Source organism: Myiozetetes cayanensis, unplaced genomic scaffold (assembly GCF_022539395.1).
Source record: "Myiozetetes cayanensis isolate MyiCay16 unplaced genomic scaffold, myiCay2020 scf34, whole genome shotgun sequence".
NCBI lineage: Eukaryota > Metazoa > Chordata > Aves > Passeriformes > Tyrannidae > Myiozetetes > Myiozetetes cayanensis.
Window position 1 is genome coordinate 2,007,475 of NW_026087566.1, and position 1,069,314 is coordinate 3,076,788.

Here is a 1,069,314-nt window from a genome sequence, read left to right on the forward strand (position 1 = left end):
TTGTGTTTAACCCCTTTGTGTTTAGCACCTCCAGCTCCCGTGCTGACAGCAGTGACACTGAATTAAAACCAAAGAGCAAAGAGGCAGGCAGAAAGGGAGCGGTGGGAAATGACAGGGCTGCAGGAAAATGTAGTTTTCCACCTGAAAAATCCAGCCCCTGAGGCACCCTCGGGGTGAGAGCCTGCCATGCTTCACTTTGGGCACCTGCTCTGTGTCTTTAGGGTGAAGTAGAGTGGGTTTGTAGCAAAGCAGGTTGGATTGATGCACCTCTAAATGGGTCCCCTGGAAAAGCTGCTCCTCTCCTCCTCTGGATAAGCTGAGGATTCCACAGAGTGAGTGGTTTTAGTCTCACAGACATTTGTAAAAGCTTCTGTGGGCGCCAGTGAGTGATCCCACAGGCAGAGCCGCGCTGGAGGAGTCCCCATAAATCCAGACCTCCAAAGACAACAGCAAACACTGCCCTTTTACAGTTTGGATGCTTTACAGCATCCAGGGAATTCTGAGGAGAGGCAGAAGGAACCCCCACCCTCGGGAGAGCCTGTATCTCCTCAGGCTGTGATAAGCCAGACTCTCATACCAAAGAAGGTCTGGATGTCAGGAGTTCTGTGCCCCGTGGAATGGGAGAGAGAGACGGAGCCAACTTTCATCCCCAGGAGTTATCAGCAGTGCACCAGATCGGGGGAGGACGATGAACAGGAACTGCGCTCCTTGGAAGGCTCCTCAGAGCCCCAGACCACGTACACACATCATCATCATCATCATCATCATCATCATCATCATCATGGTCACCAAAGGCCTGCAGGGGAGGTGACACTTCACTGTCCTGTTGCTCACCCCCTCATGTCCAGCAGGTCAGGCTGACACTGAGCCAGGTGTCCATCCCAGGGGACAGCTCTGCTCCCTGCCCCTTCTCATTCCTGTGTCTCAGGTGAGGGACTGAAGAAAGCTCTGCCTGCTCACACCCTGAAAGCAAACACCTGCAGATTGCCTGCCGATAACAAACACAACGACACCTTTCAGAGGGGAAAGAGGCCAGCTGAGCCCCCCCTGCTCCACAGGCAGCTTTAATTCTCATATAAAAGACACAGCCCCTGTTCAGCTGCAAGTCAGGATCCAGCCCTCAGGCAGCTGGGTGCAAGTGCAAAGCCCTGGGAAGAGCAGGAGGGAGCACAGAGTGCGTGTGTAGGTGTGTGTGTGAGGGCGGTGTTGTGGCTGATTGTGTTTCAGGGAGCCCACGGAAGGATTTGGAGGAGGAAGGCCTCTGCTGCTCGCAGGTGGCTATGGGTAGGGCTTGGTATTTTTAATAACTCGAGCGAGGCTTAGTTGTGCATCTTTAATCCCGTGGCACCTTCAAACCAAATTGTAAATGGAAAATCAAGCCCTTTGTCCCCACAGCCCGATCTGTGGGTTTTACTTCTGGATACGAGGGGAGGGGCTGGAGGGTGTCCAGGGAAGGGGCTGGAGCAGCAGGAGCAGCTGAGGGAGCTGGGGGGCTCAGCCTGGAGAAAAGGAGGCTCAGGGGGGACCTTCTGGCTCTGCAATCCCTGACAGGAGGGGGGAGCCGGGGGGGCTCGGGCTCTGCTCCCAGGGAACAGGGACAGCTCTGTCTGCCTCAGCTGTGCCAGGGGAGGGGCAGGTTGGAAATCGGGAGGAATTTATTCCTGAAAAGTATTCTTAAGCACGGGAAGGGGCGGCCCAGGGGGTGGTGGACTCCCTGTCCCTGGAGGTGTCCAAGGAAGGACTGGCCGTGGCACTCAGTGCTCCGGGCTAGGGGACAAGGTGGGCATCGGGCACAGGGTGGGCTCGATGATCTCTGAGATCTTTTCCAACCTCAGTGATATCGCGGCTGAACCCCGCTCAGAACCCCTGAGAACAGGACCTGGCCAGCGCCGGCTCCAACCCTGGGAACGGGCACAGGGCCGGGCTGGCTCAGGACACACCAGCGATGGCAGGAGGGAGCCCTGGGACCAGCACCGCGAGGGACGCGGGGGCTGCCGACAGACCCGGGGACCCCCCGAGCCCGTTTTGGGGCACAAAGTGCAAGTTTCTCCATCCCGTGGGCACAAAGGGGCTCTGAGGGACGAACCCCAGACCCCGCCGTGGGTTCACCGGTCCCCTCACGCTCGGTCATTTCCGTTACTACTCGGGCACCTCCGCCCCGGCTCGGGCGGCTCCGCCCCGGCTCGGCCATCATCGTCCAGGCTCGGCCGTCTCCGCCACGGCGGCGCTGCCGAGCGCAGCTCTCCCAGCTGTTTTCCGTCGGCGCTCGGCACTTTCCGCCCGCGCCTTCGGGTATTTCCGGCGGACCGTTCGGGTATTTCCGCCGCCGGTTCGGGCGGACTCGGCGCCCGCCGGCCTCGCTCGCTCCGGTAACGGTCGGTGCGGGTTCAAATGAGCCGCGGCCGGGCCGGGCCCCGCCGGGACTCGTTCTGAGCTGGGCCGGCACCGGCGCCGCCACCGGGACCGCCCCCGCTCGGGCTCGGCGACCAGGAGGCGGAGGCCGGGGAGAGCAGGATGACGGTGCTGCAGGAACCCGTCCAGGTACCGACCCCCGGGCGGCTCAGGCCCCAAGGCCCGGCCCGGCCCGGGTGAGGCCGCCCCGTCCGCGCCGCTCCCCGGGGGACCCCCCTCGGCCGTGGGCCCGCAGGACCTCCGGCTCCTCCGCCGTCCCTCCCGCCGGGCTTCCCCTTCCAGCCTGCCGGCCCCATCCCCGCGGCCCCGGGACCGGCCGCCACCGGGTCCCCCCTCGGTCGCTCCGCGGCCGGTTTGGCTCCCGGGAAAGGCTCCCCACCACCCCAACCTCCTCCCTCCGCCGCAGATCCCCCGGGAGACCTGTTGATACCTCGCTCACCTTGCTGCGTTTGGTGGTTTGGAAATGCTCACGGCGTGCTCGGCTCCTGCGCGTGTGCGAGCGAAGGACGTTCCTCGCTCCCCCTCGGGCTGGGGGGAGACCTGGGAGAGAAAATAACCTGAATTCCGCTTTTCCACCACGTCTCGGTCTCGCTGCGGCTGCCCCCGATGGGCTTCGTGCTCTCCCCATCCAAAAGACGTGATTCACACGTTCGAGAGTTGCTTTTTCTTTCCACACTTGCTGTATGCCCGCTCTCCAGCTATTCGTGATCTTCGCTAATCGGTCATCTTAATTCACGTTCCCCTTCTTTATTTCAGTATTATTTTTAGCTTTTTAACGGGCTGTTTGGGGGCTTTTGTCTTCTAGTTAACAGCAAGAGGTTCCTGGCATAGGAGTCCTGGCAGAACACGCTTGTGTTCTGTAATGAACACTGTGAGAATTCTTGCTCTTGGCTCTTTTCCTTCTGATGGAAAGGTGGAAGGGGGAATAAAGGGTTTTTTCCTCCTGTGGAAAATCACCCTTCTGGCTTTCCCCCTGCCTGTGCAAGGGGGTGGCACTCCCGTAGAGCAGGGGGTTGTGCCCTCGATGCCACCGCTCTGAGGACAAGGGTCAGTGCAGCGCTGGAAGAGCTTTTGCCCTGTCCTGCCGTGCTCATCCCACCCCCTCGGAGCCGGGCTGGGTGTTTGGCACCGGCTGGGGGTACTCCAGGAAAACCCGGGATTACAATGGCAGAGGAAGCAGGAATCGCAGAGCAGAGTGAAGGACAGGAAACAATACCCAATGTTTCCGGTGCTCTGCTAATTAGCCTGACCAAGTGGAAAATGTGTGCTGTTCTGAGAGAAAACTGGGGGGCTGGCTTTCGTGTTCCAGCAAGGAAAAGACCTCTCTGATGCCACTCTCCCTTCTTCACCTCCTCTTACCCCCTTGGGTGTTTCGATGAGGCCTTGCTTTGTTGAATATATCTGTTTAGATTGAAAATACCTGCTTAAATTCTGCTTTCAAAGGCCAAGTCGCTCCTTTAGCCCTGCTTTTGTTGCTGTTCCTTGCTCGCAGCAGGACTGGTAAATTTAGGGATTATTTGTGACTGGGTGAAGTCCTGAATTCCCAGCTTAGCTGAAGTCCCTGCACTTCGCTCTGTCTTTCTGATTTTTTTAAACACTACTTCTCATTTTTGTCATTGCAGAGATTTTATTTATTTTCCTGTCTGTCAGCTCTCTCCCAGCCTTTCAGATGTCTCCAGGGCTCAGCATTCCAGGAGAAAAAATGCCCTCCTCTTACAGCTGTGATGTTATTTACCTCTCACGGCGTGATAGAGAAATAAGAGGACCCATGTTTGGATGTAGCTTCACAAATATTGTGCTGTAATTACACAAAATGAACATCCCAAAAGGCATCCTGGGGTGGCTGGTTAGATTTTTACTAACTTTTAATTCTGGAAGTTGAACAAAACGCCAGAGTTTACAGCTCTGATGTGGTCGATTTTTTTTTTTTTCTTTTAAAAACCCGGCCTAAAACTTTGTATCCCAGGCTGGCTGCCTTCCAGATCCTTCTGCAAAACATCTTGGAAATGAAATGAGCTCTTTGCTTGGAATTTAGCTGTTCAAGGTGCTCATCTGCTGTGACTCATTTGGATGGTGCTGGGGTTTGGCTGCAGGACCTGCAGCCCCCCCGTCTGTCTGTGCTCGGTGGGCAGAGTTTGGTAGCTCAGCCAGAGCTCTCCTCCCTTCTGCCCACCCTGAAGACATCTTAAATCATGGTAGGATTCTGCTGAGCGTGGCAATACAGCCTAAAAAAGCTTTGCAACTCATTTCCAAGGCTGTATAACTGTCAGAAGAGGACAGCTCTCCTAAGAGCTCTTCTTGGCTTAGGAATGAAGCGACACTTGGAAAGTGCCCGTGGGGTTTTCTGGATAGAAGATGGACCTGTCTGAATGTGACTTTATTTTTGATGGTCCTGTCCTGAAAGGTGCACAGGAAATCTTTTGTTTTTTGAGGCACAGTCATAGTTTAGACATCTTTTCTCGTGGAAAATCATCCCTACATAAGTATGGCTGATTCCCTGCTGCCTTCCTTCCCCTTTTCCTGCTCTTTTAGGAGGGCATATGTGAGGATCCAGGTGTCAGCACTGATCAGTCCAGGGCACCAGGCACCTTTTGGGCTGCAAAATGACAGTTGCTGTGTGACAGGGAGGCTGTTCCACCAGCCACTTTATGCCTTCAGTGGGACTCTGCTCAGCAACGATTGTTATTTGAGCTGGTGGGCAGTGCAGCTCTCGGAACGTGGCTGTGACGTGGCCCCAAATCCCTCGTGTCCCCTCTTAGCCTCTGGCAGGATTGTTCCTGGCAACTTGCTCTGGGTTGAGGAGTCAAATGACCCCAATTTCACCACTCCCACCCCCACACCTTTGTTTTGTAAGCTGGCTGAGCCCTGCAGAGGCAGGATTTTTGAACCTGGAGATGACACAGCTTGGCTGGATTCGTCGGGGTGCCGCTTGTGGCTCGGTAAAGGAACTTTTTTAGGAGAAAAAGAGAAAGACCTTGGGCTGAAAGCTTTTTAGCCCTGACCTTCTGCCTCAGTTTTTGTACTGCTTGGAGCCACAGCCAGCCTGGGAGTGCTTCAAGGTAACAGGGAGTAAACAATCAGTGCAGGCAGGCTCTGAGATAAGTGCGGGACACAACCAGAGAGAAATAATGAGGGGTTCGTATTAGCACGATCAGACCGAGAGAATTCACTTTCCAACGCTTTCAAATCCTTTCACACCGGCTTAAAAGCACCTGTTGGCTATTGAAGTGTGTTCTTGGGACCTGCTGCTGGTTGAGAACAGTGTCTCTCGTGGAGATCTCGTGTGTAAATGTGTGTGTGTAGTACTTGGGATCTCTGGCGTGTGCTGCTCGTGACGGCTGTGTGGGCTTCCTGGGAAGAGAATTCGCAGTTTTCACACCCTGTGTTTGTCAAGTTTGCGTTGGGAGAAGGAGCATATGGTACATGTAACTCTGTGATGTTTGGATTTATTTTTATTTTTTTTTTATTTAGTTTAAAGTGGCGCTTGCCTTTCCCGCCGGGAATTGCGCTGCGGGGCGGCGTTGCTTTCTCTCCGGAAGATCTCGTTTAGTTTTGGGGTGTTTGATGGGTATCAGGAGCTGCTCCTGCTTGCTGATGAATATTTGAGAGATCCTAGACTACTGTGCCTTGAGTTCAGATCTTGTTTGGGGGTCGTTAATGACAAAACTGCTGCAAAATGGCTTTTGGCTTCGGGACTGGAGCAAAGACATCGGATGGGAAGGAACTGCTGTCCTGGTCCCAACCCTCACACCACTACCCTTGTAGTAGGTGGGGAGGAAAGGCTGAACAGCTCTTAAAAGACATTATTTTTCCCATCCCACCCCATTTCTACAGATAACAGCTGACTTTTAACCTGACCTGAAGGAAGCTTGTGTGAAGAAACCCTCTCACCCTTCAGCTGGACAGCTTTTGTAGTTCAGCTGATGGTGACAGAAATGCAAGTAATTCTGACCCCTGCTCTCCTGGTGCACAGTTTGTACACCTGTGTGTTTGTGTTTCACTGGAGTGGTGCCATCTTTCCAAATCTCTCACAAACTCGAGCTCGGTGGTCGTGGAAAAACCAGCACCCGTAAGCAGAGGGCTGGATTTGCCCAGGTGTGGCTGCATGAGCTGAATTCAGCAGTGGGTTTGGTTCTGTAGGGCTGGACGTGTCAATTTGTGCGTTTAATTTGCATTGCACTCATTCTTGGGTGCTGCTTCACAGGCCTAATGAGTGGCAGTGATGAACCAAGGTCCAAATAAAACCTCCCCAAAAAGCAGTGGGTCACCTTCATCACCCTTAAGGGAAAAATCCTTTATATTTAACACACTGAACCAACACAATGACCATCTTGGACCCTGAGAAATTTCTAGTCCTGCTGGGTTGGGATTTGGCATCTCCAGAGGGGGTGGTTTGTTTAGTGGGATAATCCCTGGTGACCAGCTGGGAAGGTGGGATTGCTGCTGCACTGACCCACCGTGGGGTTTGGTGGTGGTTGGCAGGAATTCCTGCTGAGTTTTGCACCAGCCTAAAACTCCCTGTTCCTGAGGTCTGTAGAAGATTGTGAACAACATCCTTGGGTGGGCTCATGACTTCAGTGCTAAGTTTGGTGGCTTTTTATAAGTCAAAACAGCTACAACTTCACTGGTGTATTCATCCTTTCCCCCCTCCCCCTTTTCTTTTCTTTACTAATCCAATAAAACCAAACTGAACTTTGCCTCTTGACAGCGAGAGCTGATGAATTTTGCACTTCTCAAGCTCCCTGTAAATTCAGGTTTGTTCCCTTGCCTTGCAGGCTGCTATATGGCAAGCACTTAACCACTACGCCTACCGTGATGCCGTGTTCCTGGCAGAGAGGTTGTATGCAGAAGGTATGTGCTTTGCAAATATAAAAGGATTTTTTAATGTTTTTTTATTTGTCAGTTTGTTTGGGGTGTTTTGGTTTTGTTTCCCCCTCCCTGTTCTGGCAGCAAACTTTCACTTTCTGCTTGGGGAAAGCAGAAGAATCTCTGGCAGTTGGGTTGGAAGATCAAGGCAGGGAACAACAGAAATGTTATTTTACAGCAAAACTTCCTTAAAAAAAATGAGACTGGGAGTTGTGTGTTTAAGTACAATTTTACAGTGATGTGCTTTCTGGCATTAATAACCTTAAGCCTTGCATGTCTGGTGTGCTGGTTGAGAGAATCTTGTGATGGTGAGAGGAATTCAGACAGTGAGAATCAGGACATGTGGCACAGGTGTCTGCAGTTGAATTCCTGTTAATTGTTACTTGATTGTAATCTGTCAGGTCTGGGATGTCCTGGCTGCTGGGCAGGCAGCTGTAACACATCTCTCCACGTTTTTCTGGGACTTTCAGCCACGTTTTTTGTTGTGTTTTAGCCCCTTTTCCTTCCTTTAACCTTTCTTCCCTGACCTCAGATGAGCTTTTTGATCTCCTGTACTCCTTTCTCTTTGATATTGGTGGTCAGCTTTTTCTTCTCTGCTTTGAAAGGTGTTTTCCTCTAATCACTACTAGGAAAAAAAAACAAACCCAAACCCCTATAATAAAATACAATTTCTCCTGCTAAACAAACCTGAGCAGTGTTTTAGAAATGGCAGGTTGAAGGTAATCACCAAAGATGTAGGAACCAAGAGAATCCACTCTTTTTGCAGCAGAAAAATACCTGACTTAACAACTGCCACATCTTCACAGAATAATTCCCTGCAGGAGGACTTCAAACAGCTTTTTTTTTTTTTTTCCCAGTGACCAGCATTGCTGAGGGGAAAGCAGCAGGAAAGCTGTCACTTGGTGCAAGCAATTAACTGCTAACAAAACATCTGGCTCCTGCTTCAAATAAGTAGTTCCTCTGCAGAGCAGGAGCTGCAGAACTTGAATGCTCCACGTTGGCAGCAGTGATTTCACCCTGGGAAGAACTTACTTTTAAGTTTTACCTGCAATTACTGTCCTTGTGGGGGACATCTGTGGCTGAGTCTGTCAAAGTAGTGGATGAAAAATTGATTCCACTCGAATTTGCAGGGAGATCTTCTGGTGGTTTTTAGCAAACCCTCTGTTTGGCCATCCTCTGTTTCCATTGTCACTTAAAACTTAAACCAGTCAGTTTTCAGTGTAGCAAAGGATTTGGGCAGATTTCCCAACGAGGTTTTTTTGTACACTGCTCATATTGATTTTTTTTTTCTTTTTTTTTCTGAAGAGTTCCCTGTAGGTAGAGATGAACAAACATCAAAACTGTGTTTCCTTTAATGCTGAATTCCACTTGCAAGGTAGCATGTCCTGAAAAGTGTATAAAGTAGCGTGGGTTTCTGAATTATTTAAGAGTTTGCAGTTGCTTTTGTTCACAGACAGCCTTGCGTTTAAAACATGAGGGTCATTTGAGTGGAACATCTGGGCAAACACCACATTTGAGGTGTGAGGATGCTAAATTCTTTGTATTAAAATGACAAATGATCTAACTGCTGGTTTTTTTAAACCTATTTTACTCTGCAGTACACTCAGAAGAAGCACTGTTCTTACTGGCAACGTGTTACTACCGCTCAGGAAAGGCCTACAAAGCTTACAGGCTCCTCAAGGGACACAGCTGTACCACCCCCCAGTGCAAATACCTGCTTGCAAAATGTTGTGTGGACCTCAGCAAGTGAGTAAATCCTCTGTGTTCTCTCCAATGCATTTGTTTTATTTATTTACTTTAATTTTTTTTAGCTTAGATTTCTCTCTGAAAGCTGCCTTGTTGCACCAAGTAGAAATCCGTTTCGGATGTGGACCCAACAAGCGTGAATTTATCGCAGAAACCTCTAAAAGGGGTTGAATAATTTCAGACAGGAGTTGTCAGGCTGTGTAGAGGGAGAAAACGTTGATTGCAGAGATGACTCATCAGGTGTTGGTGCCTCTCTGATTTCCTGAAGGGTTTCCATTAAGGATTGGCCACTTCCCTCAAAAGCTGAGCTTGTTCCTCTTACCCAGTTACTGCTCATGGGGGTGAGGGAAGAGGTGGCAGACAGGACTCTGTTTTATAAAATAAAAAACACAAAACACAACAAACCAGCCTGGAATCCACACCCAAGAATCCTGTCTTCAGCACCAAAATTCAATCTTTACAGAAACGTGGTGGCAAAGTGTCCTGCAGGTTTCTGGGGTCTGACAGTGAGATTTTTTTTTTTGCTGGAGTTGCTTGAGCTTCAGGCTCTGATGCCCTCAGAGTTTGTTCCTAAGGGTGTTTTGTGTCTACATGGATCTTTCAGCTCAAATGTCTGGCTGAGGTGCAGATTTGAAAGGGTGAGGCATCAAGAAAGGCACAAACTTTTGTTCCAACTGCTTAAAATGCTGGGGGGGTTCTTTACAGAAAACTTAAATGTCTCTCTACAAAGCAGCTTGTGTGGTTTTTTTTTTTTTTCCTCCTTTTGGTTTGGCTTTTTTTGAGTGTCCCTCTTTTTGTTTTCAATGTCAAAAAAAAAATTGATTTCCTGAAGAATTGGTAAGAGGATGTTTGATGTGATTATTCTGCAGGATTTGTGTGCAGGGAAAGCTCCTTTTTTCTTTGACATCTTTGGAGTAGCCAGGATGTCTTGGCTTGGGGGGTTTCCTTTGCCACTCCTGCAGCTTTCCTTGCCTCTTCCACTGAAAGGGAAATCACCTGGATGTCCTGCTTGAAAAAAGTCCCAGTGGAATAAATTCCCAGCTTGTTTTCCTCTCCTTTGCTTTTACAAAACCTGGACTGGTGGCAGTGAGATTCCTTAAACACACTCTTCAGGATTTGGTCCATTTACCTGTCACTGTTGTTGGTGGTAGCACCTACCTGCAAGTAAAATTTCAAGTTAAATTTCAAATTAAAATCTGAAATATCTGCCATGTCCCCAAAGCTGGATCCTAGCTGAGCCTGTGGGGCCTTGCAGGTTGTATTTCTCTAAGAAACAAAGCCTAATGAAGCCTTGTTAGTAAACAAAGCACCCTCAAAAATCAAGTGTCTGAAAGACTAAATCTGTCTAAAATCCTGAGATTAATCCCTTTTGGAAAAATCACTCTGTATTTTGTGTCCCTGCTTTCAGAGTGGGGTGGGATTTGGAGTTTGGGTTGGTTTTTTTCTTCCCTCCCAGTAGAGCTGTTCGACCTCAGAGTCCTGAACCTCCCCGTTTTAGAAGAACCCCTGGATTATTTAACCTTCATTTGCAGGAACTGGTTTGTTGTTTTGAAACCTGTGAACACTGACAGTGGATTTCTGTGTTTGTTTTTGTTTGTTTTTTTTTGTTTCTTTGTTTGCAGCAGGGTGAAAACACACTGGACTGCCAGTCCTGTGAGCCTTGTAACCCCCTTTAAACCTCTTGTTTTTTAAAAAGGCTTGCAGAAGGAGAGCAGATCTTGTCTGGTGGAGTGTTGAATAAACAGAAAAGCCATGATGACATTGTTATGGAGTTTGGGGACTCTGCTTGCTTTACACTCTCCTTACTGGGACATGTCTACTGGTAAAGTTGCTCTTTCATTTTGATGAAACTTGGGGGAGTTTTTGCTTGGCCAAGCTCAGTTTTAGTCCAATTTATCTTCAGTCACCACCTGTCTCTGGGTTACACAGCTTTGGAGCATGATGGGTGCAGGTTGTGGAATCCACCTCATTTGGTGGGGTTTTTTTGGTTTGTTTTCTCACCCAAAACTTCTGACTGAAAACACAAATTCCTCTTTCCCAGCTGGTTCAATGAGCAATCCAAGAATCTGCTGGTTTGGGGTGGTTTTTTTTACCTTTTTGGATTTACTCTGTGTTCTTCCCTGAGGAAGACTCTCAAAACCTGTTTTTCAGTGTTACCATTTAGATTTTTCTGGATCTGTTTTGCTGTAACCTTCAAATCAAAGTGCTGAGGGTGCCAGGCAAAATAATTTGACAACTTTAAAGCATTTTGCATTTGCCCAGATACAAGGAAGGTTTCAGTAAATGTAAATGATTCAATAGGAGTAGTGGTTGGGGTTCTTCTCCACTATATCTGTTCTCAATTATTTTCAGAATCACTGCTTTGTAGCCAAATGCTCCAAATGTTCAGTTTAACCCCTAATTTAGTGCAAAAAAAAAATATATTATCCCCAGATATTTAAAATGGCTGGAAGGCTGGCAATCAGGTTGCTGGCTGCAAAAAAGAAACAAGCAGCATCTTCCTAAAATGAAAATCCTCCAGCTATTTTACTGCTTATATAACTTTTCTTTTTTTTGATAACTGTGTCTAAATATGTCAAATAACTTCAAAAGGACTCAGTATTTCTCTGTGGCTTGAAAAATGAGGAATGTTGCTGTGCCTCTCAACATGTTTGGGGGTTTTATTTTTTTGTTTGGTTTTCAACTCTTCTGGAAAGCTCTCTCTGAACAAAAGTGCTGTTCTGAAGTTTCCCTGTGAACTGTTCCATTCTTTTTTTTTTGGTTTTTTTTTTTTTTCAGCAAGACAGACCGGCTTGCCAAAGGATCAGAATGTTACCAAAAGAGCCTTAGTTTAAATCCTTTCCTCTGGTCCCCTTTTGAATCACTCTGTGAAATAGGTGAGTCTGCAGAGCTGTTTCACTCACTGAAAGTGGTTTTTTTTTTTACCTGTCTGGTTGTGTCAGCCTGTCCCTTCTGCCACCACAAGGAGACAAGGAGAGTTCTCTGAGGAGGTTTTTGTGATTTAAAATTCTTTGCCAGCATTTAGGACTTTTTTGCTGTTTATACATTTTTGGGTTTAACAATACCATGTGTTTTCCAACCTACAGTTGGTAGCCCCTTAGAAAGTGTGAGAATAACTTGAAAAACCGAGTCTATTTATATAAAAAAATAGATTGTCAAGGGTTTTTTTAGTGGAAGAACACTTCAGATTTGGTGTCAGGGGGTCTAGAGGGAAGTGTCCCTGCCCATGGCAGGGAGTTGGAACTGGATGATCTTTAAAGCCCCATCCAACCCAAACCATTCTATGATTCTGTGAAATGCATTAAAATACTTTCTCCCTGCCCTTGTCTCTGACTGAACACTCAGAGGATAAACTCAGAAATAACTCTTTCAATCTCCTTCCGCTCTCACAGGTGAAAAGCCAGACCCTGACCAAACATTTAAATTAACATCCTTACAGAACTTCAGCAGCTGCCTGCCCAACACTTGCACGACGTTGGTGTCCAACCACAACATATCCCACAGGCAGCCCGAGAGTGTCCTCATGGAGACGCCCCAGGACACCATTGTGAGTGTTGCTGAAATCCTTTCCAGCGCTTTTCCCGCCTTAACAGACAATTGTTGATTAATCTACGCTCGTGAGTGTTTGACGGCTGCCTTCCATCCTTCAGGAGCTGAACAGAATCAACTTAGAATCCTCCAATTCCAAATACTCCTCCTTGAACTCGGATTCTCCCGTGTCTTACATCGACTCCGCTGTGATTTCATCGGATCCTGTCCCCCTGGGCTCAGGAACTGCCATATTGGCCAAACAGGCTCAGAACAAACCAAAAACCGGCCGCAGTTTACTGGGGGGACCTGCAGCTCTGAGCCCCCTGACTCCCAGGTGGGTCCTCATTTGGGGTTGGGAACAGGGAAGCTGCTGCACCCTCACTCACCTAAACAACTTAAATATCTGCTCTTGGTCCTGGCATTGGACTCTTCTGGTTTTTAAACTCACAGTTGGTGGCTTGGAAGAGGAATTGTTGATTCAGGGTGTTGCTTATTGCCATGTTCATGTGAGGTTGGATCTCAGGGAAAGGTTCTTCCCCCAGAGGGTGGTTGGCACTGCCCAGGCTCCCCAGGGCAGTGGGCACAGCCCCAAGGCTGCCAGAGCTCCAGGAGGGTTTGGACAACTGGGGGGATTGTTGGGGTGTCTGTGCAGGGCCAGGGGTTGGATCAATGATCCTTGTGGGTCCCTCCCAGCACAGGGTATTTTATGCTCTGATTCTCTATTTAACCCCAGCTCTCCTGGTTTTCCCCTGCCCCTTCCTCTCTGTGTTTTTGTTCTCAGCTTTGGAATTTTGCCACTAGAAACCCCAAGCCCTGGAGATGGAACCTATTTACAGAACTACACCAACTCCTCCTCTGTAATCGATGTGCCATCCACCGGAGCACCTTCAAAGAAGGTATTTTGCATTCTGGGATGTATTTACTGTTCTGAGAGCTGGACATTGCACTCTAAATACTCCATAATACAGATTAAAAACCTATCTGAGCTGAGTTTTTTCCCCCACACCCAAAATGCACAGACATGTCCAGGCTGCCCTGCTGGTGTTGCTGGAGTAACCTGAGGAAGTTGCTGCGTTTTCTGTCACAGAGAATTGGATAAATATTGATGCTTCCAAACAACAAAAGATTCAAACAGGGTGGAGTGTGAAGACTTTAAGTCTTGTTTAATCAGTGTATTTTCAGAAGGAGCTGAAGCTTCTGCTTTCTTGCAAGCACTTCTTGAGTTCTGGTTTACAAACCAGAGTAATAAAAATCCTGCTGGTGGTTTGGGGAGGAACTGAGAATGGTGCAGTTTCACTCAGCAAAGTCTTGTGTAAAGGAAACTAAAAATTGTCTTTTTTTTTTTTTTCACTCAGGAAGAAAGTGCCATAGTTGCCATAGTGATAAATGAGAGGTGGAATGTTGGTGACAGTTGAAGAACTATTTGTTCCTTTCTAAAAACAAAAAACCTGAGGATTTTTCTCTGTTTAAAAAAAAAACCAGTTGCATGGGGGGGTGTTTTTATAGGGGGCAACTCTTTGGTGTTAAATTCACTGTTGAAATCCCCTGGAGAAGCAGAATTTGAATCTCCACGTTTACCCTGGACAAATCTCGGTGCCCAACTCGCTGTGTCCTCCTGAAAGGGGAAAATGTGGGAGCTGTGCTGAAACAATCTGCTGGGAGACATCCACATGGATCCCATTCCCAGGCTGGAGTTCCTCAGGACCAGCAGTTTTCCAAGGCCCATTTGGAAACACTGCCCTGGGGTGGATGGTGCCTGTGTAGGGAGCTGAATTTCCACCAGTCTGGCAATGGAAATGGGGAAGTTTTGAGGGAATTTGCTGCTGTTTTGTTGCTTTGAGTGACACAACAACCCCGAGGTGCAAGTTTACTACTCCATGCTTCTACTCCCTGCCCAAATGCATCAGTGCTGCTACCAAAACACCTGATATTTGAGATATTTAACTAAAATTCTGGGCCAATTTCAGTTCTGCTCTCGGTGGAGCTGTGCCTGGCTGAACCCAGGCAGTTTCCTAGGAAACACAGAAAGGAATGAAACATCAGGATGAATCCAGAGACTTCCTCTCTGAGTGGGCAAATGTGTTTGGGGCTGCCTAAAGTGCCCCTCTTGAGAACAGAAAGCGGGAAGGGGAGGGCAGAGCAGAGGTTGAGGAATGCAGAAATCAGCGTTGCTGGTGCTTCGTTGATGCCACTCATCCATTTTTTGGGGGTCTTGAGGAACCTCCCAACAGCCATCACAGAGCTCAGTGGTGGTGTGCTTGGAGTGGGCAGAACGACTTGGTTTGTTTTGTCACAAATATTTTACCACACAGTTTCTTGCCACTAGGTGGAGATTTTCTATCTGCAAATAACGTGCATAAAGTTGGATAAACTTGGTGTTATTAACAAATAGGATGAGCAATCCTCTGGATGATTTCTCCCTGGCATGAGGTGAACTCTTCCCCTTTATTTAAATTATTCTGCTTCTCCTCCTTGGGGCAGTTTGTGGTGGGCAGGAATTTGGTGTAGCCAGAGGTGGAGATTCCTTAGTGACATCATAACAAACCTGCAGAAACTCTGTGTTGTGCAGACTGTCAGCAGGATAAGCCAGGCTGGAACAAAATCTGTCTTCTCCCAGAGTGGGAACAGCCGGGAAGTCACTCCAGTCCTTGTTGCACAAACACAGAGCTCTGGTCCCCAGACAAGGTAAGAAAGAAATAAAAACCATCTTGGTATTTATTGCCTTTTGCTTCTGTTTTGTTTGGTTTTTTTTTTCTTGAAGGAATTCAGTGCTTTATCAGCTCCAACTTGGGGGAGGTTGTTCCTGCAGAATTCCAATTTGGCTGAGGAAGTGGGGGTGAAATAACTCCAGTTATTTGTTGAAGTGATTTAAATTAACCACTGCATTGACATCACTTTCATCAGTAAATGAATAAATAGCTGGAAGGAAATTCTGCTCTTGCGGGGGGTTTATCCCTTGAAATGTGAATTTTTCTGCTGTAGCACTCGAGCCTTTCCGTTGAAAACAAACATAAAAGCTGTTATTATTTTAAAAAGGGGCAAAGAACTTTGATTTTTTTTTTTTTTTTTAGCTTGTAATTGTTTTATTTTTTGGTGGTTTCCAGTACAACACCTCAGGTATTGAGCCCAACCATTGCTGCTCCTCCAAACTCACTGCCTCGAAGAAGCTCTCGCCTGTTTACCAGTGATAGTTCTACAACAAAGGTAACATGTGAGAAATTTGGGGGTTCTAACCCATTTTAAGGATACCAGCTCTTAATTCCCAACATTTATAGCCATTTTAGCAGCTTAAGAACAGGTTCTTTAGTGGGCAGGGCGTGGTTCTTTATATGTAATTTTACACAATTCACTCATTTCTGAATTTAAAAGTGTTCTTTTGTGTGTGACTCTTACTCTTCTTGCTTGCAGGAAAATAGCAAAAAGTTAAAAATGAAGTTTCCACCCAAGATCCCGAACAGAAAAACAAAAAGTAAAACAAATAAGGGAGGAATAACTCAACCAAACCTAAATGACAGTTTGGAGATCACCAAACTGGACTCTTCCATCATTTCAGAAGGGAAAATTTCCACTGTTGCACCACAAATCCAAGCTTTTACCCTCCAGAAGGCAGCAGCAGGTCTGTTTGAACACTACTGCACTGTAGAAAAATATAATATATCTGTTTTTTTAATGCTGAATGAAAAAATAACATTGCTTCAGTGTTCCTTTGGTTTCCTGTTTCATTCAGCCTGCACCTCTCACCTTTTGTGTGATTATAAAAACTGATTTGACTCAGTATCTTCTCGTTAACTGATGTATCAAGAAGTGTTAAGAGTGGCTAATTGTCAGCAGATACATCTTACAAGCTCTGGTGCTTGTTAATTATTAAAGCATTTTCTAGGTAGTTCTTGCTAATTATTGAAGTATTTTCTAGGTATTGATATATAAAGTCCTATAAATTATATATAGTATATTAATTATAGTAATATAATACTGGTGTAATTATATAAAACATTATATTATGGAATATTAATGTAATAATATAGAGTATTATAAAGAATTAATGGTTCAGGAATTACCCTTGGAGTTGCTCCTAACCCAGCCATCTTCCCTCAAAAGTGAGCTTGATGTGGCCTGTTCTCCTTTCTTATTTCCCACTTGTTTAAAAACCAAATCTTCATTCAGATTTTGAGGAAAAAAAAAAATAAAATCTTAGTCAAAGTGCTGAATTCCTCTCTTTTGGCTCAGCAGCGTTTCCAGGCAGCAGGGAGGTGTATCCATGGCTACCCCCTGGAAAATGTGCTCACACCCGGGGAAATGCTTGGAAAGCTGCTGGAAAAGCAGGATTTCCACTTGCCCTGAGCTCCAGAGTTTTCTTAAGAACTCCTCACCATCTGCCCACCCTCATATTCGGGATTATCACCTGGATATTAGGTGGATATTCAGAATTACCATGCCCAGGTTCAGGGTGTCTACAGATTGATTTTTCCCAGGCAAATTCCAGAGCCGTTTCTACCACGAGGGGAGAGCTCTTTGGGGCTGAGCATTTCCAACTCCCCCAAATCTGTTTTTGTGGGGTTTTTGTTGTTGTTGTTGTTGTTGGACCACTCTTTCCTCACTGCATTTTTCTCCCAGAAGGTTTGATGAGCCTCCTGCGGGACATGGGCAAAGGTTACTTGGCCTTGTGCTCCTACAACTGCAAAGAGGCCATCACCATCCTGAGCCATCTGCCCTCCCACCACTACTACACGGGCTGGGTGCTGTGCCAGATTGGCAGAGCCTACTTTGAGCTGGCAGAGTACATGCAGGTAGGACCTGAGGGTTGCTTTTCCTCTTTCCACTCTCCTCTGGTAGTTTTTTTTTTTTTCATGTTATTTTCTCTTCCACCCAACTCTTGGGGTCTCCTCCTTGTCTGTCCCCACCTTCACCTGCAGCTGTGCTGATGGAACTGCTTGTAAATCATCACTGAAATGATTTTTGAGCTTGAAATCAGAACTCTCCTCTGTGTTTGGAGTGAGTTCAGCTCCCATCAGTGCCCCAGTTTCCCTTTCAGCCTCAGGAGCGCTGGCACAGCTGAGGTGGTGGCAAACAGGAGCGAGCAGTTCAGGGTAACCCCACACTTTAACTCTCCTTGGCACTGCTGTTCCTGGCAGCTGATGGACCTGATTTATTTTTTTCTTTCAAGAATTTTAAAACACTTCCTGGCAGAATGTGTGCAGGAGACAGACCCAGGAGGTTTCAGAAGGGGAGGGTTTTAAACTGTGCACAGTCTGCTTAGAGATGGAGCCTGTTGGGCTGCTTAATGGTTCATTCACAAAGCTGAGGCTACAGCCCAAATCCCACAATTCCAGACTGGTTTGGGTGGGAAGGGACATAAAGATTCTCCAGTGCCACCCCCTGCCATGGGCAGGGACAAATTCCATGAGCCCTGGGTGTTCCAACCTGGCCTTGGACACTTCCAGGGATGGGGCAGCCACAGCTTCTCTGGGCAAGCTGTACCAGGGCCTGCCCACCCTCCCAGGGAAGATTCCTTCCAATATCCCATCCAACCCTGCCCTCTGGCAGTGGGAAGCCATCCCCCCTAGTCCTGTCACTGTTTATTAATGTTCATTAATTAATAACCACAACTGGCCCATAAAAGTCTTTTCCTCCCCCTGATTCTTTGGGTGCCGTTTCTGCCTCGCTCGAGTGCCGTGATGGACACAGGAATTCAATCTTCACTTTCTGCTCTTAGGCCGAGAGAATATTTTCAGAAGTCAGGAGGATTGAAAACTACAGAGTGGAAGGCATGGAGATCTATTCCACCACCCTCTGGCACCTGCAGAAAGACGTTGCCCTCTCGGTTCTTTCCAAGGATTTGACGGACATGGATAAAAACTCACCGGAGGTAGAAAACACCACGGGTTGGAAAGGGGAACTGCACGGGGCAAAATCAGTGAGCTCTGAGCTCTAATCATGTCTTTTTTTTGCTGTTGGGATACACCTGAATGTGGCAGGATTGTCACTTTGAACTCCTGATGCCCAAAGTGGCTTCCTAAAATTCAAATATCCGCTTGCATGGAACAGGTTGAAACCTTTCATCTGTTCGTGGTTCTTTTAAATTTACATTGGCACTGCTCACCCAGGGTTACTCAGTCACTCCTACCATGCTGCAGAGATAAGGAATATATTTTTTTTTCCTGGAACCACCTCTTAATTGCTGGAGTTAATTCCCTGGCACTTGAAATGTTTGCTCTGGAGTTTGTTTGCAGACGTGATGTTGCACATTTTCATGCCAAAGTCCATTAAACTGCAAAGTGTGTGGCAATGTGGGGTCAGGAGGTGCAAGAACCCAGGAATCTTTTCAAAGGGTGCCACAATAAAAATAATATTTTTAAAATATATGTTTATAAATGTGTGCTCTGAGAGAAGTGTAGGGGGATATTGGGATTTTTGTTTTTCCCCTGCAGATTTCCAGATTTGTCACTCGGAGGGAGCTTAGGAGTGGAAAGTACCATCTGCCCCTTCATTATTCTTAAATATCAAAGATGGTTTATTTTTGGCCTTCTCAGCTTCAAAAGCTTGAAGTCATTAATCACCAGAGGATCTAATTATCACAAACTTATTGAGTGTCCTCAGATTCTCCATCTCTGTGTTCCAGCCTGTGTGTTTGTTTATTTTATGAGGTGTGTTTTTAGGCCTGTTCCCCTCACAGGAACGAGACTCAACTGTTGATTTATCACTGTTTATTTTGGGTTTTTTTTAATCTAGGAGGAATTTATTTAGAATTAGGAAAAATAAAAAAAGCTGTGTTCAGCTCAGATTTAGTCCCTCTGAGGTGCAGAAAGGATCCCAACCCTACCCTGTCTTTCCCAGGCCTGGTGTGCTGCAGGGAACTGCTTCAGCCTCCAAAGGGAGCACGACATTGCAATCAAGTTCTTCCAGAGGGCCATCCAGGTGGATCCAAACTATGCCTATGCCTACACCCTGCTGGGCCACGAGTTTGTGCTGACAGAAGAGCTGGACAAAGCCCTGGCTTGTTTCAGGAACGCCATCAGAGTCAACCCCAGGCACTACAACGCCTGGTAGGTGTGGGTTTGTCCCCCTGCAGGAGGAAAATCTTCTGGATGTGCCACTGCTGGGATTTCATAGAATCCTGGGATGGTTTGGGTTGGAAGGGACACCTTCCACTAGAACAGGTTGTTCCAACCTGCCCTTGGTGCTTCCAGGGTTGGGGGATCCACAGCCAATTTACCACTGCTCTCTCTGGGAAGAGAGCAAAGCTCTTCCTGCAGAAGATGTGGGGTTCATGTCTTTAATAAACAGTTACTTCCACGAGGAAGGCAAAAAACCTGGAGATTTTTGATTTTCCACAGGTCTTTCAGGCTGTATTGGCCCAGCTCTCCTGTTCCTTTGTGCAGCATTCCTCGTGCATCCAGTTATTTTTCCTCAGTTCAGTGAGGAACTCAACCCCTTCATCCCTTGGGATGCAGTTAATTTATTGCAGCTTTTTAATATGTAAAGCAGTAAAAGTTAAGATTTGTAAGTCACTTAGTCTTGAACTTTTTTATATTCCTTTTATTTTGTGGCTGCTCAGCCAGTCTTCCTGTAGTTCTTCAACTACCCCACTGAGAAAGAAAGAAAACCAAGTAAATTTTAGACACAGCTTTCTGGCAAGCCTACAAACCACTCACTGCCTGGAACTAATCTGATTAAAACACCAAGTGTCACTTAACAGAGCTGTTTCTGTGCCCGCAGGTACGGGCTGGGCATGATTTATTACAAGCAGGAGAAATTCAGTTTGGCAGAAATGCATTTCCAGAAAGCACTTGACATCAACCCTCAGAGCTCGGTCCTGCTGTGCCACATCGGAGTGGTAAGTGGATTGTGCTTTTAGCCTTGTTGGCTTTTTCACCCTGCACTTGGCAGTAGAAAAAATCACTTTAGCTCCTTCTGGAGGGCAGTGATTTCTGTCCTGGCTGTTTCTTCTTTGCCTCTTTTGTCCTAGGCAGGTGTAGAGGTCATAAATCCACTTCTTGGGCCGCTTTGTGCCCTGTGGAATTTAATTAATTAATTAAATTTCATTCAGGAGACTTCACCACCACTCCCTCAGTTCAATTTACAGGGCTGTTTGAAAAGTCAGTCCTGGAAAACCAGCAGCCTCACTGGCCAATCTTGCTGACAGAGTTGGGAAATAATTCCTGGATGTTGGCTCTGTGTGGGAGTGGGGGGTGGTGACCTGGCTCTCATTTACCCCTAAAATTGTGTCCCATCCCACAGGGGCTGTGGCTGCTTCTCCCTTAAACACAGAGCAAAATTGCTGACTTCACTCCTGGCCAGAGGTTAAAATGATTTCTGCAAGGCCTTTGGGTGGGGAGAAGGTTTTGGGGTGGAGACAAAGTGAGGAAAACCTGTTCAAACTTGGTCTAGAATCGGGCCAGTATTTTTCCTAAAGGAGCAGATTATAAACAAAAATAATCAAAAGGGTTTGCTGAGCTGTTATTTTTCCATCTCAAAATTGCTCCCCCTCTCCGTGGCAGGTCCAGCATGCACTGAAAAAATCTGAGAAGGCTTTGGACACGTTGAACAAAGCCATCAACATCGACCCCAAGAACCCACTATGCAAATTCCACAGAGCTTCAGTGTTGTTTGCCAACGAGAAGTACAAGGTGAGATTGGTTTCTACATTGTTATTTTTTAAAATTTATGTGTTTATGCATTATCTACATTTAATTTCTTTAGATATTTACATTGTTGTTATTTTTCTCTGAACTGTTATCCTGAGTTTATACTAAATGACTAAATTATTAACTATTTGGCCCTGGTGAAGCAGTGAAATAAAAGATTTGGGCTCTCCCTTTCTCAGGCTCAGATTACAAAGCTGAAGTTTATGCTGCTCACAGAAGCTGCATAAAATTTAATGAAATATTCTGGCTTTTAGCACCAGTACTGAGGGAACTTAGAGTGGTAAATGTTGCTGCTGTTGGGTAAATAAATGCAGATTTACACTTTGATTTCTGTGGCAAGCCCAAACTTGAAATTGTGTTCACAGGAGGAGGTTTTAGAGGATTGAATGGAACTTTTATAACTAAAACCAATGTTTTATTTCTAACTGCAGACTTATTTTTAGGTTGAATTCCTTTGTGATGCCAGGGCACTGTCACAGCAGAATAAATAGCTCCTGCATCAACAGCTACTTTAAAAGTAAAGTGAAAATCTGACTAAATATTTTGGGTTTCAGATGCAATATAAACACAGGCTTTTGCAGAAGTCCCCAAAATGCACATCTAAACCCAGAATTTTTCAAAAGCACAGGCTTGAGATTAGTACATGCACCACAAACCACATCAACATTGTTTTAGGAGTTAAATAAGTCACAATTTGATGTCACAACTGATTTCAGATCTCTGGCTTGTGCTCACTATTTTTCTTTTTTCATCTTCCTTTCAGTCAGCTTTACAAGAACTTGAAGAATTGAAGCAGATTGTTCCCAAAGAGTCTCTTGTTTACTTTTTAATAGGAAAGGTAGGTTAAAAAAAAACAACAAACACCTCACTGTGACCACAAATCCTCTGCTGTTTTTCCTTTGCTGCTTAATGAGCAAATGGGCTGCCTGTCACTAAGCTGCTTCCACCTGGAGCAGCCTTCTAAAAATTCCCAAAGCTTTAAATAAGGCTTAGTGCTCCCAGCTTTATTCTGGATCAGCTTCTCAATGCAGAGGACACTTAAAGAGAGCTGTTCCTGGAATAAAACAAAACCAAGTTAAAAAAAAAAAATAAACAATCACCCTGCTTTGATTTCCCCACTGATAATTCATTTTAAAAGGCTTTCTTTTTTTTAAAAGGATTTCTTCCCAAAATGCCACCTAACCCTGCCCTCTGTGAGTTTGAAGCCGTTTCTCCTTGTCCTGTCCCTCCAGGGCCTGTAAAAAGTCTCTCTCCATGTTTCTTGTGGCCCCTTCAGGCACTGGAAGGATATAAAATATATATATATATAAAGATACTTCATTCAAAAGGGCCACTTGACTGTGTCACAACCACTGCATCATTCCCTGGAAATGGAATTCTGTCAGGATTTGATTCTTAGGATGGCAGTGATGTTTGCAGTGGAAATGCTGAAGATGTGGAGGGGTAGCAGGGTTGATTATTTGCAGTTGTGCCTGTTAAAATACTGAATCCCATTCTAAGGCACTGGGTCAGAAACCCTGAATAAGAAATAATTGCCTTTTTTTTTGGTGTGAAATGCCAGAGGAGTGACCTGGTAACAGAAATCCTCCTTTCCCACCCCCTCCTCTGCTCCTGAGCTTTAAAGAACTTTAAATAACTGCTGGGAAACAACCAGAGAAACCTCTGGCACAGTCCTGGAGAGCTCTGGCAGCAAGATTTCTTTATTTTCTTTATAAAATTAGACAGAGGTAAAAGGGTTTGGGCTGAAATGTCTTGACTGGTGTTTTCCCAGGACCCCTAAAGTGACATCAGACCTGCCATGTCCTGATGAATTTAAATAATTAAATTAAAACACTTTTTAAATGTTTAGCACAGATAAATTATTTGCTCATCTGCTCTTAATGATAAGGAATCAGCTGCTAGTTTAATTTAATTTTTGGATTTTTAAACAGAAACCCTTGCTCTTTCTACACATATATTTATTTCCTTTGGGACTCATAAAATAACTTTTCCATCCCTCCCCTCTGTTTCTTTTCAGAAACTCCCAGTTCCCTGCAGCAGCTTCGTGTAAATGGGAGTTTTTTCTACCTTTTTTTTTTTCTTTTCTTTTAAATTTTATTTTTAATTTCTTTTTTCAGGTTTATAAAAAACTGGGGCAGACCCACTTGGCCCTCATGAATTTCTCCTGGGCCATGGACTTGGATCCCAAAGGAGCCAACAACCAGATCAAAGAGGCCATCGACAAGCGTTACCTTCCTGATGATGAGGAGCCCATCACTCGAGAGGAGCAGATCAGTGAATGTTACCCCTATGAATCAGGTTTGTATTTCCAACCCCTCTTTTTTTTAATTTAAAAGAGGGTTTTTTCCCATATTTAATAAGTGAAATGTTCTGCTCAGCAAGCCAGCAAGATCCCTCTGTTTTTCCTACTCCAAGCATATATTAAATAAAGGGTTATGTAATAAAGGGGAAGCAGTTTGGGTTTGAAAGAAGAGAAAATAAAACACTTTAGGGGAAATAATCCACAAAAAGGGATAAGCCCAGGTTTCTCTTCTCTCAGCTTTTTTGATTCTGAGCTTAAATTCCTTTTGGCAGTCATAAATGTTGACCTCTTTGCAGACTGAAACAGAGATGGAAAATCAAATGCTGATGAGCAGTTTTAATTCTTTTCCTGAAAGGAGGAAAATGTGGCAGGGTTGGGGTTCTGGAATTGGCCACATTGATTATTTTGATTGAACCTGTGTGCTTTTTAATATGGGGAACTTGCCCTGAAGGATCCATCTGTTTTTTTCCTGCTGTTGGAATTGGGTTTAATTTAAAGCCTGAGCATCTTCTGACCAGGAGATGGAGACAGAGACTGGAACTGCAGGGCAGTACCACAAAAAAACAACCCCAGAAACCAACCAACCAACCAAAAAAAAAACCCAACAGCTTAATTTGTCCAACAAATGTAAACAAAATAAAAGTGTTGGGCTGTGTGCCACAATTCAGCCTCCCTGACTGTGCTGACAGATTGTCCAGGAGTTCCCCAGCCTCAGCCAAGGCAGTGGGTTTTGGTAAGGGGTACTTTGTGGTTTATTGGTGTGAATTCCTTTTGGAGTTGATGTGGGATCAGGGAACAGTGGGTTCAGACTGAAAGAAGGGAGATTTGGGGGAGATATTGGGAAGAAACTCATCCCTGGGAGGGTGAGCAGGCCCTGGCACAGGTTGCCCAGAGAAGCTGTGGCTGCCCCTGGATCCCTGGGAGTGTCCAAGGCCAGGTTGGACGGGGCTTGGAGCACCCTGGGCTGGTTGAAGGTGTCCCTGCCCATGGCAGGGGTGGACTGAGATGAACTTTGAGGTCCCTCCAAGCCAAACCATTCCAGGTGTCTGTGATTCCCCTGGATTCCTCCAAGGTTTTGCAGGAAAATGAGAGAAGCCCCAAAGCTTTAAAACGCTGTGAGGGGAAGCCCAAACCTGTTGCTGTTGAGGTGCTGGAGAGGGTTGTGGGGAGATCCTGGCAGTGGAGTTTGACCCTTTTTGTGTCCTTTCTCCTCCCCCTCTGCAGTTGGCACGGACGAGTCCCAGGAGAGCAGCATGACGGACGCCGATGACACGCAGCTCCACGCGGTGGAAAGCGACGAATTTTAACCTCCAAGAGCCACTGTCTGAGCCTTGAGTGTGTGTGACTGGTACTGTCGTGTCCTCCCCTTCCTTCCCACTCTGGGTGTTCACCTCTCTGAGCCAGCGCTGTCGTCGATCTCCACTGACACCCCACGAGTGGCACCTCGGAGCTGAGCTGTGCCAGAGTTCATGGCAGTGCAATATCCAGCTGCTGCTGCTGAGTCTGACTAGGTTGGCTCTCACACATTTATGAAAGTGACTGACTGAGGAAGAAGAAATGCTGGTTTTTGGACTCCCCTTTGCTGGAAAAAAAACAAACAAACAAAAAAAACCCAATATCATGGAAGACAGACTTGTGGTTTGCTGTATGGAAGGCGGTAGATGTGGGGATAGTACTAATGACGAGGTGTCTTGTTCTTTTTTCCCAGAGAAATGTGTCTTAGTTTGGGTCTTTCTTGGTAAGCAGAGTGCTGAACCTCATTTCCGAGTTCTCCAAGGACAGTGGTGACAAAACAGGACTCTTGCCTATTGTAGTGTAACTGAAATGCCAGGGAGTGACGGTGACCTCAAAGCTGCGGCGTCTCCAGCGAGCCAACCCAGGACTGGGAGCGAATCCCACCACAGAACAACACCCCAGAGTGCAGGCTGCAGGAGAGAACCTCCCAGTGCAGGATCAGAGCTTTCCTCAGCTGCTTTCATGTCCTAACCATGAATTAATTTATTGGCCCCGGGCTCGGGAAGGGTCAGTGTTTTACTCTGCCCTCGAGTCAGCACCACCTCGCTTCGTTTCTCCTGCACCCCTCGACTTGTTCTTCCCCTCTTTAGAGTAACAAAAATTTAATAAAGGGCAAAATCAAGAGACAAACGAGGTACAAGTGTAATGTGACAGCGTGGAACCCTTCATCCTGAGAGAGGGGGAAGACTGTGGAAGCCTTAATGCAATCAGAACCTTGGTCAAACACATCAGATCCCTGCCTCGGGTTGGTGTCTCATTAGAGCTGTGATCACTTGGAAAACTGTTTTGTAGAGCATGGTCCAAGCAGGATGCAACAATGTGCAATTATCTGTCTTTTTTTCCTTATTTTTTTTCTTTTTTTTTTTTTTTTTTTAAGTTGTTCTTTCAGTTTCTCACTCCAGGAACACTTTCCTTTCCTCCAGGGGGCCGTTCCTGTGAGGAGGAAGCTGCACCACTGTTAGCAAGTCCAAACTGCTCTCTGTAGCCCTTCTGCAGCAGCAATTGGTGCCCTTTGTGCAGTGATGATAAAGAAAGTGTATGATATCAGCAGTTTTAAAGAGCAATTTATGCCTAATAAATTGGGAATGATACAAATTTCATAGCAATGTATTCGTTGTGATCGGTCTTAATTATTTTTTTTTAAATCTATTAATTTTTAGGGGTCTCTTAGTTACCTTTACACTTCAGTTTCTTTTAAGTTCTCCTTGTACATGAGGTACAATTTCTGAGCAGAGAGGAGCTGGGCCAGAAGCCACGTGGGCACCTTTATCCTTGGAAAAATCAGCCCCCAAGTTGCGAGCAAAAATTAGGAATTCTCTGGTTCCTTGGTGGTTTGTTGAGGTAGGAGGACGAGCAATGGAAAACAGGCTCCAACTGCGCTCCCAGCATGACAAGGAACCTCCAAAACCTGAGCAACAAGAAGATATTAAAGGTGCTTTGTGCCTCTGCCCCATCCTCGAGCTCAGCTGGGGCTGGAACGTGGATGGATTGATGGGAAAATCACGGCCCGTTGTGGCTGGATTGAGTATTCCAGAACTCCCCCCTGTTCCTGTGGCTGCAGCTGCTGGTGGGGGATTCCCCCCTTTCCTCCAGAGGCCCAGTTTTCCAGGGAGCTGCTGTGTGCCCGTGGCACAGCTCCCAACTTCCCTGGGTCTCCGTGTGCTTTTCCCACCCGGCCGCAGCTTCCCGGCACATCCCGGGCATGGACGAGTCCAGGCAGCACCTCCTAACAAAGTCTGCAGGCAGCACTTATGGAATGCCATTAATTAATGTGTTAATTGGCTTCCTTTTGGTTCCCAAAGCAGGAGGAAGCAGGTGCTGTTCCCTTGTGACAAGTGGTGGTGTTAAGTTGGGCACCAGAGATCCAGGAATCCAAAGGGCTTTTTCCACTTTGCTCCTGTTCCCTAAAAAAATGAAACTTTCAACCCTCTGGAAAATCTCCTAATTCAGCTGGGATCTGACAGGATATTCATGTTACCTGGAAGATTTACTACATAAAACCATCCCTGGCTTTACATGTACATCCATACCTGGAAGGGATAATTTCCTTTTTTTTTTCTCCCTAAGAATCCCAAGTCACATTTAGCCCTTCTAAGGAGAAACACAGCATGAGAATGGAGTGACTAAAATTTGGCTCTTGGAGGAGGGACAGGGACGAAGAGGCACTGGCAGCCAGGTGAGAGCAACTGTCCATGGAAAAGAATTAGGGAACTTGTCATTTTCTTACAACAAAACTATGGAAAAATGCAAAGTGTGGGTGTGGTGTTACTATTTGCATTGAAACAATGTAATTTGTCTCTTTTTTTTCTTTTGTTTTTTCTTCTTTTTTTGGCTTTTCTTGACTTTTTATTTCAAAAAAGTTGTACAGTCTTGGGGCGGGGGGGAAAAAAGGAAAACAAACAAAGTCTTTTCTGTTAATATATTTGCGATTCATTCAAGGATGTGGAAAAATCCAAATAAACTACTTTTAAAAGCAGGCTCAGTCCAGAGGTGCTTTGGGATCTGGGGGTGGGATTTGTCCCTTCAGGAGATTTGGGAAGGGTTTGAGGACACAGCTTGGGGCAGGGGGGGGCTGTTCCTGTCCTGGGGTACCTGGGGGTCCACGTGGCACCAGGGCCTAAAGGGGCTCCAGGAGAGCTGGAGAGGGATTTGGGACAAGGGATGGAGGGACAGGACACAGGGAATGGCTTCCCACTGCCAGAGGGCAGGGTTGGATGGGATATTGGGAAGGAATCCTTCCCTGGGAGGGTGGGCAGGCCCTGGCACAGGGTGCCCAGAGAAGCTGTGGCTGCCCCTGGATCCCTGGAATTGTTGCTGCTCCCCCTCCCCTTCCATCCTTCCATCCTCAATAACCTGAGCAAGGAGAGGGTTATTTTTATTTTCGCTTTTTCCTGCCTTCTGCAGCAGCTCCCAACCCCGCAGCTGCAACCTCTGTCAGTCAGCAGAGGAATCATTCCCGTCTTGTACTTCCAGAGGAAGGCTCGTGTAGGAATTCCTCCTGCTGCAAACAATCCCCTCGGATTAAACCTCTTACCGCTCCTTTTCCCCCGCTATATCAACCCCATCCCGCGATTTTTGAGCGCCGAGTTTGGCTGGAAAAGCGACTCCGAACTACAAACCCTTTCCCAGCTGCCTCCCGCTAATTTTTCTTTTATGTTTTTTTTTTTTTTTCCCCATGTTCCTTTTAATCCCGGACGTTTATTATTGTGGCTCCTGGTTTAAATTCTCCGGGGCCAACTTCCCGCCCGGCAGCGGGAGCCGAGTTTGTTCTTCCTGTGTCCCGGTTTGAGCCTCCCCGCGTGGGCTGGAATTGGGCTGATGGAGCCGCTCGGAGCTGGACTCGTCCCTAGCGCTGAACCGGAGCTTTGTTAAGCTGAGCTTTAGGTGCCTCCTGAGAAAGGCGGAGTTGATTTACGAGCTGCAATGCATCGTTCCGGGGGCTGAATCCCAGCCAGAATGGGGGGTTTTCTGAGGCGGGGAACCCTCCGAGGATCAGGGTTTAAAACCCTGTTAACACAGAAAATAAAACTTTCTCTGCTTCTTTTGCTGAGCAGTGTTTGTGGAGCACTGGATTTGTCTGCCAGTTTGGGTCCAGCTGCTGTAGAAACCTTGGGAGATGCTCCGGGGTGAGCAGGGACAGGAGGGGACCCAGTCCCTTCCTTGGGGTCACAGCACTGGACCCCGACAGCGAAGGATGGAAGGATTTCAAAAATCCTGATGGCACCAACAAGGGAAGAGTCAGAAACACCTCCCAGATCAGAAAAATACATAAACAAAACCACTTTCAAAGGTCAATTCCATCAAAACTCCCTCAGAAAATCACATCCAGAAAGGAGCCACACGTCCCTTTCTGACATTCTTCACTCAGTTAGAAAGCTCCTGTTCCCAAATCCAGCAGTTCACATCCACCCCTGTGTGGAACAGCAGAAATCCTTTGTTGCCAGGACGTTGGGAAAGCTCAGGGAGACAAGAGGATTAGCTGCTGCTTTCTGCCTCTTTTGGATTCTCCTGTGTCTCAACAGATTTAGAAAAGTCTCTTTTCTGGTGTTTCTCCTCAGTCCCATCGCTCTGTGTGAGCAGCTCGTCCACTCACCTGCTTTTAAACACTTTGTCACCTGCAGAATATCCTCATATTCTGGATTTTCCTGGATAAGCAGGAAAAAACAAGCTGGTTGCAGCCACCTCCCCTGGAGATGGAGGGCAAGGATGGTGGGAAAAATTCCTTTTGGCCCTAAAAGTGAAAATACCCCCTGAAAAGACTCTATCTAAGAACAAGTGTGGTAAATCCTCTCTGCCAGTGAAGGAATTCTCCTGCCTCCCCATTCTGGGTGGAGTTCCCCATGTCCAGCCAGTCCCTTGGGAAGTCTCCAGGTGTGTTGTTGTCTCCCTCCCCATCACCACTGTCCTGTGGATGGGCAGACCTGGATTTTGGGGAGGTTCAGGGGCAAGAAATCAGAGCTAAAACCTGACCCAGCTTGGCTTCCCAAGCAGACAAAAATGGGAATTTTCTCCTTTGGTCCATCCAGCAGAACTCTTCCCCAGCTCAGTGCTGGGGATATTTTATGATGGTAGAAACCATCCCAGGGGTTCCTGGGGGAGCAGGGCTTTGAGGATCAGGGTGTCATCTGTGGAAACTTATTCAGAGCATCTCAAACATCCTTCTTAAATGGTCCTTAAATGGGCCTTATAAAAACGAGGGAGAGTGATTTTCACACAGGCAGATGGTGACAGGACGAGGTGGAACTGTTTTAAACTGAGGTAGATTTAGATGAAATGTAACCAGGAAATTCTTTACTCTGAGTTTGGGGAGGCCCTGGCACAGAGAAGGTCACCAAGAGAAGCTCTGGCTGTCCCATCCCTGGAAGTGTCCAAGGCCGGGTTGGACAAGGCTTGGAGCAACCTGGAATAGTGGAAGGTGGCCCTGCCTGTGACACAGGGTGGAATTAGATGGGCTTTAAGCTCCCTTCCAAGCCAACCCATTCCATGATCCTCTGATCCTCTCCCCAGCTCTGCTGTCCCAAAGGGAAACAGCCACTCTCTTTTCATGGAAGGACCATCAGTGAGAGGTGAAGGAGCTCAGCTGGTTTTCAGCCTGCAGGACGTGCAGTTGGGCCCTTAATTTTGATTAAACCCGGCCTGTGACCGGGATAAAAACTAAAATGCAATTTAAAACATCAGCAGTGGAAGCGGATGAAGAGCTGCACCACTGTGTCCCCACGGCCGTGGGCAGAAGGGGAAGCCACTGGCAGGGTTTCCCACGCCTGAGAGAAGAAGGTGACGCTGAGATGACCCGGAATTCCCAGTGTGTGGCTCACAAGGGGGCTGCTGGTGGGTGGGGTGGGTCAGATTCCACGGGGCCCACGGCACAGTCTGGGGACAGCCCAGCACAGCCACGGGTGGGGGGCACATGGGGCAGGGGTCTGCTGGTGTCCCCCGCGGGGCAGCGGTGGGGACACATCCGTGTCATCACCCACGGATGTCACACACCCGCGGGACACCAGCCCGGTGTGATGCGTGGGACAGCGGGACACGGGCCCAGCGGGCACGGGGGACACGGGCCCTGCGTCACTTGCGGGACACGGGCCTGGTGCCACCCGCGGGACACGGGCCCGGTGCCACCCGCGGGACAGGAGCCCACGCCCCCCGCGCCCCGTGCCGGGCGCTCCGGTGTCACCCCCCGGTCCCCCCGCAGGTCCCTCCAGCGCCGCGGGACCCTCGCCCCGCACGGGGCACGAGTGGCCTGCGGCCCGCGGGACACCCCGCACGTCCCCCCAGCCCCGGTCCACTGCCACCTGCGGGGCACCCCACCCCGCGCCCTCCGCATCACCCCCAGACCCGCACCCCTCCGCCCCCCCGCCCCGCCGCTCCCGCGGCCCGGCCGGACCCTCGGCTACCCCGGGGGCTGCGCAGCGCCTGGGCCCCTCCGGCGCGCCCTGTGCGGGTGCGCTCTGACCGAGGGGGTCCCCGGTTCGGGGGTGTCAATGGCCGGGGGTCCCGGGGGTCGCGGGGCAGGGGCCGAGCGGCGGCACCGCATCAATCACCGCGCGCCCCGCCCCCCGGGCCGTGATTGACGGCGCGGCGGCCAATGGGGCGCGCCCATGCCCCGCGCGCAGCCAATGGGCGCGCGGGGGGGGCGGAAGGTGCCCGCTCGCAGGCGGCGGAGCGGCGCAGGTACGGGCGGGCGCGGCGCGGGCGGGGGCGCCGGCCACGGCCCGGGGTCGCCGCCCCCTCCCTCACACCCCTACCCACGGCCGGGCACAGCCGGCCCGCCGGCCCGCAACTTGGCTGCGGGGAAAGGGTGGGGGGCAGCCGGGCCGCGGAGGGGCTGGGGAAAGGCGGGCAGGGAGGGAGGAAGGAGGTGTGTGTGGGGCGGGTCCCCTTCCCCACGCAAGGGAGTTGCAGGGCGGGGGTCGCGGGGGGCGCAGCGGGTTGCTCCGCCTCGCCCCGGGGGCCGGGCCCGGCCGGCTCCGTGCGGAGCGGGGACCCCCCTTCACCCGCCCCGCGCCTCCATTTTAGCCCCGGGAAGCGAGGCCGGGCCCGGGGGGCTTCCAGCAGGAGCAGCGGGGTTTGGGGGGCTCCCCCCCGGTGCCCTGCGCCCCCGGGCCGGCCTGAGAGCGCTGGCGGGCCTGGCCCCGCCGGCCGGCCCGGGGCGGGATGGAGGTAACGGGGCAGAGGGGCTGCAGGGCCCCCTCCCCTGACAGCCCTTTTCTCTCCCGCAGGGCCCGGCTTTTCCCACCTCCCGGAGTAAATAAATAAGAAACTTGCCCTCCCCCCATCCTCCATCGCTGGAAGGATCCCCCCATCCCCGTGCTGAGCACCTGGAGCGCAGGTGTGAGGATGGGCCCGGCCGCGATGCCCACCAAGGTAGGTCCCTTCCCGGCCCGGGTCTCTCCGGGCTCCCCCCGGGGCTGGGGGGCATCGGCAGGCCGAGGGTTTGGCTTCTGACCGTGCAGGACGAGCCTGGAGCCCCGCACGTAGTTTCTTGGCGGATGCAGAACTTTAAAATGGAGGTTTTCGGAGGTTTTTTGGCTGAGGGTGTGGGTTCATCCCGTGGGGAATTCTTTCTCCGAAACCATTCCAGTGCCCACACGCAGTGGAGAGATGTGTAGGCTCCTCTGGGGAGCTTGTGTGTGTTTACAGGTGTTACCTGTCCTTGTGTGCAGGAGCGTCGAGACATCAGGGTGTGACCTGCCCAGAAAAAGAAAGATCTCCTGCTTTTTTTCCCCCTCCCTTTATTGTGGGCATCCTTAAACCCCAGGTTTACGTTAATCGGTTCCTTTTAATTTGCTGGTGTTCCCTGGCTTGTGTAGGTATTTATGACGTCAAAAGAGTGGTTTTTTGTGTGCACCTGTCAGAGGGGTCTTGGCTTTGTCCTGTGAAAACCAAAGGTCTAAAAGTGGCTTTTCCTCTTCACATTTCCTTGTTTTTCTTGTATATGAGGCGGTTGTGGGGCTCCTGAGTCTGGAGTGGAGTGTGGTGAGGGCTTGCTGATGCTTCTCTTGAAAAGTCACCTCTTGCCTTGCTGATGTTGTTGCAGGTTAAACTGTGTGTCCTAAACACTCAATCTAGTTCAGTGCAACCAAATAAAACCTGAAGGAAAGTGCTGATGGGAAGGATATTTCCCTCCTTTCATAAATCTGCAAGCCAAAGCGGCCTGACTTTAGGTCAATTATGGAGGCTGAATTTAGACAAATTCTCTCGTAATGGGGAAAACCCAAAATATTTTCTCAATCCCTTCGCACTGACCTTAAGACAAATCTGCTGTGGTATCTGATCTCCAGCTGGCCAACCCAGCAGCAAAGGCTCTTAGTGTTTGTACACAGAGTAACACAGTGAGTTGCTCTGTGGGCTTTGAAAAGGGAATTAAACCCCTCTGTTGTGAGTTTTGGAGGTTATCAGTGAGTATCTTGGAAATCTGTGTTCCTGCAGCTCGTGCCAGCGCTGGTGGGAATGGGGAGATAACTGAGAGGGTGGTGTCAGTCCATTGTGTCCACTCCTCATCTCCACTTCGAGGCTTTTGCTTCTCGTGGTGAGGGTCTGGCTGGACCTTGATTTTTGGAGCGTGTGAGTGTGTCATCTACTCCTGTGCCAGTTGCTTTGCACGTGTGATTAGGACCTGTTTGAGGGCTGTGCTCAAGCTCTACCACCCAACGTTGCCGTCAGAATTTACGCTGCTTTATTGTTGTGGAGGAGACCAGACTTGCAGGTTCTGTTGTCTCTGGAACAGGAGGTCTCAGAGCACAGCCCTGATCCTCAAGGATCTGATTCTTCAGCATAACCAAAGGAATAAATTATCTAATACCCTTCTTATCAGCTGTGATTCAGTCTGGTGAAACCGCTGCTCCCGTTTGGGATTAAACTGAATCAGGAGCAGCTACCAACAGAGTGGTAATTTTTTCCCCCCCTCCAAGTCTAGAAATCCAAACAAGCAGTAGAATTGTTCCAAGTGCCCTACAGCAGAATTAGAAATTAATTCTGTTAGTGGATGTGAGAAAGATGACTGTGACACGAACCAACAAACAGACTTAAAACTGGTGGTGGTGGTGGTGGTGGCAGAGGGAGAGTCGTCACCTCCCGGGCTCAGCAGTGACTGCAGGCTGGATTTGGGAGTTTTGGATTTGCTGTTGACTCCCTCAGGGTGCTCAAGGTGCAAGATTTGGTGCAGGTTGAATCCCTGAAGGTGTTCTGTGAGCTTTAGCTGTGGCTTGTGGATAAAGGAAAGTGGATCAGGACTTTTCCATCTGGGAGAGGGCGGGAGGGTTGAGTTGGGCAGCAGGAATAAACCCAGTCTCCCACCAATGCTTGTTAACCAGTTGCTGGGTTGTTTACCTAATTCTTCCAACTTTTATTTCCATGAAAGCCCCTCACTCTATTTGTCTGTCACATGGTGGACCCAAATGTTACCCCAGCAGTGGGAACAGGGTGTGAAATGTCTCTGCTGTAGCTACACAAACCCATCAGGATTATTTCAGCGTTGAGGTTTGGAAGGGTTGTCCCCTAAAACTCCGTTAGCCTCTACCTCATGGTTTTAGAAGACATGGGGTTTAAATGATTAGTGCAAGTTAGATCACATTTCCCTTTCCTTTCCTTTCCTCTCCCATGATACAGCTACCTGAAATGGGAGGGATGCAGCTTTTAAAGGCGAGCTGGCACCTTTCTTACTCTGCTCTTCATTTCTGTTTCATTTTACTTGCATCATTAAATGTCTGGGGTCACAGAGCGTGTTCTGCACAAACCACCCAGAAAGTATTGCCTCAGGTACTGCCATCACAGTGTTTCCTAAGCAAATATCCATCCAGCCTGGGATCTGAGGCTTATCCTGGCCCTTCTTGTGCAGTTTCCTACCCCTGTTTTGGATGGATGGAAGCCAACACGGTGACATTTGTGGCAGGTCAGGGGCACCTGCGTGATACAATGGAAGTTGGTAAAACCCAGCTGGAGTAACAGCTTGAAAATTGCGGGTGTTTTCTTGTGGGTACTCAGCCAGATGTTGTTCTTCGGGAAGTGCTTCTCTGTGTTCCCCAAACTGCACCAAACAGGAGTTCCCAGGAGGGCTCTGGGAAGGCTCTTTCACCTTGGTCTGATGCAACAGCGGGGAGGATTCCAGTGCTTTTTGGCACGAGGAGCCTTTGGCAGGGGCTCAGACACAGCAGGGAATTTGTCACCTTCACTAAACAGTCTGGTTGCCCAGAGAAGCTGTGGCTGCCCCTGGATCCCTGGAAGTGTCCCAGGCCAGGTTGGAGCAACCTGGGCTGGTGGAAGGTGGCCCTGCCCGTGGCAGGGGGTGGGGCTGGATGGGCTTTGAGTCCCTTCCCACCCAAACCATTCTGGGATTCTGTGTTGTCCTTGGAATTCTGTATCAGATGGCTCATCAAGGGGGTTTTCAACAAGCAGTTTAACTCAGATCAATCACTCAGCTTTTTTTTGTCATATGGTAATATATTAATTTCCTGTTCTTATCAAGGAAACTAAAATTCCATTGATCCAGAATTTCCCAAGGAAGATCCATGTTCGTATCTCACCTAAGGATACATCAGTTGAACAGATACCTGCCTGATCAGGGAGGGGTTGCTGAGCAATGCCAGCCTCTGTTTGCCTTCATCTGCCTCCACTTTCTGGTTTTTTAAGGACTTTGCCCTTGTTCTTTCCCTTTTAGTGAGCATTTTCAGAAAAGGTGGCTGGCACAGGCTAGGGAATGCCTTCCTTCCCATAATTCTGGAGAATATCAGGAGAGCAGTGATCACTGCAAGGCTCTCTTGTTGTTACAGCTTATCTCTATTTAGCTTTAAACCAGGCAAGTCTTGCACCTTCTGAAGCCTCTGTGGCCACTGACATTTGAGCTTGCCTTTTGTTAGGATGAGGTGGGAAATTAGGATTAATAGGTGGGAAAGATGAGGTTTGAGGAGCTGGGCACACAACTCTCAGCAGATGTTGTACTCTGTGGTTTGTGTGCTGTGGATAGAGGGTGATTCACAGGATGATGCAGTAAAAATGTGGATTCACTGGGGAGAGCTGTTCTTGTGCATGTGGAGCATCTCAAGAGCAGGAACGACCTGTGTGAGGGACCTGTGGGTGAGGGTGCCTGGTACAGGAGCTGCCAGCTGACCTGGAGATGCTGTGGCACAATTTTGAGTGGGAAGTGGAGCCTGAAAGGGCTGTGGGAAGGTACCTGTCAGAGCCCAGAGCTGTGTTATTTTGGGCTGCACGGCAATTTTTGCTACATCATCTCCAGATCAGGCTGGGCAATGGAATCTGCAGCTGTGTCTGCTGCAGGAGGATCCAGACCTGGGCTGGACTGTCAGGCAGGAGATCTGGGCTCTTGGTCAGGTGCCTCAGCAGAAAACTCTGCACTGCAGAATCAACAAAAGATCAGAAACTTTATTGCCCAGGAAGTTCTTTTTAACTTCCTCCATCACAAATTGTCCCCTCCAAACGGAACCACAGTTGTTGCTACTTCTGCTTTTTAGCTGAGCTGAATTCAAGGTACATTAAAACCAAAAAGTAATCAGAAGTTTGCATGCCACTGTAGGGTCCTGGGTTCCTAAAGAGCTCTCCAAGTGTGAGTGAGCGGATCAGGAGGGAGTGTGGAGCTGCTTCTGAGCTCATCATGCAACTGTGTGTCAGAAATGGCATTTTTGTTACCCTTAAGAACAGATTATGTTCTCCATGTGACCCTGCTCTGTGCTGGATGTGGGGTTGCTGATAACACACTGCCCTGCTGCCCTCCTTGGCACTGTTTCATCACTGACTTAAAGCCCAGTTCAAGGTCCCTACACGCTTTTTTTTTTAATTATTATTTTTTTTTAAGGTTCTGCATGAAAGTGCTGAGAATGGGGTAACTGGTGTGTTGGGATGGGGAATGGCCATCAGAGAGGGGACAACTGGGACTGCAAGGGACAGCACAGGAGCAGAGCTGGCTGTCTGCAGCTCCCTGCTAGGGCATAAAACCCAGCATTGGTCTCACTGCTGTCCTTAGTTGGATTTTTTCTTGGAAAAACACTTGGGTATGAGCTGAGTTTTGAGCATTTGGTATGGTGAGCAGTCACCTCTGGGGTGGTTCTCTAGAAAAATGTTGAAATATTGGTGCCTGTGAGTTTCCTGAGCCCAAAAAACCCAGCTGTAATGAGGGTTCTGGGGTGATTTGTTAAGCAGTGTATGGGTTTTAAGGAGCAACAGCAGTGTCTTGACCCTGGATCTCCAAGTGTTTTTCAGAGGGCAGCATTGCTCAGGCACGTGGTGGGATTGTGGGGTGTCTGTGCAGGGCCTGGAGTTGGACTGGATGTTGTTTGTGGGTCCCTTCCAGCCCAGGATATTCTGTGGCTCCTTTTCCCCCTGTGTGGTGGTGGGATGTGCAGCAAGAGGAGGAAATAAACCTGCCTCTGTGTGTGTGTGTGTGTGTGTGTGCTGCATAATCCAGAGCAGGATTCACCCTTACCTAATCCTGCAGTCGAGCAGCAGAGGTTTTGTTTTTTTCTCTTTAAACCCAACTCCCCGGGGCAGGCTCTGCTCTCTCTGCCAGAGCACAGAGCGAGCTGCCACTGCTGGAGCTTTTTCCCTTTGCAGGCAAACGATGCTATAAAGCCCTTTTTTTTTTTTTTTTTTTTTTTTATTGGCAGAGCTGCATTCCTGCTGTAGAGGCAGCACAGCTCTAGCGAGGGGAGAGAGCTGAGCGAGATCTCAAATCAAAACCCACGCCGGAGCAGGGGGGAGTGCCTTTGCCTTTCCTGGCAGGAATATCCAGCGGGATTTGTGGCACCCCGAGTGTTGTGGGGGGTGAAGGGCTCGCTCTGCCCGCGCTGGGGGACGCTCAGTGTGACCCTCCTGCAGGTGGCCACACTGAAGGTCAAAGAGGTGAAGTGGTTTCTGCGGTGCCAAACTAACTGTGCCCTGCTCGTGGCGAGACGGAGTTTGGAGAGGAAGGGGGGTAGGAGGAACCCTCTTTGCTGGGCTGCAGACACGCTCCTGAGGCTTCCAGCCCTGCGTCTCCTCGGGACGCTGGCCCAAAATCCTGTTTGTAGCGTCGGGGGCTGCAAGGTTGGGGCTGTGGGAGCAGGGTCAGGAGCCCGCTGGGGGCCCTTGTCCTGGGGGGACACCCCCAAATCTGGGCTGGATCGGGGTGTTGGGGGGGGGTTTGGAATTGCCGTGGAATCTTTAGGCAGATTTTCTGGGAATAAAGCAGATAACCCTGGCAGAGATCTCCTGATGCAGCGAGCGAGTGGAGACTGAAAGAGCACGATGTGCTGTTTTGGGGGGGTGGTGGGGGAGAGAAACGTTTAAAACAGTTCAAGTTGCTTTTTAAATCCTTTTTCCAGGGAGCTACCTTTAGGTTGGAAAAAAAACCAGCCCGTGAAGTGTGTGTTTTGGGGAAGGAATGGTTATCCCAGCGAGGTCCCTGCAGGGTGGGGGGGGTCTGTGTGTCCTCCCCCCCGGGGAGGGGAGAGCCCGGACTACAACTCCCGGCGTGCCCCGCGCGTCTCCGCGCCGGCTGGCGCCCCCTGGCGGGCTCCGGCGGCGGGCGCAGCCTCCCGCAGCGGCGGGCGGACAAAAGGCGGCGGGTCCGCCCCTTCCCCTCCCTCCTTTTCCCTCCCTCCCCTTCCCTCCCTCCCCTTCCCGCCGGCGGCGGTGCCCGGTGCCCGCCCCTCCCTCTCCCCTCCTCCCGCACTGCAGCTCCTCCGCGCGGCCGCGGCGGGCGCTCGGCGGGGCCCCGGGCTGCGGGCGGGCGGCGCGTTGCGCGGCGCGGCGCGGCCGCCGGGAGCGCTGCGGCGGCTCTTTCCTTCCCTCCCCCTCCCTCCCCCTTTCCCCCGCCTCCTCCCCGTCCTCCTCCTCCTCCTTCCCCCCGGTGCATTCTCCGGCTGACGGGAGGGGGAGGGCAGGGAAGAGCCCGGCCGCCATTTTCGAGCCGCGCCGCCGCCGCCGCGCTCGCCCCGGAGCGCAGGGGGAAAACCGGGCGCGCCGACGAGAGCGCCGCAGCGCCCGCTCCGCCCAGCGCTCCGACCCGGGGGCAGGGGCCCGTCCCTCCCCCATTTCCCCCTCCTTTTCCACCAGCACTGCGGCCGCCGAGCGAGGAGAGCCGGGCGAGCCCATCCCCGTTCCGCCGGGGCGGGCGGGGGGCCGCCGGGGGTGGCGGCGGCGGCGCCGCGGCTGCCGCCCTCGTCCCCGGAGAGGCGGGGGAAGCCCTGCTCGGGTTTGTTTTCGCCAACTGCGCCCGTTTCGCCGCGGCCGAGCCCGCCCGGACCGCGCTCGCCGCTCGTCACGTGGTAGGTGCCGCTTTCGCCCCGCGCCCGCTTCGCCCCGCGCCCGCCGCGCCTCCCCCGCCGCCCCTTTGTTAGAGCCGCCGCGCCTGCCGGGCCCGCCGGCGCCGCGCTCCAACTTCTGCGCACCCCCGGCCTCCTTCCCCTCCCCGGTGCGGCGGAAAGTGCGGGGTCGCCGCGGAGAATCCACCCCAACCCCCCTGCAACCTCCCCCTCAACCTTGCCCGCACACTCTCCCGATCCCCCCGCCCCGGGGAACCGCAGCACCGGGGCGGCGGCGCCGCTTTAAATTGAAAATTCCACCCCGGGGTCCTGCAGGGTCGGGTCGGGGCCTCACGTGGCCGCGCTGTCCCCGGGAGGGGAAGGGACGGAGAGGAGGGAGGGAGGGTGGAGAGCGCGGGGGAAGAGGGGACCATTCCCTAACCTGGGGGAAAGGGGTTGGAGGGGAGGGTGGGGACACACACACACACACGCGAAGTTTTAAAAGTAAACAGAAAAAAAAAATTTAAATTGCATAACCTCAAATCTTGCAAAACGCGTGGAAGGGAGCAGGTCCTCCCCGCGGCCCCAAATCCGGCTGGAAAATAGGAGCGGAGCGGTGCCGGTAATCCCGGTGGGCTGTCACCGGCGGGAGCCGTGTCACCCGGGCGCTCTCCCTGCTCCCGGGGTGCACAATAGCGTCATTTTCCAGGTGGCTTCGAGCTCCAAAACCGTTTCCCTCTATTTACTTTCCGGCCTCATATTTTGTATTTTAATTATTTCGAACCGATCCGGAATTGTTTTCCCCTAAACAAGCTGGAAGAGTCCGGCTCTCCTGCGGTGTTTGCTGTGATCCCTACGTGTGTTTACTTCCATCATGGGATTAGTATCTTCTAGTGCTTGATTACGGAGAAATTTCCGTCATTTGGGGTATAAATGGGGGTCATGCAGAAGGAAAAATAAAGCGGTAATTATATCGGGAACTAACCTTATTTTCTCCCCAAAAATCAGACCCTCTTCCCAAACGGAGGTGTCATCCCTTCGCTCCTTAAATTCGTGTCCAGGTGGAGCAGAAGGCAGGCACTCCATAGATTATATTCCCTGTTATGTAAATATGCACTTGAATGACAAACTGTAGTTTTCCATGAAACCGGTCAGGATATGGGAGGAACTGCAGGTTTTTTATTTGTTTTGACTGACCATTATATTTTGAACTGGTTTGGGCCACGGCCGGTGGTGGTGGTGGTGGTGGTGGTTACATCATGTCATGTGTTGTGTACGGGGTGCTTTGTGCCTCTAAAAAAAAAAATAAGGTGAGGAAAAGGCCCGTTTCTCCGAGGTGGGAAAGTCGGGAAGGACTTCTGTGTGGGTCGGTCCCGCTGCCAGCACGGGGGGGTGGGGGGAGGAGGATAAAACATTTTGGGGGTGGTGGTTAAGGTGTGACGTGTGTCCGTCTGAACCTCTGCCGTGGGGGAGGAATCCAGGGATCCGTTTGCAGGGAAGCGTTTTTTTCTCTTTAAAACCATATTTGTCCTTTTTATAGCCTTTGTTTTCACGGAGGAACCTCTGATGCTCTTCCCTGCTTTAGCGTAGCCCTCTTGGATTTCCATTCTGGCACGGGAACAGCGACGCTGCTCGATCTGATTTTATATATATATATATATATATATATATATAATTATTATTTTTTTCTTTAATCGAGAAGTCAGCAGCCTTTTAAATCGGCGAGGGGGAAGTGAAACACGCTTGACCTGGGGGGGGCGGTGAAGGAGAAACTGGGGGAAGCCCCAGTTTGCTGCTGGGAGCAGGATCCCGGGAGCTCGGTGTCCCTCCCCTTGGTGTCGGCCTTCGCCCACCCTCGGAGACCAGATATGGGCGGCGTGTTTTTTTGGCGCGGGAGGGACGGGGATGGTGGTTTGTTTTTTTTTTTTTTCCTTCCCCTGTAGCCACACTGCCAAGGTAGCACAGCTGTGTAGGGCTTAATGGATTGATATGCTGCAGGAGCAGTTAATTGTGGAACTTGGTTGTGGTCCTGTTATAGCTGATTTGTAATGATTTAGCAATGAGGATGACTTGTGTTCGTCGTCAGAAGTGATAAAGCAGCAGATGACCAGGCAGATGTGGCTGTGTGTGTTTCTCTTTTTTTCCCCCCCCTTCTTTTGCCTTGTGTTTATTTATTTTTATTTTTTTTTAATGCTGTATTTCAGTCTCATTTGCTCTCGGAGATCATCCGGTAACCGGAGAGCTGGGGAGGTTCTGACATCACGCGAGGCAGGGGTGAAAGCTGAGCAGTTCTGTGACCAAAGTCACTTCCTTTTGCCCTGTTTATAACTTGTGTTTTGGTGAAGGCCACTGCCATTATCTAAGGAACGCTTGGAACAAAGACTGTCTCTGGAGTTCCAGCACTCCACCCTTCCCTGCTCGGGCTGCACTCGCTGCCTGTCCTTAGGAACCTCCAAAGGCTTTTCCAGGGAGGATGAGACTCAGTGTGCAGTGAGGTAAAGACAAGGCCTGAGGGTTCTTAGGCCCAGCCCAAGGGAAAGGGTGAAGCTTGGGGAGTGGGAGGAAAGGGCAAGCAGCACCTATTTCACTTTATGGGCCTTCCCCCCACCCACTTTCCATATAATTTTCCTTTTCTGGAAAATTATATCTTTCTACTTTTTTGTGAGTGGGTCAGTGCTATCTCTGCCCACCCCATTTAACCTGATTTTTTGCATCTTTTGTTTCATTTTTTTGGGTTTTTTTTACTGGACAATGAGGGAAACAGGTGGGCCAACTTAGGCCTGAATGGGAATTTAATTCCTGGAAGGGTCTCAGGTGGATCACACAGTGATCAGACCAAATAATAAGTAAGTTCTGCACGCCTGCCTCTCTTCACAGTATTTATCCTTCCATTAAAAGAGCCTCTGGAATGGCAGGTGATCTGAGAAGCACTGTTTCCGCTGCTGCATTTTATAAATACCATGTCCCTGCTCATGACTTCCAGGAATACAATGTCTGTCTGGAATGAAAAGCAGCAAAGGCTGGGTTTGAGAATCCTTCCCTGTAAACAGCAGTTTAAACTGAGCCTTTGAGGATGCAGTTTTCTGTGACAAATCGTTTAAAAATTGGAATAAAAGCTTTCTGTTCTTTCTCAGCCGGGCCAGGAGTTGTCATACCCAGATCACCAAGAGTCTGGGTGATGCAGGGCTGGAGTAAACATAATTCCATTAAGACCCTGTGCGTGTCCTCATCAGCCCAAGCTCAGAGCTGTGTTTTTGGAGGGGGAGAGTTTGGATAAAGTCCTGTTCAGGGTTTTGTTTTGGTTTTTTTTTTTTCCCCTCAAAGAAAGTTAAAAAATCAGTCTGTATCTCCCCTGCCACGAGGCGCTGTCAGCAGGTGACTGCCCAAGGATAACTCTGTTTGGAGAGTGAAACAGATGGAGAAAAGGGATATGTTAATAGCTGGGAAGGCTTAATTCTGGAGGAGCAGAGTTTGGACAGTGCAGTGCCAGAATTTAGCAGTGAAACTGGGCTGTTTAGCTGATGAAAGGAGGAAAAACGGTAACAAAACACATCTCAGGAGGGGAAATGGGAGTAGCTGTCAGCCTGAACAGGCCTCGTCCTCATCTGTGCCCGAGTTAATCTCTTGCTGCAGACTTATTATTTTTTATTTATTTTCTTAGATTTGGCAGAAAGTTTAATAGAAATACATATTTCTGTGTGGGGAGCTGCTTTGAGGCCTTAGCAGAAGGGGGACCCGAAAGATTTCTGATTTTCTTCGTAACTTCCCGCCCAGCTCTGCAGCGACAGAGGGTGCCACGGGGAGGTGACTGTGGAGTCACTAAACGAGGAGCAGCAAACCCGGCTCAGGCTGTAAATTAGGGTTGTGCAAAGGCAACCTGCGACGTGTGAGCGAACATCACCTTGTGTTAAAGCAGTGCCTGGGCTCTGCAGCTCGTGTCATCTTGTTTTGAGCCGCTGCCATGGCAGTAGGTCGTGGGCTGTGCTCTCTCCTGGCAGGGCTGGCAGCTGCAGTCAGCTGAGCAGACGTGTGGAGGGGAACAGGGAGCTGAACTCAACTCAGAATAAAAGTGTTTAAACTCAGCTGGAGACCAGGCTGCCGGATTGGGCGGGGATCTGGTGATTTGGGACACTTCATTCTGCTGCTCTCTGGGCTGTTGTTTCCTCTTCCAGTTATCCCAAGGCGCTCCAAAGGACTTTTTCTATCGGCAGTCTGTGCCTTGTTCTAAAACATTAAGTATAAAATACAAAAAATATTAAGTAGGTGCCACTTACGGGGCAGAGAGTGGGTGTTAAAAGTTTTGGGAGCAATCATGTGCTTTTGAGCAAAAGTTGGTGTGACTGCACCTAGTGAATGAAAATGTGTCTTTAAAATTAAAAGGCAATTCTGTTTTTTGTTTAACTTGCTCCCCGAGTCCTGAGTTCAGTTTTTCATATTTCCTGGGCAGCTTGCCCAGATTATGCGAAAGAAAAACAAAATCTCTCTGATACTGGATGGGGGAGACCCAGATTCCACAATTCAAGCTTTTTATTTTATTTTATTTTATTTTTTATTTTTGACTCTTGACAGGCTTCTGCTCTCTGCTAATGTCCCATTATTGTTTTTTAAACCACGTTCCTTTTGATTTGACTCTAAACAGCAGCTTTGTTCTGAAGAGCAACTTAACAGTGGTGGATATTTTTATCTCCAGCCACTTTCTTTTTCCAGGTGAAGGTGTCTGTGCCTGTAATTACTCACCTTTCCAGACTTTTGTTTGGGGAGATGACAGTTAATGTTGCTTTGTGGCTTTTGTTTCTCCTGCTGACATCATATTGATGAAACCTCCTTTACCTCAGATGATGCAATTGATCTGGTTTATTTATACCCAGCGAGAATTCACAGGCGTAAGAGGGAATAATTCTTGCAGAAGGAGACCTCGGTTACTGCTCAGAGTTGACCAAACCCTGCCACTTGTGTGGACCAGCAAGTGGCAACAGCAGCTTTTAGTTTAATCTTGAGGCTTCTGGTTGGAAACAAATAAGAGTGGAGCTCAGTAGCATTTCTTAATATTTCTGGCACGTTCTTACCATTAAAATTCTAATTTTCCCAGATTAGGTGCAAATCTCTGGTGTTAATAGAGATAGAAGGTACTTGTGTGTATGCTGTAAAAATCTGTGGTTCTTGTGTATGTTCTTCACCTTATTTTATATTAATATTCAAAAAAAAAAGCGAGCCTGTTTCTCAAATGTGGGTCACTGTAAGCACAGAGTCTGCACGTGGTAACTGGCTTATCAATAAGGTGATCGTCCTGTACTCGCCCGTCACGTTTCCTTAATTAAAGCTTTGAGAGTTGCCTCTCATGTAAATCTCTCTTTCTAAATCGGTAAACATCTGTCCTGCGACTACGAAACGCTGGAAGGGGGGAACAAAAGGCAGGTAGATCCATCTGCTGGGGTAACTTTTGGTAGATGGGACGCTCTGGATGTGGAAAATACTTGCAGGGCTCAGGGTCGTGAGGTTCGAAGCACAAGTGATGTGTTTCGCTTGCAAAAATGAAGTGTAGAGGGTTTTTATTTCGGCAAGTTTGGGGTTTTTTTTTTTGTGTGTTTGTTGTTTTTTTGTTTTTTCCACCGAAACATCTTCGTAACCACACGAATTGAAGAGCTGGCTGGAGCTCTTGATTTGCAGTGGGGGAGGAGAGGGGAAGTGGGAATTGGTAGAACACTCACTTCCTTCAGGGGTGACTTTGCCTTTCTTGCTTTTTTAACAGCACCTTTGTGCACGTCAGGAAATGGGTGTTGGGTAGGACAGAGAGCTTTGGGGGTGAAGGGCTTTGAGAGTGACCCTGTTGTTATTTGGGGAAAACTGGAATGCCTCTTTAGACTACTCAGAGCTCCCTGATCTTCCCATCTTCAACTACAAGTGCCCGATTTCTCCCCAAGAAAAACCCTGGGCACAAAACTTTTCAGCAGGCCAAAACTTCCTGAGTCCGTTTCAGGCTTGTTTTCTGAGCTGTTGCACAAAATCCTGTGCTTGGAAAGCCAGTTCTCCTTTCAAGGCCCGCTTGTAAAATTGGGTTTCAGAAGCAGACGGTGTTGAATAAGTCAGCACAGCGAAGGATTGTTTTCAGGGGTGTCGTGACCCGGGGTGTAGTGTGACTGGGCGTGTTCCTCGTGCCTCCTCCAGCATCCCATCGTTGCCTCGGCCTTATTCCCGCTCTTCCCTCTGCTTTGTCTTTAAAAAGTTCTGATTATTGGTGTGGCTGATGTGTGGAGTTGGGGGTGAAGCCTCCCTGAGCAGTCCTGGTGCTGTTCCCGCCTCGGTGGCCTCCCGTGCACTCCTTGGGAAGCGAGGGAAGATGGTTGAGTTACGGTTACCCTGGTTTTACCTGCTTTCTGGGCCCTTTCATCTCTGCTCTGTTAATTACTGCTAACTGCTGCAGCACTGCTCCAGTTTTAAAGGGGAAAATGAACATTCACTCAGTGTTATCTGAAGAGATTCTGGAGGAGAAGCCTCTTGGTCCTGCACGTGTCAATGGGAATTGTCAACCCCTCGGCAGGGAAACACTGAGAAAAGGGACCTGTGGGTGCTTACAGTGACCTGCTGAGACTGATGGGTGGCAGCAGTTTGGGTAGAACCTGCCCACATGGTTTGGGTGCCAGAGGCAGAGAGAAAATCTGGGAGAATTCTTGGAATTACTGTCAGAATTATCAGAAAGCTCTGCAAGGCCCTCAGACCGTGTGAATGACCTTCTCTTTCCATTCCATAACCTTTCCAGCTTTTCTTTGTTCCTCCTTCCTCAGAGATGCCTTAACCCCCCCTCTCCAGTCCAATTCCCTGTTAGGAAATTCCTGATAAGTGTAATACGACTTTAATAACAACCCAGACTTATAAACAGAGGGAACACTCTTACAAATGTTCCTTAATGTTTTTTCCAGGGGTTGCTCATGAAAATAAGAGATTTAATTCAGTGTTAGAGAAGCCAGTGCTGTCCAGCAGGCAGAGGGTTTATAAGGACCTAAATAAAATAAAATAAAAAAATAGAGCCAATAACTTTTGGAGGTCATCTTTAAGCTACTAGAACAAAGCCTTATTCTTAGGGGAGGCTTTCCAGGCTTCCAAAGTATTTTAAATGCTGTCCACCCAACGAAAAGTGGAGCCAAGGAGGTTTTGGAGTAGCTTAGCAGGAGGATTTTGTGTTTTCCAGGGAGTTTGCTAACCCGGAGGAAAAGGCACCGTCGAAGTTTTGCTTCCGTTTTCTACTTCTGTTAATTCAACTGAACCCGATGACCTACAAATTTAGGTCATCACCTGAAACTCCCTCCAGCCTGGACAAACTCCTGAGTGACTGCAGCCCGTGCAAATATATTCATGAAGAATCATTTAGCCCCAAGTGGAAGGTTTTTTGCTTTTTTTTTTGCAGTTGGGTGTTTCCCAGCTGGGGTGAAGAGCCCCAATCTGGAGTTTCCTCTGGAAGGGAGACCCACGTGTTCCTGCAGAACTGGGAGAGCCCGTTGGGGTCAGTCATTCCCAGTGTGTGTGTCCAGAGAAGGCCTTGCAGGGAGGTTGGAGTGGAGGAAGTCTTTATTCTGTCAGTCTTCCTCCCTCCTCTCCCAGGGGTGTCTTAGCTACAAGTGGAAAGTTCCCTGCAAGTTCCTTTTTTTTTTTTTTTTTCTTTTCTCCCTGAATAGTCGTGTTCAGTTTTTATTTGTGGTGCCCAAAAGCCATTTTTTCACTGAGTGTGGCCTGAACTTTTAGGCATGCAGGTCCTTTTTTAGATCCAGAGCGTGGGCAGCAGATGAAGGGGGTGAGGCTACTCAGGTGAGACCCCCCTGCAGAGCTGCTCCAGCTCTGGGGAACAGCACAGGGAGGATGTGGAGCTGCTGGAAAGAGCCCAGAGGAGGCACCAGGGTGGTCAGAAGGATGGAGCAGCTCTGCTGGGAGGAAAGGCTGGGAGAGTTGGGATTGTTCAACCTGGGGAAGAGAAGGCTTTGGGGTGACCTGATTGTGACCTTCCAGGACCTGAAGGAGCTACAAGAAACATGGAGAGAGAATATTTACAAGGGATGGAATGATGGGATAAGGGGAATGGCTTCATACTGCCAGAAAGTAGGTTTAGATTAGAGATTGGGAAAAAATTCTTCCCTGTGAAGGTGATGAGGCCCTGGCACAGGTTGCCCAGAGAAGCTGTGCCTGCCCCTGCATCCCAAGGAAGTACCCAAGGCCAGGTGGGATGGGCTTGGAGCAACCTGGGCTGGTGGAAGGTGTCCCTGCCCATGGAAATGGGGTGGGGGGACTGGATGGGCTTGGAGGTCCCTTCCCACCCAGACCATGGTGGGATTCTCTGACTGTGGAAGGCCTGAGTTGTGGACCTGATGAGGAGCCAGCCAGTTGGCCAACATCCACAGTCATTGGAAGCCACACAGAGCAAATAATTTTGGGCATGTTGTGTGAGCCTTCCCCCCCATGGGAATGTTTCTCTAACTCATCTCCGACTTCTCACAAAAACTGAGGTTTTTAGTACTTAGTGTTTTTCAACTCTAATGCCTTGTCTGTGGTCCCTGTTGTGGGGAAGCACCTGGGCCTGACGCTGGGGAGCAACTGTGGTGCAGCTGGATGAGGCTGAGGAAACAAAACTGGCCGGGAAATTTTCCTTGCTTGACATATTAAAACTTCAGATAGTCCTCGCTTTTCCTGTAAAGTGGTGTGTTAATTTGGTCATTGGGGTGTGTTAATGAACAGCTACAACAAGCTTATGCAAATTGATGTGAAATTAGAGAATTGGCATATCAGGCAAGAGATCAGGGCAACTTTTTTATTATTAAATTGACATTGAAGTATCTTATGGAGATGGTAAATAACTTCAGCAGTAAAAAGAAAATAAAGTAACTGCTGCTCTGGCAGCACAGCCTGTGCTGTGAGGGTTATTTACAGTTTAAAAAGGCATTTAAAAACACTCACACCTTGAGTGGTAAAGAAAGAGGGTGAATGACCAGAAGGTGGGTGGAAGGTGGTTGCAGCGTACAGGAATGAAGTGTCTTGGGTTATTTCTCTTAACTTGTTTGCTCTGGTTGAGTTAAGCCCTGGCTTGCTCTGACAGTCGGTGTAGAAGTTGCTCTGTGTGGGTTAATTTTTATCCATGCTCTTGAAAGAGAAATGGGAATTGCTGACACTGGAAATCACCTGGCTCGCTGGGAAATGTCCTTCTGGGAAAGTGAGGTTTCATCTACACCGGGGAAGCGACTTCCTTCACATCCAGGGTTTTCGGGGAAGCAGTGGGGTTTCTTTTAGCTACTGGGAGTTTTAGCATATGGAGATTTGTTGCCATCAAGCCCTGTCTGTGTTACATGTTATAGTTCTAATTTGTCATTTTTAACACCCCTGAGCTGGCAGGAGAGGCAGTAAAAACTGTTTCATAGGTGTAGCTGGGGGATTGTAATGATGAAGCTGGTGAGCTGCTGGCACTGAGGAATAGGTGTTTTCAGGGCCAGGCCCTTCATGGAGGCCTGGAAGGATTCTGGTGTGCTCGTGGGTATACTGAAGGATGGGAACTGCAGTTACAAACAGGCATTTTAAGAAAGATTATTAAGCTCTTAGAGAGCACTCAAAGGAGGGCAGTGAAGATGGGGAAGGGCCTTGAGGGGAAGCCGTGTGAGAAGTGGCTGAGGGCACTTTGTCTGGTCAGCTGGAGGAGAGGAGACTGAGGAGAGACCTTGTTGCAGTTCCAGCTTCCTTGGGAGGGGCAGAGGAGGGGCAGAACCGAGCTCTGCTCTGGGGTGACCAGGGACAGCCCCCAGGGAATGGCTGGAGCTGTGTCAGGGCAGGGTTCAGGGTGGATCTCAGGGAAAGGTTCTTCCCCCAGAGGGTGGTTGGCACTGCCCAGGCTCCCCAGGGCAGTGGGCACAGCCCCAAGGCTGCCAGAGCTCCAGGAGGGTTTGGATGATCCTCTGGGGCACAGGGGGGACTTTTGGGGATGGTTCTTTGCAGGGCCAGGAGTTGGACTCGATGGTCCTTTGGGGGTCCCTTCCAGCTTGGCATATCCTGTGACTGATTAACTTTGGGAGATCCTGAGGACCACCTTGTGTGTTGCTGCTTCTCTTTCCACCCTCCTGGTGCTCCACGGAGCTCCAAGCTGGGGCTCCCAGAGGAAGGCAGGCAGGCATCACATCCATCAGCCTCGCTGCTGTTACCTGTCTCGTTTGCTTTATTTTCTCTCAAGTGCAACGTCTAACTCTTGTCCTTTTCCCTCTTCCCTCGTGCAGGCTGCCCTCGGCAGAGGCAGTGGGAGGCAGTGGAGCTGGCCTCGGCACCGGGAGAGGCTGGACTTCCCGTCTCTCTGTGCTGAATGGCTGCGATGGCGCCCGCTCTCACTGACGCAGCAGCCGAAGCTCACCACATCCGATTCAAGCTGGCTCCCCCGTCCTCCACCTTGTCGCCTGGCAGTGCCGAGAGCAACGGCAACGCCAACAGCATCCTCCTGGCCGCCAACGGCACCAAAAGGAAAGCCATCGCTCCGGAGGATCCCGGTCTAGATTTCCGGAGCAACCCGACGAAGGAAGAGCTGGGCAAGCTGCAGCCGCTGGTGGCCTCTTATCTCTGCTCGGATGTAACATCTGTCTCTTCAAAAGAGCCTCTGAAGCTGCAAGGAGTCTTCAACAAGCAGACAGTCCTTAAATCTCACTCTCTCTTATCTCAGTCCTTCTTGAAAACGAGCGATCTGTTGGGGAGGCAACCGGTGTTGGAATTCACTTTGGAGAATCTAAAAACAATGAGTGCTAACAGCCAGCCACCTCTCCCTCAAGCGCCTGTGAACGGCTTGGCCAAGAAATTGGCCAAAAGCACCAATTCAGACCACGAAAACTCCAGTCCCCTGAATGGTGGGAAGTGTGCTCCTCCTCCTGCCGCCCTCCAGACTGTTGACTATAACACGGGAGGTTCCGAGCTGGGGGACTTGAAGAGCGGCTTGACCAATTGCACCCTTCCACACAGAAGCCTCGATGCGGAGCACACGACTCCCTTTAGCAATAACAGCACCGCAAATAAATCTTCCCTCAATTCCACGGAGCAGCAGTGGGTGCTGGAGGGCGGCAGCGGAGAGACCCGGTTGCCCGGCGTCGCCGGTCGCTCCGACTCGCGGAGCGGCAAGTTGGAGGAGCAGAAACCTCCCCTGCCGGCTGGTCACCACAGCGCCCTCGACTCCGAGATGAGGACGAGGGCGCTGCTCCGGCGGCAGGCGGACATCGAGAGCAGGGCCCGCCGGCTGCAGAAACGCTTGCAGGTGGTGCAGGCGAAGCAGGTGGAGAGGCACATCCAGCAGCAGTTGGGTGGCTTCTTGGAGAAAACGCTGAGCAAGCTTCCGGCTTTGGACCCGCTGAGGCACCGGAGCCAGCTGATGCTGACCAGGAAAGCAGAAGCAGCCCTGAGGAAAGCTGCGAGCGAGACGGTCACCTCGGAGGGCCTGAGCAACTTCTTGAAGAGCGATTCGATATCGGAAGAACTGGAGAGGTTCACGGCCAGCGGAATGGCCAACTTGAGATCCAGCGAGCAGGCCTTCGACTCGGATGTCACTGAGAGCAGCTCGGGAGGAGAGTCGGACGTTGAGGAGGAGGAACTGACCAAAGCAGACCCAGACCAGCCCCACGTACCACTGTAAGTAGCGCTCGTGCTTGTTTGCTTCTGGTGACGGGGAGCGAAGTGGGTGCGTGGTTTTTGTAGGAAACGGTAAATTTTGGATGGTCTTGCATCAAAGAGTCGCCGGAGCTGGTGTGGTGTGATTTGCAGCACGTGCAGCACTGAAGATAAAATTCCTCATGCATGTTGGAAATAGCCTTTGGTGTTTGTGGAGCAGCGAGTCCTGGAAATACTGGCTGGCTGGAGTGGTGTGAGCTGCAGATACAAACCCGGAATGCCATAAGCACTTTCCATCCAGGATGTGTTGGACCTGTCCTCTGAAATGAAGTGCTTGCTGTTTTGCAGTGGGAATGTTTGTAGTAAATCTGTTGTGTAAAGTAAGGCCAGTCCGAATCTCAGTACCTGGCAGCAGATTTGTGGCTGGGGAATTATTTTATTTGTTAAATGAGCTGCCTGGAAAAAAAAACCAAAAAAAAAAACCAAAAAAACAAACCTCTGAAAGGATTTGGTCCAAGTGCCAGGAGAAGTGTGAAGTGTGTTCTCCTCTTGAATGTGGGAAGTTATTGCTGGGAATTTTTGTCTTGTCTGTGAGTTGCATTAGACGATGACAACAGCTTCATAATGATGTTGTTAACTGGATGCTGTTTGCATAACTATTAGGTGTCAGTCTGTGTGTGTGGAGGAGGAAGATCCTTGTCGAGGCGAAAGGTCTTGAGACAGGTCAAGGGAAGGAGGGAAATTTTTCTTCTGAACCCCAGAATTTTCCAGTTATTTTGCACAAACCTCTCAAAAGGCCATCTTCTGTGTGGAGTGTGCGTGAAATCTCGCTTGCATCAGTAGATGGTCTCTTCCACCCTGATGGACCTATTGAACCGAGACCTGGGCCTGTGAAGTATCGCTACGGTCGACAAAAAGCTCCCTGCAGCAGGCACTGGGGGTCCTGGTTGGAATGCTGATGGCTTTTCCCAGCAGGGCTGGAAATAACTCACCAGGACTTTCCTCGTCCCTGCTCCGTTCTGGGCTTGTGCAGATCTCGGTGGAGAAATAAGCGGGTGGATTCAGATCCCCGTGTCCACGGCTGGTCTGTGACGCAGATGTTACTGAACAGGGTGGATACGAACAGCGTGGGCACTTGGTAACTTCAGCACCCTCCAAGCTCATGTGGATGAGTGCTGATAGCCAGATGTTACAGCTGTGGGCTATTAAATTCCCCCTGAATGTCACATCGTGTTTCGGGGTGGTGGCACAGGGTGAATTTCTGCGCGTGAAGCCTTAGATGTGGCCACGAGTTCGGGTTTCTCCCAGTGCAGAGCTGGTAGCTGAGCATGTGATCCCTCCTGGCTGGACATAAAGGGGGTTCTTGTGCTGTTAGAAACTGGAGTTTAGTAACTTTATTCCTGATTTATACCACCCACAAACCTACTGTTGGCATCAGCAGCAAAATTGCGCTTATAAGTCTTGTAATGGCTATTGGAGGAGACATCTGATTAAAAATCCGTTCCAAATAACATTGAATTCCCCCTCTTTGTGGCTTTCACGGCTTCACGTGCTTGTCTAGCAAAGTGAAATTTCTTTGCCCCTCCTCTTAATCCCAGGAGGAAGTGTGGTATTGGGAGACACCATGCGTGAAATTCTTTGCTGACTCTTCCGCCCTGTGCTTTAGTCATGCCCTGCCTTCCCCATCCCCAGCACCCTTAAAGAGCCAAACATCTGAGAGCCCATAAAAAACCTGATCCCTCCATTGTCTCTGGGTTCAGAAGCACACACTGGCATCTAGGCCAGGCCCACCAAAGCTCGTTTAAAGTTGGTGCCTGTGGGTATTCAGTAATTAGCAGTCCCGAGCATTGACTGTCCTGTTGGATGAGTGCTGTGACATTGGAGCGCTGGCACGGCTGAGGCTCAGCGCGTGTTGGTGCTTGTCAGAAACTCAGGTCAACCTTAAGAGCTGGTAAAAGCCTCTGAGTGCATCTAAATCTCCTTCTTTTCCACTAGTGCCGAGAGGCAGGAAGGGGAAGAGCCGAGTTTTTTCCACTGGGAAGCCGCCCTGGGCCAGCTGATTGTACAGAGCCTTTGTTGTTCCATTGGTGTGAGTGCAGAGGCTGCTCAAGGAGGGCTGGGTTTTGCAGCTTGTAGAATTTACCTCGTAGAAGGAAGACTTGAATTCTGATTATTTTAATTTTGGTAGTGAGAGATGGAACATCTTGAGTGTGAAATGGAGATGTTCCAAAGCACCCGGGTGTGTTCCTGTGTAACCTGGGTTGGGCTGGATGAACCTCCAGAGGTCCCTTCCACCCCTGACTATTCTGAGATTCTGTAAACTTCTCTCTCATTCCACAAGCACCACCCCCTGGCTCTGTATTGCCTCTGGGTGCCTCTGCCTTCCCCCTAAAAAAAGCTGCTTCCTTCTAGACCTTCAGTGAGAGTTGTGCTCCAAACAGTTTTCCTGGCCCACTGAGGGGCCATGTCACCAACTGCCTTTGGGATTCAAGTAGGAGCAGGCAAAGGAAACAAAGACTGCTTACATCATGCTTAGATAAGAGCTGACCTTTGAGTTTTTCTGGCGTGGTGGCATTCCAGAATCAGTTATCTGGTCAAGGACAGACTTTGAAGCGTTTGTGCTGTTCTGACCTGCCTGATCTCAGCTATGGAGCGGCATCTCCCTGAGGAATTCCATCTTCCCAGCAGCGTTAGGGGTGTATCAGAACCTGGTAGGTCCTTTTCAAGCACTCCCAGACCTGCTGCCCAGGAAGGTGCTGTCCCTCAGGTGCCACAACCAGGCCGTGGTGTAATGCATAAACAAAGCAGGGAGGTGTTTGTTCCACCTTTGGGAAGCCCTGCCTGCCATGGGCTGGGTTTAACGAGGTGCTGCTGCTTCTCAGGCAGCCCATGGGGAGGGCAGGTGTGTGCAGGGAGGGTTGGGCAGCGCTGTCCTTGGCTTTGTGTCCGTCCAGGACCACCACGTGTCACTTCACCCGCTCTCTGGTTGGTAACACACAGCTCTGCCTCACAGCTCAGATCCTCATGCCACTCCAGAGGTGAGTGGTGCAGAGTGAGGATCAGGAGGAGGCAGCTTTGCCTCTGCTCCGAGGTGAGGGAGGCAGGTTGGAGCCTCCCCTGTGGAGAATCCCAACTCCTTTGGCTGGGTGTAGCAGGAGCTGTTCTGTGACTGTGAAACCTGTGTGACTTTGGAAGGGCCCTTTGGAGTGGGCAGGCCCTGGCACAGGTTGCCCAGAGAAGCTGTGGTTGCCCCTGGATCCCTGGAAGTGTCCAAGGCCAGGCTGGATGGGGCTTGGAGCAACCTGGGCTAGTGAGAGGTGTCCCTGCCCATGGCAGGGGGTGGAACTGGATGAGCTTTAAAGTCCCTTCCAACCCATTCCTTGATTCTGTGTTGCTGTCAGTGTGGTGGGATCAGGAAGTGCTGTTTGTGGAAGGTGGCTTGGAGCAGGGCATGGAATTCCTCCCAGTGCTGGAGGGTGCTGGCTGGAATCTGGCTGGTGTGGCCGAGTGATGGTTTAGCAAGTCATCAGAGAGAGTGCTGGTGTTTCTGTGGCCCTGTGCTAATACATACAAGTAGGAAATGTTTCATGTGGCTGGTGCATCTTTATAGTAGTTGCTTTTCTCAGGCTGGTTGGTTCTCTGGTTTTCTCCAGTTTGCCTGTAGACAAGTTTCATCAGAATTTGTCAGTTATTTTTGGCTGATGAGTTACCTGTGTGGAACAGCAGCATAGGCATGGGCTGGTGAGAGGCAGTTGATTTGGCCTCTAATCCTCAACTTCAGTCTGTGCCACGGAAAAACTTTCTGAAAAGGCAGCGAAACCAAATATTTGACTGCGACTTTATCTTTTAGCTCAGGTTCCTTATCTGGCAAGTCACTGTTTGGTTGGCAGTTTGCACCAAGCTGCTGAGAGGGAGCTGAAGTTCCTAGCGACCAACTGGCTTCCCACAGGACCTTTTCCAAGGGGTCAGGCAGCACCTACAGCGTCCAGCTGTGGTTGTTCCGATGCCCATGGCCACGATGCCTTTAATTATTCCCGTGCGCTTTAATTATTCCCATTTACTGGTGGGAAATCCGAGCACCTCCTGCGCTTTGGCGTTGCAGTGAATCATTTCACACACAGCCCGTGTGTTGTCTCCTCCCCGTGCTGCGTCACGTTGTGCTGCCGGGATTTCGGAGTTGCTGGGTTTGGAGGAGTAATTAAGGTTTCTCACAGAGAAGTGTGCTTTTCCCAGCACTGATTGTGCTGGGAAAATTTGCCCGAGGCCTGTGTTGGAGAGGGATGCACGTGGCACTTGGCACGGTGGGGTGGTTTGAGGGGTGGTTGTGGCTGGTGCATCACCTGACTGAGAAATGGGGTTTAGAAATTCTGTTTGGGTTTTGTTTTTCCCCTCCCTCGATTATGTTATTCAAGCGAGAGGATGATAATAAAGCCTGTACCTCAAGGGCAATTAGACAGCATTTCTCAAATCTGTGACTTCATGGGACTGTCATTCAGGTGGCAAATCCCACACTGTGAGGATTAAGGAAGCTTTTCCTGCTGGTCAAAACCCAATTTCACTGAATGCTTTATGCAGAGCAATCCTAACAGTTTATCTCTTATTCTTTATGAACTTTTTCAGTTACCTGCTTGATATTTTGGGGGGGTGTTTTTCTTGTTTACTTCTATCTTTGCTTGCAGGTGCTGATGCCAGCACAGTGCTTAACTCTGTTTTTCAGCTTATTTATGAAAACTGGCATGTGCTGTACCTGAGTTGCTGTAAATCCACGTGTGGGTCAGGAGAGATGTCCCTTAAACCTCTTTCAGTTGGGAAGAGGGAGAGGGACGAATCCTGAAGTGCTCTTGCTTTGCATTTGAAAGCAGAACAATAGAGCAGTTCATTGTTCAGAAATGCTTAATCAGGTGTGGGGAGTAAAGTAGGACACTCCAAGTGCCTCTTGCTCGTAAGAAAGGAGGACAAATGAGAATATTTCTCCAAGAGGTGCTGGTCACAGCACACCTTTTACAGACACAGGGGGCTCTTTGAAGTGCCTTCAGCAGTCTGGGATTCTGTGAACCCTCACTCCGTGTGGGGTCACTGGTGCAAGGAGTGACACGTTGGGTTTGGGTGCTGTGGTTCAAGCAAACATTTGAATTTGGTGTGGGGGGTGTTGGTGCAGACAAAGCATCTCTCTGGGAGATGCCCTTTGTGCTCTGGCAGGGATTTGGGTTGTTCTGTCTGGAGGTGGGTCGTCTTCTTCCTCTTTTTCTTGAGTTGGGGGATGGAAGATAATGTGGAGGACTGGGAATGATTTGGTGTCTGGCACTGCCAATAAACTGCTCTTTGTCTCTGCAGCCCTTACCCAGTGGGGCAGCAAGGAAGAGCAGGCTGCAGGTCAGATTTTTTTTAGGACTTGTGGGTGACACTTTGGATAGGGTTGTATAAATATTTACTTTGCTTTTCATTGGAGAAAAGCCTGTCAGAGCATCTGAAGCAGCAGAGAACAATTTTTTTGGGTGAAGTTTGTGAATGTGGCTTTAAAAAGCCAACGTGGTGCTTGCCTGTCTCCTGTGAAATGGAAAGTTGGTGTTTGGGCGAGGGAAAGGGGCCCTGTTTGGAGCTGATCTCCAGTATTGGAGTCTAATTTACCACCGTGGGGGATGGGGAAAGACTTATATTGTGTTACACCAGCGTCTGTGAGGCAGCCACAGCCCAGAGCTGCGTTTTTATTGGTGGCTAATACTGCCACAAGCCCCAAAATTACTGCGTGGCTGAGATTAGAATTTCTGCCTGCCTGAGATTTAAAACTGAAGCAGCAATGGCAAACGTGGAATTCCTTAAAGAAGAGCTTGCAAAGGTACTCCCAGGTGTCTTCCTGAAAGATTTGGGGTTTCATTCTGCAGTGAGATGGGCTTTCCTCCCCCACCACCACCCTTCCTTTGTTCTCTCCTCCAGCAGATCTGTTCTGGTTGCACTGGCTCGGCAGCACCAGACTCCCAGCTGGGGAAAATGTTTTCCTTGCTGAACTGGCACTGCCCCAAGAGATTTTTCCACGGAGAGTGTTTTGGGCACACCCTGGCTATATGGGGCGTTTTGCAAGTGTCTTGTTTCAAAGGCTTGGAGAGATGGGTGGCTTTGCTGGGCCGTCCTCGGATAAAACGCTTTAGGTGGGAGAGAACTTGAAATATTGACTTGGTTTGAAGTTCAGAACCAAAGAAAAGAGTTAAGGCCTGTGTGTTGACTGGGAATTCAGCTGGGAAATGGAAAGAGGAACGTGAATTGCCATTGGGTTTGTTGCAGTTGTCCTTCACATCTCTGGGGCCAGCTGTGGGTGGTTCAGCTCCCCACCTCGCTCTGGTTGTGGCTCTGACTGGGAAAGACTTGCTTTCACTTAAAGCACTGAAATGGTTTGCTGAAGTAACATCCAGCTCTTTTTCTTCCTTTTCGTTTTCTTTCCCTTCCTCCCCGTTTCTTTTCACCCCCCCTCTGACCTTCCCTGTGCTAGGGTTACTTTCTGGAATGCCTGCTCCAGCTCTGACCTCGGCACCCAGGGAGCTATTTACGGGCAGGGTACCTGGCACAGGGCACTCCGAGTTAAGGATTTGCTGGTGGTGCCTGGGACTTTCCTGTAAACCTACTATTTCATGGCATTGCATCAGCAGTCAGGGGGGGATGATGCTTCAGTGAGGGAGAGGATTTAAAAGGGGACAGACAGTCAGAGTCTTGCGCTCTCCAGACCTTCAGTTATGATGACGGGCTGTGTGAGAAATTCTGCTGCACATTGGTGGTGCTGAGGGTGGTTTCCCTGATTCCTGCCCCTCCCCAAAGCCCAGCCCTCAGCTCTGTGCCCAGCCCTGCCTGTCCCAGCCGTTGTCTGTGGCGGGGAGGTCACCTGGTGATGTATTTAAAGCTCCTGTGCTGGTTGTGAGCCGCCAGGTTACCGAGGGTAAACCCCTTGGCAGATGGTTGTTTTTTTTTCTCCCTGATGCTCCCTGAGCAACCACGATGTCTCAGCTGCAAAACGAGATGTTCCCTGTGATAGTGGTGGCAGAGCTGGGCTGGCACATCCCGTGACGGCTCCTGCTTCGGAGGCACGTGAATTTGTGCTGCCTTATGAATGAGCACAGGCTGCTCCCTCCACACCAAGAGGCCCAGCCCATTTTAAAGAGTCAGAGCTCACTTGGCTCTTAAATCCGTGCATCCTGACTGTAAAATACATTCACAGAGTCACAGAATGGTTTGGGTGGGAAGGGACCTTAAAGCTCATCCAGTTCCACCCCCTGCCATGGGCAGGACCACCTTCCACCAGCCCAGGTTGCTCCAAGCCCCATCCAACCTGGCCTTGGGCACTTCCAGGGATGCAGGGGCAGCCACAGCTTCTCTGGGCAACCTGTGCCAGGGCCTCATCACCTTCACAGGGAAGAATTTTTTCCTAATCTCTAATCTAAACCTACTTTCTGGCAGTATGAAGCCATTCCCCTTGTCCCATCACTCCATCCCTTGTAAATATTCTCTCTCCATGTTTCTTGTAGCTCCTTCAGGTCCTGGAAGGTCACAATCAGGTCACCCCAAAGCCTTCTCTTCCCCAGGTTTAACAATCCCAGCTCTCCCAGCCTTTCCTCCCAGCAGAGCTGCCCCATCCCTCTGCCCATGGACTCTCTCCAGCATCTCCATGTCCTTGCTGTGCTGGGAATCCAGAGCTGGAGCAGCTCTGCAGGGGGGGTCTCACCTGAGCAGAGGGGCAGAATCCCCCCTTGCCCTGCTGCCCACTCTGCTTTTGAGTTCTCTCCCACTTTTGCAGTGGAGCAGTCAGAGGAGTGAGAGCAGAGGGGTAGCTTTGACACAGATTCCCTGCAGTTTCAGGTGTCTCCTCAGCCAGCACTGAGTTTCAGCGAGTTTTAAACATCATTTCACTGCTTAAAAAGTGCCTCCTGACAGGCTGAGTTTGTGAAAAAACGACTTCATTTGGCTGCTGGCTGAACGAAATATTCAGTCATTTAAAACCATGCAGAAAATAAACCCCACCTCCCACGATAATAATAGTGACCTCTTATTTATATTGGGCTCAAAACATTTGATCATCAAATTACCCAAATAGAGAACTAAGGAGGATCAGGGTCCTCCTCCTGCAGGCAGAGCTCGAGGCTTTTGTGACACTTTGACAGGTTTCCATAGTAACACATAACGATGTTGTAAGAAATGTTGCAGGAATTTTATTTGTCTAAGGGAGGACTTTAAAATATTAATGGCAGGCAGTGTGAATGGGGGGAGTGGGGGAGGGAAGTGAGCCTGATGTGAGGCAGAGGGAAGGGATTTGATGCAGTGCCCAGAGCGAGCAGCCGTCTGTGGATTGAACTGCTCTTGGCCAGGAGAAAAAGAGCTCCAGTCATCCTGGGAATTATTTACCACAGTATTTCCTTTCTGCTGCCACAGGTGAAGCTTTGGGAATATTCTCCAGGTCCAGGTAACAAATATTCCATCTCTGAAGTGCTTCTCATCCCAGCCCATGGGCAGTTGGAGCTCATCTCCTTCTTAATATTTAGTTAAAGCTTTGGAGCTGCTGCCCTGTTGGCGTTCATGGGGGGCTCTGAGCTTAGCTGAGATAAAATTGGATGTCTTCATTTAGGAGCCAGCTCACAGGCTCTACAGGCAATCTGCAATTCCTGAATTCCCTGGTGGCTCCCACTTTAATGCCCAGCGCTGAGCTCGGGCTGTTTCAGGCCTGGTGATGTTGCCTTGCATTAGCAAATTCAATCTGCTCTTGAGAGAGAACCAAAGGGGCTTTGTGTAGATGCAGTAGACCTAAATCACAAGAAAAAAACCCAGAAAGGTTTCTTGGGAGAAAAAGGGGTTTAGAGAGGGATGTTTGATATATTAAATATGTGGGTGTGGATTAAATATGAGCTGGTTCCTGCCATGGGCAGTGCCCTCTGCATGGAGCCCGTGGATGGCTGGAGGGTGGGGAGGGTCCTGTGCCCTCTGGATGGAGCCCATGGATGGCTGGAAGGAGTGGAGGGTCCTGTGCCCTCTGGATGCAGCCCATGGATGGCTGGAGGGTGGGGAGGGTCCTGTGCCCTCTGGATGCAGCCCATGGATGGCTGGAGGGTTCAGACAGTTCCATGCTGGCTCTGCAAGGCCGTGCTCTGATTTTTTCCCTGCCGTAATTCCCAAGCTTGGGAGTAGCGACAGCCTGTTCTGCCCTGCCCTTGTCCTCTGGCTGCTTCTCAGACCCTGACTGGTAGTTAACACGTTTCTTCTGCCCATTTCCCTCTGGAGAGGGCCCTTTTTTTTTCCTGCAGCAGTGGCTGCCAGTCCAGGCTCATCCCTGGGCCTTGGGATGTTGTTTTCCTGCTCCTCCTTCTCCCTGCACTCTGTGCTGGCACTGAGTGATGAGCAGCTCCCCTTCCAGGAATGTGTGTGCCTCTGGAAGTTGCTTCTCACTGGGTTGCAGGAGGAGCTATCAAATCATAAACTCAGGGATTTTTTGGGGGGATTGTGCATTCCAGGCAGCCAAAGCCCAGTGTGCTGCCATCCCCACAGTGAGTGGTGTGAGTGAGCAGGAGGTTCCTGTGCTCTGTGTGCCTTGTGGACTCCCCTGAACCCTGGGGAGAAGCTGGAAAACAGAGCCCATCCCTCTGTGTCCACCCCCAGAGCAGGAGTGTGCCTGATCCAGAGGGCAGAGCTGAGCCAAGGGGCAGGACAGGTGGCTTTGAAGGTGCTTTGGGTGCTCCCTGATCTTGGCTCTGCTCCGACAAAAATCATTTCCCGTGGTCCCAGCTCGTGGTCCCTGTGGTTTGATGTGGAGAGGTGGTGGCTCTCCGTGTTCCTGGTGGCTTTTTTCCCCTCTGCTGGGATCCCACATCCCAGTGGCCAGGGGGAGATTATTTCTGTTCAGCAGCCACTGCTATTCCTGGGCTGGGACAGTCGCATGAATAAAAACTGCAGCAGCTCAATCTGCCCATTTTCGTGTGAATTGGAACCCTTCTCCATGTGACTTCTGCTATTCCAGTGCTGGCTATTTCAAAAAAAAAAAAAAGAAGAGACAATCAGCCTTCTGTGGATCTGCATTTTGAATGCAGAACACTTGCAGGGCTCTTGCTCCATGTATGCAACATTTTGTGGTGGTGGCTTTTTAGTGTCTCGGACTAAAAACAAGAAAATGATTCTCTCCCTGCTCCTTCCATGTTGGAGGGAGCTCTCCTGCCATTAGCAGGGATTTCTCAAAGTCAAAGGCAAGGTGCTGTTTATACTGAGACAGCAGAAAATAATGTGAAGAAACCAACCACATTAGGAAATCTCTCAAGGCATTAACCAATTCTCCTGTGTCAGGGCGGATTAAATTGATACAGATTAATTTTCGAGCATTTCTCATTGTAATAGACACAGCTGAGTGTCACCTAATGACTTCTTCAAGGTTTGTTGTGCATATATTGGTCAAAACCTTCCCATTTTAAATAAAATAAATCTGTTTGAGTAGTAGCCAGCCACTTAAAGAAGATTCCTCAGTGTGATGATTCATATTGTGCCTAAAGACAGCTTTCCATATTCAGCTCTCACTCACTCCCCCCTACCATCCCCCTCTCCCTGCCTCTGGAAATGGGCAGGAAGCCCAAAACCAGCTTAACTCTTAGTTATTTAAACCTATTTTTAATGAGTGATACTTGCAGAAAAGCCTTACCTGAAGCCTTTAATTGACATGCTGTTGTGTGTTAGATCTTAGCTCGGTTTATGAAGTGTGTAACTTGCTGGTTTTTCTTTTTCTCCTGCTTTTTTTTTTTTTTTCTCCTGTGAACACGAGCTGCTCTTTGAGTTCTTACTAACGGGGTGAAATTACATCTGTCTCCAGTTACAGCAGTTCTGTGCTCCTTCCCTCTTTTGTGTGAATCTCTGCCTCGGCAGACCTGCCCCTCCTCCCCCTCTGCATCACCTCTCCTGGTGTAGTCATGGCCAGGCCTTTTTAATACAACTGTGGAGGTAGTATTTATTTTCAAAATAGTATCCTCTGAGGATAGAGAGCTTTCATAACCCCTCCTAGTTGTCATGGCACAGCTCTACCTTTTTTTTTTTTAAATCCCCCCCTTCTTTTGCTCTCAGTACCAGCCCTGCTTTGGTTATGTTAAAACTCCTGAAACCAAACTCCTTCCAGGCTGGGTACAGGTAAGCCCTGATCAGATTAACTGCTCTGCAAATTGAGTTGATTATTGCACAGATGTTTTCTTGTGCTTGAGCAAGTGAATTTATGTACCAGGACGAGGTGCTCCTCTCTGATGAATTAAAGGGAAAATGACTCCATTCAGCCTTTCTGTGGCTTTGTGAAGAACAAGAGAACATGATCATGGGATCTCCTCAGTTGGAAGGAACCCACAAGGATCTTCGAGTCCCAACTCTTGGCCCTGCCCAGGACACCCCAACAATCCCCCCCTGTCCCTCAGAGCGTTGTCCAAACCCTCCTGGAGCTCTGGCAGCCTTGGGGCTGTGCCCACTGCCCTGGGGAGCCTGTTCAGTGCCAACCACCCTCTGGGGGAAGAACCTTTCCCTGAGATCCACCCTGAGCCTGCCCTGGCACAACCTCACATCACTTATATCGCTGGGCACCATCTCTCAACTTGAATTTTCAGTGTGCTTATGAACTTTCTCCTGCTTACACCCAGCACTTCTGTCCCCTTTGCTCTCTCCCTCTCCCCCAGGGGCAGTAGATGACTGTTTGCCTCTCTGCTTTATATCCCTTGGGAATTCCTTCTGGACCAAGCTGTGCCCACTGCTTGTGTTGATGGCTGGGGTGGAGGGGGGGGCACGGCAGCTCTAATTGTCTTGCACCCACTTTCCTTCCTTCCTTCCTTCCTCTTTCCATCCTCCTGGAGCGAGCAGTGAGCGCAGGACTCCAGCGGGGAGGGAACTCTGCAGCCCCTCGTGGCTCTAACGAGGTGGTCCCTGCTAATGAGGGTCTGTAACTGGGAGAATCTGCTGGAGGAATCCTCCCTTTATTGTTTCCCTCTGATGTTGTGGCATTCCTGAAAATCCCTTTCATCTACTTCTTGTCTGCTTGTTAACAACCATCTGCATGCCGAGCACTTGGCTACTTTCAGTCTTTGCCTTAGATAATTGAAACTTTTTTTCCCCTCCTCCTTTTGGAGCTTTCTAGTAGGATTTTTTTGTTGTGTTTTGTTTTGTTTTTTTTTTTTCCCCTTCCTCTCTGATGTAGGTGTTTGAATTTTTCAGCCAGTCAAACTAGTACACAAGGTGAGCTTCCTGTTCTGGGCTTGCTGTAAAAAACCACAAATTTATTAGGCCTGTTAGGGAGAAAACTTTCATACTCTGAGAGGTTGTGGATTCTTCATCCCTGGAAGTGTCCAAGGCCATTTTGGACAGGGTTTGGATCAACCTGGGCTAGTGGAAGGTGTCCCTACCCATGGCAGGGGGTAGAACTGGGTGATCATTAAGGCCCCTTCCAACCCAAGGCTGACGATCTTCAAGGTCCTTTTTTTTCTGTGATATTTTAAACCAAAATCCTTTTCTCCATTTTTTCCTTCTTTTTTTTTTTTTTTTTTTAACTTTCTGGTCTTACAGAGATCAGCTGGAGTTTTAAAAATGAATTGGATGCTCATGGATTTTTTCAGATGAGGAATAGTGAGATGTGTGTGCTCCTGTCCTCGTTGCCCTTGGGAACTGCTGACCTGGTACAAACAGGAGTATTAATTGAAGTAATGGAGCTCTGCTGGCTTTCACTTCATTTCTGAGAGTAACTTGTCCGAAAGCATCTTGGTTTTATTTATTTATTTGGCTGATGTTTGGTGAGATGAAGGAGGTTTCTCTGAGAATTTGGGATTGTCTGGTTGTGCTGTTGGCTCAGAATGCCGTGGGGCAGGCTGGGGAACATCACTTTTAAAATCCTGGCATTTAATGCAGGAAATTGGACAATAATTTCAGGGGGACGTTTTCCCTTTGTACCAATTTTTTTTTTGTTTTTTTTTTAATTCAGATTAAAACATCCCACCCTCTTTAGTACCCCTTCCAGCGAGCTGACAGTGCTGAGCTACAAAGGCTGCCTTATAATTCTAATTCTTGTTCCAGCTCCTCTAATGAAAAAAACACAAACTTATCATCTCTCTTCCAAAGCTGGGAATCCTCGAGGTCTGGGGAGGTGCAAATGTGTAATAATTTGGCTGCTGAGCCCCCTTGGCCCCTCCTCTGAGGCTGGGAAGGGCTGGGCTCTTTGTTGCTGGTACAATTACTTTTGTGTTTCGCTTTTGTTGTGAAACTCTTGGCTTCAAAGTTTTGCTTTTTTTTTTGCAAACCTCCCATGTGTTCCAGGCTCTCTTCTGACACGTGCAAATAAAATTGGCACGAGGCAGGGGAAGGTCCCAAAGCAGCAAAATCTCCAGCTCTGCCTGGTGTGACTCACTGGGATAGGAGAATGATCCCATTTGTTGTGTTTTCATGCCCCAGACCTTGGGTTGGTGGGTTTTAGGCACGGGAATGTGACGTGCTTTGTTGCTGCTTGTAAATAAAAAATTGTTATAAAATAGAAATAGATAAAAACCCGGTGTTTGCTTGTCTAGAAAAGCCCAACTCCTGGAAAGTGGTGACTGCAGGGTGAGTAATGCTCCCTTCCCTCCCACTCCTTCTCCTCTAAAACAACAGGAAAACCCTCCTGAACACATCTTAAATTAAAAAATACTCCTCCTGAGCTTGATGCCATGATATTTTGAGAGGCTGAGGAGAGTTGGGCTAACGGTGGAAGCTCTGCCTCTTGGATGAGGTGTCTCAATGCTGCCAATCAAAACATCTTCTAAAAATATCCCACCTTCCAGAAGAATCCATTCTTGCCAATCAAAGCCCAGTGCTGTTGATTGCAAGGGGTCCAAATTAAAGAAACAACCCAATATTCCTCTTTTTTTCCCCCTCTCCAGCTCTTTATTACGTGGCTGGGTATTTGTTGCAAAATGAAATGAAAATAAAATTAACCTGAGCATGAGATCCTTCCAAAAAGTGGCGCTTGAACTGCAGGGGAGTTTGCTCAGAAGGTGGAAAGTGGCCTGGTTTTCTCTGCAGATACTTTTATTCTGTCTCCTGCCTGGTGTCTTGGCACGAAGCAAACATTATCTAGTCCTTGTGAAAAGTCCTGGAGCAGAGAGTGTGTCTTGGCTGAACCTCGTTGAAAGGGCTGGGGGAAATCTGTCCAAGAAAAATAAATTTCTCTTGGAGCAGCCAGGAGTGTGTGTGGTGTGTGTGTGTGACATGAGCCACTTTTGGAGGGATGGGATTGGGACAAATAGGGGGCTTTGATTTGGCTCTGGGAAATTCAGGTGAAATGGGAGGGTAATGATTCTTTTCCTTACCGATACAGTTAAGATGTAACCACCTCTTTTTATCCTAAAATAAATTCAGTTCTTGGTGTTTTCTCGCCGATTCTTGTTCCCTTGGCATCTCTTTCCAACTTTTACCCTGAACTTTCTGATCCTCTGTAGGCCTTGCAGAGGAGCATCTCCCTTTCCTCCTTTGTGGACTCAGAGCTGGATATCTGGGATAAGTGTTGGCTTTCATCCAGGAGGGAGTTTGATGCATTAATTTATATTTCTCTTGCTAGGCTGAAGTCTCAGTTGTTTTTTTGGGGGGAGGGGGAGCAGAAAGAAGGGGTGCAAATATTCAAGACCAGGTCAGAGTTATTTTAAACTAACAGAGGAAAGATTTAGGGTGGATATCAGGAAGAAATTCCTCCCTGGGAGGGTGGGCAGGCCCTGGCACAGGTTGCCCAGAGAAGCTGTGGCTGCCCCATCTCTGGGAGTGTCCAAGGCCAGGTTGGACAGGGCTTGGAGCCATCTGGGCTAGTGGAAGGTGTCCCTGCCCATGGAAGGGCGTTGGAACAAGATGATTTTGAAGGTCCTTGCCCATGCAAACCATTCTGGGATTCATCAGCTGGCTCTGGTGTTCGGGATCGTCGATCCTGTTGCAGTGCCGGCTCCTGCCCACCAAGGACCGAGTCCCCCAAAGCTCTGACCGTGGCACAAACCTCGTGCAGCTGCTGCTCTTGGGTTCCTGAGCCTGTCCAAACTCTGGGGTTATTAATTTACAGAGACACCTCATGGGGCTGTTTATTTAGGGAGGGGGAAGAGCTGAAAGGAAGGGGGTGACGGGAACGTTTTCCTGGGGGCTCTCTGTCCCCTCTGCAGCCCGTGCAGAGTTGGGGGTCGACTTCTCCAGCTTTGTGGTTGCTCCCTCTGCTCACCCAGCTCCTCTCTGCTGGTGTTGTGGGTCAGGAACTCCCCTGTTTGCACTTCCAACAGGGAGGGGCCGTGTGTAGCAGTGGCAAACCTGCCACGTCTGCTCGATGCAAACCCGCATTGTCCTTGACAAGGGAAAGAGCCTTCCAGTAATTCACCTTGCCAGCAAGAAAGAGGATTTATTTTTTTAATTTTTTTTTTTTTTTTATTAAGAGCAGCTGAGTTGCTTGGAATCAGTGCAGTGTTTAGTGACACCCAAGGAGGATGTACTTGTGTGAATAGAAAATGCTGCTTAATTGCTCGAGACGGCGGTTTCTTCTTTCCTAGGAGGGAATTTTCAGTCTGTGTGAACCCAGCAATGGGGCTGGGAACTCATTAGTTTGATTTCTTGCTCTCTGCCTCGACACAGTAGAAAAGCATCTCTCCCTTGCAGGAGGAAACACCCAATCTTTCTGTACCTAAATGAGATGAAATTAATACGGCGTTCTGGGGAGCTCTTTTATGAGGGATCAGCAGCGTTCTGCTCCTGTGCAGGGTCGTGTTCATCACCACACACTTAGGAGTCGAAGGCCTGTGGCCACGTAACAGCCCAGCAGAAAGCTGGGATGTGCTGTGGGATAGCTCAGGTAGGAGTGGGATCAGGATCAGGCTGCAGGAACCCCGAGTCACAGAAATACAACTGCAATTGCTGCTGCATTTCCCAGGCAGCAGCTGAACCCGGCTGTTGGGAAGTAAAAACGGGTTTGTTTTCCCTTTCCCGTGTGCTGTGCAGTCCTTTTTTTAGCTGTTTGTGTGTTTTGAGCCACGGTGAATTGTGAATGTGAATTTACAGGGAGGTTTGGAAGCGTTTTGGAGGGGGTGTGTGCACACCCTGCGTGCGTGGGGGCACAACGTGCTTCTTGAAAAGAAGTCTCTGTGTGTTTGCTCAGATCCAGCAGTTTGAGGTTCTTGCTCTCATCTCTGTGGTTACAGCTCTGGTTAAAGTTTGTTGGCTGTGAGGAGGAATGCTGAAGTCTCTTTTTTTGATAGAGTCTCAGTATAATTTTATTAAAGCAGGGTTTAGGACGAGCAGGAGGTGAGGTTGAGGTCACTAAGTGTAAAAGCAAGCGTGTTTTGGGAGTTTGAATGTGGAATCTTGAGGTGTGTGACAGGTTTCTCATAGTACAGCTGAGTTACCAGAAATGCCACCTGTTTTATTTCTTGGAATGACAGAATAGTTTGGGTTGGAAGGGACTTTAAAGGCCATCCAGTCCCACCCTCTGCCATGGGCAGGGAGACCTTCCACCAGCCCAGGTTGCTCCAAGTTTATCCAACCTGGCTTTGGACACTTCCAGAGATCCAGAGGCAGCCACAGCTTCTCTGGGCAACCTGTGCCAGGGCCTCCCCACCCTCATAAGAAATCAGAATTTCTTCCTAATATCTGATCTAAACCTGCCCAAACTCAGTCTCGCTCTTTTCTCTGTGTGCCAGTAGTTTTATTACCCAGAGATTTTGGTGTGGGCCACATAACTCTGTTCCTGCAACCCCTCCTGTGTGCTTTAAAAGAAAACAATAAGAACTAAGCAGGAAGATCTGCTCTCTGTGGTTGGGCTCACTTATTGTTGGTTAGAGGTTGTTCTAAATTTTGAAAGGTGAGGTTTAACAAACATCTCTGCTGCGACTTGCTGTGACTTTGTGTGGGTAACAGGATGCAAAGTACTTAACCATGGGGAAATTCTTGTTGCTTGGTGCCTCGTTTCTGCCTCCTGCACCACCAGTGTGTTATCTTAGTGTTCTAACTTGCTGTGCCAGAGGCAGAGAGCTGTTAAGTTAAGGAGCTTTTAAAGATGAGGCCTGTCAATAAGAAAAAAAAACCTGTAAGCTTGGCTTAGTCAGCCTTCAAATGGAATTAAGGGGTTGCAAATTAATTTGTTCTTAATAACCCGAACTTGAGTTCGGTTACCAGTTTGCCCAGGACTTTGTTTATAAGATCAGATGGAATTCTTTGTTGTTGTAGGTTCTGGTTGTGCATCCAAGGACGTAAATCACGAGTTCTTTGCTGCCTCGTGAAGGTCAGTCAGGATCCTCCTGTGTCAGTCTGGGCAGGGAAGCTTTGCTCAAAACCAGGAACTGCTGCTTTTTAGCTCCTGTGGGGTTTTATTCTCCCCTTTTTTTCACCTTCTAAACTGGAGATTGTGAAGGTGTTTGCTGTTGGACTTTTAATATAGGATAGATTGCCTGTGTTATGTTCTGTGTTTCAGTCTGCAGTTGTTACCAGCATTGCCTATTTCCCAAGATCTTCAAAAATGAGGCTTTTGCAGTCCCTTAGCAGGAATAATTGGCATAGTTTGCATGCAGAGATCTGTTTTTGAAGTTAAAAAAAAAAAAAAAAAAGGCGTAGATAATCCTTGACCAAAAGCCCCAAGTGGGTTTTGCAACATTTTGGTGTTGTGTTTTTTTTGCCTCAGAGAAGAAATAAGGGGAAAGTGCTGCTCTGGGAGGTAAGACTTTATCTGTGGAATGTGGCTAAACATCCTCTTGCAGCTCTTCCCTGGTGAACACAAAGCATCTGTGCTGTCTCTGGAGCTGTTGCCACCGGGTTGAGAAAGAGCAGGAGGGCGTTTTGGATCCAAAGGAATCGTGGTGGGCACCCGGAGCCTCGATCCCGGCGTCCTCCTCTTCCCTTGGCCTCCTGTCACTCTGGGCTTCACTGGGTCGCTGTGGCCACCTCTGGGAGCTCCTCTAATCCCAACAGGTGTCTCCCTGAAAATATGTGCCAGTGTTTGCTGTCTGCTGGGGAGGAACAGTGTTCCTTTGTTGCTGGTTGGAGGGAGGAGGGAAGCCGGCCAAGTTCAGCGCTGCTCGGTGGCAGAACAGATCTCGCTGCTTTGAAGTTGTGTGCTGTTCAAAATAAGAACATCATCTAGACTGCAGCTCTGAAATTCTTCCTTGCACTCACTGAAATATGTTCCAGTGAGTAACATGTTCTGCTGCTGAAATTTCTTCTTTTTTTTTTTTTTTTTAATTCTCTTTCTGTTGCCGCTCTGATGTTTGGGAGAGAACTGCTAGTTCTTCTCCATCCCTTTGGGAGAGGTACAGCAAACCCCCAAATCCATCTACTTAGTCATATTCTTGGTCTCAGATGCCACTTCTGCCGAGTACCTGGGCTCCAATTTTGGGCATAAAGACGTTTGAAGGCTGGACATCCCTTTAATTCCTAGGAGATAAAAGCAAATACCTTGATGCAAGGAATGCTACCTGTCAGAACTGGAGTTAATAAAACTGTGGTACAGGTGGTATTTTCTGGAGAGTGTTCAGCTGAACTTGGTGATTTCCCCTTTCCTTTCCTGGAATTCTCTGGATCTGGGTGCAGTTGGTAGCTGGGAAAGACCAGGAGTGTGCTGTGCGTGGACTTTGTCAGTGGCAGTCGAGTGGTTTTTGTGAAGTTTTTTTTTGTGAAGTGGTTTTTGTTACAGGTCCTTGGGGACAGAATTCTTGGAAGATGTATGAAAACATCTCCCTTTCTAGCAGTTGAGTTTCTCTGAGGTGATTTGTGTCCTCTCCATCTACCTCCCTTTCTCAAGAGGAGCTTTACTGTGGAGCCCAGAAGTACGTGGTGTGTTGGGCTGCTGGAGTTCAACAGCAGGGCATTTATTTTAACAAACCCCTCCCTGAGAATTCCCAAACCTCCTGAGAACTCCCAGCACAGATTAAGCTCCTTTTCACTCCATCCTTTCTCTTCTGCATCCAACCCTGGTCTAACTTAGGGAGAGGTGCTGAAGGCACACGATGCTTGATGCGAACACCCTTGTGGTGTCAAACCCTGTAAATCCCAGTACTGGGATTTCCTTTGTTTGCACTCCCCTAATTGTGCTCCCACTGACCTCATTCTCAAGCCACTTGGTCACTGAAACAGCTTTGGTTCATTTATGGAATTCTTTGTCAGGTTTTGCCTTTGGAGGTGTTGTTTTTTCAGCAGTGAGAGGTTTCACATGGGCTGCACAACAGCAGAGCTGAATGTACCCAAAGACCCTTCTCTGAGCTTACATTAGAAATAAAAACCTTTGGAGGAAGGGGGAGGTGTGTGTTAATGAGCTGTTTGATCAGGTGTTGGCTTCCTCCCCACCTTGGGCTGGAATCCTTTTGGATAAGAACAGCAGAGAGAGAAGATTTAGTAAACCATCAGCGATCCTGTCCCGGTGCTGCTCTGACCCTCTGGTGGCCACGTGGAACTCCAAATAACTGCTGCTTCTTCCTGAGGGTGTCATGAACTCCATGGTTTTTCTTTTTTTCCTTTAGGAAAACCTCTTGACTGAGTCTTAAATCTCCTGGACATGTTGAATTTAAACCACCACATAATTTCTGGGAGAGTGTGCTCGTGCATCCAGCGGGAATTTGTCTCCTGCAGGAAGCACGTGACTGGGATGCTGCCGTTGAGGGGAGATGATTTCTTACTTCAAGTGCTTGTGATCATTCCTTGAAATAAATTGCTTTTATTTCCTGCTCTTGTCTTGCCAAATATCCTAAAGCTGTATGTTCACCTCTCCCCAGCAGTGTTGGGAGCTGCTTCTGTTCCAGTTTCTCTGAAAGCTTTAATGGGTAATTTTTAATTTCCTTATTAGACAGCTCAGGATCCATATGGGAGAAGAGACTCTGTGCTATCTGCATTCTTACTTCACAGCTCTTCCCCTCTCAAATACCAAGGAGTCTGTAGTGAAGCTGTTTTGTTAGAGAATGATGCTTAAGTGGTGTGGTGAGCACTTGGATGCTCAGACTGTTACGTCTGCCTTGCACGTGGAAATGGATAAAAGCTGTTTTATTCTTCACCAGTGCACACACCTTGCCCAGAAAATCAGTGTTTAACATCTCAGTAACCCTTGCAACTTGCAGTTTGTGACCTCAGAGCAGTCCAAGGCTCCAACCTGAGCGGTGGAACTTCCAGGGTGAAAGTTGGCAAAGGGATGTGCAGACACTGCTGGTTCCTGCTGTTAAATATAATCGTTCTCGTGAACAGATTAATGCATAAAACCACTGGGCACTTTGCACACAGCAGCTTCTTGTCCTCCTGGCACGGAGAAATAAATCCTAATGGTGGATTTTGAGCTCTTATTCCCAGAAAACTGCTCAGCTTCTGTTGATTAACTTCCCTCCCTGCTGGACCAGGACTGAAGTTAAGGCAGACTCTGTTGATGTTCAGTAAGAAGTTTTCTCTTGAAGATCTTTTTCTCTCCTGGATTTTCTCTGCCCTGGAGCCTGAAGAGCTGGCTCAGCCCAGGCTCTGGATGCTCCAGAGGGTTAGTCTGACTTGCAGGCACCAGGAGCAGCGATCCCTTATCCCAGGACTTGGAAATCCCAGTAACAAGGACAATATTCACAACTCCAGCCAGGCTGTTTTTCATTAGGAGCAAGAAAAACGTGAAGCCTTAGGAATTTTGTCAAGGCTTTTGATATGTGAGTACTCAGTGTACTGCAAGAGGAAAATAAACTTGAATCAGAGACTAAACTCTGTTCCAGTCCCTGCACAATATTTTGGAGGCTTTTTCAGGTACAGGGAGTGAGACCTGGCCTTGGGTGTTTAGTTGAAGCCACTTGCTGTGGCTTTCCATGATGCTTTTTGTGGGAGCTTGGAAGCTTCTTTGCCTCTTGCCCGAGCCTCGTTTTGGAGCTTAACTACACGTAAATATTTATACAAATACCGAATGTTTATATATAATAATTTGGTTGAACCTTTTCGAGCTTCTCTCTCACTGAAGTTTCTCGTGGAAGGCCATAAAGTTAGGACTTCACAAGCTCTGTGGGTGTCCCGGGACAAAAATGAAGCTGCTTTTTTTTTTTTTCTTGTTTTAAGGATAATCATCTACCATGCAGGACTAGGTGTTGATATTATTTACTTCTAGGACCTTGCCTGTGTGGATTTCTGTCCCATGTCCCCAAAAAGGCAGACATTTGGGGAGCTGTGCACTGACAGGCAGAAAGACAAATTCGGAACGATCTGCTCTGGAAAGGCTCCAAATGTTTTAATTTGTGTGTATGTAATTCTAGTATCTCTCCTAGAGCCAAGTCTGCTCTCCTTAGACTCGATGATAACGCTTAGCAATGGAGTGTTTTCATCTTGAAAACACTACACAAACATGAACTAACCTGGCAGTTAAGCCTCAAACTTTCTTTTAGGTGGTTTTTACTCAGGTCTGAGAGCTGTTTGCTCTCTGCATTGTCTGTAATGTTAAATATCTGCATTGTCTGCAGGGTTAAACACAGCCCTGGGAGCACAGCACGGGCAAAGAGTGCTAAAAATAGAATCATAAAATCACAGCATGGTTTGGGTTGGAAGAGACCTGGAAGCCCAGCCCATTCCACCCCCTACCACGGGCAGGGACACCTCCCACTAAACCCACGGAGCTCCAAGCTCCGTCCAGCCTGGCCTTGGACACTTCCAGGGATCCAGGAGCAGCCACAACGTTTAATTTTTATTACTTTTAAAAATTATTCTTAACAAGAATTTTTTTTATTGCCTCTGTCAGGACCTCTACAGGTCATGCTGCTCTTTTTTTGTGCATGAGGAGACCGGGCAGCTCAGAAATCTCTCGTTCCCAGGGACAGGAGGCCACGTCACGGGGCGTTAAGTCCTTGAGAAGCGTTCCTGGCTCGCTGGGATTGCGGTGCAGCTTTAAAAACCTTTCTCTTTGTGCTTTTGCTGAGGGGTTATTGTTGCTTCCTTTGGTTCTCTTAGCAGAACAGGTGGCCTTATTCTTTGGTGTCTTGGCAGATTTCCTCTTAAGTCTTATTTTAGCGAGTTGAAAGGGGAAGAGGGCACAGGGTGCTTTTTTGAAGCCGCATTCACCGAGGATTTATTCCCACCAGCGTCGGGGAGGCTGCAATTGCTACTCCAGCATTCTTTGCTCTTTCAAAGCAATTACAGTTCCTTAAAGTGGGAGAAGTTGTCCTAAAAATGAAGAAGGTAACCAGGAGAAGCACTGAGACGTGGAAAGAAGGATGCCAGGTTTTATTTTACTGCCCCAGGATTTTGTCTCAAGACACACACAGGGGATTATTTTTTGCAGGAGCTCGTGAGGGGTTGGAAAGCTGAAAACAAACGTGGCCAGCTCTTTTTTCATCGTGGAATAGGAGGTGGGACATTTATGAGCCCCCTCGTTCCTCCACTCTTGTCCCTCTTTCTGTACCTTTGAGCGAAACCTCACCCAAAGTACGTGGTGAGGAGATGCAGAGATGCTCCACTGCTGCCATGAAATGATGCTTTTCCTGGATGTTTTCTGTGATGATAACAGCTGAAAATGGGTGCAGCCTGTTCATTTCCTGCAGATCTGACTGGGTCACCCCTGTCACACCACGGCTCTGTTTCCATGAGTGATCAGATTCTCCAGTGACTCCGAGCTGGGACACTTTCCTTGTCTGCTCTTTTCCCAGGGTGTGATTCCCTGAGTTTGGACTGGGGTTGCTTGTTAGGAGTAGCTGCAAGAAGACAAGGAGAGATGCTCGTTCCAAGTTTCCTGATGAGGTGTTTGAATTCCTCCCCGCTCAGCTCACCTCTGATAAATCAGACACCCACAGGTTCCGTGACCCCCATCTCTGTCTCTTCTGATAAGGGGCTTTAAATGATGTTTCCATTTGTGTTTTTAGCAAACATCTGCTGGAGGGTTGCTTTTAAGGACCTGGCTGTGTTTGAACTGGGTTTTGTTTCGAGTCTGGCTCAGCCCAGGTATTTCAGGCCGCCCTGTGCAGGTGCTGTAGGGCTGTAACCCCGACCTCCTTGAAGCTCTCCTGGCAACACGTTGCTATAAATAACCAGTGACTTCCCAAACGTCATCAGTGTCTTCATTGTCCTCTGAATAATGTGTGAAGCAGGTGTGAGCTCCACATCCCCTTCCAGCAGGATTTCCAGCTTCCAGAGGCAGGTGGGGCCCTCGTGGCTGTGCTGAGCATTTCTTGCTTGAAATGGGGGGGTGTTTTAGGAGCAAACCCTCCTGGCTGCCCCGTGGGATATTGGGAAGGAATCCTTCCCTGGGAGGGTGGGCAGGCCCTGGCACAGCTTGCCCAGAGAAGCTGTGGCTGCTTCTGGATCCCTGGAAGTGTCCAAGGCCAGGTTGGACGGGGCTTGGAGCAAGCTGGGATTCTGTGATTCTATGAATTGAGGAAAGCAGTAAATCCACCTAAGGATTGGAGTCTTGCCTGCCAGTTCTCTTCATTTCAGGCTTTCTTTGAAGGAAGTGGCACAGATCAGGTCCAATGTCAGTGCTTTCTGCTGGATCAGCTCCATCTGGGTAACTTTTATGTTCCATGTGTGCCTTTAGGCAGCCCATAACAACCAAAATTTGCTGTTGTTGATCGTTGTCCAGCCACCTTTCAAAGTCTCATTTCATTACTGACCGTGACTGTGAGTTGAGGGCATCTCAGCACTCCCTGCACCTTTTGGGGAGAATTTAATGAAAGCAATAACTTGGATTGTAATCCTTGGATTGAAGCCTGCCACGATGGAGCTGATTCCATGAAGGCATCCAAACACTTGGCTCTGTCTCTCAACCATGTCAAAATTAGCATGGCTGGATGTTTGAATTCTTGGAAATACTTGGTGTGGGTGCTGATGGCTGGGCCACATTGCTGGGACTGTCAATGCTTTTCAGCTTGAATCTCCCTGAACAAGCACAGGGTGGGTGTGGATGGTGCATCTTCATCTTCCAACTGCTGACCTGGAACGAGCAGGCCCAGGCTGAGATGGATGGAGCAGTGCAGAGGGTTGGGCAGTGGGACAGAAAAGCTGCTGGAAGGAGATGAAATGATCCCGAGAGAACTGGCAGGGAATGACAAAACAAAAAAAAAAAAAAAAAAGGAAAGCAAGCTCAGAGAAGTGGTGTCAAGAACACTTGGGTTTTGCCTTCCATCAGGAGGGCAGATGAGATCATTTCTGTGGTTGAGCTGAGTAAAGTCTTGTTTGCTTGAGCTGGAATGAATTCCCAAACCCACTTTTCTTGCTTAGTTTTGATCTTGTAGCCATCAGTTCTGGTTTTCTCCCTTGCCTGCTCGTTGGGAAGCTGTGTTGCAAATACAAGTGCTTGTGGATGTGATCTTGTTGCCTCTTGCCATCTGAAGAGAGCTCAGATTTGAACAGGAGATGTGATGGCTTTTCAAATCTGTTGTCATTTACTTAAAACTTCACTTAAAATTTTCTGGCTTGGGATGGATGGATCATTTACCACCCCCTCTCCCCCTTTGTTTTTTTTTTTTAAGCAAGTTTTCTTAGTGGTGTTCTAATTCCAACAGTGTCTTTCCTCAATGATCCAAAAGCATTTTTCTCTCCTTCTTTTTTAAAAAACAAACCATAAATCCCAATACTGTAATTCTGCCCCATATTCTTTTGTGCCTGCTAAATCTGGTGGAAGTGTTAATTGTGTTTCCAAGCTCTCCTTTGCTGTCAGTACCACTGAGCCATCTTGCTGTCAGTGAGGAGTCTCACTGCTTTTTGTCCCTTCAATCAAGGCTTATTTAGCTTTTGGTTTCTGCAGAAACTGCTCAGAATGCCTCCTGTTCTTGGTCTGCCCTTTCAGCTGCTCATCAGCTGGGACACGGGTTGTGTGTGAGAACCCTTTGCTGATGGCTTGGTTAACAACCTGTTGAGTACCAAAGGTTTTTTGTCACAAAGGGTCATCGTTTAAACACTAATTAATGATTTAATTTTAATTTGGACTTGGAAAAAAACGTGTGCAGAAGGGTGTTGCAGTTTTGACATGCCTGGCTCTGCCATGAGAGGCATTTCTTGTGTCTTGCCTCATCCTTGGAAGTGTCCAAGGCCAGGTTGGACGGGGCTTGGAGCAACCTGGGCTGGTGGAACTGTGGATGATCTTTAAGGTCCCTTCCAACCCAAACCAGTCTGTGGTTCTGTGATCCATTTGGGGTTGTGTCAGCAGATGAGATGAGGTCTGTGCTGTTATCATTCCCTTTAACCCACACAGGGGATATTTGTCTCGTGAAGATTGCACAAAGGTTACGTTGACGCCAGCGGGAGCTCCGCTAAGATTGAAGGTGTTGTGCCCTAAATTCGTGCTGTCCTTCAGACCCAAATCACCAGTGCCCTTTGGCTCCATTCCCAGGAATGGCACCTCTTGAGTTTGAGGTGCCAGAGGGTGAACAGCATCTTGTGTTTGAAGGTTTGATCTCCACATAGGGGGGTCGTCATTGTCCAGAGTAAAATGATCTTTCCAATTTGTGTTTACCTCTGGTAAACTTCGGAGCACAGAGCTGTGAAACCCAACTGGGCTTTCATTGACGAATTCCTTGGATGCTTCTTTCTTGGCTCAGATGCTCCTGCCCCTTCTTCCCTGTCTCCTTTGGCCGTGCCATCTGTCTGTCATCTGCTTTCTCGCTCCTCTGACCTATTTACGAAACACGTTTTTGCAGTGGCTGCAGAGGAGCGTTGGAGTTGGGACCAGGCTTGTTTCCTCTTCCTCTTTGTTCAGTTTGTCAGGTTTAAGCCTGTTGGATTCTCTGGGTATCTTTGGTCTCATCCTAAATTTACGTGGTGGTTTCCACCTGGGGCCGTGCAGAGGAATCTCTGATCGTGGCAAGGCCAGGACGGGGCAGGGACATCTTCCACCAGCCCAGATTGCTCCAGTCTGGCCTTGGACACTTCCAGGGATCCAGGAGCAGCCACAGCTTCTCTGGGCAACCTCTGCCAGGGCCTGCCCACCCTCCCAGGGAAGAATTCCTTCCCAATATCCCATCTAACCCTGCCCTCCTTCAGCTCAAAGCCGTTTCTTCCTCTTCATATTCCAGAAAAAAACCCCAGTAAATTGCCAGCAATCCCCCAGCTCTCTCTGTAGTACATGTTCATGGTGAAGTAGGAGCTTAATAACTTGGCATGTCCCACTCCAGGACCTTGTGTCCCACCTGCCAACTTGGGCTGGCAAGGAGGGAGTGCTTGGAGTGGGGGATATTTTGTATAAACGGCTGAAAAGACCTCAATGTAATTGGAGTTGGACAGTGCCATGCACACAGGGAACAAAGCAGCAGGCTTGGATTTGTTCTGGAGAGGGTATTTTATTGTCCACACTTTTCTGCTTGAGATAGCAAAGAAAAAAAAAACAAAACCGAGGGAGAGAGGGAGGAGGCTGGAGCGGTGCTGATAAAACGGCTCCCTTTTGGTTTCCTGCCTGCTCGCTGGGAATGGATCTGGCCTGGCAGTGATGGATCTGAGCTTGAGCATCTCTGTTCACACACATTTCTGTGCATTCAGTTCCAAACAATCATAAAATCTCGGGATAGTTTGGCTTGGAAGGGACCCTGAAAGATCAGGTTGCTCCAAGCCCCCTGTCCAGCCTCGTTTATTTTCCCTCTGATTGTGGGTGTTCCACGGGCAGAGGGGGCTGGGAAGGAATGGCAGAATTTTCAGAACTTCCTGGATTTCCCTGCCCTTTCTGGGTAGGGGCTTTCTCAGCAAATATATCTAGGGAATTTTGCCACTTCCTTTGAAATTATTTGTCCAGTTTTGGATTCTGTGAAACCAGAAAACCAAAACAACAAAAAGGCAAAAAAAAACCCCTCCTTGATGCAGCCTGCTGTAGATCAGATCACGTTTTCTTTTTTAACTCAGGCATGATAATAAATATATTCAGGATTACTAAAGCTGTAGCTTTTTGGGTTGTTTTGTTTGTGGTTGTTTTTTCTGGATTTTTTTTGTTTTGTTTTTTTTTGAGACATTGAGGAAAGAAAAATGGAGCACAAGGGGACAAAAAGATTTGCTGAACAAAGCATGTCCTTTAGGGAGTAACTGAAGTGTCTCTGGGAAGAACCTGAGCTGCAGGGGAGGGAAGGAGGAAGCATCCAGGAGCGTGTAACCAGTTGTGACAGAGGAATGTCTGCACAGCCCTGCTCCCCAAATTCCCATAGAAGACACCTCCTCCTGTAGCTGAACTAACAAAAAAACCCAAAAAAACAAACTTGCCTACGAGTTCCTACACGACTGGATTGTTAACCTGTGGCTGACCCCGTTGCTTTTAACCTCGATAATTGAAATTAAACCCATATAATCACTCCTAAACTTGTGTGTGTGTGTGTGTCTGTGACACAGATTTTGCTCCAGAAGAGCCTGGCAGTTGTGGGGGGAAGGGCAGGGGGACAGGCAGCTGTAGGATCAGCAATGCCACAATGTGAAAACCCTCCCTTTATCCTGCTTTTCCTCCCCTCTGCTCAGGAGGGAATGCTGGCCCTGATCAGAGGGAGCTGATTTTTTTTTGGCCTGTGTTAAATTAATTAAAAGAAAGAAGGTGGTAAATTGATAGTTACAGTGGAATGCCTTCTGTGATGCTGAAACCATTGCACTCTGAAGGGACAATAAATACACCCCAGATAAAGCTGCTCTTGACAGAGAGCCAGAACTGCAGAGCCAGAACTGAGAGATGACAAAAAAGATGTCGAGTACCAGGGCCAGGATCAAATGGCAGCTCTGTGGTGGAGCAGGGAATCTGCAGATTTGGGACTGGAGGCCCAGCTTTGGAACCTTTTAAACCACAAGAGCTGCTTCTTCCCCCCCTCCTGCTGTGCCACGGGACAGAAGGAGGAGGGCGGCCCTCGCTCAGGATTCCATGCTGGTGGTGTCCTATTCCCTCAGGGAAGGTCTTCCTGTACGATGTACAGATAAGTTCCAGTGTTAGATTCCCACCATGGATACACAGACATGGACTCTGCTCTCAGCTTCTTGCCCTCCTTCCTTTTTTTTTTTGTCTGTTCTTCACTTTTTTTCCTGGCCAGGTGTGTGGATTTCCTCCTCGGAGCCTGCCTGGAGTTAATCCCATATCTCTGCTCTCAGTGATAGTTCACATGTTCTGTAAATCTCGTGTGGGCTGATGCTTTTTGTCTCTGGGAGAAGCTGCACACTTGTGATTTGAGGTATTTTGGACTCAGGGGTTCATCACTTAGAGGTACAAACAGGTCACGAGTCCGAGGAGTTGGAATCAAAAGGACACATCAGCAAGAGGTTTGTACCCTTGTACCCCCTTTGGGCTGTGACCTTAAACGGGGTAAGTGGTACCAAAAGTGTAAATGGCATTTAGTTTCATATGAAAGTGTTGTTACATGCTAAGCTGAGACCTCTATGGGCTATTTGTTGGTGTGGTCATGAAGAGCTACAGCCAGGCCAGGAGAAACCTAGGAATGTTTTGCTCTGTGTGGAGCTGGGGGTGTGGTTGTCTCAGTGTTGAAGGTGCAAGTGTGCTGGAAGTGGTGATTGCAGTAAAGAAAGGATTGTTTTAGTGAAGATCTCTGTTTTCAAGAACCTGCTTCCTTACCCTTCACATCTGATGATCTCGGAGGTCTTTTCCAACCTGTTTGCTTCCATCATTCTGTGATGTGAGCAAGGGGGTCCCTACAGGCTTTTTTTAACTTTAAATAAAGGAAAACTTGTGTCAGAAAGGAAAATAAAGGACAACTTAAAATAAACTTTAAATAAAGGAAAACTTGTGTCAAAAAACGTGCAACTTGGGGATGCTCAGGGGGAGTAAACCCTTCATTTGAGGAGCCCTTGAGAACAGGGCACTGCAGGGTGGTGGTGGATTCTCAACCTCTCACAGGAATTCAGCATCTCATGCACCAAATACAATCTCTTTGCAACTTGAGTGGTTCCCATCAGAGTCCCAGCATTCAGTTTTTGCCCATCACCACCTCAACTCATCCAAATCCCTCTTCCTTCCCCCTCCAAGACTCTCAGGGCCTGAACAACCCCGCGCTCTTTTTCAGGAGAGTAAATAGGGGATCTGTGAGTTTAAACATTAAGGCCTTTGTCAGGCTCACAGCGAGTAGCAGAGGCCTCCTGTGGATAAAACGATGTCTGGGGGAGGTCCTGGCTCGCCAGAGCGTTGGGTTGTGTTGAAGGATGGAGGGTTGGCAGCAGGAGACCGGAGTGCCGTGCCCAGGGCACAGGTGGAGCTCCGGCAAAGAACCTGTTCTGCCTTTTCCCTGCCAGCCACTTGTGCTGAGAGCCTTTTGTCCTTGTCCCAGAGGGCAGTGCTTCAGCCAGGGTGGAGGGGAGGATGTGACCCACACGAGCAGCCCTCAGATGGCTTGCCAAGTGGAGCCTTGGCTCCTTTTTGTCTCCATCATTTCCGAGCGGATCATCCTCGGCTCCACCGTGTGCCACCTCTTGCCCTTGCCGTGTGTCAGGGGAAATGCTCCTCTTTTTGCTCTCCTGAACGCCTTGGCAGCCCAAAATCAAAGTTTCTCCAGCACAGAGCACACACATTCACTCCTGGTTGGGTGCACACACAGCCAACACACCCTGAGCTGTCCTGAGCTCAGCAGCTCCCGCTGAAGCTGGGGATGAACCTGCTGTGTAGGGACTTACATGGAAAAGATGGATCACAGCTCAGCAGTGACACTTCTTCCTAGGCTATGGAACTGCACTGCCCTTGCAGGGGATGCACAAACAGCCACAGGGCACTGCCTGGCTCTGCTCTGGCTGGGAGAAGACTTTGTGCTACTTTAAATCAGCAATTTATCGCGGGATTTAATTGTTTCTGGCAAACACGTTGGGAAGACAGTGAGGGCTGAAATAGTGGTTCTTAAACTGTGCTCTGAGGGACCATGCAGAGGGATTTGCAGACTCATTAAATGATCTTTCTGATGGAAAACTTGATAAAGGGGCCAGGAATGCCTGAGAAATTCAGGGGTGTTGACAGACGTCCCTGTGTGCGAGAGCTGTGGCGGGAGGAGGGAGGTGACACCGTGTGTCGGTCGGTTGCATTCAGATGAGATGGGAAGCTCCCTGAAAACCCTTCATTAGTGGCATTCATTAGCGGCCAGAGTTGCTCTTCTGGAAGATTCTTCGACCTGGTCAGAGCTCAGCCCTTTCTTGGAAAGCAGAGATGCTCTTTTGTGCCTCCCATTTGATGTTGGAATCCTGTGTTTCTTCAGCCCTTTGTACGCCGGAGCGTCGGCGATAAAAGGGGTTTCACGTGGCTGAACAATGCAGATTGTGCCTTTCTTCTCCTCCTGGAAACAAAACTGGATTTTCACAGCCTCATTTTGTCCATCCTCAACCACCCCCCCCCCAGGACAGCTCTGCCCAGAGCTCCTTCCTCCCCAATTCACCTGCCCCAAACCAGCATCCACACAGGGATCCCGGTGTCGGGTTTGATCCAGTGCCATGAAACCTCTCTGCACCCTCCACCGGGGAGCAGGATGGCTCATTTCATAATTCCTACCTTCTGATCTGCTGGCTCTGGTGCTGCCTGTCCTCAGTTAAGTAGCTGGGGGCAGCCACCCTTGTCCCTGTGCCATCCCGATGCTCCGTGACCGCTTTTCCGTGGCTCCGGGCAGAACCCGGCAGAGCGTGACTCACAGCAGTCTCCTCTTGTTGTCCCTCTCCCTTTCCATTCCTCTCCTGACTTTTTCCACGCTCCTGTACTCCGTAGCAGCCCTTTAGCCGGGATTATTTCATCCCATTTCTTCGATGGAAGGGCTGGGAGGCCAGGAACGTGTGATTTCTGTGTTAGCTGGAAGAGCTCTTCGGGTTGGGAGAGGAAACTTGGCTGGGATCGATGCCAGAAATAGCACGGCTGCCCCTTCCCTTGGCTGAGTGACCTTCAGATTTAATATTGATGTGTAGCTTTATCCTTGCTCTATTTTAGACTGAAGAGGTGATCTCTGCTGGGGACCACGCTGGGAGAGGCCTGGGTAGGGACATGTGTTAAGAGACTGCAGAGGAGCCGGGCTTGGCACTACAAAGGGAATATCTGCAGCTCCAGTGGGTGTTCTCTTCCTCTCAGAGACCTGCTGTTCTTGTTGCTTTGAGCAGGGATCACCTCCCTGCACTTCAAGCTCCCCCCCACCCCCCCCCAAAAAAAAAGGCATTTTCATTTTTCCTTCAACTCTGAAACAGCTGGGATTGAAGGCTTGGAAATCAGGGCAAGCCCCTGAGTGAGTGGGCATGAGACAGGATTGCACATGTGTGCCTCTCTCCTGCTGCTGTCCTGGAAGAGAGAGAGCATTCCTGCCCTGGAATGCACCTGGTGGGTAAATTCAGTCCCTCTGTGCTGTTGGGCATCCATACTGCCCCTAAAATCCATCAGTTCTCCCTCACTCCCTGCCCAGCCCAGCCCATTTCAGCGTGTTTGGCATTGCTGAGAACTTCTGCTTTGGCTGGAAATCCTCCTTGGCTACCCAACCCTACCTGATCTGTCCTGCATGGTCCAAATAATTTTTTAAAATAATGGGATGGTTGGGTTGGAAGGGACCTTAAGGAACACCCATTTTCACCTCTCTGCCCGGGCAGGGACACTTTGCACCAGACCAGGTTGCTCAGAGCTCCATCCAACTCGGCCTTGGACATTTCCAGGGATGAGGAGTCAAAACCTCTCTGGGCTTCTCCACTTCTACCTCTGTGTGAGCTTAAAATCCTCTTTTCTCTAATGAGCAGTGAAGAAAACTGTAAAAAGCCTTCCTGAGAGATTTTTGTGAGGAGGGTTTAGGTTTTTTGTTCGCCAGGTACAGAGCAGAGCCTGATTTTGTGATGCTCAGAGCTGTGTTTATAAATGCAAACTTCATGCTGGAATTCTGTGTTTGTAAAGCTCCCTCCTCCTCCTCCCAGGCCGTGAAAGAGCAGATAAGGAGGGTGAGGTCATCCCAGCAGTGCAGAAATTTCCCAGGCCTTAGAGCTAGCTGGGCCTGCTTCAGTTGTAATCACTTATCCTGAAGTCTCATTTTGATCTTGGGCTGCAGAACCTGTGGAGTTAAACAAAAGCCCCCACTCCCCTTCCCTGTGAGCCATGACAAAACACCCTTTGACCTCAGGTCTTAAGGGCTGCATAATGAGAAGTGAAGGGGGAATGAAGCTGCTTTTTCATCCCTGGAAAGATGGGAGTATCCAGTGCTGCTCCCTCCTGTCTGTTGGTACTTACAGGGTGCAGCAGGTGGGGGAGGAGAGGAATATTCCATTTCTCCTGCGAGCTGCACCCAGAGGGAAATGAAAGCAGGTTTTATTTGTTGGCCTGCTCACTTCTGTCCTGGATTGATGACGATCAGAACTGGCTTGGATGAAAACAGTTTGGGCAGAAAACTGTTTCTGCCTCCTGTGTCAGTCTGTGGAGAGCTCCACTCTTGGGAAGTCTGGTAAATACTGAAGGAACAGTCGTCCTTTCCTCTTCCAAGGAGAGTAGAGCGTGGGGAGAGTAGAGCAAGGAGTTCTTCTCTTCAAGGGTAGCTCCACTTTTTTCTTGGATATCCCTTCTGGAGATTGTTTTGCCGGTGCTGCCTGAGTGGGAAGTCTTTGGGACACTGAGTGGCACTTGTTTGGATCAAGTGGAGGGTCAGGAAAACAGCCTTGGGCGGTGCCTTTCTCTTCATGGCATGAGCTGGAAGGTTTGAAAATCCAGGAGAATTAATTCCATAAACTCTTCTGAACGAGGAAGAGCGTGTCCCAAACAAATCCTGTTCTGAGTATTGTGTTAAAGCTGCTCACCAAACCTTGGGGCTGCCACCCTCGCCCTGGCCATCATTTCACGTCGTCCCTGCGTTATGGAATATTGATTTACTGTGGAGCATAAAAATGTGCCGTGCTCAGCAGAAGGGCCTCTCCAATTGTTCTGCTCCAGGAACACTGCTGCTCAGGAATGTGAAATAAATTTTCCCTTTTAACAATGGAGCCCTGATTTGCATAGTCTCCATTCTGGTGTCCCCGGGGATGGTGGCACTAATGGGGCTGCTGCTCCCCCACTTGGACACCAAACTCCTCTCTTTGCACACACACAAAGGGCTTTGCTGGGGAACAAGTGTAATAACTCCTCAAACACTTTAACTCCAGGGCTGTAATTGTCTCCTCTCTGCTCTGCACTTCCTTTTGTGTGAGGAACTTGGGACACTGAACACCCCCCTCCCTTCTCTTTGGTGTTTTAACGGCATTAATTTCAGGGAAGCTCATTTTCCCGGTAATCCAGTGCTGCTGAGTGTGAGGGGATGGCTTGGTGCTGAAGGCACACCAGGAGCTGCTTTGCTCAAGAATAACCTTGGGAAACACTGGCAGCTGCTGCAAGTCCCGGCTGTCCCATCCCAGCCTCATGGACATCTGCACTAGGAGGTTGGAACGAGATGAGCTTTAAGGCCCCTTCCAACCCAAACCATCCCGTGATTCTCTGACTGGGGATGTCCCACCCAGCAGCTTTTACTTATTTTATGGTGTTTCCTGATGAGGTTTTCCTCCCTGGTTTTCCACACAGGGATGTGTTGGCTTGTGTTGGTCTTTGCTGGTGGATCCATCCACATGTGCTCCTCTGCAGAGCTTTAGGTTGGAGTTGCAGTGTTTGCAATTTGTCTTATTTTTAAAGAAATACAAGAAAATGGCTTGTGGTGGTTGTTGCTGGTTGTGCTCACGATGCAGTAGTGAAGATCAAACCCAGCCTCTGTTATCACTTACTGTCTCCTCTTGGTGAACAGGAGTGGTTTTGCCAAAGGAAGGTTTTTAATGTCTTGATGAGATCCCACCTTTAATGTGAAGAGAAGGGAAAAAAAACCAATAACAAAATTTCTGATGGCTTAAGTGCTTCTACCACTCTCTGCTTTCTTTCTAGTGGAAGAAGTTGAACTCTTAATGAAAAATACAGGTCTGAGAAAGTTATAAGATTGTCCTGTGCAACCCAGACCGAATGGGAAGCTGTTGTAAGCAGAATTATAATATTGATAAAGGAGGATATGCTCCTGGAAGGTGTTCGTTGTGAGCTTGAGCCATTCTGTTTTAGGCACTTTGAGGGGAAAGTGGGCATCTTGGTTCTTAGTTTGTAATGTTGAGAATGGCAACTTAACCAGATGATCTTAAGATGATTTTAACCAGAGCTCTAAGGGAAATATTCCCAGTGGACTGACAGCACAGTCAGTTTGTTGTTGGGTGAGAAACACCTTTGGTACATGATGTGGTCTCACCTTCTCGCTCCTGGATTTAGCTGTGAAGGGAGTAAGAGACTGCCTTAATTTCTGGGATGGTGATGATGATGATGATGATGAGGCAGAATCTTCACATCAGCAGTAGGAGCTGCTCTGCTGCTCCTGCCTCGGTGCCTGTGAGCATGTGCAGAAAAATGCTCCCAATAAATTCTCTTCCAATCCCACCTCCTGTCCCCACCTTGCTCCCCACCTTCCCCTCCTCTCCCCCACACCTCACTCATGGGGGCCCGAGCGGGATCCAGACGTGGCCCCAAAGTACTCGCATTGGCACAGCCGAAAGAATAAACTCCGAATTTTGGGCTATTGTCACGGAAACAATTGTTGCTGCTGAGGGCTGGAGAGCAGCCAGAGCTGGGAAGGGCTGTTTTTCAGACAGTCAGCTGAATAAACGCTCGGGGCAGTGCGTGAATGTCACGGTGTAAAGATCCGGGGCACTTGGGTTTGAAACGGCCCAAAAAGTTCAGACCCACCCGTGGCAACCAGCGGGGGGAATTTCAGCGAAGATCTTGAAAGCATTCTGGAAACCAAGAAAGAAAGAAACTGAACTGTGAGTCTGAGCAGAGCTTTCTGTGCTGAGCTGGGCTGGTTTGCTTCTGACTGGTCCATGTGCTGCTGAATTCATGCCTTGGCCGTGAACTCGGTGGAAAGTGAAATCACAGGGGGGTGATGGTCACTGTGCTGAAACCTCTCTGTAGTTAATGGTGCACCACAGCACAGAACCCCTATGATTAGGGGTTTTCTGGGCTCCAGGGAAAATTAAGACTTCTTTTCTTTCTTCGTTTAAACAGATGACACCTCGGGGTAGGTGCAGAAGTTAAGTGAGCCTGGGGGGTAATGATGTGGCAGCTTCACAGGAACTGGGTGAAGTGGGATTTTGGGAGCAGAGGGCTGGAGCTGCCTCTGTATCCATGCTGAGCACTTTGGGAAGATCCTCTCTGCAGCAGCCTTTGGGAATGAATGAAGACAGGAAAAGTAGGAAGATGGGATAACGTGCCTTCAAGGCTTAGGAAAAGAAAGAAACGAAAAACCCAGACCAGGAAAATCTTGGCGTGCTCTGCAGTGCTCGAGTGGTGGTTTCTGGTCTATGTATTTCCACCTCTCACTTCCACATCCCTGTGGATTTGCCCATTAATGGAAGGAAGCTGAATGGAGGCTGACAAGGCAGAGAATGCACATTTTTCATCCAGGCAGAGCTTTCAGGAGGCTCCTCCTGGAGATCAGCCCTGAGCCAGCGGTGGCCTCTGCTGTGATTTCCTTGCCTGGTAAGAGCCAGGAGTCCCTGCAGCTTGTGCTGCAGGTAAACTGAGGCAGGGAGGAAGGAAAAATGGTGGGAAGGTACCTTGACTGCCTGTCCCAGGTGTGGCACAGCCTGAACCGCTGTTGGACTCGATGATCCTTGTGGGTCCCTCCCAAATCTGGACATCCTGTGAATTGTGCTCCTGGTATTTTAGGGTCACCATCTAAACAGAAGATGTTTAATGCATCCTTCCAGCTTGTGAAGCCAAAACCTCCTGAGGGATCCCCTCTGCCTTTGAGGCACCATTCTCCCACTTCCAGGCTTTGGGGGAGAGCTGCCCCCTGTTCCTCTCGAGGTTCACGTGTTCCCTTTGGGATTGTGGATGGGGCTGGAGAAAGGGCCAGCACAGACAAGGTGAGTGACTCAGCATCACTCCCCAACACGTTGTGAGTCACTGCTGCTGTGCACCACTGCAGGATCCAGCCCTGCAGGCTGTGGGCTCCTTGGTGTTCCACGTGGGGATGAACTGCTGTGTGCCCCACACAGTGTGCCTTGTGTAACTCCTGGGGCCACGTGGAGCGTCACCTTCACGGAATCACGGAGTCCTTTGGGTTGGGGAAGACCTCTTAAGGCCATCAAGCCCAGCCTGTGGGTGGTGGTGCTCTGGAACTGCTCTGATTTGGGACTGAACTCCATTCCTGGAGCGCAGCCAGGCCCCGAGCGTGGCGTGGGGTGTGAGGACTGACATCACAGCTTCTGCAGGTGGTGTTTCCCCAGCCAGCAGGGTGGTTCTGAGCTCCAAACAGGAGGTAAATAAAATGATGCTTTTTAGTTGACTGATGAGAAACCGAGCACAGCTTGTTTGCTGGGTTATTCCTTCCCACTTGTTGGGGCTCCTCTCGAGTGGCACATACTTTTCAAAATAGTACATTAAAGGAACCAGACGATCCCAGGAGGGTTTGAGTTAGAGTTTTTGTTTGCACACAGCTTCTAAAGTAGTTACAATTGTTGTGAGTCCCATTACAGTGTGTTCATGGGCTGAAGGAGGTTTGGTAGCTTTGGTGTTTTCGGTGCCATGAGCAGGTTGGGTGTCCCCTCTCCCCCCATGTCCCCCCCTCCCCCCTTGGCAGTTGTTTCACTTTGGTATTTTTAATTCCCCTCTTTTGTTTCCCTGTCTCTAGGTCTGTTTGTGGATTGAGTTTTGGACTCATCCAAGGGTTTTCTTGGATCCTTAGGCTGGAGTGCCTTCCACTAGGAAAAGGGATTTGGGGATATTTTGGGGAAAGGTGGTGCCATGAGAGACTGTCCTGGGGCAAAGACTGCAGAGAGGGGAGAATGCCAAGCAATGAACTCTGGCCTCTCCCTTGGGCACGAGCCTGGCTTAGCCCTGCTCATGCCTTGGGATTTTTGCTCCTGAATTTCCCAGTGGAAATAACTCTTTCCTCCCAGCCCCCTGGAGCTTTTGGGTTCCTCTGAGCCTGGGAATGAAGGAGCTGAGGGGAGGTTTGCAGGAGATCCAAGGGAATGCCGAGCACATGCTGGGAATACAAGAGCTCTTCAAAGCTGCTGCTTCTGTCCAGGGGTGGGGGCTGGTGCTCAGCTGAACAAATTGTTCACTTTGGCTTCTTCACAGGCAGGAATGTTACCATCAGCTAATGAGATTGTTCTCCAGCCTTGTGGGGTTTTCTCTTCCTCTCTCTCTCTCTCCTGGAGTTGTCATGAGAGTGTGTTTGGCAGAGCTTTAACTCTTGCTCCACCCATCGATCTGGTTTTGCATTGATCTGAAATAATAGCAAAAAAAAAAGAATAAAGGCTTGGTGGGCTGAGGAATGAACTCCAGGAATAGATGAACTGCAGGAAAATAGCAGCTGAATTGGGTTCAGATCTCTTTCTTTAGTGAGGCACAGTTAAAGACTGCAAGAGCAAATAAAAAGTTGCATTTGTGCGGTGCTTGGAGATGATGCTTAGAACTGTCTGCGTGAGCAGAGCACGTGGCTTTTTTCCTTGGGCATGTCATAGAGGCACAGAATCCCAGAATGGTTTGGGTTGGAAGGGACCTTAAGTTCATCTTGTCCCACCCCCTGCCATGGGCAGGGACACCTGGGACACGTTCCACTGTCCCAGACTGCTCCAAGCCCCGTCCAACCTGGCCTTGGACACTTCCAGGGATCCAGAGGCAGCCACAGCTTCTCTGGGCAACCAGGGCCTCCCAACCCTGACAGGGAAGAATTTCTTCCCAATATCCCATCTAAATCTTTCCTATTTTAGTTTAAAATCATTTCCCTATGTCCTGTCTCTCCAGACCCCTTGTCCAGTCCCTCTCCAGCCCTTGGAGCATCTTCATGGCCTGGATTTCTGGGATGTGCAAGCAGTGGTGGTGCTGTCCCTTCCATGGGCTCTGCCAGCAAATGTCCCAGTATTTTACTTCATTTTTAGTACTGCCCTTTGAGCCCCTCAAAAATCATCAGACAAAGTGGGGTGAGAAACTTCTTTTAACCTGACTTTAACGCTGATATTTCCTGGTGAAACATCAGAGTTGATTTAACCACGAGATTTCTCTTGGCCACCTCCCTGTCGTTCAGGAGTTGGCACCGCACCAGCACCGACCTTCCCACCACTGACCTTCCCCTGGGGCTTCTGGGCTTGTGGTGGTGACACGAGGAGAACACACAGAATTAACGTGGAGATTTGCCCTTTAATAAGAGCTGATGGCTGAGTGTGTGGTAAACTGTCATACTCGAAGCTGCTTTCAAAGGTGGAAGTGGGAGCTGCCCCTGTCGCTGGCAGCGAGATCCCAGTTCCGAGCAGGGAATTGCATCAGTGCTGGTGTTTGGGCAGCTCTAGGAAAGGCACAGAATGAACTTTCTGAGCGTTTTGGCAAGGAGTGGAATGGAGCTGAGTTCCGAGCTGGGAAGGAGAAAGCAGCTTGTGCAGAGATTTTTTTGGAGCGGAATCAAAACTTGTGATGGGATTGTGGCTTCCTGCAGTTGCCAGTTGGCTGGTGCAGTCTGAGATGTGGAAGTGATGGTGGGATCTCACACGTGGGGTTTCTTCCTGGCTCCTCAGGGGGGAGGACAAGTGGTGTGAATGGCCACGTGAGGCCGAAAACAGGTTGTTATCAACAACCCACCAGGTTGTTATCAACCCACAACCCACCGAGCAGGTCACGGCCAAGCAGTAACATCCAACCCAAAAGTGGAGCCACAAGGGGGAGCCACAACAGCTCTGGAACAATCCCAGGGTTTCAGAGTGGGCCTTGCAGGATGTGGTGTGCAAGGTTGGGACTGGATGACGTGGGAAAAGGGGAATTTGGCCCTCCAGCACAGGGCTGGATCAGGATGGAGCCTCCACGAAGAACCAGCTCCAGGCAGTCGCAGCAGAAGCTCCATGGATGTTGTTGTCCAACCTCCACTCCCTTCCTTCCCCCTCAGATAGTGAAACACCGACCCAGCTGTGTCTCAGGTGGGTGTTAGAGCCGAAATCCTTCTCCCCACAGCACGGTACCTGCAGGATTGTCAGAGTGGAGCCCCAGCTGAGGTCACCTGGCAGGCATCTCCTCGTTGCCAGTCCTGCAGCCTCACGGGGTGGGCACATTCTCGTTGTCTCGTTCAAGAAACATCCCATTGTGGCTCTGTCCTAATGCCACGGTGAGGCTCCCACATGGAATGGGCTATAACACCTTCCCAGCTTGCCTCTGGCAGGAGAGAGAGGCTGAGGTGTGTGTCTCCAGGGAGATCTCCAAATCCAGGGCTCTGAACCCCTCTTGGGGGATTTTTTTTTTCCCCATTGAAAGCTGTGTAGGAGAGGGGAGAGCAAACACAGCGTGGCCTCTGTGTTGGTAGGTGCCTGCATTCCAGGGGACACCAAAGCCCCTGGGAACATGCCAGTAAATAGTGGAGGAGGGGAACCATATGGAAAGTGCCTGGAAAGCTGGAGCTTATTGCCTCGTGTTGTGGCTTTAATCTGCATCTGCACTGGCTGGGAGAGGCTGGCAGTGAACGTCCGAGGGCTCCTGGATCCTGGGATGTGCTGGCTCCCCAGGGCTCCTGGATCCTGGGATGTGCTGGCTCCCCAGGGCTCCTGGATCCTGGGATGTGCTGGCTCCCCAGGGCTCCTGGATCCTGGGATGTGCTGGCTCCCTGGCACTGCTGCCAGAGGCATTCCCTGGTTGCCAGTGAGTCCCTCCCATTTGCTGTTCCAGCTCTGGGGCTGCCTGTGAAGCTGCTCAGTGAGTCTGCATCGCTGTTCTCTCTCTCTCTCTCTCCTGGCATCGACTGTTCCTTGCAGCAGGACCTGCTGCTCCTCACTTCACATCCAGGTGATTTGGGTTTGCTCGAGCGCTCGGAGTGGCAGAATCAATCTCCCCACAGACCCTGGGGGCTGCTTCTCATCCGTTCCTGCTGACTCCTGGGAGTGGTTCTGATAACAGAGTTCCCCTCCAGGCTGAGATCAGTTCTAGCTCCGTTTCCCTGTGCTGTTCCGTGTCATTATCAGGATGCTTTAGGAGCAGCTGGTGGATCTGCTCTGCTCACTTTGCAGCTGGGCCTTTAGTAGGGCAGTCTCCTGGTGAAAAATAAGTCTGCTAATCCCTAATTCCCTCAGTTTGTCGGGGCTGTCTCTGTCCTTCCCATTGGAATTCAGCTGCATGGACTCAGCAGAAAGCAGGATGGACCGATGGGTGGGTGGATGGGCTGAGTGATGGACTTGAAGCTGAGATTTAGATTAGATATTAAGAAAAATGCTTCCCTGGGAGGGTGGGCAGGCCCTGGCACAGGTTGCCCAGAGAAGCTGTGGCTGCCCCTGGATCCCTGGAAGTGTCCAAGGCCAGGTTGGACGGGGCTTGGAGCAAGCCTGGGACAGGGCTGTGACTGCCCAGGCTCTGCAAAGGCTCGGGGTTAAATATAGAGCCGGGTGCTGTTTTGGAAAGTGTGGCTGAGCCCTCACTCTGCGTGTTCCCCTCCTCCCCCTGTGCCGCAGGGGGGTGGAGGATGAAGTCTTCGTTACTGTGTTTCGCTTCCTTGCGTTATTTTTGGTCTCAATCCAGTGGGTTTTTCTGGGCTAGGATGTGTCCTGATTTTAAGGTGAGGAGCGGGTGCTGCCGTGGTTCTGGAAACTCCAAATGGGTGGAAGGTGCTTTTTTTATTTATTTAATTTTTTTAAATTTGGTTTTTTTTATACCTAATCTCAATTTCTGTGTAATCTGAGCAAAAGAATGAGGTGCATTGAACGGGCAGAAGGTGCTTTGTACTTTCTGCAGAGGCAGTCAAGGCACTTTGAACGTGCTCTCAGCAGCGTTTGATTCTAAAAACTTAACTTTTAAAAACACTTCCAGGGATGGGGCTGTCACCTGTTCTGCTGGGAATTTGTCCCTGTGTGTATTGGCACTGCAGCCAGAAGGTCCAGCAGGAATAAATGGATAATGTGCCTTGTTCTAAATTCATGGGTTTCACTTGCAGTTTGAAGCAGCCAACTCCTCCCTTTCAATTGTAATAACCTGGGGATTTTCTGTATTTATTTCATTTTTTAGCCGAGTGCCCTCGGTAGCAGTTACAGCAAAACCAGGGCAGAGGCTCAGGAGGTGCAGATTTTTTTTTAAGAACTTGGTGATTGCTGCTCCTTCCCTTCTCTGCAGCTGGGGCTGCCTCAGGACTCAACCTCACTCACCACGTGCTGGTTTCGACCCCAAAACGGGTTAATCTCAGCACAAGACCTTCTGGTTTGATTTTGGAGGAAACATCTGGACACTGCTGTGACTCCCCTGCCCCACATGCTGGTTCAGAATCGCCACGGAAGGAGGAGGGTGGGAGGGGAGATGGGCAAAGGGAATTATTTTGGGATTAATTTCTTAATTGCCAAAGGTCCAGATGTGGCAAAGGCTTTGTGCAGGGGCACTGGGTTTGCCAGCACTTCCTGCTGGTGCTTTGTTTCTGCACCATGTCAGGGGTTTTTTTTCCTTTCTGGGCAGCCCTAATATTTATGCACCACAACTGGGATGTTTAGGGTCTGTTTTCATGATATTAAAGCTTTAATTATGGAGAGTGGAGCCGTGGATTTATCCATGCCTTACCATCCTTGTGCGCCCCGGAGTGCAGCAGTGAAGATTAAAGGGTGTTTTGATGGCAGTTGATATTATTTCCTGGCTTCTTTATTTGCTTAGTTCATCCATCAGATGCAGAAATCCACTTTGCTGGTGCCCGTCCTTCTCAGCACCTCGTGCAAGGTGCTCTTGGCTCTGGCACTCCTCTCCAAGCCACTGAGAAAAAGTGGCCACTGAGGTTTAATTGGGGTGTTCAGGTGGATTTTTTTAAAGAGGAGGGAGGGCAGAGGGGTTTGGTTTTCTCCAAGTGGGTCTGGCAGATGTGGCACCTAAAGTTGTTTGAGTGTTGCTCTGCAGAGACAGGGCCCTTCCACGAGCACGTCTGGAATTCCTTGGTAATTACTAGCACTGGTGAGGTGGTGTCAGCTGTGCCATCCAGGATGGAGCTTTTCACCCACCCATCGATTCCGCTCGGGTTTTTGCGTGGCCTGGATCATTAAAATCACCCTCAAACTAATCCTCCCCCTCCCCCTGTGCCCTCTGTGTTTTCCCAGGAGGCGAAGGGCAGAGTGGAGATGGGCAGCAGACCGTGCAGCCATCGTCAGCCGCTGGAATTGGCTCCAAGCCCACGTCTCGGACCTGGAATACCGAATCCGGCAGCAAACGGACATCTACAAGCAGATCAGAGCCAACAAGGTGAGGACCAGGATGCCTCTGGAGACCTGGGATTCTGCTTTGCCTCCCAGTGGCTTCTCTCCTGGCACAGTGGAGGGTGTGGATGGGAAGTCTGATGCTTTTCCCCCCGCCCTGCATCTCTCCAAAAGCAGCTGTGACCGATTGTGGTGCAGTTTGGGTAATTCCTGTCCCTGGTTCCATGGGATAACACGGAGGGAGCAGCACCTTGCTTTATAGCCAGTCTCTGATGCTCAGCAGAGCTGTTGCTGTTGCCTGTGTGATGCTGCTCCCCATCCCTCAAGCCTTTCTCTTTTTTATTTGGCTTTTTAAAAAAAAAAACAAACACAAACAAAACAACCTTCCTGCTCTTTGGGAAGTAGCTAAAGATGGGGATAAGGAACAACTTAACTGGGGAAGGGAGGGGACTGTAGAGGAAGTTAGTTCAGATGCTATCACACGGCACAGGCTTAAAATTGAGTCTGAATCATGAAAAAAAGACCATTTTTAGGTGCTGACCTTTCTTCCTCTGTGGAAGGAGTTATTTTTTTTGCAGTCTTGGGAGAGTGGTGGATGGGGGGGGAGCAGAGAAGGGACGAGGAAGGAATTGTTGCTGAGACTTGTTCAGGCATGCACATCCAAATGTCAGGCCTTGGAGGGAGGAATGCCTGGAGTTTGTGGCAGGAAGGCTCATGGGATTGCATCAGCTTGGAGACCCTCAGGAATTCTGCCTGGCAAATGCTTCTCCTGAGCTGTGTGGTGCTCTGGGGGTGGTGGGAGAGACTTCCAGGGGGGTAGAGAGCACAGGCAGGGGAGGGAGCCTGGACTTTGATGCAGCTGTGCAGAAAAACAGGCTAATTGAGTGAGGGAGGGCTCTGAACCAGGAGGTGGAAGAGCAGAATCCATTACTGAGATTAGGGCAAAAGGCTGCTGGGAACTGGCTCTGTGTCAAATTAAGGCTTCTTCACAAAGAGTCCTCTCCCTCCTGTCTCCAAGCCCGTTTTGCAACGTGGTTTTTAAGTGCAGAATACAAAGTATCTGAACGTTCAGGTGCTAAAAGTTAAATAATGGGAGACAGGAGGAAACTCACGGGGCTTTCACTGGGGTGGTGACAACTTGGCAGGCTCGTGAAATGGCCTGGTAGTGGCTGCAGGCATCCCATGTGTTTTTATCTGAGGTTGCAGTCAGTCCCCAGGTCTGAAAGGAGTCTTGTCACAGGTGAAAAAAATACCAGTTTTGGCAAACAGGATGTCACTGCTTTGATCTGTTCGAACAAAAACTCGGCTGCGATAACCCAAGACGTGAATTTAAGATAAAAACACGTCCCTTGAGGTGCAGGGGAGTTCAGATGTTCAGAGTTTTGGGTAGTGGCTGCTCTGCCTGAACAAGAAAAGACAAGAACCATGAGTATCACCCCCCCACCACCACCTCTGATAGGGCTGGCTGGAGACACCTCTTGCACCCAGCTGTCCTCGAGCTCTTGTACAACACACCCTGTTTTCATCAGTGAAAAACTCAGAGTGAGAGTCAGAAAAGAGCTTGGGACAAGTATAGGAAAGTAGAAAAACAGACTCATGTTTTACTAACATGGGCTTGTTGGAATGGATTTGGCTTCGAACTTCACAAGGAAAAAAACAATTAAAGAATTTGGAAACACCTTGTTTTTTCTGTCAACATAACATAACTCCAGCTTATTTGGCCATAAGGAGGTTAAAACGTTCCTGCTGCAAGAATTCAAAGTTCTGCAGGTTCTGCAATTCAAAGAACTCTATTTAGGTATTTTTTTTTATTTTATTTTAGGTTAATTCCTTTTTTATTTTAAGAGTTTACAGCCCCTTCAAGAAAAACACATTGCTGTGTCAGACCGAAGCAAGGGAAGGCTGTGTGGGTGGCAGATGCTCCATGTTTGGAGAGGAGCAAACAGCATTTTTCCCTCTTTTTCTGTGCCTCTCCCAAGCCTCACTCTTTGATGGACCAAGAGGTGTTTTAAGCTGAAGGTCTCCTGCAGGAATCCCGTGCAGTGGCAGATTTGGTTGATTGAAACCCCTTAAAAACAGGCTTGTTCTGCACATCTCTGCAGACCTGGGCCTCACATGTTCCCAGAGCATCCCAGCTGGGTTCACTGTGTTCCCCCAGGGGATTTGGGATGCTCTGGGAGCCTCCTGTCCCCTGGGGGAGGGCTGAGCTCTGCTCGAGCTGCTGAGTCAAGAGAAACTCGTGATGGGAAGGGCGGGGTGGGAGTTGGGAGGAGCCTCTTGCTGGAAGAATCTGAAGCTCTCCCATGAGTTTCCTGTGTCTGCAGTGGTTGTGTTGGGCTTAGGGTGAGATAAGAGATGCTGTCAGCCCTCAGTGGGGCTGGTCAGGATGCTCAGTCTCTTCCTGATGTGTCTTAATGGGTGTCAGTCCTTTGCTTCACCCATCAGTCCCTGGGCAGAAGCTGCTGCTGATCCCAGAACTCTGAGACACCCAAAATCTATCTCAATATCTGAGATCTATATGATTGACTTCTCATTATTACCATAATTAGTGATAAAAATGAGAGTAAAGAGGCAGCAAAATTATCCATAAGCATTGTAGGGGAACCTTCCTTTTTTGTTGTTGTTTTGAAGAATGCTGATGGAAAGTGGTTTGGGGACCTTGGAATAACTCAGATGCACTTTTCGTTTCCTGAAAGGAAATTTGATGTTGCCCTTCTAATTCCCCTCTATTATTCAAAATGAGTGTAAATAATGGAGATGTAAAACTCTTAAGGAGCAAAGCAGGGAAGGCTGTAGTTCAGACTTCCAGCCTCTCTCATCCCCTGAACATCCTTCTGGGATGTCAGAAAACTCCAGAAAATCATCATCCTGTTTATTCCAGCCTCTGGCTGCTTCCTCACTGCCGGTCAGAGGCCACCTACGGCTGTGTTTAGTTTAAAACAAAGTGTCCCTGAACTACAACCATCCTCCTGGAACACCACTGGCTGTGCTGTACAGCAGAGTGTGTCAAGGCAAAAAGATCAGCATTAGAGTCATAAAATCCCCGAACTGGCTTGGGTTGGAAGGGACCTTAAAGATCAGCCAGTTCCAACCCCCTAGCCTGGGATTACCAGCACCTTCCACCACGTCCTGTGAGATCTGACTTTGTGGGCTGGGAGGGAAGCCTTGTAGCTCTCTCCTCTCTCCAGATGACGTGTCCAGGTTCCCTTCCAGGCTCACTTTCTTGTGACACACCGTGCAACCTCCAGAATTGTTTCCAGATGAGTGATCTGCCCGTTCTTGGTCTGAGCGGCCCTTTCACGGTTCTCTGTCTGACCAAATGCAAACTTGTCGGGGCTTGTCTTTGTCCTGGAGTGTGTTCATGGCCTGTAGGTTCCCTCATCTCCATAATCCCTCCCACATTTTGCCCTGCTCTGTTATAACACAGCTCAGAATATGCATCACTACAGCGATTTTATTTCACTTGGTGTTTTTCAGAGGGCAAAGCAGTCCTACCTTTAGATCAAACTTCACTTAGAGTAAAACACAAGCAGGACAACATCTGTTAAGCCTGATAAAACAGTGCTCTGTCCCAATGTTTCTCAGTGCTTTTCTTGCCTTGCTGAATTTTGTGAACATCATTTCTTTGGAGGGAAGGAGGGGAGGAGGAGGAGGAATCCTGCTCGGAGTAACAAGTTCGACTGTAGATTTTTGGCACCCGCTCAAAATTGTTTGCTTGGCTGTGGTGGCGAGTTCCACTGTGCGTGATGAAAGCAGCCTCTTCCTGCTCTGTGCTCCAGCAGAACGTTCCCTTTGGCTTGGCTGGCGTGTGTGGCTCCCTGGAATTCCCACAGGAGGAGGGGAAGGGAGCGGTGGGAAGCGGGACACACAAGCCGTGGTTCAGCAGTTTTGACTGACAAGGAGCTAAGTGTGCCCTGTTAATGGGCTGAAGGCATGTGATCTGGGCTCCAGCCACTGTCCTTCCCTCTCCCACTCCAGCTGAGATGGCAGGAAAATCCAGGCAGCGGGACACTGGGCCTGGCATCGCGTCTGAAAACCGCGGCCGTCGGGGTTTTGGGGTGAGGGGTGATGGATGTGCAGTTTCCCTGTGGAGACCGAAGGCCCCACAGTTAATTCCTGTTCCCTTCCCTCTCTTCCAGGGGCTGATAGTTCTTGGTGAGGCGTCACCCCCTGACCCTGCAGTAGATGATTCATCCCGTCCCGTTCGAGCCGAAGTGAAGCTGGAGCCTGGGGCTGACCGGCTGGTAAGTGCCAGCAGCGGGACTGACTGAGTCCAGATGCTTCACCTGCACGAGTTTTGGGAAGGGAAGGGTCATCCCTAAAGCTGTGATGGAGAGGGATGCTCTGTGGGACTGGAGTAGCAACTCTCTGTGAGCCCACAGATCTGTTGGTCTGCAGCTCGCCCCTTCCCACGTTGTTTTGGGGTTAATGAGCAATAGGATTTAAACACCTTTTAGAACAGAGTTCCTGGGGGCCACCTTTGTACTATGCATTAGCATTTTGTGAAGCTTTAAAATCCCAACTAATCCTTCCCCTCCAGCAAAAAAAAAGTACCTCAAACTGGGAGCAGCATGATTAGCAAAGACTGCTAAAGATGTGGCTATTAATATCTGCCTGAGCGTTCCCCCTTGGAAAGGGCACTAATGATTGCAGTGAGATGCACTGGAAACTATGCAGAGTGCCAGGTATTTATTATTTAATGCAGAAATGTAGGGCACAGACTAAAGGCTTGTTCAGCCTGCCTGTGATTACTTTTGATCCTGTGGGACACATCGACGTACGAAAATGGAGGATTTGGAAGTTGTCGTGTAGTAGGAAGAGAAAGGTGGTCCCTACGTGGCTCAAAAACTTCTGCTGCCAAGCTGCAGCATTCCTGCTTTTCTGTCCCAAACTACAGCATTCCTGCTTTTCTGTCCCAAGCTGCAACATTCCTGCTTTTCTATCCCAGTGCCACGTCTGGGGAGAAACAGAGCACGAGTGCAGCGGGAGTGCTGGGGGTTCATGTTCAGTGTGGTTGACACAGGTAAAAAAACTTCACTGGAAGGGACCATAAAACTGTAGTTGGAGTTTTTTCCTCTGTTCTTTCCTGGTAAGACTTTGTCAGGGATTTCCTGATGCTGAGTGAGAACATGAAGTAGAGTGGGATTTTTTATTAACTCCGGGCCGCAGAGGGGTTACTACGAGTGATCGGAATAAAACACCCCCTTGCTCGACCCTGGCTTTCAGATGTGTGTTTGGAGTTCATAGCTTTAATTAGCAGATGAGCTGAGCCCAGAACTGCCCAAAACTGGGAGTTTGGTCCAAAGGGCAGGTTTTGCTCAGGGACTGAAGCAGCAGGTGGTGGTTGAGATGAGAGCAGGGCTGGGGAGCAGCAGGGACAGGGACTGAAGAGCGCTGATTGAATCCCCAGCATTACGCAGTGTCTGGGTTTGAGCGGCGCTGTCCGTCTGTCGAGTGCTCCCCCCCCTCCCCTCTCCTGTTCGTGCTTTCACCCAAAACCCACTTGGAGAACAATAAACAAGCACAGTGACAGCGTGCTCCGATTCGCCCCTGAAGCAGCTCCTGCGCTGATGGATTGGCTGTTCTTGGGGAGCTGATCTGGAATGGCAGGCTGATAACGGAGAAAAATGAGCAAATTTGTCGGCGGTAGGAAGAATGTTTTCTTCCTTGTCTGTTTAAATCAGGATGTTTGTCTGATGTGAGTGTATTTTCCTGCCTGGAATCATGGAATCATGGAATCACAGGGTGGGTTGGGTTGGAAGGGACCTTAAAGCCCATCCAGTCCCACCCCTCTGCCGTGGGCAGGGACACCTTCCACTAGCCTAGGTTGCCTCAAGCCCCATCCAGCCTGGCCTTGGACACTTCCAGGGATCCAGGGGCAGCCACAGCTTCCCTGGGCAACCTGTGCCAGGGCCTGCCCACCCTCCCAGAGAAGCATTTTTCATAAAACCCACTTTAAATCTGCCCTCCTTCAGCGTAAGGCCAAGCAGCGTTGATACACAGTAAAGACATTTTCCATCTGCTTACAGAATCATCACATTGTCCTTTTTTAGACTGTCTTAGGCAATCTTGGAATGTTTAGAACAGAAGGTGTGGATTCCTGGTGAATGGAAAAGGAGCTGCTTGCTTCTGTTTTGCTGCTCACAGCCACCTCCCTGTTGCTGTGTTTACTCATTTCCTGCTTTTTCCCTTTTCTCATCCCTTTCACTCGGGTCTGAGCTCTCCAGTCAGAGACTTTTATTGCTGCAGGGCTCGCTCTGGCGGGTCTGGAGGTACCAGTGGCACAAATCACAGACACTGAGAGCAGTGAAAACCAACATTTTCAGTGTAACACAGGCTGCAAGTTCCCACCTGGCACTTTCTTACGGCTGCTCCTGCAGCCCTGCATCCCACCTGAAAGAGCTGTTTTATTCCCTTTCCACAGGGACACACGCACGTCATTCCACACTCTGAGCTCCTCTGCGGTGGTGCTGGAGGTGTCAGCCACCAGAACCCAGCCTGGAGGGTTCCTGCTTAATTAGAGCAGCTCGTTAGGGCGGGGTGTTGAGTCAGAGCCTTGATCTGCTCCGAGCCCGAGATTAGCCCCTTTCCGGGCACTCACTGGAACGGTATCTCTTGGGCCTCTCCTGGAGAGGTGCTGCTTATCATTTTGGCACTCTCCAGGCTGGGAGAATGAGGGGCTTTCCCCTCCCCTCCAAACTGGCTGAGTGTGGAATAAGGGGAGGAATCCATCCTGTCTCATCCCCAGCTCCCTCTGGATCTCGTCTGTCCTTGGGCATCGGCTTCCTACGTGGGATGTGGCTTGATAATCCCTGGGAGGAACTAATCCTATCGCCAGTGCAGGGAAGGGCTTTGCAAATAAGGCCTGGGAATATCTGTTGGGAACGGGAAGCTCAGTAGGTGAATAAATATTTTTGCCTGAAGATGGAAATAACACCAAGCCCCGGAGCCGTAACTTGGCTGTTGATTTTGATTCCTTGCTCGGATTGCTCGTCTAGTGAGGGGGTGCACTCAAAATAGTCAGTAGTTAGGGGGTTGTATCTATTAATAGGATGAGGTCTGGCCCTGCCTGGTTCTGTTTGGGTTTTTTTGGGAATACAGGGAGCATTCCTGGTGTTGGCTCATGACTCCCTGCCCACACACAGCTGCTTTCCTGCCCTGAGGGCCCCTGGTATTCTGCTGCTTTCATGTGCAACAAGCAGATGTGCTACAGCTCAATGTTTGACATCCCCTCCAAGAGTCCTGTGGATCCTCAAAACCTGGAGTTCCAGCCCCAAAACCCAGAGAAGAGCTCGGTGAGGAGCACGGATGTGATCCTAAATGTTCCTCTGGATCCCAACCAGACCTAGAGGACAGCATGGAGTTGGGCAGTGCATCCAGGAGGAGCTGGTGTGGGAGCTCTGAGTGCAGGAGGTGTTGGCTCTCGTGTCCATGTGGGTGCACACCCATCTCGGGGTGATAAGCTGAGCCTGGGCTGCTCCTGATAAATAAATACCCGTTGGATCGATGCTTCCCAGCTCCTCCCCGGGAAGCAGCTGGGTCACCCTCTATCCCTGCCTTCAACCACTGAGCCGGAGCCAGCTCTTGGAGAAGAAGTTCCTCCTTTAAGACCCTTTGTGGAGAAGCAAATAAATACCCATTTCCAAAGAGCTAATGAGTCATGTGTCCCCACCCTGCCCAACTGCGGTGCCTCCGGCGAGGAGCTGTCACGTGAAGGCTCAGCCGTGCCAAGCCTCTGGAAAGCAGAGGGAAAGTGTTCAGCTCCTGCCCTGCCTTCACCTCACAGGGTTTTTTTTTTTACCTGTGTCTCAGGTGGGATCTGATCTCGCTCACACCGGCTGGCAGATGAGCCGGTTGTTCTGATCCCATCGGATTCCGGCTCTGCTTCCCCAGGGAAGAGGTGTCTCTCTCTCTCTCTCTCTCTCTCTCAGCAGGAGTTCCTCAGACAGGCCCAGGCAGAAGTTGTGTCTGGGTTGTTAGAAATGGCCCTTCCCTGGGGTGACTCAGGTCTCTGCTCCTCTGGAAACCGTTAATCCAGCGCTGCCCTGGCCAGGTTTAGTTGCTCACTGAGTTGTTGGGGGTGATTGCAGGGAAGATTTAATCAGTGCAATCTGGATGGATTTGGGGCAGAGTCAGAGACAAGTCTGGACATCTGTATGGGGGTCAGAGCTCTGCTTTTACCTTTTTTATTAGTCCTTGAGCCACACCACAAAGGGGGAACCCCAGCTGCAGACAGGGCAGGGAGTTGTAGGAAGTGCTGCAGGAAGGAAGAAATGAAGTTTAACCCAGGGAGGAGCGTTTGGTCTGACACCAAAAACGAGGGACTGCAAGGCTGAGATGGAGGGTTGATGATTGCCAGGGGTATGGACACACTGAACCAAGCTGGCACCTGCTGGGATGGAGAGCAGGAATGTCACTGGTGGGAGGCACCAAGCCAGTGTGTCCCTGGAGGCTTGGCCAGTCCTGCTGCTCCCTACAGAGCCAGGGAATTCATGTTTCCAGCCTAAGGCAGAAGGGGTTGTGGAGCACAGTGTCTTTAACTCATTTTGTACTTACTTTCCTCTGCCAAAAAGGAGTTTCCAGCTTCGTGTTTACCTGGCACTTTTAACATCACACACTTGCCCTGCTTGCATCCCAACCCCACACTTAAAACCCTTTCCAAAGTGCTTTTGGGACCGTGTTTGCACAGGTAGTGAGTTAAAATGCAAATTCACTTTTGCAAGTCTGTTCTCCTCTCCCTCCCCTCCCATTTTCCCCCCGAGAGTGTTTGGAACAGGAGCTTTCAGCACAAACCAAACTGCAGGAGAGCCTGTGAGGTTTACAGGTGGCGATGAACCCGTTTTGCACCGCCGGAGACAAAATGCTAAAATCTCCTTAAAGCCCTCAGCCTTTCATGCTCCTCGGTTGCCTGAGGGGAATTAAAGTCCTTTGGATCTGGGAATGAAAGCCTTGCCGTGTATCCATCCTCTTGCTTGCTCCCTAAGAACTCCTGACGTCCCTGGTCTCATGTTCACAGAGTGACTTCTGAACCCTGGTTTAAAGACCTGTGTGGAAATCCATGGCTGCAGTGCAGAATCCTCATCCAGAATCTGGCAATAAGAAAGTTGTGGTTGTTTTAAGGTTTTTTTTTTTTTTTTTTTAATTAATTAATTTATGTTTTTCCCATCCTTCTTTAGAGTGTCTCTGGATCCCAGCCACTAGAAAACTTGGGTATTTCTGCTGCAAATACTCCTGAATCCCATCCCACCAAGCCCTGTGGAGCACCAAGACCCGTCAATGGAGTTATTAACACGTAAGCTGCTGGGATATTACGGAAAGAGAGTAATTTTTATGACCTTGACAACATCCCATTGGAAACCAGCCTGTAACTGGGTTGGTGGTTGGTACAAATGGTCTCTCTTTTCGGTTTTTTTTTTTTCTTTTTTCTCAAAAAGCACAGTGGTACATCGTGCTTGGAAACATTTGGGAGGGGATTGCTTGCTTGAGGTTTTGTGCTGCATTGTTTTGCTGAAAATGGAATGAAGCTGAGCTGTGTTTACACGAGCAGGCCCTGCAGGCAGCCCTGCACCCAGCACGGGCGAGACTCGGTTCTTTGATGAGTATTTTTAATACGCTTTGCAAAGGGTGTGATCCAAAGGTGTGCTAGTGCCCCACTTGCAGAATTACCTGTGACCACTGACCCACTTTTCTGGAGTTACTGAGGATCACAAATCCTGCTGATCTGGCCGGGGGGGGAGTAAAACTTCCTAAATTCTTGATTTCTCCAGCCTGTTTTTGCTGGGTAAATGGAAACAAGTGGGAGACATTCCACGATGCTACAAGCTCAAAGCACTTGAAACCCCTTGAAAACCAGTGCACTTGCTCAGTTCCTTGAGGGAGGCAGGAAAAAAGAGAGGGAAAATGGGAAGGAGAGAGGGATGGATCCTGCACCGATGGAGTGCCAGGAAGCGTAGGAATCACGGATCAAGGAACCCATGGCTGCAGCTGGAACACTGCAGGCTGGAACACAGCCCTTTGTATCCCTGCAGCCTTTGAACTGCACAGCCTTAGACCACAGGGCTTTCATGTTTTGCATTTTTAGAAATGAAGCACTTGCAGAATAGACATGAGAAGGTTCTGTAGATGAGGTGCTGCTGTGCTGGGAGCTGGTCGGGGCATGGGGGTATTGATGCCGGGGGTGCTGTGTCCTTTGTGTGTGAGAAAAGAGGTTAATCTTAACACTGCTCCCCTCTGCTGAGAGTTGTTACAGGTAGAGATCTCAGATATTCATCAGAATCAGCTTTACATCAGGGTTAAATATTTTTTTTTAAGTAGAACTGTGTGTTCTCTGGCATTCAGACTCATGCAGACCTGTTGTCTTAAGGTTCCCTGAGCTGGAATTCTGGAGGAAGCCTGGAATTCTGAGATTAAAGCTGTTCAGGTCCAGAGTGGCTTTTGGCTCTGTGACTGGCTATAAATAACAATTTTTTGTTCAGAGCCTCCAAAGATATTTTGCCAGAGGTTTCAGTGGAAGGTGACCCAGAGTAAAAGCAAAAATTAGGGTTGGTTTAATCCAAGCCATTGCCTCGTGAACTTGCAATGCTTTAAACCGGGGTCTGAACCCGCGGTGGCTGAACGAGTAACGGGGCTTTCACCCTCCTCTCTCTTCTGGGCCCAGTCTTCAGCCTGGCCTGGCAGAACACGCTCAGGGAGATGGCCAGGAAGCTGAGGAGCTCTTGCATAAAAAGCAACGACTGAACCTGGTTGCTGCCCCCTCGGACGGGACTTGTGTCGCCGCTCGCACCCGCCCCGTCCTGAGCTGCAAGAAGCGACGGCTCGTCCGGCCCAGCACCATCATGCCCCTTTCCAAAAAGGTGAGTTTGGCTTTTTTCTTTTTTGTTTGGCTATTCCTTTTGTTATAAAAAGGGGAAAAATAACAGGGGGACAGTGAGGCTTCAAAGGCTGCTGGAGAAATAAAGGAGAAACGAAGGAGAAGCTTAATTTGTTGGAAGATTTTTTATTTTTTTTTTTGAGGGAAGATGCTGAACTCTTGGAGTTTTTTCTTATCCAAAAGCAACCAGCCTGAGGTGAACTCAAGGCCAAGTAGATGAGTGTGGCACAGTCTGAGCAGTTAAAAGAAAAACCCTGAGAAGTCAAGTATCAGGAAACCTTAACTGTGACACAGGAATTAACACAGCCCCGGGAAGTCCCTGCTGCTGCTCACTGAAAAAACCACAGCTGTCTGCCCAGGCACAAATGGCTTGTCCTGCTTAGGTGGTTGTGTTGGCTTCCAGTGCTTAAATTTGGAAGTCACTGAATGGCCTGACTGTTCCTGGGTTTGTTATCTGGGTTTTTAAAAAATTATTTTATACTTCTCTCCCTTATGCAGAATTGATTCAGTGGAAATACACTTTATTACCTGTATGAGGAAGGGCAGTCCTTCATTCTTTTTAATTACTCATAGGGACACCCTAAACTGTCAGGTGGAGGGAACAGAGTGAGAAATTGAGGAAATAAGGACCTTTTCTTTGTGCATAAAGAACCACAGATGGCAAAAATCCACTTACCTTTGAGTCTAAGTGTTTCAAGTCAAACTTTCCCACAAGGGTTCGGGAGGTTTTCACTCTGTGAATGTTTTTAAAGAGAAACTCAGAGAAGCAGCATTTTTCTAAGCAAAACAGATTCTTGCTCAGCTGAGTCAGCTTTAACTGATCCCTCATTTGCAGTTTTATCTGGGGTATTTCTGGGAGAGCTCTGCAGTGATTACTGGCAACATCTTCAGTGATTTGGAAGTGGAGGGACTGTCTCGCTGAATTGTGCCCTCGGTGTTGGAAGAATTGGCCGTTGATTCTGTGTTGGATCTTTGTTGTAATCACCAAACACGTTTTGATAGTCAGAGATGGCTCAGAAGAGCAGTTCCAAGGATGGAAGAAGTGCCAGATATCAGGGGGTTTCTGTGGACTCCTCCAGTTATTCCAGAGAAAGCTGAGTCATGGCTAAGTCCTTCTCCAGAAATACCATGTTGTGCAGTTGACCACACTCTCCTGTCTGGCACAAAGTGGTGTGGGTTGATGGGACCAGAAATAACCAGAAGTAACAACCAGGAAAGATCAAAGTTTCAGCAGAGATCATCCCATAACTTGAAATGTTAAAGCTGGGAGATGTCCTGTAGGAAAGAAAAGGGGTTTAAAGGTTGAGTGTGTGCAGCCTGCCTTGGTGGCAGAGTGGCAGGATTACCTCCCTCCTTGCACAGCCACCCTGGTTATAAAACCCCGTGGGGTTAATTTCTATTATTTTTTTAATTAATTCTCAGCAGTGGTACAGCACTGCTGGTTCAGGCTCATTTTGGGATCCATCACAGCATCCCCTGGGCAGAGCTTTCAGAGGTAGCAGAGGAACTGCTTGGTTACCTCCTCCTCTTCACTGGGCACTGAAGTGTCTGCCTGTTGCATTTGTCCTCAGTGAATTATATTTATTTTAGATAATTTTTCTTCATTTTATAACATGAATGGGCTTCCAGCTCTTTCTAGCCCTCCCAGTCGAGTGTCATTTGCTGTTATTTCTCTTCCATCGTCCAAGTCATTCATGGAAATGATCTGACTGATTCTGCCTCAGAACAGGTTTCTGCAGGATCCAGTTTGAGCCATTCTCCCATTTTGATGTGGAATTATGGGTTGTTGTCTCTGCCTGGCATTTACATCCAGTTGTGTGTCTGCCTGCAGTGGTTTAATACAAATGAAGTCTGTATAAAGCCTATAAATCTGTGAGTTGAGAGTCTGGCCTGGGTTAAGGAACAAGGTTGAAAAACACCTTTGTCACTCTGTAGATGTCCCTGTAAGCGTCAGCTCTTGGCATATAATGATGGCTCTGACCCATCTGAACTAAAAAAGGCGCTTTTTTTTCCCGCTCTCTGACAACTGAATTGTGCTGCCTCATGGTTTTTATAAATGAGGTTTCAACCTAGATAAAATTAAACACTTTTAGTCAAATTTAGCAGCTGTTAAGCTGCCTGTGCTGGTGTGAGTCGTAGCTTTCAGTTGTGTTCGTGCAAAGTGAAACCATCCTCTCGGGAGGCCATGCTAAATTCCCAGGTTTTGTGCAATGTCTATTAAAAAAAAAAGGTTTGTATATGATATATAGATATAGATAGATATATAGATATATATACACACACCTTTTAATATAATTTTATATACATTTTATATATATATATATTTTATATATATACTTATATTTATATACTTATATATATACTTATATTTATATACTTATATATTTATTTTTATATATACATTTTATATATATATAAAATGTGTATATATGTATTTATATGTATATATACACATATATATACATACATGTATATGTGTATATATATACATATATACACATATATATATATATACACACACATATATATTTTATATATACACACACATATAAAATGTGTGTATATATTATACAAGGTATCTTTAAAAATAAAAATAAAAATAAAAATTAAAAAACACAAAAACCAAACAAAAGACCCCACAATGACCTTCAGGGTGTTTCTGCTGAGCTGTCCAGTGGGAATGTGTTGAGCTCTGATGTGTTGCCCCCTTTTTCCTCGTCCCTTTCCCAGGCCCACCGGAACAACCTGGCGCGCTGCAGCTGTGACGTGAACCCCTCCTGTGCCCTGTGTGGCACCCGCAGCTCCACCACCCTGGAGATCCAGTACGATGCCCCCCTGCTGGAGCGCCTCTCCCAGCTGGACTCCTGTATCCATCCTGTCCTGTCATTCCCAGATGGTAAGTGGGGAAACCCACTGGGTTCCTCAGGAACTCCATCCTGGGCTTTCAGGCTGTGCAGATCCCTCGGGTACAACCAAACTTGTTCATCTGCTGGTGTTTTTAGGATCAGGGGTGTCTGATCTGCTCTGAAATCGTGTTTTGGGAACCTCACCTGGAGCCTCGCTGGTGGTGGAGAAGCCAAGCGGTGCCTGGGGAGTCTGTCCTGGGCTGGGGCCTTTTGGTGTTCTAAACCACTTGGGAATTAATTTGCTTCTGCAGGGCTTGTTCATCCAGATAAAAATGATCTGGGGATTGGTTTGGTCACAGGAAATTCGTTTGACCTTGTAAGGAATCGTAAATGGCCTTCCATGGTTCAGGGGGTACAGAAAGAGGGGATGTTCCCATTAAGACACTCATTTCCCTGTGTTACAGCATCAGGGTTAATCATCATTGAGAGGAATAATTAACCAGCCCTGAGTGGGGGTATTCACAAATTTCATGTGCAGGGCCTTTTCCCAAGGGAAAAACAGTTTCCAGAGTCTTTTTGCTTCCTAAGCTGCCAAATTAAACACAAGCCTGTTCTTTGACCAAAAACTGTTGGCTTGGATGAGATTGGTGGGGTGGGAATGGGTGATCTTGAAGGTCCCTCCCAACCAAAACCCTTCTGGGATTCTGATCCTGGGAGGAAGGGGGTGTGGCCCTGCTTCCCATGGGGGTGTCAAATGGTAGGTGCAGGTTCAGTCACTGGGCTAAATGTGTGGGTTTGGGTTTAAACTCCAGCTTTTCACAAACTTTGTGTGACACTAAGGAAGTGCAGGGAGGAATTAATCTGGCATCTTTCGCTAGCACTATATTTAAACCAGGCTAAAATAGTAAATTGGTGCTATTTTTAAAAACTAGATCGTTCCCCTCCCAGAGAAACAGCTCTGACCAGGAGTGCTCAAGGAACTGAATGAACTCCTGAAGCAGGAATTTATTTCCTGATTTCACAGCACTGGTGATCCTCTGCCTGTGGTGTTAAATATCCTGGGAAGTGGGGAGAGAACCCCTTGGGTTTTATTGCACCACAACCACCAGACAAATCATCTCATCCCATATTCTTCCCATTTTTAGGGTCCCCTACACCAACTCACAGGGTTTGAAAGATCTGTTCTGGCTGCGTGAGATTAAAAAAAACTTCGGGTTTAAAACTAAGTGCTATAAAGCTTAAAACACCTCCACAGAAATACCCATTTTCCCCCTGCAAGATTAATTTTGATTACTCACTGATGCTTTTCTATCCCAGAAGGAGCCAGGTGACACGTTCAGGGGGGACAATCGCCCTGCCCAGTGCTGTGTTGAGTGGGCAGTGAGGTGTGAGCATTAATCCAGGACGGGGCTGGGGCTCCTCTGTGAGGATTTTGGGGCTGTCCAGAGGCTCTGTTGGGATTCCTGGCCGAGGCTCTGGGTGCAGCCTGGCTGGGAGCTGTGAGCATGTGCTGACTTTCACTTTGAGCCCGTGTCTCTCTGGTGCCAGCAGCCTGGGATCTCCGGAGCACTTTGCCAAGGGCAAAACTGCCAGGAGGCTGCGGGAGGAAAAAGATCATTTATTCATTTATTCCCCTGGCAGGCAGAGAGCACAGCCAGCCAGGCTTTTATTTAACCCCCTGCACTTTGTCCCCTTTTGTCCCCTGCCTTTCAGGGGGCTGTGATGGTGGTGGTGGTTGTTTTTTTTTTTTGGTTTTTTTTCTGGTTCATCTGCTTCCTCGCTGGGAATTTTTGGATGATGTAATAACCTTGGTGGGAGGGTGAGCGCTGGGCTCAGTGTGGTTGCCATCTGCTGGTCCCTGGGAGCCCTGCACTGCTGCCCGAGGAGGAAGAGGAGGGAGTGATGGTGTTCTGTTTGCTGCACGGTCCCTGCTGCCAGCAGGGCACTGCCAAAACACCAAATAACTCATTTTTTTTTTTTTGCTGACAAATTTCTGTGTTGCCGTTTTGTCTCTCCCTTCAGCCTCTCCCCTCCTTCCACAGATGTGAATTTTGAGGAGAAAGTGAAAAATTAGCAAAGAGCAGAGGCCATTTTCCCAAAGTCTGACCCCTCCAGTAGCTGGCATCATCCCTAAAGGACTGGACCCTTTCTGTGTTTTGGGACATGTCCCCATAAACCAGCAGAGGTGGTTTGAGAGCTGCCACCACTCTGGGACAACCCTTCATGAGCAAAGGGATGGGGTGAAACCATCAGTGTACTTGGAGTGCAGCTGTCTTGGTTTTCTCCAGGGAGTCCAATCCCCACTGACTCCATCCCATACCCTGCCAGCTCCCTCCATCCTTTTTGCCTGCCTGGATCTGCTGGGCCTTTCCAGTCCTTAAAATTAGGAGGGAAATACTGGGAGAGGTTCAGCTGTCAGCCCAGGGCAGTTACTCCTTCTCTTGGAGCCTCTCAGTTGTGCTCACTCACACAACTCCCCATGATTGAGGTGCCACATCAGGTAGATTAACATCCTACAGTACCTGGTTGGCTTTTGGCTTGAACCTGAAATGGAGGATTTAAGCTGAATTTCTCTCTTCCAGCCTGGATTTGATGTGCTGAGATGATACCTCAGATTCTTGGAAGTCAGATCTGAGGTAGCAGCACATGAGAGACCTTCCAGGGGTGAAGACACACAGTTTTTCTGACAAAGGCTTCCTTCTCCTGCCAGGATATCCTTGGGCTGTGAATCCTGTAAAAAGTCCTTCTCTCAAAGAGCTGCAGCTTAGAAATGTTGGGTCCTATTGCAGGTCCTTTCTGACCATGAGGGGGGTGTAGACAACCCTGTGTCTTCCAGTATGTTCACCGAGGGCTGTTCTTACTGGGGGGACTGGGAGAGGGTGATGGGACCACAGCTTTTTGTCTCACCAGTTAATTCGGACTCCGTGTCCTGTGTCCCCCCTGCAGATGTGCCGACGAGCCTGCACTTCCAGAGCATGTTGAAATCCCAGTGGCAGAACAAACCCTACGAGAAAACCAAACCTCCCAAAAAGCTGTCGCTCAAGCACAGAGCCCCCGTGCCCACCAGCCTGGCAGACCCTGCCCGCAAGGACCGCCACAAGCTGGTCAACTCCTTCTTCACCGCAGCCAGTAAGTGTTGTCCCTGCCCACTCTGCTGCCCGACACTCTGGGTGGAGAGAGGAGGAGGAGGAGGAGGAGACCCTTCAAATTGCACTCTGGGGGATGAGGCAGTCAGGGCTGCAGGTGAAGCGTGTGCAGGCGGGGCAGCTCAGGTTGGTAGGGACACAAACTCGGGGGTGAGCGCGGGCGGTGCCGCAGCTCGCTCGGCCCCTGAGCACACCCCTCCAGCACCCCCATGTTGAGGAGCTGCTAAACTCTGCCCCAGCCCCCCTGTGCCAGCAGAAAGAGAGGTGAAAGCAGGCGTTTTTCATAGCTCTTTCTCTGTTCCCCTCCTCAGAGCGCTCCCATCAAAAAGCCCAAGCAGACAAGGCACACAGGCCGCCTTTAGACGATTTTTCGGCCGTGGCCAAGGCCGAGAGAGCGCCAGAGCGCTCTGCCCAGCCCGCTGCCCCTGACAAAAAGAGGTTGCGAGACTGCTCATCTGAGAGGAGTGAAGGTAGGCCCCCAGGGGCAGGTGTCTCGGGGGGAGCTTGGGCTTTGCTGCACACCCAGCCTCTCTGGGGGCACGCACTGCTTCGGGCCGCGTCGCCACCGCAGCGATGCCTCGTGTGCTCTTCGACTGCTTCTCCCCCAGGGCCTGCCAGCCTGGAAGGCGCTTCTCTTTCCTGCACAGAGCTCCTCGGCACTGCCCGTTTCTGGTGCACATGGGCCTTTTCTCTCCGCCGCCCTCCCCACCCCCCTGGGTGGGTTTTTGGTTTTGTTTTGGGTTTTTTTTTGGCTAACGTCGTCCTTCCTTCTCTCCCGCCCTCCCCGTGCAGTGCTGAAGCATCACCCGGACGTCGGCGGCCCGAGCTACCTGTCGGCAGCTGTGACCCCCACCCCTCACAGCCCCATAGCTCGGCAGCTCTCCACCTCCTCAGAGGGCTCAGCCCCCGCCAGCTCGGCTTCCCAGGGCTCCTCCAGCGCCGCCGTGAGTATCCCCTGCCTTTCTGGAAGGGTCTCTGTGCTCAGCTCCATCACCAGGGCTCGGCTTTTGAGCAGTTCTTAGGCTGGACACTCCTCAGTGCTGCTCTTGCCGTGCTGGACCTGTTGGTTCAGCTCATGGTGGGGTCGCTCACCCTCTTCGCTCTGATGTTGGGTGTGCTGGTGTTCCTGGGTGGGTGTTGGCTGAGCTGCAATTCCAGGTTCACCATCAGCTCAGGAACTGCTGGTGAATGTTCCTGTTCCCAGCAGTCTCTTGGCTCTGCTCCACGTCCACGTTCTGGTTCCTGAAGTTGTGTGGGGATGGCAGGAAGAGGAGAGCTGAGCAGCGGCAGTGCTGCTGCTGGAGCAGGGGGGCTTCCACTGGGACAGCTTTCCCTGGGCTGTGGGTGGGGTTGGGGTCACAGGTCCATGGTACAACATAATTTGCATAATATTTAAATTATGCACAAGCTTCAGCAGTTGCTTAACTCAGACCATCTTCTGAGGCACGCTCAGCATCCCAAAATGCTCGAGGAAATCAGGATTTGGGACCTTTGTGCAGCTGTGGGGTGAGCAGGACCCCTCCCATGTCCTCTGGGACAGATCAGTGGCAGAGCTCCTCCACCAGAGCCTGACCCTCCTTAGCAGAAGCTGTGGATTGAAGGATTGAATTCATCTGAGCTCACAAGTGTCCCAGTGAATAATTTGGCTTCTGTCTGGCCACCCCAGTTAGTAGTTTGGGCCGCAGCCTGAGCTGGATGTGACCCAGGGACAGTGGGGCAGGACTCCTTGAACCCTGACAGGGACACCAGGGTGGGTAAGAGTCTGTCTGTCCCTGGCAGAGCTGAGGCACCACTTCCAGCTCAGTCCCTTTGTGCCTGCTCCAAGATCGTTGCTGCGGGGTTCCAGGACCCGGCTGGGTTCCTTCCCTGTGGAATTCAGTTGTTGCATCATCAGCTGTGACACCAGTGAAGCCCCAGGGCGTGAGAAGAACCCAGAAGAGCAGTGATGGTTCAGCTGGAGCGTGCTCAGTCTTTTTGGGCCAGCTCTTCTCAGCAGCTCAAGCTCATCCAGGAGGCCTTTCCTTGGTTTCTCACACCCACCTTGGTCCTTTCTCGCTGCGTTTTTACAACCTCGTTCGGAAATGCAAAATGAAGAGACCCCCCTTCCACAGCCGAGTCCTGCAGGAGCATTCCAGGCTCCCTCCAGTGAACCAGAGGAGGAGACTTCCCTTCCACAGCCGAGCCCCCCAGGAGGATTCCAGGCCCTGGGCTGCAGGCTCTGGGCTCAGGGGTGGAGGTCCCGTGTTCAGGCGTCGCAGGCAGCCCCAGGTTTGCGTGCGCTCCCCAGCTGATGGGTCAGCCCTTGCTCCTGGCAGTGACACACTGGGAATTTGGATTCCCTTGCTGCTGTGGCAGGAGCTGCCCACCCACTGCTTCCCCATCCAGCTCCATGCCTGGGATTTGGCTGTGGCAGGTTCCCAGCAGTTGGGTTCCCACAAGGGATCTGAGGAGTCGGAGAATGTGGTGAATCACAGGTGACTCCGTTTGCATGTCAGGCTGATCCATGAGGATTCCTGTCACTGAACCATCAGCACTGCTGTCACACATTTCTGGAGGAGCCAAGTGGTGGAAGAGCAAGCACCCAACGTTCAACCAGGTTTAAACAGATCAATGAGGAGCTTACTTCTCTCTTGGAACATTTGTTCCAGTTGGAAGCACAACACAGATGGAGCTGTTGGGCTCCTGGTACAGCTGCCAGGACCAGGGATGAGCTCCTGTCTGACTGCTCTGCTCCTCCTCTGGCACAGGCTCACCTGGGGTGGGCCCAGACCCTGAGCAGGGCAGCTCTTCCCAAACATGATGGTTCTTCCCTCTTCCTCGATGGGTTCCCACCTTCTGGCAGTAGGGAATTGGATTATAGGGGACATTTTTCCTCTTGCAGGGTCAGTTTATCAGCCAGATCAGTGTCCTGACCCACCTGGCTGTGCAAACTGCTCTTAGTTCTGAAGCACCCATAGGCTGTACAAGGTCCTTTTTCCAGCAGTGACTCCCAGTGACTTCCACAAATGACTTTTGCAGCGTGACAAAACCTCCATCCCTTTCTCACGTGGTTCTTGTCTTCACGTTGCAGCAGCCGAGGAGGAGGAGAGGGGAAAGCTCCTTTGATATCAACAACATCGTCATCCCGATGTCCGTGGCTGCGACGACCCGCGTGGAGAAGCTGCAGTACAAAGAGATCCTCACACCCAGGTACTGCCTGACCCCCCTGTGGGGCTGTGGGAAGGGGCCTTGCTTTGCTTATTCCTTGGGAATAAGGGAAGGTTTGGAAAACTGGCCGTTGATGGAGACTGGCTAAGTTAGGGAATGTTTTGTTTGAGTGTCCCTTGGGGCATCAAAGTCAGTGGCCTCCCTGTTCAATTTAAAGTCATCCTGGTGGTCCTCTTGTCCTGCTGCTGAGCCAGAGGTCCTGGAGGTTTCACAGCTCTGCAGGTGCCTGGGCTGGGTTAATCTCTCATTGCAGTCTCTTCCCAACTTCCCTCTTTCTTCCTCCTGGTCCTCCATGCTGTCCCCAGGCCCCTTTCAGAGCAGGGAGGGAGGGAACCAACCTGTTGCTGAGCCAGAGGAAGAGGAGGAGATGCTGCAGCCTCTGCTCTGCTTCCTCTGCCCTACCAGACCAGCAAGGAGGTCTGGTGCCTAAAACTGAGCCTGAGTGTGATGCTCCTCGTGGCAGGGTTGTGTTTTCCCTGTCCCACAAGCCCATATTAGTGGTGGGGGTGTGTGTGCCACTGGTTCTGGCTGTGCCCTGAATGGTGCCCTGACCAGTGCCCGCTGGTGTCGTTGCAGCTGGCGTGAAGTGGATATCAGCGCTCTGAAAGCGAGCCCTGAGGAAGACAACGACGAGGTGAGAAGGATTTCGTTTCCCAGTTGATGTGGGATGGGGGTGGTGGTGGCTGAACAGTGTCCCTGGAGGGAGCCAGACATGGGGACCTCTGCAGGGAACCAGCTGGTGTTGGTTCCTTTACAGGGAAGGCATGAGAAGTTGGGTTAACTGGTTGGCTACAGCTGAATCCAAGGTCTGACTGCTGTCAGGAGACCTCTCTGGGCACCAATCTTTTTGTGGAATAGTCTCATGAAGAAATCATGACCAGCCACTATAGTTATTAGTAGTCATTATTTTAGTTAAATTGGTAATGATATTTCTTTAAACCTCTGTGTGAGCACTTCCATTCTGGGGTAAGTGGCTTTCCTTTGCTTTTTTGGTTCTTAATCTCCTCCTAAGCGATGCTGACTCAGTTTAACAAGGAGGTCTCACGCTCTCTTTAAGGATGTGCCTCCCTGCAGGCACTGATCTCTCCACCATCTCTCCTCTCTGGTGACCATTGACAGGACATGAGGGAACAGCCTGAAGTGTCAGGGCAGGGTCAAGAGCTGGACTTGGAATATTGTGATAAACATTTAAATCCTCGTTGTAGCCAACGCTGTCAAAACCACAGGTAGATGGTTGTTTGATGGAAGAAAGCTCTGACCAAGCCCCTGTGTCCTTCCCTTTCCAGGTGGAGGACTTGTCTGACTCGGCCTTCGCTGCTCGGCACGGGAAGTGTGAGGAGATGGAGCGGGCGCGGTGGCTCTGGAGCACGAGCGTCCCCCCGCAGCGCCGGGGCAGCAGGTACAGCACCTTCCCAGCATGGGGATGCTCCTGGGAGGCTCTGCTGGATCAGCTGATCCATGAAAACTCTCCAAACCTTGTGCTGCTGTTGGAAATCTTGGCCCCATCCACCTTGAGGAGCCCGTGTGGGGGTGAAGTTGCACCCTGCTTGGGTTGGCTCCTGCAGCAGCCGTTTGGGTTCTGCTTTCTCAGGCACTTGGGCTGCTCCAGCAGTGTGGGAGCTGCTGTGCCAGCTGGGAGTCCAGAGCAAAGCACAAGGGCCCGTTGGCAGGAGGTGCCACATTGAGGCCCTGGCTTGGTCACTGAGGTGGATTCAAGCTTCGTTCTGTAGCTTTAGGAATGCTGGTGGGAAAGGACTTCCAGAGGCCTCTGGTCCAGCAGGAGACCAGGCTGGCCATGGGATGAACACTTCCAAGGAGGGAGATTCCCCCGGAGCTGGGGCTGGTATTCCCACTGCAGCTTCCCAGCAGGGAGAGATGGGGGTGAGAGCAAACCTGGGATGGGGTTTGCTGTGTCTGTGCCGAGTTCAGCTTGGTGTCACCACATCCTGAGCTCCACCCTGGCAGGATCCTTGCTCAGGTCCCTCAGCTTCCATCCTGGAGTTGCTGGTCGTTCTCTGCAGTTGCTTTAGTCCTTCTTTAGAAATCTTTGGAGCCACTCAAGGCCTGGCAACTTCTTGTTGCTGTGGTTGAGCCTGTATCTTGCATTCCCTGCTCCTGTGTGCTGCATCCCTGGAGGATGGAAGGGATTGTGGGGTGGCAGCAGTGCCTGGGTCCGGGCTCTCATCCCTGCTCCTCTCTCAGGTCCTACAGATCCACGGACGGACGGACGACCCCCCAGCTGGGGAACCCCTCGACCCCCCAGCCGGCTTCCCCCGAGGTGGGCGGCTACCACTCCCACTTGGAGCTGTCCCACACCCACTCCCCGCGCAGCCCCATCAGCCCCGAACTGCTCTGTGCCCCCCTGACCCCCCTGTCCCGGGACTCCCTGCGGCTCCTGTCCAGCGAGGACACGCGGTGCTCCACGCCCGAGGCCGGCCTGGACGAGCAGGTGGGTTCTGGCTCCTCCCCGGGGCAGGTTCAGCCTCGGGGCCAGCCCTGGAGCTGGGATGTGGCTGTGGGGAGGCGGCCAAAACCCCCGCGTGGGAAATGCCGTGGGAATGCTGGGCCAGGTGGGATGCAGAGGGCGGGGCCGGGCGGCACGGGAGGCTCTCCCAGCAGTTGGCTCTGCTTGGAGCTGCCGTGTCCTCCCCACATCAGCAGCTTCTGGGCTGCTGTTCCAGGGCTGGGACACGGCACCGGGAGCTGCTGGAATCGCTCCAGGAGGAGCAGGGGCACAGAAGCTTTCCCAGCGGATTCCCAATGCCTCGGTTCTCTCCCCTGCAGGCCGTGCAGCCCTGGGAGCGACGAACCTTCCCGCTGTCCTACGACCCCCGGACAGAGTGCGAGGACCAATCCGACCCCCAGGACCGGTTGTCGCGCTGCACCCGCCGCACGTCGGGCAGTAAATCCTCCCGGGAATGCGATGGCACTTCGGCTTCGCCCAGCCTGGCCAGCCTCAAGAGCCGAACCCCGCTGGCCCCTCCCTCCTCCTCCTCCTCCTCCTCCTCCTCCTCCTCCTCCTCCTCCTCTTCCTCCTCCTCCTCCTCCTCCTGCTCCGCAGTCCTGCGGCCAGCGCACAGATAGAGACACACGGGGAGAACATGAGCAAACCAACACACAGAACTAACTCTTGGCATTAAAGCTTCCAAAATCTGCGTTTGATATTCAAACATCCTGCCGGGAATTTTCACAGTTTTTAGTGAATTTAAGGAGTTTAGAAACTGTTTTTTTTTTTTTTCTTTTTGTTTTGTTTTCTTTTATTTCTTTTTTTTTTTTTCCTTCTCCATGTTTCCTCGTCACATGAATGAGCCCCCAGATTCCTCCCAGTGGAGTGAAGCCTCGGGAGGGGAGCAGCCCACCAGACCCCCTCCCCTTCCCTCCTCCCCCCCCACCCCTTAGGTGTATAAAACTAGAGCACAGGATTTAGCTGACTAGCAGATTTCGGGGATAGTTTTTCCCAACAAAAGGGTGTCGTTTTCTCTTAACCTGCTCCCCCACCCCTCCCTCCCTCCCTCCCTGAAAGGTTTTAGTGGATTGAAATTAGTGGTGAAAAGTGATGTCTTGGGATTGCAACCTTCACTGTCTGGTTGTCCTCACCTGCAGAGTGCCCCCACCTGCACTTCCCACCCTCCCACCTTTCCCTCCCCCAGGTTGTAGTTGCAGGGATCCCGAGGGGGGGATTCTGCCCCTCCCTGATCCCCCCTTTGCCCCCGGAGCCGCCTTCCCCTTCCTTCTCCCCAGGTTTGGAGCAGCCCTTGCTGTGCCTGGCACAGGGGAAAGGGGGGACCTTGTGGCTGCTCCAGCTCTGCATGTGGAAAGAGTGGGATTTGGGAATCAAGCTTGTGTCCACCTGGCGTGTTTGGAGGGCAGGGAGGGGCAGAGTCCCCGATGCTTTGGGCAGGAGCAGAATTCCCGGGGCGCTTTGGATGCCCTTTGGGGACGAGGCTGATCCAGCTGGAGCCGCGGGGCTGCTGCCGGGATTGGGAAGGTGGGATGGGACAGGGAGGAGCCCCCGGGAGCGTGGGATGAGGCAGGGCCGGGGTGGTCCCTGCAGGGAGAGGGGAAGGGCAGGAGGCGGCTCTGGGGGTCTGGGGGTCACCACAGCTTCGCTCCACTCCGCGCGGCCCCAGCTCAGGTGTCGGTTCCGTTTCATTCCCGGGGGGCCCGAGGGGGCTCCCTCTGACAGGTATTGGAGTTTGAACCCGAGTTCGCTGTCGTTCCTCCCCCCGCCCCGTCCCGCACCCGCAGTGATCCCGGATCCCGCACACCGTTCCCATCTGTAACGCTTTCCCATCCCGACGGTGTGGCTCCTGGTCCCTGTCCTGTTGCTATAGCATTGTGCCTGTCTTATGTATAATCACATCACCAAAAAAAAAAAAAACCACAACAAAAAAAAAAAAAAAAAAAAAAAAAAAAAACCAAAAAAAAAAAAAGGAAAAAAAATTACAAAGGACTTTTTTTTTTTTTTTTTTTTTTCCATTTTGTAATCGTAAAGAAATAGTCGCTGAACTGCTTCATGGTCGGGGTCTTCACAATTTTCAACATTATGTCGTGGTTTTGGTTCTGTTCTAGTTTAAAAGGATCCGTCATCGTTTCTTTAAAACAACAAAAAAACACCCAACAGACAACGGCGCTACCATATCCCTCTGCAGAAGTGCTTTTCTATTTATAAGGTTGAAAATTCTGAATAACCCTTTTAGCATTATAAAAACCACACACACACACACAAAAAAACAACCCACCTTGTATTTTGTAAATATTTTCTTTTCCTGCTTTGAGCTGTGTAATGTCCTTGTTATATAGAAATGCTTTTCTTCCGAGAAGCTGATCTTTGTTAATGTCTTGATTCTGTTGGCAAAGCACAAATGTGCTTATAAAAAAAAAAAAAAGAAGAAAAGATTAAAAAAAAAATTAAAACGGAATATTCCATGTGATGAGTGTGAAATACCAGGCTGGGACGGGGAAGGGGCCCTTGGGCGCTCTCAGATCAGTCCCTTCCCTCCCACTCCTCATTTCAGTGGCCTCTTTTTTCCTCTGTAATGTTATTTCCCAGCAGGTGCTCACGGTGAGAGGAGGGATTGTCCTGTGGGAGCTCCAGATCTGGGCTTTGCTCTGGGGCAGGTGATGGAGCAGGACCAGGGCTCGGTGGTGCTTCCCTGGGACCGAGCTCTGCTTCCCATCGCTCCGTCCAAACACCCGGGCTGGGGGTTAATTTACATTTTTGGGCTTCACCAAATCCTGCTGGTCCACACCCAGGGGCTGCTGGGGAGCATTTGCCCTTGGGGTGGGATTGGTGCGAGTTCAGGGTTTGCAGGAGGTGGGCAGGGGGAGGCAACTTCATGGGTGCTCCTGTAGTCCCAAAATAAGGGAATTACACCCTCTGCCTCGTTATCCTCACAGATGGGAAAGGGGAAGGTGCCAGTTGATTGTTAGCCAGGTGATCAGAGCATGAGGCATGGCCAGGTTCAGTGCATTAACAGGGCAGGAAGCATCCAATTGGAAAAGCAAACAGTGGCACGAGCAGCTGTGCCAGGCTGGAAAGTTCTCCCACCTGCACAGGGCAGGTGAGTCCTGAGGAAGGTGAGGAGTGAAGGGACCTTGTGGTGGCTCCTGGACTGCCAGTGGTTTAGTGGGCATGGTGGGATTTGGTCCAAGACTGGAACTCTGTGATCTGGAGATCTTTTCCAGCCTTAAATGATTCTATGAAAGCTGCAGCTCTGAGGGGTTGGATGGGGCTGCAGTTGGGGAATGTGGCACTGCCAGAGGACCCAAAGCAACCCCTGTCTGTGGGGGCAGAGCAGCGTTTTTGCTCTTGCTCCACCTCTGAGAACGTCCTGTCCACGGTCAGGGACCAAAAATAACACAACACTTGGGTTTCCTGGCTGCCCACCAGACACGCCCCCACGTCCTGCACCCCAGGAAGAAGGGTGGGAACTTCAAAAGCAAAGTGAAAACTAGACCCTGCCTATCCCTGCTGCCCCCCACCAGCTGATCCTCCAGCCCGGAGGGATCAACCCACGAGGAGGAGCCCCCCCTTGTCCCCCCCCTTTGTCCCTGCTCCCCCACGGAAAAAGAGGTGCCGGTTGTCGTTATCGTAGTAATGACTTTATTTCCAAATTCACTTTTACGGCAACAGTGTAAACCAGTTGTTAAACACACGATACACTATGGACACCCACAGACAGAAGCTAAGCTAGAATGATACACTGAGATCAAACCTTCCCTCCCTGCCCCGGCGCAGCGCGGGGGGGGCAACGGAGCTGCCAACACCACACAGGCTGGCACCGACCTTCGCTAACAACCAGATCCTTTTTGGAGTGCAGAAATAGGAATTTTTTTTTTTTAATTTTTTTTTTTTAAATCAGTGCCGGTTTTAACCCTTTTCAGACCAAGATGTGTGTGGAGTAAAGGAAAAGCCGGGGGGTCTGGCTGCTCACGGGGACCCTCAGGCCTGGGTCTGAACGCAGGGTCAGGGCTGGGGACATGGCTCGGGTTGGTGGAGGGGACAGCGGGTGACAAAGTGGATGGAAAGGGCTGTCCTGGGACCCCCCAGAGCCCCCGGGAGGGGACGGCAGACAGGGCTGAGGACACTCGCAGCGGGAAGGGGCTGCTCCCTGGAGCTCGGTGCACGCCAAGGACGTCCCTGTCCCTGTCCCTGGGGTGCTGGTGTCCCCTGGGGGCTGCACAGAGGGGGTGGCACAGGGCAGGGGCAGGGTGGGCCAGCTCAGCTACACCGTCCTGCAGCCCAAAAGGGATATATAAAAGGGGGTGATGCTTTCGGGGTTCTCCCACTTGCTCGTTTTACAGAGGACAAGAACCGCGGCGGCTCCTACAGCGCTACAGAGTCAGGGACGGAGCACAGCTACAATCACGGAGTCAACTGAACGGAGCGAGAGACAAGCTGGACGTGGTGGTGCTGCTGGACCAGCCTCTCCCCAGCAGCTCCTGGGGCTGCGGAGAGAAGGGTTGGAACCGCCCCCCTCCCCAAACAGGCATCCCCCAGCCCCAGCCAGGCATCCAGCAGCTCCCCCCGGAGGCACAGGGCGTACAAAGGCGGGTCTGCAGCTCCTGCAGGATGGGAGTGAGTCCTGTCCTGGGAGGAATCGCTGCTCTTCCCGGGAACAGCTGCTCTGGCAGCCTTGGTGGCACCCAGCCACCTCCCCAAGGACAACCAGGGCCCCATGCCCCAGCATGACACTCTGCCAGCCCCGTCAGACCAGGATTCCGGCCCTTGCTGGGAAAGCACGGCTTTCCCTGCAGCACAGCCCTTGGGGTGCACGGTCTGGGGCCCACCCGGTGCCCCCTCTGCCCTCACCTCTGCCAGCTGTGCCCCCAGAGCTTGGCTGGTGCCTCTGGGGGACACGGGCCAGGAGGACACACACAGAGCTGCACTGGTGGCATCTCAGCCTCTTTGGTTGCAGATGGAAGGGGCAGGCGGGGACGGCCACAGGACCCCCTCGTGCTCCCCAGGGAACCACAGGAACAAAAGTAGCAAAAGAACCAACCGGCTCCTGTCCCTGAGCAGTGCCAGGGGCGGTCAGTGCTGAGGGAGGGGACACTGTGAGGGGGGACACGCTGCCAACTCAAACCCGGGGAGCGCCCGGAAAGGGGGTTCAGTGCCAGGGAGCAGCCGCTGGGCCCCGAGCTCAGGCTGGGGGAGCTGCTGCACCTTCCCCGCGTCCTCCCGGGGGTCTCCCACGGCTGCCACCGGCACAGCAGGGCCACGGAGCTGCCGCCTCCGCCATCGCTGAGCTGACCTTGCAGGGAAAGAAAGAGAACAACCCAAAAACGTCACAAGCTGCACCCAAAATCCAGGAGCCATCCCAGCCCTGGAGCTGTGAGTGCCCCTCATCCAACACCCCGGCGGGGCTGGGAGGTGCCTGGCCCCGGGGAGCCCAAAGCAGCGGCTCTGTGCCCACCTCCCACCCGGCAGACATGCAGTGCCGGGCTGCCCCTGGAGCTGGCACAACCCAGAGCCCGGCCTGGACCCTCCCGGCTGGGCTGCGGCGGAGCCGGCGCGGGGCAGCTCAAAACTACTTACAGCATTTATTATTTTCCTTTTTTTAAACACATGCTCGTTTATGAAAACAATCACCCTGGCACGGTCCAAGCATATACAGACAAATCTACTCTACGACACGAGGGGCTGCCAAAGGAATGGGGAAAAGCCTCTACTCATCCACTCAGCGGTTCCAGCACAGCCACGGAGAGGGGAAGGGCCGTCGGGGCCCCTCCGCAGTGGGTACCCCGGGGTCGCCTGTACTCCAGCTGCCGGAGCTGAGAGCGGGGTTGGGGGGTACCTGGCCGTTATCTTCAGACACATCTCGGCTTTCGGAGATAAAAACAAAAGGTTTCTTCCGAATCAGCAGGCAAATTTAACGCAGGGAGGGAGGGCACCTCCCCGCGGCCCCCCCGGCTGCGCGCCCAGGACGCGCCCGGCCCTCAGGCCAGCCCGGCCATCCTCAGGGGGACGAGGGTGGGAAGGTCACAGCCCCTTCCCTGAGGGCTGCCCTGTGCCGGTGTGGGGTGCTCGGGTCAGCGCCGTGCAGCGGCCGCCCCCTCGGGCCCCCTCCCCGGGTGGTCCCGGGCAGGGCTGGGACAGCGAGGGACGCGGCGGGGAATGAGGGGGAGCGTGGGGACAGGGACGGGCTGTGCGCTCCGAGGAGCAGGGGGAGAGGAGGTTTTGTACCTCATAGTGTCACTGATTTTGAAGTCCTGGAGCTAGAGCTGAATGAACAGTAAAAGCAGGTTAAATCATTAACCAGTTAGGGACGGGGAAGCAGCTGTAAAAGGAACAGAGGAAGAAGGCCAGATTATTATTTTCCTTTCTTTTTTTTTTTCCTTTTTTTTTTTTTTTTGTGTGTGTGTGTTTCCTTTCCTTGTCTTCTCTCCTGGTCACCACCATGCCCCGATCACAAGCCCTGCTTGGCCAGCGAGGCAGACACCTCGTCAGCTAGCGTGGCCAGCTGGGGGGAGTCCACCAGGTTGATGCTGCCGGTGGAGGAGACGTTGCTAAGGCGGCGTGGGGAGGCATCTCCGGAGATGGTGGGGGACTTGTAGACGATTTCGGCGCCGTGGTCGGTCTTGGCTTTGGCGTTCTCGCGGAAGGTCAGCTTGTGGGTCTCAATCTGTGAGGAGGAGAGGGGAGGGCGGTGAGGGGAAGGGGGTTGGTGGGACCTGCCACACGTGCCTGTGCCAGCACGGGGCCACTGAGAGGCGGGAGGAAAGCTCAGAGCACTGAACCAGTGTCCCCAGTCCTCAGGGACGTCCCTTCCAGTCCTCAGGGACGTCCCTTCCAGTGGCCTGCACAGGGAACGGGCACAGCCGGAGGGGATCGCATCTTGGGACGCTGCAAAATCCTCCCCAGCTGTGGTGGAGGGTCCCAGGACTCCAAGGGCACAACCTGCGTTGCTCTCACTCCCCCAGTAGAAATTTTGGAGGGGGATGTGAGATTCCCCACGTGGTGCATGAAGCTTCCCCTTAACCCACAGAGCTGCTCCCTGAAGCCAAACCCCTCTCCCGGCGAGCGGAGGTGAACTGGATGGGGTTTGCTACTTACTGGTGCCCTCCCCAGCCGAGTGCAAGGCTGGGAGCTGGCTCTCCATGAGGGTGGGCGGCTCCAGCACCAGGGCCTGGAGCCCAGCGGGGTCTGGGCTCGGGGTCCGGGTCTTGTCTTCCTTGCCTTTCTCTCTCTACAGGTGAAAAAACCCGCCCAGGGCAGTGGGGGGGGCAAAAAACGCATCAGCAACAAAAACCACAACCCAATAAATGTCAGCCAGAAGGAAAAAAAGGATAAAAAATATATAGAAAAGAAATAGAAAATGGTGGAGATAAAGATCTGAAAAACAGGGCCATTCACTGACTCATAGCAAGAAGAATGGCTGCCTTGGGAGCTGGGCAGGAAAACTCTCCAGGTGTGCAGGGGAGAGCACAGGCAGAGCACGGAGCATCCCAGCTCCCCACAGAAGATCCACTGCCAGAGCAGCACAGGAACCAGAGTTCAGCTTGAGGAGCTGTGGACTGCAAGTCCAAGCCTGGATTTGTGTGTCAGAGAGCAAGGAGGGGATTTGGGGTCACAGGAAAGGCTGGGGAAGGGGCAGCAGAGCCACCCACAGCTGCTCAGCTGTGTCCCGTCCCCTCCCTGTGTTCCACCTCAGAGCTGCCCCAGGATGATCCTGGTGGGGATAGGAATGGGCTGGAAAAGGGAAGCAATCTGAGGCAGCACCTGAACTCGGTTACAACCACAACCTCCTCCAGGAGTGGGTTTAAGCAGGGTAGGGGCAGGGTGAGGTGGTGATGTCACTGCTGGGTCACACCTTTGCAGAGAAATCCCTCTGCAGAGGGCAAGTCCTTCAAACTATGGCCCAGTGAATGTGCTGGGGATGTGAAAGAACTGTCCCTGTAACCAGAAAAGCCGTGGCAAAGGGCTCAGTGAAGCACAGGGAAGGCTGATGCGCAGCAGAGAGAAGGGTAAGGAAGTCAAGCGGTCCCGCAGTCAGAGGCCAGCTGGAGGTGAGAGCTGGGGGTGCACAGAGAACAAAGTGCCAAAACACAGGAGCTGAAACAGAACCTTCCTCTCCCACTGAGAAAAAAAGTGCTGGAAAAACAAGCGAGATAAAAGTGCTTTTTTTTTTTTTCCCCCTGGGAAAACTGACCCCTGTCTGTCCCCAGGCTGGAATCTCAGCTCTGTGCTTACCTGATGTCCTCACTCCCCAGCCTGCTGGGCACTTGGTGGCCTCAAAGCCAGGCTGTGGAGGTTGTTTGACTCAGCTAGGACTCACTGAAGTTGCCATCAAAGCCTCAGTGGGAACAGCTCACCCCAAGCTCATTGTTTCCCTGACCTCAGTGGCTTTGTCTTTCAGTTTAAAGCACCCCCTCCCTACACAGAGCCCTCGGTTAGGAAGGAGAGATCACCTTCTGAAGGGCCAGCCTGCTGCAAAGTCACCTGTTCTAAATAAAGCTGAGCTTTTAACGCTCCACTTGCAGTGGGATCCAACACCTCTGCAGCTCCCCGAGCTGCCACTGCACTAACCCAGAGAGCACAGGAGTTGCTGACGGTGACAGTCCTTCATGAGAAAGGTTTGAGACACAAACACGAACTTCAGAGATGGTAGAAAGAGCAGGAAACCACAGCAGAGGCTGCCACTGACACCCAAAATCACTCGCGCGGCCTCGGGCCAGGAAGGGGCACGGCCCGGAATCGCGGCAGCTCTGCCACAGCTCTGCTCCAGCTGATGTCCCCCCTGGGCTGGGACTCTCTCCAAGCCCAGACTCCTACCCATCTTCATTTGCACACCTGCTCACAGCCAGACACGGAAAAAAGTGCCTGTTCCCAACCCAGTGCCCCTTTACCTTTTTATTCCCTCCTCCAGGGACGTGGCTGATGTTATCTAAGGACCCGATTTTCGACTGCACCTTGTCTTTGAAGTCCAGTTTCTCAGATTTCACCTCCACCTGGCCACCACCTGGAACAAAGAGCAGGGGGTGGGTGGGTGGGCAGCCAGGTCACCGAGGTCTCAGCCACAGCCCTCCCAGGATCCAGCACAAAGGCCAAAAAGGGTACCTGGTTTGTGATGGATGTTGCCCAGGGAACCACATTTGGATGTCACATGGCTCAGGTCGACTGGCTTGTAAACGATTTGAACCTGCCCGTAGGAGAGAGGAGAAAGGGATGAGCCCATTGCCAGGATGGACTGGCTGGGGAGGGGGAGCACAACACACAGCGGCACCTGAGCTGGATTGGAGGGAAAGGACAGCTCATCACACCCCAGGAAGATTAATGATACAAAAGAAACTGTCATCAGAAATGGGAGATCATTAATGCCCGTGTGCAGTAGCCTCTTAACATGTCAGCATGCACGAGATCACCTCTCCACAGAGGGGGGAGTAGAGGCAATTTTAAAGTGCTCAAAGTGAGAGAGAAAGTGGAGTGGTAATTAATTAAGATTTGCATACACATCATCCAAAAGGAGGAGATATACCAGAGAGAAAACGTAAAAAATAAATACCTTTTCTGGTGTAAAACATAAAGCTTATGTCCACAAAAACTGAAAGAACAGAAATGATCAATGTGCACAGAACTTTTTAAAAGAGTGACCAAAATATGCATTTCTGAAAAATGCTGTAACGGAAATAAGGGTTAAAAAAAAAAAAAAAAAAGGGGGAGAAAAAAATAATAATAATAATAAAAAAAAAAGCAAAGCAAAGTCTAAATATCTGGAGATCGCGTCACAAGAGATTAAAAACGTCATAAAACATCGAACCACAACAGCATTTCGTGATTATTTACGCTCTGCTTTTTTTCATTTGCTCGTCACATCGCTCAGAACCAGGGGCTGCAGCAATTCCACGGATCCCGCCCCGCTCACGGGGCCGGTGGCCTTGGCCCAGGGACACCGGGTGACACGGGACACACACACAGGAGGGACAGCAACGTGGGGCTGCTTTAGTGCTACGTTAGCAGCTAAACACCACACCGGGGACAGCGAGGGCTGGGAGCCCCCACGGCAAACCACGGCACACACACGGCAGCTACGGCAGGAGCAGGAGACAAGGGGGGGAGGAAACATCCCCATAACCCCATAAGTTACCTCAGACCCTGGTTTTGCACCCACACCTGGCTGTGGGTCAGTTGTTGCTGGGGCTGTGCAGGAGAAACTGCATCACCAGCACCTCGGGGGTGTTTCTGGCTCTCGGGGACAGCCTGGGTTTCACGGGGAGCACGTGCTGCTCTCCGTGTTTTCCCCCAGCACCACATTTGTGCTGCCCTCACGAATCTCAGGAAGGATGTGCCGGCACCAAAGGGAGCTTTGGAGAGGAGCTGACTCCTCCCAGCAGCCTCTGGACCAGCACAAAGGATTCGCCTCAGCCACTGCTCTGCATCGCACCCCAGAACCCCGTGCTGACTCAAAAACCCCACAGGGGAAGGCACATCCTCCAGTTTTCATCACTCTCAGAGCTGGGTGCTGGGTTGTCACACTCCCCCTCCATCACAGAGCCAGGAAAAGGAAGGGAGCAGCTCTGGCCCCAGCAGCACAGAGCCCTGTGCTGACCTGCCTTGTCTCCGATGCTCACGCAGACCAAAAGGCACATTTGACAGGAGACAGGGAGAGTGGGGGAATGAACCCCCAGGGGCCTGGGAGCACATCGTGGACACAGACACGGAGACAGAGTTGGGGAAAGGTCACACGTTTAATGCACTGGGCAGGACAGGAGCCAGATTTGGTCAGAAGGCAGGAAAGGGACCCAAAAAGGGCAACTGGGGCCTTTCTAATCCCAGCTGTGACCCCAAAGGGCCTACAAGCAATTCAGGCACCACTGAGACCTGGGACTGAAAGGCCTCCCATTTCCAGGGCAAACAATCAGCAGTTGGAACTTTCTGCCATCATTCCAGCCCCTTTTTTGACAGACAGAACTCCATTATCCCTTCCCATCCTGCTGGGGAGCAGAGAAGGATTTTCCCCATCTCAGCAAGACAGGAAAAGGGGAACAGAGTAGTTTGCCTGGGAAACCAGTGCCAGAGACCTGGGAATCCCACCTTTCAGCACCAGAAGTGCTTTTTTTGCCTATTGCATCACCTGGTCAGAGCATCCATGGGCTTAAAAATTCAGGTACCCAGCTCAGGCAGTGACAGCTCCCTCTGGAAGCAGGGATGGCTGGGCAGGTGGTCCCTGGGGTTTAAGACACAATGGTCATCAAAGCCTGGGGGGGGTGTCTTTTGTTGCCCCTCTCCCAGAGGAGCGCCAGGGCCCATCCCTGCCCCCAGGACAGCCCCTGCAGCCACGTCAGCACAAGGGCTTTGCTCCGAGAGCTCCCAGAGCTGCTGCAGCCGGGCACAGATCACAGGGTTTTCAGTGCTGGCAGGGCCTGGGGAGGGATCACAACCCCCAGCCAAAAATCCAGATAATTCTTAACCCAGTTCAGCTGCAACCGCTTGCCCACGGTGTGAGCTCTCCGTGGGGAAAGGGATGAGCTGGGCACGCCGTGCTCATCACTGGCCACAGCACAGGGGATCTGTGGCCAACACCAACACATACCAGGCAGCCCAGCCAGTGCAGGGCTCCGGGGTGAAGAAGAGGAACAACCATGGAACTGCTTCACAGGGGCCTGGGCTCCGCAGAGCAGCTCTTCTGGCCCATGAAATAACTGCAGAATGACACCAGATTTAAGCTGCAAACCCAGCTGTGTCCCTGCCAGCATGTGCCAAGCCCTCTGCAAGGCTCAGTTTCTCAGGGAGGGCGTCCACAGAGATCAAGAAAAGCCCATGAAAAATCCATGGGGAACATCTGAGATGCTCCCTCAGACGGGTCACAGACCAGGCCCCCACAGGGTCGCACTGTTTGGGGTCTGCCTTGGCCCGTTGTCATTCCTGGTCCCAAACTGTCTCCAGTGGAACTGCTGTAAGTCCACCAACCTCTGTGGAGTTTCTCCAGGTTTCTGGCACAGTAACTGAAAGCTGAGTCCAGTATTTATCTGGGAACAGCTGGAAATGCCAGCGTTCAAATCAATTAACTCAACAGTACTTCAGGCTCAGCCTCCGTGGGCGCTGCCGGACACACTCGTTAGCAAGGAGAAGCTTAATATTTGCATGGATCATACTTGCCTGATGGGAATGGGCAGGAACCTGCATGTTCATCTGTTGGGCAGGATCATGTCCAATTTAGCAGCACATTAAGCAACGAGGACTGGGTCTGCTCATAAATTTACTCGTATCCTACATCACTGTCTGCCAGAGCCCCCAGCCCGCAGACAACGAGGCTTTCAGCCTTCCAGGTAGTGCCAAACCCTGGAGTTACTGGGATGTTTTGTTACAGACATGGTTTGGACACGGGGCAGTTAGTTCTGTCCATGTCAGGCATGTCCAGGACTTGTTAGGGTTGTTCACCTCACCATGTCTTTTGGGTTAATGGGGTTAAATGACAGCACGTCCCCAATGGCTATGTGACAGCAGGGTGGCTGCAGATAGCATTGGTGATTAGTGTAACAACATGCCACTAAAATCAGGGTTATCACAGTGCATTCAAAGTGTGAAGGTACTCACACTGCCTCCGCCCGGGATGTGTTTGATATTATCCTTTGAGCCACACCTGGATTGAACGTTGCTAAAGTCCAACTTCTTATTAACAATCTGCACCTTTGGTAGCCAGAAAAGAGTCATTGCACGTCACCAATAGCTATCTGATGGCAGGATCGCTGCAGATAGCATTGGCAGTTTAGTGTACACAACATGCCACTTATTATAATAAGAACTATTATAGAGCATTGAAAGTGTGAAGGTACTCACACTGCCTCCGCCCGGGATGTGTTTGATATTATCCTTTGAGCCACACTTGGATTGAACGCTGCTAAAGTCCAGCTTCTTATTAATAATCTGCACCTTTAGTAGCCAGAAAAGAGCGTGAGAAACAACGTGACCATCTGCAGCTTGACCATGTGTTATATCCCTAAAACCAGGAACCTGCCTTCCAGCGCCGAGAGCAAAAAAAGGAGAATCTCTGCCTTGCTGCAGAGTTTCGTGTTACTCCTGGGCTGGAAAGTGAAGGTGGAGGTGGGCAGGTTATAGCTAGAGATGGGATATGTCTGGGGGGTGATGCAGCCCTGGTTCCCAGGCCACAAACACCAGCCAGAAACGAGCTCAGCCCATTTTGTTTCACCGAACAGAACGGGGAGCTTGCTGGGCAGCAAACCCCGCTGCAAGGCACTGAGACTCCACAGTGCTCTGAGACTCAGCTGCTGCAGAGCCTGTGGGAGGAGGAGGGATGGAGCTGAGAGAAAAACACCTGTCCAGCCCCAGCTCCTGTGCCTGGCATCCTGGCATCCTCTGGGACAGGCACACCCGGCCTCAGGCAAACAAGTCCTGCTGGCCAGGCTGGAGAGCTGTGTGTCCAGCACTGGGAAAAGACTCCTGAGCTCTGCTCTGCACAGGGCTCACACTCCCTCTACAGTTACCAAGAGAAAGCAAACACTGCCAGGGATGCAGTCCCATCCCAGCGATGCAGTTCCAGGCCAGAGTTGTGGTCTCCAGCCAGGAATTGCAGCCCCACATCAGGGATGCAGTGCCAGGCATGCAGCCCCATGCAGGGATGCAATCCTAGGCCAGGGAGGCAGCCCCATCCCAGGGAGGCAGCCCCACACCTGCAGTTTTCTGAAGCCCTGTGGGATGACAGGGGCAGCCCAGCCCACTTTCCCCAAAGCTGTGTGGCATATTCCCAATGCCACCTCCCGTGGGAGAGAGGCTGGAAACAGCTCGGTGCCACGTGGGAACCACGTGCCACGCCAGCTACACCCTCCAGCCCCACAGCCTTCCCTCCACACACGGATTTTTGTGCTAATGAAGCTGGTTCTATTTTGGGCTTGTTTTCCCCACTTGGCTGTGTAAGGGCAGCTACGCTGGAGCGACCTCCTGCATCAGCTGCTCCAGGCAAAACGAGGAGAAAGATTGTCCCTGCTCCTTCCCCCACGCACTCTGGAGTGGCTTTACAACCTACACAGGTGTAAATGCAGGTAACAACCTGCAGGCCTGGGCCTGTGTGAAGCACAACCCCGTGAGAGGGACCATCCTGCAGTGTCACATCCCCTGGCCCTGGATGGCCCCATCCCCAAAGCCGGCACCTCGTCTCCATCCCAGCATTCCATCCCAGGCCTGCTGCTGCCAGGAGAGCTATTCCCTGCTATTCCCCGCTTCTCCAGCACGAGAAGCACCAAGGTATGTGCCTCCAGCATGATCTTCCACATTCACATCAACTAATCCCACAAACCAGGACCCAGTTCTGCTAGACCAGGCTTTGCCAGAGCAGCACTTGGGTGACCCAGTGACAACAGAAGTGCTCAGACCATGCAGAAACACTGGAAGAGATGTGGTTTGGTTGGCTCTTGGTGTGTATTTCCCCATGTTCCCTTGCTTCCCTAGGCTGGGGGTCTGGAATCTGCACGGAGAGCAGGCTCCAAACCCATTTCTGATTTCAGCCTAAAATCAAACTGGTGGGATCAGCCCCTTCTGCTCCAGCTGCAACCATTCTGCTGAGGGCAGCCTCATGTCCAACAGAGCACCCAGCCATTCTCCCCTGCAAAGAGCAAGGAGTTGTCCCAAATTCAGCTGCTCCCACTCTTTCAGTAACAACAACAAACACGTCTGACAGAGAAGCAGAGAGAGGGAAAAAAACCAACAACTAGTAAAAGCTGGATTAAAAAGAACTAGTGAATAAATTAACCAATTTCCAGTGAACAGAAGGGTTCCTTCTAAAATCCCGTGAGAACGGGGTTTGTGGGGGTGGGAGGAAAATCCCATGACTTGTGCTAAGTGGGCAGGAGAGCTGAGGCCCCAAAAAGGACACGTGCTGCTCTGCTCATGACCAACTGCCCTGCCCAGGCTCCAGAGCCCCACTGGATTGTAGCACAAAGCCAGTAAATCTCCAGCCACAGCAGAAAACACCAGGAAGGCCGTGGAAAAGCAGGCTGCCATTTCAAGGGGTGCAGAGGAGCCATCCCAAAGCCTCCCCCCCTGTGCCAGAGGGGAACATTCAGAGCCGTGGAGGTCACACAAAATGCCATGCACAGCACTCAGGGAACGGTTTGTTATGGCTCTGCAAGGTCTGGGAGCCAGGCAGTGTCACCCCCAGGGCAGGCAGTGTCCCCTCAGAACAGGCAGTGTCACCCCTAGGACAGGCAGTGCCCCTTGCCAGGCTTGCAGAATTTAACCCAAGACCCTCATTCCCAAGCACTTGCAACACGGAGGTCACTTTGCTGCTCGTGAAACAGCTTCTCTGGGAGTGAGAAGTGGTTGAAAGGACAGAAGTGCCACCAGTTCTGGCCATGCCACACTGCCCACGTAGCCACACAGCGCCCGATGGCAGAACACAACCCAAAACCTTGCCAGCAGAGCTGGATCCAAAATCCCAGTGTCTGGAAAAACTTGGGGTCCGAGCCTGGGCCCCTCAGGAGGAGGAGACAGCCAATCCTCCTGCTCACTAACGGAGGGACTGCTCCGGTCATGGTGTAGGATCCACAAACACAACCCTGATCCCACCACTCCTGAGGGCTGCAGGTCACAACCTGCTGTCCCTAACTGGACAATCTGTCCCCAACTAGGGACAATCTGTCCCTAACTGGACACCACGAGGGAATGCTGCTCCCCCAGAAGCCACTCCACGAGACCCACACCACGAGCTCTCCGTGGGACAGCTGAGCTATGCTAAGCCAGGCAAGGAATTCCAGGCCAACCCAGTCAACCCAAACCTCAGAAATCAAGCTGATGTTTGGCTGCCCACCGCCCACAGCTGCTGCTGCTGTCCCAGGGAGGCTCTCCCACCCTGGAGGGAGCATCCAGCACCCGCTGTCCCCACAGCCAAGGCCCCCCTGGGGAAGCAGAGCCCACGTTTTTTACCTTGCCACCTCCGGGCTGGTGCTTCAGGTTTTCAGTGGAGCCAATTTTGGACTTGACGTTTTTCAGGTCGGGCATGGGCGCGGCCGAGGGCTGGATGCGGGTCTTGGCAGAGGCTGGAGATTTCGGTGGGGTGCGAACCACTGCCACCTTCTTGGGCTCCCTGGCTGGTGGGGTGGGCAGAGAGGGGGTGCGGGAACGGCTGCCTGGAGTCCCGGGGGAGCCGGGACTGCTGTAACCGCTTCTGTCTCCAGACTTTGGCTGCTCACCTGGAGGTTGCAGATGGGGAGTGAGCACAGGGGGGTGATCCAGGCACACACCCCCCCTTCCCTGCTCATTCCCTGCCTTTCTGGGGTCAGTGCCCCACCCCCCCCAGTCCCAGAGCCCACCCCGCTACTCCCAGTGCACGGCCGCGCTTTCTTCTGCTCCGTTTTGAAGGAAAAACTGTGATTTAAAGGCAATTTCCCAACACCTCAGAAGGAAGATGGTCAAAACTCCCCACCCGAGCGTGGCATTGGCATGCATGACGAATTACAAGACAAAAGACACTCAAAACCACTTTCCTATTAGAAATTTGGAAGCATTTTTACGTATTTTTTACTCTCTGTAATTAAATAAGGCTGGTTGCTGAGCAGCTTTACAACTGTCCCCAGTTTGAAAAGCAAATGAAAGAAGAAAACCCTTAAACATCACCTTTCTCAGTCTTTGCTGCTGCAGGAGGTGGTTTTTTCTGCTCCTTTCTGCCTGTTTGGTGAATGAGAAAGATGCTTAAACATAATAAAGCCGGAAAATTAATTAATTTAAGGTTTTATGGAGCTCCAGTTAAGTATGAAATATATATATATTCAGTGAAATGCACCATTTTAATGGAAATTCACAATGCCTGATGCTTTCTGGGGGTTTTCTTCTCTGAGAATAATAATGGGCTAATCTCCATTCCTGCAATCGAAGAATTGATCCTCTTGCCCCTGGTCTTTGTGAAATATTGTCAGTGAGAAAAGCGGTAGGTGGATTAAAAAGGGGATGCCTAAATCTTCCAAACTGGAGGGAATCCCAAAGGGATAAAGCAACTGCCCTCTCCTACACGTGCATGAACAGAGCCAGCACCTGGAAAGCCTCACTCCAGAGGGCTCATCCCAGCTCCAGGAGAGGGCTGAGCAGCTCCCAACCCCCTGGCAGAGCTCAGCCCGTGCCCCTGCTTAGGGGCCGTGAGTTTGGTCATTGTTCCCCCCCCTCCCCAGAGCTGCCTGGAGAACTCGGGAGCACCACTGAGGCCATCACCACACGGCTCCCACCGTCCACCTACCGGAGCTGGGGGGGGTCTTGGGGGCCGTGGGGGTCTTTGCCGGGATGCGCGTGGCGTTGGTGGAGTTCCTCTGCACCTGCCCCGAGCGCGGCGTGCCCGTCTTCGTGCCACCCCTCATCTCCGGGCCCTGGGGACACGAGGGGTCTGTCAGGGACGGGCTGTCACCCCTCCTGGGTCAGAGCACACGAGACATGCCCCAACCCACACTGCGTACTGCAGCCTGGGCAGCCCACCGGAGCTCCCAGGGGTTCCCCACACATGGAATGTGCCGGTTCACACCTTGTCTCCCACCTGGCACAACCATTCCCGGGCTGCTGGAGTGGCTGTGACCTTTCCCAGGTGAGCCCTTGGCTTCAGCTGCACCATTCACCACCCCCCTGGTTTAGCATGCAAAACTCCCTCCTCTGCTCTCTGAACTTCATCACTTTGTTTCCCTTGTTCTGCTAAAATTGTTACAGAAGATACAGAAACTCAAGAGCGTGTTCATGTGTTCAACTCCTTTGTTCTCTAAATTCCGTCACTTTGTTTCCCCTGTCCTGCTAAAATTTCATACAGAAGATAAATTTATCCACGAGTCGAGTGCCCGGCTTCAAACACTGGGAAGCACCTCAGATATCCCCACCTACAGCACACCAGTGTCACTCCTGCATCACCTGTAACGTCAGGTAAAACTGAAATATCCTATCTATGGTCTCCTGGTCCTGCAGAAATCCTTCCCAAAGCTCTGAACTCACACATCCTCTTTCTGGTGACTACTTAGTGCTGGTCAGTGTAAAAGCTCATGGAAAACATGGAACTGAAAATTTTACAGGCTGACTGGTCCCAAGGCAGGAGGGAAGCAGAGCAGAACCAGTAAAATCACATCTCATAATCAGTGAGTGGCACAGGTTGCCCAGAAAAGTGTGGCTGCCCCATCCCTGGAAGTGTCTAAGGCCAGGTTGGACAGGGCTTGGAGCAACCTGGGCTGGTGGAAAGTGTCCCTGCCCATGGCAGGGGGTGGCACTGGATGAGCTTTAAGATCCCTTCCAACCCAAACCATTCTGGGATTCTCTGATCCTACGTGACCTGCAATCCCTGTGCTTTCCCTCCCCACAGGTTTATCTGTGTGAGCAAACACAACAAAGGGAAAACAGCCAAGGATATGTGTGCACTTCCTACAGCAGCACCTGGCAGGCCTGGCTGTGGCAAACTGCAAACACATCTGCTGTTTTCCTGCCAACACTCCCATCAAACACAGATAAAGCTGCAAAACAAGGAAGAGCTTAAAGGGACCTGTGGAAACACCTCAGGGAGAGCAGGTAACACCCTGCAGCAAGGAGCTATTTTTGCTCCAAGTGCTGGTTCCCTCCAGCACCAAAACTGGAGCCAAACCTGGCCGTGGCCACGGGGAAGGTGAAGCACATCCCACCCTCTCCACGGGATGGTGGGGGGAGAGACTCAGCCAAGCACCATCACTCAGGAATGCTTTAAGGTATTCCCCTTGGCCTCTCTCACATCCCACTTCCTTACCTTGGCTTTCATTTCTGGCGTTCCTGTACTGGCAGGTCGGGATGTGGCAGGAGAGACTCGCTTAGAGGCGGAAGCAGGGCTGGAGGGTGGTTTCGAAGGGGCTGTGCTAGAGGAGGTGTGTCGGTGGGGGGGGATGGAGGGTCTGTCCCCTGGGGGTTTGGCAGTGGAAGGTGAGGATTTCTTTAAAACGTGAAAAACAAAATAAAACGGGAACAAAACAAAAATCAGCACAGGGAGGGAAACGAAAATGGGATCAGCAACGTAAAATAGGATTAGAAGGTGCAATGCAGAGCTGGGTGTGGGGTGGGTGTTAGGTGGCACTGCCAGGGCCCCATGGCTGCTCCAGCAAGTATGAGATACCTACCCCAGCTATTCCTTCCACAGGGTGTAGCGACACCCGAGCCCCTTCCTGGGGACAGTGTCACCCTGTGACAGCCTGTCCTTGCTTCTGCCCTTCCACACCACAGGCACATTTCACCATCAGAACCCTCAGTTCGCTCCCAAACCCTCCTCCTTCCTGGCAAAGGAACAGCAGTACCAACACCAGCACTTCTGAGAGATGCAGGTGGCTGCTCCCAGGCTCCTCAACCCCATCACACCTGCTCTGCCAAAAACACACTGCTGGTTTTATCCAGGCTTGGTACCAAGTCTAATGCCTGGCCTGAAACGACCCTGCCAAGCTTCCATAGAGAAAAACCCAATTTCACACTGCTTGCAAATAATTCTACTCCTCACCCCTTAAACTGCCCCTCAGCTTGTCCATCATCCCCCTCAGGCACTAACCAAGCTAATGGCCAAATAAACTGAACCTCCTCCAAATCACCAGTGTGACAGACACCGTTAAACCTCTGCAGTCTTAAACTCTGTTGATGATCCCTGTGGATCCCTTCCAACTCAGGATATTCTATGATCTGCAAGGCCTGGATTATTCAATTTAATGTTTTAATTACATGGTTTGCTCTCTTCACTGTCGTACTCCTCATCCCCAGTACACCCAGTGCAGTCTTGAGCCTGCCCCAAAGGCAGCTGCTGCTTTCCAGTGCTGGGCTGAGAAAGTGATTTCTCCAACCCCACACCCAACCCCCTTGAGACACATGTTTGATTTAGGTTTGGATCATTTCCTCACCCTCAAAGAACCCCATGGATTGCACCATCCAACCCAGCGTGAGGGAAGAAAAAATAAAAACACCGTTGAAAAACAAATGGAATAATGGAAGGGAATGGGGAAGGTTTCCTAAGACAGACAACTGCAGGCCAGGAGAGCAGGAGAGCAGCCAGGAACATGCACAGGTGTCACCTCTGGCTTTATTTTTTAGCTCACCTTGGGTTTCTTTTCATCAGCTTCGGTCCCTTCCTTGTCAACACGGCCTGACAAAGGGAAACACAAGAGTTACACTTCTTGGGACTGGTCAGGAGCTCCAGAGAGATGACAACACACGTGCTGGGGGTTGTTCCCTGTCCCTGCTCTCCCTTGAACTAAAATCTGTTCCTAGAACTATATTACACAGTCACCATTTCTTGCAGAAATCCTTTCACATGGTAAATACATTCTTTCTGGGTTAACAGATGATGCCGTGTTAGTCATCACCGAGAGCAGACACACCAACGAGGTTTCTGTGAGAGCATTTCACCCAGATCTGCACCCAGATCCATCAGGATCCGCCCAGTTCAGGACAAAAAGTTCCCTCCAACGAGTCTCCCTCTCTAAAACACCCACTGGTTCTAGCAATTATATAAATAAAGACTCAAACCAAAGGACGCCCCGATCCAGCAGCACCGTGACCTCATTTAAGGTGGCTGTTCAGCGTGTTGGCTTTGCAGAGCACTTTTATCCCTGGATGTTGTTAATTCCCATCTCTCCTGACACACTGCTCTCTGCCTCCCAGCACAGTGCCCCTTCCACCTGGGTCAGTCTAATTAGGAGATTAAAAATGGGGAGGAAGTACTGTTTGTAGTACAAGGCACTCATAACAGAGCCCTTTTTCCCTGTCTTCAGCTAATTCCTCCCCAGTCTGGGAGGAAAAGCTGCTGATATTCTTCCCAGTGTTTGGAAACTTGTCCTGGGGGGTCAGCCCTTTCCTGGTGACGTGGGCAATGCTGTTAATCCAACACTGACCCATCCCAGAGCTGCTGGAGGCACCACCCCTCCCAAATTCAGTTACACTGCAGATTGGAGCAAGGTTGGAGCTGAACAGCCACGGAGTATCTCTGCCTTTGAAGGGAAAGACCATTAAATAATTGAATTTCTCCTACTGAATCAGAAGCTGGCTGGCTCTGGGCAATGCACCCCCACCCCACCATCATTCCAGGCTCCAGTGCAAGCCATGCCCGTGCCCTGCAGCACACGTGGGAAGCTTCCCACTGCCGATTCCATAGGGAACAACGAGAAATATGTTATGAGCTTTAGCTCCAGTGGAAAAAGCTCCATCAACAATTTCTTCCTGAGCCCCACACAGCAAAGAGCACGTTCTGCCTGCCACAAACCAGAGCAGCATTCCCAGGATAATGGAGGCAGCCAAGGCAGCTTTTGGGATGAGGAACTGCAGGAAAAGGCAGAGCTTCCCCCAGGATAGACCCTGGGCAGCCAGAGCTGAGGTACAACGCTCTGAGACACCAGTGTGTCCTGCTGTGTTAGCACAACTCGTGACAAAACCTGCAACTGGACACCGAGCAGGGCCTCCAGTGACATTCCTGAGCCTCAGGAGGGGTGGAAAACAGCTTTGGAGAAAGGAAAAGCCTAAGGGATGCTCGTGCATTCAGCGGTGAACTCAAACCCTCACCCAAAACAGCCCAGCCCCACAGGCTGTTAGATGCCTCCACGCACACAGGCAGCTCCCACTGAACCCCTCAGATACTGGAACATCCAGGGACATCCCATCCAGAGCCGGGATTGGAGCAGGATGCTTTGGAAGAGCAATGGACATGCCTGGCAGCAGGGAAAGGCCCAGCTGGCTGCAGGCCTTGCCTCCAGCAGCACTCAGGATATTTAAGGGGAAAGTACAAGAAACGGGATCAGTGCGGGGCTTCTCCACGGTTAGACCTGCCATCCTTGCCTTTTTCCTCCTCCCTCCTCTTTAGGAAAGGCAATTCCAAGAGTTATTGGACCAGACATGCAAACCAGATGGGACGTGTCCTGCCGGGACGAGCCGCGGCGCGCGCCAGGTCAGCCCCGCTCCATCCGGCCGGAACCACGTCCATCCGGCCTTCATCTTCCCTGGGAAGGTGCCAGGTGGGAGCCAAGGTGCCCCACCCAGCAGATCCAAAGAAATCAAACTAAAAACAGGTGGGGAAAAAAAAAAAAAATAAGCAGGACTGAGGGACACGCCAGCGCCATGCAAGGGACGTGACGCCGAAGCGCGAGGGTCTGGGAATCCAACCCCGGATTAAATGAGGGGGGAAGGACGGGGAGGGAGCAGCAGCGGCGCGGTGGAGGTCAGTTCACAGCGCAGGTCCAGGCCATTTCCAAGCAGCAGGACTCGAGGAGGCAGCAAGCTGTGGTGCTGGATCAGGCAGCCTTGTTGGGAGGCAGCCACCGGAGAGCCGAGGGCAGCAAACGGAGCACAGACCTTTGAGGAGGGGGACGCGGCTGGCTTTGTCTGCAGAGAGGGCACTGGGCTTCTTCTTGGGCGTCTGACACTCTCCTGTATCCGGCACAACCTCAGCATCTTTGTCTTCCACATCCCCTTTTACCTCAGAAGGGAGTTTGGCTGTTTCTAGCAAGGGTCCAGAATCTTCTCCCTGCCCGGGCTCAGCTTCTTTTTGGGGGGTGATTTCAGAAGGCTCTGATGGGGTGACGTCTGTACCTCCTTCACCCCCCAGTGGCTGTTCCTTCTCCTCTTGGTCCTCTCCTGCTTTCTGTGACTGAGTTTCAACCACAGGTGCCTCTCTTGGGGTGTCACTGGGGACATCTCTGGACTCTTCTCTATCACGTTCTTCAAGAGTCTCCTTGGCTGTTGCTGGACGTGAACCCGTGTCAGGTCCTGGTGAAACCTGCTGACCCACCAGGGACAGCATATCCTGCTCGGAAGTTTCATCAATATCACGATCCTCATCCCTCTCCTGCCCACTGGAATCTTCTTTCAGTGGGGCTTTGGTGCACAGAGGAGGTGGCCCATCCTTACGGTCACCTGTGCCACCTGCTCCTGCCAGCACATCCCGACCCAGCTCCGGCTCCACACCGATGCCTTCTCTGCCTCGATGATCCCACAACTCACTGCCGTCCTCGGCTGCTCTGGAGCCTTGGTACATGTCCAGGGGGATTGGGATGGTGACCTCAATTCTGGTGGGAGCTGCTGCTGGAGCCTTTGTTTCACGGGACAGCAGTGGCTGCTGAAGGCCCCCAGGTCCCTGCTTTGGGGGCTGGCTTTCTCCTTTTACTGCCTCTCCCACACGCTCCCGAGGGCCGGGCTGCAGCTTTGGAGAGCTCGGCTCCCCTGGAGCTGAAGACGTGGGGTATGAAGCAGGGGCAAAAAATTAGCACAGGCATGTCAAACAGTCATGAGACACCGAGAGACTGAGGATTTCTACTGTCAGCTGAGAGGATAATGGAAGTCCCACACCGCCCCACTGAACAGACAGCTCACTGCCACAGTGGTTTCTGCCTTTAAAGAAACCCTGATCCCCATGGGAATCACAAACAGTGACAGCCACAGTGCATGGGAGATCAGATTCCTGCCTGGACCCGGCCTTGGAGATGTCCAGGTCCACACTTGCACTCCACGAGCTGGCTCAGCTGTAGGAATTTCCAGAAGCCAAGAACATGCCCATTTTCCAATCTGAGACCACCACAGGACCGTGGGTTTGCTGGTCAGTGCCCACCTCCTCCTGCCTCAAGGGCCTGGACAAAACAGGCCAGACCCTTCCCCTCCTCCCTGGGCTCACAAAACCCCTGTGGCTCTTTCCTCCCTTCGGGAGATGTTCAGACACACACAGCACCTGTCAGAGCTCAAACCACCCCTGCTCTGCCCTCCAGGTCATTCCAGCTGCCCATGGGTGTGGAGAAGAGCACTCCCCATGTCTCCTGTCTTATTTATTTCATCAGCCACGGGGAAAGGACTGGGAGGAAAAGTGAAGTTGCAGTGATTTTGGACTGAGACTCATCAGAGTTAAGTGATATATCCCACTCGAGCTGGAGCTTTTTCTGTTGGAAATTCATTCAGCTGAAGCAAAGATGCACAGAGCAACGGAGAATTCACCTGGACAGAGGTAAACTGCTTTAAAGCCAACCTTCCTGGTAAGAATTCTTGTATTATGAATTTGCCCAGCTCCAAAGACTCTTAGGCCTTTTTTGAGCACTGCTCAGGTAAACCAAAGGGCCCAGATCAGAGCCCTGCAGTACTGAGATCACAGCTGTGGCTTTGGCAGATGAACAAACAAGAACAAAACAAGAAAAGATGAAGTCAAGACCGATTTGGTCTTTTATCGACGTCCTCCCCTTTTTTTAAGAGAATATCATGGTTTAAGTGAAACCACCACACAAAGACCTTGGAGACTGTGGTTTAAAAGAAATCTTCAATTGGCCCCTGCTGGAAGGTAATATTTGAAATATGGCATCAAGAAACACCTTTTATAATCAGGGGGATTTGAAGCGTTCACGCAGCAGCCAGCAGGACAACCTGGCTCATTTCTTCTGCAAAGGAACATCGTGACCACTAATGAGCAGCAGTGCAGGGATGTGGACAGGCAGTTCATGAGCTGTGCTTCCATATTCCAGGATTTTCCAGGGTGGTGTTTTTTTTTTTTTTTTGAGGTAAATCTGCAGTGCGGGGTCAATGCCAAACTGGGAATCAGAGGATGCTTCTCTCCCACCTGAGACTCCAAAAGCATTTTAAGATGCTCCATCTGCACTGCAAACACTGTATTTTTTTTAAAACCCCACATCAGGTAGGTACCAATGAGACATCCAAGGCTCTGTGTGTCGATAATCACATTTTCCTCTGAATCAAAGAGAACCATTAAAAGGAAGCAGCACATTATTAAAAGCCCGCTTTAAGAGATGGCACAATTTACAAAGAACCTAGAAATGCCATGTATAAGGTTTAGTCAGAGCTCCAACTCGCTGTGTGGCTCCACATCTGACAGCTCAAAGACCCCAGGACAGGACAGAGAGGTCTCAGCAAAAAGCTGGTGAGAAACAGCACTAAAACCAGGGGAGAGAGAAGAGAGAACTTCACCCCCCTCCTGATAACTCTTGATTTCTATTTTATAGTGGCACCACTACTTTAAATACAGAAGAGCTGCCAGGCCAAAAACCACTGGCCAGGCAAGCAAAGGTTCTGTTTTAACTGCAGGGAGCAGGGTGCACAGAACTGTGGAGAGCAAAGACAAGCTGAATTCTGCCCTGAGCTGAGAAGGCAAAGACCTATTTACTTCTGTGAAAGACATGGATGTCTAAATGCACTAATGGAGCCATGAGGAGGAGACACTGCCCAACTGCAGGGGTTTGTTGTGTTCACTGTGCAGAAAACTGCCTTGGAAAATGGAGTTTCACTGAGATTTTAAACAGCACACCAAATTAGGGCTGCGGTGTGGAGGCAAGACAGCAACACCACGGGGAGTCTGAATCCCTAAGTCTGCCCCAGTGGGCATGGAATTAAGCCAGCACTGGGTGCTTTGGGAAAACCCCATCCTGAAGTTTTCCATCAAGTCTGAACTGAGCAGAGTCAAGAGAGGCTTTCCAGGTAGCCAAGACATCCTTGGCTCATCTAAGCAGACACAATCAATGCTCTGGAAGCGCTTGCTGCCCACTTTGTCTGACTTGGCCTCTTCCTTAAGACTGGGATAAGGAAAATAAACCCTTAATGCTGAAGTCAGGGCATCAGTGAGTAGGTTTGAGACATGTTTTACATTAGAAAGACACAGCAACTAAACAATTCACTGATCTCATGCATGACATGCAGGGCCCACACTGCCTCTGTTCAACGTGAGCAGTTCCTCCTGGTCATGGCACATCCCAGCTCTGTCCATCAGCTTTTCCAGCCTGGACAATGCCCTGGTTTTGCAACTGGACAAACAAGCACCCTAACTCTGGCCGTCTGAGAGAGAAATGTGGTGCATGAGAAGCTGCAGTTACCTGAAATGGGTAATGTCTGAACATTCCAAGCGTGGATGACCCTTCCCTGTGAGGAAGAGGGAGGACTGCACGACTGCTGTGCAGTGTGCAGAGCATTTCATCACAGAACAAAATTCCCAAGCCACCAGCAACCACGTGGGCAGCAATAACTGGACCCAGGGACAGATGATTCACCCACCTTGAGTGTCATCTCCTGCAGCGTGGTCCTCCAGGTTGGGAGTGGCTCCTACGCCCGCCTCTTCAGCTGCTCCCAGGTCAGAGGAACAAGGGGAAAAACATGATCAAAACAAGAGTTAAGTTGAAGTGTGTGCCTGGAGAATTTATTTGCCTCCCTTCTGATGCTGCCCATCAGACTGGGCATGATCTCTGCTGTATCATGAGCAGAGCAGGATCAGAAAGGAAATCACTCCACATTGATGATGGGTCTGGATAGATTTGCTCAGCCTGTGCTGTACCAGACAGGAGGAGTGTTCCACCAACTCACACATCCTACATGGCAGGTTAGTACAAGCTCTTTCAGGCAGGAAACAGGTTATCAAGGAGCAAGGAAACTTGTGGACTTATATCCCCTCTTCTACCCCCACCTACCCTTTATGGAGCCAGCAGCAATCACATAAATGTCTCTTACCTGAGCCCACCTTCTTGGTGTCTACTGCCCACCTCACCACAATGAACCCTGCCAAGGCTGTGTGAGACCAGTAATTCCAAGCCTGATATAAATCTGACACTTCAGGAATACTGGAACATCAGAGAAGCACAGTCTTCTTCACAGCGATGATGGTTTGCCTTTCTCAGGATTTTTCCAATTTATTCTATGAGTACTTTCAGACCAGCTTAAACAATTATACCTGCACGTCACATTCTCTGGCCAAACCAGAACTCTCTCTGTTTCCCTATATTTTTTTTTCCCAGGAGTTCAGCACACACTGGCTCCCTGGTACAGTCAGGTCTTGCACCAGGGTCTGCACATCCTTGCAAGCAGGTGAACCACTCTGTGTCCCACTCCCAGGGCCCCACCAGCAGCCTGGGGACTGGATGCAGATGGATTTCACTGTTGTGGGTGTGTTTCAGTGTCTGGCATTACCAGAAGCCCTTTTCCACCCACTACCTTTCTCAGGTCCTGCCTGATGCTTCCAGGAAAAGCCACTGGTTATGGTACAGGGGACACATATTCATTCTCCACACACAGACCTGCCCCTCCCCACAGCTCCTGCCCTCTCCCACCCACACAGCACCGCTGCAGTCACTCCCTGCTCTGCCTCTGGAAGGCACCATCCCTCCTTTGGAAAACCAGGCCCAGGTGCAGTGATTCCCCACAGGCCATTCAGGCCGAATTAGCCACTTCATTTCCTCTGCATTATCCTTAAAAGCACTGCTGCAGTGGCCTGGTTTTCACCTGCCACTCCGAAGACACCCGCGAGGGCTCCGGGACAGGCACCGAGGGCCTGCGGAGAGCGGGATGAGGGGCTGCTGGAAAAGAGGGGCTGGAACGACCCGGATCTGCTCAGCCTGAAGGTGGGAGGCAAAGCCACCCCAGAAAAGATTGTCAGAGATGCAGAGCTGAGAAGGAGAAGAGAAAGCTGCGAGTTCCCCTCGGGATGGGGAAGGCAAGAGGACAACTGTAAGCCAGGAATTATTTGGGAGAGAAGGAAGAAGCAGCGTCAGGAGCAAAGCGTCCCTGAGAGAGGTTTCCTGGTGTCACCTCACAGCACTAACCAGTCCAGCTCTCTCTGCTCTGTCTGCATCAAAGGTGGAACTGCACCTTGGTCTCCCTCACCTGTGGTTCCTTCTGGGATCTCCCCGTGCTGTTCCACACCACCCTGATCCTCGTGGTCTCCTTCCTCCACTAAAGGTGCTGTGGCATCTGAAAAACAACGCAGCTTTCACACAGCTGTCGGGTGGCAGAGCCCTGCGGAGGCCAGGACGTGCCAGAAGAACCTTTTTGCTCAGAGAAGCACTCGACTCCCTCCCTTCAGCCAGTGGGGCTCGTGGAGGGGGACAAACCAAGCACGACACAGCAAAGCCACCCCTCTGCCACACAAAGCGCCACAGCACACTCCTTATGCTTCTGAAGGCTTTGCCACGAGCTCTATCCGAAAATCCACAGCCAAAAGCAGCCATTGGTGCCTGATCCACACGCACAGCGATGCTGTCTGCACTGGGACATCACTGGGCTGGAGCAGGACAGATTAGCTCCCATGGGATACCTTCACAAACCATCCCAGCACTCTGGGTAGCTCTGGGATACACAGACAGGCACCTGGCTGCATCTACCACAGGGATGTCTGCTCCTCCTGACAGTACCAATCCAACTGGGAAGAGGGATGGTATCCCCTCCTGCACCAGCAAGCTTTTACACCCTGATTTCCTGAGCCACTTCACAGGCAATCAGACAGCCCACACCTCCAGCAGGACAGGGCTGGGACTGCTCAGCATCTCTGTCCACCTCTCCTTTCTTTTAGACCAATTTTGCAAGCTAACAGCTTTACCTGAAGTCTCCAAAGGCAGATACTTGGGATTAAAACACCCGAGGAACACACGAGGTGCAGTTAATTGAAATGGTGGACAAGTCTCTGGACCACTTTGGAATGAGTTTCTTTCCACAAACATGACAACCAGGTAACACTCCAGAGCATCACAGGCATGGTTTGAGTCCTACCACCATAACCTTCCCATCAGCATGAAGTTTGGTTTTATGTGTGGAGCCTGCCCAGCTCATCATTCCAGCAGGAATCTCACCGTACTAATGAACACACAGAGGGGGCAACAAAAACCAGCTGGCTCCAGAAGGGAACTCAGCAAACAGGACCTGCTGTCAGTGCTTGGGGGAGCACAGTGACACAAACCTGTGTCACAAAACATTGTAAAAAATCTACAGGAAACAAACCCTGAGCTGCAACAAACACTTCACCTTCTCCTGCCTTCCAGCCCACTTTCAGAGCTCATTATCTCATTCTGCAGCACGGCAAACATCCCTGAGTGATGAGACTAAGGAAGAGCTTTTGTCCAAGAGAAACCCCACCAGGACACGGCACGGCGAGTTCTTTTGGGCAAGGTTTTACCACGCCCCCATCCATCATGGTTTCAAAGCAGTAAGTCAAAGAGCTCCCACCTTCTGTAGTTGGGGTGCTCTTAGCGTCAGATGTTTCGGAAACAGGCTCATCCGATCCATCATCGACTGGTATCTGAAGGGGATAGCCTGGAAAACATTCAAATACTTAACAACGAGTCCTTGGCTACGGATTAGGGCCTGTGTGTTACCAACTCTGATTGCCCAGATCCACAGCAGCAAGAAACCGTGACTGGAGAGGAAAAACCACCCGAATTAAAAGCAAGCAAAGCGTGAAAATGCCAACCAAAAGCACCGGTGTCATCACCAAAAGGGACAAGCGGAAACCCATCAGCAAAAGAAAAGCCCAGTGAACCGGACAGGCAGAAACAGCAAAGCATGGCAGGAGCAGGCAAGGAGATCTTAGCAACGTAAGGAGGAAAGATGGGCAGCTCCTGAGTCACTGTTGTCCTCTCTGGGGCCCTCAGCTCCCTCCCAGAGCAGGTTGAGCACTCCCACGACTGCAAATCAGCCCAGGGTCGGTGCAGGACAACGAGCTGGGCCAAGACGTGGTGGTAAAAGTCTTTTGGAAGAGCAGGGCAAGAGGCACAAGCCTCCTCTCAGCAAAGGGTCGAGGCAAATCAAATAATGAGAGCTGGAAAAACTGACTTAGGAAAGAAGAAGCAAAATCCCTGGGAAGCTGATGAGCGAAACAAGCTGAGAGGAGCCGTCGGCCTGCAATGCATTACAGAGCCCAGGATGAATGGATGCTGTGGATCCTCTCCAGGGCAGAGGCAATCCATTTATGTAAGGGGTGTCCAAAGCACCTCAAGAAAAGAAAATTAAAGATGATGTTTATGGGGAGCGTGGCCAGGAGTGAGTCCCACCAGGTTTGTGAGCGCTGTGAGCGTTTCCAAGCTCGATCGTGGAGAGCAGTGGAATGGGAAAGGAAAGGCCTCTGGAGAAATGCAGGTCTGAAATATGGGGAGGAAGACTCTGGCATGGCCCCTGCTCCCAGAGCTCTCTGTTCAGTTGTCCCCAGGTCCCTGTGCAGGTGAGGAAAGCAGGCAGCAAGCAGCACCCTTGAGCTGTGACCCCAAATAAAAGCAGTGCTGTGTTTTTATAGCAAACCGAGGAGTGAACACGAACACACAGTCGCAAAGCTGCAGCAGTAAGATCCTCCCTAACCTGGGTACCAGGGGTTAATCTGCTGCTGCTGGGCAATGATAACCCAGAGCAGCATTTTCCTACGACTGCAAATGCTGGAGCATCTTCTGGCTGCAGCCAGATGATCCATGATATCCTTCCACACACATATTCCCTCTCCTGGCTGTCCCGAAGGACCCCTGGCACCACCACGCTGTTCCCACTCCCCCTGCTTAGATCAGCAGTGGGCAAGGCAGGTCCTTTCACCATCTCCAGGGCGTGCTCACCTGAGGAGAAGTGTTTTTCCTGGCCAGGTGCGTGATCCTCCATCATGGTGATGTCCTGAGGCTGCTCCGCTACCTCTCAGCAAAGGTTCCTGATGAGAGTAAAAACAAGCAGCCATTAGGCAAAACCTGGCACAACAGGAGCAAAGGAAAGGTTTAAGTGTTCCTGCACAAGGGAAATGCGTGCCAGTCACTGCATCCCTCATAACTTCTGCCCAGCTGCATCCAAATTTCACAGGCATTTAAGACGTGCCAAGCCGAATTTCCATCCTGGTGCACACAGGACACTGCTCAGCCACCACGTTGTCCCAGGAGATCACTGGCAGCAGCAGGGTAAGTGCAGGTGTGCTTCTGGTGCTCAAAACTCTGCATTTCCCAGTTTAACCAGTCTCTCAGCAGAAGTGTCTGCTGGAGAGGTGTGATGCTGGCGTGGGAAGGGATGCTTTCCACCCCTGTGGGTGCACTCAGCAGGATTTAAACCCAAATCCTTCCTGCAGGGCTCAGAAAGCCACACCACAGTGCAGAGCAAAGCACACAGGGCTGGACAACTGGGGTGGGAGCAGGAAGGTGCCAAAACTCAGAGTCATTTTTCTAAAGTGCATCGATCTACAACAGGAAATGAAGTTGCCAACAACCATTATCTGCTCCCTGATGCAGGGGCTGTGTTTCTCCCTGCTCTCTGTGCTGGTTGGACAGACAGTGCTTTTAGCTGACTTCCTAATAGCTGATATAATTACAGCCACTGGCAGTGATTAATAATCAGCTATTAGTGTGATCATATGTTAGCCATGACCATCAGAAGCTAATGAATCCAGCAACAAAGCTCAGGTTACCAGGAGCAAGGAAGAAACTTGTGGTTTTGTCTGGCTGGCAATAAATTAACTGGATATATGGAACCACACCAGAGAAACTCCAGGGCCAGTAACCAGATCTCTCACCCAGCTTTTTTAAGCCTTAGCAAGATGACTCTGCAATTTAATTTCTGCCTCAGAAATTTCTGCCATTTGACAGAACTGTACTAAGGAAGTTCAAGAACTTTCCCTAAAAAGAACCCATAAAGATGGGGGGATAAAATAGGAAAGAATTAAGTATCTAATTTTTGTCCCAAAAAATGCTGGGCCCTAATTTTTTAGACATATGGTTGCTCTCCTCCCAGCGCTCAAAGGATCATATTGATTATATCCTGGTCTCATCTGGCTGATGCTTGATACTATTTACAGGTCTATTTAGTACTGAAACACTAAAATGTAGTGTTAACCTGGTGTAGGGGCCACAAAAGCAACCAGGGCACAAACATGAGCATAAAATGACACACAAATGTGCTGCTCTGCTGGGTTTGTGTGCACACACACAAAAATTACCTCTCTGCCCCAAACACACACGTGGGACTGGGGACAGCAGATTTCCCAGTGCACTACCCTGTCTGTTGGCAGGAAAATGTGGATGGTAGAAGCAGCTTCCACCCCCTCACCACTGGTGATCCCCTCGCAGCCACGCTCCTTCTCTACACATCCACAGACATCAGCATCTCTGCTTCCCAACTGCTCATCCAGAGCAAACCACTCTCAAATCTGCTGTGCTGCATTTAGATGAGGCTGTCTCCTTACTCTGCCTCCTTCCCTCTCTTCCTCCCACTTTTTTTTTTTTGGAGAAGAGCAGTCAGTGTCTCCCCCCAATCTCCCTGGAAAGCCACACCTAGTCCTTTCTTGCCTCTGGACAAGAATTTCCTGGGACACCATCCAGAGAGGACTCTAGACACCTAGTGAGCTCACATAACCTGTCAGAGGTTTATCTGCTGCCTCCATGGACAGCACCCAGCACAGGGAAGGCCTTCCCCTTTCCCTGGGAACACAACATCCAGCAGGGGTGCAGCCCTGGCACTGCAGCAGCGGCCGTGATTCAGCAAAGGCTGTCAGTGCTTCCCGCTGTCCTGCCCAGTGCCAGGGCTTTCCAGCACAAAGGAATGGCTGGGTGTTGTGCAGGGAAGCAGGTGATCCTGTTATCATCTGTCTGTGCTGCTCAGGCCCACAGCCCCTGCTCCCACTGTGCTCCAAGCAGGATTCAGCTGCCTCCGAGCCGGGGTGGGCTCGGGAGGACGCAGCCATTAATTTTTTAGAGGTGAAAGAGCTGCCTTTCTGCCACGAGGCCAAAAAAGCATGACTGAAAGGCACAAAGATCCATCAGAAAAACCCACTCAGTGGGATCCTGAGAGCCCCCCAAACCCGACTGCAGCTTCTGAAACGCCCTGGGTGCTCTTTCATTTGGACACAGGTATTTTGGGGGATGATGTCTGGGCTTGCCGTGGGAGAGCAGGAGCATCTCCCAGCAGATGAGTACAGGTTGCCCAGAGAAGCTGTGGCTGCCCCTGGATCCCTGGAAGTGTCCAAGGCCAGGTTGGACGGGGCTTGGAGCAACCTGGGCTGGTGGAAGGTGTCCCTGCCCATGGCAGGGGTTGGGAAGGGATGATCTTTAAGGTCCCTCCCAACCCAAACCATTTTATGATTCTGTGATCCTGCTCCCACATGGTTCCCACAGCATCTTTTAGCTGCAGAAATGTCCACTCAACAGATGCCTTTCTCCCAAGGCATTGGGAATCATTCCCTACAGCCTGCCCTCCAAGGCCTGGCAGGGCTGAGATTTAAACCCATTACAATAGGGCTGATGAAATTTCATCAGCACCAGATAAGCAAATAAATAACATTAAGCAGACAAAGCGATCCAGTGGGTAAGCAGGAGTGAGCCACCACCATTATCTCTAAGCTGCAAAGCTCTCCCAGCAGGATTTCAAACACACAGGCCATGGAATCATACCCATTCACCAGGAATGTCATCTGTAAGGACATTTTACACCTCTCCAATGGATGCTGAACTCCATCCTCTCCCTTTTTCTTCCTCATGCATTGTACATGTCAGCTAAAAGCATCTCTCACTCCAAACCCCATGGATGATTTTGGGACAGATCTGGCCTGTTCAAACCAAGAAGCAAAACTGAATTGTCTTTATCCACCCCCCTTGTGTGTCTAGAGGGAAAGTCTCAGCTCTGCTTTGGGTTTTCACTCAGGTAATAAATTCAATGACCAAAGAGAATTTAAACCTTCTTAAAACTGCGTGTTCTAGATTTGAATTCTTAAAAAGAGATGGTCTGAGAATTTTGAAAGAAGCCCATAATTATAACCCTGTTTGTTTTTCCTTTTGAGTGGGGGAAGTGGAAATCCCTCTTAGGAAAAAACACAACATCAAGGGGGGGAAAAAAAATATTCTAAAACATTCTTAAAAGTGTAAAAGCAGCCCCGCCCTGAAGCAATGGTTCAGTGATGCATAATTAGAGCAAGGAGAGCTGTGCAGAGATAAACTTGAGCAGCACCCTCTGCACGGCAGATAAAACACAAACCCTCGGAAGAACCTTATCCATTCCCAGCAGGACTCTTCTCCTTAACCAGGGACACTATCTGAAAAGCAGCAGCCTACCCCACAATTAACAGCTCCTCCAAACCTCCCCCAGACCCACAGCCTGCCTTTCAGGAGGAGAGGCCTCCGGAGGAGTCCTCTGGAACAACCCAACCAGGCACTCAGGAGGCAAAGTTCTGCTTGCCAGGAGCAGGAGGAACAGCCCCATTTCAGCCCACCAATGCCACTGGTGCTTGCTCTGTGTGTGCAGCCCCAGGCCCTGAGTTTGTTTGTCCAGGAGCTGAGTTTAACCGGTGAGAGCCCGGCCAGCTCCTGCCACCAAACGCAGCCGCTGTGCCATTCGCTGGCGTGACGACGAGGCACAGGCTGGCACATGGAACACTTCACTGCCAGGCTTGGAGCTGCTTTCCCAGCTGGCATCTCAAGCCTCCAGCTGGTTTGAGAGTAGAATGTTGCCATCCCTACCCTCAGAGCAGTGTGAGCTGGAGAGGAGTAGATACTCCAGCGTGCTGGAGGTGTGTGTGGATCCACAGGCAGAGCAGAAGGGAGCTTGTGGCACCAGGTGACTCTGGATGTGCTTCTCCAGGTAACTGAGCTCCACGTGGAGCAACCAGGAGCAGCTCTCAAGTGTTTGAATAACATGTCACAGCTGAACCAGGCCCCAGAACACTCACACAATCATAAAATGGCCTGGGTTGGGAGGGATCTTCAAGACCATCCAGCTCCAACCCCCCTGCTGTGGACAGGGACACCTTCCACTAGAACAGGTGGTTCAGAGCTCCATCTAACCTGGCCTTGAACACTTCCAGGCATCACAGGATGGTCTGAGTGGGAAGGGACCTTAAATATCATCTCATTCCAACCCCCTGCCACAGGCAGGGACACCTTCCACCAGCCCAGGTGGCTCCAAGCCCCGTCCAACCTGGCCTTGGACACTTCCAGGGATCCAGGGGCAGCCACAGCTTCTCTGGGCAACCTGTGCCAGGGCCTCATCACCCTCACAGGGAGGAATTTCTTCCTGATATCCAATCTAAACCTACTCTTTGTCAGTGTGAAGCCATTCCCCCTTGTCCTGTCACTCCAGGCCTTGGTAAATAGTCTCTCTCCATCTTTCCTATCAGCTCCCTTCAGGTACTGCAAGGCCACCCCAAAGACTTCACTTTGGGGGCATCCCTTTGTAGTGCACAGCCCCATGCCCAGTCCTCAGCAGCAATTCCAGCCCAGCTTCCAAAGACATCTTTACATCTTTCCAGAGCAGTCAGGACACATCCCACCAGCACAACACCACAGCAGAGCCCCCATCCCGCCATCCCACTGGGGCAAACCCCTCACAAAGCCTCCAGCACCCTCCACCCTGGAGAACACAGACCCAAAATCAAGTCAGGCAACCCAAACTCTTAATCTTTTGTCAAAAAAGCTTCTCCCCAGCGAAAGGTAAATAAATAAAATCAAAACAAAGTGCCCTATCCCTACTGAGAGCGGCCCCGTGGTGGAGCGGGACGACAGCAGATGCCAGGAGGAGACAGCTGGGCCTTGGTGGAATCTGTGCCAGACAACATCATCAGCACTGTCACAGAGGAGCACGAGAAAGCCTCCCCACTGCCCCTCTGGTGCCAGGAGGGGAGTGCTCCCACGATGCCCACCCGGGAGCCGCAGGATTATCCCCGATCAGAGGGAGAGGCAGGGTCTGGATCTGCTTCCAACTGCGCAGCTCCGGGGATCACGAGGCTGGGGACTGACAGCTCAATTTACACACACACCGCTCCCAAAATAAACTGCAGAGCTGCTGGTGGGTGGGTGCAGGGGGCTGTGGGGTAAGAAAACATGGGAAAAGAGGCATTTTGGCACTGGGAGAGGCTGGCAGGATTTGCACGCTCTGGGCCTCATCACTGGGTTCAAACAAGCAGCTCCATCCTTCACACGAGCCACAGAATACCCAGGTAGCTCCCAGATGTGGCCTCTCAGATACTGTCACGTGTGCTCAGAGCCTTCCTTCTCCGTTATTTAATCAGTGAGGGCACAAAGCAACCGCTCTTGCTATTGAAAATGAAAACTCAACAAACGCGAGCTAAGCGTTACCTCTGAAAGGTGATCAAACACAAACAGGGCTTTAAGAAAAAGCATCATTCTATCTGAATTACATAATTAAAACGGAGTGACAGCCCCGTGAAACAGCATCAGCCTGAAAGGCTGTTCATAATTCATAAGCAACTTCCTTTTCATCTCCTTTGTGTACTTCTCCAAGTACTGTTTTTCCCAGAAGCTGACAGAGGAAGGAAGATGGACGATGATCTCATTAATTGCAGGCACTGTCTAATATGCAGTGAGCTGAGAAATTACACAGAGTTTTCTAGTCAAGAGGCCAGGAAAACTTCCTTTGGGTTCAAAGACAGACAAATGCCTTTTGGAACAACAGGAGGGAGTCACAAAAGAAATAGTCCCAAAAATGCTTTTTTTTTTGCCCCTTTCCCCTCAAAATTTTTCCATGTTATAGTTTAAATGACTCCTTGAAGGTCTGAAACTTTTGACAGCTTTTTTTTGGGAGCTGGACACCTTCCAAGCAGGCATGAGACAGGGTTGGGCTCACAGCAGAACAGCAGGGAAAGGTCTCTGGAGGGGGCTCGTGGCCAGAGAAAAGCCAAGGAACACTCCATGCTGATAAATTCCTCAGGGTTGCTGAGAATTAAACTAACAGAATTTGCCATCCCAAATCAGCTTAGGCCCAGTTCAGCAGCTGCCTCGGAGCAGGGTGGCAATTAGGAGACCAGATTATCCAGACACAAAACCCCAGGAGCTGGACTCAGGAGGTGGGAAGTGGCTTTATCTGCACGTCTCTTCTCTGCCCAAATAAAAGGGCACCACAACTGTGGCCTCTTCCAAGAACGGGAACGTGCTGGGGAATCACCTGATGGGACATACACAAGTGGTTTGCAATGTGGGAATATCAATCCACAGATCTTGCATCAATTGCTACCGGTAGAGGCTCACGGTTTATCAAAGGCATCGCTGTTCCCACCTTCCCCAGAGAGGGAACAGGGGTGAAAAGGCTCACCAGGATCCTCACTATGTCTTCCCTCCTTGATCTTTCACCCCTTCTTACTTTCAGTCTCATCTGACCAAACCAAGCCCAGCCTTTCCCGACACCACCACAGAGCCCTCCCTTCCCCATCCCAGCTCTGCCTGGGAGCTCTCAGAGGGTGTTTAAGGGTGTTCATGGCCCAGGTTGGTGCTGGCACTCTGCATCACCCAGCTCATTCTATGGTGTGATGCAAAGATCAGGCTGCCTCTAAGTCCACTAACTTTAGGTAGATTATAGAGCTCTGATCAGCAGGGCTTAGGTGGCAGCAGAAAAGGAAGCCACAGTAGTTTTAAAGCCAGCCCTGCGTGTTCAGCAGGCTCTTTGTGAGGAGAGGGAAGGGAAGCCTCTTTGGCAGGGATTTACTAAGCTACCTCTGGATTTCTTCCCAACCCCCTGCTACAGCATCTCGCAGTCGCTGAGACACGAGATGGTCGATGGGTGGATAAATTCCTCCTCCCCAAAATCCCGCTTGCTTGGGAAGCCTTTAAGCAGTTGAACACGTAGAGCGGATCAGAGAGAAGGCAGATCTTATTTACCAGCTAATTCTCTCTGACTCTTCCCATCCCAGGCTCAGCCCAACCCTGCTGCAAATCAGAGCATCTTCCCTGCTGCTGCAGGTTTTAAGGCGGGCTCCGACAGCACTCAGGTTTGTACCAGTCACTGCTCACTTAGCAGAAAATGCTGGAAGGTTGGATCTTCCCCTGCACTGCCTTTCCAAGGCTCCACTCTGGGCTGAGATGTAGCTGAACCACCATGCACGGTCGAGTCCTCGGACAGCTGCTCCCCCAGCCTGCCCACTGCCACCAAAAAGCACTGAGAGAGGGAAAAGAGGGAAGAAAAGTTCCCAAAAATGCCCCTGGAGTCCTAATGAATTAGGACAATCAGCGGCACAACAGCTGTTCTGCCCCATCAAGCAACTCCTTTACCTCAGCTGGCAGATTACACCACGAGGAGGGAGAAATTGCTTTCCTGAGAAATTGTACTGCCTGCAGGAAGAAAAACAGGCATCCATCCCACTGACTGATGGCTGCCACGCTCCTCGCTGTTGCTGAGGTGGAATTATAGAGGATGTTCCCAGGACAAGCAGAAGAGGAGGGTCCCACTTGCACAGCAGTCCAGGGAACAGGAGCCTGGCAGGGCTCACCTGCTCAGGGGACATCTGCAATCCAAATGCCCTCTGACTTATTTCATGCTCCAGTGGGTATCACACCACTTCCCAGGGCAGGGAAAAGCTGGTGGATACAGGATCATCCCCAATTCCCTAAACACAGCCCATCTGGGAGGGCACTGAGCACTGGCACACCCATCTTGAGCTCCCAGACAGAGCCCCTGAAATGCAATTCAGTCAATGGAAGAGCTGAGAAATACCCTAAAACTCGCTTTTTATGAGCCAGCCAGACACCAAACACCCTCAGACAATCAGGAGGGTGAAAATACCCACAGCAGCTGATGAGACAGCACCGAGCTGAGCTCTCAGACGGGTGCCTGACGTGACCCACCGAGGTGTTTTTGTAGCAGGTTAGCAAACAACCACTCCTTGAAAGCAGCTCTGCTGTTCATCCTCACACGAGCTCCCTGGCACCGTCTCCATTTTACAACCCAGTGCTCTGCAGCACAGCCTGTGCTGTAGGACCCAGCACGAGAACCAGAGCTCTGCTCGGCTCCATCCTCAGCAGCAGCATCCATTTGGTGCAGCAGAGATCCCTGAAACCCTGGGATCAAACACAGGCCATCTGCAGAGTGCACACACCCTGCACTGAGGACTTCGAGTTAAACGTTCTGCATTTAAGTGCAAAAACTGCACTTAAATCCACTGCAAGGAGAAACCACCCCGCAGCATTCCTCTGCCTTCCTGCCAACCTCGGGAATCTTTCCTTTCCTTGCTGGAGGAGCAAACAGCCACTGTGTCTGTGGTACACAGAGCCAGGGCCCCCGGGGACAAATGGGCAGGATTAAGCCTTCCTGTGCTGGGCAGGGCCACATCCTGCACTTCCCAGGAGCTGCTCCAGCCAGCTGGGATCAGCACAGGCTGCACAGCAGCTTCCCTCCCCGACCTCAGTGTGGGCAGAGGCAGAAGATGCTGCCGTTGTCTGGTGCCAGGCTTAAATGATGCTGAACGCTGAGATCAACGTGCAACCAGCAGCCTCAAAAATTAACAGAATTTTATGAGAAGAAAAGTTCGCTTACGCCTCTGTGGACCTGAAGATTTGGGTACTTGGCATCACCTCCCACCTCAACCAAGTCAATAAGGTGTGTGTGGTGCAGCACCACAGGAAGGGTCCAAAATTCGTGGTAAAAAAAAAAAAAAGTAGATTTTTTTTTTTCTTCAGAACAGCAATTTTTGATTGTGGAAAGATCCAAAGAGCGAGGCCCTCAAAAACTGGGCACAGCAAGGCTGCAAAATTCACCAAGCCAGGCTCAGATGACACTGCTTGGTCCTTCTTCCCTCAGACCACCAAGCCCTGCTCCGACACCGCCCAGGAGGTGGTTCCAGGAGCTAAACCAGCAGAAACTGAGCCTCTTACAATCAAATTGTGTGTGACAGTCGTGCTGTGGGTCACCTCACCCTGGCTTTGGAGCAGAAACCTGGCAGAAAGGGGAAGTGTGGGAAAGAGAGGGAAAGTGTGCCAGCATCAGCCACCACCCAGTTGCACCTGAGCCCCTCCAGGTTTTGCCTCAGGCTTGAAAAAAACACTGTCGAGACACAAGGTACCTGTTTATTGCTTACTTTGATCTCAGCCGCTTCTCTTTCTTTGATTTCACAGTTCTGACAACATTTGCTGCACCCAGACAGAAGTTCTGTGAATATTCAAGGCTGCCACAGTAATGAAGATATTAAATATGAAAGATCCCTCCTGCCACAGCTCCAGCCTAGCGAGCGATCCCAGTTAGAGCGGACGCGACAGGACCAGGGAAGCGTTGTGGCCACTAATGTTGCAGGAGATTTTTCTCAGGGCAAGGGGAACATTCTCCACGGATTGGGCCGTCATTTCTGAAGTTATTTTGAGCTGTTTCAGCACACGGGTAGAAAATAAAATGATGACAACGGCGCCATCTGCTCCAGTTACTGCCACGCCACCATGGCTGGCATCGCTCTCGCAGCGACAGAAAGCCTGTCCCAGGGGAGAGGCCAAGGCAGGTGAGCTTCCCCAGGGAGCACTGTTTTCCTCCTGCAGCATCCAAATCTGCAGGTGCAAAAGTGTATTCCAGTGTGCTGCAGCAGAGAGCCCTCCACAAGGAGCAGGGAGGGAAGGGACGGGGTGCCCGGCAGATGCTCGGTGCCCCCGGACACCCACGGGCAGGAACCAGCTTGCCTGAAAAACCCCAGCTCACCTCTGCAGGAGGAACACAGGGCAACCTGTGCAGTTTGTACACAGTGCTTACTTCACCAAGCCACCACTTTTAGCCACGTGACACCCAAAACTGGGCACCAAGCGGCCCCACAGTGCCCAGTTCCAGCAGCCCAAAGGTGGCTGACAGCGCTGGAACGCAGCAGGGATGCCTTACCAGGACAGTGTCACTATAAATACAGAGCACAGTGTCATGCATTCTTGACACACTGGTTTCTTACCCTGGAAAGAAACAAACACGTCAGATCTCACCAGCTTTCGGGGCTTTAGCAGGCACTTGTCCTCACCCCAGCAGCCACCCTGCAACTAGGCAGGGCTCTGCGAAGGCCATTTTAGCTTCTGTCTGGCTCTGCTGCATTATTTTTGCTTTGCATGACTAAGAGACACTTCAGTTGAGGTCAAAAGTCAGTGTGTTTCCTGAATGTCTTTTTTTTTTATTCTTTAATGCCCAAAGACACAAACAATAGGACATTCATCAAGCATTTCTGCTACGCTTCCATCTCCTCCGTCACGTTATTGCATAACAGCAATAACACTGTTCCCTCAAAATGTTCACAACAGTGTTTACTACAACTAAAAGCAGCAATTTTTTAAAATCTGTATTAGGAGGGGCATTAAGTAGACAAATGCAGCCTAATCTGGCGGAGCTCAAGAGTAAAAACAAACATCAGCAGGAGAGCAGAGCGCAGGGATGAGAGAATCATTCAGCTCCTGACAGGAAGGGAAAGGACTGGGACACACCAACCAAGACAGAGCTCTTCCTTCTAATACAAAAACCCCACAGAATCTGCACTTCTACTTTTATTTTTCTGAACAAGGGAGTACAGTTTGAGCCATGCTGAGGCACGAGACAAACAAGGATTTTCCAGTAAGAGTGAACAGCAAATAAAAACCTTTATACCAAAACATCCCTACTGGGCACTCGGATGTCTCTCTCCAGCTGGTCTTTGCCCAGTTTGGGCCACTTGGGATGACAATCAAGCAGCAATCTGTCTTGCCTTGATTCTAGTTTTATGGAGCTGACGAGCAGATTTGCAGCAAAAGCAGGTGCAGGCAGCGTGACCAGTGACAACCCACATGGGAACCCGGGCCATAAATTCAGCCCAAGTGTTGTAAAACCATTATTTCCCCTCCTAACCCAAAGGCTAAAGGAGGGGCAAGTTAAAAAAATTTTAAAAATCATAATCCATGTGCATTTCATTTTCCCCAGGAATTAGCCCAGTTGGTGCCCACCTTTCTTTCCACAGGGGTGAAGAGTGGAAATTGTCCCAATTTAAGCCCGCCCCAAGTCTAGGAATTCAGGCTCCATCCTCCCCGGTACATTTGTTAAAAATAAATGAGGTGCAATCAGTCTCCTCGGGGATTTTATCTGCTTTCAGCTCTAAATGCAGCTCTGCTGTCACACGTATGACATGTACAAAAGGAGCTCCTGCTTCAGAGCCCGACTTCTGGTTTAAAATAATACCGCTCCCGGTCTCGGGTTACGAGGGATCCATTGACGTTCCCTAAGGTCACGGGCTCTCTCTAAATCACTAATACAAAGGCTGGCAGGCACAGGGGTGCCGGTGTTTCAGCAGTGCTTGTTTTTATCGAGGTGGATGAATGGAGAGGCTCTGACCACACCTCAGCCACGGCTTTGTCATCCCTTACGGAGGGAGGCAGGAGCGGGTTTGCTGCTGGTGGGAGACGCTGCAGTTCTGCTCCCACAGCACCAAAGAACACCCCACACGGCCCCAAAAAGCTTTACCCACCCTGCAGAATCGCTCATTTGCACTGAAGAGAAGCATTCAGGGCATTTCCCTGCCCTGCAGACTGCAGGACTCGAGTGCCAAGTAATCCTGACTTGGCTTTAAAACTCGCTTTACACCCAACCCACCTCCCTCCAGCATCACCCAGTTCCCTCCTCTTAACAAAGTCCAGCATTTCACCCAGGCCACCTCAAGCACTGTAAGGTGCTTTTCACCTGCACACCGACACTGCTACAACCCCCAGACAGGACTTTTCCATTTAGGAACTTAAGCACCAAGAGGGCTCTTGGAGTTTGGAAGAGCAAACAACCCCCTGAAGTCCAAAACTTCTCCGAAAATGCGAGCAACAGTAGCTAATGAAACGTGTTCTGGAGCTGAGCGTGGACCTCAGACAGCCGTGACAATAAACCCTATTATTAGACACAAAAGCAGTGACATATTTGAGAGATTAAGCATTAATAAGTGCCTTCACATTAAAGAGTATTCATTCTTCCTCTCCTGCCTGGAGGAACCTGGGGGAAGGGAGGAGCTGGCAAGGTAATCCAGCTAACACTGAAAGAGGGGGAAAGGCAGAACTCATGCAAAGTAGGTTCCAAAACCATGAAATAAGGATGGAGCAGTGACAGCTCAGCAGCGCTGCAGATGAGAGATTCCCAGCGCTGGAATTTCACATTCTGCAGGGAAATGGGCCCCCACCCTGCCCTCAGCAAGACCTGTCGATGAGCCCTTGCCCAAGGCAAGGGCTGGGCAAAAGAAGCTCCCAGGAGCACCACAGGAGAACATGGAGCTGGGTCTGCCAGGCAGGAATTAAAATGGAAGGGAGAAAGGACAGGAACAGGAGAGATTGATGAGGAAGGAGAGGGGACAGGACAGCATGGCCACGTGTGCATGTGGTGCTTGGATTTGGCAGGTGCCCAAGATGCTGCTTGGGAGGAGAACAAAACCAGGGAGCACCAGGGGGCTCCTCCAGTTCACAGTTGCTCTTTTCAGATCACCCACCCACCACCACGACCCCAGGCCCCAGAGTCACTCCCTTTATCACAGGATGGGTCCAACACCCTCATTTTGGTCCCATCCTCTCTGAATCTGTTCTCTTGGGCAGTGATTATAAGCCACACCACAGATCTTTAGCTGTACTTTTACCTGCCTTCCTTTCTGCCCCCAACAGCAACATTTATTACTTCTGCCTGTGCACGCCTGCCAGGCTCTCCATTATAACAGGAAGATGATGAGGCAAAAGCATGTAGTTTTCTGTCCAATTTGGAGATGCCCATTGTTAAAAGCTCCCTGTACAAACCCCTCCAGGCAGCTCCAGGCAGCACCCTTTGTCATGCTGATGAGGCAGTAGGTAAAAACCACGTGTAAGCAGCAACTTCAGAGGGCAGAACTGGCTCAGGGTAAAGTCTGCCCTTGAATTCAGAGTTAAGTGGGAGCTGAAAAATCAACCACAAAAGGCAATTCTGGCTTTGGATTAAATCCCAGCTTTGGGCTCACTAACACCACAAGCTACAGCTACCAGCAGAGAGCCTGTGAAGCTCCAGCTCTGTGACACAGCCCAGCTTCATCACAGGTCTCACCTTAAACCACACAGGTAATTCAATCCCAGCAACTCTCACCCCATCACATCCAGGATCTGCAGTGGGAGGGTAATAAAGCCCTTGCATGGAGCTCGTCAGCACTTAGTACAAGGTGGATCAGCAGCAGGAAAGGAACACGAGCCACATTTCCAACCCTTTGTTGCTTCTGACCACACCAAAGTGAAGTGCAGCTTCAGATAAAAAGTGTCATTTTTATACAGAGGCTCCTCTTGCCAGCCCACGTTGACACGTAACCCTGAGCAGCCACAAAGGGCTGGAGGACAGACCAACCTCCAGGAAACTCATCCCTCTGGATTAGCCCTCCTCTTGGGACAGTCTCTTTTGTCATCACCCTGCCCTCAAACCAACCACACACTGAACACGCTCACCCTGAGCCCTGCAGAGCAGGGACAACCCCCTTCACCCTCTGCCCAACACTCATCCTGATGCCTGGGTACGTGAAGTCTCAGCACCCAGCCAAGGCAAACACTGTTTGCCCATCACCAGGCCTCTCATCTTGGGTGTGACAGCTCTGATCTGCCCTCAACCCAGCTGAGAACGAGCACAGCTGGCCAGATGTGCTCCACGCACCAGGAAGCTCACGTGAAGTGACATTTCACTTCACACAAGAAGGAGCAGAGCTGCTGGTGAGCAACAAACACACACACACACATCACACTCACACTCCTTCACATTAAGACCAAGCCAACACAGCCAGGATCTAAGACAAGCTTTGATCAAAAATAAAAGATAAAATGTTTCCTGGGCAAGGAAGAATTGCATTGCTCTTAACATTCCCCTTGCTTCTCCAAATTCAACTTCAAAAGGGCATACCAGCAAAAAGGGAAGCCCATTCCTTTCAAATGCATGGAAAACAGTTGATTTATCTCAAAAGTGAATCTCCAGGCCACCACAAACACAGGTATTGCTGAGCTGGATGTCCTCAGGAATCACGGGAGAGGCTTCTTTAGATTTTCTGAGTCATGTACAAACACCTCAAGGAATTTCATTCTGCAGCAAGTGACTTGACACACTGATGAAATCCATCTGAAATTACATCAGGCACTTCCAGGCAGACAGCCCGGGACAGGAGCTGAGGGGGAGCCATAAAGTGAAACGCTGACAAGTGGCAGAAAGCCCTTCAAAGTCACACACGTGCTACTCAAAACCCTGAATACAAGTGGTTTCATCACCTCTCTTGGAAGTGAGGTGTCTCCACAAACAGCAGAGTTAAAACAGACCTTCTCTTCCTGTGGACTTGTATAACCTGTCCCTTAGGACTGCATCCTGAAATAATCTGCATGAACCTCTGTTCTTCCCATGTGCCTTGGAGCATCATCACTGGGAATAACAGAACATCCTGAGTTGGAAGGGACCCACAAGGATCATCCAGCCCAACTCCTGGCCCTGCCCAGGACACACACCTCAAGAATCCCACCCAGTACCTGAGAGCATTGTCCAAACTCTCCTTGAGCTCTGACAGGCCTGACCAGCTCAGGGACAAATCCCTCTCCTTTCCCAAGGCACTGGTGGGACAATCCCACCCACTGCTCTAAAGGACAGCACTGAGAGAGGGCAGACAGGCAGTGACACCAGATCTGCTCCAGGAAGACAGGTCAGGGGCAGGTACAGTGAAGAGGCTGCAAAGATGGAAATAATTAGCCCAACTGCAGCAATAATCCCTTTAGCTTAACAGAAGGTATCCCCTGATGCTCCTTTTCCTTGGATATTTAAAGAAGAGACACTGAAAACAGGAGCCAGGCTACATGTAATGACCACCCTTACTAATCAGTCTGCTTGCAAGGGAAAGGGAAAAACCAGTGGATTAATTTCTAAGGAGTGTGAAGGGCTCATTAGACTTGCAAAGAAAGCCCACTCAAGTCTAAAGGCACAGATACATCTCCTCCAGACTCCAGCGTAAACCACACATGCTTTCCACAGGCACTTAAAAAAACCCCAGCCTACAACCAGCAGATTTCAGCGTGAAACAAAGCTCCAGCTCCCAGATGGAGGAGGGAGATCCCTCCTGCTGCAAGGAAAGACTCGGATTCACTCAATCCCTCACCCCAGGGCTGTGCCCACCTTAAAAACCTCACAAGGGGCTACCTAAAAGGGCCACAATTCTGCTGTGCCCAGCACATCCTGGGGTGCTCTGTGAAGACAGAGTGGGATGGAGGGCTGTTCATGCTAAAAAGCCAGGTGGGAACAACACTGCACAGAGCAGATGCTCCCCATCTCCAAGAAGGAGCAGTGATTCACCTTGGGGGCTGCCCCTGGCAAGGCTGAGCCAACCTGTGCTTGCAGGGCTTTACCAAACATCCCACCGACCTCTGCCCGGGGTCACTCACCCTCATCCTCTTTCCAGGAATGCTGTGAGGCGAGTGGGAACCTCTCTGTGCTGCTCTGCAAGGATCAGCAATCCAGCTCAAGTGACTCCTGCAATTACCTCCTTCCTCTTCCATCTCCTGCCAGCATCCAGCACCACCTGCTTTACGGAGCAGCACCCCCAGCTGCAAGGACACGGCCTTGGGGTGATCCCCAGGCACCATCCAGGCCCCCTCTGGAGCCTGAACACCACGGCTAAGCAAGCAAAGCTCCTGAGGCAGAAAGAGATTATGCTGGATTGGCAGAAAAACCTAGAAAGCCAGCCCAGCTCTGCTGCCTCTGCAGCACTGAGGGATCCTCTGAGAGCTGCTGTCCTCCTCCCCAGGCATCAGCTGCTGCTCCTCTGAACTCGGGATGGGAACAGCCAGGGTGGGGCTGGGGATCCCTTCCCTCCACTTGTTTGCAGGGCAGGTACACAAGGGAAACGATCACCTCGGGTTTTAACAGCCTTGGCTGTTTTAATACACCCAGAGAGGTTCATTCTGCTTGGCAAGGAAGGGTCCTCAGTGCTTTGCCACAGACTCACAGGTCTGCAGAGCTCAGGGCAAGACAGAAAGCAGCAGCCTCGACTCCTGGTGCTCAGGGCTGGCTGCTTCACCTGCATTCAGAGCCACAACCTTCCTAAACTGCTGCTAATCCCTTCTGCCACATTCCAGCAGCTCCAACAGCAACAGCCCCAACGCGCCACACGCCCTCTCAGCATCAGACTGTCACAAGTCCAAGCCATTTCACTGCAAGATTCCACTCTCAGTCCAGCCCCACACCCTGGAATAGCCAGTACACAGCCTACGAAGCACTAAGCCAACCTACAACTGCCCGACCTCACCAACCAGCAGGCTGAGCAAGCTGGAAAACACCGGGAGCCAGGTGGAAACCAGTGCCCTGGTTCTTCTCGACTCACTCATCAGGTGTCAGAGCATTCCTACAGCTAAATTAGCATCCCTCCCCAAAGGACACCAACACCACAGCTCTTCTTTTCCTCATTTTTATCCTACAGGGACCCCTCCCATGGTTTTTGGGGAAGGAAATGAGAAAGCCACAGTGCTCCCTTTTTTCCATATAGGAAATAAATAGGTTTACTTGGTCCAGTTTGGTCCTGCTGAAACTGCAGTTCATATTAAGGACAGAGGGAATGGGACAGTTTGAATGGAATGCCTTGGGAATAGGGAGGCTGCAGGTGGATACAGAGGAGAAGGAGGAAGAGTGAGGAAGACTAAATTAGAAGCCTGACCTGTAAATACTTAACACAGTACTTGAAAAGGGCAAGTGATGAGGGAGGGACACAAAATGTACTGTTGCACTTGTGACCTGAAGGGACTGAACCCATCTCTTCTTCTTGGGAACTCCCCACAGGACACACAGAGGTCCCATCACTTCTGTCCTCAGTTAATCCCAGCTGATGAAGGATAAACATCCCTGTCTGATCTGTGATACCATCTGTGAGACGGGCATCACGTTTCCCCAGACCACAAGAGCTGGGTCTCAAAAAACAAACCCCACCTGCACCTTATTCCAAAGAATGAGAAAATGCAATACTTTTATCAGCTGTGAATTATCTGTCAGTGGCTGCCCCATCCCTGGAAGTGTCCAAGGCGGGGTTGGACAGGGCTTGGAGCAACCTGGGATAGTGGAAGGTGTCCCTGCCCATGGCAGGGGGCTGGAACAAAAGGGTCTTTAAGGTCCCTTCCAACCCAAACCATTCTATGATCAAACCCTTTACACACTACATGGAAATCAACCAGCACTTTGCTTTGCTCCTTAAGCTGCACATCTTGGGGTAAAAAACAAACATTTTGTATATCAAGAGGGAACAAAGCATAACCGGGTTAGACAATTTCTCACTCCTAGAGAGAACCAGGTTTCCATTTTCTTTCTCTCAAGAGCAGGCTGTGAATGCCCAACTGAGACCCGATTTGGCTGACCACCCTGAGAGAAAAAAAATGCCAAAAAACCTGAACTGCACATGGAAAGCCATCAAACACTCCAAATCCGAGGCACTGGCAGCACGGCCAAAAACCCTTCCACGGGCATAAGCAGGCAACCATGGCTCGGCAGAACAAATTAACGACTCTCAGCAGTGAATTTTGCTCCACTGATTCAGACACGGGTCCAACATCTGCCCAGACCCACGCCGGGGAAGCTCAGGAACACGCCGCATACAAATCGCGGCAGTGACAGCTTAGCTCATCTCAGCTGCTCCTTCCAGCCAGCCCCGTTTCCAGGCAAGACCAGCCCCTCGCTGCAAATGGAGCTGCACCTCGCGTGGTGGTACCACAGCAAATGGAAGGAGAAACTCCCTTTAAAGTGATGGCAGCTGCCCTCAGCGAGTGACAACAGGATTGCGTTGCCAGGTGTGGAAAAAGCCAGGGAAAATCGCCTCCCTCCCCGTGCTAATAATGCAGGGATGCAGGGAGAAATCTCCATCCCTCACCTGAAATGAGCTGTTTGAGCTCCCTGCAGGTTTAATTGCTCCGAGGCAGGAGGGCAGGTGTGCGCTCCTGGAAACACCTGGCGAGGAAACTTCCCTTTTTTCCCATCTAAGTTAGGTTTAAAACAAAGGAATTGCCAACAATTATAGGTGAGGAAAAAAAAAAAAGAGGCAAAATTCAGAAAGGGGGACAAGCCCCACGCCCTGTCTGGTGGGATTTTGGGACAAGGAAGAAGAGGCAGAAGGAAGGGATAAGGGGGCGATTCCAGCAGGACAAGGCGCAACCCCAGCATGGCACGGGGATGCTCGGGAGGTGCAAGGTACATCCAGGGGACCACCAGTTACACCAAGCAGCACCACCCCAGCCCCAAACCCACGGTGCTGGGCACCAGCATCCCCATCCCGGCTGGCAAACACCCGGGATTCAACAGGATGGGACCCACCTCGCTCACGTTAAACCCCGAACCCTTCAACTGGGCACCTGGGGGTGGGTAGCAACAAAGCCGGGCAACTCCGGGATGCCGTGACCTCAATAACGCTTCCCCCGCCACCAAAATCCCGCGCTGGGCGTGGACAGCTCCTTCCCTTCGAAACGCTCCTTCCTTGCAGTTTCCCCGTTATTAATCAATTTATCGTCTTTAATCACCGCCGCTCCCCCACCCCTCTCCATCCATCCCCGGGGCGGCTGCAGAACATGGCCCCGCGCTGCCGCAGCCCCGGCCCCACCTGGCGGGGCGGGGGGGGGGAAAAGGGACCGAAAATGGGGTCGAGACTCACTCCCACACGCACATCCACACCCCAAACCCGTGGTTTCAGCACCGCTCCACCGCCGGCCGCTCCCGCCGCACCTCGCCCCGGGCGGCAGCGCTGCCGCAGGGGCCGCGCCTGGCGCTGCCGCAGCCCCGGGGCGCCGGCACCGCGGCACGCCCCTCCCGCGCCCCTCGCCTCCTGGGGACCGAACGGCCGCGCCGGGCTTCTCGGGATGTGCTTTTATTTGCTTTTTATTTATTTTATTTTTTGGGGGTTTTTTTTTCCCCCCACCACTCCACGCGGGCAGAGCGGGTTCACGCTTCCTCCACCCCCCCATCCCCACCATCATATCCCGCCTCATCCCAGCCGCCACGCCACCCCCCCCTCCTCGGTGTGCCCCCCGTACCTGCCGCTGCGCGGGGAGAGGGGATGAGCGGAGGGAGGGGGAGGGAAAACGTCCGCACCGGGAGCCGGGCGGCGACCGACGGTGACAGCGGCGACGGTGACAGCGGAGCGGGGCGGGGGCGCGCGCGGGCTCCGGAACCTTCGCCGCGCCGGCGGGGCGGGAGCGCGCGCGCGCGTGCGCGGAGTGCTCGCCGAGCCCCCTTCACTTCACCCACCCCCCCCTTTCCCGCCAAGGGGGGCGCTCGCCCCTCCCGTGCGCGCTCCCGACGCCGCCGCCCCATTGTCTGCGGGGAGCGGGCGCGCGCGCGCGGCCCCGCCCGGCAGGGGGCGCTGCCGCGTTACCCCCCTCCCAAAACACCCCCCCTCAATCCCCTCACGTTTCCCCCCCCCCGCCATTTTGTGGCGAGCGCCGATGAGGAGCGCGATGGGGAGGTCCTCGGGAAGGGGGTTTGTGGTCCTGCATCGACCCCTGCACCCGCCACAGCCCCCCACGGGAACGCGGGACACCGCCTCTCCTCAGCGCTGCCTCCCGCTTTCTGCCCGCACACGCGCTGCCGGTCGCAGCCCTCAGCATCCACGGAGATGGCGGGGTAGGTACCGGCAACCCCTCGCCAGCCTCGGCGGCGGCCGCGCAGCTTTGGTTTCGTCCTCTGGTAAAAGCTCGGCGCTGATAAAAGCGGGAAGCAGCCCTGCCTCCCACGCGAGGCGGCAGCTCCGCAGCATCGCCCTCAGCACCTACGGTGGGGAGGCACAAGGGGCGGCGGAGGGAGAGCGGCTTTCATGGCCTTTGGCTCAGCAGACACCTGTGGGAAGGAGTCAACAGGTGACGCGTTAATCCCCCTGAGCTGTCGGGGAGCACTGGGGCTCCCTCACCACTCCACACAGAGCCGGTGACCAGCGTGAAGCACTGAAAAGCGGAGGGAGAGGCTGAGGAAACAAGGCACGCTCCCAAAAGATCCCTTCTCCACCTCGCCTGCTCCATTTGAGATGCTCCAGCTCGGCCCAGGAGCGTTATGGACGCAGTGGAGATCCCTTGATGGAATTACTACCTTGTGTTAACAGGGTTACTATCCCTAGTAATTGGATTTAGTGGAGAAACTACAGGAGGGCAGGCTCCAGGTTTCATTTTTTTTTTCCTGAGAAACATCGAGGTGCAAACCCAGGGCAATGTCCAGTCTAAGAACAGGCTTTTTGCAAAGGGGAGAGCTCAGGAGGGAATAAAGAAGAACGGATATGGAACCTGCAGCACCAGAGGTTTTTTTTTAAAGCAAACCAGGTTGGGAATGGCCTGTCTTGGTTTGGAATAAAGGTCTGTGGAGTGCCAAAGCCCTTCTCTTATTACAGTATCAATAACTGCAGAAGTACAAAGTACAGTCACATGAAGGGGAAAAAGATGGATTTATGAACATGCAACTATGAGATGGTTGGTTTGGGGGTTGTTTTCTCAGGTCAATAGGAACAAGTAAAGCATCTAAAAACAAGAGAATGGCCCATTTTTAAACTGCCTAGAAAGTACCCACTGTACATTATCCAGAAAATTTCCCCATCTTCTCTCAAAAAAAGTACCACAGCGTTGGGAATGGTAAAATAAACACTACAGTGCTACAAGAGGATCTGTCCTTGTGACTCAAACAAGATGAATTACAGTGCAAGCAGCTCAAGTCCAATTCTGGGACAGCAGCTCTTCCTACAGGCAGTAGGGATGTACCAGGAACAGCAGACTGACTGGGAATCAGCTGAGCACCCTCCAGCAGGATTATTTCTTCATCTAAAGACAGCCAAACCAGAAGGGACTCCCAGACCTTATTTCTTAAAGCATGGCAGCACCTGGCTTTCTAAAGTCATCTCAAAGCCCTCCTTTACCGGCAAAGTTCTCAGCTCAGCAGGCAACAAGTCCTGTCTGGATCCAAGAAATCTGGAAAGTGAAGCATCATTAATCAGTCCCGGTTGATGTTCAGGCACAGCCACATTCAGGCCATTTGGAAGATATGTTGGCAAAGGTTGGTCAAGAATTAAAACCCATCAGTTGCTGCAGCAACACGGAGATGTTTCCAGAACTGCTGGAGCAGCCCCAGGTGGGATGAGCTCACAGTTCCGAGAGGAACTGCAGGGAAACTCTCTGAGGGCAGATTTACCTGTTCCTGCAATGGGCTGAAGCTGATGTAGAGTTTAATTACTGCTCAGAGCTCTCCAGGCCACTTTGTGTTCATAGGAGCTTTTGTTTATTGGAAAAGGGATCTGGGAATTTATCCTACCATTCTCAGGCCAGGCTTTTCCTTCCCCTCCTCTCCTTTTGGCCCATACTGCTGCTAATGGAAACAAGGCACTACTTTTAACATTAAATTATAAAGGAATCCTTTAAGGAGGGAAGCATGAAGTCTTTTATCTTCCATACCTGTATCTTCATCCCTAAGTCCAGGCTTGTTTTCCTCACAGGTGCAGTTTGATCACCTGTTCCATTATTACCAAGCTTTTCCCTGGCAGGTGCTCCAGAAGGTAGGACACCTTCCCAGGTGTCACCTGCAGTGGGAATTGACCTGCAGAGCTGCAGCTGTGTTAGGAATTTTGGGTTGTATTCTGGGTTATACAAGTCTGGTGTCCCCAGGGCCTCCTCTGGCCACGAGCTGCTTCATTTGAGTCACTTAATTCAGCCTAAGCCTGGCTTTTGCAAAACCATAATGATCCCAGCTGAAATAAATACTCAAATTCTGCCCTGGCTTAATTCCATTAAAGCACTACCCAGATCCTTTTGCAACCTGGCCTTTAGAGTTCACCTGGAAAAAAAAAAAAAAGGAAATGGGCTGACTGCTTTCAGAAACGCGATTTTGGAAAGCGAGGAGACAGGATTGAACTTTCCGAAGTTGATTCCAGGCGCTGGAACCACAGGATGCCCCTTCCTCGGCCGGGAGCTCCAGGCAGGCACAGCCCCCTGTGCCGTGGCCCTGACCCAGGACACCAGCTGGGTTTCATAAGCTCGGTGGAAGTGGGAGCAGGGAGTTACACAAGCGTTTTCCCAGCCGTGACGGTGTCACGGCAGGATAGACCTGCGGCAGGGCTCACGCGAACAGTCCCCACGGCCGGTCGGACTCCTCGGCTCAGGGGGGGATTAGAGCTCAGCTGGCTCCTTCCCCGCCAACCAGACAGAGATCTGCGACTCAGACACGGTTCCCTCCATCTGAAGGAACTTGCAGTTGGTTTCCAGAGCGATGGGAGCACGGTGCACCCCGTCGAGGCCGGCGGGACCGCGGGGATGGGAATTGGGGACAGAAACATTCCCGGTGTTTGGACAGCGCAGGCGGCCAGCGGGCCGTGACTCAGCACAAAGAGCCAGCCAGGTCCTCGCCTCGGCAGTGCTGAGCTCGGGATAAACAAACTCACCACTTTCACCCTGACCTCCTTAGCAGATGGACGGACCCAAAAAATCGAGGCCAAGGCGCTTACACCATTGTACACTTGTCCCTCTTTCCCTGTCCCCAGCTTGGAAAACATTATTCCTTTTCTTTTCAGCTGTGTGGAAGCCAAGCACAGCCCAACACCTAAACCAGAAGATAGAAGACCCAATACCCCTAAGGACAGATAAATTTTAATTAATCATTATTCCATTTCTCAATTACCAGCTGCGAGAGGCTTTCACATCATTTAAACCCCGTATCTCTGTAAGAGGCAGAGCTGATTCATTGGGGAGTCACAGGATGCATTCACTTATGGGACCTTGTGGGAATTATCAGACTCCTGGGCTCACATCAGTTAAAAGCCAAGATTCCCTTGGACCTGGTGTCATGGAAGGGCAGGTCCTGGCATTAGCTGCCCCTTTCATCCTCAGAGATGCCAGTGGCCAGGAGGGACTTTATTCCTGGAGGAGAGCAGCCACCACATCCCTGCCAGCTCCCTAAAAGGACAGGGAACATCACCGTGGGTGAAACAGGCTCCTAAGTAAACACCCTGGATCTGCAGGCTCCAAGCCCTGAATCCTCCTGCTCACCAGGCAGAGGCTGCTCTGGCACCTTGTACATCACCTGTCCCTGAGTATGCCCTGTCCTTCCCACGGAAGGTGGCCCTCACAGGGGTGTGGGCACCAGCACAGGATTTATCCTCGGGATTAAGTCAGGGCAAAAGTTCAGCCCTGCTCGGAGGCAGAGATTGCATCATGCGGCACCACAACAGGTTGTGTTGCAGGGATGCTGCCACGCAAGTGGAGTCCCCGGGAAGCTCTGACCTGCGGTTTTCCTGGAGGACACACCAGCTGGAGCCTCGCTGTGGTCTCATCCCAGCTCTCCAACCCCATCACCCAGTCACCTGCTGGGGCAGAGCCCGCGGTCCCGGGGGTCTGTGCGGGTTTCAGAGGGGCTTTGGGAGCCATCTGCTGTCATCAGCCCAGATTACAGCGTGGGGGTGAAGGGCACCAGAAGGGCTCTCCTCCCTTCCAGGGGCACACGGATGCACTTGGACCATCTTCACAGAATCACTGAGGTTGCAAAAGACCTCCAAGGACATCGAGTCCACCCTGTGCCCCATCCCCACCTTGTCCCCCAGCCCAGAGCACTGAGTGCCCCATCCAGTCCTTCCTTGGACACCTCCAGGGGTAGGGACTCCACCACCACCCTGGGCAGCCCCTTCCAAAGCCTGACAGCCCTTTCCATGAAGAAATTCCTCCTGAGAAAATCTTCTCCAGATTTAACCACCAACAGAAATAAGAGCTCCTCAGGGAGCTCACTACTGCACCCAGAAGGACTCAGGATTCTCCCCACGAAACACAGCACTTTCAATACTTGAAAAGACCCAACTGGAGGGTCTGCACCAAGCAGAGATTCCAGGGGAATTCCAGACCCCAGACCGGGCAGGTCCCAAAGTTAATCCCAACTCTCACAGGCCCAGGTGGAAGTGGCAGAACAAGCTGTCTGCATCCCGCTCCAAGGGCCCAGCAGAGGACAGGGAGCTGCTGGGCACTCCAGTGCCAGTGCTTGGGAACTGAGGGGCTTTGTTCCTGTGCAGGCAGCGGAGCAGCACCAGCCCTGGCACAGCACCGTGCCCATGTCCCAGCCTGCCCCTCCAGCCGGGTGTGCAGCACATCACACTGCCGGCACAGCGAGCGTGCAAACCCCACTGGGCCTGAGTGGGATTGCCCTGAGCCTTCAGCACGGCGAGTGTGCCAGGCACAGCCTTCTGCCAGCACGGTGAGTGTGCCAGGGGTGTCCCTCAGCCAGCACAGCGAGCGTGCAAGGTATGCTCTTCTGCCAGCATGGTGGTGGTGAGTGTGCAAGGTGTGCCCCTGTGTCAGTACAGTGAGTGTGCAGGGCGTGCCCCTCTCTCTCCATCATGGTAAGTGTGCGAGATGTGTCCCTCTCCATCATGGTGAGTGTGCAAGGGGTGTTTCTCTCCAGCTCAGGGAGTGTGCAAGGCACATCCCTCTCTCTTCAGCACTGTGAATGTGCAAGGCATACACCTGGACATCACGGTGAGTGTACAGGGTGTGTGTCTCTCTCTCCAGCACGGTGAGTGTGCAGGGTGTCCCTCTCCAGCTCTGGGAGCGTGCAGGGTGTCCCTCCCCAGCTCAGGGAGTGTGCAGGGTGTCCCTCCTCAGCTCTGGGAGCGTGCAGGGTGTCCCTCCCCAGCTCTGGGAGTGTGCAAGGCACGTCCCCGTCTCTTCAGCGTGGTGAACGCTCCAGGTGTGCGAGGCGTGCCCACCTCCATCACAGTGAGCGTGCCGGGTGCCCCTCTGTCAGTACATCGAGCGCAAGGTGACCCAGGTGACACCCCCTCCCCCCCCAGACCGCTGAGCGTGCAAGGCGCGCCCCTCCGCCCCTGCCCACCACGGCGCGCGTGCAAGGCGCGTGCCCGACGCCCCCCACGCGCGTTCCCGTCCGTCCCCGCCTCTCCCCGGCAGGGGGCGCAGGGGCGCGCGGGGCGCGTGCGCGGCGCGGGCGGGCGGAAGTGCGGCGCGGGGCCGGCGCGCGGCGAAGGGCGCGCGGGGCCCATGGAGCTCCTTAAAGGCGCCGCGGCCGCTCCGCCGCCTCCCGGCCCCGCAGCAGCGACGAGCCCGGCCCGGCTGGAATGAGCAGGTGGGGCGGGACCCCCCGGCACCTCTTCCTCCTCCTCTTCCTCCCGCGGCACCTTCCTCCCACACCCTCGCTGTCCGCTGCCTCAGTTTCCCCCCCCCGGTGTCGGGGGTCGTGCGGCTGTGATGGGGGAGGAGGCGGCCGCGGGGACCCCCGGGCGCCTCTCCCGGCGTGGGAGGGGAAGCACCAGGACTGGGGTGGCTGCAGACCCTGAGAGAGGTGGAGTAGAGCCGGGGGAGGGAGATTCTGTGCTTGGAGGGGGCTGCAAAGCCCGGGGCAGAGGACACAGCCTTGAGGTCGGGGCTCCAAGCTCGGGGGCGTTGTAGACCCCAGGTAGGGGGACAGAGCCCAGGTAAGGGAGATCCCCGGGGCAGTGGGGGCTGCAGGCCCACCCAGGTAGGGGTGCAGACCACAGGTAGGGGGGCTGCCCCTGCCCTGGGGGGCTCCCGGGGGCAGCGATCCAGGCTGGGTCCCTGTGAGCCCTGGGGGATGCTCCAGCGTCATCCCCTGCTCCAGGGGAAACTGGTTTGTCCCCCAGCAGGATGAGCCCCCAGTGCTCTCTGGGCACCCCCAGGGATGGACCTGGGGAACCCTGGAGCAGCCCAGGGCCTGGGAAGCACTGGGGGATCTGCCAGCAGGATTTCCCTTTGGCTCAGGGCTGGAGTGCCCAGCTGGGCTCTTCCAGCTCGGGAAGAGCCCCCTGAGCTCCCCTTGAGACCCCTGTCCCTGGGAGTTTTTTGCATTGATCATCTTAACTTATATTTGTTTCTCCCCCTTTTTGTCCCGATCGTCACTGTGCTGTGCTCAGCCCCAGCAGGGCTCAGCTCCAGGCTGAGCAGGGGGCTCTGGGCTGGGGATTTAGGGGCTTATTTTATCCTGGATGGATAAGGGAGCAGCTCCTAGTTGAGAAGGGAGCCCTGGAGGTGCCTCACTCCCCCGGCACCAACAGAGGGGCTGTGTTGGGGCGTGTCACGTCTAAGTAAGTGAGTTTATCAGGTGCTGCAGGGCTGGGAGCCAGAGATTTCCCTCGGCTTGCGTAAGACTGAGCAGCAGGGCTGGGGCTGGGGGAAGGATCCGGCCCCAGTGCCCTGCCCACGGTTTTGCAATGGCTGTGGGGTCAGTGGGCGAGCGTCACGGCGCCGTCCCCGTGATGGGCACAGATCCCAGACAGCACCCAGGTCCCAGTGGGGCAGTGTATGCCAGGTGGCAGGATAAACCCAGCTCCCCGGAGGGCTGAGTGCTGGGACAGACCCAGCTCTCCCAGTGTGGTGCCAGGATGAATCCAGCTCTCCTGGTGGGGCTGGGTGTGGGGACAGCCCCAGCTCTCCTGGTGGGGTTGGCACGTGTGGGTTCAGGACAGACCTGTCCTGACTCGCAGCCTTGGGCACCTGACAACCCCTGAGCCCGTAACCGAGAGATTTATGACTCCTCTGACCTTGCAAATTGCTGAGTCAGATGGGGAAGGTTTTTTGCTGCATTCCCTGGCTTTAAAAAACCCTGCAGGTTCCCAAAGCTTGGAAGCCCTCCTGCCGTGGCCCCAGCCCTGTCCCAGCACGAGGATCATCCCCAGGCCGTGGCAGGAGGGAGCAGCTGGTGCTGAGCATGCTGAGGGTCAATTCTCTGCGTCCTCCTCCCAGGGAGGGGTGCAGTGTCCCCTGCTTCCTGAAGGCACCACATCAGCTCTGGGGGCTGCAGCCTTGCCAAACCTCAGGGGGAATCAGGCAGAAGGTTTGGGATGCCCAACCTCTTTCTGGGGAGCTTGTTGGAAGCTCATGAGGGGGATCCCCCCTCCCCTGGTGCCCGCCCATGGGTGCACTGGGCTCTGCTGCCTTCGCAGCCGGGGCTGGTCTTTGGACTTTGTTCCTTCCTGTCCTTAATTTTCCAAATGCAGGGAGGGGAGAGTCCTCCCTCCCCAAGGACGTGGAAGGCTGGCCTGGACTGTTCCCACCTCTCCAGCCAGGCTGGGCCTGCTGCCAGCGTGGGGCCAAGGGGGTGTTATCGGGGCTGGGCCAGCCCCAGGAGCCGGTCCCTGTCCCCTCCCGGGGCCACCACGATTATGGGGGGCCCTCTCCTGGCCTGTGCAGCACCGATAGCACGGTGCAGGTGGGACACTGACCTCACACCGCTGGAGTGGGGATGCTGGGGGGGCTCCCAGGGGAGCCAGGGACCCCCCTGGCCTCGAGCATCCCCCGCCACGCCTTGCAGGAGGACGGTGCCATGGCTGAGAAGATGTCACTGAGCCCCGGCGTGGGCATCACGCCGCTGCAGCAGATGCTGGCCTCGGGGACAGGCGCCATCCTCACCTCCCTCTTCGGTGAGCACCACAGGGTGGGTGCCAGGGTGGGGTGGGGGTTTAGCACGGGGTGAGTCACGGCTAAAGGGTGGTTGTTGTTTCAGTGACGCCGCTGGACGTGGTGAAGATCCGGCTGCAGGCCCAGAGGACCCCGTTCTCCAAAGGTAACCCCGCTCAGGGTAGAGTGGGGGGCTCCAGCCAGCCCCCCCAGCCAGCTGGCGAGCAGCCCGTGGGGTGGCTTGGCTGGCAGAGCCAGTGGCAGGGATGTCTCAGCCCCAGAGCATGGGGCCACTGTGAGGTGGCAGGCTACCATGGGCCCCTCATCCTGACGAGCTCAGGGGACCCTGCTGGGGGAGCTGGGCTCATGCTTGGCTCTGTCCTTCCCCCTCCACATGCCTGGTGCTGAGGGGGGTCAGCGCTGTGCCCGGCAGCCCCCAGCCCTCCAGGGAGCAGGGCAGGGGTGCTCACCCTGCTCCAGCTGTCTGCTGTCCCCTCACTGCCTTTGTTCCAGTCTCCACACTGCTCCCCATGGGCTCTGCCCTCCATCTGCCCCCCTCCTGTGGGGACAGTGGGCTGGGCCCAAGGGACTGGTTTGGTGACAGTAGGGGCTGCTTGGGAAGTGGCTGTGGGGGCATCCAGCCCCCTCACCCACGGAGTTCTCCCACTGCCCGTCTCGGAGCTGCAGCGCATGCGTGTGCCCCAGCCCCAGGAGCTGGCACGTCCCGGTGCCGTTCTCAGTGTGTCCCCATTGTGTGTTTCAGCCTTGCCAGCGCAGGCAGTGCCCTGGGGCGCTCAGCCGGCCACATGTGAGTACGCCCGGGGGCTCCGGGCAGCTCCTGCTGCCAGTGGCTTCGCTTTCCCAAACCTTGATCCCAGTTTGCTTTTCCACTGGTGGCAGCTCGGGCTCCTCTGGCTGTAGGGACATCCCTGTGGCCTGGGGGCTGCCATTGTCCCCTGCCCAGGCTGTTCCTGCAGCCCTGCTTTGGGGCTGGCTGTGCCACATCCGTGGGGTCTGCTGGGGGGTCTGTTGTGCAACAGGCCTGGCTGTCTGTGCTCCCCCTCTCTGTACAGTTGCTACATCAAAGTCCCTTTGGATCTCCACTGTCCCTCTGCCTGGCTTGACAGCACAGTGGAGGGCCGTGGTGTCCCCACTGTGCCATGGTAGCAGAGCCAAGGCCAAGCAAGGCATAAACCCCCTCCCTGCCGTGGAGCTGAGTGTCCCTCACCCTGTGGGTCTGGCTGTGATCAGACCTTTGCTGGAGGGTTGTCCCTCTCCTGGCCTTGGCCTGGGCCTGGTCCCACTGGGCTCAAGCACTGAGGGTTTGGCCCCTTCCTGGAAGGAAGGCTTTGGGATCAGATGTGCTGGGTGTGGGGCAGAGGGGAAGAGTCTCCTGTCTAACAGCGCTGCCATTGCTTCCTGCCTCAGGGAAGTGTTTCCTCTACTGCAACGGGCTCATGGACCACCTGTACGTCTGCCAGAATGGCAACGGCTGCACCGCCTGGTACAAGGCCCCCACCCACTTCACCGGCACACTGGTAGGGGCTGTGGGCACAGCAGGGTGGGCAGGGGCCTCCCTGTGCCAGAGGGGTGTTTGCTGGGGAGGTGTTTGCCCGTCTCCTCCCTCCAACTCCTCTCCCTGCTGCTCCACTCTCTCCCCAGGACGCCTTCGTGAAGATCACACGCTACGAGGGCATCAGGTCCCTGTGGAGCGGCTTGCCCCCCACCCTGTGAGTCTGGGGATTCTGGGTGCTAACACCCACCTGGGCACGCAGACATCGGTCCCGAGCCCCCTGCCAGCCCTCAGGGAGCGCATGTGCCCCTCACACCCCTCCTCCTCCTGCTCCTCACAGGGTCATGGCTGTGCCAGCCACCGTCATTTACTTCACCACCTACGACCAGCTCCGGGACTACCTGCACGCCCGGACGGGAAGTCGGGGTCCCCACATCCCCTTGCTGGCCGGGGCCCTCGCCAGGCGTGAGTACCCCTCCCCTCTGGGGGTCTCCCCGTGCCCACCCTGTGGTGCCAGCAGAGCGTGGCAGGTCATGGTGCCCACTTTTGGCACCTGGCTCTCCCAGCACGGCGCCGATGGCTCCAGGACAGCTGCTGGAGCGGGCGGAGCTGATTCCTGGTGTCCCCTCCTTGCAGTGGGTGCCGTGACGGTCATCAGCCCCCTGGAGCTGATCCGCACCAAGATGCAGTCCCGGCAGCTCAGCTACCGCGAGCTGGGCGTCTGCATCCAGTCAGCAGTGGCCCAGGATGGCTGGCTGTCCCTCTGGAGAGGCTGGGGACCCACCGTGCTGCGGGACGTCCCCTTCTCGGGTATGGCTGTGGTGGCACTGGGAGGGGGCAGGGAGCCAGGGCCAGGGGGGTTGGTGTGTCCAGGGTGTCCAGTTGTAGCACTGGTGTCTCCTCTCCCCCCCCCAGCTCTGTACTGGTTTAACTATGAGTTGGTGAGGGCGTGGCTCTGCAGGCAGGCCTGGCTGGAAGAGGCCACGTTCATGGTCAGCTTCACATCTGGGGCCATCTCTGGCACGGTGAGTTTGGGGTGCTGAGGCTCACTCAAGGCGGGGGGAGGGTCCCTGTGGGGAGGGAGGGAGGAGGGGTGGGCTGGGATGGCGCAGATGGCAGAGCTGTCACCCGGTCCAGGCTCACTGCCCGGTGCCAACCCCACAGGTGGCCGCAGTGCTGACGCTGCCCTTCGACGTGGTCAAAACCCAGCGGCAGATCGAGCTGGGAGACAGCGAGCTGCACCCAGGTGAGGGGCCAGGCCTGCGGGCAGGTGCCTGGGGGGCATCTGGGGCTCCCCATGGGCATCCCTAGACCCTCACCCGCTCTCCTCTCCCCACAGTCTCAGCCTCCAAGCCTTCCTCCACCTGGCTGCTCATGCAGCGGATCCGCGCCGAGTCTGGCACCCGGGGGCTGTTTGCAGGTGAGGACGTGCCCCAGCCCTGCTGTGCTGGGGTTCCAGGTGCCCCTGGTGTCACCCCTGACAGCGCTGTCCTTGCAGGCTTCCTGCCCCGTGTCATCAAGGTGGCACCTGCCTGCGCCATCATGATCAGCACCTACGAGTTCGGCAAGACCTTCTTCCAGAAGCTGAACCAGGAGCGGCGGCTGCGGGGGTTGTGAGCAGGACTGGGGCAGGGCTGTGTGTGGCCATGCCCAGGGGACAGTGCCAGCCCTGCTCTGGCTGGGAATCCCGTGCCCAGGGGACAGTGCCAGCCCTGCTCCGACCGGGAGCCCCGGGAGCAGCGATCCACGCTAGGGCTGTGCAGAGCCCAAGTGCCTTCATCCCGCACTCTGCCTCCCCACGCACGGAGCCAGGGCCCCCACTTGCAATCCCAGCCACTCTGGGGGACATCTGTGCCTGCTGCTGTGACACTGGGGGGGACATGGACCCCCAAACACTCATCCCTTGGGGCTGGACTGATGCTGCTGCTGCTGCTACTGGATTTATGGACACTCTGGCAAGGATGGGGTGTCCCAGGAGACTTGGCCTGGCAGGAGATGGAGCTGGGGCTCTGGCGAGGACCAAACCCCAAACCTCGGAGGATTCTCTGCCTGCCTGGGCCCCCCAGCCCTGCTCTGCCTGGGGGTCTGCCCCTCCTCCATCACTCACGCACAGCCTCCCCTTGCCAGCTCTGCATGGGGACACGTCAGGACCCTCTCCCTGCCTCCAGACCTCTCACTGGGGGTGTCCTTGTCCCGTGCCAGACCCTGGGTCGGACAGACCCTGCATGGGGACAGACCTCGCTGCTGCTCCAGGGGGCTGAGGGACACGGTGGCACCCCCTGCCCTGTCCCTTCACTGCAGGGGCCTGCCCCAGCTCTGCGGGCACGGCCCCCACCTTCCCCTGGAATTCATGTGGGGGGAATTCCTCTTATTTTCTTAAATAAAACAAAAATTTGTCTCATAGTGGAAGGGTTTTTCTCCCTGTGTGTGCTGGGGGGGCTGTGAAAGGCTGCCCCAGGGGTGTCAGCCGTGTCCCTGCTGTGGACACGGTACTGTCACCCACTGGGTCCTTGCTGGGCTTTTACTGGGGGTAAGGGACCCCAGGACCACCCTGCTCCCCCCAGCAGCACCTCACTGCTGATGGGGCAGGGGGATACCCCATCCCTGCTGACCTGTGGTGTCCCAAAGGTGCTCTCCCTGCCCAGGGGGGCTGGAGGAGGCTCATTGGACCCTCCCCAGCACCCCTGCCTGGGCCAGGACCTCATGGTGGAGGGCACAAGGGGTCTGTTCCCCCTTCCCAGCAGAGGGGCGTGGGTGACAGGCCAGCTCTGCTTGCTGCGTTTATTGATTTCCTTTTGCTCCAACAAGGCAGATGGGGCCCAAATAAAAACCAAAATCACCCAAAACAACCCAAAACCCAGGGGAGGATGGGGAGGGGAAAGGGGAGTCCTACCCCTGTCGTGGGGATGCTGCAGCAAGGAGGGACAGCTGGTCCCCGGAGTGGGGGACAGGCAGCCCCCCCACAGCAGGGCGGGGCTGGGGAAGGCCAAGTGGGCACTGAGAGCTGAGCAGGACGGACAGCGGGGCTGTGCCCAGACCCTCATCCCTGGAGGAGGCCTGCCCCTGACCCCCCCCCTGCTCCCCAGCAGCTGTCACTCCCACTGTCCCCCCCATAGCACAGTTCATCCCCCCCATCCCCATCTCGCCCGGGTGCCAGTCCTGCATCCCCCATCCCAACGGGTCCATGTCTCCAGCCAGGGTCCAGGCTGGGGGGCGGAGGCGCAGCCGGGGGGTGGGATGTCGAGATGGGGAGGGGGCTGCCCATCCCCAGCCTCCCCGGTGGGTTCGGCGAGTCCCTCGTCGGTCCCGGGGCGGCGAGGGGGGGCCGAGCTCAGTCCTGGGCCGCGATGCTGGGCCGGGCGGCCGGGCCGGGGGGCGGCGAGGGGGCCGGGGGCCTCAGCTGGGGCTGCGGGTCGGGCTGGCTTCCGTGCTGTCGCTCACCAGGCACTCGTTGGACTTGAGGCTGGCCAGGGACTTGCAGCTGGGCAGGGAGGCCAGGGAGCCGCAGAGCCCCAGCATGGAGGGCGTGGGGTCCTTCCCTGCGGGCAGAGCGGGGTGTCATGTGGGGGGCCTCGCACCACAGCCCTGCCACCCCTCTGGGTGTCCCTGCACTGCTGGGACAGCACCCCCGCCACGAGGAGGGGGCTGCTGGGAGGGTTCAGGCACCTGGGTGCGTGTGGGGGGCCACGCTGAGCCCTGGGGGGCACCCTGTGGTGGGTGGGGGGTGTCTTACCCAGGGGCCCCCAGGGCTCGCCTTCGCGCTTGCCCTCGCCCAGGCGCTGGGAGTCGGAGCTGAGGCTGTTCTCGGCCGAGAGCTGGTCGGTGCTCACGAAGCTGTGCCTGCAGAGGGACGACGCTGAGCCCCCCAGGGGGCTGGCACAGCCCTTCTCCCTGTCCCCTGCCTCATCCCCCCTCCCCCGGGGCAGGGCAGGGTGCTGGGCACAGGTCGGGGGGCTCTGCCCCCAGCGCGGTGTTACCTCCTGTAGAGTTTGCTGTCCGAGCCGCTCTCGTTGCCGTTGAGGGTCCCCAGCGAGGGCCACTGGTTGACCAGGGGGGTCACCATCTCCTTGGAGAGCTGGGCCAGCTGCGGGTTCTCGCAGGGGATCAGCCCCGTCCTGTGGCAAAGGCGGGCGCTCAGCACCTGGCACGGCCACCGGTGCCAGGGACCTGCCGGGCGACACGGCCCACGGGATGTGTGGGGCACTGGGGACCCACCGCGTCCCACGGGGCGCACAGGGGACACTGGGGACCCACCGCGTCCCACGGGGCACAGGGGACACTGGGGACCCTCGTGTCCCACAGGCTGTATGGGTATTGGCAACCTGCCACCATCATGTCCCATGGGACATATGGGGTATTGAGGACCCACCACATCCCACAGGGCAGATTGGGCACACAGGGGACCCTCCCTGTCCTATGGGATATATGGGGCACCTGGGCATCAGGGACCTGCCACCCATCACACCCCGTGGGGCAAATGGGATACCAGGGACCCACTGTGCCCCACAGGGAATATAGGGAACCCAGGCCCTGGGAATGCCACAGCCATCACACCCCACAGGGTGTATGGGGTGCCAGGGACCACCCCTCACCCTGCCCCTTGGGATCGATGGGGCCCTGGGGACCACCCGCAGCCCCTGGAGCACCCAGGCTCCAGGGACGCCCCCCACCCCAAGCCCCCTGCAGCAGCAGCAGGTCCCCACTCACAGCTGCTCCTGCAGCTCCAGGATGACGCCCTCCAGCTCCCTCTTCTCCAGCTGGTTCTGCACCATCACCTCCTCCAGCCGCAGCTTCAGCCGCTTGTTCTCCGCCTCCAGGTCCTTCAGCTGCGACTCCCGCAGCCGCACCAGCTCCTCCAGGTACCCCTGCGGGAGGCCACTGTCACCACTGGTGGCCCCGCCGCCACCACAATGTCCCCAGGGCCACTCAGGGTGACAACGAGAGGGCTGGGTCACCGCAGCAGTGGGATGAAGGTCTGCAGACACCACTGGGCTGTGGGAGTGGGGATGCGGTGGGGGGACTGATACCTTGACAGCCCCATCCCAGCTCCCGGTACCTTCTGGGCGTAAACGATGCGGAATTTCTGCTCCATCTTGCGCCACTTGTTGTACCAACTGTCCTCGTCGGTGACCAGGGGCAGGTAGGGGTGTTCAGGTGAGCTGTCCTCGCTCGTGCTGCTCTCCACGCTGCCCCGCTCCTCCTCCTCGCTCAGGTAGTCGTAGCTGGGGGGGTGCAGGGGCTCAGTGGGGGCTGTCACACAGTCAGGGAGCCCACCCCGGCTTCCAGGAGAGAGACAAAACCCACCAAGGGACCCAGAGACCCCAAAAAAACCCACTAAAGGAGTCCCCAACACCTGCAGGTGCAGGTGGGTCCTGCTGCACCCCAAAACACCACTGAGGACCACACAGGCCCCCCCCAAACTGACCAAACAGGGGGAGGAGGGGCCTAAAACCCCCAAAACCCATGAAGGGACCCCAAAAGCCCCCCCAAAACCCCAGAGAGGGCACCAGGCTCTTACCTCTGTGTGAACTTCAGGTAGGGCGTGTAGTCGATGACCACGGGCGTTTTGCCATCCATCACCTCTCCCTTCAGGCAGAAGCTGAGCAGCGGCAGTGGGAGAAGGAGCAGAGGGTCAGGGCACCCCAGGGTGGGTCAGCCAGGCCCTGTGTCCCACCACATCACCCGCCCCTACCTGAAGTCGATGGCGCTGAGCCCGATGAGCATCCCCGTGAGCACCGTGGACTCCTCCCGCAGCATGATGGCCCCGTCGTCGTAAAACCGCCTGAGGGGAAACACGTGGCACCCCAAAACCCACCCTGGCACACGGAGCCCACCTTGGGGCCCAGTGCAGGGGTAGCCATGACTGGGGGGGATCCCCGTGGGCCGCTCACCTGGTGGTCCGTGTGTCCCGCAGGGCCGTGGAGATGTACTCAGACATGCGCTTCTCCATCAGCGCCACGCGGATCCACGCCCGGCCCTGCAAGGCAGCGCCGCAGGCAGCCCTGAGAGGGGGCTGCCATTGGGTGCCCCCCACACACAGCTGCCCCTCACCACAATCCCACCCGCCCCTGGCACTCTGGGAACCGGCAGAGGGGGGTTCCCCACCCAGGAGTGGGTTTTGACCCGTTTCTCCATCCCACGGGGACCCACAGCTCCTGTTGCGCCCCAGTGATCCCCATGGGGTCCTACGGGGGGGCAGAGAGGGGATGGGAATGGCAGTGAGATGAGAATAGGGATGGGATGGGACGGGATGGGATGGGATGGGATGGGATGGGATGGGTATGGGACAGGATGGGATGGGGACAGCAATAGGGATGGGGATGGGAAGGGGATGGGTCCCTGTACCAGGGACAGGGTGTGAATGGAAGCAGGGGAGGGAAGAATAGGAGTTGACCTCCTGACCTTGGCCCTGGAGGTGCTGATGTTCTCCATGTTCTCGATGCTGCTGACGCAGTTGTTGGGCACCTTGCTGCAGGCCAGGCGGATGTAATCCCAAAACCCGCGCTGCCCATCGGAGCTGAACCAGCTGACGGGGCCTGCGGGCACCAAGGGGCTGTGTTGGGGGCTGCTGTGCTGGCAAAGCCCGTGACCACTCCCTGGTGCCACCGTGGGCATCCCCACCCACCACGAGGCACAGGGGTAACCACAGGGACACCCCTCCCGTTACCTTTGAAGCGGTGGCTGAGGATCTGCTCGAGGATGGCGGCGAAGTTGACGAACTCCTCGGAGGAGTCATCGATGGGGTCCGCCGTGTACTTCTCCAGGAGGGTCTTCACCGAGAACCTGGTGGGAATTTGGGTGTCACAGGGTGGGAGGGGACAGACCCACCCCCATCACCCATCACCCACCCGGTGGGGGGTGGGTTTCAGCGCCGGAGCAAAACGCTTTTCCAGCCGTTGGCTCCCGCTCCCGGCAGCGGGAAGAGGGCGGCGGGGCTGGGCTGTGGCTCGCTGACCCCCCGTGTCCCCATGCGTCCCCGGGGACCCCGAGGGGGCGGCCGCCGCTCCCCGCTGAGCAAGTGGCCAGGAAGGGCGAACAAAGGCCCCTTCCTCCCCGGCCGTGCGCGGGCGGTGATGGCTTCCCCTTCCGCCCGGCCGCTCGTGCTCCCAGCACTGCGATGCCGAGGACACGGCGAGCCCGGCAGGACGGGGCAGGTGTTGGCTCGGTGGGGATCCCCCCCGTCTGGTGGGTCACAGCCGACTGGGGATCCCTCTGACGGCGGGTGGAAGGTGCCTCGTCGTGACAGAGGGGTGTGGACCTGCCTCGTGCCGCGGTGAGGAAATTCAGGGGGTCTTGGAGGTGCCCTGTGCCCTGGCGAGGAGCCCTGGAGGTCCCCATGTCACGACAGTGGGGTTTGGAGCTGCCCCTGCGCCATGGTGAGGAAGATCCAGGGGGTCCACATGTCGTGACAGAGGGGTCTGGACCTGCCCTGTGCTATGGGTGAGGAGATCCAGGGGGTCTGGAGGTGCCTTGTGCCGTGGTGGTAACAAACAGGGGGTTCCTGTGTTATGGCAGCAGGGTCTGGAGCTGCCCCTGTGCCAAGGTGAGGAAATCCAGGACGCCTGGAGGTGCCCTGTGCCATGGTGAGGAAACCCAGGGGTCCTCTGTGTCATGACAGAGGGGTCTGGAGCTGCCCCTGTGCCATGGTGAGGAAATCCAGGGGGTCTGGAGGTGCCCTGTGCCATGGTGAGAAGACCCAGGGGCTCCCCCCGTCATGATGGGGGATTTGGAGGTGCCTTTTGCCATGGCAAGGAAATCCAGAGGGTCCCCATGTGCTGACAGGGGTCGGAGGTGCTCTGTGCCTTGGTGGGGAGCACAACACGAGGTCCTGGGGATCCCTGCCAGGCTGCCCTGGCCCTGGTGCCCCTCACACACCCCCAGCCCTAGGCCAGGCTCCAGCACTCCCAGCACCAGCAGCTCCTCCCCGGTGACCGGGGGGCTTCACCCCACTCATGCACCCCTGCAGAGACCACCAGAGCCCCCCTCCCGGTCCCCTCATCCCACCCCTGCCCCCACCTTCCCGGTCCAGCCGGGCGTCTCCATGACAACGCTCATCCTCCATCCTTCATCCCCCATCCCTGCCGCCAGGAGTGGGGCCCTGACGTCACTTCCTGGGCCCCCACCCGCACAGGGGTCCCCAACACAGCCCCCCACCCCGCACCCCGCTGCCACAGCACCCCCTGCACCCTCCACTCGCCCTGCTCCCCCCGCCGCCATCCTCGGCGGCCCCCGACATCCCTGCACCGGCCGCCTCCATGTTGTCGCTGTGTCCCCAATCCCCCATCGCCCACCCCGGAGCTCCTCCAGCCCCCTAATCCCCCCAGTCCCCTCGGAACCCCCCAGCCCCGCAGCCCCGGCCCCACCGCCCGCAGCCCCGCAGCTCCGCGCCCCCATTCCCGCATCTCCATCCTCCTCCTCCCCCTCCCAATCTCACCTGCCCCCCCAAAAAACAAAGCGACTGCAGCAACAACAAACCCCCCAAAGGGGGAAGGGGCGGCTGAGGGAGATGGGGATGAACCCCAACCCTCCTCCCCACCCCTCGCCTCCCCGCCCCCATCTCCTCCATCCCCACCGGCGGTGGTCCCTTCTCCCTCCCCCCGCCGCTCTCCCTTCCTCCCCATTTCGGGGTGCCCCTCCACCCCCTCGCCGCCGCTGCCCCCACCTGCAGACGGTGATGAGGTTTTTCCTCTCCACGGCGATGTTCCTGGAGGAAGCTTTCTTGGAGGAGAGCCCCAGAGCCATGGCAGCCGGCACCCAGCTCGCTTCCATCCAGCGGCCCAGACGCCACGGCCGCGGGCGATGCCCCTTTCCCCCGTCGGGGGACCCCCACACCCCACGGCCGCTGCCCCCGCACCGCGCAGGCTTTGCTCCGCCGGTGCCCACGCCACGGGCCGTGCGCCGCCCCCTCCTTCCAAAGGGATGCTCTCCCCGCCCCCGGCCCCCCAAATCTCTCCCCCGGGGGTGGGGGAGGAGGAAGCATAAAGGGGGGCAGCAGCCCTCCACCTTCCTGCGGGTCGCAGCCCCCCTCCCCGACATGACATGCCAGTGGTGGGGACACCCTGGGGAAAGCCATGGGGAGGGGGCAGCCCCCCTGGAGGCTCTGGGGGGTTCTTTGCACAACCCAGGCTGAGCTCGGCACCCCCTCCCTGCCCTGATCCCCGTTTTGGGGGGTCTGACCCCACCCTGATCCCCATTTTGTGGGGTCTGAGTGTCACCCCTCCCCACGAGGTCTGCGGGGGGTGGGAACGGGGGGTCTTACTGTGCTGAAGGGGGGCCCCAGCGCCCCCATTTGGTGTCGTGCCTCAGTTTCCCCACTGATGTGACAGGGAAATCGGGAAAGGGGGTTGAATTCCACAGGCACCCACAGAGCCCCAGAGCACCCAGATAAATCTGCGGCAGACAGACACCTGCCATGGGGACAAAACCCTCCTCTCTGTGCTCCCAGGGGGGCCTCACCCCCACTTCTGCCCCTGCCGAGGTGACCCCAGCCCTTAACACCCGGCTGGGGGGGCAGGGGGGCACACGGGGGGGGAGGGACCCCCAAAATCCCCATGGCTGTGCAGGGAGGGGAGCCCTTGGCAGCACCCAGATAAGGCCAGGGGCCGTTATCGGGCACCCAGACCCAGCACCACCCTCCACCGCTCTGTGGGTGCCACTGGGTCCCAAAAACGTGGGACTGACCCCCCAACTGGGTGAGCTCCTCAGACCGGGCTGGCACAGGGGGGACAGCGCTGGTGTGACCCCACGGACAGAGGGACCTTGTGGGGGACCCCGTGACTGTCCCCAGGCACTGGGGGGCTGCTGCAGGTCTCTGTGTGTGTGTGCAAGGCTTGCTCCTCCTTGTCCCTGGGATTTGGGTTTGGGATTTGGGGCCAGGACCCCTTTGGAAAGGCTGTGAATATAAAGACACAGGTGTGTGAGTGCACACACACGCGTAGATGTGCACACAGACACACACACAGAGCCCTTCCTATTCCACCCCCTCTCCAGGACACCCCAATGACGCCAATCCCACGGGACAGACGGACACCCTAACGCATCCCCCATCCTCGTGTCCCCCCCCACGCCTCCTCCCGGGGAACCTCCCCAGGAACCCCCTTTTTTTTAATTTTTTTTTTTTTTTAAAGAGAACATCCCAACCCCACGGGAAGGGGGGACAGCCGGGGGGATCCCGGGGATTCCCCGCAGGGAAACCCGGAGGTAAACAAGATACGGGGGGGCAGCGGGAGCAGGGCCGGTGCTGCCGGGGCAGGCAGAGGGACGGGACGGGGGCAGCGGGGCACAGGCGGGGCACAGCCTCGCGCCTCAAGATGTTGCACCCCGATAACCTTGTTTACGGGGGGCCCCGGGGGGGGCCGGGTGAGCCCCAGGGGGGCGAGATTAGGGAGGTGAGCGTGACTCAGGGCATTGGTGTCTCGCAGCCCGGGCAGCCGCAGGCAGAGCGCGGGCAGGGCCGTCCGGAGGCACCCCAGGGGTAGGTGCGGGGTCCCCTCGGGGGGTCCCTGGGGTGGGAGTGGGGGGACGGGGTGGGCGGGGGGGATGGCGGGGCCAGGCAGGGCTGGGAGGGCACCCTGGTGTGGGGTGAGGGGTGGAGGGCTGTCAGCAAGGGGGTGCCGGGGTGGGAGGTGCTGTGGGATGGGGGGTATGGGCTCCCTATGGGGACAAGGAGGGTGGGCCCCCATCCGTACTGCGTGGATACCTTGGGATGTGTGGGTTCCATACGGAACCAGGAGAGGGATCCCAGGCGCGCCGTGTGGATGGCATGGGATGTGTGGGCTCCGTGTGGAGCCATGGGGGCACCTGTGGCGGGACGGAGCCCAGCCACACCGTGCAGATGGCATGGGATGTATGGGTTCTGCACCACATGGAGCCACAGGGATTGCACCCACTGTGGGCAGGAGCTGAGCCTCAGCTGAGCTGAGCCTGAGTTGTGTGGATGGTCCAGGATGTATGGGCTCCACATGGAGCCATGGGGGTATCTGCTGCAGGAGGGACCCCAGCCGTGCCACAGGGATGGTGTGGGATACGTGGGTTGCACAATGAGCCGTGGTGACCGTACCTGCTGCAGGAAGAATCCCAGGCACGCCGTGTGGATGGTGTGGGATGTGTGGGCTCCACGCTGAGCCGTGCTGGGTATATGGAATAGGAGGTGTGAGCCCAGTCCTGAGCCACTCTGGCTGCGTGGCATGGGATGTGTGGGCTCTGTACTGAGCCGTGGTGGTTGTACCCACTGCGGGAGGGATCCCAGCCACGCTGCGTGGATGGTGTGGGATGAGTGGGCTCCATAAAGGAACACGTTGGCTGTGTGGTGCAGGAGACACGGTGTGGACTCCACCCCACGCACACCATGAGGGACACAGGGGCTCTATACCGTGCAGGAGGGTGGTGGTGCAGGACGTGCTCCATCCTGTGCCCCATGATGTGCAGGGCAGGACGTGTGGGCTCTCTCTCACACGCGTGCCGTGGGATGTATGGGCTCTATACGGTGCGAGGTGGTCCAGGGATGGATTCAGCAGGTCCGGGTGACCTCGCTAGAAGGTGCCCCAGCACCCCGCGGGTCCCCAGCCCCTCAGCCCGGCCTCGGGGCGCTGCGGGGCAGTGCGGGGGGCAGCGGGTGGAGCGGGGCGGGGGCCGAGAGCGGGTGCCGGGCGTTATCAGCGGGGCGCAGCCCGGTGCACCGGGCTGATGCAAGAGCCGCCGGCGGGGCTGGGGGCCGGGGGCCCCGGGACAGGCCGGGCTGGGGGGCCGGGGGCCGCCAGCCCCGGGGCCAGGCGGGGCAGGAAGGAGGAGGCCGGGTCCGGAGCCGGCCGTCCATCCCGTGGCCCCGCCGCGGCTCCTGCGCCGCACCGGGGATCCCGTGGCCCCACCGGGGATCTCGTGGATCCCCGCGGGGTGTCCGGGACCCCACCTCGGCTCCCGCCGCCCCCCGGCCGGCAGCGAGCTGCTGCATCACCCCGGTGAGATCTGGGGGGGCTGGTTCCCCCCGAAGCTCCCCATGCCCTGACCTTGCCCCTGAGCCCCCATGAGGGGTCCTCTGGGCCGGGGTGGTGGGGGACAGATGAGGTCCTTGGCCCTTCCAAAATGAGGGGGACGTCACGGGGGGGGCTGGAACGGGGGGTCTGGGAGTCCCGGGGCAGGACACCCCCCTCCTGGGCTGGGGGACAAGGGTGAGGTTATGGGGTGGGGGGGTTTAAAGGGAATGGGGGGTCCGGACCCCTGGGTCCCTCCGGGCTGCCTGGGGGCAAAAGGGGGGTGCAGTGCGAGGATAGGGCGCCCCCTGGCGGTTGTCCCCCTGCACAGCCCTGGGGCAGCTGCGGGAGGGGAGTGGGGCACAGCCCGGGGGGGGTGGGCAAAGTAGGGTCCAGGAGGGTGAAAGGAGGTGCAGGAACTGGGTGCTGAAGAGTATTTGGGTGCTGATGGGGGGGTAACAGCAGGGGTCTCCCCAGCTGTGCACCCTGGGGGGCTCTGGGGCGCTTACACTGTCCTGTTTTGGAGTGTCCCGTGAGCCCAGCTGTGCCTCAGTTTCCCCTTTCTCACCCCCGCGCTGTGCCAGGGGGCCTGGGAGGGGTTGCAGGGGGACCTGGGTACTGTGTGTGGGACCCCAGCCCCCGTGTGTGGGTCTATATGGGACCCCCACCCACTTGTGAGAGGTCATGCGGGACCCCAGTCCCTGGGTGTGGGTCTGTACGGGACCTGACCCCCGGGCACAGGACATGGTGTGCATGGGCATGGGTGGGCCAGGGCGGGATGCCACGTCCCTGGTGGGAAGCTGCCGGGGCTCTGCCGTCGCCTGACGTCGGTTCCCATCCTGGATGGCGACAGGGCAGGGCATGACTTCCCCGGGGGACCCCCAACCCCGGACCTCCCAGCCCGTGGGGAGCAGTTTAGGCAGACAGGGGCTGCGGGAACGGCCACGATGTTCAGCCCCAGCCCCATCCCAGGAGACGAACCCCTATCCCGGGCGGGGGCACCGAGCGATGCCCTGGTCTCTGCTAACGTGTTCTCTCTGGTTTCCCCCGCGCCCGCCCCGCAGAGCGCCGGGTTATGGTGGCACCGGGCTGAGCGCCGGGACGCAGCGAGGCGGCAGCGGGGGCCGAGCCCGAGGCCATGGAGGGGCCCGGCCAGGTAGGGACCCCCGGCCCCCCGCCCCGGCTCTGCTGCTGCGCCCCGGCACAGCCCCGGCGAGGCGTTGAGGGTACGAGACCCCGCTGACCCCCTTCTCTCTGTCCAACAGGAGGCCTACGAGGAGGGGATGAGGAGGACCCTCGACCCCGAGGGCTACGAGGACCCCGGCCTAAAGGACTCCCGCCTGTCGCTGGGGGAGATGAGCAGTGAGTGACTCCTGGGGTGCTGGGGGACACTGGCATGGTGGGGGCACCAGCACTGCAAGGGGGGGCCATTGCATGGGCACCAGTGTCGTACGGCTGCCAGCACTGCACGGGCGTGGCATTGCATGGGCACTGGTGTGTCACACGGGCGCTGGCGTGGCAGGGGTCACACCTCACTGCGTGGGTGACAGTGGCATTGCACAGGTGGCAGCGTTGTGTGGGTGAGGGCACCGCATGGGCACCGGCACCGGCTGGGTGCCAGCCCTGCAGGGGCACCAGCGGCTCGAGGTCGCATGTTGTGTGGGCACCGGAGTTCTGTGGGTGCTGGCTGGGCACGGGCACCAGCACGGCACCGGTGTGTTGCACGGGCACCAGCACTGCCTGGGCAGGGGTGTCTCGCAGGGGCCAGCGTCGTGTGGGCACACGGGGGGGATCAGCAGCACGTTGCATGGGTGCCAGCGTGGCACAGGCGTGTTGTATGGGCACAGCATGGCACAGGCATGTTCCATGGTTGCTTGAATGGCACGGGCATGTTGCATGTGCACAGCATGGCACAGGCATGTTCCATGGGTGCTTGAATGGCATGGGCATGTTGTATGGGCACGGCGTGGCACAGACGTGTTGCGTGGGCACAGCACGGCATGGGCAGAAGCACTGCACGGGCACAGCACGGCACGGGCGTGTTGCATGGATGTGTTTCCCGGGTGCCAGCGTGGCACCGGCAGAGGGGCTCGCTCAGAGCGAGGGGTCAGGCAGGGACACCAACCCTCAGGGGTGGCATCTCCCAAAGGAAGCGACACCCTTTGCCAAAGCCCCCGTGCCGTGAGGTGCCACCTCCAGCGCCAGGGCTGTGGGTACCTGAAAAGGGGCTGTCCTTGGGGCCACCCGAGGTCCTTGAGCCCCCGGGGAGGGAGGTCTGAGTGCCCCGGAGCATCCCTTGCCCCAAGCTCGGTTGTTCCAGAGCTGCCACCCCGAGGGGGTGTTTGGGCTCGGGTCCCCCGTTGGGGTGACACGAGTCGGGGGGTAACGCTGCCACCTGTTCCGCGCAGGGGCCGGCGGTGGCATCGGGTCCCCCTTGCACGCGTGGAGGGCCAGAGCCGAGGAGCTGACGCCCCTGCGGTGAGTCCCCAAATCGCGGCCGGACGCTGCCCTGCCTGCCCGGCTGGCATCCCCCGGGGGGAGGCCGGTGGCACCCGCGGTGCTCGGCGCTGACCCCCCCGTGCCGGCGGTGTGTGTTTTGCAGCCAGTATCTGCCCGGCCGCCGGGGATGTTATGACCTGCAAGGGAAGAGGCGCTCGGCCGGGGCCCCCCCGGGACAGCCCCCCCGCCGTGGCGGAGGGCAGAGTGAGTGACCGCGGGGTCCCCGGGGGACGAAGCCCAGCCCAGCCCGGCGTTTCCCCCCCACAACCCCCAGCTCTCCATCGCGCCGTCTTGCCCCGGTTCTGCCACCCACCCCTGTCCCCTCCCTGCGCGGGGTGACCGTCACCCGGGCGTCAGGGCACGCCGCGGGGTGACCGCTGCCACTTGCCCGTAATCGCCCACTGATTGAGGATAAATAAAGTCTTTGTTTGGGGTGAGGACAAGAACCACTTGGGGCCGAACGCCGGCTGGCGCCGGGCGGCTCGGTGGCGGCGGTGGCGGGCAGGGACGAGGACACACTCGTGCCCGTGTGCCACGGCCAACGCCGCCGGGGACACGGTGGCAAGGGACGCGCCCCATCCCCGCTCCCGTGGGCGCAGCATCCTTCCTCCGGTAGAGCGGGATGCGGATCTTACAGCAGCATCCCCCCGCGGGGTGACCCGGCTGGGGACAGCGAGGGGACCGCGGTGGTCCTCGCCGAGGGCGGAGGGGGACGGGGTGAGCCTGTCCCCACGGTGGGGTGTCAGCGAGCGGGCGGGAACCGCGCTGGTGTTTACTGTCAGCAAAGGAAGTGCTACGGGATTTACGGTGCACACAGGGCGGCTGCGGGGATCGCTCCCCACTTTATAGGGACAGAGCTGCGGGGACATGGGGAGCGCAGGGGCGCCCGCAGGTAGGCAGGGGATGAAGACAGGGATACCTCGAGCTCCTGGGGTCTGGCTGGCCGGGGATGTGGTGTCCCCGTGTCCCCATCCCAGTGGCGGTGCTCGGTGCTGGGTGCTGGTGTTGTGGTGGTGACAGGGCGGTGGCCACGAGCCCTGTCCTCATCCTGGCCCCGGTGATGTCCCCAGACTGTCTCCCTGCCCCAGGGGCTGGGCTTTGGGGATGTGAGGGGACCAAAGGCATTGTCAGGGTGAGGGGTGATGGAAGGTCTGGGATGGGGCAATGGGTGGACACGTCCAGCGAGTCCCCAGGAGGGCTGGGGTGTGACAGAAAAGGGGACACATCCAGGTGACCCCAACTGGGTCTGGGTTGGGGGTGATTGAGAAGGGGACACTTCCAGGTGACCCCAGATGGGTGCGGGATGGAGGTGGTGGGGGGAGGCACCTTCAACAGACCCCAGGGAGAGGGTCTGGGCTGGGACAGGGACCAGCTAACGCTTCGGTGGCTCCACTTGCAGCTGAGTCGGTGACCGATGTGGACCCGGAGGCATCGGGGAGCAGGAGGCTCCTGTCCCAGCGGGACACCTATGAGGTGGGTGCTGTCCCAGGGACCCCCATTCCCTCCCCATTCCCGAGGGTATGTGGACTGTGGCCACTTGGAGACCAACCTGGGAACACCAGGACACAGGGAGAGGAGACACTGGGTGCCCTGGGGGTCCCTGGTGTGGCCATGGGGACCCTGACCCCCCCATCTCTGGCTGCAGGGCTACGTGGAGCTCCACGAGCTGGTCATGGACAGCTCGAAGGACTTGTGCTGGATGGAGGCCGGCCACTGGCTCAAGCTGGAGGAGGATTTCCAGGAATCAGGGCAGTGGAGCCCGCCCCATCTCTCCTTCCTGACCTACCGCAACCTCCTGGAGATCCGACGGGCTTTGAACAAAGGTGGGGACACCCTTGGGGACCGCCTGGATGCCACTGGGGACCCCACACCGGCCGGGTGGTGACAGTGCTGTCCCCACAGGTGCCATTCTGCTCGATGTGGCGGCCAACTCGATGGCGGCCATCGTCAACATCCTCATCGACCAGATGATCTACGAGGGGCAGTGGAAGCCGCAGGACCGGGAGGACATCCTGAGGACGCTGCTCCTGCGGCACAGGTATGGCCAGGGCTGCTGCTCTCAGAGGGTCCCCAGGGTCTGGGCTGGACCCAGCACAGGCATGGCCAGGACTGGTGCTCCCAGAGGGTCCCCTGGGTCTGGGCTGGACCCACCCCAGTGCATCCCACTGGAGTCTGAATCAGGGTGGGAAAGCTTTATCCTCCAGCCCTGTTCGGGTGTCCCAGCACACCCACAGGGCTGAGGCTGCCTTATGGGCGTCTGGGGGTGGTTGATGGCACTGGGGGGTCTGACACAACCCTCCCCCGATGCTCTCAGCCACCCCAGTGAGGGTGAATCAGTGTGGACGCTGCCACCAGCGCTGCTGCAGCGCTCGGGCACCCGCCGGGACGACGTGGAGCAGCCACTGATGAGGGAACAGCAGCCCATGGAGATGAGCAAGCTGGCAGGGACTGAGCAGGTACCGGGGGCACTGGGGGGCACTGGGGGGGCGGGGCTGGGGGTAGGAGATGCACACAGGGTGTAGACACACACACACAGGCGAACACACCAGTTGTACACACCAGTTGCACACCCACACATGCTTGTGTGGACAGGGACACGCAGGGAATGGTGGGGGACACTTATGGGACAGAGAGGGAGACTCAGGGAGTGGTGGGGGACAAGCAGGAGATGGGACATTCAGGGGACAGAGACATGGGACAGTGGGTGACATGCTGGGGATAGTGGGTGACATGCAGGGGACAGAGAGGAACACAGCAGAGGGAGACATGCAGGGGGCACAGAGGACCACAGGGACAGCCACCGAGGCTGGCTGGCTAATTCCTACCATCCATCTGCCTGCGATAGAGTGGGGCCTCCAAACCCCAGCTCCCAGAGAAGATCCCCGAGGATGCTGAGGCCACCCTGGTCCTCGTGGGTGAGTGGTCAGCGGGGTGGCGGGTGCTGGGTTGGGTCAGGGGGGTGGGTGCAGGCTGAGGGGGGTGGGCACAGGGTCAGGGAGTGCAGGGGGAGCTTTGCCATCTCGCTGTGCTCGCTCACGCCCTGCCTTTCTTGCGCCTTTTTTGCCTCTCCCCATCTTCAGCTCTCGCCGCCGCCTGCTGCTGCTCAGCGCTGCTCTCCGGGTCCCTGTCCCCATGCCCCTTGTCCTCATGTCCCCTAATTCCCCTGTGTCCCTGTGCCCCAAGGTCCCTGTGCTCCCATGCCCATCTATCTCTGTGTCCCCATGTCTCTGTATCCCTGTGCCTCATTGTCCTCATGTCTTTGTGCCCCCGTCCCACTCTCCTTGTCCCCCCACATCCCCAAGCCTATAATGTCACCTTGTCTCCATCCCCGATGTCCCCATATTTCGGTGTCCTGCTGTCTCTGTGCTCCCACGTCCCCATGTCCCTGTCCCCTGTGTCCCTGTGCCTGGTCCCCCATGACCCCATCCCATCCCATCCCATCCCATCCTGCCCCCAGGCTGTGCAGCCTTCCTGGAGCAGCCAACGCTGGCCTTCGTGCGCCTGAAGGACGCGGTGACACTGGACGGTGTCCTCGACGTGTCCCTCTCCGTCCGCTTCCTCGTCGTGGTGCTGGGCCCCGACAGCCACAACATCAGCTACCACGAGATCGGCCGTGCCATCGCCACCATGATGTCAGAGAGGGTACGGCTCACCCACCACTGCCACTGCCACCCCCACTGCCACCGTCCCTGTCGCTGCCACTGCCATCAGCCCCCCTGAGCACCCTGGAGTCCCCACCCCTGGGGCTGCACCCTCTAACAGGGCTCGTCCCCCTGTGCCATGTCTCTCTCTGATCCCTATGTCCCCCTGCCACCGTGTCCCCTTGTCCCCATGCACCTGTGTCCCCATGTCCCCGAGGCCAAAGCGTCCCTTTGTCCCCATGTGTCCCAGCAAACACATCCCCTGTGCCCAAGCCCCCCATCTCCCACCTTATCCCTGCGTCCCCATGCCCCTGTGGTTCCATGTCTGTCCCCAAGCCCTTGTGCCCCATGTGCCCCCTTATCCCCATGTCCCCAGCACACCCCATCCCCACGGGGACGCTCAGGGGTGCCAGAGCCGGTGCCGGAGCACCCATCCCTGGGCGATCCCACAGGTGTTTCGCCAGGATGCCTACCTGGCCGAGGGCCGGCAGGACCTGGTGCGGGCGGTGGATGAATTCCTGGAGGCCAGCATTGTCCTGCCTCCCACCGAGACCCCCAGCGAGCAGCTGCTCCGCGCCCTGGTCCCGCTGCAGCGCGAGCTCCTCCGCCGCCGCTACCAACCCCCCAAGAAACCGCCCAGCGAGGGCTTCCTGAAAGACCTGGGTATGGCAGGGACCACCTGGACCCCCCACTGAAATTCCCTGTCCCCGTGGCGGGCGGGACACCCCCTTGCACACGGGGTGTCCCCATGGTCGCCTGGTGTGTCCCCAGGGCTGGACGCGCCGGTGCAGGAGGACGACGACCCCCTGCGCAGGACGGGGCGGCCCTTTGGGGGGCTGGTGAGGGACATCTGCCGCCGGTACCCCAAATACCTCAGCGACATCAAGGACGCCCTCAGCCCCCAGTGCCTGGCCGCTGTCATCTTCATCTACTTCGCGGCGCTGTCACCCGCTGTCACCTTCGGAGGCTTGCTGGGTAATGGGGGGGGGACAGGCTGGGGACACGCCAGGGGAGGGGGATGTTCCCCAAGGGGCCTCTGCCTTGTTCATCATCATCCCATGGGGATGCTCCCAGGGGGTTATGCACCCCCTAATCCTGGTGCCCAAGGACTGGGGGGCACAGTGCTGTGCCCCCCAACCTGGCACTCACTGGCCCTGCTCCCTCTCAGGTGAGAAGACCAAGGGCATGATGGGGGTGTCGGAGCTGCTCATCTCCACCTGTGTGCAGTGTGTGCTCTTCAGCCTCCTCAGTGCCCAGCCCCTCCTGGTTGTTGGATTCTCAGGACCCCTCCTTGTCTTCGAGGAAGCCTTTTACGGGGTGGGTACCCCCCCGGTGCCTGTGGGTGCCCCCCACCCACCACAGTGGGCTTGGGGTGTCCCCACCAGCCCTGGGAGAGGCACGGGGTGCTGCTGTGGGGGGGATGGCACAGTGGGGATGGCAGGGTGGGTGGCACAGGAAGGATGTCCTGATGGATGGCACAGGGGGGATGGCACAGGGTGGGGTGCCGTATGCCACACCATCCCTGTCCTGGGGAAGGATGTGTGGGGCCACTGTGGGATGCCAAGGTCCAGCCCACCTGGGTGCCCGTGCTGGGGGGCTCTGGGGGACCTGACAGGGCTGTGCCCTCTGGCTCCCCAGTTCTGCAGCAGCAATGGCTTGGAATACATCGTGGGCCGGATCTGGATTGGCTTCTGGATGATCCTGCTGGTGCTGGTGGTGGTGGCCTTCGAGGGCAGTTTCCTGGTGCGCTTCCTGTCCCGCTACACCCAGGAGATCTTCTCCTTCCTCATCTCCCTCATTTTCATCTTCGAGACCTTCTCCAAGCTGGTCACGGTGAGGGGCGTGGGGGTCCCACAGTGGGGAAGGGGGGAGAGGGGGCTGCAGATTGTGGTTATCACCTGGGTTTCCATAGAAACAGTGGGATGCAGGGGTGGAGCCCATCTCCCGGTGTTTTCTCCCCTTTTCCAGGTGTTCCCCAGCTCATGAGGTCCCTTCCAACCCTGACTATTCATTCTGTGGTTGATGCTCCTCGCCATAGGGGGATTTTGGGGCGGGGAGGTGAACCCCACATAGATGTCCCACCCCCGCCTCCCAGCACACATCCTGCACCCATCAGGATGCTCCTGCAGGGCTCCCAGCATGGCAGGAGGGGTTCAGGGGGATCCCCCATCCCCATCCTCGCTCACTGCCTCCCCTTCCCTCCCCAGATTTTCAAGCAACACCCCCTGAAGCGGGAGTACAACGTGAAGGATGACTTTGACCCCTCAGAGCCGGAGCCCAACACGGCCCTGCTGTCCCTCATCCTCATGGCTGGCACCTTCTTCCTGGCCTTCTTCCTGCGCAAGTTCAAGAACAGCGCCTTCCTGCCTGGCAAGGTGAGGGCAGGGAGGGCACTGTGGTGTCCCCCCCTCCCCGCTGCAAAACGGGGGGCTTGGTGGCCGAGACCGGGCAAACTCATTGCATGTTCCTGAGAGCTCAGTGTGGTCACCGTGTCCCCACAGGTCCGGCGCTTGATCGGGGACTTTGGGGTGCCCATTTCCATCTTCATCATGGCCCTGGCTGACTTCTTCATCAAGGACACGTACACGCAGGTCCGTGAGGGCAGGGCTTGTGGAGGGGGGGACAGGTGTCCCCAACACGGGGACGTGGAGCTGGGTGCTCATCCCTGTGTCCCATCCCCTCACTCCAGAAACTGAGCGTCCCTAAAGGGCTGGAGGTCACCAACTCGTCCGCCCGGGGCTGGTTTATCAACCCCATGGGGCTGCGAGAAGAATTCCCCATCTGGATGATGTTCGCCTCCGTGGTGCCCGCCCTCCTGGTCTTCATCCTCATCTTCCTCGAGACGCAGATCACCACGTGAGCATGGGGGGGACACGGGGAGGGGAAGGCTGCGGGGTGCACGGTGGGACGGGCACAAAGGGGACCTCCCTGGGGGTGCTGTGTCACCAGCTCGTCCCCTGTGTCCCCGCAGCCTCATCGTCAGCAAGCCCGAGAGGAAGCTGGTGAAGGGCAGCGGCTTCCACCTGGACCTGCTGCTGATCGTGGCCATGGGGGGGCTGGCGGCCCTTTTCGGGATGCCCTGGCTCAGTGCCACCACCGTCCGCACCATCACCCACGCCAACGCCCTCACCGTCATGAGCAAGGCGTCCTCTCCCGGGGAGAAATCCCAGATCCTGGAGGTCAAGGAGCAGCGCATCAGCAGCTTGCTGGTGGCCGTGCTCATCGGTGAGCTGGGGAGGTGCCCCCCTGCACGGGAGGTGAGGGCTGGGGGTGCCCCCAGGAGCTCTCCCCAACCTCTCCTTCTCCACCGCAGGTGTGTCCATCCTCATGGAGCCCATCCTGAAGTACATCCCGCTGGCCGTGCTCTTCGGCATCTTCCTCTACATGGGGGTCACCTCCCTCTTCGGCATCCAGCTCTTCGACCGCATCCTGCTCCTGCTGATGCCCCCCAAGTACCACCCTGACGAGCCCTATGTCACCAGGGTGAGTGAGCCCTGTGTCATCCCGACGGGTGGCCATGGGTTTGGGGGTGTCCTGGGCTGCAGCACCCCTGAAATTGCTTGAGGCTCCCCAAAGAGCCTCCTCCTTCAGTGCTGACCTTCACTGGGCTCCTTGTCCCACAGGTGAAGACTTGGAGGATGCACCTCTTCACCTTCACCCAGATCATCGTGCTCGTGCTGCTGTGGGTGGTGAAGTCCACCCCGGCCTCGCTGGCGCTGCCCTTTGTCCTCATCCTCACCGTGCCCCTGCGGCGCTTCCTGCTCCCCAAGATCTTCCATGACATCGAGCTCAAATGTGTACGTAGCCCCAGCACGTGCTGGGAGCCACTGCTGTGCTGTCCCTGTCCCTCTGCTGGTCCTGGTGTCCATCCCCATCCCTGTCCCCATCCTCATCTCTGTATGTATCCCCCTCACTGTCTCCAGCCCCATCTTTGTCTCTGCTCATGTCCCCGTCCTCATCCCCATCCCTGTCCCATTCCTGTCTCCATCCCCATCTGTGTACCCACCCTCATCCCTGTCTCAATCCCTGTCCTCATCTGCATCCCTCATTCCCACCCCTGTCCCCATCCTCAACCTGTCCTTGCCCCATTCCTCTCCCTCCCACCTCGTTCTCCATCCCCATCACCGTCCCTGTCCTCAATCCTGACCCCATTCCTGACCCCTCCCCATCCCCATCCTTTTCTCCAACCCTGTCCCCATCCCCTCTGTGTCCCCATCCCCATCCCTGTCTCCACCCCTGTCCCCATCCCTAGCCCTTTCTCCTTCCTTATCTTCATCCCTATCCCCATCCCCTGTCCCTGTCCCCATCCCTGTCCCCCTGACTCCCTCTCCTCTCTCCAGCTGGATGCGGATGACGCCGTGGTGACCTTCGAGGAGCAGGAGGGAACGGATGTGTACAACGAGGTGCAGATGCCCAGTTAAGGGCCGGCCCCCCCGGCCCCCCAACGACCCCCCTGCACACCTGGGAATGGAATTATTTTTTCAGTTGTTTTTCCCTTTTTTTTTTTTTTGCTACTTTTAAAAAACATTTTGGATGGTGTGATCTCACCTCCCCCCACTCTGCTGCCCGCTGGGGAAGGGGCTGCCTGGGCTGGGGGGGGGGTTCCATGAGCCACCCTCACCCCGTGGCAAGGTGGGATGTGTCACCATCCCATCCCCAAGGGCACCACCGGGCACTGAGCATGGGAAGGAGCTGGAGGAAGACGTCGGAGCCCGGAGGGAGGAGGAAGGCAGGGATGGAGACACAGCAGGATGGGGTCCCCCTCATTACTCCCAGCCCTTGGGGACCCCCCCCAGCCTGGCCCCTCCTCCCCAGATGAACATTCAGCGAGCTGGGACAGACCCTTCACCCCACGGAGCCCTTCTCCCATTTTCTCCATCGTTTGCTCCAGTGGGATCATCCCAGCTGCTCCGCTGCGCTTCCAGCACCTCCCAGAGTTGGGATGTAAATAGTCCAGTGAGGGAGTTTATATATTTAGAATGAAAACAATCATGCTAAAAACAGCCAAAAAAAAAAAAAATCACTTATAATTACGCTGATGCTTCCGCACGTAGGATTCGCTCAAGAGCCAAGCAAAAATTCCCAAAAAAAGGATGAAAAAGCACCTTAAAAATGAAAAAAAAATTGAGGAAAAATAGAAAAAAAAAAAAAAAGCAGCTGCAAGGAGTGATCTGTATATTTGATGCTACTGGGGGGGGTTGTAATTTATTTTTAGGGCTGGTTGTGCCCCTGCTGCAGCGGGGCCGTGTGTGTGTGTGTGTATATACTAGAGAATTATATCAAAATTCAGAATTTTCTATAAAAGATGATTTTTAAGGATCCTGGTCAGGGCCTAAACTCTAAGGACCAGTCTGTCAGTCTCACTGCATTCATGAATTAGTGTTAGTTAGTTAGTTAATTAGTCCTCTTTATTTTTATAGCATTCCAGGTAAATCCATGTAGTTTTTCCTTGATTTTTCCCTTGCTTGCTGACCATGTCTTGCCCTGTTTCCGCTGGGATTGCTCCCAGTCCAGCTGAGCATCCCCCTGATCCCGCCAAGGCTCATTCTGTCCTGGTCACCCTCAAGGATTGGATCCAGCCAGGGCACAGAACACTGGATCAGGCTCCAAATTTGCTCATTTTTGACCCCAAAATCAGCGGGGGTGGGTGGGAGAGTAGGGGGGTGGGAGTGGGTAGCCCCACCCGGGGCCTTGTGTTTGGGGTTGGTTTAGTTTTATTAATTATGTGTCTGAAATAAAAAAAAAATGTTTCGATCTTTGGGGTTTCCTCCTTCCCTTCCCCCCACCTCTGTATCAGGCTTTAATAAAGAAATTAATAAAATCAGAAAGGAAATGGGGGTTTTCTTTCCAGTTGGGAATTTTTCTGGTGCGTTGCCTCGTTTAATTCCCCCCCCCAAAAAGGAGTAGCAGCAGCTTTTGGAGCTGTCCATCCCCCTTGGAATGGGCAGTGCAGTTGTACCAAGATGCTCATCACGGCATTCTGGGATGCTCTCTGTATCCTGGAATATATCCCAGCCATTCTGGGATGCTCCTGTATCCTGGAATATATCCCAGCCATTCTGGGATGCTCCCCACAGTCATCCTGGGTTGCTCACTGTAACCATCCCAGGATGTCAGGGAATCCAAGAGATTCCTGTGGCCATCCCGGGGTGCTCAGCCCCCCTCATCCCCCTGCACCCTGGGGTGCTGCCCCACTGCCACATGGCCTTGGCTGTCCCTGCTCCAGAGGGGATTGGGAACATCTTGATCCAGGGCTGCTGGCCCAGGGTGCAGAGCAGCCCCTGCCCCTCCCCCAGCCCCTGGCACCAGATTGACCCCGATTATCCATAATCCCATTAACCAACGGGGGAACACCCGGCTCTCCGTGAGCGGGGCCGTGGGAAGGGCTGTGCCCGTTCGCCCCCAGCCTTCCCGTGGGGCAGGAATTGGGATCAGCATCCATGACTGCTCCCAACCGGGACCCCAAACTCTTTCCATGGGGCTGGGATAAAACCCCAGTGTGGCCACCAGCTTTTCCCAAGCCTGCCATAGCTGCTACTCCCTGTTTTCCAGAGATGGAGGCGCATGGCTGGTGTTTTCCAGCCCAAGGCCTGCGCATCCAGCAGCTTCCCTTCCTTATGCCAGCCTCATGTGGACAAGACATGCCGGGTGCCATCCAGAGGCCATCCCTGCCTCCAAATCCCAGTGGTGGAGGACGGCATCTGCCTGCACCCATCCCTCTTGTTTTCCACCCTGGGAAGAGTTTGTTATTCCCTGGGAGATGGCAGCGAGGTCACGGCCGCGGGATCCAGCCCGGTTTGGGGTTGGGAATTTAGGTCAAGCTCTTCTTTGAATTTGCCTCAGCCCAGGGAAATGGAGGGAGGGGGAATTAGGGATGGGAGTAGAGTAATGAGGGGGAAATAAATGCTAATTAATTGGTTGCTAATGAGGAGGGGGGAGCATGGAGCTCCAGAGGGGGATCACGTTGGAGCATCGCCCCTGGAAGGGGAGAGCCACAGTGCCTGCAGCATCACAGGGTGCTCCATGCCATCCATGGACAGGGGACATGGGACACCCCGGGATCTTCTGGAGGGGTCCAGTGGGATATTGTCACTGTTTGTGCACAGATTTGGGGGGTCCCCACTCCCAGCCCACCCGCTGCAGGGTCTGTGGTTGATTCCCACGGTTCTGGTGTCCCTTCCCAGTGACAAAAGCCACTGGGGGGATCGGGCCTGGAGCACATTGACACTCCAAAAATGGTTTTTTGCTTAAAAAAAAAAAAAAAAGTAAAAAAATTTAAAATATCAAATTTCATGTATTTGGCCTGATTGCCTCTAAATGTTTTGTTTGTTTACGTTGGTTTTTCCTTTTGTGATTTTACCTTCCTGCAAAGCAGCAGCAATTCCCACAATTCGGGGATCCAGCCCAGCCCAGGCCCTTTCCCCTGCTGAATAAATACATATATTTTTATTTTTAAGCTCTCGCAGGAGGGATTAACCAGCCGGCGCTGGAGCTGCCCGGCCTGGCTTGGCACAGCCCGGAGAGCAGGACGTGGCAGAGAATCCGGCTGTCCCTCCGTCTGGTTGATCCTTCCCTTCGGGATAAAGCCCAAATAAGCCACTTGCACAGCCAGGCACCACCCCCGCACCCCCAAATCATCTGGAGGAGGGGGGCCAACTGCACGCAGATTTAGGGATTATTATTTTTTTTCCCTTATTAAGGGTGAAAATCCCCTAGATGTTGGCCGTTCCCGTGCCAGGGAGATGCCTGTAGCCCATAAAGCCGTGTGGCCCCATATTCCCAGACCATCCCGCATCCTTTACGGGGGGAAGTCCCGCTGCCTCGTGGCAGGTGCCGGCCGGAGCTTGCCTGTGCCAGCCTGGCTTGGGAGCAGGGAAATGGCCGGAGCTCCGGGAGCACGCCGGCCTTGCAGCAGCGATCAGATTGCCGGAGCTCGCCGGCAGCCGGGAATGTGCCGGCAGCCGGGAAGGAACGGCCGCGGCATGCGGGCGGCCTGTGGTCGTAGCACAGTCAGCCCCGGTGCCTTGGGGCAGGCAGGGCGGTCGGTACGGCGGCTGCAGCCCGGCACCGGTGGTGGCTGGGGCGGTCGGTGCCGTACAGGCAAGCCGGGGTGGCCGATCCCACGGAGGCAGCCGGTGCCGTGGAGGCAGCCCGGGGTACGCGGTACCGCGGGGGTGTTCGGCACCGTGCGGGTGTTCGGTACCGCGGCAGCAGCCCGACAGGCCAGGACTGCCGGGGTGGCCGCCACCGTGGAGGCAGCCGGGACCGCGGAAGCAGCCGCGGGGACATGGAGGCAGGCGGTGCCCTGGCGGTGGCCGGGGGTGATCGGCACCATGGAAGCGGAGGCAGCCGGGGAGGCAGCCCGGGGTACCCGGAGCCGCGGGGGGCGTTCGGTACCGTGGCGGCGGCCGGTGGCACGGAAGCAGCCCGGGATGGCCCGTACTGTGCAGGCAGCCGGGATGGCCGGGAATGTGCAGGCGCTGCCCGGCCGGGATTGGCTGCGGGGAATGACGCCCAGCACAACAAAGGTGGAGTTGGAGAAATTCCATTAAAAAAAATTAAGAGAGAGAGAGAGAGAGGGAAGGGAGAGAGGAGAGAAAGGGAGCGGAGGGAGGGAGGAGGGGAGGAAGCTGCCCCTCGCCCGCCCCGCCGGGCAGAGCCCCCCCCGCCGCCGTGTCCCGGGGCCGCGGGGCGGGCAGGAGCGCGGCCCCGCCGTGCCGTGGGGGCCCGGCTCGGCTCCCTCCCCCCCCCTCCCCGCTTCCCCCTCCCCCGCTTTATTTTTTTCCTTTTTTTCATAATTATCTTTTCTTTATGCAAACGCCGGCCGAGGATTGTTGCACATGTAAGGAGATTTTTTTTTAATTTTTTTTCTTCCTCCCTTCCCCCCACCCCACCCCCTCCTTTCCCTCCTCTTCTCCTTCCTCCTCCTCCTCCTCCTCTTTTTCTTCTCACCACAGTGTTGCAAAAGCAAAGAGCAATAAAAAACCCGGCGGAAAGCGGCGGCGGGGCGGCAGGGCTGGCGGGGAGATCCCGGCGGATCCCGGCCGCGCTCAGCCCGGCTGATTGGAAGAGCGAACGCAGCGCCATGGAGGCGGGGGAAAGCGCGATCGTCTCTGCGGGGACTGGAGCGCGTCCACGCCCGGGGCCAGCGCTGCAGAGCTGGCCGCCGTTCAACCGCCGCTCCCCCGCCCCGGCCCCGCCGAGCGAGCCCCGAGCCCCCGCCGCCGCCCCCCAAAAAGCGGCGGCCCCGCCGGTACGTGCCCGCGCCGGGGGAGCCGCCGCCGCCGCCGTGCCCCGCCGCGCCGCGCCGTGCCCGCCGCCCGGGCTCGCCATTCGCCGCCGCGCCGCTCCGCCGGCGGGGCTGGAGGAGGCGCTTTGTTCCTCCCCGGGCTCCCGCTGCCGCCGCCGCTGCCGCCACCGCCGCCGCGCTCCGGGCTCGGTAAGGCGCTCCGCCGCCGCTCCGCCGGGATCGGGGAGGGGGTCGCGCCCACCAGAGCGAATTTTTTTTTTATATATATATATATGTACGTATATATATAAAAAAGGAGAGGTTATTTTTTTTTTTTTTTTTTTTAAGAAAGGCTGGTTTCGCGCAGGCCCCGCGGGCAGGAAGCCGCCGCCGCCACCGCCGGGGCTCGCCCGCCTCGCCCGCCCGCGGGGGGCACCGCGCTGGGGCTCGGGGCGGGGGGCAGCGCCCGGCTCGGCGGCCCCGGTGTGCCCCCCCCTTCTCTCCCTCCTTTTTCCCTTCCCTTCCCTCTCCTCCTCCTCGCTCCCTCCCTCCTTCCCGCTCGCCTTCCCTCCCTCCTCCCCGGTGCCGCAGCTGGATTTCGGGGGCAGGCTTCCAGCGCTGCCCGCTTGTTTTTCCCCAGCCCGGGTGAGTCCCGCGCCGCGGCGGGAGCTGGGCGCCGCGCTCCGCCGGTGCGTGCCGGGGCTCGGCCGACCCCTACCGCGCTCCATCCCCTCCTTATCCTCGCTTTATCCCTCCCCCCTTTACCTCCTTTTTCCCCCCCCGTTTTTTTTTCGTTTTATCTATATTTTTCCTTCCCCCCTTTTTTTTCAGCCTTTCCCCCCCTCTCTTTCCCCTTCCTTTCTTCCCTCCGGACGGGGAGCGGGGCTCCAGCCCCCCGCTGGGTGGGTGGGTGTTCGCGGGGCTCGAGGAGGGGTCGCGGAGAGAAAAAGAGGGGGGTAAGAAGGAGAGGAAAGGAGAGGGGGGGAAAAACGAGGAAAGGAAAAGCGAGGAGGGGGCGGCGGTGGGGAAAAAGAGAAAGAGGGGGGAGGATCGGGTAGGAGCCGCTCCCCGGGGGTCGGTGCGGGGAGGTCGCGCTGCCCTCGCCCGGCTCGCTGCAGCTGCCCGGCCGCCCCCAGCCGGGCATCCCCGCCCCCCCTTCCCCCTCCTCCTCCTCCTCCCTTCTTCTCCTTCTCCTTCTTCTTCTTCCCCAGCGGCTCCGGCGGCGGGGTTGGGGCTGCGGCGGCTCGGTTAGAGCTCCCCCGCACCCCCCTCCCTTTCCCCGCTTCCCCCGCCGCTCCAACCTCCTCCCTCCTTCTTCCACCACCGCCACCACCACCACCACCTCCTCCTCCTCCTCCCCCTTAGCAGCCCGGAGAGGTGGGTTTGTCTCGGCTTTATAACCGCGGGTGGAGGGGAAGGAGCGGCAGGCGGAGGCGGGCGCAGCCCGGCCATTGTGTGCCGCGGCGGAGAGCGGCCGGTAACGATGGGGGGATGCGGGGGATGCGGGGAGGAGGCGCGGGGGATGAAGCAGCGCATCGCATCGCATCGCTCCGGGGGCCGGAGGGATGCGGAGAGCGGCCGGGAGCGCTCCCGCGCCCTCTCCGCACTCCCCGGCCCCCGAACTCGCCTTCTATTGTCTGCCCGGGTGTTGTTGGGGGGAAAGGAGGATAAAAAAAAAAAAAAAAGAAAAAAAAAAAAAAGGAGGGAGGGGCTCAGCTCGCTGGCGCCCGGGTGGGAACCGGGGGCGGGGGAGGCGCCGCCGGGGCCGCCCGCGCTCGGTCCCACCCGGTTCCTGCTGCCTGGTGGAGGAGGAGACTGGAGCTGGCCGGCGGCGCAAGGCATGTGCGGGCTCCCCGCCTCCGCCCGCCGGCCCGGCCCCTTCCTCCCCCGCCTCCTCCTCCTCCTCCTCCTCCTTCCCCTCCAGGCGCGGGATCCGGTCCACCCCTCCTCCTTCCCCACCCCGCGGGGATCCTGCACACCCCACCCACCCTGCATTTCCCGGGGATCCCTGTGCGCGCGCACCGCCCCGCCCTGTCGTGATCCCATGGATCCCTCCCCCTGTCGCGATCCCGCCTTTCACGACATTCCCCCGTCCCCCGCCCCCACACCCCCTCCATGTATGTTCCCCTCCGCCCCGGCTGCGATTCCCCACCCCCGCAACTTCCCACCCCGGGAGATTCCCCGGGTTCACCCTACAGCCCCCACCCCTTTCCCCGGGGGTTGGGCTTGATCCCACCCCCGCGGCAATCCTTCAGCCAGCCCCTGGGGTGGTCCTAGATCCGCCCCCCTGGGGGTTGATCCAAACCTGGAGTGATCCCCCCGCCATCCCCTAAGGGTTTATCCAGCCCTGGGTGATACCCAATCCCACACTGGTGGCGTCTGCGCCCCCCCCCCATCCACCCCCTGGTGATCTCCACTCCCATACTGGGAGCACGTGGGGGCTGCACCCCTGCCATATCCACCCCAAGGTGATCCCACATCCATCCCCCAGGCGATCCCGCATCCACTGCAGGTGGGTCTTCAACCCCCTGCATATCCACCCCCTGGTGATCCCCAGTCCCACACCAGGAGCTGGTGGGGTCTGCAGCCCTCCCATCCAGCCTGAGGTGATCCCGCATCCGCCCCTGGGTGATGCTCAATCCCCACCCCAGGAGCTGGTGGGGTCTGCACCCCCTCACATCCACCCCCAGGTGATGCCCCAACCACCCCCCAGGGCTGATCTCCCTCAGGTGGTCCCAGATACTTTCCCCCCCAGGAGCTGATCTGACCCCCACAGGGGTCCCCTACCCTCCCAGGCCTGGTGGGGCCTGCACCCCCCCAGGCTGATCCCAGATTTCCCTCCTGGGAGCTGATCCCTCACAGGGTGATCCCCAGTCCCTCCTGGGGCCCGGGGGTCCTGCACCCCTGGGCTGTCCCCACAGGGCCTGGTCCCCACCAGCAGCCCCTGGATTCCCCCCTGCCCATGGGATCCCCCCACAAGCCTGGATTCCCCCTGGGATCCTGCCCCGGCCCAGCTCCCCTCAGGCCTGGGGCCTGCTCCCCTCAGGCCTGCGGCCTGTCCCTCATGGGGACCCTCCGAGACCTCCAGCCTGATCTGCCCTCCAGGGATTCCCCTCTTTGGGTCCCTCCTCATGGGGATCCCCCCGAGCCTCCATCCTTCCTCCATGCTTTGAGGTCCCCCCTACTGACGCCTCTCACCTGCTCCCCTCTCTTCCCTGAGTAATCCTTCCTCATGGAGCCATAAGATTTGTCCCAATGGGATCTGAGGGGATCCTTTCCCTACAGCCCCTCCCTTGAAATACCTCCCCCTCAGCTTGTCCTCCCCCTTGGGAGACCTCCAAGTCTCCCAGAGCTCCCCAAATATTCCCCCCTGCCCCCCAGCTCCCATGGATCTGGGGGACCCCCCTCTGAGCATACCCACCCTCCAGGGAGGATTTTATTGGATCTGTGGTGCCCCTTCCTTTGAAACCCCCATTTTGTGGGGGGGGAAGTGAACTCCCTTGGGAAATCCCTTGGAGACCTGTTGGCTCAGATCCCCCTGACCCTGGGTCTATGGATCCCACCCCACCTCAGGGAGCCCCCCTGGACCCTTCTCCCTCAGGATCTGTGGGGATCCCCAAAGATCCTGCCCCTTCACCTTGGGGACACCCCCCTGAGCCATTCTCCCCTGCCTGTGCACCCCTTTTCTCATCCCCCCCACCATTCAGGATCCCCCCTCCTGGATTTCTGAGATCCTGCACCCCCCCTTTATCCCCCCCAGACCTCTCAGGGATGCACAGGGGGGATCCCAGCACCTCATTCATCTCGGGGTGTGGGGGATGGATGGATGGATACCTGGGTCAGGTTCCCCCACTCCCCATCAGGAGGCGGGGGATCCCCTTGTTGTCGGGGTGGATGCCTAGCAGGGGTCTCCTTTTCCTTGCAGAGCCGAGCGGGGAGTGATTTCGGGAAGCGGGCAAGGAGGGAGCCGGCGGGACTGTGCTGGGCACAGGCTGGTGGAGGATGAACGGCGAAGCCGAGTGCCCTGCAGACTTGGAAATGACAGCTCCCAAAAACCAAGGTGAGCCCCCCCGCACCCCGCCCAACCACGCTGGCATTCCCATGGGAACATCGCTGTTGTGTTTAAAAATAATAATGAAAAAACCTCCGTGCTGCGCCCCTTTTCCCTGAGGGATGGAGGAGGAGGAGGAGGAGGAGGAGGGATGGAGAATCCGTGATCCCAACTGCCAACAGATCAGGGAGGGGGGAGGATCTGCCCCTCCCGATCCCGCTCTGCCGGGGGGAACACGCACACACACGTGTGAGCACACGGATACACGCTCCAATGCACTGGCAGCCCCTTGGCATTAGGGTGCTCCTTGTGGGCACCAGAGTTTTGCGGGGGTTTGGGAAAGAGGGGGCTGGCACAGAGGTGCTGCCTTCCCCCCTCACATCTGGGCTGCATTAAAAGCCGAGCCATTACCTTGGGCCTCCGGCTTCCAGACCCCGGGATGACATCAGAGCTTCAGCTTTTATTGGAAAAGGGGCAGGAAAACAAGGGAAAAAAGAAGGGTGTTTGTTTAGGGTAGCTTGCGGGGCTCTGCCACCTCGCCCCCCCCAAAAACTCCCCGGGTCCCCCAAAGGCCCCGGAGTGGGGTCCAGCCCCTCCGTCCCACGGGGTCCCCCCGATTGCCTCCCATGCCGCAGTCGGGTTGTTGCCTCGAGCGAACCCGGCCGGAGCACGTGTCCTTCTCCGGGACTTTAGATGGATTTAATTACACCGGGGCAGCTTTCCTAATATAGACCCGGCCCGGCCGGTGCCAGGAGAGCCGGGATAAATCGGTCCCAGGGCACAGACAACCCCATTCATCCTGGTGGGTGAACTCTGCAATTCCAGGGTTTTTTGACACTGAGGGAGGGGGAACAGAGGGATGGGGAGGCTGAGTGTGGGGTCCCTGTTGTCCCCACTCTGCTGCCAGTGAGGGTTTTGGGATGTTTCCGCTGTTTTTCATGTATTCCTGTGGGATGTGGTTATTCTGGCTGTCTGCCGGTGGGGGGTTCACACAGGGCCAGAGGTCTCCGGGTGTTTCTGCACTGGAAGGGAAAAACTGAGACACTGGGCTTGAAGGGAGCAGGTTTGAAGGGGTCTTGTCCACTTCTCCCTCCCCTCTGGATTTTTGTGGCCGTGCTGCTTTCGGTAATTCCTCCTGATTTCTGCAAGTAAAGTCAGCACCAGCTTCCCAGCCCCGTTCTGCCTCATTGGTCATTGCCTGGAGGGAGCTGGAAAATGGATGGGAAAAACAGGAAGACAGAATTTGGGGCTGCGTTGGTGCCCACCCCAACTCTGATCCCTGCCCGGCATTGTGGGTTTCCCCTCTTGTTTCCCTCTTCATAATGTTTTGGGATGAAGCCAGGAATATGGAGACACATCCCAAGCCACTGGTCTCTTGTCTTTCCAGGGGACTCTTTCCATCTAATTAGTCCCTGATGAGATCACTAAAGCGACCAGCCAGATCCCAAACTGTTCTCTGCCTTGACCCCCTGCAACCTGGCAGGTCCAGGAGGGGAATTGGGATGGGAGGTCAGGTCCTGGCAGTGCTCCCTGCACCAGCTGCAGGTCCTGCATGTCCTGTAACATCCCTTGCGTGGATTTGGGATTTGGGGGGCTGGGGAGGATTGCCCTTCACCAGACCCCTGCAGGGGCAGGACGTGGGGGTGGTTTTCCTGCATATTGAGTCTGAACAGAGAGAGAGCTGCAGCTGGAGGAATGTCTGCAGCAGGGTATTTCTGGGAGCTTGGTTTCATTCCTGAGGATGGAGGGAGAGGTGCTCCGCTCAAATCCATGACCTGCTGTGCTGTCCCCACCTCTTTGGGACGCTCTGTGTCCCACTGACCCCATCTCACCAGGATGCTCCATGTCCCACTGTCCCCACCTCAAAGATGCTCTTGTATCCCACTGTCCCTGTCTCGCTGGGATGTCCTGTAGGCAGCTCCAGATCTCCCAGTCTTCACCTGTCAGTGATGTGGGGCAGGGAATGCCAGTCCCACACCAGGGGAGCCCTGGGGCTCGAGTGCCCATCCCAGGATGAGGCAGCCAGGGACCGTGTGGGCGAGTGGCTCAGGGCTCTGCTCCTCCTCCAGCCCATCCCCACATCCCCAGGGAGCTCTCCTTCCGCTCCCAGGGCCCGCTGCATTCCCAGAGCCACCCATGTTTGCAGAGCACCCGGGGTTGTGCTCCCCAGCTGGCGTGGAAGCTCGGAGTAGTCAGGAATTCCCCTGGCAAGGAAGCGGCCCCAAGACTGGGGCTGGGTGAGGCATTCAGGGCTGGGATATCCTGCCTGCTGCCTGTCCCAGCACGGTGCTACTGCGTGTCCTGGCCTCATGGCTGCTCCAGGGCCTCTGGCTTTGCCGCGTGCCCATCCCACTATCCCAGCAGCTTGTCCCTATGGGAGCTGGGGATGCTCCTCCTGGCATTTTGGGGGATGTTGGGGTGACCCCTGCACTGTCAGGGACCTCCTGTGAGACAGGGGGCCTGTGCCGGGCTCTGCCCGCCCTCACTTTGTGGTGTGGGAGCTTTGACCTTGGCAGAGGTCACCGTGGAGCTGGGCCCAGGTGCTGGCAAAGCTCTCCGAGGTGCAGGGAAAGCAGCGCTGGAGTATTTTTCCCGTTGCTCCAGACGCATCTTTTCCCACTTAGAGAGTGGATTTCCCCGTTTCCCGCTTGGCTGGAGAGCTCATCGCTCCCATCTCGCTCCGCAGGGCGTAGGAAATAGCCCCCTGCTCCCGTGTGCAGCAGAGCCATCCCTTATCTGATGGTTTTCCGGGATGAGCGAGTCTCTCTGGTTTGCACCGAGTGGAATTTCTAGCTTTACCCGGATTGTTTTGGCCCGGTAGAAAAGTTGCTCGAGGGTGATGGAAACAGCCACACGTCCCTTTGATCTTTAATCTCGAGAGGCAGCATGTGGAGATTACGTGTCCTGGCGTGCGGTCCGGAGCGGAACGCCGGGAGCTGTAGTCCCGGTATCCTGCTGGGAAGGGAAGGGAAGGGAAGCAAATGGAAGGGAAGGGAAGGGAAGCTGCATGCCCCTGGCTGCTGCTGATCCCATCTCTCCACTGCTCAGACCGCTGGTCGCAGGAGGACATGCTGACCCTCCTGGAGTGCATGAAGAATAACCTGCCCTCCAACGACGGGAGCAAGTTCAAAACCACCGAGTCCCACCTGGACTGGGAAAAAGTGGCTTTCAAGGACTTCTCGGGGGAGATGTGCAAGATGAAGTGGATGGAGATCTCTAACGAGGTAACTCAGACCGCATGGGGCTCCCACTGGGCTTTGTGACAGGGAGTGAGTGTCCTGGTGACCCCCCAGGGCCGTTGGAATCGTTCAGGTTCAGTTCCCAGAGCCCTCAGCTGTTGGTGCCGACACCATCCCGCTGCCATCAGCGTTGTGACCCCCTTGGAGGGGCTGGGATGGGTCGTTTTTGGGGTGGCATTATAAAACCCAGTGGGTTTCCACCATGCCAGGGATCTGCCCAGTCCCCCATTCACATCTGTGTCCCTTCATTCCCGCACAGGTGAGGAAGTTCCGGACCCTCACAGAGCTCATTATGGACGCTGAAGAGCACGTGAAGAACCCTTACAAAGGCAAAAAGCTCAAGGTATTGGGCAGGAATTCGGCTCAGTCCCTAAAGGGCGACCTCCCCCTTCCCTGGCACAGGGGGCTGTCACCCCTGTGGCACCTCAGATCCGTGTGGCTCTGCCGCTGGAGCCCCTGCAGGCACCTCACTGCCCATAATCCCGGCGTCCGGCTGCCCAAGGCTCCGGAGGCCGCGGGCGCTGGGCCCGGGCCAAGTCCCGGGTACATTTAATATGGGTGGCTGTATTGCTGGCAGCCTGCAGCCAAGTTTAGCTCCAGGGGGGCCAGGAAGCTGCCATCCTATTCCTGGCCCGCCGGGTCAGGAAGGGTGGTGCTCTCGACCGGGTGGCCCCAGGGCAGCTGATGCTCCATCCCTGGGAATTGGGTCCCATCTGCTCCTCTTGCCTCAGTTTCCCCTCTTGCTCTGGGTGGCTGGAGGCTGCTCCTGAGATTCCCAGCCCCGGGATACTGTAGTTCCTGGTGGAGTGCTTTTTCCCAGTGGTTTCCCCCTCCTGTATCAGGGAGCTGGATCACCAGCAGGGCTGGATGGAGGCAGGTCCCCCAGTACTGGGGGAACTGGTGGGTTTGGCTGTGCCCTGCCTCTGTGCTCAGTGTCCACTTTGCTATCTCCCAAGAAGCCCCTGACTCCCCTGACTTCTTCATGGAAGCTGCCATCCTATTTCTGACCCATCAGGTTGGGAGGGATGATGTTTTCCCCCAGGTGGCCCCAGGGCAGCTGATGCTTCATCCTGGGAGTTGGGTCCCATCCCCTCTGTCTGCCTCAGTTTCCCTTCTCACTCTGTGCTGACAGCTCTGGGTGGCTGGAAGCTGCTCCTGGGATACTGTAGTTCCTGGTGGAGCCCTTGTTCTCAGTGGTTACCCCCTCCTTTGCCTGCTGTTCCCATGTCAGGGAGCTGGATCATCAGCAGGGCTGGATGGAGGCAGGTCCCCTTAGGACAGGGGGAGCCGATGGGTTTGGCTGTGCCTGTCTCCATACTCAGTGTCCACTCTGCTGTCTCCCCAGAAACACCCCGATTTCCCCAAGAAGCCCCTGACTCCCTATTTCCGCTTCTTCATGGAGAAGCGGGCCAAGTACGCCAAGCTTCACCCCGAAATGAGCAACCTGGATCTCACCAAGATCCTGTCCAAGAAATACAAGGAGCTTCCTGAGAAGAAAAAGGTATTACTGGGGAGGGGGAGTCAACAAACCCCTTCCCACGATGTGCCTCTGCATGCTGGGCTCTGCCCAGCTCTCCCAGTAAAACCAGCAGAGCCCAAACCTCTGCCTGGCGAGGGCTCAATCCGGCTCTCGACGGGAGAAACCAGGTGTTCGTTTAGTCCTGTCAGACCTGTAAGACTTCCTTGGCTTTTCCTGTCCTGGTTCCCAGGATCTGTGGGGTGGAGGCTGGCTGGGTCTGTCCGTCGGTCCGTCTTTTCCCGACGGACCTGGATGGTGGCTTTGCCGTTGGGTGGATCCGTGTTTAAGGCTGGGGTTAAGTCACACACCCCGCTGTGCCGCCCTGTCTGACCAGGGGACAGAGGGACAGGCTCTGGGAGATGCTGGGAGCAGAGATCTGCTCCCATCCAGAGGTGTCAGAGCCTGGGCAGGTGTTTTGGGGTCCCAACTCTCACTTTGGGGTGTCCAAGAAAAGTCCAGGGCGCAAAGTCCTGCCATGCCCTCTTTCCCAGAGCTGTTGGGATGCAGGAAGAGGGGAGATACCCTGCTGCTGAATCCCTGGGCAGGCTGGAAACCCTCTTCTGGGAGCTGCAGGATCATTCCCTGGGCTGGAGAGCCCTCAAGACCCTTTGGGGGTTGTGGGATGCCCAGCCAGGTAAACAGGGATGTATCTTCTTGCCCATTCCCCAGTGCTGATATCCCTCTCCACCTCCCTGGTGGCTTTGTGTCCCCAGATGAAATACATCCAGGACTTCCAGCGAGAGAAGCAGGAGTTTGAGAGGAACCTGGCGAGGTTCAGGTGAGCAGCCAGGCCCACCCCCCCCTAACATTTCCCTTGGCCCCTCCAGGCAGATCCAGGCTCCCCTCCTGCATGTGGCTCACAGGGGAATCCCTGATGAGTGCCTTGGCTTGAAGGGAAGAAGGAATGCAGAAAAAAAAGAGCAAAGAAAAGGTGTCTAAGAGCATCCCTCTGGCTGAGGGGGAGAACAGAGGAGCAGTCATGCTCTGGGGGTCAGGACCTGTGAGGGTGGGGACAGGAGCCCTGCCACCAGCACTGATGAAAGCTGAAGTTACTGCCCTGATCCTCCAGATCCTTCCCTTTTAACACAGTGGCTGTGATCCAAGTGGATCCTGGTGTTCCCTACTGCTGCTCCAGGGATGCACATAACTCATACTCCTCAATGAGGAACAGACTCAAATCTCTCCTAAACCCCTCATGCTCTATTTGGGGACCCCCCCAGTACCTGAGCCCACGGAGGCTCAGCCCTGCAGTGACAGTCGCCCCTTAGCAGGGAGGTTTGGGGTGCTGTCCTTCCCCCTGCCACCTCCCTGACGCTCTCCCTTCCCCACCTCCCTGCCTGGTAAAGGGAAGACCACCCGGATCTCATCCAGAACGCCAAGAAATCCGACGTCCCCGAAAAACCCAAGACCCCCCAGCAGCTGTGGTACAACCACGAGAAGAAGATCTACTTGAAAGTGCGTCCAGATGTGAGTACGGTGGGTGGGAGTGAGTGCGAGTGTGAGTGTCGGGGGGTCCTGGACCCGCTGCTGGGGGAGAGGAGGGGGAAGGGAGAGAAGCATTTTAGGGGGGGGACGGGCTGGAGGACACCACAGGAAGCTCCCAGCAGCCTGGACGGAGGTAAGAAGGGGCTCTGCACATCTGGAAGAGGCTCGGGGGTACAGCCATGCCCCCCAGTACTTTTTGCCAGGAAGGGGTGACCACAACCTGAGTCAGGGCAGGAAGGAATTCCAGCACAAACATCCACCTCTGGCCATGCCCCCCACTCCCACGCACCCCCTTCCCTGGCCGTGAGCTCGGCTCGCAGCCCCCCCACGGCCCCACGCTGGGCGCCGTCAGGCCACACCAGGCCACACCATTTTTTGCCATTTTTTTCATATTTTTTTCTTTTTCCTTTTTTTTTTTTTTTTTATTTTTTTATTTTTATTTTTGGATTTTACCCCTCTGCCCTCACCTCTGGCTTTGGGTTTTCAGGCCACCACGAAGGAGGTGAAAGAGTCGCTGGGCAAGCAGTGGTCTCAACTCTCGGATAAAAAGAGGCTGAAATGGATTCATAAGGCCCTGGAACAGCGGAAGGAGTACGAGGTAGGGAGCAGCCTCACCCCGTCCCCTCCACACTCGCCCCAACATTCACTCTGAGTCAACGTGGCCACACACAGCCAGCCCCTCCCGATAGCCAGAGTGGGGATTCAGGCAGGTCCTGGCAGGTCCCTAGTGAGTGTGAGCCCTGCCTCCTCCAGCCGTGTGCGGGGAAGGGAGCAGCAGCCCTGGGGAGAGGACTAGGGCGATGGTTGGCTTCTCTCTCCTCCTCCTCCGGCCCCCGGGCAGGCGGGGTTGGCAGCCCCTCTGACCGCTCTCCGTCCTCCTGCAGGAGATCATGCGGGACTACATCCAGAAGCACCCGGAGCTGAACATCAGCGAGGAGGGAATCACCCGCTCCACCCTCACCAAGGCCGAGCGGCAGCTCAAGGACAAGTTTGATGGGCGACCCACGAAGCCACCTCCGTGAGTGCTGTCCCTCTCCACGCCGTGGTGTCCGGCTCTGCGCCGCCTCTGCGGACACTGGGTCTTGCTGATGAGGGAACTGGGGCTCTGCCTGGCTTGGGGAGCCCAAATCATTTCTGGGAGCACAGGCATGGGACCTCTAGATGGGATTTCAGGACAAATTTCTTCAGGGAAAGGGTGGTCAAGCATTGGAACAGGCATGCCCAGGGCAGTGATAGAGTCACCGTCCCTGGAAGTGTTCAAAAAAATGTGGATATGACACTTAGGGACATGGTTTAGTGGTGGGCTTGGCGGTGTTAGTTAATTGGTGGCAGTCATCTTGGAGGGCTTTTCAGCTTTAATGATTCATTCCATGGTTCTGTGATGACCTCATTAAACTAGTCCTTAAATGTACATCAAATACACATTTGGGGAGAACCTGGGTGAGGTTTATGATGATGCTGTGGGTTAGGGGGTGATCCAAGCCCAGCTCACCTAAAACACAAGACACCTCACTTCCCTTGCTGGTACAACTCAGCTGGGGGTTCTTGGGGGGGCTCCAGCTCTGCAGGGGCAGGTTGTCCCTAATGCTGGGTCTCTCTATGGGTTTTTCAGGAATAGCTACTCCCTGTACTGTGCAGAGCTGATGGCCAACATGAAAGACGTGCCCAGCACCGAGCGGATGGTGCTGTGCAGCCAGCAGTGGAAGCTGCTCTCCCAGAAAGAAAAGGACGCATACCACAAAAAGTGTGACCAGGTGAGTGGCCAAGGACAGGCAGGTAGGGGTACAGGCAGGTATGGGGAGGGAGCAATAGGATGGGAGAGCCTGGGCTACAAATCTCCCTGGAAATAAGCCCCTCACCCTTCCTCAGTCCCTGTTCTTGTCTGCACCACTGATTCCCCTCCGAGGTCTTTGGTCACCTTCTTTGATCCTGTCTCCCAGTCCATGTGTGGATCTGGTGGAGCGTGAGGTTCCCAAAGGATTGAGGCTGGGTTGGGGGCTGCAGGAGGCAGGGATGGGGTGAGGAATCTCTGTGTAACCCCACATCTCCTTCCAGAAAAAGAAAGACTACGAGATCGAGCTGCTCCGCTTCCTGGAGGTGAGTGACGTGGGAGTGCTTGGCCATCAGATCCCAAATCTGGAAAGGGAGAAAACCCTGCCCATGGGCTATGATGGGTCAAATGGGGGGCTGCCCTCTGCTCCCCCAAAACATGGCTGGACCTGCCCATGGGTGCTATGCAGATGGTTGCACACAGTCTTGATCTTCCATTATTCTAATGCCTGACCCAGTGACTTCCAGCTGGGCACTGGGAGGTGGCGGGCACTGGGAGGGGAACTGAGGTGAGCAGAGGGCTGGAGCTAGAGGAGAGGGGTGCTCAGTGGCTGTGGCTGCAAAGCCTCTCACTTCCTTCCCTTGCTGGGGCGTGGGTGGGGGAGCCACACCGAGGCCACCCCAGCATCGTCCCCATCCCCCAGGCGGATGTGACACGGCCTCGGCTGCGGCTGCAGGGGCAGGGGGTGGAAAACCCAAGGGGCGTGCCCAGATCCGGGCACCTGCCCCCCCTGCTTCCACCAAGAAACAGCAGATGAGGCTGAGACAGGAAGGGGACAGAGCTGGGGGAGAGGGATGTTGAGTGGCGAGGGGCTCACAGCATGGGAACCCCCAGCCTGTACACGTGCAGTGCCTGATGCTGTCCTGTCTGGGACCAGCATTAATTCCCCTTCTCCGGTGCCCCTATTCCCTGATTGCCTCGGGCTGCCTAACGATGTCCCTCTCCCTGTGCCACCCAGAGCCTGCCTGAGGAGGAGCAGCAGCGGGTGCTGGGCGAGGAGAAGATGCTGGGCGGCAACCGGAAAGGGGCGACGAGTCCCGCCTCCAAAAAATCCTCGCCAGAGACCGGCAAGGTGGGAGCAGCGCCGGGAGGGAGGGGGCAGTGTGTGCCAGACGTGTGGGGTGGGGTTGTGGCATCTCAGGGGGGCTTTGAGGGCTTCATTCCTGGGTTCTTTGGTCCTTCCATGGGCTTGCCCCACCTCACGGCCCCATGTCCCCCCCTCAGGCCAGCTCAGAGAAGCCCAAACGGCCCATCTCTGCCATGTTCATCTTCTCGGAGGAGAAGCGGAAGCAGCTGCAGGAGGAGCGACCAGAGCTGTCGGAGAGCGAGCTGACCCGGCTCCTGGCACGCATGTGGAACGACCTCTCCGAGAAGAAGAAGGTTGGTACCATCCCTCACCCTCCTCCTCCTCCATCCCCATCTCCACTGCTCCCTTGGGCATCCCCAGAGATGCTCCTGTCAGTGTCCTGCCCAAGGGGCATGGTTTTGTCTCCCAGAGCAACACAGCATCACCCAGGCGCCGGTGTCGGCACCGATGGGCACTGCCAGCTGTGCCCCCTCCCTCTCATCACCTGGGGGTCAAAACCCACCAGATTAAGAAACCTTGAGCCTCAATTTTAAGGCTTGGTGGTTTTCCTGGTGGGAGCAGTCCGGAGACAGCATTGGGCATGGTGGGGGCTGTTGGTGCTGCCATGGGAACAGTGCTGGGGAGAGCTGCAGCGTCCTCCTGGTGTTTGGGGGCTGTGCCCACCTTCAGCCCCTGCTGTGCCCCCTGCCCAGGCCAAGTACAAAGCGCGGGAGGCGGCGATGAAGGCGCAGTCGGAGAAGAAACACGGCTCGGATAAAGAGGAGCGCGGGAAACTGCCCGAGTCTCCCAAAACAGCCGAGGAGATCTGGCAACAGAGCGTCATCGGGGACTACCTGGCTCGTTTTAAGGTGAGGAGTGGGCTGGGAAAGTAGCTGGAGGTTGGGATCATCACTCCCACTGGCAGGAATTCCTGTGTTCCTTCCCCCTGGCTTTCACACCTGGGTTTGGGTTGGGAGCTGTGGGGAAGACGGGGTAACGGGGTGGAGTGTCCTGGGCATTTTGGGTGCATCTAATGCATCGTGGTGTTTCTGTGGCACAGAACGACCGGGGCAAAGCGCTGAAGGCCATGGAGGCCACTTGGAACAACATGGAGAAGAAGGAGAAGCTGATGTGGATCAAGAAAGCGGCGGAGGATCAGAAGCGATACGAGGTGGGTCCCTGCCCTGTCCTGCTCCTCACTGTGTCTCATGACTGGTGCTGCCCCTCTCCCTGACACCTCTCTCTCCTCTGGCTCAGAGGGAGCTGAGCGAGATGCGGGCCCCTCCGTGCTCCACCAACTCCGCCAAGAAAATGAAATTCCAGGGAGAGCCGAAGAAACCCCCCATGTGAGTACCTGGGATCCAAAAAGCTGGGTCTGGCTGTGCTGGTGGGATGAGCCTGGAGCAGCTGCAAGAGGAGGGAGGGTGGGCTGGGTGGAGGGGGGTCATGAACACCTGGGCTTGTCTGTGCACACCGTCCCAATCCGGTCCCTGTGCTCCCCCTATGCAGGAACGGTTACCAGAAGTTCTCCCAGGAGCTGCTGTCCAACGGGGAGCTGAACCACCTCCCGCTGAAGGAGCGGATGGTGGAGATCGGCAGCCGCTGGCAGCGCATCTCCCAGGGCCAGAAGGACCACTACAAAAAACTGGCAGAGGAGCAGCAGAAACAGTACAAGGTGCACCTCGACATCTGGCTCAAGGTGAGCACCGGGCCTGATGCCTGGTAGGGGTGCTCTGGGCTCAGTTGTTTTTGGAGATGATGCTTGGCATGGTCTCTGCTCGAACCTTCTCACAGGAATCTCCAGGCCCTCTTTGACATTTTGTAACTTAAAAGGATAAAAATGTATATATACGAGGAGGGTGTGCCCTGTGAGCCCTTCCCTGCTGCATCCCCCATTCCATTCAGTGTCTGCCTATCCCTGACTGTGTCCCTGTCCCTGCAGAGCCTCTCGCCCCAGGAGCGGGCTGCCTACAAGGAACACATTTCCAACGTGAGTATCCATGTAGCACTGCTGGGGGGGGTTGTCCAGGGGTTTGGGGGTGTACTGGGTGTCTCAAGGGATTGGGGCCAGGCTGGGGTCAGCCCTGGGTGAGGTTTGGATGTGCCGCATTCTGAGAGCCCCTCCAAGTGGGATTCATCCCTGTGGCAGCTCAGCAGTGGGATTTTTCTCTGGGCTGGGCACTGGGAAGGAGCAGAGCTTGAGCCCTAAATGGTTTTGTTTTGTCCCCCCCTCCCTGCAGAAACGCAAGAGCATAGGGAAGATCCGGGGTCCCAACCCCAAGATGAAGCCAACGATGCAGTCCAAGTCGGTGAGTCACAACAGCCACACGGGGACACTCGATCCCCCCTCCCTGGAGAGCGTGTCTGTGGGGACACACACCCCTTGTTCAAGGCATCCCTGGTGCTTCCAGCTGCCTGCCCTCTCCTCGAGACCAGAAACCACGGGCCTTCCCTAAATCCCTGCTTAGTACCCATTCAGGATGGATTTTGTCCCCTTGCACCCGCTCAGGGAGCCTTTTTGGGGCCATTTGCAGCATAAATGGGGAAAGGCTTCCATCAAGGTGTGGGGTGGGGAACCACATGATCCTGCTCAGTGGATGGAGGAACCCAAAGTTTGATGGCCAAGGATGGGGTGGGCGCTGCACCCACGGGTTTGGATGTCCCAGGGCGCCCACCCACCACCACCACCCCTCCCGCAGGAGTCAGAGGACGACGATGAGGAGGAAGAGGAGGAGGAGGACGACGATGAAGACGAGGATGATGACGACGACAACGGCGACTCGTCAGAGGAAGGCGGCGACTCCTCGGAGTCCAGCAGCGAGGAGGAGAGCGAGGACGGGGACGAGGTGAGGCTGCGGCCTGGGGAGGACACGGGGAGGGCGCCAGGGCCCCCCAGCGCTCCTGTTGCACTTGCTCTGCCCCCCTCACCCTCCTCCAGGGCCGGGAGGTGTCTGCAGCCGGGCTCAGATAGAACCATGGCAGAGCAGCTCCCGGGAAGCAGGGGGACATGGGGAGGCAAAGTGGAACGGGATTCCCCCCGGTGTTCCCGGGGAGGGCGCGAGGAGCAGCCGCAGGGCGTAGTCAGGAGCAGCCTCGGGACGTAGAGGTGCGGGGGGGATGTGCAGAGAGCCCCCAGTGAGCAGAGTAAAATCTCCTGTCTTTTTCCTGGTGGAGATACTGAGTCTGGTCTCGGCTCCGTTTGCGCCAGTGTGAATGCCGAGTAAGTCACCAGAGTCAAAGCTTTACACCGGTGCAACTGAAATCAGAGTATGCTGGATGGCGCTGGGGCCAGAAACCGTGTCCGTGCCTTGTGCTCGCCACCGGACAGGTGAGGTGTTTCCACCCCCTCGCTGGTCTCAGCTCACGCCTCTTCCTTCCCTGGCTTTAGAGGGGGGAAACTGAGGCACGAGGCGGGTCGGGTACCCTCCCTCGGATCGTGTAGCGAGGCAGTGGCAGAGGTGAGGGCAGGACCCCCGCGCGCTGCTCCGGCACGTCCCTCCCGCCCAGCATCCCCGAGCTGAGCCCTTGCAAACTCACTCCTGACTCCTGCCCGGCGTCCCTCCTCCGTCCACCCTCCCAAATCCCTTGGGGGGCAGCGGTGGGAGGGACCTGCGCTCTGTGGGGACCCCTCTGTGCTGCAGCGGGGAGGGCAAGGGAGTGGCGATGGGCAAACTCTGTCCTGACCCCCCTGTCCTCTCTGCCACCCCTCTCCCAGAACGACGAGGATGACGAAGATGAGGATGATGAGGATGAGGATGACAACGACTCAGAGGGCAGCAGCAGTTCCTCCTCCTCCTCGGGGGACTCCTCCGACTCCGACTCCAACTGATCCGGCCAAGCTCTTTGTAACATCGTTTGGTTTCTCGGTTTCGGTCCCAAATCCCACTCTCAGCCCCTGCAAAATCCTTCCTCCTCTTCCTCCTGACCCCTTGGGCGAGACACAGCCCCCCCATGGGACCCCCAACACGAGGAACAGGGGCCGGGGGGACCCCTCCACCGAGCTCACACTACGGAGGGGAATCAGGGGGCTGCCCCCCCCAGGCTGGAGAGCAAGGAGGGGTCCCCTATCCCTCCTCCCCAGCTTTACTCCCGAGGGGAAGTGATTTATTTTTTTTTTTTGGAATTTCATTCTTTTGGAGGGGGGTGGCATCCCTACCCCCATCATCCCCTCGCTACCAGCTCTGGACTTTATAGAAAGAGAAGAAAACCACAGAGGAAAAAGCAAAACAAAACAAAAAAAACCACCCCCCCTCTTCTCCCCCAACACACCTTTTTTTTTTATTAAAAAACCCAGAAACAGAGAAAAAAAAACTCCCCCTCCCCGCACAGCCCCAGCGGGCACGGAGCACGAGCCGAGGCGCTCGGGACTCAGCTGATGGGACAATGTCTCCTTTTGCAACCCCCCCACCCTTCTGTGCACCCTCCCCGTCCCCCGGCATTGTGGGGGTCTCTCCCTCCCCAAAAAAAAAAACCCTTGTACAGTCTGGAAGCTGCACCGGGAGCTGCCCGGGAACTCCGCATCCACGGCACTTGGGAACGCCGGCCACGGACCGTGAACCGCCCCCGCCCCGCCCCGGCGCGTCCCCGATTTGGTGGGGGGTGGGATTTGGGGGAGGGGTTTAAGGAGGGGTGTGTGTGTGTGCGAGCGTGCGAGTGTGTGCCGGGGTGGGGGCACCTGGGGGCTCAGCGTGACCAAGGGGGCGCGGATCCCCCTCCCCGCTCTGTTGTCGGTGGTTGTTGTGCCGTTGTATTTTATTTTATTTTTTTTTGGTTTGTTTTTTTTTTCCTTTTATAAAACGAGAAAGATCCATCTTTTATTTTTCATTTCCCCCACCCTACCACCCACGCCCCCCCGCTTTCCACCCATTTTCCTTCCTCCCCTTGCCCCGTTTTCCCCTTCACCTCCAGTGAAGCTGCTCCTCTCCCTTCACCCCAAATCCTGGGAGGGGGGGACACCAGAGCTCCCCTTGCCCCAGTTACCCCCAATTATCCCCAGTTTATGTGTCCCCTCCCTCCCCCCGTGGGGATTTCATGCCCCCTGGGCCATGCTGTAAATATTGGTGTGGTTTGGGTTTATTTGGGGGGGTCAGTGCCCCCCCTTCTCGAGAGGGGGATGGGGCCTCGGGGACCGGGGTGGGTGCATTGGGGGCCTGTCGGGGTCCCCCTTTTTTAAGCAGACACGAGCACCAGCAATCCCACGGCACCTCCCTGCAGGGTTCCTGTCCCCCCACCCCGTGCCCACCCCCCCAAAAAACCCACCCAGTGTCACTGGGGATCCTCGCTATATGGGGGGGGGCAAAAGGTTGGTTCTTTCTGCCCCCTCCCATCCTGTCCCCAGAGACGAGCTGGGCTATGGGACAAGATTTGGGGCCCCCAGGGAAGGGGATGGAGGGCACTGCCCCCCTCCCAGCTGGGGAGGGGGAGCTGGTGGGGGGCTTTTTCTCCCCTGGGCTGTAATTTATAATTTTTTCTCTTCTTTTCAACTCAAATCTCAGTGGGGGCTGAGGGGGTGGAGGGAGGGGCCAAGCTGCAGGTTGGGGGTTTTGAAAGGGGTCTCTCCCCTCCCAGGTTTGCTGCTCTGAGCACCCCAAATCCAGCTCCCCCTGAAGATTTGGGGTTGATGGGGGGGGGGGGGCAACACCCCTTATCCCAGCCTCAAGTTGGGCTGAAAAACCACCATTTTGGGCAAACCGACCCCAAACCTGGTGGGGGCAGGGGGTGAACCCGGGTGCTCCTGCACGGACAATCCCCCCGTGTCCCCCCCCCGGGACCGGGGCCCCGAAGAGAACCCGGATGGTGTCCCCCTTCCCCGAGTGTCTGTCTGTCCGTCCCTCCGTCTCCTCCTCCCCATCCCCAATCCATTTGGGATTTTCCTTTCATTTTCTTCCCAATTTTTAATCCCCCTCCCTACCCCCGAAATCCCCTAAGGGGACTCCCCCCCCCCCAATCCCTTTTTTTCTGCTGAATGTACCCAGCACCGTCGTGTTTTAGTGGATGTGTTTTTAGTACAAAAAAAAAAAAGACAAAAAAAAATCCCCCCCTTTTCCCCCCCTTTTTTCTGTTAAAAAAAAAAAAAAAGAAAAAAAGGTAAAAAAATATTAAATAATAAAAAAGAAAAATTCTTACAGCGCCGACAAATTTGGGAGGGGGCGGGGTGGGGGAAGGCGTTTGCGCTGCAAGAGAATTCCTGAGTGCATTTTGGCACTGCCACAAAATCCCGGGATCCTTTAGATGGAAGTTCTTGTGAATTACGTTAAAAAAAAAAAAAAAAAAAAAAGGCAAAAAAACCACCAAAAAAATTAAAAAAGAATCATCTTTTTTTTCTAATATTTAAAGAGTGTTTTTGTAGGTTTAAAAAAAAGACAAAAAAAAAAGAAAAAAAAAGAAAAATAATAATAATAATCCCGACTTGGAATTTGTACGGCTGAGCGGGACGCGGGGGGTCGTGTCCGCGGTTTCCCGGTTTGTTTGGGGTTTCAGTTCTTTTTTTTTTTTTTGGTTTATTTTTTTGAGCTTTTTTGGTTTTTTCCTTTTTTTTTTTTTTTTTTTTTTTTTTTGTTTGGTTTTTTTGGTTTTTTTTTTTTTTTGTATAATAAAGTGAAAAATAATGTTTCTGTTCTCATGTCATTACTATAAAAAATAAAACTTTAGGAAAAAAAAAAATCCAGTGTGAAGAGTGTTTTTCTCTTCCTCCTGTGGGATCCCTGGGGGATCATTTTTGGGGGGGGGGGGAGTTGAAGTGATTGCTAGTGGGGAGTGGGTTGGGATTGTGGAGGGATCTGTGGATTTGTAGCGGCACAAGGATCGGCCGGGGGGATCTGTAGGGGTCGGGGGTCCCAGGGTCCGGGGGTTTGGGGTCCGGGGTTTTGGGGTTCGGGGTTTTGGGGTCCAGGGGTTCGGGGTCCGAGGGTTTGGGGTCCGGGGTCTCCGCAGAGGGGCCGGATCGGGGACAGCGCTAGGGCCCCCAGGCCCCGCCTCCTTTGGCCCCACCCACCCTTTGGCCCTGCCCCTCCCCACCGCCCCCTCCCGAGGCCGCGCGCCCCGCGCGGAGTCGGCTCCGGCCGCTCCCATTGGCCCGCGGGCCCCTCACGGCGCCTCCCCATTGGCCGGCAGCGGCGCGCGGGGGCGGGACCGTGCAGGCGCCGGGCGCGGCGCCCCGCCCCTCCCTCACCCTCCCTCCCCTCTCCTCCTTCCCTCACCCCTCACCCCCTCGGCCGCCGCCGCCGTCGGGCGGAGGCACCCGCCAGGCCCGGCCCGGCCGCCTCCGCCCGCCCGGCACGGCCCCGGCCCCGGCCCCGAGCATGGCGAGCCGCCGCCGCTGGGCCCCGCGCCGGAGCGGCGGCGGGCGCTGACCCGGCCCCGCCCCGGCCCCGGCGGACCCTCCGCGCCGGTCGGTGAGTGACCGCCCCCGCCCCGCCCGGGCCCCGCAGCTCCCGCCCGCCCTCTGAGGCCCTGCCGGGCCGTGGGGGCCCTCGCCGCACCGGAGAGGGGCCCGCGGACCCCGCCCAGGACCCCCCACCACCGGAGCTCAGGGATCCCCCGATCCGCCCGGGATTACCCTCAGGACTCTCCCTGGGAATGCCCTGCCCTGCCTGGGCCACCCCCGCCACTCTGAGAGCCCCGGGAACTTCTCTGAGCACCCCAGCCCCGTGGGAGACCCTCTGAGATCCCCTTTCCCTGAGATCCCCTTTCCTCCTCCTTTCTTGTTCCCCTACACCCTGAGAGCCCCCAGGACCTTCCTTGGACCCCTCCTAAGACGTCCCCCTTCCCTCCACCTTTCCTACCCTTCCCCCCACCCCGTTCTGAGAGCCCCCACAACCCTCCCTGACTGCTCCCAGCCCCATGTAAGACCACCCCAGGTCCTGAGCCTGCCCCTTCCCCCACCTTTTCTATCCTTACCCCCCTGCCAAGAGCCCCTGGAACCCTCCCTGGACTCCCCCAGTGCTATATGAGACCCCTCCTTCCCTCCCTTTCCTGTCCCCCCCTCCTGAGAGCCCCCCAGATCCTCCCTGGACCCTCAGAACCTGAGACCCTTCCCCTTCCCTTCTCTTTTCTGCCTCTGCCCCCTAATCCCGAGAGCCCCCTGAGACCCTCCCTAGGCCCCCCAGCCCCATGAGACCCCCTGAGCCCCTCTACCTTTCCTGTCCCCCTCCCCATTCTGAGAAGCCCCCAGGACCTTCCCTGAATGCCCAAACTCTGAGATCCTGCTCTTTCCCCCTCCCTTTCCTGTCCCCCCCCCCCAAAATCCTGAAATCCTTCAGGACCCTGCCTGAGCTCCCCCAGCCCTATGTGAGGCCCTCTGAGCCCCCTTTCCCCCCTTTCCTGCCCCACTCACCCCCTAAGCCTGATGCAGCATCCAGACTCCTCATCCCCCTCATTCCCAAAGCCTCCCCCCTGGAGCCTCCAGCCCTGCCTGCAGTGGGGTGGGGGGGCCCTGGGCAGCCCCCCCTGGGCTCCACATCAACCCCTCGACCCAGGGGGGCCCAGGGGCATCCCAGGAGGGTGGGGGCTGAGCCAATTCCAGCCCCTCTTTCCTTTTTCTGCTGTGAAAGGAAGAAAGGCCCCCCCTTTGTTGGGGGGGACACACAACATTGCTCCCCTCCCTGCCCTGTTTCCCCCCCCTCCATCCTCTGCAAGGGAGGGTGATGCAGCAAAACCCACCCCACGGGAGGGGGGGCGGTTTGGGGGGCACCACGAGCGCTCTGTGCACCCCTGGAGTCCAGAGACAATCCTGGGGGGGCTGGGGAGGTTCTGGGGGGCTTCTGAGGGGGAGCTTGATGCCTTGGTGATAGCTGGGCATGTTCTGAGGGGTGGGGGGACAACAGGATGGACAGGGGGACACATCCCCCATGGCAGCCAGTGGCCCCCACCAACCTGGGAGGAGTCCATGCCAGTCTAAGGGGGTTCATGCCCAGCTGGGAGACCCCCAAGCCCCCCCCCACTTCATTCTTGGGGGCTTTAACGCAGTGACTCTTCCTCTTGGGTACCCCCAAAGTGCATCTTGGGGCCCTCCCAGGGTGTGCAGCGGGATTTTGGCTGGGAGGGGGGTGGGGGGGAGTCTCCTGGTAGGGGTTGAGGTGCCATCATGCCCCTCCCGACCCCTGCCAGCCCCCCCGTGTCCCGTGCTATGAGCGTTCGCCGTGACTTCTCCGCGAGCAGCTGCAAATGAAAATGGAGGATATGTCTTTGTCTGGCCTGGATAACAGCAAACTGGAGGTGAGCTGCCCACTCCCCGGGGGTCTGTGTGTCCCCTGGGGTGTCACTGTGTCCCCCCTCATCACTAACAGCCCCCCCTCTGGCCCCCCCCAGGCCATTGCACACGAGATCTACACGGAGCTGGTGGAGGATGCCTGCCTGGGGCTCTGCTTCGAGGTGCACCGGGCTGTCAAGTGTGGGTACTTCTTCCTGGATGACACAGACCCTGACAGCATGAAGGACTTTGGTGAGCCCCCCAAATCCCCCCTGGGGTCGAGGTGACACTGGTGACAGGAACACAGCCAGCCCTCTGCTCCCAGTGCCACTGGAAAGGCTGTGGGGGAATTGGTGGTCTCCAGGCACAGGGGGGTTGGGTTTAAGGGGTGTTGAGTGGGATTAAACACCCGAATGTCCCCTGGCAGTGACCAAACTGTCCCAGAGGGGTGAATGTGGGGTGAACTGAACCCCAAAACATGGTGCTGGGCCCTGAGGGGGGCACAGCTGTGGTGGGAGGGGAGTGGAAGACCTCCCCTGACTATGTTGCTGCTGGTTTCAGTCCCCCCAAAAGCTGCCTTGAGGCTCTTGGAGAAAGAAAACTCCCCGGAACAAAGTGGAAATCTCAGGAGGGTCTGTCAGCCCAAAGGAAGGGCCTGCCTGCCCAAAGTTCTCCCCAGAGCAGAGGGGGGATGTCCAGGGGTCTTGTGAGGGTCTGGCAGCCCAAAGAACACCCTGGAGCAGAAGGGGAGTTTTGGGAGGACTTGGGTTGGGTTTGGCAGCCCAAAGGCGGGGCCTGAGCGTGTCCCCTCCCCCTGCAGAGATCGTGGACCAGCCGGGCGTGGACATCTTCGGGCAGGTGTACAACCAGTGGAAGAACAAGGAGTGCGTGTGCCCCAACTGCAGCCGCAGCATCGCCGCCTCCCGCTTCGCCCCCCACCTGGAGAAGTGCCTGGGCATGGGCCGCAACAGCAGCCGCATCGCCAACCGCAGGTGGGCACCCCCCGGGCAGAACAAACTGCAGATCCCGGGTCCCCTGTCCCACCCTGCTCTCGGTGAGGGGTCCCTCTCTGCATCCGGGGGTGCCAGGGGAAGATGGGAAGTGCAGGATGGATCCTGAGGAGCCAGGGACGGTTGGGAGGGCACAGGACAGATCCTGGGGCTCCATGGAGGACATGGGACAGGTCCTGGGCCGTGACCCCCCCTCCCCTCCCCGCACAGGATCGCGAGCAGCAACAACCTGAACAAGTCGGAGAGTGACCAGGAGGACAACGATGACATCAACGACAACGACTGGTCCTACGGCTCTGAGAAGAAAGGTGGGGGGTCCCTGGTCCCCTCAGGGGTGGGGGATGTGTCCTGCCTGCCCCGTGCCCTTGACCCCAGTCCTGGGTGGGTGTGGGGTGGTCTCAAGACCCTGGGCTTGCAAATCCACCAGAAGAGGTCAAATCTGTCTGTTCTGTGTCTCTCCCTGTAGCAAAGAAGAGGAAATCGGATAAGGTGAGGGGGCAGGGGGTGCTGGGAGGTGTGGGGGGACCATGGGGGGGACACAGGACACCCCCCAACATCCCCCTCTTGTTGCAGAACCCCAACTCGCCCCGCAGGTCCAAGTCCCTGAAACACAAAAATGGTGAGGGGGTGGGGCTTACACTGCTGAGGTGGGCACACTGCTGGGGTGGGGCTTATGCATTGGGGAGGGGCTTACACTGCCTGGAGTGGGACATCTGTGGGGGCAGAGAGTTGTGGGGGGTGCTTGGGGTAGGAGCAGGGTTTTGGGGTGGGGGTGTTTGAGTGGGATGGATGTAAATGAGGGTGGAGTATTTTGGATAGGTGGGGCATAAAGTGGGGCAGGTATTTGGGGTGGGAGGGGCATTGGTGGGTGGGGCAGCTGCAGTGGGTGGGGCTTGTGGGGAGGTGGGGCTCTCAGTGTGGTTGCAGTGGGAGGGGACACTGGGTGTCCTGTGGGGGTCCAGGCCACAGGCAGGACCCCCCCTCATCCCCCCTCACCCTTCCTCTCTCCCAGGCGAGATCGGTGGGAACCCCGATCCCTTCAAGGTGAGCTCAGGAGAAACAGCACCTGGTCCCTCCTCTGCCCCCCAGGGGAGTCCTGTCACCCCCTTGGGAGGGTCCCCTCTGTTGCCCCCCAAGCCCTGACCCCGCTCTCTGCCCCCCCAGTACAGCAACTCGGCAGGAATCAACTACGAGACGCTGGGCCCCGAGGAGCTGCGGACACTGCTCACCACGGTGTGGGACTGGGGGGCATGGGGGGCTCAAGAGGGACCCTATCCCTGGCCAGACAGGGGGCATGGGGGCTGGGACCCCTGGGATCTTTCCCAGCTCAGCTCCATCCCACTGGTGCTGGTTAGAGGCTGGGAACAGGGATGTGCAGTGGGTCTGATCCTGGGGGATGTGGTGGCTGCTCTCTCTGGGGGGATGGGACAGCACTGGGAGGTTGGGGGGTCCCTGGGATTGGGGTCCCCAGGGCTGTGATGGTAGAGCACAGCCCAGGGGTCACTCACCTGTCCCCCCTCTCACCTGTCCCTTCCCTCCCCAGCAATGCGGGGTCATCTCCGAGCACACCAAGAAGATGTGCACCAGGTGAGAGCATCCCAGGATGGCATCCCTGCAGGGCTCTGGGGGGGCTTTGTGGGGATCCCCAACGTGCCTGGATCCCCACAGGATGGGGGGGAACATCTGGCTGAGCCCTGTGTGCCATCCCCCAGGTCCCTGCGGTGTCCCCAGCACACGGATGAGCAGCGCAGGGCGGTCCGGGTTTACCTCCTCGGTCCCTCCGCGTAAGTGGGCGCAGCCTCGGGGGTCCCCAAGGTCCTGGGGTCACTGTCCTGTGTGACAGGGACTTGGGAGGGGGGCTGCATGGGTTGCTCAGGTGGGGCTGGGGCTGGGGACACCCCTGGGAAGGCCGGGAGGGGACAGGAGCGTGGGGCTGGGGTTGGGATGTGCAGTGGTGGGGAGCTGGGCCGAGCTTGGGGCATCCCCCTCGCATTGTGAGGGGCTCTATCCCCCCATGCCAAGGGCTGGGGACCCCCTGACACCTGTGCCCAGGTCCCTGCCCGAGGCAGAGGCCGGCGTGGAGAACGACAGCTTCGAGGTGGCCGAGAGCCAGGCCCTCATGAGCCGCCTGCAGTGGGACGGCTCCTCCGACATCTCCCCCTCCGACTCGGCCTCCTCCAAAGCCAGTGAGTGTTTGGGGGCCTGGGAGGGGAAACTGGGGCTGCAGACCCTTCCATGGGGCAAATCTGTGGGCAGACACCACTCTGAGTGGGAAATCCTGAGGAACAGGACCCTTCATGGAGGCAAATCCTGGGGCACAGAGCCTTTTGTGGGGCAAGTTCGGGGGACAGAAGCCTCTGAGGGGCAAAACCTGGGGCACAGACCCCTCTGGGGGGGCAAAACTGGCTCTTCTGGTGGCACAAACAGACCGTGGCTCCAAAGCCTGGAGCATCTGGGACATCTTGTCACCCACCGTCCCAGGGTGGGGGAAATATTTTGGGGTACATTGTCCTGGGTGTGGATTGGTGATGGGAGGGAATCCTCTCTGTTTTGACACTCCCATTTCTTCCCTTTCTCCCCTTTCCCAGGTACAAACAACTCCGAGTCCCGCAAGACCAAGAAGAAGAAGCCCCACCTGGGGCTGGTGAGCGGCACCCCAGGGCTCGGCTCCAGCAAGAAGAAGAAGCCCAAGCCCCCCGCCCCCCACACCCCCAGCATCTACGACGACATCAACTGAGCCCCCCAGAGCTTGGAGGGGGGCCAGGACGGACAGACGGACGGCCACGGGCCGGGGCAGCCCCCCCAGAGCCCCCTGGGTTGGACACAAAGCGGGTACCCAGGGCACGGAGGACTCGGCTGTCGTTGGAGCGGGGCTGGATTTGGGGAGCCCCCACTAGTGCCCCCCTTCCTCCCCCCTGCCCCGGTGCCTCTATTTATTCTGTGACAGTTTTTGTACGTGGGGCTCCTGTCAGGGCGCTGAGGGGGCGCCTGGCTCGGACATGGGGGTACAACCACCCCCTTCCCCTCCCCGGTGCCCCCAAACCCAGCTGTGCCCCCTCCCACACCCGCTCCTCGCTTACCCCAGCAGGGTGAGGGGGCACCTGAACCCCCTGGGCAGGTCCAGGCCTGGGTGAGGGGGGTGTGGATCCCCTCTGCTGCAGGCTTTTGGGGTGAGCCCCCCACCCTGGGGCTGCCCCCCCATCCCTGCCCCGGGCTGGCTCTCGCTGGTCGGGCTGGCTCAGGAGTGGGGGCCATGCTGGAGGTGGGGGTGTTTCCCACTCAGAGGACAAGTGGGGACCCCCCTGCGCCCCTCATCTGTTCAGCTGTGTCTGGATTCAGCTGCTGGGGGCCTGGCAGTGCCCTCACAGGAGGGCTTTGGGGGGGCTGCATGCTGCATCCTTCATGTTTGGGGCTGTTTGGGGGGGGCTCTGGAGGTGGCGGGGTAGCTGCTGTGACTGTCCCTGCACCGAACTGTGTGGGGAGGGTGGGCCCCAACCTGCCAGGGACAGCCTGGGGGGCTGAGAGTGGAACAAAATGGGGGGGTAGGCACAGCCCTGCTTCAAGGCAGAGCCCCCTCCACCTCATATCCCCAGGGCAGCTCTGTTGTCCCACTCCCCGCATGCCCGGGGACCTGCTGCTGCAGTCAGGGGGGTCATTAGGGACCCCCCACCAGCTCTGGCTGGTGTTTGCACCCCCACAGGCTCTGCTTTTGGCTCGGGGAGGGGGGGCCGGGACCAGCGCCCTGCTGTGTGGGCTGGGGGGGACAGGTCCCTCTGGCTGGATCCAGGTCACCCCCAGCCCCATGATACCCCCCCCATCCCGAGCTGTTCTCCATCACAGGGGTTCTGTCAGGGACAGGGTTGGCTCTGTCCCCTCCTCTGTCCCCTCAGACCCTGCCATGGCTGTCTGACCCTCCCCTTGGCCCTGTGTCCCTGGGGGGGCACTGTGTCTGTGCCCCCACCCCAGTGCCGTGGCTCATCCTTTCGGTGGGGCTCACAAATTATGGTGCTCTCGACTCTGGATTCACTATTGTTTTCAAACTGCTGCTAAAGGCTGGGCTGGGGGGGAGGTCCCACAGAGCCCTGGGCACCCCAAAAACGCTGCAGGGGGCCCCTCCTCACTGCATGGGGACCCCGGTGTGGCCTCTCCCGGTGTGGCTTTGGGGCTGGGGGGGGCCTGGCCACCGGAGCACACCGAGCTGGCCTTAGTGTGCCCCGGGGCCTGAGGATGGGGGTGTGGGCACCCAAAAACACAGGGGGTCACCCTGACCCCCTCCCCAGCTGCCTGGGGAGGGCACGGCGAGCTGGGGTCTTGTGTGGGGGGGAAAAGCTTGAGCCCCTCTGACTGCGGGAGAGGCGCCGCAAATTTGGGGTCCAAGGGGTGTATCGGGGCTTGGGTGGGGGGGTTGGATGTGCCCTGTGACCCCCCCCAGGTCAGTGTCCTCACCCCCCACCCCCCAGTGTTTCTGCGTGTCCCCCCTCCCTGGGGGGAGCTGAGCCCTTGTGAGGTCTGTGTGTCCTGTGAGTGGGTTGTGGCTGCCCCTGTAAATAAAACTGCATCTTGACTTGGTATCCCTGGCATTAATTACGGCTGGTTAATTAAGCAAGGCTGTTACTCCCCCCTCCCCTATGACTCCATTTACCTCGTGTGGGGTTGGATTTGTTTTTATAACCCCCTCAAAGCACAGGAGCGGGGAATAAGCAACCCCAGAGTGGGAAGGTGAGTGCTGGGGTGACTTGACACCCTTTATTTGCTTTAAAAAGTCCTTGGGAAAAAGCCACAGCCTGTTCCAGTGCTGTCCCGCTCCCCCAGAGCTGGGATTGGGAATGGGAAATGGAGGAATGGAATTCTGAGGTGGGGGGGGGCACAGCCCCTTTTTGGGGGGATAAAGTCTGACAGTGAAGCTGGAACGGACAAAGCTCCTGCCGTGCTGGCTCTGGTCACTGTAATGCTATGGGGACAGGGACAGGGTGGGGACAGGGACACTGGGACCTCCCCAGCTCCTTCCTGCCTCATCCTGACTGTCCGTACACCCCGAAGGCCAGGAAGGTGACCAGGACGGTGACCCCGATCAGGGACACGGTGGCCGGGGCGGTGAAGAGCTGCCGGTAGTTGACACGGAAATACCACCCGAGCGCCAGCACCACCATGACCGTGGGGACCATGAGGGTGCCCCCGCCCAGGGGCAGCCCCGGGGCCGTGGGGACGGCAGGGACAGGGTCGGGCAGGGCGGGGGTGGCCGCGGTGGCCCCCCGGGAGCGATGGCAGTGGATGACACAGTTGTCCGTGATGCGGAGCGAGCGCAGCGTCCGCGCCTGGTCCTGCAGCAGCTGCCCACGGTAGATGAGCTTCATCTGGCTCTCCTGGCCCGGGAAGTATTTGCTGTGGGAGGAGGGCAGAGCTTGGAGGTGACAGAGAAGGGGTTCGTGGATACACCCAGGGTTGGTGGAAACGGGGAGGGGATGGCACAGGGGGACAGTGATGGCACCGCCACCACGCTCCGTCTCCTCTTTTAAACTTGTTTAAATCCCCCCTCCTTGGTGTTTTTGGAAGAACAAGATGGATAAAATGTCCTCTCTCGTTCTGGTGGGAGGGGGCTGTTTGTACTGGGGGAGCACAGGAGCTGTGGGGGGGTGGGCTGGCAGCCTTGGGACAGCTCCCCATGCCCCCTGTCCCTTGGGACTCACCTCTTGAGGACCCCCACGGTGTCCTCGGGCCGGGCCATCGCCACCTCCTCGGTGTCGTTGAGGAACTTGAGGCGGATCTTGATGAGTCCGGGGCACAGATCCCCCTCCTCGGGGGCGTGGGGCTCAGCCATCCCTTGGGACAAGCTCCGGACGCCCAGCAGCTGCTCCAGGCCAGGGTCGGGGGTGGTCCCGCTGTCCCCCTGCGCCGCCGCCCCTGCCCCTTCCTCCTCAGTTTTCTCCTCCGCGTTCTCGGGGACCCCGGGGGGCTCCGGGGCTTCTGCCGCCCCCGCGGCCCCCCGTAGGGCGGGAGGGGCCCGAGGCGGATGACGGCGGCGTCCCCCGTGCCCAGGACCTGGCTGGTGCCATCGGCCACGTACGTGGAGAGCCAGGCCAGCACCAGCGCCAGCGCCAGCACCGCCAGCCCGGCCACCAGTGTCACCTCGTCCCCCACCCCCGGGATGAGGGGGGCGGCGGGGGGCTCCATCTCCGGGATCCCCCCGCTCAGCCTGGGGTCTTTATTCCTTCCTCAACCTCCCCCCGTGCCCGGTGTGGATGCCAGCAGGGACCCCTCCGCGGTCACCTTCCAACAGATCCCCGCGCTGCTCCCGGTGCCCGGAGATCCCGAGGGACGGGAGTTCCTCACTGCGGGCTGTTCCTTCTCGCTCCCGAGCGGCGCCGGGGCTGGCGGAGGGTCCCGGGGGGTCCCGCAGCCCCTCAGTGCCCAGCCCGGGGCAGCGTCAGCCCATCCCCGACCTGGGCGGAGCGGAGCGATGCGGTGAGAGGGGCGGGGGGCCCGGACCCAGGGGCAGACCCGGGCCGGGAGGAACCGGGAGGGCCCGGTGGGTCCCGCTGTGTCCCTGCCAGCCCCGGGGGGTCCCTGCTCTTCCCGGTGTGCCCCACCATCCCCGGGGGTCGTGGTGTGCGTCCCCACCATCCCCGGGGGTCCCGGGGTGTCCCGGTTTGTCCCGTTGTGTTCTGGGGCGTCCCTGCCACCCCGGGGGTCTCGCTGTGTCCCTGCCATGCCCGAGGGTCCCGGTTTGTCCCGGTTTATCCCGGGGGGTCCCGGTGTCCCCCTCCCCTCCCCACTCACCGCCTCCCGCCGCCGCCGCCCGCGCGCCGGAAGCGCCACGTCAGACGGCGCCGCCGCCAGGGGGCGGGAGCGGGCGGGTGGCGGGAGCGCGCGCGCGTGTGGCGTCACGGCCCCGCCCTCAGGACCACGCCCAATGGGCGTGGCTTGAGGGGAAGGGGGCGGGACTAGCGGGCCTCCCCTCCTCCCGGGGGCGGGGCCAGTGGGTGGGGCATCACCCCGATGTTTTGTGGGCGTGGTCAGGAGGGCACGGGGTTTGGGGCGGGGCCTCGGGAGCCACGCGTGATCCCGATCCCCCGGAGTGAACCTCCCCACGAGGGCCTGAACGCTCCCCGGGCCAGGAACTGCCCCCGGGGCCTGGTCTGGACACTGCCAGCCCTGGCTGTCACATCCCCAGAGCCTGTCACCCCCCTTTGCAGCCCCCACATCCCCCAGGGCCTATCTGTCGCCTCCTTGAGACCTGTGACCCCCTGGCCCTGTCCTCCCCAATCCTCTGTCCCCCTGAGTCCCCTCTCCCTCCTCAGAGCAGCAGCCATTGCCCACCCGCTCCCCACAAGAACGGAGATGCCTCGAGGGCCACCTCTGCCACATCCTTTTATTAACGCCAGCACATGGTGTGGGGTCACAGGGAGGGGACACCAGTGGGGAAGCAAGGGCTGCTCTCAAGAAATGACCCCCTCGATGTGCAGCTGGAGGTAGCGGCGCAGGGCGGGTGGCAGTGCCAGCCTGGGGACAGCGCTGTGGCAGCGGGCGCCCAGGTGGCTCCGGATGGCCCAGCGCGCCAGGTGCTGCAGCCGCCGCGGCTGCCCCGCCATGCGCACGGCTGAGGTGTAAAACTCCCGGTGCTCCTGGTTGGAGGGGGGGGAACACGGGGGTCAGCGAGCTGGGACCGGGGTGCGGGGACACCCAAGGACACCCCAGGGCACCCCCTTACCTCCCACAGCTCGGGGGGCACGTCCGCTGCCCATCCCTCGGCGGGCGGCACGCGGTCGTAGGCGTTGAGCATCACCTCCAGCGCCGGCGGGTGCCGGCAGCACAGCCTGAGCATCTGCCGGCAGAGCCGTGTCACCGAGGGCCTGGCACAGCCACCGCCACCCCACGACCCCCCACCACCCACCTTGGGGTGCCCGGGGCGGGCGCCGTGGTCGAGCAGGAGCGCGAGGGTCTCCTCGGGGCGCTGGTCCCGGTACTCGTGGACGGCGCGGAGGGCGCAGTCCATGGGGGTGTCGCCGGCGCCGTTGGGGACGGTGGCGTTGGCGCTGTGGCGAAGCAGCAGCCGGGCCAGCCCGGGGTGCCCGTTGGCACAGGCGTTGTGCAGGGGCGCGTGGCCCTTGCGCCCCGCGGCCCCCGGCTCGGCGCCGGCCTCCAGCAGCCGCTCGGCCACGCGCAGGTACCGCTTGGCATCCTTGGGGTGCTCGGCCGCGGCCGCCGCAGCGTTCAGGGGGGTCTCACCCTGGTGGGTGCGGTGGGAGGGGTCGGCGCCGTGGTGCAGGTACAGCTCCACGTGGGCCACCAGCCCCTGGCGCGCCGCCACGTGCAGGGCCGTCACCTGCCGGTCACGCGTGCCCAGGTTCACCCGCGCGCCGTGTGCCAGCAGCAGCTCCGCGCACCTGGGGAAGGGTAGGGGGGGGACAACCTCAGGGGGAGAGGTGGCACCTGTGGGGATGCCCCCCAGGGACACCCCTGGGAATCCCTGGAGAGCCCTGGCACACTTGGAACACCCCCAGGGCCTCCCTATGGACACCCCTGAGACACCCTGGAGAAGCCTGGCACGTCTGGGACATCACCAGAGACACGCCCAGGACACCTCAGAGAGCCCTGGCTCCCATGGGACACCCCCAGGGACACCCCTAGGACACCCTGGAGAGCCCTGGCTCCCGTGGGACACCCCCAGGGACACCCCTAGGACACCCTGGAGAGCCCTGGCTCCCATGGGACACCTCCAGGACAGAAATGCTGCACTGGGGGGCTGCAAACAGGGGTCCCCACCAGCATAAGGGATCTTGGCTGAGCTCTGGGGGGTTTAGAGGCCGTGGGTGTGATTTGGGCAGGTGCCCCCATTCCCCAGCCCCCCCTGCCCGTACCGCAGGCTTTGGGGGGCAGTGCAGAGGTGCAGCGGGGCCGAGCCCTCGGCGCTCAGCACGTTGGGGTCGGCGCCGAAGGCCAGGAGCAGGCGGGTGCAGTTGGGGTGGGGGGCGGCCACGCTGTCGTGCAGGGGGGCCCGGCCCCCCACCACAGCGTCCACCGCCGCCCCCCGCAGCAGCAAGTGCCGGGCACAGTCCTCGTAGCCCCGGGCGGTGACGATGCGCAGAGCCGAGGTCTGCTGCTGGCGGGGGCTCAGCACCCACAGCCCTGTTGGGGGGCATGGAGGGGAGAATCAGTGGGGCAACCTGGGGGGATGCCCTGAAAACCCACCCCACCCACCCATAGCTCAGGGGGTCAGTTGTGAACCCCAGCATCACCCCACCTCCACCTCCAGCCAGAGAAAACCCTGTGGGGGGGGGTAAACCCTGGGATTGTATCCCCTTTCCCAGAGCATTCTCCACAGCCCAGCCCTGCTCTCCCCAGCCCACCTGGAGCTGCAGCCCCATCCATCACCCCTTGCCCTGGCTTCCCCTGTTCATTTGAAGGGGGATGAGAAGGGAAGAGAAAAGGGAAGGGAAGAAAGGAGAAGAGAAGGGAGAAAAGGGAAAAGGAGGGAGAGAGAGGGAAAAAAGAGGAGAAAAGAGGGAAAAAGGGGGGAAAAGGGAGAAAAAGGGGAAGGATGGAGGGAGAAGGAGGAGGGTAGAAGGAGAAAGAGGGAGGGAGAAGGAGAGAGGGAGGGAGAAGGAGAGGGACAGAAGGAGGGAGGGAGAAGGGAAGGACCCCCCCAGCCCCATACCCTGCTCCGGTGACCACACCAGCTCCTCGCTGACCATCTCCAGGACCAAATTGGCCGTGGCCTCGTCCTTGAAGATGCTCTGGACTCTCGGCAGGTCCCCGGCGTACAGGGCGTTGTGCACGGCGGGGTCCCGGCAGTGCTGGCGCCGCCGGGGGGGGCTCGGGGGGGCCCGGGGCGGCTCCGGCAGGAACCGGCGCGTGGCCCATTCCCGGGCCAAGGCTCTCCGCCGCTCCTCCCGCTCCAGCAGCTCGCGCTGGAGCCGCAGCGAGCGCAGCGCCGAGGAGCTGAAGGCGAAGGTCTCGTGGGCCATGGGCACCCCTGGAGGGCTGGGGGGCAGTTGGGGGGCAGCGACCGGCCCCCTGCGCCTTGGGGGGGGTTATAAATAGGGCTGTGCCCCACACATGGATGTGGAATCAAATCCCGGAGCCAGGAGCCCTATAAATAACTCCTGGGTGGTAAACAGAGTCACGGGGTGCTGGGAGTTTAACCTGTTGGTGGGCGAGAGGTGGGGACGTCCCATGGGGGTGGGATTTGGGGACTCCCCAACCCTGAGGGGCTGTGGGACCCCGAGGGGAACGGCCCCTTCTGCCCAGGGAGGAGAGGGAGAGCGAGGATCCCCCAGGGGATGGGTTTGGGGTCCAGAAGGAGGGTGACACACAAGGACACAGGTGATGCAAGGACAAAGCAGCCCTTTAATGCAGGTTTGGGAGTGAGAGGGGAAGTTGTGCCCGGATAAGCAGGGACAGCACTGTAGGCCATGTCCCCCCAGGACCCCCCTGGAACCCCCCCAGCTCTTGGCTCCACAACAAACACAGCAGACACACAGAGAGAGGAGCATGCAGAGGTGGCAGGTGTGGCACCTGCTCCTTGGCATCATCATCCTCACCAGGCCATGGCACGGCCCAGCCAGTGCCAGCAGCACCCGGGGTCAGCCACAGTCAGCCTGGGCTGGGGCTGAGAAGAAATCCTCAGGCAGCTCTCCCAGGAGCCCATCCAGGTCATCTGCATGGCACAGCAGGGGGGAAAATCCGTGAGTTTTACACGGGTATGGAAACCATGGAATTGTTCAGGCTGGAAACGCCCTCCAAGGTCACTGAGTCCAGCCATTCCCTCAAGGCCACCACTAACCCATGTCCCCAGGTGCCACATCCACATGGCTTTTAAATCTCTCCAGGGCTGGGGACTTCCACCAGTGCCCTGGGCAGCTGTGCCAGGGCTGGACAGCCCTTTCCATGGAGGAGTTTTCCCAATGTCCAACCTAAACCTCCCCTGGTGCAGCTTTAGGCCATTCCCTCTTGTTCCCTGGGAGCAGAGCCCAACCCCATTCTGCTCCCTCCTCCTGTCAAGGAGTTGTGGAGAGGGAGAAGGTCCCCCTGAGCTTCCTTTGCTCCAGGCTGGACATATTATAGAGACATAGGATCAAGGAATAGTTTAGGCTGGAAGGGACCTTAAATGTCAGCTACTCCCACCCCTGCCATGGGCAGGGGCACCTTCTACTATCCCAGGTTGCTCCAAGCCCCGTCCAACCTGGCCTTGGACACTTCCAGGGATGGGGTAGCCACAGCTTCTCTGGGCAACCCCTTCTCTGAGACCCTCCCTCTGCCATTCCAGAGGAGGGGAGTCACCACCCCACCCCGGTTTTCCACAGGACATGGAGCTTTCCATCCCCTCCCGGAGCGGGTCTGACTCACCCATGTCACATCCATCAGCTCCCACTGGCTCTTCCTGCCTGGGCCCAGGGCTTGGTGGGTGCAGGGAAAAGACCCCTGGATGCTCCTCTGTGCTGTGGCCACTTGTCCTCGGCTGTCCCCAATCCCCAGGGACAGGGACACCCTGAGGGGGCTGCACAGGGGGGTCTGGGATTAGCCCAGCCTGGGCAGGGACCTGCAAAACCCAGCAGGGATGAATTAACTGGGAGCCCAGGGGGGATTTATCCATCCTTCCTCCCGAGGGTCTCCACAGCCCAGACCACCCTTGGGGGGGGTCCCAGCATCCCCCCAGGGCCACCAGCACTGTCCCCTCCTCACCTGCCGCTGGGAGCAGCCGCCCTCGGGCTCCGGTGGGAAGATCCTGAGCAGGTTGTTGGGGGTGACATTGAGGTAGTGGTTGCGGTGGGAGGGGGAGAAGACCCCCACCTACAAGGGAAGGGAAGGGAAGGGGGTCAGAGCCAGCTCCAGCTCCTTGCCTGTGGAGGAGTTCCTGGATAACACCCCAAAGTTACATTTTTCCGTTTACGACAAGCTCAAATGAAAATTTTAAGGTGCAGGGTGAAATTTTGGGAATATTTGAGAAAAAATTCAGAGGTGTAGAAGTGTGTGAGACCCTTTCCCAATATTTGTGCTTGTAATTCCAGGATATTATGGAATGGGAACAGACTAGTAAGTTTCCCATATCCCCTTATCCCAATATTCCTTTATCCTAATGTTTACATGCACAAATCCAAGGTTATGAAAGAAGAAAGACAAAGGTGATGTATCCTATTAACACACCCTTTATCCCCTTAGCCTAATATTTAAATTCACAATTCCAAGGTATTATGGAATTGGGAACGAGAAAGGTGATCTATGTATTGACACACCTTATCCTAACATTTATATTCACAATTCCAAGGTGTCACAAAACAGGGAATGGAAACCATATGAACAGGCTGGTAGTTCCCCTTATACCCTTATCCCAATACTCCCTTTTCCTCTTATTCTAATATTTATATTCACAATCCCAGGGGGTTATGGGAGGGGGAATGGGACAGTTGACATGCTGTATCACCACCCCAGCAGGTCCCCATATCCCACTCCCCTGGGATGTAATCCACATCTCCTACCTGCCTCAGGAGCAGCACGGAGCCAGGCCGGAGCTCGCTCTGCCTCTCCTCCAGCAGCAGCCGGTGCAGCGTGCCCTGGATCTCCCCTGTGGGTGAGGATGGGATGCCTGAGCCCCAGGAGTGAGGGGCAGGAGCCTCACTCGGGGCACAGCTCCAGCCCCACTCACCCGTCGGATCCCGGAACACGGCGCCAGCGCCGGCGCTGGTCCTGCTCAGGCTCTTGATCATCACGGCCATGCTGGGCACCTTGTTTTTTGGGAGCTGCTTCAGGGCTGCCTGCATGGCAAAAAGGGGGATTCTGGGATGTCCTGGCCAGGAGCTGGACTCGATGATCCCTGTGGGTCCCTTTCCAGCGTGGGACATTCCACGATTCTGTGACCCTCGTCACACAGACGTGCCCGTGGGGACGTGGATGTCTGTGCTCAGCCCAGCTCGGCCCCCTCCCCACATTGATTCCCGGCCCCAGAAACAGCTCTGAGGAGTGAGGGAAGAGCTGGAAGCTGAATCCCAGCGCCAGTGGCCTCATCTGGGCTCCCTCACCTTCCGCAGCACCATGACCACGCTGTAGGTGTGGAGGAAGCAGCCGGGATTCCTCTCGTCCAGCCCCAGCTCCGTCTTCATGGCCAGCCAGGGCCCCTTCCCAAAATCCTCCTCCGTGGCCAGCGGGGAGCTGGGCAGTGCCTGGAGTCATGGGATAACCACAGTCACCACCCTGGAGCCACAGGGACCCCCTTCCCTTCCAGTATCCCTCTTTGGGAGCCCACAGCAGCGCTGATGGGATTCCCACCTGGATCTGCTGGAGCTGGGGGGGAAGTGTGGTGTGTTACCTGTGTCCGTGGCTTTGCCACAGCCCCGTGAGCTGGAGTTTGGGGAGCAGAAACCAGGATCTCCTCCAGCAGCTTCCCAGAGTGCTTATGGGATAAAGGGAGGTGTCCAGGGATTTGCATCGCTTCATCAGCTGCCCCCATCCTAACCTGTCCCATCTTATGCCGTTCCCATTACCTTCCCATTCTATCCCCATCCTGTCCTTATTCCATTCTCATCTCATTCCATTCCTGTCCCCATCCTATTCCTGTCCCCATCTCTACCCTATTCCCATCCTCATCCCCATCCCATCCTTATCCCTGTTCCCATGCTGTCCCTATCATTCAATCTGCATCCCATTCTTGTCCCCATCCTATCTTCACCCCATCCCAATTCAATCCCCATTCCACTCCCATCTCCATCCCTATCCCTACTCCCATCCTGTCCTCATCCCCATCCCATCCTTATCCCTGTTCCCATGACATCCCTATCCCCATTCTCATCCCTACCCCATCCCATTCTCATCCCCAACCCACGTCCATCCCATCCCTTCCCCAGTCCCATCCCATTCCCATCCCTGCCTTTATCCCCATTCCATCCAATCTCCATTCCCATCCCCATCCCCACTCCCATCCCCAACCCACCTCCATTCCATCCCTTCCCCAGTCCCATCCCATTCCCATCCCCGCCTTTATCCCCATTCCATCCAATCCCCATCCCCATCCCTATCCCCACTCCCATCCCGTCCCCATCCCCATCCCCATCACCCACCTGCTGGGGCAGGATCCCGGCGGGCCCCGGGAAGCGCCGTGTCTCCCTGCACGAGGGGACTCGGGGGGACCCCCCGGGGGCCTTGCTGGCCGCTGCCACCAGCTGCACCAGGTGGTTGGTGACCACGGGGGGGTTCGGGGGGCCGGGGGCGTTGGGGACCATGGTGGGATTCGGGAATCCGGGAGCTGTCCGGAGAGGCGGCCTCGGGGGCTCCGTGGATCCAGGGGGTCTGGAGGGGGGCCTGGGGGGCTGCTGGGGTTGGGGGCAGCTCAGTGCTGGAGGGGTCTGGGGCACCGAGGAGGAGCTGCTGCCTCCCAGGGGTGCTTGGAAAGGCCTCAGGGATGGATCCCCCAGAGCAGGGATGGACCGGGACCCTGCGGAGCTTCCTGGCTTTCCCATGGAAATGGGGGGCCTGGGGGTCCAGGAACCGGCCGCGCTGGGCCTCAGCACCACTTTGGGACTGGGGAGGGGGTCCTGCCTGTCCTGCACCCCCCTGGAAGTGGGGATCGGCTCCTCTCCCACCCTCAGCTTTTTGGGGATCCCACATTCCTGAGTGTTCTCCTTCCCTGGGCGTATCCATGTGGGATTCTCCCTGTGCCCGGGGGGCAACGGGGCAGCAGCGCCGGACCCCGCCGGCACCTCGGGCCCTTCCAGCTCCTTGCAGGCAGCCAGGAAAAGTTCATTATCCAGCTCATCCTGGGGGGCTGCTCCCCTGGGTGGGGGTCCCTGGAATCCCGAGGGATGCTCCCCTTGCCCGGCGAGGGGCCGGAGGGTGGGTTTACTGGGATGGGGTTTAGTGGGATGGGGTTTAGTGGGATGGGGTTTATTGGGAGGGTTAATTGGGGCGTCGCTGGGTGAGGAGTATCCAGGGATCACAAACTGGTTCTCTGCGTCCTCCACGGCAGAGAGGAAATCCTGTGGGGAATAAAAACAGCTCCGTGTGATCCCAAAAAATAAATGGATTCACCCAAGCTCAGCCAAGATGCGGTGACCCCATCTTTGGGGGGGTGGGGGTGGGATTCCCTCACCTCGTCCTCCAGCTCCCCGTCCGTCCCAAAAAGCTTCTGGAAGCGGCAGGACTGTGGGGGGAAAAAAGAGGGGAAAATGGGATTACTGTGGGGGGGAGGCACGACAAGATGAGGTGGGGAAAGACCTCGGGGACCTCGATTCCCATAAGGATCCTAAAAGTTTTCGTGGGGGGCACCCAAACTTGCCCCCCCATCCCTCAACCCGCGGGGGGGCCCCGGCGACCCCGAGGGCCCCACGGCGGAGGCCTCCGCCGTGGGGCCTCGGGAGTCGCCGGGGCCCCCCGCAGAGACCCCGAATCTCTCGCGGGGCACCCCCAAACCCACCTCCATATCCCCGTTACCATGGTAGCAGCGGGATCATTTCCCCCCCACCACTCCAAACTTCCCGGTTCGGCCCCGGAGGCGGAAGCGGCGGGGCCGGGACTCGAACCCGCGGCCTCTCCCCCCACTCCCCAAACCCCGGGGCAAGGGGGGCGGAGCTTCCCGCTGCGGGGCTTTGGCGCCGCCTGGCGGCGGGCACGGAGCGCGGCCGCGCCTCTTAAAGGGCCACACCCACCTTTTTCCCCCACGCGTGTTCAATTTGGGGCGGGGGGGGGCAGACTGGGATTTTCACTGCAGGGCTCCTGCAAACGAGCGACAGCTCTTTCCCCCACGTAAGAAAGCCCCCCAAAGGCGGCACAAAATGAGTGAAAACTGCCCTGGTGAGCAGCTCACTGCTCTAATTCCTCCCCTCAAAGCAGAGGGAGGTGTGCCCCATCTCCTGCTTACAACTTGGCTTTGGACCCACAGAGCACGTGGGTGACTTTGTTGTCAACGTGCACGTTGGAGTAAAGAATGCTTGAGAGCCAAGGTGGATGTAATTTTATTTCATACTAACTCTGGCTGTTCTGAAGAGTAGGGAGATTCATCATCATTCAGGACTTCGGGTTGTCATCTAAATATTCCATACAAATACAGTTAATGAATGAAAATACAGATTTCAGCACATATATAATGTTGAAATTCACGTTGAAAACAAACAAACAACAACAACAACAACAAGAAGCAAATCTTAACCCCTGCATAAAATACCATTTTCCAGTTTCACAGAACAGATCAAAGCAAGAAACAGCAAGTTATGCAAGCCAAGTCATTGCCAGCTTGGATATATCACTTTGCCTTCGAGGAATGCATTGCCAATCAAAATGGCCACTGCCACCTCTTTTAAATTTGACTGAATTCTGTCCTTGTAACAAGAGTAGAGTTTGTTCCTTCTCTTGGAGAGGGCTGTGCTAGTGCTCTGGTGATAAACACCCCGCTGCTGAACACTGCAGTTTACAGAACAGCAAGTCTGGATTATGCTTAACCATTACCAACCAGGAAAAAAACCCCACACTTTTTTCACAGGCTGAGCTGAATAGTAACAAATGTCAAATCTACAAAATCATTGAGGATCATACAGAAATGGAGAGGGCAAATGTAACAAAAATTAGCAACACGACACTACCATTCACTAGCAAAACTCTTGAGAATGTGTAACGACTGAGCATTATGTAGCATTTTGTTTCTGTTTGATTACAATGTCTTCAACCCAAAATCTCATTTAGTTGGAAGTCTGAGACACACCATTAAGCAGAGCTACTGACCTCAAGTTCCCTTCACAGTGAGTGGCGCTATGGTTGTTAAAATTCAGTACGTGATCCACCGAACCGAAACGCTCAGGTCCAGTTCTGAACATGTTTCTGAGAGTTCACGGGAGTCAAATGACCCAAATGGTTATTGCAAACTGCTGCCTCTGCCTTTGCCTGAATGACACTGAGTGAGACAACGGGAGCACAGAACGAGTGGGCCACGATCGTTGGGAAGGAGGGATGCAGTCTCCAGGAATCACGGGAAGGCCACTTTCCAATGGGGTCAGTTAAGAGAGAACTGGACTATGATCAAGCAGCATCACAGATTTTTTCTGTGTTCTGTTGTTTTTACACTTCAGGAACAGTCCAAGCTCTGAGCTGCACAAAACCACGTTTCAGCTGGCGTTACACCCCCTGTGGCTTCATCTCCCAACATTTCACTCTGTGACTAAGGATCTGATCCTTGCTTCGTGGAAAAGCATCTGCATCCATGGAAGACAATGTAGGTTTGCAGTGAGCATGCTGATAAGACATCATTAGGGCAGGGATCTCTTTGGCACGACAGTTTAATCTTACTGCCCCTCAGAGTCCTGTTATGCTACCTCAATTGGATCTGTACAGAACGATTATGTAAAAAGGATCATTCTTCCTGAAAGTGGCAAAACCAAACCGTGACTTTACTGTCAAACAAGTCTTTCAGGTCAGCAGTCTCGAACCCAGTTCATCAGCGACAACTCCTGTTTCTCCAGCTCTCAAGAGAGGCAATCAGAGTTCATTGCTCAAAGTTTGGCAGGTAAATTATCTTCCAACTTCATCTCCAGAGCACCCACGCTTGGAGAGCTCCTCTGTAACTCGAGATCGCTGGTAGACCGAGTCAAAGCCTCAGCACTTATTTTTAAGGCTTTCAACTGCATCCTGTCATCACTGCCTTCACCAGCAGAGCTGGGACTTATTTCTTGAATTTTCAAGAGATCTCCGGTACTGAAAGTCTTCCCTGTGTTACTGGAACTCATTCTCAGGGCTCTTTGTGGAAGGCTTTCCTTTCCTGAGCTGATCTTCTGAAGTTTGAAAGGGAGTTTGTCCTTCTCTCCCGCAATATCGACGCAATCAAGTGGACAAACCTGTTCTCCTCTGGCTTTGTTATTATCTACGGGGCTATTCAAAGGAGATGACAGGGACAGCTTTTCTTCTTGCTCTTTAACACTGTAAGGAGGAGTGGGGACTTCAAACGTAGCATGAAACTGAGAATAATCGACGCGGAAAAACCCATTTTCTAGAGACATCACCGGGAGGAACCTGTGACCCCAAAGAACTTCATCCTCTGTGTATGAGGTCCTGGCTTGGCACGTCATTCCTGTGGAAACAGAGGCAAAAGCATGGCATTCCAATGTGAGCAAGTAGACTGGCATCTACAGCAAAAAATACAAGGTAAGGCTGGCAGATAAAAAGCAATTGTAGCCTGTAAGCTAACACTTTTATAGATTATAAAATGGAGTAAAACTGGATTTCTTACTCTGCATTCAACTTAATGCAAGCTATGCTGGAAGAGCTTTTGCAGCACTGGCAACTTTTGAAGTTCAACCTTCTTTCAGGGTGGTGGTCCTTAAAACAGGAGCCACATTAGGGGTGTTGTAGTGTTCTAGATGCAGTCAAAGAGGGGCAGGTTGTGCCTCTTCTTGGACGTACTGGCCACTTTGGGAATTGCTAATGCAGAGCCCTGTGGGGGAGGGAGGTCTCTTATTGTCTGGTCCAGGTCACTGAAGCTCTGTAGCATATGGCAGGGTATTCTGAAGCATCCAGGACTAACAGCTGCCTCGCTAAAAATACCAGGACTGAAAAGAAAGACTAAAAATCAAGAATATGCGTGTTATTCTAAATCTTACCCGTGGTCTCAACGATTCCTTCCAGGATGACAACTATTTCAAACTGCTCGCTTCGCAGTGATCTTTGTGAGAGACAAAAGAAGGGGCTCTCTGAGTTAATTTCATGACAGATGGTTAAAGGGGAAACTAAAAACAGCTGGTCGGCTCCAGTTCCAAATCCAACATCCAGTTCACACTGGTCTAGCGGCAGAAATTCCCCCTCCGGTGTCTGTCTGGACTAAAGATAAAAAGAAGATTCAGTAATCACCATGTGAGGCAAAACAGGAAAGCAATGCAATAAAGTTTAAACCTGACATTATCATCTACATATATTAGGTCTGGGGCCTTCACAATGGAATATAAGTAATGCTAAATATGATGAGGTTACTGCGTAAGACCAGTTTTGACTTTTCTTATTGTGCCGTAGAATTCATCACCATCTACAAACTTTACTATGAGTTATATATATATATGTACATACTTCAACAAAAATGCCACGTACCACACTACAAGCCTTGCAACAAATGTTCAACAGGAATATCTTCTGGCAAAAGTTCCAGTTATTTGATTAAAAAGCACTTAACTCTTTAAGAAGACAAGTACTGATTATAAATGACAGACTATGCTGCATTTACTAAATAATTTTAATTGTGTTGCATTCATATTGACAGATGCATTGGTTCCACTGCTGGGAAACACCGTTCCTTGAGAGCAAGTCAGAGGTAGCAGTTCTGCCATCAGCTTAGATCTGATTAGTATTCTTTTACTAGTCTTTAAAAACAATCCCTAAGCAACTAGGGTATCTTCATATTGTCCCTCCACTTCACATGCATCTTAAAAATGCTGACCTTGTAACTGCTGGTGATTACATAATCAGTTAGGAAGCTGCTGGAGTATTAAATACAATGCATTGTTTCATTTCTGTGCTACGTGTTTGCTTTTCTGCTAAGGAAAAAAAAACCCTTCCTATCTAAATAACCAAGTTCCCCCTTACACGAGGGGATGAGAGTCAGTTTCTCCACTACTGGTGAAGACAGAGAAAATACCAGCTGATTTCTCCTAAAAGCATTCTCACAAATTATTTGGGATTTCTAATCTAAAAGGCAATGCTGTGGAATAAAAATGATCAAAGCCACTACCACGTACCGATCGTGACACTCTCCGTTATAGGCAAAGGTGTAACCAAACTATTGCAAAAACATCTTTTTTCCTGAGCCAATCTGCAATCTGAACTAAGCTGCAGATTATTATGCCACTGCTTTGTTGCCTGGCTACTGCTCCTTCAGTGGGTGCACAAATTCGTTGGCTTATCCATGATCTTTGCTCCACGGTAACGAGGCTCGACCTGAGCTGTATGAAGCAACAGCTAAACCTCAAATTGTCCCAGATTTTTATCAAATACATTTACCTGGACAAAAATGTGCGTATTTGCACAAATTGCTGCCTGACTGACTTAAGAACTGTTTGATCTACAAACCATTTTTTTCTTTGTGGAAGAGTCTTCGATCAAATCCATTCAAAAGCAAACAAATCCAGCGAGGATGATTAGAGGTAACAGATCTGGGAGAAAGCAAAAGGTTGTGTTTGAGGTATTCAGTATCTTACACACAGGATTGATTTATGCAGGGCATGGAGAATTTTTTAAAGAAACTTTGTCAAATAAAAAGAAATTAACCTGAATGAAGATAGCTTAATAGCCCCAATATGTCAGGCTCCCAGCCAGTGATCTTTGTTGCACATATACAGCTTTACTCAAAGGATCACAAAACAAGGCAGAGGACTATAAACTGTCAGCAATAAGTCTGGAAGAAGCACTCATGATTCTTTATTTTGACTCATATAACACAAAGCCAAGTAAATCTCGCAGATCAATGCATGCTTGAACAAGGGCACAGTTACTTAGAAGTGCCCCAGCTTGCATTTTAAATGTGGTCAGAGGTAGAGAATCTAAAGGTCTAGATGAATTTCTCCAAAGGTTAAGTGCTTCATACCTAAAAAAAAAAAAAAAAAAAAAAAAGACTTCTGTGTCTTTAACTTTCTGCCACTGGATCTCTGTTTTGTTTTTTATTACCAGGCAGACTTCCACTGCATCATCACTTAGTCTGTTTTAGTGAACAAACACCTTATGTCCTTCAAATCTTCACTCCTGTCCTGTATTCATTCCCACTGCTTTTCTAAACCCTATTGTTTATGCACGTCCTCCTTTAACTGGACATGATGCAGTTTTATTATTATTAACCCTCTGTCACTTCACTCTTTAAAGAACTCACATAATTATGTTTTGATATCCAGGTGGACTAATTAAGCATTGAAATATAAAAAAGAGTGGGATGCAAAAGATGCAGCGCCATCGAGGTTAATATTGTAGTACCTTGCAGAGAAACTCAGGACTCTGGAAAATGCTAAACTGGTATGTGGTCATCTGCCAAACAGTACCACAGTATATTCAGTACTAGTATTTGAGAGGAATCATCTCTTCACACTCCTTCACTGTGACACACGTGAAAAACAAAATTCTAGCTATCTTATCAGGTGCAGGTGAAGTGTAGCAGGATCAGCTGCCAACAGCACTGCATGAAATGCAGGGGACAGAGCTCAAATCACAAACATGAACATTCATAACACCCAGATACGATATTCTGAAATCAATGCAATCATTAATCCTGCTTCTGACACTCCTCCCCAAGCGTGCTCCCATGACAAGACACAGCTGCTGTGTTGCTCCATCTCACCAATGCTGTACAGTGTTTTTCTTCCACTCAGCTCCAGCCTGATTTAACTCCAGACCTTCGTGCCTGCCAAATTCCACTGTCTCCTGATAATTTACTTGTTCTGTTATGATCTTTGAATTTCAGTTTTCTTGCATTCTGAACTGTGCTAACCGTTTCTCAGTGATTATTAAATAGGTATTGGTGACAATCAAAGGGTCTTTCCACTAAAGCACCTGTACAATCCCTCTGAAATGCTAGGAGGTCACCAGATAAAGCTCTGCAAGTTCAAGATCACTAAGTTTCCCAAGGGGAAAAGGAGGTCAAGGCTGATATTTGTCTTTAATCAATTCTTTCTTTCCAGCCATCACCTGCTAAGGAGCACGCCTTCCTGTAGCTATCCTGCATCCTGACCCATCCATCCCTCCTGACCAAACTGGCTTCCTGCCAGCCCCACAATCCACTGGAATGCCCCTGGGAGGTCTCTGATGAGGCTGTTTTTCCCTATGCCAGCTTGGCTCTTTCACGGCTCCTCCTACGGCCACTGCAACTTCTTCCATGGTCCTTCACACTGCCCCTCTCACTCAGACACCGAGGGGCAGGGCAGAGCCTCCCAGCAGCAGCAGCACCAGCAGCAGCAGAGGCTGCACAGGGGAAGAAGCCCCACGCTACCTGCACTGTGGCCACAACGTTGCCCTTGGCCCACACCCTTGCCCACTGCAATTCGGGTGCCCTATGCCACCCGCTGCCGTGCCAGGCCTCACCTTGATAAGCTTGCAGCGGATCTGGGCAGACACCATGTGGCTGTTGCGGAGGTTGCCGACGCGAAACATGAGGCAGAGCCTGCCATCCCGCTGCGAGATGACCGCGGCGCGGCTGAACATGAGCGTCTCGGCTCGCTTCTTGGGCTGGGACATCTTGATGAACATGCAGCCGATGAGGAACGCATCGACAACGGAGCCCAGCAGCGACTGGAAGAGGAAAAGCACGATGCCCTCAGGGCAGCGCTCGGTGATGTAGCGGTGCCCGTAGCCGATGGTGGCCTCGGTCTCTATGAAGAAGAGGAAGGCGGAGGGGAAGTTGTACACGTTGGCCACGCACGGGCTGTAGGTGTCATCGTGCGCCTGGTGCAGGTCACCTCGCAGGTAGGCGATGCCCCACCACATCGAGGCCATGACCAGCCAGGCGACCGTGTAGGTCAGCAGGAAAATGAGCAGGTTCCAGCGCCACTTGAGGTCCACCAGCGTGGTGAAGAGGTCGGAGAGGTAGCGGCTGCTCTCGCCGCCCAGGTTCCCGTGCTGCACGTTGCAGCGCCCGTTCTTGTCCACGAAGCGCTGCCGCTCCCTGCGGGCGCTGCTGCGAGCGGGGCCCACGGCCTGGTACTCGTCCCCGAACTTCCTGCGCACGGCCGACATGCTGCGGGATGCCGAGGTGCTCCGCGGGCACGGCGAGGACGCGGCGGGGCGGGAGGGGCGGCCGCACCCCGCTGCCGGAGCGCAGCAGCCGCCGGGTCCCCCAGGGCACGGGGCGCACCCGGGGGCGCGGGTCGGGAGCCACCAGCGAGCGCTGCCCGCTCGCCCGCAGCGCGGGGGGAGATGCAGAGCAGCCGCGGCCGACCTGTGACGGGGCACACGCCGCGCAGCCGGGCGGGGCGAGCTGGTCCCCAAGGACCGGGGAGAGAGGAGCACAGCGGCGAGGGCGGCTGGACGAGCCCAGCGAGCTCCGGCGGTCAGAGCGGCGGTGGGGCCCGGAGGAAGCCGCGGAGGGCCGCTCGCATCCCCCGGTTCCAGCCCAGCCGCCCTCCCGGCCACGGGTGGGTTGGGGGGCGGGAGGGAGGGAGGGAGGCGGTGCCGAGAACGGCTCCGAGGGCGCATGAGCGAGGTGCGCACCGGGATACGGGGACGCGGGTGTGGGGAGCTGCTCGGAGGCCCCGGAGCATCCTCCAGCCCCGCGCCCGCAGGTAAGGGCGGCCCGGCGGCAGCGCCGCTCCCGAGGCGCGGTGGCAGCGCCTGCAGAGGCGGCGGCGCTGCCCACACCATTTGGCAGCCGGGCGGGCTCGGGCCGGGTTCCCGGCGCCGCCTTCGAGGTGCGGGCCCCGGCGTGGCTGGAGCCCGCGGCACCGCTGGGTTTGCCCGGCGGGGGGGACTCGGGGCCGTACCTGGCGGAGGCTCCGCGGAGGTGGGAGCTGGGGGGGTGCTCGCCCTGCGCGGCCGCACGGCTGGGAAGCGGGTCAGGAAGGGAACGCCTGACCGGTGATGTGCGGAAAGTCCGGTCCCGGGATGTAACTTCGCTCCGTGCTCGGCTGAGCCGTGAAGAGGTCCGGCTGTGCCGCCGGTACAGTCACCGGTGCCCGGGCTCGGTGGAGCGCACATAAAGCGCTCTCCGGGTCGGGAAAGCCCTGCCCGGGGTGCCGGTCCGGCCTCGCCGCGCTCCGCCCCGCAGGTGTCCGCCAGGGTCCCCGGGTCGCGCTGAGTCCGGAGTGCCGGTCATGGGTTCGGTCAGCCTTTAGAGTAGTCGCTCTTCTAGTGCTAGAGTAGGTACAGCACCCAGCGAGAGACTTGCTTCGCTCAAATTTGGGCGCGAGGAGAAATCCTGTGTAGTAGGTTATGGGCTCGGGCCCTGTTATCGTACAGGTGTGTTGTCTGACCTTATCGCTAGGGTGATCTTCTCCCGGAAGGATGTTAAACAGCTTTCTGAAATGAGATCTGCTGCTCTGAGTGATAATCATCTGGATTACAGAAGCTTTATGTTGTATTAAGCTGTGAACCACAATAGGTTTATTTTCCAAGGTAATGGGGATATGCCAAATCACATTATGCTTCTGTTTAATCCCCTGCTTTGACCCCATGTAGAGCGTCAGTTCAGTTTGTTTAGCTCTTTCAAAATATCAACGGTCAATTTTCTAAGTAATAAAGGTGCCTCAGATGTTTACTCTTGGGAACAGCTGGGCAAGGATAGGTGTGAAAAATGAATTATGATTTAGGGTAGGTATTTTTAAAGAAGAAAAGTGTATCTGAGCCTATTCATACTGCAATGATGAGAGGACAGATTCATACTCTTGCAAAGTATCAAATGCTAGGGCTGATTTTTAATACATTGGAGAGCCAGCCCTGAGTATTGACCTGGATACAGAATGCTTTTCATTCTTTAGAGTCAGTCCTGTGTAACAGGATTTTTACGGGGCATGGAAAATGCCTCTAGGGGAAGCCTCCATTTTCACTGCTGTGCCTAACTCCACTAATTCTGAATCTCCTGGGTTTGCTGACAGGTTTTTGAGACACTAAAATGTGTATTTTCTGTATTCCTGTATGGGATGCTTTCTCACTAACAGTCTGGAAAATAATTGGGTTTTCTTGGGGTTTGGTGCTAAATAAGTTTGACTAAACAAACACTGTTGCTAAGATTTAAAGTTCTCTTAATAATTTGAGAAGCATCTGAAGCAATTCCTGAGCAATGGGAGTAGCCTTGCTTGTTGAAACATTCTTAGTACCTGTGAGCAAGGTTGATAGAGTGACAGTCTTACTACCTTTAACAAACTGCATGGAACTGTAGTATGGTGTTCATCAGAATTCCAGGGGGATGTTCATTTCTTTGAGATGTGCTTTTAGGGAGCCACAGAACATCTTGTCACGTGGCATCTTCCTGCGTGCTCGCTCCATTTCTGCACACGGTGTTTATCAGTGCTTTTAAACATCCATTATCTTCTGTCTTTCCAGACCTGTGAAAACTACCTCTCTGGAGAGATGCTCCAGAGATCTGAGATACCATGTGGTTATTATATAACCTGGTAGTTTTCATTGTTTTACTTGTGTAGAAGAATAACTGCGGGACTCTGCTTGATTCAGGTTAAACTGAACACTTGAGGGACAGATGTACCAGGAATTCACTATTTTTACATGCTTGAGCTTAGATGTTATGTTTGCTCATTTCAGGACTGCCTCTGACTCGCAGTCCAGAAAGAAGAAACAATCCTGTGGATTTAAATTGAACATTTGAGATTAAGAACAAAGCCATGCCCATGCTTTCGGAAGACTCAGGTAACTAATCTGCATGTTTTCAACAGAACAGCTACTGACTGGGGTGAAGTCATACCTACTGAATGATAATTGTTGTATCTTGAGCTGTGTTTGCCACTTACAAAGGGAGCATTGCAAAATGAGGGGTAGATAAACACAGGTGTCTGCAAACCTGGTGATCAGCAAGATGGTGCCCAAGTAAGTGTGGTAGCTGTTAAGTCTGCAGTGGAAGGTCCCGTGAGAAATGCTGTGTACAATGGTTTTGCTCTGTCCTCAATCTGAAATTTAGGGTTACATGAAACTCTGGCCCTTTTGACGTCTCAGCTAAGACCTGATTCGAATCACAAGGAGGAAATGGGATTCCTTAGGGATGTCTTCAGTGAAAGGAGTCTCAGCTACTTAATGAAGGTAAAAGTTCATTTAAGTATGTACATTTTCCTTACAGTTTACTTATTCTACTTATTCTCTGTTCCCTTGATTTATCAACTATTTATTTTGCCAAAGCTGCTTTTTTTCTTTTAAGAATTCCATACCAACCAAAGTATGTGTGTTTAAGCACAGACATTAAGAACATTTGACAATTAACATATTTTGTTCAGGAAAAAAACATCTCTGCTCTGATTGCTAAAATGAAGATACAGTGCCCTGTAACTAAAAAGTAGTCTGAGATGGCTGCATTTTTTTTTCCTTACACTGCTAAAGTTTTAAGAGATTATCTGGGCTATCTGAGTAAAAAGAAAACTAAAAGACTCCTAAACAAAAAAAGTAACCCCAAGAGAGATTATTTTCCTGACACATCTCAGAAAAATTATATTCCTTACATAGAAAAATATTCTAGTGTAGGTATATTTAGGAAGTTTTGAATCTCTCTGTAGGAATATCTCCGAATAATCTTTTTCAGATCCATGAAAAACTCCGTCATTACGAAAGGCAGAGTCCAACTCCTGTTTTACACAGTGCAGCAGGACTAGTTGAAGATGTAAGTAAAAATTCCTGTCTCCTACTTTTCCTGTTATTTAAACCTGCTTTTCTAATATCTCAAAGTTTTGCAGTTGTCCTATATGTGTGCATATTTTTCATCTTCCCCAGCTGTCTTTCTCATCTGTTGGCCATGATTGATTCCCTTCCTGCTTTCTCTCTTGTCACACCCAATCAGCCCAGTGCAAAAAAGCCTCCATTATTTCTCTAATCATTTGTTTGAAAGGCCTGAGGCTCCAGGGCATATTTTAGTATCCAGGTTTTGCAGGGGAACAGGGGAAGTTATGTTGCATGTTCCACATGGGTAAGATGACGTGATTAAATAAAAGTTTAAAGTCTTTTATCATAGCACAGGAGTGTTGTTTCACACATCACTGATGTATTCCGTACAGAATTTAAAATTTCAGAACTTGTTCCTGAAATTGTATTGGCAGAATAACTCTTAAAATGTATGTTTAGGGATTAGGATTCTGACTTTTAATGCTGTCTTCCTGCACTATCTAAAAAAAGTAAAAATAGATGAAGAAGGTTCCATTTCTCGCAGTTTTTGTGTGCTGTTGATTGGGATCAGTTTTGATCTGTGCACTCTGATGGCTGATAGATGTTAGCAAACACTCACCAGAAATGCAGATTCAGGATCTTATTTGGTGGACTCCTTTAATTTTGGGGTTGTAAATTTTTGTTTTCAAGGTAATAGAAGAGTTGCAGACTGCACCAGTGAATAATGAAGAAAAAGAGCTACTTCAGCTGTTGTCAACACCACATCTCAGGGTAAAAAAAACACACTGGGGACTTTTAACAAAACTCCTTTGCACAATTGCAATGGAACATTTTGTAGCAGAAAAGTTTTATTGAAGCATCCCTAAGAGAAAGGAAAACCCTCTTGTAAACAGTAATTCTGTTCCACTCTGATTTCCTTCACGGGTTTTGGGATGCAAAGGGAATTGGGAATACAGTGTTGGCCTTTCCTGCATAATCCATCAGGCTGTCTTCCCTCTGTCCCCTCCTTAATATTTTCTGAGGGAGCAGAACAGAAAAGGAAACTTTTTGCTTCTCATAGTCCATTCAGGTGTTTTTTAGGCTGGATTGTTGTTGCCTGGATTTATTATAAATATCAACATCTACCAGTGATAGTTTACATGATGGCTAATGTAACTGCTGAATCTTTTTTTGGAGGTTTTGTGGTGAGGGTAGAAAGGGGGAGATTGAAATTTGCTGTAATATTGGGAACAATGAGAATTGTGAGCTGTAATATTATGATGTTACATCACTATTTTTTATTTCCTTTATGCAGGCAATGCTTGTAGTACACGACACTGTAGCACAGAAGAACTTTGATCCAGTCCTTCCACCTCTACCTGACAACTTTGATGATGATTTTGATGAGGAATCAGTGAAAATTGTTCGGCTAGTGAAAAATAAAGAACCCTTGGTACATATTAGATAACCCATAAAACTCTGTAGTCATAAAACTCTGTAGTGCAAAAGTGTTATTGTGAGTAGAGAGGAGACACTTGAAGATGCTGTCACAAATAGCCAGCAAAAACTAGGAGTGTTCTGAAGCCAGTAAAGTAACACAAAAAGAAAACTTTGGTAAATACACCTTCACAATTTTGCATTGGGATGTGCTTTATGGGCATGGGTTTATAATACCAGTTAACCCAGGGAACACTGAGGAAATTGTATATGTTGAAGTGATTATGCTTATTATATGTATTAATTGTTTTCATGGTGTAGCTAACATTCAGTGACTTAATATATTTGTTTGCATTAAAGTCAGTGAGGTATGGTAAGAGTATGTTTGATACCTGTATGTAAACATTATGTTGTCAGGGTGCAAAGGGAAATGGATTAATTGATTTCCTAAGAAAAAAACAGTTGTGTTGGGGAATAAATATGCTTTTTGTATATGGCAGTAGCAGAAGAGAGCAGTGACTTAGCTCCTGATAAAGCTGATTAAAGCTTTATATTATTAAAGCTTTATATTGCCAGTGGAGGTTAGAGAAGGAAAAAAAAAATCTAATTACTTGGCTTTTGTTGCTTTAATATGTAAAAGTGCTGGCTGTATAAAGATTAGAAGACAAGGTTGGTTGTAACAAATCCTGTTTTGAACACTGCTTGCTGTGCTGTAATCAAATTTCTTACGATCTCCTGGGTGGGGGGTGTGTTTTATTTCAGGGAGCCACCATCAGGAGAGACGAGCACACAGGAGCTGTGGTCGTAGCAAGGATCATGAGAGGTGGTGCAGCTGATCGCAGTGGTATGAGCAGTGGTAAATTTCTGAAGAAAAGGGGGGTTTAAGTTGCATTTGTAAACTTCTGAAGTTTTCCTCAGCGTGCCCTTAGCATTTCTGTATTTCAGCAGTAATCTATTAATCTAATTACATGGGGTTTTTTTCTGAAATGGCCACTAGGAAAAAATGCAAACAAGGGTAGAAGAAGTAGGTCTGAGCTTTAGAAGAAAGAATGTTTTTTACTTTTAATCTAGTATCTTGGTTCATTCAGATTTATGTGTTGTTTTCTGTGTGCTTTACTGAGAAATTCTTTTATGTTGGTTAACAGTAGCTATATATAAAGACAAGTACAACATTTCTTACTGAACTGGATGAGCAAATCTAAAACTTGTAGAGTCTCTTCATGGAATAAAGGCAGGAGACTTGGAGGCACATTTGCCAACAAAGGCAATAGTATTAAATCTATCAGGCTGGATGAGGGAGAAGGTACATGCAAATGACTTAGGCTGGACATCAGAGGAGTGGTAGCCCTGTTTTAATTTATTTACCATCTTTTCAGGTCTTGTCCACGTTGGAGATGAGCTAAGAGAAGTCAATGGTATTACTGTGCTTCACAAACGACCGGAAGAAATAAGTCAGATTTTGGTCTGCACTGATTTTCGTTTCAAGATCTTTTCTGTTGGGTGATCTAGTAATTACAATAGATGATCAAATTTAACCATGAGTTTAAAATATAGAGCTAAAAAGATGCAATCCCTGCTTGTCTTTGCATTAAGAGTTTTTCTTCTCCCAGTGGATTAGTCTTCTCCTTTTGACTTCAGAAACTTCTGCGAACTGGATCGGTACCAAGTAAGATACAAATACAAAGTTAACGTGTTGTTCTGTCAAGAACCTCCCTTTAATGCTGTTGTTTATGACAAGCAAATTGCAAATTATAAGTACATTCCTGGAAGATAAGCAGTTTACAAATGTTTGTCTGTGTTTCCTTTTTAATCTGTGCAGAATAGCAGGCCTCTCTGGGACACAGTTCATCTTATCCAAAATAAGGCATCTAAAATAGATCAGATAAACTTATTCTAGATTTGACACATCTAGAAGTGCTTTTTAATTTACTATAACTAGTAGTTGATGTTTACTAGCAAAGATTTCTAGAATGAAAGTAGGTGTTTATTTTGTTGATGTTCAGTCTGCAAAAGCTTAAGTTAGTCTCATACTAAAAGCCACAGGAGTATTTAATACCCTGTGAACTCTAGTCCAGAAATTAATGCAGTTGCTAAAAGCAAATGAAGGAATTTTAAAGAGGGTCTTAATGTGTTCTAGCCAAGTAGTTACTGTGGATGTCTCCATGGGCAAGACAGTGTTGTGGAAGATTCATGGAACATCATGATTGTCTCTGTAATGAAGTTAAAATAGTGGATTAGCTTGGCCTGTTACCATTCTGAGATGAAAAGACAGCTGCCAGCTCCTTAACTGGAGCTTGAATAGTCTGCATTGTAACCTTGTCCTGCTTTCAAAGTAAAAAAACATTTCTCTGTGTTTCAGGCTCAGTCTCAGGGGTCAATAACGTTAAAAATAATTCCAGCCATCAAAGAAGAGGATCGTCTGAAAGACAGCAAGGTACTGAAATACTGAAATGCTGAAGCACACATTTTCATATTTATACATTCTGGCATCTCTGTAAATGCAACATTCCTGCTGTGTCAGTGGGAAGCGTCACTGACACAGAATTGAACCACAAAGATAGTAGAGAGGTTTCCTGTGCAGTTTCTGTTCTTTCATTGAACAGAATTACTTGGATGGGTTTTCTCCTCTTCGTCATCTTGGCACACGTTCTCTCGTAGCATTTCTGAAGTCCAGTGTCTTCTTTTTTGTTCACACAGTTAAAATTGGTGTTGCTGCTGGTCTTCTCTTCCCATCACAGCTGCAGCCTGTCTGTGATCTCTGGGCATTTTGCCGCTGGCTTGAGTCAAACCAGACCTGTCTCCTAACAGAGCTGCATTCATCACGTGGCCCCCATTAGCCCCCTGCAAACTTCAACACACATCTCTGAGTGCTTTGTCTGAAGCACTTGATCAGTTTGATCACCTCCTTGGGAGGGAGTCCCTGTTCAACTGGTCCCTCACAAGATTCCTCTGTCAGTCTCTTCCTGCTTCCCTGCTCCTGGTTGCCAGATTTTTCCTGGAAGCCCACAAATCACTCTTTAAAGTGGTTCCACTGTGATGTTTTCAATAGTGTTAAGATGCAAATCCAAAGGTGAATAGTAGATTTTGATGTATTAAAGGAACATTTTTTAGAGACAGTCTTCAATATGGGACAGCTTGACCATAAATCCATTTTTATTGTTTTCTCCCCTTATTTTTTCCCCCCATGCAACAGAGAAATGTTGCATTTCCTACTTGACGTAGACTGTGGTCTGTGTTTCTTGAGGCTTTGACCTTTTGAGTCTCCTGTTCCACAATGCCACCATCTAATGACTGCTTATGTGCTTGAAAGTGAGTTTATTTTCCTGCAAAAGTGGTTAAGTCATAATACAGATGCAGCTTGCAACATTTCCATATTTTTGAGGGCTTGAAGGAGAGATTGAGTGTATATACAGTTAGCTCTGGGGAAAGCCTTCTAAAGGCAGCTTGAAATTCCAAACAGGACAAGAAGAAATGACGTGTTCCCCTCTTTTAAAGGTGTTTATGAGGGCTCTTTTCTGCTACAATCCCAAAGAAGACAGAGCCATTCCCTGCCAGGAGGCTGGGCTGCCATTTAAGAGGCGACACGTCCTGGAGGTTGTGAGCCAGGATGACCCCACGTGGTGGCAAGCCAAGCGTGTTGGGGACACCAACCTCAGAGCGGGCCTGATCCCTTCAAAGCAGTTCCAAGAAAGGTTTGTCAGCAAAGATTATAGATTTTTTATTTTTTTCACACATTTATACTGTCACATTGATTTTTATACCTTTTTTTTTTTCACAGGAAATGAAGGGCAGGGTCATGCCAGGATGAATACAGAGAAAAGCACTAAAAAGCTCTGTTCTCCTATTATAGAATAAACTTCCCAGTTTTTGCTTTGGAAAGTTTGCTGTTGATTAACATTTTGTAGCCTGAGAACAGAAGCACTTGCTAAACAAACATATGAAATGAGATGGGGAATATCAGTCTCTTAACCCTCTTGGCTTATGGAGGGACTGTATTTCACAGCCTTGTACATCCACAGTCTAAGGGAAAATGCTGATTTATTGTAACTATTTTGAATTTATGCATGTAGTAATAGTCAGAAATGTATCTGATCTCTCTTCTGGCTCCTAAGGGAGTATTTAGCTTGGACTGGGATACCTTCTAGACCTTGAAGCTTCCTTGTTTTCACAGCAAGATAATGTGTATCTTCTCAAGCAAAAATATCCCTCAGTTCTTGTGTTTACAGTACATCTTTAGTCTGTTATAAATACTGGTCTGTTGCAAAAAACCAAAAATGTTGAATCAGAGACACTTTAAATTTTAATGGAAAAGCCCTGTTTTGTTCTTTATTTTCAGTGTTTGTGTATAACATGCTGTAAATTGTCTGCAATGCTGAGCTTACACATCTAAAATACAATTATTTCCTCTTCAGACGACTGACCTACAGAAGAACAATAGGCACTCTGCAGAATGCCAGAACTCTGAAGAAACCACTGTGTAAGTCTGTTCTGTGCTTTCAGTAATGCTTTGATACTTAGCTCTCAGCATATTTCTCTGTGATTTCAATAATGACGTGTTTTGAGTGTATTTTGCCATTGATTAATGCTTTGTGTACAACCTGCCATCAATTGATGTGTATGGATACAAACTGCCACTTGGGAAGATTTGGGTTTGAGCTCCATCCTGTTGTTTTCAAAACACAGAGCTGTCCCCTCCCTTCCTGCTTTCAAGGACATGAAGCCTCACATATTGTTTAGATGCTTTAAAATTTGCTGGTGTGCTCACATTTTTTTCCTGTAGTCAGATGTTCCTGAGACAGTTAAACTGTTAACTGCTTGTAACACTAAATTGCAGCCCAAAAATCTTTAATCAGTTGATAAGGGGGTATTACTTCAGTTGTTTGGTTTTTTTTTAAGAAAAAAATCCTGTTAAGCAATCAGACCAGAAGAACCTTCCTGTCCATTCTCTCTAATTTTGCTCAGTTATTTGTCTGTCTTTTAATATCATTCCAACTCTGCCTTTCATGCTAACTACAGATGATCAGTCCTCTGACAAAGGTAGGTCCTCTCCTACACCCAGAGCATTTTCTAAAACACTTGCTACACAAAGGGAATAGCAGATATATTGTTCCTAGGACAATTTCTTTATGAATTGTTATTTAAACTAATTTAATTCAGATTGTTGACTTGAGTAATGATACCTTCCAAATTTGCTCTTGATTCAAGAGAAAAGATTTGTGTCTTCTGATACACATCCTGTAGGTTTCTGAGTGAGCTTGAATGAGTTGCCAGTTAAATACAGTCTTCCTATCTGGTATGTTTAAAAAAATGAAGAAATATTTGGGTTCAACATTCTAGGGCACCTGTATCAGTCTGAAATTATTTGTCTTCATTGTTCATTTGGACTGTTTTCTGGGTTATTTTCATTATGAGCAACTGTGGTGGGCTCATGCAGTTTATGTCACTGTATCAGCTGCCTTTCCCAGTGTCAGGTATTTTGTGTTCAGTGCTGCATGCTGTAATTTTTTTCACATTACTCATGCTTTTTGAGATCCATATTCCTAGTATTCATATTCCTCTGTGCCCTACCCCCCACCTCCTTGCTTTTTCATTTACAGAAGACTGTGACTGTGAAGGGTATTTCAATGGACACTACATAGGTGAGAAACCAAAATCCCTTTCCCCTTCCCTAAAAACACCACCACCCCCCCGAAATAAAAACAAAACAAAACCCCACACCAAATAAACCCACCTCCACATTAAAAAGTGAAAACTGGCCTATTTATATTAATTTCCCATACATTCATAAATTAGAATATCTCTGTGAAGAGGCAGAGCTGGACTTTGACGTAACTTGGCAACTGGGGGGTTTTATTATAGATTGGGTGCTTGGTTTTCTACATCATCTGCAATAATAACATCTATAATATTAGCATATGTGCACTGATTTGATTATTAAAAAAAAAAAAAATTGGTAGGAATAACTTGCATTCCAAGACAGTAATTTGTAGCTGAACAAGCTTGAAAATCTGGGTAAGTGGAGATGTGTTTTAAAATATCTTCTGTTTCTCTGCACAGCTGGTTTACGCAGGAGCTTCAGATTGAGTCGTAAAGAGAAGGAGAACAACCTGAATGAAGGAAAGCAAGCAGAGCAGGCAGATGGAGCTGAGTTCCTGACCTATGAAGAAGTCACAAAGTATCAGCAGCAGCCTGGTGAACAGCAGAGGCTGGTGGTCTTGATTGGTAAGATGCACAACTCATTCAAAATTCTTCACCTCTCTCCCTCTTCCCTTATCACCTGCACTGCCAGAGGTTTTCTTTAGGTGTTTGGGGTTTTTTGTGGTTCCTGGTAGGTTTTTTAAAAGGTTTTTCAGGTTTTGGTCAGAAGTTGCTCTTTTATTTTAAATTACATTAAAAAAACAAACAAACCGACCGACTGACTGAAAAAAAGCAATCAAACTCACCAAATCCTCCTAAAAATAATGATGCAGGACTATTTATCATTTTTCTGATTCACTTTCCATCGATTCTCACTCAAACATGTATACTTAACCTATTGGAACAGTTGATGAAGAGGTAAATTTTAGAATTACCTAACAAGATTTTGCACTTTAACTCGGTGGGCTTACAGCTTTGAGGTAAGCAAGTTTCCCAGGATTTCCTAGAAATCAAGAGTATCCATAGAACTTGAATGCTAAGATTACAGATTTTCTGACTTAGTGTCTGCCAAATGTTTGTCCAACAGCTGTTCCAGGAATTCAGTTTGTTCCTGGTGATGTTCATCAGAGTGGAATATGATGGAGCAGGTCATGAGGTCTCTCGTGCACAGGTTTCTTCAAGCACATTCCTGAATCATCTTCTTGTGTGACACATTTATTCTCTGCAGTATTCCCTGTCACACAGAAGTGGATCAATCACTTTTGTTTTATTAGGTTGCCTGGGGGCCAAATTAAGTGAGCTCAAGCAGAAGGTTGTGTCAGAGAACCCACAGGAGTACGGTGTTGCAGTTCCACGTGAGTAAAATTTACTAACTTGTTGCCACTTTATTCCTTAAATGCTGTCTAATGATTGTAGTACCAGCTGCACTGAGGAGTGATAGTTTGTGTTCTGACTAGTGATTATATGCATTTTTTAGGAGGAGTTAAAATGATTAATTAAAATTCAATTAAAAGAAATTATGACATCAAAAGTAATTATATAAGCTTCACAGTAGCTTAGGAAAAGCCAGCAATATTCTTACTGTAAATTCAGAGGCAACATGATAGGACTTTATGCATTTCATGGTTTTATTTTTGAAGTTTCAAAGAAAAGGAGAGTCCACTATTCCAAACAGTTATTAAGTTACACTGGTTTTTTTGTAGGATATACTCTATTGCTTCTAATTTTTGTGTTGGTTACAGCACTCTTACAGCAAAACAACTTCACTTTTGGTCTTACAATTTTTGAGACTGAGTTTAAAACAAAATTATATGGTTTGATTTACATTTTATGTTAATTTGAATTTGTTTAACTACCTTGTTTGAAGTCATGGAAACGTGACTGGAACTAAACAGAGAAAACATTGTTTGTAAAGGCTGATGTATCTCCCATGTCTTGCTTCCATTCTCTTCTAGATACAACCAGGTCAAAGAAAAGTCATGAGAAAGAGGGAGTGGAATACAATTTTGTCTCTAAGCAATCATTTGAGACAGATGTGCAGCAAAACAAGTGAGTCAACTTTAAAACACTGCTATAGCTGACTATTTTAAAATATCCCTCGTTCGGTCTGGCATGATGTGAATACCAAAATCTGATGTCAGGTTGGACGAGCTGTACTGGAAGGGTTCCAAAAGCTCTTGATTCAGTCTTTGACAGTACATTGACAGGTAACAAGTTTCACTTCTTGTGAGATTGTGTTTCCTCAGATTTTTGATGAGTCTTCCAAAAGATGGAAGGATTGCAGTCCATTTCCTTACTAGCTTTATTCTATTTTCTGTGAAAAATATCTTTTCTTCTTTTTCCCCATTTTGCCAGTAGTGCTGATTAGCTGTTAGTGACATGGGAAGAAGAAAAAAAAGAGAAAAAGAAATCCTTTCCTACATGTCTATGATTTTCTGCCTTTCTCTTCCTCTTTTGAACTACTGTGACTTCAGGAAACAGCTGTCAAATGTGCTAAGTTAAATATTCTTCGTAGATGGTATTTTAAAAATGTATTGACTTTTCAGATTTGTGGAACATGGAGAATACAAAGAAAACTTATATGGTACAAGTCTGGAGGCAATCCGGTCTGTGATGGCCAAAAAGAAGGTTTGTCTGGTGGATGTGGTACCTGAAGTAAGTTCTGCATCTTATTTTAAAGAATGTAAATATTGCTTACTATGCTACCAGCCTGAGTAAATGATGTTGTTCACCAGTTGTGGCTTCTTACCCAGCAAAAGAACAATAATGCTCTCACAACTTGTGTTTCCTGGCACAATAATACTACCTCAGATGAATTCCAGGTTTAAAATTTCCAGTGTTTGGCCCCTTAAGCAAAGCAAACCATAACTTGCCCGTGAAGTCCCATTTTTTTCCTGCTTTCCCCAGTGTTTTTTGCCACGTCCTTTCTCCTTGGTTCACAGGCAGTAAAGCACTTGAGGACTCCTGAGTTTAAGCCTTACGTTATCTTTGTGAAGCCTCTCATTACAGAAAAGAAAAAACATGCCCTAAAATCTCCCATGTCAGAAGAAATCTCATCCCCCCTGGTAAGTATTCCTTTAATCCTTTTAGACGTGAAAGAAGTATTTGGGTTTGCACTTCCATGACATGCAAGAGCTCCTCTTGCATTTTTTGGAACAGCTACCAGTGGCATGCTGCTCCTTAATTTCAGTTGCAATATCTTATGTACCTTTTCCTAATGGCAGTGGCTTTTGTTTCATTTCTTTTAAAGTAATGACTTAGTGTGCTAATATGCTTTAAAATGCTAGTAGTTAAAAAGACATGCTGTACAATTCATACCATCATCTTGTGTTGATCAGCAGGATGAAGAACAGCAGGAAATTATTAACTCAGCAGCGTTCATTGAAGAGCAGTATGGCCATTTAATTGACACTGTCCTGGTGAAGGAAGATCTCCAGAGTGCATGTAATCAGCTGAAAACTGTGTTAGAGAAACTAAACAAGGATTCATTTTGGGTGCCAGTCAGCTGGGTCAGGTCATAGCTTGTTATCTTGTTTAAGGGAAAGATTGTATAAAAATGTCTTGTAAATGCGTGAATTAGAAAAGGGAAATGTGTCAAATTCACTTCAGAACTGCGGGTCTATCTAGAAGGCAATACATGAGGAAAAATTAACAAAGTTAAAAGCTGACACTGCCTTCCTGAATCAAAATTTTGAATAGCAGCTGTCATTTAAAAGTGAATACTCAGACTGAATAGGTCAGTCCAATCTTTTGCTGATCTTTAGACTGTAAATAGTGTATTTTGTACAGTGAAGTTTCATTCACAGAGGGTTCCACACTTCCAAAGCATTTTAGTGCTGAGACACGGACCAGGTGGAGTTTTTGACCTTCGGCCACAACTCTAGGCACAAATTTTGTGGCTGGAGTTAAAACATCAGAATGAGGTGGTTTTTGGGAACAAGGTACTTCAGCTACATGGGAGGGGTGTCCTTTGGAGAGGGGTTTCACCATGTCAATCACTCAAAAATTCAACTGGCTGTCAGGCCAGCAAAATGCATTTCCCTTCCCTCACAATCATTAGTTCTAAATGCTTTCCAACTGGGCACTAAAACTAGGCCAGTTATAGAAGGTTTTTTTATGTCCATCCCACATTTCCCACTACTCCAGGTTGTCTTGCACAGGTGAGGAGTCTGCTCATCCACAGCTTCTGCCCTCTTTCCCAGTCTCTTCTACTGACACAGGACAAATGTTAAACAACCCATGACTACACCTGTATGATGAACCAGCTGATAAAACAGACACTTTTTTTTAGTCTATGTGAAAGTAACTGCACATGGTTCTAAAATAGAACATTTAAGCAGCCTGTTTTCTACAAGACATCTTTGGAAGTGGGATACGGTCTCGACACCAATGTAGCAATTCCTAAAAGGAAGAGGCTGAAGTACAAAGTAGCTGAGCTACAGGTGGAAATCATCATCCTTGCAGCATTTATGACTGCCTTTGCTCCAAATCTGGTAAAGGCCTCCAGAGCATGTAATTGGCCTCAAGAAATCTTTACTGTTAGAGGACCTTGTATATATTTCAGGAGACTTGAATATACAGTATTGTTAGATAGGTCTTAATAAGAACATGCAGAGATGATTCTGGATACCTGTGCTCTATAATTATTTGGGGGGGTGGAGGGAGAGTACTGTACAGGTGCATGTTAGCTGTAATTAGTTCCTGTTTTTGCTTGCCTGCTGTGCTCTAATATTTCCTGTGTACTGTGCTCTTTAAGCAAGACCTTTTGGTGCACCAGTCTTGTTCCTTGCATCTTGACAGCGTGATGTTATTCTTGTTCCACGACGTTTAGCAGAACTAAACAATGCATATTAAAAGCACCTTTCTTACATACCAGTGTCACTCAATCTACATTCCCACTGCTACAAGAACAAGCACTTTTCCCAGTCAGGTCTCTGCTCCAGCTTGTCAGTGTTGCCAGACTGGTGACCTCAGCAAATGTACAAGGACTCCTTCACGTGGGCAGTTGGCCCATCACATCTTCAACCCATTTTCCAGCACAGCCACCAAAAGTAATTTAGCTTCTTAGAGAAGAAGGACACGTTGCCAAGTGAGTTTTGTGACAGATGTACCTTGGGCCTCTGGAAAACTTGAGTGTAATATTTTAAAAACTATTTCAGTAACAGCGTTTCAAACTAAGCAACTTTATGAAATTACGAAATGAGCAGATTAATCTTACCCTAGATCTGTAGTGCAAGGTTACAAGCAGGCTTTTATAGGCTGCAAGACATAAACACGTTCGGAAGACACAGATTTAATTTAAAGAAAACTAAGGGTCAGAATTTATTTAAAGCGAGGTTGCTATCTTTAACATCTTAAAATATTTTGGATGACTAGCAGCAAATAAAGCTGTATGTTTGTTTTATGATCAAACCCAGCCTAATAGTGCATTAAGAGAAGCAAGGCACGTTACATACAAGGTGCACCTTAGGTTATAATAATTAAAAACAGAGTACTGCTTGGAATCCAAACCCCCTCCCCCCTGTTTTTTTGGGTTTTTTTAGGTCCCCTGCATTCAGGCAGAACAGCCACCTGGAGATTTAAGTAAGTGGACAGTATGAACCACATAAACTTTTACGCTGCTGTGCTGAAGATTCCAGCCGGACTCCTCGCTTCTCTGTGCTTTTATCCCAAAGACTTGGTGTCTGCAGGATCTTTATGACTAATTCCTCAAAGGCATGTTGCACTCCATCCTGTGTCTTGGCACTGGTCTCTGGTGGAGGGGAAAAAAATATTTTACCTTATTTGCAGGGAGTACATTCCACTTTGTAGAAAGTTATTTTGGGACCAGCGAGATGATGTGATTTATTTTTTTTTTTAATGAGCCAATCTCCTCTCCATTCTCTCTTAAAGGTACACTTAAGCTGACTAGGGTAAACAGAAATGCATCCTGCTAGCTTCAAGGGAATATAAAATTCATGCCTATGCAGTAAATTGTTTCAGAGAAAAGTGCTTCTACTTGCAGTCAACGCAGAGCATCTGTACGAAAAGTCAAAACCCACATCCATGCACATGAACTAATGCAGCAAAAGGAACCCCCATAAATAGGTACAAAAAAAAAAGGCAAATCAGTCTGAAATACAACTGTACACTTCATTCATGCTTAGCAATACCAAAAAAAAACGTAAGACAAGCTTTTGTCACAGAGGTGCATACCTATAAAAAGCAAGGAGCGTTTCCTTGCGAACTGGAGTCCTTCTTTTCTCTCTACCTCACGATCAGGCTGCAGAGACAAATGAAAAACATGGCTGAAATAAGCTACACTTGCCACTTTGAGGAAGTACCTTGAAGAGCACCACTGCAGAAGTGAGGTTTTGTTGAGAAGAATGTCTGCAATATGTAGTATTCAACTAGATTTTCCCACTCTACAGACAGCTTACACAGGGTCAAACTGAACTGTAGGAACATCAAATCAGAATCTCTTGGGTTGGATGGGACCCACTAGGATCATCAAAGTCCAACTTCTGGCCCTGCACAGGACAGCTCCAAGAATCACAGCATGTGTCAAATCAGTAGGAAGTGAACGTGTTGCTATGTTCTGAATCAACCAGGAGCACGACACGTGCCAGAAAGGAGATTTCAGTAGGCAAGTAGCCAAAAAGGAGTATCAAAGGTTCTGAAACTGGGCAGATTTGGAAGGGGGCAGAAGAGAACCTAATTCACCGATAGCCACACTGAAAACCTCTTGTAAAGCAAGAGTGAAGCATCTCACTATGCAATAGGCACCTAAATATGTCAAAACACCCCAGAAACAAACAGCAACCAGTGCACCTCAGAGCCACATTAACATCTTCAACAGTACCTGCTTCTAAAATGATGTCATAAGTGGAGCCTGCCCAACTCAGTCACAGAGCATATCACCTCCTCACACAATATGTGTCACTTAACTGCATTTCATCTCACATTTATACTCCATCATGAGTAAGCAACCTGGGGAACAATGTAAAAGGATGCATTCCTAAACTGACCTTATCAGTTTTATTGCCAACCAACATCTTCACAGTGTTGCTTTTGGAGGTATATATTTCCAGCTCCTTCAGCCAGCCTTCTAGTCCTGTGAAAGTGTCTTTTCTTGTAACATCGTACACTGGTAACAGAGGAAAAGATGTTTAACAGCTGTAGTAGAGTCTTGAACAATGTTCACTTCACTTAGTCCACACTACCTAACTACTTGCCCTGAAAAAAAAAATGGTATTGGGGAATTACAGAAAGAGACATCAAGCATATCCTCTTCCCAGAGCTGGAACACCCTTGCTGTGCTCACCCAAAGCCAGTAAGGATTACAGAACACAAACCCCAATTTGCCCTATTACCAGAAAATCACTGAAGTAATAACTGCAAAGCTAATAATTCATCCCCTCAAACAGCTTACAGTGTGACATCTCTGCTTTTTTAATTGAAAGTATTTTGAAGCAGCGCTGCTTCGTGCCAGTGGCTTTGCGTACTCAGTGTTTGAGCTAACGAGCAGTAATGTTGTAAAAAACAATTAAAAAAATATGTTATAATGTTATAAAACCCAATTTTTGTTAATCATTATTTTTCTTCCACATACTTCATACCTAAAACAACCCCTTGAGCTCCTCGGTAATAACTGGGAGTCAGTGTTCTAAAGCGCTCCTGTCCTGCCGTGTCCTACAGTGGAGGGGAGAGGGGGGGGTGGAAAAAAAACACAAACCAAACACACAACATCAAATATATTTAGAACAAAACAAAAAAAAAAGTATTTTAAACTACAAAAAAAGAGCTAATTTTTTTTCTGACCAGGAAGGATATGTAAGATGTGAGAGTGAGCAAAGCTGTCAGGAAATAGCAGCAGCAACAGAAAATGGTTAAGGAGGAGTAGAAAAGCATGGAGAGGGTTTGATTGAAGGTTAAAATAAGCAGACACCTGTAACATGAGTGAGACAATAACAGAAATTCATAAAAGGCCAGCAGCCATGCAGCTAGGCTTGATCAGTTAAAAACCAGCTGAACTGAAGGAGGTGAGGAGTGACTGAGAGACACAGCAGGAAAGGAGACACAGTGGTTCCAAACATCTCCACACCACAGGGAGGAAGAATCCAGTTAGAAAGAGCTACTTCAAGACTGCTGTGAATCTGAGCAGATAAGAAATTTAAAATCAGTAGTTTCATTTAATTGTTACTGCACTGTGTCACGCTTACTCTCTCGAATAAGTGAGCTACTAAGTGCAATATGAAACTCGAAAAACCCTCAGAACAAACAATAAAGGGGAATAAAATCACACAAATATGAGTTTTTGAAATAAATTTTATTTACTTTTAGGTACAGTTTACAATTGATAGACTAACGCCTATATTGTAATTTATTTGTTTATTAATAAAAAAAACCCCCTAAAGTTGGCAATATATTTACTTAATTCAAATTATTGCTGCTAAAGAGATTGTACTCTTAGGCATCTATGCACACATGGACACTAAAGCAGAAGCCTCTTTTTTACTTCAATGCACTGTTCATGCATTAAAGTTTTTATTTAACATTGTTCAACTGGACTGGTGTGTCATTGTCGTCCCCCTCCCTTCCCCCCTCTGCAATTAGTTTCTCCTGATGGTCTCACAGAATGCTACAAGACTGCTTGTGCAAGTTGTGGCCTTGCTTTCGATTTCACAGCAAGGAGACACACCCCTGTGTGATTATTAGGGTAAAAACCCAAAAGAATAATTCAAGTTTTGGCATGTATATTACTTCTGTTAATACCAGCTCAAAGCACGTTTGTGCTCTGTTTCCAACAGTCTCAATACACAATCTCAACACGCAAAGACTTCAGGAAGGGAGGAGTAGGAAGTAAGAGGAGTAAGAAAAAGAGAAACAGGAAAGCTTTGCACATCTGTGGAGAACAAACCTACCCCTATCCGCCTGGAACAAGACCTACCCATATGGCAAGCTGCACTGCGTGGCCGTCCACCACCATTTTCTTCACTCTAAAATCAACATCTAAGACGTCGGAAGAGAAGGCTGGTTATAGAAGGAACTGTCCAGTGCTCGCCTTCGCAGCCGCCTCCCGCGTTCACACGACCCCGGCTCCCCAACCCTTCCTCTCGCCGAGGGGACCCCAAGAGAAACATCCCCCAGGCTCGGGGCCGGGCGGGGTGTGGACTCACCGATGGTGGGTTTCAGGTTCGGCTCAAACGCGCCGTCCGTGAATCTCCGCAGGAGGCTGCGGGTGGGGGGAAAAGAAACCGTGAGTTCAGCTCAGCCCGGCTCAGCTCAGCCCAGCCCGGCTCAGCGGACAGCAGCAGCACCTGGACTTGCCCACGGCGCTGTCTCCGACCAGCAGCAGCTTCAGGGTGAGGCCTGCGGGGTCCATCCCCAGCACTGCATGGGACCGGGGCCGGGGTTGGGGCCGGTCAAGGCTGGGGTCGGGCGCTCGGCGGGACCGGCAGCACCAGGAGCCCTCAGGGCACGGAGCTCTCCCCGCGAAGCCCCACACCCGGCGGCAGCAGCGGCGGACGCGGCCCCGCCCCTGAGGCGGCGGCTGGAGCCGGGCGGGGCGGGCGCGGGCCGGGCGGGAGCCGCTCTGCGCCAAGGGGGCCTCCGGCTGGCGGCGGCGGAGCAGGAGGAGGAGGAGGCGGAGGAGGCGGCGGCTCGGCCATGGGTGATTACCAGATCTCGGTGGAGGAGCTGAACGACCTGCTGGCCAACGGCAGCGGCTGCTACAGCCTCCCCAGCGCGCACAGCAACGAGGTGGTGCCGCGCATCCACGTGGGGAACGCGTGAGTGCGCCGGGCCGGGGCCCGGGCGGGCGGCTCGGCGGGGGCGAGGCCGCCGCGGGCGGAGGACGGGCCCGTGCGGGGCGGCCCGTGCGGCGGGTCCTGCGGGCGGGGCCGGGCCGGTTCGGGGGTGCGGGGCGTTCACCGAGCGGCTCCTGGAGGGCGGGTTGAGCCGGAGGCAGTGCCAGCCGGCGGGGTGGGAGCTGTTGGCTTCTCCGCGGGGCCTGCGGGCCTTCCGCGGGCCTGGCCCGGGCTGCCCAGCCCAGGCAGCCTCAGTCAGTCCTCCTGTGGCTGTAAGGCCCGGGCAGCCTGTGCGCTGTCTGAGGCTCCTCCTGGTGACTGACACAGCAAACGTTAGGACAGCTCATAAACGGCATCTAAATGTTCAGTACCCTGTTGAATTCCCAAACCTGCGCTAAAATAGAGTTGAAACAAGGTTGAAACTAATTAAGTTATTCAGCAATGAAACACACTCGGTCAGTTGTGTCAGATCTGGTTTTTTTTTTTTCTCCTAATAATTCCTATTTCTGCTAGTAAGTTGTGTTCACGACCAGAACAGCTGGACAGAATTGATTTTTGAATGAATGATACAGATGACACCAAAATAGGGGACGGGGGGGTGGAGAAGCAATCAATGCACTGGAGAGTAGTAGGGTTTTCTCCAGAGCAACTATGTCTTGTCAGAGCCAGTGTTTTACCTGCAAGCAAGGAGGCTTACATTTCTGAATTGGCTAAGGTTTTTTTTTCCCAGACTACTGGAAACCTATGACGATTCAAGCCATGGCTCCAGAACTTTATTTGGTAGAAATGTTGTGGTTATGAATGCCCAATCTTAGTTTTCCTGTCTGCTTTAATGTGTGTGGGTAACCTGGTTTTTTGTTCTTAATGTGCTAGACCTGCAGCTGTGTTGTAAGGAGTACGGAAGGCCTTCTCCCAAAATTAATATTAAATTTATTGACTGCAAGGGAAGCGTTGGTGAAGAAACAATTTTGCATGAACATAACAGTGGAAAATGAAATATGTTAATATGCCGGCATTTTTGCCATTAAAGACTTGCTCTATTTGCTTATAATCCCACATGGCATTGGTTTATAGCTTCATGCACCTTTAATTGCTGATGAATAGTTCTCCAAGACTTGTGTTTTGTGGCTGGTAAAATAATTTCATCTCTGTTCAAAAGAAACACCTCTCAGTAGCGTTGCTCATGGGATTAGGAACTCTAAATCTTCCATGTTGAGAATGGACAAGATTCTGTGGTTTTTTTTCAGGAACCAGATGAAGCTGATGTTAGCATCTCTCTGCTAGCATCCCAACATTGAACATGATGCAGCTGGAATGAAATGTTAAGGATGAGAGAGAGAGAGATCCAAGGACTGTTTGGAAAGGGAGAAACAAATGGCATACAAATACAGTCTTTTTCACCTCTAGCTGTGTAAGAAAACAATCTATAAAATCTGCAAAAATCACTCACTGGGAATGAGTTTGCCTCCAGGGGGGGCCAATCTTTGTTGCCAGATTCTTTCATGATTCCAGGATTGGAGTTCCTATTGATCCTGATCATTACCAGAAATATGCTGATCTAGATAATACTACTTAAACCATGTACTCACACCAGTAAGTGTAGAAACCCCCAGATGAATTAACTTTTTTTGGTTTGGCCTTGCACTGTAGGATTTTTGTGTTGCAAGCAGAATTCCCCAGACACTGATACTTGTACCATGGCACAGATGATGTCCTGCCAGATGGAAAATCTGTCAACATTTGTTTGGGTAATGAAGTCTTACAAATATTTGGCTCATTGCCGTCGTTGCTTGGCACGGGCAGCAGAAAATGTGGAGGCTTCACTCGTGCCATCAGGATTCATCTGCTTCCACTAAAATTTAAAGGGTGAAAAGTCATCAGGAGCAAAGGAGCACTCGAGATGTTTGTAGCCCTGACTTGCATGAAAATTGTGAGTGAGTGCACTCAGAGATTCGTGTAGCTATAAACCAACTAATTTGGGTATTTATTTTGAGATTTTAGAATACCTGCATGTCCAGCCACAAGCCTTAGGTGCATTGCCATCTCCGAGAAACTTGTCCAAAATAATACTGCATAAAGGCTTAGCTGGAGTTCAGCTTAATATTAAGACTCCTTGTATTTGCAATTTATGACTTGAGCTGTAGGGAGATTTTCTGAAGTGTTTCTGTTTCTGCATCCAGCAGACACATATTGCAAGCTGCTTTTATAAACAACAAAGGTATTTATGTGTGTAGGAACTGAGTTATCTTTCAGCTAAAGCCTTCTGTCACATTCTACTAATGTTGACCAGTGGGCTTAGATTTTGCTAGGAGACTACACAGTGTGATAAAACATATGTGTTGGGTTTTTTTCTTCCAAGGAAAGTGAGGCAGATGTTGTGACTGACACATGGAAATAACCAGATTCAAAATGAAAAGTAGTGGGTTTATGACAAAAAGGAGTCAGTGGTCTCCTTGTATTATTTAATATCTCTTTCTATAGATTGCATTCCAGGGCACAAGCAGAGATTTGTGCATGATCAGCTGTGTTACTGAGCAGATGCTTTTTGGCATTAGCACTGGAACCTAATTAATTGTCATCCTCAAACCTGAAAGGCATGATTATTGTGTAGCATTCTGCTCAATTGTTCACTAATAGGAGAGGTCACTCTTTTAGCCACCTGTAAATGGAAGCTGGTGGTTTTGCTGCAATTATTTGGAAAAACTGTGAAGTTAGAAAGATCTTAGCTTACCTAAAACCACGCATCTTAAACATCACTCATCTAGATTCTTTTACATTCAGATATTGAGTTCAACTGAGACACTAAACATTTGTAATATTTGTGATGAAAACATTGAGTGTCAAAGACTGAATGACATCGCTCTGTTACTTGGATACAAGTTACAAGGCCTTTGGATAGCCTTGCTAGATCTTTACATGACTGCAGAGGTGTTGAATAGCACAGGGACAGGGGACTACCCTGAGCTTTGAACATGCAGTAACACTTCCTCCTAGTTACTTTCTATCTTCCTGTGGCCTGAGAAGAGCTATTTCACAGTGCTTAAAATTGCCCCCTAACATGTCATTTTGTCTGGAGTGTCTGCCAGGGTAGCAACTTACCAAGTTCTGCAACACTGGTAGCTGAGAATAGAGGCCTTTTAGAACTGGGGTTTAAATTATCTTATGTGGATGATAGTTAATCTTAGAAGTTAGTATGCTGGGCTTTGTGTTATCATCTCCAGTATTTTCTCACTTTGGTGAGAATTTTATATTCAGAAAGTTATAATTGTCTGCTGCAGAAGGATCTAGCAGATTAAGTTTCACGTGTGCTCTCCTCAGCTGTCAGCCAAGAAAGCAGAGTCCTGTCCTCTCATGCACAAGTAGTGACCATGGCTCTAAATATTTCTGGTGATTTTTAATTAGAAGTTCACTTCTGGGCACAATGTATTTGACATCTGTTAACAGACAAATCAAAGGGCTGGGTTATCAACACCTTCTGAGAACATCACAAATACTGAGATGATTCACCACATTCTAATCCTTTTCTTGACACTTTCTGTCACGCAGGTTCATAGCCAAGAACATTATGAGGCTGCAGCGCCTGGGGATAACCCATGTTCTGAATGCAGCAGAGGGGAAATCATTCATGCATGTGAACACTAATGCAGAGTTCTATGAAGGCACAGGCATCAGATACCATGGCATTAAAGCTAACGATACACAGGAGTTTAACCTCAGTCGCTATTTTGAGGAGGCAGCTGATTTTATTGAGAAAGCACTTTCCCAGAAGGATGGTAAGGCCAACTGAAATACCTTTCTACCGTGTTTTTTGTGCACTGCTTACGTTTCGTAGCGATTTGCTGTTTTAAAATGGTTCTTTGCTCAGATTATCAGCGGGACAAGCCATGTCGAGGATTCAGATCAAGGCCCTGGATCAAAGATACAAGAATATAGAAAAAGACAACTCAGTCTTCTGTTTATACATGTAGGTCTCCAGTATATGGCAAAGGGAAGTCTGTCTTTGTAGGGGTGACTTTGAAAAGGGAAACAGCTGCTGCTTCCTTTCTGGAAAGATATGATTTTATTTTTTCTTTAGAAGTGTTACCTCACATGAAAAATAATTTTAAAAAGTAAGTTCAGTGTCTAAAAGTTGGTTTAGGACACTAGATCTTAAAATTCAAGGGCAGAAGTGATACAAGTAATGCACTACTGAAGAGTATTCACATAAGCTGTTATGTGAGCTTTTTCTAAATGTACAGTAAGGATAGAGACTGTGACCTTGCAGTTTTTATTACATTAAGTCATGACATTATTTTATGTGTTGATTGCCTCTTTATTTTGTAGTATTGCAGGAAAACTGAAGATTTTATTTGTTGTTGATTGCCACATTTCTCTACAGTGTATTTCCTCAGAGCAGAAATCCCAGGACATAGTGCAGTGGGGCAGATGGTGTTTGTTATTGTCTGACTGTGTCAGCATACCAGTTATTTCTACACTTGCTTCACGATTGAGCATGAAAAAAGGAGTACTCCAACAATTCTAGAAGTTCTTTCTCTGAAATGGGCAAAGGGGTACTGGAGCTGTGATGTGGATTTTTGGCAGATGGGAGTAAATTTTACATCCAGTTTGGTGGAGTAGGAGAACTTCTAAAACTTGAAATGCGACTCTTGCAGTTGTTGCTGTGACTGACTGAAACAGGCTGCAGGAGGAGAGAAGAGTTTAACAGTGCCATCCATGACTCTCCTTGCCCAGTATGCTCTAAGTAGTTGCAGAGTCAATCTGAATTTGCAGTGTCAGTTCTGTTTGCTGATTCTTTCAGTCTTTGTGGCTGTCTACCGTGCCTGCCACTGCGTTCTTACAGTGGCGAACAAAGAGGAACTTTGTTGCTGGAGCCAGTTTTAAGATTAACATATTTTCCCTCCTCTCACTCACCTGCTGTTGTGTTATTTGTGCTCTTTGGTACTGGTCATCTTTTAGGGGCGAGGCTTATCCTAAAACCACAAAGTGCAGTAAACAGACACGGTTAGACTCTTGTAATACAGTAGCAAATGTGTGATTGTTTGATATACAACCTTTCCCTTCCTTTTGCATCATCCTTGACCCCACTAACAGAGTGTTAGCGCCTCCCCCCTAAGTCCTACGTGCCCTCTGTGCCATTTGGAACTTGCCAGCTGCGAAAGGACCGATAAAAACTCCGCTTCACACCCCAACCATTTCTCGTTGCTTCCGTTGTAACCCCAACCCCGCCCTGTCTCCCCCCCCCAGGGCAAGTGTTCGTGCACTGCCGCGAGGGTTACAGCCGCTCCCCCACGCTGGTCATCGCCTACCTCATGCTCCGCCGCCACATGGACGTCAAGACCGCGCTGAGCACCGTGCGGCAGAAGCGGGAGATCGGCCCCAACGACGGCTTCCTGAGGCAGCTGTGCCAGCTCAACGAGCGATTAGTGAAGGAGGGCAAGCTGAAGCCCTAGGATGGAGAGCGCTGCAGTATTTATTTTTTTTAAGTTTCTCAACCCTTTAGAAGGACGTCTTAGGCGCTTTAGAGATCCCAACCCCCCAGCCACCAAGCTAGAGAGAGACAGGATTCCTGCTCATCTGGTGAAAGTATCTGTCTTGAACTCTTGGGACTGTCGAGACGGCGCAGAGCTGTGTCGCTGTTTGGAGCTGTTGCAATAAAGAGGTGTTTTTAGAGGGGTAACTCCGGTGAGAACAGCTGCCTTCACGTGTATTTCAGAGCCCCTGAAGACTCCATAGCATGTGTGGTTTGCATTGACACTGAATGTGATTCATTTAAGCTTTGTCTTGTGTCTCACCAGAGCACGGGTTTCTGAAAGCCCCGACACATCTCTTCACTCACTCTTAACAGAAGCACTGTAATTTCCAAAGCTTCTTTTTCATGCACAGAGGTGCCTAAAGTCTGAATGTAGGAGCTGAAAGGAGTGGAGAAGTGTATATACAAATGCACAGATGCACTGGTTTGTAAAATAAAGTGTATGCAGGGTTTGGTGTGGATTTATGCAATACACAGTGTGTAACAGTAAAGCCATTCAGAGCCCCTTCTTGATGCACACTGTATTTCCAAGAATAGCTGTACCTCCTGCTGTTGTGATTGACATGAAATAGTTTGTTATTAAATGCCCTTCTATTTTTGTTCTGAAGCCCTGGTAGAAAAAATACTGCAAATACTGAGGAAAAGACTTGAGCAAGGAAGAAGTAATGTTTGTATTTAGAAGTTGCTTGTACTGGGTGTATGATGAAGTCCTAAGTATCAGAATGTGATGGCTTTCAGAGCTTGTATGGAATTACAGTGTCCTTATCCCTTATTTACTGTCACTGTTTATCAATATAAAATAGAATGAGCACACATACTTCCAGTAGGGCACCACAAAGTGTGCTTACAAAGCAGTTTGCAGAAGTGTACTCTTGACTTCTTAGATTGCTTGCATGGTATCATTCAATTAGAAATGAGAATTGTAACGTACCACATTGTATAGGAAGTATTTACTTTCTTTTAAAATAAAGGATGTCTTGATTCTGTTTGACATACAGGTGAGCTGAGTCATTGCAATGTTAGTGTTTAAATATGTCCCTGTGAGCTACAGGACTGTTATTAATGCAAAGGATCTCACACTCCAAATTCAGAATTGTTGGTTAAACTAACAGGGTGACTGTGTTCCCTTTTTACCTGTGCTTTAATGTAGTTCTAGACTGAAAAATCTTAAAACTTTAAACAGAAACACTGTTTGTAGTAGTACCACATGTAATCCCAGAGCTAGTTTTGTCTGCTCAGTTCAGCAATCAAAAATCACAAAGATCATACATTGTTTTACTTGTAGTTATTGGGGTTGTGTGGTTTGGGGAGGTGGGAGTGGCCAGGGAAAGTTCTGTGCAGATAGATAACTTTATTGAAATTAAACACCAGAGGTGATTGTTCTGCAACTCAGAAATGAAGCCATTTCTATCTCTGCTTTTAGAGTAGGCTAAAAATAGTTAGAATGTCAGACCACTGCTCCATTAATGGATCATACCCTTCCTCTTTTAGTCTTGCTCTCTGAGTGCAGTCATGGTGCAAATTCCTCTGCCTATTTTAGCTGGCCAAGAAAAACTTGTGTGCCTCTAATCCACAATGATATGCTGTATATTCTACACTTCTTTTTCTGATTGGAGAAGGAAATATTACATTGTAATATATTATATGTAATATGAAATTGAGAAAGTATTGGAAAAAATATGGCTTTTTGTTCTTCTGAAATTGCTGTGCAGCTCCCCTTTTGCTGTGAGCTCTTCCTTACAAGCATGCTAATTGGGGAAGATATTTTTTAAAACAACTTGTTTGTTGCAAACAGCAACACTATATATTTGGAATTGAAACCTCTTTTATACCTAAAATGGTGTGATCAAAATTTACATTAATCTGTGTATCCTGCATGGCAGTGTGGTGATTTTTGTGTAGATAGTAGTCTGGAAAAGGGGTGGTGTCTCTAAAATATGCATCTATCATAGAACAAAGAATAGAATCAGAGAACACCGTGTCAAATCCAACACAATGAAACAAAAAGCAATAGCTTAGGGGTTTTTTTGCACTTAGTGAAGTTGGAGAGGGGGGAAGAGTGGAGATGAGAAGCTGCCCATGTTTTACAGCGAGAAACAGTGATGAAAGTGCAGATAGATAAAATGGTGACACATGTAAAACTAAATTCACCTCCTCACGCTGAACTAAATCTTTCTCAGCTGGTGAATAAGCACTGGAAAGAAGCGTGCGTCTAAAAATTAAGATTGAAGGCAAAAATAACAATTTCTAGTTCTTTCTTCATCCTTTGGTCCTGCAGTGAGACTACAGGTTGTACCTAACATTTGAGACTTGCACCGTGGGGACTGCCAGAAACCACTTCATGAGAGTTGAAAAACAAACATGTGCCAATATTTATCTTCCTCCTCCTCAGCAAAGAACAACAGCAGAAAGGATACTGGCAATGTTTATTTTCACCATTTAAATATTTTCATTGAGCTGTCTTCTGTTGGCCAGACTTCGTTAAATCTCTGATGCTAGAATTAGAAGCAGGACTTTTTCCCTTCTTTTATTTTTTTTAAATTAATTCTGCAAGTTTGCTATGATGTTTTTAGCACAGAGAGATTATCTAATGGAATCTTAGTTTTGCACAGAGGTTTATTCTACAATTACTCTCTGGGCTGAGTAAAACTACAGACAGAACAAGCCTGAGAGGTGTTGTCTAAGGATTTCCTGGTGAGAATTAGTGTCCTATTAATTTCTTCCGCAAATAAATCCTGGAAATAATTGTTAGTTAGGTTTTTTTAGTCTTAATTCCAGTCTGCCAATGTTGCTGGCTGGCTGACTCACCAGATGGAGCTATAGGCTTATTATTCTTGCCTAGACAGTCATCACTGAGTCCCTGGATACTGCTGGATGAATCCAGTGTGTTCTTATCACTGGAAAAGGCAAGGCACCAGGGTGATTTATCAGACTCTGGTGGGACAATACTAAGAGCCCATTTATTCTTGGCTACTTGCAGGAGATCACACAACAGCATTCACACTGTAGAATGTGACACAGCAAAATTCTTAAGAGGCACATGAAAGTGGCTTTAGCAGCATCTTAGGAAAAAAACACAACTGTTTGAGAAGCAAATAAGTTCTTTATTATGTTAAAAACTGAATTCCTGGGCAGTGTGGAAATTATGAGCTGCTGACCACAGATGAGCTTAAATTGAACACCGTGATGCCAATTTACCCCTGGTACCTGCTCCCCTAATGTGTCTGATTCCTTCTCAGCACAGTGTGCTGGCTTTGGCTGGGGCACAGTTAATTTTTTTTATCCCTGGTAGCTGCTGTGGGGCTCTGGGGTTTTGGGTTTGTGCTAAAAACACAGTGGTGATAACGCAGAGATGTTTTTGTTGTTGCTGAGCTTACACAGAGCCCCTCCTGCCCCTCCTGTGGCCACACTGGGGAGGGGGCTGAAGGTGTGGGGAGAACTGGGGGGCAGACACAGCTGGGACAGGTGACCCCAAGGGACCAGATGGATATTCCAGACCATATGACATCATGCTGACTATGTAAAGTGGGGGAAGAAAGAGGAAACAGGGTGGGATGTTTGGAGTGATGGTGTTTGTCTTCCCAAGTAACAGTTACCTGGGATGGGGCCCTGCTGAACACCTGCTGCCCATGGGAAACAAGGAATTAATTCCTTGTTTTGCTTTCCTTGTGCATCAGCACATCAGAGGCAAATTGCTTGACAACAGTGTGTATTAAAGAATGATATCCTGATGGGCTGAGGAGAAAAGAAATCTTGTAAAGAGAAAACAGTATGTTGTATTCCTCCATTCCTCCTACACCTGAAATTTGGTGGCACCTGTTTTCTGTGCCCCATCAGGGGATTTGTCAGAATGGATTGCAAGCCTTGGGTAATGAGTCTGCCAGGAGTAAGGGAAAGGCAGAGAGTGAATCATTTTTTAATCTCTTGGACAGGAAACATTTTCATGAGAAAGTATGTGACAAACATGGCAGTAACACATGTGGGTGTCCCTCTACTGCTTTAAGCAAACACTGTGCTTTCAGCAGCTCTGATGAGCTGCATGTGGTATCTGGTCTAACTAAAAGCTGAGATGCCTTCTGATTAATGTATTTAGCCTGACATCATTTGCAGATAGCTTGAAAGTGTTATGGGGTCTTGAGACACGGAAATTATGAAGTTGGCACCACTATCATCTTATTTTTGCAAGGAAGACCACCAGAGATGAGATCTTAAAACATGACACATGAATGCATCTTGGGGGCATAGATGCCCTAGACATAAGGTCATCAATTTTTTTCTTTCTATTAGTTGTTACCAGGACTGGAAATCAGTCTGGTCACGGTCTTGTGTTTAAAATAAGCAAATATTCAGCATTTGCATAGAATGTCAGCAGGAGTAGTAGTATGCAGTGAATTTAAAACAAATGCAGACATTTGGTTGTTTTGTGTGGTTTTTTTTCTTCTCCAAGTGTTAAAAATGTAAGAAAGAGCACATCAAAAAGTATGATGTACAACATCCTGGCTGTTTACCTTAAAAAAAAAAATTGTATTCCAAATAGCTATTTTTAAGAAAAACTAAACAAAACAACTTCTCATGTTGAAATGAAGCTCTTCCCTGTTTTGTCCACTATATTTGGGAAAAAAAATGTAGAGCTCCTTGTTTTGGAGAGGGAAAAAAAAAAGCTACCCCAACCCCAATCATTTCCCTGCAGGAAGCAAAACTACTGAGCTACAGTTGCTAGATTTACTTACTTTGTACAGCGAGCAAGGGGAAGAGGAACAGCAAGAGCAGAAGCAAAAAAGTCTAAAAAACCTTTGGAAAAAACAATAGCCAAAAATTCAAACATGAATGGAGGTAGAAGCAGCTTTTAATTATAATATTGTTAGAAAAAAAAGCTGCAGAAAGACTTGCTGGGTTTCAATTCACCCAAGTCTTGTCAATCACCATTTGTTGCCAGGCACAAAAATGAAGTGAATATGAGAAGTTTTTGCATACAAGTTGTAGAATATTGTCACCAACCCACCCCCACACACCCATTTTATTTCCCACTGACAAAAGCTGAGATGAATGAGTTGTTGTCTGGCCCTTCCCACTTCGTATAGCCATTGGCTGGCTTGGTTCTAAAAAGGATTTTAAAAAGGGGAATAATGTGCCTTTGCCTAGGATCTGAAGCTGTCAGGGTGCTGCAAAGCTGGTCTGTGAGCTGCCACCATGCAGATCTCCTGGGCTGTGTGCGCTGTCTGTGTCCTGGCACAAATCGCATTCCGATCCGTGGAAGGGTGGCAGGTGTTTAAAAATGATGCTACAGAAATCATTCCTGAAATCACTGAAAACACAGAAACACCGATGGAGCAGACTTTCAGCGACAACAACACAATGAATCAGGCGAAACACGGAGGAAGACACATACAACAAGCTCCAGACCCTAATGGTAAGAAAAATATCATTATTACTGTTTTTGGACCCTCAGAGACAGTTTGTAAAAGACTGCTTTTTTTATATGATTGTTTATTGAAACTTTTAGGTGTGCTTTAAGTGATAAAGGTTTACATCTACTATTGAAGAAGTGTGAATATAAAGGTTAGAAGGAATAGTGTGGAGTTCTGTGATGACAGCATGGTCTGTCTGTTGAACATTGCCCAGTTGCTCTCTGCAATCTCCAATGCATAAAACCTGGAGTAGATATTACTTAACATTTCTCTGTGGTTTGTGCTTCCAAGCATTGTGAGGAAATATCACAAGTCTTCGTTCTCTCTTTGATGGATTGACAGTGGAGATGTAAATTCTTAATAATTAGGAAGACCCACCCTGGTTGTGACTAAGAAATGGCACATGGGGGTTGTGTTCAGCTGCATTAGAGAATTGTGCTGTTCTCTCTTTGCCAACAACCAGACCTTCCAAAAGATTCCAGCAGCCAAAAATGCTTCGTGATATATTGCCACATTTGGCCAAACATCCAACTTCAGCAGTGAGGCCCCAAACACAGGCTTTGTGAGGAGAGGCTTTGTGAGGAGAGGTAGGAGATGAGGAGCTCACACCAGGCAGAGAAAGGCAGTTTTAAAACAGTTTTGCACTGGCAAATAGGGCAAGCTTGGTCTGCCAGACACACAGTGCAAAGCATGTAGCAACTGTTGTGCATTGCAGATCTGAATCAGCCTTCTTTTTCTGGGGACAGCTGAAAGGCAATTGTGATTTTCTGCTGCAGCAGTCAGTGAAGGTGTTTAAACCCACAGTGTTAACAATGTTTTAGAAGAGAAAGTAGTGCTTTGGGGAGTGTGACTTTAGAGGATTCTTGCATTCCTAAGTGGGAGAGCACCCTGCTTCTCACAGTCAGCCCCACCAATCCCCTGCTCATGGCAGGTTGGTTTTGTTGTTCCATCAGAATACCTTAATTTTTTAGCCTCTTACTACTCTGACATCAACCCATGGGAATCTGCCCCTCTGATATGTGTGTATTTTTTGAGGTGGAAAGGACATTTACTCAAGGAATCAAGGGTAAAGGAGACTGGACAGTTATTCAAGATATACAATGGTCTTATCTTAACATCTTTAACACAAGGAATCAAAATTGTGGTCCAAAGTGGCCTGACCCTTCTGGAACATCTGACATTGCATCAGCCCATGAATAATTTTGCACTGAGTGTTGAACCTGCACTCTTACAGGACAGGACATATGTGCACAGAAAATAAGCCTATATAGCTGAGGCAAATGCCTGTATATTTAATTGCATATTTAATTGTGCCTATCTATAAATTATTTTTTACAGACAGACATAATTTTCTTGAATGCTTAGGAAACTTGGGAGTATTAGGCACATGGAGTTCAGTTGTCACTATTTTTGTCAAAGCTGACAAGGATTGTTTAATTTCATCAAGGCAGTCCCTCAGACTTTTAAAAAATAAAACCTTGCTAGCTGTAGTTTGACAAACATAAATCTGAGCACCGAAAATCCTGTTTCTGCACTTCACAGGAAAAGCAGAAATTAAAATGTTTCTACAAATGCTGTTCTACCACTCATGACTCAGGGTCAGACTTCTCTTTTGCTGAACTAAGGAGGTAACCACCTTGTATACAGTGAGGAGAATGGGCCAAGTAACATTCCTGAGTTAAAACTGTCCTTTTGACAAAGAGAAGAACATTAATATGTGTTTATCTAGATGAAGTTATTGGACAAATGCTTTTAAAAATCGAATTCTCTGTCTTCCAAACAGGTCAGTTAGCCAAGCATGTCATTTGGAAAAAGAGGCACTTTGGGAAAAAGTTTCATTCCTACAGTTGGACAGTTTGTCAAAGTCCTTAAGGCTAAAAAAAATCTTGTATTTCCTAATGTTTCATTTGCCTAGAGTTGTCCATTGAGAAAAAGGGAGGGAGGGAAACTGTATAGTTGCTAATCAGCCAGAAGGTGCCCCTAGCTGTCTGAAGGAAATTATGTGAGACATGTGGAATTATCCCAGAGAGAGGTAAACTTGGAAAAGCTAATGTCTGAATATTGGGAATTCCTTAGAGCTGCTGTTACCTGCTATTTCTCTAACCTGGAACAGATCATGGTAGTTAAAATTCACCTAAGGAACACTTTCTTTGTTGCAAAAGAGCTTTAAATCTGGAGTCAACATCTGAAGTCAGTGGAGTTAAACCAGAGCAATGGGGGAAGGTGTTGCCTGTGGGTAAATGGGTAAATGAAGCCAGGAGAATAATATCAGATTTTCCCATGAAGTGATGGCTGTACTTCAGGAGCTCCACTGCCCCCCTGCACAACCCTGGCATGGAATGCACCCCGTGGCAAGAGAAGGATTTTAATTCATGAATTTGTGCAGTGTTGCTCAAGGGTCTCATAACTAGAGTGGCCAAATAATCAGAAGCCACACAAGTGAGCATTTTGAAATCCTTCTCCTGAAAACCTTCTGTCCGAGATATTCAGCTGGTACCTAGAGACAGATGCCTCCCGTGGAAACAAAACAAAAAAAAAAACGCTTTCTCGGAGGTGGCAAAGTAATTAACGTGTTTCTTGTTCGCAGATGCCTCTGACTTCAGCTGCAGGGAGATGAGAACCACCCGCTACATCACGGACGGGCCCTGCCGCAGCCTCAAGCCCGTCAAGGAGCTCGTCTGCTCCGGCCAGTGCGTCCCCTCTCACCTCCTCCCCAACTCCATCGGCAGGGGGAAGTGGTGGCGTCAGAACTCCCTGGATTATCGCTGCATCCCCGCTCACAGCCGCACGCAGCGCGTCCAGATGTCCTGCCCCGGCGAGGAGAGCCGGACTTACAAATTCCGAGCCGTCACCGCCTGCAAGTGCAAGCGCTACACCCGCTACCACAACCAGTCGGAGCTGAAGGACTTCGGGAAGGACAACGCCAGGCCTCAGAAGAACAAGAAGCCCCACCTGTCCAGAGCCAGGAGCGGCAAATCCAACCAGCACGAGTTAGAAAACGCTTATTAGGAAGGTGGCTCTGGGTGACGCGGACTGGCGGCTCTGGGTACTTCGCAAAGCGTCACAAGGCACTCAGAGGCCACAGCAGTGACGTTCTGACTGCAGTAGGTTCCAATTCCTTCTGCTAAGCTGGGTCAAATGCTCACATAGGCAAAAAAAAAATAAAAATCTGTCAGATTGTAGCACTTATGGTCTGATAGGAAAACGAGACAAACCAAGCTGGAGGTAGCAACCTCTAAATTGAGTCTGAAAGGAAAGGTGCAGGTTGGAGATTCATGAGGGGTTGTGTGGCTTGTACGAGTAGGCAGGCAGAGGGAAGGGAAGCTGTTATGGTGACAATCACACTTTGCTAGAAACCATTCCACTCACTCCAAGTGAAAAGAGCATGGAGATCCCTTTCCCACACAAGTGCCGTGATGCAGGACCAGCATCCAGTTAGGGAAGCATCAGGAGAGTGAACACTCTCTGAATAAGCTGTAGGAAGTTAGGTAGAGAAGGAATTTCAACAGTTATGGTGACTGAAGTCAAATTGTTGGGAAATTACCATACTATCAGGCATCCTCATGTACCAGGAGTTTTCCTCTAAAACACAAAGTAAAAATGTGACAAATCTATTTCATACCTTTTTACCTGAAAGACTGTGGGACCAACAGATTCAAAACTGAGATTTGGCAACTAAAACCATATTTGGTTTAGGAACAACTCAACAAATTCTACGAGGGGGAAGCAGATTTATGAAATGCACGCTCCTCTCAAAGCAGATAACCTCACTGATGGTTGTCCTGTAAACAGCTAACCATATGCATGGTTTAAGATAAAAGATGCTGATCACTCCTGATTTCCTAGAACACATTTGACTTTAGTATCAGCTTAGATACCTCTATTTACGTTTTTTCCGTTCTGTAGAGTTTGGATTATCTGGCCACACATTTTGTAGCGTTGGGACTGTGCAAGCCAAGCTCTGGGAGTGCAGTGGTGGCTCTGCAGGAAAAGTGAGCCTTTGCTAATTTTGAAGTCATGAATTCCTCTAGAAAAAGGTCTTTAGTATGTGCAGCTTTGGTAGGTCTTTAGTTTGGCAGCAACTTTCCTTTACTTAGCTTCTCAACACTCAGACTAATGTTTGTGTTTTTACATTAAAAAATACTATTAGTGAGTTGTCACATCCTGTATACATCTGGTAGAATATGCTGAAATCATGTGGAAATTTATGATGTTGATAGATTTTTCAATTATTTTATGTGGGACCAGAACCTAGAGAGACAAGGTATCATTTAAGAGAATGAATTAACATATTTATTTTTTTTTTCCCAGAAGTTATTTATGCAATGTTTTTTTCCTTGTAGAAAATGAGAAGTAACACTGCTTTAAAAATATTGGTCTGTTATTTTTAATTTTAAATACATGGTTAATAAAGTAGAAACAACGATTAATTGTAGGAAGACTCATTGATTTTCAGCTGCAATATAATATAATATAATGTAATATAATATAAATTTCAGCTCCAGTGATTTTACAGAGCAGGCAGGGTGTCAACTCCAATTTCTGTGGTAGTGTCAAGGTCTTTAATTCTAATAACCTACACATCTCTAAAGAAACTCCATCCTGGAACTTCTTGCTCCAGTGGTTCATATTTCTCATGGCACAAGTTTTCCTGGGCAGATGAGTAGCTCAGAACTGTTTTCATATTCTCATTTCTGCTTCCCCCCAGGGAAGAAAAACTTTGCTGATTTCAGTCTCCCTCCTGCTCCCAGTGACACTTCCAGATTCCTGTGCTCACAACCTGAGAAAGCCACCAAAGAAAACAAGAAATCTGTGAACTGTCAGTCAAGATTTCTTGATTGAAACCTGATTGCTTCAGGTTAAAAAAAAATAAATGTGTGGAATCCCCTTGAAAAAAAAAAAAAAAAAAATGTTCTCCTGCTCGGTTCTCATCTACCAAAAGTGCAAATGTTTCCTGCTGTTAATCTGCTGTTCAGAATCTTGCAGTTTTCTTACTTAACAATATAAGGATTGGTTCTTTCCAAGTTATAAAAGCTCATGCAATGGATGGGGAGTCTTGAGGCACTTTCACTGCTGCATTTCCTCTCAATCCCCATCCTGATTTTTGGGGACTTCTCACTGGTTTCTTACCACAGGTTAAAAGTGGACGAGATGTGCAGTCAGAATATATGATTAATCTTCTTTAATCAGGAGGCTAAAAATAGTCAGCGTGCCTACTTTATTTGGTTTTTTTTTTTCCTGGCAAAAAATACAATTCTACTATTATTTGCTGAAAAATAAACCTACAAGGGGCAGAAACAGCCTGCTGGTATCCACAAAATCCCAAAGATTTTGCGTGAGGGTCAACTTTTTAATTACAAATTGCACCATGAAGAACATGACTTTATACTGTGAGGGCTTAGGCCAAGAAAATACATTGTGTTGTGCTCTGCAAGTGTGGTTGAGAGAGCCAGCATTGTGAAATATGGAAGGCATAAACACGTATTTTTTTAGCCATATGACATCAACTTATAATTAGCTCGTGTCACTCAAAATTAGCGCAGTGTATGGGCACACAGAAGATCTTTTCTATAATAAACAGGCTCAAAAGTCTCAAATTTTCATATAACATATTTACATGTAGTAGTTTGAGTTTGGATTGAACATACTGTGCGGAGCTAACCTGAAATTTGAATAATCTGGAGCCCCTCTTGGCAGGCAAGGAGTGAAAGCCCACTTTTAAAATAGCATTTAAAATAAAGCCAGTACAAGTTGCAGAACTTGCAACACAGCTGATGTTGTTTAGGTGTACAAAGCGGTGCAGCTGCTCTTGGAGCCATTAAAGGACAATTCAGCACAAAGCTTTTCCCAGTTATACACACACAGGCACTGACATTTCTCTTCTGTCCCCAGAGCTGTGGGAACAGTTTTGACACTGAATGTTGGAGAGCTGTTAACATCAAGCTGCAGATTTTCATGCACAAGGCTTGTTGCCATTTCACTGGATTAGGAATGTGATGCTTTGCTGTATTTTTTTTTTATACAAAATGAATTTTATTCTCGTTAGAGTACAATGGCAGACCAAAGGGAAGGATGCAGTGCTGATTCTTCTACCTTTGTTAACCATTTCTGATGCTGTTTCATGAACTGGCTGTTTCTCTCAATCCTAAAAGCTTTCACTGTTCTTTTATGAGGGCAAGTCCTTCCTGTGCAAACAGGGTAATAAAACTAATCACTAAAACCTGAGCAGAGGTAGAACTCATCAGCACACATCCTGCTAATTCTGAAATAAAGGTATAACAGACACAAAGAGAATCTTCAAAACATCTCATCTCTACCACATCACAATACATGGCTAAATTGAACAATTCCAGGGATGGGACAGCCACAGCTTCTCTGGGCAACCTGTGCCAGGACCTCACCACCCTCCCAGGGAAGAATTCCTTCCTAAAATCTCACCTAAGCCTGCCCTCTTCTGATTTAAGACCATTGTCCCTCATCCTAGCACTAAACCCCTGACACAGAGGCTTTCCCATGTTTCCTGCCAGCCCCATTTAGGTGTTGGAAGCCTGCTCTAAGGAATTCTGGAGCCTTCCCTTCTCCAGGCTGAACAGCCCCCAACCCTTTCAGCCTGTCCTTAGATATGGGAGGCACTTCAGCCCCCTGATCATTTTTGGGGTGCTCCTCTGGACCCACTCAAGGAGGTCCAGGCTGTTCCCAGAAGCCCCCCAGAACAGGGGACAACAATCCTGCTGGGGTCTCATGAGGTGGAGTAGAGGGGGAGAATCCCTTCCTTTGACCCTCTGGTCACTCTGCTCTTCATGCATCCCAGGATGTGATTGATTTTCTGGGCTGGGAGTGCACATTGCTGGGTCAGATTAAGGTTTTTCCATCCTCTGATATCACCAAGTCCTTCTCTGAGGGACTGCTCCCAATCTGCTCACTGCCCAGCCTGTTGCCAGGTGTGGGATTGCCTTGGCCCAGGGGCAGGACCTTGCATTTTTCCTTCCCCCTCTTGCCAGTCCGGGTCCCTCTGGATGGTTTTCCTTCCAGACAGGGTATCGACCACACTACACAGCTTGGAGTCATTTTGGGTACTTAAACACCTTTGTCTAAGCCTTTAATCCACCCCAACCCTGCCTCTCCCAGGAGCTGACTGGTTCACAGCCATTTTGGCCATCCCTTGAATTTCTACAGCACCCAGGGTGTGAAAATACTGGTCCATTCTTGGTGTCCATAAGGTTGATATCATCATTTTCATCTCAAAGGGAAGTAGCCCTAACTCCTTAACCGAATTATAAATCCAAAGTCACACATCTCCCTACTGAAGACTCCCTCATCAGACTGTTTGTAATATTAACCTTAAGCCTTCTTGTTCCTGGCTTTCCAGGCAATTTAAATAAACTCTCAAACCAAGGAATAAAAGGGTATTTATTCCATGGTTATCAAGGCCCCTAAATTAAACAGACATTCTTATCGCCTCGCCAGCAATTTAATGTTTGTGGCATGAGGTTATTTCAATTAAGAAAACAGCTCAGCTCTGGCTAAATAAATAAGTTATGTCATTCTTCATTCAGGCTACCAGATTCTTTGGTGTAAAAAACTTCCCTTAGGAGAGGTCTTGGGACATGGTGGCTCCTCTGAGACTATTTACATCTCTCAATTTCTCTAATCTCTTCTTCCTTCCCTCCTCCTGGCTATTTCCTTTCCCTTTCACTAAAAACTGGCCAGTATTTAACTCTAATGCTTCCAGTCTGCCCAACATGCTTTTAGAATTGAGTGATTGTTGGTTTGTTGTTTTGTTGGGGTTTTTTCATAACCAGAAATAAGGCTTAATTTAAGGTAATTACTCTCCCATTTGAAGGGGGTTTTGCTATTTGCAGGGCCTTATTTTTTTTCCCTAGTCAAATTAGCAGGAGAAGTTAGTTTTAAAAAGTGATAGTTTTCGTCTAAAATTGTTCTTCAGATTAAGGGTGGCTCTCAGAACCAGAAAACTTCTCACTCATGTTGAGTTTCTCTATGTCCAGAAACAAAAGTAGTGCAATCAGGAAATCATTATTGAGGGGAGGAAGAGGGTAAATAAATGGCATAGACTTCCAATGAATTGACAAAATGGATGAGGATTTCAGCCTGATCATCAATTAATAGGGGCTTCCAAATCAATTAATCCTCAGAGGTGTCTGGAGTCCTCCCAGGAGTGAAAAATAGGCCCATTTTAAAAGTTACATTTTTCTAGAGCAGGTTTTGTGAGGAATATCTCGAATGGGGCATCAAGAATTCCCAATCAGTCACAAGGATTGAACTTGCAGTGGAACAAATGCACTTTGTGGAATGAAAAGCCTTAATAAAAGCCAATGTTCAGTGGAGCATAGTTCACTGATAGGAAATAGTGAATAGGATATTTTTAGTGGGAAAACTGGCATCATTTCAGAATATTTGGATCTGGCTGTCCAGGGAGACCTTACACACAAATTTGGTGAGAGGCTGGTCCAGAAAACTTTAAAAAAACCCCAACAAACCCAAAACAAGAGAAAGAATAAAGTTTTGCCCAAGAGATAACTGCAACCAATACAGGTTTCTCTGGAGCTGTACTGATTTTTGACATCTGGATCCTAAGACAATATTTAAAGGACAATCACCCAGATTACATTTAAGCAGTTTAAAAAAAAAAAGATCTACTTAGAAAAGGCTAAAAAGCCATACTAATCAACCAGAAGAAACATATTTAACAGCAATAACAGAAGGATTCTTCACACCTGCAGCACGTGGCAATTTAAAATGAGCTAATACTCAAGCAATTCACTGAACAGAAAAAAAAAATTCAGATAATTTCTTGAGTTATTTTCATGGGTTATGTACACCCAGATTCTGGAACTACCTTCAAGAGGGGGGAAAGTCTGGAAACTGTATGGAATATGTTCACTCTGCAGGGGAGGACACCTCCACTGCAAATGTCCAGGTGTCTGCAAATTAAAAAACCTCAAAAAAGCTTCCTCCTCAGATTACTCAGGCAACAGAAGAATCTCAAGTATAATTATGACTCGTTCCCAAGTAAAATTAAAAAATCTTGAGAAACGAACCAGTAGTCAGGAACTTTCTGGACCATTATAGTTTTCCTATTACATCTACATCTAACATTCTCCATGCCAGCTTACATTTACACTCCCTTCATATCAGAAATGGTTTGGAAAATCTGATTTTAAACTCAGAGCTCTTAAAAATGTTGTACTCTCAGAACCCTTTCTGCTCACATTCGTTCGAGTTAATGACTCCACTCTGACTGCTCAGCCCCTCGAGTTCTGTGTTTGCTTGATGTTTGGTGTCCTAAATTAAAATATATGGCAAGCAAAAAAAAAAAAAAAGTAAGCACTTTGTCTTTGATCTTCAGTAAAAGCAGACTGAGAAAATCCCTTTATAATTGGTTAATAGTCCATGGGACTAAAATAGTTGTTGTAGCACAATCTGTGGGAACAACACGGGAGAAGCATTTCCTGCAGAAGGAATGCTGAAGTTTAATTACTGCACATGGCATGAGAGAGGATTTCAATTTTTAGGGCCCTGTGTTCAGGCAGTTACTAGGTAGCCAGCTTGCAGTGGAATATTGATGCTTTAGTCTAATCTCTGCTGTGCCAGAGAACAGTGGAGGGGCCTCATTCTCATGATGGGGTAGAAGGAATGCTCCACATTTCTGAGGTCTTATCGTCCTGTACATTGCCATGCCAGGCAGTTTAATTAATAACTGTCGACGTCTTGTCATTTATCATCACTGGAGCAGGAGGTGAGGACCCTTTTCCATGTGCATGCTGTACAAATAAATTAAAGTTGGCTGGCCCAGTCTCACGGCTTTGCTGCTGTCACTCACTCGAGTTGCTCTTCCTGCAGCTCAAAGACTTGCATCTTGCTCTCAGGACTGGGCAGCCACTTTGTGCCACTTAAAACCAAAACACATGCACATGCCAGCCTGGTGGATGATCCACCTCGGTTAATGTTGTTGCAGAGAATTCCATCATTGAGCTCACCAGAAGATGTTTGCTGCTGGATTTTAAATGTGCATCAAGGAGGGCTCTTTCAGGAGCAAAGATATGCATAGAGACAGGTCCTTGAGATAATGTGGAAACACCACAGTCAGATAATGACATCAACATAAGCTTTTTCACTGACTTCAAATGCCATTAGAGCAATACCTTATTTTAATATCATATAGCTCGATACTAAGTAGTTCAGTACACGTAAATTGCTCATCTTCCTTTGAAATCACATCCACCATTCAGCAAATGCTCAGAATGCCTCTGGGTACTGTATGTGATTTGGTTTCAAGCCTAAAAAGCTTCCTCTCTGTGAATGCTTTAGTAGCATTTTACAGGAAAAATCAATTGCAGCTGAAATGAGCAGGTGGGCATAGCTAGGGTAGTAGTGTGAGTAGCACACTTTCAAACATTTTTGGTAAATAAAAATAAACAGTTCATTAGATGTGCTCTATCTTCAGGGGCACAGCATGTCAGGGATTGTACACAGAAAACAAGAGCCCCACAGATACTATTATTTAAGTTAAAACAAGTAAACAAATAAAAAAACCCCCCGAGCTCCATTTACTCTGTACAATAAACTGAATTGTGATAAATTTTCATGCTAATTCGTGGTTGCAGGCAGAGCTTCCTGTGTCTGCTGAATACAAATGATGGAGCCTCTCTGTTTTGCTTTAGCAGGTAGGTCTGGCCTGACTGATGGAGCTGCCTGACTTTTGGCTGTTGAAGAGCAGCAGGAAGAGCTGGACTCCTGCAGGGACTGTCAGAACCTTCCTGACAGAAGGAGGGGGTGCTGGGCCACCTTTAAAGCAACATATTAAGCTGCAACTCATTAAAGTACTTGTTAAAGCCACTAAAGATGATGCAGGTCACCCTTCCATTAGGAAAATAGTTAAATTGTGGAATGGGGCAGTGTGAGCATTCTGAGTGTCCCAGCTCTGTCCCTGGCACTGCTGCCCTGGGAGGGGTGGCCCTGCATGCAGGAGAGCTGCTGGTAGCACTGGGGAATACCTGTTCCTTATAAACTGTAAATTCATGAAGACAAGACACCAGCACACAGGTAAAGTGCAAACAAGAAAATCCCGCACCAGAGCTCGTGAATTTAGAATGTCACAGGGGCAAAAAGCAGCAGGCAGACCAAAAAGGAAGAACCCTTTCCACGTGCCACCCTAAGCAGAAACCCATGGCAGAGCCAACCCCTCGGGTGTCAAACAGCTGAGCCACGAGTGCATTTTAATAATGTGATATGTGGTAATTCTGGCCCCCTTCTGGCTGCAGTAAATTGCCCTGTTTGGCTGGAGCCGAGCTGAAATAGCATGTTGGGCATGCAGCAGGAAATGACCTCAGAATATACGAAGCCTCAGGCTCTAGGTGATAAGTAAGGGCCCAACAAATTAATCTCATCATCTACATTCATCTTCGGGTGCTGCTCTGTGCCAGGCCACAATGTGTGGGCTGAAGTCTATTTTTTTCACCTGTGTAACTTAAACAGGTGGTTTGAGTTACTATGATACAAATGTTCTATTCTGTGCTGTCTGCACCGTAGGTTGTTCTTACTGAAATAGGAAGAATTATCATGTCATATTTTACAGACAGGCAGGCAAATTATTATGCTGACAGCTCGCTTTTGTCAACATATTTTGAATTATGCATTCTATAAGTCCATTTATTGATTTCCTCAGTCTTTCTCCCTTTAATGGCAAGCATGTTTATTCGTAATTGGGGCTTAATTATTTATGAAGCCACTCAGAATCTACTGGCTTTTACTGTCCATCTTTGAATTGCATTCATTGCTGTGTTGTTAAGTCCTTTCAAGATCAAAAATCACATCTGAGTGAGGCAGAAAGAAAGAGTTGCCTTAGGCTCATGATTGGAATTTAGGACATTGTCTGGGTAAGGGGAAAAAAAGTCAGGTTTGGTCTGTGCTTGCTCTCCTTTTGTTTACTGAACTGCACTGCCTCGTATTGGTCTGACTGGGTCATCTGCCCGTCCCCCACCGGGGTCACTGCGACATCTCAGCAAACTGGGCAACAATTCACAAAGTCTGCTCCTTCCTGCAGGATCTTGTTGGTGGAACACTCCATTCCCTGCACTGTTCCATCTGCTGGGTCAGCTCTTGTGAGGGGACCAGCAGAGGTGCTTGCTGAACACGCTCCAGCTTCTCTGACACCACAACCCCAACCGGTTGGGCCTCAGCAAAAAAATGCCTGTTTTCAAACCCTAATTACTGTGCTGGCACAGCACTCCCAGTGGTTTTCTAATTGTTTGTATTTATTTGCAAAGTCTCTGCTGCACAGGGCCCTGTGGTAAATATAATTCCACTCATGGCTAATTCGATGCTTTTCTAGGGGGGAGAGGGGAGAGTAATTTCATGGTAAACCATAATTACTAGCACAAGAAGTACCTTATCTGCTAATCCAATCTGAGGGAGTAGCTGAGGCTCAAATAAGCCTAATTAGAATTCTAGTTGTTCATAATAAATTAGTGGTAATTGCTAATTGGATCTAGCCTACATTATCCTCAAAAGGGAACAACTTGAAAGTGTGAATTTAATGTCGGTTTGTGTTTAATTTTGGCCATTTCCAGCACAGAAATGAACAGAGCAGACATCTAAATCCTCCAAGTCTTCCATGGCTATTAGTTTCTAGTGACATGGACCTATCACTGCATGTTGAACTCTTCAAGATCCACTTCCAGCTGTAGATGCAACACATAGACACCTACAGCTGTATGGTAACTCAATCACCAGGTGGAGAAACACTTCTAACTTTCAGTCCCTGTTCCTCACATTTACCTTTCCAAAACCCAAGTGTCAGGGTGTTTAAATCTGCCAGGAGCAGTACATGCTCCTAGCTGCAGCTTTTTTATTTTGGTGGATTGTTTGGGGTTTTTTGTTTGCGTTGGGTTGTTTTTTGTTTTGTGGGTTTTTTTTTTGTTTGTTGTTTTGTTTTGTTTTGTTTTGTTTTCCCAGTTTGGAATTCTTCAGAAATACATAGAAAAATTTCTTGGTGTGTTTTTTTTTTTTTTTAAGATCAGCCTCTGTTCTCATAACTTCTGGGCAAATACTTCCTTATTTACCAGAGGGCTTAAGGCCCTGGGAACCCAGCAAGGGGCAAGCGGAGGAGCTGCTCACACTCTTTCTTACCAAGCTAAAAAATCACTTTTTCTATCAATCAAACCCTCCATGAGGCCTCCTTCAACTTACAGGCTCCTCACCTTTGTGCTGTGATCCTGGCAGGCACTGTCATGGCAACAGCAGAGGCCATTCCAGCTGAGAAAACTGCCAGGGAGATGCAGAGGGAGCCCGTGGATTGGGAGTCCCTGCCTGGAGTAAACCTGGGGGAAAGGATGGCTTGGAAAGCTGGAAAATCATGATTTATCTCGATTTATCCAGCCAGGGGTGGGTCTTCCGTTCTTTGTCAGGTTTTGTGTTGATTAATTTTCTTAGTGAGTGTTTGCAATGCTCTCTCCTTGACCATCCCTTGTTCTGCTCCATCTCCTGCAGCTGCTCTGGTGGAATGCAGGTGATTTGTTCTCAGCCATCCTGGAGCATCTTTACCCCGTGCCCTTTGGCTGCTTTGTCACTCCTGGCTCTGCATGTGAGTGGGGTGGACAGGGGTGTGTTTTAATGAATTTCTCCTCAGTTTTCCTGATTTTAAACTCTGCACTCTCTTGGGGCATCCACTAGAAACATTTCACCTTTCTTTTTTTTTTTTTTTCTTTTTTTTTAAATTTTTTTTCTTTTCATGCATGGAACTAAAAAGAACAAGACGTGCAGTACTCAAGAAAATGTGAAAATCAAGTTTCTCCTCCATAAACCATAACTGTTAACATCCTGAGTCACAGCAGGAACCACGGTGCCTCACTGTCTTCAAGCAACAAACCACAGGAGTGGCTGTCACAGTCACCTTCTAGCACAGGATTTTGTTCCTCACACCCATTTCTCCCAAAATAGCCACGGTCCAAAGACAAGAAAAAAAAATAAAAAATAAAAATTGGCTTCTCCCCTCAGTCCTAGACAACAATCTGGCAAACACACTCATAATTTGCTGCAGGGGCCTGGATTGTATAAGTCATAAATATAAAATAAACCCAAATGAGCTAACACCCCCAAGGCAAAGGCTTACAGCTAGGGAGAGGAGGAATATGAATTCAGCAAAAACAAGTTTTCACAGTTCTTTTTTTTTTAGTCCAACCAAATGGTCCTGTCTGAAGCCTTGATTTCCCTCCTCCTTTACCATGAGCTGTGATGTTGGGTTTGTGAATTTGGTTTTGTTGGCTGGACACTGAAGCACCGGCCTTTCCTAAAAAGAAATGGTCCAGCTGTGAATTTATGAAGTCCTTTACGTGCTCAGGTGTGGGGCTCTTTCCTGGGGAGGGAGATCCCCTCCAGTTTTCCTTGCCCCTTGGCTGGGAAAACACTCCCAGCTCTTGACTTCATCCTGGAGGTTGTGCAAGCAAATCCTGCCCGTGGGGCTGTGGAACAGACTGCACAATTCCTTGGAAATTCCCACAGTCACAGGTGCTACAGTTCATAAATTTATTATTATTATTATTATTATTATTATTATTATTATTATTATTGTTGTAAACCCAAAGAATTATGGAGCCTCTCGATAAAGCATCTGCATGCTTTCGGCTGTGCTATTTTATTTATTTATTTTCGGGAGGAGGGAGGCATCAGAGGGCTTTACTCTTGTTTCTTCACCCAGAATTGCCGGTGGATATCTCCCCCTCGTGGTGTGAAAACAAAGGATCCTTACAAAAATTCTGAACTTGATCTATTGATGCAAAGGTAACAGGTTAAAATCACATTTGTAAATGATTTTCCAAGGCAAACCTGTGCTCGTCAGCAGCACCCTTACACAAACAGTGAGGGAGGAAAAAGGTTTTATAGAATATTGACTATATATAAGCATATGATGGTGCATCATATAAAGTAAACATGCTGCACTTAAAAAGGTACCAACAGAGGGAGATGTTCCACCACTAACAGTTCATTTCTTCGCAGCAGAACTGACGGGAAAAGGGAATTTAAACAGAACAGAAATTTTACACTGATCTCTTCAAAACAATAAACATTCTGTGACTGCATTCCAAGTAATAAGAACTCAGAAAAAACTTTTTTAATTTAAGGAGGGGGGAGAAATAATTTCCCATAACAGTTATTTGACATAGGAATGAGTTCTGACTATTTTAAAGAACACATCTACCCATGCTAGAATTTACTGTGTCAAATTGCCCATTTTCAGTGGCAGCAGCACCACCTTTTCTATTTTTTTTTTGTTTGTTTGTTTTACTGCAAACTTAAAGCTGGCCCTGTCTTTCCTCTGCTTTTTTGCTTCTGCTGCTCTCTGCCCTAAGAAAAATGATCATGTAGATGTCTCTGAACACTTCTTGATGTTTCCTGTACTGGAAGCAGGATTTTTTAATTTTTTTTTTCAATCCTGTGAAGCCATCAAATTTAATGAATACCGGAAACATTGACTTAGTGCTAACAGTAATATTATCATTAAATTAGAAATTCTCGTGGTGATGATGCCAGCTCCCCATCTACAGAGCAGGTCAGACACTGAATCTCAGTAGGTGTAAAACTCTTCAGAGCTAAAAGCATTATTTACTCACATGACTTCAGATATTCCTTGTACTGTTTCAGACTGAGCAGCTGGTTCTTTGGCATCTCCTCTTTAACATTATTTCTCTGGCATCATAGGCAATTTCTGCTTTAAAGCTCCCTAAAAATGGACTGAAAACCTCTTCCAAGAAGTTTAGGGAGGAGAGAGATAAAGATACAGTACAACCATGATGTCACTGTTACAAAACAGCTGCTTTTCTTCTTTTCCTTTTCCTTTTTTTTTGGAGAAGAAATGCAGACTTTCTCACTCCCTAGACCACCTCCCTCAAATTATCAAAAATCTAACACCGATTTCCTGCAAGTATAGGCCTTTTAAGCTGGACTAATTTGTCACAGGGCATTAGAGCAAAATGCAAGTCGACGTTTCATCCAACATCTAATGTCTTTTAATGGAGCTCTTTAACCACGTGGCTCTTTAACTTTCACTGGTGGGAGATCATTTTCCCCTTCTAGGCAGGCTGCCTCTATTAGCCTAAGCTTTATACTTCTTTTATACCTTCAGAAGGGCTGAGAAAACTCTTAAAATGACTGATGGACCCACAGGGCCCATCTTTGGGCTTGGTGTTTCCTTCCCAGCTCTCGTGGCTGTTGAACCCCCTTTTCTCCTCTCCTTCCCAGGTGTTTACTGTGTCTGACCTTGGCATTCCTTCTCCATCCCTCTGCCCTCTGCTGGCTCTCCTGTTTGCCTGGGGAAGCCACAGGGTGGACTGATAGAAAGACAAATCCCCACTTCCCAAACTTCAGGCTCTTATGGGAGCATCCCCCCCAAAAATCCGATCCCCATCCGCGTCGTTTTTCCCACCAGTTTTTCAGTCCTTGACTGGAGAGATGTTGACTTTACGAAGGTTAAAGGTGGCTGCCTCGAGCAACAAATGGGATTTAGCAAGGAGGGGATGGTTGTTGTTCTTTCAGGAATAAAGTGTCAGGAAGATGCAGAGGTCCCCTGGCCCCTGCTGAGGCACCAAGTGACAGCACCAGCTGCTGAGGGTGCTGGAGCTCTGCAGGATCTGAGGGTTCCCACGTCTCAGGAGGGCATTCCATCTCCTTTTCCCACATCTGTAGCTGGAGGAATAACAGTGAGGGATCCATTGGGAAGCTGAGTCAGGCCCTGCAGATAGATAGACAGACTCTGGTCAGACCTGAAGTGGATTCCTGAGTGGGAGCCTAAAGCTGATCTTGACTGAAGTGGCTAAGGGATTAAAAGAACAATCCTCCTTTCTCTTCTATCCCTGCAAGCACATATGTGCAAGAACATAAATGTTTGAATAATTAACCTGAAGGTAGGACTGAAAAACAACAGAGCTAGGCTGAATTCATACAAACCCCTGACAATCTGCGTGAGCAAAGTGCTATGTATATGAAAACACACACACACACAGAATATAAATTAAATATTCTGCACTGGCAAAAAGTTCTGGACTCTGATTTAGATCCTGCCAGTGCCTGGAACATTTGCAGCATTCATAATTTCATTATTACCTGACCTTTCAGAAAAAGAGCAGTCTGAGGGGGTTTCCTCCTGCCAGTGAGTATGAAATACTTTTTAGTGTTTATTATCTGATGCAACAGAACAAGAGGTTTAAATATTTAGGAGAGTTCTTTCTCGAGAATGAATTAGGTTATCAGATACCGAGTATTTTACAAGGAAGTCAAGATTGATGTGATAGAACAGAATTTGGTGTTCTTCTTTGGAATGATCTGAACTGAAATCACTTGATTTCCTGCAGAAAGCCAAGTTCTAAGAACCAACAGATATAACAGGGTAAAGCACATTCCTCAATCCACCCAGATCCAGTAATCCCAGCACAGCAGGGTTTGGGGCATTCCCAGCTGCCACACTCCTGTGAAAAAGGCACTGAGAACAGATTCCCTGCTAGTGTATTTTCAACTCTGATGGCTCTAGGGTCTAAGAATCTGCTCTCTGCTAGGAAAAAACTATAAAATCTTCAACAAAAGATGAAAACCATGTCTTTCCTTGTCATAAAATCAAGAGGTTTCCTTGCAGGGGGGGTGGAACATTGAAAATTCTCTAGAAAGTAGAATACAGAAAGAATAACTGTCACTGGCAGCAAACTCCAAACTCTCAGTAAATACACGTGTTACAAATCTAACAAAACATCACTCAAATCCTTGCATGTGTGTTGTACCAGCCAGGTTTATTGGTTTTTTAAATTTTAGGATTATGCCTTAAATTACATATAATTAGTAAACTCCTTTCTTACTTTTATTTCCCACTTTAGTTCTTGAAATTTGGTGTCTGTGGAATTATGTTTTGGGTCTTTTTCTAAACCCAAGATTGGGGGAGTTTTGTTAACAGTGCAATAAAAATAACTTCACAGCGTTGCAAAGAAACATTAAAGACTTTTTTTGTGTGCAGGTCTTTCACTTAAAAAAAAAAATAAAATAAAACCACACAAAAAACAGACATTGTTTCTTTAAAAGGCTCCATCTGCAAATCCCATTAGATGTGCATATAAGGTTTCAGATGATTAATAGCTGCCTGCTTTGCTTTGGTTGGAGGGGCCGAGAGTTATGTGTGTTAACCCCTCCCTCCCCTTCCTCACATTTCACTTTACAAACTTGTCACTCTCTCCCCAGCACAGGATTTAAAAAGGGGTTTCACTCATGCCCAGCACTTCACAGGGAAGAAAACTGCAGGCTTTGGGAAGCAACTCGTGGAGATCCCTGCACAGCTCCGGGTCCTGTTTCCCAGTCGGGGCAATGCAGAGATTTAGAAGAGCTCCCGCTGTGACAAATCCGCAGCAGCACAAACCCCACTGACAAACTGTTGTTTAGGGGGGAAAACCCTGTAAAATTGGGGAGATTTGCCCTCTGCTTCTCTTGTGATTCTGAAGCCCGAGCTGTCACCGGTGACAATCGCTGAGGTGTGGACGGGACTGGGAGCTGATGGATCCCACCGGCAGCAGCTGCATGCGCAGCCCCCAGCCTGCCCCCACCCTCTGGGGGTGCCTGAGGGGCACCCCCACGGATGCCAGCACAGCCCCAGGGCTCAACCACTGCCCAGCAGCGCCCTTCTCCTTCCATCACAGACCAGACTTCGATACTTCTTACCCTGACTTCTCAGCCTCCTGCCTGGTGACAGCTCCCCACAGCTTCCCACGCGAGGAGCGAGCGTTTGTGGAGCAGCACCACCCTTTCCAACCCTCTGACTGGCACCTGGCAGCAACTGAGACCAGAAGACAACTCAGCCCACAACAGGCCTTGGCATCTGAGGAGTTAAAGGGCAGCAGCCCAGACCCAGCGAGTGGGACAGTGGGTGTGGATGAAGATGAAGAGGCACCAGTAAATACCACAAATGACACTGAGAAAAAGCCACCCAAAAGGAAAAAGGAGAGCTCAGGTAGGTGATATGAAATCAGGGTTGTGGGGAGAGTACAGGCAGTGGAATGAGAGCACTTGTGAGACTGAGAATTAAGAAAGGAGGCTGATTAGCAAAACATTTTGTGACACTTGGCTGGGCAAACTTACACTATAACAACACTGAAACCAAATGGCTTAGTCTTACTCTGGCCTTTGTATTTCAGTCCTGCAGATCTTGTTTACTGAACTAAGCATTTTACTCACCAGTACAATGCACATTTGCTGTAACTAAACAGGAATCACGTGGCATGAACACAGTGAGCTGAAAGTCCGAGGATGTGGAGTTACAGATTCATACCCTGCCATTTGTCTGTGCATGAGAGAATGGCAAAGAGCAAAGATCCCTCGTCTTGAGTTGCCTGTGCTAGCTGGAAATATCATACTAGGATTTTGACATCTTTGTTTATGGTAAGAAGTACAAGAGGCAAAGTCTTGCTTTGGATATAATTTCGATTTGGCCTCATTAAATAACAAATATTTTTACCTCAAAGTAGGAGGTGCTAAAAAATTGCCCATCAGTTCATTGTCCAGCAATGCAGAAAATGTAACGTTTTCAGGGTGTCATCCTAGCTAGAGAAACACCTTCTTTCTACAGTGCCTCTTAAAACTTCCACTGAGCACTTCAGTGAGTTGTTTAGAGCTCAGACCTCACCTTCACACACACAAAGAGAACTGTAAATTACACAACAAAAGTGTGCTTTGCCTCTTAGAAAACCAGAACTCGAGCAACAAGACAGAACCCAGCAGCAAATCACGGAAGGAGAGGACAGCTTTCACGAAGGAGCAGCTGCAGGAGCTGGAAGCTGAATTTGCCCACCATAACTACTTGACAAGGCTCAGGAGATACGAGATAGCCGTGAACCTGGATCTCACCGAAAGACAAGTACTTTCCAAACCCTTTCCTCCCCAGCTCCTCCTCCTTCCCCCACAAAAAAACCCCCTTCTCCCTAACACTAAAAACCAGACTTTACTTGAGGGGTGTAAATTTCTGTAAGCAGTTAATATATTTAATCATGTTTCTCTAAATTAAAGATAGATTTGGTAATAACAGGTCTCTTGCAAGCTGGTACATATTGATATATCAAGGCTTCCCTATGGAACATAGACAGCACCTTAGACTGCAATTAACAGCAAATTATTAGAATTATATGTTTGACACATGCAATCTTCCTAGGTGGTATTTTGAGGTGATAAGGAGAGACAAAAAAAGGCAGAGTTTTGTGGAGAGACGAATTTCTGTTCTCTCGTTCTCATCTCAGTCCAGGTTCCCTTTTCAAAGCCTAGTGAACAATAAAGGAATTGCTCAATTATGTGAAGCAAATTAAAATTTCTGAAGCATTAGATTGGATGGCCTAGATGTTAAAAACACATGAGAGGCGCTGTGCCCCTTGTGTTGAGATGCTTCTTTGGCATGAAGGTTCCAGGCAAAGCACATGTGCTACCTTTGAGGGCTTCAGAGGAAAGTCTGTCTGGAGCAGTTTAGAAAGAATTGTTTTTGTCCATCTTAGAATGAAAAATTACTTAAATTTGTAAAGTTCTGTTCACCTTTTCTTCTAGAATTCCAATAAACACACAGATATGCACAGCTCTGCTTACACAGCTCTGGCTGAGCCGACCAGTAATTATTTCCTTTTCATCACCCAGGTCAAAGTATGGTTTCAAAACAGAAGAATGAAGTGGAAACGTGTTAAAGGTGGGCAACCAGTGTCCCCACATGAACATGACACAGAGGATGTGGACTCTGCTGCCTCACCCAGCTCTGATTAATCCTTGTAGCAGTGGGAGAGGAGTCTGGAGAAAGTAATGGAGCAGAATGTGGATGCAACGCTGCTTCGGGTCAGCTACTCAGTGAGCTCATGCTGCTTGCAAATCCTGCAGCCCACAGTCTTTAAAAGGTGTCTGATGCTTTGTGTTACAGAGGCAATTAAAGAGCACAGGGGGAAAAAGCCAAAGGAGGGCACGATTTTGATTTTTGTCTCTGGAACTGTCTTACTACCACAGATGTGTCTACAGAAAACAATGATAACATTGAATATGAAACAGCAGTAATGTTGTCTAGCTGCTCAGGCAGTCAGGAAATACAGCTTGTCAGCCAGAGAGTGACAACACAGATGTATTCTCATCCAGCCTTTCCCTGGTCACATCTGCTCAGGGTGCATTTGGACTTGGCAATACACATTTTACTCGTGCCTTGCTTTGAGAGAAAAATAAATACTTTGATAGTCACTGATTTTTTCTTGCAAAATGAATTGTATAGCTAGGCAATAAGGTTACAAAATATAATTTGAGACTAAAAATAGATTGAAATTAAATTCCTAGATCTCAGTTTCAAATATTTTTTTCAAAGCAGTCATCACCAAATACCAGAGCAGGCACAGCAGAGATTCAACACAATAGCTATCACTGCTTTCAAGCTTTCCAATAAACAGCACCACCACTTGAAATTGTCCTCCCTTTCAACCAAAACTTAGAGTATATCTAGTTATGAAGATTTAGAAAAGCGTAGTGCCTGTTTCCATTTCTTCTGTCTTTCTGTTTAATCTACTAATGCCATATTTTAAACAGAATTTTACACTAGATTACCACAATATGACTATTGAGAATGCTGAAACAGTGGTTTAAATATTTGGAAGGTACCCATTATAGCAGCTATGACATGCTGCCCTCTTCTCACCTTGCTCTGATGCATATTTATTGTGGTTGCCTGTAAACTGTAGATCTGCTGGGTGCAAATTTGTATATCTGAATGATATGTTTATAAAGCTGTCAGTGGTAATTCCACTTGTAAAAAACCCCTCAAAACAGATAAATATAATCTTTTTTTTTTCTTAACAGAGGTGTTGTGTTCTTTTCAAAGAGCTGATTACTGTATCTACTAAGAAGAAACATCCCTTACATTCCTTCTTAACATTACCAAACTCTGACCGAGAGAGATGAAAAATGAACAGAGTTTATGTTTGTGCAAAACCCATTAAAAAATTAATTATTTTAAAAAGAAAATAGATGAGAAGAAGCTGTGTTTTACTGCAGCTTTAAGAATAGAAAATATCTAGGGCTCTGCTTCTTAAACCTTGGTGCTTTCAGATTAGGTTTCTGACTAAAATCAGTAGTTCAGCTCTTGGCAAACACTAAAACAAGCTGAGTTTTGTGAAGTACTTTGGTGCTCAGACATCCTACTCTCATCTCCTGGAACACAAATCACCACTGGCAGGAGTTCTATGTAGCTCAGTTCCCTGTAAGCTCAATTTGTACATCACCTCTTCCCCACTCTGCTTAGAAAGTTTGCAACCTGCAGAAGTAGCTCATTTTTGGGATGAAAACTTCTGGGCTCTTGGCTACCAACATAAACCAAAATCAGCTCCTCACCCAGAAAAGAGGCTAATAAATCTTCCCTTTCAAGGAAGCCGTCAATGGTAGCATATCGAGTCATAATTCACTTAAAAACCAGTTAATGGGATCTCAGTCTGCACCCATAATTACAGCTTGAAACTATTCTTGCCCTGGATTTTGAGAAATAAGCTCTGTGAGAGTCACCTGTGAGATCTTTCTGTGCTTAGGCAGTTTCTTCATGAAACCATCTGCTTACTCTAAGACTTCAGTGTTTTGAGAAGGAACATTTCACTCCTGACACATCAAAGCATTTTGACCTCTGAACCTCTGGTGCCAAGAATCTTCCAGGCAAAACCTGAAGCCGTCTGGGAGCGAAAATCTCCGACCTGCAATGATTTTTTTTTCAGGAATACACGTCAGGAGGGAAGCTACCTCGGGATGCTTGGCAGTGCTCCCCATGCCTGGGTCTCCATAAATAATCTGAGCACACAATCACCCCATCCCATGGGAGAGCTCTGGCAGGTTTTCCCCAGGATTTTTACCTATTTAGCCAGATGCCAGTGTAGCAGAGGTACCTTCAGAGTAAAAAATTTCACAAGACAAGTGTGTGACTAAGGAACCAAACCCTCCAATTCACACTGTCTGGAAAACAAGAGAGCCCTTTCAACAAACACTTCACGGCCAGAGACTTTTTACTGGGACACATCCTACACGAGCAAAGCTTATAAATCCTGCTTCCTAGAGGATTTCCTCTGCCTGGAGACAAGCACACCCAACAAATCAGGGCATCTCACAGGGCAGACACACCGTTTTTCAATTACCCCATTTTCTTCCCCCACCTCCAGCAGTGCTCAATATTAAGTTTCCTCAGCTACTATCTCATATTTTGTGTAATTCCTTACCCTTGAGGAAAGTGATAGAAATAAGTCTGCATTAGTTACTGGGCTCTGAGTACTGTATCCACGCAGGTCCTCTAGGCAGATAGACAGGAAATCCACTTTCTGCCAGTGATTCCAGCAGAAGGGCTTTTGTCTGACTGGAACTTGCCCCGGTGTGGCTGTAAAATAATCTCAGCCTCAGGCTATCACCTTTCAGGCCGTATTTGTGAGTTATGACCGGGCAGTTCCCGCTGCAGTGCCAGATTCAGGCAGGTGCTGCAGAGCCTGTCCCCTCCCTCCCCACACACAAAGCCACATTGTTTTACTTTCTACGTGAAGGAAGGATTTTCATACAGTACCAAACTCTTCTACACCCCTATTCCCTTCCTCTGGACCATAATTATTATTTTATTTTATTTTTATTTTTTTTAAATAGCTCTTAAGCAGGGATAAGCAGCTGGTTGTCTGGAAGCTCCTTTGGGAACAGATTGCAAAAAGATAATGGGAGTGAATAACAGAGAGGATGGTGACTTCATACCATGGAGGGTTGAGTCATGCTTCTCTCTTTCCTTTTTAAAGAAGAAAACATTTTTTTCAAACCTCCCTCAATCATGCTCTGTACCCCTGGCTCTGGAGCAGGAAACAGATGTGAATTGACACTTTCTTACAGCCTTTGATTTCTAATTCAGCCCCACATTCATACCCCGTGCTAATCTGTCCCCCAGAATGCCACATGTGGAGTGTTTCCTATGCTTGGGAATTCATCACCAGGTGAGTGTTAGCCCAGCAGTGCCACAGCCAAGTCAATCATTGGAAAGACACCAGAACATCCTTACAGTTTTCTACCTTCATCTACTTTTAATTCTACATTTCTATATTTTGACCCTTTTCAATCCTCTTCTGTCCACATTTCTCTCAGGAGAGATGATCAAAGAAAGTGATGGAACTGTTGAGAATCTGTGCACAACACAGAAAAAGAAAACTCTATCAGATCTAATTTAATTGCTCCATCCACTTTTCTCAGCTGAGAAGGACAGACCTCTGGTCTCAGTATCAGGGTTATCTAACAAATCTGGCCAGGAATTATTTTCCAGGGAAAAGAAGTATCATTCTCCCTAATAGTTGTCCACATTTTTTTCTGTCTGGAGTTAATTGAAAAGGAGATTCTGGGGAAAAGCAGAGCTCGAGAACCTAATCTTCATTCAAGTGTGCATCCATCCAATACTCTGTGATTATACCTAGAAAATGGCACAAAGTATAACACAGGATCTCTTATTTAAAAGGATTAGCAGCAGGGACTTGGATCAGGCTACTTGGTGTCTTCAAGTGGCCTAAATTCAGCTGGCCTGAGTTACAGCAAAGTTATATTAAACTTCTTTAAAGTATCCCCATAAAAAAAAAAAAATAAGTGTATTAAAAAGAGAATGAAATAATGAGATGAGAAGTTTTCTGTGCATTTTAGGCACATCTCTCACTTGTTTATTTGCAGAAGAGAGCACAGACACAACTGGGCAATGTTTCACATTACAAGATATGAGGGTTCCTGTCTGCACTGAAGACATGTTTATACTGTTGGGTTCCATTATGAATCTGTTTTATGTCCTGTGAATGCTCAGAGCCCTTTGCACACCCTAGGCAGGAAGCCTTTAATTCACACACTGAGAAGACATTTCCAACTGTTCAAACATTAAATAAATAAGCGTGGAAAAAAGCCATTCTACTGCAATAACTAAATTCTTCTTGGCCCTTTGCAAGATTTCTGAAAGAGCAAGCCTCCCAATCCTAGCAGAGCTGTTTAAAAAGTCCAAGAGGGCCTTAAGAGAAAGAAACTTACTGCAAAACCACCCATTCACCCTTTGCATTTCGTAGCACTCTGAGATATTAGTTAAGATCAGAGCCTCATAGTGAGAAGGAATCAACTCTAGTTGCAGTTGCTTTGCTGCCTTTTACATACATGGATATGTAGAAGAACATAACTCACTGTTTGGAGAACAATCAAGGGTAACAATGTTGGATTTGTAATCTGTGCACAACTTCCAGTACGAAACTGGGCTTGAGTTTTCACTTCCCAGTTGCTAGGGCCAGCTTGACTCGTATTATTTTTAGGAGAAAAATGATCTCCCTTTTTTACAGCCTTCCCTCTGCTGTGATTTCATTGTGTCTCTGCCAGGATCAAGACGAGGTGATGCCAAGAAAAAGGATGAGCTCATTGCATTTAATGGTATGAGGTTTCACAAATAAAAACTACATTACTCAATTGAGAAGTAGTCAGTGGTCTACAGCAGGGTTAAAGGCAGGCAGTTTTTTATTGGAAACAAAAGAATTAATTAATTTCTCATGCTGGTAATCCTGGACAACTGACCTCATTGGCCTTCCTTAGGGATGGAATTTCTGATTATTCACCATTATTGCCTTGTTATTGCACTTCTATGATAACATTAAATGACCAAGATAAACGTTATTGGTAAAACAACACAGCAAAAGCAGCAAACTATAGGAAAGAGTCATTCAGATTTTCCTGTTCAAACCCAAGGTATAAATCTCAGCCTCTGGAATGGTGGATTCAACACTCTTTCCACACCTTGCTGATTTCTGGCATCTCACTGAGCTCAAAAAGTTCTTATTCCACAGGACACTGAAGCCTTCTTAATGGCACTGTACTAGTTCAGAAGAATCTCTCAGACCTGAGAGATCTATTGACCATCACCTCCACAGCAGTGCATTTGCAAACAAAATGCCAGAGGCACAGTCTTTTTTACAGCCCCATGCAATCTTTTGCAACGTGTCACATAAAAAGGAAGGAATCTTCAACAAGGAAAGACAGTTCAGGTGCCTTTAATGTACATCTGAGCTCATGATGAGTTTGACTGAGTGCTGGATTTTTGCACAGGGGCTTGGACAGGGCCAGCTAAATCATTTTCTGCAAGGTAGGCAGCCCCAGGTGTCCAAGTCTACCTCACTCTCTGTGTGAGCAAAATTTAAATAAAACCCACAGAGACACAGCTTCCCTGTACCCTTATAAAAATCCTCTACCTGTGCTGACACGGCTCCTATTTCGAAAGCAATAGGAAAATATCCATTCCATCTCCTTTGCTCTTCCTGCACCATAACTGGATCAGAGTCCCCTGTGACGTTCCCAGTGTCTGCTCCAACGTCTCACTGACACACAATGACCTAATTTGTTATGGCTGGTAAGTACTGACAGAAATTAAATCCAGGGTCTGCAGTTAATTGGGGCCGGGTTGAGATGATTTATGACCTGAGGAATGTACTTACTCTTTACACTATCATATGAACAACGGTATCAATTGGACCCAGCGACCTCTGGAATCAGATTAAAATCGGGATTTTTCAGAAAATGAGAAGTAGCAGAGGCAAGACCCAAGGGAAAAGGCAGAGCAGTGGGCAGATGAGGCTGTATCTGATCACAAAGCCAGGTACCTTCTCTTCCCACAGTCAGTCAGTTAACCTTCAAGTCCTGATTTATCGGCATTCAGAGGAGAGATGGGATGGGCCTATGCCAAGAAAATCTCATCTGTCTGGAATCTGAAAGGAAGGGGAAAAAAAGTTTGAAAATTTCAGAGGAAGCTGGGATTTGTCCCAGTTCCAGTGTCTCTGTGTTCACTCAGACAGCTCACTGAATAATAGTGGCAAATGTTTTTCCATCAGCCAAGAGCCCTGAGTTTGGTCCCAGGTCAGTGGGATGTGCAGGGCAGCCCATGACCCTGAACAGCAGGAGCCTTCAGCAGGTTCCCCCATGCCTTTTGCAGGATCTCTTAAATCAACATCTTTCTTTTCTCTGTGGGCTTTAGAGAAGGATTACAGAAGAGTTACTCTGTTATCAAGTCCAAGGCACTTTATCACACTTCAGCAGCTAAATAGGACATGAAAATAAAATCATTCAATACTGGCTTAGGAAAAAAAAAAAATAATTGTTTTTTTTTTCTTCCCTAATTAGGACTCTGCTTCTCCACTCTTGCTAACTTCATGCCCTGTTTTTGACTGCACAAGATGCAGCCATTCATGTGCCCAGTGAAACCAGCAGCTGACCACAAACTCTGGGCCTGCCCTTTTGCCCTCCAATACCAAGAGGTACTTCAACAAGCTTGTAGAGGAGTCAGAGTCTTACAATTAATCCTGAAAATGTCTTATTTCAGGAAATACACTGAAACCAACTACAAAGGGCTATCCCATGTTGTGTCACAGAAAAACTGGTACGTGCAAGACCAACAATGATCACGAGCTGTAAAACCACAGGGATGCTGTTCAAACTACTCCATCTGCTGCTCAAGATTCTTCCAGACATCACTGTCAGTTTTAACCTTAATGCATTCTGTAAATGTCTGGAAATATGTGATCTATTGAGTCTGCAATCATTGGAAATCAGCCTGGTGTGTGTAGTGCTTTCCTAAAAGACCAGAAAGGGTGTGGGGTTATGCTGTATAAGTGCAGGGATGACTGACAATGCAAAAAGCAGCCTACACAGAATCATCTCTGCTCCATCTCAGAGACTTCTTCTGAAGGCACATGAAGAAAGAGCAGAAGAATATTGGACTGAGTCATCCCCTGTCCTCAGTGGAAGCCCAGAGAGCTCCAGTTCCAGCACAGGACACACTAGGAATGTACCTTTTTTCCTTATAAATCTTTCTGACTCGCTCTCATCTGTGAGGTTGTCGGTGGTGATCACTGCATTTGGCAGAGCTCTTGGCTACCTGCAGTTCAACTCCCAGCCAAGCAGACTGCAATAACACAGGATATTTATTCAGCTGTGCCCCTCCTGTGTATCCTGGGGAGAAAAGGTATGTTCTGGCCTCTTTAATCACTTCATTCTTTGCTGGAGTAAACAAGAGGAGCCACAGGGGGTTGTCTTTGCTTGCGAGGTTCTGCTGGGCCCGGGGTTTGCTGCAGGAGACACCTTCACTAACAGAGCACAAAGGAGGGGGAGATGAGCTGGGGTGAGTGCAGATGGTAGGAGGAATGCAAAAAAAAAAAGGGTTGAACAAAGGTCCCAACAATTCCTTTCCATCCCCACCAACAGACCAAGCAGCATCTTAACTGATACACCCGAGGTGGGACATGAAAGGGATTAAAAAGGATGTGAATCAGTGGAGTGAAAGCTCAAAGCAACCCAGTGCTCTGCTGTGTTCCCAATGGTACACACACAGCTTTGCCAGGCCCTCTGCTCCAGCACCTCAGCAGCTTTCAGAAGGAACCATTGCAGCCTCTGATAAAAACAAGTGCTCTGAACAGGCAGCAGAGTTCCCTAAGACGTGTCTGGCCAATACATCACCATGAATTTACACTGAAAACTCTGACAAACACAAGTAATTGGTAGGTGCTTTAAAATATTGTCAGAGCCGGCTGGGAAATTATTGGTTGGGTTTTTTTTTTTCCTTTTTCTTGGGAACAAGTCCTAAAACGCTCCAACACTGACAATTATTGCAAGGAATAACTCTGAGAACTTCTCAGCTGAGCCGGAACTCTCCCGCCGCATTCCCGGTGCTCCCTCCACATTCCCACCGCATTCCCACCGCATTCCCGTCCGGACCATCCTCCCTGCCCGCTTCGCCCCCTGCTGGGTCTCGCCGGGGACGCCCTTTCTGGCACGGCGGCAGCGGGAGGGTTAAAAGTCTGCTCCGAGTTTTGTGGCTTCTTTCCAAAAGGTTTCAGTTAACACCGAAGGTCTCCTTAAAGCTCCCTCGCTTTAATAGATTTTTTCCCATCGAGTTCTCACTTTATAGACTATCATTTCCTCTTCTGCAGGGGAGCTATTTTCTGGGTCACCGATCCAACCAACTTAAAAGGGGTTTCATTGATCGGATTTTATTGGTGGTTACTTCAACCATAATGTCACAAGTTGCTCGTGCCTGTGAGCAGCTGTGGGTCTTGCTTTGGTACCCTGTACCCTGTACATCTGCAAGTGAAGTCGGGTTTCTCTCTCCTGCCTTGATTGAGTGCTTGCTAATTACTAGAGTATTCTTTATATGGAAGTGATTTGTGACTTACAACTTCTAGAATAATTTCCTTCCCTCTAAACACAGTCGCTTTCCTGGCCAGAAAATACATGCTCCTCCTTGTGCTAAGCAGAGTGCAATGTGCTTAAAAGAAAGGATAGCATTTTCTCCCATCTTCCTTCAGAAAACATCTGACCAACAGCCCAGGAGGGTTTGCAGATTTGTGAGTACTCTCAGAAAGGAACAGGGTGTCAGTGGCAGGGTTGGTACCAAACTGCATGGCTGGCACTGCCAGTGCCAGTGGAGCAACCTCTCTGCTTCTCCTGTTTCCAGAATCCAATTCTGAAGCACTTTTTGCTTCCTGCATCACCGTCAAGAGGAGCACCAAAGGTGATCTTGCAGCATCAAGCATTGGAAGATAAAATACAGAGAAATTCCCTGTCATTCTCTTCATGTCCCTTCACAGGACACAAGGAAAATTAATCCCCTTTTCCCTCGAAGACGTGGCCCTTTCTCTGCACTTCATCTCCATACATCCTGTGCAGAGATTTCTCTATTTGCTCTTACAACTGCCCTGGTACATTATAGCAACATGACCATCAATTAACAGCACACTCTATCACAATAAAGAAGCCACCCAACCTTATATAACTCTTTTTAATTGTTTTTTTACATTATAGCGTTTTGCTAAACTTATTCTGCCATAATTCACGTAATTTAATTTCTCAAAGTGCTAATAATTTAATTACTTCCTTCCTGCAGACAGAGTGCCTGAACTGCCTTCCCTCATTCAGAACATTATAAAAAGTGGCTGCCATGAATACTTAAAAGGGGTATTTTATTCACAAGACCTTACACCAAATCACTCCCTCCAGAGCCTGTGTTGTGTTTCAGGCAGCCACAAGGTGCAAGGAACTTCCTTGCATCCTGGGACTATCTTCACTAGAATAGATGTGAACAGGCTGGAAAGGATCCAGAGAAGGGCCACAGAGATGATCCAAGACCTAGAAGGCTGCCTTTTGAGGAGAAGAGATGGATCCCCACCTTGCTAAAACCTCCTTTTGGGCACTTGTAGGGAGCAAGAAGGTCCCCCCTGAGCCTCCTTTTTTTCAGGATGAGCCCCCCCAGCTCCCTCAGCTGCTCCTCAGCAGACTTTTGCTCAGAGTCTTTAGTCCCTCTCCAGTGTGACCGAGTTTCCAGTAACAAAATTTCCATTATCTCTTAATTAGAACACTGTCTAGGTACTTAAAAATCACAAACACCCCTTTCCCGAAGAGTACAGAGAACTGGGGTTGGGAGCTGTAGCAAAAACGTCAAAATTGTACAGGTTCAGCCTTAGGGATAACTTTCCCCTTGCCTTCTTTCAATCTTGACAACCTATTTCTCTTCCAGGAGATGACAGTCCATGAACAATTACTGTACTATCACCAGGTCTCACCTGTCAGCGATATATTTTGCAGGGAAAAATAGGACTGATAAACGTTAAATGTCATCGTGGAAATTTAAAGGAGAAATTTTGAAAAAAAATAAAAAGCAACCCAAAACCCCAAACAGGACATGCATGCACACGACCCAGGAGACAGCCCCTAGCAGGTGGAAAAGCAAAACCACTTTTTTTTGGTGTGCCAATCCCAGGACTAGATTTTTTTTTTTTCTTTTTTAAATGTTCTTGTCCCTTAACACTGGTATGACTAAAACTGATGTCGGCAGCCGGGGCTCTATTTATTCTTTCTCCAGTTGCATGAGTGAGATTTTTTTTTTCCCCCCAATTTCTTGTTGAAGCTTCCCCAGAAGGGGCTTCCCCTGAGAAGGGGGCTGAGCGATTCCTGCATGCACAGCAGGCGCGGGGTAGGGGGAGCGCCCTTGCAGCTTCTATGAATGAACTTAGGGAGATTTATTATTTAATTTTATTATTTTTTTTTTTTATGAATGGGAGCTCCGCAAGGCATGAATGGGCCGAGCTCTGCCACGCGATTGGTCGCGGAGGGCAAAGCTCCTCCCCCTTCCCGGGGGGCGGGGGCTCGGGGCGAGCCGGGATTGGCGGGCGTGCCCAGCACGGGGCTTCATTCATAAAAAAAAAAATTCGGTGGAACAAAGGAGCGGCGAGCGGGGCCCGAGCGAGCGGGGCCAATGGGCGGCCGCCCCCGGGCCCACGGGGGTCTGAGCGTGGGGTGGGGCCGCTCGGGGCCCCGCGTGGGCTGAGGGACTGCAGGGGAACCGACCCAACCCGAGCCTATCGGCCGGGTGGGGTTTCTGTCCCGGGGCGGAGGGGGGGGCTCGTCCCGGCAGCGGGGCTGGGGGGCTCGGTCCCGACTCGTGTCCCAAGTTTCGGCGCGGTCACCTCCTCCCCCGGGACGGCGGGAGAGCTCCGGTCGCGGTCCTGCCGAGGCTGCGGAGCGCGGGGACCCCTCCGGCCGGGCCGGCCCCCCCCGCCACCCGTCCCCGGTGCGCTCCCCCCCGGGCAGCATGAAGGGGTACCTGGACCAGCAGGTGCCTTTCACGTTCCCGCAGGTGAGTGACTGGGGGTCCACGCCGGGCTCCGCTGGGGCCGCGGGCTCCGCGCTGATCCCGTTCCTTCCGTAGCAGCCCCCCGGCCAGGCTGTGCTGGGAGCGGGGAAGATCCCCGGTGAGCCGGGCGTGCCGCCGCCGCAGGACTCGGAAGGTGAGAGGGGTCTGAGGGTGGAGGGGAGGGATGGGGATGGTGGAGGCGTCTGGGCAATGACCGGGTCCTCCCCCCGCGCCTCCGTCCCCACCTCCTCGTTCCGCCGGCACCGCCGGGGCTGGAGCAGCCCGGTGTCCCTCCCCAGTGCCCCGCTGAGGATCCTCTCCCTTCTCCTGCAGAGCTCTTCCAGGACTTGAGCCAGCTCCAGGAGACCTGGCTGACTGAAGGTGGGCTCCTTCCCCTTGCTCTCTTTGGTTTCGCTCGTCTCTTGAGTTGTTTGTCTTGCGAGGTTTGTGCTGCTCCTTCGCCGTGTTTGCCTGGCTCCAAACAAAAGTGGTTTTTTTTCGGACTTGCCAACCTCTGGCTTGAGTAAATGAAGACGCTGAATGACACCATTGTGCTGGGCATTTGCTTATGAATGGAACTTGGCTGCTGGCCCTCTTTCCTGGGTACAATTTTCGTTTCAGGCTACTTGCAACTGGTTCGATTTTATGCTAATTTGTCACTTATCTTTGTTGTTTGCCAGAACGTCGGTATTTTCTTAAACTAGAAAGTATTCTTTTAATTTGGGGAACAAAATACTTCTTTTTTTTTTTTTTTTAACTTTTTTGGGAACTTTCCGGAATTAACACAACTTTCAGATTGGTGTCTAAATTGTTTTGCCTTTGAACTTCAAGGAAAACTTCGAATTCCAAGGAGTCACATTAATTCTAAGTGAAACTAGTTTTAAACAGAGTGGTGAACTCACTCAATTCCAGTACTGTAGATGATCCATTTTCTAGAAAATTCAAAACATATCCTCATAGCATGTAGTCCAAGTGAAATCCTCGAGAAATTCAATATGTGCTTTAATATTCTAGCTTATGATTTCAGACCACAAATAGGAGAACTGGTTTCTGCCATGGTGAGTCCCATTTCCAGACTTATAACAATAAAAGTGACTCTGAAGCAAACCATCTTTGGTTTTTCTGTATTCACCTGTATGTCAAAATATTTTCCTGGATGGTGACAGGATTTTTATTAATGTCTTGTTCATGTCTCTGTGTGTAGCATTTGTTCATGAGGTGGAGGCAATAGATCACTTTAGAGTGCCTTCCTAAACAATGCAGAAGAAAAATCAAAAATATGAAATATGTTATTTATTCTCTTCCACATTTAGTTTAAAAATTTAGAAAATAAGCAATCAGTTGATGAATTTAAACCACATACACAATTGTATATGTGTCACTATATATATTTGTGTGGTTTTAATCATAGGGATATCTCTTTTTTATCTGACTATGTCTGACAGGTCCCTGTGCTGACTGTGAGGTGGAAACCCCCAGCTCTGGGTGTCCTTGGGCAGAACACAACCCCTCGTGCTCTGGCTCTTGAAAGCAGGGTGGGAAATGGGCGACCTGTGTCGATGCCTGAGCGACTGAAACAAGCCTGGTGTTGCTCTTTAAATGTCTGCCTAATTATCCCAGTTCTTTTTAAGTACAGGTGCTGGTTTGGGGAGAACAAGAAAACCTCTATCTGTATTGCAACTCTATGGAGTAGATAATGAATACAAAAATCGAAATTTTCTTCTGGCAACTTTCCCTTTAGCCTTCTGATACAGGTCTGTAGCTGCCTGCAAACATCACTGCCCAGCAGCGAGGCTGTGTTGTGCTCTCATTTCAGCCTTGCCCTTCATCTCACATCTCCTCTGTGGCCTATTGCTTTCAGCCTGTAATTCTCTTAATGAGATCCTCAGCAGTGCCACAGAGCCTCAGGGACACAGGCTGCAAAACCCAAACTCGGCTCACACACTGTGATCCCGCTCATTTCTTCTATTTCCACGTTGCTTTTTGAAGATAACTCATAGAATAAATTTTCTGGGTGGTTTTTTTCCCCCTCTGTTCCCCACCTTTTATTGTTTGCAGTTGCAGTTTGTTGTCACACAGGTCAGCGTGAAGAGCTTGGCCAGTTCCATTCTGATTCACTGCCTGTTAGTGTAGTGTTTGTTATTTCCTGAGGTTTATTTTTGGAGTGTCTTGTCTAGGTTGGCTTCAAGTGACTGAGATTAGTGGGCTTCCATTCCTTATGTCTTTTAACTTTGGCTAGGTCACCTTTGCTTTAGAGCTGAGGGAGTGCAATCTGTTGTAATCTCTGCCATAACAGAAATTGCAGGTTTGTCTTTTTGTCTATTTCTTTCAGCAATAGAGACAGACTTTATCAAATAACAATCTGCTGCAAGCTCTCCCTTCCCTGCACTAAAAGGGGTGTAAAAGCAATGGTTAGAAGTAATAAAATATTCTAACACAGTATGTGCAATGGTTAAGGTTCTCCCAGGACACACCACTGTTCATTAAGCCCAAAGGGAAACTATCCTTAGTCACTAAACTTATACCAGCAGAAAGCTCAGGTATTTCCTGCACAGACTTATTTCTGATGTAGTGTTAATTATACTGCACAAAGTGCCCAAACTAATTCTTTGCCCCCTCCCTCTCTCCCTCCCTCTCTCTCTCTCTCTCTCTCTCTCTCTGTCTCTCCTGACAGCTCAGGTTCCAGACAGTGATGAGCAGTTTGTGCCTGACTTTCATTCAGAAAACTGTAAGTAGCGTGGGGAAGATCACATGTCTCTGGGGACAAGGGCAAACTCAAATATTCCTGTGCTGATACCCCTCCTCTCTGTCCAGGGCATGAAAACTGAAATGAAACACTTTTACTGGTTGCTCTTTTTTACCTCCTTCTCCTGGACTTGGCCCTGCAGCACAGTTGGGCTTGGTCTCTGAGTCATATATCTTATTTCTTCCTCTTTTTGACCTGGAACTGAGGATGGTCCCATGTTTCACTCTGAGTGAATTCATGAGTCAGTTGTAATGTAATAGCCTTTTTCCAGCTCTTAGGGTCTGGAAAGCACTGGCTGCTCCTAACACATCCAGCTTCTTGAAATTCCCATGGAGGTCAGTGCAGTGGAGAGAGCAATTTATTTTTTTCCCCCCTCTGAGGGGGGAATTTTACAATCAGCATTTTTAGATGGATTGTATATATCTGTTTGCTCCGTGCATCGAAAAGGGTTGCTACAGACAGGGAAGTGGGTGCCCCACACACAGAAAGACTCTTTTCTCTTCTGGCCCTTCCCTGGGCCTGCAGTGTTTGCACAGATGCAGGAGTGTCATGCTCAGAACACTGAATCCATCCCAGGTGTGGTCTTTTCCACAGAAAGCCTTAAACTTTTGCAATCACTGTGGCTACAAAAACCTTGCATTTATTTTCCTCCTGTACTATCAGGACATCTCCAATGTGTCATCATGTTAGTGTATTATAATTTAATGCAATGCTACATGTTAATACTACTGCTCACAAGACATGGCAAAGAAAGACCACTTTGCATGATGCAAATCAAAACTTTGCCTTTATGTTTTAAGGCTTGATGACAAACTTCACTAAATCAAGGGCAGTGCTCAGGGAGGTCCAGTGAGCAGCTGTGCATTGTCGGTGTTTTGTTTCTTTCAGAGCCACCTGAACAAGGACAAGGTGGCGGCATCTCCACTGACCCTTCATCGTAGCTCTCCATAAAGAGGAAAAGTGTCAACCTGATCTTTCCTTTCCCTCCCACAGTAGCTTTCCACAGTCCTCCTGCTCGGATCAAAAAGGAGCCGCAGAGCCCCACCCTGTCCTGCAGCCACGAGCAGCTGTTCCAGCCCCACAGCGAGCAGTGCCTTTACACCAGGTAAGGTGGCTGAACAGGGGAGGGACAGGAGCTGTTCTGAAACAAAGTGCCGCTGGATTATCTAAATAACAGGGTGTATGACAACAGCCCCATGGGTGGGTCAGCTCACCCTGCCAGTTGCTGCTCTGGGCAGCTCAGACCTGAGCAGGGTAGGTCTGGGTTTGCTTCTTTTTTCTTCCCCCTGGTGCTGCCCCTCGTCTGTCTTCATGCTCAGCGCAATCTTGGCATCTACCACATCTCTCCCCCTTGCTTTCCACAATCTGTTCCACACCTGACACCACTGCCAAGCCCTTGCCTGAGCTGTAGTGTGGCTTCTTCAGCCCAGACACCTTTCCCTGGTTTTCTACTTGAAGGGTTGTTGCTGTTGTGTGTGTGGGGTCAGCTGACAATCAGAGGGCAGGGTGTTTAATGCTGGGAGTTTTGTCAGCCCAGGTGGCTGCACAGAGGGACAGCATGTTTGCCTTTGATAAATTGTTCCCAGGTGCTGCCACAAGTCCTTCTAGGAGAGCTGTAATGCTCCAATATCTGTTTGTACTGTTCCAGTGCCTACGATCAACCCAGACGAGTTGGAATCAAGTCCCCCAGCCCAGGAATCCTGACACAGTCACCACTCCCACAGTTCCCTGGACAGGACAGGAGCTTCCCGACCCCTGTGGGGCCACCCCACTCCACATCCAGCTGTGGATACCTCAATGAAAACAGGTGAGTCGCTGCCAGGAGGAGGCAGCCACTGGCAAAGAGGGATTGCTCTCCTTGGGGATTCAGGGAGGAAGGGCTGCAGCATCCAGATGGAAGTGTTCTGTTTCCATGGGATCCAGTGCTGCTGCCTAGGGTTTGAAGTCCTTAACCTTAACCTTAACCCTGCTGGATTCTGTGAATGATGGGCTTGGAAACATCCTTCACTGGGGTGCCTTCCTTGCCCCAGCTGTGAGTGAGCTCTTACAGCCCTAGTAAGAGGCTGAGGAAGTTTCTGTCCCTCCACCAGGGCTGAAACCAAGAAAGCAGCCATCTCATGTCCTCTCCCTTCTTCTAGCTCTGCCTATCAGCCACCTGGGGAGATGTGCCATTCTTTCCCCTCCTCCCAAGGCATGGCCCAGGAAGACCCCATTGCCTACCAGTGCCAGCTGTCCAAGCCCTCATGGGGCTTCAAACAGGAGCACCATGACCCACGATACGAGCAAGAAAGCCAGGCAGGCTCCAGCAGCCACCAGTACCCAGCAGCTGTGGTGGTCAAGCAGGAGCAGGTGGACTACATGTACGACTCAGGTAGGCAGAACGAGCTCTTTCTGACTGCATAAATCAGGCATCAGTGGGAGTGAGCAACTCCTGGGTGAACATCCACCACTGGTGGCCTCTGGGCTTTGAAACAGTTCTTCAGGAGCATGTGTGGGTCTGGGAAACTGGCCTGGGTAACTGGCTGTGTAGTAGGAAACTTAAACAGTTCTGTCTGGTCACTGCATCCAAGATAAAGCTGGGACATGCACCTTCCATGCCACGTTCTGAGAAAGACCTTCTGGTAGGTAGTTGAAAGCTTTAGTAAGATAGGAGGTAGAAGGTGATGTTAAATCCGTTCAAACTAGATTAAAGATTAACCCACTCAATCCATCAGAAATTGAGCAAAGGGTGTTTACAGTTTCACAGAGAGTGTTTGTCTTCAGGGGGATGTGTGATGTGAGCTGGTAGGTTGCAGAAAAGAAGTGAGGTCAGCTTTGAGAAAATCATACTGAAAACATGCTGTAAATGGCAGCAGAAAGGAAGGAATCAAATATGTTGGAGCTTGGACAGAAAAACTGTCTTGGATTCCTTCTGGTTTCCTGGTATTTTAATAGACATCTTGAATTGTTTCCTTTAGCAGAAATAAATACATAAATAAAAAGCTCCTATGAGGGTACAAAAACCTGATATTACACTTTCACTGGGTAATTCTGTGCAGACAGGGGAAGAAAATGCAAACCCAGAAGAATGTTGTTTTTTTTTTGTGAGAGTTTATGATTTTAATAAGACCCACTCTGTCAGCTCAGAGTACTCTTCCCTTGGCATCAGCAAAATATCTGCTGAAAGCCATGGTTGTACAGAGGAGTGTGAGGGAAACACAAGATAAATCTTCCCACAGCTCCCAGTTACAGCTTCCATTTCAGCTGTGGATAGAAAATAGATTAGATTCAGAAAACACAAGATACAGAAGACACAAATTGCAGTGTGCAGGCAGCAATGTGCACTACAGAGATCATGGAAAGCCTTTCTGCTTGTTTTTAAACTCAGCCTGTTTTTTTCTCTTTTTGTTTTCTCAACTGTTCGTGAGGATGCCCCTCACGATGCGAAAAAGCCAGGGAGACTTGGGACATCTGAAATGACATTTGTGAGACATTGCAGGAACATTCAGATGCTACTGCTCTCTGTTTAGATTATCATACTACCCCTTGGAAAATGCAATGCCTTCTTACCTGGGAAAAACAGCAGCAGAGTGTGTAGTTATCTTAAATAAGATGAGGGAGAGGTGTTATTCAAACCTAGCCTGTTGTCCAAGATTTTGAATGAAGAGTGGTGTAGAGGTGACAGGCTGGTTATCCTGGCTACTCTGAAGGATGTTGTGTGACAGTGCCACAAAAACTTACCCCTGTAATGAATGATTAGAAAGATGATGCAGATGAAGTTGTAGTTACCTTTGTGACATTAACCCTTTAGGAGGGCCCTAAGAGGATGTTGGTTAGACAGCTGCACTCACCTGTCCCCCTCTGGAGAGCAAGATCTTTCTTCCACCTGTGTTTTTTTAATAAATGAGCTTGTTAATTGTTCTGTAGATGTTCCTGACTGTGCTTCCATGTACATAAATGTTGAGAGCTATCCAAGCCATTCAAACACAGAAGACACATTGGGTAAGAAAAGCAGTGACCATCATCTTTTCCCTGCATGGAACTGTCCTCTGGTACTATCCTGGCTGGCTGTGACTGCTGGTTTTGCTTTCTCTTTCAGGTTGCAGCTACAACAAGCAGATGAAGTCCTTTACTGATGATGTCTGCGTTGTTCCAGAGAAATTTGAAGGTTGGAGAAAGGCTCACAGTTGTAAGATAGGGTTACCCAGCATCTTTCCCAGCCACCTGAGCAGTGTCCACATAGTTCATTATACTGAGTTCTTGAAAGCTGTGGTTCATATCAGCTTTTCAGTGTTCCAACCCTTGGGCTGTCTTAGCAGCAAACAGCATAAGTAGCTTAATTGTGAGGTTCATCAGAGCTGCTTTTGCTTTTTGCTTGTGAATTGGCCACTCTGTTTCACGTGAACTGAAATACTCCACGTAAACATTAAATGTGCCTTTTCTTTTTTTTTTTTTTTTTTTTTTTGTTTTTCCCTAATTTTCCCCAATGGTTTTTGCACTGCTGTCCTTAGAAACATCTTGTTTGTTCTCAGCAGCAGACATCAAGCAGGAAGCTGGAGGATACCGGGAAGGACCTCCATACCAAAGGCGGGGATCTCTCCAGCTCTGGCAATTCCTTGTGGCTCTGTTGGATGACCCGACCAATTCCCACTTCATTGCCTGGACTGGCAGAGGGATGGAGTTCAAGCTGATTGAGCCAGAAGAGGTGAAACCATGGAGTTTGTGACAGGCTGAGGGGGAAGCAGCCACTGTTTCTGGGGCTGCAAATTCCCAAGTGGCTTTTCCTCTTTCCTGTGAAGTTTCTGCCTACCTGGGGGTACTCTGCAGACCCTGCAGCAAGTCAAGGTTTTTAGAAGAGGTCAGAAACACTTGGGTGACAAATATCAGGTTTAAGGAAGGCTGCTTGTGTGTAAGTTTAGACTCTCAGCTATGCAGTGAGTCAAATTGCCCACTGCCTTCACCTCCCTAGATACTTGAATCTCAAGCTTGCAGTGACCTGTGCTGTCTTACCTTGCTCTACACCTGAGGCTCACATCGAGGTTTGGAGTTTTGAATCCTACTGATTGCAGAACTCCTCATAAGAATCTGGAAGAAAATATGTCCTAGTCTATATCAAAGTGACATTACCAAGGTGTAATTTCTAATGCTACCATGTTCCAAAAACCACAGTGGTGCCTGACAGCATCCAGGAGATGTGTCTATAATATCTGCTCACATCTTGTTTCAATTAGAGCTGCACTGAGCACTGTTCTTGCTATATATCAACTTTTATGGGCACTCTCAGTGCAGATGAATTATTTTGGTGGGTTATCTGTGATCCGGAGTGCTTCAGCTTCAGTTCTACTCTTGTAAAGCTGCTAAATTATTGATGAGCCCGTTATTTAAACATGTTTGTATGTGTGTTGTGGTATCATTCCTCAAAAGAGAACCAGCTGGGGAATGTTCTTTTGCCCCTGGGTTGGGTTCACAGACGTTTCCACACACTTTGATGTTTTGTCCTGCAGGTGGCCAGGCTGTGGGGGATCCAAAAGAACCGTCCAGCCATGAACTATGACAAGCTGAGCCGATCCCTTCGCTACTATTACGAAAAAGGCATCATGCAGAAGGTCAGTTTGCAAAGCAGGAGGGGACTGTGACTTAAGTTGATGCTTCTCCTGTCTGAGACAGGTACAGAATGTCCTTGAGCGAGCCAGGCACCCCAAGCTTTCTCTCCCCACAATCTCTCTTTGCAGCTGTTAAACAGGGAAGCTGGGAAGGAGCTGAATGCAGGCAATGTATGAGAAATAAAACAAAGGGGAATCGTGATTTCTTTTTCTGTGTATGTCTGCAGTCAGGAAAGTTGGAAATTATGCAGCTGAAAGGAGATATAATCAGTCTAGACTTGCTTTTGTGAGAGAAAGGCTGCCCGAGGCTTTGTCCTGTGTAGTAGGGATGGTCTGTGCCAGATCCAGGGCACCTAAGAGATAAGAAGGAGTGCAACTATCACAGTACAGGCTGCTCAGGGACTGCTGATGCTGTTGTTACCTGGGCAAAGAGTCAGCTGGCAGCATCCCATTTCCCAGGAGCTGTTCCAGGGGAGACCAGGGCAGCAGGGAGACAAGCACGAGGAGATTACGTTTACAACTCTGCCACCACTCGGACGTTTTTGCGAGCCTTTCTGGGGCATCGAGGAGCTGCCTGTGGGCCTGCAGCCTTCACCTCACCCCCTCTCTTCCCTGCAGGTGGCTGGGGAGCGCTACGTGTACAAGTTTGTGTGTGAGCCCGAGGCTTTGTTCTCGCTGGCCTTCCCCGACAACCAGCGGCCGGCGCTGAAGGCAGAGTTCGAGCGGCAGATCAGCGAGGAGGACACGGTGCCCCTCTCTCACCTGGATGAAAATGCCACTTACCTGCCAGACTTTGGGAGCTTCCCTCCACAGCTTTACAGCAAGGGCTACACGTACTAGCCCTGGTGACAGCACGGTGCTGTGGATGTTGGTTCCATACGTGGCTGTGGGTAGGAGGTAGCTGGTTAAGTGGTCAGGTGGTATCAGCATTTTTTCAGGCCAGCACTAAGCTATGAATACCTGCGTTGGTCAGGACAATGTTCAGGTGCACGTGTGGATGATCACCTCTCAGCAGTGTGCCTGTGATTAGACCCCTCCTGTGTGTCAGGACGGGACACATCCTTAGCCATGCAGACACATCTTCCAAGCAGTGGAGCTGCAGCTTCAGCAGCACCGGTGCCTCCAGCTGGATCAAACACCCTGGTGCAGCCCCTCTCGTTGGAGAGGGAGGGGATGCTGTCCCACTGGGCTTTTTTTTCAGGTATGAGAATGCTGCAAGGCTGCTGCTGACTCTATTCCTCCAGTTCATGTGCTGAACCTCTGTGGAACCTGCCCTCAGCTCTGACCACAGGGACTCACCTCTGGAAGGCCAGTCTTGCCTTCCCAGGATGGCTGCAGGGTGGTGGTCACAGATCTTATAGTGAATGTGCCTGCTCCTGCCTGTGATCACCTCCTTGCTCATTCTAGGGCTTTCTGGTATTCAGGCACTCTGAGCAGGGGCGCTGGAAGCACTGGCCAGGGTTAGAGCAGTCCTGGAGAACACAACACACCACCATTCAGGGGAACTGGAGAGGTGCCTGATTGCATTGGTCTGACACAGGTCAGAACCATGGCCAGTTAGAGGGATTGTGGGAAGCAGCAAGGCCTGAGACACCAGATTTTCCAAACCGAACCACTTCTTCAACAAACATCCTCAGGATCTTTCAAGACCTGTCAGGCTCTTGAGTGTGCCCATCCTGGGCTTGGCCAGAAAATCACCCGAGGCAAGACAAGAACCTGGTGGAAGGTGTGATAAAAATGCTGTACAAAGTAACCTAAACCATACATAGATCTTAATATTGGAATTCAGTCTTGAACTCCACAAATCTTTGCATGTTTGAGGGGAAATCCTGGTATGTTGAAAAGGCAGCTCCCTCTGCAGGACTGACAGGTTTTCCCCAACAGTGAACATTTATAATGAGTACCACATCCTTATTAAGAGATGTCTTTAATTTAGCAGCTCCAACCACGTTCCCAATTAGACAAGGAGCAGTACAGTGTACCCATACAGAAAAAAACTTGTTTCCTACTGCTTCATAATGATTTTTCAGCTGCTGAATACAGAGCATTGCCAACCCCACCAGCACGGTAGCCTGTGGAGAAAATTCTGCATATTGACTGAAAGCCTGATTTCCCCCAGTGACTCTCCCCTGCATGGCTAATGCCAACCCTCCCAGCCTTGTCCCCGAGCAAGAGAGCCATGAAAGGCAGCACTCCCTGCCTGAGGAGAGGCCAGATGCTCAGAGCAGCCTGTCCTGGGTTCTGTGCACTCCAGAGACTTGGTGTTCTGGCAGCTCCTGCCCCTCCTGCCCTGCCCTGTGCCCACCCACCCACCCACCCAGCATCCCAGAAGCGAGGGTGAAGAACCACCCTTGGCTATAAGCTGCCTTTACTATTTATGAGTGTAAAAATACTATAATTAATAAATTGGTCTACATCTTTTGGCCAGTGCAACTTCATTGAGCCCCTGACTGGTCCTCCCTTCCCTCCTGAGCTTGCTTTTGCACAGCTCCTTGGCTTGGCACCAGCTTGCAGCTTTGGGCAGCTGATCCAGAGGGCTCAGGGGTGCATGTTTACTTCTGAATCGTGATGGGAGTTCAAGAAACGAACACTCTGCTCCCTTGACACGCTCACAGGACCAGGCCTGAAAGATCACAGTGAAATATGTGACCTCCAGCTGCACCTGGTGTCAGGGGAACAGTTCTCTGCAGCTGCAGAGAGCACCTCCCACGCTCCACACTGAGCCAAGCTCCACGGTTTTAATCAGCTTTTTCCCTGAATTTCAGCTCTGCCTCATGCAGCAGCACTTCCAGGGGAAGTGAGCAGGTGCTCACAAGTGTTTAGCTAGACTGAGAGGCAGCTGACAGGGTGGAGGTAAAGAGAGAAGTCATAATTTTCTCCTGATGGTCCTGGAAATGGCCAGGAGCTTCCAGAAGGAAGATAAGCAGCTCCCACACAACCCTATATAAAATAATCCCATGGGGGTTTCCATTAGCCAGAGACTGAGGAAGAACTTGTGCTTTGACTCTGACAGTCCAAACATACAGTTTGTGGTTTTTTTTAACTTTATGAAGATGTAGCATCATAGGAAAGCTCAGGACATTTAACAACATCCCTTTGTACAGATAGATATTTCCAATATAGCTACTTTTCAATGTGAAACATTCTTCCAACTTACTTTGTATAAACAACCAGCCAACCTCATCCTCCTCGATTCAGCAGTAATTTTAGCAAATGTCCCAGCTTTGGGAAAAAAATTAAGAGTTTCTGGAGCTATGGAGTCAAATAAGTTCCATCTGTTAGCAAAGCAAAAATAATTTACAGGTAGTTTTGGCATGACTTAGCACACGCTGGGCAGTCAACTTCTTTTTAAACAAGAAACTTATGCAACTTTTTACAGACGTCTTACCTGTAAGAGCACAGTCTATTGAAAAAACCAACAGTTGTGATGTCAACATCCTAAGTGAAAATAAAACACATGGCACACTGTATAGGAAGTTCTAAACATCTGTAACCACTTCTCAGATAGGGCCATGCTGCAGAGGTGATGTGCTAATTACTCCCTGACATACCAGCCTTCAGCACCCAGGAGATGGGGATGAAGGATAAGATTTGCAATCCAACTTCTGCCATTGTCCAAATATAACTGACATTCTAGCTGGGTTTCTAGAGGTTTTTCCTGCCTTATCCCAAAGCCACAGATCCTAAGTTATCTGATAGGCTGATGAAAAGAAAAATAGTTACAATGAAAATGCATATAATAGGAAAAAATGGAAAACAAGTAGCTCCCAAAAAGCAGCCACTGTCCGAGAGTGTAAATAGAAATAAATTTCTTTTAGCAGAGTAAAGAAACAAACTATTCCAGCCTCTACACGTCTGGTGACTCAGAAACTGGGTTGGTGAACAGCCAGTTTTTAATCACCATCTTTTTGTTGTTGTTCAGCTGAGTGCCCAGACTCCCAAGTCTTAGGTTTTGTCTGTTAAGTGGTGAATGACCACTGAAGTGCTCCGAGACCCCGTTCTGAGAGGCCTGACAGTCCTGTGGAGCTGCAGCACATCTGTGCCACAGCTGGGGCACTCCCTGCTCTGCCAGGGCTCATTACCTGCTCGTGGCACAGGTGAGCTTCAGGGGAATGTCCTGTCCTCCAGGACACTGGCAACGATGACAGAGTCACAGTCCCACAAAAAAAAACCCAGCCAGAGTTTGGTAGAGGGAACTCATCGGCGCCTGAAGGCGCGGGATATCCTCCAGGCGTTGGGCTCCTCGTAGCGGTTGTACAGCGGCTCCAGGCGCTGCTGCTTCTTCTGCTTGCTCAGCTTGGTGGGGTCAGAAACCTTGAAGAAAGCTGGAGCAAATTCCACCAGCCAGCGAGGGTCGATAGTCGTCACTTCCCGCATGTACTCCTTGGTGGTCAGCACCAGCTCGTGATACACCACCCTGTGGGGAGGGACGGAGACTCTGGGAATCGGTTTTTCCAAACAAGAAGCAACAACTCAACAGCTGGAGCTCTGAGCTTGCTCCTTTATCTCCTTCAGCATAAGGCTCCTTATAAGCTCCAATGCAGGCTTCAAAAGGACCATCCAGAGGAGCTATCCTTATTTCCCTCCTCCTACTTCACAACTATTCAGCACAGAATTCCTTCATTCCATTTAAAACAAACCCTTTTTCCCCTCTTCAGCACTCACAGTGTTCTAAACTCAATTTCACAACACAGAAAAACGGAACTGCAGATTTCAGGCCTGGCCTTGGCTCCCAAAGTCAAGTCTCATCTCTGCAGAGACACTAAGTTTAGCAGCAGAAAGAGCCAAAAGTAGACTTGAAACTTTCCTCACTCTGCCCACTGCTGAGAAATCAGCAACCTCTGCTCAGATCTGTACCCCACAAACAGTGCACACTGCACACTTTCTCTGTTACAAAGTCTGAAAAGAAACAGGAAACTCCATGCTATTGCCTTCCTTACCATTCTGGCTGCCTGTTGAAGAGAGCACTGGATGGGTGGATGTAGACGACTTGCTGGTCAATGAGTGTCCGATAACCTTCCTGGGGATCCTTCTTTGCTGCATTCCGGAAGAAGCCACTACAGATGGCCTTCTGGACCCGAACTGTTGCCTTCCCACAGGATACCACATCCAGCTTGTGCCTGCCAGGCAAGAGCCAGAGAGATGAAAGTCAGGGTTCTCCGGATTTGGGCGCAGCTGCCAACATCAGGTTACCAAAATTTTATTGCAACGTAAGAACAATAAGAAACAAAGTCACTCTTTGTCCTCCTTGACATGCTCACCTGTCCATGATGCCCAACATCTGCTTGCGAATGTCCTGCGCCCTGCGTAAGGATCGGGCCTGGATGAAGTTTTCGTAGCACCAGGGGTTTGAAAACTTATTATTCTTCCACGAATTGTACACAGCCAGCAGGGTGAGGTGGTCACCTTCTGTCTGATGGAACTTGGCTTTCTTTTGATCAGCGAGCGCTTGTTTGTCCTAACACATAAAACACACATGGATCAGGTATCTGCACTGCAGAGACAATCCTGGTGCAACACAAATGACATCAGGGCCTTGTCACTCATACCATGACATCTAAATCTACCAACAGATGACACAAAATGTTGAGGGGTCAGTGACTAAGGACCAGGAGATGAAAATCTAAAGGTCACTGGGACTGGTCTAAGGCAAAACAATGCCTTTATGAAAGGAAAGCCTAGAACTGTCCTTGTCAAAGAGAGACCTCATGCAGACTCTCCCGTGGGTGACAAGGACCTGACCACAAAAGATGAACAGTTGTGTTTTTTTTAATTTAAACATTTTATTCCATTTCAGTACCTATTTTTGAAATCAAAGGAAATGGCTCATTTATCTGAACTCCAGAGCTGGGACTGTCTTGCTTTAGGCTTCATGTGTTTATTGGAAAAGGCAAAAGATAATGTTAAGACTTCTCACTTCTACCTTCCCATCTGCAAAGAAACTACCAACATCACAGCCTAGAGGCCCTTAAACCAAAAGGCATATAGGGGAGGTAACACATGAGCAAATGGTCTGACCAAGTTACAGGCTTCTTTTGGCAACTCTGCTCACACCAAACCCCCTCAGACTGTCCCACTGCTGCCTCTTGCCTCAGTTGCCTCACCTTTGGCCTGTAAAACACGTTCTGCACAGACAGCATGGAGACGATCGTCAGCATTTCCTCGCTGCATCCCAGATGGACAGACATGATCAACATCTTACACAGCATGGGCTCCAAGGGGAATTCTGCCATCTGCAAGAAAGATGTTTTCATGTTTCAACACTCAAAGTCTTGAGTCTTCTCAGTGCAAAAGAAAGCAATGCCTTTTCTTGCATACTTACTTTCCAAAGCAGTGTGCCTGACCCGGAATAACTTTGAAGCATGAAGCAAATTATTTGCCTGTATTTACTGTCACAAGAATATCCCAACACTTACAGGAAATTTTTAGACATTAATAAAAGTAACCTCATGAACGAGGAGTAATAATAGTTGCTCCTTAAAAGGCAGAAGGTATGTAATTGTGGTAAATGAAGAGCTACCAACAAAACACAAGAGAATAACAGGAGAAGGAAACCAACAGTGCTAGGCAAGGCCTGATACAACCACTGTGTCATCCCCTGAATATTGGCAGTACAGACAGTGCTAAAAGGTATTTTATTTGGCCTACCCTGCGCCCAAGTCGAGTGAGCAGTCCCTCGTCATCCAGAGCTCCCAGGGTGTAGAGCTGCTCCATGGCAGTTATGAGAGTTTCCATGGGGGGAGCATCCATGAAGTCAAAGGACAGCAAATCGTTGATGCCCATGGCCTGAAGAGAGGGAGGGGAGACAGCCCAAGGTAAAACACGGAGAAGGAAGACACCAAACTCCTGGCAGAGATTCAATGCCATCAAACACTGAGGCACTACGGAACTTTTAACCAACCCTGGCCTCACATACCTTCAGGGAAAGCACTGTACTGGCCAAATTTGTTCTCTGGATTTCAGGCACGTTGGTGGTTAGCATTTCATCTCGATATGCACGCTCTGTGTATAACCTGTAGCATTTTCCTGGGCCTGTTCTGCCAGCCCTCCCTGCTCGCTGCTTTGCTTGAGCCTAAAGGTTTAACAAGGCATGAACAGATGCAAACAGGCACAGGTGAAAAGAAGTACAATGAAGTGATTAATTCTCCACAGTTTTACTTGTAGTAATAGAAAGATTTTCAGTGCAGTACAGGAAAGTGTGCATTCCTTAGGCACAGCCTCAAGGAGTTATCAAAAAATGTGGTTTTATCCTCGCCTCACTTTGCCCCTCCATGTTCTTGGATGTCACATTGGCAAGCACAGAATGTCTACCTGTGAAATGGGTGTCACCACCAGCTGGTCAATTCCAGTCTTGGAGTTGTAAACTTTCTGCTTCACAAAGCCAGGATCGACGACATAATATATTCCATCAATGGTCAAAGACGTCTCCGCAATGTTGGTGGCAATGACAACCTGTTTAAACCACAGTTTAAGTCAGCACAAGGTTTGTGGCAGGTTGCCAAGCCAACCACACAGGTACACAACCAAAAATATGCTCTAAGCTGTAAGGTATCTTTTCTCCAAAGCTATACAATTTAAGCAGTGTAACACACCCCACTATTGAAATGCATCAGCAGAAGATGAAGGCACATGTACATGAAATTACCTTTCTGCTTCCTGGTGGGGCGGGGTCAAAGATCCTGGTTTGCATTTCACTGGGTAAAGCTGAATATACTGGGAGGATAATTAACTCTGGAACATCAGGTCCTAGAGATTTCATCCTTTCATAGAGGATTTCACAGGCAGTGTCAATCTCTTCCTGACCAGTCAGAAACACCAAAATGTCACCTACACAGGAAATAAATTAAAAACACCCACAGAATCAAATCTGTTTAGTATTAACATATTTCCATTCCTCACCCTTTCCACTTAAAGCAGAGGATCTCCAACTTTTGCCAGCCTCTGGGCAACAACCTCCTAACCAGGGGCAACATACTTCAGCCACCCAACTTTTTCAACACTTTAGTTACTGTATTTGCAAAGAAGAGAGAATAGTGCTGACAGCATTTTGCTCGTGTTACTAACATGATCCATGACTTGTAGAAAGACCTTGCTCACAGATCCCTGAATCACCACCAGCCCAAGACCATTCTCCACTCACCTGGTGGCTCTGTTAAGTGGATCTGCATTACTGTAATCAGACTGGCATCCAAATAATCTGTCTCTGGCTCTTTTGTGTACAGAATTTCTACTGGATATGTTCTGCCAGGAATTGTGAAGATTGGGGCTTCATAGAAATACTGGGAGAATTTCACAGCATCCAGTGTTGCTGACGTCACTATCAACTTCATATCCTGTCTCTTCTGCACTGTCTGTAGTGGGACAAAAGGTTCTCAAGTCATTTATTGCCTTTGGAACAATTAACATATGGGACTTGACTGAAGTCAGAGAAATACAACCTGCAAGATCAGGTGTTTTAATGTCTGAGTAGGGGGGTGGCTGATTCCAGTATCCAGAATTTCAGAAAACTGACCGCTGAGATCCCATTTCAAACCTCTTTTAGCAGCATTACCACCAGAAAGCCTTTGGCAGCAAAGGACAAGCAGAGCAAGGACTCTCCTCTGCTCATCCACCATTATGAACACCTGGGATGGCCAATTCTCATTGTTCCTGATGCATTCTGATTGCTTCATCTTCACTCAGAGGCTCATCTTACAAAGATTCTGACCACAAACCTTTGCCTGTGCTCTCCTACCCACACATAACAGAGAGAGAACACTGAAGCAGTAAAAATCCAACACTACATCACCTTCTTCAGGAGTCCAAAGAGCACATCTGTATGGATGGTCCTTTCATGGGCTTCATCCAACATGATAATGGCATACTGGGTGAGATCTGGATCTATCAAGCACTCCCTCAGTAACATTCCATCTGTCATGTATTTGATGACAGTTTCAGGGCTGGTGCAGTCTTCAAACCGAATGGTGTAGCCAACCTAGAGAGAAGAGTTGCACAGAAATCAAAGATACAAAACTCAGCCATTAGCATTTTAAACTCCCAGCTTGGTTATTCCACAAACTCATTTTACAGCCTGCAAGAGAACAGACACATGGACACACAACTAAACCAGCTCCAGTACTGGTTTTTCCTCTTTTCCTCACGCTTATTTTGGCCTGTTCTTCGACATGGAAATTTACCTCTTGTCCCAGGCAGCAACCAAATTCCTCTGACACCCTCTTGGCGACAGACATTGCAGCCACTCTGCGAGGCTGAGTACATCCAATCTTCCCTCTTGAGGTATACCCTGCCTCAGCCAGGTACTGGGTAATCTGTGTTGTTTTCCCAGATCCTGTCTCTCCAATAACAATCAGAATCTGGTTGTCATGCACAGCCTAGAAGAGGTCAGAATAGATTAACACTTGTCAAAATTTTTAAAAACCAACAGACCAAACAAAATCAGCACTGTCTATCTAGGACTAGATTGAGCTCTTGCTCTTGCTTCAGTTGACCCAGACCAAAAATCATACAAGTATTCTTACTGATCAAGTAAGCAATCTGCTTAACCATCGCTCTGCTGACTCATCCCTTGCCCACATGGTCCTAGTATCAATTCTGACTTACACCAATAAATATCTGGAGCTTTATTAAAATACACAGAGATAATACTTTAAAATGAATACTGTGAACTAAGGTTCTGCACTTAAAATTATCAGCTGGCTATTCACCTGTCAACAAGCTAAACCAAGAATATTTAAGTCATTGCTTGCTCAAACCAGAATGCCTTTTTCAAGGGTCTTACTTGTATCAGCTGCTCCTTCAGTCTGAAGATTGGGAGACTCTCTCTCTGTTCAATGATGGAAAGCTGGGTCTTCTTACCATAAGAAGCTTTGTTGCCACCAAATGCATGTTTCTTCCACTCTGGGATATCATTTGGCATCATCCCAATACCTCGCATGTTCGCAGCTATTTGCCTTCCATCCACTAGAGAAGAAATAGACAATTTCACCATTACATCAAGTATCAAGACGTTTCTCCTGACTTGCCCAACTATCACAAAGAAGGCACAGTTCCCCTGTGCTCAGACATACCATCAGGGAGAGGATCCACCCAGTGTGTGTTGAGGCCCATGGGGATAGAATCCATCTCTGCTTCCCTCTGGGCTTGCTTAAGTTCTCGCCTCTCTTTAGCTAAAGCACTCTGCATCATTGCAGCCTGGGATAAGGACCCATCTGGATTCTGGAAAGCAAGAACAAAAGTTGAGATTTCAAGTATTACAACTGCTTCAACTTCAATTATCTCTCTGTCATCACTGTCCTTCAGCTTCAGTTCAGTGGTAATGTTTTTCAAGGCTCTCAGTAACGTGCAGGTGGGAAACTGATTGCTAAATTCCCAAATATTTACTTCATTAAATCAAGTACATTGATTTTAGCCTGGAAATCTCTTACCTTTACTATTTTAATGGGACTCATATCCATGCTCTGTTTAGTGTGACCTCGAAGGAATGGTGGCTCTTCTTCAACTAACTCAATCTCAAGGTCCTCATCTAAAATCCACAAGTGACAATTGTTACAGAAAAGTTAAACAATTTTCAGGTACATAAAAGTGCCTCTTTAAACACTGCTTGTTGTGTAAAACTTGGGAGTTTTAAAAGTGAAAAAACTCTGCAATAAAAGTTCACAGACAGGGCACATCAAAATGCCATTAATAGTACAGCCAGAGCAACCCTAGTTCCCAGTGTGTAAGATGATGGCAAATTGTGAGATGCTTCATAGTCATTCATGTCATCAATCTCTTTTTCAGTCAAAACATATCCAGAAACACAATGAATTTACAACAATAAGACTACTGGGAAATACCTTCTTCATCATCAACTTTAGGAAGAATCCCAGTCTCCTCATCAAAATCAGGAAACTCTTCCTTGGAAAGCACATTCGCTGCAATCATCTGGGAACAGAACGAATACAATGTGGATTTGTCTCCATGAATGAACACAACTCACACCTACAACTCAGTTCTGACACTATCCCTATAAAACAGGAACAAAGGAAAGGTCCTACATTCTGACAATACAACACAGCCTAAGTGTCAATGGATAAAGATCCCATGACACATCCTTTTTCCCTGAATGCAAACACACCTGTTTGATTTCCCACTTCTCGGGGTCTGAGATGCGGGTGAGGCGTTTCCGCTCCAGGCTGTCGTCCTCCACCTCCGGGGCGTTCACCAGGGACAGGTGGCTGGGTCTGTCTGGGTTCCTCATGGAGGTCTCCTCATTGGTCTCTCCAACCAGGTTCCTTCTCCGGTTCGGGTTCAAGTCCTCCCCAGTGTCTTGGTCGACATCCTATGTTAGGTTGATTAATCAATCAGTTCTATCTACACTGCACTTCTCCTTAGCTGTCATGAGGTGCTTCATAATGCCAATAACAGCCCATTCACAGGAAAGTTTTGCAGGTTTTTAATTTTTTTTCAGCCCAGGCCTGGAACACTCTACTCTGCCTTGGCAACAGTGGTGATTTAATTTAAAATGAAAAGCTTCTCCCCTACTGAAAAGAGAAGACAAACAGCACCAGCTTGAGTTTTGCCCTGCCTCTTAGCTATCACATCAAGCCAAAAAAAATTGTTAGGAACATTACATCAAAAACAGGAACCTAGAGCAAATTAAAAGGCCACTTAAATACAGAACAGTATCTTGGTTTTTAATTCCCACTTGAACGGTTATTTATTAATTTCCAGCAAAAAGAGTAAAAAAAAAATAGCAAAAACATGCATAATTTTAAAAATTTTGGCACGCCCATACCTTCATGCTCAGGCTGGTTTTGGATCCAGTAAAGGATAACACTTTGACTTTCACTCTCTGTCCTTTGCTCACAACATCAGCAACGTTGGCAACCCGTCCTTCTCTTCGCAGCTCTGAGATGTGGACCAAGCCCTCCCAACGCTTCCTGGGGGTGAAACAGGAAGACTTGAGACACTGCACAGGTTATTACTCCGACAGTCCTTCAGATCATTCAGAATCGAGACTTGTTGTCAATATTTTGCTGTCAACCGACTGTTGTGTGTTCATAAACTGTCTTTCCTAATGAGAATTTCATAACTTTCCACTGTCAAATTTATTTTTCTGAAACAGCCTTTCATTTTGGTGTCCAAGTCCAGCGTACCTTTCGGCAGCCTCACGCCCTTTTCAATTTACCAGCAGAAAAGAGAACTCAGAATAATACCAGCTCTACCATGAACATCAGAAGGTACCTTAGTCCTTCCAGCTGCACAAAGCATCCAAACTGCATTATGCTCGTGACTTTGCCATTGTAAATGTCTCCGATGGAAGGCTCCTCAGGTGGGGGACGGTCGATGTGCTTGTCTCTCCATTTCTCGTGGCTCTTCTCCATGTACTTGTCTCGATCCTTCCGGTCCCTGCTGGGACTGCGACTTCTGCTCCGTGACCGGTACCTGGATTTTCCCCCTTTCTTATCCCACGTTCTGGAACGAGACCTGGAGCGAGATCTGTGCCTTCGCTTCCTGTCCCTGCTACGACTTCGGCTCCTCTTCCTTTTCTTCACCCTAACAAAACAAACACCTTTGCAGTGAAATTCCACCTCAGAAAAAAACAAGCAGGCAATGCCAGTGGGCAAGACCCTTTTACCCCAGCCACACCAGACACCTACCGGCGGTCGCTGTCCCTTTGCTTGCCCTGCCTGTCTGCAGTCGGCATCAGAGCTTCGAGCTCTTTCAGGGCATCAGCTGCCACTTTCACATCATCTTCATCCAGCATAGTCTGCAAGGACAGAAAACTGCTCTGGGAAAAGGCTGATAAAAAGCCCGTCACAGAGAATTAAGGATAATCGTGTGTGTATCTATTTACAAAGCATGCGAGATAAAAAGAGATCAGACACAATGTGTGATATAGGAAAAAAAAGTAATAAAGCTCTCCTCCATTTCATCACCATATTGAGGTAATTCTGCTTTTACACAAAAGAGAGCTCCATCTTAACGCCTCAGGTTGTTACAGAAATACAAAACGCCTGTCCCTCAACAGCACCTGAATATCCAAAATTTTAAACTAGACTGTAACCCATCACCACTGTGAATTCATGTAAGAAATGTCAAGTTGCAAATTGCATGTCTGGTATTCCAGACACTCTGCAGAACAGTATCAGCATGGCAACTGCTGTAACAGCTGTTCTTTGTAACAATGTGCAGTGACACCAGCCTTCTGCCCCTTCCACCTTTCATTTCTCACAGTTCACTTTTGTCCATGCATTAGCAGGAGACACCCATATTAACATGAGAAAAGATTGAAATTAACTGAAAAAAACCCCAATTAAATAAAAACTCCTCCAAGTTTTCGCATAATCACAAAAGAAATCTGAAACGATGACCTTACCCTGATGTTGGGATTGTCTGGCCTGCAAAGGGCTGGATACAATTCCCTCAGCTTTTCTTTCTCTGATTTGGGTTTGACGACCACCTCTGATTTTGAGATTTAAAACAGCAATGGAAAAAAAAGAAACAAACAAGCAATGAAACCCAAAACTTAGAAGTGCAAGAACAATTGACTTTTGACTTAATCGAATTTAAAGTTTAATTTTCATGTACATGCAAAGGTTCATGCAGTTTTTACAGAGATTCAATTCAAGGAGTACCACGTTACCTTCCTACAAATAAAATTCTGATTATGAATGAATATGAGAAAGACAAAAACTCTTTAGCACTATACCCAGAATAACAGCAGAAACAATAAGATTTGCCTCACAAGACTGGAACAGTGACTGCATCAACCTCACCAAACACTGAACCACTGGCTCTGCATACCTTTGCTCGTAGATGGTTTTGGTGGAGGCCGCATGGTCTGTATGAGACGCAGCAAGTTACTAATGAGGGAATCCTGAAAAAGAACAACAAAACACCTTAAGGAATTACTGCAAGGTTGTCTTTCATTATCAGAAGGCACAAGTGAGGACTTATTATCAGGACAAAAAAAAAGCTCAATTCTGAAGATGCAGGCTGCTTTTTCAGAAAGTACCACTGGACTCTATGTACACCCTGAAAGGGTGTAATGAATTAAACCTGAAAATTATTATGACAAGTTCCATCTAAGTGACTGTTCAATGTGTCATTTTTAATCACCTATTTAATTCAACTACAGTTGCATCTGAGGAAATGATAAACACAGCATCTAAGCATCATAAGAAGACTTATGACACCTGCGTTCATCAGAAGTTGTTTCTTCCATATTTTATATGCTCAATGTGACAACAAGCAATTCAAGATGCTTTTCAAAGACTATAAAATCTTTTAAAAAAGGAGGGATGGGGAGACTTGGCTTGATGAGACAGGAATACTCAGAAGCTAATTAGTATGTAGTTTTCCAAATGAAGGAAACCCATAATCAGTCCTCATAACTCCCTCTTTAAAGTAGAAATCTCTATAAAATATACTAGGGCAAGGAAAACACAGGGTTCAGGTCTCACTTACAGTGAACTCAGCACCATTCTTTAGCAGAATTGCCTTAAACGTGTCGAACGTAGTATTTTTCTCGGCGAGGCTTATCACGAACTCGGCTGCGAGGAAAAAAAAGCATGAAGTAAATTAACACAAATAAGTAGAAGGGCCGCGCACGGGGCCAGAAGCTGCTCTGGGACCAGCCAAGGCCGCTCTGCTGCGGCACCGGCCGGGGGGAGCCGCCCCTCAGCCCCCCTCCCCGGGACACCAGACCGAGGCACTTCCTCAGGCCCGCGGGTTTTCTCGAAGCGAAATTCACCGTCTCAAACCCGAAAAGCCCTCTCGCGAAACGAGCCCGGGCCCACGGGAAGGGGTCACAACAGCCCAAAGGGCTACACCGGCCCCTGCGGAGGGGCCCAAAAGCCGCGCCCGCCGCACCTACCCAGGTCCTTGTCGTTGATGCCCAGGTGGTTGTCGAGCTCGGTGCAGACCTTGGAGACCAGGGACAGGTACTCGAGCTTGGCGAGCTCCTCGGCAGCCGCAACCTCCGCCATGGCGGCCCCGCCGCTTCCGGGACGCGCGGGAAGGGGCGGCCGTGACGGGTGGGGGGCGGAGCCGGGACATCCCACACCGGGACATCCATCCCACACGGGACCGGGACATCCCACACGGGACATCCATCCCACACGGGACCGTGACATCCCACACGGGACATCCATCCCGCACGGGACATCCCACACGGGACATACATCTCACACGGGACATCCATCCCGCACGGGACATCCATCCCACACGGAACCGTGACATCCCACACGGGACATCCCACACGGGACCGGGACATCCCGCACGGGACATCCCACACGGGACCGGGACATCCCACACGGCATGGGAGGGCTTCGCTGGGCACAAAGGCTTCCCGGACTGCCAGCCCGGGGGCTGGGGCGCTGTCGTGTAAAGGGCCTTTCTTCCTTAACGCAGCCGGAAAGGTGCTTTCCCTCCCCGCCCCAAACGGACGCTGAGCTCGAAGGGAGCTCGACTGTTGTGTTTGGGGACAGAGTAGGACAGAGCGGTGGGAGCTCCCCCGGGGCTCCTGCCCCCTCGGGCTCACCCCGAGCCAGCCCAGGGCATGTGGTCTCAGCACTGGCCAGGGGGGTCAGCCGGAGGAACCCCAGCCCAGCTCCCCCCACCCACCCAGTCACGACCACCTGTGAAAACACTCACCCGAAATAAAGATATAGAGGCCACGATTGCTCTATAGAATGTATTATAAATTATACCATGCATCCATTAACAAAATATACAAAGCTGACAGAAATATATCTCGAGCCCGACCATACGGCGTCTAAACCCTAAGTAGAAAGTAACCTAAAGGGAACAGCATCTCACGCTCGCCATTTCAATCTGCAATAAAGTGTTCCTCTCCTCGGGTGTTTTAGTTTTGTTAATTTATAGAACACGTTAATTAGCATTCCAATTACGAAGGTACACACAGAGAGAACGTGGGTCCTGCTGGGTCTGACGGATCCAAGCAAATAACCACACTACACTTCAAAGTGTCACCAGCTTCTGCATTGCATCCCTGTCCTTTCCTCCTCCTCCTCCTCGTTCTAGAGTTGGCATTAGTCAAAATATACTCAAAACACCACATCTAAGTTAAAAGTGGGGAAAATTACAGAAGGATCTTTAAATGGTCCACAGCACACAGTGGTACTGGTGTACAGAGATGGGAAACACTGCAAAATAGTTCTACTGTATTTCAAAATAAGCATTTAAGAGTGTATCTTCCACAATCTATAAAAATAGGTTTAAAACAAAAGTGGTATGATACATTTGCTTTCTGGAACTATTTTAATGGTCTCTCTCTATGGGTACTAAGTCTTTTAAAAAATTCCTACTGATAAGGTGGCCAGTCACAATACTGACACCACTTCAGCTACACTGTGACAAAACAGAACACTTGAGTTTGAAGCGAGGGCAATACAAAATATTTTAGGATCAATGGTCTCCTACTGCAGCAAGGAAAAACCTGTTTACTTGAAAGTAAGAATGTAGCCAATACTGTCACCTACAGAGGGACTGAACTCTGAGGAATTATCTATGGATACCCCACTGCACAGCAGTGTCTGGTGCTCATTTCTTGTGATTCTTCAGAATCAAATCTCTCTCAGCACGTTTATAAGGGAATTCTTCGATTTCCAGATTAAATATGGGCATCTAAAACAACATCCTTACGAGAAAACTGGATTCTACAAATGTGGCTATGGAAACACAGAAGCAGCTCGAACCATCAGAGGAGACTGTACACTTGAAAGTGCTTAAGTTAATGCATTTTTCAAACTCTAAAGTAAAAACTTACCCAATCCCTGCCTCAAGCACTCTTCCCATTCCTAAACATTACCTGAATTTGTACTCCAGTTCAGGCCTGGGTTTCTACACATTCTTGAACTTTCTATGTGGTATTAACAGAGTAAGACATTTGCACTATACTGAAAAAAGATAATGGTCATATTTTTAATATTTTTATAAAGATTCTTAGAAAGGACTTTCCTACCCTTAGACTCCATTTTTAACAAAATATTTTATGTAGGTTATACTTTCCTGTTAGAGATCTGTTTTGCACTATCATAAGTAGAGCTGGTTCAAGCTTGCTGGTGGTAAATTCACTCTCCTGCTTCATTCTGCTACAACAAACATCAACCTCCCTGGTATTCATCAGTATAACTGCAGTTACACTTTTAGACTAGATTCAAGATGGCTTTTGTCTATGAGTAACTTCTTTTTCTTAGAATAATTTGTCAGGTTTAAGTCTGTTACAATACTATCATGCATTGGAAAACCAATTACTAGATCATCAGAAGAAAAAACTTGCTAATTTTGGGCATCTCTTGTAAATTCGGCAGGACTACATTTTGCAACAGTATTTTACATTTATTTCTATTACTGTATCTAAGTCAAAAGTCAACAAAAATGTCCAGCTGCCTAAAAAAAAAAAGGATTTTACAAACAGTAAAAGGGGAAGCTCTCATCTGGGTGCAATTTAGTTCTACAGGATTCCCTGATAGAAGGATTCAATCTGAAATTAGAGACTTAAAGACTATTCATTTAACTATGAGGTTCAAATTACAATTGAAATTCTGATGTCTAGTTCAAGAGATGCCATGACAAGGGCTGTTTGACATTTCCTTGAGAGAGAAAAAAAAAAAAAAAAAAAAAGAGTCAAAACCTCAAAGAAAAGCCAAAGTTTTAAGTCACACCTCCAAACAGAAAGCAGCTGAGGAGCAGCCTGCTCGTGTTGCAGTGTTTAATGAGAGTTTACTCAATGAAGACGATTCCTCCCTCCACCAGGCAGGTTCAGCATCTACTGCTGTACCAGTCACTGTTACTGATCTGAAGTAACTCAGTTACCACTTGAATCATGTTATTGTTGTGTTTCTTCAGCAGCCGCAGGTTGAGCTGCACGTCACAGAATCCCATCTCACAGAGACTGGACAGCAGAGTGGCAGTCTGCTCTTCTGCAGCTGCAGGTTGCTGAAAACAAAAGATAGTGAGATCAGCTAAAAAAAAAGATAATTTATTATACTGGAAGAGAATTGAGGCACAGAGACCCTTTGTGCCCCAGTTAAGTCATTTATATTCCCTTTCACTGCTCATTTACAAAGGTGAGTTACTACTCTTACATGAAGCCCTATATAGAATGTTGACACCTTTATAATGCATAGCTACAAATTTAAGGTTGTGACTCTATGACTATCATAGCACACAGGAAAGACATTTACCTGCTCAATAATGGGTGGTCCAGCAAATAATGCTTTGTAGGCAGAAGCAGCAACCGACAAAGCTCCTTTGACGAGTTCTCCTGCAATGCTGCTGCCTTGAGGGTACCTGTGGAGAGGCCAGGGGTCACTTTAGGGTCAGTTTGTTTCAGTGAAATGCAAATCTCTGCCTGCTGATGTATCAGCTGTTGGAGAGAACGGCCTCTGATCCACAGGGATCAGGGCTGTTTGGGAACTGAGCTATGCAGGAAGCTCATCCTTTTATGGGTTTATGCTTTCCATAAAGTGACCTTTTGTAAAGAGTTTAGTATTCTCACCTAGAAGAGAACATCCCTGCATGAAAGCTTCATTACCTTGGGAATTCTGAGAGCTTCTGTTTACTAGGGGCAAATTCAGAAGATCCTGCACCATGACTGTCTTCACCACTGGGTTCTGGAAAAGGAATCAAGAATGTCAACAGGTCCAGTTAATGAGAAGTTGGAGAGATGCAGCTCATACACATAAAGGGAAAGGAGTGGGACTCAGCAACACTCTAAGTTCAGTTATGCAAACTAGTTATACAGGATTCTCACTGCAGTCTTAACTGATCCACAAAGCCAATTCTTTCTTTATTTGCAACATTCATACAGCAAAAGTTCGACACCCAGAGAAAAACTACAATGATTGCTTAGGAGATTTCTCCCCTCTTCAAGCATAACAAGACATCAAATTCAATACCAGGCAAAAGGAGCAGGTGACATTAAGTACTGTCAATACCTTCTCTTGGTATTTGATTATGAGGAGCAGAAGAGATGTTCTCTGAAGCTGATATGTTTAGTTCTTGGAAGGTATGATCCTGAAGAGGTGCAAGATTCCTGAAAGCATAAGGCAAAAAAAATTATGTTTACTGTTTTCATTCTGCATGCACACACACAGGTAAGTCAAGATCAAAGGGACATTCACCCCAGTGTGTGACAAGACTTTTGTTACAAGGATTTTGTTACAACCCAAAGCATACCTTGGTGTCTGGGCCGAGGTGTCCACAGTCTCTGGGGTCAGTGGTGCTGCAGGCAGTGGTTGTGAAGCTGACAGAATGCCACTGACCCTGGGGGGCTGTGGCTGGCTCCCCACTTCGGGGCTCTCTGCTCCTGTTTCAGGTTCTCCCGTCTTTTCCAAACTGGGCTGGGAAAGAGCAGAACTGTACATGGACTCGCCCAAAGGGCGGCTCGTGTCGAAGCACTCCGGGAGGATGATGATGTAATCCTCTGATGAAGCAGAGGAGCCTTGACTCTGAATGTCATCTTTATCTTCCTCCTCATCACAATTGTCGGCACCACTACAAGGGCTCATGCTCTCAGCAGACAGTGGAAGGTCCCCTTCCTTCCCTAAGGAAAAAAGTGAGGTATTACCATTATCCATTTCGTGTGGACAACAGAGACAGTGTTGTCCCAGCTCCAAGGGACAAGCATTTAGAAACAACTGGAAATCTTTGCTGATGCTGTTAATGGTATAATTTGCTTTGTCTGTTGGGGGGGGAGGGTGTAGTGTGAAAAAGAGTAAGTGATACACTTACATTGTACAAATACACTGCTGATATTAATGCTTATAATAAAAACAGGAATAAGAGATATACAGGGAACTTAAAACTGTAGTTTTCAGCTCCGAAATTAAGTACATTAGAAACAGGTCAAAAACAGGTATAAGCACTGACTTCAAGCTACATGTACAGAATATGGAGGCACCAGTCATGCCTAACATATGAGCACTTATTACATATGGAAGCTTTGTGTTTCCAATTTCACTTTTTAGAAAAGCAGCTGTTCAATGAGGTGCTTGTTCAGAGCCCTGACACCAATTTTCTGATGTAATGATTCTCTTTGTGTAATGAGGATCAATTTCCTAGAACAACCAGATGGTTTTACACTTTTTTTTTTTTTTTTTTAGCCCTTATTACAGCTTCATCTTAAATTCAAATCTATTTTACTTACCACAGTAATTTTCCGTCATTAGCTCTGACTGGTGAATCTTTGCTTCCTTTTTGGAAGTGGAATTAGTATTTATCACAGGAGATTCTTCATTTATCACATTGCAAGTGAAGCTGTCTTGCAACGTTTGTAAAGAGCCTAATAAAGCAATCAGAAAAAAACAATTTAATGTTATCACCACCTGAGCTGAGCAAATCTGTGTCCCATGTCTGACTCCAAACAAGTCAAACCAGAGGAGGCAGCTGCCAGTACTTACTCTGAAGGATTTTATTCTTTTTTTGTGGAGGTTTGTGGTCGGGTGCAGCATCCAGGGTCAGAGATCGAATCACAGTTTCGCAGACAAACTGAGTGCCACTCATGTCCTCCTCCCCTTCCTCCTGGTTCAGTGCATGCTCAGCTTTCCCCTTCCCCAGGGAAGAGTGCCCAGGAAGGCAGTCTTCTGCCACTCCTTGGGAAGGGAAATTAAAGTAGATTTTACTACCACCACAAGGCAACGTAACTGTAAGAAGAGTTTTTTAGCCTAACCACGGCTAATATTGACTCTGCACGTTAATTCTTTCTAAAGATTGAAAGATTTTTGAATTCAAGTTGAATGTCAAAATGATTGAGAAGCATCTGGAGGGTTTTGAGTATAGCCTAGTCTATAGAGGGCAAATTGTTAACTCTCCCAATAATTCTAGCAGCCAGACAAATTAAGAAAACCATTTGAAAGGACTTTTTACAAGGGCATGCAGTAATAGAAAGACAGGAAATGGCTTTAAGCTGAAGGAGGGTACATTTAGATTAGCTATTAGGCAGAAATTCTTCCCTGTGAGGGTGGACAGGCCCTGGCACAGGTTGCCCAGAGAAGCTGTGGCTGCCCCATCCCTGGAAGTGTCCAAGGCCAGGTTGGAGCAACCTGGGATAGTGAAAAGTGTCCCTGTCCATAGCAGGGGGTGTTAGAACTGGATGATCTTTAAGGTCCCTTCCAACCCAAACCATTCTGTGATCCCATGAGTTGTATTTCTGCATCTACATATATTATGCTCCAACCTCATCATACATCAGGCTACAGGTTTATGAGCCAAACAATCATTTGTTTTTCCAGAGAAAGGAACGACAGTAGTTGGAATTCTTTTCAGACATCAGCTCTGCTGACTGCACAGAAGCGACAATATCCTCCCTTCACCCCCAAGCTCCCCAGCACTACTGCTTACCAGGAACTAGTTTAAATCCACTCCCCTCATTCTCCTCCTCTATCTGACCTAAGCCAGGTTTCTCCAGCAAGGGGCTGTCATGTGGCAAAGGGGACATGCATGGAGTCATGTCTGAAAAACACAGGGAGCAAAGATAATTGGCACTAAGGGAGCAGGAGCCTCCAGGCGTTAACATTTTAAGAAGTTAATTCTTTTTAAGGGAGTGAAGAAACTCAGTTATTTTGAGAGATAATTCGGTGAAATAAACAACTAATTTTGCATGACACTGCCACTGGTTGTGCAAAGAAAGTGGCAGCCTTCTTCAACATCTGCAATGTTATGGCCTTGAGGATAATGAAGGTGAAAAGAAGCCAATACTGAAAAACACAAAGGAGACACAACACAGCATGCAAGAGCCTTACCAACAGGAGTATTGTGTGGCACTCGCTCCAATTCCTGCACAATATTAATGTCCAGCAGCTCAAAGGACAGCAAATCCTACGTGAAGAAACACAGGTTTTCATCAGCAAACCCTAAAAAGGAATTGTACCTGCACCTGGCAGCACAGATCCCACCTGGTAAAATAACAGCTCAGAAGCTTTATTCTTAGGGATGCCTACAAACACCAACCCCAGGATGGTTTACTATATATCTGAATTTTAGCACTTTACCTGTGCAGTGAGGAGATCAACAGATGGGATATAAAATTCTCTCTCACTGGGCAGATTTTTGATCTTTAAAGGCAGAGATATTTCAGCCTGCTCTGTTGTTTCACCCATCAGTTGAGCACTTGCTTCTGTTTTTAAGGAAGAATCCTGTAAAAAAAAACCAAAAAAACTAGTGTCCCAGAAGCCTCTTAGGCTTGAATGAGATTTAAAATAACTCATTTTAGAGGCCAAAAGGAATTCTCTAAGAAAGAGAAATTCTGCAGTGCTTCAGTTCAAAGAACTAGACAAACAGCTGCAGCAGACCAATAACTAATCTCATGCCTGTCAAAAAGAATGACCACTTTAGAACTCACAAATGCAATATATCTTGCATTTCCTTCTTAAAAGAATCCCCTCAATTAGTAACACTATGCCAAACAATACACAATGCTCCCTCTCCTATGGTAATTCAGAACTTCCCCATACCAGGTGAGTGACTTGCCTGTTTGGTGCTGGAACAGTTACTCTTCTGACAGGAGTCAGAATCCTTCCAATCACTTTCCAGATAGTCAGCAGCTGGTGAGGGATCCACAACAATACTGCACCAGATCCTTGGCCCAAACTGTTCCCCTCTGTGTGACAGCCTCCAGTGAGAAGTGTAAGTTCCTTCTATATTAGGAGCTACGAACTCGACTGAAACAGTTCCCACTTGTCCCGATGGAAGGGATGGCACTAACACATCTTTTTTCTCAGAAGATGCCAAGGTCAGATTTCCCCACATAAGTTTCAGCTGAAATACACAACAGAAAAAGCCAAAATTTAACTTTACAAGCTTCCCACTTTGTGAATCAGTAGGCCCAAGGAGATCCTAAATGGGTCCCCACAGAGAATTCACATGTAAATGTTATCTTCCAGAACTATTTCAGTGTGTAAAAGTAATAGCAAAGGCAAGATACCTTTGTGTCTGAGCTCCATTCCACATTGCCAGTATTTTTCATTCGCCAGTGTTTGATAAACTTTGTTCCTGGTTGCAGGTGAGTACCATCAGGCAAATTCTCATCCACAAATACCGCACTTAGCGTTGGGACAATTGCTTGGAAGGGTTGATTAGGACTCCTGAGATCGAGGAAACAACAAAAAAGACACCAAAAGCAGGAAGATACAGGCTTTTTAAAAACTGGCAGCAATGTTCATTTCCACTGTATGTGCATGCATGTGTATATAATCCTAGGCACTCCCTCCTAAACCTACATAAATCGGTTTCTGCTAATAACCATCACTTTTTTCCTTCTCCTTCCTCCCAATTAAAAACACTCCACCTTGCAGATCAAAAACTCTCACAGGATCCAATGAGAAATCATACTTTATATGAGCAACTTCACAACCTTCCTTCACTTTAACCTGGTCTCATCACAAAAGGTCAGACAGCACAACACCCAGACGCTCAGTTAACAACATCTCTTACAGGAAGGTGTTAGGCTGGAGACTCTCAGATTTCAGAGTAGGTGAGCTGTTCGTTTCCAATACATGGACAGAGTTCCACAGATGGATTTTCCTGTGCAATTTTAGCTGCTTTTTGAGCTCTCGGACCTCTGCTTTTCGCTGTTTCTTTTCTGCTCGTAATCTCTGCTTCTCTGCCTTCAAAAACCTTTTGTCCATCTGCTTCTGGAGCCTGCAGAGAGAATAAGACACTCTTATAGTACATCGAATTGGCCAGGATTTAGCTTTAGTCAGCAGAGTCTTAGTCTCAAGGGAACACTTCATGAAAGAATCCAAGCTCCTAGACTGGATACAAAATTATTTCCAAAGAACATCCTCATAGTTGCTTGTGGAACTAGTTTGAACTGTCTCAGTGAAAGAGCAAACAAAGGCAAATACAGAGTGCTCCAAGAAAAATCAGGAATTCAAAGTTTACTACCCATCTATGACCCAAAAGTCTGTATTTTATATTTTATCATTAAAAACGCTGTTAAGATTTGTGACTTCAGCCCCTTTCCAAGTACGCAGCTATTCTGAGCCACACACAGTAAAACTTGAGTACCGTTTCTTGTTATCTCTAAAATCAAAGCTGAACATCAACCTCAACACAGGTGTTTCCACTTGCTCTCAGGTCAATCCTGTCAGGTACTGGCAGGTGGGGGTGGTTTTTGTTACCTCACTTGCTCCAGGGTGGCGGGAAGGCGTGGTGGGAGCTCCGCAGGGCTGTAATTGTCAGCGGCGCAGAGGACGGGTCTGCGCAGCTTTAACAGGACGTGGTTTGGGTCGTGTGCGTACGTTCCTGCTTCACACTCCTCACAGATATTGTAGGCTGGACAAAGGCTGCAAAGCAGATGAGACAGAATGTTACCAGGAGGCAAAGAATTTCTGCAGAGAAACAACTCTGTGTGACGCTACCCACTGCAGGTAGTGCCCAAATGACAGCAACCTGGCTGTCCAACTTATACATCGATATTTGGAGCCATCTGAAATACCCAGATGATTCTCTCTCTCTTCTGGGCAAAACTGCAACACAGTTCCCACTTCCTTCTTGAGCACGCATTGAAAAAAATTGATGCTGCCTTTAGCACAAGTGACTAAAATTGTTGCTACAAAGGATAGAACGTTTTACTGAAATCCAGTGCCAGCATCCTACTTCTGAAAATACAGAGGCTAAGTCAACAAGTACTCAGGGGTGCAAAGCAGATGGTCCTACAGGAACAGGACTGATAAAACACAGGTTCTCATCTCCTGTCAGCATGAAAAAAAAATCATCCAAAGAAAAACCCTGTTATGATTTCATCCACTGCTTCTGCCTAGTCCCAAAAAGCTTACCTTTACAGCAGTTGCCTCATTTGAATAAAACCCTGACTTTTAAACACCTCACTTAAGACATTCATCAGTAATTACTTAATATTATTAAACTGACAAGCCAGATCATTAAAAAAAGCATGATCTGCCTTGGTCTCATTGACTCTCAGAACCAAACAAAGCACTGCTGCAGGCTGGTGGTTCCAAGTTTTGCTTTTCTGTTTAGTTAACCGAGCAAAACAATTTCCTTTACAATTACTGCATCTTAAGTGCAAATAAGGTAAAGACTGATTGCCAATAGAGCGGGTGTTGTAAAGTTCCCTCACTTTAACAATCACCTTTGCTCAAAATAGCATTAATCCTGCTTTTACACAGACTCTAGTCTAGTCGCCACAGCAGATGCTGGTGAGACACACACTGACACTCTGAGAGGTACAGCAGGCTGCTGGTTAGAGATCTACAAGCCTATGACCCCAAGCCAGCTCCTCAGGCTCACCCACACACCCTACATGGCAGGTTTCCCCTGCTCTCATGCCACTGTTACCTGCACTGGTAGCGCACCCCCACGATCCGGGCCTGGCAGTTGCAGCAGGAGATCAACCAGTCCCAGGGGCCGCCGGGCCCCAGCGGGCTCTCCGGAGGGGCAGGTGCCGCTGCAGCCGAGCCCTCAGCGAAGTCTGGAGGCTGATTGCAACGAGCAAGCTTCTCATACAGCTTCTGCTCCAGCTTCTCAACAGTCTCCTTAACCACTTGTTCCCTGAACTAGGGAGAAAGTGAAGCAGTCATGGGTGAGACCCACCTACGCAGCTTGAAAAGCTGGGTTGCAGCTTCCTAACTCTCACAACCCGTAAGTCAGTAGTTCAGAATCCACTTCCCGTGCACCCAGCACATTCTACAGGAAATTAAACAAGTATCCCATTCCAGAGGATTTTTGTTTTAGGAAATACCAGCCCAGAGCTTTTAGAAAGGCAAGTTAAAAATCACATACTTGTGCTTACAATACTAAGGTTCTTGTTCCATAACCTTGCACTGAAGGAAAGGAAACTCATCTCCGAAACAATTATCACAACTCCCAAACCTCTTTGGAGTCTCTACCATATTCTGATTTGTCTATTAGGGAATGTTTTAGACATAACTATGAACTTCTATCTTTAGTTTAGATAAAAAGGTGGCAAAGGAAGAAAGGAAACTCTAGAAAAAAAAGCTTAAAAATAAATGCACATAACTGTTGTACACTGAACGTTTTAGTTTCAAGACCTCTTAGCTGGGGTCTGGAGTTCCTAGGGCTGTCTGGGTTCTATCACGGGAGCAACTTTAAACTAAACTTAAATCCAATCAAATGCTTCAACCAAACAATCCACTTTTCCCAAGGGGCATGGACCAAGCTGGGCTGACAGCAACTGTGTTGAGATGTCCAGAGTTGGGCAGCACAAGGATCTCTTCCACCCACAACTTCCCATGCATTTCTTGAAGAATACCAATACCTGCAAGACAATGCACTTACTGTTTCCAAGTAGCTGGTAAACCATTCTGGAGGATTTTCACTTGTGCTTCCTGTTTGGGTCTGATTTAACTTCTGCTGGAAAAACAACAAAAAAGCATGCAAAGTTAAAAAAAAAAAACCATCCTCAATACAGCAAGTTAACCACTGAAATAGCTCTCAAGTGTCTCTATAAAAAAAATTTAAAGTTCTTCAGAAAACAATGGAGAAGCAACACAAGGCAACCACTGATATTTTCCTGAAAGATTTCTGCTTCATCAGCATTTGACTGTAATTACACACCAAATCTAAAGTAGTCAAGTATGCCATCTGATAATTTCTGGTAATGAGGGCTTCAGGACACCAATTACTTTGTTTATCAAAATACTTAAGAATGGTCAACATGAAAGCATCTGTATTTATTTCTAACACCCCTGTATTTCTAAAGGCAGCATCAAACTATCCTCTTGAAAATTCAAACTATTTGGTGAGCTTCAGGGGGTGCAGGCAGCTGAAAACAGAGACCAACCTCTGAGCTCAGTTTTGATGTGTGGGTAAAGAGGATAGTAAGTCCATAAAGTGAATTACACCTACTAATTGTTTTAATTAATATATAATGCAGCTCTAGCTCCTACCTGAACAGTCAGCTCCTTGTCATTTTTTAATTCTTCCTGTAATCCCTGAGCCAGCATGGAATAGCATAAAAGAGGTTTCTTCTCATCTTTCAGAAGCATCAGCTTTTCTGTCACAGTTTTTTCAGGTCCTTGCAAAGCACAAGCAGGGTTTTTTTCATAGGCATTCATCTGAAGTTGATTTCCTTGTTTAACTGCAATCTAAATAAACAGGACACACAAACATCATATGTTCCACTTTCAATCAGCATACAAAATCTGTAAAGATACAGCACTGGAGACAACTAACAGATAAAAACAAAACTGAGAGAGATGCCAAGGTAGAATCAACTGATATTCTACTTCTTAAAGGTTACCAATATGCTTATTAAAAGGTTTATTACATGCCAAAGGATAATAATGCAGATATCCTACAGGAATTTTTCAGCCTAAAATAAAGTGTTCACACATGACAGTAAATAACAGATTCTGTCCAGGAATTTATGATTATTTTCAAATGATCAGATTTGAAAATCAGACTGTGAGCAAAAAGTTCCAAAAGCATTAATAAAGTAAAACTGAAATGTAAAGGAGTGCAATTTTATTTTGTCTACATAAAATTAACTCCTTATGAAGCAGCTAAGCATTGACACTAAGAGAAGTTTTAATGTTATACTCTGGCAGTAGAGTCTGTGTGAACAAGTTGAAGAAAGTCAAAGAGAGCATTTACCTTCAGAGCTTCTTCATATTCCTCTAAAGAAAAAGAGACAAGTGTGAATTTTCCCTATCTCAAACAGATACAAATCTAGCACACAGTATTTAGGGAGTCTTAAACCACCATTACCTTCTGTAAATTCTTTTAAAGTCGTGCTACTGAAAGAAAAAAATCTGTATATACAGCAACAAGCACACCTTCTCACAGCTAAGAGCTGCAACATTCCATTCATTTAACCACATCTAATTTGTTCCTCCAGATCAAAACCTTCTTCCTTTGGGAAGAATTTGATATAATGATATATAAAATGATATATAAAATACAAAAATCAGAAAGCAAGCATTCCCAAGTGCTTCTCCAAAAGCCACAAAAAAAAGGTTGGGGGTCTGATTCTTGATTTCACTTCAATAAAAGCAGCAGCTCACCTTTGCTATTCACAGAGACCTGCAAAGAGAAATAACAGTGAGTGAGAGCCACAGGTAGATTTCTGCAATTCTCTAAAAATTAACACACTTCCACATACTTTTATTTGGAGTTTCCAAAACACCACTCCAGATATGTGAGTGATTCTAAGTTTATCTCTACAGATACCCATTTATCCATTCTGCACACAGAAATCACCAGCACAAGAAGCTGTTTAATGCCTCCAGCGTTGCACAATTCTGAACAAGGTTTGGTCAATCTGACCAGTATTTCAAAGAGAGCTTTCAAAGATGCTCTATATATCTATATAAGATACAGGCTGGAAAATAAGGGGAGAATCTTTCCCTGAAAGGTTGCTGGGAGCATCCTGACATTTCCTAAAAAAAATAACTACAGGGACTCCACCTCTGCAGTTTGGTTGAGCTGCAACCCAAGCAGTGGAACATGGGGTTTGCAAAAGGTCCTCTGTGTCCAAGAGTTCCATTTTCCACTGAACCTCCAGATAAACAGAGAGAACACAAGAGGGTGAGGCTGTGCCAGGCAGGAAGTTACTCAACAAGGACAACCAGAAGTAACCAATTTGTTTTCTGAGTCAGTAATCTGCTTGGAGATTACAGCAATTGCATAAAGCAAGCAGAGGATTTGAGTACAGCAGATCACTGAAGCAAACATATGCTAATGAGAGGGGACCTACATTTGCCAGGGGAAGGAGTGTAGATTGAAGAGACAGGGTGCAAAAACCCAGAGTTACAACTATCTTGTTCTCATAAAAGCAAAAATCAAGCTCCTCAACAGAAGGAGAGCACACAGAACCACTGGCTGTTTCAATGGGGTGGGAAAAAGAAAGGCAGCAGCTTTTAAAAAAGTATTTTAAAATATGTATGCTGCATTAAGAATAAAACCACCAGACTCACAGCTATTTTTTTATTAAAGGGAAAACCTCCCCCCCCATCCCCTGATCTGCATTACAGATGCTCCTGAAGGACCCACTACAAATTACTGTGAGGCAGAAAGGTTCCCACCAGCCATTTTCTGGTTAACCTGTTGGGAGGGTGGGATGGTGGCAGGTGTTTTACCTCATCATTGTCCTCATCCATGTACTTGATCTGAACGTTGTCCAGGTCAAATGAAACTTTAACCTGCAGTGAAAAAAACAAAAAATGAGCACAAACCCACAATGAGACAGGGCTGCAGGTGTCCTCAGTTAAACATGATTATTAATTGGGGGTAATATCACAACCCTTCCACCTCTCCCTTCAGCAAAGACTGTTTTACAAAATCCATTCCTCTGAAGCTGAACCCTTCCCTCCAACCGTTACCAACTCTCCCCAATGAAAAGAACCAACTCTTTTCTTTCATGTTGCACCTCCCCTAGTTAATGTTTACTCCAAAACAAATGACAACAACCTTCCCATTCTAAGAGGACAAGCTCGGGGTTAATAAACTCAGCCATGGTAAACACTGTAGAACGTGAAAGGGAAGGCAAACAATCCCCAAACACCACCTTTTGCGTTGGAAAGCACCTGGATGAAGACAACTCACAACAGGTGACTTTTTTAACCTCTCAAAATTTGGAGAATAAAGCTGAGCAGCTTTTACATCAACAGGGCAGAGTGAGCAGCACCAAATGAACCATAAACCAGATGTTTCCACGTGCTGAGTTAAGTATCCACAACTCCTGTGCAGTTTTGCACCAGGCACTTGCACGAGGTGCATCTTTCCCAGCAAGAAACTCTCTGGAAGATCTGGCCATTTTCTGCCAGCCCAGACCTGACAGAACACCCTCAGCTGACGAGGGGCTGGTGGGATTTACACAGCACCACTGGAGCACGTTGGGCACAGCCACAGCCAGGCTGTCCTAGCAACACACCCCAAATTTGGGGCTGCAGGGAGAGAACAGACTTGGCTTAGCAAGAGCTCAGCAAGTTCCCCTAAAACTCAAACCGGAACGAGACACCGCGTTCTCCCTCTTTAAACACATTCAGTAAAATGTTAAAGCACGGGAAAGGCAGAGTTTTAACTGATAGTCTCTTCAAACAGCAATTCCCACGGCAGAGGAAAGCCACGGTGTTGGTTAGGGAAGCATTGTTAGAACAGAACACCACACCTTGAACAAACACACCCCGGGCTCTGAGACTACCTAAGATTAAGGGCAACAGGGTGCTTACACACTAATCTGCTTCCAGCCTTGATGCAAGCAGGATTCTGACTGGCTCAGACATTCCTGCAGGCTCCACTTGCCAATAAGGGTTTTTGAGACTGAACTAGTGCCTCTTCCAGAGGACTGAAATGCAACAAGTGAAGATGCTGCATTTCAAGCTTTGAGCTCCAATAATTCACAAAGCGAGAGGCTCCTGTGTGCACTCTGGAAAATGACAGCCAGGAGAAGAGGTGAAAGAGAGACAATAAAATAGTGACAAGACCTCTTAAGGTGCAACTTTAAAAGTAAGCTAATAAGCCAGAATAGTTGTTACAGAATGAATAATAATTAAAAAAAAAAAAAAATCACATTAGCTTCATAACAGCCAAGGGAATGTTTACAACGCAATTTTAGCCTCAGCCAGGAGTTTTCACTAAACAGCCCTAAAAACAAGCATCCAAATAAAAACTTTGGACTATACCAAGAATATAGAAAGACCTTCATAGAGCAAATACCCACCCACACGTGGCCCAGTCAGACACTGTTCTGTCCAAACCAGCACACACAAAGTTCCTGGAAACAAGGGGCCAAAAACCTGTGAGCGATTCGGTGCCCCAGAAAGCACAGACACATCTTCACACAAGTGAACAGACACGCGTGACTTCACCACAACTACTTCAATGAGCAAAAGAACGGGAGATAAGAGGAACGGAGCGTACTTTACAGAAGGGGACAAGGCCAAAACCAAGCGTCTGTACCCGTGGAAATGGGCAAAGAACACAACTAAGGCCACCTGCTCGCACAGGAGAAAAAAAACGACCCATAAGGATCTTTCTCCGAAACAGGTTTTTCAGGTCATTCTGAGCACGCAGCAGGAGTTAAAGGCTAAAAGGCAACCTGAGAATGCAGCGGCGCGAACCCCCAGTGCTAAGAGCCTCGGAAAAGGGGGGGAAAGGCGCGGGAGAAGACGCCGGGCCCTCATAGAACGGCTGGCACGGTCAGCGTTGTCACCAAGACGGTTCCAATCCCCCCCCCCCCACCCCGCGGCCGGGCCGCGCTCACCATGGCCTCCACATCGGCCCACGTCGTGCGCGCCGGGTCGGACACGAGGAAGCTGCGGGTGTGGCCGCGGCAGGAGACGCGGAGGGTCACGGTGGGCTCCGCCGGGGGCTCCGCCGGGAGCTCCATCGGGCCCGGGGGCAGCGCCGGCCGCCGGCCCGACCAGCCCAACATGGCGGCCCGAAGGGCTGTCGGGCCCCCCCCCCCAGCCCCTCCGCGCAGCGCTATTGGCCACACCGCCTGTCGCTCACCTCGCTCGCCAATCTGATTGGCCGGAGGGGGCGCGGCGGGGGCGGGGCCGGGCGCCGCGGAACCACAACAATAAACAGAGCCCGGCACAACACGCGGGCCGCGCCTGCGCCAACGCTGGGATCACACACGGCGGGGGTGTGGGTGGGGCAGGCGGAAGCGCTAGAGCCAATCAGAAGCGCCCGAGCCTCCCCGGCCACGCCCCCCGCGGCGGGAGGAGCCTATAAGAGGGCGCGGTGGTCGTTCCGGCCCCGCCCAGCCGGGCCTGATTGGCTGCGGGAAGGGCGCGAAAAGCGGCGGTGAGGGACGGGGTAGGCACCGCCATCCCCGGGCTGGAGCGGCTGCACCGTCCCCTCCTCTCCTGTCCCGTCCCCTCATCCCCTGCCCCTCATCCCCTGCCCCGGCCGCCCTGAACGCCACGGTTCCTGCTCTCCGTGAGGGCTGAGTGAGCGCAGAGAGCTGCGTGCTGCCGCGCTTCGCATCGTTCTGCGCACAGGGCCTTACCGCAAGGGCCCTCCCGAGCTGCCGCCGCCGCGGTAAGCTCTGGTGGTTTCGCTTTGTTTTCGCGAGCTCGCGGTGTCTGCTTCGGGGTCTCATCTCTGCTGGCCCGGAGTCCTTTGAATAACCGCGTCTGCTTTCTACTTTGCGCCTTTTCCCGCCTAGAACGCCCCCTTTTCCCCGCTGTTCTGCGCTCGGAGTTTCTGCTGAAAGCCGCAGTGAACCCTTCCAGCTTCAGCTCGTTCAGTCAGAGCTCGCCCCTGCTCTGAACTGCTACTCAAAAAGTGGTAGCAGCGAAGTATTTGATGCCATTCCACAGGTTGGAGAGAGCCGTGTGGGAGGGGACGCTGGTGGGACGCACTGGAGCAGAAACAAAGCACTAGAGAGGAAACAAAACTGATTGTTATTTCTTTATTTTCTCTAGGCTGTTTCTGGATGTGAAGGATGGACTCCTCGGTGATTACTGTTGGGCACATACAAAATGTGCTTTCGGCCATGCAGAAGAACTTGGAGTGCCCGATATGGTATGCCCGGGAGTAATATCAGTATGGTTGAGGAGGGTTTTTTCGTTTGTTTGTTTTTTATCTTTTCCCCCTCCTTTCTTTGCAAACGTTTTGTCAGTTCAATGACTTACGAGAAATCAAAGGGATTCTTGCTGAGGACTAAGTATATTGATGTTTTGTAAGGCTCAAGTGACAAAGTGTAAGACAGAAGGTATATTTTGCTTTTGTGTTCTAGTCAATTTTGCTTTTCTCTTACAACCTAAATTTGCTACTCCTCTGTCCAGAGAGGGAAAAAGAATTATCTGGTTCTATTAGAATGTTGTTTGTAAACCAGGGTGGATTTTTCCCCCCTTGTCTCTGAAAAGTGAGCTCTGTAGTTCAGCAAACAAACGCTGAAATAGCAAAGGTTCTACTTAGATATGGATCCCAACACTGTCTGTAAGTTCTGTCCACTTATTTTTGGTTCTCTTTTTGTAGCTTGGATGTGCTCCAAGAACCAGTTTCAACAAAATGCGACCACATATTCTGCAGGTGGGTTTGAAAAGTTGCAAGTGCAGTGCTTAGTCAACCTGTTTTTAATTTCCACGTATACTTCTTCAGTGCTAATCTCCTCCTTTTGTTACCATCAAGACTGCTGTTATTTTTTTTTGCCCAGGTTCTGCATGTTCAAACTGCTCAGCAAGAAGAAAAAAGGGGTGGTGCAGTGTCCTCTGTGTAAGACTGAAGTTACCAAGAGGTGGGAAACCTGTCTTTGTAAGGGGGCTTGGGAATGAGGGGTTTGAACTGTGAGCAAAGTTGTCTTTAAAATGCCTCAGCATAAGGCTAAAATAAAGAAGAAAAACTGGTTAGTAAATAACCTGTCTATGCCTAAAGGAGTAACTGCAGTGCCTTACCTCAGTGGTTGCAGAGGAACACACCTCTGTTAACAGATATTTGTGCTGTATCACTGTTCAATCACTGCAACTCTCCCAAACCTACGTGAGGAAAAATATGAAATGTTCATTTTTGTGATAGTTTTACTGCACCTGGTAAGGGTTGGTTGGGGGAACTGGGTTATCATTTCTCATTGTCTCATCTTCCACTTGAGGGTTTTCCCCCTTGTTTTGTTCAGCCTATGTTCTAAGAGGAGTATTTGTAGTCGTTTGTCTTAAAGCAGCTCAAGTACTGATGTTATTTCAGGAGTCTGAAAGAAAATTCCAGGTTTAAGCAACTCATCGAAGGAGTGTTGGAAACTATCCATGCTTTTGAGCTTGACACTGGAGTGAAGTGTAAGTGGTGTGAATGTATGCCCCCATCTTTTTTTTTTTTTTTAAATAAGGTTTTGACATTTATAATTGTTTACAGGGTATCCCATTTAATACTAAATATGGGAAGAATTATCAAAATTCAGATAGATCCTTTGGGAATGAAAATTTATTCTAAGTGCTTTGTAAAGGGCATTGGCAAGTCAGACATGTGACTGTTTCTGTTTTGATAGACAAGACATTCTGGTTGGGGGCAGGGGACTTTTGTTTGGGGAGGGGCTTTGTATATTGTGCTGTGAAAAATACTTTGTTTTCAAATTCTTTTCAACTCCCTCAGCCATTCTAAAATCAGCAGTATTAGATCCTGTTCTTGCTGGGTTATCTGTATAAGCAAAATTGGTTGGAAAAATCAGTTGGTGAGGTCAAGACTTTGCAGTTTTAAGAGCACTCAGAAAAAACACAATCAGACCAATAATTCAACAAGATTTCATTCTTTGATAATTGTACTTCAGCCATACATGCACTAGGTGCATAGGGCCTGGGCAAGGATATTTTATTAATATATAAAGCTGTGTCATACTCAGTATAAACATTATTTTTTTTTCCCCTATTAACATTTTTCAGTTCTAAAGAGTCATCAGATTCATAAAACATCCACAGAAGCCACTGCTGCTGAGTTCGTGGGTAAAGAAAGTTCAGTCGTTCAAAGTAGGGGCTTCAGGAACAGGAGAAAAGGTGCTGAAGAAAATGGACAAGAAAACTTCACCTTGGTAATTGTTTGGGTTTTTTTCCCCATTTTATTTTCCTGGGTTGTTTAGAAGTTTATTTGGAATGTAAATAAGTGCATATACATCAGTGAAGGAAGTAGGAGATTTTGGGTTGCTCTGAGATTGCTGTTTGACTTGAATAATACCTGGACAAGGGCATTTACATATTTATGACTTCCTAACCTGCTTCAAAAAGATGTTTGCATAAAGAACCTGAACTTATAGATGATATTTCTATGTTACAGTCTTTTACTGAAACTAGACTTGAAAACTTGTCTGTCCTGCTTGTAAGATCAAACTGTTCATGTTTTGATCTGTCAAATGCATGATAGTTGTTTCTATTGACACATTCCATTGCCCATATCAATTTAACAAATTACTTGTGTTGGATCTCTGCAGAGAGGCTACAAAATCTTGTGACAGAGTATTTCTATCAGCCCTTCCTGCCATGGTTTAAATAATTACAAGTGAGGGTTTTTTTTAAATAGCCTAATAAATAACTTCATTTCTGTTCTCCTGTCAGCAGGAAACTGCTGTGAATCCTCAGCTTACAGATACCAGGGTCAAAAGGAGGAACAAACCCCAGAAATGTGACCCTCAGAAAGGGGTTTATGTGGAGTTGGGTAAGATCTGTTGTTGATCTTGTGTAAAATGCAAATAAATAAAGCTCAAAGTCTTTATAAACAATTTCTCCTTAAGAGGACAACAAAGGGAGAAATTAGGGGTAATTCCAAGCTGTTAAATCAAAAGGGGTTTTTTACATAATTTCCTGTATAATGGCAAATAATGCTGCTGTGGTGAAACCTTTAAGCCTCAGTGTGCAAATCCAAGGAAGAGAGGATTCATTTCATTGCTGTCTGTCCTGCCTTTCCAGAATTTCATTTCATCTGGTTGTTGACTGCTGTGAGAACCAAGGCAGATGCCATGAGTAGTTTGTTTTTTGACCTCTTCCTTTAAGGAAGGAATTGCTTCTTTTAGCAGCTGGTGTTCATTGCCTTGCTTTTTTCTTTGTTGCTTCTGCCAGGAGGATCTGAGACAAACTTTAGAATATATTGCTCTGACTTCCAGTTCAAAAATACAAATAGTAGCAGCTGTTTCATGTATGAATTTAGAAATTAGATGCTGACTTTTAGCTAAATAACTCTTGGTAGCTCTCTGTTACCAGTCACTGTATTTAAAGTGAATGTTATGCTGGAGCCATGTTGATATTTATCCACAGAAATCATAATTAGGTGAAATACTTTATGATTGAACTTGATTTCATCTGATAAAAGCTGAAAACATCTATCTCCAGGACGATCTAGGTGTGCATGTGATGATAAACACTGAATCTAGCAAGTCACCTTTCTCTGAATCATTCCAACCAGAGTAACAGCTGATTTTTTTGTTTTCAGGTTCTGAATCATCTGAAGAGTTTTTTAAACAGGCAAGCAAAACTGGGTAAGTGAAGGTGATTGAGGAATTCATATCTTCTAAAGACAATAGTTCAGTGTAAAGTTCTAGGTTTTGGTTCCTTAGCATAGGACTGACAGGATTCTTAAAACTGACAAATGATTGGGTAGAATGGGTGGCTGAATTTCAACACTTTGCCATGTTACGTGCTTTAAATGATTTGCTAAATGTTTTGTTGCTTACATAGACATCAGTCCTTCAGTAGAAAAGTAGGTACAGTGCTTTAGAAAGTGAGTGTTAAATTCAGGAATGTGAGAGGGGATCTCTTAAAGATGTGGCCTGAAACTCTGAAGGGGTCTGGGTGTGGTGAGTGTCAATTCTGCAGCCTGACTTCCCCAGGAACTATTTCAGAGAGCAAAAAGGTAAAAAAAAAAATAAGTATAATCTTCTATTCTGTCTGTTGTGGCTTTCTCTGTAGTAAAAGTAGATTTCCCTTCCCAACAGGTTGGAAGACAAAGCTGCAGCTCAAATTTCTCCTCAAGGAAAGCCAGAAGAACTTGAGAATGTTGAGAAGGGGAGTGAAAATTCTTACAGTGCACAGCCTGACAAGCTGTGTGCCAAAGAAATAACACTGCCAAATATCATAGGTGTGTTTTGTTATTTTGGTGACAGAGGTGATTTAAGTTTGAAAGAAGCACCACAAGTTAATATTTTTATTTCACAGTACTGAATATATCAAGATAGGTAGATATAAATATAGTTGCAGGCTTGTGTGGTGTAGTTCTGCTGATGCCTACGTGACACTGTAATACAAGACTGTTCTGGTTGTCTAGGTACTTAAAATGTGAACATTTTGTGCACAGGAAAATCAAAATGCAAAATGTATTCTATGTAAGCCATATTATCCCTTACAGTACAGACAGAGAGCACTGTGGTAATTCATGTAGGAAGTTAGAAGAACATGTGTAATATCTCTGCTTTTCTCTAGAGGGAGATTTGTGCAGTGGAATACTCTGGTTGGGGGGAAATAAGAACAGTTCTTGTAAAACAAATAGCCATTAAGCTTATTGCTGTGTTTTATGTGTGTAAAATAGGGCTTAATAATTTGCAACACTTAAAAATCTAACAGGTGAAAGTGGTTTCTCGAAGGAAGGCTCGAGCAAGGAAAGCGCTCAGAGCGTCGCTGAATGTGCCAAACCTGGCCAAGTGAATGTGACTGAATGCCAGAGTCCTCCTTTAAATGCTCTTCCTGCAGATCTATCTTCAGAGCAGTGTGACAGAATAAGTGATTCCAGTCCCACAGTGAACAGGGGCACATCGTTCTTGGAGAGCACGGAAGAAACGGATGAAGAGCAAACTCAGTCTGACAGTAAAAACGAAGAGTTTGACTTAAAAGATAGTTCAGGGTGCAGGCTGGGTAAAAGCAAGGAAGTGGATGCTGTGGAGGTGTCTGAACCTGAGAATGACTCTTTCCATGACAAAGAACTTCCTCAGGAGAAGCTACTTCAGGCAGAGAAGACACTTCCCTCTGCCGCCGTGACTCGAGTCTCCAGGAAGAGGCTGAAGCGAAGCATTCAGAAAGTCAATGAATGGTTCTCAAAAAGCAACGAGATTCTGTCTTCCAGTTCTTCCCTGGATGATTCTGCTGATGGAGCCACTGATGTTTCAGATGAAGGAGATGCACGTTCCTCAGAGAAGGAATGCTGCATTTCAGAAAATACTGACCCTGTGGTGGATTCCGTGGAAATTGCAGTGGTGGAGAGAAACAAGAGACGGTCAAACCAAACAGCAGATAGCATCAAGGACAAAATATTTGGAAAAACATACAGGAGAGAGAGGAAATCAAATCCCCCTTCTACTGTCAGAGATATTTTATCTGCTGCAAAAAAGGAAGATGTGGCTGCTGATAAGTCCTTGAATAATTCCAGCAGGGACAGACCCAAAAGTAAAAGGAAGACTGCCCATGTCCTGCAACCTGAGGATTTCATCAGGAAAAAAGACACAGAAGAGGCAGGTGGAGGCCCTCAGAGTGTTAGCAGGTGCCCTGGAGATGCTGAAAAGGAAAGATGTGATGGAAGTGTTGCTGTTAATGAGAGTCACCTCTCTCAGAATAGAGTTGATAACACACTAACAGAACGTGAGGAAGGAGGAGGGGCCCCGTGGAAAAAAGCTACTGAGAAGGCGACGAGCAAGCACCGCGACGGGGAGCCAAAAATGCGTGTCAGTGATCAGAAAAGCGCTAAAAAAAGCTCTGCAGCAAAAAGATGCAGGCATTCCACCAGGACCATGTGTGCTCTGCAGTTAGTAGTGGACAGAAACTCTGTTTCCCCCGAGCCAGCTGAGCCACAGATCGACAGCTATCCCAGCAGCGGAGAGCCCAGGAGAGCTGACTCGGAGCACACCCGGGTCAGGCGCAGCAGGAGGCTCCAGGCACTTTCTGAAGAAATGGCAAAAGAAACTGGAAAAGGAGTAATAAAGGAACCAAGAAAGAATCACAGTGATCATGGAGGATCTGCCTTGGGAGACCAGAGGAATGTGGCAGCTCAGGCTGCTGAATGCAAAGAGCTGCGTGAGCCTCGGGGCGCGTTGAGTTTCGAGGCAGTTGCTGGTCTGAAGGGAGGTGATCTGGAAGCAAATGAAGTGCAGGTTAGTCTGAAGAGTTCATCTGACACGGCAGAAACTGGAAAAAGTCTCTTCAATCCTGCACCTTCATGTCAGCCTGCAAACTGTGGTTCCTTTGCACCTCATGCAGGTTCTCAGGACAGTGAAATACCAGGTAGCCCTGTCCTCCTCCAGCCTCCTTCAGTGCCTGCTGAGCAAACTGCTTCCCATCAGACTCAAGAGGTGACTGAATCACTTACTGCTTTTCCCCAGGAATGTGGGCACGATTCACAAACTGTTCCAGGAGACTTCAGACCTGAAAAGTTGCCCCTGGCTAAAACTGTTCTGGAGTTGGCCAAGGAAGCTGAGGACAGTGACTTAGACACGCAGTATCTGAGAAACATATTCAGGCACTCGAAACGCTTGTCCTTCAGCCTCTATCAGGCCCCCAGGCAGACCCCTGCAGCAGAAAACCCTGATTCTGAAACTTTAAATCCATCACTTGCTGCTCAGGTAGGAAATAAGGACAGCAAAGATTTACAAGCAGAAGACTTGCAAGAAGAGAGAACAACTGCTGAAAGCTTGAGTGAGAAAGAGAAGCTTAAGAGCTGTGGGTCTGCCTGTGTTGATCATGTGAGCTGCTCTGCCATCAGCACAGAAGACAGACAGGCTGTTTCACAGGCTGCAAAGGAAGGGACTCTGACACCAGTGAGAACAGGGGCTGCTGGGTCTGAGGCTGAAAACCAATCACTAAAAGGAAAGCAGGGCAGTGAAAAGGCTGTGTCAACTGACACAGGGATAGAAAGTGAGTTGAGACAGAATCCAGTCAGAAGTAATAGAAGCCAAAGTGAGCAGAGTAACACAGAAGAGCATGATTCCAAACAAACCAGTTTAAACACGGGCCATGAAATATCAGAAAGCAATCTGAAAGAAAAGACCAAAGTTGTTGATGACAAAGAACCAATTCTACATTTTCAATCCGGGTCAATGATTTGTCCTCCAAGTTGTCAGCAAAGCCCTGCTGAATTCAGCCATGATGTCATTGGGAAAAAAAGTAGCAAAAGAAAACAAATAGAGGGGAATGAAGAACAAGCCACCCAAACTGCTAGCACAGCAGTGTCTGAGTGTTTAGTTGCAGAGGCTCTTAGAGGGAACAGTGGATTTACAGGTTTGTCTGACACTCCTGATGGCTTACTGTGCTCTGATAGTGAAGAGAACACCAGCTTTGGTGACACTGATAGGAGAGAGCAATCTGCAGTGTTCGTGAAAGGAGGTGAAAGTGCCCTGGGAAAAGAACTACACGATAGAAATGCTGGTTCTCAGCCGAGATCTCGAGGTTTTCAAAAGCCCCGAAGGCGAGCACAGAAACTGCCGTCTTCGGATGAAGAATCCTGCGAGGAGGAAGATCCACCCTGTTTTCAGTCACTGATATTTGGCAAATCAGTAAGCACACCTTTGCAGGTCGATAAACAAGTGGCATCTGTGATAGAGGGCTCAGCTAGTCCCGATGTGCTGCCTCACAGTGGAAGTAATGGTGCCAGTATGATGCAGAAAATGCCTGAAGTTGCCCCAGGCAATGCCTGTGTTTCACCAAGCCAGGAGTCAGAATGCTCTGTCAACTTATTTTCTTCCCAGTCCATGTCTGAAGAATCAGTTAATGATGCACAAGAGCTGAAGAAACCTTTGCCACAAGTTGATGCATCCGAAGAAGTGACCAGTGTGAATGAGAGTAAAGAAACTCTTCAGAGTTGTGATGGAAGGCTGAAGAGGACCAACACTAGCTCCAAAGATGAATGCCAAGAAGACCCAACCATGGGAGCAAACCTAGGTACAAACCAAGATTTTCATCTCTGCAGCTGTGTTTGTAATGTCACTACACGTTGGTTTTTGTGGGGGAACTTTCTTCTGTATTTACGAGGTGCTTGCTCTCAAAAGGAATGTGTCAGCCCTAAACAACCAACCAAAAAACCCTCAGTGGTTTATTTCCTGAAAGTTCTGTTCTCCCAGTCTTCTTTGCTCAGAGCACAAATGAACAGGCTGGACACCAGAGGCTGTCTGATGGGACACTCGTTTTTGAGGGATGTTGCAATGTGCTACTTGCATTGTCAGCAAAATTTCATACAGCCTACCTAAGTTTTTCCCCCCATATGAAATGTTTGTTGAAATTGGCTGTAGAGTTTTTGTGGCAAATATTATGCCATTTTTATGGCTCTCATAAATGTTTAGGACTCTCTTTTTATCACTGTTGACACGCTGAGTTCTGTTTACTTTGCCATGTGTATGACATGGTATTCTTTGAAATGTTCCCTTAAAGTAGGTCCTAAAGTGCTTCTAATTTCAGTGTTCTCAAAACTTGTCACTGTAGCATTATAGTTAGTAGTTGTCTAAAAGATCTGTGTAGTAAGAGATTATGTATAATATTGATTGGTTAGTTGTATCTTGGTGGGTTTTTTTTTTTCCTTTAACTCAGATTTCTTGTTTTTCCACCTCCTTCAAGGCGAGGCATCTGGATATGAGAGTGAAACGAGTATTGTGGAAGATTCATGTGAACCTTTCTCTCAGGGTGAAATCCTCACTACACAGGTGAGTTTGGGCACTAAATGCTAGAAGTAGCTTTGTGTCAGAGAAGAGTGAACTTAAATGTTGTGCTTTATGAGTTGTTTACTGCATCGGTGTAAAATGTGATCAGCTGGCAGGACGTTGCTTCCTGATGTGGCTTCATTGACAGATATTGTAGGATGTGCCTGGATTGAATGGATTTATGGCAGTAAAGATTGGTGGGGAGTTCTGGCTTGTGGTGGTGTGGCAGTGGTTTTCTGTTTGGTTGGTTGGTTGTTTTTTTTTTATGGATTCAGTAACAAGGAATTTCCACATGGTGCCAGTGCTGGAGCTATAACTGGAATATTCAGTTCTGTGGAAAGTGCTTTATCATGTAGGGTGAAAGGGGTTTGGGTTTTTAAAAGGATCCTTTGAAGCCCTGAGCTGTTCTTACGAGGAGCTGCCTGTGGGGTGTTTTTAAACATTTAATGTAATTTTTGAGAGGGGAGATAAGGAAAAGTAATATGGAAATATTTTAATCCTTTAAATGGTCTTTGGGGCTCTTAGTAATGGTGGAAAGTGCAGAGACTCAATACTTGATGTTCATTATTAAATTTTAAATTAAGTAACTAGTGCAGATTGGACAAAATTACCTAAATTTGTGCATAAGTTCTATTTTTTCTCACTGATTAAACTCTGATCTAAACTGAGATAATGTGACTGGCAAAATGAGTGTGTGGTTGGTTGGGGGTTTTTGCTTCTGCTGGTGGGGGGTGTTGCACTATTTGCAACACTAAAAGCACCACAGTCACCCTTTGAACACGTGGCAAGAAGTGATTCAAAACAATTCTACTGCTCCTAATTTTCAAGCATTTGGTAAATCCTGAGTTTGCTGATGCTGGCACTCCTGTGTCTCCTCTGCAGCAAAAGAATGCTATGCAGAATAGCCTGAAAAAGCTTCAGCAAGAAATGGCAGTGCTTGAAGCAGCACTAAAGCAACAAGGAAGTCAGGCCTGTGAATTGTTGCCTGTCAATAGTGAACTGCCACGTGCCAGTAGTGAAAGAACACGTGGGATGGAACAAATGGGACGAGAAAAAGGAAGGTCAGTGTTTTGGTTTTGTTTGTTTGGTTTGGTTTGGTTTTATTTCTAAACTTCTATTAAAAAAAAACTTAAAATCTTGAAATAAATACTCCTGAGCCATTACAATACCTTTGCTGTCGAGACATGACTGATACTTAGAAGAGTGAAAAAGGTGTTAAAATCAGTTTCCCTCTCTCAAGGTCTCCAGAATTGTTGCTTCCATCTTCTGAATCCTGTTTGGTAAAGAGACCAGATCTGGAGAAAGGCCCTGAGTGTGAAAATGTTCTAAAGAGCAAAGCTCCTTGTGCAAAGACAAAACCTGTGCAGGAAGCAGTGCAGGAATACAGGCAGTGTCAGCTCAAAGCAGGTAACCAATTGAAGAGGGAGCCAACACATTTTGAATTTTGGTGGGTTTTTCCCTGCTCTTTTCATGCTTTTTTACACACCAGCAAGACATACAACATCTCCTTGTAAATCAAGGATTTTAATTTGTGTGTCCCTGGTCAATTTAAAAAGATGTTACTGCTTGTTTGGTAGCCCAGCTGTGTGGCTGCCCATCAGGATGGGGTGGGACAGCATTTTGACACTAATAGGAGCTTTTCTGTCTCACTTCTAAATTCATGATTTTTGACTAATACACTACTAGAAGTTTCACAGGTGTTCTGGTTTGTCTTCACTATAAAAAGGAAAAAGTAATGATAGAGGCAAAGATGAAATAATAAACATATAAGGAAAGGAAGTGACTGCAGATTTTAAACCTAAAAGGTAGAGAGACCCAACAGCCTTCTACCATGACTACAAGAAAGATGAAATTTTCTCAAGGAGTTATTTCTCTTTTCCTTCAGAAAATGCAGAGGAGCAGGAATCTGGGACCAGGCAAAACAGTGCATCTGCCTCATCAAATCTCTCTGCAAATGTGATCAAGAGTCCAAATAACTCTTCCTCCTCCCTAAAGCCTCTTAACCCTAGAACTGCAGAAGCCTCAAATGGGTCTGTTGTGTCTCAGAACACAAATAAAAGCCGTGGTCCAGGACACAGATTGAAGAGAAATGTGTGTTGTCCTGCACCTGTTCTGCCCAGTGCAGCTGGCAAAGAAAATGCTGCGAGCCCAGTTGTGACCAAGAGGAAACAAATGTCAATTGTGGCATCAGGTCTGAATCACAGCGAACATGTAAGTAAATATCAGAAGTCTGAGATCAGTAATTAACGATTCCTGATTACCACTGCAGTCCTCAAAGGAGGCATCTCTAAGCATAACAGAAACTAAGCTTGTGGAAGCTGCAGATGAGTAACACAGCAACTCAAGTCAAACTTCCCCACTCCTAAAAATGTGAAGGATGCTGCCTGTAATGGGCAGGTTAGTGGAATTTGAGCTTCTAAAGTGACTCCTGATGTCTGGGGGGAAAACCACATTATTCCAAAGCCAGAGGAGTTCTAGACAGCCTTGGGCCTGGGCAAGGGACTGGTTGAGTGGCTTTTAAGGAAATGTCCATTCTGTGTGGCAACAAAAATAAAACTGTTATTTTAAAGGGACTGTTTATGCAAACAGGCTGTTTATGGTCCTGCAAACTGGGGGCTGTTTGGGTTTAAATCTGTTTTGCTGCCTACTAATTTTCTTACCTGCTTTTCAGTTGGTGGTCCAGAAGTTTGTGAGAAAAACTCAGAGCACTTTATCTAATCACATTACTGAAGGAACAACCCATGTCATAATGAAAACAGGTTTGTTGGGGGCTGTGTGACCAAATCCTGTATTGACAGACCATATAGAATTTTACCTTTAGTCTGACCAACAAGCAGACAGGTCAGCAATAAATTGGAATGAGTTTGAGGAGAAGGTGTTGATTGTTCATCATAAATTTTTTGTTCAAGCATGGGAATCTTTCTTACTGTGTTTCACAGAATCAGAGTGAGGGTGCATTTTTCCTTGGGTGATTCACACAAGAATATTGGATATTTGTTTCTCTAGCTGTTTAGGCATAATTTTCAGGTGTTTACAGCACATTAGTGTGAAGTAGTTCATAACCAACCAAAAGAAATGAAGGTGGTTCCCAAAGAAATCATGCTTTTTCTTGTCTCTTATTTGCATTAAATAACTAAAAAATCATTCATAAGTGGTACATGTGATTAGTCTCTGCTGGTTTCCTTCAGTTTAGTAAAATCAGGACACTTGAATCTTTCTATAGTTTTGATATTTTTGCTTCACAGAAAACTTCTAGGTACAAATAACCTGATCTGGGTTTTTTGTTTTGCTGATGGAAGAACTGAAAGAGATGATGTTACTCTTGTTTTCTCTGCAGATGAGGAGCTGGTGTGTGAACGGACACTGAAGTACTTCCTGGGCATTGCAGGAAGAAAATGGGTGGTTAGTTATCAGTGTAGGTATAATTTGTTTCAGAGGTGAACACTCTTTGCCCTTCCACCACAAATGTCACCTCCACTTCTTACAGTAAGGAGAAAGGATCTCTTCGTGTCTTGGAATCTGATGTTTTGCAGTGTTTCTTCTAAATGCTTAAAGATAAATTAGAATTAAAAAACCCAAGCAAACAGCAACGTCAAGATTCTTTAATTTTCTGCTTTCAAATAACCACATTGAATTGCTCCCCACCCTGGTAAAAGTCTTTTTTTCCCCTCTTAATTTAAATCTTTGAGGTGCATGGCATCAATTAGTGTAAAGTTAATATTATTTATAAAAGGTAAATAAATTTCTGAAGTTCTTTCAGCATCATACATACTTTGTATTATAGCATTCCTTTAGTACAAATAACTCCAATTTAATATAGCAATGAAGTCAGACTACTGGCAGTGGAAGAACAATTTTGCTGGATGAAATTACTTGTGCTCTGATTTTTTTTTTTTTTTTTTTAATTTAGGGGTGATTCAGTCACTTAAAGAAGAAAGGATACTGGATGAGGTAGGTCTTTTGTCTTGAGTGAAATGTCACAATGGGTAAACACTGATGGGCTTGCCAGTAATCCCAGATATTGTCTAAACATTTAATATATTGAACTCTGGTCTGAAACCTGACCAAAAATCACACTAATACTTGGTATTCATTGTTACTGAAGACATCAAGTCCCTGTTATTTTGTTAACAGGTTGTAGACATATTTTTTTTTTATATATAAGCATTCCTACTGATATTGATGGATCGTGGCTTAGAGCAAAACATTTCCTTTGCCTAAGGGAATGCTGTGTACTGATAATTTCCATCAAATGAGACTTTACTGATAAGTTCATTGTAGTCATGGAATGTGCTGCTTCTTTTCTCTGTTTCTAGACTGCTGTACAGTCTGTCTGTAATTTGTTTCTTTTAAAGCTGCCTGATGGTGCAGGGGTTTCATTCCTGCTCTCCTCCAGCTTTTTCTCTCGAAAAGCCTTTTCATTTTAATCCACTTTCTGCACACACGAATTTGGAGCTTTCCAGCCCTGCAATCTGTCACCTTCCTGGTCTGGTGCAGAAGAACTGACAGGAAGGTGTTCCCAGTCTCTGATTCCTGATTGCTTGGGTGTGTTTGTGTTCCAGGAGAAGTTTGAAGTCAGGGGAGACGTCATCAACGGGCGAAACCACCAAGGCCCCAAGAGGGCCAGGCAGGCTGGGACTGGAAAGGTATGAGCATGTCAGGGCTGCAAATGAAACAGTGAAAATAGGAATAACTTGATAACAAGCCCTGGAAGTGCAGTGAAACCACCAAAATTAACACTGACCTTTAAAAACCCCCAAATGTGCTCTGTTAACGTGTGCCTTTCTTTTCAGATCTTTAAAGGCTTTGAGATCTGTTGCTGTGGACCTTTCACTGATATGGCTACAGGTGTGTCATTTTGGTGGAATTAAATGAGTTCTTAGCAAGGAAAACCATTAGTGTAATTTTGGTAATTTTTAGATGCTCTTGAATACTTGTATTTAAGCATTTTTTTCCTCTTAGTAAATGGTTCCTAAGTATCCTTCTTCTAGCAGATGACAGTCCTCTGTGTAACCTTCTATCTGTAGGAGCAGGTATTAAAAGTTGAAACACAACAAAACCAGAAGTTTGTATGCAAAGAAAAAGCTGTGCACCACAGCTTTACTTAGTTATTTTGAAGTTTAATGAACTATATTAAATGTTTTGAGAATTTAAGCTAAGATTTTTTCCACTTAAAATTTTTTGTGGCTTGTTTATCAGGTGTTTTCTGATTTGTCCAATGATTTTATTTTTGACTGGGTGAAATATCCTCACATCTCTTGACATTTAGAGTAATTGCTGCAGAGGATGCAGTGCTTTCACCTGCTGCAGTGACAGTCAGTTGTGGCTCTTGAGAGACTTATTTATCTTCTTCACCATCAGTTCAACAAATTGGTGGAAATTAAGTACTTTGACTACTTTAGTTAATGAGAGATAATCACAGTTCTAACTTCTGGTTTTCAACTTTCATTTGATGCCTTGCATTTCTCATCTCTTATGATCAGAGGAAGTAAATTGTGACTGTGAAGTTTGGGCACGTTGCTGCTTTTGCTTTTTCAGTGTTTTGTTTGGTGTAGACCTTGACTGGAGGCTGAGGGAAGATGGAGTTGATGCTCCCCAGCAGGTTTGGAAGTGGAAGGTCTTACATTCCACCAAAGCTAACAACTCTCCCACATTATGGCAGCTTGGAACAAATGCCTGAGGGCTCAGGGAATAATTCCCATTTCAACCTGATACAAAACACTGAAATAACAGACTGTTCATCTGATCTCTTCAGAGCACCTGGAGTGGATGGTGGAGCTTTGTGGTGCCTCTGTGGTGAAGCAGCTTCATCTCTTCACCCATTCATCAGTAAGTGTTGCTGAGTGTTACCCTCCCACAGTTACCTCGCGGACAGCTCTGGTGACAGATTTGCTGCCCTGCCCGGGCTTCTCAGAGCCTGAAGCCTGCAGATGTGTTTGAGTGCTGGGGAGGCAGTGCCCCTGTGTCCTCTGCACCAGAAGGCAGGCTCACCTGCAGTAGGGAAGTTGGCCAGATAATTAATCTGTCTTGAAATCAGCACTTGAGCCTCACTTGCTGTCACAAAAAGTGCCTGAACGTAGTCATGTCATTCCTGGAGAGAAATCACAGAAGAATCTTAGGTGCTAATGTCTTTCTCTCTCTACTACTTCCTAAATTCCTCTCTGAAGTGATGCTCTGAAGCAGAGTTAGCCCAATTATTGCTCTCTGCAGATAGATATGAGAATCATTTAAGGACAGACAGATAACAGTAGCATTTTTATTTATTTTTTTTTTTATCTTAAAATCCTAGAACTCTACTGCTGTTGTGGTTGTGCAACCAGATGCTTGGAAGGAAAACACAGATTATAGAGGTAAAGTGACCCTGTCATGGGCTGTTTCCTGGTACACATTCAGTGTCTTTGTCACCTCTGTCCTTTTAATAGCCAAATATCAGAGAGGTTTGTAGAGGAATCAGAATAAAATCCTGCTGCATCTGGGGATGGAGGTATGTCTTGAAAGAATCAACAATAGAATCTTAAAACCTGCTCTGGCAGGTGAATGCTGTTGGCTCAGTTGTCCTCTGTGTATCATTGGCTTTACAGAAACGATGTCTTGCCAAAAAGTCTTAACTGATATAACTTTGCCTTTTTTCTTTCAAGAAAAATGCTCTAGAAAAACCATGAGGCTTTGAAAGTCCCAAGTGTTCCAGACTGACTTACTTTTAGATGAGATAGTGGGAGTTCCAGAATGAATGGGAGCTAGTTAGTTTACAGTGAATTTGAACAAAAAAGTGAAGTAGGAGGATGATGTAAAAAAAAAAAAACCCAGCTGTTTCCATGGGACTGGAAAAACGAGAAAACAAAAAGATCCTGGAATGGGGAAGAGCAGCCTGAAAGTACTTCAGTAATTTTATGTTGCTTGTGTCTTAATGAGGCTCATTGCTTGTCACATCCTTAGTGTGTCTGGGCAGACAGGAACCAAAGCTCTGTCACTGAGGCCTGAAATGAAAAGATAACAAGGACTGCATTCTTTGCTTTTCATGTTTATTCTGTGGTATTCACTATTTCCTGCTTGGCCAGTGGCCACCCAGCTCTTCTCTTTGGAGCAGCAGGATTACCTGCACTGTTTTTAGACTTTTTTTGTGGTTTTTTTTTTATCAAGGCTTTTAAAATGTTACACAGAAAGCACATAGCTTCCTCTGACAGACATCAGTAGTCTCACCTTTAATTTGCTTTGACTCCCTGCTAACAGTGGCATCCTCTGTGTGTTTGTCTTCCAGCAATGCAGCAGCAGAACAACATTGCCATGGTGACCAGGGAGTGGGTTTTGGACAGTGTGGCTTGCTATGAGTGCCAGAAGATTGATGCTTACCTTTTGTTCTAAGGGTTAACAGCAGTTCTTTGGCCACTGCTCAGGAATTCCCATCAGTGCTGATGGTTTGAGATTATTTTAAGGACTGAGAATTTTTTAAGACAATGTGTGTCTACTGTTCTTGTTCAGAGTAAATGAATAGATTTTTGTTAATAATAAAATTACTTATATCTGCAGATAGAATTAGCCACTGTTCTGGAAATATTTATATTAACATAAAGCACTATTTTGAAATGATAAAATTTGTTTAACATTTCAAAGTTAGAAAATGTAGAATATGGCCTCCTCAGAGAAATGGTGATGTGTTATTTACCATTGCAGCCAGTTCCTGTTTATCTACTTGTGGCCAGTTTGGAGGCAGTTAAAAGAGGGATGTTGGGCTCAGGGCTTGAATTAAAATGTCCTTGCACTCTGGAGTAACCCCCATGTTTTCACTTTTGTTTAAATACAAACCCTGAATACCATTTGTGATTACTGATGGTTAATCAGCCTTGACCACGGACTGGTGGTGCTGAAAGCTTCACAAACAGCTCTCTTGTTGAACATCAAAGTGCCAACTGGCCCTAACCAGAAACATTCACACATGCAGAAGGCCAGTGACTGAGTCCCAACAGAAACCCCTCCTTAAAACCACGAGCCCACACCAGTGTTGTCATTCTGATTTCTGACAGGTGTGTGTGGCACTGTGGAGAGTTAATGAACAGAATGCACTTTAATATCCCAGTGACCCATAATAAACCCAGTAAAGAATCTGCTTATAATTAGTCCCTGTGTGCAAAATGAGGCTGTAAAGAAATTACTTTTTATGGAAGGAAATATGTGGCTTGTTTCTGTTGCCAAGCAATTCAGCTTCAGACCTAATTTTGGACTTTGAGAGCAGAAAGAAAACCTGTTCTCATGCAGTGGTTGTTAAACCAAAAGTGTCTTAAGTTCAGAGAATTGTTTAGTGCTCAGATGGCGCTGTCTTGGAAAGTTACAAAGGTATGTTTGTAAATATTGGAATACTCAAAGGAAATAAAGTTATTTTGGCAAGTACTTTACTTAATTGTTTAGCTTTCCTTATGTGAACCAGTCCCTCAGTCTCTGCACTGAGGGAAGTGTGAAAAAAAATACCTGAAGTCCAACCTCCTGAAAGGGGCAAGGAAGTGGAAACTTCCTGGAGGTCAGAAATGTAAATGAGAATTTCAGGGCTGGAATCAGAATTGTAATTCCTATTCAACCTGATAAGTAAATGTGTTATCAAGTGTCCTGCAGGTGGTCTGATATGTGAGAGCTGGGAGCATTTGCTCACCTCACCTACCTTGCTGTTTTATGTAACAATACCTGAGGCTGTTCAGAGCACAGCCTCACCTTCAGAATGGTGCTCCTCTTATCTCTGGAGCCCATGCTGGTGGTTGGTTTTTATAATCTACATTTCAAAGCTTAGCTGGGGGCAAGGACTGGCCAGTTCAACACGAGGAAAAGGCCAGGCCCAGGCTGTTTTGCTTCTACCATTGGGAAATTGTCCCCCAGATCTTGATGCAAAAGTCCTTTCTAGCAGGTAAGGTGCTACAGCTGGATGATTGTAGGAATGACACCCATGACACTGCCCTTCCTCCTTGGAGGTGACCAGATCTGTGGAAGTTGTTCCTGTAAAGTAAGGCTGGCTGGGCTATGCCCAGTTTCTGATGTTCTTTATTTCACCAAGTCTATGTAGAGTAGCAAGGGCAGCTCCAGCACCAGGCACACTCATCAGAAATACTCACCCTGGTGTTCTGGGGCTTTGTTTCTGCCTTTCCACCAGCACAAAGGAGTTGGAATATTGCTGTGAGGCTCCCTTATCTTACCAGATAGAAGGAGCAGGGAGGCAGAAGCTGTCCAGGGCTTCTGTTCCTAATATATGGCAATTGATTCCTGATTAAAATTCATGTATGTTAATCAGGCATAGCTTTGTCTTGCATCCTTGGCTGTGATGATGTGGGGGCCAGCAGCCTGTTCCCAATTCAGCCTGCCCTGGACATTTTGCTGCTGGGCAGCACAAGAGCTCTGCAGTGACAGAGCTCACTCAGGTTGCAGTTGTGCTGTTGGGACAAAGGGGTAATCACTCTTTGCTCTGTAGCTCTTGGGAAGGCTGCAGAGTGAACCAACCGGGGAGAAACTTGTGGACTGAGGGGGTAATTAAACATCAAAGTAAAAGCATTACTTTATAACATACTATTCTACTGTTTCTCCAGGGGAGTTTCTGGCCTTTAGGAGGACAAAATTATCTCCTGGACCGTGGTGGAGTACATCTGTATAACTGAAATGTTTTTGCTGTGCCTTTCTCCTTGCTCTGCCTGACACCCAACCCTATTGTCACTCCTTTTCTCCCCTCCTCGATCCAGGTCCTTGCTCAGAGCTCTTTAAGATGCAGCCACAGCTGCTGCTGCTGCTGGAAACACCTGCATGGCACGTTGACTGATGCATTGGAAGAGTCCACATGCTAGAAATTCCAGTTGGGTTTGTTTAGCCTGAAGAAGGATAAAGCAGCAGGGGGATAATTGAGGGTCTTCTTTAACACACAGCTGCCACATGATGTCAGTTTTTAATACAACCTGAAGGTGCAGGAAGGTGCCAGCACACTGCTTTTCCCCTCTGGAGCCTGATTTGTAGGCTCAGTACACAAGGTGAAGATGGGGTTGGCAGGGGGATCACCTGCTACATTCCTGGTAGGTTATGGGTAGCAGCTTCTGCTCAAAAAGGAGGTGGAGAGGGGCTTGCTCTCTGTGCTGTAAGGGAGAGAATTTAAATGCATCTACCAGCTTTGAGGCTTGCTTTAAGAGAATATTAAAGTGGCAAATCCATTTAACATGTAGGAATAAAAAAAAAAAAAAAGAGAGCAGCTGGGATTCCTGCAGCATCTCCTCTTTCCTGCTTAGGGTTTTGGGGAGGGGAGCTCTTCAGGCTGCTGTGCCACTTCATAGGGTCATTATGGTTTGGAAAGGGACTTTTAGTGCCAAAGTGCATCTCTATTGAAACTCAAACTCTCCTACCTCCTTCCCTCAGAGGAGTTGCAGCTCCCTGCTCAGGGGATGGATGGCAGAATTTGGGATGTGTGCTGGGTGGATCAGGATCCTTTCTGTGTCCAGGGTGAGGGCATTCCAACCCTAGACAGTGTCTGTTTGCCAGAGCAACTCCTCCTTCCCTGTGAGAGGAGGCTGGATTGTGGCGTGGGATGGTAGGTGTTCAACAAAGGTGTCTCTTCCAACAACTACAATTTGCTGCCTTTTCTGTGGGTGCCTTAAATGGCACAGTGTTCCTTTTAAATCCTGTGAAATTGTCCATATTTCAGTATCTGACCTACTCATAGTGCTGAGGAGCAGCAATCAGTACTTGTACAGCTTTTAGCTGAAGTACTTTATCTTTAAAATCCTCCCTCTGGATCTGTACACAGAGTTGTTTCCTTGCAGATCCAAGGACAACTTTTAAGAGAGTGGCTCATTCATGGATGCAATTAGAACTCTTGTGTGACTCATTACTGGAGTTAATGGTGAATCAAAGAAATATTCAGTGTGTTCCTATAATTATTGTTGGTGATTTGTAGGGATTGTTTTCATCTTGGGTCTGGTGTCTGCTTTAATTTTGCTGATGTTACAAATAAAAAACTTGTGCCTAATCTATAATAATCCCTCTTGGTAGGAAATGCCCATGAACTGGTTCACAGGACAGAGGCTTTTAGCTGAGGGTTAGCAGCGAAGCTGCCTCAACTTAGACTTGAAAAGCATCAATTCTTGTTTCTTTGATGCAAAGAGCACTTTTGCAAAGCAGTTCCCTGTTCTGCTGTGAAGCAAAGACATTCCAGGCCTGTCAAGCTCTGAGCCTTTAATGTTGAGAATGCTGGAATGATAGCATTTGATAGGCAACAGGTACTTATCTTCACAGGCATGAGGCAGGGCATGTTCTGCAGGCTGTGTCTTATTCGTGTATCCAGTGCTGCTGTAACATTTAATTTGGAAAAAAAAAAAAAAAGGCAGCTAAGGCAGATTTCAGGAGGTGATGTGTACTGTAAAATTCAGATTTCCAGCAGAACATCAAGCCTCTCCCTTCCTCCTTGCCCACTGCCATCCCTGCAGCACTCAGCCCTTGGAGTGCAACTCAAGGCAGTCATCTGGCTGGATGTGGGTTTTGGATGTCAAGGTGATATCCAAATTCCCTGTGTAGGCTGGATTCCAAGCTCTGGGAACCCATTTGTGGAGAGATGCAGAACAGGAAAAAACCCCAAAGTTCAGGCTGAGCCTCTCCTGAGGCTGGCAGAGCTGCTGCCCAGATCCTTTTGAAGCATTTACCAGGCGAGGTTTGACAAAGGGCAGCCTGATGCAAAGGGCATGCAGTGAATCAGCACAGCTCTTTATGCTCCTGGAGGGATGCTGGGTCAGCCATTTCCCACGAGCTTTTAATTCCTTTGTTCAGATTCCCCTATTCATAAGAACCTCTCCAGAAACTTTCTTAGGAGGTATGTGGAGGCTTCCCCTCTCCTCCCCTCTCACATCTTTCTCATTCCTGGCTTGGAAGATTTTTTTTTTTGATTCACTGAGGCTCTATTTCTGCTCAAGAAATCTCTTGCAGAAAAATCATCAGTACTGAAACACCTCAAACCAGTTGAGGATTAGACAAACAGATCAAAAGTTCATACTCTATAGAGGAAGAAGAGTTGGTGCCCAAAGCCTCACTGTGAATCAAGTACTGATGGACTGGGACTGGAACAGAGTGTGGGTGGGGGAAAACGTCAAAGAACTTTCTGGAACCTGTTTCCCGTCTGGTCATTGTGATTATTTGTCAGGGCACAGAACTAGAGCCTGTCCTTGGACAGGCAGACTGTGACACACAGGGAACTTCAGGGGCTGATGGTTTTAAAGCTGCCTTCCTGATGCTGCTCTGGGGAACTAAGTTTTTATAGCTCGAGCACCCGATCCTATCACCTATTAGGATGCCCTTTCCCCTCTCCAGACTTTTGCTCCAGATTAGCAGATGAAGGAAACCTATTTTCCCTGTTTCCCAGGGAGAAAATTCAGTGCTGTTCCCTATAAAGGGTGCAGATTTCAGATTGTTCAGTGTATCTTGCAGAGTTCTGTGCCCTTTCCTTGAGAACAGTCAAGCACAGAAACATTACTTTTAATTTTTAAATTAATACTTAGTTTTTATACGGTCAGTAAGTTTAAGAGAGGTTTTTGTGGTGAGCCCTGCAGTTCATGTTTTTCTTTGAGAGCTGCAGAGAAGGGGGGAAAGGAGACTGAATTGTCTCTACCCTTAGCCAAGCAACCAGCTGTGCCTGTGTGTGAGTGTGTGCTGGCAATACTAATCACAGCCCTGCTGGCAGAGCCCTGCCCAGAGGACTGGGCTCATTCTTTCACTGATCACCATGCAGTTCTCTAAAAACCACTGACCCCCTTCTCACTCCCAGTGTGACTCTGGGGTTGCAGTTTCCCCAGCCCTGCAGTGAGTGAAATGTTTGCTGCTGCTGGAAATGAGAACCAAGGAGCTGGGAATCTGGCTGGATGTGGAGAGAGCAGACACAGGTAAACATGGCCTTACCCCTGACCTACAGAGCTCTTCTTGAACTCTCCACAGCTCTAGAGGTTTATAAAAAAGGCAGCCCAAGGAGCAGGGCTGAGGCTGCGGTGGCAGCGTCACAGCCCAGCCCGGGGAGCCTCTTGTGAGCAGCTGCTCCAACCCCAGCCCTGCTGACTTCAACTGGGCAAGGCTTCACTTGGAAAAGCTCTCCAAGGTGTCCTGCACAGGGCTGGGAGCTGTTCTACCTCCTGCTACCAGCCCTACCCTGGCCATGCCACACTGGCACTGGCTGGCAGCGGGTTGTGAACCTTCAGGCTCAGTTACAATTTCAAAGCGCCACTCTGGGCTTGTTCCACCACCTCCATATTAACAAACCCAGCCAAAAAGGAGAAGGAAATTTCATCTGTGTCTTTGCACACAATTGTCTTCCCTAACTGATGGCCTTTCCTTCCCACCTTTCTGTGGGGATAAATCAAGGGCCATGAATATATTCATGCAGTACAGGCAGGAGCAAGAGACTCAGGGAAGAGGTTCTGTTCATGGAGCCTCCCCAGGGGCTGGCATGCAGTCATCTGCCAGAATAAACATGTTTAATTACCTGCATTAATATTCAGATCATGAAGCCCTCAGCATTTGTATTTATTCATTTATATAAATGGAACAAGCTTTCCAGAGCAGGGCTGCTGACATGCAACGTTCCCTCAAGGCCCTTGCTGAGAGAAGCAGTTGCCATTTTGCATATATACACATTTCAATTGATTACACTGGGTTGATTGATTCCATGAAATAAGATGATTAATGGACAGTTGTAGGAATCATCTGGGGTCAGAGTAAACACATGGAAATGGCATGTGGTTCGTTTGCAGCTCAGTTTCACCTGAAATTAGTGGTTCTTTGTCATTTCTTACATAGGGGGTTGGATTGGAGCAGCAGCTCCTGGAGATCTAACCCTGATCTTCCTCTGAGCATTTAACAGGTGAAACTGGTCCTGTGCTTAATAATGGGAGTTTCACTTCACTGTCAGAAAGCAGAGGCATTTTATATTCAAACAGATGTCAGGTGTGCTGCCTCTGAGCAGCTGTAACCCCTCCTTCCAACGTGACAGGACCCTGATTCAGTGGTCCAATCTGGAAAGACGTAATGCCCAACTGCAGTTCTGGAGCTTGACAGTAAATTAAAACATAAGAAATGAACTCTTCAGCTGCTTTTGATTTCTTTCTTTTTGATCACCCATTCTCCTTCCTTTTCCCTTGGGTCCTCTGATTGTTAATCTTACAGGTCACGGAACTTTACTAAAACAATACACCAGAAAGATGTTATTAATTATTAATACAGGCTTTATATGTTTCCTTTCAATAATTTAACTTCATTGCATTCAATGCTATGACACTAAATACCAGAGCAATTAGTACAGATGGGCTTGCTGACAGGTAATTGTCACTGTAACATCATCTTGATTTGGAAGATGTCCATCATTAAGTACATAAAGCCCAATTTGGAATCATAATAGAGTTTTATTATGGTTCTTGCCCTCTCCCATGCACTGATTAGTTATGTCTCAGTGTTAGTGGAAGGACTATTGCAGAGCTGCTGACCTGATGCCATGGGCACACAGACCATCCATGAGCCCTTGTGCTGGGTCAGGAGCTCCTGCCCTGGAATTGCCTTTCCCACGACATTCCCTGCCCTACCAGGGCCTTGCCCACTGGTGCAATGCCCACTGGGTCCTTCCCCAGCCCCTGCTGAGCTGCAGTGGGGCCCTGGCAGCACAATTCCTGCTGAGACCCAGACTGAAGAGGCTGGCTGGCCCTGTCAATGAGCTGCTCAGCCCACCCCGTGGGTAGGGAAGGCTTTTTTTGGCAGGACACCTGCACTGGCAGCGTTGCTCATCAGTTTTTCTGCAGGCACTAATGAGGGGCCTCGAGTCCTCCTCGCTTGCTTTTCATGTGTCAGTCCCACTACTTCCAACTTCCATCTGCTTTGTGTTTGTTTCTCTCTTTCCTGTGTTGACTCATCTGCTGAGGAGAGCCCCGGGAGGCTCCTCAGCTGCTGACCTGTGCTGAGCTCTGCAGCAGCTCCTCCATCCCGCCCCTGTGAGCCCAATGTTGGCACCACTCCAAGGCAGGCCCGGTGTGGGGCTGGCATTTGGGCAGCTGAGAGGGAGCAGGGAGTTCTCAGCATCTAAACCAGAGCCAGCTCTCACCAGGTCCAGCAGTCCCAGCCCACCAAGGGGGTCTCTAAGCTGGAGCTGAGACCAGCAGCTGACTTTTTTTTTTTTTTTTTTTTAATCCCAAATTATCTCTCATTAACTGCAGCAGATTCTTTGGAGCAGTTTTCATGATAAAAGGGGAAAATCCCAACACGTTCATTGACTACTTTTCTGTCTACTCCCTTATATGTATAAAAGACTCCCATACTGCTCCCCTGCAGATTCTGGCTTGGTTTGGAGGAGAAGGGACCCAACAATGGATTTATTTCATCTGTTCTGTGTCTGTGGCTCTCCTTTAACCCTTCAGATTTTTTTCTTTTTCTTTGCCTTTTCTATTCTTTTGATTTTACTTCCTGTTTTGTCTTGTTTATTCCTCTCTAGAGAAGGATAGTGAGGGAGAGGGACTCCTTTGAAAAGTCTGGTTAAATGAACTACTGTGGAAATCCAAACACTCTTTTTTAGACAAGCAATCTAGTGGAGAAGCAAGTGCCAGAATATTAAGCTGCTTGCTGAATTGTGGCCACAGAGAACAGCCTCATAGCCCTCTGAGGAGGGGCAGAGAAGGGCATGGGGTTACCCACTAGCCCAGAATTCAATCCCAGATGTCACCTGGGCATGGAAAGCAGAAGGAAGACCCTGGAGAATGCAGCTGCCTCTTCAGAGAGGAGATTTTGAGTTTCATGCCCTGGTTCCCTTGCTTGGGGGCATCTTGTGGGAGTGGGCATTGAAAATTCCCCTGACTGTAACAGACCTGGGAACCCTGCAGAGTGAAAAAAAAAAAAGCATTGTGATGCTGAGGGTTCTTCTTGGCAAGCTGCCATGCTCAGTTCCTCTTCCTCCAGACTGCAGATGGGCATTTTCATGCTCTTGCAACCTGCACACAGCACAGTAGTCATCTCCAGTCATTGATGGAGTTGTTCTTCTTCTGGTAGCTGAGCAGCTCCAATTCCCCAAAAATTCACCACACAGTGCAGTTGCAAGGCCTGGATGCAAGAGTAGACCCAAAATATTGAGTCAGAAGATGCTGATGTAGTGAGGCAGCTCATGTCAGCTCAGAGTGCTGCATCAGGCACAGACAACCTGCAAATGCTCCACAGTGTTTAAGGATTGGAGATGGAGGGAGAGGTTATTTAAGGCAGGTGTTTCAGCTCCAAAATGAATACATGCAGCTAAGTCCTCTGGGTTTTTCACTGCAGTGTATTGCAAGCGTTAAATCAAGACCTAGAGAGAGACATTAGAACAGAAAGAGAAGTCAGGCAGTAAGAGATTTTGAGAGGATGCGTGGTTTGACGATTAAAAACGAACAGAGTCGAGCATTCTGCATTTTCCAGTGATGTTTATTTGTTTCCTGTAGCCCACAGACACAGTTGGATCTGGCAACAGAGCAGATTCTTCTTTTCCTTGAAGTGTCCACGTGACATTAAGCCCAGGCTAACACTGTCGTCAAAGGCATTTAGGGAGGGAGTGGCAGAAACAATGGGAGGTGCTGGGAGGAGGCTGGACAGCAAGGCACGAGGGCAGGAAACACCTCCCCTCCCACGGCCACAGCAGAGACAGGGCGCAGACACACATAAAATCATCTCTACCAGACAAACACAGCACCATGCAACACAACCTGCAGCTGGAAGTGGGTGGAGAGCAGGGCATGGGGAGTTATTGCAGTCTGCTCGCAGGGAGCAGCCTGGGGAGCGGCCAGGTGGCAGCAGCTCACACAAAAAGGCTCCCAAGAGGCATTTGCTTGCTGAAGGGAACCGGGATTTTCAGGATGCATCTACTGGGACAGACCCCTCCCTTGGAGCCAGATCCGCTCTAGTGCATTGCAAATGGAGATCAAGTATCTAAAATACCATGTAAAGAGACATCTTTTTTCTTCGCAGGAGGTCAAGTACCATGGTGTCTCATCAGGTTAAGGTTCCCTCCCAGGGTGCCTTCCCTCCCAGCTCTGGCCCAGACCTGCCCCTTCCATGGCACCTGCTGAGGGCAGCACCACCTCAAACACCTCTTCTCCTCTAAAGAAAGATTGCAAGAATACCTTCTCTGGATGGCAATCCCCCTCCTCCCTCCAACCCAGGTCCCACCCACGCAGCCCCCTCCCCACACTGAGTGTGCTGCACAGAGGCACAGGGCCTGGGCTGTGGCTACAGGCTGTGGGTACAGGAAGGTGCCACACAAACAGCATCGCTCCCTTCCCCTTTGTTTTGCCCAGTCACAGACCTTCCAGCACCTCAACACTCCTCTGCCAAGTGCTTCCTTCATCCCAAGCAATCTGCACAGCAGCAGCCAACCCAGAAGTCTCCACAGTGCAGGGCAACTCGTGCACCCCCATCCGCAGCTGGGACCTTTTCTCAGCCCTAGAGGCTGAGAGAAAAGGCTTTGGAAAGGCAGGCTGGCTCCTGCAGCCAAGCACCTCGTCTCAGCCAGTTCCTGTACAAAATGGACAACACACACACATGATTTACAGCCTGTTTTTCACATGATGGAGCAGCTCTTGGCTCGGTCTTTCCTCATCTCTGTGTCACTCAGTAAGTCTGTCCTGCCAGGCATCTGTGACACCCGCTTCAGTCCCCGTTTGGAGTTGCTGCGCTTCAAGTTCTTGTGCACCCTGTTGACCGAGGCCAGCGTGGTCACATGGAACACGTCCCGCACGCTGTTCTCCGAGACCTTGGAGGAGCACTCTGCGTAGGCCACCGCCCCAATCTGCCGTGCCAGTGCACTGCCCTGCAGTCCAGAGAGAGCAGGAGGGAGAGGGAGCAAGGTTAAGACACAGGGGCTCTGCAAGGAGCATCCTTTCTCACGGCCCCTCAACCCGTCCAGCTCCGGCTTTCTCCCCCCCAGCAGTTTTGCCCCAACACAGAACCTGAGCAGGAGGATGACTGGGTGAAGAGCTGCACTGAACTAGGAGATGCAGAAGCCCATACTCCCCTTTAGCCACTCCAACCTGTCAAATCAGGCATCTCCACCCTCTCTGAGGAATGACTTTCCGGCCACTAAGCAGGAGGCTGCTCGGCAGAGCATCAGGAATAAGTCAGGGTGTGCCAGTGCTGAGGACAAGAGTGCTGAGCCAGAACCCAACCAGCTGCAGGCCCAGACCTGGGCACGGTGGGTCACAGAGCCCCCGTCTCTCCTCCCTGACCCGTGTGTGCAGTCCTGCCCAAACCCACCTGCTCGTGTGTCACGGGGATGAGGCGCTGCTTGGAAAGCTCCCGGAGCGTGTTGAGGTCCGTCCGCATGTCCAGCTTGCAGCCCACCAGCACGATCTTCGCGTTGGGACAGAACTCCTGCGTCTCCCCTTGCCACTGCAGAGGGAACGAGAGGCTCTGGTGTGTATGATTTTCCACGTGGGGGCAGGTTCACAACTGTTCAGACACCACTTAGCTCATCAGGGCACTTAAATGACTGCCACACACAAGGATGGGAATGGCCAGGGTGCCTCTTGGACAACTGGCTGTGTTGACCCTTGAGGTCCCAGATCTATGCATAGATCTGGGACCTCAAGGGTCAACACAGCCAGTGGGGAGCTCTTTGCACAGCACACACACTCTTTGGTTACTACTGGGAACCACATGTTCAAGACATTATGATATTCAGAGTGCAGGTATAGCTGGAATTGAAGAAATAAAGACTTGAAGCGATGGAAGGAGAAGGCCAGGGCAAAAATCCATGTCCTTCACACAAATAGTTCATTTCAGAGCTCCCAAAATGAATGCCTGATGTCAGCTGTGTCTGCAGCAGTAAATAAAGCCATCACCTGTGACCTCCCCCTGGGGGGACCTGTACAGACCCATCAGCATGTCAACACTGTTTACTTATCTAGCAGTTCTGAAGTAGGAAGCAGATAATAGAGATCACCCCTGGCTAAAGATGTTACTTGGAATTAGCAGTTTCCTGCTGAGCTGACTGGTGGTTAAGCATATACCCTGGGCAATTAGAAGAAGAAAGAAAACCAAGCCACAACCCAGTGTCCACAACCTGGTGGGGAAGTGCCAAGAACAACCCAGGTTTCGTTCAGCCAGTATCAGACCAAAGCAACTGCAAAGTATGGAAAATTCTTATTTTCTACTGGGACATGGGCTCAGGTATCTTCAGGTATTTGCTTGACAGGGACAGGACTCAGGCACCCCCAGCCCCTGGGCAGCAGGGGCTGCACAGATCTCTGGTGCCACAGCCACAGAGCACCAAGGGCCGAGGAGGAGCAGATGCAGTTCTTTTGAAGCTGGAATTCAAGCATCCTAACTTACACGAAGGGTTTGAGCTACGAGGGTCTGTTCACACCTGGCAGAGGTCTTTGCTGCCTACAGTAACACAGGGCTCCTTGGTCTCTGGAGAGAGCTGGGACGCTTTTTCCACGTGACTGAGAGCTCTGGGAGCCCAAGATCTGCTGTGCCATCAAGACTTGTCAGAACAAAGGCACCACCCCACAAAAACCTTCTCTGTATGAAAGGAAGAGTTGCTTGTTTGCATTCCCTCAGATGGCTGTCCCTTCAGCTGTACATGCTGTACAGCAGCCCAGGCATCAAAAGGGCAGCAATAATAAAGATTTCCTCTGCTGAATTAGTATTTTTGCCTGAGGCTTGAACAGCCTGATATCACAAGCTAAAACCCATTTCAACTTCATGGTATCTTAGGAATTTTCCTCACCTCCACAAGGCTGTGAGCCTGCACCAAAGGAAACAAGGCACTTAAGAAATCCCTTGGGATTTAGGGTTTATTTTAAGTTACCATACCAAAAAGACGTTTCCTAACAGCACTCAAAGTGTCTGTGAGGCTGCACAGAGAAGGCTGTGCACCAAGCAGGGTGGACTCACATGAGGAGTGTGCAGAGAGACACAAATAACTCCCAACCCCAGCTAATTATTGAGGGGTTTGCATCTCATTAAGGTATAAGTGATTCGCTTGCATTATTATTCTGCTGACTCCCAAGCTGAGCAGTGAATTCCTTCAGTCCACATCAAACACCCTCCCTCCACCCAGCCTGCTCCATACCCAGGACCTGCTCTGGAAGCCAACACTGAGCCATTGACCGAGTTATCAGAGGGGTCTTTGTCTCAGGAGTGTCTTGGTGAGGGGACAAAGACCCGCTTCTCAGGCCTCCCAGCCGCTGAGTAAGAGCCACTCGCTTCAGCACAGCACTGGGCAAAATGTGGAGAGGCCAAGAGGGCACCCAGCACAATGTGACATGTTCAGGCCGTGGCCAGTCCAGCCCTGGCAGCCTGGGGCTCTCTGAGGAGAAGAGCCACGGGAACCACTGCTCTGTGGTGCTTTTCACGCCTCAGTGTCTCAAAGAGTGTCACAAATGAGGCACCAGCCAAGGCTCGCCCCCGGGGACAGGATGCAGCTGCCAGATGCTTTGCTGCACAGTGGAACCACAGCTCCCTGAACTTCGTGGAAGGGAGTACAAGGGTACAGCCAGGACCAAGGGATGCAAGCCACCAGAAGGCCATTTCTCCTCTCTCCCCTGAGCAGCGTTCTGACTTCATCTCAGAGGAAAGCCTCATGTGTGACCCTCTCCCCGAAGTGACCCACTGGAGACCAGCCAGTGGTGCTCCACGGAGGATCCCCAGCCCTGTGGGGCTCTCTGGGGCCAGCTGGAATAGCAGCTTTGCTGGAAGTCACTAACCTGCAGGTTCCAAAGCCTCAGCTGCTCCTGCAGAGCGCAGATGGTCAGCTCTGTCGGGGCAGGTGGTGCTCAGGGCCCTGTGCTCCAGGCCAGTGGCATTGTGCCACCTCATATTCATTCACGGGCTTGAAATTCGGTGCCACAGCTCATTATTTTTGTTGTCAAGCTACAGAGAACTAACTGATTGCTGTCTTTCTTACTGTGCAGATGCTGAGCTGAAGGGAGAACCAAAAAGCTGAGCACTCTGCTTGCTTGGAAACAGGCACCAGGGGCTCAGCTGCTGCAGGCAATCCACAGTCACTGGTGGTGACAAGATCCAAAACACCTTCCAAGGTCTTCACGAAAAACAGAACAAATGCCCTACACTTCTCCCTGTCCCCACATTTGTATGTGTGAATACAGACCTCACACACATGCTGTAAGCCACCATGAGCTTCACCATTCACTGGGCTCCTTTCAAATGGAAATACCTTGCATTCTGCACAGATCATGTGGAGATGGTGGCGGCAGCAGCAGCTGCCCATCCTCCTCTGAGCACACAAACTCCAGCCAAGGCTTGGCCACAAAGCTTTGAGCCTTGATGACAACCTCGGGGAGCGGGGTGGCTGCACAAGCTGCTGCAGAGCAGCCCCTCTCACTGGCCTGGAGGGCAGGGAGCACTCACCTTCTTCAGCACGCTGTCCAGGGTCTCCGGGCGGCTGATGTCGAAGCAGATGAGCACAGCGTCCGAGTCGGGGTAGGCCAAGGGACGGACGTTGTCATAGTAGGCTGAGCCTGCAGAGGGGAGCGGGAGGAGCGGGGTGAGCAGGTCCCATCCCACTGACTGACTGACTGCTTCGTGCCCCAAGGGCCAGGCTGAGACCCTCAGCCCTCCCTCTCTGCCAGCCAGAGATCTTTAATTCCAGTCAGAACTGGAGGCACTGCTCTGCTGAAGATCAAGGATGTTAACCCAACTTTCTGACCAGTGACCAGACATCATAAGGTTTAGCAGAGTTCGATTTGCAGAGGATTCGGTTCCTTTGTTTAGGCATGGAAGTAAGAGGGGTTTGTCCTTGTGTTCTTGTATTTAGCTCTTGACAGAGTGAAAAAGCAAGTTCTGCATCCCTCTCCCTCCCCAGTGAGCATCTGGCAAGTCTGTGTGGAGCTGCACTGCCAGGGGATGTTGCTCACTGAGGAAGCTGCTCAGGACACACCTTACTCACCACTTGCTCCTGGATTCCATCACTTGTCATGCCGGTGCTGCACCACTAACAGTGGAAAGGTGCAGCTGAGAGAGAACAGGAAATGCTGCTGCTATTTTTTATCCTCTCCTGCTATCTTTATACAGGAGAGCTTGCTCACATAGATTATGAGAATTTAAGACAGGTAAAAATGAATTGCCTTTTTTTCTCTGGATCTGTGCTGGGAAAAGCCAGAGATTCCACTCTAAAAGGAGTGACGGGATTTGGTGAACAATCCATAAATGGCAGGGGGTGATTCTGCATTCTACTGGAATTCTGTGAGCAGGCAGAGAGCCCAGGCTGAATCCTGCACACCTCCTGGTGCCCACATGCGCATGCACACACCTTCAATGCAAATTTCGGGCACTGAAGTCATTGTGCCATAGTGATGTTTTTTGCAGTGCGCTCTGTTGGTGAGTGCAGATGCCTCAGCAAACAGTCCTGCAGCAATCGGCTCAATGGGGCTGACTGCACTCTGCCACTTCGAAACACCGTTTAGGTTTTATATTCGTCTTTACGTTGGCTTAAACTTCCCGGAGGAATGAGCAGCAGTTGTTTATTTATGGGAAGGGTCAGCAGAGGCACCAGAGTCCTTGTGGAATCTGCTTCCTCCAAAAGCAGGATCGCCCACCCGAAGCCGAGGCAGCCGGATGCGCTTCCTGTCACGGCCCCTCAGGATGCCCAGACCCAGCATTTTCCCACACCCAGAGGAGAGTGGAGCACCCACCCAGCCCGGGTGTCAGGTGGCTCCTTGATGAAGTCCAGCACCTGATGAATTATGGATGATGGTGGCTTATGTTTCCGGGACAATGGGAATCCTTGTGAGAGGAGAATGGGCTGATTCTCCACAGGAGCTCTGCCCCTTGGTCCTGCACAGGGGGCTCCCAGCTGAGGTTCAACAGCCCCCCCTTGCACAGAGCTGCAAACACCCCAGACCCCTCTGCAAGACTCAACCTGGGGAGCAGAGCCATGACCATTCCTGCCTCTGCCCCACACAGGGCAGGCTGAGGGTTATGTGGAACCTTCCCAGACCCTGCCCAGTGCCAGGGACTGGCCACTCACTCTTCCTCCTTCCCACCAGCTCAGAGCACAGCACCAACAGCAGCCACCAACAGCAGAGCTCGGGGACTCTGACCAGAACAGCCCCCAGAGGCAGATGCCCTGGATTAAATTTGCAATAGGATTCCCAGCAAACTTGGCTACAGGTATCTCTATATCTTATAGCCAGCCCACAGGAGCAAAAGCACCTGCACCCCCTGCTCTGGTGATGGAGAGATGTGTCTCTGTCCCTGCAAAGTTATCGGGAAGGAAGCAGCTGCGATCAGCACAGAAGAAACGGACCCTGATCTCTGCAGAGCCCAGCCCTCTTCCTAGAGGGAAAGTCATGCTCCCTGATGGAAAGAAGCCAGTCCCTGCGGCACCTCGGACAGCTCTGGGGACGGGGATGCCGCACGGGGTGGCACGGAGGGCGTTCTGACCTGGCCCTGAGGCTCAGGCTGCTGCAGTTCACAGCTGGCAGAGCCGGTGCCATGCGCTGCTCCCTCCCGTGCCCCGGGATGACCCGGTCCCGCCGGCCACGAGGCTGCTTTCACCAAGCACAGGAGTGCTGAGCTCCCCTCTGAATGGAATCCTCAGTCATGTGCTTGGTGTGGGCTGAGAGGATGAGATGGGAAAGGCAGCGCTCATCCGCATGCCTGAGTGAATCAGGTCCTTTATCTGAGCCATCCCCTCTCCCCCATGCGCGCAGGGGTATATCTGCCTCCAGACAGGGGCCCTGGCACTGGAGGGAAGCGTTCCCACACACATCCTCTCCCTTTCGGCTTCTCTGTTTTACATAAACACTTCAGATAAATCTACCCCCTCCCAGCCAAGGAATGCTCCTTTTGTAGAGGTGGTTTTGGCTCGCTCAGCGCAGACATTGCCACAGCGAACTGTATCATAGCAACCTGCTGCTCCCCGGCAGCAAGCCAGCCCCTCGGCAGACAGTCAATGTCGCCGGTGCAGCCCCCCTTTATCCCACAGGACCACCTCTGTCCCGTCCTGGTGCCAGCAATCATACTCTTACCCCTTCTGATCACAAAAGGAAAGGCCCCCCCATGCTGTCAGGAGAAGCCGAGGGAAGGGAAGCGTGAGGCAAATAACCTTATCTTCTTAACGAGATCAGAATTGGCTTCACGTTCATTAACTTTCTGCTCCAGCTCCAAAGAGTGCCCCTGGCACCTCCACTCAGCTCAGAGCAGCACTCCCAGCTGGGGCAGCAGCAGCTTCTGCCCACCCCAGGAGACCGTGGGACCCATGGCCAGTGCTGCCTTTATGGGGCAGGAGAGTTGCATTGCTCCCAGCCGAGGCAATCCCCAGCTTGCTCTGGAGATGACTCTACTGAATCAGGAAATCCTGTTTGGGTGATGGGTCTTCTAGTTTTTGCCTCTTTTTTCATTGCATTCAACAATTTAAAACAAACAAACAATAAAAAAAACCAAACAAACACAAAAACCAACAACAAAACATAAAAGCCTCGGTGCCCTCAACTCTAGCTCTTCTGAGCACCTTTTGCATACTCCAGCAAGACACTCCAGGGACCCACAGTCTGGCACTTCTGAACACACACGCCCAGCCCTGGTGTGTCTGCAGATTCAGCCTTCCTTTACTGCTTGAGTCATTCTCCCACTTGGCACCCAGGTCTGCAAGAAACAGGACCTCTGTGCATCTGCTCATGATGAAAGAGGGAAAATTGGAGCAAGCCGAAAAAACAGCTTAAAAATAAAATCCACACAGTTGTCTGAAATTCAGAGGTGTACACAGCCTCGAGCAGCTCCTCTTTCTCCTTGGCTGGCAGCCCCTGGAATGCCTGGCACTGCAGCTCAGAGACACTGCTCTTGGGCAGGGGACTGAACGGCTGCCTCATCTATACCAACATTGTGCTAATAATCTCCATTTGTTCCTTATCAGCTGCTCTAGAGATAATGTGCCTCCTCACATGGGCACCCTCCAACCAACAGTGGGACATTACAAACCAGGAGAGCCCGGGTGCATCATCCAGAGCCACGATCTGCTCTGCAAGGGGCTCTTGCAGCCCTGGCCAGCTCTGGCCTGAAACGGAGACGAGCACTGCCAAGACCTAAATTTCTCAGCAGCACAACTTGTCTTGGAGGGCTCACTGTAAACCCTCCCCATGGAGCCAGCAGTGCTGCAGCACATGCTGCTTTCTGCAGGGACAGAGGATGTCTGCTCTGCCACACAGATCCCACCGACCGTCCAGCCAAGCTCTGGGCAGGGGGACAAAGCTGCCAAAGCAGGGCCAAGCCATAAAACCCACAACTTCCACAAGCTTCTGTCCTGGCTGCACTTTTGACGTTTCTCTTGCTTGTGTAACATCACTGCAAACCCCTGTGAAGTATAGGAAAGTAGGAAACTGCCCCATGATAAGCAACAAGCAACATTCTGGAAAGTGCAGGACTAAATCAACAGCTTGGACAATTAACCTCTGCTCCTGATTCTTACAATGCACATACAAAAATTAGTGAATTACTAAAGAGCCCAGCTGGCATGCCTTCAGGATGGGCATAATCAGGATGAAGGGAATGATATTTACATGGGATGAGGTGGCATTTCTGGGCCTCTCTCCAGATCTTATTACTGGAAACCTGCCCCTCAGGAGGAAGCTGTTCTGCTGGATTTACCAGTGGGAGAATCTCCAGCTCAGGCAGGCACAGGGTGCTTCTGCCTCATCCCAGTCCTGTGTCCTGTCTCACAAATGCAGCTACCAGAGGTCCAGAGGAGCTTGCTCAGGTGAAACCTCCCTCCAGCAACTCTGAAAGCTCCCTGTAGAAGTCCCTGCTGGCTCCAGAGGGAGCATCACAGAGTGTCTGGCGTGGAAGGGCTGGGTCTGTGGATGCAGCAAAGCAGCTCAGCAGACTTTTCACAATCATGCCTGCAGCAGCTGACAAGGGAGACAAATGGGAGTCAGAAGTCCCTTCCTGGCACTCTCGCCGTGTCACAAGGGCAGCTGGCATTGCCACAACCTGCCTGTCATCCTTTCTGTGGGGTACAACAAGGACTAGGAGTGGCAACAGCTGCCTTGCAGCACAGCCAGCACACATTCTGCCTTTGGGGAGCACCGTCCCTCAGTCTGAGGGCGGAATGAATTCAATTATATCTCGATGCAGTGCTGCACAATTCAGGTTTGCTGTGCACAAGCATTAGATCCCTCCCTGGCTGCTTGGCTGCCAGATAAGGTTTCTCCCCACTGGGAAGGCTGGGCCTGTAGACAAAGGGTAGATGCTGCCACAGGGCATGCTGCCTTTGCTGCAGAAGTAACCTCCATCCCTGAGTCCCACAGCATTGCAGCACCCCTACACGATGCACAGCTCAGCAAGATGATCCTCCTGGGCACTGTCCTGCCCTGTCATGGCTTCTCACCCACTCCAGATAAGCATTTCTGCTGCAACCCTTTAAACTTCTGTCTGACTGGTTACTGACCTGCCTGAGAATGTGACCCAGCTAGCTGCATGTATTTTTAGGCTTAACTATGTATTTGTGCTGAGGCACAAGACAAGTATGCTGGTTTCAGGCTCCCAGTCTCAACAGGAAGGATGGGAGGAGCTACTTTGATATGGAAAGGGCAGCTCCACATTTTCTCTCTGCCTCAGACTGCAAGTGGCATTGAACTCTCTCTCAGACAGGACTCGCTCTTTAGAAGAAGCAGCCATGGCAATCCTGGAGCTGCACCCTGGGAATCCAGGCACAGACAGCCACAGCATCCATGGAGATGCCGTTGCTAAACTCAGTCCCTTTCAGCTCCCTAATCTCATCAACATTCCTCAGTAGTTCCCCTAAAGAAGGATCTGTTATCACAGCCTGTGGGTTCCCACACAGGCCATTCCAAGGCAGACTGTTTGCCGAGCAAAGGCAAAGAGGGAGGCGGAGGGGGATTTGCAATTCACAGTGTTATTCTTGTCTTGAAAGCGCATCTGCTGAAGAGACAGCGGCTGTGGAGGGCTGGCAGCCACACAGCTCCTCTGCTGTGAGCTGCAGCTCCACGGAGCAGGGCACGGGGCACTGCTGAACCTGCGGGCACCCATCTTTGAAAGGCTGCAGGTTGTGGCAGACACCGGAGCTCTCGGCCACGCTGCATCCTGATGGCCCACAAAGGACGGAGAAGTCCTCTCCAGCAGCTTTCCATGGCAACAGTGACCTTGTGCGAGGCACAATGCCAGGCTGGGCCTCCCGCTGAGCACTGGGAAAGATGCTCCTACCAGAAGCAGGCAGCTCTGCTCTGCAGCGGGATCTGCATCAGCAGAAGATGCACCAAGCAGATCAGTGACCTCAGGCCCCTCGCTGCTCTGCCTGCCTGCACTTTGAGGCCACAAACACAGCAGGCAGGCAGAGCCACCCAGCATTTCGGGTGAACCAAAACCAAAGAGCTGAGTCCAGGCTGCCAGGCACAGAGTAGCTTCCTCCCCAGTATTACTGGAAACAGAACAAAAAGTCAACCTGGGGACAGGCCAAAGCCTCAGACCTGCCAGCACCGGTGCCGTAGCACTTTGGCTTTGGAGGGCATTGGGCAGCAGCATTGCCTGAGCCCATGTTTCCCCTTGCTCACACTCAGTGCTGGGGAAGGGGCTCTGCAGAACAGGCAGGGCGTTGAGTCAGTCCAAGGTAGGCAGCAGGTTCCCTGGCAGTGCCAGAGTCACGGTAGGAATGCTCCAAGCGCTGGTCCCTGGGAAGCAGGTCAGCTGTTGCCCAAGGCTCTCGCTGCCAGAGACCTGCTGAGCACTGCGGTGGCTCCTCTCTGGGCGTGAGACTTCCCAGAGCTGGGCAGACCCATGGACCCTCCCTGATCCCACAGGATCACATTGCTGAGGAGAACCTCCCTGCCCGCTGCATGCCCAGGGGTAAACCCGCGCTCCCTCTCTCACACCCGACGCACGGAAACGAAACTCTCGCCCACTCCCCGCAGAGCATCGCTAATGATCACAAACCATCTGCCCTCCTCCACCTGCCACGAGGAACAAAGCTCTTCCTGATGGGTCCAGGGCACCGGCGCTGCAGGTCTGGGAGGCGCCCAGCCCTTTGGGAACAGCACGCCCAAGCCACCAGGCATCCTGCTGAACAGGAGTTTCCCCCACCGCAAGAAACCGTCGCGGTGCAGGAGAGTTTTTCCTGTGCCGAGCGTGCTCAGCCAACAGGGAGCAAAAAGAACTTGCCAGAACAGGAGCCTGAAGAGCAGCAAAGCACCCTGTCACCCAAAAGGCTCATGAGTAGAGGTGCCTGGGCACGGCCACTCCCTGGAGATGTGTCCACCCCATACAACTGGCAGGCTCTGCCTCCCTTCCCTCGCACACAAGGATGTCAAACCGCTTTTTAACGGAGGCTGTAGCAAACAGTGCAGGCTTCCCAGGGGGACAGGAGGGATGGGACATCCCTGCCCTTCTGTGAAATGGCACCTGAAGCAGTTTTACTCTCCCAGTCTATTCCCGAGCTGGGACACAAATGGAAAGAAATGTAAAATGCAACCAGCACCTACAGATGTTGGATGAGGGGATTTTCTCCCTAGTATGTTCCTAGATCTAAGGCACTTGAGACAGTGCAGAGGCCCAGCATTTGCCCTGTTTGAGCAGCACAGGTTTCATCCCCATGAAGGATTTTCAGTGCTGGAAACTCTCCAGAGTCACCCTCCAGCCTCAGAAAAGCTAATCAATGAACATTTAAAAGACATTTAAAGGAAATCGGATGTCTCAATACAATTTGGGAGCCGTTCAGTTCTCCATCACCTCTGTCTACCCCGTGGCAACATTCCTGTAAGGAGAGTTCCTGCCTGCCAGCAGCCAACGTCACAGCCTCTGTTTGCCCTTTAACAGGAGGGGCTGATTCAGCCCAAAAGGCTGCGTTTTCCAAGGCACTGCCATCAGCCAGGAGGAGAGGCCCCAGGGAGCAGACAGCATCCTGGGCTGCACAGGGATCATCCCAATGGGATGGCTGAGTGGCCAGGTAGACTGCAGCCCCACTCAGCCACCATAAAGGGACCTTTCCAGGCAGACTGCTCTTACCCCACCTCCCACTGCTGAGTGATGCTCAGCTCACTCTGGGCAGCTTCCAGAGTCTCCAACCACTTCCTCAACGAAGTACAGGGTGGGGGGAATTCATAAAAAATTAAAAATCAATAGCCAGCTCCTCTGTCCAGGTCTCTGCTGATTTCGGGGGGAGTTTCAGTTCCAATTACTTATCTAAGAGATGGTAAGTGTTTAAAATAGAAAGGGCAATCCTGACACGAGGAGGGGAGCAGTTTCTCAACACCTCCCTTCCCAATCTTGCTGGGATGGAATTTATCATGAACAATAAGCCCCTGCATGCAAAGTGGCTTAAAAGAGAGAGGAAGCAGCATAGAGACAAGGGAAAGTACTCCCTAGTGCCTGTCACTCTCCACAGGGAGGGCAATGAGCTACTCCCAGCCCCTTCAGCTCTGCTGGTTCAACTCACTATTGTGCAAAACATCTTTTACCAAAGCTCCCATTTACAAGGGGCTCCAAAGAGTAGTGGAAACTCAGCAGCAGCTTGGATTCTACAGCTAAAAGTACCGGTTTGATTACTGGGAAAAATTGCTGTGTAGTGCTTTGCAGGACTGTTTATTAAGAACTGGCTCATTTGTATTTCAAATAAAAGCTGCAACAGAAGGAAATTTATCTGGAAAACTACCTGTCGAACTCTATCCACACCAAAGCTGCTAAAAAGGTCTGACATTTTTCATAGCAGAAGAGGGAAGGAATCAAAGTCCCTTTCCTTTTGGCTGTAGAGATAAACATTAGACAAACACATCTTTTGTTGCAAAAAGGAAAAATGAATGCATGACAGCATCAGATGCCACAGCACATATCAGATACATACACACAGCTTTAAAGACTTTTTATCACATCCTATTCTTTTAACATTTGTAAGACCAAAGCAAATAATTCTGGAGAATTCCTAAAAGGCAGACAATGCCTCAAACGTGCTTCCACATCCTCTAAAGGTGATGTTTTTTATATCAAATACAGATTCTCAGAGCAAAGCCATTCAGAGCCATAACAAAGATAACCCACCCCATTCCCTTCCAGAGCTGCAGAAGCCCACGATTTGGAAAGCCCCAGCCATGGGGGTGACCAGGCTGTGGGTGACACACGAGGTTGGCCACCCCTCACTCCCGGCGTGCCCTGATCCAGGCTCACCCACTGGAGCAGCTCCAGTGAACCCTCTGCAGTGAAGGCCCCCAGACACCATAGCCATGCCTGAAGGACTTCACACAGACACGTCAGCCCAGCACCATCCACCACAAAACAGCTTCCACGCTGTAGCCACCATTCTGTGCCCCAAGCACAGCTCCCAGTCAAAAGCCAAGAACCAACGTTGATGAAACCAGCGTTTCATCCAAAGCTCCAGCCCCAGGAGCTGCCCCAGGAGCCAGAGAGCCCTTAGGACTCACATCACAGAGCACAGAGTGCCAGTGTAGTTAAAGACCCCCTTTTGTCTCAGGGAATAAAATTCAGCAAAAGCAAGGTCTCCTGGATCACAAAGCTCCAGAAAAGACTCAACAAACATATTTTACATGTCTGAGCTAGACTTAGTAAAGCCACTACTCTAGGTAGAGCTATGCTGATCCTATGGCTGTCATTTGATGGATGCAAAATGACAGCAAGGAATCTGAATAAACAACAGCAAAGAAAGGCCTTGGTCACGTTTTAATTTCCTGCTGCTCTTGGACACCAAGAGGACTTCATTTGTCATAAGTACCCCAGAAAATACATGAATATGGTGAAAGAGCATCAGCGAGCCCATGATGTACATTCACCAGCAGAACACAGCATTCAGCTGCACTGTCTGTACAAAGGAGTCCAAAGGTAAATTATAAAGTGCTTGTGAACTTTGCAGGATGCCAACACTTTTATTAGCTCTGCATCCAGCACTTCACTTGCAACTCGCGCCTCCACGGAAAGACAGACAGCCTAAAGTTTGGGACAGGTCTTGGCGGGCCAGGACAGCTGCACCCGCAGCTTCACAGAGATCCACAACCGAGGGCACAAAGAGGCAAAACCAAACTAAGCCAAAAAGACGCCAGAGAACCCCAGGGGCTCTGTGGCAGGGAGCAACGACTGGCCAGGGCTCTCCAAGCTGAGGGTTCCCTCCTCCAGCAGCACCTTCCCTCCTCCCCGTTCCCCTCCGGCTCCCGGGGCCGGCTCTGTCGCTGCTCGCTGTTTCCCTACACGCAGGTGCAGCCCCGCAGAGCTCCGCAGAGCCCCGCAGAGCCCCGCAGAGCCCCGCCGGCACCGCGCCGGCTGCGGGACAAGAGACCGCCCGCCCGGCGCGGCAGCATCGGGGTGCTCGGGACCGGCCGGGAGGCTCCCAGGCTGCTCGCAGGCTGCTCGCTGGACGCGGGATCGCTGCCCCTGCCCCAGCCCCGCCCCGGGGGTTCCGTGAACGGAGAAACCGGCCCTGCCGCCCCCTCGCCCCCCGCGCAGCCCCCGGCCCACCTGAGGTGTCCCACATGTTGAGTTCGGTGCGCTGCTTGTCGATCTCGAAGCTGGCCGTGTAGTTCTCGAAGACGGTGGGCACGTAGCTCTGGGGGGACGGAGGGGAGAGCAGAGGTGAGGTGAGGTGAGGTGATGCGCGCTGGAGAGCCCGGCCCGCCCGCCCGCCGCCCGCCGCACCTCGGGGTAGCAGTCCTTGGCGAAGACGTGCAGCAGCGCCGTCTTGCCGCACTGCGTGTCCCCCACCACCACGATCTTGCAGCGCGCCAGGTGCCCCTCCATGGTGCGGGGCCCCGCCGCCCGCGCCGCCGCTTTACCGGGTCGGCCCCGGCCTGGCCGCGCCCCCGGACCCGACGGCACCAACCAGGCGCGGAGCGGAGCCGGCGCTGGGCAGGGCCCCGCCGCCACGGCCGCGGCCCCGGGAGCCGCCCCCCGCCGGCCCCGCCGCCCCCTCGGGGCGTCCCCTCGGCGCTGCCGAGGCTTGTCGCCGGTCACGGGAGACGGCGCGGGGGTGGCGGGTCCGGAGCCGCGAGTGGGCACGGCCCCGCCCGCTTCACCGCGGTCCCTGCCCAGCCCTCGCCCCGCAACCCCGGGGTGGCCGCAGCGCCCCCGCCCCCAGCGCGGGAGATGCTTCCAGCCCCGGCGCTGCCGAGGGAAGGGGATCTGTTCCCTGAGAAATTCGGCAGAAGCGGGGTCACCCGGAGTTGTGACCCGCCCCAAGTGCGTTCGAGGAATCCCGTATCCCCGGTGTCCGTGACCAAGTGACATCAGCAGGGGCAGGAGACTGGGCTCTGCGGCGACTGCGGGACCCCAGGTCCGGCTCACAGCCCTCTGCAGAAACGGCAGTGATTTCTGCTTTCCGTTCCTCCTTGAGCACAGACAGCACATCTATAAATTACAGCAGTGATTTTAATTACTAGAATTATTGAAAAAGGAAAAGGCTTCTCTACTGCTAATGTTCCGCTGGCCACACTGCAGAGAGGTTCGCAGGAATGGTGAATGGAACTGACAAGCTGCCTGTCACAAAATGCAGTAAAAATAGAGACAGTGAAGACAAAGCTAGGCTGGAGAAGTGGAAATTAAAATGTTTTGGCAGTGAAACCAGATTTATTAATGGGCTGAGGAGGCAGATTGTTTTTGCTGAAATCACAGTCATTTTTCATACATAAATATTGGTGCTGTGCGTGATACTGGGACAAGTAAAGAACAGAGAGAGAGTGCAAGGCAAGGGGGGGTGCCATGCAAGTACCCAGTGATTTCAAGTGCTGCTTGGCCCTCTGACTGTGCTGGCTGTTCCAGCCAAGCCCCCTCGCCACACATCAGCCTCAGTCAGCACTTTGGTGAGCCAGCTGCCTGCATGTGGTCATGGGCCACCTTAGGATGCACCCCTAGGACAGGGGCCAAGCACAAGCAGGGCTGAAGGTGTGTCTGTGGCGCATTCAGCTGGGCAAACAGGAATTCAGGTCCCTCCTCATCCTCACATACCAGAGAAGACCTGAGAGCCGAGTGGATGAGGTGGTTGGAGGGGATGAGGCAGTCCTGGAATCCCAGTAACTCCTGTCCTCACCTGGTCTCATTCCTGCATTTTGTGGTCTGGGAAACGGCTCAGTCAGTTCCTCCTTCTGCAGCTTTGCAATGGGTTTTGCTGCAGCATCTCCATGCCTCCCAGTCTTGCCTTAAGCTTTAAAGATTATGAGTGACTGTCTTGTTTCCTTCCACCCTCCCTGAGGAAAGGAGCCTGAGCTGTGACAGGTTTTGTAAGACCTGAGGAGGAAGAGGGGGGTTTGCCTTCTTACCTGTGTACATGTTGCTCCATTTTTATGTGGAAGAATGGAAAGAAGAATTCATTGTCTTGTGACTGCAGGTAAAGAAAGGAGTGCTGGGTGGCCACTGGTGTCACCTGGAGTGAGCTCTTCCCCTGGCCAATGTCCTTTCTGACAGCCCTTCACCATTTTTCTCAGTAGGAATTAGGTTTTTGCTCCCAACAGATTGTTGTCCCCCTGCTTCAGTGGAAGCAGAGAAACTCTCTGCAGGGAATACTCGGGCCTTTGCAAACCTGACAGCTACATTTGCCTTCCCCAGGGAGGGGCAGTACTTGCTGCCCTTGCTCAGAGCCACTGGGGCAGCATCACCGCTGAGCCTCACATCCCCTTAGGTGCAGAGCACCTTTTGGCAGGACACTTGCAGGCCACGTTCAAAAACCCATCAGCACGGTGTGAATTGTCTGAGCAGGCTGCAGAGACATGCTGTGACTGTCACTGCGTATGGAGAGGCGACAGATGGCTCTCACACATTTACTCCTGAAAATACTTCTCCAGTGGTTAGACTCTCCCTTGCTGATCCACGTTCTCAGGGGTCTTAATTGCTATTATGAATTAACTTTATTGGGTTATATTTGTGCCGTTTCCTTTACAAAGAAACTGGAAGACATCTTCAGGCCCTGCGTTGGGAAAAGGTGCTGGGAGAAACCACCCTTTGGCAGAAACCAAAGGACCTGCAGCCTGAAACCTGGAGCCTGTGACATCATGTTCTCCTGCACAAAGCCCCAGAGCTTGGTCCTTTACAGCCAATCACAGGCCCTGGACATAATTTCAGATGTGGTGAGCAGGTGAAATGTATTGAGCAAACCATGTCCTGTACTCTGTTGCATGGGTGTGGTCCCTGCAAGGTGCACACGTACACCTGGTGAGAGGTGCACAAGTGTCACCCTGGGAACACAGAAAAAAAGCTCCTGTTCATCACATCATGCAGCGACCATTTCCTGGATTTTTATGATGTGTGTATTATTCCATCTTTTTGGACTTGTCATATATGTTAAAGAGCTAGAAACCTTCCAGGCCAGGCTGCAGAGTATTACTAACTGTGAACACTCAAAGTTAAATCATTAAGTGGTGTGTTATTTGATGGTTTCCCCTAAAAGATAAAGAGGTGGAAGAGCAGTAGAGTTTGAACACATGCAGCAAAAAGATACAAATCAGCAGCAATTAGGAAGGTTAAAAAAAGAAACAGGAAAAAATCTCAGCCAAATCCCTTTTCATGTGTCCAGCCTGTTTACATTCTGGGCTAGAATAGTGCTGATCTGACTCACTGCTGGCATTAATGAAGTTTGCACCTCTGGGTGAGCAATTTAATTTATCTCAGCAAGCCAAAGCTCATTATAACAGTCCATAAATGCTATCAGATGAAAGCAGCATCCTTCAGCAATCTCAGGGATTAAAGCAAGGAGGCATTCAGCTGCCAAGGCTTCTGCTGGAAAGACTGCAGTCAAAGCATGTGTGTTAGAGGCTGAGGAGGCACAATGTCTTCATTACTGCTGCAGATTGCCCTGTATCAAGACAGTGATCTGGACCCTGTGGAGGTGGGCAGCTTCCTTTTTCCCCCTTCTCTTTCTCCTTAGGGCTCATCTGGCCCAGTCAGTGATGCAGAGAAAACCAGCTCCTGATGCAAGGCAAGGCCACGCTGCCATGTCCTGTGTGCTGTACCCCTGACAGCCACAGCGAGCACACTGAGGCAAGTCTGTGCATTTTCAGCAAGGTAAATAAAACACGCTGACAGATAACAGGCTTCTCACGGGTGCACAGCATACGGATGTGCTAAGCCTGTCATTTTTGGGGGACTATAATTGCCGGGAAATTATTGATGCCACGGTGGAAGGTTGAAGTTAAGGAGGAGGATCCTCATTTCACAAGATTTCCCCAAGGACCACAGCGGAGAAGGTGCCTGCCCTCCAGAGGCAGGCAGGGTGGGATGCTGCTCCGTGCACACCTGGAAAGCAGCCCCGTGCCAGCTGTGCCGTTTGCTCACGCTGCACATCCACAGCCTCTGCTGCCGGCGCTGTGCAGAGGAAAAGGCTGGAGCAGCTGCAGCCCCGTGTGCTGTGAGGATAATGCTCTGTGCTGGGAGGATTTCTTCAGCCTGCTGCCAGCGTGAGGAATGAGCCACCATTCCCTGAGCTTCAGTTACCACTTGACAACCATCCCCGTTGTCTCTGTGATCAAAACGGCAGCGCAGGGAACTGTGGCTGTGAGTGGCAGGTGTGTCTGAGGGGTTGTGTCAGATCTCTTCCACCTGCTGCTCTACCTGTCAAATCTAAATGTAATTTACTGTGATACAGGCACAGTGTCACCCAGGAGGCACAGCTTTCCTGGTACGTGTGATGCAACTGGGACATCTTGTCTGTGTCTGCCTCTCTGTGCTTCCCAACACTGCCGATACAGGTGAGGAAAACACGGAACAGAGGCAGAAGGAATCTTTCTCTTGAGTTGCCAACAAACCCAGATAGATAGATTGACTTCAACACTTTCTGGGGATGTGCCATGTCTGGCAGCAAGACTCTGGCCCCCAGTGGGGTCTCAGGCAGCCTTACCATGTGAGGGAAGGCTTTTGTGGGCCTGGGCCTCTGAGATTCTATCCTGAGAGAGCCCTGGGAGCAGGCACAGGCAGCTGCCTTCTGACCAGCAAACTGCTGCCAGGCTTTTGTATCTCCTGCCTGTTCATTGTTCCAATGCCCTTGAGAGCAGAGGAGAAGAACTGCTAGAGCCCTGCGTAGAAATAAAGGGAGGTGTAACAAAGGACCAGGCAAGGAAGCTGGCACTGCTCCAGCTGTGGCACATCCCCCTCAGCCCCTCTCAGGGGATCAGGGAGAGCAGCAGGAGGCTGCAGGAAAGAGCAGGACAGCAGCTCAGGGGGAGGTGCAGGGCTGCTGGAATAGCTGAGTGTCCAGCAGAGGAAGAATGAGAAAAATTACCTCAGTGGCCTGTGCTCACCTCTGGCTGCAAATCACAAGTCAGCACCATTCAGAAGGGCCCAGCACGTGTGCAGCGAAAGCTCACATTTGGAGAGCTTGCTGGAAAACGGGCTGGAGCAGTGAGCATCAATTCCACTGAGAAAACGAGTTTTCTCTGGCTAATGCTCCCTTGGCCATGGCCAGCCACTGTGCTGTGCTGGGGATCACAGTTCTGCAAGCCCTGAGTGTGCCAGCCGTGTATGCCTGGCCCATGCCCGCACACCAGCACCTCCCTGTCCACTTTGCAGAATGTCAGCACCTCCCTGCCCGCTCCCCAAAACAGCAGCACTTTGCTCACAACAGCTCCAAAGCAGCAGTGAGCCAGAACTGACCTTAAACCTGCCACTTCAAGTCAGAAAGCCACCTCAGCAGGACGCAGAGGGAAAAGGGTAAAGATAACAAGGAAAAATGTTACTACTGAGCTGATAAGGAAGGCTTGACTCAGAAACACAAAAGAGACAAAGGCAGGAAGATCGTCCTGCCCAACAACAGAGATTTGCCACTGTGCAGAAATGTCCCAGCCCTGTCCAGTCTGCTCCAGAGCTGCACACAGCAGGAGCAGTCTTGCAGAAGAGGAATCTTACTTCCCAAACCCACTGCCTTCATCTACTGCTCTCAGCCTCTTCTGGCTGGGGGTCATGCCCTGATCTCTGGGGTTTGTAGGGGCTCCCTCCAGGCCAGCATGTTTCATCCATCATAAGAGCCCTGACAACGGTGAAAATAAATCACTAAAAGAAGAGAACCCACAAAAGCTCCTAGGAAGAGCAGTAGAAGACAGAGAATTGTGCTTTGACTGCTTCCTCCTAATTTGGGGTGTGAGAGACGCCCAGACATATGGAAGGTGCATCTGTATTTCTCAGGGCTGAGCAACAGCGAAAGGTAAAGCTGGACTGTGGTCCTGTCGTGCAACTGGACATGAGTCTCCTCCTTGTTCCCACTGCAGCCACCCAAACACGCATAAATCTGCCACACAGCAGAGCCAGACGATGAGCAGCCTGCCCCAGGCTCTGCCCTCCTCTCTGCTTTCCTGCCTTTGTGCTCTGCTTCCTGAGCAACCCCAGCTGCCAGCACTCCCGGGGCCAGCCCAGCCCGGAGCGCGGCCCCGCAGGGCAGTTAGAAATTGTAGAAATAACTCAGGGAGATGATGCTCCGGTAAAACTGCCGCTTCAGTGTTGCCCCCAGGAAGGGGATGCGAGCACTGCGTTTGCTCGGGTAAGGAATCATTTAGCGGAACAAAAAAAGTGGAAAGAACATAAAAAGAAAAAAAAAAAAAAAAAAAAAAAAAAAAAAAAGGTGGTGTAGAGGACGGGCCGGGGGCCGGGGCCCGGCTCGGGGGGGCGGACCGGGACAGCCCCGCCCGCCGCCGCCGCCGCTCCGCGCTGCCCGCTCCGCCCCGCGGCCGCGCCCGGCTCTTCCCCGCCCGCCGCCGCCGCTGCCCGCAGAGTCGTTCCTGCCGCTCCGCTCCGCCATGTCCACCGAGCCGGCCTCCGCCGCCCCCAAGCAGGCCCCCGGCCCCAACCCGCCGGCGGGCGGCGGGGAGGCTGCCGAGCACCGGGCGCTGGTGCTGACGGGCTTCGGCGGCTACGAGAAGCTGAAGGTGCAGGCGCGGCGCGGCGCCAGCCCGCGGCCCGGGGAGGTCTCCGTGAGCGTCCGCGCCTGCGGCCTCAACTTCGCCGACGTGATGGCGCGGCAGGGCGTGTACGACCGGCTGCCGTCGCCGCCCGTGTGCCCCGGCATGGAGTGCGCCGGCACCGTCCGCGCCGTCGGCGAAGGCGTCCGCAACCCACAGGTGAGGGCGGTCCCGCGGCCCCGCCGCGCTGCGGGCTCCCGTCCCGCCCGGCCCCGGCTGCTCCACCGGCGCGCTGGGAGCCGCCCCGGGGCCGGGGCTCCCCGTCGGTGCCGGGCGGGCCGGCTCCGGCAGCGCTCGGCCCGGTTCAGGGACCCGTCCGATGCCGCCCGCGGAGGCTCCGGCGGCGGACAAAGGCCCCGGACAAAGGCGAGGAATCCCCCCCGGACGGCCCTGCCCGTCCCGCTCGCTTCTGGACGGCGGAAGAGCCACCGCCCGCCCGACGAGCCGGGCTAAGGGGCTGGAGCCACGGGGAGGAGGGGAGGAGCTGGGAGCGGCCGTGTTCTTTAGACCCAGGAGGTTTTCCTAGGGTTGGACATGCATTTTCCAGGGTTGATGCTATTAAGCGTTACCCCAAGGCGTCTGCCTGTTGGCAGGATGATCCTTACAAGGGGCAGCAGTAATGTTCAGCAGTGTTCAGACTCCTGCTCCCAAATTGAGCAAGGAGGGCAGGACATGAACCTCATCCCTCTTGCCTCGTTAGGGGAAAGTTTGTTTGGGCAGCTGGCAGGCAGCACCCTGGGTACAAGCCAGAGCCTGGGATGCCTGCAGTCCCTCTGAGGTTCGTGGTGTGTGTCTCAGGCTGTGGTGAGAGGTGCTGTGCTGGAGTCTCCCGATGGGCAGATTGCATGCTGTGGGCTCCTGCAGTCCCTGCAGACCTCTGCACAGAGAACAGTGTGCATGCACTGGCCGTGGCATGCCAAGGGCAAGGCTGTGACAGCTTCTGCTAGCCTTGAGCTTGTTTTAGACCCGCTTGTCCTCTGAATTTAGGTTGGCGATAAGGTGATGGTCCTGGCTCTGTCAGGGCTCTGGCAAGAAGTGGTGAATGTGCCGGCCAGTCAGACTTTTCCAATGCCTGAGGGGATGAGCTTTGAGGAAGCAGCTGCTCTTCTTGTCAACTACATCACTGCCTACATGGTCCTGTTTGACTTTGGAAACCTGAGACCCAACCAGAGTGTCCTCATCCACATGGCTGCAGGTAAATAGTTCTTGACAGCCCGTGCTGAGACTCTTGGCCTCACCATGCAGTTTTCCAAACGGGTGGCGTGGGTAAGGAAGTGATCGTAATGGGGCTGGATTGACAGAATGTTACCTGGCAGAGATGCAGGCTTCATGCTGACCCCATTTCCCAGCAGCTAAGGTTGGTCTCTCCCAGTGTGTCCAAGGCAGCAACTTCACCAGGCAGAGCCTTTATTCTGCAGGCTGTTGCCAGTGCGAGATCAGTTCAAACAGGGATAATTTACCTATTCAGAGGCTTTTCTGACTGCTGGGACTGTCTGCTTCTTGAGTCTTTCTCGCTGCTGGTTTTCAGGTGGCGTGGGAACTGCTGCCATCCAGCTGTGCAAGACTGTAGAAAATGTAACCATTTTTGGCACAGCGTCTGCCTCCAAGCACGATTCACTCAGGGAGAGTGGAGTTGCTCACCCCATTGACTACCGAACGATGGATTATGCAGAGGAGGTGCGGAAAATCTCTCCCAAAGGTACTACGTGGTGGAGGGTTTCTGCGACTGCCCTGCATTCCTTTCAAGTGCAAAGAAACTTGTAGTTACTACCAATTCTCCCTTCTAGGTGTTGACATTGTCCTGGACCCGCTTGGAGGATCCGATACAGCCAAAGGCTTTAACCTGTTGAAGCCGATGGGCAAACTCATCACTTACGGTGCGTGTGAGCCCCGTGCCCGCTGCCAGGGCTTGTGCAGGGGGGACCAGGTGGTGGCAGGGTGGAATCCACGTGGGAATGCTTTATTTTGCTCCGTGCCTGTGCTGTCAGGGACCATTGCTGTTCCTGACTGCTCTGCCTGTTGTAGTCCTGTTATTTCATGAAGGTCTGCGGGATTCTTCCCCTGGGTGAGGCACTGAGGGGAGTGAGATCTGTGTCTTGTCCCCAGAGCTCTGGTTACAGGGCTCCAAGGCTCTTCCCTCCCATGGCAAGATCTCTCTTTGAGTGCAAGCCAGTGCCTGCAGGGGAAGCTGGAATGTCCTCAGGGAGGAACACAGGCACAGCTGCTTTGTCTACGCTGAGTTAATGCACAGCCTTGCTTTTCTTCTAGAGGATGTGTGGGTGATGAGGTTTGAGGCTACTGAATACTTATCTCTCCATTCCCCAGCTCTGGAACACTGTGATTTTGTCCCACAGACAAAGCCTTCACACAGTCTCCAGTGGTATTCCAGACACTTGCACCAGTGTGCTGCTCCTGTTGTTGCAGCCGTTGCAGTGTGTGACTCCCCTGAAGAAGCAGGGCTGTAGGAGAAGGGGAGAGCTGTCCTGCCAGCCTGGCTGGATAGCACTTGTAACCCTTTCTTGTCTCTGCCAGTACTCCAGTCTAGCTGCTGCTGCCGCCTTAGGAGGGATGAAGAAAGGAATTCTACATTTTTGCAGTATATACAAGTGCTGATAATCCAGATTCTGGATTATCACAGAGCCTCATGTGATGCAGTTCTCAACTCTGTCCATCACTGGGGAGTGAGTTGCTGTTCCCCTGTGCATTGTCTGAGCTGTTCCACGGGATGCCTGTTGCCTCTCGTGTTGTGTTCCAGCTCATCTGTGGCTTGCCTTCTTTTTAGGGGTAGCAAACCTGATCACTGGGCAAAAGAGGAACCTCATGGCTATGGCTAAAACCTGGTGGAACCAGTTCAGCATCAATGCCTTGCAGCTCCTACAACAAAACAAGGCAGTGTGTGGCTACTACCTGGGATGTATGCTTGAAGAAACTGAGCTTCTCAGAAGCGTTGTAGCCAAGCTGGTTAACCTGTACAGTCAAGGAAAAATCAAGCCTAAAGTCGACTCTGTATGGCCCTTTGATCAGGTGAGTCTGAGCTAACACACAGGCTGGCAGCCATTCAAGAGTGAGCACCTTGTTCATGGGGGGCTGAACTGCTGGAAATGTTTAACAGCCATCTGTTTGCAGACATTCATTGCCTTTTTCCTTTTAAGATAGTATGGGTGAGTAAAGGGGCTGGGCTCTTCTGCTCCAGTGCACAGAGCTGGGCAATGCCAGACAGTGTCCCTGTGGAGTAGGGCAGGTGCTCAGCTGTGCTCCATGGGCAGCAGCAACCAGGAAGGGGCTGCTTTGTGCATCAGACTGGAGTCTGCCACGAGTCTGCACCCTGTAATTAAGCAGACCAGATGGGAAGAACGTTGCTGCCCTTCCAAGAGTGAAAAAGAGCTCAGGCAGTGAAGCAGAATGAGGATGTTGGAAGGGAGCAGCAGGTTTTTCAGCAGCTCTGCTCGGTGGTGTTGCATGGATGTGTCCGGGCAAAGTCAGGCCCTTCCCTTGGAAATTTTATGCTGGGGCAGGACTTGCTGCAGGGGAGCAAAGAACAAAGATCAGTCAGTATTCATACCTGATACCTAGTCTTATGGAAAGGCTTAAGGAAAACTTTGATTCCTTGCCTGGCACTTGCTTGGACTGCAGGGAAAGGTGCCTCTGAGTTATCCCTTAGACTGGCCTGGGTGGACTGAGGGGCCCAGGAGGGGCATGGATGCACTGTGCAGAGTGGGTGGGGATCTCACCAGATTCCTTTTGCTTCCAGGTGGGAGAGGCCATGAGGCAGTTGCAAGAAAAGAAGAATGTTGGAAAAGTCATCCTGGTTCCTGAAGCACCGAAGGAAGAATCCAAAAAGGCAGAGAACTAAAGAAAAGAGATGTATGCAGATTATGAATTCATGATTTAACTCCCTGATCTCTTTGGGACCTGAAAATGGACAGATCAGTAGCTTCCATCTTCACCAGTACAAGAACATCATGGTTATCATTCAGATGAGGTTTGCATGCTCTTGTTGTGACTGACCCTTTGCCAGATATGCCTCGTGCTCTCTCTTCTGAAGGCTGTTTATTTTGTACTGTTTTCTAATCGCTTGTTTCTCTACTGAATTTCCAAACTAACCTTACTTTTTCCACAGTGCAGCTGAAGCTTCCGGGCAGTTGGTGACTTAACAACTGCACAGCCTGTCACTGTAAAGTCATGGCGCAATCTGCTCTAGCAACTGCCAAGTATCTCTGCAGAAACTGAGCCCTGATGAAGTGTCACCTTTGCGAAGCCTGTTCAGCAGAGAACTGGCCAAACGTAGGGTGTTTCCTCCACAACCAAAGGAAAGCACAGCTGGCCTAGTTTAATTCAAGCAGGGGTTTCTCTTCTGTTCACACTAGCCCTGCTCTTTCCCCTCTGCTTTTGTAGGCCACTAACACAGTCAGATAGTAACAACTCACGTTACCTTTGCCTCGACCATCCTGGCAATTTGGAGTCTGTGGCATTCCACGTTTCATTTGCAGTTACTTCTCTTTACAGTCAGCAAATACTCTGACAGGCTGAGCTGGGCTGTGTCTGAATACAGAAAAAAAAGTTTCAATTAGGTAACTCGATCTTGTCCATTTTCTATTTCCAAACTGGACAGAGAGATCTGAACCGTGCCTGATTCTTGGAGACCGTAAGGACTCGACTGTGTCAAACGACCGGAACAATTGATGTTGGCTCTGCGCTTTGTTATCTTGGGCTCCAAGTTGGTATTGCTAAGGCTAAACTTCACCCTCCTGTTTGGGTTTCCAAGGGCTGCAGGGTTGAATTGGACTTCATCGAGATGGGAACACTCACACCAGCTTGGGGTTCAGTGCTGCAGTAGGGCTTGACCCTTCTTCTCGTGGATCTTTGACTCTTGGGACCCTTGGGCTCTCTTCCAGCACTGAGGGTTTAGGAGCTGCCCGTGGTGTTCCTCCTATAGCAGAACTTTGTTTCTCTTCTGCTTTTCTTCTGTGCATTTGAAAATAGAGCTGTGCAGAGAACCAGACCCAGTTCTGTGAGCACCTTGAGTCCTGGGTGGTGCTTCCTACTGGACCCTGCTTGTAGTCCCAGGCAACTCTGGTGCTGCTGGTACTTGCTTTGAGGCTTTGTCATGGACTGTAGGTGCTGTGGGCTTTTGGGCTTCATGTTGGTTATGAAAAGGTAAACCCGAGGGCACCAAGAAGGGCTGCTCATCACGGAAGAACTCAGGCTCCAGGAGCAAAACCTTGCTTAACCAACCCCCAGGGCAGGGCCCAGGGCCCAAGGGGGAGGGCAGGTGCCTGCTGGGTGCAGGGCCCCGCATGCAGCCCTCCTGGTCCATGAGAGAGCCCATGCAGGGCTGGGGTCCTGTGCAGGGGAGGAGTGTGGCTTCTTCCTCAGCCTGCTCTGTCCTGTCCATCAGGTGCTTGGGCTCAGTCCAGATGTTCTTTAGAAATGCGTAGGCACGGCTTACCTGGCTATTTTAAATATTGAAACAACCCTCTTCCCTACCACCTCAGAGGAGTGCTGGAGCCCTCTCACAGATCCTTGTCAGTTCATCTCTTGAACTTCATAAATATGGGCTGATGGAACTCGCAAGCACAACTTCTTATCTGTCTGAATCCAAAATCTTGCTGCTTCTTTCAGTCTGCCCTGTCATGCTAATTTAGATTAAATCCAACAGTGTTTAATGCTGCTTTACTAAGTCTGACAACAGGACTGTCCAAATTGCTGAAACGGAAAGTCTGGACCTGTTCCTCTGAGAAACTAGACCTCACCTTGGTGACAGAGCAGCGTGCTCAAATGGCACACAACCCTGCACATCTTCAGGTTCTACTCACTGGTGAAAAGGAAAAAACTATCCCAGTGTGTTTCACAGTAGCATCCTCTCCCTGCTTTACTCTTGGGTCAAGCACGTGCTCAGTGCCTTACGTGGGTGGCCTTGGGTTGGGTGGTGTGGCCCAGGGGCCTCACAGGCTCCCTGACCCACAGGAAACAGCCTCTCAGTGCCTTTTGCTGCATGACTAGGAAGTCACTGGGGCCTTTTCCATTCTGGCCGGATATATTGCCAAAATCCTGTTTTGACTCTTGCTGGCTCTCTTTTGTAAACACTGGTGATGTCACTGGACTTTCTGTGAATAAGCCGTACTCTTCCCGGGTGTTCCAGCCTTTCCAGGGCTGTCCTGGTGGTTCTGTGCTCCCCAGTCCAGAAGACCTGTTGTAGAGTCCACCTTGTCTCCTCCAGGTTGGCAGTTTGGCTCCTGGCAGTCCTGGGGTGAGGCTTTATCTGCTGCCCTAGCCTTGGCTCTCTGGGAACAATCCCTGTTCCAGAGTCTCTCCGGGTTTCTGCTCACGTGTCTTCTGCATACAAATTCCTGAAGCCTTTATCAGGGCAGGAACAATGCCAAGCAGTTACTGTTCCTTAGAGTTCAGCACTGGCTGTTTTGTGTCCCTTGGTAGCAACAGTGTTTTCTACAGAAAAACCAAGATTAAATGTAACCTTGCTTTCCTCTGCCCTGCTCAATGCCCTCCCCTAGGTGGGTGCTGTTGCTTGTTTTTTGGGTTTTGGTTTTTAACTTTTTTTTTTTTTATGGGATAGCAAGTATAGAACCTACATAAAACAACTTCAAGGGTCTTAATCAGGTTAACCAGCAGGTTTGTATACTAAGGACCAAAGCAAAAAACCAAAAACAAACCCTAGCATAAAAATCATTCCACTCAATGTTGCTTGTTTAGGGCAAAGTTGTGCTACTGAGGGACTGGGAGATCCCTGTGCTTAATCACGTGTGCCATTCCAGCTATCAGAAGTGCAATTTAATGTTTATTTTACTGATTGTCCGACTCCAAGGTTCTGCCATGAGGAGTACAAGTGGGAAGTGTGAGTAAGGAGTCGATGAGCAGAGGAGGGGTCCCCGGCCCTGCCTGCCACAGTCTCTGGTGTGCTGAGCCCTCGTGATGGCAAAGTGTGACTGGCAAGTAGTACATGAGCATGATGTGAAACACATTAGACTCTGAGTGAGCCTCTTACAACATACGGTGTGGTCTGTACTGCGTGAGTCATGTTGATTTGCAGATCCGTGATACGAGTGACGCTCACCCTACAGACACGTGGAAAATCTCTGTTTAAAAATATCTATTCTGCTTTGTGCGTGTAACCAAGTTGGACAGAAAGCAAGCGTGCCCCTGATGTTTACATGATTATGTGTAATGCTCCTCTCTCAAATGTTACCATATGCCTTATGTGTTTCAAATGGTAATTAAAAGCATAACAAAACCGTCCATAGTACACTGCTCAGGTTTCTGTTGGCATGAACCTCTGCCCTCAGCTTGGCCTCTGGACAGGTTCAGCTGATAAACTGTAACTCCCAGCATGAGGAGATGCCTCTGCTCTGAAAGACAACTGTTAATTGTTGCTCCTAAGGCGCTGTTCTGGAAGGCAGCTATGGTGATTTTTGTCTGTGGAGCCCTTAGCTGAGCTCTGCCCTTTGTGTCTGAGGTATCTCTGTAGCCAGCCTGGGCTGAGGGTAAGACAAGCCATGAACAACCACTACCAAACGTGAGAATAAATCCTTTTTATTTGCGTTTCTCCACTGTAGAGACTGTCCCTGGGAGGCAGCTGTTGCAGGTGCTGAAAGCTGTTAATGTTCTCCCCAGGAGAGTACCAGGTCACCTGCTGGTCCCAGAGCAGGGGCTGGAGAGGAGCTGAAGCATGGGGCTGTCTGCTGAGGCATGAAGAGCTGACACTAATGACAGCTTATCTCTGGCCCTGGCTCTGGCAGCAGCTGAACTGGAACCTGCCTGCAGGAGGTGGAAGACACTTCCAGGAGCTGGGGCTGGACTGGGCACAGGCTCCTGCTAAGGTTTGGGTCACGCTGCTGAAAGCCACACAGGACTCATGGATTAACAGCTGCTTTTTCCTGAGCTGTCTCTATTAAGCTGCAGTTTTGTCAGCAGGAAGGGAAGGCGAAGCAAAGCCATGGGCTGTGTCCGTGGGAGTCTCATGCAATGCCCAGTTTCTTCAGAACTGCACGGACCTCCCGCAGGTACTGGGCGTCCGGGTAGCCGTTCCTGTGGAGCAGAGAGGGAAGGGCTGTAAATCCTGCTGATGTGCCCTGCAAGCTGAAGCAAAGCGAGGCACCAACTCTGCCGCTGCGGGAGCATGGAAGAGCCACCCCTGCCAGGATTTGTTGAGCTGGAGCCCGTGGTTCTCCTCCTCTTAATTGCTGAAAAAACCCCACAACCATACCCAGAAGCTTAGGATGAGATGGGCCATACCTGGCTTTGCCTCCACTCAAGGAGGTTTTGTGTGGGATAAGGCCCCACGTCACTCTTTCCTCTCCATTGCAGGACTTGATCTGGAATGTCAGTCCATGCTCAAATGCTTTCTTCAGCAGCAGTGCTGTCTTCTGCCCTTCCTTGTTGTCAGGCAGGAAGGCACAGAAATCTCCCCCTTTGTAAGACTGTCCTGGGCGAGGATCCCCAACCTTAGAACAGGAATAAGGCATTTTAAACAACGGCTGGAGTGCTGTGCCCCGGAGGGGACTTCTAAGGTTTGCACCAGCTTGAAAAATACACCACTGGCCATGGTCCCCAGGGGCTGATAGGCACTGTCAACTAAAACCAGATCACACTTGCTCCTCTTTAAAAGCAGCAAGCTGCTCCCAAACCTGGTGTGAAGCGTTTTGCCTTCCACAGGTCAACACCTCTGCTGCTCTCCACGTGAGGTAGGGAGATGGGGCTGCCCTTTCCCCCCAGCTACACAGACACACACTTGCCCTCACCCCAACCACCCTGACAGACCCCCTGAGTGTGCTGTGGCGGGCTGGGGAAGCCCCAGGGTGGGTACCTACCCCCTGCACGCCATCAGGGATACTGTAAGCAACTTGAAGCGTCAGGTCCCGATAGTAGCCGGGCAGGCTCTGAGACAGAGAGGAGATCTTGAATGTCCCCCGGATCTTGGGACTCCGGGCAGCTGAGGAGAAGCTGCAGCACGCTGGCTGCACGCTGTCTGCTGCAAAACACGTCCTGCACAAGGCATGGCCGCAGGGGCCCTGGCAGGTCACTCCTGAGCCCTGGCAGGCATCACAGTGGCCCGGAGGAATCGTGCCGCTTTCCTGCCCGAGGCTGGAGTCTCTTCTCTGCTGGGATGGGAGGTCGGGCTCCTCCTGCTCACTGCCCTTTGGGAGCTGCGCCCTTCCCTGGTCCCTGGGCTCTGCTGCAGGTGCCTGTTGGGTCCCAGCTGGTGGCAGCTCAGCAGCCGTGGCCCTGTACAGACATGTGGGCAGGGAGTGAGGAGCCCCCTCAGCTGCAGGGATTGGGGAGCGCAGCTGTCCCATCGCTTCATGGTGGCCTCCTCTGCTCTTGCCTTTGTCTCTTGCAAACTGGAATCTGTCTGGCAAAACCTGTTTTAGCCGGGTGATGTCAGGCTCCCCCAGGGACAATTTTGTCTTCAGCTGTTCCTGGGACTCCCTCAGACCAGCAGGACTTGGCTTATCCCCTGCAGCAGGGTTCAGCAGGCTGCTTCCTCCTTGCCCAGCCCCAGAATCAACACGGCCATTGGCCTCCTCTTGTCCCCTTGCCTGCTGGAACATCCAAGGACTGGGAGGCCTCTTTTCCTCGGTCTCTGGCACCCGGGAAGCCCTGGGCATATCAGTGGGAACTGCTTGATTGCTGATGTTCAGCTGCTGCAGGCGCATCTGGAGGGACTCCAGGCTGCTGGAAAGGGCTGCATCCAGCACCGTGTCCTGGCTTCTACTTGGCTGGATGACACTTGATTGCCCTGTGCTCTCTGGTCCTGGAGACATGGATGAAGACTTCAGGGCACAAAGCCCCCTGGAGGAAAACATGTGGAAGGCCTCAGTCACTCCTGGCAGCATTTCCTTGGGGAAGGCAAGATATAGCTTGTACTTGTCTTTGCGGAGTCCAACCTGGAGGGATTTTCCTCGCAGGAGGCTGCACAGTTCACTCAGGGCACTGTCATCTGGACCATCCACAGCAAGCTCCGAGTAGCTCAGACTCTGACACACCAGGTCAGGGCACTTCTGCACGAGAGCTTCCACCTGCCATTTAGCCTGGAAGAGCCTGCTCCTGTCCTCTGCCTGCAGCGTCAGCACTGTGCAGTCCCCGGCACGGCGCTCCGAGATCTGCACCTTTCCCCCCCTGCACAGCTCGTCGATGGTGACACGGCAGGCGTCTCTCAGGTAAGACCACTGCAGGAAGTCCAGGCTCATCTCCTCACTCACCCTGCTGCTGCCACTGTCCCGGGACTTGTCGCTTCCCTCTGACCTCGGCAGGGAGAAGCTGTTGGACCGGCGCAGCTGAGGCCTGGATGCAGAGGGTTTGGAGTCTAAAGCAGAAGAGGTCCTTGTCACATCAAAGGTGCTGCCAGCGAGGGAATGGTGCCCAATGGGACCTGAGCCTTTAGAGTCCCCAGGATGCTGTGAAGTGCTGTTTTCTTTGCCCCCAAGGGGCGACAGCACCTTGTGTCCCGGGAGCCTGACACCTCCTTCGACGTGGTCCTGTTCTGTGGAGTTGTTCTTCTGAGGCTCTGCTGCTGACCCCAGAACCTCACCTGTTGTAGGGACAGGAGGCTGATTCTTCTGGGTCACTGCTGTTGGGTCACTCAGACCAGGAGCATCTGATGATTGTTTCCTGGAAAGCTGCACCTGTCCCGCCGGGGGAGAGTCCTGATTCAGCAAGAGTCCTTGGCCAGCCTGAGACCTGTCAGCTTTCAGGGCACTGAAGTTGGCAGCTAGCTTAAGCTCACCTTTCAGCTCTGGCCTGCCTGAGTTGAGCCTTGTCACTGAGGAGTCCACAGGCACTTTGGGCAGATGTAGCAGAGCCTCTGTGGTGCTGGAGGCTGTGGGGCGTGAGGGCTGGTGGCTGCTCAGCACGTCAACCGTGCGTGCAGCACCTCTCCTGGTGATGGAATCCTGAAGGTACTGCTTGGCCTGGGACACATCGACGAGGTTTCCGATGAGGTAAATCTGCTTCACGTCCTCGTGGCAGAGCAGCTGGGGATACAGCTTCTGCAGGTCGCGTGTCAGAGCCCTGAGTGCCTGGCTGTCCATTCCCAGCCCTCTCTTGGAGAACTTCTCCTTGCGCAGGCTCACCTCCAGCTGATGGTAGAGCTGCTGCAGGGCCAGGCAGGCCTCTCTCAAGGCCTCCATGTCCCCAGACAGGCCTCCAGATGGCTGGAGGTACAATATGGTGATGCCATCGCTGCTGACATCCACCACGTCCACGCGATGCTGGCGCAGCACAGCTTGGTACTGGGCAGCGCAGAACCTCTGCATGTACAAGTAGATGTCCAAGTCCATCACTAGAGAAAAGTCCTCTGCCTGTTCAGCAGCTTCCCCATCCACTGGGCCCCGAGGTGATGGGACTTTAGCTGTCATTTCCCGCACCTGCTCCCAATTTGGCTGCTTTGCTGTCTCTTCTGCTGGCTCAGTGGAGTCAGGCACTTGCTGGTGATCGTGCATTCCCACCTCTTTGGCCCTGCCACTGGAACCTGGCAGGAGGATCTCCCCAGTGGCTTTGCTGCCGAGGTTCAGGCTGCCCAGCAGGTCCCTGCTGAAGGCCTGCAGCTCAGTGAACGGGCCCTGGACTGTGCAGTGTGTGTTTTTAGAATCGAAGTTGAACTGCACCTTGCTGTAGCCCTTGTGCAAGTCCCTCAGGAGGGTTTTGCCAGTGGGAAGCTTGCCATAGTCAATTGTCATGCACGCACGTATGAAGATCTGCAAGTAGATAGCAAGGGAGTGAGAGAGCAAGGACCAAAAATAACCCTCCCTCCAAGGCACAAGAGAAGGCAAGTGCACCTGGCCCCTGTATTATGACAGAAGAGATGACCAGTCCTCCATCTCTCTCCCTCAGCATCCAGCTTTCAAAGAGATGGAGCCTGACACAGGTAGGACTGAAAGACCCAGACCAAGCAACTCCTCAACCTTGTGCACTTGCCAAAAGCTTTCTGCAACCAAGGAATGAGAGGGGGAAGTCACACAGAGATGTGGCTGCATTTTCACCCACTGGGAGCTCTCCAAACAGCCCAAACCCAAGAAATCCACTATCATTTCTGCATCTGAAATGCAGTTGCCCTCCTGCCCTTTGCAGAACTTCATCTGGAGACTTTGAAGCAGTTCTGGCACCACAGGCTTGCAAAAAGGTCTGCAAGGCCACATTAATTCCCATGGCCTTGTTTTTGGGACTCAGACATGAAAATGTGAGACGTGGATACTGCTATAGTCTTTTGAAACTGGAGAAAGAGGTGAGAACACTCCATTGACTCCTAGACACCAGCATGTCGGTACCCTAAGCTTTCCTGAGGAGGAGAGAGGAACAATACACTGATGACATGGCAAAGACATAAACAGGATCCCCCATGTGGCACCAGATGGACTGGGGAAAAGTGCACTGTCCCTCCAGCCTGACTATTCTTCCTCTGACAGGCACAAATGCCAGATGACCAAGAGCACAGCCTGCCTGTGCTACTAGCATAGAAATTATTAATTTTTTTAATCCTCTTTTGAATACAAATAAAAATGGATTTAAGTGTAATTAAGCTGAAAGGAGAGAGCGAGGTCTCCCTGCCCGAGCTGTCTGCCAGGCACAGAGCCTGCCTGGAAGCAGCTGGAGCTGACGTGACCTCTGGGTACCTCATCGGGGCTCAGCTCCTCAGTGTGCGGGGTCACCTCCAGTGGGTACCGCATCCCTCCGATCGCCAGCACGTGGTCCTTCAGCTTCAGGATCCTCTGGGCCACTGGTGGGAAAAGCCATCCGAACGAACCTGCATCAGCCCAGCTGAGGGGCAGCAGCAGGGCTATGGGGACGGTGGGACAGGAGACGGAAGGACAGAGCCCCCGAGGGTCCCGCAGCCCTTACCTTCCGGCGCCTCGAAGGTGATGAGGCCGCAGGGCGGGGGCCCGGGCAGCACCCGCACCTCGGCGATGTCCCCGCCGCCGTTGCGGGAGCGCAGGAAGTGGATGGTCAGCTTGTCGGCCACCCTGTCTGGGGGCAGCTCGGCAGGGAGGCCCCGCACCCGCACCGTGCGGCCCGCCATGCCCGCGGGGCAGCGCCCGCGCCCTCGGGAAGCCCCCCGGGAGCCCCCCCGGCGGCTCCTCCGCTTCGCCGCCCCGGACCCTCGCCCGCCCCGTCACACCCCGGCTCTATGGCCCCTGCCCGGCCCCGGCCCCGCTCCGGCCTCGCCGCCGCGGGGAAACGAAAGCGAAAGCGGGGCCGCCCCGCCCAAGCCGGCACCTCCCCGGGCCCCGCGGGACAGCCCGGCCCCGCAGAGCGCGGCCCGGGGGCCCGGAACCGCCGCCCCCGGCCCGGGAAAGGCACAGCCTCTCCGACGGCTCTTACACGCAGCTCCCGTCCCGTCCCATCCCGTCCCGTCCCGACCCCAGCATGACAGACACGGTGCTCTTGCCAGATGCTTTAATTCCCGCCGTGCCCGGGGGCACACGGAGCTCAACAGTCTCGGGCTAACGGGGCGGGCCAGGACTAGCCCTGGGTGTCCTCCACTAACACGGCCAACCCCGTCCGCCCTGCTGGGACATAGGTGAGGGAATCCACCTCCCCACCGCCGCGGCTGGCCTTCTGGAAGTGGATCTCCAGGGTGTCTTTCATGGACTCCTCAGCCAGCACATCGGGAATGCCAGAGAGCAGGACAGTCCTGGGGCAGCGGGAGGGCTGGAGCTGGACAGAGCCAGGGGTGAGCTGTGTGGTGGCATAGGCAGAGGGGCTTCAGGAGCCCCCCCACCTGTGCTGCCTCGGCACAGGCTGGCAGGTGCTGCTTGCTCAGGGTTTGTGCCTTTACCTGCAAGTCGGTGATGTCTCCATTCATGTATGGTGATATTTTGACTTCGTATTTTCGTCCCAGAATAGGAATCTGGACGTGTCCTCTCTCAATTAGCGGCTCTGCCACTGAAGATAGAGAGGAGAGTCCTGAACTGCCCAGGCCCCCTATGAGCTCCAAGGCAGGTTATGTCCCTGGCACAGGCACCAAGGCTGACACTGCCCAACTCACTGTCAAGCTCACCTACACCAGCATAGTCTCAGGGGAGGCAGGACAACCTGGGCTCACTGTGCCTTCCCTGTTCCTCAGACACAGCAACATGTGCCCTCAGGAGATTACCCGTTTCCCTCCAGCACAGGCTGGGCTGCTCCACCCTTGCCAGCCACCCAAGCTCAGCACACCCCACGCACCTCCATCCTGTGCGAAGGTCAGCACCACCTGGTTAGAGTTGTCCAGGAACTCCCTTCTCTCCACCTCGCTGCCCCCATTCTTTTTCTTGCTGAAGAAGAGCTCCAGCTTGTCCAGCAGTGTCTCCTCAGAGATGTCCACGCTGGGCAGGTCAGACACAAGGATGTTCCTGCTGCTCTGAGTCAGCCTGATCTGTGAGTGGCACAGGCCATTCAGCATCAGAGTAGGAGCAGCCCCAGAGCTCAGGGGAGCAGCACTGAGCAGGGCTGGTAGCAGTGCCCTGGTAGTGGCAGGCTCAAGCAGGGGGCTGCATTGTGCCCAGGGCAGCTCTGTGGCTGAGATGCAGCAGGTTCTCAGGGTCTACCTCCAGAGCAGATGGCAGCAGTATCTCCACAGGTGCTGCCTGCACCCGTATTCTGCACTGGTCAAGGTCCTCCACTTCTTCCCAGCAGCTCAGCTCCACCATGTGCTCTTTCATCTCTATGATTCTCTGGGCCACTGCAAGCAGGGAGAGCCCCAGCACAGGGCAGTGACTGCCTGCTCCCAGTGGTCTGTGGGACAGGACAGAGCAGGGAGAGCCCCCAGCACAGGGCAGTGACTGCCTGCTCCCAGCGCTCTGCAGAACAGGACACAGTGCAGGCAATGCTTGGGAGAGAAGCCCCACACAACACAGGTGGAGGGGCAGCACCGAGCCCTGGAGGGGACACAGGGCAAGCCCCAAAGTGATTGAGGAGGACACCAGGCCAGGGCAGTGCTCTTCTCACACTTACCCTCTGCCTCCTCAAAGGTGATGAGAGCTGAGCCCCCTGGAAGAGGGTAGTGGATTTGCGGGGTGAGCATCAGTTTGTTCATGTCCTCCTTGTTTGCTACAAGTTCCTTAAACACCATTTTCTTCTCTGGCAAGTCAGACTGCATCTAGGTTGAAGTACAAACAGCACCTGGAGGAGACCAGACCCTGCGCAGGCATGTCTCAAGCTCATGGCTCAAAATAAACAGCTGGAGAGCCTCAGCAGAGCCTCTCGTAGGGTCTGGCTGTGCCTGGAGTCCCAAAGCCATGACTGGAGCTCCTGGCTCTGAAAAGGAGCCACAAGCAGGAGCTGTGCCAGTCATTACACAGTGCCCAGCTGCATTTGCCTGCAGCCTCTCCAGCCAGGTTGTACTTTTGTCAGCAGACCAGGGCACACACACACACAATCTATTACCATCACAAGATCACCCTGGGAGCACCTCTTCAATTTTTCCAGTTTGTTTTCCAGGACCTGCTTCTCCATCCTCAGTCTGGTGTTCTTCTCCCGTTCTACCAAAATGTCCATCTGGAAGGAAGGAAAGAGGGGGCAGTAAGGGAACACCAGGACGTGAGGGGCTGCAGCACACTTCTCATTCTCAGCACAGCACTGTTCTTGGACACAGCTTCACCCACACCATTGTCCTGCTCGTGACTGCCTGCAGCCCTGCCCTGGCTCCTTGCCCTTGAGGACAGCCCTCCCTTCACCACCATGGCCCTGCCTCACTTCCCGGCACAGGCCTGTTTCCTGTGAAACCTCCACCAGACCCAGAGCAAAGAGACCTCAGAGCAGTGCAGTGAGCTGTGTGACGCAGCCCCTCCACCCCCCACGCCTTTCCAAGCCAAAGATACCATCCTCTGAACACCAACCTGGTGGGCTCTCTCTTCGTCTCTCTTTAAAGATATCTGATGCTCGATAATTTTATGCAGTATTTCTCCCTCTTTCCTCAGCTCCTGTGTCCTTTGCTCTGCAGCTTCCTTGGCCATTCGTAGCTTTACACACTCTTGCTCCAGAAGACTGTGAAGCTCCTGTGAGAAGCATCATCAGACAGTAAGACCCTGCAGTCATTGTGCCACCCAACTGGCCACCCAGCCCCGGCACAGGCTGCTCCTTTGGGAATGAGCCCGGATCCCAGGACCGGCTCTCTTCTCCATGGGATTAGCCCTCTCCACCGCCTCTGGCTCACAGTCCGAGACACTCGAGCTCATGGCCAGGGCCGGCTGGGCGGATCCCGGGGCGATCCCGGGCGGTTGGGATCCAGCCCATCAATGCTCTGTCCCGGACGCACCTTGAACCGCTCGATCTCCCGCCGGAGCTCCTCGGGGCTCTCCGGGCCGTCGGGATCCAGCCGATCCATCCCCTCTCCCGGCTGCACCGTGGACTGCTCGGGACTCTCCGGTTCGTCGTGCAGCCGGACGAAGGAGTCCTAAAGAGAGGGGTCTCAGCCGCTCTGCGCCGGCCCCTCCGCCCCCCAAACCCGCAGGTCCCCTCGGCTCAGCTCCTCCTCACCTCTTCCGAGTCCATCCCCGCGGCGCTGGTGGCAGCACGGACCGGAGCCCAGGGGAGCCTTCCCTGCTCGGTATCCGCTGCCCGTGGGCCCCACGCCGGCTCCCCTTTCGCTTTCGCTTCCGCGGCACCGCCCCGTCCCGCCCCGGCCGGAGGAAGGCAGGGACCGCCCGGGCCACCCCCCCCCGCCACGGCCCCAAACCCCGTCCACCAACCCCATCTTCCTCCTGCCCGCCCCGCGGAACTCGCCTCCCCCAAGCATCCGATTGTCCCGGCGCAGAACCGACCAGGAAATAAATACCTAGATAAATAAATACATACACAACCTCTTCCTGCCCCCCTCTTGGGTTCAACACCCCGAGCCAGCCCCTGGCTTCCCCCCAGCACCATCCTTAGGTTGGACCCCACATGGATCACCCTGCACTCAGAAGACACTTGGAATCATCCATTCACCTTCCCTCTTCCACCCTTTTTCTCTCACAGGAATCATCACAGTTTTGGGAATACGAGATTTCCAGTGTGGCAGGAATGACATCAACCTACAGGTGCAGGAGGGAAGAGTAGCCCTGGGCCCCCTCAGTGCAGGAGGCACCCCAAGGCAGTCCCAGAGGTGATACCTGCACCCTTGGCTCAGGTGCTGACACTCACCTGGACAACCACAGCCTTCCAGCTCTTAGAGACACAGAGCAAGCACAACCATACCACAAAGACCAATGCTTTTTTTTTTTTGAATAACATAACAATATGGTTTTTAATAAACATTTATTGATGCAACCTTGTTACACCCCTAGAATCGCAGCTTCTGGAAGAACCACTTGTTCTTGCCGGTTTTGTACCTGGAAGAGAACATAAAGTTTAGAGAAGGCTCTGTACCAGCAGGTTAACACAACCAAACCTGCACCTGAGCTGTCCCAGACAGACAAGAAGCAGCAACCAGCTTACTCAGAGACAATTCACTTGGTCTCTCCAGCCTAGGCTGCAACTAGACCTGCTTTAAATATTGAAACTCTAAGGGAAGCAAGTGCCAGCTTCCAGATTCCTCATGAAGGACACACACCCTGTGGTGGTTTCCAACCCCACGGGCACAGGACATGGCCATCCCACTGGACATCCTGTATGGAGAGCAGTAACCAGGAGCTGCCCTCAGAGAACAGTGCAGGGGCTGCTTGAAACACCCTGGGTCTGAGGCCACACAGCTCCTTCCTCTGAAGGAGCTTCTGAACAGAAAACCAAAAGGAATCGGTAACCCAAGCACTCCTAGGTAAACCATAAGCACTACCCCATGCCACTCAGCCCAGTGACAGAGAGGGAAGGGATGAACTGGCAGTGGGATGCCAGAGCACCCACTGGCACCTGAAAGGCCCTGTTTGCACTGGCACAATGCTGCACACACAGACAAGTGAGAAGGAACAAGCTCACCAAACACGCATGCAAGGAAGCTGGGGCACAAGTGCCAACCTGGGGACTCCAGGCTGTGGCACAGCCACCCAAGTCCTCGCCCTGGGGACGAGCACCAACACCACTGAAGAGACGAGCCCCCAACTCACCTCTCCTCAAATTTCACCTTGGCTTCGCGCCTCGCTTTGCGTTTCAGAGCGGGGTCCCTGAACACATCCTTATTGACCACTGTTTTGTCCAGGGGAATATCCACAGAATACCTGGGCAAAAGAACAGCATCATTTGAAAGGGCCACAGTACCTGGCACAGGGCTGAAAACCGAGCAGGGAGCCAAGAGCAGTCTAACTAGTGCCAGGTCAAGACGCTATAGCTCTTAAAGCTTCCTCAGTTAAGGAATGACTGAACCACTAAAGGATCCCCAGTTCAGCCTATAAAGAAAACAGCCAACTGCTTCCTGAGAGATGCACAGGTCACTGGGAGAAATGGCTCTGCCAGCCCCAGACAGAGCTGTTTCAAACTCTCATCTGCTGACACTCCCTGAGTAAGCAGAAGGTCCGTGTGGTTAAATTAAGAGCCAGCTGCCTTATTCCAGAAGTTCTTATTTCTCCGCAGCCTCAGCCCCTCAACTCCCTGTTTTTGCAGAGCCCGAGCCTCATGTTTACTCAGCCACGACATCAACAGCCTCAGTGACTCTGAGCGTTCACCAGAGCACACAAGAACCGCGATCCCCAGAAGCAGCCGAGACTCCTCCAGCCCCGCCGGCAGCAGCACTGCCTGGGGCACCCACTCACCGGGTGGGCATCAGATGGTTGTAGTTGTAAACCTTCACAAAGGACTTGATCTTGGACCTCTTGGCGATCTTCTTCTTGCCCATGGCGGCCGTCACTTTGCGCGGGTAGCGGTCGATGCCGGCCACCAAGGCGTGGCTGTACGGGCGGTCCGAGGTGCCATCGTCGATGTTCTGAAAACACACGGGGCCGCGGCGTCGGTGGCACCGCGGGGACCCCCACCCGTGCCGACCCCACGGACCCCGCTCGCCCGGTACGACCCCGCGGAGCCGCGCCCGGAGCGGCCCCGCCGCGCCAGCCCCGCGCTCACCTTGACGATGACGGCCTTGCGCCCCGAGTAGCGGCCGGCCAGCACCAGCACCACCTTCCCGGGCTTCATGAACTTCCCCATCTCTGCGGACACAGCAGCCGGCAGTCAGGCCGAGCCCTGCGCCGCGCCCCGCCCGCCGCGCCCGCGGATGGCGGCGGATCCCGCACCCGCCCCGCACTCACCGAGGCTCCGCCGCGATGGCGACCGGGCCGGAAAAGGAAGGGGTGGCCGCGCCCCGGCTTTTCACAGCGCAATCCGCGTCAGTTCCGCGCTGTGTCTCCGCCCTCCCCTTCTCCCGGCACGGTAAAGGGACACAGCACACGGCACGGTGGAGGGTTCGGTCCACTCGCACTACAGCGGTATTTAATACACCCCGGAGAGCACAGACGGTGAGAAATAACCACACAGGAGTTCAGCTGCAGGTCCCCGTGGCCAGCCCTCTGCCCCCCGCCCTCAACCACTCACTGGCAGCTGGGCAAGGCAGTTTTGCCCCTGAGAGCAGCAGGGCTGGGGTAAGGAGCTGCTGCCCAGCTCGCAGCCTCCAGCAGCTCTGCAGGGGCAGCCTTGGACAACACACACTTCCAGCATCATAACACTCTAAGATTTCCCTAAAAGCAAATACCAAAGAGACAGACTTGGGTCTTACAAAAGCCAGGCTTCTTGAGCCCAACAGCTGCCTACTTGTGGAAAATGGATGATCTACAATAAAAACACATCAAAAAGCATCTTTGATGTTTTTCAGCTGCCGAACAGCCAGATCGACCGGGAGACTGAACTTCAAGTTGCTCAGGCGGCTGAGGAGGGTGAGCGCGCTCTCGAAACCCGTGTTGGCCATGTAGCTCCAGGGCTGGTAGTGGGACTGCACCAGAGCTCCGGACTTGCAGATGAGGTTGAGCCAGGAGACCAGGCGCTGCTCGTTCAGTGCCATGCACACCAGCGCCTTCAGCTCAGAGTCCGCGCTGCGCTTGAAGGGGCCATGCTCCGTGAGCACCGTGTGGATGGCTGCCAGCAGGCTCTGCTTGGGGGTGGTGGCCACTGCTCCTGTCACAGGCAAGGCGAAGGACTGGGAGAGCTTGCGAGCTGGGGATTCCACGAAGGCCTGTCCGTTCTTAGCATTGTAATACTTGACAAAGAGCTCCCAGGGGTGCATGGTCCGCGGTGAGGGGCTGAACGCGGGGATCAGGCACGCGATGGGTGCCAACACCAGGCTCATGCCGGGGGAAGAGGCGTAGAGCCCGTGAGCCATCAAGTCCCGCAGAGCGACCGTCAGCTCCCTGCGCACAGCCAGAGTCAGCTCGTCTCTGCCTCCCAGGGGGACGTCCTGCAGCTCAGAGGAGCAGACAACCTGCTCTGCCTGTTGGTGTTTCAGGGCGAGCTGCCTCACCCGCTCCACCGACAACTCCAGTTTCTTAATCAAGGGGGAGAAGTCCTTGTTGTCTTGGTCCTTCTGCCAGAAGGTGCGAGGGATCTGGCCCGTGGTACAGCCAAACTGGCTGACAGCAAAGATCTGCAGCACAGCCAGCACACGGCGCATGAGCTGCAGGCCCGTTTCTTGCATCCTTTTGGCATCTTCTGGGTTCACTATCCAGGTCAGAAAAGAGAAAAACATACTCTCGTTAGGGAGTCAACAGCGCTGCTTGTTCATACACACAGAGGGAGTGTAAATGTCTGCAAATTCCATCAGGCCAACATTCTGACTAGCAGCAGATGCCTCATGCTACACTACTTAGTTCCAGTAAGTTCATGGGGTAAGAAGGGAAGTCTCAAACTCTGAAGAACACTGGATCCCCCCAGCTTACAGAGTTCAGAGCTTGAAGAGCATGAAATTACAGTATGTCAGGCTGCTCGGTCTGTCTGTGTTTTGCACTATCAGCAGTCCCTTCTCTTCCTGACCCCCGCTGAGTACCAATCCCACCCTCTCTGCCACACATTCAGGCTCTGTGACTACTCTGAGGATCACACAGAGGGAGGGTAAAAGAACTGGACACAGGCCCTCAGCAGTGGGACTGGGAAAGTACAGAGACCAGCTGCCAGGAAAAAGCAGAGTATGGCTGGTTTGTGCCTGTCAAAACTCCAGGGAGGGATAGCCAGAATTGTGCCGGCAGTGCCAAGCCCAGTGGTGCCCACCTCTGTTCCCAGAAGGCTGGGTGCTGGATTTGTAGGAGCCCCCGCAGTCACAGTGTCCATCTTCCGTCTTACCAGAGCTTCCAACTTCATCTACAACAAGGATTTCACACCATTATTTCACATTTGTGCATCTCAGCTGTGTATATGAAGTATTAAGGTCAACATTCCTCAGACCTCTCTGGACCTCTTTTGCCACTCTATCCTTTTCCTCACCATCAGTTTAGAGAGATTTGTACTTTTCTGTGACCCAGAAGCTGTTTCCAACATCTGTGACCTCCCTGCTCATGACTGTGCGAGAGAATTACACAGCAATTCAGTCTGCTCATCCAAAAACTCATCACTGACCCTGAATGAAGTTGATGAACATTTCGAGGTCCCTTATCTGGGTCTTCAGTTGTTCCACCAGCTGCTCCTTCACCCTGGCTGGATTTACAATCTGTGCTATGGCAGCATCCACCCGCTGCCGCAGTTCCTCTGGAGAGAGCGTTGCGATATCTTCGCTCAAGTCCATGTCCAGCTTCTTTATCAACTCATTTATAATCATCTGCAAAATACAAGCGAGCAGCATGATTTCACCAGGTGGCACTGCTGCCCAGGAGGCTCCTTTCCCAGACATTTGCTCGGAAACAGGATGCCTTTGCTGCACGGAAATAATTGCAAAAGGCACAGGACAGGTTCACATGTGTAGACAAACTCCTGACACTCTAATTCAGCTGCTAGTGAGAAATACAGATTGATAAGCACCTACAGTCTGTAAGAGGCTCACCAGGGCTAGGAAATACAGGAGGTTTTGCGAGCCTTACCCGTTGCCTTTCCATAACCACAGACTGTGGCAAAGAATCATAGCTGCCCTCTTGGTAAGCAAAGGTCTCCAAGTCATCCAGCTGTGTCTTGAGCTGCAGGATCAGCTCCCTGTGCTTCTCCTTCTGGACCTCAATTTGTTCCTGCTTCTCTTGCTCACCCTGAAAACAAGTTACCAGTAAATCAAATTGAAGACTTATTGTCATAGTCAGGTCCCAGAGAACAGGATCGTGACGTGAGGAATGTTTCCTGCAGCTCCATGCACTTCACTAGCGAGCACTGCAAACCAGCCTGAGAAAGAAATGTGTCTAAGCACCAAGGAGAGGTGCCGGCCACATCACCTCGTCTGACAGGGGAAGGAAAGTGCTTCTCCAGGCCTCCTGCACCCACACCCCACCTCACAAGGCCGGGATCCAGGAAGAAAGCGGCCAAATAACGTGAATGTAAATAACGCGTAGATATCGCAGATCCTCTGAGTCACCTGTGCCGCAGGTGGGAGCGGAGCGGTGACACACCACTCAGGGCTTCAGGGCACGTCCCTGCGAGCTGGCTCCGAGCCGGCAGGGCCCCGAGCGTGCCTGGCGCCCATCTCCGTGCAAACCCCAGCACCGCGGGCAGCGCTAACGGGCTGCAGCCGGGACACGCGCACCCACGGACACCGGGGCGGGCGGCGCGGGGCCAGGAGCCACGGGACGCCGGTGCCCTCCGTGCCCAAACAAGGCCCCGCTCCGCCCGCCCGCCCGCGGGCACTCACCGGGGCGGCGCCCAGCCCGTGGGGCAGCGGCGCGGGGCAGCCGCGGAAGGCGAAATCCTCCAGGTCGCGCAGCAGGCGCTGCTGCTCGGCCGGGCCGGCCCGGGCCACCTGCCGCAGGCGGAACTGCACCTGAGCGAAGTGCGAGGCGAGCGCCAGCAGCGCCCCGTGCAGCCGGCGCCGCTCGGCCCGCAGCCGCGGCACCGACTGCGGCGATCCGCCCCCTGCGTCCTCGTCCTCGTCCTCCTCCTCTTCCTCCTCCGCCGACACGGCGCCCACCGGCGCCCAGCGCTCGCCGGGGCCCAGCGGGCCGCCCTCCGCCTCCATGGCCGCCGCTACCGGCGCGGTGACACCGCGGCCGCCTCGCCGGCGCGGGGCGGGGCGGGGGGCGGGGCCAGCGCGCCCCCTCGCGGCCCGGCGGCGTCCGGGGGTGCCCGGGGGGGTCCCCGCGGGGCGCCCACAGCGGGCGGCGACCGGGCCGGGGATTGTCCGTGCCCCGCCCGGCCCGGCCCCCGCTCCCGGCCCCGCCGGCAGCCGCGCCCCCTGCCCGAAATAGCGCGGGGCGGAGTCGGCGCGGCCATGGCGAGGTGAGCGCGGTCGGACGGGACAGGCGGCGCCTGCACGGCGCCCGGTTCTTGGCCGGCGGCACCGCCGGGCGGGACCCTCCGATCCGGGGCAGCGGGGAGCCGCGCCGGGACCGGCAGGGGGGAGCGGGAACAGGGTCGGCCGGGCGCCCACCGCACACCTCCCGGCCGGACCCCGCTGCCAGCCCCGGGGCTCGACCCAGGCAGGGCCCGCGTCCGCGGCCCCTTCCTCGCCCCCCGTCCCCCGTGCGGGTCCTGCAGAGCGCTGTTGGGCACCGGGGGGATGTCCGCTGGTGACATCTTCTGGTCCGCTCTTCCCCAAGGCAACCTGCAAAGACACTGTGGTACGACCGCCCGCGGTACGTGTACCTGGAGTTCTGTGTCGAGGACAGCACAGACGTGAAGGTCGTCATCGAGGACCATCGGCTGGTGTTCAGGTGAGCAGCCACTGCCCTGCCGACTGGTGACATGGCCTGAACTGGGGGTTGTTTGGAGGATAGGGAGGGCTCTGTGAAAGCAGGACGTGCATGGCCTCAAGTCTCCTAAGCCAGGCTGTTACGGTGTTTTGGCAGTTGCAAAAATGCAGACGGTGTGGAGTTCTACAACGAGATCAACCTGTACGCCAGGGTCAACTCCAAGGTGAGGTTTCCCCCCAACAAACTGTTCTCTGCCAGCCTCTGTAAGGCTCAGAGTCAGACCCAGCCTGTGCAGTTTTGAGCAGTGTTGCTTAGCGTTGAGTCCTGACTGTTTCCTGAGAGCTTCATTGAGGAGAGCCCTGACCCTGCCCAGGGCTGGTGCTTGGGATGCTGGCTTGAAGAAACAACTTGTCTCCATGGTTCTGTGTCCCACTCAGTCTATGGGGGGCTGAGCTATAAAACCCTGTCTAGCTCTGCAGAGAGGAGTCTGACAGACACTGAGGTGAGGCACCCCTGATCTCTTGACAGGACTCACGGGAGAAGCGCTCTGACCGGTCCATCACGTGCTTTATGAGGAAGTGGAAGGAGAAAGTGGCCTGGCCACGCATCACCAAGGAGAACATCAAGGTGTGTGTGGTGCCTGGCAGCCAGGACCAGCTTCAGCACGTGTCCTGTCCCTGTGCAGCACCTCGCAGCTCACAGGGACCCATCTGTCCCCGGGATAGACACAGAGAGCCCCACGGGGGACCCCAAGACAGAGCTCCCAAAAAATCCAGCATGACAGTCACTGTTAGTCCACAAATCTCTGCCATCCAGGAAGGATGCAGCACCTCTTTTCCTTGGCTCAGGCAGGGTCAGGACCGGTGACTGCAAGCAAAGGGACACCCCCGCTTCCTGCCTCTTCCCAGGCCCCTGACCTGTGCAGGAGCAGCCCATGGGCTGTGAGTCCTGTGGTGCTGCTCCCCTGCTCAGGGGATGCTTTCTGTGCCCACAGCCGGCCTGGCTCTCTGTGGACTTTGACAACTGGCGAGACTGGGAAGGCGATGAGGAGGTGGAGAGGGCCATGGTGGAGCAGTACGCAGAGGTGAGCTGGGCTGCTGGCCTCAGGGTCCAAGGGCACATCAGGTGAGTGCTTGGGATGGGGAGGAGCCAGCTGTTTGTTTCCCATCCAGATGCTGGAGAAGGTGACAGACAAAGGCCCCCCGCCAGCCATGGATGACCTGGATGTAAGTACCACCTGCCAGCTACTTCCCACCACCCCGCTGAGCAGAGCCCGGGCTCTGCCCTCTCCCGGTGCAGGGCTGGCCCGGTCCCTGGCATCTCCCCGTTCTCCCACAGGACGACTGAAGCCCGGGTCCCCGGGGATGCCGCGGCTCCAGGAGCTTCCCGACGCGCCGGTAGCACGCACCGATGGACAGGCAGCGCGGGGAGGGTTCTCCGAGGGAGCGGAGCTGCCTCTGCTCGTGCCCCGCCGCGGGCAGCGCACCCGACCCCCGGGCGGCAGAAGCGGTCCGGTCTGCCGTGCCCGGTTACTCGCTCGGGGCATCGGGCAATAAACGTGTACTGCCGCAATCGTCTGCTGTGCCCTTAGGCCGCCGCCGCCGTCCGTCCCCAAACGGGAGCCGTCCATCCCCAAACGGGAGCCGTCCGTGCCCAAACGGGAGCCGTCCATCCCCGCCGGCAGCGGGCGCGCTCCGCCACCGGGCGCGCTCCCGCGCGTCACCCCGCAGGCCCCGCCCGCTCCCGGCGCAGCGGCGGCCGCCACTCGTGCCGTGTCCGTGCCCGGGCGGTCGCGATGGTGTTCCGGTGCCAGCGGGACAGCTGGGCCCGGCAGGTACCGGGCGCGGGGCGCGGGGCAGGCCCCTGGCCCTACCCCCGGCCCTTACGGTGCCGCCGTGTCTGTCGCAGTTCGCCACCAGGGTGGTGTCGTGCCGGGCGGCGGAGCTGCGGCCCGAGGGCGGCGGGGAGCCGGTGCGCGGGTTCCAGGTGGTGCTGGAGGACACCATCCTCTTCCCGGAGGGCGGCGGGCAGGTACGGGCCGGGCCGGGCCGAGCCGGGGAGGGTCGGGCCGGGGCAGGCGGCGCTGACTCCTCGTGTCCGCAGCCGGACGATCGCGGCCTCATCGGGGACGTGCCGGTGCTGCGGGTGACCCGGCGGGGCCCCGAGGCCGTGCACTTCGTGCCGGCCGCGCTGGAGCTCGGCGCCGAGGTGCTGCTGTCGCTGGACTGGGAGCGCCGCTTCGACCACATGCAGCAGCATTCAGGTCCGTGCCGGTACCGGGGGTGGGTGCCCGGTGACACCCCGGTTATCGTGGGAGGGGGATGCCTGGCAGCTCTGCGTGCACAGTCTGTCCCCGGCGCCACTTGGGACAGGTCAGTGGGACACACACAGTGGGACTGAAAATACAAGCGACACTCAGAGCTGGTGCTTGCGTGTCTCTTCCAGGACAGCATCTCATCACTGCCATTGCAGACCAGATGTTTGGATTCAAGACAACGTCATGGTGAGCAGGATAAAGGTTCCCTTTGACCCCAGTATTACTATGTTTGGCATGTGCTGCCATGCTGGGCTGCCACATAGCCTGAACATCAATACACCAAAAGGAGTTTGGGCATTTCACCCAAGTTCAGAGGTCCTGGGAGAGGTGACTGACCTGGAAAGAAGCTGTACAAAGTGTTTGCTCTGTCTTGTCCTCCTCAAGTGTTTGGTTTGCACCTGGTGCTCTGAACATAACAGGGAGAGAAGTGTGTTTTGTTTCAGTCACCACATTCCTGGCAGTGGGATGCTGGTGCTGCACAAAGGGACCTCCTGGATGGTCTGAGCCACAGCAGCAGATGTTCTTGCTCGGTGCAGGGAGCTGGGCCGTCAGCGAAGCCTCATTGAGCTGGACACCCCCTCAATGACAGCAGAGCAGGTCAAGGCCCTGGAGATGAGTGTGAATGAGAAAATCCGGGACAGGGTCCCTGTGACAGTGAGGGAACTGGCTGCAGATGACCCTGAAGTTGAAAGAGTAAGTGGTGGGAGAGAACTGATGGCATTCACAGGACCAGAATAACTGAGCATGGGTGTCACCTTGTTTGTCACTGTTCTCCTCTGCCAGGTGAGGAGCCGGGGGCTGCCCGACGACCATGTGGGGCCAGTGCGCGTTGTGGACATCGAAGGCATTGACTCCAACATGTGCTGTGGGACTCATGTCTCCAACCTGAGTGACCTGCAGGTGGGTGATTGCAGCAGAGCTGCCTCTGGGAGCCACACTCCACAGAGAGCACAGCAGGAGACCCTGGGATCCAGGGGCTGCTCCAGATTGTCCCGGTGGGGAAGGGTGTGGTGGCAGCCCTGGGCTGGGGGAGCCCCAGCAGGGTCACACGTGGGTTGGCAGCCTCAGGCTCCTTTGTTCCCTTGTAGCAGAACTCATCCCTGTGTGCAGCAGGGACATCCCTGTGCTGCCAGTGCCTCTGTGGAGAGGGCATGCAGGGTATTGGCTGCGTTCCCTCTGCTTAAAGCTCTGATATTTTTGAGTGTTTCTTATGGATAAGAGATCCTCTGTGCAGGAAGATGGTGATAAAACTCCAGAGCTGCCCTTAAGTATGTGTGCCTTTTCAGTTGCTGGTTGGAGTCTGTTTCCCAGCAGAGGCATCCACATGCCCTGCAGAGTGCAGCCCATGACTGGAGAATTGCATAAATTCCACTGTACCACCATCTTGGGTTTTTTTGTATGTTGGCCTTATGATTGATTTTAATCAATTTATTTTCACTGGCACAGAGTCAATATTCACCACAAGGCATAGAAATGACCACCTGTGTATATAACCAAAATACTGTTCTGACCAGCACAATTTTCTTTTTAAGGTTATTAAACTCCTTGGCGTGGAAAAAGGGAAAAAGAACAAAACCAACTTGATTTTCTTGGTGGGAAACAGAGTGCTGAAATCAATTGAACAAAGTCACAGTACTGAGAAGGCCCTAACCTCCCTGCTCAAGTAATAACCCTTCCACTTCTGTTATTTCATCTTTACTCTTCCTCCTGACAGATACCCCATAAGCCTCAGGGTACAGCTCCTGGGGCTGTTTATGATCTGCTTTTGCTCCTTTAGGAAATCCTTCCTTTGTCCTTCAGAGCAATGATCCAAACTCTCCCTGCTCTTTCAGAAACGGACCAGGTGAGCACGTAGAAGCTGTGAGAAAACTGCAGAGCTCTGTGAAACTGCTCCAGAAGGTACGAGAATGCCCAGGAAAAGTGGGTTGTGGCTGCCTCCTGTAGACCTGAGCTTCAGTTGTGGTAACTGAGAATTGAATCGTAGGCCTCATTTTTTGTGGATATTATGACAAGTGCTCTAATCTCTAGGAACACAACTGTGTTCACACTGATTTCTCCAGCTGCAGTACAGTTCATTTGCTTCTCTTTCAGAATAACCTGAACCTGCTTAGAGACATTGCCGTTTTGATAGCTCGGGACTTCAAGAGCAAACCTGCTCCGAGGCAGCTGTTTGTGTTACACAGGTATGGGAGAGCTCAGGGAAAAGGGGCCAGCAGTCTCTCACATGTATTATGGCAGTTGCTTCTCCCACATCTGTTCAGGCTTGTTTTCTCAAGGAAAAGTACAAACTAGGTGAACTAAATATTAAACTGCCTCAGCCTGCTGGGAAGTTCTGTAATTAAAGAAATCTGTTGGTAATTCAGTCGCTGACTTCTGGTTTTGTAGCTGAGAAATTACTGCATCCATCTCATTTCTTCCTTTTGAAGTGTTTTTTTTTTTTTTTTAACCCATCCATACAGGAAAGAGGGTGATTCTGAATTTATGAACATCATCGCTAATGAGATTGGGACAGAGGTGAGTTGGTGAGGAAGACTGACCTGACACCACCTGTTTTCCACCTGAGCTGTACACAGGCAGGGGCTGGCCAGGCTGCTGTTCCTGCTGCAGTCATGAGCTGCAGGTCTGGTTCCTTTTGACAGTTACCTGAGGTTACCTGTCCCCAGCAGCCTCAGTCTGCAGGGAAATCCTCAACAGTGAGAATTCAGAGGACTGGGATAGAGCCTGACCCCCAAAGCTGCACAAAGTCTCACTGGATAGGGTGGGATGGGATAGGATAGGATAAGATAGGATAGGAATAGAATAGAAAGAGTAAACTGTTTCAGTTGGAAGGAACCTACAATACTCATCTAGTCCAACTGTATCCTTTTAATTTGAGATACCCCAGTATCATGTTGTCCCAACAACAGAACCAAAGGTTCAGAAGCCACTTTCCTTTTACTTTTTTCAAGAGGTCTCTGTCTCAGTAACACACATAAACTTCTGAATTGTCAGTGTGCTGTTCGGGTCCTGTGGCCAGTGTCTGTCCTTTCCCTGAACAAGGAAGGTACTGGTTAATCTGCAGCAACATCCATCTCTGTCCACAGGAAACCCTGCTATTCCTGACTGTGGGAGACGAAAAAGAAGCAGGACTCTTCCTTCTAGCTGGACCTGTTGAAGCAGTTGAGAATTTAGGTCCCAGGTAAGGTGTTCTGTGGTTTGTTTAAAATTATTCCTGACGTTGCAGCCTGAGCAGCTGCACAGTGTAATCAGGCACAGATCCATGTTTGCTGTCTGGAGCAGGTTGGGCTGCAGCCTGTGGTGTTGTTGCTGCAGGGTGGCAGAGCTGCTGGGAGGGAAAGGAGCTGGAAAGCGTGACCGCTTCCAGGGCAAGGCAGCCAAGATGAGCCGTCGAGGAGAAGTGCAAGCTCTGCTCCAGGAATTCATCAGCCATCGAAGCCCCGAAGTGTAAGAAATAATTCTCAAAGTAGGGCTGCCTTCCCTGTTTTGCACAGACCCCACTAACTCCTCTCCTGGAGAATAAAGACCTGAACCCAAAAGCTGGTGTGCACATGCTCTGGGCAGGCTGGTTTGGTGCTCACGGAAATGGGGAGGGGATCTGCAATCCGTGCTTTGCTGCAAGGGCTCTTTCATTTCCCCAGCCAAATGGTACAGGGGTTTAAAGTAGTCCTTAGTTTACCACTTTGTGAGGTTACTAAAACCAAGAGGGGCCTCTGGCTGGCAGTACACTGGGGCCTTTTGCTTTGCACCAGTTGCTGAGGAGCAGTTGCTTGACAGTAACGCTCAGCAAGAGGCCACTGGTCCTCCCTGACACCTTGGCCTGCACAGGGACAGAGAGCATCCAGAAGGGAGAGTGGGTGGTCCACGGGCAGGAGGTGGTTCCCCACCACGTACCAGTCCTTTCCCTTGTTGAGATGCAGTTGTTATTGGTCCTTTTTTGAACATTGAGGGTTTCTTGGGCTGGTGCAGCTGCAAACTCCCTCGGGATCAGGCAGCCCTGCTCCCAGTGTTCCTTAAGCTTGCCTTTCTACCACGGACAGGCCCTGAAGCTGCTGCAGTCTCAGCTGGAGGAACTAAAGGGTGCTGTGGAGCCACAGTGGGGCACAACAGGCGATTTGGGATTTTTTTTTCTCCTTCTTACTAGAAATGGCGTGACAGGTTCACTTTAGATGTTGGCAATAAACAGAGAAATAGAATAAAAGAAACCTCCATCCTAACGAAGTTTATCTGTCATGAACAAAGGGATGGTGAACCCCAGCACATGATGTTCCCACAGGTGGCTGCTGTGGGGCCACAGGACAGTGTCAGCACACAGGGAACACCGCTGGGGCTGGAGCTGGGTGTAGGGTCAGTGCTGCAGGCACTGGTGTTGTTCCGGTGAGATTCTGCACACACACACACACAGTCTGACAGGAAGAAAGTATCTGCACCTCCGTATCTATTTTAGGCTCAGACTGAGCGAGGATGTTTACTGAAGGAGTGAGTTGCTGGGCTGTACAGCCTGCACGGCTGGAAGCTGGAGGGAGCGCGGGGCCGCCGCGGGGGGCCGGGATGCCGAGGCTGGGGCTGGGATGCCGAGGCTGGGGCTGGGATGCCGAGGCTGGGGCTGGGATGCTGAGGCAGAAGCTAGGATGCTGGGGCCAGGAGAGCCGAGCTGTGGCAGCAAAGCAGCTGTGACCCCACACAGCCACTTCCTGCACCCGGGCAGGCGTTGGGGTGTGTGGTCCACCCCGACACCAACCCTGCAGCACAGCCAGTTCTGTCCCCACACCCTGGGAGTTCAGCACAGCCCCAGCCGAGCCACTCGGTCCCAAAGCTGAGCTTGTTTCTGTAAGCAGCAAGAGGTGACACGAGTTTGTCCCTGTTCTTGCCACAAGGTGCACCCAGGAACTTTGGATAAACAGCACAAAAAGCAGCTCATCCCTTCTTCCCACCCCATGTGCTGTCAGTGTCCGACTGCAACCCGGGGCGAATGGCAAAGACCTGGGACACCTGGCAGTGCCCTTCCCAGTGATCTGAACGTGTTTTACAGGTGTTGGTGTTTCTCATCAATCAGGAGAGAAGTCCTCCCTCCACCACCCACAGTCCGTGCCACAGCCCTGCGCCCAGGAGCTGATCCTGCATCCCAACGGCACAGGCCAGCGGGACACTGGAGCTCACCAGCTAAACACACCTTCAGCTTTAATAAAACACCTCCTGTGCACAGCCACACCCCCATGTCACGTGTGTATAGATACGTGGAACGTATGTACACACGCAGGTGTACGCTCACCCCACGCTGCATCACAGCAGCAAACACCGAACGCCCCAGAGCCGAAGGGTCCCTCATGCTGGCACTTTATCTCCATGTCCCAGTGTCTGCCCGTTCCTGTCACAGAGCTGCCTCTCCAGCAGACCCCAGGCACCCAGGGGTGAGCACCCTGCTCCCGGTGGTGCCGTCCCCAGCCCTGCAGTGCGGAGCTGACGTGTCCCCACGAGCTGCAGAGGGAGTGCAGGATCTCCCCACCACTGCTGCTGCTCGGTCCCAGGTGGATAACCTCCACCCGTGGGTGCAGGAGGGGCAGCAGGTGAGTCCTGGGAGTGCAAGGCTCGCTGTGCCATCAGCCAGGGCACGACTGTCATGGTGGGAGCCACCCGGCAGCGCCGCCAGCCCAGCCTCCAGAGTCCACTCCCAGTTCAAAATCAGCAGGGAGCACACAGTGGCTGGGGTGCAGCAGGGCTGGTGGGTGCCCCTGAGACCAGGGCCACTTGCCTGGGCACAATTACCTGCAGGGACGCCCTAGGCAGCCTTCTTGTCCTGCGTGGCCAGGAGCTGGGAGAGGCAGTAGGGGATGAGGCTGACAGTAGTGAGTGGCACAGCTGCGCTCTTGCAGAAGGAGAGGGCGTAGAAGAGCAGCTGCATGTGGGAGGGTGGCTTGAAGGCATCAAAGATGTGGAGGATGAGGAGGGAGGCAGCGACGCAGCCCAGGCGGAAGGGCAGCTGCTGGCCCTGCTTGCCCCGGCAGCTCTTCTGGTACATGTGGGAGTTGACAGCCAGCCCCAGCCCGAAGAGGATGCCCAGGTTGCGGAGGAGGCTGGCAAAGGGGGTGGTGTCGATGTGGACCCACTCAGGGTGGCTGCACCACCTCTGTGCCTTCTCCAGTGTCCAGAGCAGGTCCACGCCCAGCACCCGCAGCAGGAGGTAGAAACCAATGGTGAAGCTGAAGAGGAATAAGGTGATGCCCGTGTACCGACCCAGGCTGGCGTGGTAGATGCAGCGGATGTGATGAAAGGTCTTGGCCACAGCCATCCCTGCCAGTAACAAAGCAGGAGCACTGGTCAGTGCTTGGGGAACTGCAGTCCAGCATGGAGGAGCCGCAGGGAAGGGCACGGGGGATCTGATGCACTTACCTGAGAAAACCCCTGCGATGACTTGGTGGGGGAAGTGAGCGGCAAGGAAGACTCGGGACAGGCAGACACAGACCTGAACTGCCCAGAACCCCGTCCAAAGCACCGTCCACAGCACCCTGCGAGGGGCAGGTGGCCACATCAGTGCCAGGACCCAGCTCTGCTTGTGGAACTGCCCTCCCTTAAACACCTTAAATGCCTTAAACAGTGCCTGGCTCTCTGCCAAGCCCATCCTCATGCAGACCCCAGCTGGGGTGCCACAGCCTGGCTGTCTGTCCACAGCCTCGTGCCTCGGTGGGCTTGGCTGTGCCAGTCAGTGCTGCAGCTGCCTCTGCCCAGCACAGGTTGTTCTGCTGCACAGCTTACCAGTATCCAAATGTCCTCGACTGCTTCTTCCCACCAGCAGCGGAGAGGAGGGCCACTACCATGACGTAGTACACACCTGCAGCTCCCATGGCATGGCCAGATGGGCTCCCTGGGCAATGAGAGAGCCCCAAGTCAGACCTGGTGTGGGCCAGAGCTGGGCACAGGCAGGGTTTGTGCTGAACCAGCACATCTGCACCAGTGGTCAAGGTCTGCTCTGTGCAGGGACTTCCCTGCCTCCCCCCGCTGCAGGCAGAGCTGGTGTGCCTGGGAGCACAGCAGTAATGGCCCTCTCTCAAGAGCTGGCCAGGAGCATGTGCCACTGGTGGGCTGGCCAGCCATGACTCTGCCCAGACCATCACCCCCCTCCCTGAATGTGCAGGTCACCCTGGGCAAGTGCCCACTGCCCCAGCTGGGGCTGGGGGACCCTACCAGGGCCAGTCTCGCAGGTGAGCGGGAACTGCTGGATCTCTGGGGCGGACTTGTTGTTGTAATAGTCCGTGTCGTGGACCCACCAGTATGGTCTCTCTCCAAAGAGGATCCTGAAAAGAAAGGAGAATGGAGTCTGAGGAGGTTTCAGGCACAGCTGCAGCTTCAGCTCTGTCCTGGGAGCTGGAAGAAGCAAAGGACCCACGAGTGGTCCAGGGCATCCCGACAGACACAGCATACAGCTGGTCACTTGGTTCTGACAGCTGACACTGCTTCTCCATGTCCCCATCCCCGGCCCCGAAGGGGAAGAGCAAGAACTTCCTGGGTGCAAGTCAACGCCACCTCCCGTGCTGAGGGGCTCTGTGCAGCCCCTGCTCAGCACCACAGCCCTGGCTGATGAGCAGGGTCTGTTTGTAGAAGGCTCCATCTCTCTGCCTGGCTCTGAGAAGGGGGGAGCTGTTGCTGCATAGCTTGGGAAGGAGCTGAACTCTGTTCTGTGTTCTGCTCCAGCATTGGGGCTGAGAGCACCCAAGTGGCCCACGTTAGTCCAGCTGTGCCAACACGCTCGGAGGGAGCTGTGGCTCAGGGCCACTCACCACTTGAAGACAAGGTTGAGCCAGTCTCCGATCACAGCCACCCAGATGAGTCTGATGCCCACTGCCTCGCTGAAGTGGAACCAGATGGGGAAGAGGACAAAAAAAGCATTCCTGAGGTCAGCAGCATAGGAGATGAAGAGGAACCAGTCCTGGGAGCCCTGGAAGCGCTGCTGCAGCCAGTGTGTCGTTTGGATGCCCAGGTCGTGCAGGAGGTTCATGTTGGCCTCCATCCTGCCCTCGGCTCGGCTCCGGCTGCCCCACGCTCTGCTGTGCCGCCGGAGTTTTATACTCTGCAGGGTCTTGTTTGCTGCGGGCAGGTCGCTGTCCCAGCACTGATCTTTGGACTCAAAACCACTTTTGCCAAAGGTGCTTCACCGGGGGGGGGGGTGTCACAAACATGTTTGGAACAACTTACGTCATAGGGAAAAGCAGGCTCCGAGGGAACACGGAGCACAGGGTGCTCCAGCAACAGCGCTGTCCCCTGCCCCACACTGTCCCCTCACTCAGGGGAATCCTGCAGCCACAGCTCCTCCAGCCACCCAACACAACAGTTCAGCTGCTCCAGCTGAACAGCAGCCTTTGCTCCATTATCTGTGTGACAGCCCTGCAGAGCTGCTGTGTCCGGGGCTGATACTGCTCCGACCTCTCTGCCATCTCCCTGTGAATCCCCACCAGAGCATGGCAGGGGTGCCCAGGAGGGTGGAGTAGGTGCATGGAGCAGAGGACAGGCTGCCTACCCCCCTCCTCATTTAACCAGGCCTTCACAAAATGGGAAACTTTCCAAGCCATTCCTAGAGATCCCTGCAGCCACAGCCAGCCAGGCTGGGGGTGCTCCTGGCTGCCAGCCATGTTCTCCTGGTCTCTGCTGTGGGGCTAAAGAACCTTTGCAAATAGGGACAGCATTCCTTCTGCCAGCACTGCTCCACTGGGTTAATCCCTCCAGCACCATCAGACCCCGGCTGAGGGGACAGAGCCAAACATGCCACTCATCCTACAGTACTGGATACCAGCCCTTGGCTGTTCCCTCAACCCCAGCCACACTCTGCTGTCACTGGGAGCACTGTGGGCACCACAACTTTATCATCTACAACCGCTGGTGCACAAACATGCAGCCCTGTGGCAGCAGCACAGGGTGCTCAGCCATCACCTGCCACAGCTGAACAGGCAGCTGCCCATGATGGGAGCAGGCAGCAAGGTGTTAATGATCAGCTGCCAGTGAAATGCATCACTTATCTCCCTCCTGAGCAGTCAGGTCAAGATCCTTGAACCGCTGCCATATGCTGTTTGTTGCTGTGAGAGCCATGTCCTGAGCAGAGTCCTGCCCACAAACAGTGGGGTCTACAGGCCCTGTCCCCCCTGCCCACACAGAGCCCAGGGGGCCATGGGGTCTGACAGCCCAGCAAACCTTCCTCCCTGGGATCAGGGGCATGAATGGCCTCTGAGAGCAGCAGTGCAAATGCTGTGGGGTCAGCCCCCCAGAGGCACATCCTTGCCCAGGGCTGGTCCTTCCCACCCCTCCCAGCCCAGCCTCCCTGCATCCAAAGGGGACAGTCTGAGCTCCTGACCTACAGAACACCCCAACGAAACAGGAGTTTGCAAAGCAATGGAGTCACTCTTGCAAAACACATTCCCTAACTGCTCGTTCCAGGGTCCTCAACTGAGAGTGGCTTTTTGGCCAGCGTGAAGGAATGCAACAGACTTGGCTTCGGCGTCAAAAACATTTTGAAACCATCAGCAGTAAATCCTCCACGGGAGATTTCACAGCAGAAAATGGGGCAAAACGTGCTGGGGGGATGGGGACGAGCACTCCAGTCCGCTTGGAGAGTCACTGCAGGAAACCTGGGGCTGCGGCAGGGAGAGACCAGGAAGCAGGAGAGAAGCAGCCACCTCCTCCCTCCCAGCGTGGAGGATGGAGTGGCACAGCCCAGCACGCCCCTGTGCAGTGGCCATGTGCATGTGGCACGGGTCAGGTCTGTGCCAGAGCTGCCAAAATCCTTCCAGTGGTTTCCCAGTACTGCTCTGTGCCCGGCACTGCGGATAAATCCCTGGTCCCAAAGTCACTGTGTGGGGCAGGGGCAGGTTGGGGCAGCAGGAGCTGCCAACCCACTGGTCACCACAGGGTTCTACATCCTGGCCCATCTGACAGCAGCTCGAGGAGCACCATGCCAGGCTCCCTGCACCAAGCAGCCACACTGGGAGCACTGCTGGGGACATGCACTGCAAACTGGCTGGGGAGGCTTTCTCAGGGGAGGAGTGGGGCCAGGCTGGGGGAACCTGCTTTCTGTCCTGGGCCTGTGCACACTGAGCTCGGGGTCAGCTGGCAGCCCAGGAGGAGTGTGCCTGCACTGGCAGCAGCTGCCCCTGGGACACAGAGCTCCGGATGGAGCCAGGGCAGGTGCAGCACAAGCGGGTGCTGTAACACAGTGTGCTGCATGCACTGCCACTGTTTGGTCCAGAACATTCCCAGGTGGCTGCAAGGTCCGGGCCGGGCAGCAGCGGGTCACTGCCAGCACGGGGCTGCGTCAGCAGGCAGAGTCCAGGCAGCACCACACACACGTGGGCACGAGGCAGCGGGCAGGGAGCCTGCCAGACACACAAGACCTCAGAGGACCCGCTGGGCACAGTCCCTGCTGTCACCCCAGGGCACCCAGGGGCCACTGCAGCCTCCCACCGAGCCATGGCCTCAGCTGCTCGCTGTGCACAACGCCCCTGGGTGCTGCAGGGAGCTGAGGTGGTTCCCAGGGGGAAGAACAGCTGCCATTAGGGCTTCTCCAGCCCCTTGCAGCATCGTTCTGGGCAGACCCAGCCACTACACCAAGGGGCCAGAGAGGATGGACACCCACCATGCCCCCATGCCCCCCAGGGCACCTCAGCACGTGCAGCCACATGCCAGGACTGGCATCACCCTCCCCGAGCTCCTTGGTGCCCCATCCCAGCCTGGCAGAGTGGGGATGGGCTCTGGAGCCTGCAGGATCCCACAGGCCAGGACTGCACACACGGCTGGGGGTGCAGGAGCAAGAGTCCTTGCACCGAGGGGCTAAGCACGTCGGGCAGCAGCCAAGGCCAGAACTGATTAATGCTGCTCAGAACAGCTGTTACACATTAACTCCTTGTTTGTCCCATGTGTCCCAGCAGGAGCCTCCTACCAGCACCCCAGGGTCCAGGAGCAGGGCTGGGGCACCCTCACACAGCCATGCCAGGCACTGTGATGGGCGCTGTGCCAGCCTCCTGCAGAGCTGAGCCAGGGCCACCCCTTACAGGGCACCAGTCTCCGCAGCATCAGCCATGCCGGGGTCTGGCCCCGTCCTTAGGAGCCACAGCAGCACCTGTGAACTACTCGGGTTTGGTTACCCACCCTGTCCATTGGGAAGGGCAGACACAAGGCTGTCCAGCTGGGGCAGTGCCCCTCTGGGGGGCATGGCCGTGAGCCCTGTCTGAGCGGAGGGGGGCAGCTGTGGGCACCCACCGCACACAACACAGGGTGGCACCGGACGGAGATGGAAAAATCACTCCCAGGGGCTGTTTGTTCAGAGGCTTTGGTTCCAGCTTTAGCAGCTCTGCAGTGCTGAAATGAACAGCTGAGCACCTTCCGAAAAACCGACCCCGAGCACACGGCACGCCGGGCAGGGGGAGGGCAGGTCCTGGGGCGGTGACAGAGCCCCTCCAAGCACCTGCCCACTGCCCACAGGGGTGGGGAGGGGGCAGCAGGCCCTGGCCCCTCAGAGCCCACCGGGTGGCGGTGCCAGGCTGAGGTTGAGGAAGCCCCCAAAGTGGAAGGGGGGAAGGTGGGGGGCACAGGCAGCAGCCGTGGGCAGGCAGGCGAGGGGGTTGGCCCCGCATGCCCTGGCGTCCTGCTCACTGCTGAAATAGACACTGTCAGGTGAGTCCACTGAGGGGTCCTCGTTGAAGTAGTTGTAGGGCCTCAGGAAAAAGCCAACGCTGTTCCCCACGGCCACCGTGTTGGGGACGTCTTCAGCGTGGGGGACGTGCAGGAACCCCACAGAGATCCAGGCGACCAGGTCCTGGGCAGGAGAGCAGAGAGGCGTTTGTCAGGCTGAGCAGGACTGCCAGCCTGGCGGCTGCTCAGTTTGGCTCCAGGACACGTGAAGCCAGGGCAGGAGCCAGGATAGCATCCACAGGGCTCAGCCCCTCTCTCCCCTCCCAGGGCCCCCAGCTTACCTCGTTAGCGATGGTCTCGTTGTTGATGAAGTCGGCGAAGGCGACAGTGGGAGTCCAGGGGTCATTCTGGTTGTAGATGCTGGTGCTGGTGGGCTCCTCCTCCTTCCTCCGGGTGACAGCCAGCTGGTACCTGCCAGCACAGGGAGCAAAGGGGCTTGTCCATGCCGGCACAGGGCAGGGCAGCCATGGCGTTGCTGGCTGGATGCAGCGGCAAACTGGGGCTGGATGCATCCCTGGTGCATCCAGGGGACCTGGTCTGTCCTGGGGCAGGGAGGGGAAGGGCTGGCAGGGATAAGCATGGCAGTAACAGGCAGCAACCTCAGCACCTTTGGGCTTGCAGGGAATGCCTTATTGCCCATGGCTTTCCCAGCATGGCTGGGAAACACAAATTGATCCAGGCACAGATGCTGCTGCTCAGTGCCCAACACAGTCCCTTCAGCCACAGCTACTTCTCATCCATACAGACTCTCCCAGCATGAGCTCTGTTAGTTCATCCTGGCAGCAAGACTGGTCTGTGCTTATCCCAAGCATTTTCCAAAGCACATTTTGTCCTCAAGGGAAGATATCGCAACCTGGGGAAGCCAGTGCTTCCCTTGGGAATTAGTCCTGCAGCTTGGTTCCCCTCAAAGAGAAAAAAACACATGTCGTTTCTCTAAGTTAGTCTGATCTGAGGTCAGATTCCTGCCTGTGACCTACCATGAGCAGATGCTATTGAGCAACTTTTCAAGGCAATTTCAGAGCCCAAACCCATGCACGTTCTCTGTTTTAACCCTTCCCTGCAGCTTGGCACAGGCCTGCCCTGAAGTGGCAGCTCCCCCACACCGGGAGCAGGAGGAGCCAGGGCTGCAGGGGTGAGTGGGGGAATAGGGAGTGGGAGCTAAGTGCTCCCCAGCCCTGGCACCCACCTGCCCCAGCTGACAGACCGCTCCATGGAGCTGCTGATGGGCAGGTGCTTCCCGGCAAAGCTGATGATCTGGATCCGGTAGCTGCGGGGGTGCCCCCACTTGTTGGGCTTGGGGCTGGCAAAGGAGAGGTAGCGGGGCATGGGGGCATTGAGAGGGAATGCTGCCTCATCCTCCCTCTCCAGCCTTTTCCTGCGGAGGTATGGGCGCTCTATGGTGTTCTGCGTGCTCCAGGGATCTTTGATAATCTCGTACTCCATGTCCTGAGTCTCCAGGAAGTTCATCTGACCTGTGAAGCAGAAGGGGAAACACTCTCGACCTCCACACCCCAGGCAGAGCTGCAGGCCACGGTGAACCACAGCCACGAGCAAAGGTGGCCAGACCTACCGCCGACATCGAGGTCCACCTTGTAGTGCATGTGGTGGAGGTGCATCGTTCCCAGGGTGTGGGGCCCAACCCTGTTGCCATAGTCAGTGCCTTGGCCGTGGAGGAAGGAGGTGCTAATGTAGCCAGTAGCATGCACACGGACCTCCACGGCCCCACTGCCGTGGAACATGAAGTCCCAGATGTAGTCGTAGTTAATGAGCGTGGAGATGGTTCTGATGACCAGCGTGTTTTTCCGCAGCCCACCGTAGTAAAAGGACTGTGAGTCAGAGAAGTGGCGCCGCAGGGGGAGGGCAGAGTCGTGCTCAAAAATGCAGAGTGAGTTTTGGTTGGTTTTGGGAGTATCTGACTCTGCCAGGTAGTGCCAGTCCACATAGGTTGCCGTGTAGGGGCAGTCGAGGCCCTGGACTAGCTCGTAGGCAAACCTGCCGATGCCAAAGCTCCCATCCAGGTAGCGGGTGGACATGCCCCCGGGGCAGTTGGAGCCATACAGGGCTAAGGCTTCCTGGAGACTCAGCTCATAGACAATCCTCTCCCCCCGGTACCTGATGTCAAAGAAGTGAGGGCCAGAGTTGGGGTTCATGCCAAAGGTGATGCTCCAGCCCTGGTAGGTGATGTGATTGTCCCTGACGTTGTAGCGGGGACCCTGGGGCTCAAACTGCAGTGGACCCAGGGAGCTGGGTGGGTGGCGGGGCCTCATCGAGCCCAGCACTGCATCAGCCTGGGGCTTCTTGAGCCTGACGACCTCCAGCGTGCGGGCCAGAAACTCCTGCTCCAGATCCTCTGTGCTGGCAAAGTACTGGCCATTGTAGAAGACTTTGCGCAGCTGCCAGCGGGAGACGTGGAGGTCCCTGTGCTCCACCAGCACCTCCAGCCCCACCGGTGACAGGTAGTAGCCGGTGCCAGCCACGTTGTGGAAGAGGACAAACCAGGTTGTGCGGTCGCCAGACCTGAAGCCCCGCGGGGCCGTGGTGAGGATGGCCAGGTCGGTCCCGTCGGACTCGCAGCACGTGGCGAGGAATTGCGGCGCCTTTTTCAGCTCCCTCTGGATGAGCGCGTTGATATCCGTGTACTCCTTGCCAGTAACAGGCCTGCGGTGGTACGGCACCTTCCCCCCGTACTTCCGCACCGTCACGTCCCGGTGGTACGCCGGCGTGGGCAGGGGACCCACCACGTACTCGGTGACGTTGGGGTCTGGCTGGTTCCCAAAGTACAGCACGGCCAGTGCCTCCCGGGCGGGACGAGCCCCCCCGCCGTCCAGGAACCACAGCACCTCCGCCTTGGCAGGGACCTGCAGGTCCACGGAGGCGATGCAGTTGTCCAAGGGCTTGGCGTGCGAGGCATCGACCAGCGGCACCCCGAGGTTTCCCCGCAGGTACCGCACCACGTGCGCCATCTCCTCGGGTGTCAGGTCAGCAAAGACCAGGCTCTGGCCATCCTCGGTGTCCTCCTGCTCCGGGGGCAGGTGCTGGCAGGTGCTGGGGGCCCTTCCTCTGGTCAGCAACACGCAGACCAAGGCGAATATCGTGGCCAGCGCCAGACCGAGGAGGAGGAGCACGGTTTTCACGTTCATGCCTGCTGAGGCACCGAGTGCTCCTGCAGTCTGGCAGAATGCATTTCCAGCTGCAGAACCCACCCAGCGACCCGCGGGAACAAGGGGCTGGGCTTGGTTTGGGTTTGTTTTTCCCCCCTGTTTCCTCAGCAGGAAACAGCCTGGAAAAACTTGCAGGAAGGGAGTGCAGAGACGTTCTCACACATCGTCAGGATCTGCTGGGAACCATAAAAGGCAACTTTGCACTGCTTCGTCAGTGATTTATAAGTAAACTTAATGCTTGTGCATCTGTCCTTCCCTCTGGTCCCAGAACATACATTGCAGTGCTTAAGGGGGCTGGATCCATCCAATAAATCCATCTCCCTGTTTCTCTTCCTTTTAACCCCGTAGATGCTGGGCAGGCAGCAGTGACCACAGAGACAGCCCTTTCCCATGCAGAGCAGCGCTGAGCACAGCACCACAGCCCCATCCTGACACTGCTGCACTGCCAGCAGCTGTGAGACCTTGCACAGGTCCCCTCTGCATCCCTCCCCCTGTGCTCAGCACTGAGTGCCTGAGACCTGCAACCCATGGGGTCCTGGCCCTGAACTCAGCCTTCCCTCAGGACCCACAGGGCTTGGTGCCAGTGCCCACCTCAGCCGTGGCACCAGAGCCCCAGGACACCCCAGCCTGTCCCTCCTGCCCTCCAGCTGGACGTCCCCATGCCCTGACAGGCACCCAGAGCCACATTGCTGGGCTGGTTTGTGGGCACAGGGAACATGGCAGAGACCAGCATCACACCCCAGGAGACACTGCTGTGAGTTGTAAGAACGAGACACTCGAGAGCACTGGACCAGAACCATTTTCATTATTTTGACCTGAGATACACACTACATAGCACTTCTACAGCAGAGGAACAGCATTTTCTCCTCACTTTCCTCCTGAAACAGACTCAAACTCAGCAATTAACCTATAACATAGACTCCCATGTGGCATCATGCCAGGAAGATCACGCTTCCTTTTTCAAGAGCACTATTTCAAAAGCAATGATAAAACGTGAAGTCATTGCACAACTGGAAATTGAGACGACTTCACTATAAAAAATTAAAATCTGAGACAGAACAGTCAACCTGGTGTCTCTGACCGCATCTCCTCACACCATCCTGTAACATTTAAAGCCTGCTCGTGTTTTGAAAACCATCATAGGTGAATGGGGGAAAGTTTGGCAAACAAGAGGCAGTTTTGGGCAGGCAGGCGAGAGGGTTGATTTCACATGCCATGAAGTCCTGCTCGCTGGTGAAAAACACACCATCGTGGGAGTATATAGAGGGGTCCAGATCGTAGTAGTTGTAGGGTCTCAGGAGAAAACCAACCGAGTTTCCCACAGTCACAGTGTTGGGAATATCCTCAGAGTGTGGGATGTGAAGGAAGCCAGTGGTTATCCAGGCAACCAGGTCCTAGGCAGGGAAAAGCCACAAGCCTGGGGTTAGTTTAGAAGCTGCAGCAGCAGTGACTGAAATCCACATGGGGCCATGGGGACTGAGAGGAGAGAAGGAGGGGAACCCACAGGCACCAGGCGGCTGTGTTCCCACACACTGGGCTCCCCCCTCCTGGGAAAGATCCCCTCCCTTCCCCCAGGGCCTGCCTGCAGCCGTGGCCACAATATCCATCCAGCGGAAGGGCCCTTGCCTTGACCTCTGTGGCCTCATTCCGGCCTCACAGAGATTTTCCTGACGTTTTGCCAGCATTTCTCCACAGGGAGAAACAAGCTCCTGCTCTGCACACTCTCACCAAAGCACTGAGCAGACTGACAGAGAAGGGGATGCTCAAACCCACTTTCCTGGTTCCACAGGGCTGCTGCTCTCCCAGCTGAGCCTGCTGTCCCATGGGCAACACCAGGGTTGCTCAGCCCCTGGGGCTCCCACTGAGCCTGGGGATGGTATTACAGCTCCAGCCCTGGGGACCCCAGCCCACCTCATTGGTGATGGTCTCGTTGTTGATGAAGTTGGCAAAGGCGACAGTGGGTGTCCAGGGGTCATTCTGGTTGTAGATGCTGGTGCTGGTGGGCTCCTCCTCCTTCCTCCGGGTGACAGCCAGCTGGTACCTGAGGACAAGAAAAGAGATGGGAGCAGCCCCCTGAGCCAGGGCAGAGCTAGGCCAGCTCCTGAAAGAGCCTGCACAGCACAGGCTTGCTCCAATGGAGCAACCTCAGCCCACAAGAGTGTTTCCCTGTGCCTCCCCCATCAAGGGACATCCGTGTGGTGCCTTCCCATCTAGCAGAGCTGGGGGAGTCTCTGAGAACCTGCCACGCCAGCCACAACAGCCTGACCTTGCCCAGCTGATGGCCCTCTCCATGGAGCTGGCTTCAGGGATGTGGTCCCCTGCAAAACTGGTGATCTGGATCCTGTAACCACGCTGGTGGCCCCACTTGTTTTTGCTGTTGGCTGCAAAGTAGATGTATCTGGGCATCTTTGACTGGAGTCGGAAGGCAGCCTGGTCCTCTGTGTCCAGGACTTTCTTGGTGAGTCGTGGCCGCTCTATCTGCTGCTCTGGGCTCCAGGGAGCCCGTGTCATCTCAAACGCCATGTCGTGGGCCACCAGGGAGTTTTTCAACCCTGAAAAGCAAAAACAAAGTCACTGAGGAGCGTCCCCACAGTCCCCTGTTCCCCAAGGACATCACTGCAGCCAGAGCCCACTCTCCCTGTCCTCCCTCCCTGCATCCTGAGCTCTGGGCACTGATTCTGCCCGAGAGCAGTTGCTGCTCCGCAGCTCCTCATGTCACAGGTATACACCATATGTGTTGATCTACAGCTGGACACTTGTCTGAGCCAGGCAAGACCACTCTGCATCAGACTCTGCCAAAGACAAGAGGGGACAAGGGGCGAGCCTCTTCCCAGGGCAGAAGAACAGGTTTGCTTTCTGTACAAGCACAGTCTGATTAACCAGAGCTGGCACAGACGGTGTTACTGCTCATCAGCATGTCCTCCATCAGCATGGAGGCACCTGGAGCAGCCCAGGCACTGAGCACATTTGCACATCACAGACCAGATGCCGCATCATTCATTTCCTCCCACAAAGAAGAGAGGTAGGCCCATCTCAGGTGGGGTGTGGGAGCAGGAAGGGTGTAGGAGCAAATCGATCTGGGGACAAGGTGGCAAAGGGCTGGCTGAAAGCACTCGATGGCCAGTGTGGGTCTGGCTGATGGGCTGGTGCTCAGCACCTCCTGCCCCTCCCACCAAGATACCCTCAGAGTTCTGCTCCTTTCAGCCCCTGTGAGTTCCCAGCTTGCATAAAGACCACTTCAGAGCTGAGTCTCTGGCCATCCATGAAGGTCTGAACCCCACAGTAGGAGATCCGTGCAGAGCCACCACCACTGTGATAATTTTCTTTCCTTTTCTCGTGTGAACGAAACTTATAACCCCATACCTCCCCTACCAGTGTTAGCACTGAGAGCCTGATTTCATCCACCTTTTGCCTGTTTCTGCAGTTTTGCCATCCCCCCATTGTAGACCACACCACCCTGCCTCACAAGCGAGAAAGGAAAATCTGTATAAGCACCAAAAAACTCAAGTTTTGCAAGTCTAAAAGTACTTGGGCAGTGCAAAAAGGAGAGATAAGACCCGAACCTACCTCCCACGTCCAGATCCACCTTATAATTGATGGCATGAGTACGTATCATACCCAGTGTGTGCTCCCAAAGCCTGTTGCCATATCTCAGGCCATCCCCGTGGAGAAAGGATGAGCTCGGGTACCCTGTGGCCTGCACCTTGCCTTCAATGGCCCCGTTCTGGTAGAAGATGAAGTCCCACACATAGTCATAGTTCCCCACGGTGGTGATGGACCGAACAACCAGAGCAGAGTTGACCAGCCCCCCGTAGTAGAGAGACTGCAAGTTGGAGTAGTGGCGCCTCAGAGGGGAGCCCAGGTTCTGCTCAAAGATGCAGAGGGCATTTTTGGTAATTCTAGGGACCTGGGAATTAGCAAGGTAGTGCACATCCAGGTATGTTGCTAAGTAGGGGCAGTCGACCCCTCTCACCAGGGGGGAGGTGTAGCGCCCGAGGCCAAAGCTCCCATCCATGTACCGCGTGGACATCCCTCCCGGGCAGTTGGAGCCGTACACGGACAGCGCCTCTTGCACGCTGATTTCATAGGCAACCCTCTCCCCCTTGTGTCGGATGTCAAACAGGCGCAGGCCCGTGCTCACGCTCATCCCAAAGGCAAAGCTCCAGGCCTGGAAGAGGACGAGGTTGTTGCTGACGCTGTAGCGAGGACCCTGCGGCTCGTACTGCAGCGGGAACAGCGCGGCCGAAGGTGTTCGGGGCTTCATGGAGGAGAAGTCCCCGTCCCTCGGCGCCTTCCTCACCTTCTCCACGCTGATACGGCCCTGCACGTAGGCACTCTCCAGCTGAACCATGTCCCTGTAGTACTGCCCGTTGTAGAAGACCCTGCTCACCACCCACCGGGAGATGTCCAGGCTGCTGTGATCCACCAGCACCTCCAGCCCCACGGGGTGCAAGAGGAATCCACTCACGTTCTGAAACAAAACGAACCAGGACTTACGGTCTCCAGACTGGAACCCGTGAGGGGCTGTGGTCTGAAACACCACGTTGGTGCTGTCATACTCCAGGACCTCTTGCAGGAAGCTTGGCGCTGCAGCAAATGCCACCGTTTCCAAGAATGCTCCCACCTGCTTGTACTCGCTGCCCAGCGTCGGTCTGCGGTGGTACGGCACCTTCCCCCCGTACTTCCGCACCGTCACGTCCCGGTGGTACGCCGGCGTTGGCAGGGGACCCACCACGTACTCGGTGACGTTGGGGTCTGGCTGGTTCCCAAAGTACAGCACGGCCAGTGCCTCCCGGGCGGGACGAGCCCCCCCGCCGTCCAGGAACCGCAGCACCTCCGCCTTGGCAGGGACCTGCAGGTCCACGGAGGCGATGCAGTTGTCCGAGGGTTTGGCGCGCGAGGCATCGACCAGCGGCACCCCGAGGTTTCCCTGCAGGTACCGCACCACGTGCGCCATCTCCTCGGGTGTCAGGTCAGCAAAGACCAGGCTCTGGCTCACGGATGCCTGTCTTCTCCACAGTGCTGGGCTGGGATTCACAGCTGGGAGATCCCCTCCCCCTGCTCAGCAGCATGCAGGAGAGGATGAAGATTATCACTGCAGCTCCAACCAGGAGAACGTAGGGAAGTTTGGGGTTCATCGCTCTGAGTGTGGCAGGCAGGGCAGACGGCTTGGCTGAAGCATCCAGAGTACGTTCCTCTCCTACAGACCAGGCTCTTTATTCATTTGCCATTGTGGGCGTAACGTCGACGCTTGTGAGGTGGGGAGGGAACCTGGAGCTCTCATGGGGCTCTCAGATCACAGGTCCCAGCCAGTTTGGCTTGTTTTCTCCCCACCCTAGACACACCGAAGGACCCATCCAGGGAGCTGGTGACTGACTCACTCACCAGGCTACTGATGGGTTTCTCCCGCTGCAGGGTGACACCACAAAGAGCCCCAGTCTCGTCTGCCCTAAGGGCCTTTGCTTCTTCCAGCATCTCCCAGGATGCTCCCTCTCCCCATCTCCTGTGGGAGTGTGTCTGTGCTGGTGGGGCTGGCTCAGCTGGCCTGGTCCTTTTGTACCCAGGTGCTCCTGGACCAGCCCCACTCCCCTGAAGGGCCAGTCTGCACTGGCACAGCCCAAGACCCACTGGCTCCGCAGCATCTCCACATGCTCGTTCTTCCTGTCGCCATTCTCTGTTGTCTCCGAGTCCTTCCCAGCCCTGAGGGAAGAGACCTGGCAGCTCCAGCCTGGCTCCGGCTGCAGGGAGACCAGAGGCAGCTCCCTGGCGAGAACAGGCGGCATTTGCTGAACTCCTGGCAGCAAGGGGCAGGCAGCACCTGGAGTGGCTGTCATCAGGCATGCCAGCAGATGTGGTCTTTGCACAGGGGCTGTCGTGGACAGAAATGGTACGAGGCAGCTGCTCCTGCTTGGCCATCAGCCCCTGAAAGGCTCCCCCAGCATCCCACCCCACACAAGGCAGCAGTGACACAGGACCAACAGCAAGGATGACTTTTCAGAGAGCAGGGTCCACATCCACCAAACACCCTCTTGGTGGGGATGCCAAGAGACACAGGCAGGAGGGGCTGGAACCATCACAGCACTGGAGCAATTTACCCCATTTGCATTTGTCTTAATTTAGGAATTACGTGTTCATTCTCACTCCCCACTAGGGAATAATTGCCCTTATTCCCTGCAAGTCCCACACAAGCCTCAGATCAGGATCCAAGAATCTGTGTGAGGGATGGCCCACTTTAGCTGTGACACAGTTGTGCCTTCCCTGTGCTGGAAGGTGGGGATCCTGTGGGAACCTCTTGAGCTCTCTGCATGGCTCTAAGCCCTCTTACCTGGAAGGTGGCTCCCCTCTTGCTATGGGGAACAAGTCTGGGATCACTGGGGCTGAGTTTCTCCTCGGGCTGGTTCAGATGCAGCCACTGCCTCACAGCGAAGTCTTTAGTCCTGGGCAGATGTAAAACATTTCCCCCTTCATCTTTTACAGGAGAAGTTTTCAACAGCAGACACTGAGTGTCCACCTGTGCTCCCACTGCCCCCAGACTGCAGCTACTGGAACAGCCTTTTGGGAGCAAAGCTGCCTCTTGAGGCTGAGCACCCCTGCACTCCCAGGGTGGCTGCCAGCACTTGGCTGTGAGCAAGAGGCTGCTCCTGGACTCAAACAACCCTGTGCAGGGATCTGCTGCCAGGCCATGACCGCACAGGGAAGCAGGGGAACTTTCTGGGTCGCTGTTGCGGCTTTGCAGCCCCAGACTTGAGATCCAGCTCTGGAGTGTTTCCTTGAGAGAGGAGTGGGACACAGCTGCAGGAGCTCAGCCCCACAGAGCACCAGGACAGCTGCCCTGCTTTACCTGGCACAGTGACATGCTAAAAGGACTTTCCCAAAGTGACAAGGAGCGCCAGGACCAGCCCCAGGTGCCGCAAGAGTGGGCTCACAACGTCCGTTCTCAGACAGGGCCAACTCCCTGTCTGCCCAGCCATGCCTATGGCAACACACGCCGTGCCAGATGTGAGGCCTCAAGGAAACACAAACATTTTTCAGCTACCACCTTTCATACTTTCCCTAAGCTGAACACAGAGCTTCCAGAAATTCTCCCTGCCTTCAACTCAACGACCTTGACAGACTATTTTATACATAGAAAAATAATTTTGCACGGAAAGAAGAGGTTAGGAGAACAAAGAAGCAGAGTGCTGATGTCAGTTATTAGAGACTCTACGGAGAAGGAGGCAAACCCCAAAGCACTGGGGTTTATCAGTACAACTGAAGGCATTAAAAAAAGATCCAGACCTACCTCCCACGTCCAAGTCCACCTTATAGTTGATGAAGTGGGTGTGCACCGTACCCAGAGTGTGTTCCCAAAGCCTGTTGCCATATCTCAGGCCATCCCCATGGAGAAAGGATGAGCTCGGGTACCCTGTGGCCTGCACCTTGCCTTCAATGGCCCCGTTCTGGTAGAAGATGAAGTCCCACACATAGTCATAGTTCCCCACGGTGGTGATGGACCGAACAACCAGAGCAGAGTTGACCAGTCCCCCGTAGTAGAGAGACTGCAAGTTGGAGTAGTGGCGCCTCAGAGGGGAGCCCAGGTTCTGCTCAAAGATGCAGAGGGCATTTTTGGTAATTCTAGGGACCTGGGAATTAGCAAGGTAGTGCACATCCAGGTATGTTGCTAAGTAGGGGCAGTCGACCCCTCTCACCAGGGGGGAGGTGTAGCGCCCGAGGCCAAAGCTCCCATCCATGTACCGCGTGGACATCCCTCCCGGGCAGTTGGAGCCGTACACGGACAGCGCCTCTTGCACGCTGATTTCATAGGCAACCCTCTCCCCCTTGTGTCGGATGTCAAACAGGCGCAGGCCCGTGCTCACGCTCATCCCAAAGGCAAAGCTCCAGGCCTGGAAGAGGACGAGGTTGTTGCTGACGCTGTAGCGAGGACCCTGCGGCTCGTACTGCAGCGGGAACAGCGCAGCTGAATTCGCTCGGGGCTTCATGGAGGAGAAGTCCCCGTCCCTCGGCGCCTTCCTCACCTTCTCCACGCTGATACGGCCCTGCACGTAGGCACTCTCCAGCTGAACCATGTCCCTGTAGTACTGGCCATTGTAGAAGACCCTGCTCACCACCCACCGGGAGATGTCCAGGCTGCTGTGATCCACCAGCACCTCCAGCCCCACGGGGTGCAAGAAGAATCCACTCACATTCTGAAACAAAACGAACCAGGTGATCCGATCTCCAGACTGGAGTCCACGGGGAGCAGCTGTCAGGACTGCAAGACTGGCTCCATCGTAGCCCATTACCTGTCGCATGAAAGCCGGAGCTGAGGGGAACACTTGGGCCTTTAAAAACTCCCCAATCTGCCTGTATTCAACAGCCAGCGTCGGTCTGCGGTGGTACGGCACCTTCCCCCCGTACTTCCGCACCGTCACGTCCCGGTGGTACGCCGGCGTTGGCAGGGGACCCACCACGTACTCGGTGACGTTGGGGTCTGGCTGGTTCCCAAAGTACAGCATGGCCAGTGCCTCCCGGGCGGGACGAGCCCCCCCGCCGTCCAGGAACCGCAGCACCTCCGCCTTGGCAGGGACCTGCAGGTCCACGGAGGCGATGCAGTTGTCCGAGGGTTTGGCGCGCGAGGCATCGACCAGCGGCACCCCGAGGTTTCCCTGCAGGTACCGCACCACGTGCGCCATCTCCTCGGGTGTCAGGTCAGCAAAGACCAGGCTCTGGCCATCCTCGGTGTCCTCCTGCTCCGGGGGCAGGTGCTGGCAGGTGCTGGGGGCCCTTCCTCTGGTCAGCAACACGCAGACCAAGGCGAATATCGTGGCCAGCGCCAGACCGAGGAGGATGAGCACGGTTTTCACGTTCATGCCTGTGGCTGGTCCGGCGGTGTTCACAGCAGCCTTCAGAGCAGGCTTTCCTGCTCCTGCGTCTCTCAGTTTATGCTGCACTGGATGGATTAGCAAAGAAAGTACAAAAGACTGGGAGAGGCTAGGGGAGGAGATCTGAAATCCGTGGTGACCAGCTCTCTCAGCTGCAGCCTCCCCTGTCTTTCTCCACAGCAGTGCCCTTAAAGAACTTGTGGAGATGCAGGGTCAGTGACTCAGACAACTTCCACATAATTCCGTTACTTTTTCAGTCCAGCCTGGCTTCCTGAGGCTGCCTGTAAAAACGGAGATCATGCAGTCAGCCTGAGGTGGCTGCGATCACTGTGAAGCTCTGACAAGCCGGGAATTGTTGTTACACTGTACAATTTCACCTCTTTGCAACTCACCCATTTTTCTTGTTTATCGGGCTCCTTCCTTGTAAACATTCTCCCTGGCAGCGCCATTCCAAGCTTGGAGTTACTTTTTATTTTACTTTTTTTTCAGTCTTCCACATGGTAGCCTTTGCTGAAAAACACATCCTTCTGTGTGGCAGAAGAAAAACTTTGGCAGGCATGGAGGTGTAGCTCGGGATGAGAATCAGGCCCCAATGCACTGTGAACAACCAGCTCTCAGTCTGCACCTCAGAACAGCTCCGAACCAATTAATCCCCAGCATTTCACTGCCACAGGATCGTGCAGCCTTTACCTCCACCTCCAATTCACAGGTAGACTGAGGCGCAGCTTCCAAGAGGTTCCCTCAAGGACAGAACCGTCATGAACCTGTGTCCAGCTGCAGCTGAGGGCAGTGCCCACTATTGGTGCTGCCAGGCCACAGTGCCCAGGCTGAGCAGCCACAGCTTCCCTCTGCCACCCTGCCGGCAGTCTCTGCTGGCCTCACAGTGCTCTTCAAAGGAATTGGCAGAACGAGGCAGCCACAAGGACTTGGTGCTCCATCCTGCCACGCAGCAGATGCTTGGGGTAGACAAGACACACCGCCTTGGCCACGGTCCCTGAGCTGGTGCTGAGTGAGACAAGGCATCCAAGAGAACCAGGGCTGGACATTCAACCCAACTTTTCCACTCCTGCTGCCAGCCTCACCTCACCTCACCCTTGCCTTCTCTTCCTCCTGTCAGAGTTTCCTGGTGGGAAGCAGCCCCCACCAGCCTCCAGTTCTTCCTCTGTGGCAGATCCTGCGTGGGGCTCAGCCCCTCCGTGGTCCTCTGGCCGTGCTCAGGAGGCAGGGAGGCCACGTTGCTGTAGGACACGCTCCATTATCCTCACCACCACTCGCAGCCTCAGCCTTCTTTGGCCTGGGTCATGCTTGTCCCCGCTCTGCCAGCACACAGGGCTCTGCCTCGCCAGCCGTCGTGCCAGGAGAGCCTCAGAGCCACAGCACTCGCTTCACGTGGTCGCAGTGCCAGCAAAGGAGCTCACTAGCACAGGCACAGGCAATGGGGAGAGACAGGATGGACGAGAACAGAGCCTTGGCTGCACAGGATGCAGCAGCCACAGGTTTGGGAGATAGCTGCTCTCATCGGCTCACAGGGGCAGAACTGGATGCCTCTGAGCAACCCCAAATTAGCCAAAGCAGCGCTGACTCCCAAGTCAGCCTGTCAATCCACAAAGTCAGCGAGGCTTGGAGTATTACCTGGGAATTAGGCTTGAAAGAAAAACTCCCTTTTGGTGCAGGCCTGGAACGCGGCGTCCATTTCCCTCGGAGCGCAGAGCAGCAGCACTGCTGCCCGGGGTTCAGGTCTGGAGCACAGCCAGGACATACCTCCTGCCCCTCAGGAATGCAACAAGTGTTCTGCTGCCACACACACCGGCACAGCTGGGCCGACACTACAGCAGAACCCCCGTGGCTGCGTGACAGAGCTCACATGGACCTTTCCTTGAAGAAGCACACAAAGAGCAGATCATTCAGGTCTGACTTCGCCTCTCGGTTTTGCATCCTGAGTCCCCCAAAGCCACAGCACAGGCTGCAATTACGGAAGGGCCTTTTCCGAGCGGCACAGCAGTAGTTTAAAGGGAATTGGATAAACTCCACAGGCCTTCCTGCCCCACAAATCACAACTCAACCCTGCAGCTGGGCTGGGAGAGATCTGAAAATAGAGTGTGGGAACACTCCCGGTTCTGTGCACGTCGGAGACTTGGAAAGAAGGAGAAACCCTAATCTGTACTGACATCCCCATGACAAACCAACCACAGCACATACCCCAGAGCTGCGGGACATGGATGGCAGCTTTCTGCACTGCCTCTGCCCCGCTGCAAGGCCTGTGCCACGGAGGCCATGGCTGATCCCAGGTTTTTTTAGTACCGTCTGTTTCTGCTGGACTTTTCAAGCTCTGGTTTATAGATCTGTTTCAGATTAAACAAAATAGCCCTAAATCCACCTCTATCTTGCAGTAGGAACTTCAGGAAGGAGAGTAATTAACTGAGCCTGCAGTGCCAGCAAACCTGTGTCGATAACTGACTGATGAAAACAACAACGGATCTTCAGGGTCCCCCCACTGGAATTGCTCGTGCACCTTCTCTAAAAGAAGCCTGAAGCAGCTTAAAGGTAACCTAGAATTAAACAAATTGCACATCTCCCTAACAGCAGTGTTACTTGTTTATGACCTGCTCGGTGCACGTACTGCTTCCCACATCCCAGTTCCCCAGTGCAATCAGCCTGTCACTGCCCCACATCCCATATGGAGAATTCACATCCTACCCATGTTTTATTTTGGCTACACGGTCACTTTTAGGCACTGCCCATCAGTACATCTTATATTTGCTAAATTGCCCACATTCCCCAAACAAAGTGAGGAAGAAGGGTGTTTGCTGCATTTTCACTCACATGGAAAGGTAGAGGTGGCAAAAAATAGCATGTGAAATTTATAGAAACCCAAGCTAGACAGGCAGTTTTTGGCTTGGGGAAACTCTGAGTTGGTGACTGTGACAGCTGGGGAAAGGGCACAGTACAGAAAAACCCCTGCCAACACTCTCGACTCCAGCAAGGCTTGAGCAAACCCCACACCAGAGTTCAGACTCAAGGAAGTTCCCACTCCCAAAGCCTCACCTCATGGGGCCAGCTGGTACAAAACACAGCAGTGGAACTGCCTGACCCTTCCCCATGCTGGCTGTGCTGCTGGCAGTGCCTGAGGCTGCACACAACTGCTGAGCCATTATTCTCTTCCCCTGCACGTAAGCTGGGACATCTTAAGGACCAGCAAAACTGAGCCCTGACCCCGCACTGCCGCTGCTCCCAGACTATCACAGACAACAAACCTTCCTTCCAAGCAAGTCCTTCCCTGGGGCTCTGGCTCCAGCCACCTCAACCCCGAGATCTGTGTGCAGTTCAGTGGCCCCTCCCCACGAGTCGGGCACCTGCAGGGCCTTCCCACACTGCAGGAGGAACCTTCCCCCACATCCACCTGCTCCTGCTCCTGAGCAGCCAGAGGTGCCAGCTGGGAGCCCCAATCTGTGGTGGCCACTCCTGGGGACAGTCACAAGCCCTGCAGGCAGGGTACAGGACACTCTGGGAGTCCCCAGGTGACCTTTGAGAGGCCTCTGGGCTCCAGTTGCAGTGCATCAGGCACGGAGGGAGTACAAGAACAGGATGATCTCCCAGGAGAGAGCAGAGGGCACTGTGGCTGGGGACAGCAGGGCAGCCACCCCTCCTTGGGTATCACACGCATGGAGCAGCCAGGAATAATGGACTGTGTGCCCAAGGAATAACTGGCTGTGTGCCCAAGGGACACATGGCACTGCATCCAGGTGCTGCAGGACAGCTGAGAGACACCCGCCCAGCAGAGCAGCTGCACACTCAGGGGGACACAATGCACAGTCCATGTGTCTGTTTGAACTGGGATGGCCCCAGTCCCACACTGGGCTGAGATGGGACAACTTCCATCAGACCCAAGCCCATGGGCCCATGTGAAGCGTGCTGAAGGAACAGGGGCAACCTGCACTGCAGTGCAGAGCATTTACAACACAGCCAAAAAGAGGAATGAGGAGAAGGCAGGAAGGAGCAACTGGATTTGAGAAAGGCAGGACCAGAACAGGACACTAACACTGCATGGCCTGAGAGCCCAGCATCACACACAAGGGGCTGCCTTGAAAGAATTCCAAGTACCTTATTTTAATTTCTTGACATGGTAAAAGTTTACATACGTTCATCTGGCAAAGAGAGCTGAACAAATTAAAAGGAATCAATACAAAGAAACACAAGGGGAAGTGCTGCTCCCAGACAGCAGCTCAACGCAGTTGGTTTGTTACTGAATATTTATTAGCGGGAAGACTAAGAGTTGACTTACTACAAACAACAACAGAAGAGTCTATAGCAAGGGCCAGCGACCTGCCACACTTCAGGCAAATCCCTGGGAAACCAGCAAGAGACATGGCTCTTAGATGTGGAAGCAGAAAAAAAAAAACAAAAACAAAAACAAAGTTAAAAAAAAAAAAAGGGGGAGAAAGTTCATTCCATTTGTCACTGTTGTTACAATGAGATTAACACAACTCTTAAGGCTACTGCACAATAAGAATATACAGATGTAACAGCGAGACCTGGGAAACAGCGAGGTTCCTGAAACAAATGATTTAAACGTTCCCTGATTAGGGGACTTAAGTAGAAATACTATAAATAAGAAAAATTTGAAGCCTGCAGCGTTATGGGCCCACTTGCCACACACAAAAACTGATGCAACACAACCAGTCATTTCCAAAGGGGTTTGTAATGGACCATGAAACGTTCTGGCAGCTTAGCGGAGTCACCAGGCACAGGAATGTGCCCTTTGCAGGGGAAAGACGGCAAGGTCTGCAGGGTACTGGGTGGGTATTGGCCACCCTCACCCCCAAGCACCAGCTGTGGCAGCCAGCCTGCTCTGCCCAGGCACTGGGGAGCACTGCCAGGGACAGGGGGGCTCGGTCTGACCACATGCAAAAAATATTGGGACTTTAGCATCAGACCTCTAGCCCCTTCCTTCCCTCAGCCTGGGCAAAAGCATCTCGTGCTGAAGGGGCACTGGGACATATGTGAAGGAACGTTAGTTTTAGCCAAGAAAGTGGTTCTAGTCAAATGGCAGAAGAGCAGAAGCCACCTGAGCTCGTGACAGCCAGGACAGCACCGGCCCCAGTTCCAAGCACCGCCTTGTACTCTGCACTGATCCAGACAGAACTGACAAGGCAGAGACCCTCAGGGCAAGCTCTGTCGAGCCAGGAGAGAGACAGAAAGGGAGTGTTGATTGCTCAGTGGCACTGGAGCATGGCTGCTGCTACTGGCCCCAAGGGGCAGGGTCCCAGGTGAGTGCAGAGCTGGTGGCAGAGGGGCCCAGCCACAGCTGGCAGCAGGGAGGGAGCTCCCCCACTCTGTGGTGCCACCCTCTGCCAGGCTGTCTGCCCCGTTCCCAGAGACCCCAGTGCAGCCACCAGCCAAAAGGTGGGACAGGACAAGAGCTTGGTCTCTATTGTTGCTCCCAGTCAGGTGGGAAGCAAGGCGTGAAGGAATGTCCCTGCCTGGCTGCAGCAGCCTCTGGGGTGCCCAATGCAGCACAGCCTCTGCTACCAGTGACTAGAGGGAGGGAGAGCTCCTGAGACCTGAACAAAACCAATCACAAAAAACTAGGCAAGAATTTCTTTAGAGTTTAACTAAGAATGCAATACTATTTCCAGCCAGTTTCCCATCTCGATAGTCACGTAACAAACCAAGGCAATGACGGTCTTTAGTTGACTGAACAGTTCTCAAGTTCAAACGTTGACACTTAATAGAGGGTCTCAGCATTGCTGCTCCGAGGCCTCTTGATCTTCTCAATGTTTTTAAGGATCATGTCATGCAAAGTCACCTGCAGGAAGGAAGAACAGGACTCAGACAGGAAGGGCTGAAGCCATCCAGTGTTCAGCTTTCACCATGAGCTGGTTATCACAGCAGCACCACTCCCCTTGACACCACCCTCAACCCCCGTGAGCAACTACACATCCAGCTAAGGTAAAGGTCTCCTTCAGCCAAACCTATAGAAGCCACTGCACATAATAACAAAAACATTTATTCAGAGACCTCAGGATTAGCTTGTGCTGTATGAAGAGCTTAGGATCACAGATTCCCACAGAGGGGGAAGGAATATTTTATGCTAAAGCCTGTGGCTGGAGCTGAAGCGGAGCAGGCGGGCTTCCTGCCAGGAGAGGGCATGCTTGCAGGGAAAGGGGAGAGGAGCAGCAGCAGCAGGATCACAAAGGCTCTCCACTGCCGTGCTGGGAGCTCTGTGTTTTCACTTACATATTGATTCCTCAGCTCTGAAATGATCAGGCGCAGACTAATGTACTCCTTCTCGTCGATCTCCGTCACGGTGCGGCGATAGTCCTCCTGCCGAGAGAGCACCCGCGCTCAGCTGGGCCTCCCACGCCTCAGGGGGTGTCCTGCCTTCCACAAGGGAACCTCCCCCCCTTCAGATTATTGCCCTTCCCCACAAGACCCTCAGCTCAAAAAGGGCAGTAACAAAACGGCTCAGAGAGTCCCGAGAAGCAGCAGCGTGAACATGCAGATCTTCGCGTCCCCGGTGACTTACCACATGAGGGTACTTGGCTATTTTGGAAACCAGCTTTGCTCTTGTGATATAGTATCTGGTAGCAAAAGGGAGAGACTCAAGATCAGATAAACAGCACCAGGATGGCTTTTTTTTTTTTTTCGGTCCGAGCTGCCCTGTAACAGCTATGAGACCTTTACGAAACATGTTCCTTTTTCCAAGGGGATCCCAAAAAAGAAGTCTGTTCTTGCATGCCTACCTAGAAATCTGGTCCAGGTAGGACGCTGCCTCACTCTCCACAGTCCGAAGCTCAGCAACTGTTTCCTCCTGACAGGAAGACAAGGAAGCCATTAGCTCCAGGAGCCTGCAACTGGCCTTCAGGGTTCGGAAGACAACATCTCAGCAAGTGCCACATCAAGCCCAGGTTTGGATTTTAAAACCTAACCCACTCCCAGGACTCCAGCAGCTGCTGGATACCATGAACTGATTCAGAGGAACCTCAGAGATCCAAGTCCCCTGGAGCACAGAGCAGTGCCTTACCTGAATAGAAACACCAAAGTTGTTCCCATCCTCTATCCTGGGGATGAGAAGCTGCACCCACATTTTGACCTGCAGTGGAGAGATCACAACGCTGACCAATGCCAACATCTCCACAAAGACCTCTCTCAGGAATGTTAGCAAAAGCCCCCCAGGACCCTGCCTTTGCCACACAGCTCACAATAAACTGCTGCAGGTCCCACATGCACCTGCAACACTCCCGAGGAGATCACTTCCCACATGGCTGGGATGCCACTCAAGCCAGCACAGGGGATTCCCATGGGAAGTTCTCCTGACTGTACCACAGGAGCCCTGCCCTTCCCCATCTCCAGGCCTGCTCTCTCCACAGCTTCGCCTCTCCAGGAGCAAAAGCCAGCCCGGCTGCCCCCCCTTGCCACACCCACCGTATTGCACTTCTCAATGAGCAGCCTGATTTCTGGCTTCACTTTCTCGATGATGTCCACCAGCTGCTGATTGCTCTTCAGCATCCCATTGGGCATCACGAACACTTTGGTACCTGCAGCAAAAACAAACCCCCAGCGTCAGGAACCGCGGGGTCACCCTGAGCCTCATCCCCCACACGGGCCAGAGAGGGACTGAGCCACCTGTGGGGAAGGGGAAATGGGGACATGGGATGACAGCAGCAACCACGAGGGGAAGGAAAAGAGAAAACATCCAGCAGAGATGTGGCTGAAGAGCTCGAGGCTTCTGAGGCTGAGCACAAAGGGTTTCCCTGGGAATCTCTGCCTCGGCTTAATCCAAAGCCTGGAATCTCCCTCCAGACAAAGCCACCAGGAGATCAGCTGCCCCTGTCAGCAGGCCCAAGCTCAAGCAAGTACTACTCGTGTCTATCAGAGAAGTACTGATTATGCTTCTGGGAGCTGGAACCTGACTCCTCCACACCAGCATGTCTGTGTGTCAGGCCCTGGCCTGCACGAGCAGCAGCTGCTGTCAGGGCAGGGCGAGTGGGGCTCGTGTGATTCACACTCCCAAGGCACAGTGCAGTGGGCTCAGGGGGCAGGCAGCAACACAGGGGACTCGAGGGCTCTTACCCTGAAAGGTCTCATCGTGGTCTTCCAGCTTCCTCTTTTTCATATTTGGCTAAAACATACAAATGCACAAAATGTACAAAACGTTTTACTCACAAGACTAGTCGTGAGGTTATAACAGTGCTGCAAAGGAAACAAGGGAAAACTTTGGAGCCTCCTGGCCTTCTAGCCAAAAAGGGGACTGCAAAGCACAGTGTTACCTCCAGCAGACCTCCCAGGCTTGAGAGACCAACCCCTAAAAGCCTTTGGGAGAGCCAGGGCCTGTTATTAAATAAGAACATCCTACCCCAGCACAGAGCAAGCCATGCAGTTTTAATTAACAGAAACCAGGATTACAGCCAAGAGCGTAACCTTACCCCATCCAGTCCATCATGGCTGTTGGTGAGAAGAATTGGGTCAGGCACTGGCAGGTTCATATCCGAATGGATCTGAGTAAGATCATGAATATTCAGGATGGGCTCCTGGAAAACAAAGCAGATTTGTTATTTAATTACGAAATAGCAAATTCTGCCACACCAAACACAAGGAGAAGACAAAAGATTCAGACCTCCTTATCCAGCTGTAAAAATAAGGATGAATGAAAAGGAACAGCCTAACAACAGGCTGAGAGCAGAGCTCCCTGAGCCCAGGATCAGTGAGCCAGGCTGGGCTGGACTCAGCCACTGGCATCCCTGGTGCTGCCAGGGACAGCCTTGGACAGATAAAAGTGAGAGATCACACAGAGCAAACTGAAAAAGGCAGCACCCCTCCAGAGCCACCAGCTGCTGCCCTGTGTCTCTGCAGAGAACACAGCCAGGATGAGACCTGCCACGTTGCTGGGGAATGGAAAAGGATGCAGAGCACAAGGCACGCCCTACCTTGAGGAAGCCATCGAGTTCTAACAGCTTCTTTGGGAAAAAGTTTGCTACGAGGTCTTCAGCCTGAGAGAGAAAGAAGAGACAGCGGCGTGAAACAAGGCCTTGAGGCAGGAACACCGGGGGAAACCACCCGTCCAAAGGCAGGAAACGGGGGAGAACACAGATCCTTCCTGCTGCCCGAAACCACCCTCAGCCCAGGCGAGGAGATGCAGGGAGAGCCGGGAGGCTCAGGGACCTCTCCCTGCAGGGAGGGTGAGTGATGCTGACATCCAAAACAGCCCCTCTTCCTGCCTCCGGTGGGGACACTCACCTCACTCGTGATCCGCTCCCTGAAGGAGTCAACCTGCGGAGGGGAGAAAAAAAAACACCGACAGGTCAGGGCCTCTCGGGAACGGCGGGGGCTCCCCGGGGGGGGGAAGGCCGCGCCCCACCGCAGCCGCCACCCGGGACCTCCCGGGAAGAGCCCCGGCAAACAACACCACCCCCATCCCCTCCAAGGCGAGAGCGGGGAAGGGGGGAACGGGCGCACCTTGAGCTTCACCTCCGGGTCCACCTTGAGCAGCGAGGCCATGGCGGGTCCGGTTCCCCCACAACCGCGGGGCCCACACGGCGGAAGTGACCTCACACGCCGCGCGCGCCCGCGCTCCCGCCCGCCGGTGCCGCGCGCCCGCCGGTGCCGCGAGCCGCGCGCGCTCCGCCCGCCCCCGCGTGACAAACCCTCGCTCTGCGAGCGCGCGGTCGCGCGCTCGCGGGGCGGGAGGTTTGTCACGCGGGGGCGGGCGGGAGCGCGCACACCCTCGCCCCTCCTGCCGGGAGCGCGCATCGCGCGTCACGTCCGTCGCGCGGCGATGGCGGGGCGCGCGCGCCGGGCGGCGCGATGGAGGCCGCGCGGGCGGGCGGCGGCGGCACCGGCGGCACCGGCACCGGCACCACCGGCGGCACCACCGGCACCGCGCACGTCAGCTTCGTGTGCCAGCGCTGCCTGCAGCCCCTCAAGCTCGACACGTCCTTCAAGGTCCTCGACCGCCTCACCATCCAGGAGCTCACCGGTACCACCGCGGGGCGGGCGGGGGTGGGAATGAGGGCCGGGGTGAGGCCCAGGCGCGGGCCCGGTTGATGCGTCCTCTCCCGCAGCCCCGCTGGTGACCGCCGCCCCTGCCCGGCCCGGGGACGCGCGCGAAGAGGAGAGCGCCCTGACGGAGGTAGGGAGGAATCGGGGACGCGGCGGTGGCGGCGGCTCCGCCGGGCATCCCCCCTTCCCCCCGGTGACGGTGCCCCCTTTGCCCCCAGGAGGCTTTCGCGGAGAACCGGCAGGATGGCGTGTCCAGGAGGTTCATCCCTCCAGCCAGGTACGGCCGCTGCCACCGCGCTCCCGGCCCGGCTCGGAGCCCGCCGGACCTTAGAGCCTCCCCCTTGGGACCCCCGTGGCCCTCGGGCTGCTCGGCAGTTCGAACACGCAGAACCGCTCAGCACTCGGGGGGCTGCTGCTCAGCTCTGGGTCAGGCCCGGTAGAGCCCCCAAAACAACATGGGCTGCTCCCCCTGTGTGCTCCCCCCCCATCCTGGCCCGGCCCCAAGTCCGGGTCTGGCACTGGGGCTGCCTCCCCGTGCCCCTCGGCGCTCACCTTGGTAACGTTCTTTCCAAGAATGATGTCGACGGAGAGCGCCAACAGCTTCACCCTGATCGGGGAGGCGTCGGATGGCGGCACCATGGAGAACCTCAGCCGGAGGCTGAAGGCAAGTGGGGCTCGAGCTGGTAAATTCGGGTGCTTGTGAATGCAGCGTCAGTTTTGCTGGATGCCCTGCAAAACTGAACTGCAGAGTTCCGCGAAGCACTGGCCTTCCAGGGGGGCTTGGTTGGTGAGTAGTTCAGTAAAGCTGGGTTGTATTAATCGATATTTGGCCCCCAAAGAGGACTTTGCTCACTGGGGCCGCTGAGAGCCAGCAGGCAGCTGCCTGTGGCCCCACCTGCACTCAGGTGAGCTCTTCCTGCAGGTCACCGGCGACCTCTTCGACATCATGTCTGGGCAGACAGACGTGGATCACCCCCTGTGCGAGGAGTGCACAGACACCCTGCTGGACCAGCTGGACACGCAGCTCAACATCACGGAGAACGAGTGCCAGAACTACAAGTGAGTGATCCAGAGGTGACCCCTGTGCAGCTTGAGGCGGGATCAGCACAGAGAGGTCGGGTTGGCAAGAGGTGCAGGAAGTGAGGACTGGCAGTGGGGCACTTCCCAGGATCCCTATTTTGGTAATCCTGTTTGCTGTCCTTTAGGAGATGTCTGGAGATACTGGAACAGATGAACGAGGACGATAAGGAGAAGCTGCAGACAGAACTTAAAGAGCTGGCGCTGGAGGAAGAGCAGCTGATTCAGGAGCTGGAGGACGTGGAGAAGAACCGCAAGATTGTAGCTGAGGACTTCGAGAGAGTCAGGGCAGAGGCTGAGAGGCTGGAGCAAGAGGAGGCTCAGTGAGTGAACTGTACCTGCAGCTTGTGATGGGGGTTGGAGGCAACAAAGAAATGAGGTTGTAATGTGAGAAACCTGTAAATGTGCCCAGTGGCTTGTTCTCTGCAGAAGGGAAGATGGCCAGACCAAACTGACCCAGAGAGCCATCCCTCTGATGTAAAAAGGTGGCACTTAGCGCTTCTTGTCTTGCTTTTGCTCTAAGGTATCAGAAGGAATACTGTGAGTTCAAGAGGCAGCAGCTGGAGCTGGATGACGAGCTGAAAAGCGTGGACAACCAAATGCGCTACGCCCAGATGCAGTTGGATAAATTAAAGAAAACCAACGTGTTCAACGCCACCTTTCATATCTGGTAACGTAGGCACTGGGACATCGTGTCCATTTGCTTGGAAGCTGCAGTGTGGGCTGTTCCAGTCACACTGCATTCAACAGGAACCTTGTCATGTGTGTGGCTGGCACTGTGCGTGCCGTGCTGTTGGGACACGGCCCCTGTTTGGTTCTTGTGCCGGGAGCTGTTCCCAGCCCAGCACACTTATTTATAATCCCTCTTATCGCAGGCACAGCGGGCAGTTTGGCACAATAAACAACTTCAGGCTTGGCCGCCTCCCCAGCGTTCCCGTGGAGTGGAATGAGATCAACGCTGCCTGGGGCCAGACAGTGCTGCTGCTGCACGCCCTGGCCAACAAAATGGGCCTGAAGTTTCAGAGGTACACGCAGAACCACACACAGGTCCCTTTACAGCCCAGAGAAAGGCAAGGCAGACTGAGGTGCCTGTGAATCCTGTCTCCTTTCAGGTACCGTCTTGTCCCCTATGGCAACCACTCGTATCTGGAGTCCCTCACGGATAAATCCAAGGTGAGAGATCCTGCACAAATCAGGGGATGCTGACCTTGAGTGCCAGATCTTAGTGTGATTTGGGGTGCTTGGCAGGTGGATGGAGTGATTTGGGATTGGTGGTGGTCAGGAACGCGTGGTAGGCACTGAGACAAAACAAGTCACACTCTGTGCCTCTTCTCCAGGAGCTCCCCTTGTACTGCTCTGGAGGCCTGAGGTTCTTCTGGGACAATAAGTTTGACCACGCCATGGTGGCATTCCTGGACTGTGTGCAGCAGTTTAAAGAGGAGGTGGAGAAAGGTGAAACTCGGTTTTGTTTGCCTTACAGGTGAGTGTTGCCTCATAACTGTCAAATTAACCCCTGTGTGCTGTCCCCAGCACTGCTTGGTGTTTCAGTCCTGGCTTTCTGGAGTCATGTGCACTTACTAGTTTAATTGAAATTTAAAGCCAGCCTCTCAAGTGAAGACCTGAGGCTTGTTAGATTCCCTTTAAAAACAAAGTATTCTTACAGGATGGTATGAATGTCAGATTGAAAATTTAGTGCTTGATGTCATAGTGAAATTAAGTGTTTGCAGGAGGAATGCACTAATAAAACCTTGTGTGTGATACAGGATGGACGTGGAGAAAGGAAAGATTGAAGACACAGGTGGCAGTGGTGGCTCTTACTCAATTAAAACACAATTTAACTCTGAGGAGCAATGGACAAAAGCACTAAAATTCATGTTAACTAACCTGAAATGGGGCCTTGCCTGGGTCTCATCCCAATTCTATAACAAGTAACCGTGGTCATAATTTGCCCTGGCAGCTCTGGGTGTCTGCATTAACATTGGAGAAAAGCAAGTTAAGATGTCTCTTAATATTAACCAGTACAAAATGTTTACAATACCAAAAATCCACAAGACACTTTATTTAAAATGCCATTATTGCAAGTAGTTTATAGAAAAGCAATATGCAAAGTTGTATCGTTGAGTTGAACAGAATAAACTCAGCTATTAAATGGATGCTAAACTGGTACTTTTGGGGTTTATGGCCAATGTTACAAACACAGGGAATAACATGGAAAAACTCCCAGAACTCTGCCTGGTCATTAAAGAGTAACTACATTGTGAAATAAAGTATTTTACAAGTCACATCAGCACTTCTTTGTACCACTGAGCTTAACAAGGTCTGATACCACTTCAAACAGTTTGTAATCCCTCCTGCACCCTCTTCCTGCACAGGGCTGCACTGAGGAAAGACTAAAACTGTTCCTCACTCTTGAGTGCTTTCCTTCAGCACTGCCTGGCACAGCACAAACCCTGACACTCACAGGATTCTGTCCTCGTCACAATGCTGGTCGTTACTGGCTGTGGTAGGGCAAGAGCAAAAGTGCTCCAAGTGCTGGTGGAGAGGAAACAGTCACAGGCAGCTGGAGACAGGGATTTTAGAAAAGCAGCAGGTGAAGACAGCACAGCACAGTTCCAGACAAGGAGGTTCTATTTCAGGGGCAGAACCCTGCCCTTGGGAGCTTTGGCTCCACAGCCCCCCTGGTGCTGCCTGGGCACGGTGCTGCTGCCCAGGATGCGCCTCAGCACCGCGTACGAGAACTCCAGGATGCTCTGTGGAGTAATGCCAGTGATACAGTTCAAATGCTCCACAACCTGCAAGCAGAAAAAGAGAAGAGAGCCTAAAGGCCGTGAGTTAACAGCCCAGCAAGAGTAACTGCTCCCTGGGCACGTTTCACAGGGAGTTGTCCCACGGGATTGCACCTCTACCTGCCAGCAAAACGCTTCCTGGCTGTGAAGCACTGAAGGCAAGGACATGCACCAGTGGCAGCACATGCTGCACCACACCACGGCCTCCTGAGGCTCAGGAGCTTCCTGCTAAAACCCCTGAGATGTTCCCTCCCTCGTGCCACTGCCAGCACAGCCCCACCTATCTCCCTGCTGTGCCGAAACAGATAAACCACCCTGGCATCGTGTTCCTGTAGAGCCAACACCTCCAGCAGCGACTGTACCTGATCCCAGTGCCCAGGGCTCAGGATGAACACGCCTGTGCTGATGATTCCAACAGCCAAGAGCATGAAATCTTCCTTCACTGTCAGAAACTTGGCCCTGCAGAAGGAGAAGTGTGTTCAGGTGTAGAAGTGCTGCTTCACAGCTCAAAAGCACCTGCTGCTGCAGTTGCCACAGCCCAGGACACGCTGGCTTATTCAGGCCAACCCAGGCCTGACCCTGGGAGCTGGAATTGATAGTGCATGGCTAGACTTGCATGACCAACTAAAACACTTTCCTTGCCCCTGAAGCAGCTGTGAGAGAAGCACGTTGCCGTGAACTGCTGTATTAAAGAAACAACGCTGAAAGCCCCCCAAATTAATTGGTTTTTTTTTTTTTTTAGAAAGATGTCCCCAAAAATGGCACCATGGGAATTACGCTGCTATCCATTAGCTTTTCCTTAGGGTTTTAATTTCAAAGGGTTTTTTAAGTCATGGTCAGGTAAGGCCCTTACACCTGCAGCTTGTTGGGCGTGGAGTTCTCGATGGCGATCTTCAGCAAAGTGTCGTAGATGGTCTCTCTGGTCAGGTAGCAGAAGTCCAGCAGCTGCACACACATTTGGTGCAAGGGTTTAGCAGGAAGCAAGCACCCATTGTGTCCTGGCAGAGATCACACCATCAGCCCAACATTTCACTGAAAAGCGAAACCCTGGACGATCTGAACAGTTCCACGTGCAAAAATCTCTAATAGTGAGATGTTTTGGTTCAGATCAGCACCAGCTCTATCACCTTTTTAAAAAGCTTCCTTCCCATTCTCTTTGATTGATATTCTCACCTAGAACCTCCAGAAGCAATTCCACGTAGGCCAGCGGATTGGACACGTTGATGTGGAAGTGCAGAGTGTTTAAAACAGCAAGCTCTGACTCCAGCAACTCCTGTTTAGTGTAGGAGTATTTCAAGGACTGCAGAAATTTTAAAGCTGTGTCACTGGTCACTCTCTGAAGAGGAGAAAAGAGAAAAGGCATCTTCCAGGCAGTAAGGCCCTTGGCAGGAACAAAGTGCTCCCTCGCCTCCCTCCTCCCACTGAGCGCGAGGCTGCGACTCACCTGCCTGCCCTTTGAGCTGGCGTGAGAAACCCAGCCTGGACCTTTCCCGCAGTTTTCCTCAACTCCATAAACCATCCCCAGGCAGGTGTGAACCCCTGCAGCCACACGATTTTTGACAACCAGGGGGCTAAGCGTTTCCTGCCCCTTTTTTCCCCAGCACTGGGCACAAATCGCCACTGGGCAAGCGGCAATTTGCCTGCCCTGGAGGGAACGTCACGTCTTTCGCGTTTCATTATTGTCTTTCAGAGAGAAAAAAATCTATTTTTAAGAGAGAAGAGCACAGTGCAGATTGAACCCCACTGCTAAAGCAAGGACAGGCCGAGCTGGCTTACGCTATAGTGCAGGGAGAGTTTGCTCGCGAGCTGAACGCACGACACCAGTCGCAGGACAAAGGTGTTGACTATCTCATCCCTCACAGAGCTCCAGGTGCTCCCTTGTCCTTGGGCACCACCTTTAACACTCCCACTGGAGGACTCCCACATCTGCTCTACCTGCTTGATCATAAACCTGCAAAACCCACAGTTGCTCAGAGCACGGTTGTCTTTTTGCTGAGAAGAAGGAACAGAGGCAATTCCACATATATTCAGAGTATACACAGAGCTGGTAATGCGGATTAAATGGATGGAGAGACAGAGCACTCGACACACACAGACAGCGTGTGTGGCTTGGGTGAGAGGACAGGGCAGGACAGAGCGTGGGCAGCGCAGCCAGAGAACGAGAAACACACCAAGCGTTCCGGGCTCTTGTTACCTTTCAAGCAACTCGACTGCTTGGTACCTCGTCGATTGGTCCAAGTGCCATTTTTCGGACAAAAGGAATATAAATTCTGCAAAGAGCACAGCAGTCCCCGGTTCAGCCTCCTGAAGCACCGCTGTGACCCCACCCCGGGGTCCGCTGCGGCCACGTCCGTCTCACCCACGATCCGCGTGTCCTTGAAGCTCCCGGCGTGCTCCGGCAGCTCGCTCAGGTACTGCTCGTTCTCCGTGGCCAAGTGGATCAGCGCGTCCTCGATGATTTCGGGAGTGACCCCGCTGAACACGGGGCCTGGGTCACGGCCGTAGGGCCCCGCGGGCACGGGGGACCCCATTTCATTCAGCGGGTCGGGGGGCGAAGCCACAACGACGACAGCGGTTCCACCAGCCCTACAGAGCCCCGGCGGCCGCCCCGGAGGCACCGCTGGGCGGGCCCGGCCCGCCGGTGACGCCGCGCCCGGGGCCGGGGCGGGCTCGGGGACGGGCCCGGTGGCGCCTCGTGACCCGCGCTCCGCCAATCAGCGGCTGTACCGTCACTGCGGGGAGAAGATGGCGGCGCCGGGGGACCGGGCGCGGCGGCGGCGGCGGCGGCGGAGTCGGAGTTCGCGAGGCGCATCGACCCGGCCCGCGAGCCGGGGCTGAGCCCCGAGCAGCGCCGCCTCATGGCGCAGGTGGAGCACGCCCAGCGCCAGCGCGCCCTGCAGCGCCGGCTCCGCGGCCGCAACACGCTGCTGGCGCTCGGCATCGGCGCGGTGACCCTCGGTATCTGTATCCTCCGGGGCCGGGCAGGGCCGGGGCGGGGTTTGGGGAGCCGGGACCGCGCCCGCTGCTTTTCCTTGACCCCTCCCGCAGACGGGTACACCTTCTACTCGGTGTCTCAGGAGCGGTTCCTGGACGAGCTGGAGCAGGAGGCGGAGGCGGCGCGGGCGCGGGCCCGGGCTCGGGCCGAGGGCGCGGCGAGCTGAGCGCGGAACGCCCGGCCCGGCCCGGCCCGGCCCGGCCCGTGACTGAGCTGTCGCCCCCGCGGGGCTGGACGGGCCTCGAGCCCGGGACAGCCGTGCCCCGGGGGTTCGGGCCTGCCCCGTGCTCAGGGGAAGGTCCCGGGGGCTCCCTGCAGGCAGCCCCCACCCCGGGGCCTTTGCTGGGACCGCACCCGTGGGAACGACAGGGGTGCCCAGGTCCCACCACTCCTCCCAATAAACCCTTTGACTGGAAACTGTGTGACTGCCTGTGGAGCAGCTGCTGGGAAGAGCCCGGCTCAGGATCTCACCCCCAGGGGGCTGCTGGGGTGGGATTTTCTGTTCTGCTCTTTGTTGTGGCGCAGCGAGGCCAGCGGCCACAGGTCCTGCCCAGCAGACACACAGACACACACACACTCCATTTGTATTCAATCCACGTTTATGAAAACGCCTTCTGCACACCAGTTCTTAACAAAGTGCTCCTGGATCCTGCAGCTCCATCCTGTGACAGGGCCGTGGGGAGCTCATCCCGCCCCGCAGGGCAGGTGGGGGGCTCATCCCCACGCGGGGAGGGGGATGGAGGTCGGCGTGGTGCGGGGCTGGGGCGAGCAGGGGCTCCAGGGTGGGCTCAGCTCAGTAAAGCCACAAGAGGTGGGGACACCTGGCACACGTCCTCCAGCAAAGGGGCTGGGGACAGCGGGGAGGGCACAGGGTTGGAGGTGGGACAGACTTGCCCCCAGCCAGCTGTGCTGCCCCTGCAGAGCCCACAGGGTGCCCACCACAGGTCCGGGTTGCCCGGGGCTGGCACTGATGTCCAGGGGCTGCACGGGCTCTGCCCTGGGGCCTCAGGCACTTGGATGAGGTAGTTCATGAAGTCACTGCTGGCCAGCTGGCTACTGTGGAGAGAGGTGACCATATGAGCCAGGAGCGTCCCAGGATCACCCCTCGCCCCTTACCCTCACCCTCGCCCCTACCACGCGGCCGAGGTCGTCGGCGAAGGTCACGCCCTTGCTGAGCCGCTGCTCCTGCGAGCCGGTGCTGCTGCCGCTCAGCGAGTTACGGCGCATGATGCCTGCGGGGACAGCGGCCCTGAGTGGGGGCAGCAACCCCGCAACACCCACCCCACAGACCCCACCCAGCATGGGGCTGCTGTGGGGAGCGGGAGCGGGGCCGTCACCTGCGGGCTGTGCCAGCTCCAGGCGCTGCAGGCTGTTGCGGCGGGAGGGGTTGAAGCTGCCCTTGGAGAGGCGGCGCTGGCGGCTGGAGAGCATCGCGGCGGGGGAGACGATGCCCAGCGGCGGCTGCTTCCCCATCCGCAGGTACAGCTCCTCGATCTCCTTCTTCTGGGCGCTCTGCAGCAGCTGCACCTCGGCCAGGTGCCTGCGGAGGAGGGCATGGCACGTGGCAGCAGGGTCTTGGGGGAAGGGGCATGGCCCTCCTGCAGGCCCCGCATCAACCTCCTGGGATGCATCCCACCCTCCTGCTCACTTCTGGCGCAGGTTCTGCAGCTCCTCCCAGATCTCCTCGTCCTCGCTCTCGGTGTCGTCACTGCTCACGTAGGTCAGGCTGCGGGGGTAGCTCAGCCACACCTGGCTCAGCACAGCCTGGGGGGTGCTGTCTGTGCCCTCCTCCCCGAGGCCTTCCTGGTCACTCTCCAGCGGTGCCGCTGGCACCGTGCCCTCCTTGGCCGGTGCCTCCTCAACCTTGGCTTCCTGCTGCGCTACCTCCAGCACCGCATCCGAGTCATTGCTTGAGCTGTGGCCCGTGTCGGGGGCCGTGGGAGGTGGGGAGGCACTCACTGGTGGCCCCACTTGCTGCTCCCCGTCGCTGCTGCTCCCATCTGGCACGGGGGAGGGCACAGCCAGGTCCTTGGTTGTTATCACCTGGAACCGGCCCAGCATCTGGGGCTTGGCTTCTGCTGGGCACAGGGGCAGCTGGTGGGGTTCAGGGCTCGTGGGCTGGTGGGAACATCATGTGCCCCAGCACGGGCACGGCCTCAGTGCAGCCCCAGCCCTGCCCCACCTCACCTTCGTTGATGGGTGAGAGCCGGGCCATGGTCACGGCGGGGTCCGGCGACTCCGACACGATGAGTGAATGGCTGGGCTTGGGGACACCGGGTGGCACCTGCGGGACCTGAGCACCATCAGCTTCCCCACCCCACGTCCCCCCACATCTCCTGTTCCCCCAGTGCTGCTCCTGTGCCCTGGGACCCACTCAGTCCTCCCTGTATCCAAGTGGCTCCACAAGCCACGAGGCTTCCTGTTCCCCTGCAGCGACCACCCAGCCCCCAGGAGCTTCACCTCAAGCAGCCTTGGGGAACCTTTGCAGCCACACACTCACCGTGCTGCCCTCTGGGCTCCCTGGCGTAGATGAGCTCAGTGGTGGTGGGGGACTACCCGTGGCCTCGCTGTCTGTGGGGCACACTGGGGCTGGTGCTGGGGAGGGGAAGGATATGGGCCCCCCAGCAGGGGAGACATCAGCCCCTGGTGACTCCAGGATCCCACTGCCAGCCAGGACTGGCTTGACTGTGCTGGTGGGGTCGGGGTAGACAAAGTGTGGGCCCCCCAGGGCAAGACTCTGTGGCCGTGGCATCAGTGGGGGGTAGAGGTGCCCACCCGAGCTGGAGATGGGGGAGACAGTGGGCAGCAGCGTTTGGGCCACGCTCATCACTGCCAAGGAGAAGACGTTGGCCAGGGACAGGAGTGGGGTGGTGGGGGACCAGGGTGTGCTGGTCATTGCGGGGCTCAGGGGGCTGCTGAGCTCAGAGGGGACAGGGGACGTGGGGAGAGACTGTGGGGACACGAGGGCTTGGGGCAGGGCCGTTGGGACAGGCCCCTCTGGGGTCCTTGTGGGGGTCTGTGGGAACACCGGTGACGACGGGAGCCAGGAGGGAGCCATCGAGAAGAGGGGCCAGGTCTGCACGGAGCCTGCAGAGAGAGGAGCATCAGGAGCAGCTCCCAAGTGCCACCTCCTCCCCAGCCCAGGCACCCCAGAGCCTCGAGCTGGCAGCCCCGGTGTGCTGGACATGCCCAGCCATGCCAGTGCCGATACCTGTAGGGGCCTCCAGCAGTGCCGGGGCTGCCGGAGCCTCTGCGGGACCAGCCAGCTTGGTCTCTGATGGGGAGCGGCTCAGTGACGGCAGGACAGGAGACTGCTCAGAGAGTCTGGGACTGGTGCAGCCCAGGTCTGCAGCACAAGGGTGACAACCAGGCTCAGCCAGGGCAGGACGTGCCCTGTGAGACCCCCCAGGCTTGGCTGAGGCCGTCCCCTGCCATGTATGGGGCTTGGTAGGGACGAGACGGGCCCACGCAGGGGCACAGACATACCACTGAGCGAGGATGAGGAGATGGAGCGCGAGAGCCCCTGCAGCTGCAGGTCCACCTGCAAGGAGGAGGAGCTAAGCCCAACACTGGGGCAGAGGCCCCGGCCAAGCTGTGCAAAGCCCCACCCTGGCCCCACCACCTGTGGAGACAAGAGCTGGAGGCTGTGCCAGGCAGGGGACCACCACCACTTGTCACAGCAGTGGGCAAGTGACCACAGGAGGACCCTGTACGCCAGCCCCCTCCCCCAGGGCTCTCTGGGACCAGGCAGCACCCCCAGCCACACTCAGCATCAGCAGCTTTGCCAGCACTGGCAGGGCCGGGCTGGCACTCACGGGGCTGCCCACGCCACCCTCAGCCTCGGGGCTCCTGGGCAGCTCGGCGCCGCCGCGCCCATCCTTGCGCAGCAGGGTCTCCACGCGGTGGATGATGTCCCGGATGCGGCTGATGAAGCCATCCCGCTCTGACTTGAGGATGAACTCATTGTGGACCTGGGGGCAGAGGGGGGCTGGTCAGCAGCTGGCACAGCCAGGCAGGCCCTCACCCTCACCCCGCACTCACCATGACAGCTGCGATTTCCTCCGGGTTGTCCCCATCCAGGTCAAACTTGAAGGTCACCATTTTGTTGTTGTAGGTCTGCAGCTGGCACTCCACCACCCGGTCGCTCTTGTCGGAGATCTGCGGGTGGCAGGGCTGGCTCAGCCTGGGAGCGCCTGCCTGGCACCCGCCTGGCACCCACGGCACTCACGTTGGTTATGCGCAGCCTGGACCGGGCTCGGCGCCGCAGCAGCTTCCCCGAGGCTCGCTTGGGCGGCAGCTTGGAGCTCTGCTCGCTGGCCGAGAGCCCCTCGCAGCCATCGCTCATGCCCGACGCCACATCTGAGGTGTAGCTGCAGGAAGCCCCAGCGCTGGAGCGTCGGCCTGGCCATTCCCAGGTGCCACACGCCCCATCCAGCCCCCGCCCAGCCCCACAGCCTCACCTGTCCACCGGGGAGGAGAAGCCACTGGCAGGGGGCAAGCGCTCTGTGGGCAACTGCACCGCGATGCTCTGCGGGGAGAGGGCGGGGTGAGCCGGTGCCACAGCCATCCCGACATCCCCCACACGTGGGGCCCCACTCACCGTGGGGAAGCAGCGCACAGGCCGGGCAGGAGGAGGGCTGGCAGGGCTCCCAGACACAAAACTGCGGTGGGCCAGGTCTGGGGAGTCCAGGAAGCCGGAGGAGCTCAGGTATCCATCTGTCTCACAGTCGGCTGTGGAGGAGCGTTGGCATGAACCTGAGAATGTCCCCTCCCTGGCTGGGTGCCTGGGAAAGGGGCTGGGAGAAGGAGAGGCACCCCCCACCCACCTCCCACTCCAGGTACCCCGCTGCCCACCCAGCTGTCGCCCACCCAGTGCCTACGCACAGGTGGCTGAGGAGTAGCTGGTGTGCCGGTAGGCAAAGTGCTGGTGCTGGTCAGCCTCAGGCTCCTCAGGCTCTGGGGGGAAGGTGCTGCTGAAGACAGAGTCCCTGGAGCCAGGGATGGCTGGGGCAGGCGCGGGGGCACCAGGTGGCCGTGGGGACTTGAGCTCCTCCTCTGGCTCCGCAGGTGATGGAGCGTCCTGGACACGCTTCAGCTTCTCCCGCTTGCGCTTGATGGCGACCACTCGATCCCGCACCGCCTTGGCCACCAGTTTGTAATCGGCCTCACAGATGAAGCCCAGGACCACCTGCAGGGAGGGGGGCTTGTCACTTTGGGGTGCAGGGACCCCACAGCACCCAGAGCTCCCTTGTTCCCATCCCCACCATCTCCTGGGCCACTTCCTCTGCTACATCCTTGTAGAGCTCAAAGAGGAACTCGATGGCGTTGTTGTCCTTGTATTTGCCGTGCAGCTTCTTTGTGTCGTCCAAGCGCAGCCAGAGCTTGAGCCCAGACTTGACACCATCATCCTCCTCAGCCAGCTCCACGTGCACCCCCGTGTCCTCCTGGAAGAAGGAGTGCTCCAGCAGGTCCTGGATGGTGTACCTGCAGGGGACACAGCTCAGCACGGGCTGGGGGCCAAGGGGAACCGTGCCACCCAGGCCCCCGCTCTGACCCCACCTCTCATTCTTGTCCATGCGGATGCAGCCTTCGATAATCTCCTTCAGCTCTGGCACCTTCACCTTGTAGAAGCTGCTGGGCTTCAGGCCCTGGGGGTTGATGAATGTCAGCACCTTCTTCTGTGCCAACTCGCCACAATGCTGGGCTCCCAGGGTCCAGGGAAGAACCAGCCCAGGGCCCCACTGGTGCTGCAGCAGGTCCCATGGCCAAGCCACGTGTGCCTGCACGAGCCAGGATACCCTGGGGCTCTGGGTTTCCACCCCAGCAGGCAGGAGCTGGCAGGAACTGGCTGTGACCGGCCAGGGCACACGCCGTGCCCCAGGCAGGGGGTGGCCAAGCAGACCTGCTCCTGTTCCACCCCATTAATGTGCTGGCAGAGCCTGGTGGAGGGCGAGGGACACAGGGTCTGGCCAAGCCGTGGCCCCCCACCACCCACAGCTCCATGACCCAGCGCAGCAACCCCTCACTGGCCAGACTATCTTTAGCCTCTCGCACAACCTTCCCAGTGACACATTTTGGGCAGCAGCAAGGCCTGGCAGCTTCAGCTGACTGTCCCCCCCCACACACACCCCTTGTCCTGGCTCCTGCAGCATCAGCCAGCAACGTCACCCACGCCTGGGGCTGGGGCCTCACCGAGGTGACCTTGCGGTAGATCTGGGCAGCGTTCTGGCACTCGGAATAGGGGTACTCCGAGGTGGCCATCTCCAGCATGCACATCCCGAAGGCGTAGACGTCCACGGCCTCGTCGTACTTCTCCTCGTACATCTCTGGTGCCATGAACTCGGGGGTGCCTGGAGATGGCAGAGCAGCTCAGTATCCCCAGGGGAACCCACCCCCTGCAGCCCCCCCAGCCCCTGCGAGCCCAGCCATGCTGGGACCCCACCTATGACACTCTTGGCAAAGGAGGCTCGCTTAAGTGTGGCCAGGCCCAGGTCCCCAATCTTGACTGAACCCGTGGGGCCCGTGATGAAGATGTTGTCACACTTGAGGTCACGGTGGATGATGGGGGGTGAGCGGGTGTGCAGGAAATGCAGCCCCTTGAGGATCTGCCGGCTCCAGCGCTGCAGCACCTTCAGCTTCATCTCCTTAAACCGCTTCAAGTACCTGCCAGGGACCAACAGGGCTCAGACCTGCGGGGCTTGGACCACACCCCAACCCTGGCCCAGCCCACCCTCCTCCTGCTGCCGTGCCAAGGCTATCCAGACTCAGGTTCCCACACTGGGCAAGCAACAAAGAGCACCTCAGCAGGGACCCTGCCCCCTCCCCTGCACACCCCAATCCAGCGGTCCCTGCTCACGTTTTCAGGGTGCCAGATGTCATGAGCTCTGTGACTAGCACAATGCAGATCTGCCCTTTGATGGTTGACTTCCAGGAGTCGTAGAAGCGAACGATGTTGGGATGCTGCAGCCCCTTCAGCATCTCCACCTCCTCGCTGAACCGCTGCCGCTCTGTCTTCGACAGCTTCCGCGTCTGTGGGAGCCATCGAGGGGGTGAGGGGGGCACGTGGGGTCCTGCCGAGCACAGGGGGATGCCCCGGACATCCTGTCCCCAATCCCCCTTCCCCACGTACAAAGCAACAGAGGCACAGCGATGCACTCAGGGCTGGAGCCGTCCCGGAACGTGGCTTCCCTCCACCCTCCTCCCTCCGGCCCCCGCTCTGGGTGTGTGCACAACAGATGGGACACCGAGAACCTCGAGTACTTCCCCGCTGTCCTGTGCTGGGGCCGCCCATCCCTCCCCTCGCTCAGCCCCCAGCCGGAGCCCACCCCCTCCCTACAGGACAGGGGACCCCACCCTGCAGCCACCCCGCCGAGGGGACACGCGGGGGTTCTGCAAGGGGTGCTGCCATCCTGCCCTGTGCAGACCCGATGGCCACGGCCCTTCTGCCCCCACCGGGGCACCAAGCTCTGCATGGCGGGGTGCCGGGACAGCCTCAATGAGGCCTTTGTTGGGGAAAGCAGGCGGGGGGAGGCTCCAGCCCAGGTTTTTCCATGTTCCTCCTGCTCGAGTTAATTAAACTGGAAACCGAAGCTGAGGGTGCTGAGTGGAGCTGGGGTCGGGGCCAGCGGAGGGGACGGACTCCTCATCCTGGAGCGACACAGCCCAAGAGTGCAGGGAGGAGTGGAGCTGACTGAACAGAGCTCGAGGAGCCGGATCCTACCCTGAGTTGGGCAGCTGCGAGTGCCGAGCCCTGGGCAGGGGCAGCAGCAGGAGCACCGACAACTCCACCACAGCCTGGGGTCCCGATGAGCTCAGCTGCTGCACAGCCTGGGGGCCTTCTAGCTGGGACCCCTGCCCAGCCCGTGCTCAGGGGCAAGGAAGCCGGAGCTGCCATGGAGCTCCCACCGCCAGCGCTGCCAGAGCCGTGCTCAGCCCCTTGGCCGGTGGCCGCCATCCATCAGCCCCAGCAGCTTTCGTAACATTTTCATTGCATCACAGGTGGCCCCACGGCCGAGCTGGAGCCGCTTCATAATCCCCCTTGCATTTAACACACGCTCAGGGACCGGCTCAGCCCAGATGAGAACCTGAGCCTGCTGCAGCGGGATGAATGGGACCTTTCATACACGGGGAGGAAAACAGCACCCGAACCCCTGCGTGGCCAGCAGCAATCACCGGCTGCCCTGCCCAGCGCCACAGCCCCCATCACGCCCTTTGGCTCCCCACTGCCCACAGAGGCATCCAGAGGCTTCGCTGCACCCCTCAAACCTGCAGGGGCACAAGGAAACTGTGAACAGGGGCAGAGAGGGAGTTGTGGGTGGCCACAGCTCTCCCAGCTCAGTGAGAGCAGACCCCACCTGGATCATCTGTGCCAGCGCGGCCCCCACTGTGCCACCCCCAACCCCAGGCAGGACCCCAGCACAAGGCCACCTCTCCCAGGGTGCCTGGAGCAAAGTCTGGGGGAGCTGAGCGTGTCCCTTGAGCCTGTGCCAGGGCTGCTGGACTCACCTGGCACCGTCCCTCCCGCATGACCAAAGCGGCAGCCGCTCCCAGTCCCAGGCATCCTGATGCTCTCCCCACTGATTGCGGGGATCTGTGGCTGGAGGAGCACCAGGGAGGGCAGGGCAGGCAGGGCTACCAGCATGGACATGCTGCATGGCACGGGCACACCACGTCCTCTCCTGAGAGCACCCGCACAGGGCGGAGGAGGACACTGGGGATGGCAGTGTGGGGACGGTGAGGAGCTGGTGGCAGTAGTCCAGCCCCATCCTGTGAGCCAGGAGCTGGCTGCCAGGGAGCCCGGCACAGCCAACACCAGGAGCTGAGGCCAGCAAGGGAGAAGGGAGGGCTGGGAAGGGTGGATGAGGATGGCTCTCGCCTCTGCAGCAGGACCTGTCCCCAGCACTTGGCAGTGTTGGTGCTCGGCACACTCTGCAGCACTCACAGGGCTCTCCTATTCCCACAGCCCTTGGTTGTCCTGCTCCCACAGCCCTCCAGGGCCCTGGCTGCACAGTGGCACTTGCATTCTGGAGGAGCATTCACAGCAACACCCTGGTGGGGCACAGAGTGGGTGCTGGAGAGCGCCCAGCCATGGCCACAGCACCTCCAGCCACAGGGAGGTCCCGAGCCCCCTGCACAGGAGCCAACTCTACAGCAGCAGTGGGTGCCAGTGCCTCACTGCCTTGCCTTAAGTCTGCCCTGCCCAGCAGGGAGCTCCTGCGTGCTCACAGGCACGTGAGCACACACACAAGGTGCCCCACAGCCCCGGGGCTGCTGGCTGAGGTTACCAGTTCAATCTGCGGAGGCACGACAGCACCCGCTGCCCAGGATTCTCTTGCCCACTGAGGAGCCCCAAGGGGTTCCACAGGAAAATCACTCACAGACAGGTATTTACAGCCCAACCCCACTCTGGGCCTCCGGTTTCCTCCCTGCTTCCTCCTTCCCCATTGCCCGCAGCACCTACCACAGAAATAGTCCTGGGCTAAAGCTGGAAAGCACAAACAGCGGGGCTGTGGACACAGGCAGGAGGCACAGACAGATGCTGTGTTCAGGAGTAGGGGGCAGTGGTACGAGGGGATGGGGTTGGGCAAGTCCCCAGAGGGGTCTCACAGGAAGACTGGACAGGCAAAACCAGACTACAGTTCGCCAGGCTCTGAGGAGGGAAGGGCAGGGCGAGGACAGTAGGGAGAGCTGGGATTTGGGACTGGGATCCATCACAGCAGCTGAACAAGGCTTGCTGGTGCAGAACAGGTCAGGCCTGAGGTTAGGTACTCATTTGGAATTGAAAGGCAATAGAAGGAGAACTGTGAAGTGCACAGGACAAAGCTATTTTTAAAATGGCAGAACCACAACCACTTTTATTTGCGGTTCCAAATCCCATATTTGTGTCACAGTGTCCAACTCTTTGCATGATTGCTGAAAAAAACAAACTTCTAAAAGTCTGCCTCTGTGCCCTCAGCCCCTTGTGGGACATGGATTTGGGGACAAGAGACACTGCATAAAGAGTGCTCAGTGGAACGAAGCCAAATAGTGGGTGGGGAGGGGAGAGGGCTGGGGCAGAGGGGTGGAGGGAGAGGTGTGGGGGCAGCACTGGGAGGGAGCAGGGCTGGGGCTGCCCACAAGGATCTGGTTGTGCTCCCCTGGCAAGGTGGAGGCCAAGGAGAGCCAGGTCTGCCAAGGTCTCCCAACACCATGGGATGCTCACAGGAGGGTCCCTGCCAGGAGCTCAGCTTAGACCCCAGCCTCTCTGCATGCATCCCCTGCCAGATCCCCTGGGACCAAGCAAGTGGCTCCTGCCACTCCTGCCTGGCTGACTCGCAGGACCGGCAGTGGGGCCAGCATGTGCCTGCTGGATTGAGGCACAGGAGCCTTTTGCTTCCCAACTTCCTTTCCCCCACCTGGATGGTGAGGCCTCAACAAAAGACCAGGGCTGCCCATGTGCAGCTGCAGGGGTGAGCAGGAGGGCAGGGAAGGAGATGTGCTGCCAGTCCCACTGCACACAGGGGGAGCTGGGGCACGGCTGTGACACGGGGGCTGAGACCCCCAGGGAAGGACATGGAGCCAGCAGAGTGGGAAGCACCAGGCACGGCTGACTCATCCAGAGGAGTCCTGGGCTCACCAAGGAGAGTTTATCCCCGGCAGCAGCTGCCACCCAAAGGTACACGGGACTCAGCAGAGGTCAGGGACATTTGGACAGAGCCGTGGGGTTGTGTGAGGGTGGGAGAACTGAGTCAGCTCCGGACTGAACTCTCAGTAATTCTGTGCAACCCATGACAGGGGGGGAGGCAATCCTCACCTCCCTCACTAAGAGGCTACAGTCAGCCATCCAGAAACCACTCATCTCTCTCAGGATCTCTTCTTGCTCTGCTGGGCTGCAGCCACCCCAAGGACCCAGCCCAGGCAGACACCTGCCACTGCACCGAGCTTTTAGGAACAAGACAACAAACTCGCAAGACATGTTTTTCTGTGTCAACAAGGACTTGGACCTTCCCACCACAGCAGCCTTCCCAGAGCCAGGAGCCTGTGGGAGACTTTGGACTTCATCAAAGCCCTTCCCCAGGGGCTTCAAGGAGAAAAGGGAGCCCCGTGGCACAGCTCTCCTTGTGCAACTCCACGGGCAAGATCAGCCCCATCAAAACCAGTAAGTGGGTGAAGGCATTGCAGAAGCAACACCTTCACCACTGCCCTCAGCATCCCACTGTCTGCATCCTGCTGTCAGGCTGTAGGGCAGCAAAGGGGATGAAGGAATATGTCAGCAGAGAGAAACACTCCTCAGAGACCTGGAAAACCACAGGTAGCTGCTCCCAGCAGAGAGCCCCTGGCAGCGCCACAGAAACCACACACAGGTGCCCATGGACTCTACTTCAGCAAAGGTCAAGCAGGCAGAGCACATCAAGGTCGTGTTGTACCCTGGTCCCAACTGACACCCAGCCCCCGCCTGCTGCAGGCACGTGCTCCAGAGCAAACCAAGGGCTGTCGGAGCAAACCTCGGAGCCATTTCCAGCACTGGCACAGACATGTGGGCAGGGAGGGCACTGCTACCCTCCCAGGGGAAAATCTGCAAGCTGGTGGGCACCAGAAAGGCAGAGGGTTGTTCAGCCCCAGCAGCTCATCCTGGATCCACCTGTAAAGCCCCAGAGCAGGGACTGGCACCAAGAGGTTGGGTCCCCTGGCATGCTCCAAAGCGCAGGCAGCAAAAAGGCAAACGGAAAACAGCACGTGATGGGCAGGAGGGCCAGGAGCGGCGGTGCTAAGCAGGAGTCTGGGCCCAGGCCAGGAGCCCCGCGAGGCACCAAGGCGCTGGCAGCGATGGGCACAGCACAGGGCAGCGAGGGGAGCCCGTGCCCAGACACAGGTTCCATGCCCTGCCCGGCTGCTGTGGCCCGACTGGCTGGTAGTGCCTGGCAGAAGTGGGGGCTCAAGAGTCCCTGCCATCACCAGAACAGGCTCCAGCCCGGGAAGGTGCCCCAAGGGTCCCACACAGCTTTCAGGCAGGCAGCAAGGGGCAGCGGGCTCAGGGCTGGGGGCCTGCACATGCCAGGGAAACTGGACGGAGAAGGGGTCCAGTGACCCCTCTCGAGCCCCTTGCCCCGGGGCAGGGGTCTGCGGGTGCGGGTAGAGCGCGGGTTGGCAGGGGCGGAGGCGCTGGCAGGGGCCGTACCTGCAGCTCGCACCAAGCCACCTCCACGGTGGTCTCCGTGTCCAGCCCCTTGTAGACGGTCTTGAAGGAGCCGCGGCCGATCTCGATGTCGAACTTGAGGAACCGGCCGTCGGGGGAGGTGGCGACCGCCCGCGTCTCCACCTCCTCGCTCTCCGTCTCCTCCGGCTCCCGGAGCCCGGCGACGACCGGTGGCGGCGGCGGCGGCGACCCCCCGCGCACCCCGTCCGGCGCCGGGTACCCCAGAAGCTCCAGCTCGGCCGAGCTCCGCCGGTTAAAGCGGGAGGAGGCGCGCCGAGAGTCGCGACCTGAGGGCCGCCGGCTGCGGTGAGGGGCCCGTCCGGGGAGCCCCGGCTCCGTCTCCGGCTCCGGTGCGGAGCCGTCGCCCGCCCGCTCCGCCTCGGGCTGGGACATGGTTCCAGCAGCGGCGGGCTCGGCCGCCAGCATCGGCTCAGCCCGGCCGGGGCTGCCGCTGCCGCGCAGCTTCGCACCCGTTGCCGCCGCGACCCCGGAGCCAGGAGGGACCGCCGAGACCCGGCCCGGGCACCGGCCCCAGCCCCGCCGCTGCCCCGCCCGGCGGCACCGCCCCCGCCCCGCCCGGGCCCGCCCCCGCACGGCCACCGCCCCCTGCCCGCTCTGCGCCACCGGCCCCGCACCGGGCAGGGGCCCCGCACCGGGCACCGACAGCGCACCGGGCACCGGCCCCGGGACGGCGCCCAGCTCTGCGGTTGCGGACACGGGCTGCGCGCAGCGGGCGAGCGCCCCGGCATCGCACCCGGCCGCCCCGCCGGGGAACGGAACGATGGGCATCCCCCCGGGATGCGGGGTGTCCCCTCCCGGCCACCGCTGCGGGGGCTGCCCCGAGGGATCGCGCCCTCCCCTCCCCTCAGAGCAGCCCCTCGCCCGCTGCTCCTGCGGGGCTCCGAGGCCGCTGTGACCGACGGAGTAGGAACGCGCCTGGTTTAGACGTTTCCTGGGAGTTTCTGACTCCGGTCACGGAGCAGCGTGTCCCGGAGCAGCCGCGTCCCGCTGCCCGGTCACGGGTGCCCCCACGCCGCCCCAGACAGCCCCGCTCGGGTTCATTACAGTCTGAAATCCTAAAGTTAGGGTCACGCAAATAGGAAGAGTCGAAGGTGTGTGTCAGCCCCGCGGGAGCCAACACTCCGGACAAGAGCGTGTTGTCTCTCCAGGCTGAAGGAGGAGGTTGTTCTGCCGGTGAGGCTGTTTACACAAAACACAAAGCAATTGAGGCCACCGCTAATTTCTTTTCCCTGAGGTCAGATTGTTTCTACTCAACGATACCGGAAACATTAAGGAGTGGATCTACACGGGAGCACTGCCATTTCCTCCTGAATGCTAACCTGGCACCCGCGGTGTGACGCCGGGCAACCGGGGCTGCTGACCCGAAGTTCGGCTGTGGCCACGTCCGACACGACTGCTCCCCACAAATCCCTGGCGGCAGGAGGAGGGAGAAGCATTTAATGAAATGTGGTTCCTACAGAAACCATGGCCAAGCTGTGTCTCACTGCTGATCTCCCCTCTGCTTACCCCCCACACATGACCAGCTCTTCCAGCAATGCTGCCCGTGCCCCTGTGGGTTTGCTCTGTGGCTGCCCCCACCCAGAGTTCCCTGACAGGGACCCTGCACTGCCCAGGCACAGGAACACGGCCCAGGCTGGCAGGGAGCCCCTTCTCTCCAGTGAGACACACACAGAGACAGGCAAAGATCTCGGCTTGGTTGCTGGCAGGGACATGTCCCCTTATCGAGGCTTTTCATCGTGAAATGAGATGCCTTGGAAGATCCCAGAGGAGCAGGGGAGTATTCCAGTCCAGTGAGGCCCCTGCAGACAGGAGAGGAAATTAGGGGTGATGTTTGGTCCGACTGCTGCCCTCCCGCACCTCCCTGATGAGTGGTCTGAGAAATTCCCTAGTCAGCCCTGGCCAAATGCCACCCCACACCAGAGTTTGGCAGGGGGGAGGCAGCTCAGGCAGGGACACAGTTTTCCCCCTGACCTGGCCAGGGACACCAAGCTGGAGACAACTTGGCCTGAAAACAGAGGGCTCCTGCTCCACAATCAGGTGCCCAGTGCAGCTCCCCAGCGTTATCAGGGTGACATTTCTGGGTTGTGGATGCCAGTGCCAGCCCTCGCTTTGAGGAACCGCCGCAATCAGGGAACATAACCCATTTCTCACCTGCATTTGGCTGCCAGGAAGAGAACAGGGGACTGTGTAATCACTCTCCTTAGAATCAGATAATGAATCAAAGCCCTGCTCAGCTCTGGGCTCCAGCAAGCCCTGCCAGGAATTGTCTGTTCTGATTCCGGAGCTCAGGGCAGGATCACAGAAGGGCCAGAATGGGTCCAAACAAAGGGGTGTGTGTGTCCCCACAGAGGGGGATGCACAGCTGGGGCTGCATGGCACAAGGTGCCCATTCCAGGAAGAGTCCAGGGCTCTAGGGACACCCAGGGCTTGTTTCACAGTTGGCTTCACCACCCCATGCCCACAGGAGCTGCCTTGCCCCTCCTTGCCCTAACCCATGTGAGTTCAGGGAGAAGGAGATGGTCCCCAAACCTCAGCTGTGGCAGTAACCCTGGGCAGATCACTGTGAAGGATTTCCTCAGCCCAGAGGTACAGATGGGACCCACCTGCAAGCTTATCCCAACACATACATTTATCAAACTGAAACAACTCTTATTCCCAAGCAGCCACATAAAATAAAACCCCTCTCGGCGTCTTACCTCCCTGACCAGTGGGATCTGAGTGTGCCTGGCCTGATAGTGCCTTATCTCAGCACCAGAGCCCCTGGGCAGTGCCTCGCCCCAGCCAGCAAGCCCTAATCACCGTGGCCAGACGCAGCAAGGGCCTCTGAGGGGCCATGGGCCAGAGGAAGGGGCTGCATCAGCCCCCCCAGAAATGCCACCTCCACAGAGGGACACCTGCTCCCTCCAGAGCAGCAGCACCAGCCCCCATTTTACACCATGTCCATTCCACAGAGGGGACATACTCTTCCTCCTCCTCCTCCTCTCACTGAGTAAGCAACTAAATAGGAAAAGCTGAAAAAGAGAAGGGAATTGCTGCCAGGAGGGCCTTGGAACGAAAAAGCTAGTTTTAGGCTTATCTAATGTCACATCAGCCATTTCCTAAGAAGGGAGCGAATTTAATTAAGAACACAGACTCCCTCAAGGACAGCCAGGTTACAGACAGCACTCCCAACCTCACAGTGCTGGGAGGTTCACATCACGCACACAGACAGCAAGGACAGACACCCTGAGCCTGACTGCTGGAGGCTCAGTGTTTGGGATCCAGTGCAGACGCCTCCAGGCACAGCACTGCGGCCACAGAGGCAGGCAGAGCAACCAGGGAGGGATGGGGCAATGTGAGTGGCATGGAGAGGGAAGCAGAGGCAGGTCTTGGACATCAAAACCAGTCCAGGGCAGACACTGGCAGCAGACAGATCCTACACAGAGGCTTCAGTGGCTGCAGACACAAAGGGAGGCAGAGAGTCCCAGGCTGAGCAGACCCTGAGCCAGTTGTGGGGACAGACGTGCTGTGGGGCTCCTGGCACACTCTGTGGCACAGCCTTTGCTTCTGCTGGCCTCACTCAGTGCTGTCAGTGCACAGCAGCACCACGGCAGAGCTCACAGGGATTGAAGACCACACCAGCCCAGTGTGTCAGTGATTCACCATGAGCACTGCCAGTGCCTTTATCCAGCACAAAAGTGCTGGCACTCAGGAATTCCTCCACAGCACTGCTGTCCCCGGGCACGGACGGGAAGCCTAAGCTTCAGCTGCAGCTCCAGAGAGATGTGCCCAGACCAGGGCAGCACATCCCACCAAGTTCAGGCCAATGGGCTCCAGTTACTAAATGGAAAGTTTTAAATTTTGCAGCCCCTGGACTCCAGCATCTCACCCACACTGAGGATTCCCTGACACTGACACCGGCTGTCAGTGCTGGGTTGTCCCCAAGGGCAGGGCAGGCTGGACACGCTGCTCAGCACTGGCCAGGGCAGGTGCTGGACCCCCAGAACGACCACACTGGTCTGACCAAAGGTCACTCCAGCCCTGCCCCCAGCCTCCACTATGGAAAGGCAAGCGTGATCCTGCCCCAGCACAGCCATCTGGCTGCCCCAGGACTCAGGGGGTCAGCAGCTGTACCTGGGCCACGGCTTCTGACAGGCTGGGGACTTTGTTATCAGCACCACGAGTCTAAAGCTGAGTCATCCCTTTACCAGCCACAGTGGTACAGAGCTCACCCCGTCACCTCTGCACAAACCCAGGGGCTGCCAGCAGCCTGCATGTGCAAAATTAAAGCAAATGTTGTTTCTGATGGGAAAATAAAGACAGATGAAAACACCCACGCTGCTCTATAAATACATTTCATTTTAATCACCTGAAATTGGTTCCTTGGCATCCCCCAGCCCGTTTGGCAGCGAGTGACTTTCCTTCTGCCATTGAGGGCCTCCACAGCACAGCAGCCACAGCCAGGCCCCTGCTCCTGCCTCACCCCCAGGGCACTGCAGTGGGACTGGGGGGCCCAGGCACGTGGGACAGGGGGTCCTTTGAGGACAAGCTCAACCAGCCAGCTGGGACTGCTCCGAGGCTGTCACAGCAAGAAGGACCAGCAGCAGCCCCGGTGTTTTTCACTACTGGGGGTCCCTCTCGGAACTGCCCAGAGCAGCTTCAGCCTCTCAAACACGTCAACAGGAAGAACAGACAGACAGAGGGTCTCAGGAAATTTCTAAGTCGTGTCTTTGGAAGGGTTCGCAGACTCTCCTTGCCCCAAGAAGTCCTGAGGATGCAGCTACTTGCAGTCAGGGCGTGAAGCCAGGCCCGGGGAGCGACCCTTGTCAGCGAGACCGAAGACTGCAGCCGGGGAAGGGGGCTCCTGTCAGAAGAACTTGACGCCTCGGCCGTCATCCAGCGTGATAATTTCAGCCTTGTGCTCCTGCTGCAAGGCTTGCAGGGCACGGAGCAGCATGGCCTCATCCAAGCCATGGAACTCTAGGAAAGGACAAAGATACCCATCAACAGGACAAAAAACCCAAAAAAATATCACATCAGGAAATAAGCAGGCTTGCAAGGTCCAGGGACTGGGGGCAGAGGGCTCAGAGGGGCACAGTAACACTACAGCAAATTGAGAGTCACGGCTACGCTGACAGGCTCATCCCTACATCACTGCTTCAGGAACAGAGCCTGAAGGTCACCAGACAGCAGGGATGAGTCACAGCAGCCTCTAAGGCAGTGCAGGAGCTCGGCATGAAAACAAAACACCCCTCACCTCAGCAGAGAAAGTGCTGGGCACTGGGGAAGTGAAAATGCAATTGCAGAGGGAGATGTTCCTGCGAAGTGTTAAAAGCCTTTGGAGCAGCACGTGCCAGTAGTGGGGGGGGGGGTAAGTTTGCACGTGAGATTTCAAAATATTTAATCTACAGAACTAAGATCTGAGAATTAACTGTTTACATGCTCCAATCCAGTGTGCTCTGAAAACCTGCTCTGGACCACGAGCCCTGGCATTACCTTCGCTCTCGGTATCATCCCCGCTGGCCAGCTCGTACAGCGTGAACACAGAGTTGGTCAGGCCATTCCTCAGCACCTGGGAACAGAAAGGCAACACAGCAAATCTCATCCATGTGGCTGAACATCCTCCTACATCCCAGGGCACGGGACACGAAGCGTGCACAGCACTCCAGGAGCAGCAGCAGCTTGGGGTAGCAGGGTCAGAAGTGCAGCCTGAGGGGATGAAGAGCCCTGTCCCTCAGTTCTTTCTGCCCACATACAAAGTGACACTGTCCTGTCCTCACCAGGGAACAGCCAGTGGCACTGGGGGCAGACAGTGGCACCCACCACTGACACTGCAGCTCACAGCAAGCAAGAAGCTGCTGCTAACCCCACCCCTCCCTGCAACAGGGAGAAATGGAAGCAGGAAGGTAAAAGCAATGAGGAAGCAAGAGGAGAACACTGCAGTGGTCTTTCCCAAACAGCAGCCAGGACCCCCTGTCCTCTCAGGCACTGAGCCTGGTCTGGGTGTGCAGCTCTCTCACCCACTGATAGATGAGCTTTCCCCATTCTTCTGGTCTCCTCCACATGATCAGAAAGCTGGTTTTGTTCTTATCTAACCATTCCAGATTCCCTAGAAACAACAGGGAACAGGGACTGAATCAGAGCACAAGTCAGCAGTAAGGGTCAAACGTGCAGATTTCAGGACACATGCCAGGACACTGCACCCAGGGGCAGCCTCAGGGTCCGGCCTCCTCCCAGCTGCTCACACCAAGTTCCTAAACATCGCTGTGTCTACAGAAACCGGTTTCTCTTTTGAGAACCTCCTTCCCCCTCAGCTAAATCTGCCTGCAACGGCAGGGTTGGCTCCCTTGGAGGCGCAGGCAGGGATGACCGTAGGAGCGGGGCGGGCACCGCCTGCGCTCGGGGATACGGACGGACAGACGGACGGACGGACGAGGCACCCACCGTTCTTTCGGAGCTCCTCCAGCACCACCTGGATGGATTCCAGCGGCAGCTTCCCTGGGCGCGGGTTAAGGAGGCGCTGACGGAGCCGGGGTCGGGAGGGGTCGGGGTGCTAGGGGACGGGGAACGGGTGCGGGCACCGGGCCCAAAGGATACGCTGGAGGCGGCGGTTGGCGAAGAGCGGGATGTCCTGCGCTTCCCGCACCGTCATGGCGGGCAGGCGGTGCTGCCGGCTGTACGCCAGCGCCAGCGCGCACCAGGCCGACAGCTGCTTCTGCCGCGTCTCGCCGTTGGGCTGCAGCCTGTGGAGGGGAAGGGGGGTCGCGTCAGCGCCGGGGCCGCCGAGGTACCGGCACTCCCGCCCCGCCCCGGGCCCGGTGCCCCCACCCCGGTGTCCCGCGTCGCCCGCCCTGATCGCCCCGGCCCAGCCCCGCGCCGTGGCCGCCCGCGCTCACGTGAAGAAGGGCGGGAAGCTGTACTGCCAGGGCCACGCGAAGCTCGCGGGCTCGGTCTCCGCCATCGGCACCGCCACTGCCACCGCCGCCACCGCCTCCCGTCCCGGCACGGCACGGCCCGGCCCGCTTCCGGCGCGGCCGCGGCGCCCCGCCCACTTCAGCGAGACCACGCCCCATCCATACCGAAGCCCCGCCCTCCATGCGAGGTCCCGCCCCCTCCGTGCCCCGCCCCGGTCCCGGTCCCGGTGTTCCCGGTCCTGCTGTTCCCGGTCCCGCTGTTCCCGGTCCCGTTCCCGGTCCCGGTGTCCCAAGAGGCACGTTCCCCGCGGCAAGAAGCTGCCGGCGTGTGCCCGTGCCGGGGAGTTGGCGGCGGGAGGGCCCGCGGCGGGATCGAACGACGGAAGAATCAGAGCCACGCGTGGGGGGGGGAGAAGCGTTTAATCCCGGGCGGCGGCGCGGGGGAAGGCAGGAACCGGCCTCCCCGGGCCCCGGGAGCCCGCGAGGCGGCTCGGGCGGCCGGGGGTCCGTGCCCCGCCGCGGGACGGGGGGGCAGCGCTAGGCCTGCGCCTTGCCGTCCTTGCTGCGCCAGATGACCAGGGTGACGAGGAAGGGGATGAGGCAGATGGGGGCGATGATCATGGCCAGCAGCACGTCCTCGGGCGGGTCGAGGTACACCGGGTGCTCCAGGGTGCAGTTGTGGAAGTAGCGGTGGTGGCTCTGGAAGATGTACTGCTCCGCCAGCGCGTTGGGGTAGCTGTAGTTCAGGCGGTCGGCCCAGAGCTCCAGGCAGTACTGCAGCTCGCTGTAGGGCCTGGGGAGACAGCCAGGGCACTGGCAGGGGACAGGGCACCAGGGCACAGACCCCCGGGCTATCCCCAGCCCAGCAGCACCCCTCTGGACTGCCCAGCCCCTCTGCCCTGCTGCCAGAGGGGAAGGTCCCGCCGCCCCATACCTGCTGATGACTTTCCACTCGCACAACTCTGACGCCGTCACATTCCTCATCAGGTAGACAAAGTAATCCCAGCACTTCTGTGTGATGTCGGTGTAATTTCCCTCTGTGGGGAAAGGTGCTGAGCACGCCCCTTCCATAGCACATCCCTGCCTGCCCCTGCTGCCAGGTGACACCCAGGCCAGTGGGAGAGACACTGGCAAGGTGGGGGAGAGACCCTGCAGCAGCCCTGGGGTTCTGCCCAGACCCCACAGCAGTCCCAGGGCAATGCCACGAGCACAGTGGGAGGGCAGGCTGCTGCTGGCTGGCATGGGCCAGCTATTTTGGGGATAGCCAGGGGAAAGGGGGAGGATAACCCTGCGGTGCAGAGCCAGCCCTGGCCAGGGCACCGTTGGGCTCAGGGTGCTGCCCAGCCCTCGCTGAGCCCCAGCACTCACCCATGGGCTGGGCTGTCCCATTGGACATGGCCATGGGTGAGCTTGTCCCGGCATCCTGGCCAAAGCCCTTTGTCTCGGCATCCATGTGGCAGAGCCCAGTCCCCAGGAGCACTGCAGAAGGGGGGACACAGAGTGAGGAACAACACAGGGTCTAGGGGGGCAGGTGCTGGTAGGGCTCCACGCGTGGGAGCTGCCTCAGCAGAGGCTGGGTCTGCAGCAGGGAACTGGTTCTGAGTGTCCCTTGGGGGCCACCAGAGCCAGCAGTTGGGGCGCAGGATGGTGAGCTGCCCCAATCCTGGCACATGCTGGGGCCAGGGTGTCCAGCCCCCTAGATGGGCTGCGGCTGTGCAGAGGAGTCCAGCCAGGCTGTGGGCAGCTGCTGAAGGGCTCAGAGGAGCTCTCTGGGGGCAGTGGGCCCTGGGCTGTGGTCACAGCACAGGGGTGAGCCGTGCCCCCTGCCCATGGGGAGCCAACACAGCAGCTGCCCTGTTAGCCTGGGTGTCTGCGTTGCAGCCGGACAGGGCTGAGTCAGGAAGAGGAAGCGCTGGACACAGCACGGCACTGCCGGAGAGCCCCTCCGCCTGCCATCAGTCCCACGCCCAGCACAGCCTGCCAAGGGCGTGGGGCACGTCTCGCCTGCCCCACGGGGCCCCATGGCCCAAGGAAACCGCCCCGTCCATCTTCCACCCTTGGCCGAGGGCCCGCCCATGGTGTGGGGCAGCAGTGCTGGTGGGCCCCGGTGGGCCCTGCCTAGGTCGCTCATGGGGAGCTCTAGGACAGCCAGGCACTGGCCACGGGGTGCTCCTGGGCTGGTACAGTGGCTGAGGAAAGGGCAGCCCACCCTGTCCCAATCTCTATCCCTGATGGACCCATCCAGCCCCTCTGCCTGGGCACGTGTGGTGCTGCGGCTCCTGTTGCAGCTCGGGGCTTTGCAAGGCTCCCTGCTAGATCGGGGATGAGCGTGGTGGGGGCTGCCCCTGGCACCCACCTGCCACTGACCCCTGGCCGTGCTGTCGGCGGCTCTCCCAGCCGCCCTCGGGCCAGTCCCATGCCGGGGTGGGCGGCGGGTCAGGCTGAGCTGAGACCCCGACCCCGGGCCCCACGAGCGGGAGGGCGGCCACACGCGGGGTGGTGCGAGGTGCGGAGCCCCCGGGGCCGCCCCCCGCGCACTTACCCCAGAGCAGCAGGAGCCCTTGGGAGAGGTGGCCGGAGCTTGTGTGCGCGCGCGGTGCCATCCTGCCAAAGCCTGCCGGCTAACGACCGGGACAAGGATTTCAATGGAAATAACAGGAAGCAACTCCTTTCCTCTGACAGGGGCAGTTTGACTACGGGAGACGTGTGAAAAATGAGATTGCTCGGCGCTGCTCTGGAGCGGCTCTGCCGGCGGGACTCCGCCGTGCCGGCCCCCGCGGGCATTGCTGCGGCGCCCCGGCACCCGCGACGCCCGCGCCTCACCCACCGGCCCGGAGGCTCTGCTCCCCGCACGGCACGTCCAGGCTTACGAGGCCGCGATTTGTTTACTTGTGTATTTCTCTTTAATCCTGTCTGGGCTGGGTTGTGAAATCCCTCGTCTCCTGCGTGGAGGGCAGGCAGCCCAGCAGCGGGGGGAGTGGACGGGGAAGCACAATGTCCCCGGACGGGCGCTGCCGCCCAGGGATGGGGGAGGCAGGGGGACCAGTGGTCCCAACACCTGCCCCCACGGGCAGCACAGCTGGGGCAGCTCCAGCCCCTGCCCAGGCCCGCGGCAGAGGAGGGAAGGGTGATGACGTGACCTGCCCACAGGCACAGGGCCGAGGAGGTGGGGAGAGGGCAGAGACTTGGCCGACCCTGACAGTTCTTGGCCCCAACGCCTTCCTCCTGGACCGCCCAGCCCAGTGCCTGCCCAACTCTGCTGGAGCCCCCTATTCCTGGAACAGTTCCCACCCAGGGGCCCATGTCCCCCAGCTGAGGGTGACCCCAGCCCACAGGTCCACGGCATTCCCTCATAGGATGGGGCTGAGGCCAGGTGAGCTCGTTTCACCCCTGGCCAGGGGCAGGGTGCAGCTCAAAGCCTCATCCCCTTTAACAGCCACCTGTAGACATGCAGAATGGGGACTGGAGTGCAGTGAAACACAGGTCAGAGGGACCCTGCCTGCTGTGGAAAGATGATTAGTCCTGTCTTTAGCTCCCCAGCAAAGGTTCTGGCAGAGCTGCCTGACGCTCCCCAGGCCACAGCAGCCACCACTCCGGGGCACCACGGGACCTTCTGCAGACGAGTGGCCACATCTGGAAACTATCCCTGGCACTCCAGTGGCTGCAGAGCTGGAGCCCCCCAGTCCCAGTCTCTGGTGGAGCCAGCAGAGCCTCCGGCTGGGTGGCAGGAGCCTCTGCCAGGGAGACACCCAATGATCTCAGCACGGCCCCGGGGCCAGGACGGCCACCTCCCTCCTGGGGCATCCGGAGGGGATGGGCAGGGACAGGACAGGCAGGGATGGGATGGTGGCTGCTAGCCAAAGGCCTGGGCCCCCCACCCAGCCTGGCATCCCCGGTGCTCCCGGCCAAGCCCCAGCCGGGGCGCCAAAGAAGGGGCTTGGCCCGTGCAGGGTCAGGATCCTGGTGCCTGGGACTCTTCTCCCAGTGCTGCCCCTGCTCAGGGCAAATGCAGGCATCCCCTAGTGCTATAGAACCAGCTCCAACTGCAGGGACTCCCCGCCCCGCCTGACTCAGCGAAGCTCCCAGATGCGGGTGGGATGCGGGGACTGCTCGTCCGTCCCCTCGGGGTGACCCCATCAGGGTCGGGGGGAGGGGCGCCACGGGGCAGCCGGCTCTCCGAATCGCGGAGAGGGGATGGACGAGGCCCCCGCCGGGGCAGGAGCCAGCACCGCCCGCTCCCCACTGCCGAGGCCACCGGGTCAGGAAGGGCCGCCGCCAGCAGCCGCTTCCTGCCCGGCGCCGCCACGGGGAGCCAGAGAGGCCCGGGACTGCCGGGGCGACTCGTCGAAGCCAGGCTGCCCCGGGACGGGACCGGCGCTGTCCCGCCAAGCGCTTCCCGCGGGACCGGACCGGGCCCGCAGCAGAGGCGGGGTCGGGAGCACCGAGCATGGGCGGGCACCGGGGCGGGCTGGGCGGGCAGCGGGCTCAGAGCCGCCGGGCTCGGCCCGTCCCCCGCAGCCCGTGGGGGTGTTCGCCGGGCTGGCACGGGCCCGATCCGCCGGGGGAGCCCCGAGCGCGCTGGAACAGCCGGGAGCACCGGGAGCACCGGGAGCACCGGGACGGAGGCGTGGCCGCAAAGGGGGGCGTGGCCTGCGGCGGGACAGGGGCGTGGCCGCAAGGCGGGGGCAGGGAATACGCGGGACCGGGGGGCGGGGCCTGGGGCCGGGGCGGGGCAGGGCGGGGCCGGCGCGCGCGCAGTGTCGCGGGGGCGCGCGGCCTCCCCGTGTCGCGATGGCCGAGCCGTGAGTGCGGGCGGGGCCCGGGGGGGGGATCGATCCCGGGAGGGGAGCGGGGTCCCCGTGGTACCGGCCGGGACCCGGGGCGGCTTCATGGCCTGGTCACGCTCCCCGTTCCGCCGGCGCTGCCGGTCCCGGTTCTCTCCGGTGCGCGTTCCCGGAGCGCACGGGCCCGGCCGGAGCGGCTGGAGCTGCACCCGCGGCTCTGCGGCGCCGTGTCCCGGGCGGGGGTCGGGGATCCCAGCGACACCGCGGGGTCAGGCGCTGCCCCGGGGGGCTCGAGGGGCAGGAGAAGCCGGTCCCGGTCAGCGCCGCCCCTCGCTGCTGTCCCGGGCCTGTTGGTGAGCTCCGGCCGCGGGTGTTCCGCAGGCAGGAGCGCTGCAGACCGACCAGGCCGTTATTTTGCCTGCTTCCAGTCTGTGATGCATTTAAAAATCCACAGGGATGTTCTTCTAATATCGCTCCTTTCCGGGATTGAGCTCTCCGTTATTCGATGTTTATTCTTCCTGTGCTGTTACAGAAAGATGGAAATCGCCACTCCTCCGACATCGAAGTGCATCATGTACTGGAAGAGGAAGGTCAAGTCTGAGTACATGCGTCTGCGGCAGCTCAAGAGGTTCCAGGCGAACATGGGAGCGAAGGTACAGACCCGGCAGGGGCTGGGCTGGGCTGGGGCATCCCCGAAACGCTTCCCTTCAGCTCAGGGAGCCCAAGCAGCGCCAGGGCTGTCAGCCTGTGGATTGATAAGCTCTTCTTGACTTGCAAGCCAGATCAGTGGGAGCAGATGCTGCTTCTCCCCGTGCTCTGTCCTTGGTCTGGGGCCGTGTTCTCGCACACACAAGGCCGTTGGATGAGGGCTTGTTTCCACTTGTTTTTTATGGTATCTCCCTGCTGAACCCTCTCAGTGCTGTGGGTTTCAGATGACTTTCTCTTGGCAGCAGGATTTCAGAGGAGGCTGGCTGGCATCAGGAGTTACCCTAAGCTCCCTGGCTGTTGGGTGGGTTCTCAGCACAGTTTCCTACCAGTGCTGAGTTTAATTAGAATTCCTTCTAATGAGTGTCACCGGTCTGAAATGCTCAGCCTTGTCTGTGTTTTGATGCTCAAAACAGAATCTCAAAAAGAATTTTAGTGTTCTCAACCAGATTTCTTAAATTTTGAGAGCTCCTTTCTCTCCTCTCAGGCTCTTTTTGTGGCCAACTTTGCGAAGGTTCACGAAAAGACTCAAATCCTGAATGAAGACTGGAAGAAGCTGCGAGTGCAGCCGGTGCAGTTGATGAAGCCAGTCAGTGGGCACCCGTTCCTGAAGCAGGTGTGCAGTGGAAAAGGAGCACAGCAGCAGCAAGTGGGGACTGGAACCAGGGCTCTGCAGGGAGCTGTGGGGATACGGGATGAGGTTTTCCTGTCCTAGGTCAGTGTCAGGCTGTGCCTCGCACTTCTGGGATGCAGAAATGGGCAAAAAGTACTCCAAAGGCTTTTTCCTGTGGAGGAGTCACGGAGTGGATGTGGGGCTTCCATGTGTTTGTCCTGAATTCTGTTTTCTCTCAGGGTGTGACAGCCTCCCAGGGCGGTTCCTCACTGCCTCTCTCTGTGCTTGCATTCCAGTGCACTGTTGAGAGCATTTTCCCAGGATTTTCAAGCCAGACACTCTACATGAGGACCCTGAACACGGTGGCACTGGTTCCCATTATGTACTCCTGGTCCCCTCTTCAGCAGAATTTCATGGTATGTGTGGTTGGTGTGTGATTGTTACACAGCTGGGAAGTGGTTCTTCAACCCACTCGTTTCAGGCGATGTCTGCCCGAGAGATGATAGAAAGTGTTGTTTTGGGTGCCTGTTTTGTGGAATCCCATAAGCCAACCACGTGCCCACCCTGTCTCACCCAGGTGGTCTTTACACCTTTGGCAGGGTCAAGGAGTTGCTTCACAGGGTTCAAGAAGTGAATATATTTGGGGGAGGGGGCTTGCTTTGGGTTTTTTCCTAGGATTTTTATGTCCTTTTAAACAAAGAATTTTATTTCTTAGGCAGGTCCTTTATTTTGTTGACTGGGTGGCAGTGAGATAGCACTGACATATCAGGGACGAGACATCTAAACTTCTACTGGTCGTCCTTTGTTGGTTTGAGGGACTGGAGCAGCCTTGGGCACAGCCCGCTGTGCTGGTATCAGCAAACACTGCTTTTCTGATTTGTGTCTGATCTCTCTTCAGGTGGAGGATGAAACTGTTCTGTGCAATATCCCTTACATGGGCGACGAGGTGAAGGAAGAAGATGAAACGTTCATTGAAGAGCTTATTAATAACTATGATGGGAAAGTCCACGGAGAGGAAGGTAACCTGGGAGCAGCCAGCCCTGTCCCTTCAAGGCCAGGTTGGATGGGACGTGGAGCAACCTGATCTAGTGCCCTGTTCATGGCAAGAGGTGGAATGAGATGAGCTTTAAGGTCCTGTCCAGCCCAACCCATCCTGTGGTTTTGTGAATCAGTCTCTTGAAAATAACATGTCTAAGTAGTTCAGAAGTCAAAAGGTGGCAGCAGTAACCAGCTTTTCTGTGGGAGCTCTCAGAGCAGGGAAACAGGACTGTGCCTGCTGTTCTCCTTTGCAAGGACACAGTCCTGCCTTTGGATACCCTGCTCCATTCCAGGCCTGAGGTGCTCTGGAGCAGATGCTTCTGTGCACAGGGATTCACAGGCTCCTCTGGGATGCTGAAAATATGCAAGGGGGTGGGAGGAACTCAACAACCCTGTTCTGCTTGTGACTTTAGCCAAGAGTTTAATCAATGAAAAGCCAGTCTATTCCCCTACAGCACTGCCTGCCCCATCATAAAACTGCCTGGGGGGGAGAAAGGAAGGGAAAACTCTGATGTTGCTGAATACGAAAAACACTCCCAACAAAACTGAGAGAAGGGCTCGGCTGGTAGCAGTGATGTGGCCATGGCAAGGAGCGAGAAAGGTGGTGGCAGTCCCACACCTCTGTGTTTCAGAAATGATCTCAGGGTCGGTCCTCATCAGCGATGCCGTGTTCCTGGAGCTGGTGAACGCCCTGAATCAGTACTCGGATGAGGAGGAGGAAGGACACAACGATTCTGAGGTGAAACAGGAGGATGGGAAGGAGGAGCTGCCAGTCACAAGGAAAAGAAAGAGAACTGCAGCAGAAGGTGGGTTTGGCCACAGAAATGGGCGTTATGGTGGTCAGGTTTCCGTCCTGCCCTGGGTTGTTCTCACTGTCCGCTGTGGACAGGACAAGAAATCACCAGCTTTAAAGTGTGATGAGGAGTAATTTAGATGAGTCATCTGGAAACCCATTTCCTAGTGAGATTAGCAGAGCTGGGTGTTATCTGAGGAGGCTGTGGGAGCTCTGCCTGGGGAGGTTTTCAAGTGCTGGTCTGGCAAGCACCTATCAGGGGGGCGTGGGTGGATCTGTTTCTGTGGGAGGCAGGGACATGGGCCTTTTCAAATCCCTTCCAGACCCGCTTTCCATGTATTACTGTTTCTCTTCCCTCTCCTGTGGCACCTGGAGCTCTTGTTGCCTAGAGCAAGCTCTGGTCTGTAGGATTTTCCTGTGTCCTCGATGACCTTAGGAATGCTGACAAATAGTTTTGTCTTTGTCCTTGATCTGTGGTGATTTGGGTGGCACAAGTACCAGGACCTTTGTGGATGTAGAAAAGCATTGTCTGAAAGTCCTGCCCTGGGAGAAATAAATAGGAATATTGCTTAAGAGGTGTTGGTTCTTCCAGCAGTCATGCTGTGCTGAAAGTGTTCATGCACTGATTCTGAAAATGCCTTAGCCCGGCTGCAGGACTTCAGGCTTATCCACTGTGTATGGGATTACATTTCTGCCTTAAAATACAAACCTGAACGTCGCTGGAATCGCTCTGTGTGAGAAGGAAAGGCCTGTTCACATCAGCCTGGCTGAGGAATTGTGTCTCCTGCTCTTTGTAGGCAGCAAGAAGTGTTCCAAGAAGCGCTTCCCCAATGACATGATATTCACTGCCATTTCTTCCATGTTTCCTGAGTACGGCTTTCCAGAGGATATGAAAGAGAGGTAGAAGATCTCTGTTACCTTTCTTAGCAGGGGATGAAATCTCTATTTCAGAGGCCAGCTCCGTCCAGGCCGCAGAGCTTGGTGCCTGCAGGCTCCGTGGGCAGAGCACGTTCTGAGCCTTACAAAAAACCTTACAAACTGCAGTTAGGCCTCAGAAATACCTGGGCCAGAGTCTGACGGGCCCATGTAGTGATGTAGCCACGTAAAGTGCCCCAAATGGGAGATTGTGCACATCCCCTGGGTGTTTCTGTTTGCCGACAGGTACCGGGAGCTCACGGAGGTGTCGGACCCCAACGTGCTGCCGCCACAGTGCACTCCCAACATCGACGGGCCGTGCGCCAAGTCAGTGCAGCGGGAGCAGTCCCTGCACTCCTTCCACACCCTCTTCTGCCGCCGCTGCTTCAAGTACGACTGCTTTCTGCATCGTAAGTGCCGCCTCGGCCGGACGCTTCCCTAGAGCCCTCTCTCCTCGGTTTTCCTCTGCACGCCTTGCTTAGTCCGCGCTGCAGTCTCTGGAGGGTGGTGCCTCCCGAGCTTGCAGTGGGGGCCCTTAGGAGCTGGCAGGTGCCCAGAAGCCTTTTGTACAGACGGCTCCACCCTTTGCTCCCACGGACGGCAGACCGACCTGCGTGGCTGCCCCCTCTCCGCGCTCAGCACGCCTCATCCGAGCTCCCGGCAGTTTGTGCCGTGGTCCTGCCACCGCCAGACTTTGCTCTTGCTTTGCAGAAGCTCGTCAGTGAAAGGCATGAATGTTTCACTGCCAAAGTCTGGACATGCCCCCTGTGTTTTGTTGCCTCACTGGAACTTACAGCTTCATCTTAGTCCTGTTCCTGCGGTTGGTCCTGCCAAAGCCTTTTGGATGCTGCTTAGCTGCCAGACCTGCTGTTCTCCAGGTCTAAGGGCTTCTTTGGGAAGTCACAGGACTTTTTCCAGTGAATTATTTATTAAAAGATATAATATTAAGATCACGTGGTCTTTTTGTTTCAGTCTGAAAGCAGATCCTTTTCCTATGGCCTCTCCTTTCCAAGCTGCCGAGTCCCCACTGGGGGTTGGAGCAGGGATGCCCCGGGGGTTCAGCTGCCACGGGAGCCCTTGGACACGCCGGCTCCTGCTTCCTGTCCCTTGCAGAGTGGGGGGAGACTCTTGGAGATTGCTAATAGTAAAGATAACTGTTACTTTTTCAGCTTTTCATGCTACTCCTAATGTGTACAAACGAAAGAATAGAGAGACCAAGATTGAGCCAGACCCTTGCGGCGCGGACTGTTTCCTCTGGCTGGTACGTTTGTGCGTTGCTGCTTTAGAAACCACAGGAGAAGTGCCCTGGCCAGCCCTGCTCTGCAGAGCTCTGTGGACTTTTTCACAACTTCCAGAATTAGTTCTAGTCCTTGTTGGATTCAGGATATTGAGAATGCAAATGCAGACCTTGCCAGATGCATATTTTAGCAGATTTCCAACAAAGACCAATTCCAGAGCTATAGCAGATGAGAAATTGTGTGACAAATGATTTCTCTGGACTCAGTGCAGTGTTAGAGAAATTAAACCCAGGTTAAAAAGGAGCAGAGCAAGAGGCCAGGAAGATCCAGAGGAGTGGGCTGAGGGGCCAGGACCAGGAAGCCTCCGCTAACCAGGCAGGGTTTGGCACTTGCTGAAGAGACCACGCGTGGCCGGCCCCTTCCACCTGTTCTTGGTGGTGGCAGGACAGGGTTTGTCCCATGGCCTGTAGAGAAGCCTTCCTGCTTTCCCTGGTCATCTGCCACCCGTCTTGTCTTCTGCTCTGCTTGCAGGAAGGAGCCAAGGAGTTTGCTGCGCTGCACAACCCCCGGTCCAAGTGCTCAGGCCGGCGCCGCCGCCGGCACCACGTGGTGGGTGCGTCCTGCTCCAGCACCCCAGCAGTCACCGAGACCAGGGAGGGGGACAGCGACCGGGACACGGGCAACGAGTGGGCCTCGAGCTCCTCGGGTACGGTGCCAGCCCTGGGACACCTGCCCACCCCTGGTGTGGGCAGTGAGGGCGGGTGGGTTCTCACAGCTGGAGTTCCCCTGGGGTCCCCTCTGCTTCCAGCACAGCTGGGAAGTTTGGAGTTAGCAAACAGTCGGTGTTCCCAGAAAACCTGAGGGACACCGGCCCTGCCCTTGCTGTTATTGGATTCACTGTGCTCTCCCAGGAAGAAGGAAAGTTGGCGAGAAAAGCGAGAGCTTTGCTGGGACCTGCAAAGCTCAGAGCGAGCCCTTGGCTCTGAGCGCTGTTCCCAGCCAGGGGCAGGAGTGTGTGGCCAGGAGTGCAGTGCAGGGTTGTGAGGCACTGCGAGGGGGACCACTGCCCCCCAGGTGCCTTCTTCCAGGGAGTGCTTGGCTTAACATCTGCCTTTTACTGCCAGAGGCCAACTCCCGCTGCCAAACCCCCACCAAGCAGAAGCTGAGCCCGGCCTCCTCCCAGCTGTTTGCAGTGGAGACGCCACAGGAGCCTGTGGAGTGGACGGGAGCTGAGGAGTCGCTCTTCCGCGTCTTCCACGGGACCTACTTCAACAACTTCTGCTCCATTGCCAGGCTGCTGGGGACAAAGACCTGCAAGCAGGTGGGTGCCTGGAACAGGTGATACAGCAGCAGGAGAGGGGCGAGGGTTTGGAGTCCAGGGAAGTGGGGCAGAGCTGCTGCTCGCTGGGCCTGGGAGCCCCGCTGTGTGTGCCTGCTCACACTCTCTGATTATGCTTTTGATAAAACAACTCGAGTGCGCTGAACTCGTTTCTGTTTTTGCTTCTGTTCTTTGGTAGGTCTTTCAGTTTGCCGTGAAGGAATCACTTATAACGAAACTGCCAACAAATGAATTAATGAACCCATCCCAGAAGAAGAAAAGGAAGCACAGGCAAGTGTTGGACAAGCTTGTTTTGTTCTTTAAATGCAACCAGATCCGCTCCTTTTTTGTGCCAACGCATTCCTGGTAATCCCCATCTGGCTCCCATCTGTGCACACATCCTGCTGTCACACGGGACTGCTGGTGCTGCCACTGGGCGCTGGCCCTGGCCCAGCTCGAGGGATCTGCTGCCCTCGCTGGGGGCTCAGTGGTTCTGGGGTCTCGGTGGCCCTGGGCTCAGCCCAAAGACAGGGCATTGCTGGCTGCAGCCCCTGCTGCCTCTGCCCTAACAGCAGCCTCACCCTCAGCTCCCCAGCCTGTAACCTACTTTGTGTGCTGATCCCAGTGTGTCCGGTATTATTCTGGCCTAAAAAGCTGTGTTTGCCTTAAAAAGCTTCTGCTGCAGCTGCACTGCTCTCATCTTTCTCCATTTTATGGCGGCTGCTGATCACTAATGCATGAAGCTGCCAAACCTGCCTCTGCTCTGCTGGCTGCCGGTGCTGAGCGGTCCTGGCTGGCTCTCCCTGATGGCTCATGCATCCTCTCAACCCTTTCTGCTCCTTTTCCAGGCTGTGGGCTGCACACTGCAGGAAGATCCAGCTGAAGAAAGGTAGTGTTGGCTGTGGCTGTGTCATGGGAGGTTTGTGAGGGTCGAGTTCTCCAGCTCCGACTGCCGTGGAGGGACAAGCCGTGTCCTGCTCAGCATCCTGGCAGCTCCACAGTGCAGAGGGGAGCAGCTCTGCCTGGCTGGGCTCCTTGGGGTGCTGGGGGCATTGTGGCCGTGCCAGGGCCTGCTGAGGGCCACACCTGTGGTGGGGTTTGCTGCAGTCAGGGGAGGCTGAGAGCTGGTGTGCAACCCCTCCCACAGGGAGCTGGGTGCTTCTGGGCTCCCTGACCAGTGCAGGCACATGGGGAGCTTGCACCTTCTCTGCTCCAGTGCTGCTTTGAAAAGATTCCTGCAAAGTACAGCTTCTAATCCGGGCATTTCTCCTCTTGCTCTAGATAATTCACCAACCCAGGTGTACAACTACCAGCCCTGCGACCATCCGGAGCATCCCTGTGACAGCTCCTGCCCTTGCATCATGACTCAGAATTTCTGTGAGAAGTTCTGCCAGTGCAACCCTGACTGTAAGGAGAGGCTGAGCACTACTGGGCAGGAAAGCAGCCAGATCTCCTGGCACAGAGCAGAGGGAGGGTGCAGAGCTGGGGCGTGCTGGGGGCCTGCTTTATTCCTGCACTCACTGCTCTGTCTGTCTGCAGCAGTTTGATTAGCAGCTGTTAAAGTCCAAGGGGAAATAGTTCTATGCTGCCTTGCAGCTCTTGGCAGCTGAGAGACGCTGCTGTTAGAGAATGCTAACGGTGTCTGTATCCCATGGGTGCTGCTGCTGGTCCCCTGTGAGCAGGATGTGTGACCAGCATTTAGGGTGGGCATCGGGCCACTGCTCTGCCACGTTTGTTTCTCGTGTCTGGGCTTCCATTCCCAGCTCTGCAACGCAAGCAACAGCCAGGCTTTTGTCTGGAACATTCTGTCCCTACCCAGGGCCTGCCGGGGTGAGACCTGGCTAGGGGAGGAACATCCAGGGCAGGGCCCCTCTGTTCTCTGCCAAACCTCACAGTGCAAACCCGTGGGCTGTGTCACTGCAGGTCAGAACCGCTTCCCGGGCTGCCGCTGCAAGACCCAGTGCAACACCAAGCAGTGCCCCTGCTACCTGGCTGTGCGGGAGTGCGACCCCGACCTCTGCCTCACCTGCGGCGCCTCGGAGCACTGGGACTGCAAGGTGGTCTCCTGCAAGAACTGCAGCATCCAGCGAGGCCTCAAAAAGGTATTGACAGCAGCATGGCAGGGGCTGCCTCAGGGCTGATACAGAGCTGCTGCTGCTGCTGTGTGGGAGAGGGGCATGAGCCCCCTCCTGCAGCTGCCTGAGTGCTGAGGTCTGGAAGAGAAGCTGCTCTGCCCCGGGGTTCTGCAGCGCTTGCTCTGGAGTGGGGATTGGGGGTGTGAAAATCAGGAGACGGGAGTTACGTGAGGAAAGGTTGAGAGCAAGCGAGTGTAAAAGAAGTGGCTCCAGAGAAAGGTTTAGCCTTGAATTCTGCTGGTCAGGGCAAGAGATTTTGCATTTAAAAAAAAAAAAAAATTAAAAAAAAAAATCAGAGGAAGTTGCAAATTAGTGTGTGCCAAGTCCTGTGCAGCTCGGTGTAACGGGGTAAGTCGTGTGTCCCATACCAAGGGGATGCTGGATGGACACCGACTCCCCTCTGCCTCTGTGATCTGGGTGCTGGGAGGTGCTGTACCTGCCAGCCCTTCCCACTTCCTTTCACCTTGTTTCCAGCACTTGCTGCTGGCCCCGTCGGACGTGGCTGGCTGGGGCACTTTCATCAAGGAGGCCGTGCAGAAGAACGAGTTCATCTCCGAGTACTGCGGGGAGGTCAGTGCTGCTGTGCCAGGGCTGTGTGCTGGGCACACGGGGGTCTGCCTGTGGTGGGAGGGCTTCCTTCAGCCACGGGGACAGCAGGGACAGCTGCATTCCCCAGCTCTGCCGTGGCCATGGCCTCACTCTGGCCAGGTTTGGAGAGTGAGTCTTGTGCTGTTTCACAACACATTTCAGTACCTCTGCCTCTCCACTGTGGTGGAGCGTGTTCTGTGTGTGCTGCTCCCTGGGGACCCAGCTCTGGCCTCTGGCCCATCCCTGGGAGCCCTGGTAAGCTCCTGCCTGTGAGATGGGAGGGAGGGCAGGAGCATTTCTCTAGGAGGTGGGTGAGTGCCTGGCTCAGCCCTCAGCTGCTGAGTCTCTCAAGGTGTTCTCCCTCCACAGCTCATTTCCCAGGACGAGGCTGACCGGCGAGGAAAGGTCTATGACAAGTACATGTCCAGCTTCCTCTTCAACCTCAACAATGGTAATTCCCTGGGGCTGCCAGGGGTGGAGAGGCCAGTGCTGCTGACCAGACAGGCAGGCTCAGCCCAGCTCTCACCTTGGTGACAGGTCTGACCTTTACACCACAGTTTTCTTCTTTTTTTTTTTCTTTTCTTTTTAAATAGATTTTGTTGTTGACGCCACCCGCAAAGGAAATAAAATCCGCTTTGCTAACCACTCAGTGAACCCCAATTGCTATGCCAAAGGTGAGATCCCCCTGCCCAGCCAGACCAGGCAGGGTACAGCGCTGCGAGGGCTCTGGCCCAGGCTGGGGCTGCATGTGTCTGATGTCTCTGATGTCATCTCTCTGGTTGTAGTTGTAATGGTGAATGGAGACCACCGGATTGGCATCTTCGCTAAGAGAGCCATCCAGGCAGGAGAGGAGCTCTTCTTTGACTACAGGTACCTTGGACAGCAGGGGACTGGGCTGCAGGGGTGACCCCGCCTTCTGTAGAGGTTTGTGGGGAGTGTGGGAGGTCATTTCTGCAGCTGTGACTTCCTGTCTTGCAGGTACAGCCAGGCAGATGCTCTGAAGTACGTTGGCATAGAGAGGGAGACAGACATCATCTAGGCCCGGGGGTGGTCCCGGCACACCTTGCTGCTGCACCTTGTAAGCAATGCCATGTTTGCTTCACGCTGACATGACTGCTGCTGTTCCCACTGCTGTGTGTGTCACAAGTGCTACTTTCCATCCAGACACCCAGAGAGACTCGGGGCAGGAGTGTGAGCAGTGCCTGTGCCCCAGCTGCTGTCCCAAGGCGGTTTCCCCTCTGCCCCAGCTGGCTGGGCCACAGGGACCGCCCAGCCATGGCTGGAGTGGCACCAAGGGATACCTGGGGATGGGAGAGCAGCACTATGCAACACGTCACTTTGAATAGGGATGCCACTGAGCTGGGTAGAGACAATGTTAAAGTCAGTGCCCACGGTGACCCAGGGAAGGCTCCTCAGAAACCTGCCTTGGGCTTTGTGATCCCCTGGCCCTGGGGATAAAGGGGAAATATTCTCTGGCAGGGTGAGGTTTGGCCTTAGCACCCAATGCAAAAAGGAAAGAAAAAAGCACTTTAAACTAATCCTCAGCTGGTGGCTGGGCCCTGTGTTTCATGCAGGGTGTGGAGGGACTGCAGGCATCCCAGGGGGCCTGCATCCGTCAGCACCTTTGCAGGGACATCGCTCCAGGCTTGGGACAGGGCAGCCTGATGGGGCCTGGGGTGGCCTGAAGGTTGGAGCCACATGTGCTGCCAGCTGCCTGCCCAGCCTGGTGCTGGGTGCTGGACCATGCTCTGCCCAATGTCCAGGGCTGGGTTCCCAGGATGTGTGGTACATGAACACAAGAGAGGTGCTGGCTCTGCCTGGGAGCCAAGCCCTCCCTGGCCCAGCCCTCACCACGCCTTCCCAGTCCCCTGCCAGGGCAGGCCAGGCTGTCTGTCCGTTCTTCCCACTGTCCATGATGCCCTCCTGGAGCCTGGAGGTGTTTGGGTCTGTCTGGAGCAGTGCTTGTACCCCAGCACCTGCCTGAGCCCCTCTCCCTGCCGCCTCCGTCTGCCTGGCTCCCCTCAACCCTGCTCTCGGCTCAGCGTCTTCTGCCACTTCGGCCATAGCTGCACTACGCCAGGCTTTTGTCTGTGGTTTGTTGACGGTGAATAATGGTAATAATAATGCACTTTAAATAACGTGGCTTGTAGCCTTTGTCATAATAAAGTGGTAGCAAAGACCCTCCCCTGGTTGCTGGTCTCTCTTACCTCGGGAGCAGCTGGCAGCAGCCTGGCCCCTGCCTGTCCTCTGCCTGTCCCTCTGCCTGCTGGGCTCAGCCCAGCCATGGCTCCTCAGAGCCCTGGGGGAATTGTGAGTGGTCAGGAGCCGCTTGCTGCCCAAATCCCACTGTCTCAGGGTGGGGAGGGGGCAGAGGTGTGTGGCAGGGAAAGCAGGACACAATGTGTGTGGAGCAGCAGCAGCTGAGCTGCCTCCAGCCCTGGCTAGGTACAGCCTGCATCCCATTCCAGGAGCAGGAATTGCAGTTGTCCGTGTGGTCCCTCTCCTGGTGCAGGCTAAGCTAGGGTGGGCGGAGAAGATCTCCCTGGGCTGCCAGGGGGAAGGCTGGGGAGTGTCAAACGCCATCATTCTGCCTTTATTCGATTATCCTCACATCTCATTCAACAGAACAGGGTTTTTAAAAATAAAGTGCCCAGTGGAGCCAGGCCTTCGGGTAGATAAATGCGTTTCTGTAACATCGTCTTACCACAACACAGCGAGTGAACAGGAGCTTTCCCTGGGCTGGAGGTAATCAGCAAGGACTGGTACTTCATACAGAGAAGTGGCAAACTACAGACCACGCACCATGACACGCGGAACCGTGGGGCCCGCGGGAGCTTCCGTTTGGGTTTTTTATACAAACCGACAGAATAAAAAAACCAGAGTGTAGTAGAATATCCAGCAACAAAAAAAAATGGTAGAAAGGATCTGTACCTGATCTTAACGAAAGCAGCATCTCAGCAAGGTGCAGCGGCGGCATGCGCGGCGCCGGCGCAAGGTATTGCTCGGCGCCCCGGCCGTGCCGGGGCCGGTGCTCGTGGCTCTGCGTGGCGCTGGCGAAGCGAGCAAAGCAGCGGGTCATCTACGCGGGCAGCGCTAACGGGGGGGCAGCAGCCGGGCGCCCCCGGACAGAAGGAGGGTGGGGGCCGGGCCCGGGGCTCCCCACGGGAGGCCAGGCGGGATTTGGCAGCTGTGGGGGCAGCAGCCCGCCTCCAGCGAGGGGGCTGCCGCCCGTGCCCGGGGCGAGTGGGGCTGGGGCTCGGCAGGTCACAGCCGTGCTCCGGGGCCGGTCGGCGGTGGCCGCGGGGAGGAGATGGTGGTTGGTGCGGTCCGGTCCGTCCCGAGGAGGACGTTGGCAGTTCGGTTGTGCTCGGCCCTTTGGTCCCGCGACGCTTCGCTCATCCCCGGGCAGGTCTTGGGGGATGTGGGGGCTGTGAGCCTGTCCCACCCCCAGCCCCTGCTATTCCCCTCTCGCCTCCTCCAGGATCTGGGGCAAGTTCTGGTCCTTGCGTGCCGGTGCCGGCGCGGGTTTGGTAGCGCTGCCGTAGTCCTGGATGGCCTTGGGTTCGTTGGTGTGGTAGGAGCCCTTGTAGCGGTGGTGGTAGAAGTACAGCAGCGCCAGCAGCCCCCCCAGCAGCAGAAGCAGGAAGATCACAACTGTGGGGGAGAGGCAGCAGTGAGGGTCTGGGAAGGAGGTGCAGGGCCAGGGCAGAGCAGGGGACACCAGCCAGGGGCTTCACTTACACCCAATGATGATCCCAATCCAGCCGTCGTCGTGCACGTGGGGGAACTCTGCAGAGACAGAGTGGGTAGCTGAGAGTGGGCTGCGGTGAGGACTTGTGCTGGAGCTTCCCCTCTGCAGCTGGTGCTTATCAGGGGCTCTGTTCCAGCCAGGGTCACACCACAGCACCTACCTATGCCCATGTACCAGGGGTCCATCTCAGGAGGGATGAGGATGGTGGTAAGGGGGAGCATTGAGGCACAGCTTGACTCCACCAGCTCCCCCCGGATGCTGTAGGGCCGTAGGGGACTGGTGGGGTGGAAGATGGCTTTGAGGGGCACGAGGGTGTTGAACTTCACCCCTGAGAGGCAACCTGAGAAGCCGGGTGTGTTGTAGCGCTGGATCTCAGGGTCAATCACACCGGTTTCTGTGGGGGCACAGAAGGAGATAGCTCATCCCTCTTGGAGAGCAAGGGTCATGCCGGGCAGAGGAGACCTTGGAGACCCCAACATGGGAAGGGGGTGGCCGAGGGCAGGACACAACTCACCCATCACACGCCCCAGGTAGAGGTTTTTGGGCGAGTCCAGCTTGCTGTCCACAAACACGGAGAACTGTTGCTCCATGACGGGGAGATAGTCCACCTGGGAGGCAGGTGCCCAATGTCAGCACCCATGAAGCCACCCCACCTATACCCCTCTCAGCCTGACCTGCAGCCCCAAAGGCCCCAGGCTCTGTGGGGAGGGTGCCCTGGCCCATACCTGGGTATACAATGTGCGGTGCAAACGGGTGATGTTGACACGGTGGGGCCTCCCGTCTGTCACTGGCTTGTTGGTGAGGGCGAAAACATAGGGGCTGGTGCCCAGCTGGTAGCGTAGCTGCAGGCTCCCTGCGGGCAGTGGGGGCCATCAGCAGGGCCAGAGCTCTCAGTGGACGCATCCAGCTCGTCTATAGGGCTGGGGAGTAGCGTCCACAGAGAGGAGGGTCCCGTGCAGTCCCAGAACTCTGGAGGGCACCCTTAGGTTCTGTGTGAGCCCCAGGGCAGGGAGCCCAGCCCTCACCATCGTCCTTGATGAGCACGGCCATGTAGTCCTTTACGAAGGTGCTGATGTAGAGCAGCACGGCGGGCGCGGAGGTGGTGCTGAAGCTGAAGCTGACCTCCTCGCTGGTGAGGTTGTAGCCGGGCAGGGGCTGCCAGGGGCTGCTGATGATGCTGGCGAACTCGCGGGCGGCGTACAGAGACACGGGCAGGATGTTGTACCGCACCCAGGTGCCCTCCTCGAAGTATCCGCCGATGTCTGCGGGAGGGAGCCCACGGGGTGAGGGGAGCGTCGGCTCCTCGGCCCCTCTCACCCTGCAGAGCGCAGCCCTCACCGTGGTTGCAGAAGGGCCCGGTGAAGGCGGAGACGCTGCAGTTGCAGCTGTAGTGGCTGTAGCGCTCAACGCAGAGCCCGCTGTTCTGGCAGGGCACCGGCGGGTCCTGGCAGTAGCCGGTGCAGTTGACCCGCACGCCCTCCGTCTCGTTGGCCTTGCCCTCCAGGTTGAGCGTCACGCCGTTCATCCGCAGCCCCCGCAGACACCCCAGGAACGGGCGCATCTTGTGCTCCGCCGCGCCTGCAGCGGGGCCGAGGCTCAGCAACCTGCGGCACGCGGGGGACCTGGGGGCGCGGGGGCCGCGGCCGGGGGGTCTCACCGACATAGAGGGGCCTGTCGAACTCCAGGCGGACAAAGCTCTGCGGTGGGGCCGGCCGCACCACCCAGGGCAGCTTGTCCACCCGCAGCCGCGCCAGCTTGACGTTGAGCTCGGCCTTCACCTGGTGCCACTCGTCGTCGTTCCAGGGCACCACGGACCGCGCCGTCAGGTTCTCGTCCCCGTTCCCGATGTCGTAGATGAACACCACGTCCCTGGTGGCTGCAAGGGTGTGGTGTTGGGAGAAGCTCCCCAGCCCCACCACCCCTACAGCCCTGAAACCCCTGCCCCCCGTACTGTTGAGCTCAATGCGGATGTAGTTCCTGGTGCCAGGGTTCTCCAGGAAGACTCCAGATAGGGCAGTAGTCTTGAAGTAGAAGGAGATGTCAAGGCTGTGGTTGGCCTGGAAGGTGGGGAAGATCAGGGCTGTACCCCTGTTGAAGGAGACGGTGTTCCAGGTGTTGCCTGTGGGGAGCAGGAGGGACAGTGAGGGATGAGCAAGGACCCTCCCTGTGTGGGGGATCTCGCAGGTGTGGGACCCCTGTGGGTGTAGGCACTCTGCAGGCAGGGGACCTTCCACGGGGCTGGTCACTCACGGTCTCCGTAGCATCGCAGAGGCCCCAGCAGGAACTGGGCTTCAGAGCCAGTGCGGTTGGTGTCTCCAACCACAACCTGGGTGACAGGCAAGTGGTCCACAAAGGTCAGCAGACCTTTGTCTGTCCTCCTGCAAATGGTGTGTGGCCATGAGGGGCTTCTGTCCCTTTGCCAACCTGCACCCCTATTACCCCCATCTGAGGGCCCCGGAGTCTGTGCCCCCCACGCCTGCAGCCCCCACCCCGCAGCCTCTGTCCTGCAGACCCCACCACTCACCAGAGCGCGTGGTCGGCGTCGCAGTTGCAGAAGTACTGGGGGTCGGCACAGTTCTTGTCCAGCCCGCAGGCACAGCGCTGGATGCCCGGCCGTGAGCCACCCCAGTAGTAGTGCCGCTCATCATTCCGGCCCATCCAGAAGCTGAAGGGCAGCCCAGCTGCGAGCACAGGGGAGGGTGAACACACGGTCCCACAGCACGGCCCTGCAGCACAGCCCCACGGCGCAACCCCGCTCCCCCCAGCGCTCACAGGGAGTGTTGAGCAGGCGGGAGTTGTAGCAGTTGAACTCGATGAGCTGCTCGCAGTACTCAGAGGCATTGGCCAGTGCTGAGACCTCAGCCCAGGAGGCGTTCCAGTACTCCACAGCCCCCAGGTAGAGCTGGTCCACACTGGAGCCCGTCACCCGCGTGGCGTAGTGGCGGTTGTGACGGATGATGGTCCACGCTCGGCCCTCTGCACCTACAGGGAGCTTTTAGGACTGCACCCCCAGGACACCCCCACTCCCTCTATCCTGCTCCAGCCCTGATACACAGGCAGGGCTGGTCCCCAGGGGCACTAGACAGAGGGACCCCCTGGCCTCCTGCTGCCCCCACCTCGGATGTCACAGTACACCATGAAGGGTTTGAGTGGCCCGCTGCCGTCCGGGTCGATGGTGTAGTTGCCCGAGGTTTTCCCGCTGACCCGGTAAGCATCACATGATTCTTTGTAAAGGGCTGGAAGAGAAGAATGAGGTGGGGGTCAGTGTGAGGGGGGCACTGGGCAGAGGGAGGGGCCACACGTGCCCGTGCTGTCCCTGACCCACGAGTCTCCAGGCTCACATTTGTGACAGGTCTCCCCTTTGTACCCCGTCAGGTCGCAGATGCACATGAAGTCATCCCAGGACTGGATGCAGCGGCTGTCATGCTCACACAGGTTGGGGGTGCACCTGAGGGTGCAGAGGGCTCCTGTCCCAGCACCAGCACGGCCCCACAGTGCCCCTCACTCCCAGGCAGCACCCCTGTCCCGGTCGGTACCTGTCCGTGATGCCGCAGACGTTGAAGAACACATTGTGGTACTGCAGCACCCGGCGCTGCACCAGCAGCTCCACATCCACAGGCTGCATGTCCACGTTCAGCATCTGCAGGCAGCCATGGAAGGCTGTCTGGTTCGACCTGCAGCCGGTGAGTGCGGCCGGCTTGGGGCAGCCTGCAAGACAGAGCAGGGTGAGCAGCCCCTAGGCACATGTCGGCCTGGCCTCTGCCCCACTGCCCACCTCCAAAGAAGTATTGGCTGCCAGTACGGAGCTGGAATGGGTGTGCCACCCGAAACTCGGCGCCATCCTCATCATCGATGGTCACAACAGCCGAGCCCTCCCGTGCCACCAGGTGCACTGAGTGCCAGAAGCCATCATTCAGGCGATACCCTGTGGGGACAGGAGGGTGGGTGGGGATGCTCCGCTGGCACAATGGCCCCAACTCCCTGCGCTGGCTCCCCAGCCCACCTGCGGCAAACTCCAGCTTCTTCTTGCCAGGCTGGGCAATGGAGACATTGACCTGCCCCTCGCTCAGCACCATCTCGAGGGAGCCCAGGTTATCAGAGAAGTTGGTGTAGAGCAGGAGCCCAGTGGTGTCCCAGGAGCGGAAGCGGAAGCTGACGGCCAGGCGGTTCCTCCGTGGGATCCCCGGCACCTGCACGTAGTTGTTGATGCCGGCAAAGGTGATGGGGGTGTACACCTGGTCCTGGCAGTAGTGGCCCACGCTGCCCTGGGGACAACCACGGGATGAGGTGAGGAAGGCGATGTTCCCATAGCAGGGAGGCCCCCCCCGCCCTGCCCCATCCCTACAGTCCTGGCCCCAATCGTTCCCAATCGATCCCAATGCCTGGTAGAGGCAGGCAGGCACCCCAGGCCAGGGATAACCTTGTGTGGTCAATGCAGTGCCGCTCGGCTGAGCACGGCTGCTGCCCAGCCCCGTGTCACCCCACAGCGGGCAGGGAGCCGGGCCCCAGGCAAGGGGTCACCCCCCAGCAGGGCTAAGGACTTTCAGGGTCCTCCCACAGCATGGACAGGACCCTCAGAGAAGGGGCACCCCCCGGCCTGGACCTCGAAGCGGATGTTGGGTCTCCGGTGCCGGGCCAGGTCAGCGATGTTGACCCCGTTGAAGATGATGTTCTCCACACAGCCCCGGAAGTTTTGCCGGTAAGTGAGGTGCTGCTTGTCGTGGTCAATCACCCCCCAAAGAAGACCTGGGAGGCAGAGGGAGAGGGTCAGTCCCTCTCTGGTGTGGGGGGGACACCACAAGCCAGCACTCTGGCAGCCCCCTGCCTGCTGCACCCACCTCAGTTTCGAGATCGAGCTGGTCGAAGGTGCCACGGCAGCGGAAGCGCTTGACCTCCCCATCCAACGTCAGGTTGACATAGTGGCCGAGACGCTTAATGTGCAGTGAGTGCCAGTGCTGGTCATCCAGGAGGCTGCCCACCGCCACCGTTGTGTGGCCCTCACTGGCGTGCAGTGGGCTGCTGCCTGGGGAGGGGCAGCGTCAGCTGGCAGCCCTCTGGTCCCCCTGTCCTCAGCCCCCTGGCCCTGGCTCACCTAAGCTGATGTGCAGGAGGAGCTGGGCCTGTTTGAGCTCCACCGTGATGTAGTCACCCTGTGAGCCCTCCCCATGCATCAGCACCCCGTCCTGCTCCAGCGTCTTGAAGTTGAAGGAGATGTCATCCTCAAAGGTGCTGACCCTCTTAACCCGGAAACGGTAGGATATGGCGTCATCCCCGTCAAAGTAGAGCACGTGGGACCCTGTGGAGAGCAGAGCAGCCCTAGCCATGTCACTGCCTGCAGCAGCAGGTGCCCTGGCACGGGGAACGCTCCCTTTCGCTGTGGTCTATGCCATGGCTGCAGACCACTTGGGCACAATCCCCTCTGAGAGGGTTTTCCACATGTGCCAGAGCCAGGGTCCTGCTGCACAGGGCTGTTGGAGCCCCTGGTCAGGTACTCACGGTAGGGGCAGCCATAGAGGCCCAGGCGCAGCCCGATCTTCCCACGTGGATTCCACGCCACTGGGATGATGCGGATGTAGCGTGCAAGGATGGGGTAGTGCAGGTCGTGCCGCACCACCCCACTCTCGTTCACATTCCCAAAGAACGTCTGGGGATCAAGGGTCGCTGTCAAACACCTTGCTCCAGGCCGGGGGTCTCTGCCCCCCTCAGAGGCCCCCCTCCCGCAGGGACCCAAGGACTGCCCCTACCCAGTTGCTGCCCTGCTGGAAGAAGGGTTTCCAGCTGGTGGGGTGGTCTCCGTAGAGCACGATGTAGCGTGTCAGCCAGTCATAGGTGTTGAAGGTTCCCTGCGTGGCCACCGCGTTGATCCGGTGCCTTTGCATCAGGTCGATCTGGAGCCAGGGCTGCTTGTCCCGGGGATCAGGGGACCAGCCGCTGGTGCCTGTGGGGGAGCTGCTCAGCTGACCCCAGAGCCCTGCACCCAGTGGCTCCCAGCTGAGCGGGGGCTGCTTGCTCAGCCCCACCGCAGCACCCGACTGGACTCCTCAGCCCTTGCCGAGGACACCCCCGGCCCACGTGCCCCGCCCAACCTGCGTCCCGATCCCGCAGGGGGACTCACTGTGCAGCCGGGCGAAGCTGGGCGAGTAGAAGATGTTGTATCTGGAGGAGGCACCGATGGAGTAGGAGTAAAGGGGAGCGACGAGCTCATCGTAGCATGGTCCTGTGGGGAGAGTGGGGCTGGGGCGTGCTCGGGGCACTGAACTGGGCAGTGTCCCTGTGGAAACTCTCCCGACCCGGCCCTGCAGACCCTGAGGGCTCCGGGGACCGCTGCAGACTCCGTGGGCTCTGGGGACCCCACGGCCCCTCTGGCCAGTGGCGCGACGGGCCCGCTCCGCTCTCCCCTCCCACTGCAGCGGAGCTGACACACCTCTGCGGGCCCCGGCGCCCGCACCAGACGCCTCTGCACTGACGTGGGCGACGGGACCCCCACCCCGCCCCGCCCCGCCCCGCCGGGTCACGGTTCCCCGTGGGAGCCCAGGGGGTCCCGTGTAAACCCTCGCGGCGCCGGCAAAAGACGCTCTGACGGGGTCGGAGTCTCGAACCCCTCACAGGGTCCCCCCGGCCGTGTCGGACGAAGTCCGGGGAGTCCACGAGCACCCGCAGCTCTCACTGCAAGGCCCGTGCTCCATCACCCCCCGGTCCACCCCTCTCCATCCCACTGCCCCCCACTTCCATCCCTCTTCGCCCCGACCCTGGGGAAAGGGGCCAAGGGCCCCGGCTCAGGAGGCCGCAGAGAACCGTCCAGTGCAGCCAGGACCTCGCCGGTCCCCGTGCCCGAGCAGATGCCCCAAGCCCCGGTACCGGGCCCGGCCCGGTGCAGCCCCGCGGCGGGGTCGGCCCGGCGGGCGGCGGCGCTGGCCGAGGTGCTGGCGGAGCCCGGCCGGTGCCGCGGGGCGGCCCCGCTCTCCTCGGCATCCCCTGGCATCCCGGATTCCTGGGGCATCCCGGTTCCTCCGGTCCCCGGAGGCTGCGGGCGGGCGCGGTTCCGCCGGCGGTGGGGGGGCTGCCGGGGGCCGCCCCAGGTGGGGCGGGGAGGGGGAGAGCCCGGACGCCCGTGTCCGGCGGTGACCTTGAGGACGATGCGGACCGGGGCAGTAGAGGAAACCGAGGGATGCCCGGGGGAGAACGGGGGATGCCTGTGAGAGCGGGACTGCGGGGGCGGCTCAGGGGTGCGGGGCCGGAGTGGCGGGTGCGGTCCCGCAGTGCGGAGCGGCCGCTCCCGGGACTGCGGCTCCACTTACGTGCGAGGCAGCCGGGGCCGGGGCGCAGGAAGCCGACGCAGGCGGCGAACAGGAGCCCGAGGAGGCGGCGGGCGCCCATGCTGAGCGCCCCGAGCGCCCTCGACGCCGCCACTCCCGGTGCTGCAGCCGCACGGCGGAGCGGGGCTCGCGGCTCCGCCCACGGGGCGGGGAGGGGGCCGGGACCGGGCCGGGGGCGCGGGGGCCGGGCTTGGCGCAGCGCAGAGCCTCGGCCCCCCTCGCCGCACCCCCGGGCGATGCTCCAGCCGGTCGCCGGATTCCCCCGTTCCTCGGGCTGCACCGGGACACGGCCTCGGTGGGCTCGCGGGGGGGGGGTGTACGGACACAGCCAAGCCGTGCAGGAACTCTCCGGGAATCCCCGGGCGGTTCCTCTGCAGCGCCTGGTCCGGAAAGGGGGGTCGGATTGGTGCCCGCAGCCCCCCCCCCCGCCGCAGCAGATGTGGCGGCGGTTTGTAATCAAGCCACAGATTAAGGCCTTCAGGTCTCGGGGTCGCCGCTCTCTCCAGTGGTGCAGAAGAAGGGATTTAACCCGTGTCTGCTCCCAAACAACCCCCCCAGACAGAGGGGCCGGGGGGGCTGGCGGCTGCCTGCCCTACATACACCTACAAACCCGCAGTGCCCCGTGTCCCCTGGCCCCTCAGGAGCAGGAGACCCACACTCCCAGGAGCTCTGAGCAGCTCCCAAGGACGGGGATGCCCCGGCAGCCGCTGGGTCCAGACTGGCTCTGGGCGCTGGGAAGGAGCTTGGCGGGGCAGCTCCACACCACTGGCCCTCCACAGGGCAGCGCAGCCGCGACCTGCAGGTACGCGGTGCTGGGGCTCCTTCCTGCCCAGGCAGAGCCGAGACCAGCGCTGGGAAGTGAAAGAGGGAACAGAAAGCCCCAGATGTGGCAGGAATGTGGGACAGCCGGTGGTGCACTGAGAGTTCTGCTACCGGGAGCTGGAACCGTGTGCCGGGGTCATTGGCACCTGCTCTCCTGTCCCCCAGACCCCAGCAGTGCTTTCGGGTCCATCCCCAGCAAAGGCACAGCCCACCTGGCCTTATCCTGACACCCCTGCTCCGGCCACAGCCCCTTGTGCTGGGTCAGGTCTGTGACAGCCCCAGTGGGGCACGCAAAGTCCCTGATGTGCACCCACAGCTGGCTGTAGGGCCAGCTTTGGCCCTGGGACTCCCCTCCCTCCCCTTCCCCCAGGATGCAGGGTGTAGGATGGCACCCCCTGAGCCAGCACGGGCAGAGGTCTGCAGCCAACATGCCTGCACTGCAGAAAGAGCAGGGGAGGGAAGAGACCCTCCAGCAAAGAGCTCTGGGGAACCCCCAGGGAGTGGAGGCCTCTGCCCAGCCACTCCCCAGCCAGGGCACAGCAGCTTCACAGCCCCCCAGCTGGTGCCTGGGACCCCACACCCGTCTGGAGGCAGCAGGAGGGCCGAGGGCAGAGCTGGGATAAGCCGCAGCAAAGACTGCTGTAGCGGGGGAGAAAGGGGGATTGAGGGATTACTGTTGCAAACGGCCGGGAGCCTGTTAAAGCTGGGGATCAATTTGCTACCCCCTGGGCAGAGGAAAGTGGGACCTCTGCCCCACAGAAACTAATCTGCTTCTTAATGAGGAGCTGTGAATTTTGTTGTCAACAACCAGCAACATGTCTGCCCAGAGCCATAGGGATGCAGGGGCACAGGGGCCTGGGGGTGCAGGGATGCAGAGCACAGGAGTGCAGGGCCAGGCTGGTACCCCTAGGTGGGAGGTACAGCCTGCACCAGCAGCCACCCCAGCTCCTGGAACCACCATGTTTCCCATCAGGATGAGATAATCCTGGACCAGACACGGCTCTGCTGATCCCACTGGAGCAGCATCCTTCCTATGCCCAGCTCAGTGCCAGCCCACAGCAACACACACTTCATTTCTTGGCCCTGTTCCCTCCAGCTTCCTCTCCAGCCCTGCAGAGGAGCCACCAACAGCCCCATGGTGGGCTGGGGTCTCCTGCACATGCTGTGTGCCCTTGGCCAGACCCTGCTCCCCTGGCTGGGTACTCCCAGGCTTGGCCCACAGTCCTGCGTGACAGGGACTGAGTGGAGTTGCTATTTCTGTCCCCGGCATGCAGATGTAAAAGATGCACAAAATAAAAGATTCAGGACAGGTTCTGGAGGGGCGTCACACCTGCCACCTCGCCTTCCTCCCTGGGGCTGGGCCTGTGCTCTGCACTGTTTTCGGTATCGGGAGAGGCACGTGGTCAAACCACAGGTTACAGAGCGCTGAGACATCAACAGCTCCAGACCCACCGGCCACAGGGAAGGTCCTGCTGCGCAATGCAGAAACAGGTGAGGGGCTGCGGGGTGAGGGGTTTGCTGGGGGCCACGCAGGAACCCCCTCACTGGCTTTTCTTATGTTTTTTAGATAGTTTTCTTGTGAGCCCTGGGCGTTTGGGCTGAAAGGCAAATCCCTGTGGAATCCAGGCAGTACCTGGTGTTCCAGGTCCCTGGGGCCCACAGCAGGGAAGGAGCTGGGAGAGCTGCTAGAGAGTTAACACTCCCTGACACTGGGTTCAGATCCCACCTGTGTCCCCAGAGCGGGTGGAGGGGCTCAGGCCCAACTGCCTGGACTTGCTGACATGGGCCAGAGTGAAATTGCTGTTGGGAGGCTGGTGTGAATGAGAGCTGTGTTGGATCCTGACCCCCATGGCAGTGGGGTCCCGGCTCTTCAGTGCCAGGCTGCGGTGCTCTCCCGCTGCCCCAGAGCAGGGCTGAGCAGCTGGGAGCACTGTGCACAGCTGCCTGCAAGCTGTGCGAGGCAGTGGGATGCCCTGGGACCTCCCTGTCTGGGGCCAGGGCCAGGGAGTGTGGGGCTATGTCTGCACTGGGATCCCCAGGGTGGTGCGTGGGTGGTTTGGGCATCCAGGGATGCTGGTGTGGAGGCCTGAGACCCGACTGCCCAGGGCAGCCAGGGCTGTAGGCTGGGTGCTGATCCCCAGGGGATGCTGGAGCAGCTCCCCAGGCAGCTGCAGAGTTAGTCTGTGGGACGTGGTGCTGTGCTGGGGACGCCGCAGCCGGGGTCACGTCCCTCCAGCAGCTCTGCATCGCAGGCGGCTGCTCGGGAAGTGTGCAGTTGTTCCTGCAATGACTGAGCATGGTGAACCTCCCGCTGTGGCGGGGTGGGTGTGAGAGGCAGAAACCACACTGCACGTGGGGCTGGAGAATGGGGGCTGCGGCACGCCCGGGCTCCCCACGGTGGGGCTGGGTGGAGAAGGGCTGCCCCGGGCGTGGTGCTGCACCCTGTGGCCAGGCTGCCACCACTGAACCCTCCTCATTCAGCCTCCTTCTGTGCAGGCAACCCCCAGCCCCCTCTCGACGGAGCTGATGGCCACCACTGAGTTCTACTCCTGGGAGGACGACTACTCGGGGGAGGCCGGCATGCTGCCTGAGCTCTGTGAGAAGCAGGCAGTGCAGGGCTTTGCCCGCACCTTCCAGCCTGCCGTCTACCTGCTGCTCTCACTGCTGGGCACGGTGGGGAATGGGCTGGTGCTGCTCACGCACACCCGCTACCGCCGGGCACACAGCGTCACCGACGTCTGCCTCCTGCACCTCGCCCTGTCTGACCTCCTGCTGCTCCTGACGCTGCCCTTCGCCATCACTGACACGCTGCAGGGCTGGTCCCCAGGCACGGCTGCCTGCAAGGCGCTGCAGGGTCTCTACGCCCTCAACTTCTACAGCGGCTTCCTCTTCCTCACCTGCATCAGCGTGGACCGCTACGTGGCCATTGTGCGGGTGCCGGCCGCCTGTCGCCTGCGCCCACGGGCTCGCCGCCACGGCTGGCTGACAGCAGGGCTGGCCTGGCTGCTGGCTACGCTGCTGGCACTGCCCCAGTTCATCTACAGCCAGGCAGAGCAACACCAGGACCTCCGGCTCTGCCGGGTCGTCTTCCCCCACGTGGTCTCACGGGTGGCCCGGGGGGCCACCAACCTGGTGCAGGTGGTGCTCGGCTTCGCGGTGCCCTTCCTGGTGATGGCGAGCTGCTACGCGGCCGTGGCGCGGACACTGCTGGCGGCCCGCGGTGCCCAGCCCCACCGGGCTCTGAGAGTGCTGCTGGCCCTCGTGCTGGTGTTCGTGGCCCTGCAGCTGCCCCACAGCCTGATGGTGCTGCTGGACGCGGCCGAGCTGCTGGCCAGCTGGGAGGTGAGCTGTGCCCAGAGCCGCCGCAAGGACCTGGCGCTGCTGGTCACTGGCGGCCTGGCGTACCTGCGCTGCTGCCTCAACCCGCTGCTCTACGCCTTCCTGGGCCAGCGCTTCCGTAGGGAGCTGTGGCTGCTCGCCAGCGATGCCGGCTGTGTGGGGCCCCTCGACCCGCGCTGTCTCGGCTGTCCCAGTCCCCGCCGGCGGACATCGCTCTCCACGTGCGTGGACGTGGTGTAGGGGCACCGTGCCCTCAGCCACGGCAGGGACCAGCGCCCCGGGGCTCGGCCCCTCCACGGCTCCCCGGGGAGAGCCTTGTCCATACATGGGCCTGCCCTGGCGAGCAGCCCGGCACGGGCAGTGCTGGACAATCCGCACGGTGACCACACACTCGTGGACAGAGGGAAGAGCAGCTCCACAGCACCTGCGTGTCCTGAGAGTGCCTTCAGTGCTCGGCAACCTGCCGGGGCGGGAGTCCCCACAATGTCACACGTGCTCCGGGGGAAGCCTGCAATGTCACGCGTGTTCTGGGGGGACCATCTAATATCACGCGTGATCCGGGGTGGGAGGGGGGCCATGCAATGTCACGCGTGCTCTGGGGGTCCGTGCGGTGCTGGTGAGCTGGGTCGGTGAGTGCAACAGCAGGGTCAGGCAGGCAGCTGGTTCCCACTCTCACAATAAACCTCGGTCGAGTCCCCTTGGGCGAGCATCATCTCTGTCCGGGCCGGGGCTGCCCAGTGGGCTTTTGCGGGACAGGAGCTCGGGGCCGGGTGGCGGCCCTGTGGCCACCGTCGCAGGCGGGCGATGCCTGCAGGAGGCAGCAGAACCTCGCGCTTCCTGCCCGCCCGCTGCCTGCCCTTCTGCCTGCTCGCTCCCCGTTCCCTGTTCACCCTCTGCCCGTCCCCAGGGCCGGAGGAGGAGAAACCTCCCGTAAAAACCCGCCCTGGGTCCGACTGGAAATCCCCTCCTGGGGCGGGGGCAGAGAGACGTTCCTCTCCCCTCCTCGCTGCCCCCATGAGCTCCTGTGCCACAGCACATCCCGGCCTGGCGACTTCCTGGGGCTGGATGATGCTTCACGCTCATCCCCTGCTCTGCTTGGGATTTACCCAGCGCTCGACTGGAAGAAGCCATCACAGAACCTTCACCTACTGCTGGGCCAGAAACGCGGTTACTGCTGGCTCAGCAGATGCAGAGCCGTGGTGATGGTGTTCCCCTCAGCCCTCGGTGGGGAGCAAGGGCCGGATCAGGCAGTAATTGATTGGCCAGGCAGCACAGTTGCCCCTGCTGCCCTCCCAGCCTGTGGCCTCGGGTGGTCCCGCTCCCGTTCTCTGCTGTCCCCACGGCTGGCAGGCTCTGCTCAGTGCCCACTGCTGTCCTGGCTGCGTGGCCGGCCCCACAGCGGGGCTCAGCCCCCGGCACAGCCCAGCGCAGGCTGCGTGGGAGGTGAACTGGCAGCAGACGCTTCCTGCCTGCGCATCCCAGCACCCGGGTTCCCAGGGACGGCGCTGACCCAACAGCTGTAGCAAAAACAGAGCCTTAACCCCTTCTGGGGCCCAGCGAGCAGGGCCAGGGCCCGGGCACTGCCAAGGCACCCCAGGCTCGAGGGGTCCAGGGCTGAGCTGAGCCGCGTCGCTGAGGCACCGGGTGTGAGTCCGCCACGAGGCCCTTCTGCCAGCTCCTCTGTGGAAATTCGCCACGAGGGCCGGCAGGTCAGGCCTGGCCGGGCACGGTGCCCTCCTGCCCACGGTGCGAGCACGGAGCCCCGGTGCTGCCCGCTGGCGCACACTTGGCACAGCACCGGGCTGAGCCGCCATCCCGTGTCCAGGAGCGAGTGCTGCCGCACGCAGGAGCCAGGGCAGCACATGGTGCCGGTGCCGCGGGGCAGGGCAGGGGCCCGTGCCCGGTGCCGGTGCCCACACCGGGTGGGGGCGGTGCCCGGTGCCGGTGCCCCACCAGGTGCGGGGAGGTGCCCGGTGCGCCCCGCCGGCGGTGGCTCCGGCAGCCCCGGCCCCGCCGCAGCCCGGCCCCGCGCTCCCCCCGCCCGGTCGCTGACGCAGCGGCGGCCCCGCCGCCCCGGGCGCTGGCTCCGCCCCGGGCCCCGCGCAGCGATTGGCGGCGGCCGGTGACGCGCGGCCCGGCCCGCCCGGGGCGGCGGCGGGGCCGGTCCCGGCGGCGGCGGCGGCGGGCGGTGCGCGGGACGGGCGGGCGGCGGGCTGGTCCCGTCGCGTCCCGGTGCCGGTGCCGTCCCGTCGGTGCCGGCGGGGCGATGCCGTTCCCGGGCGGGCTGTGGTGGCTGCTGTGCTGCCGGCGGGGCTTCACTCTGCTGCGGCGGGACTACGGCGAGGCGGAGCGGGAGGCTGACGGCGAGGCCGAAGAGGAGGAGGAGGCGTCCTTCGAGCTCCGCACCCAGGGAGACCAGGTGGGGCCGGCACCGGTTTCGGGACGGCCATCGGGAGGAGCAGCGGCGCCGCGGCGGGACCGGTGGCGCGCGACCCTCCGGACCCGGCCCGGTCCCCGCCGCCCGGTCCTGTCCCCGCCGGTCCCGCCTCCCGGGGTGCCCTTGGCGCGTCCCCGTCCCCGTCCCCGCCCGAGGGGTCCCGCGGGGCGTGGGGGGGAAGTCGTCCCGGCGGGTGCGGGAGCAGCCTCCGTGCGGGCGCGGGAGGTCCGGGGCCCACGGGGCAGGGTCGGAGCTTGCGGGGCTCGCTGCCGGCTGGGTCCCGGCGTGGGGCCGGTGCCTCGGCGGCGGGACCCGGCGCCCACCAGCTGCTGGGGTGCAGCCTGAGCCGGGCGCTGCCTGCTCCTGCCTGCTCCGGCCCGCTCCGGCCCGCGCTGCTCGCTCCTCGGGGCGGGAGCTGCGGGGCTGCCGTGCCAGACCCGCACCGGCCCGGTGTCGCTGGCCCCGCCGGAGCGGGGCCGGGGCTGTCCCAGGAGCACGTGCCGGGCGCGGGGAGCGGGCCTGGATCTCCCTGCTCCGGCTGCTTCCTCTCCGGAGGAAGCGGAGCGGCGGAAACCGGCGCTTCCTTCGGCCTGGCTGTGTGTGGGACGGCTGATAGCGCGGGGCGCGGGGGAAACCCCGGCTCCCGGGGGGCCTCCTGCCCGTCCCGGCGCGGTCTCCGGCACTCAGGGCCGCGGGGCCGAGTCCCAGCCCGGGAGGGACACAGTGGGTGGTGACAGCCCTGTCCCGCTTGCTGCGGCTCCTCTCCGCTGTCTTTGCAGGGGCTGCAGCACGGCCCTGGCAGAAAGTCCCCTTCCCTAGCAGTGCCAGGCCCCTGGGATGGTGGGCAGTGGGGACAGTGGCAGGGCTGGAGCGGGGCCCTCTGGGATCTGGTGGCAGTGCCAAGTGCACGACTGTGGCAGGAGCTGTCCTTGGGCTTCCAGCATCCCATGGGCCACACTGGCTCCGGAGAGCCGGGCTGGCGTGGGCGGCTGGTGACGCCAGCTCCCCGGGGAGCCCTTTGCCGTGTCCAGGGGGTCCTTGGAAACCCACAGCGCTGGCTGCCCCTTCCTGGGAGCGTGGGAGCTGCCACGACTCCTCTCCCGTTTATTTATATCCCTGAGAAGGAGCCGACAGCCACCACCACCTCCTGTGGACTGCCCGCGAGAAATTGGGCACTGTCTCCGTGCCCACAGCCCTGAGGAGCGTGTGGGGCCCTCCCCAGTCTCGGCAGCGGGACACTGGCTTGAGGTGCTGGCCCCAGTGCACAGGCACCAGCACTATGTGACAGGTGCCCTTAATGCCACGGGTCAGTGGTGCCTGGCCCTGCCCCGTGGTGCAGCCATACCTGCGGCAGCTCCCCCCTCCCTGTCGCTATTTTTAGTATCTGTCTCTTTTTCTTGGCGTTGTGTGGCGTGCTCTGGCCTGTCATGCCTCTGGCTGCCCTATTGGGCTGCAGCTGGCAGGAACTCCTGTTCATCTCCTGGGATAGCATCGCTGGTACTGCTGTGTCCCCGCACCCCGCTCTGCCAGGGTGCCCTGCTCAGCTCGGTGCCTGACAGTGCCTGGGCTCTGCCTCGTGTCCCAGCACGTGTGCCAGGCTCATCACGTGAGCGGCACCGTCCATGTCAAGCCGTGCCGTGCGAGGAGGAACCGACCCTGTCCCGCTGCAGGGCCAGGGACTTCCCAGAGCCGCGTCCCACCGCCGCGGGCAGGAAGTCAGCGGCCCCATTACAATGGGACTTTGTGCCGTAAGCGTATTACTCAGCACTGACCTTGTGCAATTCTGCACGGTATTCAGCCGGCCGGGTCAGCTGAGGACACGCGGCCAGCGCGCCCGCCGGCTGCCCCCGCATCCCCCGGGTGCTCCAGCTGCAGCGCTGGGCCCTGCCGCGGCCGTGGGGGCACTGAAGCTCCCTGCCCCACGGCAGCGGGATGCGAGCCTGTCCCTCTGGGCCTGGAGCTGGGCTGGCAAGGAGGCACACAGTCAGTGGGGGGATGGCTGGGGGCACCAGTCGATGACCGTGGGGCTGAGACATCTCCTTCCTCCCCAGGGATCCCTGGAGGTGAACCTGAGCCAGCCCACCCGTAGCAGCAGTGGCTCGGAGCGGTGAGTAACCCCCTGCGTCCAGCCTGCTGGGCATCCCGTCACATCCTCCTTCGCAGGAGCTGGGGGACTGGCATGCTGTGGGAGGTTGCCCTGGTGCTGGTGTGCGCTGAGCACCAGGCTGTGTCGCTCTGTCAGCTAGAGCAGGGATGGCAGAGCCAGGACAGCCGTGCTTGTCCCCATCCCTGGCGCATCCTCAGGCGTGTCTCCATTCCTCTGCCATGGCAGATAGCTTGACTGCCGCAAGCTTAGCCAGTGGGGCTGTGCGTGACTCTTCCTGTGCCAGGAGGCTCTTCTGGACCATGTCCATCGGCAGAGGCTGTGCCCTGCAGCGGTCTGTGCTGGGGAAGATGGGGGGCTGGGGCACAGGGGCCTGCTAGCTCCCTGTCCTCCCAGTACTGACGCTACTGCCAACATTCCTTCCTGGTTGTTCATTTTCCGAATTCCTTGGCAGGGCCACGACTGCAAACAGCTTATTTTTAGCCAGGGTCATCTGCACCCAATGACTCTGCCGTGTTCCCACCGCAGGGCTGGGGTGCCCAGAGCCCCTCAGGACCCAGCTGACCCCAGCTCCTGGGCTAGCTCCTGTTCAGGGACTGTGGAAGACACACGCAGGCACCCCGAGCTCAGCCCTGTGTTGTCCCCAGGTCCCTGCTTGTCGCGGAGGAGATGCGCAGCCTCATCGTGGAGAAGGGCCCAGGGCCAGTGGAGGATGACCCTGATGCTCTTGTGAAAGGTGGGGTTCTGCCCCAGCTGTGGCTGGTCCCATCCCACAGGGACAGAGGTACTGGCTGGGCGGGTGCCAAGCAGACCCTGCCCTGCACGGAAAAGCTGGTGGGGCAGATGGTGCTGGCGGTGGGGACTGAGGGTTCTCTTCCCAGGCTGGCTGCAGCGGGAGATGCGGGGCTGCATGAAGACTCCCTGGATTCGTCCTCGGAAGTACTGGTTCGTGCTGACACCTGACTCCCTAGACTACTACAGCAGCAACGAGAAGGGGGCCCGGCGGCTGGGCTCCCTCGTGCTCACCAACCTCTGCTCTGTGCTCTGGCCAGACAAGCAGCTCTACAAGGAGACAGGTGAGGTGCCCATGCCCCTTGGCCGCATCTTCATGGCCCTTTGTGCCCTGTGTCACCCTCCCCAGTCCTGGGGGCCTCTGTTGCCCAGAGGAGGGGCTATGCTGAGCGCCGTGGTGCTGAGCCTGGCCTGGGGGGTCCTTATTGCCGCTGGTGGGCAGCGGGTGAGTGGTTTGTCCCTCGCAGGCTACTGGAGCGTGACGGTGTTTGGCAGGAAGCACTGCTACCGCCTGTACACGGAGCACCTGAACGAGGCCGTGCGCTGGGTGTGTGCCGTGCAGAAGGTCATTGACAGCAAAGCGCCCGTGCAGACGCCCACCCAGCTGCTCATGCGTGACGTGGAGGTGAGCCCGTGGCACTGCCCCACGCCTGCAGCCGCCGGCAGCACGAGGATGGGTGTTCAGGGCCTCGTGTGCCCCGGGGAGGTGGCTGTGCCAGGCACTCAGCCGGGCGACCCCTCTGCAGCTGCTGCCATCGCTTTGTCCCCCAGGAGCACAGCAGCAGCCCCGAGGTGCTGGAGCAGATCTACCGCTGCAACCCCATCCTGCGCTACACCAGCGGCCCTCTCTATGCTCCCCTGCTGCCCTTCCCTTACGGCAGCCTGGACCAAAGTGGTGAGGGACGGGTGGGGTGCACGAAGCCAGATCCAGCACCCTGGGCTGGTGGCAGCGATGCCCTGGCTGGGCGCTGTGCAGGGCGGGTGGGCGCTGGGCTGGGTCCTGGCTGGCCCCAGGTGTGAGGACAGTGCCCAGCTGCTGGCAGCTGTTAACCTCCATCCTGTCCTGCAGCCCCCGGCCCCCGCAGCTACACCACGCTGCGTGATGAGGCTGTGAAGCTCTTCAACTCGCTGCAGCAGCTGGAGTCGGAGCGGGACCCGGTGCCGCTGATGCAGGGCGTCCTGCAGACCTGCCTGGACCTGCCCCCGCTGGTGGATGAGATCTACTGCCAGCTGGTGAAGCAGACCACGGAGCCGCCGGCGCCGGGCGGGCAGGGCGACCTGCACTACTGGCAACTCCTCACCTGCATGAGCTGCACCTTCCTGCCCTCCCCGCCTGTCCTGCGCTTCCTGCGCTTCCACCTGGACAAGTGAGTGCCAGGGATGCCAGCTGCAGGCAGAGGGCTCATCAGGTTGCCATACCACCTCGGGTCCGTGCCATCGTGACCCTCCTGGCGTTTCTTGCAGGACTGAGAGCCGTTTCCCTGCCTCAGAGATGGCCAAGTATGCCTGCTTCATCCGGGAGGCACTGGGAAAGACAAAGGGGCGGGAGTGTGTGCCCTCCCTGGAGGAGATCCTGATGCTGATGCAGCGGCAGGAGATGATCTGCACCGTTCACTGCCCTGGGGCGCCTGCCTGCAGCGTGGCCATCAGCTCCCACACCACAGCCCAGGAGGTGAGGGGTCGCAGCCGTGCCGGGCAGTGGGCTGGGGGTGTTTTGGCATGCGGGGCTGGGTGGGGCAGCGTGTCATGGGAAGCAAGGAGCTCCTGCAGGTCTCTCCCACCTGAGCCGTGATGGAGAGGGACCAGGGGCCTCCTGCCTTTGCCCACCATGACCTGTCTGTGTCCTTTTGCAGCCCTGAGCGCCGTGTCCAGGGACACGTGGTCACCGTCGGTTGCCTTTGTCTCGCCCAGGTGGCCCAGGAGCTGGTGTCGCGCCTGGGGCTGTCCCAGAGCCCCAACCTCTTCGCGCTCTACGAGCAGTCCCGGCGGCGGGAGCAGCCGGTGGGCAGTGCCACACTGCTGGCTGATGTCCTCACCAGGTTTGAAAAGTAAATGTCCCACTCTGCTGCCTATGAGGAAAGGGGTTGGGGAGCCACAGGCAGGAGGGGACGGTGTGGGGTGCCTCCACGAGCTGATGGAGCTGGTCATGTCTGCTGCAGCCTGGCCGGGGAGCAGCGTGAGCAGGACCCACCATGCCGGCTCTGCTTCAAACACTACGGCTTCCTGGACACGGACAATGTCCCACGGGACAGCCTGGAGTTCGCCCTCCTCTTCGAGCAGGTGAGTGCCGCCCTGGGGTTGGGGAGGCCGTGCCGTGGTGGCTGTGCCGTGCCGGCTCACCCCTTGCTCTTGCAGGCACACGAGATGGTGCTGCGGGGCTACGTGCCCACGTCGGAGGAGACGCTGCAGACGCTGGCAGCCCTGCGCCTGCAGAGCCTCAACAGCGACTTCTCCACCCACGCGCCCTTCCCGCGCCTGGAGGAGCTCTTCCCGCCCCACGTGCTGCACGCCCGCCTGCCGCCCCCACCCCACCGGCCCCCTGCCAAGTGCCGGGGGGCCCGGCTGCGTGCGGGGCTGCTGGCCGGCGGGCTCTGGGGCCAGGCGCTGGCCAAGCAGCGGGCCGAGCGGGACCAGCGCCTGCGGGGCCGCCTGCGCGAGGAGGGGGCCAGCACCATGGCCGCCATCGTGGAGAAGTGGAAGCTGCTGCAGGGCATGGGCCGGCCCGAGGCCATGGCTGCCTACGTGGCCCTGGTGCGGGAGTGGCCTGGCTTTGGCTCCACGCTCTTCGACGTCGACCTGCACGTGGTGAGGCCCCGACTGGGCAGGGCGTGGGGGCAGCCCTGGCAGTGGGTGGCCCTGACACCCCTCTCCTCGCAGAGCCCGGTGGGGGCTGGGCCCCAGCGCCTGTGGCTGGGCATTGGGGCCAAGGCTGTCTCGCTCTACAAGCCGGGGGAGCCCGAGCCCTTGGACAGCTTCTGCTACGGCCGCATCTCCTCCTTCGGCGCCTCCGACAGCAGCACCTTTCGCCTCTCTGTGGAGGACCGAGACCTGCTTTTTGAGACCTCCCAGGTAAGGGGCAGCCATCCCTCCACCCTTCCCTCCTGACAGGGGTGCCTCAGGGCGACTCACTACGACCCCTCTGCCTGCAGGTGGACGAGATCGCCCAGCTCCTCAACACGTACCTCGCCTCTGCGGGTGCCCAGCGGCTGCCTCGGCCCCAGGAATCCCCCACCAGCGCCCCCACCTCGGAGTCCACTGTGTTGCCCCAGGGGCTCTGCCCTGCAGCTGGGCCCTGGCAGCACCAGCCACCGGTGGGTTCCTCCCACAGCTAGCCCGGCGGCCGGCACGGCCACACAGGTGCTCTGATGACCGGTGCGGGAGGGCGGCCAGCCCAGCAGCAAGTGGCAGGTCTGTGCTGGCCCCCAGCTGTTCTGTGGAGCAGGGGATCAGGGGCTCCTTCTCCCCCCCACTGCCATTGCCTTTCTGGTTATTTCCTTAATTTATTTTGAGACGCCTGTGCGCCCCACATCTCCCAGCACTTTCCCTGGCGGGCAGCGGGGATGCCCCACTGTGGTTCCCCGCACTGCCCTCAGGCCTGTTCCCGTCCCCTGTACCCTGGTGCCTTCGCCTCCAGCACTTGTGCTGTCTGACTGCTCTGCCGGTGCCCCGGGGGCTTTGCCTGGGGCAGAGGGGGTCAGGCAGCAGTGCTGTGCCATTGTCTGTCTGTCTGTCTGTCCGTCCGCTGGACCCACCCCTCCTGGAAAGCTGCGGGCGGCTTTTGGCCGAGCCACCCTGGGGACCTGCAGGCTCCTCCTGGCCGAGTGGCCAGGCCCTGTGGCTCTGCGGTGGCCCTGTGGCTGAGCTCGTGTCGCGGGGGTGGCCAGTGGGGTGGCAGCTGGTACGGCTGGGGCTCAGCCCCTCAGTGTTGCCTCTGTAGAGTTTTGTCAGTTCTGTCCTGGGGAGGAGGGGTTGGTTGTTTGTTTTTCTAAATAAATGCACAAAGGAAAGGCTGGGCCTCCTGTCCCAGAGCTTGGGTCGACAGTGGGAGGGACAGTGGGAGGCCGGGACAGTCAGATCCCTGGGGCAGCAAGGGCAGCGGGGCCTGGGACAGGCGCCGGGAGTAGCAGCACAGCGTGTCCTTGGGGGCAGGGACTGCCGTCCCTCCGGTCAGCGCCGGGTGCCCTTTGGCACTTCACCAAGAGCACAGGCAGCTCCAGCTCCCCGGCAGCCCCTGGCACTGGCTGCCCCGGGCGGGGGGAACTGCCCCAGCCGCGGGCACTGCTGTGAGGCTGCTGCCAAAGAAGGCGTGGGAGCCCGTGCTGCCATGGTGGCTGTATTTTTAGCCTCCTGCTCTGTGCCCCCACAGGGTAAGAGGAAAATGCTAATTCTCACCTTGGGCTGCCTGGGCTTGGGCCGGCGCCATCACTGCCCCATGTCCCCAGCCCACAGCCAAACTCCTACAGGGCAGGACCAGAGCTGCCATGTCTGTGTCCCCCAACACCATTCGGCCCCAAGCCCATGCCCTTCCCAAGAGTGCCAGCCCTGCCTCAGTTCTGAGTGCTGAGGGCACCCCCAGCCCCTCATGATCTCCTCCTACATGGGGCCTCGCCCTTGTGGAACATCCGTGCGGGCACCACGTGCTCTGCAGGCAGGGCGGCGCCGGTCCCAGCCCTGGTCAGCCGTGCTGGCAGGTCCTGCCAGTATTTCTGGCTCTGCTGCAGCAGCGGTCGCCCAGTGCCGCCCGGGCTCCACAGTACTGCTGGCTGGGGCAGGGCTGGCCCCGTGCACCCAGGATGTGCCCATGAGCAGTGGCCGTGGTGCTCCTGCCAAGCTGGGCCCCCACAGGCTGTGGCTGCACAGCAGGGCCATCTGGCCAGGCAAGGCGAGCGCTGGTCTCAGTGTCTGCAGCTGCTTCCCTGCCCGGCTGCTCGCTCAGGAGCTGTGCAAGCAACATTAGTGCAGGAACAGCCTTTATTAAAGCAAAATAACCTACAAAAATATAGATACAGCCCGTGCCCCAGGCCTGATCTGGCAAAGGAGGAACAAGGCTCCTGCCCAGGGCAAGGACTAGCTCAGCCACACGGAGCCTTTGGCCATGGGGGTCGTGTGCACCCAACTCTGGGGGCCAGGCCTGTTCCCAGCCCCGGGGTCGCTCTCCTCCTCCTCCCAGCGAGCGTTGCTCCCACGGGTGGAGGTTCCCTCCCAGCACAGCGCGCAGCTGCCCCAGTCCTGTCCTGGGCCAGGGCACGTGGTAGGGCGAGGGCTGTCCCCCCGCCGAGGGGCTGCAGGGGCAGTGCCGCTCCCCACAGAGCAACGTCCGCGGAGGAGCGCAGCGTGTGTGCGGCCGGCGCGAGGGCCCCGCCGCGCCGGGCAGCGCTGAGGGGTGATAAACGTGGGCACGGCAGAGACGAGCCCTGCCAGCGCGTGTGGGGGTTGGCCGTGGGACCCTCCCGTCCCCTGGCAGGGCACTCACTGCTCCTGCGTGCCCCAGGAGATGTAGTCGGGGCGCGTGGCCGCGTGGTACTCGTCGATGAGCTGCTGGACGATCTCCCGGGAGTTGTCCAGCTCGTCGAAGTTGTCCTTGAAGATGTCCTCCTTGCGGAACTGCTCCAGGAAGGCCTCCCGCTTGCGCAGCTTGTCGTACTGCCGGCACGTCCGCTCGAACAGCTGCAGAGCAGCGCGGGGTCACAGGGGCCAGAGCTCCCTGGGGACTCTTCCCGAGAGAACGGCACAGCGGGACTGACGGGACCCTGGACCAGACCTGAGCCCTGCTGGGAGCCACCCACCCCACACCCTGGCGGGGCCTGCCCTGGCTCCGTGATGGCCCCAGACTGAAGGGACACCAGGGCTGTGGGGCCCAGTGGGGCAGGGAAGGCACTCACCGAGGAGATGTTGGTATGGTTTGCCATCATGAGACCACTGACGCGGTGAGCGGATGGCAGGTAAGGGGACTTGCGGGACAAAGCCACCTGGATGCTGGCAGGGCCCCAGGGAATGAAGTTGGCCAACTTCCTCTCCCGGATCCGCTGCAGGCTCTTATGAACCTGGTGGGGTGAGAACACCAAGGGGAAGCAGGGTGAAGGGCAAAAAGCCTGGTCCCAGCAGACCCAAGAGCTGCTCCTCACAGGAGGCATGGCCACAGGAAGGTGGATTTCAGCAGGACTGTGGCCTTTCCAAGAGGGCAGAGCTCACACAGGAGCAACCTGGAGCCAGTTCTCAGGCACTTGCCCCAGGATCGCTGCACAGGCAGTGACCATGCGCCTTCTCTGGGCCACACCAAGGCCATCAGCACCTGAATGGCTGTGGGAGCTCACCTGTGTAGGATCCACTTCCCCCTGGATGATGTTGAGGATGGCGATGTAGCAGTGGTTGGTCTGCCTGTCTCGCCCTGTGGACACCATCACGTTTTTAGGCTGCAACAATCTTCTCATCACGTCCAGGACTGTGGTTTTCCTCACGCTGGCCACCTGCACAGGCCAGCCGGGGGTCAGAGGGAGCAGGTGTGCTGCTCCCCACCCTCCCACTGCCCAGCACACACATACAGCAGAGGGGGCAGATGGACAGAGGTGCCCTCACCCCAGGGATGGGGCCACGTGCAAAGCCACATGCAGGAGAAAAATTCCAAAATCACACAACAGGCACAGCCAGGCTGAATAGACTGTCAGTGGAGCCTCCAGCACGGGGGCTGTCTGCCTCCCCCCACAGCACAGCAGGGGCTGAGGATGAAGCTCAGCTGACAGCAGAGGGACAGGGACCCATTTCATATTATAGCTGTCAAAGTAGGGTCCTGTCCCACTGCTGAGGCAGAGAGCAGTGGGGGTCTGACAGAAGAGGGGTTGTTCCCCACTCCATCCCCTCCCTGCCCTGCCCAGCTCCCAGCTATGGGCAGACCAGCCACTGCAATTCCCCAAGTGCTGTCTGAGCTTTGCTCAGCTGCCACCAGTCATGGGGGTCACAGCTGGGCCCAGCACACCGAGTGCTCACAGCAGGGACAGCTGGGTGAGGTGGCAGCTTCCTCCTGCACCGTCTGAGCCACTGGCTGAGCCGTGCCCACACTCCTCCCCTGGGAGGACAGATCACACACTGATACCCTTTTCAGAGCCAGCAGTTTTTCAGATTTGCTTCTCTGAGCAACATCCTGAGGAAATGCACGGAGGGAGAGGAGAAGAGCAGCTGTTAGCTCCTGACGGGCCAGTGCAGGCGAGTGCCTCCCAAACCAGAACTGCCCCATTCGCACTGGGGAGTGGAGAGCCCTGGCTGGGGACGAGCCAAATGCAAGCACAGTGCTTGATGTGCTGAGGGCTGGCAAGTCCCTTCCCAGACACAGCTCGAGCCCCAGGAAGGGGCTGACGCCTGGAGTCCAACATGAATTTAGGAGTAACAATGAGAGATTGGACCCAAATGGCCCAAGCTGCGGCAGGACTGGCAGGGCCACTCTGCTGGCCTTGCTCTGAGAGTGGCTTTTTACCCTGTGATCTCGACAGCCGCCCTGATGCATGCAGCAGGTAGCCTGGCACATGCACAGCTGCCTGCTTATGTCTGATTCATTTTGCACACGCGGCCATCACGTGGTGTGAGCGCACAGGCCTGGGATGTGGGGCATGCAGCGACAGCTCACACCGAGACACGGGACTGACAGATGCTACGAGGTGAGCGTGGCAGCTTCCCCTGCCCTGGGGGATGGGGAGGGGTGCCTGGGGCTGCCTTACCGACTGGTCGGTGGTGAGTGGCGTGTACCCCGTCATGAGGAAGTGCAGCCGGGGCGTGGGGATCAGCGAGGCGATCAGCCCGATGAGGTCGTTGTTCATGTACCCGGGATACCTGAGTGTGGTGGTGCTGGCAGACATGATGGTGGAGACCTGTGGGGAAGAGAGAGAACGGGGTCAGCACCCGTGTCACCACAGCGTCACAGGGCGTGTCACAACCTGCCTCGTGCGGCCGTGCCAGGGGAAGCTGGAGCACCCAGAAGGGCAGAGGACTCTCACTCACAGCTCCAGGCTGCCCACCCGTGAGCCCAGCCCATGGAACAGGTTAAGGCTGAGCTGAACACAGCAGGGAAGCCTCATGTTGAAGAGCCCTTCTCACCAGCTGGTTGATCTGCGAGAACGACGGGTTCTGAATGTGCAGCCGGTCTGTCGCGATACGATTCAAGGCTGTGTTGTCCAGAACCACCTGCAAGAGAAACCCGGCTCCATGAAGGGCCTCGGAGGCAGCTGAGGAAGGGCAGTCCTGGCTACGTGTCCCAGGGCCCAGCACAGCCCTCTGTGCAGGTGGCAGACACTCGAAACCACAAGCTGACTCATCTGTGCAGTGTAACCGACACCGTCAATGGAAGCTCTTCCCTCCCTCCTGGCTGTGCTCCCCGTGCTTTCCCCGAAAGCTCTGCCCCCTGGGCCAGCACCAGCCCCAGCACCAGCCCCAGCAGCTCTGGTGAAGCTGCTCTTGCCCTGCCACATGCAGGGATCAGCTGCAGGGGACAAGTAGCACCTCAGTCAGACCCAAGGCCCCAGTGCAGGCTGAAGGTGCTGCCTGGCTGTGGGGGTTGTGGGTGTGAAAGCAATGCCGGGATCGAGTTCAGGCAGAGGCTGCAGCACAGCTGTACAGGGGAAGCACAGACAGCCCTCACTGACTCAAGAAGATCTGCTGGATCCCAGAGGCAGGAACACCAGTCAGCTCCACAGGGGTTAGCACAGAGCCAACGAGGGTCCCTGGGACCACCACATCTGCTCGGCCCTTCTCTTCGGGGCACACTTGTTGCTACATCCGAGGCTCACAGGCACATGGTGCTGCTGCAGCACTTGCCCCAGCATGGGCTGTGGAGACAGGGCTGTCACCCTGGGGCTCGCTGCACCACGGGCCTCTTACCACACAGTCAGCATTCTGGGTCAGCCTCTTCAGTGTCAGCAGAGAGTTGTAGGGCTGGACTACAACATCGCTCATCTCATCCTGGTTCGGGAACACCGAGTAGGTCTCCACCAGCTTCTTGGGATACCTGGTGAGAAGTGCAGCCACCTCAAGGGTTAACGCTGCCAAGCCAGCACTCTCACCTCCCACAGGCTGCCTTCCCAGTCTCCAGGGCTCAGGACAGGGTGAGTCACCAGAGCTGCAGCCAGAGTGGCTCCCAGGGAGGGAGAGAATGTGTCCCAGCAGTGCCTACCCCAGCAGCACAGGAGCTGGCTGCCAGGAGAGCTACAGGGAGACTGAGCCATCCACAGGCTGATTAAGCAGCTGCTCACAAGCCTTTTCAAGAGGCTGCAAGATTAAACAGGCCAGGACAGCAGCTCAGAGCCCACAGCCAGAGCCTCCCATCCTCCCCCTGCACAGTCAGGGAGTCCGCAGGCAGCTGCCTGATAAGAACAGCCAAGGGAAGGCAGAGCTTGGACAGTTTCAGAGCCTCTGAAGTCCCCAGGCATATCAGGAGCCATCCCTCCACAGGCAGCGCGCCAGGGATTGCACAAGACAGTGTTTGGGTGGGGGTGGTGGCTCTGAGTCAGCGCTCTCCAGCTCTCCAGCTCTGGGCAGGGTGCCCAGGCTGGGCCAGGCTCTGTGGTGCAGGACGGGGACAGGGCTGTGCTCACCTGTCATTCAGTCTCTCCAGGAGGTACGAGCCCAGCCCAGAGCCTGTTCCACCAGCGATGGAGTGGCAAAGCACAAACCCCTGGAAGGAAGCAGAAGGCAGTGCTGAAGCTGCAGCTCAACCCCAGCGCAGGCTGTGCCACCCCCAACATCTCCAGCAGAGACCCCCTAGCCAGGGCCAGAGCTACCCAGGGCAGCTGAGAGCACAGACACAGCAGAGTTGGCTCCTCTGTACTCCAACCACAGCTCCTCAGCCCTCTCCTGCCCACACAGGTGGGACCCACATCTCTGCACACCCTGCAACGTGCAATAGCTGCTTGGGAACCTCCAGGATCCCTCCCACCCAAGGGATTCAAAATAGCTCCAGTGCCACCTCCAGGATCCAGTCTGTCACACTAAATACAGGTGCACTTCTTCAGCCCTTTCCTGGGTCCTCCACGCCCCTTCTTCCTTCTAGACTGACTGAGACCAAACTCCCACTGCCTGACTCCAGGGCAGCTTCCACCTCCTCAGCTCCCACGACAGGCTCCTGAATCTTCTATTTGTTTTAGGTGACATTTGCCCTTCTCCTGCTGCCACGTGACAGCCTGGAAAGAACACCCAGCAGCCCTGTCTGTCTGTGCACAGGGAACAGGTTCACATGGATGGTATAAAATAAAACGCCCCATGAGCAAACAGTGAGAGGATTTCCAGGGCAGGCTGACAGGTGGAGCGGTGATGGACAAACCTCCTGTCCCTGGTTCCCCTCTCTGCGTCTCCAGCCCCAGAAGAACGTTTAGCAAGGCTGTGCACACCAGAGTGCTGAGCTCAACCTTACAAAGAGCAGCCTGGCTGGGAGAACACCAGGCAGGGCCACCGGATCCAAATCCCTGTTGTGTACTTACTTCCAAACTGTCACTCCCATCAGCCTCTCTGTCAATTATGTCAAAAATATCTTCGTGGATCTTTTCTCCCTGCAAGAGAAACCAGACCTGGTTTTGCTCCTTTCCCACAGAACGTGGAGAAGAGCTGCTCAAGCCTGCTGTGATGCTAAGCCAGACTGGCAGTGTGACCCAGTGCCCCACGCCCAGTGTGCCACAGTCCCTGCCAGTGACTGGGACTGAGCTGCATGAGGGGGGTCCTGAAAAATCCCTAAGCTTGCTGGACTGCCTCGTGTCTCACCCAGCAGCACCAGAGCTGGTACCTGCGAGAAGCCACTGGCCCAGTTGTTCCCAGCTCCCCCTCCATGCTCAGACAGGTAAATGTTTTCTGGGTTGTACAGGTTGGCGTAGGGGGAGTTGAGGATGGAGTGGATGACGCGGGGCTCCAGGTCCAGCAGCACGGCCCGCGGGATGTAGTGCTCATCGTCGGCCTGCAAAGGGAGCAGGAAGATCTCACAGCGCTGCTGCAGCCCGGGAAGGGAGAGCTTGAGCCACCCCCTGGCCCAGCACAGCACAGCACAGCATGGCCTGGCGAAGGGGAGGAGGGAGGGAGGGAGGCTGGCTCTGCACAGCCTGTGCCCCGGAGCATCCCCAGCAGGGGCGGGGGCGTTCTGGGTGCTTACATAAGGTACCGCCTGTGGCAGCGCCTCGTGCCGCCGCTCCGCCCACACAGCGCTCCATGGACACACCGGGAGCGCGGGCGGGAGCCGTCACCGGCTGCGAGCGGGAGGCTGGGCTGAGCCACGGCTCCGACCCGCGGGGGCTGCGGACAGGGCTGGGGCAGGCACGGACAGCCCGCAGCCCAGCGGGGCCGAGGGCAGCACACCCCACGCGCTGTGTCCGCCCCCCCCGGCCCGGGGCCGGCGGGTACCTGGTAGAAGAAGACGTCCTTGCGGTCGGTGCCCTCGGTGGCGAACTCCTCCACGATGCCCTCGGGGCTGATGCCGTGCTCGGCGCAGAGCTGCTTCCAGAACTCGAACCCGACTGCGGGAGGGTGCGATCAGACGGGACGGTCGGGCCGGGCCGGCCTGGGCACCGGTACCGGCACCGGCACCGGCACCGGGAGCGGGGCAGGTCCCGGAGAGCCCCGGTCCGCAGGTCCCGCCCCGCCCCACAGGGTCCCGTCCCGCGAGGCCACGCCCACTCTCACAAGGCCACGCCCCACCTCACAAAGGCCCCGCCCACTCTCACAAGGCCCCGCCAGTTCCCCCCGCCCAAAGCATCCCGGCCCCGCCCGGTGCGCGCTTCTCCGGCCCCGCCGCCGCCGCCGCTGCCGCGGCGCGCTCACTCTGGTTGCCGCACTGGCCCAGCTGCAGGGTGATGATCTCCCGCGGCATCGCGGCCGAGGCTCCGCTCAGCTCCGCTCCCGCTCCCGCCCGGCCCCGGCCCCGCCGCGTCTCCCGCCGGCGCCAACGGCAGTGCGCGCGCGCGCGCCTCCCGCACTTCCGGGGCAGCGCCGCGCCCCCCGCCACCCCAGCACCCGTGGCTCCAGCGCCCTCAACGCGCCTGCGCCAAGATGGCGGCGCCCAGCGCGGAGCTGTCGCTGCCGGCGGCGGGGGCCGCCATGCCTGCGGCGGGCGCGCGCGCGCAGCGGGCGGGCGGATGTTGACGCCGTGAGGGAGCGATGGCGGCGGCGGCGGCGGCGGGGCCCGGGTTCGGGCCCGGCGAGCGGCAGCGGCGGGTGCAGGCGCTGAGCGCGGCGCTGCGCGGCCGCCTCGGGCCGTACGAGCCGCTTCTGGGCGCCCTGCAGGCCGCGCTGGTGTGGGAGCGGCCGGGCCGCAGCGCGCTGTGCTGGGCGGTGCTGCACGGCCTGTTCTGGTGAGCACCGGCACCGGGCCGCGCAGGGCGGGCGGGCGGCGGAGCGGCCCGGTGCCGCCATCGCCGGGGCTGAGGGGGCTCAGAGGGGCGCGGGGGAGCCTTCCCCCGGGGACGGACGGGTTTGGGCCGCGGCCCGTTCGGACGGGAGGGCTCAGGGAGCGCTCGGTCGGCTACAGCCCCGACCCCCTCCGCGTGCTCCCATTGTACCGGGGAGCATCAAACCAAGCGGGAACAGCCAACCTGCGCTGTGCCCGTGCAGGGAGGGCGGCGGGCACCGCTCGACTGGGACAGGGGGCTGTCCCGGTAGAACTGACTCGAGCAGACAGGAGTCCCCCGGCAGCTGCTCCCCTCAGTGCTGACTGAGTGGCACCTGCTGAGTTTCTCTCCAGGTGACTGTTTGGTTTTGGGTTGGTTCGTGTTACCCCTTTATGCCTGGCCAGTACCGACCCCTTTTGTTTCTTCCTCACAGGTTCTTTGCTCTGACTTCCCTTCGTTTGCTTTTCCTGGTTGCATTTACCCTCATGGTAGTGGTGTGTATAGACCAGTGGAAGCACAAAATCTGGCCAGAAATTGGAGGTAAGTTGCAGCATTTGAGCTGATAGCAGCAAATCAAGCCCTGTTTCCAGCCCCAGCTCTGTACTGTCTGCAGTTAAATTGTTGAAACCTGGGTCTTTTGCTTTGAGGGTCTAGAAGCCATCAAGAATACATGTTCTTCCTGGAGATGGAAGATTCTAACCTGTGTGAACATAAGACTTTGTTTTGTGCTTGTGATGCTGGTATTTGTCTTGTAATCCTGCAGCACGGGGTGTATGTGACCTAGTGCAGGTCTCTGGTGCATGAAGTACCAGAGCAAGAAATTGAAAGTATGTGGAACTCATCTGGATTTCTCCTCAGAATCCATAATAACCCAGTTTAGGACGAAGATGAGTCCTAGCCTTGCTGTTGAGCAGAGATTTCTTTGGGAGGAGAGGCACCTGAACAGCTGTTAATGAAGTTAGTCCTAAGCTTTCAGTAACCAAAGCAGTCGTGTCCCTCCTTTGTGACATTAATACACTGATGAACACCCCCCAATTCCAAACAGGTTGGGGTCTCTTGGCTTTGCATGGATAGGTGGGTTTGGAGCAGTGTAGGGTCTGCATGCTCCCAGGGCTGGTTCCCTGACTAACCAGCAAATTCAGCTCTCAGCTTTCTGCTTCAGCCCGTGTTCTCTGTAGTTCCTGGGAAGACATTACAGCTTTCCTCGGTTTTGGAGCTTGGATCAGGCTCCCTCTTAGGTGGTACTGTCTGTCCAGCTCCCTCATCTGCCCGATTTTAGTCTCTTAGGATAGATGGTACAGCCTTTGGTCACTTTTCAAGTGACCAGCCTCAGTGGGAAAGTATCAAAAGCCTTAAATCCCCGATGCCTCCAGCCTGCAGGCTATTCCTGCTCCCCAGCTGGTGTGGGGGGAGAGGGAAGTGATGTTTTGGCCAGAGCAGCCTCCAGTGTCCAACAAATACCGAGGAGCAACAGGGAGACTCTTGCAGTCCTGTGCTGTCACACGTACACACTCAAGACGTGTCATGGAGTGGTGCATCTCCATCCTGTAATTACAGTTAATGTCTCTTCCAGGTGTCCCCCAGCTCATTAAAAGCTTTACTTAAATCCCAAGAGCTACGCATTCCCATGGCAAATTCCTTGCAACTAATGTAGTGTCTGTTCTTAATATTTTAGTGGCGAGACCTGACGAATTAGACAATGAGAGGTAGGAAACTAATTGACTCCTCTGCTCTTGATACTTTGCTGTGATACCGTGTCATTGCCTGCACATGCTTGGAATATCAGCTCCTTGGGGCGAGGAGGAGGTGGGGGGAGAAGGGAGAAGGGAGGATGGAGCCTGGGACGCTGTCAGGCAGTCGTGAGAAGCTTTTGACTTGCTCAAGCCTTTGTATTATACTCCATCTTTGCCTCATACCAGCTTCCAGTGATGCTTGCTTGATCCCCTGCCCCCTGAAGTTAAGAGGCGCTGCCTTGGAAGCAATTCCTCTTGTATGGGCCTCCAGCAGCAGGAAAACAGCATTTCTGTGGGAATTAATGAAGTCCTCTGAGACTCGACAGGGAATGTTAGGCAGGCTTGTTCCAGCAGTTGTTCCTGCATAGTTATGGTCTGACTTGCAGCGTTAATAATGGGTTGAGAAACGCTGAGGTGTTGCCTCAGTGCTCACACCTGCCTCCCTGGGCACACCTTCCTGCCGCCACTGCCAGGCTGTGCTGGGTGTCAGCACCCAGTTAGGTCACCCGAGCTGGTGCCAGAGGACACTTGTCTTTATTCAATTTTTGAAGAGGCCCAAGCACAAAAGGAATTGCTCTTCCTCAGCCTTCAGGTACTCGTGACCAGCAGTTAAGAGGCACTAACAAAACTCACCAATTCAAGGCCTCCGGAGTAACTACGAAGTGAGGTGCAAGGCTGCTCCCAGACCTCGTGCTAAGCTCTTGGAGGCTACAGTTGTAGACAAGCTGCTTTGGGTAGGACAGTGCTTGGTGGGCAGGTGACCCTCATCTCTAGAGCTGTGTGCTGGGGAGGAAGAAGCATTGAGGCAAGTGTTTGTAACAAGGGACTTCAGCACTGACATTGATGCAGTAATATCTGTTCCCAAATTCTGTCTTCACTGCAGCTGGGGATATGTCCACCCTCGGCTGCTGGGAGTGCCAGAGCTCTGTCACCATTTGGCTGAAGGATGGGTGGCTGTGACCAACTTCTTAAATAATCTCTTCATTTTCAAGAGGCAAAGCCCTGGCAAGGTAAGAATGTACAGACCTCAGAAATAACCTGTTCGGTGTGGAGCCTCTGTTGACCACGAGGATCCTCCTGTGCTGGCATCCAGTGCTGCCTGAACATGTTCAGGCATGGGAGGTTGCCATGGGAGGTCTCCCACAACACCGTGGCTGTTAGGTGGTGGGGAGGAATGGAAAGCACAGGCAGAACGATCAGGTTTCTAGAGGAGGGAGGAGAAAGCGAGGCCATTACTTAACCTTGGAAGCTCACTGTCTCCCATGTCTTCAGTTTTGCCTTCTAGCGTGTGGAGTCTTCACTTTCCTGGCTGTCCTTGGCCGGTACATCCCTGGACTCTTGCTCTCGTACTTGCTGTGTAAGTAGATCTCTGTGCCAATACAGACTTATGTGTGAAAAGAGATGAGGGATCTGAATGTGCACAAAAGGAAAGCTTGTGTGAACGGCTTTAAAATTTAAAATAACGCACTCTGCCTGGAACGTGGCGGTTCTTGGCCAGGACTCGAAGTCTGGCCTGGAGAGAACATGTTTGAGTGCTTAGCAATCGCAGATCTGAGCACTGACCGCTTGGCCTCTCAATTTGGTTAAATTGGCAGAGGCGATGGCACCAGTTCTCACGGCCTCCTGCAGCACTGTCCTCAGTGCCCGGGTCTGCCGCGCTCTGCGTGTTGTGCTGCATCACAGAACGGGCGGGATGCTCGCCAAGCAGCAGCATCCTGACCGACCTTCTAACGTGCGTTCCCAGTGCTCCTCGTCCTGCTGTGGCCCCTCGCCGTGTACCACCGGCTGGGGCAGCGCATGTACCTGCGGCTGGAGCCGGCTCTGCAGCGGCTGGACTTCAGCGTCCGGGGATACATGATAGCCCGGCAGCGGGAGAGGCAACGTGAGTGCTGTGCCGTTTCTGACCCCTCAGACCTTGGCCTTTGGTGCCTGAGATGGGCTGTGAAAGGAGCCCCCCCGGCCCCGGCAGGGGGTAGGACTGCATGTCTTGGCATGGCAAATTCTTGGAGCTGCCTCGGGAAGGGAGCAAGGCAGCTCTGCCTCCACAGCCCAGGGAGCAGCTGCCATGGGCTCTTAGAGGCGCTGAGCTGCTCCAGCTCTCGGCTGCCAGAACTCTGTGTTCCATGTGATGGTTGTGCAGAAACAGGAGGAAGGGATCAGTGCAAGGGAGTGCTAAAACATGTTCATCTCGGCAAAAAAACCTGCCGCAGTCAGGAATTACTGCAGCTCCGCTGCAGAACAGAGCTGGCTCTGCTGTCCTGTGTCCAGCCTGGGGTGTTGTGGCTCTGCACAGAGCCCTGTCCCAGCAGCAGTAACAGCTTTGGCTCTGGTTTCTGGCAGAGCGTGCCCGGGCCCTCGGTCAGGAGGCCACGGACGACGGGAGCGACAGCGAAGAGGAGCTGGCTGCATTCTGCCCCAAGGTAATGGAGCGTCTGGGACAGGGGGAGCTTGGCTGGACAGAACAAACAGGGTGGCTGAATGTGATGGGAGAGCAGATGAGGACACTCCCCTTTCAGAGAGATCTTTCCCACTCTGTCCCCACTCAAGGATGTCCAGAGCTGCTCGTGCCAGCTGCAGGCTCCTAGGCTGGGCAGTAAACATGAATGAGCCTTAGGTTGAGGCCACAGCAGCCTCCTGTGAGGGCCAGGTTTAACTAAAGGCCACTGGATCATCTCTTTTGTCTTGAGGCACAAGAATAAGCTCTCCAATGCTGATGTTTTCAATTTTATGTCCTATTTCAAAGCTGGATGACTCTGTGGTTGCCAAGGAACTGACCATCTCTGACTCGGAGCATTCAGATGCTGAGGTTTCCTATACTGAAAACGGAATGTTTAACCTTTCTAGGGGCCAGACTCCCCTGACAGAGGGATCAGAAGGTGAGAGGAAATGGGCAGCTTGTGGAAGGTGTGGAATGCCAAACAGGCGCCAGTGTGACGGGTTGGAGGGCGGATGTGCTGTTACCTCATGCCCTTGAAGTCTGGCTCTTTGATGTCAGCCTCGCTGCTGCAGATGAGCTGCAACTGCCTGTTTTGTTCAGAGTGTCCTCCTTCATTCCTGTGGTGCTTGACTAGAGCGACAGCAGCTGCTCTGCAAAGGCAGATCCAGCTCTGCCAGTCTGACTGTGGGTGCAGAAGCAGCGTGGTTGGGGGTGTGGGTGCTCTCCCGTCTGGCAGGTGCCTGGTTTGGCACCCGCATTCCTTGTGAATGAGCTGGGAGATCATTGGGATCTGAATAGCTGGGATGGGGAGGAGGGCGAGGTTGAGGAGCGTGTGGTCTGTGAGATGCCAACAGTCTGCCCTGGGGAGGTGCTGGCCCAGCTCCTGATGGAGCCTGCGGGTGCTGGGTGAGTGCCAGCATTTAAAGCACTTTCTCCTCTTCCAGACCTGGACGGACACAGTGACCCAGAGGAGTCTTTTGCAAGGGATCTCCCGACTTCCCTTCCATAAACCCAGAAGCAACTGGCATAGATGACGAAGACGACACCAGCATTGGGATCCCGAGCCTGGCATACCGCCCACAGGGGACAGAGGATCTGCACCTCCCGTACGACCAGGACGAGTCTGGTGTGCTGCCCTCGGTGCAGAATCTCACCAACAACATCGCTGGCTTTGTCACCAGGGGGATGATCCAGCTGGCACTGTCAGGAGCCCCTCAGCCAGGCTCCTCACGCAGCACCAATCCCCAGAGAGGGGCAAAGACTCACCTCAGAGCAGTCAGCTCGGACTTGGACACTGATGCCGAAGGGGATGATTTTGAACTGCTGGATCAGTCTGAGCTGAACCAGCTGGATCCTGCTGGCTCCCGAGGCCAGTAAGCCATCCCATCGCTTCCCTCTGGTTTTCTATTGTGCGTCACGGAGGGAATCCTGGAAGGAAAAGCCTTGCACAGTTCTCTCAATCGTCTCCTGTGAGTCTGAGTGACGTGACAGCCAGTCCTGGTTGGGAACATCACTGTGACTTGTGACTCTGTAGCCTCGCTTGGATTTTAAAATAAAGGACACGGTAATCCCTAGGGAGAGACGTTGATGGGATAGGTCCACAATCACCCTGTGCTGTCTGCCAGGATGCTGCCTGCTCCAAACTTCCTCACCTAAGACAATAAATGTGGTGTCTGCAGCTCTCGAGGCCGGGGGGACTGATGGCATTGCCAGGGACAATCGTGCACCGACCTCTGGGGCTGATGCACAACCAGGGGAACAGGATGGGGCCCTTCAGGCCTGGTGTCTGGGACTCAGTGCTGTTGTTCTGTCTCAGACAGCCATTCCCTGCTCCTAAAACGTTCACAAATCCAAGTCTTCTCTCCCAGCAATATCCAGCTCCAGGAGGAACCAACCCCCTTGCTCCACTGTGGACGTTGTGCAGCTGCAGTGTTTTCCTTGCACTGGCCACTCCCTCAGCTCCAGCTCCTTGTGATGCTGTTCTTTAAGAGCTCGATGGCAATAAGACACCTGCTGTGACCACCAGAGTCCTGCAAGAACATCCACGTGTGGCCCCCTGCTCTTGTGTTGCTTTCCTGAACTAACAGCCTTTGCTGAGAGCCAACTAACACTTTGCTAGAACCCCCTGTGCTCCTACCCGCGTGTTCCCGTGGGCAGGGCCGAGGTTTCCTGGAGGAGGGAGGCGGTGGGACAGGGGTGCCCTGGCCCTGTTGTGTTCCAGCCTCGTGCAGGCAGAACCCAGCAGGGGGAACCGGACCGTGCCCACCGCGGTCCCATGAACAAACCAGCAGCAGTCCCCGGGGAGAGCCACCCCCTCTGTGCCCGCCGAGCTCCCCCCACCCTTGCTTTTCCTAAGCCATAGACCCGGTTCTGATCACGTTTGTGCAGCCAAGAACGTACCTCGGCAGGGACCCCGTTACCGGCTCCTGTTTGTGTGACTCCGCCTGTTTGAGCGCGTCCGCCTGTTCCGTGGCCGCGGACCGGGGGTTGGGGGGCGGCGGGGCGGGGCGGCAGGCTCAGACCCGGGAGCGGCGGTCGGTAACGGGTTATTCCATAGGGGCGTGAGGCGGCTCACGGGGCGGGGGGCGGTGGGTGCGGGGGATCCCCCCGCGAAGGCCTCGCCCGCCGGTCCCGCAGGGGGCGGGGCTGCACCGGAGCCCCGCCCTCCTCCCGAGGCGCGGCTGCCCCGCCCACCGGCCCCGCCCCGGGCCCCGTTCCCGGTTGGGCGGAGCGCGCCGGAAGTGCCGCCAGCGGCGCCAACCGGGACCGGAGCGGGGCGGGAGGAGCGGGATGAGCAAAGCGCGCGAGGCCGCGGCGGGCGGTGAGTGCGGGGCGGGCCGGGGGAGGGGGATGAGGGAGAGGAGGCCCCGGCGCGGCCGCTGCGGTGCCGGAGGAGGCCGCGGTGACCGGGGCCGGCCCCCTCAGGAGGCTCCGCCGCCGCCGTCCTGCTGCGGTACCTGCGGGAGCAGAACCGTCCGTACAGCGCCCAGGACGCCTTCGGGAACCTGCAGCGGGAGCACGGGCTGGGCAAGACGGTGAGCGGGGCCGGGGCGGGGCGGGGCGGGCCCGGTCCCTGTCGCGGCTGACGGCGCGTCCCGCAGGCCGTGGTGAAGGCGCTGGAGCAGCTGGCGCAGCAGGGCCGCATTCGCGAGAAGGCCTACGGGAAGCAGAAGATCTACTTCGCCGACCAGGTGAGCCCCGGCCGCGGGTGCCCCCTGCCCGCTGCAGCCCCCCCCTGACCCCCGCTCCCCGCAGGAGCAGCTCCCGGCCGCCAGCGATGCCGAGCTCCGCGGGCTGGACGGGGAGATCGCCGCCCGCTCCGCACAGCTGCAGGCGCTGCAGCAGAGCTGCCGGCACATGGAGGCGGGTGAGTGCCCCGCGGGCTCAGCGACAGGCTCAGGTCCTGGCTCAGCAACCATCGGGAGGGCCCGCAGGGCACGGGGCAGCGGTGCCCCAGTGCCAGCTGGCAGCCCGGGCGGTGAGTGGTGCCGCCTCCCCAGAGCTCAGGGACCTGAACGGCTCCATGACAACGCCCGAGATGGTCAAGGAGATCGAGGCGCTGAGGAAGGATTGTGCCAGTTACACGGAGAAACTGGAGAGGATTAAATCTGCCACCAACCACGTCACTCCGGAGGAAAAGGAGAAGGTGAAGAGCTGCGGGGCTGAACTTGGTGCTGGGCCGGGCCTCTGCCGGGATCCAGCAGGACCCTGACGGGCATTCCCGCCGTGGTGCCGTTGGCAGGTGTGCCAGGAGCAGCAGCTGTACCGCCGGGAGTGGCGCCGGAGGAAGCGGATGGTACTGTCTGGGGGCTGGGGGTCAGTGCTGGCCCTGCTGGGATGGGCCCTGCACAGCCCCTCACACACCCTGTCCCATCAGGCCACCGAGCTGCTGGACGCCATCCTGGAGGGGTACCCCAAGAGCAAGAAGCAATTCTTTGTAAGTACCGAGGCTGGAACCTGCCTGGGGCTGCTGAGCCGGGCCCTGACCTGCCCTGACCCACCGGTGCCATACAGGAGGAGGTCGGGATAGAGACGGATGAGGAGCACGGCGTGGTGCTGCCAGCGGCCCTGTGAGGGGCTGGGGGAGCCTCTGCCCCGGGGAGAAGCTGCTGCTGTGGAGCTGCTGTTGAAACTCGGCTGTTGGGTTGTTCTGTTTCTCTTTTCGCAGGACTTTGCAGGGCACGTCCCGTGTATTTATGTGTTTAAAATTTTTTTGCAGTTGGAAGGGTGGTAGGTAGGTAGCCACTGGCCCTCTCCTTGCAGAGGGATGTTGTTTCTTCCTGCCCCCCAGCACAGGGAGCTGCCAAACTGGGGTCCAGTGGGGCTGAGGGGAGGTGTGGGGCACTGGTGCTCCAGTAAGGAAAGAGAGTGAGGGACTGTCAGGGCTGCTGAGCTCTGTGTGTGATCCAGCCCCTTCTTGCCATGTGCCTGAGTGGTCACACAAGAATATGATCCATTAAACACCAGAATTTTGGTTCAACTTTGCTTCTCAGTGGTGTTTGTCTGTTCAGAGGGTGTTAGGACAGGGTTTGGGTCCTGAGGGGTAGGAGCCAGGAGAGGGTAACATGAACCTCAGAGGCTGGAATGGGTTTCTGGAAACTACTGGCTCTAGGGCCCAGCTCCAGGAACACAGCAGCAGAAAAATCACTAAAACATTCAGCAACATTTATTTAATTACTTTTCTCAATAGAAAAATACATCACTTTCATGTGTGAGGTCTGTAAAGCTCCTCATCCTCCTCCCAAGGTAGGAAGCAACACTCCCTCCTCAGCTCTGGGAAAAAAACCAGCCTGAAATAAACACTCCCTGGCTGTGCCCCTGGAGCAGGAGCACAAACGTGGTTATGGAGAACAAATCCCACTATCCCTTTACTCTGGGCAGTGACCATCCCTCACCTGGGCAGAGCTGTGACCCAAACTGGGTGTGAGACAGGGACAAAGGTGTCCCTGAGAGCAGCTGCCTGCACAGCTGGCACTGGCAGCGCTCCAGGACCGTTTCAGTGATTTACAGAAATGAAAACCAAATCAAGGCTGATCAGGGATATGTGTGTATAAAAATGTGCATGTGGCCACGTTGTGCTGCAGCTGCAGAACGTTCTGTGCAGCACAGCCACCCCAAGAAGGAGCTGGACACGTCCCAGCACTTGCAGGAACTTCCCATGTCCCTGTGAGGGAACCCACAGCTGCAGGAGCACCCTGGCACTGAGGGGGCTCATCTTGCTGCCAGCACTGACAGGCTCCCCCAAAACACAACAGCTGCTTCAGAGGGAGGGGGGAGACAGCCCAGAAGTTGGGGAGAACCTATTCCTACTGTTTCACCAGAAACCCACCGTTTTTAGCACACATTCATCACGTTTCCCCAGCCGGGGTCAGCGGGGCTGTCAGAGGCCTGAGGGCAGAGCTGCTCTGGGGTCAGCTCTGCAGGGAGAGTCGGTGGCACAGGCAACCCCCCGGCACTGCCTGAGCCACAGACTCTGCCCCCACTCTGCTCCACACCCCCTTTCCCTCCCCCCTTGCCCAGTCCCTGCCAAGACTCGGTAACACCGACTGGAGCAGCCGTGTCTGCACGGCCGCCCTTGGGCTTCGGAGGGAATACAATAAATAATTCAGGAAAGCTCAAAAAACAGCCACGAGGGAGAGTGCCCAGGGGGGTGCCTGTTCCCCAGGCCCCTGGGCAGGAGGTGCCCCCGTCCCCATGGGCACAGAGGCGGCAGAGGAGGCTCAGTAGAGCTGACTCTTCACCTGGTGCAGAACCCCGATGACAACGTCCCGCAGCGTCTGCAGCAGAGAGGGGACATGGTCAGTGGGTCTGTGGGGGAACAGCCACCCCCGTGCCACTGCCTCTCCCCCTGGGCCATGGCACCAGTGCTCACCTGGGGCTTGCAGTGCTCCTCGATCCAGCTGAACACACACGCTGAGAGCTCCTGGAAACTCGTTACAGAGATGGAGGCGTTGAAGGACTGGAACAGGGAATCCATGATGCCTTGGAAAACGTTGAATTTCACCTCATCGGAGACCTGGTCCTTCCCCTCGTTCGGGTTGTCCTGATGAGCTTTCACGATCTGCTCGTAGTTCCTGAAACAAGTACGGGGCCCTGAGGTCAGGGGCGAGGCCTCTGCACCCAGATCCTGCTCCTGAGCTCCTGCTCCCACCTCCCACACCCAGCTCCTGTGCCCAGCTCCAAGCTCCAGGCCTGTCCCCAGCCAGAGAACCTCTGGATGACCCCTGGCAGCTCTTCCCTTACACTTTCATGATCTTCAAGGCCATCACATCTTTCCTGAGGGTAGAAACTTCCTCCTCCTGCTTCTTCTTTTCCTTGTGCAGGAACTGGATGTAGTCAATGGCTGAGCACGAAAACGCAGAGTGAGGGTTTGGGAGCACACACAGAGGCCCCTGAGACCCCCACAGGAGGTGCCTGAGCACCTGAGCTCCCCAGAGCCTCATCACACCACAAGGTCCCAAGGTGTGCTGAACTCTGCCCTGCACAGCTCTAGGGAGGCAATTCTGGGGGGTCAACAGCACCCCCTCCCACTCCCACACCCCTCGGGACTCACTTTTCTGGAGGACAATGGCCTTGCTCAGCTTCTGGGAGCCGATGGAGAAATCCTGCTGCTCGCAGGTGGGGACGATGGCCTGCAGGTCATCGTAGCCTTTCTGGGGGGAAGCAGAGCCACAGCGCGTGGAGCTCACCCTGTGGGGCCGGGCCCACACCCAGCTCCCCCACACAGCCCATCAGTGCCAGGGCAGCTCCCTGAACACGGGGAACCCCTTGGGGAGGGCAGATCCAGCAGCTCAGCAGGGGCAGTGCTGGGTGGGATGTGGCTGTCCCCTCACCTTGATGGCGTCGCGGCGCTTCTGCTCGGCCTGGGTGTGGGCGCGGCGGCGCCGGTCCTTGTAGGACTCCTTGTAGGGCTCCTGGTGGTAGTCACTGTCCTCGTCATCTGCGGGGACAGGACATGGCCCAGGGGTGAGGAAGGAGAGGCACAAGGGGGTTGTGGCAGCTCCGGGCCCAGCACAGCCCCTGCTCCGCTCAGCTCCTGCAGGCTGGGCCAGGGACAGCACCCCAGAGACCTCTCCCCTTGGAGCTGCACGGGGGGCACCTCCTGCTCCCACCACCTCCCTCCTCCTCCTCCTCAGGGTGCGAACCTGCCCAGCCCCCTGGGCAGAGCTGCAGCCCGGCAGGTGCTGGGCCAAACCCCACCTGTGTTGGGGACAGAGGAGGCGCTGGTGGAGCCGATGCTGTTGGCCCGGGACACTATGCTGCCTTTCCGGGCGTTCTCCATGAAGAGCGCTGAAAGGAGAGCGCCCCGGGGTCAGCGCCCAGCGCGGGGTGTCACCGGGCCCAGGAGAACGGGGGGGGGGCGTCCCCGGGTGCGCGGGGGTGGCACCTACCGGAGTCCAGGCCATTGTCGCCGTAGGCCGCGTCCACCTGCACGGGGCCGGCGGAGACACGTCAGCGGGGCCGGGCTGCGACCGCCCCCCGCCCAGGCATCGACCCCCGCGCCTTCCTCGCCCCGCCCGCCCGGCCGCCCTCCATGGTGCCCGCCCGCCGCCCCGGCGGCGCTCCCGGCCCGGCCCCACCTTCCCCCAGGGCTCCTCGCCCCCGCCCGGCGGCTCCGCCATCTTCCGCCCGCCCGCTCATGTGACCGCCGCGGGGGCCGACGGGAGCCGCGCCCGCCGCCAGGGGGCGCCCGCGCCTCGGTGCTGGTGTGACGTCATGGTCGTGATGTAATCGTGATAACGTAGTCTTCCGTGACGTCATCGCTGCATCAGCACCGGGGGCCACGTCCATAAGGGCAGCTCGGAGGGGCCGGGGGCACCCGAGCCCCTGTGGAGGTGAGGGGGGGGTGTACAGAACTGGCACAGGGACACGGGACCGGCACACGGACATGCACAGTGGGAGCAGCCTCTTTACTGGCTCAGCCCTGCAGGGTCCCCCGAACTGCGGGGACATCAGGACACCCCGGCCCCACTCATGGAGCTGGACGGGCTCGGTGGGCTCGGTCCCGCGCTGCTCCGTCCGCCGGCTCTCGCGGGGCAGTGGTGGACACGGACCCTCCTGGGGCCGTGCAGGACTGCCCCTCACAGGTGGGGCTCGTGGCCGGGCTCTGGGCGCAAGCGCTGCTGCAGCAGGTCCCAGGCCTTCTGCACCTGCCAGAGAACCACCCGGGACGGCACCTCAGAGCCCACGGACACCCAGAGCGGCACCTCGGCACAGGGTCACACAGGGCTCCCACGCCTCCTCTCCCTTCCCAGCTGCCTCTGCATCCCCAAATCCCTCCCTGGTGGCCGTGTCCAGAGGCAGCCTCGACGGTGAGAGAGCACCCAGGCACACGGTGCCCAGCCCGGGCACAGCACGGAGCCCTCTGGTCCCCCAGGACGCCCCCAGCGCCGCGGCAGCCCCGGGCTCACCTGCTGCCGGGTGATGTCCGGCTCCCAGAGGGTGCAGAGAACCACCTGCGCCCGCTCCACCCGCTGCCTGTTGGTCATCTGGCTCTGCAGCCGGCGGCGAGCGGCCTCCTCGCTCAGCCCGTCCCGGGCCACAACGCGCCTCACGGCCTGGCAGGGACACAGGGGACACTCAGGGGAGGCCGAGGACCAGCTCTGGCAGCGGGCAAGGGGCCTGGGGCGTGGCCCACCTCCTCCTCTGGGATGATGGCCGTCCACACCTCGTGGACCATGTCCTCCCACCCGGCCTCCAGCAGCACGGCAGCGTCCAGCACGCACATGGCCTTCCCTGCGGAACGAGGGCATTCCTCGGTGCCTGGCCATGGATGGAGCGACAGCTCCTCGGCTCTGGCCCAGCCCAGCTCAGTTCCCCGCTTCCTGCAGCACAGACACTTCGCTGCTGAGCTGAGGCTGCGATGGAGCCGCCCCCATCACCTTGAGCGTCGGCCTCCCGGATCTGCTCCCTCGCCATCCGGGCTATCTCGGGCCACACAATGTCCGTCAGGCTCTTCAGCCGCTCCTACGAAGGACCAGGGCGGGATTCGGGATTTGCTCCCTTACCCTCAGAACTCGTGGGCAGCCAATAAGGGGATGGTGGCTGTCAGCAGTCAGGGGGCACCCAGGAAGGTGAGGGGTTTTTATTTCCCTGGCCCTGCCAGGCACAGCAGACCCTCGGTCTCTGCTGCCCCTCAGCACAGTGAGGTCCTGGTGCAGCAGCACCCACACGAGACCCATCCATCACGCAGGGGACCCCTCAAGCTGCCTCCACCTGGGGCCAGGGCAGCACCGGAGCCACAGGCTGAGCACTGACCCCACCAGCAAGGCCAGGTGTCACTGAGCCCCCTCCCCAGGTACAAGGGGCAGAGAGCACCAGCTCCACATACACCAGGGCTGTTGCTCTGCACTGGGTGAAGAAAAAGCGTGGGATAGAGGGGACAGGGATGGGGACAGGGAGGCAGCAGCTGCTGAAGGGCAAGAGGACTATGTTCAGCACAGCTGCTGACTCAGCTACAGAGATGGGATCTGTCCTGCCCTGTCACTGACAGGAAATCAGCCAGGAAGGTGTCATAAGTTCAAAGGGCTGAAAACTAAAAGGTCTTAACACAAGGGGAGAGCTCCCCTGGCTCATGGGATTAAATACTGAGTCTCTGTGCTGCTTTTACCTGGTTTCCAAACACTTTGGCCCCAAGGACTTTCCTGTTAATCGTCCCATCTTCGTTCAAGATCTCTGCAAGACAGAAGCACAACAGGTTTGGGAGGAACAAACCCAACTCCCATCCCTGGGGTAAGCCTGGGTCAGGGAAACAGCTTTGGCACAGGGCTCTCAACGGGACACAGAAAGGGCCTGCAAGACCTGACCTGGCAGCTCTTCACCTGACTCATGGAAAGGACAGGGAAGAACTCATCCCAGGCAAACAGCAGCCCAGTTCAGCCTTCCCCACCAGCAGTTCTGACACGGGACACACCATATCTGGGCAGCCCAAAACCCATGGGGCAGGAGGGGGACACAGGCCAGGGCTCCTTGCGATGTTGGGACACCCCTCCCTCCCCCTCCTCCTCCCAGTCCTCCCCACAGCCTCTGGTGGCTCTACCTGCCCCAAAGGCTGCCACCACCCGCTCGTAGGCCGGGCCACCAGGGACATAGACGGCGTGGCCCAGCTTGTCAGCATCGATGACAAAGGCGCCCAGGTGCCCCAGGAGTTTGGCGATGGAGGTTTTCCCACTCCCGGTGCCCCCCGTGAGGCCAATCACGTACGGGCGTGACGGCAAGGCCGGGTCTCGCTAAGGGAAGAAGGAAAGCCATGGCAGCAAAGGGAGGACTGGACTTTGCTGGAGAAGGATCCCAATGCCCCAGCCCTGGAGATGGGCATGACAGGCTCTGGCCTGCAGAGCAGCAGGAGCGCTGCCAAACTCTGCGGACCCCGAGACTCCCACCCCTCCTCCCAAGGAGCTCCCATCGCTGTGGTTCTCCCTCACCCGTGGGGGCTGCAGCAGCGTCCCCAGCAGCCTCTGCCGGAGGCTGGAGGAGCTGATCTTCTCCTCCTCGTTCTGTCGGTGGTCAGGGTCCTTCAGCAGCTGGATCTCGTGGAGGGCCAGCTCAGGGAGCCCCTGAGGAGAAAAGGAATCCCCAAGAGCCATCAGCCATAAGAGTGTGGCAGGCAGGGGAAATGAGTCCCGATTTGTCCCCGGGCAGTGTCGGGCAGGGGCAAGAGGGGTGCAGGGGCAGCCCTGGGCTCCAGGGAGGGAATTACGTTTTCAAGTCTCTTCCTATTCACGGCCTCCCCTCCCCGGCGGGTCTCCTCGCTGACCACCAGGCACTGCAGGTGGGGGTCTGTGACCGAGGGGCCGAAGGGGTCGGCCAGAGGCACGATGTCGTAGCTCAGCGAGGGCTTCACGTCCTCCAGGAACTCGCGAAGCTTTGCCGCCCGCAGCTCGTAGGGCTCGATCAGCTCCGGCAGAACCTTGTCTACCAGGTGCCAGGAGGGGTGGGGGAGCACAAGAGTGGCAGAGAAACAAGACCAGGAGAAGGGAGACAAAACTCGTTCACGACTTTGAGTGGCTGCTCCCTCCTGCCCTTGCACCCACACACCTTGCTAGCTGTGGACAGGACACCAGGTCCCCACCGGGTACCCAGTGTCACCTTGCCTGGCTGGCAACCGCTTTGGGTGGGTGGCTGCCAGGACCCCCCGCGTCAGTGGTCCCCCAGACCACCGCCCTGCCCCGGCCAGCACCAGGCTGACCCCTCGGCCACCCCGGACTCACGGCGGAGCAGGTCTCCGTCGGCCACCCCGGCCAGGAGCCGCCGCCGGGCCAGGAGGCAGCAGGCGCTGAGCAGGAGCCGGTGGGCGCCGTGGAGCCGGTCGAAGGTGCCGCCGACCGCCACGTCCAAGAATTCGGGGAGCGTCGCGCCGGGATCCTGCTCGGGGTCCCCCTGGGGGTCCCCGCCGCCGGTGTCCTCGCCCAGCAGCAGCGCGGGCAGGCTGGGCGGGCAGCCGTACACGGCCGCGGCCAGGCGCTGCAGCCCGAGCTGCACCGGCTCCGGCGGCCCCGGCGCCTCGGCGGCGGCCGCCAGCAGGACGCGGGGCGGCCGTGCCAGGCGGCGGCCGGGGTCGAGCAGGACGCGCAGGTCCAGCCCCTGCCGCGCCGCCGCCGCCTCGTACAGCGCGGCCAGAGTCCGCAGCAGCGCGGGGCCCGCGGGCGGCGCGGCGGGGCCGGGGCCGGTGGGGCCGCCCAGCCGCAGCCCCGGCTGCAGGTGCACGTACAGCGGCCCCGCCACCAGCCCCGCCGCCGCCGCCACCAGCCCCGCCGCCCGCCGGGGCAGCGCGGGCAGCGGCGCCGTCAGCACCAGCAGCCCCGAGGGGAAGGGCGGCATCGCCCCGCCGGATGCGCCGCCGACCGGAACGGGGACGGCACCGGCAGCGGAACGGCACCGCCTCCCGGGCGGCCCCGGCGCGGCTCCGCCCGCGGGGGGAGGTGACCGGCAGGCCCGGCCCCGGCGCGGCCCCGCCTGGCCGGCACTGAGCGACAGGGACGGAGCCGGAGCTGTGCGACTGCAAAAGGGCTTTATTGGGGACACGGCAGGACACCGCAAGGAGCCCGACCCAGCTCCGCTCAGGGTTGATCCCCGCCGACTTCGCTGCCGCCGAACACGAAGTCGTGCATGGCGCGGACGTACGCGGAGCCGTCGGGGCTGCCGAGCCGCAAACGCCAGAGCGGGGCGAGGAGCTGGGTGCTGGCGCAGCGCAGGGGCGGGCAGAGGCTGACGATGGCCTCCAGGAACACCTGGTACCGCAGAGGGGTCAGAGCCGTCCCCGGCGCGGCTCCACGGCCACCCCCGTCCCGCGCGGACTCACCGGCAGGACCTCCTCCACCTCCTGCGCCGCGTCGCGGAACAGGCTCTGGCAGTGCCGCAGGTACCGGCGGTACAGCCCCCGCGTCTCGGCGTCCAGGCCCTGCAGCTCGGTGCCCTCGGGGTCCGGGCACTGTAGGTTGGCCAGGAAGCTGGTGTGGACGGGCCCGCACTCCACCAGTGTCACGCTGCGGGAAGGAGCGCGTGAGACGACACCGTATTCCCAGCCCTGGCATCTCCCCGTCCCGGCGGGCGGTCGGCAGGATCCAGCCCCCGCGGCACCGCCGGCACTCACTGGATGTTGAAGGGACGCAGGACGATGGCCAGGCTCTCGCACAGCCCCTCCACCGCAAACTTGCTGGCGCAGTACACGGCATTGAAGGGTAGCCCTGGGGCAGAGCCGCACCCTGAGCACTGGGGCTCTTCCCCGCGGCTCCCCACGCCCCAGGGTGCCAGGGGTCCCACCTTGCAGCCCCCCGATGCTGCTGGAAACAATGATCCGCCCGGCCCTGCGGCGCTTCATGGCGGGCAGGAATGCCTGGATGGTGCGGACGGCCCCAAAGAAGTTGACATCGAAGAGGGTTTTCATGGCCTGGTCAGAGCAGGTCTCCAGGGGGCCCATCAGTCCCACCCCCGCGTTGCAGACTGCAGGGCATGGTGCAGTCAGATGGGCACTGCAGCCCCCACACACCACTGAGTGCCAGAAGGCAGGAATGGGGGGGCCTTTCCCTGCTGATGGGCCCTTGGCACCCCCAAACCCATCTCCTGCAGCCCTCCCCTGCTGAACACATCCAGCCCCAGGACTGCTGGCATCTCCCATGATTTGGCATCTACATTATGGAAGAGGGCTGTGACCCTGGAGATGTCCTCCCAGCCACCCAAGGGAGCAACAGAAAGAGTCATACCCAACACGTCCAGGCGCTGCTCCTGCACCCGCTGCGCAGCGGCTGCCAGCGAGTGCGGGTCAGTGACATCGAGCTGCAGGAGCTCCAGCGTGTCAGGGCAGTGGCTGCCCAGGTGCTCCAGCAGCCGCTCGCCCTTGGCCAGGTCGCGCATGGTGGCGTAAACTGGGGAGAGAGTGCGGCCACGGGCAGCGAGGCCACAGAGCCCACCCCCCCCAGGGCTGACCCCAGCCCACCCCCAGGCACTGTCTGTCCTTGTTGAGGTGCTGCCTGGCCCAGCCTGGAGAACCCCCAGGGGTGCTGGACCCCCCAGGGGCAGCACTGTCCCTTTACCTTTGAACCGGCGAGCGCTGTCGGCTGCCAGGCGAGCGGCCAGTCCCAGCCCAATGCCCGAGGAGCAGCCCGTGATCAGCACCGTGGTTCTCTCCATGGCCCACAGTGCTGGCTGAGGGGGCCGTGCTGCTTAAGAGGGCTGGGAGGAGGGTCCCCCCACCCTACCCCACATTGTTGTGTCTGCTGCCTTATCTCAAGGCCCCTCCACCGACCGCCCTGTGCGTGCCTGGGGCTCCCTGCGCCTTGATGCTCTCACAGGTGCTGCGATAACGACCCTTGTGGGGGGAGGCTCTGGGGCACAAGGGGAGCTGCAGCCACGGGGAATCCACACCAGCCACCCTGTGCTGTGCCAGGCGCTCCAGCTGCCAGGACTTGTCTGGCAGTGCACTGTTCCCGCTATGTGGGCTTAGAGCCAAGCTGCTCCTCTACCCCTTGTGTTCCACACAGTCCTGCACTGGGGAGATGAGCTAGGAGGAAAGAGTCTTTATTTGCTCCACAGCCAGGCTCTGCCTGAGCTCCAGCTGGAGAAAAGGCCTCAAAAACCCCATCCTGATGGAGCACGGCCTCAGCAATGCTCCAGGAAATGCCACTAAGTCTTTTATGATACAGAAGGCACCAAACAGGGGCAGGGCTGTGCAGTACTGGGTCCCTGCAGGCACTGGGGTCCAGGGATGCTCTGCCCCTACACCACTGCCACCTCCCTGCTTCTCCACCATCACTGCCCCTGTGAGCCAGCCAGAGCCCCACAGCAGGGACACGTCTGTCCTGACCCTCTGCAGAATCTCCCCAAGCTTCCAACTGGGAGCACTGGGGCAGCCCAGCTTTCCAGGGGATAGGTTCAGGGCAGACAGGCAGGGCTGGGCACAGAGCACAGTGCAAGATGTGTCCCTGGGGCACAGCCTGCCCCTCATCCATCTGCCAGGCCCCATCAGGGAACGTCCTGCCTACACAGGAGAAACAAGGGGTCCAGGCTGGCTGGGTGCCACCAGGGCTGGTGCACCCCTTCCAGTACAACCAGGATGCAGCCATCAGGTCAGGAGTTGCAGGAGCCTGGATGAGGAGGGCAGTGAGGGCTCTGCCCTCCCTTCCTGGGGGAGGCTCTGGAGGCACAGTCCAAAGTCATGCCAGCCGAGCCTGGCTGTGCCTCATGGCACTGGGGTAGTATTTGAGGAACAGCTTCCTGGAGATCTCCAGCGTGTCCCCAGCCGGCACGGCCGGGTAGCGCTTCCTGTTGTAGACGAAGCCTCTCTCCACTTGGAAGACAGCCTGGTTGAACTCGTCCTGGTGGAAGGGGCGGCCCGAGTTGAGACTTTCCACCAGCACAGAGACGAAGAGGCTCCAGCGCACACCGTAGTAGTCCAGCACCAGCCCCCCCAGCTGCTTGTTGGCGTAGTCCAGGATGTTCCCATTGGGCCCCCAGAGCGTCACCTGGTTCCGGGCATTCAGCTCGTACTGCTCTGCCTCCCGGTCGCTGGTGGCCATGGCGCGGGCGCTCTCCAGCCAGCGGCCGAGCAGGAAGAGGCTGTGGCTGGAGAGGAGGCTGTCCAGCTCGGGCAGCAGGTCGTACACCAGCACGCCGCCGGCCGTCAGCAGCTCCGGCAGCGCGTGGCTCTGGAAGGCGCTGCGGATGTCCAGGTAGTAGTTGCTCACCAGCTGCTGGGCTGCCTGCCGCGTCACATCCACCAGGTCGTAGCGGAAGGTGGGGCTGGAGCCCAGCTCGGCGCTGGCGCTCAGCAGCAGGCGCCAGGCCTCGTACACATCGCTGGCGTTGTACCAGAGCTCCGTGTCCATGTGCAGCGAGGGCCGGCGCACCAGCGGGCTGCGGTTGTGGTTGACGCAGACGCCGGTGCAGTTGTACACGCTGCGGAGGAGCAGGCGCCAGGCGGCGGCTGCAGCAGCGTTCGGGGCGCCGTAGCGGCGCTCAGCGTAGCGGGACACCCAGCTGGAGAGGTTGAGGGGCTCCTGCCGCCAGCCCAGCTCGTTCATCAGCTCGTACACCATGTCGTTCTGCTCGATGCCCTCAGGCACCAGCCCTGTGCCCACCATGGTGGAGTTGGGGAAGCGCCGAGCCACGAAAGGGCCGTGGTTGATGGCCTCCACGGTGCCGAAGAGGCCGTGGTTGCCCCCAAAGTTGTGCAGCATGCACCAGATGAAGGGTTGCCCGTAGAAGGACTCTGTCCACTGGTAGACAGGTTTGGACTCAGCAAAGAGGTCAAGAACAATCATCCTGCCGAGGGGCACTCCGTGCAGGAGGGCCCGCACCTGTGCCGGGTGCCAGAAGTCTGGCTGGTGCTGGAAGAGCCATCCCTGCATCAGCCACAGCGCCTTGGGGTCAGCTGTGGATGGAGGAGCACAGGGTGAGGTCCCCTCCAGGAAGGGCCCACAGGTGTCCCAGGAGGCCCTGGGGCCACCAACCACCCCTTTTGGAAGGGTCTTTGAGGGTCTGGCACCAGCGGGGTCTGTTGAGCGCAGGCAGCTCAGCGCTTGCATGGGGCCCACAGCCTCCTTCCCCAGCCCCAGTTATTCCTGGGGCCTCACAGCCAGGCTGGCACCACACACTGACCCACCTCCTGTCATCGACCTGAAGACAGCATTGCTGACCCTCGAGAGATAGGCAGGGTCAGAGGAGAGCGGCATCATCTCATTGAAGACGTCAGCACTATAGACGTGGTCTGTGCCGAACTCCTTGATCAGCTCCTTCAGGAAGAGGGTCCCGATCACCTGGAACATGGAGTCCTCTGGGTCCAGCAGGTAGATACACGAGTAGGTGCAGTCGAAGTGGCTCCAGCCCCCCAGGCGAGTGGCATTCACGCGTGGGAAGACCCTGCACCAGAGGGCAGAGATGGGGATCAGGAGTAGGGCAGGACAGGAGCACTGTGTCCCTGCAGGGACAGTGCACCCTCTTAGGGAAGCCACAGGTGGGAGGTGCCATAGGTGCTGTTATGCCACAGGTGTGACCCTGGAAAGTGCCCAGGGCAGGGCGAGGGCAGCACCTACCGAAGGATCCCCTGCGGCACATGGCCCGCGAAGGCTGGCAGCACTGTGGTCATCCCCAGCGAGCGCATCCGCTCCACGATCCGGTACTGGGAGAGAGAAGGAGGGAGAGAGCAGGGAGAGAGGAGGCCACGCCTCCCCCGCGAGGGGCTCCAAGAGCTGCTGGAGCTCGGGGGGGGACACGGGGGTCCCCGAGGCTCCGTGAGCACGGCCAGGGCAGGGGGTGTCAGGGGTCTGCCCCGGACGGGCGTGGCCGCCCCGGTACCTGCAGGTAGAGCTGCTTGAGGTGCCAGGAGGGCGGCAGCGGTCCGGCCCAGCGGCGGAGGTTCCCCATCCGGTTCCAGGCCAGGAACGCCGGGCCTGTGAAGTGCTTGTCGATCTCCGACTGGTTCAGCCCAAGGCTGTGGTAAACCTGCGCCGGGGTGCCGGGGGGTCAGCCGGTCCCGGTGTCTCCCGGTCCCCGCCGCCCTGCCGGCCCCACTCCTCACCCGCTGCCACACCGCCTCCTGCCCAGCGAAGGCCGGCGCCAGGTTGATGCCGCTCAGCGCCATCCAATCGATCTCCCGCTCCCAGCGCGCCCAGTCCCACCAGGCGAAGGAGTAGCTCTGGGCGCACACGTTCTGGTAGTAGCGGTACCTGCGGGAGCGGCGGAGGCTGCGCCCGGGCCGCCCCGCGCCCCCGGGGCCCCCGTTACATAACGGCGCCTTGTCCCGCGCTAACGAGGCGTGAGCGGCTCCGCGCGGCCCCGCGGCCCCGTTACCTGCCGTTACCTGCCGGGGGCGGCGGCGCGGATCTCGGCCCGCAGCCGCGGCAGCGGGTCGGGCAGGCGGAGCTGCGCCCCGGACCACGACAGGTGGCAGCCGCAGAAGTCGCGCAGGTAGCGGTAGAGGCCGGCGGCCGCCGCCACGCCGCTGGAGCCCGTCACGGACACGGCCACGGCGGCGCCGGGCGGCGACCACAGGCGGTACGCGTCGGGCCCGCCCGCCGCCAGCGCCGGCTCCACCGACAGCGACACGGCGGCGGCCCGCGGGCCGAGCAGGCGCTGCGCCAGCGCCCGCACCGCCGCCTCCTGCCGCGGGTCCCCCGCCCGCGCCGCCGCCAGCAGGAGCAGGAATGGCAGCGCCAACGCCAGCCCCGGTCCCGGTCCCCGCCGCGCTGCCATCGCCGCTTCCTGCCCCTTCGCCAGGCCCCGCCTCTCCCGGTACCGTCCCGCCTCTCCCGGCCCCGCCGCGCTGGGCGGTCCCGGTGCCGGGGGCCGGGCCTGAGCCGGCAGCGGGGCGGGGCGGCTTCAGTGGGCGGGCTCCGGCCCCTCGGAGCGGGGACGTACCGGGCCGGGGCTGGGGACAGGCGCTGCCTGTGCCCCGGGGCCACCGCGGCCCCTTCCCCGCCCGCTCAGGGGGACCCCCGCGGGACGGGACCCCCGGCCAGGGCGAGTCTGGCACCGGCAGCTCCGGACATTTCGCGTTTCCCACCCGTGAGGGCTTCCGCCCCTGGGGCAAACGGCGGTCCCGGAGCATCCGCCAGCCCGGGCCCCGCTCCGGCCGGGCGGGGGCGCTGCGAGACCGGGCAGGGGCCGCCGCCGGTGCCCCGGGCAGGGGAACGCCCCGGGCCCGGCCTCCCCCTCCGCCCCGAGGGGCCCGGGCTCGGGCTGCCGGGGTCTCCCAAAGCTCCAGGGCCATTCGTGGGCACTGCCAGGACAGAGCTCGGGGCTCCCCGAGCATTCCCAGTGCAGCCCACGGGAGCCCCCAGGGCGGCCCTGTGGCCCCGGAGCCATGGAAACGGGCAGAGATATTGCGATTGCGCTCGGGAGTGGTGCAAGAGCGCAGGGGAGCGGGTGAAAGAGGAGAGCATCCCCCGGGACCGCCGGTACCCATAGCGGTGGGAGAGCATCCCCCGGGACGGCGGGGAGCCGGCCCCTCGTCCGAGGGGTGCGGGAAATGCAGCGCAGCTCCTGCCCTGCCGGGACATCAGGAGACGGGAAACACACCGACTTCAGCGACACAATCGCCAAAACCCCGCAGAACCCTCCCTTCCGCTGCTCCGCACATGTGGAAAAAGCCCTGCTGCAGGAAGGGCCTGAGTAAACACGGCTCCCCCGGGGGGGAGCGGGGGGTCCCTGCGGCTGGGGGGGCCGGGAGCAGGGCACAGACCCAGGCACGCAGATCGTGTTGCCCCACTCCCCATCAACAGCACCCAGGTTAATCAAACCGGAGCTTTTCCTCCTCCATAACTCCTCGTTCCACCCACGTTACGGGGTTTTATCGGGGTGGGGAGGAGGCCCCAGGACAAACAGCCCCAGCCCCGTCTTCACTCAGGATGTCACCGGGGCTCGATAAGTGCAGGGACATTGCAGCCCGGGCAGGGTCACGCCGGTCTCGCTGTACAAACCAGCCCTGCCCACCCCTGGTTCTGGCCGTGGAGGTAACAAGGATCCTAGGCAGGAACACTGAAGGTCCCAGATGCCCCCAGCAGCTTCTGGTGCTCTGCCCAGTGTCAGTCAGGGATGAGGGGCTGTCCAGGAGCCTCCCCAGTGAGCGCAGAGGAAGCAGAAAACAGACCAAGTACTTGTTGTGCAGTTCATTTAATTTATACAGTGACTCTCAGCAACTGTCAGCGTTTCATCTGGGCAGCAAGACACACCAGGACTTGTGTCACTGCTCTACCTGCAGCTCTGCTTTGATTTCACCCTTCAGTCTGCAATCACCTCTGTAAACACACCCCAGTGAGCACCCAGGGGCTGCCCAGGTGCAGCACGAAGGTCCCTGTGCCCTGCACACGTTGCAGCATGCAGTGCACATGTACCTTTCTCACCTAATTTTAGGCAGCCCAGCACCTTGAGGTGTTTCCTCCTCGCTTCCAGGTTAACCATTCTCATTTTTGTTCTAATCTGTTCATATACAAATACTCAGCTCCACTGTGAGAATTAAATATGACGGTTGCACACAGCACTAACACCCCACTGCTGCTACAGCTACATTGAGTTGAGGAGGGCAAGGAATTACTGACAGCTCAGGCAGGAGAGAAAGCAACAGCCACTGTAGGGACACACCACTGAGACCTCCCTGAGCCTCTGCTCCCCCTTAAAGGGCTCCTCAGACCTTGAGTGCACAGGACAGTGTAAGCCACTGGTCCCTCCACCAGTGCAAAAGCTGCCTCCACCAATGCCAAGTCCATGCAGGCGCTACCCAACGTGCCTCGAGGACTCTGCAACCTCGAGCTTTAAACCAGAAACCCCAGAAGTTCCACTGCCAGTGGCAGTACCTGTGGTGAGAGATGACAGTCTGCACCACAGCCCCAGGCCACAGCCAGACCTGAGCCCCCTCCCCACCACAGCCTCCAGCAACATGAGGGGGAGCAGCCCTTGCTCTTCAGGAGCTGAGGTTCTTAGGTCTTTTTTTCTCCACGTGCTGGGTTTGCCCCCTCAGCACAGCTACATTTCTCTTCTGCCCTGATCAGCTGCCAGGGAATGCACGACACAACTGCACACCAAACAGACACATCATGCACTTGGTATCTTCAAGAGTAAACATAAGGAACAAAAAAACTTCGGTGATCCAGTGTCACTCGTTACCCCAGAGCACCAAAGCTCGAGGCTTTGGGATGCCATGGTAACGCTCAAGAGTGCTGCAATAAGTTATTGTCACTATTGGGGGGGGGTTACACACGACTCAGACACGCAGGGAGGGGAGGGTAAATCACACATATGGTGTTGGGAGGGTCAGTCATACACACACACACTCACACACACGGTGTTTAACACTGCTGGAGTGGAGGGGTGGGCTCAGTCATCGAACCTCCCCTCACGGATGGTGTCAAAGGAGAAAGGGAGAAACTTGAACCCAGTACCAGTGTAGAACTTGTTCTGGAACTCGATCCTGCAAGAGAGGGAAGAGCAATCGCTCATTAAAAAGGCAGCTCTCAATAAGAGCAGTTAGCAAGAACTCTGTTAGAAGTATGATTATTGCTATAAAAAAATAAAGCTTTAAAAAGAGGCGTTATAATATAATGTACCTTTTGAGATAAACCTCCTACCTGTGTGTGAGGTTTCTGTGAGGGGCAGAGAACTGTCCACAGCCTTAAATCCCAACCCCAGGGGCAATATAAGGGCAAGAGAACCAGGAAGCCCACCCCGACTGTGGTGCCCCAGGAAGCACAGCGAGCACACAGCATTTTCTACACCAGCTAATTGCTGAAGTTCCCTTTCCTGTGAGCACAAGCCTCGGCCGCGTGACGCTGAGCTCAGACTCCCCCACCAGCCCGCTGCTGTTTATTCCCTGTGGCACATTTGGTTCATCCCCCCCCACAGGCACTCGTGCTGGGATGTGCCTGCTGGCTCCAGCCCAGCGTTAGCACGGCCCCAATTTGCTGCTGCTGCCTCTAATGAACTCGGGTAAAAAAAAAAAAAAAAGGAATTATTCTAGAGAACTGCCCAATGGTCAGCGACAGCCAAATAGGGACAGGGAAAACTAACCCCCTGATTCCCAGCAAAAACAAGCTTAGGCTTCACAGACACTTTACATGATCCACTGGAAAACAAAGTCTCTGTGGGCAGTAAGTGACAGCAAACTGGGGGGCATTTAACACAGCTGGGGAGAAGGATTTTTATGCAGCAATAAAAAGACAAACTTGAATTATTTTTCCCCATGGTAAACTCCAGAGCTGCTGGATTTAGCTGGCAAAAAGTGATTTCCCCACAGAGCCCGGGAGAGAAACGCTCAGAAAAAAACCAGCTTTATCTTGTATCTGCTGCTGCCTCATAGGCCAAGGGATCCCCAGGATGAGCAGGATTTTCCGTGTGGGAGGAAGGGCTCCTCGCCAACCTGCCCCAGTTTTTCAGGAACCCTGATAATCTCCATAAATATCCTGTGACTAAATAACTGTTCTGTAAGCAAAGGGAAACGAGAGGCAGAGGGTTGGGTATCTGAGTCACCCAAACCCACTGTAACTGCAATTTTAACCCTGATGATTCATAGTTCCAGCTGGCCCTGACATCCAAACACTCCCTTTGGACACTGCTACAACTGGAGGCCTGATGCTGGAGGAGAAGCTGCTCTAAGGTTAGAGAACTAGTGAGAAAAGTGTATTTAACCAAATAGTCACAGCATAAACAGTCAGTCGGGTTTTCTCCAGTTGTCTCCAGGAACGTCCAGAACCCAGCACGAGGCACTACTGTCCCCAGGCTCTGCCTGTCACATGTCCCAGTTTATTGCTAAACTCTCTGTGTGTCTCCCATCGGTGACCAAGGTCTGCAGAGGATTTAGAGACAGCACTGTCAGCAAACAGATCAGGAGCTCTCTGGCCAGCAGTGCTACAGGAAACCTGCTCTGCAGCTTTTTCCATTAAAAATTAGTGTCAGTGTTTGTCAGACCGTAGTTCTGTGGATTTTCCAACTGCACAGAGTCAGGGTACCCACACTGGAAAACCAGGCAGCTCCAGTCCTATGAGCAGGAGCAGCTGCAGAGGCAGCTGTGGAAGAGGAACCCCGACTGTCACTTGGTACAACTGCAAATTCCCACTTGGTGTTTGTGTTCCCAAAGGCAGGTGCCAGAGCCTGGGGTCAGGTGTTACCCAGGCACACTTTGAGAGAGAGGGGTGACCTCCAGCACACCCAACAGTCAGAACACACTGAGGTGTGTCCGTGCAGAGACTGCTGTAGTTACTCCTTCCCAAAAAGGCCCTGTGGGAGATTCCATCCTGCCTGACAGGAGCAGCAGCTCCTGCAGCCACACTGCTGGCCAGCACTGGCTGGTGACCTTTACAAAGGAAAATCAAACCCTGCCAGATGGGTGGAAAGCTGGACTCTACCACTCCCACTCACTGGATTGAGAGCAGTGCCAGCATGCCCACACCTCTAGGGAAGCAGCACTCTGAATCCAGTTTTAAACTTCTCCTTTTGGGCACAGTGTGTGTTGTTGGCTCACATTAGAAGAGCTGACTAGCTTAAAAGGGGGAAAGCTGCTTTAATGTGAAACTCAATTCACGTCAAACTGCATCACTGAAAAGCAAATGGAAAGGCAAACTGTTTCAGGGGAGTTACAGTAAAAGGAGCTGACAGCACGACAGCTCAGACCGGTACTGAGCTGCAGCAGAGCCCTGATGCAATCCCAGCACTCTGGGTGCTGCCTCCACCCCAGAACGCCCTGAAAAACCCAGCCTGTTCAAAGAATGCACACTCAAAAAGCACAGAGTAAACCTCCCCAATTTGGGACTACCAGGCACAGCACATGGAATAACCTGGAACTCCCTCACCAGTAAAACACATGCTCAATTCCTCCTCCTCTCCAGGACGGCTGAACCACCCACACCTCGAATTCCTGATAGGTGACTGCTCTCCCACAGCCAGAAAATCCCATCTGCTCTTCCCAGGACAGCTGTATTTGACCCTCACTCCCCCTTCCTCCTCCTAAAAAGGGAACACCTGCCATTGGAATGCCCTGTTTTTGCTTCAGGAGCAAAAAGGAATGTGAACAGTGTGTTCTTTGGAACAACTGCAGGTGCCTCCCTGTGATAACCAACACAGCAAACACAAAATCATTTCAGCAGATCACTTGCAGTCTGAAATAGAGCCTTAAAATTGGTGTTTATTAACACAAGAGAGGTACCTCCCTAAAAACATGCTTTCTGCTCTGAAAGCCCATCCCTGTGGGTGCCAAAGGAGTCTGCCCAGAGCAGCTGCTCCCCAGAAACAGCCATGCAGCTCCACAGCCCGGAGAGGCCAGACCCTGGAAATCCTCTAAACCCACGGGGAATTGCAGAGCAAACCCTCCAAATCTGGAGTTACAGCACTGCTGCTCTCTGCTCTCCTTGGACTGCTCTCAGTGCCCGGCAGGGTCTGCGGGGCTCCTGCTGTGGCTGCTGCAGTGGCCCCAGGGTGACAGCAGGGAGAGAGGGTGAGGGCCCTCTGTCCGGCCAGAGAGGAGCTCTCGAGTGACTGCTAGGGAGGGTTCAGGCTGGATGCCAGGAAAAACAGAGGCACCATCCAGCAGCCATTTCCAGCAGTGCCCCCCCTGCTCCCTCGGCACAAGATGGCTTCGCCCCGGGATCCCGGGGTCAGCTCAGCTCACTGGAGGGCCAGGACCCCCCAGCCTGCCCAATGGAGAGGGCAAAAGGCCAAAGTTTTCCTTCCACACAAGCAGGGGAAAAGTCCAAAAAGGCTGATTTGTTTTTTCACCCCCCCTTTTTTTTTTTTTTTTGTAAAGGCACTGCACCCTTTGCACTCACAGAACTGCTTTCAGAGAGCGCTCCCAGCCTTTTCTTCCCATTTAAGCAAGACAGAGTATTCCTTGTGATCTGCATGGGACTTCCCTTTGCACTTCTGACCTCCCAGGAAATCAGCAGCCTGGGGAGGTGGCAGCTGCCTGAGCCCCACAGAGGCACAGACTCTTCTATGCTTCAGGCTGAGCAAACCCCACTCCCAGTTGCTCCTTTGATCCCACCAGTCCACTAACCAGGGAATCTGAAGTAGAACAGTAAGTGCTCTTCAACATGGATTAGAGAAATCTCTTGAACACTTTCCATACTTGGGAGCAGAGTAATTCCTTCTGCTTTGCTGGCTGCATACACAGGAGCTCCGTGATCATGGGAAGGGAGCTGGAAAAGCAGCTGCCAAAAGCAAGACCAGCAAAAACTCGCTGCCATCCCATAGCAGAAGGCCCATCCCGAGGGCAGAAGGCAAAGCCACTCCTGTCCACGGCAAGGTCTTATGATGACAAATAAGAGCATGAGAAGGAAATTGCAGTCAGTGGCTATTGCACATGAAGGACAACAAACACAGGAACCAGGGAAAAGACCAAAAGACAAAATGAGAAAGTCCTGATGAAAGCCACAAGCACACTGATCTGCCCAGAGCCTCCCTACTCCCCCCAGTCTCAAAGCTTTGGTCCTAAAGTTTTAGCCTTTTAGTGCTTATTTTTAAGCAGAGCTCAGTTACTCTCCACAATTTCTATGCAACAAATCTGGAGACAGGTGCTGCTCTACCAACAGGATTGAAATCTGGCTCTTTTAAAGACCTTCTGCCTTTCTGCACGGTCCAGGTGACATTTATTTTCTGCCTACGAAGAGCTCCCCAAGTTTCTGGACGTCCCAGTGACTCACCAGTGCAAACGCAGAGCGTGGAGGAAGGCTGAGAGCCCCTCCATGACCAGCAGAATGGCCACTGTCAGGGTGGCAAAAGCAGCAAAGATGAAGAAGAGGCCGAGGCCTCCCCCCAGGCTCCTCACGCTGAGGCCAATGTGGATCACCATGGTCCAGAGCACCTCCGAGAGCTCTGCCAGGAGAAAGGGCAGGAGAGAGGGCTTCGTGTCAGCGGGAACAGGGGGCTGGGAAGCCAAAACTAAAGCCAAGCTCCCTCCCTCCCTCCCGCTCGGCAGAGCTGTGGGGGCAGCCCCTGTGTGGGGCTCGCTGCTCCCACACACACACACCCAGCTGAACCCCGGGGAGGCTCCTCATGTTCCTGCCTCCCCCTGCATAGGGGAACAGCCCCACAGCCCCACAGCCGAGCCCCGGCAGGGACACTCACGTGCGTGGGCCAGGCTGAGGGCCCAGAGCCGCAGGTAGGACGCGGTGTTGGAGATGCAGCCCAGGCAGTACTCGATGGTGTGGATGGCCTGGTACACCACGGTGTCGCCGAAGTCGAACTGTAAAGGGGAACCACAGGGTGAGGGGAGCCGGGAGCCCTGCACGGGCCAGCCAGGCAGGGACACGGGCAGGGGAACCTGCTGCTACCGCCAGGGACACCACGTGTGACGCTGCACGCTGACACTGTCCGCTCCTGGCTCAGCCACGTCAGTTTTATAAACGCAAAACGCCTCGCCGGGTTTTGCGGGATGGCAAATGCTGTGACTCGAATATTGTTTTCACATTCTGGCGCGTGGAAGTCAGATATTCCAAATCCATCCGCGGGCTCAGCCAGGAAAAGACTGTTCAGCAGAAGATGGTGTTGGTGTGAATTCCCCAGTACCTCAGAGGTGCCTCTATGGGAAGGAGTCAGTGCTCCAAGCTATGCTGTGTGTGCCTTTGCTAAAGAAGCAACAGGAGCATTTTGCAAGACATGAACTTGCCCTTTTTGAAAGCAAAACCAGTGCATGAAGCTATCCTGAAAAAGTCACATCTGTGCACCATTCACTGGCGAAGTCTCTGTGTCTCGGTAATTTTCTGCAATAATAAAAGAAAAACTTACAAGGAAGTCTGCCATGTAGGGCAGTTTCTTATTCTGCAGCTTAGGAAAGCATTCCCTGCATTCTGGATTTAATCCATGCTTCAGAAACTGCTCAGATTTAAGTGAACATGATGTTTTAAATACATCCAGTGACTAATGCTCTAGGCACGAACACAAAGCTATTTATATTCTTATTTCTCCCCCAGTACATCCAAGGCAATAAATATTTCAAACAATTCAGTTAAATTAGCAGTCAAAAGCCTTAATTCTTTCTCCACAGAATGTGACCTGTGAAGTTCTTCAGTTCCAGCCCCTGCACACACGAGCCGGGCTGCAGCTCGAGGAATGTGGGAAATGTGGAATGTTTAAACAATGACTGTTCACAAGCCCTGAGCACAACTGCCTGAGAGAGTTCTCTTTTGCACAAAGCCTCTGCCCAGTTCACCTGTTGAACTACATGGAACTGGACTGGTTGTGCTGTATTTGCTCACTCAGTCAACCAGTATCATCCTTAACATGGCAGACAGTTTGGGGGAAAAAGCTCTTTAAACAGTTTACTGCAGCACAGAATTACCAAAGACACAACATAAGGCAACCGAGACTTCTCCAGAGGCTCAAAAGTGAAAACTTTTCAGTTTCAGACCTCCAGCTGAGCAGCTTCCCAGGTAACTGGGAACGACCTGCAGACAGGGGATCAGACAGACAAGCTGTACAGATGAAGTAATTAAAAGTCTGTTAATGTATGCATGTATGAATTAAAAACGGCCTGTGACATGTAAACAGCAAGATCTTTTTGAAAACAAGATGCTGTGACACAACATGTTCAATTCAGCACGTTTTACATCAATGGGAAATGGCCCAGGTACACATGAAGGCAAAGCTGCTGTGCTCTTACCACCTCGTCCTCTGTAGGCTTGAAAACATAAATTTACATTTAGTTCAGTGTCTCGATCACATTAATCATGAACACATTCAGCAATCCCCTCCTAAACACGCCACGGAAAGCAGTAACACATCCCATGCACTACAGAGGCAGGATCTGCTGCAGTCGTTCAGAGGCATCAGAAAACTCCCAAACTACGTGAGGTGATTGCTTTTCTCCTCTCCCAGAGGAAAGGGAAGTAATTAGTATTACCCCCAGCAGTCAAAATGAATATATATATATAAACAAGATTTCAGTGCTGCAGAAATACAGCCCCTGGATTTCCAGGGGCATGGGAGAAGCAGGTAACACCCCTGAGATGGTGGCTCCTCGTCATGGGGACAAACAGAGCCACATCTCCCATGATGATATGCAAATTATGCTGCTTTTTCTGGAGTCCCAGGAGCGACCAAGAGACAGTCAGTGAAAAAACTGCTACGAAAACACTTCACTGGGAATGTTGCTGTTCAAACAGCCTGGAAAAATGAGTAACTTCAGTCCCAGCGAGCTCATCCTGCTGCCGAGTGCAGTGCCCTGAGAGCGAGGATGCTCAGGTGCTTACCTCTTCCCCCTCCTCAGAATGGGTAGATAACTGGTCATGTTGAATGATCTCAGCATCCTCCTCCGTTGGGCCATTGCCCACCCGGATCCCACCAAAGTTGTGCGTGCCCTGACACATGCAGAAAAGAAAGAGCAAAGTGTTGTTCGGGTTTTAGTGCAAAAGTGCAGGTTTCTCATGACTTCATGTGCAGCAGCAGCTCACAGAGGAAAACAAAATATTAAGTGTTAAGGCCCAGGTTAAGGCAGGTACAATTCTATTTCCCAGCTCGGATGGGAAAGGTGATGATTCCTGCTGGGGCTGGGGGGAAAAAAAAAAAATAGGTCTGTCTGAATGAATCTTTGGTACATTTCTACAGTGTAACTGCAACCCTGAGGACAATAAAGGCAAATCTCTCAGAGATCATTTGCTGGCTCTGACATGCAAAAGCTCATGTCCTCCCCAGCATGGCTGGCCAAGCACTGACACACCACTGCTGGGTCCTGGAGGAGGTCACAGAGCAGAACACACTGACACAAACACACACACTCACTCCCACCAGCCCCAGGCACACCAACACCACAGGGGAAACCAGACCTTCCCTGCTTGGAAGCTGCAAGCAGCTCTTTTTTACAGATTTGCTCTGACATTCAGCATCTGACCCTCAGCTGCACCTCCAGGACTCCAAAGGGAAAAGAACAACCCACAGACTGAGCTGAAATATTGAAACCAGGAGCAGTTCCCACCTGACCCCTGTGAGTCTGACCCCCAGAGAGGGAAACTCCACCACCACAAATAGAAACAAACCCTCTGTCCAGCTCCAGCACTGCCCTGGGTCACCTGTGACATGGGATGTGACCAAGCTGACCCACCACACCCAGACTGCAGAAGTTCAGGGATGCCCATGCAGACCAAGGAGGCTGAAGGTCCTGTGACCTGACACTTGCACAGACCTGCAGAACAGCTGCTCAGAGTTCTTTTACCTCATTTGTTCTTATAAGCCTGCTTTTATTTTAGGCTGAACTATAAATTTGCCCAAAATGCCATATGTGAATTAAAGATTTTGTCAGGTTTCTAAAAACAAATTAGGTAGGTGTTTATACTCTGAATAGAAATAAATTAAAAGAAACCCCCACGTTTACAACTAAGACAATGCCTTCATTAGGATTTTCAGCTTCTCTGAAACACCAGAAGTCACTGATGACTCATGTCAATATTCTATTTATGTATTTCTAGCCTGTGTGAATTTGCACTTCTGCAGCTTTTCCCTTGCACCTGCCTCATATCCATTCCCTGCGAACCATCCAACCTAAACACAGCTCCAACAACTCCCAATTATTTACTTGATCCTTCTAAGCACACCTCACACATGACCTCCCCTTGCAGTTTCCTGGTGGAGATGCACTTCACACTCTGGATGGATCACGCACAAAAGATCCATTTTCGCGCCTGACATTTCCGTGAGGAAATTAAAATGTCACGAGAGAAACAGCTAAACCGTCCCTTCCGGCACCTCTGGCACGTGGAGAGCCTGATGTGCTTCACACAGTCAGTGAGATTCACACTTTCTAGTCAGCCAGGCAGCATTCACAACTAAAACCAAGCCGAAATAGGCAGCACTGGGGGCGGGAGTAAGTTCAGGGGGGCTGCCACAATCCCCACCAGAAAGCTCCGGCAGGAAAGGGCTTAGAAAAGTCTCTAGGCTTAGACAGATAAGTCGACACAACTGCCACTGAGAGGCTTGTTTGTGCACAACCATTTTATAAGAGTTCCAGGTCAAAGTGTGTACAGGGCAGAGGTGTCACAAATCTAGTGATTTACCGACACAGAGCTGCTGGAGGCCATCACATCACCGTGTGTTTGGGAACGTGTAATGCAAACAGAAATGCTGCACTGAGAAGAATCCTAACCTATCTTAAACAAATATGCAAGAAAAGGAAAAAAGGGGGAACTTAACCTGGGGGGATGTGGTAGCAGGAATTCCCGTGCTGCTCTGCATGTTGGATTCAAGCAGCACTCCTGCAAGGAAGTGTCTGTGCACGTACAACTATCATCCTCCAGCCCGGGTGTTCATCCAGAATGTATCAATTTGGCTGAACTTTGCTCTTTCCAAGAGAAAGTGTTTTTTTTCACCCTAAAGGTGCACTTGCCATTCCCTTAGGATACTCAAGATACATTCCATGCTCCCCTGATAACCAGACAGAAAGCCAACTCCCATCTGTAATGCATCAGGCGAGTTTGAAGAGCACTCACTGTTGCAGCCGCTGCTGCCTCGAGCGCCTGCGCGTTCGTGCTGCCCTGGGCCTCCTCGGGCTGCCCTTCCTGGGGGTGGACGGAAGAAGAGAAAGGGAGGAGGAGGAAAACAAAAAGAGAAAGGGAGACGAATGGAGGGGACATGGGAGGATGAAAGATGGTCAGAGAAGGGAGAGGGAGTGTCCGTAACTGAACTGATCTTTTGACTCGCTGCACATCCTCACAGCTCTGCCCGACATGCGGGGAGAACTCGCTCGAGTGCCACATTCCTGCATCTCACACACAGGTACTCCACAGTGCAGCTGGAAACCTACAGAGCACGCCAGCAGACCACCTCTCACACGACTGTGGGAGTTTGTTTTTCCTTATAGTTGTTATTGTTTTTACCACCCAAACTGCTTTAACAAAGATAGCTGAGAAGTCTGAGAGCCAAGCCCGTCTCTGTTTCTCATCACTGGGAAATTGCCAGCCTAGCCCAGGCACAGAAGTGCATTCAGCAGCCAGGGAGATTGTTCCTAAACCAGCTGCCAAAGCCCAAGCCAGAGACACTGTTCTGATCACTACCAACATAAAGGGTTTTTAAAAGCAGGTTTGATGCTGGATCCAGATCTGTGAAGCAGGCAGGCAACGCTCTGTCTCCACTAACACCCACCTGCCTGTATGCCCAGGAATATGCAAAAACACTTTACAGATCTCAATGCAGTGTGAACCCATGTATCCAAGTTTCAAGATGGAGAAGACAGCTTTTCAACCAAAATTAGTTTTCATGTGGAAAATATAAGGGGGGGTCACCCACCAAGTGTTTTCTCCTTAAATACTGCTGGCGAAGGACCAGAGGTTTGGCTACCAGCATCCACGGAACACACAGCAATGCCACCACCACGAGGAAGCACTGGAGCCCCTTCTGCAAAAGAAACAAGTCTCAGGTGATTCAATGGCAGCCACTGCTCAAACACACACAGATCCCAGCAAACACGGCTGAATTCCCAGTATGCGGACGCTTCACTACATCTCTCTTCTGGGAAAAGCTGTACTTAATGCCTGCAGCTGCCCCCACTGACTGGATACTGCATTTAATGCTGAGACTGGGTTAGATTAGGGAAAAATCCAAAAGATCCTGCAGGGAATGAGAATTTGACAGATGTCTGATAGTGCTAGAAGGAAACGGTGTTGGTGTCTGAGCTAAGCTGAGAGGCACCACGTTGCAGAGACTGAGCAATACTCCTAATTGCTTTCCACTATTAATCAGGATTTAAATGTTCTGGAGCTACAGCTGACATTCTCAGACCGATCTAAATTCCTGGTACGGGGATTATTCCTTCCTTCTTCAACTTCACCTATTATCAGCCTTCAGAAACCCACTGCCACAGAGGAAAAATGTTTCACACTTCATTTCACAATTACCACGAGGTCAATGAAATGCTCCAATATCACACAGCATATCTGATCCTGTTTTTTAGCAAGAGCACGCACCTGCCCACTATAAAGCATCTTATTACTGGTATCCTCATAGGAGAACAGAAACATGTTGATAAAGTGTATTAAGAGGCTCGGTGCTTCCTTGGATGTGTGAGCATCATAGGCTGTCCACTTGTAAAAGATGAGAATAACAAGGTACCCAAAGAGGGAGGACATGAAAATCATTTCTGGAATAAATCCAAGGTATATGTTCAGTGGCTTCTTAAAATAGCTACAGGGAAAAAAAAAAAAAAAAAGAGAGTTTAATATTACATTTCGTTAGAATTAGGATGAAAGCTTTTAGTGAGAGCATGAAGAGTGTCTTTGGAATGACAACACAGGGACTCAGCAGCTCAAAAACAGCTGGGCCAGAGCACAGGAACTGCCTCACACAAACAGCCAGGAACAACAGCACTGCACCTTCCACCAGGAGGTGAGGGCTGACAGGCTCCAGCATCTTAAACCAACACACACACGTGACACCCAAAGACGTTCCCCTCACCACGAGAAAAACAGAGCAAAGCACTTACATGTGGTTGAGGAGACTCAACGCGACCCCAAAGAGCATCTGGAAAATGCCAAGGATCACAGACATCTTCATCTTGAAGGAGTTGAGGAAGGCCAGCTTATTGCTGGCAATATTCCAGATCTGTGAAAAACAACACCCAGTCAGGGCAAACACTGGGGAAAGGAAAACAGAAGAAGGAAAAATGCTCCCTTTAAGCTAAACAGTATGAATCAGCCAGGAAATGTCAGGATGAAAGAGCAGGTTTTTAAAGCTGTGTTTGTCCCACAGATATCTTTTGGGGAAATGAGCAGGCAAGCTTTTCTGCTGGGAACAATCTCATGGTGACTGAGCCCACCACTGAGCAGGAATCAAATCTGTTTTGATGGCAGCTCAAAAGCTGCAGGAAAAAGGTGGCTGCAGAGGAAGGATGAGCTCTTACCGGGTCAATGCCAAACGGGTAGGGCCCACCAAACACTCCCTGGATAGCAGGATCCAGCTGCAGCAGGGGGGTGGTCTCCAGCAAGGCATCTCTGTTTGGGAATAACATTACACAAAGATTAACACAAGCAGTGCCATCCACTTTGTGTAAAAACTAACAACACTTTTCCCTTGTGAGAGCCCAAATTGAGAGAACTTTAAGGTTCCTATGTGGTCCCAGAGATTTTCCTGAATGAATAAAAAACCTGTTTCTCCACCTTTTACTCAGTATCACTAAGAAGACAGGTGCAGGGGACAGGAATCTTGCAATGTCTATGAGGAGGAAGGTGAGAAACTGCATTTTTACAAGTTTTCTGGGGAGAAAAAAAAAGAAACTGTTCTGAAACTCGATAGATATCGTCCCATTTACACCCCTCTTCCAATTCTACGCGAGGCTGAGCTCAGAAGGTTTTGTTTTCCTGAACTGGGAGGACAACATGGAAGGACAAGTCACCTGCTTCTCACTGCCTGTCTCTATGTAGTTTCCAAGGGTTTACTCACGACCAGTTGGCTTTAGTGAACATTGGCCGGACGCTCCACGAGGAACCGAACATGTTGAGGGACTTGGAGAAGCAGTCGTTGTAGATGAGGCCCGTGTACGTGGAGAACAGCCCCATCAGCAGGATGATGTACCGACCACTGAACACCATGTTGAACATCTAGAGCAAAAACACAAGAGGAACAAAGAAGGCCCATGAGAACAGAGAAGGTCCTTCCTAAGGACAAACCAAGGGAACTCGGTAGGACAAACATCAGCCGTATGGAATGAGAGCCCAAAGTCTCTGTTTCCCCACGGCAGGGATTAAAGGGAGCAAGAGGGAGCAAGGCAGCACAGAATCTGTTAAACCAGGTGGTGTGGCTGTCCACAGGGAACCTGGGATTAGCTGGAGAGGATAAACTGAACTGCACAGCCTGATGCAACTCCCAGCTGGCAGCGTGAGATCACAACCAGGCAGCACAGACCCTGTCAGCCTCCTCCATGCTCTGCCAGTGTATCTTGACTCTGGCTCAGCTCCTGTCAACCCTGAGCAAGCAAAACCCACCTTGAGCAGCAAATAGGAAGAATCCTGGAGACAGGATATAATGCATACAGAAACTGGGGATTTTGCAGTGACTGAACCCCATTATGATCCAACTAAATTTGGGGTGACACCAGCTTATCTACTACACTTGTTAATTTCCTGCAGACAACGGAAAGGAATAATTTCCTATAAATATCTGAAATAACAAAACAAGGAAACTCAATACTATTATGAAACTACACTACTCAAGTCTGTGCTCCTCAGGCTTCACAGCCTGTTCACGTGCTTCACAAATTCCAAAGGAGGAATAATGCCCATTGTCAACTCCAGGGGAAATGGATGGGAGTAAACCAAGCAGCAAGTCTTTGTTTGAAATGCAAATCTCAGCACGATCTGCCACTTCACCTCATTGTCACTCTTCTGGGACAGAATCCGGCTTTCCCTCACGACCATCCAGACAGCAATCAGAGTCATCAGGATTCCGTGGCCAAAATCCCCAAACATCACAGCAAACAGGAAAGGGAAGGTGATGATGGTGTAGGGTGCTGCAAGGGAAGAGAGATGAGAGTCCCAGGGCACTGTGAGTCAGCCCAGATTCACCACGGTACAATTCAGGCAATTTAGCAATAAAATACCACAGCTTCCCCTCTGCTTCTGAAAGCTGCTGAGTCTCTATTAGAAATTTCCACACAGGTCACAGTACAGAGAAACATCATTCCTGAAAAACTGAGGCGGGTGTCTCGGACTGTTTCAAGTCTGAATTTACCTGGATTTATTTCCCGATATGTCCCAATGCCGTAAGCATCAACAATGTTTTGAAAGCCAGCAGTAAACTTATTTGTTTTGTTGTAGGTGGGTGGGGTCTGGTTAGTTTGCATCCTGTTTAAAATAGACGGGACGGTGGATCCGCTGTGCTCCTGTTTGGAAAAAAAACCAAAGGGAAGATCAGTAAACCCACCCTCGGAGCACCAGGGGAGAGTCTGTCATGGCTTTCCTGCTGGCACTTGGAAAACTGCAAGCTTGCAGTGTGCCTGCACAATGAGACACTGGAGCAGCTGAGGAAGGCTGCCAGGATTCCACTGCTCTCCTCTTTGCGTAGCAGGAGGAGAAGCACTTGGAGTAAGGGCGAACATTCCCTCTGTAGGACAGGCAAGAGAACTCATGAAAGAGTTTGCTTGTTTTTTTAAAACAGCAAGTGAAAGGACTTCAAGACACCCAACTCTCTTGTCTATCTGAGCAGAGGGTGAGCCTGCCAACATCCTGGAGAGCTCCTGTATCCAGACACCAAGGCTACAGAGCACAGCCATGATAACTAAACGTACCAAAGGACTCACACACTGGAAAATCCTCACCAGTCCAGCATTCTCCTGAACTTAAACCTTTACACAACATATTTGTTACAACATTTACGAATAAATCACGATTCCTGCACGTTAAGTAAACTGTCCTCTGGGAGGGGCTGATTCCAACAGCCCAAGGGGATGGTTTTCAGAGGTTCACAATTTGGAAAAACCAATGAATCCATGCAGTGCCACAGCTGTGCCACAGGCACAGCAGCTACTCACGGTGCCTCTCCTGAGAGCAAACTGGATGGAATCAAGGTCAGCAACAGGACACCAGACTTCAGCAATCAAGCACTTCTGTGTCACGTCGATGTTGCAGAGGTTCAGGGTGTGGTAAATGGCCTTCATCTTCCGCACTTTGATGAACCAGACCCGGATGTTTTTAGCAGCTGCCTGCAAAACCCTCTGGCGGTGATCCTCTGTTTGGTTCAGCACCTTGCAGAGAAGCAGGAGAAAGGTGAGGCCAAGGTGCACAAACAAGACAAGCCTCACCCACAGAGGATGGACGAGGATGCTCCCTGCCCCATGCACAGGCTGCCCCATGCCTGAAGTCCATGCTGTAATCCCCACGTTAATTAGTTCTGCTAAAGGGCCTGAACGCTTTTTCCAGGGATGCTTTCTGATTGCTTTCCTCCTCCAGCCCCAAGGTCAGTGGTTGCTTCAAACAATGAACTGTGCCAAGGTCACAGGGAACAATTATACCTCCACCCAGGTTAAAAGAGCAGAGAAGAGCTCTGCAAGTGAGGGGTTTGCTGCTTTGAGAAAACGCACCAATTACCCTGCAAAACTTGTTTACTGAAGGGAAAAGGAGAAAGTGCTTCCTACTGAGGGTGTTTTCCAACTGGAACATAATGGAACTCAGGCCAAGTCAGATTTCCAGAGTGGAAAGTCTTAGACTGCAGGGAAAGTGAGGACACAGAGCACATGCAGCTTTGAATCCTCCCAGATACATTGCTTCTGAGTTCTTGTCTACTTTCAAATTGCTGAACAGCTGTGCTACACAACTCCCACCTTGAGACACTTTCTGTATCAAATAAGCAGGCCAAATTCAACTCTTTTTCCTTTTAATTTCTAACATAGTCTTACTTTTTGCCTGAAATCCCTTAAGTCTTTCTGCATTATTACATACTGCCTTTCTTCCTTGAAGCAAGCCACCAGGTATTTCAGAACTGGCACCCAGGAGATCTGGGTGCTGATTACTTTTTACCAACACTCAGGCTGCTGCACAAGAGATTAGCTGTAAAGCAGAAGCTCTTCAGGACAGCACAACGTGAAAATACGAAGACAGGCAGAAAAAAGAAGAGCTAAGTTAATGTTAGCATCGTTATCTCAGCTTGGAAAATACGTTTAAATGTTTTCAAAGTACTTGCAGGTGAAACAGACAATTACACAACATGCTCTCAGAGCCTTATAGCACACAGGATCTCCTCACACATGCGTGTTCCTCTTTGCTCCCTGGTATGGAGTTCCCTGTACTTACTTGTACAGAATGAACTGCTCAGCCCTTCAGAAAGATCAAACCACCCCCTTCCAAACCCTGACACAGAAACAACTGAGCAGTTTCCAAACATCTCTCTTGCACTGCTGAGCTGCTGGTCTCAAGCTACCTGGAGCTGAAAACAAGGTCATCTAACAGGGCCAAAATTCCTCCTGTTTTAATAGGATCCAAAGAAGTTTTCAGCTGTATCACTAAATAAAAAAAAAGAAAGGAAGGGCATTGACCCTGGTCATTTTACCATCTGAAGATCATCAATTCTGGTATTGACACCAGAAGCCATTTCCTTCCGCTCCTGGGGTGTTTCTGGGCACGGGTAGAGGGAGGCCCGGAACCTGGAAGACAGGGAAGCACTTCAGTGACAGAGATGGAAAGAAGATCAATTGGTCAGGGCTGAGCCTGAGCTTAGATATAAAGCCAGAAACACCTTAAGAGAAGTTTCTGATCAGCAGAGACTGCCAAGCAGAGCTCCAGGCTCCAAATCACGGGAGCACATAAGTTTGCTTTAGGTCAAAACAGAAGCTGTGCTAAAGAAAACAGAAGTGAGAGAGAATCCTCTGTTCCCTGTGCTCCCAGTGTCTCAGGGCACCATCACGAGGCTGTTCTGCCAGTGCAGGGGAATGCTGTCATGTCAGTGCAGCTGCTGCTACAAGCACTCGCTGTTGTCCCCCCTGTGAGAATATCCCACTGACATCCCACCAGGTCTGTCCCAGAGTTCAGTACTCCCTTCATTTTGGCATTCCCTAGCACAGCAGTTGTATACTTTGAGCATTTTGGGCTGTGGAGTGGCAAGTTTGACTGTAAAATATGTTTCAGCTACTCATGGCACATTTCATTTGCTGTCAAAATACGGGCTCCTGCAGCCACTGTGAAACAAGGAGTTGAGAAATACCAATATTAAGTCATGTCACTGTTCAAATAATTGAGAGCTGCCCAGCTGTCAGACTTTCATACCCTTCACAGATCTTCTTGACTCTGTTCTTCAGCTGGTCACCTTGGAAGAAGATGATAAACACAGACTTGTGCACATAATCCCCCTAGAACAGAGGAAAGAATTGTAGAAATTAGCATGATAGCTAATTGCCAGAGCTCTCCTTTTCCTTCCACTGAGTCTGTCCATCAGAGCTCAGGTGTGCACAGTGGGTCAAGAATGTACCTGAGTAACACTGAAACAGTCACAAGGAGAGTGATTTGCTCAGCCTCAGCACAGAATACCTGCACTGTATTTGTGTTTACTGAAGCAAAACGTCCCAGATTATCCATTATCGATTCTGTGCAATACAATGAAAGGGAAAACCTGGGAAGATCTCCAAAAATAACGGAGATGCAATGAAATATTTATCAGCACTTAGTGCAGTCAGCTCACCTAGAGAATCAAGCCAAAAGCTACAGAGTGAGTGAAGATAAGATGAAGGGGAGTTTAACCACCGTGGTTCCCAGGGAGGCTGGCGGCACATTCCTTGCACAGCTGTGTCCGTGGGGGCAGCCAGGGCCCCTTTCCTGCATTTGTTGACAAGTTATTGTTCTACCTTACTTAGGAAATTTTAACATAATGTTTCGAGAATAATTACATTAGGTGTAACCTCAGTTTAAGGAAGTTCTGCACAATAAGAACAAAGTCCCTCTGAGCAGACAGATGATTCCACAGGTCAGCTACCAGTGGTCGGAGGAACAGGGGAACACATCAACCTTACTGAACTTCACCTCCTGGTTCTGTGTTCCAGGGCAGCCCCTATTCAGACCCCAAACAGCCTCTACTGGGTAAGAGCAAGGGTTCCCCAAGTTTTGGCAGTGCCCGCTGGTTTGAGCGCAGAGGACACTGGATGTAAAACCAGGTCCAATCACAATGTTTACATCTCTATCTTTACTAAATTTATACATATATATAAAATTTTATAATTATATATATATATCATTACAATTTTATATAATTTACTGGATTATTTCTATCTTTACTAAAGCCAACAGTTCTCAAGTGGATGTTTAAATTATCAGGTAGCAAATTAGGAAGAAATGAGAAGTCCAAGTTCAGGGTAAATGAGTTTTCAGATGTGACACACTGCCTGTGTCCCAAAGAGCCTCTTCCAAGGAGGATCACCAGTCATTCAGAACTCTATACAGGAGCTGCACTTGCAGTTTGGGCCAGAGAAGTCACTAGGACCTGCTGCAGCCCATGTTTTGAGTTGTTTTCCCCTTTTCCACAGCATTCCCATCCCATCCAGCCTGCTATTTTTGTTTCACATTTGTGGCTGCAGCTCAGAGGCTGCGGTAGGTGCCGGGAAGGGACACGACCCAAACGTTTGCTTCGGGGAGCTCAGAGGAACACAGGCTTCAATCTACAGACTGTCACACCTCTGAGACTTCTGCCCCCAACAGCCCCCGTTACCGTGACGGGATCCTCCAGCGGGTTCTCGATCTCGGCCTGGCGCAGGAAGACGTTCCCGCGGCACACGCGCCACAGCATGCGCTCGAACGTGGGGATGCGCTCGCGGTTGATCACACCGGCCACGAACCTGCCAGGGGACAGCACGGACGTGAGGGCTGCGCCCAAACCACCCCCAGAGCCTCCCACCCAGCACACCGTGGCAACTGCGGGGTCAGCATCACACTGAGAGATACAGGAAGCTTGGTTTAACATCAGTTCCTTAAGCAAAACAGGAGGTCCTCTAAAAACAAACAACAAACCAACTGCACGGGCTTGTTTTTTAACAGAACAAAATCATCTTTTTTAAAAAAAACAAAACACTGCCTATAGAAGAAACAAATGCATTTAGATGCACAGTTTCTAGGCTCCATTTCCCAAGGGTTCTGGTACATTGGCTGCAAGCCATGGCTGCCAGTGACTGTGCCCTGAGCTCGTGCTTCAGACCTCACCAGCCCAAACACCCACATCCAGATAAGGAATTACACACACAAAAGGAAGCCTGGAAGCAGCTGATAAAGAGAATATAGGACTGTGCACTTATTTCAGAGCATTATGTGCCCAACGGTAGTTACGACTTTCAACAAAGCTGTGAGAGCTCAGAAGGTCTCAAAAACAACCAGACAGATTTACATGGAACAAATTGGGATAATTCAGTGGTGCAGAGAAACATGTGAAGCACAAACATGAACTGGTAAGTTAACGCAGGCAGGACAAGAGCAGAGAGCAACAGCTGGTTTTAGATCAGCTTTCATCTGCTTGGGGTGGAAAGTTCCACAGCTGTGATCAAATCATTGCTGATTCCACAGGCTCACAATCCCTAATCCAGCAAGCCCAATGCCAGGTCAGAGCCCAAAATGCCATTACCCAAGTCGGAGTGGGGCACCTCTTCCCATCTCGCTCGGCTCCAGCAGTGAAGAGGATTCTTCCAACAAGTCTGGATCCGCCATCTGCTGATGATGCAATTCAGCCTGAATTCACAAATCAATTAATATCTAATGAAACCAGTTAGTGGCATGCAGGGAATGAGGAGCCAGGAGACAGTTGGAGGAGACAAAGAAAGAAAAGAAGGAAGAAAAGAAAGAACAAACATAAGACCGCAAAAAGAGGAACAAGATGACAGAAAAGACAGCAAGAATTACACATGGAAGGAGAAAAACAAGAGGAAAAGTGAAATGGCTCAGCAGGGCTTCCATACAAGAAAGGTTTGAGGATTGTTGCAACAAAGGGGTTGGGGGATATATAAGTCTGAAGGCAGAATTAAAAAAAAAAAAAAACCTCAAGTCTTAAGTACAAGTGATGTTTTCCCAAGAACCATTTTTAATGGCACAAACCAGGGAAACACACTTGACTCTCATACTTCCCCAGATATTAAATTAATTTATCCTTATTCACCATATGTCTCACCACCAGACACAACAGATGGATTGCTTAGGGCAGGCTGGCAATGTGGCTCTTGGACAGCCAGGCATTAAAACAGGACAGTTTTATGCTGTCCTTCATTGCAACTCATTTGCATGCTAAAATTCTTAGGAACACAGCCTGTAAGTGTCAGCAATTCAGGTCAAGGATGCTCAAATCACATCACTCTTTTGCACCATCTTCACACTTGTTCAACCCCGCCTCGCACTTAGTTCTACCTCTGCAGCTTCTACAGTGAAATGCCAAAAATTACAGTTCCTGAGCACACCCAGAGGGCCAAAGTCTACCCTCTGTGGTAAACAGGAGGTCTTCCCCATAGAGCCATCAAGGGAAGTCACTGAAACACGGTGGAAGGCAAAGTTTGACCCACGGCCACGCCGGATGCACACACAGAGTGCAGCCTTGCAAAAGCCGGTGACTCGGCCCCAGCTTCTCTATTTGGGCCACAGTTGCGTCAGAGTTTGAGTGAAAACGTCTCCAACACTTTTACTTGTCCGGCAAATAAAAGTGTTCGCCATATACAAGAGTTCTTGCAAGGCTGACACCAAACGCAGCTCAACTTGCCTGTACATCCACTTGCTGCAGCTTACCCACGTCACACAAGGCAGGGAGCCCTTCACTCAGCTTGGAAAGGCAACACGAGGAGCTCCTGATCCTCTCAACTTTTAGGGCAACTTGTTGCAACATCAGAAAGCGAATGAAAAACTTTGCTTCGTTGAGAACGCAACCAAAGTAAGAAAGTTTGGTACCCCAGAACGGAACACACAGACCGAACATCCTGGTGATCGTTTGACGTCTCAATTCCAGGACGCTGAAGAACAGTAAGTTACAACTGTAAGAGGCTTGTATTGTATGAAACATGAAAAAGGAAGGACAGCACACGTGTGACAACTCTGGATTCACCCCACCTGAGAGAAGCTGTTATAAATGTTTAACGTTACCTCGGTCCCTCTGGGCTATGTGTCCTTTATTCAGGACAAGTCCTCCTTCGAGGGGATGAAATTACAGAACAAAACAGTTTAAAATAAATGTAGGTTAGACCAGTTTTACTAAAATATTGAGACTATGTGGAAATGGAAGAACTATCCAGCTCCAGTGCAGGAAAACAGGGTTCTGGGAAATTTACTTTGAATATGAGTTTTTACCAGCATCGAATATAATGTCAGAGTTATTGTGCTTTTACTGCATCAGGTGATTCAGGATTGGAACTCCCCTACATTTCCATGCCAGTAATCAAGAAGCACACCTTTCCCTATTGAACAATTTTAAATTGCTTATTGTTCCCCTGATCAGCACCCTTAATCTCAAAAGAGGTTCATTTTCCCCATTTCTTGATTCCAGCCCTGCCCTGTAACAGCTCTGGATGCCCAACACAACCCAGTACAATTCAAGCCCCTTCCAGGTCACAGAGAGAACAAAAATCAATGTTCACAAGAACTTAAAAGGATTCATGTCACCATCTAACAATTAACCCAGAGCCAGACAGAAGTGACAGACGCAAAGCAAATAGAGAAAAGCAGATGGCAGAAGAGTCAGAGGGAGGAGGAGGGGACTGCATGCCATTAACCGTTACTTTTCCAGTCTTCTTTTACGCTCACACTCAAGGAAAAACTCCCAGAGAAATCTCTCCAGCTCATACTGTTCTTCATAAGCAAAGACAAGAAGACTGAGAAAAGGAGCACAATCATCAACATGGTGTGTTGGAACAAGAAATGGCTTCTTGGGCTGGAATGGTGGCAGGAAGAACAGGGGAACATTTTGCCACCCTCCCTCCCCCCCCAGCCCGTGCTCAAACTGCAGAGAGGAAACCCCAAGCGTGAAGGAATTTGGAGAGCCAGCCATTTCTTGTGCAACTCATTACTATGAATAATACAGTCTTAATTACAAGTCATTGAAGTCTTCAAGTGTTGAAGGTGCTGAGCAATGGCAGCCTGGGGAAAGGGAGCATTGGCCACTCTGGGATGGTGAGCAGAGGCACCAGGCACACGCCCTGGGCTGCTCAGGGCTCTCACTCGGCTGTTTGCTGAGCACAGGTTTAAATTGTCCACACCTATGTTCTACTGAACAACACCCACGAGCTGTTCAGCTTGCTTTTGCATAGAGCAGCACATGTTATCTGGTATCTTTTGTTTTATTACTACAGAAAACGCTTATCAAAGAGGAGCAGAACACATCTAAGCTCTCTGTGGCCGGTTCATGTAAGGCTGCCATGAGCTCCCTTCCGTGGGTGACCTGACATGGACTGTTTAGAAAACTGATTTTCACCTTTAAACTTAGTATGATCAAACTGCACTGGAAGAAGAGCAGTGGGCAGCTCTCACCAGAGAGGACAGTAATTAACAAGGCCAGGTTGGACGGGGCTTGGAGCAACCTGGGCTAGTGGAAGGTGTCCCTGCCCATGGCAGAGGGTGGAAGGAGAGGAGCTCTTAAGGTGCCTCCCAATCCAAAGTAGTTTGGGATTCATTCTTGATATAAAAGTGCTCAGCACCACCTGTACCTGATTTTACTTAACACTCAGAACAGGCAGTGGCACCTTACCACAGGAAACTAATAGATTATCAGATTAATACAAATGTCCCTTGGACAAACAGGAAGTGAACATTCAACACTCGAAGACGATGTTTTTTTTTTGTACTGAAATCAACCCCACGACCCATCAACCACCACACCAGCAGCAATATCTGTGTCAGCAGTGCCCACGACTGGTGGTGGCACGGGAACAACCCTGGTGCCTGAACAGGCAGCACCTTGTGCCAAAAACACCAAAAAACAATCTGTTAGATCAACGGCCTGACGTGTGCAGGAGCCCAGAAAATCACACAGGAGCTCTCTGAGAAGACTGCCTACACAAGGAAGGGTTGTGTCTTCTCCCAAGCAGGATTTATGTTGGGGCCATGAATGACACTGGAGAAGCTCCTCTCAGATCCAGTGAAAGCTGCCGGGCCCAGCTGATAACTGGCAAGATTTCAAAGACTTTAAATGGCAGCTTTGCTCCAGAACTGACCTCTGAAAGCTTCAGGGTTTGCTCAAAGGCTCAATTAATTAATTACTACTTCAGAGGACTTTATATTATGACCCTGATTAGTCTCCACATAACAGTTCAAAGGCTGAAGACAAATTCAGCTTGATTGTAACTCCTCTGCACGTGCACCAAAGGGACTGCAACCCACTGGGGACAGTATTCCCTGCAGCACCAAATTCTGGGGCTGTTGATGAGCTTTAAAAAATGCTCATGCCTTAACTGTTTTACACAGTTTTTAAACAAATCATTGCTTAACTAGAACAAACCCAAACCAGCATTGTAAATGAGGTAAATCATGGGTAGCTGTGTGTTCTGCATGAGAAATGGAAAACAATCTGAGAAGCTTTCTTAAACAAAGCATAAAATGATCCTGCTGCCCAAACCAGCAACTGAAATATATCTGAGAATAAAAATGGTAATTTCCAGGAGAAGAACCAGCTCCCCAGGTGTTAACCCCCCACCCCCGGTATTCTGACCTCATCAAAAAACTGCTGAGTTTTACGCAGTATAAATTTTAATTCTGTCAGCTCCAAGAAGTTTTTCTTCAGAGCCTCCTGGTTGGTGTTGATTTCTTTAAGCTCGTTTTCAATTTTCTCAAAGTTTGCCTGCAAGATGCGAGAAAGAGAAGGAAAAGGGACTTAAAGCAATTCCATAAATAAGTGCTGCTCAGTCCAGCTGCACACGGAAGCTGATGAGATACTTCACACCCCCACCTAATTTGTATGGAATTACAGGTGTGTCTCCACAGTGCTGTGGCACAGATCCAGATTTGCCACATTCTTTTCAGGCAACTACAGACTTCTCACACTCAGCCAGTCCTTTATGGACTGGGTCTATTGCAGTTTCCTCAAATCATTAAACCCCTGATAAACTTCATGACCCACCACCATAAATCATCACGTAGTTCCAGCAGGTTTTGGCTCATTTTGGCAGTGAAATTCCTATTAAGCACTTTCACTTCTGCTTGGAAAAACACAGAAGCAGCACAGAGCTGTGAGTCACATCCAGCCCATGCGAGGTGGCAGAGCCACGTCCAGGGCCAGCTGGGGACTGAGCCATGACCCTCTGCTGCTGAGCTCTGCAGGGGACAGTTTTCCCTGTTTCCACTCAAACACTAGTCGAGTCTTAGCACATCATTACCTCCAGGTCAATCATGTCACGTGGAAAAGGCACCTCTGGGTTTTCCCCGGTGTCCATGATGGGAATATTAGCTTTTTTAATCTCCTTCTCCACAAACCCTGGGGAGACAGCATTGACAGTGTTAACCACAGACACTCCACGGTCACCCCAACCTGCACCTGGCCCCATCAGCAGCTGAGAGTCCTTCCACCTCCTATTCCAAGACTCTCTGACCTGATTAGAGTTACCTTTCCAGGAGGTGAACCCCGTGCCCTCACCCCTCTCTTGCTCTGCTCCTAACGCTGCCCTGCAGCTTCTGCCTGCCTTGACTGGCTTATCAGCAAAAACCGCAGAGTCAGAGCCCCCTTATCCCCGGGGAAGGGGGGGGGTGTGGAACGTACGGAGCTTGCGGTCCATCTCCTCACACCTGCGGACCTCATTGACGAATTTTCGGTGGAACACGTTCACGTCGGGGTTCAGCTGCGGGGAGAGACGCGGGGTCAGCGTCCCCCCGACCACCGGGGAGAGGAGGGGGTTCGGCGCTGCGGACACGGGGGCGGGCGGGGTCCCGATCCCGCAGGGCTCCCGGGAGGGGTGTCCCGATCCCCCCACCCCAACCACCCGCCCGGCACGGGGTGCGCAGGGACACTCACGTCGCGGAACTGGACCTTGCCCAGCTCGCCCAGCTCGCTGACACAGCAGTACGCGGCCTCGGACTGCAGGAACAGCTGGGCCAGGGTCATCTCCTCGCTGCGGAACAGCTCCCCCATGGCGGCACCGCTCCCGCCGCGGCCTCTGCGGACAACGCCAGTGAGAGCCGGCCCGAGGGGGGGGCGGCGACCGGGGCCTCCCCGGCGCTCGGTCACGGCCCGGCTGTCTCCACACCGTCCCTTCCCTCCCCGTTCCCGTTCCCCGTTCCCCGTTCCCGGTACCCGCCGCTGTCGCCGCTGCCCCGCGCCGGGACCCGCCCGTGACGTCACCGCCGCGGCGTCACGCGCACGTCTCCTGGCGACGGCGCGCGGGTGGCCCCGCCCCGGAAGTGACGCTAGAAGGGGCGTGTTCTAGCATTCTGCTGTGGTGACGTCACTATCGCTCGTGTTACGTCATGTGTGTTATAGTGGCGACGCGTGCGTGCCTGTGACGTCACGAGGAGTGTGCCCCCCTCCCAGGGACAGTGAGGGCGAGGAGCAGCCCCAGGGGTACAGGGGCAGGGACAGACCGGCCCCGAGCAGAGGCTCCAGAGCGGAGGCTGCAGATTCCCACCCCGCTGGCTGCTCCTGGCGTGTCCCTGCGGCAGAAAAGCGCTGGAGCGGAGTTTAATCCGAATTTAGGAAATGAATCCCGGCGTCCCAGCTCGGGGTGATCACTGCGGGCATGGGGGCACCGTGAGGAGCACTTCTCACCGACCCCCGGGAACGGACGTAAATCCCTGCCCTGTCACTGCATCTGGTTCTATCCAGGCTGACCTATTCAGGCGGGATTTTAATTATTCCCACCTGGAGACCCAAAGGCACGGGGATGTGCCGGAGTCACACACGGATGACAGGCCCAGGAGGAGCTCTGCTCCATGGGCACCCTGTCCTGTTCCTGAAGCCCCGTGCAGGTGCCTGGGGAAGCCCACCCAGGGACAAACAGCCGCTGTCTGCCTGCACTGAGGGTGTCCTCATGGAGCTGACTCATAAGCAGCAAACACTGGAAATAAACGCTCTGGAAAAAGGTTCCCTTTCAGGAAAGAACAGGGCATAGAAAGTAGCCTATTTTTCCTGGGTGGCATAATGGCTGTTGTGGGGGCATGGGACACAATTCCCTGGTTCCAGAGCCACGAGGCCCAGGTCAGTGGGGAGGGTGATCAGTCCCAGAGCAGGGAAAGTGCTGACTGCATTCATGGAGAACAATGTCCCTCTGTGGGATGCCCTGGGCTTCCCAGCCTGTGTGTCGGGGATGGGTCATTTGTCCCGGGCTGCCTTGGGCATTCCTGGTATTTTCCAGCTGGTGGCAAAGGGCGAGGGCACTCTCTGGGGAGAGTGCCCAGCTGCCTCCCTTCAGGACTGCATTACCCTTCTCCTGTGTTAAACCTGTGTGGACATGTGGTGCACTTTGCACGTACTGTGTGCGCCTGTCATACATTCACAACTGGGGGGGGGTATTGTTATGATCCAGGTGTTTTTGTGCCGTAACTACTGAATCCAAATTTCTGTAAAATATTGGAAAATCCTGCTTTCGTAGTCCTGGGGAGAAAAAAAACCCTCAGGGCTTGCTGTTGGCAAAAGGTCTGCATTTCCCAGCTGAACTTCGGCGCGTGCAGTTGTTTAAATCAGCCTTCAATGCACACAGCTGTGCCCAGAGGGGGCTGCTCGCTTCCCACTCTTCCCAGCAGCTTCCCGACCCCGTTCACTCGAGGATTTTGTTTTTTCCTCTCCTTACTTGCAGCGCCTTTAGACTGAGGGGCGGCAGCGGTTCCAGGGCTTTGCATTCCTGGCTGAGCCGTGCCTGTGTTTGCATGCAGAGCCATCGCCTCCCCTCCAACTATTTTAATCATTTCAAAAAGGGTGGGTCAGCAGGCATTTGGCAGCGGCTCCTTTTCTATAGCTGAGGTGGAGTCAGCCAATGACCTGCGAGCCTGGAAAATTTTGCAGGGCAGTTCCACTGGACGGCTGTGCGGAGCTGTGCCATTTGAATTTCAGCACAGACACTCGCTCGCTGCGCACTCCCCATTCCTGGCGCGCCTCCCAGCGCGGAGTTTAGCCGAGGCTCGGGCTCAGTTTTCCCTGCTCTCTCCCTGCACTGACAGCTTCTCCGGGCTCCCGTGAGCCAGGGCTCCCGAGCGACCATGGAGGACACCACCTTGCAAATCATCGAGCCGCCCACCGTCTCCGAGGCCTCGGAGGAGCAGGCGCCCGAGGAGCCCATCAAATCCGACCAGATCAACGGCGTGATGGTGCTGACCCTGCTGGACAAGATCATCGGAGCGGTGGATCAGATCCAGCTGACCCAAACGCAGCTGGAGGAGAGGCAGCAGGAGATGGACAGCGCGGTGACCAGCATCCAGGGAGAGCTGACCAAGCTGACCAAGGCCCACACCACCACCAGCAACACCGTCAACAAGATGCTGGAGAAGGTGCGCAAGGTGAGCGTCAACGTGAAGACGGTGCGGCAGAACCTGGAGAAGCAAGCCGGGCAGATCAAGAAGCTGGAGGCCAACGAAGCGGAGCTCCTGAAACGCAGGAACTTCAAAGTCATGATCTACCAGGTAAGGAGCTGTTTCGCAACGTCTTTGCATCCTGTTAGTGGCTGTTTTCCTTGCCGAGGGTCCTGTCACGCTGCATGGCCGGTCCAGTGCTCTCCCAAACTCCCTGCGCTGTCTGGCAGTCCAGGCTGAGGCGGGTCCCCCCCGTAGCTTTCTCATTTGTGGTTTAACATTTTCTGTGTGTCCTAAGATAAAGCTTGACAGAGCTGTCCCACTTAACAGGAATTTATAATGCAGATAGGAAGCAAGGCCCTAAGCACTCGCTGCAATAGGCCAGAAGGATCAAGATAACCCGATTTTACTGCTTAGCTCAACAAAGTACAAGTGTGTTCTGGGATCTGGAAGGGGGTTCTGTAAATCCATCTGCAACGTCTCTTCTACCAAGAGACACCATGTGCATGGCTACGTGGAGAGCGATAACATTTCAGATTTGTGACATGCATCTGATAACAACAAGTGACAGTAACCCTGGCTCGGGGTTAATCTCACCCGCCAGGGCAGGATAGAGCTGTCAGAGAAAATCCAGACTGGTCCCCTGAGCTCGGCGGCACTCAGGGTGGACTTTGCCGTGGGTTTGTAAAATTCCCACCTTCTTCCTGCTGCATCCTGCAAACTTTGATCCTTCTCATTGTCTGGTTTCAGTAACAGCTTCGGTTTGCTCGATGTTCTCCCCCCGTTGCTAAGTGTTGGAGTTTTCCTTTCATATTAAACAAGGAGAGAGAGAGAGAGAGGAGCATGGTTCTGTCAGGTTTCCTGCCTGCACTTAGTTTTCCGTGTCAGAGCAAACTCTTCTGTTGGGCCCCAGGAGAAAAGTGAGTGAAACAGTTAATGATTCAGTTGGAAGCCTCTGAGTTAATAATAGCCAGCGCCAGGGACAAATAGAGAAGCATCGAATGCTGATCATGGGAAGAGAGAGAAGAAAAGCAGAATAAAAGGGAGAATGGTCCTTGCTGTGGGGTTTGAGGGTGAGCAGCTCATGATTGGCTCAGTGATTGGAGATATACAGGGCTTGTGGGATTCCTTGTTTCGGAGCTTGAGCATTTGTAGTTTTATCACGGCTGAAAGGCCAAAATACTCAAGACCATACGGGAAACCCGACCAGGTATAGACAGATATACCTGTGTGTATTTATTACAAGCTCTTTGTATCAATCCATCTATGGAAAAATAAGATAGGACTTTAAATGTCCTGCAGAAGCAACGACCATTGCAAAGTGAGAGGAGGGAAGGGAATTGTTTAAACACGACATTCCGTGTGGGTTACGGAGATAGGTAGGAAGTTAGCAGAGTTCAAGGTCCTTGGGAAGCATCCTGGACATCGACAGGTTGGTGTTTGGTGAGCTGCTTGTGTTGGTTTGCACTGGCTTGTGTGTATTGAGCAGAGTTTCTCTTTGGATATGAAAAAACAACCCTGCTTCTGGAGGTTCAGGGCCTGCCCTTGCTGCTGTGCTGAGGACAGAGCAGCCTTGGAGAGAGTCAGTTGGCAAGGGACTGCGGCAGGGACTTTGTAATCACGGAGATTCTAGTGAAAAAAAATATTTGTAATTTGGAACGATTTCCCAGAATGGAATTTACTGTGATTTGAATGTGAGGTCGCAGAGCACAAGTAAGGAATTCTCCAGGTTTGCTCCGTGTGCGGTGGAGCCACTTATGCCCTCATGAACATCCTGGCACTTCTGCAGCAGCAGACCCGGCCCCAGTGGGAAAGGACCCGGCACTGGGATCCACCCTGGGAGGTTAAATGAGAAATTCACTGTGCTTTCCTAATGGTGTCTATGGCTGAAAACAAATAATTACAACATAACCCTATTCTAATTCGGTGTTTCACTTCGCAGACCCCCCACTCACCCCCCAAAGTGTCTGTTGGGTACGTTACTCGTCATGTAATTAATTCTGCGGTGCTGAGCACATTATTGCTCCTCTCTGACTCAGGGAAAGCTGCTGCGCCACGCTGGGAGTGACTCCTGTGTGTTTTCCACTGGTGTGGCTAAAAGTATAAAGATTTTTTTAGCCTTTTCTTTTGGAGAACAAGAGAGAAACTCATTTTAAGAGAAGCAAGATATTCCATAATCCCAGCAGTGGCTGTTTTCAGGCAACAGAGCTGAGCAGAGCAGGAGTCATGCTCTGTAGGAATTCGATATCGCACAGTTCTGTGGTCGAAGAGATAAAGGAAGTAAAGATAAATGAGTTCTTTACTGGTTAATGATGTTTGATTATTCTCTCTGCATTAAGCCCTGAAGCTCCAGCAGTTGAGGAGGGACTATTTCAGGAGTGCAAATCAGACCTTTTGCACCTTGGGAGGGGAGGTCAGACTGCCTGTGCGAGTTGTGTTTTCCTCGTTGTGGATTAAGAGGAGATTGAAGTAAAATTTTATTCAGGGAAAGCCTGACCTGGGGAATGATCCTGAGCACAGCTGTCAGGGTAGTTTCAGACTTTACGGGAAAGAAAATGTTGAGCTGGAAATCAGTCCCATGCCCTGGCTAAGGTGAAGTCTTGAGCAGAACGTTTACGGGTGTCACTCTCAGTCACGTCCGTGCACGCATTTTCTCGCTTGCTCGCCCTCTCAGAAACACTTCCAGCTGATTTGGCCAGGAGCTGGTCTGATTTCTGCCGAGTTAAAAGAGTTCTTATGTCCACTCAGTGTAGGGAATTAGGTCGATTCTTGAGAGTAAAATTTGAAAACAACAACTCCCCTCCAAATTGCCCCACCTTTCTGTTTTGAAAACTTGTGAACCCAAAGCAAGTGGCCCAGCTGTGTAAGCAGGCGTTCAGTGCAGAGCATGCCTTCCTAAAAAGTCTGATAGTGAGTGCCTGCACTGCTCAGCAAGCCCTGGGAACAGAGCTTAGAGCTCCTCAGAACCTCCTTTGTGCCTCTGGCCCGGGCTCCCATCTTTCAGAGAAACCAGGGCACCAACAAATTTGGTAAGAATGGTTTGCTAATAAAAACAAACTGAAGTGACTTCATCCCAAATCTCCTGCACTTAGGATCCCGAGTCTGGGTCTGGTTACTGCAGTTCATGGCTAAATAATGGATGTCCTGTGCAGCTACTGCCCCGAAACCAGACTTTGTGCCGCATTCAGCCAGAGAGCAGCACGTGGCACTTTATGTAAGCTCAGCATTTTCCTCCAAACAGTTTTTGACAATTAAACTTATTCCTGCAAATGTCAGGGGCTGACTTTCTCACAGCTGGGCAAACCCTTGCAGCACTCAGCACACACATGGAGTATTGAATTTCTGAAGTGTGCCGCTCCCTTTATTTTCAGGCTCGTGTGGGCGCCGAGCTCTGGTTGCTCTGGCCCAGGATGTGCAGTGCTGTTTGTTGGGAGGAGCAGCCCTTTGTCCAAGGGGTGCTCCCCACACTGCCTGATTTCAGGGGCTCCTCTGCTCCTCAGGGGGCTCTGACAGCCTCTCTGAGCTGTGTGAGGTGTGGGTTTCCGTGGGAAGAACCAGGCAGTCGGGAGAGCAGGGTGGGACCCACATCCCAGCCGTGCAGTGTGTGGGGTGGGCACGGCCGGGCGAGGGAATATAAATAGCCCAGCCTGGCTTTGTGCTCTGTGAGGGCCTTATACGGATGGGAGCAGCAAGACTGCACGTTTTGGGGAGGGGGGGGATGGATTTCAAACCCACACATTAATGTGACAGGTTAGGAGGTCAGGCCTGAATTGCCTCATTTTTGGGACTGTGCTCCTCAAAAGAGAGTGTGGGAAAGGACATGGGCTCAAGGGGCTGAGGAGGAGCAGAGGGCAGGAAGCCCAGGATGTACAAGCCCACTGCCCAGGGCTGCAGCCTTTTTCCACTGCCCAAACAGAACAGCAGCTGCCCTGAGCTATGGCTTTGTTTGAAAGTAATCCTGATGTGCCAAAAATCCTGCATATTCTCTGCATATTACTGAATTATAAGAGTCTCAAGATAATAATTCACAGGAGACTGAGCCTTAGAAAAAGTCAGGATGTTAATACCTCTGACTTCCAGGATTTTTCTCAGTGCAGTGCAGATTACCAGTCTTTCTACCAAAAGACAACTCTAGAGCATGGATTTCTCTGTTGCAGCCTGGTATCAACTGCACTAATATTTCCTTGCTCAGCTATTATTTATAAGCAGTTGGTGCCAGGCCTGTTTGCTTTGCTGGAATCCTTTCAGCATTATAGTTACAGGCTGCGCTGTGCAGCCATGAATTGTCTTGCAGCAAAGGACCAGAGGCTGCCCAGCTATTGGGATGGAGTTAGATTGGATGAGTAGTGCCTCATGAAAACAACCTCCAAGGTAATATCCCCCCTGATCACATATTCCTCCCTCAGGCCTCTCTTGTGCACAGCCTGGAAAGCACAGCAATGACTCATAAACTATTCAGCAACAGGCTTATCCCTCTTTTAGCCTGATTGGGATTGTCCTCTCTATTCTGCAAGATCTCCTACAATTTACAGAGCACCTGAAGAATCACGGGTCCACTGTCCAGCCGCAAGATAAGACGAAGCCCAGAAACAAAATGCTCAGTGTCAGTGAGGGAAAAATCAAATATTTGGAATAAAAAGTCTCAGGATGTTTAGTCTTCAGCTTTATGTGAGGATGCAAATGTCAGTGTCTGCAAATCATCTGTAATGAAAGCCCCATCTTTGCTGCTTTGCTGTTCAGGAGCAGCTCTGGAGTCATCAATCAGCTCAGACAGGTTTATCCGGGAGGAGCAGATCTGAGAGCAAAGCCAGTGGTACAAATAGACTGATAATGGCATCAAAACTTTCTAAAGCTGTCAGGGGTTGAGGGGGAAGTCTTCTCGCTCTCAGTCTATTTACTGCTCTGTTTCCTACAGCCCTGCCTCTCTTCTGACTCACTGTAGGCAAAAGCATTTTTCCAAGCACAGCCTCCCTGCCATCCCTCCCTTCCTTTGCACCAGCTCTGGTGCCAGTACCAGGCTGCTGCTTCTCACAGCTGATGAAGCAGATCCAGATTTTTGGACGTGTCTTCCAGAACACAGAGTAATTGGACGCGCCTGATAGAAAGAAGTGCCAGGCAGATTGCACAACACCTGGAGGGTGTTAGTCAGGGAGATGCTACTTGAGAATGCACTACCTATTCCTCTAACATTTTTCTAATCCCAACCTGGTTTGCTTCCCCCCTTGCTTCATATTTTAGATATTTTCCTTTCTCTCAGCAGTATTCCTTGGTGACTTAGTGCAGGACTCAGAAGCCTCCTCTCTAAGGCTCGAGGCTTCTCTTTTCATGAACCTCTCGGCACTATTGGAGACAAAATCTGTCCAACCCTTGGAACCCAGAGTCAAGGCCATGCCTGACTTTGCTGTGTCACTTGGTATGGACGTCTGGGAGCTGCTGGGAATTGTCCAGCACTGGTTTAGGGTAAGGTCAGTACGTGACAAAACCAGCCTGTGGAGTTGCAACCGGCTGTTTTGATCTCCACAGCCTGTGCACTTGAGTTAGTAAACACGATAAACACCACTTTTTTTTCATGATCTTACACATACTTGCAAACTCTGCATTCAGCTACGCCACAGCAATGGGAGACATGTCCCCAACAGCCAACACTGAATCCCTGTGACTGTGAACAGTCTGGCCCTGTGGCAGTGTTCACTGTGAACGTGCCTGAACCCACAGAAGGGATCCTATATCTCCTGGGACCTGCTGTGAAGCAGAGACAGACACTCTTCCTTCTCAGAGATCCTTGCTGACTGTGTTTTCTGTCAAATTTTGTTTCCTGGCTTCTCCTTTTACTAAAATGTACCCCCCTGTGCCTTTTCTCTCTGCCTGTTCTCATGCTAACCCGGATCACTGTTGGCGTGCTCAGACTCCCGTCGGGAGCAGGTAAGTGTTTCCATTGTGCTTCCTTTCCCCGGCCATTGAAACACAGTTTTCCTCGTCTCAGCCCCAGAAGACCCCGCGCGTGTGCCTTGAGCCGTCACCGGGGACTGCCCTCTGAGCCCTCCCCGCGCAGCGCCAGGCCCAGGGCAGCAGAAGACACACCAAGAGGCGGCAGTTTAGGGCCTCGGCAGCGGCACCCCCATGAAGATCCCTCTGAAAACTCTTCCGAAGCTCTGGGAGCTGCTGATTCCGAGCCTTTGCTGCCCCAGGCCCTCAGACCTGCAGGGCTGATCCTGCCGCTGTGACTAACGCGCTTGCTGCATGCGCCGCCCTGGCTGGCGTGGGTGTGAGGAGCTGGGATTTTCCCTCCGGCATTGCTGCTCCCTCTTCCATCTGGGAGGGAGGAGCTGCTCTGTGGCTTGCATGAAGGGCGAGTGGCCAGAGGCAGCTGGCTCTGCTGGTGCCTGCTGTGGCTGGGCAAATCCCACCTGTTCTCAGAGGCGCTGGAACACCCACCTCCTCAGGCTTCTTTGTGAGCTGTTAGTTCGTGTTTGTGAAGCGGTTTGAAGTTGTTTTAAATAGGTAAAAGTCAGGCAGAGAGAGCACAAACTGTGAAGTAAAGTCCCAGTGCCTCGGGCAGGCCATGCAGCACCTCCCGTGTCTGTCCGGCCACGGCCCCCGGCACCGCTGGCTCCAAGCTGGGCCCTGCACACACTGGAGTGGTGACTTTAACTGCTGCTCATTCAACACTTAACCTCATTCCACAGGGGCCACAGTGCCCTGCTGCCTTCCTGTCACTGTGCAGCTACTGGAGAAAATGCCCCAAGCTCCAGCTGCCCTTTGGGGGTCACCCAGTGCTGTCCAGTGGGAACGGCTGCCTGGGTGGACAGGGGTATTCCAGGAGCCAGGTGAACCCAGCCCAGGAATCAGGGTCTCTGGGGGAAGCTGCCAGGGAAACTTCAAAGAGAATGACAAGACTTAAAAAAGGTTTTTTTTCTGTAATCTAGCAGGAGAATCTGATAGCAATTTTAGCCTCCACAGAAACAAATCTCTTCCACCAAAGCACTGGAGAGGAAAGCACAGCCCCTTCTGCGCAGGGCATCTGGACACCCCTGAGCTCTGCTGGGCTCTGGGTACTTCTCAGGCTTTTTGCTGCTCTTAATCAGGAATAGCTGAATCCTCCTTCCCATGACACTGCTGGAAGGTCAGCACAGAACAGCCTCCTCTGAGGCCTGGCAGAGCAGAGCAGTTATCATGGCAACGGGAGAGCAGAACGTGTTCTCCTCTGGCAGGGCTCGACCTGACCTGGAGGGCTCTTTGCTGCCCAAGCTTCTGATCCTCCCCTAGCCTCCCCCAGGCCAGGGCCAGGCTGGGCAGAGGCAGGGCTGGGGCCCAGGAGGGGCTGCAGGCTCTGGCTCACCCAGTGTCAGGATCAGCCCGATTTGGTCACAGTGGAGCCCGGGAATGTGAGCTGGTCGTGTTCTGCACGTTGTGGCTGCAAATGTCAACCAAACTCACTGTTTGTGCTGTTGCAATTGTGTAAAAATAACGGAGTGAAATGAACTGCAGATGTGATTTGCATGTGCATGTGAGAACCTTCCATTAAATCTTCCAACCAGAGACTGGAGTGGCTGGGAGTGCTGGGACTCTGTTTTTTTTACACAATAAGAGCCTCTATGAGAGCAATCCAGGAGCCCTTCTCTCATTTGGGGAGTGTTCTCCAGATTTATTGGTGGCTCTGCAGTGCTGGAGGAGCCCTTTGAGGCTGGGAATGCAGCTCAGCTCTGCGTCTCCTTGGCTTTTTATACTCCAGGGGAAGTGTTTACATGTGTTGTAGCAACCAGGCTGGTGTCCATGGCCGTGGGCCGCGGGTGACTCACTGCCAGGGAACTCGAAAACAATGTCAGATAAAAGCCCACTCAGGGGAGCCGGGAAGAGGCTGCAATGGGTCCAAGAGCTCTGAGCTGTTTGAAGTAGGAGGACTCAGAGCAGCCCAGCACCCACCAGCTGGCAGCCAGCTGCCTTTGGGGCTGGCTGTGGGCACCGGGGGCCCTCCAGGTGCCCACAGAGTCTGCAGACGGACAGGCCACCAGTCCTATCAGCTCTGCCGATGGCAGGGAGCTTCCTGAGGCACACCACTTCCCAGGAGGTCTGTGCTGCAGGGGCAACACACACTCCCTGTCCCTGTCCCCTGTCCCCTGTCCCCATCCTGCTGCCGGGTGCAGCTCTGTGCAGTGCACAGAGTGGGACCAGAGTTTGCCGCTGCTGTTACCAAAATCTTCTGAGAAATGTTGTTTACCCACTGTCCTTGTGCCAGCTGGATCTGAGCTGTCTGAGAGGACAGAACTGGTTTGCCTCTGCTGATTGGGAGCCAGGCTTCGAACACCCCAACAGGCAGGGATGCCAAGACCCAGGATTTTGGACTCGCCCACTTCAGGGTCACTGTTTTCCCAGTAAAAATAGAGGGGTTGGAATGCCTGGTGTTAAAAATGTGGCTCATCTGGATGAGTCATGAGTGAAATGAAGTGCAGAGAGCGTAGTGCCTTGCCCAGAGCGGAGCAGGGATTTGTGCAGCAGCCACCCATGAGCCCAGGATGGTTCTTGATTGTTCCAGACAGGTCCCATTGTCCTCCACAGCTGTGTCTGCAGGCACGTCCTGCCCACAGTGGGCAGCTCTGCTTCTCTGCAGGAGAAACCTCCCAGGCCAGGAGGAGGAGACCTTGGTGGCTTTTGGGCAGTGCTTGAGTGCAGGGGTTTGTGGTGCACGCAAGGGATGCTCAGCAGAAGGTGCTCATCCCCATTAAGACATGCCAAAGCTGTGGTTGTTCTGACACCAGCTGTGCTGTGCCCAGGCCTGCAGGAATGGTCCCTGGATACAGCTGGGCTTGGAGCCTGGGGAGTTACCCGCGGCACACAGGGCTGAAAATCCTCCAGCTGTCCCCCAGCTGGTTCTCCACTGCTTGGATCAGCAACCAGAGTGAGGAAGAGTCAGAGGGGAAAATGCAGGAATTATACCAGACTTAGGAGAGAGAGAAGCACCATCTGAGAGCCCTGCACCGGCTGCCCTGGCACCCGGCCCTGCGGGAGAGGGGCTGGGAGCAGGACCTGAAGGGTTTCCCAAGCACAGCTGGAGAAGAGCTCTTGGAAACAGTCCCGAGCAGGAAGGCTGGGATCTTTATGTATGGGAAGAGCTGTGGTCCTCTGTGCCTCTGTGCCTGAGCCATGAGGTGCCTCCTGACAGAGGCAGAGCAGAGGCTCAGGCCCGTGGGTGCCACTGGGCTATGGGGACAGAGCAGGGTCGGCAGAAGGGCAGATGAAGTGCCTGAGTGCAGCCTGTGGGATTGCAGAGCAGGGCAGCTGCTGCTCTCTGAGTGAAACACAGAATTAGGGAGAGCTACAGGCACACCGACAGTGGTTGTTCCCACTGTCCCACGCACCGGGACCTGCTGCTGGGCACGTCCTCACAACTGTAAGAGAAGAGCTGCAGGACGCTGCCGAGGCTGGATGGGAGCATTACTGGCCCAGCCCATCTCACCACATCAGAAAATTCAGCCAGGAGCTGGATTTGCTGGTGTAACAGGAGGAAAGATGGTTTATTTATGTGGAAGATGAGGAATTTTTTCTTTCTGCAGACGCATGTTCTGGAGCTCACAAGGGGATGATAGGATCAGAATTTTCAGGATATGGCCCATTTCCAGGGACAGCTGTGCCAGGCAAGAGGGGGATGCCTTTGTTCTGGCTTATTGTGTTGCCTCAGAGGGAAGGAAGTGGCTGGAGTTCCTGATGTTCTGCTAGTGGGGCAGGGTCCCTTGGAGTCTCTGGGATTGCTCCAGCAGGTGTTGTTGTGAACAGGCTCCCTGCCTTCCCAGTGATGTGGGTTTGTTCTGGACTGACCTCGCCCTCTGGAGAGCATGTGTATTGTTTTCTGCTGAAGTGGCTCATCAAATGAAGAAAACACATGTTCACCACTCCACCTTAACCTCCATAAAGTGTTTGGGACCTGAGCTGTGATCCAGAGGGCAAAGAGATTTGCTCAGAACAGTTCTCTGCCCTGAACAAAACCCAGAGCCTGCAAAACCCACAAAAAAGTCACAACTCCAGCAGGCTCTGTGTTTTCACCAAGGACACTGTGGCCTGTGCCACCCTCACCGAGCCCAGTGCTCCGTGGAGCTGGCTCGCCACTGCTCACAAAGGTATCCCCAGATGCCCTTGTGCTTCCAGAAGGGAACAGCACCATCCTGTGCTTGGAGAAAAATGAGAAAGCAGATGAAAGCATCTGGATGTCACCCAGGTGAAGCTGTGTTGGAGTCACGTACTCAAGCAGTCCTGTTGGTTTTCCAGGGGTGCAAGGGAAGGCAGGGCTGGGGACAGTGCAGTGGGTCAGGCCCAGTACCCGAGTCTGCAGGGGGAGTGTCCCCTCCTGCCTCCATCCAGGGGCTCAGGCTGGAGCCACAGCATGGCAGTGACTTTAGTCAGCGGGGGCAGTGGCGTGGCAGTGACCTTGGTCAGCAGAGGAGCAGCGGGGGCGGTGAGAGAGCGCTCAGGGCACGGCTGTGTGAACGTGCTGTCCCTTCCAGCGCTGCAGGGACCGGGATGTCCTGTCCTGCGGCAGCGCCAGGGATGCCCCTCCTCGGGCTGGGCCTGGCAGGATGACCATTCCCAGTGTCCTGGCTCTTGGCACCGGTGCAGCTCGTTCATGCGTGGCCGTGGTGGTGCGGTGGAGGCTGCTGTGCCACTGTGACACGCAGAGCACGGGAGGTGCCACAGCAAAGTCACCCTCCTGTGGCTCAGGGCAGCTCCCCAGGCTGGTGGCAGGCGAGTCACTGATGGTGTTCCAGCGTTTGCCACACACTTTGAGCACTTGGGTTACGCCAGGGGCTATGCCTTGATTTCCCTGGGTCCTGCTCCCAGTGCTGCGGATCCCTGTCCTTGCTCCGTTCCTCTCCTGCCTGCCCCAGGGCTGGAAATGGCACCCGGCCATCCTGCTGCCCAGGCTCTTCTCCAAGCCCCAGCCCAGCAGCTCCACATGCTGTGTGCCCATTCCACACACTGCCTTTCGCCTGCTGCTGGATTTCCTGGCAGCTCCCACCTGTCCCACCCAGCTCCATAGATTAAAACCACTCAGGCAATAAATGTCCGAGCGTGGGCTGTAGCCCTGCTGCTGTGACGCTCTGTGCAGTGATGGGCTATTTCCAGCCTGTCCTGGGATCAGAGAGGTGATTCACTGCAGCAGGGATGCATGCTATGTGCTGCTTAGATGAAAACCAATCCTGCCCCAGACCTGTGCCCCTCTCCCGGGCACATGCTTGTCCTCTGCCACTGGGATCAGGAACTTGGCTGGCCTGAGCACGTGGAAAAGCTGAATGAATCCAGCCCTGTCCCAAGCAGAGCAGTGTAACCCAGCAATCTGGGTCGGGGCCACTGTTTCCGCCATCTCCAGATATGGGCTTGGGCAAATTCCCTAACTTATTTCCCAGTGGAGAAGCGGGAAGAACAGGGTGGCCTGGTGCATCCCAAGAGATGTCCCAGCCCCACACCTGGATCCTGTAGGTGTTGGGAAAGTCTGAGTGCAGACTGGGATCAGCCAGGCCAGCGTGCGTGCCGGCAGCGTGGCCAGGATCCCAGCTCCAGCCATGCCTCTCTGCTCGAGGGGCTGTGATGGCCAGGTCCTGGGATAAAGGTGAAACTGGAGGGGACAGGACTGTGACAGGGCACAGCAGGACAGGGAAAGACTCCAGTTTCAGTGCTGGGCTGCCTTTCCTGTGCTGCTGGAGCCATGGATGGGTTTGGAACCAGCCCAGAGTGAACAGAGCTGATGCTTGAGCACAGATACAGGAGAGCCCTAAGCACATCCTCATTACAGTAACTTAGCAGATGCACTAAGGGAGGATGAGTCCAACTGATGCACCTGGGTTTGTTTAGCCAGTGGCCCTGTGGGAGGGAGGCAGGGCTGGCTCCAGGGCTGTGGGGTGTGTGTGTCTCACCGGCTCGGCTCTCTGTCTTGCAGGATGAAGTGAAGCTCCCGTCTAAACTGAGCATCAGCAAGTCTCTAAAGGAGGGTGAAAAGCTAGAGAAGGAAGGTGAAGGTGAGGAGGTACCTGCGGGTGAGGACCATGCAGAGGAGGACCACATCCAGCTCTCCTCGGATGAGGAGGTAGAGATTGAGGAGATTATCGAAGAGTCACGGGCAGAGCGCATCAAAAGGAGCGGCATGAAGAGGGTGGATGACTTTAAGAAGGCATTCTCAAAGGAGAAGATGGAGAAGACTAAGCTAAAGACCAAGGAAAACCTGGAGAAGACCCGCCACAACTTGGAGAAGACCCGCCACAACCTGGAGAAGAGGATGAACAAACTGGGCACCAAGATTGTGACTAATGAAAGGAGAGAGAAGATGAAGACCTCTCGGGACAAGCTGAGGAAGTCTTTTACCCCCGACCACACCATTTATGCCAGGTCTAAGACAGCTGTCTACAAAGTGCCACCCTTCACTTTCCACGTCAAGAAAATAAGAGAGGGCGAGGTGGAGGTGAAAGCCACGGAGCTGGTGGAGGTTGGTGGAGAGGAGGGAGAAAACTCAGATCTGATGCGAGGGGAGAGCCCCGAGATGCACACGCTGCTGGAGATCACGGAGGAGACCGACGCGGTACTGGTGGACAAGAGCGACAGTGAGTAGGACAGGCTGCAGCACGGAAGGGTTGTGGACGACAGCTGAACATGTTATCACTCACATTTCGAGCTCTCCCTGCCCTGGGAGCCCCAGGGAAGTGTACACGATGCATCCTTCCTACCCTGCAGAGCCGACGCTGATCCCCTGCCTGCTTTGGACAAGGTGTATTTTATATTTTAGTTTCAGCACACAAACATTAGGAACACGGGATTGTTTTTCTTACACTGTTAAGTCACCCTCGGAGACCATTCCTGCTGCAGCCTTCTCACCCCACGCCTGAAGATGGACTTTGAGCGACAGGGCCCCCGCCCAGCTGGAGAGTGCTGAACCCAAGATACCGGCTGTACAGCTGGAAAGCTCAAGAGCCCTCCACAAGCTAAACCTGGTGTCAAGAAAGCTTCCTGCAAGCAGCCCGCCCACCCACAGACCCCCATGCCAGGTGCGTGGCCGCCCCACAGGCAGGAAGAACCCCAGCACCCACACTGGCCGCTCCCAGAGGAACTGGGATGCAGCCAGAGCATGGGAGGGAAGAGCTGAGCTAGTCCTGTTGATAGGCAGAGCACGGCCCTCCCCAGCACCAGCTGAGCCGGCAGCACCCGGGATGGCTTCCAAGGAAGCCGCCCTGCAGCTGGGGCTGCCCTGGGTGCCCACGGGGCATCCACCACCCAGCCAGGCCCTCTGCTGCTCCCTGCTGTGCTGAGGCTGCTGCTGCTCAGCCCCAGGAGCAGTGTGGGCTGCAGGCTCCCCTGCCCAGGGGCCCAGGGACTGTGGTGAGTCCTCACCAGGGCAGGGAGCAGCACGGAGGTGGGGTGCTGGATCTGCTCCCTCCTCACTCACAGCAGAGGGGCAGCGGGCAGGAGGCCCATGCTCACTGCCTGGGGAGGGGGGACACGCAGGGAGCGATGCCGGAGCAGCCACCGCTGACCCGCAAGATGTTTCCAGAGGGAAACGGAATGTGCTGCTGCCACGTGAGGCTCCCGACCATCAGAGAGTGGCCTTGACACCTGTCAGCACCGGACCTTGAGCATTTCTGAGCGTCTGTTCCCTCCGGGGGTCCTGGCACAGCTTGGGCTCGTGCCCACGTCCTTCACTTTCCTCCCTGTTTCCTGCTTTCTGCAGCTTTCGCTCCATGCCCCGAGCGAGGGCAGCACACGGCGGCTCCAGGGCCCTCCTGGCTCTCACACACGCAGCCCCTGCCCCACCATCCCCATCCTGCTCCCCCCCGGCACGAGGCAGCTGCTGCTCACATAACCCTATATATAAACTTGCTTTTCCTGTAAGAATTATTTTCCTTCATACTGTCCAGCGCACCCAGCCTGTCCCAGCCCCGGGGCCCTGCCACAGGTGAGGCCGGTCCTGGTCCCGTGTGCTGGCTGCGGGCAGCCCTGGGACACCAGAGGCTGCCGGGGTGGGGGCACCGGCTCTGGGCTGCCCGTGAGGCGGAGGGGTTGGCAGTTCCCAGTGCTGTGTGAGACCCCTGCCCTCGTGGAGCCCCCACGGGCGGTTTTTGGGGGAGTTTTCTCTGGGCAGCAGGGCTGGGGCGGCAGGAGCCCCGGAGACCCCCGGCTGTGCCCGGGCAGCAGCGCAGCAATAAAGTCTCTTTTGTAAACCACCAGTGTGAGGCCTGTGCGTGGCGATGGGGAGGGGCTGCCACTGGGGACTGACCCCCACAGCCCCACATGGGACTGATCCCTATGGCCCCAGCTGGGATTGATCCCTATGGTCCCACATGGGACTGATCCCTATGGCCCCACCTGGGATTGATCCCTATGGCCCCAGCTGGGATTGATCCCTATGGCCCCAGCTGGGATTGATCCCTATGGCCCCACATGGGACTGATCCCTATGGTCCCACATGGGACTGATCCCTATGGCCCCAGCTGGGATTGATCCCTAAGGCCCCACCTGGGATTGATCCCTAAGGCCCCAGCTGGGATCAATCCCTTCAGCCCCACACGGATTCACTCCCCCCTTCCCCACACGGGGGCGCTGCTGCGAGCCCTTTAAGAGGCGGCGGCGGCGGCCGCGTGACGTCACGGCGCTGCCCGGAACCCGGCCGGGTTTCCCGCACGGCTGTTCCCGGCAGTCGCTTCTCCCCCCCGCCCCGCGCCGCCCCTGCCCAGCACCGCCCCGCGGCGGGAGGCGGCGCCTTCCGGGAACAGCTGCGGTGGCAGCGCCCCCCCGCCGCTCTCCGTGACGCGCCCCGCGGCGAGCGCGCTGATTGGCCGTCTGGGCCGGCCCGAGGCGGGGCCGCGGCAATGCCGCGCTGCCATTGGCCGCGCTGCGGTGACGTCACCGCGGGGCGGGGCCCGGCAGCGGCAGCTCCGGTCCGTCAGCGCAGCCGGACGCGATCGCCGCCGGCACCGGGAGCACCGGGAGCGCCGGGAGCACCGGGAGCCGCCGCCCCGCCCGCCCGCCGGGACCGCCGGTGAGCGCGGGGAGCGGGCGGGCAGGCGCTGCTCGGCCTCAGGAGCCGCTGTCCCGGAGCCCGGCTCGGGGCCGCCCCGCGCGTGGGGGCCGGGCCGAGGCGCGGCGGAGCGGGGCGGGGTAACGCGGGGGCCCGTCCCGGCTGCCCCGTCACCGGAGGCCCGAGCCCTGGTGCGGAACGGGGTGGGTCCCTGAGAGAGAAAAGCGGCGGGGCCGAAGGAGCTGCCGCCCACCCGGGTCCGGTGGGGCCGGGCGGGGGTGACACGGCCCCCGGCGCTTCGGGGCTGCGCTGCGGGACGGTGTCGTGTGCGGGGGGAGCAGCACGGGGTCCCAGCGGGGAGGGTGGGCTGCCCTGGGCCTGGTCCGGAGCGCTCCCTTGGCACCTGCAGGGGCTGGGAATGGCCCCTTCCACCTTGAAAGTGATCTCTGTCATCGTCGCTCCCCACTGGAGCCTCCTCTGCTGTTCCCTGTGGATGTGCTGGAGCTGCTGGAGCGGTGGTGGCAGAGGCCAGGAGGGGTGTGGGCTGGGTGTCTCGTGTCCCGCGGTGGATGGTGACAGCGTCACTGACAGCCCTGCAGAGCTGCGATGGGAACAGCCGTGTGGGATGGTCGGGGAACTCGGCACCCGAGGCTGTGAGGTCGCCCGGAGCCGTCTCCCTCCCCCCTGTCACAAATCTTTTCATTGCCGTGTTCCACCTCTGAGGCTGGCTTTGAAATCGCTCCAGAGGAGTGGAGCCAAGCTCTCACAGCCTTTCCAAACTGGCTCCTGTGCTTCAGGAGTGACTGGCTGCTGTGTCGAACAGCTTTCCATCGGGCTGTTGGTTGTGTGGGAGCAGGAGCAGCGAGGGGCTCTCTGAAGTGCTGTTGATGACATCTGTCCTGACCCTGTGATGCTCCCACTGGCGATGACGTGACCTATGCAACGCTGTCAGGGACTGAGCTTCATCCTGCTCGTGTCACCACAGGGGACACAGAGCCCACGGTCCTTCCAGGGCCTCTCCAGTGACTCCCCTCTATGTGTTGCCCCAGGGGTCATTCCTTGTTGTGGGGGCACAGGAAAACCTGGAGTGCGTCCCAGGTGTGTCCCAGAAATAAGAAGGCAGATGGAATGGGCAGTGGCAGCGTCACTTCCAGGGCAGCCCTGCTGTGAGCGAGGCCGTCGGAGCACGCAGAGCTGTCCCAGGCTGCCCGTGGCACCGCAGAGCTCTTGTGCTCTACCCTTGCAGCGAGATAAAGAAAGGTGAACTTTGGCTCTTGAGCTACTTTTAGCAGCTCCACTCTGAGCTCTGGGCAGCGTGCTTGCCCCTGGGCTTGCATCATGCCATGCTCGGCCCTGGCCGTGTCGGCTGCTCCCTGGCTCCGTTCCAGAGGCAGGGGAGAGGCGAACCGCAGGGATGGGCAAGCCCTGTGGAATCGGAAAGGCTCAACCCTCAGATCTTTACCCCAGGCAAGAGAAGCTTCCTGGCGGTGGGGCCGGCCAGGGAGAGGCTCCTGTGTGGGGTTCCAGGGCTGACAGGGTCAGAGCTTCCCTGACACTGGCGACTGCTGTGGGGGAGCATCGCAGGGACCCTTTCCATCCAGGAATGTTGGTCCTGCTTCTGTGGGTGCTGGGAGGAGCTGGAGCTTGGTGCTGTGAGCTGGCTCGTCCTGCAGCTGTTTGTGGCAGTGGGAAGTGCCTGGTTTGTGTCCAAGTGCCGCTGCCGCGCGGCAGCCTGGGAGCTGTGCTCTTGACCCCTTGGTGCTCTGCAGATCGTGCAGCTCCAGCACTGCCCCGAAAACACCAGGATTGTGGCTTTCTTGTGGAACGCCTGCTTGGATTAAGGGGTCCGGATGTGGCGTCTGGTTTGGCTGCTGCAACCTGACAGGGGAAAGTCTGTCTCTGCAAACCGCTCGGCACCAGGCGCGGCAGGGGCTGCCCGGGTGGCCGCCTCCTGTGCCGTGGGCTCCATCCTCAGCTCAGGGCTGGCAGGAGCTGGGCCGGGGCAGCAGCAGCTGCTGCCGTTTCCGGAGGGGCTGGTGCAGCCCCCCCCTGTGCAGGGGTGCCGGCGTGTGGTGCAATAGGAAACGAGGTGGCTGGCTGAGCTCCCCGGCCAGGCAGGGCGCTCCCCACAGGGGTGGTGGGTTTTCACTCTTGCCTGGCCTCTGCTTTTGTTGGGTTTTCCCCTCAACAGCAGCTCCCTCCGTTGCAGGAGTGGCCTCTGGGAATGAGTTAGGGAGCATTTGTTGTTTGCAGAATCTTGCATGGCCAGTGTCTGTTGTCCTGTTCGCTCATTTCTCCATTGAAAACAAGTTTGGCTCACGTGGACTTCCCTGAGGATTGCACCAGAGGGTTGTGGTTCAAGGTTAATGTCCGGTGGAGGCTGCTCCTGCCTTTGAAGCTGTTCAGTGTTACGAAGTTCTTAAAACCTCTTTAACTCCATGTCAGGTGCCAGTGTCTGTCCCCTCCCTGTGCCTCAGCCTACAGAGGATGTTCCCCCTTTCTCTCCTCACACCCAGACAAATGGGGAAAGAGTCCCCTGTAGCAAACCCCAGGGAGAGCAGGACACGCTGTCATGCTGCGTCACTTGCTGCAGGGACCTTTGGGAAAAGCAAACACTTTTCTGCAGGGAAGTGACTCTGCCTTCACTTCCCGAGCGCAGCTGGAGTCCCCTCGTTAGCGCTGATTTTCATCGATACGAGCCATGAACTCGAAAATTGCTCCTTCCTTGTTTCTGTAGTTTCCTGGCAGTCTCCGCCTTCCGCACTTACTGTAAACTCCACAGCTGTTTCCCTGCATCCTGGCAGGGCTGGCCAGGAGCGCCTGTGAGACCAGATTGCAGCTTCATTCCTACCTGTCGCTGGTGACCTGCCTGCCTTCACCAACCCTTCTGGAGCCCTGTGCCCCAGGCTGGTTCTGGCCCGCTCAGCCCTCCCCAGAGGGGTCCTGGCAGGAGGGAGCCGGGAGCCAGCTCTGAGCCCCGTGTGTGTGCCCATCCCAGCAGGTCTCCAGAGCTGGCCAGGATGGCGCAGTGGAACCAGCTGCAGCAGCTCGACACGCGGTACCTGGAGCAGCTCCACCAGCTCTACAGCGACAGCTTCCCCATGGAGCTCCGGCAGTTCCTGGCCCCGTGGATTGAGAGCCAGGACTGGTAAGGCTTTGTGAAATGCCGATCAGGGGATGTTTTTCAAGGCACCTGCCCACAGTGGCAGCAGGGACCTGGGCAGGCTGGAGGAGTTCTGCCACTTTCCCTGGGCTCCAGATGTGGCAGGACTGGCCTCTCTCCCTCCAAAGGGAGTGGGACTGTGCATGCAGTGCGACTGCACCGTGTCATACCCCAGACCAGAAACGATGGATGCGGCACTCAGTGCTCTGGTCTTGCTGACAAGGTGGTGATTGGCCAAAGGTTGGACTCTGTGATCCCGGAGGGCTTTCCCAACCTAAATGATTCTGTGATTCTGTAAATTGCACAGGGGACAGCAGGCACGAGCAGAGCCCCCCTGCCCTGTGCTGGGGCACCCAGGGCTCTCCCTCCCTCGCGCAGGGCGTATGCAGCCAGCAAGGAGTCCCACGCCACGCTGGTGTTCCACAACCTGCTGGGGGAGATCGACCAGCAGTACAGCCGCTTCCTGCAGGAGTCCAACGTCCTCTACCAGCACAACCTGCGCCGGATCAAGCAGTTCCTGCAGGTGAGGCGGGAAGTGCCAGTTGGGCAGCAGGAGGTGCAGGGGGGAGCTGGTGGGAGTCCAGTGTTTTCCTTGGCTGCAGCCCTTTAGGGGTTGTGGATATTCCAGGGGTTGCCTCGTGCCTGCTGACCGTGAGGGTTTGAACCTTTACAGAGCAGGTACTTGGAGAAGCCGATGGAAATCGCTCGCATCGTGGCTCGCTGCCTGTGGGAAGAGTCCCGACTCCTCCAGACTGCTGCCACTGCAGCCCAGGTCAGTGGCCAGGTATCCCAGGGCCTCCATCCAGATTCCCAACAGCCAGGATGCAGCCTGGGTGCTCTGGGTGGGTGCTGTGAGTTGGGTGCCCCCAGGGCTGACACTGAAGTGAGCAGCCAGCTGCTCTGGCATGTGTTAGGGACAGGGTGAAGACCCTGCAGCACCTCCTCAGGGTGGAAGGGAGCATGCCTGGGTCACAGCCCTATCCTAATGCCCTCTTTGTCCCCTCTGCAGCAAGGGGGACAGGCAACACATCCAACAGCAGCTGTGGTGACAGAGAAGCAGCAGATGCTGGAGCAGCACCTGCAGGATGTCAGGAAGAGGGTGCAGGTACATGTCTGCCTAGACACCTGCTCTCCCCACCACGGTGCCTTAGTGCATTGAATGAATCCACATCTTTTGCCTGGCAGGATCTGGAGCAGAAGATGAAAGTGGTGGAGAATCTCCAGGATGACTTTGATTTTAACTACAAGACTTTGAAAAGCCAAGGAGGTAATGGCAGCTCATTAGCATCTGCAAACCACAGTGTGTTCTTGCAAGGAAATTTGCTGGAGGGCGTGTTCCAGCCTCAGCTCTCAGCAGGAAAGTGCTTCTCAGGGCATTTGCATGGCAATTGGGGAAACCTGGTCTTTTGTTTCTGCCACTGATGCTGCCCCTGGGAGAGCTGAACCAGAGTTCTGCTGTGAGCACAGCAGTGGCTTGAGGAGGGAGTGGTCCCTGTGGGTGTGGGAGAGCCACCGAGGTGCTTGGAGGCTGTGTCAGGTTCCTGCTTGGCTGTCGGGGGCTTTCAGGGTGCCTGCGCTTTGCCACGGGAGCGCTGTGTCTGTGTGTCACTTGGGAGGGCGGGAAGAGTCCGTGTGTGTGTGTGTGGCTGAAGCTTCTCACCTCTGCACAGACATGCAGGACCTGAATGGGAACAACCAGTCGGTGACCCGTCAGAAGATGCAGCAGCTGGAGCAGATGCTGACGGCGCTGGACCAGATGCGCAGGGTACGTGGGGCAGCCAGCCCTCCAGATCCCCTCAGGTGCAGACCCTCCTTCTTCAGGGCTGGAGTTTGGTGTTCCTGCACGGCCAGAACCGGGAGCAGCGCTGGAAACACAGCCCTGGGCCAACTTCTCCCTTGCCTGTGAATGTGAAACTCGCAGATCTGGCGGGGAGGGAAGTCGCAGGGTGCTGAAGGTTCTGCTTTCTCTCTTGGCAGGGCATAGTGAGCGAGCTGGCCGGGCTGCTGTCGGCCATGGAGTACGTGCAGAAGATGCTGGCGGATGAGGAACTGGCGGACTGGAAGAGGCGGCAGCAGATCGCCTGCATTGGTGGCCCACCCAATATCTGCCTGGACCGGCTCGAGAACTGGTGAGAGCTGGCTGGGGCTGTGTCTGCCTCAGAGCAGTGGCACTCACACACCTGCCAATGAAACGAGCTCTTTGCCTCTGGAAATATCCTTGCAAAATGGCTTCCAGAGCCTGCCTGTGCCAGTGTAACCCACTGGTCACTGAGCCTTGATGGTGGGCACCAGTGCTGGAATGGTGGCCTGTGTCCCCAGCCACAGGCCTGGGGGATTCTGAGGCTGCTGAAAAGCTTCTGACCCTGGTGTCTGTGCAGAACTTGGGCTTTGTTTGTAATGCATGGCCTAGAAAAACACACTGGGCTGGGAGCCACAGACACTCTCACTTCTCAGCTGGTTTGGTCTCTGGCACAGAGAGCATCCCCTGGCTTGGGAAGAGAAGGGCTCTGCGGGCTGGGACTGTGCAGGCTCAGCAGCCAGAGCGAGCACAGGTTCTCTCTTCTCTCCTAGGATAACCTCCCTTGCCGAATCGCAGCTACAGACCCGGCAGCAGATCAAAAAGCTGGAAGAACTCCAGCAGAAAGTGTCCTACAAGGGTGACCCGATTGTCCAGCACCGGCCCATGCTGGAGGAGCGGATTGTGGAGCTGTTCAGGAACCTGATGAAAAGGTGCCAAGGGCGGGCGGGGGCCGTGGGCAGTCCCAGTCACGGCTGTGGGTGCAGGGTGGGCAGTGGGGTCTGACTGTGGTCCCTGTGCTGTTCCCCCAGCGCTTTTGTTGTGGAGAGGCAGCCCTGCATGCCCATGCACCCCGACCGGCCCCTTGTCATCAAGACAGGCGTGCAGTTCACCACCAAAGTCAGGTGGGTCACTGCCCTTGCAGGTGAGGGAGTGGAGCTGTGCAGGGAGGGTGGAGCTGGATCACTCCCCAAAGGAGATGCTTGTGCAGACACAGCCCCCAGCTTACCTGGGGAGCGCAGGTGCTGGGAGGGGGTGGATAGAAGAGGGATGGATCCCAGCAGGCTGGAGTGCTGCCCATGTGACTCAGCACAGAGCTGGCTGGGGCTCCACGGTGTTCCTGGAGGCTGCTGAGTTCTGGTAAATCCTGCTGGGAAGGTGGGCGGTGGAAGTGTCAGTGCATCCCTGGCCAGCTGCTGCTTAGCTGGGCCGTGTTCCCTGCCAGCCTTCATGGAGAGAGGCTGCTCTGACACTGGGCTTTGCTTAGAGCTTCCTCACCCTCTCCCAGCTGTGCTCCCATCGCCTCCTTGGCATATGGCAGCCAGCCCCTGGCACAGAAAAGGTGTTTGTTCAGAGCCTTGTGTGGATATTCAGCAGCCCAAACGAGCTCCTCAGGGTGCTCAGTGGAGTATCAGCACCTCCCCTGTTCTGGGGACTGGTCTCAGGGCTGATTTGTCCCAGGCCTGTGTGCACATGGGCCCAGGGACACCAGGAGAGCTGGTCCATGCTGCTGGCTGCCAGCTGTGCCCATTGAACAGAGGGTGTTTGCATGAGCAGGATGTTCACACTCCCTTGTCTGCTGACTCTTGCAGGTTGTTGGTCAAGTTTCCAGAGCTGAACTATCAGCTGAAAATCAAAGTCTGCATTGACAAGTGAGTCCTGTGCCCCCCTCCCGGTGGCACCGGGTGGAATTACTGGGGTGGGACTTGTTTCTGCTGCCCTTGGGTCGGGCACCGTCTCCACACCAAGGGCCAGTGTGACCCCCAGTCAAAGGGGAGGGTGCAGAGTGGCAGTGGGTCCTGAGGGTTTGTCCCCATGTTGGGGGACAGCCTGGGGAACTTGTGATACCCTTGCTGGGATGCAGCCAGTGCTACACACCAGCTTGGAGTGGGAAGGCCACAGCCATGACCTGGTGTGTCTCTCCCCTTTCCCAGGGACTCCGGGGATGTTGCAGCACTTCGGGGGTAAGCGCAATGTTTGTTTTGGCCTTTTTTTTTTTTTTTTCCTCATTTCTGCTTTTATTCCTGGCAAACGTCCTACTGCACATTCACTCTGAGGGGGCCCTGCCAGCCACAGCCTGTCTTTCCTCTTCCCAGCTCCCGGAAGTTTAACATCCTGGGGACCAACACCAAAGTCATGAACATGGAGGAGTCGAACAACGGCAGCCTCTCTGCAGAGTTCAAGCACCTGGTGGGTACTGTGGGCTCCTGGGCTGCCCTTGTTGGGCCACGTGCTGTCGGTGCAGCTGCAGCCTGTGCCTCTCTCCACAGACCCTGCGGGAGCAGCGCTGCGGGAACGGAGGCAGAGCCAACTGCGACGTGAGTATGGGGGCAGCTGAGCCCTGCCCTGAGGCTGGGGGGTCTGCAGGCACCAACTGGCACATTGGCAGCTGCCAGGCCGGCCCCAAGCAGCAGTGCTGGGCCTGATGGCCGTGCATCAGGCCAGGGGTGGGTGTCTCCTGGTGCTCCATGGTGTCTGTCCCCTTCTGCCCCAGGCCTCACTGATAGTCACCGAGGAGCTGCACCTCATCACCTTTGAGACAGAGGTGTATCACCAGGGGTTGAAGATCGACCTGGAGGTGAGACATGGGTCACTGCCTGTTGCTGCCGTGGGCTTGGGTGCAGAAGGGTTCTGGGAGATGTCCCAGCCCGTGCTCATATCCTCTCTTTGCAGACCCACTCGCTGCCTGTGGTGGTCATCTCCAACATTTGCCAGATGCCCAATGCCTGGGCGTCCATCCTGTGGTACAACATGCTGACCAACAACCCCAAGGTAGGGCTGGCGTGGGGAGGCAGCAGGCAGGTGTTGGCATGGGTGTGTCCCGGGGGCAGAGGGAAGCTGTGAGTGGGGAAATGGGGCTGGGGCAGGACCTGGCCCTGTTCCTGTCCCATATCCCACTTAGGGCCATGTGTCCCCTGGTGCAGAATGTGAACTTCTTCACCAAGCCGCCCATCGGGACCTGGGACCAGGTGGCAGAGGTGCTGAGCTGGCAGTTCTCCTCCACCACAAAGCGTGGCCTCAGCATCGAGCAGCTGACCACGCTGGCAGAAAAACTGCTGGGTAAGTGCTGGGTGACCTGGCTTGGTATCCTACCCATCCCTGCTGTCCCTTGGAATGACTCCCCAGCTGTACATGCCATCCAGGAGCAAGGTCCTGTGTTTGGCAGAGAAGCTGTAATTTTCAGTTGCTTGGTTTTCTCCCAAACAACACAAACCTCAAGTTGCTCCCTGGAAAGGGTGTCTTTGGAAGAACAGCTCTATTTAAATGTCCATGTTCCTGTTCTCTGCCAGGACCAGGTGTGAATTACTCTGGCTGTCAGATCACCTGGGCCAAGTTCTGCAAGGTAGAACTCCCTCTGTCCCCTGAACACCTTCCCTTGGTGTTCTCTTCCTCTGAGCTGTGCTCACAGCCTCTCTGCCTTTTCCTCAGGAGAACATGGCTGGTAAAGGCTTCTCTTTCTGGGTCTGGCTGGATAACATCATTGACTTGGTGAAGAAGTACATCCTGGCGCTGTGGAATGAAGGGTGAGTGCCAGCCCAGAGTCCTTGGCTGGGCTGGGTGTTGGGAGGGTCCCACGGGTCCCATTCTGATGGTGTGGGGTGCCTTGTCCAAGTGCAGGTGGGCTCTCCTGGGGTGCTTTTTGCTTGTTCAGAGAGAAATCCCACTAGGAATCCTTAAAATGCCAGTGGCCAGGCTGGGTCCTGCTGCTGAGCAGAGCTCACATCCTGGAGGAGCTGCACCTGTGCCCTGATGCACCTTTGCTCTTCTCGCTTCCTGCTGCCCAGGTACATCATGGGGTTCATCAGCAAGGAGCGGGAGCGAGCCATCCTGAGCACCAAGCCCCCGGGGACCTTCCTGCTGCGCTTCAGCGAGAGCAGCAAGGAAGGTGGCATCACCTTCACGTGGGTGGAGAAGGACATCAGCGGTATGAGCTCTCCCCTCAGTGCTCTGGGTGCCTGGCTGAGCGTTCCGGGCTCTAAAGGAGGCTTGGGACCCCCTGATCAGACACTTTGTCCTTTGTTCTTGTCGCAACAAGCTCTCTGCCTGGGTTAACCCAGGCTGCCCTTTGCTGGTCTCTTGCCTCCTGGGTGTCTCTGCCCACGTGCTGCCACTGGGTACGGTTGTCTGTGGCACCGAACCCACCTGGCAGGCCCCAGTCCCCCACCCAGTCCTGGGTGCCTGGTAAGGCTGATCACAGCCTCAGGCCCATTTTGTCCCTGCTGTTCTGGGGGTGTCTGAGGGAGGCTCTGCCTTTTTCCCCTCTGCCAAAATTCTCCTTCCCGTGCGCAGGGAAGACACAGATCCAGTCGGTGGAACCTTACACCAAGCAGCAGCTCAACAACATGTCGTTCGCGGAGATCATCATGGGCTACAAAATCATGGATTCCACCAACATCCTGGTGTCCCCGCTGGTGTACCTGTACCCAGACATCCCCAAGGAGGAGGCGTTTGGGAAGTACTGCCGCTCTGAGAGCCAGGAGCACGCGGAAGCGACGGACTCAGGTAGTCGTTGACTTTCCGTGGCTCCTGTGTCACGGGGACAGCACTGGAAGAGCTGTCACCACCCTGTGCCATCCCTGGAGGGCACAGCCAGAGTGTGGAACCAGCTGTGGAGTCCTGTGGGGCGGGGGCAGAGGGTGGGCAGTGCCTGTGCTCCAGGTGGAGGAGAATGGGGTTCATCCTTGAGTGGCTGCTGACGAGGCTGCTCCCTCCTTGCAGGTGCTGCTCCATACCTGAAGACCAAGTTCATCTGTGTCACCCCGTGAGTGTTCCTGTGGGGTGTCTGTCAGTGCTTGGGGGGTGTTTGTGTGCTCAGCCTCCCTTGAGAAGGGGTTGCCTTCCTTCCCTCCTCTGCCTGGGCTCTGCCCATGTGCCTCCCAGCCTGGGGTGATGGCAGGGGCTGAACCAGGCTCCGGCTGCTGCCCAAACCACAGCCCGGTTCTTCCCCTCTGGGGCCACTTTCCTCTGGAGAGCTCTTTCCTCTGGAGGCCTCTGGCATGGCCCAGCAGCCCCTCAGTGGGGAGAGGGGGTGTCGGAGAGCTCTGGCCGGGCCCTGACTCTGGAGGTTTCTGTGCTTTTCCTCCCTCGGACAGCACCTCTTTCAGCAACACCATCGACCTGCCCATGTCCCCGCGCACCCTGGACTCACTCATGCAGTTCGGCAACAGCAGCGAGGGCGCGGAGGGCAACTCAGGAGGGCAGTTTGGTGAGTCTGGGGGGGCTCCAGGGGGGCCCAGCCGCAGCCACGCGCGGGCCCCGTAACCCCAGCTGTGTCTGCCCGCAGAGTCGCTGACCTTCGACATGGAGCTGACCCCGGAGTGTGCGTCCTCGCCCATGTGAGGGGCTGCGCTGGCGCGCGGGGCCTCCCCGGGCTCGGCCTTCCCACCTCCAGAGCTCTCCCGGATTTGTCCCGCTCGGCCGTGGCTGCTCCGAGCCTGTTCCTTCAGAGCAGCTGGGGGTCGGGTCTGCGCCCCCAGTTCCTTGCCTGTCCCTGCGGAGCAGCCCCTCTCTGGGGTGGTGCCACTCGTCTCTGGGGGAGGGGGATGAACCTTTTTCTATTTCCTTCCATAACAGTTTTTTATTATTTTTGCTCATTCAAGTGCCTATTTCCCTCCAATTGCAGCTGCAGTTCCCACAAATGCTTCTGCAGCCCAGGGCTGGAAGCTGCCGCCCTGTCTGCCAGAATCCCAAACCCTCAAGACTTTATGAGCCCGGGTTTGCAGAGGGGATCAGCTGTGCAGTGGGTTCTGCCCTCCTGCTGCCCAGCACCTCCCAGAGCTTACAGGGTGCAGGGGGGTCTCCCCTACGCCTCCCCCTGCCCTGGTTTTGGCCAGCAGGACCAGCACAGGGCTCAGAGCTGAAGGTGGATTTGTCCAGGCACTCCTGCCCTGCTAGGACACTGCTCCTGCTGGACTCAGCCTGGGCTTTGCTGGGAGCAGGGAGTTTCAGGAGCTGCTTGTGCTTGTCATCAGATTTCTACTGTGGGCACAGGGCACTGGCCAGCGCCAGCAGCCCTGGGCTCCTGCTGGGATGGCCAGTGTCCCTGTAGGGCAGAGGCTGCCCGGGGCACGGCTGTGCTGCCTCCCAGCACTGGTGCCTACATGTGAGCAGCATTTGCATCTGGGGCCTGTTCTGGGACCTGGGTGTAACCACCGGAGCTGCCCTGGCCATGGGTGCCCTGTGGCCAGGCTGGGGCTGGAGGCATGGCCACGCTGCCCGTGCTGTGTGAGTTAGACCTGTTGGACTCCGGGGAACTGCTGGAGCCAGCGTGGTCAGCAGTGGGGTGCCTGGCCTGCCCCTTTCCCTCTGGCTTGTGTGGGGCCAGACATGGGATCTGCAGCTTCCTGGGCAGAAGGAAGCTTCACATGGCATTTCTGTTGGAGGTTTGGCCCTCACATAAGGTGGCAGGGGGCAAGAGCTGAAGGGAGCAGATGGATGTGGGGAGAGGAACGGGCCACAGGGCAGCGCGTGATGGAGACATGGGGGTTGTGAAGAGCAGGTGTCCTGGCTTTTGGGGGTCACTGCTTGTGGTCTTGCATTTACCACAGTGGGGGGGAGGCCTCCTGCCCTATCCATGCAATGGGCATACAGACACAGATGAGCAGTGGAGGGGAAGGGGAGGCAGTGGGAGAGCTGCCCCCCCTCAAGTTGTGTTGCAGCCAGAGGGCAGGGGGGAGAATTCCTGGGGCTGTGGGGTCCAGGCCAGCCCCCCCAAACCGTGGGAGCAGGATGGGGGGTCCATGGCTGACCCTAGGGATGCTCAGAGGGCAGGAGGACCCTTTACCCCTGTGCTCACTGTAGCTGCCTCCAGCCGCAGTCCCTGGAGCCCAGGGCAGCATCCGATAACTGTAAAAAAATTTTATTTTTTTGTATATTTTATTGCTGTATCTACAGGCTTTAACTTTCTCCGAAATAAAGGCCCTGAAGCGACGGACGTGCTGTGGGGTGTGAGCTCAGCTCTGCCTGCCTGACCCCGCTCCGGGAACTGGGGCCTCAGTCAGCGTAACGCGGGGCTGCTGCCACAACTGCGGTTTGCCCCGGCACGAACCAGCTGCGGTGCTGCCGGCACCTGCCCGGCACACGTGGGGCAGCTGCCCCTCCTCGGGGCCCACGGAGGGGGCAATGGCCACATCTCAGCCCCCATGGCTGCTTTCTCTGTCCCAGAGCTGTGCCGGGGTCTCCTCCGCTCGCGTAAAGGAAACGCCGGTGCTGGCGTGGGAGGACGTGGCTGCGCTGGGGCCCTCTCTGGCTGCTCCCAGACTGGCTGGGGATGTAGTGGGATCCCTGCCACTGCCTCTGCCCGGTGGGCTCTGGGTGGAGGTGACAGGGCTAGAGTTGGGGACAGCAGGTCCCAGGCTCTGCAGGGTACGGGGTGGGTGTGTGCGTGGGGCTGGGAGCAGGGCAAGTACCACTGCCATATGTTGCCCACAGAGCACCAACATCTCCACCCCTGTGGATTCCACTCTAACACTTGCACCCTGTGACCCTCCACAACACCCCCGAGTATGGGATGGTTCCAGGGTTTGTGTTCTGGTGAGGCCAAGAGGGAGAGATTATTGCTCTGTCAGAGCAGGATTAGGGGGATTGTTCATGCAGGTCACGTGGAACCGGCTGTGCTGGGTTGTTCTGGGCGCTGGAGGTGCCCTGGAGCCTCTTCTGCCCTCTGTGTTCCCTAGAGCATCCTGCCTGGGTCTGAGCTGAGCACTGAGGCCATCACGTGTCCCTGCCACAGGAACCAGCCACTTCAGGACCATTTATTTCACTGTCAAACCAAACCAGGGCTCTGCACAAACCCCACAAACCTGTTCCTGCTCCCAAGGCAGCTGCATAGCATCTTTGCCCACTCCAAGTGGCACAGCCCAGGGTGCTGGGGGGGAGGGAGGGGGCAGCTCACAGGGGAACAAGGCCCAGCCCATCCTCAGGGCCCTCATTCTCCTGCTCTAGCAGATCCCAGCTCCCCTCTGCCAGCTGCAGGATGTGGTTGAAGACCAGGGAGTGAAGAATTTTCTTACCCATCTGTAAACCCTGGGGTTGCCACAACCATTTGGTGTCAGGAACATGGTGTCCCGTCCCGCACCCCTGCAGATCTGGGATTACTTATCTCCCTCTGCCCACTGCATCCTTCTTGGAACCTGCCTTGCTCGGCTGGGGCCGGCCCTGAGTATCGGGATTAATGGGCTTCTGCTCCCATCTCGCGGTTCGTTCTGTCAGTGCTCCGGTTGGCAGCAGGCTGGGAACTGCTGGAGCCTGATGTGCCACAGGAAAAAGTGCCCAGGGAAGGTCTCTGCGCTGGGCTGGCGAGGCCCCTGCAGCACTGGGGGCAGCTGGGGCAAGGGGCACTTACCCAACACCCTGTCCCCCTTCTGCTGCCCCAGCCACCCCTGGGGGGGCTGCAGCCCCTGCTTTCTGCCGGGGCACGGGGTTGTTTGTGGCTCTGAAAGGAGGTCACGGGGTGGCTTTGCTGGCTTTGCTCCTTGCCCAGGGCTGCAGCACAGCGGGGAGGAGCAGCAACGGTGTCGGAGCCAAATATGCAAACGGATTAGGGGTTTCCATACGCAGATAATCCGCTTGGGACGCGGACTCTTGCGTGACGGGCGCGGGGCGGCCCCGTGGGGATGGGCGGCCACCTGGCAGGGCAGCCTTGTGCCACGGGCAGTCTGGAGTGGGCTTGTGCGGGGCCCCACTGGCCCCTGGGGTCCTGCTGGCCCCAGGCCTGTCCAGGCTGTGGAATATTGACAGTTCTTTGGGAATAAACCGGCAGTCAGGGGTTACGGCTCAGCCCTGTTCCTGGGCCAAGCAACTGAACGAGCAGTGCTTGCAGCGTGGGGTGGGAGGCAAAGACCCCCCAGGACTCAGCTGCCACCTGCCCTCTCCTCTGCCCTCCCAGGTGCTGGGCAGGGTCTTCCCACGGGGACATGTGCTGAGCTGCGGAGCACATGACACCACTGCCCAAGCCAAGAGTCATCCCGGTCCCCGTTTCCAGCGCTCGTAACACAACAGTCAAACATTGCATCACGCTCAGACTTTAATATGCAGCAGAACAGAGCCAAGTAGTGGCAGTTCCCACTGCCAGGTGTGGCAGAGGTTGAACTCAGAGCTCCAGCACAGCGTGGTCCCCCTAAAGCGGATCACCTGTGAGCCCCGCTGGTGGCCATGCTGGAGGGACACAGCCTGCCTGTTTCCCTGCAGGCATCCCATTCTGGCTCAGGGTGCAGCAGCGGGCTGTGGCAGCACCAGTGCTGAGGGCTCAGCACTCCCCAGTGTGCAGTGAAGGGCCCTGGTGCAGCCGCTGGACCGGCCTGACCCGTGGCAGCGTGTTTATGGCAAGAGCAGCTAGGACAGAGCGGTTACTGTGGCAACCTGAGCTCTGCGAGGGAGAGCAGGGAAGCAGGGGGAGAGCAGGGATGCACAGGGGTTGCATGGGGATGTGGGGATGCGTCAGTGCAAGGTGGCAGGGCCAAGTGCTGCCCCAGTGTCCACGCTCCGGGTGCCTCCAGCCAGACCTGGCACTGGGTGTGGAGTATGAGACACTTGTATCCTCAGTCCCGGGGTATGAGACATTTGTATCCTCAGTCCCGGTTGGGCTGTGGGTGCTGCCAGGTCCCCCATGCCCTCGCTGGGTGCAGCCAGACTGATGTGGGGTTCTGGTGCCCACCCCAGACCCAGATGGGCTGTTGCTGCCCCGGGTGTTCCAGTAGCAGAAATTGGATGTTTTTTCCAGACTGGAGGAACTATGGAGGGAACAAAGAGCCTTTGCCCAGGCAATGGTGTTGCTTGGCTGCCAAGGCCAAGCTTTTGCTGGGTTGTTCCCAGCTGTCTCTGAGTGGCTGGAAGCAGAAGGTTTCCTGTGGAAATTCCTCCTTGCATAAAATGCCATTTCCCAGGTTTTTGCTGGAGCAGATCCTCCCCTCCTGCTGGCTTGAGACACCGTGAGGGCCAAGCCTGTGCCAGTGACGAGCTTCCTGGGTGCCTGTGGGCTGGCTGAGCCCTGGCAGGGTCTGTGCTGCTGCTCTGTCCCTTCAGCTGCTGGCCCAGCTCTCTACAGGCTGCCCCTCTCACCAGCACCAGGGTTGGAACCCCGTGGGGCCCATCTGGGCTGGTTCTCCACTGGGACCTTTGTGGGAAAGCATGAAGCTGTGACTAATTTTGGGATTCATCTGTTCTGCATTAGCTGGGCTGGATTATCACAAAAGGGTTTTGCGGCCTCAGCACAAACCTGGGAGTGTGAGGGACGCAAAGCAGGGACAGGGTGGGGCTGGGGTCCTCCATAAGAACTTCTGCTTCCCAATAAACTCGAGGTGCTGTGTCCTGTCCTGCCTGCAGGTGACATGGTTGGGTGTTTGTGCCTTGTCTGAGCACTGAGCACTGTGCCCTGCACACCCCAGGAGCAGCAGGAGGCTGTGGAAGAGCCTTGCCTACAGGATGTGCCAGGAGGGCTTTGGGGCAGCATCCGGAAGCCTCAGGACCTCTCCAGAGCTGCCTAAATAAATGCTTCCACTCCTGAGAAATAATTAGGACCCTCAAAATGCCACTTAGAGAGGAAGGCTACTCTCCCTGCACTCCTTGCGCTCCTGCTCCAAACACAGAGGCAATTTTCTAGGAAATCACTTATGAAGCCCCAGGCTCCCTCTGTCCTTGGAATGCACAGCGTCACTCAGGCATCCTGTTGAGCTCATGTGAGGTGATCATGCGTCCGGCCAGCTCAGCCTGGACACTGCTCACCTTCCCAGAGACTTTTTGAGACTTTCTGAGGACCAAAGAGAGCTGAGGCAGAGCTGGAGCTAAGTTGGGGCAGTGCTGGGGCAGAGCCAGGGACAGCCTCTCCACTGGTCACTGCTGCAGTTGCTGTTCCCCTGTTCTCTTCCCCCAGAAAGGAGGAATTTCTCTTGGGTAACATCCCCACCAACCAGCTCAGACTTTTCCTTGGGACCTGTTTGAAACAAAACTGTGATTTGATTGTACTGGATTTTATTGGATTCCATTTGCTCTCTCAGCATGGAGCCCTCTCCACTTTCTCTCCCATCACTGATTTCTTTCTCCTTTCTTTCCCCCTTCCTACCAAAAAGGTAGGAGGGAGAAGGGAGGGAAGGGAGAGGGAACGGAGGGTGTTTTGTGTCGATCTTCCACCTCTCCCAAGCACATGTGGCTGTGTGGGTCCCTGGCACAGGGAGTGCCGCGTCCCAGCCCCTCTGGATTTCCCTGGACCTGCGGTGCTCAGATGGAGCCCCAGCAGCCACAGACATTGTTGTGTGACCTTGATTCCCTGGCCCGAGCAGCCGGTGCCCGGCTGACTGTGCCGATGGGTTATGTGGGCCAGGGATTGTGAAAGCCGTGTCTGCGTGATGCAACTCGCTGGACTGAGAACGTCCCAGCTGAGCAGGGCGGGCAGGGACCGGGGCCCTGCACTGCACTCCTCATTCCTTTTCCTTTGTCTCAGTGGATACAGACAAAAGGGAGTGTGGGAGCTGCTGGCCCCGTGCTGGGCACCCGTCCCTATCTCTCTGGGGCTGCAGCTCACCCACCTGAGAGGTCCAGAGCACCTCTGGAACTGCAGCCAGGGCTCTGCTGGCAGTGCCTCAGCAGCGATGGGTCAGCCCCTGTGCATGAAACGCTACAGAGTGGGTGAGTGTAGGCAGCAAAACATTTGGTGGGAGATGGGGTCTGCTCAGGCTGGAGTCACTCATCCTCCTGGGCCGTCCCGTTCACTGCAGCTGCTCTGGGCACAGAGTAAGGCTGTTGGGGAGGAGTTGAGTCAGAAAGCTCTGGTCTGTGGCTGCTGTTTGTATGGAGCAGGTGCTGTGCTGGTGCCTGCCCAGCCCACAGGTGTTCATCTCTTGGACATGAGGAGCTGGACAAGGCAGTGAGGAGCTGGAGCTGGAGGACTTTAGTACAAAAGCAATGGAGAGGTGGGAACTTGGGGCTGTGCTCTGACGCAGTGGCCAAGTGATTTGCAATTGCCAGTGCATCAACTGTCCGAGAGCGATTCTGTTCTGGCGCCGGCACAAGGAGAGATGAGCCCATCCCTCCCAGATTCCCAAGGCTGGAGCTGGGTGCTCACCATCCCAGGCAGGGTCACCTGTGCTTCTACCAGCCCAGAACGGGACAGGGCCCTGGGCCAGCTGAATTTCCCTCCAGAGTTTTTTTCAGGCCACAGAAGATGAACTGGTAATGAAAGTGAAAGCCTGGGAGATCCCATGCGGTGGGTGTGAGCGCTGGGGCAGAACGAGCACACCCAGTATTGCTTCCTGCCACCACGCCTGCCCATCACTGCACAGCGACTGCCTGCCCAGGGTATCTGTCACCCGGGATGCCCCTGGAGTGCCAGTGCTGCCAGGAGGGTTCTGCTGTGGGTGGCACCTGTGCAAGAGCCCCTCAGCATGGTTTTCTCATGGCTGCTGCCACCTTTCTGTGTTTGGGGAATCCCGCAGGAGCCAGCAGCGCCTTGGGTCTCCTCAAAGCGTGCAGGGGATGTGGCAGCTCAGGAGAGGTGGATGCAGCGTCTGCGGCAGCGCTGGGGACCTTGGCCGTGCACATGGCCACGAGACATCAGCCCTGATGATCAGTCTGTGGCAGGAGTGGGCATCAGGCAGCCACGGTCGCTTCACACGGAGGGCCCGGTGTCAGCACGAGGCAGCCCCGCAGCCATGTCTGCGGCCACCTGGTACCAGTTGGGTCACTCCTACTCCCAGCACCGAGGCCCCGTGAAGCTTTGGGCTTCCCCGGTACTTAGTGCCAAACTCTGGTGCTGGTTTGTGCCTTGCCAGAGTCGGTGCTGAAAGCCTGTAACTGCTTTGGGCTCTGCCCGTGCCCGGTGCTGTTACCCGGTGCCAGTGCCGCTACCCACTTCTGGCGCCCTATGCCAAGACCCGGCGCTGGTGTCACTAACCCAGTGCCATTACCTGGTGCCGTTACTCAGTGCCCGGCACCGGTCCCGTTACCCGGTGCCCGGTGCCGGCGGGGGCGGGCGGGGGCGGAGCCGCGGGAGGGCGGGGCGGCGCGGGCAGTGCCGGGGCGCGGGGGCGGCGGAGCCGAGCGCCGGGAGCCGCCGGAGCAGCGGAGGCGCCGCCGCGGCCGCAGGTGGGCGCGGAGCCGCCATCGCCGCCGGGGCCGGGCCGGGGCCCCGTTCTCCTCCCGCGGCGGGGCCGGGCGGGGTGCGGCGGGGCTTGGGGCGGTCCAGTGCGCGCTGCGGGTGTTTCGTAACCCCGGGCGGGCGCAGCTCCCGGTGGGGCCGTGCCGAACGCGGGGCGCTGCGGGGGCCCCGGCCGGGCCCGCGGGGTGGGCGGAGGCGGCGAACGGGGCCGCTCCGGGGGCGTCGGGCCCGTCCCGGTGCCGCGGCGCATCCCGGAACGGGGGCGCTCCTCTCCCGGCAGAGCGGGGCCGGTTCCCGCCTCCCGCTCCGCGGGGAGCGGTTCCGAACCGCGATCCCAGACCGAGGGGAGGGTTCGGGGCAGCGGGACGGGTCCCGTGCAGCGGCGGGGTGGCGGGGTCCGCCGCAGGCAGCACACCGAACCGGGGTGGCGGTAATCCCCCGAGCCCCGCTGCTGGCCGCGGGACACGCGGGTCCGCGCCGCGGGGCGGGTGGGATCGGGCCCCGGCGGGAGGCGGGAGCGGTGACACCGCGGGGACCGCAGCGCCCGGTGGCCTTTCACCCAGCTCGGGCGCGGCTTGGTGACTGCGAGCCCGGGGGAGCCGCGGCCACCTGTCCAGCGGGATACGGAGCTGTCAGGGCTCCGTGCCCGGCCGGCCCCGGGCAGCTCCCGACGAGGCGCCCAGCGGCTTCGGGGGTCCAGTGCCCGGCTCGCACCGGCCCTGCCGAGCGCACCCTGTGGCGCGGTGACACTTCCAGTGGCAGTTGTGGCCCGGGGCCGTCGGCTCGTTCGAGTCTCCGTGTGTCGTGCTGGGCGGGCCGGGGACAGGCGGTGACCAGCAGCAGTTTGTTTGCGGGGTCTGGGGTGCGTTGCAGTGGGGAGGCAGGGCTGGGCACAGGGCAGGGCTGAATGGCTCGCCCGTGGCAGGGACATGGCACACGATGTCCCTGGGTTGTGGGTCACCTGGTTAGAGCAGGATATTCCTGGCCCTGGGCTGTCTCAGTCACCCCGTGTCCCCACAGTGCTCATGCCTGCACTCGGAACAGCCAGAGCCCCAGCAGCAACATATGTGAAGGTAGTTGGTGTGGGCACCATGGGATATTCTGGAGAGCCTGTCCACCACCATGGGCCCTGGGAAGCAGCCCTGCACTGCGAGAGCTCTCCCCTCCAGGTCCTGACTCCAGGAGGACAGCCCCAGGCCCATGGTGGGGAGCATGGCCTTGGGCTGGCTGCAGCTGCAGTGCTCCTTTGGAGTGCTTTTGAGCCGAGGTTTGCACCAGTGCTGTGACCCTGCTGGAGAGAGGTTTGCTTGGGTCCAGTGCCGAGCCTGGCTGTGCCCTGTGCGTGTGGATCCAGGTGAGGGGAGGCACTGGATGTGTCAGGCTCACCTGCCCCGGCCCTGGTGCTCCTGAAGCCTTTGGGATCACAACCTGACCTGATGTGCTTCCAAGGTCCCGGATGTGAGGATGGAGACCGTCTCCCTGGGTTTTATAACCATTCCTGGGCAGTGGCTCATCCCTTGGGCCAGGGAGGGCTGGGCTGGGATGGGCTGTGTGGTGTGTGCAGCACAAGAGGAGGAGGAGGAGGAGCTCTGGTTCAGGTTGAGAGATGCCAGCAGCCTGTGCCAGGGGCTGGGCTGGGAGAGGGGAGTGATGGGTGGCTGTCACCCACTCTGCATTTCGTGGCTCCTTGACAGTATCCTCCCTCAGGGGTGTTTGGCCCCTGCAGCTGTCACTAGAGCCACCTGGCTGGGTGTGCTGTGCCTGCCTAGTGCTGAGGCTGATGTTTGGAGCAGGACAAGGGATGCTGGCACTGGACAGGGAGCTGCAGTTGTGGATGTTCAGCACAGGGCACACAGAGCCTATGGAGGGGCATTCCCCTCTCACTGCAGGGGAAGTGCTGACTCCATAGTGTCTGCAAAAGCTTTGCCATGGGGTTTCCCAGCTCTCTCTCGAGTGATAGCAAAACCCAGATACTCTGCTTGCAAAAAATCCCTGCTCCCTGCACTCGTCCACGGCGTGGGTGGAGAGTGGTGACTGTGCTGGGCCGAGTACAGTGAAGCGGCCCCGTCGTCTGGGAAATGACTTTCTGGTTTGCAAGGAATGACTGTGAACTGGGTTGTCCTTCACGGCAGCCGTGGGGAGCTGGTGAGAACCCTGACGAGTGGGACCTCCCTCCCTCCCATCAGCATCCCCTGGGTACCTGTGCTGGGGGCCACATCCCTCTGGCCGTGCAGCTGTGGCGGCTCCCCGTGTCCCACACGCTGTGGGTGCTGCTGTTGGAGCACCCTCCGTGGGGCAGCCGGGCCATGGGAGACGAGGGCAGGGGCTCTCCAGTCTCTGCCTCACCAGGACAGGTCAGGACTCAGCTCTGAGGCTGCACAGGCAGCTCCAGCCTGGGAGGCTGTGCCGGCTGCTGGCTCCGGGGCTCCGGCACGCTCGGGGAAAAGTAACCTCGACAGCTGTAATGTTTCTGTGGCGTGCCTTTCCTTTCATGGGGTGTCTATTTTGCAACCCCCAAGTGTTTTGATCCCGGGAGGAAGGGGGCGGGGGTGTTTACCCTGGCACCGCGTGGCTGGCGCAGGGATCCAAGTGGCGCTGGGCATGCCTGAATTTTACGTGCAGCAACAGTTCTAGCAACATCTGCTGGCTGATAAAAGGTAGGCTGCCGTGCGCCGCTTCTCCCGCCGTGTTGGGAAACATCGAGGGGGAGGCACTGTGAACACGGCTTCCTGGCTGATAGGGCTGAGCTGACTTGCTGATAAAGCAGAATCCACCCATCTGGCTGCACCAGAGGGGCTGGGAGCTCTGGCTGCTCACAGGCACTCCGTGCCCGGTGCTTCCTTGAGTGCCAGCTCCCGCTTCCCACCGCGCCGGGAGCGATGGGCTGCCAGGCAGCTGCTCACTGGGCTGGGGCAACCACAGCGGAGTAGCTGAACCCCAGCGTGGTCACAACCCCTCTCCTGGTTCAAACAGTCACTGGTGAGTTTTGCAATCTCCATTTTCCCTGTAACTGTGTGTTATGAGCTGTAGGTTCTGGTTTATAGCAGAGCTCTGCTGGGGAGGGAACTGGGGAAAAGGCTGGTGCTGGGGAGCTGCTGCCTTGAAGAGCCAGAGCAGCGTCAGCTCAGCCCTGCCCACCGTGCGTTGGGTGCTTGCTCTGTCTGGCCTCTTGTCTCTCTCTTGTTCAATGGCCTCACAAAGCTTTTAGAAGAGGCAGCTCTTCCTGGCAGCTCTGAGCCCTCTCACCAGCCAAAACTGCTATAAAATGATCTTTGTCCTGTCTGGTGTGAACACCTGGCCCTGGCTGCAGCCCCGGGGATGCAGCTGCCCTGGCCCCACTCACAGAGATGATGCAGTGGGGCTCAAGGTGCACCCCAAAGGTAGAGGCTCTGCCCTGGCACTGCCAGTGGCTGCTGTTGCTCCAGGGGGCTGCAGAACACATCCCAGGGCCAGGAAACCTGAAACCCAGCTCTCCCACCTAGACATGTTTGTGTGCGTGTGGATGCATGCTGTACTTCACCCTTGTCTGGGTTTGACTGAGAATTTTGTTGGTGTTTTGGTTGTTTTATTCTCTCTCTGACTAGTTCCCCTCCTGCCAACATCCCTGGGTGTCTCTGTATCCCCTCTTCCAAAGGCAAGGCTTTACCCCTCTCCATCCTGCTCCGCAGAGCTGGTGTGAGAGCATCTCCATGTGCAGAGCTGCTGCAGCTGATGGAAATGAACCCTGGGAGTGTGGTGAGGGATGCAGAGGCTGCTCCGGTGTCCCTTTGCCTGTTCCTGCTCACCAGCCATCCAAAAAGCCCGTCCCATGCCATGCTGGCTGTGCCAGTGGTAAAGAGGCTCCTGCACCATGTCCCCAGGCCCGTGGGGAGCAGGAGCGTGTGGCAATCAGATGTGGCTGGAGCAGCACGGTGCCAGCACTGCCCCCATCACCCCCAACCCACCTGGGTCCTGCACAGAAAATCCAGCCTGGCTGTGGCTGGATTAGTGCCATTGTGTGTGCTCACTGAAGCATGGCAGAGAAAATGAAATTGTGTCTCCAGACCCCAATCAGGACTAATTCGATGCTGAAATGAGCTTAATCCTCAGGTCCTTCTCCCATCACATCCCTTCTGGGCTGGTGCAGGTCTGAGCGGGGATTATCACTGAGCCAGGGGCTGTGCTGGATGTGGCCTCAATGCTGGGGGCTGGTGCAGGACCTGTGGGACCCTGGGGCTGTGCCCTTGGTGTGGTGCTACAGGGGCTTGGGGTGGGTCATTATTAGTGTGGAGGGAAAATCCCTTCTTTGAGTTCCCTGGCATGTCCCCTCCCGGAGACATGGGCTGGTTGGGTGCTGGGCTCTGCCACTGTGGCTGTGTGGTGTGTCCTGCCCACCAGTGCTGGTCCTGCTACATCCTCAGTGTCTGGGGGAATCCCACCAGTGTCAGGACAGCACCTGTATCTGGCTGTGGCTGCCCCGGGGCGGCTCTTGGTGCACCATGGTGGTTTTCTTTCATAGTCCCAGCCCTTGGATTCAAGGGATTTTGCTGGGATTTTGTTTGGTATTTTGGTGGTTTTGGTTTGACCAGGTTTCTAGGCCTCTGTGGTTGGAAGAGGAAATCTGAAGAGAGGAGAAAAACCTTTCCCAAGGATGGCAAGTGCTGGCAGGCAGGCACAGCCCCTGACCTGTGGTGTGAGCAGAGCTGTTGGCAGCCCCTGTCCCTGATCCCTGAGGTGCCTGTCCCTAGCTGGGGCACCTCTGCCTGTGAGGGGCTGGTGGTCCCCCCTGGGCAGCATCAGGTCACATGTGAGGTTTCTTTGTTCCTGTAACAGTTCGAGTTCTCCATTTTTGGCTCCCAGAGTTGCCGGGACACCCAGCTGGTCCTGGCGCTACTGGTCCCGGCTCTGCCCACTGGTTGTGGAACCCATTGCCTCTGCCCTAGGGTGGCACATTTTGTTAACAGAGTCAGCATTACCTCCTTCATGAGCCTCACAGTGCCTGGCCTCAGAGGTTTCCAGCGTGGGCTGGGGCACTCAGCTGCCTCCTCCCCGACGCCGCCGGGGTGAAGCCGTCGGCTGCTACCACCTTCTGTGGGAGACAAACAAACCCCATCAAAGCACGGAGCTTCTAGAAGGAGCTCGCTCCCGTGCTGGCTGCTGCCTCCCAGCCAGAGCTGGAAACCACAGGCCGGTGTAAAACACGCGAGCTGCCCTGGGCCCTCTGTGCTGACTCCGCTGTGCCTCGGTGCCCCCAACCCTGGCTGCAGCTGCGAGCAGGGACAGGGTCTGGGGGCCGCTCACCAGCACCTGGGTGTTCCCGGTGCAGTCTCTACCCCGATGCCATGCGCTGTGGGGGTGTGAGCAGAGTTGGGGGGTGCAGGTGAGTAGGTCCTGTCTATCCCCATGCTGAGTTCTTGCAGTGGTCCCTGGCGTCCCAACCCTGGCTGCTGGCCAGCCAGGGGGGCTCAGGGGGTCAGTCTGCTGTGGACAGAGGCTGTGCCCACTCTGGCACCGTGGGAGGCATGCGGGGCCGAGCTGGAGGGTGTGCTGGCCCCGCTCCCCAGCCCGCACCCCACAGGCAGCCGTGGCAGAGGTGGCTGCCAGCAGCCCAGGGCAGGCTGCCCTGCGCAGGCAGCTGACATTTTGGAAGGAAATAGCTGCTCTCTGCTCCTTCCTGTAGCGCGCAGCCAGCGAAAGGGGAGCCCGGCTGTGCCGGCAGCGCCCGCCTGGAGCCGCGGCCGGGCTGCCCCGGCTTCGGACACCGGAGGGTTGCGTGGGGCCTGACCCCGGGTGAGTGCGGCTGCAGGACGGGGCACCCCGCACCAGGCTCCAAGGGGTCCCTGGGACGAGCCGGGGCGGGCAGGGGGCCGGTGTGGGTGGAGGGGTGGGGTGTCTGCGTTGGTGGAACCAGAGCCCTCGCGTGTGCGGAGCGGCTGCTCTCGGGTGCCGTCCCCACCGTCCCGCGGGCCGGGCTGGGGGCTGGATCGTGCCCTGGAGGGACCTTGCTTGTGGCTGCCCACCTTGGGGGCTGCGGGAGACCCTCCCGCCGGGCCCGCCGCGGGCAGGGGCAGCGCCGGCTGGGGCAGCGCCGGAGCCCCCCCGGCGGCACCAGCGGGGTGCGGGGGGTGCGGGGTCCGGCCCCGGCCGCCAGCAGGGCCGGCTCTGACCTGGAAGCGATCGCGGGCTCCCGGAGGTGCCGAGAAACCACGTGTCCGTGTTTACTGCGGCGGGAGGCGCAGCGGGCGCAGGGCCGCTGCCGCCGGAGCCCAGCGCCGGGACCCTGCCGGGGCAGGACACCGCTCCGGAGACCCCCGGGCCGGCAGATCGACGGGCGAAGGGCAGTGCGGGAGCCGCCGCGGCGGAGGGGTTGCGTGTGTCCGGCGCGGGAGTGGGGTGGTGGTGGTGGTGGGGTTACAGCCAGAGGCTTTTGCTGTGGTCCCCCCAGGGCTTTGCGTGGCCCTGGACCCCTGCCCGGTCCTGCGGGGCATGGGACTGGGCAAGGGGCTGCTGTCGAGGGCTGTGCCAGCACCGTGGCAGGGGTGTCCTGCCCTCGGAAAGGTCCTCGGGATGGCTGTGTGCAGGGAGCATCTCGCGGCTGATTGCGAGGAGCATCCCGTGCGGAGCGTGCCCCAGCCCCAGGGTGACTGCTGCCCGTGTCCCGTGGCACGTGGGAAACTGCCACTGCCGGCCTCACCCCGTGAGGCATTTCCCTCCTTTTGTCTGCCCACGGATGTACTCGGCTCTCCTGCAGCTTGGGACCTGTTGCTGGCGCCAGCCCGCTGCCACTGTGGTTGAAACCCTTCCCCGCTGTAGTCGCATCAGTCCCCTGGCTGTCCCCAGCCCCAGCAGTGCTGCCAGCCTCCCCCGCCATCCTCTTCCCCAGTGCTGTCTCCGGCCCTCTGAGAGCCCCTTTTGGGTGGGTTTCATGGATTTTGCATTGGGTTTGGCAGTGCCTCCCCACTGGCAGCGGGGAGTGGGGCTGTCAGAGGCAGAAGCAATGACTGCTGGTGTCTGCCTTCTTTGCATGGTCCCTGTGGGGCTGGGGTCCCTGCCCGTGGCACTGGGGTCCCTCTCCTCAGCCCTGCTCCTACCCCGGGAAGCTGCTGCCTGTGCCGCCTCGCAGGCGATAAGTCTCCGGTGAGCGCCTTGCTGTGGCTTGTCGAGCGCTGCTGGTTAACCGAGCTGCAGTGACGGGTGGGTTCCAGCTCGCTGCCAGCGAGTAAATGCAAAGTAGCCTAAACCACTACAATTATCTGCCTGTTGCAGTTGTTGGGAGTGCGTGTGGGGCTGGCGGCTGCAGCACAGCTGACCCGTGGCAGCGCTTGAGGCTGCCGTGGCCCTGCCACGGTGCTGGAGCCACGGAGAGCGCTGGGGCTGGTGGGCTGGGTGGTGGCACTGAGGTGGTTGAATACCAGTCCCTGGGCACAGGGGTGAATCCATCCTCGGTCTCCCACCCCTTGGGAAGCCAGTGGTGCCACGAGAGAGTGTGGTGCTGGAGAGTGGTGCTCGGCTTGGTCCAAGTCAAGGCAGTGGCTGCAGGCAGCAGCTGGGCACAGAAGGCAGGGCTGCCTGGAAAAGCTGGCGGTGGTGGCTCTGGCTGCACAGTGGGACCATGGTGCTGCAGCTCGTGCCAAAACTGAGCTGCTGCATCAGCCTTGCTGGGTCTCAGGGCCAAAAGCCTCATCTACTCATGGCAGGCAGCACTGGTGGCTTGTGCTGGGGCACCCAGTGGCCCACGGGGAGGTTTGGTTTGTCAGTCCACAGGTGAGATGCAGGAAACCAAAATGAGGTGCCTGCAGAAATGTCCACTGCTGCACTGACGGTGCCCATGGAGGTTGTGCCCAAGCCTGGCATGAGTGGTGTTTTGGGGCACACACCAGGTGAGCAGTGCCACTGTTGGCAGCTGCATGGTCCCCTGTAGAGGCAGATGCGATATTGGTGCTCCTGCTCCCAGGCTGGCGCTGGCTGAGCGCAGTGCCTGCTGGCTCACCACAGACCAGCTGGAGACTCGTTGCTTAACAACACACTGGAGTGGAGTAGGAAGTGTTTTGTCACCACGAAATGGGAAGAGATCACCATTTTCTCGACAGGCAGGGCAGCATCTGTTTGCTCTGTGTCCATGCAGATGTCCCTGCAGTGCTGGGGACTTTGGTTTTTTGTGTCATGGTGGCGGTGTCGTGGCCAGGGCTGTTCCTGGCCCTGCCACCGCTGCCCCTTATCAAGCATCCTCAATTTCCAACAGCAGCTTGTCCTGTTAATGGCCATCCCACCTTCCCTTTCCTCCTTGCTGGCGTTCTTATGCCTCCCCAGTCCCCTCCTTGCCAGCAGCATTTCTAGCTTGGTGATTTCTGTGAATGTGGAAACGTTCCTCCCTTTTTATAAGGGAAAAATTCATTTTTAGCCAGCTCTGGGTTATTGTTCCTCTTCCTGCTCAGGGGTGGGTGTGCCAGGCTCAGGGGCTCCAGCCGTGGCTGCTCCTCTCGGACCCGCTGCCTCTGTCCCCCAGCGTGTGCCCCTGACTGAGGGACCCTATCAGCTCTTCTGGAGCTGTGTGGGCCGTGGGGTGTTTCTGAGGCTGAACAAAGTGCTTTGGGGAGCTGGGGAGCCACAGCCCCCGCTGGCCCGGTCGTTCTGCTTGCCACCAGCCATTGCAGTGATGGGGTCCTGTGATGATCACTCGGCCTTGGGACATGGCCCGAGGTCCTGCACATCTGCCCAGCCCCTCTGTGTGGTGCTAGATCCCAGGAGGTTTGGGTGTGAGTGTATCTAAATGCTATTTACTGCTGCCTCCTCGTCTTGGGGGGGGAGCCTTGAGCACCACTGTATTACCCTCAAACACTCAGCCACCAGGTGTGACTGCCCAGGGGATGCACTGGGATTTAGCAGAGGTGCTGTCTCTGCTGTCCCATCCCTGGCTGCCCCATGGGAGCTGAGGCTGTATGGCGGGTGGAACCTGGCAGTGCTCCTGCATGGAGCCAGCGCTGCCCCAAAACTGCTTTGAGAAGCTTCGTGTGTCTCCACCAGGACATAGGTCATGCAGTAGCCCTGGGATCAGGGACCTACCGGGGTCTGTGGTGCCACGTGGTCCCTTGGGGCCGGGACTGCTTCTGCCCGTCAGCACTGCCAGGGTGTGGGCAGGAGCAGGGCGAGCGCAGGGGGGGCCTCTGCTCTGCGTCACCCTGGATTTCTGGCCAGCCCTCCCTCCCCTCAGCCCCGTTTCCTCATTTGCGTGGCCAGCGATGGCTGCGATCCCGTGGCGCAGCGAGGGGAAATGAGAACCATGTGGAGAGGCCGCGCAGAGGCGCGTCCCTGGCCCCGGGCACCCCCAGGGTTCTTCCTAGAAAAGAGGGGGTGACTCAGAGCCAGGGTCCCCAGCCCCCACACGCCCCTTCTTTCAGCCACTGGAGACAGCGCTGGCAGCGCCAGAGACTCCAGAGACTCCTGCAAGGGAAAACACGGAAGCTCCTGCAAAGGGTGTGGGGACAGCTGGGGCTGGACCCTGTGCAGCACAGCGCCCGCCTGTCTGCCAGGGGTGCCCTGACAGCCCGTCTCCCGCAGGTGCTGAGCCATGGCCGTGTGGATCCAGGCCCAGCAGCTCCAGGGCGAAGCCCTGCGGCAGATGCAGGCGCTCTACGGGCAGCACTTCCCGATCGAGGTGCGGCACTACCTGTCACAGTGGATCGAGAGCCAGGCATGGTGAGTTGGGGGTCCTGTCCCCAGGGGGTGCTGGGCTTAGCAGCAGCTGCCCCAGGGGTGCTGGTGGGCACCGATGGGCTACCCTGATGCTCTCTGCTCTGTACGTAGGGACTCCATTGACCTCGACAACCCCCAGGAGAATGTGAAGGCAACGCAGCTGCTGGAGGGGCTGATCCAGGAGTTGCAGAAGAAGGCAGACCATCAAGTGGGTGAGGATGGCTTCCTGCTGAAGATCAAGCTGGGGCACTATGCCACGCAGCTGCAGGCAAGTGGGGGGCCGTGGGTGGGGGTGTGAGACTGGGGGGTCCCTGCCCTGTGCCTGGCTGAGGTTGTGCTCTCCTACAGAACACGTATGACCGGTGCCCCATGGAGCTGGTGCGCTGCATCCGGCACATCCTCTACCATGAGCAGCGGCTGGTGCGGGAGGCCAACAATGTGAGTGGGAGCCGGGAGGGGTGAGGGAGAGGGTCCTGCAGGGTTGGAGAAATGCTCAGGGACTCCAGCATGATGAGGGGAGCAGCCCCGAGGCAGGGGGTGCTCTGGGTGCCCCCAGCACCCAACAAAACAGGGAGGGTCCCCTTGCCATGCTAAACGTGCCCCATGCCCTGCACAGAGCCCCTCGCCCGCTGGCTCCCTGGTGGATGCCATGTCCCAGAAGCACCTGCAGATCAACCAGACCTTCGAGGAGCTGCGGCTCATCACGCAGGACTCGGAGAACGAGCTCAAGAAGCTGCAGCAGACACAGGAGTACTTCATCATCCAGTACCAGGAGAACATGCGCCTTCAAGGTGGGTGAGGGGCTGAGGGGGTGTGGGGCCGGGGCACTGGCAGGGTTGGCCCTAACGCCATGACCTGTCCCCCAGCCCAGTTCTCCCAGCTCTCTCAGCTGGGCCCCCAGGAGCGCATGTCTCGGGAGACGACGCTGCAACAGAAGAAGGCGTCGCTGGAGGCCTGGCTGCACCGGGAGGCCCAGACACTACAGCAGTACCGCGTGGTGAGTGATGCCACCCTGTCCCCCGTGATGCTGTCCTCTGCTTCCTGTGATGCTGTCCCTGTGGCCCATGACACCATCCCACCTCGCAGGACCTGGCTGAGAAGCACCAGAAGACGCTGCAGCTGCTGCGCAAGCAGCAAACGACCATCCTGGATGACGAGCTGATCCAGTGGAAGCGTCGGCAGCAGCTGGCAGGGAACGGGGGCCCACCCGAGGGCACCCTGGACGTGCTGCAGACCTGGTGGGTGCCTGGTGGGGCAGGGCAGGATGGGGTGCTGAGCTGCAGCATGTGCTGAGCCCTGCTCCCCTCAGGTGCGAGAAGCTGGCGGAGATCATCTGGCAGAACCGGCAGCAGATCCGCCGCGCTGAGCACCTGTGCCAGCAGCTGCCGATCCCGGGCCCCGTGGAGGAGATGCTGTCAGAGCTGAACGGCACCATCACCGACATCATCTCTGCGCTGGTCACCAGGTACTGGTGGGGTCTGGGTGGACTGAGGCAGTGGGTGGGGTTGGCCCTGCTCTGCCCACCCCCCCTAATCCTCCTGCTCCCCCAGCACCTTCATCATCGAGAAGCAGCCCCCCCAGGTGTTGAAGACACAGACCAAGTTCGCAGCCACCGTGCGGCTCCTGGTGGGGGGGAAGCTGAACGTGCACATGAACCCCCCCCAGGTTAAGGCCACCATCATCAGTGAGCAGCAAGCCAAGGCCCTGCTGAAGAACGAGAGCACCCGCAAGTAATGCCGGGGGCTGGGGGGGTGTAGTGGGTGGCTGGGGCTGCCAAGGCAGTGGGGAGAATGGTGTGGGGGGGCCTGCACCTCAGATGGCTCCCAGCCCTGGTGGGCCCCTGACCTCTGCATTCTGATGGCAGCGAGAGCAGTGGGGAGATCCTTAACAACTGCTGCGTGATGGAGTATCACCAGGCCACTGGAACGCTCAGTGCCCACTTCCGCAACATGGTGAGCGCCCCCGCCTGCCCTCATGTCCCCCTGTGTTCACCCTGGTGTCCCCATCTGTTCCCCTGTGCTCACCCCTCATGTCTCCCTGCAGTCCCTGAAGCGGATCAAGCGCTCGGATCGCCGTGGGGCCGAGTCAGTGACGGAAGAGAAGTTCACCATCCTCTTCGAGTCGCAGTTCAGTGTTGGTGGCAACGAGCTGGTCTTCCAGGTGAAGGTAAAGCCACCAGCCCTGTCCCCTCTGTAGGCCCTAGGCGAGCCACAGACACCATGCCCACAGGTGTGGGACTGGGCTGGGGCCATAGGGTGCCCACAGGCAGCGCTCCTGTGGTGCCCCACAGCCCATTCTGGTCTCCTTCCTCCTGGCAGACGCTGTCCCTGCCGGTGGTAGTGATCGTGCACGGGAGCCAGGACAACAACGCCACAGCCACTGTGCTCTGGGACAATGCCTTTGCCGAGCCCGTGAGTGCCAGGGCCGTGGGGGGCAGGACAGGCCGTTTGCCCCGGGGGGGCTGTGGGAGTCGGGCTCAGCCTCCTGGCAGGACATGCCCGGGGGCAGCAGGCAGAGCTTGGTGCTGACCCCAGTCTCTGCCCCCAGGGCCGCGTGCCCTTCGCCGTGCCCGACAAGGTGCAGTGGCCGCAGCTCTGCGAGGCGCTCAACATGAAGTTCAAGGCGGAGGTGCAGAGCAGCCGCGGGCTGACCAAGGAGAACCTGGTGTTCCTGGCACAGAAGCTGTTCAACAGCACCAGCTCCCACCTGGAGGACTACAGCAGCACCACGGTGTCCTGGTCCCAGTTCAACCGGGTGAGCGGCCTGGAATGTGTGCAGGAGAGCTGTGGGCACAAGCCCCCAGTGCTTGCTTGTGCTGGGGGGCTGTATGGGGCATGTCCACCTTGGAGTCCCACAGTCCAGGTCCCTGAGTCTTTGCTGCCGCATCCAGTGGCTGTATTGTGTAACAGCAGCTCCGAGGCCGGTGGCAGGAGTGCTCATTTTCTGGGGATTTCAACAGGAAAACCTGCCCGGGAGGAATTACACCTTCTGGCAGTGGTTTGACGGGGTCATGGAGGTGCTGAAGAAGCATCTGAAGCCGCACTGGAATGACGGGTAAGAGCCGCCCTGCCCCGCGCTGCCCAGCCCAAGCCCCCTGCCCTGACGCCCTGCTCTGCCTAGGGCCATCCTGGGCTTCGTCAACAAGCAGCAGGCACACGACCTGCTCATCAACAAGCCCGACGGGACTTTCCTCCTGCGCTTCAGCGACTCGGAGATCGGTGGCATCACCATCGCCTGGAAGTTCGATTCCTGTGAGTGTGTGCCGGGCACTGGCACTCCCAGACGGAGTGTCCCTGGCCCCCACCTGGGGCTTGGCCGCCTCATGCTCATGGGGTGCTGGCAGTGCCATGGTGGGCACGCTAGAGCTTTCCTTGGGAAAGGGGCGAGTGCAAGAGCCCACGGGATGCCTCAGCTGCCCTGTGGGGAGCAGCGCTGCCCTCACTCACTGCAGCCATGGCTGCCACTGGGCCTGAGCACTGGCGAGAGCAGGGAGGAGTGACCAGGGTGAACCCTCTGACCCAGATGCTGTTTTCCTGCTTAATGTGACCTCACAGCCTGTGTCCAGAGCGGGGCCAGGAGCCACCACTGGCTCTGGACATCACCATGGTCCTCATTCTTGTCTTGCAGCTGAGAGGATGTTCTGGAACCTGATGCCTTTCACCACCAGGGACTTCTCCATCCGCTCCCTGGCCGACCGCCTTGGGGACCTCAGTTACCTTATTTACGTGTTCCCTGACCGGCCCAAGGACGAGGTGTTCTCCAAGTACTACACGCCGGTTCTCTGTGAGTCCACGCCAGGTAGCGCTGTCCCTTCACCCCATGTGTGTCCCCTCCTTTGTGCATCCAGCTGGCGTGGAGCTGGGGCTCACAGCATCCCCCACCCCGGGGCTGCACTGGCCCCACAGGGGCTCTGCAGCTGAAGCCCCCAGCACTGCCACAGGCTCGTGGCATGAGCAGGATCTTGGGGCCTCAGCGCTGTCTCCTTCCCTCTAGCTAAAGCCGTGGATGGATACGTGAAGCCACAGATCAAGCAAGTGGTGCCAGAGTAAGTGTGACCCCAAAGGCAGACCCTGGGCAGTGGATCCCATGGGATTAACCCTGTCGAGCTGGCAGGGGTGACTGCCAGCTCAGGGCACTGTAGAGCTCAGCTGCCTATGGCCATGTTGGTGCTGAGCCTTGGGAGATGCTGTTCAGAGGGGGTGAAAATTTCCAGAGCGTGACTTCACCCCCAGGGTGCCCATCGTGTCCTGTGCCAGCACTCATGAGACCTGTCCCCACAGGTTTGTCAATGCATCAGGCGATTCTGCCCCTGGAGGGGCCACCTACATGGACCAGGCACCCTCGCCTGCCGTCTGCTCCCAGCCCCATTACAACATGTACACCCAGAAGTAGGTATCACATCCCCTGCCCCCATCCTGCTGCAGCCAGTCCCCTCCTCACCCCCTGCCTCCTGCAGCCCCGACCCCGTGCTGGACCCTGAGGGTGATTTCGACCTGGATGACACGATGGACGTGGCGAGGCACGTGGAGGAGCTGCTGCGGCGCCCCGTGGACAGTCAGTGGATCCCTCACGCCCAGTCGTGACGGGCAGGCACCTGGTCCCTCGCCACCGGCCCTGGCGCTGTGGGGACTGTGCTGTGTTTGTGTCTCTGTGCCGGGGGGGGCGGCGGGTGGGCTCTGCCCCCAGGATTTGCTCCGTGCTGCCCTGAAACACAGGCTGGCGTCCGGCTCTTTGGTGTTCATGCCCTTGTATAAAACGGCAGCGGATTTGTCGCATGGTTTTCCTGTATGTTCCTTTTAAGAGGCCCAGCTTCGGCTTTCCGCTTCTGCCAGCACCAGCCCTGCAGCCCCCTGCTCCCCCCGCGGGGCTGCTGGGGCAGGGGCTGGGAGCCCGGCCTCAGGTTTGCTTTCGCAGTCGTCACTAAGAATGTACGTGTCGCCTTCTTGTTCTCCCCCCGCGGCTCTGTCCCCAGGGGTGTGTTGGGGGCGTGGGGCGGAGCGGGGGTTCAGCCGGGGCTCCCCCCCGGCCAGTGCTGCTCTCTGCTCCACAGCGGCGGGGTCCCCTCCCGGACCTCATCTCCTCCTCTGGCCCCCAAGGATGCAGGAGCCCCTCCGGCCTCAGTGTCCCCTCCAGAGCCGCTGCAGCACGAGGGTGGCAGGGTGCAAGGGCACCCAGCAAGGGCAGTCGGGTGGGCAGGGGGTTTGGAGGAGCGGAGCCTTCTGCCCCCCACCTCTCCCCTTGCCCTGGCGGGAAGCTCTGGGGTCCTGGCCATGTTATTTTTCTACCACAGAGTAAATAAAGCACGGAATATTTTTATAACACAAAAGCTCTGGGTTCCAAGTGTGTCTTCGGGCAGAGGCAGGTTCCTCCAGGGGGCTGCGTGCTCTCCATCTCCAGCTGGTGCACCGGGTGAATGCTGGGGCTGGCCCGGGGTTTGAGGTCCCTGTCTCCGAGGGCAGGGGGATCAGGTCTCCCCTGCTACATGCAGGACAGATCCAGAGGGCTCCTCCCGGGCCGGGGGGCTACCCTGGAGAGCAGGGGCTGGGATGGGGATGGGGCTGGAGCCATATTTCCAGGCAAAAGGCGAAGCAAACCGAACCAATTGCCATGTTTTTCCAAAGAAGGAACTTCCTCTTGATGAGGGAGCAGGCGGCGCTGGAACTCGCGGTTCAGCCCGCCGGGCGGGGGGCTCCGGCGGTGCTGTGAAAAGTTGAAAATGAAAACAAAAGTGGAGCGGAGGAGGGAGGGGGGGGCGGTGCCGGGCGCGGTAATTCTCCGTCATTCCTGCCGGAGGCGGAATAGCCGGGGGGGCGAGGAAGGGCCGGGGCCGGGTCCCTGCTCGGGGGCGCCGGTCGCAACCCGGGATGCTGCCGGCGCTAGCGGTGGCGGTCGTGGTGGCAGTGGCCGTGGCCGTGGCTGTCCCCGCGCTGCGGCACTGCCTGCTTCGCTCCGCGCTGCTCTGCGCCGGGGGCCGGTACCGGCGGCGGCTGGAGGCGCTGGGCACCGGCGTGCGCCGGAGGCAGGAGCGGCGGCTGCGGAGGTTGCTGGGCACGGGCACCGGCCCGGCCGGCGGTGAGTGCGGGGCGGCGGCGCGGGGGGCTGGATGGGGGGGAGGACCCGGGGTAGCCCCCCTCACCTCGTGTCTCTCCCGGCAGTCTCCGAGGAGTTACGAGAGCGGCATCCCCTGGGGCAGCGCTGCCGGGACGGAGCGCCGACGGATCCGGTTTCCCCGCTGCTCCCCTGGGCTCTGCTCCGCGGCTGCTGGGACACCGACCCCGCGCTGCAGGTACGGGGGGCAGCGGGCGGGGTGGGCACGGACCCTCGTGGGGTCTGCCCCCCGCAGGGTCTGCCCTCCTGACCCCATCCTTCCCCGCAGGGATCCCTGCTCTACCTGGATGCCCTCGGTGCCGCCTTCCCGCGGGCACTGGCGCACCGGGGCACGTCCCTGCTGCACTGGACCCCCGGCTGCCCCCGCGCCCCGGCGGGGTGGCCGCTGCCCACCCTGTACTGCACCCCTGCCCCGGCGGGTGCCCTGCCCTCTCGGGCCACCGCCCTGCGGGTGCAGCTGCTGTTCGCCCTGCGGCAGCGGGAGCTGCACGTTCTGGAGGCCGGGCTGGCGGCCGAGCTGCGCGACGCGCTGGCCACCCTGCGCGATGAGTGGCCCCAGCTGGCCCAGGAGCTGGCACTGGGCAGGCTGAGCCCCCAGCCCGGGCTGCCTGAGGAGGTGCGGAGCCAGCTGCAGGCACTGCTGACCCCCGATCCTGCCCGGGCGGCTGAGCTCCGCGCTGAGTGTGCCCGTGGCTTCGAGGGCATCGTGCGGCGCCTGTGGCCACAGCTGGAGGTGGTGGTGGTGGGGTCAGCACACAGCACAGAGCGACTCTACTGTGATGCCCTCCTCCAGGCTGACTGCCTGGGGCTGCCCTTCTATTGCCCCTTCTACCAGGCAGTGGGAGGTGAGTGTCCCCCACACCGGGGTGTCCCCACAGTCTGCCCTGCGTGCACGCAGGGAACTGCTGCTGTATGGCAGCAAAGATCCCCCTGTCCCAGCAGACACCACTGCATCTCTGTGCTACATCCCCTTCCTGCTCCCCAAAACCAGCACTGTCCTAGCACCAGCTAAAAATTCCCCCTTGGAGCGGGTGATGCTGTGTGGGCAAGGACAGAGGGTCTGAGGGGCTCACACTGACACACACTGACTCTGCCCAGCTCTGCTTGGTGTGAACCTGTGGCCAGAAGAGCCAGTGCCCCAATTCCTGCTGTGCCCTGACTGGGCTTTCTTCGAGTTCCTGCCCTACCCTGTGGAGGAGGAGCCACGGACGATGCTGTTGGATGAGCTCTGGGAGGGACACGAGTATGGGCTGGTTGTGACAGCCCAGCCAGGAGAGTGCAGGTGCTTCCTCCCTGCTGTGTGGTCCTGGAGGACCACTCGCTCCAGCCCCACACACCCAGCTCTCCCTAACACTCCTCTGCCCACGCAGGTGCTGTGCTGGGGAGGTGCTGAGGGTGGCTGGCTTCCACAAGCAGTGTCCCGTGGTGGAACCTGTGCGGAGGTGAGGATACCCCAACCCCTGCCCCTCACCTCGGGGAGCTGTGGGGGGACTCTGTAGCAGGCAGGGTGTGGGCAGGAGGGTGGCAGTGACCCACCTCAGCCCCGTGCACCGCAGGGAGAGCCAGACACTGAGTGTGCGGGGTGAGAGCATACCTGAGGATCGGTTCTGCCAGACCCTGCGCCGCGCCTTGGGCATGTGGCCGGGTGCTCGCCTGGTTGACTATGTCTGTGTGGAGAGCAGCCTGCTGGGTGAGTCCCCCTGAGCTGCCCGAGTCCCCCTAAAAGCATGGCTGGCACTGCTGGGGGCTGGGGGCAGCTCTGAACGTGCTCGTGGTGCTGCTCCAGGCGACTCTTCGGGGCCCTGCGCCCCCCACTACGAGGTGTTCGTGGAGCTGCAGGGCCTGCGGGACCTGTCGGAGGGGCAGCGCTACAAGGTGAGGGGAACGTGGGCTCTGCTCTGGGGTGGCCTGGTGGCCTCTGGGGAGGGGTAGCTGAGGGGCACTGGGACAGTGGTGTGGGACCAGCACAGGCAGCTGCCCTCTCTTTGCAGCTGGACCAGTGTCTCCAAGAGGATTTCCTTGTCTACAAGTCCTTCCGCTTCAAGGGCAGCATTGGGCCCCTGCGCCTGCACCTGGTGAGGGCTGGAGCCTTCACCCGGCTGCGGGAGGCACTGGGCTCCCCTGTGCCCATGCCCAGGGTCCTGCGGGAGGAGCGGCTGCTGCAGCTCATTCAGGGCTCCGTCATCTCCTAGGGCAGCCCAGGGGTCCCACAGCCCACCATGCCCTGGGGTTCACTTGGTGTGCACCCTCCAGGGAGGGAGTGGGGCCATGTCCCTGGTGCAGGAGGTGTGGGGGTGAGGGTGCCCAGCTCCAGGGGTTTGGCTGAGCAGAGCCGATGGAGACAAGTGAGCTTGACCAAGCCTCTGCTCCCTGCTCAGTGCTGCTGTGGGGATGGAGTGGACACTTGGGAGTGTCATGGGGCAGTGGGGTCCTGCAGCCACCAGATACGCTCGCTCAGTGCCTTGGAGTGCCCTCAGCCACAGTGAAACGGGTTCCTGTGCCTTTCCTGAGGGACATCTCAGCCCATGTCTGAGGCAGAGAGCACAACGGAAACCTCTGCAGGAGCAGAAGGAGCAGCAGAGCCTTTGCTCATCACTCCACTGAGTGCTGGGGTTCTGTGGCATTTTGTCCCCTGGCAGGGACACTGGGCAAGGCACAGGTGGCTGGTGGTGGCAGGTGCCATGGAGCAGCCCCAGCCAGGCTCCAGTGCACATCCACTGGTTTAGGAAAGTACGCTCCAGCAAGGGATGCTTTTAATGTTTTAAAAAGCAAAGTAAAGGAGGATTATCTCTTAAAAAAATAAATAAAGGGCCATGCTCTGGGATTGATTTTTTTATACTATTATTTTTAATCCTCATTAAAGAGATTGCTCGAGCAGTCTGACTGCTCTGGGGACTGAGGAGTCACTGCTATTCTCTGGGGTTCTGGGGAAGGGGCAGCCATGAATATTTAACTGGTTCAGCGGCTGGGTGGGCTCTGGAGTCACCGAGGTCTTTGTGCCTTTTTTGCACATGTGTATCATCGGGGGGGACTGGTCCTTTCCTCTCCTGCTTGTTAAGGGTTATTTTAAGGGCTGGCGAGGGCATGTGGGGCACCTGCTGCGCTGCAGCTGCTGCCGGGCGACTGCCGGGCCGCGGGCAGGGGATGATGATCTCTTGGACAAGGTTTACACAAAGCAAAGCATCCCGCGGCACAGCCCAGACCCCCGCCAGGGATGAACCGGGTTGGGGCCCCTTCCACCCTCCCTGCCGGGAAAAACTGGAGCAAAATTTCTTCTACAAGTCGGGGAGAAGCATTGCCTTGGGCTGGGGGTACCCTGCAGCAAAGGCCTTGAGCCCCCTTCCTGGCAGAGCCGCGTGGGGCCAGGGCTGCACCCGCTGGCTCTGCTTGCAGTGCCCTGCCCGGACACCGGCTCTAGAGGGGGTACAGGCTGGTGGGGGAGACCCCGCTGGGCAGGGCCATGCTGTAGGGTGCCTACCTGAGTGTAGGGTGCCAGGCTGCAGGGTGCAAGGTCGACTTCAGTGCCCGGCTGCAGGGTGCAGCTTGTTTTGGGTGCAGGTTTGTTTGGGCCGCTGGTACCAAGGCTGCAGGGTGCAGGTGCATAGCTGCAGGGTGCCAGGCTGGGTTTGGGTGCCCGGCTGCGGGTTGCGGGCTCTGCCGGGGTCCCTCCCGAGATGGGGCGGCTGCCGGGCCCTGGCGCTGCGGCGCTGGGCGGAGGCCGGGGATGCCCCGGCGGTGGGAGGTTCCGGTGCCTGTTCCCGAGCCCCACCGCTGCAGCCCGGGGCGGGGGGGCCGCGCCGTCCCCGTCCCCATCCTCGTCGCGTCCCCGCCCCCGGCCCGGCCCGTCCCCTCCTCCCGGCCGCACCGCCTCCCTCCCGCTCCGCCACTGAGCCCGCAGCGGCGGCGGCGGCGGGCGCAGGCTCCGGGCGCCCCGGGGCCCCGCGGCGGCCGCTGCCCTGAGGCCGCGGGGGATGGCAGAGGAGCCCCGGGGCGCCCAGCCGCCGGGCTCGCCCCGCCCCGCCGCGCCGCTGCCCAACGGGCCCCGCGGCGGCGGCGGCGGCAGCCCCGGCTCGGGCTCGGGCAGCAGCAGCCGCGAGGACTCGGCGGAGCGAAGCCCCGCGCCCACAGCGCCCCGGGCCAGCATCATGAAGGTGAGAGCAACGCACCGGCCCGGCCCCCCCGCGCCCTGGGACCGACCCCTGCGCAGCGCCGAGGGGGGCAGAGCCGCGTCCCCCCGCACCGGCCCTGCCCGCTGCCCCCCGCTCCCCCTGGGCCCGTGGGGCGGCTCCGCGGAGCAGCCGCATCCTCGGTTGGTGCCCGGGGGTCGCCACCTGCCCGCGGCGCCGGTCGCTCCGGGACTGGCCCGACGTCCCCGAGCCCTGCCCGGCCCCGTGGTCCCCAAGGGCACAGTCTGTTCCGGCCCGGCTCTGTGGAGTGTCCGTGGGTCGCCCCGTCCAGTGCAGCGGGTCCCCTGCACGACCACGCTGCAGCATCACCCGGTCCTGCTCAGGGCACCGTTGGGTGCCGGTGAGAAGGCGCCCGCTCCTGCCCCTCAAACAGCTTCTGCTCTCCCATGCGCCCTCCTGCCAAGCGCTGAGCCTTCGGCCCGGCCTGGCCAGCTCCCAACCTGTTCCTGACGCCTCCCGGAGCCGGGCCGTGGTGGGGCAGGGGGTCAGGGAGGGTCTTGGGGGTCTCCCACTTGGGTGGGCAGTGGATCAAACGTGCTTTCCTAAATGAACTCCCCTGATTGTGCTGAGGCTGGCGGTGCTCGCTGACACAATGGGTCACGTCCGCCCGGGACTTGCCTCCCCGCTCCCGGCAGCCTATTTTAAGCTGGGATTGCTCCGATGCTATTAATACCCCATGTGGGGGCTGTTCCCGTGGCGCCCCAGCCCCGCTTTTCTGCCCCCGGGACTCGTTTCTCTGGGCAGCGGCGTCGGGACCCTGAGCCCTGCCCTCGCCCGCCCGGGCTCTCGCTGCAAACTGTTGCGGGGGCGGCCGGGATGCACCCACGCGGTGACGGCGCGGAGACCTCCCGGTGCTCCCGTGCAGCCAGAGGCTGGTGCCGGTGCGCTGTCAGTGCCCGGTTTCCTTGGGGACCTCGCCGGGGACTCCTGCTGCTACCGGGACGGGCCAGCATCCCTCCCTGCCCGGGGGACCGGCCGCGGGCGCTGCGGGCTGAGGGTGGTGAACCTTCCATTTGCCCCCGGGCTGGGCACATCCCCGTCACCACCTGCGTCACCGCGGGATTTGGCCTCACGTGAAGGTCGGGTGGCCCAGGGCCAGCGCAGGCTGCGGAGGGACATGACCCGGGAGAGGGTCAGGCCCGGACAGTGTCCCCAGCTCGTGCTGATCCGTCGTGCATCCCCGAGTCCATCCAGGGCCTGAGTGGCAGCGGAGGCACATGTGGGAAGAGATGCCAGCTCTGTTATTTTTTGGGATTTCCAGAAAAGACTGAAGAAGTGGATCTGAAAGAGCGACTCGCTGTGTGGAGCTGGGGGGAGCCTGGAGCAGTGGGATCCAGAGCTGGCCCCCGCAGTGTCCCTGTGCCCTGGTTAGAGGACCTCCTCCCTTCTCTCTTTTCAGGCTAGAGGCAGAGGGGTCTGGTGGGCTGGGAGGATGCTGGAGAGGGACTTGGGGGTACTGGATCTATTCCTTCCTGCTGCAGGAGGTGGCCCTTCCTGAGCACCTCACTGTCCTATCTCTTGCATCCCCTCCCCATCCTGTGCCAGCCCCAGGAGCTGTGTGGTGCCTCCGCTGGGATCTGGCTCCATGGCCCCTCGCTGGGGAGCGGCAGCTGGTGCCGCGGGGAGTGGATGTGTCAGTCGCTCTCTTCTTGGCAGGGAGCAAATGATGATAGAAAAACCCTGACTGTGCTTGGTCTCCTACTGCCTCCGCTCTGGGGTTCCTGCCTGCTTGCATCCCTGCCTGCATCCCTGCCAGTGCTGCCCAGCTCGGGGGGTAGTGGGGAGACCCAGGACCCAGGGAAACCAGCTGCAGATGAGTCCTGTCATGGCCAGGCTGGGGGATACGGGGAAGGGAGAGACAAATGATGGGCCCTTCTCCATCCTGAGCTTGGGAGCAGGTTGTGTGGCTGGTAGCAGTGGCTGCCATGTGGAGGCCAAGATTAGGGCAGTGGCACTCGCCAGGGCACTAATGCAGGAGGTAATTGGCTGAAGAGGTGCTCAGCACATGCTGCAGAGCTGGGCAGGGTATGAGCAGCTGGGACATGCCCTCTGAACCCACCATTGGCATCCTGGGTGCCATCAGCATCATGGTTAGTGCTTTCCTCTGCAGAGCCCTGCCTGCTCTCTGCCAGCTTGATGGCACGGTGATCAGGATCACTGGTCTTGCCAGAGCCCTGCTCTCTGTCTGGGGGTGCCCTGTGCTCCCATGGCCATGGGCATCACATCCTCCTGGCTCTGCTGCTGCCCCACTCATCACCTGCCTGTGCTGCTCCTGTCTGTGCCTTGTCCAGCTCCTTGTGTGGCATCCCCAGGGTTGAAGACCACCTGGAACAGCCAGTGGAAGGGGCTACCAGGGAGCAGCGGCTCTTCCCTGCTGGTCCCCAGGAGTGAGGAGCTGTGGGCAGGGGACCCTTGCACCCACTGCCTGCCACTTGCTGCCAGCCCGTGCAGAGGGAGAGCAAAGCCCACGTGCTGCAGGGCGCTCCTGGGTCTGTGCCACATATCTGCACCCCAAAGTGCTGCAAAGAGGACCCTCTCCCCTTTCCCCAAACCTGGGGGGATGGGGGGCTGCAGGGAAGGGCGTTCAGGCTTTTGTGCTGAGCCAGGGTGGCTGGGGTACCGGCAGGGCTGGTGGCAGTCGGGCGTGTCTGGCTGCCTTCACCGGGCACAGCTGGAAGCAGGTCCCTGGTGCTGGGTGCACACAGGCCCCCCGCCCGTGTTTCCTTTCCGGATGGATTTCCTGTTTTCGGCTGTGGGGCCCGGCGCGGAGCCGCACTGGGTGGGTGCGCCGGGCGGGGAGCGGGTCTGCAGAGGTGCGGGCGTCCTGCCCGGGGCAGGAGGTGCTGCCCTCAGTGCCCATCACCCCCTGGCAGGGCGAGGGCTGGGGCTGCCCCTCAGTGGAGCGCTCAGATTGCAGCTTGCAGGAGGCATCCAGGGGCAAGTCCTTCTTTGCAGGGCTGTCCAATGCTGTGACCTGCTGCTGAGCCCTTGCTGACCCAGGCTGGCTGGCACAGAGATGGGGCCCTGGAGCTCGGCCAGCTCCTTGGAGCAATCTGGCAGTGAGAGGATGCAAACAGCTCACACATCAGAGCTCTGGGACAGCAGGATCTGGCTGGCTCTGACAAGGGGATGAGGGCTGGGGCTGGTTCCCCCATCCCTGGGCCACTGTGTCACAGGTGTCCCTGGAGGAGCCGTCCACCCATTTCTGTGACCTGTCCAGACTGCCCTTGGCCAGGGCTGCCTGGTCCCAAGGGGCAAATCCCAGCCCCCTGGGTCAGGCACAGGGACACACTCGTCCAGGCACAGTCCCGTGCAGGAGGTGAGGAAGATCTCGGGCACTGGAGGGAAACACCTCCTCACCCCCAACCTGGGCAGCTGGGCAGGACCTGCCTCTGACAGAGACACCATCAGATTAGAGGTGACTCAACCATAATCTTGAAGAAGTGGATTAAATCTCCTCCTACTGCGCTACTTAATGAAATCCATCCCATAATACGCTCCTGGCCCTGCTGTTCCCCCTCATCTCCTGCCCCTCCCAGCCCTGTGGCAGCAGGGTCCCCCTTTGTCACCATGGGGCAGGACAGAGTGCAGGCATGGGGTGCTGGCAGCAAACAGCCCATGCTCCCGTGACCCCTGGCTCTGCAGGATGGGGCCATGGCCATGCTCATCCCCAGCCCGTGGCACTGGCAGGGGCTGTCCTACCCCTCTCCTAGCAGAAGGCCAGAGGGTCTGGCTGGGGCTCCCCAGGAGCGTTTCTGCTCATGCATCACATGCCAGGCATCGTTTTTCCTCTGATGTCCCCAGCCAGTGACCCAGCCCCATGCTGGGCTGCCAGTGCAAGGCCATACCTCCGAGGGTGAACAAGCAGTGGGGAAGGATCTGTCTCAGGGCTGGGAGCAGGAAGGAAGGAAGGAAGGAAAGCAGAGTTAAATTAAGCCAGGCAGTGAGCCGTGGGGGAGGCCAGGGCTGGAGCCAGCTCCCGGCCCCCAGGAGAGGGGTGGACCGGGTTGGACTGGGCTTCGTGTGGCACTGGGACACGCTGGGGCACCCCGGGGTGCTGCGCTTTGCTTTGGGCTGGGGTAGGGGGACCCTGAAGCAGGACCTGGAGGGGCGAGTGCTGCCTGCTCGTCCCTGACAGCCCTGCCCCTTTCCCACCCTGGTAGGATGGCTCCCGGCAGCGGCTGCCGCACAAGAAGAAGACGGTGTCCTTCAGCTCCATGCCCAACGACCGCAAGATCAACAGCACGGCCGCCTGCATCTCCCTCATGCTGGAGGGCTGCGAGCTGAAGAAGGTGCGCTCCAACTCCCGCATGTACAGCCGCTTCTTTGTGCTGGACGCCGACATGCGCTCCGTGCGCTGGGAGCCCTCCAAGAAGGACTCGGAGAAGGCCAAGATTGAGATCAAGTCCGTCAAAGAGGTGCGTGTAGGCAAGAAGACGCCTGTCCTGCGCAGCAACGGCCTCTCCGACCAGTTCCCAGATGAGTGCGCCTTCTCCATCATCTATGGAGACAACTACGAGTCTCTGGACCTGGTGGCCAGTTCGGCCGACGTGGTGAGTGCCTGGGTGATGGGGCTGCGGTACCTGGTGTCCTATGGGAAGCACAGCCCCGAGGCACCTGGGACCAGCCACCCCAGCCTCCGGACCTCCTGGATCTCCTCCGTCTTTGACCTCGCTGACCTGGATAAGTCTGGTCGCATCCCTGTGTCCCGGGCTGTGCAGCTGATCAAAGCACTCAACCCTGGCATGAAGACCTCCACCATCGAGCTGAAGTTCAAGGAGCTGCAGAAGGCCAGTGAGCGTCCTGGTGCGGAGGTGGCCTGCGACCTCTTTGTGGAGGCTTACTGTGAGCTCTGCACCCGCCCCGAGATCTTCTTCCTGCTGGTCCAGTTCTCCAGCAACAAGGAATACCTGGGTGTGAAGGACCTGCTGATGTTCCTGGAGGTGGAGCAGGGCATGGAGGGGGTCACAGAGGAGAAGTGCTTGGAGATCGTGGGCAAGTATGAGCCCTCCAAGGAGGGCCGGGAGAAGGGCTACCTGGCCATCGATGGCTTCACGCGCTACCTGCTCTCTGCTGACTGCTCCATCTTCGACCCGCAGCACCGCAAGGTCTGCCAGGACATGGCACAGCCCCTCTCCCACTACTACATCAGCTCTGCCCACAGCGCCTGCCTGCTGGAGGACAACTTCTGGGGCCGCTCGGACATCAGCGGCTACATCAGCGCCCTGGGCCTGGGCTGCCGCAGCATCGAACTGGTGCTGTGGGACGGCCCCGAGGGCGAGCCTGTGGTCTACACCAGCCCCTCTGCTGCCTCCTGCGTGCCCTTCCGTGCCGTGGTGGGGCTGATCGACCAACACGCCTTCACCGCCTCCGCCTATCCCCTCATCCTCTGCCTGGTGGTGCGCTGCTCGGCCCCCCAGCAGCGCCTCGCTGCCCAGTGCCTGCGCAAGACACTGGGGGACAAGCTCTATCTGGAGCCCCCCAACCCACTGGCGTCCTACCTGCCCTCCCCAGAGCAGCTCAAGGGCCGCATCCTCATCAAGGGCAAGAAGCTGCCACCCAGCTGCGAGGACAGCGAGGGGGAGGTGTCGGACGAGGAGGAAGGCTGGGAGCTGGCACGGCGGCTGGGCCAGGAGGACCGGGAGGCACCGGAGGGAGGTGGCCCGAGGCGGGTGCGCCTCAGCCGGGAGCTCTCGGAGCTGGTGAGCCTCTGCCAGGCTGTCCCCTTCCAGGACTTTGAGAGCTCACGGCGTGGGCAGCGCTACTGGGAGATGTGCTCCTTCAGCGAGGTGGAAGCGGGACGCTTTGCCAACGAGTGCCCGGCTGAGCTGGTCAGCTACAACAAGCGGTTCCTCTCCCGTGTCTACCCCAGCCCCATGCGCATCGACGCCAGCAACATGAACCCCCAGGACTTCTGGAAGTGCGGCTGCCAGATGGTGGCCATGAACTACCAGACACCGGGGCTCATGATGGACCTGAATGCGGGCTGGTTCCGGCAGAATGGGGCCTGTGGCTACGTCCTCCGCCCAGCCATCATGCGGGAGGAGGTCTCCTACTTCAGTGCCAACGCCAAGGACTCCCTGCCCGGGGTGCCCGCCCAGCTCCTGCACCTCAAGGTCATCAGCGGGCAGAACCTGCCCAAGCCCAAGGGCTCAGGGGCCAAAGGGGAGGTGGTGGAGCCCTACGTCTGTGCCGAAATCCACGGCATCCCAGCTGACTGTGCTGAGCACCGCACCAAGACAGCCCTGCAGAGCGGGGACAACCCCATCTTTGATGAGAGCCTGGAGTTCCAGATCAACCTGCCCGAGCTGGCCGTCCTGCGCTTTGTCGTGCTGGACGATGACTACATCGGGGACGAGTTCATTGCCCAGTACACCATCCCCTTCGAGTGCCTGCAGCCCGGCTACCGCCACGTGCCCCTCCAGTCGCTGGCTGGGGAGCCCTTGCCCCACGCCACCCTCTTTGTGCATGTGGCCATCACCGACCGCCGTGGTGGGGGCAAGGGGCACCGCCGGGGCCGCCGGGTGCGGGAGTACACCTCCACCAAGGCCACCGGCATCAAAGCCATCGACGAGGTCTTCCGGACGGCCACGCAGCCGCTGCGGGAGGCCACCGACCTGCGGGAGAATGTGCAGGTACAGACGCTGCAGAGGCACTGGGGGACCTGGTTTCTGTGGGGGAGGATGGGGCCTGGGAGTGCGTCCTCTTCCTGGGAGATGTGAGCAAGGAGCCTTATCTGGAGCAGAGAGCCAGGGGAAACGGGGATGTTCCTGAGTGGGGAGCCACTGACACCCGTCTCTGCCCACAGAATGCACTGGTGTCCTTCAAGGAGCTGTGTGGGCTGACACCCGCTGCCAACATGAAGCAGTGCATCCTGACAGTGTCCACGTGGCTGCTGCACAGTGACAGCACACCCAGCGTCACCCTCAACCTGGCAGAGCAGTACCCCCCCATGGAGGCCCAGGGCCCCATCCCCGACCTGCTGCGCAAGGTCCTCACTGCCTACGAGACAGTAAGTGCCATTCTGCCAGGACTCAGCTCTATGGGGTCGGTGGCACCGGGACCAGTGCCCTCCCCAGGACAGGGGACCCTGAACTCACTGCACCCATCCCGCAGCAGGGGGAGGTGGGTGGGGGGCTGCCTAGGGGCTGTCCACGGAGGAGTCTTGCTGAGGCACAGGCTTGCCCAGGTCAGTACGACCCTGGGACCCCACAGCCTTCACTGCCTTCCCCTTGCCCTTGTCCTGCCAGGTGGGAGAAAACTCATTAATAGCCTCAGCCAGAGCTGCTTCCTTCCTTTGTGTTGGAGAGAACCTGGCCACCAGCCAGCTGCTGACAAGCCCCATCTCCCCATCCACTCAGCTGGGGGGGTTGTGAGGCCAGGGCTGCCCCGCTCCTCATGCTGTCCCTCTCCCCAGATGATCCAGACCAGCCGGACGCTGATCGAGTCCGCCGACGTGGTGTACGGGAAGCTCATCCAGGCGCAGCAGGCAGGTGGGTCCCTGAGGGCAAACCCAGCCCCAGTGGGGCTCTGGCCACAAACCTGGGCACGTCCTGGGGTGCTGGGGTGTGGGGCCTCCTGCACTGGGGACAGGGTGTGGGTGGGTGGGCTGCGGGGCTGCGTGGGAGGGAACGCACAGCAGAGCAGGGGAGGCTGATGAGGAAGCGGGGAAGAGTCATTAGCTGCCAAATGCCAGAACATAATTAGTGCCAGAAATAACAGGCTGGGGCTGACGGTAGAAGTGGCAACTGAGTGTTACGACTTCCCAGACACATGGCAGAACCCACACAGGCAGGTGCTGCTGCTGCCGCCTGCCCCAGTCCTCCCCCTGGCTGCCCCCACCGCAGCAGCTGCTTGGGACCCCCAGCTTCCCTCCAGGCCCTGATGGCTGTGTGGCCCCTCTGTGGGCTGGGACCTCCAGGGATAGCTCCACCAGCCCCAAGTACATGGGGGGCTGCTGGCCCAGGGGTTCATGTGGGCTCCCCACAGGGCTGGGAGAGCCTCAGGAGCTGGAGGGACTGGGGAGGAAGGAGGGGGCCCTGCTCTGCCATCCCCTCATGCCAGCCACGCTGCCAGCAGCCCTGTTTGTTCCCTGCCTACGCGGCAGACGGAAACCTCCCCGAGCTCTTGGCTTTCGGCTCTGGCACCGCTGCCAGCGCTGGGGGAGCGGAGCAGTGGGGGCTGCGGGGCACAGGTGGGCTCTGTGCCCTCCTCCACTGCTCCAGCTGCTGTGCTGGGGTGTTGCAGGGCAGAGGGTCCTGGGGTGTGTGGCCTCTCAGGGTGGTGGCAAGCAGCAGTTTGGGGGGCTGCAGCCCCCACCCTTGTGTCCTGGTGCTGTCTGTCCCTGCTTTCGCCTCGGCTGCGCTGTGGACGAGCCCCTGTGGTGCCAGCGTGGCCAGTACCCAGACGGCGGGTGCTGGGGGGTCTGGGGAGGTGCGGCTGCGGCGGGGATGCGGGGCTGGGGGTGTCTGATTGACAGCACGTGGGCGAGCAGGCTGCGTGGGAGCCCTGGAGTGGGCCCGGAGCCGGTGCTGCGTCAGGAGGGGTAAATATAGCACCCGCTCACGAGGCCGTCACGTGGTGCACAGCGCCAGGACACGAACCCCAGTGGGGGGGCCTGGTGGGCCCCCTGCTCTGAGCCCCCCTGGGTGAGCCGTGGGGTGCAAGAGATGTGCCTCTGCCCAGGGCCAAGCAGGGTGCCAGTGTGCTGGGGGCTCTGCTGGCTCATTGTTCCTGGCACAGCGGGGTTTGGGGGCTGCTGGGGCAGAGGGGAACCCACCCAGCCTGCACCCCCATGGTGGGCAAAGGGCTTCCCTCTGGCTTGGTCCTCGCTGGTGGTGGCCATCCCCATGCCAGCATCTCCTGTGCTTACTGAGCACCGCTCCCACCTGTGCAGGGATGGATTTCCACAAGGAGCTGCACCGCATCGAGACCAAGGAGGGGCTGCGGGGCCGCAAGCTGCAGAAGGCGCTGGAGAGTTTCGCCTGGAACATCACCGTCCTCAAGGTGAGGGGTGAGAGCTGCGCGGGCACACCTGTCCTGCCCTGACACCTCGCCCTGATGCCTTCACGCTGACACCCACCCTCCTCAATGCCCCCTCCCCGCAGGGCCAGGCTGACCTCCTCAAGCACGCCAAGGCGGAGGCACTGGACAACCTGTGGCAGATCCACAACGCGGGACAGTCCTGCGGCATCGGCAGGAACGGCTCGGCCTCGCCGGAGCTGTCCCGGCTGCGCGCCCCGCTGGAGCCCATCCCCGAGACTGACGGAGGCGGTGACACAGCGTCCTGCTGACCCCGGCCTGGGGCTCAGGGGCCCGGACTGAGCATCCCCAGCCACTGAGGACAGGAGCAGGAGCCCCAGCCTGCCCATGGACAAGCAGCTGCCTGCAGGCTCAGGCTGCCTGGGGGGACACATCTGAAGCCTGTGCTCTGCCGTGTCGAGGGGCTCCATCAGGGCTCAGTGCAGAGGCTGAGGAGGGGTAATCCCACTCCTGCTTGCCTCCTTGAGCTCCTAGGAGACTCATTGATTCCTCCCATCTGCTTCCAGAGCCTGCACTCTGCTGTGGTGCTGGTGGGGATGCTGGCACTCCAGTGCTCGTGTGCGTGTAGCCTGCTGTGGCAGATTCTGCTTGGAAAAGCAGCCCCAGGTTTGGGCTCCTGCCCCTCCTTCCCCAGGGCTGCAGGTTTGGCCTTTGCCAGGCCTGGGGAAAAATCTGGCAGGCAGGAAGGGTCCTGGCTAGTCCTCTGTGGCACCCCTGGAGCCCCCACTGTGCAGAGGAGCTGGGAGGCTGTGGCACAGCAGCTGTGGAGCCAGAGCATCAGTGGACAGCAGATGTGGCTTCTGGCATCAGGAAAATGTTGGGATTTGTCCCCCGGGGCAAGGGAGTCCCAGCACAAACAGAGCGGGGGAGCTGGGATTGGACTGGAACTGTGGAGCGTTATAAAGAGTGCAAGAACCTTCCTGGCGCCCTGTGGATCCCTCTGTACCTGGCACGGGGCCAGGGCAGGATGGGGTCACCGAAGGGGATGGAGGGTGGCACTGGCTATGGAACCCTGATGGCACCATCCCTCCCTGGCACCATGGGGAGTGCAGGGTGACACCTCCCCACAATCAGGGAGCTGTGCTGCTGCCAGTACCCCTTTGTTCAGGGGGATAATTAGCCTAATGGGGCTCCGAGCATCAGCCTGGAGCACTGTGCTGCCGGTGCTGGCCAGCATTGACCTTCAGCCCCTTTGTGCCAGCCCAGCCACAGGGCCTGTGGGCAATTAGGGCCTCATTAGTGCCTGGCGCCCCAGCCACTGAGCACCCACACAATGAGGAACTGCAAATGAGGGGAAAGGCCTGGATGGTCTCCGGGCTACCGGCCCCAGCGCGCCTGTGTCTCCCAGAGACCGTCTGCTCCCCGCTGCCCCAGCGGTATTTTTGGCAGCACCATTGTGCTGGGCCCTATAAAGCAGTGGCAGCAGCACAGGGCACTGTGCTCTCAGCTGCCCAGGGGGACATGCCCCAGAGCTACTCGGCTGCCTGAAGACCCCAGGAAGGATGGAGGTGCCAAACACCAAGGTGGGGCTGGGGCACTGCAGCCCAGGGGGAGAGGAGGGCAGCAATGGGAGGGAGGTCAGGATGTGGGGCTGGGGGTGCAGGAAGGCCTGGCCAGTTCCTTGGGAAGCTCCAAGTGTGTGGCAAATGCCCAGGGCTGCCCAGCTGCGGCCAGCAGCTGATCAAGGGGCTTCTTGTGAGGGATTGGAGTGCATCAATGCCCGTGGTGTTGAGTTTGGGTACTCCCACTGCTCGTTCCATGGCACTGGGCAGCAAGGGGAGGGTGTTTGCCGTGGCTGCCGTGTGCTGGAGCAGGGAAGGGATGTGGTGAGGGCACCCACATCTGGCTGCTGGTCAGAGCACAGCTGGAGGTGCTGGCCATGTCCCAGGGCACCAAAGGGTGACACTCTGAGTGCACCTCGGGTGTGGGGCGTGACAGCGACTGGGCAGGGGACAGTTGAGACACCAGTGGGCAAGGCAGGAGAAGGGGGCAGCCCTGGGGCTGTGCACTCTCCCCCTCTCTGCCCTGTCACTGCCCTGCACTAATGCTGCCCATTGCTCTGGCAGCTCCAGCGAGCTTCCTGCCTCTTGCTCCTGCTCCTGCTCTGCTCCCTGGCCTCTCCCCGGCAGAGCCTGCCCGACTGCTGCCGGCAGAAGACCTGCTCCTGCCGCGTCTATGACCTCCTGCACGGCATGGGCAACCACGCCGCTGGCATCCTCACGCTGGGCAAGAGGAAGAGTGGCCCCCTGGCCTTCCAGAGCCGGCTCTACCGCCTCCTCCACGGCTCCGGCAACCACGCCGCGGGCATCCTCACCATGGGCAAGCGCGGGGAGCGCCCTGGCACCACCGGCCACGACACATCGGGCTGCCCTGCAGGCGAGGACACCCAGCCAACACCAGCACTGCGAGGTGCTGACACTAGCCCTGCCGGCCCCAGGGAGTGCCAGGGACACTCAGGGAAGGACCTGAGCACGATCCAGGCCCAGGGAGCGGCAGGGAGCTTTTACTGAGTGGGGTGGGGACAGTGAGGGCAGAGAGGGGATGTCTGGGGGGGATGGAATCCTGGGACACACACTAGGAGCTCGGTGTAAATAGCACTTTTAGATACCTCCTCCCTGGCTCAGCCTGCCCAGGGAACTGCGGGCACCGCGGGCACCGCGGCCTTTTACAATAAACGGTAGCCTGATGTCACCCTGCTCTGTCGTCTCTCTAGGGAGGGGTCAGAAGGGCACAGCTCAGCACCGGGTCAGCTGCCGAGGCAAGTGCCTTTCTCCACGGTGTCTGCACTGGGCTCACCTATGGCGCCTGCACTGGGGCGCCAGTGGGTGCAGGACCAGGACTGGGGGCGAACGGAGGCGCTGACCGGTCCTGCCCCTTCCTCAGCGTCCGTGGGCCCAGGAGAGCGGCGGCTGAGCGAGTCCTGGGGCCAGGGGAGTCCCGGTGCTTCCCGGTCCGGCGGGTCCGGTGCCGAGCAGGTCCTGGCGCCACCAACTCTGTGCGCTCCCGGGACCGAGCGCCCTGCCCGCGGGCGGTGGCCGGTGCCCGCCGGTGCCGAGGCCCCTCCCGGTGCCGGGGCGGGGCGGGGGCGGGGCGGGAGCCCCGGGCGGGCCGGGATCAGCCCGTGGCGCTGCGGAGGGGCCGGGGGCGGCGGAGGCAGCCCTGCCGCCGCAGCCCCGCGGCGGGCGGCCGGGCGGGACGATGCCGGTGATGAAGGGGCTGCTGGCGCCGCAGAACACTTTCCTGGACACCATCGCCACCCGCTTCGATGGCACACGTAAGGCCGGGACGGGGCCGGGGAGGGGCCGCGGGGGCGGGGGGGAGACAGGGCGGGGGGAGGCGCTGCCCCGCAGGAAATGGCCAGGGGGACGGGACTCGGCCCGGCCCCGCAACCCCCGCGGCTCGGCCGGACGCGCCCACCCACGCGCTGTTCGGAGACCCTTCCGTGTCCCTGTGAGGGCTCGGTACACCGGGACTCCCCCTGTCCGTGTCCTGGGCCGCCCCCACGATGCTCTCCCCGCGCCCGCCGCCGGTGCCGCTCGGTGTCGCCGCAGCCGCGCTCAGCACCAGGGACAGATCCCGGTGGCGCCGGGAGGCTCCGCGCGGAGATCCCGGAGGAGCGGGGGAGCCCCAGAGGGGGCACGGCCGGTCTCACCCCGCCGGAGCTGACCTGGGATCCCTGGGGCCCCGCGTTGCCCCGTCCCGTGCCCGAGCGGTGCCCGTGTCCCCGGGCGCTGAGGTCCCTCCCCTCCGTGTCCGTGTGCCGGGGTCGGGATGGATTGAAGCCTGCATGGATCATGCCTGGGCACCACGAGTCAGCTCCAGCACCGCTGGCATCATGCAGCCACCTGGGGTCGGGCAGTGTTCGGGACTGACCTCAGCTCCCCCCTGAATCACCTGCAGCAGGAGTCTCCGGGGCCAGCTGCCTCCGGGACTGGGTTTCTCCTCCCTTGCTGGGAGGGACCGGCATGAAGATGGCACTTTTAATCTGCAGCCACCTCCCAGGGCACCGTCGAGGAACCTGGAGCACCCTGGGGCATGTGCTGGTTGCAATGCTGGGCTGGATCCTGGCCTGGAGTGACAAGGAGCCGCCCTGGTGGCTCAGGGGTCGTTTGCCCGGAGGAGCTGGGATTTGGGATTTTACATTTGGGGTGTAATGTGTGAGGAGGCAGTTGGCCTCTGAGCTTCCGACCGACCTGCGTCTGGAAGTGCTGGGACAGAGCCACATGTGCCTTGTTCTGGTGATCCCACTCCCTCCTTAGAGGCAGAGCGCCTGTATCTGGCTCTCCGAGGGAAGGGTCCCCGTGGGAGCTGCCCGCAACACCTCGACTCAAAGCCCTGGGAATTTGCCCCGGGGAACCGGGCTGCCCGACCGCCTCCGGGCACTTTTAAACAGTGTGGGGCTTTGAGGGTTTGATGTGCCTCTTATCGGCTTTAACTGCCATGGAGATGGGGTTTAGCGCAGTGATAGTCGGAGTTAGTTAACCCTGCCTCTCCCGGGCAGCTGCTGTGCTGCACCCCAGGGCTCCCAGCCAGACACACTGGCCACCCTGGCTGGGGTCTGCGGAGCCCCTCCAAGGCTGCATCACCCAGCTCGGTGGAGCCACTCCCCAGTGCAAACCCTTGTTTTCTTTTCTAATAACACATCCTGGACATCACCATAATCCCGGCTCCCCAGAGCCAAAATCTGGCCTTAGTCACAGCTTCAGGCTATTTTTGCTTCTCCGAGCTAATCCCGGGCTGAGCTGTGCTGTGGCGGCCCTGCTGCATCCCCTTTGGCCAAGGCTGCCCGCGGCTGCCATCCCCCCCCCTCCTGTGGCCTCTGCTGCCCTTGGCCTGCCCTGGCACTGCTTTGCCTGCTCTGTGCGAGCACTGGCATTGCTGTGGGCCCCTCTCTGTTGTGAGAGGGGGCAGAGCGTGTTTTCTTGCTCCTGGCTGTGTGGTGCAGGAGTCTTGGGCTGGGGACCCAACACTGGAGACCCTGGTGGGGCTGGGGACAGCCCAGATCTGCCCATGCTGGGTGCAATCACAGCCCATGTTGGACACACACCCACTTCCTTGGCACCCTGCTAGAGTGAACCCATCTGTCCCACTGGTATAGGGCCTGAAGCAGGAGCTGCTGTGGTCCCGGGACAGAGCCCACAGCTGGGGACTGCAGGGCATGGGGCTGCAGCTGTTCTTGCAGCTGGGTAGGGCATGGGGCTGGTGAGGGGTTTTACTGTGCTGGTGCCACCCTCCCTGCCAGGCCAGGGTGATGCTGGGGAGGCTCCACGGTGCTGACGGACTGAGGATGCCGTAGTTCACCTCTGGCTCGTGCCACCTGGGCACAAGGCCTTGACTTCCCCCAGGCCTGTGGCTGTTCTCCCACCCTCTCAGCTGGTGCTGCAGCTGAGCAGGTCTCCAGCTGATCCAGGTGATCCAGACCTCTGGGGATCCCAGCACCAGAGCTGGGCACCCCTGGGCTGGCAGCGCCCAGCTGTGTTTGCTGCCACTCCCGCTAAGCTGGCTGAGCCCGGGCGGAGCTGGAGCGGCAGATGGTGAGAGGGAGGCGTGAGTCGCCTCGCGTGGGCAATGGGGGCCAGGACATGGATCCGGGCTACTTCCCCTTCCAGTGCATGGGGCTGGGGTCCTGCCAGGGCTGGGACCTCGGGGGGCAGTGGGTCAGGGGATGGGTGAGCTCTAGGAGCAGCTGGGGGCAGCTAACAGCCAGATGGAGACCCGGCCCTGCTTCCCAGAGGGACACATGTGGGGCTGGGCTGCCCTTTGTGCCCTGTGAGGTGGCCCTGAGCCCTCAGGGGCGGCCGCATCTCCTTTCAGACAGCAACTTCATCCTGGCCAACGCTCAGGGCCGCTGCGGCTTCCCCATCGTCTACTGCTCCGACGGCTTCTGCGACCTCACCGGCTTCGCCCGCACCGAGGTCATGCAGAAGAACTGCAGCTGCCGCTTCCTCTGCGGGGCCGAGACCAGCGAGCTCGTCCTGCAGTGCATTGAGAAGGCTCTGGATGACAGGCAGGAGTACCAGTCCGAGGTCTGCTTCTACAAGAAGGGTGGTGAGTGGCGCTGGGGCTGGGTCCCTGCCCGCAGCTCTGACTGGCCCTGGGGGAAGCCACCGAGTGCGTGGTGCTGCCCCACCTTCACCACCCTCTTCCTCCATGCAGGAGATGCCTTCTGGTGCTTGCTGGACATCATGCCCATCAAGAATGAGAAGGGGGAGGTTGTTCTCTTCCTCTTCTCCTTCAAGGACCTCACGGAGAGCCGGGGCAGGAGCCACCCAGGGGACAAGAAGGAGGGTGAGCCATGGCTGTGGGATGGTGATGGAATCTGGGGAGCTGTTTGTGTGGTGGGCACGTGGCAAAGGGACTCCCTGTTCCCTGGTGGGTCCTGCCTGCCATGTACATCCATGCCACAGCGCTCCCACTGACGCAGTGTGTCCTGTCTCCCGCAGAGAAGCGGAGGAACAAGAAGCCTGGGAGTTCCCACCTGCGGGCTGCACGCAGGCAGGGCCGGACTGCGCTGCACAGGCTCAGCAGCCAGTTTGTCCGGAGGGACCGCAGTGAGGTGAAAATCAACCGGGTAAGGACCTTGGGGACCCTCAGCTTCACCCAGCGCCTCCTGGGCTGGGGCTATGAGGGACTGGCAGTGCAGCAGCTCTCTTGAGGAGCAGCTCCCAGCAGAGCCCAGCCTCCCAGGAATGCTGTTCCCATGCACGCCCATCCCTGGCTTCCCCAGCACTGAAGTGCTCTCCATCCCTGGCAGCTGCTCCGTAGCCAAGGCTGCACATGTGTTTGGTTGGCAGCAGGAGAGCCCAGAGGGTGCCCAGAGCTCGCCGTGGGGGCAGCAGACCTGGCAGCTGTGGCAGGGCCGTGCCTCTGCTCACATGCTTTGCTCTCAGGAAACCCCAGTGCTGGCTCTGAGCACAGCCATGCTGGCCCCAGGGAGCGCCGTTACCAGGCTGCCAGAGCTGTGGGGCTGCCAGCCAGGGCAGGGACCAGAGTCAGTCCTGTGCCAGGCCCTTTCAGTCCTGTGCCAGGCCCTTTGCATGGCTGCAGTGTCCAACACAGGGTCCTTGGGCACCACCTGCAGCCATGGGGCCAGAGAGGGGTCCAAGAGCCATTGGGGCCCAGGGCTGGTGAGCAGGCAAAGGGTGTCACTGCACCAATCTTAAATTTTGGGGACTTGGGTGGGATGGCCCCGGCTCTGCCCTCACCCAGCTGGTGTCACATTTCCTCTTGTCAGTGCTGTGTCCCTGCAGAGGCGGTCGTTGCTTTAATTGATGTGCCATAATCAGGCATTCTGTGCCCATCTCTGTGGGTGACCTCAGTGCATCCATCACCCCCTGGCATCAGGGAGTGGCAGCCAGACTGGAAGGACTCAGGAGGGGGGTGGGGGGGCCTGTGGTGTCCCTCACCCCTCCTGTGGGCCCTGCACCATCCATGTACCACCCCACACTTGCTCCCCCAGAACGTGTTCGAGGGCAAGCCGTCCATCCCCGAGTACAAGGTGGCCTCGGTGCAGAAGTCCCGCTTCATCCTGCTCCACTACAGCATCTTCAAGGCGCTCTGGGACTGGCTGATCCTGCTGGCCACCTTCTATGTAGCCGTCACCGTCCCCTACAATGTTTGCTTCATGGGCATGGAGGACAGTCTCTCGGCTGCCCGCAGCACCATCATCAGTGACATCGCCGTGGAGATGCTCTTCATCCTGGGTAGGTCCACGAGTGGAGCCAAGAGTCCATCCGGGATGGGGGACACGGTGGGACAGGGATGAGGGGTGAGGGAGAGGGGAGCTGGCATCGCAGTGCCCCTGCTGCTGTCCCTGAGCACTCTGGGAGAGAGACCCCCGTTCGCTGTGGGCTCTGGCTCGGCTCCACCTGGAGCCACAGCAGGGGTGACGAGGGCTGGAACTGCTCTCCTGGGGCAGACATCATCCTGAACTTCCGGACAACATACGTGAGCCAGTCGGGCCAGGTGGTGTACGACCCCCGCTCCATCTGCATCCATTATGTGGCCACCTGGTTCTTCGTGGATCTGATCGCTGCTCTGCCTTTCGATCTGCTCTACATCTTCAACGTCACCGTGGTGAGTGCCGCTGGCACAAATGCAGCCTCTGATAGCAAAGCTGTTGCTCTCTGCTGCCCCTCCCACTGCCCATCTCCCCGCCCTTCTCCAGCTCCCATGTGTCCCGGGGGGGATTGATGCCCTGACAAGCCATGGCCCTGGCTGCCTGCTGGGTGCTGGGCACAGGGGTGGAAGAAAAAGAATTCCTGCCCCGGGAAGAGGTGTTGGGGTCCCTTTCTGCCCCTGCCCAAAGCTCTGCTGGGTTTACCTGCCTGCCTGCCCCCCAGACCTCGCTGGTTCACCTGCTGAAGACGGTGCGGCTGCTGCGGCTGCTGCGGCTGCTGCAGAAGCTGGACCGGTACTCGCAGTACAGCGCCATGGTGCTCACGCTGCTCATGTCCATGTTCGCGCTGCTGGCGCACTGGCTGGCCTGCATCTGGTACGTCATCGGCCGCAGGGAGCTGGAGAGCAACGACCCCCGCGCCTGGGACATCGGTGAGCACCTTCGGGGCGCTGGGGCCCCCCTGTGCACTCCTGTGGGGCAGTGGTGCCGGGGGTGATGCCCCCACTGGCTCCTGCCCAAAAAGCGAGGCTGGGGCAGCACTGGAGAGTGGGGCACTGGCCCCTCGGTGAGGGCTAACCCCGGGCTGTGCTTGGCAGGCTGGCTGCACGAGCTGGGCAAGAGGCTGGAGGCTCCCTACTTCAACCACTCCATGGGGGGCCCCTCCATCCGCAGCACCTACATCGCCTCCCTCTACTTCACCCTCAGCAGCCTGACCAGCGTGGGCTTCGGCAACGTCTGCGCCAACACCGACGCCGAGAAGATCTTCTCCATCTGCACCATGCTCATCGGGGGTGAGGCGGGGAGCAGGGCTGGGCGGGGGGCTCACCCCTAGCTGTCGGACCTACGGGTCCCAAGCAAGGCACTGGGGGAGGTGATGGACACGTGTGCCATGTGAAACAGCCCCGGTCTGGGGTTTGGGGAGCAGCCTCCTGTGCTGCCCCTCACTGGGCCTGACGCTGCCCCGCTGCCCCCAGCGCTGATGCACGCTGTGGTCTTCGGCAACGTCACGGCCATCATCCAGCGCATGTACTCCCGCCGCTCGCTCTACCACACCCGCATGAAGGACCTCAAGGACTTCATCCGCGTCCACCGCCTGCCCCAGCAGCTCAAGCAGAGGATGCTGGAGTACTTCCAGACCACCTGGTCGGTGAACAACGGCATCGACGCTAACGAGGTAGGAGGTGTTGGTGAGGCTGGGCCAGCCCCCTCTGGCCCAGTCCTGCACCCAGCACAGGGGTGATGGGGCTGGCAGGGCCAGCTGGGAGTGTGGCGCTGGAGGGACCAGGTCTGGGGCCGATACCTGCCAGCACAGGGAGCAGGACAGGCACACGGAGCAGAAGTAGCTCATTTCCACATCCAAGGCCCTTCTCTGCCAGCTGGGACTGCTGGGTTCTGCCAAGGCACCAGGGTGGCTGAGCAGAGAGATTCCCTGATCCAGAGGGGCACGTGCCCCCTGAGGCTGCAGGGCTGCGGGAAGGCTTCTCCCTGCTCCCTCCCTGCCTGCTCTGCCCAGCGCCCCGGCTCCTCTCCTCAGCTGCTGCACGACTTCCCCGACGAGCTGCGCGCGGACGTGGCCATGCACCTCAACAAGGACATCCTGCAGCTGCCCATCTTCGAGACAGCCAGCCGGGGCTGCCTCCGCTCCCTCTCGCTCCACATCAAGACCTCGTTCTGCGCCCCGGGGGAGTACCTGCTGCGCCAGGGTGACGCGCTGCAGGCCAACTACTTCGTCTGCTCCGGCTCCCTCGAGGTGCTGAAGGACAACGTGGTCCTGGCCATCCTGGGTGAGGGCAGGCGGCGTGGGCTCTGCCCCAGCCCCTCCTGCTGCCCGGCAGGGTGAGGGCCCCAGGGCTCACGCTGCTAGCCCACCCTGGTCCCCTCCTGCAGGCAAAGGGGATTTGATCGGTGCCGACCTGTGCAGCACGGACCAGGTGATCAAGACCAACGCGGACGTGAAGGCGCTGACCTACTGCGACCTGCAGCACATCGGGCTGCGGGGGCTCTGCGAGGTGCTGCAGCTCTACCCTGAGTACGCCAGCAAGTTCACAGCCGACATCCACCAGGACCTGACCTTCAACCTGCGGGAGGGCAGCGAGACAGAGGTGGGTGCATGCCCTGTCTCGCAGGCCCCTTCCCCTTCCTGTGGCCCCGGGGACCAGAGCAGGGCTGGGACTGTGGCATGGCCATGGAATGGGTGGTCTCTGCACCCCCTGCTCACAGTCCCCAGGCTCCAAGGCCGAGGTTGGGGCTGTGGCTCTACCACCCCTGTGTGCAGGTACATCCTGTCTTGGCTCTGTGCAACCTGGGGAATTGGCAGAAAGAGCATTGGCAATGCAGGAGGCTGAGGCCGATGGAAGGCTTGGAAATGGGGGTGGAGGGAACTGGGAGGGCACTGTAGGATAGGCAGCTGGAGCACAGCCCCCCGGAGTGCAGGAGACAGCCGGGGGCTGCAGGTTTAGTCATGCTGATGGCTCCGGTAGCTGGGAGGATGTTCTGCAGCAGAAATGGCTCTGCAGTACTTTTCCTCCCCCAGCTCTGCTGTGAGAGGCTGGGGGCTCCTCCAGAGCATCTCTCCCAGTAGCCACTGCCCTCAGGCCTGGTGGAGGTGGGGCGGGAAGTTGCTTTCTAGGTCTCAAACAGCCGTATCAAGACCCACCATGTCCATTGCACAGGAGAGGTGTAAACAAATCAGGGGTGGAGGATGCCAGGAGTGTGCACCAGGTCTTGCAGAAGCTCTGTCACCCTCCTCATCAGGCTTCACCCCTCAGGCAGAGCTGGTGCTCTGATGGCTGAGGCTGGGGTGGGATTTGGGATGAAGTCTTGGCTCTGGCTCAGGCAGTTCACCATTGTCACAGCAGCAGCAGAGGAAGGAGAACCGGCAAGGGGCTGCAAAGGCTGGTGCTGGGGCTGATGCATGCAGCTGGGGGAGGTTTGGCTGTCCAGGGGGGCACGGAGAGGCCAGAGGGGGCTGTGGCCTGTAGCCCATCCCCGTGCAGCCGTGCAGGGGTCCCTCCTGCTGCTGAGCCTGTGCCGTCTGCTCTCCCCACAGGGGCTCTGCCGCTACTCCCGGTCCCCGCGGCTGCCGCAGGTGCCGCAGGTTTGTACCGTGCCCGGGCGATGGGGAAGGACGGGGCAGGGGTGGCCGTGCCCAGGACCAGCCCTGACCTCCTGCCCAACCGCAGCCTCGTCCGGAGAGCGGTGCTGCCCCGGAGAAGCCCCTTCCCTCTATTCTGGAGGATGAGGAGGAACTCGACGAGGTCTTCCAGCAGTCGCCCGCCAGCCCCCCGCGCCGCAAGATGCTGCTGCCCCAGCTGAGCAGCCCGGCGCGCCGCGGCTCCCTGAGCAGCCTCCTGGGCGATGAGCTGTGCCAGGTCTCAGCCCTGCGGCGCAACTGCCGCTCCCCGGCCCGCGGGAGCCGCGGCCGCAGCCCCTCTCCGCAGTGCCGGCGGGACGCCCGGCTCCCGGAGCGGGATGGCAGGAGGCCGGCCAAGCTCCTCATCCCGTCCCTGCACGCCAACGGCCCCCCGGACCTCAGCCCCAGGTACGGCTGGGACCTGCTGGGGGCTCATCCCACTGCTGCTGGTTTGTGCCCGCCGGGCTGCGGAGGGTCCCGGGGGGCTGGGCGAGGTGGTGGCAGAGGGGCGAGGGGGTGGTGCGGGGAAGCTCTCACCCCCTCCCACTCTAGAGTCGTGGATGGGATTGAAGACAACGGGGGGACATCAGAGCCACAAACCTTCTGCTTCAACATGGACCCGGCGCTGCCGAGCGCGACGAGGGACTCCCCCACCTCAGGTACCGCCGGCAATGCCGGCCAATGCCAGGGCTCTGGCGCCGGGACGGGGGGCTCGGGGAGCCCTCTGCTCACCGGTGGCCGTGTCCCCCCCCGACAGGGACCGACGTGGGCGGCCCAGCCCTGGCGATGGAGGCGGAGCAGATAAAGCACAACATCAGCAGGCTGAACCAGGAGGTGCGGCGGCGACCAGGGGCGGGCGCGAGTCCCCGGGGGCGCCGGGGACACCGCCCGGTGCTCACTGCTCTCCGTCCCTTGCAGATCGGCCACCTCAACCGGGAGGTCTCGCAGCTCAGCCGGGAGCTTCAGGGCATGATGGAGCTGCTCAGGGGTCACCTGGGCGCGCGCCGCCCCCGCCTGCTCCTGCCGCCTGCCCGCGGCCGCCCTGCCGCCCCCGGCCCCCGCCGCCCGCTGCCCCGGTGCCGTCCTCGCCTCCCGTGCCCCCCTCGCCCCCGGTGCCCCTCAGCTCCCGCAGCTCGCCCTCCGCCAGCCCCCGGGCCAAGCGCTGCCCGGTCCGCAGCCTCTCTGCGCACGCCGCCGCCCTGCAGCACTCCTGGGTGGGCGCCGAGGGGCCGCGCCCGCCGCGGGGGAACCCCCAAGACCCCCGCCGGGGCTCGGACTCGCAGCCCCCGCCGCTGCCGCCCCGCTCCGCCCTCTCCTTCCCCGGCTGCTCGGCCAGGGCTTGGCCCCGCGCCCGCCCGGAGCCGCGGTCCGGCTCCACCAGCTCCCACTGACCCCGCGGTCACCGGGGGAGCCGGGACCGGGGTGACCCCGCCGGGGGACCCTGCCCGGGGTGACCGTGTGTCCCCCCCCGCCCGCAGAGCGCCCCGGGACGCCGCGCTCCGAACACTCGCAGGGATTTTGATACGGTTTTATACTCTTCGTCCACCGGGGCCTTTCTCACAGCCCGGCCGGGCCCGGGAGGGGAGGGCGGCGGGGACACGGGGAGCGTGGGGGATCCGGGGGCTGAAATCAGCCGTGGATCCTCGGGATCCCCGGGAGGGTCTCCGGGGATCACGGGCGCTGCCGCCCCTCCGCCGCTGTAGTTCCCGTGGTTCTGCCACGCCCCTCCCGCGCCCTCCACCCGCCACATCGAGAAATAAAGGCTCTATTTTTCCAGCCCCGGCTCCGCTTGAGTCTCTGCCCTGCCCGGGGTCGCCCTGGGTCCCCCCCGCTCCCGGTGCCCCCGGACACGCCGGACTACAACTCCCAGCAGCCCCCGCGGACGCGCAATGACGTCACGCCCGTCTAACGTGAGGGGCGGTGCGCCCGCCGGGAGGCGGGATCCCCGCGGGGCGGGGCCACGATGATTGGCAGCTCCCGCCGCCTGTGGGCGCGGGGCGGGGGGCGGAAGGGGTGGGCGGATCCGGAAGCGGAACGGGTAAAGGCGGAAGTGAGGGCCGGGGCCTGCGAGACGCACCGGCGGCGGCGGGAGCGGCGCTGCGGGCGGTGAGCGGGGCCGGGGCCGGGGCCGGGGCCGGCCGGGCCGGGGCCGGGCCGGGGCCGGGGCCGGGGCCGGGCCGCTCGTTCTGCCCTGACGCGGCGGAGCCGCTCCCGGGATCTCGCCTGGCCGGGGCGGCGGCCGGCTCCGGTGGGAGCGGAGCGGGGCCCGGCGGCGCCGCTGTGCCGGGCGGGGCGATGCCGTCAGGCTCCCCGTGAGCCGGGGCCGGACCGGGCGGGCGCCACCGGGGCGGGGCGGGGGCTCCGGGCGGCCGCGATCCTCCCTCTCGCCCGGTGCCGCCGAGCCGGGCCCTGCGGGGCGGGGCGGGGCAGTGGCGCTGCCGCGGGACAGCCGTGTGCGGGGGCGGCACCGGGAGCAGCACGGCCCGGGGGACGGGCCCCGGCTCGGGGCGAGCTCCCGGTAGCGCTGGGTGGGCTCGGTCAGGCCGGCCGTGAGCGTGGAAGGCTCGGGGAGGGGGCAGCGGGAGCGGCACCTGCAGCCCGTACCCTGCGCCTCCCAGCCGGGACTGGGAATTCCGGGGAAGAGGGGAAGGTGCGGTGCCTGCCGGGGCAGGAGTGTCGTGGGGGGATCGCGTCTTGTAGCTGTTCGGCCTCCGAGTTGGAAATAGAGACTCTGTGAGCTAGTTTCCATGGTTCCCAGGAACTGCTGGGGTAAGGGGTGTGACTTGGTCTGCTGGGATTGTGCTCCGGGGCAGTGCGGACTGTCCTGGGTCGCTGCTGTGCCGAGCACGGCCCTGGTGGAAGCCAATGTGTGGTGCTGCGGGGCCCTGAGCGAGGCACAAGGGCTGCAAGGACGTTCTGTGGCTTGTCTAGAGAGGGAACCCTGGCCAAGGCCACCCCCTGGATCACGGAATCGCGGCGGGAGAGGCTCCGGCACGCGAGCTGGGAGCACAGCAGGAGGGCACCTGGGAGCGCCAGCAACAGGTCTGTGCTGCTAAATCCCGGGAAAGCTGCTCAGACGCTATTCCTGGTGATGCCCAAGGCGCTGGCAGAGCTCCCTGGGGCTGGGCAGGAGCCCTGAGTGGGGCTGTGGCCCTGCAGGGAAGCCCAGCCCAGCCCTGACCCCCAGCCCAGCTGACCTTTGGGTGCTGCCCCCGGAGCTCTGACCTTGGCTGTTCCCAAGCCCCTGAGGAAGCCGGGGAGGAGAATTTGCCCGGGGCCTATTTTAGGTCTGGCGTGGAACAACTTGCAGTCTGCTATTCTTAGCTTTTTGTGTGGAGGGTCAGCACAGTTGAGCTGCCCTGTTTGCAGCCTGACATCAGGCCTGCACTGCACTCTGTCAGAGCTGGCTCTGAGCTTGGCTGGGGCCAAAAAGACGGGCTCAGTCCATGCTGGCTGTGACATGCCACGCTGTCTCTGTGAGCTTCCTTGGAATATCCTGTTAATATCCACTCCTGCCTTGACTCTAAAAGTCTTTTACATTTCATTTCAGCTCACCAGGATAATAAGGTGAAAGAAGTGTGGCTGAAAAGGGTGAAGAATTCAGGATAGTGCCTCTAGACAGCTGTTCTTGATGTGTTCTTGGAGTGAGGAGAGCAGGTAAAGCAGGAGTCTGGCTGGACCTGGGAGGTCAAGGACAGCAACACTTGGGAGTCAGAACTGGGTCTCAGTGCTGAAATTGCCTCAGACTCCTCTTGAGTCACAACAGTGTGCTGGAACTTCAGAGCAAAAGCCTGTTTCTGAAGTGACCTTCCCCTCTAAGATGCCCTGGTTGATTTAGGTGAAGGTTGGTTTGAGGTTGTGCCAGGCACTGTGAGTCCCTCGAGGCTCTCTAAGTAGGTGCTGATGCCCCTTCAGGTGAGAGAACAACCCAGGCAAGCTGAGATGGACTCCTGGAGAAGGGTTTGAGTTACTGGAGAGCATGAGGGGAAGGCTGGCTTGGCATGTGGATGTGAATATGATAAAATAAAACTAAACACTGGTCTAGTTTTGCACGAACAGAGTTGGGTTTGGGTCCATTTGCTTTCCAATGAAGGATTGGGCAGCATCTGAAAGGACTGTGTGTGTGCTTGCCCAAACCTGGCAGTTGTGATGAGGTGTGGGATTATCTCCATCCCAGCAAAGCTCTTCTGCACCTGGAGAGGGATCAGCTCTGGGGCTGCTCTGGGCCCTGCCAGTCGCCAGCTCTGGCTCCAGAGTCCCTCAGCTGCTGCCTGGTGAGCGGGTGGTGGTCATGGCATCTCCCTGAACGGGGAGGGGGAAGGAATGCCAAGTGCTTTCAGACACAGGAAATGAAATGGGAACACTTCTAATGAAGTGGGTGTAGCCCAAAGTATTCCTGTCAGCAGACTCAAAAGAGGGTAGAGTGTAGAAATGTTGGAGTCAGCTGTTTTCTTCCCTTGGGGTATGAAGTTTGCAGCCTCTTATGCAAGTCCTGAGAAGTTCGTCAGAGTAACACCGAAAACACTCCAGGCTCCCGCCAGGAGCAGGGAGCTTTCCTGGCTGTGACAGCACTGGGGAGGGATAAAGCTTCTTCTGGGTCCCAGAGGGAACACTGTCCTCCCCTGGAGCACGGGAATGAGCTGCTGGAGCAGTCCTACGTAAACAGATAAGAAAACACTGCTTTTCGTGTTTGCTTTGGTTTGGGAGAGCTCCAAATAAGGAGCTGCTTGAGGCTGGGAGATCTTTGTGCCGTCTGGGAAAGATACTGTGAAGGTCACGGATTCTTTTGCAGTGCAGGTGGCTGTTTGTTGCCTTGCACTGCTGATGTTGCCTTCTCTCCCGCAGGATGGTGAGTGCTGCCCAAGGCACGTGTTGCTGGGTGTCTGGCTGGGTGTCTGCTGAGAGCATCTGAGCAGGGGACAGTGTCAGGAACAGGGGTTAAAGGACCTTGGCTGTGGAATTGAAACCCTGATGCTTTTGTTCCGTTTGAGTAGGTCCAGGCTGCACCCCTGAGTTGCTCCTCCAGCCTTGCTGTGCCCTGTGTTCTCTGGAAGTGGACCAGCTCCTTGCAGTGCCAAGGATGACTGGAAGTGGGTGAGGGCTCCGAGAGGGAGCTGCTGTGGGACGGGGAACGTGGAGGCTTTGCTCCTTACAGCAGGAGAGCAGCTAATGTGAGGTGAAAGTGATGCACAGGAGGAAGATGATGCCTCTCCTGCAGAAGTCTGTGCTGAAGGGGTAGTAACAGCAGGGTGGTGGCCTTGAAATCTCTGAGGATAAAGTTGTTTTGGAAAAGACGCTTTGAAAAACAGCCAGGAGGCCACGGCTGTGCAGATGTCAGGAAGCAGATGTGTGTATCAACAGCATGAGAAGGAGCTGGTGCTGCAGGAACAGCTAGACTTGTTCGGGGCTGCGGCTACCAACAATGGGCAATTTAACTTTGGGATGGAAATCCCATTTACCTGTGAAATAAGATGATGGTGTCCATGTCTTCAGGAGTCTTGCATGTGGGACTGCACAGAGAAGTTGTTGTGCTGTCCTAAGTTAGTCACAACTGTAGAAGCGCTGCTGAAACTGCTGTCTGAGCTGATTTGGGTCTGTGAGTCTGCACTTCGGGGCTGTAGTGCAGCTGCAGTGATGAGTTCCCCAGTTAGAGCAGTTACTGAACTCCAGGCTATGGCCTTGCTGATCAGAACACTGGGGGTTTGTTCTTTGGGAAGGCTGCCTGTAGAAAGGTGAAGTATTAATATTGATCAGACTTTATGGGACTGAGGTCTGTAGGTCAAGTGTGTCTCCTGATTCATCTCTTGTGTAGCAGCTGAGCCTGTTCCTCCTTCCTCTGCAGCCTGGACTCTCCTGCAGTCAGGCTCTGGAAGTTTGTTGTTATAAATTACATCAATGAGTTGGAATATCAGGCTGACACACCGTGCTGTGCTAACCTGGACTAACGGGGTCCATGTGTGGTTCTGGTGGGACCCACACTGGCTGCTGGTTCTGCTCACAGAAGTTGCTCCTGACTCCACATCCTGCAGCCGAGTGCCCTGGGAGCAGGGCAGTGCAGCTCAGCTGCCTGTGCAGTGAGAGGTGAAGCAAAACCACTGGATAACTTCAGGGCTTCCTTTGCCAAGGAATTCATGTAACGCTGTCAGCTATTTAACAAGATAAATACTTCACTGGGGCTTTTGTCTTGAGTATTTTGGTTCTGAGCCAACAAATCCAGAGCGAAGCAGCTCCTTGCATAGCTGAGAGCGGCAGCAGTCCTTTGGGTAACTAGATTCTTCAGGATTTGGTTACTAAATATCCTCAGCTTTCAGCCCTCGCTACTGGGTGAACACAGGGCAAAAATGTTAGATTCTGTAACTCCTGACACCTTAAATGAGCAGCTTCCCTGTGGTGCGGTTTCCTGCAGGGGTTAATGTGGGGATCTGCAGTAATTCCCCTGTGGAGATTGGGATTCCTGTCCTGGGCCGGGATCTTGTGATCTCCCGAGTGCTGGGTTTCGCTAGTTACAAGAAACTAGTAGGAAAATGAATGCCTGTTAATCTTGATGACACGAGTACCCCACCATGCCCTTCCTTCTCATGGTCTCAGCTGCTTGAATTAGCACTGCAAGTTGAGACTTCAGCTGCTTTCCCTTGTCTGCCCGGTATCACTGTGGTTATTTTGGTCTGCCTGACCCACAGCTCGAGTGTCAGAGTTCCCATGGGGAGCAGGGAGGGGTGCATGCCCAATTCTCTGCTGGAAGAGGGGGAATGAACAGCCCCCCGCCCCAGCATCAGAAATGGCTTCGTACAGCAGGAAATCCTCCCTGTTTCTCGAACCAATGTCCACTGGTGGGCGTGGGCTGACCTAGGCCAGGTCCAGGCTGTGTAATTCAGCTGTTCCCTCTGCAGATCCAAGTTCTGTCTGACAGGAATCCTCAAAGACATTGGCAGAAAGTGCCAAAGTGCCTGTCCTGCCATGGAGCACGCTTGCAGTCCGAGGCTTTGGTGGGTGCTTCCTTCAGTTATTTGGTTCTTTGTGTGACCAGCTCACCTCGTTCTTTCGGAGTTCATGTAGCACAAACAGGTGGAAAAATGCATCAAGACCTGTGAAATATAGGTCAGGCTAAGACTTGGGGATGTCAAGAGACTCATTTCCTTGTTTTGCTCTGGGAATCACCCCTATCAGATTTCAGGAGGCCGTAACTCAGGGACGTGATTCACGCAGTGTTTCATGTGCAGAACGTTGGTCTGAAGCAGCGGCAGGGCTGGTGGACTGCCTGGGAACAAACACCAGGTGAAACAAGGCAAAGCTGTTCACTTGCAAGCTCTGGTTGTAGGGGAAGCTCTGAAAAGTGGAAGCTTCTTCAGGCTCTGGATATGCAGAGCTGCTGCTGAGCCTCTCAGACCTGGCGGTGACTGAGCTGCTCCTGGCCAGAACTGCAAATGCTGTTTTCTCACTGCCCAGCAAAGCCAGTTGCTGATTTCCTTCCTATCAAGCTTTCTCATCCTGTCCTGTTTCTCATCCTTCCTTGGAAGAGGGAGGGGGGTCCTGACAGTGCAATTTTTTTGCTGATCCAAGACTGGACAGGCCACTCAGAGCAACAACTTCTCAGCTCTGGCTCCTGAAACATCTCATGGCACTCAGAAGTTACTCCTCGTGGTTTCTGTCCCACCTGCAGCTCCAGTGACCAGCACCAGCTCAACAGCAGGTGTCTGACTGCCTCCTGGTCAGAGCAGTTTGAAGTGGAATGTCTCTAGGTCAGAGCACTCTCAAGTGCTTTGTGTTTTGAAAGCTGCCGAGGTTCTCCAGCTGCTGGCGCTCATGGACTGTCCCTCCAGAGGAGCTCTGAAATGGCTGGAGGTTCCCTATCAAACTGTGGCATTGCTTAAACTCAAGGCATGGTTAAAGTAGCCTCAAGCAATCACAGCTGGACAGGCACTGCCCTGGGAAGCAGCTGTTTGAAACTCTCCTCTGTGCAGAGCAGGCCTGAGTGTTCTGTTCTGCTCCAGTTCGACCTGCTTTAAACTTCTTATTCATGGAAATCTGATATTTGCTGGGTAAATGCAGGATGTGCCCAGAGTTTCTTCACAGATGCTCCCAGAACAAGAAGAAATTGGCTTTTGGGGCATTTTCTTGCAGTTGTCTCTCAGCAAGCAGCCTGGGTTAGGAGAGTAGAGTGGAAAGTGGTGATCCAGAGTGGATGTGATCAGCTGTGGAATTTTTCATCCACGGGAAGTGGGAGTCGTGATGGGTACAGGAAATATGCCTAAATCCACAACTGCGCACTTGGAAAGCGTTCCTGTTCTCTGCAGGCAGCAGAGCTCAGTGCTTAGGGAGGCCCTGGGACTCACTCGTGGGCAACTGGGTGCAAACCAGCTTGTCCTGCTGTTCCTGCCATGGCTCTGTGGCTCTGCACCACTCCAGAGGTTGGTGCTGGGGAGGGGATGGCAGTGTTAGGGGATGCTGCCTGTTTGTGCTGGATTTGAACAGTCCTTGTGAAGAACGTGGCCAGCAGCCTGGCAACCTGGAATGCTGTGGGATGAGGGCGTTGAGGCAGCAGGATGGGTGTGGGAAGCATTAGGTGCTCCCTCTGTGTTTGGATCAGGTTGGGTGGTGATTCCTGGTGTGCAGTGGGGATGGGGAGGGGCTGCTGCCAGCCTCTGAGGGGGGACAGTCCCTGCTGCCAGGTGCAGACCACCTGCCTGGCTCCAGGGCTGTCCTCGGGCCTGCTGGGAGGTGCAGAATGTCGTGGTGCAAGTGCTGTGGGCTGAACAGATGACTCTAGAAACTCCTTTTGTCCAAATGCCTCGTGACCTGCAGAACTGCCTCCTGCCAGTGTGCCACTGGCATGGTTCTGTATGGCATTGATAGTCTGAAGGTGCTTCCCTGTGAACTCGGGAGGGGAGGAAGGAACTAAAGGTCAGCCTCAGTTACCTCCATGAACCGAGTAATTGTTGTTTGAATAGATGAAGCTCTAATAACACCCACTGTGGGCTGGCTGCTCCTTACCTGCCTCACCCCAACGAGGTGTGTGTAACATCCACATGTGGTGGAAGCGCTGGAGGGCCCAGTGGTGGGGAGGAGAGCTTGTGTTACCTCTCCAGGTATGCTCAGCAGGCTGAGATCCTGCTGCAGGAGCTGCTGCCTGGCGGGAACTGCCCTGTGGTGCTTGCAGCTGATAACTTCCCATCATGGGAAGGAGCCACCACTGGCTTGTGCTGATGGTGGCTGCAGATCAAACCACCCTCTAGAACTGGTACAGCTGGTCCCTGAGCGTGTCACTAACTATGGCCTCCTCTTCCAGTTGCAACCTGCCTCCAGGTGGATCCCAGTGCAGAACCTGCAGCATCCTCAACCCTCGGCACTCCTGCACTTAAGCCGCGATGGCGGGTCGAGGTGGAGCTGCCCGACCGAATGGACCGGCCGCTGGGAACAAAATCTGCCAGTTTAAACTTGTTCTCCTGGGCGAGTCGGCGGTGGGGAAGTCCAGCCTGGTCCTGCGCTTCGTGAAGGGGCAGTTCCACGAGTACCAGGAGAGCACGATCGGAGGTGAGTGCCAGCTCCACGTGCCCGTGGCTGGGAGGTGCTGACCTTGCTTCTGACACCCTGGCCTGCCCCAGCAAAGAGTGGCTATTTCAGTCTGGCCCGGGATTTTTGCTATAAATAGAACCAAACAGTTAATGCTTTTAACTCTTGGTTTGAGGTTTGTTGGCGTGAGGTTGGAGCACAGCAGAGAATAATGCTATGGCAACCTTGCACTCTGCCTCTGAGGCTTTGCTTCCAGTGCCTCAATTCCTGCTTCTAATTAGAACCAAGGCCTTCAGCTTGGTTTATAGCCCTTAATTATCTTTTCAGACCACGACCTGGGATTTTGGGGCTGTTTTGTAGCATGATACTGTTAACTACTTCCACAGTGCTTTCAGGTCTAGCAGTTCTTTAGCTTGAAATCATTAGCACAGTGTCACCAATCAAAGGCTGGTTGGCACCCAGGTCTGTGAGCAGCGATACTGGTAGGGGTGTCCTGAGGAAAGGCTTGAGTTGTCCCTCTGTGACCCATGCAGGGAGTAAGCACAGCTCCAAGTGTAGCTTATGGGTGAGCAGGGCTTAATGTTCCTCTGTGGAGGGTTGTGTGGACACTGCTGCTCTGCCTCAGTCTGTGCATTTGCCCTGGGTGTAACACGTGGTGTTAGACTTGCTGGAACAAGACAGCAGCCAGTTACTAAACTGGGGGGTGTGGTGCTGTCACTGGTGCTCCCCAGCTCCGATGAGGGTGGTGCCACAGCCCGGTCTGTGTGATCCCTGTGAGGGGCTGCTGTGGGGGTCTGGCCCCACAGCCACTCCAGGGGCTGCCTGGGCTCTCTGAGCCACCTTCCTGTCACTGTGAGGGGGCCCTTGGGTTCCTGTGAGCAGGAAGTGTCACACAGCAGAGCTGCAGCTGCCACAGCGAGTGGCACTGGCCTCTCCAGGGCTCTTTGCTCGCTCCCATGCAGCAGCAGAGCTGCTCTGAGAGCTCTGGGGCCTGTCCTGCTGGAGCTGAGGCAAAAGCCCCCCCCACCTTCTCTTGCAGCTGCCTTCCTAACACAGACAGTGTGTCTGGATGACACAACGGTGAAGTTTGAGATCTGGGACACGGCAGGGCAGGAGCGGTACCACAGCCTGGCCCCCATGTACTACCGGGGGGCCCAGGCAGCCATCGTGGTCTACGACATCACAAACACAGTGAGTGTGGGCAGGGCTGGGGGCCTGGGCTTTGGGGAGGCTCCCACAGCTCTGGGAGTGTTTGAGCCAGAGCCCTGCAGGCTCCTGCCTGCAGGTGCTGAGTTCTTGAAAACTGCTCATGGCCTCTTCCTCATCTCTGGCCAAGGCTGTGTGAGCTGATAAAGGATCCTGCTGCCAAGTGCTGCAGAGGCAGAATGCTTCTCACAGGAAAGCCTTGTTCTAATCATATCTGCCCCGTGGATTCCTACACGGCTGCCCTTCCTGACTGCTGCCTCCTGTTTGCTTCCAGGACACATTTGTACGAGCCAAGAACTGGGTGAAAGAGTTGCAGAGGCAGGCTAGCCCCAATATTGTAATTGCACTAGCAGGAAACAAGGCAGACCTTGCTACCAAGAGAGCTGTGGACTTCCAGGTGAGTGAGAATCCAGAGCACTTGTTCCCTGAGTAGGTCACAAAAGCAGCTTTTGGCTTAAGCGGGGGAGATGTTGGCTCTTTGAGGGAGAGTGGAGGTGAAGATTTGCGCTCGGGACCCCAGGATGCCCCTGAGCAGGGGCTGTGCCCTGCCATTCCCACACTTTTGTCACAGCACATGTGGCTCTGGCTGGTGACAGTGGATGAGGAGGAGGCCCACAGTGCACAAGCTCCTGCCCTTGGTGTCCTTTGCTGCCTTACTTATCTGGGGCTGTCTGCAGGGTGTGAAACATCATCTTTGGGGTACAAGACACATGAGGAATCATTCCCAGCTCTTCACAGCTCTTACCTCATCTGAGCCAAGCGCTCAGGAGAGGCTCTCCCCAGCCCTCTTACAGGATTGCTTGTGCCCTTGCAGTGGCTGACATCCTCCCAGCTGAGCAAACACCAGGCACTGTGTCTGTGCAGGGCTGCCAGCAGAGCCTGTCCCTGAGCTGTCCTGGCCAGGCAGGGACTGGGGTGGCAGTCTCTGGCCTGGGGTGGGACGGTGTTAATCTGGCTGTTAGTTTGCTGACAACTGAAGTACATGAAGCCTGCTTGGGCATCTTGGCAGAGTGCCTTTAGCACTCTGATGTGATTGTTTGTAGGATGCACAGACATATGCAGATGACAACAGCTTGCTGTTCATGGAGACATCGGCGAAGACAGCGATGAATGTGAATGAAATCTTCATGGCAATAGGTAACGGCCTGTGTGCGGGGCTGGGGTAGCTCTGAGCGCCAGCAGTGCAGCTTGAGGGGTCTTGTGTCACCTAGGGGCTGGTGGGTGCCTCTTACTGGGGCAGATGTCCAGTTTGCCACACTGGTGTCACTCTCTGAGCGTGTGGAGCCTTTGCAAAGCTGGGTCCCTCTCCCTGGGTCTGGGCTGGTGAGGGAGGAGAGAGCAGAGCTGATGCCAGCCAGAGTCAGGAGTGGGCTGGTTTGCCATGCAGTGCTGCTGGCAGTGTCGTGTCCCAGACTCCTTTGGAAAAGGATGGAACAGGCGGAGCCCAGCGTGGGGTGTGCAGTGGGAGGCGGGTGGCCTCTGCAGAGGACCCTACTAATGTCCCGTTTCCTTCTAGCCAAGAAACTGCCAAAAAATGAACCCCAGAATGCTCCTGGTGGCCCAGGCAGGAATCGGGTGGTGGACCTTCAGGAGAGCAGCCAGCCGAGCAGGAGCCAGTGCTGCAGCAACTGAGCAGCTGCTCCGGCCCGCGAGCCCTCGGAGGACGTGACTGGAACCCACGCTAACGATCGCACTTACCGTAGGGCGGCCGCTGCCGGCGCCGCTGTGATTCTCCATCCCTTTCTGATCATAGGCTGGAGGGAGTTCTTCCACCTGCACCTTTCTGTACAAATACTAATTCAATTCTAAGTCTTAAGTCACTTTTTTAATATATGAACTTCTGCTCTTCCCTCTTCCTGGTGGTGGTGGATGCAGGACCCGGTGTCTGCCCAGCCAGCGCGGCCGTCCCGCGGGTGAGGCCAGCAGCACCCAGGTCCCACAGCACTGTAGTTCACTATGGGAAACAAAGGGATATTGGGACACGTGTTTAAAGTTCCCTGTCTGTAAGAGCTGAGGCTGATCCCGTGCGATGCGCCCAGAACAACCACTAAACTGTAGCATTAGAGACAAACTCCGGCTCTTGGGCCACTTATTGACCAAATCAGTGATGAGTATTCGGGGTGGGGCAGAGGGAAGCAAAACTGGTTTCTTCTGTATTTTGTATTGTATGTTTCTCCATGTAACCAATCAGTATCTTGTCAATATAGTACATCCAACGAGCTGCCTGTTGTCTTTCTTTGTGTTGGACTCCAGCATGCCAACTCTTCTTTTCTCTCGGTTCTGTCGTAATGCACTAATCCTGTTGCAATTTTTGCAAAAGATCTTGTATAGAAAATTGTCCTTTTCTTGATGGTTGTGATGCCACTAATGTTGTTAACCCTGCTCTGGTGGGAATACACAAAGTTTACTGATGTACAGAGGTGGGGTGGGGGAAAACCTCGGGTAACCTGTCAGTGGGAACGACGTGTATTGCAAAAGCCTGTAATTCCACAAAGAATGAAGGGAGGTATTAAATGGCTTCTGTTGCCAGACTCTAACTGATGTTGGCTGCTGCCTAGTGCCTAATGCAGTGTCTTATGCATCCTGGTATTTAAGAGGAACTGTCAACTTAGTCTTCACCACAAACTTCAGTTTTGTGTGATTAAAACAAAATTTTTATAAACCTATCATAACAACAATGTTCATGTTTCTTAATGCAGCAGGGACTGGACCTGAGCACAACATTTCTGCTGGAGGCTGAGGTGTGCTGGGCTGCTCCTGGTATGTCCCACATCTTGGCAGGGAAATGGGGCCTTTCCTTCCTGGGGAGGGAGAAATGGAGCTCCTGAGCTGGGGCTGTGCTGCTGCTCCTGCTCACAGTGATGCTGCTGGTGTTCACTCAGCTTCATTGTGCTCAGGGAAGCTTAAGGCAAATAGTGGGAACTATTCCTTGCCTGATACTTCTGGGGAAACTCTGCAGTGCAAGCTGGGAAGAGGTAGGGGGAGCAGTGTGTGGAGGAGCTCAGCTCCACGGTGGGACAGGCTTGGGAATGCTGCTCTGGAATTAATGAATGCAGTGCCTCTGTCCCTGGAGCGTTATGGCCTTGGAAGATGCTGCTCTGCTGTTGCTGCTGCACAGACTGTGAGACCCTGACACCCATGGCTGACCTGCAGTCAATATGGAAGATGGAGCAGCCCCTTGCACCTCCACCCCTACCACGTGTCCTGCACCATTCCTGCTGGGAGAGGCTGAGGATGGAGATGTGCTGCACCTGGAACCTGCTGCCTCCCCCTGCCTCAGCTCTGGGGTTGCTGCTGCTCAGCTGCAAGAGAGCTGTGAACAGAGTTCTGAGAACAGCCCTGGCTCGTGTGGGCTTCATCCTTTATCCAAGGTCTTGGTGCCTCTTCCTCATGCTGCATTTCCTTAAAATCCTGGAAGCAGGAAGAGTCTGGAATGACTTGGTGACTGAGTTCCCAGCACTGTGCTGGAGTCTGGCTGCCTGCAGGATGGGGGCTCTGGTGGCCCACCCAGTGGGGTTCACTCACCTGGTGCTGCTTGTGCCTGGGCTGTTCAGCTGCTGGAGGAGCTCACAAACTCTGGGGGATCCCTGAGCTTTTGGTGCTTATGGGTTGAGGTGGTCTGGTGCTGCTGGTTTCCCCAGGCGGCCACAGATGGACCTGTAGGACAATGGCTTCCCTGATCCCACTTGGAACAATCCTACAGACACTGCAGTGCTGTTGCCATCTGCTGGCTCCTCATTCTGGCTCCTTCCAGGACTTGGGGTCTAGTCTCTGTGAAGATGCTGGCACTGCCCTAAGGAGGGTCTTCACTGGAGCAGGAGCAGGTGCTCAGGGGCTCAGTATTGGGGCTGGGGACCCGCTGCTGTTGCTGGTGTGTCTCTGGAATGGGCTATCAGATGTGGGAGCAGCTTTAGCACAAACAGGTGTGCCTGCCCACATACCTGCTGCCTGCCTGGGCCTGAGCGCGGGCGTTTGTGGTGGTTACACACCCTGCCTGGGCTTGGGCTTTTCCCTCCCTGCTACTGAGAGCTCAGGGGAGCTCCAGCAGCCCCTCTCCATGCTGTGTGTGGGAAAGTGTGGATAAAATAGCTGTACCCACACCCAGACAGGCCATCCAGTGTGGTTGTCTCCCCATTCTGTGGCACTGGCCAGTGATGTGGAGCTGGAGTGAATGCTGACAGCAGTGTAAGGAAGGGGTGAGTGTGGTACAGGTGAGTGGGGCTGCCCTCCCTTCCTGGGACCTTCCTGCCTACCCCCTCCCCAAGCAGCACAGAGCTCCCAGACCCCTTCCCTCCCTCTGGGCCTGCTTTTAACCCCATTTTGTGCTGCCCTGAGGAGCAAGAGAGGTTTTTCCCCTCTCTGTGCAACCAGCTCCTCTGGCATCCAGAGCCAAGAGCAAGGTGCAGCCTCCCCATCAATCAACACCCAGAGAGCACATGAAGGTTCTATGCAAAAGTATTTTTTATTGGATATAAAAACATTCCAGTATAGTGAAAAAAAATTGACATCATTGCTGATGGAGCTTGTCTGGGCTTAAACCCGAGACTTGCTCCTGTCTGCTCCGGTCCCGCCGTGGCCATGGGGTCCCATCCTGTTACGCCTGGGCTTTGTTGGCAGCTCCATCCTCAGAGGCTGGTCCAGGCTGTGGGGCTGCAGGGCTGACCTGGATGGGCACGTTCCTCTCCGGAGCAGCCGGCAGTGCCAGCTTGGGGGCCTCGATGCGGAGCTGCCCGTCCTTGGACAGGGAGCAGGTCAGCGCCTCGGCGTCCACCTCCTCGGGCACGTCCCACTCCCGCTTCAGCACCTCGTACTTGTAGGAGAAGGAGCCCTTCTCGTCGACGTTCTGCGTCTCCTTCTGCCCCACCAGCACCACCTTCCTGCCCACCACCTTCACCGACAGCTGCTCGGGAGCGAAGTTCTTCACGTCCTGGCAGACGGAGAAGCCTTCCCCGGAGCCCTGGGCCAGGGTGGTGCTGGTGCTCGGGGCGCGCTCCGCCGCGATGGCTCCGTGGTTGCTCAGAAGCTGCTCGAAGCTGCTCATGAACTCCCGGGCTTTCTCCATCTCCTGCTGCAGCTCAGTGAAGATGGTCTCTGCGTGGGGCCAGAGGGTCCTCACCGTTCCCAGACGGCTGGCCAGGGAGCTGGAGGCGAATGGTGCGAGGTGCATCCGGCAAAGCATCGCTGCTGCTGTTGTTGTTGTTGTTGTTGCTGCTGTTGCTGCTGCTTCTTTCCCCTCTCCAGTGGATTGGAAGCGTTCTGCCCCGCTGCTGCCGGCGGAGCCTTTTATTCCCGTTTCCTAGGGGCGTGGCCTCGTCTCGAAAATTACGTCACCCTCGGGAGAAGAGCTCAGCTCTTTCCAGCCCGTTCCAGCTCATTCTTGTTACTCATCCATGAGGAGAGGCACCGCTGACGTCGTGCCCGGCATACCTTCGCCCTGACTCTTGCAGCTCTGCTCTCCTGGCTTATAATTAGCAGCATCACCTCAGCCTCTTTGTGGGATGCCTGAGCCACCCCTGCCAAAAATCTGTGCCCTTTCCATTTCCCAGGCAGGGAGCAGGGCTGGGCTTGTTTCCTCCCTGCCTCCCCCCCCACCCTTACCTGTGGCCCATTTCCCCCATGTGCAGCCAGGAGAGCCCCTCTGGCCCCCTTCCCTGTTTACAGGACTCTCAGTGTTCATGGAGGTGCCCCCAGGTGAGACCAGGAGCCAGATCATGGGCCCATGCCCAGGTGGGGTGCACAGTAGGGTGCTGAAGGGTTGTGACAGGATAGGACAGGGGGTGGCCCAGGGAAGGAGGTCCCAGAAAGCGCGAGAGATGTCTGTCAGGGGGTGACATGGGACACACTGTTTTAGGGGTGGGATTGTCCTTGTACTGGCCAAAGGCATGTGCTCCTGGCACTGCAAAGCCTGGCCCCAACAAGCCCCAGCACGGGGGCCAGGGAAGGGCTCTGGGGGCCGGCAGGCGCTGCTGCATCACGGTGGCTCTGCAGAAACCCGAGCTCCCAGCGGTGACTGCGGCTCCCTATTTGCGGCGTGTGACTCGTCCCCAGAAACAGGCGCTACTATTTTGGCTGGTGGATAATCAGCTTCTCAAAAATAGGCGATGGCTCCAGGAGGGTGCGTGGGGAGAGAGCGTTCTGGAAGGGGCACACCCCTGGGCAGGGGAGCATAAAACCCGCTGCTCCCTGGCCCCAACCCAGCACCGCTCGAGCCGCTTGCAGCGAGCAGAGCCACAGCACAGCCGGAGCACTCGCCGGGAGCAGAGATGCTTTGCCGCCTGCACTTCATGCCGCCCATGTCCAGCTCGCTGTTCCCGTGGCTGGGACCCGTCCGCACCCTCTGGCCTCATCCAGGCACCCTCTTCGCCGAGCTGGAGCGGGAGATGCGGCTGGAGATGGAGAGGGCTCGTGAGTTCATGAGCAGCGTCGAGCAGTACCTGAGCACTGGGAGCAGCCCCGGGAGGATTGGCATTGCCCCGAGCACCAGCGCGGCCCTGACCCAGGGCTCCGGGGAAGGCTTCTCCGTCTGCCAGGACGTGAAGGACTTCGCGCCAGAGCAGCTGTCGGTGAAGGTGGTGGGCAGGAAGGTGGTGCTGGTGGGGCAGAAGGAGACGCAGAGCACGGACGAGAAGGGCTCCTTCTCCTACAAGTACGAGGTGCTGAAGCGGGAGTGGGATGTGCCCGAGGAGGTGGACGCCGAGGCGCTGACCTGCTCCCTGTCCAAGGACGGGCAGCTCCGCATCGAGGCCCCCAAGCTGGCACTGCCGGCTGCTCCGGAGAGGAACGTGCCCATCCAGATGGGGCCGGCGGTGGCACAGGCAGCAGCCAGCGCTGAGGATGGAGCTGAGCGGGCCAAGGCGTGATGGGGAGCAGCAGCAGCCAGGCTGAGCCTGGCAGATGGGGCAGCTACTGGCCACACTGCAGGACCTTGCTGGGACTGCGTGATGGCCCAGGGGGTGGTGTCTGCCCAGAACATGCACCTTTTTTATATGTAATAAATGTTCCTGACTTTTATTTGCATGATTTCTGTGTTTCTGGTCTCGCCCAGCCCTGTGCTTTGCAACACTCCTACCTCTGCCCACGCAGCGGGACGGCAGGGTGGGAAGTGGGGCTGTGCTGGCACAGGGCATGTCCCTGGCACCTCTCCCCAGCCCTGCCCTGGCCCAGGAGGAGGTTGGGCAAGGGGCAGTGCTGAGAATCCCCGGGGAGCTCCTGAGCATCCCCCTGGGCAGCCTCCGGACACCTCACCCGCGTCTTCGGGGTGGTGCTGGAACATTCCCGTGCGGTGCCTGCTGGGCCACGTGCCATGCTGTGCCCGCACCCCGGGGCCTCCCCAGCAATTGCTGGGACTTTCCAGGCGCTGCCCGAGGCTCTGCCCGCCGCCAGGCCACGCCCCCGTGGGAATGAGCGTGACCTCCCAAAAATTGCCATGGGGCGGGGCCACAGCCGTACCGGGGCGTTTGGCCACGCCCCGCGGTCCGGGAGGGACGGGGGGGACGCGACCACATCCAAATTTGGAGAAGAGGGCTGGGTCATACAGCATATTTAGAAGGGGCGTGGCCACACTCCATATTTGGAGTGGTCCGCGGGGTCGCGCACCGCCGGACCGGGATCGGTACCGGTTCCCGGAGTGACCGCGGCTCTCCTCCGGGCACCGATGGCTCGGCACCGCCGCGGCACGGGCTGTCGCAGTGGGTCGTCGCGACCGGGCCCGGACCCTCCTTGGCCGGTTCCCGCGGTCCGCACGCCCGGGCGGGATCTCCGCTCTGTCTCCGCTGCCTCCCGGGGCCGCGGGTGAGGCGAAGCGGCCCCGGCAGCCCCGGCCCGGCAGCCCCGGCCCCCGCTCCGCCGCCGCGGGAACTACAGCTCCCGGCATGCCCCGGCGCGCAGGCGCAGTGAGCGCGGGGCGCACGCCGGGCCCGGCATGGCGGAGCCGGAGGCCGCGCAGCCCGGGCGGCCCCCGCCGGGTCCGGGCACGGGAGCGGCGGCGGCGGCGGGGGGGAGCGGCGGAGCGGCGGGAGGAGCGGGGTCCAGCGACCCGGCGCGGCCCGGGCTGAGCCAGCAGCAGCGGGCGAGCCAGCGCAAGGCGCAGGTGCGGGGGTTCCCCCGCGGGAAGAAGCTGGAGAAGCTGGGGGTCTTCTCGGCTTGCAAGGTGCGGGGATGCCGGGACCCGGGGGCAGGGGTGCGGGAGGGGGTTTCGAGGCTGTGCGTGGGTGGGGATGCAGGAGAGGGGCGCAGGAGGGGGGATGCAAGGATGGGCACGGGTGGGCGGTGCAGGGGATGTAGGAATGGGGCTTCCAGGCTGGGCGTGGGGGAAGGATGCAGGAGGAGGGTGCTGACCTGGGTGGGGGATGCAGGAGGGGGTGCAAGGGCATCTGTGGGTATAGGATGCAGTAGGGGGGCTCAGGGGTGCAGGAGGGTGGGTGCAAGGGGTGCAGGAGGGGATGCTGGGCTGTGCATGGGCAGAGGTTGCTGGAGGAGGGCGCTGAGTTTTCTGGGAGAAGGGCAGGGATGTCCTGGGGATGCACGCAGGGAGGTGTCGGGGTGGTGGGTGAGAAAAGCTGGCGAGGGTCAGCAGGGGTGAGTGGGAACCAGGGAAATCATTCGGCCCGAGGAGGAAAGCGGCAGCCTCCACAAGTGGCAGCCACTCCTGTCCTTCATCCCAGGCCAACGACGCCTGCAAGTGCAACGGCTGGAAGAACCCCAACCCGCCCACAGCCCCCCGCATGGACCTGCAGCAGCCGGTGACCAACCTGAGCGAGCCCTGCCGGAGCTGCGGCCACACGCTGGGTAAACCACCGTGGGACCCCCAGGCAGGGCAGTGATGCTCACACCCCCCTCCCCGGTCTCACCACGGCTTTCTCTCTGGCACAGCGGACCACGTGTCCCACCTGGAGAACGTCTCGGAGGAGGAGATCAACCGGCTGCTGGGCATGGTGGTGGATGTGGAGAACCTCTTCATGTCGGTGCACAAGGAAGAAGACACGGACACCAAGCAGGTGTATTTCTACCTGTTCAAGGTGCGTCCGGGGCTGGGCACATCTGTGGGTAGGGGAGGGCTTGTGCAGGGTCCCTGGGCATTGCAGGGGAGCTGGGGATGCCTGTCCCACTGCTCATGCTCTGCTGGGGCTGGAGCTGTGGCTGTGAGCTGTCCCACAGCCCAGCCAGAGACCTGGGATGCTGACCCTGCCCTGGAGCGACTGCTCTCCTGGCCTTGAATCCCCTGGGAGAGGGGTTTCTAGGGGATGAACGAGCATGCTCCAGGGGGAACCCTGGTGCCTTCCTGGCTGTGGAAATCAGAGCAGCCCTGTGGCAGTGTTTGACCACCTCCACCACTGCTGGAGCAGCCGGTTCCTGGGCCTGTGGTGACCATGTCCAATGGTGCCTTTGTAGCTGCTGAGGAAGTGCATCCTGCAGATGAGCCAGCCTGTGGTCGAGGGGTCCCTGGGGAGCCCTCCCTTTGAGAAACCAAACATTGAGCAGGTGAGTCTGCTGTCAGGCTCATGCACTGCCCTGATAGCTTGTCCTGTGTTCTGCTGCTCTTGCATGGTCCCCTCGCTTTTCGGGAGGCAGCACAGAAGGGCCTGGAGCAGCCCCTGGCACCCTCCCACCAACCCCATCCCCTCCCCAGGGAGTCCTGAACTTTGTGCAGTACAAGTTCAGCCACTTGCCGCCCAAGGAGCGCCAGACCATGTACGAGCTCTCCAAGATGTTCCTGCTCTGCCTCAACTACTGGAAGCTGGAAACGCCATCCCAGTTCCGGCAGCGCTCCCAGAACGACGACGTGGCCACCTACAAGGTCAACTACACTCGGTGAGGACAGGGAGGGTGCTGAGCCAGCCACCGTGGGGTCTGACTATGGGACTCTCCCCAGCTCTCCCAGGTTGTTGGTCCCTTGGGAGAGCCAGCATCCGGTGGGGACACCGCTTCCAAATGTCAGCCATGCCCTCCATCCACCTGCTCCTCTCCTGGCAGCCTTGTCCCAGGAGGGATATGGATACTCTGGAGTCACTGGAGCCCCTTCTTGTCCCGTAGGTGGCTGTGCTACTGCCACGTGCCACAGAGCTGTGACAGCCTGCCCCGCTACGAGACCACCCACGTCTTCGGGCGCAGCCTCCTTAAGTCCATCTTCACGGTCACCCGCCGGCAGCTGCTGGAGAAGTTCCGTGTGGAGAAGGACAAGCTGGTGCCAGAGAAGCGGACGCTGATCCTCACCCACTTCCCCAAGTAGGCGCCCCGTGTGGGCATGGCTGCTGGAGCGCTGAGGGAGCTCCTCCCTTGGGACCCCTGCACACCGAGGTGCCGCTCTCCGCCAGGTTCCTCTCCATGCTGGAGGAGGAGATCTACGGCGAGAACTCTCCCATCTGGGAGGCCGATTTCACGGTGCCGGCCGCGGAGGGTGCCCAGCTGGTGTCTCGCCCAGGTATTTTGGGGAGCAGCCCCCCTGTTTGGTGGCTGTGGGATAAAGGGCCGAGGTGTGGGTGAGCCGTGGTGGTGGCAGTGGGTGGGCTGCCGTGGTGTGACGAGGTGCTTTCCGGCTGTCACGGGCACCGTGGGTCTGTTCCAGCCGCGGTCAGCACTGTTGCCGTGCCCACCACTCCGCTCTTCAGCAAGAAGCTCAGCAGCAGCAGCTCGGCCGCCAGCCTGGATGCCAGTGCACCGGAGCCCCTGCCAGGTAGGAACGGTTTGAGCCTGCGTCACGGAGCTGGAACCATCCCTGGTCCCTCCCGGTGCTGGATGTGCCGCTCTGCTCTGCTCTGCTCCCAGGGGAGAAGCGGAAGCTGCCCGAGAGCCTGACGCTGGAGGATGCCAAGCGGATCCGTGTCATGGGAGACATCCCCATGGAGCTGGTGAATGAGGTCATGCTGACCATCACGGACCCCGCTGCCATGCTGGGCCCCGAGGTACGGGCTGGGGATGCTCAGGTGGCTCCGGTGCTCTCCATGGCCCACAGAGCTGCTTTCTCAGTGTGCCAGGGTGGAGTGGGGCTCCCCCAACAGAGACTGTGAGGGGTTAATGACCCCCACCCCGCCGCCCCCAGACCAGCCTGCTGTCGGCCAACGCGGCGCGGGACGAGACGGCGCGGCTGGAGGAGCGGCGCGGCATCATCGAGTTCCACGTCATCGGCAACTCCCTCTCGCAGAAGTCCAACAAGAAGATCCTGATGTGGCTGGTGGGGCTGCAGAACGTCTTCTCGCACCAGCTGCCCCGCATGCCCAAGGAGTACATCACTCGCCTCGTCTTTGACCCGTGCGTGGCTGAGGGGGTGCGGGAGGGGCTGGCGTGGGGGGCTCTCCTCACCCTCGGCCGTGCTGCCCGCAGGAAGCACAAGACCCTGGCACTGATCAAGGATGGCCGAGTGATTGGGGGGATCTGCTTCCGCATGTTCCCCACCCAGGGCTTCACCGAGATTGTCTTCTGCGCTGTCACCTCCAACGAGCAAGTGAAGGTGAGAGCGGGGAGAGGAGGGGTGGGTGAATGTGAGGGTCCCCACTGTCAAGCCCCAAATGGTGGTAGTTGCTCCAGGACCTCTTCCAGCTGCCATGTCCATGCTGGTAGAGGGCTGTGCATGCCAACTCGGGCTGCCTGGGGGATCCCTGTCTCACGGTGGCTCCCCCAGGGCTACGGGACACACCTGATGAACCACCTGAAGGAGTACCACATCAAGCACAACATCCTCTACTTCCTCACTTACGCAGACGAGTACGCCATCGGCTACTTCAAAAAGCAGGTGGGCTCCTTCTCCTGGGCAGGCCCCCACCTCCCCTGCTGCCCTCCTGCCCCCTCCCATCTGTCCCCTCCCTCCTAGGGCTTTTCCAAGGACATCAAGGTCCCCAAGAGCCGCTACCTGGGCTACATCAAGGACTATGAGGGGGCGACCCTGATGGAGTGTGAACTGAACCCCCGCATCCCCTACACCGAGCTCTCCCACATCATCAAGAAGCAGAAGGAGGTACGGCCCAGGACTGGGCGGGTGGGCGCTGCCAGCCACCCCCTGAAGGCAGGGAAGAGGTGTGGGGCTGTGCTAGCCCTGGGAGCAGGCTTGCAAGGCAGAGAGGGAACACTGGTGGCATTGGCAGTGGCTGGGGTTGGCTTTGGCCCTGGACGGTGCGTCTGTGGGGTCCCACATCATGGTATGGCTCCCTGGAGCATCCTGCAGGCCCTGCTCATCTCCTCCCTTCCAACACCCCTTGCCTGCAGATCATCAAGAAGCTGATAGAGAGGAAACAGGCACAGATCCGCAAGGTCTACCCAGGGCTCACCTGCTTCAAGGAAGGTGTGCGGCAGATCCCCATCGAGAGCGTCCCCGGCATCCGTGAGTCCTGGCAGGGGGGTCTCACAGGAGGGCTCCGTCCTCCCTGCCCATGGCTGCGGGGCAGGCATGGTGACACTGACACTTGTATTCCAGGAGAAACGGGATGGAAACCACTAGGGAAGGAGAAGGGGTGAGTGCTGCATGAGAGGGCTGCAGCAGCTGGGCTGGGGGCTCAGCTCGGGCTGCCCCTTGCTCCTGGCACTGCCCCAGCCCTGGAACGGAGAGAGGCTGACAGGTACTGGCTTTGTCCTGCAGGAAGGAGCTGAAGGACCCAGACCAACTCTACAACACCCTGAAGAACCTCCTGGCGCAGATCAAGGTGCAGGCAGGAGGGGACCCTCACTCCAGGGTGCACGACTCCTTGATAGCCCTCAGAGCTGCCTCAGCCCCCTCAGGGTTGCTGGGGTGACCCAGGCATGGGGGGAATAGGACCCCTTGTGTGCTGGAGTTGGCAGGACCTGTGTGTGCTCGCTGTTCTAAGTGCCCCCTGCCTCTCCCCAGACCCACCCCAGTGCGTGGCCCTTCATGGAGCCAGTGAAGAAGTCAGAGGCGCCGGACTACTATGAAATCATCCGCTTCCCCATCGGTAGGTGGCTGTGTCTGGCCCCCCAGGGCAGGAGGGGAGGGGCTGGATATCCCCCCTTTGTTGTAGGGTCTGAGCTGGGGACTCATGTTTGGGGTGGTGGGAGCCCCAGGACAGCCCAGCAGAGAGAAAGATGAGTTGGGACCCGTGCTTGGTGCCCGGCTCTGTGGCTGGGGATGCAGAGGCCTGGGGCAGGGTCCTGACCCTTCCCCACCCCTAGACCTGAAGACCATGACCGAGCGCCTGAAGAACCGCTACTATGTCACCAAGAAGCTGTTCATCGCCGACCTGCAGCGCATCATCACCAACTGCCGCGAGTACAACCCGCCCGACAGCGACTACTGCAAGTGTGCCAACACCCTGGAGAAGTTCTTCTACTTCAAGCTCAAGGAGGGGGGGCTCATCGACAAATAGGGGGGCTGGCCTGGACCTGCCATGGCCACCAGCCGCCCGATGGGAGGGACAGGGCTCCTGAGGGACGCAACCTCACTCCATGGGCAGGAGCTGCTGGAGGAACTGGTGCTGCTGAGCAGCCTGGGGAGCTGGGCCTTCCTTCCTGGGGGGTGAGGGGACCAGTGGGGCTGGTGCTTTTTAACTTTGAGATGCTCTGGCTGCCTCTCGTGGGGAGCAGGGTTGAGGCTGGAGCTACCTCATCAGGATCTTCCTGGAGCAGGGGCAGCACTGAGAGTTCCTGCCTCAGCCTGTGGGACCCCCCTTGACCCTGGTGTGTGCCCCCCTCCCTGGGGTCGTGCCTTCTGCCCTGGCTCCCTGTGACAGGGCAGGGGCACACAAGTGCTTTGGTTTCCGCTCCGTCCACGCACAGGCAGCCCCTGCCCTTGTGTTGAATGTACGGCGGGGTCAGCCCCGTGCCTGGGCTGCCCGCAGCGGTGCTGCTCCTGGGCCAGGCTCCTGCTGGGAGGGGGGCTCTGCCCTGCACCCCCAGCTCCTGCTGCCTCTCAGCTGTTCCCTCCCCCTGGGGCACGTCTGTCTTCCCTGCCTGTACTTCCTCCTTGCCTGTACATCCATTGTCCCTGCCTGTACATCCTCCCTGCCCTTTCTGCCAGCCAGGGGTAGGGGGTGCTTCCAGCCCCAGTCCTGCCCCTCTGGGTGCCAGGGCAAGGGGCTGCCTGGTGCTGTGGTGGCCTCTGCTCCCCTTGCTCTGCCTGGGCTGGCAGCCAACTCTGCTCGCCTCCCTCCTTGTGCCCCTTCCCTGCCCCCCACTTACCCCCATTCCTCTTGACTGGTGTTTTGTTGGTTTTTCGTTTGTTTGGTTTGGGTTTTTTTTTTTTTTTTTTTTTTTTGTTTTGGTTTTTTTTTAATAATAAATGTCCTTGTGCAGCCCCAGCTCCCTCCTTGGGGCTCGCCCCAGCATGGTGGGCGCGGGCACAGCCTGGGGCGTTCTGGGGGTGTTTGTGCTGGGGAGGGGACCAGGAACAGCTCGGGATGGGGAGGGTGTGAAGAGCCCCGTGGATGGGCTGGGGTACACTGGGCAGAGCTGCGGTGCAGGGGCTGGTTGGGGTGCACGGTGCTGCCCTGGGGTCGCGGAGAGGCCGGGGAGCAGGGGCCATCGGGGTGCGGGAGGGCTGTGGGAGGCGGGCCCGATTCGGTTTCGCTTCGCAGCCGGGGTTCCCTATAGGGGGTTCCCTAGGGGATTCCCGGGCCGGACGGGTGGCTCAGCTCAGCTCGGCTCCGCTCGGCTCGGTTGGCCCCAGCACGGCCAGCGAGGCCCCCCCTTGTTGGGCCCCCGCCGGGACCGGCAGGACGCGCCGCCTCCAGTTTCGTTTCCCGACTGGTCTCGGTTGCGGGGCACGGACCGGCACGGGATGGAGCTCCGGGGGTACCAACGGGAGGCGGCGGCCCCGGCCCTGCGTGGCCGCAACAGCATCGTCTGGCTGCCCACGGGCGCCGGGAAGACCCGCGTGGCCGTCCACGTCTGCCGGCGGCACCTGGAGAGCCGGCGGGGCGGCAAGGTGGCCGTGCTGGTCAACAAGGTGCTGCCCTGCCCCGGGACAGCGGGAGCCGCGGGTGCCGGTCCCGGCCGGCGCTGAGCGGGGTCCTGTGGATGCAGGTGCACCTGGTGGACCAGCACGTCGAGAAGGAGTTCCACGCACTGCAGGACACCTTCAAGGTAACGTCCATCAGCGGGGACACCAGCCACAAGGTGTTCTTTGCCCACCTGGTGAAGAGGAGTGATGTTGTCATCTGCACAGCCCAGATCCTGCAGAATGCACTGGTCAGCACTGAGGAGGACATGCAGGTGGACCTGACAGGTGGGTGTTGGATCCCACATGCTGCTGGTCCCAAGACTCTGGCTGAGCCCCCAGCTGAGGCCCCCATCTCATCCCACTCCCCTCCCTGGCCTGGCACAGATTTCTCACTGCTGGTGATAGACGAGTGCCATCACACGCACAAGGACTCTGTCTACAACAAGATCATGCTGAGATATCTCCAGGGCAAGCTCAGAGGGCAGCAGAACCTGCCACAGGTCCTGGGGCTGACGGCATCCCCTGGAACTGGGGGGGCAACCTCCTTCGAGGGGGCTGTAGAGCACATCCTGCAGGTGGGTCCTGTGCTCCCTATCCCGTGTAGGCACAGCTTCCCCAGGGATACAGCAGGATATCCCTTGTGATGGGGGTTGATGCTCAGGTGCTGGGCAGACCAGGGGGACATATCCAAACTTGCCAGGGTGTCAGCAAGCACCACATGCAGCATTGTCTCGGGCTGCTGGGCTTGTGGCTGGAAGTGGGGTCTTTGCCTCTCAGATCTGTGCCAACCTGGACACTGAGAAGATCACGTCGGCACAGGAGGAGGTGCAGCACCTGCAGAGCCACGTCCCCCAGCCCAGGAAGCAGTATGACCTGTGCCAGGAGAGAGCACAGGTGAGGGGCTGCTGCTCAGGGCCACGGGACTGCTTGCTGGGTGGAAGATGAGACCCCCAAGCTCTGCTGAGTGGGGGGGCTGCGTCCCTCCATCCGCTTCGCTCAGGCCAGTGCAAGGAATCAATTGACCCAGAGCTTTGCTACCGGGGAAACCTGCAACTGTCCAGGTCCCACTGGGCAAATGGCTATGGTTTCTGGGTCCTGAGCCCCTCCCTGCTCCCAGGACCCCTTTGGCGAGCGGCTGAAGAAGGTGATGGAGCAGATCCATCGGTACATGGAGATGCCGCACGCGCCGCAGGACTTCGGCACGCAGCTTTACGAGCAGCGCATTGTGGAGCTGGAGAAGAGAGGTGAGGGGGTGGCAGTGTGGGCGTGGTGGGACCGATCCACAGGGACAGGCTGTGACCACGGTGCCCCCTCCGGCCCCGCCAGCCTCGGAGATGTTTTGCCGCAAGACTCGGGTGTGCGCCCTGCACCTGCGCAAGTACAACGACGCTCTGCTGATCAACGACACTGTGCGGATGGTCGACGCCTTCCAGTGCCTCCAGCAGTTCTACGGCACCGAGAGGGATGAAAAGGACCCCACCGAACAGTTCCTCACCTCCAAGTTCGAGGGTAACAGAGGGGTCTGCGGGGGGGCGGTGCTGGCTGCATTTTGGGGAGGGGGAGTCCCCTTGACACCCCTCTTGCCCGCACAGAGAACAGGGAGATCCTGCAGGCACTGGCCGGGAACCAGTGCTATGAGAACCCCAGGCTGCGCAAGCTGGAGGAGATCCTGCGGGATCACTTCCAGCCCCCGGGTGCCTCTCGAGGCATCGTCTTCACCAAGACACGGCAGAGCGCCCACAGCCTGCTCAGCTGGCTGCAGGGCACGGCCACGCTCTGCGGGCACCACATCAGGGCCGCCGTCCTCACCGGCGCCGGCTACAGCAACCAGACCAGGCACATGACGCAGGTGAGAGGAGGGTGGGCAGGACCCCACTCTTCACGTTTTGGGGTGCTGCCAGGGGCTCAGAGCCCCGCTCAGCTGCTGAAGCATCACCCCCATCGCCTCAGAACGAACAGCAAGATGTGATCAAGCAGTTCCGCGTGGGAGCCCTCAACCTGCTCTTCTCCACCAGCGTGGCCGAGGAGGGCCTGGACATCCCTGAGTGCAACATTGTGGTCCGCTATGGGCTGATGACCAACGAGATCGCCATGGTGCAGGTGCTGCCCGGGCTTCCTCTGGCCCTGCTGGGATGCCCCAAAGCCAAGGGGGTGGAATGTGGGGGTTCTTGCCTTCCTCACTCACTGGCAGAGCCCTGGGGATGAGCCCAGCCCCTGGTGGAACATCTGCTTGGCAAGGCACAGGAGAGGGCAGGGGTGGCTCCATCCTTGCAGGGTGGCACAGAGGGGCCAGCCATGTCCCTCGTTTGCTGACTGAAGCATTTGGCCCCTTGCACTTCAGGCCCGGGGCCGTGCCCGTGCTGAGAACAGTGTCTATTCCATCCTCGCCAAAGCCAACAGCAAAGAGGTGTCCCGAGAGCTGCTCAACGAGGACCTGGTGAAGCTCATGGAGAGGGCAATCCAGGCGGTGCAAGCCATGCCCGAGCAGGAGTACAGCCGAAAGGTGGGCGCTGGGCTCTGTCCTGGACACTGGGAGGGCCAGGCAGCTCGTGCCTGCCTCTGCGCCCTGAGTTTGGCTGCCTGCTCTGCCCCAGGGCAGCATCAGCTCCTGGGATGGGGTTGTGTGAGGGGCAGGGGACAACACGTGTCCGTCCCATCCTGCCCTGTGGCTCGCGCTCCTGGGATGGTGCATCACTCCATGGCTCTGGATCTTGTCACCTCCGCCATCTGTCCTTGCCCTGCACTGACCCTCATCCCCTCCTGCCCTCTGCAGATCCGGGAGCTGCAGCAGGTGGCCGTAGCCACGTGGCTGATGAAGGAGGCCAGGATCAGCGAGCGGCGGCAGCTGCACGACCCGGGCGCCGTTTACCTGCACTGCGTCGGCTGCAGCACGGCCGTGTGCTGTGGCAGCGACATCCGCACCGTGGAGGGCATGCACCACGTCAACGTCAACCCCAACTTCGGGTAGGGGCCTGGCATGGGCAGGGGTGAGCAGGCGGATGGGCAGGAGGGGCACCAGCCTGCTGGTGGCTCTTTCTTGGGGACCCCCATCCAGGGAGCTCAGGGGGACTTTGTGTGACTGCGGGAGTGCCTCTGCTCTCCTGTCTGTGTCCCCTGGACCACTGTCCTTAGCGCCTGCCAGGCCCTTCCTTGCAGGTTGTATTACAGGGTTTCCTCTGGGAAAATTCAGTTCCCGCGGACTTTCAAGGACTGGGAGCCCGGCTGCCGTATCTCCTGCAGGGAGTGCAGCCAGGTGAGCACCACAATTCCCCTGGGGCTGCAGCCCAGTCAGAGCTGGAGGGGCAGGAAGGGCTGTGCCTTGTGCACCAGCTCCTGGCTGAGGAAATGGAGCTGTGCCCCACCTGCACGTGCTCGTGTCATGTGTGCTGGGGGACGTGGACACAGACTGTCCCCAAAGGGAGATGTGCCCTGGGAGGGAGGAGCTGCCCCACCCCTGTGTCTGTGGCCCTGCAGCCTGGGGACGCTGCATGTGGGCTGTGTGACTGTCCTCTCCCTGCCCACACAGGACTGGGGGATGGAGATGCTGTACCGCCAGGTGAAGCTGCCCATCCTCTGCATCAAAAACTTTGTGGTGGAGACACCAGCAGAGAAGAGGAGGTATAAGAAGTGGAGCTCAGTGACATTCCCCATCAAGGAGTTCGACTACCTGGAGTACTGCTCTGACACCCAGGGCCTGTCCTTCTAGCAAAGGCTCTCTTCAGAAGAAGACTATTCACAGGGCACTTTCAGGGACAGTGGAATGCTTGGACAGAGAGTCACAGCTCATTCCTCTCTTCCTTGCTGGACCAAGCTGCTGCAGCACATGCCTCACTGGAGCCTGTGCCTGCCTAAGGAGCTTTGCTGCACCCACACAGAAAGGATGAGACTCTGGGATGGGAAACCACCTGAACCCTTCGCTGTTCCCCATGCCCCTGCCTTCCCCTCCTCCCCTCTGCACTGCAGATTCGGGGGGATCTCTGCAACCCTGCCAGGATTACCAACCCTTTCCTCTGGGCTCAGGACATGGCCCAGTGCTGCTCTACTCTGATTTGTGAATGTGATGGGTCTCCATTAAAAACGTGGGACTGAAGGGGCGCATTGGCAGCATCACTCGTGGTGAGAGCTGGCTGGGCACAGGCGGGTTTGAAGGGGAGGACATTGCACCAGAGCCAGATCCCCCCCATTGCTGGAGAGTCAGACCCCACTATACCCCCACCAGCAGCACAGAGGTCCCCAGGGGACAGTGGCACCTATGGGGCTGTCCCAATCCCGATTCCCCCGGAGGGGGCTGCAAGGTCAGCAAGGGCAGCGTCCCAGCTGGGCCGCTCGGGGAAACCTTTTGCGCCCCACCCGGGGCTGGGTGAGCCGCGGGGCTTGCGGCAGGACCCGAGACCGGGACCGGGACCGGACCGACCTCAATCGGGGGATTCGGTACCGGGTTGCGCAGCCCCGAGCCCCCCGCCCGCCCGTGCTGTCCCATCGCCGACCGCTAGAGGGAGCGCCGGGCCGGGCCGAGGGACGCGCGGGGACCGTGGGACGGTCCCGGAGTGGGGGGATGATGCGGGGGGGACTGGGGGATGCCCGGGGAACCGGGAGATGCTGCGGCGGCGGCCGGGGGTGCTCCGGCAGCTACCGGGGGGACTGCGGAGCTCGCACCTGCCGCTTCGCCCCCGTCCTTTCCCCCGCGATGCAACCACGCGTATTAGTGCCGGCCCGGGGACACCCCCACGCCGGTCGGTGAGCAGCGTGGATACTCGGCGGGTCACGGCTGGGAGCAGCAGAAGGCACGGACACGTGCAGGGAGCAGTGTCCTGCTCCTGCCTGGCTTTGGTGTCAGAGGCTCCCGCGGTGTCAGGCACACGGAGCCTGTTTTCAGGTGGAGCTGGCCCCGGGGGAACCACGAAACCAAACTCCTGTTCATCAGAAACTGGGTAATGAGGCCGTTTGAGTTATTTGTAGCTCTCTGTGGGATGGGATGGCCTCTCCTCCCACTCCCCTGGCAAGATCCCTCCCGCAGGGACCCCAGATCGTTTTGCTCAGCTCAAATTGCCCTGATTTGTGCTTGGAGAATCCAGGCTGTGAGTTACCCCAGTGTGCGCCTGCAGCAGTGGGTGATGCGACCTCTCCCCAGCCTTGATAGATCTGCCTGTCCACTTGGGTGCCCCAAAATAGGTTTTCTGCAACACTGATCCAAACTTTCCCCCTTTTTGAGGGAGTACAGCTGACCCCAAAAAATACAGGGCCAGGACAGCACCGCTTTGTGGCACTCTGTGGATTTTGCGAGTGGGCCTGTGTCCAGCCTCTGCTTGTTCTTCCCTCTGTGTCCCTGCTTTAATGCCAGCCCCATCTGGCTTCTCCTTCCCAGGGGCACGGTCACCTTGGGCCTGGCAGCAGGGAGCAGCCGAGCTGCAGCGATCGGTGCTGCGACCTTGGCCAGCGTCCTTCAGGGCTGGAGTTCTTCAGAGCCTGCATCCTTCTGAGCCAGCATCCTTCAAGGCCGGCATCCTTCAGAGCCTGCCTCCCCGGGCTGGAAGAAGTCTGTGGCTTGGGGCACCTTTGCTTGTCTCAGCTGCCCAAAGCACTTACGTTCCGGCCATCATAACAGCTGCTGCAGCAAGTTCTGCTGGCAGAAGCACTGGGAAGGGGCTCTCCCCTGGTCTGCAGGCTGCCAGGATGCAGGCACAGCCACGGGAGCACCCCTGGCCTTCTGCCCCAGCATCCCCCTGTGCCCCCCGTGGCTGGATGCGCTCACAGAGTCAGGGCAATGCAGCGATTTATTTTTCGCAGCTCGTTTCGCTTGTCATCGGCGCGTCAGAAAGCGCCGGTTCCCCTCTCAAGGCACCAGCTCGAAAACCTCAGGCTCCTCCGCCTGGCAGTGCCTCCAGTGGGCCGTTTCCCGAGGCTGGAGTTTAGTGGGACTCAGAGTTCAGCCTGTTTGACTTATCGGGAAGGAGCCTGAGATGTGACTTGATTACAGTGCACAAGTACCTTCCTGGGGAGGAAACCGCCGGGTATTAAAGGGCTCTTCAACTTGGCAGAGAGAAGAATAATGAGAACCGAGGCTGGAAGATAAAGTCAGGCAAATTGAAACTTGAAATCCAGGGCAGGTCTGCATCAAAGAGGGTGCAGAGCAGCCAGAGCAGGATCCCAGGCATGTTTATCAAAGCAATGCCCAAGGGCTCGGGGTCCTGCCCTGGGGGAGGCTCCATCCTGCTCCGTGGCTCTGGCCTAGGCAGCAGCAGGATGAGCCTGGTGGCTTTGTGGGTGAGGGGGATGGGGACTGAATTTTGCTTCCCAGGCACATCTGAAAATCTGGCTATCACACAATATCTGTGCCAGAGCCTGGGAGCACATCAGCCCCTGAGGTGACCTTTCCCAGGACAGCTGGAACCTCCTTCTCCCTACCGGGAGAAATTCCAGCCTGGTGAAAAGTGCTTGTGGTGGAGGAATTTGATCCTGAAAAACAGAAACTCTCTCCCCACACTGCTCCTGCATCCCCTCTCCTGCACTGCCAGGAGCCTGTGTGGGGATGTCCCTGTCCTGCTCTGCTCTGCTCTGCTGTGGGGACCGAGGGCCGCACGTCGAACGATTCCTGCCGGGAGTTAATCCTGACTGTTCGCATGTCAGGATGCTGGTGGATTAAACAAGGGGATTAGCATCAAACAATTTCCCTCGTGCCCCAAGCGGGAGGCAGGAAATACAATCACTGCAGGTTGATTCTGCTTGGGTTAAAACAGCTCCCTGGCATGCGGTGGGTGATGCCTGATGAACTGATGGCACAGCAAGGCACGTGCCCAGGGCACTGTGGGGGCACAGGGATGAGGATTCCAAGACCAGGGGCTATTTGATCCAGGGGGCTTGGGGAGGTGTCCCTGCTGTGTGACACTCAGGTACCCACTGCAGCCTGTGCCTGAGGGGATCCCACCTGCCCACTGTGAGGTGCCAGTGCACAGGGACCATCTGGGCTTGGGGTTGGGGGCTGCAGCCATTCATTGGGTGCCCCCAGGAGGGCACAAAAGCTGGGACTGGGGAGAATCCCAGCCTGCCACAGCCACTGAGCCACCCCAGCACTGTCCTCCTGGCTGCTCCTGCCAGTCTGGGCTCAGCTGCAGATGGTAGAGGCTGGAACAGCCTCGAGGGTGCAAAAGCAAATCTGTTTTCCCAACAGCTCCCAGGTTGCCGAGCCGGGAGCCAGTGATGCATCTCTGATCCGATGGTGGTGGTGCTGCAGGCTGCCAGTGTTCATCCCAAGCTTCCTGCCCGTCTGCAACCTCAAGGTCCCCTGTCAGCACCAGGGCACAGCACTGCTCTCTCAGCCACCTAGAGAAAATAAAACAAACCCCCTAATCCAGGGGTTTTGATGGAATGAGCTTGAGCAGCTCTGGCTGGGGCAGGGCAGCCCTATACCTGGCACAGAGACTCAACGTCTCTTTGGACCAAAGCGCTGCAGGAGCTCTGGACTCACATCCCTGTGTCCTCACTGGCCCAGATCTCTTGGTCCCTGGAGGTTTCTTGGCCACTCTCCTCTGAGGAACATTCCCAGGGCAGCCAAGTCCCTGGTCAGCCAAGGACAGGACCACCACATGTGCCCACCTCGTTTTTCTAGGAAAGGGCTAAAAATACCTTCCTAGGGCTGTGTGGAAAGGACTGGGCAGATCCTCAGCTACTGGTAGGTGAGTGATTTACAGCCTGTAGCCTGTGCATGGTCCAAGTGGCTGTGCAAGGACAGGGACAATCCCGGGGCCAGGGCACCTCTCAGTGGGGCAGAAGAGCGGGGGCTGCAGATCCTCCCTTCCTCAGCACTGCCGGGGGCAGCCGCTCTCCTTCTTGCCATTTTTAGGTGACTCTCTTTGGTCTGGGCACTGGCAGGATGAGGCAGGGAGGGGATGCAGCACGGTGGGGATGAGACCCAGGGGGTAGCTTGGCAGGTGCTGGCACAGCCTGGGGCCTGTGGGGACCCACGGCACAAGCCGCAATATCCGAAAAATTCCCCAACAAAAATTTCATGCACTAGATCTCGGGGCTGCAATTCTGCTGAGACCTGGCTTTATAATTGGATCTGTCAGAAACCCGTCACACTTAAATGTGCAGCTGCCAGCGCGTGTGCAGCTCCTCGGCGGCTGTGCTGGCTCCGCTGGGCACCGGGAAATCTGGTCCTGGGATTTTCCAGCTTGAGGAAAGACACAGCTTGCACCTAAACCCCCAACCCCGGGAGGAGGGCAGTGTGGGCCAGCCACAGTTTTGCCTCGAGGTGCCTCAGTTTCCCTTTGTGCCAGGGAAGGTGGTCCAACAGGGACGGTGCTGGTGAGGCGTGGGAGCCCGGCAGCCCACGGCCACCGAGGAGGAGTGTGTGTGTGTGTTCTTCACCTGAGTAATCAAACCCATTATCCAGTGTTTGATTAAAGGCCACAAAACGTATTATCTTTGATTCTTCCCCTTTATTTTTGTTCCCTTCATTTGTCCCTTGGAGAAGAGGGTTGCTCTGGTACTTATTAGTCACAAAGCCCTAACCTCGCGCTGCGTTCTTGCTATCTGAGAAATGAATTATTAATGGTGCATTAAACAGAGACTGGAAAGGGGCCCTGGGACACTGATAATCAGGAGCTAATTGAGGAAGAAATGAGATACTGCTCCCGTTGCAGAACAAGGACTGTGCAGCACTGCGATACCAAAGGTGACCCTGCTGCAACTTCTGGGCCAACTGAGCCCAGCTCTGCCTGCCCAGCCCTCGCTGGTGAGTCATGTGTGCACCTGGCCAGGATGCTCTCCCTGGCAGGGATGCTCTGCCCTGGCTGGGATGCTGTCCCGCCTCGGCGGTGGCTGCTCAGGATGCTGGATCCTCTCTGGACCTCGGCTGAACCTCGGCACAAGTGACTGAGGCTGAACAATTTCAATCAATTTTATTTATTCTCTTATTGTTTTTCCACACAGCTTTGAGCTGGGGCCTGTCAGATTTCTCCTCTTCGACCCTGGCTGCATTAAAGACCTTTGCTGCCCTGGCTCTGGCACTGCCTGTCTCAGGGGCCCCGTGGGACACAGCCATAGGGGCTTGGAGTCTGGAAAGAGATGCAGGAGTGTGGGACTAAACAGCGGTGGTGGGACTCGACTGTCCCAGTCCCCTCCTGGCTCTGGTGGGCTCAGTGCCGCTCCCCCCGGGCTCCCGGCTGGGGCTCCCCGCTCCGACTCCGCTCCGACGTCACGCCGAAGCAGCCGCAGTTCACCCAGACTCCTTGCATAAATATTTATGCACTGATGCAACGCTTTTCTAAATATAAAGCTTTATCTGGAATTTCATTTAAACATTAAGTGTAGATAATTTATTTATAATTAATGTAGACATCAAGCCCCATCTCTGGAATGCCTGTGAGCTTTCATTTATAATTGGGAGGTAAGTCAGGAGCTAGAGGCTGGGCCTCTTATCAGTTTCATTTTAATTTTCCTCCTACAGCAAACGAAGCTGGTGCAATTCATCTCTCATTAGGAGGAAGCACAAAACTCCCCTAAAATAACAGTTTTATGGGGAACATGTAATAAACCCATCTTTGTTCCTCTTCTCGCCTTTGATAATGTTACCAGGGCTCACAGATCCCTTCAAAGTGTTGCTCTTACTTAAAAATAAGTCTATTAAAAATTAAAACCTCTTTCCTATATAATAAAATTTACTCCCTGCAATTATGCAGAGGGAGCAGTTATTTGCCTCCCATAGATTTTAATTAAAAGTTACAACTGGAAAGAAATAACGACGGCCATAAAATAACAGCAGCCTCTCCCCTAACCATGAGTTATTGGTGCCTGTGTCACTCCGGTGCCTCTCAAAGAGATGCCCAACACCAGAGAGCAGTGCCAGGGCTGGCAGGTTCCAGGAGCTGGTTCTGAGGGTCCCTCTGCACCCATTTGGGGTGTTTTCTGTGCTGGCAGGTGCCCCAATGGGTGCTGAGCCCAGCTCTGACCTGTTCGTGCTCTCATTCCTGTGCCCTGATTAGAGAAGGGGGCCCGTCATGCCAGTGGCACCCATGGGTGCAGGGTGCTGGTGTTGGGGGGTGTGGCTGTGCAGATGCTGGGGTGCAAACCACAGTTTGGGTCTGTCAGGGCTGCTCCCCCCTTTAATCCCCCAGGGCACGTGGGTCCCTGCTAGCACAGAGGGCTGGATTCCTCCGGTGCTCCTGAGCCCTTCCCAGGGAAGCGCATTCCGGGGCTGCACAGGCTGCGTGCTCCTGGCCCGGATATTTTGCAGAGCTCAGAGAGGGACGATCAAAGGCGGCTCCACGTTCAGGCTAAAAATAGCAGGTGCCTGGGACGGCGCGGGGGCTGCTGGCGGGAGCGCGGTGCCTCCGTCACCTGCAGACACCTGCTCGCGTGGAAGGGACTGCATCGGCGGAAAAGCTCATTCCACGTCGACAGCAACTCTGTCAGAGTGCAAACCTCTGTCTCCAGAGTGGCCAGAGCAGGGTCACCTGCTGATTGAGCTGACAAGGCACAGGTGAGAGCCAAGGCTGGTGCAGCTGCATTTGCCCCATGTCAGCTTTTTGCTCTCCTGGAGTCTGGAGGAGCTGCTGTGCTACATCCCAGCGTCCCACAGCCTGCATCAGCAGCGTGTCGTGGGAATCAAGGTGAACACCCTGTAGCCAACCAGGGCCTTGCACCCAGTCCTGCCCGTGCTGGGTGTGGGAAGGGGGAGTGAAGCCTCACTCAGCTCACCAGGGCCTGGTGCTGTTGTTCCTTTAACTGGTTATGGCTGTCGAGCGTTCTGCTGCTGATCTCCCCATGGCCTGGCCTGTCTCCTGGCTGTGAAGGTGCTAAACCCCCCCGTGATCTGGCTCTGAAACGTTTATGAAATCTTTATGGGCTTTTGAAAAGATTTTAATTCCCTGACAGTGCCGCTTTCACTGGGAAAAAAAAAATAAATTATGACTCAGTGAGCAATTACAGCTCAACAGCTGCTGAACGGCCACGGCAGCTGCTGGAGCAGCTTGGCACGGCTCGGCACGGTGGCCAAGGAGCCAGTGAGCCTTCCTGGAAAGTGATGCCAGGCCTGAACCACCCCACACTGGCCTTCCCTGGCTGTAGGGCCGTGGCCCTGCAGCTGGAGACCACCTTCTCTTTGTTTAGAAATTCATCTTCGTCTTCAGAGATATCTGCAGGAAACCAAAATGTTCGAGGGCGACACATCTCTGTGGCCTTGGCCCAAACAATATCTTGGGGAGAAGTGATGGGAAGGGTTGCCCTAGGGATGGAGAAGCCAGAGTTCCTTTGAAGGGGAAGGAGTACATCTATGCTCCCCCTGTGCTGGAATGTTGGGAGATGTGGGCCAGGCAAGAGGCCTCAACCCTGCACTTCTTGATCCCTGTGCCTGGAAAGGGGGTTCACTCCCTTCCCTGTCCTGCAGTGGAGACAGGATGAGGCTGGAAGGGTTAAAGTAAATGAAAAAGTGTGGAGGAGCTGCAGCCCTGCCTCTGCTCCTTGGAGAAGAAGGTTACACCGTCATCATCGGGCTCCTGACAGCCAAGGTACTGCAAGGTTTGAGATCCATTAGAGTGCCTGTAATTATTTATAGAGGGAAAAAAAACCCCCTACATTGTAGAAATCAGATGGCACAGCAAACAAATGCACCAGGCTTTGGAGAAAGGGTTCTGGAAACCCAAAGTGATTTATGATGAGCCAGGCCGAGGCTCAGTGGTGCCACACTGCTGTTTCTGGGAACCCGACCCCGGCTCCAGCAGCAGCAGAAAAAGGTGATCCTGGTGTGGACAGGTGAGATCTGCTGCTGCTGGGCCAACTGCTTGTGTTCCAGGACCTACAGGCCCAGAATTAGCTCAAACTGGGTCTCCCTGCTCCTGGCTTCCACCTCCCTGGCAGCTGGAGTCCCTGGAGCCTCCTGGAGCTGAGGTCCTCCATGGGCCTGGGGGGGCTGGGAGCAGTGTGTGCTATGCCCCCACTTCTGCAGCCTCCACCCTCTGCCAGGGACAGTGCAAGGCTGATCACATCTCTCTTCCTCTTGGCACCAATTCCACGTTTTAGTGGAGGCAAAGCAGCGAGCAGGCAAGTGCTCTGGGAGACGGGAGCCCCTGGGCACCTGCTCTGGAAGAGAGGGCTCTTGGCCAGAGCAGTTCCCTCCCAGCTGGACTCCAAAGCTCAATTAGCAGTTTTGGGAAGTGCTCTGAGATCCTCTGCGAAGTGTCCTGGCGGAGGGCAAAATGTGATTATATAACGTGTCTAGACAGCCTATTCCTTGGGGCAGGCAGCGGGACGCTTTTATTTCCCTTCTCCCGTGTCAGCATTGTGTGGCCCCGCTGAAAGGTTCTGGGAGATGCTGAAATATTAATACTGATGACAGCGACAGGCCAGCGCAGGCTTTTGCGCTTAAAATTGTTGATCTTAGCACAAGGCAGGCGCATGGCAGCAGAGGAGCCCTTGCCTGGCGGCGCCTTGTGCTCCAGCTGCGACGACCGAGGAGCGAAGAGCGGCTCCCTGCAGGCTCCCTCCCTCCGTCCCGCCCCCGGCTACCCGTTCACCCTCCTGGAGCATCTGGGCTGCCTGGCCATGGCCAAGGCGTTATCCCAGCCTGCTGGCCGCTGGGTCTGGGTCAGACCAGGGGCTCTGCCAGTGGCGAAGCCCTGCAACCCCCCCGGTGCCACCTCCCCGGTCCGCACCGGGAGCTCCAGGAGAGCCGGGCTGCCTGCAGCTGCTCGGGGTGAGGGACTGGAGACCCTCGTTCGGGCAGGTCTGAGACCTGACCCGCCAATGCTCCACGGTGCTGGGGACACCGGGAATCTCAGTACCCTGAAATCCAGGTGCCCTTCCCACAGCCCCGCTTGTGTCACCCTCCTCTGCGCGCCCAGCCACACACCTTCACCGACCCCCGCCTCAAGTCCCCATGAAAGAGCCTGGGGAGCCCCTGTGTCCCCACCGTCCCAGCCCGGGGCACCCGGGACCGCGGGGTGCGCGGCGGGAGGACCCCCCGGGCGCCGCTGCAGGATGCAGCTGCGGGATGCAGCACCGGGATGCGCCGCCGCGCTTCCCCCCTCCCACCCCGCGCGGGTGCGCGGCGCCGAGGGGGGGTTGGACCGCGGCGGCGCGCGCGCTGCCTTCATCCCCCCCGCCTTCCTCCTCCTCCTCCTCCTCCTCTTCCTCCTTCTTCTCCTCCTCCTCCTCCGGGAGCGCGCTCGCCCGGCCGGCAGCGAGAAGCCGGCGGGAGGATGCTGCAGACGGCGGCGGAGCCGGGCGGCTGGGCAGGTAGGGCGGGCGGGGGCGGCTGGGCTCCTGGTAGCGGCGGGCCCGGGGCCGGGCTGCGGGCACGGAGTTGCAGCCGTAGGAAAGTTGTGGGAGCCGGGGGGATGCGCTTTAGGGGCCCCGGGAGCCGGGGAGCGGGGCCGGATATTCGCCCGGGGGCACACGCCGCTCCCCGCGCTCCATCCCGGCGGCGCCCGGCAGCGGGAGCGGCTGCAGAGGGGCGGGCGCGGTGGAACCCCGGCCCCGCTGAGCCCCCCGGAGGGGTCAGGGCAGGAGGGAAACTTCTTCAGCGGAACTTTACCGAGGCCCCGGTGCAGCCCCTCTCCGGCGCGGGGTTGCGGTACCCACGCCGAGCGGGACCCACGTGGGTGCCGGTGACCCCGGCTCGCCCCCGGGGCATCTGTGGGGTACCCGGAGTGAGACCCTCACGGCTGTGTGCTGGGCTGGGGTCTGCGGCAGCACCTGGGCACGGGTGGTGTTGGCCCAGGTGTTGGGATGTGTGGCAAGGCCAGGGCAGTGGTGGTGGTGTGGTCCCTGGGCCCTGCTGTGCTGGTCGGGGTGCCCTGTGTGTCCCCTGGCTTGTCCCCAGGGTGCCCGGAGCTGTGTGTGCCTGTGCCGGGCTCGGGACATGGAGAGGTCCGTGCTGGGGATGGAGCAGAAGCTCTGGTTGCCTCCACGAGGACACTGCTTTTATGGAAAAGGCCCTTTACTGAGCTGTACAAAAGCGCTTTCTGTTGGTACTGGGGGCACTGGGTGCTGTGTCTTGGGGTGGGGGCAGTGGGGGTCCCCTGGTCCAGGCAAGTGGAGGCAGCAGCAGGATCCTCACCCAGCAGATTGCCTGCTCTCCCCGGCCATTATCAGTGGACTTTGCTGTTAACTTGGAGCAGCAGTAAGTTATGGTGGAAGCTTTTGAGGAGTTTGCATGGGGGTGGGCAGGGCTGGGGCTCTGCTCTGCCCCAGAGCGAACCCCACGGATCCCGGCACAGGGACATGCCTGTGCCTGCCCTCGGCAGGGCGGTGAGCACCGATCCCGCTGGATGGGCGTGTGGGAAAACAACGCCTTGGCACAAAGTGGCTGCAATTTGTTTTCAGAGCAAAGCTTGAAAGTGTTGCTTAAATAGAGGAGATGATTCTGTGTGAAGGTGGGGGTCTAGGGCCCGGTATTGAACTCCTGGAGGCTCTAAGGGGCTTCCAGGTTGATTCACCAATGTGGAGGGATGGCACTTTGCTGCTGGAGCTGCCCCTGCAAGGGCTGGATGTGTCCGTGGGTCACACCAGGCTGGCAGCACCTCTGCCCTGTGGGGAGCAGGTTTGGGTGAAAATACGAGGCAGGAGCTGGCCCTGCACTGTTCAGCACTGCTCACACATCGGCTTCACCCCCTGCTTGTCTGGGATGTCTGAGTGGGGAGCAGAGAGGTTTGTGTGAGCTGCTGTGTTTGCATGTGGGGCACGGCGCCTGAAAATAGCATCAATGGGCAGTGCCGCCGTGTGTGACAGCCCACGGATAAATGAGGCTCTGTCCCGGCTGCCAGCCTGGCTGGGAGTTTCTGCAGCCAACGCCAGCCAAATCCACCACCACCGACTTTTTTTTTCTTTAAGTGCCTGCAGGTGTTTTCCGACGGAGCATCCAGCCCAGCGGCCTCGCTGAGTGATGTTTGTCACTCAGCTGGAATGGCTCCGTGGGGTAGAGGAACTGCACTGGTCCCTGAGTAGCTGCTGGTGTGATTCTGCCAACCAGAAACTCTCCTGACATATGCAGAGTTCAGAGCCGGGTGATGATACTGTGTGCCGAGAGTTTCGTGCTTGTTCTATAATCTGCCACGTGCACTGGGAAAAAAAAGGCTGGTGTGACCCTGGATGTGGCTCCCTCTGTGAAAGCAGAGAGCCAGGCTGTGCATTAGCAGGGCTGTGACGTCACACCAGGCTGTGACTTCCCACTGTGTGTCTTGTTCATGAGCATCCCTGAGCTCACATCATGCTCTGCTGGGGCTCGGGAGTGGCTGCTCTCTCTGCCCCGGTGCTGTTTGGCTCCGATGGAGCAGCAGCCTCTGTATGGATAAAGCAGGAGCTTCACTTAATAGTCCTGAGAATAAGAAATAGTTGTTGGGGCTGGTGGCTCGCTGGCCTCAGAGCCTCATCCCCTTTGCTGAACGGTGCAGGGCCACATGTCCTAGCTGTGGTGGGTGGGTGAGGGCTGGGGGCACAGCTGCCTGGGTGAGGAGATGCTGTCCTGCTGGAGCATGTGCTACTGGTGGCCTCAGAGCAGCCATCCCATCCCATCCCATCCCATCCCATCCCATCCCATCCCATCCCATCCCATCCCATCCCATCCCTTCAGCGCAGTTTTATGGAGGGCTGGTGCTCTCTCTGCCTGGCATTCCCCGCTGTCCTGGGACAAGGGTCCTGTCAATGTGCCAGTGGGGACATGGAGAGGGATGGGGCAGAGCTGCCCCAGTCCATCCCACCTGCACTTTCCTGCTGTTCATCCCTCATGGGCTGGCAGGGATGAGCGGAGCCTGGAGCAGCCATCCGCAGCCATTCCAACCCAAAAATACTCCTTGAGCATTGCCCCAGCATCCTCAGGCACTGACTGGTGGATGGTAAAGGAACCCTGGTCTTGGTGCTGTTATTTGCTGTATTTCTGGAGATGTTCATCTTGTTTGGCTTTTATCTCGTGTTTCTGGGGAGATCGATGTATTTCTACGAGTGCATAACACAAGCCTGCTATTGACTGAACAAGGACCTTCGCACAGATGCTCCCAATCCAGCACTGGACATGTCAGTCACGTTGCTTTACGCTGCTGAATTTCCAGGGCTGGAAGAAAACCTGTCCTGGAAGCACGGGGTAGTTCCCAAAGCGTGCTGGACTTACACAGAGATTCACTCTCTGAGCCCTGCAGCCCATCCAGCTGTTTCTGTTCCTCAGCTCGATCAGGGCTGGAGTTTGGATTTTCCGAAGCCGGAGCCCTCAGTTCTGCAGCCCTTTAATCATTTCTAGGGAAAATAAAAATGCAAAAATGTGCACCCGGAGCAGAATAATGAAGCCCATGAGGGTCTATTTGTCAATTTAGCAACAATATTGTGATGTACAAAGGTTGTTCCTTAGTCTGATGTTCTGAGATTGCCTCCAAAATAGCGCCATAATTTCTGTGTCAGGAAGCCCCTGTCAGGAATTATGTCTGTGCTCTCAAGGAAACCCAGGCTGTGGCTGCACTGTAACAACTGCTCTGTTTCTGTTAGAGCCACAACAGTTTATTTGCCAGTCGTCAAAGGGAACCTGTGGATTTAAGGAGCCAGGAGTTGCTTTGTGGGCACAGGATGCCCCAGGCCCTGTGGGAGCTCCCCTGGATGCAGGGGTTGGTCTTTCGGAGGCGTTATGGTGTTTGTTCATGGGCACTCTGCCAGTGTGCCCAGCCTGGCCACGGTGGCAGGGCAGGGTGGGCACTGTCACCCCAGGCCATGGCAGGGGGGCTGGCAGAGGCACCCCAGGTCTGTGGGCACTGGGGGGGCTTTGCTCTGCAGGGCTGTGGGGCAGAGCAGGTGCCCCACCTGAACACCCCTGACTTCACAGGGTCTGAAGGCACTGGAGGGTCCCCCACTGTCAGAGAGCCCTTTATGGTTATTTTTTTAAATAAACCCCACCACTTTTCCCTGTGCAATGTAAATAGCTTTTTCCCCAGAATGAATTTCCAGCAGAGTGCCAAGGCTTGGGGCTGGGGGGCCCTGGGGGTGTGAGCCCAGGCTGAGTCCCAGCTCTGGTGAGGGCTCTGAGCCCTTGATGCCAAACAGATCCGTGCCACTTTGAAATGGGAACGTTCCTGAGTCGTGATTTTCCCTGGCCTAATTATGGAAATTTTTTAATTAGTTGATAAGAAAGATCACTGGGAAATTGCAAAGGAAACATTCTGAGGTGAAGCCCTAATCTGTGCCTGTGTCTGCCTGGAGTCAGGAGCTGCTTGGTCAGGCAGCAGTGGCCGAGTTCAGGGTGCTGCAGGGGCTGGGCAATCCTGCTCCTTCCCAGAGGTGCTGGGTTCCTTTGGCCAACAGGTTTGATCCTGGCAGCTTTGTGCCAGCTCTACCCACTCCTCTGCCTCATGTCTACCAGGCAGGGCATGAACTGGGGCCTTTCTGGGGGTATCCAAGCTTATGCCACCAGCTGTGCCCAGTGCTTTGTCTCCATTTGGGTATTTGTGCCTCTGACATCTGGCCACTGACTCTGTATCAGGGGGATGAAGAAGCTGGTGAACATGGGATGGGTTTTGCCTGTGTAAGGTCAGAGATGGCTTCTCATCTTCCTGTTACCTCCCAGTTCTGCTGCCTTGGAACTTGGGAGAATTCTGCAGCCGCTGCCCTGGAGGCAGCAGGTCCCATCTTTGTAAAACCGTGTGGCAAAGGGCGAGGAGCTTTTTGGGAGTATTTTTCCCTTTATCTGTTGGAGCAGGAGAGACATGGGACCCGTGATCTGGCCCTTGCAGGTGCCATGGCAATGCTGCCCTGGATGTTCCCTTGGACCCCACTGTGACCAGGACCAGTGTGGCGGAGATGCCAGTGGGCACCAGTGGTGGTGACTGGAAACCGCCAGCAGAGCGGAACCCCATCCTGGTTTTTGTGGATGTGGATAATTCCTGGCACATTTTTGGGGGTTGTTTGGGTTTTTTTTTTTCCTGACCTTTCCCTGCTGCTGCTGTGTGTGATTTGCTCCCCTCGCCCTCCCCAGCCACGTGCCCGTGGGACGTGGTGTCGCCGCTGTTTGTCTTGGTCGGGAGCGCCGCCGCTTTGCATTCGTTTGAAGGGCTGAAGGCACAGAGCACGTCTGTGTGCGAGGCTGGAGACTCTTCAGAGGAGCTTGAAATGCTTGTAGGAATAAAAAAAAAACAAACCACACAACATAAAAAGCCCAAACAAGGGAAGCTTGTTACCCAGCTGGCGGGAGATTTGGGAGCAGCGCAGGGAGGCTGCTGGCTGGGCTGGGGGGTGAGAGCTGAGCTCTGGCTGTGGGTCCCCCCCCAGTGCAGGTCCCTCCACCTCAGAGCCCTCCCGCCCAGCGCTGGGCGCGCTTCGTCGCACGCAAGGCCGGAGCCTATAAATATCCCAACTCCAAATTTTCAAGAAGTATTAGGAACTCTCCAGGCTTATTTTTGAGGGCTGTTACGAAAGGGCTTTAGCGGATTAAAGCTCTCCCAGATTAGTCTGTGCTCGGGAAGGCGGAGGGTGCGGGAAGGGCAGCACACTGGCATCCTGGGTTTGTGGTGCAGGGGGTTCCCTGGGGCTGCTGGGCTGCCCACTCCCCATCCTGCCAGGGTGTGGGGCAGCAGCAGTGGTCATCTGTGGGGCCACAACCTGGGGAGGTCAGGGAGGGACACTTCCATAGTGCCTTGTTCCCAGTCCCCCAGCCAGCATCCATAGGGCTTCAGGTTTGCACAGTTCAATGTCAAATTTCTGTCCTCTCCGGTTTCCAGGGGAGGTAATTAGCCAACAGGTGTAATAGCAATTTAATAAGTGTGTCGAATTAGCGAGCCGGTAGTGGTGTGGAGCTCGCTGTGCCTTTGGAGGAGCCTTCCAAGGACTGGGGATATGTCAAACAGGAGCACAGCCTTGTCCAGGCTGGGATCTGCCTGTCCATCCTGGGGCTGGGCAGGAGCTCACTCCTGGCCAGAAGCTGCTGCAGAGCTCGGGGAAGGACCTGGGACTGGTATTCATTTCTGTGCTCTGATCCGTTGGAAGGCACAAGGCGTGTCCGGAAGCTTGGGGCAGGATGAGTGCCGACTGATGCCGACTTAGGCAGTGGATGAATCAAAGGGATTTACAGACACCCGGCAGCCTCCTGCACCTTCGGGTGTTGGCCTGCTGCCGGCACTGCTGCAGTGCCAGTGCTGCTCCCACAGGCACAGGGAAGTGCCAGGGTGGGCTCTGGCAGCAGAAAATTAACTCCAGCGCTTACTGGGGCTTGGCTTCTGCTTGGCACTGGGAGAGCTTTTTAATTTGTTCTTGGGAATGTTTCTCTTCCTAAGGACTTGAGCACACCCTCTCTGGCGAGGGCACGGCCGTGTGTGACAGTGAGACGCTGGTGGGTGGCAGGATCCCCCCAAGTGCCCCTGGGGCAGCTTCCCACTGCTCACTCACCCCTGGCTGGCCAGGGAACTGTTCCTTCTCCTGCCAGTGGTGGGGACCGTGACCCATCTGTGGCCCCAGCCAAGGGACCTCTGGCTGTGGAGTGACAGATAACACAGGCAGGGCAGATGCAGGACCCTTGGAGGGTCAGGGCTGGTGCGATGTTGTGGTTCCGAGCAGGGTCCCCGCTCGGTGTGTCACCCCATGGGGATGGTGATGGGAAGAGGTGCTGGTTGGTGGTTGAGTACCAGCTGCATCACAGATAAACAGCCTCCCCTCTGAATCCCAATTAACACCCAGCTCATGAAGCCTGTTTGGCTGTGGATGGAGCGAAGCAGGGCTGGTCTTGGGGGGCTCACACAGGTGGGGGTGATGGGGCTGCAGGATGGGGGTCACTGATCCTGGGGGGATGGAGAGGGTCATGTGTGGGGCCAGGCAGTGGCAGTGCTGACATGGAGACTCTGCCCCCAGCACAGGGACCCTCATGAGGGCAGGGCAGGCAGAGCCACAAAGACGCCTCTGTGGAGGATTTGGCCTCTCCCCACCTGCCCTGGCCCCAGCAGCACTTTGATGGGTGTAAATCAGTAACAGAGAGCAGGAAACCCTGCGGAACCCAGAACTGGTGGGGGTGGGGGTCTCATTGGCTACACCCAGAGACCTCCACCCGTTGCCAAGGCAAGTGCCAAAAATCCCGCCTTTCTTCACCTGCTGACAAGTCATTGGAAAAGGGTAGATTCTTTAAAACATAAAACAAATAAAATTAGGTCTTCTGGTAAGGGATTAAATCGGGGCCCTCAGCTGTATTTATAGAAGGTTCAGAAGTAAATCTGTTCCCAGACTGAATAAATATTTTGCTCAGGCAGGCACGATCTTCAGTTCATCTGTCTTGGAAAGACTTGAGTGAGAGGGGAATTGATTTTCTCCAGCCTGAACAAGGCAAGCGCCTCTCAGACCCAGATAGACAGTGAAGTCCCATTATCGGCTGAAATGGGGAAGCAGCTGGGAAATCATTAAAGAGAAAGCAAAAACGAAGCTGCTTTAGGGAGGTGGTGATTCCCTGTCCCCCTGTGGTGGCTGGGGCTGCCACCCCTGGAGCTGCTTTGGGGCTGTGTCACTGTGGCCCCATGGGAGGGTTTGGTGACACTGAGTGACTGTCTGACAGCACTGGCAGGGGCTCCCCATGGCAGACAGGAGTGGCTGGCACTGGTTGCACTGGTCACACTGGCTGTGCTGGTTGCACGGATGCAGGGACAAGGGAGGTGACATGGGGGACCTGGGGGTGGCTCAGGTGGGATGGAGGGGGATCTGTGAAGGTGCAGGGGCAGTGCCAAGGATGTGGAGCTCAATCTCTGCTCCCGCACTGATCACCTGGAGGTGCAGACACACTGCTGGCCAGGTTGGCAATGCCAGACACAGAGCCACCCGGGGCTGGACCTGCTCTCTCATGCTGGCTTTCTGCACTCAGATGGTTGCTGTGCCGTGGCTGCCCTGTCTGTAAGGATGAGAAGAAATTGATGACATGTCCCTGTCATCACTGTCCCCAGCCCGTGGGATGCAGCCGTACATGTGGTCTTAGTATGCTGCAGGTGGCCCAGGCAGAGGTTCCCCCAGCAGCATTCTCCACAGCACTGGCTGTTTTGCAGCACAGTTCCAGCTCAAAGAGCTTGTTAATTCAAGCCGGCACCTGGTGTTTGCAGACATCAGTTACCACCAAGAGGAGAGCTCAGTGCTTTGCTCTCGACAAAGGCGGCTGCCAGGTCAGCGCCAGCGCAGCGTGAACTGCGCAGCCAGGGCTGCCCACGGCTGCAGCTCTACCCTTGCCTTTCCCCAGGTCAGAAAGGAAACAAAACAACGCAGGGAGAATGAAGAACAAGCCAAAGCCCTTGGCAACGTTTTCCAGCTTCTTCTCCCTGTTTTCCACGGCAGAAACACATCAAACAGCTGCTTGTCTGCAGAAGGTCCCCCAGCCCCAGGTGGGTGCCCGGTGCTGGGACGCCGTGGGGGGAGCGGTGGCGGTGCCAGGCGAGGGTTTGCTGTGCCAGCTCCGTCCGCCCCGTGCTAAAAAAAGCCACAAAATGAACAAAATTATGCGCTGAGTCACTAATCGTTCACCCTCTGCTTTAGTCACCAGTGTTCCCACACCGGGGGACGTTTGCTGAGGGGGCACAAACCGAACTGTCATTGTGTTAAATGGATGTGGCCGAGAGCAGTGAGGAGCTGCTGCTGCACGCGCAGCTCCTGACACCAGACGGGCCATTGGGCTCCACGGAGCTGCTCAGTTACTGACAACTCCGTGATGAATCCATTGATTAATTGTGACCGTGTGCTGCGGCGCCGCGGAGGTGGTGGTGGCAGTGGAGCAGCTGCTGCCCGTGTCCCGTGACAGTCACTGTCCTGGTCCCTGTCCTCCCATGGGCATCGCAGCTCCTGCCGAGGGACACGAGCCGCTGTTCCACAGGTGCTGGTGTGGGGCAGCACCCTCTGCTCGTGGGGTGGTGGGGCTGAACTGCAGTGTCAGGCATCCTGTCTGCTGGTGCCCCCCAGCTCCCCCCACCTGAGAGGGGGCTGTTTTAGCCGAGTAACCCGCCGTGCCGGAGCCAAGCGCATGTGAAAGGGTCTGTCTCAGCGCAGGGAAGAGCCATAAAGGGCCTATTTATGGAGCTGGCTCCTCGCAATGTTTTCAGACACAGCCCTCGCATGTTTTCATAACAGCAACGCCTCCACCTCTCGCCAGCTGCCAGCAGAGCTGAGGCTCTTGCCGCTGTCCCCCGCACGCCCCGGGGAGCCGGGAGCCCCGGCGATGGGCTGGCGCCTGAGGGGCTCACCGTATGGATCCCGGCCCCAGCACACACCCCGAGGTGCTGCCTCCCCCGTCCTGGTTAGGAGCTGGCACTGTGCCCACCCAGGGACACACTCAGACCCCTGGCATGGATGGGCTGCCTTGTCTGGCAGGGGATGGGCCTGCCAGCAGCCCCTCTGCCCGGTCCACCTCACCACCATGTTTCCTGCCACCTGGAATTCTCTGGTGGGCAGCACTGAGCGCAGGGCAGTGTCCGGTACCTGGGTGGAGGAGCTACCAGGCTTCACCCTGGGAATACCCCAGGAGGGTCCAGCCTATGCTCTGGTCATGCCTCTGTGCTGCTCATCAGTTGATGAAAACTGCCCCCTCCGTGCCAGGCACCCTTTGGTGACAGCGTGGCAGCCCCTGCAGTGACAGCACAGCAGAGATGGCAGTGTCATGCACGTGTGGGAGGCAGGTGAGCACAGAGGAGGGAGCAGGGAGATCTCTGCTGCTCAGCAGCGAGGCGCGGGAGGGAGCAGGCGTGGGGCTGCCTCCTTGGCAGGGAGACAAGTAACTTTTCATGAGTCCATTTAGGAATTCCTTTCAAACAGGAACGCTGACCCACCCGAGCTCATTAAATAACATTAATGGTGCTGCCCAAATAAATACTCCAGCTGCCACCTGCGCTGCCAGCCAGTACTCGCTGCCCTCTGCCCTTCTGGGAGCAGAGGTTTTCCAGTTTAATTGGGTACACGTGCTTCCCTCCTGACACTGATGACCTCCAGTACAGCAGAGGATTCTCAGTGCTGCAGTGACTGGGTTCCTGCAGCTTCATTCCAGCACTGCAGGAGCAGAGCAGTGAGTCCAGGGGCTGGCAGGACCTGGGAGCTGGGAGAGGAGCAGAGACACCAAACAGTGGTGAGAGCAGGGGGCGAATCCTGGCCGTGCTTGTCACTGAACTGATTCAACCCAGGCTCTGAAACTCCTCTCCTTCTGTCCTCCAGCCAGTGAGCAATGTACAACTACATTACTCCATATCCAGGAGACGTTGAGGGATGTGGGCAATTCATTGTTGTCTGTCCTGTTTTGTTTCCTTGCCTGTCAGTGGTGGTGTCCTGGTGTTCACAGACAGCTCAGGGTTTCAAAGTGTGAGCTGAGGCTGAAGCCAGCGCTCCTACAGCATAGCTCTGACAGGATCCTCACACCCCCATCGCTTTGGGGACCCCAAGGGGCTTGGGGATTCACCACTGCCAACAAGCTCAAGGCTTTAGGAGCTTGGCTTGAGAGCTGCTGCTGTCAGCAGGGATCCCAGGTGCTGGGACTGCAGCATTGTGAGGGGGAGCTCCAAACCTGACCGAGGAGGATGCAGACTCGTCTTTTCCACTGGCACTGTCACCTCAACTGTGTCCCCTTCTATGTCCCCCTGAGGGATCTCCCCTGAGGGGGGACACATGGCTAGTGGGACCCCCAGGCTGCATCTCCCAGGGCAGCAGCATCGGGTCCCACTGGGTGCTCGCCTCAGATCCTGATGACTAATTGCCCCGCAAAGAGCATTTCTCACAAGTTTCTTTCACAAGAAATGGCAACAAGGCTTTGATTCTGCTCTCCTTTTCCTTTCTTCCTGTCTTTTTTTTTTTTTCTCCCTTCCTACCCCAAATGCAGAAGCCTCTTTGATCGTGAGGGTTCAGGCTCCGTAACAAGCATCTCTGTTTGCGTCGGGGGGTTGTCAGCGCGGGAACATGACAGCGTGTCTCCCCATCGCCTCACACGCAATGAATTATTCCTTCCACTCTTTTCTTTGTGCCATCTCTGGGATAAATTACTGCTCCCAGATGGGCCTGTCACCCAGCAAAGCATCCTTAACCTCTGGGATGATCCCTGTCCAGCACGGAGCGCCGGCCACTGAGGCTCACCCAAGGCTGCAGCAAAGTGTTGGAGCAGGGAATTGTCAGCCTGGCTTGAAAGCAAATTGCTTTGCCAATTTATTTTCTTCCTTGTGTATGAACATATTTTTCTTAAAGGGATGCTGTCACATTAAATATGGAGCTGCCAACTGGAGGCATTAAAAAATCATGGGTCGTCCCATTTTCCTTCCTCCCACTCTAAATCCTGAGAAAACAATAAATTCGGGGTTCTTTTTACTTGTCATCTGCCCTTCAGCTCCAAACGCTTTTTCAAACTCTTCCCAGCAGCCAGGAGGTTTGGGAGCTTTAGCACTGTGGCAAGCACCGTGGATCTGGGGCAGACTGGGGAGACCCCTCGGCCACATCATTGGGGTGCCCAGCTGTCTCTGGTCCCATGTTCCCAGAGCTCTGGGCTGAGAGCAGCCCTGGAGCAGTCCTGGGACACTGCTGGGGAGCCTTCCCTCCCACCACAGCTGATGGGACTGAGCCATGTGCTGGTAAGGAAATCTTCCCCAAATCTGTCCTTGAAGGGTGATCACTGCCATCAAGCTGCCTGAACTCTGTGTCACTCTGTCGTGTCTGCTGTGAGGAATGCAGAAAATGCCTTCCAGCCTTTAACTTTCCAGGCTCTTTTTTAGAGAAGGTAATGTAAGTTTTGTCCTACTTTGATAAAGTGTGTTTCCATGCATTGAGCATGTTGCTGAGCTGGGGAAGGAAATCAGGCATTTGTCAGACTGAACAACCTCGTGACAGTTTCTGGAACATGTTTCTGAGAGATCTGGGATGGGATCGTGTCTGATCTGGTGTCAGGTATCAGAAATCCCTCATATCCGAGAGATCTGATTGAAAACAAGTTGGGTAATGCTTACTCTTCTCTCTGCTGCAGTGAATCTCCCTCGCACAGCTACAGGTGGGGATAAGTCTCTTGCTACTCTTAAATTTTAAATGAAAATCTCTTCCAGAGCTCAGCTGCTCCCTGGCCCCACTGCACAGGCTCCAGAGCCTCCCCCAGCAGATCGGGTGTTTGATAACGTTTATTTTAATAAAGCTCTGGGCCTGTTTTGATGGACACATCCAAAGCACTACATGGATTTAAACGGATCCCGTTGCAAATATCTCTATCTGATACCCCTGCCATGACCGGACTGCAAATGTCACTTGCTTAGCACTATCAAATATTTAATTTACGTTGTAATACAGGAGCCTGTGAGAGCTCCAGCTTAAATTGGAGGTCTCCTGTGAGCCAGCAGCTCTCCACAGGCTCACTTAAAGGCCAATTTCTGCCCTGAAAAGCTCCTGATCCAGATGCAGAAGCGAGCAGATCTGGGAGGGAAGACTCTGCCCACCTCTGCTGTGGGTCTTGCTGGGACCCCACTCGTCTCTGTAAGTGCTTGTGGAGGTTTTGGCCTCCAGGGAACACGTGGGTGGGGGAATGTGACCGTCGCTGCCGCCACCGCGGTGCTCGTGGCAACGCCTGTGGTCTTGTGCCTTCAGTGGCACCACTGCTGGCCCAGCTGTTGGTGTCTGTGGTGGGGGTGGCAGCTCCCCAGGAGCTGGCTTGGATCTCCTTCTGGACCCTGCACTTGTGGAAAATCATCTTAGCTGGGAACTTCCCCGTGGCAGCTTTGTTAGGGGGGCACGAGGTGCTGCTGGGGCTCAGAGCCTCCCTGTGCAATACCCTGTTCTCTGTATTTTATTTCCTGTCTGTGTGAGACGTGGCTCTGCCCTAATCTTTGTGCTGACCCCAAGAACCCTGAAGGATGCTGTGATCCTGCCAGCCCCGTGCCAGGCTCTCCTCCGCTGGCAGCACGTGGAGTGGCTGGGGGAGCAGCACCCGGTCAGGGTGATGAATGGTGGAGCCTCCATCCTTCCTCTCCCACTGCTCCTGCACTGTGCTCACACCTACAGCCGAACCCTGGGATGGAATGCCACACTCCCTGCCTCTGTTTTGCTTTGCTGTTTCCTCTGCTGGTGTGAGACCAGGTGGCAACTGCCCAGGTTTTGCTTTCCCAGAGAGGATGGGCACATCCCCTGCCCCGCTGCAGAGGAGCAGCCTCGTTCCCTCCACGGCATCTCCTTCAGCTGGGTTTCAGCTGTCCTCTCCGCCCGGGAACGGGGCTGGGATCTGCTGATTCAGGGGACACGCAGCCCTGCGGCGTTAATGATCTTGATGTGCAAAGGAGAGGACAGACGCAGTGGCACCGTGCTCGGTGTGATGCTCCCTGCCCTCCCGGGAGGCTGCACAATGTCCCACCGCCCTTCAGCGCATGGGAGCAGCGCTGAGGGGAACCCCAGGGAGCATCTGAAGGTAAGAGCTGACCGGGGCATTTGGGGTGTGGGTTGTCTGAGCCCCCTGCGTGCCCTGGTCCCTGTGCCAGGAGCCTTTGGGGAGAGATGGCTCCCACTAATCCTGGCTCTGACACGGGATGGTTTGCGGACTGATCCCAAAATGTGCCTTGCTCTAGCATTATCTGAGCATGTATCAGGGCTAGGGGGTGGCTGGTTTGATGCCGTGCTAGGAAATGCTGAAAGTGCTGCAAGTGTGGCCAGGGCCCTCTGAAACCTGCAGTCTGCCTGGATCTGCTCAGCTCTCAGGCTGGGACATCAGAGCAACTCCTGATGCTGTAGCAGGTCCCCTGGGCCTCCTCCACCAGCAGCAGAGCACCCTGCACTTGCTGCAGCGAGGCCGGTGTCCTTCCCATCCCTCCAGTCAGCAGCCAGTGCCTCTTGATGAAGTCTCACGGGGAATTCTCTGCCCAACCTTCGAGGCAGCCTGGGAAGCTGCTCCATTCCCCTGTCTCTCCCATCACCCAGAGCTGCTGTCAGGTGCATCCTCCTGCTCTTGGCTCAAGCTGGCTCCTCCAGTGCCACCTCCTGCCAGCTGGCACCCCCTGCCCCGCGTGACGCTCCAGGCTCTTTGGGAACTTGCTGAGCCTCAGGCACCAGCTCGGACGTGCCCGGCTCTCGTCCGGAGGCTGCTGATGAGGGCTGATTTAGTGGCGATCGAACCGCATTTGAAGTGCTCCTTGAAATGTGAGACAAGTGTCGGGAACTCTCCGGGCGTAGGGGCGGCTGCGGTGCCCTGACGGCTGTGGCACACGGGCAGGAGCCGGCTCGGCTCAGCAGTGCCAAGGGCAGGGCTCGGTGCTCCCTTCACAGGCACCAGGTAGGAGCCTCCTGCGCCGGGCTGGGGCACCAGGTGCTGCCTCTTGAGCGTCGCTGTGTCCCGAGCCCAAACGGGTGGGTGGGTTGGAAATTGCCTCTGCCAGCAGAGAGGACTCTGTGCAGAGGCAGGATGGTGGAACTGTTTCCCCCCAGGGGTCTGGGGCTCCCCGGGGGCTCTGGAAGGGGGAGCACAGCCAGGATCCCTGGTGCAAACACTCATGGCAATGATGGGATCACGGAGCTGCTCAACGGTGCAAACCTCAGGGGATGGGACACGGTGATTTGAGTTGTGTTCAGGTGAGGGGTTGTTGTGGTTTCCGGCTATTCTGAGGGTCCCTTCAGATGTGAACGGGGACCATGAAATCGGTTCTTACTTGGGGGGTTTGAGGGAGTTTTGTGACAGTAGTTGGTGGCCACTTCCACACCAATTCTTCTACTTCCACTACTTTTATTTACTGTTGAGTGTTCTTAGCCGGGAATAAGGAAGGTGGATTCAGTAGTATGGAATTGTGTGAACTCGAATCAGATTCTTTTTTCTTTTCAGATTTTTTGCTCTCTTAGTTCATGCAGACTTTCTCTTCAGGTGGTGTTTTCTCTGCTCCCACACTGCCGAATGGACTGATATCCCGATCAGCTGTTGCAATATCCCCTCAGCTCCGTGGTGAAGGCAGTTTGACTGAGAGTAAGGTTCTGGTCCCACATGTTTGCTTCAGGGAGTTCAGACCCTATAAAAGTCCCATGGGACTGGTGCTGGTGACAGGAGGGAGCCTGAGGGTCCCTAGGCGGGTAACATCACCAGGGTGGCACCACTTAACCTTCACAGTGTTTTAGTTTCCCTCCCATGAAAGGTAACAGCCATCCCAAAAGATCCTCAGCGCTTTGCTGAAAAGGTGAAATCCACTCCAGAGTGGTTGTTGGTCAGGACACCGCTGGCACATGTGCCATGACCTGTCCCATGACCCCTCCCAGCCACGAGCCACCCGGTTTGTGGCCCTGACACCTGAGAAGCAGAACAGGCGCAGCAGAAATTAAGTGAATGAGACAACAAGCGTGTGTGTAATTAGGACAGACCTTCAAACGCTGCCCCGGGAGCCGGGACAGAAGTCACTGGCTAATCAGAGCAACAGCAGTGCCTGTTTTAAAGACGAGGGAGACTTTGGGGATACTTTGTCCACATAATGTTCCAATTTTAGCTCTGCGTCCCGGGGTGTAATTGCATTAAAAATACCCGGAGAGGGGGAGGATGCCAAGGGCACCCAGCGACCTGCCCCCTCTGGCGCGTCCCCACCAGCGCGCCGTTCCTGCTGCCTTCCGAAGCCCCGTCTCACATTCCTGGCGCTGATCATCTCCCAGATCCGCTTTCCGGCTGTTCTGCTAATGGTTATCCCAGGAAAGGCCTCCGGCTCCGTTAACAGCTCGTGGGAAGACCTCCCGCTCCTTTTGGCTAAGCAGGACTACTGATGGAGACGCTCGCGGCCGCCTCCGGGGTGCGGGAAGGCGCAGGATGGGACCGAGACCCGCCGAGGGCTGGGGGTGCTCGCCCCAAGGGTGGGTGGGTGGCAGCGCACCCCCGCCCCGCGAGGGGGGGACCCGCTGGCTCCTGTCGCCGCCGTCCCCGGTCCCCGCCGTGCCCGGTCCCGGCTCCCACGCGGGAGCGGAGCGGCGGCGCCACCGCGGGGCCGCGGCCGGGGCTGCAGCGCCCCCGAGACAGCCCCCGACCCCGCCGGTGGGACCGAGGACCGAGTTGCCCTCGCCTGATGAGCGCTGTGTGTGGATGGGGAGCCCCACCCCGAACCCACCCACGCCAGCGGCGTTTTGGGCTGCCTGAGCCAAAGTACACGGGTGGCTGAGCCCTGCACAGTCCCCATGCAGCCCTGCCCGAGGATGCCAGGGGCGGCTCTGCAGGGCACCCTTGGGTCCTGCCTGGCCACCCACAGACACCCTGGCCCCTGGCTTGGCCCCTCGGGGTGTCTCGGCACGGCGTGCCTGTGGGTATTTGTAACCAGCAGCTGCCAGCTCCAAGGTGGTAACTGGATCATGGGGCTCGGGTGACCTTCGCGCCTCTGAGGCTGTTCTGGATGTCCCACCAGCTCCCAGCTCTAGGCTGGGCAGCAGGGACAGTGTCCCTGCGAGGCAAAGGTCGCTGGAGGGCTGTCCCCAGCTGACCCCAGTGCCTCCCTGGGCAGCTTTTCTCTGTGGTGTCCCTGTGTGGGTCTGGGGCTCCAGCTCCCCACACAGGGTGGTCCCAGATAGACCCAATTTCAGGACAGGTACCTGCTGGTGGCCGGCAGCCCTGGTGCCAATCGTCCTCCTGGCATGGTGGGGATGGGCTGTGGAACGCCCACACCGCACACGAGTCCTGCCAGCTGAGTCTCTTGCCTGCAGAGAGTTGGTTCCATCCCAACTCTGCCCTGGGCCAACCCACGGTGCCGTCCGGGAGCGAACAGAAACTTGAACTGACACAAGGAGTGTCTCCTGGAGCTGGAAACTTGGAAGAAGTGGGTTATTCCCTGCTCCAGCACTAATCTTCTGGGAATGCTGCTGCTCGTGTCATCTAGCCTAAACGCTGTTGCTCTTGTTCAGGGATTCCCCCTGGATCCAGACACCCAGAGGTGCGGGACCTGTACTGGGCTCTCCGGCCTCACGTGGCACCCCATTCCTGTCCCTCTGTCCTCACGGCGGGTCTGTCCTTCCTCCCGCAGGCATGAAGCGACCCCTGAGCCCATCCCACAGCCCTGAGAGCGCAGTGAGGCTGGCAGAGGTGGCCAGCTGCCCCCCCAGCCAGCCCGAGCAGCGCATGAAGCGGGAGAAGAAGCACCAGTCGTTCACACTCTGCGAGGTCTGCAACATCCAGCTCAACTCAGCCGCGCAGGCTCAGATCCACTACAACGGCAAGTCCCACCAGAAGCGCCTCAAGCAGCTCAACAAGGGGAAGATGCCGGCAGCCCAAGGTAGGAGCCCACCCAGCAGGTCGAGCTTGCCCAAAGGCTGCCCTTGCTCTGGCACAGCTGCTTCGCTGGGCTCATGGAGAGTTCGGGAACGCTGTGTTTTGTCCTTGGCGTCTCAATTGCTGGTCTGCCTGAGAACTGCAGGGCTGCCCCCAGCTGTCACTGCCAGCCCTCAGGTGGTTTCGGGGCCCGATAGGCCACGCTGTGGCACGCAGGGATGGACACGTGTGGGTCTGTCCATGTGTAAGTGTGGCTGCTGGTGCTCTGTGTCTTTGTGAGCGTATTCCTGGGTTCCGTAGGCGGTTTGTGCAGCGGGGACGAGCGTGTCCGAGGGTGGAGTGGCTGTCGGTTGCTGGGCTTAATGGATGCTGCTTCCCAGGTGCCACCCTGACCCTGTTCCTCCAGGCTCCTGCTGTGCACAGCTCCTGTGTCTGTGCTGAGTTTGATTCAAAGTGCTGCTTAGATGTTGGTGCTGAGGCCCCTTCAGCTGCAGCAGGGATGCCGGCACACGCAGGTGCCGCGCCGCTGGGCAGGAGCTCGTGCAAGGGCAAGGACTCACTTGCCCTCTGTGCCATCTGCCAGCGTTCACCTGGCTGGGCCCAGCTGGCTCTGCAGATTTTCTGCATAAAAGCAGGGAGATGTGCCCAGAAATGTCACCCTGTCACTATGGCTGACCTGCTCTGCCTGAGCTGTGAGGGTTTGTCTGGCGCTAGGAGCAAACCTTGAGAATTTCACAGAATGCCCTGAGTTGGAGAGAACCTTAAAGATTACCCTGTTCCCTGCTCCTGCTCTTCCTAGAGACTGGGCAGACTGGAGCCATAAATTCCCAGCATGGCAATGGCCATCTCTGTGCCAAATCCTGTCCTGACTGGTGTTGGTTTTTTTTGGGCAAGGCCTGGGATATGCAAAGGAGTAGGTCTGTTCATCATTGTTACTGACAGATGGAAATATCGCTGGCTATTTTAATGGGGACAGGGCTCATAAATTCCAGCCTGCAGCTTCCAGATCCTACCCTGGATCTGTCTGTGGCTCGATGGGAGGCTGTCCAAGGATGTGTTTCCTAACGAGCCAAAGAATCTCAGAGCATGCCAGTCTGCTCTTTGTGCTTCTGCACCGTCCCTGACCTCTGCCAGCGTCGGGGTGCGCAGACATCGCAGCCCCAGGGCCCCCGCATGCTCTGCTTGGCCGGGCAGGGCGCAGTGGCTCCTGCATGTGCAGGGCTGGGATCTGCTCACTGGGGGATTGCAGGCTGCAGCTGCTCCCCCGTGCCTCCCTGTCCCTCATGTTCCTGCCGCAACCGCTCTGTGTGGCTGGAGCCGACCTTTCCTTGCGCTTTTGGTTAAAAACCTCATTTCCAGCGTTGTCCCAGGAGGGGACCATCCCTGTCTGCCTTGCACCAGTGAGCTGAGGACAAGCGCAGGACGAGCTCCTGCCTGTGCTCCTGCCTGGACTGAGGTGTGTGGGCAGGAGGGCGCAGGCAGGGCTGGCAAGGTCGTGGTGCTGGGGGGCCCTGTCCTGTCCCATCACAGTTATCTGGGAGCTCTTCACTGGCCAAACTAGCACCTTTGGTGCTGAGGAAATGCACCTGCCTGTGGTGATGGGAGCAGTCACCCTTTTTCAGGCAGGTGCCTGCTCTGGTGCCAGGCTCAGCTTGGCACAGACCACGGAGAGGAACAGCTAACAAGGGACTCCAGTGGCACGTCAGCACTGGGGGAGCTTTGGGAGGTTAAAGACAATGGATTAAATGAAATAATTGAGTTAGACAAAGATGGGATGTTCCTCTGGGCTGGAATCTCTGTCTCATGCTGACATCTACAGCTACATCAAAGGCGGCTTCCCAGCTGCTGCTCAGTCTCCCCGTTCCCCTCTGGCTCCTCGGATCCCGCTCCTCCCGCATTAGCTGTGAACGCTGGCATCTTATGGAGCAAAGCTGCAGAGGAGCATCGCTGGCAAACGTGCTAATCAGTGTCATTACAATTCATTAGCTCTGTGCCAGAAAGACCCCAACTTAAAAACAAATCATTGCTCATTAGGCGTTTCCTTGCAAGGCAGATCGCAGATCCCTGTTGTCCCACACAGAATCACAGTGCAGGTGGTGATTAGATATGGGGTGCCCACAGATAAAAGATGTTTTCATGTCACAGATGCCAGTTCTAATCCAACTGGGTCACGAGTGATTTAATTATTGCCTGTGATTTCCAAGGGAGCACAAGTGAGCTCAGTTCACTCTCGGAGTCCTCAGGAGCCAATTTCCGTCTGATGCTGAGTGAGCAGGAAGAGCTGATCCACCCCAAAATGGGGAGTGGTGGCTGCAGGGTCAGGGCAGGGGCAGGGATGGGGGGATGCTGCTTCCCCTTGTCATGCTGGATGATCTCTGGGGCTCCCATCACAGGACAGGCTGAGCTGGAGCATTTCAGGAATTTACAGCCTTATGCACTGCTCCCCAAAAGACCTTTCCACCAGTGTCTCAAAAACGTCATGGGATGTAAAGAGCAGTTTGAGCTTGCTGCTGCTGGAGCAGCATCCCTGGGCCCTGCCAGCTCACATCGCCCTGAGAGGCAGTGGGAAGCACTCTCCTTCAGAGCAGCAGGCTCCTGGCCCTGGGGGCTACTTGGCTGCTCCCCCAAACCGAGTGCCAAGGCAGGGTTGGGCCAAAACACCCCGAGCCAGCTATGCCCTGGGGCTGATCCATGTCACAAGCTCTTCCTCCTCTCCATGTGCCCCGTGGCACCCTGACCCTCTCCTGGGCTGCTCAGTGCCACCTTCCCCCTCACACTGGGGCTGCCTGGTGCCGTTCCCCCCTTTGGCAACACAGCCCTGGAACAAGAGTTCTGTGCAAAGGGAAAGGTCCTAGTTTCCCCAGTTATCTGCTGAAATGTCTGTCCATGCGTGTTTGGGAGCAGAAAGGCTTGAGATGAGCAGAGAAATCGCTGTGACAGCTTCAGCATCGCTGGGTCTGCAGCGCAGAGCGGGGGCCCCAGGAGGGGATGTGGGGACCCCGGGGGAGCCTGGGCTGCTCCGGGAGCTGGAGGGGCTGGCAGCTGCTGGTGGGATTATCTTGAGTTTCACAGGGAGTGCCAACTGAACTCCCTGATTTTGGCAGCTGGGGGCAACCCACTGCCCTTGACTGGCTCCTGTGGGACAGAGTCTGGGTCACGGTGCCCAAGGCTGGGTTATCGCCTGTTGCACTGACCGAGGAGTCCATGGCCATGCTCTCCACTGGGCCAGGATAGCCCTGCTGGGAAACAAATCCTGAAAACCATCCAGGGCAGTGCCTGGGAAAGCCGTGCCCTGGCGTGAGGAGCAGTGGAGGGAGGGGAGCTGGTGAGTCTGACCATGGACAGTCTGCTGGGTGCGTGATCCCACGCCATGATCCTGACCTGTGAGCCTATTTCATGATCCCAGTCCAGGATCCTGCATGTGGTCCTGGTCCATGATCCTTTTCCGTGCCCCTGCTCTGTGTGCTCTGGCATCTCATTGCTCAGCTGCAGCATGTTCCCTCCTCCTTCCCTCGGCTGCTCTCTGCTGTTGCAGCCCTTCAGCTGTTCATTACCAAGCAAACCGGTGCCAATCCCATTTTGTTCTATTCCGTGTTCCACACGGAACCCTTTAATTGTTGTTAATAAACAGGGCGATGCTCAGTGGGGCTTTGTCGGCAATAAACCCGATGTATTGATTTAAACAATCTGCAAACATGTGGGATTAGGGTCTAATTGGGACTAATCAGGGTGCAGCAGCCGTGTCACCACTGGGTCGGGGCTGAGACGTCCTCGTGTCTGCCGGAGCTCCCGGCCGTGCCCAGCCTCGGGCGCCTGCCAGGACCTGCTCCGGCAATGCCAGAGGGAACATTGTTCTTTCTGGCTCCCTCCTGCAGCAGTTTGCTGCTCTCCTGCTTTTGGGACCCTTAGGAGAAATCTGGCAGGGAAAGGCTGGGGTCTGCCTGGCCACCTCACAGCGTCCCTCGCCAGGGACGTTGGCAGCACATCGGGCTCTCCCGAACTTCCCCGCAGCAGATCCGTGCCCAGCCCGAGCGTTAAAGGGGCTTTAACATTCAGCTGGGGCAGACCCTGCATCTGCTGGGTGCTGATTGACACCCAGTGCCCAGGCAGCACCAGGGGTCAGATTTTAAGCTTCTGTGAATTTAAGAAGGACAAACATACGGAGCCCTCCTGCTCCGCTGGCCTCGGCTGCTCCCTTCAGCTGCGAGCAAAGACGAGCAAAAATAGCTTTTCAGATCAGATTTGAACAACCTGGAATCTCAGTGGGGAAAATACAATGTTTCTTTTCATGTCTTAAAGATGTTGGCTGGGATCAGGCATCATTTGCAGAAGCCCAGTTGGGTAATTTTATGGTTTCCTTCCCTCTGCTCACTTCCAGGCTTCTCCCTTCCCGTTTGGGTGTAGGGATGGGTGCAGGCACGTCCCTTGGGGCTCCTGGGGGCAGAGCTAGGAGGGCTTGGAAGGGGAGGGATTTGCCCCTGCACTGGGAACTGGCAGAAAAGCTCTGTTTCACTGAAAGCTCTTGTTGTACCAAAAAAGCCATTTTCCGTGGTGGAAAGGGCCTGCAGGCTCCATGTGAGAGGCACTGCATGAGCCCAGACCCTGCTCCAGGCACATCAGCCTCGTGCCAGCCCATGAATCCAGAGAAAACTGCTCCCTTTCTAAATCCTCGGAAAATACCCCATTAACTTGCTGTCCCTCTGAAAAGCCCAGCTATTCAGCTTTCTGAGGATTAATAACTCTAGCATAACTAATCTCTGATTTTATTGAGCCAGGAACTTCAAATAGAAAATGAATTGATCAGTGGTCAGCGTTGGTTGGAAGGGTTTCATGGTGTGGAGCCTTTCCCACTGGGACTCTGCCCTCCCACTCTGCACCCTGAGCCCTGGCCAGAGCTTCAGGGGTGTTTTTCCCTGACACACTTACTCTAAAAAGATCCTTAAAACTTAAATACTCAGCCATAAAATGACACAGAGAAGCTGCTGGGCTTCTCTTGTGCTGCTGCTGGGGCACAGAGGAGACCCCACGGCAGGAGCTTGAGGGGCTGGGCTGCACGCTCCAGCTGCATCTGTGGAAGGACTTTGCCTTAAAAATACAGAGAACAAGCCAAAAGATGTCAAGGTCAGATAATATATATCAAGTATCATCTTTGGGTGGGCTGTAGGGGTGCCCAGGATGGTGTTGGCAGAGACTGTGCTGTGCTGCTGGCAGTGGCGATTTTCCCCCCAAAGTCAGTAGGAAATTGCCTCACGTTATTCTTAAGCCCTGCAGTTGTGAGCCAGTTCTCCTTAATCGTGGATTTTGCTGTCACTTTCTTCCAGTCGGTTTGCTGTCAAGTTGCCTCAGCAGCGTTTCACAGCCACTCAGCTCAGGGCTGCGACACACGTGACATTAATTAGAAGTGGATTAAGAGCAAGGAGGAACATGCAGCCATGGAATATTTCACAATTTCCCATGTAATATCAGCTCAGCAGGTTTGGAAGAGGAAAAAGCCTGAGATTTATTTTAAGTGGGGAAAAAAATGGTCAAAGCAGCAGCTAAACTGTGAGCGTGTCCCAACTCGTCAGCACCCGCTGGTCCCCGTCCCGAGAGAGCTCTGAGCCTGAAGGGGCCTTCTTACAGGGCTCCATCAGCAGCTCTGAGGAGAGATGAGGTCCCTGGGAAGGGGGTGATGTCCCCCCTAGGAAGGAGGCACAGTTTTTGGGAAGCTCTGGGGTCAGGCAGCTCCTGGCTCTCCTGGCCACCCCAGGCATCACATCCAACTGCATTCTGCTGGGGGAGCTCAGCTGTGCCCCCCAACCACTGCAGGGAGGGGGGAGGACACAGAGCACCTTGGCATCCCCGGGTGGCTCCGCTGTTCTCAGGCAGCCGCTCTCCTGTTCTGACACGGGAGGGAGATGAGCATCCCGCAGCACCCGGCTGCATCCCGGAGCATCCCGCTCCCACCCCAGCTGTCACTGGGGATTAGAGGTGCTGGATGGAGCGGGTCGTGCCCGGCTGTGCGTGCGAGGGCTGCGCGGCCTCCCCGTGCCCGGGCGCTGTCCCAAAGAGCACCGGGGCTGGCTGGGGGCACCAGGGAGGGGTGACAGCCACGGGGAGGTGACTTATCCGGGGTCTCCATGATGGAAATGCAGCTCATCCCCCCCGGCCTCCAGCCACGGTCCCTCTCTGTACCCACTGCGTCTCTGTGCTGTGCACACGCGTGTGCTGCTCGCCCGGGGACACGGGAGGAGTGAGCGTTTGGAACTGGGCGAATGGGGAGCGGAGGCAGCTCGGGGGGAGCTGGGGGAGGGCGAGCGAGGGGTTGTGGGTAGTGTAGAGCTGTCACTGTGATTTAGGGTCGGCTGCTTAAACTGTTTTATGTTCCCAGACAGTAAGTCGTAAGCAATATAAAATTTTCTCTGAAGAGATGATCTCCCCTCGTCACGCTCCTATGTCTTTCCCGGAGTGAGCTCTCCTTTCCGTAACCCCATGGCGTCAGCGCGGGTGTGCAGAGGGAGAAGATGGGATTCTGGCCTTTGGAGCCAAGGGCACAGCCTGGGGTTGGGAGCAGGGATCGAGGGGCTGGGCTTGCGGCCCCCCCAGGCTGTTCCCACCTCTCTGCTTTTGGGGCGTGCGAGTCGGATCAGGACTCTGGAGCTGTTGGAGCTGTTGGAGCTGTCGGAGCTGTCGGAGCAGGGATGCCTCTGCCTGCGGGCACTGCCTCGAATTCAGTTCCCTTCTTTTTTCTTGCCCCTGAGTTATCGCTGCTTTTGGAAAGCTCGCCCACAGCGCTGCTCCAGCTCACCTTTGGTATTTTATGCAGTTACATATTTATGAGGAATAGTTTAATTTATTTGGCCGTTGCCTTGCCAGCAACATGTGTTTTGTGCCGTGGCACCTGAGTGTGTGCCCAGAAAAGCTCCCTGGCCCTGGCAACCCCTGAGGGGCCAGATCTGATCAGGGACCTGGTGAGTGAGACCGGAGCCAGGTCATCCCTGGCTAATTAAGCATCCAGAAGTTTTTAGGTAGTGGTTTCCATGCCAATCCCCAGCTGAATCCATAGAGGAGGTCACGAGTCCTGTGGTCCCCCAGAAAATCTGCACAGGGCTGGTGGGAACCGAAGCTTGGTGGCAGGTGGGACCCTCTACTCTGTGCCTTCCAGGAAGGCCCTCTGAGATTAGATGGAAAATATTACATTCTCTCTCTGAAACTGTTTCCAGGTGTAATTTCCACCCCTTTTCCTGATAATTAAATATTTTTAGGTCATCCAGTTTCTCCACCCTATTCGCAGACCTGTCCTGGATGCCTTTGTAATTAGCCATCTCCCTGGGAAAGATGATTAAGGTGGGAGGCACAATGTCCCTGCTCTGCTTCCACAGCCCTGCCCGCACCATCAGCTCATCCTTGGAGGGGCAGAGCTGGGGGGTGCGTCCCCCAGGACCACCAGACCCCTCCACAGGCACATGGCACCCAGTTTGCTCTTTTTAGATGCAAAAAAAGCAGAAATCTCCAGGAAGGATTCATAAAAAAACCCCTGGGGATTAATTAAAAAACAGGATCTGGGTGGGCACTGTGGATTCGGCGGTTTAACGAGTTCCTGTTTATCAGGGGAATGACAGGGGGACCCAAGCTGCAAACCCCATCCTCTTTGTGTGGGAACCCCCCGAGGGGAGGATTCAGCCCTTAAAATATGTTACCTTAATCCTGAGCAAACTCAGGAGCAGGAAAGGTCAGTGCCCGCCTTCCTGGCCCAGCAGGGATGAAGCGCCGGCGGCTGCTCCAGCCGGAGCCTTCTGCTCCTGACAGGGCTCAGGTTACAGAGCAGAAGAAAACTGATACACATCCTCCAGGTGTATCGGTCTTGATCCTATCTGGCATCTTTCACCCCCAAATTATACCCTAAATCCTCGGTGAACAAAGTCAGCCAGAAAGGCTCTGGAGGGCTTGGCAGACCTGGGGGGTGGGAGGGGAGTGCTTCTTCCTGGGTTTTTATCCCTCTGTCTCCCTTCTCCTTTATTAATGTGTTCATTGCCCAATTCCAGTCACTATTTGCCAGATTGCTTCTGGAGTCTAAGGCTGGGGAGAGCCTTTCCTGGATTTCTCTCAGCCAGTGAATAGTTTAACACTGCCCTCAGTAGGGTTCAGATTAATCTCTCTGTTGTAGTTCCTGGAGCCTCTCCTCACAAAGAGCCCGGTGCATTGGTGACATTAGGGACAGCCTGTGCCCAAACTGAGCCTGAGCACTCTCCCTGTCTCCCTGCCCTCCCTCTCCCTTTGAGCCACAAGGACAACTCGAGCAGACCTGCCCAAGCAAGTCCAGCTCTACGGTGCCTGTTGGCAAACGCTCTCCTCTGACTGCATGTTTGGGATTTGCCTCTTCCAGGACGTGTGTGATGAGCTGCACACTGAGGGCTGGGGGCTGGGGCCTTTTCACAAGGAACCCTCTGGTTCTGTCCCCGTGCTCTCAGGACACTCGGCCATCAGGGCCTCGCGTGTGGACATCGACCTGTGTCGGAAAGTGGTGACCACGGGGGCTTGTGGCATGTGTCCCACTGTTGGCTCTGGTTTTTTTTAGGGCATTACACAGGGACAGTGGAGCCGGTTGTCACGGCCTTCACAGAGCTCCAGGGAAGGTGCTCCAGCAGCTCCGTCCCACAGTGCAGGTTGCGGGGAGCAGCAGCCACGGGCTTTGCTCCCCGGGGGGATGGAGAGGATGATGGCACCACCAGGAGGGTGACACGGGCCTGGGCCCCGTGGGAGGGTTTGTGCTGCTGCCCTGTTTTGTGCTGCTCCCCTGCCCACCAGGGTGCAGGGACAAATATAGCAAATTATGCACCCGCCGGACCCACGCTGCAGTGCCGGGAAATTCCAGTGATCTGCTGGGCTGGGCAGGGAGGGCCGGAGGCGTTAATGGCAGGGGCTGTAATCAGCACCTGCAATTAGCCCTTGCTCCAGATGGCCTCAAAGGCTTGGCCACAAAGGAGCACAGCATCCCACGCCGCCGTTCCTCCTTCCCCCCGCTCTGTGTCACACCAGCTCCAGCCCTTTCATCCATGGCAATGCCAGCCTGGACCTGCCTGCCCAGCTGGGATGGGCACAGCACCAGACGGAGCTGGGAGAGGAGTTACTGATGGAATTGATGGGTAGAACTCAAGGGGCTGGTCAGGGATGGGGGCAAGGGTGGATGGAGGATGGAGCAGGGAGTCAAGGCTGTACATTGGTCCAGCTGGTCTTTGCCAAGAGATGCCAGACTTGCTCATGGCTTGTGGTCATCCCAGGGGAAAGGAGAACAGCCACCGTATGGTTGTCAGCCCCACTCTCCTCCCAGTCCTTACATTTCCATGCTCCCTCTGCTCGACGCTCCTTGCAGTAACACCAAACTGCTGATGACATTAAACAAATTAATATCGGGTTTAAATAGCCTGCGGGAGGCCAGGGCCAGGCGCGCGGGGCCAGCTGTCAATCCCAGATTAGCGACTGCCCTGGCTAAACTTATTGCTGCCGCTAACGACCCCAACAGCAACACCCTGCCCAGGGCTCTGCCAGGGCTGCCCTGCTGCCAGCCGAGCCTGGGTGGGTTTTGGGAGAAGGACCTGTGGGGGGTCCTGGCCTGGCAGCAGTGCCCAGGGGAAACCCTGATGGCTTTAGACGCTTTTCAGTGCACCAAAATTCTGTAATTTACCCCAAAAGTGCCTGATCTGGCTGAGGCACATGGGAAAGGACTTCAGCATCTCATGGTTTAACATGTTCATTTTCACTCTGCCCGAGGCCCAGCAGTTCCTGCCCAACTCCTTGAATTGTTTGACTTGAGGGAAGTATTTAATTCCCTCCTTGTTGTTGTCTCCCTTTGAGGGAGTGGGGGGAGACGATTGTTTCCTCTTTTCATAAGCAGGTTTTTCATCGTTTCCCTGTTTAAAGGGCACCAGTGTAAGCAAGTCCTGAGCCTCCCTTACCGAGAAGAGGCCAAAAATCCAGCACAGAGAAGGTGCTGCCATGGGGAACCCAACTGCCACAGCCTCTGCTAACCAACCAATGGGGCAGGCATCAGGTCCTGGGCTCATGAAAACCCCAGTCGTGGGGGGCTAGGGTGAGCCCCTCGTGTGGATCAGGCTGCCTGAGTCCACTCATGTCATCCCACGAGCTGACGCCGTGCTTGGGTCGGACTCTGCATGTTTCCAGTGCTTGGCGTCAGCGTTGAGCTGGGCAGGGACCCCCAGGCAGGGACACGCTGCTCCTGCTGCCGAGAAGCCTTTCCCGGGGGTCGGGGTGGGTGGCTGTCGCTGCCTCCCCTCCCTGAGCAAACCCCACGGGGGCACCTTGGCAGGTGTCACCCCAAAGCAGCCCCCTTGGAGGACGCTCGGACAGAGCCCCGGGGGCGCAGCGGAGCCGCTGAAGGTTCCCTCCTCCCGCCCCGGGTTTCGGTGCTTGGGCAGCCCCGGCGCTGGGGAGGCTGTGCGGGGCGGGGGCCGCCCGCTCCCCCCGCCCATTTCCACGCTGATACCCGGCACCTCCGGCAGCTTCTCCCCCCGCGTTCCGGCGGGGCCGAGGCGGGGCCGGACGCGGGGCGAGGGGTGGCAGCGCTGGGCGGCGGAGAGGGGGTGCGCCCGCCCGGCCCTGCCCGCAGCTCTGCCCGGCGAGCGGGAGGCACCGGCAGCGCGGAGGCGACGCAGCCGCATCCAAAATGCTTCTAGGTGGGTGAAACGCAACTTTCGCCGCAGCCCCATCTCTCCCCGTTGCCCTTCTCTCTCCTCCCATGGTCCCCTCACCCCCGTCTCGCCGCTGGTGGAGCCGCTGCCCGGGGCACCGGAGACCGACGGTGCAGCGGGACCGGGTCGGCCGCGGGGCTCCGGGTCCGGGCGGGGGTCGGAGGGACGGTGGGGTTGGCGCGGCGGGGATCGGGGTATCGTCCCGCTGCTGTCCCGGGGCTGCTCCGGCCGCGGTTCGAGTGCTCCCGGCTTCTGCCGCGTTCCTTGAGCTGGGGAAAGGGGCACTGAATCAGGGTCCAGGCTGTTCTTCATGGACAGAAACACAACGAATTGGTTCTTATTTTGCTGGTAGCTATGTTCAGGCTGCGTGTGTCTGTGTCTCTTCTCCACTTTGAGATTTTGGCCACAAACTTAACTCTGAATAGTGAAACACTGAGGTGGGTTATTTACTGCCGGGAAAGAGCCCCAGGAATACGCAGTACTTGAAGAGTCTGGGCTCGGAGCGAGGGGCTAGGAATGGGCTCGGCATCAAACTCAAATATTGATTCACCTGTGGGGTCCCCATCTTGCTCCCAGTGGGGCTTGGCATCCCAAATTACCCTCATGAGATTTTCTTGTTTCTAAGCGAATCATGCCATTCCCATTCCCTATTGCCGTCCTGCCTAAAACACCCGTTAAAGAGCTGTTCTTGTTATTTGCATCAGCCAAGGCTGTACCCTACACCCACAAAATGGTCCCTCCCCGCCCAGCACACAGGCAGCCTGTTCCCTCGGCTCCCAGCCTGCTAATCCTAATTACTTACGGGATTCAAGCTGAGTTTGACTCACTGCATCTTATTGATTTTTCCCAGGGCTGCAAAAAGAGGAGGGAAAAGGTTGTGTGCTGACGGGGCTGGATTTTGCCCTTGCTCTTTATCTGGGTTGTCAGCTCCAACTTGTGTTTCTGCTGCGACCGTGATGCAAATGTTTTGGTGCTTTTGTGTGAAATGAGGCTGTGGGGAGCGGCCAGCAGTGTCCTGGCAAGGGTGGCCAGGTGGCTGGTGGTGGAGCTCCATGGCCAGGCTTGGCCATCGCAGGCTCGAAGAGCAGAGCAGCGGCTGCAAACAGAGCGTGACGCTGCTCTTGGACCCGTTTCATGTGGATTCAGGGCTGGTAATTTTAGTGGTTTTGGTATTATCAGCACTAAGTTCGTGGCAGGCGCTGGGGAGCAGCAACGGGTCCGGCACATCCCTGAGGGCAGCGGCGCCGCTTCTCCCCATGCGTGTGCACATCCGTGTGAGCACAGGCACGTCTGCAGGCTGCCACACACTCGCTTTCCTCTGGTAACATGTCACTGGCGTGTGCTTTTGGGGTGCCTCTGGCTGCTGGAGCCGGGAACACGGATGTCATTGGTCTGGCACCATGAGTCAGGGCCGCGCTGAGGTGCCCACGTTGGGGTGGCTGCAGCCCCAGCTGTCTGCCATGGATCACTTTAATTTTTCTAATAGTTTGAAACACAATCTTTTCTCCAAGCTGTCTTTCCCTGTATCTCTGGAACGTGTAACACTACTCGGGATATTTATCTGGAATACTTGTCGGGCAAGGCAGGTTTAAAAGACAAACAAAACCCAACAGCAGAGCTTGCTTTTCACCTTGTGGTCTCAGATGTGGAGGAAATCTTGAATAGCCACTAAAGCTTCAATTTTGACCCCGCAATGCTCTGGGCTTGCTGGCAATCCTGTGCTGGGACCTCTGGGTGGAGGAATGTGATGGTTGGATAGTGCTTGCATGGTGATTCCAGCCCTCTGGAATCTGTGGGGATAATGGTGAGGGGAGCCTGGCCCCACTGAGCTGCTGGGTTTGGCTTTGGGGCTTCTTTGGCAGATGGTGGGACGGAGCTCTCCCTGCGGTTGTTTTGGGTGAATTTTCCCTGTAAATGCAGCGGTTTGTTTTTATTACTGGGGCTTGCTCCGAGCAATGTCCTGGGGGAAACATCTGTCCCCTGGTTTCAACTCTGAGTGAAACCTGGGGGGGAGGGGGCACAGGGGGCTCCAACCTCCTCCAACAGCCTCAGCCTACCCTTCAGAGTATTTTTAGACCAAACTGTCATCTAATCTCGACCTCCAGGATGATGTGGGCTAGAAAATATCACTGCATCTCCAACATCAAACCGAGGGTATAATTCACGAATCTCCTCAGCCCATTTTTAATTATGCCTCACCTTGCTGCAACAATGAGTTGCTAACAAGTATTTTGAGCAAACATGGACTTTTTTTTTTTTTTTGAAGTTTCTCAGTGCTGATGCTCCCGGCAGGTGCTGCCAGCATCGATGCTTTGATGGCCTGTTCCAGCACCCACCTGATGTCCCCGAGCTTGTAATGACTGCAGGGGCTGGGGATTTAGCAAATTGCTTTTTTTTTTGCCTTTCCTGAGCGGGATGTTGGAACAAGTGGGCTGGCTGCTCCCACTCTCCACCATAGTGATTATATTAGCGTGGCCTGGGTAGGAGTGGCGGAAATTACAATGAAATACTAGAGGTAGGAAATAAAAATCTAATTTAAAAATAATGATGGATGTGTGTCATCTTCCAAACCCTGGTCATGACCAGCCCAGCTGTGGGGCAGCTTTGCTGGGGGGTTACACACTCCAGCCACCGGCGTAGCCTCGATGGAGCTGTGCTCAAGGAATAACACTGGGAGCAGAGAGCAGGTGGGGGGAAGCAAAGGGCATTCCCCAGAGCCATCCCTGGGCTGGAGCCTGGCTGTGCTGGGTGGCCCTGGCCATGTCACTTATCCTCTCTGAACCTGTCTGTCTCCTCGTGGCTCTTCTCAGCTCTCTGGGGGCTTGATGCCAGCCCAGCCCAGGCTGTGTGAGGGAGGCACCTGCCTTCAGGTGCTTCAATAATAGAAATCATTAATTTTCACTGCTAATGGAAGAAATGCTGCTCTGTGAAAAATGTGCGTTGGCTTGGAGGCAATTCAAAAGGCTGGTGGAGACGGGAGCCCCTAATTTGTTCCAAATTGGTTATTTCACTGGAATGGAGAGAAAGCATCAATCTGAGGAGCTTTTCTCCCTTTTCATTTCTGTCAGCCGCTCCTTGGCTGTAATGAATTGGACTTGGCTGTAATTTGTACGATTTATACAGTGCCCAGAATAAAGACTAAACTGATCCGTGGCTCTGGTGCTCCCCTGAGCTCTCAGTCTCTTGAGAAGACCCTGACCTCTCCCCCACCACCCAGGGAGGGATGGGCAGGGCTGTGGGCAGTGGATCCCAGAGCAGGGTTCAGTGTTTGCCACCTCCTTTTCACTGCCACTGGTCAGGATGAGCCCAGATCCTTCCCGGGCCCCTTGGTACCTGTGGCAGAGGTTGGTGGGGCCTTGGCTGGGCTGCACCAGCCCCAGTGCTGGCTGTGACATGGATGACACCGAGCTGGTTGAAGTCTCTGCTGGGGGAGGCATCACTAAATGCTGATTTTTCAGATCATTACCTGGCAGATAGGGAGAATTGGGAATTAAATCCAAAGGCAGTTGGAGTCGATGTTTGTTGGCAGGGGGAGGAAAAGAGGCTTGATAGAGCAAGACCCATGTCCAGTTTTGCTCCTCAGCAGCTGTTTTTGACATCAGTGGTGTGGGGTGATTCTCCCTGTGGCTCTTGGGGAGCAGGATGCAGCCGAGCTGCCTCCCAAGGACCAGGTGCATGGACTGGAGGGAGCCCAGAGAGAGAGATCACCCTGTCCCTGCCTCTGCTCCTCGACAAAAGGGCTTTGCCCTTCTCAGCTGCTGCTCAGAGGAGCCTCAGCCCAGAGCTGGGGTCGCCAGCGGGGAGAGATGAGCATGGCCCCCCCTCCCCAGCCCAGTAATCCTGTTGTGGCCATGTCCAGAGTTTGCAGGGATGTCATTCGAGTTTATTTCAAGGCTTGTTCCCTGCCAGCTGCAGTCACGCAGCTGAAGGTTGTGACAAGGCTGTGCAGGGGAAGGAGGCACGAGGCAGCATCCTGTAAGCTGACAGTGGCTGGGAGATGTGGGGGTTCCCATTTCAGCAGCTCAGGGAACTTCTTTTCCAGCAGCACCCACTGGTTCCCTCTCCATGGCCCACTACCCACCCAGGCTCCTCCATAAGGACCTGAGCATGCTGGAACCAGACTCTCTGTGCCCACAGCAGTGTTAGAAGGGCCCCCCTGGCAGAGGAGGAACAGCCTCCCTGAGCACCCTGAGCTGTGTGGGAGAGCTGGGACACAGCAGGGAAATACTGGGGTCCTCCAGCATCCCCTTCCCTGTGTGGGAGCACCTTCCCTTTCCCGTCTCCCTCTGGTCTCTGCAGATCCCGCAGGAGCTGTCCTTGCCAGATCCGCCCGTCCAGGCACCAGCCCGGGGGCTGCAGGAGTATTTTTAATTTGGCTGAGCTGACACGGTGCCGGGTGCTCTCTCCCACACGAGACAGCGGCTCCTCTCTGCCTCCCCCCTCCGCCACACGCGGCAGAGATTGAACTGAGCTGTCACCACCTTCGGCTGTGAGGGATGCGGCCGGGCAGCTCCTGTGAGTCCTCCCTCCTGTGCATCCTCCCAGTTCGTTTTGGGGGCTGTCACAGCCAGGGTTTTGGGTGCACAGGGGGAGCAGGGACCTGCAGGGTGCTGCCCCATCCTCTGTGATGGCCGGGGATGGGGGCTGGTGGAGCTGGGTACCACGGGGTGGGTGGACAGGAGGACCGGGGGCTGTGCAGAGATGGGGCTCCCTGGGGTCAGCAGCTTTGGGAACACCAGCACCTCTGCTTCCCTGCAGGAAGAGTGTGCGTCATTCCCCAGAGCCTGACTGGCTTAGAGCAGGAATGGAAACAAAATCTCATAAATATCTTTGGACTCAGGGATTTAAAATCTTTTGGGGTAGTATGGCAGGATTTGGTCTTTTCTTGTTCAGCTCCTTACAGATGCAGTGAGGAACCCTTGGAGAACCCAGCCGTGGATGTGGGGCTGGAGTGATGGTAGGGGTGTCAGGGACTGGCCTGGAGCATCCCAGTGGGAGCCACATGCTTGGGGTCTGCTCCAGCCAGCGTGGGACTCCAGTGGAAACCGGGGCTCAGATGGAAACTGTGGCTCATGGCCGTGGCCACCCTCGTGCTGTGCAGATGATGGATGTGCTGGTGCAACGGGGCACCTGCCTGCCCGGCTCCCAGGCACGGCACAGCAGGGAAAAATAGCAATGATTGGCTCAAGCCAAGGCGGCTGCTGCTGCATGGGGGTAAACAGGAGTATCTGCACTTCAGTTCCTTTAGGAAGGACATCTGATATCTGGCAGGGATGCGAGGGCAGGGTGCTCCGCAGGGTCAGGGACATCCCGTAAACACTGCCCAAAACCCATGTTAAAGCTGGAGGCTTCCAGCAGAAGTGGGCACGCGGGGCAGAAGGGATCAGTGAGTTCAGCCATGCAGGCAGAGGGTGTTTCCAGCTGAAATCCACCAGTCCTGCTAGTGGATCCCAGTACAGGGGCTTGATGGGGTCCCCATGGGAAGTGGGGTTGGCCCCAGCCACTGTTCACTTAGGACTGCTGACCTTTGCAGTCCCACTCTGAATGCTGGGAACCAGGGGAGACACAGCAGGCTCCTGCCTAAAAACTCATTAAAAAGGCTCAATCCTCTTTTCTCGAGGCATTAGCACAAGAATAAATTTGGCATATTTTCACCCTGAGAGCCAGCTTTGGTTTCACCAGCTCCTGCTCTCATTAACCCTGGGCTAAGGTGGCCAGGCAGGAATGTCCCCAGAGCAGGAAGAGCCTCTTGCCCGGGGATATGTGGAGGAGCCTGAAGAGAGGAATTCACCGGGGGCTGCCAGACCCCCCTGGTGTGGAGCCAGCCGGAGCCAGGTACAATGCAGCCCCTAATCCAGGCACATTCCAGTGGGCCACATCCCTCCTCATAGCCTGACTCTGCAGGGGGAGTCGGGGTGGGAGCATCCTTCAGCTCCCAGGCACAGGGTCTGTGTTGGGGAATGAGGAGTGGAGTTCCTGTCAGGGGTCCTGCAGGACACTGGTGTCCTTTGGGATTTCAGTGTCCTCAGGAGCATCGTTTGGGGGAAAGCAAAGGTGGCACAAAACCCTGTTTCTGGAAGAAGGTGAGGGGCTCTAAATCTCACCTGCATTTAGTTCTAAAAGAAAGATTTTTGGGGGATGAGTGGAGCCCCTGTGCTCATTGGGGAGCCCCGGGATGAGGTGGTGCGTTTCAGGCTCAGCCCTGCAGCTATGGACCAGGAGCACGGGTAACCAGGAACACGCTGTGGGCTTTGGACCTGCATCCTGCCGAATCTCCGTGGCTGGGGGGGATGTGCGGGTCACTCGCATCCCGGCTCTGCCCAAACCCGGGGGGACACCCATCCTGGCTGGGCGCAAACGCTCCTGCAGCTCATCCCGTGTGCCCAGCCCCTAGCCGAGGGACCCGGTGTGAGCATCCCTTGGGACTGGGAGATGCTGGGTGTTCCCGGGCGCTCAGCACCCATCTCTCCGCGGCGGGCAGCGGGCGCAGCAGCCCCGTGTGCTTCCCCCCGCCCCTTCTCCACCCTCCATCCCCAGAGGGGGCGAAGATCCCGTGTCCCGGCTGCTGCCTCCGCTGTCCCCCGCGGCCTGCCCGGTGCTGGCCGCCGCTAGTGGCCACTGCCGCCGTGGGCTGGCGGGAGCAGCGGCGAGCCCGGCGGCCCTCGCAGCAAGATGGCTGCGCCCCTGCTCCCGTGAGCCGGCGCCCGCCGCGGGCTTTGTTCCCGCAGCTCGGCCCCGCGGGGGCTGCGGGCCGGGCGGTGCTGCTGCTGATGCTGCTGCTGCTGATTGTGACTCCCCAGCACCTCGCTTCGTTTTGTTTTATTTATTTATTTTTTTTGGATTGGCGTTGCTTGGCTGGGTTTGTTTGTTTGTTTATTTTTTTTTTTTTTTAATATATTTTTTTATTTTTATCCCCCATTTAAAAGAACCCCAAATCTGGGAAGTTTGCAACCCGCCCCCCCCTTTCCCCCAACACCCCAAAGCTTATGGCGGCCTTTCCATGGTACGTATGTTTAGGGGTGGGTGAGCGGGGTGGGCGCGCCGGGCTGGGCTGGGCGCTGGGGCTGCTCCGCTCACCCGCACGGGGTGATGCGCCGGGGACGAGGCTCGGGGGGCAGCAGCTTGTCCTCTCACAAGTCAGTCCTGGAGTGTCACCCCCATCTGGAGCTGCTGCCGAGTCGCCCAGGACGCGCAGTGATGCTCTTCCCCGTGGGCAGCAGCAGTGAGGGGTGCTGGGCTGGTGGTGCCGGGACTGGCTCTGGAGCACCGCGGGTCGTGCGGGAAGGGGGTGCTGCGGTGCTCTGCTGCATCCCGAGCTCCCCCTGACCCCATGCACCCCACACACTAATTGCTACTTTTTCTTTTCAATGCAGCGTTTTTTACTGGAGTGAGTGCTGTGGTGGAGGGCTGTGCTGGATGGGGTGGGAGTGAATGGGGTCAATGACAGGGAGAGAGCATAGGAATCCACCTGCTGGGGCCGAGCACTGTCCCATTGCAGCTGGAGGAGCTCGGTGCCCCTCTGGCACTGGGATGGGGCTGCTGTGCCAGGCAGCTGCGGTGCTGGGCACTCCAGGACCACCTGCCAGCATCACCCAGGGCACCCCATGGGAAGCCCAGGATCCGTGGGAGTGAACACTCACAGGACTGGGAGTTGGGGTGCTGCTCTAATGCCTAAATTGTGTTCCCCCTGCTCCCTAGGGGCTGTGGTAATGGCTTCGGTTTGGGATATTTGTTCTTCAGAAAAACCCCAAGTTCCCCTTGGGTTTCTCAGCAAGTCACATGGACTGATGGTATTTCCCGGCTTCGCTGCTGCTGAGTGTCCATGTTCTTTCCATTTTCCTCTGCATTTTGGTTCTACCCCTTCCTCACCATGTGCTAGGTTCTTCCTCTTCCCACCACCTTTATCAAGGCTCAGTTTGGATTTTCAGTCCAGTTCATGGAGGAATGTGAGGATTGGACTGAGTGGGGCTGAAATGTAGGTAAGGGGTCAAGTGGATGCTTAAACCCTGCAGCTCCTGTTTTGGTTATGTGTGTAAGTGCTTTGCAGCCTGTAGCTCAGTAGGTATTCAGGAGCCTGGGCTGGAGCAGGTTGAGCGTGTCACCCCCTGGGAGGGATGCTGGGCTGGCACTGACTGTGCAGAGCACAGCCCTGCTGCCATGGGACCTGCCATGGCTTCAGCAGTTCCCTGGGATAGAGACAAGCCAGGCAGGGCTGGGAGCACAGATATGTGTGCACAGGCACTTGTGTCTGAGCTGTCTCCCAGTCACCCTCAGGCAACTCCAGAGCCCTGGCACTCGCCACTGCCGGCAGGTGCTGCTCCTCTGGGGCTGAATGCTCCTTTTGGATGTTTCATCCAGCTCTGAGCCTTCCTCACCTTCCCAGCATCATCACAGTGGGAAGGGCTGCTCCGGAGGGGAGTGTATGGGTGTCCCTGTGGTGATGGCACTGTGTGTGCGTGCACCAGTCCCACCAGTGACACCGAGAGCTGACGGTGATGCCGGCACTCGATGGGATGCCCCTGCATGGTGCTGGGGCTGTCGCACAGCCTGGCCTGCCCTGAGCACCACTGTCACCACCGCTGTCACCACGCCACCATCGCCATGCCACCGCAGCCCTTCGCTGAGCCCTGGCTGAGGTTTGCAGGGCCCTAATCCCTTTCCCTTGTGTCTCTTTCATCTCCAGTCGGACCAGGAGAGTGGTAATAGACCTTCTTACTAAGTTAAATGTGCAGGCTGCTCCTCAAGGCACGGTGCGGTTCAACCGTAGTGTTTGATTTCCCAGCCACAGCAGCATGGTGCCTCCGGGGAAAAAGCCGGCTGGGGAAACTTCCAATTCCAATAAAAAGTGTAAACGCTATTTCAATGAGCACTGGAAGGAAGAGTTTACCTGGCTGGAGTTTGACTATGAGAGGAAACTCATGTTTTGCGTAGAGTGTCGGCAGGCACTGGTGAAGAACAAGCACGGTAAGGCGGAGAACGCCTTTACCGTGGGCACGGACAACTTCCAGCGCCACGCGCTGCTGCGGCACGTCACCTCCGGCGCGCACCGCCAGGCGCTGGCCGTGAACCGCGAGCAGCTGGCCTTCGAGACCCGCGTCCGCGGCCACCCCGAACTGCGCTCGGTCATCAAGGTGGAGGTGAACCCGGCGAAGGTGGCCGTCCTCACCACCGTCTACTGGATGGCCAAGGAGGAGATCCCGGATGAGAAGTGCTCCTCCCTGCTCAGCTTCCAGAAGTTCAACCTGTGCCAGGCGCTGCTGGCCTCGGAGCACAGCGAGTACTACCACCCCGGCAGCGTCAGGGAGATGCAGGTGGGTGTGCGGGGCTGGGGGTCTGCGCCTGCCAGGGCTGGACGGTGCTCAGCCTTCAGCAGAGCCAGCGGGGTGTCTGTGCCCACAGGAGCTCCCTGAGCCTGCCGTGCTCCTTGCTGGATGGAAAGCTCAGGAGTTCAGTTAGCACATTGGGGGTTTTCCTCTTCTGCCCTAAACTGGGTGCTCAGAAGGATGAAGGAGGCAGAGGGTTCAGAAAGGATTTTTCTGAGTTTTACAAACGCTTGGCTCGTGCCTGCTAAAATCAAATTAAATTTTTAGTGAGTCTTGGCCATTTGCCAGGCTCTTCGGCTCTCTGCAGAACCTTATTTTGCTGCAGATAGACTAAACCCACTAATTAGGTTTCCCAGCCTGTGGTGATCCTCACAGCACTCACACACACACACACACACACACACACACACACACACACACAGAGGAAGTTTCCCCTCCAAACTGGGGCGTGTGCCTGAAGTGGGGGAAAATGAGTAAAGAAGGAAAAGACGCTGCAGAGTTTTGCTGCTGCTCCTGCCCGTGCTGGGCCAGTGAAGCACTGATGGAACTGCTGGAGGTGAACTGAGCAGGCAGGTTCCTGGTGTCCTGCCTTGTGGCCAGCACAGGCAGCAGCTTGGGAATGGGGTATTGGGGGCTGATGTCTTGATGCTTCTGGTGCTGTTGGGTCCTGCTGTAGCTGTGGGGCTCTGACCCCCAGCTCAGGGCAGGGGCCCCCAAGCTCTCAGCCTTGTGCTCGGGCTGCCGGACAGGGGTGGGAGGAGGCAGTTTAGTATAGGGAAAAGGAAAGTGATTTCCAGCCTGTGTGTGCAAGGGCTTTTCCCTGGCTTGGGCCCTCGTGCTGCTGCAGGAGCCCATGGGTGAGAGCCCGGCCGCTTGCTGTGTGCTGGGGGCTGCGCGTCTCCTGCTGCATCTGAACCTCATTTGTGTTTCTCTCTCCCTCCCTGTGCCCCTCCTTCGACTGGCTCAGGCAGCCATCGCCAAAGTCCTGCACAACGAGGACAGGCACAGGATCAAAGCCTCGCCGTTTGTGGGGCTGGTGGTGGACGAGACGGTGGATGTCCTGGAGCACCGCAGCCTCGCCATGTTCACCACGACTGTCTCCCCCTGCAACGGGCAGACCTCCACCGCCTTCCTGGGCAGCTTCGAGCTGCCCGCCGGGGAGGCCTCCACCGTGGCGGGCAAGGTGGGCGAGGTGATGCGCTCCTTCGGCATCCCCACCATGAAGCTCACCTGGCTCAGTGCCGACAGCGCCTCGCTGGTGGCCGAGCGGCTGAGCGGGGTGGGGACCGCGCTAACCTCGCTGTGCCCGCTCCTCACCGAGATGCACTGCCTGTCCCACGGCAGCTCCCTGCTGCCGGCTGAGACCATCGGCACCACCGAGTACCTCCGGAAGTACGAGACCACTGTGGATGCCGTGTACAGGCTCTACTCCAGCTGCCGGGGGGAGAGCGATGGCCTGCAGGAGCTGCGGAGAGTCCTGGACCTTTGTGAGATAGACCTCGGGAGCCCCAAAGCCATCCGCTGGACTTCTGTCTTCCCAGCTGTGGAAGCCATCGACTCCTCATGGCCCACGCTGGTGCTGCTGCTGGAGAGCGAGGCGGAGCACTCGCCTGTGGCCCGTGGACTCTGCGAAGAGCTCAAGAAGTTCCAGTTTGTGGCCTTCACCAAGATCCTCCTGGACGTCCTCCCCATCTTTCAGAAGCTCAGTCGCTTCTTCCAGATCGAGGACTTTGACCTTTCCATCCTGAAGCCCATCGTCTCGGCCACGGCCACCACGCTGCAGGCCCAGCAGAGCACCAGCGGCCAGAACCTCCAGGAGTTCCTCAGCGAGATGAACGAGCACCCGCAGGACGGCCGGGAGGGCGAGAGCCGCCTCTACTACAAGGGTATCGAGCTGGCCAACTGCTCCCAGGTGCACCTGAAGCACTTTGAGCACTTGAAGGAGACCTACCTGGAGAGTGTGCGGGGCAACCTGCTGGACAGGTTCCCCACCAGTGTTCTGGAGGCCATCAGCTCCTTCTCGGCCATTTTCAACCCCAAGTGCTACCCCCAGTCTCTGGAGGACATTGGCAGCTACGGGGTCAGCGAGCTGAATTTCCTGCTGCAGGCGTACTCGCGGGTGGTGGTGAGTGAGAGGGCCCTGAGTGACTTCCCCCTCTTCAAGCGCATCGTCTTCAGCCTCAGCCAGCTCTCCTTCAAGGACCTCTGTGTCAAGCTGGTCTACAGCAGCTCTGAGATGCACGAGCTCTTCCCAGACTTCGCTGTCCTGGCGGCCATCGCCCTGGCCCTGCCCTTGGGCTCAGTCCTTGCCGAGAAGATCAGCCGGGGCCGGGAGCTGCTGAAGCGCAGCCGGTCGCGCCGGATGAAGGGCGAGGGGCTCTCTGACCTCATGAAGATCGCCATCGACGGGCCGGCCATCAGTGAGTTTGACTTTGCGTTGGCCGTCGAGTACTACGAGAGCATGAGGGAGTCTGGGTTCATCGTGACGCAGGTGAAGTAAGCGTGGCCAGTGAGGGCTGAGCCCTCGGGCGGGAGCCGGGGCCTGCAGGCAGTGCCCAGCACCAGCTCAGTGCTGCCTTTCCACATCGCTGGTCACTGCAGGGCTGGGCAGCCACAGTGGATGGTGACCTGCTCCGTGCTGGGAAGAGGAAACAGGATCCTTCACAAAGCCATGCTGGTCCTGTGACCACATCTCCCTCATCCCCCAAGCGTCTGGCCGAATCGCCCACAGTTCAAAATCCCGGGGCCACCTGAGATCCCAGATTGCAGTGATTTTTTTCCCCAAGAGTTTGTCATTATTTTGTTTTAGGGATATGAAGGCAAATCCTTGAGCTCAAATGTCATGTTGCCTTTGCACAAAGATACCCAGCAGCTTCTGCTTAATACTCTGCAAAAATAATAATATCTGTTGTTCTGGAGCCTCGAGAGCGAATGCAGAAAAGGCAGAGCATCCTCCTAGCCCTGAGTCGACCCCGACATGCCTGGCGGTGTCGTGTTGGTGTTCCTTGTGCACAGCACAGAGTATTTTTAGCAGTGGCATCGAGTCATGATCATTTCAAGAGCAAGAGATTTAGGGAATGATATTGTAATGGCCGAGGAAATACAACTTTAAATGCGTCATTGTGTACATATGTGTATGTGTGTATATATATAAATATACATATATAAATATATATATTAAAAAGGTCTATCTTAATTTTTCTAGTGCTTAAAGTATAAAGATATATAAAGGGAATTTCTTTTTGCAAGGACAGAATAAATTATGATCGGGGTCCAGAAATAATCAGTAGTGAATTTCTGATCTTTCCAAAATATCCACACATCCTGGCTTTCCCTTTGTACCCTGAGCTCTTAGCAACCTGCTACCCAAGAGAAAGTCCTTCAACACCTGCTTTTGGGACCATCCAGAGGTGTTCAGCTTATGTGTTCCTCCTCTGAAGTGTTACTCTCTTTATCCAGAGGTGAGCAGAGCTGTTATTGCCCATAGTGGGTGGGGGCTTGGACCCCTCTGCCCTCGGATCTGGGGGTGCTGGCACGGTGGCTGAGCGGGGTTGGGATACTGTGTGGTGTGTTCCAGCATGACAGGGCTCTGCTGGTGTTGACTTGGAGGGCTGTTTCCTTTAGATCTGACTGATTCTAATCAGCAATAAACCCAATGCAGCAGCCCGAAGCATCACCTCAGTTGAATCCTGAGGGCTGGGTCCTTTGCTGGGATTGCCAAAAGCTGCCCCACCTGCTGCCCCTTGGTCTGGTTGCTCTGGGAGTCCAGTCTGTTGCAGTCTGTTTATTACTGGTCTGGATCCCAGAGGTACCTGGGCTGCACTGGTGCTGCTGTTGTGGTCCAGTGTTGTGACTGTTTCTCCTCCAGCCCTCACCCTTTGGCACTGGGGAGCACACACGTGTCTCCCAGGGAGCCTCCTGGAAAGAGCTGGAGTGAGTTCATCCCATGCTTGCTCAGAGACAAAGTTTTAAAAGCCCTGTGTAAGGATTTGGAGACGCCACCAAAAATTTGCTGAGAACACCTCCCTAGCGGGGAGGGAGCCAGGCTGCCTCCGTGTGAATAAACAGCTCCGTCTCCATCTGGCCTGGGCAGACTCTGCGCCAGATGCTCTCTGAGGCAGCAGCGTCTGCGGAGATGGGTCCTTGGCAGGCTCGTGTTGGTATGAGAACCTGCAGCGCTGGCCCTGCTGCCTTCAGAGGCAGCTCTGGGAGGTTCACACACATGGGGTGTCAGAGCACACAACAGTTGCTCTTCTCTGCCTCGCAGGGACCAGGGGAAAACCTGCTGCAGGTGTGTGTTGAGTGGCTGTGTGGAGTGAAGGGCTGGGGAACAGGCTGGGGGCTGTGCCCATGCACGGTCCGGTGGGCTTGGTTAAATGTAAGGCTGAAACACACCTTTAAATTCCAAGGGGCCCCTCTGAGAGTCACTTGTCTGCAGGACAGGAACTGGGCTGAGCTCCAGGTAGAGGATGTGCAGGATCTGATGGCTCCGGCTGAGCCCCGGGCAGAGGATGTGCAGCATCATAGCGGTGACGTTGTGGTCTTTGGCATGTCTTGGTCAGGCCTGGATGCTGCCTGTGGAACTGTGGGAGGCACAGAGACCCCCCTCCACAGGCTGCAGCAAGTGTTTGTGCTGGGACCATGGGGTTCCTACACTCCCCTCCTTGCACCAGCCCCCTGAAATGCTCCACAGGGCCTGGAGCACATCCCATCCTGGCAGGACCGGTGGTGCTGGAGCAGTAGCATTTCCTGCAGCCGTGGTGGCTCCTCTGCCAAAATGGGGGGAGACACAGAGCCAGTGCTGTGGCAGAGGACACCCCGCTCCGGAGCTGCAGGCTGAGCGTCTGGGGATGCCATTCACCGGCACAGCCCAGCCCACCACTATCCTTGCTTGTCACCTTGGGTAAGGTCATGTCATTCTATACAGACCTGGGGCCCTGCCACTCTCCCCAAAGCAAATCCCTGTAATTGAGTGTCTAATTAATACCTAAAAATACCGCCCTCAGCTGCTGCCGGAATCTGCCCTGCAGCAAAGGTAAGGCAGGACCGGCAGTGCCATGGCCCTGTAACCTTGGGAAGGTGCCCCTGAAGCATCATGTGGGTGCCCCAATGGAGTGCTGTGACATTCTGGGCAGCTTTGCTGGTGCTGGGGTGGCTTCAGCTCCCAAGGGTCTTGTCTGCTTCAGGGGTAAAGCCAGGGGGGAAACGTCCTGGCCCGTCAGAGGGTCTCACTGGGATTTCTGGGCTCTCTCCAACCACCTGGTTTATCCCAGCTCAGAAATACATTTAATCCACAAATCTGAGCTCAAGGATGTGCCAAAGAGGTTGGCGTATCTTGTCTGTACTGTTGTGGGCAGCAGCTGCCGCAGGTGGTGGCTGTCCCTGGCTGTGTCCCCTCAGCATCCTCCCTGTGCCTGCCCAGTGCAGGAGCTGCTCCCCTGATGTTGGAGGAGGAGGCAATCTCCTGCCCTCCTGTTCTTCCCAGATATATATTTATATGTACATATATTTTATGTTTTTAAGGCCAGTGCAGTCAGTGCAAATCGCACTGACAGTGGTGAGCAGCACCCCTCGTGATCCAGCCCCAAATGCCTTCACCGCTGCTCTGGCATGGGGGCTGCGTGTGCTGGGGGGTCCTGAGGCAGCTCCCACGGCGCCAGCCCGGCCGTCTCAGATGATTTGATGCAGAAACACTGTTTCACGCCTCAGAAGGTTAATTATGCACTGCTCACCCAGTCCTGCTCGCTGCTGCTCCCTCCTCAATGCTGCTGCTGCTGCTGTAATGTTATTTATTTATTTTTAAGCAGTTTCACAGATTTCCCTTCTGGGCGACTCTGGAATTAACTCGATCAGTGCACGCCTGATGAAGCAAACTGTAATTCCTCCCTGGAGTCAGGCCCAGCCTGGGGATGGCTCCGGCGCCGTGGCAGAGCCGCCGCGTGCGCTCGCCCAGAAAGAGGTCGTTGGTGCCCGTGGGGCCGGTGGCGAGCGCTCACTGCTCAGATCCAGGGGATCTCTCGAACTTTGAATTTCAGATTTGTGTCTCGGCTCCTGCACCAGCTGGGATTGGCGCAGGGTGGGCGCAGAGCAGAGTAAGGAGCAGCACCAGCCTGGGGTCCTTGTCCTGTGCAACCAGTGTTGGGGTGCAGGGGGCTGGAGGAGGGCTCAGGCTTGGTCCTCTCACAAGGAGGGGATTGTGGTGAGGGCTCTTAGTCAGTGTTCCTGCTGTGGGAGCTCCAGATCCCCTGGATACCCTCCCACAAGGGGTGTTCTCTGCTCTACCGGGGCAGTGGCAGGGGCTCCACGATGCCTTTGAGGTGAAGAAGAACCCAAAAATAAAAAAAACGAAGGATGTTGGCCTTGTCATTGCTGCAGGTGGAGGGATGGGGCTCTGAGTGGGCTGGAGGAGGCATGAAGCCGTCTGGGATGGGAATGGGCTCTTCTAGCTCAGCACTCTGAAACCATTTCTGATTTATTGTGTTTGATGAATTCATTTTTTTAAATTTTAGCTTTTCCCGCTCCTCTCTCTCTGAGCTGGGCAGGGACCCCCTTCTGCCACTCGGAGGATGCTTTCCTGTGCTCATCATCTGTGATGAGCCTCAGTGGAAACCTGGGATGGGGAGCAGGCTGGAGACACAGATCCCTTTGCTTGGCCTTCCCTCCCTCCCTCCTTCCCTCCTTCCCACGGGTGTTTTCTTTTTAGACAGAACATTATTAATAACCCCAGGCTATTTTTAAGTCGCACGCCGGAGCGCGTGGTTCGTTTGCGGGTGACGGGGAGCGGCGGCTGCAGCTCAGGAGTGGGGGCAGCTCAGCCTCTGCCCCTGGTCCTTCATCTGCAACCAAAACCTGCACCAGCCCTGGTGAGGAGCCCCTGTGGTGCTGGTGTGGGGGAGCCCAGGGAAGGGGTTGCTTCCCTGGAGGAGGTTTTGACACCTTTTGGAGGGTTCAGAGTGAGCTCCTGTGCGTGTCCACGCTCTGATGTGGAGGCAGCTGCGTTCAGCTTCAAACTGGGCTGCTGGTTTTGAGCCTGATAGGCAAAGGGATGCCCAGGGCCACCCTGGGCTGCGACTTTTCACTGAGCAGGGTCCATAGCACACAGCAGATGTCCCCACGTGCCATGTCTCACGTGCCCTATGCCCCCATTATGAACAGTGACCACCAGTGCTAATGCTGCTCTTTCCCTTTGCCTGCCCAGGTCCCTCCGGACACAGCAGCCCCCTCTTAGCATCATTGCCCATCCCTGGACGACCCCTTCACCCCCCCTTGGACATCAAACACTTTCTGACCTTCAGGCTCAACGGGACATCACCGCTCAACCTCTTCCCCAACTTCAACACGGTGAGTCCCTGGAGGTGGGTGGGCACTGGCTGTTGGGCCCCTCTTCCCCTGTAGCAGTCCCTCCTTTAAATGGCACTGCTCCTTGAACCCCACCAGGTAGTTTCTGGTTTAATTCCCAGGGTCTTTGGCTGCTGGACACCGGTTCAACACACCTTCCCTGCCCTTAGCTCAGAGTGATTCCTGCCCAGCCAGCGCCTGTCAGTACCAGAATTAAAAACGTGGTTCATTTTAACCAAGATCAATTGAATTTTGCCCCTGGAATCAATAGTAATAAAGTAGCTCTGGAGAGCAGTTCATTAGTTGAAAAATAAATAAGGAAGAGGAAAGAAAGAGAGAGAAGGTGTTACAGATATGAGGAGTGTGGCTGATGCTGTGGGTGTGGGGGAGTCGGGGTGATAGGGGGACTACTCCCACCTGAGATGTTCTATTAGACAGCTAAACCAACAGTGTGTCAGGTGTGAGATGGTGTTTTCCCCATGCCATGCTGCTTCCCCAGGCTGATACCAGCCCCATGGGAGTCTGCATCCCCCTGAGCACTGTCCAGCATTGTTGTGGAGCAGATTCTGCTCCAGGAAGGGCAGTGAGCCCCTGGGCTACTCCCCCTCTCCCCTGCTGAGGCAGGGCTGGTGTTTCGGGGTTCAGAAAATGCCCGTGGTTTTCCCTGATGGCGATCCTGGAAACAGGACTTTCCAGAGCCCCTTCCCTGCTCGCCGGCCTTTTGTGAGTGGCACTGAGCTTAAACCTGCTCGGAAGGTGCAAATTATCGCCGAGATCTTCAAAGACAGCGCAGGAATTAAGCACAGGATTCCTGTTGCTGTTGAATGGGATTCAGGCGTCTGAGTCCCTTAAGCTCTTTTGAAGCCCCAGCCCAGCCTCTCCCTGGCTAATGAGCAGGAACACAAACACAGGACAGGAGGGGTTTTGATGCCATTACTGTTCCTGCTCTTTGTCTGGGCTCTTTTTTTAGTCACTGGAGTCAGGCGTGAACTTGACCCAGCGCCTGTTGTTCACTCCCCTCGGCTCCCGCCTGCCGCTGCCTCGGCGCGTGTTCGCCCTGGTTCTGTGCTTTTAAAAAAAATCAGCAATTTGGAATATGACTCTGGTACTTGCTGGAGCCGCACAGGTTCACACGGCTGCTGTGCTCCGTGGGGGCTCCTGCCATGGAGGATGGGCTGGACATGGATGGAGATGCCAGGGGGGGATGTCACGGCTGTTCAGGCACCTGGAGTGAAGCGCTCTGAGCTCAGACCTGAGCCTGGCGTGTGCTGCTGGGTGAGCAGCGCCAGGGCTGATGGTCCGGAACACTCTGCACTCAGAGCAGGTCACGGGGCTCCCATGAACCCAGCAGATGTTTTACTCTGAAGCGAGCAAAACCCTTCCAAGCTGCCTTCTGCCACTCGGAGCAACAGCCAGGAATAAAAACCCCTAACACAGCACGGGAGGCACGTTCCGTGCTCCGAAGGCCCTTCCCCGCTCTTGGGATGTTGCAAATCCCCAGGACCCAGCAGTGCCTCGTAAAACTCCGTCAGCAGACACGATCTGAACGGATGCTGCATCCCTGTGAATTCCCGATCCTGACCTCAGCGGCCACAGGGAGCTCAACACAGGGCTCGCTATTTATATCGGCAGGAACATCCAGGGATAAATAAAGTAATGTGAGTCAATACAAATTGACTATAAAGTCGGGATCTTTATTCCCCAAGAGCGTGGTGCCCAAAGCCAACCTCTGTCGCTGGCTCTGTTCTGCTGGAAACCACTGGGAAGATCCTCAGCCTCCGGCTGCTGGGTGCCGGTATGTACGGCGGTGGAACGGCCTCCCCTGGCCCCGTGGGAGCTGCGGGGGCTTTTCTGTGTCCAAGGTAGCCATGAGGGTGTGTGGTGGGGAGGAGCTGCTAGGGTGTTTGTGTTCTCATTCAGAGAGAAGCACAAGGGCTCTCAGATGGCACCAGGCTTCAGATGTGCTCAGGGCAGGATGGAGCCAGGCTGGACTTCTGGCAAAGCACCTGGGACCAGGTGTGCTCCCATGGGGCCAGGCAGCTGAAGGCTTGACATGGTGCTTGCATTCACTCTGGGATAGCGGGAGCAGTGGTGGCCACCATTTACCTGGGCTGGGATGCCCAGGGATGGAGCCAGGATCCAGGTGTGCCATCCAGCACAGCCCCTGGGAGCTCATGATTCCTGTGCCTGCCCAGAGTGGTTACAGGCAGCCCAGGTGCTCCAGTGGACACAGCTCCTCATCACGCCACCAGGCTGAGCAGTGGAGACTTGGCAAAAGGACAGGGGGTATGAAGACCCATGATACCATCATCTTATGCCCCAAAGGACAAGGGGACCCTGTGCTGAGGCCGTTCAGCATCACCACTGTGGGGCTGAAGCTCATTCCTGGTGAGCTCATACCTCATACCACCCTGGTGCTGGTGGCTTTGCTGGCAGGGTCAGGTTGAACCCAGGACTGTCCCCGGCCTCATTTGTGGTCTCGTGCCAGCTCCTGCTGCGGTTCCTGGGGTGTGGATGAGCCCATGGGAGCTGTTGGAGCTCAGTGGGAGCAACTGGCTGGAACCTGGTAGCTGACGTTGCTGGGAAGGTTGGAGCCATTTTTCTTTTCTGAAAGAAGAGGTGGGTGTTTCTCTGGAAAACAAGTGCCGGCCCCACAGCCCATCAGAGCGGGGGTGCTGCCAGCAGCACGTTGCAATGTTTGTCGTCAGGCATGGAGCAGCATCTTGGCCATCTGTAGCTTCCTCCGGGTCTCTGCCGAACCCCAAATGCCTCTTCATTTATATGCCAGATAAGTGAGTAAAATTTCATAGCAAAGAGGCACTTCATTAATCACCTGCTTTTGCCATTCTGCTCACTCCTGGAAAGGAATTCGGGGTCTTGATAATGGCACTGTTGTCCAGGCATGTGCCTCGAAGACTGATGCACCTGTCTCGGCAGCGAAATAGCTTTGCAGAGAAATACGATCGCTGAAAACCCCGGGCTCTCCTGACAGCAGGACTCAGATAAGATAATCTCCCTGTGCCACAGGGTAGGGAACAATAGTTGCATTATAGATTAGAGCCACGCTCAGACAAAGAGGTTATTCTTATGTTTTCTCCCTTAATAAATGCATTTTGTTTAAAACAATTATGGCTTTTGGAACGGCTTTGGTGCCTGGGCTGCGGAATGAGGCCGAGCCCTGGGGTGAGACAGAAGGGCCAGGGGCTGGCAGTGGCCACATGCTCAGCCCCACTGTGGCCCTGGGCAGGCTGGAGGATGGACAGTGCTCCTGAAGCAGGTCTGTGTGTACCCAGCCCAGTGAGTGAGCTGTCATCGCTGGGTTTGAGCAGGTGCAGTGCACACCTGGGCAGCAGTGGGGCAGCCCAGAGGGACTCTCACGGGCACTGTGCCTCGGGCAAGCTGTGTCCACGGCTGCAGGCACTGGAGTCAGACAGAGCAGTAATTTGCCATCTGTGACACCAGTGTCTGGGGGAGGGGTGGGGCCAGACATGGGGACAGACGGGGTCTCATCACCTCTGCCAGACCACAGCTGACGTTCAGACCCTGCAGGTTTGGCGGATGTAAGAATGCTTTAAGCAGGACAGGAGCCGGTGTTGACACAGTGCCTCAGCAGCCACAGCCCCTCGCTCCCGGTGTGAGCTCCGTGGTGTTGGCAGCAGCTCCTCGGGAGCCTGGCAGGCGTGGGGGTCACCGGGTCATGGTGCCACGCCGTGGTGGCCATTTGGTTGTGGCTCCAAACCACCCTCTGCCCTTCCTCCCCTCCAGATGGACCCGGTGCAGAAGGCAGTGATCAGCCACACCTTCGGCGTGCCAGCCCCGCTCAAGAAGAAGCAGTTCATATCCTGCAACATCTGCCACCTACGCTTCAACTCGGCGGTAAGCAGGACCAGGGCTGGGGCTGGGGGTGAGTGGGGCACATGGGGGCAGCACTGGAGCAGGGGCATCCCCCATGATGGGCCATACTCATCCACCAAAGCTACCAGTGCTTGGTGTCGGGCAGCACAGGGGCTGTGGGGGCTGTGGGAGCTGCTCTTGCCTCCCCGAGCCCTGCACCCCGGCCAGCCTCTGCCACCCGTGGAGGAGCCATCCCAGCCCGGCCATGCTGGATCTACAGCACCTGGGGGCTGGTGCAGCTCTGCTACCAAAACTCAGCAGTTCTGGGCTTCGCGATTCCTCTCCACAGCCAAGCGTTCCCCCCTAGGTTGCCCCGCGGGAGCGTGTGCTGGCACAGACCCCCACAGCCCGTGGGTGTTCCAGCACGGGGGTGGTGACCTACTTTGGCTGCACCCAGCCCCGTTCCAGCCCCCGTGTCCAGGGGGGGAGTTTATTGTCTTTGCTAATGAGGCACCACGCTCCGACGGGCCCTTTGCTTTCCCACGTACTGGCCGTCGGCCCTGACCGCTGTTCCCAGCCCTTGGAAAGCCACTGGGGGAGGGAAGGGAAGGGATGGGATGGGATGCTTCCCCCTGCTGAGCCCGGGAAGCCTCAGCTGGGCCCCCGGATCATTGTGCAAATTAATCTGTGCTGCTCAGGGGTACAGTGTCTAATTCATACTGGGGTCCCTTTCCATAAATTACCGAACTGGAGTTGTTTTGGGGGACAATACCTCTTTGTCCCCACTGGGAGGACACTGATGCTCAGGGGATTTTCTTTTGTGGCTGTTTTTATCAGTTCTTTGCAGACATGAACCCATCAGAGTAGCGCTTCATTATCCAGCGTTTGCTGTGCTGGGAGAGAGGAGCCGGGGGACGTGAACCGTGTGTTGGACAACCCTTAGGATACAGTGGGAGACATTTCGTGCCCACTGATGAACCTCTTTATTTCATTTTTACAGCAACAATTCATTCTACATTTCTGGAGTCATAAATTTTTCCCGAAAGCTGCTTTTAGGAGTGACTTGATGCATTTAATCAGAGCAGGGTCCTTATCTCAGCTGTGCAACACGGTGATTTCTTACAGAGTGACACCTTGGCCCCAATATGTCGCTGTCAGAGCAGGCTGGGGGGAGGAGGGATGTGGCTCTGTGTTTCACCCCACTGCCAACACCCTCTCTGTGCTACACCCCCCCTACCAACATCCCCTCGTGTTATACACCCTGTTCCAAACAGCCCCTCTGCAGCAGTCGTGGCCCTGGGGGTGGATGTCACCAGAGGAGGTGGCTGTACTGGAAATGTGCCTGAGCAGCCACATCCCAGGGGTGGCCTCATCACCCGCCCTCTCTGTGCCCATCCTTCTGTCTGGTGGCCGCACCAACGTGGTCATCCTGGTCTTTTGCCCCTAGAACCAGGCAGAAGCCCACTACAAAGGCCACAAGCACGCACGGAGGCTGAAGGCCATAGAGGCCATGAAGAACAAGCAGAAGGTGGCGGGGGCTGCAGCGGGGACCCCCGGCCAGGACAGTGCAGCCGACCTGTCCCCCAGCCCCGAGGGCAACGGGGAGCCCGGCAGCACAGGTACGGGGAGGGGGGACGGCTGTGGGGGGATGGACACTGTTTTTCCTGTGGTTTGGTGTCTCCAGGAGAGACACGTGTTTTGTATGGATGCGGGAGAGGGAGCGATCCCTGCCTCACACATCCCCAGGGCTCTGCCACATGCAGGGACGGCCCTGGTGGGAGCATGGACACGTGCAGGCAGTGCCTGAGATGGTCTCGGGGAGGATGGTGGGTGCTCCCTGAAATCCAGAAAACCCGTTCAGGCACAGAGAACTTCCCCTTTCTGCCCATTTCTTTCTCTTTCCCCTTTCCTCCTTTCCTTCCCTACCCTGCAGCTGACGCCAGCAGCCTGCAGGAGCCAGAGGGTGAGGGCAGCAGCCTGGGGCTGGCGCCCAGCGCCGAGGAATCACCCACGGATCTGCCGGGCAGCATCGCCCCGCTGGGCTCCCCACCGGCCTCTGAGCTCTCAGAGGGCACCTCTGATGCCACCAGCGTGGCCTCCTCGTCCGCCCAGGCAGCTGAGGCACAGGCAGCTGAGTCGGGCGGCAGCGTCAGCTCAGCCCCTGAGAGCGAGAAGGAGGGGAAGAAGAGCAAACAGCACCTGTATTGTCCCACCTGCAAAGTGACCGTCAACTCCCTGTCCCAGCTGGAGGCTCACAACACCGGTAAGGGCATCACTGGGGGCCCAGGGGGATGGTCCCCTGGCTGCTCCGTTGTTGGGGTTTCAAGCAAAATCATGACCCATCACCAAACGGCCTTGTGGGGAAGCAGCGAGCATTAATGAGTGTTGCTGTAATTAAAAAGGGTTTGTTAAGGTGGCCGTCACAGATAAGCTGTGGGGCTTTACCTGGGCTGCAGCTTCTGTGGTGAATTTTCTCAAGGTCAAATGCTCTTACTGTTCGTGTCTCAATTAAGGACATTTACAGCTACATTTAATCAAGTGATTGAGGCTACTTTATATTCCATTTGGCTTGAAGCTGATAGCCAAGAAGCTTTGGATCCCCACAGCCAGTGAAGGCTCCTGGGCTGTGCAGGGCAGCCCCTCGGGGAGGTCACAGGTGGGGGGTGCTGAGGGTCCCCCTGAAACCTGGGGGTGGCCAAACACCCACCCCTTTCTCTGGAGGATGCTAAAGTGGAATGGGCACCTCAGTTTTAAATGGAAGGTCCTTCTCTCCCCCAGTTCAGCAAGAACTGGGAACCAGTTCCCCCATCCCAACTGCCCACTGGGGTGGCAGCAGCCGCCGTGTGCAGGGTTGGCTCAGGACACCGCTGCAGCTTAGCTGCAGACGTGTCCTTTTGCTTCTGTCAGCTCCAGTTACGAATTTAGGAGCTGATTTGGGGAAAAAGAACAAACAAACAAACGTTTGCAGGCTGGCGCTGCTCTGCGGCCGTCACACGGCTCCTCGCTTCTTCACGCCTTGAAAAATAGAATGAATTAGCAGGGGCTTAAATTACTTGCCCCCCACGCGCCCCCGCTGTCCTGGCGCTGGCAGGGGTAGGACGGAGCGCCCTGTCCCCCCAGGTGTGTGGGGATTTCGGGTTCCTCCTTCCCCGCCTGCTGTGACCCAGCTGAGCTATTCCTGGCTCCGCAGTGGCTCCACTCTGACCTTGGGCACGGCTCAGATGCTGCAGCCCGGCCCCGCAGACTGTGCTAACGCCCGGGGACAGGCGACAGGCTCCAGCACACGCTCAAAATAGCAGCTTCTCCCAAGGTCTGCCACATGTGAGGAGGGGGGTCTCTGGGAAGCTGAGCGTCTCTGGTCTGCCTGTGACATGAGGCTTGGCAGGGTTTGGGAATGGGCAAGATCCGGGCTCCCAGGCAGCGCCCTGTCCCTCTCTGCCTGCAAGTGCTGCCGGGCACAGGCTGGTGGGGGTTCCCTGGTGCTGTAGGAGGGCACAGTCCCTGCTGCCGCAGCACGGGGCTGGGCTGGGCTTGCCGAGTGTCCCCTCTCGCCAGGCGCCAAGCACAAGTCGATGCTGGAAGGTCACGGCACCCAGCTGCGGCGAGGCCGGGGCAAGCTGCTCTCCCGGGCAGGGCACAAGTCCAAGCGGATCGGGAACAAGGGCAGCATCAACATCCAGAACAAGGCGTTCCACTGCCAAGTGTGCGAGATCTACGTGAACTCGGAGACCCAGCTCAAGCAGGTGATGATGACTGGGGAGTGCAGGGGGGTACAGGGCGTGGGTGGGCAGGGGTTTGGGGTAGGTACCTGATGGTCCCTGAAAGTTGAGAGGTGTCCCCCGTGGACCCAAACTGCACAGTGCTGTGGGTCTCCCCTCGCTGTCCTGGCTCCCAGTGATTCAGTTGTTTCTCCTCCCCAGCACATGAGCAGCCGGCGACACAAAGATAGGCTGGCGGGGAAGCCGCCCAAGCCCAAGTACAGCCCCTACAACAAGCTGCAGAAGAATGCTGCCCTCGCAGTGAGTATTCTCAAGGTACCTGTCTCCCTGCACAGCACCCTTGCTCGCCATCAGCCACCCCTGCAGTGAGTCACAGGAGCTGCTTCTCTTAAATCTCAGTTCACATCACCACACCTCAGCTGCTCCCCTCATGGAAAATGGGCTGTGGTGTGGGGGGGGGTGGGTTCAAGTCTTTATTCCTGGGAAGGCCAGAATGGGGATAACTTGGGAGTGCTTTGGCAGCAGCATTCACAACGGCAGCACTTGTGATTCCTCCACCTGTTCCACAATCTCATGGAGCCTCCTCCTCCCTCCCTGCAGTCCAAGCTGGCTTTGCAGAAGCACCTCACCAAAACCCTGGCGACCCGCTTCCTGCCGAGCCCGCTCACCGCCGCCGCCGCCGTCTGCGCCATGCCCGGCCCCCTCGCCCTGCGACCAGCCACTGCCACCACCCTCTTCCAAGCCCCGATCCTCGGACCAGCCCTTTTCCGAACGCCGCCGGCCCACGTCCGCACCACGCCGGGCCCCATCGTCTTCGCACCCTACTAGAGCCGCTGGCCCGCCGAGGGTCCGCGCCGCGGCCGGGCTGCGCCACGGGGAGCTGTGCGGGGCAAGGCAGCGCTCCCGCTACCTGCTCTCCTGGCTGGTGGGAAACCATAGTCATAGACATCGAATCCAGATTCTCCTTTGCTTGGAGCAGGCTCCTGCTGGAGCGAGGTGCCCCCGGCAGAGCCCGACCAGCCCTGCCGCACATCCCCACCGCTCCCCAGGCCCGCACCGGCCCCGCACTTGGCAGAGCAGCCCATCACGGCTGGGCAGTGCACGGGAGAGGGCGGTGCCTGAGTCAGCAGGACCGTCTCGTGGCCATGGCCTGCCTGTCCTTGGCCTGCTGGCTGCTTCTTCATCGCCCTCTCAGTTACCAGACTGGAAGGAGAGGAGCTGGCTGGTCCCTGGGAGAAGGAGCATCCTTCTGGTCCCTGCCAGCCCAGTGCGAAGGGAACTGTGAGGGAAGTCTCAGCCCAGCTCTTACTGGGAGAGTAGGAGCACAAGTGGGAAGCTGGCAGTTCCCCTCTCATCCCAGGCTGGCTGTGCCCTCGCCAGCCCCACACTTGCCTGTGCTGGCTGGGGGTTTCTGTGCCACCCACCAGCCCCTCAGTTCCCACATCTCCCTACATCCCACCAGCCAAAGAGCCCCAGTGGCAGCAGGCACCAGCCACACTGACCGTATCTTCACTCCAAGAGCAATAGCTGACCCCAGGGCCAGTGCCTCCCCCCTCCAAAGCACATGGGCCCTGCCCTGGCCCCAGAAGCACACAACGGGCATATGGCTAAGCCGGGACCCCTCCCGCCCAGCGAGGCTGGGAGCACCAGGCTGCCCAGTGCTGGGTCCCCAGGGAGGTGACCTTGTGCTTGGCACCTCTCCTTGCCTCTGTCCCACTGTGGGGACAGCCCTGCCCCTACCTCCCGGGAGATGCTGTGAGGCTGAGTGAATGTCCCTAAAGCACTTTCGGTTCTCCAGTGAAAGGCAACGCTGCTGCTCGCCCGCCGTGCCCGGCCCTCCAACCCCATCCCCATTAGGAGCTTCCAGGGAGTTACTGATGATTCCCAAAAACAGAGGTGTCCCCAGCAGGCCGGACAATCAGGTACAAAGGAGCAGGTGGCACCCGTAGCCTGCAGAATGCTGGGCTCCAGAGGGACCCCCGAGGCCGTAGCTCTGCGTTTCACTGTGCTCAGACAGCCCAGCCGTGACGTGGCCTGGGACTGTGCCCGCGGCGCTGCGGGTGCCCAGCGTGCTTGCTGTACGTGGAGACACGCAGGAGAGCTGCATCCCAAACAGACCTTTTGCTGGAGGAACACCCCACCCCGATCTATGCAATCCAGGGGGGCAGCTCGCCCGCCGTGTAAGCCACCTGCGTTTCCCTTTGGTGCTGATGTGTCCGTACGGTTGGGAGCAGCGGTGGGAGCAGAAGAACCGACGTGACACTGAGCTCTGTCCCGTCCCCAGCCCAAGGTGCTGGCTCAGACCCCTGCCGTGGCCCACATTCCCTCCCAGCCCTTGGGAAGAGGCAGGTTGGTGTGTGCACCTGGGAATCCACACGCACAAGCACACATATCCGACGTCGTGGCCGTAGGCAGCACCTGGATTTCAGGAGGATTTTGCCCAGCGTGCTCTGCCGATGCTCAGGACGGGTCCTGGCGTGGGGAGGTGAACGGGAACCAGCCAATGAGCCACTCAGGTGGTTGAAAAACTACTTCCCGGGGTTGCAGCCTCGGCGAGGGCAAGGAAAGCTGCCTGGAGCGAGCAGGGCACAGGGAGCTGCACACCCTGCAGGGCCTGTGGGCAGCACTGACCATGGAGCCACCGCTGCACTCCTGCCCCAGAGACAGGAGAATGATGGAGCCCCTGGGAACGGATTCACCTGCCCAGGGCATCTCTGCCCCGGGGAAGGAGGAGCATGGAGACAGGACACCGGGAGGAGAGTGAGTGGCCGTGAGTAGAGACAACAGAAAGGTCTCGCAGCGGTGGTGGGAGATGTGGCTCGGAGCACAGCTGAGGGAAGGCAGGCTCTGCCAGGGACAGGGAGATGGTCCCGCAGCCCAGGGGACACGAGGGGATCTTGAGTCCCAGGGGACAGGAGCCTGTGCTGGTGGGGCCCCCGGCGGCAGGGGGGACGTGGTCCCTGGTCCCCTGTGCCGCAGTGCCAACCAGCCCCTGGCCAGCACAGCTCCAACCGCCCCCACCCAGCTCACTGTGCCCTTCCCAGGCCCTCGGGGTCGCCCCCAGCCTGGTGGCAGCAGGAGGATGGGTCCCCTCCTGCTCTATGTCCCTGCTGGGCCTGTTCCCCTCCAGTTTGTTCCAAAAAGCCTGTGCTGGAGCCGCGGCTGCTCTGCCACCCCTCACCAGTGGAGTCCTGAGACACTCCTGTACTTGGCACTTTAACCCTGAGAAAGCCATTCCTTCTAGTAACAATAATACTGCAACGAGTTGCGTAAGAACCCCCCCATTACAGCATCCCCCCTGCCAAATCCCCCTCCTGCTCTCCAAAGCATTTACTGCCTTTGACTTAGCACATGCTGTACTAGGAGTAGGGATAGTCCATAGCGCTCGGTAACGTGTGCCCCTCTGTAAATAACCTTGGAGTGATGTGAAGTTTGATTAAAAAAAAAAAAAAAAGCAACAACAACAACAACAAAAAACCAACCACAAACGGAATCTCCAGACTCTAGGGACTTGGCCAGTACCCTCCTGTAATGTTCATTGTATATTTTTTTGATGTACTATAACTGTTGGGAAAAAAAAAAAAAAGAAAAAGGAAAATATTTTGATAATCGAATCTCATCGCTTTATTGTGTTACTCAGTAAATAAAAGGAACAAATATAAACAGGGCAGGGTTTTTTGTCATTTCTTTTCCTACATCCTTTTTTGTCGTTTCTTTTCCTACATCCAGTCTACCTGAAGGGAACTGGTGGTGCTGGACAGCACTGGGACACCTGTGCTTTGGTTTTATGGTAGTTCTGAGAGGAGGCAGCACCGTGACAGGTGGGCAGGGAGAGCATCCGGGTGTGCAGGGTAAGCAGAGTCCCAGCTCCTCCAGGGATCCAGGTGTGCAGGGTAAGCACAGTCCCAGTTGTTTCAAGGTCATGGCTGAGTCTGTACCCAGGAAGAGGAGAGCTGGATTGGTGGATTTGGGCACCCTGCCCTCAGGAACAGCACCTGCCCTACTCTAGGCATTCCCTGGGGCAGGATGCCTGGATATTCCTGTGCATAGAGGAGCAGTGGGCACTGCCAGGTAAGGAGCTGCAGCGCAGAGCCAGCTGGGGCAGGGCAGGGAGAGCTGCTCAGCTGGAGGCAGGGACAGCAAAGGGGCTCTTCCCACGTGGTATCAGGAAATAGAAAAGAGAGAGGGAGTTGTTCTCTCCGGCCTGGCCACAGAGCTGCTCCCCAGGTGCCGGCCAACCCGTTCCTCTGCCACTCCCTCCCCGCCTGTACCCGAGAGCAGAGGGGTCACTGGGTGAATTCCCAGCCTTCCTGCAGCACCTCCCACAGTGCAGAGGCCAGCCAGGGAGAAGGGTGGTCCCTGTCCCACCGCCTCTCATCCTCAGGGACCATTCCCAGCCCTGGGATGACTGTTCCTCCCGCCACCTGCTTCCCGCAGGCTCCGTGACTCCAGACAGGCTCACCAGGAGGTGTGCGTGCGAGGGAAGCAGGGAGGTGAGGAAGAGGAGGTGGACACGGAAGGGAGAGGGGAAGAAGGCTCAGCCATCCATGGATCCGCTGCCCTTGTTCTTGCGGCTCAGGGGGAACGCAGACTTGCTCTGGGGCTGCGTCATCTTGCTGGCCAGGTAGATGAAGGGCTCGATCAGCGAGCGCCGGTCGGCCACCGACACCTCCCACAGCTTCACCTTCTCGCCCTTGGCCCAGTGCTGGGCTGCCTCGTGGTCCACCCGGCGCTGCTCCTGCAGGTCGCACTTGTTGCCCAAAACCACGATGGTGACCTGTTCCAAAAGGGCGAGAAGGGCCCCTGAAGGTACCGATGGCAGCACTGCAGGGCTGCCTGGCTCTGCCCGGACACCCTCGGGGCTGGCCCATGACAGCTGCATCTCACAGACCAGGGACCTGTCAGCGTCTTGTGACAAGCTGGAGCAAAGGTGCAGCCCCTGCCCCGGGGACTCACCTCCTTCTTGTCCTTGGACTTGTCGATCTCCTTCTTGAGCAGCTCCACGCGCTTGAAGGACTCCTTGCTGTCAGTGCTGTAGACCAGCACGTAGCCGTCGGTGCAGGAGAAGCAGTGCTTGGGCAGCTCCAGCCCGTCCCGCAGCCCCCGCGTGTCGTAGAAGCGAACCTGCTCCCGCACGCCGCGGTCCGTCTCGATGGAGCCCACGTAAATGTCCTCCTGGGTCTCGATCATCTCCGAGCCTGGCGGGGGTGGGCAGGGGACACGTGGGGACGCTGCCCGGGGGGTCCGGCCCCGGCGCAGCCCCACCCGCACCTCCCGCACCTCCCGCGTTTAGCGGTGAGCAGGGACAGCCCTGCCCGGGGCCGCCGCCTCGCCGGGGAGCGGCGGGGCAGCCCCGCACTCACCGACCACATGGTTGCCGTAGAGCAGCTGCTCGAGGATGGAGGTTTTGCCGACCGAGGCCTGCCCGCACACCACCACCTTGCAGCTCTTGCCCATCCCGCCTCCCCGGGCTCTCCGCGGGCCGGGCGCGGACCGGGGCTCGGAAGGATGGGGGGGGGGCGGTGCCGCAGCGCCCCCCACCGAGCGGGCGGACCGCGGGGGCCGCGCCGCAGGGAGGGGCGTGGCTCCGGTAAGCCCCGCCCCGCGCCCGGTGCGCCCCCTCCCCTCCGCCGCGGGCCCGCGCGCCGGCGCCCTGGCGGGCAGCGCGCCCCGCCCCGCCCGCCCCGGCGGAGCCCCGCCCGTTCCGGCGCTGGCCCCGCCCAGCCCCGCGCGGTAAGATGGCGGCGGCGGCGGCCGAGCCCGAGTGCGATGTGGTGATGGCGGCGCCCGACGGGCCCGGCGAGCCCGACGGCGACGAGGACACGCGCAGGTACCGCGGCGGCCCCGGCGCCGGCCGGGCGGGGAGCGGACGGCCGGTGACGCGCTCCCGGCGGGCGGGCCGCGGCCGGCAGCACCGCGGGGCCCGGCGGCCGCGGCGCGGGGTTGGCCGCAGGTGGCTCGGCCGGGCTGGGAGCGCTCCCCCGGGGGCTCCGGGCGGGCCGCGGGAGCCGCCGGAGCTGGGGTGGTGCGGCGCGCCCGGGTGTTCCCGGTACGCTCCCGCGGCCTCCGTTTGCACCGGCACTCGAGCATCCGCCGGGCCCGGGCCGGCCCGTGTGTGCCGGGAGGGCAGCTCACGCCTCCTGCCCCGAGCCCGTTTAAAACCTGTCCGTGATGGGTTTTGCCCCCTCCTCCTGCCTTGCTGTGGATAACGGGGGAAAACGCCCTGGGCAGAGAGCCCTGCCCCGGGAACGCTCCATCCCCCGGGAGCTCCAGCACCGTGTCCCTGCAGTGCTCCATGCACCGTCCCCCCGGGGCTGGGGCAGTGGGATCCTGACCCTTCCTGCAGGTTTTCCCCCCAGGAGTGGGCAGGCTGGAGCGCTGAGGGCAGGAGGTGGGAAGGTCCATGTCCACGTGAGCGGGCTCATCTCCCCGGGTAGTTCCTGTAGGAGGGGAGGGAGCGGCTCCTGAGGATTATCCAGTGGAATGAAAAAGAAGAAACAAAATCAAAAGTGGTTTCAGGCTCCCATTGGTGGCCTGAGGGTTCTGTGCAACTGAGGCCTGGAGGAGCAGCTCCCTGCTGAGCAGGAAAGGAGGAGCTGCTGAAGAGGCACCTGGCTGAGGCTCACAGAGCACCGGGACAGCCCTGTGTGGGCACGTCATTCCTGCCCCTGGGCGAGGGAAATGCGTGCTGTTTGAAGTGGTAAAAATTCCCAGTGGTAAAAGCCTGGCTGAAGGCACAGGTGTTTGCTGGCAGCGACCTCCAACACCCTTCTTTCCCTGGCCATACCATGCCATGCACCTCCTTTGGTTCAGCGGGCAGGACTTAGAGAATGTTCCAAATTGCCTTCACAGTGTTTCCTTTTCATGTTTTTGGGATAACGAGATCTGCGTTTCAGGATGGTTGTAACTTTAAAGTCCTGCAGCAGCTGCAGACGTGCCAGAGGGCTCCCAGGGTGTCCAGGGCACAGGAATGGAGTGTGGTCACAGGATAATTATTGTCTGCTGCTGCCTCCTGGATTGTTGGGGTCCTGGCGGAAAGGGTTGATGTAATTGTGTTAATTTTATCCATTAGTGCATCAGTGCAGAGCAGCTGATGAGCAGGGCTGGGCCACCCCCAAAAAACTCACTCGTTTCTTCGTCAATTTTAAAGGTTTCTCACCCATGGGAAACAGTTTTTCCCTGCTCCCAGCTGCTCAGCGAGCTTGGGTCCCTGGAGCTTTGCCAGGGAGAATTTCCTTGTCATCTTCCTGGCAGCGCTGGGTTCTGCCTCCCGTGCGTGCTCCAGGCTGGATCTTTCTCCTCCTCCTCCTCCTCCAGCGCTGGAGGATGTGGAAGCCTCTTGGAAAGAAATACCTCAGATGGTTGGGAAAATCCCGTGGTGAGGTTGCAGTGCCCTTGCTGCAGACCTGGTGCCTCCGTGGGGAATCCTCGTTCCCACACGGAGTCCTGGAGGCTCCAGGCATGGCCTGGCTGTGGCTCACTGGTCAGCTCAGCGGGTGTTGGTGAGCAGCAAGAGGCTTTTCCAAGTGCACTTCCCATGAAGTGAGGGGAATCCTGGTGAGGCTTCTCCGGAACAGGCGTCGTTTCTCGCCAGCTCCCGGGGCAGCGCTGGCAGGAGGGAGGGGAGTCGGCTGAGGGACACCACGTCATTCTGGGATAGCCTGGAGAAGGCTCCACTACTCCCGTTCTGCCTCTAAGTGGGCACTTGGGTTTCCCAGGTGGATAAATCCAACCCGTTTTACTCGTGTGGAATGATGATCTTATGGTCACGTAGTTGTTTGGTCCCCTGTGCATCTGCAGAGCATGGGAATGTCTGACTTAGGCAGTTGCTTTATTCAGGAGGAAAAGGTGATCCATACCTACAGTTCCAGCCTTTTCCTTTCCTTCCCTAGGGGTGAATCATGATGTAAATGTGGTTGTTTTCCCATGGTATTCTTACAGCTGTCTGGTTTCCTTCATTCAAAAGAAATTGCTTCCTTTCAAAAAAGCAATCTCTGGCTGATTCTAGACCTTTCCATGGGTTCTCATCTCACAAAAGTTATGCTGTGGGCCTGCCAGGAGTGATGGAGCCATTGCTGGGAATTAGGTTAATTCCGAGCTCCGGGAATTACATAACAGCACAATTAAAGTTGGGGCTCAGCTGCCTTTCTCCCTCATGGCTGCAGGGCAGGTTTGGGCCAGTTCTTGGATTTCTTGTGGTGCATTTTGGTTCTTGTGGCTCTTTTGGCCTTCCCTGAGTTTCCCCTGGGGTACAGGGGATGTTCTGGGGGTTCATGCGCCTTGTAGGCTCAGGTTGCTGCCGCGTTCCCATGGGTGATTCCTCAGCCCATCTGTGCAGGTCCAGTCTCGGGTTTCCCAGGCTTGGGGCTGCAGTGAGTGGCTGCCGTGGTGCCTGTGGTGCTGCACAGAGCGAACCCAGCGCGCTGGGGGAGCTGATGTGCCGGGAAACGCGCTCTGCTCTGCCCCGGCGGGTCAGCGCTGCCCAGTCAGGGATCACGTGTGTGACACGGCAGTGTGTGTGTCACCGCTGCCCTGGGGAGCCTGTTCAGTGCCCCGCCACCCTCTGGGGGAGGAACCTTTTCCTAACACCCAGTCTGACCCTCCCCTGACACAGCTCCAGCCGTTCCCTCGGGTCCTGTCACTGGTCACTAAGGGAAGAGATTGGTGCTGCCCCTCTGCTCCCCTCGTGAGGAAGTCATAAATATATATTCTTTTATCTCTCTAAATCTTCACTCAGTGTCAAACCTCACCTGAGGAAGAGTCTCTAAAGTGCATCCCGTGTGTCTCTATGGCACAGGGAGTGTTTGGCTTCTCTTCCATGTGCTGGAAGAAGGGAGGGGGAGTATTGTATGTCCAGTGGCAAACACGATGGCTAATTTTAAACTCTAGACATCTGCCTGCTGTAAACTGAATTGAGATCACCAAACTTATTTTACTCCAGCAGCTGAGTAACATCTGACAGCTGAGAATGTGGGTGGGATTTCACCCCAAAAATGCTGGATAAACACACCATATCCCATTAAAGAAAAAAGTCTCTGCAAGAATTGCTCAGAAAAGGCAGGTGTGTTCCTTTTGTCAGAGCCTCACAGGAAAGATTGCTTGGCCAGGACAGGATTTTGGACCCTTCCTTAAATCATGGCTATTTCAGGATTTTGTCACTGTTTCGTAACAGAGGCAGGCGGTGCAGTGGGAGTGAGGGTCAGGAGAGCTGTGAGAGAGCGGCTGTGCCACCTGCTTGAGTGCCGGATTTCTGTCAGTGGTGGTGTTGCCTTGGCACCGTCCCTGCCCAGGGGCTGTGCCAGCACACCTGGACCCAGAGCTGCGGGGTTACACATCCCCAGAGGTTCCCGTGACCGAAAATCAGGTGCCTGCGAGGAGGGTCTGCGGGACTCTCGTTGGGAGCTGGAGTGGGAGGGTGGAAGCCACGATCGGCACTCGAGCGGGGGCAGCGTGTGGAAGCTCTGAGGAGGAGGCAGGAGTTGTTAGGCAAGCGTGGGATTCTGTCACTGTGCGCAGGACAGCTTCTCTGAGCGCTGCTGTGCTGGGAAGGAGCAGGGGGCTGAGCTTTTGGCAGGGCATGGGGAGGAGAAGGAACCTGGTGCTGGTTCCTCTCCCACCAGCCAGGCAGCGAGCTCCGTCCTGGGGCCTGGGCGTGCGAGGGAGCGTCGGCACACACAGCTGCTGTTTGTCTTGGTGTGTCTCAGGCTGTGCCAGGGGAGATCCGAGTGGGACATCAGGAGGAATTCTGTCACAGGAAGGGTGGTCAGGCGTTGGAAGGGCCTGCCCAGGGAGTGGGGGAGTCACCGTCCCTGGAGGTGTCCAACTGGACGTGGCATTCAGTGCACCGGTCTAGTTGACAAGCCAGTGATCAGTCACAGGTGGGACTGGATGACCTTGGACGTATTTTCCAACCGAAATTATTATGAAAGAGAGTAAAAGAATTGCCTCGCTCGCGGGGAGAGTCACCAGCCCCTCCTGCGCCCGTGGTGCACGTGAGCCATGAAAGACAAGCTTCTTCCCCAGCTCCTTGGAGCGGCTCTTCCCCGTGTCTGCGCCCAGCGTGGAGCGGCCCCGCGAAGACACCGACCCTGCCACAAAGCCACCCATTGAGCCGGGGGCGTATTTTTAGCAAAGCACGATTCTTCTGCGGTGTCAAAAGTAGCAAGTGGGGAGCGCAGGGCCCAGCGGCGCGGGAGGCAGAATGAGCTCATTCAGGCCGCAGCATCTGTTTGGGGTGAAACAATCCCCAGTGAGATCAGGGGCTGCAGTTCTCCTTGTTGGAGCCAGAGCCATGGTAAACAAGGGCTGTGTGCTCTGTGTGCTCCTATGTCAGCGGGGCAGAGCTGCTTCTGTCCTGGGGCTGGGAGCTCGGGCCCAGCCTGGCAGCTCCAGCAGCTCCTTTGCCTTCATGCGTCTGTGTTAAAATGCTTAAAAGGAAAATGGGCCAGTGAAAAAGAGGAGAAAACGGTAATCCGTGCGTGGGGGTGTTTCTCTGGCATCTCAAGAGTGCCAGAGCTTTGTGCAAGTTGGTTTTGCAAGGATCTGTTTTCTTTCTCCTGTTTTCCCAGCTCTTCCCAGCAGTTTGTTGCAGATGGGGTGCTCTGGCACCCAGCCTTCAGCCGTGTCTATTAGGCAGTGATTCCTCGTGACATGACAGGTAAAATTGCTAAAAGACTTGTGACTTGGGGCCTGCTGGGCTGGGCTGCAGTGGTGGCTTAGGTGAGTTCTGCCATTAAGACTGTTCACACTTCAAATTATGTAACAGATGCCTTCTGAGGGAAGGAACTTTCATAGGATCTGTGGTTTTCTTTTCCATTTACCGTTACGGAAAAGAAGAGAGCGATGAAACTTCTTACTGCCCAGGTTCCAGAAGTGCAGAATTGCTGAGTAGTTTTTTTTCCGCTGCATTTGGATGTTTGATCTGTAATATTCAAAGGAGGTGGTTGTGTTTGGAAGCATTTCAGTCATGCAAGAGTCGGTGATATGGATCCATCCCGCAGGCAATCCTTGCTGTGGATGGTGTAACCAGGAGGGTGCTGTGGTGGGTGCTGGCTCCTGAGGAGGAGCCAGGCTGCAGCACCTGCCTCAGGTGTGATGCTAGGTGGGCTGGGGCAGTGGAGGGATGGCAGTGACCCGTCTCCCATGTCTCCTATGGATGAGTTAATTGGCTGCTGGAGCAGGAGCGGGAGGAGCTGACCCGTGAGCCCGAGGCAGTGGGTGTGTGCACTGCCCTTTTGCTCTGCCGCAGTTGTTACCATCCCATTTCAGTGGAGCACAGCATGTGGCTCTGGGCTCTGCCGGGGTGTGACTCCCACAGGGCCGTGGCTGGGCCTGGCCAGGGTGTAGCCCAGAGCAAAAGTTAAAACTGAAAGTGAAGAGCACACTTCCCTGTGTCCATTGTTCTGCCAGCTGGGAAATCTGCGATGCCTCACTGAAAACAACCCCTGCATGAGGCGCTTGTGTGGGAACAGCCAAGGGCAGCCTGAGCGAGGCTGAAAACATGGGAACTTGTTCCAACACAATTCCCATTGTTCTCTCCCTGGTTGGCCTGCAGAGCATTGCTGGTGTTCCCAGCTCCAGCACCGTGGTGTGCATTCCCCCTCGGACTGCGCGTCTGGAAGGGTGAAGGGAGATGGGGGAAGAGAGAGAAGGGTTTCATTTCCCTCAGGGAAAGCTGTGCTTTCAGGAGTTTAAGGGAAGCTGCTTTAAACCATATGTTGTGTGTTTCTAAATGTCCCAAACTGTCTCTGCAAACGCTTGTTCTTGAGTGTGAGGACTATTTCTGGACCTGTTGCCAAGGCAGTGCCAAGCTTCTGCTGGAGGCTTGCACCCATATTTCTTTTTGATTTAGCTGTCTTTTGAATGTGGAAACTGTTCTTCTTGGTCTTTGTTCATAAGCATGTGGCACTCCTGAGAGAGGCAGTGCTGTCTCTTGTGCTCTGTGGTGGTGCAGCACCTCACAGGAGGGGGCTGTTGGATAAACCCCATACCAGGGAGTTCTGCTGGACTCTTTGAGGAGCCTCAAAGGTGGTTTTAGGCTGCTATTGCATCCCTGTAATATTTGGCCAGGAAATATCCCTGTTCTCCCTGTTTTTTAGCGAGGTGTGACTGGCTAAAAGGGCTGGAGTATCTGAGAGCCAGCAGGACGCGAGGTGTGCTGCTTTCCCCTGAGCAGTGTGTGCTGAGATCTCACAGCAACCAGCTACAAGCATTTGGACCATTGAAGAGTTATACTGAGGTTGCCTGGGGGTCAAATGGTCAACACGGTCAGAATCTGGTGCTCAATCCCTCTGAAAATGTGGTGTTTTGCTTCCTTTCAGAGAAGCAGAAGCATTCAAGGAGCAAGGAAACGCGTACTATGCCAAGAAAGATTACAACGAGGCGTACAACTACTACACGAAAGCCATAGGTGAGAAGAGCTGATGGGCAAATCAATCTTTGCTTGAACACCATGTCTAGAAATCAGAGCTGGTTGCTGATTTCAAACACACCAGCAGGGTTTCTGACAGTACATGCTGGATGGAAACTTCTTGCCTGCTTTAATTACCTTGGGAAATGTCACCAGATCGATAATGCCGGTCGGGGCCGATGTTCTTAATGAGTGCCACAAGCTGTGTAGCTGCTGCATTACACTGACAGTGAGTCTTGCATCGTCCCCAGATACCTGTCCCAATAATGCCAGTTATTATGGGAACAGAGCTGCCACGCTCATGATGCTGGGGAGGTTCCGAGAAGCACTGGAGGATGCTCAGCAGTCGGTCAGGTTGGACGACAGCTTTGTGCGGGTACGTGGAGAACTTCGGGCTCTTCATTCAGTACCTTGTCTGCACCTGTTGCAGCTCTTGCAACTCCCTTTTGTCTGTGTTCCCAGGGCCATCTGCGGGAAGGGAAGTGCCACCTTTCCTTAGGGAATGCCATGGCTGCCAGCCGCTGCTTTCAACGAGTTCTAGAACTGGATCATAAGAATACGCAGGCACAGCAGGAGGTAAGAGAGGGTCTTCAGATTTAACTGGCCCCAGCAGGTGCTGAGGAGGCTGAGCTGGTCTTTTCCCCCAGCTCTCCAGAGGAGAAAGGGAGAGTAGTGTAAGGCAGCTGCCACTGTTGTGTCCCTTTCACAGGGTACATTTTCCTGGGCTACCAGTTCGGTCAATTGATTTCAAACTGATTTTAAGGCTAGCAAAAGGATTCGTGTCGTCTGCATTATCAGTCCATGGTCTGCAGTAGATTTGGCTCTGACACCTTGGGGATTGATGGCATTTCAGAGCAGAGACTGTCCTGCAGCACCTTTATGTTCTGTCTTTCAGCTGAAGAACGCCACGACGGTGCTCGAGTATGAAAAAATAGCTGAAGTGGATTTTGAGAAACGGGATTTCAGGAAGGTGAGATGAACTTGTTTGCTCTGGTCTTATATAAGAGCTGACATATTTGCCCTGGCCTGTGCAGCCAGGTGTGTGGCTGATTTCCCTGCTGGGTGTTTGGGAGGTGCTGTGCCACATCTGCTAAAGCAGAGCTGGCTGGTGAGCTGTGTCAGCTGTGAAAGGGGCTTGTGCTCCCTGAGCACCGATTAAATGACAAGTGAGGAGGTGACTGGCTCAGGCTGAGTGTCCTCTGTCACCATTTGCTTTGCAAGATGAGTGGAGCCATGAATGAGCTGTTTGAGACAGAGTTTCTCAACAGCAGCATTTAATCAAGCTTTGCTCCTAAAATGCATATCCAGGATCCTTCTTTCTCAACTCTTAAAAAAAAAAAAAGGTAAAAAAAGGCAGGTGAGGGTCACACAAGGAGGAATGCAGATCTTCCTGGGGCACTCTCCTTACTGTTTCCAAATCTTTCTTCCCAAGGGCTGTAAGAGGATGCAGCTGGTACTAACCTGATAGAGCAAGAAACAACAAGCATGAAATCTGAAAGGCACCAAGCACTTCTCATGCAACTGTTTCTGTGCAGTGGATGCATGTAAGGCTCAGATTTGGCCCAGAAAGGAGATTGTCTGGCACACTGAGCTTGTTGTTCAGGTCACTGCCTCTTAGGCCAAGCTCAAGATTTTGGAAGGGTAAATCCCATCATTGTATCCCTTGTTTCCGAGAAGCAAATGGGATGTGTGGTCAGTCTGAATCTCCTGTGCAGGAATTGCCATGCCCGTATTGGACGTCCTGTGTCTTGTCCCTCACTTCCCTGGTCCCACTTTACTGGGGGAGGCTCACATGAAACGTGATCTTTGTTTCTGGAGAGCTGCTCCTGCTCCTGCCTCTCCCAGGAGCCCTTGGCTCTGGAGCACAGTGCTTCCCACAGCAGGGCCCCGTGATGTCACGGGCCGGGGAGCAGATGAACCTTGGGGAACAATGCCCCTTTTCGTGCAGATGTCCCTGCCGAGAGCAGGGATGGAAAAGACCCATTAGCTCACCCTGCCCATGGCTGGCAGGCCTGTGGAAGATCAGCCCCTATACTGTACTTTTTTTGTGTTTTCTCCAGTCCAGACTGTCTCAATCTATTGAATTGCTGTCCCTTCCAAGTGTCTTTATACTACAGGAAACAGGGGCAGGATTGTCCTCTTTAGCTCTTTCTTTAGGGCTTACAGTTTAGAAGAGTTAAAGGGTTGGACCTCCTACAGGTGTCCTTTGAGTCCTGTGGAGTGCTCTGTCACAGTAACACATCAGGTGCCTCAGATCTTGGCACACAAAGCCCTTTAAAAGACAAAAAAACCTGCACATGAGGAAAATTTTCCAGTGAATGTGTCTCTAGCAGCCACACTCCCCTTCTTGGTCAAGCACAAATCCCCAGCGCGGTGCAGCCATTCAGACTAGGCCGTTGGTCTTTGCTGTGCTCATGCCTGTGGCTTTTCCCACCACAGGTTGTGTTCTGCATGGATCGTGCTCTGGAGTTTGCTCCCGCATGTCACCGGTTCAAAATCCTCAAGGCCGAGTGTTTGGCGCTGCTGGGCCGGTACCCTGAGGCTCAGTCCGTGGCCAGGTGAGTGTCTGAGGCCTGGGGGCATGTCCTGGCTGCTGCCTGTGCTCCACACCCAGGGTAAATGAGGGAATATAAAAAAGAAATAGTCCGTAATGCACGCTGTGAGGAGCGGGAGGAGGAGTGTGTGAGTTTATCCCCGTTAATCTTCCCGGGAAGCTGCATCCAGACCCTGTTCCCAGCCAGCCATCCTGCCTCGAGCAGATTCACATCCTTTTGGCTTATCTGTACCGTGGACTTGATAAAATAACTGGATACCTGAGCAGGGCAAGGTGCTTGTGGAGTCAGAAGGAGGCGGGAACGGGGACCATTTCCTTCCCTGCTGTTGTTGCAGCGATATCCTGCGGATGGACTCGACGAACGCCGACGCGCTGTACGTGCGCGGGCTGTGCCTGTACTACGAGGACTGCATCGAGAAGGCCGTGCAGTTCTTCGTGCAGGCCCTCAGGATGGCCCCGGACCACGAGAAGGCCTGTCTTGCCTGCCGGGTAAGTGGTGGAGAAGGGACAGTAAAATTACCAGGATTTGGGGTTTTTTTTAAAGCAAACACCCAACTTGATTCTGCTGGATCAATCCCTTCTTCCTCCCTCAGCATTACCATTCCCAGGCAGTGTATCCAGCCCTTCCCAAAGACAACCAGATAAACCCAAGTTGCCAGAATCTGTTTCTCAGCAGATTGGGACACTTTGAAGCTGCTTCCCCTTCACTCTTCTTTGTTCCCAGATACATCATTTCTAAGGGAACTCCTGACTTTCATATACAATATCTGCCCACAGCCTGACTTGCATTTAACACTGTTCCTTCAAGTTGCTCCTTCCCTGGTGTAGTTCTTCAACTGACTTTTCTAATGTGTTCTCATGTATAAACCCTCAAAAAGTGAGCTCCCAATGCTTTTATTTTAATCCATAAACTTACTGCACTGTCATGTTCTCTCATCTTAAAAATTAGGCAACCTTTCTCCTGTGGAGAATGCCTGAAACTGGCACTGGCTGTTCCTTTAGTGCTTCTCACGGGGGAAAGGCAAAGTGCTTCCAGCTCATCTCAGCTGCTGGAGCAAGGCTGTGGCTTGTATCCTGCAGCAGTGTCTGAAACCAAATTAGAACTCTTAAGTTTGAGGGCACTTGGTCCCCCTGAACGCTGACCTTGTGTCCTGACCCAGGCGTGTTTCCTTTCAGAATGCCAAAGCACTTAAAGCGAAGAAGGAGGACGGGAATAAAGCGTTCAAGAAAGGCAACTACAAACTAGCGTATGAACTGTACACAGAGGCGCTAGGAATAGACCCAAATAATATCAAAACAAATGCCAAACTCTACTGCAACAGGGGGACGGTTAATTCAAAGGTAAGGTGTCTGTTGTCATATCCCTCACCATGTCAGTGATAAACCACGAATCAGTTGTTCTGGGAAGCACAGGCTCCTCTGGCTGCTGGGCAGCTGCATCTGTCTGGGATTTGTGCTGGCACAACACTTGGGTCAGTTCCCAGCAGCCAGCAGTTGAGTCCTGCAGAAACAAAACTCAAATAGTTGGGCTGCACAGAGTGGGAGGTTAGAGGAGGGACGTGCTGTAGCCTTATCTTAGTCAGCAAAGGCTCCTTGTCCCTGTTTCTCCTTCCTGGGAATGAGTAGCTTTGTTTTCTTAATTCTTCTTGTAAGTAATGTCTTGCTTTGGTTTTTGATCTTAAAAAAATTACCTAATTTAAAGCCCTTGGACACTTCTTCCAGCTTTGCTGTTGAATTTTAGTCCTGCAGTATCCAGAGAAACAGTCAGTCATGTGTCAGTGCTCCCAGTTCCCACCCTGTGTCTTCTGGGCATGTTTCCTCCTCAGCTGCCCCTCTGTTGATGCTGCTCCCCAGACATCAGCACTTGGTCAAGAGAACACAGGCTGTTCCCAAAACCTGGGAAGTGGGATGAGCTGGAGACAACATAATGGATGTTTTACATGGCTGTTTGTGTCTGAAAAAAACCCAATTCTTTTTCTAAAAAGATTTCTTTTAAATATTTTCAAGTTTATCTTGCTGTCTGGGAATTAGCTTAGACACAGAGTTGGGATTGTTTTCAGGAAGACCCTTGTTTTCGAGTGCATTTCTTACACAGAAGCACCACGTCTGCCATGTCACTGGCCAAGCTTCTCATTTTTTTCCAAGGGAACAAAAACTCAGAGGTTTGGAGGAATTGGAAAAAAAAAAATTCCTAGGCGTAGAAACCAGTGAGATTTTTCCCCAGATTCTTCACGCTGCTTTCCATTTGCCTAAAAGCAACGATGCAGGATTTGCTCTCAGTTTTGGGATGTGCTCACTTGTGCCTGCCGTTGTAGCTTAGGAAACTCGAAGAAGCGATCGACGACTGCACGAACGCGGTGAAGCTGGACGACACGTACATCAAGGCGTACCTGAGGAGGGCACAGTGGTGAGTGCACCTTGGCCTGGGCAGGAAGGTCCTCCCAGCAGCTCTGAGGGACCGGGTGGCAAGGCTGGAGTTTTAACTGAGTGGAAGGTTCTGCGCTGAGGGGTCCTCAGTTCATTCCTGTTCCTCACGCTGCTGAGCAGAGGAGGGAAGCTCCCACAAGTAGCAGGTGTCTGGGCTCCCTGGCAGTGGCCCTGTGTGGTTCCCTCTGATGATTCTCTTCCCTTAATCCATGCCCACCCAGACAGCTGTACTGAACCCCTTTTGATGTTCCTGTGAAGGACACCTCGGCCACCAGTGTTTCTTTCCACAGTTACATGGACACAGAACAATATGAAGATGCTGTAAGAGACTATGAGAAGGTTTATCAGACAGAGAAAACAAAAGGTGAGCGCATGGGCACTCTGTGTGTGTGCACACTTTTCCCTTAACTGCCAATTTTTTTGTTGTTGCTTTTTTCCCCCCACAATATTCTCAGATTTGCAGCCTTTTTACCCCAGCAGGACAATATGGAGAAGCTCTTGGAAGCACTGGAAATGCTTGTGGCAGGTCTGGTTTCTCTCCCAGCATTGAGTGCTGAGATGATAATTGAGTTTTTGGCTGAGACAGTGCACTGAGTTCAGAATACCTGGTTTCGGTTCTCATTTTAGCTGTCCCCTTGCTTTTTGAGTGGCCTGAAGTGGGAAGGACAAAGTAACACCTCTCCTCTGGCCCTGTGCTCCTTTCCAGAACACAAACAGCTCCTAAAGAACGCACAGGTGGAACTGAAAAAGAGCAAACGGAAAGACTACTACAAAATCCTGGGGGTGGACAAAAATGCCTCTGAAGATGAGATCAAGAAGGCTTACAGGAAACGAGCACTAATGCACCATCCAGGTACCCACAGCAGTCCCTATGTGCCCTGCACAGCCATCACTGAGGCAGGAATGCATATGGGAGTGGGAATTTCTGGACAAATAGCAGCTCTGACCCCACAGGTCTAGAGCGTGTGCTGGGGCAGGAGCTTGGGAATGTTTAATGTTTTCCATTTGCACTAGAAATTAAAAGCTTCTTCCTGCCTGTGTGTGTATCCCCAGACCGACACAGTGGGGCAAGTGCAGAAGTACAGAAAGAAGAGGAGAAGAAGTTTAAGGAGGTTGGTGAAGCCTTTACAATCCTGTCAGACCCCAAGAAGAAGGCCCGCTACGACAGCGGGCAGGATCTGGAAGAGGATGGATTGAACATGGGAGGTCAGTGTTCCTTATGGTGTTCTGCCATGGCAGCCTTTGACAGGATCAGACCCTTAAGAGTCTGCCTTAGGCCCTAAAGCGAGTTTCCCATTGAGAATGATTCCATGAATTGATTCAGTTTGGTTGCTGAAAGCATTGGGATGGCAGAGCTGCACTGAGTGTTTCCAGTTGGGAACTGGCTGGGGTACTGGTGGATGTTGTCTTAGTGGCTGAGTTGATGGGCAGTGGCTGCCATTAGGCAGAAATCTATCACAGGACATGTGAAGTAGTGTAACTGTGGATCCCTAAATGATGCTTATCCAAACCCTTAGGCTGCTTCCTGACAGGTTCTCCCTGTGACAGCTGCTTTTACCTGTTTGCTGCTGCTGTGCCAGGGCTCGGATCCAGCCCTGTGTCCCTGCTCCGCCCCCTTTGAAACCCTCTCAGTGAACTGACAGTCCCTGAACTGTGGGAGTGTAAGTGGCTCCTTCCCTGCAGCTCATTAATTCTTTCTCTTCCCTGCAGACTTTGATGCAAATAACATCTTCAAGGCCTTCTTTGGCGGGCCGGGAGGCTTCAGCTTCGAAGGTAGGTGAGGGTTGCTCCTGCCAGCCTTGGAGTCGTAAGTACATGGAATCCCTGACAGGCCAGCTGGGGCTCCCAGTGGATGTGCTGCTTGGAAAGTTCTGCCCGTACAGCCTCAGCTGGTGGCTGGTTCTGGTTGTTTTTGGGTTCAAAAGCCCCAAGCACCAGGTGTTCTCTGCTCTGGAGGTGTGTGTGGGCATCCACGTGCTGCTTCAGTTTGCACTGAACTGTTCTGTCTTTGAGTCTGGAAAGTCCTGATATCTCTCCCATTTTCTCTTTCAGCTTCTGGTCCTGGAAATTTCTTTTTCCAGTTTGGCTAAGAAGCAAACAAACACAAATCAAACCACACATACCTGATCTGCTTCTTTTAACCTCGAGTACGGACAGCCCCAGACTCCTCCTCCATCACGTCTCGTTGTCCTTAGAGCAGTTTCATTTCTGGGTTGGAGCCTCTGTTTGTGTGTTGTGTGTGTGAAGAGGAAACCAGCTCGGGAGGGGAAGGCTTGTGAATTTTGTTTTACTGTTAACTTTATTAAAAAAAAAAAAAGAAAAATAAAAATAAAGCTTTGAATCTTTTGGTCCCTCCATGCTGGCCCATGCTTTCAGCTGCTCCTGCCCCTCAGCACAGAGGATTTCCCGGAATTTTCCCGGAATCTCCGTGTGTGAGAGGGTGAAGGAATCTCCTGGTTTATTTTGGTTGGCTCTGAAGCAGCATGTCCAGGGTTTCGAGTAACTTGTAAGTTATCTTAATTTTTCGGAAATATTGCCAACACTCAATCCAGTTTTATACAATCCCATTTCACCTGCCAGCTGGATTTTTGGCTCTTTTTATTTCTTTTTTTTTTCCCATGGTTCTCCCAAGGTCCACTCGGGCATTAACTTCAGTGATAATGTGTAAGCTTACAATTCTGTATCAGAGGAATGCTGCTTTGAGTTTAAAGAGCAGCTTATGTGAGAATTCCCTGTGATGCAGCTGGAATTAAGGGCTTTGTGTTCCCAGGATTGTCCTGTTTAAGGGAATATTGAACTTGCTCTGGGCTGAATTCCTTCACTGTACTTTTTTTAATTAATCCACTTGAATATTTCATATTTGTGCTAAACTTGATTTTGTTGAGCTTGATGTGTGATTTCCTGTTACTGATCCATGACGTGGGTGAGTCTTTCAATGCCAAGTGAAGTCCAGGCAGGGATTGTGGGTGGTTTGGGATGTGCAGTGCCGAGCTCCTGTTGTGCAGCAGCTGGGTTGGTTGGTTAACCTGGCCAAGTGGTTTTCTCCTGGCAGTGATTTACTCGTCCAAAGCAGCAGGGAAATGCAAAGCCCAGCTCTGAACTGACAACCTGTACTTGTTTCTCTCATGCAGTGTCAGGATGGGAGCTGGAGGGATGGATGACCTTCCAGCCCGGAGCTGCTTCCAGATGGGTTTGGTTTCACCTAAAAGGTGGTGTTGCAGCAGGATCTTACCTGGGAGAGGGCTCTGCTCCCAGAATTCTCCCCTGCTCTCTAGGGAGTGGAGAACCTTTTTGCCCAGGTGCTCTGTGAGTTCGGTCCTGTCTGTGGAGGGTTCATGCTCAGCGTGGGGTGTGAGGGGAGCAAGAGGCAGCAGGGCTGTGGCTGGGGATCCTGGGCTGGTGCTCAGCGAGGGGCAGTGGGGCCGTGGCTGGGTCCTGGGCTGACCTGGCAGGTGTCAGAGGAGGAGTTTGCTCAGAGAAGGGATGTTGGTGCTTCACAGACCGTGCTGTGCAGAGAGAGAACCTGACACCGACTGCATAACACCTGACTTACCTTCCTCCTGCAGGAACAAACACTGCAGTGGGCTCATTGCACGAGGTGATGGCTCTGAATGCCATGTCTTTGTCTTCCTCCCTCCCGAGGGCTGTGCCTGTCCTTCCAGCGGGACAGGGACCGGCGCGGGGCCGCGAGGTCCCCAGCGGTTCCAGCAGAGACGGTGCTGTCGTGGTCCTGCTGTGGTGTTTGGTCAGGATTCTTGACAATCTGCTTTCGTAGAGGGGAAAATTTAAGGGCTTAAATTTTAGCACTGCAGAACAGAGTATTTGACAACTCACTTGGAACTCAGCTTTCCAAGTGAGCCAGTGCTGAGTAATAATTTCAAAACCCAACTGTACCGTGTTTATCCCAAGGTCCTTCACAGCAGTGTGAAGGGTGAACCCCCCCCAGGTGCACCAAGAGCAGTTGGGTCCTGGCACCTTTCAGGCTCCAAAACGGTGGATCCCTGGGGAACTGAAACCCTGGTCTATGCACATCGATCCTCCCCCAGCTCTCCTGGCAACTGTAAATCAGTTTACAGCTCCTGTTTAGTGGTGTTCCGGATCCATGACGTCTCGTTCTCTGTGTGTTGTTGTCACTGTACAGTCTGGGCTGTCCTCAGTCTCCTGCTGCTGAGCACAGCCGTGCCCTGTGTCTGTCAGTGGGTTTGTTCTCATTTCCCCCTGCCCCAGGGAAGTGCAATCTGCTTCCTTCCTCCCTTCCTCCTCTCCAAGCTACGAGTGAGCCCATTCCTCTGAGCGCAGGAGTGGGATGGCTCTGCTCCTGGGAGAGAAAATGTAGACAGCAGCTATTTATAACCTGTACATGAATGCATGATTTAATGTAGTTAAATATTCATGTGGTGAGTGCCAAGACTTTTTACGGAGCGTTGTTATGTGAGTCAAAGTGAAGGCACAGAACCACGGAACGGTTTGGGCTGGAAGGGACCTTTAAAGGCCATCGAGTCCAACCCCCTGCCGTGGCAGGGGCACCCTCCACTAGGATGCCCTGAGCTCTGTCCCTGTTCCCCTCTGCACAGAGCGGGGGCTGAGCAGGGTTTGGTGGCACCCGGCACCTCAGGGCAGCAGCAGCAACTGTGACCTCCACCGTGTCCCAGCATGGCCTGGGGACGTGGGACTGCTTCTTTCCAAAAAAATGTGCTCAGATGAGTGTTGTTTGGAGCGTTGCCTCTGCACACAGAGGTTATTATCCGTGAGTTGTGGTTGTGTGTAGCCACAGGAACAGGAGTGCCACTGCTCTGCGTGTCCTCCGGCTCCACGGGAGCCACTGGACGTGGGGATTTGCCACACTGAATGGGTGTCTTCAAGGGGTGTTGCCCCTGAGCTGTTTCTAGAAGGGCAAGGAGCTGATGGAGGTGCAGGAGGCAGGTGCTGCCCCTGAGGCACAGGCAGGGTGGGATGGACACGATCAGGTGTGGTCAGACCCTTCCTGCTCTTTGGTGTCACTCCCAGCCAGCTCTGGCCTGGCAGTTCCTGCCCAGGGTCTCCCAGGGGGAAGGGCTGGTGCAGTGAGAGCTCCTGCCAAAAGGGAAAGACCTGGAGAGAGAAGAGTTGAGAGCCAGACCAGGCTGGTGTGTCAGGGGGGATCTTCCACCAGTTGTGCTGGGAGTAGTTGTTCTGAATAGCTCAGGAAGGGGCTGTCAGCTTCTCCAGGGAAGTTGTGAACTACAGGAAAATAGTGTGGGCAGTGTGGCTGTGGGCAGGGCCTGCCTGTGGGGGCTCTGCTGTGGGACTGCAGCATTTGCAGGGAGATAGGAATTGTTTGGCTGTTAGACTTTCCCTTGGATGTGGTTTTGCCTGATTGTGCTCATGGAATCATGGAGTATTTGGGGTTGGAAAGCTGTGAAGACCATTCAGGGGCTTCTGGTCACCCTCTTTGACTGACTCCTTGTTGCTTTGACTGCACAGGAAGGTACCAGGTTTGTTGTTTGAACACTCCTGGGAGTGTTCAGTGAGCGGGATCCCCAGTGCTGACAGCTGCTGGCTGTTGTAAATACAGGAGTGCAAGCTGGAAAAAAACAGGAGAAGGAAAAAAATGTTCAGGGACAACAGTATTATCCATTATCCGTGGAACAGTGGGTCCCTCCACTCTCTGTATCTGCCAGGATACAAAGTGGGAGCTGCTGTGCTGTCGTCGTGTTTCTGGCATGGAGGCTGGTCCAGCCCCAGTGCCCCCAAACAGGGTCAGGCCACGTGCTGCTTTGCCACTTCCAAATGATTTCCTCAGTTTCAGTAATAATAACTCTACATATTCCCTTATCTCCAGTGGATGGTTTTCATCCTGTTCGAATTCGTGCCTTGTCCCCAGGGAACAGGACGCCCCCTGTGCTGCGCCCACCCCGTCCCTGGAGCGGTGCCAGTCCCCAGGTGGCTGTGGCAGGGCTGTGACAGGGACAGGTGGCAGCAGCTGGGGGGCCATTCCCTGTGCCCCAGGCCCTGTGTGACTGTAGGAGCTGGTGTGTAACTTTTGCCCTTCCTGCCAGGCCTGGCTCTCCCACTGCCGCTGTCAGGGATGGGGTTATCCCTTCTCAGAGCATTGCTGGGCGTTTTCCCTTGCCCAGACCCAAGCTCAGGGGACAGCTCTGGTCTGGTGCTGGAGGGGGAGCTGGGACACTGCGCCTGAGCTGGAGCACAGGGGGTGCCCTGGTAGGGCAGGATCCGTGGAGAGCCTGGCTGCCATCCCAGCCTGTCCCACTGCCCCATCCCCTCCCTGCTGTCCTTTCATGGCTCGTATGGAGAGTGTGGTGTGAGGCAGAGTCAGAGGGGCTGCGTGTGGAGCACCCCAAGCCCCTCAGTGCATGTGAGTCGTGGTGGTCACGACGTTACGGAATAGTCCGGGCAAATCCAGGCGCTGATGCGAAGCCACTCGGAGAGGAGCTTGTCCCTGCGCTGCCGTATTTATCTGAATTGGAATTCGGAATGTTTACCTCAGTGTACATAGCTCAACCTTTCCCTGGGAGGAAAGGGGAATTGCATGGAGCAATCGCTGTCCCATCGCTTTGCCAAACTCCTCATCCTCTCCCAGCCAGGCTCCGTGTCGGTACTGACTGTCCTGTCCCTCTTGGACCTTTCTAGGATGTGAATGGTAAAAATGTGAATATTTGTTGTTTACTTCCTTAGCAGAACTCCTGATGCTGTGTTTGTATGGGGAATCAGCCTGAGCAGACCCATATGCAATCGGTTTTACTTTATTATAAACTGTATATGATGTACAAACTAATAAAAACTCAAACGACGACAGTGTCACTGTTGTTCTTGAACAGGCAGATGAAGGAGGTGTTCCAGCTGTGCATTCCAGTGCTGGAGTGATCTGGATGCTGGGAGTGTGGGCTCAGTTGGCCCCTGGGCAGGTGCTGCCAAAGGCCTTTTTGAGCTTTGGTGGAACAAACCCTTGAGGTTCTGTCAGGAGAGGCCCTGGCTGAGCGTCGAGCACTCGGCTGCTGCTGGTGTGGGAGCTGGATTTCTCCTTGGAGGGCAGGGAGGGTCACCTGGGTGGGTTTAGAGCTCACTTTTTTTTATGTTGTAACGAGAATTTATTATCATTCTTCATTTTGGAACAGCAGGAACTGTTTTGCTTTCCTAGCAGAGTGTTTGGTTCCAGACAAACCCCAGAGCTCTCCCTGCTTTCGGCCTCAGCATTTGGAGGAGAAACGCTCCTTACCCCGGCAGTGTTGGGCTCGGGTGAGCTGTGCCCAGTGACAGCCCCAGCCCAGCCCACGCCTCAAACACGGTCAGTATTTACAGTATTAGTGGGTTAATGTCACTCTGCAGCTCCCCAGGCCCTGAGCCAGAGCCAGAGGTCGAGCTGGGACCTGACCTGGGACCATCAGTGGAGCTTCATATTAAATATGGCCCAGGAGCCACCGCCCCGCTGGACCGGGGCCTGGTGGAGCACAAACACAGGTTTCAAGTCAAACATTTAATGACAGAAGTGCTGGGTCAGTAACTTCCAGCCAGGGTTTAGGTTCGAGCAGACTTGAGTTACGCGGTTACGGTGCCTCCGCTTCCTACGCTACGGGGTTACTCCAGCCTAACTCTTAACATTCAAGTGCATTAGAGGAAGGGAGTAAAATCCTGCATGAAGTGCAGTTCTGTACTTCAGACATGATTTTAGTTTGTATCCAATAAGATGGAAAAGATGTTAGTTCATCTCTTCCACTCCCTGCCAAGGCAGGATTGTTCCCTACAGGACAAGGGTATGGGACAGTGCTTGGTCCAGCCCAGGTAGGGGGAGTTGGCCAGAACTGGCTGCCTGTGCTGATGTTTCACTTGTTTCCCCCTAAGTCCATGGTTGGTGTCTTTAAGACATCACCTGGCACTGTGCCTTCCTCCAGGAGGAGCTGGGCTGGAGCTGGGCAGCAGTGGGACCAGCCTGGGATTGGGGCTGCCAGGACCTGCTGCCCTCAGCAAGGTCTGTCCTCAGGGGCCAAACCCTTGGTACGGGGCCACCCCTGACAGGAGTGAGCCACGCCTGGGTCTCACTGGTTCTGGTTCTGGTTCTGTCCCTGGGTGTGGGAGGGGAGGGACATCCTGCAGTGCCCTTGGCTTCAGAGCAGCGACCGACGGGCTTTGGTCAGTGCCGACAGGTAAAGATCGAACGATTGTGGTTCAGAGGGAAGCGATAAAAGCCCAGAGCTGATCTTCCTCCAAGGAAGAAAACAAGCAGGACACCCTGGCTGGTTCCCTCCAAAACTCTCCCATTAAAATCCATGACAGTTTCAGTCAGGAGTTGCTTGTTTTCTTCCTTGTCCTGAGGCCGATAACTCCCCAGAGGCTTCACACTGGGGTGGGCAGAAGGGTTGACTTTAGTAAAGGTACAATTATTTCTCTTTACACTTTAAGGTTACGGGAGTTACTTGCCTTTTTAAAAACAAACCGAGGAGCTGCCCTGCCCGTGCTCCTAGATGATGGTGCAGGAGCTAAAGGCAGATCCCCGTTTGTTGGTGCTCTGCGTCGGCACGAGTTTCCCCTTCCCGTAGTACCCCGAGAATATCGCCCTCACATCGATCTTTTTAGAGAGGACGAGCATCCACATACCGTTATCAAAATACAGCAGTTTCCCTCCTCCAATTTCCCCCACTTGCTCCCCTTTGTTCCCCGCCTTTTCCAGCTTCACGAACTCCAGCAGGTCGAGCCCGGTCTGCACGGCCTCGACGCCGTTGGCGCAGCCGAGGGTGATGTGGGCCCGGCTGCCCCGCGGGAGGTTGTCCGTGGGCAGGATCTTGTCGGCGTCCCCGGGCCAGAGCAGCAGCTGCTGCTCGTTCAGCTCGATGCGAGCCCCGACAGTCTTTGTGGTGATGAACAGCGCCGAGATGGAGAGGGTGAAGCCTTTGCCGTAGGAAGCCTTGACGGCCTGGAGGAGAGGGACACACACATGGAACAGTGTCAGTGCCTGTGGGTGGGGATCACCGTCCCCAGGCTCAGGGGAAATGTGGCTGCTCACAGTTAAAATACCAAGTGCGAGGAGAAGGTCAGGGCCTGATGCTCCAGCTCCGTGGATTGGGAGCTTGGGTACATCTTTTATCCTTCACAAATTCCAATATTTAACTTGGGCTTATCTGCTCTGAAATAATCTGTCTGGGAGAGTCAATACCTCAGTTCATCATCGTTCAGCTCACTCTGCTGGAGATGATGCTGGAGAGGAGGGTGTGATGGTGGGGGAGAGGTGGGAGTATTTTGTTTGGAAATAGGAAACAGCATCTACACAATTCTGAGTCTTCTCCTGCACAGGCCACATGGATGTAGTTCCTGTCCCTACCTTTGGCCTCTGGCTCAGAGCAAAGTCCTGTCCTCAGCCCACCCCGAGGCTCGTGGATTCCCTGCTGAGGAGGGAGGGACGCTGGGGGTGTGGGGAGGAGTTGGGACCCCAGCACTCACTTCCTGCTGCGCATATTCCTCAGCTCCGGCTGCTTTTCCGAACTCGGTGTATTTCGTGGTGCAGTGCAGGACCCCGGGTGGCCTCTTCACGAAGTAGCTGGTGAGATCTATTTTTACTTTGGGGTCATCAATAGCAGAAGCAACTGCAAATACAGGTAAAGAACATCACTGTCACAAGGTGATCCCCCCAGTGTCTCCCCATGAGCCCAAGTCCCATCTCAGGTCCCTTTCCCACCCCGTCCTTCACCTCATCTTTCTGGCTGCTGGGGAGCACTGGATGGGTACCTGAACCCCTCCTTCCCCCCAGGCTTAGCACAGATGGAGCCAGAGAACAGAAGCTCTGCGTGTCATTGTGGCTTGTCTTAACCCCGATGATGTGAGTCCCTTAAGGGATGGGATTGTTCAGCCTTTCCTGTTTCTCTCTGACTCTGCCTTTGTCCCACCCAGCCCATCAGAACCAGGGGACACCCAGGACCCCACATCCCACTGCTGCCACCCAAGCCTGGTGCCCTGTGGGGCCAGAACTCAAAAGACTTCTTGGGAAAAGCCCTTTAATTCATTTTTACTTAAAAAGCAACTTCAGCAGCGATGGGGACCAGGTTAGTAGCTTTAAAAAGCTTTTCTTGTTGACAAGTTCAACTAGAAATTGGCTTTAGGAGCTGATTAGACTTGTTAGCATCAACAGGTAAAAACATGGCAAGACCATGTCTATACATACAGTATTTACTCTCCTTTTTGAAGGCTTTGAGACTCCCAAGCTCATCCAAGAAGGCCTGGCCGGCCTTTCTCAGGATCTCCGAACTTCTTTTGCTCAAAAACCACCCAAAATACATGGGGAGGAATTCCTTCTCCAAGCTTGGCTTCATCTTCTTCAGCTCTTCCACAGACAGTTTCCACTGGTTCTTGTCCTTCAGCTGGGGACAATCCAAGCGCCAGGGGGTTTTGGGCTCGGCGAAGATGACTTTGTACCGGTACTTGTCGGCAATGTCAAAGAGCTGCTCCAGCCGCTCCCGCTCGTGGTGAGTGTCATCCAAAACGATGACGCTGATCTCCCGTTTGCAATAGTCAACTAGATCCTCGTCCACCTTGGAGTACTCTTCGGGAATGGAGCTTCTTATTACCGGTGTGATTTTATAGTGATCGACAGAGATGACCTTGCAGGCGTCCTTGTACCGATCGTGGATGGCCTGGGCCAGGGTGGACTTCCCGCTGCCAGGCAGGCCCCGGAGGATGAAAAAGGTTTTGGATTCCTTGAGCGTGGAGATGGTGTCTTCGTCGTCCAGGAATGGGAACTGCAAACTCTCAGGTCTCTCTTTCGCTGATTGAGTAGACATTTTTCTAAATATTTTAGGCAGGAAAGTGTGACTCTTCTTGGAGAAGCCTCTGTTCTGAAATGGAAGGAGAAAACACTTTGCAGGGCAGGAACCCCAGAGAGCACGTGGCTTCACTGGAACCTTTACTGGGAGAGATGGGGTGCAGAGAGCACCTCTCCCCCCATCCTCACTCGGGTGCCCTGCTGGGCTGAAATCCCCTCCCACAGCTGCCCTGGCTGGTCCCACGGCAGGGACCTGCTCCGTGTCCCACCCAAGGGGTTGAAGGTGCAGCCCCGCTCCCCTTTCGGGCCTCGGCAGCTGCAGCTCTGCCCCACCAGGAAGGGGAAGTTTTACCCACCACGTGGCAGCAGCTCCTCGTGCGACAAATTGAGTCTGAGCACTTGAACAAACCCCGGATGCTGAGGGCGCAGCGAGACCTGGGGAAGCCCAAGGGGAACCGAAAGGCCCAGCAGGTGCTCGGAGCTGCCACACTCTCGTCCCTTCACCTGAATCACACGCTCTGTCCCCAGGGAAGGGGCTGTTTGCTAGAGCAGCCTGAAAGGATAATGCTGTCTCTGAGCTGCACTGAGGATCAGCACCCGAGCGCTGAGGAGGAGGGAATTAGAGCTCCTCTTGGGAAGAGATATTGCTTCCAGGAAAACCCAACCCCTCCCTGCAGCTGCCGGAGAGGGCAGAACTCGAAAGTGAAACCTCGAGTGCTGAAGGAAAGCAAACACTTTTGTCTGGCAGCAGCGAGCACGCTGCTGGGAACTGGCACGGGCTCTCCTTCACCTCCTGCCAGCAGCTCCTATAACTGGAATCCCAGATTAATTCCCAGCAGAGCCTGGGAAAACACTGGCCTGGAAGGAAGCGAGGGGTTTCTCCAGCTGTGTGAGTTCACTATAGCGACAATGGGGCAGTCACTGTTTTTGGGTCAATAAATGAACTCTCCACCAGCCCAGCCTGAGACCCACTGGAGCCAAAGGCCCTGGGAGTGATGCCCAAGGAGCGAGTTTTGCCTTTGATGCAAAATCGAGAGATTTTTCATAAAACCTGACTCCTCTGCCTGGGGCAGAAAGCTGCATTTCCTCTTTGCAGACTGATGCTGTCTTTTAAAAAATCCCCACTTTTCAGGTGCTGAATTTCCCCATTTCTTTATTCCAGAACTTGGAGGTGGGTTTGGTTCCAAATGCCTGGGGAGCAGGACCAGGATCCCACAGCTCCCACGGGCGCTGCCTGCCCCAGGATCAGCTGCAGGACGGGGACCCCGAGTGCTCTGGGGCTTGTGTGAAAAGAAACGGGCCCACCAGAGCAGCGGAGACCACCAAGCTCCAGAGACCCCCGGGCTCTCCAGGTCCCCACAGAGGAGGAAGCAGGTGAGTCACCTGGAGCTCTGTTCTTGCTCGAAGCACAGGTGCCCCGTTTGCCGGGGGGTCGGAGGGCCGGAGCCGGTGCCGCGCTGTCCCCGCACCGCGCTGTCCCCGCACCGCGCTGTCCCCGCACCGCGCTGTCCCCGCACCGCGCTGTCCCGCGGGCGGGGGCCGGGGCCGCTGTTCTGCCGCGGCAGCTGCTGAGGGGACTGAGGCGCTTTTCAGCCCCGCGAACAAAGGAACAATCACGGCCCCCCCGGGCCATTGTTCGCCGCCGGCTCGGGGACAACGGGCGCCTTCACGGCCCGGGCCGGGTGGACAAAGGCCCCGCAGAGCGCGGGGTGCGGGGTCCCTCCGGACAATCCCCCATTGAGCCCGGCCCGGCCCCCCCGCCGCCCCCACAAAGCTCCCGCTTGTCTCCGGCTCCCCGCGGGACGGGGGCTCGAGTGGATGGAGCGATCGCTCCCGGCCCTAGGTTGCCGGTGCCCCGGCGGCCCCCGGGCTGTGCCGAGACCCCCAGAACGGAGCCGCGGGGACCCCGGGGCCGTTCTCGGGGCCCGGCTGCCCCCGCGTCCCCCCAGACCCAGCGCCTACGTGTCGGCGGCGCCGCGGGCGCTTCCTCCTCTCGGGGAATCTGAACCACTGCCCGGGCGGAGCGGCCGTCCCGGTCCCCATCCCCATCCCGGTCCCGCTTACCATGGTGAGGGCAGCGGCTCCGGGGCGGCCGCCGGTGCGGAGCGGCGCGGCGCGGAAGCGGCTTTGGGGCGGGCGCGGTCGCGGCCCCTTTCATAGCCCCGGGGCTCGCCCGCCCCGCGGGGCCGGGACGAGCCCTCCCCTGGGGCTCAGTCCCCGCCCCGCCCGGCCCGGCCCGGGGATGCGGCCGGGACAGCCCTGGGCCGGGAGAGGGGATAAGAGGAGAGAGGAGGCTCTGGGAGCGGCGGTTCAGCCCAGCTCCTTCCCTGCTCAGGACACACCACTCCACTGCTGGGTATGTCTTTCGTTCAACATTTATTATTTAATCTTCCCACCTCTGCTCTACTTTTCCCCGTTGCTGTCCTTCATTTCCTTGTCCATTTCCTCATCGCTGGCGTTTCTGTGTGCTTCTGTATCGTTCCCGTCTTCCTCTTCTGGCTTTTCATCTTGATTTCCCGTGTCTTGTTCCTCTTCCTCCCTCTCTCTGTCCTTCTCAGTCTTGTTTTTTGTGTTTTCTGTGTCGTTCCCATTTTTTTCTTCTGGCTTTTCATCTTCATTCCCCGTGTCTTGTTCCCCTTTCTCCCTCCCTGTGTCCTTCTTAAGCTTGTTATTTTTTGTGTTTTCACGGCTGGAGTCACGCTCTGGGGAGGAATAAGCAAATTTAAGCCAAGTCGCAGCGCTCAGCAGTTGGCCCAGGCTCTTTCATCCCCACCAGGAATCTCTCGCTCTCAGGAGCCCCTGTTTGCTGGGACAGGAGGTGCTGGGAAGCAGCACCAAGGGGAGCAGCCCCAGGGGCTGTGGGCACAGAGCTCTGCCAGGACCCCTCACCAGGCCTGGGGAGGGCTGGGGTGTTGGTGACACCGGCCCCGGGGTGCAGGGGACACTCAGGGAGCGCTGCCATCTGGACTTGCACCGAGATTTTAATTCAATACTTGGAAGGGAATGGGTGCTGTGGGAATCCTAAGGTGCAGCTGCTGTGCTCCAGAAGAGGCAAGTGGGGAGTTTTTCCATTTCTGGGTGCAGAGGTGGGAATGAAAAGTACCTTTCTGGAAGGGAACCGTCACTTCTTCGCTGCCTATGCTCAGCCGCTTGATGTAGCTTTTGCTCACCTTATCCAAGGCCTGAAAGGGAGGTGGCTCTTAATAAAGGCCCTGGAATTGCAGTTACATACCCAAGATTTTCCTCTTTTCTTTTGCTCTCTGCTGTCCTTTCCTACTATAAAACACTTCATTTCTCCAGCATTACTGCCTGGAGTATCCCAGTTAGGAAAACAGCTGCTCACGGATGCTGTGCCCTGAGCTCCTCCTCTCTGCAGCAGCCCCCTTACCGCAAGGATGGTGTTTTGAGCAGCCTGGTCAGGCACAAGCTTCGCCTTCTCCAGGGCACTTTCAAAGTTCAGGATTGCAGACCGGTAATCCTTTAATTTCACTGGAACACACAAGGATATCAGCTGGTTTAACCCAGGATCAGGAGAACAACCAGAGGCTGATCTGAGGACTTGCTTTGGCTGTTGAATCCCAGAGATGTTATCAGAATGGCTTCTCCACCCTGAGAGCAAAACCTGAGCCCACCCCCTTACCTTGTGCCTGTGCCACCAGCACGGTGGCGTGGAGCTGCCACTCCACATCTCCCTCTTCATCCGCTGACTCCAGAGACTTCTCTCCACAATCTTGGGCTGTTTCAGCTTCACCCAGCTCGAGGTAACACCGGCCGATGTCATGGAACAGACAGGCCTTCTCCAGGTTGGATTTTGCCATTGGAATCCTCTTCTCCCAGCTTCAAGCAGAGTAAGACAGGCAGTTATCGACTGTCACTGGGTGCAGTTACGATTCAACCACCGATTTGACAGCTGAGGGTTCAGGTATGGAAACCTCCCTGGCCCCTGCTGCAGTGGGAACACACAGCTGCAAAGCCATGGCCTGGGTCACTGCAGGCCCCCACTGGCCTTCCTGCTGGGCTGTACTCACGTGTTGATGGCCTGCTGGAACCTGCCGGTCCGGGCGTACACGCGGCCGATGTTGTCCAGGGCACGGGACTCGGAGTCGGGCAGAGCACTGGGACAGGGAGACAGAGGGGTTGTGGCACTGGAATTGTCCTGCTCCTGACTCACTCTGAGTCCCTTTGGTGTTCCCCGTGGCCTCAGGGAAGTGTTGGGGAGTAAAGGGCCCAGGTCAGACTGAAAGTCGTGAAATTAAGGTCAATTTTTAATTTTATTTACAGCTGGCAACTGACCCCATGAGACACAGGGGAAATGGCTTAGCTTTATCTTTGATTATTGTTATTTTTTTGTGCAAATCTGGCATTCCTTGTAAAAGTCTTTCCACTTTTCTTTGTCTCAGTTTCCCTCTGGGTCCCTGACGTTCATGGATGATCTCTGTCTTCCAAAGGGAAGACCCAAAAATGTGTCTGCAGGCTCCTGGCACCAGCCCTGCTCCCTGTGCTTGGACTGAGCTTTGCTCCATGCCACAGGCAGCTCCTATAACAACGGAGTCTGGGGGCTTTAATTTTTTTTCCTTAATTATCCTCATTCCCGTCTTTGCAAGTGACTTTGCCTACCCTTACCTTAGAGAAGGAAAAACCCATGAGCGGAGCAGACAAATGAGACGGGAATCATGGAATAACCGACTGGTTTGGGTGGGAAGGGGCCCTAAAGATCATCCAGTTCCAGATCCCCCACCACGCGGTCATTAACGCGAATCATTACCGAGTCATTAACGGCGTTTCCAGCTGCGGCCGCCAGAGGGCGCGGCCCGCCCGTCACCGCGGCCTTCGGGTCCTTAAAGGAACTGGAAAAGGATCCTAAACCCAGGTAACTCCTCCTGCCTCTCTGCTGCTAATTCCTGCCTTTATCTAGGGAGTGAGATCGCCAGGAGAGAGGCATCCATTTCCTAAACCAACACTCATCTCCAAAGGGATTTTTGAAAGTGAGAAGCAACCCGTCAGGGACATTTTGAAAGCCCGGTGCAGTGCTGGCAAAAATAACCCCCAAACCACTTCAATTCAAGACACTGTTCCATGTTTTCTCGTGTGCTTTGCAAGCTGTTACTAAGACTACATTTTGCTCCACTGTGGTTCAGCTGGAAGAGCTGCAGGATGTGTCCAGTGTGGGCAGGTAAGTGCACCTGGGAGAGACCTTGATTTCAAGCTGCTCTCATGGTCTGAATGAAAAGTGTTTTAAGACAAAATGTAGCAGAAAAATGGTGCAATTTCAAGCCTGAGCTTCCTGAGAAGGAAGTGTTTGCTCGAGGCTCAAGTGCTGAGACTGGGACTTGTGTTCTTTTACTTTGTTTCAGCAGAGGTTTCAGTGTGCCCCGGGCTCTAGGTCCTTGAAAATCTGCTTCAGGCTCCTTATTTTTGAAACAGTGAAGATATAAAGTCACCAGAGACCCTGATAGACAGGCAGAGCTGAACGTGTGGCCCTCCAGATGAGAATTACACCATTACCTGATGCTAAAAACACCTCCACAGAGGTACTTTCCCCTTTCTGCACCCGCCTGAACCTCCCAGCACTTACTTCCGCCTGGCACCATCCAGATCCCTCCTGTAGCTGCGCAGAGCTGCCTCCATCTGCCCCATCTCCGCCTGCGCGTTCCCGATGCAGCTGTGGAGCTTCCCAATCAGTTCACTCTTGTTGGGAACTTCATCCTCTGCCCACCCTTGTATCTTTTTCAGGACACGCTCAGCTTTCCTGCAGCTTTCCTCAGCAGAGCCTCTGGCCAGCACTGGGGACAGGGAGCAGAGTTTGACACTGGGGAGTGACACGGAGATACTGAGAAGTTGTGGATTCCCCATCCCTGGGAGTGTTCCAGGCCAGGTTGGACGGGGCTTGGAGCAACCTGGGCTAGTGGAAGGTGTCCCTGCCCATGGCAGCAGGTGGAGCTGGATGAGATTTACGGTCCCTTCCAACCCAAACCATCCCGGCATTCTGTGATATTGGGGAAGGGACACCCAGTGCAGGGGCAGCCCTCAGGCAAAGGCTGGGAATGGTCAGAGCTCCCCAGAGCAGCGGGAGGCACTCAGCTTCCAGCCAGGAACCTACTCAGCTCAATGTCCTCCATGTCCTTCGCGATGGCTCTGGCAACTTCGGCGGGTTTCCGTCTCCCGTCCCCCATCCACCTCTGCTGCAGGAGCCGCCGCTCGTACAGCCGGGCGTAGATCGGCTTCTGCTGCTGCCAGAAGTCCCTGCGCTGGTTCAGGTAGGAGATGCCATCCAAAACCAGGTCTTCGACTTTGCCCCCCTGCCTCATGTTGGTCTGCATCAAGTCTGGAAATAGGATAAGGTGGAATCCAGGTGAGCGTTGTGACAGAACTTCAGTCACTTGCAACGAAGCTGTTTCTCCTTCTCATTTCATCAGCACAGGTTGCTCTGAGTTGATTTATTGATGGGGAAGGAAATAAGCCTCTAGTTATAAATGCTGGACCTTGGCTCCAAACCACCTGCCCGTGTCCAGCACCACGTGCACATGAGCTCCAGCACAAGTAAAGAAGAGTCACAGGGACAAAAACGAAGAGGAAAAACAAAAAAAAAAAGGATAAGAGAAAAAGAAAAACAGAACCTGCTTGGAAGGAACAAATAGGTAAACACAAGGGAGAAACACCTTCATCCTTGAGCAACTTCTGCAGGAAGGTCTTGTCATCATAAAGCTGTCCCAGAAGCTCTCGCTCCGTTTTTGGATTCTTCACACGCTGCTTCTTCTTCGTCCCTTTTTGATCCTTAGTCGGTTTGGTTTGCAGTTTCTGGTTTCTGCTCTGCAGTGAGTAAAAAGCAAAGGAAGTTGGGGAAGCTCAGTGGGGAACACTGGAATGATCAGAATTCTGTTATGCTCCATAAAAGGCAGCTTATTTTTTAATTAAAAGCAAAAAGTCAGTGTCTCACCAGCTGCTTTGGTCATGAGCAAGTGAAATTCTGCAGCCAGTTGTGCTCCCTCAGGACGAAGAGGGTGTTACAGGAAAAGCAAGAACTAGTTCTGGCCTCTTGGAGGAACAAGACCCTACTGCCATGGAGCACCCCAAAGTGAAGCAATTTAGAAAGTGTCCATTATCAAAACTGTGACCCCTCAACTTTAGGCAAACCCAAAGTCAATACTGGAGCTCACAGCACCCTGCTGACCTCTGGGCTGTTACTCATTAGTCATCAGATGGGCGACCAGCAACACCCCCAGGAAGGGGCTGGTGGGGGAATTCCACACTGGGCTTTGTTCCTCCCCATGGCTCTTCCCTGCCCTTCTGCATTCTCCTTTAAGTTCTGGGTAGTTTGAGCCAGACCTGCATTAGAAGCAGGGTCAGTGTGTTTTAATGCTCAGGGAGCCCTTCAGCAGACCTGCTGCACAGCACCCGTGTCCCTGCAGGGACTGCCTCCCCTCCCGTGCCCATTCCAGGCAGTTTTAGCATTGCAACCCCTCTAGAAGCTTCTCCAGCCAGAGCTGTGTGCTGTACCTCTGCCTGCCTGCTCACGAAGCCCAGCTCCTCCTTGTTCTCCAGCTTCACCGAGGCTGGATCTGCAGACACAGAGGGGACCCCTGTCAGTGCCCACAAAGTCCACGTGGGCTCGTCAGCAAAATGCCCGTAAAGGTGCCAAGCCCAAAACGTTCAGTTTGAACTGCAGCTTTTCTAATTCATTCCCGTGGAGCAGGGGGTGTTGGTGTGTGCTGGGCACGGGGAATGCAGCTCACCCACCAGCTCCTCTTGGGATTTTAATTCCTATTTTACACAGCACCAGGAGCTCTCGTTGCAGCATTCCTACAGACAGGCTACATCCTGCATGGAAACTGGGGAAGGATGAGGCAGGTTCTTCTGGGGAATCACAGCTGGAGTGTTAAATGGCAGGAAAGCTCGAGCACAGGGAGCCCCTGCAATCCAGAGAGTTATTCTAAAGGTTTGTGCACTGACATCAGGGCAAAACTCCCATTGTGTTTTCATCTGCACCTGGGGAGGGGAGTGTCCAAGGGAAGGACAGAGCTTCCCAGGCTGCTGCAGGGGGATTCCCTTTGGCACAGCCATGGGGCCCAGAGCAGCAGCGTGAGCACAGGTGGATCACAGGGGCAGCAGTTCCCGATCCTGCCACGTGAACCACAGGCAGGGAAGCACTTTGGGGGTGTGCCCTGGTAATGTGTGTGCATTTCCCAACTATTCAAACATCCATGTCCATGATGTGTTTCCTTGTTCCCCTGCATCTTGGAGCTATTGACTGATTTAAAAAAAAAAAAAAATCATTTTTCTAGTTTTTTAATCCACTCCTGTTTCTGCAGCCCAGGGGCTCGAGGGAAGTTAAGAGATCTTGCCTTGAGCCCGGGAAGATTCCAGCTGGGAGCTGTGGCAATACCTGATCACTGTGCTAAGCTCAGGAAGCAGCAGGAACGGAGGAAAACAAGCCAGATGTGGAAACTTTCCCTGTTTTTTAAATAACCACTCCGTATGAAAGCGCCGCAGGCTCTGGCGCCACCGGCACGTGAGTTAATCCCTGGCACTGGGGGAGGGCTGAAGTGTGGAAATTTTGGGGGAGGGAGGCCTGGCCTATCTGGGGATCTGTGCAGGGTGTGAGCGGGGCGTGCTGGGCAGGGATAGGCTCTGGGATGCTCCCGAGCGGTTCCAACCCACCCAGCAGGTTTGGCAGCCCCGGGGTGGGGAGGGGGCTGAGCACGGGGCTCCCTGCACGTGGCAGCCCCAGGTGAGGTGTCTGTGTGTGTGTGTGTGTGTGTGTGTGTGCCCCAGACTGGCACAGACTGCCTGTGCCCAGCAGTGTGGCTGAGGCAAAAACTGGGGGACAAGTTCTCCGTGTGTTTGGAACCCCACGAGGTCCTTGGCCTCTCGTGTCTCTGCAGGACCCGCTGGTGATCCGAGCCAGGAGTGATGAAAGCAGAGCTCGTTGCAAGAGTCAACAGTTTCACTGCTCTTGTGCAACGGGAATTGGAGGAGAGTCAGGATTTCGGGAGGCCAGTCTCAGGTAGCGTGGCACATTTCATTGCAAACGTTAAATATCGGGATAAAGATCTCAAAATGGATTCTGGAATTAAGTGGGCTCTGGAATTAGTGCTGGAGGTAGGTCATAGAATCGCAGAATCCCAGCATGGTTTGGGGTGGAAGGGACCTTAGAGCTCATTCAGTCCCACCCCTGCCATGGGCAGGGACACCTTCCACTAGCCCAGGTTGCTCCAAGCTGGCTTTGGACACTTCCAGGGCTGGGGCAGCCACAGCTTCTCTGGGCTACCTGTGCCAGGGCCTGCACCACCCTCACAGGGAAACATTTCTCCCCAATACCCCAATTTACCCTGCCCTTTCTCAGCATGAAGCCATTCCCCCTTGTCCTGGCACTTCAGGCCCTTGCAAATAGTCTCTGTCCACCTTTCTTCTCGGCTCCCCTCACACACTGGGAGGCCGCTGGTGAGATGATCTGCTCTGGTCTGCATTCCTTGCAACATTTCCGTGGTGACTTTGGAAATTTTAGCATCAGGAGTTACCTACAGAACTGAAGGGATCGGACAGTGTGTGTGAATGGGCACTCAGGTGGGGAAAGGAGGAAAAAAAGAGCAGGGCTGGGCCTCTTTGTGGTGCTTCCTGGTGCTTCTGGGTTCACCTGCCACCGAGCACGTGGACCCAGGAGCAGCAGGGCTGTGGTGTGGGGCCCTTGGGTCACTGCCAGAGCTGCTCTGCCATCGGCTGTGCCCTGAACAGCGTCAGCCAGGCTCGTGGGGGCCAGGAAGTGGCACTCCTTACTGCCAATGCAGTTCATAATTGCCTCCTCTGCCTTGTTGATGCCCAGCTGGAACTTGTTCTGGTCCGGGCGGAGCCTCCGGCCTCGATGGTAAAACACCAGCGCGAACTCGAAGTCCCCCATGGTGTAGAGGGTCTCTGCCTTTTGGTAAAGCCCCTGAAACAACATTTGGGAAAAGAAATTATTTAAAAAAAAGGGGGAAAAAAGTGTCATGGATCTCGAGTAACTCCTGACAGGCAGAAGGGAGAGCCCAGGGGTGTCACAACCTGAGTTCAGCAAACCCCAGTCCTGGAGCTGACTGAGCACCTCCCCTGCTCCGAGAGCAGCAGAAACCTCAGGAGTGTTTGGAGTGAGCTGTTCCCTCCCAGCTCTGCCTCAGACCCTGCAGGGACTCACAGATCCAGGCCAGCCCTTGGCCCCCCATTCCCACCACTTTGGTTACCTCAGTGAACGCTTTGTCTCTTTGGAGCGAGGCTTCAGCATCCTTCAAGGAGTTTTCTGTGTCCCCAAGTTTCAGGAAGCACTTGGAGCGGGTGATAAGGCACTGCTTGTCCCCTGCCCTCAGCTTCAGCGCCTGGAACCACAGACATGGACACGTCACCAGCGCTGGACGTGCCACCAGCGCTGGCTCCACACCACAAATACACAAGTGCAGGTGTTTGGTGCCACCTGCGCTGTCCCCTCACGGATCCTGATGACAGATGGTGATAAAACCACAGGATTTTTATTGAAAAGAGCCTTCCCTTGCAGTTCACAGGTTCTCTATGCTGGAGGCGCTGCCCTGCCTGGGTCACCCCCTGCTGCCGAGACCTCCTGGGGACACGTCCCTCCGAGCCACCTGCCCTCGCCGCGGGTGCCACGTTCCTTCCGCTGCCTCTTCTCCCTCCTGAACCGCGTCGCGGTCGCCCACCCTCTTTGAGGCCCGCCCCGCCCCGGGCACTCCGGTGCTCCCGGGCAGTCCGGTGTCCCCGGGCCGCGCCCCCGCCGCGGCGCCCTTACATTGTTGAAGCATCCCAGCGCCTTGTGGTGCTGCCCGCGCCGGCTCAGGGTCGTGCCCTCGGTGATGAGGCTGCCGAAGGTGACGATGGGCCCGGGGTCCGGGTCCGCCATGGCCGCGCCGCGACGCCGTTGCCAGGCAACGAGCAAACTTCCGGTGGAGGCCCCGCCCCCGGAGTGACGTCAGGCGCGCCCGGTCAGTGCCCACGCGTGTCCCGGTACTGCGGGACCGAAACCGGGACCGGCACTGGGACCGACACTTGAGCCCCCGGCCCGGCCCGCCAGGCTCGCTGCTGGGCAGGAAGTCCGCGGGCTGTGCCCGGGGCTCCCGGCGGGTGCTCGCGGTGCGTCTGCCCCGTCCCGACCCGGGGCCCGTGCCGTTCTGTTCTTCCAACCCGCGTTCCCGGAGCCCTGCGCGGTCTCGGTGCCAGCCACGGGGTGCCGAACGCCGGGCACAGCCGGTTCCTCCTGCAGGGGCAGCACGAGGGGCAGCCGCCATCCCCCTCTGCCCCCCGCAATCGGTTATTCGGCACCGCTTGGCGCTCGCGGGTGGCCCCGGTACCGGTTTCGCCGCTGCAGTGGGCCAGTCCTGGCCAAATAAATGACTAACGGGAAACGCTGCTGGTTCCCTCCCGTCTGCGCTTCAGTCCCGACTTTATTTTGGCGCTGGGTGAGACCCCGCGCCAGGATTCGCGTTGGAGACACTTTGTTCCTGCCAAGTGACTCACGGGGGTGGCGGGGGGAGGTGTCTGTCCCGCTCGGGGCCGGTGACATTTAACGTCACCACGAGGCAGATCCGCGGTGCCGGGGCTGTCCCGGGCGGGCCCGGCCTCAGCGGGGGCGGGAGGCGGGGTGGGGGTCACGCCAGGGTGGGGAGACACGAGGGGCCGAGCCTCGGAGTGGGAGGCTGGGGTGACACACCCCGTCCCCGGAGAGCGGCGCAGGGATTTCGGGCGGTGGAAGCTCTGGGGAGTAGTTTTCCAGGGATACTTTCCCCCCACTGGCAGCGCCGGGCGTGACACGCTGTGCCCAGCGAGGTGGGCAGGAACATCGCGTCCGCGGGGCTGTGCCCGGCCTGGTGACACCGTCACAGGCTGGAAATACCAGGGGAAAAGTGAACGTGGGATGGGTGTTTTCTGGGAAAGCAGCAGAGCCGTGACGGCCGCCGTGAGAGGCTGGTGAGGGGAACGGCGCAACGCGGGAGGCAGGGCGGCCTTGCCCCCAGCGCTCCCGGTGCCTCGGGAAGCTGCGTGAGCCTCCCGTTGGCCGCCTCCCCCGGGGGTCGCGCTCCGGCGGTGGGACCGGAGAACCGGCTCCGGCAGCGCCGCCACTCCCCCGTGGGCACCGCCCGCCCGCGCAGTTGCAGCGCGCCCGCCGGGAGGCTCCTCGGCCCGTACGGGCGCCGGGGAACCAGCCCCGCTCCCGGTGCCGGTGACGCCATCGGGGGCTCGGTGACGTCAGCGGCGGGGGGGTCACGGCCGCGGGCTCCGCCGGTGGTCGGGGCTGGGGGGTGGGGTGTGGGCGGGACTACAACTCCCACAAGGCCGCGCGGCCGCGCCCCACCCGCGGCGGCCAATGGGCGCGCGGCCGGCGCTCAGGCAAGGCGCACGTGGCGGCGGCGGCAGCCAATGGGCGGCGGCGGCGCCGTGACCCGATGGGCCGGGGGGGCCGCGCTCGGCGGACAAAGGCGGCGGCGGCGGCGGGAGCGCGGCTGGGGCAGAGCGGAGCGGGGCGGAGCGGGGCAGAGCGGGCGAGCGGCGCCAGGGTGAGTGTGGGGGGTGTCGGGCCCCGCCGCTGCCGAGGGAGGGGGGGGGTCTGCCAGGCCCTGGAGAGCGGGGGCTCTGCCCGGCACATGGCGGGGCCTCGCGGGGCCGCTCGCTGGGGCGGCGGCGGCGGAAGGGGCTGCGAGTCGGGAGCCGCCGTGGTTCCGTCCGGCCCCGGCCCCACCGGCTCGCTGGAGGGCGGGGCGGGCCGCGGGAGCGCCGTGGGCTCGCTGGAGCGGCGGGTGTGCGGCCGGAGCGGAGCCCCGCTCTCCCACCGGCACCGCCGCCCTGACCTTGCCCGGGTGTCCCCGCAGCGGTGCCGGTGGCCGGGGCGCGCTGGGGCGCGGGAGGTGTGCGGGGACGCAGCGCAGGCATCAGCGAGGGGCTGGGAAGGGGCTCCGCGCTCTGGCTTTGGGCGTCTGTTCCCTTCCCAGCCCGCTCCAGGAGGGCCTTGGCTAAAGCACCTGCATCCCCTGCCAGAAGGAAAATCCCTTCGTGGGCATCCTGGAGGAGCAGCCCCGTGTCGGGATCTCGTTGCTCCCTTCCCAGGTCAGGTGGCTGTGTTCCAGCTCTCCTGTTTGCTGCCTGCAAACACCTCCTGTTTGTCTTGCTGCTTTCGAAATTCTCATCCTGCTGTAAGGACTCTCCCATCCCTCTGAACTGTTTGCTTTCTGCAGCAGTGTCTAAAAGCTGAAGGCTGAGGTGCATCCTGAATATCCTGTTTGCAGGTGTTTGTACTCGTTCTTATCCCTAGCTGGATTTGGAGCTCAGAGCATCAGCTCTGCTGCCCAGTGCTGTGATCCAAACCCTGTTGAGTTTCCTGAATGTGAGGCTCTGCAGCTCTTTCCATGTAGCAGGGCTTTTCCCACCCTTCCACTGCTGCCTGAAGTGATTCCCAACAACCACGGTTGGGAGTTCTGCCAGGGAACCTGCCACTGTGCAAGTGACATGGGAAGGATTTAAGGAATAAACATGTGAAGGACCTTCCCAAGGCTGCAGAATAAGATGGCCTTTAACAGCGGGGCTCCAAATTCCCCACTCGTGGCACTGGGCGCTCGCCAGGTGCGTGGAGCCCATCCGCTGCTCTCCGTTGGCCACACAGATCCCTGGTCCCTTCCCTCCCCTGGCTGCTGTGCTGTTCCCAGGGGTTCCACGTGCGCAGGGAGCCTCCCCCAGAGCTGGGCGAGCAGCACCTGCTTGCATCACCCCGCACGGCGTTTCCCAACCGCGGCTGCGGGACCGTGACCCCGCGCCGGCCCTCGCTGCGCTCTGCCAGGTGGGGACTGATGTAACCCTTGGTGCTGCCGTGGGCTGAAAATACTGGCTGGGCTTGAACTGCGTTAATAAGTGACCCGGGATGGAGTGGGAAGGCTGCTTTGCCCTGTGAGTTTGTTGACATAATTCTTGGGAGAGCGGGCGAGAAATCTTCGCTGGGGAGGGAAGTCCTTTCCTCCTGGCAGAAGCGCCGTTCAGTTGGGATTGGAGCGTGGTACTGATCCAGATCTAAGAGAATTCCATGCCTGAGCACCACGTTCTGGTGGAGTTACACCTCTGCAACCAAGAAGGGGTTTGAAGAAAAATGAAATCAATGTCTTTAATGCCTCTTCCTCCCCTTGCAGAGCAGACAGCGTTGCGCTGAGTTAATGCCACATCGTTGGTCTCTTGGGAGTCAGGGAGACTTTACCTGGATTCTGTGTCAGGAATGCCTCCCTGTTTCTCCACTTGTGTTTCCTTTGGATCTGTTGCATGTTCCCTTCAGCTGGTTCTGATGTATTGGGGCAGATGTATCAGCTGTGTCACAGCAAACACAACATCCAGGTCTAGGATCCTTGCCTGCCTCTTGCCATCCTGCTGTTTTTCTCTGTCAGTACATCTGGGGAACGTTCCCCAAATATAAACCTCTTAGCATATTGGACAGGTAAATGTTTTGAGGGAATAAGAGCTGCTGAGCTCCTGAAGATGTGCTCTAATCCGTGTCTCTTACTTGCTCTGGACTTGCCAGCAAAGGCTGGAATCCAGCACTTCTTGAATCAGTGGGAATGGGTGATGAGAGGTCTCCGAGGTGTTGCAGGGAAGCTGTTTGTGTTGGAGCCTCAGTAAATGAACACAAACCTGTGGCACTTCCAGAAAGAACTTATTCTTAAACCAGTCAAACCACTTGCACTTGTCAAACCAAGACAAGGTGTGTGACATCCATTCAAGGGAGCTCTGCTTCCCGAGCCAAGGACAGTGTGCTTCAAGCACAGGGATGGCCCTGGTGACCCGGGCTGGCCCCAGAGCTGACCCTGCTTAAAGCCTGAGGTTGGGCTGGGTATCCTCCTGAGTCCCCTCTAACCTCAGCTATTGTGTGTTCTGAGGATCCATCACATTTTAACTGAAAACTTCACGGCGCGTGCTGTGGGAAACGCTTTAAAGCGGCAGTAGATCGTCCTTCACTCGGCAGATTTGGCCAGCAACCAGCTGTGCTTCTATCATAGACCCTTCAAAGGGAAAGGCAGTTTGTAACTGGCTCTGAAGGGCTGTGATAATGCAGGTACAGTGTCCAGGGAATCATCACAGGCAGCTGGAGAGGCAGCACAAGTTAGAAACTGAATTCCATCTGCCCCTATCCAAAACCTCATGCAGCGGAGGTTGCACAGTGGGAGGACACTGGAAAAGGCTTTTTGTGCTGCTGACATGAATCTGCCCTTGTGTGTGGTGGGTGCAAGGTCTGGAACTTGAAGTGGTGAGAAGATTGCAGGTCAGTCTTGGCTAATGAATGATGAACAGAGCAGTGTCTGGGTGTGAAGCGGTGAAAAGGAACGTTGTTACCCCACAGCTTGTGTTTGGGGCACAGAAAGGGACTTTCCTTTCCTCTCTTTCTTCAGAGGTGCAGCCATTGCTCTCTCCAGCGCTGGTTGGCACTGCAGGTGCTAAGCATGGCTGAAAATAAGATTATCCCTGGCAGATGGGAGTGTGAACCTGCCCCATTCCTGGGGAACTGCAGAGACTGTGTTGTGGTGACTTCAGTCCGTGCCCTGCTCGGTGTTTGCAGAACAGATGCAGCGAGTTAATGGAGGTGCTCTGGTCGGGTTGTCAAGGGACCTGCACGAGCACACACAGCCAGGAATTGCTGATGCCCTATGGATTTTTTTTTTTTTCCTGCTGATCTCTTAGCTTAACAGTTCAGCAGACTGAAGCAATTGTTTTGTGCCTGTGTCCCAACAGAAAGGCAGGGTTGGAGCAGCGGAAGAACTGAGTGAGGGGCGTGATTAAAGACTTGCCAGTGTTTAGGAAATGTGAACCTCGGGCAGATAAGGTCAGAACAGATTCATTCCTGCTGTTCTGTTGCCATGGCATGAGGATGTTGTTATTTTTCATCTACTGCTATTGTAATAATCCTCTAGTTTCCTTTCTTTGCCCCAGTAGTGTTACTGCCAAAATGAGGTGATGACCAGGAATGGTTCTGAGAGGAGCAGCTCCACAGGGCCACTCTCCTGGGAGTGCCCCACGCTTTGTGTCCCTTGGGTTTAAGGAATCCCATTTCTGTCACTTGTTCCTGCTGATAGTTTTTACAGGACTGTTCTTGGTAAGACCTGGGGGGCATCCTGGGTCCAGTTTCTTGCAGTTGCAGGGGATTCATTGACATAACTGGCCTCGAGCTTGAGTGGTTTGATTTGTCAACGTGGGCTTAAGTTCTGCAGTGCTGTTCAGGGGCTCTTGTGACACCCTGGAGAAATGGCAAAATACTCAGAGTTTTTAAAGAAATATTTTTACTGCTTTCTTTTACCCATCTGCTGGTGCTGCAGTGAAATGTGGTGCTGTTTCTCTGGGACTGGCCCTGAGCAGATTGTGGAGTTGATGGATTTTGAAGGGATATGAATCAGGAGAATTCCAGCTTCCTCTCAGGCAGAACAAATGGCTGCAGGTACCATGGGAGCAGGGTTTGCTCTCAGAAATAGCTCTGTTTTAAAGCAAAAAATCCCAATGGAAATTTTTCAGCGCTCTGGCACAGGGGTGTGTGTGTGCAGCTGTGAGGCAGGGCAGCAGTGTGGGGTCTGTGGGAGCTGAGTGTGTCTGTGTGTGCCTGCAGGACAGGGCTGGCGTGCTGGTTTGGGGTTTGGTCTCCTCTGGCTGCCCACAAGAGCTCCCCTCTCCTGGGGCCACGCTGGCTTTGACGCTGGGCTAATAAACCAACAGGGCTGTTTTCATCAGGCAGTGTTAGGGGCAAGTGTTTCTAGTGACAAGAGGTTGGTTCTGATGAAGGATGGGGAGCTGCAGAAACATCGCCTGATGCTGTTTTGAAGCAGGATTAAATTGGAAGCTGTGCTGCTACGATTTAGGGTTTCACATCACAGCTCCCCGAGAGCAGCCCTGCTGGTCTTTACAGTGTTTTACCCCTTCTGTAGCTTCGCCTTTGTGATTTTTTTTTAACCCTGGAGCTGCATTTGAAAAGATGTCAGCAGCAGATCTGACTGCTGGTCCTTAAGGTTGGTTACCAGCTCTCAGTAACAGCACTTAGTCCAACCTGTTTCCTTCTGGAGGCTCGGGGAATGCAGCCTGCCTCCTACTAGTGTTGGGATGGACCAAACCCCCTCCTTCCTGCTCTAGGGAAAAGTTCTTTATTTCTAACGATGGCTAATTATTCCCTGGGTGAATAACCCAGCTGATTACTAATGGTTGTCTCTCAGAGGGCAGCACAAAAAATAACTGGAGTTTTTAAACTGTTTTGCTCTGTGGGTCTCTGTTTTGTGAGGGACAGGTAGTGGGTCTTACTGAGCCAGTGCAGTACTTCACTGTCCAGGTGCTCAGATGGAATCTGAGCTGCTCCTCTCTGTGTTGGTGCCTTTCTGCTTTGCAGCTCTCCCAGAATCCATCCCCAGCATGCTTTTGTTTCCTGCCACATTGGCTGTGCTTGGGGAACAGGAGCACGACCCCAGCCACTCAGAATGCAGCAGGAGCCACTGCTCAAGCCTGCCTGTCAGCAGTCTGACCCCTCAGACATACCAAACCCACTGGCTGATCACAGGACCCAGTTCTGATGTGTGACACACGCAGACAGGGTCACTGGAGTGAAGTATTCTTTAAAATAAATGTTTATGGCAGCTAAAAAGAAACGCATTTTTGACACCTATGACTTTGTTGCTGCATATTGGAAAGAAAAGTTACAGCCTTGAGGTCAGAAGTCATTTACTTACATCAGTATGGAAGACACTTGAAAAAAAATAAAGCCATCCACAGGAAAGGCACGGAATTAGGAATTTTTTCTTAAAAAAAACCAAACCAAACAAACAAAAAAACCCCAACCTGTCTAACCTTAATCTTTGTTGTCTTGAGCATCTTATTCTGTCGGGTGTGAAGCTCCTTCCAAGGCATCTGGTTCGGAATCAAGAAAAAAACAATGATGTAAACGTGTTCTGGTTTTGGTAATCCTGGCAGCGTTTTCCTCTCCCTTTAGGAAAGGGATGGGGGTTGCTGATGTGCCTGCAGTCAGGCTCGCACTGGGAACGTGGGAGGCTGTAGGGAAGAGGGTGGGAGGGGTTCCCTCCCTGGAACAGCACCAGAAGAAGTGATAGATGTGTTACACAGACCCCCCCAGCAGCAAACCTGGGGTGCTGGGAGGTTTGAGAGCAGCTGCCTGAGCTGGGCACCCCCTGGATGCTCCAAGCCGAGGGTTTGGGAAAGGCTCTCATGGCTGGGACAGGCTCCTGGGATTCTGCCTTTCCCTGCAGGCAAGGCTGGACCAAACAGTGTTCAGGGCAGGGGAATGGGGTAGAAGTTTTAAGCAACACGAATAGTTCTTGCTTGTCAGGTGGGTTTTACGATGTTATGTTTAAATAGGGAGACAGGGCCCAGCTCTGGGTTTGTGTTGAGCTGGGTGATGGGGAGTTCTCAGCCACAACAGGGCTCTGTTCCTGATGGGTTTTTGTGTTTTTCCCCATCCAGACTAGGTAGCCATGTCAGCCAAAGCCATCTCCGAGCAGACAGGGAAGGAGTTCCTGTACAAGTACATCTGCACGTCCTCTGCCATCCAGAACCGCTTCAAGTATGCCCGGGTCACCCCGGCCACGGACTGGGCACGGCTCACCCAGGACCACCCCTGGCTCCTGAGCGAGGTAAGGACAGCAGGACCTGCCTTCCTGGGGTGTCCTGAGCCCTGCCCTGCATCCTTCCCAAAGGGCTGCTCGCTGCTGCTGCTGCTCTGCCATGGTCACTCCCAGCCCTGGTGAAGAAACAAGCCTTGCTTCAAGGCTCAGTATCACCTCGTGGGGGGCTGATTATGCAATTCCTTGAAGGACTCTGAGATACAGGAGCAGAGAGAGCTGCAAACAAGGTGCTCATAACTGCACAGAAGGTAAAGGAGGCTGATTCAGGCAGAGATGTCGATCTCTGTTCTCAAAGCCTTGCTCTCTGAAATTAGAGAGTGCTCTCTCCATGGCTGGCTTTGTCCAGTGTCCAGTTAGGACACTGCTTAGCTTTCCTGCATCCAGGCAAAATGTCAAAGAAGACCTTTTTTTTTTTTCTTTTTTTTTTTTTCCAATGCAAGATCTTTTATATCTCTGTGTGTCATAGGCACATACTTTCTGTAGAGTAAATATATCCAGAGCTCTTTTTATTAGCTGTCCAAGCTGGCTTCTTCCCAGTGGTTAATTATATTAAGTCTTTGGCTGGAGAACATGAATGTCTCACAGTCCTTGACTGACTGACTGACTGATAGAAGCCCTGCACTAATTAAATGTTCTGTGCTCAAGTGCCTGAGTGAGCTGCAGGAAGAGATCAGCACTGCTTCTGAAAGCCTTGCAGGAAGCCAGAAGTGAGCAAGGATGCTCTTGGGCCTTAAGGCAGGTCCTGTAAGGCTAGAAAGGGCTGCAGGGTCCAGCAGCAAGACAATGCTCAGTGTCCTGTACCTCAACACAGCGTGTTCTGACTCGACTCTTGCTGCTGAAGTTCCAGGGCACATCAGGAAGTCCAGGAGAATGGCATCCAGTTCTGCTTTGGTTTTAATCAGATATTTGCAAGCTAGAGATAAGTGTGTAACCCAGGAGCAGTTTTCCATGGGTATCATAGAGAACCACTGTCAGTTGACTAAAATGTGCATGACCCCTGGCCAGTCTCATAAGTAATGTGTAGTGACATTAGGAGTTGTTGTTTTTGGAGGGTTTTTTTTGTGAGCAACTGACTGTGCCTGCCATGACACTCATGGTTTTTTTCATCAAGAAAAGCCAGAACAAACTGTCACCTGAGTCTCTGATGTCTGCTCACAGCTGAGTAGAAACAAAGCAGCTTTTCTTGAAGTACAGTGTTAAAAAAACCTTGTAGGCATGTTGTACCAAGAGCTGGATTTGCCAAGATTAAAGAAATTCTGCAAGGACCTGTGCTGTACAGAGCTGATTTAGGTTTTTGCTTCACTATCTGCAGAGAACTTCGTAACCAAAATCACTTTCTAATGCCTCTTCCTTTGAATCTCTTGCCTGACCTTGTAGCGTTTGGTGGTGAAGCCAGATCAGCTCATCAAGAGACGTGGGAAGCTCGGACTGGTCGGGATTAACCTCACTCTGGATCAGGTGAAGGCTTGGCTCAAGCAGCGCCTGGGCCAGGAAACCACGGTGAGTGTCACCTCAGCAGCGAGGACAAGGCTGCTTTGTCCTGTCTCCCCTGGCCCTGCTGTCTTGTGGGTGTCTCTCTGGCTCCTGGAGGTTTCAAACACGTGTGTGATGGTGGTGCAAAGCAAGTGGGAAGCTGTCCCACGTGTGAACTTGCTGCTTGGTGAACGAGCCCTGAGAACTGACACACCGTGACAGGGCACAGAGCCCAGTGCTCCCTGTGGCTCTGCTGTCTGTGCAGGGCCGGTGGGAACTCAGCAGGAATCAGCACCACTTTGAAATTCCCTTCCCCTGGGAGTCAGCTGCTGGTAGCTGGGTGCTGTGTCTCTGCTGCTTCCCTGTAATACCCAGGACAGTGTAAAAGCTGTCATAAAAGCGTCCCCTACTGCAGCCAGCTCGTGTGTTTTGGCTGATGACTGAGTGTTACTTCAGGTCCTTATTTTAACTCAGTGCTGCCCTGATGTATTTATTTTCCTGGGAATGGCACTGCAGTGCTAATGATAACGAAGTGCCTGCCATCCCCGCTGCCGTGTGTCGGGAGCTGATGGAGTTCTGCTGCCTCAAGGAATTGATGCCTTTGGCCCCTGCTGGGATTGATTTGCAGCTGGCTCCAGCTCCGAGCCGGTGCAGCTGCCTGGAGAATTGGGAAGCAGCAGGAACTGCGTCTTGTGTGCTGCAAGAGCAGCTCAAGCACTCACGTGTCTTACTGTGCTGAGCAGGGCTCTGTGAGGGTGCTGTCTCTGGGACAGGAGATGAGAGCAGCTGTCCCAGTGTAATTGTGATACCCCTCTGTCCTGTGAGGAATGGGGAAGGTGACTGACTCCTGTAACCAGATATCCTTGGTGACAGTGCTGGATGCTGTGCTGGGGAGGGAGGAGTGGTTCTCCAGGAGGCCTGGCGGAGAGGTGCTTGGATAGGAGCAATCTTAGAGCAGTGCTGATGAATTCTCAAAGCTTGCCTTGTGCTGTCACAAATGTGGGGACTGGACAAGTGGTTATGGGTGTTTGTCTTGTTTTCTGCCCCCAGATTGGTAACGCGAAGGGAATCCTGAAGAATTTCCTGATCGAACCCTTCGTCCCTCACAAACAGGTTAGTACCCCAAATAAAGCATTGAAAAGGGCTTTTAAATCTCTTTGGATTTGCACACTTAGGTGGGTTGATGCAGTGGAGAAGGCAGAAGTTTGGGGGTGTGCTGTTGAGCTCACGGGGTCAGTGCACACACAGCCTGCACGACCCCAGCCAGCGTCAGGGCCACTCCAGCTCTGCTGCTCCTTGGGAAGCTCCATGGTGGGCTTGGGTGCCCCATCCCTGGCACTGGCACAAGAGCCTCTCCAGGGTCTTCTCTGGGTGTCACTGGCTAATGTTTGTGCCCTGCTCTGTGGTGCAGGAGGAAGAGTTCTACGTGTGCATTTACGCTGCCCGTGAGGGAGACTACGTGCTCTTCCACCACGAAGGGGGTGTGGATGTGGGAGATGTGGATGCCAAAGCTCAGAAGCTGCTCGTGGCAGTGGATGAGAAGCTCAGTGAACCAGATGTGAAGAAGCACCTCCTGCAGCACGCACCAGCAGACAAGAAGGAGTGAGTACAGCTGCCAGTTCTGGACAAGACCAGCCACGCAGCAGCTGCTCTCCTTTATCTCAGTGCCACACCCCGAACTTCACTCTCCTGCCCCTCTTACTGCTCTCCAGAATATGCCAATCCTGAATCCAAGTTCTCTGACCTTATCTGAGCTGCCTGTAAAACCCAAAATAAGGTTTAGTGCTGAGCCTTCACTTGGCAGCAGCACTTCTCAGCCTGCTCAGGTCTCGACCTCTGAGACTGGGGACATGTACTGAATCCTGATCCTTTGTGCCAGCTTAGAAGTTTCTTTTGTTTAGTGGAAATAGTGGTAAGGTGTGGATCTGACTGCTAAGTCAGAACTGCCCTGTCCCTTGCTCTGGCCTGGTCTCCAAAGTTATTCCTGCAGCGTCTGTAGGTCTCAAGGCTTCTGCATCTCCCTCAATTAGCTGCCCATACCTCATTATCTTAATATGAGTCATGATTTTTCCAAACATAACGTGATCCCTGCCAGCATCGTGCAGCGCTGAAGGGCTGAAGGAGCCTGTCACTCCATCAGTTCACTGCAGCCTCCTCCCCATCACAGACAAGGAAGCTCAGATCTGACGAAGATGGGTGTCAGCAGGGAGACATCATTCTCCCAGGGAGATAAATCAGACTGCACAGCTCTGACAGTTGTGAGCAACTGTGTCCTCACAGAGTTTGGTGGAGGGTAATTAGGATGAGTCATCAAGGTCTTCCTTCCCTTGAGTCATCACCCAGGCTCCTTCCAGAGAAGATGAATGAGAATGAGAGAAATTGATGCTGAGTAGATTTACCACTAATACCAATGAACAGAGCAGGCTGTGCTTAGATTTGGCTGCTTCCATTAACTTGTGTCACTTTTTTTTTTCTTTTTTTTACAGCATCTTGGCCAGTTTCATCTGTGGCCTGTTCAACCTTTATGAAGATCTGTATTTCACATACCTCGAGATCAATCCATTAGGTAACGGATATTTCTGGGAGCAGAACTTTCTGTTCTGAACTCCTGAAATGTGGTGTTGATCCCTCTCTGGGTTCTGTAGTTCACAACAGCACCAGGTGCCACGTGCAGGAGCACAGAGGTGGCTGTGATGTGTCTTGGAGCTGTTCATTGAGTGAATTGAAATGAGTGAATGAAAAATTCCATTGAAAGGGGATGTTAAAGCAGAGCTGAAGAATGCAAAAACTGCTCTGTTAGAACAAAACATCCCCTGAGGCAGAGCCTGGGCTGTGGCCACAGTCACAGGGAACTCGCTGGGGCTGATAAATGCCTCCCAGTGCTGGGGAGAGCAGCAGTGACCCAGCTTTAGCAGTGATCTCTGTGGTACCAGATGTTGAAGTAAACCTGTAGCATGTCTCTGTACAAACCAGAGCTAATTGTGATGTTTCTCACTGCAGTGGTGACCAAGGATGGCGTTTACATCCTTGACCTGGCTGCGAAGATTGACGCCACGGCTGACTACATCTGCAAAGTGAAGTGGGGGGATGTGGAGTTCCCCCCTCCCTTTGGCAGGGAGGCTTATCCCGAGGCAAGTGACAGCCCAGATTCCTTCCCTGTGGCCTGCAAGATGAATTCCTCAGTGCTTGTCTGCCCAGTTTCCAGGGGTTTTGCTGTGTTTCCAACACTTTGGCAGTGCTGTCCATGCTAACCTAGGTAGCTGTACTGCTAGGACTGCTCATAATCACACTCTGAACTGCAGTTGCTTCCGGGCTCTTCTCAGATCTTCTTTCAGTTCTTTAATTCAGAACTGACTTTTTAAAATGGAGACTGACATTTAACTTCCCTCAGCTGTACCTGTACAGAGCTTGCTTGTGTGGTTCCTGCCTGTGTTGCTCCCCTCAGCATCACCTTTTTGTGCAGCAGTGGTTGCTGGCAGCCCCGTGGGAGCTGTTGTTCCCTCAGTGGCAGTTCTGAGAGCAGAGCAGCAGCTGTGGGCAAACACTGCGTCCAAGTGTCAATTCAGAGAAAATAATTACCTTCTCCCAGGCTTTAAAGTCAGAAGTTAAGGTGTTAATGCACCTATTTTCCCAAAAAGTGACGATAAGATGAGACCTGCTGGATGCACAAGCACTGCTCCAGACAGCTCCCAGCAGCTTCAGAAGCTATTGGAATTTGAGCTCTCTCCTTAGTTATTCTGTTACTTATTTTCAGGTGACTGTTCTGCTCTCTCCAAAAGGATTTCTGTCCCGACTTTTTCATTTCAATAATTATAATTACGCTTCAGTTGGAAGGTTTTTTGTACCGTGGCCAGGAAATCCATTTAGCTGTCCCTCTCCATGTAGCTCGCTGGATGCCAACACTCAACTCAATTTGCTCTTAAAAGGATTAGTTCAGGTTTTGTCTCTGAATCATCCCCCTGCGAGTGCCTGGGAAGGTTGTTATGGCAGAGTTCTCTGCTGGGAATGTTAATGAACTCCAGTGAAGTGCTGCTCAGCAGCCCGGCACGCTGGGGCTGCAGGAGCACCACGGTGAGCCAAGTGACAGCTCTCAGTGATTACACTCCTGGCTGCAACACAGCCAGAGGGGTCACCATGGGTGTGATGATTTTTAGATGTTGTCTGGCCTCAGTCTCAGAAGACAAGGTCAGAGCAGACTCTTCAGTTCTGTTCGGATTCTGTGACTGTCGTAGGATGGACAGATTGGCACTGGGCCTCTGTCCCTTACAAACACGGTGTCTGTAGTCAGAGCTGCACCCAGCACTGACCCTCAGGGTGGAAAAGGCAGATTCAGAAGGAAGTTAAGGTTGTGCTGCTCTCCCTGCAGGAAGCCTACATTGCTGACCTGGACGCCAAGAGTGGGGCCAGCCTGAAGCTTACGATCCTGAACCCCAAAGGCAGGATCTGGACCATGGTGGCTGGCGGTGGTGCCTCGGTGGTGTACAGGTAACAGGAACAAGGTTTCCAGAGAAGGGGGTGGATTTACAGTGCTGGAAGAACATAATTCTGCAGCCTGTGGAAAGCAGACTGTTCTAAACCTGTTTTTCCCAACCTGATGTTTGGGATCCCTGTAGAATGAAGGTGCTGTGCAGATTTTGCACCGAGCTGGAACACAGTGTTCCCTGGGGAATTTAATTCTGGGAGGTTGAGATACAGTTTCTTTTTGACTTGGAAAGAATTGAGCTGGCTGGAGGGTGTTGAGGTCAATATTGGTGTAGTGGTCACTGAGTTCCCATCATATCTGGGGAGTATGACAAGACTAAGACTGGCACCACGGGGAGAGCAGCTTTGTTTTCAGCAGACAGCACAGTCCCTCTGTTCTGAGTGCCACTTTCCCAGGGCTTTGGAATGCTTTTAAGACCTTTATAGTGACTCAAATTATAACTAATCTCTTAAATAACTTTTTACAGTGACACCATTTGTGACCTGGGGGGTGTGAATGAACTGGCAAACTACGGGGAGTACTCAGGAGCCCCCAGTGAGCAGCAGACCTACGACTACGCCAAGACCATCCTCTCCCTCATGACCCGAGAGAAGCACCCGGAAGGTGAGGGAGATGCTGCAATTCCAAAGCTGGGAAGCTGCATATGGAGGGAAAAACTGAACAAATCAGGGCTGTTACTCTGCTTAGCCCTCCCTGGCAGAGCTTTCAATGTAGTGCTGCCTTCAGAGGAAAGCAGGGATGGATTTTTGTCAGCTCTTCTTTCAGAGACAGGACTTGTGGTTTTCTGTGGAGCCTGAGAGATTCTTATCAAACTTTCCTGCTTGTTACGAAGCTCTTATTTTCCAGGCTCTACTAAACACAACTGCAAACAACCTGCTAGTCTGCACTATAGCTTTGTTTCACTTTGTCCTAAATTGCTTCATGATCTTGGAGTATGCTGCTCTTAAAACAGTTCTATTTACATACTTTTCTTCCCTCAGGGAAGATCCTGATCATTGGAGGCAGCATTGCAAACTTCACCAATGTAGCAGCCACCTTCAAAGTAAGTGACCAGTCAGAAGCACCAGCAAACATCCAGGCCTTTCTTCCCAGTTCCCTGTTGGGATGAGGCTGATAGTCCGTCTCTTCCAGGACTTCCTGAGATGATGGGACAGAGTAAAAGGTCAGGCTGCCCAGGTCACTTGCCCTGTGTATTTCTTCTAGGGCATTGTGAGAGCGATTAAGGATTACCAGGGCCCTCTGAAGGAGCACGAGGTGAGGATCTTTGTACGAAGAGGAGGCCCGAACTACCAGGAAGGGTTACGTGTCATGGGAGAAGTTGGTAAGGAACAACCTTTTCCTTAAGTTTTTGTCCTTGCATCTTATTTCTTCTACCTGCTTTCTGCTGAGCCTTCTCAAGGTTAAGTGTTTGGCAGAAGCTCACCTTGTTCCTTTCCTGCCCTGCCAAGGCTGACTATGGCTGTGTGTCTCCACAGGGAAGACCACTGGGATCCCCATCCACGTCTTTGGCACGGAGACTCACATGACTGCCATCGTGGGCATGGCGCTGGGCCACCGGCCGATCCCCAACCAGCCGCCCGCCGCTGCCCACACCGCCAACTTCCTCCTCAACGCCAGCGGCAGCCCCTCGGTGAGCTCCCCCCGTGCCGTGAAAGGGGACGTGGGTGAGGAGGCTGGAAATGGGTCTTGGTCACTGCTGTATTTGTAGGAAGCTTTAGGGAAAACAAGCGTGGCTCTGCCCGCGCGGTTTGAGGAGGGGCCACCCCAGTGCCCGCCTCGCTCGTGCAGAAAATGTGACTGTTGTACCTGCTGGGTCGTTAAGGAGTTTTCCCTTGCCTGACTGAAACAGTCTTATCTTAAAATCAATTTTCTTTGGTTTTCTTGGTAGCAGGCCAGCGTAGCCAAAGTGGCCATTTCCTCCTCTGTGCTCCAGGCGTTCCTGGTGCTGTCCCTCACTGACTTTGGTTTCTGGATCTTTCAGACTCCAGCACCGAGCAGAACCGCCTCCTTCTCCGAGTCCAAACCAGATGGTATTGCTCCAGCCAAGAAGGCGAAACCAACAGCACCTCTTGGTAAGTCCAGCCCTGGGAATGCCTGCTGGCAGTGCTCTGCTGCTCCCACAGGCAGGATGGGCATGAGACAAATGCTTTCTTTTCTCAATATACAGGGAAGCAATTTTGTGGCACCTGCTTATCTTTGTCTTGAGTGCAGTTAGGTGGTTTTAGCTGTCACTAGTTTTTTAACAGAAGCAAAACCCAAAAGCCCTGAGTGCTGTGGGGAGGAGGGCAGCTCAGCACCTGCCCGGGTGCCTGGCAGGCAGCGGCCAGCCCTGTCACGCTGTTGCCTGAGTGATTCTCTCTTTAACAGATTCAGTCCCAGCCTCGACACCTGGCTCAGGTAGGACCTGTGTGACCAGCTGAATGTGCCTGGCCTTGCTGGCAGCTGACTTTTAGTTCTTAGTTTTGTTGCTGTCTTTTCCCTCCAAAAGTTTGCCGTGTTGTCTGGTCTTCCCTCCTGCCCAGCATATTTAGCTGTCACCATGTGAACTTCTCATCTGGTTTTTTCAAGTGTAGTTCACCACATGCCTTTGAACAAACACTTTATTGCCAGGGGAGAAAGGGACTGGTCTCAAACTTCAGTTTTTCTTCCCTCCCCACAACCATTACAGAAAAGAACAGGCCCACACACATCATGTTCCCTTGATTTCCAAAAGGAGGAGTCACTGACTGTGCCCAATAACTTGCATCTTGTTTCAAAGGGAAGCAAAGTAGTGCAGGGGCTCTGCTCATCAGGCTTGGAAAGTACCTTTAAGATTCTCCTGAGCTCTGTGCTGGGTGAGAATAAACTGCTGCATCAGGGGCAAAGCAGAGTTTCAAGTTACCTCACTTATCATGAAGAGGAACAGAGCCATCAAATTTGTGTTGGATTATGGTCATTAAAAAAACCCCAAAAAACAAAAAACAACTGAAAAGAAAAGCTGAGTGCATTGAACTCCTTTACTTTTTGTCCCTGACATTTCCTGCTTTTCTTTTAATTTCCTATTGTTCTTCTGTGGTGCCCTGACAAACCTCCTGCGGGCCACATGCAAATAAACAAATAAAATTCAAAGTTCTCTTCAGCTTTGCAGAAGAAAACTGGGAGGAAGATGAATGGCCCATGAGAGGAGAAGAGGCAGTTTTCACTCCTCTCCTCCACCAGCTCTACCCTGCAATTCACTTGCCCGTTTAGTGAACCCCAAAACCTGGCTGTTGTGTTCAGAATCCAGGGGAGGGGGTTGCTGTGCTTCATTTACAGTTTCTTCCTTAATTTGGACAGTGTGGCTACTCCATCCTGCAGTTCACGTCTTGGTTCAGTCTGGAGGGAGGGGAATATGCTCGCTCAGGAGCCTTCCCAGCAGCCGCGTGGCAAAGCTGCAGTTTGGGTCTCGCTCGGATGGGCAGTTTGAACGTGGTTTGTTTCTCTTCCCCTCTCCGAGCAGGTAAAGCCACGACGCTGTTCAGCCGCCACACCAAGGCGATCGTGTGGGGGATGCAGACCCGGGCTGTCCAAGGAATGCTGGACTTTGACTACATTTGCTCCCGGGACGAGCCGTCAGTGGCTGCCATGGTTTATCCGTTCACGTAAGTGGCCTGTGGCTGCATCGCTTCTGACTGCTTCCCTCCAGCTCTTCTGTGGTTCTTTAGTGGAGCTCTGCCCTGGACTCCATCCCTGCTGGAACACCTTCTCCTCCGCTCCCTTCCACCCCTAGGTTGGCTTTGCAGGCCGCTCAGTTTCCCTCAACCATTGATTTTTTTGCTGTGCTGTTGAAACAGCTGAATGTTCACCACAGAAGTGAAGTTTCACTTTATGTGCCTTTCAAAAGGTGTCCAAGTTGTGTTCTTCACTCAGTGAGTGAGGCAGGTGTGACTACTTGGGCTTTTCTGTACAGCCCCAGGCTCAGCAGAGGCAGGCAGGCTGTGTGAGGCTCCTTCCCTGCATCTGTTCTTAGGCATGTGCTTGTCTGAGACACCTTGATTTGGGCCTGCAGCAGCAGGAATTTCCCTTCCAAATATTAGCCAGAATCATAGTAGCTCTGCTAAAGCAGTCTGGCTGGCATGTAGCCAAACAAAACTTAAGAAAACCCTAAAATCTTGTTCATGTTCTTTCCAATAGCAGCAGTGATTCCTTAGCAGGCAGGAAGCCCATGGATCCTTCAGTGGGATAGAGAGTTCTCTTGTGGTGTTCACCCTCTTTTACTCATTCCTATGGGGATGAAAGGGACTTCTTGAGTGTTTCAGGTCACCCTCAGGAAGAACTTCCCGAGTGTGGCTGTGTGTGAGCTGTTTTATTGCACCTCCTGACTGGTGGTGGTGGGGGGTCTTGCTGTGGAACAGGACAGGCAGGAAGAAGGGAAGCAGTGGCTGTCACTTCCAGTACAGTGAGATGGGAGCACAGAGCCAGGCAGGAGCCTTGGTTCATTCCTGTGGTATTTACAGACATCCTGGAGAGCTGATGTCTAATCAGCCTCTGTCCTGCAGAGAATTTCTCCTCTTGACAGTTAAGACCTTGTACTGTTAGTCTGCAGCTCTGATGGTAATTGCAGCTCTGTAATAACTTCTCAGCAAGTGCAAACCTCGGGGTGCTGAGTGCAGGCACAGCCACGTCTGCGGGTGAGTGGCGGCCCCTGGCAGAGTTGCAGCTGATTATGGAAGAAAAAGCAACAGGGATTAGAGTTTAAGGCTACCTGTAATTACCTGATTCTGCTTGACCTTTTGGAGGAAGCCAAGCTGGCAAAACCTGGAATGTTCTGTCACGAATGTACCAGTATGGGAACACAGCCAGTATCTCTACACTCTTAAATGACTGCACAGTCAGAGTTGATGCAGTCCTAGTCAGAGCATCTGCTATGTACAAAATACCTACAGTGAAACCTTCCCCTCCAGTGCCTGTGGGGTGGGCAGTGTCTCACTGTAGCAGGATTGGCAATGCTGGCCCTCCCGTTGCTGTCCTGGCTGTTCCCCACAGATGCTGATTTCCCGTTCCCCCAGCCCGGTGTTTGCTCCAGCCCAGCTTCGCACGCCTCTCATTCATTGCTCTTTCTGTGCCTCATTCTGTCTTCCAGCTTGGAGTAGAGTTAAGGCTCTGGTAACTTCACTGTGGGAGAGCTTATTCATCTTGCTGGATGCCTCTGTCCCCATTAGCCCGTCTCCTTCCATATGCTGCTCTGTCCTATACTCTGAAGAACCTCCTGCTGTCATATGGTCCCTCCCCACACATGCTCACGTGCTCGTGAGTGTCTCAGTCAGTCTCGGGGGCTGAGAGCGGGGTTTGTAAACTCCTCTGTCTGCATGCACTGTGTCTCCTTGCCTTTCCAGCAGCCTTAAAGGTCAGGGCTTTTCCGTCTTCTCCTCCACAGCGGTGACCACAGGCAGAAGTTCTACTGGGGCCACAAAGAAATCCTGATCCCGGTCTACAAGAATATGTCAGATGCCATGAGGAAGCACCCAGAGGTGGATGTTCTCATCAACTTCGCCTCTCTGCGCTCTGCCTACGACAGCACTGTGGAAACCATGAATTATCCCCAGGTGAGCGTGGGATCCAGAAGAAGCCCAAGAGAAGACCCTTCCAGCAGGATGCCAGTGTTTCTTAAGCTGTGATGGCATTAGTGAATTGTCTTGATCTTCCAGCTTGGCACATAAACACCCCAGTTCTAAGCCCTTACAGACTGTAAGGAAGGTACTGGGGTTCCATCACAATGCTGATGCTGGGCTTGCAATTAGTGTAGGAGGAACTCGGTGCCTCTTGGTTAGGAGTAACTACCTCAGGCCTGACAGGGGGCAACTTCTGTGGGTAGCAATGGTTTTCCTTCCCTTGCTGCAGATCCGCACCATTGCCATTATTGCCGAGGGCATTCCAGAGGCCCTGACGCGCAAACTGATCAAGGCAGCTGATAAAAAAGGAGTCACCATCATTGGGCCTGCAACTGTAAGTACTGATGGCTGCCTTCCCCTGCCTTCCTTAACCTTCAGATTGTCTTCCTCCAGTGGATGAAGTGTGTCCTTCAGTTCACTTTGGTTTTAGTCACAGGAGGTGTGCGTTAGTCTCTCAGCACAAATGCTGACAAGGCTGCCTTACAGAAACATTCCTCAGTTTCATGGTTTATTTCTAAATACAATCTTTCTTGTAGGTTGGTGGCATCAAGCCAGGTTGCTTTAAAATAGGCAACACAGGGGGCATGCTGGATAACATCCTGGCATCGAAGCTGTACCGCCCTGGCAGCGTGGCCTACGTGTCCCGCTCTGGAGGGATGTCCAATGAGCTCAACAACATCATCTCCCGAACCACCGACGGGGTCTACGAGGGGGTGGCCATCGGAGGAGACAGGTACGAGTTGGCACCTTCAGCACACTCTGGTTTTCAAGTCAGTCAACAGAAGAATTGTTGGTAATTTGGAAGAAGGAAGGGCAGGTTGGCTGTTGATTTTTTTTTTTTTTTTTTTTTTTCAGAAAAGTTTATGAAATAAGTTTCTACCATTTTTCCCCTGTATTGCACACAGATATCCTGGCTCAACTTTCATGGATCATGTCTTGCGTTATCAGGATACTCCAGGAGTGAAGATGATTGTAGTACTGGGGGAGGTGAGTGAGACCACACTTCACTCTTACCTGAGAGATACCCGTGTGTGGTTTTGTTTTGGGAGCATCTGACCTGCTAAATAGCAGCTACCTGTGCTGTTCTTGAGTATCCCAGTTCTTATTTCTTGCTGCTTTATCAAAAGAAATTTGCATGCATTGCACAGGCAAGTGTAGTTTTCCCTGCTTAAGAAAAAAAAAATAAATCAGGAAGCTTTGTTCTGAGACTTCAGCTGTTACCTGGTGAAAAAGGAGGAAAAAATCCCAGCAATGCCTCCATGTGTGTCTCAGAGCTGGTTTCCACAGAAGTGCAGTTTGGAACTGTCTCTCTCTCCCTGCAGATCGGAGGCACAGAGGAATACAAGATCTGCAAGGGCATTAAAGAAGGCCGGATCACCAAGCCAGTGGTGTGCTGGTGCATTGGTACCTGTGCCACCATGTTCTCCTCAGAGGTATGTGCAAAAAAAGGGGGAAAACACATAGAATAAGGATAAATCAACAAGAGGAGGAAAATCCCAAGTCTCTCACTGTGCCTAAACCTTTCAGAACTGTCAGTGGCAACTCCTCATGTGCAGAAGTTCACAAATATAAGTGATAAAAGGTTTTTGTGCTTCTGTGTCACGGGAGATTTCCAGGGGATTCTACTTGTGAAGGGAGCCCAAAGATCCCAGGGAATACAACAAATTCCAACAGCCACCTTTCTGGAGTGGGAATGGGAGCCTGTAGTCCTTACTGTTCTCCCTTCTCCTGTTTGTAGGTGCAGTTTGGCCATGCAGGAGCTTGTGCCAACCAGGCCTCCGAAACTGCTGTGGCAAAGAACAAGGCCTTGAAGGAAGCTGGGGTGTTTGTCCCCCGGAGTTTCGATGAGCTGGGAGAGGTCATTCAGTAAGTCACACTCTCAGAGCACCTTCAGCAGAGATTAAAGCAGTCAGGGCAGTGATTCTGGCCTGTTAGGGAATATATTCCTGCTTAAGGAAAGCAGTGTGGGGTTTTAAGGTCTGGGTTAGGACCCACCTCACTTGGATCCCTTGAAAGGACCGAATGGATTCTCTCCCTAGGTCTGTGTACCAGGATCTTGTGGCCAGAAAAGTGATCGAACCAGCTGAGGAAGTGCCTCCTCCAACTGTGCCAATGGATTACTCCTGGGCAAGGGTGAGCTTTTGGGTTCCTTGGAACCAGACAAGGCATCTGCTGGGATTCTGGGTGCCATGCTGGGGTTACACCCTTGTGCTTTAATAGTGTTACTTGTGAGCTCCCTGGCCGTGCTGGTTCTGAGCTGTGGAGGCTGCTGGGAGGGCAAGCCTGAGACGCTGCTTTGCCTGCTCTGCTGGGCACTGCCCTTGCTGCCGGTGTGGGTGTTTAACATCCCATCTCCACGCTGCAATTCCAGGAGCTGGGACTGATTCGCAAGCCAGCGTCCTTCATGACCAGCATCTGTGACGAGCGAGGGCAGGAGCTGATCTATGCTGGGATGCCCATCACCGAGGTCTTCAAAGAGGAGATGGGAATCGGAGGGGTTCTGGGCCTGCTCTGGTTTCAGAGGAGGTGAGGCAGCTCTTGTGAAAAATCACACATTCTCCGGTTTGGAGTTTTCCTTGTTTATTAATAGACTTGTAAGCAAAAAAGTAACTCCAGGATGCCTCTGTGGAGGCAGATTCAATGGAATGCCATCTCTGTAATCCCTCCTTGCAACCATGTCAGCATTTCAGGCTACATACACTATATTTTAGCCTAGGGATTGAGTTTTCCACAAGTTTTGTGGTGCATTGAGGAAATTTCTATGTTCTAGGTCTGATTCACCCTCTCTGACTCCTTGTTTATTGTGTCACCTCAGCTCTGGAGAGACTGGGGACTTGACAAGCGTTTTCACTTGTGTTCTATCCCCTGACTGACCCGGTGTCTGTACCCAGGTTGCCCAGGTACGCCTGCCAGTTCATCGAGATGTGCCTGATGGTGACAGCAGACCACGGGCCAGCCGTGTCTGGGGCTCACAACACCATTGTCTGCGCCAGGGCTGGCAAAGATCTCGTCTCCAGCCTCACTTCAGGCCTCCTCACTATTGTGAGTACCCAAGATCCAGGAGGTTTAGCTTCTAGTGGTGTCTATTCACTCACACCTTGAATTTCAACTCTAATAGTCCAGTGCTCCCTGTTTCAAACTGTGCCCATTTTTCCAGTAAGCCAGACTAGTTTGTCTCATTTGAGTCTAGAAGTATTTTGTAGCAGCCAAATGGCTGTCAGTGTTGTCCCTGTTTAGTTGCCTTGTTTCTTCCAAGACTGACAAGTAAAAATGTGACTGAAACAGACCTTTGGATTGCATTTTCCCCCACATCTGTCAGCAGAGATGTGTTGACTGCATATTGGCACTTGTGTGAGTTAAAACCAGATGCTGTGCCTGCCCAACTTAAATGTCATGGGTGCCACAGAGACCAGGGTGGATGGGGGAGATAATCTTGTGTGTGTTTTGTACCTGAACTGTGGAGTCCTTTGCCGCAATTCCCTTTGTGTCCTGCACCCAGGGTGACCGGTTTGGGGGAGCACTGGATGCTGCAGCCAAAATGTTCAGCAAAGCCTTTGACAGCGGGATTATCCCCATGGAGTTTGTGAATAAGATGAAGAAGGAAGGGAAGCTGATCATGGGCATTGGACACCGAGTCAAATCGGTAAGAAAACTGTCTTAGGGACAAACAGGAGGGATTTTTATGGAAGGTGGGGGAGAGCAAAAACAAAGGAAAGCAAATTGGCAAGTTTGAGGCACCTGTTGACCGAGTTGTCCCCAGCCTACAATGAGTAAAGCTGACATCAGGTACCTGTGTAAGAGGCAATGTCAGTGACTGTAACGTGCTCTGAACCTGCAGATAAACAACCCTGACATGAGAGTTCAGATTCTCAAGGACTACGTGAAGCAGCACTTCCCGGCCACTCCACTGCTGGACTACGCGCTTGAAGTAGAAAAAATCACAACTTCCAAGGTGAAAGGCGCCAGCACTGAACTGCTCTGAGGACTGGTTCTCTGGGGAGGGAAAGTGACTTGAGGTTCACGGTGTATTTTAAGTGCAGTGCTTCAGAAATTGTTCCTGGGGGTTGTGTTTCTGTGGTGGAGTTGAGGCCATGTGCAGCTGCAGTTGGGAACTGCTGAACAAGCCAGACCATCATCTCTGTGGCCACAGTCCACACTGGCCCTGCTTGGATGTAAATCCAAGGCCAGTGGCACACGTGTTGGGCTGTGGCAGAGAATCTCTGTGGCTTGATCCTTCTTTGAGGCTGGTTTTCCAGCATTCCCATTAAGAGCCTGTGGCTCTTGCTCAGGCTGCTGAGCTGCCTCTCTGTTGCTGGGCTGGTGTGTCCCCAGTTACAGGAAACACTGAAGCCATCCTTGGGGTGGAAGGTGCCAGGTGAACTCCATTTGCACTGTTAACATCTTCATTGGGGTGTTCTCATTTCCTGCAGAAACCAAACCTTATCCTGAACGTAGATGGCTTTATTGGAGTGGCCTTTGTTGATGTACTCAGGAATTGTGGCTCTTTCACACGGTGAGTAGGGAGGGGGCTGTTCTTGGATCGTGGTCCTATAAAGGGATGGGAGCTGCACTGCCAGCTCCTGGGGGGGGCAGGATTTCAGGACACTGAGAAGGAAACATAGCCTAGCCTTGGGGGCAGAAAGCTGTCACATGAATTCATGTGGTTCTGGCACCAGAGCAGGTTCTCAGCCTGTCTGACATGGATTCCTTAAATAGATCACTACCAAGAACTGTTTAATTTCCTTCCTTTTGCAGAGAAGAAGCAGATGAATATATTGACATAGGAGCTCTCAATGGCATCTTTGTACTGGGCAGGAGTATGGGATTCATTGGTGAGTTTGCCCCTCCCTGCCCCTTCCCATCTCCCAGGGCTGCCCCTTCCCAGGAACACCAGACAAACCTGAACCTCTGTGGGGACTCGGTGTACTCCAGAACTCCAAGCTGTTTCAAGGCAAAGAGGAGGAGGAGGGATGGGAATTCTGTAACATAAACCATTGTCATTTTCAGGACACTACCTGGACCAGAAGAGATTGAAGCAGGGTCTGTACCGTCACCCATGGGATGACATATCCTATGTCCTACCGGAGCACATGACCATGTGAGAAGCTGGTGTTTTCCTGGAATGTCACTGCACGAGGACAGAAGCCTGGCCAGGGGACAGCCACGGTGGGACTATGGACGTACAAAGCCCGCTGGGACAGAGATGTTGAGCTGCCTGGTCAAACTGTGCAAAGCGACTGTTTTATAAGAATAGAAACTTACTCTAATAAAACCAAAACTTGTGCTATTCCCTCTGTTACCTGCTGTATTTAATACTGTCTCTCACCATTTTAGTTTTTCTCTTCTCACGTTTCATTTTGTTTCCAGAAGAGATTAAGGGTTTTGGGGGAGAGTTTGGCTCATGGGCACAGTCTTACTGGACATTACTCTGGTAACAAGCTGTACCTTTCCTGTGAAGGGGAATGTGCCCATCATTCCTATAAGCCAGGACTTGGGCTTTTTTTTTTTTTTTTTTTTTACTGTGTTCTCATCCTTGGTCTGATTGTGAATCTTGGGACCACTGCTGATGTATAACCAATGTTACTCAAGCTCTGGTGTAGTAATTTAAACTGTAAAGTTGTAACATACTGCTGTGAAAACTGTGAAATCCCTGTACTCCAGTGTCTGTATTTATGCAAACAAACTTCTTTCCTCTGACTGTTGCTCTGTGGCACTGTCACTCATGTTACCTGCAGCTGCAAAAAAAAAATATCTCAGTTAATAACTTCAGCGTCCTCCTTGTCTGTGTATTGTAACCGAACTCAAATAAATACATGCTCCTAATTTATTCCTTTTCCATTTGTGGCTTCTGAAAGTTCATCCTAAACACTATCTGAGGGGTGTGACAAGCTGGGAATCAGTCACTTAATAAAACACCACTCATCAAAGTGGTTACTCCTTAAGAGTCTGTGTTTCAGGTGATTTAAAAGGGGAAAAAAAAAAAAACAAACTCAAAATGCATACACCTACCCTTGCATGTTTCAGTGTAGGTCAAAAAGATGAAGTTTAGCAAAGTAAAAAAGAAACAGAAGGAAAGAGACTAGTTATAATTGGTACAGCATTATACGTGAGTTAGGGAACTGCACTGTGTGAAAAGGAAGCATGAAATAATCAACTGCAGCTCACTTCATTCTAATTAACAGCTTAGTTGGATTCTGAAATCCTTATTCCTCAGCTGAAGCCTCTTCCCCGCAGCCTGCCTGGGAGAGCAAGAGTAAGGAGGCAAAAATGATCCGATGTGGCCTGATGTGGAACCAGGTGCATGTCTGATCCGGGTAGGGGATGCACCGGGGAGCTCCCAGGGCGGAGAAGCACCGGGGGCGAGCTGGAGGGCACGGCGGGCTCGGGGCGGGGGTCCCTGAGGGTCCCTGAGGGTTCCTGGGGGTCCCTGAGGGTCCCTGAGGGTTCCTGGGGGTCCCTGGCGGTCCCGTCGCCCTCACGGCGCCGCCGCCATTTCCCTGCAGCGGCGCCCCCTCCCCGCCAGGGGGCAGCGCCGCGCCCGCCTGCCCGGTCGGACAAGATGGCGGCGGCCCCGCAGCCGCATCCCGGCCCCGGGCCGGGCCCGCCGGCGGCCGAGGCGGAGCGCGGGGGCCCGCGCGGCGGCGGGGCGGACGGGGAGGCCGAGGCGGAGGAGTTCGGGTGCCCGGCGCACTGCTCCGACCTGGCGTGGCGGCAGAACGAGCAGCGCCGCCAGGGCCTGTACTGCGACATCACGCTGGCGTTCGGCGGCGCGGGCGCGGCCCGCGAGTACCGGGCGCACCGGTCCGTCCTGGCCGCCGCCACCGAGTACTTCACGCCGCTGCTCTCGGGGGGCTTCGCGGAGTCGCGCTCGGGCCGCGTGGAGCTGCAGAAGTGGAGCTCGGAGGGCGGCCCCGACCCCGAGACGGTGGAGGCCGTTGTCGGTTTCATGTACACGGGCACCATCCGCGTGAGCCCCGGCAACGTCCACGAGGTGCTGGAGATGGCGGACAGGTGAGGGGGCCGGGGCTGGAGTGGGGGAGCGGCGGGTGAGGGGGTCGGGACCGGGTGTGCCGAGTCCCAGCATCAGTGGGTCACAGACCGGTTTGGATTGGAAAGGACCTTAAAGCCCATCCAGTCCCCGCTCCCAGGGACACCTCCCACTAGACCAGGTTGCTCCAAGCGCTGTCCAGCCTGGTCTTGAACACTCAACACTTGCAGGGATGTTCCTGTTCGTTTGTCCTGCAGGTTTCTGCTGACACGGTTAAAGGACTTCTGTGGAGAGTTTCTGAAGAAGAAACTGAACCTCTCTAATTGCGTGGCAGTTCACAGCTTGGCGCACATGTATTCCCTGAACCAGCTGGCCCTCAAAGCGCAGGATATGATCAGGAGAAACTTCCACAAAGTCATCCAGGATGAGGAGTTCTACACTCTGCCGTTTCACCTCGTCCGGGACTGGTTCTCGGACTCAGAGATCACGGTGGACTCTGAAGAGATCCTCTTTGAGACTGTTTTAAAGTGGGTTCAGAAAAATCCCGAGGAAAGAGAGAGGTACTTTGAAGATCTCTTTAAGCTGCTGAGGTTGTCTCAGATGAAACCCACGTACCTGACTCGCCACGTCAAATCCGAGCGGCTGGTGTCGAGCAACGAGGCCTGCGTGAAGTTGGTGTCCGAGGCCGTGGAGAGCCATGCCCTGCGCTCCGAGAACCTGCAGTCCGGGAACCTGCAGCATTCCGCCTGTCCCGCCGCGCTGCTGCCGCGCTTCGGCCAGAACATGGACGTCATCATCGTCATCGGCGGCGTGTCCGAGGGCGGCGACTACCTGAGCGAGTGCGTGGGCTACTTCATCGACGAGGACAGGTGGGTCAACCTGCCGCACATCCACAACCACCTGGACGGGCACGCCGTGGCCGTGACGGAGTCCTACGTGTACGTGGCTGGCTCCATGGAGCCGGGGTTTGCCAAGACTGTGGAGAGGTACAATCCCAACAGGAACATCTGGGAGCAGGTCTCGAATCTGATCACCAGGAAGCATTCCTTTGGCCTGACCGAGGTGAAGGGCAACTTGTACAGTATCGGCGGGCACGGCAACTTCAGTCCAGGCTTTAAAGATGTGGCCGTTTATAATCCCGAGCAGGACAAGTGGCAGAACCTGGAGTCGGCCCCAAAGATCCTGCGGGATGTCAAAGCTGTCTCCGTGGAGGACCGGTTTGTGTACGTGGCCGCCCGCACCCCGGTCGACAGCGACAGCGAGGACGGGCTGAGGGCCGTTATTACCAGATATGACACTGAAACCAGGCAGTGGCAGGACGTGGAGTCCCTGCCCCTCATCGACAACTACTGCTCCTTCCAGATGTCCGTCGCCAACACCAACTTCTACCACACGGCCTCGTGCTGCCCCAAGAGTTACCCCATCGACAACGAGGAGGCCAAGGGAAAGATCTCTGGCAGGGCCTCGGATGAAATCCTGGAATCCTTGCCCCCCGAGGTCCTGAGCATTGAAGGAGCGGCCATTTGTTACTACAAGGACGACGTGTTCATCATCGGGGGGTGGAAGAACAGCGACGACATCGACAAGCAGTACAGGAAGGAGGCCTATCGCTACTGCGCCGAGCGCAAGCGCTGGATGCTCCTGCCCCCGATGCCGCAGCCCCGCTGCAGAGCCACCGCCTGCCACGTGAGGATCCCCTTCAGGTGCCTGCAGGGAACACAGAGGTACCCCATGCCACAGAACCTGATGTGGCAAAAGGATAGGATAAGGCAGATGCAGGAAAGGCAGATGCAGGAGATACACCGACACCTGACCTTGCGGAGAATGCCGCGCTCCCAGATCGAGTGCTAGTGTCTGCAACACCACTCCTGATGATGGGCCTAGGAAGTAAACCCTTTTGTTAGGCTTGGTATGTCTTTATAAGACATGAGGGCGTTGATTGGATTTGATGCATAAAACCAGCATCTTTTGTGTACTGAAAAGTCAGAAGCTCAGAAGTTGAGGGCGGGTGGGAATTGAGACGCTCTGTGAATCCAGCAGTATTCCTTAATGGTGCCCAGGGGAAAGCTGTAGCCTGTATCGGGCTGTGAAATGTCTCTGGGTGCATTAAGCCTGTTACTTCTCTCTTCAGATCTTTGGTTCCAAGGGTTTCTGTAGAGTTAGTCTCTAACAGTTCTACTTTGAAAATCAAAGATCTGTCTCTTAATAATTTAGTGGTTACATTTGTGTGTGCTTGAAAGCACCTATTTTATTTGCACTTATCTCCTGACATTCCTTTGATTCTCTCCTCAGTGACTAAATTTCACAGGATTGGTGTTGGTGTACTTGGCTTTCCCGAGCTGGAGGCAGGTGCAATAGTTCTGTATGAAACAAAAGCACAATCTTTCTTTATGAAATTACTTCAGGATGTTTCTATGTGTGTTAAATATTTTGTATCTGTGCGTTGTAGAGAGGCTGCCCGGTTTGTTTATAAGTGGATGATTGCTAGGACACAAGATGCTGAAAGAGAGAACTTGAGGCAGGGGATTTTATTTCAGGTGTATCTGCAGGTCTGAGTCTGTGTTTGACAGCTTTGTTAGAAACTCGGGTCAGCAGCCTGAGACAAGGAGTGACGAGTGTAGAACCACCCACCCACACTGACTGTTCACTTCTGTCAGGGTGGAGCAGTGAGAATGGGATTATTCCATGGGAACAGAGTGAAACCTGAGCTATGCATAGGTCCTTTCTCAAACGTTGCACATGTTTTAATTCTAGTGAAAAGTGATGGAAGAGCCCCTGCTGTTCCCAGCCTGTCTCTGACAATCAGAACCCTTTGCCTTCCACGTGCTATCCCAAGCAATTCCCAGCAGCCCTGCTGCAAGCTCCCTCCCCTGGCAGGGAGAGATGGGTTTTCAAAGTCTTCAAATACCTGAATTTCCCCACTTGCTTGGGGTGTGAGATTTAAGCTCGTGTAAACACCTTTTGGCATTCTGAGGTGATTTTACATCCAACTGCCCTGGTTGACTCTGGGTTTGTTCCCACTGTACTCCCAGGGAATAGAATGTGGAGTATTCCCTTTCATCTGTCCCACTGAGCACTCCTTCTGCCCAATCCGAGGAGCTCCAGGACCCTTTAGTTTACCAGCGGTTTCAGTGCATCCTTCCTACCTCCTTTTCTCTCCATCCTTCCCTTCTTTTGAATGTTCCAGGTTTTCCCAGCAGTGTAACTCAGGATCTTAGGGAAGGGAATGGGAGGAGTAATCTCAGTGTTCTGAAATCTGTGTAGGCAAACCCTGTTGGAGAATCTGTTACTGTTCCTGGTTCCTTGATGTTTGCTGGTGGTTTTGGTGTGGGCGTCTCCACTGCAAAGACCTTGTAACCATTCTGGGGTTTGTTTTGTTTTTAGTTGGTTTGCTTTCTGAGCTGCTCCTTCTCCTTTTCCAGTTCATCAGGCAGCCCAGATCGTATCTGAAACTTGGGGTAAGTCCTTCCACCACTCAGTGTGTAAAGGTTTCTCTCATGTGTATGTTCCTTAACACATCACTTTGCGGTTCACGGGCCACTTTGGTATCAATAACTTGCCTGTTCATGAGAGAGTCTTGCAGCCTTGGTTTAAAAAACCCACCAAACCTGAGAAACTGAACAGTTTGTCTCAGTTGACCCCTCTGTGGTAACTGTGTTGTATTTTCTTTTTCTGTTGGGTTGTTGGGGCAGGTGAAGTTTATGCTGCTGGCCTCATGCAAGAGGAAATAGGTGAGTTTAAGGTGGTGTTTGCAGGTGACTGTTCCCAAACAGCTCCTGCAGGCCTGTAAGGCAGGGGTTGATCTGTGGAATTCAGCCCACGGATTCTTGCAGGTCTGGAGTAGGTTCAGAATTGCTGCCCCTGCAGGAGGTTTGTGATAGGGTGTGCAAATGCCTCACAGCTCTAGTGCTCAATCCATCAATGTAACAGCAAGTTGTGGGAGCTGGTTTTAAGATAGTTTCCCAGACTTTGCACTAAAGCAACTGAGAGGAGTTCACATCCTCTACCCCGCCGACCTGGCTGGAGGGATTTAACAAGCAGCTGGAGGGTGGTAGTAGGTCACACCACCACAGCTCTATCCAAGCCCTCCCGTAGCCTGTCATGGAATACAGAGAATTTGTAGGGAGAAACACCGAGATGATTATTTCAGTCGGAATAGCAACTAAATATTTAATGCATGGCAGTGATGCAACAAAAGAGGCAAGGACAGACCTTGCAGTCTTGCTTTCTCTAAACAAAATTGATATTGCACTTTCCCAGGAGGACTTTGGGCTGGCAGACAAGCTGTGTTGTTTACTGAAAGCACTCCCCTCAGAGGCAGTGTCAGCCCAGCCCGTCCCTGGACAGGTAACCTGCGTGTGCCAGCCGCATGCCGCGTGTGCTCCGCGTGCATGGCACTGGGGTGCCCTGGCAGCAGCATGGGCTGCTCTAACCTTTGCTCTGCCAGTTCTGGGGTGGTTTTTAAGCATTGGTGCTTTTTTGGCCTTGACTTTCAGTGGACTGATGGCGTTGATGTGGTTTGTGGCTGACGGGCTGAACAATCCACTGCATCACACGAGGTGTTGGGAGGATTGCATTCACAGCTCGGGCTGTAATTTAGCCCATGAACCTGTGAATCCGTAACAATTCCTTGAGGCCCTTGACTGCCACAGCTTGCTGGGTGTTTATCAGATGATCCCATAAACAGAAGCCTGGGGGTTCTTTCTGTGTGTTTGTAGTGGCTGGTCAGCTGTCAGCAGGGTGGCAGCGTGTGTGAACGAGGAGGCTGACTGCTGGCCTCGCTATACTGGCGGTCACCAGAGTGACTCCCAGGGGCCATACGTGTACAGAATGTTTTATAACTACCTGGATACTCTGCTAGTAGCCTGGGGGTGTCCGTGTCTTGAGTGCCTCCCTTGCACATAGTAGAGGCCACTGCAGAGCTGAAGCAAACAGCTTACACGTGCTGTGAACAGATGTGCCGAGCATTCCACTCCACTACTGCAATGGCGTTTTATCCCATTACAGGAAATGTCAAAATCCAAACTCTTGGCTGAGGTCATGTGTTGTGGAATAGCCTGGTGGCTGCTGACAAACCAAGTCCTCGGGAATGACAACTTTTTAGGTTGTTCTTAACACAGCCTGGTAAGAGGATGTTGTAACGTCCCCAGCGGGTTTTGAAAAGCAAGCGTAAAGTAGGTGGTTTGTGGCTTGGGTTCATTTTCAGCTCTGTCCACCTTAGGTACAAACCTTCTCTGCTGTTTGACAGTCCTGGGTGGAGTCTGATAAAACAGGTGCTCCTGAGGATCTAACTCTGTTACTAATATGAATGTATAGTGTGGAACTAACAAGCTGTTTGAAGACCATTAATAAGCAGATCCTCCTCGTGGGTCTGTGTCACTGTGGGTCACGGCAGCTCTGCTCTCCTGGGACATTAACGGAGGGGCAACAGATTTCTGGGGAGCAGCACTCCTGTCCTTACCTGTGAGGTAAAGTAGTGTGTGTGATAGGCCCTTTGAAACAAATCCTGCTTGTCATGTTCTTGACCTTAAATACACTGTACTAAAGTTTATTGTAAGAGGTGAATTAATGAAAATAAACCTTTTATTTCTCTAGCATTCTGTTGTACTTCTGATTTTTTAAGTTGCTGTACAGGCTGTGGTCGATAACACATGTTTTGTGGTGCCATAGAGCGAAAGCTTTAAATCCTAATGATTCTTTTGGCCTGTAGCAGTTGTTTCTATTTTAGAACAAGAGAACATGCTCCCCTTCCCACACTGGAGATTTTTATTAGCTAAAAGAGAACTATTTACACAGGCATCCATTGGTGGGGATGCTCAGAAGACTTTATTAGCTAAGCAGGACTATTTACAGGAGCATCCAGTGATGGTTGATCACGAGACTTAGCTAAGGGGAACTATTTACAACGGCGAGCTCCGAGTCGAAGTGCTGAACAAGATGTCCATGGAGGTGTTGTGCCGGTAGTAGTGCTGCCTGGCGATGTATTCCATGACGTTGGAGAGCCCTGGCACCACGCAGCAGCTGACGGCGCTGCGGGTGATGCCCATGCTGTGGGCGTCGTACCACTCGTTGGTGTCCTCCTCGTAGCACTCGGCAGCCACGGTGGTGCTGAACCCGTTAAAGCCCCCGACCACGAACAGCAGCCCGTCCATTACCTCGATGCCGAAGTTGCTGCGTGGGTTTAGCATGGAGGGCACGGCGTGCCAGGCGTTGGCGACGGGGTTATACGCTTCCACGCTCTGGAGCCGGCTGTTCCCATCAAACCCTCCGACCTGCGAATGCCAAAGGGACAGAGCTGAGAGGGGCCTTCCCTCAGCCAGGTCCTGTCACGCACCAGTGAGATGGGAGCTGCTCGTGCCTCCCTGGCGGTGGTCTGAGCATGGCGGAGAGCACGGGATTTCAGAACACGGCACTTGCTTATTGCAGTCTGTTCCCTCGGGAGCTTCCCAGGGCACTTTGTGCAACTGTCAGATTTGACAGTTCTCCAGGGGTTGGATGCAGTCCATGGAGAAGATAAACAATGAAAGAACAGGCCCGAGCCCTGCTCTGTGCTGCTGATGCTGTTGGCAGTGGCAGAAAATAAGTTGTTTGCTGCAGCTGCTTAAACATTGCCCGCATCTTTTTCTTACCAAAAAGCGTGTGATGGGTGATAACGTTCTTGGCAAGTCCGTCACCTGTTCTGGCTCTGACTTCCCCAAACCTCACATAAACACATGGCCAGCCTGGTGTGGGAGCTGCAGCCTCGCAAAGGCCTGCACGGCTGGGTGGTGTTGGCCCTTACCGCGTACACCTGGTTCCCGTACGCCATCACCCCAACCCCGCTCCTCCTGCTGCTCATCGGGGCGATCAGGGACCACTGGTTTGTGGCAGGGTCGAACACTTCAGCTGAGCTCAGGCACTGATCGCCGTCAAACCCACCACAGATGTACACCTGGGGACAGGAGAGAGAGGAAAGTGTGAGGGGGACAGTTAGACCATTGGTGAGACAATCTGTTGGAGAGAAAATGAATGGTGTGGCTGGATTTTTGGGGTGTCTTTGTTTTAGGAGGGAAATGAGAACGTCATCCTGGCTTTGGAGTAGCAGCACTGCAGGGAGTTGAAGCCAGCAGGATTTAGACCCTTAATTCCCCAAGCTGCATGAAGCAGACAGGCCTGGTATTGCACCTCTGGCCAGGAAAAGGGCTGCCGGGCACCGGGTGGGCTGCTGGGAGGCAGCAGCTCCAGAAGAGTCTTCACACTCCTGGTCACATCTCTGCCACACCAGGTAGGTGCTGTTTTATATCTGTACGTCCAGGATTTAATGCACTGTTTACAAATTCAGTGAAGGTTGATGTGAACTATCTTCACCCTCTCCCGGTCCCGTTTACCTTTCCGTTCAGCGTGGTCGCGTTGGCGTCGCTCCTCTGCTCGTGCATGGGGGCGATCAGGGTCCACTGGTTGGTGTCCGGGTCGTAGCGCTCCGCCGTGTTGAGCCGTATGTACCCGTCAAACCCTCCCATGGCGTAGATGAAGTTGTCCACCACGGTGACGCTGACGTAGCAGCGCCGCGAGTGCATGGGTGCCACCTGCTGCCACGTCTTCTGGAGCGGGTCGAACCGCTTGACGATGTTGAAGTAGTCTGTGCCGTCGAACCCGCCGATGACGTAGACGTGGCCTTTCAAATACGCCGAGCCGTGGTAGGCGACGGGGCTCTCTTGCTCCCAGGGGATGTTCAGCCACTTGTCGGTGCGGCCGTCGTAGGTCTCGATGGCGCTGGTGGCGCCGCCCCCGCTCCAGCCCCCGATGGCGAAGAGGATGGCGTAGGGCAGGCGCGGCCGGGTGAGTGGGTTGGCGTTGGCCGAGGAGCTCTGGCCGTACGAGTTCAGGTCGTAGATTTCCGACAGGGCACTGATGATGAGGTCTTTGCACTCGGCGTTGTCCTTCACGTACTCGTGAGCTTTGACGTTGTTCATGAAGTAGTCGGACTGTAGGAGTGCCAGTCGAACCTGGAACATGCAAGGAGGAGGTTAGAACGCTAACGCTGGTGTTTTCCCCCTTGGCAGCCTTTGGGGACAGCTCCAAAGCTGTGCTGCACCCACCTTGCCCAGCAAGCAGGCGATGTACTGCCTCCTGCTCTGCGGATCGTGAGCGATCCACCTCAGCACAGCCTCGAACACGGCTTCTTCTCGCTTCACGTTGAGCTCGTCCTTCTCGATGATGTGTGCCAGCTCCTCAGCAGAGAGGTCTAGGAACTCCTCAGACACCTGGGACACCTCCTCGAAGTGATGCAGGATGTACACGCAGGCGGCTGCGCGCAGGTCGGGGCAGTGGTAATAGTCGGTGAGTCTGCAGATGCCAATGCAGTTCTCAAAGCACAGCCTGGAACTGAGGAACTCGCAGCACAGGTTGACGATGCCCATGACGTTGAACTGGTCTGCTGCAGCCAGCAAACTCTCAACATTGTCCTCCGTGATCGGTACTGTCCCGGTGTAGGCGTAATTGATGATGAGACCCATCATTTCAGCTGAAACACCAGGGATTTGATAGACCATCTTGTCTGCGCTGTCCCAGTTGGTAAACAGAGTCCTGAAAACACGGCATTGCTGCATTAAATCCTGTCCCTGGGTCCCCTGTGTTTCCTGAACTCCCAGGGCACCAGTTTAGGCACTGGCAGGAGCCCTGCTGGGAGGCCCAGTGCTTTATTAATTAATGTTTTACTTGCTGGTTGTTTGAAAAAGGAGATACAGCCCTCTGGCTGGGGACAGGGAGCACCAGGGCGAGCTGCCCCCATGCTTCCACAGGAATCATAAAATCACAAAATGGCCTGGGTTGGAGGGGACCTTAAAGATTATCCTGTTCCAACCCCTTGCCATGGGTAGGGACACCTTCCACTAGCCCAGGTTGCTCCAAGCCCCATCCAACCTGGCCTTGGACACTTCCAGGGATGGGGCAGCCACAGCTTCTCTGGGCAACCTGTGCCAGGGCCTCACCACCCTCACAGGGAGGAATTTTTTCCAAATACCTGATATAAACCTCTGTCAGTGTGAGGCCATTACCCCTTGTCCTGTCACTCCAGGCCCTTGTAAATAAATCCTTGTGTTTCCAGTACTACCTGAAGTAGACACTGCAACAAGAGAGGATGAGCTTGTGAGCCTTGAATTCCACCCCATCCACGCTTATGATCACATCACAGAATCTCCCTTCCAGGCGGAGCTCGTTGGAGATGCTGCAATTCCTTTCGCTCATCTTCCTCTCCATGTTGGAGGATGACTGTCTGGTGGGTGCTGAGCTATCCCCCACGTTGGAGTCAGAGGCAGTGGACCTCGCTGACGCGCGTGGAGCACTCTGGTGTTGCCCGCAAACATCCAGCGCTGAAGCCACTCACTGGCTCTGGATTGTGCCCCGTGATGATGTCACAACCACAGGGGTGACCCAGGCCTAACATTCCCTGGTTGCCCCCAGCCTTCATTTCCCCTCAGCCCAGGTTATTCGGGACCCCTTGGTCTGCACCATGTTGATGGTTGCTCAGAGCAAAACCGTCTGCGTGATCCCCCCGCATAATAATAATAAATAATAATAAATAATAATAAATATTATTTTCCCAGAGTGTTAAAGTTCCCAAAGGTGGGTCACCGACTGCTGCTGAAGTGCCTTGTGCCACCTCACCCCGGAGGAAGCTCCTGTCAGTGCTGAAGTCACACACACACACTGTCCCTGACTTGTCACTCAAGTTGTGCCAGGGGAGGTTTAGGTTGGATATTGGGAAACTTTTTTCCCCAAAAGGGCTGTCCACCCCTGGCACAGCTGCCCAGGGCAGAAGTGGTGGCATCCTCATCCCTGTAGGGTTTTAAAGCCGTGTGGCTCTTGGGGACACGGCTTAGTGGTGGCTTTGGCAGTCCTGGGGGACGGTTCTCTGCGGGAATTTCCCGCACAGGGTTCCGCGACTCCGTATCCCCGGCTGCGGGCACGAACGGCCACGCCGGAGGCTTTTTTATTGGAATGTTTCCTTTCTGTTTCGCCTCCCCCGCTGGTTGCTGCAGAAACGAAACCGCCGGTCCCGCCCCGCGCTGCTGCGGGCGTCGGGCGGGGGCGCAGCCGGAGCGCTGGGGTCCCCCCCGGCCCAGAGCATCCCCGAGCACCTCCCGAGCACCTCCCGATCCCGAACACCCCCCGAGCCCCAACATCCCGCAAACATCCCCCAATCCCGAGCACCGCCGGCCCCCCCCGGCCCCGCGGCCGCGTTCCGGTCCCGCCCCCCCGGCCCCTCCCAGCGGCTGCGCGGCCCGGCCCGGCCCGGCGGCGGCGGAGCGGGAGCCGGAGCGATGGTGAGCGGGCACCGCGGCCCCGGAGCCCGGGCTGGGGCAGCGGCGGCCCCGGGGCTGGGCGGGGGGAAGGTCTCGGTGCCCCCAGGGCGGGCACCGAGCTGGGTCTCTGCTCCGCCCGCAGGTGCCCGAGCTGGAGAAAGCCACGGTCCGGATCCGGCAGCCCGAGCGTGTGCGGGGATCATCCGGTCCCTCCGGGAGCAAGGGGTGGACAAGCTGCAGGTACCGGCCCCGGCGGGGTGGGAGGTGCATCACTTATGCTCAGTCCATGTCTCAGCTGCCCCTTCCTCACCCTCCCACCCCCGGCTGCTCCCAGCCCCGCCAGGAAGCACCTGCGGTGTGCAGGTGGAGGGGGAGAAGCCCCGGAGGAGAGGGAGGACGGGGCTGGTGGCTGTCCCTGGACTATTGTTTTGGCTCCCCGTTATGAAGCTATAACCGTGCGCCAGTCCCCGAACCCCTCCTCCGCCCAGGCGGGAGGGAGCCATTCGCTGCTGATAATAGCTCCGGGGTGGGAGGGTGAGGACACTGTCTGCCCTTGTCGCTGCCAGTGTGCGCCCTGGCTGGGGCAGAGTGCGCTGGGGCACACACAGGTGTGGTTCCCTCCCCTCTTCCAGGTCGTTTCTGACTTTGACATGACGCTGAGCAGGTTTGGGTGCAACGGCAGGCGCTGCCCCACATCGTACAGTGAGTGGAAGCTGCTGTTTTTACTGTCACTAATCCTGTTTGGTTTCTGCGTTTGTGTTTTCCATCACTGTGGTTCCTGTCATCCTCTGTCCCCTCCTTTGCCAGACCTGACCTCTCCGTCCTGTCCTCCCTCATGCATCTCTGGGCCTCGCTGCCTGGCACCTGTTGGGACTCCTCGTTTTGGGAGGAGCCGGCACTGAGATGCAGGAGAGCTGTTGTTAGAAAGTCTTTTAATATCTCTGTGCCACTGTCGTTTTATTGTCCTTGCAGATATCCTCGATACCAGCCGTGTTGTCAGCGAGGACGGCAGGAAGAAGGTGGGTGCTGTGCGTAGGACACACTGTCACCTGTCTTTGAGAGGTCACACTGGCAGGCGTGGCAGCTCTCCTGGCTGTGCTGGCTGCCAGGCTGGAGGGGGAAGTGCCCAGGCTGAATTTCAGCCAGCAGAGACTGAGGAGAAGTTTAAAAGGGAAATTGAATTTGCATGTACAGCTGTGGGTGTTTCAACTCCATAAGAGGAGGAAGGAGGGTGTCTGGACCTGCAGTGTCTGGAGCGAGGTGAGGGTCAGCCAAGACCTCTAGGTGTGTTCAGAGGGAGGCTGCTCAGTGACACAGTTTGGTTGTGTTTAGGAAGTGTGATGCTTTGGAGGACTTCAGAAATGCTGGTTTTGTTGTTTACAGTCTGTTTAGACCTGATGTTCACTCTGTTCTTGTTTTCCCTCTGTATAACGCTCCAGCTGAAGGATCTGCTGCACTATTACTATCCCATTGAAATTGATCCCAACCGGACCCAGGAAGAGAAATGTCCCCTCATGATAGAGTGGTGAGTGCTGTGTGTGATGATCTTGACCTTGTCCTGACAGCCTCTCGTCCCCAAGGGCTGCAGGACACAAGGCTTGAGCTGTCCCAGGGCTTTTTGGCCATCCCAGGGGATTTAGTTGCATTTCTGACTGCCAAGGCCCTCTGCCCCAGAGCTCACTGCTGCCTTTCCCCAGGTGGACCAGGGCCCACGAGCTGCTGGTGGAGCAGAAGATCCGCAAAGATGACATAGCCCAGATCGTCAGGGAGTCGGAAGCGATGCTGAGGTACGGACGTCAGCCCTTCCCTCCTGCCTGTGTAGCCAGGTCTCTCTGCTGTCACCACACTCTGTGCTGCCTCCCTCTCTCCCTCCCTGGGGCTGAGCTCTAACCAAGTCAGAACCATGAGCTGCAGCCTGAGCTCACTCCCTGGCTGCAGGTTGCTCCCTTCCTGCTCAGAAACTGCTTCCCCCTCCCTTGAGCCTTGGTGAGGAGCAGCCAGGGGGCCGGCACTGGGCACGGCTCTCCATGTGCAGGGCGGGATGCGGGGGCAGCTCCTCGCTTTCAGCGGAGATTTGTTCTCTGCACTGGAACAGCTGGGCCTTATCCAGGCCCTTGGCTCACCAGCGCATTTCACCCACACAGCACAAAAACTTCGCGCTAGAATTTGCTGCTGTGGCCCTAAGGCTGGCTCAGGGAGCTGGGCTTTGACTGGGCTCCCAGGCTCAGGGAGGAGATGGCACGGTGTGTCTGGGTTTTCATGAGCCCGGGTTCCCCTTCTGCGTGGAATCGTGTGCTGGCAGACTGAGGCTGTCACAGGTTGGCCTGATCGCCCTCCCAACCAGTCTGACCTGTTGCACATCTCCCACGTGGTTCCTGGCAGTGCCCTGTGCCCCCGCTGAGCTGGGAGTGTGATCAGGAGGTACCGGGCAAAGGGCTGGAGTGCTCCATGTTTCCATGAGCACCTGCCTGACCATTGTGCCCAGAGCCCTCTGGGGTTCTGCACAGGGAAAGCCACAGGAGTGCTGGTGCCACGGAGAGCTCGTGCTGTTTGCAGAGCTCACCTGTGTGTTCCTGTTTGGGAAGTGCTGGGCTGAAACGGGAGCTGGGCTGAGCGCGCTGCCAGCCTGGAACACCGGGCACCGTGCTGGGAGCTGGTAACACAACCCCATTGCAATGGACACTCCCGCTCTAGGGACGGCTTCAAGGAATTCTTTGACCGGCTGCACAAGAACAATGTCCCCCTGTTCATCTTCTCTGCTGGCGTCGGCGACGTCCTCGAGGAGATTATCCGCCAGGCCAGCGTCTTCTACTCCAACGTCAACGTGGTGTCCAACTACATGGAATTTGATGATGATGTGAGTTTCTGCACCACGTTGGTGTGGTGAGGGGAGAGGTGTGGGCTGGGACACAATTAACAGCGCTGCTGGCAGGTTAAGAGCTGTCTGTCTGTCTGTCCTGTGTGCTCAGGGAGTCCTCACGCACTTCAAGGGACCCCTCATCCACACCTACAACAAGAACAACACCGTGCTGCAGGGCACGGAGTACTTCCAGCAGCTGAGCACGAGGCCGAACATCATCCTGCTCGGGGACTCCATGGGTGACCTGACGATGGCAGACGGCATTCCCAGAGTGGAGAACATCCTCAAGATTGGCTTTCTCAATGACAAGGTGGGTGTGAGGAGCAGCGTTGTGTTTCCCTGCCGGCCTTCCCCCGGTGCCAAGCTTTGGGGCAGCAGGGAGGGGCAGTGATGTGGAGGGGGGGAGTACTGAGCTCCTGCTGCTCCTGGGGCATTGTCAGCGTGGTTATTGATCCCCTTTCCAGTACAGAGGGCTGTGGGTGCGCTATCTCCACCCTCAGCTGTTGGTGTTCACAGTCTTCTCCCCCTCCCCACCCTGTCCTGTGCTGTAGGTGGAGGAGAGGAGGGGGAAGTACCTGGAAGCCTATGACATCGTGCTGGAGAGCGACGAGACGCTGGACGTGGCCAACGGGATTCTCCGGTACATCCTTACTGAGATGTGAGCTGGGAAGAGGTGTCCCAGCTCCGGCCCCGCAGCAGGCACTGGGCAGGGAACATCCTCCCTGGGACAGAGCTGGAGGGATCTGCTGGTACTGGCTGGGCTCTGTCCTGACCTCTCTAATGCCCTCGGCCCTGGAGCGGGAGAGATGAGATGGAGGAATCTTCTCCATTCCCTTTACCCCAACTGCCTGGCTCTGCTGCATCCCTCTTGGACTGACTTCATCCCAATTGGACTTCATTCTACTAGGAATTCATACTCTCTACCTCCCAAGGCCACAACAAACCGTGTTGCAGGAAGAGACGTTCTGCACCTGCTTCAGCAGCTGAGTGTGGAGTGGAGATGGTTTGCTGTGGGCTGAGGACAGACCCGGCTTAGATGAAGTTTTAGAGTCACTGTGTTCCTCACTAGGAAAACAAATCTCTCTCCTGCCCTGTTTTCCTGTTTCTGAGCCCCAGTGACTCCACTGGGCTGGTGTGGCCCTGCCAGGCATCACATTGCCCAGCCCCACATCCCCCATGGAATCCTGCAGCTCCCCGGCCCTGGGTCCCACCCCATCCCTCTTGCACCGGTACAACTCTTACTGTGGACAAAAAGCTTCTCAAGCTGTCCCTGAAGGCCCCAGGACTCGGCTGCTGCTGCTGCCCAAACCCAGAAGTAAGTGTGTCTGCCAGGGATGGGATTGGGGTTTGGGTAGGGTGGGAGAGGAGAGGCCAGCGGCAGCATTTTGGGTTTTAAGGAACGTTTTAGCTGTCTGTGTTTCTGTCCTGAACTTCTGGGCTGATCCTAGACTGATCCTGGGCTCTCAGAGCAGCAACAGGAAAAACCCTTGTTGTTTCTGCCTCCCCTCTGGTTGTGTGGGACTTTGGGAAGTGCCCACTCTGTTCTCCAAGTTGGAATAAAGATGTTATTGGCTAAAGCTGGGCCACAGGTGGTTTGTACCTGGCACCAAGGGGCTGGAGCTGCTCTGCTCCCCAGCTCCAGGTCCCTCCATCCCACCAGAGCCCCCCAGCACTCCCTGGGCACTGGAGCTGAAGCTCCACTAGCTTTTTCTGGAGAGGATTTTGGTTTCTCCTGCTGGACCCAGCAGGTGCTGGAGCCTGGAATCCCCCCTGGGCACTGCCAAGGCTGGTCCCTGCACCGCTGCCCCAGCATGCAGGAATGTTTCATGGCAAAGTAACCCGACACAGGCAGACTCCTTGGGAACCAGGAGGAATTATTTATTTGGTGGAAGGTAGATTCACCGTTTGAGGGGGTTGCTCTGCCCCCTGCACTGCTGGGTTCCTGCATTTCTTCTGTCCCTGTCTGCAGGACAGACTGTGAAGAGGTTTTGAGAGCCCTGCTGGTCCCAGATGGAGAACCTGAGCACCCCGAGGTCATGACCTGCATTTAGGCATTGAAACAAAATTGGGCTGATTTGTCTCAGTCACTGAGAACTGAGGGGTGGGGAGGATGTGGAGGAGGATGCTGCTGCTCCCTGAGGGCCTGAAGGAAGAGGGGATCTGTTTCCCTTCTCCCAGCTCGTGAGGGGTTTGCCAGGTCTCATCCCTGCAGTTTGGGGGGGGCCCAGACTTTTGGAATGGCAGATGCCTGTGGGGTATTGGGGTTTCACCCTGGGAACCTGAGCCCCCTCCAGCTTCTTGTCCCAGGGAGGAGGCAGCGAGGACAGAGCAGGGACTGGGACAAAAGTCTTCTCTAATTCTTCTCTCTACAGAATTTAAAGTGTGTGTATTGAAAAGCCCCACCCCCAAACCCTAAACTACGAAATGCTGGGGTGGAGGTGAGGGGAAGCCCCCCCACATCCCTCTTGCCCCCCAAGGCAGCGCAGGTGGGCAGGGGGGCTGGAGTGGGACCTGCAGTCACTGGCAGAGGATGAAGGGGTTCGGGGAGGGGACACCTTCTTGCCTGGGTTTATTAGCTGGGGGTTAAGTTTTCCTGCCCAGGAGGAACACATCAAAATACCCTCCCTTAAATAGAAAGGGGGAAAATCAAAATCTGCCCCTCCTGCAGGGCTGGGGAGGGGCAGGGACAGATTCCCGGGGCAGCCAGGATGGGAGACCAGCCATGGCATGGCCAGGATGAGTCCTGTCTCCAGGAACAGCATGGTCTGCTCCTCAGAGCTCCTCGTGAATCTTCTCCTGGTCCTCGTCCGACTTCAGCTTCAGCTCCTCGGGCGTGATCTTCCCGTCCTGGTTGCGGTCCTGGTTCTGGAACATGTCTGCGATGACTTTCTCGGGGTCAGAGCTGGGCATGAGGCGGCCTTTGCCCTCCGCCACCTGGGTCTTGATGAAGGTGGAGAACTGGAGAAGGGAGAGGGGAGAGAAGCTGCTTGGCTCCGCACAGCTGGCACCAGGCAGGGCAGGGAGACCACAGCCCGTGCCAAGGACAGCAGGGACCAGAGCACCAGCCTGGGGTCCCTCGGCACCCTGGGCCCGCTCACCTCGTCAGCAGGGATCCCCCCATCCTTGTTGAGGTCCATCTGCTCGTAGAGGTTGGCCGGTGGCTCCCCGTGCCAGATGAAGAGGTAACCCTCGGGAACCCCCTCCTCCATGGAGATCAGCTCCACCTCGAAGCGCAGCACGGCGCTGCCGGGCACCCCCCGCGCTGGAAACACAGCGAGGGCTCCAGGACACCGCGGGGAGCACGGCAAAGCCCCAGCCCCAGCAGGGTGAGGAGGGACAGGGCCCTGAGGGGGCTCAGCAAGGCTGAACCCCCCCAGTTTGTGTGGCCCTCATCGGTCGCCACTCCCCTACCTCCGCTCTCCCCGTGGCCCAGGTGGGGGGGGATGATCAGCACCCGCCTCTCCCCCACACACATGTCCAGGAGGCCACTGTTCAGCCCCTCGATCACTTTGTTGGCCCCCAGGGTTACTTCCTGGGGTTTCTCGTAGTCGTGGCTGCAGGAGGCACAGAGAAGACAGCGCAGGTGAGAAAGCCCCTTGGGTCCAGTAGGGAACCCCGAAATCCCAACCCCTCCGTCCCGCTGTGCCCCAGAATCCCACATCCTCCATCCTGGCATGCCATGGCATTCCCTACTCTCCATGTCACCCCCACGTCCACCCCACTGTGCCCCCAAACCTTGCACCCTCCTCCCTGTCGCCCCACCCCGCTGCCCCATGGCCGATGCTCCGGTGCTGCCCGGTGCCCGCCTACCCCCAGCTCAGCGCCAGCCAGGACTAGAGCCCTGGGAAGGACAGGCGAGCTCGGGGCACGCACGAGGAGAAGAGCTGGGTGCCGTCCAGCAGGGAGCAGTTGTAGTGGTAGCGCACGAAGTCCCGGTCGCGGGTGGTGACGTTGCAGCCCTCGGGCCGGAACACGGTCTCGATCTCCACGGGGTCTGCAGGGTTGTGGAAGTCCACGACGTGGACATCAAAGATGAGCACGGCTGAGCCGGGAATTTTGTCCCCTGGAAGAGGAGGATGAGGAGAGCTGCTGAGAGAGCTGCTGAGAGAGCTGCAAGCCTGGGAAAGTCTGTCCCTGCTTCTTCCCGTGTCCTGGGATGTGCCTGTCCCTCGGAGCCTAGGGCTCTGCACATTTACCTGCACCGTTCTCCCCGTAGGCCAGGTGTGGGGGGACGACCACCCTCCGCTGCTCTCCCACGCAGACCCCCTGCAGGCCCTGATCCATGCCGGGGATGATGTAGCCCTTCCCGATGTAGGTGTTGTAGGTTTGATTGCGGGAGTAGCTGCAGCAAGAGAAGCCCCCGGTGCCATCAGACCCCCCCTCAACCCCTGCACCCCAACCCACACCCCTTCTCCCAGCCTTCTTCCTAGGGATGCAGCAAACAGGTGTTACCCTTTTTAGCCTATTTCTCGCCTCCCTCTCCTCCCCGCCAGTTCTCCAGGCTCTCCTTGCGGCCGTGGGGCAGGAGGGGACATCGGGGGCTCTCCCCACACCTGGAGTCGAAGAGCGTCCCGTCCATGAGCGTCCCGTTGTAGTGGTACCGCACGAAGTCCCCGGTCACAGCCCGGCGCTTGCAGGGCTCCGGCACCTCCAGGTGCTCCAGGAAGACGCCGTCCTTGGGGTTGTGGAAGTCCACCAGCAGCACGCTGAACACCAGCGATGCCTGCGGTGGGATCACGGTCCCTGGGGAGGGGACAGGGCTCAGCCCAGGTGAGGGGAGAGTCCTGCTGCACCACAGGGCCTCTGGGCAGGGCTGGGAGGGAAGGGGCCGGTGTGATGGGGTGGGGCCTTGCTTACCATAGCCCTTCTCCCCATAGGCCAGGAACGGGGGGATGATGATGCTCCTCTTCTCCCCAGCGCACATGCCCAGCAGCCCCTGGTCCATGCCCTTGATCAACCACCCAGTGCCCACGTAGGTGTCGTAGGTGCTGCCCTTGCTATAGCTGGTGGGGGAAAATGAGGGTGGGGACGGCTCCAGGGCCACACCAGCACCCCAAGCTGGAGTGGTGCCATGCCAGAGGCTGGTTTGGGGGCCATGGAGCTGCACCAGCAGAGCAGGGAGTGCCCTGAGGCCAGGGGCATCACAGTGCCCCATACCTGGAGTCGAAGGGGGTCCCGTCCAGCAGGGTGCCGTTGTAGTGGTACCGCACGAAGTCCGAGTTCTCCACCGTGCGGTTGCAGCGCTCGGGTTTGGACACGGTGGTGACCTGCAGCTTGTCGTTCTTGTTCCAGATGTCCAGCATGACCACGTCAAAGTACAGGGTGGCGTCTGGGGGGATCAGCCCCGCTACAGAGGCGGCAGCAAGGACAGAGCACTTCAGGTGAGACCAGCACCAAGCCCAGGCTCTGTCCCTTGAAGCCCTCCCGAGCCCAGGGGAGGCTCAGGGCTGCTGGAGACCCGTGCCAGCCCCTGAGAAAGCAGCAGAGCCCAGGCTGGGGGCAGGACCCCTCATTCCCAGGGAAGCACCACTTGCCCTGGCCATGCTGACACCAGCCCCGGGGGGGTTGCCCCCTCCATCCCCCCGTGCCGTGGCCCCTTACCCACGCCGATGCTGCCGTAGCCCAGGTGGGGCGGCACGATGAGGTGACGCCGCTCGTTCACGCACATGCCCTGCAGCCCCCGGTCCATGCCCGTGATCAGCCGCCCGACGCCCACCACGCCGGCCACTGTGGCCCCTCGGTCATAGCTGGGGCGAAGGGACAGGTCCATCAGAGGTGCAAAAAAGGATGAAGCTCCCACAGCTGGGGGACAGGGCTGCCGCCTCCCCGAGGTGCAGGTAGCCCACCACAGCCCCTGAGTCCCTGTGCTGCAGGCAGAGCCCAGAGCTCAAAAACCACAGATCCTGACGGGCTCAGTCCTGCACTGTTGGGGGCAGCTGCCACCTGCAGCACTGCTCAGGGCTCCAGCCTGACCCTGCACCCCCAGAACCCACCAACCGCCTCCCCAGGTCTCACCCACAGAGCTGGGCTGGAGGCCGGCAGCTCCCAGGCTTCCTGCTGCTTCCAAGTCCTTTTGCATAGGGCACATTGGAGCTTTGTGCAGCAAGGAGGAAAGACAACGTGCCGGCCTCATTTTAAACTGCAAATTTGTTTTTATTTTTAGACCTTGGAAAACTCCAAAAAGTAACCGGGGGCATCTCAGATAAATCGAAGTCCTTCATCCCCTCGCTTCTGTGTCCCCGGTTCTCCCCCTGCTCACTGTGCTGCAAACCAGGGGCTGCCCCAAGCTCAGTTCCCAGCCAGGGTGGGCAGAGCAGGAGCGATGCAGGGCCGAGGGACACTGAGTGGAGCGAGGCCTCTGGGGTAATGAAGGGTTTCGCCGCTGCCACGTCTCAAAGTGCTCTAAGCGTTTTCCTGCCTGTGCAGCACAAGCAGACACATGTTCTTGAGTGCAGAATGCCCCACTTGGGGCCAAATCCTGCCGGTACCTGGGACAGGCTCCCCCAGGGCACTGTGGAGCTGAGGGTGTGCAGGGCTCCCCGAGGGGCTGGGGGGAGCTGGGGGACCCGGCAGGGCAGCCCAGGCAGGGGCTGGGGAAGGGGCTGCAGCCTGGTTTGGGGGTTTGCTTGAGGCCAGGCCAGGCCCCCCCAGGCTGACACGTGTACAGGGCTGCCCGGGTCCGTGTGCTCGCCCCAGCACCCACCAAAAGCCCTTCTTGGGGTCAAAGCTGTGGGACTGGACGCTGTCTGGAGCGGGCATCTGCCTGCCCTGGCCTGGCTGCCCCTGCCCCTGGGCTGGGGGACTCATGCGGGGTCCCCGCAGCTGCCTGCCCGCCCCGGGATGCGGGCTGGGGGCTGGGGGAGACATGCAGGGTCCCGCCGCAGCTGCCCCCCGCATGCAGCCGGCACAGAGCCGCGGGCGATACCTGGAGTCAAACTTTTTGCCATCTTTAAAGGTCCCATTGTAGTGGTAGCGAACGAAATCCCCCATCTGCGCCTCCCGCAGGCAGATTTTGGGGATGTAGTATCTGTCTATCACCACGTCTTCCAGGGGGCCGGGGTTGCCCAGCGCCGGGGCCCCCAGGATGCCCAGGAGGAGGAGGAGGAGGAGGAGGAGGCAGCGGCTGCCCGGGGCCATGGCCATGGTGCTGGGGCTGCGGCGGCGGAAGGGCCCGGCGGGGGGAAGGCGGAGAAGGGGGGTCCGGGACGCCCCTTCCCTTCGCTTTCCCTCCCTTCCCTTCCCCTGCGCCCGCCCAGCCCGGCCCTCTTGGAATTTCTGTAGACGTGTCCGGGCCCCGCCGCGCTCCCCCCGCAGAGCCGGGAACAGACACGGCGGCAGAGAACGATCCACGGCGGGAGGGGTTATTTTGGTCCCCTCTTTTGTTTTTCCTCTTATTTTTTTTCTGTGTTTGTTTATTTTGTTGTGTTTCTCCCCCCCCTCCTATTTTTACCCTTTTCTTCTCTCTTTTTAACTTTCTCTCTTTTCTTTTTTTTTTTCTTCCTGGGCAGTTCCTCCTCCCAAGGAAAAGCTGACTGAGCCTTTGGGGGAGCGTCTGTGCGGCTGCAGGCCCGGCCCCAATTCCAAGTGCTGCCGGGCCTCCTTCTCTTCCTCCTCCTCCTCTTCTTCCTCTTCCTTCTCCTGCCACCGCCAGGTCATCACACCCAGCCCAGGATGCTGCTGCTCAGTCCCAGCAGTTTGGGAGAGTAAATGGAAGGAATTAAGTGCTTTAATAACGTGCCTGCTGCTGGCAGAGCCTTTACTGAACGGCAGTAATTAAAAATGGGAAACTCTCCTTCTAACAATCCTTACCAGGCAAGGGCAGCCTCAAACACACACAGAGGTGTTGCCCACACACCCCTGCTCCCCCAAAACCATCGGCAAGAGCCCTCAGCAAGTGCCAGGTGGGAAATGCAACAGGCTGTGAGCCCAAACCCAAATCCTCTGAGGCTCAGCACTACCGATGAAAGCAAAAGCCCCAGCAAAGCAGCTTTGGCTCCCTCACCCTGGTCCTGGGGTGCTCTGAGCCCCCCAACACACCACACCGGGGCTGAGCAACCTCAGCACTGCTTGGAGCAGCTCAGGAGGACTCAGGGCTCTCCCCATGGCCTGCCAGGGGCAGGGCCTGGCTCTGACAGTGAGTGCTGGCAGGGATGGTGGCACCCCAGCCACGTGCGGTGCTGGGCACTGCCAACGGCCTCTGCTCCACGGGAGAAACCTCAGCAGCGTCCTGGCTCCTGCCCCGCGCTGTGACATCCCTCAGCACCACTGTCCAGCCGGCGACAAAGCACTGGGCTTGGGCCGGGGCCAGTGTGGCCATGCCGAGGCCTGGCGTGGGACAGCCCCGGGGCCAGGATCTGGCACAGCGCAGGGCGTGTGGCCTCGGGCTTGGCATCGGCCGGCAGCGCGGCCACCTCCGGGCACCGCGGGCCTGGCGGGGGTCCCGCGCAGCTCATCTCGCTCCGTGGTGCTCAGGGCTGGTCATCCCCATCCCCAGCGCTGCGCGCATCCCCTGCGCGCCCCGCGCAGCCTCTACACACACCCCCCCGTGCCGCCGGCGGAGCCGCACTAAGACCCTGCGCGCCCGCCACGCACCGCCCGCCCCCTGCGCGGGGCCCGGCGTGCAGCGCTGCGCGGGGCGGTGCGCGGACGCTGCGCGGGCAGCGAGCGGCGGCGGCGGGGATGGGCGGCGCGGTGCCGGTGCCAGGTCCGGTGCGGGCGCTGCTGCTGCCGGTGCTGGCGGCGGGGCTGTGCGCGGCGCAGTACGAGCAGTACAGCGTGCGCGGGTTCCCCGCGGCCGCGCTGGAGCCGCTGCAAGGCGCCTACGCGCGGGCGCTGGCTCAGTACGCGGACGCGCAGTGGGCGGAGAGCGCGCAGGGGCTGGAGGCGAGCCTGCGGCTGCACCGGCTGCTGCGGGACAGCGAGGCGCATTGCCACCGCCGCTGCGCCGGGGAGCCCCCCGCGGGGTGGGGGGACCCCGCCGAGGAGCCCCGCGCGGAGCGGGACCCCGCGTGGGAGTGGGAGCGGGAGATGCGGCTCTTCGGGCGGCTGCTGCTCCGCGCCGGCTGCCTGCGCGCCTGCAAGCGAGAGCTGCCCGTGTTCCAGCTGCGCTACCCCCCCGCGCAGACCCTGCGCGACTTCCAGCGCCGCCAGCCCTACCAGTACCTGCACTACGCGCTCTTCAAGGTGAGGTGGCGCAAGTGGCGGGGGGCGAGGGTGGTGGTGGGGGGGGGTTCCTGTGCCTCTATCCTGCCCCACTCTGATCTAGCCCCTCCATCCTTCCCTCTCTTCTCTGCCTCCGGCTGGGCACACCCCTTCCCGTGTCACCCCTTCCCGTGTTTTAACCTGCACCCCTCATCCTATACCTCCTCTTCTACACCCACATCCTGCATCCCCCCATCCCGTGCCCCCATCCTGCACCATGAGCCTGCACGCCCTGATCTGCACGCCCTGCACCCCTCTCCCCCTCATCCTGCGCCCCCTGAACCCTGCTCCCCCCTATCCTGCACCCTGCTCTCAGGTGCTTTCCCATCCTGCACCCTCCTTCCTTCACTCCCCATCTGGCATCCCACCCTCCCCCAGCTACTCCATCCTGCTCCTGCACCGTGGCACGTCAGCATCATCTGGGACGCATCAGGCAGGACGTGAGGGGTGCACCCGGGATTGGGGGCCCCTGTGGTTGTGTCCCCCCGCCCCACCTTGTGTTGCACTGGTCCCCCAAGGTCCCCCTGGCCAGGCAGAGCATTGCCTGGGGAGGGGGACACAGAGGCTGCCCCCTTTGAGGAGCCCAAGCTGGCAGACCAGTGCCACTGTGACTGTGGTGGGACACGTGTCTGGATGCTCCCTCAGGGAGAAGGACTTGCTTGGCCCCACAGTGCAGACGTGGAGGGAGGTTACGTGGAGGGAGGTTTTGTGGAGGGAGGTTTTGTAAGGCTTCTCCCCAGGGGTGACTCTGCACTGGCCAGAGTGGCTCTGGCAGGGGGCAGTCCCCTGGTCAGGGTCCCATCCCTGGCCGCCTGCCCCTGAGGGTGCTGTTTTAGTGCTCACCTGGCAGTGCTGAGGGACAGCCTGTCCCAATCCTTAATGCCTTTTCCTCTTGCTGCTCTGGCCCAAACCCACTTCATGGTCAGATCGTTCAACCACCAACCCCCACCGCCCCAACAACTCCCTCCCCTGAAGCTGCAACCTGAGAGCCCACAAAGCAGCAGGGGCTGGCCCTGGCTGGTGGCAGTGCCGGAGAAGAGCGGCTGTGTGGATCAAACCCACACCACGTGGATCCATCCTGCACCACGTGGATCACTCCCAGCTGGATGTGGGGGCCCAGGAGGGGCTGAGCCGTCCCCGTGCCCACCACAGGTCGGTGTGGCTGGAGTGACCTGTGATGTCCATGTTCCCAGATCCTGTCTGTCTGCCACTGCCAGTGGACAATTGGGCTCGGGGCTGGCACCATGGGTGTGAGACTGTCCCTGTGCCCTGCACCCTGTCAGGGTTGCTGAGCCCACCCTGGCCACAGCATCAGCCCTGGCTGCCTTGCAGCAGGTCTGCACCAGCTCTTCCTCCCTCCCTTAGTCAAATAAGATCGAGAAAGCGGTGTCTGCTGCCCACACCTTCCTGCAGAAGAACCCCAAGCACGAGATGACCTTGAGGTACCTGAACTACTACAAGACGATGCTGGATGTGGATGAATACCTGGTTGACCTGGAGGCTCAGCCCTACGAGGTGAGGAGTGGACGGGGCTGGGGCGGGAGAGGGGATCCCCAGGGCTCGGTGCATGCCTGGTCCTGCCAAACCCCGAGGGAAGCGGCTCTCCCTCGCTAAGCGGTGCCCGCTTGGCCGCTGGCAGCCGATATTCGTGCGCTCGGTGAAGCTGTACAACAACGGGGATTTCCGGAGCAGCGCAGCCGACATGGAGCAGGCGCTGGCCGAGTACTACAAGGCGTACGAGGACTGCCTGGCCGGCTGTGAGGGCGCCTACGAGCTGCAGGAGTTCAAGGACTTCTACCCCGCCATCGCAGGTACTGGGGCACGCAGGGGGATGGCAGACCCCAGGGGCAGGGGAGGGGTGGGGGGTTGCTCAGGGGTGCAGCGCCTGACATCTCCCCCCCCCAGACCACTTTGTGAGCGTGCTGCAGTGCAAGGTGGACTGCGAGACCGAGCTCACCCCCAACGTGGGCGGCTACTTCGTGGAGAAGTTTGTGGCCACCATGTACCACTACCTGCAGTTTGCCTACTACAAGTGTGAGTGGGGGGCTGCGCCCGGGACACCCCGGGGTGGGAGCTGGGGGCCCCGGGCAGGGTGTCACCCCCGTGTCACCCCCGTGTCCCCTGCAGTGAACGACGTGCAGGACGCGGTGCGCAGCGTCTCCAGCTACATGCTCTTCGACCCGGGCGACACCGTGATGCAGCAGAACCTGGTCTACTACCGCTTCCACCGCGAGCGCTGGCGCCTGCGGGAGGAGGACTTCGAGCCGCGGCCGGTGAGGACCCCCCAGCCCCCTGTCCCGTGGCTCTGTGCTGGCAGTGGGGGTGCTGACGTAGCCCCTCTCCCCCCGCCGTGCCCAGGAAGCCGTGCGGTACCACAACCAGACGGCCGCCCAGAAGAAGATGTTGGAGTTCGCCCGGCAGTTCCTGCAGGCTGATGACGAGGTACCCGATGGTGGGGTGCGGGCAGATGCTCTCGGGGGTGCTGGGTGGCGTGGGGGGTGTCTGACCCCCCAAATCAGCCCTGGAGCAGAGGTTGCAGATGAACCCCCCTGCCTCCTCCTGCCCTCCCCCATTGCAGATGGAGGTGGATGGTGGTGAAGGACCGGAGGCTCTGGACCTGCCCTCTGACAGCGAGTTCGAGGGCGAAGGAGACTACGAGGAGGGCTTCTTCGCAGAGTGGTGGCAGGAGCCCAAGACCAAAGGGGACAAAGACGACCAAGGTTCCTGACACAAGGGCTGGGGGATATGCTGCAGGGTGGGAGGGCTGCTGCCCATGTCCCAGTGCCACTGAACCCTCCTTGTTTGCAGAGATCCTGTGATGAGCCAGGTGGAAGGGCGCCTGGCCCTGACAGAGCTGGACGGTGGTGGCTCTGTGATGCCATCCAGGGGACACTGGGCTTCAGGCTCCTGCCAGTCACTGCATGGACACTCAGGCTCATGGAGAAGGGCTCATCCTGCCCAGGGTCCTGCAGCAGGGCTGCCTTTGCTGTCTGGATGTCTGCTGCCCTGGTACAGCCCAATTCCTGTCAGTGGAGCAGCCCTGAACCTCCCTGCCTGCCCAGGAGCATCCCCTGGGCCACCCCTGCCCCCGATGTCCCCAGGAGCCCTGGCCAACAGCGGTGCCTCACAGCACAGGGATTTGCTGTATCCCTCAGCTCCTTCCCTGGATGTGTGGATGGTGCATAGGCATTGACCCCTGTGTTGTCTGGAGGGGTTTGGGGGCCGCCCCTTGCTCCGGGAGCAAAGCACGATGCTGCTGGAGCCAGTCCTGCCCCTCCCTGGGGCTCCTGCTCCTGTCCCTCCAGCCTCCCAGGCAATTTGCCAGTCCCCTGAGCCCGGGTCCCTTTGGATCCTGGCCCGGTGCTACAGGGGGCTGCTGGTGTGGCACGTCCGGGTGGCACCATGGGGGCTGTTGGTGCCCGTGCCCTGCTGTGCCTTGAATTTTTCGCCACACCAGCCCTCTGTAGCCTTAAGCTCTGTTAATTTAATATTTTCCCACTTGGACAGTTGCTCCTTTTTTAAATATTTACTGGTGCTGAACTTTTTAATAATAAAATCCGTACCAGTCTTTCCACAGGTGACTCCGCCACAGGCTCCCGGGCTGGGGTGTGCTGCCGGAGGGGGAGGGACAGGCCTGTGTGCCCCAGCGTAGGAGGGGGTTGGCAGGCTGGCATCAGGGTGTTTTGGGGGCCCGTGGGGGGCTGCTGCTGGTTCTGAGAGGCCTGTGCCCGCCCTGGGCAGGAGGCATCGGGCAGCGTGTGGCCGCTCGCTCCTCCCTCCGTGTTCCCGCCGCGCTTGGAAATTGGCTGCGAGGACTGAAACCGAGAGGCTGAATCACGGCGTTGGCCCCGGGGGAGGGAAGGGACGGGAATGGAAGGAAGGTGGTGGCAGGAGGCTGCCAGCACCCCACCCTGCCCTGCCCAGAGCCCCCATTTACCAGGGCTTTCCCAGCTCTGCAGGGCACTGGGCTGAGGTCACGGCTGAGCCCCCAGACCCGCAGGTAGAGTTTGGGGATGGAGCCAGTGCTGAGGGGAGCACCCAGAGCACCCCTGCGCCAGGCAGGGCTGTCCTGTCCCTCGGGAGGATTGGGGTTTGTCACCCACAGGTCACAGCCACCTCGGCCGGGGAGCGCCAGCCTGGCGGGTGCGGCTGGTGGCACCCATGCCTGGATCAGTGGGAAACGCTCATCCCAGGGGACAAAGGCTGGTGGATCTTCCCAACAGCTGGGCGAGGGTGGCACTGAGCCCACGGGGCCTCCGCCCTGCTCTGACGCGCACCTGGGCACTGTGTCCCCTTTGCCAGCCCCAAACTCACGTGGGAGAACACGGTTCCTTGATCCCAGGAGCTGGCACCGGGCAAAGCCCCTTGCAGCCCCAAGCTGGTGTTCCAGGGGGTCCCCTCCCTGCTCCCACCTGCAGCCACTGGATGTGCAGGTGCCAGGTGGGGACCCAGCGCTCCTGGGAATGCTGGGCAGGAGCAGCACTGTGTTCCAGAGGCACAGAGATGGGATGCAGGGACTCGGAGGCGGGATGCAGCAGGATGCAGGGGACAAGGCCACAGGATGCAGTGGGTTACGTGGTGAGGGCAGCACTGCGCTCCCCTGACCCCTCTGATCTTGACCAAGGGGGAGCATAAATGAGATTTTTGGCTGTCATCTCAGCTGTGCTGTGCCCCCACCGTGCTCTGCCCTGCCGTGCTGTGCCGTGCTGTGCCATGTGCCCCTTTTCCTCGTGCCGGGAGGACTCCGCCGTGCTCTGGATTCCCCCCTCAGCGAACAGCGATGAGCTCCCGGTTTCTTGCAGGGGCGTGGGAAGCTGTCTCTCACCTCCCTGCGGAGCGGAGATTCCCCGCCCGGCAGCGCCCGCAGCCAGACGTGGCAGGGGCCGTGCGGGGGTGCAGGATGTGCCCCCTCACCCCCCCACCCGGGGCAGAGCCCTCCTGCTCCCCACACCTGGGGGTCCTGAGGACGCCCCCACCCCGTGGGCCGGGACGCGCCCCGCGGGTGACTCGGGCTCTGGGTGACGGCGGCTTCGCCCGGGCCGCGGCGGCAGCGCCCGGCTGGACCGGTCCGGCGGCCCCGGCGTGACGCAGCACCGGCGGCCCCCAGCCCCTCCCGAGCGCCGTTTCCCGCCGCCCCCGCCCGGGGGTCCCGCCCGTCCCGGGGTCCCCACGGGGGTCCCCGAACCCCCCGGCCCTGCCCAGGTGCGCCCCGGCCACGCCCACTGACGTCACCCAGGTGGTCCCCTCCTGGTCGCGCCCTTCCCCTGGCTCCGCCGCGCCCCGCCCACCCCGCCCCGCTGTCCAATCACCTGCGGGTGCGGGGCGGAGCGGCCGCGCCCCGCCAATGGGCAGCGCATAAACACGTCCGGCGGGGGCGGGGCCTGGCGCGCCGAGGGCTTGACGGGCGTGACGGACAACCAATGGCGGCGCGGCAGAGCGGGGGCGGGGCCTGCGGTGGGGCGGGGCTGCGAGCGGGGCGCTGCTCGCCTTTTGTTCGGGCAGGAGCGGGGAGAGACGGTGAGAGACGGGAACACCGGGAACGGGGAGGGGAGAGACGGTGAGAGATCGGGACAGCGGGAACGGGGAGGGGAGAGACGGGAGCATCGGGGACGGGGGGGAGCCACGGTGAGCGGGGACACCGGGCACGGGGGTACCGGGCGGGGACCGGAGTCGCCGGGCATGGGTAGGGACGGTGAGTGGCACCGGGGCACCGGGCGATGAACGACGGTGAGCGGCGATCGGCCGGCGGGACCGGGCAGGGAGCGCTCCGGTGAGCGGGGCCGGGAACGGGCAGCACCGGGCGCTCCGGTTCGTCCCCCCGCCGCCGCCAGCCGGGGCAGGGCTCCCCGCGTACCGCTCGTGATCGCGGCGGGTCCCGCGCAGGGTCGGGCGGGCGGGTACCCGGGGCTCCTCCCGCGGGCGGCCGCACCACCCCGGCCCCTTCCCAGCGCTGCGGGAGCCAGTTTGGAAGTCGCGACCCCGCGCCCCGGTGAGAGGCGGCTGCTCCGGGCCCATCCCCGGCCCCGCCCGGAGCCGCCGCTGGGCGGGCGAGGCCCTGGCACGGTGCTCTTATGGGGCTCTTACGCAAACTGGGCTGCTCCGTACCCCGAGTCACACCTGGGGACACCGCGTGCTGCTCTCGAGGCCGCACCGGAGCCCCTCGACACCGCCGTGCCCACCCGCGGAGCCGGGGCTGCCCCTCGCCCACGGACGGGCATCTGGGCTCGGGGGGCTGAGGGGCCGAGGGGGATCCGAGTGGCCTGGCATCACCCAGGTGGCCCCCCGCGGGTGAGGAGTGCTGGGCACAACGCGGCGGGGGGGTCCCAGCTGAGCCCCTGACAGCGGATATCCGCACCGGGAAACATGGGGGGAGCGAAACTTGGCTGTCTGTCTGATGTTTGGAGGGGAGAGAGCACTCTAATTGCGTTACCTGAGTGATTAGCTTAATTAATCAGGTTTACAGCGCAGATGAAAGGATAATGCTGAAATGTTGCTGGGAGTTGCCCGGAGAAGGCAAACGTGGGCTGTCATACGAGCAACGCGGAGAGCGAGTGTGAGCGCTCACCGAGGGCACGGCGGCTGCCGGGGATGGCCCGGAGGACCCGTCGTGCCCACAGGGGTATGAAAACATCAGCCTGCACCCGCTCTGGCCAGGCTGCAGGTCCCCTGCACTATTGGGGTGCCTGAGTGAGCCCCGTGTCTGGGGTGATGCTCCCTGTCAGATTCTCCCTACCGGAAGGATGGTGGGGGTTGGGAGCGCCCCGGGACCCAGCTGGGTCTGGCCCCCGCAGTTGCTTCACCTCCTGCTCCAGCCCACGTCGTGCTGGTTTTGGCGCTGGTGCCAGCCCCGACGCCCGTGGGCCTGGTGTCCGTCTGCCGTCGGCTGGCGGGGAGCCGGGGGCGCAGCGACTCCCGCCAGCTGCCGCGGGGACGGGGCTGGAGCAGTGCCGGGGGCTGGAGCGGTGCCGGGAGCGTTCGCTCCGGGCTCTCGCTCAGCCTCATCCAGGGCAGGTGCGGTGCCCGTGGGGGCTGCTCCAGGCCCCACTCTCGGAGTGTCCGGCCCAGCTGGAACCGGGGCTGGGAAGGTTTCAAGGTCCCTTTCTGTGTCCTTGCCGGTTGTCAGAGCTGCTTGGAAAGGTGCAGGGCACCCAGCAGGAACCGTCTTTGTGCATCTGAAGCCTGTGGTTGATCACTGCTTTGGAGGGTTTCCCTGAAGTGTCATGAAAAACCCATTTTGCTGCTAATTTGGCTCGAACAAGTTGGCCATCAGGATGGGGACTGGCGCCCGTGGCTGAGGGTTGTTCTCCCTCCCGGGCTCGGCCGCTGAGCGGGAGCTGGGGCAGACGAGGGTCCCCGGTGCTCAGGGCGCTGGGGGAAGGTGTGGCGGCCGCGCGGGGCCCTCCCTCAGACAATGGCGTTACAGTCTATTGTCTGGGCGATGTGCCGTGTCCTTGCCGGCTCCAGGAAGCGCGTTCGTCCCCGGCGGGGCGAGCCGGACTGCTGAGAGGGGTCTCCTGGGGCTGGGTGTGCGAGTAGTTTGTGCACCGTGCCCGGAGCCCCGACCTCCGCGGCAGCGCGGGCGGCTCATGGCCGGGCCGCAGCCGGGGACCTTGGGGAGTGTCCCCTCTGGTCCCGGTGCCGCATTTCAGTGTATCATTCGCTGTCCTAATCCCATTAACTCTCCCCTTTGTTTCCCCCACCTGAAACCCTTACTCAGCCGGGCGGGCACTGCGGTGCAGCTGCACAGCTCCCTCAGCTCAGCCTGTTCCTGGGAGGACGGTTTCCCTTCGAGGCTGTGGTTTTGGTGTGGGAGCGCTTGATGGGATTTGGCTTTTTATCACACTTCCAGATCTCCGGGATTGAAGACGGCGCTTCTGCCGGGCGCGCTGCCGCTCGCAGATGGCAGAGCCTGGGAGCAGAGCTGCCCTTGGCCCTGCTCCGCAGGCTGGGGGAGCGGAGCCTGTGCTCAGGGAACTTGTACAACTTTAATTGCAGCATCTGTACCGAGGCTTGTGCTGGTCTTGAAGGTTTAAATTAGACTGGCTTCTAATTAGAAGAAGTTACAAAGAAATGTAATGTCTAGTACAGAAGTATAAGCCTACCTTGGACTTCAGCTGGTGTTTCCCCACCTAGACAGAGTGTGTGGGCACCAGCATCACCCAGAGCCGGGTGTGGGTGGTGGCTCTCAGTACCGTGGTGTCCCCCAGGTGGATCTGTGTGGATGGAAGCAGCTCGGGAGGACACCGGGACTGCGTTGGTCCCTTGAATCACGCTCTGTGTTTTGGGAGGGATGGTTTTACCCACCCCTTCCCCATGGACACTGTTTGGTGAAGTGGTGGAGGACAGTGGGGGTGGGAAGGTGCAGGTGCTCCCTCCTAAAAAAAGGCCTAAACACCACGTCTGTGCTTAAACAGGGCTGGCCTTGGAGCCACGCAGGTCCCTCGATGTGCAGAGTTCCTCACCCCCTCCCCTTCCCACCTCTGGCGTGGGAATGCTGCCCGGCTTGTTGATGGCTGGGTTGGGGAGGAGGTGAAGATGTTTCTATTTAGGCAGAGGTTTCAAATACCCTTCTAAATACGCCAGCCCCGATGAGTTCTGCTGCGGCTGCTGACAGGCCCTGAGGCATCTTGACACGCCTCGGCCGCTCGGCTGCGGAATCGCTTTGGAAACTGGGCAGGAGCCTCGAGCCGAGGGTGCCGGGGCTCGTCGGGCAGCCCGCGACATCTGCGCCGTGTGATCCCAGCGAGTCCTCGGGCTCCTTCCCAGAGCCGGAGCTGGCAGCGGGGTGGAGGCGGAATGCTCGGTGTTTTCCCAATATCCCACGCCTGGCTGATCAGACCTGGGAGGGGGTGTGACGGTGGCAGTGCCCTCTCCTGTGGGGGTTTGCCCGGTGCTGGCGGGGTCACAGATCCTGTGGGGTGGATGTGCTGGGGTCCCGCGTGGATTTGGGGGTGGGTGGCCGCGTGTGTGTCCGCGGAGGGGGGAGAGACCTTTGGCTGCTGGCAGGAACCTGCCGTAATCGCGGTGACGCGCGGGCAGAGCCCTGGTGACAAATCATTAACTTGCTCCGACAGGCCGGGTGCTGACGGCTGTTGGTGATAATTTCATGTGAAGCGTCTGAACTTTGCAGCTGCAATGCAACTGGATGGAGAAATTAAGCCGGGGCTCTGCACCTCCACCTCCCTCCCCGCTGCAGTGGCTTCTCCGGCAGGGCCAGGTGGCAAACCCCATGTTTTGGACACTGGCTGGAGCTGGGAACAGCCTCCAAGCCCCAGAGCCTGCAATTATCATGTTTTTAAAGAACATCTAGTTCTTTGTGCTCTTCAAAACAAAATAATGATTTTTTTTTTTTAAAATCCAGATGGAGTTATTGTGATTAATTGCACCGTGCCAGTTCTGCCTTCCACGGGCAAGTGGCAAATTCCCATATTTCCCAGTCGTGACTCTGATGAGATCAGCAAACTTTATTTGAGGAGGGGATGTGCCCGTGTGGGTCCTTCCAATCCTCTGGTGCCTCTGGGGATCGTGGTGTCTGTGCCAGCAACAGGGGACGCGGGAGGGGAGATGCAGCACTGCCAGAGACCCTGCTGTGGGTGTCTGGGAGGTGAATGTCCCTGGAAAAACCTTCCTGCCGTGGGGCTGGTGTCCTGCCGTGGGCCTTGCCCCACGCACAGGAGCGGGGAGGGCTGGGCGTCGTGCCGGGCGCTGTGCGTGCGCTCACAGCGGGAGAGCACTTGATGGATAACACCGTGTCGTTTTGTGATGTGAAGTGCCAAAACATCACAGCCTGGGCCCCGGCGTGTGCTGGAGCTGTCAGGAGCTGTTAATTCAGGTGCAGGCGAGGCATTTCGGGGGACGTGCTCTGGGTTGATGGAGAGCATCAGCTGAGCGCGGCGGGTTGCGGTGGAGCTGCCATGTGCTGGGGCTGCTCTGCTGCCAGAACCTCAGAGCCTGCTCCTGCGCTCAGGGGGGATGCAGCATTCCCATAACAGGAGAGGGGGCTTTGCGTGGGGCATTTGGCAGCTCAAACTTAACCTCATCAGGAGCAGCTGAAAAACAAAAAGGGTTTAGAACCCCCCTCCAGGGAGGGAGCTCAGGTCTGAAGTTCCTGCAGCCTGCTGCCCTTCCTGAGTACCCTGAAGTTGTTGGAGCTCATGGGGCAGCTGGGAGCTGCTCCAGACCTGGGAGCATCCTTGAACAAAGGCCGTGGGCTCCTTTGTGTGCAGGGCCAGGCCAGTGCTGTTTCGCCTGCTCTAACGAGAGGCAGATCCCCCGCTGCCATCTCCTCCTCATTAAACTTCAAGCTGCTCTCCTTCCCCTTTGAATTCTTCCACTCATCTTCCCTATAAAGCCCCATTGAAAGGGCTCCTGGTGCCGGGATCTGACTCGAACGCTTCCCATTGATGCTGGTGAGGTCTTGACAAGCTCCTTTCTCTGCCTGCTCCTGCTGCGTGTTCCTGAGGATCCTCTTCGAAACTGCTGAAGCTTTTGTACAGTGTCTGCGGGGGCTTCGTTAGCGGCTGCCCCGGCTTCGTCAGCCCTCGGTGTCGCTGCTGGGCAGCTCTGGGCGGGGGGTGCATGTGGTGGGGGATCTCAGGGTGCAGTTCTCCGGGGTGCACTGGGCCCTGGGTGCCCTTGTCTGTGGGAAGACTGTGCTGTGGCTGCTGAGGCCGGGGCTGTCTGAGCGGGCGGCCGCTAATCCCCGGCTGCTCCAGGAAAGGGGGGGACCGGAGATCGCTTGTGTGTAGCGTAAGTGCTTCTAAAATAGAGTCTTTTCTTGTGCTGCATTTATTGAATTGCTTTAACTGCCTCTTCCCCTTCCTTAAAAGCCTCAGCGACTGTAATTGCAGCTGCTTGCACGTTCCCACCACCGAGCTCAGCCCCTCACATGCTGCGGCTGCGTGACGGGGCCCCCAGTGCTGCTGCCCTTGGCTTCTGGGGGGTGTGTGCAAGGACAGGGCTATGGGAGGGGCTCTGGGAGGCCCCATGGCACCCACACTGCTCTGTGGGTGCCAGGAGCTGCTGGAGCTGCACAGGATGAGTTTGGGCTGCCCCTCATTACCACTGACCCCAGGACCTGGTGGCTGCTCCTGCGCAGCCCCTGTCTGGGGCTTGGGCTGTGGGGGGTACTTCGTGCATCATTTTGGGGTGACTCCACACTGGGGGTCACAGCTGCTCTTCCCAGGAACCCCCACTCCCCAAGAAGCCCCTGGGCTGTAGATATTTTTGCGTGAAGCACCACTCAAGGCTTCCCTTCTGCTGCTCTGGGCAGCTCAGCTCCACGTCTGCTGGCTGTGTCCTGCCTGGCGAGGCCGAAGGCCTCTCCAGCAGCCGGAGGGAAGGGTTGGTCAGGCCTGGGGCTGCGTGTTTGCCAGAGACTTCCTCTGCAGACAGTGTCCCGGGGGGCCAGTGCTGCCTGGACGCTGATCAAATGGCTCCGGGGGCGGATGAGCCGCTGGCCAGTGCCCGACAGCCGCGGGAGCTTCCTCTGCCTTCCCCAGCGTTCCTGGCTGCAGGAAGTGGTGGGAGAGGGGATTAACCTTCTCCTGCCTGTGACCTGTGTGGGTGGCTGAAGCCCCTGACTGCCCCACATCCTATGGCTGAAGCCCCCTGTGTGGCTCGGCCCCTTCCCCATTAGTGGTGCTGGGGGCAGGCTGGAGGTTCTCCCTGAGCGTTCTGCCCCCTCTGAGGGCTCCCCCCCATCTGCCTCACTCATCCCACCAAGGAGGAGGGAGGACACCTGAGGACAGAGCTGGAGGACAGGGAGAAGCTCGGGGAGAAGCTCATGTCAGCGTCTGCCTCTCGCTGAGCGATGAGCAGGAGGCGCTTGACACGGGGTTCAGAAAATGTCACTGCTCACCACAGGAGTGTCTGACATTTGCTCCACTGGCCCTGTCACCTCGGGTGCCGCTGTCCTCGCTGGCCCCTGTGGTGATGAGCAAGCCCTGCTGGGGGGATGCTCAGGGGAAGGACAGATGCTGTGTTTAGCAGGGTGCCTCTGGTCCCTTCTGGGTGGTTCCTGGACCCAGTCTCCTGCTTGGAGCTTGTCTGGGGCCGGTTGCCTGAGCTGGTGTCTGGGCTCGAGGAGCTGTGCTGGCTTTTGATGTCCCTGGGTGCCTCGGTGCAGACGGAGGGGGTGGCTCATGCATAATGCAGGGCTCTGTATGGTGTCTGAGCCCAACTCCTGGAGGTTTGGAAAATTAAGTGCCTGTCAGGTGCCTATAAATTGTAGAGCAGATGTTACCCCTCAGTGACGGTGCAGCAGTACCAGCCCCCTGCCTGCTCTGGCTCACTGGTACCTGGGGTCCCTGCCCTGTCTGCAGTGGGTGTCTGGGGTCCCTACACCCCACTTTGGAGAAGAGAGAGTTTTCTTTACCTCAGCCTTGCTCTCCCTGTACCCACCTTGTCCAGGGCAGCTTTCCAGTGTCATCCTGAGGGTGCTGGGGCCCTGCATGCCACCCATCTCCTGCACCAAGGCAATGTGCCCTGCCAGTGCCACAGAGTGCTCTCCTGCCCACCACACTCCCTCAGGTGTGATTATTGCTTCTCTCGGGCTTCCTGACACAATTTGGAGGATCTGCCGCCGTGGTCAGGATGACCCAGCTGGAGGACTTGCCCTTCCAAATGCCGACGCAGCAGCTCTCAAGTGCGGGTGTGGGGCACCGCGGCACTCCCAGCGCGGCGCTGGGGTTCTCCCAGCCGATCCCTGCTCCGGCGCGGGGTGGGGAGCGGAGCTGGCTCTCCCCTCGCCCCTGGTGCCGTGTGTCACACGCCGTCCTGCCCCACTGATCGGCCCGCCCCGCTCCCACCCGCCGTGGGAAGGCTCTGCCCCCGCCACCCTCCATTAGCGGGTCCCTCCGCTGCCTGACCACCGTGCATTTATGCACAGCCCATTACAGCCTCTCCGAGCCTGCCAGTGCTGCTTGACAGCACAAAAAATATCGGATTGGCAGGAGGAGCAGCGCCCTGCCGCGGCTCCGGGAAGGCGGATGGGGTTGGCCGTGGACGCGGGGGGATGCGGGATGCTCCCAGCCGGGGGGACAGGCGTGGCGGGGCTCCTGTTTCCCGTCTGCCCGCTGCTGCCGGGAATGAGGGCTTGGGATTTCTCCCTGCGAGCGCCGGCCCGTGCGGCTGGCGAGGGCTCGGCCGCTCCTTGGGAACAGCCGGCAGCGCTGGGACGAGCCGTGCCAAGCCCGTGCGCGCCGGGCCCCGCCGGGACGCCCCACGGAGCCGCGTCCTCGGCCACCACCCGACGCCCTGAGTCAGCCGCCGGCGCGGCGGGGGGCTCAGCCCCGTCCCCTCGCTCCCCAGGAGGGTGCTGGGGCCCGAGGCTGTCCCCCCAGCCCGGCTGGTCCCTGCGACCCTCGCGCTGTGCCGGCGGCTGGAGCGGGGCCAAGGGCCGCGCGGCTGTCCCGGTCCAGCCCGGCGCAGGAATCGGGGCCGGTGCAGGTGGTAATTAGGTTGTTTGGAAGTGGGTGCTGCTGCAACCAGGTATGCCGGGCGGCAGCTGCTCCCTTCGCCGCTTATCGCCTCTGAAACTCTGACTCATCCCACTCCTGCGAGGCCGGGAAGGGGCAGGAATCCCGGCGGATGCCTGGGTGATGGGTCAGCGGCGGCAGGGCTGGGCGGGCGCTGTCTCCAGCCCTCCCTCCCTGCCTGCTTCCATCCCTCCATCCTTGCCTGCCTCCATCCCTCCTGGCCGTGCCGGGGGCCTGGATGCGGGGCTGGTGACTCACAGCCCTGCAGCCTCCACCTGCTGAGCTCAGGCGTTAATCCGTGAGCCATCCTCCCTCCCCCTGCGTCCCCAAATTAAAGGCAAGGAAAGCCCAGCCCTGCTCCCAGCAACCTCGGCTGGTTTGTCCTGAGTGTTGGGATGTGCCGGGTTTCCCTGTCCCGGCACCGCGTGGGGAGTGCCCAGCCCCGGACCACGCCGTGGGCGCCTGTGGTGCTGAGCACCCGCGGGAGAGCCGAGCTGGTGGCTTTGCCTGCTTATTTTTAGGTGCTTTAGGAACATCCCAGAGAGCTTCTAAAAAGGTTCATTTTATTCTTGGAGCTCTAGCCATGTGGAGCTCGGAGCTCCTGGCATGTCCCCAGCCCTTCGCAGGTCCTGTCTCTGGAAAGGGTCTTTAAAAAGCTCACAGGAAGCTGGGGGACCCTGGAGTGGGGGATCTGAACTGAGGGGCCCCCCTGCACCGGGCAGAGCCTGCCCAAACCTTGGCTGTGGTGGTGGTGGTGAGACACGGCCTTGTGAGACGCAGCCGTGGTTCATGTCTGAACACGAGCAGCAAAGTGCTGAGCTGTGGGTTCGTCATCCCGGTGCCGCCTTTCATCTCCCGTGGGGGAGGAGGGCAGATAGGGATCGGCTCCATCTCCTCGTGGGCTGTGCAGGGGCCAGCTGCCACGCCATTGGGGGCAGGAGAGGGGCAGGAGGGTGCAGTGGCGACCTGGGCTCTCCCAGAGGCATGACCTCTCCCCTCCCTGCCCTGCAGAGCAGCCATGGAGGTGATGAACATGATGGAGCAGCCCATCAAGGTGACGGAGTGGCAGCAGACCTACACCTACGACTCCGGAATCCACTCCGGCGTCAACACCCAGGTGCCCTCTGTCAGCAGCAAGTGCCTTGGGGACGATGACGAGGTGTATGGGAAGCAGTACACCATCAAGAAGACAACCACCACGAGTTACTGCCAGGGAGGGAACCAGAGCCAGAGCCAAGCGCAAGGTAAGGGGCTGCAGGGCCCAGCACATCCGCGGGCTCAGCTGCTCGGCTCCTGCCTTCCTCTTCCTCCCCCGTAGCCGTGCTGCTTCTGGGCACTCCTCCATGCTGCCTTCCACACCCCAGGAGTTGTTGCTGCCTAAAATATGCTCCCTCCCATCCTGCTCCCCAGCGCCAAGAGGCTCTCGCGTGGGGGCGGCGCGGCCGGCCCGCACTGGCGCTGAGCTGCGCACACATCCGAGCGGGCTGGCTCGAGATGGGAACAGCTGATCCCAGCCCACGGATCTGCCACCTGCTCTGCTGCCTGTCTGCCTGCTGGGAAGCCTGTCCCAGCGTGGCTGCCAGCGTGTGCCGTAACACCACAGCACCAGCCTGGCTTCCCCCACTGAGGCCAGAGCGCTGCGGAGCTGCGGCCCCGCAGTGAAGGAGATGCTTCCCCCCAGCTTTATCCCCTTGAAGTGGGATGGTTTGCTCTGCTCACCTCTGTGGTTTCCTATCAGCAGCAGGCCCTGAAAGGTTTATTTTCCAGCTCCCCCAGGAGTCAGAGCCCCCCTGAGCCCCGTGCAGTCCATGTTCCCTAGAGGTGGGGACCACGGGTGGTGCCGCAGCATCTCGCTTATCTCAGCATCCTTGACGGGGAAGGCCTCAGTGTCCTTTTTCCCAGTGCCAGCTGGTCCCAAGTTGCAAATACCCTTAATTTTTTAATTAATGGGCCTTGTGTGACAACTGCTTCATCATGCTGCCTAATTGAGTGTTGTCTTATCTCTGTGCTGCTGTATCTGTGTATGCTTTGAAGCTCCGGCTCCATGCGGAGCGTGCCGGGACTGCTGACGTGGCCGGTGTCGCTGCGCTAAGCTCTTGCTCATCTAGTTGGGATTGGGAAGCGGGGCTGGGAGTGCTCCTTGGAGAGAGCTCGAGCCTTATGCTGCCTCCCTGTCCACCTCTGCAGCGGACATGGAGGCTCAGCTGGCCATGACCCGCGCCCAGCGTGTCCGGGCTGCCATGTACCCCTGAGACGGTGGAGGACCGCTCGCTCCTCATCACCACCCAGCTGGAGGGGCAGCAGACCAACGTGCAGCGCCTGGCAGAGCCCTCCCAGATGCTGAAGTCGGCCATCGTGCACCTCATCAACTACCAGGACGATGCCGAGCTGGCCACACGCGCCATCCCCGAGCTCACCAAGCTGCTCAACGACGAGGACCCGGTAAGGAACGGGGGTTTGCTGCGTGTGTCTGTCTCTGTGCGTTCAGCTGCTGTGCTGGTGGGTTGCCCTTCCCCGGCACAGCTGGGCTCTCATCCCCTCGGGGCTCTGAGGCCATGTCTGGCTCCTTCCTCTGGGCAAAACTGTGGTTGCCTCCGCCCTGCACCAGGACTGAGCCCACCTTTGCTCAGCTGTGTGCCCTCACAGCTGTCCTTGCTGTGGGACCCCCTCTCACGGCCGGCTGGTCTCCCCCCAGGTGGTTGTCAGCAAGGCAGCCATGATTGTGAACCAGCTGTCCAAGAAGGAGGCGTCGCGGCGCGCGCTGATGCAGTCGCCGCAGATCGTGGCGGCCGTGGTGCGCACCATGCAGAGCACCAGCGACCTGGACACGGCCCGCTGCACCACCAGCATCCTGCACAACCTCTCGCACCACCGCGAGGGCCTGCTCTCCATCTTCAAGTCCGGTGGCATCCCAGCCCTCGTCAGGATGCTGAGGTGCGTGGTGGAAGTCCCTGGGGTTGGCTGCGTTTGGAGCCCGCAGGGGGGGCAGGAGGAGGGGAGTGGTCCCCCACACTGCCATGGCCATGGAGATGGGGCTCAGGCTCTGCTCTGCCCTGAGGAGGGGGTGTCCCTTCCCTGGCACCACGCAGCGTGGTGGGCTTTCACTGGGTCCTGCTGAAGGGTGCTGGTGGGAGCCGGGCTTGGGGCAGCCCTGTGGGCTCCGCTTCACCCCGGTGAGCCCGGCGGAGCTCCCTCACTGACGTGGTCCTGCCACCTGCCCACAGCTCACCTGTGGAGTCGGTCCTTTTCTACGCCATCACCACCCTGCACAACCTGCTGCTGTACCAGGAGGGGGCCAAGATGGCCGTGCGCTTGGCCGACGGGCTGCAGAAGATGGTTCCCCTGCTGAACAAGAACAACCCCAAGTTCCTGGCCATCACCACCGACTGCCTCCAGCTTCTGGCCTACGGGAACCAGGAGAGCAAGGTGGGATGGGGACACAGCCTGCCTGTGGTGTGGGGTCCTGCGGGAGGGAGGGCGGTGGGGGCTGTTGCCCAACCTTGCGCCTCGGAGATGGAAGCCTGGGAGGGAGAGGTGGAGATCCCACCACGTCGTGTGCCCCTGGCTGAGGTGACCAGAGCACTCCTGCGTGCCAAGGGGTGCCTGGTTTGTGTCCTGGCATGAGCTGGGGAATCCTGAAGGGGGGTCCCAGGAGCCCAAAGCTGCGGCATGCCCCAAGCCTCCATTCTTGATGATGCCTCATCCCTGGAAGTGTTTAAGGCCCCAGGTTGGACAAGACTTGGAGCAACTTTGTTTAGTGGAAGGTGTCCCTGCCCACGGCAGAGGCTGGAACTGGATGGTCTTTAATGTCCCTTCCACCCAAAACCATGCTGTGATTCTGTCTTGCAGCTGATTATTTTGGCCAACGGAGGACCCCAGGCCCTGGTGCAGATCATGCGCAGCTACAACTACGAGAAGCTGCTCTGGACCACGAGCCGGGTGCTCAAGGTGCTGTCGGTGTGTCCCAGCAACAAGCCTGCCATTGTCGAGGCTGGTAAGAGGGGCTGGGGGCTGTGGGAGGGCTGCCAGAGGAGGAGGAGGATGGTGGGGTCAGGGTGATGCTGCTGTGGGTGTGTGGGATGGGCAGTGTTTGGCACAGCCAGCTGTGCTGGCCTGGATTCCTGCTCTGAGGACTGCTGAGGTGCGTTCCTGGCACTGTGTGGGGGCAGAATCCATCCCAGCTGTCCAGGAGCTCTTTCCACACCACATTTGGCCTCTGCTGAGCCACGAGGCAGCCCTGTGTGTGGGAGCATTGGCCTGTGGTGTCCAGCCCACGCAGACCCGCTGCCTCTCACTGCTCCTCCCTGCTGGGACAGCTGGGAGTACTCACAGGTGGGCTGTCCCCTTCCCTGCAGGTGGCATGCAGGCATTGGGCAAACACCTGACCAGCTCCAGCCCCAGGCTGGTCCAGAACTGCCTCTGGACCCTGCGGAACCTCTCTGACGTGGCAACCAAACAGGTGAGTCTGCGGGTCGTGTTTCGGCGCAGCATTTCGGAGGTGTGTCCGTGCTGGGTGCCAGGCTGCTGATACCAGGCTGGCTCCAAAGCCACATGAGCTGCAGCAGCGTGAGTGCCTGGCAGGGTGAGGGGATGCCCTGCAGTGCCCCAAGTTCCCCTGCAGCATCACAGGGGCCTGATCACTGCCCATGGCCCTGCCCGTGCCAGCTGGCTGCCAGCGCTGCTGTGTGTCCCCAGCCCGGGGCCGAGGCCACCGCGGTCACTCAGTGGGTGTCGCTGGGGCTTTGCTCTGGCCCTGCAGCCCTGGCAGCCTGCCCTGGGCTGGCTGCCTGCCCGGCTCCCGTGGGAGCTGCCGATGGAGCCGCTGCCGAGGTGGTTGTGCCCCGCAGCTGGTTCAGGGGTGACCCCAGCGCTGCTCTGGGACTGCTCTCCCAGCCCTTTGCTGCCTCCTGATGAGTTTCCCCATCTGCTGGGGCCGCTTCATGCCGATTAGAGTCTGATGCAGCCTGGAAACTATTTTGGCTGTCATGGGACATCCCTGGCTCTGCTGATAGAGGGGGGAACGTGGTCGTGGCGCTTTAACTCCTTCCTGCCCTGCTGCTGGCTGTCAGCCAGCACAGCCGGGACCGGGGTCACTCCGGCACCGTGCAGGGAGCGCTGGCGGGGGCATCAGAAGCACGATCCCAGTGCAGGGAAGCTGGTGGAGACATTAAATTCTGAGTGAAGCTGCACATGTCGCAGTGACTGTGGCTCGTGCTGTGCCAGCACCGTGGAGGAGCAGCTCCAGCTGTGGGGGAACAGGAAGGGAGCTGTGTGGGAGTCAGGAACGCTGCAGCCCCTCCATTGCTGCCTGCTGGGGGCACACGGGGATGGGTGTGGGGCTGCAGCCCTGCCACTGGCTGAGCTCAGATCTGGCTGTGGGTGCTGCTCCCACCTCCCATTCCTGCTCCCACAGGAGGGCCTGGACGGCGTCCTCAAGATCCTGGTGAACCAGCTGAGCTCCGACGACGTGAACGTGCTGACCTGTGCCACTGGCACCCTCTCCAACCTGACCTGCAACAACAGCAAGAACAAGACGCTGGTGACGCAGTCGAACGGGGTGGAGGCCCTGATCCACACCATCCTGCGGGCAGGGGACAAGGAGGACATCACCGAGCCGGCCGTCTGCGCCCTGCGGCACCTCACCAGCCGGCACCCCGAGGCCGAGATGGCACAGAACTCGGTGCGGCTCAACTACGGCATCCCCGCCATCGTCAAGCTCCTCAACCAGCCCAACCAGTGGCCACTGGTCAAGGTAAGGGGCCAGAGGGGTGTTGAGGGCTGGCGGAATCCAGTGCCACAGTCAAAAGACGAATCTCTCCTTCCCCCACTCCTCTCTTCCAGGCTACCATAGGCCTGATCCGCAACCTGGCCCTGTGCCCGGCCAACCATGCCCCGCTGCAGGAGGCCGCCGTCATCCCCCGCCTGGTCCAGCTGCTGGTCAAGGCTCACCAGGACGCCCAGCGACACGTCGCTGCCGGCACACAGCAGCCCTACACAGTGAGTGCCCACCCCTCTGCCCTGCACACAGCCTGGCACCCCAAAACCCAGCCTGTCCCTGTGCCCCGGGTGGCCATGCCCCAGCGTGGGGGCCCCTGGCTGAGCGTTCATCCCCCGGCAGGACGGAGTGAAGATGGAGGAGATCGTGGAGGGGTGCACGGGGGCACTGCACATCCTGGCCCGGGACCCCATGAACCGCATGGAGATCTTCCGCCTCAACACCATCCCTCTCTTCGTGCAGGTCAGGGCTGGGGGTCTGTGGGGGCTGTGCTGGGTCCACCCCCGTCCCGGCAGGCACAGGGAACCACGGCCCTGGGCCAGTGAATCTGTGCATCAAGCTCCTTGCTGGCTGCTTCACGTGGCGCTGATGTCTCCCCACAGCTCCTGTACTCGCCCGTGGAGAACATCCAGCGCGTGGCAGCGGGCGTGCTGTGCGAGCTGGCCCAGGACAAGGAGGCGGCGGATGCCATCGACGCCGAGGGGGCCTCGGCTCCCCTGATGGAGCTGCTGCACTCCCGGAATGAGGGGACGGGTAAGTGCCACTGTGCCAGGGGCTGTGTGTGGTGGGGCTCTCTGCCTCCTGGCACTATCCCAGCGGGGGCTCCTGGGGCTCCAGTGCTACGTGGCACCAGGAGCTGAGGCTGCTGCCCGTCCCTGCAGCCACCTACGCAGCCGCCGTGCTCTTCCGCATCTCGGAGGACAAGAACCCTGACTACAGGAAGCGCGTCTCCGTGGAGCTCACCAACTCCCTCTTCAAGCACGACCCGGCAGCCTGGGAGGCGGTGAGCATCCCAACGAGCCCTTTTCCCTGGGAGAAACAGCCTCTGGGAATGGCCCTGTCCTGCCTCCAAAAGCTGCTGCCAGCACCTCTGACCAGAGCTCGGACAGGAGTGATGGGCAAATGGGGGGGAGGTGGGGGGTGGACGGGCTGTGGCCTCAGCTCCTGGGTCACCAAGTGACCCCTGAGCATCACACAGAGGTGAACACGAATCCCTTCAGTTGTGCCACCTTCTTCCGTAGGCTCAGAGCATGATCCCCATCAACGAGCCCTACTCAGACGGTGAGTACTGTGCCAGCCCTCCCCGGGGGGTCCCTGTGGGTTGTGCTCTGGGTGGGCAGTTGTCTCATCTCACCAAACCAGGCTGGTTTTAAAACGTTTCTCTGGTGGCTGCCAGTCAAGTGCCAGCGCAGCCTGCTGGGGAAGCTCGGTGGGATGCTCATCGCCTCGGGAGAACAAACAGCTGCTGCCCTGGGTGCCTGAGCTGCCCCCCAGGCTGGAGGCTGGGGGTGGCGGGTGGCCATCATGTCCTTTGCAGCACCACGCTGCCCTGGGTGAGGGGGACCAGGAGGTGGCTGAGGCCTGGAGATGTCCCTGGCTGGCGGGAGCTGAGTTTGCCACGTCCCTTCCCTGCAGAGCTGGACCCTGGCTACCGCCCCATGTACTCGGGTGACATCCCCCTGGACCCCATCGACATGCACATGGACATGGACGGGGACTACCCCATGGACGCCTACAGCGATGGTGTCCGGGCGCCCTTCGCTGACCACATGCTCGCCTAACCCGCCCAGCCCCGCACCAGGTACCCGCCGGGGTGGGGCAGGGGGAGGCAGGGCTGGCTGGTGGCACCTGGCGTGCCCGGGGTCCCTGGTGCTGCCGTGGGTCAACATCCCCGTCCCCCGTGGGCTCAGGAGCTCTGGTCTCGTCCCAAATTCCCCCTCGGTGGGTGACAGGAGCTCCCTGCCCGCCGCAGGTGTTCTCTCCACGCAGAAGAGGGCGGCCCCAGAGCTGAGCATTCGCGAGAAGGACTTGGGAGACAGAAGTGCCTGAGAAGACAAAACTTTTCCATTCCCACAAGAGGGTTTTGTTTTTCGATTTGTTTTCTTCGCTGTGGGTCTGTGGAGAAGGTCCTTCCTTCTGGGACTGCTTCGAGCACCTACTGCCGCATCCAGCATCCAAGATACTGTTTCTGAAGCTTTAAAACACAAACCCTGCACCGTTAGCGACCTTTCATTGGCAAAATAGTCTTTTCTATGAATATATATTTCTTTTTTATTTTTAATATGGTGCCAGCGGCTTTTGCCGTCTTTAAGTTTGTGCTTTCTAACTTTCCCCCTGATTTGTTCTGCGTGCTAGTGTTCTAGGAGAGGAATCTAACACGGGAAAACACTTTGCTTCCTGCCAACTCCAGCTGAATCAGGCCAATCCAGAGTTTGCCGAAAGCAAAGGGTCCGTGTCCCAGGACCTTCAGTTTGGCCGTTGGGGTGTCTGAGGTTTAATTCTTTCCCATCAGCCGCTGGGAGCTGACTTTGTGTCCCTGCCTGTCCTGCCAGTCCCCATAGAGGAGTGACTCCAGCATTAGGAACCGTGTCCTTGTACCGATCTCTGTTGCACATTTTAACCCGTTTCCCTTCTCTTTGGTGAGTGGTGTGTTTCCGTCCCCTCCTCCCTTATCTAACGCATTTTTCTAAAGAGGCTCTAGATCTGATGGTGGTTTAGCACTCCGGCTGGAAAGGGATGGACAGTTACTGGAGTGTGGGTCAGGAATGGAAAGTTTTATTATTTCTGTAAGTTGTTTTTGTATAGACCAAAGCAAAGAATAAAATAACCCCTGCAGCCCTGTGCTGCCCTGAGCCTGTTCTTCTGTTGGCTGGGGACGGTCGGTGAGACCCTCGGGGCAGCGGGGGTCCAGCCATGGGGCAGGGTGACCTTGGTGAGCTCATTCCCACGCTCTGCACCCGCTTTGCCTGGCCCAGGGCCCGGCTGCCGCAGAGCTCGGCAGGACACGGAGCTTCACGTGCCGTGCTCGGCACAGGAGCGAGCCGGGGACGAGGCAGCAGGAGCCGGTCTGGGAAGTGGGGAACATCCTGCCTGAGCTCAGCGCCGTGACTCCAGCCAACCCCGCTGCTCAGGGATGTGGATCTGCTTCCTGCCACGGCCCGTGCCAGGACCAGCGAGGAGCAAAACAACAGCTGCTTTCCGGGCAGCCCCGGCAGAGCCCAGGGCACTTCCCAAGGGCAGCAGAGCTGGTGTGACTCGTGGGATGAGGCTGGGGGCCAGGCAGCCCTCAGCCTGCTGCGTGCACTGCTGAAGCAGGGGACAATCAGTGACAGGCCATGGCTCCAGCCCCGCGTGCCTGGCATGGGGGTTTGGCTGTGCTGAGCCTGGAGCCGCCCTTGTGGCTCCCAGCCAGCCCCGCTGCAGGTTGTAGGAATGTTCCTGGTGTCAGATCTGGCTGCCCCCAAGGTGCCAGCGGGCCTGGAGGTGCCTCAGAGCTTGTGACTTAGGAGGGACTGGGTCCTGCGGCCATCCCAGGGCCATGGGCTGGGATGTGCCCCCAGCACACCCTGGGGTGCCCTCACTGGGGCAGGACTGCACGCTCTGAGACCCTCAGTCCCACTGTGTAAGAGCTGCCAGGGGGCATGTCCGGGATTTTGGGGAAAAGCAGAGCCAGAGGACACCCGGAGCAGAGCAGCCAGTGCTGCTTGCGGGTTTCGCAGGGAGCGGCATCCCCGAGGAGGCTCCTCCTGGAGCCGCGGGACCGACTACAGGTCCCAGCATGCCCGGCCGCGCTCCTCACCTGCTGGGGAGCGGCTTCTTTACCGTCAGGGCCCGGCAGCGATGTCCGAGGGCCCCGCAGCCGCCGGTGCGCCGGGAGCATCGCCCAGCGGTGAGTGCGCCCCGGGACCCCTCGGGGTACCCGAACCTCCCGCCCCGGGACCGCCCGCCGCACCGAGCCCTCGGCTCTCCCGGTGTCCCGCATTCCCCCAGGCTGCCTTCGGGCACCCAAGACCCTGGGCGTCCCCGGTGGGCGAGGCTCTGGAGAATTTGCCTCGTCTCGTCCGTTCCCGGCGCTCGGCTTCCCCTCGGGAGATGCCCGGGATGGAGCTGCGGGGCAGGGCAGGGAGCAGCGGGACCCGCGGCGGGATGAGCCGGGACCTCCCTCCTCCTGGCCCAATGTCCCACCGGGACCACCGCCCTGCCCTCGCCCGGCTCCCGTGGGGCAGGTCCCGAACGCTGATGGCGTGGGGACAGCGGGGTCCGAGGGCGATGGGAACGGGGCTCGATGGGAACGGGGGGTCGATGGGAGCTGCTCGCACGTGTCTGAACAAGGTTCTCCCTGGGGAGAGTGAATGTACGTGCAGGACCTGGGCCAAAATCAGACGCAGGGCCCTGGCAATCCCGGCTGAGCTGACTCACCGGCCGGGCTCCCTCCCCGGAGCCAGCGCAGAGCGGCACCTCGGCACGGTGGGTCCCTGCCCTTCCCTGGGGAGAAGAGGGGCTGGGGGGCTGGGGCCGGGAGCTGTTCTCTGGGCAGCGCGGTGCAGGATGGGGCCCCGAGGTCTGCTGGTCCCGGTGCCATGGGGCAGAGGACTGGGGGGGCTCTGGGTGTGTTTTGGAGTGTGCATGTTGCCTCTTGCCCGGCCTGTGTGCCAGGGGGGTGCAGGGCAGCCCGGCCTGGGTGCTGTGGATGTGGCAGCGACCCTGAGCTTGCACCAGGAGGGAGGGCAGTGATGCCCTGGCACGAGCCTGTAGACAGGGATGAGGGGCTGCTGGTGCCACAGCCCCCACCGGGATGGAGGTGGGAGCAGGGGTGGAGATGGGGCAGGGGGCTTGCACAAGGGGCTCTCCTGGCCCCCAGTGCCAGCAGTGGCTGCAGCCCAAGTCAGGACTACTGGAGGTAGCAGGAGAGCAAGAATATGCTGTTTTTATGGCCTGTCTCATGATGTGTTTATGATTGGGATGGGGCAGCCACAGATGCTGCCCAGCCCTGCCCTGGGTGGCACGGCAGGTCCCTGCTCTGCATCCTGGCACCGACAGAGGATCTCAGACGAACTTTGCTCCCCAAGGTGGAGCTCCCAAGGGCTCTTACTGGCACTGCAGGTGTGTTTGCCTTCCGCCAGGAAGCTTGACGGCTCCTTCCCTGCTCGCTCCACAGGCAGGGACCCAGCGGGGACCTCGAGGGGAGCAGGGTCTTTCCCCATCCCTTCAGAGCATCCTCTGCCCCGTCTGGCCCTGGCGCTGATCCAGAAATCACCAAGTCTCTGCTTTGGTGCTGAGCCCCCCACGTCACAGCAGCCGCCACAGAGCAGGTACACTGACCCCTCACCACCCCCAAACCCGCCCCACGTTTGGGGTGGCTGCTGAGCTGGGGTCCGTTCCCACAGCCCCCCTATCCCAGTGGCAGGGAGGAGGAGGCAGCACCTGAGCCCTGGCTATGCCATCCAGGTCCTCACCAGCCCCCTGCCTGGCAGGAGTTGCCCTGGGGAGGGTGTTTGCCCCATGGGAGGATGCTGGGGGACATGGAGGTGCAGGGTATGCCCCTGGTCCCTAGAGCATCACCTGAACAGCTCCTTCTCCCCAGGCAGGGCCCGGAGAAGGGAATCTGCTGCCCACCAGCGCCGCTCCAGGGAGGCAGGGTGGAAGGTGCCCCTCCCCATGGCAGCCGGGCCCCCACGTAACGCCAGCCAAACTGGACACCGTGGTCCCACGAGAGAATGCCCCCGGCCAGAGCCCACCCTCCTGCTGCCTCCGTCCCAGCCCGGACTCAGGTGTCACCTCCTGTCCCCACACTGACCCGGCGTCCCACGGGTCAGACACAGGCACACACCGCGATGCTGCAACCATCACCGGTGGGTAGGGATGGGCAGGGGCAGTGGGTGGCCTGGGGGAACTGGGATGGCAGGGGGGGAAGAGCTGGGGCAACTCCAGGCTGATCCTGTATCCTGCCCCCATCCTGGGGCTGGGGCTGAGTCACTGTCCCAGCATCCTTCACCCCACACCATGCCCCTGTCCCCAGCACCGCTCGGCCGGGCAGAGCGTGGCCAGGAGATGGCAGTAGGACCCTGCCCACAGACAGTGGGGGGGCCAGGGGGGAGCAGGGCAGAGCTTGGAGGGGGGGGGGGTCCCCGTGTGCCACACTGCGGGGATCCCCCAGTCCCCACAAGAGTGGCTTTGGGGGGCAGACCCATCTGGTGGCACCAGCCCCAGACCCCGAGGGTCTGCTCCCCTGCCAAGGCCCCCATGCACCCCATTCCCCTCATGTGCCCACCACCCTGGGCTGACACCGTGCCCCTCTGTCCCCAGAGCTGTGCAGCGGGGATGTCCCCGAGGTGGAGATCATCAGCCTGCTGGGCGAGCAGCTGCCCCGCTACACGCTGCGGGCCGACACCGTCTTTGGCTACAACCACGGCGACTGGCTGCGAGCCCCCCCCGGCCCCCTGCAGCCAGCGGCCCCCCTCACCCCCCAGCAGATCGAGGAGACCCTGCAGTATTTCCGTGAGTGCCCGTGGGCTGGTGAGGGCGGCGGGGCTGGCAAGGGCAGCGGGGCACGGGCCGCAGCAGCTGCGCGGGGTCGGGATGGCGAGGGCAGCCCTGGAGCTAATCACTGCTAACGGGATTGACGGGCTGGATTTCCTTACCCAGAACATCTCCGGCTAATTCTGAGAGCAGCTTCTGCCTGAGCCGAGCCGGATGCTGGGAGAGAACCTCTGCCTTCTCCCGGGACCCCCTGCACGTCGCTGCTCCCCTGTGCTGTGCCGTGGCCTGCAGGGCTGGGACACTGGTGGGGTTGGCAGAGGGTGTGCCAGTGAATCCCAGTGCTGCTGTCCCCAAAAACAGGACAGCCTGACAGGTGTTGCGGGGGTGCAAAGTCCACAGAGCCATGCAATGTGGATGCCTGGGGGGAGACACCCACAGCCCCCATGGCTGGGCAGGGCCGATGCTCATGGTGCTGTGACGGGCCCCGTTCCTGGCGTGGGGTTGGGGTTCAGCAGGGGGTTCGGCACAGAAGGATTATCTCTGCTTTGTTTCTGCCTCTGGCCTGCGTGTGGCGGGGACAGGATTAGAGCGAGGGGCTGGGGGGGATGGATGTGGGGCAGCAGGGGACAGATGGGGCTGAGGCTCCCAACCCTCTGCCCACGCCAGGCTGGGCTGGGGGAGAGCCCTTTCCATGCCCTGCCTGTGCTTGCAGCCTTCCCCACCTGGCTACTCAGCTCTCTGTTCAGCAGGCAGTGGGGTGCAGCCCCTCAGCCATCAGCACCCCTGACCCTGCAGTGACAGGATGAGGGATTGAGCCCCAAGCCCTGTCCCTGTGCCACAGGGCAGGGAGCACCCCGCTCTGCAGGACCCTGGCACCCCCATCCATGGGGCCAGCCACTCTCAGTGCTGAAGCCCTGCAGGTCACAGTTCCCCCCGTGCCGCTGGCACGTGTGGGTGTGGAGGAGCCCATGGCGTCATCCCTCCACCCAAACCTTTAAGCTGCCCTCAGAAATAGCCCCCTGTAATCTGCTTGAGCAGACACGGGGAACCTGCCCGGAGGAGCAAATCCTGGGGCAGGGGATTAGGGAGAAGCAGCTCTTGCCTGTCCACGCAGAGACGTGTGCTTGAGTCCTTGGGGTCCCTTGGGGGGTGGGTGCCCAATTCTGGCTGTGTCCCTCACCTCACTGAGCTAAACACCAGGTGCCAGGAGGAAGGAGAGGCTGGGACTGAAGTCACCTGCTCTGGCCCTTGCTCTGGGAGTGGTTATGGCAGGACATGGTCGGTGTCAGGATTCCAGTGGGTGGGAGTCCAGCAGGCCAAGGAAGGCTCCAGCCATATCCATTCATCCACTATTTGGGTGCTAACGAGGAAGGGCATTGGGGCAGGTGATGGGGACAGGCAGAGCATGCCTTGGCATTACCAGCATCGTGCCCACGTGGCTTTGTGCTACGTGCCAGCCAGCTCCTCCATAATTCAGCACACCATGATTTATTCAGCTTTCCTGCTTCCGTTCTGCCTCTGCACCAGAGTGGTTGTGGGGAGCTGAGGGTGCCAGCCAGGGAGCACAGGGAGCCTGGAGAGGGCATGGAAGGGGGCAGGCTCGTGCCAGCCCATGCTCAGGGCCAAGGGGTGCTGAGTGGGATGGAAAAGCTGCTGGAAAAGCTTTCCCAGCTCAGGGACCTGGCGGGTCCCAGCACCGTACAGGGCATTGCGTGTGCAGGGTGTGTGGTGGCTGTGTGGGTGATGATGGGGGGACCAGGCCTGGGGTGGCAGAGCAGGGCTGGCTGGAAAAAGCAGACCCTGATCCTCACAGGGCCCTAAACCCCTCCCTGTCCTTCCCAGGCGGCAGAAGCCTTGGGGTCAGCCCTGTGGAGATGCTGCTTGGGGACCCCCCGTGTCCGTGAGCTGGGACCAGAGGTGGGACACAGAGCCCAACTGCACCAGCCCCCCGGGGCTGAGCAGGGCTGTCCCGGTGGGTGCCCCAGTGGGGAACCCGGTCCTGGGATGTGTGACAGAGACCGTGTGCCCGAGGTGGCTGGCAGGAGTGGGGGGAGTGGGCGCTCCCGAGCAGCCTCTGACACCCCCGTGGCCCCCGCCCGGCCCCGCCTCCGCCCGGTCCGGCCCCAGCCCCGGCCCCGCCGCCGGGGGACGCGCCGGGCAGGTGCGAGCGGACCGAGCGACCCTATAAATAGGGGAGGGAGAGGCTGCAGCGGCTCCGCTCGGCGCGGCGCGGCTGGGCACGGCTGGGTGGGCTCGGCACGATGGAGATCTGGAGCAGCCCCGCCGCCTACGACGAGTTAAACGGGAACGCGGAGCGCGGCGGCGACGCCGACCCCATCGCCCGGGAGCTGGAGGAAGGTGAGGGCGGCCCGGGCGGTCCCGCCCCGGCGATGGGGATGGGGATGCGGCTGCAGAGGGACCGGACTCCCCCGGGGCTGGTCCGCAGCGGCGGGGCCGGGATCTCCGCCGGGACCGGGGCTGCTTTGGAGCATCAGGGCCAGGGTCTCCCCCGGGACCGGGGCTAGTTCGGAGCCGTGAGCCCGGCTGGGGTTCCCCCCGGGCGGTGCCGTCCCTTCCCCGCCCGTGCGTTCCCGCAGCCCGGTCCTGCTCGCCGCGTTCCGGCCCGGGGCAGCCGCCGCCCGGTCCCTTGGGGACCCCCAGGTTCACCCCGATCCTAAGGAGACCTGTCCCCTCGCCGAGAGCGGTGGGGAGCGGGTGGAGGGACAGGGTCTGCGTGTGCCCGTGGGGATGGGGGTCCCTCCCCCCTCCCGCCGGATCGGGCCTGCAGATGGGTGTTTACGTGTTTGCCAGCGCTGCAGCCCCCGTCTCCCAGGGCCAGCCACTCGCTCCAACCGTAACGATGCTCATGCTCTAATTATTTCCAATTAATGGCTCAGGGGCCTGACGAGGTGCAGTTGGGGACCCCCGCGGGGAGCGGGCCCTGCTGGGGTGTGTAAAGGGGGTTGAGATTGGGGTGGGGTTGGCCCCTCTTCCTGTGGACGTGTTTGGGGTACGTGCCCACTGGGGCGTGGGGCAGCACCCAGGGCAGTGGGGACTGGACGGGACCGGGGTGGCGAGTGGGGGCATTGCCATGACAACACACTCACCATTACACAACCCCAGCTGGGGCAGCCTAATGGGATTTGTGTGGCTGAGCCTCCCCGTTAACCCACTTCGTCTGCAGGACTGGGGAGTGGCTGTGACTGGGGACGTGGGTGGAGGCCCTGAGTGCAGCCAGCGCTGCTCTGCCAGGGGAAACTGAGGCACGGACCCTTGGGGCAGCAGAGCATCAGGAGTGCCGTGTGGTGTGGGGTACAGGCAGGTCTCAGGGTGTAAGCAGGGTCTGGGGCGCAGGCTCCCGGTTCCCTCTCACCACACAGCTCCAGTGCTGCCATCTGGGCGTGTGCCCGGCACTGTCTGGCAGTGCCTGCGGGCACGGTTGGCAGGATCGGTACTGGGGAGACAGACATCTCCATCCTTGTGCCTCCTCTCCCTGCCAGAGAGCCAGACAGTGGCCAGGGGAGGCAGGGCCATAGCTGGGGCCCATTCCAGTGTGGTGGTGCTGGCGTTGGGGGCAGCTGCCTGTTCCCACAGCGTGCTGCCTGCAGCTGCCTCTGCCCCTGTTGCTGAGTGGATCGTTGTGTTGTGCAGCTGGAGGGGCAGCGGGTGGGTGCGGGGTGCAGCATCCCCTCCCCCAGAGAGAAACTAGGGCAGGGCTGGCTTCTCGGTGGAGGGGGCTGGGGACAGATTGGAGGGGACGCTGCCTGTGAGCCCGGCTCGGTGCAGTGCCACCCACAGCTATTTACACTGGAGCTCCAGCCTGCTTTCTGCTGGAAATGTCACCTTCAATCCCATCTCCACTGCTGGCCTTTCCCTGTCCCTCCTCCCCATCCGTGCATCCAGCAGTGGGGCTGGCACTGTGCCCGTGCTGGGGTGGTGGGGTCTTGGCACTTTCCTTGCCACCCCCGAGGTGCAGTCAGGGTTGAGGGTGAGGTGTGAGCCCCCCATTTCCCATGATGCTGGCACGGCTGTGGGGATCCCCGCCCACCTCTGCCCAGCACCGTGCCAGGTGCTGCCCAGCAGATAAAAGGTCCCTTTTGGTGACCAGCCTGGAGCAGCCTTGTGCTGCCTCCCTCCTGTTCCCTTCACAGTGCAGCTCTGGGGAGAGCAGTGACGTGGAGTGGGGGGGCAATGGAGGGACAGTGCTGAGCTCCCAAGCCAGTGTGGGGGTTCACCTTTTTGCCTCTCCCCCAGTCCTGTGTGCTGAGCGGGTGGTCAGGATCACCAAGACCTACCACGACATTGATGCAGTCACCAACCTGCTGGATGAGGTATGCTGGATTCCCCCACCTGTGTGAGGGCCGAGGGCTGTTGGGATCCTGAGGGCACAGGGGTGGGTGAGGACTGGGGAAGGGATGAGTCCTGGCTGAGGCAGATCATGCTCCTTGCAGAAGGAGCGGGACCTGGAGCTGGCGGCGCGCATCGGGCAGTCCCTGCTGAAGCAGAACAGGAGCCTGACCGAGCGCAATGAGCTGCTGGAGGAGCAGCTGGAGTTGGCCAAGGAGGAGGTAACAGCTCCTGGGCACAGATCCAGGCCTTGACCTCCTGTGTGCCCCGCCACGGGGGTGGCTGTGGTCCCCTCAGCCGTGCCCTGACGCCCTTTGTCTCTCCAGATTGCGCAGCTGCGTCATGAGGTCTCCATGCGGGATGACCTTCTCCACTTCTACACCACCACGACAGAGGAGAGCGAGCCCACCACCACCACCTCCACACCGTGAGTGGGAGTCCCTCACTGCTGCTCCTGTGGGTTGGGCAGGAGCTATCACCACCAGCAGTGTGGGTGCTCAGTGCCATCCCTGCTGTCCCCAGGCTGCGCCGGCAGGAGTCCTCGCTGTCCCTGCAGCAGTACTTCCAGTACGACACCTTGCAGCAGAAGCTGAAGTGCCTGGAGGAGGAGAACCAGAAGCTCCGCATGGAGGTGAGCAGAGCCAGGTGGTGGATGCCCCTCGGCGCCCAGGGGGACCTGAGCTTCCCCCCAGTGAGGTGAGAGGTCCTGCCCATCACGCTCAGCCCCTCCAACCCTCTCCTCCAGGCCACCAGCATCGCCACCAAGACCTGTCAATACGAGGACCAGGAGCAGCAGCTGATGATCGACTGCGTGGAGCAGTTCTGTACGTGGGGCTGGGGGGTCTGCAGGCAGCTCCCAGTGCCACTGCATGGGCTGGGGCTGGGGGGCCGTGCCCCAGTGGTGACAGACCCTGGCCCTCCTGCAGCCGAAGCGAGCCAGCAGGTCGTTCACCTGTCGGAGGAGCTGGCGCACCGGGCGGAGGACGCGGCGCGGCAGCAGGAGGAGATCACCCAGCTCCTGGCGCAGGTGGCGGACCTGCAGCAGAAGTGCCGCACGGTGAGGGTCCCCTGCCCGTGCCGGGGGGTTGGGGGAAGGGGGTGCGGGCACAGCGCCCTGACGTGCCTGCTCCTGCCCGCAGTACGGCTCCGAGGTGGAGGAGCTCCAGCAGCACCTGACCGCGGCGAAGGAGGTGCAGCAGCAGCTCCGGATGGAGGTGAGGGCCGTGGGTGCCCCGGCTGGTGGGGGGATCCTGCCAGCTGCCACCAGAGCCATGCCCGAGCTGTGCCCCTGTCCCCGCAGCTGCGGGACCTGCAGGAGAAGTACGCGGAGTGTGGTGGGATGCTGCAGGAAGCGCAGGAGGAGGTGAAGAGCCTGCGGAGCCGCAGCCTGCCCAACAGCACCGTGAGCCACTACAGCGCGGCCAGTCTGCTGCCCGTGGTGAGTGTGCGGGATGGGGGACGGTGGGGGTGGGTGTTGCCGCTCTCCCCTCTACTGACACTGTATCCTCCCTGTATCCAGGACTCGCTGGCGGCTGAGATCAAGGGCATGATGAGGAAGAGGACTGACAGCTCCTCCTCGGACTACAGGTGAGCGCTGGCACCAGTGGCTCGTGGTGTGCCATGGGACGGGGGTCTCAGGGGGGCCTGGCTCACCCCCACCCGCTTCCTGCCCGCAGGAGTTACCTGCGTGTCTTCGAGACGGTGAAGGCAGTGAACCAGGCAGCCAAAGCCAAGTCTTGCTTGGAGTCTCCCCAGCACGTGCCAGGCTCCAAGCAGTTGTCAGCCACCCACTCTGGAGGGGCCAGCACCCCCCACATCAGCTGCTCCGGCTCGGAGGGTGCCCGGTGAGTGCCGGAGGGGTTAACTGGGGCAGGGAGGGCAGGATCCAGCACAGCCCCTGGGGTGTGGTGTGGGACCACGGCCCTGGGCACCCCAACACTGTGCCTGCCAGCAGGACCGAGGGGTCTGGCGGGGCTCCCCGGGCAGCCCCAGGCCGGCAGGACCTGGAGGCGGCGGTGCAGCGGCTGTCAGCGCGCCAGCAGAGCCACTCCTCCGAGGAGTGCTCCTTCTTTGAGGCCGAGCGGGAGCGCAAGCTCTGGCGCCTGAGGGACGGGGTGAACTCCAGCGGCGGCCTCACCCCCAACGAGAGCATCGTCTCCACTGGAACCAGCCAGTCCAGGGGCTCGGAGCTCACTGCCAGCTCCACCTTTTCCCTCGGCTCCCTCACCTACCTGCCCGACAAGCTGCAGATCGTGAAGCCACTGGAAGGTGAGGGGCAGAGGGGGTGGCAGAGGTGGAGGTGCCGTGACGGTCCAAGGACACCAGCTGAGCCCCCTCCCTGCCTGTGTCCCATCCCCAGGCTCTGTGACGCTCCACCACTGGCAGCAGCTGGCACAGCCCAACCTGGGCGGGATCCTGGTGCCCCGTCCGGGGGTGCTCACCAAAGACTTTAGGCAGCTGGACATCGACCTGGAGGAGGTGTACAGCCTCAATGACCTGGAGGAGGATGACGTGGACGCCGGCTCCTTCCAGTTGCTCCCTACCTCAACACCCGCCAAAGCCAAGGAGCGCCCCAGGGGTGAGCGCAGGGCGAGGGGATGGAGGGGACGCGGTCCCTGGGACGGCCCTCTCCTCCTGCACAGGCTTCCCCTCGCTCCCCCCTGCGCTCTCCCCTCTTGCAGCAGCCTGTCCCTGCCACCCCTTTGTCCCTGTGGGGACACTCTGCCTGCAGCTGCACCAGGGCCTTTCTCCAGCAGCTGCCTCAGCGGGGTGAGCCCTCTCTGTCACCCCGGTGTGCCCCTGCTGGCCCCCAGCTGTGAGGAGGGGGCAGGTCTGGGACAGACGGCATCTCCTGGTCCCGCCTGTGCTCGCAGCCCCCTCTGAGCAGGCACCAGACCCCAGTGCTGCTGGAGCTGTGCCATGCATGGCGCTCCCGGCCCAGCTTCGGCTGTCCCGCCTGCCCCCCAGCTCTCTGCCTCTTGTCCTGCCCCGCCACCCTCCCCGTTGACCCCTTGTCTCCTGTCCCTTCCAGTGTTCCTCTCTGTTAGCAACCTACCCCAGACCCCGTCTACCTTCACCATCACCACCTGCCACATCCTCCACCCCACCACTGCGATCACCACGGTGACACCCAGGTAAGGCGCGTGGCCCCTCCCACCGCCTGCGCTGCCTGCACCCCCCACCCCGCTGTGCCCCCTGCCTCTCACCCCGTGGCTCTCACCCCCTGCCTGGCTCCCTGCAGCTCGAGGAAGCCACGGGCTGGGGGCCACCCACAGCCCCTGATGCTCTGAGAGATGCCGGCACTTGAAGCATCCCCAAATCTGGCTGCTGTGCCTGGAGATGTGCACCCCCAGGAGGGGCTGGGACCAGCTTTTCTCCCCCCACCACTCCCTCCTGTGCTGCAACACCCTGAGGGGATGGAGAGCCTCCCTGGGGAGCAGCACCCCCAGCACAGAGCAGCTGTGTGCTCTAGGGAATGGACACAGCTGGGCAGCAGCCAGGACATTTCCCCAGCTGGATACTGGGCTGACCCTTCATTAATGAGCACCAGTGATTAGCCCTAATGAGCCCCCTCAGGCTCCTTGGGGTTCGGCGTGAGCTGGAGTTCACTGTTAGACAAAACCCTGCACGTCTGGAAATTGCCTGTGGAGCAGGGACTGTGTCCCAGTCCTTCCTGGCTGCTGAGGAGCTGGGGGGGCATGGCCACAGCGCCCCTGTACCCAGCCCTGAGCTTTGGGGTACTGGGCAGTTTGCAGCACGGGGGTGTCCCATAGCCCAAGGCTCATTAGGTGAAGGAGGAAAGGGGGTTCTGCTCTGCCTGAGGCTCCTCCTGCCCCCTGCAGCAGCATCCTCTGGGCCAGGGTCCCCCACTGACCCCTCACTTCTGCTCTCTCTTCCCCTCCAGTCTGTTTCATGCCGTTGTGCCTTCTTGTGGGCCCTCTGAGGGGCTGAGCCTCAGCAGCCCCTCGCCAGAACAGTCTTCCCCCCACGCTGGTGCTTGGCCCTGGACCCCCGAGCACCCCCATGGGACTCTTCAGGCTTTTGCTGGGGCGAGATTCCCACTCGGCACCAGGGACTGGATTGTGGTGGGCCCCCTCACTCTGCTCCCAGGACTCCCAGCATGCTGAGCCCCGGCCCTCCCCTGTGCCCCGGGGGCAGGATGGACCCCTGCCCAGGAGCAGCATCTTCAGCTGGAACCTGGTGGAGAAGCTGCGGCGCCTGGGCCTGGACAAGGTGGTGGCCAGAGGGGAGATGTCCCATGCCCAGGGAGGGCACAGGGGCGCCCGGGGCACCCTGACGTGACACTGCTGCAGAGCCTCTCCAGGCTCGTGGTGAGACACATCCTCTTCCTTGCCCATCCACGGGGCAGTGGAGACAGGACAAGCTTCAGCCTCCTCTCCAGGTGCTGCCCAGGACCGGTGGCACTCCCGGCACTTGTGGAGTGCAAGGACAGAACCCAGCGCTGCTCCCCATGTGTGGGGGGATGCAGGAGGTGCCGACTGACCCCGTCCCTGCTGGGGGTAATGGACCCTTCACAGGAGCCAGTTTCTGGCAATAAAAACTGTTCCTGCTTCTGCTGAGCCTGTTCGAGGAGCGAGGGGCAGCTCAGCCCTTCGGGGCTCTCCAGACGCTGCAGCAAAGGACGATGCTCAGGTGGGTCCTGGGGGAAGCTGCTTGTGCCAGGGGGAGACCCCTGCCAAGCCAGGCTGGGCCCCTGGCCAGCACCTGGACTGGCTTTTAAAGGGAATGGTGGTTTAACTCTTTCTCACTCACTGAGTAGCAATAGTAGCAGCACCCGCAGCTCGGGGTGTTAATTGGGGTGCCGCTGTTGCTCCCACTGGCCACATCCCTCCCCCCGGGCTGTGCCCTGTCCCCTGGCAAATAAATGTGAAGTCACAGAGCAGTCTGTGTGTGCTGTGTCTGCTGCCATGGGTGGTTGGGTCTCTGCCCCTGCGCTTCCCTGCGGGGCTGGGCATGAATGCCCCCTGCCCACCCTCCCAAGCTCTCCCCAGCACAGCCCTGGGTGCAGCAGCCATAGTGCCAGAGTTTTATTGCAGGAAGGGACACGCACCGAGCGCGAGGGTGCCCTGGGAGGGCAGCCCAGCCCCGAGGTTACACGGCATCGGCCGCGTCCTCGGCGCTGCGGCGCCCGAAGTCCATCCAGTCGGGGTAGTAGTGCTCGTGCAGGGCCTCCATGTCCTCGTGCACGAAGCCCTTGTGGTTGTTCAGCTCTGCCAGGGCAAGGGTGGCAGTCAGAGCTGGCACAGCGGGGCTGGGCTGTGCCCCCTGGGAGGGCTGCCCACCCCGAGCTCCCGGTACCTGTGAGGACGTGGGGCAGGAACTGGGACAGGAGGTGCTGCTGCTCCTGGGACAGGTGCTCGGGCCAGCCTCGCCGCACCAGGCTTGGGGGCTGCTGGTGGGGGTCCCCCATGGCGCCCGGTGCCTCGGCCGCGGGCCGGCACAGGCAGGAGGTCACGGCGATGGTGAGGACGAGGCCGAAGCTCAGCGTCACCTTCATGGCTGGGGAGAGACCGAGCAGGGAGGGGAGCGGAGGGGCTGTGGCCCCCCAACGGGATGTGCTCAACCCTGCAGGGAGGGGTGATCTGGGCGCTCCTCCAGGGGTATGGCCAGTTCACAGTCCCCTCTGTTCCTCCCTGTGGGTCCCCAAGGCCCCTCCATCCCTCCCATCTGCTCCTCGAGTCTTCTCCATCCCTGACTCCCAGCTGGTCCCCAAGCTGCCAAGTGGCAGAGCCCTGTGGGACTCACCTGCAGGCTCCGGGGCTTGGTGGGTGTCCTGGCAGGGTGTCTGGGTGGGTGCCTCTATCCAGGGTCTCTGTGGCTCAGCCCTGCTTTTAAAGGCGCTGCTGCGGCTGCCCCACCCTGGGGCGGCTCCACACCCACCCACCCCCCACGGGGGGGGCCCCCACGGGCTCCTGTGTGTGCTCACAGACACACAGACTGACACACTGGGTGCTTACACACACACACAGATATATATACACACATTTTTATATATATATATAAGGTACATTAATATGTAGACAGATCTATGTTTATACATATTTGTTTGTGTGTATATATATGTATACACGTGTACATACATGTGTCTGCGTGTGTTTGTGTCTGTGTGTGAGGCCCTTCACACAGCCCCCATTCTGCAGCCCTGGGTTTCTCCCTGCACCCCAAAAAGCTGTGGGGTGTCATAGGAAGAGTGGGCACCGCTCGCTGCCAGAGCCCCCCGAAAATCCCCATCTGCTCCTCGTTCGATATCGACGGTTCCTCCTGCCCATATTGACCACCCTTCCCAGTGTATTTTAGAGACCATTTGTCTCCCTCCTTCAATAAACCTCCGAGTGACATCGTGGGCTGGGCCATGTCCCTGTCCCGTGTCCCCAGCGATCCCTGTCGGAGCTCCTCAAACACCCCGAAACAAATGGCCTTTGGATGGCGGGGAGGCAGCGGCACCCGCCGCCCTCGTGGCCATCGATCGCTCGCTCCACCGAGCACTTCTCACGAGGAACAAACAAATTGTTTTCCAATTCCTGGCTTTTAATGGCTCAATCTGGACCAAATGAGCCGTCAGGGTGACGGGGATGGCGGCCACTCCCTTCGGGGTCACGGGCTCGGCAGCACCTTGACGCAGGTTTGTGGGCAGACCCGCTGCATCCAAGCGCAGAGCCAGCAGGGAGAAATCCAGGCTGGACGTAATTCGACATCCCTTGCACAGGCAGGGGCTCAGGAATTTTTGGAGCAGCATCAGAGCAGAGATTGGGCTGTGTCAGGCTGTGAGCTGGAACACACTCCCGGTGCGAGCAGCGGCCTTGGAGCTGCCGGGACCTGCTCTTGTTGTGCAGGGCTGGACATGAGGTACAGGCAGGGCTGGAGGTCACCCTGAGGTACAGGCAGGGCTGGAGGTCGCCTCCCTCCTCGGTGCACTCAGTGTGTTGCACAGTTTGCAGCAATTTGGTTTCCAAGAGCAAAGTCTCCCGCGGAAGTGGCAGCGGCGCGAACGAACCCTGCGCTCCTGTGGGACGTGGGGGTCGCTGTGGCAGTGGGTGAATGGCTGTGACCTGCTGTGGGAGCTGCCAGGAGCAGGTGCCCAGGGTGGCAGAGCCATCCCCTCCTCCCCACAGCAGTTTTTGGGAAGCACAAGTGCCGGTCCTGCCCACAGGACTTACGAGAACACAAATAGGTTTGAGGGCTGCTGTGCCTGGGCAGGGAATGACTCAGCACCCACCCCTTCCTAGGCTTTTCCCTCAGCTTGGGCAGGAACAGCAGGGACAGCACCAATGGAGCTCAGGTTCCCCTTCCCACAGCGGGTCAGAGTGGGGAGGCACCCCCAGACTCCCCAGTTACACCAACCAGGCCCTGTTGGGAGAGGGGAAGGTGCTCAGGCTCCAGGGAGTGATGGAAGCCACCACGCACAGGCTTTTGAAAACCAGCTTTATTTAAATAAAGACTTTAAATACATTACATAAAACATTAAAAACGAAACCAAAGCCGTTGTTACTGCACAGGGCCGGAGGCAGCAGCGCTATGGACACAAAGCTCTGCAGCTCCAGCCACAAGGCTGCTCCTCGTGTTAGTCCAGAACTCATCCCTTGTCACAAGTTTAACCCACCTCGGGGCTCGCGGGGACCCGAGCTGCATCCACGTCACTCTTCTGCCACTCTTGTTCCAAGCCAAGCTTCCCCAAATCCCTGTGCCAGGGGGAGCCAGCACTGCCCAGCAGAGCAGTGCCATGTCCCCGTGCCCCAGCCGAGCTCGGGGCCCGGGCTGGGCAGGACACGATTCCCATGGTCCGGGCTGGAAGTGCAGCTGGACTGAGGAGCCATCCGGGCAGGCCGAGTCCCTGGGCTGAGCTGGGAACAGCTGGGTACCTTTGGCTCCAGGCTGGAGCTCTGGGAAATGAGGGACAGGCAGACAGGATAGCATGGGCTCGTGTCAGTTTATTACATCACCAGTTACACCAGTCCAGACTCAACAGTGGACCCAAGATCGTTACATTACACAAACCGGCTGCTTTTAAACTTATGACAAGGGACAGGTGGGAATTTCATGGTAAGGAAATCTTCTTGCATAAAGCTCCAGAGGCCCACAGGCACTTAAAACCCGTGGACTTTCAGCTGGTCGTCTTTAGCCAGTCCAATCTGCAAGACAGAAAACCCATTTACGGTCCAGAGCGAGGCCTCTGTGCTCCCCCACGTCCCCCGTGCCCAGAACTGCCCCATTCTCAGTGAGGGAAGGGGAAACCCTGTTGTGGGGAGTTTGCCTCGAGCAAAGATTTAAAGCAGAAGAGGAAGAATCATCGCAGAGAGGGCTGGGCTGGAATAGAGTGTGAGGTTCCAACCCCCCTACCCGGGGCAGGGACAGAGCTCCCTCCCCCTCCCACCCTGCTGCGTGTTTATTATTTAATCTCGTGTTTAATTTCACGAGCAGCACTCCGGGGGTGTCCTACCTCCACGAGGAACTGGCAGATGTTCTTGCGCTGGTCACCCTGCAACTGAATCACTTCTCCATACTCGGGGTGCTCAATTACAGTTCCATTGCAGGCAAATTTCTGCAGCAAGGAGACAGAAAAGCCTCCTTAGCACCTCATAAACCTCCCCCAGCCACGCCTGGCCGCCCTCCCAGCCCCTCCACACCCACCCACCCACCTTCTTGAAGGCCTTCACCAGTTTCTTTTTATCGTAGTCATCCGCGATGCCCTGGACTGTGGTGAGGGTCTTCCTGCCGTTGCGCTGCTGGATCCTTATATGGATGTAGTCCTCAGTGCCGGCCGGGAGCAGGTCATCACCCTTACTTGCATCCGCAAAGGGGTCTGCGGGGCCAGACCCCAAACACGCCGTCAGGACCCGCCCCGCCGCGCCCCATTGGTCGCCGCGCACGTCCGTCACAGAAGGAGCGCGCCCCATTGGCCGCCGCGCACGTCCATCACCCGCCGGACACGCCCCGCCCCCGCCCCACAGCGCTTGTCAATCACGAGTGGACCCCGCCCACGCTCCGCACCCCATTGGCCGCCGCGCCTGCCCATCATGCTGAGGCCCCGCCCTTGCCCTCTCCCCTTCCCTCCCTCCCCCCCCGCGGCTGACGCAACCGGGCCCGGAATAGCAACTGCGCCACGGGGCGGGGTCGGGGCGGGGCCCGCGCGCTCCCCCGGCCCCGCCGCACAAAAGGGGGCCTCACCGAAGGGCTGGAGGTTCTGGATAGCGGACATACGATACGCTTCCCTTCCCTCGGCGGAGGCGGCGGCGGCGGCGGCGGCGGTGGGGGCGGCTGTGGCGGCGGGAGCGGCTCTGGGCGGAGGATGCTCTCGCGGCGGCGGCTCGAGGCGCTGTCAGGGGGGCGGGACCGCCGCCGCCCGCTTTTATACGGCCGCCGCGTGACGCCAGCGCGCACGGCGGGCGAGGGCGGCGATTGGCCGGCGCGCGGGGGACGTCAGCGCGCACGGGGGCGCGCGAGGGGGGGCCGGCGGCGCGCGGGGCGGCGCGTGCGCAGTGCGTGGGGGGGACCAGGCCCCGACCGGGACCCCCAGGATCCCCCAACCCCTCCGGACCCCCGCCCCAAACCCCAAACCCCCTTGGGAACCCCCAAAATACCCCTGGGAGCACCCAACTCCCCACCCGGGATCACTAACCCCCACATGAACCTCAAAATCCCACCCCCAGGAGCCCCCAAAATCCCCAGAACCCCCAGAAACCTCCCAATTCCCCGTGTTAGCCCCACCACCAAGACCCTCTCAGGACTATCCAGAATCCCCCCCCCGTTGGAACCCAAAAACCCCTCCAAACCCCCTTCGTGCATCCTAAATCTCCTTGGGACCCTTGAACCCCCCCCCAAAATCTCCTTGGGACCCCCCCCCAGCCTGGACCTGTTTCCTGCGGGTCCTGCACCGGCCTCAGGGTTCCTGTGGCTTCTCAGGGTGTTTGCTCGGCCGCCCTCACGGCCCTGGGTGCACAATGTGACCCCCCAGCCCGGGATGACAGCGCTGTGCCATGCCCAGTGTGACCCCCCCCACACAGTTTTGGGGTTGTCACCGGCTGTATCCCACGTGCAGGCAGCCCAGGATGCCGCTCCCAGGGAGATTCTCCAAGGACACGTGGTCCTGGAGCGGGACTTGGGCCTCTGCTGCCAAGGGGGAAACGCTGAAGGTGTCCCCGAAACCTGCCAGGAGAGGAAGGGGTTTCTCTTTAAATGTGTGAAAACGGCCCCCCTGGCACTCGAGTCCCAATTTGGCGGCCCGGAGCCTGGCTCTTGGTGTTGGGATTGAGCTGTGCAATGTGGGCATTCCATGGGCAAACCCCCAGCCTGGCGGGTGCATCCCCAGCGCCTCAGCCCAGCGTGGGGGGCTGCTGGCACAGGGGACACCACATCCCGCTCGGAGCAGGCGCTAAAAATACCTCCAGACTCCAGATACTGAAGGACAGTAAATCCCCTGCACAGTTACTCTCCTCCGGGAGCGGGTTCAGAGCCGCACACGGAGCGGGAATGTCACCCCTGGGGACCGTGGGCCTGTGGGGCTGAGTCTGGAGCTCCTCAGCTGTGTGGGTGTCCCTGCTCCCCTCAGAGCCATCCCTGGAGCACGGCGTGGGCTCGGCAGGTCGCTGGCAGCCCTGGCTCGCTCGGGCGTTGCGTCATTCTCGGGGGTTTTTATTTAAGATGAAGGCAAACAGTGTTGGGTCGCCGCGTTCCAGGGTCTCTCTGGTGCCTCTGGAGCATTTGTCGCTCCTCTGTGCGACAGACCAGCTGCAGACCTGGCTGAAATGGTCACCAAAATGTGAATTTGCTCCACGGCCACCTTGAACAAGCAGATGGTTCTCCTCTCCCCTCTGTTTCTGATCAGATTCTCCTCCTCTCCCAGAGAAGGAGCCATCTCTCGCAGCCGCACGGTGGAGCAGCCAGACAGGGGAGGCAATTACAGGTTTGCACTGCATCTTTCTGCTGGAGGCAAAAGGGCTGCTTTTCACATTCCACACCAAGCACTGGCAGAGCCATTGGCACCTCCAGTCTCTGGTGTCGGCTCTGGGCACGCAGGACAGGATGTCCAGGATACCCCAGTGTAACTTCAGGTCCACAGAGTCCATGTGACACATCCCTGTTGTGTCCTGGCTGCTGGGCCCCCAGAGCCTTTGGCCCAGCACCAAAAGAGGGGAGTGTGTGTGTGTGGGGACACCGGCTCTGGTGAGGGCTGAGCACTGTCAGGGAAGTGCTGCATCTGACTTTGTCCTTCAGAGCAGGACTCAGAGCCAGCACCTGCAGTCACGAGTGGCTTTGGCTGGGCCCCCGGGGCCCAGCACACCCTTGTGCACCCTCCTCACCTCTGGGTGCCAGTCCCGCCCTGTCCTGCCCGACGAGGCGCCGCTCCCGGCTCCCCACGAGGTGGCAATGCCGCTCTCCTGCAGGAGCATCTCCGGAGGCAGCACCGAGCTGTGCGGGGGCTCCGCGCACCGCAAACCCCCGTGCGGGGGCCGTGGCAGTGCCAGGAGACCTGCCAGGGGTCGGCTCAGAGGCAGCAGGAGGAGCAGGGGGGCCCAGAGCCACCCGAGTCCTGTGACACTGCCACTGCTCACTCCGAAGGCACCACAGTGGTGCTGGGGACCGGGGTTACTGCAGGTCTCTCCCTGCTGCGTCCTGCAAGGCCATTTCACCCTGTGCTCTAAGGTGGGGGGTCTTGGTGCCCCCAGGACGCCCGGGAAGTGCAGCAGAAAGGAAGGAATCACCCTGGCTTTTGGCTTTGCTGCTTCTCCCGCAGCTCAGCAATGCCCTGTGGGCTGGGACATTCCTAGAAACCAGCTTTTCTCCTCCCAACATCCTTCGTGCAGCCTCTGTGTGACTGCTCAGACGGGATTCAGGATGAGCTGGATGTCTGATGTACAGTATTTGATCCCATTAATCAGCACAGGCAGCACTGACAGGCGTCAGCCCTGGTGATTAACCTGCTCCTGGAAAGAGCTGCGGCGTGGCCGGGTGAGCCCGGCAGTCACGGGGCCAGCGGCAGCTCAGGGAATCCCTGCTCGAGTCCCACATTCCCTTTCCTCGCACAGCTATTCCTGGCATTCACCTCCCAAAGCCTGCAGACCCCGGGCTGTTGTGTGAACTGGCTGTGGGATGCTCACTGTGGTCCCAGCTGTCGGATGCTCTGGGATGGAGGCACTGGACACGACGTGACAGACATCCAGAGGGTCCCACACGCTTCCCCCTCACAGCCCCTCTGCGCTGTGTGCGCACCAAGGGCCGGCACATCCCCATTCCCGTCCACCCAGTGACCCCCGGGGCAGCGCTGCGGCTCCGGGTGTGTCACCATCACTCGTTTAAGGGTGTTTATTCACCCTCCCTCGCACTGCTCGGCTCCCGCTTCCCCCGGCGGGGCCCCTTCCCTCCGTCCCTGCACTGCTGTGACTCCGCCGCTCTCCGCGAGGTGCCAGGAGAGCTCCAGGCACGGGCTGAGCCCGGCCGTGCTGCCGGGGCAGGTGAGCGGGCACGGCCCCGGCTCAGCCCTCCTGTGCACAAGCGATGGAACGAGGCAGCTCTGTCCCTCCCGGCCTGGGGACAGAGGTGCTGGGGGGGTTCTTCCAGGGAGGGTTCTCCAGGATCCTGGGGATCCCATGGTTTTCCTGCAGAGGAGAGGTGCTGTGGCCCCCACTGCAGCCCCCTGGCCAGTTCCCACGTGGTTCCCATGAGCTCTGTCCTGCACCCAATGGGGATTCCCCTGGCTGAGGTCGATGCCCTGTGTGGATGCCACTCCATGCTCACATCGCAGGGAAGACATCAAATAATTGTCCACCTTGTCGGGGTTGTCCCTTGGCTGGGGACTCGGCATCAGCCTGGAGCAAACCTGACACGGGAACAGGGATCACTGGGAAGGGTGGGAGCAGCTCAGGGCACTGGCTCTGCTCTCCATCAGACACCCACAGAGCCGCTGGGAGCCGGAATCACTGGCCCCTGCCTAGCGATGGGGAGCAGGGCTGGAGGGTTTCCCGCAGTGGAGGGGCCCAGCCCAGGCATGGAGGAACGCTCGAGCAGCTGGGACAGGCACAGCCATGGCAGGATTTTCATTCCATCTCTCCTGACGGAGCCGGGAGCTGTCGGCGCCAGGCGCAGCCAGCGCAGGGCTGACTCAGAGCCTCGGCATCGGGCAGGAGGACGGGTCTTTCACACACGCCAGTGAACCTGCTGCTCCTGCCAGACACATCCTGCTCTGCCGTCAGACCTGGGCCGTGGGACACAGAGCTGCTCCAGCGCCATGGAAAGGGGCAAAGGTGCCAGGTTCAGCTCTTGCTGGCTCCTTCACTGGGCTGACCAGCAGGAGCAGCCAGAGGCACAGGGTCCAGCTGGGGATGTAACTCATCCCCCACTGCTGCCCTGCACAGCTCCGGCCCTGCTCCAGCCATTCTCAATGTCCCATCCCTGGAAGTGTCCAAGGCCAGCTTGGATGGGGCTTGGAGCAATCTGGTCTAGTGGAAGGTGTCCCTGCCCGTGGCAGAGGGTTGGAAATGGCTGATCTTTAAGGTGCCTTCCAACCCAAACCCTTCTGGGATTCCATGACTCCATGATCTGTCCTGCCCTACAGTGCCCTGCTTTCATCTCCCCCTTCCACTCTGCCTGAGCCAGGCAGTGCCACCCCATTCTGGAGGGAGCTCCCTGCTCCACACCAGGGAGAGAACTTGGGCCAGGGAGAGACCCTGGGATGAACGTTCACTGGAATCTTGCTGAGCTGGGCTCCTGGCATGTGCCAGCTCACAGCCAGCACCAGCACTGGTGATGTCTGTGGACACAGGACGGGCCCCTCTGGGCCCTCTCCAGCCATGCTGGGTGCCCAGGTATGGGGATACCTGGAATGCACTGGGAAGTGCAGTGAGACCCTCCTCCAGGTGCCTCACACCCACCCTGTGCTGCCACTGGCACCGCTGGGATCTCAGCAGAGTCGTGGCACAGCAAGGGCAGAGGGGATGAGCCTTGCTGAGCAACTCTCTGTGTCTCGGGGCTCCAAGGCCCGTGAGAGGAGCAGCCCCTGCCCTCCCTGGAGCATCGGTGCCCACTTTGCACTGCCATGTGCCCCTCAGTCCAGGCTGGGCTTACCCCGCTGCCAAACAGCTCAGGCATCCAGCCCTGCCCTGGTGTGACAGGGAGTGAACACTGGGCTGAATCCACCTCTTGCTGAGACGGGGGAAAGGACAGGAGATTTCTGGGGTAACATCAGCAGAAATGGCGAGCACGGGGCAGAGCTGTCCCCGCTCTGCTGACTCGAGCAGAGGGAAGGGGCAGGTGAGGCCGAACACCTCAGTCAGCACCTGCCTGGCTCCGGTTCGTATTTCACTGACGAGGCAAAAGCCGCGCGGGGTGTGAGCCCGGTCCCCACGCAGCTCCAGCCGCAGCCCGGCCCCTCCCCTGCCCCACAGCCCGGCACACTCATCGCTGCCCACGCCAACTCCCCGAGGGCCAAACACTGGCCGTGGGCCAGCGCTCCTTCCCCGCACGCTGGCGGTGCCAAGCCCAGCCGCCCGTCCCGGCACGACGCTGGCACTGCAGGGATTTGCCTCTTACAAAACACTTGGCCGTGGCACCCGCCCTGCCAGGCTGGGAGCTGGAGCGGGGATCCGGGAGCTGGGATGTCCCAGTGCCCCCGCTCCCAGAGAGGCATGGAGACAGGCTGGCCCGGGGAAGGGCACGGGTTGCAGGGGCAGAGGGACACCTGTGGGGACAGCAGCCCCTGCGGTGCCCAAGGTCCTTCGCAGCCACAGCTCATATTTGGTGCCATGTTTTGCAGCTGCCCAGCCCCCCTGTGCCTGCTCTCACTCCCAGGACTCCCCTGGCACCTCAAGGGTGCAGGACCAGTGTGTTCAGCTTATCCTAGAGCTGCCTGGACCCCTTACCCTTATTCACCCCACCGCAGTGTGTGTGCCGGCCTGGCAGGGCGACAAAGAAACCTCAGCAGGCACTGATTTGGGGGTCCAGCCCAGAAAAAACAGCTCAGCCACAGCCCCTTCTTTTAGTTATGAGATGTCAGGGACCCCCGAGCACAGGCACTGCCATAATGACCCTGCTCAGCCACCGTGTGCTTGGCCTTCCTGGCAGCCACCATGCTTGCTCCCTGGCATGGGGCTGCCTGGGAAAACCAGGCCAAGATGGAGCCGTTGCCTTTCAGAATGTGGCTACACTGCAGCTTCTGTGCTCATACCACAGGCTCAGCCCTGCACTTGCCAAAGGCAGAGCCACGGCAGCTGGTCTGGCTCGAGGCAGGAAGGGCTGGTGGATTGATTGGGATTGGGGACACAGGGAAGCCCCAGGGTTGGGGTGCCAGGCCCCGAGGCCGCAGTCCCCCAGCCCCACAGCAGGTTCTCACCCATGCTGGGACTGGGTTTGGCTGAAACCCCGTGGGGCTGAGGTTGGAGGTGGAGACACTGACCGGCTGCAGGGTCCCCAGTCGCCCCCCTGCTCCAGGGCAGGCTCCAGCTGAATTTCTCTTCTCTCCTTTGCTCCTGAAGAAGAGCAGGAATAGATTCCCCACCACAGCCTTTCCTGCCAGGGGGTCTTTCTGAGCCTGTCGGCCTTGCTGGGAGTAAACACACCACAGGGGGACAGGGGCTGTCCAGCAGCCCCCAGGGCAGGAGACCCCCGGGGCTGGGGTTGCCGGGCCGAGCTGCAGGTGTGTCACCGGCGTTGTTTCGGCTGACAGGGCCGCGTCCCTGCCCCGGCTTGTCCCCACGCCCAGCGCCGGGCTGTGATTAGCGAGGCGGGCCCTGCCCGCGTTCCCATCCCCGCGTCAGCGCCGCCGCCCTCGCGGGCGCTGCCAGCCGGGCGTGCCGCAGCCAGGTGTGCCGCAGCCAGGTGTGCCACAGCCAGGTGTGCCACAGCCAGGTGTGCCGCCCCGCCGCCACAGCGCCGAATAAGGAAACCGCCCGCTCCCTTCTGCTTGCAAAACACCTTGGCCTTGGTGCTGTGCTGACGCCGCCTGTTCCCACCAGCTCCTGGGAGCTGCTGGAGGCCCAAATGGCCCCCTGATCCCCCCAGCTGGGCTGCAGCGCAGGGAACGGTGGGCTCAGCGCCGGCTCACCAGCACAGGGTGGGAAACAAGGCAGCAGCTGGGGGAGGAGGCAGATGGCCTTGGCAAAGCTGGTTCAGGAACCAGCTGCCTGCATGTCTCTGTGTTCATGGGCGACAGGGAAAGGTGCAGGAACAGGAGGGACTCGGGTCCTTCCCCACTGGCTCAGTGGCCAGGAGGGATGGGAAGTGTCTGAGGGGCTCGGCAGGTCCAGCCCTGTCTGTAGTTTGGGAAAGCTTCCATCTGGCTGTGGGTGTCAGGAATGCCCTGAGCAGACATGGCCCCTCATGCAGCGAGTCCCATGTGTCCCCCCGAGTCACCAGGAAGCCACCCCCAGCCAAAGCCAAGTGAAGGACCTGACAAGGCTCCAGTTGAAGGGCCTGACTGGTTGCCCATGAAGCTCCAATCTTTGGACCAAACCCCCCAGTTTCCAGTCACCACAACCACCTGCTCCAACTCCTAGGGAAGAGCGAGTCAGACCCCAGAAACGTGTCGGATGCTGAGCTGCACAGACCCCGCACAGGGAACCAGAGCCCCAGAGCCTGTGGGAGCTCCCAGAACAGCAGGAGAGGGGTCAGGGCTCTCTGCAGCATTCTGGACAAAGCCAAAATGGGGCTGACAGGAGCCCCCCCAGCCTCATGAGCCCACTGGGCTCCCCAGGCACGGCTGTGGCCAGGCCACGCAGATGGAAAGTTATTTCTCAGAAACTGGCTGATGGTGAAAGTTCTTTCCCAGGTGTGGCACAAGAGGAATGTAAATCCTCTGAAGTCCTGATCTCTCCTGTAATTACTGTCAGACAAGTTTCAGCTTGGAGCTGGGCCGCCCCAGCCCCAGGCGTGGGAGCGAGGGGGTGACGCAGCCGGCCCGTCCCTGCAGCACACATGTCCCCTCCTGCCCCAGGAACGCGTCCCATGACTCACAGGGACTGTGGGGGTGGCGAGGTGGGCGGCACAGAGGGGAGAACCCGCAGTCAGGAGGCTGGGTGGGTGCACCCCAGTGGGCTTGTGCAGGTGTGGGGTCCTGTGTGCTCCAGCCTAGACACCCCATGGGGTGACCAAACACCCAGATGCTGCCCCCCTACCCTCCCCTCAGTGGACAGAGCCTTCTCTGCACCAGCCTGGGCAGTGTCCTGGCCCCAGGGACTCAGCAGACCCAGGCGAAAGGTGCCTCCCTGGTTCTGTGGTGGGTCTGGCCATGAAGGACACAGCTGGGCTGGCTGTGCCTCTGGCATCCTTCACCCTGACCAGCTCCACAGACACTGTCCCCAGGATGTTGCCACTGGGCCAGGGGACGTATTCCCGGCAGCTGTGAGCCAGCAGATTCCAAAGGGCCTTGGCTTGTGGGGCTGTTAAAACTGAGGGCCACTGCACAGGACTGACAATGTCTGACCCATCTCAGGGGGGCCTGTGTACAGCAGCATCTCAGGGCCAGGGGCTCGGGGTGGGCCCACTGGGGGCATCCCGAGGGGAAACACTCGGGTAGGAGTCCTGCACGGCTCCCACACGCCACGGCCGGGGCTCTCACCCTCGTGCCGTGCACCTCGGGGTCAGGCACGGGGCTGCAGCAGAGCAGGGACTGCCCCACCGGGGCCGTGTTACCCCCCTCCCGAGCAGTGCCGGGGCTGCACTCGCCACCGGGTGCCAGCAGGACCCTCCCCGCAGCCCGTCAGAACTGCGCACCAGAGGCGAGCACACGGGTGCGCGCACCTTCCAGACCGGCTCACGCTCTTCTCCTCCCCTCCGCTGCCGGCTCCGGGGCTGCCCGCCCGGCTGGGGCACGGGAAGCGGCGCGGGAAGGATGCAGGCAGGGATCGGGTGCTCACACGGCAGCACCGCAGTACCCTGCACCCTTCCTGCACACCCCCGCGCCCCCTGCACGCTCCTACACATCACAGTGCCTCCCAGCGCATCCCAGCGCCCCTCTACACCCCAGCCCACCCCAGAGGCTTCCTGCACCCTCCGCGCGTCTCCGCACCCTTTGCACACCCCAGCACGCCCCTTGCGCCCCCTCCGCGCATCCCAGCGCCCCCTTCACGCCCCAGAACTGCCCAGCACGCCTCGCTTGTCCCCCGCATCCCGCACCCCGCACCCCGCACCCCGCGCTCCGCCCCGGCCCGCAGCGCCTCCCGCTGCCACCAGGGCGCGCCCGTGCGCAGCGATCGCGCCCCGCGGCACCGCCCGGCGCGTCCCGAGCGGTCCCGAGCGGTGCCCCCGGGTCCCCCGGTGCCCCCGATCGCACCGGGTCCCACCGGGTACCCCCGGATCTCACCGGGTCCCACCGGGTCCACCCGCGTCCCCCTGCGCCAGTCCGCAGCCCAGCGCAGAGCCTCAGCACCGGCCCCCGGGGCAGGTCCCAGCCCAGCTGCCCCCCATCGCCCCCATCGCCCCCGGGGTCCCCACGGGGCGTGGAGGCACCAGCACTGCAGGGACATCAGTACCATCGGGACACCAGGACCACTGGAGCATATGGACCACTGGGACCACCAGGGCACCAGGCCAGCGGCACCACGGGAGGCGCCGGGACCACCAGCACCACTGGGACCTCCATGGCACAGGGACCACCCAGACCATCGGTACCACCAGGGCTCCTGCCGTTTGGTGCTGCCCGGGGGGCTCAGCCCAGCCCCGGTGGTGCAGACCCACATCTGTGTGTTGAGCCTGGTATGGAGTTTATCCCGAGCATCCACTGGTCCCGCAGTGCCAGGCTGAGCCAGCGACTCGGATTAATACAATAATAACAGAGGCAAAGCTGATCACGGAGCTCTGGCCCGTAATTACAGTTACGTATCGCAGGATCCGCCGTGCTCCGGGCGAGAGCGGCACCAGCGTGTGCCAGGCCCGGGCAGGCCTTCACCTCCCACCACACACGGCTGACAGGCCTTGGCTCTGCACTCCTAACTCGTGTTCAGAAAATCATTAGTGTCATTAGAGCTCCCGGGTGGAGCCGTGGCCCCGGGCCAGGAGCACTGCGGGCACTGCGAGGGAGCAGGAGTGGGAGTGGGGTCTGGCGGGGGCTGCACTGGGGCCGTGGGTGGGGGCTCAGGTCCTCGGGGGAGCTGGGGAGGGCTGGGCAGGTTTATTGCCGGGGACCTCTTGTAGGCACTGACTGTTTCAGTCTTGTTAATGACTTCATAAAACTCCCTGCCAAGCACAGATTAACGAGCAGCCAAGCCTCTTACCCTCGTGTGGGAAGCGACAGTGCAGCCTGGTTACAGGGACTGCTCTGGGGTGCATCTCCCCAGCACAAGGCTGGGCAGCCCCTTCCCCTCCCAGCAGTGGCCTCCTGGGATACGGCCCCATCATCCCCCAAGTGCCCAAGGGGAGCAGGCCCTGCTGCAGCGGGGCCTTGGCAGAGCCTCACAAGCAACGCTTGCCACAACCATCAGCCCTTGAGAAGCAACAGAAGGGGAGGGTGGGGGGAGACCAGAACACATGGCATGTCCTGCCTGAGGAGCCAGGCCACAGCCCTCCTCCAGAGGGGATGGAGCCAAGAGCTGGGGTCACACAGGAGAGGGGCTTCCCTGGGGAGCTGGGAATCACAGCCCATGGGGGCTGTTTCTGTGCTCCTGCTCCTCGGGGCTGTGTGCAGGGGCCAGGACAAGGCCTGGGTACAGGAGGGCACTAAACACCAGCAGAGGCTGTCATGGAGGAGTCACGGGGCTGGTGGAGTCCCCGTCACCACCAGCAGGTTTGTCACATCCTACAGGGTCCTTTGGAGCGACTGGCCGTACCCCAGAGCAGGGACCAAATCGCAATTCCCTTCTGTGAGCACAAGTCACCTGCCTCACCCCACCACTGACATCACGGGTGTCCCCACGCTGGGATTCCCATCCAGCTGAAGACCTGGCCCCGGGGTGCAGCGGGTGTGGGTGCAGGATGAATGTGGGAGCCGCTGTTTCGTAGCCCAGAGTCAGCAGAAAGTACCTGTGAGTCCCTGCCGGCTGTGCCGTGCTCAGTGAGGGGAGAGGAATGAGCAGACAGGGTGTGATCGTGTTGCCACACCGAACAGTGAGACATGGGAAAACGCAACATCTGCTGCTACCTGGAAGACAGACGCTGAAAAAATAACGTGGGAAACTCCAAAGTTGACCGTGGAGGTGCAGCTCAAGCAGCTCCTGGTGGCTTTGGGACTTTGGCTCTGCTCAGACACAAAAACATTCTTCTGTCTAGAGTAAAACAGGCCCTGAGCTGTGTCTGTCTGTCCTCCCTCCGCCAGCCAGAGCGACTCTGGTCACACCTCTGACTGCAGCTCAGGGGGATTCACGGGGAGAGCCTTGGTCACACACAGTGGCAGAGCAGCTGGTCCCTTGGCTCTGGACCAGGGAATCCCCAGGTCTGATCCATGGATCTGCATATTGTCACTGGCCTGAGCCTGGGCTGGAGTGTACAAGCTGGGATGTCACCAGAGAGCCCTTTTCCCAGGGAGCTGAGCTGCTCAGTGCTGAGCTTCCTGGAATGGGTCCCTCATCCCCAGGCAGGGACAGGAGGGCTGAGCCAGCCCTTGGAGACAGGACTGGTGTGATCACAAGCTGTTCAGTACCTTCAGAGCAGAAAGGCAGTGCTCAGCCAGCCTAGCAGGGGGGCTGGCAGCACGTGGGGCTGTCACAGTGCCTGGGTGGCCTCGGGGATGAACAACTTTAGCAGGACTGAGGGGAAGAGCTTCAACCATCGTGCAAAGACCATCTAGTGCCAGACAGGTCAGTGTATCACAGAGAACCGCATCGCCCTGCTCTGCCTGGCCCTTCAGACTGGCTGTGTCAGCAGTGCTGATCCCCTGGGAATCAATCCCATGAGGGGATCTCCTTGGCACCAAAGCGGGCAGAGCGGGGCTCTGCCAGGGAGCAGCTCTGTGCTCCGGCACAGCCCTCACTGGTGGTGATGGCTCATGGGCTGGGCTGTGCTGCCCCTGTCTCAGCGTGGGCAGGAGGGGATCAAACAGGGTGAGCATCACCCCCACCCCACAGCTTGGGCAGCCGAGGCTCAGCTCCCTGGCTGATGGCAACGAGCCCCGAGGGAGTTTCCACTGCACAAACACACACACACCACTCTCTCCTTTCTTGGTAATAGATCTGGGATCACTTTTTCCAGATAATGTGAGAGGGGGGGCCGTCAGGACATGTCCTGGCAGGCGATAGAAAACTGAGATAGAAACAAAGACATCGTATGTCACTCCACACCTTGACATATTTGTTACCCCGTTCTGTGTTGTGCAGACGAACAGAGCAAACCCGTCAGCCTGGGCCCGCCATTCCTCACGCAGAGGAGACACCTTTCCCAGGGCTGCATCATTCAGCGGGTTCCCACTGAGCTGGGAACGGCTGTGGAAGGCACTGGGGAGAAGCTGGCCCATAGGGAAAACCCAATGACTCCTAATTAGCACTTAATCATGACACTAAAAGCGCAATTAAGGGCTATTGTTTGAGGCAAATGAAACACACTGACCGTTGCTGTTTCGCACCACTCTGGGCACCCCGGCCGGTAATTTCACCTCCCCTCCCATGCGAGGAGCTCGGCTTTTCCCTCCCCCTGCAGCACACAGGCAGAGATAGCATCTCCGGCGTGCTTCTTGCAGGAGCAGACTCCGATACCATCTCCCGAGCATTACGACGTTCCCTTTTTCTTTTATCTCAAGGGAATTTGTTGTGGGTGAGTGTTTCAGGAGAGCCTGGGAGATTGAATTCTTCTGCTAAACGTGAAATAGCTGAGGCTGCTCCTCCGTATCCTGATGCCCCAGCTCAGGGGAGCTCTGTGCTGAGGGTTCCTGATGTCAGAGTGGGGCTGGTTTGGGATGGTTGTTCAGGAGCTCAGTCAGGGGCCTTGGCAGCAGCTGAGCAGCAACAACTTTGATCAGAAAAGTCCAGAAAAAGCTGACACTGCAGGACAAACTCCTCATTTCCTCTTTGACTCGTCTGCCACACGTGGTAAAAGAGCTGAAACATGGGTTGAGGTGGTGATAATACAGAAGGAAAAGCCCTAAATCCAGGTGTTCCCTACCTGTGGGGCTGTGGCACCTTAGGGCAGTTGTCATCTTCAGGCTGACTCATAATGTGAGGGTGACCCGAGGGGGTTCAGACCTCACAGCAGAGGTTTTGGCCCACATGGGAGGCTCAGGGCCAACCTGGGAATTGCCTGGAGCAGGAGGGTGTTTGCTGGAGCAAACACGAGCAAAGCCAGCACATCTGCTCCGAGCAGGGGTGGCCGGGGTGGCTCTGGAGCACAGCTCCCACACGACGGCTGTTGGGCAATCCTGTACCCCCCACTGCAGAGGGAGGCAGGCCAGGAACACCCCATCTTTGCCCTGCCAGGTTGTCCCAGGATGGTGCTGGAAGCTGAGCACTGTCCTCTGCTTGCTCTGCCCTTTGCCAGTGGCGGGTCGGGCCCAGGTCCCCTCTTTCCCCAGCTCCCTGATGGACAGGGTGTGTGCCCACCCCAAATCATCAGATTTGGCAGCTGGGGAGTCAGAAATCCAAATCAGAAGCCCACGGGTGTGAGGCAGTGCTGCCCAGAGAGCAGAGCCCTCGACTGAGAGGATACAGAGTCTCTCTCTGGTTAAGTTCCTTCCTCGGTGGCCGCCCAGAAAATCACCCCACGCTCTTGGAGCTGCTGAAGAGAGCATGGCTGCTGTGAAGTCCTGAGATCTAACAGGAGGCAGATAAAGCCTTGTTGTTATTGTGTCCTTCAGGGAACAGATGAAAGAAAGGAGGCACCATGAATTACCGAGGGTGAGGCTCTGGGAACATCTGAGCACCTCCAAAATCAGTTAAGTGCATTAATGTGAAAACAGCCGGAGGGAGCCGGGAAGGAAGGAGATCACAACAGGAGGGAAAACACAAAAGGGTTCCTAATCCCTATAAGTCCCTCGCTACCTCACAGGCACCTCTGCTAAAAGCAAAAAATAACTTCTCTTATTGAGAATGCCATGGTGGAGCCAGGCAGGCCGGGCTGGGTGTGCGATTTTCCACTGCGCACGGCAAGAGCTGGCGTCACGTCAGCGAAGGCTTTTATTCCCAACAAAGGGTAAAACAGTGCAGGGTCTAATTTCCTGCTTCTTTGCTGCTTTTTTTCAGGCCAATACCTGTCCAGCTGCCTGGCTGCAGTGGCTCTGCCCAGTCCCTTTGTAGCCTGGGGCAGGCGTGGCTGTCCCTCCCTCTGTGCCGCCCTGGGCAAACCCTCGGGGGTCACAGGGTCCTCACCCCAGTGCTGGGTGTGGGGGGCTTTGCCCATCAGCACTTTTGACACAGGTGATGCTGGTCCTGCTGAGTTACTGTCCTCATCTGCAAATCCACAGGTAAAACCTATGGCACAAGCATTGATAAGGACTGATCGTACTCTTCCCGCTGATAAGGATTTATGCTACTCTTCCCACTGATAAGGATTGATCACGCTCTTCCCATTGATGAGGACTGATCCTACTCTTCCCATCAGAAATGGCAGGTAACTGTGCCCTGACCGTGGGTGTCTGATGCAGTTTCAGTCCCACTCCTCTGACTCAGAATATTTAGGCATTAAAACCTGCCTCAGCGAGGAGAGAGAGGAAATTGTGGCACAGGATTTTTTAGCTTCTACACATTTTTTAGAAGCTGCTTCTGTGGAATTTGGAAAAGGTGATGGAACAAAGCAGGTATTACAGGGAAACATCAGGCATCTGCCCTTTTAGCTGACTGAAATCCCACTGCTGTAGGGACTTTCCAGTCTCTTGTCAGGAGATTCAGCCCAGACTGGTACTAATGCAGAAATTACTGGAGTTTCTTCCCTTTTGAGCTACAAGATTTCTGCCAAATCCCCTATCAGTACACAAATCCCGCCAGGTCTGTGCTTGTCCTGGGATAGAGGTCCTGACAGGAAAGTTTCCATCTGGCTTCGGGTTGGCCCATATAAAGATTATGGATGTGCCGAGCTCTTAAGTCAGCAGCTTTCCTTGGCTTTAGACTCTTTAAAAAAAAGCAAACAAATAGATTTGTAGATGTTTGCAATGATATCAGCCACTTGCGGGCGACTTGGCGGATCACAGAGGATTCACCGGTGTTACTTCATGAGGGAGCAGCGGGTGGAGCTGGGCTGGGAAGGCTAAAACATAGCCATGAGCAGGGGCCTGGACCACGCCAAGTGTGCTGGGAATGAAAGCGGAAGGAGAAGATCCCGTGTGAGCCCTGGTGCTGCTGGTGGGATGTGACAAAAGATGTGAAATCAGGGAGAGGAAAATGATGATTCTGGAATTTGGCTCGGGCTGTCGGGGGTGACGAAAAGCACCGGCAACGCCTCCTGGCCGGGCTATAAAGGGCCCCGAGGCAGGGGAAGGAGCACTCCCTGCTGAGCTGCAGAGCTGCCTCTCTCTCCACCTCCAGCCTCCACCATGAGCACCACTGTCAGGCAATACTCCTCCTCCACCTCCCTCAAGGGATTCGGGAGCCTGGGGGGAGGCTCCAGCAGGCTTTCCTCCGTGCGTGTTGGGGGGGGAGGCTACAGGGCCCCCAGCGTGCACGGGGGCTCCGGCAGCTACTCCGTCTCCTCCCGCGTCGTCTCGGGGCTCGGAAGCGGCTTTGGGGGCAGCTACTGCAGCAGCGTAGGAGGGGGCTTTGGGGGCAGCTATGGGGCCGGCTTTGGGGTCGGCTTTGGAGGAGGCTTTGGAGGCGGCGATGGCATCCTGCCGGCGGGGGAGAAGGAGACGATGCAGAACCTCAACGACCGCCTGGCCGCCTACCTGGACAAGGTGCGAGCCCTGGAGGAGGCCAACACCGACCTGGAGGTCAAGATCAGGGAGTGGTACAAGAAGCAGGGCCCTGGTCCCGACCGGGACTACAGCCCCTACTACAGGACCATCGAGGAGCTCAGGAACAAGGTAGGAATGGGGATCAACGCAGTGGGACGTCGTGTGCCAGAGAGGAAGCAGAAGCACTGACTGTTACTTCTGTAATTAGTCAGCACTAATTATGTCGTAGAAAGTGTCCCAGTGACACATGGGGAGCGCCAGGTTGGAAAAGAGGGGTGTTTCAATATCATCTTTTGGTTGCATCCTCCTGGATGCGACAAGTGGCAGCTTTCACTGGCAGAAGCAGATGTAACAGGACGTAACACAAAAAGGGAGGAATGCAGACAAGTCTGCACTGATCATGTGTGTTCTTGGGAGCTTAAAAAGAGTGTACAGGGAAAGTTGTAACTGTGGGCAAACTGCGAGACACTGATGTCATGTTTGGAAACAATCAGGCAAAGAATTTGCAAACGTGTTTCAGCTCCTCCTATTAAGGAGATTTAGATGATAAAAAGATGGATCTGACCAATAATGAGTTCTTTGCCTCTTTTTGGCAGTCACTCCCCCAGGGTTGGCCTTGGTGCAAAGCCCCCTGCCCAGGCAGCTTGGGGGATTCCTCCCCATCTGATTTGAGTCCCAGCACCCCATTTTGGAGGAAATGCTCCAATTTCTTTTGTTCTCTGTTACTTCCCATGCACGAATTGCCCCCAGCAACCACGCAGGAAGCCTTGTGCAGCTGGAGCTGTGGCAAAGGATGCAGGGAATCCATTTTCCTCCCCTCTCCTTAACCCAATTCTCCCAAACTCTTGACTTGAATCTCCTCCCAGGAGGGGTTATTTGCTCCTGCGGTGGTAATATGAAAATCAGAAGCCGTAGGCAGCTGCTCACTGCCTTTTGCTCCATTTCTGCTGCCAACAAATTAAATCCACCCCAGAACAAGGTGTGCCAAGTGCAGACACCCTGCTGTTCCCTCTGTCCTGCCATGGTGCTGCAGGTGGGGAGCAGGTGATTCCTCCTTGACCTTTCTATAATCAGCATCCGCCCTGAAGGACGGGAACAAAAGCCACCATCAGATTTCACACGTCTTTCTTTCATGGCCTCACTTTGCCTTTTGAAACACTTACTGATGGATTTTTGGAAAGGGAAGTCACAGAGTAACCAGCCCCTTCCCACAGTCACAGCTGCATCTCCCTTGTCCTGATTCCATGCACACTTCTGCTAAAGAAACCCCAAACTGCTTCTGTCCCAACACTCCCACTGTGCTGCTTCCCTTGATCTGCCAGGAGGAGTTCCTGACACTCCTTTTTTTATCTTCCACCCACCAGGTGCTGGTGGCCACAGTAGACAATTCCAACCTCCTGCTGCAGATTGACAACGCCAGGCTGACGGCTGACGACTTCAGGACCAAGTAAGCCACATTTCCTGGAAAAACGGACCAAAGGGAAGTTGGATGCAATGAGGAGAAAATCCCATCCAAACCCCAAAAAAGGCCATGTGGAAACAAAGCCTTCAAAATGAGGGTGTAATTTCCAAAGCAGATAGTTATCTCAGTCTTACAGGCGCTCAGGGACTGTGTTGCTTCCATCCAAAACCACTGTTATTCCCATTCCTTGCTCACCCATGGCACAGGCTCTCCTGTGCACAGGCCTTGCTGTGTGTGTGCAGAGCCCAAGGCCTGGTTGGGATCAGGAGAAGGGCGATGTGATGAGCTCAGGTGGACACTGTTTCACTGGTTTCCCCCACATTTGTGCAGCTTTGCTGATGGTTGTATGTGCCCCCAGGTTTGAGTCGGAGCAGGCCCTGCGCCTGAGCGTGGAGGCCGACATCAACGGCCTGCGCCGCGTCCTGGACGAGCTGACCCTGTCCAGGGCAGACCTGGAGATGCAGATCGAGAACCTGAAGGAGGAACTGGCCTATCTGAAGAAGAACCACGAGGAGGTGAGCACAGAGCCAGGTGCAAAACCGGGACCTACAAATGTTCCTTGTGCACCAGGGAAAGGGTCGGGTCAAACACGCAGGAGTCTCTGCCGTCAGGGCTGTCAGGAGACACTCGAGGGGGAAGGGGGAGGGAAGCAATCCCTTCAGACAGGACCTCCACGAGGTCTGTGGGGCTCCTGAGCTGGGTGCAAACAAGAAGTTTCTCAGGATGGGAATACACCACTGTCACTGTGACACGTGTCTTCTCTGTGTCAGGAAATGACTGCCCTGCGTGGGCAGGTGGGAGGGGAGATCAGCGTGGAGATGGACGCTGCCCCTGGAATCGACCTGACCAAGATCCTGGCGGAGATGCGGGAGCAGTACGAGAGCCTGGCGGAGAAGAACCGCAGGGACGCCGAGCAGTGGTTCTTCAGCAAGGTGAGGGGCTGGGGGGGAGCAGAGGGCAGCTGGGCTGGGGCTGTGACCACCGCACTGGGCTCTGAGGGCACGGCTTGTCCTCCTTGCAGACGGAAGAGCTGAACCGGGAGGTGGCCATCAACACGGAGCAGCTGCAGAGCGGCAAGACGGAGATCACGGAGCTGCGGCGCACGATCCAGAGCCTGGAGATCGACCTGCAGTCCCAGCTCAGCACGGTACGGAGGGCAGGGGGCCACCCAGGGACATGGGGCTGCAGGGCTGTGCCCCCCCAGCCACCCCAGCACCCCTGAGCCATCCCTGTCCCCATCCCACAGAAAGCAGCCCTGGAGGGCACCCTGGCCGACACGGAAGCGCGCTACGGCACCCAGCTGGCCCAGCTGCAGGTGCTGATCAGCAGCGTGGAGGAGCAGCTGGCCGAGCTGCGCTGCGACATGGAGCGCCAGAACCAGGAGTACAGGGTCCTGCTGGACGTCAAGTGCCGCCTGGAGCAGGAGATCGCCACGTACCGCCGGCTCCTGGAGGGCGAGGACGCCCAGTGAGTGAGGGGCTGCATGGGGTGGGTGGCGGGAGGACACAGGTTGAGTAGGAAAGGAAACAGAAAAGGAACCACCTGCATTCCCTGCAGGGTCCTGTCTGCCCAGAACAGCCCCGTGGTTATAATGGTGCTGCAGCATCCCTGGATCCACCTCCCATCCCTCCTGTGTCCGTGTGACCCTGAGGAGGGAGCAGGTGCTGCTGCTGCTCCTTGCAGCTGGGATAGTTACTGCCTTGGTATCCAAATCCCCGTGGCATGCAGGCATCCTTACCAGCTTCTTCTCGTAATTGTGACACCGGGCAGTTTCCAGAAGCACTGGAATTTTAATCACTTACTGGTGATTATTACAAGAAATGAAGGCAGGGTTTAAATAATGATTTTGTCTTGGTGATCACCCACTTTTCCCCTGTTTCTGACCACCTTTTCCCTGTTCTCCTCCTGTAGCATGTCCTCCCACTACATCACACCAAAAGAAGGTAAGAACAGGTCTTGGCTGAAGCTCTGATCACATACAGCTCTATCACATCCTTATCCACCTTCTTAGCACAGAATTCTTCTACTAATCTACTAAAGTTACTATTTCATTATATTGCCAAAATGCGAATTGACACAAACCAGTCTTATGATACACCAAAACCTGTTTAAGAAATTATCTGGGCAGACTGAAACTGTACAGTGAAGCTTTTAGTGGTGAGAATGGGGTGTTATGTTGGGTTTCTGAGGCAGTGGTTCTAATAACACATCTTCAGGATGAAGCTCTTTAGGACACTTTCTCCTTTCTGCCCTGGAAATAACGGTCCCTTCCTTCCCCATTGCAGGGCCTGTAACCACCCGCCAGATCCGCACGATCTTCGAGGAAGTGCAGGATGGGAAGGTGATCTCCTCCCGGGAGCAGATCACCCCGGCTGCCCACTGAGGCCTCAGAGCCCACTGAGCCTGATCTGCTGCAAACCTCGCCCAGCACAGCAAAGCAGATCCCAGCTGACGTGCTCCGGCCGTGTGGGTCATGAAAAGCACCTTCTCCCTCTCTCACTTCCCTCCTTCCCCTCCCTCATCCTTCTCTCAGCGCTGTGCCACACTCAGAAATCAAATAAAGCTTCTCCTCACACTCCTGCAAAGCAGGCTCTTGTCCCATTGCTCCTGCAGCCGTGGGACAAAGCTCCTCCCTGGAAGGACCAACATTCCCCATCCTCAGTACCACGATGGTGGGCCCAGCACACCCACACCACTGGACACCTGAGACCTGGCGGCTCCAGGGAAGAGGGGATGGATGCTGGTGTGGAGGAGGCCTGGACAGGCATTGATCCCACATGTGGTGGGAGGTGAAACATGCCAGAGTGTCTGCGTTTCACCTCAGGCTGGGCAGTGAGAGGTTCAGGTCAGGCAAAGCTCTGCTCCCCTGCTGCAATGCCCAGAGACAGCAGAGATGAAGTTTTAACCCAGAGAGACCAAGCAAGAAGGTGTACAAAGCCCAGGTGATGCAGCCAGGACCCTGCAAACACCTTCCCTCAGCTCTGCCCCAGCAGCTGCCCCCCACTCTGGATCCTGAGCTTTGGGAAGCTGCAGGTGGGGCAGGGGATCCTCTGGCTGCTGCCCCTCCAGACAGGCAAACTCAGCTCAGTTTGATTCCTGCTGCCAAAGGTGCCGCTGAAGAGTGAGGAAAACAGTGATGGGAAGGGGGGGGGAGTATCATCTGTGCAAACAAAAAGATTAAAATTCTTCTGGGACTTCTTCTGGCACTCCCTGTGTACTGGTGGCTGCTCCTGACACAGCAGTTCCTGCTGCTGTCAGCTGGCCCAGCATTCCTGGAAAGCCAGTTCAGACACATTCTTGGCTGGATTCTGTCACATTTATTACTTCATAAATCTGACTTCTAAATCAATGAGATAAATCAGAGCAATGCTACTGAGTGTGAGTGAGACCAGAGCTGGCCAGATAGCTTTACAAACCCCCTCCAGAAAATCTGCTGGAATTTAGGGGGAGATAAGACAGAATTCTTTTTCTTTTTTTTTTTCCCCTCAAACATTGGAATGATGCCTGCAGTGCATCATCTGCCCCACAGCTGGGTTGGCAGGGATCCCCACACTCCTGCCCTGCAGCTCTGCCCAGCGCCAAGGGCTGTGTCCCCCATCCCCTCGGAGCAGACCCCTGTGATCCCTGTGGACCATCAGCTGCCCTCAGCACTTCCAGCATCCACCAAGCAGTGGAGACACAATTTGGTTTGAAGCTTAACTCTATCGATCAGTGAGCTCATTTCCACTCAGATTCCACCTAGGGACATGGAAACAACCCAGTGAGGCAGTGCTGGGGTCAGGAGAACATCCTTGTGGTGCATCACGGATGATCCACGAGTTAACAGCAGCACAATTCCCAACCTGAGGCACTTCCAGCCCCAACACCTCCACAGTCCTGCAGACTTCACTCCCTCTGCTCCCACAGCCTTGAGGGAGGAGCCCTGGGCAGCCTCAGGTCTCTCCCTGGGGAGATCCATAGTCTGGGGCCTCTCCCTGGGGGGATCCATGCCCTGGGCTGGATGAAGGCAAGGCTGAGGCACCTAATCTCAGATGCCTGAGAAGGGTCAGGACACACACAGCCTGCAGTTAACCCCCGGGGCCTCCCAGATCACCTCTTAGGGACCCCATTGTCCCCATGGGTGGTTCAGGGAACTAACACCCCTCACAGCTTCTCCAAGCCTTCCCATGGGGGTCGTGCCCCTCTGGCTGCCACCCCTGCAACGCTGAGCGAGGGGATGCTGAGGTGCCTCGCTGGAATTCACCCTTGCTTCATATTATTCTCCTGTAAAAGTCTGGGCAACACCCACGTTCCTATAGAAACAGTAAATAACACTTTGCTGTTATTATCCCCTGGTTTAATTACTCCTACTGTGCAGCGTGAGGGGGGTGTGAAAAACAGAAGTCGATTCTCTCCTGCCTTGAGCATTATTAATTAGCCCTGACCTCAGGAAACCCGTCAAGGAGGGATCTGCAGGCTCATGCTGACAGGCAGCGGCAGCTTAAGGCATGTTTCAAAAACTGGGAATTCAGTCCACAAAGACAGTTCGACTTCTCAGGCTACACAGAGTTTCTCTGACAGAAAAGACCACTTCAGAAAGAGCGATACAAACAACAGGCAGTCCTTGTGGTTGTGTTCAATGGGAGGTCATGGAAGTTAATACAGTTTTACATCTTAATTAACACTTCATGATTTTAATTGCTGCCCCGTGGCATTATCAAAGTATCACAGATATTTTGGGCAATGTGTACTTCTATGATACAGACAGTTCAGCGGCAAACAAAAGACAGAAGAAAAGGCAATTTCACGCACAGAAGGAGCCACGTGTCGCACGTGTGACACACAGTGACAGGGTGACAGTGTGACAGTGGCCTTGTGATGCCCCTGCCACTCCAAGGGGCTGTGCTCAGGGCCAGGCCAACGGTTGGGACTCACAGGGTTGGGACTCACAGGGGGCTCTGCGCTGGTTTTGTCTCTGACGTTCCCCTTTCCCCTTGTCACCACTGCAATGGGGGAGGACAAAACCACGGCATTGCCCGGGCAGAGGCAAGGAAATAAAGATGAGGAGGAAGCACATTCCTTGGAGCGACACATCCCGGACGCCCCCGCGCTGCTGCACCTTCTCCCTGCACACCTGGGCAGGACGGGGGGCGTGGGCGGCGCTGGCCCCGAGCCCGAGCTCACGAGACACGGAGGAGCTGCCGTGGAGGGACGGGACAGCCGAGACCCCGGTCCTGTGGAGCTCCAAGTCCTACAGAAGATGGGCAACCACTTCTCCCCAGCAGCCAGCTCCCAATATTCCGAGGACACACCCCACTCCAGCTTTCTGCAGAGGGAAGGGAGGAGGGGGGAGTCATGCCCTTTGAGCTGCTCAGCAATGTACCTTTGTTCTTCTTTCCATCCCCTTTCCCCCCTCCTTTGGCAAATGATCTAAGGAAGAACTTGGCTGTTGGTGAGGGGCTGTTGGGGCCTGTCTGCTGAGACAGCCCAGCAATCCACCGTGTGCACACATGAGCATTCCCTCCTCCTCCACACCCTGTGTGATGAGCCAGGGACACAGGGATTGGTGGGCTCTGCCCGTGCCGTGGGTCGGCACAGGGAGCCGACAGTGGACCACGGCACTGTGCTGGGGCTTGGAGCCCTTTAGCTCATCAGACACAACCACAGCCTCTCCTGAAGCTCTGTTAGCACAGGAGCTGTCAGCTCCAAACTCACACTGCAGTTGTCCTGTGGGGTCACAACCGACGGAGTTGTCTGTCTCTGAAAACATCACCAGTGTTGGCTGCTGAGCTGTGCTGCTGTCAGCTTTGTGCTCCTGGTCACAGGGCTTAGACACCAGGAGTTCTTTCCTTACTTGCTTCCTCTACTTTATGCTATTCTGCATTTTTCCTGGAGCGTCTCATAATGTCTAGCTATCAGCCATACCCTGCCCTTTCAGGATGGTCTGCTAGTGCTCATCCACAAAGTACACAAACCATCCCCTGCTAATGCCTTTTCACGTTCCCCCAGTCCTGGGTGGTCTCTGAAGCAGAGACTCGAGTGAGCCCTGGAGCACAAATTCCCTTTTCATTGCTTTTTCACTACTGATCATCCCTCTCCCTGTGGATAAAAGAGCACATTTGTATTTCCAGGATCAGGAGCCAAGTTCCTCCTGGCACCATTGTACTCACGGGGCTGTGGAGGGGTCACGACACCGCACGGCTGCTGTCCCTGAAGGTGTGTGTGCAGCCTAAGCAGGGACAGGAAACTGTAGCTGGGATGAAAAGCCTCAGTAAAAGAGATGCTGAATTCCTCCCTCAAACACTGCCTGTTCCAGAGCTAACAGTGCAGAGGGAATTAAATCGTAGCCCTGAGCAAGGAGCCTCCTCCTTTGAATCACACCTGATGATTTACTTGGAAACGGAAGAAGCATAAAGACGCCCTTTGTGAGAGAAAAAGCTTCTAGTGGAGTATGACAAAAAGCATGAACGGAACAAAGGCAAAAATGACGATTCTGGAAGTTGGCTCAGGTTTTAGGAGTGATGAAAATCGTCGGGAATGCAACCAAAAGAAAAAAAAAAAAGTGTGGCAACGCCTCCTGGCCGGGCTATAAAGGGCCCCGAGGCAGGGGAAGGAGCACTCACTGCTGAGCTACAGAGCTGCCTCTCTCTCCACCTCCAGCCTCCACCATGAGCACCACTGTCAGGCAATACTCCTCCTCCACCTCCCTCAAGGGATTCGGGAGCCTGGGGGGAGGCTCCAGCAGGCTTTCCTCCGTGCGTGTTGGGGGGGGAGGCTACAGGGCCCCCAGCGTGCACGGGGGCTCCGGCAGCTACTCCGTCTCCTCCCGCGTCGTCTCGGGGCTCGGAAGCGGCTTTGGGGGCAGCTACTGCAGCAGCGTAGGAGGGGGCTTTGGGGGCAGCTATGGGGCCGGCTTTGGGGTCGGCTTTGGAGGAGGCTTTGGAGGCGGCGATGGCATCCTGCCGGCGGGGGAGAAGGAGACGATGCAGAACCTCAACGACCGCCTGGCCGCCTACCTGGACAAGGTGCGAGCCCTGGAGGAGGCCAACACCGACCTGGAGGTCAAGATCAGGGAGTGGTACAAGAAGCAGGGCCCTGGTCCCGACCGGGACTACAGCCCCTACTACAGGACCATCGAGGAGCTCAGGAACAAGGTAGGAATGGGGGATTAACGTGACGTCTTCATCAGAGTCACTTGTAAAAAGATGACCTAAGAGCTGAAGGGAAGAGAATTAACAAATGGCCTGGGATGGAAAACAGAAGGAGCTTTGGTGTAACAGTCACGATTTATGAACAGCAGATCATGAGGCGCCAGGATGGGGGTTCCATTGACTGTTCCAGTGCAGGGAGAATGGTGGGGCAGGAAAGCAGGAGCCAGAGACTGGTTCAGGTTACCTGATGTACGTGCTGCCACAGCATCACCCCCTGCCCCTGGAGGTATGTGCTCCCTGTCAGGCTGTTGGTGGAGCTCAGCAGGCAGGGACACGTTATCTCTTGGCCCCTTCACTGTTGACTGATATGCAAATGGAGATGATAAGTCATTCTCACAAATATCCTACAAACCCAATCTTTTCTAGCCTGTGAGGAGGCTCAGGGTGGAGGTTAAAGTAGAAAGGAACTGTCCTGTTGAGTGGTTGTTCTTTGGGAGTTGCAGAAACACATGAGTGAAATCCAGGGGTTGGATCACCCTGGGCTGTGGTAGGTGCTGAAATCAGGTGTGTGCCCTGCTCTAAAATGCAGCAGATGAAATCAGGGCCAAGCTTGTGCCTTTATTGTTAGCAGCTCCCTGGATGATTTTAGGCAGAAGTCCCTGATCCAAAGCACCAGAATGTGCCATCCCTCCCTGCCTTGCCATGGCTGCCCCCTTTCCACCCTCATCACTCATCCCCAGTGAGCTCAGGTTCCACTGAAGGGATGATGTGTGCGAGTTAGGCAATAACATACCTGGTCTGTGAGTAAATTCCAGGGAAATGGGGCAGGGTCAGCCCCTGGGGGAGATCACATTCCTAGAATTTTTCTGTTCCTTAACTGTTCCCTTGGGCTTCACCCTGGGAGGAAGGGTCCTGCCTTCAGATTCCAGCTTGTCTAGTGTGCTCTGATGGAGCACAGGAACATCTCTAGGCAGGAGCTGTCTCTGGATTGGAGCAGAGAAGTGCTGGGTCTCACAGAAACCCTCTGCTCCTGACCCAGAGAGAGGCAGACCCTTTCCTCCCATCCCACAGAACAGCTGAGAAATGACCACATCAATGTTCCTGGATTATTCCCTGGATATCCCCTGAAGGAGCAGAACTCAGTGAGAGCTTTTCATTAGCTTGTGGCTACAGAAATTCCTGCTCACTAAATGGCCAATCATTTTCATAATCCCAGAGCAAATATTTGCACCTCAGGTGTAATTACGAAAGCCAAACAACAGCAGGCACAAGGCATTCCTTCCTTCTTTCCTCAACCCCTTTTTTTTTCCCTTCTCAGCTGGTCTCTTCCCATTCCCAAAGCATGGAGTGCTGCCAGGGCTCAGCATGGTGTGAGCACCTGGAGATGCCACCTGGGCAGGGCCATGAGCCCACAGCAGTGTCCTCACAGGACTGAATCTTTGCTGACAGGAGATGGAGCTGAGCACCCCCCATCTCCCTCTCTGCAGAGCCCAACTGGAAGTCCAGCCCCACGCCAGGAGGCCCAGTGCTGCTCCACTCCCAGTCCTTCCCTGGATGGGACTGCTGCCAGCGTTTAAAATGACTTTTAAACTCTTTTTCTTTCCTTTATCCCCCACCAGATTCTTTCTGCGACTGTTGAAAACGCCAACATCGTCCTGCAGATCGACAATGCCAGGCTGGCAGCGGATGACTTCCGAACCAAGTGAGTCCAACACCTCCGAGAGCTCTTGGGACAAGGGGGATGAAAGGCCTGGCTGTTCCAGGCTTTTCTTTCTGCACCTGGGGTTGCTCCACCAGGTCGCTGCTCACTGGGAGTGGGGCATTTGGGAATTGTGCATCTCTTCCTGGGCACAGCACCTAGTCTCCTGCACTCTGAGAGCTTTGCACACACATTAAATTAAAGATTCTTAGCAGAAAATGCCAAGCTGGGGAAGGAAAAGACAAGAATAACCCTGTATGAGGCGGGGGTTTGCAGCTGTGTGTGTGCCCCCAGGTTTGAGTCGGAGCAGGCCCTGCGCCTGAGCGTGGAGGCCGACATCAACGGCCTGCGCCGCGTCCTGGACGAGCTGACCCTGTCCAGGGCAGACCTGGAGATGCAGATCGAGAACCTGAAGGAGGAACTGGCCTATCTGAAGAAGAACCACGAGGAGGTGAGCGCAGAGCACAGACCTCCACGAGGAGGTGGAGTTCCTGTGCTGAGTGCGAGTAAGAAGTTTCTCAGGATGGGAATACACCACTGTCACTGTGACACGTGTCTTCTCTGTGTCAGGAAATGACTGCCCTGCGCGGGCAGGTGGGAGGGGAGATCAGCGTGGAGATGGACGCTGCCCCCGGAATCGACCTGACCAAGATCCTGGCGGAGATGCGGGAGCAGTACGAGAGCCTGGCGGAGAAGAACCGCAGGGACGCCGAGCAGTGGTTCTTCAGCAAGGTGAGGGGCTGGAGGGGAGCAGAGGGCACACGGCTGGGACTGTGCCCACTGCCCAGGGCTCTGAGGGCATGGCTTGTCCTCCTTGCAGACGGAAGAGCTGAACCGGGAGGTGGCCATCAACACGGAGCAGCTGCAGAGCGGCAAGACGGAGATCACGGAGCTGCGGCGCACGATCCAGAGCCTGGAGATCGACCTGCAGTCCCAGCTCAGCACGGTATGGGAGTTAGGGGCCACCCGGGGATACAGGGCCACAGGGCTGTGCCCCCCCAGCCACCCCAGCACCCCTGAGCCACCCCTATCCCCATCCCACAGAAAGCAGCCCTGGAGGGCACCCTGGCCGACACGGAAGCGCGCTACGGCACCCAGCTGGCCCAGCTGCAGGTGCTGATCAGCAGCGTGGAGGAGCAGCTGGCCGAGCTGCGCTGCGACATGGAGCGCCAGAACCAGGAGTACAGGGTCCTGCTGGACGTCAAGTGCCGCCTGGAGCAGGAGATCGCCACGTACCGCCGGCTCCTGGAGGGCGAGGACGCCCAGTGAGTGAGGGACTGAGCTGGGGTGGTTGGAGGGAGGACACGGGGGTAGACACGGCATGTGCTGCCCAGGGACTCGGTGCAGCTGCAGCTTTTGGGGCTGGGCTCCATGTTCACACTGGGTGTGGATGCCCAGTGGTTCTGTCCCTGGTTTCTGGCTGGACTGGGATGCTGCACCAGGCCCCCTTCTCTGCTGGAAGGGGCCGTGGTCCCTCTGCTCCCCAGGCCAAGTGTAGCAGCACTTTTAGCAACCTCCATGAGTCTTCTCTGTTCTCCTCCTGCCTGAACACAGAGCCTGTATAACAGCAGCAACAGATGTTTGTCCCTAAACTCCTCTTTGGTTTTGTGCTTCTCCTGCAGCATCTCCTCCCAGTACTCCTCCTCTTCGTCCTCGCGCTCCGGCAGAGAGGGTAAGAACCTGCCATTTCCTGAGGAATGTGCAGTGTCTGATAAAGTGTTAAGAAATTCTCTCCCTCCTGCCACGAATGACCGTCCCCTTTCCCCCCTGCAGTGGTGACATCGTCCCGCCAGGTGCGCACCATCGTCGAGGAGGTGCAGGACGGGAAGGTGGTCTCCTCCCGCGAGCAGGTCGCGCTCACCACTCGCTAGCAGGGCCAGTAGGACCCTCGACCCCAGGCTCAGGAGAGCAGTGAGCTGAGCCAAGCACTGCCTGAGGCCTTGGGTTGTGTCCCAGAAAGCTTCCTCCACCTCCTCCTCCTGCCTGTATTACCCTCATTCCATGCAGGTGCCTCTGGACACACTTAATAAAGCTTTTTCCTCCTCGCTAGTGCAACTGCAGACTTGTCTGTCACTGACACAAGATCCCTAAAGGCCTCAGGGTTGTGTGTTCATGCCAGGGAAAGTCCTAAGAAACCACAAGAAGCAGCCAGTGAGAGGAGGGGAATGGCAGGAGATGGGTTTCACCTGGAGGGACATGGGTTCCATCCGGGGCAAAGATATTTGGAGACAGCAAATGAACTCATTGCTTGTAAATACCCTGGACTGGCTAAGACATAAACCAGATAAGTGATAGAAATTGAAGGCAATTATGGACAGATGAGGTCTGAGGTCAGTGTGCCACACGACTGATAATTAAAACCGACAAAATAAAGCTCAGTTCTCTTGGGATCATAACAAATCATTTTCTCCTCTGAGCTGAACTTGAGTGACATCGGCAAGACCGGTGCTGTCAGATGTTCCATCTGAGACACGAGCCCAGTGTCACCCTGGTTGGCAAACCTCATCCACACGTGCCTGCTGCCTCTTTTGGCTGTCTTTAAATCACACTGTTGGGCACAGAAACCTTATACAGAGCTTTTCATGCTGCCCCAGGGCTGCACTTAACAGGATCTACAGTAACCATTGCTTAATCTGCACAGGGATGAGTAGCAATTTTTTTTTTCACTATTATGTCTGGTAGATCACTGCTAAAATCCTTCCTGAAACACAGGAGGCAGAAACAGTGCCTGGAGGCCAAGCTGCCACTCAGGATTAGTGACACAGTCGGGCAGCAGGTACCGGGTGTGCCTGTGCCCACTCGCCTCCTGGAGAGCCAAAAGCCTGATGGAATCACTCAGATCCAGCTTCATGCTCTCCAGCCAGTGGAACCTGGGAGCCCTGCCCAGTCTCAGACCACGGGCTCATGTTCATCCCCTGCCTCAAGGATACAGAGCTGGGGCTCAGACCAAAGGGAAAGGGAAGAGTCTGCAGTAAATCAGCTGCCACAACACACAAGAGGCTCCTGAGGCTCAGGTCACTCATCCCTCGGGTGATCAGCGGTGATTCAGTGTCCCTCAGCCTCCCCACAGCACTGAGGTCCCACTGAGCACTCTCACCACGCACTCCCCGGCCCCAGAAGGTTGGGAAAGAGCTGGTGATGTCACACTGGGCATGACAGGACAGGCAAAGGAGATCGAAGAATTGGGGAGCCTGCCAGGTCTTTCCAGAAAAGGGAGTGTGAGATGTTATCGTCCTGTGTCATCGTTCAGCAATTACACAGAGGGCAGGAAGCGAGTGGAGTGCAGAGTTCATGGACTGTGTCCTTTCTGGAACAACAGACCTTCCGTGGATAAATAGGAAGTCTTCCAGGCCAAATGAGCCAGAGTTATGTCAAAAATTAAAACCAGATCAAGGCCCTGTGGCAGGGGGCAAGGCTTGCAGGTGGAAATCCTGAGAACACTGCTGATGTGCTGCGCTTTTTTCCCATCAGAACAGAGTTATTTCAGTTATAAATGGCAGCTTTTTAACGCTTGAGCCATCTGCAGACTGCCCCAAGTGTATGAATACAGAAAGGCTTTCTGCAAACCACAAATCTACCTGATTAAATACAAGTAGGAGGTTAAAAGATGTCAGTCCAGGAGTACCTGGCTCCACGGGCAGCCCAGGGAGTGATGGCTCCTTCTGCAGCCAAGAGGGCACAAGGGAGAGATTGATCCAGCAGCACATTTGGTTATCTCTGACATCTGTCACCCTGTGCTGAGATATTTACATCTGTCAGCAGGAACAGCCTGAGGTGAAATCCCAGGGAGAGCTGGGGAAACAGCTGGGAGAGCTGATGGAGAGCCCAGGTTTGTAATCAGTGGATTCAGTTCTCCTGGGGTTTTCCTTATTCATCAACATATATTTGCATCAATGAAAAAGGCCTTAATTCTGCACACAGCTCAGTGTAACGCTGTTACCACAGGCAAGAGTGAAGTCCAAGCTCAGTACAAGTGATCCCTGCAGTGCTCTGAAAAAGGAAAACACCACAGAACTATTGAGCAATTTACTGCTTGTTATTGCTCTTTGATGCACACAGTTTGTGTCCGTGAAACATGGTCAGATTGTGACTCCAAGAGAAGGACAAATACCTTTTTTTGCTCAGATTTTCTGGAAGCTCCAAGCACAGGAAGAAAAGCCTCATTAGGATTCTGCCAGGAGTTACAGAAGCAAGTCCTCACCAAATGATGGTGAAACTTCAATGCACAACAAAATGAAAAAGGAAAACCAAGAATGTCCTGGAAAGGTATTTCATGACTGAGACACAGAGGGAAATCTATGGGATGTGCCTGTGTCAAACTTAGTATAAAACAGCAAGAACACTGAAAATAAATAATACTTACACTAGTATTGTCTTTCCAATCTTTGAAGCCCCTTGTGCTCCTCAGAGAGTTGTTTTTACAATGCCCTTGAGGAGGAGGAGGAGGAGGAGGATTACTGTTATTATGGTTTCCATTCTACAAAGCATGAAATTGAGACTTGGAGGAGCTGAGTGATTTGCCTGGAGTGACTTGCAAAGCCGGGATCAGACCCCGGAGCACCTGCTGTCCTCGGAGAGGTGGAGGCACAGCCAATGGCAGCTGGCAGAAGGTGGTGTGACAGGTACATCACCAGCCAGATAAGCAAATACTTTGTAAATACTTTGTATGGATTTTCCACAGGTGAAACACGGAAATTCAGCTGGCGGTGGGCAGAGAGCTCTCCCTGCCTAGGCTGGAGCGGTGAGAGACGCCCCAGCTGGTGGGTGTCTGGCTCCAGCTCTGCTCCTGGCATTCCCTGTGCCTGTGCACCAGCAGGGACGTGGAGTTTGGTGCCGTGTCTGAGTCCATGAGTCCCCAGGGAAGCTCTCTTGGACATGAAAACAGCTGGTGACTCAGGGATTGCTTGTAATAACGTGAAATGCTGGATCTCCTTCTTGGGGGCACATTATACTTCATCTGCATTAGCTCAAGGAACAGTCTGAAACCTTAAAATATCCTGAGACTCCCAAAGGATTTCCCTCCAGGGAAATCTAATCTTTCTCATTTCCATTGCCCTTGCTGAACGTGGTAATTCTGGAGCACCCTTGGGAATAACGCCAGGGTGCCCATCCCCTGCCCCCGTCACACAGCCCGGGCCACCGACGAACTATCATCCCTTTCTCTGTGTTTTGTACAAAGCTCATTACGTGGGAGCAGCACCTTCGCCTGGGGGGGGCTCTTCTGCTCATTTGTTACTTGAAACAGTCATTTTTTCCCGGTCGGGCCAGTGCTGCTGCTCCCGAAATGCCCGTGGCAGCTCCTTCCCCGGCTCCCTCCTCTGCCTCCCCTGGGGCACAGCGGTGCCTGCGAGGGGCTCCCAAGTCAGCCCAGGACGAGGATGGGGATGGGCACATCAGAGCAGGGCCCCAGGGCTGGCTCCGAGGCTGTGGGCAGCAAATTTCCATCTGCAGACTCCAGTCGGGAAGTCAATAAAAGTTAATTCTGGAAGGAGCCTTCCATTAGGCATGGAGATGCCGTCATTAGCAGGTCTCCTCATCACAAAGTGAAAATCTCTTTAATGATACGAGGGCTGTGACTGCTGGCAGGGCCTGAGGTTTGCTCTGGCGTAAAACTAACAGCTGGTTTTAATACAAAATTTCCAATTCTGGAATGCTGTGAAGAACACACAAATCCGGAAAAATCAAGAGTGAAGTTACTGTTCGCCTTTGCAAAAGCTGCAGAAATTCTAGTCACCTTTGGCAAGGTCTGAAGTTCCAGAAGTAAGGAAGAAAGGTGGACATCTCTGCTTAGTTTCCAGTAATTGAAAAAACCTCCAAGCTGTTCACTCATTATGTGTTTTTTTCTCCTCATTTAAAAAATCATAAAATCATATAATCACAGGATGGTTTGGGTGGGGAGGGACCTTAAAGGTCATCTCATTCCACCCCTTGCCATGGGCAGGGACACCTTCCACCAGACCAGGTTCCTCCAAGCCCCGTCCAACCTGGCCTTGAAAAATGAAGGACCATATAATTATCGATTAAATGAAATTAAATGTTTGCTCAGCTCTAGTTTTATAATTCTTGGATGGAAAATAGACCGACTGTGGCCGGGCTGCAGCTGATCCCGACCCCAGCTCCAGGCAGGGCCTGGCCACCCCTGTGTGTGTCAGGGCACCCTGGCACCGGCTTCGCTTCCTAATGACAGCTCCAACAAAGGATGGGCACCCACAGAACCACCCCACGGTGCAGGAGCTCTGGATTTGCAGTGGCAAGATAAAATCGAGCCTAATGAACTTGCCCAAACGGCAGAAGCAATATTTGTGAGCCAGGCTGCACCTAACACAGCCTTCACGCCACGTGTCCGGCTGACCTGGATGCCAAACCACACGTGGGTGAGAGGCAGCCAATATTAGCATGGCTTTATTAATGTTATTAATAAAATGAAAGATTCAGATGACAAAACATTTTAATTATTTCCCTTCTTCCTCAATTCATCATTCCAGGACTGAAAAATATGTTTATTATATATTTTTTTTAAAGATTTTTTTCCTTTCTCTTTTCTAAATGTAAAACCTAGACTGTATTTGGAGAGTTTCCATGGGGATGGCTGGAACTGGGTCAGACCTCTACAGACTCAGGTATCTGCTGAAATTCTGCATGTTACTATTTCAGAAATCTTATCCTGTGTGGTGATGAATATTTACAGTGAACTGCAATGTTTGGTGCTCAGGAAATATCCTCTTCTCTTGTATTTTGGATAAATATTTTGACTATTTTCCCTACCCTCTAAAACAGCAAAACAAACACACCCTGGGATCTCCCTCTGCAAGGGGATGTTTTGATGGATGCAGGAGAAAGAGAAGGGACAAGTCATCCTTGTTACATTCCAGTGCAATATTCCTCTGTGTTCTCCAAGAGCATTTCGAGGGGCTCACTCCACCCGGGGCCATGCGGGATGGGACAGACCCTCTCTGGTCTCCTGGCCCTGGTCCCAGGGACAGCTGAGTGAGGGGACCCCCTCTCTCCTGGTGACAAAGGGGTCGAGCAGGCTCTGTCAGATAGGGCTCCTTTCCCACAGCTTTCACTTTCCGGGTAGACTCTCCCACGCCGGGGGTGGATAATTGCCGTGGTGTTTCACTCCCCGGGCACTCTCGGGTATCGTCGGGTTTTTGTGTCACTGCTGTTGAGCTGTCATCACAAGTCAGACCTGATGATTCAGGAAGTAACATTTTTGATGTAGTTTTGAAACACGCTTCTGTTAACCAAAGCATCTTTCTGTTGTGGGATTTCTGGAGACAAACCGCCTTTGGGGAATTATTTCCGGCTGAAGGAAAAAAAAAAAAAACACCTCCTAGCCAGGTCACAAGGAGGAAGGATAAACAGCCCTTCTCCAGTGGCACGATCCACGGGGACTGGTATAAATAGAGGACCAGGGGACAGAGGGATCACAGTTGGATCCTGCAGCGAGCTGAGCGCTTGCCTTGGGCTCCCGTCGGCTGCACCATGAGCTGTGCTGTCAGGCAGGTCATCACCACCTGTGCCCAGGGCAGGGGCAGCACGGGCAGCAACGCAGCCAGCACGGGCAGGAGGGTCTCCTCCGCCTCCTCGGGGAGACACGCTGCCTACGACCTGGGTGCTGTGGGGGGCAGCTTTTCCGGTGGCAGCCTGAGCGAGGGATTTCTCGGGAAGCAGCTGAGCGCCGGCAGCGCGGCCGGCGGGAGCTTCGGAGCCACCCAGAGGGCTTGTTCCGCCCTGGGCTTCAGCGGTGGAGGCATCTGCGCCCGAGGGGCTGGGGGCTTCCCCAGGGCCGGTGCTGGCTGCGGGGATGGGATCCTGTTCGCCAACAACGAGAAGGCCACGATGCAGAACCTCAACGACCGCCTGGCCTCCTACCTGGACAAGGTGCGGCTCCTGGAGGGGGACAACGCCGACCTGGAGTGCAAGATCAGGGAGTGGTACGCCAAGGTGGGGCCCAGCTGCGAGCCACGGGACTACAGCTGCTACCACAAGGAAATCGAAGACCTTCAGAACCAGGTAAATCCTTGTTTGCCAAGGAAGTTTAATGTTTCCTTGGGCTTTGCTTTCCCGAGTGCAGAGAGCCCTGTTGGAGGGCAGAGGAAATGGCTCTGGAGGGGGCAGGTGCAGGGATGGTTTATATGGACTGATGGTCCGAGGGAGGGGGATTCTGCATTTACTGAGAACTGATGCTTCAGCACAGCCAGCTCCACCCAACAGGCACGAGGGTTTCCCTGCTGTGATCCCACCTAACTTTTCAATAATGGAATCATTATAGAATACCCCAGGTAGGTCATTCCTCCAGGGTCCTCTGGAGTCAGAGGAAACTGCAAGCCTGAATCTCTTTTCCTACATTTGCTTTTCCAGATCCTGTGTGCAGCCATGGAGACTAACAAAATCCTTCTGAACATTGATAACAACAGGATGACTGCTGATGACTTCAGAGTGAAGTGAGTACAGACCCGTGCTGGCCCAGGGACGGGCAGGTGAGGGGCGGTGATGGGGAAATCCCACCCCTCTGCCTGTCACGCTGCATAGTCAAAAGCAGATTTCTCCCCACCAAACTCAAGTGAAGGGCTTGCCCTGCCCTGCTGACCTGCTGACCCCCCCCTTTGCTGCCTGTGGTTGAAGGTACGAGACCGAGTGCGGTCTCCGGCAGAACGTGGACGCCGACATCTGCAACCTCCGGCCCGTCCTGGACCAGCTGGCCAGCTGCAAGACCGACCTGCAGCTGCAGTGCGAGGCTCTTACGGAGGAGATGTGCTGCCTCAGGACCAACCACGAGGAGGTCAGATCACCCCTTACCCAGGGAATGCAGAACAAGGAAAGCCCCCCCCTCTACCCTGATCTACTGATCTGGTGTGCGTGTTCCCTGCAGGAAATGAGCTGTCTGAGGAAACAGGCGACCGGGGATGTGAGCGTGGAGGTCAATGCCTGCCCCGGCCCAGACCTCAGGAAGATCCTGGAGGATCTGCGGTGCCAGTACGAGACGCTGATGGAGCGCAACCGCAAGGAGACGGAGCAGTGGTACGCCTGCAAGGTACCACACCCACGCAGAGCTGGGCCTGGCACTGCCCCCTGGGACAGGCAAAGTGAGGGATCAGGTGTCCTAATGTCAGCAGCTGTGTCACAGCAGCGCTCAGATCTAACTGTACTGCCCGATTTCTGTGCTCTGCCTGTGGCAGAGGGGACCACAGGGTGGCCACAAGAGAATAAATGGGGGGTGCCAACCTGCTCAGGGCACTGCGGGGCGTGAGATGATGTAGGGGGAACGTGAGGAAAGGGCCGCTCTCTTCTGACCTTGCAGATGGAGGAGGTGAATCTGGAGGTCGTCACAAGCAGCCAGGAGATCGAGTCAAGCAACAAGCAGGTGACGGAGCTGAGGCGGCAGCTGCAGGCCCTGGAAATCAACGTGCAAGCCCAGCTCACCATGGTAGGGGATGCCACACTGTTCACCCCTGCAGCTGTCGTGAGCAGGGTCGTGCCCGCAGCAAACCCAGGTAACCTGTGTGCTTGCTCCCGTCCTCAGAAAGAAAACCTGGAATCCTCGCTGACGGAGACCGAGTGTCGCTACAACAAATACCTGGCTGAGCTGCAGAGCCAGATCTCCTGCGTGGAGCAGCGGCTGGCGGAGATCCGAGCGGAAATGGAGTGCCAGAACCAGGAGTACAAGACCCTCCTGGACGTCAAGTGCCGCCTGGAGCAGGAGATCCAGACCTACCACTGCCTGCTGGAGGGCGGCCAGCACGACATCATGTACGCAGACAGAGCCAGGCTCCCCAAAATCTCTGTGCTTTGCCTTACAGGGACATGAACATTCCTGATACCAGTGGTAAAAGCAACGCTGTGGTGAGGAACCAGTGCTGACCTGTTACCAGACAGGGTCTATTAGCAAACCGTGAGGCAAACCTGAGGATTTGGCTCTGATAAATGGCCAGGCTGCATGTCAGAGACCATTCTGGGGCCAGGGAAGGGGGACAGGAGAGCCCCCAGAGCTGTCCTGGCCCCTGGCACGGTGTAGCAGCTCTTTAAGGGCAGCTTTGCTGGCAGCTGGGCAAGGTCTCTGACAAACACTGTCATATTAACTGAGTTTTATTGGCTTTGCCAGAATGAGGCAGGATTAGGGACTGGTAGCTAAATTAACTGAAACAATAAATTATCTAAACATTTTCAGCTTCACACAACAATTTTAATTAAAGTTTTGGGAATTTAATTTGTATGCAAAGCAGCTGTCTCTGCCCTGCCTCCCATTGACTGAGGTTTTGGAACAGCCAGGCTGTTAATCCCAGACATAGCTGCACACACACTCACCACCAGCCTGAGCACCCACCTGCTCCATTTGTTCGGAAAAGGAGGCTTTGGAATGGTGGAGCCCTGAGGTGGCCACCCCTGGACTCTCCAGTCCTAAATTAGTTACATGGCAAATCAGTTTTTGTTCCAAAAAGCCAGTTGCAACGAGTGAAGTGACACTTGTTAGTGTTTGTCTTGGAGCCTGGGGTAATCCTGAGATGGAAAAGCAACAGCAGCCAACAGGCAGGGGGAGGGAGCGGGAGAATGGTGGCCAATGACCCTCGGGGTTGGGAGGGAAACGGCACCACTGACTGAAGAGACAGTGCACAGGTCAGGGGGAGGTCTCCAGGGTGGGAATGCCAAGGGCCTGGGTCTCCAGAGCTGTCTCCTTTCCACAGAGGGTCAGCAGGAAGAGGAGTCGCTGCCACATCAGCTGGGAGGAGCGGGGGGCTGAAAACCACTCTGTGCCAGCCCTGCCTGCCCTGAGCCCGGCACGGGCGAGGGTCTGCCAGGTGAGGGGTCCTCCAGGAGCCGGGGAGCGGGACCATGAGCTGCCCCTTCAGTGCTGGGAACCGGGGGAAGAGGAGGATGAGAGGCCTCCAGGCTTTTCTGGGGGAAGAGGGGTTGGAGGTGGTGTCTTTTCCCTGGAGGGTGGCCGGGTTGGAACCAGCCAGGCAGGATGGCAGCTGTGGCTGTTGGAGGTGGAGCACTGGGATTAACTGGGCTATGGTGGGAAGCAGTGGCAAGGGATGCAGCTGTGGGACATTTCTACACCTCTGCAGAAATCAGGTTTGACACTGGGGAGTGCCCAGCAGTAAAGGTGTGTTTAAATAAGACTTCCAGCACGACACGGGAATGAGGAACTGGAAAGGGAATCAGTCAGTCACAACTCTTTGAGTATAAAGTATAAAATTCTGCAAAAAAGCTAGGGAGAAGAGGGAAAAGGATGGTCAGGACAAGAGCAAGGGCGTGTAAGAGAAAGGCACGTTATGCAGAACCCGCTGAAAAAGTGATGCTTCCTGCTCTCCCTCAGGTCACTGCAGACCAGGGAGTCCCTCAACCCCACTGCATGTCCCCGAGGAGCTCTGAAGAACAAGTCATGTGGAAGAACAAGGCAAGAATAACCTGGGTGTTCTCAGCTGTGCTCCAGCAGCAGCCGGAGGGACTCCACAGGAGCTGCTCCAATCCCAGCACTGCCCCTCACTCGGGCTCCCCAGGGCTGTGCTGGTTGTCTGGCAGCGACCAAGGCTCGTCTCCAATAAAACTTTGCTCCCACTGACACAGCCTTGAAACTGAGAGATAATTTCTGCAAGTAAACTGACATACAAGTACTTAAAAAATAGTTATTGAGATTGGTTAGAATCCACCCTCGCTCTCCATCCTCACAGCCGTCACTACAGCAGGGAAAGAGGAAAACAAACCATGTCCCCATCAGTGCTCCTGCTGAGCTCTGAGTCTGAGGATGGGGATGGAGGGCGAAAGAGAGGGACCAGCTGGTGCTGTGGAAAGGGATGTTTGCTACCAGAGGAGGAAGCATTTACTAAGACATGAAGTTAGAAGGTGATGTGGAAAGAAACATCCAGGGAGGCTGGGCAGAGGGCAGGGAGGGACTCTCAGGGCTGTCTGTCTTCTACTGAAAGACCTCTGAGAGAAAAAGGAGTCTTCATTAAAGTAGGTGTGTGCTAGTATAATAAAATATAATATCACATAATATAATGTAGCACACAACACCTAAGAGTTATTACCGATGTGCACGAACAGGATAAAATCAAGAACAACAAGTTTTCCCAAATAATTGGAGCAGGAATTTTGAAAAGCAGGAATTTTGAAAGCCTGGCTCTGCTGGACTGTCCACGCCCTTCTGGTGGAGGCAAACAATTCCCAGAGAAAACACTAAACAAAGAGCCTCCAAATGGATTTGTTAAAAAAGGCAAACAGGAAGAACCAGCTGGCAACATGTGGGAAGATAAAAGGGTGAGACAAATTAATACGTGGGAGAGGATTTTTTTAAAAGTGAGACACAATAAACAGCCAGGAAAAAAAAAGGCTGCCGGTGTTTTATTACCCCAGTGAAAGGAATGACAAACACATCCAGGAACATAAGCTGCATTTTGCTGCGTGTGCAAGCCAAGGCTCAGGATTCAGCCTGTCCCTCCTCACCGGCAGCAGCGTCTGAGAGATGGGTCAGTCGGGCTGGGAGAGGTGTCACAGCCCTCACCCCTCATTGTGTGGCTCTGAAAGCCCTTTTCTCTCATGAAATACTGGATGGGGTTTGATGACTAACCTTAGACAGAAGCCTGAAATGGAGGCTCCTAACAAGAAGGCTTTGGGGGACACAATGAGTCCGAATTAGTGCTTGTTTCTAAAGAGAGAAACAGCTCAGACGGTTCTGGAACGGCCTCTCCCTGAGCAATGTCCAGGACACTGTGTCTTGTAACGTGCAAATCTAGTAAAGCAAGAACCGACAGGTATCTCAGAGGCAGACTCAGGCTGAAGGTACAGGACTGGGAGAGGAAGCAAGGATAAAGAGAGCAGGGGTGGGTGCCCAGGGAGAGGAGGAGGTTGTATCAGCGCTCAGGCTGGTAAGCAGAAGATGAAATGCACTGTGACTGCTCCAGCAGATGTGTCTGTGTGCTACAGAGAGCACATGGGAATTACACCACCATCAGGAAAGATCCCCGAGGAGTGACACACACCAAAGGTTTAAGGGATCAGTGAAGAAACAGAAAGAAAACAACTAATGTTGCAAATTGCCAGTGCTGGAAATCAGCCACGAGTTCCGGACTGTGCAGCACAGCCAATTATCCCTGATTACAGGCACGGTGTGTTTGGAAAGGCAGGCCATGTTCTGCTGTGATGTATAAACTGTAATTTCTTTATAAAAATCTCCTTTATGCAGTATGCAGGCAGGCACAGTCTCACACACACAGTAACTATCTGTGTGGTTTAGATTTTTGTGTACTGGCTTGTACAATGTTTGTTAAGAGTTACAGAGATGAGCAAACTCCTGCTGTAACCCAACAGATTTCTCATCTCAGTGCACTGAATAATATAATCTAAACTGCCAGTATGAGCCACAAATTTAAAGTGTGTTAAATTAAGAGACTTTAGTACAATACAAAGCTAAAAGAAGACTCTCTGGGGAGGCTCTGGCTGCTCAGCCCTTTGCCTGCCCAGCTCTGTCGGACCCCTGGATGGTGTCTGAGCACAGGAAGCACCTGAACAAAACAGGGTGTCAGGTTCTGGCCTGACTCTGTGGCTCAGCCTCGGTTTCCCTCCCATCCTGCACCATGCTCAACTCTCCATGGGGGACTGGAATTGCTGCAGTTTCATCGCCCATCACTATTCCCACCTATTCTAACAACTTCTCCAGGACTCTTCTCTGCTGTGATAACCTCCAGAGGTGCACATTCCGGAGGCCTGGCTGCACTGTCAGTGTCTGGCAGGCGCTGGAAGGAACCAACAGCCCTCACAAAGCAAATCCGGGGAGACTGTGAGCTTTGGTAGGAAGAAACCCAGTTGTGTCCATGTCCTGCTGAGCTCCTGCTTCACACTGAAGATGCTCACAGGCTGCAAATGTGAACAGTCAGCAAGAAACTGAAGCAGAGTCACCCCCTCGGTCTCCGAGGCGTATTTAAGCCCGGGCTGTTACCAAACCCACTGTGGTAATTATTTCACTTGCCTTACAGGATTTGGCTAAACATGGTGGTACAAACCAGTGAGTCACTAGCCAGGAAAAAGTCGTGGTCTGCATTTGAAAGATGGGAGCATAAGGCCTGGAGCCAGCTCGGTATCACATCAAAGAAGTGTTTAATAAGTGATGCCTAATGGCCATTATGCAAATGATTAATGTTAATTACAAGTGACAAGATAAAATCATATTCCAGTGTGGTTGCACAAACATCACTGAGGCAATGCTTGTGAAAGCAGAGTTCTGTAAAACCAGACACACCTTTCTTGTAGTTGACACAGGAGAACATTATCAGCTTTGATAAGCAAAGCCAGGCGAGCGTGTGGAGCCAGGCTGGGCACAGGGACCAGCATCCCATGGGAATGCGACATCCTGCTGCCTCCCCCATCCCTGTGCACCACTATTGACCCCGATCACCTCTTCCTCCACTTTCACTCTCTCACCCACCAGGCCCAGAGGACTCAGCTTGTTGGCACTGACACTGTGTGTGGCCACTGTTCATCGTCCTGGCCGACGGCCTGTCGTGGCTTCCTGCACTTCCAGCTGCACCAAGCCATTTGTTTCCTCCTGTCCTACACTGAGGTTGTAAATCCTTCTGGGACATGTTCATATCTTAGACTTGCACAGTCCTTTCCCAGCGCTCTGCCCCAAGGCTGCGTCCTGAGGCTACAGGACTACAAATAACAACAAAAGTGGAGGTAAAGAAATCGGTTTAAGGGGGTAAGTCAGTACTGAGGGATGTTTTGGGGGTGCTTACACAGTGAGCCCCACACAGCCTCTGCCTGGCCTCGGTGCTGAGCCTCCAGCCCCAACATGGTCACTAGGAGCAGGACAGCACCACAGTGTTGTTTTTAAGACACAGCCAGGTTAGTCAGGGAGGTGCTGAAGGAAGGTGTGTGTGTGGTCCATATCCACCTGTAGAGAAGGGTCCACCACCCTCCTAAATCCAAGAGTCTGCAAGGGAAAGAAAGGCACCCCCAGCCTCGTGTCTGCTCTTGGGTAACTCCTGAAAACCTCCCCAGCAGAAGCGAAGCTCCAAGCAAGCATTATATTAATTTCTGTTGGCTCCAACAGCCACACCCTGTCTTCAATTATATTCCTCAAAACGACGGATGAAAGCCAGATTTGCTCCCTCTCCTCCTTTTTGCCCATGGTTTTCCCGACTGCGAGTCTGGGCTCTGTGGGGAGCACGGGGGCTGTGTCTAGGGGGAGGATGGACTTGTATTTCAGGCACTGCAGTCTCAGCGAGGAATCTGAGCTCCGACAGACTCCGGCTCTGTCCTTGAGCAAGTAATTTCCCTGCACTATGTGAATAATGAATATTCCTGGATGCTGCCAGCCTCGGTAGGCGGCTTTTTATCATTTCGGATCTAAGTAAAGAAATAAATTACTCCACTGGAGAGCGGAGAGCCTTAACTCATGCTGGTATGAAGACGATCACAGCTAAACATGCTTGGGGTCACTTCTCCTACCGTGGTGGCAGAAGCCACCAACTTCCCACCAGTCCATGAGGTGTCTGAGGGTAGCAGTGTGGGTTTTCTCTGCCCTTCCTCCCGGAGATGACGCTGCTCTTGGGGCTCCCTGAGTGTCACCTCACTGCCAGCGAGGATCTATCACAACTGCTCCTGTAAATACCTAAACATCCTTGAGTCAAAGGTGGCTTGTGAGTACCAGTCGTGTGGAAATTCCACCCTGTAGGGGAGAGAAGCCATCGTCCCCCTGGAGAGCAGAATATCCTCTCATTACAGAGTCTGCTGGAGAAGGACACTGGCACTGGTGGAGCCAGTTCTCTGAAGGCTCCCCTGGCTGCCCCTGCCTGGTTGGGCTGTGCTCACTCCTGCTGCTGTTCCAACAAACTTAGTAAGAAATGCAGGAGACTTTTGTCCTCCTTGTCCTGTGCTCAGCACAGTCTTAGGGATGGCCAAGACCCGCAGGGTCCCCTCTGAGTCCACCCAGGGATGGATACATCACCCATGGGTACTCCTTTTCCTGTCCTCTCTTTCTTTATCTACGATCACCACAAATTGGGGCAGCAAGGACAGCAATTACAGTAATTGAAAAATAACTTCAGCGAGGTCCTTCTTACTCTGCAGGTGACATCAGCCCTGTGTCACCCACACACAGGGGACACCGAGCCGGCCTGAGCTGCGCAGTGTGAGCATCTTGACTTCTTGTTGTTTGCATGACCAGGGAAGTTGAAGCCATAAACAGGGAACTGCCTCACTGCTCCAGGAAATCTCACTGCAAAGGAGGTGTTAGAGCAGTGCCAGGTGACATCCACACCACAGTGTCCCTGGTCCATTCAGTGCTATGGTTCACACTTTTCAGAATTGAGAAATTCTATTAGTTTCCCATTTCTGTCTCACAAACTCTACCGTAGCATGTGATATAAAAATGGTTACTGGACTAAGAATAAAATAAATACAAATTAATAAAAGATAAAAGGCACTTTGATGTTATAAATACCAATGTTTCTTCTTTGTACATAATCTAGGGCAACTTTTTTCTCGACTTGTTGCAAAGTTTGCATCATACAAAAAAGCTGATGACTCACAAAACACTATTTTACTTTTTGGAATAAGCTGCTGACATGTAAAGTATCTTCCCTGTGAACTGGGATTTCTAGAGGGAAACTGCCCGTGGGCTATTTATTCTTGGCATAAACAGCCAGACTAGCCAGCCCCGTGGGAAGAAGAAACACCCCACAGGTGACACCCCCCTCTGGAAGGTATAAATGGAGACCTGCGGCAGCGCCAGCCTTGCAGTCGGACTCAGTATCACGCTCTGCATCTCGCTTTGGGCTGTGGGTTGGCGCTGCAGCTGGGCCTCGCCATGAGCTGTAGTATTAAGCAGACAACTGGCTCTCTCAGGGGCAGGACCAGCGGTGGCAGCTGCGTGGTCGGTGGCGGTGGTGGTGGTGGCGGAGTGCGGATCTCCTCGGTCTCCTCCGGAAGATACACGACCTGCGGGATAGGCGGGAGCCGAGGCTTCTCCGGCAGGAGCTACTGCGGCGGTGTCAACTACGGAGGGGGCCTGAGCGCCGGCAGCTTGGTCGGGGGAAACTACGGAGGCGGCTTAGGAGCCGCTGTGCTCGGAGGATGCCCAGGCATGGGATTCAGTGGTGGCAGCGCTCGCTTCGGCGGTGGCATGGGAGGGGGCATGGGGATGGGGCTCGGTGGAGGTGGTTTTGCTGGTGATGGCATTCTTCTTTCCGGTGACGAGAAGGTCACCATGCAGAACCTTAACGACCGCCTGGCTTCTTACCTGGACAAGGTGAGGTGCCTGGAACAAGAGAACGCTGACCTGGAGTGCAGGATCAGGGAGTGGTATGCCAAGCAGGGCCCTTTTTGTGAGCCACGGGACTACAGCTGCTACTACAAAGAAATCGAAGATCTTCAGAACCAGGTAACACCCCTTCTCATCTGCTTTCTCCCTCTTCCCCCCACTGCTGTCCACATGATCAGCAGTAACACGTCAGTGTTGTAAAATGCTCTTTGCAAACATGGGTTATAACATCTGCCTGTGGAAAGCCCCAGAGCTCAGAGGGGAAACCTGGAGGGTTTCTGTTGCTTTTATTCGTCAGATATATTGAAGGGGGAATGTTACTTCATGGAATGCATCTGGATGGGCTCAGTGATCCTTCTGAATTTGGTTAGTGCCAAGGTGTTTAAATAGACATGTAGCAAGAAAATAACTAAAAGATAAATAAATAATGGATTGCAATGATTTGCCTGAATTTATATTATTGCCATCAGTCTTGCAGAATTCCAGTTAAACTTTTTTCCTCTATTACTTTATTCTACCATAAGCAATTGGTGAATATAGGATGTCTAATTAAAACTAGGAACAAAGACAGCATTGCCATAACACATTTGGAATGGGCAATTTGAAATTCAAAACGTTTGCAAAGTGTGTTTGGCAAAAATTCAGGATGTCAATGCATAAAGAAGAATAAAGTGAAAAGAATCAGGAAAGGGACAGAATGAGACTGGCTTGTCATTAAGTCTTCAAATAAAATCTTTAAATCTCTTATCCATGAAAACAAGATTTAGATTTAAAAGGTTGAGGTGGATTGTGGCAGGTGCTGGACACTAATTACACCTCCCAGGCTGTCTGTACCTGAACCATGAGTTTTATCATTTAATGCCTTCACTGCACTTCACTGAACCCCTCTGTGAGTGCTGCACCCCTCAGCTCCCCATCCCTGCTATCCAGGACGTCAGAAAAGGGAGAAAGGGGTCTGCTCTGGTGGCACTGGGTAATGGGTGCCCTTGAGCCCGATGACACGGAGCAGAGACTTCAGGAGTGAATGTTCTTTTTCCAGATTGTCTGTGCGACCATAGACAACAACAAGATCATCCTGAACATCGATAACAGCAGGATGACAGCTGACGACTTCCGAGTGAAGTGAGTACCGCGGGCTGCCCCCTCCTCTGTCCCCGCCCTCGGGGCTCTGGGGGCAGCCCTCCTGTGACCCAGGGCAGCCTGGAGGCTACACAGGGAAGCCTCTAGAGCTGCCCTAAAAAGGCCAGTTCCAGGAGGGAAAAGTCTGGGGTGGAGATCAGAGTTCTCCGGGAGGCAGAGGGATCTGCAGACCGGGAGCAGTGAGGGCTCAGCCCAGCTGCTGTTCCAGCACGCGGCGTCTTTAAAGGGGAAGGTTTCGTTTTTCCAGCCGGAGCTCAGAAACGCTCAGAAACGTGGTGGTGTCAGACACCGACTGCTCTTTGTCTCTTGCTCCCGCCCCGGCAGGTACGAGACGGAGCTGGCCCTGCGCCAGAGCGTGGAGGCCGATATCAACGGGCTGCGCCAGGTCCTGGACCAGCTGACGCTCTGCAGGTCCGACCTGGAGGCACAGCTGGAGTCGCTGCGGGAGGAGCTCTGCTGCCTGAAGAAGAACCACGAGGAGGTAGGTCCTGCCCCTCTCCCGGGAAAACCTCGCGCTCCTGCGGGATCCATCACCTCCCCGAGGTGCTGCTCTGGAGGGCAAGTGGTTGATGGAGACGGTGGTGTGAGCCGGGAGCTGTGAGGGTCCGGCAGAGGGGGGCTTTGCCAGGCTCTGCTCATCCCTGCAGGGGAACTTGGCTGCCTCAGTCCTTTCCTCCTGTTAACAAACTGGCCTGATCTGCACGGTGTTTCCAGGAAATGTGCTGTCTGAGGAAGCAATCGACTGGAGATGTGAGCGTGGAGGTCAATGCCTGCCCCGGCCCAGACCTCAGAAAGATCCTGGAGGAGATGAGGTGCCAGTATGAGACACTGATTGAACGCAACCGCAAAGAAGTTGAGGATTGGTATGAGTGCAAGGTGAGTAAATTCCCACAGCTCTGACCTTCCCCAGCCAACACCCAGGCAATGGTCCCCCCGGGACTTAAACCTTTAAACCATTAAAGCCACACAACAGACTGTAATAACATTTAGAACGGGTTCAAAGTGACCAAGTGACACAGGAGAGGGATGCTGCTGCCCTGCGTCCTTGTCATGGGGTGAGGGAAACTCTCCAGAGTTGGTGAGACTCGAGGCAGGAATTCTCTGGATTGCTGATTTCAGATTGAGGAGGTGAATCGGGAGGTTATTACAAGCGGTCAGGAGGTGGAGACGTGCAACAACCAGGTGACTGAACTGAGACGCCAATTGCAAGCCCTGGAAATCGATCTCCAAGCTCAGCTCAGCCAGGTGGGTGACGAGCTGGTGCAAACCTCAGCCATCTCATGGGATTCATAGATAAACACAGAGTTTCTCCTGCCTGTATTTGCATCGTGCCCCTTGTCACTCCTCAGAGGGACAACCTGGAGTCCTCGCTGGCGGAGACAGAGTGTCGCTACAACAACCACCTTGGCGAGCTCCAGAGCCAGATCACCTGCGTGGAGCAGCAGCTGGCTGACCTGCGGGCAGAGATGGAGTGCCAGAACCAGGAGTACAAGATCCTGCTGGACGTCAAGTGCCGCCTGGAGCAGGAGATCCACACGTACCGCTGCCTGCTGGAGGGCGGCCAGCAGGACCTTATGTGAGTGTGCCAGAAAGTACAGTGAAACACCTGTGTCCTGGTTATTCCAATTTCTCCCTTACTGACCTACTCAGGCTGCCTGGTGCCAGTGGTGGGGACCTGCTGCCCTGCCCCGTGCCAGCTGCTGCCACGAGGAGAGCGGTCACTGCAACCTTCTGCCAGTTTTCTGCCAGAAAGGGGACCCCACTGAGAGCAGCTGAAAATCTGTAGCTCTGGTTTTTATCTGTCCTTTCCCTCACTGAAATGTTCTTTTCTGTCCCTTCAGTCAGCAAGGAGGAATTGGTCAGTCTTCTGGTCTAGGAGGAGGAGTTGCAAGAAGCAGTGGGATAGGAGGAGGAGGCATCATTAGGACAAGCCACACTTACACTTCGTCTGCCCAGATCCCATCCTGTGCAGCTGCGGAGATCCAAGGTGAGAAATGCCAAGCTCTGAGGGTTTCCACAGTTTCCTCTGCTCTAATGCAACACACATGGGCAGGAAGAAAGATCTTTCCCAGGCAGCTTACAGATGTAATTGAAAGTTTTATTGTGGGGCCCCTGGGAAATACAGGATGGGAGCCACAGAGGAGTGGCTGAGAGGAGAGCTTTTGGGAGCTGGGACTCTGCTGAGACACAGGAGAACTGCCAAAGGGAGGAGGGGAAGAGGGATAAAAGGGAGAGGGACAGAGTCAGGAGGCAGGCGAGCCACGGACAGCATGGAGAAAGGACTGATGTGAGATGGGGGACAAAGGAAAGAGCAGGAGAAAGCAGAGTGCCCAGAAATCAAGGTGGAGGTAGAAAAAGTAGGAATCATGGGAATACTGGCAGATAACTGCTAGTCCTAGTTCAAGAGGAAACTTCCAGCCAAACTGAAAAGGAAAGAATGAACTATGGTGAGAGTTGGTCCAGGAAATGACGGTGAGCAGGGGCATTGCTCCAGCATGGACCCCGATGCCATTCCCTCATCCCCATCTCCAGCTTCCACCACCTGGCATTTTTATGGAGAAGGGCAGCCTGTGCTACAGCACAAACAGATCCATCTGCCTGGCTGGCAGGAGCCATCAGACCTTCCCAAGAAGGGACAGTACTTATCTGAAGTTCTAATTGAATTGGCTTGTGAAACGATCACATGTGGGGAATGACAGTGTGGGAAAGAATCTATTTTTGCCATAAACACGGTAATGTTTCCTTTGATGTCTCCAGTGCCTTGCCGAAGGATTTGTGATTAAGCAGAGAAACGAGAATATCCAACAAGAGAAGCCTGAAGCAGAGCTATGGATGAAGAGAGAATATTTGCTGCATGTGTCTGCAGAGAGCACGGGGCGTGCTCGTCTGCGCCGCTCAGCCGTGCTAAGCAATGTGCCAGAGGGATGAGCAGAGCGTTGGGCCACATTCTGCTTTGGTTTGCTATTTGCTTTCCCAGCCTGTGTTGCTGTGTGTGGCCCAGCACCACGACTGTTGCTGGAGTCAGCCAGTGATCAGCCATCACTAATGTACCTGCTGCTGAAAAAAATGTCTCTAATAAAAAACTTTGCTTGTGCCTGATGCAATCAAGAACCTGTGTCTGAGTTCCTTTAGAACAACAGGTGCTGAGCCACGGGCACAGGGGGCACCTGGACTGGTTGGGGCCATCCTGCACTGGGAACAAAGCTGCTTTGCCAGCGGGAGCCAGAGCAGCCTTGCTGACCTGGCAGGTCTTGTCCCACTCCTCCCTGTCACAGCCTGAGGCAGATGGTGCCTGCTCCTGCGTGACCCACATATACAGGCAGGTCAGGAGGCACTTGTGTCCTTCCCACACAGCACTGGGCTAAAACACAGTCCTAGAAAAATTCTGAGTGTCAGAACAGCTGGAGACAGTTTGCCTCAGTCCCAGTGACACATCTGGGCTGGGCCCTCTCATAACTGCATCACCCAGCCTGGAGGTTGTGATTAGGGTGAAGAGCAAATCTTGGTCTCCCCAACTGATTCAATTTCTCCTGACACGGCTTTATGTTTGGGCCTATTTCCTTAATTCTGTAAAAATCTTCCCACCACTGGGAAAAGGACTGAGGCAAAAGGTTTATCTCCTCTAATTTCCCGCAGTGACTGAGTCATTTACTGGTCACCCTTCTATTGCAAAGAGTTTCAGCCTGAACGTCAGGAACGGTTGGAAGATTATCTTTAGATGAAACACACCTTGTCTGGGGAGCTGGGGAGGGCAGGGTGGGAGCTGAAAATGTGCAGCTCAACAGAGAATAGAATGGAGAAAAAGGCCAGGTAGGACCTTTGGACTCTCAGGGCCACTCAAACCTCACAGGTAAGACAAGGATCCCTCCCTGCCTGTTCCTCAACCATCAACTGGTGCTGAGCCAGCATGTCCTGGTGCTGACCTGCCCCGAGGCACTTTGGGGTTGCAGAACTTGCAGTTAAAAGAATTATGAGGGTGTTTGGAGGATTAAATTGTCGGTCCAGAAAGCCCAGCAGTGATGGGTGCCTGTGACCTGGCTGTTACAGAGTCAGATTCACCTGTGAGCTGACCTGGCGAGGCAAAACTCCTGGTCACTCCTTTTCTGTCAGAGGCTGGGGGTTATGGACCAGCAGGCTCAGGGCAGGAGGAGGGCAGGTACAAAGAGAAAACCACTTCAGGACTGCACATACAGCACAGCATGGCACACAGCTCTGCTGCCAGTGCTTCCCTACTCTCCTGATACCAAAACAGGCTTTACATGGCAGAAAGTCCCTGAAGAAGTTTAACCACTAAAGTGTCAGGGAGCAGGTGAAAGGTGCCCTTAGAGAGAAGATGTCTCAGTAGTATTTCTTTTATTTCATCTACCAGACACTAAGTTCAATAGTATCCATGGGCAAGACAAGAAAATGTAGCACTGGAACACCTGCAATGACCAAAGTGGCCAAAGGTAGAAGCTTTTAAACCAAGACTCTAAATCAAGCCATCTTTAAAGTTCAGTTCCAGCCCTACAGAAAGCTTCAGACTTGTTGCAGCAATCTCCCAGTAGATGTGCATGGCCAGTGCTTCACAAGAGATCAAAAGAGATACATATTGTGCCTATAATGGCAAATTTCTGTTGGACTCCTCTGGAGCTCAGTTGTTCTGAGCTCTGACTGAGAAGTCAAAAAGCAAACCTTTCCCTTTTCCACTCCCATTGTCTCCTCCTGCCTCGTTCAGTGCAAAGCCAGACAGTGAGATAACCCACTGCTGCTCTTTCTGGCCTCAATCCTTCCCAACCTACGAATCCTCACACACTCGTTTCTAAAAATATAAAAGCACCGCACTGATGCCCGTCCATCTTCCATTCTTTTGGAAACTCTCGGCCATGTAAGATCTATAAAAACTTGCCACTCTCTCCTGGCAGCCCCATCTGATTCCCACCAGCTCTGGGCTGGTTGCTCCTCCTGCGAACTGCTACTGACATCTAGCTGCTCCTCCGGATTCCCTGGGCTCCTACACAGACCTCCCACCCTCCCCACCGCGTCCGAGGCTGTGCACTCTCACAAAGGAGCTGCCCTAAATTCCTGAGAGGTGAAAGAGGCCTAATGACACGGTCAGAAGGACTCTAATGATCCAGACATTACGAATGTGCCTCTGGAGAGCCCCCGGGTGAGGGGGGAGGCCGTGCAGCCTCAGCTCCTGTGATGTTGTTTGTGGACCTGTGAGTTGGGATGCGCCTGGAAGGCAGCTCAGCAGAGGCAGCTTATGATTAACAGTCCCCCAGCAGGAAACACCCTGGAAACACCCCATTTATTAAAGAGCTGCAAATTACGGAGCTGCAAACATTGGAAACTACATTTCCATAAGCTTTCCGTATTTCTTTGTGCTAATGAGACAGACCCAGGAAGCTCAGGAGTTCAAGTAACTGAATGAAAACAGGAGGAAAAGCTTCATTTAATCTTTTACGGTTTCCGAACAATCACTTGATTTCATCTCACTTTAACCAGTGCCCTCATTTCCTGAAGGCAAACAGGAAAAAACAGCGAGGCAGAGGGAAGAAGTGTGTGGTTTGAGGCTCCTGGGCACAGCCCAGGTGGGTCTGAGGGGCAGAGGGGACCGAGGTGTCTGGAGGGATCAGGACGGGGCAAGCAGACACCCTCCCCTCCCAAGGAGCAGTGTCAGCCCTTGTTCCTGCCTGTGCTGCTCCGATGTGCTGCGGTGATAACCGTGGAGCCGGGAAGGAATGTGTGCTCACTCAGGAGAGATGCTGCAGACAGCAGTTGGGAAACTCCTGGAGGAATCATCCGCAGCCCGGGCGAAGCTTCCAGGGACGCAGCTCTCGGCAGTTTCGGTTCGCTCCTGCCGCCACGCCCTGGCTCCCAATTGTGTTCTCCGGCCCTAGGAATGAAATCCGGCTTTTTCTCCCTGTGCACAGTAACTTTATCAGAGGTTTTTCCCTATTCTGAGATTTGTTTCTGTGTGTTTGGGGCTGGAGGGAGGCCCAGAGTGGCAGGCAGGGCAGGCACCACAGCTGGGCCCAGCTGCAGCTTTGGGTAAAATCACTTTGGGAAGTCTCTCCACACCCATCTCCAGATATCACTGGAATGCTGCTGGCTTTTATGGCACTGGATAAGGAACATCCAAGGAGGCAAAGATAAGGGAAAGGCATCTTTTCAACAGAAAGAAGAACAATAAAATGATGGGTAAATCCAAAAATACTGGGATAATTCAGTCCTTTGGTAAATGGGATCGTTTACCTGCCATAACACAATCTATTTCAGTTGACAATGCTATTTTAGTGAGAGTTTGAAGTTGGTCTTCCCTGGTGAAGCAGGCTTGGAGAATTCTTACAGGGAACAGTTGGTTTCAGACAGCTCAGGAATGCCTGTCCCTTGCTCCATGGCCACTGGAACAAGGGCTCCCAGGGAGAGGTCCAGTGGTCTGGAGCCTCAGCAAAACATCTCATGAAAATGAGCTCAGCCTCACTTTTGATGTCAGAAGTGGGAAAGGATCCCTATTTTTTATTTTCCCTGCCTAGTTAAGATTTGGAAATTTTACTGACAGAGAAACTCTCAGTTTGTACCAAACCCACCTTCTCCAAGCCCCTGTGGAGCTGCACTGGGCAGAGACTGCTCTGCAGCTCCATCAGCAGCTCTGTCTTTATATGTGCCAGGACAGCAATCCTGAAGCTCTGATTAGAGCACAGCACATATTGACAGAGAAATTGGCCATAGGATGTTTCCACTCCCATCCACTGTTTCAAAACCACCCTTTCCCAGCAACAATTACAACCCATAATGAGGAAAAGTGCAGAAATTATCTTTCACTGAACAACAGGAAATATTTAAAGCACTTTTACCTTCCTTTACACTCTCCACATAATGAAACAAATCCTTTGTGAATTACTGGAGAGCCACAATCATATATGAAGAACCTTTCATCCGTGCCTATTAAGAGATCCCTCCTTGGTCTCACTTGTCTCGTAGCAGAGTGTTCCAGATTTGTCATTTTGCCAGTGGAGAGATATAAAGGTTAATCTCTGTGTCTCTGATCTTTCCACAGAGTTTCTTACATCATTCCTCATACATCATTCGAGAAGCAAACTTAGTATTTCTCCTTTCTTTTTCATCTTGCATATTCCAACCTCAGCACCTTGCATGAAAACTGCTTATTCAACTCAAAATAAAATGAAAATAAATTAATGAGAGATAAAGAGCTCTTTGATGCAATAACCTTTAATGATTTCTTCCTGGTATGTAATTTAGGACAGTGTTTTTCCTGGCTTAATGCTGTTAAGTTTGCATCACAAACAAAAAGCCGGTGATTCATAAAACATTATTGCTAATGTATTTTTGAAATTAGCAAGAGACATGTAAAGCATCTTCCTCGTCTACCAGGCTCCTTGAAAGGAAACTTCCCTTTGAGAAATTATTCTTGGCACCAATGGCTGGAGCAGCCAGCCTTATGGGAAGAAGGAGCAGCGGTGACACCCACTGTGGAAGGTATAAATAGGGATGGGCGGCCACGGACAGCTCGCAGTCTGATTCCGTATCAAGCTGTGCATCTTGCTTTGGGCTTCTGCTTGCCTTTGCTGTCGCCATGAGTTGCAACATTAAGGAGACTATTACTGTGTCTAGCAAAGGCAGGAGCAGCGGTGGCAGCTGTATCATTGGTGGTGGTGGTGGAGCACGGATTTCTTCCTATGGGATAGGCAGCGCCAGAGGTTTCTCTGGAAGGAGCTACTGCGGTGGAGTGAATTATGGAGGGGGACTGAGCGTTGGGAGCTTGGCTGGTGGGAGCTATGGAGGTGGCAACTGCTATGGCAATGGCCTGGGGTTTGGCCTCGGAGGAGGGGTGGTTGTTGGGGGTCTCGGGGGGGACTGCTTGCTGTCGTCCTGCGACGAGAAGGTCACCATGCAGAACCTCAACGACCGCCTGGCCTCCTACCTGGACAAGGTGAAGTGCCTGGAGAAGGAGAACGCTGAGCTGGAGTGCAGGATCAGGGAGTGGTACGCGACACAGGGCCTGTCCTGCGAGCCCCGGGACTACAGCTGCTACTACAAAGAGATCGAGGACCTTCAGAACCAGGTAAGAACCCTCTGGGTTGTTCCTCCCATTGACAGCTCAATTTCTGTTTGGAACCCACTGCAGGTGTTGGGGGAACTTTGGTGCTGCTGAATGTGTTCACAGACACAAATTTTGGCAAGATCCCCATTGCTGAGTGTGGGGGCACATCGAGGATGGGTGCTGCAAGGTGGTAGGGGTGGGAGAACCCTCTGGAAAAGGGAAAGGATGCTTTGGTACCTTGTGTTTGGGCTATACAACTGTAAATAGGGTGTTACCAGTGTGCTCTCGAGGAAATGTAGGGGTGTCAGGTCTGTAGGGAAAGCAAAGCAAGGAGAACTAATGGAACAAGGGCAAAACATACACACTGAATGCTTTATCAGGTGAAACATTACAAATTCTAGGTGAGAAAAGCTGATTATTGAAACTGATTGTCACAGGGGCACAAACAGCCTCACACTAATAAATCCACAATAAAAGCTGATCCTAAGGCTTAAAGACACCTTCCAACCATCTTCCCTGAAGTTCCTTAAGTCTGAAGCCCAGAACACTCCAGCTGGGATATCGGTTGAGATTCAGTGACTTAAGGAAGGTTCTTTAGGTTCACTTTCTGAAGCCTCTTTGGAACTTGCCTTCAGATCTCGAAACTGAGATGCCCCATCTCACAACTCTTTAACTCCCAGGCTCTACACAGTTGATCTCTTTACTGACTGTGAGGAAAGGAGGCAAAGCCTCCTCCTTCAAGGGACTAGGTTATTTCAGTGAGAAGGTAACAGAAAAAGGGAACTGTGAAGAGTTACTGCCTGACTGCAATGCAGAGAGACCTATAGGGTAGAACAGGAGAGAAGGAGACATCTCTCGTGGTCTGCTCTTTTCCAGATTGTCTGTGCAACCATCGATAACAACAAGATCATCCTGGACATCGATAACAGCAGGATGGCTGCCGATGACTTCCGTGTGAAGTGAGTGCCCCCTCTGAACCCGCTGCCTCCCCACTCCTGCCCCTTCCCACCCCGCTGGGGAGGCTCAGAGCACTAATTACAGAGGCTCCAGACACGTCTCCCCACACCACCGTGGCAGGGCAGGATGATGAAAGGCATTTTTGCTCCTGGTCACCAGCCCTCCCTTAATTAGTGTTCTCCGGTAAAACATTTAGCAACAGCGTTTGTGGTGAGGCTGGGGACGGGCACCGCAGGGAGTGGTCCACTTCCACCCCAGACCAGAACAGATGGGATCAGCAAAGCAGAAATGCAGCTGAGTAAGTGATACTGAACATCCAGTGAGCAGGAGCAGGGAGTAAAACAGATGAGGAGGGAAAGCTTTCACATAACAGACCTGAAGTGGTGCAGAAGTCCAAGCCACGGTGCATTCAGCATGGGCAGCAAACACAGACCAGAGCAGGGAGCTGGGAAAGGAGATGTAGGCAGGAAGAGAGCCCGTGTGGGATGTTGCCACCCTGAATTCTGTGCTTTCCTGCACAACCCAGGTACGAGACGGAGCTGGCGCTGCGCCAGAGCGTGGAGGCCGATATCAACGGGCTGCGCCAGGTCCTGGACCAGCTGACGCTCTGCAGGTCCGACCTGGAGGCACAGCTGGAGTCGCTGCGGGAGGAGCTCTGCTGCCTGAAGAAGAACCACGAGGAGGTAGGTCCTGCCCCGGCTGAAAACTTTGCCCACGCCACCGTGCTCTGAATTTAAAAGATTTTCATGGCACAGCCTTCCCACCAAACCCTGCTGGGGGCTCAGACCCCTCTGCCTTGGGGATGGGGAGGGAGCTCTGGCAGGGCTGTGCTGTCACTGGGAGTGCCAGAGGGGGGAAGGTTGCTGCTGACTCCAGTGGATGAGAAAATAAATTACCCAACAGATTTGTTGGAAAAACAACTTGCACCATCCTCCAGTGCCTTTCACAGCCCCAGCTGGAGGCAGCTCTTACAGGGAGGGCAGTTCTTGGCCACCGAGCTCTGCTCCTCTCTGCTGCCGTCCTAAAGCCAGTACGAGCTGACCTGGGATTTATTTCCAGGAGATGAACTGCCTGAGAAAGCAATCGACTGGAGACGTGAGTGTGGAGGTCAATGCCTGCCCTGGACCAGATCTCAGGCAAATCTTGGAGGATTTGAGATGCCAGTATGAAACACTGATAGCGCGGAACCGCAAGGAAGTCGAGGATTGGTACGAGTGCAAGGTGAGCGACACACACCTGAACCACACTGACACACACACCCCAGGGCTCAGGGGCCTCTCAGAGACCAGCCATGGAGACAATAAGCAGTTCTTGCTTCTCAGTGAAGCCCAAGAGCAGCACTCATTATACCCTGTGTTCCACAGGAGCCACAGGCCTGTCTGACCAGTTTGTTATGCCCCATCTGGAACAGCAGCATTTGCCACAAGGCCTTGTGGTGTGTTGCTGGAACACAGATATTCCACATTTGGATTAAAGAGACTTACTAGCCACGGGGCTAATGGGATTTGTAAAATGAACAAGCACAGGAGCCAGCAGGGAACGCCCTGTGCACAGAGAACCTGCCCTGCTCCCTTTACCTCTTTCTGAACACTCCCTGTGTTCTGCTCCTGTCAAACCAAGTCCCATGTACCCAGACACCTCCTGAAGCTCTTTACCCTGCATTGGTGATTTCAGATTGAGGAGGTGAATCGGGAGGTTATTACAAGCGGTCAGGAGGTGGAGACGTGCAACAACCAGGTGACTGAACTGAGACGCCAATTGCAAGCCCTGGAAATCGATCTCCAAGCTCAGCTCAGCCAGGTGGGTGACGAGCTGACTCAGCTCTGGCGTGATCACTGCTGGGTTTCTTGGTGACAACAGCCAGACCCACCAGCCAGCACAGTGGTGCTGAATGGCTCCCTCATTTCCAGCCTGGAAATTGTAAACTCCGGGGTGACACTTGAAATGAACGTTGTTTCTTTGCTTGTCTTGTTTATCAGAGAAATAATTTGGAATCGTCTCTGGCTGAGACTGAGTGCCAGTACAACACCCTCCTGGGCGAGCTACAGAACCAGATCACGTGCGTGGAGCAGCAGTTGGCTGAAATAAGGGCGGAAATTGAGTGTCAGAACCAGGAGTACAAGACCTTACTGGACGTCAAGTGCCGCCTGGAGCAGGAGATCCAGACCTACCGGTGCTTGTTGGAAGGAGGACAGCAGGACCTCATGTATGTACATCTCTGAATCCACCAGAGAACACATGAAATTACCACGGATCTGTGTTACAGACTGGGAATCCAGCCTGATCTTTAGTCCTTATTAATGCCTTCCTTGAGGTGAAGAAGTTGCCTTATGAGCAGCTTCACTGTGACGAACATACAAATCAGAATTAAATGTCACTCCCTGGGATCTGCAAAGCAGAGATACCAGATCTGATAATTGCTGGTGACAACACTGTCACTCCTGGCATTAGGAGACAGTCTCTCCTCTGTGGTGAGAACTGTCAAAATGGGAATTAAGGGCAATTAATTGGCAACTGCATTGCAGTTCCATGCCAGGGGAGAGCACAAATGCAAAGCAACTCCAGAAGTGATAGAAAATGTGTTGTAAAATACTCTAACCCTTCTAAAGGACATAGTCTGTGCCGTGTAGCCAGTCAGCAGGGACACACCAAGTGCTGAAATTCCCTGTCTGTCTCACCAGTCACGGGGGAGGAATCGGAACTGGCGGAGGGGTCATCAGGACGAGCCACACCTACACAACCACTTCAGCTGCCCACTGCCAGCCCCAGGTCCCACCCTGCAAGACTGGAGACATACAAGGTAAGGGCCATGTGCTCACAACGGGAAAACCAGCTCTGTTTGGTTTGCTCCCGAGCTCCAAGGCCTGGAGACAGCACATTCCTAGGATGTGTCACTGGCGTCCTCCCAGAGTCACTGTGCTGCAGGAGTGATCTGCCACGGTGGTGGTGCCAGGGTTAAACAGGGTTAAAGGGAGCTCAGACTGAACAGGGGGCTGCAGGAAGCAAATGGGAGGTGGGAGGAAGCAGTACCATGGAGAGAAGGCATAAATGAGGCATCAAGGGAAGATCTTGAAGTAAAGAAGACGAGTCTAAGCTTACCAAAAGAGTCTGGAAGGAGTGAAGAGTAAATCTGTAACTTTACAAGTGAAAATTCCCATTAAAGCAAATTATTTGGGGGAATATCTGGGGTTTCTGGGTTGCTGCCATCCGCTCCAGCTTAGCAGTGCATTCTAGAAACAAGGGCACCACACAGAGCCAATTTCTGTTATCTGAAGGATTTTACCTCTGTTTCAAATAATGCTGCTGTGTTTCCTCTCCAGTGACCTGCAGGAGAATTTGTGATTAAGGAGGAACGGACTGGAAGGTGACAGGGAAACCCAGAGACAAACCCAGAACACTCCGTGTTCGCTGCACCCTCTGTGCAGAGAAAGTAGAAGTAACTCAGCGACGCTTGGCCACGTAGCTAAAGGGGGTGCCAGGAGCCCCCTCCTCTGTTCTGCTCTTCTGTTCTGCAATGCTGTAACCTCTAGAAATCACCTGATTTAGTCAGGGTCACTAACGTACCTGCTGCTGAAAAACGTCTCTAATAAAAAAACTTTGCTTGTGCCTGATGCAATCAAGAACCTGTGTCTGAAACTGAGTTCCTTTAGAACAGCAGGTGCTGAGCCACGGGCACGGGGGGGCACCTAAACTGGTGGGGGTCATCCTGCACAGAGAACAGCCTTGCTGACCTCGCTGTCTTGTCCAGCTCCTCCCTGTTGCCACAGCCCGAGGCAGTTGTTGCCTGTTCCTGTACGACACGGGAGGAGTCAGCCAAGCCAGAGGAGCCGGAGTTCAGTGAAAGGGGAACAGGGATGAGTGACAGAAGTCCCCGTGCCAAAGCTCAGGGCGGTGTGTATCCATACACAGGTACTGGCTCAGCAGCCATCCCTGGTGCACATCTCCAGCTGCTCTCCAGATGTGCCAGGTGTTAAAACTGTGAGACGAGCTGGTGCTGGGGAGTTCAGTGTCAGTCACGCCATCTCAGCAGCTCAGCGCTGCAGCCACGTGGGGGAAAGAGGAGTCACCTGGGAGGGGGAGAGGTGTCCCCTGGCCCCACCTGTCCCTTGGATTTGTGCAGTGTGAGCATGTCTGGGTGTTGCTGCCCCTCGAATCCCACCTCCCCTGTGCGGGACCCCTGCCCAGGGAGGGGGACCCTGCGTGGACAGTGCCTGTCAGGCCACGTGCTGAGATGACAGCACTCAAATGTTCTCAGCAAATCTCCTCTCACAGAGACAGCCAAGGGGTGGTTGGACACCCACAGCTGTGCAGGGACACCCCCAAGATGGAAAGAGCCCATGTCCTGAAAGCCCTTTTTTGTGGTTTTTGGGCACCAAGATTTCTCATACCTAAACGCGTGTCAAATATTTTGGGAGTCCTTTGCTGAGAAATTCAAAAAGCATTTGAAACATAAAACTAAATGCCAAACCCCGCTCCTGACTGTGCCACACACATGGAAAAGAGCATTTCTGCCCCTGCTCTGGCCGCGTTCTGCGCTGCAACAAGCCGGGAGAGGGGACGGGAAAAGAGAGGGCGGCATCTCGGCTGTGAGGAAGAGCAGAAGGAACAAGAGTGATCCCTGGCGGCCGGGAGGGACGGGCAGCTCCTTCACAGATGCTGATCCCAGCTCCGGGAAGGACACCGGGAGCTCCTGAGCCACCACCGCACCCTCCAGGAGCAGGGCAGGGTCGCCTCCTGCTCTTCCCTCACTCGGATCTCTCCCGGCAGCTCCGCCGTGGCCCAAACCCTCGTACAAAACCCCAGAGCTGCTGCTCGCTCCTCCCGGAGGATTTCGGCTGAGCAGCGTGAAAAAGATCCTCCGGGGTGAGAGACACATCCTCATCGAAACTCAGATCCTGCGAACCTGAGCTTTCGCTTTCTGCTGCCATCGGCACTGGCCTTTCCCTCTTGTACCACAAACAGCAACACGAAGCACCTGTGAAAATATTTATACTGGGTTGGGTTTCGTTGTTTGTTTTTCTCAGAGGAAAGAGAAATTTAAAATATTTATACTGGGTTTGTTTTATTTTGTTTTATTTTGTTTTTCCCAGAGGACAGAGACACTGAACGTGTGTTTGCCTGAGAACACAGGGCAAAACTGACCTATCCAAAAACTGTCCAGTTTGGACAGAGACTGAAGCAGACGTTTTCCACGAGCGCTGTATTTGATGTCAGGAAAAAACTTCAGAGCAGGTTGGAATAATCAGTGATCTTGACATGCAAGTGCTGCTTGTGCTGAGGAACAAGGAAATGGAGAAAGCGCCTGGGAAGTCCTGGCACTTCCCCACTCTCCCCGTCAGGTGTCAGCTGTTCCCAGCTGGCAGATCCGATGGAATCGCGGACCCGTCAGTGTCTGTCCTGCTCCCAACCCCCGGCCTGGCCCTGCTCTGCCCCGGGAGGGCAAACATCGTGTCACTGCATTACCCGAGTCTGAGACTCTCATTAAAGTAGGGCTCACATTTTCCTAAGAGGCCCAAAGACAGTAAACTGGGCTAATCCTGTCTGTGGCTGAGCGGGATTAGTTGCTGGTAGCCTACCCAGCAGAAGTACGATAGCATGTGATTAAAATAATAGGTATATAAATAATAAATATGAAATTATGTAAAATCATGTAAATGTATAGAAATTCTAAATGAAAATGTAGTTATCCACAATCTACAGCAGTTTCAGCCCTGTCCAGGTCCCTTGCCATGCAGTGGGGTGGGCAGTGTTCCCTCTGCGCCCACCGTGCCGTGGGATCGCGACACATTCTGCTTTTCACCACACGGGATATTTGGAGGTATTTGGAGGTGCGGGAGCCGAGAACTCCCCGGCCCTGGGCTGCGGGTGCTCTCTAGAGGGCACTCGGCTCCCACCGAGCTGCCGGAGGGCGCCCGGGGCAGAGGCGAGCAGCAAACCCGGACCCGGGGGCTCGGCTCATCCTCCCCCAGCAGAGCCGGGTGGCGTCTGCGGGACGTGCCGGGGACATCCCGCTGCGGGAAAACACGGCACACGCTGTGACCCGCACATCCCGCTACCAGCTCCACCGGTATTTAATGGTCTCACCCCCAGTGAGGTCGGCAGGACCCGATTCCGTGTGTGACAGCCCAGGGACGGGCTCAGTGTCCTCCCCGCCGCCTGCGGACCCCCAGTGTCCTCCCTTATGCCCCCCCCCCCGGGGTTGTGCTGTGCGGGGGCGTGCGGGATGGATGCCAGGCCGAAACTCCCTCGCTGGTTTGCTAATAGCTGTTTATGTTTCCAGCGGCACCGGGGTATTTTGCATCACCGTCCCCGGGCGGGACCACAGCGAAACTCGGCGGCCCCGCCGGGGCTGCAAACGTGCTGTAATGACCCTTTGCTAAGGAGGGTCTTGCCAGTGGGGCAGCATCAGAGACCCCAGAGGCAGCTGGGGCAGGGGCTGCTTGGGCCCAAAATGCAGCAGTTCCCAACCCAGGGGGTTTGTGCTCTGAAATCTTTTAGGGCTCTGACTCACGTAATTGCTGTTCCTATCACAGCCACCATCGCTCCCTTGGGTGGTGGAGCTTTTGAAGGCGCCCTTTAAGGTTTCATCACCACTCGTCTCTGCAATAGGGAGTGAGTAACAGATGGGGCAGAACGGAGGCAGGAGTTACGCCTTCTCCTACAGGAGGGATGTTTGCTGGGTCGGGCACCCCTGGGAGGGGCAGCACATCACCCCCCCATGCCGAGTCCAGCTTTACTGACCACTGGGGGAACGTGCTGTGTTTGGACCATTGGACAAATGGGGCAGGTTCCTGGTCTTTTAACAGAATAAACACCAGTGAGCCCTAATATGTTACAACTGATTTAAATCAGATTTTTCCAGTTTTCAAACATCTAGCTTTTTGTCAGGATGGGGAAAAAACCCTCCTCATTTAAATTTTAGGGGAGAGGAGAAGAGCTTCATGCTAAGTGTCAGGCAGCTCAACCTCACTGGAAGGAAGAGCGGTGTTCAAATGAGAAGTGTTCACCCTCTAACACAGTCACACTGCAGGGCCTGGCTTTCTTCTCCACTGTGGAGAAATCCTGCAGGATTATCTGGTGTTAATAAAACTGCCTGATGATAATATAATGGGAGTTAGTTTATAGCATATAATTATGAGAATGAGTCATATTCCCCAGGTAGATATTTCATAGTTTTTCTCTGTGTAGCAACATAAGCAAATTGAATATTCCTGACAAGACCTGACCAGAAGCTGGAAGGATGGAAAAGGATCCCTCTGAAGCACCAAAAAGGTGGGCAATTGTCCAGTCGTGCCCCCGAGATGTGCTCAGCAGCCTCAGCAGTTTGTCCCGAACACATCATTGTGGGGAGGGTGTGAATGTGGAGCTGGAAAAGGTGGTGCCAGGGTCTGGGAGGAGCCGTGTGTGCCCACCCACACCCCAGCCTGGGCTGCCCCCGGCAGCCTCACCTCTTATTGCCACACACCCAAAGGAAACGTCCCCGGCCTCTGCTTCAGCCAACACACGTCTGGGCTGTGTGGAACACACAGCAACTCTGCCAGTGAAGTGCTGGGTGAAATCCTGCCTGTGCTGGGTGAGCCTTTCAGCCTTAAATAGTCCACCCTCCTCCCTGGGCAGGAGCTCCTAACAGTTTCATCACAGGAAAAGGGAGGGGCCCATTGCAGACATCTGCGGGGCCACCTGCCTGCAAGGCACCTTCCTCCTCCTCCTCCTCCTCCTCCTCTCCCTGTTTTGGCCCTGACCAGTTTTTGGCTCTGCTGCACTCAGAGCAGCCTCAGCCCCAGATTCCAGAAGGTTTTCTTGTCCTGTTTCATGGGTACCACTGGGGGTTCCTACAGAGTTTATTGCCATCTCTGTGATGTTCCAATTTCCCAGCCCTCCAGCTGTGCTCCAGCAGCATCTCTAGATTTTGCTGGAAACATTATCTAAGCTCACCCAGGAAACTCAGAGTGTTGCAAGGGCCTCTGAAATAAAAAATCCCTTTCAGGAACCATTGGTTCAGTCACTTCTAGCTCTGACTCTGGCCAGGATTCTGAGATACACTGAATCATCAGACTTTCTCAGTTTTAAGGAGATAAGCTTCACTCTTGAGGAAAGCTGCCTGCACAAATTCTTGGGAAAAAACGGCATTAAATTTTCCTTTCATGTATTAAACATAAAGCTTTTAAGTTGCACACCAGTATCCTCCCTGATATTCAAACCATCCAAACATGTTCTCCTGGGAAGGGAAGACAGGAAGCTTGGTCCACCTGAAAGGAATGGCTGATGCAAAAGATGTAATAAACATCTTTGCAGAAAAAAAACAACAAACCAAAACAAAACCCTTCAGCAGAATTATACAGAAAACACAGATTTGCACCCATGTCCCTGTATCAGGGCTGTCAGCAGCTGGAAGAAACAGTTAAACAGGACATAACCCAAAGGCTCCATGAGCCAAAGCAGCTGGAAGTGTTGAAGAGAATTTTGTTTACTTGAGAGAAGAGGTTTTCTTGCCGTAATGAGCTAAAATTATCCCCCACACTCCATTAAATGTTGTAATGAACCATTTAAATTCCTCCAGTCCAGGGGAGGCCTCGCTCCTCGGACGTTTCAGAGACGAAGTGGAGCAGAAGATGGAACATGAGGCGTGTCCTGCTGCGTGGGCCAGGGTGTGCTGGGAGGGGCCTTTTACAAAAAAACTGTTTCCACAAACAGTGGCTGTAAAGCCATAACAAACAAACCTCTTAATTGGCAACAACCGACAGCACAAAGGCCGGGCGAGAAAACAACAATATCCCAAATCAATATGGGAAATTGGGTATCACACGACGGGTTCCACCCAGGAGGTGAGACGGGTAACACACTGGGATTTGCTCAGGATCAGGTGCCTGGAGGGAGGACGGGGTGGGAGGCACCCAGGGGAGAAATGGCACTGTCTGAGGCTCAGGGAGTGGGCAGAGCTCAAAGTGTCGGGCAAAGATATACAGATCTTAAAGAAGGAGATGCAAGATAGGAGGTGTTTCCTACTTTTGGTCATGCTGTGTCCATGGGTGGAAAACAAATCTGAGGGAAAAGTGTGATGTAGTTTACTGACTTAACCCCCAAACCGGGAACTTCACCTTTCTCCTCCAGGTATGTTTGTGTTTGCACAGCACAGGGCAAACATCCTGAATTCCCTTCAGGAGTGAGAACACTCCCAGGAATGCCAGGAGAGACCAGCCCAGAGCCAGGACACTTTCCCAGGTCTCTTGACCCTCCTGTGCCTGCATTTGGCCCGAGCACCTGATGGGTTGTTTCTGGAAACAACCCTCCACGTTTCCATTCCTCACAGCCTGACACGGAGCTGTCCTGCAGTTGTTGTAACACCCTTTTCCATAATTAGATTGTTATTTATAAAACACAGTGGTAGAGGTGTGATTGGAATAATTGCTGGCACGTGACATTTGCCAATGCTCTCTGAGCTTTTATGAGATATTACAAAGAAGTCAGGGTGGCTCATTGTACCCATAGCTCACATCCTGGGATAGGCTTTCCAAAGGCATAAAGCAATAAAGGACTAAAAATAAGAAGCACACAGCAAAGGATAACCATAAATCTATGAAAATGTCAGTTAAGTATAAAAAAATCAGCCAGGATTCCTTGACAAGTATCTGAGCATTAGAAGAGACACAGGAACATCCATCACTGTCCCTTATTGTGGCAGAGTGTTTGTTGTTGTGTTGAGAGGGATGTGACCAGGATGAGGTGAGTGGGATGAGTTTCTTTGGGATGACTGTTAAGTCAGTGCACTAGATCTCAGCAAAGATCTCCCTAACTCAGAGCCACCCAACAGAAATTACATGTTTTGTGTGAATAAACAAACGGTCACAAACACTCAGAGGAAGGGTTAAGCTTCCTGACCCTGCCAAGCATCTCCCTTTGGCAAATTAGAGCTTGCAAATGCACATGGAAAGCGGGTACTCCCTTCCACGGCGACACCCTCCGTCTCAGCTATAAATGCAGAGGAGGCCAGCTGGAATTCGGAGCTATGATTCCAGGCCAACTGTAAGACCAGCTTCGAGTTCTCTCCTGAGTTATCTGCTGCTGCCACGATGAGCTGCGGCTCGAAGCAGCCCCTGAAGAGCTGCCTGCGAGGGAGCAGCGGCGGCAGTGCCAGCAGTGGGGGAGGAGGGGAGGGCAGCTCGCATTCCTCGGCCTCCTCGAGGAGAATCTCCTCCAGGAGCAGCACTGGTGGCAGGTTTTCTGGCAGCAGTTGTGGCGGAGGAAGCTCCCGGAGCAGCTATGGTGGGGCAGCTGGTGGGTACAGGAGCATCAGGCGCAGTAGCTACGGAGGAGGGATGAGCAGCCACAGCTGTGGAGCAGGGATGGCTGCTGGATACTGTGGAGGGGGAATGGGAACGGGCTTCAGGTCAGGGGGCAGCGGGTTTGGTGCTGCCTATGGAGGAGGCTTTGGTGGAGGTGGTGCTGGTTTCAGCGGCGGCAGCTTCGGCTTTCACGGAGGGAATGTGGGAATCCTCTCCAACGACGAGAAGCTGACCATGCAGAGCCTTAACGAGCGCCTGGCCTCCTACATGGAGACGGTCAGGAATCTGGAAATGGAAAACGCTCAGCTGGAGCAATTAATCAGGGAGTGGTACCAGAAGCAAGGTCCTTCTGGGCCAAAGGACTACAGCCACTATTATGGACAAATTGAAGAGCTTCAAAATCAGGTAGGATGCTCTTTGCCAGAGGAGTTTAAGCACTGACAGGCTGAGAGGTTCTCAGGGAATGTTTGCCCAGCAAACAAAGTTGTTTCTCTTCTAGATTGTGAGTGCAGCTGTGGACACCCACAAGGTGCTTTTGGACCTGGATAACACGAGGATGACTGCAGAAGACTTTAGATTAAAGTAAGTATATATTCTTCTTTTCCAGCTGCTGATTTCCTTCCTCCTGCTTTCCTGAACTTCATAAATTCATTTCATAAGCAAATATCTGTCCACAGGGACTTGGGTTCCTCCTGGTTCTGTGGCAGCACAACTGAAATAATTTGTGAAGCTTCAAAATTTTCAATTCTATTTCTAGAATGATCTTTGGTGGGAATGCTGTCTCTGAACCAGACAGATGGAACCTGCACAGAGGTGCAGGTCAAAGAGATGATGAAAGATACCACAGAATAAAATGAAAGATTGAAGTTCAATCTTAATATTAAACTTTAAATTTATTAAGTATAAAGAATAATGTTATTAAGTAATATTAGTGCTGGTTATAAGTGATAAGTGCTGGCTGATGATTTCCTAATTCTGCTGGTTGAGAGATGCTGCATGCTCCAAAGTACAGACACAGAAGCAGACACTGATACTGGAATAGGTGATCTTTTCCATAAATAACATCAGTAGGAGAAGGTGTGGGATGGGAAGAGCAGGGCTGACCTCTCTGCACTGTTCCAGGTACGAGACCGAGTGTGGGCTCCGGCAGAACGTGGAGGCCGATCTGAACAGCCTGAGGCCCATTTTGGACAGCCTGACCCTGTGCAGGTCCGACCTGGAAATGCAGTTTGAGTCCCTGAAGGAGGAGATGGTCGACCTCAAGAAGAACCACGAGGAGGTAAAGCAAAAAAAACCAACAAAACAATAAAACCCCACAAACAGGAGCTGTGGGGAGGTGCTGCAGGGGAAACCTTGGCAGCGGGGTCCCCTCAACAAGCAATCAAGTCAAGGCCAAATAATATATATTATATATATATATATATTTGAAAGGCTCTATTTGTGTTCATTGTCCTGGGCCTGGCTTTTCTCTGCAGGACATGAAGCAGCTGGAATCCCAGTCCAGCGGGGATGTGAATGTGAAGGTGAACGCTGCCCCAGGAGAGGACCTGCTGAAGAAGCTCAATGAGATGAGACAGGAGTATGAAGCCATTATTCAGAAGAACCGTGCAGAGGTTGAAAAGTGGTATGAAGGCAAGGTAAAGGGTGACAGTTGGAACATTCATGTTAAAAAGGAAAACATCAGCTCCTGTAGAGGAATCACACAGCATCCATTGCTATTAGGAAATAACAGTAGCATCCCTTTGACTGAAATAAAAGAAATCACAAGTGGGCTTGAACTGCTCTGGCAGAGCCACACAAGAAGTGTAACAGCCCCATATTACCAGTGGCCCTTCTGCAACTTTGAGTTTTCACCTCATTATTTGCTGCTGCCACTCTGAGCTGTGGCTCCAAGCAGGCCCCAAAAAAGCCGTTCCAGGTGGTCCCATGATAAACTGCCGTGTTGACACTGTAAGTAAAAACTCAGAAACTCCAGTACTGTACGTTAATTTTTCAGATGGAGGAAGTGAGTCAAGAAGTCCACTCAACTGGCCAGGAGGTGGAATCGAGCAACCGGCAGATCTCTGAGCTGAGGCGCGAATTTCAGAGCCTGGAGATTGAGCTGCAGTCGCAGATCAGCATGGTAGGTGACGATCCTTGGATCCACAAAGAACCCAGGGGTGGCTGGCACAACACTCAGTGAGGGTGCTGGGTGAGATTTGTCTCATGTGGGGGCACAAGAACGCTCCGATCCCACCGCATTCCCACCGGCTCTGCGTTTTTCGTTCGACCCCCTGCAGGTCGACTCTTTGCAGTCCAACCTGGAGGACACGGAGCGTCGCTACAACCTGCAGCTGCAGCAGATCCAGGCCATGATCAGCCCCTTGGAGGAGGAGCTGGCCAGCATCCGCTGCGAGATGGAGAGCCAGAACGAGGAGTACAAGATGCTCCTGGGCATCAAGACCCGCCTGGAGCAGGAGATCCAGCAGTACCGGGCCCTGCTGGAGAAGGGGCAGCACGGCCTGAGGTACAGAATCAGGTACAGACATCAGCTTATTAACTTGCCACCTCTGTAATCAGGGGAAGGAAAGCAGCAATGTTTATGTTAGGAAATGGTGCAACTGATTAATTATCAACATATTTACTACAACCACAAGAATTCCCATGGAATCTAAATCTTAGCTGGCAGCTGGGCTTTTTACAAAAAGTATTTAGAATTGTGATTTGCCACTTCTTGCCCCAAAGTACCAGCAGGAAGTGCTGCTATCTGGGAAAATGAAAGGTAAGAAGGAAATAACACGCCCATTCCTGCTTACAGACCTTCACAGGGAGGAGGTGATGGTGGATCTTCAGGAGAAGGAGGAGGTCATGGAGGAGGAAGCAGTGGAGGAGGAACTGGAGGATCCTATGGAAGATCCTCCTCTTCTGAAAGTGGAGGAGGAGGGAGCGGAGGAAGAACAGGAGGTGGAACCTGTGGCAAAACTTCAGGTGGAGGAGGTGGCAGTGGAGGAGGAGGAGGAGGAGGAGGAGGAGGGGGCAAATCCTGCCTCTTCCGCTCTTCATCATCCCAGTCCCAACCTGGTGACACTTGTGAAAGCCCAGGTAAAAACTGGAATAAAGAAGTACATCCTGCCATTAACCATCCTCTCTGAATAGCAGGAAGGGATATGACAGCTTCCTTCCTGGAAACACTTTTCTGTTTTTCCCCAGCTGTGTTTTAAGGGCACTCTGACATTTGTTCTTACACAGTAACAACCCCACATGGCAGCATTGGCACAGTGACTCCACTGAAGAGGGTGGCATGAAGGGTTGTGTGGAAAGAGGAAATGAAGGGGGGAAAGGGAAAATTATGCCAAATCCAAAGCATGCAGGGAAGTAGGGAAGTCAGTGGTTAGAAATGTCACTGGTGTTAAGGGGGGATGGTTAAAGCAGGGTACAGCAGTGGGAACACTCCAGACATTTCAAATATAAGGGGAATTAGCTGCAAAAGACTCAAGTAGCAAAAGACAGAAAGGTCTGATCTGTGTCTGATTTCCTGGCTGTGGTTCCAGGAAGTGCTGAAAACATGAAGCTGTGCCAGGAAGGGAACAAATCTCTGGAGAGAGGAGCAACCATGGAGGAAGTGTCCGAAGCCATAAAACACATGAGACTGGGTAAGGCTCCAGGCCCTCACAGCACCTCAGACAAACACCTGAAAAAGGGGAATATAAACAGGAAATTGTCAGTTTTAGGAAGGTTCACGTCCACTTTGATCCTGTTTTGAGGCTTCATCAGCCTCTGTCAATCAGTCTGTCTCCCAAACACGCTGTTTCTGCCGCAGACTGACAGTCATGACATGAGAGCTGGCTCTTGCCCAAAGGGCCTGAAGCCATCATTGCAGACAGCAGGAACAGTGCACACACTCTCCTGCTGCTGACAACTCAGGCAGTGAAATCAGAAGGATTTTGCCTCATGGGGAAGATTCTTGGGGAAAATTTGATTTTTAAAAATTCATACGTAGGCTTTGCAAACCCCTCTGTAAAAATTCACTCCTCTGATCAAACATCCCATCTGACCTGCAACACTCCTACACATATTAATGCTTGGTAGGCAAGATTAAAACATATTACACGCCATCTATCTTTAACTTATAAAAATTTGCTGCAAATACCTGTACACACAAAAACGTAGATTCTGAGTTCATCTGTATCTGGTTTATGCTGCTCAGCCACTCTACAGTGATTTGCACTCCCACAGCTGAGAACAGAAGCAGGTCTGTGCAGTTAATTGCTAAGGCTGCACACACAGGTAGAAACACAAGTCTGACACTGTTCAAACTTTTCTGGGAGGCACCGAGAGCTGCACAGGGGGTACTCGGGGAGTAACGCGGGGTTCAAAATGATGAATGAGACAACACTTCTTCAAAGAAATCCTCACTTCCCTCCATCTTTCATCAGGGAGTTTCAGAAGGTGTGAGGAGTGATTGGCAGGAGCAGCACCTTCTACTGCAGGACCTTCCCAGCGAGGCTTTTGGACCAAGCAGGACTCTACGGGCACGGCCGAAGATGGCTCTGCCACGAGCGGGAGCTGGCACTTGTTCAAGTTACTCAACACTGCTCACTGCAGGGGCTCCTCAGAACTCCCTGCGTGGCCTTTCTGCTGCTTCCATCTGTCTTTCTGTTCCGAATCACTGTTAACCTGAGTTAATCTCTACCGTGATTGGTGTTCCTGTGCAATAAATGCTAATAAATCTTGGCTTCTCTGTGATGCAACCAGAAAAACCGTGCACTGGTTCAAGTTCCTTCGGTGGGGATTTTTGTTTGAATGGGTTACAAATACCAAGCCCTACCTGTGGAACACACAGTAATGTGTCAGATTATCCATAGTGACATTATTTGCAGTGACATTTTCACCATTTGAGACTCACTGGGCAAAGCTTTGCAGACTACACTGCTGGGAACTTGCTCCAGTGGGCCCTGCGAGGGGAAAACTCACAGTTAACAAACCCACTCACTTCTGCTATTGACTTCAATCTGGGACACGAGTTGGGGCTTAAAGAACTGAGTATTCCCTAGAAAACCTGTTTAAAATACAAACTCCATGGAGAATTTCCCCTGAAAATAATGCAGAGGGTTCCTCACATGACTCCTGCTCACGATACATCCTTCCTCCCGTGCACTTCTCCACTGACCTGCTAAGACCCAAGCAGGACTATCACTGCTGTGAGTCTGTTCTCTCAGAGTTTTACAATCACAGAGGTTTGTTTTTTTCCCCTCTGAGCAAGGCATCACCCACGGGAGAAGGTTGGGAAACACAGGCGGAGTGGGAGACCGTGGGAACAGGAATCCTGAGCGCGCGGTCCCGGGCAGAGCCGTGCCGGTGATTCACGGCGGGCTCTCAGCCATCTGATGAGAACTGGAGAACGAAGAAAGGAAGAAGAAAATTTTCTTTTTCCTGGCCAGTGTCTGTCTGGGGGCCTGAGGGACCACCTCACCTGCACGAAGGACTTGTGCCTGTGCTGATTGTTGATGATCATTTGCCAGGATACCCCCAACTCCCACCTGCTGCAAAACCACCCTCTCCATTTGTAACCCCTTGCAGCCTCACATCACTCTTGTCCCTGTTTTGCTCCCTGTCCCCCTGAACCTGCTTCCTTCCAATTGCTCTGCTCGCTCTCCACCTCTGGCAGGTGGTGACAGCTCTTTCTCAGACCTGTCTGCCCAGGGTACTCAACTGACAGCCCAAATTAAGGAGTGCTCCCAACCCAGGAGCCCTGCTTCTCACACCTCCCCTTGGAGCCTGCCAGGTTAACCTCAAAAATGTTCCTTGCTCAGTGCCTGCTTCCTGGTTGTCCCAGGGTGAGTTACAGGGATTTACCTGGTCTCTGGTCCCACTGTGACACCCAGGAGGCTGTTGGGGTGATTGGATATGATTTCCTTGGAGCAGCAGCCTCTCCGTGCCAGAGTTCACTGCTCTGTGCCGCCACAGCAGCTCTGAGCACTCCTGGCCCCTCTTGCTCCTGCCCTTCTTTCCAAAAATACAACTTCCTTTCGGTCTTTTGCTGCCAGTTGTCTAATTCTCAGGCATCTCTGCATATAACCTTGCAGGAGAAACGATCCTTGGGGAAGCACAGCTGAAAGCGGAGTTTGGAGTGTGGGAAGGGCTGTGGGGCAGCTCAGGGGCTGAGAGAACAGCACTGGGCACAGAGACCTCTGAGGATGCAGCGTGTGGCAACACCCAGTGCAGCTCTGCTGCTGATTTAATGGCTTATATTGATAAGTTAAATAAATACAAACCACCAATAAACTCACAAAAACCCCGCTCAGTCAGGGCACTAGTGCTCATTACAGACAAAAAGCACACTGAATTGTGGAGGAACAGAGCTAGAAACCCCAAAACATTGCAAAGCAGGAGTAAGACACACAAATATTTTAATGTCAGGTGTCAGAGCTCAGGGCTGGCTCGAAGTGGGGCAGCAGCGATACTGAGGAACGAGGGGAACTTGGCACTTTTCATTTGCATGCATTTCGCTGGGGATTAATCGGCATAATGAGCTTTAATTTTATGAGCACAAAGTGTTGCAATTCGGATACTTATCTGGTGCTCCTATTAGCGCTCTGAGGAGATAATTGAGCTGCGTGTTGGAACAAGACCTTCAGAGCAACCTGAGGCAAAAAACTCAGTGTGCACACACACTCCTGCGTGTTTGGCTTCAGAGCTCCCCAGCAATCCATGTGCCCATTTGAAGGCACAGCTGTAATTTCCAAACTGCCTGTGTTGATCTCTCTTTTGTTGAGTGCTGTCAGGCCTCTTAATTTGCCAAATGCTGCCCGGGCCGTACTCAAGGGCTGCACAATGAGAACAGCAAAGTTCACCACAGTCACTGCGCTGGGGGGAAGGAACTCGACCCCTCCCAGAGCCCACCGGTGGCTTTGCTTCACTTCTGTGAGGGGTAACACCCATCTCAGACAGGCATCGGTGTGAAGTGCTCCCTCTTCTTACAAAAATATCTGCTAAGAGTGATGGGGAGGGATCGTTAAATAGATGAGAGGAATAAACTCCAGCAGTTGCCTGAGGCATCAGAGTGATAGTGAACTAAGGGGAGATGCTTCAGTTTGCCAGTGCACAGACACAAAGCTGAGAACACATTTCCTCCGGCTCTTTTTGAAGGCAGCAGCTCCAGCCTGCTGGAAAAGCCTCCCAGTCTCGCAGCTGCTCTCAGGGTGCTCGGGAGTCGCTTCTTTGATACGGATCACGAGGCCTGGCTAAAAGGAAAACAGCCAGAGACCGAGAGAGAAGGGACAACAGCCGGGTCGAACATTCCAGCTCCTGCAGGCTGGGCAGCACTGGTGTTTGGGGGGAGAAATGTCCTTGTTCTGCTCTGACTGGGACACAGCAATGCTGTATAACATAGGGATGCTGTATCTACACATTAACAATTCAACTGTATAGGAAAGAGACCAGAGGAGGACCTAAAAGTGCCAGTTCCCTTTAGGTAATAATTCCATAAATTCACATCGTCCTGTAACACATTAGAGGAAAGCATCAGAGAACAAAAAAACTTTGAAGGCTCTTTAAATGACCTCAGAAATAAAAAGTCGTCCGGGAAACAGAATAGACTTTCTCTTGTTTGTAAGAATTTGCACAGTTAAATATTTAATAATCAGTAAATTAAAATAAACCAGGAGGGAATTCAGTGTGTGTAACTTTACAGGAGCATGAAGTACCCACAGCTCACCTGTATTTTTCAGGCACTTCAGTGTCCGACTCCAGACAGACACACAGTGACTGTGACAGAAACCAAACATCCCAAGGGCAGCTCTGAGCTGCGGGAATATTTTGGAATATGGGCCAGCCTCACAGCCAGCAGGGTTTCTATAAAACCTCCAAGGTGAAACCAGCAACAAATATTAAATCATAGCAGTGCTAAAGACAAAACAGGAGCATCCTGTGAGCATGTGGCTTATGAGCTACCAAAGACCTAAAGGCAAAATCTGTGATTTGTGATCCTCCTTTATATATAAATAGTGGTAACAGCACAGAACTACAATGAAATGTTGAGGTTAGTGAAAGTTCTTCACCCTCAATGCTTTGGCTCTCTTTTCTTTCATTGCTTTGATTTTTTAAAACTTTTTCCATCCTGCAGTAAGTAGTGCCCATTTTTCCAGTATGGACAAATCCCCTTTGTGAACAGGTACATACGGAAAAAGACATTGAATAGCAAATGTTTGTTTTCAGAAAATACAGAAACAGAGACTCTTTTGGCAATTTTTTTACTTTTGTTTTAATAACTCCAGGGAACATTTTGCTTACTAACACTTACAAACCCAGAGATCGTTCTAGCTTAGCTACGTAAAGTATCTCTAAGGAATGTTCCCAGAGTCTCTGAGGGGAATTTGAACGTGACAATCCATTTTACTCACCCCGGCAGAATTTGTGACAAAGGGCCCCCCTGGCAAGGTGACATTCCCCAGACCCAGAGACAAAACAGCACTAAAGTGAAAAAGCATTTTGCCCCCAGCAAACTCCATCGTTCTGCACCAATAACAGACCGTGCAGAAGCAGAAACTGTTTATGCTGCTGGGGTGTCAGTCCCAGCCTCCAGCTGAGACTCAGGAGAAATTATCACATCAGGAACCTGCTCGGCATCTTTCATCATGTTTGAGCCATTGAGAGATCAAACAGCAAGATAAAATCTGAGAGCTTTTGAAAGCGATTGCCTAAGCAGCAACAGAGCAACGCTGGTGCAGGCACCAGAGCAAAGGCCAGGAGGATGGATGAGGTTAGAGAGTGGTAAATAATCCTGAATCTACAACTTCCCACCGAGGTGGCCTCTGGAAAGCAAGGCCTGCACCTCATTCCCACCTCCAAAAGCTCTTGGAGAGGCTGAGAACAGGACAGCAGAGCACAAGTGGCAGTTCCTCAGGTGTTGCAGCTGCTCCTGCACCTGAGGGTTAGGGGAGATTGCTACACCTCCTAACTACCTCCAGTCATTGGAGACTCCGTGACCCTGTGGAGAGGAGGGAGCTGATGGGAACATTTCAGTCACACAGAACAGAACTGTCACTGGGAAACTGTGCCCCTTCCTCTTAGCCCACTGGGACAGTCTGGGTCCATCTACAGCAAGACACAAGTGCTGGTGGTTTGCTGTTTGCACATCTGCCTTCAGACACTGGCTTAGCATCCAACCTCCCAGGGCAGGATGGACACCCTTCACTGGGTCAGCTTCTGGGATCAGGACAACACTGAAGTGTGGGATCATTTCTTTTGTGGTCTCACCAGTCTGATTTCAACTGCCTTTTCTCTCAGGATGTTATCTTAGAGCCTCAAGGATCTCCGCTTTAAGAGCAGTAGATATAATACAGATATACTTTGTCACCTGTAACATATGACACATTGACAATAGAGAGCATGAGCTGCTTTATATTAAACAATAAAAAGTCTTCCCACACAGTAGTTTTGAGGTAACTGTCTGCAATAATATAGCTTCTACAATACAGCCCTTTTTGGTCTTCAGTTGACTTTGTAATACATTCAAAGTATCCTTGATCTTCCCCTTGTTTTAGATCAACAGCTCCTTGGTGAAAAAAGTCCAGTATTTTTTTTCCTCTTTGAGTTTGAGGACTTGGCTCTCTGTGTGCTGTCCTGGTGCTTTCTTCAGAAAGGAGGCAGTTTGATTTTTAAATAAGAATCCCTCTGCAGTGCTTGAAATAGCCTGCTCATATCACTAAATATGTTCTTTAAGTGCTGGCAGGGACACACGAGTTGGACAATCTCTAGAGACAAGGCACACAGTCCTATTAATAAAACTCTTGCACTATCACACATGGTGAGAAAAGGAATATAAGGTGTGTAGAAAATCTGAAATACACAACATAGGAAAGAGCAAAAGAGAAAAAAACAACAGCCTTTGGCAATAGCAGCTACAAAATCTTAGCAAAGAAAGTGCCTGTTTCAGGAAAAGAAAAAAGGCAAAGGCTGTCACCCAAAAGAAGTGAGATGTTCAACCTTACCCAAGCCCCAGAAGCCCAGCCGTGGGCTGGGATAGCTGCACAAAAATACTGTTCAGCAAATTATTCTTGGCACAAACAAGAAATTTGGTAAGTGCTGCCCTGGGAGAAGGAAACACCCTGATGGTGACACCCAGCGTCAAACGTATAAATACGGAGAGCTGGGTACGAAGGTTTGCAGTCCTGAGGCTTATCGGGCTGTGCAGCTAAATTTGGGTTGCGGTTTGACTCTCGCCCGCTGTCACCATGAGCTGTGGCACCAAGTCCTCGAGCAGCACCATTAGAATTAGCAGCGGAGGTGGAGGAGGCGGTGGCGGCGGTGGCGGGAGATGCAGCGGTGGTGGAGGGAGCAGGTCCGGTGGATACTCCTCGGTGTCCACTAGAAGATACACCTCCTCCGGAGGCGGTGGGGGCTTTTCTGGGAGAAGCTTTGGAGGAGGAGGAGCCTCCAGGAGCAGCTATGGAGGGGGGGGCTTCAGCAGCGGCAGCTGCGGGAGGATCAGCCGCAGCAGCTACAGCGGCAGGATGAGCGGTGGCGGGTACGGAGGAGGAATGAGCTGTGGAAGCATGGGAGGAGGATTTGGGTCCGGAGGGGGCGGATTTGGGGGGATGGGAGGCGGTTATGGAGGTGGTGGGTACAGTGGAGGTGGCGGGTATAGCGGAGGTGGATTCAGTGGCTTCGGGGGCGGCAGCGGGGGCTTCGGTGGTGGTGGCGGCTATGGTGGAGGCAGCTTTGGTGGGATGGGGTTCGGGGACGACTCCGGATTGCTCTCCACAAACGAGAAGCTGACCATGCAGAACCTCAACGATCGCCTGGCTTCTTACATGGATAAAGTGCGACGCTTGGAGGAGGAAAATACCCAACTGGAGCATCTGATCAGGGAGTGGTACCAAAGTCAGAGTCCCTCTCAGGGCAAGGACTACAGCCAATATTACAGGACAATCGAAGAGCTGCAGAACCAGGTATGATGCACTTTGAGTAACTCTGAGCAGGTTCTTACTGGAACAGCACTTGCTCCTGCAGCACAAGGTCCCCGTTTGGGGTGATATTGCCCCTCCCATGCTTTGGCCAGGAAGCAGGACCAAGGCTGGCTGCCAGCTTTTCTCTGTATGTTCTGGCACAGGTGTATTTGGTGCAGGTGGCATCACTGGGGCCAGTGGCAGGTCAGCACCAGTGCTCCCTCCATGAGGCCTGTCCTTTGCTCCCTTCCTGGCTGGGTTGCTCGTCCCTCACTCTCGTGGGGGATGTAATCACTGCTTGGGTTGTGCTGCTGCTGCTGCCATGGTCATTGATATTTTTGTGAATATATAGCAGGAGCAGCAGGTGCAGTTAGCCCCATCCCAGCCCTCAGCCACTGAACAGTCCCATATCTCCTGCTTGAACATGGCTGCTGCCAAAAGCAATGGCAATTTCCCACTGGTTTTGAATATGAGGAGTTTGTTTAGTTATTCTTTCTGACAAGGTAATTTTAATGGATATTTGTAACCCAAAATTTCTTTTATCTGGAAGCAATAAACTAACTCTCTCTCAGTAGCTCCTGCAGCACTAGTCAGGTTTGACATCACCACAAAGCTGTTCTGCAAGGTGTTTGTGCACAGGAGTTCCTTCTGTGTGTGTGTCAGACTGAAAAGACAACTGTGGAATAACACCTGCCCCCTCTCTTTCAGATTGTTGGTGCAAATGTGGACCTGAACAGGATGCTTCTGGACATGGACAACACCAGAATGACTGTAGATGACTTCAGACTGAAGTGAGTAGTTCCCTTCCTGGCTCATTCCATCTTGCCTCCTTTTATCCCTGTGGGTTCCCATTGCCAGTTAATCTTTGTAGGAGCTGGAGACTCTTGGCTCCAATGTCAGAATGTAGAATTGTTGGGAAGAGCATTCTGGGAAGGACTGCTTTGGGTTTTCACTATTGTTTTTATCCAGACAAGTTCTTGAAGACATTTAAAGGACTCCAATCTAAGTTTCTCCATCCTTGCATGTTGATTTTAAGTACAATCCTCATGGAATAAATCTCACATAGAGAAACTGCACTGAAATCAAACAAACCCATTGCAGACAGAAAGAGAATTTTGTCCTGTCTTTTATGGAGTGACAAACAGGATTAGAGACCAGAGATGTAGGATGGGAACTGCCCATAGTGGAGGTACCAAACACAGTGGTCTGGCAGCACCTTTACTCTCTGTCTTGTGTGTCCTTCAGGTATGAGACTGAGTACACTCTCCACCAGAGTGTGGCAAGTGATATCAATGGATTACGCCCACTTTTGGATCAGCTGACTCTGGCCAGATCTGACCTGGAGGCACAGTTTGAATCCCTAAAAGAGGAACTGATCTTTTTGAGGAAGAATCATGAAGAGGTAAGTTTCTCCACAACACAACACAACACAACACAACACAACACAACACAACACAACACAACACAACACTCAGAGAATTTCCTGTGGATTTTTCCACCAGCAGTGACAACTTGACACAACCTGGCCTTGATTCTGAGGAGTGTGTAGTGTCCATGGCTCCCCACAGCTGATGTAATGAGACACGTGGGTCAATGCATGGCAAAATGAGAACTGAGGAATGAGTGACTTTCAGTAGAGAGTAAAATCTGGGTGCTGAAGTCATGGAAAGAGAATTGGATAGAATATATGGAGGAGTCAAAAGAAGGTATCTATATTCTCTGTAGTGAGATTTCCCACTGAGGAGGAAAGATTCCCACAAAGAGCACAGAATTCCTTATGATCCTCTGGAGGACACTTTATTTGAAATGATGCCCTTTCTCCTTACCTACACCCTTCAAGAACCTCATGGGGTTCTGTGGTGGTTTTTTTTCCAGGAAATGAAAGGACTGCAAACACAGTCTGGTGGGGATGTGAGTGTGGAGGTCAATGCTACTCCTGGCATTAACCTGATGGAGAAGCTGAACGAAATGCGCTGCGAGTATGAGAGGCTCATTGAGAACAACCGCAAGGAGGTGGAGAGCTGGTACGAAACCAAGGTAAAGCACGGGCGGTTTGGGATTGAATCGGTCACAAAGCAGACAAAAAGCAACTTTGCACATGTTATTTAAGGGATATTAAATGACTTTAAGCAGTTTCCTGTACCAGGTCAGCCCTGGATATCAGGTTATGTGGTAGAGCACGTAGAGACTCTGTGTTCCAGCAGCCATGAGACTCACACAGGGTGTTGGGACAGTGGCTTGTGGGAAATAAAAGAGTCTGCATTGCATCTTTGTTCTTATTAATTGCCTTCTCAATGCTTTCGTGACAACCATGCCGTGTCTTCTTCTGTTATCAGAAGTGCCTCAATTTTGTATGTGCATTTTTCAGATGGAAGAAGTTAATCAGCAAGTCCACTCAAGTGGCCAGGAGATACAATCAAGCAACCAGCAGATCTCTGAGCTGAGGCGTGAATACCAGAGCCTGGAAATTGAGCTGCAGTCGCAGATCAGCATGGTAAGGAAAGGCACTTGGTCCACCTGTGACACAGGCTGTATGTGGGAAGAAGGGTAAATCCATCTGAGGGGAATGGGATTCCGGATAACTTACCTGCAAAGACACGCTTTTTTTTTTTTTTTTTTTTCTGGTTTGTGAAGATCTCCCGTTTTTCCATGAAAACAAGTTAAACTCACCACATTCCCACATTTTGTTTGGCCCCCTGCAGGTCGACTCTTTGCAGTCCAACCTGGAGGACACGGAACGCCGCTACAACCTGCAGCTGCAGCAGATCCAGGCCATGATCGGCCCCTTGGAGGAGGAGCTGGCCAGCATCCGCTGCGAGATGGAGAGCCAGAATGAGGAGTACAAGATGCTCCTGGGCATCAAGACCCGCCTGGAGCAGGAGATCCAGCAGTACCGGGCTCTGCTGGAGGAGGGGCAGCAGGACCTCGTGTATGTATCTGAGAGGACACAGCACTGGCATCAGTCACAGGCAGGAAATGAACAGTGGGGGTTTGCAGGTCGGATTTGTTGCTGAAATGAGGCTGATGGAGCTGGTCTTGGCCAGTCGCCTGCCAGGTTTGAGGGGGTTCATTCTGTTCAGGACAGATAACTCACGTGAGGAAAAATCAATGCAGAAATTCTGAACTACCGACTTGGGGCTGGGCAGGGAAACCCCCATACAGAGCCTTCCCTTCACCCAGGTTCCAGGGTAGCCAGCAGCTGAACAGGCAGGAGTCACTTTGGAAAAGACCATAAGGAAAAAAAAAATGACCACAGTTTTCCAAACTTTCATATAAGGCTCTGGAATTTCAGGCTGATTCAGCTTCCTTTATGCAGTGCTTGGAAGTGGTACCTGAAAGAGCAGCTAAAGCTTCATTCTCTGCTTTCCAATTTTGAGCCATGCACTGATAAAGCAGCAGTGCCAGATATTGCAAGAAATCTCCTGGCAGAACGTGGGAAAAGTAAAAGCTCTTGAATTCAAGCTGACATTGAAAGAGAGGCCAATTTTTTGGCACTCCATCAGTTGTCTTGGTGCTGTGCTGGGCTTTAACCAGAGGTACAGCCCAGAGCAGTGCCAGCTCCCTGGCAGCAGCTGTAGCTCGACTGCCTTTAGAGATCAAAATGCTTTTGATTAATTATTTTTCCCCCCTCCTTCTTTCTCTCTCCTTGCAGAATCCCATCAGGAGGAATGGGAGGAGGCATGGGAGGTGGTAGAATAGGAGGTGGTGGCTATTCTGGAGGAGGAAGAGGAGGAGGTGGTGGCATGAGTGGTGGATATGGTGGTGGCGGCAGTGGAATGGGAGGAGGAATGGGAGGAGGAAGTGGTGGAGGAGGAATGGGAGGAGGAAGTGGAGGAATGGGTGGAGGAAGCGGAGGAATGGGTGGAGGAAGTGGAGGAATGGGCGGGGGAAGCGGAGGTGGATGCAGTACCATTGGAGGAGGAGGAGGAGGAGGAGGAGGAAGAACCTCGGGAGGCATCAGCAGTTCCCACTCCTACTCTTCATCTTCCCAGTCCCAGTCCTGCAGGAGTGGCGGTGAAAGCCAAGGTGAGAACTGTGGTTTGGGCACACTGTCCTCTCAGTCCCACCCTCATTTATGCACTCATTTATACCAACATAGTCCTGCAGAGCCAAACAGTGCTGAGGACAGACTAAAGTGTCTGAGAAGTGTGAGATTCACTGCTGTTAGCAATTCTTTCCTCTTTGTGTGCAAAGTCCATCTCTGGTCCATTTTGTGGGTGACACCAGCTGACCCTGTGGCTCAACCCCAGCTGGTTTTCTTCATCCCTCTCATTCTCTGCAGACCCTCATAAACCTCACGGCCTTTGTGCCACGCTGGAGTTTTCCTTCATACTTTTTGGAATGCTGGTGGTCACTCCCACATAATCCTCATGTCTGGGGGGACACTGGTGGCTCGAGGGCTTAGTGCCAGCCCTGACACTCACACTTGCTTTCCCTCTAAACAGGCTATGGAAGAAAATCTTTCGACTAAGAAGACACATCAAGGATCCTCCAGTGCAAGACCAAACAGAAACGCCCGAATCAGCTGCATTCCCCACGCTCCCGAGGAAGGATGGTGCTCTGAGCAGTTCCTGGGAGCTGCAGATGCCACCTCTCCCCTGCCCTGCATGCTCTGTGCTGCTTCTTCCCCCCCTGACCCTCCGCGGCCCCGGTCACTGGCACTCCATTGCTGCTTCACAGACCCAACCTGGCCAGTCCTCGGGTCGTTCTGGATCAGGAAAATGTCTCTAATAAAATTTCATTTCTGTCTGATGCAACTAGAATCCTGTGTGGGGTTTTTCTTCCATTCTGCAAGGTGTAAACACTTAAAAAAGAAATCACTTTAAAAAGCCATGCCAAGACGTGCCTCCAGGCAGGGAGGTTGATGATACACTCCAGGAGCTGATAATGAAATTTAAAGTTAAAGCACAGTTTCTGAGCAGTCAGGGCAGATCAGAATCTTCTTGGAGCAATTTTTGTTTCTTAATAATGTGCCAGATACTCTTGTGAGCTGAGCTCTGAGACCCAACAAATATCAGCCCAGAAGGAGATAACGGAGTTAAGGGTGAACAAAGCTGCACAACTGCAGCCAGAGAGGGGAGGGAGCTTATTTCTTCTCCTGTAATATGGAATCTCTTCCTAGAACGCTCCCAGGTTGAGTCCACCCTGCCTTTCTGTGGATAACCTGACTTTGAGGTGGCAGTTCATGGCAGGGCCCCCCCAGCTCCTCGTGCTTCCCTTCACAGCCCAGCGACTCGTCCGAAGGAGCTGCCAGTGCCGATATTTAACACGCAGCTGGAAACCTGAGGGATTGTTTCCCTGCAAGGCTTTGCTCAGCTCCACAGCAGCTCGATTAGTAAAGGTGGAAAAAGCAGTTCACTGCACAACCCCTATTGCACAGGCAGTGGAAAAAAGTACACAAGTGTTTCTGACTCTGCTGGGTGGTGCAAGATGTTCTGTCATGGTTGCAAAACACCCTTCACTGTAACAGGCTCAGGTAATGACTGTATTTTGTCAGATCTAATCTTCAGCAATTTTCATCAAAAAAAATTTTTTAAACATATTATATAATTCAAGGACGCATTCTGAGGAATTACTGTTTTAATATGGTTATGAAAATACACAAAGTCCAATATTTCTCCTCTCAATTTCCTCTGGGTCCATTTAAATCACTTTGAAAAAAACCAGGAGCTCTTTGATAGGAAAAGATTTAGTATGTTTTCCCTCACACAATACTACTTTTGTGGCTGTCACCTGGTTTTCTTTGAGAAGAAAAAGGACTGTGATTCCCATCCTGCCCATTCAGAGAAAGCTGAATGCCAGCAGGACCTTCCTCAATACAAGCAGTGACGACAGAGAGTGAGAAATTCAGGGTGAAGTTCTCTTCTATAACAGACATGGGAATGCAGTTTTAAAAGCTTTTATTTCAGGGAGTTAAAGAAGATTTCTAAATAGCTAATGCATATATGGAGTAAATCAAGAATGAAGACTCCCTTGGACGTTGTCTGTGGATCACAGGAGGATGACCAAAACTGAACTACTGAGTTTCACCACAGAGAGAACTGAAGGAGGCAGACAACAAGGCACAGCCTTTTTTAGCTCCCATTGCCAGATTGACAAAGCTGGGAGATATTCTATTTTTCAACAAAATATCCAGCGAGGAGCCACCCACATAAAATTATAGTGCAGGCTTGGTGTGAATCAACACAGACATACTTGCACCCAATGGTAATGCCTTTTACTTACCTCAGACCAGATTCCCCTTAGCACATCATTTCTTGGCACGAGCTCTGGGGCTGGCAGAGCCCATGGGAAGCTGGACTGCCTGGCAGGTGACACCCACCCAGCCGGGTATAAAGAGCCACCGGCGAGGACGCCCCGCTGCACTCGCATTCCCTATCTTGTCGCTGTGCAGAGCTTTGCTTCGGGGGCTGGATACCTGATCCCTTCCACCATGAGCTGCACCATCAAGAGAACCTCCAGCACCTCGTACCGGAGTGGAGGAGGAGGAGGAGGAGGTGGCTGTGGAGGCAGCAGCGGCCGGAGCTCCTCCGTGTCGTGCCGGCGCTACGCCTCCTCCGTCATCGGCGGGGGCAGCTACGGCGGGGCAGCCTGCGGGGGCTACGGGGGCGGCCTGAGCGCTGCCAGCCTGGCCGGGGGCTACGGGGGGGGCTTTTCGGGGGGCTTCATCTCGGGGGGGGACCTGCTGCTGGGTGGCAATGAGAAGATCACCATGCAGAACCTCAACGACCGCCTGGCGGCTTACCTGGACAAGGTGCGAAGGCTGGAGGAGGAGAACGCCCAGCTGGAGCACCACATCAGGGAGTGGTACAGGAAACAAGCTCCCAGCGTTTCCAAGGACTACAGCTCCTACTACCAGGCCATTGAGCAGCTCCAGAATCAGGTACGATCACCCCAGCTAATGTAATTCCATTGCCCACATGCTCTTCTCTCCTGTGGGGTCTTCCTGCTCCCTCCTTCCTCTTTCCTGAAATCCCACCTTGTGCAGGTGTCTCCAAACCAGCTGTGGGTGGTTTCCAGTGCTTCCCTCTGCTCCCACCCTGTTCAGCTGGATGGAGTGCAAAGCCAAAGCACCTGGATGGCAGGATCTGAGCTCCCTTTGTCCCTGCACACTCCTACAGACACCAGGTGGAGGACTGAGGTCTTGCCTTAGGATCAGTTGACATGGTACCAAGAAATTAAAATAAATGATCCATGAATAAACACGATACAAGGAAAGGGCTGAACACACTCCTTGGGACACACAGGGAACTGTCTCTTAACTGGAGAGAAGAAAGTAACGAGTAGGGGTTTGGGAGGACAGTCTGTGACAGCACAAGTTTCCTTGAAAAGTAAATTTGGAGCATTACCCTGTCATATGGTCCCTGCATTAATGCAGGAAGCAATTCCAGGACCCACGACAACACCCTGCCAAAGCTGTGGGTCTTCTTTCTACCTTCCCATTTTGCAGATCATTTCTGCCACTGTGGACAACAACAGGCTGCTGCTGGACATCGATAACAGCAAGATGACTGCTGATGACTTCCGAATGAAGTGAGTACCTCCCTGTGAGCCTTGTGTGTCTGTGCAATCCCGCTCAGCATCTCAGGAGACAAGGCAGGAATGCCCTGGGTAGTGCTACTGACTCCTCCTGTGTTACTGGGACGCTGGCCTTGGAAGGATGTGTGCCAGTCTCTGTCAGCATCAACTCACCCATTTCTCTGACTCTCTTGTGTGACACAGGTATGAGAATGAGCTGGTCATCCGTCAGACCGTGGAGGCTGACATCAATGGCTTGAGAAACCTCATGGATGATCTGACTCTGGTTAGATCTTCCCTGGAATCTGAGCTGGAGACCTTGAAGGACGAGCTGATTGCCCTGAAGAGAAACCATGAGGAGGTATGATCCAATGACAAACAGCACAGCCAAGGCACGACCCTTGGATTCTTTCAGGTTCCCACCGTCACACATGGACTCAATTCCACCTTAGGCCAAAGGATTGTCACTGCTTTGCCAACAGAAATGACCTGTGTGTGTTCTTGTGTGTCTCTGTCTGGGCTCCCTGCAGGAAATGAGGCAGCTCCAGGCTCAGACCGGTGGTGATGTGAGTGTGGAGGTCAACGCTGCCCCTGGAGAGGACTTGACAAAGATCCTGAATGACCTGAGAACTGAATACGAGCAGATCATCGAGAAGAACCGCAGGGAGGTGGAGCAGTGGTATGAAGTCAAGGTAGGTAGCAAAGCCCAGAGTGGAGTCCCCTTGGGTGGCACAGCCCAGACACGCTGGCAGTGGGACAGGAGCAAAGGGAGAGGCTCCCTGCAGAGCTGAGCTCTCCCTCAGCAAACCTGTGGGAGAGGGGGGGATGCTGTGGCTCAGAAGGTGTCCCTGGGCTTGCCTCCACAGATTGAAGAGGTCAACCGCCAGGTCACCTCCAGCAGCCAGGACATGCAGACCAGCAGCCACCAGCTGACAGAGCTGCGGCGCGAGATGCAGAACCTGGAGATCGAGCTGCAGGCGCAGCTCAGCACGGTACGTGGGCAGGGCCCGGCCCCTTAGGCTGGGCATGGAGCACCAGAGCTCCTCTTCCTCAACTCCTGTCCTTGCTCTTGCAGAAAAACTCTCTGGAAAACTCCCTGGCAGAAACGGAGACTCGCTACGGCTGCCTGCTGCAACAGATCCAGGGGCAGATCAACTCGGTGGAGGAGGAGCTGGCCAGCATCCGCTGTGAGATGGAGGGCCAGAGCCAGGAGTACAAGATGCTCCTGGGCATCAAGACCCGCCTGGAGCAGGAGATCCAGCAGTACCGGGCGCTGCTGCAGGAGGGGCAGCAGGATCTTGTGTATGTATTCCATATTTTAGCAAGGGAATAGCAAGAAATCCTTGTGGTTCCAACACAGACTTTTTGTCCCTGGAGCTACATCAATCATCTTTTTTGACTGAATATCCAGTGTTAGTGGGCTTTTGTGTATTAATTACTCTCTTTTTGCAGTGCCTCCCAAGCTGCTTTCCAAGGAGGTGGAAAATCCTCCCAGTCATATTCTGTTTCCCACTCCCATTCCCAGTGTGGGGACATGGCAGGTAAGACAACACTTTGTAAGGATGTGGTTGTTAGTGGGTTACATCTGCCCCAGTAGCTGCAATGTAGTTTGTAAAAAAAAAGATCTGTAGTTTGGGCCGGGCAAGATTCCCAGGTCAATTAGCCTGGGAGTGAGAGAACCTCATTACTCTGTTCCGGAGAAATCAGGCATTAAAATACAGCAAGTTTTGCCCTTCCCTCTCCCTAATTATAAAATACAGACCATAAACTTTATGGAATGGGTGTTATGCTTTATTGCTCATCAGAAGAATATAAAAAACACAGTTGTGAGGCAGCGCTCAGGGCACTGCTGGGCGCGGAGCCTCTGCCCCTGTCCTGCCAACACAGTGTCAGGTGTGAGGATTCCCTGCATGGGAACGCTCAGACTTCCCCTCAAGGAGGTGATTTGTTCACACAGGGCAGTCAAGAGTGTGTTAGAGCAGCGGTGGTGACCTCGGCAGCCTCCAGCGAGAGATGGACCCCGGCACTTGTGCAGCGCTGCCGGGGCAGCAGGAAGGGCTCGGGAAGGGAGCCTGGTCATCCTCCCCAGCCCCTTGTCCTCAGCCCTGCAGTGCTTGGCTTACTCAGCTTGTCTGTGGCAACTGCTTCTTTGTTTAAGGGCTCACACTCTGCTGGAAACTCTTCCCTAATAAACCTTTACTTCTGCAACGCAAATCACAAACCACGTGTCCGAGAAAAGTGAATTCAACCAGCCCGGGACGGGTCCTTGCCCCAGCTCGCCCCTCAAGCGCGGGCTGTGCGGTGGTTCTGGGTGGCCCAGTCCTGGGACAATCCATTTTGCACTAAGGAAATGGGTTAAAACCTCCAAGCAAAGGGAAATGTTGGGAATTGTGAGCGTGGCTGTGTGAGGTGTGACAGAGTCCAGGCTCTGCCTGAGGGAACTGCCGGGTGACACTGCCAGAACTCTCTGCTCAAAAGCAGGAGGTAGAAGGTTGAAAAATCAGTTCTTGACACAATTCTCTTTCCTGAGACATTAAAAACCACTTTCCATTTTGTTTCCTGATGGTCACTAAGGGATTGCTTTCTGGCACCTTGCCTTGCCATTTGTACAAAAGAGAATGAATGATGTGAGTGAAAGGGGGAAGAAAATACCAATGCTGGGTAATTCTCAGAAGATTAATTGTCAATGTACTAAACTGTGTTCAGTGGTACTATTGTGACTCAGATATCTGAGCCTATCAGTCTCATCCCAGATGGAGTCTTGTGGGAAAGTGTGACTTGGGAGAGGTTGTTCCAGTATGTAGGGGCTTCCTCAGAAGTATTTCTACACCTCTGACTGTGCAGACAATCCCATATTGCTGACTTCTGTTGGGAAATACAGACAACAATGCAATAGGCCTGTTTCCCTTAGTGTCATGCACCAAAAACATTCCCATGTTTTATGATAGAAATTTCAATTTAAATACTGATTTAATACCAAGAACCCAATTTCTGTCAGTACACGCAGCTGGCTGATATTCTGCCTTCAGAGCAATTTTATTCACTGAAGGTATTTTCTATATTTTACTGTTTGAAAAGCTAAAATATGCAACAGAAGTAGAGATGAGGCAGCAATACTAAATTAAGGTAGCTCTTTTGCAGGCATTTTGCTTTCTGAAGAGCACAGTGAAGTCTCAGCTGTACTTACTGCACCAAAGCCAGTGAAGGACACATCTCTTTTGAGGCAGGATCATGTAGCCATGAACTACAGTTAATGCACAGAATTAAGCACTGAAAGTTTAGGCATACAGGTAAGCTCTTGTGTGACATGGGAGTCACATAAGAGAGAAACCAGCCCAGAATGTGGGGCTGTGGAAACCATTCAGCTCTGGATGAACTGAAGAAACACACAGGTGGGTGACGCTGCAGGGAGAGGGGTGATGGATGAGGAAAGCACAGATGGAGTTCCTGATGAAACTCCTGGGAGTAGCACTCTTCTTACCAAGACCACACTTGACTCATTTGCTGTAAAACAATTAATTACCAGTAATTGTTTCTGAGGTTGTCCTCTCCCTCTCGTGTGACTGAGGACATACATCCAGTAATGCATCACAGTTTCTGGGGAAACCACAGACTGCTTTTAGTTCTTTTGCCAGTTCAGAGTATCTGCTTGTGGCTCCACATCCAACTTCACCAATGAGTAAACAGCACCGGGAAAGGACTCACAGCACTCCTACTTCAAACAAATTCTGACTTACAGAGGTCCACAGGGTGCACTGTGAGCCAAAGGCCAGGGGAAGATGTGATTTCAGAGCTCTCACAGCCCCTCTGGGGGGCTGAGGAGCCTCAAAACCTTCTACAGCAGAACGTCCGAGCTGCCTTTGTCATTGCAGGGACTGTGGGAGGACCTGAACAGCCCCAGCTCTTCTGGCTGGTGAAGTAAATCAGTCTGTCCAAACTGACTCACAACAGCCAAGAGCCGTGTCCACAGGATGGTGGCCAGAAATGCACACGGAGACAGGGAAATGCCCCCGAGTTACAGAGCAGAAGGTCTGAAATTTAAGTGTAAATGGGATGCAGCTAGAGCAGTAAGGATGGTTAGATCAGCTGTTTGAAATAAGAAGAGAGGGTCAGAGAGACACAGAACAGGCTCCTGGTGATGGTATGAAATTACAGCATTGGGAAATGTCAGAAATTGTTGGGTCGGGTGCTGTGATGCAATGATGCCGAGAAGGAGACACAAAGTCAACACCTCTGGCACTAGGGCCAGTCAGCAATAAACATCTCATAGGGGAGAATAAAAGTGCATTTCAACAATCTAATGAGGAAAATATGACTAAGGAATCACACCCTGTGAGAAAATAATTTTTATTTTTTTGATAGTGATGACTCAGCCTCAATAACATATGCAAAGCAACTGGTTCTGACGTGCAGGTAATTAGAGAGCTACCAATAAAACAACAATCATAATTTTGCAGATCAAAGGATTACATTATCTGTGATCCGGGGGTGGTGGTGTGTCAGGAAGGAGGGTGAATGGCTTTCCATGATTCTTCAGTTGGCCATGACACGCGTTAGTAACTTTTATGGATCTCATAAACGTTGTGGTGGGAGAGAAAATGCTGCTGGAGCCGCAAGTGCAGGGTGTGTGTAACACTGTAAATGGAGAAACCAACAGCGAAACAAGCGGGTAAACTGTAACTTCCAAAGAGAGAGGAATTCCTATCAAAGTTGAACTCTCACATAAAGAGGTCCCATTGTGTTTCAGGCTTAAAATTTGTGTTTTCCAGAAGTTATTTAAAGGCAGAATTTCCTTTCCAAAGAAGGGTTCATCACATCCTGCCCCCCCTTACATGAACAGTGCAGTTGTGCAGGACTGAGGGACAAACAATTGAAGGTAAGGGAGTCTAGAGGGTCATCACAGCTGCCTCTGTTACACCAGCATAAAATGCCCACCATCAGCTCACCAAGGTCAATCTTGAAACTCTTTCTCTCTTCCACCCAAAGCTCCTGCAATGGAAGCACTCCCAGACCCTTCTGCCTTCCGTAGGTAAAAAGCTCCTCTTTAGTTTCCAGGCCAAACTCACTCAAATCCAGACTGTGCCCTTTCCTACGTGGACAACAGGACTGTCCTGGATTTTGAACAGCCCCAGTGCCTCCTTCCTCAAGAGTTGGCTGATAACCATCTCAGCCTCCACCTGGCCAGGATGAATCCTTTCCTGTCCCAGCACACAAAGCCCTATAGGTTTTACACACCTATTGAATGCCCATCACTGTGCATGAGACAGGAAGATTTCCCAGAAGTGACACCACCCAAATCTGGTGAGAACATAAAGAGAGCATTGCTGCTTTTAAGGTCACCCTGCTGTGATTTATCACTGAGTACCCTGAGAGACAATACCCATCCTGAGCTCTCCTTTGGAGGGAAGGACCAAAATTCTTGGAGATTCTGTTTCCAGAACTGGCAGTTCAACAGGCAAACTTGAACCAGCCTCATGCACAAGGGTGCCAGAGTTCATTCTTCTCCAACTCTGGCATGAAAGCAGAGTAACCAGGTGGTGCTTTCACCACCTGCTTTCAGGACAAAAAAAATTACTCCAAAGAACAAAGAACAACTATTAAAATGAGTCTCACTCATTAAGTAGCCAGCAACAATCTATCTGCAGCAAAATCTAACTCACAGCCACCCACCCGAAATTGCAGTGCAGGCTTGGTGTGAATCAGCATGCAAACACAGGACCTGGGGGGAGGGCTGACCCAAGCCCCAAAAGAAATTCCCCTTAGCACATCACTTTCAGCATGAGCACTGGGGCTGGCAGAGCCCATGGGAAGCTGGACTGCCTGGCAGGTGACACCCACCCAGCCGGGTATAAAGAGCCACCGGCGAGGACGCCCCGCTGCACTCGCATTCCCTATCTTGTTGCTGTGCAGAGCTTTGCTTCGGGGGCTGGATACCTGATCCCTTCCACCATGAGCTGCACCATCAAGAGAACCTCCAGCACCTCGTACCGGAGTGGAGGAGGAGGAGGAGGAGGTGGCTGTGGAGGCAGCAGCGGCCGGAGCTCCTCCGTGTCGTGCCGGCGCTACGCCTCCTCCGTCATCGGCGGGGGCAGCTACGGCGGGGCAGCCTGCGGGGGCTACGGGGGCGGCCTGAGCGCCGCCAGCCTGGCTGGGGGCTACGGGGGGGGCTTCTCCTCGGGGGGTTTCATCTCAGGGGGGGACCTGCTGCTGGGCGGCAATGAGAAGATCACCATGCAGAACCTCAACGACCGCCTGGCGGCTTACCTGGACAAGGTGCGAAGGCTGGAGGAGGAGAACGCCCAGCTGGAGCACCACATCAGGGAGTGGTACAGGAAACAAGCTCCCAGCGTTTCCAAGGACTACAGCTCCTACTACCAGGCCATTGAGCAGCTCCAGAATCAGGTACGATTGCCCTAGCTAATGTAATTCCATTGCCCACATGCTCTTCCCTCCTGCTCCCTCCTTCCTCTTTCCTCTGTCCTCCTCCCTCTTTCCCCTGGCCCTGGGCTCTACCCCCTGCGGGATGGCCATGCTGGTGGTACTGCAGACACAAACCTGCTGAGCTGCACCTCCCATCCCTTGGGGGAGCAAACCCCCAGAGTACCCACGGGCAAAAGGGACGTGCTCCAGGGGCACAGCCCAAGGCACCAGGGAGCTCCAGCAGCCACAGACGCGCTGGCACACGGAAATCCCACCTTGTGCAGGTGTCTCCAAACCAGCTGTGGGTGGTTTCCAGTGCTTCCCTCTGCTCCCACCCAGTTCAGCTGGATGGAGTGCAAAGCCAAAGCACCTGGATGGCAGGATCTGAGCTCTCTTTTTCCCTGCACACACAGGTGGAGGGCCAAGGTCTTCCCTCACCATCATCTTTTTTCATGATGAGACGAGTTACAGCATCAGGGGCAAAGCTCACACTGCCTCCTACACCCAGAGTGCAGAACCCACTCGGTGTGGGTGATCTCCCAGCATAACTGTTCTTCTGGTCTTTCCCCCATCAATGCACTCTCTCATCAAAATGTTTGCAAAGCCCAAATCTTCACACACTAGTCCCTGCCCTATAGCATTTCAACAATGTTCTGTGGCCTCTGCACTGCTGTAGGAAACAATTCCAAGACCCACAACAACACCCTGCCAAAGCTTTGGGTCTCCTTTGTTCTTGTCCTCAAAATCTAGAACACAGAAAGATTTCTCTCCACCCTTCTCTCCTGCAGATCATTTCTGCCACTGTGGACAATAACAAAATGATCCTGGACATCGACAACAGCAAGATGACTGCCGATGACTTCCGAATGAAGTGAGTACCTCCCTGTCAACCCTGACTCTCTCATGCCATGAATTTTATGAGACTCATGAATGGAGGTGATGATGCCCTGTCCAAAGTGGTATGATGGAGCATTGCAGTGAAATGGATGTGTAATGCTTCTCTTTCCTTCGGTACAGGTATGAGAATGAGCTGGTCGTCCGTCAGACCGTGGAGGCTGACATCAATGGCTTGAGAAACATCCTGGATGATCTCACTAGGACTCGGTCTTCCCTGGAATCTGAGCTGGAGACCTTGAAGGACGAGCTGATTGCCCTGAAGAGAAACCATGAGGAGGTATGATCCAATGACAAACAGCACAGCCAAGGCACGATCCTTGGATTCTTTCAGGTTCCCACTGTCACACATGGACTCCCTTAGGCCAAGGGATTATCTCTCTTTGTACCTTGATACTGCTTTGCCCACAGTCCCCAGCACAAGAAATGACCTGTGTGTGCTCTTGTGTGTCTCTGTCTGGGCTCCCTGCAGGAAATGAGGCAGCTCCAGGCTCAGACCGGTGGTGATGTGAGTGTGGAGGTCAACGCTGCCCCTGGAGAGGACTTGACAAAGATCCTGAATGACCTGAGAACTGAATACGAGCAGATCATCGAGAAGAACCGCAGGGAGGTGGAGCAGTGGTATGAAGTCAAGGTAGGTAGCAAAGCCCAGAGTGGAGTCCCCTTGAGTGGCACAGCCCAGACACGCTGGCAGTGGGACAGGAGCAAAGGGAGAGGCTCCCTGCAGAGCTGAGCTCTCCCTCAGCAAACCTGTGGGAGAGGGGGGGATGCTGTGGCTCAGAAGGTGTCCCTGGGCTTGCCTCCACAGATCGAAGAGGTCAACCGCCAGGTCACCTCCAGCAGCCAGGACATGCAGACCAGCAGCCACCAGCTGACGGAGCTGCGGCGCGAGATGCAGAACCTGGAGATCGAGCTGCAGGCGCAGCTCAGCACGGTACGTGGGCAGGGCCCGGCCCCTTGAGGCTGGGCACGGAGCACCAGAGCTCCTCTTCCTCAACTCCTGTCCTTGCTCTTGCAGAAAAACTCTCTGGAAAACTCCCTGGCAGAAACGGAGACTCGCTACGGCTGCCTGCTGCAACAGATCCAGGGGCAGATCAACTCGGTGGAGGAGGAGCTGGCCAGCATCCGCTGTGAGATGGAGGGCCAGAGCCAGGAGTACAAGATGCTCCTGGGCATCAAGACCCGCCTGGAGCAGGAGATCCAGCAGTACCGGGCGCTGCTGCAGGAGGGGCAGCAGGATCTTGTGTATGTACTCTGTTTGCAGATAAGGGCACAAAGTCTGTCACAGGCTTTTCTCTCTCAGCACTGGTGGAAGACAGAGCAGAATTTTTTACTTGTCTGTAGCTGAAATCTAAATTCAGCAGCTTCTTTCTCACAGCACCTGCATTGAAATGTATCTATCAGAAACTTCACAAGCACATCAAAGACTGAGGGAAACACAATGCAGATTGTTACTGACAGGTTTGGAGTTAATCAGTTCCTCTTGACCTGTTTGTGCGGAGTGAATTCTGTGAGAGGAATCACCATGCCAAACTAAGCTGTAATGAAGCTCCTGCTGTCAGCAGATAAGCAAGCCCAGCTGGACTGGGACAGTACAAGAATTATGCTGCAAGAGAGTTTTGCTTTTTCTGCTTCTATAATTTTCTAGGAAAATACAGTTGGAGGGAAGGAATTAAAAATATATATCTAAAGAATCATTTGTGGGGTCCAGGAAAAGCTGAGCTGTTACACACACTGCATATGATGTCAGTATGTGTTTATTTTGCGCTTTGTTAAAACTACTTTCCTTTCACAGATCATCTCAAGGAGGGGGAATATCCTCCCATTCTTGTTCTTCTACTTCCTACTCTCATGGTCAATCCAGTGACAAGGCAGGTAAGAAACATCTTCCAAAGAGGATCCAAACCTATCTTGTTCCCATGGCTTTCACATTTTGTGTTTGATCCCTTTTCCTGTTAATACCAACCTTGTCCTATGACTTCCACATCTGCAATTGCAGCAGGGATTAAACCATTCACAATCAAAGCTCTTCATTTCAATGTGGTTTGGCTCCAGCTCCAGACACAGGCTAATCTCCTTTCCCATGCTTTTGCTCACAAATGGGTATTTAAATAGTGCATGAATAGAAATATCAGTGCTGCAAGAGGCTCTTGATTTCCCCATCAGAGCAATCGTTTTGTCTTTCTTTCCACAGGGCAGTCCAGAGTGTGTTAAGAGAACACCAAGGTGTTGGGCTTCCCTGATCCACTCCCTGCCATCAGAGCAGCCCAGCCCACAACAATTTCTAGGCTTCTCCTCAAATGACCTCCTTCTGCCTTTTCATGCTGCCCATCACTGCAATCACTGTGCCTACACACACATTCCTGCAGTGAACTTGGTGCTCTGCTGCATGGCAATGCCTCCAATAAAGCTTTACCTTTCTGCAATGCAAAGAAAACTCTGTGTCCAGCCCTCTGTTTGGTATATTCATACTGCATTTACATTTAGGTGGGAGCAAGCGAGATAAACCTGCACAGAAACATTAAGGTTGGGTGAATTTATGTACCGTGGACCCAAAGAAATGTGGGAATCCTAACTCAGCTGACATCTGGATAAAATCCTGGAGGTGAATGAACACGTCTACATTAAACTCAAGAGTGACACCTATGGGGAAGAGAAAGGGGTGGAGAACCTCTTTTTCACAGGTTACATTCCAAGGGCTGTGTGAGTAGTTCAGTAGTTCAGCAGCTCAACTGAAAAGTCAGGATCGATTACAAAATTTCATGAAAATTTTGTCAAATCAAAACCACTTTCCTTTGAGTCACTGAACAAGAAAACAATCCCACCCAGGCAGCCCTCTCCCAGCTTCTAGATGAGAGTTGTGTTTAATTTTGTTTGATAAAGCAAAGGGTCAGACCAGGAGATGAGTGAGGAGTACGAAAGAAGTTGTCCTACTAACTTAATGTTCAGTTGTTGGGATTATTCCTCTGCTGTGTTGGAAAATCTGGGCTCAGGGCTTTTAGTTGCTAGTTCCATACGAAGGAGAGTGTTTCCTTATTCCATAAGGCCATTCCCAGCTCCACAGGCTGTGCAAGCTTTGGGTGGAGGATGGCAGAGTGCAGGCAAGGTTCAAACTTCCTAACCAAACACATGCTCACGTTATTTGGGCTCAACAGAGGAAGAAAAATCGGTGAAATATTTCAGTCCTTTCAAACTTCCAAACTGCATTTCAGTGTTTGGTTTGCAGGGCTGAGGAAGCTGCTGAACAGGGTTGGTCACATAGCAGGGGAGTGGCTCCACTGCCACCCTGTCCCGGGCCCGGGTGGGTCTCACAGAGCTCATTGTTCCCTGAACAGCTCCTAAACCACCGACATTTCCTGTCCTGTCACACAGCTTTGCACTTGCACTTTGGTTTGCAAAGAGAGCAGGGTCAGGTAAAACACCTTCGTTTTGGATAACAAGGCAGTTCTGAGTTTAAAAGGCATCAAACTGTTCCATGTTACAATCCAAAGCTGAATTCTCAGCACAGCAGAAAAGAGATGAGTCAGAGAAACCATTTCCCTGGGAAACAAAGGAGGTTTGTAAAGTCAAAGCAGAAATCCCTGTCCCTGGAGTCTCCTGTGCCAGTAACAGACTCTGCTCTGCCTTTCTCTCCTTTTTACCTCTCCTATCAGCCAGTGCTGACTGCCCCAAACCCCTCAGCAGTAGCCAGTTATAATGACCTTTGGGATCAAATACCTTCTTCGGTCACAGTCTAACTAGGAAGAATGTTTGTGATCCCAGAAAGGAGCCAACTGTGTTCTAGGCTGTCTGTTGGGAACGTTCTCGAGTCTCCTGCTTCCCTTCTGCTCTTTTTTAGGTGGGGCACGCTTGCAGTGTCCCTGCAGGCAATGCTGTGGTTGAGCCCAGTTCAGCTCCACTGGTGTGTCCCAGGAACCACAGAAAGAGGTCCCACAGCTCCGTACCAGGGACAGGATTTATCTGTAGGTCTGGGTCGGCTCACACGGCATCCTCTGGTGGCAATTCAGGAAATATTCACTAGGATTTGTGACAGAAACTGTTCTAAGCAGTCTCCGAATTCAATTCCAGGCCCAGGACATGTTTTGGACAAGGAAAGAACAGCTTAAAAATAGTGAAATTGGTAGGTTTGTATTTTCATTTCACTCGGGAGGAGGGTGAAGCCAAAGGTGCTGTGTTTAACAGCCGGCCCTGCAGAGGGAGCTCGGTGCCACTCCCTCTTCCCAAGGCCCCAAATCCTGGGATCGTGGCTTTGCAAGGGTTTGAGGGGCTCAGTTCTAGCTCTTAGGTATGGACAGGTGCGACAGCCCACTGCTGCTCTTGGTGCCTTTGTGCACACTCCTGCCAGACCCTGGCACTCCTGGCCTCGAGGAAATGGGACCACAGAGGTGACAAGCGCAGATTTTCCACGAGGACCCAAGAAATGAGGAAAGAAACTCTGGCTCACTGTGCCTGTGACAAAAAGAGAGATGAGAGGAAGCTGCCCCTGCAATATTTCTCACATTTACCAGCCCACCATAACCATGAAAAATGACAGCAGCCAAGTTAACCAAGTACAAGAATTCTTGCAGGAAAATTCCTTTCTCTCTGTATTCCAATTAACAATTTCTATTCTTTCATACCATACACATTGGAGTGTTAATCCCAACAAACCTCAGAATTTCTGTAAGTATTTCCATGCTGTGGCTGCCCCATCCCTGGGAGTGTCCAGGGTGGACGGGGCTTGGAGCAACCTGGGCTAGTGGAAGGTGTCCCTGCCCACGGCAGGGGGAGGGACTGGGCGGGCTTTAAGGTCCCTTCCAACCCAAACCCTTCCATGATTCCATGAGGAAGGACAAGCACCCTCAGCCACACTGGGGCTGACTCTCAGAGCTGTTTTAGCAGCGCCTAAAGAGAGGTTTCTGCAGGCTGCAATTACCCCTAATAGCGCCGCTTGGGAGCCCACGCTCCACAGCTCCGCCAAGCTTGGCTCCAGGGAACACCTTTCCCTGGCACACCCCTGTGCTCCCAGCCCTGGCTGGGATCAAAGGCACCCACAGCCTCAGTAATCAACGTTTTCTTACAACATTCCCGGTGTTAGTTGAGTTCTTTCCCACAACCCGATGCCGATAATTACGGCGGTACCCAAAAGTTCACAGCGATCGCACCCACGCTGAGATTTTAAACGAATGCCAACTGCTCCTTTGTGCTGAAAATGTTAGAAATCATGTCACCAGTTTTTATGTTAATAAAGCTGAATCCATTAGGGAAGAGTGAAAAGGCACAATTCCAGTCACTTGCTTGGGTGGCCGTGGGCTGCCCAAAACACAGACAACTGGCACAGACCTCAGTTTTTAATGAGAGGAAGATTCAAAGCTGAACTGGGGTGTCAGAGGCTGGTGGAAAACCACAGCTCTCAGTTAAGATAACAGCCAGGAGTGCCCAGGGAGGGACCTGCCCGGTACACACAAACACAGGGAAAATGCTGCTGGTTGAAAGTGTCACAAACTGTTAAGAGCAGTCAGAAATGCCCTTCTCCTCCCCTAAAGGTGTGTGGTCAGCCAGGGTAGCCAGAGCCAGGGCTCCCAAGGGCGTTCTGTGGGCTGAGAGTTGCCATGAGAGCCACGTGTTTACAAACACCTCCCTGGCAGCAGCTCCCAAAAGCGGAGGCTCCAGGACTGGCCCTCGTAGAGCAACAGCTGGAATTTCTCACTGAGCCCAACAGAGATCTGGAGACTCCGAGAGTTCCTCTCAAGCAACACCAAGTATGAAACCGCCTGTAGGACTTGGGAAAGCCCAAATCCAGGGTTCCATCAGCAGGGTACTAAGAGAGCTCCTTGTTTTCAAATCCAGAACATGTGTTTAAGGCTTGCACAGTGAAATCTCAGCCTTTACTGGAAGCCATGATTAGAATATGTTCTTGTGAAATATATTCTTACGAAATTAACAAGAGAAATAACGATCTATAATTCTGTGAGTACAAATATGTGCATATAGACATAAATATATGAGCACATAGGTACAAATGACACACGTACAAATGTTTTACAGAATAAAGCAGCTCAGCCCTGCTACGAACCCCATCTACTCTCTGTCTGTCCCAAGCCTGGGATGCATTTTTGAGTAGGAATTTTCCACGTGGCCCGTGGGAAGATCCCTGTGATAGCCCCAGGCCTCCTCCCTGGCTGTGACTGCAGCTGATGTGGCCAGAGTCCAACACCCAGAGCTCCCCCAGCCCAGGACAGGCTCAGTCTGCTGGGGTTTGGCAGAGCCTCTGCGCTGCCTCTGCCGCTGCCTGCACAAACCTGACTTCTGGAACACATCCTCCCAGCCCTTGGATGCTTGGCTCTTAAATAATAGTTTCCAGCCCCATCATACCTTGCTGAGATTTACCAGCCAGATAACAGGTTAAAGGAAGTGTAAAAGTACATCCAGTGAGTTGTCTTTCACTCCTCAGGGCCTGGTGCCCAACTGAGCCTTCCTTCCCACACAATCTTTAATCACAAGATAATAAAATCTGTTTTATTTTCCTGTCTCAGGTACTTTAGTCCTTTATGTGCTTTATCGTTAGAGTTCTGGATTGATAAAGACTTTAAAGCTGATTATGTTTCTAGGGTAACAGGGACAACAATGAGGCTTTTCCACACCACAGCCAGTTTCAAGGATTTGCCAAGTATTTACACTGCTGGCAATTACTGAAGTGCTTGAGCTCTTCAGGATCTTTTATGTATTTTCCTCATATTAATATATTAAAATATTCTATAAATGGCTACCACTGAGGAATTGAATTCTGTATCTCTGCAGGAGTCTGGGCAGGAATGGTTCCAGTTCAGCTCAAATTATTGATCCATTGTTTCTCTTCTGCCAGGAACAGAAATGGCTTGTCCTGTGTCTCAGTCTCCTCATTTCTGTTAACACAGAACTCTTACATGACTTTATTTCTCACCTCTTTCAGTGCAGAAATTGTGGATTACCACATGCATTTCCCTTCACCCCATTCCCTCTACTTTGCAAAAACAGTCATTTTGAGCAGGTTCCCTCTGTTGCTCTGCTCTTCCCTCCCCTCTTCCCCAACCGCTCCCAGCCATGTGAGCATGTGCTGGGACCTGCCCCTTCAGCACAGAAACAGCCTTGTCTCTGAATCTGTTGGCACATTCAGGGAATATATGGCAATGCCAGCTTTGTGAGGATTAAGGAAAAAGATTAATGATGGGCCATAAAAGCCAGACAGGTGAGAAACGTATTCTGGGCAGACCTTGGCCACAGTTACCTTGCTACCAGCTGCAGATCAGAGCTTGTTGTCATTGGTTCTTCCCACAAGGAAGTTTAAAGAAAAAAATACGAAATTTTGTGCTTGAATTAAAAAGCTGCAAATGTTTCGTGCCTGTGGTCTTCAAAAGGGAAGAAAAACATCCCAAGTTGGGATCTTAAGAGGGCCTGTGACACAATTGGTTGGGAGGGGCAGCCAAAGTTTGGATGAGCAAGAGAAGAGATGGAGACTGAAAATGTGGATGTGAAAAAGCAGCACATTATCACTGATGGAAGCAGAGGCAGAAAGCAATAATTACTAGAAGGCACAGTTAAACATTTAAAAGGTAGATTCAGAATAATAACTCTACTATGCACTTTAATCCACGGAAGCATCACTGGAATTGCAGGCACCAACAAAGCTGGTTAAAATGTCCAGAAGTTCATTTAACTGAAACTGCATTAGCAACCCCTGGTAGCAAATACAGCACGGTGTAAGAAGAGAAAAGGATATGCCAGTGTCACTCAAGGGCAAAAAAAAAGGGTTTACAGGACAGTTAACCAAACTACTTTGAAACAACAAGAACTATTTTATAAAGCAGCAGGGACTGGCAAGGCAGAGCTCACAAAGGTAAAGCAGAACCCAGTCCCAGCCAGGAGCCTGGGTGTGACTGCATGACTTTGCTTGAAAAAATGTGTCTCCATTCCCCTCTGATAAGGTGCAGATAAAGGAAATTCCCTGTGCTGACCATTCCTTACAGGGGAAAGGCTGACCCTACAATAAATTAGGTTTATTTTACTGGGACAAAATGAGACCTACACCAAATGCTAAAAGCACATTCTTTCACTGGCCATAGTAAAGGTTTTTCCAAACATTTAAGTACATGTTCTCACCATAAAGGAGTCCCTACAAAAACAAACACGTGCAGTCATTGAGGTAAAACAGAGATGGAAGTTAGAAGAAAAAACAAAACCTTTCTGGAAACTTAGAATTCAGTTTTAGCACAAATGCTGTGTGAGGGAGTGATCTGGTGCTAGAAGCTTATTTGGTGGTACAAATCAGATTAATCCATTTGACAGTGTGTCCCAAGCCTTTCCTCTCTTGACATTTTCAGCTGCACTTCCAAACTGCCACGAAGACCTGCAGTTCATTCTTTGGGAGATTCTTCCCTGCCAGCCCAACCCACCATGCCTGCAGTACACGGTCAATATTCTGACAGTGTAACACATGGTGATTGCTGCTTTTACTCAGGGCTTGCAGAGGGAATGCAGAGGCCTTCCAGATCCACATTTTCATGAGTTGGATCATCAAACAGATGTACATTTCATTTTGCAAAACCCAAAGATACACTGCTTTGAGGCCTTGACATGGGAGTCCAGGGAATGCTGAAGGAATACCTAAGGGGAAGGACATTCCTTTCTCCTTGCAGCAGGAGATAAATCTCAAAAAGGCCACACTGGGATTTATTCTCCTTTCATCTTCTTGCACTTCTGTTCAGTGGAGAAAAGCACATGTACTGATGCTCTTTATGCTCTAACTATGGACTTGAATATTAAACAATAAAATAACTGTTCTCCTGCAGCTTTATCTCTGTCTGCAGGCAGACTGCAGCCTCCTGACACCACCGTTCACCTGTTCACAGCCCTTGGAACAGTTACTGGCCAGGCAGGTTTGTCCCACCCAGGGCTGAACAGGACATTCAGGTCCCTGGGAGGAAGGACTGTCGTATCTCTGGCAGCAGCAGTGGCCCCGTGGCTCTGAGGAGAGGCTGCACAGCTTCACTTCCCTACAGAGAGGAGAGAACTCAGCTCCATGCCCAGGGCTGGAGTGTGGTACACATCCTGTGTGTACCCAGTGACTTATTCCATCCCTGAGTCACTGCCCAGTTCCTGATGCAGGTGTTACAGGTGCCCTGGACGGCCTCCTGTGTGCTGTTTGTTCTTCCCCTCCCCGAAGCGGCCCCGCAGTTTGATGCCTCTGTACACAGGGAGTGCAGCCCCATTGTGTGACCTGAAATACCTGGAGCATTTTTCATGGGCATAGAAAGGCCTGGCTGCTCCTGAGAGCTGTAAATGTTGCCAGGACAGCACTCCCTCTTTCTCCAAAGCACTTCTGTGGAGATCCAGAGATATGAAGGGAGTGAGAAGGAAGGAGAATGGAAGGAAAGCTCTGATTATCCCCTCGTGTGTTAGGGATGCTTAGGGAGGAGCTTGCAGTAACAAAAGCTTTTGAAAAGCCATCTTGAGTAACAGAAGACCTGAAAATTTTAGAAATAACATTTTCACTACTCTCAAAGACCAGAAGACTAAGTGGTTCTGTTTCTTCTCTTCACTTCTCTCTTTGAGCAGCAATCAAAGGACTCAGTGTATAATCAGGCACTTGTTTCTCCTCACTCCCCAGGTACTCAGGGATGTTAATGCTTCTCTTTACCACAGATGCAGCCATGGTTGCTTCAGAAGGATTCTTGAGTCTGCAGAGAAGCAGACTCTCAGACACAGCAGGTTCTCTGTCAGCCCAAATGGAACAGGGACCAAAGAAAGAAACAGAGAAAATGTCACTTCTGAAAGAAGAACTTTTCTCAAGGGAAATGAGGAAAACAGCGGGGTGGGTACAGGTTTTATCAATGTCTACACACCTTGTTCACCATTTGGGCTCCTCTCAAGCTCTGTTATCAGGCTGAATCACTCAGTTAAAACTCTTTCATGAGATTACACCAGAAAGTCATTGTGTGAGTCCCTGTGAGCGCAGTGCTGGCGCAGGGGGGCTGTGCACTCCCAACCCCTTTGTTTCCACTGCAGGTAAACTCTGACCAGGTTTAGGAACGCTCCCCTCGGCACGGAGACGCCTCCTCCAAATCCCACCTTCAGGAGGCAGCGGTCAGGGGGAGGAATCACCTCCCGTGTGTGGAGAGGTGTTTGGGAAAGAAACAGCCCACTCCACAGCCACTGACCAATAAGGGAATTGCCGTGTTGGCAGAGGGCTCAGGGCCGATAAATAAATTCCACGGGTCTCAGATAACACATTCTGGAGACAACTCCCATTGTCCCTGGCTTAAAAGCAGTGGGGTGGGGGGAGCAGGGCACACTCCTGCCCGGGGATCAGGAACCTGCGCGTGCAGCTTGGCTTGGGTTGGGTCCTTGGTTTTCCTCGCCATGGCCAGTTACAGCTTCAGGCAAACCAGCTCCTCTGTGGTGGGGGGGCCCTTGGGCTCCTCGCTGCGGTTCGGCAGCTTCAGGGCCCCCAGCATGCACGGGGGGTCCGGTGGCAGGGGCGTCTCCGTGTCCTCGGCCAGGTTTGTCTCCTCGGGCCTGGGAAGCGGCCTGGGGGGAGGCTACGGAGGCAGCTTCAGCAGCAGCTTTAGCTATGGGGGCGGCCTGGGAGGCGATGGGCTCCTCTCGGGGAACGAAAAGGCGACCATGCAAGGCCTGAACGACCGCCTGGCGTCCTACCTGGAGAAGGTGCGAGCGCTGGAGGAGGCCAACGCCGACCTCGAAACTAAAATCCAAAACTGGTACCAGAAGCAAGGGCCGAGCCCCACTCGGGACTACAGCCCTTATTTCAAGACTATTGACGACCTCCGAGACAAGGTAGGTGTTAATATTTACCCCAAACCGTCTTTGATTTGCACTTAAGGAGCACAGCACGGAAAACCCCAAGAGCAAACCTTCCCCAGGGAGCCCCCAGAGGGCCTTGCAGGGAGATGAGATGGGTGTGCGAGGGAATGGGAGAGGTATAAAGAAAATGTCAGTGGGGAATTACCTGCTTTTTAAATGTTAGCCAGGACAAAGGCACGAACCAGTCAGTGTGGGATGTCTGAGTGCTTAACTCTCTGATAGTGTTTGCTTTTGCACACACACACACACACACATATACACACATGCTGGTCATGTACACACATATGACCAGTTAATGTATATATCACCATATATAAACTGATCATTATAAAGAGAACCAAGCAGCCTGCCTCTCTCTGTGCTTCTCACCTGCCATAAAGCCGTTAGAAAACCATTAGAGGCCCCAACATGCTGCTTTAACAATGAAAATAAAAATGGGTTAAGGACAATTGTTCTTTCATGTTTCCCCTACTTAACCTTGGAATTGAGATAAGAGCACTGAAACATTTGGCATAGGGAAGAAGGAAGCAGCAGACACCAAGCAATCAATGCCGTATATAAATGCAGGATTTGCCCCAAGAGCCCATGGGTACCTGATATCAGATTGCTGAGGTGATACACACCCTGCAAAACACAGACAGTCGCTGATTAAACTATGTAAATAAATCAAAGAAAACTTGAGGTTTGGTTTTCTGAGTTCAACCTGGAGTTCACGACCGCTCCCACACAGGTTCCTGCTCCTTGCTGCAACCCATCCACATTCTCTCCCAATTTAGAATCTGAGCTCTGCTGAAGGCAGAACTTTTTCCTTTTAGTATTCTTTTCCCACCTTTCTTTCACTCCCCGTCATGAGGAGAGGGAAAATGTTGTTCCAGATGTTTTTGTGGCTGACCTTTTGAGTTCTAGAAGTGGCAGGCAAAGACATGCTTTCCAGGTAAAACTAAATAAACAACGTTTTCTTTAGATGCTCTCATGATGCATTAAAAGAATAAATAAACACTATCCTGGGTGTTCTAGGAAATGAAAATGTGTTCCAAGATGGTACCTCTAAGTGCTCTCCCCCTCAGCCAGCCTGTAGTTTTGTCTCACAGTGGAGAGAGGCTTGAGAGAAGTGGCTTTTCTGCCTAAAGCCACTTCACACACCAGACACAAGGATGTGTCCAAAGCTGCCAATCCTGGCAGAAGTCCGTGATAAATCTGTGCCATGTGTTTGCTGCAGATCATTGGTTCTTCCCTACACCTCTGTCTGCAGTACCTACAGAGGAAATAGAGTCTTCTCTCTTATCTGTAGAGCAGGGAGGCAGTTTCAGCCTCAGCAATGAGCTCTCTTTGTTTGCAGATCCTTGATGCCACCATTGACAATGCCAGGATTTTGCTGCAGATTGACAATGCCAGGCTGGCTGCCGACGACTTCAAAACCAAGTGAGTCATTTTGGACAGGGTAAAGGTCTCGTGAGTAGGTAAAACCCCCTGTTGAGCCAAAGGGCAGTAAAACAAGAACAGAATGGCCATAAAACCCCTGTGTGAACACCGATTTGATCCTGCCTGTGCAGTTCAGCCCTGTGTGTATTTACTAAAAGCACCATCTGCACCACGCAAATCCTGCAAACCCAGACACATTCACATAAAAACAACGTGTTTCTTGTGGGCTGGTTAATCAGCGAGCCTGAATGGGCTTGTTTTGCCTCCTGAAGGTTTGAAACCGAGCAGGGACTTCGCCAGAGCGTGGAGGCCGACATCAACGGCCTGCGCCGCGTCCTGGACGAGCTGACCCTGTCCAGGGCCGACCTGGAGCTGCAGATCGAAGGGCTGAAGGAGGAGCTGGCTTATCTGAGGAAGAACCACGAGGAGGTAAAAGCCAGGAAACACATTTGAGAGTGGCACTGCAGAAATGTGGAGTCCCTCAGGAATTGCCCTGGGGTCTCCAGCAGTGAGGAGAAGATTTCCCTGGAGGCTGGGACCCCCGCCAGTACTTCAGGGGAGTCAGTCAGCCTTAGCTCTTGGTAAAAGAACAGAAGGTTCATAATGTTTTCAGTGATGATTGTGCCCTGTTTTGTCTCCTCTGCCATCCCCACAGGAGATGAGTGCCCTGAGAGGACAAGTAGCCGGCCAGGTCAGTGTTGAACTGGACTCTGCTCCAGGCATTGACCTGTCCAAGATCCTGGCGGATATGAGAGACCAGTATGAACAAATGGCTGAGCAGAACAGGAAGGATGCTGAGGCCTGGTTCCACAGCAAGGTAAAACCCCCTCCGTACTGTGCAAATACTGACCAAAAGAAACAAGTGCTAAAAGGCACAGAAAGGTGCTGTGACAGCCCTACACGGCCCGTCCTTCTCACGTGGCGCTTTCCCTGTCTCAGACCGAGGAGCTGAACCGGGAGGTGGCCATTAACACCGAACAACTGCAGAGCAGCAAGTCCGAGGTCACCGACCTGAGGCGCAGCCTGCAAGGGCTGGAGATCGAGCTGCAGTCCCAGCTCAGCATGGTACGTCCAGCTCTGCACTGCCTGACCCCCCCTTCCACTGACATGTTCACTGCCCTCCCTCCCCTGGGTCCCGTGCGTGGCACCAGCCCCTCTGTGGTTTCCCCCCTGGCAGAAAGCGGCCCTGGAAAGCACCTTGGCCGACACCGAAGCGCGTTACGGGGCGCAGCTGGCGCAGATCCAGGGGCTGGTTGGCAGCATCGAGGCACAGCTGGCGGAGCTCCGAGCCGAGATGGAGCGCCAGAACACCGAGTACAAGATCCTCATGGATATCAAGACTCGGCTGGAGCAAGAGATCGCGACCTACAGGCAGCTGCTGGAGGGCCAGGAGTCGCAGTAAGAACCTTTTGCCTGACCGTGCCACTCACTTGCCACAGCACCTCTGTAAACACACCTGCCAACGCTCCCTGGGTTCTACAGTTTGTAATAAATTAATTGTTCTGGACCCCTGGTGGAAGTAGAAATGTTACAGCTCCTGTTCGCATGAGAGGTTCTGAAGGGGAAGGCAAACTGGCAAAGCAGCACAGGAGATTAAGTGTAGCTTAACAGAGTGATCAGCTGCTCCACAGCCAGGAAAAGTGAAGTTAATGGTGTTTTACAAAGCATAAAAATCAAGAACAAATTCCCATAAACTTCCTGTTACCAGGCAGAGAGCTTTTACCCCCCAGGAATCGGTGTGGAAGGAAATACTGTGAAGAGAAGTGAAGGCAGCCAGGCTGGCCCTGCTCAGCCCCTGAGTCACCCCACGCAGGAGCACAGCTCACTGTCATCTCACACAGCCTCCAGGAGGGAAAAAATGAGGCAGGGGTGGAAGGGGTTTTATTTCTTCTATTCCTCCTTTTCCATAATTGCCTTTTCCCTAAGCAGTTGTTTAAAAATACATTTCTTACAACAACGGCCTCCCCCTGGCTGAGAAGGCACGCAGGGAGATGGATATCCCTGCTCTGACTGCACACACAATGTACCTGACTGACAGAGAATTTGCTTGTCTCACACAGCATTTCATGTGTTAACTCTTCTTTCAACTCTTGTCTCTTTGTTCCACAGGATGTTTGGCTCCCTTTCGGGAACTGCTGGTAAGAATTCTTGCTCTTTCGGGATAAGCTTTATTTTATAAAAAGAAATACACATAACTCTGGTAGTTTGGTCCATTCTAGAGATGGGTCTGCATTGATTTACCACAGAAAAAAAAATCTAATAAGTAACAAATGGTGTCTCTGGCTAGAATTGAACAAATTTCAGCCATTAAAAGATGTCAGACATTAGGAAAAAAAATCCCAGAGTCTGCTACGGTAAAGGCAAAGTAAAGCACAAAACACTTAATCATTTCTCCAGATGAAAGGACACGGGAATTGAAGCTTGGCCAGCATGGGGGAATTGCAGGAACATGCCACTAAAACCTGCCTTGAGCTGTTAGAGGTCAGCAGTATCATAAAAGGGATGAGTCAAATCCAGGAGATGGAGAGGAAAAGTTCTGAGAGAAGGGAATGAGAGACGAGACCCAAACCAAGCTCAGTGCCCATCACAGAGTGGGCTCGTGTGAACTGGGCTTAAATAATTGCTGTTCCTTCTCTCCATGTTATTGCAGACAAAAGAGACAAGATGGGAGGTGGAAAACAGCACTGAGGATCCCCAAAAGATCATCTGCAAAGTGAGAAAAGACAGACAGCACACAGAGATTGAGACGGAGAGGAATCACTCTGAACCGCTGGAAACGACTTTTAAAGCACAGAAAGTTCTTGGGCACACAAAGTTTGGGCAGATTCACTCCCAAACTGGTGATTAAGTTGCAAACAGAGTCAACTTTGCAATTATTTCTAGGTCTTGCATGTACTGAATTGCTGCATCTACTCAAATAAAGATGATCTTCTTGCAATCTTTGGAGTTACTGTGATATTTCAGTGCAGTCTGGCTTTACTCAGGCACGAATGAGCCAGGCAGCCTCCCTGAGAGGGGAGTGCTCACAGTGTGGGAGTGGTTTGAGCTCCATCCTCATTCCTTCTGTCTCCTGTTGCTGGCAGGAGCTCAGAATAAGGAGGCAACAGCATCCCCAGCCCCTCAGTGGGAGACACCAGAGTGACTCGGGTTTTTAACTACAACACTCTGCATTCCGCAGAGCAGGGACAATGGGATGGGAAGTGATTCCAGAGAGCAGCAGGAGCTGGGAGATGTTTCATTAGGGTAAAACATAAAGCTGTTAAACTGGGTGGTAGAAAACTCCTATAGGAACAAACAGGGTGAGCAGCAGTTGGGAGGATTCTTCACACAGAGGTTACCAACCTTTATCACCTATTTCACCCCCTTTGCTGTCATGCCGTTGAAGGGATATTATCCCAGCATAAATTCCAAATGGAATCACTTTCCAGCCCCAGAAATCGATTATTTCATTTCCTGCCACCCCTCTCCAAGCTGACAGCTGAGGAAACTTTTCAGGGTTTGTGCTAAAAGCAACCCATGGCTCCAGCCCAACCAGCACCTTCCAGCTCCTGCTGTCACCAGAGGCTCCTCAGCTGAGGGGGAGTGGGAACAGGGATATGCCCAGACTGAAAGTATGGATTCTTCAGGAGCTCACCAATTTCTGCAGGTTTTGCTTTGGGAAGAGCCAGGAGAAGCAGCTTTAAATGCTTCAGCACAGGCAGTTCCTGAGTGCTGACACATTTGCTAATACACACTTTGTACCAAACTTACTCCCTACAACAATCAGACCTGGAAACCCCCTCAGAAGACAGGACAAGCAACAATGTAGGACAAAAATCAATATCATTTTATTGATTTTGTCCCGTATCTGCAGGGCAATGAAGGATTTCTGATGAAATGTTTAATATAAATCAAGCAGACACTATAATTTTAGAGCCTGGTTCAGAAAAAAAATTTTTTTGAAAAGGTATGCCAAGTTCTTCTCTGATTGATGGGTCTATCACTCATAGAGTGATCACTGAGATGACAAACAAGCTGCTGCTTGACTGGAACTTGCTGTCCTGAGAGGAGGGGCTGGAGTGTGTCAGCTCGGTTAATCCCCCAGCAGAGGTAACAAAAGGGTTTGTGCAGCACAGGCATGTCAGGGAATGTCTTCCAGGAAAGCTGTGTGGAAGATGACAAACCAAGGAGCTCATGCACCACAGACTGTGCAAAGGACAGGTCTGTGTGTCAAGGCACTGGATAAGGAATCTCAGAGCAAGGACAGTGAGACCAGAATAAAGGCATAGACTGGAAAAAGGGCTCTTCTTTCACTTCAGCAGGTGATCAGCTTCTTGTACAGACCGTAAGGAGAAGACACTGTAGAAATGGCTGTCTGAATGATGTTATAGGACATGACCTGGAGTGGCTGTTTGATTATTTTTAGTTTCCCAATGGTAAATATTAAGAAACAGCTTTTATCTGCTACCTCTTTCCTAAGTGTCCATCTGATCCTGATACAGAGTGAGGCCCAGGGCACATTAAAAAGCAGCAAAATGTGTTTCACCAGCAACCTACCAAAAGAGTTATCAAGCCTGAGTGAAAGAAGACTGAATGAAAATTCCCCAAAGTTTCCTACTAAAGTTTGTGGTGTTTTCTAGAGGTCTGTTTGCTGGTTGTTTGGTGTTGGGGTTTTTTAACAGTATTTGATTTGCTTACTGTGCTCACTGGGTTGAGCAGCCCCTGGCAGCTCACACACCTCGGGGCACTGACATTAGAGGGGTCTTAAAGAGACTTCTTTTATCTTTGGGAGGGTTTTTGTCTGAGCTTGTTTCCTGAGCCACCAACCCTTGGAGACACAGCGATCTGGCAAGGTATGCAGAGCCATTAATCTGCCCGGCAGCAAAACTGAAGGGCCGTGGCAAAGGGCCAAGTTCGGTTTGAAACATGTTTCCAGAGCAGAGAACACCCCGAGTTTCGTGCTCAGCCAGGAGTGAGTGGCTGTGCCCAGAGCCAGCCTGGCAAGGGACATCACAGCTGGACTTGGCCGTTCCTTCCCTCCCAAGTTCACATCCCCAGGTGAAAAGGCTGCTCATCCCTGCACCTGCAGCAACATCTCAACATCCTTCACCCAAGGAATGTCACTGCTCTTGACTATCTCACAAGCATTAATAAATTAACTGTGCCCGCTCTCCCTTGCGCGCTGATGGACGCTGATTGTTCCTCACACGGTGCCATGAATAGGTGCTTTTTCTCCTAAAAATTCGGACTCCAAAATCTAAATATTAGTTCCAAGCAACAGTCAAGAATAAGAACGTCTCAAATTCAATTCCAAAATTTTAAAGGGAAAAATGCGGATAGAGAATAACAAATAACGGTGAGATGAAGTGATGATTGCATATTTTTCAGTGAAAGGAGAATTTCACTTTAGCTTAGTTTTCAGATCAAGTTGATTTTCAGAATGTAGCCATGGTGAGCCTTGTAAACGAGCAGGTGGGGTGGGGCTGAACTCACTTTGTTTTTCCAATCTTAAATGTCAGAGGAGTAAACTCCAAGTTTCAGAACTATAGCCCGAAGAAAAAACACTCATCTGATTCATGCCTTTTGTTTAATTAAAAAAAGAAACCCCAAGCCCAAGCCCCTGCGATGTGCTGCCAGCGCCTCTTGTCAGGAATGTCATCATAATTGGCCTCACCTCCAGGGAGGAGGAAATTTGGAGGGAGGGCTGCAGTGGGGTTTGAGATCTCGAGGGTATAAAAGAGGCAGCGGGGCAGCGAAGGCACAGCCTCTCCTCTCTGCCCACGCCGCACAGCTGCCCTTTTGCTCCTTCCCTCTCTCCAGCCATGGCCACTTCCTTCGTGAGCTCTTCCTCCACCTACGGGGGCGGCTTTGGGGGCGCTGGGGGCAGCTCCCGCCTGTCCTCAGTGCGCACTGGGGGCACCTTCCGTGCCCCGAGCATCCACGGCGGCTCCGGCGGCCGCGGCGTCTCCATCTCCTCGGCCAGGTACGTCTCCTCCTCAGGAGGAGGCTACGGCGGGGGCCTGAGCGCCGGCTTTGGGGGGGGCTACTCAGCAGGCTTTGGCGGGGGGGCAGCCTGTGGCTTTGGTGGAGGGGTTGGCTTTGGTGGAGGGGCTGGCTTTGGAGGGGGCTCTGGCTTTGGGGGCGGCTTTGACCTCGGCGGTGGCTTCGGTGGCGGCGATGGGCTCCTCGCCGGCAACGAGAAGATCACCATGCAGAACCTGAACGACCGGCTGGCCTCGTACCTGGACAAGGTGCGGGCCCTGGAGGAGGCCAACTCGGATTTAGAGGTGAAAATCCGAGACTGGTACCAGAAACAAGCCCCTACCAGCCCCGCCCGGGACTACAGCAATTATTACAAGATAATTGAAGATCTCCGAGACAAGGTGAGACATTCATATGCAGAGGAGTTATAATAGTTATGGAACTGCATATCCCATCTCTTTAACATAAGCTCAAACAATTAGAAAAGAAATACTGAATTCCTCAGTCCCAAATGCATAGAGGTCATGAGCATTCTAGCAGAACAGAGTGGCTTGTTTTCTATTTAAACACCAAATATCTTATTGTGACAGTGTGGTGTTTGTTGAAATCAAAATGTTCACATTCAATGTTAGCAAAATGTGGCAAAATGTATTTAGGTTTATCAATACGTTTTTTCAGGAATCAAATAGTAAAGAATGTGACAAGTAGGCCTTAGAGGTTGGAAAGGTAATTCTCCTGGCTACTGATAAGATCAGGGATTGTACAAATGCATTTCCTAATTATGGTTCTAATCCACGTTGCACAGAGTATCTCGACTCCCCGGTTTGCTCATGGAATGTGGATCCCATATTTCACCGTTACTCACAGGAAGCTTTCTCTGTGATTCTTAATTTCCAGATCCTTGCTGCTACCATCGACAATTCCCGGGTCATTCTGGAGATCGACAATGCCAGGCTGGCTGCCGACGACTTCAGACTGAAGTAAGTTCACCTGGGGCACATCTGTCTTCACTCCGCTTGTCTCCTTCTCTCAAAACAGTTTTTTGAAGCTTGATGTTGCTTTTTACGTAGAAAATACAGTTCTTCAGTCACTGAAAGGCACATTTTGAAATTATATGGGCAGGTATTTTTCCTTGGTAAATTCTGGTGCAAAAAAAACCCTGGCAAACAGAATCAACTGATGAAGGACCAATTCAGAATATAAGCATGACAGAACATAGCCTCCAGATCACTGAGCAATTTGCATAATGAATTATAGCCCAGTTCTTCATTTTTTTGTGATGCTCTTAACTATTTTTACTAGTCTGAGTCATGGGGGAAAGAAGGCAGGAATAGGTTGGGATTTTCACTGAGAAGGAACAGAGTGGCAGGAAGAGATTATTGTGGGGCTGCAGAAATTCTCTACCACAGAGCCTGAAATTTAGAAAAGAAAGACCAAGAGTTACATGGGGCTTTTCTACCCCTTGGGCTCAGCAGCACGTTCAGTAGATGATCAAGGTCCCTGCGCAGCTGCTTTCCCTTGCAGTGGTGCACCTGCAGATTCCTATTTTCCCTCTCATGTCCCAGGCAGCCCCAGGCTACCTGTGCTTTCCTCCACTGAAAATCCCAGAGGACACTGCAAATGGCCTGTCCTGTGTGACAGCATTTCTGTTGATGCTGATAATCCTCATTAGGTGCTGCAGGGTGAATGGTCACGTCCTCCTCAGGAACGAAATGAGATGACTGTTCCTGTGCCTCCATGTGCCACAGCTGGATGTTGGAAAAAAACCACGTTTACTCCTTTTACACCTCTTCTCAAACTATCTGTTTTCATTTACAGCCCACTGTTCCTCCTATATTTTATATTAAATGTGATAATTTTACTGCTGCACTGAGTACAAACTAGGGCATGTCCCAGTGCTTGTTTCTGTTTTGAACTGCAGGTACGAGAACGAGCTGTTCCTGCGCCAGAGCGTTGAGTCCGACATCAACGGCCTGCGCCGCGTCCTGGACGAGCTGACCCTGTCCAGGGCCGACCTGGAGATGCAGATCGAGACACTGAAGGAGGAACTGGCCTATCTGAAGAAGAACCACGAGGAGGTGAGTCCTGGCAGTGCAGAGAAGAGATCACTTCCCTCTGGAATTTATGCCTCTGGTAAATGAAGCACAGGTATAAGTCACATGCAAACACATGTGTGGTGTGTGAGAGTAGGAAGCCTGTGCCGAGAGAGAAAATGGGATAAATGTTTCATGTGTGTTGTACCTGTGAGACAGCACAGGTCCTGTGTGCCATGGCAGGGATTGCTGGGGCAGGAAGGGTGTCAGAGGAGGGAGCCTGATCTTTCTGTGTCCTCTGCCTTCTGCCCATGCAGGAGATGAAGGAGTACTCGAACCAGCTGAGCGGCACAGTCAACGTGGAAATGGATGCTGCTCCTGGCATCGACCTGACCAGAATTCTCTCAGAGATGAGGGAACAGTACGAAGCCCTGGCTGAGAAGAACCGGAAGGATGCTGAGGCTTGGTTCTTCACTCAGGTACAGTCACACCGAGGCCTCAGCAGCACCGCCCCGGCAGGCGCCTCCCTCCTCAAAATAACAGAATTCTTTTCATACACCCTGGGTGTGATTTTACGGCTGTTTCTTCCTTGCAGACTGACGAGCTGAACCGTGAAGTTGCCACCCACACGCAGCAGATCCAGACCAGCAAATCGGAGATCACGGAACTGCGCCGCACCGTGCAGGGCCTGGAGATCGAGCTGCAGTCACAGCTCAGCATGGTACGGACCCGCCCGAGCACATCTCCAGGCACTGCCGCACACTGTCCCCATCCTCCCTTGCTCTCCCGCCTCTCCTCGTCCCCCTCCGTGGCACCAGCCTGCATTGTAACCCGTTCTGACTTGATCCTGCTCTAGAAAGCCGGGCTGGAGGCCAACCTGCGGGACACAGAGGGCCGGTACTGCGCTCAGCTGGCTCAGATCCAGGCCCTCATCACCAGCGTGGAGGAGCAGCTGAGCGAGCTGCGCTGCGACATGGAGCGCCAGAACCAGGAGTACAGGATGCTCATGGACATCAAAAGCCGCCTGGAGCAGGAGATCGCCACGTACCGGCAGCTGCTGGAGGGCCAGGACTCGCAGTACGTGGCTCTGCCCCAACCCTGGTAGCAGATCGGGGCAGTCACTGGCCCTGTGTGGGGCGGGAGCTGGGGCTGAGTCGCTGCACACACAGCCTGGGGGGCGCTGGCAAAGCAGGCGCCCAGGAAAATCCCTGGTGCTGCCACAACTCCAGCTAAATCTGCACGTCAGCGGTGCTGCGGATCTGAAAATATAAATGCCACCAATTTGACTACAGAAGGCACCAGGCACTGTATGTGTGTCTCACATAACCCTCTGTTTGCACTGGAATTAGAGCCTTCAGCCTCAAAAAAACCTATAAAAACCTGCTCCCTGTATTTCTTTAGCTCTTGGTTTTCATCATTTGTGCAGAGGTGAAAATATCCATCCTCACACATCAGTATCCCCATCTAGAAAAGAACCTGGTAGAGACCCCAGCTTACTTCAGGAAAATCTGCTTTTTCATGCCCACTTCTCATTTCTGATCTATACATGGAATCAGTCCTCATATAGTTCCTAGAAGAGGCATTCTGAGGAGAGCAGCAGTACATGCAGACATATCAGGACAAGGAACTGGTCTGACGGCTGTTGGCATTCCCCCTCAAGTACACAGGGGTGGATTTCAAAGCTGAAAGTACCTTGACACCACCTCTAGTATCAACACACCTGAGAAACCAGCCATTGAGAGCAGCCCTGTGAAATCCTGGCTGTTCACACAAATTCCTAAATGGATCAATGGTTTCAGGGATGGTCATTAATCAAATATTTCTTCTTTTCTACAGGCTGTCAGGGTTGAACCCCAAGGACGGTAAGAAACATTTTTATTTAACAAGGGGCTGAAGTGAACAGGCAAAATAGGATTAAACAAACCTATTGGGTTTTTGCCTTGGGTTTCTTCTTAGAAATCCACAGATTCCATTCTCCTTCCCATCCCATTCTCCCTCCATTCTCGCAATGACCACATTCTGTACCATGTAGAGGCAAAGACATAATACTTTATTTTATGTTCCCTTTTGAAACCATCATCTTGCCATGGGATTCTAAACCACCAAAATCTCCCAAAGATTTCTAAATTCCTCTGCTATGCACACAACATACAAGATACTTCCAAATCCACATGTGATGAGCACTCCTAAGTTTTCCTGGATAAGGTCCAGGAGGGAAAGTAGATAAGATGTAAAGGCAGCTCTGCCTTTGATATGTGAAAGATCTTGTGAGGAAACAAACACAACCACACTGCTCAGCTCCTCAGGGTCTTGGCTGTGTGGCGTTTCTTTTTCTTCCCTGTTTAATTGCTTTATTCCTCCTACAGCATCATTTGGGAGCGGTGGAAGAGTTCGCATTAGCACAGAAGATGAGGGAAGATCTGGTTCTACCCGTGACAGGAGATTCCCATAAAGAAATGCTGAATCCCCTCTTTCACGTGATGCCAGCACAGCCTCTATACTGGCTAATGCTGAGAGAAAGAGCCTTTCACTCCCCCAAATCACAAGAATGTATCCAAGAATGTCTTTCCTTAGATTTACTCTGCCTTTGTACATGAGCATTGACTCGCTGGGTCGGAGATGCCTGTTCTCTGTCAGTGCTCTATTGTTTCCTACATAATAAAGTTTCTGTTCTGCTTGTGCAAATATATCCAGTCTGATGGTGTTTTTTTGGAGTGCCACACACCCTGCCAGCGAGGGTAACAACAGCAATAACAATCATAACTTTAATAATAAGAAAAACAGAGATGGTGATGGGCAAATATAGAGTGCCACTAAATTCTTCCAAGGATCTGGAGCTGGTATCAGTAAAAAATGGAGAAGATAACACAAGAAACCCTAAAGCTCTTTGTCCTCAATTCCAAGCACACAATGGGGCTGCAATTCACTCACAAATAAAATACCACCTTCTCCCAGATGCAAATCCACTCCGGAGGAACTGAGGAGATGCTGACAAAGCTCCAAGACCCTGGCAAATCCCAGCCTCAGAAGTACACAAGGAGTTACCTAAATGCTGTATTTTGCTCCTATAACCTGTTTGGAAAAGGTGTCCTTAGCCCCACTGATGGGTATTTCAGTCCACATAATAATGTCTGCAAAAATTATGTCATTTCTAGAATTTTATTTTCCTTCCAACCTCCATAGAGCCACTACTTTTTTGTTTCCTATTTCCTGACACTTGAGGAAAAGAAATCTACACTGCTGGCACCACCAGTTTGGCCACAAGTGAGGCCACAGGATCACTGGTGCCACTGGTAAGAAATACACATCCTGCTGGTATTCCCACTGGAAGGAACTGGGAAGAGGTTCTTTCAAAGCAACATCACAACCCACCAGAAAAGGAAAGCCAAGCAGTACAAAGGACCTTTTTGTCCTGATCCAAGGTAACTATTGCTTGTATCACTCAAACAGCAAGAGGGGGAATTTCCTGCAGCCACAGGCAGCTATCCATCCATGTGAATTCCGGATGGAGGAGTTGAATGAACCAGTGATGGTTGCAGGACATTGACCTGTACGATGTAGGTGTCAAACTATTCTCCTGTGCTTAAACTGCAGCCTAGAAATTCAGCTCAATCTGCTTGCCCCGTTCCAATTCAGTACAACAAGCACAATTCCAAAATTAAGCAACCCAGGACAGTGCATTCCTCCATTCCCCAGCTCCCAGGGAGCATCCAAGGCTGCCATCTGCTGACAAGGGTTTATTTCCACACTCTGATCATCGCTTCCATTCTCTGCTCTGGGTTAAAGGGGTGACTAAACCCTAGACCCACAGTGCAGCCTGACAAAGAGCCGTGTCGGGTGTTGAAGTAAGCTGTTTGGTCTTTCTCATGGGCCCTCAACACGTGTGAATGAAAATCGTGGGGTGTCTTTTCCAGTTTGGAAAGGCTGAGCTTCACGGGAAGCACTTCCCATGTCCCAGACCACCTGTGCTCAGTATTACTTGCAAGGGAAAGTACCATTCTGGTTTTCACGGTGTGGTAACTCCATGAAGCTCTCAGGGAGTAGGACAGAGGCTCTCTGGTCTCACACACTGCCAGCCTCGCTGCCAGACAGCTTGGGAATATCCCAAAACGAAGGATTCATTTTATTTCACGTACTGCTACGTACATACACGTGCACTTCCATTTCCTTGTAACAGTTCACAGCCACCAGCTTGCTGGACTGAAATTCAGTCTGAAAATGATCTCTGGTGAGATGAACTGAACAGCAGGACATCATCAGTTCTATCATAACTTGGGTTTGTGGTTTTTTTCAAGTTAGGCCCTCAGTTTTTGTCTGGTGCCTCAAGCTCACCCCGCTCTCCAACAGCAGGGCTGACCCCGAACTGCAGCTCTGGACAGGGGCTGCTACCAGAGTGTTTGGGGAGAGCCAAGCCGGGCACCCACTGGAAAACCTGTAACCAGTTACAAATGGCAGCATCTCTCCACACCGGGGTGCCCGAGGAAGGAGAGGATGGAAGGGGAACCGGGAAAAAGGAAAGGAGCAGGTGCTGAGCAGAGCCGAGCCCGAGCCACAAGGAGGAGCCCATCGCCTGCTCCGTCGGGAAAGAGGCCGGGAGGTACCCAGGGAAGAAGGCTGGGCTGCAGCAATTCCTGACTGCTGCAGCATTCCAAAGGAAACAGAGCGAAACAAACCCCTTCAGGTTTCCCCCAGGACAGTGTAACTCAGCTCCGTGCAGTCTCCCCGACCCCGCTGTTCAGCAGAGAGCAGCAGGGCAGAGGCAGACCCTGGGAAAGGGCTGAGCTTTCATCTGGCTAAGGAGACCAGCCCCTTCCCAAATCTGTCTCCTCTGTCCCCCGTCCCTCAGTTGCACACCAGAACTACCCTTAAAGACAGGGTAATCCACTAACCCCAGGGGCTGCCACGGGAACACTTCCCAGTTTAGCCCCCCTTACCAGCAGGAGGAACAGGACTCCCCTGCTCTGTGCTTGATGGAAGCAGCTCCACAGAAATCACTTAGACTTTGGAGGAAGACCATTCCTGAATGATTGCCAGGTCAATTTCTAAGGCTGGCAGCTTTAAATAACTACTTGAAGCTTTTGGGTGTTGCTACAAACTCATATTGTAAATATTTTCTATAGCTAAAGATATAAATATCTTAACCGTGTTAATGCTGGGAACAGCAGGAAATCCCTGCATTGCTGCCTGTTGTGACAAGACCATTGGAACAGGACTGAACCTCAAATCGTGAGAAAACCAGTAGAAAATATAAAGTATCTAATTCTCATGTATTTCCCTTGGGAATGGGCAGCTGGAGGGAACAGCTGGGCATTAATGACTCCAGACTAGAGGTTTTTTAGTTTAGAGGTTGGATCACTTCATTAAAGCCTGGTGTCTCCTACAGGCTGAAGCTGTTGGTCATTAATGGTGGCTGACAGGACCCGCTGTGTTTGAGGATCCACAAGTCTGAGGATCCACAGGCTGCTGTAATTCTACATCTGAGAATTTGGACAGAAAGTTATCTGCAGAGCCCCATCCCTGCTCCGGCTCCCCATTTATTCCCCTCATGAGCAGGAAAACATAACATGCTAACTACAGGGTTAGAGAGAAGTCTGAGGCAGAGCTGATCCTGTTCCACACCTACGGATTTTGGCCACACCTCATTATTATCATATGAAAAGAAAAAAAGGAAAAAAAAAAAAAAAAAGCAAACCCAAACAAGCGAAAGGAAAGCAATCCGGTATGTGGCTGATTCCAAACAACAACAGCGTGCCGGCTCATAAATGCTTCAGAATTGACCAAGAGGAAGCACGTTTCGTGATGACACAATCTTGTTGCTGTAGTCATTCATCGAAGGGAAACTCCCACAGGAAAAGGCATAAAGCTGCTCAGGGAAGGCGAAGAGGCTGCTCAGTGCTAGGCAGCCAAAGCCGGGGTTCGATTCACACAGAGCTAAAGCATGAGCACCAGCCAAGGCCCTTTCCAGTTTTTTTCTGGGTCCCTCAGGGGTAGTTCGGGGTGTGGTTTGGCCCAGCAAGGAACTTCTTACAGAGCGTCAAGTGCAGATGGTGGTGCCAGCAGCACACATGCCTCCTTCTCCTCCGCCAGACCCCTGTGGCTGCCTGCAGGAGGGGCAGCCTGGGCAGGCTTCGGCGAGCACCACGGGGAGAGCATCTTCCTGGGGGGCAATGAGAAACAGACCATGCAGAACCTGAATGAGCGCTTGGCTGCCTACCTGGACAAGGTGCGAGCCTTAGAAGCAGCCAACGCTCAGCTGGAGAGCTGCATCCTAGAGTGGCACAGGACAAGGTCCCATGGAAAGAGGCATGACTTCAACCAGTACGAGCAAAACGTCACTGACATGCAAAGGCAGGTAAGTCAGAGCTGGGACTGTGTCATTCTGTGCTCTTTCTGAGGAATCTGGGCTCTCCTTTACGCTGGTGGCTTCCCCTCTAAAGGAGTTAAATAAAACCCTTTGAAATGTTAGAAATCCCCAGGAAGGTGGATCCGGGGCCTGGGTATAAACATTCTTTGTGCTCACCAGGAGGAGACTGGGCACTAGAAAGGCTGGGAGGGGGCGAAGGGGATTGTGCAGAGAATGGAGGGATCCGTGTGCTGCCAAGTGTTCCTGTCTGCACTGAAACTGGGGCTTGAGTAACTGTGGCTGGCAGAATTCTGGCTTTTTGACGAGCAAATTACAAAGCAGGAGGAGAGCAGAGCCTGCCCCTCTCCTGCCGCTGTCTCCAGACAGACTGGGGCATTCCAGCTCTTTGATTCCTGCGGTAGCAGACAATGAAACTACAGGAGTTTTGGGACCAATGAGCTTATGTAATCAGATGGAAAAATACTTCATTGTAATTAAGAAAATAGCAGTGACAAATTCCTTGTGGATGTTTTCACTATAATTAAAAGGAGAATTTCTGGTTCCTGCCAGTAGTTAATATTAATGTTCAACAGTAACTCTTTCAATCTCCCAAACTCACGTGTCTTCAAATTTAAGCATAATATTAATCTGTATTCATAATGAACATCCTAAGCACTGCAACCAGCTGTGTGACTAATCAGTGTAATTAACTTTACATACCCATATGGGGCAAAACCCAAAGCTCTTCCAAATGCAGTGCTGTCGTTTTCCCCCGCTTTTTACGATACGATTACTTGGCATTCTCAAGACCCTGAGAAATTCTTTTCAAAAGGGCTTGGAAATGGTGTTAATCCATATCTTCGCTGATTGGGGCCAGGGACTTTATCAAACTCCGTGCTCAGTGTTAAAAGTGTTGCCTCCAGGCAGAAGATGAGGCGCTCCGACCACAGCCTGTGTAGGGAGAGCCAGAACTGTCATCACCCCTTTCTGTTTTAAGGATAAAGAGAGGTCACCGTCCCCAGACCTGGCACTGGGGTGCTTTCCTTTTTAACTGAAAGAGAAATAAAAGCTTGTCCATGGAGAGCATAAATGTGTTCAGGTTGATTTGGAATGAATAGGTCAGAAAGATTTAGAAGGACAAGCATAAAACCATGATGCTGACTGGGGTAAAGCCCTCACTTTTGAATAGGCTGTACCCAAACCACTGATTTTTAACTCTCATCCCTTAAGCAGCTGTCCCTGGCCACAGGAACCTGGAGGCCAGTGGCTGTGCTGGATGAGGCAGGAGGGGCCAGGAAAGGATCACTTACAGGTGACAATTCAGTGCTTGAGCCCAGAATTTTAACTTTCTCTGTAAATTATTGCAATTAGCACCAAGTCTGCCAGTAAAATGAGTGAAAATATAGCATCTAATTACTAACCATAATTAAATTAATTAAACATTAATTTAAAAGGTGAAACTAATTTAGCACCTGGAATAAAATTTAGACCAAAGTTAGGATCCTATATCCAATAACCCAGAAAGCTTATTATATACTGTCTGTCTGAACCTTGGAGGCATTTAATCATTTGGGTCCTATATTTTGGACTGCACTGTTCCCTGGATGCCTGAACTCAGGATGAACATTTCAGTGGAGCGAGAAGTTGCTTTGCTCCAGCCTGATCCACTGTAACCCAGATACACAGTGAAACAGCACCTGGTCTCCAGGTAACTGCCTCATTCAGGCACCTTGTGCTGCTAAATAAGCAAAGTCACCCACAGAGCACTCCAGGAGATGGGGCAGAGGACATTAGACATGTGAGGAAGAAGCCAGTGCAGGAGGCCTTCTTGGAAAATCCTCATTTTGAGAAGGAATTGGGGTGTATTTCCTAAACAGCAACACGTGAGTCCTTAATGAAGTTATCTGTGAGGTTGCAGACTGGTACTTGTGATACAGCCCCATTCACGAGGGATGCAGGGAGGAATTCCGTGTGATTATGAACAGGTATTGGCACATTTAGGATTCCCTGCTGGCTGCAGAGCAGTGGGCAAAGCCCCCACGGGTGCTCAGATGGAAAGAGTCACACAGCAACTCCTCACACCTGTGTGGTTATGGAGTGGCACAAAGATCAAGAACTCGTGTTGCTTTCTCATCACCCCGTAGATCCTACAGTAGGATTTACCATTCTCCAAGGCGGGATTCAAGAACTGCCTCTTCTCTGACAGCAGATTCCAGGCAGCCACACACTCAGGGTATTATAGTTGTGCTGCCTTGATTGTGTCCCAGGGCAGGATCCGAGGTGTGCTGCTAATTGCTCAGGAATGCACAGTCTGTAACAGATTAGTTAAACGTTCCACCTTCTTATTTACTACAAGAGGTGAACCTTTGACACTTCAGGAGAATTTTGTCATTTCCTTGTTTCTTTGTGATTCACTGAGGTGTGGGAAGTTTAACTTGAAGGTGCTGAGAGCCCTGTAAATGATTTTGGTACAGCCACGATGCCCCTTGGTGTGCTCTGTGGGTGCTCAGTGAAGGTGACTGGTGCTATTGTGGCCACGTCCCTCTTTCCTCTCTGTTAGAAAAGGACTCAATGCCCTACATTTATGATTTCCTGAGAATTATGTATGAGTTCCTGGTGGAATTCTTCCAAAGGTTTTGCACGCAACGCTGAGCTTTTTGCATTCAGATCTGTAGTTAAAAGCCATTCCGTGTTTCCAGGGACTCACGAGACTTTCCAGTGTGGGCTGAGTACACTAAAGGAATTAGGAAGTTGTGCTTCCTCTTGCACCTTTTTGGGCAATTTTTAAAATCCCGAAGCAAAATCAGAAACATGAACTGATCACTCCGTGCTGCTGGAGTCACAGGTGAATAACTGAATGGACCACAACTCCATGCCAGTGGCATTGTCCTTGTGATTCCAGGCTGAAGCCCGTGGTGGATTGAGGGCCCTGCCACCATCCCTGTGGTGCCTCTGCATCACAACACCGACTCAGCAAGGTGCTCCTGCACGTGCTGCTTTTTAGCATATCATTAATGCCAGCATTTGATTGTACTCAGACACAGCTTAATGGTTCTTACTGAAATTTGCTCTAAAGGTGCCCAAGGCAGCTTTGTCAGCGATGATCAAAATCCAGTCACAGAACCAGAGTGAGGCAGTGACTGTTACTCTGTAATAAACCATGAAGTTTGTGTAATATAAATTTATATCCTCTACCCGGCCAGAAACAAGATGACAACTCTTGGTTCATACCCAAAAATGTAAGACCAAGAGTAAAGTAAGATTATGGACAAAAATTGTGGAACATCTAAATGAATCAGGAAACTGAGCTGCTGTTATTCCTGTGCTCCTGTTACATGGAAATTCTACTATTTAGATGCTTCCTTCAAACAGCAGGGAGGCTAAACCAGCACGGGTTATCTGCTGTGACCCCATGGCCACACTGAGTCTCCTGTGGGATTCTCTGTTTTCCAGATTGAGGATGGCAAGATCACCAATGCCAGCATCCTTTTACAAATCGATAACGCTAGCATGGCATCTGAAGACTTCAGGCTCAAGTAAGCTCTTCTTTGGTTTCCTGATCAAGTTTGAAAGAGGACTGAGCAAAATGTTGGGGGTTTTTCTTGCTAATCCAATAGGGAAGTGATTTTACTGAGGTTCTTTGTTGATATTGGATGAATAAAAACAATGTAGAGCAGGGGAAAAAAAAAAAAAGAGGCATGTAAAACCCACAAATGATTGCTGAAGAACCTTGAGTCACCCTGTTTATGATACTTAGCGTAGGTCCTGAGGAGCAGGTTTGGCAGCAGACACTTGATACTTGTGACAAAAGGCACTTAAAACTGTCATCTGGGATTACAAATTATCCCCTCTACGCACTGCACTTCCCAGTCCAGCCCAAATTTGTTTCCTGGATTTATCACCTCTTCTCTCCATGGCAGCATCTCCCTGCCTGCGGCTCAGTGCAGGCACTGCAAGAGGTCAGGGAGGAATGGGAATAACTGGCTTCCTTCAGATTTCTCCTGTCTTCTGAAGGACTGAAAAATTACCATTCTGGAAAAACTACAGCACCCACTGATTGCTGGTACTGTTTTCAGAGAAAAAAAGGGGGAGTGAAAGAAAGAGTGATTTCATTTCTCACCATATAGGAGGGGTTGTGAGGGAGGAAGGAACACGAAACACGAGAACAGTGAAACCCATCTTATTGTTAGGACTACTCAAAAATATTCAAATGGAGTGTTTTAGGAACAGAATGTGTTGCCTTGGCTGTTTGTTCCCTGTGCTTGCCCACACGCAGGACTTTAGCGCATCTGACTTCTCTTTGATGTTCCGTGCGCAAGAGCCTGAATTGGGCAGCTCTCAACACGCACCCTGTGTCCTCTTTCCTCATAAAGATACGAAGCAGAGAAGTGTCGCAGGCAGGGAGTGCAGCTGGATGTGGAGAACCTGCGGAAGGAGCTCGACGGCCTGACCATCATTAACACAGATCTGGAAATGGAAATCGAGGGCTTGAGAGAAGAGCACATCCTCAGGAGGAAAGACCACGAGGAGGTAGAAAAAGTTCCCCTTGGTAAAATCCTATCGCTCGAATCTTTCCTAAGGTGTAATTAACTGAGTAAGACCCGCAATCTATAAGTGGGATTGATGATTCAGGACCTAATCCTGTTTCTGAAGCAGCCAATGAGAGTCAGGTGAGGCACAAAGTCTGTGTCTGCTTTACCAATTGCACCAGGGTTTCAGAGAGAACAGGCTGTTGCAGTCTGTCCCACCCATCTGTCATACACAGCTACTAATAACTGCCATATTGGACAGAAAAGACTTAGGAACGAGTACACAGGATTTCAAGGAAATAGGAAAAGTTACTGGGTGCTGTTGGGTTTTAATCATCACAGCCTTTTCCCTCGGTCCTGGGTATATCACTTCCCAGATTCACAGAAGGTTGAGGTTTGGGAGGGACCTCTTGAGGTCCCCTTATCCACCCCCCCTGGACTCAAGCAGGGTCACCTAGAGCAAGCTCACCTGAGCCAAACACACCCTAAGTTCTTGAAGGATCCAAATTAAAAAGAATGGTTGGCGAATTCAAGCAAAATTGCTTATTCTTGCAAAATCCCAAGCGCAGCAATTAGATAAAAGCCAAAAGCCACGCTGCTCTGAATTCCTCCAGAGCTACACCCAGCGCTCTCTGTAACTCCACATTTACAACCCCACTGCTCGAAAGGGGCTGGTTTCGTTTTGGTTGATCTGGTGCTGTTTGTGGTTGTCACCCGACGTGCCACTCGGTGTCTGTGGGTTTATTAAAGCGGGCAGGGAAGCACTGGGGTCACACAGAGGCAGGGGAAGCTGCCTCTGGCTGACCCCCAACAGCCAGCCACGATTCTGGGAGGCAGCCATCCAGCAGAGCCATCTGGGTGTCCAGCTGATCCGCACTCGGTGATGTCATACCCCGAAAGGCTCCTCTGCCTGGGTGCTTTGAAAATGGTACCAGGCACAGAAGGCTGTGCTGCACCAGAAGGAATGTTACCCTACCTGCCCGACTGGTCCCGTAATTATGTTGTTTACACAGTAATTATATGCTTTAATCCAATTATTCCTTTAACAATTACATAGAACTTTTACATTACTCTCCTGTAAACTTAGTTATAGTTCCATAAATATTAACATAAAGGGTAAGAAAGATGAAATTACTGTTAGATTTTCATCAAAGGTTTGGGGTTCCTAATAGATAAATAAATAAAAAATGTCAGTGCTTCTTCATTAAGTCTATGTCTTCCAGAAACAGTCCATGGAAAGATCTTCTCACACATTTTTATTGAGTTAAGAAAACATAAGTCACTGGTTTAAGTCACATCAGAGTATTATCAATATATAAATTTTCCAAATAATATTAACTTAATATATATTTAACAATTCCCCCGCCAAACCATGCTGTGATTCTGTGGTTCTGTGAAAACTTTCCACTTCCATAAATGAGTTTGCTTGTTCCCTCTGCTAACACATTAACAGGATATGGAAGCAAATCGCTCCTCACAAGACTTCAAAGTAAACGTCAAAGTAAACACGGCCCCTACTGAGGACTTGGGCAAGATTCTGGCAGAAATAAGAGAAGATTACGAGACCATAATTGAAAAGAATCGTCAGAGCCTGGAAAACTGGTACAAAGAACAGGTAACAGCTGTTGCCTGCTGGTTTCCAAGATCCCTGTGGCCGTGCCTGCCTGAGCAGGGTCAGTAAAGCTTCGCTGTTGCTTCTGCTCCCCAGAGCTCAGTCACGTCCCTGGCAGCAACCCCCAGTCCCGAGGAGATCCAGCGCAACGAGAACGAGATCAAGGAGCTCACACGGACTTTGCAGGCCCTGGACATCGAGCTGCAGGCACAGATAAGTAAGGTATCTGCTGCAGACATCGTGGGCTGCTCTCTCCTACCCCAACTCAAAGTTACCAGGGACCAGTTCTCCATTTAAATCCACAGCCTAGAATAACTTTATTGCAGTTGCTAAAGTGGGAGGGAAATTGGAATTCAGATCATGCTCGAGTCTGACAGAACATGCCAAATAGATTCAGCAACCATCACCAGGAACTGAAAAATTCATGTCTCTCCTTAGAACAAAATGTGGGGAGAAGAGAAGGGATAGCTGACTCCATGGTCTAGAAAGCAAACATGTACAGAACACAGATAATAATGCAAAGTTCATATTTGCAACCCTTATTTAATGCATGAACTGTTAAAAATGTTGGTGGGGAACTTTCACAAACATTGCTCAGCTCTTGTACAGCTTAAAGCTCACATGCCAGTGACCTGGAGACTTCGGAGCAATTGTGGACAGTCCATGCAGGACTGACAGGAGAGGCAGCAGTGCCAGGAGCAGAGCTTTGAGCAGAACGGATACAGCAGGGAGAAATGACTCAGCTCTGCCTCTCATGCACACACGACACAGCTTCGTGGTTCTGCTGCCTTCACAGGAATAGCTATGCAAATGCCTAAGTGTCTAAATTACCACAGCCTTAATTTTGCAATCTTTCTAGCTAGAGACCAAATTTGCTGGCATTTCTGCGTTATATCTACCCCATAAATAATAATCACGGTCTTGGTGTTATCTGCCCTGCCAGAAACACATGCTGGAAGACACCTTGGCCGACACTCGGAATTACTACGCTGCTGCTCTTCAAAACATGCAGCAGATCATCTCCAAGTGCGAGGAGGAGCTGAGCCAGGTTCGTCACGACATGAAGCAGCGAAATAACCAATACAAGGTTCTTCTCGGGATCAAAACCCGCCTGGAGAAGGAAATTTCCACGTACCGCCTGCTGCTGGAAGGGAATGCTGACGGGTAAGGCAGAGCTGCCCTGACTGGAACAGATGAGAGGAGACTCCTCATATTTGGGTTATTTATTTGTTTGTTTGTTTATGCTTAATCAAAGCTTGTGAGTTCCATACTACATCAAGGGTTGGTATTTTAATGTGATGGGTCATAATAAAAAGCCAGAGCCACTTAGAGACACTTGCACCCATGTAATTTGGATTACCTAAATTAATATAACTTTTTATTAAAAAATAAATAAATTCTCCCACTCCCACAGCATGGCCATCTCAGCACAGGAAAGTGCTGCCCTCGTCTTTGTTCTCTCATATGGTTTGCACAAACTTGTAAAATTTGTAAATTTTCTCTCATAGTGGGATGAGGTCTCCTTAGACAGAGTGAGAAAAAGGGGATCAAAAACTTCTTGAAATTATTATAACCATTATTTTCTCTCTATTACCTTTACAGGACAGCAAGAAAATCTGAAGCTAAAGGTAAATGCCCCTTACTTTGTTCTCTGTAGTGACTCTTAATTACTGTCATTTCCAATCAAATTTTCCTCAGAGTAATTTTAACCTCACCTGACTGAGCTGTGGCAGGTGTGTGTGGCGGGGAAGGCTCACACGGGCTGTATTTGAGAAGCCTCTCAGTGGTTCCTGGCTGCTGTGAAGGGCTCAGTGCAGAGCCCGTCGGGCCGTGCCCGCTGCTCCTGGGCTGCCTCAGCCCCAGCGCCGTCAGCCACACACGTGGCCACAGCTCAAAACTCCAGACTAAAGCCTTCCTGGGATATGAGGAGGCACAGAGACTCACTGGGTGACTAAAACGGCGTTAGGGCTTGAGAGCAAACCAAAAATCTGCATGTCTGGGAACTCGTATTCTGGCATGAGCATGACCTGCAGACATCCCGCATAATCTGCTGGATTTGCATTGGCTGGGCTGTCGCTGTGTTATTCATTTGCCCTGACCTGGACCAGACCCAGGGTGACTTTCTGGCAGCGCATTTTCACACAGAGCAATAACAAATATTGGCTTAAAGGGAAACATGCAAAGATAACTCAGCTGAGAGGCAGGTAAATGAACTGCCAGGGGAGCTCTCCCTGCGTGGCTTTGCCTCAGCGCTGCCCCCTCGGCTAATGGAACTCCCCTCTCTTTCAGAACACGCCGGGGCGAGCAAACCAAAGCTCAGAGCGATTGTGCACGACAGCGTGAACGGGGAGGTGGTGTCCTCCACCATCAACGAGATCCCCCCGCAAGCCTGAAGGAAGGTTGTGCCAAGCAGTGGCTCCCCCGGCGGCTCCCGCAGCCCCCCGGGAAGGGTGGGAGCTGTGGGCTGGCTCCCTGCCTGTGGAACGGGGACACTGCAGTGAACTCTCCCCTGACATGATCTGCAGCCTAACCCTGGGAAGTGCCACGCAGAGCTGGGTATAGCCGATATCGGTAGTTTAAAGAGCTTTTTAGTCACCCAAACGCTGAAGAGAAGCTGATCTGTGACAGTTGAGCTGGTGACAGATGTATCGTGCACATCTCCCCGGGGCAGGAATCTCCGTCTGGGATTCAGTTGTTGCTCTGCAAGTTAACTATAATTTAAAAGGAATAATCTCTCAACTTTTTTTCCTGGTCTTATGCCTCTCATCACATACCTCACTGCAGCCAATAAATTTTTATCCATTACTTGCTCTGGTCCTTGGAATTTCTGGTTTTGCTTTCCCTTACACGTGTCCCAGCCCACTGTGGCAGTGCCACCAACATGGTTAAGAAGTGCCAAAGCCCCGTTGTTTATGGAGGGACAAAACTGGAAGGGCACAGAAAAGAAAAAAGGTGACACAAGTTAAAGATGACATTTACATATTCAAATTCCCTATGTACAACTTTTCAATGTCACCACTGAAAACAGCATCGTGAGTAGGAGTGTTGCAAAGTCACTTTACTAAAATTGTCACCTAGAACCATTTATTTATTCTTCAGCTTGAGAGAAATTTTCTTGCACTGTCTTTACACACTTTCCTTCAGAGCCAATAAGTACTTTTCCAGATGCTGTCAAACTTTCTCGGTGACCCAGGGAATTCAAAAAACCACCTCAGTTATTTGGTCTGATGTTAATGTTCACTGTATCTCTCAGAATAATGTCTCTGTTGATGGGTTCTGCAGTCAGGAGAGTGGTGATTGCACTGGGTGCTAACGTCAGGGAGAGCCCACAGGCTTTAGTCACATCCAGGATTCCTCCTCCCTTCTCAGCTCAGACCCCCACAGAAACAGTGCTGTGCAAAGCTGAAATATGGGCAAGGAAAAGAGAAACATCATTAGGATGTTTGGATGAGGAAGAACTGCAAGGCAGAAGGAGGAGAGACAAAATGGAGCGTAATGAGCGTGTTGAGGATTTGCACTCCAAAGTCACCATCTGGGTGTCCAGGGCAGGCTCTCAGTAGAGTGACATTGTCACCGTGCCCTTTCATCCCCACTCATGAGGGATTCTCACAAAGGGCTCTTGTTACCTGCCTTCCTTTGAAACAGGGCTCACAAAGGAAAGGGAGAATTTCAAAGAAAATGCAGATTGAACTGAACAAAGTCCATCTCTGTGATACAGGGCTCTGCTGCTGGCGTGTTGGGACCAGTTCCTGACCCCCCTTCGCCCCCCGCCCCCCAACTCTCCACCCTTGTTGCACAAAGAGATCCCAAAAGCATTGGATGGATTACCTAATGGTTTCTTTAAACTGGGTAAAACTTGTAATACAGGATTAGTAACTCCTGGCTAATTAACAGTGTCCTTCCTTTATGGCTTACCAGATCCAACGAGCCAGACCTGGTGTTTGTAGCATCTGGACAAAATGTGCCGAGGTTTTTCTTGAACAATTTTCTGAGTTATTTAAAGATGGGTTCATTTACCAGGTTTACAGAGCAGAACCGCATTGCTGCGACACGGATAATTACCAAAACTTCTAAGTAGCCCCTTATTTCTACATCAAAGGAAAGCATCTGCTTTGTGCTGGGTTATTGTGCTGAACTACAAGGGAAGAAGAAGGGAAAGCAAGCCATTGAAGTGCTGTGTGGAACACGCCTGTCCTCGTTTCACTCTGCCCTGTACAGGCGTCCCCTGTGCAGGGGTGGGACGTGCTCCCCGTGCCTCTGGCCCCAGCAGTGCTGGATAAGGGGCAGCACAATTCCCATTCCACCTCTGATGATTTTAACCTTCTCTTCCCTCCCGTGCCTTTGAGCTCTGTGCTGGTCAGACCAGTAGAGCCCAGCACAGCTCACAGCACAGACCTCTCAGCTCACCCCGTTACTGACACCACCACTCACAGCCCTTTAGGTGTCTTTTACTAAGTGGAGTAAACCAGCTAGTCCTCAAACATCCAAATACTCGTTACACCACATTCTGTTTTCCAAACGAAAGCAAGTGTTCTATGGCAAAAGTTGCTGGTTTCTGGAGAATCTTCCACGGCTCCAGAACGCTCTGCAGGTTTCCTCCCAGCTGGACTGCTCGTGTCACCGGCCATGTGTGCCCTGTATCTGCTGGTTACTCATTGCCTCTGAATTCGTGCTCTGGTAGATAAGTTATGCATTTCTAAATGTATTTAGGGTGGGTCTGCACCTTAAATAATAAATAATGATGCTAATATTTACCACTTGCATGCACTGTTAACATCATATTCTCACACCACACAGAGAGATGAAGCCAGGCAGATAATGAACGGGGGCAGTATTAACATTCCCGTTTTATTGCTTGAGAAATTGGAAAAAGAGATGACACAACTTGCTCAAGGCTGCAAAGAAAGTCACTGATAGCCACTAAATTAGAATTCATCACTTCACAGCTTCTACTTAGCCCGGCTATTAGATAATACAACTTCCTGAAGAGCCATTCCCCACTCGCAGCAATCCTGTCTGTGTCTGATTGCTCGGAAGAGATAATTCCATTGATTCATTCCAAGTGTTTACAGCTGGTCAGGACCCTGCACATACTCTGATGATGTTCTTCAGTGTGCCTGTGTCAGCAGCCTGGCTGAAATGAGCCCTGTACAGAACACTGTGCTGGTGGCTTTGGTGGCTTTGTAGTGTTTGGGAGGGTTTAACAGATGGCACAAGTGGTGCTTCTCGTAATCTCAGAGCAGCAGCTTGAAGGGAAGGAAATCTTTGGGAGTATGATGCTGTATGGCTTGAAAAATTGGTTTATTAATTCACTGTATTGAAACTGATGGAACTCTGCCAGCTGGTGTTTTGTCTCCCTCACTATTCCATACACACAGAAGTGCTGTTTTGGCACCAAGGAAATGACAGAGCCAGGACCAAAGGAAGTGCAACTTGAAAAATTTGAAGTACCATAAAATATAACCCCCCTCCAAGGGAATAGATTCTATTTCCCATAAATGGACAACAAAGAATTATGAGCAGGAAAGAACTGCATCTCTCACTCTAAGTGAATGATGCAACAACACTCCTGCAAACCAACAAGACACAGGAACTCAGCCTATAAAAGGAGGCTGAAACCATCAGCGCTCACAGCTGGCTCCTCGCAGTTTCACCTGCCATTTAAGGCAGTCCTGCACGGAATAATCCTCAGCGTGATTTCCAAGAGCCTTGACTGCACTCCAGCCTGGGCATGAGTCACAGCTCATTTCACTTGTAGAAATGTTAAAACTTATTAAGGTGTATTACAATAGAGCAGCCCTGGTAAGTGAAGTGTTGATCCCCTGGAAGAGGTGTGCGATGAGGTAATGCAGCCGCAGTTTGCGCTGTTAATCACACATTCTTCTGGGGAGCTGGCCCCACACCGCCAGGGCTTGGCCTTATTTATCAACAGCCACTTCTGCAGAACGCAAAGATTTTTGCTTTCTGTTCCTTGTTAGTGGGGATGCAAAATTAAAAAGGTCATTTCAGAGGGAGAAGAAAGGAAATCTCGCCATCAGGGCGCTGCTAAACCTGCTGGTTCCAGGGACTATTGAAGCAGAGAGAATAGGTAGAAGAGCCGGTAAAACATTTCACAATGTCCACACCCTGACCTATAAAGGTTTCTAAAGTTTTTGCTGGGAGATGCCTGTTCCTGTGTATGAATCATTTAGAAAAAGGAAGGATCTATATAAACAGGGAAGCAAGAAAAGAAAAATGCTGGTGAGGCTGCACCCCCTGCCCCTCCACGTCCTGCATTATACAGCAAAAGCATCTTAATTATTGACTCTACCAGGATGTTTGAGAAATCACAGCTAATGGTTTAGGTGTTGCTTCCTCATCATTGCTCCCTCTGTAAAATTTTTATTTCTTTTCAAGCTGCATTTTTATGGTATCTTTAATGGTGTGACTATACTGAAATGAGCTACTTGAGCCCCAGGCCTGGGGCTGCCATAAACCCACTGCGTGCACAAATATGGCACGAAACAGAAGCATGGATGGCTGACAGTTTGGAGTGTCCCTGTGGCAGGAGCTCCTGGTGTGGGACATGACCTAATGGTGAGGCAGGTGCAGGGCTGCTTCTCCTGGACACCCTAATTTGCCTTTTGAATGTCTGAATATGCATCAGGAGCTTAAAGGCATAAAATCATAATGCCAGCTGTGGTGAAGACACTTTCAATAACTATCTAGACTTTGAGGGTAAATTTTTTTGGCTTTCCAATGTCCTAGGGACAAGTCCAAAGGAGTCAGTGTGACGGGCTGTTATTAGGCTCTGTAGCAAGCAACAAAACTGAGGAATATAATTTGAGAAAAGTGTATTTCAATTAAGAGGAAAAATTGGTTGGAGCAGGCAGGGAAAAGGAGATACAAACACGCTGAAGTAGCTAAGACCTACAGAACAGAAGTCAATGATCTGCTGCCTCTGGACCCCCAAACCATCCATATGAGAAAAGAAAACATCAAATGCATCAAACAAACACACTGGAAGAGACTCTTGCCAGAGCAATTTCAAAGCAGGAAATCTGCAATGTTGCTGCAAGCAGACAAGAAGTGTGATTGTGAAGTTATCAGTGCAGGGGGAAAAAAACCACTTTTTCATGCCTTATTAGTGAGACAAATGACCAATTTTTGGAAGCTGTTTCAGCACTCAGGGTCTGCTCCCAGGTTAACCTTGGCAGAGACAGCCCCAAACCAGTCACCAAGACATTCTGGGAATGGATCCACTGGAAATAACAGCGCTACTGTGCACAACAAAAACCACAGAAATACAACCAAAGTAACCCTTCCTTCAGAGTTTATCACTGCCTGAAAACTGAGATACCCAGATCTTCATAACGAAGGGTGTAATTTGAAGTGATAATGATGAACATCCTGCTCTCAAAGGTTTAGCTGTCAGGATTTGAAAAGACAGCTCATACTTGTTGCCATTGCTTCCAAAACCCACTCCTCACACAAGCACTTTCATTAGGGCTGATGGCTCCGAAGAGAAATATTCCTTTTGACATGTTTGGCCACGAGTGATGCAAAAAAACCCATTTCTTTTGGATGTCGGGAGGTGTGGATGGATCTACGAGCCATTTCCTTATGTAAGCCGTGAGTTCCATCCCTCGCTGGATTCTGCCGCTTGGCACGGGAGGGCTGGAGAGCTCCAGTTCCGAAGGCCGGTGGTGGCCTCTAGTGACAACCAGGGAGATCCGCACGGAGCCCGTCCCAGCCCTGCCAGCGACTTCTAACTGGAAAAAAAACTTCTGCTGCAGCACTCGTGTAATGAACAGCCCCGCAGCAGCGCCAAACTTTCTCCAGGGGAGTAGGAAGGCGGATTTTCGGCTCCGTTTCCTTTATTTGGATTTTTTTTTTTTAATATACCTGATTGCCTGATGCAGATCCGGGATGCTGGCACGGTGTTTCGGGTTCCAGGCAGCCCACAGCTTGCTCCTGGTTGAACAAACCCCGGGAGAGGGGATGCCGTGGGGGGTCACTGGGATGCATCACTGAAAGGATGGTTTTCCAGGGAGGTTCTGAACAAGAAGCTGCAGCCCTGCCTCTGCCCAGGCACCTCCTGGCAGTACGAGTGCAATCATACCCCGGGGGAAAATGGAGTTTTAATTCTGATCTATTTAATTCAAGCAGGACACAAAGTCAGGTCCCCCAGAACCACAAGGATTTTTTTTTTTAAAGCCAGCAAAAAAATCTACACAGATGTGAACAGGTGCAGTGCAGTGTGTTTGCACATACCCTTTATGGGGTACACTCAGTGTGTGCATATATTTGCACAGGGTCATGAAAATTGTATTTGCCTCCTGAATCACATAAATATGTAATATTTTCTCATGGTTTGCTCAGGGTTTTTACAAGGGAGAGAGATCTGCCTGCAGTCCTCAGTTAGAGCTGATCTTAATGGCACTTTTGGGGGAGAGAAAAGAGAAGGCTCGTTTGTGTGGCCTGGAGCTGTTTTTGTTGGCACTGAGATCTGATTCTGTTGGAGGAGAGCAGCTGAGACAGGAAAGGCAGCTCCTGACTTTCATTTTCCACCTGTGGCTGGGGAGGGATGGAACCCACACACTGCCTCGTGCACCACTCCAAGAGCTGGAACACTTCTCTAAGTACCATAAATATTTAAAGAAATGCTTTAACTTTACCCCTCTGGTCACAGCTCCAAGCAGAAAGAAATAAGGTGCAGTGGTTTGATGATAGAGGTGTTTTCATTGGACAGAAGATAAAAAGGAGAGGGAAATGAGGGGAAAGAAAACTGTATGTGAGGCAGACAGTGTAAGGCTGCAAATGTTCAGATTCAAACTCTTATGACCCCAAACCCAAACACAGTTACAGGGACCAACAAAGAAGTTGTTGGACTTCACCCCTAGAATGGATTTTTTTTTTTTTTTTTTTGCTAAAGACTGAACTAAAAGACTTTGCTTTATTCAAATCTCTTAAGTCAGCCAAAAGAGAGGCATCTATTCCACCTAAAGGCAGCAGAAACACAGCCCCAAAGCTGGGTGTGTCTTTTTTTCCTTGAACTCTCCAGACTGGTTGCCCGTGGCTGGCTGGCACCGGGTGAGTCAGCCCGAATGGCATTCGCGTTATCAGAGCCCTGCAGGACTTATCTCTTACGGGCTCCGTAATGCCATTGAACCTCTGCCACACAGACAGCATTTCTTCATGAAGTCAAACAATCCGTTAGTGTCGCTGTAATGTTTTACTGTGTCTGCAGAACACCCCCTCTGACCGAGCACGCCACTGAAGGAGATGTTACCCATGAACCCACATTTGAGAAAAGGATTAAAACAGCACCAAGAAAATTCAGCCCAGCATTTTTTCACATCAGGTCTGCACGATGCCATTGCTCTGTGCTTTCCCCTTGCATCTGCCTCAGACACTTCTGCTTAATAGTCCAGAGGGCTCTGGAAAGAACATAGCTGCTGGAGGTTGACCCTGAACAGAAGCTGCAGAGCCACAACACAAAGCAAATGTCTCACCTAACCCTGACTACCACTTTAATTAAGATTCCTGAATTTTTACTCATTAAAAGAAAAAAATAGAACCTCCAAGTGATGTTTAGAAAAAGCACCAGCAAGGTTATACAGAAACTAATTTCAATAAATACTGAGAAGACAAAGCAGAATGTTTTCTCTTAAATAGACTGTCAAAAAATCCTGCAGAGATCTAGGAGTGAGATACAGAGATGAGACATAAGTGCATCAGGATCTCTTCTGTACTCCTCTTATGGCTATAAAGGTATAAGCTCTGCCCTGATAAGATGATCAATTCTTACTCAGCCTGAATAATTTTAATGAACAGAACATGATCCAGCTGGAGCCTCCGTAATGACAGACCAAACATCACAGCCAGTGTACTTTGATAACACATCTCATAAATGTTTTTCATTATCAGTTACGCCCAAAGACGTTCAAGGTCCAAAGACAATCCACAGCATCCTCCTAGAAAAAAGTCCTGCCATGGACACTGATCATTTTTGGTTTGGAAGCTGTGTGTAAGTAGGACAGTTTAACTCTGTGCCTTGAGCCAGTACTAGTTAGACTAATCCCTAGCTCAGTAGCTTAAAAAACTTGGCAGTACTGATTCTCAAATATCCAGGGTTGGGTGTTCTCAGAAAGGTGCAGGTGCCTCCATACCGTTTGATGCCCCCAAAAGCTCAGAGTCTCACCAATCTCCTTGCCCCAGGGTGGGGGATCAGCATGTACAGCAGCTGCTCTGTGAAACACAGTGGGCAGCGTAGGCCTCCAATATTCTCATTCCTCTTGCTTCATTTAGGGACAAAGAAATACTCTTCCTGCTTAATTTCAACTGTACTGAAAGCCTGAGTTCCTCTTGCAAGGGTTTTCTAATACCAAACAAACACATATTCAATGCAAGCTGATGGCAACAGGCTCCACTCTCCACTGGCAGTGTGGATGTTGGTTTGTGCTTACTATGAAATGGATTCACATGGAAGTACAGCTGCCTCCTTTCTAGTCATTTATACACTGTTCTAGACTGTCCTGAGGCCCAAGTTATTTCTTAGTCAACAGAAATACGCACTTGATTGCAAATATAAATGTTATAAGTCTCTTGTCACGTACAGACAACTCTCATTTTAAATTCATGCACTGCACAGGGGGGTAAGGACCTACTCATTTGTTCCAAAGGGCTACAGAGAGGATGGCTGCAAGCACACGGTTATAAATGATTCAACAGATCATTTGTGCTTTATCTTTTATACAAAACACTAACAAAGCAAGCCAAACTACCTGGGGAGAGTTCCTCAAACATGAACAGATGAAAATCCCTTTCTATTATGGGAAGTGGGGGGTGGGGAGCAATATCCTGGGTGCTCTTTGTGCTGACACCAGTGAACGTTCTGTGTCAACAGAGGTGGGGTTTGCAGCCACTGTGCTTCCTCTTGGACCCGGTATAAAGGTGCAACAGCACACAGGCAGCTCCTCACTGCCCATCTCTGCCCGTGCTGATTCACCCAAATCCTCCCGGCAGGACCAAGAGCAGAAATGGCCTTCTCCACCCGCAGCATCCAGTGGGGCACCAGCACCCGCCTGCAGCCCTCGGCTCCCAGCATCAGCGGCCTGAGCTCCAGGAAAATGTCCCTCCAGAAGCTCCAGGCACCCAGCGTGTACGGCGGGGCCGGGGGCTACGGCACCCGCGTGTCCACCAGCACCGGCTTCGGCCAGGGAGCCTTGGGTGGGAGCCTCCAGCTCAGCATCACCGGCAGCGACGTCCTGCTGGCTGGCAACGAGAAATCCACCATGCAGAACCTCAACGACCGCTTGGCTTCCTACCTGGAGAGGGTGCGCTCGCTGGAGAAGGCGAACTCCCTGATCGAGAGGCAGATCAAGGAGTGGTACGAGAAGAACACCACGAGCGTGGGGCAGGACTACAGCTCCTACTTCAGAACCATCGAGGAGCTCCGAAGCAAGGTAAGGGATGGCAGGGCCCTCTGTAAAGGTAGGGATTGCGGTTACTGGGGAGACAGAGAATAACCCATTGCAGAAAATGTGCTTTTTTCAAATTTTTTCAAATTGCGGTTTCAAATTCTCAGCTAAGAAAAATAAAGGCTTCGTTTTGATCGGCTACAAATTAGTGACAGATTTTCCATAATTTGTAATACCAGATATATGCCTGCAGATGTGAGTAATCTTATACAAGAAAAACCTTTGACTCAAAATGAACCAATTCTATGATATTTGCCTTAGGTGATTTTAATTAGAGAAAGTACTGATGGTAATCTACATATTTAAATATAGTTTTAGCAGCTCTCTATTTCAGAGTGGTTTTTCAGAAAAGAAGGGCAAATGCTCAGAGAAAAATAATAGATCACTACTTAAAATAGTAAATTACCACTGGAAACCATGAAATATTCCCAGCAACTAGCTGCCAGGTTTGTCAAATCATATTTCCAGACCTTCCTTCAATCTTTCCCCTCTTATTTTGTATCAGTTCTATTTCCCAGCCTTTAAAAGCAGATCTCTTCAGAGACCAGTTCATCCCATTTGATACACTTAGTTTATGACAGGACAATTTGCCTTTTGGAGACCCCTAATTCTTTCCATGCCCTTCAGAGGGAACTTAGCTTAAACCCAGCTGACTGACAGACAGATGAAGTGAAGTGGGATGAAGCCCTCCTGCAGTACTCATTCCCAGGGAAGGATCAGGACTGCATTTCTGTGCAAAGCCTTATTGCTTGTCCACCATTCCCTTTAGATTGCTGCTGCCCAGCTGGAAAATGCCAGGCTTGTCCTGCAGATCGACAATGCCAAGCTGGCTGCTGATGACTTTAGACTGAAGTAAGTTCTGTGATTTTATATCAATTCCCTTTCCTGCTCCTCTTACTTAGGAGAGCTTCTAGTTACCGGCATCAGTGCCGAGAAGCGAATGTTTTCCAACTTAGAGTTCAGTGAACATTTCACAACGACTGTGGGAGTTACTGATTCCAGCATTCACACCGACCTGTTTCATCCCAATGATGACAAAAGACACCCTCTTTTGCAGGTTTGAGAACGAGCACCTGCTCAAGCAGAGCGTGGAGAGTGACATTACGGGGCTGCTCCGCGTCCGGGATGACCTCACTCTGACCAAAGCTGACCTGGAGGCCCAGATCGAGGGCGTGAACGAGGAGCTCATTTTCCTTAAGAAGAACCATGAGGAGGTGAGGGCAGCTGAGCACTGCCAGGGGAGAGGGGTGTTAAGTGGAAAACATAAACAGCCTCGCTAGGAAGCATTTCTATCCTTCCTGGATAACCGTGTGTGGCACTAAGGGACATCCGAGCTGTCAGGAAACAAAGGCTGAACACTCCTCCATTCCAGGAATAGAAACCTCCATTCCAGGTTTTCTCAAATAATAATGTATGGTTCAGGAGTTCCTACCCCAAAAAGTACACACATGGGAGCCATGACTTCTACCCTCATTCCACAGATCCAGTCCCAAGCAAATCATCTTTTTATAAGACATTTACCTATGATACGGCATTTATTGCTGCAAAATAGTAAACAATATTTACAAGGTGATTAAGTTGTCTTGCCCTGAGGTGCTATTTTAGGGATTACTGCTCCGTGTGTCGATTTTTGAGCCTGGTTCCAACACCCAGGAGTGAGAGCTCCCTGCAGATGGTGCTTACAAAGCCCCCCTTTCCTGCAGGACTGCAACCGGCTGCGCAAAGAGGTGAGCGGCTCCGTGAACGTGGCCGTGGATGCTGCTCCCAGCACCGACCTGGCAGCTATTATGGAAAACATGAGAAAGCAGTACGAAGAAATGGCAGAAAAGAACCGCCAGGAAGCCAAAGAGCATTTTGAAAAGCAGGTAAGGTCAGCTGCTTAAACATTGGCAGCAGCCTCGGTCGTGCCTGGCCGCAGTTCACGGTCCCTCCGTTCCTCATTCCAGACAGCAGAACTGAACCAGGAAGTCGCCGTCAACGTTGAACAGCTCCAAGTCCAGAGGAAAGAGATCACGGAACGGAGACAGATCTTCCAGAGCCTGGAGCTGGAATTACAGTCCCAGCTGAACATGGTAAATAACAGAGAGCACTGAGATAAGGACTGCTGGTAGCAGACAGTTGCACGGATAAATATAGAAATGATTGCAATCAAAAGGTTCTTTTAACACAAAAAGTGTATCCTCTGAATAAAATGCCTCTGCTCTTCCCATGGGCTGTAGAGACAGACCCTCGAGGCCTCGGTGGCTGAGACAGAAGCACGGTACAGCTACCAGCTCTCCCAGATCCAGGCCACCATCGCCAGCCTGGAGGCCCAGCTGAGGCAGCTCCGAGCTGACATGGAGGCTCAGAACAGCGAGTACAGCATCCTGCTGGATATCAAGACTCGCTTGGAGATGGAGATCGCCACGTACCGCCGGCTGCTGGAGGGAGAGGAGAGCGGGTGAGCACACACACAGGGCCTTGCGTGCTGGGGTTGCTGTAAATCTGCCACTCTCCGGCTGCTTTGGGGTGAGGGGAGTCCACTGCCCAGCTCTGAGCCCCAAATCACAGCAGGCTGCAGTTCAGGCTGGGTTACTGGAGCTGCTGTGAGTTTTGAGGTGGGCTCTCTCAGCCTGCAGGCTGTTGCTCTGTGAGCTGGGTCACTGGGTAGATGTTCACACACCAGGAGCATCCGTAATTCACTTCTGGATGGGCTTGTCCATGCGGGGCAAGCAGGCAGTGGATCTTCCCCCCAGGTCCTGCCTGTTCAGCTGTTCTCTCAGGAACTAGACTGGGCATGAGCTGAAGTCCTGGTGTTGTAGAGATGAGTCTGCAGATTAATGGCACCTACAGCTTATGCTTACCAGAGAGAACTCATTTTAATGTTTTGATGAAAGGGCACGATCAAATGCATGGGAAATGTACAAGGATGTTCCTTCAAGCCATTAGGCCCCATATATTTATGTTTTCTGATTTATCATTTGAACAGGCATTTCGAATTGCAATTATCTACAGCAGAAACTGAAAAAGGTATGTCCCACCAACTTCCTTCTGTTTTGATGCCTGCTTCAGAGCAAATAATCACCCAGTTTACTAGCAAAAAAAATTCATTTTGGTGTAAAACCATTCCAAGGTTTTAGGTCTAAAAATTTGTGCTAAACTGAGGCAAAACCATCAGAGGGATAGGGAGTTATTGAACCCAGTGTCCACTGTAGTCTGTGAGCAACATAATGTCCAGTGGAAGAGAAAGCACATCCTGCACACCCCCAAAGTTTACCTTGAGTACCTGTGGATTGAAGATGCTTTTCACTATTTCCTCACTGGCTGCCAGTACTGCAGCAACGTGACTCTGTCCATCTACATTGTATTTAATTAATTCCCTTTTCCATTTCCTTCGCAGAATCAAGTAAAATGAAGAAGATCAAGACCATAGTTGAGGAAGTGGTTGATGGCAAGGTCGTCTCCTCTGAGGTCAGAGAGTTCGAGGAGAAGATCTAAAGGCAGCAGCAGAGGAGAGGCCTCTGTGCTTCCTGGACCTGATGCCAAAACTAAAATACTTATAAAGAATCCCATCTAATTCCCCTAAACCCCAGCAGGGTTGAAAAATGCCAAATTATCAAATCTCAAATAATTTTTGTCATTGTGGGGGAGTGTTAATAAAAATCAATAAGTTACAACTTACAAGAGTTTGGGTTTATTTACATGGTGACATAGCAGCCTGATTTAAAAAGAATCTAATCAGCCTGGTATATATGTGTAACTGCTTCCAAGACAGATAAAACCAGAAGTATTAGTTTTTTAAAATGCCTGAAGACATCAGTTCAGCACACTTTCTCTGAACACAAATTCCCACTCAAACATAATGCTGCTTCACAAAAACCTGATTTTCAAATAAACAAGAAGTGCCAATTTGCTTTTCATAAAAAATTAACAGGAATAAATACATTGAAGTAGCCTATTTGATATTTTTGACCCTCTGTGAATGATTATGGCACCAAGGACTACAGCAAGCCAAGATTCTTCACCAAGAAGAATCTATTTGAAACAGCCCCCACCTCTATCAAACCTTCCTAGGCCAACAACGTTCCCCATCCCACAGGGAGGCCCCTGTGCCACACCTGGATCCTCAGTCGCAGGAGTTTACATTTTCCCCTTGAGAACATAAACACAAAAAGCTCTTCCCTTTGAAACCTCACCTGTCCGGTGTCATTTACTGAACATAAACAGCTGCCAAAGAACTAATCCTCTGCTCTCCCTGCCCTGAGCCACTGAGACCAGGCTATCAGCTCATTTCCACAGAAAAGCTTTACCTACACCTTTGATCTTCCGCTGCTTTCTGCCCCAAAAGCACCCCTGCCCCTGGGTGCAGAGAAATCAAAAATTAACTCATGTCAGTTGACAAATCCAATGATGTAATTAAGCCAGGATAACCATACCAAAACAACTTCAAAAGAAAAATACCCTGGTTTGGAAGGGTTCCCGTGCCCAGACCTGCACCCAGAAGCGCTGCATTTGATCTTTAGATTTGTATTATAGAAAGCACAAAATACAGAAATCAGATTTCTTATTTTGAGATGAGAGAGAACCGTTTACCAGAAATGATGGTCAGTTTTCAGCTCTGAAATGCAAACTGGGATATACCACATGCTACAGACTCTTTGCATATCACACCGAGGGAGTTCAAAGAAAACCCAATTCCAAATCCTATTGGGTACAATCCAGTATATTTATGTTTTCCTATTAATGATCACCCTGAAGCTCCCGAATGCCCCCTGTGCCCTCAGACACCTGATGGTCACTTCTCTTGCTTCCTATCAAGCATCCAGGAGCACCAATCCAGCAGAGGCTGCTGCCAGAAGAGAATTATGAAGAGAAAGACATTCCTGCCATGCACACTGGGAAGCAGGGATCAAAGGGATCGCTCTGCTGACTTAAGCAAACTCCTGTAAGAACAGCCCCAAACCCAGGAAGCGCTGAATATGCAACGACAAAACAATTATTTAGGAGGGGATTTGAATGCGAAAAGCACCTTTTGTGCTCCGTTGCACATGGCGGAACAGGATCGTGAATTCTCAGCCCCACCCCACCCATTTCCCCTCACACAAACACCTGGAGGGCATCAGATTTCCACGCCCGTTGGCAATTTCGGTAGGCACGTATCGCTTTGGTTGGTCAGGGCGTACTGAACTGACGTCCCCTCTGGAACAGGAGGGAGAGGATGGGAGCTCTCCCCAGGAGGTGGGGACTGCTCCCGAAACACCCACTGCTGTCCCCATATAAAGCTGCCCCCGCTGCCGCTCTGCCCTGCTCTCTGGTGCACCCTCTGTGGGGCACAGCCGCCCCACCTCGACCACCATGGCCCTGTCCGTGCGCACCAGCGGCGGGTCCCGGCAGTTCTCCTCTCGGAGCGGACTTCCCGGGGGATCCCTGAGGATGTCCAGTTCTGGTGGTGGAGGAGGCTTTGGTGGCAGTGGGCTGGGGTTTGGCGGGGGGTCTGGAGGAGGTTTCGGTGCTGTTTCCCTGTTGGGCTCGGGCTCGGGTTTTGGTGGGGGCTTTGGGGGCAGCTCAGGTGCAGGATTTGGGAGCGGCTTCAGCAGCGGCTTTGGGGGAGGGTTTGGAGGGGGTTTAGGTGGTAGCTATGCAGGTGGCTTAGGCAGTGCTTTTGGGGGAGGTTTGGGAAGTGGTTTTGGCAGCAGTTCAGGCGCTGTTTTTGGCAGTGGCTTTGGAGGTGGCTCAGGGTCTGGGTTTGGAGGCGGGTATGGCCCTGCTGGTGCTGGGGATGGTGGCCTTCTTTCTGGCTCCAAAAAGGAAACCATGCAGAACCTCAACGACCGTCTGGCTGCGTACCTGGACAAGGTGAGGTCTCTGGAGGACGCCAACACCGAGCTGGAGCGCAAGATCCGTGAGTGGTACGAGAAAAGTGGCCCTGGCACTGGCACCCCTGGATCTGGGAACGACTACAGTAAATTCTATCCTCTCATTGAAGATCTTCGAAACAAGGTATGTTTTTTTTATTTTTCATTCAAAATAAGAAACCAAGAGCACATTTATCCTGCAGAACTGCCCCCTGCAGCGACCTCTGTCACCTTGCACTGTGACACCTGCTGAGTTTTTCCTGTGCATTAAAGCAGTTCTGTAGCTGTGTCACACAGTGTGGCTTGTCTGATCTGAATAAAGAGAAGGCAGCGATGGAATCCAGCTCTATAAAGCTCTCACAGATAGCAAAGTTTAAAGCCGTTGCAAAGCTTCTGTGGAAGCCTCTGCGCTGTAAAATCATTCTCTGAACGCTGTTTGTGCTCCAGATCATCAACGCAACCATCGACAACGCGAGGATCATTCTGCAGGTCGATAATGCCAGGCTGGCTGCTGATGACTTCAGGCTGAAGTAAGGAAATCTTAATACAACAAAAACTCTTACTAACATTTTAAGGAAAATCTTCTTTTCTATTAAAAATCTCTTTCCTTGCAGAATACTCATAATAAAACTATTAAGCAATATTACAAGAATTACGTGTATTAGGATTTCATATAAAAAGCTACAATAAAACACATTAACAGTTTGCATTTGACCTTGTTAGACACGAAAAAAAATTAATATTTAATTGCCTATGCACAGATATGAGAATGAAGTGGCTCTTCGGCAGAGTGTGGAGGCCGATATCAACGGTCTGCGCAGAGTCCTGGACGAGCTGACCCTGACCAGGGCAGATCTGGAGTTGCAGATTGAAAGCCTGAACGAGGAACTGGCTTATCTCAAGAAGAATCATGAGGAGGTTTGTTTTTTTCCCATTGTGAATTCATAACAAGGCAGATGGAATTGTGAAACATCAAATTATTCCCCTGTTTAAGCCAGTGGGACTTCCTGGGTTTCACTGTTTGTTTTGTTTGCTGTTTATTTCTTTGAGTTTACCAAGTGAAAGACTGCAAGCAACGTGCACACGAGATCCTTGTTGAAATTGAATTTATATCACATATATTTCTTTACCTATATTTTTGGTAGAACCTTTTATTAACAGAACCTTTCCTTATTTTCAACCTCTCCAGGAGCTTCAGGGCATCCAAAGCAGTGAAATGGGCCAAGTCAGCGTGGAAATGGACGCTGCTCCAGGGACTGACCTGACCAAGGTTTTGAATGACATGAGGGGACAGTACGAGGTCATTGCCGAGCAGAACCGTAAAGAGGCCGAGGCGTGGTTCAACGAAAAGGTAACAACCAGAGGGGGCAAACTCAGCGAAATGCGTGTTAAAAAATGAGTTCAGTGCTTGGAACAGCGAAATTACACCCTATTCTTCCTTGCCATTTCAGAGCGGGGAGCTGAAAAGGGAAATCTCCACCAATACTGAGCAGCTCCAGTCGGGAAAGAGCGAGATCACGGATTTAAAACGGACCCTGCAGAGCCTGGAAATAGAGCTGCAGTCTCAGCTCGCCATGGTACGTTCTAGGGGAGCTGCTGACTGCTCAGAGCCGATTCAGCAGCTTCAAATACCGATTCCACAGGATTTAAGATTTGCATTTATTTCCTGTTAAATCCCACATTCCTTTTGTTCCTAAATAGCACTAAAATATCTAACTGGATTGCAGTAATATATCTAACTGGGCTGCAAGGAGCACATCACAAAGCAGATGAGCTTTCATGGTCACATTCAGGGACGTGACAAGGGCCAGTTTTCACCCCGGTATTTCAAGGCGAAAATAAAACCCTCTAAGCAATGCAGCCCTACTCACACCCTTAAACTATTTCAGCTGGTTTTGTCTTTGTAAAGAGGGGTGGGGTTTTTTTCCCTTAATCAGAGACTATTTAATATCCTTACACAGAAAAAATCCCTGGAAGACACCCTGGCAGAGACAGAAGGTGGTTACTGCGCTCAGCTGTCACAGATGCAGCTGCAGATTGGGAACCTGGAGTCCCAGCTCTTCCAGGTCAGGGCTGACATGGAGCGCCAGAACGCCGAGTACCAGCAGCTCCTGGACATCAAGAGTCGCCTGGAGATGGAGATTGAAACCTACCGGCGCCTGCTGGACGGAGAGTTCGTGTAAGGGACCGATTATTTTCTGTAGCAAAATCCCCTCTGGGTAAAAGAGGTAAAAATAAGCAGAGCCTTCTCCAAGGGATAGTAAGGTACATACAGTGATCTGAAATAACACTGACTGAGGGGAGAGAGCCATTCTGCTCAGTACTGAAATAATCTCTCCATGCCACCACGAGGGGGAATTCATCCCAATTCTATCAAACATCCTGCAACCACACGTGTCTCTGATTCATTTCTAGGGGCGCAGGACAGGCAGTTACGTTTGAAAGCTCGTCCCTGACGGGGTCCAAATCTCAGACACAATCACTGGATTCTTCTCAGGGTAGGTAGAACTTGGTTGATAATATTTTGTTTCTGAAGTCATTCTTATAAATAAAATAATGCGTGTTATCCTACATCATACAGCTCATTAGAACCAGAAGCCAACAGGAAAGGAAAAGGTGGTACCTGTTTGTGTATGCCCTGCTCAGCTTTATCATTTTTAACATGTTGGTAAATATTTTTTCTTTTGTTTATGTTTAGATCCAACCAAAACCAGAAAGATCAAGACAATAGTCGAAGAAGTGGTAGATGGAAAAGTTGTCGCATCCCATGTTAAGGAAGTTGAAGAGAAGATATGAGGCACAATCTGATGTGGCAAAGGATCCGTTCGCTCCAAGCTGAAGTGGATAAATAATTTTATTCCTTTGTATGAAGTGATAAAAAGTTGGCTTTGTACTAAGACACTCTTACATCAGACAAAGTCGGCTCTTCCATTCCTAGCAGTCATGCAATGTATTTCCTGTTTCACTCTATCAGCATTACCTCTATGATTTCCAGTGTTCTTTAAATATATCATCAATTCTGTGTTCAATAACCAGAAATACAGAGTGCACATTTAATCAGATCTGCTTTTTTATAATCTTTAGTAATCAACAGATTAAATAATTTTGCTGTTCTAACCTCATTTTCCAGTTTTCTTGACTAATAAAAAGGACTCAACAAGCTTTAAGGTATCAGTGTCCCTTCATTCTCCATGAACCCCCTCCAGCTCCATGAGCCCCAGGAGTCTGCAAACTACCACAGCACATTATCTGCATCACAAACAATCCCTGCCCAGTGCCTGAACTATAAACTAAAATCCAACAATAGAATATGAACACTGAAAGCAGCTAGAATTCAGAATTCCATAAATCCTAGGAAAGATACTATTGATTACACCTGTCTACCCTTAGCCTTTGGGGATCTCGTGGCCAGGTGCTCCCCTTACACCTGGGAAAAAAAGAGGGAAAAAGAAAGCTTTATTTTATACTGTCCTAAGTACAACATCTTGTGTTTGTTTGTTGGATTCCTTATGGTTTTCTTACGTGACTGTCCTTGTCCCACCAGTGACAAACACAGCCATTGTTTTGGGTTTAGAACCACACAGAATGAGGATAATTAAGACACTTGTGGAAAGTGTCTGGACAACAAAACCTTCCCATCTCAATCCGGGTCAGCTGGAAGACAGACAGCTAAGGAAAATAAAATCCAAACACAAGACCCTTTCACACATGCTGGCAGACAGAGCCAAGAACAGGGATGCCTCATGCACACCAGGAGACTTTTAATTGGTACAGTGCTTCAACTTCTGAAAAGACGAGTGTCTTGTAAAAGTTTACTGCCTGTTTTACCATTTCACTGATGTATACTCTTATTTAGAGCCTAAAATGCGTTCTCTCTGATAAATTTATTTTTTTTTTATTGAAACCTGAAATTTTTTACTGCGTATCTGATATTGTGCAATGCTGAAACAACTGAAATGGGCAAGAGGTAAAACTGAAACAGGCAAGAGCTGTTCTTGCAAGAGCAGACAAGATCCTCAGGATCATCCAGAGCTCCAGTGAGCCAGAAATGAAGAATCACTTGCAGAAAGCTCAGCACAGCAGACAAGCTGTGCTGGACCCACCTGGGAACTGTCTGGAAGGGGGTAAGAACCCCACACATTCTGCATGCTGTGTGTACCCAACACCCCGAGAACAGGCACTGAAGGTACTGAAACACCTTCACAGATGACCCCAGACCCTTTTTCTGACAGCAGAAAGGTGTCTGAAGTGTTCATTCATCAGAACTTTGCCCTCGGCAGAGGAGGAGCCAAAGCCCTCACCACACCAGTACTGCTCACCAGTAGTGCTGGGTCCTCTCCCTCCTCGTGTGCTCCTGCCCATGAACCCACCGCAGTGTTGGGTGTGAGGATGCCCAGGAGCTCAGCTCTTTTCCAAAACGGGGACAGTCCTCGACGCTGGGTCAGCTCAGACAGCTGAGGCTTTGCCTCGCTGATTCCCAAAATACCTTCAGGGATGGAAATTCTGTGCCAATCCCAGCAGTGGTGGAGGCACCTGCCAGCGGCACTGCCAGCAATCCAGCTGTGCTGCTGGGAGGCTCTGCCCTTCCCTGCCCCCTGCCAGAGCACCTCACGCTGGGCAGCTGCAATTTCGTCCTTCGCTGTGCATGTCTCACCCTCCCATTCCCGAGGTTATAACCCCCTCCCAGCTACGTAGAAACAAAAACACGAAGACATCGATCGACACGCTCATTTCGGCGCTTAATTTAGGAACCGCTGTTTCGGTGGCATCCTTTGCCGTATCAAGCTGCAGCCAGGCCGGGCTGGCGGGCTCTGAACCCCCCCATCGGTCCCCAAAATGGGCCGCTGCCGCTTTAACGGCCCCGCGGCCGCATCCCCGCCGGCAGCGGGTCGGGAGCCGGGGAGGATGGGAGGAGGAGGAGGAGGAGGACGACGACGAGGAGGAGGAGGAGGAGGATGGAGCCGGCCCGGCTCCGCCGAGAGATCAGGGCAAAGTATGAATCGCACATCACCCGAAATCAGATAAAGACCGTCAGCTCAGCAAGGACGCAGGTAATGCCTCCTCACAGCCACACACCTTGCAGCGTACGGAGCCATTCCCTGGCCGTACGGTTCCTCCCGCAGCCTCTGTGAGGTACAGTAACTCCTTTCAATGCAGCAGATTTTTCGGGGAAGGGATCCGGATTTTACCGCAGTAAGATGTGAACTAGAAGATTCGGAAGTAGATTTTGCTTAGGGTATGGATTCACAGGGAACGAATGCTGTGTAATCCATCGGGATGCCTTTCTGTCCCTGCAGCAGGGTTATTGCTGGGATTTAAGGGATGATGACATAGGCTTTAACACGGTAACCTCTACCTCCACATAGTTATCCCAGAGGAAAAGAGAGTCCTGAAGAGAATCCATTTATATACAGCAAGCTTTGCCATTTTTAGCCCCTCTAGTAAAGAAAACTGTACCTTTGCAGGAACTATTTTACGTTGCTCACAGTAAAACTGTGTTCTGCTCTTCAGTAAATATGTTATTCTCTCATACAGCCCAACTGAATGTTACCAACACACAGTGCTGCTGTTGGGGATTTAGGTACAAACAGCCCTAAACCCAACAGAAACCAAATGGCAAAATGATGTTGGGCTATCAAACGTGAAGAAATTTTGGGGGGAATCAGGTATTGTGTCCCCTCGCAGTCTGGTGTTGCAGGAATCCTGGAGGTTTGTGCTAAGGGCAGGCCAGATCTGCTGCAGCCTGGCTGATCCACCAGCAGCGCCGGACACGCAGCAGCTGCACCCCCGACAGGGAAGGCAAGTTTATCAAAGATGAGCCCACATCTAAAATGACCCCACACATGCTCAGGACTGGCTTTAAAAACCCTGCTTTTAATAAAATAAAAGGGAAAAAAATACATTAAACCCAGAGCACCCTATTCATACCTGGAAACTTGAACCGCCTGCACTTCCTCTAAGCTCCAAAGGTGAGTAAGGTCTCAGCACAACTGGGTAATTTGTATGGGAATTCCTTTAGGACAAAGATACCAGGGACAGAGATGTTCCCATCAAACACAGCTTACCCTCTACACAGCACAGAAAATGCTAACTCTTCACTTGGAACTTTCGCACATTTATACAATTCTAACAAAAATTCCAACTGGATATTTTTATGTCTACCTATTTTCATGATTCGAATATTTTTAATACTGTTATCTTTTGCATGTCCCCTGCAGGCAGAAGAAGGTGCAAGTAAAAGAATGGACAAAGATGCAGAAGCACTAAAGGCAGCCAGAGCAGAACTGTGCGAGGCCAGACGGCAGTGGCACCACATGCAGATCGAAATCGAGTCTCTCCACGCCGTGGTAAGAGCCAGAAACGAGACTCAAAATCTCCTGGAAAAAAAAAAAAAAAAAAGAAATACCATCCTTGATGTAAATTATCCCACAGTCAGTTTCAGTGACAGTCACAGCCACCACACAGCAGAAATGCTGCTACACAGGAACAGCTTTGGGAGCTCCAGCTCCTCACAGAACCCAGCTCGTGTTCTGGTGCAGGATCTGCCGCTCAACACACACCTGTTGTCCTGTTTCCACACCTGACAAACATATATTTGCATGATGCTCCCTCACCAAGCTCCTGGTCGCTCTGCCTAACCAATCCACAGCAGGTTTATAACTTCCGCTGAACGCCTGGGCCAAAGTTATCAGTTCATTCATGATAAAATAATGTCATAAAATAAATTCAGCAGTTTGCTGATTCTGGTGCCACAGAAAAGCTCCAGGAACACACAGGCAGTGTTCATACAGCACTGAGCTGGACATTGTCTAACTGCACAGGTAAAATCAGAGATCTGTAAACTCAAGGCAGTGGATTGCTGTTCAAGAGGGGGCAACAGTTTCATCCTGGCTTAAATTACCACAGATTTCACTTAAAAATTTCTCAGCCAAAGTATTACCTTGAAAGCTTTACTCCTATGTTTAATGAATCTTAAAAGAACTGGTGTAACAATACACCAGTATTATATATATATATATATATATATATATACATATACATGTATAACATCTTTATGCACATGCTTTCCCAAACCTTATAATACGAGTTAAATTTCCCAGGAAAAGGGTTTGGAACGTTCGTTGCGGGCCACGGAGCAGCAGTACCACATGCAGCTACAGAATTTAGAAGGTGAGATTGAATGTTTGGAGAAAGAGCTGCTGGAAGTGAGAAGGGGAATTGAGAAACAGCTTCGAGAGCATGAAATTCTCCTGAACACGAGGATGAAGCTGGAGGAGGAGATAGCGACGTACCGCAGTCTGCTGGAGCAAGAGGAGAGCAGGTACTCACTCCAGAGAGAAAAAGCTCTAAAATACATCTTCCACTTCTGAGAGTCTCATTTAAACACTCAGCACTGTAAATGCACGAACCAATCATTAAAAAATTAAAGTATAAAATGCATAGAAATGGCACCAGGGTAAGAAAGCTTCGCTGATTGCACCGTTTGTGGCGCTCGGTGTGTCGCACACATTGCAGGGAGCAGCACAATCACTGCACCCAACGAGCCACAGCTGTTCACAGGACAAGTTTGGGATGCAAGCAATTCAGTGTTACTGGAAGCCTGTAATCATTTCTGGTTTTCTGCAGGTTCCATTGCTCGATACCTGCCCAGAAGGACGACAAAAAGCCCAGCACCAGCAAGATCACCTTTATGCTGCCTCCAGGTGAGCTTCAGACACCTTCCCCTTGGGGGATTTCAGCCCTAAAGGAGGTTCACAACTATTCCTGGATATTACAAAAGTACCTTTTCCAATTCAGCAGAAGGAAAAACACCTCCTGACCCTTGTCGTGCCTGTGCCCTTCTGCAGGCTCAGTGTACCTGCATTTTCTCTTACAGATGGTGTAAAGAAGCACGAGCCAGAGAAGGTGGAACTGATGACAAAACAAGCGATCCTAGATGGAAACATCATGAAGGAAAGTGCTGAGGCTCATGGCACTGTACAGTAAGATAAACAGGAGTTTCACAAAATAACAATTGGAAGTAAACAGAGGGGGTTGTGTTCCAGCAGCTCTGAGGTTCCGTTATTTGGTGCCTGTTTTACCACACCCACAGAGCCCAGGTGCTCCAGAACTGCAGTGGCAGCTCCTGAAGGTGCCCTGAATGGCAGGGCTTAACAATACATTGCATTTGGAAGTCCTTTTTATTAGCATTGGCTTCCTAAGCAAATAATACCAGGATGGGGCTCCTGATTTGTAATTTCTATTTCTGTTAAGAATGAAACTATGAATAATTCATCTCGCTAAGGCTGAAAGCAAAGAGCCCAGACCACGTTTGGGAAGTCCCTCTGGGGCCTATTTATGCACATAAATTCAGGCTCAGCTGCTCCAACTTGCTCCTTGGAAACTCCTACGTTTCCCCAAACAGGGGAGGGAGAACCTGGCTCCCAAGTAGGCATGTGAAAGTCTGTTAGGATGTGTTATTCACCTGAAATTACTTTAATAGTACTGGATTGACTAATTTTATTTTTTTTCTGCTGCTCTTTAGGCTTTTTTGTAGACTAATTTAAGGCTACCTTTAAGCACACTGTAGTGGACCACATCCCTAGCACTGAACTGGAACTGGTGGCTCAAAAAGTGTAGGAATTCGGATTAAAAATTAACACCATCACCAGGTCCACTGTACACACCCCACACCTGACATGTATTCTCAGACATGAGCTTGGTTGGTCACACAAAGTCACTCAAAGGGCCATTTAACTCAGCTGGGCGAGGCCTCAGAGCCCCAAATGTCTGATCTGGGTCCTGATGCACACAAGGAGAATTAAATCAGCAGGATTTGGGTCCCTAAATATTCCTGAATCAGCTGGCTTTTCCCCTATTTTTCTCCTGCTCTTTTTTTCCCTCTTTAATGTAATGTAGCTCTACGTTCTGAGGTTTGGATCTGAACTAGATTTTCTCCTCCCTATGCTGAAGGCTTTCAGATGCAGGAATTCTGGCTGGCCCATTACAGCACTGAGACTTCTTGCAGAGTTTTTGAGCCTGGATTCCAAACTTTCTCCTGGGAAACAAATTGCCTGATGTGTTTGGAGCAGTGGTTTTGTAGCCATGTCTACCTAAAAGTACAAAAAGAAGAATACAGTGAACCTTCACCCTTTATTTAGCTGTTCAGGAGAATGAACTTGTGAAAAAAAGAAAACTTGGAGTGTCTCAGTACTATCTAAAATAACCCAACACTTTATTATGCAATTTCTCCCTGTTTTAAAAGCAGTCCCGAAAACAGATAACTCGCACTGCCCGAAAAATCATAAATACATCTGCTTTATTGTTTCAGGACAGAAAAAGTGGATGAAGTCATTAAGGAATGGGAAGGCTCTTTCTTTAAGGACAACCCTCGCTTAAGGAAAAAGTCCGTCTCCCTGCGTTTGACCTCCACCTGGCAGCCACGGACGAGGGGTGTCTGCACACCAAAAAGAAAACTCTCCCCGACATCGAGGTCAGGCTGGTGATGAGGAGATCCCGCAGCATCCCCTCCATCAAACCTTAACCCCAGCCCGTTCCCCCAGAGAGCATCTCCAGCAGGCTCTGGGAGCAAACTGCAGATGGACTCGCACAGCCGCTGTCTGCTACAACCACACCTTACCAGGCACGTGGAGCCACACGATAAAACCGTACAAAAGTCCTCTAAAAAAACAGGGAGAGGAGCAAGGCAGTTCAGATTCCAAGAAGCCCAACTTCTACTGGTTTTATACTCTGGGTGCAGCCCTTTCATTTTCTCATGGTTGTTGTTTTTTGTAGAATTTCACCAAATATGACGAAATTTAAACTAGGACTTTATAGTTTGACATATTCTGCTTTTGTAAAGGAGAACTTGCCTTCTCTTTCTGGAAATGAGAAATGCGTATTTCACTCTCTTACATATTCAATATTGCATATATATATAATGACTAAGGAATCCTTGCAATAATTTATATCACATCTGTCATAATTCTAGAAATATATTTTAAAATAATTCTTTCTAACAGCAAAACTTACGTACAAAGATGCTCTTAAAATACATGAACTACTAACAATTTTCTTTTAAAAGTGGCTGGTATTTTTAAATTCGTTTTTTTAGGCAGCAACTGAGCAAGAATGTCTTTCCCTTGCATCCTTATACACCCATTTTTAAAAGTGTTATTACAATCCAGTAACACTTTAGCTGTGCCGTTCCCCTGGTTTTGAAGCAGTGATTTCCCCTGAAAAATCAATGTGTCTGCACACACCTGTCCTACAGCTCTCTTAGCCAGGGCAAGTGAAATTACCCTCTAATTGTTCAAATGTGAGGAGTCAACTAACCATTTTAATGCCGGTATTCCGGTAATTTTGTTTATTGTAGCAGTGTGCATTAAAATATCTTCAACAAACTCCTCTTCTGACAAACATGAAGGGAACTCTCTCCATCTGTGACAAGTTACTGTTACACCAGGGTACAACTGTTATTCCTTCAAATCAACTGGGCAAAATAAGGGCTACAAATTCAAAGTCCAAGTCAAGCAGATCCTTTAAGGAACCCCCCCCAGTCCTGCTCGGAGTAGCCGTGGGCAAACACAGAGCCATCCCTCCTCCTTTGTAAGGTTATGGGACAATCAAAGACTCAAACCAGACTGTAACCAGGACAAGAACGATTGTTTGTGAGGATTCCGTCGAGGATCTGATCCCAGCTCCCACCGGGATTGCAGAGCCTGGAAACCCCAATGCTCCGGCTTTGCCGGATCCCGGCAGCGCTAAAGGATCGATTTCAGCGTCAGTATCTGCCTTATTACCCGTGGCATGTGCACAAAACTGGCCCTACAGATTCCTTCAGAGTTCATTTACGCTTCTATCATTTGTTCAGGGTAACAATGCATCGATATTGCCCCGTCCTGTCTGTACTGTATCAAGCTGGCTAATTATCCTTAACCTGAATCCCCCAGCTGGTGTTGTTACCTCTTGAGTACTTGGCATCCTGAATGTATCAGCCTGCTCCAGTATTTCCACTATGCAGCTTTTTTTTTTGTGCTTAGACTCTGTACATTTTACGATACTTGAATCTAAACTAAGTTTTAATTGCTTTAAGGCACTTTAAACAGGGATACCAACTTACCAAAGTAAATTGTAGTACTACAATAAAAAAGTATTAAAATGGAGTTTGCCAGTGCGTGTTTTGTGTGTGCCAAGGTGTGCATATTAAAGGGAAAGGAGTGAAAGAGAAATGCACAAGAAAAGCTGTGGACAGGAAAATCTGTAGCACTGTAATCAAGTAGTTTCTAAGGTCTCCTCTGCAATTAAAACCACACAAATTCCCTCAGAATCTTTACCATAACATGTGTTTCCTGTGATTTCTCCCCTGTCAGTACATATCTATCTGTTGTATTATTTACAGATTCCATCCTATGGAAACAACTTACTCTTTTGTTCATAAACTAGTTGAATTTCCACAAGTGGCAGTGTGAACTCCACGTGGGCATCAAAACTGTAATGCAACAACATCTCAGCCTCATTTTAGGTCATGTTAAAGCTGAATTAAAAAAATATAATGCTGAAAAGCTTGATATTATGGCACAGAACTCTTCCTTTCTGTGCTGCTAATAAAATACAGACCAGCTGAGCCTCTGCCAACGAGCAGCTGCAAAGAGCTGATGCTAAAAACGAGTTTCATTGTCTCAACCTACTTCCCAGTGAATGTCTGTCCTCATTCCAGAGCTTATGAAGCTGCTGGCAATTAAAACAGTTGGGTAAGAATAAGTTTTTACATCATCCCCCTCCAAAGTGAGCACAGTGCAGAACAAACAGTTCCTTTAAATCGGTAAAACTACTCACACACTGTACAGGACATTAAAAGGTGTACACAGGCAAACCCTTTACTATCACAACATGGAACTGAGGCAAAGAGCACAGCAAAAAAGAGGAATAAAACAAAGAGAGGAATACATCAGTGTCTTTGAAAACATGTAATTGTTCAGAACTATTAGCATGGAATGTGTCAGTAAATGAACACCATAATAAATATTTTGGTAAGCCGTGGAAATTTATAACAACGTTAAATGAAGTTTACACTATCAACAAAAGTATTATTAATAAACTAGAGATGAATTCATGAAACCAGGGGGAAAACCAGGTTATTTTTCACTTCTTAACTAATAGTTTCTCCCCTTTTCTTTACAAACATTCTGCCTCGGTGAAGGTGGTGGATTAGAGGGTATATGGCTGATACATGGCTGGCTGAGGAACCTTTTCAATTCTGACTTTCTTTCAATATCAAATTGAAGTCACAGATTATTGTGCTGCATGTCAATAAATGTTCATTGTGGGCACAGACGGCGTGGGCTGAGCAGAGGAGGGCAGAGCTCTTGTCTCTATCTGTTCATAAAAATAAGTTTATTTAAGAATGAAAGCAAAGTGGCCTAATGCAACTGTAGGCACCAAGAGAAAACGGCCCCAACTTGAAGCAGCGTGGTTTCATGTTGAATTAGTTTTAATTCTTTTCACCTTCTACCGCCCTTTGGGATTAGGCAGGTACCATCCCCTTGGCTTTCCTTCAAATCCACCTTCATAATCCTCCTTCGTGAATGTCCGGAAATGCATCTTACTGGCCATGTGAGAGCGTTTCAACAGCAAACCTTAAAGTTCAATCTCAAACCTTCCATTTCAAAGTCAAACATTCAGCATCAAACTTTTCGGGTTTCGCTGCCGGAGTTGTCGCGTTTCACTCAGTCACTCGGGCCATCTCCAGTGCTAAAAAAGGCTCCTGTGCTGAGTGCTGAGCTCTGAATCCTCCTCACCCCCTCAGAGCCACATGGTTCGCCGTGTTTGTTATTTCTGCTTTTTTTTTATCTGTGCCTGTGGTACCTCGGCTGTTTTCTGCAAGGGACTGTGGGCAATTCCACCGCTCCACATGGTTCACTGTTTGTTTTTTCTGCTTTTTAACTGAGCGTGTGGTACCTCGGCTGTTTTCTGCAAGGGACTGCGGGCAATTCCACCGCTCCACTGGGCAGTTTACAACCCTGTGCGACTCAGCAGCGGACTATTTCGAGCTGGTCGCGCTGATTTAGACCACAATCATGATGTATATTATGTATTTATATCGGGACCCCCCCCCGTGTCGCCCCCTCACCCTCGTGAGGCGGCGCCTCCGCGCCCGCCATGGCGGGCGGGGCCGCCCCGCGATGTGGAGTCCCGCAGATTCGCCACGGCTCCCTCCCTCCCTCCCGCCGCCCGGGAGGGCACAGGGAGGGCTCGGCTCCTCTTGGAGGGCTCCGGTAGGAGCGGGGCAGCCGAGGCGGCCCCGCCGTTGTGAGCGGGGCTGGCGGGGAGAGGATCCCCGGCGGGGGTTGTGTCGAAAGTGCGGAGCGCAGCGCGCAGGCACCGCCGCCGCCCCGGGCCGGGGGAACAAAGGGAGCGCGGCCGCCGGTGAGTCCGCGGTGGGTTCGGTCGGGCCGAGCGGGGCCCCGGCGGGTAAAACGGGACCCTCCCGGGGGTGAAACGGAGCCTCCCGGGGGCTGCGGGGCTCGGCAGGGCCGGAGGGGCCGGGCAGGGTGTGGGGGGGAGAGCCGAGTGGCTCCCGCGGCCCGGTGCGAGCTCCCCGTGTACCATCCCGGGCCGCGGTTCTGAGGCCGAGGAAAGCCGAAAAAAATACTGTGTTACAGCCCTTTTTTTTTTATTTTATTTTTGGTTACACCTCGGTGTAAAACCTCGCTGCCGGAAGGTTAAAACCTGGCCTGTGAGACCGCCGCTGCCGGGCTTTGGTGGTTATTTTATGTGCCCAGATACGTGGATTTGGTCGTTTGTGCATTAATGCCCGATTTCTGAAAGAGTCGGTGTAAAATAATGGGGTGTGTTCTTTTTATTCCTTAATGGGGAAAAAAATATATATATTTACTTAAAAGCTTTAATATGAAGATGAGTCTAAGCCTGCGTGCTCTTGCACAGCTATTTAAGGCCAGATTCCTTGGAAAGTCCAGTAGTTTTTCAAAGAGATAACACCCAAGTTTCTAAATGCGCTTTTGTCCTTATTCCGAAATTGGCAAACTCTTTGGGAGTCGGTGGTAACGATGCTAATTGAAGCTTCAAAGATCTGGGGGAGCAGAGGCACAGCACTCACTGGCGTGATCTTCTTTTGTCTTGCAGAAGTACAAATATAATGTCAGGTGGCTGAAAATTTGACTATCAAAATGTCAAGTAAGTTTTTTTCAGATTTTTTTTTTTTCCTTCCTTTAACTTGGTGAGTTAAAAGATCTGGTTCGGCAGAACCTGTTTGTGAGATAATCCCATTGTTCCTGAAAGGAAATACAGGAAGTGTAGTGATTCCTGACCAAACTCTTGGCCTTAAATCGCGCTGTGGCTGATTCCTGGCATGTTGCTTTCGTGGGAAATCCAGATATCACAGCTTCTAAATCCTGTTTGACTGCATTTTTGCTTTCCCTCCCTGTAATTGGTGTGCATATAAATGCACATATAGATTCTCCAGTCTCCGGTAGAATTTCTGTCTTGTTTTTTTTTGTAAATTGCTTTAAAAATGTTGGCCACAGCAGATGCCTTATAAAGAATTCGTTCAGATTTTCCAGAAAAAAAAAAATTGTGCTTACCTTTCTATCTTAACAGAAAGGCCATCCTATGCCCCACCTCCCACCCCAGCTCCTGCAACCGTAAGTATAGTGATTTTTCTCATTAACACAGAGCCTTTAGTAACTTCCCAGAGCAATAATTATGGAGTGGCATCACCTTCCTGTATCGGAAACACAGGCACTAATTAACGTGAATTGAACTGTTTAAATTAATCCCATTCTTTTTTAAGCACTTTGCGAGAGAGGAGCTGAATAAATTTGTTTCGCCTTTGAGGCTGGATCTTGCAGGCACTGAATTTTCTGTGAGCAGTCACTTGTCTGAAATGATTCACAGGGGGTTGCAGCAGTGCTGGAGTAGTTAAGAACCAACTCACATATTTAATTCTAAAACTTCCCACTGAGCCTGTGCCCAAATCATGGGCAGACAGTGCATTTTGTTTTTTTTTTTAAAATGTTTCTGTTGTCCTGAGCTGCATTTCAGTGGAATGTAGGAATGTGCAAAATCCTGTCACACTGGGACAGAACAGTGAAACACTCCTGATGCCAGCCTTGCACTCCTTGAAATCGCTGGTATTTTGGAGTCCAGGACATGGGAAGTATTTTACTTTCTAGTAAAGTGCTGTGGGATCACACTGAGGGAAACATGAGCGGGAGCTTTGTATCCTCTCCAGTGACATTCCTGGATGGCAGGGAACTCTTTGAAAGCAAATGCTCCTCTTTGGTCACATTTCTGAATAGTTTGGATTTTACGATAAATCCTTTGTACAGAAGAATGAGCAAAGATGCTCTAGTGATGATTTTTATTTTTTTAAACCAAAGAAGATTGGAAAACTGTTGCCCAATAGTGTGTCCCTGGTCTCTGCAGGATGGGAATTAGATGGAATGTGATCCTTCAAATTTATTGTGCCATACTTTACTTGTAAAGAGGCTTAAAAATGATACAGTGCATAAATCCAAGTTATGTTTTCATAAGTTTACACAAATAAAACTTGGTTTGCGTAGTTTGTTCAGCGTTTTCATTTTGCACAGACCTGTGCCAGTGTTAGGAGGGATGTGATGGATCCACCCTGAGCCCTGGATTCCTGCCTGGAGAGCTGTGCACACACATGGCATTCCTTTGGGACGTAGCATGGACACAGATGTTAAATTGTTTGTGTTGCTGTGGTGCAGCCCCTCAGAAGGATGCCTGAAACACATCAGAACTGCAGCCAGTGATGTGCCTTGCCTGTCTAACAAGCACCTTTTCTTGTATTTGATATCGTATTTTGTGCAGTCCTTCAGGTGATGGTCTGTGCTCTGTTAATGCAAGTCATGAAGCAGCCAAATAACCTTGCTTGTTCTTCCACAGCCAGTTCCAGGTGCTGCAGTGGACAAAGTCCCAGTAGTTCTCCTAACTGCAGTACTGTAGCTGAAAATAAAAAGTCTCCATGTGTTGCAAGGTAGTTCCCTGGTAACGTTTAAAATCCTGTCTTGCAGAAATAAAGAATTAAGCAGACGGAGATTACAATTGTCACCTGGTTTTATTGAAGAGGTGTAGTTCAACCTATGCAAAACCTGTTGTTATGGTAATGCAAAAAAAAACTACAGTAAAGTGGTGTCTTATGAAGTAGTGAGTGTGTATGTCATGAACCCAGGCATACAGATGAGCACATGTCAGCTGCTGTGACTGAGTTAAAAAGCTTGGCAATAAAATCTCTATGGAAGGCTGAGTGTTAAAGGATAATCTTCCTCTGCACTTGTATGTTAATAAAATCCTGCAGTGTGTCTGCCTTTACCTGAAACCTTCAGAGTTAACTGCAGTCAGCTCCTAGGGCAACACTGTTCAGTGTCTGGGTGTGTCATGCTTTGGTTCTTGGAGTCCTGAACCAATTTGTAGAATTTTTGTAACTGTGATCTAGAACAGGTCCAGCCAGCAAATCCCTGGGAAAGAATGTAGGAGTGTTTACTAAGGCTACTGGAGAGAGGGACACTGTGGGGATGGCAATCAAATGTCTAGAAACACTCCAGGCTCTGATGAATCCCAATGGAGTGACAGGACCACGACAGTCAGGGTTTAATCACGGTCACTGGTAAATAGCTGATCTATTTTTTCCCAACAAAATTTGATTGGGAAATGGGGGATAATGGAAAAAGGTAGACATTTAAGCGAGGAGGGGGAATATAGGGAACCCAGTGACACTTGGGTGTCCTTAGATAAGTGAGAAGGGAGTGTAAAGAACTCAGATCTTTCTCTGCATGACTGAGGTGAGAACAAATCGATCCACTTTCATGAATGACTGAAGATGTATTGATTAACTTCTGAGTTGTCCTGGATTGGGTGGTCTGTTCAGACTAGTTTGTAGTTTCTAACCTGTAGATCTTTTTGCAGAACTAGAGTTCCTCAGTCTGCCTTATGACAGAGGGATGTCTCTGGGAATTGTCTTCAGCCACTGGCAGTGGTGCACAGATGGTGCCTTGAGAGATTTCCTCCCCCCTCCACGTTTGTTGGGAAGGCAGAATGCTGGGAGGAAAATCAGGCAGGGGTTTTCGTTGGTGTAAATGTGGATACAGGGGATTTCTGGCCCATCACTGGGTGCTGTGTCACCCTGTAACTTTCACCCTTTGGATATAAGAGTCTTCTGAATTCCTTGGTGGCCTATGTTGGAAAATTTTATTAGCAATCAGCTGGATTTACAGAATACTCGTTTAAATAAGTTGCACAGTTAATAGCAATAAAATCAACCAACTTCAGACAGAAATTTGTAGTGACACATTTGCTTAAAAGTCCTGTTTCCTTACTAGGTTTGTACTGGAGTAAGTTGTGTGTGTTGGGAAGACACCGACTGCTACACCTCATTGCTTGTTTGAATTCTGGTTGCTTTTGCATGCCATATTGCAGTTCATTTTCATTTCTGTGTTTTCCTCGTTTGAGCTCATTTCTCATTCGTGTTTTTGTCTCATTTGTTTCCATCAGCAAATGCCCAGCACCCCAGGGTTTGTGGGATACAATCCATACAGCCATCTGGCCTACAACAACTACAGGCTGGGAGGGAACCCGGGCACCAACAGCCGGGTCACGGTAGGAGAATCAACTATTACATCCTCCAGCAAACACCAGGATTTGACCAGAAATGGCTTTAGGGTTAGGATCTTCGGAGTCTTGGCTGCTGCCACTTCTTTATTAAAAGAACCAACTCACTTCTGACTCTTATTTCCCCACCCTCCCCCCCTTCCCCCTTCACTCTGAATGAAACCTTTTGCAGGAAAATGAGCTTCTACTCAGCAGGGAGAACTGGTGATGGTTTGTGATGCAGAACTCCAAAAATGACAGACTTTGTGGTCTTCAGCGACCACTGCATGCGTAGGGAGGAGTTCTGTAGCTGGGTACGAATTGTTGGAGGGGGGGAACTGCTCATTTTGCTGAGGTTCATTGGCACAAAAATAAGGAAGAGCGTTTTGCAAACTGGAGATCGTTGATAGTCGTTGCATCATCCTGTTGAGCCATACGAGAGGTGCAAGACTTAATTATTCTTTCCAGGCTTAGACTGGTAATAACTGCACAGTCCCAAGTTCAGTCATTATTTTTTCAACAAAAGTGTGGTGATAATAAAACAGAATCCTTTCAGCTCTTACATATGTCAGTGTGTGGGAAACGGATGTCACATTCATTCTTCATGGAGTAAACAAAGTGAGGAGGAGGCAAGTGATGAGGGAGGTGACAGGTTCATTTCAAACACGGATGAAGTGCTGAGAATTGGATGGAGTTAGGAAACAAAAAGTAGACTGGGGAAATGTAACATTTTCATAACACAACAGAGTAAACCCCTGATGTGGGGTTTTTTTTAATATCTCAAAACTTCAGGGTTTTTTCGTGTAAGACTTTGTACCTTGAAACATCAGTTTGCAAAGCAATACCAAGATTTCTCAAGGACCAAAATGCGTGGTGCTTTGAATGGAAGTGTACTCCTTTTATGCCTCTCATATAAACCTTCTTTCAGACTTCACATATGAAGTTCATTCTATTTGTTAAAGCATTTACAGAAAGGACCTTCCCCTACAAGCTGGAATTGACTGAACGGACACTATTTCCTTACACGAGAATAAGTCAGGTTTTGTCTGAGAACTTCCATTGTTTCTGTATGTCACAAACATACACAGCCTGCTCTGCCATGCATATCCCAGTATATGGATGGTGTCTTTAAGTCCCTCTTAATTTAAAAGCATTGAACAGTTTCCGTTAATGTTTTTCCAACCCATCTGTACGTGTATCTATGTATACATTCTGGTGATGCATATACCTCATGCACATTATTTATACACAGTTCTGTATGCATTGTTCATAGAGCTCCATAAATTCAGCAGAACAAAAGAAAAAAAAAACTTACTGGGAGTTAAAATTGGAAAACCGAATGTGGGACGTGGGCCTCTGGGGGCTACACACAAGTGTTGATCTGTGGGCCACAGTCCTGAAAGGTCTTGAACCTTTGTATTTTTATTTAAATGCACCCACTTAATATAACAGAACTCCTGGAAGTGCTGGAAGAGGGGAGGATTTCAGACCCTGCAGGTGACAGGGGCTGTGATGGCACTGCACTGTTCTAGGAGGAAACCCTGTGGGGTGTTCTGTGGGTTGAGGGGACACGAGGGGAGGCAGCAGCTTTCCAGCAGCAGTTGGTGCTCAGTGTCCTTTTGTGTAGTGCCAGCAGTGCCTGACAGTGTCAAAGCCAAGGGAAGATAGAGCACAGGAGCATGTTACAGGCTAATTGGGACAATTAATTACAGCTTGGCTACAAGCAGAGCACACATTTTGCAGTTCAGCTGCATAGGGTGGTTTTCTTTTTATCGTGAGTCTGTTAATTGGCTCCAAATTACCACTGACGAATTTTGCAGGCAATTGCTAAAATTATTTGGTACATCTCTAACTTAGTGCTTTAAAACTTCCTGCCTATCTTTTTTTCACCTGTGCAGTAGCCACATTAAATTTGTCAAAACAGGGAAAATAAATCGCTCACCAGGAGTGAGGAAAAACCAGCCTGCTGGGATTGGTGTCTCCATGGCAGTTCCTAAGCTGTGTAGTTCAGTTTTAAGAACATGGAGCCCTTCTGAGGATTTGCCTAGTTACTGCTCTGTAAACTTACAGAGAGAAAAGGGCAAACTGAGGTTGGAAATCACTGCTATGAGGACCAGCTCTAGTTAGTGCCTGTTCACAGACTGGGTCGTTTTTTAAGTGGTGGTGTTTGCTTCTCTCGGTGGGGGTGTGTGAATGCACGAAGAGCGAGTGTTTTCCAACACTGGAGCGTGTGGAAACTGCCCAGCAATCCCATTAACGAATGGATTTATCCGGTTTTTTTTATAGGCTTCCTCTGGTATTACCATTCCCAAGCCCCCCAAACCCCCAGACAAGCCCCTGATGCCCTACATGAGGTACAGCCGGAAGGTGGGTATTATTACCGTGTCCGTCAGTTAATAAAGTCAGTGTTGGTTTGTGCTAACAATTAATTGCTATGATCTTAGTTTCAGCTTCTAAACGTTGACTCCTAACAGCCTGCGCTCTCTTAAGGGGATGTAAAGTCCAGAGTCTGCCCTGCAGAACAAAGGCAGCAGTAGTCTGGTCACACAGTTGCCACTTTCTTGGGGGTTAAAAAAAAAAATTGCTAAAATGCTAATTCCTACCACTGTCTGCTGACAAGGATCCACCCCGCCACATTCAGAAGTTCCTGTGACTTACTGACAGAACTTTTTTATATAAAGGAAGTATTCCTTGCGTTTTCTGGGCTTGGTGCAGTGCTGTAGCTGGACTGAAGAGTAGCAATGAGTGGACTTTGCATGTTCTCCTTCACCACCCTAGCCCGTGGCAACGTTCGCTTCGCTATTCTGTGAACTGTGTGACAGAAATAGGAGAGAGACTCTTGTGGAGTCTGGAGTCTGATGGGGCATGGGGAGGGCATGGCAGCCTGGCTGAAGCAGGTGAGCCAGAAGGAATTTCTTCCACTTCTGGTAAAGTATCTTTACCAGCCTGTCTGTCTTAGGCCAAAAAAACCATCAACACACAAAAAAAAAAAATAAAAAAAAATCAAGTGGTGCAGCAAGAAATTACACTGGCAGCTCTCCTTTTTTTTTTTTTTTTCCCTATAAAGTTAGAGACCTTTTTGGTGGAGTCAGAACTTGTTGGAACTCAGATTGATCAGCAAGACTGAAATATTGTGAAATGTTACATTCTGATCTGAAAAGCTCAGTCTCTTTGTCATAATCTACTGCTGGATGTGTTTACTCAGTAGCATTTTTTTTCCCCGAGATGCAGCGATGTGCATTTAAGAAGAGAATTGAGAGGGTTAAAGGCAATATTCCCATGAGACCAAAGCCACTCAGCAATTGCCTGGTTCAGTAGCTGGCTTCCTACTGACTTCCTACCCCAGAAAATAATCCAGATAGTTTAGACAGACTCATTCCTAACTTAATCCTGTTTTTCGTGGTGATTCCAGAAAGAACACTGAGATGACAATATAAAATGTTTAATTTGGAAGTATTTAGATATCATTAGTAAAGCTCCAGCTGTTTCTGTTAAGGTCTGGGACCAAGTGAAGGCGTCCAATCCCGATTTGAAGTTATGGGAAATTGGCAAGATTATTGGAGGAATGTGGCGAGATCTCACTGATGAAGAGAAGCAAGAGTATTTGAATGAATATGAAGCTGAAAAGGTAAATGGAAGAAATCTGGGATGTTTATTACAGCTGATTCTTCTAGGAACTGGTCTGAGAAGAAAAATTCATCTTCCCCATGCAGGGGTGTTTGAGGCATTCACGAGAGCCCTGTATGTAACTTAAGTGGAAGTTTGTCCTGACACGCCTCTTAGATTTTTTTTTTTTTAAAATAACTGTGCATCAACTGTGACTGGTCAGTTTTTAGACCTAATTCAGAATGATGTATTTATAATTGAGTGTCGATTTTAACTGTTTAATGAATGGATTTGATTGTACAACATCAGTATTGAAAAGATTGTCTCAACACCAAAACCCTCTTTCAAAACTGGTGCTCTGCAACTACTGCTGTTGTCATGAACGTGTTCATAAGAGACTTCCAGTCACGTGGGGTTTGGTTTTCCTGGTGTAACCTGGTGGAACTCCACACTGTGGCATTAGTGTATTGTTTCTTAATAGAAAATGCTGCCACCTCTAGGGTTTTCTTGTGCTTTTGTTTTGGTTTTACTGATCTTAATGACAAGAGACGACAGCTCCTCATGTCTGGGTTGGTAAGTGTTGAGCACCTGTACAAGGCTGTTCTTGTGATTTCTCAGGTACAAAGGGGAGAATTGTCCAGCTGATGTGCTGTGTTTACGCCTGGCAGGCATCTGGGGCTGTGGACACCTGGTCAAATCTCAGCTGGTTCTATGCCAAGGCAGTAGAGAAGTACTGCAAACTGGGTGCTCTTAGCTGAAAACAAACAAACAAACAAAGCAGGAATTTTATCTTTTACCTTCTAATGATGTTTAGATTGTAAGCTCCTTGGGGCAGGGGCCAGCTGGTTTCTATTTGTGCAGTGCCCAGGCAGGAGGATTCTGGTCCTGATCGTAAAGAAAACAAGACTTTTAGGTACCTTTAACAATATTGTAGATTATATCTCATTTTTCATTGGAAATACCTTAAATCACTATTAAAAAAAAAAATCTTAAAAGTGAGATTAAAGAAAGCAGTTCAAAGGGAGAAGGTATTTCAAAGAAGGTGAAAATAGTGCTGCCATCCTGCTGCAGAAGGAGACAGGAGTCTGGCTGCAGCTCCCTGTGTCATCCCAGTGCAGGGATGGGCCAAAGAATGGACAAATCGTAAGTGATTTTGAAAACTGGTTCATGACATACTGGAGTAAGGAAAGAGAAGAAAATCAGAATCACAGATCTAGTTAGAACTCCAGAGAGTCATTGAGAATATTGTACGTTTGCTAATTTTATCTTAACCAGAGCTTGATCATAAGTGCCTTGTTCTGAGGTGCTCTGAGTCTGAAATCTCAGCTAACAGAGCTGTCCTAAGACCTTCAGGCAGTAAAACTGAAACGGACCTAAAGGCCCAGCCGTGTTTTTAAAGCACGAACGGACACTATGGAAGAAGTTCTGAGTTGTAAAAGAGAAAGGCTGGGAGAACCCGGTCCCTGGTGTGTCAGCCAGAGCGGGCCCAGGACAGCCCTGTGAGCTGCACGGGGGCAACGGTTGTGTCGGGGGCGGGAGTCGCCCGGTGGTGCGATCAAAACCGTGTGTTGGTCACGTTTCAGATCGAGTACAACGAGTCCATGAAGGCCTACCACAACTCCCCTGCCTACCTGGCCTACATCAACGCCAAGAGCCGCGCCGAGGCCGCGCTGGAGGAGGAGAGCCGGCAGAGACAGTCGCGCATGGAGAAGGGGGAGCCCTACATGAGCATCCAGCCCGCCGAGGACCCCGACGGTAAGAGGAGCAGTGCCTGAGTGCGCTGCCAGTGGGACAGGCTCAGTACAGGACCAGCAGCAGAGAGACACAAAACCACCCCTGCCCATCTTCCACAGCGCTTAACCTCACTGCCTGTCTGTTCTGGTGCCTTTGATACTGATTATCGCATTTTACTCCGTAACAAAGCTGACTTTGTTCCCAAAAGTAAGGTGGCACCCGTGGCAGAAGCTATTCCAACCCTTCTTAATTAAGTGTGAAGTAATGCTTACAGTTCAAACCAAATCAGTCTGCTTACAGCTTTAGCACATGCATTAGAAAAGGCTTAGATGCCTGATTTAATCCAGCTTGGGTGGAATGTTGTGCTTTATTAACAGAAGCACATAAATCTGACAGGCAGAGTTCTGGTGCGATTAAGAGCACCTGAACTTTTCAGTGTGTTCAACAACTGTCATTTGAGATTGTTTAGGGAGTGAGGTGCCCTTGCTGCTGACAAGTTGATGAGAAAATTCTGAAAGTTTATTTGACTGCAAGGAAATGCACCCCACCCAGTGGGAAAAGTCAGCCCCACACACCTCATGGCTGCTTTTAAATTCATCACCGAATACTTGTTGAAACCTGAGGGTGAAAAATGTACTCAGTTACACCCTTTTTTTTTTTTCCTTCCCCCTCGTAAAAGCACACCTCTGAGATAAAGCTCATGGCAAACAGCACTTTCCCCTGTGTGAGGTAATTGCAACATTTATGTAAATACATTCAGTGTTGGACTGGCTGGAACTTGGGGATTTGAGATTCTGTTCTGTGCTGCCTGGACCAGGTGAACTTGGGCAGAACCAGCCATTATCTCTTTTTGCTTTGTTTAAACAGATACCTCAATGAGAAAATGAACATAACACTTTGAAAACAAAGGGGACAGAAACTTTGATTTGACTAGTTCTCTCCTCTGGTAGTATCTCCTGGTGTGCTGTTAGGCTTCTCCTTAAAATTTCTGTGAATAGTTGGAGGGTCACCTCTGTTAGGAATATTTGATGTAAAGTTAATTCAGCTTTTGGACTTTCCTACGTGACGTTGTTCTGGGATATAATTCATACTTACTGCTGAACTGATTTCTCTTTGGAGAAATGCATTTACTAATAAACAGATAGAATAAATAAATAGAGTACTCCTAATAGATTCCTATGAATTTTCAGTGATGCTCAAACATGTATATCACTGCTTCATGCTTTCGGTCCTTCAGTGTCTCAAAAAGTAAGTGGTTTTGATCTGTGCTACAGAGGTTGTTTACAGAGGGGTCGCTGTCCTGCTTGCATTTTGCACTGGGTTTCGCTCTGCTAACGTGATTGATCAGGGTTGGTTCTTTTATTCACTGCGTTAATATTCCCTCTTACTGTGGGAAACGTTGGAAAGCAAGGCAGTCAGTCAGCAGCCAGGCCAGTGGCAGTTTCAGCTGTGGGAGAGGCGTGTGAAGTGGGCTGTGAGAGCTGTGCCAGGGGAACGCCGTGCAATTCCCTGGTGCTCCCTGTGTGTTCCCGGGCGCTCCGTGATGTGCCAGGGTTACCATCCCACACAGCGCTGTGGGGACAGCGTCAGCCTCGGGGCTCCCCGTGCCACTGAAGCACTGAAGCACTTTCCCCCCTCCCCACCCCGGCCTCGTGTTGCAGATTACGACGATGGGTTCTCCATGAAGCACACGGCCACGGCGCGGTTCCAGCGCAACCACCGGCTCATCAGCGAGATCCTCAGCGAGAGCGTGGTGCCCGACGTCCGCTCCGTGGTCACCACGGCCAGGATGCAAGTCCTGAAGCGCCAGGTTCAGTCCCTAATGGTTCATCAGGTAAAGAGGAAGGACGTGGATGCAGCTGAAACGTGGTGGTTGTTGGGCTGGACTCCAGGTCTCGGATCATTTGATCGCTTACATGACTGTTCTTGCTGGGTGTCACATTCTGTGCACTCCAAGAGCTAATCCCTGGGTTTGCTTGGGAGCTGCAGGATGTGAGACTTCACCAGCTGGGCTGTTTTGTTGCTGAGGGTCACATTAAGGTGTACTTTGTTCTGTAGGATATCCTAGGTATTAATTCCATAGCTTTTCATTCTGACATACAGCCCTCTGTATTATTACAGCATAAGTCTGCTGGGTAATAGGTGGAGTTGTGATTTTGGGTACCTGACAACTCATTACCTTGTTTGCAATGAATTCTTTTTACAGTAAATTGTCCCTATTGTAGCATTCCTAGTTGAGAGGTAAATTCATACGAGGAAATCTGGTGAGGTCACACCTGCACCCAGCTTTGACTGGGCACATGCCTGTATTTTCCAAACACTCATGTTACCAAAAGAACCCTGTCAGCATGGTCAGTGTGCGTGTGGGTGAGGTCAGACAAGCATTAGGTAGAGGTGTGTTGGGTTTTTTTAATTAACAGATTATTTGGAGGGTGGAGGGGGTGGTTTCCCTTCTTTCCTTTGAATTGTGGTCTGTGTTATGAGAATGTAATTGATGTGGGAGTGTGCCTCTACCTGTGGGCTGTGTATATCCAGACCTGAGGGGTGCAGAATAGGAAAGAAAATGTGCACATTTGATGCTGGAAGCATCATTTACAATATGCCTGAACTGCTGCATGGACCCATTTACTGTTCATACTTTTCAGTATGAACTTCTGAGCTGTTGGCTGTCAGATCAAGGCAGGCAGAAGGATGTTTATGTATTAGAGCAATATTTAAAAATAACCCCATAGAAATATTTTTGTGCATAAGCTGTAGCTTTACCCGGTTCTCAGGTGACTTCACAGTGAAGTTCTTGCCATTCATTTCACTTCCAGCGTAAACTCGAAGCTGAGCTGCTGCAAATTGAGGAGCGTCACCAGGAAAAGAAGAGGAAGTTTTTGGAAAGCACAGAGTCCTTCAACAACGAGCTTAAAAGGGTACAATTCACTTTGCTTCACTTTCTGTGAGGAAGCTGCTGGTTCCCCTCTGGTACAAGTGCGTCAGTTCAGTTGTGTGCAATGACCCAGCTGCTGAGGCAGTGCCCTGGGGTGGGTGATAAAAAGCACAGGGTGATTTCCTGCTCCTTCAGGGACCTTTAGTGGTGACATGGGGCCAGTAGAGTTTAGGGTTCCTCCAGGCTGGACCTGAGGAGGAGCACCTGAAGGAAGGTGAAGCCACTGTGGAGGACACACTCTTCTCCTTGGCTGTGTTCAAATAACAACCTCTAGGTTGTTTATTTATCCCCTCCCCCTTTATTTTTGTTAATATGCCTATATCTCCCTCATGACCGAAGATTTTGATACAAACTTTGTCAAATCAAAGTTATGTTGCACACAGAAATACTGAACTCATATTCGGGGCTTACTGATGTTTTGTTTTTCAGCCTGAGGTAGTAAAAGAGCTTTCTTCTTCCTCTTAATTTCTAGTTATGCAGCTTGAAGGTGGAAGTGGATATGGAAAAAATCGCAGCTGAGATTGCCCAGGCTGAGGAGCAGGCCCGCAAGAGGCAGGAGGAAAGGGAGAAGGAGGCAGCTGAGCAAGCCGAGCGCAGTCAGAACAACCTGGCAGCTGAGGAGGAGCAGGCAGCCAGCAAGGGGGAGGAGAAGAAGGAAGAGGAGAGCACTCCGATGGAGACAGGTAACTGCACCTGAACACCTGCTGTGGAATCCTCCCAGCACCTCAGAGGGTCTCTGAGGAGCCCCAGCTCAGCCAGGAGAACAGTTGCTTTCTACTTAATTACTCATTTTTAAGAGGGGAGGGGATAAGAACACACAGAGTCCCATGTCGTGCTTTGTGTGTGATGTACCCAAGGCAAAAAAAATGCTCTCTAAACCTGAGTTAGACATTGGTTTACTGGGAGCAACTGGGAGGGTTTTCTCGTCCCAGTGTCCGTGTCTAGCAAGGAGGATGGAACAGCTGCTCTCAGGTGGATTTTCCAGCTGCTTTGTGCTCTGGACAGTGGCAGTAGGAAATGCTGCTGGATTCAGAGGTCTCAGTGAATGCTACCTCAGTGATTCACTGCTGGAACAGCAGGAGCATAAGGAAAGGGGGACGAGGAGTTTTGAATTCCAGTGTCTCTGGTTTAACAAGGCACATGGCTTTCCTATGGCTGGAATTCTGAGGTCAGGCAGCTGTGGGTGACATCAGGATGCTGTGTGGCAGGACCAGGTGCATCCTCAGCACCGAGGTCCCTGAGCTGTGCCTGCCACTGCACGTTCTGAGTGGCACAACCGCCGTGGAACACTTCGGATTTGTTACAAGCCAAATCCCAGTTGCACAACCCAAACAAACGCGTTGGCACGCGAGTGACGCCGAGAAATGTGTTGTTCCAGAGGAGCCTCACGCGGAGGAGAGCGCAGAGAACCAGCAGAACGGCGAGGAGGGCACCTCCACCCCCGAGGACAAGGAGAGCGGGCAGGAGGGGGTGGACAGCACGGCCGAGGAGGGGACCAGCGACAGCAACACGGGCTCGGAGAGCAACAGCGCGACCGTGGAGGAGCCGCCCGCAGACCCCACGGCCGAGGAGGGCGACAAGAAGGAGTAACCACTGTGTCTGTAATGAAGTACTGTGTGATCTCAGAACGGCTGTTGTACCTCCCCTGCCTCTGTCACTTGCCTCCAAAGGATCCCCCCGGGGGTTGATGGCGCGTCAGGTTACCGGTGTAGCGATGTGAGGGGCCCTGTAGAGCCACAGGGCCGGTCCTGCAGCAGGCAGAAAAGGAACCTCCTGTGTCTTAAGCACAGCTGTTGCAGTGTGGAGAGAGGCTTGTATCACTTGGAATTCTTCCCTAGAAAGACAGATTTGGGTTTAGGTTTAAGTGAGAAATCAGGCCTTCTCTCTTCCTTCTCGTTCCGTGACTGCCATGACTGGCGGTGTTTCCAAAGGCCCTTCCTGTCCCTGTGTGGCAGCAGTGAGCTGCAGGTGTGCCTCTCTCAGGCTGCAGCCCTTTCTGGAGGGGCTGGAACATGACTGAGGCGTTTAAAGCTGATGTTATTGTGGAGCAAAGGCCTGATGTCACCTGGAGCCTCTCCTGTCCCACCACTGCTGCACCCTCCAGTGCTGTGGCCAGCCAGGGGAAAGTTCTGCTGCAGCTGCCCCGGTCTTTGCTTTTAAAGAAGGCTTTCAGTCCTCAGGAGCAGCTCTGGAATGAGGCTGAAAGATGAAGTTAAAGGGATTTTTCGGTGTAACTTGGTTGTTTTTCTAGAGGAGCTGCTCTACAGTGGTGGAAACCTGCTCGTGGTCTGCGTGCAGCGTGTCAGGAGATCCAGTTCCAAAGGACTCAGTGTAGGCTTGCAGTAAATGACACAGCTTCAGGGATTTTTTTTTTCTGTGGTGCAGGATTCCTCTCAGCAAGCCTTTGCTTTTCTTTACCAATTAACTCCTTTTTTTGCTACAGGGAGACCCTGGTGTGGCCTCAGCCAGAGCCCTGGCACAGTACAGAGCAGGAGAGCGTTTAAACACGTGTTCTCTGAGCAGGCAGTCACTGATACGGCACAAATGGTAAAAAACAGTAGTTTTGCTTGTCATGAGCTTTCACAACCTCTGGGAACTTCAAGAAAAGGCCACAATTTGCCCTATATAAGCAAAAGCCCTAAAAAAACAAAAATACACTTAATTGCAACAACAGCCACAGGCAACTTCTTGACTTTACAACTGAGAGAGCACGTGATGCTTCAATGAATCAATGTGTTTTTACAGAGCAGTGGGTCTGTGAGATGGTGTTTTTTAAATCCTTTTGGTCTTTTTTTTTAAATGGTCTAAAAAAGAATAAAATTAAACACGTTTGGTTTTTTTTTTTTAAACTCACAGTGGTCTGTTCTTGTCTTTTAAGGTAATGGCAGTGTTTGGTTCAGAGCTTTCATCAGCTGTTCTCCATCTCAAGCCAGAGGAGAATAAACACATGGGATTTGATTTCTTGCAGATACTGTACTGCCTGGACTGGGGGCCGACCCCCACAGGGCTCAGGTGAGACTCCACACCTGAGGTGCTGCAAACCCTTGTTGTGCAACACCTTTTTATCTGCAGCAGCCCTGGGTTCTGCAGGCGGGGTGGTGGGGGGTGGGGTGCTTTTCATCTGCTCCAAATTCCCAAGGTGTATGTAAATAACTCATTATTGGCAAAGACGGGTGTGTGCAGCGCAGGGTGTGTCCCTGGGGGAGCGGAGTGGAGTGGGTGTCATCCTCACGGGTGAAATCACTTCTCTGAGCACATGAGAACCTGAACAAATGCCCGTGGGCAGTGTTGGAGCTCTGGCCAGCCCCGTGGTGCCTGGCAGAGGTGCCCATGAGGGACTGGAGCATCAGGGAGCTGGTGCAGGAGAGGGACCGGCCTCGGGAGAAACGTGGCCCTTCTGCTGTGCTCCTGCACCAGCCCTTGCCTCAGAGCAACCCTGTGCCCACCTGCAGGTCCTCAGCAGGGCCGGGAACCCTCCCAGGAGGAAGAGGCCTCGTGCTTTGCTGCTGTGCTCACTGGAGGAGCTCTTGGCCGGGTGCTCTCTGGCTGGTGGGTGGGCACAGCCATCCCCCACACCCCAGGGGGACTGGCAGGGGAAGCCAGGAGGCAAACCCCAACCCTTGCCTCTTGCCAGGGGGGGTTGTTTTCTTCAGTTTGTTTTTCTCTTGAAGAAAAACCAGGGGTTTCTGAGTCTTGAGTCGGGCGTTGTGACCTCTGACACCAGCACGGTGCTGCTGCTGGTTCGCTCTGCAGGAGGAGGTTGAGCCTGCGTCGGGTTGTTCTCAGAAATATGCTTTTATCTCACCACAAAAACACACCACGGTAAAAGTTATTAAGATGCCTGGGTTAAAAAAAGAACCGTTCTTAAAGGGGTTTGGAGTGGCTTTTTTTTTTTACATTAATGTAATAATTAGATTTTATCACCCCAAAAAACCTTCTGACCTACAAAGCTGGAATACAGTAACAGAGCAGGGCCCAAAGGGTAAATTTGAGAGGGATTTAAATGTTAAAACATGAACCAGGCACCTTGTGAGGTTGTTCAGAAGCAATTCACCAGGTGAAGTGAACCCAGATCCTGGGCCTCCCAAGAGCTTCATGCACCCAAATTCCTTCCAAACCCCTCACCTACATGTGTGGCTGAGCTTGGCTCCCCAGGAAAGACAAAAGTCTCGTGTTTGTGCAGCAGCTGAACTTTCAGAGGGGAAAAAAAGGCTTCTGGAGAAACAAAACAAGGGTAAAAAAAAAAAAGGTAAAAAAATCACTTGTGTATCACCTGGGCAAGTCTTGCCAAGCTGCTCTGCCTGGAGCCAAATGAGCTGCAGACGCTGCTTACAGAGAGGATTACGCTGGTGACAGAAAGAAATAAAACAGATTAATGGAGCTTTGCAGGGATGAAATATCAAAGCCAACCCGAACACTGGCACAGAGGGGTGGCTGGGGCAGCCTGTGTGTGGCGGAATCAGAGCCCATTCAGAGTGTTGAGCTGGTGCAGCTCAGGGCAGGAGTGGGGACACCCCGTCCCCTGCACCTTGGGGGGGCTCAGGGGAGCAGGTCCAGAGCCCCTGAGAGTGGGGAGGTGGGGATGGAGACTATGTATTTTTTTCAGAAAGCTATTTTTTCCTTCAATTTATCAAGAGCTACTCAAAGCAAATGTTCCACTGGCCACCAATCCAACCCCTTGTGCTGCCACCGTCGCTACCCCAGCGCTGTCCCTGCCCCTGTGCTGACCTCCCTTCATTCTCTTAACTGGCAAGTGTTCCCAGCAGTCCCAGCTGCTGGAATATTGAGGGAAAACACCCCTCACAGCCGACTGGAGATGGAAATGGTGCAGGTTGTGTGCAGGCAGAGGTGTGTGAGCTGGAGCAGGCGCTGCCACCAGGAGTCCCCATGAACCTGCCCAGAGAGGGAGTGCAGGGAACGCACAGTCCAACCCTCTCTGTAAACTGTGAGTAGCTCTCGCTCTTTCCTTGTACAGTGTCATCAGTGCCTACCAGCAGCAGGGCACATGTTCTGTGTGAGCGCTCAGGGCTTGAAACAACACAACCATCCTAGCTGTGAGTTCAGCTCCCCCTCACCTGCAGCAGCCCCAAGCTCTCCAGGCACCTGGATACAAAGCTGAGGGTGCTGCATTGCAGAACCAGGGGGTTCAGTTACATCAGGGAGGCAGGAGGGCTGGAATTCCACCTGTTTTTCCAGGCAGGCACCACTCCCACCCTGGACTGTTGCAGCCAGGGCTGGTTGTGCTTTCAGGGAGCTGCAACACCTGGTCAAGACTCTGAACGCTCATTCCAGGGCTCAGATCCCCGGGTTTGAAATCCCCCGCTGTGTTTGCAGAGTGTTACTGCCTGGCAGACTCTCCCAGGGGGATCTGATGATCCAAGAGGGATCAGGCACTGGGCTCTTAGAGCCTGGATCCTGCTTCAGACCTGGCTCACTGTTTGTGCTCTCAGTTCCCTTCTTTCGCTTTGACGTTTCTTTTTCCACGGCCTTCGAGGGGTTTTTTGAAGTGGTTTTGCACTTATCAGGCTGGTGTCTTATTTTTTTTGTAAGTCATCACGTACAACTTCACTTGTGACTTCCAGAAGTCAGTAATTTCTGTCAACAACCAGTTTCAATTTGCTTTGTTCACTCGGTTCTGTTAAAAAGGCAGGAAAAAGACATTTTAGTTTTGGCACCAGTTTCAGGGGGGTGGGGGGAAACCAAACCAGAAAGAGTGACAGTAACAACAATAGAAATCGAGTGTAACAACAACAGAAATCTTTTCTTAATTACTATTTTTTAATTCTAGGGATGAGAAATTTCATATCTGTGACAGAGAGGGCTGGATGAGCTCTTCCTGGAGAAACCACTGATGGGATTATCCCTGGTTTCTATGCCCAGTTTTCTTCCAAAGACAGCAGTGGATTGGTGCTAAACCTTCTACCTTTTGAACAAGGTAACACAGCTCACAGGGAGGATGTTTGCTGGTTGGTCAGGGACACTTCAACCCTCAATTATTTTTAGGGGCCATAATGCTTTATCTCCCTAATAAGTATCTCCTTAGCTCCCTAAATGATTCGCTGCTCAGTAGTGTTTGATACCCCATGGGTATTCCCAGCAGTTTGCCCACATCTGTGGGAAGGCTTAAACCCTCTCTAGACCCAACTGGTGCTCGTGTGCCCTCCCTGGCTTAGTTCTGTGAAGAAATTTCTCCTGCTGTCCATGCTTTGGCACAGGGCAGATGCCAGTTTGGTAAATATCCCTTTTTTTTTCCCTCAAAAAAAGAACTGGAGAGCAAGGCCATCACCTGGGACGTGGCACGAAGCAGGTGAGTTCCCAGTGACACCGAGTGTGCCCTTCCCTGCTGCGGTGACCACTGTGGGCAAACTGCACACCCCTGTCAGAGCTGGCACTGCACAAGTTGCTTCCTCCCCCAGGGGGGATAAGGATCTGTTAATAACCTCGTGGTGAGATCACAATCATGAGACGTTTGTCAGGGCATCCCCTGCGGCCGCACGAAGAACTCCGCCGGGTGAGGAATCCCAACTCGGTGCCCCTCTGAAGGTCAGGAATTTACTCCACGATTTCACTTCTGCTATTTTTGTTTGTTGAGGAACAATGACGTCAACTAAACCCCCCTCTTTCCCAAGCAACCCCCTTGACTTCCACCACAAACCCCCTGGACGTCAGAGAGGGGGGTCTGGGCAGGAGCAAAGCCGGAGCTGGGAGATCCTGGGCACCCCGGGCTGGCACTGATGGGCAGAGGGAGCGGCAGGGCAGACGTCAGGGTCCCTCCTTGATGTCAGCACAGGGATGAGACTGGGAAGTGCAGCTGGGAAAGGTTCACCCTGCGCTCACCAACACTTCTGTCTGGGCATCTCCGGCTTCCTCCAGTGAAGGGGATGAGGGGGATGAACCTCCCCGTGGCTCAGAACAGGGGGAGGGAGCCAGAGTTTCCATCTCCACTCACCTAAAGCAAAATTGGTGTAAAATACCAGGAAGTTTTGAATCCAAGAACATCCCGTGTTGTGCTTCTCTCAAACCACCTCCTGAGGCAGAGCCCTGAGTTCTGCTTTCCAAGATCCCCCAGCCCCTGTGTGCTGTCCAGGCACCATCTCCTGCAGCGCTGGGATCCTTCCCACCTCGGGATGTCCATGAGTTAGGACAGCCTGCAGGAATCCCAGCTTTACACACAGCCCATGGACGTGAGACACAGACCTCGACTCCCTCGCGATATTCCATTGCTGAGCGAGTCACAGTTGAATGTCAGATCAATTCAAGATTAAACAGCTCAATTCGGTTCTAACTGGATGTTTCAATTCAAGTGGAACCAACCTGAACTGAACCGAAATCTCTCTTTCTGAGCAACTTCCTGTGGAATTTATCAGGAAATGCATTTTCGTTGAGAAGTTGATTGATGAACCTGCAGCCTGGGCAGCAGGTTTGAATCACTGACTTCCACTCTTCTGGCACTGAAGGGGAGCAGAGGGACCCAGGGACTGGAAATACCGGGTAACTTGATTCTTTTTATAGAGTTAATTAACTTTTTATACGGTTAATTAACTCTGGGGTAACAAATGGGCTCTAGAGGCACAGCAGTGTGGCTTCCCTGGGCACGGCTCAGGCCTGGCACTGGTGGAGTTCGGTGTGTCTGCTCACCCAGGATCACAGTTTTGTGAAAAGCTGCTCACCCGGGTTCAGGGAATGTGTCAAAGAGATGGAATCACTGAGGCATGAAATAGGCTGGAAATATATACAATTGAATTAAGCAAAGCTTTAATAACTGCTCTGAGAACTCCCTGGGGATAAAAACGTGGCTGTAAAGAAATCCAGTGTCACACACACAGAGCAAATTGTTTATTTGAAATATTCCCATTCTTTTTTTAAGAAAAACACTTTGCTTGAATGGGCTCTGGCAACACAGAATTTGGCACATATCAAAGCTCTGAAGAGGAAGATTTGGGACCATGTGCAGAAAACAAACTGCAAACCACCTGCCTGTGCCTCCTTCCTTGTCTTTGGCTTCAGCCAGCGTGGATGTGGGGATGGATCCACCAGGACACTGCCTGCTGCCTCTCCCGGGAGCAGTGGGGGCCCAGAGCACCCCGAGGGGCCCGTGCCCCTCTCTGCACACCCACCCCTCCCCAGGCAGCGCCGTGACCGCGCGTGAATTCCTCGCAGCCCCGTTACACCCCCCGATTCCGGGTATTCTGCCCGTACCCGAGGGAAGTCTTTCATCTCTGGTCCTCCTTGGGGGAAGTGGTTACGAGATAGAGCTCTCGAGGCACTGTACCTGCCCGGATACCTGGTGAGCAGAGGCAAGCAGAGCAATAAATAGCGGCAGAGATGGAAACGGCACCCGCTGACCGAGATAAGTGCCAGGCGAGGCGCGGGGGCGCCGGGGCCACGCACTCGGAGCACGCCGGGGAAGTTGGGGTCAGCTTGTGTGAGCAGGGAAAAAACCCCCATGGTCCTCAAGCACCCTGCCCTGAGCGCCCCAGAATGGGCTCAGAACCACAGCAGCACTGGCCCACTGAGAGAGAAACACTGGGAAGGATTTCAAGTGGCAGCCGGGCTGGTGCCGTGTCTAAGGAGGGTCTGAAACGGGGTCTGGGTCTTTACACAGGACCCAGGACCATCCACAAGACCCTCAAGACTGTCCTCAAATTCAGATATGTTTGACTGGGGTTGGGATTCCATCCTCTGATGCTCCATTTTTCCACCTGGCTGCAGGAACAGCACTGACACAGCGTGAGGAGATGGACAGGACGTGATGCCAAAGGCCGTACTCCGAAGTGACCCTGGCCTGGGAGGAAACTGAGTTTGTGAGGAGCTGGGGATGTTTCTGCCTGTTAGAGGGGTCTGTTCCAAGAGCAGGGCCCCCCTTGGACACCCACCAAACAAAAGCCACTGATTTGCCTTCGGGTGGGGGGGAGGAGTGGGACTTCAAAGTGCAGAAGGTTTGGGGAAGATGGTGCAGATGGGAGCATAAAAAAAAATACCCAAAGAGGGGAAGTCAGTGAGCTGCTGACAGTGTCGTGAGGGAGAAGGGTGAAGGGCTGCTGGCCACGGGCAGTCCTGTGCTCTGAGACTTTTCATCCTGTACCTTTCCCAGAACAGGTCTGGCAGATGGGGTGGATCCTCCCCATGTCCTCCCCATGTCCTCCAGGGCTCTGCGGGTGCTCCACAGATGAAGCAGGACCTGCTGCAGAGGGGAGGTGAGAAGGAGGTGAGAAGGAGGTGAGAAGGAGCCTCCTTCCCCTGGTTCCCACACCACAGAGCGTTTCTCACCTGTCGGTGCAGAAGCAGAGCCCACTTCACGCCCTGAGTGTCAGTGACAGCCCTGGGTGTGTGCAACCTGGGGAGGCACCGCAGGGCTCTGAACACACGGGAGGAGGAGGAGAAGGAGGAGGAGGAGGAGGAGGAGGAGGGTCTGCTAAATGTCAGCGACACCAGGGTGCCTGGTGTCATCGAGCTCCTCGCAGGGGGCAGGAAGTATAAAAGCAGAGTTCCTCGAGGAGGGTCCCTGGCAGCAGCTGGAGCGTGTGATGCTCTCACTGACGCTCTGACCAGATCCCCGCTGGAACCACACCATGGATGCAGGTGAGTACCTGGCCTGCAGCCCCTGGCTGTGCCTTCTGCTTTATTAACGGTGCTCAAACTCCTGCCCTGTAGCACAGGAGTGGGACGCTTCTATCAGGGTGTTTAAACGGTGTAAAAGACTTTCATCTTCCTCATTTTTACTATTTAAAAAAAAAAAAAAATGCACAGTTCTCTTTTAGAAGCTCAGAAACCTCAAAAGACTTCAGAAAGAAATATGCAAAAAGCAAGTGTGAGGGCAATGTTATATAGGCTCCTGTGTCCCAAAGAAAATGGGCTCTTCTTGCATAGTTCACACCTTTTCTTCTGTGTTCTTAATTTTAAAAATAAACAAATAAATAAAAGAGGGAGAGAGGGAGAACACTCTCTCCTTGGCAACATTATAATTCAGTGAATAAATCAAGGAACTAGGAGCAAGTAAAAGCTGAGGTTGTTTGCTAAGTCCATCCAGTCTTTTGCGAATTATTTTTACTGATGGATATCTGCAGAAACACTGGGGATGCAGAGGAGGCTCTGGGGATGCAAGCGGCTTTGGGAATTCAGGATGCTCCAGGGATGCAGGAGGCTCTGGGGATGCTCCAGGGATGCAGGAGGCTCTGGGGATGCAGGAGGGGGAGGGTCCCACCGGACCCTTCAGACAGGAGCAGGGAAGGGGTTGAGGGAATCTTCTCATGGAAATTTGGGGGCAACTGAACTCAAGCTTAGTTCCTGGGAAAGGCAAATCATGACAGGGAAAAGAAAGAGTTAGCAAGAATCTGACAAGAAGAGTAGGATAGTGTTCCTGCTTTGGGGTTTTTGTCCTACTGCTGTATTCCAGAGGAGTATTCCATTCCTCTGGAAGATGCCCAGCTGCGGTGCTGTCTTTGAAATGCTTCTGGCTCACTTCAGCTGTGAGGCTTTTTAACTGGCTTATCCCTGCTTATCTTGTCCTTTGATTCACAGTTTCCTGAAAGGAGTGGAGGCAGATAATTATTAACTTACTTCTGTGACAGATCAGTGAACACAAGAAGTAAGAGCGTGACTGGGTTTCTCTGGGTCTGCTCACTCCTGAAATGACGGTGTCTCTGCCCTGCCAGTTGAGAGGAGGGGAAGGCACAGAGCCTGTTAACTGCCACTAGCCATTAGATCACTTGAGCACGATTAACTTTTCTCAGAAATAGCTGGTTCTTCCCCCAAAAGCCTCTGTACTGCTGGTGAAGAGGCGCCAGAAACTGGAACAAGCATGAAGATGCAGAGAGCTGAGTTGCTCCCTGCCTACACGTGTGCTGAGCTGCAACTTTTGCTTTGCAGTTCCAGACGACCAAAACACGTTCTTTCACCACGAGGGTTTGGCCAGGGCGGGTTTGCTCAGCTTTGCCAGTGGTCCCTAAAGCATTCCCAGCCTCTCATCCATCCCTAAGCAGTGGCTGCTCCCCCAGTGTGAGGCAGACCTGTGTAGGGCTGCCCTGGTCCTTTGTCCAGCCTGGTTTAACCACCCTCAGGGTCATGTCTCTGCTCCTCTCTCCTCCTCGGGAAAAATGTCCTGCTTCCAAATATTTCTCACTGTCAGAAGCTTTCCCAGGTGTGCCTGGGGGGATTCACTGTCCCTGCAGCTGCTCGTACCTTGCTTACAATTAGGTGCTGATGCTGAGGCAGGTTCAGACGAACTGAGTGGGATTTCCCACCCTGAGTGGGATTTTCACCCACCCTTCTGCCACAGCACAGCCCGAGCAGCAGCCCAGGTGCCCAGCCCAGGACACCTGAACCATGATTTAAAAACATCTGTTTCTTTCCCTTTGCTACTGAGGGATCCTGAGCATCTCACCAGGTGTCAGGGGATGAATCCCATCCCTTGGGCTTAATCTAAGGAGGAAGATTGTCAAAACTGATGGGCTGCCATCCCCTGCCATCAACAGACCCCTTCCCCTCCTTCATTCCCATGGAGTAATTTCCCTTTCCACCTATTCCCAGGTCCTGCAGGACAGGGACAGCAGCAAACCAGCACCTCCCAGGCTGAGGGACGTGGGGGCTGACACGGGGCTTTAGGGCCAGGCTGACTCATTTGCTGTGGTGGGGTTTTGGTGTATTTTTATGAACAAGGTTTCGAGTGCAACTGATTCTGGGGATTTTTGGGAGGTTTTTTTGTTGTTTTGGGTTTTTTCCCTTAATATTTTGAGGAACAAAACTTCAAGAACTTTAAGAAAATACCCAGAGCAAGCCAACTGCCACGGGGTGTGAAAAAAGAAAGAAAAAGTAAGGAAATGTACCTAAACTGGCTGATAAACTGCAGAGCACAGCTCATGCCTTCTCATTTGCTTCTGCCCTGTGCCCCAGACCCCAAAGAGAACTGAGGGGACACCCAGGTTGTGCCCAGTCTCACTGAAACCAGTGGCACAGACGAGCTCGAACTGGTGTGGGAGGAGCAGGAGGCTGAAGGGCTTGAGCCTTTGCAAATGTGTAACCTGAGGTGGGGGGCACAGCAAGAGGGGGAGAGGCAGCACAGGCTCTCTTCATATTGAAAAGTCATTTGACATTTAAGACACTTGAAACAGCAACTGAGAGGGGGAGGGAAAACCGTGATGATCTTCAAAGGAATGAACTGTTCCAGGAGTTGGTTGAGTCACGTTTTCGGTCCTGTTTTGTTAGACCTTCACCAAGTGACAAGAAAACAGAACACAACAGAGCAGAGGAGCTCTCCCCAGGGCTGGGCACTGCCACTGGTCAGGTTAAGCCAGGGCTGGGCCTGGGGTTTGCAAACCAAGCCATGGGGAGCAGCTGGTGGGGTCGGGTTTGGGTCTGTGCTTTCCTCCCTGGAGTGAGGGTGGTTCTCCTCTGCCTCCTTTCATCCAAATTGCATTTGAGGCTTCAGCTCCTGCCTGGTGGGGCTGTGCTGGGCCAGCACAGGTTATCACCCATCCAGCAGGGAGTTATCATCCATCCACAGGCAGCCACAGCACCAATCCCAGGAGTCCCTGAGGAACCAGGCTATGCAGGAGGAGCAACAGAAGAATGAAGACTCCCATGGCTGGGTTTTTGCAGAGATCAGGGACCCTGTGCTTGTGTCCCAGGCAGGGAGGGCAGTTACAGTCTGGGTTTGCTTAAATCACCCAGCAGGTCCCAGTCCATGGGCCTTTGGGTGTATTTCTCGTGTCATGTGCAAAGGTCAGAGCAGCAGCTCGAAGGGGTGACGACCACACCAGACACCAAACCTCTTCCTGCAGTCTGGGACTGCTCAGAGCCAAAGCCACTGGCCAGAGAGAACAGCCAGACAGAAGCTCCCCCATCTCCCCTCAGGCCCAGCCTTGCTCTCCTCCCCTCCCAGCCCACACTGAGGGTGCCCTGGTGAACCCCTCAGATCCCCCCAGGAGGGTTTGGAGAAGGTGAGGGGTGGGTGGACACAACCAAGCACGCAGCTGCATGAGTATAAAAGGTGAAAATATGGGGGGTAGCAGAGACACAGCCTCTAGGAGACCATGGCGAAGGCTGTTACACAAGCCTGGGGATGAGCAGCATGAGTTTTCACACGTGGCTGAGGATCTCTCACCCACACATCACCCTCCTGTGTAAACAAACATCCCCACTCCACACACCTGAGTAACTCTGCCTGTTATTAGTGATGCTGTTGCACGTGATTTAACGTGGGGACGTGGTGCAGTGGGTGCAGTTACCTGAAGCAGTGAAAGTTCAACATCCTGGTCTGGTGCAACACCTGAGCAGGACCCTGACAGAGCAGAGATAGGGCACAAAGGAGCTCTGAAACAGAGCAGAGCCATGTCCAGCAGACACTGAGCACGAGAGAGGCACAGGAATCAATCATATTCATGAACAACTAGGCCATGAGGAGCAAGGCAGAGCTCCTAGAAGGAACAGGCAACTGAAAGCCAAAGGCATCTCCTTGCTCAGTGCTCCCAGAGCAGATGTCCCCTGAGGTAGATGCTGGTCTGAGCTTTAAATAGAGCGAGGAGAAAGCTCTCCCTGGCCCCTGCCCTGAAACCACAGCAGGAAGAGCTGCTCGGCTGAGATTGCTCTCACCACCATCACACCTGGCTCTGAATTCAATTTTTCCTCCCAGCTGTCAGTGTCCTGTTAATCTCCCCATCCCAAGGCAGCAGAAGCCGACCCTGACATTTAGAGAGGAGCAATAAATTTCAGGCAGTTCCAGTTCCGCCTGTCCCAGGGGGAGCTGGCACTGCACGGGCACAGCTGGGCTGGATTGATGGCCCTCACAGCTGGCTGTTTCCACGGGGGTTGAGCTGCACAGGCACAGGGGACAGGCTGCCTGCAGGGAAAAGTAATGGCTGAAATCAAAATGGGTGGGCTGTGCACAAATGTCCTCAGCTCTCAGCCTTCACTGGACAGGGCTCTGAGCAACCCAGGCTGGTTGAAGGCATCCCTGCTCACTGCAGGGGGTTGGACTGAATGACCTTTAAAGGCCTCTTCCAACCCAAACTGTTCTCTGGTTCTGTGAAGCCGGAGGGACCAGACTCCTGAGGCTTCATCCGTGCTCTGACAGTAACCTGTGTGACCCCGGGTTATCCTGCTGGCATCTTCACCGGGTTTTGATTTCCCCAGCTGTGGGGGCTCTGCTTTTTCAAAGTGAGAACCACGTGGAAAGCCCCGCTCAGCCACTAACACAGCGTCCCCTTCTCTCCTAGGCAAGCAGCTAAAGGTCAGCCTTGTTTTCAGCCTGCCGCTCGTTTTTCAGGTAAGATGTTTTTAACAACATTTTGAAATCCAGCTGCTCTGTGTTGTGGCTAAAGAGAGATCTCAAAAACTCGGAGCAGCCACCCACAGCCCCAGAGGTGTGTGGGGACAGGGCTGCTCACCCCAGGATCCAGCCGTGGGAGGTGGGAGGTGAGAGCAGAGCCCCGCTACAGAAACACAAACAGGAGGAACAAAACCGAGGAGGGAAAACCAGTGACAAACGCTGTGAGAGTCCCCTGTCAGCCCCAAAACGAGCACCTCCAGGGCAGACAAGAGCACCCTGTGCTGATGGTGGGGAGCAGCCGGTTCCGAGCACCCTGCAAATCCCTGGTCAAGGTGCCAGGCTCCAGCCAAGGGCTGTGCTGGAGAGGGATGTGCCCGAGGAGGAAGAATCCAACACCTTCCTCAGCCCATTCCTGCTCAGAGTCACCCTGACATGGAAGGAGAACCACAAGCACGGAGCTGTGCCATGACCTGCTCCCGGACTGGTGCCTGGCCCTGGTGCCATGCCAGTGGCCACTGCCCTGCAGTGCCAGGCAGCACCAGCCACCCCCCAGCCCGTGGAGCTCCCCGAGGCTCAGGCAGAGCCGAGCAGCCCGTTCTTTTCCCTTTCACTGCTGGCGGCCTGGCAGGATGTGGTGAAACCAAACCTGCCGAGATGGCGAGCACAGAGATGCTCGTGATAACGGGGTGGGGGGGGATATCCAGGGGAAACCTTTCATCTCTGTGCGACGGGGAGAAGGTTCTGGAGACTAATAAGTCACAGAAAGCAGGGCACAGGCTCCCTCTGCCCCACAGGTTATGGCAGCGTAGGAAGATGAAACGAGAATAATCAGAACTGAAATCAGGGGCCTGAATGAGACGCCGGCACCGCGTCCGTGCCGGCACGGAGCAGCTTCCTGCTGCACTCACTGCATTTCCTCACTGTCCCACTGCCACCTCCCTCCATTTTTGATTTAGCTGAGGGATGTTTTATTTCTCACATTTTGACCCTCCAGCCGGCTGTGCACACACAGCTGGAGGTGGGCCCTGGAACACTCTGGAAAGCTGCCACACGTCTGAGGGTTTTGCAGGTGCTACTCTGGCTGAGCACTAAACGCTTCTGGTGGAATTCCCACTTGGAGCCCCCCAAAAAGCCCCAGACCCCACATACACGTGGGAAACATTTTCAGCCACAAGGTCTGTTTGTGGTGCTGGCACGAGCCAGCCCTTGGGAACTCCCTGGGACTTCTCTCCAGGCTCCCTTCCCGACACACTCTTCTCTTCTTTCCCGTTCCAGTTCTGTGCTGGGGACAACGTCACCGATGACTACGACTCCAACACCACCATCGACTACAACATGTTCGAGACCCTGTGCGAGAAGAAGGAAGTGCGTTCGTTCCGCGCCGCCTTCCTCCCGGCCATGTACAGCCTCATCTGCTTCACGGGGCTGCTGGGCAACGGGCTGGTGATGCTCACCTACATCTACTTCAAGAGGCTGAAGACCATGACGGACATCTACCTGCTGAACCTGGCTCTGGCAGACATCCTCTTCCTGCTGACCCTGCCCTTCTGGGCCACGAGCGCGGCCACGCACTGGCTTTTCGGGAAGTTCGCCTGCAAGGCCGTTTACTGCATCTGCAAAATGAGTTTCTTCAGCGGGATGCTGCTCCTGCTGTCCATCAGCATCGACAGGTACTTCGCCATCGTCCAGGCGGCCTCGGCCCACCGCCTGCGGCCCCGCATGATATTCATCAGCAAGGTGACGTGCGTCATCATCTGGCTCCTGGCCTTCATCCTCTCCACCCCCGAGCTGGTTCACAGCGGTGTGAACAACCTGGAGGCCCACCCCCGTTGCTCCATCATCGCTCACGACCTGCAGACCTTCAACACCGGCATCAAAGTGTCGCAAATGGTGTTCGGCTTCTTGATTCCCCTCCTGGTCATGTCCTTCTGCTACCTCGTCATCATCAGAACGCTGCTCCAGGCCCGCAACTTCGAGAAGAACAAAGCCATCAAGGTCATCATCGCCGTGGTCATTGTCTTCGTCGTCTTCCAGCTGCCCTACAACGGCGTCATGCTGGCCAAGACCATCTCGGCCTTCAACCAGACCAGCTCGTGCGAGGAGAGCAAGAAGCTGGACGTGGCGGACGACGTGACCTACACCCTGGCGTGCTTCCGATGCTGCCTCAACCCCTTCCTCTACGCCTTCATCGGCGTCAAATTCCGCACCGACCTCTTCAAGCTGCTGAAGGAGCTGGGCTGCCTGAGCCAGGAGCGCCTCTGGCAGCTCACCAGCTGCCGTGATAGCAAGAGGATCTCCTTGGCCATGGAGACAGAGACAACCACCACCTTCTCGCCGTGAGCCGAGCCCCAGGCACGCCTGGGCCGAGCTGGAATGGTTCTGAACACTTCCTCTGTTCTGAACTCCCGGCAGAGCAAAGCCTGTCAAACTGCAGGGAAGGCAAGAGGAAAACCCAGGAGCCTCCCCCCTGGGGAGAGACTCCAATAGATTTGTCACTAACAGCAAAGCGAGGGAGAGGTGGTGAGTGTACAGTTTGTCCTGCCATGTCACCTTTAGTTTAGTCTTTCCCAGTCAAAATCAGAAATGCCCAAAATAGAACATTTCCCCCTAAAAGCAGTAAATACCCAGAGAAACAGACACTGGCGCAGCAGAAACGTTTGGTTTAGAGCTGAGCTTCCAGGAGCATCAACCTTGCTTTGGATGTTACTTTTAACAAGACAACCTGTTGCTCTGCAGTCCTACAGAAATGCCCCTTGCACTGAGTCAGTCCAAGACAAACCAGCACCCACAGCCTTGGGCTCACGCTCGATCCAACACTTAAAACCAGCACAAGACTCTGCTCTGCCTTCCCCAGTCAGAAACCAGCCAGGTCTATAACTAATAACAAATCCCCACAAATTACAGCCATAATTCCAATTACTCTGTGTAACACTGCGGCCACTCGTAGGTTTGTCAGGAAAAGGACAAATTCCACTTCGCTTCTGCCCCTATCCTGTTTCTGTGCTACCAAGAGACTTCAAGAGATAAACATTGAAGGTGGGTTTTCTCCTCCCCTCCCAACCAATGTGTCCTTCCAGCAGGACTTCAGCTGGAAGTCAGCTTCAGCCTTTGAAGTCAGATCTGTGTTTCACTCATAAGCTACTGGGGCGTGTTTTGCCTCGGTGCTGTTGGCACCAGCTAAGACGCCGCTCACCGGGGTTTGATCTAAAACTCAAAGGACAGCCATGTGTGGAAAATCCCTGCCAGGGCCACGGCAGCTGAACAGCAGATTGCCATGGAAAGCCTGTCACAGGAAGCCAGACCCTGGGAGAGCCCAGGCTGTAATTCCAGCTGGCGCTTTTACGGGAAGAGCGAAGATTCCTGCTGACAGATGAGCACCCTGGGAAGCGGCGCCGCGGGACAGCTGCAGGTCAGGGGGGAGCAGCTGCAGTGCCTGTGCAGCTGTTCCTGCCCTTGTCTCTCCCAGAGCTGTCCCCAGTGGAGAGAGCTCTCGTCCAGGAGCCGCTCCCAGGGCTGGCAGGGCGAGCCTGCCCACGTTTCCCTGGACACACAGAACCCTGTGCGGCGAAACACTCACTAAACAGACATTTATCCTCTTTCTCAACACACGGACCCATTGGCAGTGGCACAGGGAGCTCCGGGGGTTGCAGGTTGGAGAGCATCGCCTTAGAGACACGGGGACACTGGCTGGGTTACAGGCAGGGCTGGCAGGTATTTATTTACCTGCCTGCCACCATAACTAAATCAGTTCTTCACACGCCACTTGGATCTGGGGTCTGGCATTTTGCCAGGGGCTGGGATTTGGGAAGAAAGGATGCTCTGCTCCGTGTTACCTGTCTGTGCTGAACTGCTGAACTCCTTCTCTTTTACAATGCTCAGGTAACTGTACAGAAGTGCTGCTTCTCTGTCACATGGGGAGGGGGGGTGACAGCTGACACTGAACAGTCCTTTGTTTGTTCCTTGTCCTCACTTGGGCAAGACACAGCTCCTGAGAGCTTGGCCAGAGCAAGGGACACGCCCAGCACAGGGGCTTTGCAGTTTTCCTCATCAGTAACAGTAAATTCTTAATGCATATTCAGTATGTAAAGCTGCTTTACACGGACAAAGCTCAATCTGTTGATGAATGTACCCTGAGAACACACTGCTGCCACGGAACCCTTTCAGAATCCATTCACCTTGTTCCAGGGAGGAAACTGCTCCACCAGCACACGGAGCTGGACTTGTCTCCTGTTGATAAAAGCCATTCCCCTGCTGCAAATGGAGAGGTCTCCCGGTCTTTATGGGCCATAGGACAACTCGCAGCTGCTTCCACAAATGAGATCCAAGGGCATCATGTGGGACAGCCGGTGCCTCAGTGAGGCAGTGGCAATGCCAGTGAGCAGCTTTCCTGGTTTAAATTTAATGGACAGAACAAATTTGCATCTGATTCAGGTGAGTCATGTTAACATTGGCCTAAGATCCCAACTTGAGGTTCCCCACTGATGTCTGAAAACTGACTGTATTTTGCTATTTTTGAAAAAATAAATTATAATGATTTAAATAAAATATCTTTAGTTTTCCATTGCGTTTTCTCCATCCTTGTACAGCCCCTGTCACCTCCTTCTGTCCTGTCAGGAGCTGTTTGATCAGCTCAGCTTCATGCCCTGCAGCAAAGGAAGCATGTAAAATAAACTAAGAAGAAAAAAGTTGGTTTGATCCATCTGCTGATGGATTATACTGGAAACAAGTCACCAGCAGGTTAAGGAGTCTTTATTTTAACTATTAACCCACCTGCCTTAACGCTGTTCCACAGCTGGATATGTGTAGTGGCTGCTCATCAACTAAGTGAAAATCCTTTGTGCTGTAGCAATTTTTTGTTCACTTTTAAATTAAAATTCAGCAATAAAACCCCGTGTTACTGTGGGAACTGCTCACAGGGAGAGGCAGCGACCACAGCTCTGGGGATACAACCCCCACAGCCAGGGTGAGAGTAGGAACTGCAACTAAAACGGGCCATTGTGGCACCATCAACGTGCACACAACGTTCCTTCGCGATCCACTTGCGCCTCAAGGCACACAGGGATGACCCACATCCTTTACAGAAAGTGCCCTGTAATTGCAACCACAGAATCAAGGGGAAGAACCTCAGAGAACACGAGCAGACATGAAGCCTGACAGGTGAGTGCCGGGGCTGGGGCCCCATTTCTGCTTTCACTGAGCGACCACGACTCACGGTTTCTCCCGAAAGGGAAAGCACGAGGCGAGTTTCAGCATCTGGCCCAGAGGTTCGAGAAGAAAAGGGCCACAGGTTTGCCATAAACTACATAAAAGTAGGAGAGACAGCAGCCACCCGGTCAGCTGTGTGGAGTCTGGGTGGTTCCTGCATTCCCATTTCCACGTTACTGGTGAAAACCTTCATCCCTCGGAAGCCCTGGACTCCCCGTTGCTCTGGGTAAGCGTTGCTGCTGATCGTTTCTCCTTCCCTGACAGTTCTTCATCTGTGCACATGGATGCTTTTAGGTTATGGCTTGAAAGCCCTTAGTGTGCCAAATGGATCTGGGCTGGGTGGGAGGTACACTGGAATGAGGAGGAGGTGAACTGGAACCTGGGGGAGTTGGCACTTGCTCCCATCCACCCCAGAGCAGGCACTGGTGTGTCCCCCTCCCTCCTTGTGCTGTCCCAGGTGCTGCTCCCCACCGTGACCTGATTGATGGGAAAGGGAAGGGGAAAGTTCTCCAGGCAGGGCTGTGGTTTCTGATGAGCTGTGGGAGGGAAGTCCTTGTCACCCTAAGAAAGAATGAGCTGGAGCTGGGTGAGGCAAACAAACCCTAAAAATACTGCCCGTGGGTGACGAGGAAGGGTGGTGGCAGGGCTGCAGCATCAGAATAGCTGAGAGGGGGCCATGGCTTCCTCCCCACTGCTTCTTTTACAGGGAAAAATAACCCCCACTCCTGTTCTGGGGTGGAGGTGTCACTCCTCAGGGGAGAACTTCTTGTACAGCCAACTGTCCTCCTCCCCAGCTTGCAGAGGGGACAGTGGTGGGGGGGTTCTGTCCATCCCAGTGCCACTGTAAGATGGATCTGGGGAAACTGAAGGAGGCTGAGACTCACCTGCCCCTTTGTGTCATCACAAGCAGTTTCATGAGCTCAAAGAAAGTAAATCAAAGGGGCTGACCGGGACTTTTTATGGATTGGAAGGTGGCAGGGTCAACTCAGAGCCAGCTATTGGCAAGAACACACAGATTATAAGGAAAAATAACTAGAAATAACAGCATCATGCTGCATTTAATGACAGCAGCACAATCCACTCCTAGTCCACCTTACAGCCCCTGGAGTGGGGGTTGTGTCCCCAGTGGCTCCAGCCTGTCCTGCTCCTTCCCCAAGCACTAAAACGAGGTCCAATGTCCCTTTGCAGAGCACTGACCTGGCTCTGTGCTCATACCACGTGTGGGAGCCCTCCCGGCCTCTCGCTGAAAAAAAACACAATTTCACGTGCTCAGATTTGGTAGAAATCGCCACTTTCCCTTCACCCAGAGTCATTTCCCACCTTCACAGAGACCCCAGCTCTGCACAGCTGAGCGTTACCCAAGCAGGGGAGCCGAATCTCGATATTAAACCACCACCTGTCACCGCCAGGGCTTGTTCCAAAAACCTCATTCAGGTCTGAACAGGTAGGGAGCCCTTGGGCTCCACGTGCAGGGCAGCTGCAGAGCCACCCCAGGCTCGAGCTCTGTCACTGCTGAGCCCGTGCAGCTCCTCCCGTGCGCAGGAACCGAAACTTCCCTTCCTGCTGCTTTGTTTTGAATTCAATTGTCTAAAATAAGATAACGAGCAGAGAGTTACTTTCCTTTCTGCGCCGCCGAGCGCCGGCACGAAATGAATCGTTGGGGTGGTTATGAGCTTTATTGGGGAACTTGTGAGAATGAAGGACAATTCTGCAGGAGAATCATCCTGCAGGGGAGGAAGAGGCCGAGTATTCCCAGTGGAATGGACAAAAAAGCCTTCCAGGATTTGGAGGCTGCCCGTGCTGCCCTGTACCAAAATCAGAACTTCTCCCACCCATTTCCAGCTCCCGCATCCTGCAGGTTTTACCCACGGCTTTGTGCCTTCTCCTGAGAGAATCTCCCATCCCCAGGGGAAGCTCAGTGAGCAGACACACGTGTCCAGGTGTGCACACGTGTCCCAGCAGCCCTGGTTTCGTACTCTGGGGCTACACCAGCAGAATCCAACCCTGCCGGGGCAAAACCCAACTGCCAGAGCTGCACAAATAGAAACTCATGTTTTCAGGGGAGAGTTGACTGATTCCCTAGGAGATAACATGTTTTCTCTGAGTTTTGGCCACACCAAGCAGTGAGAAAGAGCCTCAGCCCCTGTGCCAGGGCGGGGAGGGGGAGAGGAAAAACAAAGCTCTTTGTGGATGACTAACCCAGGCAGCACCAGCGCTCAGCTCCACGGGTGTTGCACAAGCCCCTTTGAAGACGTTCACACCTTCGCAGGTGGGTCCTGGTGGGTCACAGGGGAACAGCCCACGAGGCTCCTGCTCAGACTTCCCCCCCCTGACCTCGCACAGAGGGTGGGAGTTGTGGAGCTGGACCCCAGAGCTGAGATGTGGCTTCCACCGGGCTTTGGGGTGATTGCAGCAGACCTGGAAAGGCACCAGACTCGTACAAGACTCATCCAGCTGTGTTGCCAGCAGCTCCTGACGGGCCTCCACACCCCTCCCCTCACGTGCCAGCGCTGCCTGCGCAGCCCAAACAGCCGGAGGCGTGAGGCTGTTTTGGAGCTGCACAGAACAACCAACAGAAAGGTCTCCCCAGCACCACAAACAAGCCCTGAAAGGCTGCCAGAGCCTCCTGCCTACCTCTGGCAGCCTCTTCAGAGCACTGCACGGGCTGTGGCCGTTGGACCTGCCAGAGAAAGTCATCATGGAATCACAGAGTGGTTTGGCTTGGAAGGGACCTCAGGATGCGGGAGCATCCCCAGGGCTGCTCGGGCACAGAGGCGGTGCCCAAGTGAGAGATCAGCTCTGCAGAAGAGCTGCTTCCCCCTCAGGGGCTCCTGGTACCTGCCCAACCCAGGGACCTGCTACCGAGTTCTGGCAAGGGAGTGAACCCCCTTTATCACCATCAATGCAAAAGGAACCTTTCAGGTGACCCACAATCCACGCTCACTGTCCCCTTTTGGCCATGGCCATCCCAGCCCTGGTAACCAGCAGAGACAGAGCTGGGCTTTTTCAGGAGAGCAGGGACGTCGATCTCATCCATGTCCTTCCCTCAGAGCCACTCTCCTCTCCTCTTGCCTTCGCTCACAAGTTCCCTCCTCTTGCGAGAGGGATCCCAAGCCAACCCCTGATCTCTCCACGGGCAACCAGGACCCTGTAGTGCTTTCCTTGAGAGCTGCTGACACCATGTGGGAACGGCTGGGAAGTGATCCACCACACACTCCACCTGCCCTCCAAGCCAGGACTCTGGCAAAAACTCGGGAAAACTTACCCCTGAAGTAAAGGTGTGGGTTCAGATCGTATCAGTGCAATCACAGTTAATCCCTCCATGAGCAATCAGGCCAAATGGAACAGCTGTTTTACTTTGGTTTAATTTAAATCTACCAGGAGTGATTTGAAAACAGTTTTGATTCACTTGATTTTTCCCTCTGGATCAGTCCATGCCTCTTCCATGCGATTCCAATAATCCGTGCTCAGGGCTAAACTTCATCGTGTTTCCTACATCTTCCTGTAAAAATTACACCCCCCGTGGACCATCTTCCACTGGCTTCATGCCCAGATTACCTAGAGAACTTTTCCAGCCACCTCCTACCCCGTGGGACCCTGTGGGAAACTCTGGTGCAGCTGCTCTGGAAAAATCCCAGCCAGAAAAAAAAGGGATTTGTCGGGCAGCAGAAGACGATTTTTTTTCCAAACAAATTTTACAAACACGCATTTTTTCCCTCACGAGGCCTCACGGTGCTTTTTCAACCTCAGCTTCAACAAACACGAGCTGAGGAAGGCACCGTTATCACAGCCTCGCTGGGGTGATGACTCGAAGATGTGTCACCCACGTGCAGGTGGGAACGAACGTTACAGGGGTGTGAATTTTGAGCCCTGGGGAAGCCTCAGCTGGCAGAGGTTGGGACAGAAACTCCCACAGCAGATGGGCCCCCCTGGCTGCCGGAGCTCAAGGAGCGTTTGGATGATGCTCTCGGGCACAGGGCGGGATTTTGAGGTGCCCTGTGCGGGGCCAGAAGTTGGACTCAATCCTTGGGGACACTCCCAACTCATGATATTCCATGATTCTGTACTTGTCAGAAAAGACACACAGGAAAACTTACAGAATTTAGTGCAGAAACACATTTATTTCTGGCACTTTTTTGAGAGGAGGGTGGCCAAACCCCTCAGACACTCCCTCTGCACCTCTGTGCTCCTCCCAGATGTGTGAGGGGCAATTTAACTCCCCCCACAGCTCACCCCCAAATCTGCTCTCTGCAAACTGAAACCTCCCTGGCTCCACGCGGGTTTATCTGCTCGGGTCTTGCCTCTTTCCTCTAGTTTGCATAGTTTAAAAAAAAAAAAAAGTCCTTTTTTGTGGCTTCTGCAGAAGACAAACGAACAAAAACAACCCCACTCGCCCCACCTATGCCACCGGCTTTTACCTGCGAGGGCCAGAGCCCACAGCCCCCCCTCAAAACTGTATGGAAGTAAACACTCGGCGACGTCAAATCTGTTACCAAGGAAAGGTTTCCCACACCCCCGTGCCAAAACACTTCGGTGTTTTGCCCCCCCCACGAGACGCCACCCACGCGCCTCCCCCGCACGGCTCAGAACCCACGCGCCGTCCCGGCCTCGAGGTGCTTCATCGAGACATTTCCCAAAGGCCGCTGAAAACTGGGACACGTGCAAGGAGAGGGGGCGGGGGATTCCCGCTGTTTTCTGAGGAACCGCCCCCCCCCCAAAAAAAAAAAATAAAAATCGGGGGAGGAGGAGAAGCGGGCGATGGTCTGCCTTTAACGTGCCGGCGACAGCGACCCGCGAGAGGTGCCCTCACCTCACCTGGGGCTCACCTGTGCTCACCTGTGCTCACCTGGGCTCACCTGTGCTCACCTGGGCTCACCTGGGCGCGCGTTGTCACCTGTCTGTCCCCCTCCCCCTCCGCAGCGCCCCCTGGCGGTCCCGGCGCCGGGCGCGGCTCCCGCCGCCGCTGGAGGGACCCGGAGACCGGCGGATCCAGCGCATCCATCGGGATGGATGCAGAGCCCGCCCCAGCCACTGCCAGCGTCCAGGCTGGACGGGAAGTGGAGCGGACCTGGGTTAGTGGAAGGTGTCCCTGCGCCTGGGGCTGGATGGGCTTTAAGATCCCTTCCTTCCCACCCAAACCGGTCCGTGATTCCACGAACCCAGCTGCTGATGCAGGACGGTGCTGCCAGGAGTGAAGCTGCAGCGGGATGCAGGAGCTGCAGCTGCCGCCGGGATCAAGCCCTGATTAACCTTTTATGTGCTTTTTTTCTCTGTATTACTTCCCAAAAAAGTTTCTGAATCTGTCTCAGAGCTCCAGGCTGTGTCACTCTGGAGTGAGCAGAGCAGTTGGTGCCCTTCAGTATTTTCGTTAAGGGTCTAAAAGCTCAGTTTAGTGCTAGGATGTCCTCATGGCTCCCAAGCAGACACTGTTCCCACCTCTCACCGCTGCCACAGGGAGCAGGGAATGCCCGGGAAATCCACAGAGAACATTCTTGGCAGCAGTCGGCAGCCTCTCCTTCAAACACAGCCTTTACCAGGTAAATCCTGGTGACCCACATCCTGTCAGTGGCCATCAAGCACAATTCCTATTCCTGCAAACCACGAACGACACAGAGGGAAAGCCCAGCTGGAAACCAGGAGGGGGAACGGAGGTTTTTGTTGCTGTGGGATCTCCTGAGGGTCCCAGAGCTCTTTGGAAACGGGAGCCAAGCTCCCAGTGTGTGTTACAGAGGGAGAGAAGCAAATCCGAGGCGATGCTGAGATGTGAGCAGAGCCCGGAGCGGGGCAGCTGTTCCCAATGTCACGAGCTCGTTCCCAGGCCCGTTTTGCTGGCACAGCCCGTGGCACTGGAATTCGCAGGGACGGAAGAAGCAGCACTGCAGCACTCGGGTATGGAAATGAGCCGATAAATAGAGCATGACCCGCCCGCGGAGCGAGGGAAGGGCACTGCGGTGCGGAGCGGTCGGTCCCTGGGAGCTGATCCCTTCCTGGGAGCTGATCCCTTCCTCGTGCCGCGGCTGCCGAGCTGGAACACCCTGGGTGATCCCCTGGCAATGGCAGAGGGGGAGGACAAGTGCTAATTCACAAACATGCAGGGAAACGACAAAACCCAGGGGCAAACCGTCCCGTTTTTGTAAATACTGAGCAGTTCTTCGGGGTTTGTTGTGTTTTCCCACAGCACGTTTTTGTCGTGAGAAAAGCACCGAAAATTCCTAATGGCAGAACAAAAATAGAAGAGGCTGCTGTGTCACTCCTGGCCCTGGTGCAGGCCCATCCCTGTGCCCAGGATGCAGCCCCAGCAGTGTCTCCCCCATGGGCTCCTCTGCAGAGAAAGATGCCAGTGTTACTTGGCACAAATGGGATCCTGGCAAGGCAGAGTGGGAGATCCCCAAAATCCTCCAGAGTGGTGGTCCTGACCCCAGGTTTCCCGACCCACCTGCCTCTGTGGTTTGCCTGCAGTTGCAGATCTTCCTCTGCTCTGATCCACTGGAGCTGTGACCCCCAGGGATGCCTGAGAGTGACAGCCACAACAGCCCTGGAAGAGCGAGTGAGTGTTAGTTCGCTGCTTTTCTCCCTTTCAGGCCCCTCCGGGAGGATCCTCACAGCTCCATTACAGTCCATTAGCAGCTTCCTCTCCTTTGCCTGGCCCTGAGCATGGGCCTGGTGAAGGGTGTCATCGTGGTGGTCCCTGGAGCTCAGGGAGAGGGGACAGCCCAGCCCAGCAGCCCCTGGACCTGCCCCTGCTCCAGGCAGGAAAAGGAACCGTGGGGGCCTCCACTCCTTCCTTTTCCTGCTGACTTGGACAATAACAGGGGCCAGGCTGGGAAGAGAAGGAGCAGTGGGTTCTCCACATCAAAACCAAGAACGTTTAACAAAGGGGCATTTGCTCACCCTGCAGGGGGGTTCTCAGGGCTTTGCTGTGAGCTGTCCCTGCTATCAAGTTGTTATGGTGAGATAGGTGGAGATCATTCAGTGCTGGAGGGCTGCCAGGAGCTGTGAGTGGGACAGGGAGGTGCTGAGGGTGCAGCTCCCTCTCTTCAGGGCCAGGCACAATGCACATTTCCATCTTCCAGCAGCTCAGCCCCACTGAAATCTGCAGCAGCCTTGGAGGGACTGAGGATCAAGAACTCTCCCAGCAGCTGTTCCCAGATTTTCCCATGCCATGGCCTGGCCATCGCCGTCAGAGAGCCATTTGCACCCCCAAGCCAAGGGCAAAGCCTGGAAAGGAAGAATTGCAGGAGCATGTGGGACAGGAATGGGAGAGCTTTGGCCGGGACAAAGAGCCGTCCCTTTGCCTCTTTCCCGGGGCAGTGGCCCAGCCTGGAGCCCGTGGGGGGGATCAAGGGCACTGCGGGGCAGAGCTGAGGGCGAAGAACTCTCCGAGGAGCCCTTGGCCCCGCTGTGCCCCACTCTGCGGGTGTGAACAGCCTCCCATAAATACCAAACGATTCAGCGTGACAAGTGTCGGCAGCTGTGAGTCAGCCCTTGGCAGTGCCTGCAGCCACCAGCCATGCTCCCATTGTCCCGGGATTCCCTGGAATGTGAGCCCACCCGGGCAGCCCCACCGCTTCCCTGGGCTGCAGGCACGGGCAAACGGCACCTTGTGATTCCCGGTGCGGTGGTGCCCGGGCTACAGGGATCCGAGGGAAAATGACTGCTTCCCAGGAAGCACCGGGAAGCTTTGGGCAAGGCCAGCGTGGGGCTCAGGGTGGAAAACGGATTCTGAGATCACAGCCCAGCTCTTCTGCCAGGGAAAATCTGGGAACAGCTGCTGGGAGAGTGCCTGATCCTCAGTCTCTCCAAGGCCGCTGCGGATTTCAGCGGGAAACGTGCATGTGCCTGGCCCTGCAGAGAGGGAGCTGCACCCTCAGCACCTCCCTGTCCCACTCACAGCTCCTGGCAGCCCTCCAGCATGGAATGATCCCCACCTATCTCACCATCCTTTCCCACTTTATCCCAGTAAACCCAGAATAATCAGCCTATTCTTCTCCAGCCCGTTGTTACTGCACCCATCCGGGGGCCCTCAACGCACCTTTCCCCTTCCTGCACCGTCCCTGCTCTGTTCCTCCTCACCCCTGCTCCTGGCAGTTGGAGCTATAATTAACTCCTGGCCGTGCCCAGAATCCTCTCCCTTCCTTTCCCTTCCCTTCCCTCCTCGTGGGGTTTACGGGTTTTTCCGTTGCACAAATGTGGGAGCAATTCCCGTGAATTGCCAACCCCTATCAGCGCTGGCGTGGGGCACCTCGGCAAGAGCAAACAGAGCTGACTGTGGAGGGGGAAGAAAGAGTGGAAAGCAATTGTTCTCCTTGAGTTCACCTTGATAACAGGGACGCCAGCTCCGAGACAAAAAGCCGTTTCACGGTTCCGTGCCCCTGGGGTTGCAGGAGTCTCACTCCTGGAGAAGGGAAAATTGGTGGTATTAGTTCAAAATGCAGCTCTGAGGTGGGACGGAGAGTCCAGGCAGGGTGGGTAGAGCTGGGTTTCATTCCCTTTTCTTCTTCCACCTACCACGAAACCTCAGGCAAGCCTTCTACCCTGGAGATGAGAACTTTTCCGGGATTATTTGCTTGGAAGCTGTCAGCAGCTATAGCTCAGAGGTTAATGCCTCTCCTCTCGCTGTGCTGCCAGTGTGTGCAGAAATGCGTCTGCTGAGAGGGCACTGGAGCGCAAACAGGGACAGGTGTGATCCCTCCATCCCTGCTCCATCACCACCTGCATCCCTGGGCTGTGGGCCCAGCTGCCAGCTGGATTTAGGGGCCTCTTTACAGCCAGAAAAGGGGGAACAGCCCAGCCTTGCACTGGTGGGAAACAAACCCCCCGAGGATCTTGCTCTGCAGAGGAGAAGCCTCTGTATCTTTGGGCACACACAAACACAAACACCTCCAGGATCTCTCCTGCAGGATTTCTCCTCCAAGAGGGCCCTCTCCTCACCAAGGTGCCCTGGAGGCCTCTCCCAGCACACAGCTCCCCTGGGATAGTCAGCAGCCACTGAGAGTTTGAACCAACTCATGGATTTAATGCTGAAATTGCTGCCGGCTTTCTGGGAAGAGTGAATCCTGCTGCCAGGCAGCGCAGCTGGGGAGTGACCAGGACAGTCTCCTCTGGAAATCCCTGGGATTTTGAACTGATATTTACTGGAATGGCTCCAAGTGTGTTGTTTGTTTTTTTTTTTTCAAGCAGCATCTCCACAGCCCTGTAGGGAAGGAGGGTGGAAATGCCTGCTGATCCATGGCTAACATGCTCCTTGGAGGTGTCCAAGGTGTTCTGGATCTGGCTGGCTGGGGGCAGAGCCTGAGGCAGTGCCTGGGGACCAGTGAATAGAGAAACAGACTCCCAGAGGAGTCTCCTCGCAGCAGGAGAAGAGCACGGCTGCTCCCCTGGAAACACCATGTTACAGTCCCATGTGGGTAAATGGGCCTGTGCCTTCACACCATCCTGTCCTTGTGGGGTTGGTGAGGGGTGTGGCACAGGCACTGGGAAGCCCCTCTGGTTCCCGAGAACCCCCAGTTTGCAGAGCCCCCCTCGAGCAACCCAGGGAGGGCTCCCAGGGCTCTGCTGGCAGAGGCGGCTCCGGGGCCAACACGGGTCTGTGATGACTCTGCGAGGTGATGGTGTCACTTGGCACGGGCTGAAATGCGCCTGTGGTGGCTCCATGAATCATTCAGTGCCTTACACCCGTGTAAGGATGGTTCATGGCTGGATCCGGGGCGGATCCTGGAAGAATCTTTCCAGGGAAAGCTTTGGACAATGACGTCCCAGCTTCTGATGATGGATGACGCCATGTGGGACAACCTGTGCCGCCTTCTCCTGCCCTCCCACGGCAACCTGGAGGCAGGTATTCCCCATGTGAGGTTTCCTCACCAGAAATGGTGCGTAGAATTCTGCCTCAGGAAAAGGGCTTGCTGCTAAGGAAAGAATCCAGTCCCTAATTCTTTGCAGTTCTGAGAGCAAAATGCCTCTGCACATGCAGGCTGTGGAGACTCCTTTGCTGGCTCTGAAGTCTCCAATCCCTGGGAAACACTCCAGAGAAATCCAAGACGTGCACCCTGGGGGGATGGTGGAAGAGTTATGTGCAGCAGGAGCACCCTCAGTGTCCCCTGGAGCTTCGAGGTGCCAGTGTTCTTTTGGGCTCATTGACACATCACCAACTCCCAGTGTCACCCAGCACTGCCCAAAAAAGGGCTTTTTCTCAGGGCTCCCCCTGCACAGCCAGGTAATTCCTTGCAGGAGGCAGGAACCACCTGGTGCTGCCACCTCAGCTCTGCCCATCCAGGGCAGCAGTGGGGCCTCATCCTGTGCTGTTGATGTCAGTGGTTTTCCCCTCACAGCTCCCGGCGTGTGCAGGCAGAGACCCGGAGCTGTGTGAGCCCAGTCCATGCCTCTGGCACCTCCTGGGCCATCCCTGCTTTTCAGTTCCCTCCTGCAGAGACACAGCTGCTGGCTCAGGGCACCCTGGGCATCCCCCCAGGGCAGGGCTGGGCACAGGGAGCTGCTCCTTTCCCTGGCTCTCTGACTGCCACCGGTGCTCCCAGTCATGGTGGCACTTCCCTGGAGCCTCGCACTTTTCAGGCAGAGAAAACCTTCCCTGTGAGGTCTAGAAAACAAAAGGTCCTTTTTCAGTGAGAGGAGGCTGATTAACATCCCCTCGGGGGTGCCAAGGGGCCTCGTCACCCTTCTGAGTAAATATGTTTTGTTGTTCCAGGAGAAGGGGGTGACTCACCTGGCGAGGATTCCGAAGCCCTGAGGTCCCTGCACGTGGCTGTTACAGGAGCCCTGCGGGTCACGGGGCTCAGGGGGAGGTGTGAGGGCCTGGCCCTGCCCTGGCATCAGCCTGTCCTCGGGTCCCCAGCACTGGGCAGCTCAACAACCCCCCAGAGCTGAACACTCCGGGCTCAGCACAGCCCAGCAGTGCTGGACACTCTGTGCCCACCTGCTCCAGCCAGGCTGCTTTGGCTCAGGGTGTCTCTGGGGTTGTCTGGGGTGTTTGGAGGTGGCAGCAGGACCCAGTTCCAGACCTCGGTGGGCGTTCATGGCTCTCGCCCCTGCCCGGTGCCGCTGGTCAGGAACCCCTCAGAGGGTCCCCTGCGAGCTGCCCAGACCTGCTCTGCTTGTACCAGCTGTGCCATCGATCTCAGGAAGGCCACGGCCCTCTGTGGCTTTTTCAGGCAGGTCTTGCAGCACTTCACATGTTTTCTTGTATTTTCAAAGTCCCCAGAGGAGGGGAAGGCTGGAGGAGTGAGGAAGAGGAGAGGGGGGAGGTAGGAGTGATCTGCTCTCTGCCCAGAGTCACTGCTCAGTCGACTCCCCGTGTCACTTCTGAAGCTGCTGGATGTGCTGTCACTTCACTTCTCCCAGGTCAGACTTCTGGAAGTTTTTCCAGAGCCAGGCGACAGGGAGGCGGTGTCAGTGGCAAGGCAGGACACCGGGCAGAGCAGCTGCTGGGGCCAACTCACCCATTTTATTTGTTCTTTTTTTAGCTGTCAGGTTAATATTTTGTCCTTTATGATGAGCACGTCCTGGGTAGGGCCGTGCCTGGAGGAATCTGCTCTGCACAGGTAGGTCGGGTTTAGCCAAGAAAAGAAGAGGCAGAGGAGGTCACAGAGGATTCTGCCACGGATGCTGCTGAGGGGGCTTCCCAGGGTGAAGGAGGATGATCCCTTGTTCCCACATTGCCCCCCCATCCTGCAGCCATGGATCCCCTCCCTTCACACAAGAACCAAACCCTCAGTTCCAGGCAGAGGTGACAAAGAGAGGGATGTTTCATCCTTTTCTCCTCGTTTGCACAGGTGCACTCCAGGGAAGCATTCCCGAGTCTTATTCATAACCAATATTTGTTCCTCGGAAAATTCTCTTTTATGTTGGGCCCCTCACCGGTGTCTGGGTGTTTGTTTTGTTCAAATCCCAGAGACAAGGAACCACACATTCAGAAACCCTTGTGGGAGTGACTCTGTCGCTCTCCCCTTCTCTTGTTCTTCCTCCAGCCTCTCCTGGGGCCACTCTGGTTTTCCTTGGCCATCTCCAGCCGCAACCAGAGTGCTCCCCC

The 1,069,314-nt window shown here is 54.5% G+C and overlaps 95 protein-coding genes and 2 long non-coding RNA genes across 217 annotated transcripts; 57 read left to right on the forward strand and 40 right to left on the reverse strand.

Moving 5' to 3' along the window:
* The first annotated feature begins 2,323 nt into the window (after nucleotides 1–2,323).
* On the forward strand, nucleotides 2,324–27,493 carry CDC27 (cell division cycle 27). Of its 6 annotated transcripts, none has more exons than XM_050327619.1 (19): nucleotides 2,324–2,541; nucleotides 7,188–7,263; nucleotides 8,877–9,024; nucleotides 10,721–10,846; nucleotides 11,803–11,900; nucleotides 12,417–12,571; nucleotides 12,675–12,889; nucleotides 13,337–13,451; nucleotides 15,107–15,240; nucleotides 15,660–15,759; nucleotides 15,964–16,171; nucleotides 17,170–17,342; nucleotides 18,269–18,421; nucleotides 19,390–19,598; nucleotides 20,272–20,389; nucleotides 21,054–21,182; nucleotides 21,964–22,038; nucleotides 23,318–23,498; nucleotides 24,727–27,493. In XM_050327619.1, exons 1-19 carry the CDS (start codon nucleotides 2,515–2,517, stop codon nucleotides 24,807–24,809), a joined length of 2,523 nt encoding a protein of 840 aa, XP_050183576.1. In that variant the 5' UTR covers nucleotides 2,324–2,514; the 3' UTR covers nucleotides 24,810–27,493. The 6 variants fall into 6 exon arrangements, with proteins under 6 accessions (XP_050183576.1, XP_050183577.1, XP_050183578.1 ...); XM_050327620.1 differs by having other exon boundaries at nucleotides 17,173–17,342; XM_050327621.1 differs by having other exon boundaries at nucleotides 2,325–2,541; nucleotides 15,125–15,240.
* Nucleotides 27,494–31,650: 4,157 nt separating this feature from the next.
* KANSL1 (KAT8 regulatory NSL complex subunit 1) lies at nucleotides 31,651–115,635 on the forward strand. 3 transcript variants are annotated; one of them, XM_050327595.1, is made up of 15 exons: nucleotides 31,651–31,881; nucleotides 48,992–50,378; nucleotides 92,301–92,442; nucleotides 96,536–96,640; nucleotides 101,573–101,688; nucleotides 103,054–103,249; nucleotides 105,997–106,162; nucleotides 109,059–109,241; nucleotides 109,570–109,728; nucleotides 110,051–110,202; nucleotides 112,329–112,447; nucleotides 113,042–113,099; nucleotides 113,752–113,864; nucleotides 114,668–114,914; nucleotides 115,250–115,635. In XM_050327595.1, exons 2-15 carry the CDS (start codon nucleotides 49,075–49,077, stop codon nucleotides 115,547–115,549), a joined length of 3,360 nt encoding a protein of 1,119 aa, XP_050183552.1. In that variant the 5' UTR covers nucleotides 31,651–31,881; nucleotides 48,992–49,074; the 3' UTR covers nucleotides 115,550–115,635. The 3 variants fall into 3 exon arrangements, with proteins under 3 accessions (XP_050183552.1, XP_050183554.1, XP_050183553.1); XM_050327596.1 differs by lacking the exon at nucleotides 31,651–31,881 and adding an exon at nucleotides 38,651–38,774; XM_050327597.1 differs by lacking the exon at nucleotides 109,570–109,728 and having other exon boundaries at nucleotides 31,652–31,881.
* A 2,913-nt stretch (nucleotides 115,636–118,548) lies between these two features.
* MAPT (microtubule associated protein tau) lies at nucleotides 118,549–164,483 on the reverse strand. 18 transcript variants are annotated; one of them, XM_050327632.1, is made up of 16 exons: nucleotides 164,342–164,483; nucleotides 145,214–145,302; nucleotides 143,844–143,930; nucleotides 142,509–142,595; nucleotides 140,910–140,975; nucleotides 137,226–138,098; nucleotides 134,981–135,027; nucleotides 133,660–133,839; nucleotides 132,151–132,277; nucleotides 131,538–131,588; nucleotides 130,848–131,011; nucleotides 127,749–127,841; nucleotides 127,506–127,598; nucleotides 124,029–124,110; nucleotides 123,818–123,930; nucleotides 118,549–121,593 (listed from the first exon to the last, which is right to left on the reverse strand). In XM_050327632.1, the coding sequence occupies exons 2-16, from the start codon at nucleotides 145,257–145,259 to the stop codon at nucleotides 121,378–121,380; spliced, it is 2,325 nt and encodes a 774-aa protein (XP_050183589.1). In that variant the 5' UTR covers nucleotides 145,260–145,302; nucleotides 164,342–164,483; the 3' UTR covers nucleotides 118,549–121,377. The 18 variants fall into 18 exon arrangements, with proteins under 18 accessions (XP_050183589.1, XP_050183586.1, XP_050183587.1 ...); XM_050327629.1 differs by having other exon boundaries at nucleotides 130,848–131,113; XM_050327630.1 differs by lacking the exon at nucleotides 142,509–142,595 and having other exon boundaries at nucleotides 130,848–131,113.
* Nucleotides 164,484–169,410: 4,927 nt separating this feature from the next.
* On the forward strand, nucleotides 169,411–176,603 carry SLC25A39 (solute carrier family 25 member 39). Of its 4 annotated transcripts, none has more exons than XM_050327721.1 (12): nucleotides 169,411–169,514; nucleotides 172,602–172,710; nucleotides 172,794–172,853; nucleotides 173,451–173,495; nucleotides 174,116–174,225; nucleotides 174,350–174,417; nucleotides 174,541–174,665; nucleotides 174,837–175,010; nucleotides 175,116–175,225; nucleotides 175,365–175,446; nucleotides 175,540–175,620; nucleotides 175,699–176,603. In XM_050327721.1, the coding sequence occupies exons 2-12, from the start codon at nucleotides 172,614–172,616 to the stop codon at nucleotides 175,815–175,817; spliced, it is 1,071 nt and encodes a 356-aa protein (XP_050183678.1). In that variant the 5' UTR covers nucleotides 169,411–169,514; nucleotides 172,602–172,613; the 3' UTR covers nucleotides 175,818–176,603. The 4 variants fall into 4 exon arrangements, with proteins under 4 accessions (XP_050183678.1, XP_050183677.1, XP_050183675.1 ...); XM_050327720.1 differs by lacking the exon at nucleotides 169,411–169,514 and adding an exon at nucleotides 170,288–170,399; XM_050327718.1 differs by lacking the exon at nucleotides 169,411–169,514 and adding an exon at nucleotides 170,699–172,124.
* Nucleotides 176,604–177,323: 720 nt separating this feature from the next.
* RUNDC3A (RUN domain containing 3A) lies at nucleotides 177,324–183,004 on the reverse strand. Of its 2 annotated transcripts, XM_050327705.1 has the most exons (11): nucleotides 182,863–183,004; nucleotides 180,868–180,983; nucleotides 180,603–180,736; nucleotides 180,092–180,177; nucleotides 179,893–179,982; nucleotides 179,719–179,799; nucleotides 179,257–179,422; nucleotides 178,908–179,065; nucleotides 178,178–178,315; nucleotides 177,934–178,040; nucleotides 177,324–177,739 (listed from the first exon to the last, which is right to left on the reverse strand). In XM_050327705.1, the coding sequence occupies exons 1-11, from the start codon at nucleotides 182,967–182,969 to the stop codon at nucleotides 177,597–177,599; spliced, it is 1,326 nt and encodes a 441-aa protein (XP_050183662.1). In that variant the 5' UTR covers nucleotides 182,970–183,004; the 3' UTR covers nucleotides 177,324–177,596. The 2 variants fall into 2 exon arrangements, with proteins under 2 accessions (XP_050183662.1, XP_050183663.1); XM_050327706.1 differs by lacking the exon at nucleotides 177,934–178,040 and having other exon boundaries at nucleotides 182,863–183,003.
* A 1,625-nt stretch (nucleotides 183,005–184,629) lies between these two features.
* On the forward strand, nucleotides 184,630–198,172 carry SLC4A1 (solute carrier family 4 member 1 (Diego blood group)). Of its 4 annotated transcripts, XM_050327610.1 has the most exons (21): nucleotides 187,177–187,325; nucleotides 187,435–187,531; nucleotides 188,578–188,647; nucleotides 188,772–188,872; nucleotides 190,068–190,141; nucleotides 190,314–190,491; nucleotides 190,571–190,706; nucleotides 190,983–191,124; nucleotides 191,514–191,583; nucleotides 192,126–192,310; nucleotides 192,762–192,972; nucleotides 193,081–193,284; nucleotides 193,478–193,626; nucleotides 193,948–194,142; nucleotides 194,517–194,684; nucleotides 194,811–194,900; nucleotides 194,999–195,165; nucleotides 195,281–195,534; nucleotides 195,623–195,792; nucleotides 195,933–196,106; nucleotides 196,650–198,172. In XM_050327610.1, exons 1-21 carry the CDS (start codon nucleotides 187,308–187,310, stop codon nucleotides 196,728–196,730), a joined length of 2,934 nt encoding a protein of 977 aa, XP_050183567.1. In that variant the 5' UTR covers nucleotides 187,177–187,307; the 3' UTR covers nucleotides 196,731–198,172. The 4 variants fall into 4 exon arrangements, with proteins under 4 accessions (XP_050183566.1, XP_050183565.1, XP_050183567.1 ...); XM_050327608.1 differs by lacking the exons at nucleotides 188,578–188,647; nucleotides 188,772–188,872 and adding an exon at nucleotides 184,659–184,674 and having other exon boundaries at nucleotides 187,234–187,325; nucleotides 196,650–198,171; XM_050327609.1 differs by lacking the exons at nucleotides 187,177–187,325; nucleotides 188,578–188,647; nucleotides 188,772–188,872 and adding an exon at nucleotides 184,630–184,674 and having other exon boundaries at nucleotides 196,650–198,170.
* Nucleotides 198,173–201,004: 2,832 nt separating this feature from the next.
* Nucleotides 201,005–219,151, forward strand: UBTF (upstream binding transcription factor). 7 transcript variants are annotated; one of them, XM_050327662.1, is made up of 21 exons: nucleotides 201,005–201,151; nucleotides 205,464–205,598; nucleotides 208,638–208,813; nucleotides 209,088–209,171; nucleotides 210,174–210,329; nucleotides 211,061–211,125; nucleotides 211,694–211,823; nucleotides 212,320–212,430; nucleotides 212,717–212,850; nucleotides 213,445–213,586; nucleotides 213,888–213,929; nucleotides 214,622–214,735; nucleotides 214,888–215,043; nucleotides 215,443–215,598; nucleotides 215,790–215,900; nucleotides 215,987–216,075; nucleotides 216,239–216,428; nucleotides 216,672–216,719; nucleotides 216,970–217,038; nucleotides 217,429–217,575; nucleotides 218,445–219,151. In XM_050327662.1, the coding sequence occupies exons 2-21, from the start codon at nucleotides 205,541–205,543 to the stop codon at nucleotides 218,556–218,558; spliced, it is 2,292 nt and encodes a 763-aa protein (XP_050183619.1). In that variant the 5' UTR covers nucleotides 201,005–201,151; nucleotides 205,464–205,540; the 3' UTR covers nucleotides 218,559–219,151. The 7 variants fall into 7 exon arrangements, with proteins under 7 accessions (XP_050183619.1, XP_050183618.1, XP_050183622.1 ...); XM_050327661.1 differs by lacking the exon at nucleotides 201,005–201,151 and adding an exon at nucleotides 201,621–201,748; XM_050327665.1 differs by lacking the exon at nucleotides 201,005–201,151 and adding an exon at nucleotides 201,621–201,748 and having other exon boundaries at nucleotides 211,694–211,814; nucleotides 218,445–219,150.
* A 2,854-nt stretch (nucleotides 219,152–222,005) lies between these two features.
* Nucleotides 222,006–229,513, forward strand: ATXN7L3 (ataxin 7 like 3). 2 transcript variants are annotated; one of them, XM_050327729.1, is made up of 13 exons: nucleotides 222,006–222,123; nucleotides 223,838–223,945; nucleotides 224,039–224,171; nucleotides 224,740–224,911; nucleotides 225,140–225,237; nucleotides 225,396–225,418; nucleotides 225,503–225,548; nucleotides 225,942–225,973; nucleotides 226,094–226,162; nucleotides 226,473–226,516; nucleotides 226,642–226,713; nucleotides 226,982–227,115; nucleotides 227,518–229,513. In XM_050327729.1, the coding sequence occupies exons 2-13, from the start codon at nucleotides 223,895–223,897 to the stop codon at nucleotides 227,664–227,666; spliced, it is 1,023 nt and encodes a 340-aa protein (XP_050183686.1). In that variant the 5' UTR covers nucleotides 222,006–222,123; nucleotides 223,838–223,894; the 3' UTR covers nucleotides 227,667–229,513. The 2 variants fall into 2 exon arrangements, with proteins under 2 accessions (XP_050183686.1, XP_050183685.1); XM_050327728.1 differs by having other exon boundaries at nucleotides 225,396–225,548.
* A 143-nt stretch (nucleotides 229,514–229,656) lies between these two features.
* On the reverse strand, nucleotides 229,657–231,812 carry TMUB2 (transmembrane and ubiquitin like domain containing 2). Its single transcript, XM_050327743.1, is given in 4 exon segments — nucleotides 229,657–230,311; nucleotides 230,617–230,905; nucleotides 230,908–231,369; nucleotides 231,707–231,812. Coding segments are annotated over 3 exon segments (852 nt in total). The 5' UTR covers nucleotides 231,101–231,369; nucleotides 231,707–231,812; the 3' UTR covers nucleotides 229,657–229,941.
* Nucleotides 231,813–232,326: 514 nt separating this feature from the next.
* On the reverse strand, nucleotides 232,327–234,914 carry ASB16 (ankyrin repeat and SOCS box containing 16). Its single transcript, XM_050327704.1, has 5 exons — nucleotides 234,585–234,914; nucleotides 233,788–234,055; nucleotides 232,821–233,313; nucleotides 232,638–232,751; nucleotides 232,327–232,551 (listed from the first exon to the last, which is right to left on the reverse strand). Exons 1-5 carry the CDS (start codon nucleotides 234,892–234,894, stop codon nucleotides 232,366–232,368), a joined length of 1,371 nt encoding a protein of 456 aa, XP_050183661.1. The 5' UTR covers nucleotides 234,895–234,914; the 3' UTR covers nucleotides 232,327–232,365.
* A 14-nt stretch (nucleotides 234,915–234,928) lies between these two features.
* HROB (homologous recombination factor with OB-fold) lies at nucleotides 234,929–240,408 on the reverse strand. Of its 3 annotated transcripts, XM_050327679.1 has the most exons (11): nucleotides 240,333–240,396; nucleotides 240,009–240,059; nucleotides 238,981–239,895; nucleotides 238,233–238,316; nucleotides 237,946–238,086; nucleotides 237,573–237,750; nucleotides 237,406–237,491; nucleotides 236,612–236,719; nucleotides 236,276–236,468; nucleotides 235,471–235,586; nucleotides 234,929–235,072 (listed from the first exon to the last, which is right to left on the reverse strand). In XM_050327679.1, the coding sequence occupies exons 1-10, from the start codon at nucleotides 240,336–240,338 to the stop codon at nucleotides 235,513–235,515; spliced, it is 1,836 nt and encodes a 611-aa protein (XP_050183636.1). In that variant the 5' UTR covers nucleotides 240,339–240,396; the 3' UTR covers nucleotides 234,929–235,072; nucleotides 235,471–235,512. The 3 variants fall into 3 exon arrangements, with proteins under 3 accessions (XP_050183636.1, XP_050183635.1, XP_050183637.1); XM_050327678.1 differs by lacking the exon at nucleotides 234,929–235,072 and having other exon boundaries at nucleotides 235,257–235,586; nucleotides 240,333–240,408; XM_050327680.1 differs by lacking the exon at nucleotides 234,929–235,072 and having other exon boundaries at nucleotides 235,257–235,586; nucleotides 237,573–237,681.
* A 435-nt stretch (nucleotides 240,409–240,843) lies between these two features.
* On the reverse strand, nucleotides 240,844–247,821 carry LOC126646374 (G protein-activated inward rectifier potassium channel 1-like). Of its 2 annotated transcripts, XM_050327695.1 has the most exons (3): nucleotides 246,953–247,787; nucleotides 243,502–243,718; nucleotides 240,844–242,972 (listed from the first exon to the last, which is right to left on the reverse strand). In XM_050327695.1, exons 1-3 carry the CDS (start codon nucleotides 247,601–247,603, stop codon nucleotides 242,398–242,400), a joined length of 1,443 nt encoding a protein of 480 aa, XP_050183652.1. In that variant the 5' UTR covers nucleotides 247,604–247,787; the 3' UTR covers nucleotides 240,844–242,397. The 2 variants fall into 2 exon arrangements, with proteins under 2 accessions (XP_050183652.1, XP_050183653.1); XM_050327696.1 differs by lacking the exons at nucleotides 240,844–242,972; nucleotides 243,502–243,718 and adding an exon at nucleotides 243,731–245,040 and having other exon boundaries at nucleotides 246,953–247,821.
* Nucleotides 247,502–263,105, forward strand: MPP3 (MAGUK p55 scaffold protein 3). 5 transcript variants are annotated; one of them, XM_050327682.1, is made up of 19 exons: nucleotides 247,502–247,619; nucleotides 250,121–250,225; nucleotides 250,494–250,612; nucleotides 251,106–251,183; nucleotides 251,873–251,953; nucleotides 252,477–252,614; nucleotides 253,361–253,454; nucleotides 253,975–254,060; nucleotides 254,958–255,032; nucleotides 256,094–256,290; nucleotides 257,011–257,075; nucleotides 257,615–257,635; nucleotides 258,196–258,237; nucleotides 258,656–258,820; nucleotides 259,510–259,590; nucleotides 260,191–260,284; nucleotides 260,782–260,890; nucleotides 261,178–261,300; nucleotides 261,574–263,105. In XM_050327682.1, exons 2-19 carry the CDS (start codon nucleotides 250,201–250,203, stop codon nucleotides 261,754–261,756), a joined length of 1,776 nt encoding a protein of 591 aa, XP_050183639.1. In that variant the 5' UTR covers nucleotides 247,502–247,619; nucleotides 250,121–250,200; the 3' UTR covers nucleotides 261,757–263,105. The 5 variants fall into 5 exon arrangements, with proteins under 5 accessions (XP_050183639.1, XP_050183638.1, XP_050183640.1 ...); XM_050327681.1 differs by lacking the exon at nucleotides 247,502–247,619 and adding an exon at nucleotides 248,060–248,148; XM_050327683.1 differs by lacking the exon at nucleotides 247,502–247,619 and adding an exon at nucleotides 248,060–248,148 and having other exon boundaries at nucleotides 261,577–263,105.
* Nucleotides 263,106–263,527: 422 nt separating this feature from the next.
* LOC126646416 (ras-related protein Rab-18-B-like) lies at nucleotides 263,528–267,924 on the reverse strand. 2 transcript variants are annotated; one of them, XM_050327757.1, is made up of 7 exons: nucleotides 267,896–267,924; nucleotides 267,394–267,449; nucleotides 267,165–267,226; nucleotides 265,834–265,906; nucleotides 265,243–265,361; nucleotides 264,431–264,497; nucleotides 263,528–263,987 (listed from the first exon to the last, which is right to left on the reverse strand). In XM_050327757.1, the coding sequence occupies exons 3-7, from the start codon at nucleotides 267,201–267,203 to the stop codon at nucleotides 263,815–263,817; spliced, it is 471 nt and encodes a 156-aa protein (XP_050183714.1). In that variant the 5' UTR covers nucleotides 267,204–267,226; nucleotides 267,394–267,449; nucleotides 267,896–267,924; the 3' UTR covers nucleotides 263,528–263,814. The 2 variants fall into 2 exon arrangements, with proteins under 2 accessions (XP_050183714.1, XP_050183713.1); XM_050327756.1 differs by lacking the exon at nucleotides 267,896–267,924 and adding an exon at nucleotides 267,535–267,706.
* Nucleotides 267,838–274,544, forward strand: DUSP3 (dual specificity phosphatase 3). 3 transcript variants are annotated; one of them, XM_050327767.1, is made up of 4 exons: nucleotides 267,855–267,976; nucleotides 269,271–269,434; nucleotides 271,570–271,796; nucleotides 273,268–274,544. In XM_050327767.1, the coding sequence occupies exons 2-4, from the start codon at nucleotides 269,343–269,345 to the stop codon at nucleotides 273,471–273,473; spliced, it is 525 nt and encodes a 174-aa protein (XP_050183724.1). In that variant the 5' UTR covers nucleotides 267,855–267,976; nucleotides 269,271–269,342; the 3' UTR covers nucleotides 273,474–274,544. The 3 variants fall into 3 exon arrangements, with proteins under 3 accessions (XP_050183722.1, XP_050183724.1, XP_050183723.1); XM_050327766.1 differs by having other exon boundaries at nucleotides 267,869–268,005; XM_050327765.1 differs by lacking the exon at nucleotides 269,271–269,434 and having other exon boundaries at nucleotides 267,838–268,005.
* A 133-nt stretch (nucleotides 274,545–274,677) lies between these two features.
* SOST (sclerostin) lies at nucleotides 274,678–297,269 on the forward strand. Of its 3 annotated transcripts, none has more exons than XR_007630287.1 (3): nucleotides 274,678–278,963; nucleotides 281,549–282,065; nucleotides 297,199–297,269. XR_007630287.1 is itself a non-coding variant. In XM_050327755.1 (2 exons), the coding sequence occupies exons 1-2, from the start codon at nucleotides 278,744–278,746 to the stop codon at nucleotides 281,968–281,970; spliced, it is 642 nt and encodes a 213-aa protein (XP_050183712.1). In that variant the 5' UTR covers nucleotides 274,678–278,743; the 3' UTR covers nucleotides 281,971–283,377. The 3 variants fall into 3 exon arrangements, 1 of the variants encoding a protein (XP_050183712.1); XR_007630286.1 differs by lacking the exon at nucleotides 297,199–297,269 and adding an exon at nucleotides 289,644–289,783; XM_050327755.1 differs by lacking the exon at nucleotides 297,199–297,269 and having other exon boundaries at nucleotides 281,549–283,377.
* Nucleotides 297,270–297,502: 233 nt separating this feature from the next.
* MEOX1 (mesenchyme homeobox 1) lies at nucleotides 297,503–300,212 on the forward strand. The gene is made up of 3 exons (XM_050327747.1): nucleotides 297,503–297,961; nucleotides 298,692–298,864; nucleotides 299,626–300,212. The coding sequence occupies exons 1-3, from the start codon at nucleotides 297,508–297,510 to the stop codon at nucleotides 299,746–299,748; spliced, it is 750 nt and encodes a 249-aa protein (XP_050183704.1). The 5' UTR covers nucleotides 297,503–297,507; the 3' UTR covers nucleotides 299,749–300,212.
* A 10,271-nt stretch (nucleotides 300,213–310,483) lies between these two features.
* On the forward strand, nucleotides 310,484–321,913 carry ETV4 (ETS variant transcription factor 4). Of its 4 annotated transcripts, none has more exons than XM_050327699.1 (12): nucleotides 310,484–310,654; nucleotides 310,727–310,805; nucleotides 310,985–311,032; nucleotides 313,326–313,379; nucleotides 314,391–314,502; nucleotides 315,046–315,204; nucleotides 315,536–315,768; nucleotides 317,304–317,378; nucleotides 317,476–317,544; nucleotides 317,909–318,081; nucleotides 318,881–318,982; nucleotides 319,598–321,913. In XM_050327699.1, the coding sequence occupies exons 1-12, from the start codon at nucleotides 310,610–310,612 to the stop codon at nucleotides 319,817–319,819; spliced, it is 1,371 nt and encodes a 456-aa protein (XP_050183656.1). In that variant the 5' UTR covers nucleotides 310,484–310,609; the 3' UTR covers nucleotides 319,820–321,913. The 4 variants fall into 4 exon arrangements, with proteins under 4 accessions (XP_050183656.1, XP_050183657.1, XP_050183658.1 ...); XM_050327700.1 differs by having other exon boundaries at nucleotides 317,912–318,081; XM_050327701.1 differs by having other exon boundaries at nucleotides 314,394–314,502.
* Nucleotides 321,914–322,773: 860 nt separating this feature from the next.
* Nucleotides 322,774–333,966, reverse strand: DHX8 (DEAH-box helicase 8). The gene is made up of 23 exons (XM_050327593.1): nucleotides 333,840–333,966; nucleotides 333,431–333,516; nucleotides 332,768–332,840; nucleotides 332,340–332,425; nucleotides 331,621–331,730; nucleotides 331,205–331,516; nucleotides 330,756–330,900; nucleotides 330,096–330,299; nucleotides 329,815–329,902; nucleotides 329,404–329,501; nucleotides 329,047–329,194; nucleotides 328,758–328,939; nucleotides 328,156–328,350; nucleotides 327,768–327,953; nucleotides 327,120–327,330; nucleotides 326,625–326,806; nucleotides 326,291–326,431; nucleotides 325,896–326,051; nucleotides 325,628–325,765; nucleotides 325,084–325,212; nucleotides 324,241–324,437; nucleotides 323,920–324,099; nucleotides 322,774–323,396 (listed from the first exon to the last, which is right to left on the reverse strand). The coding sequence occupies exons 1-23, from the start codon at nucleotides 333,949–333,951 to the stop codon at nucleotides 323,177–323,179; spliced, it is 3,579 nt and encodes a 1,192-aa protein (XP_050183550.1). The 5' UTR covers nucleotides 333,952–333,966; the 3' UTR covers nucleotides 322,774–323,176.
* A 678-nt stretch (nucleotides 333,967–334,644) lies between these two features.
* On the reverse strand, nucleotides 334,645–350,362 carry NBR1 (NBR1 autophagy cargo receptor). 5 transcript variants are annotated; one of them, XM_050327600.1, is made up of 21 exons: nucleotides 350,175–350,362; nucleotides 348,049–348,111; nucleotides 346,975–346,993; nucleotides 346,565–346,587; nucleotides 345,859–346,056; nucleotides 345,248–345,319; nucleotides 344,288–344,505; nucleotides 343,111–343,275; nucleotides 342,422–342,628; nucleotides 341,913–342,072; nucleotides 341,459–341,746; nucleotides 340,981–341,124; nucleotides 340,732–340,807; nucleotides 340,331–340,441; nucleotides 339,391–339,582; nucleotides 339,138–339,272; nucleotides 338,168–338,534; nucleotides 337,927–338,024; nucleotides 337,524–337,602; nucleotides 337,174–337,279; nucleotides 334,645–336,925 (listed from the first exon to the last, which is right to left on the reverse strand). In XM_050327600.1, the coding sequence occupies exons 1-21, from the start codon at nucleotides 350,343–350,345 to the stop codon at nucleotides 336,749–336,751; spliced, it is 3,069 nt and encodes a 1,022-aa protein (XP_050183557.1). In that variant the 5' UTR covers nucleotides 350,346–350,362; the 3' UTR covers nucleotides 334,645–336,748. The 5 variants fall into 5 exon arrangements, with proteins under 5 accessions (XP_050183557.1, XP_050183556.1, XP_050183558.1 ...); XM_050327599.1 differs by having other exon boundaries at nucleotides 345,248–345,322; XM_050327601.1 differs by lacking the exon at nucleotides 350,175–350,362 and adding an exon at nucleotides 348,221–348,271 and having other exon boundaries at nucleotides 345,248–345,322.
* Nucleotides 350,363–350,811: 449 nt separating this feature from the next.
* Nucleotides 350,812–368,379, forward strand: BRCA1 (BRCA1 DNA repair associated). Of its 2 annotated transcripts, none has more exons than XM_050327580.1 (22): nucleotides 350,812–350,956; nucleotides 351,343–351,442; nucleotides 351,899–351,952; nucleotides 352,077–352,157; nucleotides 352,601–352,689; nucleotides 353,290–353,435; nucleotides 353,956–354,055; nucleotides 354,827–354,872; nucleotides 355,329–355,471; nucleotides 355,954–359,253; nucleotides 359,923–360,008; nucleotides 360,888–361,066; nucleotides 361,246–361,412; nucleotides 361,891–362,216; nucleotides 362,677–362,764; nucleotides 363,343–363,420; nucleotides 363,916–363,956; nucleotides 364,568–364,651; nucleotides 364,799–364,853; nucleotides 365,761–365,834; nucleotides 366,295–366,355; nucleotides 367,264–368,379. In XM_050327580.1, exons 2-22 carry the CDS (start codon nucleotides 351,363–351,365, stop codon nucleotides 367,365–367,367), a joined length of 5,382 nt encoding a protein of 1,793 aa, XP_050183537.1. In that variant the 5' UTR covers nucleotides 350,812–350,956; nucleotides 351,343–351,362; the 3' UTR covers nucleotides 367,368–368,379. The 2 variants fall into 2 exon arrangements, with proteins under 2 accessions (XP_050183537.1, XP_050183538.1); XM_050327581.1 differs by having other exon boundaries at nucleotides 353,959–354,055.
* Nucleotides 368,380–376,409: 8,030 nt separating this feature from the next.
* RND2 (Rho family GTPase 2) lies at nucleotides 376,410–391,776 on the reverse strand. Its single transcript, XM_050327752.1, has 5 exons — nucleotides 391,611–391,776; nucleotides 391,434–391,521; nucleotides 381,375–381,484; nucleotides 378,255–378,389; nucleotides 376,410–377,811 (listed from the first exon to the last, which is right to left on the reverse strand). Exons 1-5 carry the CDS (start codon nucleotides 391,710–391,712, stop codon nucleotides 377,563–377,565), a joined length of 684 nt encoding a protein of 227 aa, XP_050183709.1. The 5' UTR covers nucleotides 391,713–391,776; the 3' UTR covers nucleotides 376,410–377,562.
* Nucleotides 391,777–397,653: 5,877 nt separating this feature from the next.
* VAT1 (vesicle amine transport 1) lies at nucleotides 397,654–405,100 on the forward strand. The gene is made up of 6 exons (XM_050327726.1): nucleotides 397,654–398,005; nucleotides 398,834–399,041; nucleotides 399,375–399,545; nucleotides 399,634–399,723; nucleotides 400,629–400,870; nucleotides 401,598–405,100. Exons 1-6 carry the CDS (start codon nucleotides 397,685–397,687, stop codon nucleotides 401,697–401,699), a joined length of 1,134 nt encoding a protein of 377 aa, XP_050183683.1. The 5' UTR covers nucleotides 397,654–397,684; the 3' UTR covers nucleotides 401,700–405,100.
* A 278-nt stretch (nucleotides 405,101–405,378) lies between these two features.
* LOC126646337 (uncharacterized) lies at nucleotides 405,379–410,888 on the reverse strand. Its single transcript, XM_050327594.1, has 5 exons — nucleotides 410,699–410,888; nucleotides 410,473–410,576; nucleotides 406,672–409,557; nucleotides 406,097–406,305; nucleotides 405,379–405,889 (listed from the first exon to the last, which is right to left on the reverse strand). The coding sequence occupies exons 1-5, from the start codon at nucleotides 410,874–410,876 to the stop codon at nucleotides 405,820–405,822; spliced, it is 3,447 nt and encodes a 1,148-aa protein (XP_050183551.1). The 5' UTR covers nucleotides 410,877–410,888; the 3' UTR covers nucleotides 405,379–405,819.
* Nucleotides 410,889–411,247: 359 nt separating this feature from the next.
* IFI35 (interferon induced protein 35) lies at nucleotides 411,248–414,985 on the reverse strand. Of its 3 annotated transcripts, none has more exons than XM_050327725.1 (9): nucleotides 414,731–414,985; nucleotides 414,096–414,233; nucleotides 413,677–413,835; nucleotides 413,225–413,335; nucleotides 412,793–412,937; nucleotides 412,387–412,520; nucleotides 412,025–412,214; nucleotides 411,636–411,742; nucleotides 411,248–411,514 (listed from the first exon to the last, which is right to left on the reverse strand). In XM_050327725.1, exons 2-9 carry the CDS (start codon nucleotides 414,162–414,164, stop codon nucleotides 411,320–411,322), a joined length of 1,110 nt encoding a protein of 369 aa, XP_050183682.1. In that variant the 5' UTR covers nucleotides 414,165–414,233; nucleotides 414,731–414,985; the 3' UTR covers nucleotides 411,248–411,319. The 3 variants fall into 3 exon arrangements, with proteins under 3 accessions (XP_050183682.1, XP_050183681.1, XP_050183680.1); XM_050327724.1 differs by having other exon boundaries at nucleotides 414,767–414,984; XM_050327723.1 differs by lacking the exon at nucleotides 414,731–414,985 and adding an exon at nucleotides 414,317–414,455.
* A 73-nt stretch (nucleotides 414,986–415,058) lies between these two features.
* On the reverse strand, nucleotides 415,059–417,138 carry RPL27 (ribosomal protein L27). Of its 2 annotated transcripts, XM_050327773.1 has the most exons (5): nucleotides 416,992–417,138; nucleotides 416,810–416,892; nucleotides 416,503–416,672; nucleotides 415,861–415,971; nucleotides 415,059–415,149 (listed from the first exon to the last, which is right to left on the reverse strand). In XM_050327773.1, exons 2-5 carry the CDS (start codon nucleotides 416,888–416,890, stop codon nucleotides 415,101–415,103), a joined length of 411 nt encoding a protein of 136 aa, XP_050183730.1. In that variant the 5' UTR covers nucleotides 416,891–416,892; nucleotides 416,992–417,138; the 3' UTR covers nucleotides 415,059–415,100. The 2 variants fall into 2 exon arrangements, with proteins under 2 accessions (XP_050183730.1, XP_050183731.1); XM_050327774.1 differs by lacking the exon at nucleotides 416,992–417,138 and having other exon boundaries at nucleotides 416,810–416,893.
* Nucleotides 417,139–417,145: 7 nt separating this feature from the next.
* RUNDC1 (RUN domain containing 1) lies at nucleotides 417,146–420,851 on the reverse strand. The gene is made up of 5 exons (XM_050327689.1): nucleotides 420,492–420,851; nucleotides 419,740–419,898; nucleotides 419,282–419,480; nucleotides 418,937–419,026; nucleotides 417,146–418,390 (listed from the first exon to the last, which is right to left on the reverse strand). The coding sequence occupies exons 1-5, from the start codon at nucleotides 420,813–420,815 to the stop codon at nucleotides 417,525–417,527; spliced, it is 1,638 nt and encodes a 545-aa protein (XP_050183646.1). The 5' UTR covers nucleotides 420,816–420,851; the 3' UTR covers nucleotides 417,146–417,524.
* Nucleotides 420,852–420,919: 68 nt separating this feature from the next.
* PTGES3L (prostaglandin E synthase 3 like) lies at nucleotides 420,920–423,060 on the forward strand. The gene is made up of 7 exons (XM_050327772.1): nucleotides 420,920–421,075; nucleotides 421,396–421,509; nucleotides 421,645–421,711; nucleotides 422,017–422,115; nucleotides 422,483–422,572; nucleotides 422,661–422,714; nucleotides 422,827–423,060. Exons 1-7 carry the CDS (start codon nucleotides 421,068–421,070, stop codon nucleotides 422,833–422,835), a joined length of 441 nt encoding a protein of 146 aa, XP_050183729.1. The 5' UTR covers nucleotides 420,920–421,067; the 3' UTR covers nucleotides 422,836–423,060.
* A 148-nt stretch (nucleotides 423,061–423,208) lies between these two features.
* Nucleotides 423,209–428,009, forward strand: AARSD1 (alanyl-tRNA synthetase domain containing 1). 2 transcript variants are annotated; one of them, XM_050327716.1, is made up of 13 exons: nucleotides 423,209–423,322; nucleotides 423,397–423,519; nucleotides 423,592–423,751; nucleotides 423,934–423,991; nucleotides 424,342–424,498; nucleotides 424,589–424,705; nucleotides 425,338–425,468; nucleotides 425,638–425,704; nucleotides 425,897–425,988; nucleotides 426,265–426,319; nucleotides 426,889–426,983; nucleotides 427,118–427,249; nucleotides 427,843–428,009. In XM_050327716.1, exons 1-13 carry the CDS (start codon nucleotides 423,284–423,286, stop codon nucleotides 427,847–427,849), a joined length of 1,233 nt encoding a protein of 410 aa, XP_050183673.1. In that variant the 5' UTR covers nucleotides 423,209–423,283; the 3' UTR covers nucleotides 427,850–428,009. The 2 variants fall into 2 exon arrangements, with proteins under 2 accessions (XP_050183673.1, XP_050183674.1); XM_050327717.1 differs by lacking the exon at nucleotides 427,843–428,009 and having other exon boundaries at nucleotides 427,118–427,341.
* Nucleotides 428,010–428,966: 957 nt separating this feature from the next.
* G6PC1 (glucose-6-phosphatase catalytic subunit 1) lies at nucleotides 428,967–431,848 on the reverse strand. The gene is made up of 5 exons (XM_050327733.1): nucleotides 431,578–431,848; nucleotides 430,985–431,094; nucleotides 430,556–430,664; nucleotides 430,193–430,308; nucleotides 428,967–430,093 (listed from the first exon to the last, which is right to left on the reverse strand). The coding sequence occupies exons 1-5, from the start codon at nucleotides 431,805–431,807 to the stop codon at nucleotides 429,582–429,584; spliced, it is 1,077 nt and encodes a 358-aa protein (XP_050183690.1). The 5' UTR covers nucleotides 431,808–431,848; the 3' UTR covers nucleotides 428,967–429,581.
* A 3,425-nt stretch (nucleotides 431,849–435,273) lies between these two features.
* Nucleotides 435,274–438,615, reverse strand: LOC126646359 (membrane primary amine oxidase-like). Of its 3 annotated transcripts, XM_050327671.1 has the most exons (5): nucleotides 437,046–438,615; nucleotides 436,747–436,947; nucleotides 436,658–436,661; nucleotides 435,757–435,886; nucleotides 435,274–435,599 (listed from the first exon to the last, which is right to left on the reverse strand). In XM_050327671.1, exons 1-5 carry the CDS (start codon nucleotides 438,613–438,615, stop codon nucleotides 435,297–435,299), a joined length of 2,208 nt encoding a protein of 735 aa, XP_050183628.1. In that variant the 3' UTR covers nucleotides 435,274–435,296. The 3 variants fall into 3 exon arrangements, with proteins under 3 accessions (XP_050183628.1, XP_050183626.1, XP_050183627.1); XM_050327669.1 differs by lacking the exon at nucleotides 436,658–436,661 and having other exon boundaries at nucleotides 436,662–436,947; XM_050327670.1 differs by lacking the exon at nucleotides 436,658–436,661 and having other exon boundaries at nucleotides 436,662–436,921; nucleotides 437,008–438,615.
* A 1,130-nt stretch (nucleotides 438,616–439,745) lies between these two features.
* LOC126646361 (membrane primary amine oxidase-like) lies at nucleotides 439,746–443,774 on the reverse strand. Its single transcript, XM_050327673.1, is given in 5 exon segments — nucleotides 439,746–440,030; nucleotides 440,548–440,677; nucleotides 440,903–441,188; nucleotides 442,204–443,638; nucleotides 443,640–443,774. Coding segments are annotated over 5 exon segments (2,271 nt in total).
* A 2,049-nt stretch (nucleotides 443,775–445,823) lies between these two features.
* On the reverse strand, nucleotides 445,824–447,485 carry LOC126646367 (membrane primary amine oxidase-like). The gene has a single exon (XM_050327688.1). The coding sequence runs from the start codon at nucleotides 447,483–447,485 to the stop codon at nucleotides 445,824–445,826; it is 1,662 nt and encodes a 553-aa protein (XP_050183645.1).
* A 4,094-nt stretch (nucleotides 447,486–451,579) lies between these two features.
* Nucleotides 451,580–457,085, reverse strand: PSME3 (proteasome activator subunit 3). The gene is made up of 11 exons (XM_050327744.1): nucleotides 456,954–457,085; nucleotides 456,735–456,767; nucleotides 456,425–456,487; nucleotides 455,924–456,028; nucleotides 455,571–455,619; nucleotides 454,923–455,035; nucleotides 454,522–454,590; nucleotides 454,241–454,308; nucleotides 454,024–454,078; nucleotides 453,735–453,821; nucleotides 451,580–453,303 (listed from the first exon to the last, which is right to left on the reverse strand). Exons 1-11 carry the CDS (start codon nucleotides 456,993–456,995, stop codon nucleotides 453,223–453,225), a joined length of 765 nt encoding a protein of 254 aa, XP_050183701.1. The 5' UTR covers nucleotides 456,996–457,085; the 3' UTR covers nucleotides 451,580–453,222.
* A 193-nt stretch (nucleotides 457,086–457,278) lies between these two features.
* On the forward strand, nucleotides 457,279–460,726 carry BECN1 (beclin 1). The gene is made up of 11 exons (XM_050327698.1): nucleotides 457,279–457,473; nucleotides 457,559–457,626; nucleotides 457,715–457,773; nucleotides 458,070–458,160; nucleotides 458,419–458,555; nucleotides 458,702–458,896; nucleotides 459,097–459,243; nucleotides 459,449–459,598; nucleotides 459,686–459,746; nucleotides 459,911–460,053; nucleotides 460,337–460,726. The coding sequence occupies exons 1-11, from the start codon at nucleotides 457,302–457,304 to the stop codon at nucleotides 460,503–460,505; spliced, it is 1,392 nt and encodes a 463-aa protein (XP_050183655.1). The 5' UTR covers nucleotides 457,279–457,301; the 3' UTR covers nucleotides 460,506–460,726.
* Nucleotides 460,602–464,009, reverse strand: CNTD1 (cyclin N-terminal domain containing 1). 2 transcript variants are annotated; one of them, XM_050327737.1, is made up of 7 exons: nucleotides 463,719–464,009; nucleotides 463,554–463,629; nucleotides 463,136–463,310; nucleotides 462,533–462,695; nucleotides 462,213–462,357; nucleotides 461,722–461,818; nucleotides 460,602–461,365 (listed from the first exon to the last, which is right to left on the reverse strand). In XM_050327737.1, the coding sequence occupies exons 1-7, from the start codon at nucleotides 463,888–463,890 to the stop codon at nucleotides 461,201–461,203; spliced, it is 993 nt and encodes a 330-aa protein (XP_050183694.1). In that variant the 5' UTR covers nucleotides 463,891–464,009; the 3' UTR covers nucleotides 460,602–461,200. The 2 variants fall into 2 exon arrangements, with proteins under 2 accessions (XP_050183694.1, XP_050183695.1); XM_050327738.1 differs by lacking the exons at nucleotides 463,136–463,310; nucleotides 463,554–463,629; nucleotides 463,719–464,009 and having other exon boundaries at nucleotides 462,215–462,357; nucleotides 462,533–463,106.
* Nucleotides 464,010–464,097: 88 nt separating this feature from the next.
* LOC126646240 (cytochrome c oxidase assembly factor 3 homolog, mitochondrial) lies at nucleotides 464,098–464,771 on the forward strand (the record flags this gene model as incomplete). Its single annotated transcript, XM_050327442.1, has 2 exons — nucleotides 464,098–464,323; nucleotides 464,408–464,771. Coding segments are annotated over 2 exons (339 nt in total), but the record flags the coding sequence as incomplete, so codon positions are not given.
* A 175-nt stretch (nucleotides 464,772–464,946) lies between these two features.
* On the reverse strand, nucleotides 464,947–476,970 carry WNK4 (WNK lysine deficient protein kinase 4). 3 transcript variants are annotated; one of them, XM_050327586.1, is made up of 20 exons: nucleotides 476,512–476,970; nucleotides 471,211–471,383; nucleotides 470,797–471,017; nucleotides 470,547–470,704; nucleotides 469,914–470,002; nucleotides 469,619–469,838; nucleotides 469,239–469,542; nucleotides 468,955–469,085; nucleotides 468,815–468,882; nucleotides 468,583–468,724; nucleotides 468,396–468,512; nucleotides 468,170–468,325; nucleotides 467,841–467,895; nucleotides 467,566–467,700; nucleotides 466,855–467,441; nucleotides 466,542–466,638; nucleotides 466,003–466,429; nucleotides 465,692–465,894; nucleotides 465,489–465,586; nucleotides 464,947–465,410 (listed from the first exon to the last, which is right to left on the reverse strand). In XM_050327586.1, the coding sequence occupies exons 1-20, from the start codon at nucleotides 476,953–476,955 to the stop codon at nucleotides 465,408–465,410; spliced, it is 3,828 nt and encodes a 1,275-aa protein (XP_050183543.1). In that variant the 5' UTR covers nucleotides 476,956–476,970; the 3' UTR covers nucleotides 464,947–465,407. The 3 variants fall into 3 exon arrangements, with proteins under 3 accessions (XP_050183543.1, XP_050183542.1, XP_050183541.1); XM_050327585.1 differs by having other exon boundaries at nucleotides 465,492–465,894; nucleotides 476,512–476,922; XM_050327584.1 differs by having other exon boundaries at nucleotides 465,489–465,894; nucleotides 476,512–476,922.
* Nucleotides 476,971–477,857: 887 nt separating this feature from the next.
* Nucleotides 477,858–483,544, reverse strand: VPS25 (vacuolar protein sorting 25 homolog). 2 transcript variants are annotated; one of them, XR_007630289.1, is made up of 7 exons: nucleotides 483,426–483,520; nucleotides 483,127–483,272; nucleotides 482,974–483,027; nucleotides 482,550–482,638; nucleotides 482,026–482,101; nucleotides 480,899–481,509; nucleotides 477,858–478,349 (listed from the first exon to the last, which is right to left on the reverse strand). XR_007630289.1 is itself a non-coding variant. In XM_050327768.1 (6 exons), the coding sequence occupies exons 1-6, from the start codon at nucleotides 483,488–483,490 to the stop codon at nucleotides 481,397–481,399; spliced, it is 543 nt and encodes a 180-aa protein (XP_050183725.1). In that variant the 5' UTR covers nucleotides 483,491–483,544; the 3' UTR covers nucleotides 480,869–481,396. The 2 variants fall into 2 exon arrangements, 1 of the variants encoding a protein (XP_050183725.1); XM_050327768.1 differs by lacking the exon at nucleotides 477,858–478,349 and having other exon boundaries at nucleotides 480,869–481,509; nucleotides 483,426–483,544.
* A 286-nt stretch (nucleotides 483,545–483,830) lies between these two features.
* On the reverse strand, nucleotides 483,831–486,285 carry RAMP2 (receptor activity modifying protein 2). 2 transcript variants are annotated; one of them, XM_050327770.1, is made up of 5 exons: nucleotides 486,271–486,285; nucleotides 485,986–486,136; nucleotides 484,812–484,922; nucleotides 484,378–484,480; nucleotides 483,831–484,236 (listed from the first exon to the last, which is right to left on the reverse strand). In XM_050327770.1, exons 2-5 carry the CDS (start codon nucleotides 486,044–486,046, stop codon nucleotides 483,981–483,983), a joined length of 531 nt encoding a protein of 176 aa, XP_050183727.1. In that variant the 5' UTR covers nucleotides 486,047–486,136; nucleotides 486,271–486,285; the 3' UTR covers nucleotides 483,831–483,980. The 2 variants fall into 2 exon arrangements, with proteins under 2 accessions (XP_050183727.1, XP_050183726.1); XM_050327769.1 differs by lacking the exon at nucleotides 486,271–486,285 and having other exon boundaries at nucleotides 485,986–486,270.
* A 1,882-nt stretch (nucleotides 486,286–488,167) lies between these two features.
* Nucleotides 488,168–499,754, forward strand: EZH1 (enhancer of zeste 1 polycomb repressive complex 2 subunit). Its single transcript, XM_050327672.1, has 20 exons — nucleotides 488,168–488,245; nucleotides 488,760–488,880; nucleotides 489,420–489,548; nucleotides 489,842–489,961; nucleotides 490,444–490,564; nucleotides 491,216–491,389; nucleotides 492,174–492,276; nucleotides 492,538–492,701; nucleotides 493,461–493,552; nucleotides 494,061–494,235; nucleotides 494,654–494,850; nucleotides 495,047–495,138; nucleotides 495,696–495,736; nucleotides 496,129–496,254; nucleotides 496,771–496,949; nucleotides 497,457–497,552; nucleotides 497,940–498,021; nucleotides 498,164–498,244; nucleotides 498,356–498,440; nucleotides 498,549–499,754. Exons 1-20 carry the CDS (start codon nucleotides 488,235–488,237, stop codon nucleotides 498,607–498,609), a joined length of 2,250 nt encoding a protein of 749 aa, XP_050183629.1. The 5' UTR covers nucleotides 488,168–488,234; the 3' UTR covers nucleotides 498,610–499,754.
* A 383-nt stretch (nucleotides 499,755–500,137) lies between these two features.
* On the reverse strand, nucleotides 500,138–508,756 carry CNTNAP1 (contactin associated protein 1). Its single transcript, XM_050327583.1, is given in 25 exon segments — nucleotides 500,138–501,224; nucleotides 501,312–501,359; nucleotides 501,482–501,715; nucleotides 501,836–501,929; nucleotides 502,047–502,174; nucleotides 502,347–502,583; nucleotides 502,660–502,899; nucleotides 502,979–503,197; nucleotides 503,273–503,440; nucleotides 503,572–503,699; nucleotides 503,846–504,002; nucleotides 504,094–504,297; nucleotides 504,438–504,557; nucleotides 504,663–504,769; nucleotides 504,858–505,029; nucleotides 505,097–505,246; nucleotides 505,325–505,586; nucleotides 505,925–506,050; nucleotides 506,053–506,067; nucleotides 506,160–506,344; nucleotides 506,414–506,617; nucleotides 506,818–506,965; nucleotides 507,066–507,259; nucleotides 507,437–507,538; nucleotides 508,620–508,756. Coding segments are annotated over 25 exon segments (3,918 nt in total). The 5' UTR covers nucleotides 508,699–508,756; the 3' UTR covers nucleotides 500,138–501,027.
* Nucleotides 508,757–510,925: 2,169 nt separating this feature from the next.
* CCR10 (C-C motif chemokine receptor 10) lies at nucleotides 510,926–513,038 on the forward strand. Its single transcript, XM_050327731.1, has 2 exons — nucleotides 510,926–510,950; nucleotides 511,956–513,038. Exons 1-2 carry the CDS (start codon nucleotides 510,939–510,941, stop codon nucleotides 513,036–513,038), a joined length of 1,095 nt encoding a protein of 364 aa, XP_050183688.1. The 5' UTR covers nucleotides 510,926–510,938.
* Nucleotides 513,039–514,991: 1,953 nt separating this feature from the next.
* PLEKHH3 (pleckstrin homology, MyTH4 and FERM domain containing H3) lies at nucleotides 514,992–522,138 on the forward strand. Of its 3 annotated transcripts, none has more exons than XM_050327627.1 (13): nucleotides 514,992–515,217; nucleotides 517,287–517,342; nucleotides 517,987–518,075; nucleotides 518,221–518,415; nucleotides 518,599–518,756; nucleotides 518,903–519,026; nucleotides 519,201–519,498; nucleotides 519,596–519,803; nucleotides 520,043–520,179; nucleotides 520,291–520,411; nucleotides 520,487–520,936; nucleotides 521,009–521,200; nucleotides 521,281–522,138. In XM_050327627.1, exons 1-13 carry the CDS (start codon nucleotides 515,065–515,067, stop codon nucleotides 521,461–521,463), a joined length of 2,364 nt encoding a protein of 787 aa, XP_050183584.1. In that variant the 5' UTR covers nucleotides 514,992–515,064; the 3' UTR covers nucleotides 521,464–522,138. The 3 variants fall into 3 exon arrangements, with proteins under 3 accessions (XP_050183584.1, XP_050183583.1, XP_050183585.1); XM_050327628.1 differs by lacking the exon at nucleotides 514,992–515,217 and adding an exon at nucleotides 515,784–516,983; XM_050327626.1 differs by having other exon boundaries at nucleotides 520,487–521,200.
* A 946-nt stretch (nucleotides 522,139–523,084) lies between these two features.
* Nucleotides 523,085–530,067, reverse strand: TUBG1 (tubulin gamma 1). Its single transcript, XM_050327703.1, has 11 exons — nucleotides 529,916–530,067; nucleotides 529,499–529,611; nucleotides 528,891–529,058; nucleotides 528,592–528,660; nucleotides 527,710–527,789; nucleotides 526,997–527,123; nucleotides 526,217–526,303; nucleotides 525,841–525,990; nucleotides 524,446–524,598; nucleotides 524,014–524,175; nucleotides 523,085–523,798 (listed from the first exon to the last, which is right to left on the reverse strand). The coding sequence occupies exons 1-11, from the start codon at nucleotides 529,962–529,964 to the stop codon at nucleotides 523,601–523,603; spliced, it is 1,356 nt and encodes a 451-aa protein (XP_050183660.1). The 5' UTR covers nucleotides 529,965–530,067; the 3' UTR covers nucleotides 523,085–523,600.
* Nucleotides 530,068–530,251: 184 nt separating this feature from the next.
* RETREG3 (reticulophagy regulator family member 3) lies at nucleotides 530,252–537,070 on the forward strand. Its single transcript, XM_050327749.1, is given in 10 exon segments — nucleotides 530,252–530,445; nucleotides 530,915–531,021; nucleotides 532,157–532,187; nucleotides 533,098–533,224; nucleotides 533,487–533,571; nucleotides 533,959–534,096; nucleotides 534,555–534,634; nucleotides 534,958–535,090; nucleotides 535,596–535,637; nucleotides 535,640–537,070. Coding segments are annotated over 10 exon segments (1,326 nt in total). The 3' UTR covers nucleotides 536,029–537,070.
* Nucleotides 537,071–537,341: 271 nt separating this feature from the next.
* PSMC3IP (PSMC3 interacting protein) lies at nucleotides 537,342–539,131 on the forward strand. Its single transcript, XM_050327753.1, has 8 exons — nucleotides 537,342–537,472; nucleotides 537,577–537,686; nucleotides 537,753–537,842; nucleotides 537,907–538,018; nucleotides 538,152–538,297; nucleotides 538,394–538,447; nucleotides 538,529–538,588; nucleotides 538,666–539,131. Exons 1-8 carry the CDS (start codon nucleotides 537,442–537,444, stop codon nucleotides 538,723–538,725), a joined length of 663 nt encoding a protein of 220 aa, XP_050183710.1. The 5' UTR covers nucleotides 537,342–537,441; the 3' UTR covers nucleotides 538,726–539,131.
* Nucleotides 539,132–539,299: 168 nt separating this feature from the next.
* On the reverse strand, nucleotides 539,300–542,273 carry MLX (MAX dimerization protein MLX). The gene is made up of 8 exons (XM_050327748.1): nucleotides 542,232–542,273; nucleotides 542,043–542,079; nucleotides 541,852–541,941; nucleotides 541,485–541,591; nucleotides 541,205–541,304; nucleotides 540,895–540,994; nucleotides 540,524–540,725; nucleotides 539,300–540,428 (listed from the first exon to the last, which is right to left on the reverse strand). The coding sequence occupies exons 1-8, from the start codon at nucleotides 542,271–542,273 to the stop codon at nucleotides 540,372–540,374; spliced, it is 735 nt and encodes a 244-aa protein (XP_050183705.1). The 3' UTR covers nucleotides 539,300–540,371.
* Nucleotides 542,274–542,542: 269 nt separating this feature from the next.
* COASY (Coenzyme A synthase) lies at nucleotides 542,543–546,508 on the reverse strand. Its single transcript, XM_050327690.1, has 9 exons — nucleotides 545,862–546,508; nucleotides 545,351–545,565; nucleotides 545,076–545,207; nucleotides 544,691–544,880; nucleotides 544,262–544,326; nucleotides 543,534–543,618; nucleotides 543,290–543,387; nucleotides 543,063–543,209; nucleotides 542,543–542,801 (listed from the first exon to the last, which is right to left on the reverse strand). Exons 1-9 carry the CDS (start codon nucleotides 546,469–546,471, stop codon nucleotides 542,733–542,735), a joined length of 1,611 nt encoding a protein of 536 aa, XP_050183647.1. The 5' UTR covers nucleotides 546,472–546,508; the 3' UTR covers nucleotides 542,543–542,732.
* Nucleotides 546,509–546,672: 164 nt separating this feature from the next.
* Nucleotides 546,673–548,525, reverse strand: HSD17B1 (hydroxysteroid 17-beta dehydrogenase 1). Its single transcript, XM_050327735.1, has 5 exons — nucleotides 547,854–548,525; nucleotides 547,414–547,593; nucleotides 547,244–547,337; nucleotides 546,953–547,136; nucleotides 546,673–546,881 (listed from the first exon to the last, which is right to left on the reverse strand). The coding sequence occupies exons 1-5, from the start codon at nucleotides 548,278–548,280 to the stop codon at nucleotides 546,711–546,713; spliced, it is 1,056 nt and encodes a 351-aa protein (XP_050183692.1). The 5' UTR covers nucleotides 548,281–548,525; the 3' UTR covers nucleotides 546,673–546,710.
* Nucleotides 548,526–548,651: 126 nt separating this feature from the next.
* Nucleotides 548,652–552,856, reverse strand: NAGLU (N-acetyl-alpha-glucosaminidase). The gene is made up of 7 exons (XM_050327443.1): nucleotides 552,650–552,856; nucleotides 551,948–552,438; nucleotides 551,666–551,813; nucleotides 551,443–551,589; nucleotides 551,181–551,266; nucleotides 550,751–551,007; nucleotides 548,652–550,519 (listed from the first exon to the last, which is right to left on the reverse strand). Exons 1-7 carry the CDS (start codon nucleotides 552,854–552,856, stop codon nucleotides 549,303–549,305), a joined length of 2,553 nt encoding a protein of 850 aa, XP_050183400.1. The 3' UTR covers nucleotides 548,652–549,302.
* Nucleotides 552,857–553,037: 181 nt separating this feature from the next.
* On the forward strand, nucleotides 553,038–608,580 carry STAT3 (signal transducer and activator of transcription 3). 5 transcript variants are annotated; one of them, XM_050327659.1, is made up of 24 exons: nucleotides 553,038–553,043; nucleotides 599,468–599,614; nucleotides 600,008–600,152; nucleotides 600,303–600,401; nucleotides 600,639–600,734; nucleotides 600,815–600,896; nucleotides 601,300–601,394; nucleotides 601,607–601,758; nucleotides 602,201–602,359; nucleotides 602,459–602,551; nucleotides 603,239–603,298; nucleotides 603,581–603,610; nucleotides 603,743–603,836; nucleotides 603,917–603,964; nucleotides 604,141–604,224; nucleotides 604,320–604,418; nucleotides 604,571–604,706; nucleotides 604,937–604,989; nucleotides 605,076–605,170; nucleotides 605,432–605,571; nucleotides 605,937–606,152; nucleotides 606,366–606,408; nucleotides 606,740–606,852; nucleotides 606,931–608,580. In XM_050327659.1, exons 2-24 carry the CDS (start codon nucleotides 599,487–599,489, stop codon nucleotides 606,984–606,986), a joined length of 2,316 nt encoding a protein of 771 aa, XP_050183616.1. In that variant the 5' UTR covers nucleotides 553,038–553,043; nucleotides 599,468–599,486; the 3' UTR covers nucleotides 606,987–608,580. The 5 variants fall into 5 exon arrangements, with proteins under 5 accessions (XP_050183616.1, XP_050183615.1, XP_050183612.1 ...); XM_050327658.1 differs by having other exon boundaries at nucleotides 553,040–553,043; nucleotides 599,465–599,614; XM_050327655.1 differs by lacking the exon at nucleotides 553,038–553,043 and adding an exon at nucleotides 596,388–596,487 and having other exon boundaries at nucleotides 599,465–599,614.
* ATP6V0A1 (ATPase H+ transporting V0 subunit a1) lies at nucleotides 553,743–579,367 on the reverse strand. 8 transcript variants are annotated; one of them, XM_050327613.1, is made up of 23 exons: nucleotides 579,268–579,367; nucleotides 578,989–579,130; nucleotides 578,737–578,815; nucleotides 578,357–578,454; nucleotides 577,693–577,821; nucleotides 573,640–573,722; nucleotides 572,737–572,863; nucleotides 571,305–571,387; nucleotides 570,592–570,685; nucleotides 569,078–569,290; nucleotides 568,279–568,429; nucleotides 567,918–568,057; nucleotides 566,992–567,149; nucleotides 566,453–566,543; nucleotides 566,036–566,154; nucleotides 565,521–565,737; nucleotides 564,844–564,951; nucleotides 564,048–564,116; nucleotides 561,819–561,926; nucleotides 561,230–561,247; nucleotides 559,696–559,813; nucleotides 559,272–559,443; nucleotides 553,743–555,052 (listed from the first exon to the last, which is right to left on the reverse strand). In XM_050327613.1, exons 2-23 carry the CDS (start codon nucleotides 579,103–579,105, stop codon nucleotides 554,959–554,961), a joined length of 2,586 nt encoding a protein of 861 aa, XP_050183570.1. In that variant the 5' UTR covers nucleotides 579,106–579,130; nucleotides 579,268–579,367; the 3' UTR covers nucleotides 553,743–554,958. The 8 variants fall into 8 exon arrangements, with proteins under 8 accessions (XP_050183570.1, XP_050183568.1, XP_050183573.1 ...); XM_050327611.1 differs by having other exon boundaries at nucleotides 573,640–573,743; XM_050327616.1 differs by lacking the exon at nucleotides 564,048–564,116.
* Nucleotides 580,983–595,672, forward strand: CAVIN1 (caveolae associated protein 1). Its single transcript, XM_050327732.1, has 2 exons — nucleotides 580,983–581,585; nucleotides 593,401–595,672. Exons 1-2 carry the CDS (start codon nucleotides 581,166–581,168, stop codon nucleotides 594,064–594,066), a joined length of 1,086 nt encoding a protein of 361 aa, XP_050183689.1. The 5' UTR covers nucleotides 580,983–581,165; the 3' UTR covers nucleotides 594,067–595,672.
* A 6,082-nt stretch (nucleotides 608,581–614,662) lies between the features above and the next one.
* Nucleotides 614,663–629,734, forward strand: LOC126646354 (signal transducer and activator of transcription 5B). Of its 3 annotated transcripts, XM_050327649.1 has the most exons (19): nucleotides 614,663–614,723; nucleotides 624,274–624,411; nucleotides 624,520–624,676; nucleotides 624,757–624,846; nucleotides 625,025–625,199; nucleotides 625,275–625,405; nucleotides 625,495–625,646; nucleotides 625,718–625,873; nucleotides 625,959–626,138; nucleotides 626,273–626,360; nucleotides 626,452–626,574; nucleotides 626,727–626,819; nucleotides 626,956–627,162; nucleotides 627,368–627,462; nucleotides 627,529–627,659; nucleotides 628,036–628,206; nucleotides 628,402–628,453; nucleotides 628,689–628,796; nucleotides 628,865–629,734. In XM_050327649.1, the coding sequence occupies exons 2-19, from the start codon at nucleotides 624,284–624,286 to the stop codon at nucleotides 628,989–628,991; spliced, it is 2,364 nt and encodes a 787-aa protein (XP_050183606.1). In that variant the 5' UTR covers nucleotides 614,663–614,723; nucleotides 624,274–624,283; the 3' UTR covers nucleotides 628,992–629,734. The 3 variants fall into 3 exon arrangements, with proteins under 3 accessions (XP_050183606.1, XP_050183607.1, XP_050183605.1); XM_050327650.1 differs by lacking the exon at nucleotides 614,663–614,723 and having other exon boundaries at nucleotides 622,084–624,411; nucleotides 628,036–628,191; XM_050327648.1 differs by lacking the exon at nucleotides 614,663–614,723 and having other exon boundaries at nucleotides 622,086–624,411.
* A 523-nt stretch (nucleotides 629,735–630,257) lies between these two features.
* On the forward strand, nucleotides 630,258–633,340 carry GHDC (GH3 domain containing). The gene is made up of 8 exons (XM_050327691.1): nucleotides 630,258–630,480; nucleotides 630,564–630,694; nucleotides 630,785–631,361; nucleotides 631,615–631,798; nucleotides 631,887–631,958; nucleotides 632,073–632,206; nucleotides 632,303–632,391; nucleotides 632,508–633,340. The coding sequence occupies exons 1-8, from the start codon at nucleotides 630,273–630,275 to the stop codon at nucleotides 632,706–632,708; spliced, it is 1,596 nt and encodes a 531-aa protein (XP_050183648.1). The 5' UTR covers nucleotides 630,258–630,272; the 3' UTR covers nucleotides 632,709–633,340.
* A 1,147-nt stretch (nucleotides 633,341–634,487) lies between these two features.
* Nucleotides 634,488–644,132, forward strand: LOC126646340 (inactive phospholipase C-like protein 2). Its single transcript, XM_050327598.1, has 6 exons — nucleotides 634,488–634,667; nucleotides 638,867–641,338; nucleotides 641,512–641,715; nucleotides 642,121–642,196; nucleotides 643,600–643,709; nucleotides 643,811–644,132. Exons 1-6 carry the CDS (start codon nucleotides 634,488–634,490, stop codon nucleotides 643,994–643,996), a joined length of 3,228 nt encoding a protein of 1,075 aa, XP_050183555.1. The 3' UTR covers nucleotides 643,997–644,132.
* Nucleotides 644,133–644,201: 69 nt separating this feature from the next.
* On the forward strand, nucleotides 644,202–646,436 carry HCRT (hypocretin neuropeptide precursor). The gene is made up of 2 exons (XM_050327771.1): nucleotides 644,202–645,268; nucleotides 645,812–646,436. The coding sequence occupies exons 1-2, from the start codon at nucleotides 645,248–645,250 to the stop codon at nucleotides 646,253–646,255; spliced, it is 465 nt and encodes a 154-aa protein (XP_050183728.1). The 5' UTR covers nucleotides 644,202–645,247; the 3' UTR covers nucleotides 646,256–646,436.
* A 3,123-nt stretch (nucleotides 646,437–649,559) lies between these two features.
* Nucleotides 649,560–656,738, forward strand: KCNH4 (potassium voltage-gated channel subfamily H member 4). The gene is given in 17 exon segments (XM_050327780.1): nucleotides 649,560–649,793; nucleotides 649,902–650,033; nucleotides 650,189–650,316; nucleotides 651,205–651,448; nucleotides 651,664–651,821; nucleotides 652,088–652,295; nucleotides 652,461–652,655; nucleotides 652,839–653,038; nucleotides 653,399–653,648; nucleotides 653,752–653,966; nucleotides 654,914–654,961; nucleotides 655,047–655,405; nucleotides 655,550–655,656; nucleotides 655,755–655,831; nucleotides 655,916–656,004; nucleotides 656,006–656,052; nucleotides 656,084–656,738. Coding segments are annotated over 17 exon segments (2,892 nt in total). The 5' UTR covers nucleotides 649,560–649,663; the 3' UTR covers nucleotides 656,389–656,738.
* Nucleotides 656,739–656,762: 24 nt separating this feature from the next.
* On the reverse strand, nucleotides 656,763–657,746 carry LOC126646242 (basic proline-rich protein-like). Its single transcript, XM_050327444.1, has 2 exons — nucleotides 657,221–657,746; nucleotides 656,763–657,094 (listed from the first exon to the last, which is right to left on the reverse strand). The coding sequence occupies exons 1-2, from the start codon at nucleotides 657,744–657,746 to the stop codon at nucleotides 656,763–656,765; spliced, it is 858 nt and encodes a 285-aa protein (XP_050183401.1).
* On the forward strand, nucleotides 656,960–668,250 carry RAB5C (RAB5C, member RAS oncogene family). Its single transcript, XM_050327754.1, has 6 exons — nucleotides 656,960–657,103; nucleotides 664,284–664,528; nucleotides 665,547–665,698; nucleotides 665,988–666,110; nucleotides 666,757–666,850; nucleotides 667,230–668,250. The coding sequence occupies exons 2-6, from the start codon at nucleotides 664,363–664,365 to the stop codon at nucleotides 667,343–667,345; spliced, it is 651 nt and encodes a 216-aa protein (XP_050183711.1). The 5' UTR covers nucleotides 656,960–657,103; nucleotides 664,284–664,362; the 3' UTR covers nucleotides 667,346–668,250.
* Nucleotides 668,251–670,160: 1,910 nt separating this feature from the next.
* Nucleotides 670,161–670,979, reverse strand: LOC126646418 (heat shock protein beta-11-like). Its single transcript, XM_050327759.1, has one exon. It carries the CDS (start codon nucleotides 670,890–670,892, stop codon nucleotides 670,308–670,310), a length of 585 nt encoding a protein of 194 aa, XP_050183716.1. The 5' UTR covers nucleotides 670,893–670,979; the 3' UTR covers nucleotides 670,161–670,307.
* A 622-nt stretch (nucleotides 670,980–671,601) lies between these two features.
* On the forward strand, nucleotides 671,602–672,610 carry LOC126646417 (heat shock protein 30C-like). Its single transcript, XM_050327758.1, has one exon. It carries the CDS (start codon nucleotides 671,977–671,979, stop codon nucleotides 672,571–672,573), a length of 597 nt encoding a protein of 198 aa, XP_050183715.1. The 5' UTR covers nucleotides 671,602–671,976; the 3' UTR covers nucleotides 672,574–672,610.
* A 1,001-nt stretch (nucleotides 672,611–673,611) lies between these two features.
* KAT2A (lysine acetyltransferase 2A) lies at nucleotides 673,612–679,947 on the forward strand. Its single transcript, XM_050327647.1, has 18 exons — nucleotides 673,612–673,862; nucleotides 674,377–674,500; nucleotides 674,585–674,730; nucleotides 675,104–675,193; nucleotides 675,342–675,523; nucleotides 675,746–675,937; nucleotides 676,027–676,133; nucleotides 676,278–676,385; nucleotides 676,478–676,614; nucleotides 676,752–676,960; nucleotides 677,033–677,159; nucleotides 677,331–677,441; nucleotides 677,520–677,663; nucleotides 677,912–678,026; nucleotides 678,120–678,156; nucleotides 678,282–678,345; nucleotides 678,528–678,612; nucleotides 678,830–679,947. Exons 1-18 carry the CDS (start codon nucleotides 673,635–673,637, stop codon nucleotides 679,021–679,023), a joined length of 2,400 nt encoding a protein of 799 aa, XP_050183604.1. The 5' UTR covers nucleotides 673,612–673,634; the 3' UTR covers nucleotides 679,024–679,947.
* A 370-nt stretch (nucleotides 679,948–680,317) lies between these two features.
* On the forward strand, nucleotides 680,318–684,670 carry DHX58 (DExH-box helicase 58). The gene is made up of 12 exons (XM_050327452.1): nucleotides 680,318–680,600; nucleotides 680,678–680,879; nucleotides 680,979–681,169; nucleotides 681,372–681,488; nucleotides 681,712–681,838; nucleotides 681,921–682,103; nucleotides 682,187–682,443; nucleotides 682,545–682,694; nucleotides 682,936–683,097; nucleotides 683,368–683,558; nucleotides 683,751–683,847; nucleotides 684,121–684,670. The coding sequence occupies exons 1-12, from the start codon at nucleotides 680,433–680,435 to the stop codon at nucleotides 684,298–684,300; spliced, it is 2,025 nt and encodes a 674-aa protein (XP_050183409.1). The 5' UTR covers nucleotides 680,318–680,432; the 3' UTR covers nucleotides 684,301–684,670.
* Nucleotides 684,671–693,754: 9,084 nt separating this feature from the next.
* ZNF385C (zinc finger protein 385C) lies at nucleotides 693,755–749,302 on the forward strand. Of its 3 annotated transcripts, none has more exons than XM_050327525.1 (8): nucleotides 693,755–693,827; nucleotides 737,943–738,085; nucleotides 741,848–741,958; nucleotides 743,364–743,535; nucleotides 743,850–744,179; nucleotides 745,472–745,659; nucleotides 745,837–745,950; nucleotides 746,236–749,302. In XM_050327525.1, exons 1-8 carry the CDS (start codon nucleotides 693,791–693,793, stop codon nucleotides 746,461–746,463), a joined length of 1,323 nt encoding a protein of 440 aa, XP_050183482.1. In that variant the 5' UTR covers nucleotides 693,755–693,790; the 3' UTR covers nucleotides 746,464–749,302. The 3 variants fall into 3 exon arrangements, with proteins under 3 accessions (XP_050183482.1, XP_050183483.1, XP_050183485.1); XM_050327526.1 differs by lacking the exon at nucleotides 693,755–693,827 and adding an exon at nucleotides 721,244–721,406; XM_050327528.1 differs by lacking the exon at nucleotides 693,755–693,827 and adding an exon at nucleotides 728,272–728,424.
* On the forward strand, nucleotides 710,600–735,202 carry CUNH17orf113 (chromosome unknown C17orf113 homolog). Its single transcript, XM_050327499.1, has 3 exons — nucleotides 710,600–710,737; nucleotides 730,105–730,732; nucleotides 731,712–735,202. Exons 2-3 carry the CDS (start codon nucleotides 730,214–730,216, stop codon nucleotides 733,242–733,244), a joined length of 2,052 nt encoding a protein of 683 aa, XP_050183456.1. The 5' UTR covers nucleotides 710,600–710,737; nucleotides 730,105–730,213; the 3' UTR covers nucleotides 733,245–735,202.
* Nucleotides 749,236–751,155, reverse strand: NKIRAS2 (NFKB inhibitor interacting Ras like 2). 2 transcript variants are annotated; one of them, XM_050327544.1, is made up of 4 exons: nucleotides 750,999–751,155; nucleotides 750,756–750,833; nucleotides 750,592–750,658; nucleotides 750,184–750,412 (listed from the first exon to the last, which is right to left on the reverse strand). In XM_050327544.1, the coding sequence occupies exons 1-4, from the start codon at nucleotides 751,090–751,092 to the stop codon at nucleotides 750,316–750,318; spliced, it is 336 nt and encodes a 111-aa protein (XP_050183501.1). In that variant the 5' UTR covers nucleotides 751,093–751,155; the 3' UTR covers nucleotides 750,184–750,315. The 2 variants fall into 2 exon arrangements, with proteins under 2 accessions (XP_050183500.1, XP_050183501.1); XM_050327543.1 differs by having other exon boundaries at nucleotides 749,236–750,412; nucleotides 750,592–750,833.
* A 176-nt stretch (nucleotides 751,156–751,331) lies between these two features.
* Nucleotides 751,332–769,816, forward strand: DNAJC7 (DnaJ heat shock protein family (Hsp40) member C7). The gene is made up of 14 exons (XM_050327510.1): nucleotides 751,332–751,465; nucleotides 757,956–758,044; nucleotides 758,296–758,420; nucleotides 758,507–758,620; nucleotides 758,940–759,014; nucleotides 760,484–760,602; nucleotides 760,934–761,087; nucleotides 761,775–761,939; nucleotides 762,914–763,005; nucleotides 763,316–763,389; nucleotides 763,732–763,878; nucleotides 764,079–764,231; nucleotides 764,736–764,798; nucleotides 765,078–769,816. Exons 1-14 carry the CDS (start codon nucleotides 751,374–751,376, stop codon nucleotides 765,113–765,115), a joined length of 1,500 nt encoding a protein of 499 aa, XP_050183467.1. The 5' UTR covers nucleotides 751,332–751,373; the 3' UTR covers nucleotides 765,116–769,816.
* Nucleotides 769,753–775,984, reverse strand: CNP (2',3'-cyclic nucleotide 3' phosphodiesterase). Its single transcript, XM_050327530.1, has 4 exons — nucleotides 775,837–775,984; nucleotides 773,176–773,845; nucleotides 772,458–772,600; nucleotides 769,753–771,933 (listed from the first exon to the last, which is right to left on the reverse strand). Exons 1-4 carry the CDS (start codon nucleotides 775,837–775,839, stop codon nucleotides 771,481–771,483), a joined length of 1,269 nt encoding a protein of 422 aa, XP_050183487.1. The 5' UTR covers nucleotides 775,840–775,984; the 3' UTR covers nucleotides 769,753–771,480.
* On the forward strand, nucleotides 775,967–783,106 carry LOC126646310 (uncharacterized). Of its 6 annotated transcripts, none has more exons than XR_007630272.1 (4): nucleotides 775,967–776,128; nucleotides 777,518–781,708; nucleotides 782,082–782,281; nucleotides 782,655–783,106. It is a non-coding gene; the product is annotated as an uncharacterized LOC126646310 (long non-coding RNA). The 6 variants fall into 6 exon arrangements; XR_007630269.1 differs by having other exon boundaries at nucleotides 777,073–781,708; nucleotides 782,655–783,075; XR_007630270.1 differs by lacking the exon at nucleotides 775,967–776,128 and having other exon boundaries at nucleotides 777,575–777,694; nucleotides 778,173–781,708; nucleotides 782,655–783,073.
* On the reverse strand, nucleotides 776,176–784,682 carry ODAD4 (outer dynein arm docking complex subunit 4). Of its 3 annotated transcripts, XM_050327504.1 has the most exons (12): nucleotides 784,544–784,682; nucleotides 783,987–784,118; nucleotides 783,547–783,700; nucleotides 781,270–781,331; nucleotides 780,432–780,582; nucleotides 779,873–780,097; nucleotides 779,348–779,555; nucleotides 777,801–777,887; nucleotides 777,413–777,609; nucleotides 777,161–777,261; nucleotides 776,876–776,954; nucleotides 776,176–776,474 (listed from the first exon to the last, which is right to left on the reverse strand). In XM_050327504.1, exons 1-12 carry the CDS (start codon nucleotides 784,652–784,654, stop codon nucleotides 776,176–776,178), a joined length of 1,806 nt encoding a protein of 601 aa, XP_050183461.1. In that variant the 5' UTR covers nucleotides 784,655–784,682. The 3 variants fall into 3 exon arrangements, with proteins under 3 accessions (XP_050183461.1, XP_050183463.1, XP_050183462.1); XM_050327505.1 differs by lacking the exon at nucleotides 776,876–776,954 and having other exon boundaries at nucleotides 776,199–776,474; XM_050327506.1 differs by lacking the exons at nucleotides 783,547–783,700; nucleotides 783,987–784,118; nucleotides 784,544–784,682 and adding an exon at nucleotides 783,101–783,251.
* An 802-nt stretch (nucleotides 784,683–785,484) lies between these two features.
* ACLY (ATP citrate lyase) lies at nucleotides 785,485–809,802 on the forward strand. 2 transcript variants are annotated; one of them, XM_050327491.1, is made up of 28 exons: nucleotides 785,485–785,577; nucleotides 792,229–792,398; nucleotides 793,767–793,889; nucleotides 794,913–794,975; nucleotides 795,274–795,464; nucleotides 796,349–796,428; nucleotides 796,863–796,997; nucleotides 798,233–798,347; nucleotides 798,812–798,948; nucleotides 799,326–799,387; nucleotides 799,549–799,666; nucleotides 799,821–799,975; nucleotides 800,327–800,417; nucleotides 801,824–801,965; nucleotides 803,741–803,909; nucleotides 804,205–804,309; nucleotides 804,512–804,708; nucleotides 804,881–804,962; nucleotides 805,298–805,408; nucleotides 805,714–805,841; nucleotides 806,015–806,108; nucleotides 806,347–806,501; nucleotides 806,867–807,017; nucleotides 807,475–807,618; nucleotides 807,814–807,927; nucleotides 808,406–808,488; nucleotides 808,731–808,807; nucleotides 808,983–809,802. In XM_050327491.1, exons 2-28 carry the CDS (start codon nucleotides 792,240–792,242, stop codon nucleotides 809,075–809,077), a joined length of 3,276 nt encoding a protein of 1,091 aa, XP_050183448.1. In that variant the 5' UTR covers nucleotides 785,485–785,577; nucleotides 792,229–792,239; the 3' UTR covers nucleotides 809,078–809,802. The 2 variants fall into 2 exon arrangements, with proteins under 2 accessions (XP_050183448.1, XP_050183449.1); XM_050327492.1 differs by lacking the exon at nucleotides 785,485–785,577 and adding an exon at nucleotides 786,224–786,305.
* Nucleotides 809,803–810,296: 494 nt separating this feature from the next.
* Nucleotides 810,297–816,560, forward strand: KLHL11 (kelch like family member 11). Its single transcript, XM_050327445.1, is given in 4 exon segments — nucleotides 810,297–810,334; nucleotides 810,418–810,509; nucleotides 810,512–810,986; nucleotides 811,221–816,560. Coding segments are annotated over 4 exon segments (2,199 nt in total). The 3' UTR covers nucleotides 812,815–816,560.
* A 111-nt stretch (nucleotides 816,561–816,671) lies between these two features.
* Nucleotides 816,672–819,560, reverse strand: KLHL10 (kelch like family member 10). The gene is made up of 4 exons (XM_050327509.1): nucleotides 819,042–819,560; nucleotides 818,331–818,948; nucleotides 817,745–817,894; nucleotides 816,672–817,235 (listed from the first exon to the last, which is right to left on the reverse strand). The coding sequence occupies exons 1-4, from the start codon at nucleotides 819,549–819,551 to the stop codon at nucleotides 816,864–816,866; spliced, it is 1,650 nt and encodes a 549-aa protein (XP_050183466.1). The 5' UTR covers nucleotides 819,552–819,560; the 3' UTR covers nucleotides 816,672–816,863.
* Nucleotides 819,561–821,122: 1,562 nt separating this feature from the next.
* Nucleotides 821,123–831,896, forward strand: NT5C3B (5'-nucleotidase, cytosolic IIIB). 12 transcript variants are annotated; one of them, XR_007630261.1, is made up of 15 exons: nucleotides 821,123–821,267; nucleotides 821,389–821,486; nucleotides 821,879–821,948; nucleotides 822,219–822,265; nucleotides 822,686–822,771; nucleotides 822,944–823,033; nucleotides 823,941–824,103; nucleotides 824,216–824,416; nucleotides 824,658–825,421; nucleotides 826,076–826,139; nucleotides 826,883–827,689; nucleotides 828,600–828,876; nucleotides 828,984–829,078; nucleotides 829,399–829,487; nucleotides 831,615–831,896. XR_007630261.1 is itself a non-coding variant. In XM_050327540.1 (9 exons), exons 3-9 carry the CDS (start codon nucleotides 821,897–821,899, stop codon nucleotides 824,766–824,768), a joined length of 750 nt encoding a protein of 249 aa, XP_050183497.1. In that variant the 5' UTR covers nucleotides 821,123–821,267; nucleotides 821,389–821,486; nucleotides 821,879–821,896; the 3' UTR covers nucleotides 824,769–825,683. The 12 variants fall into 12 exon arrangements, 1 of the variants encoding a protein (XP_050183497.1); XR_007630258.1 differs by lacking the exon at nucleotides 826,076–826,139 and having other exon boundaries at nucleotides 826,883–827,432; nucleotides 827,630–827,689; XR_007630260.1 differs by lacking the exon at nucleotides 826,076–826,139 and having other exon boundaries at nucleotides 826,860–827,689.
* On the reverse strand, nucleotides 825,962–831,272 carry FKBP10 (FKBP prolyl isomerase 10). The gene is made up of 10 exons (XM_050327507.1): nucleotides 831,032–831,272; nucleotides 829,708–829,853; nucleotides 829,264–829,453; nucleotides 828,964–829,109; nucleotides 828,660–828,849; nucleotides 828,303–828,448; nucleotides 827,980–828,169; nucleotides 827,518–827,660; nucleotides 827,205–827,368; nucleotides 825,962–827,064 (listed from the first exon to the last, which is right to left on the reverse strand). The coding sequence occupies exons 1-10, from the start codon at nucleotides 831,247–831,249 to the stop codon at nucleotides 826,879–826,881; spliced, it is 1,719 nt and encodes a 572-aa protein (XP_050183464.1). The 5' UTR covers nucleotides 831,250–831,272; the 3' UTR covers nucleotides 825,962–826,878.
* Nucleotides 831,897–832,785: 889 nt separating the features above from the next.
* On the forward strand, nucleotides 832,786–836,881 carry P3H4 (prolyl 3-hydroxylase family member 4 (inactive)). 2 transcript variants are annotated; one of them, XM_050327523.1, is made up of 8 exons: nucleotides 832,786–833,289; nucleotides 834,673–834,822; nucleotides 834,947–835,118; nucleotides 835,213–835,341; nucleotides 835,435–835,580; nucleotides 835,666–835,749; nucleotides 835,886–836,027; nucleotides 836,116–836,881. In XM_050327523.1, the coding sequence occupies exons 1-8, from the start codon at nucleotides 832,786–832,788 to the stop codon at nucleotides 836,124–836,126; spliced, it is 1,338 nt and encodes a 445-aa protein (XP_050183480.1). In that variant the 3' UTR covers nucleotides 836,127–836,881. The 2 variants fall into 2 exon arrangements, with proteins under 2 accessions (XP_050183480.1, XP_050183481.1); XM_050327524.1 differs by lacking the exon at nucleotides 832,786–833,289 and adding an exon at nucleotides 833,338–834,459.
* A 1,906-nt stretch (nucleotides 836,882–838,787) lies between these two features.
* Nucleotides 838,788–855,413, forward strand: JUP (junction plakoglobin). The gene is given in 16 exon segments (XM_050327496.1): nucleotides 838,788–838,824; nucleotides 847,797–848,029; nucleotides 848,973–849,031; nucleotides 849,033–849,227; nucleotides 849,481–849,719; nucleotides 850,010–850,211; nucleotides 850,635–850,779; nucleotides 851,141–851,244; nucleotides 852,199–852,537; nucleotides 852,627–852,782; nucleotides 852,904–853,023; nucleotides 853,164–853,314; nucleotides 853,443–853,564; nucleotides 853,803–853,842; nucleotides 854,197–854,362; nucleotides 854,534–855,413. Coding segments are annotated over 14 exon segments (2,244 nt in total). The 5' UTR covers nucleotides 838,788–838,824; nucleotides 847,797–847,803; the 3' UTR covers nucleotides 854,343–854,362; nucleotides 854,534–855,413.
* Nucleotides 855,414–861,224: 5,811 nt separating this feature from the next.
* On the forward strand, nucleotides 861,225–868,281 carry HAP1 (huntingtin associated protein 1). Its single transcript, XM_050327497.1, is given in 16 exon segments — nucleotides 861,225–861,399; nucleotides 863,296–863,372; nucleotides 863,493–863,609; nucleotides 863,715–863,815; nucleotides 863,911–864,019; nucleotides 864,134–864,212; nucleotides 864,315–864,445; nucleotides 864,528–864,602; nucleotides 864,689–864,826; nucleotides 864,908–864,975; nucleotides 865,065–865,232; nucleotides 865,343–865,656; nucleotides 865,748–865,966; nucleotides 866,420–866,522; nucleotides 867,293–867,368; nucleotides 867,370–868,281. Coding segments are annotated over 16 exon segments (2,193 nt in total). The 5' UTR covers nucleotides 861,225–861,302; the 3' UTR covers nucleotides 867,691–868,281.
* A 219-nt stretch (nucleotides 868,282–868,500) lies between these two features.
* Nucleotides 868,501–868,906, reverse strand: LOC126646245 (gastrin/cholecystokinin-like peptide). Its single transcript, XM_050327446.1, has 2 exons — nucleotides 868,708–868,906; nucleotides 868,501–868,619 (listed from the first exon to the last, which is right to left on the reverse strand). Exons 1-2 carry the CDS (start codon nucleotides 868,904–868,906, stop codon nucleotides 868,501–868,503), a joined length of 318 nt encoding a protein of 105 aa, XP_050183403.1.
* A 2,411-nt stretch (nucleotides 868,907–871,317) lies between these two features.
* EIF1 (eukaryotic translation initiation factor 1) lies at nucleotides 871,318–872,732 on the reverse strand. Its single transcript, XM_050327545.1, has 4 exons — nucleotides 872,575–872,732; nucleotides 872,046–872,209; nucleotides 871,847–871,948; nucleotides 871,318–871,538 (listed from the first exon to the last, which is right to left on the reverse strand). Exons 1-4 carry the CDS (start codon nucleotides 872,603–872,605, stop codon nucleotides 871,494–871,496), a joined length of 342 nt encoding a protein of 113 aa, XP_050183502.1. The 5' UTR covers nucleotides 872,606–872,732; the 3' UTR covers nucleotides 871,318–871,493.
* A 15,020-nt stretch (nucleotides 872,733–887,752) lies between these two features.
* LOC126646292 (keratin, type I cytoskeletal 14) lies at nucleotides 887,753–900,485 on the forward strand. 2 transcript variants are annotated; one of them, XM_050327521.1, is made up of 8 exons: nucleotides 887,753–888,268; nucleotides 889,504–889,586; nucleotides 889,960–890,116; nucleotides 890,372–890,533; nucleotides 890,623–890,748; nucleotides 890,848–891,068; nucleotides 891,513–891,544; nucleotides 891,887–892,052. In XM_050327521.1, exons 1-8 carry the CDS (start codon nucleotides 887,783–887,785, stop codon nucleotides 891,982–891,984), a joined length of 1,365 nt encoding a protein of 454 aa, XP_050183478.1. In that variant the 5' UTR covers nucleotides 887,753–887,782; the 3' UTR covers nucleotides 891,985–892,052. The 2 variants fall into 2 exon arrangements, with proteins under 2 accessions (XP_050183478.1, XP_050183477.1); XM_050327520.1 differs by lacking the exons at nucleotides 887,753–888,268; nucleotides 889,504–889,586; nucleotides 889,960–890,116; ... (3 more) ...; nucleotides 891,513–891,544; nucleotides 891,887–892,052 and adding exons at nucleotides 896,223–896,734; nucleotides 898,351–898,433; nucleotides 898,725–898,881; ... (3 more) ...; nucleotides 900,053–900,102; nucleotides 900,204–900,485.
* Nucleotides 900,486–902,383: 1,898 nt separating this feature from the next.
* On the reverse strand, nucleotides 902,384–902,826 carry LOC126646311 (uncharacterized). Its single transcript, XR_007630273.1, has 3 exons — nucleotides 902,794–902,826; nucleotides 902,542–902,646; nucleotides 902,384–902,420 (listed from the first exon to the last, which is right to left on the reverse strand). It is a non-coding gene; the product is annotated as an uncharacterized LOC126646311 (long non-coding RNA).
* Nucleotides 902,827–905,915: 3,089 nt separating this feature from the next.
* Nucleotides 905,916–910,747, forward strand: LOC126646246 (keratin, type I cytoskeletal 19-like). Its single transcript, XM_050327447.1, has 8 exons — nucleotides 905,916–906,446; nucleotides 906,795–906,877; nucleotides 907,059–907,215; nucleotides 907,306–907,467; nucleotides 907,735–907,860; nucleotides 907,957–908,183; nucleotides 909,116–909,229; nucleotides 909,751–910,747. Exons 1-7 carry the CDS (start codon nucleotides 905,916–905,918, stop codon nucleotides 909,201–909,203), a joined length of 1,374 nt encoding a protein of 457 aa, XP_050183404.1. The 3' UTR covers nucleotides 909,204–909,229; nucleotides 909,751–910,747.
* A 4,493-nt stretch (nucleotides 910,748–915,240) lies between these two features.
* On the forward strand, nucleotides 915,241–919,941 carry LOC126646289 (keratin, type I cytoskeletal 19-like). Its single transcript, XM_050327516.1, has 8 exons — nucleotides 915,241–915,813; nucleotides 916,733–916,815; nucleotides 917,158–917,314; nucleotides 917,548–917,709; nucleotides 917,953–918,078; nucleotides 918,183–918,409; nucleotides 918,675–918,820; nucleotides 919,591–919,941. The coding sequence occupies exons 1-8, from the start codon at nucleotides 915,241–915,243 to the stop codon at nucleotides 919,614–919,616; spliced, it is 1,500 nt and encodes a 499-aa protein (XP_050183473.1). The 3' UTR covers nucleotides 919,617–919,941.
* Nucleotides 919,942–924,367: 4,426 nt separating this feature from the next.
* LOC126646291 (keratin, type I cytoskeletal 13-like) lies at nucleotides 924,368–929,277 on the forward strand. The gene is made up of 8 exons (XM_050327519.1): nucleotides 924,368–924,901; nucleotides 925,757–925,839; nucleotides 926,364–926,520; nucleotides 926,897–927,058; nucleotides 927,512–927,637; nucleotides 927,817–928,043; nucleotides 928,519–928,637; nucleotides 929,158–929,277. The coding sequence occupies exons 1-8, from the start codon at nucleotides 924,413–924,415 to the stop codon at nucleotides 929,181–929,183; spliced, it is 1,389 nt and encodes a 462-aa protein (XP_050183476.1). The 5' UTR covers nucleotides 924,368–924,412; the 3' UTR covers nucleotides 929,184–929,277.
* Nucleotides 929,278–935,907: 6,630 nt separating this feature from the next.
* LOC126646284 (keratin, type I cytoskeletal 13-like) lies at nucleotides 935,908–940,561 on the forward strand. Its single transcript, XM_050327508.1, has 9 exons — nucleotides 935,908–936,525; nucleotides 936,620–936,702; nucleotides 937,243–937,399; nucleotides 937,596–937,757; nucleotides 938,117–938,242; nucleotides 938,400–938,626; nucleotides 938,918–939,201; nucleotides 939,651–939,752; nucleotides 940,536–940,561. Exons 1-9 carry the CDS (start codon nucleotides 935,908–935,910, stop codon nucleotides 940,559–940,561), a joined length of 1,785 nt encoding a protein of 594 aa, XP_050183465.1.
* Nucleotides 940,562–946,183: 5,622 nt separating this feature from the next.
* On the forward strand, nucleotides 946,184–951,800 carry LOC126646281 (keratin, type I cytoskeletal 14-like). 3 transcript variants are annotated; one of them, XM_050327501.1, is made up of 9 exons: nucleotides 946,184–946,253; nucleotides 946,887–947,051; nucleotides 947,757–947,839; nucleotides 948,294–948,450; nucleotides 948,924–949,085; nucleotides 949,417–949,542; nucleotides 949,751–949,977; nucleotides 950,701–951,074; nucleotides 951,494–951,800. In XM_050327501.1, the coding sequence occupies exons 1-9, from the start codon at nucleotides 946,212–946,214 to the stop codon at nucleotides 951,517–951,519; spliced, it is 1,362 nt and encodes a 453-aa protein (XP_050183458.1). In that variant the 5' UTR covers nucleotides 946,184–946,211; the 3' UTR covers nucleotides 951,520–951,800. The 3 variants fall into 3 exon arrangements, with proteins under 3 accessions (XP_050183458.1, XP_050183457.1, XP_050183460.1); XM_050327503.1 differs by lacking the exon at nucleotides 946,184–946,253 and adding an exon at nucleotides 946,553–946,627; XM_050327500.1 differs by lacking the exon at nucleotides 946,184–946,253 and having other exon boundaries at nucleotides 946,335–947,051.
* A 1,523-nt stretch (nucleotides 951,801–953,323) lies between these two features.
* Nucleotides 953,324–964,301, forward strand: LOC126646288 (keratin, type I cytoskeletal 16-like). 4 transcript variants are annotated; one of them, XM_050327513.1, is made up of 8 exons: nucleotides 953,324–953,931; nucleotides 954,499–954,581; nucleotides 954,771–954,927; nucleotides 955,097–955,258; nucleotides 955,433–955,558; nucleotides 955,642–955,868; nucleotides 963,676–963,755; nucleotides 964,075–964,301. In XM_050327513.1, exons 1-8 carry the CDS (start codon nucleotides 953,482–953,484, stop codon nucleotides 964,092–964,094), a joined length of 1,305 nt encoding a protein of 434 aa, XP_050183470.1. In that variant the 5' UTR covers nucleotides 953,324–953,481; the 3' UTR covers nucleotides 964,095–964,301. The 4 variants fall into 4 exon arrangements, with proteins under 4 accessions (XP_050183470.1, XP_050183469.1, XP_050183471.1 ...); XM_050327512.1 differs by lacking the exons at nucleotides 963,676–963,755; nucleotides 964,075–964,301 and adding exons at nucleotides 956,019–956,107; nucleotides 956,524–956,787; XM_050327514.1 differs by lacking the exons at nucleotides 954,499–954,581; nucleotides 954,771–954,927; nucleotides 955,097–955,258; nucleotides 955,433–955,558; nucleotides 955,642–955,868 and adding exons at nucleotides 961,775–961,857; nucleotides 962,004–962,160; nucleotides 962,353–962,514; nucleotides 962,689–962,814; nucleotides 962,899–963,125 and having other exon boundaries at nucleotides 953,749–953,931.
* A 7,950-nt stretch (nucleotides 964,302–972,251) lies between these two features.
* LOC126646305 (keratin, type I cytoskeletal 19) lies at nucleotides 972,252–977,070 on the forward strand. Its single transcript, XM_050327542.1, has 8 exons — nucleotides 972,252–972,692; nucleotides 974,059–974,141; nucleotides 974,414–974,570; nucleotides 974,797–974,958; nucleotides 975,081–975,206; nucleotides 975,319–975,539; nucleotides 976,251–976,279; nucleotides 976,792–977,070. Exons 1-8 carry the CDS (start codon nucleotides 972,258–972,260, stop codon nucleotides 976,827–976,829), a joined length of 1,251 nt encoding a protein of 416 aa, XP_050183499.1. The 5' UTR covers nucleotides 972,252–972,257; the 3' UTR covers nucleotides 976,830–977,070.
* Nucleotides 977,071–979,942: 2,872 nt separating this feature from the next.
* Nucleotides 979,943–997,424, forward strand: LOC126646276 (keratin, type I cytoskeletal 15-like). 2 transcript variants are annotated; one of them, XM_050327494.1, is made up of 14 exons: nucleotides 979,943–980,503; nucleotides 981,000–981,082; nucleotides 982,024–982,180; nucleotides 982,453–982,614; nucleotides 982,731–982,856; nucleotides 982,992–983,212; nucleotides 988,073–988,487; nucleotides 991,932–992,014; nucleotides 992,852–993,008; nucleotides 994,461–994,622; nucleotides 994,716–994,841; nucleotides 995,563–995,783; nucleotides 996,222–996,247; nucleotides 996,909–997,424. In XM_050327494.1, the coding sequence occupies exons 1-14, from the start codon at nucleotides 979,943–979,945 to the stop codon at nucleotides 997,010–997,012; spliced, it is 2,604 nt and encodes an 867-aa protein (XP_050183451.1). In that variant the 3' UTR covers nucleotides 997,013–997,424. The 2 variants fall into 2 exon arrangements, with proteins under 2 accessions (XP_050183451.1, XP_050183452.1); XM_050327495.1 differs by lacking the exons at nucleotides 988,073–988,487; nucleotides 991,932–992,014; nucleotides 992,852–993,008; ... (3 more) ...; nucleotides 996,222–996,247; nucleotides 996,909–997,424 and adding exons at nucleotides 983,972–983,997; nucleotides 984,502–984,804.
* An 8,197-nt stretch (nucleotides 997,425–1,005,621) lies between these two features.
* LOC126646297 (keratin, type I cytoskeletal 20-like) lies at nucleotides 1,005,622–1,009,797 on the forward strand. Its single transcript, XM_050327529.1, has 8 exons — nucleotides 1,005,622–1,006,066; nucleotides 1,006,851–1,006,933; nucleotides 1,007,139–1,007,295; nucleotides 1,007,785–1,007,946; nucleotides 1,008,028–1,008,153; nucleotides 1,008,301–1,008,521; nucleotides 1,009,050–1,009,090; nucleotides 1,009,461–1,009,797. The coding sequence occupies exons 1-8, from the start codon at nucleotides 1,005,641–1,005,643 to the stop codon at nucleotides 1,009,556–1,009,558; spliced, it is 1,314 nt and encodes a 437-aa protein (XP_050183486.1). The 5' UTR covers nucleotides 1,005,622–1,005,640; the 3' UTR covers nucleotides 1,009,559–1,009,797.
* A 1,618-nt stretch (nucleotides 1,009,798–1,011,415) lies between these two features.
* Nucleotides 1,011,416–1,014,755, forward strand: LOC126646290 (keratin, type I cytoskeletal 12-like). 2 transcript variants are annotated; one of them, XM_050327517.1, is made up of 8 exons: nucleotides 1,011,416–1,012,060; nucleotides 1,012,363–1,012,445; nucleotides 1,012,677–1,012,833; nucleotides 1,013,105–1,013,266; nucleotides 1,013,367–1,013,492; nucleotides 1,013,877–1,014,094; nucleotides 1,014,331–1,014,413; nucleotides 1,014,614–1,014,755. In XM_050327517.1, exons 1-8 carry the CDS (start codon nucleotides 1,011,416–1,011,418, stop codon nucleotides 1,014,709–1,014,711), a joined length of 1,572 nt encoding a protein of 523 aa, XP_050183474.1. In that variant the 3' UTR covers nucleotides 1,014,712–1,014,755. The 2 variants fall into 2 exon arrangements, with proteins under 2 accessions (XP_050183474.1, XP_050183475.1); XM_050327518.1 differs by having other exon boundaries at nucleotides 1,013,877–1,014,088.
* Nucleotides 1,014,756–1,016,835: 2,080 nt separating this feature from the next.
* KRT222 (keratin 222) lies at nucleotides 1,016,836–1,023,059 on the forward strand. Its single transcript, XM_050327538.1, is given in 7 exon segments — nucleotides 1,016,836–1,016,966; nucleotides 1,018,134–1,018,262; nucleotides 1,019,016–1,019,236; nucleotides 1,019,542–1,019,618; nucleotides 1,019,792–1,019,897; nucleotides 1,021,226–1,021,311; nucleotides 1,021,314–1,023,059. Coding segments are annotated over 7 exon segments (840 nt in total). The 5' UTR covers nucleotides 1,016,836–1,016,870; the 3' UTR covers nucleotides 1,021,439–1,023,059.
* A 2,179-nt stretch (nucleotides 1,023,060–1,025,238) lies between these two features.
* On the forward strand, nucleotides 1,025,239–1,040,653 carry SMARCE1 (SWI/SNF related, matrix associated, actin dependent regulator of chromatin, subfamily e, member 1). Of its 6 annotated transcripts, XM_050327531.1 has the most exons (11): nucleotides 1,025,241–1,025,322; nucleotides 1,026,040–1,026,090; nucleotides 1,026,514–1,026,557; nucleotides 1,029,430–1,029,534; nucleotides 1,031,812–1,031,892; nucleotides 1,033,022–1,033,153; nucleotides 1,034,715–1,034,886; nucleotides 1,036,527–1,036,699; nucleotides 1,037,682–1,037,783; nucleotides 1,038,273–1,038,483; nucleotides 1,039,179–1,040,653. In XM_050327531.1, exons 2-11 carry the CDS (start codon nucleotides 1,026,084–1,026,086, stop codon nucleotides 1,039,388–1,039,390), a joined length of 1,239 nt encoding a protein of 412 aa, XP_050183488.1. In that variant the 5' UTR covers nucleotides 1,025,241–1,025,322; nucleotides 1,026,040–1,026,083; the 3' UTR covers nucleotides 1,039,391–1,040,653. The 6 variants fall into 6 exon arrangements, with proteins under 6 accessions (XP_050183490.1, XP_050183493.1, XP_050183488.1 ...); XM_050327533.1 differs by lacking the exon at nucleotides 1,033,022–1,033,153 and having other exon boundaries at nucleotides 1,025,239–1,025,322; XM_050327532.1 differs by lacking the exon at nucleotides 1,029,430–1,029,534 and having other exon boundaries at nucleotides 1,025,243–1,025,322.
* A 6,590-nt stretch (nucleotides 1,040,654–1,047,243) lies between these two features.
* On the forward strand, nucleotides 1,047,244–1,056,557 carry CCR7 (C-C motif chemokine receptor 7). The gene is made up of 3 exons (XM_050327537.1): nucleotides 1,047,244–1,047,382; nucleotides 1,052,014–1,052,063; nucleotides 1,053,342–1,056,557. Exons 1-3 carry the CDS (start codon nucleotides 1,047,373–1,047,375, stop codon nucleotides 1,054,404–1,054,406), a joined length of 1,125 nt encoding a protein of 374 aa, XP_050183494.1. The 5' UTR covers nucleotides 1,047,244–1,047,372; the 3' UTR covers nucleotides 1,054,407–1,056,557.
* Nucleotides 1,056,558–1,069,314: the final 12,757 nt, after the last annotated feature.

Bases quoted from the DNA above. Each gene is read 5' to 3' on its own strand.
- CDC27 (XM_050327619.1), top strand. From the start codon at position 2,515: ATGACGGTGCTGCAGGAACCCGTCCAG. The intron at 9,025-10,720 runs GTGAGTAAATCC...TTTTTTAAAAAG, and splicing joins TGTTGTGTGGACCTCAGCAA to GCTTGCAGAAGGAGAGCAGA. The intron at 22,039-23,317 runs GTAGGTTAAAAA...TTCTTTTTTCAG, and splicing joins TTTACTTTTTAATAGGAAAG to GTTTATAAAAAACTGGGGCA.
- KANSL1 (XM_050327595.1), top strand. From the start codon at position 49,075: ATGGCTGCGATGGCGCCCGCTCTCACTGACGCAGCAGCCGAAGCTCAC. The intron at 106,163-109,058 runs GTAAGTGGGGAA...TCCCCCCTGCAG, and splicing joins TGTCCTGTCATTCCCAGATG to ATGTGCCGACGAGCCTGCAC. The intron at 113,865-114,667 runs GTACAGCACCTT...CTCCTCTCTCAG, and splicing joins CCGCAGCGCCGGGGCAGCAG to GTCCTACAGATCCACGGACG.
- MAPT (XM_050327629.1), bottom strand. From the start codon at position 145,259: ATGATGGAGGATCACGCACCTGGCCAGGAAAAACACTTCTCCTCAG. The intron at 140,976-142,508 runs GTGAGGGAGACC...ACCTGGGAGCAG, and splicing joins GATCCCAGAAGGAACCACAG to CTGAAGAGGCGGGCGTAGGA. The intron at 124,111-127,505 runs GTGAGTACCTTC...TCCTACGGGCAG, and splicing joins ACATCCCGGGCGGAGGCAGT to GTTCAAATCGTTTACAAGCC.
- SLC25A39 (XM_050327718.1), top strand. From the start codon at position 171,999: ATGCTGAGGGTCAATTCTCTGCGTCCTCCTCCCAGGGAGGGGTGCAGT. The intron at 172,711-172,793 runs GTGAGCACCACA...TTGTTGTTTCAG, and splicing joins CATCCTCACCTCCCTCTTCG to TGACGCCGCTGGACGTGGTG. The intron at 175,621-175,698 runs GTGAGGACGTGC...CTGTCCTTGCAG, and splicing joins CACCCGGGGGCTGTTTGCAG to GCTTCCTGCCCCGTGTCATC.
- RUNDC3A (XM_050327705.1), bottom strand. From the start codon at position 182,969: ATGGAAGCGAGCTGGGTGCCGGCTGCCATGGCTCTGGGGCTCTCCTCC. The intron at 178,316-178,907 runs GTGAGTGGGGAC...CCTTTGCCACAG, and splicing joins CTGGAGCTGCAGGAGCAGCT to GACGGGGCTGATCCCCTGCG. The intron at 178,041-178,177 runs GTAACACCGCGC...GTCCCTCTGCAG, and splicing joins GACAGCAAACTCTACAGGAG to GCACAGCTTCGTGAGCACCG.
- SLC4A1 (XM_050327610.1), top strand. The intron at 190,707-190,982 runs GTATGGCCAGGG...CGATGCTCTCAG, and splicing joins ACGCTGCTCCTGCGGCACAG to CCACCCCAGTGAGGGTGAAT. The intron at 192,973-193,080 runs GTATGGCAGGGA...GTGTGTCCCCAG, and splicing joins GGGCTTCCTGAAAGACCTGG to GGCTGGACGCGCCGGTGCAG.
- UBTF (XM_050327662.1), top strand. From the start codon at position 205,541: ATGAACGGCGAAGCCGAGTGCCCTGCAGACTTGGAAATGACAGCTCCC. The intron at 209,172-210,173 runs GTATTGGGCAGG...CTGTCTCCCCAG, and splicing joins ACAAAGGCAAAAAGCTCAAG to AAACACCCCGATTTCCCCAA. The intron at 210,330-211,060 runs GTATTACTGGGG...TTGTGTCCCCAG, and splicing joins AGCTTCCTGAGAAGAAAAAG to ATGAAATACATCCAGGACTT.
- ATXN7L3 (XM_050327728.1), top strand. From the start codon at position 223,895: ATGAAAATGGAGGATATGTCTTTGTCTGGCCTGGATAACAGCAAACTG. The intron at 225,549-225,941 runs GTGAGGGGGTGG...CCTCTCTCCCAG, and splicing joins GTCCCTGAAACACAAAAATG to GCGAGATCGGTGGGAACCCC. The intron at 226,714-226,981 runs GTAAGTGGGCGC...ACCTGTGCCCAG, and splicing joins TACCTCCTCGGTCCCTCCGC to GTCCCTGCCCGAGGCAGAGG.
- ASB16 (XM_050327704.1), bottom strand. From the start codon at position 234,894: ATGGCCCACGAGACCTTCGCCTTCAGCTCCTCGGCGCTGCGCTCGCTG. The intron at 233,314-233,787 runs GTACGGGCAGGG...ACCCTTCCCCAG, and splicing joins ACTGCCCCCCAAAGCCTGCG to GTGCGCGGAGCTGCTGCTGG. The intron at 232,552-232,637 runs GTAAGGGGGTGC...CCCTCCAACCAG, and splicing joins TGCCCCCCGAGCTGTGGGAG to GAGCACCGGGAGTTTTACAC.
- HROB (XM_050327679.1), bottom strand. The intron at 238,087-238,232 runs GTAACACACCAC...CCATGACTCCAG, and splicing joins TGGCAAAGCCACGGACACAG to GCACTGCCCAGCTCCCCGCT. The intron at 237,492-237,572 runs GTGAGTGGGGCT...CCTCACCCACAG, and splicing joins CGTGTTCCGGGATCCGACGG to GGGAGATCCAGGGCACGCTG.
- LOC126646374 (XM_050327695.1), bottom strand. From the start codon at position 247,603: ATGTCGGCCGTGCGCAGGAAGTTCGGGGACGAGTACCAGGCCGTGGGC. The intron at 243,719-246,952 runs GTGAGGCCTGGC...TTTTATCTTTAG, and splicing joins TCCGCTGCAAGCTTATCAAG to TCCAGACAGACACCGGAGGG. The intron at 242,973-243,501 runs GTAAGATTTAGA...CTGTTTCCACAG, and splicing joins AGGAATCGTTGAGACCACGG to GAATGACGTGCCAAGCCAGG.
- MPP3 (XM_050327682.1), top strand. From the start codon at position 250,201: ATGCCCATGCTTTCGGAAGACTCAG. The intron at 250,613-251,105 runs GTAAAAGTTCAT...AATCTTTTTCAG, and splicing joins GTCTCAGCTACTTAATGAAG to ATCCATGAAAAACTCCGTCA. The intron at 258,238-258,655 runs GTGAGAAACCAA...TTCTCTGCACAG, and splicing joins TTTCAATGGACACTACATAG to CTGGTTTACGCAGGAGCTTC.
- LOC126646416 (XM_050327756.1), bottom strand. From the start codon at position 267,599: ATGGACCCCGCAGGCCTCACCCTGAAGCTGCTGCTGGTCGGAGACAGC. The intron at 267,450-267,534 runs GTGCTGCTGCTG...CCCCACCCGCAG, and splicing joins AGCGCCGTGGGCAAGTCCAG to CCTCCTGCGGAGATTCACGG. The intron at 265,362-265,833 runs GTATGAAGTATG...CTCTGTTACCAG, and splicing joins AGCTCAAGGGGTTGTTTTAG to TGTACGATGTTACAAGAAAA.
- DUSP3 (XM_050327765.1), top strand. From the start codon at position 267,884: ATGGGTGATTACCAGATCTCGGTGGAGGAGCTGAACGACCTGCTGGCC. The intron at 268,006-271,569 runs GTGAGTGCGCCG...TCTGTCACGCAG, and splicing joins CGCATCCACGTGGGGAACGC to GTTCATAGCCAAGAACATTA. The intron at 271,797-273,267 runs GTAAGGCCAACT...TCCCCCCCCCAG, and splicing joins AGCACTTTCCCAGAAGGATG to GGCAAGTGTTCGTGCACTGC.
- SOST (XM_050327755.1), top strand. From the start codon at position 278,744: ATGCAGATCTCCTGGGCTGTGTGCGCTGTCTGTGTCCTGGCACAAATC. The intron at 278,964-281,548 runs GTAAGAAAAATA...TCTTGTTCGCAG, and splicing joins ACAAGCTCCAGACCCTAATG to ATGCCTCTGACTTCAGCTGC.
- MEOX1 (XM_050327747.1), top strand. From the start codon at position 297,508: ATGGATCCCACCGGCAGCAGCTGCATGCGCAGCCCCCAGCCTGCCCCC. The intron at 297,962-298,691 runs GTAGGTGATATG...TTTGCCTCTTAG, and splicing joins AAGGAAAAAGGAGAGCTCAG to AAAACCAGAACTCGAGCAAC. The intron at 298,865-299,625 runs GTACTTTCCAAA...TTCATCACCCAG, and splicing joins TGGATCTCACCGAAAGACAA to GTCAAAGTATGGTTTCAAAA.
- ETV4 (XM_050327699.1), top strand. From the start codon at position 310,610: ATGAAGGGGTACCTGGACCAGCAGGTGCCTTTCACGTTCCCGCAG. The intron at 311,033-313,325 runs GTGGGCTCCTTC...CTCTCCTGACAG, and splicing joins GGAGACCTGGCTGACTGAAG to CTCAGGTTCCAGACAGTGAT. The intron at 315,205-315,535 runs GTGAGTCGCTGC...CCCTTCTTCTAG, and splicing joins GGATACCTCAATGAAAACAG to CTCTGCCTATCAGCCACCTG.
- DHX8 (XM_050327593.1), bottom strand. From the start codon at position 333,951: ATGGCGGAGGTTGCGGCTGCCGAGGAGCTCGCCAAGCTCGAGTACCTG. The intron at 331,731-332,339 runs GTAAGGTCATCG...CTGTCCTTGCAG, and splicing joins CAGACAATCCCAACATCAGG to ACTATGCTGGATGAAGATGA. The intron at 328,351-328,757 runs GTAAGACCCTTG...GACCTCTTCTAG, and splicing joins TGAAGGAGCAGCTGATACAA to GCTGTGCATGACAACCAGAT.
- NBR1 (XM_050327599.1), bottom strand. From the start codon at position 350,345: ATGTTGGGCTGGTCGGGCCGGCGGCCGGCGCTGCCCCCGGGCCCGATG. The intron at 344,506-345,247 runs GTAAGTGCATTG...CTTTCTCCCTAG, and splicing joins TTACCAGCTACTTGGAAACA to TTCAGGGAACAAGTGGTTAA. The intron at 339,583-340,330 runs GTAAGCAGTAGT...TCCCTTCCCAAG, and splicing joins TGGATTTAAACTAGTTCCTG to GAGTGGCAGAAGACTGCCTT.
- BRCA1 (XM_050327580.1), top strand. From the start codon at position 351,363: ATGGACTCCTCGGTGATTACTGTTGGGCACATACAAAATGTGCTTTCG. The intron at 352,690-353,289 runs GTAAGTGGTGTG...AACATTTTTCAG, and splicing joins GCTTGACACTGGAGTGAAGT to TTCTAAAGAGTCATCAGATT. The intron at 359,254-359,922 runs GTACAAACCAAG...ACCTCCTTCAAG, and splicing joins AACCATGGGAGCAAACCTAG to GCGAGGCATCTGGATATGAG.
- RND2 (XM_050327752.1), bottom strand. From the start codon at position 391,712: ATGGAGGGGCACCTGGCGCGCTGCAAGATCGTGGTGGTGGGGGACACG. The intron at 381,485-391,433 runs GTGGGCCGGGGG...TCCCCTCTGCAG, and splicing joins CAACATGTGGGACACCTCAG to GCTCAGCCTACTATGACAAC. The intron at 378,390-381,374 runs GTGAGTGCTCCC...TTCCCTCTGCAG, and splicing joins TGGACAGCGTGCTGAAGAAG to TGGCAAGGGGAGACGCAGGA.
- VAT1 (XM_050327726.1), top strand. From the start codon at position 397,685: ATGTCCACCGAGCCGGCCTCCGCCGCCCCCAAGCAGGCCCCCGGCCCC. The intron at 399,042-399,374 runs GTAAATAGTTCT...GCTGGTTTTCAG, and splicing joins CCTCATCCACATGGCTGCAG to GTGGCGTGGGAACTGCTGCC. The intron at 399,546-399,633 runs GTACTACGTGGT...TCTCCCTTCTAG, and splicing joins GCGGAAAATCTCTCCCAAAG to GTGTTGACATTGTCCTGGAC.
- LOC126646337 (XM_050327594.1), bottom strand. From the start codon at position 410,876: ATGGCGGGCCGCACGGTGCGGGTGCGGGGCCTCCCTGCCGAGCTGCCC. The intron at 410,577-410,698 runs GTAAGGGCTGCG...TTTTCCCACCAG, and splicing joins CACCTTCGAGGCGCCGGAAG to TGGCCCAGAGGATCCTGAAG. The intron at 405,890-406,096 runs GTATGGCCCATC...TCTGCTCCACAG, and splicing joins TTGAGTGGAGGCAAAGCCAG to GAACGGCTACCCGGACGCCC.
- IFI35 (XM_050327723.1), bottom strand. The intron at 412,215-412,386 runs GTAGACCCTGAG...TGCCACTCACAG, and splicing joins TGCTGCCATCTGCTCTGGAG to ATCAGGCTGACTCAGAGCAG. The intron at 411,743-412,024 runs GTGCGTGGGGTG...CTCTATCTTCAG, and splicing joins GACCTTCGCACAGGATGGAG to TGGCAGAGCCGCTAATTGAG.
- RPL27 (XM_050327773.1), bottom strand. From the start codon at position 416,890: ATGGGGAAGTTCATGAAGCCCGGGAAGGTGGTGCTGGTGCTGGCCGGC. The intron at 416,673-416,809 runs GTGAGCGCGGGG...GTGTGTTTTCAG, and splicing joins GCAAGGCCGTCATCGTCAAG to AACATCGACGATGGCACCTC. The intron at 415,972-416,502 runs GTGAGTGGGTGC...TCTTTTGCCCAG, and splicing joins AACCATCTGATGCCCACCCG to GTATTCTGTGGATATTCCCC.
- RUNDC1 (XM_050327689.1), bottom strand. From the start codon at position 420,815: ATGGAGGCGGAGGGCGGCCCGCTGGGCCCCGGCGAGCGCTGGGCGCCG. The intron at 419,027-419,281 runs GTCAGTGATGAG...TCCTTGTTGTAG, and splicing joins GTTCATCAACTTCATTCAGG to ATGAAGTTGGAAGCTCTGGT. The intron at 418,391-418,936 runs GTGGGCACCACT...TGACCTGGATAG, and splicing joins CCAGCCTTCTGGGAACAGAG to TGAACCCAGAAGATGCCAAA.
- PTGES3L (XM_050327772.1), top strand. The intron at 421,712-422,016 runs GTGAGGTTTCCC...ATCTCTTGACAG, and splicing joins ACGCCAGGGTCAACTCCAAG to GACTCACGGGAGAAGCGCTC. The intron at 422,116-422,482 runs GTGTGTGTGGTG...CTGTGCCCACAG, and splicing joins TCACCAAGGAGAACATCAAG to CCGGCCTGGCTCTCTGTGGA.
- AARSD1 (XM_050327716.1), top strand. From the start codon at position 423,284: ATGGTGTTCCGGTGCCAGCGGGACAGCTGGGCCCGGCAG. The intron at 424,499-424,588 runs GTAAGTGGTGGG...CTCCTCTGCCAG, and splicing joins ATGACCCTGAAGTTGAAAGA to GTGAGGAGCCGGGGGCTGCC. The intron at 425,469-425,637 runs GTAATAACCCTT...CTGCTCTTTCAG, and splicing joins GCCCTAACCTCCCTGCTCAA to AAACGGACCAGGTGAGCACG.
- G6PC1 (XM_050327733.1), bottom strand. From the start codon at position 431,807: ATGGAGGCCAACATGAACCTCCTGCACGACCTGGGCATCCAAACGACA. The intron at 431,095-431,577 runs GTGAGTGGCCCT...CTTTCTTTTCAG, and splicing joins CTCAACCTTGTCTTCAAGTG to GATCCTCTTTGGAGAGAGAC. The intron at 430,309-430,555 runs GTAAGCTGTGCA...TGCCCCTCGCAG, and splicing joins TCGAGGACATTTGGATACTG to GGTGCTGTGGACGGTGCTTT.
- LOC126646359 (XM_050327670.1), bottom strand. From the start codon at position 438,615: ATGAACGTGAAAACCGTGCTCCTCCTCCTCGGTCTGGCGCTGGCCACG. The intron at 435,887-436,661 runs GTGGGTGCCAGG...CTGTGCTGGCAG, and splicing joins CGGTCTGTCAGCTGGGGCAG to GTACCAGCTGGCTGTCACCC. The intron at 435,600-435,756 runs GTAAGCTGGGGG...TCTCCTGCCCAG, and splicing joins ACGAGACCATCGCTAACGAG to GACCTGGTCGCCTGGATCTC.
- LOC126646367 (XM_050327688.1), bottom strand. From the start codon at position 447,485: ATGAACGTGAAAACCGTGCTCATCCTCCTCGGTCTGGCGCTGGCCACG.
- PSME3 (XM_050327744.1), bottom strand. From the start codon at position 456,995: ATGGCCTCGCTGCTCAAGGTGGACCCGGAGGTGAAGCTCAAG. The intron at 456,768-456,953 runs GTGCGCCCGTTC...TCCCCTCCGCAG, and splicing joins ACCCGGAGGTGAAGCTCAAG to GTTGACTCCTTCAGGGAGCG. The intron at 455,036-455,570 runs GTAAGAGCCCTC...TTTTTGCTGCAG, and splicing joins CCACGATGAGACCTTTCAGG to GTACCAAAGTGTTCGTGATG.
- BECN1 (XM_050327698.1), top strand. From the start codon at position 457,302: ATGGAGGCCGCGCGGGCGGGCGGCGGCGGCACCGGCGGCACCGGCACC. The intron at 458,556-458,701 runs GTGAGTGATCCA...GCTGTCCTTTAG, and splicing joins AACGAGTGCCAGAACTACAA to GAGATGTCTGGAGATACTGG. The intron at 459,747-459,910 runs GTGAGAGATCCT...CCTCTTCTCCAG, and splicing joins CCCTCACGGATAAATCCAAG to GAGCTCCCCTTGTACTGCTC.
- CNTD1 (XM_050327737.1), bottom strand. From the start codon at position 463,890: ATGGGGTCCCCCGTGCCCGCGGGGCCCTACGGCCGTGACCCAGGCCCC. The intron at 463,630-463,718 runs GTGAGACGGACG...TGCTCTTTGCAG, and splicing joins CAAGGACACGCGGATCGTGG to AATTTATATTCCTTTTGTCC. The intron at 461,366-461,721 runs GTACAGTCGCTG...TTCTGCTTGCAG, and splicing joins GCCCTGGGCACTGGGATCAG to GTTGTGGAGCATTTGAACTG.
- WNK4 (XM_050327584.1), bottom strand. From the start codon at position 476,922: ATGTCCCAGCCCGAGGCGGAGCGGGCGGGCGACGGCTCCGCACCGGAG. The intron at 468,725-468,814 runs GTGAGGCTGTGG...GGCTTCCTGCAG, and splicing joins TTCTCCTCCCCGGTGGACAG to CTACACCTCAGATGTGGCGT. The intron at 467,701-467,840 runs GTATGTCTGTGC...CTTGTGCTGCAG, and splicing joins CTCCTCATCCTCGCTCAGTG to ACCTGGGCTGCACCAGTCCC.
- VPS25 (XM_050327768.1), bottom strand. From the start codon at position 483,490: ATGGCGGAGACCGAGCCCGCGAGCTTCGCGTGGCCCTGGCAGTACAGC. The intron at 482,639-482,973 runs GTGGGTGCCTCG...TGTTGTTTCTAG, and splicing joins GGAGGAGCTCCGAAAGAACG to GGAATCTGGAATGGTTAGAT. The intron at 481,510-482,025 runs GTAATGCCAGGG...GTCCTTTCCTAG, and splicing joins GGATGATACCGAGAGCGAAG to AGTTCCATGGCTTGGATGAG.
- RAMP2 (XM_050327770.1), bottom strand. From the start codon at position 486,046: ATGGCACCGCGCGCGCACACAAGCTCCGGCCACCTCTCCCAAGGGCTC. The intron at 484,923-485,985 runs GTAAGTGCGCGG...CCCCTTCTGCAG, and splicing joins AGGGCTCCTGCTGCTCTGGG to TGCTCCTGGGGACTGGGCTC. The intron at 484,237-484,377 runs GTATGGGGCGGC...CTGTCTCCCCAG, and splicing joins GAGTGGAAAGTCATCAGCAG to GCCCTACAGCGAGCTGCAGT.
- EZH1 (XM_050327672.1), top strand. The intron at 495,737-496,128 runs GTAGTGTTGGCT...CTCTTGCTCTAG, and splicing joins GAAGATCCAGCTGAAGAAAG to ATAATTCACCAACCCAGGTG. The intron at 497,553-497,939 runs GTCAGTGCTGCT...CTCCCTCCACAG, and splicing joins TCTCCGAGTACTGCGGGGAG to CTCATTTCCCAGGACGAGGC.
- PLEKHH3 (XM_050327626.1), top strand. From the start codon at position 515,065: ATGCCGTTCCCGGGCGGGCTGTGGTGGCTGCTGTGCTGCCGGCGGGGC. The intron at 518,757-518,902 runs GTGAGCCCGTGG...TTTGTCCCCCAG, and splicing joins TGCTCATGCGTGACGTGGAG to GAGCACAGCAGCAGCCCCGA. The intron at 520,180-520,290 runs GTAAATGTCCCA...TGTCTGCTGCAG, and splicing joins GTCCTCACCAGGTTTGAAAA to CCTGGCCGGGGAGCAGCGTG.
- TUBG1 (XM_050327703.1), bottom strand. From the start codon at position 529,964: ATGCCGCGGGAGATCATCACCCTGCAGCTGGGCCAGTGCGGCAACCAG. The intron at 527,124-527,709 runs GTGAGCACAGCC...ACTTCTCACCAG, and splicing joins CTGGAGAGACTGAATGACAG to GTATCCCAAGAAGCTGGTGG. The intron at 524,599-525,840 runs GTAAGGCAGCCC...TGGCCTGTGCAG, and splicing joins CACTCACCACCGACCAGTCG to GTGGCCAGCGTGAGGAAAAC.
- PSMC3IP (XM_050327753.1), top strand. From the start codon at position 537,442: ATGAGCAAAGCGCGCGAGGCCGCGGCGGGCG. The intron at 537,687-537,752 runs GTGAGCGGGGCC...CGCGTCCCGCAG, and splicing joins AGCACGGGCTGGGCAAGACG to GCCGTGGTGAAGGCGCTGGA. The intron at 538,448-538,528 runs GTACTGTCTGGG...CTGTCCCATCAG, and splicing joins GGCGCCGGAGGAAGCGGATG to GCCACCGAGCTGCTGGACGC.
- MLX (XM_050327748.1), bottom strand. From the start codon at position 542,273: ATGGCGGAGCCGCCGGGCGGGGGCGAGGAGCCCTGGGGGAAG. The intron at 541,592-541,851 runs GTGGGGTTTGGC...CTGTCCCCGCAG, and splicing joins CTCCTCTGTCCCCAACACAG to ATGACGAGGACAGTGACTAC. The intron at 540,726-540,894 runs GTAAGGGAAGAG...TACTTGTTTCAG, and splicing joins GCCTTGAAGATCATGAAAGT to GAACTACGAGCAGATCGTGA.
- COASY (XM_050327690.1), bottom strand. From the start codon at position 546,471: ATGCCGCCCTTCCCCTCGGGGCTGCTGGTGCTGACGGCGCCGCTGCCC. The intron at 543,388-543,533 runs GTGATGGGGGCG...CTCGTTCCGCAG, and splicing joins CCGGGAGGCCGACGCTCAAG to GGAAGGCCATGTGCGTGCTG. The intron at 542,802-543,062 runs GTGAGCCCGGGG...GTTCTCTGGCAG, and splicing joins CGGACATCACCCGGCAGCAG to GTGCAGAAGGCCTGGGACCT.
- HSD17B1 (XM_050327735.1), bottom strand. From the start codon at position 548,280: ATGGAGAGAACCACGGTGCTGATCACGGGCTGCTCCTCGGGCATTGGG. The intron at 547,594-547,853 runs GTATGACTCTTT...CATGCCCTGCAG, and splicing joins GCAGCGCCTGGACGTGTTGG to TCTGCAACGCGGGGGTGGGA. The intron at 546,882-546,952 runs GTGAGTCCGCGC...CTGCGGTACCAG, and splicing joins AGGTGGAGGAGGTCCTGCCG to GTGTTCCTGGAGGCCATCGT.
- NAGLU (XM_050327443.1), bottom strand. From the start codon at position 552,856: ATGGCCCTGGAGCTTTGGGAGACCCCGGCAGCCCGAGCCCGGGCCCCT. The intron at 552,439-552,649 runs GTGGGAAACGCG...CTGCCGGCTCAG, and splicing joins AGGGGCGGAAGCCCTCACGG to GCCCGGCCCCCGGCACCGGG. The intron at 551,267-551,442 runs GTACCGGGGCGG...TCTCTCTCCCAG, and splicing joins TCAAGCAGCTCTACCTGCAG to TACCGGATCGTGGAGCGGAT.
- ATP6V0A1 (XM_050327611.1), bottom strand. From the start codon at position 579,105: ATGGGGGAGCTGTTCCGCAGCGAGGAGATGACCCTGGCCCAGCTGTTC. The intron at 567,150-567,917 runs GTGAAGTGGCAG...TTTTTGCTCTAG, and splicing joins CCCAGAAGAGTGACAATGAG to ATGTTCAACATGGTGTTCAG. The intron at 566,155-566,452 runs GTAAGAGCTCAT...TGTTTTTCACAG, and splicing joins ACCCGTTTGGCATTGACCCG to ATCTGGAATATTGCCAGCAA.
- CAVIN1 (XM_050327732.1), top strand. From the start codon at position 581,166: ATGGAGGACACCACCTTGCAAATCATCGAGCCGCCCACCGTCTCCGAG. The intron at 581,586-593,400 runs GTAAGGAGCTGT...TCTGTCTTGCAG, and splicing joins TCAAAGTCATGATCTACCAG to GATGAAGTGAAGCTCCCGTC.
- STAT3 (XM_050327659.1), top strand. From the start codon at position 599,487: ATGGCGCAGTGGAACCAGCTGCAGCAGCTCGACACGCGGTACCTGGAG. The intron at 600,897-601,299 runs GTAATGGCAGCT...ACCTCTGCACAG, and splicing joins GACTTTGAAAAGCCAAGGAG to ACATGCAGGACCTGAATGGG. The intron at 606,409-606,739 runs GTGAGTGTTCCT...TCCCTCGGACAG, and splicing joins AAGTTCATCTGTGTCACCCC to CACCTCTTTCAGCAACACCA.
- LOC126646354 (XM_050327649.1), top strand. From the start codon at position 624,284: ATGGCCGTGTGGATCCAGGCCCAGCAGCTCCAGGGCGAAGCCCTGCGG. The intron at 625,647-625,717 runs GTGGGTGCCTGG...TGCTCCCCTCAG, and splicing joins CTGGACGTGCTGCAGACCTG to GTGCGAGAAGCTGGCGGAGA. The intron at 627,660-628,035 runs GTGAGTGTGTGC...CTTGTCTTGCAG, and splicing joins CGCCTGGAAGTTCGATTCCT to CTGAGAGGATGTTCTGGAAC.
- GHDC (XM_050327691.1), top strand. From the start codon at position 630,273: ATGCTGCCGGCGCTAGCGGTGGCGGTCGTGGTGGCAGTGGCCGTGGCC. The intron at 631,799-631,886 runs GTGCTTCCTCCC...CTGCCCACGCAG, and splicing joins GCCCAGCCAGGAGAGTGCAG to GTGCTGTGCTGGGGAGGTGC. The intron at 632,207-632,302 runs GTGAGTCCCCCT...GTGCTGCTCCAG, and splicing joins TGTGGAGAGCAGCCTGCTGG to GCGACTCTTCGGGGCCCTGC.
- LOC126646340 (XM_050327598.1), top strand. From the start codon at position 634,488: ATGGCAGAGGAGCCCCGGGGCGCCCAGCCGCCGGGCTCGCCCCGCCCC. The intron at 641,716-642,120 runs GTAAGTGCCATT...CCCTCTCCCCAG, and splicing joins TCCTCACTGCCTACGAGACA to ATGATCCAGACCAGCCGGAC. The intron at 643,710-643,810 runs GTGAGGGGTGAG...CCCTCCCCGCAG, and splicing joins GGAACATCACCGTCCTCAAG to GGCCAGGCTGACCTCCTCAA.
- HCRT (XM_050327771.1), top strand. From the start codon at position 645,248: ATGGAGGTGCCAAACACCAAG. The intron at 645,269-645,811 runs GTGGGGCTGGGG...TTGCTCTGGCAG, and splicing joins TGGAGGTGCCAAACACCAAG to CTCCAGCGAGCTTCCTGCCT.
- LOC126646242 (XM_050327444.1), bottom strand. From the start codon at position 657,746: ATGGAAACTAGCTCACAGAGTCTCTATTTCCAACTCGGAGGCCGAACA. The intron at 657,095-657,220 runs GCGAGATCCCGG...CACCGCCCGCAG, and splicing joins CCGGCCGCCGCCCCGGCCAG to CGCCGCTCCCGCCGCCGCCG.
- RAB5C (XM_050327754.1), top strand. From the start codon at position 664,363: ATGGCGGGTCGAGGTGGAGCTGCCCGACCGAATGGACCGGCCGCTGGG. The intron at 665,699-665,987 runs GTGAGTGTGGGC...GTTTGCTTCCAG, and splicing joins TCTACGACATCACAAACACA to GACACATTTGTACGAGCCAA. The intron at 666,851-667,229 runs GTAACGGCCTGT...GTTTCCTTCTAG, and splicing joins TGAAATCTTCATGGCAATAG to CCAAGAAACTGCCAAAAAAT.
- LOC126646418 (XM_050327759.1), bottom strand. From the start codon at position 670,892: ATGCTTTGCCGGATGCACCTCGCACCATTCGCCTCCAGCTCCCTGGCC.
- LOC126646417 (XM_050327758.1), top strand. From the start codon at position 671,977: ATGCTTTGCCGCCTGCACTTCATGCCGCCCATGTCCAGCTCGCTGTTC.
- KAT2A (XM_050327647.1), top strand. From the start codon at position 673,635: ATGGCGGAGCCGGAGGCCGCGCAGCCCGGGCGGCCCCCGCCGGGTCCG. The intron at 675,938-676,026 runs GTAGGCGCCCCG...GCTCTCCGCCAG, and splicing joins ATCCTCACCCACTTCCCCAA to GTTCCTCTCCATGCTGGAGG. The intron at 676,134-676,277 runs GTATTTTGGGGA...GGTCTGTTCCAG, and splicing joins CCAGCTGGTGTCTCGCCCAG to CCGCGGTCAGCACTGTTGCC.
- DHX58 (XM_050327452.1), top strand. From the start codon at position 680,433: ATGGAGCTCCGGGGGTACCAACGGGAGGCGGCGGCCCCGGCCCTGCGT. The intron at 681,489-681,711 runs GTGAGGGGCTGC...CCCTGCTCCCAG, and splicing joins TGTGCCAGGAGAGAGCACAG to GACCCCTTTGGCGAGCGGCT. The intron at 682,444-682,544 runs GTGAGAGGAGGG...CCATCGCCTCAG, and splicing joins AGACCAGGCACATGACGCAG to AACGAACAGCAAGATGTGAT.
- ZNF385C (XM_050327525.1), top strand. From the start codon at position 693,791: ATGCTGCAGACGGCGGCGGAGCCGGGCGGCTGGGCAG. The intron at 743,536-743,849 runs GTACGGGGAGGG...CCTACCCTGCAG, and splicing joins CGGGGAGCCCGGCAGCACAG to CTGACGCCAGCAGCCTGCAG. The intron at 744,180-745,471 runs GTAAGGGCATCA...CCCTCTCGCCAG, and splicing joins GCTGGAGGCTCACAACACCG to GCGCCAAGCACAAGTCGATG.
- CUNH17orf113 (XM_050327499.1), top strand. From the start codon at position 730,214: ATGGTGCCTCCGGGGAAAAAGCCGGCTGGGGAAACTTCCAATTCCAAT. The intron at 730,733-731,711 runs GTGGGTGTGCGG...CGACTGGCTCAG, and splicing joins GCAGCGTCAGGGAGATGCAG to GCAGCCATCGCCAAAGTCCT.
- NKIRAS2 (XM_050327543.1), bottom strand. From the start codon at position 751,092: ATGGGCAAGAGCTGCAAGGTGGTGGTGTGCGGGCAGGCCTCGGTCGGC. The intron at 750,834-750,998 runs GTGAGTGCGGGG...CACCCCCGCCAG, and splicing joins CTACGGCAACCATGTGGTCG to GCTCGGAGATGATCGAGACC. The intron at 750,413-750,591 runs GTGAGTCCCCGG...CTTTTGGAACAG, and splicing joins AGTCCAAGGACAAGAAGGAG to GTCACCATCGTGGTTTTGGG.
- DNAJC7 (XM_050327510.1), top strand. From the start codon at position 751,374: ATGGCGGCGGCGGCGGCCGAGCCCGAGTGCGATGTGGTGATGGCGGCG. The intron at 758,045-758,295 runs GTGAGAAGAGCT...CATCGTCCCCAG, and splicing joins CTACTACACGAAAGCCATAG to ATACCTGTCCCAATAATGCC. The intron at 758,421-758,506 runs GTACGTGGAGAA...CTGTGTTCCCAG, and splicing joins TGGACGACAGCTTTGTGCGG to GGCCATCTGCGGGAAGGGAA.
- CNP (XM_050327530.1), bottom strand. The intron at 772,601-773,175 runs GTATGTATAGAC...CTGTATTTGCAG, and splicing joins CAAAAAGGAGAGTAAATACT to TTGCTTCTGCTATTGATGAC. The intron at 771,934-772,457 runs GTGAGTGCTGGG...CCTCTCCTCCAG, and splicing joins AGGAATATGCGCAGCAGGAA to GCCGTCAAGGCTTCCTACGG.
- ODAD4 (XM_050327504.1), bottom strand. From the start codon at position 784,654: ATGGCGGACCCGGACCCCGGGCCCATCGTCACCTTCGGCAGCCTCATC. The intron at 784,119-784,543 runs GTAAGGGCGCCG...CTGTGGTTCCAG, and splicing joins CGCTGGGATGCTTCAACAAT to GCGCTGAAGCTGAGGGCAGG. The intron at 783,701-783,986 runs GTAACCAAAGTG...ATGTTGTTTCAG, and splicing joins GAGACAAAGCGTTCACTGAG to GGGCTTTACCAAAAGGCAGA.
- ACLY (XM_050327491.1), top strand. From the start codon at position 792,240: ATGTCAGCCAAAGCCATCTCCGAGCAGACAGGGAAGGAGTTCCTGTAC. The intron at 806,502-806,866 runs GTGAGGCAGCTC...GTCTGTACCCAG, and splicing joins CTGCTCTGGTTTCAGAGGAG to GTTGCCCAGGTACGCCTGCC. The intron at 807,018-807,474 runs GTGAGTACCCAA...TCCTGCACCCAG, and splicing joins CTTCAGGCCTCCTCACTATT to GGTGACCGGTTTGGGGGAGC.
- KLHL10 (XM_050327509.1), bottom strand. From the start codon at position 819,551: ATGCAGCAATGCCGTGTTTTCAGGACTCTGTTTACCAACTGGGACAGC. The intron at 818,949-819,041 runs GTGGGTGCAGCA...TGCATGTTCCAG, and splicing joins TCGCCTGCTTGCTGGGCAAG to GTTCGACTGGCACTCCTACA. The intron at 817,236-817,744 runs GTAAGGGCCAAC...TGGCATTCGCAG, and splicing joins ACGGGAACCAGGTGTACGCG to GTCGGAGGGTTTGATGGGAA.
- NT5C3B (XM_050327540.1), top strand. From the start codon at position 821,897: ATGACGCTGAGCAGGTTTGGGTGCAACGGCAGGCGCTGCCCCACATCG. The intron at 821,949-822,218 runs GTGAGTGGAAGC...TTGTCCTTGCAG, and splicing joins GCGCTGCCCCACATCGTACA to ATATCCTCGATACCAGCCGT. The intron at 822,772-822,943 runs GTGAGTGCTGTG...GCCTTTCCCCAG, and splicing joins TGTCCCCTCATGATAGAGTG to GTGGACCAGGGCCCACGAGC.
- FKBP10 (XM_050327507.1), bottom strand. From the start codon at position 831,249: ATGGCCATGGCCCCGGGCAGCCGCTGCCTCCTCCTCCTCCTCCTCCTC. The intron at 828,170-828,302 runs GTAAATGTGCAG...CTCCTCTTCCAG, and splicing joins CTACGGGGAGAACGGTGCAG to GGGACAAAATTCCCGGCTCA. The intron at 827,369-827,517 runs GTAGGGGAGTGG...CTGTGTTTCCAG, and splicing joins GGGCCACGGGGAGAGCGGAG to CGCGGGGGGTGCCCGGCAGC.
- P3H4 (XM_050327523.1), top strand. From the start codon at position 832,786: ATGGGCGGCGCGGTGCCGGTGCCAGGTCCGGTGCGGGCGCTGCTGCTG. The intron at 834,823-834,946 runs GTGAGGAGTGGA...GGCCGCTGGCAG, and splicing joins TGGAGGCTCAGCCCTACGAG to CCGATATTCGTGCGCTCGGT. The intron at 835,342-835,434 runs GTGAGTGGGGGG...TGTCCCCTGCAG, and splicing joins GCAGTTTGCCTACTACAAGT to TGAACGACGTGCAGGACGCG.
- LOC126646245 (XM_050327446.1), bottom strand. From the start codon at position 868,906: ATGAAGGTGACGCTGAGCTTCGGCCTCGTCCTCACCATCGCCGTGACC. The intron at 868,620-868,707 runs GTACCGGGAGCT...TTGCCCTGGCAG, and splicing joins CCTGCCCCACGTCCTCACAG to AGCTGAACAACCACAAGGGC.
- EIF1 (XM_050327545.1), bottom strand. From the start codon at position 872,605: ATGTCCGCTATCCAGAACCTCCAGCCCTTCG. The intron at 872,210-872,574 runs GTGAGGCCCCCT...CTGGCCCCGCAG, and splicing joins CCAGAACCTCCAGCCCTTCG to ACCCCTTTGCGGATGCAAGT. The intron at 871,949-872,045 runs GTGGGTGGGTGG...TCCTTGCTGCAG, and splicing joins TGGTGAAGGCCTTCAAGAAG to AAATTTGCCTGCAATGGAAC.
- LOC126646292 (XM_050327520.1), top strand. From the start codon at position 896,249: ATGAGCACCACTGTCAGGCAATACTCCTCCTCCACCTCCCTCAAGGGA. The intron at 899,163-899,250 runs GTGAGGGGCTGG...TCCTCCTTGCAG, and splicing joins AGCAGTGGTTCTTCAGCAAG to ACGGAAGAGCTGAACCGGGA. The intron at 899,696-900,052 runs GTGAGTGAGGGA...CTTCTCCTGCAG, and splicing joins CTGGAGGGCGAGGACGCCCA to CATCTCCTCCCAGTACTCCT.
- LOC126646246 (XM_050327447.1), top strand. From the start codon at position 905,916: ATGAGCTGTGCTGTCAGGCAGGTCATCACCACCTGTGCCCAGGGCAGG. The intron at 907,216-907,305 runs GTCAGATCACCC...TGTTCCCTGCAG, and splicing joins TCAGGACCAACCACGAGGAG to GAAATGAGCTGTCTGAGGAA. The intron at 908,184-909,115 runs GTACGCAGACAG...TCCTTTCCACAG, and splicing joins GGCGGCCAGCACGACATCAT to AGGGTCAGCAGGAAGAGGAG.
- LOC126646289 (XM_050327516.1), top strand. From the start codon at position 915,241: ATGAGCTGTAGTATTAAGCAGACAACTGGCTCTCTCAGGGGCAGGACC. The intron at 917,315-917,547 runs GTAGGTCCTGCC...CGGTGTTTCCAG, and splicing joins TGAAGAAGAACCACGAGGAG to GAAATGTGCTGTCTGAGGAA. The intron at 918,410-918,674 runs GTGAGTGTGCCA...CTGTCCCTTCAG, and splicing joins GGCGGCCAGCAGGACCTTAT to TCAGCAAGGAGGAATTGGTC.
- LOC126646291 (XM_050327519.1), top strand. From the start codon at position 924,413: ATGAGTTGCAACATTAAGGAGACTATTACTGTGTCTAGCAAAGGCAGG. The intron at 926,521-926,896 runs GTAGGTCCTGCC...ATTTATTTCCAG, and splicing joins TGAAGAAGAACCACGAGGAG to GAGATGAACTGCCTGAGAAA. The intron at 928,638-929,157 runs GTAAGGGCCATG...TTTCCTCTCCAG, and splicing joins CAAGACTGGAGACATACAAG to TGACCTGCAGGAGAATTTGT.
- LOC126646284 (XM_050327508.1), top strand. From the start codon at position 935,908: ATGAGCTGCGGCTCGAAGCAGCCCCTGAAGAGCTGCCTGCGAGGGAGC. The intron at 936,703-937,242 runs GTAAGTATATAT...GCACTGTTCCAG, and splicing joins GCAGAAGACTTTAGATTAAA to GTACGAGACCGAGTGTGGGC. The intron at 939,753-940,535 runs GTAAGGCTCCAG...ATCTTTCATCAG, and splicing joins CATAAAACACATGAGACTGG to GGAGTTTCAGAAGGTGTGAG.
- LOC126646281 (XM_050327500.1), top strand. From the start codon at position 946,335: ATGAGCTGTGGCACCAAGTCCTCGAGCAGCACCATTAGAATTAGCAGC. The intron at 947,840-948,293 runs GTGAGTAGTTCC...TGTGTCCTTCAG, and splicing joins GTAGATGACTTCAGACTGAA to GTATGAGACTGAGTACACTC. The intron at 948,451-948,923 runs GTAAGTTTCTCC...TTTTTTTTCCAG, and splicing joins TGAGGAAGAATCATGAAGAG to GAAATGAAAGGACTGCAAAC.
- LOC126646288 (XM_050327511.1), top strand. From the start codon at position 960,345: ATGAGCACTGGGGCTGGCAGAGCCCATGGGAAGCTGGACTGCCTGGCA. The intron at 960,969-961,774 runs GTACGATTGCCC...TCTCTCCTGCAG, and splicing joins TTGAGCAGCTCCAGAATCAG to ATCATTTCTGCCACTGTGGA. The intron at 963,126-963,675 runs GTATGTACTCTG...TTCCTTTCACAG, and splicing joins GAGGGGCAGCAGGATCTTGT to ATCATCTCAAGGAGGGGGAA.
- LOC126646305 (XM_050327542.1), top strand. From the start codon at position 972,258: ATGGCCAGTTACAGCTTCAGGCAAACCAGCTCCTCTGTGGTGGGGGGG. The intron at 974,571-974,796 runs GTAAAAGCCAGG...CCATCCCCACAG, and splicing joins TGAGGAAGAACCACGAGGAG to GAGATGAGTGCCCTGAGAGG. The intron at 976,280-976,791 runs GTAAGAATTCTT...ATGTTATTGCAG, and splicing joins CTCCCTTTCGGGAACTGCTG to ACAAAAGAGACAAGATGGGA.
- LOC126646276 (XM_050327494.1), top strand. From the start codon at position 979,943: ATGGCCACTTCCTTCGTGAGCTCTTCCTCCACCTACGGGGGCGGCTTT. The intron at 988,488-991,931 runs GTAAGTCAGAGC...TCTGTTTTCCAG, and splicing joins TCACTGACATGCAAAGGCAG to ATTGAGGATGGCAAGATCAC. The intron at 995,784-996,221 runs GTAAGGCAGAGC...TTACCTTTACAG, and splicing joins CTGGAAGGGAATGCTGACGG to GACAGCAAGAAAATCTGAAG.
- LOC126646297 (XM_050327529.1), top strand. From the start codon at position 1,005,641: ATGGCCTTCTCCACCCGCAGCATCCAGTGGGGCACCAGCACCCGCCTG. The intron at 1,006,067-1,006,850 runs GTAAGGGATGGC...CATTCCCTTTAG, and splicing joins TCGAGGAGCTCCGAAGCAAG to ATTGCTGCTGCCCAGCTGGA. The intron at 1,007,296-1,007,784 runs GTGAGGGCAGCT...CCTTTCCTGCAG, and splicing joins TTAAGAAGAACCATGAGGAG to GACTGCAACCGGCTGCGCAA.
- LOC126646290 (XM_050327517.1), top strand. From the start codon at position 1,011,416: ATGGCCCTGTCCGTGCGCACCAGCGGCGGGTCCCGGCAGTTCTCCTCT. The intron at 1,012,061-1,012,362 runs GTATGTTTTTTT...TTTGTGCTCCAG, and splicing joins TTGAAGATCTTCGAAACAAG to ATCATCAACGCAACCATCGA. The intron at 1,014,095-1,014,330 runs GTAAGGGACCGA...ATTCATTTCTAG, and splicing joins CTGCTGGACGGAGAGTTCGT to GGGCGCAGGACAGGCAGTTA.
- SMARCE1 (XM_050327531.1), top strand. The intron at 1,029,535-1,031,811 runs GTAGGAGAATCA...TTTTTTTTATAG, and splicing joins GCACCAACAGCCGGGTCACG to GCTTCCTCTGGTATTACCAT. The intron at 1,037,784-1,038,272 runs GTACAATTCACT...CTTAATTTCTAG, and splicing joins TCAACAACGAGCTTAAAAGG to TTATGCAGCTTGAAGGTGGA.
- CCR7 (XM_050327537.1), top strand. The intron at 1,052,064-1,053,341 runs GTAAGATGTTTT...TTCCCGTTCCAG, and splicing joins GCCTGCCGCTCGTTTTTCAG to TTCTGTGCTGGGGACAACGT.